General features: G+C 38.6%; 18 protein-coding genes, 4 long non-coding RNA genes and 1 other non-coding gene across 80 annotated transcripts; 8 read left to right on the forward strand and 15 right to left on the reverse strand.

The window, feature by feature from the left end:
- Positions 1-18,253: 18,253 nt before the first annotated feature.
- LOC143259034 (uncharacterized) lies at positions 18,254-466,738 on the reverse strand. Of its 40 annotated transcripts, XM_076519787.1 has the most exons (20): positions 466,615-466,675; positions 425,099-425,151; positions 360,632-360,734; positions 180,548-180,598; positions 63,936-64,004; positions 48,944-49,003; positions 47,134-47,202; positions 46,256-46,445; positions 42,395-42,741; positions 38,852-39,034; positions 35,093-35,533; positions 28,064-28,243; positions 27,453-27,760; positions 27,136-27,379; positions 26,941-27,062; positions 26,615-26,856; positions 26,417-26,540; positions 25,721-26,055; positions 21,453-21,709; positions 18,254-20,894 (listed from the first exon to the last, which is right to left on the reverse strand). In XM_076519787.1, exons 1-20 carry the CDS (start codon positions 466,658-466,660, stop codon positions 20,881-20,883), a joined length of 3,438 nt encoding a protein of 1,145 aa, XP_076375902.1. In that variant the 5' UTR covers positions 466,661-466,675; the 3' UTR covers positions 18,254-20,880. The 40 variants fall into 40 exon arrangements, with proteins under 40 accessions (XP_076375902.1, XP_076375906.1, XP_076375915.1 ...); XM_076519791.1 differs by lacking the exon at positions 180,548-180,598; XM_076519800.1 differs by lacking the exons at positions 360,632-360,734; positions 425,099-425,151; positions 466,615-466,675 and adding exons at positions 444,986-445,058; positions 446,090-446,244.
- Positions 299,758-300,714, forward strand: LOC143259038 (uncharacterized). Its single transcript, XR_013032901.1, has 2 exons — positions 299,758-299,931; positions 300,217-300,714. It is a non-coding gene; the product is annotated as an uncharacterized LOC143259038 (long non-coding RNA).
- On the reverse strand, positions 437,980-438,086 carry LOC143259272 (U6 spliceosomal RNA). Its single transcript, XR_013033084.1, has one exon. It is a non-coding gene; the product is annotated as a U6 spliceosomal RNA (small nuclear RNA).
- Positions 466,739-467,137: 399 nt separating the features above from the next.
- Positions 467,138-470,227, forward strand: Acat2 (Acetyl-CoA acetyltransferase 2). Its single transcript, XM_076519820.1, has 8 exons — positions 467,138-467,295; positions 467,751-467,872; positions 468,125-468,237; positions 468,389-468,588; positions 468,669-468,898; positions 468,971-469,159; positions 469,251-469,413; positions 469,746-470,227. The coding sequence occupies exons 1-8, from the start codon at positions 467,247-467,249 to the stop codon at positions 469,862-469,864; spliced, it is 1,185 nt and encodes a 394-aa protein (XP_076375935.1). The 5' UTR covers positions 467,138-467,246; the 3' UTR covers positions 469,865-470,227.
- Nt5a (5' nucleotidase A) lies at positions 469,877-472,215 on the reverse strand. The gene is made up of 2 exons (XM_076519819.1): positions 470,528-472,215; positions 469,877-470,443 (listed from the first exon to the last, which is right to left on the reverse strand). The coding sequence occupies exons 1-2, from the start codon at positions 471,894-471,896 to the stop codon at positions 470,373-470,375; spliced, it is 1,440 nt and encodes a 479-aa protein (XP_076375934.1). The 5' UTR covers positions 471,897-472,215; the 3' UTR covers positions 469,877-470,372.
- A 795-nt stretch (positions 472,216-473,010) lies between these two features.
- Positions 473,011-629,007, forward strand: Sap47 (Synapse-associated protein 47kD). Of its 3 annotated transcripts, none has more exons than XM_076519821.1 (9): positions 473,011-473,304; positions 478,367-478,579; positions 480,450-480,535; positions 507,196-507,317; positions 606,017-606,154; positions 608,317-608,456; positions 609,842-609,972; positions 615,692-615,862; positions 623,535-629,007. In XM_076519821.1, exons 1-9 carry the CDS (start codon positions 473,168-473,170, stop codon positions 623,711-623,713), a joined length of 1,317 nt encoding a protein of 438 aa, XP_076375936.1. In that variant the 5' UTR covers positions 473,011-473,167; the 3' UTR covers positions 623,714-629,007. The 3 variants fall into 3 exon arrangements, with proteins under 3 accessions (XP_076375936.1, XP_076375938.1, XP_076375937.1); XM_076519823.1 differs by lacking the exon at positions 623,535-629,007 and adding an exon at positions 618,942-620,808; XM_076519822.1 differs by lacking the exon at positions 615,692-615,862 and having other exon boundaries at positions 473,012-473,304.
- A 1,594-nt stretch (positions 629,008-630,601) lies between these two features.
- Positions 630,602-634,788, reverse strand: LOC143259041 (protein DENND6A). Its single transcript, XM_076519829.1, has 9 exons — positions 633,821-634,788; positions 633,447-633,739; positions 633,104-633,376; positions 632,846-633,031; positions 632,523-632,770; positions 632,261-632,451; positions 631,923-632,191; positions 631,612-631,824; positions 630,602-631,533 (listed from the first exon to the last, which is right to left on the reverse strand). The coding sequence occupies exons 2-9, from the start codon at positions 633,594-633,596 to the stop codon at positions 631,333-631,335; spliced, it is 1,731 nt and encodes a 576-aa protein (XP_076375944.1). The 5' UTR covers positions 633,597-633,739; positions 633,821-634,788; the 3' UTR covers positions 630,602-631,332.
- A 996-nt stretch (positions 634,789-635,784) lies between these two features.
- Positions 635,785-639,508, forward strand: Ric (Ras-related protein interacting with calmodulin). Of its 2 annotated transcripts, XM_076519837.1 has the most exons (6): positions 635,785-636,078; positions 636,153-636,209; positions 636,500-636,573; positions 636,649-636,840; positions 636,902-637,045; positions 638,286-639,508. In XM_076519837.1, exons 1-6 carry the CDS (start codon positions 635,937-635,939, stop codon positions 638,289-638,291), a joined length of 615 nt encoding a protein of 204 aa, XP_076375952.1. In that variant the 5' UTR covers positions 635,785-635,936; the 3' UTR covers positions 638,292-639,508. The 2 variants fall into 2 exon arrangements, with proteins under 2 accessions (XP_076375952.1, XP_076375951.1); XM_076519836.1 differs by having other exon boundaries at positions 636,902-639,508.
- A 245-nt stretch (positions 639,509-639,753) lies between these two features.
- On the reverse strand, positions 639,754-643,404 carry LOC143259043 (uncharacterized). 5 transcript variants are annotated; one of them, XM_076519834.1, is made up of 7 exons: positions 643,215-643,404; positions 642,468-642,651; positions 641,826-642,126; positions 641,669-641,741; positions 641,119-641,289; positions 640,156-640,230; positions 639,754-639,971 (listed from the first exon to the last, which is right to left on the reverse strand). In XM_076519834.1, exons 2-7 carry the CDS (start codon positions 642,632-642,634, stop codon positions 639,871-639,873), a joined length of 888 nt encoding a protein of 295 aa, XP_076375949.1. In that variant the 5' UTR covers positions 642,635-642,651; positions 643,215-643,404; the 3' UTR covers positions 639,754-639,870. The 5 variants fall into 5 exon arrangements, with proteins under 5 accessions (XP_076375949.1, XP_076375946.1, XP_076375947.1 ...); XM_076519831.1 differs by lacking the exon at positions 643,215-643,404 and adding an exon at positions 642,946-643,159; XM_076519832.1 differs by lacking the exon at positions 643,215-643,404 and adding an exon at positions 642,803-642,939.
- Positions 643,405-645,907: 2,503 nt separating this feature from the next.
- On the reverse strand, positions 645,908-659,490 carry Hcf (Host cell factor). 4 transcript variants are annotated; one of them, XM_076519827.1, is made up of 9 exons: positions 659,400-659,490; positions 656,932-657,060; positions 656,315-656,860; positions 654,684-655,388; positions 654,474-654,619; positions 651,526-654,396; positions 651,209-651,445; positions 650,756-651,140; positions 645,908-650,580 (listed from the first exon to the last, which is right to left on the reverse strand). In XM_076519827.1, the coding sequence occupies exons 3-9, from the start codon at positions 656,472-656,474 to the stop codon at positions 650,474-650,476; spliced, it is 4,611 nt and encodes a 1,536-aa protein (XP_076375942.1). In that variant the 5' UTR covers positions 656,475-656,860; positions 656,932-657,060; positions 659,400-659,490; the 3' UTR covers positions 645,908-650,473. The 4 variants fall into 4 exon arrangements, with proteins under 4 accessions (XP_076375942.1, XP_076375939.1, XP_076375941.1 ...); XM_076519824.1 differs by having other exon boundaries at positions 654,468-654,619; XM_076519826.1 differs by lacking the exon at positions 656,932-657,060 and having other exon boundaries at positions 654,468-654,619; positions 656,315-656,631; positions 659,400-659,482.
- A 375-nt stretch (positions 659,491-659,865) lies between these two features.
- Positions 659,866-664,619, reverse strand: alphaCOP (coatomer subunit alpha). Its single transcript, XM_076519828.1, has 5 exons — positions 664,258-664,619; positions 662,848-664,072; positions 661,836-662,783; positions 660,606-661,760; positions 659,866-660,527 (listed from the first exon to the last, which is right to left on the reverse strand). Exons 1-5 carry the CDS (start codon positions 664,335-664,337, stop codon positions 660,291-660,293), a joined length of 3,645 nt encoding a protein of 1,214 aa, XP_076375943.1. The 5' UTR covers positions 664,338-664,619; the 3' UTR covers positions 659,866-660,290.
- A 276-nt stretch (positions 664,620-664,895) lies between these two features.
- Positions 664,896-666,735, forward strand: Creld (Cysteine rich with EGF like domains). Its single transcript, XM_076519830.1, has 4 exons — positions 664,896-665,321; positions 665,522-666,179; positions 666,241-666,336; positions 666,427-666,735. The coding sequence occupies exons 1-4, from the start codon at positions 665,154-665,156 to the stop codon at positions 666,645-666,647; spliced, it is 1,143 nt and encodes a 380-aa protein (XP_076375945.1). The 5' UTR covers positions 664,896-665,153; the 3' UTR covers positions 666,648-666,735.
- A 17,744-nt stretch (positions 666,736-684,479) lies between these two features.
- LOC143259257 (uncharacterized) lies at positions 684,480-685,932 on the reverse strand. The gene is made up of 2 exons (XR_013033069.1): positions 685,724-685,932; positions 684,480-685,582 (listed from the first exon to the last, which is right to left on the reverse strand). It is a non-coding gene; the product is annotated as an uncharacterized LOC143259257 (long non-coding RNA).
- A 27,623-nt stretch (positions 685,933-713,555) lies between these two features.
- Positions 713,556-716,736, reverse strand: LOC143259258 (uncharacterized). Of its 2 annotated transcripts, XR_013033071.1 has the most exons (3): positions 716,562-716,736; positions 714,057-714,887; positions 713,556-713,802 (listed from the first exon to the last, which is right to left on the reverse strand). It is a non-coding gene; the product is annotated as an uncharacterized LOC143259258 (long non-coding RNA). The 2 variants fall into 2 exon arrangements; XR_013033070.1 differs by lacking the exon at positions 714,057-714,887.
- Positions 716,737-718,420: 1,684 nt separating this feature from the next.
- LOC143259047 (tRNA (guanine(6)-N(2))-methyltransferase THUMP3) lies at positions 718,421-818,919 on the forward strand. Of its 2 annotated transcripts, XR_013032902.1 has the most exons (11): positions 718,421-718,590; positions 718,666-718,778; positions 718,866-719,328; positions 719,391-719,569; positions 719,657-719,836; positions 719,907-720,044; positions 720,109-720,275; positions 723,317-723,538; positions 723,646-723,753; positions 813,013-813,168; positions 817,685-818,919. XR_013032902.1 is itself a non-coding variant. In XM_076519847.1 (8 exons), exons 1-7 carry the CDS (start codon positions 718,497-718,499, stop codon positions 720,271-720,273), a joined length of 1,332 nt encoding a protein of 443 aa, XP_076375962.1. In that variant the 5' UTR covers positions 718,421-718,496; the 3' UTR covers positions 720,274-720,275; positions 722,063-722,348. The 2 variants fall into 2 exon arrangements, 1 of the variants encoding a protein (XP_076375962.1); XM_076519847.1 differs by lacking the exons at positions 723,317-723,538; positions 723,646-723,753; positions 813,013-813,168; positions 817,685-818,919 and adding an exon at positions 722,063-722,348.
- LOC143259048 (putative ribosome production factor 1) lies at positions 720,376-721,803 on the reverse strand. The gene is made up of 3 exons (XM_076519848.1): positions 721,097-721,803; positions 720,732-720,996; positions 720,376-720,627 (listed from the first exon to the last, which is right to left on the reverse strand). The coding sequence occupies exons 1-3, from the start codon at positions 721,668-721,670 to the stop codon at positions 720,450-720,452; spliced, it is 1,017 nt and encodes a 338-aa protein (XP_076375963.1). The 5' UTR covers positions 721,671-721,803; the 3' UTR covers positions 720,376-720,449.
- Positions 722,115-723,463, reverse strand: Bet1 (blocked early in transport 1). The gene is made up of 4 exons (XM_076519850.1): positions 723,347-723,463; positions 722,931-722,984; positions 722,679-722,848; positions 722,115-722,606 (listed from the first exon to the last, which is right to left on the reverse strand). Exons 2-4 carry the CDS (start codon positions 722,947-722,949, stop codon positions 722,448-722,450), a joined length of 348 nt encoding a protein of 115 aa, XP_076375965.1. The 5' UTR covers positions 722,950-722,984; positions 723,347-723,463; the 3' UTR covers positions 722,115-722,447.
- Positions 723,840-809,292, reverse strand: Kank (KN motif and ankyrin repeat domain-containing protein 2 kank). 6 transcript variants are annotated; one of them, XM_076519838.1, is made up of 10 exons: positions 808,818-809,292; positions 762,568-762,663; positions 759,187-759,386; positions 757,709-757,934; positions 733,073-733,191; positions 732,883-732,963; positions 730,725-730,955; positions 727,617-728,872; positions 725,880-726,477; positions 723,840-725,804 (listed from the first exon to the last, which is right to left on the reverse strand). In XM_076519838.1, exons 2-10 carry the CDS (start codon positions 762,611-762,613, stop codon positions 725,358-725,360), a joined length of 3,204 nt encoding a protein of 1,067 aa, XP_076375953.1. In that variant the 5' UTR covers positions 762,614-762,663; positions 808,818-809,292; the 3' UTR covers positions 723,840-725,357. The 6 variants fall into 6 exon arrangements, with proteins under 6 accessions (XP_076375953.1, XP_076375954.1, XP_076375955.1 ...); XM_076519839.1 differs by having other exon boundaries at positions 808,814-809,292; XM_076519840.1 differs by lacking the exon at positions 808,818-809,292 and adding an exon at positions 795,401-795,517.
- Positions 810,291-813,018, reverse strand: LOC143259051 (uncharacterized). The gene is made up of 2 exons (XR_013032903.1): positions 812,125-813,018; positions 810,291-811,155 (listed from the first exon to the last, which is right to left on the reverse strand). It is a non-coding gene; the product is annotated as an uncharacterized LOC143259051 (long non-coding RNA).
- On the reverse strand, positions 818,386-841,616 carry LOC143259046 (uncharacterized). 2 transcript variants are annotated; one of them, XM_076519845.1, is made up of 6 exons: positions 840,457-841,616; positions 839,484-839,540; positions 839,270-839,374; positions 837,506-838,209; positions 834,744-834,794; positions 818,386-834,650 (listed from the first exon to the last, which is right to left on the reverse strand). In XM_076519845.1, exons 1-6 carry the CDS (start codon positions 840,539-840,541, stop codon positions 833,895-833,897), a joined length of 1,758 nt encoding a protein of 585 aa, XP_076375960.1. In that variant the 5' UTR covers positions 840,542-841,616; the 3' UTR covers positions 818,386-833,894. The 2 variants fall into 2 exon arrangements, with proteins under 2 accessions (XP_076375960.1, XP_076375961.1); XM_076519846.1 differs by lacking the exon at positions 834,744-834,794.
- Positions 841,617-842,069: 453 nt separating this feature from the next.
- Positions 842,070-844,325, reverse strand: LOC143259049 (uncharacterized). Its single transcript, XM_076519849.1, has 2 exons — positions 844,166-844,325; positions 842,070-843,228 (listed from the first exon to the last, which is right to left on the reverse strand). The coding sequence occupies exons 1-2, from the start codon at positions 844,166-844,168 to the stop codon at positions 842,842-842,844; spliced, it is 390 nt and encodes a 129-aa protein (XP_076375964.1). The 5' UTR covers positions 844,169-844,325; the 3' UTR covers positions 842,070-842,841.
- A 9,282-nt stretch (positions 844,326-853,607) lies between these two features.
- Positions 853,608-857,912, forward strand: LOC143259053 (uncharacterized). Its single transcript, XM_076519853.1, has 3 exons — positions 853,608-853,745; positions 856,310-856,962; positions 857,315-857,912. The coding sequence occupies exons 1-3, from the start codon at positions 853,715-853,717 to the stop codon at positions 857,504-857,506; spliced, it is 876 nt and encodes a 291-aa protein (XP_076375968.1). The 5' UTR covers positions 853,608-853,714; the 3' UTR covers positions 857,507-857,912.
- A 1,368-nt stretch (positions 857,913-859,280) lies between these two features.
- On the forward strand, positions 859,281-863,496 carry LOC143259052 (uncharacterized). Its single transcript, XM_076519852.1, has 4 exons — positions 859,281-859,427; positions 860,856-861,065; positions 861,546-862,204; positions 863,120-863,496. The coding sequence occupies exons 2-4, from the start codon at positions 861,029-861,031 to the stop codon at positions 863,342-863,344; spliced, it is 921 nt and encodes a 306-aa protein (XP_076375967.1). The 5' UTR covers positions 859,281-859,427; positions 860,856-861,028; the 3' UTR covers positions 863,345-863,496.
- Positions 863,497-864,753: the final 1,257 nt, after the last annotated feature.

Here is an 864,753-nt window from a genome sequence, read left to right on the forward strand (position 1 = left end):
TTAAGCACCGCAACATTGAATATTTAGGATCATTCCAGAATTACTGTGAACGAAACATCAATCCCGTAGGCGGTGTGCGTATCCGTCGACGTCGATCGGTGAGTGCCTTGAAATAATTTCATATTAATTATTCCGATTCGACCGCATTTTGCGCGCGACGGCAGTCATAACGGATCCAGATGTCGTTGTTATGAAATTACAATTGAAACGCGCGGCCCGGTGTAATACGGGTCCGTGGCAACGAACGGGCAAGCAAAATACGATAAAATCAGCGACTCTATGAAAACTGAGGAGCTTACGTGTGCAACGACCGACCGTGCCCCCGGATAATCGGAATCCCGTTAATGATTCTAATAGACAATGGGTTTAGGAGGCGAGGCACGAGCCGTATTTGTGTACTCGCCAGGAAGGGGGTGAACCGTGCAAAAGTGAATCCGCGGGCTCGTTGTCCGCGCGCTTTCTCTACGACAACCCCGCAAAAATCAATACCAGTTGTTACGCGATGCCTACAATTTACTGTTTATCTTATGATTTTTTCAATGTATGTATCAATTCCGCTACCGTTTTTGTTTGAAACGCGGCTCGGCCGCTGGCGGGGCTGTTGTCCGCGATAACTGGTATTGCCCGGCTCGCTAAGCAAACTCAATCACGAATGAACCGCCGCAAGGTTAAATAACGACACGTTCGAATTTCATCATAAAACCAGATAAACGAGCGATGTTTATCGAACACTCACTATTCACCGAGTCCTTTTTATAGCTTTCGCGAAACCGTTTGTGAAATGCCCGGCTTAGAAATAAACGAAGGCCGTGAATCTCTTCTGGGAAAACACGATCTCTCTGTTCATCGGAAACATTTGAATCGAAACGAAATTTCGTATACATTGGAATTTCGGTTTTAAAGAATTTTTAGGTAACTGGAAAATATTTGGACAACTTCGGTTACGCTTTAAACGTTAATCTTGCCTAGGTTGTCAAGACGGTATTACATTTTTCAGTTTAGTTTGTACACTTTTTCATAGGAAGAAAGGGAATACATTTTTTAATTTAAGCATATATTATAATAAAATAGGAGAGCTTTAAATAAATACAATCTTGTTATTTTTAAAATGTATATCTATTCGGGTTTCAGTCTGGATTAGAACAATGCTTTAGATTTTGTCTCCTTTAAAATACTAATTATGATTTCAAATAGCAACATGAATTGATTGAAGTAAAATAAAATCAACAAAATGAGTAGAAATACCAAAAACAAACAAAAATAACAAAGAAATAACAGATCAAAGAAATGTAATAGAAATAAATTCAACATAGTTGATTTTATTGATCCTTTACATTCAAAAGTACTTTCTTCCTTTTATCTCAGGAATTGCTATATCATTATATAATTAAAGTCTTCTCTCTTCCATACATATGTAGCATTGCAAACAGTGTCGAAACAATAAAAGTTTCAAGCAATTTAGTAGCGTTATATTACGATCAATTGAAGCAGACATTATATTTTAGCTAGAATAATTTTGTTGAATTCAATGCAATTTTGATAGAATGAACGGTAGATCCGCAGAAAAAGCATTCCATAAATTTATTCCACGTTATTACTGTTCGGAGGCGCGGAAGAGGCCAAAATGGACGTAGAAGAACAATTGGTACGCGTTTTTCCTTGCTTGCTGACGTTTCCGCTATTCCAAATTAAATACGACGACGTGCCGGTGGCGTTTACAAATACTTCGCGATCTCGGACTTGTTAATTATTCCGACCGGTAGGTCAGGCAGAAACGATTACCCGTCGGGTCGTAAAAAAAGTACAATTTCGCAAGTAATTTTGCGTATTGCGCCCTCAGGCCGCCGTTTATTTATTAAAACAGTCAGTGGCATGAACCTCTTTAAATCACGCGTATCCCTCGAGTGCCCCTGTCCCTCTAATATTTATTAATCTCATTCGAGCTGACCGCCCTCGCCGAGAGCACGCACTCGGTATTGAACGTTCGTCTGGAATCATTCGCTGTAATTTCAGACGGGTTCCTCTTGGCCGATGATTCCGCCGTATATCCATGACCTGAATGTGACACACATTTACACTTTGCACAAATTAGTCGACATTCCTGATCACGGACAATTAACACCTTGCCGAAATTTGTCGAAGTCGACTCGTGATTTCTAGTAATAACCTATTACGAAATAAATAATATAAATAAGGAAATAAAATTCTGTTTTCTTAGTATCAATATTTGATCATTCCAGTAAATATAGGCACGCAATTAATATACATCCTCTTTCTCTTCTAAGAAATTATTACAATTGAAGAAGTTCTAGTCATTGTAGCTGCGAAGGTAATGGTAAAGGGTTAACGGTATCACTTATACTGAAGTTTATTTACTTAATTCTTCACTCGCAATCGGGAAATGAGGGGTTACTGAGGTCATTTGAAGTAACTTTTTCCTCAGCGAAAATGCAATACGCGGCTTTGTTTACGAGTTATTAACGAAAAACACTGACCAATGAGGGGCGAGCTCGGCTGGCGCGCGCACGAAGCCCAGTTCCATTCATTGGCTCGGCCGGCTCACGCCAGCTGATCTCGCCTCTCACTGGTCACTGTTTTTCGTTAATAACTCAGAAACAAAGCCGCGGATTAAAATTGCGCTAAGGAAAAAATTACTTCAAATGACCTCAGGATCACCCCATTTCCGGATTGCAAAACATTTTTGGGACACCCTGTATAAAGTTGACACATACCAATTTTAATAAAAGTCACATGAAATATAGTTCTTCAAAAAATATTTAACGCATATTTTTTTGATTAGCCATCGTTAACGTCGAAGAAATGAAAACCGCCCTCAAATCATAGGGCCGAAAACACGTTTCTTGAGATATCTCAAAAAATATTTGTAAAAATGATTGAATTTTAACGTAAACTCGCGTGTGTGCGATCTGCGATCCAAAATAGGGGATGCTTGTCTTTGGATTTTTTTAACTTTTGCCATTATACAACATTAATGTATAATATTCTCGCCTCTCCTACAGAGAAGAGTATTCGATCTTGTTTTCTAAAAGATGACATAATTTTTACAATAGTTCGTGCAATAAGACTAGGATTTATGACGTTACTTGTATCATTAATAACCAAAGAAAATAACGCACATTGATTCCTTATGAAAAAAGAACAAAAAAAAACAAATAGAATGAATCTTTTTGTCCCTTGAAAATCCGTTTCTAATTATGTCGTCTACTTAACTATGTCTCACGTAAACTTCATTAAAATCGGCTCGTGTAACCCCGATACATTCCCCTGTTAATTAAAAATCCCATGGTCTCCGTTTACAATGCAATTACAATAAAAAAAGGTTCCGTAGGCATAAGGAGCGCACACCCCTAACGCGATCCTCGTTCAGCGTCACAATAGCCTTGTTTGTCGCGGCCAATTTGCGGAGCGTTAGCCCTGACGAGGCTATAAAATGGCTAAGAATTCCTCGCGCGTCGAAAACACGGCGTTATATAAACTCGACACGCGGGTACATTAAAGTTGCATAAAATTAATTAACGTGCCGCTGCGCTTGACAGGAAATTAACAACCATTGTGTCGTACGGTATATCAATTTATTAGGTTCAGCCGCGCACGGTTCACAGCCTGAAAGCGTGCACGGACATTAAACGATTATATTTTCGAGCCGGCCGGTCGACCGGCCCGTGCAAGCGAGCCGCGCGCTGATCGGGGTCGCCGAGGCCGGTTTACACGTCAAAGTTTACCAAAGGTTCTTCAGGGCCGGTGCACCGAACCTTCCCATCGTCCGGTGAACATTACCATCCTGGACACTGTGCTCATTATCGCTTGCACGGCTATAAAGCACGGCTACACCCGGAATACTAAACAACCGGCGATCCTTATCGATGTGTTCCGTAATATACACCCCCGACCATAACTATCCAGACACTTACAGCAGACCCACGATTATCCGAACCGCCGATGTCTGAAACATCCAGTAACTGAATTCGCGCTACGTGTACACAGTTCAATCCAGCGTGGTCTAAACGCAACAAGATTTATTAAACAAGTTAGTTACGATTTCGTCTAGTGTTACAACTGATTGTCTATTAAATACGATTATGTGATAAATAACAATCTGTATTTTTTCAAGATACAGAAGTAGCTTCGACGAATTATTTCAAACTTGATCTCAGCTCTTCCGCTTCTGCCGCTGGATTAGCAAAAATATAAAGTTAGGTGGATTTGTAAACAGAAACTACGAATATGTTGAAATCATAAAGATTCATTCATATTGTGTATCATTAGACTCGCGTATGGTTGAACTCCATCATAACTAAATGGCAGTTTCTATTATTCGAATAGACGTTGCATTATCTTTTATGGATTTATTACGTTGTCTTGCAGGTTTGACGTTATTCGTGGACTGCACAAGCAACACATAGGTACAGTGAATAAACAATCAACAACAATCCTTTTAAGGGTTGCAGTTTAATAACTGCAATTGGAGAAATATACACATCATTCATCGTTGTAGGAATTTTTTATACAGCTCTGTTTCTTTTCATTCTCACTACGACATTGTCATTTGTAACGTTGGTCTCTTAAATTGGCTTCTAATAAAACATCCCGTAAACAATTTGGAAATTCTAACTCGAACAGTCATATGTCAAACGTAACCACTAGGTTCCTTGGAATCACAATTATCACTCTTGATTTCCATCTCAGATTGACTCGTGGAACCGTCTCCTATGACATCTAACAAAGTAATCGAATTCATTGCAGCCGAGAAGAACATAATCACATATCTCTGCCAACACAAAGCCAACCGTCTTAAAAATACACTCCGCAAAGATCCAGCAATTTGCTAAAACCCCGGTCTCTCCATTATTTGCACGTGTCCTAAAACCTGTAGCCATTGGCGCAGCGTCGCGCATTAACATCTCCGCGATATATAATAATAACACATGTACTTATAGAAATAGTTGCAACGAAGCGGCATATAGGTGCGCGCGTGAATGCCGTCCCGTCCGGACAGAATGGGGCGAACCAAGGCGAGCGCATTAGGGGTGGGTGATTGTAATTTCACACATGACGTAACGCACCGCCCCACCCCAATTTTCTGCCGTCGCCGGCCCCCGCCTCGCCTCCACCCGCGCCGTTGTATTTTGGTTTCGTACGTAGAACATATGCGTATCCACACATACCGGCGAGAGGATAATCCTCTCTCCCTGCAGCTCCCTCACCCTCTCCTGCTTCTTCGTTTTGTCCCGGCGTATCTTCTCGTCGCTCCTCGTCTATCTCGACTCGACGGATCCCGTCTCGCGCGCTCTTTCCGCGTGCCGCTAGTACCACCGCGGAACCGCAACCGTGTCGGTAGCGACAGCCAAACTGATGGTTCCGTGCTGATTAGAATTTTCGGTCGAGAGCGCGACACCGATAGCTGCGAGAGGAAGCGGGCGGAATCGACTCGCGAGCCTCGTCTTTGCCGAACCGCCAACCGGGCCGACGTTACCAAATTCTGTGTACAGTTAGACACGCGACCTGCTGCCGCTGACTTGCTTTATCAGGACCAGTTCATTACGCGTAAGTGAATGGAGGATCGCATCGGGGGATAATTGGAGCGACGTCGCTCATTGTCGACGGCGCCGCGTTCAACTATGCAGCTGTGCTTTCGATTCAAACTCATTTTCCCATTGACAGCTTAAACTTTCTCTCTAATGAGAATTTTAGAGAACGGGGTCTCTAGAGCTGCGCGGCTCCTGGAAACGCCGTTCCTTGTTGAACCATGGGTGTGTGCAACGTAATAGGGTGCTTGGATTTGTCTTCGCACTGAAATATAGTGGATAAGGAATTGTGCTGGGTTACATTGTAGTTACTGACGATAACTGGGGATGTAGGTGGAGAAAACTGGGATTCAAGCAAATCTTAATGAAAATCTAGACGATGTCGTTTAGACAATGGAGAGATAACGTGTCAAATATTTTAAACGGTGGTTCCGTGAGCTGATGTAAATCAAAAGTCTGATTTCGTCGTAATGACTTTTCTTTCAACTCGTGTGGGATTTCAATTTTCGGCTCACGTCGAGAAATTAGAGAGACATTCCGTAATATGCTTTATTCTTCAACAATTGATAACGCTATCACGCAGATTCGATCGTAAGTCACCCCGAGGTCTCCTTATACTTTGACTTTCCTCCCCGGTAAACCCACAAACAACTCAGTCATACTTTTGTCTCCAAAAACGCATTTCGGCCGCCCTCCGCTTCTCCACACCTAACTTCAAACATGCTACATCTCAATCGTACCACATCTCTCTCTCTCTCTCTCTCTCTCTCTCTCTCTCTCTCTTTTGCATACGCACACGTACATACTATTCGCATGCTACATTTATTAGTAATTAAAAGCCACCCTCATTCAATAGCAGCAACCCGCGTTAGTCTAATAAGGAAGAGGGTAAACAATGACATGTCACAGAGGAAGAAAATTCAAAGAGCTCAGCAATCGTTGTTATCTCAAATTTACCTTTTATATTTTTATGGTTATCTCTTTTGAAGATTCGTGTGCAACTTCACGTTCTTTCCTATATACGCATATGCAATTTGATTGTCTTAACAATGAAATCTCGCCTAATAAATTATTAACCCTTTGCACTCGAGTGGTGACTCTGAGGCACCACTAAAATTTGTTATATCACCTTTTAAGATAATTTTGATATTAACAAAGTTTAGATTTTAAAAAATTATTAAGAGTGTAACTGTTGTGCCAGTCCCAAGAATCAATTTCATATGCATAAAATGCATTTTGTCATATAAAATAGAAATACTATAAGTTAGAAAAATGAGTTTATATTTACAGTTAAAATAGCTTCGAGTGCAAAGGGTTAAGATCGCAGCTTCAGATCGATGTTCAATGAAGTTGCTCCCAATGGTGTAAACACTCTACTACTTAGTTTACTCTCTCTCTCTCTCTCTCTCTCTCTCTCTCTCTCTCTCTCTCTCTCTCTCTCTCTCTGTGTGTGTGTGTGTGTGTGTGTGTGTGTGTGTGTGTGTGTGTGTGAGAGAGAGAGAGGTATATAAAAAAGTAGCGAGGATCAGTCGAACGATTATTTCGGACAGGCACAGGTACATAGTTCGTTACCCCGGAAAAATGCGATGCAAATCTTGATGGTTGTAGCAACTCGACGGTACACACCAAGAAGTTTGTTCATTAAAAGTACTAGTCGCCGTCGGGATTGTTGATCATGCCCTTAATTAAATGCACTTTATCTTCGCATAGCTTTGGCAATTAATTCCTGGAGAAACTTTGCATAGCTTTGCGCCACATTCGTGGCCCCGCGTTCCCATTTGTTCGCCATTCGGGCGAGACCCGGAGGGTGGGGTGAGGGCTGGCGAGGGTGGCAGGAGGTACGGGTTTCTTTCTGCATAACGGTGCGCGCGAGTCGATGCACCTTGGCCTACGGGCCGTCTTTAAGCATTCATGAGGGTTGTCTGTACATCTCTGGTCTGCCAAATATCTCTTTCCCCATCCCTTAGACGCTTCTTTCAGTGATATTTAATATCTTCAAACTGGCGTTAGCCGGGCGCGAGCGGACGAGCGAAAGAGAGAGAACGTTGTAGCGAGGAGAACGGTCTGCGAGGGGTGGAGGGAGCGAAGGGATGAGGTTCAGATGGGAGCGCCTTATCAAAAATTAAAATTTCATTCGGCCAAACCGAGCATCTCTATCTACATCCTCGAGGCGGTTTAGAGGCACCGGAAGCGAAAGTACCGGGGCACGGGCAACGCGGGCGAATCTCTAATCGTGAGAAACTAACTTTCGCCTCGGAAAAGTTTCGAGGAGCTATCGTTCGGTCCCTTCGTCCTTCCCCCGATCCCGCCGTTTTTGTTCGAATTTATTTCCCCGCCTCTAGCTCTGGATTTGAGCGTACATTTGAATTTATGACCGCCCCTCCAATCGATGCCTCGTTACTTTACCTGAGATTCGCGTAAGCCGGTTATCTTCGCCCCGACTCCAACAGTGCGCGCGCGCGCGCGAGCAAGCGAGTGAACGAGCGATCTCCTGCTTCGATTAATCGAGTAACAACAACGGTCCCGGCACGATTCCGCGGCGCTTTATAATCGCTTCCATTGTGTCTTCCAGCCGAGCCCGGATTTAATTGCTCATCCCCTTTATCAACGATGTAAATAAGCGCGCCAGCTGGAATATGAATTCAACCGTGTCCCGACCGACGGACTTCTGCTTCCTATGTCGGTCACGATAAAAATGCAAAAAAATGTAATTCCAAGACGAGCCCGGGCTCGCTTTTAATTCCGGCGGCGACCGCGCCGAGCAAGCTTTATCGCCGCGTTACAAAGGCTATTAACATCTGCCGGGGGTAGCAGGGAGGGCAGGGAAAAAAAGAAGGATTTAGACGCGCAATTACGCGGCCCGATCTCGAGCAAATATTCATTCTATTCGGCCGGAAGAGAAAGAACGGCCGCGAAGGTTCAGCGCTCCGCGAGCGGAGTTTCTTTTCTGGTCGGGAACGCTGCGCTGCCTGGTAATGCGGAATTAATTGGAACGCCTATCGCAAACAGGCAGTGTACATATTTCATCTGACGGCGGAGCACGGTTGCCCTGCGAGCAACGTTTGATTAATTCCGTCCGGACAGTTCACTCGGGGTCGATCTTCGGCGACGCTTTTGTCCCCGATACGAAGTGTCTGCGTGGTCATGACCTGGCGCGATGAACATGCAAACGGCGCAAATAGAACCAACAGAAATATCTTCAGTTCGCCGCGCGCGCGTCGGCCAGCGATTCGCGAGCGTGCCCGCGAGCGAACCCGCGAACATTACGGCCGAGCGGAGGAGGACAGAGAGGGCTGCGGGCCACGGGAAGTGAGACAAACGAGGGTTGAATGGCCGTTTGCAAAATTATTGGGTAGAAAGAGGGAAATCGGGTGCAATCCGTGCGCGGCTAACCGCAAATGCCGAACGAATATATTCGTCCCTTTCTCGTTCTCTGTCGTACGTTTATTCGCGCGTCCTCTTCTCTCCGACCTTCCCCCGCGACCTCCCTTGATACCGCCGCCGCCGCTGCTTCCACCCTCTCGAATTTCCTCGTCACCCCGGCTCTCCCTCTACTTCGCCTCTCTCTCTCTCTCTCTCTCTCCATCTCTCTCTTTCTCTCCCACTCTCTTCTCTCACTCTCTCTCCCTCTTTCTCTCGCAGGCTGCTCATCGGAAATCATTGCCACACCGCCAATTGTCAGCTGGTGGTACGGCGGATTGGCTCAGGCGCAAACGCGTTACCTCTGTTGTTCGAGGAGCAGATCGTTAGGGAAGCTTTAATACGTTCAGTATGAACAATTTAACGTTGATGCCGTTAGGCGATCGCATCTCGCGCGTACCATCTCACGGATGCCCTGCTTCGTCTGTTCGAGTTGCCACGTCGTACGCTGCTCGATATATTACAAAATGAAGCATACCTTATTTATCTTCCTAAATGCATCATTATGCTAAATGTATCGTTTCTGTCAATTTATGGCATAATTTCAATATCGGTTTCTAATTTCTCTGTCAATGAATTCGTGAGGCTTTTTAATACAATGTTTGTTGTTATGCAAAACGTAATATTGTTTATGATTTTCAGACAATGGAGCTAAGAAAGTCGCACTATTTTTAGATTTTAGTGTTGCAATAATAAGTTCCATGGTAATAAGCATATCACGAATTTCATCAGTTACGTAACTAATTGTTCTAATATTATAATACTTTGAAACCGCATCATCAGTTTTTAAACAATCGATAAATTATTTCAATTTCTTTTTGCTTGTTAGTAAAAATAAACGTATAAAACCTACCAGTTAGACAATCATAAAAATGTGACCGATAAATTATTTCCAAATTATTCTGCAGAATTGGACTACGCAGCTAACAGTAAGTTTTATTTCGTTGAAAACGGTCGTGTGACGCATCTCTATGTTTAATTTTGCGCCAGGTTCCATCCGTTCGTCGCGGGGCTAAGTACAACGGGGCCGTTTTACGCGAAAACTTTTTTCGGCTGTGTAACATATTGTAGGTAAAAAAGAAACAGGGTCTCTTGTTTGCGGAGGACAAACCCGGAACGCTATTCATATTTCCCCTTTAATATCTCGGCCGTTCCGCGTCATTGTTCTCTTCCGTCCTCGACCCGCCTTCGATCGGCCACCCTTCTCTCTTGTCTGCTCATCGGAAATCATTCCCACACCGCCAATTGTCAATCGCCGGTAGCCCGGATTGGCTTCGATCCAATACAACTAAGTTCTCCACCCCCCGTTCCCGGCGCCGTCGATCCACCCCCGCCGCCCTTCCGCCGATTCTGCGCGAGCACGATCGTGTTATCCGGATTGTCCGGAAATCCGTCAGATCGAGACAATCGATGGAACCTGTGGGCCTGACTGCCGGAGACGCGGGAACGCCGAAATGGGGCGTGATCCGTGAACCGGAGGCGGCCGAGATTAATTTACCCGGAAAATTCGGGGATTAAAACATATACTCGCGGCACGAATTGAATTTGTACGTTCGCCTGTTTTGGCACTGATTTAACGACGATCGATGGAACACGAACGCCGCGGCGGACGGGCCCGCGCGCGCGGGACACCCGACCCCGATCATTTTCGCATTACAAGTTACCAGACTCCAATTCAGGAAGCAATCACGTCACCGCAAAATCGTTCGTACGCTGACAGATAATGGAATTATTATTTGAGAACAGGAATGTTTAATAAATTGCTATCGATCATTAACTCGTCGAGCGCCAAGCAAAATCGTGTGTTTTATGCAAATTTATGTTTTCCGAGGCGGCCTCCCAAGAGCTAGAATTATAAAATTCCATTTTCCTGGTTAATAGTTTCAGCTGTGTGAATATAAAATTCAATTATGCGAGATCTGGTTACAATTTTTAATGTTTTTCACAGTTTTTATTTTGACATTCTCTTTTATTCAGGTATTATTCTCGTTTAATTAAGTTTCGCGTTTCATTCTTGCGTTAAAACAACGTTTGTGTTACGTTACTTTCCTGCGCGCGCGCGCGCGCGCGAATGAATGAAATGAAATGAAATCAGATTCAAACTTCAATTAATTTTATTTCATAATTTCTCATTAAAGTTCGTTCCGGTTTTGAACGGTTTTAAAATAACAGATTCGAAATGGGTCACCATGAAGCATCTGGAATTTATGTTGGCTACTGTTATGTGTCTACTGTAGCTATTATTATGCGGCCGGTGTTTTGTTTGTTCTATTTTTATGATGCGGCCAGCCTCGTGAATTTTGAAAAATGATGTCTTAAGAAATTCGAGTTTTCAAACTTGAACTCGGAACTTTACACAAACATGTTTGCTTTGAAAATACAGCCACTGGCGTTTCCTCTTGCCGTGTATCGACGTTTCACTCGCCCTCGAATACTCGGAACTCGTTGTTTCCGCTCACTCGAATTCTTGGAGCATTTACCCACCCAGATAAGCGCATTTTTATTTCGCACGTACGTTCATTCGCACATTCTACAGACCTGGAGAAAATGACAGTATATGCGTGCTACTTTTAATTTCCCAGGAAGCTTTTTTAGGATTTTTAACTCTAATGAATAGCACGTAAATATCGCGACACGCACAGAATAAATTTGGTATTTAGTCTGGTTAAATAGCACGTCGATTAATGGCTTTAGTAACGATTTAAGTAATTCTGCAATTGTGTTATGTTACAATACGTTTCATTCAGTTGCAATAAATTCTTTTCATTGTCAAATATGATTAAACCAGCTGCTATTTCCATACGTTGCACGGACAAATTCTCGATCGTAGTTTTTTCTTACATACTTAAATCTATTGTATGCGCTGCCCATGGCATAAAGGATAAGTTTTTTCTTCCAGTATATGTTTGAACAATTTCAATTTGCTAAATTGTACAATTAAAGCATCAAGGAATGAATTCGCCTCTGTTATTCGATTTGTGTTTTTATTAATTACGTTCTTTTAGCAAATTTAAACAGTCGTTGCTATATATTTTCTTCGAATGAACTGTATATACGTTTTGTCATTATAAACAACTTTAGTTCATATCATCAACTGGCCATTTACCTTTTCCTAAATCTAAATTAAATCTCTTTTTATCGACGAAGAAAACTCTATTACTGTTTTCAAAGTATTCGATGTTTGTCGAATTGCATGTCTTTTCTGTGCTACTTTGCTAGCTGAGATTTTTGCTCCATTTCTAAATTTTCACGTTTTTGAAGAACACGACATACATATCGAGCAACACTTTTAATAAAGTGTTATTTATTAAAAATAAAATAAATTATTAGTTCCGTGTGTATAATGTACCGTTTTTCGTTCCTGATAAATGACCCCTGTCAAACGAAGCTGGTGAGCTTCGCGACTTGCGACTGAATAAGTGAGGTTCTCTAAACTCGGTTACATCGGTGCATCGAATCACAAGGCGATATTGATGAAATTATTTATGAGTTGGACAATTACGCTCACGCGAGGATCAACCCTTAAGGGCCGTTGCGTGCTGGAAATTTGCATCGACGTTTCCAGCTATAGATCGTCGGGGCAGGACTAGTTGGCGAACGAAAGCTTTCAGGAAATATATAGGTTTCTCAGAGAATTCGGGGCAGGAAATGCCCGGCGAAAATTCTTGGTGGTCGATGAGGAGGATAACTCGTCCCTGAAGTGCAGTAACCTCGGCAGAAGAGTCTCTAGCCCGCTCTAGCATCGCAAGAAGATCTTATGACCCGTGCAAAATGAATGCATCCCCTCGCAGGCCTGCATCCTTTTCATTCCCGCCCGAGCTTTCCAGCATTGAGCCATCCGCTAAATCGAGCGTGTTCGTAAAACGAAATAAGGTATTTCATTTGAATCCTTCGCTCTCTAGCAACCAGCCGTCCAACGCCCACCATCTTTCTTAGTCGTCCTTTATCTTTGTCGAAGCACAGGGCAACAGCTCGATAAAAATATTTACATAGAGATTGCACTCGAAATCGGGGACAACAATTTCGTCGCGTGACACACCGTTCGCCTTCCTCGTGGAATTATCGAATGCAGAGAAATCTCTGCGAATAATACTGCTCCCCTAGTGACGCTACAGAAATGTTAAATTCAGCGGAAAGTTGTTGAATTTTTGTCCTGTTAAGTTAAACGCCGCTGTTTCCACCTTTCTCCATCCAATTTAGTAAAACCTGTGAACAAACGCGTAAGATAAAAGTATTTTAGTTTTTACTTCAGTCCTGCAAGCTGTAAAATATATATTCCGATTTAAAAAAAATATTTTTCCAAATTGTTGATGATCGTGTTCTATTTTTTACGCATTTGGTGGATCCCTTTCCGGACAAACGTTTCTATGCCTTTTACGATGTTTTAATATTTGTATTAATTAAATAGTGTTGAAAAGACAGGAACAAGTGATAATCCGATTGAACAGATCGTATTAATTTGTAGGTTATAGATCTCTGTGCAAATTAAAATTTTCCCGGCGTATTTTTCAATTGAGATTAGCGAATAAGTTATGATTGTTATTGACGATTTTATTGGGCATAAATATGGGAATAAAGTTAAACAGGCATAAAAGAATGCGTAACATTTACACGTAGACGATATAAATGCATAATATTTATTAGTAAGATCAGAATAACAGCCCAATACGTTTGAAATTATTAATTCGTATTATCCATTTAATACTGTTCGATAATATCGATTCTCAATCTTTTTTTAATTCTTTTTAAATATTTGTTTTGTAACAATCTGTTGTAAAAGCTTGGTAGAGAAATTCGAAGTATTTTAATTCTGTAACTTTTGAGGGAGAATATTGCAGCGCAGCAAATTCAGTACCGAAAACTTTGAACTGGTTTTTCTCAGAACGACTTTACTATCCGACCAAAGAAAAACGGATACAACTAGCCAACAAACTGGTTATATTTTTTGAAAACCGTTGGCTATCATAGATTGCGGAAACAACTTATGTAATAACTTTTGTTTATATAATGAATTCTGTAAATTTAATTTTCTCTCAAATTGGAAGTTTATATATATATATATTCGTAATTTTCATTTAAGGCTGTTACATGATACCCTTGCATTCGGAGAATTTGTAATGGCTTCACGAATAAAACATGTACCGACTGAATTTGCCATGAGATTTTATTGGTACAGATTTCAGAAAATAAAAATAGAGTGGCGCGTTTCAAATAAAATATAAACTGGCAGAATTTGGCATGTGATTTTATTGGTACAAATTTCAGAAAATAAAAATTTCCAAATAAATGTAATACGAACTGATGGAACAAGTAAATAATTATTATATGCAATTAGAATTTTGCGCAATATCGCGATCGTAAAGATTTTATAAAATAAATTTTTCTGATATTTTTAAAGTTGAATTTAAATAAAATTCATTGTACTGCTGTGACATTTTATAGGAATTAATATATGAATGTATAATCCGCCGCGTATCGACGACATCCAAGCACCAAAGAGTTTAAACAATTCTTCTTACACTAATAATAAAAATGCAAGCTATGGACAGAAGTTCATGGTCACCATCTCAGAAGGAAAAAAAGAAATCGTAACAAAAGAAAGTATTTTCATGAGAACGAGAAATGTAGCAGGTTCAGACATGGAAAACATCCCTCTCGATGAGACGATGCGGTTACCTCGGTTTCCTCCTTCCGCCAGCCTTTCTCCTACCCCTGTCAGAACCCCACACCTTGCCAGAACTCTACTTGCGTATCCCGAACAGGTTACAAACGACGGGCACGGTATTACAAGCCGCAAATTACACCCGCGCCGCCCTCGCCGCCACGTGAATGTGCGAGGCCAAGACTGCTGGATTACACCCCTGGCTGCGAGAGCTTCCGCTGGAATACCTCCACGGAAACGGAACGGTCCGGGTTTCCGAGATAAATTAGGGTGAAGAATATTAACTGTCGTTAGGCAGACAATTATTGGGACACGGTAATGCGCGAAAATGCCCGGCGCTCGGAACGAAAGCGATTCCGTGCATTCGCGCGTAAAGTTTCACGCCCCTTCCCCCTTCCCCCGTCGCACGTCTTTCCCATTTTCACGCGTGCGTGTCTTTTACAGCTTCATCGTATTCGCGTCAAGAAACGATCCGCGGCCGAATAGCGCGCAACAACGCGCGCCTCGTAAATAACGCCCGCCGAGCGTAATATCGACAGTGGTAAAAAGCATCGCGGAACTATCGACATCCGAACAGATATTTCACGAAGATAAACGCACTACATAATCCCCCCGTGTAAAGTGATGTTGCGGCAGCGCTTCTTCTGTTCATAAATTACAATATTCACGGGCCCTCTCTCGTTCACCTGATGCGCTCGTTCACCCTTTCGCCCCCCTCTGCCCCGAAAGTTGCAGGAAATTTGCTACAGAATTAACGCCGTGGATTTCCTAAACGATGAATTATTACGGGATCGAAGCTGCACTTTAATCGCTGGGATAACGACGCCGCGATATCTGCTATTTCTAAGTCTGCTCCGTTAACGAGGATAAATTGACCGCTGATCGATAACCGTTTAATCGGTTCGCCGGTGGTTAAACACTCGCCGGATCCGTGCGGCTCGGAGAGCTCTTGCGCGAAAAAGAATATCGCTGAGAAGAGTCTCGTGTTGCAAGTGTTTACGAGATCGTGTGCGCGTTCGCGTCGAAGTAACGGTGCCGAAGTCGACGGCCAAAAATTACGCTGCGAAGGAGCGCGAAATGTTTTCGACTTAATCTCGCGCTGCAGCTTAATTTCTCGGAATTCTGTAGCGACTGGAGAACGTGCCCGGATCTGAAGACCCTCGTTCACCAGCACCCGCGATCCTTTTCGCCTTTTCGACCGTAATAACGCGGCACAAAGAGCCTCGCGGCGGAGCGTCGTTCCGTTAATTAATTTACACGACGGCGAGCTCTGGATTAGGAAACCCGCGAACGATTGCGTTCTTCTCGAGGTGAGAGGTCTTTGCTAGGTGCGAAAAGGGGAGCCCGTGTCAACCTTCGCGTAACCGGTTGCTCGAGCTGAGAAAAATTCATTGGTTTTTTGGGAGCAGACGTTTATCGTGCGAACATATTCACTTACCTGGTTTGAAAATTAATTTCTTTTATAGTAAAGAAATACGTGTGTAATAAAGCAGTTTCACAATACTTCTTTATAATATGAGATAGCAGTTTATCAATATCGTTGTATATAAAGTGGCTGACATGATTGATTAAACATAGTTTAAAAGAGAATAACAGCTTAAAAATACATCCAAAGAATTGAGATGCAATTTAGTTGATGTTTCTTTTTAATAATGAGTTCAACATAATGAAACAGTGTTTTTTAATTTTAATTAAATTTAATTTAATTTTAATTAAATAATAATTTAATTTTTTAATTTTAAATAAACAGCATAAATGCTTTCTCAGATGAAGATTATTTCAAAAAATAGACAAAACTGGAACATTCCAAACCAGCAAACTAATATCTAATTTAAACAGCACAGACAGAAATCGTGCCCCTAAAACATCAGACAAACACTGCAGAATTTCATGCAAAATGTTAAAAAGTTAAATAAAAATGTAGTTTTAATAAATTGAATATAGTGCAAAAATATTCATTGCTCCATGATGACTCACTTATCCATTTCTGCCAAGAATGCATAAAATTCGCGAACCATTCGCGATGGAAAACCTTTCATCGGTTATCTCGTAACGACGTTGCAAATGTAACAGATCAATTTTAAACACTTCCGATAAGTACTCCTACGTATCCCGTTGAACTTTTAAACCGCGTTTTTCCGTGCGGCGCGGCGAGCCTGTGAAACTCGCTCGGCATGACGGCGAACATTTTTAATTGGAACATAAATTCTCGCGATTCAGGGCCGGAAGTTTTCGCGTCGTTCGCGCGAGGCGAGGCGAGGCCCGAAAGTGGGTTTCGAAACTAGAGCGAGAGCAGGGAAGCGGGGGCGTGCGGAGCCGTTCGTTTCAACTCGGGAACGTTTTTCGCGTTTTCCGAGGGCGAGCGGAAAATAAGGGGAAACGGTGTGTGGCGGTGTAAAACAGCGCGAGTTCACGGTGTTGCGAAAACGAACGTGAATAATAGACGGAGAAAGGAGTCAGTCTCGAAGGAAGACGAAAGCGTTTTCCCTACAGATGGAATTTTCAGCGCGCGCGTCTCGGCATTCGGCGGAAGTCTGGAGAGTCCCGGGTCCACGGAAAATTTTCACAGACGGTAGCATTACTTTTTACGAGTGTGGCACCCAAGAGACAGGCCGTATCCGCGGGCCGCGCTCTCTAACTGCTCCATATTTTATACCCTGTTGCTTTCGACGCGCGTTATACCGTGGAACAGCCAATTCTTAGGCTTTAAAATGAAAACAGATGCTACACGTGTTTCAACGGCGATGAATATCAGAATGTATAATGACTGACCGTGTGCATTCGGCCATTTTTAGCACTCGGACGGCGAGGCGTGGGTTCATTTGGACGCAAACTATAAAAATTGTTTAATTAGATATTAAGTTTCTGGCAACTAATTTAGATTTTCACGTGTTTTATTGAGACTTGTAGAAAAACTGACGAAATAAAAAACTAACTAACAAAATAACCTTAAATATGTTGTAAACTTGTAAATAAAATTCCACAGGATTTTTTTACATCATCAAATTTGTTCATATTTTTAAAAACTATGAAAAGTGTAATTTTCTGTTGTATGAATCACAATTTCATATCTATAAAATGCAATAAGTCATAAAATGGAAATACCGTGGGTGAACGAATATTTTGGATTTCGATTTAAAATGGCTTCGCGTATAAAGAATTAATTCAATAACGGGCTTTGTTTCCATCCTCCAATCTAATTTCATCTTTCGCATTTCAATATATTGCATTTTATTGATATTAAAAACACATGAAAAATTCAAAATATAAATTAGTTCTATGTCTATAAATTAAATCTATATCAAATAACTCTTCGTTGTCATCAAAAACTAACGATGAAGCAATGGAGTAATGGCCAGAAATCAATTTTAAATTTTTTAAAAATGCAAATGGATAGAGAAAAGTTTAGCCTAAAAACTTGTTACCATTGACATTATTTATATTCATCCCTCGTGGATTATGCAGGGATATCGTCGCGTCGGAGCGTTTAAATATTTGAACGCTCTCTATGAATGCATCCAAAATGACGTGACACTTGCGTCACGGAGAAGCTAAGGTATGGTGTTCCATATAAAATACGATCAGGTACAAAACACTGCTTAGTAGGTTTATTAAATAGAATCTCTTTTATTTTTAATATTAAGTATTTATTACATACAAGCATTTATACAATACGAAGTATTCTTTTTTTATTTAGACATGACTGATGATATTTAGCGTTCTCAGTATTTGTATGTTTAGAAACATTCTTTCGTATGTATTGAGATTATTATTATTGTTATTATTACTATAGTTATTATTAATTACGTGTCCTTATAGAATAGGTTTTAGTTAGACCGAATAGAGTAGTTTGAATAAATAAACTCGGCACGTATAGTCGTCGCGTTGCTTCCGCAGAAATAGCGACGCTGCACGTTTTTCGTTCGAACGGTGAAAAACAATGGAGTATGTCGTGATCGCGTAAAACTCAATCGAATCGCTTGTTCTTAGTACCGTAGCTACGCGTTGAAGAAGCTTCAGGCGATTAGTGTGTGTACGTGTGTTCGTAGGCACGTGTACGGATGTTCGTAGGTACGTGCACGTGTGTCCGTAGAATCTCGTATGCGCTTTCAGACCAAGAGTTGTGTGCTACAATTCCGTCGATGAAAAGATACGTCGGTTCTCGTTGAAACATTAGTTCTTAGGTATCGCGCGATTTCAACAATTCGCTACATCAAACACTTGTCGCATGCATGCGCGTTCGAACTATATTTACGGTTCAAACAGCTTCCGATTGTTCAGGGAACGAACTCACGATGATAAGCATACATCTTACGAAAGAGGAGTCTGATAATTTCTGGTTATCTCTCTCGGCTTTAGTCGACGATCGCTTCCTCGTCTTCGGGTTTTTGCTATTCGACAAATCAGAGCGATCAGATTACATTTGATTACCATCGATAATATAGTTGCCCCACAAAGTCGGCCAGTATTATGCACCACCCGCGGTCAGGCGAGGTGCGGAAACACAAAGCATGCTAAACGACATCCATTTTACAATAGTATGCCACAGTAGTTAACGAACAGCTTCTGTATTAAACACCGATTACAATCGTTTGCTGAATAACATCAGGCGTTTAGAAATTCTCGTTCTCTATCTGTATGTATTAGTATGATACCGCTTTAGTCAATAAATAGCCACCGCTGTGATGAACGCGGTGAAACCTTCCATACCGCGGGACAGACAGTCTGCGGCGGAGCATCTCGTCGCTAATTAACACATGATCGATTAGCTCGTGTAATCGTAGCCTGCTTGAAAATAGTAGGGAACCCCGTTTTCGCAGAAAAGAAAAAAAAAACCAGTGACCCGTTTCGGTTGCCGTCTCGTTTTGTTCCGCGAACGCACGCAGTGGCTATTTCACGAAGCAATAATCGCCATCCTCGTCATCATCACAGCTAGAAAATTTATATTAGATCCGCGAGAAACGTAACAGTAAAATGAGAATCTAGTTAGATACCTAGAGTACCAATATTGAGGTGAGTTTTTTCTTCTAAAGAGACAAACAAAAAAGACATAATAAACAGAGAGTGAAAGTGAGAGAGAAAGAGAGAGAGAGAGAGAGAGAGAGAGAGAGAGAAAGAGAAAAAGGAAAAAAAAATATATGATAAAAATAGTAAAATTGCTTGACTAGTGAGCGCACGCCCCAAAAAATGTAGTTATGGAAGAAATGTTTTTTTCCCTTTTTTTTTACATCATATCTCTGCAGAGGATCTTACTAGATATGACTTTACATAGATTCCTTTACTATATTCAAATTCTATAAGGTAATATTATTACTATTTCTTATGTAAGGACAATCATTGGAGCTTACCTCCTACGTCGTTTTGGCAGATACAGTTTCGCAAGTTTATCCGATCCATTTTTTTTTTATATATATATATACAAATATATGTATGAATATGTGTACACATATATTTGTATATATTTATAGGTACAATATTGTATGTATATATGTATATTTCTTTTAATCCAATTCACATTCTTGTGCTGTGTTTGTCAAGCCGCTTTACACATTCGTTCACGTATACAAACCACGAATGTATCGATTCGTTTCATTAGTCGGATTCGGAAAATATCGATTCTCGTAATAATTTCACCTAGCAATTTCCAGAACGAACAGAAAACAAAGCATTCCCAAAACAACAAAATAAATCACATAAACGTCGTTACAGAATACGGTCGACAAAAAAACGTGTGTTGATTAATTTAGCGTTACGCCCAATGAAAGCAAAATATGTTTGATACGCGTGATCGTTAAATGATAAATACACGATTTTACAAAACAGGCCATTTTTTGCATTTCACAAAAACTCCTTCAGAGACATTCGATTTATACTCTAACAGCATACTATAACGGACTGAGTGCCTATTTACTGGTTGCATAATATTATTAATTAACATTATATATTATTTTACATTTCTCGTGACAACGTTTAAAGGACATCGGTAGTCTTTCTCATTGTTTTGACGTAGTGCCCCGATTTCTCTACATAGATCTCCGTTTCTACACATCGATAGCGCTTATTTACATTATTTCATAAGTGACGTCGTTTCGAACATTATTAATTATTATTAATATTAATATTATTATTATTATTATTATTATTAATATTATTCTGTGTACCTGTATCGCTTGCTGGAAGCAACACGGTATTCTTTGTTTCGAATCCAAACTCTGTTCTTCCTCCGTTTCACCAGAATGTTTAATACGCGCATTATGATAAAAGATCTGTAGACCAAGAATATCGTGTTACATTTACACATACGACAGAGATTATGTAGTGTTCCACAGGATGTCTCCGAAGTATTGCTACAACCCGGAACAAGGTAAATCTCAATTCAATCCTTCTTTTATTTTAGTTGTGGAAAAGTCCCTCTGATATATCAAAATTATATCAACGCGAGATCAAGACGTGCAAACAAGTTACACAACGTAAAGAATGCAGCACAGTGAATAGAGTAGAAACTATATTCTCTTCGTACTCTGATTTATTACAATTAGAATAGAAGAGAATTTTACTTCCTTCATTAGGAGTTCCATCATACACCAAAGGAAGCTGAAAATCTCATTAGAATTTATTAATTACATCATTTTGAAATTATATGTATGTATACAATCTTTAACGCTGTAAATGCATCAAATGGACAGTCTAGTAACGACTTTTTGATATACCTTCAATAGTGTGGATTCAACCAATTTCGGGTTACATCACGAGTTCGAAGACACCCTGCCTGCATTAATATTACAATCAGATGCCATTGTCGCCATAGTAACGCATAAACGTACCTGGTACTTGACTATTATCTTGCGGTTTGTTGTTTATAAAAGAATCCTGGAACGGATTTACATTGGCATTAGCAGCAGTGGGCATGTATGTGTTGGCCATTGGAGTGAAGGGTATAGCTGCTGGGTTTAGGTTCGAGTTGAGGGTGTCTTCGTTGGCCAGATTGCTGGTCAGTTGAAGTATTGGGCCACTACTGCTATTACTCAGAGAGTCGAATTCCGTTAGGTCTAACAGGTTGTTGGTCACGTTGTTTTGTTTGCTATAAAATCAGCCAAAAAGGAAACATACAGATACTAAATAATAGACACGAGAAAACAAACTAGAGTACTACGTTGCTGTGAGCACATTGTAATTTTTTTCCCTGAATGAAGAAAAATTACAATCACTAGGATCGGCTAGGCCGGTCGTGGACCATTCATACCCTAGAACACTATCTTACTAAACTGAACACAGTATTTACACATAATAATACAATCTTTCAATCGTTCGAATATAGAAGTGTGATTGATATTATAAGAGTATCTAGAAATGTAGTCTAAAACGTTTTCACAAACGACCAAGGAAAGAAACAGATATACAACTATGTAATACAATCGTACTCCTTATTCGCCAGAATCGTTGTTACAACAAGACTTTGTTCTCGAAAGTAAATTATGATCGAACACGACTTATTCCCGTGGTAATTGGTCTTGCATCAGCAACTAGATCGTTGTCTAATATCTCGACGGAGGCAGCTACCTTAATGCTGTAAAGCAGCTACTAAAAGCGTTCGTATGTGTGCTTCGGAATTGATGCGGAATTCTATAGCGTAATAAGGAAACCGTACGTAGAACGCAATTCGACGTAGAAAAGAATACTGTTCGCTTGAAAAAATCAGAGATATTATACTATATAGGCAACGTATGTACAAAATACTACCATACAGCAGGTTCCGAGATCTGGTTACAGCAATTATTTCTATCCGCTTTTGAGTTTCAGTGTACCGGATTTCTCTGACTGGTATACAAAATTACGTTATTAGAAAATATAATTCATGCCCCGTATCGACGTGGACGCCTATAGGGGGATAGCGGAGAGTGGTGGACTGTGTGAAACACATGTTTGTACAACGAAAGAGTAATGTCAAAATGTGTGGAGGTCAAATAGTACATAGCAAAAGTAGACAGTAAGTTGACACGTACTGCTGGATGATGTACAACACAAACTCAAAGAACATGTATAGAAACAGATGCCGGGTATTACCCTCAGGTCCCCTTGAATTTCAATAAAACTAGTTATACACCATCAGAATTCGCGAAAATATTTGACACGGATTTCTTTTTCATGGACATCAGTAATATCGAGGAGATGAAAACAGCTTCGGAAGATAAACCTACAAATTTGGTTATTCATTCAATTACAAAAAAAAACAAATTTTTCTGCAATTTATAAAAATACATTGCACGTAGCATTTTGGAGAGTTGTTTTCACCTTTTAACTACGAATGACAAAAGAAGTTCATCTGTCGAATATTTTCTCGAGTTTGTTGACTGTTAGTTTCATCAAAATTAGAGAGGGCGCTTAGATAACACCCCTTGTTAGAGAGCAAAGAAAAATACAAGCCACACCATATATTGATACGATTAATTGACAACATGCATTGTGGTGGTAAGAAACAAGTTAGCAGTAAGAAAATTAGTTAGTATGAACACTGGTTATGAAAAAGGCATACATGACGAGCTTCAATAAGAACTAATTGGAGGAAAGATAAAAGTAATAGCTCACCAAAGACGTCTTCGAACCATCCGAATGAAATTATGTACAATGGTGAAGAAATGCTCACGGCGAAAGGAAATCAGATCTTTGATGAGCTCGAATGAGAAAATTACAAAAACAAAACTTTTTTTTCGATGAGTCATTAAATTTATGCTATTTATCTTTCTTTACATTATGTACACTGAATTTATTATTGATTAGTTGGTATTTTAACGCTCTAACTCTGTTAGTCGTTTAACATTTCCATGCTTCGTATAATATTACATGTTTCTCTTTATGCCATTAACGTATTACTAAAAAGAGTCGACGTACATATCGTTTTTTTCTGTATTTTTTTCATTAATCATTTAATAATTCCTTCAAACGGCTACCTAAAAATAGTATACTTTTTTTAACTAATACATGATTAAATATAAATTATAAAATATATGTAAGTATAATAGACAATACAATATACATTATTCTCCATACCTTTCCGTCTTACCGTCGGATTATCATTATCGTTTCCGTAGAATTTTATTTTGTTAGTTATTGGAGAATAGTCGTGCGATTAGGTGAACTCGTTTTCGTCTCAATAGCGATAAATAATATGCCAGTATAGTTATTTTTTTTTTTTTGTATTTGTCAACCATTGCTCTGACTACTTTTGCAATGTACAATATACGGAAAATTGTTTTGCGTTATAATGATAGTTTGTATAAAGCGATCTTTTTCTCTCTACCGGGCTAAATTATGGTTTTCATAGGCAGTTCCTTCCGATGTTATTCACGGGAAAGCGCAATAGACTTTGTTATTTAAACAACTATGTGTATAGTACATATATATTTATTTTCTTCCCTCAAACTTAATTTCTTTATGCTTGTTCGTGAATATCACAAAAAAACATCTCAAACAACAGAATTCATTTTATATACAAATCAAAACGATTAATTCTCAGCGTACGCTTATATTCTCATACTTTCAAATTGAAAAGAAACGGAAGGGGGTATGAGACAATTAATTATTATCCGTCGCATTTCATTCGTGACTCCATCTAAAATCGTTTGCTTTGAAAATGAAATATGTATACTTTACTATTCTCGAATATTCTTCGATTTTTTTCTTTTCTCTGATTCTGAGCATAAAAACATACATTACAATTAGTACAAGTATATAAATAATGTGGCACATGACCTAATACTAATTTTTCGTATCCGTTTGGAAAACAATGCTCGTACATCTAGCCATTTTCATTGGGTGATAACCGGTCTCGCTTTGGCAAGCGGCAACTTTTGTATAAAATAATAATTAAGATGAACCGCTTGTCGATGCTGTAGGATAAATATAGTGGACAAAGTGACACCATAGATAATGATTTGAAAATAGACTAGTAACTGTTACAAACTTCACGATCGGTCATTTATAGTTTACGCTCAGTGTGCGTGTGAATCAATCAATCGTGAATCTATAAATAACATTCATTAGATAAATGACTAGAGTATTACCCTGAATCATTCGAAATACAGCGCTTTTACTTTTTTTTTATGCATTCAACTATTGTTTCTCATTCACGAATACGTCAGTTTTGAATCATCAGGGAACATTCATAACATTCGGTATCAATTTTTAATTTTTATCCCAACAGTGTAATTTCACATGGAACGCGTCTCTCGATTCGTACTGAGTTTGTTACTTTACTTTTCTTATTCTTCGAAGAAAACATGTTTACCATTTTTCATTTTAAAAGACTGAGCATTACGTTTTCCTCTACATGAACGCCACTAAAAATCAGTCAACATTGTTACGTACGTAATGGCTAGTATTGTGCAATTGTTCATGTTAAGTTAATTACAACGGTTAACCATAATCCTTCCTCGAGAAAAAAAACGAGAATTACATCTCGATAGATACAAGACGTAGCGCATGTATATATTTATATTTATATATATATATATATATATATATATATATATATATATATATATATATATATATATATATGCGTCGTGTCCACTCTGGTTCTAGATAATAATATATGCATATCAGAAACAAAGTTCCGAATTTTGTTGATCACTAGAAAAACAATTTTCCAGTCGTCTAGAACGGCGTTCGTTCATGGAGAAATCAAACCGAATATGTTCAAACACGTTCTGTAGAGACTCCAATAAGTGTCTAGGTGTAAGTAGTGTACGCATGAGTTGTGTGTATATGTGTGAGGAATTAGCGGTGTCAATTAAACGCTAATCTGATCTAAGCCTCGTAAAGGACGTTTGATATAGTATTATTGTCGAACGATCTAAAAACAAATGAACTTACAATTCTTTGAGATGCTCTTCGATGTTATCTTTCAATCTAGCTCTGTTCGTGATCTACCCTCTGTTTTTCATTGATCGATGAGAAATCCAGTTATATCATGGGCTTGTGTAATTTTCGTATGATGTCTCGGTGGTTATCAGTAATGTAACTCTTACATGTTTAAAATGGTAAATGTCCTCGCGAATCTCTTAACTGCTTAGGGTTTTTTTATTATACTTACACGGTAGCATTGTCCAGTGTAATCGTTTGACTGTTGATACCGTTTCCGTGATTCGTATGATGACCGTTCAGTTCTTCTTCCACGTTACCCTGATTATTATCCAATACAATTTTACTTTCATTAATGCCGTTACTATGCGTGCCGTTATGAACGATGTCCGTTTTCGTGTTGCTTTCCGCGTGATGAGCCCGTTGCTCCCCGCTAATGAACTGCTGAGTCGCCTCGGATATCAGACTGGCCGTCATTACATCTTCAGCTTTGTTACCCGGTGCCGGTTTGTTCTCATCGTTCGGGCTGTTGTCTTCTTTCAACTTATCGCCGTCACCGCCTTCGCCCTATACCACAAACATAACAACAATAAGGCGATTAACAACAATGACACACAAGGTGAACGCTTCGAATACTTGAAAAGTAGCATTGGAGAATTAATGTGATATGTTAAAAGAATCATATTTTTTAATATACTTCATGTACCACGTCAGTCGCATATGACAAGCCAATTTTTTCCCGTAAATCAAACTTTATTTACTACAATTTTTCTACTCTAACATTAATTTATAAGCTGTTCTGACTTTGTGTTTTTTAGGGTTCCGGGTATGGCATCAAATGTCTTAAAAGTTAATATATTTTACGAGAAGAGATTGATCAACGATTTGACCTGGATAATATAACGAGACCTGGATAAACTTGGCATACCTTGGTTGGCGTGTTACTCTGGTTCTTTCCTCGAGTTCTAAGCATGATCGCCTCCACACGTTTACGTCTGGCAAGTCTTTCCTCTTCCTCCTTTTTGAGGCGCTCAGCCATTTCGATGCGTTGTCTGTAACAATATTACATATTCTGAGAAACTGAAAAGGCCAACCGTTGTGTCGCGCCTCGAAGAATCAATCTGACCTTTCAGCTTCCTCCCTCGCCTTTCGTTCGGCCTCTTCCTTCTCCTGTTTCTGACGAGCCTCTTCCTCCCTTCTTCTCCTGTCTTCCTCCTCGCGACGTTTCGCCTCCTCGATAGCCAATCTGAGCCTCTGTTCCTCAGCTTCGCGAGCTTCGTTGGCCAAGCGGAGCGACTCCTCCTCCAAACGTCGTTGCTCTTCTTCTTCGGCGCGCAATCTTTCAGCCTCCAAGCGCGCTTCTTCTTCCTATCGAAGGAGTTTTTTACATGAAACTTCGTGCCGCCCTATAATAGATTATTCTACACGAAATCTTCTTATGTGTGCACCCACCTGACGTTGACGTTCGAGCTCGGCTTCTCGCTCCGCCTGTTCCCTTGCTAATCTCCTGCGCTCCGCAATGGCTGCCTTGGCCTCCTCTTCCGTGGTAATCCTGATCTTCGCTATCATCGAGGCTGAAAGAGTATCGATTGTGAGACGATTCTCGGTCTCTAATACATCGACACCGTCCATTAGGTAGCTACTCACCCGACATATCGACCTGTTCCTCGATGTTGTTCTCCGATTTCGCTTCGACCTCCGCCGGTGGCTTCTTCTCCTGTTTTTCCTCTCTTTTCTTCGGCGTTTCTTGAGCCGGCACGGCTGCCTGATTCTCTTGGTTCAGATTGCTCTCGTCCTTCGCTTGCTTGGATACCGGCGCAGGGTTAGTTTGTTCGATGATGACCGACTTCTTCGCGTCCTCGGTGCTTTGCTCCGCTGCACTTATCTCCTGCTGCATCCCAGAACGCAATCGAATTAGCTCGAAGATGCGCACACAGCTCGTTCTGCGAACGGGAGACAATTACCTGTGACTTTTCCGTGCCCTGGTCCTTCTTCTCCTCTTGTTTATCCTCTGCTTTGATCTCTTCCTTGCCCTCGTTCTTGATGATCTCGCCGGAACCCTCGCGGATAAACGGCTCGTGTTCCACCCCCGGGCTTTGGAGCGGCGTTGCCTTCGGGGTTATCCGTGGGGATGCTTTCGCGCTCTTTGTCAGCTTCTCCGTCGGCTTCTTGATCTCGGTCAGTTTTGGCGTAGAAGATTTCTTCGGAGTGCTGTGGACCTTTGGCAGTGGTGGTTTCGAATCCTTTGACAGTTTCACGTCGCCGAACAGATCTGCGATTAGATTCGGAGGATTACGACCGGTAACGACTCTCTGGGTCCCATCGTACAGTAAATAGTATTTCAATGTGCAATTTCTAATTACAATTAAGAAAAAGAAAAAAAAAGGAAAATAATTGAACTGAAACCGTCGAAGATAAATAACAGAAATGAATAGTTCTCAGAGATTCGGAACAAATGGAAAAGAATAATATGGTTGGCTGGGGAAAACACAGAACATTTTCACCCATGCGAACAGAGGGGGACGGCGGACCGTGTTCACAATTAATAAGAGAATTGAAAAAAGGGCATGCTCACTGTGTCGTTCTGTGACCGAAACACCGGTACCGGCAATAGAAGCAGGTCGCGGCCGACGCGGGGCAGTCGTACGGGGACGCAGATTGACGTTACTGCTGCCCACGCTGCTGGCGCTTTGCTGGCTCATGGAGCTGTGCGGTCGTGATGGGCTGTTCGGTGTCACCTCCCCGCTGCGGATGCCTACGCGTACCCACCCAAGGTGAACATCTCTTCATTTACGTGCTGTTAGGCTTATATGTCCGCGCGTATGTGCAACAGAAACGAAACGCGGCATCTTCGCGTCGCGTCGATGCGACACTTCGCGGTTAATTAGCTGTCAGAGGCCTGCGGCTGCACGCGTATCCTTTTCGGGGAACTAGATCCCATGACATTGAGAACTTCGACCGGCGCCGCACAAATTCACCTTGGACGCTCCGAGAGGATCGATCATAATAACGTATCTCTATGAAAAATTTACTAATACATACGTCGCGTGCTTTTGAAATATCGCCATGAGTTTTCTTCCGCGAAACTTCTCTTCAATGGAGCCAATTCTTAAACTAATGCCTAGAGTAAATCGAATTTCGGGCATCTTTGTAATAAATTCTACTAATTTATAATTGTTCGAGGAGATCTGAGCATGTTTGAGAACGTTTTATCGTCGCGTGTGCGATTAAAGTTAAGGACCATCGCGGATAAGTGGATAATATGTAAGAAGTAGGCTGCGGATCGTTATGCAAAATAAAAATTGTCTGCATCAATCGAACGAAATAGGAATCGCTCGGGGAATCGTTCTTACTTCTGATGCTTTTAGTAAGTAAAGTAGTATCGATATCCCTCAATTCTTCTAACGATTCCATTGTTTTAAGTTGCAGCTATGAGCTTTTCTCGTAAATGCAGAAAACCCGTGGTCTAGTAATAAGACTTCGTTGTTTGGAAAATATTTAATATATTAATATATGGATATATATCAAATATATAATATTTATTATTAATATATATTCAATTAATATATATTAATATATATATGGATATATATTAACCCCTTAATGCACAATTTAAAAAAAAAAAACCGACCAAAAAAAATCAATTTTTTTTTATCTAAGAAAATACATATTTGGACCTTAATTTCAATAAATATGTAAAAAAAATGCAAAAATTACTAAAAATTCAATAAAAATAGTAGATAAATAATTATAGTGATAATTATAGCATTGCAGATCGAATTTTGTATCCATCGTACTGTTTTTCAATTAATATAGGTAACATAACATAAGTTGCGACGCCGACCGTATATATACGGGTCTGCACATTTTGGCCGGTTTTGCACGCCCGTGTTAATACGTTTCTGCGCGTTAAGGGGTTAATATATATTTAATATATGGAAAATATTTAATTATTCGGAGAAAAAGAACTGTATGGTATCGCACATAAAAAAAACTTGAAGAAAATAAAACGTATTTAAAAATAGCCGTAAGAAAAATTAAATGAAGGCTCTTCAAAATCGAAGATGATCTACCGCGTACATCTGCTTAGAAAGTTTCATTAAGATACGTTATTAGATTGATCAAAAGAGTGCATCCCCAAAACAATCCGAGACTACTCCCTTTAATTACCCGATACGTCCAATTTCTCTGTTTGTTCGTGACTTCCGAGCTTAACTCCGCGAGATGTTTAAGTGGATTAATTGAATCATAGTGGAGGGTGGGGACGTAGCCGATCCAAGGTTGCTGCTGTGTTCGTCGGACTGTATTATCAGAGGCCGTAATTTCACGCGTTTCGAGAATTCGCGAGCGGATTCTGAGGGAAATTACTTAACACAACAATAGTAAATGGAACAGCGGTGAAGTGGGAGGAGCGACCTCCATCGATCAATATTTCCTGGTCGCGGGGTGTATCAATTCGTCTTCGAGTCTCGGCGAAGTTTCTTTCAATGCCAGCAGGGTGATTTTATTCTGTGAAGAGGACGACGGCGTGCTCCCGGCAGCCTCTGACAGACTTGTTCGCAAATGACCGCGATGATTCCGCGCGTTTCAAGATATCTTTAAAAGTTAGTCTTCTTCTTTTCTTCTTTTTGCCGACATTTATGTACAAACGAACGTGTAGCGAAAATCAAAGAGAGAACAAGCACCACCACCGAAAACTGTTGTTTGTCCGTGCCGATTTTTGTGTATGTACATCGAGACTCAGAATGATAAAGAGGAACGAAAACAAGCTGGAATGAATATGCAGAAATAAATCATAAACGGTCGCGAAAGAAAAGAAGATTTTGAATAACGTAAAATAAGGTACAGCGAATCAATGTATTGCACACTAAATACGATATCATGGATGGTCGTCTGTACAGTTTGCAACGTTGTGAATGCGACGCATGGATAATTGTATACGAATGATCAAGATATGAATATAAATATCGTGTGTAGCTTACCAAAGAACGTTAGACCGCCACCTCTGGTAGCCGAAAAGCCGGGGAGTGAGTACTGTCGTTTTTTCTTAGCAGGAGCGTTTTGTTAATCAATCCGGAGCGCTTTAGCGTGCCGATTGACAACGCGAGAGAACTCCATGCAGACGCGCGTACCCGTGTACGTACAGTCGCATCGGTGTTCAGCACTAGGAACTACCAGACCCGTGAATGTGACGGATTTAAAATTGTTTATTTTGCAATTATTGCGATCGCTAAGATCTTTTCGTGCTGCCTTTTAAAAGGTACCACAAACTTGTCATTTTTAGTGCTCGGTAGTTCCAGTGTTAAGTTGACGCACTACTATTTCGTGTTCGAACAATGTTATCCCGCAGTTCTTGCGCTGTTACTCGAAATCATTGAGAGTGGATCCAGACATTTTCTACACTACGCGTGAACAGTGATTCAGAACACCATTGCGTATTAAAGCGAAAGCATTGCGTACCTTCAAGTAACAAAATCGTTCTCCGAACTTGGCTAGTCGGAAAGTAACGTGACGCGAACATGTTCTTATCTTATTAATGAAAATTTGAGATTAAACATTCGTTAATTTATATCGTAATTTGTTTAGTTGAAACTGAAATGTTTTCCAATTATTGTTAAACGTTTCTTACTTGTAGCATAACGAAAACGAGAATTCCACACAACAGGAACATTATTAGTGTACAAAGAAATATCAAAAGGAAAAACTTGATCAAACAGCTGTGAAATTTGGAATATCAAATGAAGGTATAGAACAGGTAGAAAAAGAGAAGCACTTATTAACAACTTATTAGCAACTAAGAAAGCCGTTTGTCAGTTCTAAATAGGTAAATGAGTAGTTAAAATTGTCAACAGAAATTCTAGAACGTTTAGATTTAGCAAGAAAAAGATTCGAATGAACTGATCGCATTCTAGAAGTGTATAACTCGCAGCGACGAGTCCAAGCTTGAATAACAATATTTATAAATACTTCGTTTACTGCTCATTTTGACCACGTCCTGTCGTCATTACTGTGCTAAAACAAGCGTCAACTTGAATACCGGCGCGATTGTATGTACAACGTTGTTAAGTATCGATTGTTAAAGAAAGATGGAAGCGTGAAACGCTTGGTAGGTCGTTTTGTTAGTCTCTGTTGAATACGCAAGCGTGTATTCGCCGTCTCGCGTTAATGTCGAGAACTTATCCGAAATGATCGTGCGACGATTTTCTGGCTTATTGATTCACAATGGCTCCTCACTACGTCTGTGCATGCATGTGTGCACCCAACTCGAGTTAGAACGAGTACTATATAAACCAGTGCTGTACACAATCCGTGATTCTGTAACTTCGAGACCTACCCCCATTACGGAATGATTCATACTTCACGTAATTCTGTGCGAAGCAACAAGTACGAGAAGATTGCAGCCCTTAAAAACGAGAAAATTTTCAAAAACTGAGAGAATTTTCTCCACGTGAAAATGCATTTATAGAGAACGATACCGCAATCCGTCCCCGGTAATCACTATGAAGGCTGCTCTCGGCAATCCTAACAACATAATAGGGCGCTTGTGACTGTGTGGAATTCAACATGGTGCGATTATGAGATGGAAATCCAGTAGTTTCTACGTAATGGATGCAGTCTGCCTCGCTTAATATTCGCGGAGTTATGCCCGCCATTTGTTGGAACCGTTTTTTCTCCTCCCTTTCATTCGCATCGATTATTTCTAGTCCATTGCGTTTAACAACTGAGTGAATTAAAGCGCCATAGTAATTTTAAAACGTTCATTTTATTCAATATGATTTCTGACTAAGAATCGATGTCTATTAAACTGAGATTACTGTACTTAATTTTGAACGGACTGCCGCAAGACATATATTTCATAGATCGTTCAATTGTGAAGTTGCAGTGGTGTGCGGAGGATTCCAGTAAAATAGTCATTTCACTTCGTATTACGAAAGCCATATTCGAAAGGAATGTTCAGTCAACTTTAAGTCCCCGATTGTAATCACGATTGGGATATTGAAAAATTCTACTTTCTCGCAGGGAACATTCTACTTTCATAACAAAAACTACATACAATACATATGATATTTGAACTGCAACATAAAAAAATTATCTAATCCAAACTCTGTATACAGAGCTATATTTTTATCTGCTGTTGTATGTTCATACTACTCTGATAGGGGCAAAATCTCGAATCAGCCAAATCTACGAACAGCACTGGCGCAAACCTTCCTCGTTTCTTCTCGAATTCGTTGAATAACCAGAAACTTCCACGATACCATCGTCCGTAGAAACACAAAATTAGTAAGAAGCAGATCTCGCGAGTACATCGTCGGCGAGCGATGCAAGAACACGAGTCGGTCAACGGCACTTGTTATGTACACTACTGTCATGAGTATTCGCACATTTACGCTTTCCATACTACGTGAGAACAGTCCTATAAGAACAACGCGTTTGATTTCCACAAGCTTCACTACGGAACTAATCAATAATGCTAACTATGCTTCGCAATGATTAAATAGTGGTAGTTTAAATTAAATATTTTACAGTACCTTCAGGACGTAAAGACTCGAGAAATCACTTTGCATAATGACAATGTAGTACATACTACTTCTAATCGAATACTGAATTGGCATCTTAAATGACGTATTATATTGTATACAGTCTTTTAAATATGAATTGTTATTATAATTATGTAATTATTATAATTATGTATTTATAATTATAATTATTATTACAATTATTACAATTAATTATAATTATTATTAATTACATAATTATAATTATTATTACAATTATTACAATTAATTATAATTATTATTAATTACATAATTATAATTATTATTACAATTATTACAATTAATTATAATTATTATTAATTACATAATTATAATTATTATAATTATGTAATTAAATTATAATTGTAACAGGAACTTTACCTTCACGTATGTTCGTTAAAGGCGAACTTATGTTAACTGTTCAACTGTGACGATACGATTTTCAAAGCGCTCTAACTGTTAACAACTGGTAAAATGATTTCCACTGCAATAAGAAGATCGACGCGTATTTCAGTGAACAAAATTGTGTATAGATGTCGTCAAGGATTTGAATGGATCTACCGAAGATTAAAGCATGAATCACACAAGGTCCGTAGCAAGTGCTATGTCGACAGAACACGCATAGGACAACAGACTAGACTCCGCTCGTTGACGACGATTCGTTGACATTGTCACTTCGAACAATATGAAAATTATGTAGCTAGCAACCAATCAGACCTACATTCCAGCGACGCACGACATATCGGCGCCGAGGGGTTAACAAACGAAGCCCTGATCCGTATCAAATACTTACTGACAGTAACGTACGAGAAGGATGCTAAGCGGCCGCGACTCGCCGACGATAGTACAGTATTCTCTCGATAACTGTCCCAACTTCGGGTCTGTCGATTGACAGGTACCGTAAATGTAATATTTTTTGTGGTGTTTCGAACGTAGGGAACGACTATTAAAATAGAAAGAGCTTGACGTTTTTCGTCAATTAAGCTCCTAACACCGTATTCGTTTCATTTTGCTGATTAAAATGACACCAAAACACGATACAATTACGATTAGAATTAATAAATTGTAATAAATTGAAGCTTGAATCGCTTTGTTACACACGAAATTATAATCGTAACTCTATCGTGTCTGGTGTCAATTTTGCCCCTTGTATTAGAACAATGAGTCAGACTCGTGATGAAGATATCATACATAATCCATAATACTAAATATGAAAGCTTCAGGATTTGTTCTAAATTGAAACAAAATTCGATTCTCCTGTTATCAAAGTTTCATTCCTAAATGAAAGTACATAAAGACGCGCGAGAAACAAAAATTGTCTCGTTCGTATGAAAGAAAGTGCATAACCAGAAAGTGATAATCAGAAAAACAAGGCGAATACGATGGTAAAAAATTCGTTTCATGAAAAACCGAAAATAGGAAAGGTTAATTTTGTATTTAAAGGTGTGAGCTTACGCGAGTCTTTCATGCTTTCCGAGCACTTCGTTCCTCCGTCTCTCTTTCATTTTCATTCGCCGTTCTCTTTCACGTCCGAAACACCAATCGTTTATTACTAGACTGCGGATTTTTATGCAAAATAAAAATTTTCTGCATCGATTGCAAGGAATAAGAATCAAGTAGCAACTTCATTCTCCCTTCAATCATTTTAACAGATTCGTAATAATACATTGACGTCTTAAAAGGCTTCCAATTATTACACTGTTCTAAAGCGCGACCATCCAATTTTTGCCATAAACGCATAAAATCCGCAGTTTACGTATTACACAAGCAATTATTTATAACCGTAATTACATCGTGGCTGGCATCATCTTAATCAGCTAAACGGGACGGGGAGTTTCACCGACACGCGACCCTCGGCTGACTCGGTCGTCGAGCTTGTTCAACGCTTCACTGGTTTCAAGGGAAATTCCCAATGGCAGAGATAGAATTTCGACAGTAATCGTGGAGGTAATTTGAACGGTTACCGAGAGAATACTGTATAATATATTTACATGTGTGCGGCCACGTTTACGACAGATAGCGATGGAGCTAAGATCTCTGAGTTGAGTGCACAGGTACGACCTTACCTTGTTGCTGATGGGTCTGGTGCTCGCGGGCCTTGCGGCGCAGCCTCTCGGCCCTCGTTGGTCTCGGCATCGGGACCGCGCCCGGCAGCGTGCCCATGCTACGTGAGTTATCTGAGCGTTTTAGGCTCTTGCCGCCGGACGCAGCTAAGTGTGACATGCTGCGACTCATGCTAGAAGCGCTCAGAGGCTGGCTTTGCTGTTCCGTCAGTGTGCTAAGTTCTGTCGGACGTTTCCTAGGCTGCGCGAGCTGGTCCAGCCTGGACATGGAGTAAGTCCTACCTGGCGAGCGTGTGAAGGCCTTCGCGCTGGAGCTGCGTCCCGACGACGGCGGGCCATCGCGCGGCGACGGTATCGTCGGCATCAGATCGGTGCGCCTCCTGTTCACCCGCAGGTACACCGAGCTTGGTGTTCCCGGCGTCCCGTCGCTCTCCTCACCTGCAACTAGTTCCCAGGTATCGTGAAGCCCGGCCGACTGGAAACGCGCGGCGCACACCGCGGCGAACAGGACAATGTGTACACATACAAGCCGCGCACGCACGATCCTTCGACATCGCAACACAAACTGATCGCGGATCGATCGACCACACACTGTTCAACACGCACTCGACGCTCCAATCTTCGATGGCCGGTTCTTATCGGAGGCAACTGTTACGGCCAACGCGAGAAGACTGCGAATTTTCGGCGTTTCCGATAAGAAAAAAAAGAAACAAATACGTGAAAGTGTAAAAGATTCTGTTCTGCGAATTAATTAAGGAAGAAGCGTCTGGCTGGCTGTTCGCAATCAATGCAAACATACTTCATGTTGCACTGTATGCTGAAGATCCGCAGTCTAATCGTAAGAATTATTTGTTTCGTTGGAACTAATTAGTAACCAATCACGTCGATGAGAAATATCCGGTTGTCGGACTGTTTTCGTAAAAATTTGCAGGCCGTTACCTTCGCACCCTGGTTTTCATAGATTCTTGTGCGATGGTTACAATTGCGTGTACCTTTTATTTACTCCTGTGTGAAAATCTTTTGTCCTTTAATAGTACTGGTTGTGCTATTGCTTTTTACTAAATAAATCCCTTTAACGAATAATTAAATTGAAAGCGGTACCAAAAATGCACCAATTTTTATAAATCCTTTTTTCAATATAAATCGCCAATTGGGTGACGTCTTCTATAACAGAAGAGTCCCACAATCAGTAGCATAATCGAATTTCACCTTACATCCCTACTTTGCGAAACAAACTTAAGAATACCTCCTTAAAATAATGCGTTTTCACTCTAATCGTTATACAAGAACATGCATATCTGCACAATTCCATGTTGCAAACATCTGCGCAAGCATTCGGAAACTTAATATTTTACGATTTTCTTTCGAAAGCTGTATCGCGCTGTAAGCGCTATCGTATGCATCGCACAAAATCCTGCGACAAACGGCCAGCGAAAATTCGGGATTACGGGACACTGTGCAATTCGTTGAACAGTGTGATAGTGTGTATACACATGGCATTCCCTGGTTTCGACTACTTCGACACAATTCGACGCTCTTCTCCATGCTGTTCTGTGTTCGTTTGTGTTCACGTATGTCTGTGGTTGTGTACCCGTGTTGAAGCGGAGGAAACGTGCACGACACTGGACGTCGTCCGACGAACACAAGCGGAATTCGTTGCGAAAGTGTCGTCGAGACGCATGCCGACGGATGTTGGGGATGCAGGGGAACAATGCGGAGCTGAGAGAGAGAGAGAGAGAGAGAGAGAGAGAGAGAGAGAGAGAGAGAGACGTTACGATAGCATTACGGATGAGGCGGCACATGCAAACCGGTTCAGGAGTCTCCTCGCTTTGACGACTACGAAAAATCGATGGACTTTTCCTGCGGACAACTATAACAGTTGATGGCTAGACAACTGTAACAGCTGAAACACCATAACCTAGGATAAAATCGTTGTTCGCTATTTATTAGTAGGATTTTATGCAATTGCCATAAAAATGGAATGGTTTTAACACGTTGAATGCCACGCCGGTTTTACAGAAACTGTCCGTGACGCCGTAATGAATTTTCTTTTATGTGATACATATAATGTTGAAGTATTATCTGCAATATATAAGTTACAGTGTATAACCATGTTTGACATGTTAATTGCGACAGGGGTCACTGTTTGAATTGATGATGGTAATAATACAAAATTTAGGTATTGACATTTGTTTTAAATTTTATATATATATTCCTATCAATTTTGGGCACGCCGGTCACCGGTGGCCCCCATGGCGTCACCGCCAAGTTAGGTGCCGGTCACCGGTGACCCCCGCGGCATTCAACGTGTTAATCTGCGATTAAAAACATTCAAATTATTAAAAGCATTTAATATTGTCGATGTATTACTCGCGATCTATTAAAATTACACAAAGAACGAATGAAACCTCTGTCTTTTGCAACAGATGCAGATAATTTTTATTTTCCATAAAAATTCGCAGGTTATTTAATAATTCTGTTCCGAAGATTGTCCGAAGTATCACTTCGTGACCGCCAAAGCAAGAAGGGTCCCTCCCATTGAAAATCTCATGCATGCAGTGTTCATGTGTATGTGTGTGTGTGTGTGTATGAGTGTAAAATTAATGGTTCGATGCGTGACAAAAGTAACCGGTTTTAACGCATCTGATTCCTTGGAATCGTTCGACGTGGAATAAAGTGCGGGCACGCACGTATTCGACGTCGCTAAAAATGTCTGTACGGTGTTCCATCGAACCAGAACTTGAGACATGAGAACAAAAAAGCATCGGTGTGAACAGTTTGCGAATGATGTTGGTGTATGGTTGTGCTTCGCAATGGTAATATGTAATACAAACACGTCACGGAAACAGAAAATTCTCCTATCGTGTGTCTATGGAAATCGAGGCACCTCAGCTTCTCTTCTATCTGATCTCGAGCGAGACTAACCGTACGATAGAACACTAAAAGACAACAACGCTACTATTACGAGGAGGAACAGTTAAACAGTTGTACGCGTTCTATTGGACTAACACTTATCTAAAGGATGGTTAGTAAACAATAGCCCATTACAGTGTATACGCAAAAGTGTTAATATTGTTAGTGTAAAAAAAATTTCGAATAGCGTTGGATGCAAATGATCAACTAATTACGCGAGCTTGCGGCGTCGATGTCGGCTCACGAAAGATCGTTAACACGTTCCGTGCCACGTGTACCATCGATGGTACACGCTTGCATGTTTACTTAGTGAACTGAACAAATTGTTTACAAGAAATTTAGAACCGAAGAATCAATTTCCACCGCAAGAATGGGCGTTGATAAGTTTTTGTTACGTTGTTATGTGTACGAGAATTAATAATTGCACGTAATACATCAAGTTTTAGTAAAATATCAAAGTGTGAAGATTCGAGTAAAAAAAGCTCGGCACGGAACGTGTTAAAAGAAAAATGAGAAAATTTGTGAAGGAAACGTAAAAGGAAACAAGAAAATTCGAGAAACGAGTGCCTAAGGCGTAATTAAGCTGCGACAGTATTTTTCGCATCGACGTCGCACAGCTTCGTGAAACGCCCGACGAACTATTTCGGTAAACATTCGAATGCGCTCCGAGAGCTCGTCGGTGCGTTGAACGAAAGTGACATGCTTGCAAGAGAGTAGTAATAATCCCGCGCGTGTGCTAACGGACGAGAAAGACACAAGGATGTATGTCGACAGCTCATTCTGGGACAACAGAACAAATCTCCCAGTTGCAGACTCCTCGTTTGTAGCATCGAGGAGCTCAGGACTCACCACTGGCAGCCCGCTGAATCATCGGACGCCTAGTGTCGCTATCGGACTTATCATCGATGGCAAAGATGTCAGTTGTAGGAGGCAGAGAGAGGCTGGCTCTCTTATGTTTGGCGGGGGTTAAGGGAGGATCGGGGCTAGAATTCCAATTGAACACCTCGTACATGGACGAGGACATTCTCATATCTGTAAACAAACCATTGAACGCTGCAACATTAGGCATTTTCCTTCTACCTTCTCCTTTCGTTTTTAATTGCGTTTGTTCCTTTTTTTTAGGCTCACCCTCGGGGCGCGTGATTCGACAAGAAAATAATGGAATTAGAGTAAAGTTGCCTAGTATGAGGACCTCTCCTAATATGAGACCCTAGCTTATTTACGTTACGGATGTTCTAAGTGTCGCATCGACGCTTCTTTGTTGCGTTGTTTCGTCTATTTGTCGGCGTCCAGATCAGTTTAGATTTGTAAAATACGTTGCGAAAATTTTTTGAAGCAGTTCGATTATATTACCAATATCTTAAAAATGGTAAGTGTATAATTATTTTCGTAAATAGTATTGTATAGAGCATTCAAGATTACTAGTCATATAGTAACATACTAGTTATATTATAAAGTTCCTTAATATTTGACATATTATTTCCAAATAGGAGTCCTATAAAAATCTTCATTATAATGCTAAGCCAAAAAAGACAATTCCCAAAAAAGGAACCACTAAAAGAAAACGTATGAAAAGTGATAGTTGAATAGATGATAAAGAAGTAATTATAATACTTCCTTTATTACGAAGAAACGAAATTTCTTTTTCTGTATTTTAGTAAATTGTAAAAGAACACATATTTTACTTTTTAAACGTGTATCTGTTTTTTTTTTATGAAAGCAGCACTTTTTATGAAAGTTTTATGAAAAAAATTATGACTTACTAAAAAAAATGAGTCTCATATTAAGCACCTTTACTCTAAGGGGGTGAGAGTATTAGCGTGAGTTAGATTAAGTGCGGTTCATAGATGCCGTAAAAGTACAATTCGCCCGATAGAGCCACCACCGGTAAGTACAGGTAACAGCGGATGCAAAGGGATCTTAATTACCAAAAGGATATCTATCTGCGGCCGTGGTAATATTCTGTAGTTTATTACGTTTGCTCGGGGTCACATCTCGCGCTACAAATTCTCTCTATGTACTCTGACGCTCGGAGTTCGTATAACGCGTTCGGATTACCGGGAAGTCGGAGAGCGAAGATGAGGTGCTTCTCATGTGTACATGAGGGTGGACTACTAACGCTAGCAAATGAACGGAGCACCGCAAACGAAAAGAAACTCTCAATATTCTCGGTATCGTGATAACTCGAAACGTCGCCTAGAAATGTGAAGATCGATGAGTAAACGTGGCTGTAACAAAATCAAATGGTCAACTGAACGTGAAACGTGGAAACTTAACCGGGGATGGTTGTGTATAGTACGAAATACGGTAACGCAACACGATAATAACTAGATTGCGGAGTTTTGCGCAAACCCGAATGTTTCGAACTAAATGCCGAACCAACGTGGCTCTCCGGGTTTCGGGGCCGGGATCGAAAAGTTACGACGTGTAGAAGGCGAAACTCCGCAGTCTAACGACAACGCTAGAGGATCGACTCATGCTTTATGAAGCTTCGGTCCATGAGCAATGGTGGAAGTCGTGTAAAGTATCATGGGTCGTGTGTTGGTGATCGATGTGTAGATATGTTACGAGAAAAGGGTGGAAGCGCCGCAACTTTTACCGAAGTCCGCGAAACTCCGGCAAGTGCGGGGTTGCCGGAGTTTCCGAGGCTCGTAACGACACTGGTCGGAAAATCGGCGAACAGATCTGAAATCGTGACGGAAAAGAAAAACGGTAACAGCGCAAGAATAAGCGAATGTTCATCTCTCGTTCGCTCATCTGCGTAGTTTTCATGAACGATGTGCATCCATGCGTTACGCACTGCGGCATCGATTTTGCGTAACTATATCGAACTATAAAAGCACTGTGTGATAGGAAAAGAACGCAGTGAGAAAAGAAGCGGCCTTCGTTTGCTGCGCTTTTCGATCCGGCGACGGTAGTTTCTCAGACTCTCCGGTGCCAACGTCGAGAACAAGGATTATCTCTCACACCAACGACACGATTCACTAACGATTCTTACACGAACTCGCAACCCTGACTCTATTCTTGCGCGGTGAACTGGCCACTGACGACAGACGTCAAACATCTGCGAAAGGAGACGATAGTAATAGACGATTCCGTTTACGGGATGCTCGGGAATCCTTGTGCTCCATTAATTTGTATTTTCTATAACGGGAAACGCACTCGACGTCTTCGGAATATTCGACATTCTGGTCTCTCTGTACTTAATATTTTCACAGACGTATGTGGACGCCTTCTAAAACGGAATAACTTCTCCAAAATTGGACTGTTGAATTGTCAGATACGTCATTCTTTTTAAAAAACCATAACGTATCTATCTAGCAGCTTTATAACTACTATCTCGACATGTTTACTTGAGTTCTTGAACAATAATACTCTGAATTTGTTATATTTTTATACCAGTTAATTCTGACAATGCGATGTATTTGTATGCGACAGTTGTGATCCAGTGTCTCATTTTCTAATAAATAATAAGAACAAAAGCAAATCACGTTCTTTAACTCTTTTTATCTGCGCGTGTAACAAAAATTTAAGCAATGCATTTTTAGGTCTCGATAACTTATACGTATGCAGAAAATTTTGTCAAAATCAGTTTTGTCACAAACAATTGAATATAGCGAGAAATAATAAATAAAATTCAACTCGTTCGGTCCATTCTAAAAAGAGTTATCTAATTTTAGAATATATCCACTTATACTTGTCCAGGACTGTACATGTCTGACTGTTCAAACCCTAAACATGGAAAAGACATTCGATTTTCTTTGCTTGAAAGATGAGATTTGGAAAAATAGAACAAATTTGAACGAGATTTTAATTAAGAGTATAAGTAAATGTACAAAAACGCGACTCGAACTGTAGGGAACGTAATAAAAACTTCCAAAAATTGTATACGATTCGTATTGTTTGTACAAATCCATAAAATAGAATGATAAAATCGAGATACCAATTGCTCTACAATAGTCGCCAAAAAAGAAGATCGATACGAATAGAACGGAGAAACTGCAAGTACATATTCGAAGAGGCCAAAATTGGAGCACAATGTTCCGGTAAATAGAATTTACACATTGCGAGAATATGTGTAACTGCTATTTCGTTCAGGAAACACCGCGAAATTTTATTAAAAGCCGCGGCGGGTGACAGGAAGCCCTTTGTCTGGTTGATTCCGGTTGCGGGGCGCTTTTACACCGTGAATCGTATTTCTGCCAGCATCGGGTTCCACCGAACGCCATTAACAAAACGTATTTACGCGCGATGTCGACGATACTCGCCCCGATTTTTGACGTCTGTCGCAATCTGCCTCGCGATTCGACACCGACTGAGCTACAATGAATTTCCACTATCTCCGCGGACCGTCGAGGTAGACCGTCAAAGATCTCGAGCACTGTCACTAACCTTCGCCGAGTTTCCGGTCCAGACCTCCGGCGGAAGTGGCTCGTTTCTTGCTGCCATCGAGCTCCCTTTCGGAGGACCTCCTCGTCAGTGGCTGAGCGGCCGAGAACATCATCACGTTGGTGGTAGAGGTTGCTCTACGGGTTCCCCAGAAAGTGGAGCCACCGGTGTCGGCAGGCTCCAGCATCCTCGGAGTAGAACTTCCGAAGGCGAACACGATGTGCGATCTCTCGTTCTTCTTCTTCGCTTCTATGCGCGCCTCTCGCTCCTGGTTCTTCCGGAGGATCGCCTCCCTTCTCTCTCTCTCCGCCTCGCATATCAACCGTTTTCTTTCCTCGACTTGGTTTCGTCTGAAATCATCACACACGGAAACGGATTAACGAGACTCTCGTGTCGGTCGAGTCATTTGTTGACCTTATACGTCCTTTAGACCCTTTATAGCACCAGAGTTGGGAAAGAAGTAATTTATTAAAACTAAAATGTAATCTTTTGTAATAACTAATTTTTTTACCAACTCTATAGCTCTAAATATATTGGTAACACTTTAACAATAATGCTAGTGATCTTTAACACGTTGAATGCCGCGGGGGTCACCGGTGACCGGCACTTAACTTGGCGGTGACGTCATGGGGGCCACCGGTGACCGGCGCGCCCAAATTGATAGGAATATATATAATTTCAAACAAATGTCAATATCTAAAATTTTGTATTATTACCATCGTCAATTCAAACAGTGACCCCTGTCGCAATTAACATGTCAAACATGGTCATATACTGTAATTTATCTATTGCGGATAATATTTCAACATTATATGTGTCACATAAAAGAAAATTCATCGTGGCGCCACGGACAATTTCTGTAAAACCGGCGTGGCATTCAACGTGTTAAACGCGACTGGTGTACATTAAAACCTCGATTATCCGATCCTCCAATATCAGAATTCTAGATTGATGTGAAAAACAACTTACTGTGTAAATCAATAAAAGAGAAATCTAGCAGTGCAAGTAAGTGTGTTTGACACCTTTTCAAACGCAATAACTTTTTAATACTTAAATAACATAACTTGAAATTTGTTAGATGTTAACCTGATTAGTTTATCAGACAATTAGTAGAACATATTTTACAGAAATTGTAATTGAAATGACAAGAACATAAAACAAGATTTGAAAAAGTTTCGATAAAATTTTGAGATAAAAAAATTGAGTAAACACCGCTTTTTAATTCTTTTATCATTTTAACCAACTGAAATTGTTTGAAAATGTATTACCCCGTTATCTAGCAAAATAATTAGTGTAACACCTCGGAAGAATTCAAGATGTCAATATATATAATTTTTCACGGCGATTTCAGTATTAATTTTGATAAGCGTCGGAGATGACATTAGAAACATTCAAAGGACAAAGAGTGCATTCGATCGTGGTATTCCGTTTGTGCAGGTGTCGCGGTAATTTCGTAGGCTTCACTGCGACATCGAAACAGTTTAGCCCCCGCATCATATTAACCAGGTCAACTTATAACCTCATAGAGCACGTAATCTCGTAAAGAGCGTTTAAAACACATCAATGTTGTTCCGAGTCGCGCCAAACTTGCGTGTCATAGGTCGGAGAAAGTTGTCCTCGAAGCATGTTATCGTTAGCTACTCGCGTCTTGGCGTGATTCGTTCCTGTTTCCTTGGTTTCGCGTAAACGTGATCACAAGAACGATGTTTTCATGCCATGAAAAAAACACTAGAGCCTTGAGAATTTTAATCCTCGACTTATACTACCCTATTGAAATTATGTTATGAAACTTCGTTACCAGCCTTTCTTTTGACAAGTCTTCATAGTTACGAAGTAAGAGTTTAATTCTTTATAAAATTATTTATCTCGACAGAGAACCATTTTACTTGTATTTTCTCGTTCTCTCGAAACTACCGGAAAGTGTTCACGAAAATAATTATACGTGTACCATTCCGGAGATATTTCTAATTTAATTCAGCTATTTCAAAAGCAGTTTGCAGCAATTTTCACAAAATGTGCTTACTCCAGAAACATAATTTAGTTTAACACGAATACACAGAAAGGCAACTAACACTTAATTACGAAACAAAACTTCGTCGCTGCAAGTCAGCATACCGACGAATATATGCTACTCTAAATTATAAAAATAAATAACGTCACAGAAAGCTTATAAGTCATTGTAATTTTAAACAATGACACGCACAAGACTAATCCGATTTTCTATTCATGAAATATGAAATTGCACGAACAACGCTGGTAACGAGCATACTAAATGGGCTGAAAGACCAATTAAACCTTTGATCCTTGATGTTGAATGTTATATATGGTAATCGCGTTCCACTTTATTTTCGAATATTCCACATGTCCTCTTATTAAATCTTCTCTTGCAGCCATATTACAACCCTCGTGATTATCGCGTGACACTTTATTTGTAAGCTACGTCAGCTGAGCACTGCTTTCAGTTCCCTCGAATGCTAACCCCTTGTTGTCATGTCATCGTAAAACACATTATTCCCTCGTGTATTGTCGAACCATGATAGTTGGACGAAAACAGGACTGGAAGTGTATGCACGCGTCGATGTTCGTGCAATTAATAAGACGACCAATTTGCTGTATGAAAGCTTCCACTTGTGTAACGTATCTACCGCAATTTCATATCTCCATTCGTGTCCTTTCTCTTCAAATCGTTATGAAGTTTATGCGTTTTGCATGACAGTTCTGATAATATTACAAGTTCATGTTTTCCCCTTTTCATTTTGTTTTTGATTTCTGAGTACTTTCATTCACATTAGTTTTCACATTAAATGACTATTTTTCTTTTCATATCTCATTAATAAAGAATAACTTTCATAAAGAATAACTTTTTTAGCGGCGTGAACATATTTCTTTCTCGTCAGCTGATTAATTTCTACCTTCAAAGATGATGAATATTATAATGATAATGAGTATTTGTAATGTCAAATATTTCACTTCCATTGATAGCAAGGACCGCAATTTTTATTTCACTCCGACAAGAAGAATACGAAGTTTTTCATACGAGAAATTATGTTCCTCAAAAACTGATAATTACGTAAATATTCACAATAAAATTACAACCTATCCAAATTACTGGTATGTGCGCCAGTAAACTACAGGTGATCAATACAATCCTCGCGACGAATTTAGCCCTCGGATGGCGTGACACGGGTCCATTTTGACCCAAGAACACAAATCCAATTTTCTAGCTGCCATTTTAACCGTTCATATTAACGCAATATTTAACTCTTTGCCGCATTTAACGCTCTAAAACGCTCTGGATTTAAATATCTGTCGCCAGTTTGAATGTTCCAAAATGTTCTTTGTCTTTATACAAAAATTTATTAAGAATCAGATAAAAATATAATTTCAACGATAACTCTCATAGTTCATTTTTTATGATTATTTTTCCTTGACTAGACGTAAAATTCCACTCGAACCCGGTAAATTTAAATGTCCATTTACAGTGCTCTTTAATCGAATGCGGGTTGATCTCGAGCAGGTGAGAATGTTCAAAAATATGCGAAATAAAACTGCTACACGAAAATTGCTCGTGAAATCGTCGAACGCATCCTTGCAAGCGTTACACAAAGGAACGAATTCGTCACCGATTTCCCCCGGCCAAGTAAAAATACCAGAAAATAAAAAACGTAGAGTTAAAGACAACTATCAATCACGGCGATCCCGGACGGTCTAACACGCGAGTAAGGAAATACCGTAATTCAGGGTTTGCGGGTTCTTCCCACGTGTCAAGAGGTCCCGGCTAAGGTCGCCCCGTAATTTCCACTCGTGAGCTGGAAATGAAGAAAGGGGGGAAAAAGGAGAAAACGAAAGAAAGACAACACAAACCTGTCGTTGTCACGCGATCTGAGCTCGTCGATGCGCCTTCGGCGTTCCTCCTCCCGCTGCTCCCGGAACCGTTGTGTGGCTAGGGCCTGCTGTTTCAGCTCCTCCAACTTCCGCTGTCGTTCTTCGTTCTGTCTGTCGCGGACGAGCTTCGCCCTGTCCACGTCTTTCGCACTTCCCGACGACTCCCGTCCTGGGAACAACCGTGGAAATCGATTAGTGTCTCCCGCCGCACTGTGTCCCTTCTGTTTCCTATTCTTTCGCGTCTTTTTTGTTTAGATTCGAACACTGCAAACCGTTAATTACTCCCACGGATGGCTCACTGGTTTCCGCGTTGCGTGCGGCCGTCCGCGATCATCGGTCCCATCATTGAACGCGGCAAATTGATCAGAAACCGCGCGGCGCTGCAACGGCTCGAGCAATCCGTAAAATCTGTTTGGCTCGCGCTTTCGAAGCGAGTTAGACCGAGATCCTGATTGGCACTGATTTTACACGATTTCACGAATTTCGCGGCTTTAACCGACTTCGAATGGTGTTGGATAAATCATTTCCGTGTTTCGGCACTTTGGAGCGGAAAATCGAGTCGAATCCTTCAATGAACTCGCTGATCGTATTTGCAGAGGGTTAATGTTGCGGTAAGTTGAAGTGGTTCGAAAGAATGTCGATTTCGTGTTTGTTGTTTGAAGATTCGAATAATCCAGAGTTCAATAAAGTGCGCAGTGAACCACCGTGCGAACTTCTACGCGGGGTTGTAGCGAACTCATCGGACCAATGCAGCCTTTCGCATTGTTTATCGTTCACACTCCTGAACCCTGTATTCTCGAGGGAAAACGGTGGGGGAGGGAAAGTTAGTGTCAGCATTGCCCTTGATAAAGTGATACCTTCGGTCTCGTTATGCGGCTCGCCGTCGAGGGAGTCCTCGTCGTAGAGACTTCGGCGTCGTTTCACATCTGTCGAGAAGAAAGCGAGAACATGTGCATACGCACGTGAGATTTCAGGTATTACCGGCGGAAACTCGCGTAATCATCGGCACACTGCAAGCATGCGGCCGCGAACACACACCGGTATCGTCGCGGATGCGAGATCGTCGATCAAACATGCGCCGTGCGATCGTCGGATATCGAATCGTGGAAGAATCGTGACAGATTTATTTTTCTTCAAAAACATTGGATTCACCCATAACTTCGTGCGAATGTTCAATAATTTATCGTTTGATATGGCGAACAATCTAGTTCGTCTTCACAAGATATCTTGCATCGTAGAGTACTTTGAATCAGAGTTGTATCCATTGCAACAGCTAAATAAACCTCGACATTTTTATTTGTATCAAATGAACGTTGGAAGCATGCTAACGTTTATAAATTTTAGTTGTTGCTATACACATGAATAAAAAGATTTAAACGTTCAACGCTAAAAGGTTCCAAATATTTTTCCCGAAATTGTAAAATACGGAGAAACAACAAATTTTGATATTGCACCGTGTTGTTTTGGCGTCCGCGAAAACAAGAATGCAACGTGAACTCAAATGAAAATATGTATGTATTGCGTATGGAAAAAGTATCGTGAAAAATGTGCTTCTAAACGGTTTCTACTATAATCTACTAGGCGTTGAAGCGAATAATTTCCGATTCAAACAACTAATCGAACGAAAATCATCCCCCTATTTAATTACCATTTTCGAAAGTAGTGTCACAATGTAATTTAGAAAAAACATATGCTTCGAATCAGTTGATAAAGTAAGAAATATTTCGATAATCAAGCTCGCATAATTATGTTCGAATAAAATATTTATTTCGCCCCAAAATTAGAAAGAATTTATTTCTGCGCTCCATCAGTGATAAATAATTGCATAAACGCAAACTAATAAATATCAATTGAAAATAACTTGCTTTCCGCATACAAGATCGCACAAAGGTACGGGTTTAACCGATAGAAAAAGGCACGACACAGTTCGTGGAATCGAATTAACGGAATTCGATTTGCACGTATCCGAGGGAAAAAGTTGGAAATCAGGTGCATTTCCGTACCATCGATTCGACATTTTACCAGAAATTCTCTCGCCTATTTCCCGTTTCAAGAGCTGTGTGAAAGACGTTCTGTAATATCTCACCGCTCCTTTCGCAGATGTCAGAATAATGCGATTGCGAAAAATAGGGCAGAGAAAAATGCGGTTGCATGCTGCTGAAAACAGCGACGGCACGCGACGGGCTAGCGCGAAGGCAGCAGCTGGTAAACGCGATCCAAGATTTCCACGATTCTTCCACGGATTCACCGCATCGAACCGTTTAATTGGAACGCGTATTCTTAATTAGCGAGATTCTCGCGAAGATCGAACTATGTTAGCGCTGTTCAATCGACAAAGCTTGAGGGGGGGAACACGCGAAACAAATTTGTACACAGCTGCGTGCAAACATTAGAATACACACCGAACAGAGAGGCACAAAAGCACATAAAACACACACTTGGCCCCGCGCAACACGCACACGCACACGCGCACGCACACGCATAAACGCACGCAAATAGACAGCGCGCGTGCGGACAGGCCACGCGACCAATCGGATGCGGTCATTTCCAATTTCGGCAAGGGATTACACTATTAATACGCATTCGTTACGCGTAGCATGAAACTCCGTGCAAATGTCGCGACCAGTACGGCGAAACACACTGCCTGTTTACCAGGCTGATTATTACCTGACGAGTCGGCGGCGGCCTCGTCACCTCCTATTTGGGCGAACCAGTGCATCGTTTGCTCTGCGGAAGATAAATTTGAAATTCGTTCCTGCAGGACTCTTTGTTCAAGCGACGGCCAGATACGCGCACCGACGTTCATTAAGCCCCGGAGAGAATTTTGGCAACGTTCCGGCCTCGATTATACGGGAGGCGATGTCGTTAACGCGCGATCAAAAACGCTTTAACGTTGCGGCGGCGTATCAATTTACGACATCGTCATTACTTTATCGCGCGGAATTTTCCGCTGCGACGTGTAAAAATCTGCGTAAACTGTTCTTTTTCAGAGCGATACCGTTCGACTACAATCTTTTGAGTGTACGTGCGGAGGTAGCCATGCTCATTTCTACACTTTCGAGACTGCTTACTAATTCCCGACAAATCTATTATGTACATCTAGGAACGCTAATAATCTCAGCGATGTCATTTTTATCCAGTTAACTGTCGCGACTTCTTTAAAAAGTGTGGATACACAGTTTTTTCACAATAATTGCAATTTTATAATTTGATTAACACGTTCCGTGCCGAGCTTTTTTTACTCGAATCTTCACACTTTGATATTTTACTAAAACTTGATGTATTACGTGCAATTATTAATTCTCGTACACATAACAACGTAACAAAAACTTATCAACGCCCATTCTTGCGGTGGAAATTGATTCTTCGGTTCTAAATTTCTTGTAAACAATTTGTTCAGTTCACTAGGTAAACATGCAAGCGTGTACCATCGATGGTACACGTGGCACGGAACGTGTTAACGAAACTAAAGTTCACGAATATGTCTCAGTTTTCACGAAAAAGCAATTTGAACAGCAAATTTTTACGCACGACGAGTGATAATCGTCACAACACAAAGTATTGCCATTTCTTCGTGACTCGTCGAAAACAGCTAACTGGTCGATTTTTGTGTTGCATGCAGTAGATCCGTCCCCTAAACACTGCACATCAAGTCACTAGTCGAATTACTACAAGCTTCGCAGAAATAAAAGAGATACACATCAATTTTCTAGCACAACAATTTGAACTCGAATCGCGGATTTCTCTGGATGCCGCTTCAACAATACGTTCCGACCGCAGATCTGCATCTGCGGCAACATTTCAAGCGTGCAATCGTAATCGGCATGAGTTACACGTAATACCAAGAGCATTCTAATCTCCTGGTTCAAAGCGGTGCCGTGGAATCGCGGAGAATTATTGCGGGTAACTGTGCGGAAAAATGGAGCGGAATTTAAGGAACCGGCCGTACGTATTTCCGGGAGGCTACTCGCGGAAGAATAATGGCGTCGACGGAGATAAGCAAGCAGGATTTTCACCGTGAAAAGCAACGGGAAAGCGCTGTCGATGACGAGAATCGCGGTTTCATTAATGATATCGCTGCGTGATTCGTAAATCGCAACATATAACGAGAGTAGAGCGGACAGCTGTTGTGACTGTCGATATATTTCACACTGTCATACGTTATTATTGGATATGATTCAACGAAACGGCATTCAAGAGCGTCGTCGGAAAAATATACGCGAATCGAGTAAATCGTTGCACGATTCAAATAATTCCATGATCGATGGAAGTACTTAACGAAACGAACGTCGCTTTCCTTACATAAAATAAATAATTATGTAATTTCTAGTGAATTCGTTATACTTTTTTCAACGTCGATTTGCTGGTTACGAAAATGCCTAAAGTAATTGCGAAAGGTAGAATTACTAATCCGTTTCTCCTATTTCTTCGTGATCTCTCTCGTCATTTTCTGTCACTTTAAGAGAATTTGAATCTTCCATTGTAAATTGCCCGATAAAGCGACTGTTCGCACGCTTGTTGAAATCCCAATGAATGAAATCTCCTCGCCATTTATCACCATATGAATACATTTAGAAAAGTATTGCAGATCATATATTACGGTTTCGAAAGTAACTTCGCAACTGCCGCTCGGCATCCAATGTTTTTATACGCTAATCGTATTAAATCTTTGTTACTGTTTCATTTCAGACGGTCTTTTTAGCTTTATTTTTTGCGGGTCAGTTTATTCACGTTTAATTTAAACTGTTGCGACAGACGTCGCGTACAGTTCCATAATGCTTCGAACATCAGCCACAAAAATTCCCGAAAAAGCAAAGTGATTTAATTAACGGTACCGAAACCGGAAAGTTGAAATTCGTTATAAAAAATGGTATTTTAACGCTGGGTTCACGGGCTACTAAAAGCAGCTGTTTTATATTGCTCTATAGAAATAACATACACGTTTATACAGCTATATTTATATATTCAGGGTGTCCCAGGTTTTAATATTCAAACTTTGTTAGCGTATTCTATGGCACAAAGTAAGAAAAAGATGTCATGTAAACATAGGTCATATAGAGCTTTATTGAGAAGTTATAACAAAAATTCAGAATAGGAATAGTAATCAACTTGCTGTTACTGCGAGCATTGGTTTGAATAGATCAGCACATGCCGTGTGTTTATGTAAGCTGTGTTTATTAATACATTTCGAAATGTGTGTATTAATAACCGTTGTTGACAATACATGATTGACATCGATCGAAGACTTTTTTTTATTTTTTATTTTTTTTTTTAGTTGATTACTATTACTATTATGGATTTTTGTTATAACTTCTTAACACGTTCCGTGCCACGTGTACCATCGATGGTACACGCTTGCATGTTTACTTAGTGAACTGAACAAATTGTTTACAAGAAATTTAGTTCCGAAGAATCAATTTCCACCGCAAGAATGAGCGTTGATAAGTTTTTGTTACGTTGTTATGCGTACGAGAATTAATAATTGCACGTAATACATCAAGTTTTAGTAAAATATCAAAGTGTGAAGATTCGAGTAAAAAAAGCTCGGCACGGAACGTGTTAATAAAGCTCTATATGACCTATGTTTACATAACATTTTTTTCTTACTTTGTGCCATAGAATATACTGACAAAGTTTGAACATTAAAACCTGGGACAGCCTGTATATATATAATTATTATATATAAAATTTCCATAAATTTCCACAATAAACGTATCTCTACAATTTCAATATGGTAAATTAAAAAATATAGAACCTGTAAAAACAACGCGTACCGTAAACCTAGTGTTAACTCATCCGCATTCTAAAAATCGAAATAAAACTCAGTTTGCTCGGATAGGTCGCAATAGAAATGAATTTTAAGTGGAAACATAGTGTCAGCCGTATGTGCACCACGCGGCACTCAACATGTTAAAGAGATCGTTGGAATTCCAATTTTTCCACATCTCCATACGAAACCAGGGAAAAGCACGGTCGTTGGCGAGGGTCGTGGTTTCGTTAACGATACAGTCGCGCGATTCGCAAACGACCGGCGGTAATTGCGAGCTGGCTCGCTTATTTTCGACATCGCCGCGTGTTTGTCCGCGCTCGCTCATACTCGCCCGTACCCGCTCGCACTCGCTCGTTTCCCGACGGGAGAGGAGGCGTGCTTTCCCCAGCGACGTCGCTTCCGGTAACTGATTGCGAATGTCGTCGCGTCGGAGAAAAACGCGCGCCTGGCTTGACGTCACGGATAATTGATAATTGGAGGACGAATGGCCACGAATGGGCGTTGAACGCTAGCGTCTGCGTGTATAATTACGGCGACCGAGGGGGGCAAGCGGCGGATCTGCTTCGCTAAGACCGCGATCACGCTGGATCACGCTTATTTGCTTGTTTCGGTGCGTTTTTAACACTTTGCAAGCGGCAGACTGTGATCACAGGACTGCGAATCTCTATGCAAAATAAACATTTTCCGCATTGGCTGCAAGATGCGAGAGCTTAATAGACATTTATTTCGTTTTTTAATAAGCTTAATGAGTTAAACGTGATACGACAGAATTTAACTATTTTCACTGATTTGAATTTCATCTATTAATTTTTTTAATACATGCATAAAATACCCGGTTTTAGTGGTCACAGTTCAGAAAAGAACAAATTTCGAAAATGTAATTTGAGTTGCGTGATTGAACACATTGCCTTTCACTAATTAAATACTGATTATTGTCCTGTTAAACGGATTTCTTTCTATGTTTTAAAAAATGACATTTAAGTTTCTTGAAATCGGTAACATTCGTAAATACATCAAATTGATTAACAATAACTGGATTTATCGGTTACACGTAAAAAAAAACGCCGGAAATCTGCAAAATTTGTGAATTATTATCCAAAATAAAATTTCAGTAAGTGAATAGAAACGCTTTGAATAGGCGAGTGTAGGAAATTGCAAGAGTTGCAATCAATCAAACCGTATTGAACGTTAATTTGGCCATTATCGGAAACTAATTTCGTCGAGATAGCTAATTGTCTTGTGCTTATCACACGTTCTTGTCTCGCACGTAGCTCGCTGTCAATAACCCACAATGGCGACAGGTGATACATTATTATACCTAGTTAATTGTCTCAGAAATGATTACATACATACACGAAAAGAAATATGGTACTATCCTATGGTACTAGGGAATACATTTATATATTTTAGGGAATATATTAGGGAGTATATTTATCGTAGAAAAATGTATACGTTTTACATTATCGATTTGAAGAATCGTAAATTGATTGACGCCACGTGATAGCCAATATCTCAGTAAGAATTAAATATTCGAAAAGAGTACATACTTATCGGAGACGGTGAACATTTTAAACATTATCAACTTAAGGAATTATCAATTAAAGCGGTTACATCATTCGTTATGACACGGCTGCACGTCCACGTCTTTCGCAAGCGAGGCGTTTCGTGTCTGAGCGAAAGGGTAGAGCATAATCGATCGGAGGAGGACGTCGGTATCAATTACATGACCAGGGTCCACGCGAAATTGGAATTTTCGTTCGATTACTAATTACCTGGTGCTTTTACGTGGCCGTTAATGGAGATTCGTGTGACTTACTTTCGCGACGCGGACGCTTTAAAGAAAGGTAAAAAAAAGAGGAAGGAGAGTAAAAGGATAGAAAACGAGAGGTGGGTGCTCGTGTCAGCCGAGCCGGTCGTTTCCAGGGAACGACGGGACGGGCAAAGGGAAGGTTGACGGTGGTACCTGCCGATGTTGTTTCCGGTTGCTGATTGCAAATGTCAGAAGAGAGGGAAAAAGTGTGAGAGCGAAAGAGGAGGAACCGTAGGTTCGCCTCGTAGCGGCCGTTGATGGTAATTGGACGTTTCATTAGCAATGCGGATGTGGAATCGGACGGGAACGGGAGGAGACGCCTAAGCAAGAAGAGTAGACGGAGAACCGGCCGACAATGACAGAGACGAAAATAAAGGGAGTGAAAGGGGAAGGGAGAGGGATAGAGATGGAAAAGGGCGATCGCGTTCACGAGACGTGAAAACAGGGTGAAAAGCGTTTCGACGTTACGGATATAAAGTTCTGTCGGACGCACTGGAAGGAGGAGGAGGAGGAGGAGGGTTGTCAACGAAACGAACGTGCCGAATGGCGGTGCTGCATCGGCAAATTCGACATAGCGCGAGGAGGGGCAGAAAAAAAATACTGAAAAGCGACAGCCGCGGTAAGCCGGAACGTATAATTAATACAGACGCCCCAGTTTCACGAGCAAAATGGAAACCCCGATTGCGTGTTACGCGAATCAATACGTTTCGCAACCTAATTTAAATCCTTGTCGCGCTAAAAAAATGGGGGGGGGCGGAGGAGCGAGGGAATAGAAATAAAAAAAATTTCGAAGGACTGGTACGCGAATAAATGAGAGCACCGGCTTCAAGATGATTACACGGGGCCGAGGGAGGCGGACAAAAAAAGAGAGAGAGAGTGTGTGTATGTGTGTGTGTGTGTGTGTGTGTGTGTGTGTGCGAGAGAGGGTAGTGAAAAAGAATTTTCAGTAGAGAAATCTTTGGACGATGATTTAAATTACAGCGGTCTCGAGCCACAATGGGTCCCGCTTCCCGCGAAAACGCTCGAAAAACGGCGAGAGGCCCTCGGCGGTGGGATATACACACGTTGGCTCTGTTAATCTTCCGTCGCCTGGAAGTGAGTCGGAAAACAATGGAAATTCAGCCTTTTCATCTGGCTCCGTAGGCCGCGTCGGAATTGAAATTTTACCGTGAAGAAACCCAATTGTCGGCCGAGAGCCCTGGATCGCGCGATGGTTTCAGCCATTTCACCAGCCACTCCCTTATCCGCCGAGTCGTGCCGAGCGTTTCGGCGCAGATTTAGAGTCTCATCGAGAACGTCCGCCACTGAATGCCCACGGCCGGCAATCTCCAATTGCAAACTTATTACCCGATCGAAGTGCCGCCGCCTCTTTATCGCGCGGACCGACCCACTGCTTCTTCCCTGGCGATAAGCCCAATCAAAAGTTTCCTTTAATCTAGGGATCTTTGAATCTCCTCGTCCTCGAACTACGAAATTGAAATCACTTATTAAGGCGCTTCGCGGGACCGATAAAGGGCAAATTGATATTTTCCAGAGCAATTACGCAATTCTGCGAACCGGAAACCGAAGTTCTAAATTCTGGATCGCGTTGCTTTAAACTAGCTTTCGGATTTTCTTACTGCGAAAATCCTTTTAGTAACCCATACTTGTGTACGCTTTTGGTAAAAGAAGCGTTGAACGCTGAGGATAACTAATTTGTGACGTCTTTTAGTAGAGTCGCGCGAATGAGTGAATTCATTTAATAGTTCCTCGGAACGCCATTATAACCGTTTGAACAGCTTTATTTATCTTTTAAGTCGATGATCTGCTATTTTCTAATCATCTCGTTACTTTCGTTTATCTGCTGTAAGTTACTTGGCTTAAAAATATAGCATTGCAATCAAAATGACATTATAACAAATTAACAGTCGTTACCAGACATTGGGACTAGGAAAGCGTTAACAGTAATTATAACATAACATTTGAACTGTCCAAGTGAACTTTGAAATATCATGATGGCCAATTGAAGAAACATAGTTCCATCTCGTAATAGGAAAATAGAGCAAAGGCGAGATAAAAAATGATGGACAATGAAATATCGAGAGCTTGTGTTCGGTCTCTACAAAACTGGTACGATCTTTCCAACTCCGTGAATTTAGGTGTATCATTCTTGGCGCGTGTCTTCGACCCGATTTTTTCAGGAGCCCCGCCGTTTTCCATCGCAACCGTCTAGACCGTAATACTGCTTTAACGAGCGACGCTGATACAGTACGCGCGATACTCAACCGAGCGGCAAAAAGACACTTCCTCTTGACGGCAAAGAAACGACAAAGACCGGGTTTCGCGCGACCGTGCGCGGGCCTATTGTTGTTGCCAATAGGAACGCGGCTGACTGCGTTGCACAGGCAGCCCAGCATTCCGTGACACGATGATGTTGCAGCCGGTGACTCGGATCTTCGTGAGACGGGAAATCCACGTGTGCACACAAAAGCCCTTTTCCAATCTTTCTGGCGGCATACCGGTTCTGGCTGCGGCTCCGGCTCCAGCGAGAATACTTTCGCCGAAATTGTTTCTTACAACAACAGACGCTCGAATTCAGCGACGGAGAAATGGGAACGGAGGGGGGGATGAAATAAGTCCCGGGCGCCAGGAGAATACGTATCCTTCCGGCAATAGGTCAGCGCGAAATCTTTCCGAGAGAATTCGAAATCACGATCCGGTCGCCGTCTTGGCTCGATAGTCGAGGCTAGTCGTACGATAAGATGGTGATATGTACCCCCATCAAATCGACTTTTGCGTACGTCAGTCGATAAGTCACTCAAGAAAAACGATCTCGGCGAAGTCTCAAGTCGATACCCCTACTACAAGATAAATAAGGGGTGAAACAGGATTAACAGATCAAGCTCTATTATTTCTGCCCCGTATAACGAAAAATGATAAAAAATGAATTTTTTTAATACTTCTCTGAACAGAACAGAAGATGCAGAACTTAATCTGTTAACACTTCGACTGCCGTGTCATCCATAGGGTAGCGGTGAACCGATTAGTGTGCGACGACCAAATGCTGTGCCTTCGGTTTGTTTTATTATATTATTATATTATTTTATATTATTATATTATATTATATTATATTATATATTATATTATTTTATATTATTTTATTATATTATTTTATATATATTTACATCTGTATTAATCTTTTTCATTAAAAACTAAACAAAATAAAAGAAGAACAAAATTTAATGTCATATTCGATAAGTATAAAATTAATTATCTACCTAACTACATATCTTCTTAATTTTATTAGGATTCGCAAAACGAAATGATATCAAACAACTTAACTGTACGATTTTAATTTTCTTAAATAAAATACTTTATTTTTGTACAATTTTTTAGCTGGTTGGCGGGCGGTCAAAGCGTTAAAATCCAATTTCATCAAACTACCCTTGTGGTATCGACTAGAAACTTGGTTGAGATAATTTTCTTTCAGTTACCTATCGATTGGCCAATTCAAAAATCTGTTTTGAGGGCACGTTTGACCATCTTGTTCGGCTGTATCTTTTTGTTAGAAAATTTTGCGAGTCGAAGTGGTGCGCGAAGAACCATTTGTAGACGACAAGGTCGCGGATTGCGCCATCCCGCGGGTCATACGTTGAAAAATCTGTCAGTAGATAGAGACGAGGGACGTTGTTAATCTTCCAGCGTTAGGAAGTGGGTCGGAAAACAATAGGAATCTGTTCTTTCCATCTACCTTGGTGTACCCGTTCTTACTATTTCACTGTCCTCGCGGCGCTTCTCGAGTCGACTGCTCTCCACTTTAGCCCTCCCTATCCTTGCTACTCGAGCACCGGGTCCGGCTCATTGGCACGATACTCCTGCGCTCCTCAAATAATGCATAATGTGGAGTGGCTGTCAGGCACCGGGCCTAAATCGATCATTTCTTATCGGCGCTGGAATCTGCCAGCTCAACTAGCCGTTTCGCTACAAACTATCTGCAGGTCAATTATACTTTAACCCTTTGCAGACTGGTGACAACTCTGAAGTAGATTGAGATTACTATACCATTCAACTTTTGTATCAAGTTGATCCATATATATCTGACTGGTGCAAAGATAATTACGGTTTCGAAGCATCAATTTATGCTTTAGTTGAACAAATATTTTATTTGTACGAAGAAGAACAAAGTCTATTCTGATGGCATGGAATTTTTGGAACATGAAATGACTCGTCAAGTAAAACCTTCAACAATATTTTTAGATGCTTGTTGATTAATATTTTCTATCGTAGGATCCTGTCAACGTGTAAACATAAAATGTTCGAGGGCATTTTGTCCACCATTTCGAACATTCGATAAAATCACGCGTGCGTATTTACATTGTTGCTTCAGCAGTGACAAATGGATATCGCGAAATAAAAACAAAGCAAAATCATTTGCACAAATCTGCAGAGCGAACTGTGCGATTTAGACTGTTATAGCACGCGACATATTCAAACAACGGTTTATCTTAAAAAAGACGCGAGAGGTTTCACTTTGCTTTAAACTCGCGATCACTTTTGCACCAAATTAACACTTTATCGACCGCTAGCCTATTTATCGGCTTTTCGATTGCCAATGCTTATCGACCGATAGCCTATTAATCGACTTTTAGCTATCGACGGTTTTCGCTTCTTTACTGTTTTGTTAGTAGCTGACCTCCTGTATGCTGACTTCCCCATATCCTTATGAATTATAATTATAATAATTATATTATTATTTATTATTATTTTTAAAGGAATAAGCACAACACAATGAATAGCGAAAATTTAGCCGGTACTGGGAGCAAATGCGCGCGCGACTAAGCCAGTCCTTACTGAGTGGCAGCCTCAACCACGACCGGACGATAAAGTGTTAATAGAAATTTTTGCGTATCTTTTTCTGTCTGTAATAAAACTGAACACGCGTAATATCGGTAAACAAATTTATAACTAAAGCGATACGAAGTTTTTAAACTGCCCACTGACGAATCTTCATCTTCCGTTTGTCGATTAGGGCGTCCGCCTCTAAACAAAAGTGTGCAAAAATGCTCCTAGACGACGACGACGTGCATTCGAAATCGATTGTGACAACACGATGAAAAGAATCCGACCAGGTGGAACGCGAAATTCTGGCGGTTGTTTAATGCCACCGAGTGGCCTTGAACTATTATGGAGCATCGTCTCTATTCCGAGCACTCGGAGCGTACGGCACCGACGACACGTTGAGTTCGGTTTCACCGTTCGCGACACGTTGCAACGATTCAACGAATCGCGTCGAGTGGCTCGTATTCCATTTTAATGGAGGCGCACCGTAGTCTGTGGCTGACGATCGAAATTGTCCTGGTTTCTCATCCCAGCGACGCCGGAGTGTTCTACTAATATTTAACGAGCGAACCAGGGTGGGGAGGGTGACGGGGGGCGGAGAGAGTTTCGTGTGCAACGATCCTGCGCGAATTTGTTTCTGTTTCTGGTCCCGCAGCTTAATTGTACTCACGCTTAACGCGCCTCGCTGATATCCACGATATACGCTTTCAATTGTATCATGATCCCGCCTAAATGTTTCTGTCGGTGATTTGACCGGAACTTATCTTGCTGCAAGCATTTTGTTTCGACCGCGAGATTAATCACGGAGTCGGAACGAAAGTGGAATGTTTTCGGTGAGCTATCTCTGTATTTTATGCACCGACAATTCTGTACGAGTGCTTTTTAATCGGACATTAAAAGTTGACAGTTTTTTAGCACTTTGTTCACCGCAGGTCTGTCAACAGAATTTTCAATTATTCTGTTATACTAAGAAGAAACTTAAAATTCTTCTTATTCTTTGATAATCCCAAACGAAATTATTAATTGTGTTATCAGGAATGGCTGGCTAGTATACGACTAAAATTGCTATTCTCATCGGCAATTAACCCTTAGCATTAGGAAGATTTTGTTTTATATATCTACTATTGTGATTTTGTTATGCAAAGTTTTGAATTGAAATAAAAATCATTACACTGCTATGAAATTGTATAGGAATTAATAAATAAAAGATTTTGTGTTTTTATTTATGTATTTTACGTGATTACCTTGAGAAATAATGATTTAGTGTCGCCGTATCGTCGACATTCGAATGCAAAGAGTTAATTATAAAGTCTTCTCAAAGTTAATTACAAAGTACTTTCAAAAGTCATATTATAAAGCGATAATAATTTTGTCGGATATTTGTCTTGTTTCGTTCAAATATTAATATTTCACAGCAAATTTATCGAGCTTTTATTATGCACAGCTCAGTGTCATTGAAAAGTATATTAATATGCTTCTGATAAACAAAAGTGATCGTCTTATATTTACATTTCTCTGGAACGTATTATCTCTAAATTGTTAAATTAACGTGGAAAATGTAATGTTCCCTCATTCACGTTTTCTAGCCATAAAGCATTTAATTCCCGATAAAAAATGCATTACAATTTATACAATATAATTAAATTCAGTCACTTTGACCGGTTTGACTTCCCAATGTTAATTAAAATTAATTGCATACCTGGCCCGCCTGTCCCGACGTGTTTTGCAATGTTGTGATGCTATAATAACCATTAACGCTGTTGCAGCGTCATGCGAATTTGAGTGGTTAACGACCGCTGCAGCGACACTGACTTCAATTACGGTGTCGCTGCCTTCGTACAGATTGTTTGAGAAGCGCCAGTGCCAACAAACGAGAAGTGATTATATAAAAAATAAATAAAGAATATTTCTGATGATTGAGGCTCTGTTTCTGACAAAATTGAGTTTGGGTCGAATACTCTGCATAAATTGTACGTATGCGCGTCATTTATTTATTATAATAAAATCTCGATATAGCAAACTAAAGCACGAACAAGAGACGTCTGCTGTAATAAAGTAGGTCTCCCGAATGCGCATGTTAAAAGAGTGACAAACTACTTTGCCTGCTTCTACTTACGCAGATGCGTGTTTTGAATTAAAATTAAGCTTGGAAAGTTTAGTTTCATAGAGAAGTTCTCATGTTATTATTATCCCTTAACGGTAGAAAGCCGGGATACTCCTGTCATAACAGTTTTCAGGTCGGAAATAAACCGCACCTTTGTGCAAAACAATCCAACGAAACAAGAGAAGTAATTATAAAGGCGTGTTTTATCTTACAATTAAGAGCTATATTAAGCTAGATATTATATATTATATATTATCTATATTAGCTATATTAAGAGCTATATTCAAATTAAGTATGTATTTAAATGAATCACGAATTTTTCTCCGATGTACTTCGAAGTTCACTATATCCAAACTTTATTGCACTTTTCATTGGTAACGATTCCATAGTTACTAAAATTACACTTGTAATTTGTATGATCAAATTTAATTACCTTTAGCAATCTTGATGCATCTACTTATTTATTATGTCTATTTTGTTACATCAATGTATAAACTTCACATTGAAATAAAATAGAAAGACTGTTTCGACAGTTGTTCCACAGTGCATTGTATTGCAACAGCTAACGGATTTTCAGTCGCAACAATATTTTACAATACGTGTTAAGTCGGAAATTGTTGGGACCAACCCTACACCGGACACGAAGAAAGGGATCAACTTATTTTCCGAGCAAGGAAAACATCGGTTTCCATTCCGTTTTGTGAGCCAACAATACAATAAAACGAGAGCGTTCAATTGAAAGCGTTTTCATCTTCACCTATCGTCGGATCAGCCTCGAAATGCGCGTGTTCAAACACGGGCTTGCCAGATCTCTCGAGCTTCTTCTGCCGAAGCGGATATTTTAGGGCTCACCGATCACGAATCTTTTGTTACTCTTCCGGACAAATGCACGCGTTATTATCAATTTCACGAACGTTTCCCACGGTTGGTTAAACCGACCGCTTTTGAAGCGAACGGGACCTGGTAAGCGAAGCGCGAGAGATGGAATTAAATCGTTATTAAATCCATTTCCCGTTCTACGACGCATGCAGAAATTGTACCTGCGATCGAGCATGGAGCTAGCGCTATGTTAGGCGAGTGCACACGGTGTCGATGTAAATTAATTTCAACTTGCAAACATATTACATTTATTGAACGTATCACCTACGTATCAACAATGTTGATATCAAATTCTCTTTCTGATTTTAGGATCGAGAGAGTCGAGATTCGCTACGGTCGCGAATCTATCTTTCGTGCTACGTACGGATATTTCCTGCAACGTTTTTTCTGTTCACCGCGAGTTCCAAAGACAGCCATTTCGACGCAGCCGCCGTTGAACAGACACACTCGACGAGGTATTGTTTTTTAACCAACAAAATAGCGGCGAGGGACTTTTTACTACGATTTCCCTTTGCGTTCGGGAACGAGTGGCGAACCATGTCCCCGAATTTATAGTCTCGTGAGCAACAAGAAAGAATCCCCTCAATTGTAGACAAAGAGATAGTCTGGTGTAATGGGTACAAACATCAATGTTTTTGGCATACACTGACTTTTCACGTGCACTGATACAGTTCTAAGAAGACTTGAAAAGTCTTTTATGAAAACAGAAAAATTAATCTTATAGCCACTATTGTTCAGATAATTCATTTTTTCAATTTTTATCGTGTTCATTGGTTTCGCGGAACAATTTTCATTGCAACAGAATAGCCATATTTAGCCAAGAAAAGTGTGTTCAATGATTTAAATAATTAAGTGGAATGTCCATAAAATTTCAAAAATATTAATTGAATTCAGTGTCTAATATCTTATAAGAATGCACTGATACAGTTCTAAGAAGACTTAAAAAATCTTTTATGAAAACAGAAAAATTGCTCTTATAGCCACTATTGTTCAGATAATTCATTTTTTCAATTTTTCAATTTTTATCTTGTTAATTGGTTTCGCGGAACAATTTTCATGACAACAGAATAGCCATATTTAGCCAAGTAAAGGGTGTTCAATGATTTAAATAATGAAGTGGAATGTCCATAAAATTTCAAAAATATTAACTGAATTCGGTGTTTAATATTTTATAAGAATGCACTGATACAGTTCTAAGGAGACTTAAAAAATCTTTTATGAAAACAGAAAAATTGCTCTTATAGCCACTATTGTTCAGATAATTCATTTTTTCAATTTTTCAATTTTTATCGTGTTCATTGATTTCGCGGAACAATTTTCATGGCAACAGGATAGCCATATTTAGCCAAGTAAAAGGGTGTTCAATGATTTAAATAATGAAGTGGAATGTCCATAAAATTTCAAAAATATTAACTGAATTCAGTGTCTAATGTTTTATAAGAATGCACTGATACAGTTCTAAGAAGACTTAAAAAATCTTTTATGAAAACAGAAAAATTGCTCTTATAGCCACTATTGTTCAGATAATTCATTTTTTCAATTTTTCAATTTTTATCTTGTTAATTGGTTTCGCGGAACAATTTTCATGACAATAGAATAGCCATATTTAGCCAAGAAAAGTGTGTTCAATGATTTAAATAATGAAGTAGAATGTCCATAAAATTTCAAAAATATTGATTGAATTCGGTATTTAATATTTTATAAGACTACACGTCACTTTTCAACGATTTACACCAAACTCTCTCCTTACTGAAAAAAAAAGAGTTCGCAAATGGCCGTCGCGGCGAAAGGGAAACGACAACTGTTCTCCCGGGACGACATGCTAAATCATTCGTTCAGCTACTAACACGTTCACGGACATGCACGGTGTTCGCAATTCGTACGACAGCCTGTAATACATGTAATCGGGACGATGAAAGAAAGCGTCGTGGCATTTGCAACGTTTACGTGTGTCTGAAAGGAACGCGTTTAACCCTCGTCAAACCGATTCCGGATACATTTCAAACCACCTAAGTTATTAATTCTGATTTTTCCAGAGCGATTTGAAACCTTTTCGTTGACGAAATTGTTGCAGTACATATTTATTTTGGAGACTCTGTCATATGAAATACAACATAATGCATCACGATGAAACGTGAAACAACGACATTGAAATTTGGATCTGAACAGATCCAGGATCTATTCTTCGGTATCCAAGGTGATCATTTGTCCGGGGGTTAAACGCGTCTGTGCTGCAGATTTCTACACTTATATGTCGACCGTTGATCGATGTACTTACCCTTCGTGAAAGAGTGGCGATTGTGTGCAGAACTGGACCTTTGGTTAGTTTCTTCAGAAGCGGCTCCAGCTGCAACAAACAAACATAACGATTCAGTAAGGCTACTGGCGAATTTGTAACTTTTTCCAGAATTTAATTCTTTGCACTCGGATAGCGTCTGAAAATAGGATAACTCGTTAAGAATTCTTGTATCATTCTTCGAAATTTTAGAGTTTTTCAGAATTTTACCAAATTCCGTTGCGCTAAAAAAAAATTAAAATGCAATTAATCAAATAGAATTAAAATACTCGCACTCTTATTCGGGCAGCATCAAATTTTCCTCGTCGAGTGGGACATTAAGGTTGAAACGCGGCACAGAATTACGAAGCGTGAAAGTGCATAGACGAGGACAAACTTTTCGACGTATTTCTTGCGAGATTGCCAGGCATTTCGCCTGAAAACGGATGCACAGGGTGTACTACAAATTCTCTGCAGATACTCGTGTGTCATTTTCACCGTGTCAGGTCGCGTGTCTTTAAATACTTTGGAGTGCATGTGCTTGCGTCGGCCACCCGCGTCTAACTATTCATCAAAGTTGCTCCCGAGAGAGCTCGCAGAATGGATCCCTTTATGCCGGCACCCATTGACTCGGCAGAAGGCTAACTATCGCGAGATATGGCTGCGACTGCCGGCCACGTCGCTAACAAGCTTATTAACGGCGTCTTCATTAGCGCCCCACCGCACCTAATAAACACCTTGGGACGCCGAGAAATACGTCTTACAGGCAGAATGCCGCATTCACCCCAATTATCTATCGCGAGGGGTATAATTGGCTGCGTAAATAGTCCAACTGCTCTTTCGGTTCGAGAACACGACCGGAACCAGACAAAACATCTAGTTGTTCTACACCAATTTAGTCCAAGATCACCACGAGGAACATAAGTCGAATTGAATTATTCAAATTACGAAGAACTTTGCGGTTCTCGAGTTTCTTTGAAAACGTCGAGCTCGCTAACAAGGTTGTTAGAATGCAGCTTGAGAATTTTGCGAATTAACTAGTATTTTTATCATTTCGCGTACACGTTCAAATGTATACGCATTTAATCCGTTAAGTGGAAATAACGGTTCCGCCCGTAAACATTTTCGGTGCCAAACTCGAATTTGGCGAGCAACGCCAGCAGCATATTTAACAGTTTAAAAACCACGTAAATTGTTTCTAACTGTGCAAAAAAAAATTTTTATGATACACATTCTCTTGCTCTTATTTTAAAATCTGAAATTACATTATAGCGTCATTATAGTTATACTGAATGATTAGAAAATAAACAATGTTAAGAAGGAATTCAAATAGTTTGTAAACTTTGTTCGCAATAATTTCAATTCTATTAAGAGTTCTTTTTTTTCTTAATTTCATTGGAACTTAAAAATACTATTTCCCAAGTTTTATTTCATATTAACACTAAACCTACCAAGCAGTAATACCAACTGGCATGTACTGCTTCACAAAAATGAGAAGACCGAATTTATTTAGAATTTGTAAAGTGTTTATTATAAAATTTATTCCAATGATATAACTTATTCAAGCGTTTTCCACGAAAGAGTCTCGGAGCTTTTCAGAATTGCAAAATAAGAAAGCGGTCACTTTGACCGCGGTAGGTTTAGTGTTAACATTACTTTATTAATTTGTTCTATTACAAGTGGCACAGTGTCCACATTTATTGTATTCACGCGCACGTTTCTTTGAAAAGAAATCGTAAGATTTATTGTGTAGAACAAAGCTGTTCAATAAGCCTCGTGGCGAGCAAGGGCATAGCTATGTGCAAGCGTATTAGCGGAGTGGGGACGTGAGAAAAGAAACAGCAAACTTTTTATGTTTTCGTGCCATCCTTCCTTTCTCACTCGCTAATTCTACCTCGCTAACTGTCACCGTCTTCAGCCAAATAACGTATCATTATTGGTGAGGAGACCCACGAGAAGCTAAGAAAGGGGCACCATTGCCCTAAGGAGTGGGACTTAGAGCTCGCCAATCGGTGTTTGCCCCGAGTTAAAAATCGCTGCCCACACGGGGAAGTTGTTGAACAGCTCTGGTCTAAAATGTCCAATCCAGTGATATTAATATTCTCGACTGAAAAATCACCGAACAGAAGAAGAATACAGAGAACCTTCTAATAAAATATTTTCTACGATAGAACCTCGGTTAACCGAACTAGATTTTCCACGATCTTTACTATTTAGATTTTTAATTATTCCAAGTAATAACGATGAAACTATAAAAGAACCTCGATTAAACCTCAACTAATTGTGTTGATAATTTATCGGGAATAAAAAGAAATTAACTACCAATTTCGAATTCAGATAGAACTACTGCATATCAAAGATAATGAAACTGTATACGTAATGTATTCGTGCCTCGATAAACCAGCTCACAAGATCGAAAGTTTGCACAGTAGCAGCATGACGACGTGAAAAATACAAACATCGCATTTGGGGATCCGCGAAATCACGATAAAATCTGCGAAAGCTTCGAGCATCTCAAAGCACATTATATCCGCAGGAACGCGACGCCGCGTCGTTTAAAACGGAAGAAAACCGGCCCATAAAAATGATCCGCGGCGGTCGTTTCCGTGCGAGACATTAAGGAAAATAAGAGGAAGAAGATCAGGCATGAAATGATAAACGCGACGGTTTCCTTTTCCGAGCCGGTATAATAACGAAATTTCGGCGGAAGCTTACGCTTGCCGGATCATTTCACCGACGATCGATTCGAGATTCTAGCCGAACGAACCGGTTTACATCGCGCCTAGAACGACCCGCCGACGCGTTCAATATTTTATACGCTGCACATGGTCCCCGTGCAGTGATATCGACCGCGTGGCATTCAATATATCAGGCGACAATGGGGTAGACGGCATAATTCAATGCATCACGATCGGGGCGCGAAGCAATCGTGTTAGCCCCGCCAAGGATTTCGTTGCCAGATATTCATTAACGCGCACAATCTGTTCGCGCGCGCGAAGTTATTATTAACCAGCCGCGTTGTCCAGCGCGCGTGCTAAATGTTAATTAATTCCCGTTCTGGCAGCATCTGCTACATTCCGAGTCAGACCGGCGTACGTTCGAGTATTTCAAAAACTGGCCAAAAGAGAATTGAAAATATTTTGCGTAAAATATGCAATTTTTGCCTTATTATTAAGATTCGTCATCCAAGAATTTAAGATTTGTCATCCAATTAAGATATGTCATCCAAGAATTTTCGTACTTAATTATTAGTTAAATAAGCACAATGCTATAGTTAGTTTGCTGCCTTTTAACACCCAAGAAATATAGTTCAAATGTTATTTCAGTTTTTTTTAAATGGCACCAAAGTGGTACACCAGTGTAGCACCAGCGTGGTGCTACAGGACGGCATAGTGTTAAGAAAGCAGAACGCTTCATAATAGAATCAAATAAAAGAAAATACAGGGTTCCCCGGAAAGAATCATCCGATTTCAAAAATTTATATTTTAAAAAATTACGCACAGAAAATTATAATTCAAACACGAACTAACTCATTTAAATCCATAATTACGAAAACAGATTAGTATCAACATAAACGAAGATGTAGTATTTACAAGCATTTAGAAATTTGTGAATTTTTTATTCCATGCATTTTTTGTATTAAATACATAAATAATTGCATCGTTTCATTCCTAAACACTTTCGCTCTCATAAAAACGAATAGAATAATTTTGGTCAGTTTTTGAGGTCAAATACTCCTTCGTGCGGCATGAAACAGCCGTTTCACACAGAATTCTGTGTCTAGCAAGCAGAATCGTTGATTCAGATCCCTTTTAGCCGCCGCTTCGATTATGGGATAGATTGTCAGGACGAAGATCGATGTCTCGCGAAGATCACCTGGGGACATTCGAATGCGTTTGAACTTTGAGTTATCGAGTCTTCGAAGTGAACTATCAACGATCCTCCCCTGTGCACAGTTATAAAGATTGCACGGGAACGGGAATCTTGCGATTCAAAAGTCGTATGATCGAAAGTTGAACTCCCGGAAGAATTGGAATTCTAACGCGAGATCAGAGACCTTTTGAGATTACGTATAGCAAGGGATAACACACTTTCGACAAGGAAGAATCGTGAACGATACGTCTGCGGTAAAAGCTTCTAGAATTTCTTCACTTTTGCACGGATTTCTTACAATAATTTTGAAGTGAATTTCGATTAACACGTTCCGTGCCACGTGTACCATAAATGGTACACGTTAAACTTGACCATCAGGCCACGTGTACCATAAATGGTACACGCGGACATATTTATTTAAAGCGCTGAAGACATACATTTTGTGACAAATTTGATTGTATAAAATATATTTCCACCAAAAGGATGAGAGGCATTGTAAAAAATGCTGTATAGAACAAAGCACATAAATTTGTTTAATCGTTATATACACAATAACTATTAATTACAATGTTTGACTTTTTTAAAGCAAGAGCTGCATAAAAACGGTTGATTCGGGCAATCACTACTTATCTACTGATGATATAATGAAATATTATGTGATAATGTATCAATCTTTAGTCAAAACATCAAATGGCCTGAACGATAAGTTAGGCAAAAATGGCTTGGCACGGAACGTGTTAAGCATGAATTGTAATCTTGTACTTGAACGCTGTTACAAGAGCCGTAGACAAAGTGTTTGTGGAATGCTATATCTTCGATTGAAGCGTGTCATCAATGATGCCATCTATCTATTATTAGGTAAAAATTCACGATGATGCAACCAACTGTTCGTATGCTGTTACGGTATTGACACAGTCTTGCTATTAGATAAATTGTTGAAATGAAAACTTCGTGCAATAAAGTCAGAAATATTTCTTTGTCGGAACATTTCAAACAACTGAACGCACTTTGGGACAATGTAGAACTGTCAGAACATTCTTTAAAAAATGAGTAACAGGAACTATTATTTACAACATATATAAATATTTATTATATATAAATATAAATATAATAAATATAATAAATAATAAATAAATATAAAAATATATAATAAATAATATAATGAATATACTATATAAATATTTATTTCTTTTCTTGATCAACGCAACGAGTTGGTAATAATGTAATAATACTTTCAAATTGTTTAAACTAATTGGAAGAAATTTGCGTTGATAATTTCTACGTAGATACCATAGAGGAGATCCGCAATTATTCTACTCGAATTAGGTCTCGGTGAAGTTTAAACGTTTCCGAACGGGTCTCCTTGGCTTTGTGGCGAGCGTCATGCGAACGTTCGCGTCGGCTTGGTCTCCGCATTTGCCAAAGCGGGTACGTCGATAACGGCCGTGTCGAGGCACGCTCATTTGCCGCGAACAAACTACATTACTCTCGAGCGGCGTCTTGGCCCAGATGTGCATGCAGTGGCAAACGTGAGCCGCCCGGGTAGCAACAATAGGTGGTTGAACTTCGACATTTGCGAAGGCCGCCTTCAGACCTCCACCGGCGGCGTCGCCTGGAGACGTTCGGCGAACCAATCGCGTAGAAGTCGTTCGTGTCCGCAGCCGTAAATTACGCTGATCACTGGCATTCGTCGTCAAGGCGTATTCAATGAAACTCGGAAGCAACCGGCGAGAACGGTCACGGAAATGCGAGACATCGCCGCGTAACGAAACTTGACTTTTTGCGCCTTGATTAACTGCGGTGATCTCGGAATTTCTGGGCCTAATTAGTCAAACGGGCGCGCTTGTTTCTGGGTTAGAGTACACGTTCCGAAACGTTTCGGAGCCTTTGCCAGGAATTCCTTTGAGGACGCCCAGTTTCTGCCTGCTCGCAACAGATGTGCAGAATGTCTTCGTTGATCGATGGTGTGTACGCTCGGCAAGTTCTTTTGTCGTTCGCTATAAACAAGGCATGCGGCCGGTATACTCTCGTAACGAGTAAAATGTAAATTTCCGCGAGACGCTACCTTTCTAGCAAAGTTTAAAAATTTCACGAAGTTTCTGCATTGTACTTTATCATCCTTCGTCGCTCTTTGCGTCCGGTGGACACAGAATCCACGGAGTCCGGAGGGAGAGCTATTCTTACCGCTGTTCGTACGAGCTACTTTCGGTGCACCAAGTGTCAAGAGTCTCACGCTAGTGAACCTACATCCGAAAATAGCCGGACTCTTGTCTCCGTTCGGGTAATCTATGAATGAAACTGCATCACCGCCACGCGATCCCCGCACGATCAATCCCATTCTACGAGCTTCGGTCACACAACGCCACTGTCAACACTTTTTTATGGCTTCGACTCTTCGCGTGTTTCCCGATCGTTAAAGACTCTTGCTCGTGAAAGTTGGTTTTAAACGACGGGACTGGTTTAGACTACTGCAAGACCTTTTATTTCAGGACCCCGAGTCTATGTTTAATTCTAACAATGCCATCGTTGAACTAGATAGTTAATGAAAGAGTGGAGTAGTAAATTACGGCGCGGTAACGACGAGAACGGTTACGAAAAAGCGAGTTATTAATGCAAGATGCAGCACTATCGGATCCTGGGTCTAGGTCTCATTAGTATAGCGCATCTAGCGAATGAGAACAGGAAAATCTTGATGACACAGAATCGGTCTAGGAAGTATCTACCTCGATAAAAAGCTAGTGTATCGCCGAAAAGCAGTGTCACAAAACATAACAATAATGCTTTCACTGCAATGTACTGCGAAAGATGATCGACAACGATTATCATCCAACTTCCTCCATCCAGCAAGCATGAATACGCAAGTTCCATTTCCTGTTACGGAGATAAAGATTGAACTTCGTAGCGCAATAACGGTAATAGGACATGAAAAATTCATAGCTGATATTCAAACGAAAATTCGCGAAGAAACGGAGTAAGAAGAGTCCGGAGGGAATTATCGCCCAGCACTTGCGACAGCATAAATAATCGCACGCGAAGTTACAATAACTACACAAGAGCGACCGCGTTAAATATTAACACGTTCCGTGCCGAGCTTTTTTTACTCGAATCTTCACACTTTGATATTTTACTAAAACTTGATGTATTACGTGCAATTATTAATTCTCGTACACATAACAACGTAACATAAACTTATCAACGCCCATTCTTGCGGTGGAAATTGATTCTTCGGTTCTAAATTTCTTGTAAACAATTTGTTCAGTTCACTAAGTAAACATGCAAGCGTGTACCATCGATGGTACACGTGGCACGGAACGTGTTAAAGAACCGCGTACAGCGTGAACTTCTTTGTCAAGACTCGCTGAAATCTGCGTCGCCCTCGGGACGAACTTTCAAACATCGTTTCCTATTCCTCGAGACGCCGATGTGTTCTCAACGACGAGGGTCCAAGACAGCTTCGGGCCGGAATCGTTTTATCGAAATTTCAACTCTTCGGATAAGTTACTGCGTCGGACAGCACGGGTCCCTTATCCTTCGTGACGCTATTTCCCGATCCACTGCCGTCTCATCCACTAATCCGTAATCCGTGCTATTAAAACGTCGCTATCATGGACCGTCGTGTCCCGATAATGAAAATCTGAGAGCCCGTAATTCTGACGGCGAGCCGTAATTTCGATGGAGTAACGACGGACGATCAGGGATTGTTACTCTCGGAATGAAACGCCATTACCTTCATCGCTCGGGATACAGTAAATTCTCTCTAATTGTCCATCAGCTTGTAAACAAAAATGGGCGATCCGGGACGAGGAGATACGATTATTCGAGCCTCTCGTTTTTATAGCCGTCGATTGTCAGCAACTATAAAAACGAGCTGCAAGGATCGAATAATCGTATCTCTTCTTCCTAAATCGTCCATTTTTGTTTACGAGCTGAGGATCAATTAGAGAGAATTTACTGTATATGGGAGCCTGCTTATTTCTGCCAAGCGAACACGCTAACGATTCCGGTGTTGATTTTTCATTCGCTATACCGGGTATGGCAGTATTATAATACAGGACTTGCGTATATTAATTTTATTGGAGATAAATACTGTAAAATTAATACTTCACAATCATGTAGAGAACATTAACACATTAACTTCCAAGCCTATTTTGAACAGATCTGAATAGATACGTCCTGGTGGGCGTCTACCACGAGATATCTCGTAGTTGGCAGCGAATGGGTTAATTCGAAGTAGTCGTATTTCAATTTTTCTAGCGCGAAATGCAATAAAAATGATACGATTTAATAATTATTATCAAATATCAACAGCAAACATTCTTAAAATTTCTTACACAGCAACTAGTTTTAACACTAGGTACATGGAACGCAGCATTTTGACAAGTTCCAAATTGTTTAATTTACGATCATTGATGTTATAACGACACATTTAAGGGGAATTTATTCAATAAATTTGTTTCTTTGGACATATAAAGTCTGAACAAATATACGCGTCTTATTTTTATGAAGGAACATAAAATAGTTGCTTCTATTGCCCCACAAACTTAGTGTTAAACATTATTTAAACATATACAATTGTTACTAAATATCTAAAACAGTCTATTATATATAGAATAATTCATATATCTTGTACGATTAGAATAGGTAAAATTTTTTAACACTTTATCGACCGCTAGCCTATTTATCGGCTTTTCGATTGCCAATGTTTATCGATCGCTAGCCTATTAATCGGCTTTTCGATTGCCAATGCTTATCGACCGATAGCCTATTAATCGACTTTTAGCTATCGACGGTTTTCGCTTCTTTACTGTTTTGTTAGTAGCTGACCTCCTGTATGCTGACCTCCCCATATCCTTATGAATTATAATTATAATAATTATATTATTATTTATTATTATTTTTAAAGGAATAAGCACAACACCATGAATAGCGAAAATTTAGCCGGTACTGGGAGCAAATGCGCGCGCGACTAAGCCAGTCCTTACTGAGTGGCAGCCTCAACCACGACCGGACGATAAAGTGTTAAGTTCGAAATTCGACACATTTTCAAAATCAAATTTCTCCAAATCTGAAAATAATAAAGAAGTATAACTTTTTGAAAAAAGTCATCGCATTCTCTAAAGTACAAAAATGCATTAAGTTTCGTTTGCGCGAAAGGATAATACGTTTCGTTACGGTTGTTTCGCGGTACTCTGTAAACGTGGCTTTGAAAAAGAGTTACCACTGTTCTTTCATTCTGGCTGCGGGAACGTATTAGTTACGGTCGCGCGTTAACGCTGCGATTCACCGTTAGAGTGAACAATAAAATCATGAATGGCGGGCAGTTACAGGATGATCATCGACAACGCGAAACGACCGTTTGCCGGCGAGGTTAGTGTGTTTTTAAACGGCCGCCGATGCCCGGTTCTCGCTCGAGCAATTTCGGTATTGATCAACGCGCGGGTCTCGTCGCGAGGACAACGGGAATGAATGCAACAAATCACGGAACAATATTGAACAAGTGGTCGCCACCGTTCGAACGCGGTTTTAGATTTCGACGTTGCCGGTGGAATGGCGAATAGTTGGATTCTTATCAGTTTTTTGGCGAATGTTGCTTTCAACTCATTTTTTAATATATCTGCTTTTATACACTGTAAAACGTACGCTAGAACGAGGTATCGTCAGTTAATCAAACGAACAATTCATCAAACGAACATGGATTGAAAGAACATTGAGTACATTTAATTTTAGAAAGTACAGTAAATTATATGTTACGACAAGAATTCTTATCATAGTGGCGTAATTCAGATTTTCGAAAATTTTGACTTATGATTTTAAAAGTGTACTCTATACATGCCATGGTGTTAGTAAGACAAGTGAAATAAATAATAAAGTTGCGTTAAATTAGCATAACTCTGAATTATCTCAACAACAAATTTGTTCAGTAAACAGTAACACTCCTCGTTTCTCACAATGAGGAAAGCGTAACTTGCGCCATTATAATTCTAACCCACTAAATTATTGTGCCACTTCAAATACATTGAATTTCTCGCAACGAAAATGATTTTCTGTTTAATGTCCATTGTACGAAATTCGTGAAAAGTGGCAAAGTTAAAGGGAAATGTTCGAAGAGTTAGTCCAGCGAGAATCTCTAACTAACAAGTTATTTAGTAATTTAAGAAAACACAGCTTCTGTCAACCGTCCAAATTTTCTTTCGAGTGGAAATGCATCGGATTCGGAGGTGTTGGGCAAAGTGAAATCGCTTTCACGTGTCAACGAATAAAGGGAACGATGCCACCGGCAGAAAGGGATGGCAGCGTTGGCGAAGTAGACGGAGACACCCCGAGGAATAAACATGAGTCGGGGGTGAACCACTCGTATAACGAGCGCGTTCGTTTCAACTTCCTGCCTCGTACGAACGCCTCTGCCAAGTACTACCTCGGCAAATAATCGCCTGATTCACTGTCTCCTCCCGTGCATTATGAATAATTATTCCCTGCAGTCAACACTTCCTCCTCGCGCTCTTCCCCTTCCGTGTTTAATTTTCACGGTGACAGCCCCATCATCGAAATAACTCTACGAAACAAGAATTATAAAATGTGACATTGCTCGCGTATCAGAAGCTCGCTCGGAAATTTTCCCTATCTACCGTAAACAGGTTCCTTAAGCTCGCACCGATAAAATCTGTCCTTGCAATCTTTCTTTTCTGCACATCCTTGGAAGCGCCATTCTTCCTTTAAAATTTCCAAGCAGAATCTCGTGTCAGATTTTAATTATCCGGGGTATACTAAGTAAAATCTAAACAATCATAGTGTTCCTTCAGTGTTTGTATCGATCAAATACAAACTAACTGTTAAAATGGAGCTTTTATAACAGAATTGACGTGTTAATGTGAAAGATAAAAGTTTGCTAAATAACTTACATTTATAAAAGTTTACAGTTAAATTACAGTTAACTTTAAGCGCTGCTCCAAACACTGTAATAATTAAAAGCGTCTTATTTAACCACTTAACTGCGTCGATCTATTTTTAAGATCAACTTTGTATGTGTTTCTATCGATTACACTGGGTGCAGTTTCTTTCCCGGCAAGAAAACCGAAATTGTAGGAGAAGTATTTCTGTTTTAAGATGTAAAATTGCCATTTCCTTGTGACGTGTTGTCACAAGCTAAGAGGTTAATAGGCCAATTTCCCATGTTCAGAAATTGTAAAATGATCATCGATATATTGGGTTGGCAACTAAGTAATTGCCGATTCCAGTTATAGATGCCTCTCACTCCCATTTTTATGATATCCGTAAATGTTATATTATAAAATTATTATTATTATTATTATGTTATTTTTTATTATCCTTGAATGTTAGCAACTGGACAAATTGAATGCAGTGGTCAAGGAAAAGCGACCAGAATTGGTCAATCGTAAAGGTGTCATTTTCCATCAGAACAATGCTAGGCCGCACACGTCTTTGTCCACTCGACAAAAATTGATGGATATTGGTTGGGAATTGATGTTACACCCACCGTATAGCCCTGATCTCGCGCCATCGGATTACCACTTATTTCGATCCCTGGACAACTCCCTTCGTGGTAAAACTTTTAATGACGATGACGCTGTAAAATCTCACTTAACTCAGTTTTTGGCCGAAAAGGATCAGGCTTTCTACGAGCGTGGAATTTTCAAGTTGTCAGAGAGATGGCAAAAGGTCATCGAACAAAATGGAAAATACATTACAGATTAAACTTCATTCCAAGTAAAAAAAATTTTTTATTTCATTGAACAAATCGGCAATTACTTAGTTGCCAACCCAACAGTATAATGTATTAAGAAGACGTTTTCAAGTAGTCATCGATTGTCGATTCCGATCATCACGATGCGATCATCACGAAAAAACAGTGCTATCTTCGGGAAGCTCGAATTCTAATCAATGCAAGAAGCGACAGGAGAAAGAGACTCGCAAAGATAATGAAGCTTCGGAGAATGGACCATTCGGGCACGGCGTGCAGTTTGCAGCGACGTCGCGAAAAAACGTTCGCACCGATTCGCCCCTCTCCAGTGGACATCCATCAAAGGCGATTCTGGTGATCCCGGTGAACCAGAAGGCCCGTAATTCTACCGCGACGTCTCGCGCTCCATAAATTTCTGTCCCGGACAAAAGGATCCGTTACCGGGCTCGTTCCTGGCGATCCTAGATCCTCGGGATCCATAATCGCCGAATTTAGCGAGCCGCGGGAACACGGCCGAAACTATCGAATGTCGCAACGTTCCGCAGTGGTGGGCAGTTAATACGAACGTCGCATGCACGCTATCACACCGCAAGAAATTTATTAGGGCAATGAATGCAGCGGGCCTCCGGGCTCGCTGGTGTCCAGTCGGAACGTTCACCCGCCGTTTACGGAACAATCGCCATTATTATTGTGGGGGGGACGCGTACCGGTGACATTTTCACTTAATTGTCCGTTTTCGCTTCGAATCGCGGTCCGGGAATGCCGTAGAACAACGGCGAAGTCACGCGAACGCGAGCGCGATTGTAATGTGGTTGAACAAATTCGATGGAGTTTAAGCAGACAACGATGCGTCAAAATAAAGGTAATACCCGGAAAAATCGAGACACAACAATAAATGCTATTAGCGATGCGTCTACTCGACTAGAACGGTTGTCGTTCGCTGTGCATTTGTGGAAATGTGCTGCAACGACGAAATTATGCTTGTCTATCAGGAAATGCGAATTTGGTAAATATATTCATACGTCAGCAATATATTCCAAACGCATGATCATTTCTGCAAATTTGTTTAAGGATTATTAGTGTTACAATTCTCAATAAATCTGCATACCCAGCGATTTTCAGGTGGTTAATGAGTCCGCGCGAAGCGCGATTACACAAATTCATCCTCTCCCCTCATTGCTTGTCGCTGCTTAATTATCGACGCAGGAAGTTTTACCACCCCTCGTTTTACATCCATATGACGAAAAATTGAGGATACTGTTTCATTATCTTGAATCTATTCGAATTATCAAATTGAAAAACACATTTTTACACCACTTCTGTATCTTTGCATCTGATGGCCATGATTATGATTGTCTTATGTTCAAATTTAAACTTTGTCCTCTGCAAACACGGTATATTATATTATACTGTATATACTACATATTAAATTATATTATACAAATGTTTTCTTACTATTTCATCATTTTATACTTTTTCGGGTACGGCTTTTTAAACTTTGTCCTCTGCAAATACGCTATATATATATTACATTATACTACATATACTATATATTAAATTATATTATACAAATGTTTTCTTACTATTTCATCACTTTATACTTTTTTGCGGGTACGATTTTAGTAAATTTAAAGCGTATTCGACAACTTTCCCAATTATCCGGACACTTATGGTAACGATTAGACCGCGGATCACTATGCAAAACAAAACTTGCATCTTCTCTTATATCAAACAGAAATCAGATAAAAATGTATTTCTTCTTTTAATGATATCAACCCTTTTGCGCTCCTATGTCGAGTCAGACTCGACGTTCACTTTTGCGTTATTAGTTTATTTTCATGATTCGCATTATATTCATGAATAAATCACGTGGCAAATTATGCAATTACGTGGTAGGTAGAACAATCGTGGTATTTTTAATTCTAGTTAGGTTGCAAATTAACGTACGGGAGTATGCTTGGATTGCGTTATAGCAAATTCTGAAATAAAAGGAAGAAAATACTTTTGAACGTAGAGAGTTAATACAGTGAAAGAAATGCTGCGATATTTAAAAATTCTTCTTGTATCTTCACTGTTCTGCGTTTCCTTCATCCATTTTTGTTACAAATACATAAAATCCGCGGTTTAGCAATGATTGTTTCGCCCAATGAATTTCACAGCCATGCAGCGGACACCGTTCAGCTGGGATTTGGCTGCGAAGACACACAATCGACGATAAAACCAATAACATGGATTCGCGGACACGTCCCCATCCCGGGACCAGTTAACTCTTCGTTGTTTCATTTCCGGAGCGAAAGTGGACGAGTTCATTTGCATGTCGTTACGGAGATTCGTGATTATCTCGCAGCGTCCACGATGGATGCGCGAATACGTTTCAAGGGCCGAAGAGCAAATATCAGCCGTTTAACTAGTTGGCAAACATCGGCTAACGCGTTTAGCAGGGTGTTAGACAAACTTGTGGCATCTGCGAACGTTCCGTTCCAGCTATCCGCCAAAACACACTCACGAGGCCCCGCAGGGCCACGCTGCAGCTCGTGATCGATGATTAATTCGGAGGCCAGTCGAGAGCCGAGGGTGCACCAGTTACCCTAGTCTCTAAGGGAAATCTGACTCTCTTCTGTCGCTAATTGCCCGTAAAAATCATTCTGTTTGTAATCACTGCTCCATTCTGTGACAGCCACCTCGTCCCTCGTCGTTGATATTATCCGGTTGCTCGGTAAGTAATTTCGTACTGCCAAGGGACAATGAAACATGATTTTTTAATGTTTAACCTTTTAGGTACGGCTGAATTCTGCGCGAGGCTATTTCTCTGGACGGCAGAGTCTGATGTGTACTGTACAGAGTCTGATACTGTATATATAGGGTGTCCCAAAAATGTCTCGCAATCCGAAAGTGGCGGGTTGCTCAGGCCATTTGAAGCAACTTTTTCCTTTACAAAAATTTTCTCCGAGGCACCGTTAACGAGTTATTAACGAAAAACAGTGACCAATGAGAGGCGAGCTCAGCTAGCGCGAGGCGATCGAGCCAATGAGCGGAACTGGGCTTCGTGCGCTGGTTGGCTGGGCCGCCTCGCGTTAGCCGTACTCGATTCTTATTGGTCACCGTTCTTCGTTAATAACTCGTTAACGGTGCCTCGGAGAAAATTTTTGTAAAGGAAAAAGTTGCTTCAAATGATCCGAGGAACCCGCCATTTCTGGATTGTGAGACATTTTTGGGACACCATTTTTGTAAATCGATATGAAGACAGAAGAAGTGTGAAACAATGCATATGAAGACGATTATTTGATTTAAACGATGAACGAGTGAGCTACTAGAGCAAGGCACTATAGTGGCGCGTCGTCCAGAGAGATGACATCCGCGAAAGCCACTATAGTGGCGCGTCGTGCCTAAAAGGTTAAAGTAAATACTATTGAACCATGTATTTACTTTTTGACATTTTTCTGGTTGCTTCGAAATCTTATGCTTGTAAGAGTTCTGTTTCTTATTGGTCTTACAAAACGAAATATTTTTGAAAAACGAAATTACTTACAAACTAATATTAATTATTCTATCGATTGACATACTGAATTACCAATTGAACGATAATCACATGTAGTTGTGTTTGCACATGGGATAAACTAGAGCTGTACAACAGCTTGCCCGTGCGAGCAGCGATTTTCAGCCTAAAGCAAACACCGATCGGCGAGCTCTAGTCGCCACTCCCGAAGATAACAATACGTTATTTGGTTAAAGGCGATGACAGAAACCGACTGTGGTTTACGTCGAGGTTGAGTGAAATAGAATGAGCATCGGTCGATCGGCGTATAACGGCAATGCGCGCGAGTGAGAAAGGAAGGCTGGCACGAAAATGTAGACAGTTCGCTGTTTCTTTTCTCACGTCCCCGCTCCGCTAAGACGCTTGCACGTAGGTTTGTTTTTTGTCCGTGGCTTTGCACTTGCTCGCAACGAGTCTGTTGAACAGCTCTGGGATAAACAAATGTTATACAGCTGTTGTTTAGGGCTCAGCTAATGTGTCCACTTCGTTTTCTAAAGTTCCGTGACTCATTCTAGTTCCGCATAAGCAGTAACTATTTCTTGTCACTAACAATAAGTTCATGTATGGCTACAGAATTTATAATTTTCAGAAAAAAATTGTCGATGTTAAATAAGATCTCGTTATGTTCACGAATAATGTTCATATATATGAAAAATTATACGGCAGTAAAATCGAAAAGAATTGAAAGTAAGAGATTACAAATTATGCGAATGTAATGTAGCAAATATAAAAAATATAGACATAGAATATAAAAATAAAAATAATAGAAAATATAGAAAATAATGCAGAATGATGAAAAGAAAGAGAGAAGACCACTGAAACGTAACAAATGTTCAGAAAATCGTAATTTAAGTATTCATCGTCACAATGCTATTAATTATTCATAGATTATATATAGTCTATGATTAGAAAACTTCCGATTTTTAAAAAGAATCAGGATTAAAAACAGCATCCCTCGTCAATTAAAAAATCACTCTACGCGGGAAAGAAAATAGCAATACAATTAGACCTTGTTAATTTATAAATTCTTTTGCATTTCAAAAATCTGCGCAAGTATCGTCTAGAAATATCTTCCAGGCGACGCGCTGTCGCCAAAAACATGGCGAACAGTTGTTCCGACGGACAGACAAAAAGCTGGCCACCCTTCGGATGGAAACGTTCGGCTTAGCAATAAAACCGGATTGATTTCAATTAAACGCGTCCCATATTTCGCGGAATGAAAAAGCACTGACAACCGGTTCGCGGAGGTAGGGCAGCCCCTAACAAGCCATAGTCAGCAAAAATTAATCGATCCGCTCTGCCCGGCCAAGTCAGAAACACATCTTTTTTTTTTCTCTGTTCGCCGGGTCGAAAATAGCGGTACAAAGCGCGGCCGTTACGCGGCAATTTTCTTGACACGTGAGCATTTGCAATTCATCACTGGGTGAGTAAGAGCGCGGAACGGGGGGGAGAGGGTGGTATCTATCGCGTTTCGCGCGGAATTTTAATCTCGGTAAGACTCCGGCTAGCTTTGAGCTGTCAGCCAGCAGATAACGAGCACCGTGAGCGCAGCGAACCAATTGGAAATTTCGATCGGGAATAATCGCTTTATTGCCGGGCGCATATAATAATCCTATTATTCTTGTCACCCGGCGCTGCCGGCGACTGCGTTAATCGCCGAAAATTATTTCGAACTTCGATAATGACGATGAAATTTAGACAAAGCTCGCGTTCAGTCGCAGTTATCACCGTCGTTGGTTTCACCAGGCGGAATCAATTGATCTCGCTCGCAACTGTGTCAAACAACTTCCCATCTCGTTTTCTCGAGAACCTTCTAAAACTCATTTCACACTTAACTACTTAATATCTTCTAAAAGTTTCAGAAGTGGGTACCGCGATGGTTAAGATCCCGGGGGATACGTCGTCTTCCCCAGGGGAAACCGAATCGAACGGTTCGCGAGCAACGCAGCGAGTTTCGTGAAAGACAGTTAACACGGAGTTCCCGGTGCAACATCCGACAGATTCAAACCAGCCGCAACTCGGACCTCGAAAGTCTCGGCCAACTCGCCCGAGGTGTATCTCTAAACTAGATCGGCCAATTATAATTACCGCCAATATCGTTCGTTGAAGGTCTACTTCAAATTCATGCGACCGTTGCACCATTGCTGCCGCCAACAGATACATGGAACAGTAAATGACGTATCGGCCATCAATTTTCATTGGACTCGAGCAACAGTTTAGCGACTGTCCATTTGCGTCGGATGTGGATGAACATCCGAACTGTCGGGTCATGGTTTCTGCCACTCAATTTTCATTGATTCGTGTAATCAAATTTTCAGAAACGTAAATTCCCTTCTGGGTGCGAGAGAATTTGGGACCGTAAAGGATAGCACAGATTTCTCATAGTTATGGTTGTAAATAGTCTGCGGATATTTACACGAAATGAAAAACTGACTAACTAAATTGTAGGAAACGGAAATAAAATAAAAAACGTATCTCTTCTTTAAATAATTTTAATAAATTGAAGAGTAGATAGCAATGTCCGGAAATTTTTCTAATGTGTTCACATTTCCGTACTTTTTCCTAGTCATTTTTATCATAATTGCATAAAATCTGCAGTTTAATTATAAATTAACGGGTTGTGCGTGCCCAGGAGATAAAACTGAAAAATTTATGTTGTACTTTTTCTAAAGCAGCGATGTACTACTGTGATCAAAAAGTAAGGTGAAATTGTCATTTAAAACTCCCGGACATTAGGAAGGCAGGCAATTGTTTTTTTCCTAGGTTGGTAGGACTGTCTATAACAATTGCCAAGCGTCTGTTTGTTAAAAGGTTTAATTATCTCCGAGTTACACGTGTTTTAGTAAACGACCAAAAGTGAATTTTTCGATTTTTACAATGGGTGATTTTGTTGAGCAAAGAACTTGCATCAAATTTTGTTTGCGGAACGAATATTCTTGTGCGGACACGTTGAAAATGTTGCGGAAGGCCTTTGGTGATCAAACTATGGCACAAAAAAACGTTTATAAGTGGTACAACGAGTTCAAAGCGGGCCGAGAACGCGTTGAAGACGAACCGCGCTCTGGACGACCATCAACGTCTATCGACGAGGACCACGTCCAAAAAATCGAAGATTTGGTGCTTGAAAATCGTCGATTGACAATAAGAGACCTCGCTGATAGTGTTGGAATATCATTTGGCTCAGTCCAAACCATTTTGAAGGATGTTTTGTGTCTCAAAAGCGTCAAGTCTCGATTGGTGCCATGTCATACTGCATTGGTTCTTCGCGACTTTTTTGCCAAAAACTCGACTCATATCGTTCCGCAACCACCGTATTCGCCTGATTTGGCTCCGTGCGACTTCTGGTTATTCAGCAAACTCAAAAAGCCAATGCGGGGACGCCGCATTGTACTTATTGAAGTAAGGTGCTCAAATCGAGCAACAGTATTCTGAAATTGACTTAAATAGTTGTAATATACAGGGTGTCCCAGGTTTTAATGTTCAAACTTTATCAGTATATTCTATGGCACAAAGTAAGAAAAAAATGTTATCTAAACATAGGTCATATAGAGCTTTATTAAGAAGTCATAACAAAAATTCAGAATAGGAATAGTAATGAACTAAAAAAAAAAAATAATAAATATAAAAAAGTCTTCGATCGATGTCAATCATGTATTGTCAACAACGGTTATTAATACATTTCGAAATGTATTAACCTCTTAACGTGCACGCTCGAGTTAACTCGAGCGCGCTAAACTGGCCAAACTGTGCACACTCGAGATAATTCGAGCGGCGTTGTACTTTATGTTGCTATAATTTTTCACACTCGAATGCAATCGAGAATTGAAAATAACGATGTGAAAGCAAAAAAAAACAATCGTTTTATTGATATTTTTCATTTACATGGGATTGTAAGCTATAACACTTACTTATTCAAGTATAAAATATATCCTTTTTCTATACTTATCACTTACGACTTATCTCTTTCTTGTGAGCCGCTTTCCGACAGCATATTCATATTCAGATTCTGATTCGCTCATTTTTCAATATATATTTTACTAAAACATAATGTAAACTAAAATATAAATAATAATATATATAAATATAATAATAAATATTATAAATACTAGTATTGTTATTATTTATGTTTTAAAAGTATAAATAAATATTTTTACTGATAATAATGTTTATTCTGGAAAATGGGAATTCGAAAAGAAAGATAAAAGAAAGTCGATGTGCGTGTAATATTACAATATTCGACTATTTTCTGAAATGTTATCAAAATCCAAAATTGCGATAAAAATTTTGATTATTTTTGTATTTTTGTAATTTTCTTGTCAAGGCAACGTTCTAAATTGTGCTTTTTTACATTTAAAAAAATTGATTTTTTTTGGCCGGCCTTTTTCAAAAAAACTGTGCATTAAGGGGTTAATAAACACAGCTTACATAAACACACGGCATGTGCTGATCTATTCAAGCCAATGCTCGCAGTAACAGCAAGTTGATTACTATTCCTATTCCGAATTTTTGTTATAACTTCTCAATAAAGCTCTATATGACCTATGTTTACATAACATTTTTTTCTTACTTTGTGCCATAGAATACACTGACAAAGTTTGAACATTAAAACCTGGGACACCCTGTATAACAGTCTTAGCGTACTAGTCTCCTTAAAATACTTCTATATACACAGATAACACCTAACACTTTATAACTTCGAGGTATTATGTCTTCATAATGCTTCACGAATGTAAAATCGGAATGAAAGATAATTCCAAGATCCCGCATCGAATTAACAATGCTTAATACGAATCCATTGGTGGAAAGATTAAAATGCATTCTGCGATCGAATCGTGCAGCGAAACATTTCGTAAGGTTAAGCGATGCTTTCTTCAGCGTACACAGAGTCTAAAGTCTGTGCGAATCCTGTTGAAGTGTTATTGTAAGAACCCGGACGTCCCACGTGCAACAACGTGATCCTTAATCCTATCTCCCCACGTAAAGATGTCGGCAACGAATCGAACGGCAGGTAAACTTAGATTGACATCGAACACTTACATTGGTTGGTTTATCAGGCGCGAGAACGGTTAATTCGATCCGAGCGGCGAGCCCGTTGAATTAATTGCAGGTGCCCGCGCCCTTTCAAGCTCCTGGCGTCACGGTTAATTACCGACAACGCGGCACTCTCCTTGCCGCCCGCTCTCTCTCTCTCTCTCTCTCTCTCTCTCTCTCTCTCTCTCTCTCTTGCTCTCCTTTTCTCTCTTGGTGCTTCGCGAAAAGGCGCTTAAGTCAGAACCCGTAATCCAAAGCGATGCACGCGATCCAGCGACTGGCGAATCGAAATCGTTTCAAATGAAATAATCGACGGACACGGGACTCCCATCGATCTCCATACAGCGAGAGGGATTTCGGATTATGGTAATCTTTGAAAGCGGCCGGCTATTAATCCATTAACGAGCCACGGGGCGCGTCGGCAATCTCGGAAATAAATCGGCCAGTTGGCCCGGAGGTTTACCGTAACGATTCAGTCATGAAATCGCAAGGTTCATTCTACTTCGGAAACTTCTAGCTGATACCCTGCTTCAGAGAGGCATTTCGTTAGGCATTCATTCGTCCACTTTGTATAATTTTTGCATTTTCTTCAATCATGAATTATGGATCGTTTGATGCATTGCGCTCACCTGAAAGCGACCTCTCTTTGGTCGGGATTATGGTCGGAACTCGGCTACAGGAGCTGCCGAGCATTCTGGGTTAAAAACCCTTTTGAGATCAATTTGAATGTGTCAGACATTCGTAAGTCTCCCCTCATTCTAAAAATGTTGATAATTTGATACAGTTACAGGAACGATCATTAATTTAACGCTAAACCTACGAGATACTAAAAGCGATTTAAATTGAATAATATGAATTTGTTTGGACATTTCGACATTTGTATTATAATGTATGCTGGAATTAACGAATTTATTCATTCATTTCCTGTGAACGAATTTTTATAATTCCAAAAATTCTAAAAGTGAGATTCAGCAATTCTAATGTGAAATCGATCATTTTGATCGGCACGGTGAGTTTAGTGCTAAAAGGAAGAATTTTAATTTGAGTTATACGCACATTGTATTACTGTTACTCGTTTATTAAGTTCGTATATCAGTTGGGCGCATTTATAACAAAAATGAGTAGATCAAATACAAAACGGTAAGAACATTTAACGAATTTACAAATATTGTTATGTTTCTATCAACTCATTGAAATTATTAACAAAAGAAGTGAATGTGTGTGGAGCTTCTCTATCTTGCAGTTAATGCAGTCAGTTTTTATTTTGCATAAAAATCTGCAGCCTAGTTATCATATTTTTAGATAGCCTAAAAAATTTCATAAAATTAAAAAACATTTCTTGAGTTAATTAAATTTGAAGGGTTAAGTTGTATCCTAATAATCCTAATCAAATTAACATTGGGTTATTGAAAAAGTAACTTCGGCTTTTTGTAAGCTATCTATCTGAAAAACCGAAGTTACTACTGCAACAAATCAATGGATTAACATAATAATTAATGTACAAATCTGTGCAAATAATTTTATCACCCACAGATGAGTGAAACGGCAGTCAAAGTGTCATACGAAACGCATGGAAACGCGGGCACACTTGCAGAGTGTACTTGTCAGGGCGGTGACCGAAGTGCATTTGCATGGCAGTGCAGCCCTTGCACTTTCGCTAGAATAATATATCGCAGAATATTTATAAACCGATCAACCCACGGCCACGCCCGACAAAAAGATCGCACAGTATTAGAGCACCGTTGCAATGATTTGGAATTCGCTAATGACAGAGGGACGCCCAGCGATGTCCTGTTTACCGGCGCATATGCACGCAGACAACGGACAGGGAGTGTACCGGGGTTGATCGATGATCCTGTTTGCCGTGTAATTAATCCTGGAACGTGCCGCGTGACCATGCTCCTGCAGGGTGTCGATCCTCGCAGCCGCAATCGAAAAACGTGCCTTCGCGGAACGAGCTTCGCGACACTCGAGCACCGAGATAAACTGGAACCGCGGACAGAGATGAGAAAATGGTCGCAGCGCCGGCTAACCGAAGTAACGCAACAAAAATGACGAGAACAGAGGACCACTCGTGTCCGGTTTCATCGACGCGACGGCCCGCAGACTGTCGATCCGAAAAAGTAGTAGGTTGTCCGCCTATTGCCTCCGGAGTGCCGCCGAAAGAAAAGTTAATCAACGGAGAAGACGAAAGCTACTTGGCAACCATGCACGTCGCACCGAAATGTCCTGTCTTGATTAAACCATTTGTTATTACAGCGATCGTGTTAAATGCACCGCGACGCAAAGACGTCTTGGATGTAATGGAAGAAACCTTTATAGACTTCAATTATTTTTTAGGCTTCCGGCGGTTCTTCAAGTTTATTACGTTTACTGTGCGCATGCGAAGGCATTTGTTCATTCGAGACTTCGAAACATCGTGTTTCGAACTTACGAGACGGTGATATTATCAAGAAAAATATAGTGTAAAGGAGAATTATATATTAGACATTATTTATATGTATCTAGGAAATAAAATTTGAAGTTTCTACTAAAATACTAGGATGTTTCAAATTTTCCAAAAGATTTTTCCATGTGAATAACTTAATTAATGATTAAGTTGGAAAATTTGAAACATCTTAGTATTAATAGAAACTTCAAATTTTATTTTCTAAATATATATATATATATAATAATTAATGATTAAGTTGGAAAATTTGAAACATCTTAGTATTAATAGAAATTTCAAATTTTATTTTCTAAATATATATATAATAATTAATGATAAATTTGGAAAATTTGAAACATCTTAGTATTAATAGAAATTTCAAATTTTATTTTCTAAATATATATATAATAATTAATGATTAAGTTGGAAAATTTGAAACATCTTAGTATTAATAGAAACTTCAAATTTTATTTTCTAAATATATAAGGTATAAAGGAGAATTATATGTATATTAGACATTATTTTTATATATATATATAACGTCGCAGTGACAATACTGTTTATGGTAGTTATATTAGACATTATTTATATATATATATATATAATGTCTAATATACATATAATTCTCCTTTATACCATATTTTCTTTGATAATACTAACTACCATAAACAGTATTGTCACTGCGACGTTTTATTCGACACAATCATCTACCAAGCACCAGATCTAACTTAGTACAGTTGCCAAAGGGCGAAATTCCCGGGATATCTCAAAGAGGACAACGTTTAATCAAATCCGATTACTTAAGAACAGTTACTATCGTCAATAATGGCACCGTCCACTCAAGGGTATTACTGTACCAGTTAAAGTACAAAGGGCATATGCGTGGCTACAGCGACGTTAACGAGGACAGGATTGACTATGTTTAAATTAATTAATTCTCAAACTAGCTTCCCCTTTGATCGTAGAATCTGGACGTCCCCTAAGAGGATATTAAAATCGTGTTTCACTTGCTATCGGATATTAATTTCAATTCCCCTGATTACAGGTCGGTTGTTGACGATCCTGAATAGCCAAATAGGAATAGATCAGAGCGTTTAACACATTCTGTAACGATGTTTTAATTAAATAGTAATACATCATCGTTGTATCAATAAATGATCAATATTTGATCATATTAACGTTTATCGTCATACGTATAAATCATATTTGATGAATGATGATGGTAACGGTGACAATATTCTATTATATCATTAATGGATGAGTAAATAACTCTTACATGTTATCAAAAATTTTGATGTTAGTGTTTAACATCAAATTGTAACATTAAATTTTATAATGATTTCTCTATCGATGTAATATTTTTACATAACATTTGCAACTATTATTGGAAAAATATTAATAATAATGCTGCTAATTACATTAATATCAAAGAATTAGGTTTTGAAGTTTACAAATTTTGACAAATTTTATTGATATAATTTTATAATACTGATAATTGGAATAGATGTCTAAAAGCATACCGAGATGACATAACCTTGTATTAGCAACTTGAACATTAATTATCTCAAAAACTATAATCCGTCTGCCCCTAAAACTGGGTATCATTTGATTCAGCTTTACAAGCTCTATCACTGTATTAAATCTCATCAAAAAGTGAGCGTCAACCCTGGGGACCCTTGCTTGTTAGGTAATGTTTCTTGTTACGTCGCGTAAAATTGGAATTTCAAACTTTGGCCGGGCGAACGAACACTTAGGAGACGATTAAAGTTTTAACTGGATGAAACCGTCGAGTTCCTAGATTTTCAGAAACAGTGCAATTCTTCCAGTTACAATTTTTGGGAAAAATTCACAATTTTTATGGCATTTTCAATAATCGAAGAAACAAAAATTTGAAGAAGCATTTAAGAAGCTTGTTTTTTCAATAAAAAGTCAAGGTTTTCGAATATATTGCATGTTATATTTTTCAGACGATGTGAAGACGAATGCAACGATCTTTCTTACGATCTCGAAATCAAAAGTTTTGGCTCGGCGAGAGAAAAATTTGCTAAAACAGATTTTTCAAACCCCAATTTTGAGAGCGGTTTTCAATCTTCCAACGTTTGCTTGAAGAAAAAAAGAGCATGTGTCAAATATTTTCGCGAGTTTTACAACATATCACGTCTTGATTAGTACGTAATATCCTATATGAGATTATTTAGCGTCCGTATTAACCGTCAGCGAAGCGGTTGAAATGCAATTACGATTTAATTGAATGCACGTCAGTTTCGCGCTCTGGTTCGGTTTAATCTTCTGACCACCTGTGTCACACAGCTAAACGCATTGTCCTTCGAGGACCAGTGAAGTAATTTCATTAAATGCCGGTTCTTCCCCAGACACGTGATCCTGGTCATGTCTGCGTTGAGACTCTTGCGCCCATTCGAGATCTCGTCCCTTTAATTTGCATCTCATTGTGTTGCACGGATCTTCCGTGGTCTAAAGTTAGGTATAAATGTTGCCATGACGCGAATATTTAGTAAAAGACCAGATTGAATACTGTCATATGCGAGAACTTATTGTGGACGTAATATTAATCGTTCTTTTCTTTGTCACTGTTACGCTCAAGTTACAAATAGAGGCTCGAAGAATAGGCTTTTCAAGGATCGTTCCATCCTAAAGTAATTACAAAGCCTTTGAATTTGAACTTTAAACCCCCGAGTTTTAACGCTTGAAAACGTTGAGCCTAAGTAGCCGTTTCATTCCGTCAGATCGTGCCGGAAGCAACCTAAAAGGAACTGAATTCTGTAGGGTTTTATGATCCATTATTTTCAAGAGAATAGCAATAGAATTTAAGGAAAAATAATGTAAGATTACAACATAAAATTCAGAGTTGATACATTTTCTTCTTGTACTTTTGAACGAGTTTTCGGAAGGTTCGCTGCACAGCAGTTTAACAATTTGGCCGCCATTTCACTGACATGCGAGTGACAGAATCATTTGCCTAGATTCAAAAATTAATTTTCTCGCCGATCTTTGAAAATTTGATTCAACAAAATATCTTCATTTTATGAAATTTTCGAAGTTGTTGACGTGGCGGTCAAACTATTAACCCTTAAATGCATGAATTAATGAATTTTATTTAAAAAATAGGGTTATAATTTTTCAAATGAGTGGAAATCGGGAAAAATATTAAAAAAAATTATAAGTCATATCTTATAGGGTTTTTATTGAAAAATATTAATGATTCATTTTTGGTACACTATGCAAAATAGACATAAAAATTCTTTAGTTAGTATGACATATCTATAACAAAATTATAAACCACATGCATACCACACCAAAACAAAACCAACAAACCAATAAAGGAAGCATAGTACTAAATACATGTCGTAATTATTACCATTAGTGCATGTTGTCCCATTTTTGCATCAACACGAAATAAGCCCTCCATACACATGATAGTTACGGAATATAGACAAAAGTACTAGCAAATTAATAAATAAGAGCCTTGCCTTTAGAAAATATTGTTTGTTTAACGAATACACCAAAATATTTCTAAATAATCCACTTCCAAAAGTACGTAAATGAACCCGCTATCAAAAATGCGCGCCAATTGGTATAACGTCAGAAAGATACAAATATTGAAGTCAAATGTCATTATTTTAGTTAATTTTTGATAAGTCAATGGACAAAGGAATCACTGCCATTCAGCCAAATGTATCGATATCAAAACTGTTGTCGGGTATCCGCGCAAAAAGTTATTGATTCATTTTTGGGACTCTATGCATTTAAGGGTTAATAGAATTAGCATGACATTTTCGTCGATGATAAAGACCGCCAGGCTTGCACATGTGCTGTAAAGTAAAATGGATCTCCGTCGGAAATCCCAAATACAAAATTTCAAGCTGTGCCGAACAAATCGAAAGAACCGGCTGGCAGATCAATCTGGGGCATCGATTTCTCAGAATCTGGCGACCGATGGTCACAGAATTCCCTAACAATCGCGAAATAACGGTCCGTCGGTAATTATTTACGAAACAATGCCGAGATTCGCGGAAGAAGTGCGGGCCGATAACACGAAACAGAAAAAGAGAGGGGACGAAAAAACAATCCCTGCGGATTTAATTGGCAGGGAACAAAAGTTAAGGCGAATGAGTTTTCGCCGGGCAGATAAAATGGGAATTCCGCGCGTGGCTCTCCTGGCGCAGATTTCATTCGCGCCGTCGGAAGAGTTATTCGTTACGAAATGAAGGCTACGCGAAAAAAGCAACCGGTGCGGAGGCGGAACGGTCTGTGTGTATCTCGAAACAAAGGCGTGCTCGATCCTCGCCGTGGCGGATTTCGAATCCGCGGCGGTATTAACACGAAGCTTGGATCCACCTATTTCACGGTGACGTCGAATCGCGACTGCAAACACTCAATGGAGCGACGAGAGGAGCGGAGAGGAGAGGAGAACCCGCGAGACAGAGACGCCATCGTGAAAAAGATAACCCGCGCCGCTCTCCGTTTGTCCACGGAACGCGTGCCAATATTCGCGGATTTGCTTTAAACCGGTTGAAAAGAGCACGGCTGGGTGTGAAAAAAACAGGAACAAAAGTGGGAGAAGCTTTTGATAAATGGGACGCGGAAATCTGCACGAAAAGAGGAGCGCGGAGAGCGAAAGCGAAAAGTCCTCGCCGATTCGCGAATTCATATCCTCGGTGTCAGGAGGCCGAACAGTAGCCATGGGATCAAGTTCAATATAGGCGCTTACCGACGAAAGTTAGGAGAGTTTATATTTTAACAAATACACGTCGTATCAAATACGACAAATAAAAAAAAATAAAACGAACCGAGTTTCGTTTCATAGATTCCGACTGCTGCTCATTGACAACAAAAATTGTATTTTTCACTATCAAATAAATTGATTTGTTTGATTTACCACGAAAATTATTTGTTAAATTTCTAAAAATATTAAAAGTAAATTTACGATACTGAAATAGGAAAAAATAGCTAACTTTTCCAAATATGTACCGTTTTGCAGTTACCAAATGCAGATTAGCATGATATTAAGTATTAAGCATTAATGCTAAGTATCAAGCATTAATGTTAAGTATTAATCATTTCATATAGATGTGTTTTCAAAGTCTAAAATACGTATTTGTAAGTAGTTCGATGAAGAGCGTTTTGTTATTTGGAAAGGTATGCTTCATAGAGTACCTAATAATTTTCTTTGTCTAAAAATATTTGTCGATTACGAAGTTGTGGCTAAATTTAACCGCAGAATGCAATAAAGGGTAGAGATTTATCTCTTCGTCGTGATTATGAAACCGAACGATCTGTAATCAGTAGGTTGTGGATCTCTATGAAAAATTAAGAAGTTTCGAAATCATCTATAACAATGATTTTATGCATTTATGACAAATATAGGTAGCTGTAATTTTAAACAAAAGTAAAAGTAAAAGAATTAAGGAGCATCGATACATTGCTTTCGACGCACTATAATTAATAGAGAAAGAAAGAAGTTCCCACGTAAATCCTGATTCTTGTAACAAATGTAGACAATTTTCGTATTGCATGAAAATCCGCAGTCTAGTTATAAATAACATAACATATGTTAATTTAAACACTGCAGATTCATATGACTATATAGTAGCTGTGTATTTGTTAAAAAGAAACTTTAAAATAATCTGTTTGATAGTGCAATGAAACTCTTTAGCCAGCAAAATATAAATTCCTGCCTCTTGCTTACAGACGTAAGTTTCATTTCACTATCATTTTCTTTTTAATAAACACGTTCATCTGAAGTTTCTTCGTAACATAATTATAAATATTTCACAGTCAAACATGAACTGATTTATAGAAGTAGGAATTGGCGTAAACATCTGCAATTTAATAATATCAAAGAAAGCTGTTGCTGAAATAAATGCTAACATAGAATTCGATCAGATATCGCTCCTGCGAGCGGATCATCTTTCGTTAACATCGCCGACGCCAAAGGGGCCACGCGGATTATTACTTTCGATTTTCATCGAGAGGTCAGCTCCGCGTTTCCTCTTCAAAGAAAGGCCGGAGAAAATGCGGCGATTCTCGATGAGACTGCCCATTACCTGTAGTCCTGTCGCACAAAGGTAACCCACCGTCCCCTCCGGTCTCATTCTGTCCCCTTTTGTTGGGAATTTCAATTGGTAAAGCGCTGCGCTAAGAGGCTCCTACAGTTTTCCTTACGGCCGCGTCGTCGGAGACAAAACGGACCCGGCTAACGGGAATTAGGTCAGTTGATTAAAAAAGAGGGAAGGAACCGAAGAGGAGAAGAAAGAAAAAAAGGAAGACGTACACACAGAGCGAATAAACGGGGAGCGTGACTATTCATACATGTGGCCGGGGTATATAAAGTTCGATCGTTCGGCTTACATATGCAGATCTGTTGAGTTTTGCTACGATTCTATGACCCAAATCCGACGAATGAATTTGTATTTCCACGCGACGATCAAACCTGCGTGTTTCGGTTGCTTTCCGCGGACCCGCGGTGAATCTAGTGGTCGACCAATTCAATAACCTACTCGTTAATTCCAATATGTATGTATAGGTCGGTGTTGATTTTTAAAGTTTGAATCGCGACTTTCGCACATATTGAGCTGTCAGAGTTTTCTCCAACATGTTACCAAGTGCCACGTTGTATGAAATGTACGTCGAAGTAACGTGCAATTCGAACTAATAAAGGCAATTTCGAATTTATTTCACGCAATAAGAATGAACAAAACTGTTTGGTCGATGTGGCAATTTTATACTGCCGATGATAAAAGAAAAACCTTTATTCGATATTGATATATTGCTACTTTATAAAACAAAGTGACGTTTACTTTATATTAGGGGGACCGGAAAGTTATGTCGTTTGTTTACATTAAATTCAAACAGATAAATATGCGCAGAAACGACATTACTTTCTGGTCCCCCTAATATAATGTGTAAAATTTGGAGGAGATTGATGAATTTATTATTAACATCGTATTATTAATTATTATAATATATATTAATATTATTGGATTATTTTCTCTCTTTTGAATACTCAGAAGTTTTTCCTTCTAGCATATAAGTTACAAAAACGAATCGACGCCGAGAGTCTCGCCAGAGTACCATTAGATAAACAATGATTTCATATGTATATAGAACAGAGTGCTCTTTGTCTTTAGGTGACGTTTTTGGTTTCGTCTTTGTGAATAGTCTTCAGTCTCCTGGAGCAATCAGGAGAGTAAAGACGGTCCTTCCTCGTACATCAAATTAATAAACTAAAAGGGATAAGTTTAATTCACTGCGTTTTACTTTTATTTATCTACCCATTTCCAATAATATATATATATATTAATTATTATAATATATATAATTAACGTATTATTAATGATGAATTTATTATTAATTTATTATTAAACGTAAGGAGGTCTAAAAAAGTGAGTGGTATATAATGCCTTATAAAATCACACGATTAAATCTATTTAAATTTTCCATAACTTCTATAACAGTGTGTGTGCTCGAATAAAGAAATATATTCCACAATTTCCAGTGAAAGCGGCTTTACGATTTCAATAATTATAATTGAAAAAACGTGAAACCGGTTATTTGACAGGCGTTAGTGTTAAGATATTGAAAGCAGCTAATTTGTGAAAAATGTAGTAAAAGTTTCGCGTGACAATTAAGTCCTCGTTGCCCCATAATCGTCATAATTTTGTACTTCAATGAAATCAAGCAGAATATTTCAGAAAGACATTATCAAGACATCGCGCTTCCAACCAGATGTAATAAAAAGATTCTCCGAATAAAAGCGCCACTCTGAAACGTAACTGTACGTATCAAAGAACATTCATTACCTTTTCTAATCGCGCGGCTACGTTTGCAACGGAGCCCCTTTATGCAGCATAATTGCTAGACCAATTGCGGGTGTCCCTGGTGCTGTTCCTCCGAAGAAGACACGCGTTTGACCTCGGTTGACGCGAATCCGGGCTTAGCGGACCGACAATGAGCACGGACGCGCGGAGGGACCTTAACTTCCATAATTTTGCGAGTCATACGAGAGGAATTTCTCGACCGAGTGTGATGACCTGCTCGTGACCACAGTGGTATAATAATTCCTCCTGTCTTAACCATGGGACATTCAGCATGTAGATATTCGTAAAAAGCCTTGGGGTAGAGATACAGAAATTTGTAATACAAATGGGAATACTGTGTCGTTCGTTTGCTGCTATGGGAGCGCGATGTCGAATTCGCGACCTTTGAGTTATCGTCGCAGATACGCTGGTCCTTGCGGATTCATAAATTTGTGATATTATTTGACATTTTATAAAAATACCGGATGGGCCGGAATTCATAATACAATCGAGCAGAGGGTGATTCTATATGAAAAAATAAGAAACAACTTTGGTATAAGATTTTTTTGTCCGGGTCTCTGTCCTCCGGTAAAAAAAGAATAGACAACTAAATCCTTTATAAAGATGAACATACTTTAAAGTCGATTTTTACCAAATTATATTTCTTATTTTTTTCACGCAGAATAATTCCGATTCTGTATAAGAACTTCAAACACTGAAATTCTAACAATATAATTTCATGTTTACCCAGTTGCCATACTTTGTCGAAGTCGAAGACACTGATGGAGTCATTTACTAATAACCTGTTAAGTATAACACTTTTTTTTCGTTTCTTTTTATATTTTTTATATTTTATATAATTCTGTTTTCTCGTCGTAGGTATTCAAGTGAATAAATCTAAGCACGCAATGGATACAAACTTCCCTTCTCTCCTAAGAAACGATCACAATTGAAAAAGTTCTAATCCTCGTGATTGCGAAAAAAGTGACACAGCAAGAAGCTAAGCGTTATCGATCGTCGACAATAAAAATGCTGATGCAGCAGACCGAGTGATGCAGCAGAATAAAATGATAAGAAATATTACATAGAAAATGCTGATGGGAAACAAAAGCTGTTTTATGCACACATCACAAAAATGAATAGATCAAAGACAAAACTGTAAAGGCATTAGAACAATTTAAAGATATTGTTATATTATTCTTTAAACGCCTTACAATTATTAAAAGAGGAAGAACATTCTATGAAGATCATTCGACTTATATTTCTTCCAATTAACCTAGACAATTGATATTTTGCACAGAGAAACGTAGTCTATTCACAAGTATCTATCCACAAAGATGACGAATTCTGACATTGCGAAGAACACTAACCGTAATCCAACAATCGAATAGATTACACGAAAAAGAAACGAACGTTCTTTCATCGACACGAATGAGCGCGGTGTGAGAAGGAGCGACACGATAAAGTGTTAACGAGAAGGAAAGACGTGCAGTAATTGCTGCACAATAAAATAACTCGTGGGGACCATAAAGTTGTCCCTGGATAAGTACTCTTTTGACCTATAAATCGGTGGTAGCCTCCGGAGTGTCGCGGTCTCCTGAAAAATCAAACGGCCAGATTGCAGCTACCCTACTGCAGGAGGTTCGATCCATTGTGATCGAGGTCGTTTATCAAGCGCCGCTTTGAACGAGATCTCCCCGACGATAGCGAACAATCGGAAAATTTGTCGGGTCATTAGCATTGGACGACGTGGCGTCTGACGGTCTGCTGCACAGGCCAAGTCTATCTGCCATTCCACCTGCTGTCCGCGTCTGCTGATTAATGGTATCAACGGGTTGCAGCTTGCGATCGTGTTCCCCAGCCCGAGAGACGACCGCCATACCCTTCCGACGGGGAGTGTCTTTGATAACGTAAAAAAATCAGCGGCTACCAATTGATCGTCTGGATTTAATGACGATCAGTAGACGCGATTCATCTCCGATGGAAATCAATTCGAAACAGTTGCAGGAAGAACGTGAGCCTTCATAAAATGTTAAACTTAGAAGAATCGAAGAGGAAGCTTCTGGACTCTTCACGAGTTATGAAACGTACGTTGTGCTTGTACCAACTTCGTTTAGCGGAAACTTTTAATGGAATGAAAATGTTACTTTTAATCAAAGTTGATTATCTGACATGGTTCCTGAACAACAGCTTGCGATTAAAAAGCAAGAGGTTTTCTAAGTTCTACCAACGCCATTCGTAGGTCGAAGATTCGGTTTAATTATGTTCCTCCTGCGGGTTCAATTTTTTGATTAAACTGTAAAATGTGGAAAAGAGTTGGCACAGTTTTTAAGCATTCTTTGCATAATTAACACTTAGTGAATCTGTTAACTGTTGCGTCCAGAGACAAGGGCCATAAAAAGGTCCCACCATTGGGGAAACCCTCTCAGGCCCCAACAAGGGTCAAGGCAGACACCCCCCTCCAAGGGGTGATTCGTGCCTTGACCAATAATAAACAATCTACCTTCATCCACGGGTGCTCTTCCACGACTTTCCAGCGTTGGAAGAGCATTCTTGCCACCAGCATTCACCAGCGCTCGCAGAGAGTACAACACAAAAAATAAAGTTCTCTAAGACTACTAGAGACCCTTCCACGTCATTAATTTGCCGTAGGAAGCGCGAATCGAGCGTACAATAGTTCGGTCGCGCATGTACGTTAAGCGACTAACCGAACGTACGGACAAAACATTAACAATGTTCTAATATCAAACTATATCTTCTTGTTCAGAAGAGCTCACAGAATATTGTCAGACTGCGGATTTTATGCATTTATGACAAAAAACGATGGACAAAAAAAATATATTTTTATTGAATCTGCATTTTTCTTAATTAATAAGAAAACAATTTCTAATTTGCAGAAAGTTCCATTATTATCGTCGAAGCAGGAGATATCTTCGTACTCGAGAACTTGCGTTTCTTTCAAAATTGATTTTCTCGAAAGCTACACTAAGCAACAGATTGTATCGATTCCTATTCAACTCCCAAAAATCTGTTAGAAGCGCCTAAGAAAGAACTCACTGAATATAATTTATTACAAAAGTAATTTGTATGTTCGTGCAAAAGAAGTATCCTCAGAAAAAAATCCGTAAAATTGTCTCGAGAAAAACGACTTCTTCAAATCCATAAAAAAAAACACACTCGGGCAGATTCAAGTAATAGCTCCACCAAGCGAAGGGGTTGCAATAGAGCGATTATCCATTTTTTCCATCCCCTAGGTCGATCGTAATCGGAACAGGGAGAATTTAGCCGGGACCCTCGCTTGTCCGTAAATTACCGTGACGAAAGTAGCGAATTTCGTGTCGAATGGGCGAAAAGGGAGCGCGGCAAAAAGAAGAAATGCCGACGGAAGCGGCTTGTAAATATGCAGGGCGCAGTGTCCACGAGAATTCGTCAGAGAGGGCGGCTGTACACACAATCTACATGTAAATTACGGCCAATCACCGAGGGCACCGCGCGCCCCGGTTGCCCCGATAAAAATCTCTGAGAAAGCGCCGCGAACTTTTACGAGATTCCCGCCACCGGTATCGAATATCGCTCGGGGGATATCGTCGATACGGTTCCCAGGCACAGCCGGGAAATGCTATAGAGATTGAAGAGTATCGGCAGAGTATCGCGGCTGATTTTACGTATGATTGGATCGCAATATCCCGCAGCACAATGCCTGCCGTCTCCCCCGCCCGATCCAGTCTACGAATCGTTTATAAGAAAGGAAGTTTCGATACTAATAACCGTGCTCCGCGATCGACGATCATTTCGATTGCATCCGTCAGCCGAATTGCCACCGAGACGGATCCTGTCTGTATTCCGCCGAGACGAAAGTGATTCCGCTGCGATACGACATGGTCGATTTACGAATGAAAATTGGATCCTTGGCACAATGCTGTAGCCTCTAGTGTGAACAAAAATTCAGGATATCGTTGCTCGATTTTTCATCCAATTGTCTGCTGATATTGTTAATCGATAAGTGAACTTTAGAAATGTCAATATTAATTGCCGAAGATCGAGAGGCCATTAGGTTCAATTAAATATATCTCAAAGCCCAGTCACATGAGAGTCAAATAGTGATTGCGATAACTTAAATATGGAAAATTTGAACAAAATCACGTACAGTCGGTCACGAAAATATTCGGACACTTTTTAACACGGAATAAATTTTAAAACATTGGTCCAAATGACTTGAATTTTTCTTGAATGTTAATTGTTTCTTGTCTGCTCTAGTTTACTAAACAATCGCCAAAAAAATTTTAGTAGATATTAAAATTGGTTGCACTAGCAAAGATTAAAAAGATTCGTATTTTTTAATTTCTTTGATTGTGTGAATGATTAAACTTTTTAGACTTCAGACAAAATTTAAAGCATTTTTGGACGATAGATCTTTCATACAGTTTACACTAGAAAAGTTTTAGATAAGACTTTATAGGTGTAATTAGCTTGTTTCGGATACCAAATTGTGAAGATTCTTCGAACGAAAAGTGCCTGAAGATACGACGACATATTTTCATTGTCGTGCACTGTGCGGACAACAGAACTTTGAATAATGAATATTTTGACAATGCAGACTCCACTGAGCTTCATTTATTATATCATGGAACCCGCAGTTATGGGCTGCATAATCGACTACACCTTTCATCGAAGCTGATGTACCACATTCTGAACAATAATTTCTTCAACGTTGCACACGAGCTAAAAATGTCTATCCTCAGAAAGCCTCAGGATCACCAAGAACCTGCATTAATAAATCTTGCAACACGGCCACATACGAAACCGCACGCGTCGTAAACGTCGTGCGTGCGTGTGTCCACGCACATCAAGCGGACCGAGCAAACAAAGGATAGCAAAGCTGCGGTCCGAGTTGCAATGCAATAGAATTTCATTACAAGTTTCATCCGAGCCGGCGCCGCCTGCGGGAGCAATATCAACTGGCACGAACTTCCAGATGGCAGAGGCTTTAAACAGGGCTAGACCACCCCTCTTTTTACTCTCGCTGACCCAAAAGGGCAGCGACATTGTCCTTGCTCGCACCAAAGGTTAGATATTCGTATAATTCTATTGTACACGACAAAGGGACGTTTATTTTATGTGTATATTAAATTTGAAGAAGATCGATCAATTTATTGCTAAGTTATCGTACCAGCTAATTTGTTAAAAATTGTTCAATGTTTCGTGTAACAATTAGTCCCTGATGGCCAAGAATCGTCATAATTTTGTATTTCAATGAATCCGGGCACAATATTTTAGGGGAAAAAATTACAAAATGTCACGCTTCCAAATAGATTCAATAAAAAATAGATTCTTTGTCCACCGAACGATGATGCAACTTTAACCCCTTAATGCACAATTTAAAAAAAAAATCCGACCAAAAAAAATCAATTTTTTTTATCTAAGAAAATACATATTTGGACCTTAATTTCAATAAATATTTAAAAAAAAAATGCAAAAATTACTAAAAATTCAATAAAAATAGTGGATAAATAATTATAGTGAATATTGAATCGCATTGCAGATCGAATTTTGTACCCATCGTACTGTTTTTCATATATTCGAATCTGAACATTTTAGCGACATAAGTTGCGACGCCGACCGTATATATACGGGTCTGCACATTTTGGCCGGTTTTGCACGCCCGTGTTAATAGGTTTCTGCGCGTTAAGGGGTTAAAACATAAGTGTACGGATCAGAGAAATTAACGAGAATTCCTTTTACTTCCGCAGACGTCGGTTCGAAGGAAAAAAAGTTCGCCAAGCAACTAATAATATTTTCCACGAGCGGATGAGAAAAACGTCCCAGATTTCTGCTAGTCGACCAGAGATCGATAAACAAGATTCAAGACCGGGACAGTAAGTACTTCAGGAAACGTATGAGATGTTTCCGATGAAGCAGTCTGAAGAAGCTATTCGATCGCGAGGCAGAGCTAATAAATCCGGCACACTGAAAATGAGTTTCCAAGTTTCTCGATGAATATTCTTTTTCTTCGAATGAGAAATCACGTTCGAAGTCACGGGACAATTAAATGGCCCAGGAAACTTGTCTGCCTCGAAGCTACAGTTTCAAATGGGTGTCAAGTTCTGATATTCAATATTTGTTCGTACAGTTTCATCTCGAAAACGAATATTGATATAACTAGACTTTTCATAGACTTTTTTCCAAACTCGAGCAATCAAGTAAAAAACCAATTATACCGCAACTATAACAGTTTTTATGTTTCTTTTTCCACCGTTCTTATTCGACTTAATTTGTACCTTCGTTAACACTAAGATTTATTACCCGTATACGATATGTGATTCGAAATGAATTATTTGAAATAGTTATTTTTTATTTTCATTTGAAACAAAACTCGCCCAGGTCTAAAATTATGCTTAAATCTTAAAAATACTGTGGTCGATTGCAAATTATCTTATAAATAAATACACGCAGTGTGTCATCGCAAATGATCTCGATGATCTTCACAGATAAAAAATCTATACTTTCATTTCAGCGAAAAATGTCTCGAACCAGACAAGATCGATGTTTACGATGTGATCTTCCTGAAGTGTAGTCAACTCAATTTGAAGTCTATCGTCGAGCAACGAATAGTTCGTAACAATATAAAATTTAACGAAGCAGTATTTTCCGTAATTTCTTCAAATTGTATCCTGGATCAGCGAGTACCATAACCCTCGGATAAAAATAATTCGATCACGTAGCGAACTGCGTCCCCATCGCCGAACTTTCCACGTTTTCGCCCAGGGAATCGACTAGTTCGTTCGTCGAGCGACTCGAACGAGACTTTCAGTTAGTCGGCATAATCGCGCCACATCCGCGAACGGCTGCGCAGAAAATTGTATTGTTCGACTACTGTTTCGGAAGAAACAGCGAGGAACGAAAGGCTGGAAGATGTATTCGCTCAGACAAGGACTGCCTCCCGAATAATTGCGGCTGGAGGCGGCTAATAAGGCCGCGGTGTACAGAATCTTTTGTGGCCGTGCTTTCTGGGTAAAAATAAGAGCCGGATGAGATGTAAAATGGGCGGATATTAAACGGACACAAAGTCGGGCTGCGGTCTGATTTGTCCAGGTTAATGACCGGCCAGTGGATAATATTGGGACGAGGAATTAAGGTCCAGGAAGCACGACGTCCGTGGATCGTCGAACTGCTTTGAGAAGTTAAATGAAAACCTTACAGGTGCAATAAAGGTTCGAAGCGACACTCGATAGACTTGCAAGTTGACGGAACGTTATTGCAGTTTGGAGAGCATGACAATTAGCAGTACGATGGCGACCCGACTTGCAGTTTGTTCCAGAAAAGATTAGTATTTCTTTTGCGAAAAAATGGAACTCTTAATCCTCATTCGTCGTTGGTGTCAATTTGTCACTATTTTCGAGTTTCAGAATATATTATTCTACGATTTTCAGGAAATTTGATCTCAGACTTCATGACTTTTATCTTTTTTATTCTTTTAATATGAAAAATATGTATCTACTATGTTCAGTATAACGTGAAGATGTGACAATATTTGTTACGAACAGGAGCTTTCTGTGTCAATTTGACATACATGAATTTCACGAGCAGGAGAAGACATATCACTTTTAAAAAAAATATGTAAAGAGAACACTATGTAAAAAAAAATTGTTTATCTCCTACTATGTTTGATTTTGTACAATAATGTCATAAGTTGGAAAAATGAGGGTCGGATAGGGGTTAGAAGTTCATCGACAAATGGCGATAGCGCTTTGACACATATTTTAATTGCAACTTAAGTACCAAAAAAGTACTGCAATTTTTCGCCATCCAGGAACGCTTTTGTAAACAATTTTATCTGGAAGCATCACTAAAAAGCCGTACCATTTGCGTGAACGTAATGGAGAGCGCACATCAGTGTGAAATTTTAGTGACGAATAAATTAGGCGATAAGAATGTTGAAGAATTTCTTTTCACTCATCGCTGCTCTTGCGGGTGGACGGGACCGTCGAAGCGGGTCGAAAATACCCAAGAAACTCGTTAGCGTGGGTAGAGGTAGATTTAACGAGCCGTTATTAACGAAAGGGCCGAACGGTAAGTGGGCAGAATCTCAGTTAGCCGAGGTTAAATTGCCGTAGGAGGAATTCGCAAGATTTCTTCGCACTGGCATCACCATATTGTCAATGGTTCCAGCGATTTCCCTCTGGAAGTCCGTCAATGAGTCGCATGACGCGTTGTCCATGATGATGCGACGCGTTCATTAGTTCATAGCGGTGGCGTGAATGACTGATAGCTCCGCGGGAGAAAACGGGGCTCGGTAATTGTTATATGGGACGATAAATTACGTCAGCTCGAGTGACAGATAGCCATCCACGGCAGGTCCGTGGGAATCCACGCGCACCATTTCGCCTTAATTCGCCGTCAGAATTATTTCGTTACACTGGGGAGCGGCCTATTTGTCAAGTTTACGGCTCGGGTGCCCACCACCCCCGCCGCGGCACCCCTATTTACGCTACCGTCGCAATTTCGCGCAAACGGGGCGTGGGTTCAACGTTAGGGGATTAATTAAATCTGCGGAAAGGTGCGCTAATCGTCAACTGGCCAACCCGCAGCGCCGCGGCGGCCTCTCCACGTTTTATGCATTTTAATTGTTGCTCAACGTCGCCGGATATTTATTAACGGCAATAGGAGACCTTCGCGCGTTCCTCCGCGTTTGAGCGGAGTTAAATACTCCTGCACGAAAATTCTACTGTTAACGAGGCTTTAAAGTGAGAGTTAAGTGAGATAAAGAGCTCTTTCATTAACTCGACCGAGAAGCTGAATGCTTTGCCCGAATTCTTTGGCATTCCACTTCGATGCAGCGTGGACCAAACTTCACATCATCGAATCAAAATATGATATCAATCTCTCATAATCTGCAGATAAGATTATTTTGTCGAACGATTTTTGTTTTTGACACGGTCCAAAAATGTGTATAGAAACAAAACAACACGAGTTGCCATGTTTTATCTGACACAATTTCACATAATATATCTATGAAAAGCAGTTGTTGATTCTGTTTCAGTTATTACTAGACTGCGAATTTTATGGGCATTTATTATCTGCAAATTAAAAAAATATTAAAACGAATAAGAGAATTAAAAAATGTGGCTGCATTATTTCGAATCGATTAAAGTTATTACTGAAAGAAAGCTATTTAGCTCAGTTTCCATTTCTTGCAATTGATGCAGACTCTTTTCATTTTGCAGTCTAGTTATTAAATTAATTACAAAATTACATTAATTTTGTTAATTACATTAATTTAATTAATTACAAGATCCGCAGCCTAGTTATTAACACGTTCCGTGCCGAGCTTTTTTTACTCGAATCTTCACACTTTGATATTTTACTAAAACTTGATGTATTACGTGCAATTATTAATTCTCATACACATAACAACGTAACAAAAACTTATCAACGCCCATTCTTGCGGTGGAAATTGATTCTTCGGTTCTAAATTTCTTGTAAACAATTTGTTCAGTTCACTAAGTAAACATGCAAGCGTGTACCATCGATGGTACACGTGGCACGGAACGTGTTAAATTAATCACAAAATTGTTTTGGAGCTCTATCTAACGGCTAAAATGCTAAATACTCGCTAAAATAGCAATACGGGTAACGATCATTTTAAGGACTATTGCCATTAGCAATTTTCAACAGCCATACCAGGAACGTGTTAACGACGAAGCTGTTAGACAACAATACCGGTGAACGCGGAACAAGTTCAGCCATTTCGCTCGGCACAACCGTATAACTTTATCATACTCCTGAATATCATAGTCCTTCTGCGAGCCACATAGTGCCAGCTGAGCTGCATTAAACGCGTCTGCACTCGTTCCGCAGTCTGTCGTTGGACCAACGACCGTGGACGACGAGTGTCTTCGCGGAAGATCTTTGAAGTCGGTGGCTCCGCAGGAGACTTCGCTTTTGGCGCGAAGCCGACGAGCACTCTCATCATCGTCAAGTCCGCTTCCCTCACGGGGGAGAGACGAGAGCATCGCGTCAGGAACGACAAGGAATGTTGGGCACGTCGCGAGTATCGGGAAACGGGGCGTACACAGCCTGCACCGCGAGCGACTCGGATTTAATTAAAACACTGGGGAGAAGCTCCGACGAGGGCGAAGCTTCCGGCTCTGTCCTGGTTGGAAAGTTCGCCGAATGCCCGTCGTCTAGGAAGTAACTAGTGCGAATAATCTTTTTAGGAAACTTGGCTCCCGAATAATGAAATGTTATCCTCTTACCGCGGTCTGCTTGTAATGGCTAACGCAATAATGTAGAATGTTTTATTAAATCATTCATTCACAGCCGCACTTCTCCGTTTACCAACAGGATTTTGTGCAACCGAATCGAGGATCGTTTATCAATTTTAATATTAACGCTTTATTTGAATTGACATATTGGAATTCGTATTGCGTTCTGCGGTTGAAACGCTGGATGAAACAATTATTTTACGCAAGAATTTATTAAAAATTAGATTGAAAAATAAATTTAACGATATCTCTTATAGCGTATTTTTCGTGATATTTTTCTTCGACTGGACATAAAGTTCCACTCGGATTCAATGAATGTAAATGTCCATTTACAAAAACCAGCAGTTTCAAGTGGGAGCGCAAAGGGTTAACGTACTGAGATTAGGAGTGTGCAAACCCGCCCGCCCAAGTCTCGGGAACCTGAAGTTCGGAATGGGTCGGAAAGAGTCGAGCAGTACTTTAAATAAGAGCGCGTTTATTACCGGGGAATGTTAAGCAATTGTTTTCTGCATAGAACAAATCTGCATTTAACAAAAATCAAATTGTTCCACGTTTTTTATATGTTGTTATTAAGATCATTGATTGAAGATGGTCTATCTAAAACCAGTCATTGCGAAATGTTTGAAAAAGAATCAGTTTTAAATATATTTTTAAGAAACATATTTTTAACACGTTGAATGCCACGCCGGTTTTACAGAAATTGTCCGTGGCGTCACGATGAATTTTCTTTTATGTGATACATATAATGCTGAAATATTATCTGCAATAGATAAGTTACAGTGTATAACCATGTTTGACATGTTAATTGCGATAGGGGTCACTGTTTGAATTGACGATGGTAATAATACAAAATTTTAGATATTGACATTTGTTTTAAATTATACATATTTCTATCAATTTAGGCGCGCCGGTCACCGGTGGCCCCCGTAGCATTCAACGTGTTAAATGTGTCATTTAAAAAGCTGCTGGATGTATTCAGCACTAGAAACTACGCAGCAAGCATCAGTTTTTGATTTTACAACGAACCTTAATTTTGAGGATGATTTTCAGATAAATCTTATATTGTGCAAAATATACGTGAAAGTCGTTGAAATGAGATAATTGTTTTAAACAAAGTTATTAATGTTTGCGCTATCGTACACAGAACAATGACGGTAGAAGCTCAATTTCGGTAAAGAGCCGAAAAGAAAAATGCAATTTTGATTCCACAGTTTGGACCACGCAGCCGAGAAAAAAAGATTGAAATAGCAGCATGAAAACATAACCATTAAGACAATTTCAGCGATGCATAAAAGGTCAAGACGCGTCTTACGGAGGTCTTACGGAGGGACTAACACGTGTACTCGCACGTATGGACTTGACTTAAGGTATACGTAAGTACGCGTAAGCTCCGAACGTGTGAAGTTAAGGCTTCTGTGTTGTGTAAGCCGCACGCGCACTAAATTATGTAGGCCTTAGCTTAAACCGCCGCGATCCAGGGTGGGAGACAAACAATATTAATCGCAAATGGAAATGGCTATCGCGGTACGAAGTGCGCTTTATCCGAGGCTGGTAACGCCTGCGGATAAGTTCAAAGGTGCGGAATCGCATCGAAGATACGATGTGATTCGAAGGTAAAATTGAGTTCTACTAAACTGTTATTGCCGCCGTAAAGGTCGGGACGTACACATTTCTAGGGTTAATATCGAAGCGAGAGGAGACCCAATTTGCGAAACCTTGCTTCCCGGCGCGACCACCAAGTTCTGAATATTCGATAAATCCGAGTCCCGGATAGACTAGTCCTTGGCACAAGTCCTGAACCTATTACCTATGGTCGTGTAACGGAGTTACAATGTGGAGGAAGTCGCGAGAACTTAAAACGACCGAGATTCTTCCAGCAAGTTGGACCTCATACAATCCTTTTTCTGACTCTATCCTTGACCTCTTCGGCGCGAACATGTATACCACCTTGGACTTATGGAAAAAGAACGTCCTAGACCCGACGACGTCGTACATCCACGTGTACCCGTGACGCGGACACGGAATTCTTCTTTATTTTATCCTTTCCGAGACAATACGCGCGCATTCCTGCGTTTCGCTTCCACAAATGTCAAGTTCACTGTGCCGCGTCTTAAAAATTCGTGCCTATCTCAGTCCCAGAGCGGAGCTATAGCGATTCGAGCACCGAGGATCCTTCGGAAGGTCGATCAGCTTGGAATCTCTGATTGCAAAACAGGACACCGGCCAAGGGAAAATTCTCTCCACACCGAGACGTTCGAAAAACTTAATTTTCACGTCAGCGAAACGTCATTAAACTTTCTTAAATTGGATCTTTTTTTCGCGACTGCATAAGATGACATTTCGGGAACCTACACTCGCGTCGGAGAAAGTATGTTAACGCCTTCTCAAACGAAATAACTGTTTCAAAATTGAATTTCCTTCACATGTAAGTCCGACCAGTTTTTTTAGAGAATGAGAGTTTTCTAGCATTTGTTTAGATTGAATTTGATTGGGATGAGAAAAAAATTGAAAAAATGACGTTTCTTCAACTTCATAACGACGAAGGGAAACACGAAGAAATAATATCCATGTCATAGCGAAAACTGTGTACAGCATTTATTCCCGTTGCACGCGTGTGTTAGCAGCAATCCTGGGAGAGTGCAATTGAAGTCACCATCAAAGGGTTAAATGCGACAAATAAGAGAATGCATAAAGGTACGAAGAAACTACAAGAGATTACAGCTTTGAGCGTGCACTTAATTGGACGTACGTACATCGAGTCTCCGTAACAAACATTGAAGGATTAAAAATTCATATACGCAACATGCATGCAATTATGCGTATTATACGGTGAAACGATGATAATGCAACTATACTTTCATTTTAATCCAACTTTCTCTCTTGTTTCATTCATTCTCATTTTCATGAAAAGTCTTCCTGATTCTGAAATCTGCTACAACGTCGAAACGAATATTTTTGCTTCAACTATTTATTATAGGAATAAAAACTATCAAATGGTACAAAAGCAAATTCACAGAGGAAGCATCCAATAAATAAATATTAGATCGAAGAATATGTGCAAAAGGCACTAAGAATTAACCAAAATCCCGAGAAAATCTGATATAATAATCGATGAGAGCTAATAATTTATAAATAATTTATACATCATTTTTGCAAACGAAATAAAATTGTTATAGATCCTTGACAGATTCATTTACGTTCAGCGAATATGATAGTTGATCTGCGACCCTACACGTTTTCTAAGAGCAACGGCGATATAAAGTTGAAAAACCGACAGCATCGACGAGGAGAACCTGCGAAAAGGAAACGCGCGCGTTAAAGATGATCGAGGTTCGAGAATGCGCAGGCTGTTCCCTGGAAATCGGAAGACCAGCGCTCCCGAGATTTCTGGGTCATTCCCGATACATAAATGCCACTAACCGGAGGGAAGGAAACTATTAACGAAATGCATCCTCCATCAACGATCGATTGGTAACTAGGCGGAGAAGAAGCTCTGCGATTCGCTGTATTACGTCCGTGCCTGTTCCGTGAAATCCGCTCATCCATCTGCAATTAGCAATTACCATAATTCAGCCAGGAAGCTTCCTTTTCGAACTGGGAAATGGCTACAATCTCCTGCCGCAATGCACGATTATATGGGAAATGAATCGTGAGAAAAGGATCCGCGTCGGTATTGTCGCTGCTTCAACTTGAGATTAAGAAAGAAATTTCTGATGAACTGGGCGAGCACCAAACGTAAAATTACAGAACTGTTTTAATAACCTAGATAATTGCCCGAAGATTATACTCCGGGGAGTATTCAAGTAGCCGAATGAAGATCGATAGGATTTTAATCCGATGATACCGATTATAGGTAATCCTATTAACACGATTGAACGGTGTGAAATGCTTCGATATTGTTGCGAAAGAAGAGCACGACTACTTCAATTGGTGTACATTTGTCAGACAGCAAAAATAACAGATGACATCGCTTCTTAGAAATCGTTACAACAAAAATATTTCAACATTATTTGTTAATATTAGATCGTTTTGTAAATAAATTGTCAAACAGTATGTCAAATCACACAAAAATAGACTGCAATTTCACCCCTACAAGGGAAACAACAGTTCTGTGCATGTTGTAGTTGTAAATAATATTTGAAAAATTAAATTATTTTATAATAACGTTGCATCAAACAATTTGTACTAATTCTCATCAATATTCTTCTGTAGATCGAACATTCAAACAATTTTTCGAAAGAAGTATAGAATAAAGCCACTGTGTTCATAATTCATATTAATTATAAATAAATATATCAGTATTTTGTATTGAGATTTATCAGCTCAAATTAATTTTGCTGAAATTTCATCCTCGATGCGAGTTGTTTCGATCACCGTGCGTTTCTGGCACGCGATAAGCTCGCGATGTGTCGCGCTAAGTAATTCGCAAGATCTATCAATCTCCTCGCGCTTCAAACAAGCGTGAAATGATAACAATTCCGTGGAATTTCATTCCGCGAAGGAACAGCTGAACGGTTCGTGATCGCTAACAAGAACTCCGCGCGGCGTCTTCGGATTCATCGTTAAAGTCGCATCTGTAACTTAGTTTACAGCACGGCCAGTTAATTACCATTTGCCAGATATAATTAGCACGTGGATCACGTTAAAAGGTTGTGTTATTCCGATGCTGGGGCAAGACGTTCGTGTTTAATGCCTCGCCGGGCGTTGATTACGAATGAATATATTTATGGCTGGCGGAGTCTTATGCGAACGTTACGCAGCGGGCACGCAGCTTGAATAATTTTTCCGAAGCGCGATCGAATCACTGTGTAATCGTTCGTCGTTATAATTTGAAGCCAGAGAAAGAGGGAAACTTGGAATTTACGCAGTGACGATCGGTTCGGTTTTAATCAAACTTTTAATCCGTTAACAAACTTTGTTATTCGTAGTTGCTGCGATTTTAATGAAATTTCTATTCTACTTCGCCGCATTGACGCGTTCGCTATCGAATGAATAAGATACTTTTCAGGAGTAGGTCAAAGTATCATTTGCATACTCAATTCTTTTATAATAACATTATGCGGAGCAATAGCATAGAAATGTATAGGTGCTGAATTTTTTGATATACGTTCTATAAATCTATTGTCTACAATAGATTAAAGAAAAAACTTGAATTATATATATATATGTATGTGGTGGACAAATATGTGAGTGGTTTAGAATGATAGTGGTGTATCATATTTTCCTCATTGTAAGAAACAAGGAGTGTTATTGCTTACTGACCAAATTTATTATTATGATAATTTAGAGTCAAGTTAATTTATTTCACTGGTCTTTTTAACATTTTGTCATATATAGATTACATTTTAAGACAAAAGTCAAAATTTTTGAAAATGTGACTTATGCTGCCTTTTAAAAGGGAATAACTATTTTAAAATTGGACCAAGCAAATTGATTTTTTCTTTTTAAGACGTCAGAAGGTTTAGTTCACTAGATAAAGTGTAAATAAATTTTTGCGGAAACAATAATAACGGAATTGTAAAGGTAAACGTTTTTCGTGTCAAACATCTTTTCAGTTTTTTTTTCTGAAAATTTCACGTATTGCTTTGGGTACAATTACTAAAAAAATACGTCTTGAATATCAATTATTTAAAAAGATTGTTAAAGTAACACTTGCGTCCAACCAGCTAAGTTAAATTATTCTCAAAATCAAATTTTTCAAAATAATACAAAGCAATTCATAAAATGTATGACAAATTGGAATTTTATAAAATCAATAAAAACATGTCAAAGCTCAAATTTACCCCGATAGATTGTTTATAAATAAAGTACATAATTACTTTATAGTAACAAATAAAATTAGCAATTTTCAAGATCTCAAATTGCATATAGATCCAGTCACGACCGTTGTTTTGCAATTTAGTTATTATCCAGCCTCATCTTCCAAAAAAATTGTATTGAAAAATTCTTCGGAGAAATCCTTTAGCAATCGGTTATGTGACAGAAGGAGCAATTCCGCGAAAGGAACTTCCTCCGAAGTTCTTCGGTGCGAAGCCAGAATTAACCGAGTATTTTGCTCTTCTGTAAGGGCGCGGTTAAGAAACTACCGTCTTCCGGCGGAAACTTCGGGAAACCGGGAACATATTTCGAGGTATCGTTATCGAATCGATGAATAGGAAACTCATTTAGCAAGGAATGCGGCCGGGCGACCGCGTTCACGGGGCAACGATAAAGACGTCGCGCGATATAAGTTTAATTGGCAGTAGACGCGGCGGCGACGGCGAGCTTGTTCCAATTAAACAGGGATCAGAGCCGCGTGTCCGATCGCAGACAATTCGCGGCCGACAACGGGCCGCGAACAATGGGCGACATTTTGTTGAAATACGTCGGGAGATGGCCGATGGCCCGGGCCGCTTTTCCGTTTTCGAAACAGTCTCAAGAACTTCCGGAGATTGCCTGGCCGCGAGTGCCACGAAGCCTTTTAATTTGGCACAATGGCGCGAAGAGACCGACGAAGACGTAAGAGACGCTGCCAGTGATTAGTTGGCCTCGCACAATCCCCTATATCCGACACACTTGCTGCTACGTCGCTTCCTTCCTACCTCCGCCGCGTTCATCCTCGCAGAGTTAAATGCTCGGCCCTCCGGATACTCACCTGCAACAGAAAATTAGGCAACTAAGATTAGGGTTCGTTCGATGGTCCGCGAATTCCTGGAAAACGATTTTTTATTAACTAGTGTTTGCGTAACATGGAGGTGTCAGGCGTTGACGCAACGTTAGAGGATTTATTTATGACGCGGCGAGAATCATTTTTCATGCACGAACCTCCACGAATGCGTATGTATATGCGATGCTGGTTCCGTGGTTGTGTAACAATTGCTCGTACCAGACACGTTTCTGCAAGGTTGGTTGTAAAGCTCTTTTTCATTCAATCTTGGTAGATATTCAAATTTAGTTCACGCGGGAATTCAAGATCATTTTATCCGAGTGAATGGCGAACAGGTGAAAAACAGAGTTTTCTAACCAACCTAAGAGTGTGAAGATGAACGCGGAAACATTAAGGTAGATGTACAGGTCTTAGAAGTACAGGTACATGTCTTAACATTTACGTAGAGTGAGAGAAGAAGCATTCGTACACCGCCAACTTTTCATTTCAACTGCTAATGCACTTTTCTCCATAATAGTCGGTGCAAATGTTATGACAAATTACATTACCAGAAAGCAACGATAATTATTTAATTTATCGTTGCATTAGAAGTTTCTTCTTTCGTCAAACTATTTCAGACGTATTGGTTCGAGTCAGCTTTATGATCTAGGACACGGGTGTCAAACTCGCGGCCCGAGATGAACATTTTTGATATCAAGTATCAGGACGTAAACAATAATTTAACTTTATATATGTTTATTACAATGTACTAGTCAAAATAAAAATATTTGTTTCTGTGAACGTTGATTTTTGTTCTCTTGCGGCCCACCTAAAGTTAAGCATCGTTTATTTGGCCCAAGTTAGCTTTTGAGTTTGACACCCCTGGTCTAGGAGATTGGTCGTCGAAATAAAATTTCCATCGGAATTTTCAATATCCTACCAAAGAAATAACCTTTACCAGGTGTTTGCTTATAGGCGTAATATGCTAGACTCGAAAGCGCAAATAAAAATACGATATCCGTGAAGGATATGCTTGAGAGCGGATCGAGGCGAGAAGAGAATCTCTCCCTGTCTCGGGAAATAGGCGGTTGATCCACTTCCCGATAAACGTATCGAGCAGAGTTCCATCTCGGAAGCGGAATAGCTCCTTTCGAGAATTACACGGCAGCCACCGATCATTTTTAACTGTCCCGGGAATTTATTGCGGGACACACGAGTGGAGGCTGCAGGGTTCTCCAGTACGGTCTTATAACGTGATATACCGCGACGATAATCACCGAATCTTACGTAGCCTTGCTAGAATGTGGCTCGCGTGAAAGTAATTCACACGAATTTTTTCGCCCGCCAGCATTTATGTTAGCTGCTATTAACTCGTGATCAAGGTTTCATGCTTGATTTACTACATATGAATGTTACTAGGTCGTTAAGTATGAATTGTCAGATTACTTAACCCTTTCGCTACTACGGACCACTATAGTGGCTTTCCATATGATGCCACTGAGGTACTACGGACCACTATAGTGACTTTCCATATGGTGCCACTGAGGTACTACGGACCACTACAGTGGCTTTCCATATGATGCCATTGAGGTACTACGGGCCACTATAATGGCCCTCCAAAAGATGCATTATATTGCATAATGTTATTTCCTCTCATACTGTAAATTAAAGAGTGCAAAATTTTTTCGTTCGAAAAATTCATTCAATTCAAGCAGCTTGGGTTCTTCGCCGACCGCCGCAGAGTACCGACTCCCGCTGACGATCGCCGTCGCGTAGCGTGCAGTGATGTCGCAGCGCTCCGTTCAGCGGAAGTACCGCGGCGGAGAACCCGCCCGTAGCGAAAGGGTTAAAGCAGGGGTGTCAAACTCAAAAGCTAACTTGGGCCATAATAATAAATAAACAATGCTTAACTTTAGGTGGGCCGCAAAAAGAAAATCAATGTTCATAGAAACAAATATTTTTATTTTCACTAGTACATTGTAATAAACATATATAAAGTTAAATTATTGTTTACGTCCTGATACTTGACATCAAAAATGTTCATCTCGGGCCGCGAGTTTGACACCCCTGACTTAAAGCATCAAGTTTGATATCCGATGTTTCCGATATTTCACTTCGACCGTCCTTTGTTTTCTTTCTTTTTTGCATTGAGAAGGGATTGATAGTTTAGGTGCATATTTTGATTAATTATATTACTTCTTGCCCGAGATATAATAAACCAAACTTTCAGTCTCAAATCGAGCATTTCATACTTAATGACCTAATATCAATAGACCGTGGGTTTTATGCATTTTTCACAAAAATGACTAGATCGAAAACAAAACTGTAAAGACGTTAGAAAAGTTCGAGAATATTTTTATATATTATATAGGGATTTATTAAAATTATTAAAAGAGGAAAAACCATTTTATCTGATTTACATTTCTTGCAATTATCTTAGACAATTTTTATTTTGCATGAAAATCCGTAGTCTACTTATTAATAATTTTGTTAGGAACGAAAGTACACGAGGACATACAAAAAATAAAAATTATCTCATTATATATATCAGGAAAATTATTAACTCCTTGACGTACATGAACGAACGTGACTCGTTGTGGAAATTTCTAATAATAACCTGTTATGTATAAACTTTTTTTTCTTGCCATCAATACTTAAACATTCGAGTGAATAAATAATAATAAATACGAAGTTCCTTTTTCTTCCAAGTAATTATTGAAGATTAAGGCCGAAGAAGTACTAACAAATGCAGTTGTGAAAGAAATCATATGGGTTGAATAATACCCAACTTTAGCCTGTCATTGTGTATCCAACTCCGACAGTTTCGAAGACACACGACGAATCCTTCTCACCACAATCTCAAAAGTTGTCTCCCTCCTCGAGGGTGACTGATGCCGGTGAAAAAAGTGTCAAACATTTTTGTGGCATCCAGCTTCGCCAAAGTCATCGACGAATATCGCTTGGCCGCGTCCCTTTGTCAACGTCCGGGACAGACGTAGCTTTTTCCTAAAATCGTTTAGAGCCGCTTCGGCTCGTGGGCGCGGAACACGGGCGAGAGACAAATCGTGTATGCGAAGCGAACACCGAGGAGGGGGTCTGGAGTGTTTCAAGTTGGCAAGCCGCGGGCAGGTTCGGCGCTTTCGCGGCTCGAGTGCCACGAAACCGGTGGAAAAGGCTTCAGCTGGGCGCGGGAGGGCCACCAGCTCGCAGAAGAAGAAGAAGAGGAAGAAGAAGAAGCCAGACCGAAGTCAGCGATTCCTATCCTCGCCGCAGAATAGCGACTTATTGCTCTCTATCGGCCGGAACCGCCCTCGGAATGACCTCTGTGCTCGTCGCCCATCTTTTTCCCTCTTCTACGAGGGCGAACACTGTTCCGACATCTGTTCCAATCGTCGCGATCTGCTCGATAGGCCGATAAAAACGATACCGAAAGCACCCTCAAGCATCATTTCCAGTCGTCACGTCTCGCGGGTCGTTAACACCGGTTCGTGTGTCGCGCACTGTCGTCGATAAATCGCTGCCACGACCTCTGCCGAGGCCACTTCCGTCGGCTATGCTAAGAGCGTTCAAACACGATAACACGTCGATGTACGCTTCAGGGAGAGAAGACAGCTCACGCGAGATGTCATTAGCTTTTCAGTAATAACTTACTTCCGTCGACTATACTGAAAGCAGTTAACCCGAGAAAGATAACCTACGTCGCAGAGGCGCCTGCGAAGACTGTTGATTTTTGTTAATTTTTCATAGAGGTCTAGTGATTTAAGTTTAAAATTACTTAAAATATAAAAAAATATAATATAAATGCATTTTATTTTTACAATAATGCCAAACCTTTAAAATGACTAGATTAACTTAAATAAATATCCATTGTTAGTATAAAATTGACGCCTTAGAAAAGCATGCGCCTCCGAAGCGTATAGTTATCTTTTACGTACGTTGTCATATGGTTATCTTTCTAGGGTTAAACACGTTAATATGACGATACACACACACTTCACGAAAAGAAGACAGCGCACGCGAAATGTGGTTGGAAATTTTCTATTGCGATGTTATCTTCTGCTAGCAATTACAGTAAATTCTCCCTAATTAACGCTCAGATTGTGCATCAAAATTTGGGAAGAGAAGATACGATTATTCGAGTCTTGCGGCTTGTTTTTATAATTATTGACAATCGGTAACAATGTTGGTGATACCGCTAAGAAAATATTGCAAAAGTCTCATTCATTTATCTTCGCAATTCTTATGTCCTGTCACTAGATTCATGCAAAATTGAAATTACATATGTTAACTGCAAGAAACATATATTAGATGAAAATGCCTTATTTCTTTGATTAATACGTTGAAGTTAATGTAACAGCATTCTTAAATTTTTCTAATCTCGCTACAGTTTTCTGTTTGACTTATTCAGTTTTGTAACAAATGCATGAAATCCGCAGTCTGTTCATTACGAACAAGTGCATATACTTGAACCTGCATTATAAATCATATTCCGCTTGGTCATGAATCTGATTAAGAAGGTAGTATTTGAACATGATGTTCAGGAAAGAAAGATTGCTGTTGCAAATTTATGTTTTATAAAATGTAATTGCTTCGTATTTAAGAAACACGTTTCATAGATTTACGTTAGCTGTATGCACCACTGAGAAGCGCATAAAAATTCATTGAACAGGTGATTCGACAGTTACCTTGCATAATCTGTTAGCAACTTCGATGCAGCTCTAAAACGTGCATTGTCATTCATGAATTTAAAGGACCTTTCGAACTTTCAAACAAGAAAACTTCCTGCTGAACGTGGACGAGTTAAGCTGGTTACGTCGATATGTAAAAATCGTGTTAATCTAAAACTAGGAAACAAGATGTTCAATATGAAATTATAATCGGTAGTTACTGTGTTCGGTTTTTTACATCTAGCAACATGCTTTATCATGAATTTTGAACCTATTTATGTATAAATCTGCGATAGAAAACTGACTGGTATTTTTAAATTATATTATAAAATATAAAAAATATATATTTTATTCACACTATATAATATCTCAATGTATAAAATTACTTGATTCTGTATTTTTATAGAATTTGAATTTTATTTAAATATTATTCTCATCGAGTATTTGGAATAAATGCTTGAAACACATTTAAAATGTACTATTTTGAATTCCTAAGAATTCTACTCAAACTGATAACAATCCTGGTTACCAACAAACTAAAATTTATCTAGTTATAAGTTTGTTAACACGTTCTCTACCAGCATCATACATTTGTGACGACCACGATTTTGTATTTTACGCAAAGAACATCAAATTAATTTTATGAATATAATTGTTTAAAATTGTAACGTATAGCATAATATTTAGAGAATTTATGGCTTCTCTTTGACGATATTTTAATCACATTTCATAAGAGTATAAAATCTACTTAATACGATAAATGCAATAATTTTTTATAGCGAGCGTCTTAATCTTAAGGGTTGGAAACGTTTAATAATTCGAACAATTTTGATATCGATTGGAACTGGAAAATTTCCAAGTCGACTTTTTACAGCGTTCACACCAAGTTTCACATAGCACCCAAGAAAATCACGAGGAACACAAAGGATACGCCGCGCAGAGAACCTCTGAAAGCGATTAGAACTTTCTTAGATCATCGAGAAGCTTTTTATTTTTTCGCGCGGCTTGTCGCGAAAGAACCTCGACAGAGGAAATACACCTTTCGTAAACACGGTCGAAAGGACACACAGTGCAAATACACTTCCAAGAGTTCCGTTCGAAGAAAATTTTCTCGAGGAAGCTCTCTACGCGTCGCGAGCAGGCAATCGATCATAATCCCACCCTCAACCAAGGACGACGAAACTTCGATAGAATTTCCAGGGAGTCTGTGAAAGCACGGACCTGATATCTGTACCCTCTGCTGTATCCAGAGATATCCTGGATTCCATTGGCTACGATGTTCGACTCCGATAAGCTGGGAATCGGAGATCGGCTAGTGGGAATTGTTTGCGGAGAGCGCTGTTTGTTATATGTGCTCAAACACGCCGTGTTCCAAAAATATGGGGCTGTTATGCCAACGCTTACGCTACCATTTAGTATAAATTCGCTAATTTTCAGGACTTTAGGATGCTATACTTTCTACTATGAATAACACGCCACCTCAAGGAATTCATTTTCGGGAAATACACTTTGCAAGTATAAGCGAAATTTACAGTAACATACGTCCGACTTAAGAAATTTGTTCAATTATTTTCTATGAAAGTACCTCTATAATTCCAACAATTTTAACCCTTAGCACTCGAGTGGCAACTCTGAGGCACCATTAAAAATTGCTACACCACATTTTAAAATAATTTTGATGCCATCAAATTCGTTTATATTCAGAAAATTGTAAAAAGTGCAAGTATAAGTTCCAAGAAAAATGTGAACTGGAAATAGTTTAGGCCAGAATGTACTTTGAATTTCGAATTAAATTAGCATCAAGTGTAAAGTGTTAAAATGGAAAATCCAGAACCAGTCATTTTGACCCTCATGATAGATTCAGTGTTAAAGGGCTTTAGGATGCTATATTTTCTACTATGAATAACACGCCACCTCAAGGAATTCATTTTCGGGAAATACACTTTGCAAGTATAAGTGAAATTTACAGTAACATACGTCCGACTTAAGAAATTTGTTCAATTATTTTCTATGAAAGTACCTCTATAATTCCAACAATTTTAACCCTTAGCACTCGAGCGGCAACTCTGAGGCACCATTAAAAATTGCTACACCACATTTTAAAATAATTTTGATGCCATCAAATTCGTTTATATTCAGAAAATTGTAAAAAGTGCAAGTATAAGTTCCAAGAAAAATGTGAACTGGAAATAGTTTAGGCCAGAATGTACTTTGAATTTCGAATTAAATTAGCATCGAGTGTAAAGTGTTAAAATGGAAAATCCAGAATCAGTCATTTTGACCCTCATGATAGATTCAGTGTTAAATGATAAATTGTCAATTACTTTTTCCTACATGTGATTCGATAAAAGTTGCGTTCTTCAATAAATCTGCACGTGGATGTTACACAATTGAAACCGATATTGCTAATATCATGCAATTTATCTATCAATGTACAATTCAAAAGAAGGACTACCAGAACGTGGTTGAAACTTTTACTGAAAATTCTACCATTTGTTAAATCCTCTTTTCTCCGATCTCCATCTACACCGTTCCTCGTAGCAACATGCTTCGAACAGAAACAAATATTCTAGATTCAGCATGTATCCATTTCCAAACATTTTCGAGGACTCGTTGAAGTCCTTAGAAGCGTACACAAATGTTCCGTACAAGTTTCGCCCGCCTTCGTGCTGGAACTACGATCTAAGATCAGCAAGAACGCGAGATACCGGACTGTCACGATAATTATTCCGATACACGCCCCAATTAGTAACTCTCAGAGAAGCAATGCGCCATGACCCCTTACAACGTCGTCTATCAACACTATAGGATCTCTAAGCAGACAATGGCCACCTAGGATCCCACAATACTGGCCCGTTCCGGTGGATGCGATCCGGCTAAATGTCACCGGGGCGTGGAGCGATCTTTTCGGAGGTGGCCGCGATATTAATTCGCGTCCGCGAAAATTCGGCGAAACGGGACGGCACAAAGGCGAGCCGCTGCATCCATATTTTGTTAGCGACGAGAGCTGGAGTGCAGCGCCGGAACCGCCCTCGCCCGAAAAAAAGCTGTCGAGGAGACAGAAAGGAGCCGCCCACGCGCGGCCCGTCGAAATATTCGATACATATTCAGCGGATACATTATGCGGATTTGCATCGCAAAAGACAAAGGGCCGAGGACTCCGCGAGAGTGCTTGTTCCGTCGCGAGCAAACAAGATCCGCGCCGACTTGGACGAGTTTTTGGTGGACGCTGCCAGCCGGCCGACATTAGCGTTCCGGCACACTTTGTCGGATTTATGATGGATCCGCGATCGATAGGGTTCCGCGGTAGGAAGCGGGTTCGTTAAACGACGCAAATCGCAGGCAGCGGCCGCTGTACCGCATTGCGAGACCGCATTACCGAGCCGAACAACCTGGCAACGCCCATAATTCACAGGCCTCTATAACCAGCGTTGCTGGCTCCGTTGCAAAATAGGGTAGATGTACCGGTTGCGGCCAGTGCACCGTTTCTAGCCATCTGTATTATTATTCAGATTTTCTTATTACAAATTGGCTACAGTTTCTAGCGATCGACAGAACATCGAACTAGTAAATTTTAGGTCTGCCGAAAAGTTCTGTCTGATAATGTCACTGCAAATTAATTTCGATAGGTATGCACATGTTCATTTGAGACATATATTTTTGAAAAATGTTGCTCACAAATTGCCATCACGCTGGCAAGAGGTCATAAGTAACGACGGAAATTATATTGTACAATAAATATTACCGAATTTATGAGAAATCTATTATTTCCTTTCATTTCTTAAACGGACAGAACTTTCCGGTAGACCTAATATATTGTTTCCAGTGGATACGTACAATTCGTGAGAAAAACCATGTTTTTTACAGTACAGAGAAACATAAAGGTGCCACGGTAAGTAGAATTTCTCATTTACTATGAAAATGTACGAAATATATAGTAATACGATCTGTGTAACTTGAGCATACCGTCAAAGAGAAAAAAAGATTAATATTATTGGAAAAAGAAAGTGCAATGCAAATCAAATGAGAGCAAAACAGATAAAGCAAGAGAAAGCAGAGGGAAATGAAGAAACGCAAATTGGAAGCAAAAAGAAGGAAATTGGAAAAAAGGGAAAATATCAAGAATGAAAGAAGCAGGAAAGGCATGAAAGGATAATGCAGAAGAAATAAAAAGATAAAAAAGATAGAAACTACCTTTATACTAAAACTACCTAATTATTATATCGTTATGTGTAATAACATCAAGCTTCTCAAATGCCACAAAGTAAAATATAGAGAAGCGAAATTTTTTAAAAACTCTGCTATATTTTAATCACTTATACGCTTTCTTATTACAAATTTGTGATGCGTGTAATATTAAACTTTTGAGGTGGCCAGAAAATGGTACTAAACATGACCATAGCGTACAAGGTTATTTATGTGAACTTGAATGATGTAACTGTGAATTTTACCATTTTCGTACTGTAAAAATTCTTGAATCATTTTATTACCCCATTGCAAATTAGATGTCAAAACTGAAGACATTAAATAATCTAAAAAAACTTGTACATTTCTTATATGACAAGAAATGTGATATTCATGTAAATCCTTAATGTGACCACAAGCGTTACATCAACCCTATCTCTAGTTGTAACGACGTGTTGGCGAGGCGTGCTGAATACCCTCTTCCACCCTTGTTCGCCGCGACCCTGTGCACACCGACGACGCCGTCGCCTCGGCGACTCTCTTTCGAAACAATTACGCTGATCAACTAGGAAGATCGCTGCTCCGCCTGAAACTGCTTCGTGTAGGTCGGTCCCGTTCCAACCCTGCTATCCGAGGGATCGTCTTATCCCACGCTGCTGTTTCCGCACGTAATCCACGCCGTGATTATGTATCACTCGGGCCACGGCCCGCGGGATTTGTTGGAAAAACAACCGAAGCTGCCTTCTAAGCGTGCTATCGCTGACGACGGAAATTCGGTTTCATTGGATTCGCAGAAAATTGGTTATCTCGATTTCGGTATGATGAGATATCATTTTCCGGAAGAAATTCAATACGCTTCTTATTTTTCTGTTACACGATTCAATTATAACAGAACCTCGATTATCCGGACTAAGCAAATTGGCAGGAATGTACAAACAATGGTACAGTTACATAATTACAACGCCAGATTTCATCTTTAATAATTTGTACGGTAAAACATTTTTTATACGTATTAATTTATATTGAGTAAGTTAAGTTAAGTTTAAGTAATTTATATTGAACTGAACACATGAAAAGTGTTTGTATAATAGATTATTTTGATGTTGGAGGTTCGGATAATCGAGGTTCTACTGTATAGTTGATGTACAACGTATCCTATGAATAATCGTTAGTGACATTTTCGTATATTCTTTGGAAAAACAATGATATTTCTGATAAATAGATTTTGTGGAATTTGTATATAATTGACATAAATCAATTAAAATATCATTTAATACAGATATTTTTATCGACATATGTCATTATATATGCGATCCTCAACAAATTATCGATTTCGAAAGATACGTTCATTAAATTCAATGCTATTACTTTCGTGGGGAAAATTCTTTTTCGTTAAAAAATGATCTGAAGGGTGATTAAAAAATGTAGTCTGTTCAAGATAAATTACGGTAACGTAGGAAAATGTACTTCAGTTTACTTACTACTTAATAAGTAAAACGTACTTAAGAACCGATAATCGATATAACAAAATAATGCGAAGAGCAAACTTTCTTCCATAAGAATAAGGTACGGTATAATTATTACCCATCAACTTGACAATCTAATGCGTTAAAGTTTAAACACAGCTGAGGATAGAAGGAATATTAATAAAATACTAGAAAACGTGTACATTAGTAAAAACAACTGAATTAAAATTATTTATTCTAGAAGAAGAATCCAGTGTCTTTTGTATAATGGCATTTTTTCTCATTATTCTAATAGGAACGCAGCAGACAAACTAACTTAATCAAATGTGGGACAAACGACTAAATCGAATAAGTTTATCCAGATCTATCAAGATTTCCACAGACTAAGTAAAAAATTGCTTGCTTTTTCATCATGTCATGAACTAAAGATCGAGAGATTCAAAGGAAAGCTCTGCAAGAAACAGTTTGAAAAGTAAACAAGAAGAATGTTTCTGAACAGGATTGATCGTTTCCAAACAAAAAACTTGCTACTTTCTGCGAGTACCGCGCTAAAAACGATTCATATTCGACAATCACAGAACCATGGTATTGCAATCTCGGTGCGACATCGTGCACAATACTATTGATCGTGCTTAGCACGCGCGTATCGCTTGCTTCCGCATAATCCTCGTCGAGATTACGAGCCAAAATCGATAAGGGATAACGAACGGCGATAAAAAAAGTTGTTTGTCGTCAAAGTATCCCGCTTCCTCGTAAATGTTTTCAGAAATTCCTTTCGGAAAAAAGCAATGATCCTGGTTTATATCAAAGTTCGGTCAATTAAAATATAGTAAGTAATAAAATTTGATTCAACGCTATCAGATAAATATGCAATCGAATAAAATATTCGACCGAAAAGTATTCATTCGAATATTTGCCTTACATAATTATTCTGTAATATTAATAAAATACGTATAAATATTAATAAATATTAATAGTAATATTAATATTCAATTAATAATTAAATACTCTAATATTAATAAATACTATATAAATTGATATAATCTATTCGAATGAATAGGTAGAATAATTTATGACGAATGATGAATAATTGTTATTCGACTAAAATATTCGACTAAAAAGTTATTCATTCAGATAGTTATCTTAGATCGATATTGATTCGAACCATTTCGGGAATAATGCCAAACTCTGATTCGCAGGCACGATCGCAGGGAAACTCGAGTTCCCCGAATCGAAATGGAATCGCAAGGGTAGAAAAGGTCTCGGAGGTAAAAGGTTGCAGCATCTACGAAGAAAAGAGAGGATCGTGAAGTTCGCGTTTCGTCGGTTGATTCGCGACTTTTCGTGTATATCTCCGCGAAATTGGGCCAAACAAGTATCGATGGTGCGGCAGAAAATTTCGCAGCGGTGCACGGGGCTCGAAAACGTTCGGAAGCCGAAAGCTAAAAGCCGCGGCCCAATTCCGGCTCTATCTGGCCTGATCGAGTTAAACGTCATGCCGAAAATGATTTGTTTCGTCGGGCTGCGCGCACTCTAGGCGGAAAAGCCGGGGTTAGCTGCGGGGCCGAAGGCGGTAGTGGGTCACTGGAAGCTAGCGAAGGAATTAACTGCTTCGCTTTTGATCTCTCAAGACAATAGATAGAACACGCCGCCACAAAGAGCCGAGTGCTTATCTGTAAAAGGGCTACCGTGAAGAGCCACCCCTCTGTTCTTAGATTTTAATATCTTTTTGAATCGATCGTAGAGGTCCTTGGTACCTCTATAAATAATTCGGTGAATGATCTTAAGACGTCGGAGCATATTGCGACGATGCAGCTGTGAACTTTGCACGGTCTTGGAAATGCCATGTAGTTTCTATGGTCAAACTGATGAGCTGTGGTAGTTCGCAGTCTGCACGACCAACTTCGTTGCACACGCCGTTAAAGTGCAGCCGCTTGTTTGCACAACTGGTAGGTCATCTGGATAAATATTTTTTGAGACTTCGGTAGGCTAGCGTTAAAAGAACGCGGAAGGTTCTGGCGAAGGTAACAGTTTCTACATTATTCGTTAATGGTTCTCCGTCTATTTCGAGCTACGAAGAGCTACCGAAGCATCAGATTTTCAACTCAAGACAGTTGCACGCGAGATTTAAAAATCGTGAACAATAGATGCGCAGTAAAAAGTTAACTCCTTGCTCTGAACGTGGCCTACTTTAAACTCCGCGCCTAAGAGTATCGAGCCAGACTCGCGGCGAAGTCTTCAAACTGAATTTAATGAATACGAACTTTAATTTTTCTTTCCAGTCGAAATGGAATTATATTGATTACCTGTAGTATGAATATTCCAAGTGTATTTCATTATTCGGACAGAAAGCGTACGACAGTCAGAATTTTGATTCAAACAATGCAGTATGGAATATGCAATTGTTCTCAATAAATTGCGGACTTTATAAATATTTCAATGAACTTGAATTTATTCTTGTATATTCAGATAAAAATTCTCAACTTTTCCTACTAGACCGAATGGGTGAGCGAGGCTATGCTATCGTCCCCTTATCAATATTTGCCGCTTACAGTAAATATAGACATAGCGGCGAACATAAAACTCCATTTTCCTACAGCAAATTGTTAGCGATAAAATATCTCTGATAAGCGCAACGTGAATCGTAAGGCAAGGGGTTAAAGAGATAATGTGTTTTTTAACCCTTCACTTTTTACTGCCATCTTTATTGCGGGGCACTTCGTATCTGCTCGAACAGCGCATACGTCGAGTGCGGACGTTTTTTATTACCAGCAAAGTGTAAATTCGTGTAATATAAAGTTGAATCTTGAATGAAATCTGACCTCGAAACTACACGTCATTTAATTCAAGTCTTTGACTTCACTTTTTGACCAAAATTTGACAGCATTTTTTGGTTGTACTCTAAAAAGTCTTTTCAATTTCAATTACAGCACACACTTAACATTTAGGTTCCAGAGAATCTGAATATAGAAGAGTAAATAAAATGCAATTAAACACGCCATAAAGCGAAGTAATACTCAGGTTTGCAGTGGCATTTCAGGGAAAGTGTTACTTTCAAATGCTTTTAGGACATAAAAGGCGAAGCGTTTTTGCGACAGCGGGGATTCTAGGTGTTATTTAGGCTACTAATTTGCCGCGAGTCGGTCACGTATAGAGGCGCGTAGGCGCAAACAGTGAATGCTGAAGGAGGCCGATAATGGATTCACTCACGGCTCCGAAGGCTTTGAGCCGACGACCGGTCTTCTACCCGGTCCTTTTGTCGAACGAAATTTTTCGCATTCGTTTCTAGGAACGGAGCGAATACCAGAGGGGACGAGGGAAAGACAGAAATACCCGCTCGAACGATTCCCCTGGAAAGCTCGATAAAGGGGACGAAAGTCGTTGGAAGTCTAACAAAGAAGGCGCCGCGATGGTAGAAGGAACTTCGGGGATCGTTCGCTGTAGCGGTAAATCGCGGTGTTCTTTCGCAAACGAATCCGCCGTGGAGACACCAAAGGGCACCACAAAGTTGATAAAAAGTTAACTGCCCGTGATCTAGCTCGTTCACTTAACGCTCTGCTCGCCTGCTTCTGAACGCAATTGTATCACCGGACAATTCGCCAAGTGGAATCCACTTATTCGAATGAATGCTAGAACTCCTTGTTCATTCTTTGAAAAATACCAGAATCTATTCCAACGGCAATCATGTCAACCGCAAACGCTACTTTTGTAATTCATACGAACACAAACTTATTCTCTAATTATAGTTACAAATCAATGCTTCTTCATACATTATTTTTATAAAAGATTGCAGTTGGTGAATTCTGTAGACTCTTTTCGAGATTGGGCCAAGCAACTTTATTATTATTATTATTGCTATTATTACTACTGATATTATTGCCGTTTAATTTATACTCATTATCATTATTATTTTTACTTTTCTCATTTCTTTTGTATTATACTTCTTTCAATTGTTTGTAAACGCTCATACGCTTCGTGTAATAAAGTAACATGTGCTTTTTGAGATGTTTAAAGAATTGGATGTGTAGAAAATTTGTTGAGAAAATTACAATTACGAATAACATAATAAATACTGAATCATAAGTGAATGGACTTAAATGCTTAACAGAAAATGTCAAATTATTGAAACAAGTCACATAAATAGTAAGAAGAATAACGATTTTGAATACACTACCATACTAACATACATAAAAAATCGTTTGATAGCAGATTCTTAAACAAAAGTCACCAATTAACTCGACCAGATTTTCCAGCTGGCTCCAATTGATTTTTCATCGCGGAACAGCTAGGTATTCGCTTCGCCGGAAGAACGGTGTTTTGAAGGAACGGACAGCGGTGCAAAAGCTAAATGTGCTGCGTTTTGTTCAAGGAAGTTTCCGGTACCCGAAAACAGTAAGACCGATGTCAGACCATGACAGCGGGACTTCCGTGTCCCGTCAGCAGTTGGTTGCACGGTGCGGTCCGTCGAAAACTGCGTTAATAGAGTAAAAGCCTGGCCTTGTTTGACCGCGTTACACTACTTGGGAGCCAAGGAAAACTCCGGAAACGTAGGCAAACTCCGGGACTACGTGTTCCCGTCGAGTTACCGTCCGGTTTTTCGAGCCCGAGTACTCGCGGCGTGCTCGAGAGTACGCGCGGAGAGCAAACAGTCTGGTCGCAGACGCTGCCAAGTTTTTGCCAGCGGGCCTCGCCTAACCGCTATCGCTGCCTAACTATTATTCGTCGGAAATGGAACGTTTCTCGCTGCCCCAGCGAGAATTAGCAAAAATCGCCGGCCGGCCCTGGCAACTTCTCCGAAAGCACGCCTCTCCTGCCTCTCTCGCTTACCATAATTTACCACCATCGAACTATTATCAACTGCCGCGGCCGGATAAATCCAATTTTCCTCGTTAATTACGAGACCGAGGGGAAACACGGAGATGCAGCGAATCGGTTCACATAAGTTCCCAGCATTTTCGCGATGCAGTTAGGGCTCGCAATTAGTTCCTTCGGTTGCTCGAAAAAAAAAATCAATTCTGTTTGCCGTGGGAGAAATTGCGTTACCAAAGCCATTTGGGTCACTTTGCAAGCAATCGCTCTAGCGAATTTTATTCCGAAGTCGATCGTATTTATTACTCCCGTAACGCGATTGACTACGCGAAAAGGGGCGCGTACATTTTACAGCGACATTGTCGGTTCCTGGTTTCGGTGCACCGTTTAAGTTTAATCAGCGCCCTGGCCTCGCCCGTGTACGCGTAAACCGTGATACAATCGCTTAATTATTGCTTGGATGCGCGCATTTGCAGCGTGCAAAATTATGAAAACAATTTAGTGTAATTTCTCGGGCTGAAATTCATTCCCTTAGTCGGCAAACGAAACCTATTAATTACCGGTGGATGTGAAAACAGAACAATGAATTATTCATCGGAACACCCAACAGGTTCTTCTCCAGTAACACACTGGATTGAATATCTGACGTACGGTAGATTTCTTTTAATTAAGAATCTCTTGTACATCGTTAAAGTTGAGAAAAGAAGACTGTTATTACCGATGTTGCTGATACGAAGGCGCACATTATGCGATACAGTCTTTTTGGGTAGCGCGTCAAATTGTAGGGGAGAGTTCGGGGTCAGTATACATAATTTCCTCGTGTGAAGCGCGAGATGCATTTTTGTACAGTCTCTGTACCGAATAATTTTGACACGAAGTGATCTGTAACATTGTAACAGTTTGAAGTATCTGATGACTATGCAACACATTGTAAGAGATATTAAATACGCGAATTTGATAGAATTTTGCAGGTGTATGCGATATTAGAAAATAATCTTTAAAATGTTCATTCGTGTTTGCTTTAATCAGTTATGAATAACTTCTTCATTAGATGATGCTCTTTTCATTTAGAATGACGTCACACTTTCTTAATCGTGGGGGTTACTATTTATAGATCTAGTAATATCTTGATTGCATGATCAATCATTGTAACATCAATTGTCTCAAGACTATAATATTAATAATTCTGCAATTTACTTCGTGATCGAGTCAACAACTATTCACGAAGTAAAATGTACTATTGAATATCAATTAAAAGTAAGGGTTTATAACACATTTTGGTTCGAAAATTACGAAAAAAAGGATACACTACAGAATTTCAGATATTTAAGCATTTAAACTTATTGTTCACTGTCGTCCTCAATTCTATTCTAATAAATACTGAAATCAAATGCATCATTGGAATCCCTAACCGCTCTGATGGATCTTCCGGTAACATAGCTCTAAATCCCTATATTATATAAATTATTCTTAAATTTCCAAAAATCTCTTTGTTACCTGTTCCATTAAAATAATAAATTTCCCTATATTAAATAAATTATTCTTAAATTTCCCAAAATCTCTTTGTTACCTGTTCCATTAAAATAATAAATTTCCCTATATTAAATAAATTATTCTTAAATTTCCCAAAATCTCTTTGTTACCTCTTCCATTAAAATAATAAATTTCCCTATATTAAATAAATTATTCTTAAATTTCCCAAAATCTCTTTGTTACCTGTTCCATTGAAATAATAAATTTCGAAGATCACGGTAAAATATTCTGACAATATTACAAATATAGAATTAAAACCAAGATATCACGAAATGTGCTAAATGTGTTTTAGACCCTCATCCGAAGTCGGACATTCAATTTGCAAAGACAGCAGTATAATAGTTCTTCGTCCCGCTATCTCAGGAGCTACTCACAAAGTGAGAACACGTTGCAGGGGAAAAAAAGGGTACCATCTAGCATGCATTAAGCTCGCACACGAATCGTGCAAAGGATCCGAGCGGAAGTACCTTCGTCGCCAGACGTTGAGGAGGTGTCTTCTGGTTCAGGCGACGATCCTGGGGACCCAGGAGACTGTCTGCCGTGCCTCGAGTCTGGCCGGCCGTACTCGATTCCTCCGGCTGTCCCGGATCCCCTGTTGTCTTCGTGGAGGCGTCCCTTTTCAGGGGACAAGGAGCGCCCATCCCTGGAGTCCCCCGAATGCGAGCCGCGTTTTGCGTCCCTCGCTTCTGGGCTACCCAATCTTTTGCTAAAGTCGGTGGGCATCGCTGAGCGTTTCCTGAGGATTCCGTGACGGGAATACGTTTACGATGGGGCTCGGCCTGCCTCGTTTTGGCGTTAAACAGGGGATCCGATCGTTGCCAGGCTCGATCAAACGGAAACTTAAATTAGCCGGGAGCGATCGCGCGCCGACCATCTCGCCAAGAACGATCGAATCTCTCTAAACGATGACTTCTTATCGCGCTGCCTCGCTTTGCATCCAATACGCCATTGTTAGCGCGCGTATTATCCAAAACGAGAATGTTCGAGTTGATACAACTTTTGGGGGGAAATAATCGTGATCGAACGATTCTGGCTGTTGACTTTGCCCAATTTCGGTTTCAACGAGTAAATGATCTCAGTATACAATGATGTGCGTAATTATTGACTCGAAGTTAACTATTGTTACTGAGATCCAAACGAAAACTTAACAAAACATCGTGTTTATATATTGATATTTTCTATTATTTCTAATATAGAATTGTACAAATAATATAATAATAATATACAAATATGATAGTTTGTTTTATAGAAATAATAGAAAATAGAAATATACAAATATAATTTCTTCTTTGGTTTTTGTTTAAATATTAGTAAAAATATAAAAGTTACTTGAAGTTTATAAATTATAGAATTATGATACAGAATTATAGGTGTCCTCCTTTATTTTAGTCACCCTATATACCTAAAAAGAACGTAATAAAATGTTATATTTACATATTTCTATTTTCTATTGTATCTAATATAGAAATATACAAATCTGACATTTTGTTAAGTTTTTTTTTAACTATAGGTGACTCAGCTGAAGATGGTCTTCTACAGTGGTGTGCGTAATTATAAACTCAAAGCAACTTTTACATTTTTAGTGATTTTTAAACAGAAACCAAAAAGGAAACTATATTTGTACATTTGTACATTTCTATTATTTCCTATTATTTCTAATATAGAAATATACGAGTACGGTATTTTGTTCAGTTTTTGATTAAATATCCTGTTGCCGTTATATTGAGATACAAGAAAATATTCTTAAATACACTAAGCTGCTAAAAAGTAGGTAGGCCGTTAATTAAAGATTGACAGCACACTCGATATTTATATTTTTACCTCTGACTGAGTTTGGATTTCCTGATTTATTAACGGTAATTTTTTAGCTACTTGTTCTCTCTTTATAGTCGAGAAAATATTCAACTATTAACAGAACTGTGTTTCATTACGTTTTCTTTAAAGCATGATATTCGAAAAAGATTGGAATTCTTCGAATCCCGCTGTCACTGCCAGCACTGTTGTTTTATAATTACTGAAGTTACAAGGCAGCTTCCATTGGAAATTGTTGAATATATTTCTTTACCCAGCCACTTACTATTGTGAAAAGTATGAAACATTGAAATCAATTCAATCATATAATTTAATCAATTTTATAATTTTGAACGGTACGTTCAGTGCTGAAACAAAAACGAACCGTGAATTTGAATAGCACGTTGACGCGTTGATTACGAAAAACAGGCGAGGGGGTAGAATACGCGAGGATACGCAACAGGAAGTCATCGTACGCCAACAGGGATCGTTTCGCACCGATCGTAAACGTACTCCCTGGAGTCGCTTGAAGCGGTGGGCGATCTCCTTCCGGTGTAGTCACGGTACTCCGTCGACGACCCTGTGGATGTTTGTTGGGGTGATCGTCTACCGCTGGTCCCTGAGTCTCTGGTATCATTGCAGGCGTCACGGACATTTGCCAAGTCAATGTTGGCAGTAGTCTTTGCTTCTTTGGCGGGAGATGGCGGCGGAGACGTTGGTGGCGATGGTGATGGACTTCCTGCACGACCAGAACTGTAGCACACAGCTGCCTTCCGCAGAGTCTCCCTGCACAGCTCGGAGAACATGCTGCCTCCCCCATGGCCGTGGCCCTCGCGGACCACCAGCCGTTCCCTGTTGTTTCTTCTTCGGCCTGTTTCTGTTGTTGCTCGCAGAGGTCTCGCACTTCCGAACTAATCACAGTTGCGTCCTGTTCCCGGTTCACCGATCACTCTCAGTGCCCGTCATCCCTGACTCGCGGCCCCACCGACACCGGAAGTCGCACCGCACTACATCGCTGCTGGCCTACACCTAAGGTATCCGACTATGATCTAGCATCCGTGAACGGACCCGACGTGGCCTCGTGATCCTCGAGCGACCGTTCGCGGTCCTCTCTGTTTAGCTGACTGACAGAGGAAGCGCGGCTGCCTGACCCCGATTCTAAAAGCGAACCGCTGGAAATCCGCCGATCGGTGGAACTCAAGAATACCTCTTCGAGAATAGGCGACGCAAGGGATCGAAGCATCACCGTTAAGGCGATGCTGGCAGAAGGGCGCGGGACGGACAATAGTCGGAGAGGAGCGTGCGAGTGCCAAGATAACGGCCGGCAAAAAGTTTCGCCGGGCGACGTGCCCTCTGATTTACTTCCTCGGGGCTTGGTTACAAATTTTCCCGAGCACGATCCAGGCCTCCGTATAAACACGTTTGCGCGAGCCTCGGATAAGCGAGCGCCGATCGGCGAGCCCGACTTCGGCCCGTTTCCATAAACCACGGCGAACGTGCCGGGGGAAGCTACTCGCGCAGCACAGCCACGATACCGAGACGGTGTTAGTTACTGGGGGAGACCAGGAAACGTTTCGTGGCCCGTAGTAAAAACGTCTGGCCGGCTGCCAGCCGTTTGAAAATTTACTGGCCGCCCTCGACCACGACAGCTCCGGCAACCTGGACTGTCGTGAGCCTCGGACACCGTGCACGGAAGTCCATCGCATGGCCTCCCGTTTGCATCATGCCGGAGTAATTTCGCCGATGGCTATTAATTCGACGCCGAAATAGAGCCGCGATGCGTCTTTGCCCTTTTGAACTCCCTAACTTCCCTGAATGAATCTTCCGGCGCTTACAGAGGCCTTGCGAAAGTCTACGCTATTCGAGCGGCAATGAAAATTGTAGAAAGCCTAGCTTCATTGTAGTAGCTTGTAAGGAGAATTTCTATTGTAACGAGAAACGCTAAACCTAGCATGACGTTCTTCTCTCGACCGATTTCATGTATTTTTGTTGAGTTTGTTGAGATCGTTGACTATTCTATAAGAAATTAATGAATAGATTTCCTGATTCGAATATACATTTATCGGAGACGATTGAATGAATTTCCTAATTCAAGCATAAATTATAATACAATTGATGAAACGTCTGCATAAATTTAGTCTCGTCATTCTTATGGAACAACACACGATAATCATTTTTAGTCCTCAATAAGTTTGGTGTTAATCCCCAATAATTACCAATAAAATCATAATAGCTATTTATGAGAACTTTTCCGGTGATAATTATTCCCTAATAATTATTAATACAAGCTCATTGTAATAGCTAGATATAAGAATTTGTAATGTAATAATTAATCCTAAATAATTGCTAATGAAACTTGTCATAGGATTTTGCTGAATGGACCCACTTTTCTCAAATATTCTCTGTATGGATTTTCTATGTGGCTGGAACAACACACGATAATCATTTTTAGTCCTCGATAAGTTTGGTGTTAATCCCCAATAATTACCAATAAAATCATAATAGCTATTTATGAGAACTTTTCCGGTGATAATTATTCCCTAATAATTATTGATACAAGGTCATTGTAATAGCTAGATATAAGAATCTTTAATGTAATAATTAATCCTAAATAATTGCTAATGAAACTTGTCATAGGATTTTGCTGAATGGACCCTCTTCTCAAATATTCTCTGTATGGATTTTCTATGTGGCTAGTGATTTTGACAAAAGCTAGTGATAAATATTAATTACACACGAAATCCAAAATATTTCAAAAACACGAACTCATTTTAACGCTACTTGTAATGTGTATTTCCGTAAGTCAGCCTTGTTAGAGAAACTCTAAAAAGTTTACTTTAGATTTTTTACTTTCGGGTTTGTTGAGAAAGCGAAAGGCTGCATCGATGATTTTATTGTGAACTTTAAAGAGCACCAGACTATCTTTAACGCGAAACCTACGAAGCATTAAAAAAGCGACCTACATTGCTTTATAAGAACAGCAAAACTGAATTTATTCAGCCCCCTCAATTAAGAGATTTATTCAATCGTTCGCTGCGAACGAGCCTGTAAAATTTCAACGATTTTAAAGTAAGAACCGTGAAAGTGGTCGTTTTTATTACAGATTCAGTTTCAAATTTCACAGATACTAATACGGTAAAAGATGGAAGCCCCCTACAAGCGTGTATTCCAACATCAATTATCTCATAATCGCAGCAATTACTCCCTCCCACGTAATAAATCTTGAAACAAAGTTTTCAGTAAAAGACGTTGAAGTAAGCTGAATTAGTGACAAGACCGAATTGGATTAAGACAAAGAAGCTTGTTAGGAACAATAAGGAATTCCCCGGAAAAAGAGTTTCTCGGAGACTAATGGATACGGTGTGTGCATGTTCACCGAACCCAGCCGTTGAAAAGAAACTTTAATGCGACCCTCGCAGGAGAACGGAAAAAGAGATTTTTTTGTAAGCCGACATCGCCGGTAAGATATTGCAAATTTAAACAACGGAATTACGTCGTCGAACGGTAATCCATACTTGCGCTCGAGAATTAGTAATGATAATGTGGCTCCGGAGCACAGGGTCCCGGATGAAATTGTTCCGCGGGGGAGTAAATACGTGTGCCGTATCCGGGCGGCTTCGCTGTGCTAGCAATCCTTTAAAGAAAACGTATTTGAATTTCATCTCCGGATAAAACTGAACACACAAAAACGGTCGGCCGTATTCACCGGGCTGGTTGAATAACGATGATAAGGTAAATATGTGGATACCGGGGAAAAACGAGGAGAACGCGCTCGGTGATGGATTGATGTTGTCGATTGTCTGGCGATGGAACAACTGACGAACAGCTTTAGAGTGCTCCGAGCTGGGAAACGGCTGGCCGAAACAGTTAACGGTGCTAATTAGTTACATTTAGTTTCATTCGCGCGGTCCGAATGCAACGGGAAATTCATCCAGACGCGACACAGGCGCGGCGGCGAACGCAATAACATCGCCAGATAAATTCGCGTGCCCTTCGCCCGTAAGAACAATGCAACTGCGGACACTTTATTTCTGACCCTGCACCGCTGTAATCGTAAATTCACTCTAAGACAGATGGCAGCCCGCGGTTAGTAATACAGCTCCTGGTTTCACAAGGAGCTACGTTAACTGTCTCCCGGTAGTTTCACGGTTATATCGTTTTGTTTTTCTAGTATTATGATAAAACGTGTGAAAGAGAGAAGGAAGCTTTATCACACTAAACGGTGAACGACCATTTCTCTTCGATTCAATGCGGTTGAAACGAGCCAAAAGGTTGGATATCCGTGCTTCAAGAGACGTTAAAACAAACAGCACTGAATCTTCCGATACCATTTCATCAAAACAACCCGAACGTAATACGTCTATAAATAAAATCGGCTATAAAATAGTTTACGAGTGCTTCGAAAACAAAGGTTTATGTACCGTGTCTACTAGGACCATCCATTTAAAATTAACGTTGACTTAAGGATTTGTCACTGACAGTACGAAGGGGCGGTGGTTGTACACGAGATAAATAAAACAGAAATGTAAGGTTCCGTGGAAATTTCAATACTAAACAAAGCTGTTGCGGACAACGGAATAATTGTTAGTAAAATTACGTAACTGAATTTCATAGTATAGCAAAAAATGGGGAAACGATCGTTTAACCCGATAGAAGAAATCATTTTGATGCACTACTTCGTTTTCGAGAGGAAGCACTTTGAAAGTTCATTGGGTGCGCGTGCACTTAATCGTGTCCCAAATCCGCGGATTTCACTGTAGACTGCATCTACCCTTGAATGTTTTCAAATGCGTTTTAACTGTAGTTTTTCCGCATTTCCTTTTCACTCGGAAAGTTGTTCGAACGCTGCGATCTTTGAATCTGTCATTGCTAGATTTTTATTTACAAAACCACATTCATGTATTTCGTATCAAATAGATGTATTCGTGGAATACTCGAATAACAGAGACCAAAGCAAAAGCTTAGTTTAGTATTGAAAAATGAAATCGATGGCATACCACACCAGAACACATCGTTAGCATCTCAAAAAGAAAAGCGTGATATACTACAGCAACATGGTCCTAATTTCAGTATTTGAAAAAGCAGAAGGACAAACATTTCGATTCAATTTACGTTTTCGTCGTTTCATATGTATAAAGAGAAAGAGAGACATTAGGAAGGGTTTACGAGCAAGAGAAAACATAGTCTACATTGAATCCCATTGGGGTGAGACTCGGCAAGTGCACGCGTACTCCATGAACTTCCGAAGTCGTTTTTCTCGGAAACGAAGCCTTGCTTCAAACGTTTCTATTTTATTGGATTAGGTAGAACGTTTTTCTACATACGTTTTCTACGAGGATTTACTATGCGGTTTACTCGCATTTGCTAGCATTTGCTAAATCCACTTCTCGTGAAATATTAGTGCGAGTTGGAATATCACGAGCTTCCTCGAAGCAACAGCTGATGACAAAAGTGTGTTAGGCCAATTATGTCAGTGCACGAATTCTTTCGTTTTATTCTGTTTTCAAGCATTCGCATCTCTCTGTCCGATTCAGACAAATTAAATCGAATTTTTTCGAAACATGGACACATGCGATTTGTTTGTATGTCAAGGAGATTTTACGTGACATACAGATTTCATATAGAATCGCCCACTTCTGGTATATGAAAAAAACGCGATTTTCCTATTGCTTCTATTTTCCAGTGTCAACCCTTTGCACTCGAGTGACGCCGATACAGTGTATCATGTCAAAGTAGCATCTCTCTTTTAATTATTATTTTTTTCATACCGTAAGATAATCACGCCGAATGCATAAATAAAAAACACAAAATCTTTCATTCCTTAATTCCTATAAAATTTCACAGCAGTATGATGATCTTAATCTGACTTCGTCTTTGTACGGCAAAATCACAATTTATTGCAAGATTTATCAGAAAAATCTTTCGAGAGCTAAGAGGATAAATTCTCAACGTCAACCTTTCGCAATAAAATGAACAGACTACGCGAAGAGATATAAGAGAAGTTTCGAAGAGATAATCTATGTTGTCTCGAAGTTCATTAAACCCCGCACAGAACGTTTACGAAAGATCTTCAACACACTATTAATCTTGTCTGCGTTTATCTAAGTAGCGATCTGTTTGGGGCTTGCACAGAAGCGGTTTCGAGTAACATTTCGCATGAAATTGTCTTCGAAGGGATCGTTACGGGCCATCGATAAATTTCCAGCGGAAGAGGTGGATTCCGGGACCGGTCGTTTTTACGAGCGAATCCGTGGGATACGACTCGAATCATTCTCTGGGAGAGCAGTTTCGCGAGCTAATCGAGAGGACAGTGTATCGGTGGGGAAGAGAGGACACTGATGGAGCAGCTGTGCCGCGTGATGGCAATCGAGACGTTATCAGCCGGCCGATAATCGTCCAGTGGGGTCCGGTGCGTCGGTTCGCCACTTGCCCGGAAATTCCTGAGACAATTGGCGGTCGGATCTCTTCCGATCCGCGGAATGCCATAAACCCGTTTCGACGCGAGCAGTTCGGGGACGGCCGGCGCACTCTTTCGCGCAGAAACGGTTCGCAGAAACGGTTCTCCGATGCACGCGAATTCCACGGCACAGGGAGGCCGAGTCGCCGCGCGACGAATCCGCGCCGGAATATACACGATTACACACGGGAATGTGATCGCGGGCTGCTCAAACGAATCGCTCGGCCCTGAAGCGTCGCGTTTCGCGTTCCCGTAAAAAAGTCGCGTCGACCCGGTTGGCTTTGCCTAGGGGATCACCGGCGCGTGAAACGAGCATCGGATTATCGCGTCCCGATGCGGGCTTGCACGAACGGGATAACAGATTCCCGACCGGTCGAGTTTGGCACGTTCCTGTCCAGCTACGGATCCGCTGGCCCATGCCCGGACCAGCAACCTTCGCGACCTAATGGAAATCCCCGATTCCGGCGGATTGCAGCGTGTAGCTGACGTCGATGACACTAGTACCGTTGCCAACCGGTCCGCCGATGCTGGAAAGGCTAGCCGAGACAATTCAACCGCAAATGTCAACGATTCGGACGAGCTGACGAGGAAATTGCCTTCGGCTAACTCTTCCTCCCTCGAGAGGGAGAGGATGGGCCCGGATGTGAACCGGCTGAAGTGTTCCGCAGGACGTGAAGTATTGGAAGAGGGCTCCCGGGTCAAGGATTCGACGATGTTGGCGCGAACCACGGTATTATTTCACCGCTAAAATGGGATCAATGTGGTGGCCACTGAGTAGAAAGGTCGTACAAGGATAGCGAAAGACTGCTGCTGGAGATTTATGAATGAAACCCAGAAATGGCTCGACAGTGACGAAGAAGGTTCCCAGAGTCTAAGGGCGATGGCAAGGTCTGGGTTAGCCGAGAAGAAGATTAATGTGCGAATCGCCGCGACGAACAATTCTCTTCGGGCCTCGGAAGGAGTAGCAGTATCAATCTGTGAAATGGTTCAGCCGAAGCGACGAAATTTGGTCTAAATCGGAGGAAGATTTTCAAGCCGAACGGCCGGCGTCTTGTAGATCAACGTTGAATCGAGGAAGCCGTCGCTTCATCGATGATTTGCAGAATCGATCAGTGAAATAGTCGGGTTGGGTTTAAGTGAACCAGGGAAATGAATGGTCAGGAACAGTTTACCCTGTGCGTGTCTGGAATCCATTATCATGCCACGTAGAGATCGCTGGCTAGATTAGAAAAAGCTTTGGAATCGAATGTCAGAGACCCGGGAAGATCGGGCTAGCAAAGTGGTCGCATCGCGAATCCAAGAAACCATTGCATGGAAGAGCCCAGCAGCTTTGCGAGCGGTTACCGATGCACGCGTTCGACTATGCGGAGAGCCGGCTATACCGAGAGCCGGCCATGCCAGCCAGCCAGCTTGCGAGCGAACCATGGAGCTTCCGCCAGCCTTAGAAATAGAGCACAATGCCGCGATTCTTCTGACGTCTGACGCGGATAGCCGCATTCCTGTTCACGGAGCACACGCGAGCCGTGTAATTCATCGATTATCGTGTAAGACGCTTTATTTTTTCCTAGCCAGCAAAAAGGCTTCCAGCGGCCAATCGGTCTGGTGAAACGGCATCGGAGCTGTTGTTCGCTCAATTGAGGCGATTCAGAATCGAGCATCGACGACGACGGGCTTTTAATCTGTTGGAATTGAACCGATGTCGCCCGGCCTGTTGTCGATGATAATAATTAACGCGTTCGCTGCTACGCGATGAGTATGCATGAGTTTCCGCGTATCGCGCATTCTATATTCATCGTGCATTAATGAAGCAGAACAATACTCGCCTTGCCGCGACCGATTGAAAATACCTCGAAATATGCGAAAATCGTGGAAAAACTTGCGGAATATTAAAATGCGTGCATGCGGTACAATCAAGACCTCCAAACAAGCTTGTTTTCAGCTTGACAGAGCGGAAAATCCAGTGTGGTATTCAGCATTTAGGTATCGACGACTTAGCCTACGACAAATCAAACAGCTACAAAACGGTCTTGACAAGTGTTGTTTTGCGGTAATTGCAGCCAAAAAGTACCAGAATTCGATAGGAAAGCTGCGAATCGTTCTCTAGATCTCTAAATTGCGGGGTGGACAGAGAGCGGTATAGCGATTGGCGAGCGTGTCGAGGCCTATTAACGTAACAGCGAAATCATTATCCAGCTGGAGAAGCGGCGGACCGATCGATCGAAGAAACGTTGTCCAGTGAGAATCGGCGGAAAGTACACGGGCACCGAGGTAATCGCGGTTAAACCAATTTAGGGGCACGTGGAGGGTCGGCGGGGCGTAGCACGTCGGCTGAAAAAGTGAAACGCTCCTAGACCGAGGATGCCGCCGCAGATCCCACAAGCCCCGGCTAATTTACTGCCCCCTGTTATTTGGCGAGCACCGTGAGAATCGTCGCTGCTCGCCCGGCTAATGCCGGTGCTCACGCGGCGCTACGTTATACGCGACGGCTAAATCATTCTGTCTTGAGACGGCCGAATGTGTAATTCGCTCGGCCATTAATTACGTTAATCGTCGGCCTCTCTTCCGACCTCGGGAACTCTTCCGATAATAAAGGGGACTAACAGCGGACGGCACGATACCGCGCGCGACGGACGTCGTCGGCCGGCAGCGGCGTGATGTCGACGACATCCAGCGGTCGCGCGACGAAGACGAAACACGTCATGGATCGCCGATGGGACCCTGAACGACGAAACAGCGACCACGTGATCGGGAAGCGTGTAATTCCTGGCGCGACCGAGCCCTCCCTGATCGAACAAACGGTCCGTTTATTCGGCGATATTTATATTTAGCCGAGAGAAGCCTCGTTGTGGGAGTAGCATAGCAAAGAGACATCGATTACCTTGGCGACTAGGTATATACCGTTGCTGGCCGTGGTAGATATCCTGGGTCACATGACAGGCAATAAACTTAGATATCCCAACCACGTGAAGGGAAAATCACGATTAATGGTCGCTGAGAATTCGCCTCGGGAAGCTCTCTCCGGTGGAAATCATCTTTGAGCGATAGCCTACATTTCTCGGGACAGCGAGGACCTCCTTGGCCAAGCGAATCGGAAACGATCCGTTCGACGCGAGCACCGTATCCCTAAAGCAGGCAAAATACTCTCACAGGGTTCGACATCGAGTTACACGAACACCATCCACGTGACCTGGAAAACGTCTTCGCGTCTTCGCGTGGGCCACACGCTGCTCCTTCGGAAACGCGAAGAGTTATCGGAACGGATTACTATCGCACCGAGAAACCCCGAAGCATCGTGGACACTTCACAAGACCTTCGCAGGATCTTCCGGGCAGAAATGGAAAAACAAAATATCGAAATGAATCGTTGACGCGACGCAACGCGGGGTGGTCCTGGACGCCGCAGAAAACGGTCGCAGAACTCGCGAGAGAAACGTACGTCGGGGAGGTCCCCCGAACAGAGGCGGTCGGAACGCGGTCGCTCGAGACCAGAAGCGGCGGACTGCGAGGCCACGCGTGTCCTCCGCTAGGATGCACGTCGGAGTACAGGGCGTGAAAGGGAACCAGGGGTAGCGCACCTGATTGACAACGCGGCAGGAGAGAGTGCGCGTCCTCGTGGCAACGCGGCACGTCATCCTGGCCAGCGGGCGGACAAACTCGAGCATAGAGAGGGTGGACACGCACAAGTCGGATCACCTGTACACCGCACGGTCTTCAGGCGAGAACTGAGCCCGCGAGGGAGGGAGCAGGAGAGGGTGACAGCGCGTGGGAGCGAGCGAGGCAGACGACCGTCGAGGAACAGGGGAAGGAGAGAGCGAGACAGAGGCCGACCGATGGGAGAGAAAGAGAGCGAGCGACGACGCGCATCGCGTCGCTGCAACCCCTATTCTGAAAATTTGCGGAGGTGGAAGAACAGAGAAGGAGATCGAGAGACAGAGACGGCGGCGGAGTGGGCAGGGGTGCCAGCGGGTGGAACTGCGAGGGCGAACGCGCGCCGCTCGGTTAGTACGCGCGTAGCGGCCCGAGGGAGGGAACCAGAGGGACCGGAGGGATGCGGCGAAGCCGGAGGAGTAGAAGGGGTGCAAAGCTCTGCCGGCGGCCGGCGCAGCGCGGCTCGGCGCGGCGGCGAGCGTTGCGCCTGCCCCTCAGCGTTTGCCTCCAGCGGAACCACACCGACGCGCGACGTCGTCTACCCTCCCCACGTAGTGGCGCTGCTGTTGCATCGATCAGCCGTGCGCCGCCACCTCCGACACTCCCGAAATGGTCAACCCTCCACCTCCGGCTACTCCTTCCTCTGCTGTTCTCCGGCGAGCGCGGCGCTCTGTCGGCCGCCACCTCCGCTCAGCCGCGCGCACACCGGTTAATTCCGTCGTTGATCTTCTTCCTCCGCCCACACAGCTGACCCCATCCAACCCCCCCGTACCCCTTCGATCTTCTTCTCGTCAACCCTCGGATGCTCCGTCATCATCGGCCCCCGTAACTCTGATTTATTACGTCCCGCCTTCTTTCATTGCTTGCCTCCGCTGCCTTTGCCTCCCCTCCCCCCCAACCACCCTTCCTCGTTGCCACTCCGCAAACCACCCCGCGTCTCTCGCAGCCGCATCGCGGTCACACGGCGGATGTTTTCGTAGCGGTCTCTCGGCGCTGACCTTGATCTCCATGGAGCACCAAAACCCGCCGCGTTTCGACTCGGTTCGACGAACTGTAACGAGAAGGAAGCAGGATACGTCGTCGATCGACAGGACGTTCTGTCCTCTTTCCCAATGGAATCTCGAATTTCCATCGATCCTCCTGCCGTCCTCGCTGCCCGCTGCTGATGCTGCAGCCTGAGAGACGGTACCGGCGTGACCTTGACTCAGCCGGAGGGACTCGGATCCGCGAGCGGCGCCCGGGGAAGGGTCGCGGGAACCTTTTCGCTCCGGTGAAAAGGAGAGTCGTGGAGGCGGCCCGGCCCGGCCCGACCGGTGTGTTTCACGCACCGGTCCTCTCTGTCTAGCGCATTCTCTCGCCCCGTGCTTCTCTTTCGCCTGCCACCGTCTGCCCCAAGTTCTATGGGATCGATAACCTTGAAGACGATATGGAATTCCGAGTGCTCCGTGCCCCCAAAGGATCACGAATATGTCGGAGATTTCGCGATACGGGTATCACGCCCTGGCGAGGATATCGTTGCGACAGTCAGGTATGCTGATAGTTAAGCGAGCCTATCCTCCCCGAAGTGGTTCGCAAAGTTAACGATATGTATACCACTGTCAGAATCAATATTTATTCGTATGTCGAGTTGCGAATTATCCTTCGGTCGGTGGAAGATGACTTCAGCGAAGTAAGGAAGTTCTTGCTTGTGTGCGAGGATACTCGTTGCAACGCTTCGGAGTGTGGTGGCGACATTAGTTAATTGTGTGGCGATATTAATACGTAGACTGGGGATCTTTTTGTGAAATATATACATTCTCCGAGACTGTTTTCTCAATCGTTTTAATAGGTGAAAATTTGTGTAACGATACCCTTATTAGAGTTTTGAATTTGCACTAATTTTTTGTCGAGTGAAAGAAGCACTCTGTTTAAAAGTTAATTCTGGTGACTAAAATTCTGCTCGAGTCGAGGGAATCCATAGCAATGCTTAGACCTGATAATAATAATATTAACCCTTTGCACTCGAAGCTATTTTAACCGTAAGCCTAAAATAATTTTTCTGACTTGTAGTATTTCCATTTGATATGACAAAGTGCATTTTATGCATATGAAATTGAGTCTTGCGGTGACTCGTACAACAGTTACACCTTTAACAATTTCTTAGATGTAAACTTTGTTAATATAAAAATTATCTTGGAATATGATATAACAATTTTAGTGGCGCCTCAGAGTCACCACTCGAGTGCAAAGGGTTAATGTCCACCAAATTTCGTTCATATATCGTGAATAGAATTCAATGGAAGATCGTGAAAGACACGATTGAAGACAACAATGTTCTCAAAAAGCTTCAAATTCAGTAATGCGAAATTTTTTAACAGGCGCTGCCGAACAGTTAACACGTTCCGTGCCGAGCTTTTTTTACTCGAATCTTCACACTTTGATATTTTACTAAAACTTGATGTATTACGTGCAATTATTAATTCTCGTACACATAACAACGTAACAAAAACTTATCAACGCCCATTCTTGCGGTGGAAATTGATTCTTCGGTTCTAAATTTCTTGTAAACAATTTGTTCAGTTCACTAAGTAAACATGCAAGCGTGTACCATCGATGGTACACGTGGCACGGAACGTGTTAATAGACAAAATTCGAAGAAACAGAAAAATGAAACTTTTCGTCGGAAAAGATTCGTGGAAATAGTCATTTGGGCCTGGATCCAGTATTAGAACTAGATGGCAATGCGTACAAATATTTCTGTCGAAAGGAGAGGATTTTCAATCTGCTTGCCTTCGATATTATTTGCACTTTCGATCGAGAAACGATCGAACTCTTGCACTCGACTGTTTGGTTGAATTTCGAGAGTTTTCATTACCTCTGTGCAATCGTTAGCCCTTTAATATTCCGAAATCGATATACCCAATATTTTTTATTACACTGCATTCGATGAACAACTGATATCGCTGGAGCTACAGAACCTTACAGATTGTACGGGCAGAGGAAAATAATATCGGAGCATTTAAGCGAATACTGCAGTTGAAACGGAACGTAGAATTCTATCAAAATGTCTGGTACACTGCAAAAACTGTAACCTCACGTTTCCGGGTGTATAAAGTGGAAATAAGGGTGAAAACAGTCAACGATTTTTCGGAAAGAAATAAGTTGGCTTCTCATCTGCTTCCATGCGCGTAATTGAACTGTAGATATTTATATGTTGAAGAAAGTTTATCTCACGAGATTCTTGATAAGAAAAATATAGTTCCCTCAATTCCCGTTAATTAATCATTCCGTGAAACAATGAATTAATGCTATTCATGTTGGCAGACAACAAACCGGGACTTTTAACCCCTTGCCGTACTTCAACGAGTCTAACTTATGATGGACATTTCTAGTTATGTTAATAATGAGTATTATTCCGTTCTTTTTACTCTAAATAAAATTCTGATTTCTTGTCAACGGTACTTAAACATTTAAATAAATGTAGACACGTAACAAATGTAAATTGCCTTTTTTCTTTTTAGAAATTATTACAATGGAGAAATTTCTAATCACTGTAACTATAAAGAAAATGGTACGGCAAGGGGTTAAATTATATTCTCAGCAGTAAAGTTAACCTTTAACATTGAAAAGGTACTTTGTAAGTTTGGCTGTTAAAGCCACCAGTTGACTGTTAAAATATTTTTGAAAAGACTAAGTTACTGTAATTATTTCGTTTAAATACCACACTTTTATAAACCGTAATATAATAAAGAATATCAAAGTATTTATCCTTCTTAACCAGCCAGTTGTTTTCGACGAGTATGCTCGTCATGGAGAAATCGCAACATTTTGTATTATGACGAATATCGTCAAAAACAGCTAACTGGTTAAAGATGTTAGTTGCATCAATATTTTATAAATCGTATTTGACCGAAAGTTTAGATCCGGTTATGAGAAAAGGCTGACATAACTTGATACTATTTCTACATCCCTCCGGCACCAAGGGGAACAAAATGTGATTCAAATTGATAATAAGACGAGGCGAATTTTCGCGTTTAACACTTTATCGTCCGGTCGTGGTTGAGACTGCCACTCAGTAAGGACTGGCTTAGTCGCGCGCGCATTTGCTCCCAGTACCGGCTAAATTTTCGCTATTCATTGTGTTGTGCTTATTCCTTTAAAAATAATAATAAATAATAATATAATTATTATAATTATAATTCATAAGGATATGGGGAGGTCAGCATACAGGAGGTCAGCTACTAACAAAACAGTAAAGAAGCGAAAACCGTCGATAGCTAAAAGTCGATTAATAGGCTATCGGTCGATAAGCATTGGCAATCGAAAAGCCGATTAATAGGCTAGCGATCGATAAACATTGGCAATCGAAAAGCCGATAAATAGGCTAGCGGTCGATAAAGTGTTAATGCGCGCCGGATCGTCGCGGAATCGCGTCAGACGCTCGTCTGTTCAACTCATCTGCATTACTATCGTGAGTGACATGACTGGAATCCGCATACGGGTCCGTGAAATTCCAGGCGTGTCTAGCAGGGGTGGCCCGACGACAGCGTCCACTGCGAGCAACCCGAGTTCAACACTGTCCAACGGTTACGTTCCCGTGCCAAGAAATACTCGTTGAAGCCATTTAACCAACTCCTTTTCTTGTTTCGCCTCGAAGGAATTTCCGGGGGTGAGTTATGCCCCAGGATTTAACAGCGCCCGCCCAGGGAGAACGGGGAAAGGTCGCGTCGGCAAGCATCCTTACCAGGAAATAATTAGACCCATCTACTTTCGACTAAATATTTACTCGCAAACGTTCGCCGGCGTTACTTTCCGAATTTCTGTTTCCGTTCGCTCGACCCGTCCTGAACCAACGGAAAAAGTAAACGAATCAACTGGAGATTCGACTTCGATCCGCAAACACATCTGCAAAATTATTCTTCGATTCTGTCCATTGACCGTCGTTTCATGGAATCAATATTTAACCAGTTAACTGATTTCGACGAGCAGACTCGTATTAACACAAAATAGTGTCATTTCTTCGTGACGAGTATAATCATCAAAAACAGCTAACTAATTAAGAAGGGTATATATATAGTACTTTGTTATTCTCAATTAAATTATATATTTTATAAAAGTGTCATATTTAAACAAAATATGAAGAAAATCAAAAGTATACAGTATAATTATAGTAACTTGCACACTTTTCAAAGAGATTGCAACAGCTAACTGGTTAAAGGGGAACTCTTGTACGGCTACAACGTTAAGTGATTTTTATGGATTCTTTGGCAGAAGTGTAGCGGCAATACGAATATAAACTTTGTTGTATAATACACGAAAGTATACCTTCGTGGTATTATTTGTTTATTGAACATAGTCACGAGGATGCAAACATAATTAATTTTCTCAAAGTTCACGATGGTCTATTTGGACCTAGAGTATAAATATTATTTGACCCATTTCTGACAATTAATTTAAATTTTTATGTGTTTCAATAAGATCTGAAGAAAAGCTATCGCGTTTAAGAGGAGTATCTTAAAAACTATGTTAATAAAAACTGCATCCTAAGTACATTGAAGTATATTTTTGGCAAAAAGGTCCGCTGTTCGAGTGTTAGAGCTGAGATTACAGAATCGAATTTTACGTTAATAAAGAAAATAGCACTGATGGACAAACTGATAACTAGAGTGCAGATTTTTATGCAAAATAAAAAACGTCCGCATTAGTTTTAAGATAGAAATGGTACATAGACATTTATTTCTTTCCTCAGCAAATTTTAACGAATTAAAAATGGAATGAGAGTATTTTTAAATCCTTTAAATGTTCCACTGTTGTGTGCTCTAATCGAATACGTTTCGTTCGAAATTAATCGATAGTAAAATTGAAATGTCCGTTACACCAGTTTAGAAAATGTGGTTTGGAGAAAAACGAGTCCGAAGTTTTTAATGAAGTTTCGAGATATTTACAACTGCAAAATCGATTTAAAGAGTTAGTCGGCAGACCACAAAATTACTCACCCTATTGAAAAGTTTCTGCCAGATGATTTTCCTCGATTTTACGGTCTGCGCGAGCTTTTTTTAATTCTCTGCAGGCTTTCACGCTCCGCTCTCAATAGCCTTTTCTCATTATGGGAATCGACGAATACTCCACGGTATTGTCCATTCGTTCCATTATTTATATCAGAGCATAAAAAGCTTTGTTAAATATTGGCGCAAATAGTGGCCAGATGAAACTGAATTTCAATCTTTTTGGAGGCGCGTTGGAAATGTTTTCCCATCGGATTGTCAAACAGAGGTATTAGAATTTTTATGAAAATTTTATGGATATTCGTACGAACGTTTTTTCATAATAGACTCAAAACGGAGACGATCAATATTGAATGTTCATGTCTTTCTGAATATCTCCTATCCAACGAATTTCGAGTGATCGAAATCGCATTAGAAACAGGTTTCGAACCGCGAGACAAGCACGGAGGTGTGACATTATAACAAGTCCATTGAAAGAGTTCGTAGGAGTTCTCGAGGAACAGCAATAGTGGGGTTGTTTCTTGCAAGTAATGTCGAATTGTTATCGCTTCTTACTGTTAGAGGAGTCTGTTACGTTCTGACCCGCACCGATGTCTCAAACCGAGATTGCATGTGCTATCAAATACACTGCTCGAACTAACTTCTTTTCTCGTAACAGCATAAGCGACTTTCATTCAACGAAACTCGGGAACAGTTACTATTGGAACAGTTATTCAGAAATCACCGACAGTGCCCGACTTTTCTATAAAGCCACCTGATATTTTATTATTATAATTAGAATTATATTCCATAGCAACGAAAAGATCGCGCATGAAAATAGTATTTTAGAATTAATATTCATGGACATAATATTTAATAATAAAAAGAACGTAAATTTATCTATTTTACCAAAAAGCAAGTGCGAAATTTTCATAAAGCCACACGCTACTTGATATTTTATTATTAGAATTAGAATAATATTCCATAGCAACGAAAAGCTAGCGCATGAAAATAATATTTTAGAATTAATATTCATGGACATAATATTTATTAATAAAAAGAACGTAAATTTATCTATTTTCCGAAAAAGCAAGTGCGAAATTTTCATAAAACCACACGCTACTTGATATTTTATTATTATAATTAGAATTATATTCCATAGCAACGAAAAGCTAGTGCATGAAAATAGTATTTTAGAATTAATATTCATGGACATAATATTTAATAATAAAAAGAACGTAAATTTATCTATTTTACCAAAAAGCAAGTGCGAAATTTTCTTAAAGCCACACGTTTCGTAAGTAAATAACATCAAGATTAACGAACATTTCTTCTCTATTTGAAAACGTCACAATTTATATAAGTCTTAACTTCCTTGATAATTCGTTGATGATTTGAGCTGCATTCAGAGCCAATTAAAAAGCTCCTATTACGAGGAAGGATTTAATTAAAACATTAGATGACTTTATGGAAATTTCGGGCATCGTACGTTTTCTATAAAGCTACTTGATATTTTATTATTAGAATTAGAATTATATCCCATAGAGCAACGAAAAGCTAGCTCATGAAAATAGTATTTTAGAATTAATATTCGTGGACATAATATTTATTAATTTTATATACAATAATATATAATTTAATTTATAATTTTATATATATATTTATCACAATAAGTTTACGATTCCTTCCTTCACAGCTATTGAAATTGTACGTTTTACAGCTGATTCTGTAATCGCAAAAGGACAATGCACTTTCGAGAATGCTAAAAAACGAATAGCTCGATCAATTTTGCATAACCGTTGAATATCAGCACATGAATTTTTTCCAAGCACGGTTTCCAATATTACGGTATCCCGAGCCCTCTATAATCACTGTTTGTCTACCCGCCGTAATTCCATCGGGCCCGCCTAGTCACAGGGTTAATTAACGCTCGTGTAATGATCCCCCGAGGCGATTCCCGCTTCCTCCACATTTTTCTCACTTACGTGCGAACCGTGTTTTACGATCACAGGGCGCGATAGCCAATATTTAAAAAAGGGAACACTGGAGCAAGAAAAACACGGATTCGACAAAAGCTGCGCCGAAGGATGCAGCGATACTTTTGCCTGCCAACGACGACAAAGGCCATCGACAATCGTAGTTCCGTTGCCGAGTGCTCAACAAAGCTGCTCCTCCGCTCGTCGCGCGGCGTTCACAATGCTGCTTTCTCATCGAAGAAAAGTCGCCATTAGGAAAAACTTCAATATCCGCGAAAGTAGTCCCATCGAGTGGAAGACACTCGAGCGAGCAAAAGCAACCGGCTCGAGTCCCGGGCAAAGCTCAGAGTTAATTATCCAGCATTAATTTCGGCTCGGTGGGGAAGAAACGACGTCCGTTGATCGAGATTCGGAGTTGCGGTGGTCGTGTGTACGAATCGGGAGCGGGTTTGGGGCGGTCGATGAAAAACCGACAGCGGCACAGACACTTAACGCTGTTTTCCTTTCCATCGTCCCCTGTGTTCTCGTTCCGATCGCTTCGAGGGCTCTTCCGGAGCGCGGATGCTCTCGCAAGAGGTATTCCACCTCCGAATACTCTCGCACACGGTGCATCATCGCCGAATAATCCGATTTACTCCGCTATTTAAGGAGGGTGCATCGTTTATCATCAGATTAACCGATTTTACAGGATGTAGAGGGTGTCATGTAACTGATAGTATAACCCGACAGGCTCTAATTACAGGCTTCGTTTTCGAGAAAATTGAAGTGGAAGATGCGCCAAGTTCGCGTGGCTTGTAAGTACAGTAAATTCGCTTCACACGTTTAGAAGTCGGTAGGTTTTAGAGTTAACACTGGATCTACCCCAAAAACGGGAACAGTTACTATTGGAACAGTTATTCAGAAATCACCAACAGTGCCCGAGTTTTCTATAAAGCTATTTGATATTTTATTATTAGAATTAGAATTATATCCCATAGCAACGAAAAGCTAGCTCATGAAAATAGTATTTTAGAATTAATATTCGTGGACATAATATTTATTAATTTTATATATAATAATATATAATTTTATTTATAATTTTATATATACATTTATCACAATAAGTTTACGATTCCTTCCTTCGCAGCTATTGAAATTGTAAAAGTGTTTCTGCGTGAAATTTTTTGATGAACGTAAGCATACATTGTAATAAATACACCGCGGATTTTTATGAAGAATAAAAATTGTCTGCAAGAGACAAGGGCTGTATAAACAAATATTTCATTTTCTAATCATTTTGATGGATTGAATGTAACACAGTAGCATTTTAAAATTTTTTAAATGCTTTTAATGTTTTGCATTTGATGTACATATTTTTGTCACAAATGCGTAAAATAAAAAATAAGTCATAAATGAATAAAAATCGTACGAAGCTTGAGCAATCCCATATAAAATAATTGCAAGTAAAGTGTAGAAAAGTTTCAGCATAAAAATTGCATTATACTCCCACCTAATTAATGGTTGATTCTCCGACTGCGGTTACCGGGTTATTTTGACCCAGTGTATTTAAATCGTTTCCTAATTAGATCATTGTTAATAACTGACTATTACATTGGGAACAACGGAGCACTAATTAGACTACACGAAGTCATTTCAAACGTATGTTCGAAATAATTGATGAATAAAGCTGGGGATCGTCACGAAAATCGTCAATTGTATAATTGTGAAAATGGTCCGCTATCCGAGGGTTAACCCCTTAATGCACAATTTAAAAAAAAAAACCGACCAAAAAAAATCAATTTTTTTTATCTAAGAAAATATACATATTTGGACCTTAATTTCAATAAATATGTAAAAAAAATGTAAAAATTACTAAAAATTCAATAAAAATAGTGGATAAATAATTATAGTGAATATTGAATCGCATTGCAGATCGAATTTTGTACCCATCGTACTGTTTTTCAATTACCAGTTACTATTTTGAAGGGGAAGGAAACGAAAAAAAAACTGAAAAATATTTAATTTTACCTAAATTTGTAATAATATAATAATAATATTTATTAGCTGAAAAATATATAATAAACTAAAACTATTCAAAATTTTCTTTTGTATGGTAAATTTCAAAACAAGGTGCAGCACATAGCCCAACATTCCTTATTTCAACATTAGAAAACATACCTTTTATACACTAAAAATCCAATTTACTCTCTATAAAAATACACCATAAAACAAAAACGTTTTTATATGTTGACACTAATAATATTTGTAAAAAATAAAAAACAATTGTCTTTGAAGAAATTCACTTTGATAACGTCTACTTTACTTCACGACTTGCTCACGAATAATACACTAAATGTTCATAAGTGCCATTCTAAAAGTGCATATTTTATTCCTGAATAAGCAAAAAATAGAAAGAGATCGGAGATAACTGGAGAGTAATAAATAAATTAGTCATAACAAAACTCACAAAAGTGCCAACGCTAATTAGATACGCAATAATGGATATAGATAGATAGAAACAATTACCAGGTCAGAGATGCTTATAAGTGTCACCCTACAAGACCATATTTTATAATCCCAAATAAACAAACTTTACAGCTTACAATACAGAATTACACGATGAATATCAATAAATTGAATGTTTTCCTTGGTTTTTATTAAGTTATTTTTACTGCCCGGATATATTCGAATCTGAACATTTTAGCGACATAAGTTGCGACGCCGACCGTATATATACGGGTCTGCACATTTTGGCCGGTTTTGCACGCCCGTGTTAATACGTTTCAGCGCGTTAAGGGGTTAAAGACTGAAATATTCACAGCACATCGCCTTTAACGTACCCCGTGTGCTGTTTCGCCCTTTGCTGCGAACGCTTTCACCTGTTTCAATAAATTCCCGCAAACCGATAAACCGAGGTGAAATTCGGGAACGATATTCCGTTTCCTAATGCAAGCATCCCGTCCATCGGTTTTCCATTTTCTCGCGGCAGCCATGCTCTCTCTAGCCCTCTAATTAAAGCACACGCGCCCGAACGAGCACCTTATCTTCCGCAACTTATCGATGTTCTCTCCGTACACGCGGCCGGAAATTTACGGCAGAATCGATTTCACGACGTGGAGCGGCGCGGCGCGGCGTGGCGGCTGCCCACGCGCGAGAAGAAACAAATAAATATAATAGCCTTGTCGCGTTCTTCCGATAGAAGGTGCGGAATCGATACCACCACGCGCTTCGTCTCGCCTCTTCGTTAATTCCGCGAATATCGAGCTCCATGCGAGCAGAGCCACCATATTTGTCACGCAACTCGCGCACGTCGGCCCTCGCCGGCGTGTTGGCGCGCCTTTTTCAGTCGTTCCCGGAGCTTTTCGCGTCGGCCGCGTTTCGTTTCAATGACACCTATTGATAATAGAGTGTCTTCCGATGGAACATCCTTCTCCGATATGAAAGCGACGATCCGCTTTTCAGGTCTCGTTCGTCAGCGCGGGACACGCTTCTGCCTCCAGAACCACTCTCTTTCCGTCGAACTCGTGCGTGTTACTGCGAGCCTGCATTAACCAGATTATTCTTCGCAAAGCCGTTTCACCTTTCGGCAGTGCGATGCTCTGCGCTCGCCGTTCTTCGATTTTCACGGTCCTTTCACGTTATTTTCGTTGCCGGGCATTAATACTTTCTCGTGACTGCAGTTCGATTATGCGGCCCTAATGCGGGAAAGTGGCCTAATTCCGAACAGACCAGGCGACACTGACATTGCAAATCTCGGTTTTTCAGCACATAAAGATGCAGACTTTTGCATTTCTTTCGCAGATGGTGACAACGTTCAATAGACTTTCTCTCCGTTTTCTCGCCTTTTTTTCGTCGAACTAAAATGGCTAGCGCCGCGACAAAAATCGTTGATTTGTGTGCTCTAAAACCGATTTTGGGAAACTTTTTAGTGGAAGTGTGTCAAATATGCCTCATTGAAAATGTTTTCGTAGAACCTACATCTCTTTCAAAGAGACATCGGTAACCTTTTTTGACTGCGGGTCAAAATCGATTTCATTTTAAAACGGTCTTTTTTCAGTTTAAAATAATCTTAATTGAATTTCCAGTTTTTTAAGGGCTCAGTAACTTGCTCAAAGACTCGTATTTACATAAAAGTCATCCATTAATCTATTGGGTTGGCAACTAAGTAATTGCTGATTTGTTCAATGAAATAGAAAATTTTGTTTTACTTGGAATGAAGTTTAATCTGTAATGTACTTTCCATTTTGTTCGATGACCTTTTGCCATCTCTCTGACAACTTGAAAATTCCACGCTCGTTGAAAGTCTGATCCTTTTCGGCCAAAAACTGAGTTAACCCTCTACGGGCCGAATTTTTTTCTTAAATACAAAAAGAAATTTATGCAACGGAAAATCTATTATTATAAACCTATATATGCTAATTATAAAAATATTTAACAGTTTAAACAACTTTACTATAATTAATTCAATTTGTAACTTTGAAGTAACAACAGCTCTTGTTTCCACTTTTGTGCATAAATGTTTAAACGTGAAATTCCATAAAACAGTTTCAATTTGGCGTTAAACATTGATGTACGTTGCATTTGAAACTGGTTGCCAAATAGTTTGTTGTGGTTCTGAATTTTCCTCATCCGATGATAATTCGGTACTAAATTCATCGTCGCTGTCGATAATATTTACGCGTCGTCTGGTAAATGCTACTGGATGATCTTCATCGGACTCAGAATCTAATAAAGAATCTTCCGATCTATTACCGCTAATGCGTCTAATTCTAATTCCTCTTTTATTTGTATATGATTTTGTATCCATATTTTGGGTATTCGATATATAAATTTGAAAATAGAAGAAAGCACAACTATTATCCTAGATACACTCGAATCTACCACAATATCCCAATGTAACCTGAAAGTTACAAAACTGTATCATATACAAATGGTAACAAAATGATTATTGAAATGCAAATAAATAAATTGTTATTAATATACGAACCCAGAGCTATTATATACGCTTTTTTTCTATTTAGTAAACACCGACAAAAGCACAAATAATCTCAATTGCACAAGATGGCCTCTTTGGCTTCTATCTGCAGACAAATTGCAAGATATTTATTTTGACATTTCAGGTTGATAGTGCTGCCAACCGTCATCAATATTGTTATTGGTTATTTCAGAGGCATTATATAATTAAGACGTATACATCATCTTGTGAAAAAAACTAAAACTATTTGGTAAAATGTGGATATATTAGCTTGTGACTTGAAAGTTACATGGGCCCATAGAGGGTTAAGTGAGATTTTACAGCGTCATCATCATTAAAAGTTTTACCACGAAGGGAGTTGTCCAGGGATCGAAATAAGTGGTAATCCGATGGCGCGAGATCAGGGCTATATGGTAGGTGTAACATCAATTCCCAACCAATATCCATCAATTTTTGCCGAATGGACAAATACGTGTGCGGCCTAGCATTGTCCTGGTGGAAACTGACACCTTTACGATTGACCAATTCTGGTCGCTTTTCCTTGACCGCTGCATTCAATTTGTCCAGTTGCTAGCAATCACGGATAATAAAAAATAACATAATAATAATAATAATTTTATAATATAACATTTACGGATATCATAAAAATGGGAGTGAGAGACACCTATAACTAAAATCGGCAATGACTTAGTTGCCAACCCAATACAATTGAAATGTTTTAAGAAGTACGATATAGGTAGAAAAAAAACTATTCAATGTTTCGAAAATTCAGGACCGTCATTTTTGATAGGCACAGTAATTGATACACTCTAGACACCCTATGACGTAAACAACGACACATATCGAAACCGATCGCGACTCCGGCGTCGGCCTGATCATGCGAGCAAGCAGCAAATTACTTGAACCGTGTACACGACACCCCCGTGGGAAACAAGATAAAATCAAACAAGCTATCGTCCTCATGCCTCAGCACTCTATTTCCTACGCACGGCTGATCCTCCGCACACTGCCGACGGACCTATTATCCTGTTTTGGGCCGATTCATCGTCCATCACGTTTTGATTGGATCGGAGAAATCCATCGCCAGTAGTAGACCGGCGCGGTCCCTGGACATCGGCCAGAATGATATTTCGAAGATGAGCTATGTTGTTCGAAGCACGTTGCTCCCGACGAGGCAGCGCGGAACGGTCCTCGAGAAAATTGAAACTGCCTCGCGTGTACGTGACTTCAGCAGCGGTGTCTTTGGCCGAGTACGTAAATAACAGGCGACTCGTGACCCTCGCCCGAGGGGTCTCGATACACCATTTTCTCCACGTGGATTCGGAATCTGGGGAAATGTCGTTCGAGGCTTTATTGGTCAATTTTGCGTGATTCGACCAACGAGCTGGAACGACGAACTTTGTAGTCGACTCGTGCGGATTAGATTTATCGGGCGAAATAGACGCGGTTGATATATTCGTTTATGTCTTGTTTGGAAATCGTTAGAATCGCGCTTCCAATTAACCCTCTGCAGCTGAACGTATCTCCGAAGTCACGTACATACCTATCAGGTTTTCAGCAACGATGTGGCAAAAGTATCTTGATTCGCTAGTTCTCGTTTGTAATCAAAGATGTTAGACATGTTTCTGATTCGCGTATCCAAGTAAACCTAATTTTTTATTTACATCGTGAATTCGTCACTAATACCACAGCTGCCGAGTATTGAACACTACTAACCCTAGAAAGATAACCATATGACAACGTACGTAAAAGATAACCATACGCTTCAGAGGCGCATGCTTTTCTAAGGCGTCAATTTTATACTAACAATGGATATTTATTTAAGTTAATCTAGTCATTTTAAAGGTTTGGCATTATTGTAAAAATAAAATGCATTTATATTATATTTTTTATATTTTAAGTAATTTTAAACTTAAATCACTAGACCTCTATGAAAAATTAACAAAAATCAACAGTCTTCGGTTTATGGGAACAAATCCCGTAAAATATCACAAAAAATAGTGTTTTATCCTTACAAACTAGTAGACTATAATATAATCAGTGTAAAAAAAACTATAATATTATAAAAAATTTCTTTAGAGACAGTCATGACAAACGTCTTTCTTGTGTTCACCACAAACTATCTTTTTGCATTTGGCACAGGTCATCTTTGACATTCTTTTCTTTTTAGACGTGCAAAGACTGCAATAACGCCTTTTTTTGGCTGAGGGTTCTTCTTCATCATCTGTGGAAGCCTGTACAGCAGATTTTGGAAGAATATTTTCAATGTTGCTTCGCACATGCCTTGGCAAAGTGGGTGCTTCCAGTCTTTGCGTCATCCACGGTGCAGTCAGTTGTTTATTTCGCAGGCGCCTCTGCGACGTAGGTTATCTTTCTCGGGTTAATGTATACTGTTTTATAATCATGACAAGGATGTATTTAAACTTCGTGTAATTTTCATTACAATATATGCTTGAATGAAGAAGATTATCTATCAAATTTGGCATAGAGCACTTTTAAAATGTCAGAGAATGTAAGAGAAAAAATCAGAAACCAGTCATTTTTTTCTCGTTTGGTAGTTCCAGTGTTAATTTATATTTCGAGATTATATTCTGGTTTCGAATTATATAAATTTTATATACACACAAAACATCGGATCATACAGTGTTAAATAAACGATTAAACATCGGATCTCCTCGCAGATGAGAGATTCAGGGTGCGAAAGAAGTGAATATTGTTACGGCGACTTGTCCAAATCAAGTCGCTGTAATGTGAAACTGCCCTGTTTTGAAAAACTCCTTAACCCTTTCGCGCCGAGCGCCGCATATATGCGGCATTCACTCGATGACCTGTGGGTACGGGCACCGCGTATATGCGGCATCGAAATGAAGCGTATACAGAAGACGCGGATGCGTAATTTGTAGCAAAAATGATAAAAGAACGGATTCGCGGTACGAGCGCAAAGATTGCGATGTTGGCCTTTGCATAGATCCTTGCTTTCAAATATATCGCACAGAATTATATTATTAGTTTTTACATATTATTATATTTTAATCATTCTCGTCTCGTTATTAATTATATTAAATGTTTAATCGTTAGGCTTTGTAATTATATAAATACCTATGTTACCTACAATTTTGTAAGCCTTTTTAAATTAAAAATGTAAATATACTTGTTACATTGGAGCAACGATTGTTTTATTCGGCACAGTTATTATTTAAGACTTGGAACAACATATATACAGAAACCACGCGCACTGTGCATATTTCTGGAGCGAGTTTCCGTTCGGTGACGGTACTTCGGCGGATGGAGCTGCCGTAGCGAAAGGGTTAAAGAATAATAGAAGATAGGGGTTGCCACGGAGGAGTGTTACCAACGAACAATCGAAGAGTCGAGATCGGACCGTCGAATGAGCAACATTTCAAATTGAAAGATCTAAGATATAATTGTATCAAGTTGTGTTACAGTTTATATATTGAAAATAAAACGCCGCGAGGCGAGAGAAATGGAGTCATTCGCAACAATATGTTATTTAACATTCACTGATGCAACCATTCTATTGTATTTTCTAAATTAAATCGTAAAAGTATAAAGCTTGTTTAGAGTCGTGTATTAAGTTAATATAAAAAATATAACTGGAACTGGATATACAGAAATTTCAGATTTATTCAATAAGGATGTTCGAAAATTAACTCTTAAACAAACTGGAGGAAGAATTTATTCACATAATCTGCGTATAGCCGTTCACTACAACATCCTTGAGGCACGTTTACGAGCGGCGATTAATAGCTTCCATCGGAAGAAGCATTTTTTATTCCACGTAAAAATCTACCGTAAAGACGAAGCATCGTAAAACTGCCGCCATCATGATCGCGTCTCATAATATGTCCTTACAAGGGGAATTGCGCGATGGGAAAAACCACGGAGGGTAGTTTCACCCTCGCACGAGCCTGTCTCGCGTCATTGTCTCCTGCGGACTCATTGTACCTGTCTGTGCATTGCGTCACGTGGCTGCGTGTCTGCAAATATTGACGTTCTACGAACGCAATTCGAATTCGTTCGTTAAAACTAGTGACCGTAGTTACGTATTTTTTCAAACGACCGGTTGCCTAAAGAATCTTTTTCGAAAGGCCAGAAATGAGTACAAAATAACCTCACTTCCTTCCATGTTTTCAAAAGTCTTGCCGTACCTTGACGAGTCCGACTCATAATGGAAATTTCTAGTAGTAAGTATGAATGTTATACCATAATTTCAGATTGGAATAAAATTATAATTAAAAACAAAATTATAATTATAGGGAAAATGGTGCGGCAAGGGGTTAACAATTTTCCTGATAGAACGCGACAATTTCTGTTTCTTGTATGACTGCGTGTATAAAATATTTTCATTTTTGGACTTTGATAACAGAAGAACCAACTTTTGCTTCGATTTAGAACACACAAGTATACATCCAATATCGTTTTGGCACGGTAGATACGTTCCAGAAAAAACCGTGTAAACATATACCGTGTAAAAGAAGTCATCGTGTACATAGATAGAAAAATAGTACTGCCCTAAATATATCTAGAAAATTACGGTGAATGAAAATAATCGTCCCAGAAATCTTTTTTCCAGCGTTCTAAATCGAAGGAAATTGTGTAAAAAGGAAATTGTATTTATGTTCCTAGACTGTTTCAAATCAAAACTGTATAAAAACAGAATTGGGTGTATCTTAACACTGTGCCGTCCGCAGATCTTAGATATAATTCTAGATTTAAAAATTTTAGATTTAAAAAAAAATTTCGAAGATGGCGGTAATATAAATTCCTAAAATTAAGATGTCATCCAAGAATTTTCGTACTTAATTCTTAGTTAAATAAGCACAATGCTATAATTAGTTTGCTGCCTTTTAACACCCAAGAAATATAGTTCAAATGTTATTTCAGTTTTTTAAAATACAGATAGTTTTTGTATGGCACCAGCGTGGTGCCACCGGACGACATAGTGTTAATAAACCTTGTGCATCGTTATACGTACATGTATAAGTACAGTAATTTCTCCCTAATTCGCGCTCAGATTGCGCAAAAAAATAGACAATTTGGGAAGAGGAGATACGATTATTCGATCCTTGCGATTCATTTTTATAGTTACGAATTGTCAACAACTATAAAAACGAGCTGCAAGGCTCGAATAATCGTATCTTCTCTGTCTAAATTGTCAATTTCTGTTTAAAAGCTTAGGAACAATTCGAGAGAATTTATTGTACAGTAATTTCTCCCTAATTCGCGCTCCGATTGCGCGCAAAAATAGACAATTTTGGAAGAGGAGACAAGATTATTCGAGCCTTGCGATTCATTTTTATAGTTGTTGACAATCGGTAACTATAAAAATATACCTAAAATATAACTACAAAAATAATCGTATCTCCTCTTCTCAAATTGTCCATTTACGTGCGCGATCTGAGCGCGAATTAGGGAGAAATTGCTGTATTGTTCGTCCGTCAACCACTATGGCAAAGTATTTTCTCTGTTCGTAACAAATAATTCCTTACCCGCCCATACACATAAATAAATGATCTAGCTATGGCTGGATAGTAACATGGAAATTTTCGTACAGAATAAGACTGCGTCGCAGGATTACAAACGGCGGATCTGGTAAAACGTTCCCGAGGACGTTGTAGGAATCGCAATAGTCGCGCTGATGAAATTGGCGGCGGGCGTATCTCGGCCGCTATAGAACGCACGGGTGCACCCTACGAACCCGATAAACGAATTTCAGGTAAAAGCACAGTTCAATCGGGTATCAGATCCGTCTAGAAGTCGAAGGTCTGCCAGGCTGCCGCCGCCATCGATCTCCGAGGCATATTCGACGATATTACTGGTCCAATCTTTCCAGCACCGGCTACCGGGCGAACGCTGCCGGGTAGGGATATCTCGTCGATTATCGATCGCGGATCCATGCCTCGGGATCCGTTTCATTCGCGCGACGATGAAAGCGGGACTACGGAGCCAACATTACCGACAAACCTTTCCCTGTAATCCATCTCGCTCTTCAGACTGTTACCTTTCGACTCGCGGGCCTGCGCGAGCTTCCGATGCAGACGAGTTTAACCGAAAAATTAGACGACACGGTTCGACTGGTTACCGAGATGTCTGAGAGCTGTTGTGCAAGTTTTCAACAGCTTCGCGATCTTGCCGGATCGACCCGGAAATGTTCCAGCGGAACTTCAGCTGAAATATTCAGGAGAGCGGCGTAGGGTGAGAGAGATTTTGAAGGGCATTTACAAAGGCTGCTTTGCGAATGGCGTTTCTTGAATCTCTTGGAATTTGCGTGTAATTCTGAACCCCCCGTGTTAACAATCTCGCTTTGTTGTATATACCTTACACTGGAAATTAGAATTGCGCGCAACGCCAATTTCTGAGATTAGCTTCACGTTAACTTAACTGTCCCGTGCCGTCGTTTGATCGTGATTACGAAATGGCACAATCTCGTCTCAATCCTATCTCTTGGGCATCGTAGACTTATGTATGAATTACTGTTTACGTTTATGTCGTTAAATAGTTGCTTTTCTAGTCCAGAAATCTTATCTTATACTTCCAGTATTGCCAAAAGACATCATTCTTTGTTAACACTAATTTTTATTAACAGCCTACGGATTTTTATGCGAAATAAAAATATTCTGTAACTGTTGCAGAACGCTTCCTTCCTTTAACAATTTTATTAGAACGAAAGTAATACATTAATGCTGTCTAATTATTGTAATCGTTTTATTTTTCCATATTGTGCGTTCATTTTTGTCAAAAACGCATAAAATCTGCAATCTATTTTTTGTTATACTTTTAGAATTCAAAATTAGAATTTAAATATAAGTTCTGTATAATTTTTGTATAATGTATAATTATTGTACAATTGTTGTATAATTTTTTATATTTTTGATACAAGAAAAGGTCTAGACTCTATAAATGCAAATAAATTAAATTTTTACTATGATTCCTAGATATTCACAACAGAAGAATCAAATTCTGTTTAAGTGTAGAATAAATAAATAACATTCATAGTTAGTAGATTATGTACGAAAAAAAAACCTTCACCACGAATCTGACTCGATGTTATAGCGCAAACAGTTCAAAGTAAAAAATAACAATGGTGCTTCGGTCAAACTGCAACAACTTGCGACTTGAGATAGAATTATTTTAAGAATTTGTTGAAAAATCTTCTCATACGCGACACAGAATTCATAGAAATATTTATTTCATGTCAGTTGTATTTCAGCTCGTACAGAAAAGGGGCGATGAAATAAAGTATGTATTACATAGAGAATGTCCCTTGTGAGTCGCTGAAGGGTCTAAAAGCCAAAGGTCCAGCCGTGTACGAGTCGGATTACAATGTCTCAATTCCAGCCGTTCCACCAGCAATGTAAAACAATGCACGTCCCTGACAGAAACCAAAACTGAGCATATATTTGTACGTGTTAGGAACATTTAGGTACATTTCCATGATTAAACATTGAAAATACTTTGACGATGAAATGAATCGACTATACAGTTACTTCGTTTAATGCACAGTTGTCAATAAAAGGAGAAAGCTGTTAGGAAATGACGAAAAGCCACAGATCTCTCGGCATTCAATTTTTTAGTTCGATTACAAGTGTTCACAGACTCGGAATCTTCATTCGGTGGTATCCTCGACTCGATTATTCCTCGTGCAATTTTCCTGGTGGATCAACGTCGTCGCTTCGTCTACTCAGATCCACGTCGAAATTCCACGAAACGAAAATAAACAAGTGGATCTTTTGGGAGGCGAAACTACGGTCGAGCCGTTCGTACGGAATCGGTCCATTGGAAACTGTTCCGCGAAATGGCCGGAGTTCGCCGTCGAACTCCGTAACCCGACATTAACGATCGGACGTATCGCTCGTTACCGCAGCCCCCGTTATCGGCCCCGAGATTTATGTCAAGTGTATCGAAGGACTTCGGCATTTTTATTCGATCGCGATAACGTCGACGCCGCAGCTCCTTTGTTCTCCGCATTGTAGCCGGTTCTGTGCACCAGCCCAAAGACCAGTCTCCTCGAGGGTTATCGAGCCAGGGGAGCCTTTCCTCATGGGGCTATCTAGCCAAGGAACCTCGTGCACCCCGATGTCACCGTCCGACAGATCCATATAGAGACGTTCGCACTGGCATCGGTGCACTTTTCACCTGTGCACCAAGCTCGTGGGATTATCGATCAGCGGAAATTTGACGAATCGCCTTCTGCATCCTGAGAGGCTACTTTTCAGCTAAAGCGTGATATTCAGATTTTGAGCGAGAATTCTGTAGAAGAAAAAGAGATATGGGTCTGGATTCGGTCTTTTTCAACTTCAGATGGAATTGTAGATTGAGAGGATGTAGACGTCTTGTAATTCAGATGGATGTGTTTGAAAATGATTTAAACACTGTATATTGGAAGAAAAATTGCCGATATTTTGCTTGCAAGTGAAGTAAACAGAGATCATATTTCATCTCCAGTAATTATTCAACTGTTTTTCTTGGATGCAATATTTAAGAAATCGCACATTATTTTATTTCGCAAATAATCGCATAATATATGGATTTTTAAATTGTGTTAATCGAATGATTACTTACGCAACTTGCGCGCGAAAACAAATATAATTGAACAATTCCTAGATAGTCTGAAACTACATTGTACAATAATCATTTTACTAACTATTGTAAGCGATAATATTTTCTTTCTTTCTTGCATGATTTTTGTTCTGTTTTTCCCTGCGTATTACCTTCTCTTCTACTAAAGTGTTTTCTCGCAAGAAAACGAACGAAATGAAGTAAAGTAATAAATTAGAATATTATAGGTATGCTTTGGAAAATTTCATCGTGTGTTAGTCGAAAGAAGAGAGTTGTAATTAAGAATTTGACGCAACAACGCCAATCTTCTACAAGTGAAAATTAAAAATTGCAGTGACTATAATTAATGTCACACGAATTTCTGCAGTGTAAAATCGTTCTAAATGCAAGAAATAAGTCAGAAGATACGAGAGGAATAATTAATAGACCATTAATATTCCATAACGTCGATGATTTTCATAGATGATTCCATAGATAGTTTTCTGCAATTCTATTGGAACAAAACCTCGAATATTAAGAAAAACTGTTTGCAAAAGCAATTTCAGAGGAAAAACCAAACATATCCTGTCGCTTCACTGGACACATATATCTAAACCATTCGTTTTCAAACATTTCCCGGCTGACCGTATCCGACAAAGAATAAAATTCACAGCTTACCGTTCGTCAACCAATATTGACAATTGAGTTTTACACGAAGTTGCAGTTTTCAATTTCGAGAGATATCTGCACTGTATTCGGTAATAAATTTCACCATTATCAATACCTCGAAATATTTGTAGAATTTGTTTCGGAATGTTTGAGAGCCTATCAGTTTCTGCTGACAACGGAAAACAAACAGGTTTCCTGAATCGTATCTATTGGGATTATGGAATGGAAATGAATATGATTCTAATTCTTTGCTTAAAAGGACTTTATTTTATTCCTTTATTGAGAGAAGGTATATGGGCGAAAACGATCGAGCGACCAAACTCTACTGAGAGTCCGGTAAGAAAAAACGCTTCTTTTATACCCTTTTTGGGTTCGTCTTATCCACCAATCAGAGACGTTTATTTGTCGCGTTTCACATTGTATACGTGACGCTGGGGTCCCCAAACAGTCAGGGCACGACGTGTATCTATTGGATTATTTTCTCTCTTTTGAATACTCAGAAGTTTTTCCTTCTAGCATATAAGTTACAAAAACGAATCGACGCCGAGAGTCTCGCCAGAGTACCATTAGATAAACAATGATTTCATATGTATATAGAACAGAGTGCTCTTTGTCTTTAGGTGACGTTTTTGGTTTCGTCTTTGTGAATAGTCTTCAGTCTCCTGGAGCAATCAGGAGAGTAAAGACGGTCCTTCCTCGTACATCAAATTAATAAACTAAAAGGGATAAGTTTAATTCACTGCGTTTTACTTTAATTTATCTACCCATTTCCAATAGTATCTAATGGTACCGGTGATGATGTATCGCGGTATCTATTATATACAGTTTACATCACCGTCGTTGCCCGCTGACGGAACCGACGAAAATGTAAACCGATATCTTAGTATCTTAGTACTAAGTAAACTATAGATTAATTTTTGTTCGAAGCTAAAATTTCAACAGTATCGAACCAGATCGGCTATATCGGCTAATTGCTATGCTGATCAGCAACTCGGGGGAGACCAGTGGACGCCGCGGCGTAGGAATTTATGCAGAACATCGAAACCAGTCGTTTCTAGTTCACGATCGTTGCGCCGGGACGGTGGAAAACCGGAGGTTTATCGCCGAGACGATTTCTCGGGAATTAGTTCCGGTTACAACGACTTAAATAAGACAACGACGAGCCGCGATACGTCTTGCTTACCGGGAAAACTCGCGAAAAAGTCGACCCTGGAAGACACCACTAAATCTAGCAGTCGTTCGACAAGTTTTTCACCAGCCACTTGGAACCGTACCAACGGAATCCCGCGGATACATCTGACGAATGGAAAAAGACTCGCGAAATTGTGTACCATGCCGAGAAAAGATTTTATTACCCACCCCGGGACTCACTCGATGTTTTTCAACGGTATTAGCGGAACACACGTACTATACAGATGCTACAAACAAAATTCGTTCCGCTCGCGTACGCCGCCGCTGGAAAATGCTTGATAGTCTCTTTGATGAGGAACTAACTTATTATGTGCGTTGTTCCAGTTCATTTTCCGTAGAACCTTGCCAGCATGTTCCATAAGAAATACAATGTACGTTATTCTGTTAATTATAATTGCGTAAGGCACACAGTGAAGTCATTCAGAAAATGATGTCAGTAAATTGAGGTTTGTATCCTAAAGGTTAAATAAATTATTTTGCAGTATAATCTATTTAAATAGGTAAGATCAGATTCGAAGAAACATATGAATGATGACAGCTAAAAAATATAGTGTTTTGAATAGTGCTTGAAGTCTTTAGTGGTTTCAGAGACTGTGGCGTCTTTATTTTCATGTTTTTAATTTCGAAGTCTTTTTTCTAATTAGAAAATAGTCTGAGAAACTCAAGTGAATTTTCAGCATTTGAAGTGTCGCAAATTTGAATCTACGAAATTTGCTCTACGAAATTTAAACAAATTTTTTTGGTTGTTTATGTCATTGCGACCTTATAGAGGGAACTCTCATCTGTACAATGACCTATCAAACATAAATCCATCACGTTTTGTCACGAACCTATTGGACTTCCAAAAAAAATATGCCATTAGGATTAAAGTAACCCAAAAGTACAAATGATGAAAATACAATAAAACCGTGACAAAAAATCGTAGATCAATTTCCAAGAAGTCATTTTGAAGAGGAAACTATCTTCTAGAACATGAACGCATAGAAAAAATTTTAAGTTTCTTTTATCCAAAGCTTCAGAAGTTCAAAGATCGTCAATTTTCCGATCCATGTTGCTTCAATTTTATGAAATAATATATATTCCGAATGTTTATTCGAGCTCTGCATTATACGATTAATTGGAGAGTTAATCCGGATAAAATCTCTCATTAGCTTCGCGTGAAAACAAATGGCTTTTTCCACGCCCTGTCGAGTCGAATCAGTGCTAGAATTTAAAATGCAGAGAGTTTCAAACGCAACGCGCGAAGACGCTGTTGTGGAGAAAAATCGTAGGTCTTGTGGAAACTTTGAGACTGGATTACCGACGCCTTAGGCCAACTGGAAACTTTCGAGCGGTTCTTTCTCTATAAACGGCGAGAAAGAAGAATAAGATCTCGGAATTACGGGCTCGAGATGCACGAGGCCGCGGCGTTAAATATCTTTGCCGATAGTTGTGCACTACGTATCTCCTAGTTATAATAACATAATATCCGGTTGAATAATCCTTGCCGAGCTATTAACACGCGAACGCACGTTCTCACTCATGTGTCTAACAAGTTCGAGTGGTAGGATGCGCATAAACCTTCGACGAATATGCTTCAATCATTAGCGTTGTATTACGCATCCTGCGTAAATGGAGCTTCCAGGAATTAACATTGGAAGCTTTAAGCATCCAATTTAGAGTGATAATACGTTTCAATTTCACCGGATTCGTCCTTGCTTGTAGAATGATTCTCACATGTTCAGATACTTCGATCTTCGGTTATTGCTTTATTCGATTTCTACTCCATTTACTGTCTTGTACGCTTAAATAGTGAAACAATTGTATCATTCGGTATAATCATATGATACAAGCGACAGAAAGAGCGGTCCTGTTCTACCATTGTAAAATGTTTCTAATTGGAAATTGGAAATGCACGTCATTCTTCGCAACAAGTGAGATTTGCTTGTTAACGCTTTATAGTCCAAATTTCTTATACATGTATTAGGTCTACCGGAAAGTTCTGTCCGTTTTTGAATTGAAATATAACACAATTTTCATACATTTAGTAATATTCATTGTAGAATATACTTTCCATCGTTACTTATGACTTCTTGCCAGCGTGATGGTAACTTGTAAATGCCATTTTTTAAAAATGATTTATTTTTAGAGGCGAAGAACTCAACTTGTGCTTAGTTGACATCGGCTTCAGTTTTGAATTTTTTTCCTGTAATAAGTTTTGCAAAGAGAGAAACAAGTGATAATCGGAGGGTGCTAGGTCCGGGGAGTATGGTGGATGCGACAGAATTTCCCAGCCTAGCTCTGCGATTTTCTGACAAGTCGCCAAAGCAGCATGTGGTCTGGCATTATCATCGGTAGCCATGTTTTCACGATCGCGTCTCACTTAATAATGACATGAGACATCTTTGTTTCAGTTTATTTAGGAGAGTACATGTGTGCAAATGCAATGATAAAGAGAGATAGTCATATATGTCTCAAATCAACATGTGCATATGGATTGAAACTTGAAGTGACACTATCGGACAGAACTTTCCGGTAGACCTAATATAATATTGGGTTGGCAACTAAGTAATTGCCGATTTGTTCAATGAAATAAAAAATTTTGTTTTTACTTGGAACGAAGTTTAATCTGTAATGTATTTTCCATTTTGTTCGATGACCTTTTGCCATCTCTCTGACAACTTGAAAATTCCACGCTCGTAGAAAGTCTGATCCTTTTCGGTCAAAAACTGAGTTAAGCGAGATTTTACAGCGTCATGATCATTAAAAGTTTTACCACGAAGGGAGTTGTCCAGGGATCGAAATAAGTGGTAATCCGATGGCGCGAGATCAGGGCTATATGGTGTGTGTAACATCAATTCCCAACCAATATCCATCAATTTTTGCCGAGTGGACAAAGACGTGTGCGGCCTAGCATTGTCCTGCTGGAAAATCACACCTTTACGATCGACCAATTCTGGTCGCTTTTCCTTGACCGCTGCATTCAATTTGTCCAGTTGCTAACATTCACGGATAATAAAAAATAACATAATAATAATAATAATAATAATAATAATTTTATGATACAACATTTACGGATATCAAAAAAATGGGAGTGAGATACATCTATAACTGAAATCGGCAATTACTTAGTTGCCAACCCAATAGTAATTTGAAACTTGAGATTACATTGAATTTTCTCTGATAGTACAAGTCTCAAATCATGGTGCATAATTTCCTCGACTATGAAAGAGAAACAACAAAACAAATTATCTTTACAATGTCGTAGCTAAAAATACAATAAATATGTATCCGACTTCAAAACTACATCGAAATACAGGATTAATTCTATTCCGATCATTAATAGTACAGATCCGATCACACCAATCCAATTATCATAATTTCCACTATCGTACACGAGCGAACACTGATTATTAAACTGCAGATTTTTATGCAAAATAAAAATTGTCTGTATAGGCTGCAGGATACGGTAGTTGCATGGGCATTCGTTTTTTGCTGCGAATAATTTCGCGAAGCTGAAAATAATGGAACGGTGTCTTTAAATTCTTTAAACATTTTTACAGTTTTCCACGTGACCCGGACAGTTTTGTTATAAATAAGTAAAATCTATCTACTGCAAAATTTCTTCGTTCCCGCAGAAATTCTCTGTCTAGTATCGATTCCTCCATTAGAGCGGGAAAAAGTTCCGCCGACTGGTTGCTTTCCTGATTACTTTTCTTATGCTCTCGCGAGATCCCTTTGTTCCGGAGGTGGCGAAGTTTGGCAAACACGCGATCTCGCGAAGATGAATCGGTAGCTACGCGAAGTTTTCTCAACCGATGAGTTTCTATTGGAATTCCGCAGGGTAGGCCAGAGCCTTGTCGGGGACTTTTGCGCGGCGAAAATCGGGACGGGCTGAAATTAAAAGTTCAGCCAGGTAAGGCCGCGAAAACATTTCGGGCGGCAGTCCGCATCATACGGATTGCATCTGCCGAACGAATGTTTATAGGAGGATAGGTATTTATCATTCTTGATATACATGTACCATTTTGATGCGCAGCGAGCGTATTCCAGAATTCAATTCATTTAGTGTAAGAAACACTAAACAATCGAGATTTAATAGTGATCGATGGCTCAGAGACCTGGTAAAATTTGATTTGAAATAATAGTATATGTATAATAATAGTATAATATTTGATATATAATATATAATCAACTATTATCAAATATATAATATTAATTATTATAAATATATAATATTTGATAATAGTATAATATTTGAAATAATTTATTTCGGACCGTTATTTTCAGTATCGTTATCAATAAATAAAGATAATATAGATTCACTTGAGATAAAGCAAAATCTCAACTAATAAATTATTTCGTTATTTCTTTATATCAGATTGGCCAAATAATAGTGAACAAAAAAATGTTATTTATAGGTTAATAGCATACTGTGTAAGTTACGTTTTGTATAATTTTCTAATCTGTTTCTTTGATCCTTCGATTCAATTTGGTGCAAAAGGGAAGGAGATTGCGACGCAGTGATACGCAGCGACGTAGCGACGTAGCAACGTGTATAACAAATTTCACGGGACAAACCTTCTAAACTATCACTCTATAAGTTTGAGATTGGGCGTCGTTCGAACAATGACGGAGCAAAACGAGACGCGTTTCCATGGTGCACGGTTACGAACAATTGAAGCGCGTTGAACTGCGACACCGACTAAAGCAATCGAAATTGCTTCGGAAATTATTACCATGAAGTAACACGACAACCTTTCATCATCGACTGATCAAGCGTTGCTATGCTACAATAATAGCAACAGGAAATCCGAAGTAATTTCAACGAGGAAGTTTCGCTTCATATTTTTTAATTACACAAATTATTCAAGTTTGTGTTTCATGCTCGGTACTAACGAAGCACTGAAATCGCAAAAGCATATTTCGAACTTTGGAAACCAAATTATACAGTCGTCGCATGAACTAATTGTTCGAGATAATATAAATAAATAAAATAGATAATTCAATTGTCAGATTTAGTCACATTCGACTGATTTAAATCATTAACGAAGAACCGAATACACCTCGTTTAAATTTTCGTCTAATTACAAGTTTCTCTCTTCTAGAGAATTATTTTCGCTATTTATTATATAAGGAGAACCATGCAACTCGGCGATTCAATGCTTCCGTCGTTAATAATTTCAAAGACGGCTTCAGGAGCGGTAATTTTCAGAGTACGGTTTTATTCGTCAAACTTGAACCGCCGCCGAGAAAAAACAAACGTTTCCTTGCTTCTGGCTTCTTTACAAACTGCAAAGTTTCCTGAAAACCTAAGAGGGGAACGGTTGCACAACATTTCTTGCCACAAGCGCTGCATTTTCCTTCAAAATAATCCTATATTTCTGCTACATTTTTCTATCCTTTGCCCTAGATACCGCGGAAGATGTCGTAAACACCGCTTCAAAAGTTGAATACACGTATTTAGAAACGCATCGATTTCTCATTTCTCTCCCCTCATCGTCTGGCTTTCACCGGCAAACTCGATTGTAAATTCCGTTTTCGTCGGCGATAAGCAGATTCGTCAGCTTAATTCGCGAATCAGTGCTTCCGTCGAAGTTCTGTGTGATTGGCACCAACGAAGTCGACGATCCGTTGACAGCCATTCGACGAAACCGACCGGCAAATTCTCTCGGCGACGATTACTTTGCCGGAATACGAGCGTTAGGGGAGATCCGAGGCTAATTGTCTAATCAGGTTACTTGATCAATTCCCTTTAATTATTATGCTATGAAGGTGCTAGACGGGTGTCACTAATTTTTCACTAGTTTTCGAAATTCATTTTCGAGGATTCTTGGAATACAAAAGAATTGCACTAATATTTTCTGCCAAATATTAACATTCTAAATTTGATTTTTTTGATTGACTAATATTTTCCGCCAAATATTAACATTCTAAATTTGATTTTTTTGATTGACTAATATTTTCCGCCAAATATAAACATTCTAAATTTGATTTTTTTGATTGACTAATATTTTCTACCAAATATAACATTCTAAATTTGATTTTTTTGATTGACTAATATTTTCTGCCAAATATTAACATTCTAAATTTGATTTTTTTGATTGACTAATATTTTCTGCCAAATATAACATTCCAATTTTGATTTTTTTGATTGACTAATATTTTCTGCCAAATATTAACATTCTAAATTTGATTCTTTTGATTGACTGATATTTTCTGCCAAATATTAACATTCTAAATTTGATTTTTTTGATTGACTAATATTTTCTGCCAAATATTAACATTCTAAATTTGATTCTTTTGATTGACTAATATTTTCCGCCAAATATTAACATTCTAATTTTGACTTTTTTGATTGACTAATATTTTCTGCCAAATATTAACATTCTAAATTTGATTTCAATAATCGAACGACATCGATATTGTAAGAATTTTTGGAGACGGCGTTCGGTGCTTAATGTGTTAAAAATTAGTTAATCATCTCTGGTTTACCCTAATCTTATCGGCTGCTACCGAAGCCATGAGGGAACATTTCGGATGCTCGCACAAACGTCGGGGGTTAGATGTAACTCGATGCAGGTGAATGGAACCCTAGAATATCCGGGACCGATGGTTCGTTTGTGCGTCTTAATCCGGGCATTGTTGGCGGCGCGGCCGGAATTCGTGAATCGCAAACGAGAACACAATATCTCGCGGGACCTTCCGCGATGGTTGAATCGAAATCCGCGGCATAAACGGATCAAGAAGATTATCCCTGAATCGTCGTCTGACCCGACTCGAGTCCCTTTCATCCCCCGTTCCACGTTCTCTTACCGCAGTTCCCGATACCGATAGCTATCCATACTTTCATCGAAAAACACTGACGGATATAATTAATTTTCGCTTCTCCTTGTGGATTATTATTAGCTCCTTAGGCTCTAGAGACATCCACAAACGTGCTCTGGGAATTATCGTATCGAGAGATTTCGCCTATCAGAACATTTCTAATAAATCCGATTTCTGGTTTTGACATTCTCGCGATCGTAACAATGTAAGTACAGTGGACTCCCATACAACACGAATCGTGTATATTATTATTCACATACGCTGAGTAATGGAATTAAAATATTGGGTTGTCCGGAAAGTTCGTGCCGATTTTCGGTAGGTAGCATGAGAGACCTGACTGAATATATCACAATTATTGAGAACAAATGACAAGTGTACATGTTACAGTGAAACACCGAAATCTGGAGAATGTCGTCTTTCACCGGCGAATGTCAACATTCACATAATCGCTTGGTGTATGTCCGAAATATTTGCTAAATACCCTTATTTCTGACTTACACCGGTAAATGTTGACATTCACCATGCACTAATGGCTATAAAACGCCACAAGGGTGACGTAACTTTTTCGCCTCTCTTTCTGAAAGGAATGACCAAGAATTTAAAATACACGGTACATTCTACATGAGAAAAGAAAATAATAGTAATAAAAAAATTACTTACTTATGTGATTCAAATCTTATTTATTGCAACAACTTAAACTATTATGACACTTTGAATTGCACAAGAGTCCCTTGCTTTTACAACTGCATTTATTTGTGGAACACTTCCTTTTGCAATGACAGGTTTTGGACCTCCACCAGAGCATATCTGTGATTGTCGACACACACCGGAGAGGGTCCGAATGTACAACAATGTAATGAAATATTCGATCTTTCACCGACGTATTTGGTATCTGTTGACATTCACCGGTGAAAGTCGACATTCTCCAATTTCGGTCATTCACGGTAACATACATATTCTAAAAGAGATAACTTCAGTCATATTTGGAAAAAAGTTTGGTTACGATTCGTTAATTTTTATCAGTTTTGTACGCCTTAGAATATGGTGGCAAATAAAGTGCATTATAGGCATTTAATGCTTTTCTTTTTCCGAAAGGGCAAAAATGCCACACAAGCGGCAAATAAGATATGCGCTGTTTATGGCGAGGATGCTGTAGCCGAAAGAACTGTGCGGAAGTAGTTTGCTCGGTTTAAAGCTGGAAATTTCGACCTTGAAGATCAAAAACGACAAATTTTTTGCCGAAAAACCTGAGAGGTTCTGGAAGGACGGAATTCTCTCTCTCTCTTAACCTGCATGAAAGATGGAGAAAGGTTGTGGAACAGAATGGTACCTATATAATTTAATAAATGTATACCAATATTTAAATGAGCTGCGTTTTAATTTTCCTAAAAAATCGGCACGAACTTTCCGACAACCCAATACTTAAAATCGATCAGTTAACACGTTCCGTGCCGAGCTTTTTTTACTCGAATCTTCACACTTTGATATTTTACTAAAACTTGATGTATTACGTGCAATTATTAATTCTCGTACACATAACAACGTAACAAAAACTTATCAACGCCCATTCTTGCGGTGGAAATTGATTCTTCGGTTCTAAATTTCTTGTAAACAATTTGTTCAGTTCACTAAGTAAACATGCAAGCGTGTACCATCGATGGTACACGTGGCACGGAACGTGTTAATTGCACTGAAACGAGGACGATAGAACGTAATTTCGGACGATTCGGACAGCGATTATTTCGTTTAACGAATTACAAGCTACATAACGAATCTGTTACATTGCTTCTTTAGTTGCGTTTATATCGTACACAACAGGAAATATCATTTGCGTTGACAATAGAACATTTTCTATAACGCGAATTCGTAGAACGCGTAACGCATTATCGCGTCGTAGAAGAGTCTATTGTAATTTCGAATAGCGTACAGTGAATGGCTTTAATTCACAACACGATGAACGCGAACTGAAGGTAAACAAGCTCACGAACACGAGTTCAGCGTTGAAGTTGTTTCAGCCGAGTTATGGACCATCTCGCACTCCGTGATCACAGCGTCTTTCAATATGATTGCGCAACCCAATTAAGAAGTGAAACTGTGGTGTTTAATTAAAGGCAACTGTCGTTTCATTTAAGCTTCTTATGATTTTGCATACTAATTAACTGGGTCTTGTTGCAATATTCGGATTGAGGATACTCGATGCTGGTTGGCGATTATGCCACCGATATACGCAATGACGGCGCGGAACGTGTTCGAGGACTCCGATGTCAGGATTAGTTGAAATGGACCTACTGAATTACGTATGGAATGGGATCTTCATTGACTAGCTGAAGTGTGCGAGCGTCAAGACGTAGCTACATGTAGTACTCATTCATGCATTGAACGGTGTTCCGTCCTATTGCCAAATCAAGGATCGTACGCGTTTTCCTGTTCGATTCAATGCCGCTTTCCCTAAATCGATTTTGCGAAACTCGCGCAGCTTGCTCATCACTTCTGCGACAAGGAACTGCGAAACTATCGACTTGAAAATGACGGGCGAAGCGATATTCTAGAAATGAGACACTGTAACAGGAATCTAGAAGTCGAAAATTGATCGTTCCAATAAATATGCAACAGCAGACTGCTAGTGCATACAGGTTCTTCGATGTAGAAGTCAAAAACTTTTTTAGACATTTTTCATCTTTCCTCGCTACATTGGGACACGTGCTGAATAAATGATTAACACCGATTTCATGTAAGTTTTAAACATAATCAAACTTGTTTTACTAAGTATAGTATTTGACGCAGATTCTATCGAATCTGGTCACGTCGATTTTGAACAAATTTCTGTGAGAAATTTCCGACAAAATATTTTACATATTCTTTTTCTTATCGGTCATCATTCTTATTAACACTAGATTTACGGAGCACAAAAAACAACTGTTTCATATTAGTTTATAAATGTAACAATAAGACATTTATCCTTATTTTTAATAGGTGTTATTGTAACATTTGCCGTAAGTAACATATAAATTAAATAAATGACTCATAAATGTATCTTTACGATATGAATAATCGTAAATTAAGAAATTAAAAAATCAAATTAAAATCTAGAATTAAAGCAGTCAAAACAGCCATTAAAATTAGAAATTAGAAATACGTTTAAGGGATGTTTCCACCATTTCAACATGGTGACACGGATTACTAGATTGCTCCCAAATTTTATACATATAATTTTATCACCAAGTATTCTCAAATTTTGATGGTCTGAAAATAAGGGCCGCTGTATGCTCTATTTCATTCTCTCGGTAAGATGATTAACTTCCGAAGCTTTCTCGCTCATTAGCGGCAAGAAAGCAGGGTTCAGAACGATTAACCGAATAATTTGCTAAGAGAGTAACGATGCTCGTGGTCCGGCAAGGACCGTGAGCGCAAGGAACGCCGGGTGGCTGGAAGTGGCACAGTTTATGACAACAGAGGCGGATATTACGCGAGCGAAACTGGCTCTAGACAGATCCGACGGCTCGATCGTGCCATGACACCGGTAAGAACGGGTCTCACGGGCGTCGGCGGACACGGCCGATGAATAATTCATCGGCGTTTTAGATTCGAGATAAATTTCCGGTCGGGGAAAATTACTTTCGCAGTCAAATCGACCGTAAAAGATCCCCGGGGCCGATGATCTCCTATTGGCCGTTGACAGAATAGGACTCTCGGCCGGGCGTTGCGCACGCGATCGGCCGCGTAATAAGATCGTGAAAGGACTCGATAACGAAGTTAGTAGCCGAGTTCGAAACGCGATAACGCGCGCCGCCATTTCCGCAGGGGGCGGCGGGGCACGCGGATCTTGGCTCATCTCGCGGATACGCGTCAATCATCGTGCCAATCGGCCAGCCCGCCGATGTCAATCGGTCGGACAATACCTTCCAGCGTATCGCCTGCGCGATCGAGTCCCGCCAATTTCCGCTCGAACGCCAAACCTTCGAAGAACGTCCATCCACTGTCCGACGCATATTTTGCGTCCCGATAACCAACAGCCGGTTCTTGCGCCGCTCCGCGCATTCAATATGAACATGAAACCGATTCTCTCCGACACCTTCGATATGCTCGTGAAACCAAGGGAAATTCCGAAAATTCGACTGGGTGCCAACCAGAAATCTCTATTTTACGAGCACGCGTGTAGTGAACGAATTTGGATCTCAAGCCGTGTATTTCTATTTTGTGCGTTCGCGTGTATAGTAATGTCTTCCTAACTGACGCTCGCATTGTGCACAAAAATGGACAATTTGAGAAGAGGGGATACGATTGTTCGAGCCTTGCAACTCGTTTTTATAGTTGTTGACAATTCGTAACTATAAGAACGAATCGCTCGAATCGAATAATCGTATCTCCTCTTCCTAAATTGTCCATTTTTGTGGACAATCTGAGCGTCAATTAGAGAGACATTACTGTATTTATGTATACATATGTACCTAATCAATTGCGTATGTATAACTAAATTACAGGATATCCCAAAAATGTCTCGCAATCCGGGAATAGTGGATTCCTTAGGTTATTTGAAGTAACTTTTTCCTTAGCGAAAATGCAAACCGCGGTTTCGTTTACGAGTTATTAATGAAGAACGCCAACCAATAAGAAGCGAGCTCTGCTGACGCGAGGCGACCGAGCCAACGAGCGCGCGAAGGCTCGGCCGTCTCGCGTCAGCAGATCTCGCCTCTCATTGGTCACTGTTTTTCGTTAATAACTCGTTAACGGTATCTCGGAGGAAATTTTTGTAAAGGAAAAAGTTGCTTCAAATGATCCGAGGAACCCGCCACTTTCGGATTGCGAGACATTTTTGGGACACCCTGTATATTTTATAATTTTATCAAATATTAACTTCTTTTATGTCGAGAGTAACAAACTTTATCTAACGTGTTTCTCGATATAATCAATAATTGAAAAGATATGTCAGTAAATCGATTTTATTAATCAGAAGCATTGCGAGGAATGCCGCAAAAGATGTTTCGAACAAAACTTTCATCAAGAGTAAATAAAAGATACCTCAATGTACACGGATTCTTAATTTTGTACTACACGTGTATTTTAGTATCCGTCCAAAATCAGGATCTCTAATTCCAAACCGTAGCGGCAGATCGATAAGGGTAAACAAAATGGCTGCGTAATATTTGCGTAATCGATGCTGACGACCCGATAAACCTGACGGCAGTCGAAATGACCGGTTCCACAATTTTTACTTAAACATTTTTGGTATTATAGAGCCACTTTTGTTGGAAATGATGGAATACATTATAACAAAAATGATAAGATGTCTAAATAAATTCAGCCTTGTAATTCTTATAAAACAACGCATGTCAGACGTCTGTTCGGTAAGTTTAGTGTTAAATTCATATTTACTGATTTGTCTTGACAGTGTCGCGCTGCATTCGACAGACAATTGCGAAAGTTTTCCATTAATTATCGAAAATAAATTTTCAAGCAGCAAGCTTGCAGTTAACCAGAGTTATTCCATGTGCTGGCCAGCGAACAATCGACGGGAAGTCAGCATAACCGCTGCGATACATGTTGAAAAGCGAAAAAGAATATCGCAAACGAGCTGAGTCAGCGATAAGGTATCTTAATCTGCCGCGATTATTTGCAGTGGTGGTCTCCTCATAAATTTTACTGGATAAAATATGAGGGGAACATTACGTGCCGCGCACCGTTGACTGATGAGCCGCTGAACTACCTTTATCGGTCCATTCTTATCAGAGGCTAAACATCGCGGAATTCGCGTTTCTCGATTGCGTGGTAAATTCGGCAGTCTCTACCGACGAGGGAAATTTACCGGAAGGCCAAAGTTCATCCATTCAATTGACTATCACTCTACGGGATGTCCTATAATTATGTTAACAAAGAAAGTACCATGGAAAGCGGCGATTCTTGAGGTCATTTCAAGTCACTTTTTCCTTAGCAAAACTGCAATCCGCGGCTTTGCAACGCCTCGCGACAGCAGATCTCGCCTCTCATTGGTCATTGTTTTTTCGTCAATGACTCGTAAACAAAGCCGCGGATTGCATTTTTTCTAAGGAAAAAGACACTTCAAACGACCTCAGGAATCACCTCTTTCCGCGTGTTAACATAATTATGGGACACACTGTATATTCCGCTGTATTACGATGAATAATGAGTTCTTATTTGGATTAAATGATAAGAACTTTTGGTAAATAGCTTCTATTCATAAGGATTTCATGAGTTGTCTGCTGTATTTTCGTCGTCGTTTTGTTCATTTTCATCCTTAAGTAAAAGAGACTTGTGAGTACATGCTGATTTTCAAGAAGATAGACGATCTTATCGTCGAGAAGCCATGTCGTATCTACAATCTCAAAAGAATGCGTCCTTTGGGAACGTCTCCGACAAGATTAATGGATTTCTTTTCTAACTAGTGTTTTATGTCAAGGTACGTAGCTATATTATACAATTACAATAACATTTATGCTGTCAAAACAGAAGAATTGTTCGAATAACAACCTCTCACGCAGACTTTATTCCCCAAAAAGTGGTGCACGATGTGCATGACTTATTGAAGTTAAATCACTGTAAATGAAAAATTCATGAAAATTCTATGCGATTCAATCTGGCAGATGAATAAAGGATTTTTAATCATGAATCTCCATGAATTTTTTATTTTGGACGCAGCATCTGACAGAGAAACTATTATTTCGGCATTTTTATGGATTTCGAAGCGATAATATCATTGCAAATTGTGCTTTCAAATACAAGCCATAATCATCACAAATTTCCAGGACTGTATAATTATTGCAAGTCCATTAACCTTAAAATTGATATAAACAAGTATTTCGCAAATTAGTTGTAGAGAAATAACAATGCCGCTAATAATGCAGAGCACTATTTTTATCACAAAATGACACAAAAACGAACTTGACCAAAAAAGAAATAAAAGAAAAATGTAAGTGTTTTTATAAAAAAAAAAAAACAATTCCCTCTGAAGAATTTTGTTGTCATGCTGTAATCAATATACATAAGTGCCGTTATCTATTGTTTATTTCTAAAGAAATCGTTACACATTTTCAAAGAAAACTGATTGGCTTCGAAACAATCCAAATAATCTTAATTAGTGGAACGGTTCGCTCACGATGATTCGTGGACGGTTATTTTAACAAATATGTAGTTAAGCGTCCATTTAATTAGTTCACTCAAGTTTCATTAGCTCGCATTACTGACCTACCGGCCACCGATAGGTCTTTCGGCTCACAGACAGTAAGTTGGTTGATTTACAGCGTCTCGGTGAAAATAGGAGACACGTTGATAATATCGCGAGCGCTTAATTACCAGGGCTACGAAAACGCCCATGGCGAAGCCAAAGATTTACCGTGCGCCCACCGCGTTCTTCGACCCTTTTCGCCCCCGCGAGAGAGCGCGTGTAATAACGTACTCGTGCGAAATTGCGCCGAGGATGCAGCAGCATCCCACATTCTCGTTATATTTCATATGCACTTTGTCAAGCGCGCGAGGCTCGAGATGAGACGAGAGGATCTCACGAGCGTGAAGAAGCCCTCCTCCTTGACACTTTATCCGGAGATCCACGCGGCGAAGGGGAACGGGCCGTGACGAGCAATTAATTTCGCGCTCGTCGAATATTTGACGGCGGTTCCGGCGAAACTTCGGTCCGTTGTGGTCGCGCGCCTCCGCGCACTCTCGCTGATCGATAATTCCTCGGAAGAAAGGCAGCGTTAATGAGCATGTTCCTCGCCTGCTAGGAACTGGAACAATCTTCGCGCGTTTCCTCGTCTTTCGAAATCTAGCACTTCCTCGCGGAAAACATCCCTGGGCAACTTCTACCAGGACTCAAACTTGGGATCAACGTCAAATAATGCATCGAGACTTAAAAATGCAGTGAAACATCTCGAGTATTCGGGTCCTGCAATATCAGAATTCTATATTCTCCAAATACGTTTCACGTGCAGTTAGCTGAATCTAAAGCAATCCATATGTAAAACGATTTACTGGACAAATCAATGAAAATTAAAATTGGGACTGTAAGCAACTGTTGTATTCTCCGATTTTTATGGCCATATGCAGCTTTCCTCATCAATTTTTCAAATATTTTTTCCAAAATACTTGGTGTAAACTTAATAGACTTTCTGTTGTCCCTTGTGTAACAACAATTTATTTAATTTGCCGATAAATGAGTAATTTGTTGACGATTTAAATACACTGGGTCAAAACGACCCGGTAACCGTGGTCCAGGGGTTAATGTCACTCTACTTATTCCAAATAATCGAAGTTCTATTGTTCTTCCCTCTCTGAGTCAAACGTTGGTTCAGGCATTGAAATTCACAATTTTTTCTTTGATTGTAAAGTTCGACAACCCAAAAATACCGATTTTTTTTAAACTGTACAAGTTTGTTGGGACCCTTATAAGAAGTATTGAACTATTTTTTTTATCGGCCACAATTCGTTTCTTCAGAGTGAAAACACCTGTTATGTACCTATTTAATAAGTGTTTCCCTATTTATCTATACAAATATTTTTAAAACTGCACTAGATATAAAAAAATGGATTAAAATAAAAATTGAACAGTTATTTATGCGTTTTAAGAAATTAAAATGATACAAAATTTTTGTTAAAATACAAAATTTCACCGCTACAATCATTTAAAGCAATTTGAATTTTTCCTATCGTTGACAAACTCTTTATAAATGAAGATGTGTATGTTAAACGTATCGAACAACGCAGTTTGTAAATAATTTGTGTACATGTGAATTACTGCTTTTTATCTCGTCCCCTTAATGTCATTCGAAGGTCAAACGCATTCTGTTTAGCAAATATTTATGATCCGGAAATCTTAACACGTTACCCTATATATGTATATAAGCTCTTTAAGTTCAATGTGATCTTTTCTCTTCTGATCATGATTAATGGAAATGTGCCTGCTTTTTTTTCTCTTAGGTAGTTCACTCTGTATACACACTGTGTCATTACCGTCGCGATGGCCTACTGTCAATTTATATGTAAAGCATGGCATACTAATTTAAGGGAGAGTCGTGCGGTACCGACCTTCTTCAGTTTTTGTCCTGCACCTTGGGCTGGCCTCGAAGAAAATCGAATTTAAAAATGTAAATTGAAAGCATAAATTGTTCTTGATGAATGTTGAAAACCGGTTTTCTTAAGCGAGATAGTAAAAATTGATAATCAGCAAAATTCAAAAGGATGTAACATATTGGAATAGAATTTAATTAAAAAGGGTAGATACGAGTTTCTGTTCTAATATTACCTATTTTGAATAGCAAATTTACATGTCGAATTGAAGTGTTGGTATAATAATATCAATTAGATCAACGAATGAGAAAAGAACGTTACGAGGATCTGAATGCTTCTTCTCTCAAGAGCATTAAATTTCTCGACCATCGTATACATTTTATTTCATAAGCGATGAAAATGATTATTCCTCTCAAGTTTACATTATCATAATATCTGATTCTTGAAACGGATCGAGTTACTGTTCCGTGGAAAGCGTCGTATTTCGAGACTTAACATCGCTATCGATTATTTCCGCTCGTAGAATCGACGGTATGCATGAGAAAATGAGAACGCATTCCTCGGCGATTCCGTGGCAACCTTTCGCGAATATCCGATTCCGCGGCAACCTTTCTCGAGTATCCGATTTCGTGGCAATGTTTTAATATTAGACGTTGCTTGAACTTAATGAGTACATTAGGTACGGATCGGTTAGCCAGTTTGATCGAGTTCGGACGGTGAGTTCGAACTGTCAATACTGATCGTGGCCTGGACACAGTCTTAATTAGACGCGAAAGTCTTAATTACGCTCGATAGCCATTTAAAACGGAGTAACTTTCTGCAAATTCGATCAGAAGATTCGAGCTCTTTTAACACTAAACCAACCGAGAAAATTGCATTGCTTTGTCAGAATGACAAGACTGAATTTATACAGACCCGCTTAATTTTATTATAATTAGTGCTTTGATTAAGGAGTCAATTATTTCTAATGAAAGAATCTTGAGAAATCGATCATTTTGATCACCACGACAGGTTTAGTGTTAAGAACTCCGAAGAATTAGTTTACCACAAGACCGTTAATTTTAATGAATATTCAAACATTTATTTCAAAATCGTTTTAAACGATAGAGTGAACCTTCGACTTAAGAATGGCATTTCTAGAAGCTTCACAGATCACTCTAAAACTCATCAGAAACTTTTACTTCGAGTTGAAAATAGGACGAGAATATGTTCCAATTCGATGAATAGTGTTATGAGTCTTTCATGCTCAGAGTATCAAGAAACAAGTATTCTCTCTAAACTACAAGAAACCATCTAATGAATTTAATGAAATCGAATCATTTGTACAAAACTGCATGATCTGATTGAACACATTGTCTGCCAATATCGCGTCTGATAAAACTGTTTCGAGTGTATGCATCAAATAGATTGTTTCGATCTCGTAAGATTGGCGCGGGTACTGAAGCAATCGACGCGTGAAACGATTCATTAGCGCTGGTTATCAGCGACCACCATGGCAGTGAATGTGTTGGAATGTGGCAAGCAATTTATCCGATGATCACAGTGATTTGCATTCTCTTGATTTCCAGAGTGATGGTAGAAAAGTCGTGGATCACTACACAGCCAAAAAGACATCGATTGACACATTCTTCGTGGTTTCACTCTACGTACCACGACTACCTGGCTGCTGCTCGTAGTCTCGGTCTACGGCGGAGTACTCACCTGAAACAGAGAAAAACCATCGGCGTTATTAACAACAGTTCCCAGAAATTCGTGTCGCGTGACGAGTCAGTTCGCGCAACCGAACGTGTGCCTAGTACGCGTCCATGAATTTTGTTTTAAAAACAGAAAACGCTGATCGAATAAATTTAATATAAACATTGTGCGGAATTTCACGTTGAATTTCAGCTTAGTCATCGTGCTGATTCATCGTGCAATTCGTATTTGACTAATGGTGCGTGTTGTCGCTCGCGGTATGCGAACTTCGACTTTCTCGGGCTATTTCGCACAATATCTGATCGGACATTTCTTTTTCGTATCGCAATAAAATGTATTCACGATTTTTATATAAGTGGTTTTAAAGTGAGATAGAATAATGATATTAAAATGAAATAAATAGAATGAGAATGTTAACATGAAAGTAATAGAAATAAGAATATTAAAATCGAATTAAGAATATTAAACTGAACGTAACAGAAATAAGTATAATAAAATGAAAGTAATAGAATAAAATAAAATGATTAAAAAGATGACACCTATATATATATAAATGACTGTATTCAATAATTATTATCCTTTATATCTGAGTTATTATATATATATATATAATTTCTATTTACTAGAGAAAGAACTTGGGAAAAAGAATTTGGCTCGTTTCCGAAGTACCATTTACACTATAAATTATTGTTTCATATATGATTTCCACCGTGTTATTGTGAAGAGACATAAAGTGACAAAATATATTCACGATTTTTATAAGTGGTTTTAAAGTGAGATAGAATAATGATATTAAAATGAAATAAATAGAATGAGAGTGTTAACATGAAAGTAATAGAAATAAGAATAATAAAATGAAAGTAATAGGAATAAGAATATTAAAATCGAATTCAGAATATCAAAATGAACGTAACAGAAATAAGTATAATAAAATGAAAGTAATAGAATAAAATAAAATGATTAAAGATGACACCTAAATGACTGTATTCAATAATTATTATCTTTTACATCTGAGTTATTAATTTCTATTCACTAGAGAAAGAACTTGGGAAAAAGAATTTGGCTCGTTTCCGAAGTACCATTTGCACTATAAATTATTGTTTCATATTTGATTTCCACCGTGTCATTGTAAAGAGACATAAAATGACCGGCTTTCCGTCACATCGATCCCTTACGCGCGATTATCGCTTCCTAATTGTTCATTACGAGATAAATTAATATACGCCTTCCATATTGGTTCGTTACACTGTTTCTAATTTACGCACTTCCGGCGGGGTAGCCGCCAAGGGGTTGATTGGCCGATATTCTCCACTACGCCATCCCAGATTGGCCTTCGATTGATTTTGCTCTCCATCCGGAGAACGCTACGGAACGCGGACCAACTGGAACTTTTCATTTCCGATTACCATTCAGTCTGGAACGCTGACCCGTAGGCGTGGGTCCGCTTGGTCATACGAAACAATGGTGGGAATAAGAATGGCGTTACGTAATAGAGCGGAACTGGAGTACGATCTTGAGGGTTCATTGACGATGTCTCGACGACGTCTTCGAGATGTGAATTCAGATTGCGATATTAATTGTTCAATTGAGCCCCACGCGGTTCGTTGAACGAGGTTTCGACAGTAATAACCTGACTGCGGCCATTTTGTCGCGTTTACGAGACGTCAATAAAAACTATTCCGTCAAAAATTCCAAAATTGCTCAAGAGTGCTCGACAGTAATGTTCATTATAAACGCGAATACTAAGCGAAACGAATTTTCCTTGTTCTCATTTAGTTTCAAATTTGTATACAAATTGTCGAGTGTTCGTTTCCGAAAATTATATTCTGGGACACATCTCGGGACAAAGAAATCCAGGCGTTCTTTCTTCTCTCAGGAACCTAGCGCTCAGGTCCTCGAAGTTACGAACGAAGTTTACACTTAAGCCACAACTGTTGGTGCCAAAGATTTGAGAAACTGAATTTTTATTCCAACTAGACCGTGTACGTACGACCTCTTTCAAAGCTTCGCATCGTATGCGGAGATTAGGAGTAATGTGAAAACACAATAGAAGTTGAAACTTGATAACTTTCCAATCCATTTTTACTATTTGCTGCATTAGTCTCGGCAAATGCCTATCTGTTTTCTATCTTCTCTTTCTCTTTGCAGCAGTTTTGAATGCATGCGTGTTAAATTAATCTCCTCGGAAACCCGGACGAAATTATGAAATTATATTATTGGAAATGGGTAGATAAATAAAAGTAAAACGCAGTGAATTAAACTTATCCCTTTTAGTTTATTAATTTGATGTACGAGGAAGGACCGTCTTTACTCTCCTGATTGCTCCAGGAGACTGAAGACTATTCACAAAGACGAAACCAAAAACGTCACCTAAAGACAAAGAGCACTCTGTTCTATATACATATGAAATCATTGTTTATCTAATGGTACTCTGGCGAGACTCTCGGCGTCGATTCGTTTTTGTAACTTATATGCTAGAAGGAAAAACTTCTGAGTATTCAAAAGAGAGAAAATAATCCAATATATATACTAGATACTTAAAGATCATACCAGATAGTTAAAGATAATATTAAGCATTTTAAACTTCCTGTACAACATGAAACAATAAATATAATTTTCAGTAAAATACCCTACATTGTTCCTCGCAGTTGACTTCTACACAGAGACTATAACGTCTGAATTTATAGAACGTTATACGTCCCGTAAAATAATACTATCATCATGCAATCATTCGCCGTATGCACAGATTGTCCGTATGCACGGGCCCGTTCCATGAATAAATAATATCTGTAATAGCAGAAAGTTTAACCCTCCGTTAATATAAAGTTACCGCCCCCATTATAATGTAACGACGATAGCGACGAAATTTATGAGCCAACAACCGTCGCATCTTTCTCCCTTTCCGATCACAAAAGAAATCGTCTATTGTGCGCCGTCAGTGATCCACGAAGGTCGATCTAGCACAGAAATCACCCGATCCTATCATCCTTGTCCGCCAACAAAGGCCCAAAAGCAACAGACACACGCCGCTCGAACGTGAAAGTCTCGCAAACGTTCCTCCAAACACGTGTACCAAATATTCCTCTCCGAGTTTGTCGAAAGAGAATCACGGGAGAATCAATGATTCCATTCCAGGCGCGCCTCGCGTCGCCAAACTCTGTGAAAACTCTTCCGGGCTCCGTGGATCCTCTCGCGTTAACTTTTACTCGCTTCTGCTCGAACGAGCAAATCTAATTATTTCCGTATTCAGCCGATCGAACAGTTGAGGATTCTGAGAAAACATGGTGTTTGCCGTCGATATCTCGCGGCGATACATGACTTTCGATGAGCTATCGCGATAACGATCATTAGGCGCGATAGTGAAGGCGATGCACGACGTCATGCATGACAATAACCTTCGGTGATTATCACCGTGATACGTAATCATGTGATTGATACTTGTTAGACAAGGCTATATGTGTAAATTTATAGATAGTTGCGCGTGATCTATGCCCAACGAAGGTTCCGGGGTAAGTGCTGAGTGGTCAAACACAGTCCTCTTACCAAAAGGCATCGCCTTTCCCATTCTGTGACCAGATCCTTCGGGAACAAAGTCCCAATTCTTTGGCAAGGCAGCGTCGGGCCGCTTGTCTTATTCAAACATACATTGTCTCAATCAGCAACCTGAGACGCCAGATAGCTGGAAGACCCAACGTGGTCTCCAACCGTCGTCCGTCGCCAGGTTTGATTGCATACACTCACTCTTGAGGCCACGTGCATCTCCAGACTCTATCGTAAATCTGTCAAAGATCCTAGTTCGATAATTCTTAGCTATCTCTCTCTCGCTCTCTAAAAATGCCGCTAACATATTATTTCCTAGGCATATTTGAAGTAATATTATTCGAAATATTATTTCAAATATAACATGTTATTTTATTTCATAATTATTTTCATGCCTGTAATCACTTTTGGAATAACGTTATTTGAAATATTGTTGTAAATAACATTTTATTTTGTTTTATAACTGTTAGAATCTAATTTAAATAATTATTTAAGATAAATTAGAAATAGTTCTTGGAAACTACTATATGATGATCTAATTATTAGCTGTGACTGTGAGTTGTATTTTGACACGATCGCTGATGTCTCTGCAAGATAAAATCACCGATCTGACTCTGTTAAATGATTATTCAGATTCTCTGTAGAACGATTATTTTCTTTGGGTTACAATATCTCTTAAAGATGAACTTCTTAAGAAAAAATTTCGCTCCAAGCAAGTTGCTGTAAAGATTTCAACAAATTTTAATCTTTTTAAAGTAAATCGACGTATAGGTTTCTTAAAGTAAAATCTTTTCGTTGTATATTATTTCGAGAATGATTTCTTTCGTCATGTTTAAAATAAAAAATAACGAAATAATTCATTATTTGAAGTTGCTATTATGTCAAATGGATCGATTGTATTTTTATTTTCAAATAACAGCGTTGAAAATAATGGTTCGAAATTAATTATTTCAAATAGCTATTGCTTATTTTCATTTCAAACAACATTTGCCCAGATGTGTGTACAATGACCTATCCATGATAACAGGTCACTACGTATAGAAAACAAATACAGCATACACTGTGTACATAATTAATGAGAGTCGTCGGGAAATAAAACGACAATCAGTATTTTAACCCTAGAAAGATAACCATATGACAACGTACGTAAAAGATAACCATACGCTTCAGAGGCGCATGCTTTTCTAAGGCGTCAATTTTATACTAACAATGGATATTTATTTAAGTTAATCTAGTCATTTTAAAGGTTTGGCATTATTTTAAAAATAAAATGCATTTATATTATATTTTTTTATATTTTAAGTAATTTTAAACTTAAATCACTAGACCTCTATCAAAAATTAACAAAAATCAACAGTCTTCGCAGGCGCCTCTGCGACGTAGGTTATCTTTCTCGGGTTAATAGCAGCTCTAAATCATTGGGATACATCACAATCTAATCGAAGATAACGTTGCACAGTGTTCATAAAATCTCAAGTATTTGCTACCGAGTGGTCGACAGACTGTTTCAGCAGACCGAGGCGTGAGAGGGACTTTTTGGTGCGTGACATCAACAGATCTATTAGTCACGGGACTGACGACGAAGTGTACTCGGAATTCTGAACCGTGTGCAGTAATTATGACAGATCTGCAGAAGGAAACGACGTCTCTGCGTAAAAGGTAAACAATACCGACCAGGATAACGTTACTTCTCGCGGAAATCTTTCATTACGTTTAACGAGAAAAATCCAGCGAGCCGAGCTTGACCCGTTACCGTAAGGATGCAACCACGTTAAAAACGAAACAAATAACGCGGCCAGTGGAAATAGACTGTACCCTCGGGATCGGGTCGCACACTGGATGAATGCAAACTCAATCTGCGAAACCTTTGATCACGCAAGAAAAACATTTTAATTCAGGATTTCTCGATTCCATGGCCTGACGTCGCATTGTTTTATTGTGCCGGTTTTAGGGTATGAATTGAACAAACGGTGTTTTGTTAACTTTACAGCCAGCTTCATTAGGAACAACACTACACTGCCATTGTTCGCTTTTCATGCTTTTCAGCCGAGATTAAATATAGAGAAGACTTAGAAGGAATCGAATCTTGTGCTGGTATGTGGAACATTTCAGTTTCTTTTTGTGTTATTCGACTAATAAACTTATTATTTTGTAGGTTGTTTTTGTTCAATCTTGTGTTCATATTACAGCTACACTCATATTTCGATTAGTAAGCTGTTTAGTTTCCTTCATTCGAGAGAATTGCGTAATTCTTTACTTTAATTAAGTAAAATTGTGTTCTCAAAAATCGTGTCATTATTCCATCAAAGTAACATAACTACTTAATACTAAACACACGTGAAATGCTTAATTTCATTTAACGGATAAATTCGCTGAATTATCGGCAATCACCTTGATTTCAACGTTCTTCAATCGCACATCTGCTGTCATTTGCCGGAAATGGAATTCTCTTTATCAAACGTACATTATCTGTTGCTGGAAGCCAGGGTTACGCTGTTATGCCATTCCATTATCGTGCACGTTATTACAACAGTATGGCGAGAATATAATCTTCGCTAATGCATGGAAATGGAATATTATCGTGGAGTTTGCATTTATATTTGTTATTCATTCGTGCAAATATCAATCGACGATCGCACTGGAAGTTCGTATGTAGATAGACAATAGATCGGATTGACCTACACGCGGGTCATATCAAACGTTCCCTTCGAATCATGTCTATGAAAGAAATCCTAAAGATATTTTAGATATTTTAGAAGATCACACGAAACAGTATGCTTTATTGTGAAGCATATCTTGGGAGATTTATCGCAAATTATTCAACAGTTAAGTTTCAAATAATTAAGAGAGCTTAAAATTTGATAAGATAAGATTTATAACCGAGACCCACTATGAAATTGACAAGACCATTTAAACCTTACCTAAAACATAATACTTCTCAAATTGCTCCACACACAAGACCCGAACTCTTGCAAACATCAAGATCAAACAAATCTGATATCTGATAATTCGACAGATATCACCGTCCCCAATATAGACATACAGTGAAGATACGCATCACATTCGATAACGTAATGTAAACCTACATGGTACGCTCTGCGTCCAAAATAAACTACATATTGTACAAACAAATGTTTCGAACGAACGTTGTTCGGTATAAAGAAGAGCATACACGGCAATAATTAATTTTTTATTTTTCTTTTTTCTCAAAGTACGAGGGTCACCTTGAATTTTTTAACCATAATATGCAACATTTAATCATGCTATACGAAAGTGTATCGAGTAAGGGAAATAAAAATATACTGAGATGCATGTTTATCGAGATATTCTTTAGTTGATTTTTAATGCAAGAAATATTCAAAATGTTGTCCATTACAATCAATGCAAGCATGTATGCAAGCATTTCTAATTTTGTCAAATTATCTGAATATTTTGATAAAAAAGGAAGAAATTAATTATTGTCGTATATGCCACACTTCATACCAAATAAATTAATTTCGTTCGAAACAATTTTGTTCTACAACATGTTATTTACAAGATAAAGTATACTCGGCGTACGTAAAAAGTAGTGATCATTGGCTATTTAAATTGTAATTTTAGCGAAAACAAAGAGATATTCTCAAATTTCAAGGTGTTTAGAATATTTTCAGACCAGGTCAGAATGAAACAAACAGATAAAAAATATGAACAATTTGAGATGAACTCATGCGTCTGGTTGAAACAGCTTATCAGTTCACATAACGAATTTGTTCCTTGCTTTCCTGAATACTATTCTGTAGCAGCAATTTGAATTTTTCACTTTTATAAGTATTTTATTTTTCCTGCGTTTTTTGTTTATTATGTATGTAGTATATGTCAATGTTAAGTGAATAAGTAAATATTAATAATAAAATTGTTAATTTTATAAAACAGAACCGTCTTTTTGAGCCAATATTTTAACAGCGACACTGACTCTCTGTTTGACGAGTATACTCGTCATCGCTTGATTCTCGCGACACACATAGGTGCGCGCTCTGAAAAGGAGGCGCCACAGCTAACTGGTTAAGGTGAAAGAGTGAAACTCTGAATATCCCCAACTATCCGGGATTCTAATGATGACGAGCATAAATTGGTGTAGCCTGATTCGAAATCTCTCCCGAAACCAAGTTCGTTTCTCAAGCGAGATCAAAGCTTCCATTCCGCGGGGACTATCAAGACGAACGGCGACCGTGTTCTAAGTTCAGCTTAGATCCAGACTGTTTCCCGTGGAACGAGTTAAACCCTGGCTTAACGACGTGTATCCATCCTCTTTCCGGAGGAACTTGCATGTCTTCAATTGGGAGCATCTGGCTACCCCCGTAGGATCACGTAAATAGTTTATCTTGTCGGGAGACAAATACAGTGGGGAACCTCGATTATCGGAACCTCTCTTAACGGAACCTCTCTTAACGGAACGTCTATTAACCGAAGATTCCGTTCTCAAAACTTTCATAAAAAACCAGACCGATTTCTGTGCCTTTTATTTGTTTTCGTATATAATTAACTTTGTATTTATCGGATAAGACATGTTAAATTCTTTTTATTCAATGATCAACAAAGTAAAAGAATAACGATAAATATAATTCTATAAATATAAAGTTAATTATGCTTAATAAAGCAAAGCCACGTCGATTGGTCATCCCTCAGTAATTAGCTCCACTAGTCTTTTGTCTAAGAAATAAACGTGAACGCTCTGTAATAGAAAAACAGAGTTATTCGATTGTCCAAACAATTCAATCATCTAAACAACAATGCCATGTTTTGGTTCCGATAATCGAGGCTTTACAGCTGGCGGCTTTATTCGGACATCGAACACATCCGACCGGTCGATCGTTATGGACGCATGGAAAGTTTGATCGTCATCCTCGGCTCATAAGCACAAACGACACTCGTGAGCGGAATAACGAGCGAATTTGATGGATAGACTGTTCCCCGTGTGTTCAGCACCCTAAGGAGGAATTTACACCGTGGTATTCAGACGGCGGAGATCGATTCGCCTCGTAATAAATTCGGTCTATTTGAACTAGGCTCTCTCCGGCACACGGAATTCCATACAGTAAACCTAAAAGGATGGGAATGCGTAAATTAAAATTCCAACGGACTGCATACTTCGTGAAAAAGAGCTCTCGAGATGCTCATTGTGTCAACGAATGATTTCACCGAGCAAAGAAAAGAACTGGGTTTCCGGGAAACTCCGATGGAGTTGTCCTCGCGCAGAGTTCATTCAGCTTTACCTGTTAGCTTGTCGGTTGAGTCCACGCATGGTGGGACTCGTCGTTGAGTACGCAAGTGTATGTATGTAGTTGTTATATGATTTCTTTCTAGACGGTATAACACACTGAATCTATCGAACCCTAAAAGTAACTAACACGTGTCGACTTATAACTATGACAAGACTGAATTTAAACATTCCACCATTCTTATTATAAGGTGGATTTATTATAGGTGGATCGAGAAATGTATTAAATTATTTTTTGCGAAAGAATCTTCCCAATTACAGCGACTTCAAACCAAAAAATGTGTAGTCGGTCACTTTGACACCGGTCGCGTGACAGTTGTTGAAAAGGAAGTACAATCTCACACTTTTGGTACGTTTATTAACTAACATTCGAAGTGTGTACCCAAATTATATCAAGCAATGCTAACAATATCCTTCAGAATTATAGTAGTTGCAACAAGGGCGTTCGAAAGCGAAGTCGCTCGTCGGTGAACATGATAATGACTGTGTAGTCACCCGATCGAAAAAGTACGAACTATTTAAGAATCTACGGGTGTGGAGATGTTATCAAACACCTCTGGAATGCCTCGCAAGGCGGTCTCCGCAGAAACGATCGACCATTAACCCTCTACTCCGCACTTATGCTGGAAACAGTCATCAGGCTAGAAAGTGCGCGATGAATAACGTTCAGAAAATAATCGGCGCGCGAGATTACGATCGAATGACTCACAGCAAACTGGAGAACGGTGATTCGGCAAAGGTCTCAATCATTCCTCTTTCAATTTCCTCGAGCAGGTGTTCCGAGCGTTCCCGGGAAACGCGTAAACCGCCTTAGCAAATTGAGCGAAATGGAATCGCGTAAAAAAGCCAGACCTAACCCAGACCGTGCATCCCGTTCGCTCACTGTTTTCAGTATCAAACGTCGGCGTCGTCGCCGTTGTTTCCGAACTTTCTCCCCGCGGAACGAATTCCCGATAGTTCCGATCATATATATATTTCGCGAAACTGCCGCGCCGCGAGCAACAATGTCGCGCGCGGCTCGGCAGCCGATGCCGGTGGGCGCGGCCTGTTTCCTCCGTTTATATTTAAATGATCGCATCGACGCCCGTCCAAACGAACATCCGAATGTACCTTCGTGAAAGTGCACCTTCCGCAGAGGTCGATGCCTTCCGTTCTCCTGAACGGGCAGGTCGTGCGGGCCCAGATTCTCCCTCGACAGCGAGCTCACCAGGATTCCCCGGAGAGTCGCGAGGGTGCTGCTCGGTATCTCCCTGTTCATGTCGCCGGCTCCCATGTCATCCCCAATCTCGCTAACATCCCGGTCACAGCAACCCCTATTCAACACCTCCCGGCATAATTCGCGCGGATTATCACGCTTCCCTATACACAGAAATGCACGGCCTGCTTCGACGACAGCGAAGCCACCTGATTTCCGACACACTGCACTATCTTCGATCTGGATCACCACTGTTCCACACGCGTGTTCTCGATCGATTCTTCGACCGAGTCGCGATAACCTTCTTTTGGAAGTAGCACTGATAATTTTGTACGCTTATTGTATTCTTACTATCAGCCGTTTCTGCGAAAATTCAATGCAAACAATGCTTTGGAACCGAGTCGTACTTTATCGTGGACTTTTCTTCGTGGACTTGTTCGATAAAGATTTTCTAGCATCGGAGACAAATGAGAATATTATGAAATAATCGATCTCGGTTAAATTTTATTCGTTCATCTCCGTTGAGGTTACTCCTTTGATACGCTGTGATTATTATGAAAGGAAAATTGTTACAACAGCTTGTTGGGGCTACGTCAAATTTCGAGAGGAGCAACTTTTGCAAAGAGATTGTCTAATAACCAAAAGCACTCGTTGAAAATGGCTTCAAACGCGGCCGGCATAAACCGAAATTCCCATCGCTCTGCTCTTTTGAAGCACAATCAATATTTTGAAGCTGGATCAGGCTACATCCCGGAGAGCCATTTGTTTGCACTGGTCCTTGCGCGGAGTGTTTGTTGAACAAGAATTCTACGCGTGTATTATGTAAACACCGGCCGGGGGATTAGAATGTGCTCGGACCACAGAATTTCTCTCTTTCGCTTGACGCTACTTGAGTAGCAATCAGCATGTAGAACCCGGATTAGACTTTATCCCGGAGATTTCCTTGTTTGCGTTGCTCCTACAGAGAATTGCTAAGTGTTCTCGTCGAAGGTTAAACAAGAATCCTACACTTGTTCGTAGACACTGTTGAGCGGCCAGACAATCCCTTCGCACCGAACGCTTGTTAAAACGTAAACAATACTTGAAATCGGAATCACATTGCATCCATGGGGAAAAGTTCCGAACTCGGTCGACCCGAGCACTCCGAAAGAATCAGCACGCAATCGCGAACACAATTTCTTTCCAGCGTTCGCTGCACTACGGCCGATAGGAGAACCACAATTTTCCTGCCACAATCAGTCCGGCGAGCGCGGATCGCCAATGACCCAGTTCTGCGAAGGAAAACCGCACGAAATCCATCCGGCTCGCGTCGACAACGAAACTAAACGCGTCCGAAGCGTTCGGGCTGGTTGCATATATTGTGCCCGACTATCCTCGAGGAGGTTTCACTTTTTCTCCGAGGGAAAACGGGCACCCGCTGGTTCGGGACCGAAGCAGTCCGGCGAATCGGCGCGACAGCGACGACGACGGAGCGTCGATTCGCCGCGGACGGGATCGAGAATCGGCGAGTCGTGATCGCTGGGATCGCGCCGGGGATCGCCGCGATCGCGGACGCCCCTTTCCTCCGTGACGTGCGCTCGCAACTGGCTTCTTCGCAGTCCGTCGTCGACGGTCACGAGCGCGAGTTGCGTCACCATGTAAATTTAATCGGTTGTTTAGCGGCTGCCGGCTCGGCGGTGGCCGCGTCGCAGCTAAAGGTCGCGTGCGGCCACGGGCGGGACCGCGGCCACGAGAGGGCCCAGCGTCGATCGATCGGCGTCGCGGCGCTAGTCCGCTCGGAAAATCGTCGCCATCGTCGACGGTGCTCGCGCTTAGAAAGTACCTTTCTCCTCGGACAGTTTAGAAATTCCGTCGGCGGCCGGCTACTCTCCCGGGGAAACATCGAACACGCGACGCACCGTGACCGAATCGCTTTTGTTACGCGCGGAACGTGCCCGGCCACCTGTGCCCGCCGATTTCGAATTTCACGGCTCCGCCAGGTGCGCCGCTACCGAAGAACCTCGCGACTCAGCCGCGATACGCGATCCCGAGCGATATCGATTTGAAAACGCGATCCGCGCCGACAACCGGACGACTCCGTGGAACACGACCGTGCGACTTGCTCGAGAAGCCACAGGTCCCTCCTCGCTCCCGGCACAAGTCTTTCTTGCTCCTTCCTTCGAGCCTCTCCTCCTACCACTCCGCTTTGGTCTGCTTCGACGGACACTCGCCGGATACGTGTACACCTTCGACAACGTGCCGTCTCGCACTCCCGTTTGTCGTCCGCAGGTGCACGGAGTGGGGACCCGAAGTGCTCGCCTTGTCTCGGACCGCGAGAACGTGTGCACCGGATCTGACAATAAAGTACGCGGTCTTGTTGCGGGTAACATAGCCGCGTACTTCGTCGCAGGGATGTCACTTCGCTCGACCTCAAGGCACTCCCCCCTGGGAAGCCTTGCACCGGTGGCACAGTCTAATCCACCCTTCCGACACAGTTTCGGAAATGGTTCTGCGGAATGACCTCCGGAGCTACGAGATATGGTAAACGATATTACGACGGCCGATGCGCACGGAGACTCAATTTCCCGTGAACAGTTTGCACGGTAAACAGTTCTCTGTCTATAGTCACGCGTCACCGTTTCGTTTCATAACGCGAATGAGCAAAGAATTGTAATTCATTCCACTCATATCACGTATGCAGATAATGTTTCCTGATAGGTAGTTTATTAGCTAAAGACTACGTCAAAAGCCAGTTCTGCGGGCAGCTGGCCCGATCAAATTGTATTCGAAATGGAAAGAGGAAATAAGTGTTTCAAATAATTCATTTCAAATAATGGCAATTTCGAACAATGAATTATTTCAGTATTTTATATTTTAAATGTAAGAAGAGAGATAAGCCTCAAAATAATGTGCAAGATAAATATTTAATTCTAAGAAATCTTTGCATACATCAATTTACTTTAAGCAAATAACACTAAGCAAATGACACTTTCGTCGAAGAGTCAGCGCCTGTCATTGCTGAAGAGTTATTACCTGACAGTTTCCTGAAAGGAATACTTTAAAAATACCTAAAGTAGCATTCAAGAGTGGAACAGACAGTAATTGTAACAATTTGTTAACTCTTTACACTCGAATGACAACTGTGTGTACCATGAATAAAATTTACAACAATGTTTAAAATACTAAACCTATTCGCTTTTCATATACATTGAAGAAATCAAGTGTGGCACGAGTAAATGTTCAATTTTACATGCAAAAGAAGAACAAGAGTCGAATAGGATAGAAATCTGCTAGGTCAAAAGTAACGTCTGCGTTACGGAGGTAAAATATCTTCGAGGTCAAAGGGCTAACATTGTAGGCAGAATTTGTTCGCGTTACGTGTCACTTGTGAACCAGCAAAATGCGATCAAATCGTGTATTTTATAGCAACGTGTCTCGCTGCGCTGTGTGCAAAGAACTTCCACGAATGTTGAGCGTAACTTGAACTTAGAGTACGCCCACGCGAGACCGGTTATTACGCAAACTGGTGTCTTCAATGGAAGCCTAAATTTGAATTGCGTCCGTAAGAATGCAAACCGAGCCGAGATCCAAGTTGTGCTTGGGATTGTGTTCGCACATAAGATACAGTAAGCTACCACTGTTACCCAGTAGAAATTGCCAGCTATGGTCAGACACGGGAAACTAATGCACGTGTGCCCCACAAATGCACCTACGTCGAGATTTCTAGAGAGCTGTTTTCTATGCGCGAACTATTGGAATAACAGGATCAACTGCGATAAATAACAAGGCTATTGTTGGGATTATGGAATGAAAATAAATATGATTCTAATTCTTTTCTTAAAAAAGACTTTATTTTATTCCTTTATCGAGAGAAGGTATATGGGCGAAAACGATCGAGCGGCCAAACTCTACTGAGAGTCCGGTAAGAAAAAAACGCTTCTTTTATACCTTTCTTGGGTTCGTCTTATCCACCAATCAGAGACGTTTATTTGTCGCGTTTCACATTGTATACGTGACGCTGGGGTCCCCAAACAGTCAGGGCACGATGTGTATCTATTGGATTATTTTCTCTCTTTTGAATACTCAGAAGTTTTTCCTTCTAGCATATAAGTTACAAAAACGAATCGACGCCGAGAGTCTCGCCAGAGTACCATTAGATAAACAATGATTTCATATGTATATAGAACAGAGTGCTCTTTGTCTTTAGGTGACGTTTTTGGTTTCGTCTTTGTGAATAGTCTTCAGTCTCCTGGAGCAATCAGGAGAGTAAAGACGGTCCTTCCTCGTACATCAAATTAATAAACTAAAAGGGATAAGTTTAATTCACTGCGTTTTACTTTAATTTATCTACCCATTTCCAATAGTATCTAATGGTACCGGTGATGATGTATCGCGGTATCTATTATATACAGTTTACATCACCGTCGTTGCCCGCTGACGGAACCGACGAAAATGTAAACCGATATCTTAGTATCTTAGTACTAAGTAAACTATAGATTAATTTTTGTTCGAGGCTAAAATTTCCTTTTTTTTCAACAGCTATGATTAAACTTGTAAGAATAATTTAAGCAAATATTACTAAATAATTTCATTTGTGTCTTAACGAATGCCTACTTGCAAAGCAACATTTTTTAATTTCACACAGTTTTTAAATGCTGGCAGTTGCGTACATACCTTTAAAAAAAAAAAAAAAGAAACTAAGTAAGAATAAATTTAATTCCTATTTAATTCCTACACAAGTTGCTGGACAATCAATATTCTTTAGTGTTGAAATAGAAAATACATCCACGCCAGTATCAAGATATTACGAAACACGAGTTTGCATCCGAATTTCAGTTGAAACTCAACGTAATCTAGCGGATACGTATGAAATTTTGCCGTTATGTAAGAACATTATGGAAGAAATTTCTTTTTCTACTTGCAAGTTCTATTAAAAACACTGATTTACATCAATTTCCTGCTACACGTGTATAATCGCCAGACTACGTAATTCATGCAAATTAAGAAAAACAACAAGCTAGCACTGCAGAGAATAGATTTTCTACGAAATTCTATTAAACCTTGCATTTTTAAAAATGTTTAATGAAACCTTCATGTATTATCTAATCCAATATCAATACGATAAAAATCCGTATCTTCTTTCCACAAACTATGAAAAAAAATCATGAATACGCATTAACACGTTCCGTGCCACGTGTACCATCGATGGTACACGCTTGCATGTTTACTTAGTGAACTGAACAAATTGTTTACAAGAAATTTAGAACCGAAGAATCAATTTCCACCGCAAGAATGGGCGTTGATAAGTTTTTGTTACGTTGTTATGTGTACGAGAATTAATAATTGCACGTAATACATCAAGTTTTAGTAAAATATCAAAGTGTGAAGATTCGAGTAAAAAAAGCTCGGCACGGAACGTGTTAAACATCAGCGGTCAACCGATGAATGATGCAGCATCCCAGTGGTATCAAGAATATTTGCTGCATATCTCCGAAATGCGCATTAACATTTGTGCGTCACTCAGCGGCGGTAACTAAGTGGGGAAAGCAATTCGGAGAGAGATGGTCTTCGTGTCTGAAATAGATCTAAACATCTCCCCGTCCCCAAAACAAAGGTGCGTATTTAGTAGGCGGGTTGGCGAATCCATTAACAGAGCCAACCAGTAGGCCGAGTAGGCCATAGTCTATTTCGGTGCCGGGATTGAGGTTCGAATGCCGTGAATCAATAGGTGAAGCAATCCGACAAACGGTGTTCCAGGTTCCGGTCCAATAAACCTCATTGCCGCGGCATCATTTTTCTACCTAGATCGATCCCTCGTCGTCTTATTTCCGCCACATTTGCCGCGTTACCGTAACGCCAAGAGGTTTCTCGTTGCGGACCGATGTTCGCGTCCGTCTACGCTGTTTTGCGGCCAGGCGATTATCCGTACGCACGGAACGGAGTAGCAATTAAATTCCGTAGATTATCTTATCTCGTGCATGTACGCTTATCCTGGAAATACCGCCAGCTGAGTCTTCTAATTACGACTTTAAGAACGCCGCGCAGCGCGGCTGGCAAATAGTTTTCTTGGTCGTGTGGAGAAAGTAGAATTTGCTCTGACAGGGTGGAATACGTGAATATCATAAATACTTATTTTTCTTATATAGTTCTTTCAATTTTTACGATTCTTGTATTTAGAAACAAACTTATAGAGTTCTGGTAATTTTCCAGTTACAGCTGATACGAAGCTGTGGTCGTGAATTACCCGTTCAGAGTGCAGACTCGATACGCATTGACAGCCAATCGATAGAGAGAAGAGCTAAATAAGTGTTTATCAGGTGTGCGCAATTCTTTGTAATATTTATTTTCCTTGAACGTGCGCAGAAGTTGTTTGAACGGCATAAAGATTCACAGGCACGCAGATATTTCCGGCATGACTACACGAGGAAACTGTTTAAAGCACGGTAAATTATTCTCCATGTGCCCATAAAGCAGCAGATATTCCCGCGATTCTGTTTGCTTGGCCCATATTCCGCACACACATTACGATGTACATTACTCCATACCTAACACAATAAACAACGCATTAAATGTGGATTTACCTCGTGTTAGATAACGCGAACTAATTAGTTCATGGCTTTAGAAGATCAACTTCTGTTTCAGACTATAAAAATTTACAAATTTTATGGACACTATGCATTCGTATCATTTATAATCGGCTCCGATTGAATGTTGAACACAATCACTACTTTTCTATAGAAATAATTTCTTTGTATTCTTTAATGATTCATGAATATACTGCGAATTTTTATGAAAAATAGAAATTAACTAATTGCAAGATACAGGAGCTACTTAGACATTTATCTCGTTCCTGAATAGTTTTATTGAGCTGGAAATGATGCAACAGTGTTTTTAAATTCCCCAAATGTGTTCACAGTTTTGTATTTGACGCAATCATTTTTGCCATAAATGTATGAAATCCCAGGTCTATTCATTAACCCTTTGCACTCGAGGGCTCCGGAGCGGAGCCATTTAAAATTTGTCTTCAAACTCGAGGGCTCCGCTACGGAGACAATGCAAATAATTTTCAGTTTTTAACATAAGAACAAAAACAAATCGTAAAAATTAGTTATAGGATGTTTCGCTGTTGGTGACAAATGACGTTTGTATCCATAAACAATTAAAAAAATAATAACACACAACGATGACTTTTCTTTTAATGCTTATATCATGAACTTACATGTGAATATGATCTTTTCACTAAAATGGCTTCGAGTTGCTGGTAATATGACTCAAAAAAAACTTCGAGTGCAAAGGGTTAATATATCCAACTTCGTGCCGAGTAATCTCGTTCCAAAAATTCCCACACGATGAAGAGCATCGTCGACACGGCGACAAACGAAAACTGATTCCAACGCGGCAATTACGTCACAAAACGTGCGCGACTATAATACACGATGGATCACACCGTGTCACGCGTGCAGGAACGGATCCCGACGATTCCACCGAAACCGTTCCGTCACTTTTCCAATGAGAAATATCGTGGTTCACCTGCGGCAAACGTGACTTCGCTCAATCGGACGGGATAAACAAGCGCCGCAGTTCCGGCAAGGATTAACAATCACGGCGCAAACGATATTGGAATGCGTCGGCGCGGCCGGTATTCCGATTGTAAAAATAGAAGAATCCCGCGATGAATATTCTCCGCGGAGATCCGGCGGATCCGCGCGCCTCATTATCCGCCGGTGTCTTCGTAAGTGGATAAAGAGAGGTGACGCGAACGTGCCTCGCCTCGATATTCAAATTACCTCGGCAAGTCGCGACGTTTCGAGCCGTTCCGCCGTTCCGCCGTTGCTCGTCGTCCGTCATCGTTCCCGAGATAACGATAACGGCGCTCGTTTGGCCGCCAGAAACGCCGTTCAGACGGTGTTCCTCAGATAGCGACGAGCCCGGAATTTCGCGCGGAGATCGGCTAATTCGCGCGTTGCAGTGTGAACCGCCGGCGGTGTTTCCTTTCTGCAAAGAGCAGGCGCACGGAACGACGAAATCGACCTTAAAAGGCTACGGTCGAGCGGCCCGCGTTAATTCGCGGCGAATTAGGCTCGTGGAAACATTATGTTAACAGATAATCGCGAAGGGAATGCGAACGCGTTAAGTGCCGAACATCAAACCCGAAAATTCCTCCACAGTAAATAAATTCCTCCACACTATGAATGAAAGCGAAACTAGAAGATTAAGATTTATTATGGTAAACGATATCGTGATTCTGTTGCGTTCTACAAATCCTAGTGAAAGTCCATTTGTTTGAATGTTACGCAATGAAAATGATTTTCAATACATTTTATTTAATAAATGATACATTTTCGCCTATTAATTGCGACTGACGTATTCGCCGATTCGCTCGCAATTTTTACAACCGAATTTAATACCGAAGCTACGACTGATCTCTTTTTTTTGTAGTTTCGTTCTCACCATCATTATCCTCATTATTTTTTTACGCGATATTTTATGTGCTTCGTTATTTCTTTTCGAGTTTTTCCATAATTACGTACGCAGTGAAAACGAAATGATGTTATTCACACGTTCAAATTATATGCTGTTCTAAATGATGTATACTTTTTAGCTCTACTTTTACGAAGACTTGATTTTGCGGAACGTCTGTTAAAGTAAACAAAATTTCGTGAAAACAATCTAAGAAAAGTTATTCAAACTGTAACTGATTAACAGAGTCATTAAATATCGGAAGAAGCAAATTTCTAAGCGACGCATCTTTTACGACTGGAAATACGATAAATGTTCTTCGTTCGACTTGAATCGATCCTGATAAGTTAAAAAATTCTAGGTCACCCGTTACAGAAGTTAAATTATAATCGTGGATTTGCAGACTGTCATTGTCGCTTGACAAGGAAAGCAAAAAAATATTCAAGAACCGCAGCTTCCTCGATGCGAAAGCAAACGGTTTCCTGACACTTTTCAGTATCATTCAGCACCAAAGTCTCGTGACTCACAACCAGGCTGCGGAAGTTCACTGCGAATTCCCACTTTTACAGATTGCCTAACGAGATAAAATGTTTGAACAATATATTTGCTCGGAGCTTTTGTTCCTCCGCGTTCTGTTCGTTCGAACGTACGCATGCATACAATCTAGAATCGTTCTATCTATAAGACGTCTGCAGACTCCAACCATGTAGAATATTACGTTCCATTTCCCTTACGCAATTCAGGATAATTCTGTACAAAGAGTAGTCTGTTTGCAAGCTTGGTAAGAAAAGTTTCAGTCAGCATTGTTGACTGTATATTATCCGAGCACTTTTGGTTCTTAGTGCTTCATTAACTCTTTTAGAATAAATCCAATTCTATGTACGTCACAAATTAATTACATTCAAAACTAATGTAATACTAATTGATCACGTTGACAAAAAGGCTCCACAAAAAAGCAAAATAATATACTATTCATAATAAAAACTGCAGTGTTGAAGTTTACTTGATTAAACAATTTGGATCGTGAACATTCTGCTGTACACTTTCCTTTAGACACTCATATTATTAACAAAAAATTTGTTTTAAATCTAGATGAAGAATTATGCTTGTATCCAGTGGCTACCGAGCACCGCAATGCTTTATCTCCACATAAAACAACTGAAGTATAACAGCGAGAGTCTCCAGAATAACTTAATAAAATCGGACGGCTTTTTATTCTCCACAAACTAAATATTACCATTTTATGAAGGATAGATTCGTGGAATAAAAATGTTGTTCGACGTCAGTGTACACGAGATATTGACCGAGCAACCAGAGGATGAACAATCCGGTTCGGTTTTTACGATTTCCGTGCACGGTTCGCCGAGCGGATAACTCGAAAGAAAATAACTAGGTTGTCGGTTTTATCCTTTGAACTCGTTGCGTCTGCCCGGTTGGTTAAACGTTATGGCGGATCGAAACCGTGAAGGAGCATGTCACACAGGCAAAGCGACGTGAAAAAGTGTTGGTCTAGATTTATAAAAACTGGCAAGCGATAGCGGGAGTTCCACCATCTTGGATGGAAGGCCCGGCAATTTGTCGCAACGTGAAATCGACGACGCCGGCGGCGCTCGTTAATTAACGAGGCTCGGTCACCAGCTTTCAGTAATTGCGGAATTTTCGACGAGGCTTTGGTATTTAAGCTGCCGCTGAAAAGGCGGCTTGTTCTTTGGGTAAGCGTCGTTTGAAAAACGGAGATCAGCTTCCATCCGATGAAATTCGTCTTGTCCTGTGTGCGTGTGGATCGAGTCGCAAACACGGCGAGAATCGACGATAACGACTACGAGCTGACTGGCATGTTGTAAACATGCTCGAGGATTTTTCTGTAGAGTGAGCTTTCGATCCAATTTTATGGTGTTAGAGCGCTACGAGGTACAGCCCGGTTGTAAACGAATAAACGTAGCTGTACGATTCTGTGCATTTATTTTTATGAGAAGAACAAGTTTTTCTATTATTCGTATCTTGGAAGACTGTAATTCAAATTCATAATTTCATCACATTTTATTTCAATTATGTAATAATTCAACTATGTTCTAATTTTACGTAATAAATAAAGTTAATTATTTTAATTACGAGTGTAATTCAAATACAATACACAATTAATATACAATGTAATTGAAACATAATGCAATGAAACATAATGTAATTGAAACATAATGTAATTGAAATACTATGTAATTGAAATGCAATTCTTCAAATTACAACCCAGAAATTTGAGAGAATGAGATATATTTTTATGTTTTCCTTTCTTACACTCATTTGTTGTTTCTTCAGTGTATTTTCTTCTCTTATTATCTATTAATTTATTACTGTTTAATTCGTAATTTTGATTCAATTACATCGTAATTCGTAGCTAATGTAATTTAATCACTTGGTATTTTGTAACTGTACTCCAATTGCAATGACGAATTACAATGTCATTGAATTATAATCTAACTAAATTACTTTGTAACTGCAACTCCTTGAGTGATTCAATTGTAATTCTGTACAACTTTGCGAGGATTCTATTGGAGATCAAAGCAACAGAATCCAATAACACAGAAATTTCCGAAATTGTTGTTTTCCGCTGAAACCAATGAAACGAACGCTATTAGAATTCTTCTTACTGTTTTTTTTTATCGATCCCTGCCGCACAGGATATTCTACGAATTCGAAAAGCAATCATGTGTATTGCTCCTCTTCTTAACTTTAATTACTATTCCGTTATTCAGAATGATCATTAAACCTAAATTGTTTCTCTGCTCAGAGTTAAGATTGAAAGACGCGATAAATATTCAGTAGCAAATGATGCAGTGATGATAGCAACTGATTGCTGTGCGAAAAAATAGAACTATCTATGTTACATATCTGTAAATACACGAACGAAAGATGTAATCAACTATATTTAACACGTTCCGTGCCACGTGTACCATCGATGGTACACGCTTGCATGTTTACTTAGTGAACTGAACAAATTGTTTACAAGAAATTTAGAACCGAAGAATCAATTTCCACCGCAAGAATGGGCGTTGATAAGTTTTTGTTACGTTGTTATGTGTACGAGAATTAATAATTGCACGTAATACATCAAGTTTTAGTAAAATATCAAAGTGTGAAGATTCGAGTAAAAAAAGCTCGGCACGGAACGCGCGTGTTAGTAGATAGTCGACGGAGCATAGGCTCTGTAACAATCCTTATCAATGATTTTGTATTCTCCCGGAAAATCGCTTGAAGAGTAATTGCACAATTACATTCTAAATGCACGTTCATCCATTTTCTCCGCGTTGAAGCATACCGTTAAGGTAATTTTACAGCGATGTTAATTAAAAGTTATGAAATGAAATATAATATCATAATATAATATCAGTGCGTTTCGCGAAAAAATTTTAATTTCAATCTCAGCCACGCGTGCTTTTAATGTAAACCTTGCCTTACCAACACATCTGTTCATGACCTACTGACTCTACTTATTGCAAATGCCAGCCAGTGCGGTTCACACACGCTTGCGGGTTCCATTTTCCATAAAAACGAAGCATCGTAAAAACAAATTTATTCCATATTTTCATATCGCAGTCAGGTATAAGAGTCTGTTACATAATAAATGTTAAAAACAGGCAACGGATTTCCACGTTTAATGGTTGTCGACAATCTGCCAAATAAGTTTTACTCTTACATTCGTTCAGAAATTAGGAGCAGCGTGCATTTGTTACGGCGATTATCGTAATAACAAATTTGATGCATGTTAGTAAATCCGTTGCCTATCAATTTTAATTTTTATGTTTCAGAATTATTTCGAATTTCTTGTCGAAAAATGTAGAAGGACCATCGCAACGTTTCCAGAATTTCTTCGACTACTGCGAGACCGACAATTTTTCACAGAGATAATCTTTCTTTGTATTGGCTTGGCAACTAAGTAATTGCCGATTTCAGTTATAGATGTCTCTCACTCCCATTTTTATGATATCCGTAAATGATATCCATCTTAAACAAAAAATATCGTGTATTCATTTCGCATCAAAAAAAGGGAAGAAACTTATGGGACACCCTAATAATTGCCGATTTCAGTTATAGATGTCTCTCACTCCCATTTTTATGATATCCGTAAATGATATTCATCTTAAACAAAAAATATCGTGTATTCATTTCGCATCAAAAAAAGGGAAGAAACTTATGGGACACCCTAATAATTGCCGATTTCAGTTATAGATGTCTCTCACTCCCATTTTTATGATATACGTAAATGTTATATTATAAAATTATTATTATTATGTTATTTTTTATTATCCGTGAATGTTAGCAACTGGACAAATTGCATGCAGCGGTCAAGGAAAAGCGACCAGAATTGGTAAATCGTAAAGGTGTCATTTTCCATCAGAACAATGCTAGGCCGCACACGTCTTTGTCCACTCGGCAAAAATTGATGGATATTGGTTGGAAATTGATGTTACACCCACCATATAGCCCTGATCTCGCGCCATCGGATTACCACTTATTTCGATCCCTGGACAACTCCCTTCGTGGTAAAACTTTTAATGACGATGACGCTGTAAAATCTCACTTAACTCAGTTTTTGGCCGAAAGGATCAGACTTTCTACGAGCGTGGAATTTTCAAGTTGTCAGAGAGATGGCAAAAGGTCGTCGAACAAAATGGAAACATACATTACAGATTAAACTTCATTCCAAGTAAAAAAAAATTTTCTATTTCATTGAACAAATCGGCAATTACTTAGTTACCAAGCCAATACAAATGGCTTAATGCCTGATCGTTTAAATCGGTCGAATATTTAAAAATCCTGCAATTGACTGCATTTTTCCAAGTAGACTCCTGGAAAATATGCGCTACTATTCACTCTGTACAGCCCGCATAAACCAACGAACGGAGCCAGGCTAATAATTTCTAATTCGAGCCGTTCGAAGGCTGCCGAAAAATGCCTCAACAATAGCCGAACGATATCGCGATGGGTAATTAAGCTGAATTGTGAGATCCGTATCCACCGTATCCGCATCTCGTGGATGATCTAGCGTCGTACACAAGCAGCAGCGCAATATCTCTTTGTAATCTCGGCCCACACAGAAGCGCAATCGTCCGTGAACACCGTAAATCATCCGTAAAGCGCGAATCGGCCGCAGCTAACCATCGGCTAGCCCCCAGCTGACCCTATAAACAAGAACGGAAATGCTCGGATTTTTCCCGTGTCGAATCTCCTCGACCATTTCCCGATCTGAGAATGCAATTTGTTAAGTTGATTGCAAGGGTCCTCGTAATCGCCGGAGATCGATTCTCCCGTATCTTCCAAGTTCCACACAATATTACCATGCGAAATTTGCAGGTAACTCGATCAATCAAAATTATGGTCATTTCAGATCAAATATGCGGAAACTTCTTTATATGAACTGAATGGATATCGGGTTTAGCGATCGATGATTTTTACGGAGATTCACTGCCGATTTTATGAATTTATGGAAAAATGAGTAAATTCAATTTAAAATAGTAAAGAAATTATAAGAATTTAAAAAAGTCATTTTCTTATCTTTAATGTGATAAAAATATTTAAAGTAGAATGAACTGTTTATTTAGTTCGTATTTGTTGCAGTTGATGTAGACAATTTTTATTTTCCATGAAAATTCGCAGTCTAGTCATTGCCAGAATACTTCAGACGTAAATAGAATTTTTGCATTTCTAGGTCAAACCTTCAGTTACTCCAAGTCGAAGATTCATTACGTAATACGTATTTCGTTTAATTTAAGTTTGTGTTACATATAGATAAGGAAAAATGTGAATATAAATGAAATGTAGATATGCTAAATAAAAAAGCAATGTATGACCTTCCAAAATGATGGCATGTTAATAATAATACGTATATTTATATTCTTTTTCAAAAATCGGTATTCGTTTCCTAAATTATTTAACAAAAATGTCAGATATATAAAGAAAATTATGACGAGAATATGGTAATCAATTTAGACTCTACAGCAACACCACGAAGTAAAAGTGCATCATTCTTTGCAAACCGCTGCAGCATTTAGTACAATAATAATAATATAAAAAATATGATTTTGATGTAGGAATATTTCTAAATAATTTCGTAGTGCGTCTTCTTGAATGATTTCGAACTGATTCGTTCATTAAAACGACGGAGTTGATTTTCTCACGTGAATATTTTTACGAGGACAGGGTGCACCGAAGCATGGCAAGCTGAAATCATCCATGAACGCGAATCAACTGGTAATAACGCTGGGAACGCAGCCCGAGGGTGGTTTCACGATATTTCCGCTGTTGAAAATCCGCTCGCGGGGACTGCGAGGGGTGCACAATAGGAGTGCAACAAACGACACTGAAGGATCAAGAATAATTAGGCGAACGGTGGATCGTCGACGGGGAAAGAAAGTAAAAGTCAGAGAGCTCGGTTCTCTTAAAAAAAAAAAAAAAAAAAACGGCGACACGCCGCTTGGATACGTCGCCGAACACGTCGTTGGAACGCGACGATAGATCGGCGTGTCGCATTACCGTTCAGATTTTACGAACTGTGCGGCAAAAGTCGGGTGATAATGACCATGAAACGAGGTGGTGTCGCGTGCAAAAACTCGTGTCGCAACAAATGGCAGAATCGGCGAGAAACGAAGTGCATAAAGGGTCGGAGCAACGCAAATATTTCGCGACGAAGGAACGCGATGCTATAATTTACTTGGGCAAACAAATGAAACCTTATTTCAAATTTTATGAGCGTGCTCAGAAATGTTCGAGTTTGCGCAAGTATTACTAGTGGACTGAAAATAATGCGAGGTATAATAAGGAAATTCTTAAAATGATTGTTGTAATATGAACTGGATATGATCAGTTCTCAACAAATTGAATCAGATCGAAGTTCTGTGCGTCAGGAATCGTGAAATAATAATAATAATGATGACGATGATGAATTCGTTGTTATTTTACACCGTTCGTTAAAGGGGAATAATTACAAGAATAATTGTGTAACGTAGACTCGCAATAATCGTAGCAATTATTATTAACAGTAATTGCCGTTTGTTATCTGTTTAATATGGAACCACCTTGATATTCTTCCGATACATATGCATATCATGCATGTACCAAAAAATTTCAGAAGTATTATAATATACGATATATTAAACATGTGTATGTATATATATATATATATATATATATATATATATATATATTAGATACATAAATTGCTTGAAAATAATTGGGAAAAATGTTTATGGTACAAATTCTCGTGCGATCGAAATTGCGTTATTAGAGGCAGCGGTATTATAATCAACTATTCTTGATAACAAATAGACGAAGTTATTGATTTATGAGATTCTTAAAGGAGAAGCTCGGAAAGCTCGAGACTCGAACCCTCGACTCGACACCAGAGACTCGAAGCCACTTTGCGGAGTTGACCCCCTTTTTCTTCATTCAGTGAACCTCCGGCGATTTTCCTGCGACGCGACGCAACGCGACGCGTCGTGACGTCGAGATCTCCGCGAATCGACTCTTGAGGATTAGCTGCGAGCAAAACATGGGAAAAAGAGACGAGAAAGATTTCTATGTAGGACGCGGCCGAGAGAGATTAGTAAATCAAAGACTGTAGCTAATGATGTTTTTCGAAGACCTAGCGGTGCTAATGGATTCCTGCTCGAGATGCGAGTCGTGCTAACACGCTAATATTCCGAAGGTTAACGAGTTACTGAGTCTAGGACGGCAGATCTACATTGTTGATAAAGTATGCAGTTGGGTCTGTTTCGCGTACATCCTATAATTCGACGTGATGATGGTTAATTAGTGCATTTGAAAATTGCGGAGTTGTATGCATTTGTCGTATGTGTGTAAAGTTCTATGGACGAGATACGGAAAGGTTTAATTTATATTTTATTTGGGACAAGTTTCCCGTCGATTGCAATATTTAGCACGAAAAATACATTGTTTTTTGATTCATTCCATTTCTAGCCACAATGTCGTATCTGGTTCTGTTGTTTCTTCTTCATAATCGAACTTACTCGTTGCAATATTCAAATCGTACTTCGCACAGCAGAGCAAATTCACATTTTTGAAAATCGTAAATTCGTTGTTAATTCGTGTCTAAGGGTTGTAATTGAATATTGATTCGCTAGGTTCGTGTTACGTCGATTATTTCGAAGCTATGTAAAAATGTCGGATTATTGCGAGTTAATTGAACGCTTTCCGAATTTGTCTGCGACAATGAGAATTTTTATAAATATCAGCGTTGTCTTCGCTAGTTTAACACGTTCCGTGCCGAGCTTTTTTTACTCGAATCTTCACACTTTGATATTTTACTAAAACTTGATGTATTACGTGCAATTATTAATTCTCGTACACATAACAACGTAACAAAAACTTATCAACGCCCATTCTTGCGGTGGAAATTGATTCTTCGGTTCTAAATTTCTTGTAAACAATTTGTTCAGTTCACTAAGTAAACATGCAAGCGTGTACCATCGATGGTATACGTGGCACGGAACGTGTTAACGGCCAAGTACTGAACTCGCTACGATATAGTACACTTTAATTTTTCACTGCATGCAGCAATTTTCAATCAGAATGTATTTTAACCCGTGGACAAGCAAATAGAACGCTCTCCAATCTTCCAGACTTTGTCATAGCTATTATACATTCAATTGTAGGCTGAAGGTAATTAGGTCACTATCGGTATCCAACGCATCGATTCATAGCAGCCAATAGGAGGCGATCAAAGAGACCGACGCGGAATAATCGCGCTTATATAATGCTTGCATAAAGCTACGTTCTAAGGAAGAAATACTTGCCGGAGAGAAAGTATGCATAAATTCTCGACGAATTCAGTCAGATCCAACGAAACAGTCGACAAATGTGGACATTCCTTACTTTTAATCGTCATACGAAAATTCCGAACCGATTAAATCTCGATGGGAAAACATAAATTATGCAGAAGTGGATCATTATGCAAAATAAACATTCTCCGCCACGATTGCAACAGAAGTTGAGTAAAAATTTATATTCATTCTTAACATTTTTAATCGGTCGACGAAAATAGAACAGCATTCTTTATGCGTTGCATTCGATCTACTCGCTTTTGTCCATAAATGCATAAACTCCGCGGTGTGGTTATTATCATCATTATCGTTCTCAAGAAAATCAACGTAAAACCGTGTTTAACATCGCGAAATTATGTACTCTACAATCTTCTTCAAGATTCTATTACGCTACAACTGCACAAACATCCGCCGTCTATTAATAATAATAATGACCTTTTGCGAGATTAGCTTCACACAACAAGCAGAAATAAAGTGACGAAAAAAACTGCAAAATGTAACCAACGTAAATAGAGCAATCAATAAAGGCGCAAGAAAATACAAGAAAAATGGAATAAAGACGAAACAATTGAAGTTTCTCCGAGCAAAACAACTTTTCTGGAATCGCGACTTGGCTTTTTTTTAGTGACAAATGTTTCGAAGATCATTGACGGCAGTGTTTACACCGCGGAAGCCAGTTGGCAGGTATCGCACGACTGCGGCGACGATTTCCATCGATGTAAGGCAGTTATGCAACAGATTTGTCTGGAGCCGACATCGTTTCGTGCCGCGATTTATACGGGCCGAGAAGTTGCGAGGCCGGTATTCCCGACGACGGTTTCTTGCGGCTAGCTGGCCTTGCAATGCCGTGCGCGATGCAAAGCGTCTCTGGCATTAGAACTGCATCCACCTGCGAATGGCCACCGCCGCGCCGATGGCATGCGGCTCTTGCGGCCGGCTATCGGCACCGCCGACAAAACATCTCGTGAGCGAACATTAATTTCACATCACCCCTTCTACCAAGCTCACCTTTACGCGATCTCGCACCTTCATGCCGGCTACAATAACTTAAGCTTCATAGAATTACGCGGAAATTACAACCGCGAAATTACAATCGACAACGAAACGTTCAACGCGTTCGTCGCACTTTAAATAATTAATTTCAGGCGTTACAATGAACGACCGAAAATAATACAATTTTGATGGAAACATTCGGTAACAGATACTTGGTTATTATTTCAGTTGGAGATCTTAAAGAGAGACGTGGCTTAAAGTTTTTACATTTTTAATACGTTCTCTGTCGAGCTGCATTTAACGAAATGTCATGTCATTACCGGACTGCGAACTTTATGCATTTATGAGAACAATGGTAACGTGAACACACAAAAAAGGAACAACATCAAAAGACTAAACAGAGATGTAGCCATGTTTTTTTTTACATAATTACAACTATTAAAAGAAGATATAACGTTATTCAACTTTCATTTCTTGTAATTGATGAAAACAACTTTTATTTTACACAAAGATTTTTAATCGCGTGTATTAAATATATGATATTTTTTTTGCGAAATCTTCTGTCTGCTTCAATATCGTAAATTTATTTTTCGTATTTTTAAATGTTCGAATTTAAATGTAAAATAACTTGCGTGGTATAAAAAAACGAATACATTTATTTGGAAATGGAAAAATACGGGAATAAAGTAACGAAATAAAATCCATTTGGCGTAGAAATGAGTTTCGGTTGTCGGAATGAGTTTTCCGAAAACGGTACAACCGAATGGAAACCTGTTAAACGTTTTGGTTACAATCCAAATAAATTGTATCCTTTTGTTGTATCAGTTCTTTTCTTTTCGATATACCACTTGCGCGACATATTGTCATATTATTGTGACACAAAGAATTTCTCCCGTTGATCAAATAAATATTATCATTATAAATATCTCTGATTGATAACGGTTATCGGCGATGAATCAGATTTAGTATTTCTAGTCGAAGTTCAGCCATAAAACTACGATGTCTGAATTATAACAGAATTAGCCACTTTCGTTATAGACCTTTTCAATATTTTAATTTTAGTAAAAAGTAAATGTATGGTCTACTTTATAGATAAATAAGTATCATAGTTTCCCAACCTGGCAAATAGTGAATCAAATTTCTGAATCAACTTCTATAATTCTTCAATCCTACAAAGTTAATGATACAGAAAATCAAAGAACTAAAACGAACTATAATTCCCTCAAGCTACCTCGGTGTTCATCGACAAGGCACCTACACGTTCAGAAACCATGGTATAGTCAAATCAATTATACCTACCTATAATTCACGTGAGAACCTGCGATACAATCTTTCATTCACGACTGTTTGCACCCGACAACACGGATAACAGCGTTCGAGCGTAACTCGCTCCCCTAAAAATCGTTCTTGCGGAAGATGCTAATGGGCCGGTAGAAGTGGTTGGAACTGTGACAAAACGCCATCGTTGTAATTACCGAAGAGCTGGCGAAAAATAGGAACGCCATGGATGCCCCCCTATTAAGCGTGAACTTCGCGAGATCTATCGGCAGTCTGGCAAGAGTTGGTAAAAGAGCCATTAGCAAGTTTCGTCTAGGATGTGCCAGAACTCCGCCGCGCTGCATCTTAAACCCTGTTTTCATGGATCGTCGATACCCAGGGCACCATTTAAAATTCTAATCCAGAACTGTTTTCAGTACAGACGGCGCTGAGGGACCGGCGAAATGGGCTTGCTCTTCGGCTACGAAGCTGCAGGCAAACATTCTCGCAGGGAAAGAATTACTACTTCTTCGAATCGCCTCTCTGGTCTGCATAAAAATTGAATACATTTATGCGCTACCAGGCACCGATACCGTATTCGACGAATCAATACGGTCCCTGCAGCGATTAGTTAATCACGCGTACAATATTCGTGGCGATGTAATTAGTGAATTTGAATCATGAGACCAATAGCAGGAAAAATAAAGGGAGACAACGTGTTCAATACTCAATTCGTGCAATAAATGTTTAAAAATACATCATTGGTATTGCAGATGTCATTCTTTGTTTGTTGGTCAGTGTTTCGGGCTGCATTTAAGTGTTTCACTTGCTGCATCATTTGTAACTATTGGATTATTTTCTCTCTTTTGAATACTCAGAAGTTTTTCCTTCTAGCATATAAGTTACAAAAACGAATCGACGCCGAGAGTCTCGCCAGAGTACCATTAGATAAACAATGATTTCATATGTATATAGAACAGAGTGCTCTTTGTCTTTGGGTGACGTTTTCGATTTCGTCTTTGTGAATAGTCTTCAGTCTCCTGGAGCAATCAGGAGAATAAAGACGGTCCTTCCTCGTACATCAAATTAATAAACTAAAAGGGATAAGTTTAATTCACTGCGTTTTACTTTTATTTATCTACCCATTTCCAATAGTAACTGTTAAATATGCTTGAATTCTAGCAAAGCATTTTTTGAAAAAATTGTCTAAGATCGTAAATTTCTTAATTTACTTTCTTCATACAGATACATTTTCGCTATTTGTAAAATATACAATCGTACGAAAATCATTTATTTATAAATCCCTGCAGTATGACATCTTCCACAACTATTTTGATTAGGATATTGATAACGGAAAGATCAAATTTTATTTCGATTTAGAGGAAGTCAATGTGCAATCAATCAAAAATTCATCGTGAATCTGACAGATTATTACATTGAACCCAGTTTATAGTAAAAATGCGAAGCAAATAGAAGTATTCTCTTTATATACATCTCCTGAATTCCGACTGAAATTTTTAAAAATTAGGTACATAAAGAATTCATAAAATGACAGAAGCATTAAGTAAAACGATCTCATCTCAATCTCGTGCAATTTATCTTCATCGATTGCAACAAAGATCAGTCCAATAGAAATTTCTTTCTTTCGTCGCCAATTTCAATGAATTAAAAATAAAATAGTAGATAGCACTACTTCAATTCTTTTAATATTTTCATTGTTTTAAATTCCACCAACCTATTCTTATTATAAACGCATAAGATCCGCAGTCTAGCAACAAGATTTTTAAAAATCATTTCGTACGAAAACGTATCTGCAATTCCGAGGGGCGCTCATCGTCACCGGAGGCACATAAAAAGATCTCCGGAAACGCAGCGCGGATCGATCATGGCAATTCGAAGACGTCGCGCGGAAAGTTACGCGCGAGGAGTCGCGCGATTAGGCGGTCACTCGTATGCGAGTCGCGGACCCTGCTCGCGCGTTTCGACAACCGCTTCAAGCTTTTGGCTCGCGCGCGGAATGCGAAATCGAGCGGACTTCGGCGGAGCGAAAAGCGCGGCAATTTTGAACGGCGCGCAGAATCGCGAACGCCGGCCTGCAGGAAGTTTCATAATTCCCGTGAAAGTCGAATCAGCCTCGATTTGTCCGTTTTAATCGGCGCCCCGTGCACGAAAGTCATTAATTATTCCGCGACGTAACCGAGTCGGAGCTGAGCTGAGCAGAACGGAGCGGAGTCGAGCCGAGCCGAGCAGAGTCGCGCGCGTGCCAACTACAAAGGCATAACCAGCAAGCGTTTCCAGGCGTCGGATTTCACCTTTCAAAGCAATGTTCGCTCGCATCGAAGGACGAAAATACCAGTGTCGTTTGCGTCATCCTCTTCTTTTTTCGCGAGTCAGGTTCTTGCGCAACACCCTATTAAAACCGAACTGCAAGCATCCGTGGCGCCGTCGCGATAGAACTGCACGAGAGCAAGGTATCATCCCGCGATAAATCAACCGCGAATCTGTTGAAACTTTTCGTGTTGAAACGTTCGGGACGATCTGAACCGGTGGACTTTAGCTGGCGCTGGAGGCACCTGCTCGTTACTAACTCCGAATTCGAAGACAAGAACCTGCGTTTCCGACACGTCAAATTTCTTGTAAATATATTTCGAAACCAAGTTAGACATTCAAATACGCACTCGATAGAATTCCAAACATTCGTTCTACTAAAAAGCAAAGGCATATGTTCGAGAAGTATTCACTTTATATGTTTGAAATAACGAAAGCTCATCGTGGAACTTTTATTCGTTATCGCTAGCATTATTATACTCTAAAGCTATTAATTAGTTGAAAGTATTTATAGGGAAATCTATTTTCTGATCCTGGGACAATTTTGTCCGCGATACTGTATTTTTATGTTCTGGAAACCGATAAAATAATAGATGATAAAAATGAAGATAAAATAATAGATTTCGATGGATAATATTAATTCGTTACGGCAAGCGAGAACTCTGGATCTCGAATAATCCAGATCCCCGTTAATTAACACTTTGACTGCCGCGTCACAGATATATGGGTGACAGTATTGTTTGCTCAAATATAAAAATTAATTTTTACGCTAATCTATCATATCTTCTTACTTTCATTACGATCCGTGAAACGTGAAAATATTCGGAAAGTAATTAATGTCTTTACTTCTCACTTTTAAAAAAAATTTGATTAAATGAAATACTTCACGGTGATTAAATTTTTGAGGTTGTTGGCGTGGCAGTCGAAGTGTTAATATGCGACTCGTTAGTTGGACAAAAGGTAATTAGATCGTCGCTGATAATGTTCTCTCGCAGCTGCTCAAAATGAAACTGAGGTGGATTAATTCAATTGAACATACAGACTTTGATCGCGATAGTGCGAAGTAATAGCGGGGAATTCCGAGTTTGAACGAGGATGGCGCGCCGAAAACGTTTCGTACCGGAACCAGCCTTATCGAAAACGAATACAGCGAACCCACTGCTTCGCCACGCCGGAAGCACTGTACGTGTCAACAGGTGAGAACAATCGAATACTGATTCCTGGCAATACGACTCCGACGAAAGTATTCTTTACAGCGACCGGGATATGTCATCAAATATACTATGAACACAATTGTAATTACGAAATCAAATAAGCGATTAACACTGTCTCAGTCGAAACGATGGATTTCATATTTTTCATTTTACATTTGTTGAAATTGGAAAAATTAGAGATAACTTAAGAGCTGAATAAAATAACGCGTTTAGGGCTCGGTAGATCATTTCTATAGTATAAGTTCTATCATTTATACAACTCGAAACCAGTAAATATCGATCTCGAGATGTGAATTAATAACGAAATCAAATAAGCGATTAACACCGTCTCAGTCGAAACGATGGATTTCATATCTTTCATTTTACAATTGTTGAAATTGGAAAAATTAGAGATAACTTAAGAGCTGAATAAAATAACGCGTTTAGGGCTCGGTAGATCATTTCTATAGTACAAGTTCTATCATTTATACAACTCGAAACCAGTAAATATCGATCTCGAGATGTGAATTAATAACGAAATCAAATAAGCGATTAACACCGTCTCAGTCGAAACGATGGATTTCATATTTTTCATTTTACATTTGTTGAAATTGGAAAAATTAGAGATAACTTAAGAGCTGAATAAAATAACGCGTTTAGGGCTCGGTAGATCATTTCTACAGTACAAGTTCTATCATTTATACAACTCGAAACCAGTAAATATCGATCTCGAGATGTGAATTAATAACGAAATCAAATAAGCGATTAACACCGTCTCAGTCGAAACGATGGATTCCATATTTTTCATTTTACATTTGTTGAAATTGGAAAAATTAGAGATAACTTAAGAGCTGAATAAAATAACGTGTTTAGGGCTCGGTAGATCATTTCTATAGTACAAGTTCTATCATTTATACAACTCGAAACCAGTAAATATCGATCTCGAGATGTGAATTAATAACGAAATCAAATAAGCGATTAACACCGTCTCAGTCGAAACGATGGATTTCATATTTTTCATTTTACATTTGTTGAAATTGGAAAAATTAGAGATAACTTAAGAGCTGAATAAAATAACGCGTTTAGGGCTCGGTAGATCATTTCTACAGTACAAGTTCTATCATTTATACAACTCGAAACCAGTAAATATCGATCTCGAGATGTGAATTAATAACGAAATCAAATAAGCGATTAACACCGTCTCAGTCGAAACGATGGATTCCATATTTTTCATTTTACATTTGTTGAAATTGGAAAAATTAGAGATAACTTAAGAGCTGAATAAAATAACGTGTTTAGGGCTCGGTAGATCATTTCTATAGTACAAGTTCTATCATTTATACAACTCGAAACCAGTAAATATCGATCTCGAGATGTGAATTAATAACGAAATCAAATAAGCGATTAACACCGTCTCAGTCGAAACGATGGATTTCATATTTTTCATTTTACAATTGTTAAAATTGGAAACATTAGAGATAACTTAAGAACTGAATAAAATAATCTTAATTCAAGCAAACATTGTAATAAAAATATAAAGAAAGATCCAAATAAATTCTGCCTTGTGATTTTTATAAAACCACACAAGTTCTTCAGTCGTAATGCTCGGTAAGTTTAGTGTCAATTTTTCATTGCCGAAACGAAAATAGATTTCAATAACTTATGGCACGAGACGGGCAATCACAAAAGTATGAAAAACGGAGCTCCCGATCAAAACTCAAAAAAATATTATGTGCATACAACTTTTACGATAACCCAATAATACACTTCGATCAATACTGTTGGCGTAATGGAACTGTTATTTATGCCTGTACGCCGAAAGTTTCTGCAGCACGAGAAGATGAAGCCACTCATGAAATTCGTTTGATGAAAAAGCTACGGGAGGCATACCATTCCATTCAAAAAAGAAATTGAAAGCCATCAGAAAGCATAACGTTCCAATCACTTCGACCTTTCGTAAATAAATCCCGATAGACGAGCTGTGAAATACACCAATTTAGATACACACACGAACCATAAATTCAAAGTGTACTTCGCGTAAGTCTGTTTAACCCGTTTCGCCGACTGAAACACGAATACAAACATGAATGCAATTGACGTAAATTTGCCAATTTCAAGTTGCTCCGATACCGGGATTCCATCAATAATATTTCAGATTTATGGAAATCGTCTCATTTCATATGTGTCTAAGAGCTTTTCCAATAAACTTGAAATCGTGTATGCGGAACCGAGGAGAGAAAGAGAGAGAGAGAGAGAGAGAGAGAGAGAGAGAGAGAGAGAGAGAGAGAGGAGAAAGTATGCACGTGCGCGGAAACAAGGAAGAACGAGAATATAAAATGGAGGAAGCGCGTCGAGGTTCGGTCTGCGATTATTAAATTTCAGATAATTCGAGAAGGTGGCAGCCGATGGATCCGCGCATGATGCGCGTCATGCACCAGCGATGCAACATGCACACGCAACAGCGAGCCCGGCTATTACCGTGTTTAGGCGTTGAAGCGGTGAAACGTTTTACATAACTGAAAGCCGAGGCGCCTTTTCGTCACTGTTGCCAGTCGCGCCTTAACTCTTTTACGATCATTCGTCAGCGACGAGACGTTTTCCGCAGGTTCCCCTCGATTCGTTCCTGCAACGATCCTCATCTCTGTAACCTGTTTACGCGGTTTCACTCTTTCGGATTCCGTTCATCCATTTGCATACCATTAAGTTGATTTTCCTGTACTTGAACGGCCAAGGAATCCGAACACATGCACAGCAAGCCTCACTTAAGAGCCATTTTAAATAACAAATAAACAAATTATTTCTCCTTTACATTTTCGCAATTTCTTGCGAAAATGTATCCTTGGAGCGATAGGTTTAACGAAATAGGCACACTTACCGACAAAAGTTAAGGAACATGTTACACAGAGCTTACTCTCAGCTGTAGTAAATCTTTTCAAGACAGGATAAAAATTTGTCTAGTGTCAACGAAAATATTGATGTAATATATTTTTTATGTAATAAAACTTTTTTGTATTATTATTTATATTTTGTCGTATGCACTGAATAAAACTGTATTACAATATGAACAATGTGTTACATGCGTCACTATAATATGTACTTTTAATTTCATAAAATTAAAGTGCTCAAATGTCAAGTATATGTAAAGTTTTTTAACTATTGTCTCCAAGTGTATATTACTGATCACAAGATTTTAGAGCTCTCGGTATAAAGACTGAAAGAAAATTGTCTCAAAAATTTGGTTGTTCTAGGACTAATGCCAATCGAAATATTCTAGAAACTGTAACGACGCTTATTTTTTTCTACCTAAACAATCGTTTAAATCCAAAGAGAATGCGAGCACTCTGTAAAATTTTATTGCAGCACGCGCAACAAACGTATAAACGCGCGTTGCACATCTCTGACGCATTACGTGGAAGATTGATGGTCCTATCAGTGCATTATTTGCGTAACGCTGCAATCTCACGTGAACTTCGCGTTCAAACGTTAGTACTTTCATTCGGAAAGCAGACAATGTAGTTAGTGCATTGATTGACAGGGGAGATTATAGGATAAAAGGCGGCGCGTATATCGTCGGTGAAACGCACCTCCATGCAGTCTAGCAGTCTAACGTCCAGATAAACGATATGGAAAGTAAATATCAATCAATTCCAACAAAGGTGGTCATTAATTAATCTCAGCTGTCTGCGCGAAATAATGCCGATAAACCCAGATATTTAATACAACCGCCGATACTTCCAAAACAAAATGTATACTGTTCTTCTTAGCTGTTCATTCTTACACGTCCAATCATAGTAATCATTTCATCAATCCCTTTTTAACACCAGATGTATCAAATCAGTCAAAATGATTGGCTTCTGGTTTTTTCCTTTCACGGTTCCTGATACCGTAACAGAAACTTTCAGATAAACTTCTTTATTCGTGCATGTATTATGATAGAAACCGTACGAAATAATTCCAGTTTTGTCATTGTTAAAATACATAGTACATTAGTCGCGTTTAGGGCTCGGTAGATCATTTCTATAGTATAAGTTCAATCGTTTATACAACTCCAAACCAGTAAATATCGATCTCGAGATGTGAATTAACCCTTTCGCTACGGGCGGGTTCTCCACCGCGGTACTTCCGCTGAACGGAGCGCCGCGACATCACTGCACGCTACGCGACGCCGATCGTCAGCGGGAGTACCGCGGCGGAGAACCCAAGCTGCTTGAATGTTTTCGTACGAAAAAATTTCTCTCCAAAGGGTATTTATAAATAAAGGGTATTCCAGAGTATTTATAACGTCTTAGCATGCGCTCTTTAATTTACAGTATGAGAGGAAATAAAACATTATGCAATATAATGCATCTTATGGAAGGCCACTATAGTGGCCCATAGTACCTCAGTGGCATCTTATGAAAGGCCACTATAGTGGCCCGTAGTACCTCAGTGGCATCATACGAAAGGCCACTATAGTGGCCCGTAGTACCTCAGTGACATCTTATGGAGGGCCACTATAGTGGCCCGTAGTAGCGAAAGGGTTAATAACGAATTTGCAACTTAAAATACTTTCTGCGAGATACATTTCTCCGCGTTGTCGCTCAAAATTAAATAAAGTCTGTGTTGCGACTGCGAAGATATATTCGGCTAAAATTTCAGTTGGAATCGAACGCGGAGACTTCCAAAGTCTAGGAAAATTTCATCATCCGTGAACCATAAAGAGCTGACGGAGCTCCTAGTATGCAACACAGTGTGCAGGAATGACGAACACTAAACTGTGAGGAATTCAGATCATAAAGTGACGTAAACGATTGCAGACTCGCTAGAAAACGCAAGGAGCTCTGTTACGTCACTCATTACGTATAACAGCGACATTAATGGATCGTAAGAATTACTGGACTGGGACGGGAGCTACGGAGCATTCCTTTGCCAAACGGCCGCTCTGCCAATCGAGCTGCAAGGACCGCGTGCGGATTTGCGTGTCTCGCTATCAACGCGAATCGCCACCCATCTTCGCGGTCAATTTCACCGTAAATGATGTACGAACGCATCGAATCGTCGCATTGGCCATGGATGAAACGGTATTAAAATCGCAAGTTTCAATGACGAAAGAACGGAGGCTCCGTAACCGGACTCGTCGGCGCAATTTCTTTCCGCGGCCGAGCATTTATTCCGCCGATGGCAGTAAAAGTCGGGGAACCAGTTCTTTGAATCACTGGAAAACATACTTACCGGAGCACGCTATACCAAATAAAGAATGCCGTCGCGATCTCGTACCGTAAGAAAGTGAAAATGCGCCGGCAACTAACCGCGCGCGCGGAGGAGCTGGAAAACGGAGCGCTCCAAAGAATTCTGGAAAGTTTTTAAGCAGCTTGGAGAAGTGCGAACATCGCCCGAGCATTCTAAACAGTTCTGAACGGTCCTCGGCGGATCTGAGGAATTCTGGGAGAGAATGGGGAATCTTGAAGAGGAGTGGAAGGGTTCTGTAAAATTCCAACCCTCGAAAAATCCTGAAATGTTTCTCAGGAATCCGAAGACGTGCGAAGAAGTCTGAAAAATTCGAAACATACCACAGGGTTTTCCAGTACATAGTTCCAAAGAATTCTTGAAAAGAATGGACACAATCTGCGAAGTTCTAGATGAGTGTAGCAAGTTCGAAAGAATTCTGAAAAGATTTTACACAGTCTGAAAAAGAAGAATTCGAAACAATCCTGAACAGCTGTCAGTAGGTTTCCAAAATCTTATAATATTATAAGTTGCGGATTTTATGAATTTAACCCTTTGCACTCGAGTAGTGACTCCGAGGCACCATTAAAATTGTTACATCACGTTCTCAGAAAATTTTTACATTGTAAAAGTCTAGATGTTAAAAATTGTCAAGAGTCTAACTATTGTACGAGTCGCAAGACTATAAATTTCATATGCATAAAATGCACTTTGTCGTATAAAATGGAAATACCATAAGTTAGAAAAATCAATTTAGATTTACAGTTAAAATGGCTTCGAGTGCAAACGGTTAAAAAACGTTGATATGTTTCGTTCAACTCATTAAAACGATTTAAGAGAGAAGTAAAATTGCACTTGGCTCCTACGTCTTGGAATTTATGCAGATAATTTTTACTTTGCATAAGTTCTCATAAGTTTTATCTCGCAAGTTCTCCAGAATTCTAAAAAGCTTTGTCGGAGAATTCTTAAAGAATTCCGTGGAGTTGTGGAAGATTTTGAAGTTCCCGGAGAAGCATGGAAGACTTTGAAGTCTTTAAGGAATTGCGAACGCATCGAAAACCGTTTGACGACTTGAAGAATGTTCGTCGCAAATTCCGTCCGCTTTACAGTGAAAATCTATGGCCGAACAGACTGCCGATGCTCGACTGCTTCTAATTCGTAGATAATAGCTGAATGGATCGGTTGCGTAGTCGCGGAATGATTGCATGAATGAAGCATGATTAAGACCGCGACACGTCAACGCAAGCGTGTCCGTGCAAAGCACATCGCGGATGGAAAGAAAGATTGCGAATTCGAGAGATATCGAGTTCCTAGCTGGAAAGTAAGAGGTGTCAACGATCTGTTGGTTTCTCACGACTATACCTGACGTCGTCCGAGCAGCTCGGGTTGAAGTTCTACACCGTTGAAAGGACAGGCGAGATTCGTTCGTGGGTTTGCATGCACTACTTGGCGCCGACGTATTTCTCTGTCGTTTGTTAGACACATAGATCTCGCTAGTAATAAACGCGGCATTGTATAAAATCGCATGGAATCGGATTATCAAGGATTAATACGAACCTCTCATTTTTCCGATGAAAAATCGTAGCATCGTGCCCGAATGAGCGAATATTTATTTCGTTTTCTCGCTGGATTTGGTAATGCGATAATGGAGAGAGCGAGTTTCGTCGATACTGCGATTGAAGCTTTCGGTGATTGCGATTAAAACGTGGCCCGTGTTACATAAATACTTTCTGCCTTAATTCTTACAGCTGTAAAGGAAAAATACTGTACAAAGATTACAAACAAAATCTATCAATTGCATTGTATGCAACACATTACATAGATGTAATATGTATTTCATAAATTCTTTTAAGAAGAAACATGAAAAAGTTTTTGCACATATAACAAAACTGCATTTATTAAAGAACAATTATATGTAGAACAATTATATTATATATAGAGCAATTATTATATCGAACAATTTTACTGAATATAGAACTTATATAGAACAATTTTACTGAATAATCTCTTAAGGGTAATTAAGGATAATTAATAATTACCCTTATATTAATTAATAATTAAGGATCTTGTTGTGTATATAATATTTATATACTTATAACAGGAAAAGTTTTTTCGACCAATTAAATAAATTAAATTAAAAATAATTTACGCAAAAATCAATTGTTAATTTTGAACCGACGTCGATAAAATTATTTTATTCGCATGAATATTTTTGCCTATTATGTACGTGTTGTTCGAGTTAAATGTACGTAGTGAAATATTCTGTTGCTGCTCGAAAATGCTCAATGTTCTCCAGAATAGCTCGAAACAGAAGCACCTCGAGAAACGGAACGCGATGAAAACCGATCAAGAGACAAACCACGAATACCTAAATGTCCTCCGTGAAAGTCCTTCGACCCGTCCCGAAGAGGACTGCACTTGCAGAAAACTTAAGCAGAAGATTGTCCTCTTAAACGATGAAACCAGAAACTTCTTTAGCCATCATCGATTAAAAGCCGTGCGTCCGGTTTCAATTGACGACAGATACTCGAAGTGGAGCTCGAGGTGCCGCGAAAAGCTCCGACCGCGTTAATTTACGAGCGACTCCTTTGTATCGAAAGAAGGTCTATTTAAAGCCGGAGATCTTTCGCGACAGATCTAATCCCGACAAGACTGAACAGTCGGAATCGGATTAAGTTAACGCGAAGTAATAATCTCGGGTAATGGCGGAGAGGAAATTGAATAGATATGGAAATTTCCTCCTCGATTCTGTCACACCTCGAGAGAAGACACGCGCCAGAAAACTGGAAACTGTACCGATCGATCTCCGTGAAGAAAATCTGTATCGCGATACTTTTTCCCATATATTGAGAAATTCAACCTTTTTCTGTAGTAAATATTCTTTGTTCGAAACGAAATATTTATTCACAAATTTTATTCGACACTTTAAAAGTGTTTGTTACTTCAACGAATTTACTGCAGTAGCTCGAATGTTTCGTCTATCTTCTGAAAAATAATAACAAAATTAAATTGAATTCGCCAATTTTATTAGACACTTTAAAGACGTTAGTTATTTCAATGAATTTACATTATTTTGAATATTTCCTTTATCTTCTGAAAATTGTCGACAGAATTCAATAGTATTCGTCAATTTTATTCGGCACTTTAAAAGTATTAATTTGCTTCAACGAATTCGCTACATTAAGCGAGTTTATCTTCTGAAAAATAATTAACAAAAAATTGAGTTGACTTCGCCAATTGTCTTAGACACTTTAAAGACGTTAGTTATTTCAATGAATTTACATTATTTTGAATATTTCCTTTATCTTCTGAAAATTGTCGACAGAATTCAATAGTATTCATCAATTTTATTCGGCACTTTAAAAGTATTAATTTGCTTCAACGAATTCGCTACATTAAGCGAGTTTATCTTCTGAAAAATAATTAAAACAAAATTGAGTTGACTTCGCCAATTTTCTTAGACACTTTAAAGACGTTAGTTATTTCAATGAATTTACATTATTTTGAATATTTCCTTTATCTTCTGAAAATTGTCGACAGAATTCAATAGTATTCGTCAATTTTATTAGGCACTTTAAAAGTATTAATTTGCTTCAACGAATTCGCTACATTAAGCGAGTTTATCTTCTGAAAAATAATTAAAACAAAATTGAGTTGACTTCGCCAATTTTCTTAGACACTTTAAAGACGTTAGTTATTTCAATGAATTTACATTATTTTGAATATTTCCTTTATCTTCTGAAAATTGTCGACAGAATTCAATAGTATTCGTCAATTTTATTAGGCACTTTAAAAGTATTAATTTGCTTCAACGAATTCGCTACATTAAGCGAGTTTATCTTCTGAAAAATAATTAAAACAAAATTGAGTTGACTTCGCCAATTTTCTTAGACACTTTAAAGACGTTAGTTATTTCAATGAATTTACATTATTTTGAATATTTCCTTTATCTTCTGAAAATTGTCGACAGAATTCAATAGTATTCGTCAATTTTATTCGGCACTTTAAAAGTATTAATTTGCTTCAACGAATTCGCTACATTAAGCGAGTTTATCTTCTGAAAAATAATTAACAAAAAATTGAGTTGACTTCGCCAATTTTATTAGACACGTTATAGTGGCTTTTTTCGATTGAACCGAGTCGGTCTGGTAACGGGCTGACTTTTAACATGCCCCGACACACAGAGACGCAATTTAAAAGCGCACAGTGAGCAAGCTTTCGAGATTTTAACGCGGCGAGCCTCGCTGCGCGGCTCCCGATTAATTTCGGATCGATGCTGTTGGGCGCCATTGCCACTCAACGATGTTACGTAATAATATTCTGCGCCAATCTCACGCTCGACATTTTTTTCTTTTTTTTGCGAACGCACCGCCGCCGACGGAAACGAGATTTTCGTAATAACTGGTTAATTAGCGAATTATTTAAGGCACGAAGAAATTACATGCTGAGCTCAACTGTTCGACGACTGACAGCGCTCGAGTACAATGTACTCGAAACACACAATTAACGACGAAATTGCGCATTAAATGCTGAACTATGTAAAGTACCCTTCGGGATCAGACAAACAGAATTAACCGAATTAAATTAGAAGCGAATCAGTGGGAAAGTGATACTGAAAAAGAACAAATGTGAATGTTTACGTAATTTACATTTCCCGGTAATTACAAAGTAATGAAACAAAAATTACAAATAACAGATGGCTTTAAAATAGAAGATAAAATTAATCGATTGCGTTTACTTTCTAAGCTAATGTTTAAAGTTCAACATTTGCGTAATCAGTCGTAGTTTATTATTCTCCTCGTTTGGCTATTCATGCTTCCTGAATAGGGCAAAAACTTCTCCTCCGATACTTACAGTGGCTCGTAAAAGTGCCCATACTCCGTTTAAAATGCAATAACTCTTTCAAAACTAAACTAAACTAAATCTACAAATGGCATTTTAAATAATAATATAAATTTGTATAAATAAATTTTCGTTATAGGCTCAGATGAAAAAGTTAAAAAACGACGGTTTTTAATTTTTTTCTTTTCATTCCAAGCAATAGCAAAGTAAAAAAAAGCCTTTTAGCCATCGTCCAGTGGACTGGTTTCTCTGTCATTTAAAAAATTCAAGTCTTTTAGTTCAGTTTTCAAAAAGTTATTGCGTTTGAAAAGGTGTGCGAACATTTTTGTGGGTCACTGTATATTGTTACTAAGGTCTTTTGACCGGTCAACGGAATCTGAGGATAATCCCTAGACTACGCTGTTTGCCAGCCTTCCAGTTCCACTCTTCTTAACCCGAGAAAGATAACCTACGTCGCAGAGGCGCCTGCGAAGACTGTTGATTTTTGTTAATTTTTCATAGAGGTCTAGTGATTTAAGTTTAAAATTACTTAAAATATAAGAAAATATAATATAAATGCATTTTATTTTTACAATAATGCCAAACCTTTAAAATGACTAGATTAACTTAAATAAATATCCATTGTTAGTATAAAATTGACGCCTTAGAAAAGCATGCGCCTCTGAAGCGTATGGTTATCTTTTACGTACGTTGTCATATGGTTATCTTTCTAGGGTTAAAGCCTTCCAAACACGCACGAAACAGGTGTACATGCAAAGTAATTCGGGTAAGCTGTACAAGTTCGGAGCGAATATTCGATACGCTGTCTCAGCAACGAGATCGAAGGATAATTATTCTGCTATTCTCTCAGTAGATTATCGACAAAGATGCTCTATCAGCATTGCTGCGGAATAAATCATAAGACGACCTGTTTAATCTTCAAGAGCTCATTGAAATACGAACGGTTTCATCGATCGAGCCTATTAGTTGACAAGTGCGAAATTATGAAAATGAGTTAATTGTAGAAATAGTGTTAAATATAGTTATTTTATTTAGCAATTAAATGTGCATACTTTTTTTTATCTCAACGTAAATTGAGAGTGAGTTTTACATGGTAAATATACAGTTACAGAACATTATCTGGATTTAAAATTCAAGTTCTGGATTTAAATCATTATTCCATGCAACAGATAGTTCCATATCACTGTTATATTCGACTAATTGTTAACAAATCCACGATCGATGCTTCGCAAATTGAGCCAGACGGCTAAAATTGTACAAAGTCGAGTTTCCGCAGACACGCGGAAAGGTTCTCTATAGGTTGCTGTTTAAAAAAAAAGAAAAATCCAAACTCGAAAAGAGGCAGTGAACTATTTCATGTTGATTAGGAAAAGTGGCCGCAGGAAATGATAAAAACATCGGGAGCAAATAACGAAGTTCATGCGCTCGGCATTCCGGCGTTATTAATGCGCATTTTTCCACGCAGCGGAATATTTTCAAACGGCGGGCGGTGCCCTTTTGAAAATGGCATTCCATTGTTTGCGAAATAACCGTGAGGGAACGGAAGAAGCGAGCCCGCGGACAGAGCCGAAAGCTAAATAAAAATGTTGAATATTAAAATGTGCCGGGCGACCGATCGATGCGCTGGTAATTGTATTCCCGTTCCCTTTTTCTGGCTGTTTAGCACCGTCGCCGGATACGTGGCGACGCGAGAATGCGTTTCCCCGGGCGAGCCCGCGGAAATAACGAAAATCCCGACCGATGCCCGACCGTTTTCAACAGGGGTCGCGGTCGGACGCGATATCAGGCCGAACTTTCTGCCCGAAAAACGTACCGGGCCGAGTTTTAATAGTCGGGGCGCATTTCTGGAGCTCCCATTGTTCGTGAACTCCGGCTTGGAACCGGTAATCTGTCAGACGGCGCTCGCCACGCGGAAACCAGAATTTTCGATGTATACCTTTTCCCCCCTTATTGTCAGCAACAACAATTCTCGTACTTCGACCCGAAGTTAAGCAGCCGGAAGGACAAAAGCGATACCTAGAAAATCCCATGGTAATTAACCTCCGTAATTGTTCAAACGCTGAGCACGCGAACCCATCTTCATTAACACTTTGACCGACGCGCTGCTAACAACCTCATCAATTTCGAAAACCTGAAGTATTTTACTCGGTCGAATTAAATTTGGAAAGTTACGCTGGACGACATCATTTTCAATATTCGTACTGTAATAGATTAATTCTGTTAACTATGTACATATGATGCGGCAGTCGAAGTGGTCGAAGTGTTAAAAATTTGCGGCTCTGAGTGTATTCTATCTGGTCTTTCAGAATTTGTTACAATATGCACCTTACGACTGATTTAGAACAGTTAAGAAATGATTAATTCTTACAGTGGAGAACATCTTATATTTGAACTTTCTTACTTAATTATTCTTAGAACCACGCAACTGCGACATTATTTCAGCAAAATAAGTGATTACTAATACAAAAGTTAATGTCGAGTCTGTTATTTTGTACATAAAATGAATAAGGCTTATGTTTCCGTTCACTGAAAACAAAATGCATATTGCTTTCTGTTTTATTTAAACAAAGAAATAAAAATATACAGAAGATGTATATTTCGTGAAAATACATGATTTCGAGAATTAATTTACGGAAGGACGAATTCAAAATAGTCCTGCACAATGACTGCCATCCAAATAATACTATTAAAACTCAATTTACTATTTCATTAAAAGAGAATGCAATTTCAATCGAGGAGATTCGAACGATAAATCGAAGAAATTTCGGTGATGTACGAGTCCATTAAACTTCGTTCATTATTCCAGAAAAATCGAACTATATTGCCGTTCGTTTAATTATATTCGAAATTCTTGAAACGTTTTATGATATTTTTGTTTAATTAAAATTCGTTTCAAATAAATTTCGCAATATCAGTGGAGCATGCTTATTAAATTCTGTTTGGAATTTGCAAAGAGCTGAATGACACTCGTGTTTATTAAATTCTGTATGAAGTTTTCAAAGAATTCAATTTCATTTGTGTTTATTATATGTTTCGTTTCAGTAGGGAAAGCAAAGGTGCTTCGGAACTAAATTAATCCGGGTGCGAAACCTTCGATTCGCCAATCGAAGAAGACTTTCTCTGCGCAATATCAAACCAGTAGCGTAGTCACAGAGCAGTGTTTAATAAACAAATCTGAAATAAAAAAATTGTGATCAAGTCATGCACGTCTTCAAAATTGTTTCATGCAAAATCAGTGTCCAGAAAATTCGAAAGATTTAAGAATACCTTTTCTTATATTAATTAACGTCTTAAAAGGTTACTGATGAGGAATGAAATTAATTCTTCGATACAAAGAGCCCACTGTAATTTTTAGAGACACTGTAACTTTTACGCAAGTAAAATAAATACCCGTACATAAAACGAAATACTAAGAGCAATGAACAATAAATAATTTACTTCATTGTATTTTCTATTCCACAGGAAGGGCATATTCAGGTGAAAATCAATTACCAGTAATTTTTCAGAACAAATTTTAAAAATATGCGATTCAATAGCATTTTTGACATTGTTTCGAATTATGTGCACATTATTTCACCAACGAATTTTTTTGGTAACGAAAGAATTTTCTTTCACGAAAAAATATCGGATTGGAAAATCCGTACCCAATTCTCTTCCATATCATTTTATTCGAATGACGGATGAGAGATAAAGTCTAACGAACGAAATTTGATTCCACGCCATCGACTAAATACACAATCGAATACAAATTTATCTGTATTAAAATTGATCAGAATAAAATTTCGCCCAAATCTGAAAAATACGTAGACAGCCGCATTATCGCTAAAATTGAAATAAATCGAATAAAATTTTCGAGCTGAAATGTTTACTGCAGTTTATATATATGACGCGAATTTGGTACGGATTTTTCAATGCGACTTTTTTCCCAACAAAAAATTTCTTTATTATCAAAAAAATTGGCAAAATCATTTGCAAATCATTCGAGTCGGTGTAAAGAAACGCTATCATGCTATATTTCCAGATTTTATCTGCAGAAATTCTTGTTGCAGTTGATTCTCGCCTGAATGCCCTCCCTTAATAAACCATCGAGCGGTCTTCGTTAAATTCATCTTCTCCTCCAGAGTCAGAATACTAAGAGCTTTCGGCTGTTCCATCGAATGTAACAAATGTATTGTTTCCAGAAGCAGTATCTACGATATGAAATGCGCGATTAGACTGAGCAGGGAAGATGTAGGAACAACAACCATCGCGAAGCGTTTCGAGACCCGCGGACGCGGAATAGATTTAACAAGCGCAATGAGGAGACGCGCGGAAGCTTGAAGAAGCGGAAAGCACGCGGCGAAATATCTGTTTCGTAGTAAACGCGAGGCGGTCTAACTTTCGCAATCTTCATTTTTCTCCGCGAGAACAGAAAGTTTCACTCGGATATCTTTTCGTTTAGCGAGAGAAACTAATCTCGACGCGTATCTTTCAATTTGGATATTAAGCCCTTAACTGCCATGCGCGCGCGCGTTATTACTCGGAAATTCATAACGTCTTCGGGCTGAGAACTCGTCCTTAGAACTTCTTTCACCAGCGTGGAACAGAATGTAAGATCGAATAATTTCAAGAAAAGTTTTTTTATCTTAGAATAACACTTCATTGAACGTCTCGAGATCAATATTACGATGTAACCTTTGCGAAGTGCACGAAAATGAAGCGTGAAAAGTTACACGTGGATGTCGTTGAAGACTGGAATGTCAATCGTACATTCGTTTACATGCTTCTAAAGTCTACTTTCTTTTAAACTCATAATTCAATGAAGAGTTCCTTAGCTAATTATCTTTCACAACGAGTGGACGAAATTAAATATTATATTGGGTTGGCAACTAAGCATTAGGGTGTCCCATAAGTTCCTTCCGCGCCGCGCTACGAATGACTTTAACCCGAGAAAGATAACCTACGTCGCAGAGGCGCCTGCGAAGACTGTTGATTTTTGTTAATTTTTCATAGAGGTCTAGTGATTTAAGTTTAAAATTACTTAAAATATAAAAAAATATAATATAAATGCATTTTATTTTTACAATAATGCCAAACCTTTAAAATGACTAGATTAACTTAAATAAATATCCATTGTTAGTATAAAATTGACGCCTTAGAAAAGCATGCGCCTCTGAAGCGTATGGTTATCTTTTACGTACGTTGTCATATGGTTATCTTTCTAGGGTTAACTGGCTGTGTTTATATAAACACGAAGGCTTATCTCTTGGCTGTTTAGGGTATCGGTTGCAGTCGTCCCAGAGCTCTTTTAGAGTATGTTTCGTTGGTGACAAAGTTCCTTATCAAATTTTTTCTGCGCCGTTCGATCTGGATAGCCAAAATAAGCACACACATTTGCGGCATGTTATGCTTTATCGCTTTAAAAAAAGTGATAGGGCAAAGGACACTGCAAACGAGATTTGTACCGTTTACAGTGATGGTTCTACGGCTATTAGGACAGTCCGCAATTGATTTGAGAGATTTAGAGCTGGCAATTTTGATTTGAAAGACGAAGACCGCAGCGGCCGACCAACAACGACGGATGCGGACCTTGTCAAAGATATGCTCGCTGAAAATTCGCGATATAGTGCGTGCGAGATAGCGAATGCCAGTAACATACCCAGGACAACGGTACATAAGCATTTAATCAAGATGAGATATGTGAATAGATTCGAAGTTCCACACCGTCGATAGGTGTTGACACCAGCCTTATGAACCGTGTCTCTACGTGCGATTTGCTTCTCCAACGACATGGAAGAAATCCTTTCCTAAAGAGACTTGTCACTGGAGACGAGACTTGGATTTTATACCAAAATGTGCATCGAAAACGAACTTGGTCAAAAGGAAATAGTCCCTCAATTGTTGCGAAGTCAGGACTTCATCCGAAGAAAGTTCTTTCGTGCGTTTGGTGGGACTGGAAAGGCGTAGTCTACCACGAGCTCCTTTCTCAAGGTGAAACGATCAATTCGGCTAAATATTGTAATCAACTCGATGAATTGAAAGCCACCATGGCAGAAAAACGGCCAGAATTGGCGAACCGACGCGGCGTCGTTTTTCATCGCGACAACGCAAAACCGCGTGTTGCGTTGTTCGTAAGACAAAAATTATTGCAGTTCGATTGGAACGTTCTACCTCATCCTCCGTACTCTCCAGACATTGCTCCATCCCGATTATTACTTGTTCTTCTCGTTAAAAAATTCTCTCCATGAAAAACGGTTTAAATTCGTAAGCGAAATAAAAACGCACGTTGAACAATATTTTGCAAATAAGCCTCAACAATTTTGGAAAGAGGGCATAATGAGGCTTCCTGAGAGATGGAAGAAGGTTATAGAACAGAACGGTTCATATATATCACAATAAATCCATCTTAAACAAAAAATATCGTGTATTCATTTCGCATCAAAAAAAGGGAAGAAAATTATGAGACACCCTAATAATTGCCGATTTCAGTTATAGATGCCTCTCACTCCCATTTTTGTGATATCCGTAAACGTTATATTACAAAATTATTATTATTATTATTATGTTATTTTTTATTATCCGCGAATGTTAGCAACTGGACAAATTGAATGCAGCGGTCAAGGAAAAGCGACGAGAATTGGTCAATCGTAAAGGTGTCATTTTCCACCAGGACAATGCTAGGCCGCACACGTCTTTGTCCACTCGACAAAAATTGATGGATATTGCTTGGGAATCGATGTTACACCCACCATATAGCCCTGATCTCGCGCCATCGGATTACCACTTATTTCGATCCCTGGACAACTCCCTTCGTGGTAAAACTTTTAACGACGATGACGCTGTAAAATCTCACTTAACTCAGTTTTTGGCCGAAAAGGATCAGATTTTCTACGAGCGTGGAATTTTCAAGTTGTCAGAGAGATGGCAAAAGGTCGTCGAACAAAATGGAAAATACATTACAGATTAAACTTCGTTCCAAGTAAAAAAAATTTTTTATTTCATTGAACAAATCGGCAATTACATAGTTGCCAACCCAATATAATAAATTAATACTATATCGAGATTGCATGGTACCGATAATGTCTTCCAATGAAAAGTACCGCATCCATTTTAGTAATTAATTATTTCATAATAAAACACGTGTCGAACTGATTTCTGAGATAAAAGACTGTGGAAGCTATGGTATACAGTAAATTCTCCCTAATTGACGCTCAGATTGTACACAAAAATGGAGAATTTGGGAAGAGGAGATACGATTATTCGAGCCTTGCGGCCCGTTTTTATGGTTGTTGACAATCGGTAACCATAAAAATCGTATCGGTAAATATAAAAAAATGTATCTCCTCTTCCCAAATTCTCCATTTTTGTGTACAATCTGAGCGTCAATTAGGGAGAATTTACTGTACTATCTCAATTGAAGAATCGCATTTTTAAAGTACATATTTTCCAGCCGCATTATTAGTAATTTTTTAATCGTTCGAAGGTGCGCAACCCTGAAGAAGAGACGGATTTTCGGGCCAGTTGGTCAGTGGAGATAGGATCGATCACGGTCTCGGCACATCTTGCGCCATAAGGAAGGTCGAGAAGAATTGGAAGCCGTTGCGGCGACTCGCGAGATCCGCCTAATTATGTTAGCGCCCGTAACCGGCGCCATTGCTAAGTAGCTGCAGACGTTTTAAGGTTTTCCCGACAACACTGCGTCTTCGACTCGTGCTCGTACGCCTTTCGACCTCCAACACTCTGTCGCCAACTTTCCATGTATGTCTTAAAAAACGATCACCGAGCAACCACCATATTTTTATGCACAATACAGACGAAGAGCTACCGACATCTTTAAGTACCCACATGGTCGCCGTTAAGTCGTATTTCAGGCAATCAAATTTCTATCGCTAATGTTCTTCCTATATAATTTACAACGTAATGCACGTTGTCAAAATCTTAATTAGGGTGATGCCATCCAATCAGTGGAGATTACATAGAAGGGCCTGTGTCTTAAACAACATGCTTTTACCAGTTTTTAATGGGCGGTCTCGAGTGCCTCGGACTTTTTTAAGATTAATGATTAAGACGCTCAAGACGGTCGCGGCAACTGTCTCAAGACCGCGCGGATTTATGATACGTCCAAATGGCTTTCAGCTTAATTATGCATTTATTATCTCGTACTCGAAGCTCGATAATTCTTCGTATTAATCATATACAAAGCGACGAAACAAAATATCAGAAGTTTACATCTACAAAAATCTGGCATGGTGCTTTATTACATCTTATTTGTTGTCCTTTCAATTTCGTAAATTAAGGAGGTTCTGCACACCAATTAAGAAACAATTATTATTCACTTAAATTACTTTTAATTATTACTTACAATTAGTATTCACTTAAATTAAATTCACTTTGGAATGGGTCAAATTGAACACAAGAACGGAATAACCAATAAATTTACACATTTATGCAGGAGCCACAGTGCATTGTAATCAGACCGATGAAGATCCGTTCAATTAAAGAACACTTGATTGTCCGTTTCTAGTTATCAAAATCGATCACACGATCACTATTAAGCCTGCACTTCTGAGTTAACATATATATATATATATATATTTCCTCTAAATTCTCTATTTCACATTGCTTTTGAAACACTCGACAACTCATCCACTCGACAAAACAGCCGAACAAGTATCTTGTTTTGCAATCAATTTCGCACGACTGAGCAATATTGTTCCAAGGTGTCCCATTGAAATCGCATTTCGTTACATCAATTAGAGAAACTCTAATTAATTTTCGTGAACTCGATTAGTTGTTCGCGACAAAGATGGTGCGTGGAGACAATATTAATATCGACGAAGAGAAAAAAATCGGGTGATACGATCCCGTAGACAGCTAATTATTTATTGGAGGAGTGCGAGGACCCAAAAATGTCGGGTCGAGAATTCATCACAATTCTCATGAATTTTGGTATTTTCGAGTATTGCGGAATTTCGATAACCTAAATAACATTTAGCACTTCTTATAACATCTAACACCAGTAATAATCTCGAAATTTCCAAATGTCTATAATCTTCGATTAAAAACTTTAAAAATTGTTTAGTAATACTAACTATTTCTCTCCTGTACCAACAAGTGAGTCACGGTAGCATTATCAAATGATTCCGTTTGAGTCTATCACATAGAAAAAGACTGTTTAAATATCTTTCAGTATATCACAGTAATTAATAAATTCGATTAATAAACTTCTCGTAGAAAATGTGTTAATAATTATCCTGATAGAACGAGACAATTTTTGTTCCTCTTTACTTCGATTCCTAACAAAAATATAGAAAAATATGAAATAGGAAACACGTTGAAAAATAACCTTGACAAGGATAAAATATAAGACCTACTCGAATTTATGAAAAAAAAAAAGAAACGAAATCTTCAAAGTGATAATACAATGATATGCGTTCTCGAGGCCAATAGTCATGCAGCTGATGCGACGTAGAACCTTCAACTAACAAAAACAATCATTCATATTTAACACTAAACCTACCGCGGTCAAAGTGACCGCTTTCTTATTTTGCAATTCTGCAAAGTTCCGAGACTCTTTCGTGAAAAACGCTTGAAATAATATATATTCTACATTATTATAATATATTATATTTTATTTATATGTCATTATATGAGCCGTTTATTTTGAAAGTGACATAAGTCACTTCGTTTTTAAGTCGATATATTTAAGGGTTTGCGTTTTAACACGTTTAAAAATATGCATGCTAACTTTCGAGATTTACTTGTATTTGTTATCCCAGGATACTGATATTTTTCTCAGTATAAATAACTTCGTATAAACATTAAAAAATCACCACCAAAGTGACTTATGCCACTTTCAAAATAAACGGCTCGATTATTGGAGCAAGTTTTATAATAAAAACTTGACAAATTCTAAATGAATTCGGTCTTCTCACTTTTCTGAAGCGGTACATGCCAGTTAGTATTACTGCTTGGTAGGTTTAGTGTTAACACTTTATCGACCGCTAGCCTATTTATCGGCTTTTCGATTGCCAATGCTTATCGACCGATAGCCTATTAATCGACTTTTAGCTATCGACGGTTTTCGCTTCTTTACTGTTTTGTTAGTAGCTGACCTCCTGTATGCTGACCTCCCCATATCCTTATGAATTATAATTATAATAATTATTATTATTTATTATTATTTTTAAAGGAATAAGCACAACACAATGAATAGCGAAAATTTAGCCGGTACTGGGAGCAAATGCGCGCGCGACTAAGCCAGTCCTTACTGAGTGGCAGCCTCAACCACGACCGGACGATAAAGTGTTAATAGATCACGTATGAAATCGTGACCCCGAGCCTGTTGGTCACAGTGCAAGCGGTCAAATGCTTCACCAACCCTCGCAGCTTCTTCACGGAGAAAAGTGTAAATGATCCGAAGGTGGCGTAGAGCCAGTGCGTGACATCGGCTCGATTCCGAGAGCAGACGGCAGAATCCGACGGGCACGTCCGACCCGTCGATAGACAAAAACATGTACCCGCGCCGAACAGGGTCGAATCAGGTTTACGGTGTACTGTTCCTTCGGATACCTTGGCCGTGCGACTCGAAGGCGCCTGCCGTGACGTTATTTACGACGACAGATCATCGATCTACGAGCCACATAAAACGCTGCCCTTCGCTCGATTTCGGAACCCGTAACGAGAGTTCCAAAACTGGGCCGAGCGCCAGCTTCATCGAGTTACCAATTTGCGGGAGAAAGTCCGCCGGGATTTTCGTTGCATCCGCGGTACCGCTGCCTACTTTCGCGTGCAACTAAAAAAATCCTGAATTTTCTAACATCCTGGCGTATTTTCGTCTCTCCTAGTTAACGCTGGCGATCTGCGATAACAACATAATCTCAATTTACTGTAACGGAACAAATCAGAAATGAGACATCTTGATCCATGCGCTAGGCCTACTACTGTGATCAAAAAGTAAGGTGAAATTGTCATTTAAAACTCCCGGACATTAGGAAGGCAGGCAATTGTTTTTTTCCTAGGTTGGTAGGACTGTCTATAACAATTGCCAAGCGTCTGTTTGTTAAAAGGTTTAATTATCTCCGAGTTACACGTGTTTTAGTAAACGACCAAAAGTGAATTTTTCGATGTTTACAATGGGTGATTTTGTTGAGCAAAGAACTTGCATCAAATTTTGTTTGCGGAACGAATATTCTTGTGCGGACACGTTGAAAATGTTGCGGAAGGCCTTTGGTGATCAAACTATGGCACAAAAAAACGTTTATAAGTGGTACAACGAGTTCAAAGCGGGCCGAGAACGCGTTGAAGACGAACCGCGCTCTGGACGACAATCAACGTCTACCGACGAGGGCCACGTCCAAAAAATCGAAGATTTGGTGCTTGAAAATCGTCGATTGACAATAAGAGACCTCGCTGATAGTGTTGGAATATCATTTGGCTCAGTCCAAACCATTTTGAAGGATGTTTTGTGTCTCAAACGCGTCAAGTCTCGATTGGTGCCATGTCATACTGCATTGGTTCTTCGCGATTTTTTTGCCAAAAACTCGACTCATATCGTTCCGCAACCACCGTATTCGCCTGATTTGGCTCCGTGCGACTTCTGGTTATTCAGCAAACTCAAAAAGCCAATGCGGGGACGCCGTTTTGACACGATTGAGGAGATAAAAACCGAATCGAAGAAGGTCTTGAAGGCTATACCGGAAAAAGACTATTCCGACTGTTTCGAGGACTGGAAAAAGCGTCGGAAACAGTGCGTTTTATCGGACGGGGATTACTTTGAAGGGGATGAAATTGATTTGGAAGAATAAATAAAGAATTTACATTTTATAAACAAATTCACCTTACTTTTTGATCACAGTAGTATATCTTGACTGATAGAATGCGAATTTTTAAGAAGTGATAGCCTGCATAGATTTGTTAACACCAATGCTATCGAGTCGATTAATATGATTGTTTTCATATTTGTTGTTTTAAAGTTGCTGGCGTTTCGTAGGAAACGGTTGAATGAACTTTTTAATTTAAGCACACATTGTAGTAAAAATTGTGAAAGATTCAAATAAATTCAGTCTTGTAATGACAAGACATATCAATGGATATAAAACAATACACGTTGATCAATTGTTGGCAGGTTTTACGTTAAATGCAAGGAAATTTACCTAAACCGTAACAAAAACTAATAATTTTATTATTTTATTTATAGTTTCGCATAAAGATCAACCTACAAAGAAGAACCCAGAATTTTGTCACATTTTAGTGAAAAATTATAGTCAAACTGGAGAAAAGATTAGAAGAACAAATTAGAGCGTGGAGTGTCGTAGAATAGGATATCTATAATATAACAACTGAATAGTATAATATAGTATATATTATATACTATATTATATGTATTAGTATATATATAATATATTATAGTATATTAGTATATATAATATCTAGTGTAATATCTAGTGTATATAATATCTATAATATAACAATTGAATAGTATATTATATATATAGTATATTAGTGTAATATATCTAGTGTATATAATATCTATAATATAACAATTGAATATAATATAATATAATATATATATATTATACTATTCAATTGTTATATTATAGATATTATATACACTAGATATATTACACTAATATACTATAATATACTATATATATAGTATATTATAGTATAATATAACAATGAAATAAAACTATTGTTACATATTTTGAAATTAATCCTAAAACAATCTCGCGATAGAAACAAAGTCTGATCACCAAGTTCAAGTTTATTTAAAAGGTAAGCTAGAATTAAATTCCGTGAAACATTCGAATCTAAATAAATGTTTAACTTCGTGATTTCAGTAAATGAGCCATTAAGCTCAAAAATTGTGCAAATCAAGTAAAAAGAAGTAAGTAAAAGAAGTTAATTTGTGGATAATGAAGGATGAATTGAAAGTTCTGTGAAATGCAATAACATAAAACACTGTTCCAACTCTTTTATGCAAGCCACTTTCACAAGCTGTAACTTGAAATATTAAAAAAGAATCGAATACAATATTAGATGAAATACGATTTAATAACATTTCCAGCTATTCTGACAGGAAATTCGTCAACTTCGGACGCGCATAACTTTTTAACAAATGAATTCAGGACTTATTTCAATTACATTCTTAAATTCAGGACTTAAATTGTTGGACTTTTCTCGACAAAATCCATCGGAATGTACACTGGAAAGTCCAAAAAAAAAGAAAAAGAAAATAGAAATCCCCGAGTAAAAGTTCAGCCGAACTGTGTCGCGCTAATATTTAAGATACGAGCCGCGCTGCTACTGGCAAATTGAACAATACGGCGATGGAGGGTTTGCTGCGCGACAGAAAGCACAGACATATCTCGTTTGATTTCCATCTTTTCATCTCGGCGCACAGAAACATCGGGTATCAGAGTTCCTTTGAAAGCCGCCCGGAAACTTTTCTGCCTTGTTAGACGTCGCCTAAGAAGGCTCCAGGTATCGAAAACGTTGCGGCCCGGAATCTAGGTCGGCGGAACGGAGCGATTAACCGCGCAATAGGCGGAAAAGAACGAGGCATCTCGCGACTGTAACAGAAGCCACCGCCCGGATCACCGATAACCGAACCCGGTATTTTCTGTGCAGGTGAAAAAATTAATTGAAAATCTGGTCGAAAGCGAATCACGCGATCGCGTGTTTCTAACGAGACTCGGGGATCGGAATCGTTTCCGGCGGGACACGCCGCCGTCGGAGGGCAAAGTATTGACACGCGTCGTTCCACGAAAATTAACTTTTTAATTGACTAACCAAACTGCCATCGAATTACGTTCTAGTAATTTATGTAGGACGCAAACGAGGCAGCTGAGTGACCGTCAAACATCCGAAAACGTGGATTCTTTCGCTTTGCGTCGTCAAACAGAAATTGCGATCACTTTGGAAATGAAACGTGAAGGTTCGACTTTGAAATAAATCGGCGAATCGTTGATCGAACCTGGTGTTACAGGTATTTCCATTTTTTGCAGAACGAGAAGCATTTGTTTAACGTTATGCTTAGCAGAAATGCTAACCCTTTGTATTCGAAGCTATTTAATATCCACGACGCAGACATTTCTTTTGACATGAAATTCTTTCCAATTGACGCGCAGATTGTACACAAAAATGGATAATTTGGGAACAGGAGATACAATTATTCGAGCATTGCGGTTTGTTTTTTACAGTTACCGATTGTCAACAACTGTAAAAGTGAGCAGCAAGGCTCGAGTTAATCGTATCTTCGCTTCCCAAATTGTACATTTTTTTGCGTAATATGACCGTCAATTAAGGAGAATTTACTGTATTTTCGTTCTGTGTCGTCGTTTTCATCTCGTTTATATGAAATAGCACATTTATTCAGATCATATTTAAGCTTTTAGAAATTTATTGTCTGAAGACTGAGTTGAAGATGTTAACATCGTTGCGAATGATGGTATGGAAATTTTTAATCGCGCCTCCGGATTGTCACTCGAGTGCAAAAGGATAAAAATCTATTCAAATACTATAATAATAATATAATACTAATTAAATACTATAATTAAATACTATAATAATTATAATACTATAATATAATATAATACTAATAATAAAATTGAAGACATTTATACTGAATGAAAACTTATAGTATCGAAAGTTCGTAAGAAAATTTGTTCAAGTCTGAAAAATAGTCTAATAAAATCTGCTTAACCCTCTATAGGCCCATGTAACTTTCAAGTCACAAGCTAATATATCCACATTTTACCAAATAGTTTTATTTTTTTTTCACAAGATGATGTATACGTCTTAATTATATAATGCCTCTGAAATAACCAATAACAATATTGATGACGGTTGGCAGCATCATCAACCTGAAATGTCAAAATAAATACCTTGCAAGTTGTCTGAAGATAGAAACCAAAGGGACCATCTTGTGCAATTGAGATTATTTGTGCTTTTATCGGTGTTTACTAAATAAAAAAAGCGTATATAATAGCTCTGGGTTCGTATATCAATAACAATTTATTTATTTGCATTTCAATAATCATTTTGTTACCATTTGTATATGATACAGTTTTGTAACTTTCAGGTTACATTGGGATATTGTGGTAGATTCGAGTGTATCTAGGATAATAGTTGTGCTTTCTTCTATTTTCAAATTTATATATCAAATACCCAAAATATGGATACAAAATCATATAAAAATAAAAGAGGAATTAGAATTAGACGCATTAGCGGTAATAGATCCGAAGATTCTTTATTAGATTCTGAGTCCGATGAAGATCATCCAGTAGCATTTACCAAACAACGCATAAATATTATGACAGTGACGATGAATTTTGTACCAAATTATCATCGGATGAGGAAAATTCAGGACCGCAAAAAACTATTTGACAACCAGTTTCAAATGCAACGTACATCAATGTTTAACGCCAAATTCAAGCTGTTTTATGGAATTTCACGCTTAAGCATTTACGCACAGAAGTGGAAACATTGCAAGCCATTGTTACTTCAAAATTACAAATTGAATCAATTATAATAAAGTTATTTAAACTGTTAAATATTTTTTTAACTAGCATATACAGGTTTATAACAATAGACTTCCCGTTGCATAAATTTTGTTATATTTCAGAAAAAAATTCGGCCCATAGAGGGTTAACCACTTGACATACAATGACGTCTGGGAGACGTCATTTACTTCATGTGCCATTGTAGACTTTGACGTCTCCAAGACGTCAAGAACTGTATTCGGCGAGCGCCGTGCATTTCATTATTAGATTCTTTAATTGTTTCGGTCGTGCATTGATGCTGTTTTGTTTAGACTGTTGGAGATGCTTTCCCCCTCCTAACAGTACCGATAAACAAAATTGCATCGACAAATAAAACCGACCTGTGTTCTGGAGTATAATCGTGGAATGGGAGGTGTAGACAAGCAGGACCAATCTCTTGCATGTTTCCCCCTCATGAGAAAATGTGCAAAAGGATATAAAAAAATATTTTTTTATATGTTTGATGTAGCTATTTATAATGCTTATGTTTTACATTCCAAATTGCCTACTTCACAAAAGCAATCGATTGTGAATTTTCGATTGAATATTGCAGAAGACATGCTTTGTAATTTGTCCCTGCCGGACTATCCGACACGCGGCAGACGGTCGCAAAGTGAATGCCCAACTCGGTTACAAACAAAATATTGGACACATTTTCCTGAACATATACCCGCGACAAATAAAAAGCGACATCCTGCAAAAAGATGCCATGTTTGCGTAAAACATAATATAAGAAGTGAAACAACTTGGCAGTGTAAAATATGCCTCGTTTCGCTACATATTACTAAATGCTTTGAGATGTATCACACATTACAAAATTATTAAATTATTATTTTATACTATTACTTAATTGTTGTACACTAACACTATACTTCAACCCTATTGAATGTTATATAGCAATGTAACTTTAAAAAGAAAAGGCCCTGTTTCTGAGCTTGTACATGAGTGTCCAGTTGAGCCAAATTAAATAGTATTCTTCGGACGCGTCGATGCACATTTTATCCGTATGTCAAGTGGTTAATATGAAATGGTTTGAAAAATGTGATACGACCGAATAGTAAAAAAGTGAAACAAAATGAAACAAAACACGAAAAATGCAAGTGACAATGATTTGGAAAAACATTAGAAGCCTTGCTCTATATTCGCAATATAATATAAACACAGAGTTTCATTATCACGCTGTTTTCTTTCAATCGCCACTTCCTCGGCTCGAACCTCGGTCAAACACGCTGACCAAACACGGCATTCGCAAAACGATCAAATTCACTGTCCCTATCGCAAGCCCCGCAGCCCAGAAAACGTCTGTACACGTGTCAAGAATAGCGCGGCGACAGCAACTCGCTTCGCAAACATGTTTTAATTCCATCGAGCTGTCGCGTTCACGCCCCGACCTCTCATGCTCCATCTCGATTACCGCGACAGAAAAATTCCAAAATAACGCGCGGGTACGAATGCTCGCGTCGCGCGTTCGCGACGGGGAGAATCAATTTCGCGGAAAATCGCCGATTCCGCGCGAGTTCCGGGCGAGCCCGTGAAAACGGAAGGAAGAAACAGGAGCCTGTGCTCGCGTAATATCTTCTTTTCCGCTTGTATGCATAATCGACCGACGTTTCTGTCCGGGCAGAAGCCCGCGCCGTGAGTGCACGAAAGCGGGATGGAATATATATTTCAAGAGGAGTCTCGTCCGCGGGCCTGACAGCAGTCCCACCTGATATGACTGGCGACAGGCGCCGCGCGCTCCTCGCTTCTCCCGCGAGAAGTTCTTCCGCGATTTTTCCGCCGGCGAACCAGAATTTAATCGCGCAAATGTGAATAATCTGTTTCCAATTTTCGCGACGGTGTCCCGAATAATCCTCCCCGCGCGACGCTCGATATTTTCGATAGCACGGCGGACAGCGCGATTCGAGCTATCCGAGATCCGGGATTGATATAATTCGCGATAATCGACGATCGAATTGCTCCGTATTACCGGAACGAATAACGCGGCGACGATAACATCGATGGAATGATATCGTTTAACGCGTCGGTAATTGATACGCGATTAGCGACCGAGACGGGTCGCGATCGAACGGCCAGGATTTATAATTGAAAAAGAAACGGCCGGGGGGAAAAAAGAAACGAAGATCGACTGGAGCGGAATCGTTGCGGTTTACGCGTCTTCCAGCCAGCATTGGATTACGAAGATCGTTCCTGCGACTTCGACGAGTCACTATCACGTTACTCGCTTCTGGGAACCATAACTCGAAGACCGGATCCCTTTTTATTGCCTTTTCTCTTTCAGCATTCCGCGGAAAGCACTCTCCTTCGGCGGAGATGCGATTGGAAATCAATGTCACGAAAATTCGCGATGGTTTCTGTCTCAACACTGTTTCCCAAATTGTGGCACGACTGGTCAGAAAGCGATTCTAAGTGAAAAAATAAAATTGGTTTACTTATTTATTTTTAATTATTTGTTTTATTTATATATTTCATATTTATTTGTTTTCTCCCACAGAGAAAACTCGCGACTGTAGCGTCGAAGGGGAAATACATGTGTAAAAGGTTAACCCTTTGCACTAGAAGAACGAGTCACTGATTCATACAAAATATGAATATTGTTCATTTGCCGAAACAATATTTAATTCTTGTGTTATTATGAAATGTAATATGTTATGATATTAAGCGATTACTTGGAAGAAGCAAAAATTGCCTCCTATTAATACTTTGACTGTCGCGTCACCCATATGTGGGTGACGGAAGTACATATTTGCTCAGATTTGAAGATTAATTTATACACTCATCTCTGTTATATTTCCGTAATTTTATTAAAACCTGCAATGCGCAAGAATGTTGGAAATGTAATCGACGTCCTACAATATTAAATTTTAATTTCGTCCAATGAAATACTTTAATTTTGTATAATTTTTAAAGCGGCTGACCTGTCAGTCGAAATGTTAAAAAAGAATCATTAGAGGCGGCGAATTGTTGATCAACACAGCTGAGGAACAAATCGTAGTGCAAGGATTTGAACAATGGTGTTAGTGAGAGTAAACGTGCTGCATAAATCACAAAGGGGTTAAACTAACAGAGCTATAAAAGTCAATACAGTAATATTACAGTTTACAATTTCGATCGTCATTAACACATTGACTGCCGTTCATTATTTAAAATTCAATTTGTCTATGCTAATCCATAAAAATGTCTTACTTTTATTAATATTCGCAAGAGGTAAGAATGTTGAAATAATAATCGACATCATATAACCTTGCTTTGCAAGTTCAATTAAATCGATTAAAATACCTTAATTCTATGAAATTTCGAGGTGTTTCCGACGCGGCCGTCAATGCGCTAATTTCAAGCTCACAGAAGTTTCCAAGAAATCTTCGAGAAGAAATAGACCTTTCATTTACTATCGCAGCAAGTAGAACAGTCGCTCCGAGAACTGCAGACCAAGGGGTGACGTTTACCCGCTCCTCTAGAGGTACAATCCTCTATTTTTCCCGACTCGTGTACATAAACATTCGTCGCTAGAGAGCAAAGAACGCGGCGGACTCCGGCAAGTTCCCTTTTTTTTCTCTCTCTCTCTCTTCGTTTGCAAGCTCTCGGTGCAAGCTCCGTGTGTACCGAGGGACAATTCCACTCGACGCAAGGTGCGTTACGTTTTTTCTTTAGGCACTCGCGCGATCGTGCGGCAGTCTGGTGCAGCACGTGACGTAGAACCAGGTGATGGTGCTGAAGTGAGGCTTTAGGCGAAATGTGGGTCACCCGAGGCGTAGTGCGTGCGCCTCTCCGCCGCGAATCAGAAAGCCACCCTCTGCCTCGCAGCCCCCCTTTTCCAGACTATATTTTTTTCCCTCGCCCAACCTCGGGAACACGGTTGAATACCAACCGGCGGAGCACTTACCGCTTTAGAAAATACCGTTGCCCCCTAAGTGCGGGATTTTCGACCGTGTAGGTGGTTCGTTATTCCGCACGCGCTAAAAGCTACCAAGTGTTCCTACTCTGATCGGCAATGCGGCGAAAGTCAACGCTTTTGCGAAGAACCGGTACAAACATTTCGAAAATTTACCTCGTTAGAAGTATCGCATGTGGGTGCAATCTTTGTGTACTGGACAATTGAGGGGCTGCCTCTGTGAAAGACAGGCATACGCACCGTGTGTATCAATTTTTTTTTCTTTTTGTTTCATTACTTTTTTTGTATACAGTGTTTAATTTATTACATAAGCTATTATTGTCAAATCATTCGCTTGTCGTTGGATAAAAACTCGACGCCATTGGAGACATTCAACAGTCGATAAAAATTGTGATGGTGAAAAGAATTTTAAAGCAAATATTTAATAGCAATCGTTATTGAAGTGCCTATTTTATATATTGTTTCAAAAAATTAATACCGTCTCGTATCGCATTTTCTATGAAAATCATAATCAATTTCAACCTAAAATTATGAAATTATGGCACGCGTCTATTTTCCATTGAACTCCTTAATTTTAGACGCAGCCATCTTGTTCCTCAGTATTGAACTTTTTCTCATAAAAATTTATAAAGTTTATTTATGAGTAGAACTATGATATCTCGATCTAAGATGAAAAAAAGGTGCAGAATGTGCCGAATATCATCAAACAGATGGTTATACCAATTAAAGATAGATATAATCTATCTGACACCATTTATAGTATGTAAACTTTCGGTCTGAGTTGCAAAAAAATATTTTAATCATTTAAATAAATTCATGTATAATCTAACTCTAAGAAAATCTGTAGAGACACTTTAAGAAATTGTTTTCATTCAGAATTGCGAAACGAATTCAAACCTCGCTCAAAATAAGAAAGTAGACGTTCATTAACTTTACTGCAAATTGAAGTTTAAAATCTAACAATATCCCATAAATATCGAAACTATAGTTTCTAAAATTTAAAGGCAAAAATCTGATACATAATGAAATTCAACCTAAAGTTATAAAATTATGGCACGTGTCTATTTTCCATTGAACTCCTCAATTTCAGTCGCAGCCATCTTGTTCCTCAGTATATTGAACTTTTTCTCATAAAAATTTATAAAGTTTATTTATGGTATCTCGAACTGAGATAAGAAAAGAGCGCAGAATGCGCCGAATATCATCAAATAGATGGTTATACCAATTAAAGATAGATATAATCTATCTGACACCATTTATAGTATGTAAACTTTCGGTCTCAGTTGCAAAAAAATATTTTAATCATTTAAATAAATTCGTGAATAATCTAACTCTAAGAAAATTTGTAGAAACACTTTAAGAAATTGTTTTGATTCAGAATTGCGAAACGAATTCAAACCTCGTTTAAAATGAGAAAGTAGACGTTCATTAACTTTACTGCAAATTGAAGTTTAAAATCTAACAATACCCCATAAATATCGAAAATTTCGATTTACAAATTTCTAAAATTTAAAGGCAAAAATCTGATACGCATCGCTCAACAATTATTCGTAAAAAATTCAGAGGTGCCAGAACGATGAATTTTAACAAAACGAGATCGATCTAATCGTTGAAATTGAGGTCGGGTCTAGCGGATAAAGTGGACGACAGGGAGACATGAAAACGAACTAGAATCCCTGAAACGTTCGCGAGCAACACGTGCGACCGTAAATCGGCGTCTCGAAGACGCTAAAGGAAGACAAACGCAACCCTTTTCGCCGAGAGTCTGCGATTAAAGCGCGGAGCTAGTAGCAATCTAAGCGGGAATCTACTCTCATCATTTTAAAAGACGGCTGCAGCCCCGGCCGTCGTTAAAATTCAAGTCTAGACGGTTCCGTGGATCCACAGGTATTTCATCCCTCTCTTACGGCGACCACCTAAGCCGTTGTATCGTCTGAGACCGGGCGCAAGGAAAATTACGTTTACCGCGGGATTTTAATTCGATCACGTCGAGCTTACCGGCGAACACGGCCAGCCGTACTATCTCGGAAATAAATCCCAGAACGCGATCGTGGCACGAATACCGCGTCGAAATTGATACATTTTCACGTGCCGGCGGATCGAAAAGTTTCTCCCTCTGGATGGGAGGGACGCCGCGCGCCTGTTTCTTCGACAATGGAGGAAACAGCGTAGGTGGGTTACGGGAAACGCGCGGCGTCCGCCTGGCAACGATAAGAGTAACGAACATCGGGTACTCGCAGAATTTTAATACCATTAACATCGCCGACGCTGCCGGAGCGTGTCGTTAACGAGATCGACGCGACTAGTACCAGGCCGGTCGCATTAATTTCTTTGAAATTCCGTGGAAACGCCGCTGGAGAGGTCGTCGCAGAGGAGGGAGACGCGAAGGTTCGGAAATAGGAGAGGAGCTAAGCGAGAAATTGCGGGGAGAAAAGAACCAGGCGTGGGCGGAATTTTACTTGGCGAACAACCGTAGGAAAAATGGTGGCCGCCGCCCTATCTGAAACTCGAGGCCGGGGGTCGCTACGCGGACAGGCCTGCTAATTGCAGTTAATTAGCCCGTCAACTCGGGCATCCCGGGTAACTGAGAAGGGACGCGGTTACGCGTCCCTGCGGGGGAAAAAATGGGAACGGTATCTGCGGCGCCTGTGTGCGCGGGGAACTGCGCGAATATTGGTGCACAATGAGCCAGGAATGAGAGTTCTGTGAGAATTTGTTCGGTTCATTTAGACGATGTAATTACTTTCCTCCGGTTGGAACGTTTCGAGTCTGCGGTTTCAAATGGCCTGCTGTAATTATTTAAATTGCGCGCACGCTGGATATACTAAAATACGAATCGCTTACGGTACTGCAGAAATAAATTTCTGCAACATCTGGTAATGAGGACTGGGCGTTCGAGTTGGGATTTCTGGAGTTTAGATCGTTGGTATTTCCGAACAGATCTCTGTTGCATCGACTGCCGGTATCGATTCCGGACAGCCTATATTACCGACTGCAGCTACAGCGACCGTACTAACCGACTGTAGGTTATTCGTACGTCGGTACATCGATTGATAATATCTCTACCGTGCTGCAGAGATCTATCTTATCAAGTTACCGACTCGTCAAGGTATTACCGACAGTATTCGAGGAACGATCTACTTTCTTTCGTACAGAGCGCATATCGCCACCAGTTTAATCAATACAATCAACTGAATATTCATTACGTTCCGTTACAAGAAGGGAAAACTGCGAAGCTGCTTTTAACGAGAGGATAAAGCTCGAGCATATTGCTCTCGGGAACCGTCCTTAAAAGGGCAAAGGCACAGCTATTTCCGTGCTCTGTACACGCTAATAAACAACGTTTGTTGCTCGGTCTACGTAATCTGTTCCTTGCTCACACAGATTTAATAAAAGAATTTCTGCTGAAATTACTCGTTGCACGTTAACGTGTTGATTCCTTGCTCGGAATTTTTCCTCGAAGAATTTCGCAATCAATTAAATTAGCGGATTCCAGCGAAGAGGGCGCGGTGTCTAGAACAGCGAGCGTGTTAGCGTGTTGAAGCCGGGTGACTGGGTCACATTTTTAATCAAACAATAGACGTTAGACTGACCTACTGGTGGGTCAACATCATCCTTTAAATACACTGTATCCATTATTCACCTCGTGCTAAATTTTAAGAAAATCGTGCGCCAGAATTTGAATAATACAACAGAATTCTATCAGCGTGTCCGTTCCACTACGATTTCAACAATCTTGGAAATTTCCTAGCGAAACAAAGCTTATCCTCGAGTTATCCATAAGCTCCTCTCTCTCTCTCTCTCTCTCTCTCTCTCTCTCTCTCTCTCTCTCTCTCTATCTGTCATTTTAAGATATATGATAGCATCGATTTCTGAAGCTTACCAAAAAGAGATCAATTTGCGTTCTTGTTCAATGATAAAAAAACAACTAAATTTTAAGAAAATCGTGCGCCAGAATTTGAATAATACAATATAATTCTATCAGCGTGTCCGTTCCACTACGATTTCAACAATCATCTTGGAAATTTCTTAGCGAAACAAAGCTTATCTTCGAGTACGCTCCTATACGCTCCTATTTGTCATTTTAAGATATATAGTAGCATCGATTTCTGAAGCTTATCAAAAAGAAATCAATTTGCGTTCTTGTTCAACGAAACCGACGAAGGAGCTAATAATTGTAATTGTACGTAATTGTAAATTTCTGGAAAATGTAGAATCAGTAGAATCGATATCTCATGGACAGACGCGTCAAAATTGTACGATATCTCCTACACGAGCTGTTCCATGTCACCTGCGTTCACTATACTTCTTCGAGAAACAGCTACTCGAATGATAGCTAGCGAATATCGTGACTTATCGTACTGGCATCGGTGTACTGCAAGACGTCATAGAAAATAAAAATTTTCAAAGCTAATTGCGAAGAACTAACTGTAACAAATTATCGAATAAACTACTCTTAATATCTGCAGAGTTCTCTGCTCCGCCCATGCAACTTCCACCGGGAGCCCATAAAATCCGCAGTTGGAATCGGCAGGATATTACACAGCGTGCAACATAAAGCAGCGACTCTGCTGCACAAGACTGCCTGTAACTAAAGTGTTAACTAGATATAAGGTGACGAGTCGGATCTCTCGAGAGACACGAGTTCGCGACGAACACAGACATCACACGCGGCGGCGTGTTCGCTAGAGCGTAAGTGCTCTCGCAGGATTGAATCTGTCGATTTACGCGAAGCTTTTAATCTGAGCCTCGGCTCGGAGACGGAGATAAGACCGGGACACAAGAGGATGGATCTACAGCCTAAGAAGACGAACGGCTCGTGTAACGATGTGGGCGGATTGTCTCGCCCCCGCAACTCAAACACAAGCGAACACGGTTCTCGGGGCCCTTTCGGTCCTTCGAGCAGAGGCCGCAGCACAGGCCGTCCTCCTCTCTCCCTTCCACCTACCTCGGGCAGGCAAAGGCGGTTCACCTGGCGCGGCGAGCGCGGTTCGGTCCGCGAGCCCTTATTTGCGAGCAGGAGTGGGCTATCCGACGGGTCTGGTGTCTCGCCTGGCCGCGATCAAGACGGAATAAATTGGGAAGAGAGCGCGGTTCCTCCAGACGAGCTCGCCTCGTCATCCGGCACGTGCTGGCCCATTCGCGAAACCGGTTCTCGCGGCGAGACCATCGCAACGTCTACGCCGTGCTGTAACGATCGATCCCCTGACGAATTATCGTCACTAAGGCGAACACTTCCCTGCCGGGCAAGCGAGAACGCTGCAACGGTATCGAGATTCGACTCCGGTCGGCCGACTATACGAAGCAACTTGTGCGCCCTTTTTGTGGAACCAGAAAGGACGCGCAGGTTAATAGCCAATATTGTACTTGTACGAACATAGTGTTTCTGGTAGAACGACAGCGTACGATTCTACATGAAAAAATAATCTAGAGACGCTCAGTTTTCGAGATAAAATGTGCGTGAGACAGAGTTGAGCAAATTTTATTTTAACACTAGATTTACGGAACCTGTTAAAATGACGGGTCACTTATTTTCTAATTTACGATTATTTATATCGTAAAGATGCATTTATTTGTTCAATTTATATGTTACTTACGGCAAATGTTACAATAACACTTGTTAAAAATCAGAATAAATGTCTTATTGTTACTTTTATACAATAATATAAATAACAGCTGCTTCTTGTGCTCCGTAAATCTAGTGTTAAATAATAAATGATAAATAATAAATTACACAAGTTAAATTGATATTTCATCTGCAAATAATAATTAAATGTTTCATGTAATTACAAAAGCATTTCAATAATTCCACATTTATTACTTACTGTTTGCCAATAAGACGTTATTTTTTTATTTGGATTTTAAGAACAAATTTTAATACAAATTTTAATACAAATTTTCGCTTCTCTTTCGTCCGTGGTTAATGTACAACGGAAATGTACATTAACCCCTTAATGCACAATTTAAAAAAAAAAACCGACCAAAAAAAATCAATTTTTTTTATCTAAGAAAATACATATTTGGACCTTAATTTCAATAAATATGTAAAAAAAATGCAAAAATTACTAAAAATTCAATAAAAATAGTGGATAAATAATTATAGTGAATATTGAATCGCATTGCAGATCGAATTTTGTACCCATCGTACTGTTTTTCAATTACCAGTTACTATTTTGAAGGGGAAGGAGGAGACGAAAAAAAAACTGAAAAATATTTAATTTTACCTAAATTTGTAATAATATAATAATAATATTTATTAGCTGAAAAATATATAATAAACTAAAACTATTCAAAATTTTCTTTTGTATGGTAAATTTCAAAACAAGGTGCAGCACATAGCCCAACATTCCTTATTTCAACATTAGAAAACATACCTTTTATACACTAAAAATCCAATTTACTCTCTATAAAAATACACCATAAAACAAAAACGTTTTTATATGTTGACACTAATAATATTTGTAAAAAATAAAAAACAATTGTCTTTGAAGAAATTCACTTTGATAACGTCTACTTTACTTCACGACTTGCTCACGAATAATACACTAAATGTTCATAAGTGCCATCCTAAAAGTGCATATTTTATTCCTGAATAAGCAAAAAATAGAAAGAGATCGGAGATAACTGGAGACTAATAAATAAATTAGTCATAACAAAACTCACAAAAGTGCCAACGCTAATTAGATACGCAATAATGGATATAGATAGATAGAAACAATTACCAGGTCAGAGATGCTTATAAGTGTCACCCTAAAAGGCCATATTTTATAATCCCAAATAAACAAACTTTACAGCTTACAATACAGAATTACACGATGAATATCAATAAATTGAATGTTTTCCTTGGTTTTTATGAAGTTATTTTTACTGCCCGGATATATTCGAATCTGAACATTTTAGCGACATAAGTTGCGACGCCGACCGTATATATACGGGTCTGCACATTTTGGCCGGTTTTGCACGCCCGTGATAATACGTTTCTGCGCGTTAAGGGGTTAAGAGAACATTTTACGAGCATAATATTTCCAAGCTATCGCAGAAGAACGTCGAAATGCGTTGTTTTACACCGATCATTGAGAATCGTCTTTCGAGAAACTTTCGGAACGAGCCATTAGTTTTGTAAATTAGTTAATTGGGACGATAACACAAGTAGAATGTAAATAATGAGTCGTACGCGGTAATCCCTGAAGAGAAAGCGTCGAAAAACGTACACCGGATTGGGAACCGCAGTTTTTACGAAATTACCGTGGCCTAGCGAGATAAGGAAACAGTTGTTTGGTCTAGTGATAAGCGGAACAAGAGCACGCGACCGAGCCAGTCAGAAAAGAAACAAAATTTAGGTCTCTGACCGAAAAACCGGGTTTTCGTGAACAGGCGATGCTTGAAGTGTGAACCTGCGATTGAGTCGTGGTCGTTGTTCAAATAGCTCGTTTTACACGCGAGGTTAATTATCGACGGTGTTGAAAGGGTTCCTTGTTACGGTCTAATTAGCGATCGAAGGTCGGTACTCGCGATTTGCCCATTTTCCGTGGATTTGGTAGTCGCGTTCCGCTCGTTCGACGGGAACGAAACGGTTCATTCGCAATCGGTCCGGCGCGAGTGTACTCGGGGATGCGTGGAAGACAATGTTTTAAGTGCTACGCGTGGTTGTTTCTCGAGCCAGCGAGCTCGGAAACATACAGCCCACCGGTTTCCAGTGAGCAGACACGCATAATTCAGCGTTTTCCGATGGTTGACTCGAGCATCGCGCACCGGTACCGAATCTTTGCACCGTGTAAACACACGTGTGCTTGTTACATAGGCTGGTTAACGAAGCTGCACGCGCGCGGGCGCACACACACACGCGCGCAGCGATCGGGGAAAAAGGGAATTTTGCAGGCGGTCGGCATCGGAAGAGAGAATTTTTTAGCAAGTCGGTGAATGGAAAACGGGAAACGCGGCTCTATGGTCGACATCGACCAGACGCATAAAAAGGTGCAGTAGTTTGAAAAACTATTATCCTGCGGAAAATTGTGGACGCGTGGAACGTCGTGAAATTATATAAGTTTATATAATTAAAATAAATTAATAAATAAATAAATTATATAAGAAGTATAGTGATGTCTCCTTAATTGATGCTCAGATTGTACACAAGGAAGATGAGATACGATTATATTTTTATATTTACCCTGTGGCTCATTTTTATAGTTACCGATTGTCAAGAACTACAAAAAAATCGTATCTGCTCTTCTCAAATTGTCCATTTGGTCCATTGTCTATTGTGGTTTTTAATTATCTACCTCCCGTGAGTAATTTCCAATGCAGTACGCTAATGCAGTAACTTTGGAACTCTGAAACGAGCTAGAACGAACAATTACGGAATTAAAACACAAATACGTTTCGTTATCTATTTAACTAGTTATCACGAGATAAAAGATTTTCATGCAAATATTAACATATAAATAAATAGCTTACAAAAATTGAGATTAAAGAAAACGTTGTATACTTCTTAAGCAGACAGAATTTTAGATAATTGTGTATGGTGCAGCCGCGTAAACTCCGCAATCTAATTATTATTCATTGAACGAAAATCATGGGGCCATGCAGCATAATTTGAATGTCCTAGTAAATATTTACGCAGCTCCACCTCTGGGAGGTAAATACATAATTGTTATGGTGCGGGCACCAGCCTGTTTTAGTTCTGGAACGATTCTTAATTGCAAATAATTCGAAAATTAAATTGCACGACATCGAAATGGTCTTTTTCATTCGGTTCAACGCGTTGCTGCGAACGCAGCCGAGGTGGACCTTTGAACGATATTGTGTATTCCATCATGCATTGCATTAAATATACTTGAAACTGATACACAGTGACTGCCATTAATTATTCGGACACCTTTTAAAACGCAATAACTCTTTCAAAACTGGGCTGAACGATTCGAATTTTTTTTTAAACGATAGAGGGACTGGTATACTAGACAATGACTGAACTATTTTGTTACAATTTTACTGTCATTTGGAATGGCAAAACAAAATTAAAAATTCTCGTTCTTTAACCTTTTTTGGCTGAACCTGCAATGAAAATTTAAAGAATGCGTTTTGTAGATCACAGTAAGTTTATTCTGAATATTTCATTGAAGTCGGTTAACGAGTCACAGTAATAAACGATAAAACATTTTTAAAAACTGCTGATTTCTGGTCGAAAGTATCAAAAATCGGGGCAATACTAGACAATGACTGAACTATTTTATTACAATTTTGCTGTCACTTGGAATGGCAAAACAAAATAAAAAACTCTCGTTCTTTAACCTTCTTTGGCTGAACCTGCAATGAAAATTTAAAGAATGCGTTTTGTAGATCACAGTAAGTTCATTCTGAACATTTCATTGAAGTCGGTTAACGAGTCACAGTAATAAACGATAAAACATTTTTAAAAACTGCTGATTTCTGGTCGAAAGTGTCAAAAATCGGGACAATTCTTTGATTTTTGCGATCTTCAATTATTTACAGCTCATATCAAGGTCAACCAATTCCGATCAAATTTTCAACACGCATATAAATGACCGAGATCTATAAAACGCATTTTTTACATTTTCGATATAGGCTCGGATAAAAAAAAGTTAAAAAATGATAGCTTTTTATTTTCTTTTGTCATTCTAAGCAACAGTAAAATTTAAATAAAACATTCAAGTTACGAACTAGTAGACTGGCCCCTTTATCATCTAAAAAAAGATTCAAGTCGTTTAGCCCTATTCTAAAAAAGTTACTGCGTTTTAAAAATCGTCCAAATATTAATCAAAATCACTATAAATACGTCATCGACGTTTCGCATACATTTTGTTCAACTGAACAAAATTTGTGTAGCTTTCCAAATGAAAAACCCTATACAACCGACGCAAACAATTTGCTTTCAGCATGGAAAATAGTCCATGTTACGGAGAAATTAGGATAGCGCACACGCTATACTTTTGGCCGCGAGCGGATAAGCCTAAGCTGACCTAGCTCCGTCAATAGTCAAACCATTAGACATTCCGCCATCCGAGGACGGTTAATCGTATGCTTAGTTATAGTGGTCTCCACTCCAGTAACCTGAAACGCCGGGCTTTATTCACAGAGTATTACACAAAGTGGTATCGATTCGAAACACACGCGCGCCGGCGAGGAGATACGCGTACGTGTGTGTGTGGCCGTGCGTGTGACGGGAGCGCGCGCGCGACCCGCACGACAGGACTTCGGCGAGCTTCGATGTATCCAATTAGAGCAATTTAGGTGAGTGGAAAAAGGACGGCGCGGCGGCGCGGGCCCTAGCAATGTAATTTCCGACCGCGAAACGTTGAGCCATGAGCCAAATTCGAGAACGAATCTCGCCGCGTAACCGGCCTTCTCCTCCTCGTCCTTCCCGGCTTTTGTGAAAAATTCCACCGACCGATCCCACTCTCGCCGGAAATACTCGAAAAAAAAACCCGGGACGATTCTACGTAACGCGCACTACTGGGTCAAACAGCGAGTCCAGATTGGGAAACTTCGAAATTTTGATTCGCCTCCTCTATCGTTCAATTTTCAGCGCGCCGTTTAACGGCGAATGTTTCTGCCCGCGGTAAATGATGCTTTTCGCTTCGCTCTATCGAGCAACGGTAAATGGATACTCGATGGTCCTCCGAAAATTTCGTTCCGTTTCGAAACCGACTCCGCTCGGTGTTTTCAGGAAAAATAGTGTTCGTAGCTTTCACAAATATTGAATCACTGAAATACGCGCAACCTATGGTAGAATTTTTCATACGCGGACACAGAGTAGCGTCAGTACGTTCTGTTGCTATCTGTAAATGTAAAGGGATAACTGAATTTGTAATAATTTTTAGATTTGAATACTCTAGATGGAATACTCCAATTAACCCTTTGCAGTCGAACGGCGACTCTAAGCGCCATTGAAAATTCCTACATCATTCTTCAGTATAATTCTTGCATTATTAAATTTATCTATATTTAATAAATCGTTTCAAGTGCAAAAAGCTGCATGAACAAATAAGCTTAACGTTATATGCACAAGAAGAAAATAATTATTAAAAGTAGAAATACTATAGGTCAGAAGTACTGTCTTGGTTTTGACGTTAAAATAACTTCGACTGCAAAGGGTTAAATCAAAATGTACGAAATAACACAGGCGTTGGAAAAAAGGGCTGTGAAATGTGAAACATGTATGAATCAAGGAGGATTTATTACATTGTTTAATGATATTATTCGACTGAATAGTCTGTAGCAAAACCAGGAATAAATGTTACTGGAAGTCGAAGAAATTAATAGCGACAAAGAACGATAACGATTTATCAGAAACTTGTGAGTTCGATAAAATTGAAGTTTCAGTCGATACAAATACAAGTTACGCAATGCGGAAGATACTTCAACGTTTTATTCTTGTTTGCAGTTGAATAATGCTGCTTGCATTTAAATGCTGTTTGCAATTTAAATACAATTCATTCCTGTACCGATAAAAATGCTAGGCAAGTAGAAATAAATTTTTCGTGTTAGGAACATGATTGGAACAACTGTGCGGTGGCAAAGTTAATTGGTCAGTGGTCAGTGGGAAAACTCTGCAAATGAACGTTTGAATTTTTGAAAAAAAGTTAAAACGAGCTTCGCTTGCTCTGTTCGAGCAGTCACCGACACATTTTTCAGTGTCGTTGTGTTAGCAGCGTATGCTTGGTTTTTCGATCACGTCGAGGTAGTTCTGCGAGAGATAAAAGAAGAATGCGGTGTATAAAATGATAATGTGACGAGCTATTGAGTTTGCGTTTCGATGACAGAACTTCGCGCAATTTTCAGCTCTTCTACGGCGTTCCGGGGAGAATTCATTTTCTATTCTCAAATATAACAAGCCGATCGATTTCTTTCTAGATATACATTTAAATCGTAATAGATCTATATTTAAATTGTAATTATAATCAGAAATTACAGTTACTCAATACATTTAGAACAAAATTATATAATTATAATTATTATATAATATAATATAATAAATAATATAATAATATATAATATAATATAATAAATAATATAATAAATGACAGTTATATAATATATAATAAAATATAGTTATATATATAATAATAATAATAATATATTATATAATATAGTTATATAATATAATATAATAAATGAGTTATACTCACAAAATTGAGCACACACCTACGTTGGCAACGAAAATGGCCGTTTTTAATGATTTTACCGACGATTTTCATTACCAACGTAGGTGTGTGCTCAATTTTGTGAGTAACTGTAATTATCTCTACATTTTAACGAACTTTCGTGTGTTCATATGTTCGTTCTAAATGTATTGAAATTTCATGCGTTGAGGTGTGAAATTATGAATGAAATATGTGGGATTAAGGTGTAAAACGAAACCGGGTAAGATATCATTCCAGGATCTTTGTGAAACTATTTCTGAGCGACGTATACCAGCTAAGTAGAGTAAGCCTTTCGTGACCAGACATGGCGTGCGAAAGGAATTCTGAAGATACTAAAAGTGTTCCTAAACAGCTGGTAAAGCTGCAAAAACCTGTCTACAGGTATATAAAACATAGAAAGTCTTAAATATAACTGGCAAAGTATTAATGGAATTAGTTAAAAATACTTAGATAACGAATTTATACAGAAGATATGAAATATTCATGGAAGATCGTGTTAAACGTCTCGCGAGTTCATTTTCTACGATATATGAGCCGTTTATTTTGAAAGTGGCATAAGTCACTTCGTTTTTAAGTCGGTCACTTTGTTTTTAAGTCGATATATTTAAGGGTTTGCGTTTTAACACGTTTAAAAATATGGATGCTAACTTTCCAGAAAATTTACTTGTATTTGTTGTCTCAGGATACTGATATTTTTCTCAGTATAAGCAATTTCGTATAAACATTAAAAAATCACCACTTTTCATTACGGTAAAGTGACTTATGCCACTTTCAAAATAAACGGCTCATATCCAACGCGTTCAGTATTATTACAAATAACACAACAGTTGAGTCAACGAAAGAATACTATAATATTTCATTCTCAAATCCCTAGCGTTTCCATCGCTAGGATGAAAGGTCATTGATACAGTCGTATATGTATAGCGAAACAATGCAAAAGAAAATTTTGGTATACGACACTTCGTTTTCTAGAAAAATGAGTTGGCAATTTGTCAACTTGGCGTGCACGAGGCATTTACAGGAAGAGGAAATGGTAAGTTATGAACAGACACGTTACACCGTTCCTGCTCGAACAGCGCGTGTGCTTGACGAGCACTCAACTTATCTTTCCTTCGGAAATGAAGTTTCATATCGCTCATTTGCGACAACCGTGGCAGAACTCAAGAATTACGGTTCTACGGTAAACGAGGAATTCTGAATTGTTTTAATTTTGTAACATTGTATCGATACGATAAAATATTGTTAGTATTAAAAACAATATTCAACGCAAGCCGCGTATGTTATTTCATCGATGAAGTATATATATAATGGATTATTAGATATTGATTACGGATAACTCTAATAGATATTGATAATAGATATTAATTATAAAGAAAAAGAAGCAATAATTGCGTTCATAATGATGTAACAGCATGGAAGGTAATATTTTCCCCGATATATTAACGCTTTTCTTCAATACATTAGGTCTACCGGAAAGTTCTGTCCGTTTTTGAATTGAAATATAACACGATTTTCATACATTTAATAATATTTATTGTAGAATATACTTTCCATCGTTACTCATGACTTCTTGCCAGCGCGATGGCAACTTGTAAATGCCATTTTTAAAAAATGATTTATTTTTAGAGGCGAAGAACTCAACTCGTGCTTGGTTGACATCGGCTTCAGTTTTGAATTTTTTTCCTGTAAAAAGTTTTTGCAAAGAGAGAAACAAGTGATAATCGGAGGGTGCTAGGTCTGGGGAGTACGGTGAATGCGACAGAATTTCCCAGCCTAGCTCTGCGATTTTCTGACGAGTCGCCAAAGCAGCATGTGATCTGGCATTATCATCGGTAGCCATGTTTTCACGATCGCGTCTCACTTAATAATGACACGAGACATCTTTGTTTCAGTTTATTTAGGAGAGTACATGTGTGCAAATGCAATGATAAAGAGAGATAGTCATATATGTCTCAAATCAACATGTGCGTATGGATTGAAACTTGAAGTGACACTATCGGACAGAACTTTCCGGTAGACTTAATAATTTATACTTAAAGTATAAATATGCAATTAAGTCATATGAATGTTGAAGTTACTCAATTGGGGCAAATATAATGCTATAATAATGACAAAAGTAATCGCATATGCTGAATTTTCTGCATGAATAATACTTCATTGAAATATGTCGAAGCAATATAAAACTATATATAAAATATAAATTTTCGTTTATACTTGATTCTCGAAGAGAATCATTTCCTTCCGATTCGTGCTACGACTGAGTAAATATATGGTTCATTTCAAGAGCCGAACGTGACCTCGGAATCACCTAAGCACGTCCTCCCAAGAAAAAGTTTTGTTCCTGAAGTAATGGCCTTCCTCCGGATAGAAACAACTTTTGTTTCAGGTAGTTCGGAGCAAATTCAGGTCGATATTCCGCCGATACATTCGATGCTCCTCGTTCTTATTGAATCGAGCTGCTCACTATGCGGCACGGTTGATCATTCGGTATCTACGAAAAAGAACGATGGCTCGATCGAGTCGAGCTATTCAAGGCGAGTCACATGAATAGAAGAGATGGGAAGAAATGTATGAAACGAAAATTGTTCACTTCCGGAGGGACTGTTACGCGGTGGAATAAACACTTTCGAACGTGCTTAAGAGATCTGAAGGCCATCTTCATTTTCTTTAATGGACCTCGCACTTTGTAACACCTACGACTACGCTACTCGGCACGATTGTTTCGATAACCATCGTGTTCTACTGTTACTCAAAAGTTTGTGCACGTACAAAATTCTAAAAAGTGTTGCGCACATCAATGTATAATAAGGAATATTACTTTTTAAATGAAATATTGTTGCGAATCACTCCGTTTCTCTCGCGTCGCGGCATTTTATTTACAATATTTGAACTATAACACAACTCGATTACAATTATATTTCAGATCTTCCAATTTGAAATGTTGATCGTTCGACGGTCCGATCTCGACTTTTCGATTGTCCGTTGGTAACACTCTTCCGTGGCAACCCTTATCTTCTATTATTTTTTTAAGGAGTTGTTCACAACAGGGCAGTTTCAAATTACAGCGACTTGATTTGGACGAGTCGCCGTAACAATATTTACTATTAAAAGGTGTTTATCCTCTCTAAGAAAGAATTTATTTTACTTTCACTGTTTAATCACCTGTAAACTAAATTGTACTACATCGAAATAAATAATCAACGAAACGATAGTTTATGAACACTATAAAAATGTGAGTCGATATAGAAATAACAGCTGTTGCAAATATTTTCCGAGCACTAGAACCGACAAACGTGTCATGCTTTATAAAAACGACAAGGTTGAATTTATTCACACCAATTATATACTATAAGCTGTGCTTGAATTAAGAAATTTACTCAATAATTTCCTATAAAAGAGGCTCCGCAATTTCAACAATTTTCAAATAAAAAATGTGAAGTTAGTCATTTTGACCAGCACGATAGGTTCAATGTTAAAATATTGGAACAAAATACTCGCTCAATCGTTTTACTCTCACACTTCGAACAGATTTGAAATTTAAAATTCGCAAGATATATGAATCTTGACAAAGTAATTGATGTCACAATTAATAACACAACTTAATCTTTCACTTATAATGCCATTAAGTAAATATAAGTGAAAGATTATATAAGTAAATTCCATGAAGCAAATTACTAGAATTTTATGAGATATTTCAGATCGTCGAGGTCAAATTTTTCCGTCAACGCGTTAAAAACGCACAGGAAAAATCAGTTGTGTCAACAATTCCCCCGTAAAAACTTAATCCTACGCCCTCGATTTCCCAAGAGCTCGTCTTTCTATCGTCTGACAACTGCGAAGCACGCTCGCACAACCTGTTCCACCGAGAAAACCCTTCGAAGGACGGTCAAACTGCGCTGTAATCGGAAGACGGTCCCGTTCGACGGGAAACCGTGTCTCAGCTGTCGTTCACGTCACTCAAACAAGCCTGAGTAAAAAACAAACTGAAACGTGCCTCGGCTTTTTCGCGCCGCGAAAAAGCCGATGCACGCGTCTCGTCCGAACGGAAAATTCATTAGTCTCGGCGGGACGTGTCCGGCGAGTGTTTCAAAGGGCGTAAAAACGGCTAGGCGATCGGCGGCTAATGACACTGGGGACGACGGGACAATAGGATCAGTTTTGCGCCTCGGAATCCGGCGTGGAGTTCGAGACGGGTTCTCCTCGGAACGCGGATCGCGAAACGGGTGGCGGATCGATCGGCGAATTTCCGAGGAGCGAGAACGATCCGAGGAAACGGCGGACCATTAACCGGGGAGCCGAGCCGAAGGGAGCAGGAATCCGGGGACGTTTCGTCGCGTCGCGACGCGTCGCCTCTCCGCTCCGCGCCGCTTCGCGAAACAAAAGGCTAACAAAAAGAGCGCGGCGAGAAGGAAATTCCCCTTGACGGATCTCGGCGCGGCTCGATCCCCGAGATCTAGCTCCTGCTCGCGTCGAGATCCCGCTGACCTGAACCACGAATTCCGTGTAAGTCGTTAGCAGGCAAGAAGAGGAATCCAGAGCCGTGCCAGAACGAAATAAATAGGCGCAACTCGGTGGAACTCGTTTCTCGTTCTCCGCCTAGGCAAACAGAAGCACCAAGGGAACGGGAACGGGAACTTACGGTGTTTCTTGGCTCCTACGGGTCTACCGAGCCTTGCGACACCGGGGTACAAGGGTCGGCTGCGACCTCGCACAGGTAAATCTGCTTTGAACCTAGGCACCTGCGGTCCGCTCGTGCGCGGGTCGTATAGGCGTGAACTCGTTTAGGGGTTTCAACGACCGACTGTGCGAGTTTCGGATCTAGAACCGTGGACAAATATACAGGGTGTTTCGTCATAAACCAGGAACCAGGTGATTCGTCATAAAAAAGGAAACATGACAATATATAGAATAATATATATATAGAATATAGAATATAGAAAATATATAGAATATATGTATATAGTATGTATATAGTATATATATAGAATATATATAGAATATATATAGAATATATATAGAATATATATAGAATATATATAGAATATATATAGAATATATATAGAATATATATAGAATATATATAGAATATATATATAGAATATATATAGAATATACAGAATATTTTTTGGGGACTTAGTCCTCGAGAAAATCGAGTTTGAAAATTCGCTTTGTACAAAGATGACAAAGTCTCTAATTTCTTACGGTTTATGGTCAAAAATTGTAAAAAAAGCTGCGATTTTCGTGATTTTTTAATTGTTAGAACGTTAAACGCGATTTCAAAAATGTTGCAGTCATTTCACCCATTTGCAATTGTATGCATTGACTAGCAAGTTAATCCTTCTATTTCGGTGCACCCTGTATTTGTCCACAACTGTGTTACAAATTTGATTAATGGTTTACCAACTTCGGATGACTAGGTACTTTGATCCAGATATTTCCAAACATAACACATCAATTCTAGTTTCGAATTAATTCAACAAGAAAATCGATATTGATTTTAGAGCTTCGAAACAGAGAATGGATATTGCATTGGCTTATTTTATAACATATTTTATGCACGCTTGTCGTATTCATCTATTTTGGAATCAACAAATCAAAAAAATGTCGAAATCTGTTTCCTCCATTAAAACTTTGATGACAGTATAAATGATGTACACACATTTCTGAGCATTTTACAAGCAAGCATCTTAAATACGTATCTGTGGTCTGTTATTCACTATTTAATCCCTTGCCCTACGATTTAAGTTTCAATCACGTATGCCGCAAACAAGGTCGGTCACGCGTCGAGCATTTTCACGGTTGCACGAAACGTCTGGGTTGTGTGTGTCAATCACACGCCTCTTACGGAATGTAAATACATGTCTAAGGTACAACTGATTTAATTTTGTAAGGTGTTTGATAAATAATTTCGAACGAATCGTTAGTGAACAGGAAAGGTTCACTATAAGTTTTAATAGTTTTATAATTATTTATTATAATTAATTATTTATTATAGTCTTAATTCCAATTTATAGTCATTTACAGTCTTCAACCGTATAGTAATTTTCGATAGACTTCACATCTTTTGCACTCCCTCATTATTTCGCTACGTTTTTCTATATCTCATACAAACTTTTTCATGGTGTTGAGTTCCATAGTTTAAAAAGGTTCCAGTTATATAGGGTGTTTAAGTTAACACAATTAAGTTAACACTCGGAAAGGGGTGTTATTATTTCCTGAGGTCATTTGAAGTAACTTTTTCCGTAGCGAAAATTCGGCTTTGTTTACGAGTTATTAATGAAAGACAGTGATTAATGAGAGGCGAGATCAGCTGACGCGAAACGGCCGAGCCAATAAGGAGAACTAGGTTTCGTCCCATTGGTTTTTTTCATTAGTCTCTGTTTTTCGTTAATAACTCGTAAACAAAGCCGCGGATTACATTTGCGCTAAGGAGAAAGTTACTTCAACCGAACTCAGGAATCACTCCGTTCCAGGTGTTAATATAATCATGAAACACCCTGTATTTGAAACGAAGGCCTACCGATCGCTAAGTTCGCAGGTATATTGGGCTATAAAAGTCGATAGCCTTAGACCGCGGCGAAGTTTAGTATCGCGTCACGCTAATACCTGCAACACCTGTTTTAGCTACTAATAAAACAATTAAGGACATATCATCCAGGTCATCGTTCAAAGTACCATAAACGTTTATACGTTTATAGTTCTACAAAACGAGCGAGTGTACCTACCTCCGCACGTGGCGCAAGGCTACCATTCGTTATACATAATAATCGTTAAATGAGGAAAAGCGAAAGAAAATCCCAAAGCACGTGTCCCCTGTTCTAATACGAGCCTAACTAATTATGTTTATATTTGGCTCGACTAACGCGCCACTGCTCTGATGCCTGGCCCGATTATCCGACCACGTATCTCGGACGTGTTCATAGGGCGAAAGGTTAATGTTCACCAGTTCCATAACAAAACCAATAAATTTTCTACTGGTCAATCGTCTACGTGCGTCATCCATTTTAAAGGAACTAGGAACCTGCCGTAAATGCACGAGCAGCTATCTCGGAAACGCTGGGATAAAAGATTCGATCTTAAGAAACCAGTTTCCGGAAAAATCGGACATTTCATGTTACAGAATCCGATATCTCGGGATAAGCTATAGAAAGTAAGCACTTTGGCGCCGAACTGTCTTCGCGTTGAAAGTGCGTCGTGACTGCGTGTGGGCGTGATAAAATCGACTGACATTCGCAGAGAAAAAGAGGAGACGCGGCGACGCCAAGATAAAAAGACGTATCAGGAAATATGGTAGCTCCGCCGTATTATTTTCCCTCCCTCTTCTTCCTTTTCCTTTTGCTTTCGGACCGCGTTACAGTACTTAATTGCCGGACTGCGGATTCTCCGTATTTATTGCATCCACCGTTTAAAGAAACAACCGCGATCCTAATTTTACTTCTACAGAAGATTTAACAAGGAATTCCTTTTTCTATTTCATTTCAATGTTCCCAATTTCAAATTGGACGTAAATTAATGTTCACATACATAACCGTTAGCTGTCTTTTATTTGGCTGAAATGTCTCAGTTATAACATTCCATTATAATACTTTGACTGCCACGTGATAGCCTCAAAAATTTCATAAAACTGAAGTGTTTTATTTAATCAAATTAATATTCGAAAATTAAGTTGTATGACATCTATTACATTTTCAACATATATTATTAGATATAATATTATAATAATTTATATTATATTATAATATTATAATAATTTATATTATATTATAATATTATAATAATTTATATTATATTATAATATTATAATAATTTATATTATATTATAATATTATAATAATTTATATTATATTATAATAATATAATAATAATATTAACATATTATTATTATTATAATTAAGGTGAATATTTAGAACGCAGAAGAGTTTGAGTACCATTCGCTACGCTAAAGTGTTGCAATAATTGTTGCAATAATTAAATACTTCGACATAGGAATTTTTCGGGTTGATTGTGATTTTTCGGGTTGAGAATTTTTAGAAACTTAACGTGTTAACTAAATGTGTATTACGAGGCATAACGTCGAATGACCTCCGACACGTTAAAATTCCCCTTTCTCTTTCAATAAAATGAGAACTGTTATCTATATAATATTTTGGTAGGACGACCTGTAAAGAAATAAGATGAACCGAGAAAGGGTAAAAGATCAACGATTTCCGTACACGACGGGATATCGATGCGAAGCATTAGAAGATCAAGGTTAGTCAAGATCTCCGGCAGCTTTGTGCTTACTGCGACCACTCTCTCCGCGATGGTGGAAGATGAGGCCACCTGGCATGGTGCCTACCGCTGTGCCAATCCGAATAGGCGAATTTACTGCGTGCTTTTTATGTTCGTTCGTGGGTGAAGGGTAACGTTCAGTAACGCGAATAGGTCAGCGAATTGTTTTTTGAGTAAATAGAACCTGCTCTTTTTGCCGTTTGGTCTACTTCGAATCCTCGTCGAGGCTTGCGAACGTTACTAGGTCAAAATGGAAACTGGCTTCTTGAGCATAAAACAACGTATTTTTGACGCTGATAAAATATGCAAATCGCTTCCAATTTAGAAACAGACTCGTGTTAGAGTGCGCTGTGTATTCAGTTCGGGGCTGCCGAACCAATTTCCAATCGATAAATTTCATTTCGTTAAAAATTATTAGACTCTGGTTTACCGCAGGATATAGATATACATAAATAACTTGCTTTTTTTATCAGACATTCATTTTGTTCTTCTTTATTTATCTTTTATTTGTTTCTATTTTTATTTATTTTGAACCCTTCGCTATTTGGCGAAGCCAAAAACTCGATTGTCCCGGTAACTCGTAGTGGACGGATACGAACAATAGATTCTACATAGCTGCATCGGAAGTTATTTATGACTCAACCAAATATACGCGAATAATACGCACATCGAAATTGTGATGATGCATTGTGTAGTATTGTTGAAGAATTAACGCTAATCTTCTTATTTTGTTCCCACTATTGGCGTCATTAAATACGACTGTTTTTTTTCTTGTTAAAAGATACAACGTATTAATAATAGTAATTTCTAAAGCTTTTTTATACTTCTCAAAGATTTCAATAATCTTTTCAGAAATATTTTACGAATAATCTTAACAATTTCGCGAACAGTTCCACGCGTTCACAGCTTACAAAGAAGCTCCCACTACGAAACACGCGCACTGCAAAAATCGTTAACGAACAACGCTATTTTATCAAAGTTTCTGCCAATTTGCCAAGTGAGATAAAAACGTCCGAGTTTCCCAGAGCAGATTACCAAATAGTTGCCATTCGCGCCGGCGGAACCTAACTTTCGCGAACTGGGAGCGGCCAACATTCGCGAGATAGTTAAATAAGAAAATTATTACGCCTCGGTTCCCGCCCGATTCCCCTCGACGACTTTATTGTTCTCCGATCCCGAAACTACTGGACGGACCTACTGCGAGCGTTCCAGATAAGCGGCGTAAAAGATTTATTCAAGATACTTCGAATCGTCCACTGTGTTCCCAATTTTACTGTCGGGCTTTATATCGCAGAGGGATGGCCGCCGGTTCGTAAAAACGATAGAAAATCGTGAAAGCCGCAGCGCCGGTCTGCCGAGCTTTCCGCCAAGACGTCGCGTCGTGCGGAAAACAGAGCAAAACTTTTCTCGAGTGACTCTCTTCGGAGTAATCGAAGAAGCCCCGGAGAGAAAATAGTGGCCGTAGGGAGAAGCTACGAATCACGGCGGCGTCCACTTCAGCCTTCTCAGTCCTCGTTGCCGGTCACATTGAAAATAAGAACAATGGAATCGTGATTGTTTCCACCGTTGACTTTTCCACGGCTCTGTCGGCGCAATTCCACGATCCGAGGAATCGGATTAGCCTTCGTTTACCATCGTGCTGTACAAAAACATTGCCCCGGAATCAGAGGATCATGGCTTTCACAAGAATCAGTAGTCCAGTTCGTCAGGATAACGTAGAAACCACGTCAAGAAGGTTGAATGAAAGGTAATATTTCGGTGGTTTAGAATCATCGTGGCGTAAGTGATATTTTCGAAAATGTTACTATCTCTCTTAAAATGTGATCTATACACGCCAAAATATTAAAAAGACAAGCAAAATAAATTATAAAGTTACTATGAATTACGTTAACTCTAAATTAACTAATTAGCTAATTAACTAAAAAATTAACAAATTAACTAATTTGACAAGTAAACAATATACATGTTGATGAGCAGGAACACATTGTGAGAAAATGAAGAAATGGCTTACGCCACTATGATTCGGAGAATGTCCGATAAATACATTTTCTTAAATTGTAATTGGTAAGAAATCAATGATATTATCAAAAACTAAACAGATTTAAATCAAGGTTTACTTTTTAAATTGAAAGTGAATAAATAAAGTCCACGAAGTTCATTTTTATGAAGCACAAACGTAGAATTTAAAATCTGAGAACACGATTTTAGTTTGGAGTAAACGCAATAAAAGTTAAAAGCACTTCGACCGATTTTTGCTTAAATTGGACGTTGCTATCAATTGTACAGAAAATGTCAAATTTTCATAAAAAGATTAAGAACACTCACGGATTGCTAACCGTTCCCAGATGGTGGGAATTCAATGAATAACGCAGGGACACATCGGCGTTATCTCTGCCGGAGACACTTGAAAAGCTGTCGAGGATATCGGACAGGTCGTCTATCTCGATTGTTTCCCGGATGAGGCGGTCAGAAAAAGGCAATTTCGAATTCGTTAGATGGGGTAGATAGAAGCGGAAGAAGCGGCCGAAGGGCAATGTGACTTTCTATTCTCGGCGAACGGAATGACGTTGCAGCGTGCGGCAAACTTTAGCTTATTTCGCTGCTTCCTTCCGTGGCTGATCGAACGCCGCGGAACACGAAAGATGTATTCTTACGGAAGGGTAGGGTTTATCGGGCTCTCCAACGTGTCAGATTTTCTCCAGACAACAACTGTGGGCGAAGATAGATGAATTTATCGGATTACTTCGCGAAAGGGCGAGGAGAAATCTCGAACTTTTCGAGCAAACAGCTAACAACCGACTGCGGAAATTTGCAACGCGCTGCAACGCATACTTCATTCCTATGCATTTCAACCATGTTTCTGTACAATTCGCTTCAATCGCTTCTATTATTTTGTCCTATTTTAATAGAAAGCAAACTAATGTTATTACTATGAATACAGCATACAATGGATACTATTAATACAATAGAGAATTATTTTTGTATAAACGTGAAAAAAAATCAACGCGTTTAAATGAACGTTCTGAATTTTACGGAAATTGTTCAAGGGAAGAAAGAATCGTTGGACGAAAACAACACGAAACTAGAGTCGCGTGTTCACAGCCGAAAATTCGGAAAATAAATTGTTGAAGCCGTGCCTCGATGAAAGCGCCGAACAATTAGATGATAAAAAACTGTTGAAGCAAAAATAGCAGGTCCCGGTCGGCTGCCCATACGCAGTTTGAAATGGAGGAAACGTTGGCTGAGAACATTCCAGCATCGAATTAAAATTGTTCTGAAAGGTCGGGAAACAAACGGGACCATAATTGCGTTTCTTTCGCTCGCGCCGCGCGTCGGCCCGAATTAAAGCAAACTCCTGACAGATGGAAACGAACGAAAAATCTTTGAAACGTTAAACGAATCGCTCCTCCGGAACTGTTACTTCGTGAAAGATAGCGGCCGGGTTGGCCCACTTCTTCTGTGAGAAATAATGAGAACGAAAAATGTCAGCGATAAACGGGCACCGTTTTATTGTGGAACGATAGCGATAGTCCCTTTGTCGTGTAATACGCGCGACAAGGCATCATCGGCACGGAGGCGCGAGCGGACGGGGTTTAACGAACGATTCGCGGAAGTCAACAAACCATTAAGATAAAAAACCGAGAGTCCATCAAGCTTCTGTCCGCATACAAGCAAAACGCGTTTGGTATTTAATCACGAGACCCGGCCCCGTGTGTCCAGCATACGGGACTCGTAATGGATTTTCGCTACAGCGAGTCGAAACCCGATAGCCAGTCAACAACGCTTTCATTAGAAAAAGGAAATAGAAAATTAGATTCAAGGAATAGTCGGGAGAAGAGAGATATCGCGATTGACGGACGATTACTTCGGAAGGCAATCGATACCGGTTCGTTCAGCGGAAACCGTAAAGTGCTGGACAGAAGGAAAAAGAAACGCGCGACGATTGGCATTTTCCCGGCGCCAAACGAAATAAGGGTTGACCTACGCTTGTCTTTTAACTGCATTGCTTTTTACTGTGCAATCCTCCTTTATCCTACTTCCTGACCCGGAAGTCAAGATCGATCGTTTCGAAACTGCCTCGGCTCTTTAATTCCCCCATGGCCGGGTTGGGTATAATTTGCACGTCATACGTTTCTGTAATTTTTACTTCGAGGAAGGTGACGCAACAGTGCACAAACGAACATTCGCTCCGAGTGTGCAAAGAAATATAGAAATAGTTACTCATACGGAGCTTAATTGCAATACTAATGCCAATTTATTACGGCACAAAGATCTCCAACCTACGTACGCGATGCAAACAATGATCTGAACGATTGCATACTTTCATGAAAAAGGGAATCGACTGTAGTTAATACTTCCTTTTGCGAGCATCGTTGTTAAATTGCTCGGAGAAATGTGAGAACTATTTTCATTGCAAATTTGCGTTCATTCCGAAGATCAAACTTTGATAACAAATGAAGAGTATAATTTAATTCTTGATTTCGACGTAAAAGGTATGAACAACATCTGTCATTCAATTTGAAATCTGCACAGCCAGTAAGATTACCATCGAAGATCCGCGTCGACCAGTACTGAATTTCATTATTTATTGCATCTTATTGTGCTCGTGACCTCCGTAGCTCGTAAATGCATAAAATCTGCAGCGCAATTGCAGCAAATTTTTGAACGTCCGAGTGCTGATTGTTGGACGATGACGTTTCGTCTAACTATAGCTGCTCGACCTTAATGCGTATTGTTCCTGGATTTTGACATTTGCAGTTTAGTAATACGCACTGCACACCTGTCCAAGAAACCAGTTTATGACTTTCAGGACCAGCAATAACGGACCCGATGTGCGATGGTCGAGACGATTATCGACTACCTGCGCCGGCTCGCAACAACGTCGTTGCAAATTGTATTCTCTACTGTTCCTAGGGGTCCTGTAAAGCGTACCGATACCGAACACCCTTCGAGAACAACGCCGGGCCGGTAATCAATGACACTGACAATGAATGGTGTACAACCTATCGACTTTAAATTCCCGACGAAACTTTTCAGGTGAACGAAAAATCGCTGGTCTCTCTGACAGAGAAACGTCCTGTTCACGTTCTAATTAAACACTTTTCCAATTAAACTAATCCTCTCCATTTCCATTTAAATTAAATACCATTCAAAGTCGAAGTGCTGTTTCAATTAAATTAATCCCACCTCCGTTCGGAATAATCTTCGCAATTTATTTAGAGAAAGCCCCAAACTTCTCATTCTTCTCGTGTTTAAGCATCGACAACTAATTGGGGCTATCAACTCTGATGAATGGTAGTCATTTTGCAAATTCTCCTTTTCGAGAATTTTCACTTTTCACATTTTCACAAACACGAGCGTTTGCACAGCTGGTTGATGCGATGCCAGTTTCCTACTTCAAGGTGTTGATTAATAAATCCATAGCCGAACGACAAGAAAATTACGTGGTAAGAAGAATAACAACTACTTAAATAAATATATATCTTGCCGTGAAAGTGAAATACGCGGTTGTTGGACATGAAATCACGGTTCTCCAAGTCAACGTTAATTTGAAAACCCGCCGTTTCGTGTGCAACAACCCACTAAATACGTGTCTTCTTGTATTTAAAAATTTGCAAAAACATCAGAATTATAGCATGATCTTATTTTTGATAGTACCGTTAACTATATGCTCTTCCATACATCGATAAATCTAATCCACAGCTTAGAAAGCGTTCGCGAAACGATAACGAAGAAGCTTTCTTGAAGATTAGAGAACCCCAAATGCGCGCTGTTGACCTTACCAGATAATCAATTCTCATAATGCTGTGTTCTCCCAAGCGAAGACGTTTCTTTCACGGGAAGCTGCGTACGAATAAGTAAACGAAATGTACAGGCCGAAATGGAGATCGCGAATCATGGCAGCAACTCGAGCTAAGCTCGCAATATTTCACGAGACCAGACACGGTTGTTTGCTCCAGCCACGAGCCCTTAGATCCCCCGATTTTTAGGGTGGCCAAGAAATCCCGTGATCTTCGAGGGAACCTTTGCGAAACGGGGACGCGGAGAATGGTAGTATTGATCTCGGCCGGCCGAGTCCCGCCTCACCCAATCTGATCTATAAATCAGATTACGTGTCGCGCACGCACACGGCAACGTAATTTGGCAAGCACTCGGAAGCGATTTGCCATTAACCGATCCCAAAATTAACCGCGCGCGATAATAATGTCCGTGGACAGGTATCAAGGACCTCTCGAAGACAGCCTTCGCGGAGAACTCGAAGACGCGTCTCTAAACCGGTGACGGGCTTTGGCGTCAGTCAACAGAGAGATATGAATATTTAATCCCTCCAGACGACGACGGCGTCGAAGACGACGTCTCTCGGTCGTCTACGATTTTCTCCCGGACGTCCCGAAGTTTAATCGCGTCGACGGCTCCGTCGCGAAAATCTCCTGCCGCTGCGTTCCCAGGCTATCGGAGAGTCTCTAACTGCTCTAAACACCGCAGACAGAGGAGCTTTCATTGTCAACCATTGCGAAATAAAGATCTTCGCCGCGACTCTTCAGCTCCCCTTGAATCGTATTTTCAGATTCCATTAAATCGAGCCGAACGACGTCGAGCAGCAGTTATTTACTATCTCTCTCTCTCTCTCTCTCTCTCTCTCTCTCTCTCTCTCTCTCTCTCTCTCTCTCTCTCTCTCTCTCTCTCTCTCTCTCTCTCTCTGTGTGTGTGTGTGTGTGTGTGTGTGTGTGTGTGTGTGTGTGTGTCTGTGTGTGCGCGCGCGCGCGTGTGTGTGTGCGTGCGAACGACTCCTTCGAAGATTATTCGAGGAGGTTTACGTTTAACAAGCTGCAAATAGTTTCAGAATAGCTCGAATCGCGTCATTGATACTTGCACGAATTACTGATGCAAGTATAGGTTCACAATGCTTGTAACACGTCAAAGGACGAAAATGAATCGCAAAAGTACCCAGAGAATCAAAGGATTTAATTAATGAAACTGGAAGTAGAAAGTTAAGATTGATCGTAGCGATTGGTACTTCAATTCTTTCGCATTCTAAACATTCTGGTAAATTTCAGTTTGTTCGAGTATATTGCAACAAGGATCGATTTTGAAAATTGTTAAAAAATTCATGTTACCTGTACATGTTAGCCATTATGGACCGATTTTTTTATATACATATACAAAATTTATATAATTCGTAACCAGCGAATATCAACCTCGAACTGTAAATTAATAATGAATTCGCAATTTAAAAGAAAATTGAATTTACCCTGATATGCGAAGTGAAAGTTGTAAATTTCTACGTATAAAAGTCCTTGATTACTCAGACGAAGTAATAAAGCAAAATACTCTTGTCACGTTGTTCGCAAAAATTGAACTATATTTAAAAAACGTACATAAATTCTGTACACAACTTCAAAGTTGCATTGAGCTATAGATGGTTAACAATTTAACGGATTATATATAGATGGAATATCTTTTGTTTCGATGCTGATTGTTAAATGAAATTCAAACGTTTTATTTGGACTCGTAAACGGTGAACCATACTCTCTCTCTTAATGAATATTAGATTACAGAAGGTTCACTTGATTGAGAGTCCGAACACAGTGAATATTCTATTAGCTTGGTCAAGCACGGAAAGTTTGAGATCTAGATAAGGTTGGAGCCCAGTAATTGGAGTAGTCTTTTCGTTGAATAAAGATAAGATTAAATGCAAATGAAGTTGTGAAGGAAAATTATTGAGCGAGTACAATGGCATTCGAACTTTTGAAATCTTAAGCTACTTGCAAATGGATCAAAGTCACAATCCAACTCAGGAGAAACAATTCATGTTAGTTATGCAATAGCATTGCAGACCTTTAAAATCACGGTGAAAGAAGTAAATTTAATGCGCTTGCAGCGTACAAAATTTATAAAATACCCGAGAAGACAATTTATCGGATCTGTTTTTAAATTCTGCCATAAAAATGTTGAAATAATTCATAAAAAATCTGTATAAGGAGTTCGCAAGATGGCGACTTCCGATTTCCGAACTTCGATTCTAAAAGAAATTTCGGCGAACGCGAAATGTCACCGAGTCCATTCAGAACCAGAACTCAACTGGGACTTAACTGTCTTCGCAATGCCATTCTCGATACGCGAAACTAGCGACTTGACTCCTGAAGAATCCACGCGCAAAAAGAAAAACTTCTGCATCCAATACCTTCTTTCCATACCGTGTCGAGGACAGCTGTATACATATATCAATCGTGCGCAATAAATATGGATTGATCGACGATTTGCTTCAGCAGAACCGTACCATAACATTTCCAAGTCTGAAACACTTCTGTTGGCAGCGCTCTCTCGCAAAGATTCCGAGACACAATGGTAAAACATCATTGTCATCTTTTTATAAAACTCTGTCGTTATAAAAAAGTTTCTACTTTTTTTCACGAACCCTATAATTCCTCCAGAAATCCTAAAACTACTTCGTAAGCGGATCTTTTAAGAACTTTTTTATAGACTCTATAATCTTTTCGCAGATCCTACAATTTTTTGCAGCGTCCACACTTCATAATTATAATTCTTCCATGAGTTCACTGATGTCAAAATGTTTTCTGAAGACCCTATCATTTTCGTACGACTTTCAGGAATTTTGTACGTTCGTATCACAATTGTTTTAAAACGTTTCATGATTTTTACAGACGTTTTACAATTAATTTACAAGCTTTACGATTTTTTTGCAGGCTTTGTGATTTTTTTTTAAGATCTCAGTCACCGTGTTAAAGCGTCTACTGCACGGGATCGCGTAGTGCCGCGATATATTCGAGAATTCCATTAAATCGACAGGCTAGTCGGAAAGGCCAGAATGGCCGTGAAAGGATTTACTAAACATAAATCTCTGATGCACACATCCGTTGCACGACAGTTTTAGAACTAAAATGCACGAACATTTCCCGCGCTTTGTTTTTGAAATTCAATGCGTTCAACGTACAACAGTCGGACCAACCACGCGCGATTGTATTGCGTGACGCGTATACGACAACCATGTATAATCGATTGCGTCGGATGTCGCAACGTAAGAGCAGAAAAAAGTGTTGGATTGATCGTGATGTTTCGATTGTAAAATCCGTTTTGCGACGTTCAACGAGTAGTTAGTTACACGTTGAGGTTCGAGTCATGCTGCTAATCGATCTAATTGGCAACACTATTAATCAACAAACGCCGTTACGTGATACAGCAACTTATAAAATACACGAGAAGACAACAATTTATCGGATCTGTTTTTAAATTCTGCCATAAAAACGTTGAAATAATTCATAAAAAATCTGTGTAAGCCCGTATCGTTGAAAAAGGAGTTCGCAAGATGGCGACTTCCGGTTTCCGAACTTCGGAAAGTTTGAGATCTAGATAAGGTTGGAGCCCAGTAATTGGAGTAGTCTTTTCGTTGAATAAAGATAAGATTAAATGCAAATGAAGTTGTGAAGGAAAATTATTGAGCGAGTACAATGGCATTCGAACATTTGAAATCTTAAGCTACTTGCAAATGGATCAAAGTCACAATCCAACTCAGGAGAAACAATTCATGTTAGTTATGCAATAGCATTGCAGACCTTTAAAATCACGGTGAAAGAAGTAAATTTAATGCGCTTGCAGCGTACAAAATTTATAAAATACCCGAGAAGACAATTTATCGGATCTGTTTTTAAATTCTGCCATAAAAATGTTGAAATAATTCATAAAAAATCTGTATAAGGAGTTCGCAAGATGGCGACTTCCGATTTCCGAACTTCGATTCTAAAAGAAATTTCGACGAACGCGAAATGTCACCGAGTCCATTCAGAACGAGAACTCAACTGGGACTAAACTGTCTTCGCAATGCCATTCTCGATACGCGAAACTAGCGACTTGACTCCTGTCCTCCATCGAAGTTGTAACTCAGGAATTACGATTATCCCCCCTCCCCCCTCCAAAAAAAAGAACAATTGCTCGATACAGCAGTTTTTGCTCCATCATACCATCCAGCATTTATCTAATTACAAACATTTGACATCCCACGTTAGACAGGCGGCTAGGCATTTGTCACTTCTTCGCATTCGTATCTACGAATGCTAATAATAGCCGAGTATTGTTTCTCTAAATACGTTCCCATTGTGTTTCCATCAGTATTCCTATTAACACTTTATCGTCCGGTCGTGGTTGAGGCTGCCACTCAGTAAGGACTGGCTTAGTCGCGCGCGCATTTGCTCCCAGTACCGGCTAAATTTTCGCTATTCATTGTGTTGTGCTTATTCCTTTAAAAATAATAATAAATAATAATAATTATTATAATTATAATTCATAAGGATATGGGGAGGTCAGCATACAGGAGGTCAGCTACTAACAAAACAGTAAAGAAGCGAAAACCGTCGATAGCTAAAAGTCGATTAATAGGCTATCGGTCGATAAGCATTGGCAATCGAAAAGCCGATTAATAGGCTAGCGATCGATAAACATTGGCAATCGAAAAGCCGATAAATAGGCTAGCGGTCGATAAAGTGTTAAGATTCTTTTAACTTCCGTACGCACGTTCATTACTTCTTCCTTGCGCACGCATTTATTTTCACCCAGCGCGCATCGAGCGAAATATTCGAGTTGCCGCGTTCGTCTCGTTATTCGCATTTCCAGATCATAAAAACGGCAATATTTCAGTTGCGTGACAGATGTCAACCGCACACTTAATTGCGACAGCGAGGATTAAATAATTCGATGATCTCGTTTGCCCGATTTAGAATTCACCGTTCGGCAGAGATTTCGAGGCTGGGCATTTCATCGGGTTCGATATTACTGGAAACAGACGTTTATTATCATTCGCCGATACGCGAACAACATTAGCCGGCTGCGTGATAGTCGGGTTAATTGAAATTCCATCGTGACGCGGGTCACGGTCCCAGAAAATCAGTGTCAGAATCGTTTCCGTTCCGAATCGTCGGCTTCGAAAAAGATTCCGCGTCTCTCGCTGCTGAGACGGAAGTCTCTAATTTAGTAATCCCGCGACGGCTCGATTGGAATTCCGACAATCGATCATTTCGTGCCTCGCTGCCGGGAACAAAGATTCGCACACGTAACAAGATTGGATTACGCGATCGCTTCTAGGCATTCGAGGAAATCGAACGCGCACGGTGGCCCGGTCGTTAGGGCACGCGCTTGTTTCCGGCATCGAAATCGACCGTCCCGGTTTCGATCCTATTCGATTCGATTCGAATCGAATCGGCCGTGGGCATCATTGATTCGCAGCCGAGGGCGTGGCCATCCTACCTTCATTAACTTCGTTAACCTCGGAATACGACTCCTGTCGTCAATCGCTCTCGCTGCTTTACGGATGTCGTTCGAACGAAAAACACACGCGCGTGTATTCCCACGGTAATGAGCGACATCGAATCCGTTCGAGTGCCGCTTCGTTATAGTTAATGAGAGAATCGGAAGTGTCACCTGGTCAAGCCCTCTCTTCTTCCTTTTGCTAATGATCTCTGTGTGTCGCGCGAGAATAAATCGAGCACTTGCTGGCCCATTCGAAGACCCTAGAGTGAACAACGAAAGCACGTGTCGATGGAAAAGGTACTCACCTGAAACAGAAACGAGAAATTTGGTCAAATCGAGTTTTTCTTTTAGTAATATATATGTGTTTCAATATTACATACGGTATATAGTTTAGAAGAAATAAAATTCCATTCGCAATAAAAAGTAGGCATCGTATGAAACCATGTTTACCACTTTTTATTTGTTATTACTAGACTGCGGACTTTTATGCAAAATAAGAATTATCTAAGTAACATTTCATGGAGCATAAATTAGAGAAAAATCTCTCACCTTTTTTAATAATTATAGTACATTCAAAATAATGTAACAATATCCTCAAATTCCTCCAATGCATTTACAGTTTTATATCCGATCTGTTAATTTTGTTCATACAGATTATTTTAATTGGCGTGAATATCTAGTTTCTATATATATATATATATATCATTTAATTATAATAAACTCAGAAATAAAATTCCATTCGCAATAAAAAGTAGGCATCGTATGAAACCATGTTTACCACTTTTTATTTGTTATTACTAGACTGCGGATCTTTATGCAAAATAAGAATTATCTAAGTAACATTTCATGGAGCATAAATTAGAGAAAAATCTCTCACCTTTTTTAATAATTATAGTACATTCAAAATAATGTAACAATATCCTCAAATTCCTCCAATGCATTTACAGTTTTATATCCGATCTGTTAATTTTGTTCATACAGATTATTTTAATTGGCGTGAATATCTAGTTTCTACATAATTTAATTATAATAAACTCAGAAATAAAATACCATTCGCAATAAAAAGTAGGCATCGTATGAAACCATGTTTACCACTTTTTATTTGTTATTACTAGACTGCGGACTTTTATGCAAAATAAGAATTATCTAAGTAACATTTCATGGAGCATAAATTACAGAAAAATCTCTCACCTTCTTTAATAATTATAGTACATTCAAAATAATGTAACAATATCCTCAAATTCCTCCAATGCATTTACAGTTTTATATCCGATCTGTTAATTTTGTTCATACAGATTATTTTAATTGGCGTGAATATCTAGTTTCTATATATAATTTAATTATAATAAACTCAGAAATAAAATTCCATTCGCAATAAAAAGTAGGCATCATATGAAACCATGTTTACCACTTTTTATTTGTTATTACTAGACTGCGGATCTTTATGCAAAATAAGAATTATCTAAGTAACATTTCATGGAGCATAAATTAGGGAAAAATCTTTCATCTTTTTTAATAATTATAGTACATTCAAAATAATGTAACAATATCCTCAAATTCCTCCAATGCATTTACAGTTTTATATCCGATCTATTAATTTCGTTCATGCAGATTCATGCAGATTATTTTAATTGGCGTGAATATCTTGTTTCTACATAATTTAATTATAATAAACTCATAGTAACGTAACAATATCCTCAAATTCCTCCGATGCGTTTACAGTTTCATATCCGATTTTTTCATTTTCTTCTCAAATGTGTAAAATGCGCATGCATCGTACAAATGATTTTAATTGGTGTAAATACCGAGTTTCGTAAATAGCCAAACTGTTTTACGAAACAACGGAGCCGAGAAGAATTGCGTGGTGGATCGAAAATGATTGGTAAAATGATACGTTACGGAAGCCTCGTGCGTTCTCCGAAGTAATAATCACGTTGCGACCGTGATAAATCCAAAAGTTTACACGAATAACAAGGATCGTGTGTCATATTAAAAACTTTCACGGAACTATACGATCTCCTTCCACGTGGGAAATTCGATCAACGTGGGTGGAAGTCATCCTTTATACGGGGCGCGAAAGTTCTCTAAACTCAATGTCGAACTACTGCTCGGAATTGTTAGCTATCGATTACTGTCGCACTTTCGATACCGTGCCACCAACGGACGCCTGTTGGCAACGATCAAAGCTTTCGCGAAAATTATGAGAACTATTGATCGACACTAGTGAGAAGCAATTAGTTAGCCGCAAACTGGTTAACAAGGTTAACTGCTAAGCAGCAATAAATCACTCCGCGTAATACTATGTCACTGAGAGAGAGACGCGTCAGTAAAAGGGATTGCATTATTCGGCATGTGATATAAAAAAAAATACGGCACGTAAATATGTTCCTGAACTCATCCTCGTTTTAAAAACTAAAAGAAAAACAGTACTTCGCAATATTCTTACATTGTTTATATTTTTTCATAATTTGTAGACTTCGTATATTTTCAAGGATATCTGGTTCGAAACAATTCGAACAATGTCGAACTCTCCATGGCGGATGTTCAAAACGCTTTTCAGGTTGCGGCCATCGGTCGATATTAAAGAGATCTTTGCGAGGGTCCAGCTTAATGTCATTTAGCTTTAATGCGAAGTTGATTATTGTTAACAACGTTATATTGAAAACATCGTCCGTCGTTTGAGGGAGCTTTCTCGATGGAAACTAGGTAAAATACGACAAAAGCGCAGTAACAACTCTTGCTGATAACTACCGCTAACGAACTTATTGAGAGTAAATATATTAACGAACTTAATAGACCTTAATTACATTTGTAAAGAATCAAACTTTTCTGTCGGCGCAATCCTGTTTCTCTGTGATCTCAATTTAAATGTTATCATGGCGCGTAAATTGTCGTGTTACTCATACCGTGATTACTAGACTGCGAATGTTTATGCAAAATAAAAAGTTTATACATCACTTGCAAGTAGTGCATAAACATTTATTCGCGTCACGAATAATTTTAATGAGATATAAATAATATAACCGTATCGTTAAATTTGTCTAATAATCTCATTGTTTCGTGTTTCGCCTATTCATTATCGCCATAAATGCGTAAACATCCGCAGTCCAGTGATTACACGATCCGAATAAATCCTTCATGAACTTTTCTCCTGGAAACCTATCTATTAGATCGTAAACAAGTTCGAAAAGTGAAACGGACATCGGAGAACATATGGACCGTTTATTTTGAAAGTGGTGCAAGTCCACTTTCTTTCGTTTCGAGAAAATTGAATGTTAGCAGATCTGACAATTAAGAAATATAGGTTAATTATGTAAAGTCTGGGAATGTTTGTACTAATTTATCAATATGTAATTTGATTATATAAATTTCTTTTAGGCGAATTTAACTAAAATAATATACAATTTCCAGGCTGCAAATGGACTTACACCATTTTCATAATTAGTCAATTGTAAATATCATTTAATTTCAATTTTGAAATAACAAATATCACTTTCTTATTTTGCTGGAATGAATTTTCCTTTTTTTGTAAAGTACTCTTGTCCGGCATTTCGCTTAATTTTGTTCATTCGTTGCGTATATTTTCCTTTATTTTCTTTTACAGAATCCAAGTTTTCTCAGTAACAATATCCTCATCTGATGAAAATTCTATCTCTATAATTCTTCTTCTCTTTTTACGCTTCATTAATTTATTTTTCATAGTAGAATTATCTTCATCCTCCGATTCTAAGATTATTCTTTTGTTTATATCCATGGGTCTTATTTCCGTGTAAATTTATTTAAAATAAAATAAAATAACTATTTTCAATTGTCATAAAATAATATTGTCATAAAATAACATTGATTTACTATTTCTTCTTACCTATATCACTATCTGATGTGAATATGAAATTATCCATTGTTGGAGGAAAATAAAATAAGTAACCTAAAATAGTAACTTTTGGTACGAAAATAAAACAATTGTAAAGCCACTGGTGGCCACTAACCCCGCCACCTGTCTATGGAAATTGGACTTTTTTTTACCGGTCGATTTTAAATTGAACAAAGCATTGGCATTTTTTAAGATATTAACTACTAACTAGTTATAAACAAAAAGTTTACACTAAATAAAGCATAAATTACGTCATATCTCATTTTTTTTTAAAAAAGGACTTACACCACTTTCAAAATAAACGGTCCATATATCACGCCGAACCCACCAAAATTATCGCTACGTGGTTCCCGGAACGAATGAAAGCAACCATTGTGTGTAAAAATTATACCCCCGAGATCCAGCTAGCTGTCGCATTGATTAACTATCGATCGCTGGGCAGTCGACAATAATGCCGACACGCTAGTGCCGATAGTAGTGCCGAAAGGGTTGATTGGCGCGCGCGGTCGATCGGATTAGCTGCTCGAATCCCATCAGTCGTTCGATCAGCCAGAATAAACGACAAAGGCGGTCCGGATACTTCCGGCTAAAGATACGACCAGTAATCCGCGCGATACACCTAGCTTCGTTACATCAAGGCGCGAGCTCTCCCAAGGTCCGAGTTAAGGTCGCGTCTTTAATTAACTCGGCTTGTCAGGCGCGGCTTAAAAATAATTAATGCGATTCTATGTAGGCTGTCTTTTTTCATTGGCCGCACGCGACCGGCCCGCACTGGGACGAATGACCATTCTGAATGCAAAATAATCGTGCATTGCTTCAGCCTGTTCACAAAGAATTATGTTATTGTTTTAGACCTTGAAATAATGATTTTTTACAAAGATGGGACCGTTTAATAAACCTACATATGTAAACTCTATAAAAGCCTACATATGTAAACTATGTTAACTATATGAATACAAACTATGTGTAATTAATATTATACTATATAAATTATATGAATACAGACCGTATGTAATTTATATTGTACTATATAAACTATAAGAATACAAACTATATGTAGTTTATATTGTACTATATGAACTATATAAACTATAAGAATACAAACTATATGTAGTTTATATTGTACTACATGAATTATATAAACTATAAGAATACAAACTATATGAAGTTTATATTGTACTATATGACCTATATAAACTATAAGAATACAAACTATATGTAGTTTATATTGTACTACATGAACTATATAAACTATAAGAGTACAAACTATATGTAGTTTATATTGTACTACATGAACTATATGTATAACGATATGTTGTCTGTAAATATTCAATTCTATATATATATATTTTATTTAATACTAAATTGGATTTATGACGTCGAAATCCAATAATGTCCTGTAACATGACCTGACAATTTTACAAAAAACCTTGAAACATACGTGACACGCAAGCAAACTGTTATTACTGGCTGGATTTTGTGAAAATCTCTTCTATATAATTTAAACTAATACATGATGCATGAATATTCAGGTATGCTAATATACTAGATGCAAAGAAGTTTAAAAATAGTTGTGGTCGCACAATTTTTTGCACAATGAATATAACGTACGATCTCGCCGTATGTGTCATTAGAAGACTGCGGATTTTAGGCATTTATGGCAAAATTGAGTGAGTGAAATGCAGAACAGTGGAGAACATTACAAGAGTGTAAGGATCTTGTCACATTAACTTTAATGCGTTGAAAATATTAAAAGGAGAAATACATCTTCGTTTAATTTTTGTTTTGTACGATTGATACAGGCAATTTTTATTTTACACGAAAATGCAGAGTATAGTCACATTAGTAAGCATTTCGAAAAAAGAATCTACGAAAGATATATCCTTTTTCTGATACGACTATTTTCCACGCAGAACGGTCATTTGTCTCACTGTAGGGCCCGAATGTCGGCGTAAGAGCCGACTAAAAGCCGAGCAGAACGATGTCGATTTCGAGGTGCGGCGAATGATAACGCTGATAAGCCCCGACGACACCGGGGAACGGATCCAAGAAAGTTCGCGATGATTTATCCGATGTCGGGGGACCGGCACTGCCGCTGGAATTAATGGATACAATAAGAACGAGTAAATGGACTGAAATATTCATATTTCAGGCGAAGATTAACCGCCGAGGAAGTTCGCCCGAGGGCGAAAGAGGTCGCGTAAGCGCGAGTAGTAAAACCCCGGCTTAGTCAGACCTTGCGTAACGCTAACCCCGGGTTGGCAGTTCGGCAGGCGACAGCGACGAAAATTCCCGAGGTCCTTCGCTTTAATTGCTGCCGAGAGGATTCGCCGGCGTTCGAGGGCCGCTGAAACGTTTTAATTACGAGATTCTGATTGCGATTCAAGCGGACCCCCGTGGAAACCTTTTCTGACTCGCGAGGCAGCCGGAAGTGGCTGTTAAAAATACCGGAGCACGGCTTGTTACACACCTCCGTCGTTATCGAGTCCGTTGAGAAAATAGTTATTTTGGTGGAATGCGCTGGACGGCGGAGTTTCTCCAAGGGAGCTAAGCCATTCGGCATTCCAAGATTCATTATGTCACTGTTTTCACCGAATTAGACAAGTCGGTTTTGTTACGACAAAATCTTACTTCGAAATGTTTCTCTATGGACATTCTTATATAGTTCTCACTTTTGAAACTAAAATACTGGGATACGTATCATGGACCTTGTGCAAATATATATATATCTGTGTGTTATCTTGCTGTCCCTTGTGGATTGTTAATTGTCATGCAAAGTGAACATCTTCTGCATAAATTGCAAGGAACAGGAGCCAAACAATAATTTAATTCTTCCTTAAATAACTTCAATAAGCTCAGAATAATTGTATTGACATTTTTAATCTCTTTTGAGTTTTTTATAGTTCACTTTTTCAACTAATACAAAGGAAACACCAAATAAATCAATATCATTGATTAGCGAACCACACAAATTTAGTATCTGTATGAGCAAGTATATAACAAATATTTCAACATAGAAACAAGCTTAGCTATCCTAATAAATTATTATTAACTCCTTCAATTAGTACTTTCGCTTTCATACAGTATTTTTCAAACCAAAATCGAGTAAAGAATTATTTTCTCATATCTCTAAATTCAAGTTCAAGCCAGCGATAGTCATCGATTTGCCGTATGTGTCATATTTCTGTATTTATCTTCCAAGATTGCGTTCTGACGATTAATTGTATATCCAAGATTAAAATGAGCACATTCGTTAGTTTCGAGAATTTTTTAAAGCCTGTTTTCCGATCGAAAATGCGCTTCAAGCTCCCGTTGCCATCTTACCAAAGAAATCATGAATCGCGCAGCCAATGTATTAAAGAGCTGTTAGATTTTATCTTCGCATTGATGGCGGCAAAGTAAATACGTTTAAAACAGGCGACGACGATAACAAAGACCGTTCGAAGAGCTCTCGGTGAAACCGATAATGTCAGCGAATCGTAATGTTTCCCCGTGTTGAGGAGAACGATAAAATTTTACGACCGACGCCGCCTAATTATTCCCCGCGGACAGAGTCTTCGTGCTCATTGTCAGTCTCTGTCGCGGACAAATTTGGCGAACGTCGCGAGGCTGGGAAAATCGTTTAAATTCACTGCTCGCTGAAGCGAATATCCGAAATCGTCGAAGTATCTTGTTTTGCGAAAGTATCTATAGATCAGTTAGAAGATTAATTTCTCTTACACGGCTGCACCGAAGATAACAGTTCAATTTTTACATTACTGAAATGTGCGCAAACTACGGTGTACTGCAATTAAGCCAGCTAATCAAAGAACCGATATTGAACGGTACATATCATAATATAAAATTAATGAGACACAGCAGCTTTGGTTCAATTATGATATATTTAACTACGCTCCACACTTTAAGATGATTTTAATGATTGGATGCAAAGGTTTAGCGCTGGGATACTCGTGATACCACCGTTTAAATGTTATGGTTCAATATTACAACTTAATAAAGATTTCCTTATATCTCAATCAGCCATATTAAGCTTGTTTTTAGACCACTGTTTGATGAACCAATTTGTATCAGGATTTTTATCGATACTCTCGTAAATGGAAAGTTTGCTATCGATTGGCTGAAAGCACGACGATACAGGGAAACGAAATAGCTCGTAGCGAGACAGATAGTTAAGGTTCTAATGCCTTAACTAATCGTTTCTAGTAACGAGTGTAAGCATGTGTGAGTGAGAACATCGTAAACCGAAATAGATTGTATAGCTGAGCTGCGCGATGCGCCACTATGCGGAATCGTATCAATTACTTTTACTGCAAAATAATTCGACGATCATTCTGCAATTATTTCGAGAAATAAATATATTCGAAGAACGGGACTTTTAATTAAACGCATGCGTGCGTTTGAAGAATGATCGTTATCTCGCTACGCCAAAAACGAATGTTCAGGAAATTTAAAAAATTCCACTGGCGAGAAAGAATTAAGCAATTGTAGAAATGCAGAGGAAATAACATAGGAGAATTCTGTTATGGTAAGCAGTTTAAAGACAGTTATCTGTTACGTCACTGTACATGCCGCAAACAAATTTCATACGGTATAAAATTGAAGACAAAATTAGAAAAATTACTTAAATATTCTTTAGATATTCTAAAATACCAACGTTTTCTTAAAATTATAATTATCACGTAGTATAAAAAAAGCCACGAAAAGAAGTGTCGTACGCTTCAAGTGTACAGAGTATCTCAAACTTGATAATTTATTTAATTAATTTGAAGGCACACTTTATAGAAAGTAATCCTTCAAATACTTTCTTAGTTGCATCGAACCCAATTTCGAACTATAATTTGCTAGAACTAACACTCAAAAACAGGTTTTTGATTTTTTCCTTCACGGTCACACTGAAATGATAGGAATGTTTGTACGAGACATTTTTTGATAAACTCCTGTATTGAAGCGTATGTTACAATAAAAATCGTACGTGCAATGTTGTTATTCTTATAAAACGTTAGTCTCGTTTAGTGTTCTTTCATTCCAGCGTTAACGCTGGCGTTACACATTTATGTTAAACAGTATCGTTGTAATACGTGTCTGCTTCGACAGACTAATCGAATTCTCATGCTCCACCAACAACGCAACTATTGACTCAAATCCGCATCAAATCGATGAAATTCGATATTCATACAGTCCGTTCGACCGAGCCAGCCCCATCAACGATTCGAAACGGCCTTTTATGAGGACGATCCGTGAATGAAATCTTTCAAGGCGCGATTACTGGCTTGTGACCCAAAAACGTAAAGAAATACTCGTTTAGTTATCGCGGAGATCAAATTGTCTGAATTAAGCTGACTATACTCAGTCTCTCTAAGTAACCATCTGTCTCATAAAGGAGTGCAATCTCTGTGAAATTGAAACGGCATGGTTGTCGCGTAGAATTTCGCTAAAACTTAATTAAACGGAGTACCGAGTCCGGCTCGAGACGGCGCGGCAGTCCTCTTTCAGCCATTTTTAAGGCAATCTCTGATTAGAAAACGCTTCCGTACTTTTTCCATCATGGTTTCTTCACGGGAGAGATGAACTAATCTCTCAATCGTATGCAATCCGTTTCGGACTGCACATCTTTATCTTTGTTCCTGAACGTTACTCCAGTGAATCATGGCTACGTTCACCTTGTTCACTGTTCAGTACTGTCTGGGTGCTTGAAATATTAAATCTATTGTTTTGCACAAATTGAAGCTTTGAAATGCACTCACTGTTTTTCACGATTTATCTTTTTCGTAATTTAGAAGATGACTACATGCTCGTGTAAATTCACGATGCTTCTACGTTTTCTACATTGGATTATGGCGAGCTTTCTATTTGTACCACTCCAATAATGAATAAAATCATTATCTCTGCACGTGAATAATTTTTGTATGCATGTAAAAGACTGTTGAAACTATTCGCATATTTTGAAATTGATATAATTTAATTTAATTTAATTTAATTTAATTTAATTTAATTTAATTTAATTTATTTAGGGACAGGTGCCTTTTTAATTCTTCCACGAAAATTTAGCATGATAACAATATGATTACAATACACGCAGCAAACGCAAACTGAACATCCTAGCTCCAAGAGATTCTTATTTCACGTACACTTAAATACACGTGTACACGTGAACTTTGTACACACGTACTTCGGTACGTGTCATATTAAGAACACATGTTCCCATGAATTATTTTACGTATATTTAAATGCACGTGTAGTATTTCACGTGCATTTAGTTACACGTATATAATGTATACCGTACATATTGGAAAACAAACTCGCGTCACGAGAAAATAAGTTACGCAAGGAATGGGATAAATGATGCATGCATGTACGTGTACCAAACACACGTGGATTAATGCACGTGGATTTAAATATGTGTGAAATAATTCACGGTTTCACGTGTCCTTTTTTATGATACGTACTTTGATACGTTAATACGAAGTGCACGTGTACACGTGTGCTTTTGATACACGTTCATATATAATATTTTAGTCATATTCTATATAAAAAAAAAATTCGCAAAAATTGTTTATTCATCGTTAAAGTGAGAAAGAACTCTAAGAAAACATCTTAAACTCTAGTCTCGTTGTCACACGTCTATAATGAGAAGCAGTTAGTTATCTCGTTTGAAGTGAAATATGGCAACGAGACAACGCCGCTAAGTCATTCTAAAACGCACATAGTTCTAGCAAAGATAATTCAACTACGGAAAACAAAGTCTCTCTCTGCTTCGCTTAAAGGTTGTTCCGCGGCCGAGTAACTTCGTTCCGCGTAACTGAAGTGGAGGGCTAATAACTACGTTGCAATCATTATCGTTGGTCTGCGTAACGACGAGCGATCGACGTCGCGACACCGTGCTTCATCGGCAATAATAACGACGCGATGAAACTATTTCTGTGCTGCAGAAATAACGTTTTCCGCTCAACTAGATCCAGCATTGAACGCGCGCGGCCTGCGTTCGCCCACGCGGGATTACAAACGAATTATTTCCACGGCGAGACAAACGAACCGTAATCTCGGCGGACAATTCCCGTCGATTATTCGACGTGTTTGGAATCGTGATGAGTCTTCGGGAAGCGTTCCTTCGAAACCCCGGGACCATCGGATCGTCCGGCGGACCATTAAGCCGGCCAATTAAAACTTTCAAGCACGATCAAATCGTTGATCTCGATCGAGACATTGCTTTTAACCCTAGAAAGATAACCATATGACAACGTACGTAAAAGATAACCATACGCTTCAGAGGCGCATGCTTTTCTAAGGCGTCAATTTTATACTAACAATGGATATTTATTTCAGTTAATCTAGTCATTTTAAAGGTTTGGCATTATTGTAAAAATAAAATGCATTCATATTATATTTTTTTATATTTTAAGTAATTTTAAACTTAAATCACTAGACCTCTATGAAAAATTAACAAAAATCAACAGTCTTCGCAGGCGCCTCTGCGACGTAAGGTATCTTTCTCGGGTTAAATATCGATGGGATTTCTATCTTGCTAACATTTCACACCTGAACGAGTCGGACTCGAAATCAAACGAGACAGAGAAAAATAGAAAAAGACACGTTTCTGTGCACCTTTCTCGCGTTACGTAAGCGCAAGAATGTTGCCCCGCGGCTGCATTATCTATAATCTTATTACCGGGCCGAGTATACCGACGATAAGAAGTTTGCAGTATGTTAGAATTTCGATGCAAAGAAAGTGTTCATCTGGTAAACGGTTGCTTTGCGATAGACGTTATTTCGCAGGGCAATGGAACGGAACTTCATTATAATCATTGGGTACGCTGGACAGGCCTATCACTTTCGGAGGCTTTTTTGCCTGCGTTATAGTGTGCAGAATCTCTGTTTCATTTCTAAATTGCATAATTTATCTTTCCTATAATTTGTTAGTGTTCTAGATCTGTTGACTGAAAAAGCGAACGTCCGATATTGCCGTCGCGTCAATTTCAGGTTCTTAGACAACGGTACGAAGTCAGGTTCGAAAGAACGATTTGAGATAATGTACAGAAAAACCTTGCACAATGAAGTAACGAAACGCTAGAACGAATCTAATGAAGATAAGAACAAGTAATCTGTAAATCATTGTGCATAAGCAACGCGTACAAATTCAACGCTCGTGAAAGAAAATGATCTATAAAAACGTGAGACAGTGTTGCCTTACTTTCGACTCGCTAAAAATACACGAAGAAAATAAAATTCTTCTCGGTTCTTGTTTCGGTAATTTCGCCCACAAAAAAAAGAGCTCGCATAAAATTCCGCAATCTAGGTTCCATTATGCTATCCGAATTTTATGACGCGAATAGTAATGCGACGCGATAAAAGACTCGAAGCGCGGAGTCGAGTAGTAGAAAAATTCGACTTGTCCATAAAATGTGCTACACTATTTTTATAATACCTTTTGACACATCGTAAAGCTGGTTGTTACTACAAAATTGTTGTATTCGGATCTTCCGACAGATTTTTGCGTAATCTGACGCAACATTAATACAGCAAGTAAATATACTATCAGATTTCACAATTTTCGGTAGAAAATCCTGGTTGTAAGGGACAGAACATGGTAAAAATTTCAAGACGTTAAGTTGGAGAACTACATTCGCATTTTTCTTTTTCAGTAACGACAAACGTTAAAACTTTCGCCTCGGACAAGTACTATTTCCTTCGACGCTAATCCTCGCGTTCTAACTTATGCAGATTGACATTTGCATAGAGATGAGTTCACTAATAAAACAGATGGCTGTTGCTTACACGGGACTTAAACTAAAACCATCGGTATCTCGCAAACGTTTCAATCTCTGCGCCCATTAATGCGTATTATCGCTCAAGTGTTAAAGCGATGAAAGCTGCATGCACGCCTCCCGAGCCCAAAAACAAAGCGAGGCAAACAAAAGCGAGCAAATATTTACAATCGTTGGCGTATACGTTGCGCCGTGCATTCTTTCTTCGGCTCGAGACTACGGACGTGCCGATACCGAAAGGTTTCTGGACTGTTTTTGTCCGCGGCTAAATCGCGGTATGACTAACGAAAAATCGCTGGAACGTTCGAAAGTAATTCGCGGCGCGTTTCATAACCGCGTTTTACGCGAATTCCGATTCGTCGATGGCTGGCCGGGGCACGGGCCGTTAGGTTGTTTCGACGGACAGCCGACGGGAGGTAGAAAAATGCACGGTCGACACCGTTCCTTCGTTTCACGCGGAAAAAGCAGCGCGGGATCCTGATTGAAAAGAGCCGTGTTCCCGAAGAGAACGCGCGGAGTGACGCGCGCGCGGCGCAGGTTTCACGCTTGCTTTCTTGTCGATCCCGGCTGTCGATACATCGGCGGGATCGGCGCGGAACAGCCGATGGGTTAATTAGCAAAAATATCAGGCGGCGCTCCGGGGTCGAGAGAGGCTTCCCTGGCCGTGGATTACGAAACAAAAATCGACGCTGCCTTTCGAAAGCCGGCGCTCGCGCGCCGCGCTGTATCGGGCTCGGGCCGACTGTTTGCCGGTGATTAAAAACGTGACCAGGTTTATCCTTTCGAAACAGGACGCAGAGGCGAGTAGAAATCGCCGCTGCATGTGGACTCGCCATTAAACAAGATTGCGCGTTGCTAAGCCCGGAATTATTAGCCCGAGAGCTACGCGCCGCGATGGGAGGCATTAAAAACTAGCAGATTGTCCTAGTACGATAACAGACATAACTGTACCCGGTGAAAAAGGCTCGACCTGCGATTCCATAAATCCCGAGGACTGACGCGATGTCAACGGCTCCACGGAGAAGGGGAAAAAAAACCACCGACCGGTATCGTGCTTATGGTTATGGCGTTTATAATCTGGGATGAAGAGGTTGACGACGCTGGGAACGAATGACAGAGGAATTTGTAATTGGTCGACGTCGGATTAACGATGAACGCGGTCGATAAAGTTCGGACGGGAGCAGGAGACAATTTGTCGTAAAATTATACATATAGACTGCAGATGGGGAGCGCGGGCGATGTGTGTGTGCACAAATTTCGGAATGTAAGAGGTAAGGTATTTCTTTGCTGGATTATCATTTCGCTGGAAATGCAGTTTAAGGAGTTACGTTGACTTTTAAGGCTTTTAAGAAATTGCGTTTTGATAGCCGCGTTCGAGAAACGCGAATATATATTCTCGTTTAAATTTTAATCTTGGAGTATTTTTATAATCTTCTTATCATTGTCGATTACTCTGTTACATTTACTGTTGTAAAATGCTGCTTCATCTAGCTATGTCTCTACGTTTCCGAAGATAATCTTATATTTGAGAAAAACGTGAGAAAATTCTTGTATTTTTAGGAAATGATATTTTCACATTTTCCTTAAAACGAGCAATCTAATACACACACTCGGCGAATGCAATGAAACAGGAATAGTGGGTTTAAAAATTGATAGAACTTCCACCGAATTCCAGCAGAATTCCATCTCACCAGTGAAAGAAGAGAAGTCGCAATTTTTACGAAATACTGTAAGATTGATTCTGCTTTCGTTTCTTATCTGTGCAACATTACGCGCAGTTTTCCGTAATGTTCCCTTCGGTTTTATATCATGTCGATATCCTGTCTGAATCTGTACATTTACCGCTTTAGTTTCGGTTTGATGACTGGTTCGCAAGCATTCCCGAGGCTAGGTAAAATAACGTCCTGCGGACCTCGTCGATTACGCGCGGCTTCTTTACTATTTATTCTTGCGATCTAACTAGAACAACCGTGTTCATCTGCGTAATAAAAATTGATAATGATTACGGTCTACTTTTCGGAAAAATCGACTTGAGATGCAGCCAATGACCATGATGGCTATCCGCCCAACTCCGGCATATAGGTTGAAGTTATTGGATTGGAGTGGACAGATATGACCATTGTTGTACCACGGGTCTCTATTTTCGAGGAAAGCACTGTGCATCGGGAAAGTTACGATTTTGCAGAAAATTGAAGATTTAGAACGCACTTAATTTTACAAAATTTAACAACGCTCTTATTTATGCTTACATGTTGATAATTTTTTAATTTTAGTTACTATGAAATTGGATCTTGTGTATACACTTAAAGAATGATAACAACAATAACGATATCATAGGTGACGAAGTTACTGAAGATGAGATACACAAGGTGCTTGGTAGTACGACTTATCTGACAATAAGTCAGATATTGAAATTATAATAATATTAGAAGCGCAGTCTTAATATTTATCTTCGTCATATTACTTACTATTACTATTCTTAAAAACAGAAGTCGCTTTTTTAGAGAAAACGCGTCAAAATTATTGCATAAAATTCTATTTCATTTTACTGGAATATTTTTATTATATTATGTATCTGTCTGCCCAAATACACCCACACAAATATTAATAATATCGTTTTAACACGCTCAATACGAACGTCACAGAAGCATATGCAAATACACGTTTTAATTAATTATGTGGGTGTAACTATTTAAAATCGTTACACAATACGATATTTCGAGAATTTTCTGATTTCCTCTTTGGCAATATTTTGATTACATTTAATAAAAGCACACGTCGTATTTAATACAACGAATAAAATAATGTATAACGCTGATAAGCCCTAATTGATTTGGGTTAGATAAATATACATTGTGTACAAGAGTATAATTGCTTTTTGTTGAAACAGCCTAAATACACCATGTTTCGTAATGACTGGACTGCGGATCTTTATGCAAAACAAACATTCAAATTAATCCAAATCCAAATTAATTGTAAGGAATATAACGCAGTTGAAAATGTCTTTCCTCCTTTAATGAAACAATATCCTTAAATTCGTCTAATATCTTTACAATTTAAATGTTGACATAAATCCGCACTTAAAATTCGTATTAACCCCTTGTCATACCATTTTCTTCGCAGTTACTGCGATTCGAAATTTTTCGATTCTAATAATTCCTTAGAAAGAAAAAGAAATGAATGCTTATTGTGCACCTGAATTTACTTGAATGCTTAAATATTGACGACAAAAGAATAGAATTTTATTGCAATTTTAATGGACAAAATAACATCTATACTCGATGAGTTAATAATAGAAATTTTCATGACGACTCGGACTCGTCAAAGTACGGCAAGGGGTTAATCACATAAAATCCGCACTTTACTAATGACGCATGATTTTTAACCATGCAAGTTTCTATCTACTCAACACATTTTCCACCGATCGTTCATCCAATAAGAAGACTTGATATGTTCAAAATATTTAAAAATAGAGAAGAAAAAAAAACCCCCGTCACATTCTCAACGGTCTTGCCCCTCGCCGCCGTTCCGTTATGAGACATAATTCTCGGTGAAATTCCCGGCGGAATTAAAAGGGAAACACCCTGAAATTCCAAACAACATGCTTCGGGCATCAAGTCCGTCAGAGAAATACGTTCCCCAGACGTACCATAAATTTTTCGCGGCAAGCCTGGACTCCGCGGGTAACGATCGAACGGCAGGTGTAGGGTATCGCGAAAACGAGAACGCGAAACGGTCCCGAGACGTGCGACTGCTTCCGTTTTCGCGGATCAAGAGAGCACCGCCCCTATTCCGCGAACGCGAGAGCAGTAGCTGCTGTTTTCATTTCCCGGTTTGGCTTCCCAAGTCGACGTGTTTCCCCCTTTGTTTGGCCAGCTCGCAGAAATGAAAAACCGTGTAACGATGCGCGAGACCGAATGCGCTTATCGCGACGTTTCGACGGCGTTATTTCACACTCGATTGCTGATAACAATAACGCGCGGCGCGAGCTTCCGTAATGAAATTGCAGCAGGCGCGCACGCCGACGATTCTTCGGCGACGATTAACGCGGGGATTTTCTGCAAGAGAAATTGCGCGTTAAGAATCACGCCGGAGTTCGTCGTAAATTGTCAGTCGAAAACTAAATCGTTTTGCGGAAATGAGACTGGAACTTTCGACGAAATAGTAGAACGCGTGAAATGTAAAAAAATGTGGATAATGATGTTTCTATCTCCAAATTGCTACTTCACTGACTTTTGTACAATATCGATGCTAATTGAGACAGGTATAAAGAATCGAAAAAAAATCTCGTAACTGTTAAAAATGGTCGGCGGATTTTATGCGTTTGTGAGAACAATGGGTGGGGTGAAATTTCAAACAACGAATATATTAGAAGAATTTAAGAATATCTATGTATTATTTTTAACTCGGCGCAGTTATTTGGAAAAGAAAGAAATTTCTATTTGACTCGTGTTTGTTGCAATCGATTACAATTTTTCTATCTCCAAATTGCTACTTCACTGGCTTTTGTACAATATCGATGCTAATTAAGACAGTTATAAAGAATCGAAAAAAATCTCATAACTGTTAAAAATGGTCTGCGGATTTTATGCGTTTGTGAGAACAATGGGTGAGTGCAATTTCAAACAACGAATATATTAGAAGAATTTAAGAACATCTATGTATTATTTTTAACTCGGCGCAGTTATTTGGATAAGAAAGAAATTTCTATTTGACTCGTGTTTGTTGCAATCGATTACGATTTTTCTATCTCCAAATTGCTACTTCACTGGCTTTTGTACAATATCGATGCTAATTAAGACAGTTATAAAGAATCGAAAAAAATCTCGTAACTGTTATAAATGGTCTGCGGATTTTATGCGTTTGTGAGAACAATGGGTGAGTGCAATTTCAAACAACGAATATATTAGAAGAATTTAAGAACATCTATGTATTATTTTTAACTCGGCGCAGTTATTTGGAAAGGAAAGAAATTTCTATTTGACTCGTGTTTGTTGCAATCGATTACGATTTTTCTATCTCTAAATGCTACTTCACTGGCTTTTGTACAATATCGATGCTAATTGAGACAGGTATAAAGAATCGAAAAAAAATCTCGTAACTGTTAAAAATGGTCTGCGGATTTTATGCGTTTGTGAGAACAATGGGTGAGTGCAATTTCAAACAACGAATATATTAGAAGAATTTAAGAACATCTATGTATTATTTTTAACTCGGCGCAGTTATTTGGAAAAGAAAGAAATTTCTATTTGACTCGTGTTTGTTGCAATCGATTACGATCATTTTTATCTTGCATAAAGATCCGCGGTCTACTTATTAAGTATAGCGGTTTCGATGCTTCGGAATCGTCATTATATCGGTCTTATAACTGTTATTATTGAAAATGGGTGTTTAATAGAATGCACACTTTAATACACTGGTAAGAAAAGACCTTATTTTACGGCGCGTCAGGAAGCTCTTTAGCAGCGACTATCGCCGGAACCACGAAAAAGAAGGTTCGGGTCTCCTCGTATCTGGAGACTGTTACACGCTTAGGCCCCACAAGCACGAGCATTGATACTTTCCTATCTTTCTTTCAAACGGTTCTAAGAACATTGATTTGTTTTTGCTCGTGGACAATAAGTCCACTGTAGGCGATACGCAATGATATTCCGATAACTATTTCTCGGTTCTTGGTTTCGTTTGTAGATCCATTTTACGTAACAAATATATTGTATTTCCTTCAGGAATTGAAAGTATAGATTCTATGATTAACCCTTTTAGCACCGAACGACGATATATTGTACACTCGCCAAAAATACAAACGACGATATATCGTTGCGCCTCTGTTAGAGCCTTATTATACTCATCACAAAAGATCTGTGTTTAAGTATAACTTCATAAAATGTTAAAATGGTTCATATTCGATGCAACACAAGTGAAAAAATGTTTATTAGATCAACTTTTTGTTATATCTTATGTTGTTTCGTGCCGAGGGTCTGTATATGCCAGAGTGAATCTTTCACGAATTTCAGGAAAGTAAATGTTGAAAACGATGGCCAATATAACCCGCGCCCGTTATTTTCGGAAATACCCGGCCCTAAACATTTGCCACCGAACATATCCAAACCAATAGAATATTTCGATTTATTTTTTACGTACCAATTTCTGAACATGTTGATTTTTTCTATGTGCAATTACGTTTTGAAAAAGAGAAATTACTTTGTACGACTTTTATTGTCTTATACTTATGTTATTCTTATGATTTTTAACAAATATCGAAACTTCATTGGTATTGATTTATTCTCCATTCCTTTCGCAATATGCTGCTTTTTGAATTTTGTAAATATCACGCCTACTTTGGTTTTTACGAGCATTTTCGCAAACCTCTACAAATTCGCCGATTCGGCCCAGTATTCTTCGCCTAGGTACGCTTCTTTCGCTCGGTGCTAAAAGGGTTAAGTCGAAAATCTGTGCAATATCGGTGCATTTTTATAATACGCTGTATTTGGTGACAGCCTACGGTTAAAATTTTGATGCACAATCTTGTTCTCTAACAAACATAATAAGGGTTTATATTTAACATTACTTAATCTTTGTATTGTCACAAGAACTTGGTTAACGAATTCCTCCATACTGTATCCACTTTTGCGTTTGTTTCATTACGTTTGGTCCAGTAATACATGCTTACGAATGCACAAGAATGTACATACTATGCGAGAGAAGTGGCCTGATTAAATGATACAAAAACTAACGTTATGTGGATTTTGTAATTAAAGCTTTTTTTATATTTTAGTCAAGAGCTCAAAATAACTATAACACTAAATTCAATGAATACATATTCGGTTTCGCTCGAACAATACGGAGCGTTTCGTTCTGCACGCAGTTCGTTGTTGCTTACGCCGGTCCTTTGAACGCACACATAAGAACACATGATCCCAAGTACCAAGTAACCCAACAGAAATTACACGTAAGCTTCCTTAGCCCAAGATTAATCCACTTTTTTCCGTAAGCACCATTTAGTGTTTTAATTGCTACAACGTAAAAATGTAATTATCCAGCTTCGTGGCTCGTAATTGGAAACCCTCGGTGAACTCATTAAATTTTCTGTATGTATATATAGTTTGTTTATGGATCAACGAACTAATTATATGTCATCGTTCTGCCAGAAGGAGGAGAAATGTATTTATCCAAATACGTGTTTTGCAACGTTGAATATCAAATGACTCTGCCGAATACGATCTAATTACTTGCTACGACACTTCGCACACCTGTGCCAGATGTGGGCAAAAAGTAATCTGATTAATGATTAACGATTATGACTAACTGAAGGTCATGATTAATGAATAACTTAAGCAACGAAAGCAAATGTAATCATTTAACAATTTTGAATAGTTTTTTTAGAAAATATTTCGTGGCCCAACAGAAGATATTTTTTATTTGGACCCCTCATCCGGACCCAATAACAAGTGAAGAGAAAAGATAAATTAATCACTCGTTTACAGATTAATGTAATCATGATCACTGATTTATACTAGTAACGATTCATCGATTAATGATTACGATTACCATGATTACTTTTCATAATAAATTACACAAATAATCACAAAACAGCCGATTACTGCCCAATTCTGTCCTGTGCCAATATTTTCTAATCCGACTGAGCCACCGTATTCGTCGCGCCGTCGTATTAACCGAGAGTGTTTTCCTAAGAAAAGAATCCTGGATTCATGCTTTTTCCATTTACAATTTCTTACAGAGTCACATGCACTCGAGTTTGCAGGCGCCAGAGGCATTTCCCGTATTGCGCCCGGTAAATTCGAATTCGCAGTAAATGCTAAAGAGTCCCCGATGCAATTACGAATATCCCTTTAAACATCCGATGCGGTTTTTATCATGATTCCCGCGCTAATGTAAACTGTATTTTATGCAAAATACGCCCGGAGAATTGTGCATTGGCATTCGTAGCACCGTGTCCATAATCCCGGGCCGTGTGTGCGACAAAGGGAGCCAAAACCGAATGTCGTATTCGTTTCGCATATAACCAGTAATTCCAATTAAAAGTTCCTGCCAGTCGCCGCGATGAAACTCCCAAGAGCTCGGTTTTGTCAGAGAATATAGACTAAGTTTCAAGTTAACCGGACCGACACATCCGCGAGCTCTTTACTTAGCTAGATTACTATCACGTCGACATCTGATAAAAACACACACACACATACACACACGCACAACGCGGATCCGCGCGTCATTACGGAATAAACATGTATCGTATAAAAAGGTGAAACGATAAAGTCGATTGAAGTCGCTCCAAAAAAAAAAGAAACGTCGCCGCTCGATGGCTTAATTGTTCAAGCCCGTGGAAATATTGAAATAGCCGTTCGAATGAAAACGAATCGCAGATGTGCCAGCTATGCAAATAACTCGGTATGCGATAAATGTTTTTGTAATGCGCAAATATTGCCAATCGACGTAATGCGCGAGCGGTTGTACTTCAAACTTTATGCAAAGCGTGTTCACGGAATAGCCTTCAAAAATATCTTGACCGTGCACGCGGAAAACAGATAACGAGGCCTTTGACGAAGGCGAATTTCAGTGGAACCGAAGTATCATCACTTTTCTCAATTTATGTTCAAGATCATGTTCTTATTTATAAAATGTTTTGCTTTGTGTGTTAAAAGTTTCAAATCCTGAATCGCTGAATACAGCGAAAGGATCTCGGCCAGTAATTACTAATCCTCTAATTACTTTAAGCAGCCTACTTAAACTCAGTAACACTCTTAATCGTGAATTATTATTCAAATTACTGTAGCATGTTCATGCAAGTTCGCCTTCTTAAGCGTCTTAACTCACGAACCGAGCTGGTAATAAAAAGATTCTCAATGACGCAAAAATCTTGTTTGTCATAGTTTTGCTAGTTTCAGTCGTTAAACTCTCTAACATTTTCGATTCTATATGAACTTCATAAGCTGGCTCACATCTTAATATCATACGAAAAATGTTCGAAGCGGTAGTTCCAAAGAATCAACGTTTTTAAGCACAACGTTCGTTAACATGAGGTTTACGGAACGTATGAAAATGAGGTATTCCATGTTTCATTGGGCATACATTATGATAAAAGTCGCAGATACTCTAAATAAATTAACGCTTGCCACTTTCACGAAGCAATATCTGCTCATCTATCACAAAATATCTGCTCTTAGAGCTCCGTAAACATAATATTAACACATTAACCCGAGAAAGATAACCTACGTCGCAGAGGCGCCTGCGAAGACTGTTGATTTTTGTTAATTTTTCATAGAGGTCTAGTGATTTAAGTTTAAAATTACTTAAAATATAAAAAAATATAATATAAATGCATTTTATTTTTACAATAATGCCAAACCTTTAAAATGACTAGATTAACTTAAATAAATATCCATTGTTAGTATAAAATTGAAGAGCATGCGCCTCTGAAGCGTATGGTTATCTTTTACGTACGTTGTCATATGGTTATCTTTCTAGGGTTAAAGGCGGGGGATCATGACGAAAGTATGCTAGGTAACGCAGCGACCGCCCCGCCTCGTTTTTCGTCCTAGAGCGGGCGATATTTTGTGTAATCATGAAAAAATTTAGACTTAAAAAAGTTTATTTAAACTCTTAAAACTAAAAGAAATATTAAAAAAGAACTAAACACTAATATTACAAAAAATGTTTTAAAGTACATATTTATGAGAAGTCGAGATCAATCGTAGTACTACGACTCCCGCCTTTAATGTGTTAAGAAACATTTCCGGAATGTTGCCATAATTATTAATATTTCGTTGCGTATGTCCTGATGAATTTCCCCTCGGCGTTCAACGAACAAGAGTAAATCATTTTACGTCGCATTTCGAAAACTCGAGGTTCATATTTCTACAAAAACGACATTTCGTTGTATAAATCCCGTCGATCCAAACAATTTCTGTCCGAATCATTTGTCCTAGACCGCTGCACGAATCACGAACGATAGTGCTAGGTGATTCACCTAACCTGACCTCGAAACGTAACACAAATCCACGTGAACAGCAAGGAAAACAGTGAGGACATCCCACCGCTTCCTTCCCGCAAAAACCGTCTACAGGAAAAGCTTTCGAACGACTGAGCGAGCAGCGAACGCGTTCGAAGTACATAGATGGCAACTATCGGGGGGCCAGTATCCTGGACGCGTTGCGAAGCCGTGGAAAAGGACTGGGGAGATAAGTGGTCGACAGTGACCTAGTGCAATCAATCGACTCACATAGCCAGACGTTGCCACGGGGCGCAGTGTGGAGCAGGTTCAGATGCAAGTTGAAGTCGAGGCTGGCTAGATCCTGTCTCAGGTGGGTGCTGTCCATGATCAATGCTCGTTCTGGCAGCAGGAAGAGATGGTCGCTCCCCTCCGCGGGCCCCAGGGTTCGCGGCACGCCGAGCCCAAGAGGCCCAGAACGGGCCGTCAACATCCTATCCTCGCAACTGTCAAAGACCGCGTTGTCGCCCGATGGCGCATCCTCGGACCCGATTCCCGACACGCTGGCCGTCGGACTTCACTCTTTTTATCGCCGATATCACACCTCACCCTCTCCGGCACCTCTCCACCACACTCCTCGATACTCCCTCGCTGTGGAAACGGTGGCTCTCTCCGGACACTGATCACTTGCGGTTGATTAAACGTCCCTCGAGCCGCGGGGGACCTGCCTCCAGCTCGTTGTCCTGCCTGTGACAACTCTTTCGATCTCTTCCGACCGTCCGATCTTTTCCACGGAACTGTCGATATCAGGTTGCAACAATTAAACGGCCTTCTAGGAAGACGAGCCGGGTAGTTCGAGGAACATCAGATTCCCTAACGGACTAAATGAATTCGTCAGCGTGGATCGATGGGACCGTTATTGGCATTGTTTCGCCATCTCGCGGATTTGGAGCAGTCCACACGTGCTCGTACGCAGCTTCTCCGAAATATCACCGTGATCAAGATAGGGTACGAAAGGATATTGCAGCTCCAGGAAAGTCGCCGTTTGGTCCCGCCGGTCTCTCGGAAACGGTTGTGATTAATTATTAAACAACTCGTATAAGCTTGCAGGAGGCGGCTTTCGTAAACAGAGGAAGAACCCAAGTCGTTCGAGAGAGCCTAAATATGTCGACTATATTTTTAGCTCGTAAACCGATGCATATTTTTAGTACGGTTCTCTCGGCGGGAATTTACAGTTGTTCAGACGTTTGCCAGACAAAGGTGGTGAATGAGCGCGATTCCTCCAAGCGAGGAAGGCACGCGGAGCACTTATTCGGCCGACCCTCCCACAGTGTTCTCCTCTCTCATCGCGGCTCGACGCGCAGCTACGCGTTCCAATTAATCCGCCGCCAATTAACGGCCGACAGAGTTTTGTCGATCATTAATTGCGGATCGTCTGGCGGCGCGCGGTTTCCCGGTGTTTGGACGGTCTGCTGGACTCGCGTGGAGTCCGCCTCGGAACTCTCTCCAGCCACCGGGAGGACAACGGCGATGTCGAGGACGAGGCCGTGGACGACGACGGCTAGGACTAGGACAAGGACGGGCGACGCTGTTTCTCTCCCTTCGGGGTCCCGCCTGTTATCTCTCGGCCGTTTTCACTGTCGTCGCCGCGATAGACACGGCCGCATTGTACGCGCGACGTATCTTCGATCGGCGAGACGGGAGGAACACGCTCGCGATCTTCTGAGTCACTCGGTCAGTCAACTCGCCGCGGAACGAGGGAGACAGTTGTGTACGAGCGTGACACGCGGACCGCCGCGCCGGAGGAATTGACCGCGCGGACGAGTGGCGTCGTTGAATTCGTTTAGAGGCGGGTGTTGCCTCGTTAAGAAGTCCCGGAGCGGCTGCGAGTCGAGCGCTGGATCCCCCGCGCACCGTTCGCCAGAGACCTTCGAACGAAAGGTCCCCGGGATTCTCTCTTTGTCAGCGGTGGAGCGGCGTGTTTACGTCCAGGCGAATCTCAGATGGTATCGATCGGCGAGTAATCGTCGGGCACACTGACACTGTGGCAGAGAAATCTCCGAAGCGGGAACACGTGTCGACGGAGAGAAAGGGCAACCTCCAACCGCACAACCGATCAAAGGGACGCGGATAAGAGCCGGTGGAAGGCCAGGCCGTTGTCTGTCGGCCGCGCGGCACAGTCAGTCGATGACAGCCGTGGGACTCGTGGCGACGCGCAGATATCGAAAGTAACGCGATCCTTCGCGCGTGGCGGTCAGCGTTCGACTGAATGACGCCGCGGTGCAGCGCGCGTCTCGAGCCGCGCCGAGGGGTGCCGGAAATCCCCGAACACGCTAAGACACGATCGGCCGCGCCGGACACGGCACTTTTCACTTGTTTCGACGAGATTTCGTCGGGGAGATGGAAGTGGCCGAGAACCCGAAAATGTCGGGTCGCGACGCACCGTGTCGGGCCGGGCCGGGCCGGGTTGCGGAGAGATCGGCTCCGACCGAGATTTCAGGGCGTCTGAACTACAATTTCGCGACTAATTTCGTTCGACACTTTGACTACCGCGTAATCCATTTGTGACGGTAATTATTTGCTCAAACTTCTAAGCTAATTTATACGCCGATGGATCGAGTTTAGCACATTTGGTTATCACTTTAGCATCTGCGACTGTAAAAATATTGAAAGCGTACTCGGTAGAATATCTTTACTTTTCTATCTTTATTTTACTTAGCAATTTAGTACTTCGATTTTGTGGAACTTTTTGGGTTGCCAGTTTGACAGTCAAACCGTAAATCTCTTGTAATGAAGAATAGGAAATACGATGTATATATATATATAATTTGTATTGATATTGTATTACTTTATAGGCGTGATGTATTATTTGAAAATAGTACGTGTAACCCGTTCCCTCCTCGATGACTGGACGAATCTACTCGCCCAAAGAGAATGGAGAACAGCGATTGGACGAATCTACTTGCCCAAAAGGATGAAAAACGACGGTCGCCCGAATCTACCGAGGGGATGAAATACGGGACCGTGCATTTGTCTCTGTCGTCACCGAGACTCGTGAATCCTGCTGTTCTCCAAGAACAATTCACTTTTGTCCGCAATGATATCTCCTTTAAGGATCCATGGTGGAACAAATTTTCGTGCGGGATATTATCTCTTCCATCGAAGAATTAATTGCTTCGAAGAATTAATTGCACTTTTGTTCGCGATTGCGAAATATTAGGAGTTTTTCGTAATTGTATAGCTAAATATAAACGCAATGTCTTGGAAAACGTATTAGTACTTTATATTAATAGAAATATCATCTATATTTTAACATACTAGTATATATATATTAAACGCAATGTCTTGGAAAACGTATTAGTACCTTATATTAATAGAAATATCATCTATATTTTAATATACTAGTATATTATAATACAAACAACTTATTTATTGAATTAGAAGTTGGAAAGGTAAGATGTCTAAGAGTAGTCTCTCTAACATTAATAATCTTTCTGCGTTTCTTCTAACATTATGCAAATCGTAACATTTGGTACACCGCATACATTGGTACTTTAATTAATTTTTAAATTTTATAATCTTCATCTGACAATATCTTTTTCATACTTCTTAGTCCATGATGTTAATTGTTATTGCTACCAAAAAATTAACATGTAGAAATTGTTAACTAATCAAATTCTTCTGGAATAAAAAAAATGGTTCTACAGAAATATTAGAATCCTGGCATCTCATAAAAAGCCTCTGTCAAACTAGCTTTCTCTATTAATTTTGTACACAATTACCTAGTATATTTTACACGTGATATACTTGCTCTAACTGCTAATGACTTAAATAATTAACCATCCAAACTGATGATTTCGTGTACATTCTCTTCCCATGGGTTCAAAGAATAATTAATTTGCGAAAATGTAATTATTTTTATTAAGATATATATATAATTATATATATATATATATATATATATATATATATATATATATATATATATATATATATATTATATATAAAGATATATATATATAATAAAAATAATTACATTTTCGCAAATTAATGCGAAAAATTATATATATATATATAATATTGTACAAAATAATACCGTTCCGATAATATCCAAAATGTAAAGGAATATTAATGAAACACGTGATATAAATTCAACCACGATTATTAAAGTAATTGCAACGTGTGCTACCCGATATGGCGTCGCTGACGTGGACGTGCGCGTCGATCCAGCTTGAAGGAATAATACGACTTCAAATTTCGAGGCAGAAAAGGATTTATTTTTAGTCCGCGAAAGACGTGTACGAAGTGAGGCCCTTGGAAAATAAATGAATGCGAGTAGAGTCGCGTATTTAGCAAATCTATAATAGATCTCTTAGGGGAGGCACGAGGTATGTGTATGAAGGATTCTATTTTGGACTGAAAGCTCGGGAGATTGCTGCTTCATCCTTTATAATTAAGATAGACGGTATCGTTGCTACGGATAACCATCGGAGTTAGCTACCGAAACAATTTACGCAACTCTAAATATTCTCTTTATTAGTTTCATAATTGAATTTTCTGCTGCACACTTGTTGTATTGTAGCTTATTCATAGGCGCCGGTTCTTTTCTTCGATTTCGATTAGTTAAGAGGCCATTACGCACTCCGACAAATGGCAATTACTTCTGGATAGATACAATTAAAAGATAATTACCGCGGTTTGCAGTAAACGAAAATATAAACGGAGGAAGTGGACTCGAAACTGATGACTGTTAGTGTATGATACGAAACGTACACACCGCATTAAATGAATACATATTTATGCGGTCGACGCAACAGCAACGGCCACAAGAATACTGATCTCGAAATGAGCTCATTAATTTGTTAGAAAAATCAAGATTGCGAAGAAAATTCTTTTTTTGATGTTGCATCTTATTCTCTAGCCTTTTAATAGCCTAAGCAATGCGCCGTAAGGAAATAAAAACGTGTTTAAAAAATATTCAAATTAGTGAAGGGAATCATTCCGGGAAATTTAATTAATCTGCGAACGCGTTTATATGTTTTCCAAACATTGACAGTTGCGTGAATACGTTCTCGAATCAAATATATTTTCAATAACTGGCAACATCATGATCAAAATACGGATATTCTTATTCCATGTATTTTATGCGCCGCAGTGGTTCGTTAATAAAACCGATATCTGTATTCGATAAAAGTGTGTTCTTCGTCTCTCTCCATTTTAATAAACCAACCTTTCAGTCTGTACAATTGTATATACAATTATAACAAAGTCGTCAATTTTATATAGAAGTCCCGGTGAATCAGTTCGCAAAATCAAACGTGAAATTTCCCTTATGGATTTCCCTTTTTCAAACTCCAGCATGATTTTCCTAAGCTTTAAAGTTACACGAATTTTAAACAACTGATATTAGACGAAGAAAAAATTGATAACTGAAACCCTTTGGGCTCGGATGTCGTCAATACGGCGATAGTCTTTTTAATTATTTTTTCTTCATACTGTAAGATAATCATGTAAAATAGATAAATAAAAACACCAAATCTTTTATCGATTAATTCCAATACGATCTTACAGCAGTATAATGATTTTTATTTCAATTCAACTCCGCGTGGCAAAATCACAATTTTCCAAACTTTATCAGAAAAATCTTCAGAGCTAAGGACTAAACAAATTATCTCGCATTACCGATGGCCTGACAACAAAATGTATCCAACAAAAGTTCATCAGTATTCACTTCTCTCTAAGAATTTCAATATATAAAAAATTAAGAAAAGAATTTTTATCACAAGTGGAGGTCAGCTCGATTTTTGAAATGTTAATGTTATATCTTTGTCTCCAACGTGGTACTGTATCGTACCCTCGAACCTTAAAATAACGCTAAAATCAATTTTGTCACAAGAACGGGATTCCAAGCCGGTGCAGCAAAGTAACCGAGCCGTGCAACAAAACGGAGCAATGCGTTTCCCCGGAGTTTTTCCGGGACCGTTCGTCGACTCGGGGAATAACCGGCGGTTTCTCGGTCCAAAATAAACCGAACTCCGAAGTTGCTCGGGGAGCAGGCGCGAAAGAAACGTGGGAGGTGTGATGCACTCGAGTGTGAAGCCTCGCGATGCGAGAGTATCCCGGTCGCGGGGAACGGCCAGCTGCGGTCAGCAATTTGCGCGAACCTCGATTTTATAGCCGGGGAATGTTTCATGAGGCTGTGCCGAAACTATCCTCCGCGAAGTAAGGATCGTTAAAACAGTTCCTAGAAGCATCCCGCAACCCGGGAACTATCCCGAACATGAAGACAAAGACCGCGGGAAGTCGGCGTGGGCTGGAACGTGATCGTTCGCGAGTCTATAAAGAATAATCGTAACGTCTAATGGCCGATCCGTTAGGCGAGCTTCCCGGTGATTTGTCGGCTGCTTCTTCACCCAGTAACCGAGTGCTTCGATGTAGAAGAACGGTTTAAATAAATGTGCGTTCTTAATGCTCGGACGCGTTATTCGCTGGCACTTTAAGCTAGTGCCACTTTTGATTATCGCTGTTATCGTACCGTCTTTTGATTGCCGACATTATCGTATCGCTGTTCTAACATCGATTATATTTAACCTGTAACCGTAATCTAGAGATTTATCTTTCGATGATTATCTTTCGATTCGCTCAGTTCTATCGATCGGTCTTGATGAAATTTTTAGCTGACACAAATTGATTTTAATTAGAAAGTGAACATAATTATGTGAACATAGTTTTAATTAGAAATTCCTCCGATGGCAGACAGTTTTGACCAATTATGTTTTTACGACTGTATTTAATAATAGGGTATAATAATGAAAGGCTGCTTTGAAACGTTTGAATTAAAATTATAAGCAAAATTAATATTGTGCTTAATTTATTATTGGATAAACTTGTGTAATATTTTACGATCGCATACAAATGCAAATTTGTGAAAACGTTATTTCACCTGAACCACGTTTCCGGTGCGATATTACTTGATTGTAATCAGTTTTAAAATATTTTAAAATAAGTGAAATAGTATATGCTGCATTTTTGCGAGAAATAAAGCATATAATTAACGGTACGAAAAATTCCAAGTTGGGTCCGAATACGTTTCCAGCTCACGTCCAAAAAGTTAGCAACAGTTCCGCACAACCTGACAGTTAAACTCTGCGCCGACTACGTTCTTGGAGATACGAGAGATAATTTAAAATGTACCGGAATAATTTCAGTTTCGAATATCAGGACGCGTAAGGGAATATTTTAAATTGATTCAATGTTAATTTCATCTGCATACTGTTTCAGAGATCGCAGGCATGTTTAAGATTATTTAAGATACTTGTGCAATAAAGAAAACACAAGAATTCGTAAAGTGAATAAACTTTCTCGAGCGTTAAATTAGCTTTCATTTTTGCTAATTGGTGTGCACTTAAATTTGAAATAGTGCAATTATGACGTCAGTTGTGTCTGCATTCACAACAATTTTCTTATAGTTTGTAATTTTCCGTAATTAGTACGTATCTTGGCTCAGAATGTATCTTAATAATTAACCAGTTAGCTGTTGCAATTTCTTTCAAAATTGTGCAAGTCACTGTAATTATACTGTATACACATGTTTGAGTTTCTTCGTATCTTGTTGAAATACAGCATTTTTATAAAATATATAATTTCATAAGAAATGTTAAGCTGTTTTCAACGAGTTTCCTCCATAGTTAAATTGTCCTGACTAACATTTTTTATCATCCAACGAAAGAAGCATTAAATTAATAAAATAATTTCTAAAAATAAGTGAAAACAAATAACTGCAAATACAATTGGAACTCTATGAAATGTATAGAATATTCTAGCTTCGCTTAAAAAGGTTCCAAATATTTCTAAATATCCTGAAAAGTGGCAAATTAGTAGATAAGAAATTTTAACTAAGAACTGCAGTATGTTAGTCATGAAGAAATGTCAACATTTTCTGTTACGGCGAGTCTACTCGTCAAAAACAGCTGATTAAGATGCATCACACTGTATCGTTAATCATGCTTTCAGTCAAGATTGATAGCTAAAACTTGGCGAATACTTCCTTCGTCCTGTTAGTAACCCGCCAACTGATATAATTCACCCATGGCTTATTTTGTTCCTTTATTTCGCAATAACGCTTTTAACAGTGAGCAATGAGCTTCCTCCGGGTCAAACAGATCTCAATCCAAAATCTGCCATGAACTTAGAGACTGCAGCCTTGCAATTCAGCGCGACACAGTGGTCCAATTCAGCAAGTTACTGCGCCCAGGAGTCCGGGCACGCAAACTAGCCGAGACCCTCCGGAGAGCCTAACGACCTCAAGCTCGTCCGACCGAGCCGTATCTCAGACAAACAACCTAACTCCCGTTTGGCGACTGTCCCCGAAATTTTGCAGAATCTCGGACGCAATCTCCCATCAATATTCCGCGCCGGCTAGGCTGCCTAGACCAGACCACCGTGGACTCTGCGAGAGATTCAAGCCCCGCCTGCGGATCCCACGGAAGCCGGAAGAAAAAAATGCTCGAGCGAGGAGGCAAGTCCAGCGTACTTCACGAGACAGAAGTTCCATCGTCGTATACTGTTACACGCGCGGCGCGGCGTCGGGACGTTCGGGCGCTTCTTGCGGCTTGATCTTCCGCGTGCGTGCCTCGTGTACGAAGTCGCTGAAATGGCGATCGATGCCCCTTTACGGGGACTAATATGCCAAGACCGGTCGAGCACCGGTCCGCTTCGATGTCGAAGGCTTCGCAGATGCCTGGCCGAGCGACTCCTCCTTTGCTAGGCGGCCGATCGCCGATCGAGATCCAAGGGCGAACCGCGATCGACAGAGATCTTTCCTAGTTTTTGCACGCGACACTTTGTCACGACGACGACTCGCCACCGCGGAAACGCTCATGCTCGCTAATCGACGCTCCGAGACGATATTCGAGTCACTTAGGATCGCATTCTTGCACTCATCAGCAAATGCTTCCGGGTGTAATCGAGGAGCTGGAGCAGGATCGTCCAAGAGACCCGTTTCTTTCGAAAAGATAGGACAGTTCGATAACAGCGATTTTATCGAAGCTCGTTGCACGTTTGGCACGCATCCTTTTGCAATCTAGTATAGCAAACGAGAACTAATTAGTGAAACTCGAGTGTCTGGATAATGGAACAGTTGGGTAGTCAAAGTGCTGGATTAATTCCTTAGAGATTTGTACGATAGAACCGAAATAATTTTGATAATGAATGAGACTCTGTTCGTCTATCCGCAGTCTAATAACGATACTTAAAAACTCTTAAAAGCGTTCATTTTAAAATCAAGTCATATTCAGTTCTGTCGAACTTTACATTCTTTCAAAAAATTGTAATTGCGTAAAGATCTGCAGTCCTATTATAACGCGAAGAAAAATATTTAATCGATCATCTTCTTTCCAATAAACTCGAACGAACAAAAGATTAGATTCTTCATAATTTATCTTGTCAGAAATATATTTTGCAATTTATTTGGTCTACCGGAAAGTTCTGTCCGATAATGTCATTGCAAATTTCGATAGGTTTTTTGAGACATATATTTTTGAAAAATGTTGCTCACAAATTGCCATCACGCTGACAAAAGGTCATATATAAGTAACGACGGAAATTAATATACATATAACATAATATAATATAATATATAATATAATATAATATAATATAATATAATATAATATAATATAATATAATATAATATAATATAATATAATATAATATAATATAATATAATATAATATAATATAATATAATATAATATAATATAATATAATATAATATAATATAATATAATATAATATAATATAATATAATATAATATAATATAATATAATATATATAATACAATATAATACAATAAATATTACTAAATTTATGAAAAATCTATTTCCTTTTACTTCTTAAACGGACAGAACTTTCCAGTAGACCTAATATTTTGTCTGTCTTCTTTCGCACATTGAGCAAAATTCATCTCAGATTGAGTATCCACTGTGAAATAAATGTTAGTATTCGAACGCAATCTGTGCTGGAATTAAGTACCAATATTTCGCATGACCGAGTCGAGCCCTTACCAACAACAATGAAAGATTAAAAATACTATAAAAACGAGCAGACCATCAACAAGCCTCAGGATCTATTCTGCCCCAAGAACTTTCAAAAGCCGCGAACGTATAATGCTCAAGCAGCAACGAATAACAAGAAAAGTAACGAGATATCAGGATCCCAAGAGAACGTATCATTCTGCTAGATCAATACCTCCAACGTTCGCATTGTCCAAATCAGGATCCTGAAGGAAGTAGAATTCTTTACGTTCGTTACGGAGGAATACGAAATATGACGGGTTGATTGATCGCCGGTACAAAGCCTTGTGGAACAGAAAGTCTGAACCGGTAGATAATTTCTGGAGCTGAACCATTAGAACACTGTGTCAGTGGAACGCATTGTGCTGAACCGGCTTCAAATATTTACGCAGGCTCTACCGAAACTCAATCTCTCGCAATTGCATGGTTTAGTACAATTCAGTAATTGCTCGCTGAAGTTTTTACCGGTCAGCGCAGAACGTTCTAGCTGCGAAAGCTGGAGGCACGATGTCCTCGTTCCCCAGGTTACGAACTAGACAAGAAGTCGGCGCGTGAAACGCAGCTTTTGCGAGAAGAAAGTGCCACAATAGCAGCAGCAGCGCTGCCGGCGAGTCGAATTGATAATTTTATTCAGCGCGCAAGCGAGCACCATTCTTGTCGGCGGAGGACGTCGTTAGGTACTCGTCAAACGCCAGAAAATTCGTCGCGTTCGCGGAACCACAGTTTAGCAGGGTAACTGTTCAGCGAATTAAAGGGCCATTATCTGGCGGCGGGATCCCGCACCGGCAGGAAGTGAAGAAAAGTCCGCCGGTGCGAGGATTGTATCATCGCTGAATCCGCGTTATAGCCCGTTATCCCGTCGTCGACGCATGATATTACGCCATTGTAATGCTCGATACGCGATCAGCCAGAAAAGGGGCGACGATACGTGACGGCAATCTCGGAGAGACGCCGACCCCGAAACCAGCTCCAGACAAGTACCGTTCGTATTAGTTACCATCTTTTTTGCCATGCTCGCACCGGCGAGCCGCAAAAATGTCTTTGCCACCGAGCTACGTAAAAACCGGCGGCTGCTTTCGCTCGGCCGTGCATTGTTTGGTCGGGCGTGGCCTCGTTAAAAAAACCAAACCCGAGAAAAACGGTCCCTTCCGCGTGACTATGGTCCTACGAAAAATTACGTCACGTGCTTTCTCCCGGCGGAGAGCCAATTGTTCGACCGGCCGATTCGCGAAGGCGAATGCTCCAATGGCGATGCGACGGGAGCGGCGGAGTCGTTTCCGGCGAGAGTGTGCCACAACCGGTGTCACAAGCAGGTGCCTTTTCTATGAACTTCGCCGGTCCCCGGGGAACTGGACGCGCCGAAACGCGGGACAAAGGGACGCGCGGAAGGTAAATATTTTAGAAAGAAATATCTTAAGAACCGGCGGGCAGAAAATTTTTGTTTGGAGAATGGACCCCCGCGACCCTGCCGGTTGTGCAATATAAATATGCAGCTGCGTGAACATGCTTGGAACATGTACACAGATATAAGAGACGAAAATAAACAGATAATGCTCGAAGTTGAATGAAACGCGAATATTGCGCGAAAATATATTTGTATTCGTTGCACTTGATTGGCACGATTCATATGGTCTAAATAGCAGAAATAATTTCTGGTAATTATACCAAGACGAAGAATTTCATCATGATCTATTAGAAAGTTTAGTTTTACTTTCCCAATTAAAACTATCTAAAAAATGAATAAAATTGTACATAATTTCAGCCTCTTCGGAATAATAAAAGTGCCAATAAAAAATTAATGACTAACCTAATCTAGACACTCTGTTTTCATTAAATAAATTGCCTTGATTGTGTGAAATTTGTACGGGTACCGGCTCGGCGGTCACGTTGACTAATTAATTCGCTTCAGGTATCGCGGATCAATCGCTGACATATTTCTAACATAAGAGCAAATGTGCAGAAGTATGCATTTCGTTATATCGCACGCAAATAGAAAAGATTAGAACATTTTTTTTCACTTGTTGTTCTACGCCATTAAGATTCCTGCCGAAACAATAGGATGCTGAATAGAAGCGTTTAAGGTATTTAACCTGCAACTCAAAAGACAGCTTCTGAAGCCACCGGGGAGGTCGTGACCTACACTTTGGCAACCGCTGCTTCAGAGACCGATGAATTGCAGCGATTTAGGAGCGGCACAAAGTTACTCCTTTATCGATGTGGCCCTTAGATGGAACCACCACAGACAGGCAAGGAATGGGCGTTGAAAGGCGAGCCCAACCCACTGGTAACAAAATATATACGTCGTGAAAGGGACAACAACTTTGCCGCAGCGGAAAGTAATTTTGACAATTCCGGTTTTCGGCTACAAAGGAGGTTTCGGTATTACCTGCTGAGACACTTGAAAGGATCTCGACAAAGTCAATATTACACTGTCTATCTTTATATATTCCCAAGAGAATGAAATATAGATCTTAGCTGAATTTAATTTCTCCCATAGAGTATTTTTAACATAATTAATGCAGCAGACTTTATTTTATCTCGATTTCTTTAAAATTGGAACTTTCATTCTTGAGATAATCATTAACACGTTCCGTACCACGTGTACCATCGATGGTACACGCTTGCATGTTTACTTAGTGAACTGAACAAATTGTTTACAAGAAATTTAGAACCGAAGAATCAATTTCCACCGCAAGAATGGGCGTTGATAAGTTTTTGTTACGTTGTTATGTGTACGAGAATTAATAATTGCACGTAATACATCAAGTTTTAGTAAAATATCAAAGTGTGAAGATTCGAGTAAAAAAAGCTCGGCACGGAACGTGTTAACCACTTATACTTTGATATTCTTCGTTAAATTACGTACTTTATGAAAGCGTTGTATTTTAACGAAACATAAAGAAAATCGAACATACACTGTATAATTGCAGTAACTTGCACATTTTTCGAATTGATTGCAACAACTCAAGCATAGCTTATTCATAACGCGTGACTAATTTTGTTGCAAAGATGTTCCAAAATTCAATTCGCGTACGCATACAGTTGGAGGCCAAGATGTAGCAAACTTGTTAAATCAATTATACGGAGACTGATATCACAGAGGAAACCGAATTAATCCCTGTGCTATGTTTGAGTAGATATCATATGCAGATTCCGAATATGCATATCCGAGATATTGATATCAAATTCTTTCGCTCCAGCTATCTAAGAAGAACTACATGATGCGGAGAAAATTCTAACCCTTTATTATATATAAAAAACGCAGTCTTTTTTCTCCAACTGTCAGTGTCCAAATCTATTTTGTTTCTCGAATTCTTTATGTTTTTTTACATCTATTAGTAATGTTCATGTACGTTTCTATCTTCTTTCAGCTTAAAAATGAAAACCGATAAAAAGCGGGTTACAATTATGGAATTGCACAAGGGACGAATGAAAAACGCCGATATTGTTATCACTACCGGATACGGAAAAAATAAGGTAGAAAGAGCGGTAAAGAGAAAGAATTAAAGTTATTATTATTAAAGATAGAGAATATCCCATCAATCATTCAAGCGACGAACGAGTTAAAAGCAGCTTTACGAAATGCGTGGAACGAAATTACAATAACCGAGTGTGCGACAATGATTAATAATTTTCGAAAATACGTTGAAGCAGAAGAAGCAATTTTGAACACTTAACGTAAACTTTATTGTTCAGTTTTCTGATTAATATGATCGTTAAACTGGTAAAATGTATAGAATATCAAATTGAAGTGTTCTTATTTCCAGTGCAGCGCTAAATATAAATATAGAGACATATGCAGGGGCAGAATTATTTCCGCAGTAGCCTACGCATCACAAAAGCGACAATAATCCTTGACAATGATCTGAAATTGCTGAAAATTGAATTTACGGACACTTATTTCTCCGAAGAGGGCCGCCAACGAGAGAGAAAAGAACGGCGCAGTGAGTAAAATCAATTTTACGAGTTTGTTACAGCTTGTCCACCGACTATAAAACGCTTTGCGACAGCAACGCCGCAACCATTGTGGGCAGAAACAACTGCAATCATCGACGCGTTTTCTCTGGTTCGCGCTGCATCGTATGCAGCTGACTCGTATTCGCGGCGCGGGTTGCCTGTTTGAAAATGCAGCGGAGGCCGACTCTCTAGCAAGAATAATGAAATTAAAAAGAAGCCAAACGATTCGCGATTGTTCGTGTTTCGTATTGCGGGCAGATGGTACGCGGTGAAAGCGGGCAACGAGTAGTTTTTCATAGGAAACCGAGCGGCGTTGATACACAATCTGCGCGCGGCACGTCTGCTAGATAAGTCGCAGGCAGTTTTTCTTTCCGCGCGCGTGGTCCGTGATACATGAGAGTCGATTTTGCACAAGTTCGCTCAAGAAAAGCGCCCAGATATCCGTGACGATCGGACGATTCCTCGCCGGCTCGCGAAGATCCGTTCCAGTAATTGTGATTTCCGTCGTAAATCGAGAGTAGTAACGCGTCAGGGTGCGGAAATCGCTTTTAGAGTGACTTCGAGTACAAATTGCAATACGATGGAGAGTCACGCTGTGCAACTACTTCGTTTAAAGATTTTCAGTTTTTCTTTCGGGGCACTTTAACGGAGTACAACTTTTATCGTGTAGCCGCGAGCGTCGCTCGGTGGAGTATTTAGCTTGAAAAACTGGACAAAGGCAAACTTAAAAATTCTTTTGTGTATTACAATGTTTGCTTTCTGAGATAGTTAAATGGAAGGAAAACAATATATTCCATACCTATTCTTTTATTTGACTCATTGATTTCTGGATTACTGTTCATTCGTTAATGATTCTTCTATGTGCAAATCGTTAGATAAGTGTGTACTTTACGTTAAATATTGTCATTTTTGTGATTAGTGATGTTAACAAACTACCGATGACACGGTGAAGTATATTATATTTCGAACAACTTGTACAGAATTTTATTGTACTTCCAAGCGAGTCCTAATGAATGTTTTAATGTTATTAATGTTATTTTTGTTTTTTAATGTTATTAATGTTATTGTTCGATGAAGAATGAGATCAACTCATTTAAATCCATAATTACGACAGAAACTTTGCATTAATGTAGAAGAATATAACCAGAGACATAATATTAATAAACATTTCTAAACCCATTTGTAAATTTTTTCTGCATTTTTTGTAAAATATTAGTGAGCAATGGCATTGTTATTTCATGTCCAAGCACTTTTATTCTCACAAAAGTAAATGACATAACTGCGGCCAGTTTTCCTTGATCCACGAAGTCAACGCGAGCATAATTTTTGCAGTCGACGCACAGCACCCAAACTTCGTTAAATGACTCTCTAATGACGTAAGCTTGGTATCTTGATCTGTCATATAAGACACTACACGACTTTCCAATACCTCGGGTAAAAGCCTTTTTGAATCTACCCAATTGCGATGTCGAATCTGCCGACCCGGCTGCCGTGCCGGAATCACTTGAAATTGATCCTCCAGCGTTCTTTTCGAAACGTGGAAAGTTTCAGCGAGCAGCGTTGTGACTCATTTTACTTTCGAATTGCATTTTCAAAGCAACATTCAGGTCGTTCTGCTTCCATAACCATTCTTTCTTGTTTATCTGTGCCCGGTTTTCTGCGGAACATCGGGGACGAGAAACCCCTCTAAAACTTTAATTAAGGAAGAAATTAAAAAAAGAAAAACTACGATCGTACCGCACAAGTTTTAGTAGCCTCGCCATAAAACGAATAATATCGAAAAGTAATTATAACAGCTGCGAGAATTAACATCCTATACTTGAATTCTGGAAGAAATTCCAATGTCAGTGTCGGACACGTTTTGCGGCTGCAAATCGCGATCAATCGACTATCAATTTAGGTGCGTACAACATCCGACCGGTATCGTTTAAAGAGTGATTTCCATATTTGACCGCTCGCCTAGATAATTTTCCGCATTAATCGGCGAGTGGGTATCGCGCAGGAGCGGAAAAGAGGAAAAGGAAAAACGGTTCGAAAACTAGAGGAACGCGAACAGGAAAATCGATGGTAGCTCGCGCTACGTCGACCCACTTTTATCAATATCGTACGCCCGGTTATCTTCAGATTATCGCGCGAACAGACCGAATTGGCACGATTCGATGACCCAGTAACGCTCGGGCGTGCTGCTGTCCATGCCGCTGCGAATCGGGATTAGAGGGAGTTAACTCAAACGCTTGTCGCGTTACTCGATCCCGTTACCGCTGATCCGTTTCAGTCAACTGAATCGCGCACGCGAGAATCCCTCTTCTAATCGGCCGGGATGGATACACGGGAGATCCTTGAACGAGACGGCGTTCATCGACACCGGTGATTCTTATTTCCCTCGGGGATACTCGCGCTGTCACTATACCCCTTTACCCTCGCGTCCAACGCCGCCTCCTTTTATGACTAGATCCGCTTATGCTCTTCGAGCGTTACGCCGATCGTTAAGTACGCGTCGAATGCAGGCTGCTAATCATTTGACAAATTTTATTGCGCCGCGGACATGCCACGGGATGAATCGTCCAGCGTTTTCGCAGATTTTTGTATTAGCCATCGCGCACTGTGTCTATTAATACTCTGCGCGATGCGTGTCGAATATTCCGATAATGGCATAACGGAATCAATTTTATGCTTTCACGTTCGGAAACACAATATTCTGTGTTGTAATTAATGAATTTCAGTTTAGAACATCGCAAACACGAATCAGCAATAAAAGCATGTAGATAGATGTTTAAACGTCGGCTAAAATAAATAAAGGAGTCTTGACACGACCATTTCGCAAGTACAGTGATGATGTCCAAATAATGAACAAGTACCTGCCGGTACTCAAACAGTTGTCGTGCCATTAAACCAAAGATGGCATATTCTTCTTCTACGACGTTAATTCTAGTTCTTGCTTTTACAATCAATAAACTGTTGACGTTACTACAGTCTTGATATTCAATGAAATCATTTAAAAATTTTTTCCACTTTTATATTATAATCTTCCTTGATCCCGTTGCATTGCGTGGTCGACGCTAACAAATTTACGACACTCTAATTCCAACAATTTTTACATTACAAAATTTCAACAAGCTTCAACAACAGTTTTACAAGTTTCTATTTAACCCTAGAAAGATAACCATATGACAACGTACGTAAAAGATAACCATACGCTTCAGAGGCGCATGCTTTTCTAAGGCGTCAATTTTATACTAACAATGGATATTTATTTAAGTTAATCTAGTCATTTTAAAGGTTTGGCATTATTGTAAAAATAAAATGCATTTATATTATATTTTCTTATATTTTAAGTAATTTTAAACTTAAATCACTAGACCTCTATGAAAAATTAACAAAAATCAACAGTCTTCGGTTTATGGGAACAAATCCCGTAAAATATCACAAAAAATAGTGTTTTATCCTTACAAACTAGTAGACTATAATATAATCAGTGTAAAAAAAACTATAATATTATAAAAAATTTCTTTAGAGACAGTCATGACAAACGTCTTTCTTGTGTTCACCACAAACTGTCTTTTTGCATTTGGCACAGGTCATCTTTGACATTCTTTTCTTTTTAGACGTGCAAAGACTGCAATAACGCCTTTTTTTGGCTGAGGGTTCTTCTTCATCATCTGTGGAAGCCTGTACAGCAGATTTTGGAAGAATATTTTCAATGTTGCTTCGCACATGCCTTGGCAAAGTGGGTGCTTCCAGTCTTTGCGTCATCCACGGTGCAGTCAGTTGTTTATTTCGCAGGCGCCTCTGCGACGTAGGTTATCTTTCTCGGGTTAATAGACCGCTAGGGATTGAAGCGTGTCCTGCGTTCAATTGTATGTGGAAAAAGGAGAATAAAAATCGAGCAAGACTATAAATCATCAAGGTCGGAAGAAATGTCTAGAGTTCAACAGTTAAATTATCATCGAGTGCAAAATGTGAATAAAAAGCGTCGGAGATTTAGCAGTTCTCGTACTTCAAAACGTCCCAGACAGCGATCAGCTGTCGGCAATCTCGTTTCCGTGCCGGTCGACCGACTCCGTGGGACTATCAAAGATCATCTAAACAGGGCCCGGTCCGTCGACATTTGCGACAATGCGAACGGCGTGGTTCAGAAGAAAAGGAGTCGAAGCCGATCAGGGGTAACGCGTCGGGCGAACTGGTCCGCGGATCGGCATCGACAGAAACCAGCGAGAACCGGCAAAGCGAGTCGCGTTTACGAGTTGGGAATTGGGTCGAGCGTAGGATTCCTGGAAGGTGCAAAAAGAACGCGAATAATTCCGTTTCGATGATCGTACCTGGCGCATGGGTTCAACCGGCAGTAATTTCGTTCCGCCGTAATAAATATCTCTCGCCTCGAGCGTCTCGCTGAAGACGCCGGCCCCATCTTTGTTAGTCTTTTTCCTTTCATCTTTTCCCGGGCCCGGGAAGCTTCCGCGAACCGATTTCTTACGTCTTTCTGCAAATTAAATGATCGACCGACGGTCGGAGGGGAAAGTGGAGCAGTCCAGGACTCGGGGAAAAATGGCGCTCGACGTTACCACGGCTTTAGATAGCTAGCAGGAAGGTCGCTGGGAGGAGCTAAGACGCGCGGATGTTGCCCGATACCTATATGCCACGTCTGCGAACAATCGAACGGGAAAATTCCCGGCCCGGAGGGTTAAACGGAATGCGGGGGCTCTTCTCCTTTGATTTCCACTCACGATTTCGCGAGCCTTTTCTTTTCTTACTCTCTCTCTCTCTCTCTCTCTCTTTCTCTCCCCCTCTCTCTCCCGCTCTCTTTCTCCCTCTTTCTCTCTCTCTCGCTCTCTTTCTCCCTCTTTCTCTCTCTCTCGCTCTCTTTCTCTCCCCCCCTCTCTCTCTCTCGCTCTCTTTCTCCCTCTTTCTCTCTCTCTCTCTCTCTCTTGCTCTCTCTCTCCCTCTCTGCCTATCTCTTTCTCTCTCTGCCTCTCTCTCTTTCTCTCTCTCTCTCTCTCTCCTTCTTGCTCTCTATCTCCATTCTCGACTCTTCCCACTGCAGTCGAAAGTTGCGAACGAGAAGCCTTTAGATATCTGAAACGAGGCGGAATCGGCGCTTCTGCTCATCCCCGCTCGGCAGCGAACGCCGCTACTGCGAATAAAAGCTCGGCGTAGTTCGAACCAGAAGCGTGTTCGCCCAAGGACAGAAGTAACAGCGACGCTCGCAGGATTGGAGATTTGCGAGCTGGATCCGTTCGACGATCCTTGCCAAGTTCCACTGACCTAGCGATCTGTTACGCCAGCTCATTAAAGGGCATTCTAGTCGAAGAGATGCTAATTTTAGAGCAGTCTTTGTCGTGGAACTGTACTGTCTCTCGTGATCAGACTATTTTTTGTTATCACGCTTCTTGAGATCGAATGTTAAGAACTTTTCATAAATCAGAATGCAACTAACTGATCCGATATTTGAGCCGCCAATGTATCACTTGCCAAATCGATTAATTCCATAAAACAGAAAGTGGAGAAATGTGATGAAATAATATATATTGTTTTTCAAAACTCCCTTTAAAATAAAAATTGAAGTGCGTATTGTGTAATGCATAAATACAGATGTAGCCTTGGTGTAATTGTTATCGACTGAAATAAATCATTTATTATTCGACGACCAAACAAATTTTGTTGTTTAATGGCGTTATTCTGTATTATTTGGGAAAGTTATGGTAAATAAAAAATGTTATGGCTGAACTGAGTGCTTTGATCCTTAAATCTAAAATATTTCAAAAAGTGGAGTTAATCGATTTGGCGTGTGAACGGCTCACATATATCGAATTTGTTCGAAGCAAAATTATGGAGAAAAATTTTTTCACGTTGTTCTGATTGTTATCACTAGACTTATACATTTCGGACACAAAGTAGACTATTAGTTTCAACTTATTATACTCGTTAAGGGGTGGAATAAGTTTTTATCTTGTTTCTGTTTCTTGCAATTGATCAACTTTTATTTTGCACAAAAGTATACAGTTTAGTTATCACTGATCTAGTTATTTTAAAATACGTTATACAGTAATGTCTCTCTAATTGGCGCCCAGATTGACCACAAAAATGGGCAATTTGGGAAGAGGAGATACGATTATTCGAGCCTCGCGGTTTATTTTTATAGTTATAAATTGTCCACAATTATAAAAACGAGCCGCAAGGCTCGAATAATCGTATCTCCTCTTCCCAAATTATCCATTTTAGTGGACAATCTGAGCGTCAGTAAGGGAGACATTACTGTATGTTTTAAGATACGTTATCTGTTCTATTTTATCATTAGCGATCATTACATTGTTATAAATTGAGGTTATAATCCATTGTTGCGTTTTAGAAGGATAGAACAACGTGAATCGTAGTGTTCAAACGGATACGTTGCAGATAACATGACTACATACTTGCATTTCACCACATTGCGAAATTAAGCAACTTACTTAACACGAAACATAAATCCATAATTAATTCATTGTTCTATTAGACATCAACAAATATGTATACAAATTCTCAAGTCTGTGCACATGTCTTTTTCAACATCATATATATTATATTAACACATTGCGGACGGGGCTCTGCGCGTTCAATACGCCCTCAAAGACTGCACATTTTCGAACGCTCCAAAAACATGCTTGGCAAGTAACAGGAAGCGGATACGCACATTTCTAATTTGTGCATTTAGTATTCTTAAATAATACTATATATACATAGTTTATATATCTGTTTGTTATATAAGATTTTTTACATTTTAACTATTATTTATTATACAAATTTGAATATTGATTTAGAGTGTGATATTTGGAATGATTCATTTGTTTCGCTAAAATTACTTAGGAATGCGAGAGGCTTCGTTACCATGGTTACGTAACAGAAATATTTGCGGCTGGTTGCTTAAGTTGCCGATTAAATAAAAAAAACATGAAAACGAGATATCTCGTGACCCGTCCGCAACGTTCAATTTGCTAAAAACGAGATATCTCGTGAGCCGTCCGCAATGTGTTAAGATTCCAAATGCCTAAAATCTGTATCCAAGAACCTCAAAAAATGGTTGGCCAAACGATGAAGCATCCTGAAGCGCTCCTAGAAAAGACACTTTCTGCGAGGTTCCCAGATGAAACCTAAGGCCGCCGTACAATTTTATCGGGAACGGTAATCGATACTTTCCATGCACGAGTGATTTTTAATTGCCATTTTAATCTCGATGGATTTACCGGTAAGCCGGTCGCCGTAGCCGGTTAAGGTTCCCGTTTCAATAAAAACGTTGTCGGACGCTGAAGCGTTTCCGTCTTAGGGATTCAAAGAGGGCGCGGCAAGGACAATCGGGTCCACTGTAAGCACCTAATATCACGGGAAATTAATCCAGCATGGCATGTCTCGCGTGCCCCGACAGATCTCTCCCGTCGAAAGCCGAATCTGTTGAAGCCGTATTATTGCCACGGCGGTGAATAGACAATTACTCGTGGACGGTAAAACAGTAACGAACGGTCCTGACTAGTGGTCTTTAACCTGGATCCTACGACGACGATGGAACTTTCTTTTCCGTGATTGCAATCAATCATTTAACTCAGATTTCCACGGTGTGTTCAAGAGTTCACTTCGACGTCCGTAGTCTCAAACAATCGCGTAAATAATCCTGGGATAATACTTCGTACAGTTTCATTTTTCACTTCAATTTACCAAGTAAATTGATTCTATAGTTCCAACTCTCCGCACTCGAGTGGCACAACTAAAAATTGCTGTACCACATTTCAAAATCATTTTTACAGTATCAAATTTGTTTACATCAAAAATAAACTGTTAAAAATGCAGTACTATAATATTGTACGCACTACAAGGCTCATGTAAATCATGTAAAATGGAAATACTGAAATACGAACTACTGAAAATACGTTTCGGATTTCGAATTAAAATAGCTTCGAGTAGTGCAAAGGGTTAATGCAATGAATCGATGAAAATATAAACGTTTGCAGTACGAATAAGAAGGGGACAGATGAATTCTCACTTTAAGACACGTTCTTAGAATTTACGATTTAATAATCGAGCTTTGCTTCAATATTTCCATTATGTAAAATTGAGAAAACTTTTCGAGCCAGCGCTGGTGATTCAAATCTTCCTACCGCTTCTCATCCCCACGAAATTTCTCTTTGTCATTTTCTTGGCCTTTTCTGTCGTAAAGTACCTCTCGACCATTTTTCTTGACGACCATTAGCACTATGTCGTTCCTCAAGGAGTCGTGCCGGCACGGTTAACATTTACCCTCGGATTTTCGACGTTTCATCCTTCTCTCGCCTCCTCTATTCCGTATCTTCCTCCGGAAAGAAACTACACAGAAATTTCTTTCGTTTCAGCCTAATGAAATTCCGTCTCTCGCCAGATTCGCCGTAATCTCTTGACAAATTTGTTTTTCTAATAATCCGAACGAAACTCGCCTGCCTAATAGAAAATTCACCCAGCGACATAATTCTAACAGGTAATACCATTTAATCTACAATCGCAGGGATGTCTATCGAATATTCTGCGAACCTAATGTCCCGTGAAACGGAAAATCTCTATTAACCCGGGATTATCCACGCGAATGCTAGAAGTACCCGCGCGAGGGTCTGATCACCGGGAATACTCACGTGGGAATCTAGTGCCAAGAGTACTCGCCTGGAGCCCGCTAGTGTCGGAACTACCCATGCAAAGGTCTAATAGTCTCCTCGGCAAATTTTTGTATATTTTAATTAGTAAATAGCACTTTTATCATCGGGGGCACACGAGCACCTCCGCTCGGGTAATACCGGGCCAACTGAAAGGGATTGTATCGTCGGGATCGAGGGAATCGTCGGCAAAGTGAAGATATTTAGTAATTGCATGGTAGCAAGGATCGGGTTGCCTGTGCCTCTTGTAATCCGCTTTAATCTCGACAACGGCCGGATAGTCGCGCGACACTGTTAACCGCGTCATTATGAAAGAAGATCCTTTTTAATGCCCGCGCTGGAGAACAGGCTCCGGCGTTCCCCTTTCTTCGAGCAAGGATTAAAGGATCGAGCCAAGGTGGCGGCCTCGTTAGTTCCATCTTCTTGATTAAATTGACCCGACTCCTGCGGTCGGGCAGCTCGCCTCCGCGCTCGACTTTTATCGCCGGGAAGTCGACCTCATGCCTCGAACCATTCTGACACGCTCCAAGAACCATCGATCGCGTGCACCGTCCAAACAGATTGTTATCAAGCTGTCCGCTAAACAGCCGACGGAGATCGGTGGGCTCGCGAACGATCCTAAATTCGCTTCGCCACACGATCGATCGAGTTCTGATTGATAAGGCGTAGCCGGTGATACGTCGGCTGCCAATCTGCGAGAAAACTTTCAGCTGTCGAGATCAATTCTTCGTTCTTGCTGATTTTCTTGCGATCATTTATCAAAATAAAGGCTTGCTTAAGGATTGGCGGCCGACGATAATTGGAAAGAGCAAGTTTCCCACCGTGCTCGTTCTTACGTGATCATTTATCAAGACAACAGCGTCTTCGTAGTGATCATTTTTCGTTGATTTCCGTATTTTAGATTTCGGTGTTTCCTACCGTTTGCACTTGGATTGGCGCAATATGGATAACTGTTACGATCATCCGTGATCATGGTTATCATAAAAAAGCGATTAAAGATGATATGGTTCTAATCCTCGATAAGACTAACAAAGTTGTTTCGTAGAATTTTCTTCTGCGCGTACACTTTCTATTGGATGCCACAGCGATATCAGAGTACTTGATAACACTTAAATAAACAAGCTGACATATAATGGAGTTAAAGGAAGTCCAACTTCCGTCACAAATAGTTTCGGTTGATTAAAAATAAAACCACCACGTAATTAATACGTTCGAACAAGTACTCGACGATACTCTCAATCGAATGAACAAGACTAAATACGACGATCCGATGCAAAAAATTCAAGGAAACGAGACCACTGCAAGCAAATGTAACGATCGCGGCATCGAACCATGGGAAACATATATGGAATTATATTACTACGGCGTAACACACTAAGATAATCCTCTACTTTTTCCATTCCGTGGAAACCGATGTTTACAACGTTTCAGTCGGACGGGAACGTATCTCCGGGAAATAAAAACGATTCGATTGATCGGATAATGTTTGCGATGATAACAAGTGTATGTTTTTGATAACGTTTAATAACAGGATACGCCGGGAAAGGTATTGTCGGCTGACGCATTCGCAGGGGAAGGATATAACGGAATTGTCTTTCGCAAATACCGGCGAGACTGTCATGACCCATATACCGATGTTTTTAATTCCGGCTGGTGAAACTCGTTTACTTTATTCAAAGTTTATCATCGGCCGGCGCGCGCGGCAGCTCGGATTACGTCCCGGAGGCTAGTCGTTCGATATGATTCGCAAAACATCGTAATCGCGAGCGACGCGGACAGGATGTAGGCGTGTCGCGTGCTATCCTTTTAGGCTTTCACTTAATTAGAAAATTTACCGACACTCGAGACTCTCGGCTCGCGCACCTTTCAGCGAGGCAATGACGTAATTGAACGTAATCTCGTTGGAAATTTATAATCTGATTTTTCGACGGGCCTTTAACGACGCGGATCGGGTTCGTGACGCGCGAGCAGCCGGTGGCGGGCGAGTTTCGCCAGCGAACGAAGCATGAGAAGCGGGGACACGTGGCGCTAATTAAGCGTGGCGAAGGCGCGACGCGACGGGACGCGCCGCACGAAACCGGAGGAAGAAGAAAGTGGCCACGGAATCGCGTGTCTTCCGCGCGTTGTCACGTGCTCGAATGCAAAGCCCCGAGAGTTTCTTTCCTCGAGACATCTCGACTCGAGATCGAGCCACCCGCGCGACCCTTTTCGAGGAACTGCGATCACGAGACCGCGTACACCTTGATTTTCTGCTGCAGCACGCTTCGCTTTCGCTGCGGCTTACTTCCGTGTGTCGAATAACTCGGCGCAGTTCTTGTTTGCACGACGCTTGATGCGACCGTGGCAACGAAATCAGGACTGCCGATGGCGAACCAGTTTTATTCGAGCAAATAGGTTAAACTCGTTCACAAACCTTTCACAGAGATAAGCGATAAGCTAAGTAGAAGCTTCGTTTTCGAAGCTACAGAGGTTCGCGGGTAATAGCTTTTGTCGATGCTGTATTGTTTGCCGTTTATTTTATATTCTTTGTCCGCGAAGTATCCACTGGTAATGCTGTGTTTCAAGGAACATTTTCATTGCTACGATTCACGTAAGTACACGGGGTATGTAACTCCAACGCTAAAGCACTAACGTACTTGCACAACAATTTTTAATTACAAGAGATATAAAATACGTAATACGTAGTTTACAAATGTATTGTGTAAATGCATTGTTCATGTGTATTGTATAAATGTACAGGGTGTCCCAAAAATGTCTCGCAATCCGGAAATGGCGGGTTCATCGGATCATTTGAAGCAACTTCTTCCTTTACAAAAATGTTCTCCGAGGCACCGTTAACGAGTTATTAACGAAAAACAGTGACCAATAAGAATCGAGTACGGCTGACGCGAGGCGGCTCAGCCAACCAGCGCGCGAAGCCCAGTTCCGCTCATTGGCTCGGTCGCCTCGCGCCAGCCGAGCTCGCCTCTCATTGGTCACTGTTTTTCGTTAATAACTCGTTAACGGTGCCTCGGAGAAAATTTTTGTAAAGGAGAAAGTTGCTTCGAATGACCCGAGGAACCCGCCACTTTCGGATTGCGAGACATTTTTGGGACACCCTGTAGATAATACAAATGCACATAATATAAATATAATGTATAGAAGACAAAAAAACAAGAAATAGACAATCGCGAAATGTAGTTAAAGTGGCGCCTAAAAACGATCGAAGTTGTTCAAATCCAAAAAAGAATGTATCCAATAACGGAACTTGAAATAGAACAAGCAAATTGTTGTAGAAAGTCAGTTCCTGTCAATCGGTTCTTAAAAATTCTTGCGGACCGTATAAAACTCCACGGTACCGGCAAATCGTGCAGCAGATCTTAAGATTCTAATTCACGTGTTCCATCGAATAAATCGTTACGAGCATTCTACGACGACTACGATAGTAGAATAGACAACAATCTCTTATATTGCCGAGCCACGCCCGCACCAGAAGCTAAATCAGATTTATCTGTAAAATTTCTGAAGTCTAAACGAGAACCCAGGAGCGAAGGGAACTAATAGCAGGAAAGCGCAACAGAAGAAAGGATAAATCGCATCCTCTAAGTCTGCAGTGCGCTGCGGCCTAAGTCAGTGCATCGTTTCAAATTTATGTCGAGTAATACGGCGAGGAGATAAGACCGTATCGATGATATTGGAGAACAAGCCGGGTCGAAGGACCTCACTTCCGCGTTTAGGAAGAGAAACACTGTTGTCCGCTCGGCGGAGCGCGTAACCTGCATCCTTCGGCAATAGTGACATCGATCTTTGAGGATGAGACGCAGGACAACTCGGGGGGCAAGACGACGAGTCGCGGCAGCGTCTTGGGCCGTTTTTCCTTATTTTCTAGATTCGCTCGGTCGCCTATAGGCGTTAAACACGAGCCGAAGGATGCCGTCCTCCTCCCATCGATTGGATCTCTCATCTGGGTCAGGCTTCCCTGTTCCTCCCCCCACCCTTCCATTCTACCTTCCCCCACTTTCGCGTGTACATCCCTTTTATTATCCTTCCGCTACAAGATCTCGCGCCTTCGCGTTTGAAGCAGCGCTAATGAACTCGCCGGAGATACGGGCCGCGGTTAATCAACGAACTCGTGGAATTCACTCGATCACCGCCATCCTTGTTCCCCGATTACCTCGTAATTAGCTGCGATTTACATGCCGTTCGAGGAAACGGGGTTTCCACTCGCGGATCCGATTATCTGACCAGAAAGGATCTAAATGTTACGGGTTCTCTCATCCGCTTCTATCATTGCTGAATCGGAGAATTGAAACTATGCGTGTAGATCTCACGCGTAAGATTCGAAAATTAGTCTAAATCTGAAAGTCTTTAATGGAAACCCGGGTGCTAAATAAGCAGACCGCGATTTCTATGCATTTATGACAGAAACGAGTGTTATTCTCTTTTTAATGCAAAATAACAAAAATATTTCAACAATTTGAGAATATTATTGTACTGTTGTCAACTTTTTAATATGGTTCAGAAATAAATGTCCATGTAGTTTCTGCATCTTGTAATTAATAGACAATTTCTATAAGTCAAGCTAATTATACGCATTTAGAATCTAGTGCATCATAAAAATTTTCGAGTAAATATGTTATAATCTTCTTACGGAGCTTGTGTTCTCATCAAGATGACATTCAATACTTATTCGTTCTAGAACAGCTATATTGCAATACTTAAATGGTACATGTAAGAATACTTCCTTGATAGATACAAAAAAATGGTTTCGTATTTTATGTTTAAAGTAGAAATGTTATGTTTCGAGTAGAAATGTTTTTCTACTCGATCGAGACATAGTTTGATTCCTCCGTTATCAAAATCTAGAAATGAAAGTGAATTCAGACGAACGATGAATAAAAATGGTTTCGTTCTATAAGGAAAATTATTAAGATATATTCCTCCTCAATAACTGCAAAACGAATATTTCTACAACCGAAGACCTCGAGTTTAGTCTTTTGGGAATTTAAATTTTCCACTTGCGAACTGCACATTTCGATATTAAAGCGTCAGTTTTAGTGGATGTAAACCTCTAAAACCAATATACGTATATGTTTTTTCTTCTATGTGTGGGTCGTCATAGTGTGCGTTTTTCGCCCACTTAAAACTGAAGAAGTGCTAATCAACATAGCTGTGAAAGAAATCATTATGCAAAAGATTAAACAAAAAACAGACCGAATATTTGGAGGTGGTTTTGTAACAGACTTTGAATAGAAATGGAGATTGTAATAGATTTTTAATAGAAATTTAAATTGTAACAGATTTTTAATAGAAGTTTAAATTGCAATTGATTTCTAATAGAAGTTTAAATTGTAACAGATTTTCATTTAAATTGTAATTATAATTGAATTTAAATAGAGGGGAAATTTTAATTATAATATATTTTTAATCGAAATTTGAGTTAAAGTAGATTTCTAGTAGAAATCTAGTTTGGACTAGTTTTTGGAGTTTTACAATTCATACCCTTTACTATGACATCGTTAAAAAGGTCCAGGAACGAAGGCATAGAGGTCACGAGTTTCGAAACAGCAGGTTACCAAATATGAAACGTTGAGAATTAATTATCGAATTTTCAACGCAAGTATCCTTGACTCTCCTTGGCCCTCGAACGAGTCCACCAAAGTTGAAAGTGTTCCCACTTGCGAACTTGTCTTCGCGACTGCCTGGAGTAACTATGTACTTTGATAAATCTGGAGACAAGTTTTCGATACTTCGCAAGCGCTGAGGTTTCCCAGCTTCTGTCTACGACTTAGCATTGACGCACGAAGGACTTTATACCCTAATTTTGCGAACTACACAATTTCCGGTCTGCGAAACCGATGTCCGTGTACGTTCCGTATATGAGAAAGCCGATTGGCGGCAAGCTTTAACCCTAGAAAGATAACCATATGACAACGTACGTAAAAGATAACCATACGCTTCAGAGGCGCATGCTTTTCTAAGGCGTCAATTTTATACTAACAATGGATATTTATTTAAGTTAATCTAGTCATTTTAAAGGTTTGGCATTATTGTAAAAATAAAATGCATTTATATTATATTTTTTTATATTTTAAGTAATTTTAAACTTAACACGTTCCCTGCCGCGTGGGGCGTATACGCCCCACGCTGAACTTTCCGTTCAAGCCATTTGGTATTATCATTGTAAAATGAAGAATTTTTTAAAAATTCATTATGCAGTCAATTATGGACATCTTAATACTATTGCTGATGCCCTCATTTAATCGTGGGGCGTATACGCCCCACGCGGCGTGATGGTCAATTTTTCTTTACTGTAACTTGTTTTAACTGCATTTCTCTTATCCCGATCAGTCATTTATTCGCGTGTCGTTGACACAATACTTACTGCTTCACTGAAGCTGGGATTGATTTATAGTTCTATAGTACTGTAAAAGTTGTAACATTCTGCGATAGTTGTGTGGATAAACCACACTTATGTTTGCCATATTTTAACAAAGTTCATCGTAACATCCCTTTGTAATCGCATACAAACTTGAATTTAACTAAAATGTTATATTCTAAACTAATATAGGCATGATAAAAAAAATTATATGTGAGGATGCAACTCGCTTGGCATAATAATGATCAGCCAGGTATTTGTTAAAGTAATTCCTAGAAAAATAAATTTATTGGTTTGCTGTGTTATGCATGTTAAACTATACAACCTTTCCTTGATAATTATGATTTTTGCACTATTTTAATTATTGTAAAGCATACGCCAGAAACAAAATAATACAAATGTAAAGCGTGGGGCGCATACGCCCCACGCGGCTTGAACGGAAAGTCTTCAAAAAACGGTCTGGCAGGGAACGTGTTAAATCACTAGACCTCTATGAAAAATTAACAAAAATCAACAGTCTTCGCAGGCGCCTCTGCGACGTAGGTTATCTTTCTCGGGTTAAAAAGCCCACGGAAAATCCCCAAGTAGAGAACACGAGATTCTACGATAGCAGGTTAAGAAGCTCCCATGAGTATTTGTAGTTCACAATACAGCATCCCTATAAACACGCAGGAAATTGTGCGCTGGTAAACGGATTAAGGTTGACAACCGACTACGTACGCAGCAACTTGAGCTGCATTCCAGTCCAAGACTTATACGCGGCGGGCTTCCCGGCAACCACTGCACCGGGTCAGAGTACACGGTGCGTCGTTGTTAAACAAAAGGATGCGATTTTAGCGTGCATCATTCAGAACATCGCTACTGCTGTGTACGTGTAGAGCGGTCTAAATAATATAGAGGAATACGTAAAAGCAACCACTCGCTGAGTTCGATGAATATTTCACGTACACGGCCCCGCAATCGCTTACGTTCGACGGATGCTATAAATATACCCGAATCAGCTTAAACTTGTATAACCGTCGGTCATTATTAAGCGTCGTAATTAAGGTACATCCAACAACTTTGCCGAATGAAGCAGAGACCAGACCGCTCGCTCGTTTCCGCCGATAAAAATGACTCGCGTAACAAGGAAATGAAAGTCTCGCTTAGTTTGAAGTTTGCAATCACAAATATCGTTGCATGTTTGCTTCGATTTACCGCTATACTGATTGTGCTAATCGATGTATTGACAATGTAATAGTTTCAGTATATTTCCTAAGTGTTCCACGCGAGCCGTTCGAGATAGACAAATAGAAACAGCGAACAGAGGTCAGCCGCAATCGTTAAAGGTATTTAGTTACGTTTCCTCGACTATGAAGGTGTTTCCTTCTCTGTTAAATCATCATTAATTTATAAAAAGAAGTTGGGTAAACTTTATTTTAAATAATAAGTGAGAAATGACGAATTAAATTAATATTTCACTTGCAAATAATAATTAAATTTTCTATTCGATTAAAAAATCAGTTAAGTAATTCCACAAATAGTTCATTTATTACGTCTTGTTTGCGAATACAATGTTATTTTTTATTTCGATTTTAAGGAAAAACAAATAACAAATAATTTTTGCATCTCTTTTGTAAATTAAAGGTTATTTTTTTATTCGAATTTAATTGAGAAGCAAATAATAAGTAATCCTTTTTTCTACATTTATCGTGTAGTAAATATTAATTTACATTTATTAACTAATTGAAGACTATTATTTCAGTAAATGATAATTAATAAGTAACAATTGAAATTGTACTTATAATTAAGAATTAAATTTTATTTCTCTAAAAAAGAAATTTTCTAAATTAGAAGAAAAGATGTTATTTCTTTATTTTATTTCTAAAAATAATTATTCAAAAGTTTTGTCTTTCATTAAACTATCAAATAACATATAATTTTCTATTTAAATAATCATTTAACTTAAGAGTTGCTTAAAAAAGATGAACAACTCTGCTCATAAAGGGCCCAAGAGCGAGAAGCTTCAGTTTCTCGATTCCTATCTAGTGTTTAAAAATGGGAGAATAAGTACTACAATATGGCGAGTATTCAGACAGAAACTAATTCACTGTGCTTCACTATGAAATGTCCGAAATCTGTGATTGACTGTTCCAGATAAAATCTATCTCCCCGACAACGCCGCAATTTCCCGTACACCTTGCATTCAGCAAGTTGACTCCACAAGTAGATTCAGCCTGTCGCAGTCACAGGTATATACTTTTCGATAGGGTATTAAAGGATAAAGGTGAGTGCACTCGGCTCCTGGAAACCAAGAACAAGCAGCGAGAGATGTGTATCGCTGTTTTATTATCGAGGAAAGGGAACTCCGTTCGACGAGAAGGTGCACATATACTCCCAAGAACGTGTGGGATGTTGGAAGACACGAGAGGGGAGCTGGATTAAAAATTCAACGCGGGATCCTGCACACGCACGAGGGTGGTAAAGCTGAACCATGGCAATAACTGCTGGGGAATTACCATAATTTTCCATGCGCGCCGCTGTCAATTTCCTGTTTCGTGCGAGCGCGCCGATACGCGTCCAACTCTATTAAAAGTAACGCGACGAGTCGTCCGCGTTATTCTCGCACGCTCGCTGATTCAACTCGCTCGCTTGTTCGACTCGCTCGCTCGCGGGGGCGGCACAGCGCATTGTCGTTGTATCCGTGGCGCCGATTAATCGCATCCTAGATGCACCAAATCACGCAGAAGTCCATTAGGGTTTACCTCCAGGACAACGAGCGAATGTACATCTAGCTGTGCCGCATCCGTCAATTTCACGGGTAATTGGAAATCGTTTTATTTGTTAGTACGGATGCAAATTTCCGCAATTTCCAGCCGCCATCGGCCTCGCGAAAATCTGAAACGCATTTGTATTCTTCAAATCCTCTATGGCCAATTGTTCTCTTGCTTCAACGGAGATGAATTTTTGATTCGGCTTTTTCGACATTAGTGGCCGACAGCAGGAAAAAAGTGGTTGGCAGTGTGTGTAAATGGGTATCGATTGTTAGTGTGACTTGCGTTTCTTGAACTATCGCGATCATTGGATATGCGAGATATACAAATTTATGTACAAACAGCGATGAGTCATTCGGTTGGGGAAGTTAATTGCGATCTTTTTCAAGCGAGAGGGTAAAGTACGAGATATGTTCCGGTCAATCGTGCGACATTTGAAACCGATCAAGATTTCCTTCACGATCGTGGAGAAATAAATAGACAGTGAATGTTTGTACGAAATTACGTATTTATAGTCGAGTGACAAGAACGTCTTCCACAAAATTTATAGTTCGCATGTTACAACATTGCGAACATTTGCGCAATCCTCTTTTTTTTTTAATTAACACCCACGCTACTAAATTTGCGTCAACTCCATTTTATTAGCGTCGAATTATAAATATTTCCGGCTACGTGTTGCCATGTCGCAATTAAGAAAGACAAATGGAAACACGAAATTTCGCATGACCGTGTGAAAAGCATATGTTTCACGAACGAACTGCCTCCAAAGAGACCTTGTGTCGCGCAGAGGTGTACACCTAAATTAATATGCAGATCTAATGTAGCATGCAAATGAACGGAGTCTCGTCATCGTTGAAATAAATAACTGGTCAGCGAATCATCATACTTTCAGATGAACCGACGACAGTCTGATGAGAATCTCGCGTGACACCCGTGTCCCGATCAATGCTAGTTAGCAATACACGATGCCCGTTAATCAATGAGGCGACAATTAATCGAGCCGATCTCCTAGGGAGCCGAGGATCTATGACGAGCAGAGAGGATTTAACGTGCGAGCGAACGATACGTACGGATACGGCCAGGTATAAGAATAGACGTAACACCTTGTAGGCTTTCGTGCAGTGATCTCTATTTCACGTATATCTCATTTTCTCGTATACACGTGCAATTAATTAATGTTCACGTGTTTTGATCCGTGTACACGAGTATTTCGATAAACGTGTGCTGCGAGTATTTCGGTACAAGTCCACCCGAGTATTTCAATGAATAATTAAACATGTATGTGCTACTGTATCCATATTTTATTTTATGTGCTTATTTTATATAGGATAAAGCATCCAAATTTTCAAGTATAATCGAAAGCAGAATATTCACGTGTACAAGTGTATTGAGATAGAAATGCACGGATTTTGATACACGTGTAATAATACACTGAAACACGTGTGTATACGTGTATTAATAATTACACGAATTTATACACGGATACATGCAGTACACGTGTATATAAAATACACGCTCAAAACCGTGATCTTCACTTTCGTGTCTTGAATCTGGCTGCCTTACCAATTCGATATTTTACGATTGATTGCTGAGTACTCTCCCCATGGACAACGATTAGTTGAGTCAAATCAAATTGTAATTAAAATCGAAGTCTAATTAAAACAAGAATTATCGACGAGTTTTATAGTATATTTGTTACTTTTATTTTGCAAATTTATGATGAAATAGAGAAGGGAGTGCTTAACAGCATCATTGACAAAAGGAATTAATATGCAAACAAATAAATGTTATGAAACAAACAATAAATTAAATGGTAGATAGTAATAAAAGAAATTCTTACAAAAATTTAATGTCTAAAATAATTTATCAATTTTTCTCGATCGTGACGATATGGATCGTCTGGAACCAGAGTGGGAGTTCCTCCCACTATCGATCATCGGTCTACTTAAGCTCAGCGATTTTACTGGGAGCGTTAGTCGACCTGGAGCCTCTGGATAAACTAAAAAGTGTCTTCAAATAAAAGTGATCTGACCATGGGTTTTTATTAAGGGCATCCACTATTGGCCTTTGGTCAATAGCGGTTACCTTGAAATCACTTCTGCAGGCCTTGTAATTGCCTGCTCTCTTTTTTTGCTTTCTAGACATTTGTTTCATTTCAATGTACATTTATTCTATTTTTATCCAATTTGAACTAATTTTATTTTTGTTCCAATTTCAATTTACAATTAATCAACTTTCATATCTAGTTTAAACTAATTTTATTTTTACTTCAATTTTAATTTAAATGGATTCTACTTTCTTCTGATTTAAAATCTCTTTTTAGAATTTGAATTCAATTTTATTCAACTTTCACCTAATTTGAACTAATTCTGTTTTATTCCGCTTTAATTGCAAGTTATTCTAATTTCTTTAAATTTAAACTAATTTTCTTTTTCTTTCTCAATTTTAATTTTGATTTATCCCACTTTGCTCCAATTTAAATCATTTTTATTGTTTTGTCTATTTCAATTACAAATTTGTTCATTTTCTTCTATTTTCAACATATTATCTTTTTAATTAAAATTAAATTGGCTTCATTGTTTGTGATTTAAACTCGTGATTGAATTGTTTTGTTTTTTTTATTATAATTAAAGATTATTTCGCTTTCTCTATGAATTGGAATTAATCTTAATTCTTTCTCAATTCAATCTAGAACTGTCGTTCGTGATATGAAAACCACATTATTTCCGCCAATATTTGTCTGCTTGATCGTACTTATTCCTGTTCATTCCTACTTAATTCTGCTTATTCTTGTTTATTCCTCATTATTCCTGCTGAATCCCGCTTAATTCTGTTTAATTCTGCTTAACCTTCCATAATTCAGCTTACGCTCGCTTTTTTCATCGCTTTTCCATGTTTTTTTATCGGTAGTCTTGTTAATTATGCGGATGACTTTCTGCGAGAATGTAATTCACTTAATTAAATTGCCATTACTCATTTTCAAATAATAAAATTAACAGCATTGTCATCTATATACAGTAGGCGACAAATACATGTAGACACCCTTTAAAACGGTGCAAATTTTTTCAAAATGGACTGAATGATTTAATTTTTTTTTTAAGCGACAGAAAGACTAACTTGTTTCACAGATCCCCGACTGTACGCATTTGCTCTTTAAGCTTCGATTGTCGCATATTTCATTGCAATTGAAGCATGTATCAACAATGAGTAATTGAATCACATAAGCGTATTAGAACAGCTTGCTCTATCTACGATGTGTTCAGTCTAATAATAACCGAAGCGTCACGACCAATCTAAACTAGTTCGTAGTAAATTAATCTCGTTCTTAGCAATTATGTCGGCTACTACCGCACCGGCTTAATATCCTCGATTTATAAAATATTTCAACTTGCAATATTTCATAAATCAAAGAGCTAATAGGCGGCGCAGTTATAATTTATAGCAACAATCTAAAAAAACCTAACGTTTCACGTTAGATCCGCTCCTATAGCTCGGCCGCGGTACAGGTGCGCGTCGTTTTATAGACTTCCTGCTGCACCTGTGTTCCTCCTTCCACCGTGACGTCGCGGTATGTTAATTCCCGTCTTTCTACTCGAGGCTGGGCATTTGCGCCTTCGAGACAGCCTAATCGGAAGCAATTAGGAGCATCGTACTAAATCACCTCAACGATCGTGTCGAAGCGTGAGTAGCGAAGGAAGAGGAAACGACGACCCAGTTTACCAGCATCCGTGGGGTTTGCCCGTACACGGTGAAAATTAACGTACGCGTCTATTGTATCGTTATCGATAACGAGCACCGCAATCGAGAGGCAAGCGCCGCGCTGCGCGTCTCAAATTAAGTGAAATTCATGCGTTCGTGGGTACGAAATTCACCGCAGGAATGCAGAAACAATACGTTGCTAGACGATACGATACTTCTGAGGTTTCCGCGGGCCAGATATCTCGTTGCTCGTGATTTGCCGCGATCGGTTGATCAGTAAATCAGTAGGATTTCATTAGGCGACGGTCGACACCGAGGGAAAGAATTCAACGATGCCGATGCGTGTGTTATTTTCAATTTGTTTGCGACGTCATGAGGAGAAGCAAAACGTGTTTCTGGCAAACTGATGCAGAATTTTTCGAGGTTCGCCCCATGTATTTCGCACGGATTCTCCGAAGGAAGTGAGCAACTCAAGTATTCTTTGATAAGAGGTCTTCCTCGAGGCGTGAGTCACTGCAGATCCCAGGGGTGTCCTAAACAGCGCAGTGCCACCAACCGTTTGAAAAGAAGATAAGACTACGCAGTAAATAGCATCGGAGTCGGAGCGTCCTTAAAAATACTGAAATGTATGTGAAACGAAGCGAAAGAGTATTCGAGACCCTCCGGGGAGCAATATAAGGAGGCTAAAGAAGCTTCTCGTGAATTTTAATAACTCTAGTTTTGCTCCGGGTGAGTACCTGGTTTTCAGTTTTATGTTCAAATGTTTTGAAAATTTAATTTGGTGGGATTTCACGTTGGTTTTACTGCCGCGCGTGTGACGGTAAATAAATTCACGTAACAATTTCGTGCAAACATTAATTAAAGAGTTACTATGGTAGCTATGGATATATTTTAGGGAATCTCAAAATTGAATCTAATGATCAAAGGAGGATTGCAGGAGGATCCTTTGACATGTCCTAAAGGTCTAAAGCTATTCAGAGGTTTCGAGGACCTCTACAGGAAGATCACTGAAAAAACGAGGGCCCTCGCGAAGTATAGTAGGCTTCTCAGAGGACACTGTAGCGAATACGAATGCACTTTATCAATTTCTACCGCCATCCGTAAAGGTTGTAACCACGAATCCTGATGCATTACATATACTTAACTTCCTTATTTTATTCGCTGGACATTAAGACAACATCGCTCGAAGCAATTTAATTGCGCTATAATTTCTTCCGCATTTGCGTCGATTAGCACTCCTTTATTGATAATAAATTTGAATTACTGTCATAGTTATCGTATATCTCCATTAACTGTAATTGCCAAATTGCAACAGAAATTTCATTTCGATTTGTAAGAAGGAAATAATGTCCATGTTTAGCGGTGATAATCTTCAAAATTTTCATAAAGAGTCTGACACGATATCATTAGACCGCAGATTTTATGCATTTATAATGAAAATGGTTAGATGAACTTTCGAATAATGAAAATATTAAACGAATTTAAGGAAATTTACGTATAATTTTCAATACACTGAAATTATTAAAGAAATTTTTATTCGACGAATCCTTGTTGCAATTGACGAAGACAAGGTTTCATTTTGCATAAAGATCCGCAGTCTCGATATTATACCGTATATTACCGCCCCCTGAAGAATGTTAATAATCCGAGAAAAAGGCAACAACAACCTCTCAAATTCCTCTTCTATTTTCTGTGCTAAATCCCGCGTGCTCGCGTTTATCGTAGAATCAGCACGAATCTCAGAAACCCAGTTATTAAATAAATTAGAAATGTGATCAAAAAACTGTTAGTCACTGGTACAGACCAGTGATTACGTGGCTCGGTAGCGCTGCAGAAAACGAAGAGCAAACTGGCGACCCAGTTGTCAATCGCGCTGGTCTGCCAAAAACGACTGCTCCGACGCTGCCTACGCACCTCGATGACGTTGAATGTTGTCGCGGACAAGGTAAGCAGCCGTGCCGCGTCAAAGAAATATCTACGAGCGCGTTTATAAACAAGCCCGTGAACGGGGGCGATAAACAAGGAACTTATACGCTGCTGTCAACTTTTACCGTCTGACATAAATCGCGGCACAATATCGTGAATAATGGATCGCGTCCGATACGAGTATCACAGGGCTACGCCTCGCCTGCGGCCGACACGACGATCGATGCTTTCTGCTGGCCTGCAGGTCGATGATAACCAACCAATAAAACGATACATCCGATTATTCAGGTCGTCTGAGAACTCGAATCTTAATTAGGGAAGCCATCCGAAGCCATCGGCGCGACGTCGGCCGTGGCAAATCGCGATTGTTTCCCAGAACATTTATTATCGTCCCACTGTAACGCGCGCGCGGCGATCTTGCGTGGAAGCAGCTCTACGAAAATATTGTCGACTGGTAACGGTTAACACCTCGCTGCAACGGAGTTTATAATCGTCCTTCGCGCGGCTGATAGCATCATTAGTCATTCGCAGGTTCGGATTACGCATTCTTTTCCTGTTATTTGCACGGCGATTGCTCAGCGTCAACGTATGCTGCGCGCGGACTTCTGTATCAGCTGTTTACCAGCACATTTCTCTGCAGAGGTTTCGGTAAACCGATACCCCGTTGGGTTCCACCAGGAAGGGATCGAACACCTTGTCAAAGATTCTCAGTATAGCTCCCGGCATTTCGATTTAAACAGGAAACAAGACAAAGAAAGAAGCATACTTTGCATCTAACCCGACGACAGGTCTGCTCGGATTATTGTAGTTTTGTGCCCGTGTCGTGATCAATGGTAACTCAGTGTGTAGTTTAACAGTGAAATTTAACGTTTGCTTGATTCTAGAACATCAAAGTAAGATATAGTCGATACAGCTAGTCGATAGAGTCAAGCAGATTTCAGCTAGCGACTTGCGTTCATCTGTCACATATGCGTTTCATTTGTGTCATTTTCACTGCATGGAATGATATCATTTTGTAAGTAATTGTATTTGCCTCTAAAAACGCTGTTATGTTATGGATTAAAAAATACAGGCTCCCATTTAAAAATATTAATTTGACTTCAATATCTCTCCCACCACTACACCTGTAGGAATATTGTTTGTATTATCTAACGCCTCCTTCTATACCGAACAATTTTGGTAGGAACGTATTTTTGATAACTTCAATCCCTCGCGAAATATTCCATCGTGTCCACATATATAAACGGATCACACTCTATATTATAACTATTAGTTTTAAAGCTTTATCGATTTCTGTAAAATGAAGCTACAAGTTCAATTACTGCATTAAATTGCCTGTATTTTCCATACAATTAATTCGATTTGAATAATTACATCATTCTTTCGTAAAAAATATCTATATCTCGTAATCTGTAATTTGAATATTTTGTACAATTTCAATATTTGCTGAAAATTAGTCATTTTACTTTCTCAATTATTAATCCAATAATATCGTTGAGAAACAACGAATTATAGATTAGTGGAAAGTGTTTTATACAGAACGATTTTAAATGTAAGCCAATCTCAGCCACTTCCGCTTTAGACCGACATGGCGTCGCATTGTCCGATCCCTTCCTAGAGGATCCATAATGCCCTGAAAGTAACGAGCCGTGAAATCAATTCTCTTCTTTCTCCTTACAGATTTCGAGTAACCTGATCTACCTATAACATCGTTAGCTAGGTGTTCCGGTGAAACTGTGGGTTCTACAGGAATTTCGATGTAGGTATGCTGTTGGACCGCCCGAAATCATGGACACGTGTAGTATCTGCATTGCACACCTGCACGTCCCATGTAACTAGGCTTCCCGGGTCGCATGCAAAATTCAGAAACCCGACCGAGAAGTCCCCGTTTACCTTACATGCCCGCCACGACCTCTAACCCCTGCTGCATTTTCGAGTCTAACCCTTCGCCTCCGATCCCGTCCAACAGATATTTGCCTTGCTCGAGAACGGAGAATCATCTCTCTGTGATTCTTAAGCTCCGTGGAATAATTTTCGAAATGTCTCCAATACTTAGAATATCTTCCTTTCGTTAGAACTGCCAACCTTAGGGTTGACAGTCGGTTAAATCTTCCGTTGATGGAGATTAGCCTACAATTAGTCGATGTTAAAGAGGATTCTCCGACGGTGACTGTCGCTACTTGGATGCTGTAACTTCGCGATATTTAGCAACTTTGACTAATTTTCCCTTTAAAATTCCTTTATTCATGAATTTGTATAAATCCCTGCATACTTCGTGAATTCATTCGTTATTAATAGACTGCGGATATTTGCGCAAGATAAAAATTGCCTAAGATGATTGCAAAGGAACATAACTTGCATGAAAATGTAATGCGTTGAAAATAATGCAATAATGAGCTTGAAATCTTCTAATGTCGTTTCGGTTTTGCTATTCGACATTCTCAGTTCAATTTCCAGAATGTCTACAATTTTGCCAGGATATCTTCAATTTCCAGAATGTCTACGATTTGCCAGAATTCGAATGAAAGATGGCGTAGAGTCAGAACCTTAATGTTTCACGCATCGCTGCAGTCAAATAGCAATTCTTGGAGAATTACAAAGCGATTTTCGTTTCGAGACAGAAAAATATCCATCGGAACTATGAAGACGAACGACTGGACTGTTATCACAGAAAATTTATGCGCTGTTGCTCGCATAAAAATGCGACTTAATGCGCGCCTCATTTTTTCACGATCCACGGCAAGCATTTCCATGGGTTCTTCAGGAAGCCGTCTTTAAGAAAAATTATTCGCTTAATACTCATTACGACGTTGCATTTATGGATACAATGACCTCGTATACACGCCCATGGCACTGAAACGTGTAATATACTGCAGTAAACTGCATATGACAGTATGAATACGACTCTACAGACGCGGCTTCTTGCAAGAGAAAAGGGAATGAGAAATTATTTTCGCATTTCTTAATGCACGAACCTTTCCAAATACGCTCTTACGAGAAAATTAACATTATTCGATTAATATAAACATAATAAAATAAAACAGTTATACTTCAACGAAGTTAGTAAATGTTTAAAAATGTTATTTGTCAACTTAGCGTGACCGTGTTTTGCTTGGATGTCCAGGGAGAGGTTAAAACACTCAAAGAAACACTTTTAAGCTTTTGAAGATGTCGTTATTCCAGACGTTGCCAGAACATAACTTGATTATGTGCGCAACAAAACACCAGGATAAGATAATTGATCAACGAACTTTCAATGGACGCTCTTACGAGTTCCAACAATTTTTATTTCCGGGAAGAAGAGATTCTCCAATTCCATAACGCTCCTTCGAGGTTGCTTTCTGTTTGCTCGAGCTTCCGCATTTTTAATTGAAATATAATCGTGGCTGTTTTTTACAGAGCTCAGCATATTATTCATATCGAAAATAATTATTCGAATGAATCCTTTTCTGTTGAAAAAAAAGGAAATTTTAGCCTCGAACAAAAATTAATCTATAGTTCACTTAGTACTAAGATACTAAGATATCGGTTTACATTTTCGTCGGTTCCGTCAGCGGGCAACGACGGTGATGTAAACTGTATATAATAGATACCGCGATACATCATCACCGGTACCATTAGATACACATCGTGCCCTGACTGTTTGGGGACCCCAGCGTCACGTATACAATGTGAAACGCGACAAATAAACGTCTCTGATTGGTGGATAAGACGAACCCAAGAAGGGTATAAAAGAAGCGTTTTTTCTTACCGGACTCTCAGTAGAGTTTGGTCGCTCGATCGTTTTCGCCCATATACCTTCTCTCAATAAAGGAATAAAATAAAGTCTTTTTAAGAAAAGAATTAGAATCATATTCATTTTCATTCCATAATCCCAATATTTTCAATGGGATATTTTATTTGAATGATAATAATTCATCATTCTTAATCATTCGAGTGAATTGTCCAAGTAGAAATCGTGAAATCGGCTTGCTTTGGCTTGGCTTGGCTTGGCCTTGGTTTGGCCTGGCCTTGGCTTGGCCTTGGCCTTGGCTTGGCCTTTCATTATAGTAATCTACTACCTAGTAATATCTACTTCTCTCAGAAAAATATTTTATTAGTACTTTGAGATTTTGACCCATTTTTTACATTTCATCCATATGCGAGGGACGGTATTATTTAATCAGATTTGAAAATAAATTTGTACGTTAATTTATCATATCTTCCTCATTTAAGTAGGATAAACTAGAGCATGTTGAAAAAGTAATTAACAGCTAGACTGAGGATTTTCATTTCAATAAACATTATTCAATTCATTTGGAACAAACATAAATCCGTTGGAAATATTTTTCCTCCTTTAATCATTTTACTAACATATACATAATAGAAAAATATTCTCAAATTCTTTTAATGTCATTATAGTTTTCTATTTGACCTGGTTATTTTTGTTAGAAATGCTCAAATCCGTTGTCTACTGATTGCGTACAATGTTTGCATAATTTGGTTAAAGAAAATGCTTCAATTTCATTCAACAAAATGTTTTAATTTGATTTTTAAAAAAAACTGCTTCAATTTGATTTAACAAATTTCTTTAATTCGATTTAACAAATTGCTTTAATTCGATCAAACATTGGTGTCGTTCGTGCGGCGCTCAGTGTTAAGTCTCGTCGAATTTAGTGTATCCGTTGCCCCGACACAATGCAAACGCAGGTCGCATTTAGGTCGAGCAGTTAGCCTAATCCCCCAACTTCCCCATCAGAATTTTCCGACCGGCCGGTGTCGCAGAGAGCAGCACACGATTGCCTGGCGTATCTCTTATCCCGATCGAAACAATCTCATTACGTTTCCCGTTAATACATGATCAGCCACGCGAGCTTTCTGGGCCACTCGGAGCGCCCCAAATGTGCCAGAAACGGTGGAGGATCTCGAGGGTTGCGAACCGGAGCGCGGCCACTCGAGATCAAACCTCGCCCCGGGGGACTAACAACGATCTTGGTCCGGTCGTCAAAGCGACTCGTCGCGAACTAACGACGATCTTTCCTCGTCAAAGCGGAAGCTCGTCGCGGGAAAAACGTCGCGGCGCGACGCGATGCGATGCGACGCGACGCGAAGAGTTCGCGAGCCCGAAGACTTCTGGTCGAGCCGACGCGCGCGTTGGAGTGCTCGGAGCGGCGGTCGTGGTCGTAGCCTCGCGATAAACCGGAAGTCGCGAACGCGTGCTCGACCGGCTGATGGTCTAGCGCTAATGAAGTGCAGCTATCTAGACAAAAAAGACAAGAAAGAGGGAGGGAGAGAAATGGAGGAAGAAGATTGTGGCGGTTGGTCGCGTGCGACGCCGTATCTTAGCCGGCGAGCTGGTTTTCCTATGCAAAAGGAAATGGGCGAGGGTTGCCAGGGTGACGGGAACCGGCGCCCGACCAGAAGGGTCGATACGACGACGCCGACGTCACCGATTCGTTCCTCGTACGCTCGACGAGACCGTCGCCTCCACGAGGCGGGACCTTTGTTTACTCGCGAGAGACCAGCGCGCGCAAACGGAGACGATTCGCGAATTTATCTTGGTCAAGCTTCCGAGACCCGACGCTTTTTCTCCGATGAACGCAGCGAACGCTATGGTTTGTATACCGGCGACGCTCATTTCCGCGAGCCCTTGAGCTTGACAAACAGGCTACCGAGGCCTCTAAATAGCATGAACAGTGGTTCGAGTTTCGAGCACTCCTGGCTGGCAATGGAGCGTTCCTTTTGAATCGCGTACCTGCGGCAAGAATCCTGGGATTTTAATTGAATGATGAAAGTATAAAAAGCAGAGAGAAGCTGAGTTGTTTGAAAGAAAGTTCCCTTTCGATTTTTCTCTTAAGTGATGCATAAATCACAATAGATTTAGCAAGACAAAGGTGCTGTAGTGGAGACGGTTATTGGAGGGTTACCTTTGGTGTTGTTTTTAGACACAATTAACTTTATATTTATCTAATAAGACATACTACATTTTTTTTATTAAAAAATAAACAAAATAAAACAATAAAAAAATATATCTCATATTCGATAAATGCAAAGTTAATTATAAATATAAGATAAAGTATAATTATAAAATAGATAAATAGTAAAATAAAACATAATTATAAGATAGATAAATAATAAAATAAAATATAATTATAAGATAGATGAATAATAAAATCAAATATAATTATAAGATAGGTGAATAATAAAATAAAATATAATTATAGGATACATAGATAATCAAATCAAATATAATTATAAGATAGATGAATAATAAAATAAAATATAATTATAAGATACATAGATAATAAAATAAAGCATAATTATAAGGTAGATAAATAATAAAATAAAATATAATTATAAGATAGATAAATAATCAAATGAAATATGATTACAAGATAGATAAATAATAAAATGAATTATAATTATAAGATGGATAAATAATAAAATAAAATATAATTATAAGATAGATGAATAATAAAAAATAGTTTCTTGCAATAAGAAGGAAATGAAATACGAATGATAAATGTCTTTGTTCCATCATTTAGTGCTTCCTGACAAAGAAGGTGGGTTCACTCCTTCGTTTATCAAGCCGCTAATACGACTGTCAGCTCTAATCATGGGCCAGTGACGATTCTCATTAAATCAACGTCACACACGAATAACAGTTAATTTGTAGTCTGTGATGGAAAGTAATATATCCGACACGTCGCGGAGCAAATGTACAGGTCCTCCCATCACGGCGATATCTGCATCGGTACGTGTCGCAAAAACGAATCTGTCGAAAAAGGAACACGAGTAATAATCTCGCTTCGTTCGCAGTCTACTTAATCTTTTAATTATTTTCACATTATTGCCGCGTCACGCGCTATTTTTACAACACGTCCAACTACTTTAGATTTCACTTTGTGCATTGACATTTCTTATCCTTCGCCTACGCTTCACCGCCACTCAACTGTGAACTTTTTATGCAAAATAAACAGACAACTTATGTTCGTGCGTATCATAAGAGAATTCGTCAGACACGTTTGTAATCGTCGACGATTCGTCGACGAACGAATCGAACGGTGCACCGACGACCGTGACGAACTTCAACTCTGCATCGGCTACTACGTACGCGTCCACGAGAAGCGCTTAGAAACTATAGAGGAAGAGATTCTCGTGGAAGGGAAGCACAAAAGGACGTGGCTCTGCGGGAACCCCCGGCGACAATTCTCCGGTTCGACTTCTCGAAGAATACGTTCGTGCGAATATACTCGATCTCTTCAACCGCGTCTGCGGTACCGCGACCGTTGGATTCGCCGGGACAAAAGAGACCGAGGAAGGTCCGGGTGAAACGAATTTGTTGCGCAAACGAGCCGCGAAGCAAGTAATTCGAACAATTGAAGATAAAACCGCGGCTAATCGCGACGGAAGTTCCGATCCCGAGCGGCTTTACGACCGTAATGCGTCCCACTAACCGACGAAATATGCTCGGCAACGAGCCGGCGGCATTGTTACGACTACGTGGAAGCATAAAGATAATAATATCCTATTCCATCGACCCCCGTCGATCCGTATCTCTCTCGGTTCGGTCGTCCGTTCTTCTGTTTAGAATATAAACAGAGAAAAAAAAGAGCCGCACTCCCCATTGTTCGGGTGACGGCGAGAAAAATGAAAAAAAAAACGGACCAATTTTAACATGCACGGAACACAAATAGAAGAAACCGGTGACTTTCACCTGCGAGCTATCGCGTACGATGTGGAACGTGGCCAGCTCGATCTGCCGCGCGATCAGATAAAAACTGGAAAAATGGAATCCCGGATTTAAGGTCAGATGAAATGCGACTTGCGATACCAGCCGTATTCAGCACCGGGCCGCATGGATGCTGGATGCACCTGTGACGATGCTTACGCAGAAAAAGAGGTTCGGGGGACAGAAGGTCGAGAACAATGCTCGCTCGTGCTGAACGATCGAACGATCGTTCGGGACCCTGATGAACGTGCACTTGTTCCTGCGGAACGGTACCGGGAGGGTCGAGACCCGATTCGTGAAATCATAATATCGCGACTTCTACATCCACCGAGCCTCCGTTCATCATCCACCGTGGAGCATAATGGATCCGTGCAATTAGAACTGCCTTTCGTTAGAACTGCCAACCTTAGGGTTGACAGTCGGTTAAATCTTCCGTTGATGAAGATTAGTCTACAATTAGTCGATGTTAAAGAGGATGCTCCGAAGGTGACTGTCGCTACTTGAGTGCTGTAACTTCGCGATATTTAGCAACTTTGACTAACTTTCCTTTTAAAATTCCTTTATTCATGAATTTGTATAAATCCCTGCATACTTCGTGTATTAATTCGTTATTAATGGACTGCGGATCTTTGGGCAAGATAAAAATTGCTTAGACAATTTAATTATTTTATAATATATATAATATTATAATAATATAATATATTATAATTATTATAATATATATAATATTATAATAATATAATATATTATAATAATTATAATATATATATAATATTATAATATAATATATTATAATTATTTTAATTGCAAAGGAATATAACTGTAGGAATATAACTTATGTAAATGTAATACGTTGAAAATAATGCAATAATGAGCTTGAAATCTTCTAATGTCGTTTCGGTTTTGTTATTCGACATTCTCAGTTTTGTCATAAATGCATAAAATCGGCATTCTGGTTATTACTTGCAGAATTACACATTCAGCCACAAAATTTAGCATCCAGAATCTGTGGTCTCTAAAATACAGCCGTTATTTCATAATAATGTGTTAAAAGTTATACTCATTAAAATTAAAGCATTTTCATGTAACTTCTGTGTTTGCAGCATTTTCTGCATATGAAACTGCGGCGTGTCACTCGCACAACAGTCATGCTTTTAACAGCTGTTTCTAAAATATGAACAAATTTTATAACGTTAAAGTGCAAAGGATTAAGTTGGGAAACTTTTGTTCTACATGAGAATCCGCGATCGGCGATGAGCAACTTGGATTCGAGAACTACTAGACTGGACAAACACGACGAGAAATTGCATATGTGTGTATAATGGCAACGAACTCCATAACGAAAGAGAGATGCACACGGCAAATTCAAATTTGCGCATAATGAGAGAAATAGCAAGCCTTCTCGAGCAGGTCACGACAATTGGTATACTCGAATATTCACAAAGCGTAGCATGCGGCAGCGCCGTAAACTCACGGAAGCAACTGTGAGCTGCCTGATTCTCTAAACAGACTTCGCCATGCGTGAGTCGGCTCAACCGTATGAAATTTGGATCGGCTGAAAATAAAGGCGATCTCGCTGCGATGTGTTCGTTATTGCAATTTCCAGCGCCGATGATTCGGGACAACATCGGTGGCTCGCGTATGGTATTGGTGCTCGATCGCCGTTGAACAGTAAATTGACTTGCAGATAAATAGATTGCGCAACCGTGCCGGAATCGACGAAATGTATCGGTAATGGAGAAGCTTAGACGCGTCAGCTGGGCGACATTGATGCAGAGGGCGATTTTAGAAACTGGGTCGGAGTTATGTGTCCCTGCGGCGAAGAAAAATCGATAGCCAAGATGCAGAATTATTTCGAAGAGATAAACATTTTATAACACGTTTCGAGCCATTCTTGCATCTTACAGCGCAAGAATAAAATAGATTCGCTGCGATGAACTCATTTTTCAACGTTATCTAATTTTTATGATGCGCGACGATATCAGAGAACGACTGACAGCATGACCCGTGTAAATAATTCACTATCTTGACTTTGACGAGTTTCTACCTTAAAAATGTAAAACTGTGTCACGCTCTCACGTGTATCGGTCGCCGATGAGGATCAGGACACACAGCATGAATGCGTAATACAGCGGCAACCATGCTAAAAGAAACTGCGACAAGTTACTAACAAGGAAGCATGTCGAAGTGATACCAAAGTGAAACCACTATGTAGTGCCAGAAAGATCGTTCAAATTGCAATGTTTGTGCTTTTTAACGAGCACTTCAGCAGCGAGCCCGATTTTCAACACCTTAATTTGTTCGAAAGATATTTTGAAAACTGATATCTTTTTGTTCATGTTCCCGTTGAAGTGTTGTAGGTTGATTCATTGAATGCATGCTTGTTGTGAGGAGTGATTAGTTCATCACTATTTTCTATGTACGTACAATATACAGGGTGTTCCATAATTATGTTAACATCCGACAAGGGGTGATTCCTGAGGTCATTTGAAATAACTCTTTCCTTAGCGAAAAAAACCGCCGCTTTGTTTATGAATTATTAACAAAGTACACTGACCAATGAGAGGCGAAATATGCGAGCTCGCTTTTTATTGGTTAGCGTTTTTCGTTAATAACGCGTAAACGAAGCCGAACCTCACTTGAATATTGGCACGTTCATCTTTGACATAACCTTGACATAACGCTCGTCGAATATTGTAAATATCTCAACCATAATAAAGAAATGGTCATTTCTACAACCGAAGCACTTCAGCTTAGACTTTTCGGAATCAAAATATCCAACTCCCGAACTGCTCACTTGAATATTGGCACACCCATCTTTGACATAAAAATCCTTGACATAACCTTGTCATGACCTTGAAATAACCTTCACATGACCTTGACATGACCTTGAAATAACCTTGACATGACCTTGACAAGACTTTGACATGACCTTGACAAGACCTTGACAAGACCTTGACATGACCTTGTCATAACCTTGACATAACCTTGGCATAACCTTGAAGAGAACTGTGGCGCTAGTAGTGAAGAATGTCGGAAGCTCGAGGTGGTGTTTCGGATACAATTCAGATCCACTAGCCAACTGAAAATACACTCCATTGCCTTTGTACATGCCTTATCTCGGCGACTTCGGTTGTGAATTTTCGATTCGAGCTCTAAATCTCTCGATATTTACGAAAAACTGTTAGCGGCGGCCACCTTGTGACGTCATGCTCGTGAGATTGACACCACTCTGACCGAATATTGCAAATATCTCCGCAATAACTGCAAAACGGATATTTCTACAACCGAAGCCCTCGAGTTTAGTCTTTTCGGAATCTAAATTTTCCACTTGTGAACTGCACACTTCGATATTAAAGCGTCAGTTTTAGTGAATGTAAACCTCTAAAACTAATATACGTATATGGCTTTTCTTCTATGTGTGTGGGTTATCATAGTTGCGGCGAGCCGGGCTCTTAAGTGACGCTCGTTGAATTTTCATCTCCGCGTTTGCCCTGGTAAAATTCCTGAACAACCCTAATTGGCTAATTCATGCTATGGGATTTTTTTACAATCAAAGCTGTTTGTTTTTCCGTATCATCGCCTTATTCTTCACACTCTCGGCGTGCTTGTTTTTGGAACGGCGAGGTGATCGGAGGGGTGCCGTGGGACTTCCCTTCGGGCCACCCGCGCCGGACCCGCTTGGCGGGAGACTTATCAGTCCGTCCCAAGTACCCTTCAGATAGCCCCCTTAATTTATAAACATGTGACGCTAAAGTCTGGAAAATATCAACTCAAAAATAGCTTCGTCGAACGAGAGTCGTAAATTACGTTGACCGTTTGCACGAAAGAAAACTTTCTCTTGTGCGTGCGCTACTAGTGTATAGCCAACTGAAAAATACGGATAAAATAGAACTTCAATTTTTACATCCGTATTTTGCAGTTGGGGATACATTCCTCACACACAAATATTCAAGGAAATTGATTTAACATATGAACTGGAGAAATTAACAGGAAAGTGGCATCTTTTAATAGATCTCTCAAACAAATTAAGACGTTGAAAACCGTGTTCAGCAGCTGGATTGCTTTTCTTTCATATATTTTTTAATAATTACATAGCCTTCGCACAATGCAAATAATAATATCCCTTTTCTAATGTTTAAAATTATTCCCAGTATGTTAAAATACCATAAGGGAGTAAACGACACGCTTTGAATCTATTAAATATAATAGATTATATATTATATATATACATTATATTATATTTATATGTATTATTATATATAAATATATAATATATATAATTAATATTATTAATTATATATAATTTATAATTATAATATATAATAATTAATATTATAATATTATAATATATAATAATTAATTATAATATAATTTATAATATTATATATAATTAATATTATTAATTATATATATATAATATTTATAATTATATACATATAATTATATATATATATTTTATTAATAATTTTTATCTGTTTGTAATCATTTTTCCTAAGTTAAAATACCATAAATAAGTTAATAAGTAAATTTTAGGCACGAGAAAAGTAATTTTAACCAGCGAATTTGGGCAAATACCCCACCGTGCGTCGCGTCGGGGGAAAACGGAGGGTCTCGTTAAAGTCATCCGCGTCGATCCAGCAGTTCCGCAGTCCAGATTCGCGAACGATTTTGCGCGGAACCCGAGACAGTGCCTATTTTTTCCTACGTGAGATGCAACCGGATCGGAACGGAATAAGATTTGTGTGGCACCGTGTGCCAAGTGCACATCCCCCTGGATATCTCGTGTGCCCCCTGTGCAGCTGGCCATGCTGCACCGCGGCCCAGTTACGGTGCTCGCTGAAAGTGTAACTAATTAGACGCTTTCGAAAGTTCGCTGCTATGTAACAATGTTTCATCGGTCCGAGGGATACGCGGACGCTCGCAGTCCATCTCTGTCCGGCTGTTAAACAATGAGCGAGAGGGGCGAACGGGAGCGGACCGTGAAATGTGGATCTCCTGGTGCGGTCCATCGATCGCGGGCGGATCGCGCGAGGATCTGCTAGCTAATACCAACTAATATCAGACTAAATAAACTAATCTGCTACGTGGCGTCGGCTAATATCAGATTAAGCACCCTGCTTAACCTCTCAGTCATTGCAAATATTTTTTATTTGGGCTGCTATACAAATGTCAGACTTCTTATCAGTCGGTAGTTAATCCAACATGCGATAAGATAAATGTTTAGCACTTTACTTACCGGAAGCCTATTCGATAGTGCAGTTAAGCAGTTGGCATTGTCGTTATGTGTCAACGTTTATAATATTGTCTAATTATGTATGCGTGTGTTAAACGTTTAGTAAGCAGTGTATATGTATATGTGTGCATTTGTATGAAATATGAAAGAGTTGTAAAATATTAGGGAATATGGACGAGTGACAAAGCAAATGTTCACAATTTATATTATTGATAAATATATATCTTCCTTTCGTTCCTTCTGAAAATACCATTCAAACCTTTATTCCTTATTTCAACAATGGGGTTTTCAGTTATTGTGCTGTATATAAAAGAAGCTCGATAATTTTCTCTCAAATAACAATTTCAGAAAAAGTTGTTAAATGATATCAAACCAAATAATTTGTTGAATTTGAAATGAAATTGCTGCGCCGCTTTTGTGGCATTTATTAGCCCTTTGCACTCGAGTGGCGAGTCTGAGGCGCCACTAAAAATTGTTATACCATTTTTCGAAATAATCGTAACAGTACTAGATTTGTTATATTTTTAAAAAAACTTAAAATTGCAAGTATTATACTTGCCAATAGACACAATTTCATGTGCATAAACAGCATTGAATCATATAAAATGGAAATACTGCAGATCAGAAAACATCTTTTGGATTTCGTATTAAAATAGCTTCGACTGCAAAGGGTTAAGAAACTCGCTCCCGTTGATCATTCGATCTTAAAAAGATTGTTATAGAAAAACTATTACAGTTTTACCTATAAATGTGTTAAACGTTATGATATATTTATATGTTGAAATCGCGATGGCAGAAGCGCAGGCAAGCAGATAGTACAGATCTTAATTAGAAAATGTTTCCTGCAATTAAGAAAGGCGAATTTATCTCGATGCTTACGATCCGGCCACATTAATATTATTTATTACACCGAAGAATTAACCTATTAATGCGGTTATAAAAGCTTGCAGTAGCACGAATTAAGTCATACTCGGATGCACCGTAGACAGAATAGTTCCAATGAATTTATTCATACTAGTTAACACGTTTGTTACCAGCGTTACATATTTATGACGACCACAATATCGTATTTTGCATAACGAAAGTTTAATTGAGTTTGCGCGTACCGTTGCTTAAATTCATAACGCATAACGTAATATTCAGAACATAAACAACTGTTCTCCTGCTGAATCATTTGATGTATTTTTGAAACAGGATATATCGTATATAACACAATACTCCAGTCACGAAGACCATCATTTTGCGCTTCATTATGCTACGACACGCACAGAGTTCAGTGTTTACAAGAAGTAGAGCAGCCAACTGATGAACGGACAAGTCAGTTGGTTCCTGTAGAATAGTAATCGCTATACCGCGGATCTTTGTGCAAAATACAAATTTTCCAAGACGATTGTAAGAAACAGAAATTAAATAAAAATAAATTGTTTCATTATTCAATTCTTCTTATATCTTCATAAATTTAGATTTCAGCTGCTCAATTTTTCCATAATGTATAAAATATATTAATGGCAAAAAATTCTGTAGAAAAGTAAATAAATCGATCAAAGTAAGCCGACTAGTAATCACGGCAATAATATTGATCTTCGACTGATGTAGATATTTTCTCGTGCTCGACAGATTTACAGGTGCCATAAAGCGTACATAGGATCGAAGTCGTGCCACAGTTCTGCACCGTGATTTTGGACGTGCTAAAAGTATCGCAGGGACAGCGTGCATTTGCAAGTTTATGACGAGAATAGTCGATAGTTAACTAGGTTCATACGCACGGTTGCGAGCAAGGTTAGTCAGCGCTACCTTTTCACGGTTCACGTGAACCTGTGTTCAGATCCGCGAGCCGTAACAATAGATATCAGAGGAGGTCGTGTAAATCCGCTCGAACAACGAAAACGGATTTACAAAGGGCAGCCGTTCGCAAGTCAGGCGAATGAAAATTTCATTGGAACCCAGCTGTAAAACGCGTATCGGGACCGGGGCGCGGAGAAAACGCGCGTGTTTACGCTTCCGGGACGTGTTTGATTTTTAACGAGGTTGTTGACATTTCATAGAACGGTGCCGATCAGTTCGTCGGTTTTCGAGTTCGTACACGAAATATCCCGTCCGCTATCGGGCTCTGTTCAGGCGCAGCTGCACGCCGAACTTTTGTACTCTTGTTTTTCCGTTGGACTGAATTATGTAAAAGTCACTTTGGATCGAGATAAAAATCCTGTGACCCAGAAATCAAAATCGATACGCGCGACGTTTCTTCTCGATGAATTCTATTGTTGTGACTGTGCTGCGGATTGTATGCATTTTACGAAGACTCTGTCGCAGATCTAATCCTCGTTTGACCCTGTTTGGAACCTTTTGAAGACACGAATGGAACCATTCTCTGCGTTTAATTGGGTTTCGAATCTGCCGCAGAAAGAACGTTCTCTTGAGCAATTGTTTCACGTTTCTCGTCGTATTGTATTCTTCGAGCGTAGAATCGACAAGGTTAACGAACGAATGGTAAACATCGACACTTTGTAAACTTTTATCAGGAATTTGATTAACAGACCGTGGATTTTATGAATTCATGCTGAAATGTGTAGATGAAATATAAAGTTGTAATGACGTAACAAGAATTTAACAACATTGTTACACTATTTTCAATTTATCAAATTTATTAAAAGAAACGATTTATTTCATATATATATATCTTTTTTTTTGTTTCTAACAATCATCTTGGAAAATTTTTATTTCTCATGAAAATCCTCGATCGATTAATGAACTCCACTCTGCATTAGCTAAAGCACATTTTTTAATTACATTTGCTTGTCGACAACATGAACGCCTTTGGCTTTGATCGATGATATTATATGTACATTCTACACAGAATTAGACATTATTCGAATATAAATATTTCTCTAAAATAATTATTCGAATGAACTCCCTTCGATCGGATATTTTATTCGAATAACAATAATTCATTATTCCTTACAAATATTATTCCACCCATTTATCTGAATAATTCTTTATTCGAGTAAATTATCCGAACAGAGATAGTAAAATTATTCGAATGATAATGCGTATAATTATTCATTATTTTAATTCAATTAGACGTTCTTCAAAACGTGTACTTGCCATCCTATCTTTTTTTTCGCAATACGGTAGCAAACGCCATTCGTTATCCAATCGCTCCGGCAACGTCAAAAGAAGATTCCTCGTCGAAGTATGCCTGTGAGAGGCGTACCGCGTGGGCGTTCTTCAACAACCAGTAAAACTGACCGTGATTTCGTCGGTGGAATCGCGATTCCGCGAAACAGACGGCGCGTATAGCAACCGTGACCTATCCCGAAGCGCATGTGCAATTAGCGGATCGGGCCACGAGAACGCGTAAGAATACCACGCACGTATCATCGATCAGGGAGCAACATCGACTTCGAGTTTGTACCTTCATCGATCGATCGTTTTATCGGGAATGCAAATAGAATGGAAACGTGTCGAGCACGGACGAGTCCACAAAAGAGTGGATCGCGCGTGGTCGAACGAGCTGGTATTTGCTTCTGTTCACTCCGTCCCCCTGCTATTCGATTCTACCGTGATTGAAATGGGAGAAGAGTGACCCGATTTCGCGTCACGAGACCCGCCACACGTGGCAGAGGGTTCATTACGACGGTTTACTTAGAAACTGTCGTCGCCGACGTCGTTGTAGGTCGTCGGGGGCGACTGCCTGTCAAACTTGACGTTTGAGTTGCTGACCGGAACCGTGAAGAGATTCCTCGCACGAGGAAACTCGGTTCGAAATCGTGGAAACTCGAAATATGATAAGAAAATACCAGGAGAAGCGAACACTCGAATTTTTGCGGTTCACGGTTATCTATATTGCCGGCACAATAGTTCGTTGCATAATGCACTGCCAAGAGGCATTTGTGAAAATGTCAGTCTTTACATTGTCACGCATAACGGGAGCAAGGGCGATTGATTGAAAATCTTGCAGACATTGGCCGAAGGAAGTATTTTCGTAATCAGAATACTCTTGAACTTGTATAAATTAGGCGTTATCATAAAAAATTGCATACGTATACAGTATTACAAATGTACAAATACAACAATATTATAAGTATAGTACAGAACAAGTATACAACAAGTGTACAACAAATGTATAAGTATAAGTATACATTTTTTTATGATAAGTATACAATTAAAAAAAGAAAGTATACAATAATATAAGTATACAATTTTTTATGATAACGCCTAATTTATACAAGCTTTTTAGTACAGGTAGTTTTTTTAGATTTTAACTCTTTCACATCATTAAAATGCTTTATATTTAAAAAGTTGTTCAAAACGTGAGTATTGTACAAATAAATTAGCTCAATTCCATACGTATACAATATAAAAAATTATATGAAACAACAATACTATACGTTTGAAGAAATACCCTAACTTGAAGTGGAAACAGCTACGAGTGCAAAGGGTAAAAAACTCAAGCTACTTAATCAGCGATGAAGGAACAACGTCTAAAATGATAATAAACATTGAGAAGTGCAAAAAAGATAGACAGAAATAACCAATGAACTTTTGATATCACGGTCTCGTATCTTTCGAAATGAAATGCCTCAGACGATGACTGTACCAAATCATTATTCGCAGAATACATAGTCCGCGATCGTTGGTTGACCTACACTACCAACGTGGGACTCTCAGCAGGCGTCTAATAACAAGCTGCATGTGTCACTGATAACAATAACTGTTATTCCGGTTCTTTGTTTCAAAACTGAAATCGATATGGCTGGAATGGGCACTTCGAGAGAAACCGAGCATGTATGATTTAATATGTTGAACATGCAGGACACTCGAACGAGGTGACACCAGCGAAAATTGATACGCTTACGGTCCAGCTAGAAATTGTGTGCCCATGCTCGTAAACATTTCGAGACGTCTTTAATTGCTCAATGTAAACTGAACAACGTGCATAATATTCGTGCCAGAGCACCGACCACGGATAATATCCACACGAATTCGGTATCAGCAGAATAAATATTAATACAAATTATGTTGACATCATACCGAGAATTATCTGCGCTATTACATGGACGAAATTGCTGAACAATCTCCAGTGCAATCGCATCGCGTGACGAATGTTGATTTTATTTTTAGAAATGACCACTTCGGCAATATACTCGAAACACCAGTGTTTTGGAGCGGTTTCAATGATCAACGAAGTCAAGTGAGTTTGCCGTCGAAGTTATCAATTACATTCAATTCTAATTAATTTCAGAATTATTTCGTACTGTAAAATATATATTTCAGATACTCGTCACGTATTTATAAAATCAATTAAGTCTTCCAACTAGTATTTCATTCAGCGCAGAAATAAATTGCCATTTCAAATGAAGCATACGTAACACAGTTAAGAAAAATAGTACTTGCAAATATTTGTAATCCTCAGTTAAAATATAACAATTAGATAATACGCGTATAATTGAAATAAAAATTCATCGTCTTAAATCGACGACATCTAACTGCAGTTCCTTTATAAACGAGAGCACGCTTATTTCCATAAATTCGCAGACTGATTGCAGCATGCCTTTGCGCAAAAAATAAGAAGCTCGGAGCTGCTTGATCAGATCACCGAAGATTACCGTAGGAAGGCTGGAACTACCGAAGGGATTTCATCGAGACTCGAAAGGAATCACGGAGGATCTTCGATCACGAGAATCGTCTTTCAGCGATCAGCAGATTCCAAAGCAATAGGCGCAACAGAAATGAATAATGTCTCAATAAAGCGGAGCTGTTCCCCGCGTGCCGAGTCGTAGAAACCCTCGATTTCCCTGTGATCGGTATCATTGAAACGGGGGAATCGTTATGTGGGTCAATTTGTTCCATCTAAAGCGTCCCGGCATCGATCGATTACGATCTCGAGCGTGATTTACGGGCGAGGATCCGCGAGGCGTGCAACCCCATAAGGAGAAACTTCGCGCGGCAGGATCGGCGGCTCGATCTTTTGTCACACTTCCTCGTGATCTCCCGCGCCGCTTGATATTTACAGCGAAACTTTGGAACGTCGTAACACCGACCAGGCCTTTGGTCTCGTTTAACCCTAGAAAGATAACCATATGACAACGTACGTAAAAGATAACCATACGCTTCAGAGGCGCATGCTTTTCTAAGGCGTCAATTTTATACTAACAATGGATATTTATTTAAGTTAATCTAGTCATTTTAAAGGTTTGGCATTATTGTAAAAATAAAATGCATTTATATTATATTTTTTTATATTTTAAGTAATTTTAAACTTAAATCACTAGACCTCTATGAAAAATTAACAAAAATCAACAGTCTTCGCAGGCGCCTCTGCGACGTAGGTTATCTTTCTCGGGTTAAATAGTTTGCGGTCGACGTTGACATCTTTCGCGTGCCCCGAACATAGTTCTCGTAACGGGACCGCAAAATAATCATTGCGTCCACCGGACAACTCGAGAGCAATGACCATTATTTATGGTAAAGAAACAGACGCTTACCTAATGTTTCGTTAACGCTAGATTTACGAAACCCGTCAAAATGACGGGTCGCTAATTTTTTAATTCACGAATATTCGTATCGTAAAGATACATTTGAGTCGTTCATTTTGAAAGTGGCATCAGTCACTTTACCGTAATGAAAAGTGGTGATTTTTTAATGTTTCTACGAAATTATTTATACTGATATAACAAATACAAGTAAATCTTCTCGAAAGTTAGCATCCATATTTTTAAACGTGTTAAAACGCAAACCCTTAAATATATCGACTTAAGAACGAAGTGACTTGTGCCACTTTCAAAATAAACGGCTCATTTATGAGTTATTTATTCAATTTATATGTTACTTACGGCAAATGTTGCAATAACGCTTGTTAAAAATTTAGAATAAATGTCTTATTGTTACTTTTATAACCTGATATAAAACAGCTGTTTTTTGTGCTCAGTAAATTAAACGTTAATATGGTACAGCAAAATTGTATCACCATTTAGGACAAAACAAAAGAAGACAACTTCTCACAATCCTTATCTCCGAATAGGCAGCAAAATTGTATATACGTTCATAACGTTAAGAAATGCTTAGGAAGTGTGTGTTCAACGTACCGTTTCATCTAGATTAAGTAGAAGCATAAAGCAAGGAAAAAAAATTAATCCTAATTGCAGTTTATTCTAATTCGTTGCAATATACGTCAAGATCTACCGTCTGACTATCTACCTAACCAGTTAGATGTTGCATTTGTTGTTCGAAAAGTATGTACGTAAAATGTGTCGTAAAAAGTCAGCGATGACAAGTATACAATCTAACCTAAACTCTTTTTATAATAATTATTTATATATTTTGTTTTTATTTATTCGTTCTATTCCGTCTTGGCCTCCATATAAAATTTACGAATATGTTCTAATCTTCTCAAAAATTGCAATTTAAACAGCAACTTTTCTTCGTACGTTATATTCGACAAAAACAGCTAATCGACTAATGTATTCTACTCTGAAACAAACACTTGCCTGAAGCAAATGTCTTGCAAATGATGACTGGGCGTACTACGTGTATCTCTCGAGTTCTATTATACTTCGTGAGCACATCGTAAAAAATAGTCCACAGCTGCGCGGATGTCATTTCATTACGCATTCACACGTCATACAGGGTGGGTCGGAATTCGTAGCACAACCGAGCAGTGAGTTAGTCTACGTGAAAAAATAAGAAAAAAAATTAGGGTTAAATTTTTGTATCCAGCGGCTCCGTTTCCAAGAAAATAGATGTTAAAGTTTGTTCATCTTTCTAAAGGATTTAGATGTCGTTGCCAAACGTAAATCGTTGCGAACAATGTACAGTCCTCACGCGACAGGAAGGCTGCTTTGTATTTACATTTCCCCCACTTACTGGCTGCTCCACTGCGCAACTAGTAAGAGGGGGAATGTAATCATAAAGGCGCCTTCTTGTCGCGTGAGGACTATACACAGTTCGCAACAATTGAGCCGTTTATTTTGAAAGTGGCATAAGTCACTTTGTTTTTAAGTCGATATATTTAAGGGTTTGCGTTTTAACACATTTAAAAATATGGATGCTAACTTTCGTTAGCATGTCGTTCGTTTTGTTATCTCAGGATACTGATATTTTTCTCAGTATAAATAATTTCGTATAAACATTAAAAAATCACCACTTTTCATTACGGTAAAGTGACTTATGCCACTTTCAAAATAAACGGCTCAATTAATGTTTAGCAACGACAACGAAATCCTTTACAAAGATGAACAAACTTTAAAGTCGATTTTCTCGAGAACGGAGCCCCGGATAAAAAAATGTTATAGCAAATTTTTGTCTTAGTTTTCCACGTAGAATAACTCGCTGCTCGGTTGTACCACGAATTCCGGTCCACCCTGTATACAAGGATGACTACATAACAGAATTCATCGTACGAGCTGGAACGTAGCTCGGAGAAGATTGAAAAGCATCTTGAAGCAGTTTTAATAGAAATACACTCAAATTACGATCAGTGTCGTAGATTGCAGTCCCCCCGAGAAGGTAAGCGCGGTTTTCATCACTTTTAACGAGCAGAAAACGCTTCAGACAGATTAATGACCGACGAAAAACGGGAAGAACTTGGCTGAAAGGAGACAAAATCCGTTTTAGCCGGCGAGCGGACAGCATCGGATTCGTTTAAGCCGAAACACAAACGGCGGTAACGGAAGAAAAGAACGATTAAGCTGACACCAGTGATGGCGGGTTTAGACAAATAATTCGGTTTCCAGTGAACCCGAAATGAATCGATGGATTCGGTAGAATGTGGGATTAGGTGAATTCGCATGAGTGGTCAAACCAACGAGAAATTACGCGAATAATCAATCGATTGGAAAAGAACTTCGTTGATCTCAACTTTTCCAATCAAATAAATTATGGCGATTTTATTGAACAGCGGATATAAAATCATCACGTGAAAAATAATTATAACTTGAAATAAGCTCAAATGGGATAAATGAACTCTTACGAATCATGTTCCACATGTTATGATACACACCGTATTTGTTTTCTTCTGCTGGACAAACTACCAATTGGCCTATACAATTATGTTGTATTTCTCGTGATATTTATATACGAATTTCTCATTAGGTTAATACTCGAAATAAGATAATTATGTGTAATTTCTCCGCATACTGAACATTCTAACGCGTATTAATAAAGAAACCTGTGAAGCTCGAAGGAGATCGAAAAAAAAACGACCATAAAGTTTAGTCAAGGCTCGAGAAGAATCGCGATGTGTATCGCGCGATAATTAACTTCGAAGTATGTTTGAATGTAATAGTACCGGGCCCGGTAACATAGTAATTAAGAGGCGTAATTAAAGCTAATTGATCATCACCAATCGTATTAACTATTTTTGCATACCCGCGGGTAACAATTAACCACGAGAGAACCGGCGTTCCGGATTTGCAGGCGTCGGGTGCAGTATACCGACGCGTTTGTTATTAATGACAGAAGAAAAAGAACGTGGAACTGTATTTTTATTCTTAATGATGGCGAGCTGCCGCCGCCGACAGGAGAAAGTCCGCTTTTTCCAGCACGCAGAAAATCCGTGAGATGTCGAAATATGTTTTGCGTTTTCTAAAACAGCCGGCTGTCGTGAGCCGCGCGAAAGAATCGAAAGAAAGCGTTCTGCACGCGTCTGCAAATTATTCGAAGCCTAGCCAACGGATAATGTAGATATCTTAAAACGGGAACACCATTTACCAGCTTAAAAATCGAATTAGTGTCGGGTAATTAATAGTTGTTGAGATATTGAGGCGTTGACCTTCGCTAATTCTTCAAGTCGAGTGTAACATTTGAATTGGCAATTCATTAAAAATACTATTTTTAGTTGATTATAAATCGACTGATCACTGCAAGTGATAAAACTTAATTGGAATTTTTGATGTCAGATCAATTATTTGCTCTAAAGTAATTAACGTGTGCTGCTTTATAAGAATGCTAAGAGCTATTTTCCTTATAATTTATGCTCGAACGAAGGAATTCGTTCAATGGTTTTTTAAGAAACGGTCTTCGTAATCTCAACAATCTGAGAATAAAAAATATTAGACCGATCATATTGATTGCCACGATAGATTCAGTGTTAATTAAGCATTTTTCGCGGAGTGGTTTACGCGCAGTTTACGGACGATAAAAATTACAGTTTTAAGTAAATAGAATACAAGAAAACTATGTTCCGTAATAACAGTCTACTAAAACCATCCATAAAATTTAAAATTAATAACTGCGCCAGCTCTTTTGTGTGAAACCGTTAAGAATAGCTTTCATTAAGAAGAGATGGAAGTTCTATTAACTACGGAACGCAAGACTATAATACGCCAACGTCGAGCCTCGACGCATTATTCTGATCGGACGTTATTTTACCTTAGCCGCAATATGTAGTTACATAAATGGTGGCATGAACTTTCTTACGGCCCAAAAAAAATATTCCACGTTCGACTCTACATCACACACAATTCAACAATCAGGAAATCTAATTTAGATTCTATTTATTCGAGGAACCTGGCACAGAACTTTCCAATTTCCCCGCTACTGGAAATATTTATTGCATCACTTGGAAACTTCACGCTTCGAATTTTAGACTCTCTTTTATATTAATGGCACGGCGTTGCGTTATTTATGAATACTATACACGGCGTAGCTTTGATTTACAGCAACGGTTCCACTTTGCTTGTATATTTTGAAATTACACGATCGGCAACCCGTGTTTAACGTTACAATTGTTGCGTGTAAAGTGGTGAAAATGCTTTCTTCCTGTGTTAGAGGATCTAACTGCATCGTTACGCATTTGGGACTCTGAATCCTCTAGCTCTCAAGATCCGCAAATCTCGTGACTCTAATTTCGACACCACCTCTGATTATCCCATCGAACCTACCGAATCCTCTAACTCGCTAACAAGCAGATAAGCATTTTCGACTGATTAACTTAAATAGGTCACAGTACTCGTCGAATTTATTGCGCCGCGCAAATATTCCGCTTCAGTTACTGGGTTAAAACAGAAGATCATTAGATACTGGAGATCGAACACGTCATTTTAAAACAGTTCACTGTATTTGATTTTTACAACAATGAAAGTGCGATGTTTTATTTGTTTGATTTTTGATTTTAATCTCATCGACGATAAAAGGACTGACAGACCTATCGAGATTGATAACGACTAAATCTCCGATCTAATTAGAAGCGAACATCATTAGAAGTGTTGCATCATACATGATATTGCTGAAATATTAACCACTTGACATACGGATAAAATGTGCATCGACGCGTCCGAAGAATACTATTTAATTTGGCTCAACTGGACACTCATGTACAAGCTCAGAAACAGGGCCTTTTCTTTTTAAAGTTACATTGCTATATAACATTCAATAGGGTTGAAGTATAGTGTTAGTGTACAACAATTAAGTAATAGTATAAAATAATAATTTAATAATTTTGTAATGTGTGACACATCTCAAAGCATTTAGTAATATGTAGCGGAACGAGGCATATTTTACACTGCCAAATTGTTTCATTTCTTATATTATGTTTTACGCAAACATGGCATCTTTTTGCAGGATGTTGCTTTTTATTTGTCGCGGGTATATGTTCAGGAAAATGTGTCCAATATTTTGCTTGTAACCGAGTTGGGCATTCACTTTGCGACCGTCTGCCGCGTGTCGGATAGTCCGGCAGGGACAAATTACAAAGCATGTCTTCTGCAATATTCAATCGAAAATTCACAATCGATTGCTTTTGTGAAGTAGGCAATTTGGAATATAAAACATAAGCATTATAAATAGCTACATCAAACATATAAAAAAATATTTTTTTATATCCTTTTGCACATTTTCTCATGAGGGGGAAACATGCAAAAGATTGGTCCTGCTTGTCTACACCTCCCATTCCACGATTATACTCCAGAACACAGGTCGGTTTTATTTGTCGATGCAATTTTGTTTATCGGTACTGTTAGGAGGGGGAAAGCATCTCCAACAGTCTAAACAAAACAGCATCAATGCACGACCGAAACAATTAAAGAATCTAATAATGAAATGCACGGCGTTCGCCGAATACAGTTCTTGACGTCTTGGAGACGTCAAAGTCTACAATGGCACATGAAGTAAATGACGTCTCCCAGACGTCATTGTATGTCAAGTGGTTAAGACTATCGAAATCTTTCGTCGAGAATCATTTGCATCGGTTTCTTACCGAAAATTGCGACATCGGTCTAACGTTGAAAAATAAAACAAGGCCCAACAATCGGCACCGAATGCTTCCCATTCGAACTAAGGCTAACAAGTATCCGCGTTGCCGCAGACAATGACTAACAATCGCAGAAACGAATGAATTCAAGTAATTCAACGTCGCAGAGCTAAGTTTGCGCAACCGCATGAAATGTTAGATGCATCTTTTCCACGTAGATTTAAACATCGATGAAACGATCCTAACACAATGAATCCCGCACAACGCTCGCGTAGAAGCCAAATCTATTTCGAATCGTTAATCACGCCGGCGATCGTTGCCAAACGCGGCAAAAAGGCCAGCGGAAGATAAAGGATCGCGCAGCAGCGTTCGTGTAAAGACAATGATTTCGCGATTGCGATGCGTTCTACGTATAATGACTTTCGCGCGGATGATACGACCGAGGCCGACGCACACTCGTGCGTTCCGCTAATTTATTTTCATCATGACGAATATTTATTGCGTTACGCTTATTAGGACGAAACGCATAAATGTCAGGCGCCTCCGTCGCTATTTTCTCCGTCCCGATCCTCGCGGTCTCTAAATATCAGTCCAGGTGAAAGCGCGATCGTAAATGCCAGTCCCTTTTACTTTTTCGCGCGGCAGTAACGTCCCCGACGAAATGTCTTCATCTTCCGACGAAGCTGGGCCCGTATCCCACGTGTCTAGAAATCGTGCACGATTACCTGATTTTCGGCTGAACATTTCCGCGTCGCGCTGAGCGCACGATCGATCCCGATCGTCGATCGTGCCGCGCATAAATATGTCAGTATCCGATCCGTGACTCACCTGTAACAGAGAAAACACACGATTTAATTCGCTTGTGCAACGTGTCCCATTGTTTTCTGTAAACTTCTGGCCGCTTTCCATTATTCGCTACATTGCTATGCATTCGACCGAATTTCAGCTTCAGAAAGCCGATCAAATTTTATTGTTACATGTACAAATAAGTATTTCGGCCCTTCTGTCCTAAAATTCAAACTTCTATTTCTAGAAATTGGGTGACTTTATATTGATCGAATAAGAAATATTAAATCTTTGTATTTTTTTATTTTGTTTATTTCTGAATAAAAAGATGCAATTATTATTGAATTCTTTTAAGTATTAGTAATCGACTCTACTACCCTATGTGAACTCAAAAAGTAAGAAAATTGATTCTTATATTTTAGTATAAATATTGACTTCTATTTTAATAAATTATGGTTGATGTTGCAATTACTATTGAACTTTTTTAAGTATTAGTAACCGACTCTACTACCCTATGTGAACTCAAAAAGTAAGAAAATTGATTCTTATATTTTAGTATAAATATTGACTTCTATTTTACTAAATTATGGTTGATGTTGCAATTACTATTGAACTTTTTTAAGTATTAGTAACCGACTCTACTACCCTATGTGAACTCAAAAAGTAAAAAAATTGACTTCTATATTTTAGTATAAATATTGACTTCTATTTTACTAAATTATGGTTGATGTTGCAATTACTATTGAACTTTTTTAAGTATTAGTAACCGACTCTACTACCCTATATGAACTCAAACAGTAAAAAAATTGACTTCTATATTTTAGTAAAAATATTGACATATATTTCACTAAATTATGGTTGATGTTTCATCTCGTGTATAAATCACCGTTAATTTCTCACGTCCGTTTACCTTACCACACTTTTGCCATCGTGTCGCTTCGACACGAGGAACAAATTAAGTTAGGTAAGATGAAACAAAGGTTCGGTCAGTTTTTTCGACGGAGAACGCTATTCGAAACGAATTCCGTTTTTCGTTTCGCCGACGACGACAGAGAAAAATAGTCGATTACATTTGTCGAAGTGGCAATGAGGTGATGGCGCAACCCATTCACGAGATCTCAATTACAGATGCGACAACTGTATCGGCTGTAAGTGGACAGATAAAGAAACGCGAGGATGACGTGTATCTGCCCACTCCACGGAGAACACATTTATCGCGAGCCCAGTCACAATGAGTGGTGCGATCGGCGGCACATTTTTTTGTTCAATTCCAAATCACTTGACGATTTTCACAAGCATGTACCCCTGAGCTCGATACGATTTATGAAATCGTTGCTTTTACTCACAAAGCACACACGTATGCTTTCTCCGGATTCCTTCGCACACTTTACCCACTTCTCCCACTTTGAAGTATTACTTGTGCATTACCGCCAGGAAAGCATGGTGATCAATATGAAATAAAACCGCGATAATATTCGAGCATAAGTGTCGGTTGCGATAAATTATTGCCGGAGAAGTTAACGTTGCAGGTGTTCAGTTTCTATAAATTATTTTATGAAAGTTCTAGTTCCTTTATTTATCCCTTGCCACAGAGTCCGACTCATAATGGAGATTTCTACGCGAGTTTCTACGAATGAATGTTAGTTCGCTCTCTTGAGTCGGAATAAAACTCTCTGCTCCGCTTGTCAATGTTTAAACATTCGAGTAAACACGTTCTTAACACGTTCCCTGCCAGACCGTTTTTTGAAGACTTTCAAAGTTTTTTACATTTGTATTATTTTGTTTCTGGCGTATGCTTTACAATAATTAAAATAGTGCAAAAATCATAATTATCAAGGAAAGGTTGTATAGTTTAACATGCATAACACAGCAAACCAATAAATTTATTTTTCTAGGAATTACTTTAACAAATACCTGGCTGATCATTATTATGCCAAGCGAGTTGCATCCTCACATATAATTTTTTTTATCATGCCTATATTAGTTTAGAATATAACATTTTAGTTAAATTCAAGTTTGTATGCGATTACAAAGGGATGTTACGATGAACTTTGTTAAAACATGGCAAACATAAGTGTGGTTTATCCACACAACTATCGCAGAATGTTACAACTTTTACAGTACTATAGAACTATAAATCAATCCCAGCTTCAATGAAGCAGTAAGTATTGTGTCAACGACACGCGAATAAATGACTGATCGGAATAAGAGAAATGCAGTTAAAACAAGTTACAGTAAAGAAAAATTGACCATCACGCCGCGTGGGGCGTATACGCCCCACGATTAAATGAGGGCATCAGCAATAGTATTAAGATGTCCATAATTGACTGCATAATGAATTTTTAAAAAATTCTTCATTTTACAATGATAATACCAAATGGCTTGAACGGAAAGTTCAGCGTGGGGCGTATACGCCCCACGCGGCAGGGAACGTGTTAAGAAATATAAGTTCTAGAAATATAAATATTTCTCGTCTATCAAGAACTCGTTACAATCGAGGAACATTCGATCGTTTCTAACTGTGAAGATAATGGCACCCAAGGGGTTAAGTGTTTGCTACGGTGTAACTGCAAACAGGTAGCTTGTCTATACTCAAGCATTCCTAACTCGTATCAATGTCGCGTTATTCCAATCGATAGACCTGCCGCGTTTGCTGTCGATACAACTTCAATTTGTCACGCAGCGTCTGCGATTTGCTCGTTAACCCTTTCGCTACGGCGGGCCTCGCCGCGGAGTCCCTCGTGTAGAACGGAGCACCCTGCCGAAAGCAGGAACGTTAACCCTTTGCACTCGAATGGCGACTCTGAGGCGCCACTAAAAATTGGCATGCTATTTTTCAAAATCATTCGAAGAGCATCGAACTCGTTTATACTTTAAAAAAGACTACTAAAATTGCATTGTACTTGCCAATAGGCCCAATTTCATACGCATGAGTCGCGATAAATTATATAAAATAGAAATACCGTAGATCAGAAATTATGTTTTGGATTTCGAATTCGAATAGCTTCGACTGCAAAGGGTTAAGCGCGCGCAGTCTTCAGCATTCGGGGCCAAGTCTTTTGCTTCAAAAACGTTGGATCGATACGACCAGATTTATTACAATTGATCGTAGTTTTTGGTAGATGATAGCGTCTGCGAACAGAGGAAAGCGAGGCGATAGCCCTTGTTTTAACTTCTGGTTCCATTGTTGTTACCGGTGACTATAGTCACCCGTCGTGTATAGGTGGCATCTTGTGGCAAGTGACTGTGGCGGACCAGACATAAAAAGACACGTCCTCCAAAAACGGGGTGTGCATATGCCTTTTTCGGGTTTTCCCGACGCAAGGCGTACACACCGCGATAAAACAATAAAAACGTTGGGACACAGCTTCGGACCATAGGTCCCGGATCACCCCGGTCGGAAAATCTTCGGGAAAGGCCTTCGCCCTTCCCAAGGACTTTCCCTTACCAATTTCGATACGTTCTCCCCAATAAATACGAAGACCTCTCGACCGGGAGACGTCAGTTTTTTTTTTTTTATTATTATTTTGATAAGTACATCTGCAATCTGTTACAAAATAACAATAAGCAAGATTTTATAGCTATTTACTCATAATCTGTAGATATTTCGCCCACTGGCTCATATCTTCATTGGTTTTCTTCTAGCTAATATAATTGCTATAAAGGTTTTATCACGTTTTGTTTTTGAGATTAACTTATTTCCTACTTGTCTAGTATTGCACCTCGAGTATCTTGAAATCTGTGTCTATTGTCTAGCGGTTTGAATCTTTTGAGTCTGCGCGTATCAGTCTGTTCATTTAGTAGTTCGTTTGCTAACATGTTTGGGTGAAGTTCGAGTTTGACAGTGTATTTGTCGGTAAAGTTTTTAATTTCATTTTTGACGGTAGGTATCTGTAGGTCATTGCGTATGTTATTATTCGTTATATACCATGGGGAGTTTGTTATCATGCGGAGAAGTTTCGCCTGAAATCTCTCGAGGATCTCGATGTTGGACACGGAGGATGAGCCCCATAATTGTATTCCATATATCCATATCGGTTTTACGACGCATTTATAGATTATTATTTTGCTTTGAATTGACAATTTTGATTTGGGTCCTAATAGCCAATACATTTTGCGCAATTGTGTGCCTAGTTGTTTCCTTTTTTGCCAGATGTGTTTCCTCCAATTTAGTCTTCGGTCCAGGTGTATGCCAAGGTATTTCACTGATTCTGCTTGTGGTATTTGTTTGTTGTTTATTTTTACCGGTGGGCATATCTCTTTCCTGAGTGTAAAGGTTACATGGGTGGATTTGGTGTCGTTCACATCTGTTGGGAGACGTCAGTTAGCAAGTTTTCCTCCGACTCTCAACGTGTTCATATTTCTGTCTCATCCGTCACTCGTTTACCTTTACCTTCTACACACTGTACCTCATCGCCTTTTGTTACAAGTTATATTAAAGTTCTCGTTATATAAAAACCAAAAAAAACTCTCTCGGATTATTTTATATAAACCGTCGCAGTAATCCCTGCGACAAATGACTATAGTCACCCATCGTATGCGGGTGTCGTTTTGTGGCGGGTGACTATAGTCACCCATCGTATGTGGGTGTCGTTTTGTGGCGGGTGACTATAGTCACCCATCGTATGCGGGTGTCGTTTTGTGGCGGGTGACTATAGTCACCCATCGTATGCGGGTGTCGTTTTGTGGCGGGTGACTATAGTCACCCATCGTATGCGGGTGTCGTTTTGTGGCGGGTGACTATAGTCACCCATCGTATGCGGGTGTCGTTTCGTGGCGGGTGACTATAGTCACCCGTAGTAGCGAAAGGGTTGAACGTTCGAGATTCCGAGTACCATTAGGCGGAGCACGGAGCCGTACGTCTGCAAGACTCGGCCGATGTTGTCACCATCGAGATCACCCGATAGTATGGCATCAAGAAAAAGCTTTCCGCTGTGCAAACATATCCCGTTGATGTTCGCCGATCATAACGGAGCCAGCGAAACGTGACGACAGAAGGAGGGAGAAGAGCGCGCGTCGCGTATACTGTTTGCTGATTACACGGTGGCAGACCGGCCGACTGCATCCTCCCACAGGGAAATTTAATTGAATCGTTTGTGGACACGTGTCAATCGTAAACCGGCCGGAAAAACCGCTACGTCGAAAAAAAAGTCGCGGCTGACCCTCCGCGCGCGGCAATTAGCTCGTTCGCGGCGGCGGACGCGTATCAGATCATTGCGTGCGTACTTCAGTCCCTCGGGCAATGTGTCACGGTCGCGTGATCAACACGCATAGCGCCGGTTTTCGCGAAATTAATAAAACATTCTATCGAGCGGTTGGACCGTGCAATTAATACAGGCGCTGCGCGAGAATCGAAATTATTCCGAATCGGAGCTGCGAGAATTACACAGTCTTGTGCTTCCCGAGAACCTCTCGGACGTGTTCTTCTTCTACGCGCAAGAAGCGTTGTTACCGCGCGCTGTCTTGGAAAAAGTTCTATTCATGTTCATAGGAAAAGAGATACCATTACCCTTCACTCTGGTCAGCAGTCTTCGCAGGATACTTTAATGCTTTCAGCACAATGCTCTTGGTACCGTACAATGAAATCAGCATCGAGTGCCACGTCATCCGCACGTAGGTGAGGCAACGTTTACTCACCGATTATCAACCTAATCTTCGAGACGAGATGTTTCCGTTTAGTTCGTTTCATCCGCGAGACTTCGAGCATTCGCGAAGACGATTTCAGAGGAGTTTTAATTTCTTCGCGGAAGTGAATTTTTCTTGAGTGTAGTAAATTCTCTGTAATTTTCCGTCGTTTTTATAATTGTCGAGAATCGGCAACTATTAAAATAAGTTGCGAGACTCGAATAATCGTATCTCCTCTTCACAAATTGTTTTACAAAACATTTTTGTTTAGAAAAGAATTGGGGAGAATTTATTGTACTGCGTCAATAATGTGATTTTGTAGAAAATAGTATAATTTAAACGATATTTCGAAGATATTGCAATTTCCGTCCCTTTAACGCTAAACTGTTGACTTTATAAAGACTCTCGCACGGAATTATTGAACAAATTTCTTACTTCTAGCCTATATTATGACGAGAATGATGAAAGGCATACGTAACTGTAATCTTTTTATTCTTGTGAAGCTACTCGCATCAATCATTTTTGTCCACGGTTGGTTTAGCATTAAATATTAGTCTAAACTTTTAACCCTACTTAATACAAATTTATCACGGTTTGAAGTCCTAAATCACCTGACTAAAATCCTGTAGTCACATCAGACATAAGTTTTACATAAATCTTTAATTTTGCAAATCGAGATCGCTCCATGGTCACGTTATCCGAATGTATTTTCTGATTAGCAACACGATGATAAAGAAACATAGGTGACATTGAAACAAAATCATTAACACTAAACCAACTGATTATTAAAAGAGATTGGTATGTGTCGCTTTATATAAATAACAAGACAGAATTTATTTAAACTCATTCCTATTTTTATTAGAATGTACGTTAGACTTAAAAAATTTGCAATTTGTGGTTATTCTCTATAGAAGCGTCTTTATAATTACAGCAACTTTAGGGGGAGGGGGTAGGTACATCAGCTGAATATCAAATACTAGTAATTTTTCGAATAAAATTTTGAAAAAATATATCTTTTACACAGAATCGAATTATGTACAAATTAATTTCCCAACTTTCATTTTTGAGTAACAAAAGAAAATTTTCTTATGAAAAATTATCGGATTGCAAAATACATATACAATTTGCTTCAATATCACGTAAACCGTATCATCGTATCATAGATCATAGTAAAAATTTAAACTTGATAACTCCATTTTTGTTCGAGTTATTTTGATTTTAACATTAATTAATTGGGCTCTAGCTGGGGTTTTGTATATCACCAGAATTTTGTGGAACGAAATTATTACTGCTTTCCGTTGCAGTATATTATTTCTCCCAATAATATTGCCATCGTTTCACCTTGTATACAGCTATAGTGTAGTTAATTACTGCTAAAATCATAATAACTCGGAAAAACTGAAATTCTCAAGCTGAAATTTTACTATGATTGGTGTGAAATTGTGTGTGGATTTTGCAGTCCGATCATTATTTCACAAGAAAGATTTCTTTTGTTACTCAAAAATACTGAAGAAATATATTTCCTCTTTGTTTTTTTGGGAAAATTACTATTATTTGATTTTCAGCCGACTGACCACCCTTAAACGAAAACATAGATTTACCGTTAGAAAATAAAATTTTCTAAAGAAAAATATTTCTATCCCCTATTTTGTCTTCCAAGCGGGCAGTTATCGAGACAGAAACCGGCCAGAACGTAGTCAGCAGAGCAGATAAGGTATACTGCCGCGAAAAGTTACCGACTGTTAATCGCTGAAAGAAATATAGTCGATACATCGGAGAGCCTACATGCCGACGGTCGAGGAAACATTTTCCTCGCCGCTTCTGGTTCTGGAGTTGCTGGTTCAGCGGCGTGTCCCGGCACCGAAATCGATCGCAGCGCTGCGGATGCCCATCGGTCGGAACGCCAACTGCCGGATAAATTTGAACACCGTGGCGCGCGTTCGCGTGTGCTCGCACGAGAGAGGAGGACGGTTTTAGAACGGCCGTGTTGTCGGGCAGATTCGATTGGCCAGAGGCGAGAGCCACCCGTACGTAAAATTAGAATCCGCACATGCCCGGCGAGATTCGCGTTCCCCCACGTTTATCCTATTTCTGCGGGTCCACGGGTCCGCGTCGGAGCAGCCTCGATTCACAGTGCTTTTGTTTACCTACCCGTGGCGCGTGCACGGTCGTTTATCACTTTAAACGGGGATCGTTTATCGAGACCGTCCGAGCCGTGAACTACGACCGATGCCCCGCGGAGATTAACAAGCCGCGATCTTCCAAATTGGAGACGCGCTTTGGGACGCGGACGTCCGAACGTTCGTTTCAACGTCGCGAATGCAATTTCGCCGGGCTTCTTTTCTCGCGTGTTTGCCTTCTCGTTTTAGCCCTAGGGAGATTTAACGTTCCCGTGGCCGTCTGGTTTTCTAAAGAATCTTTGTTTTCGCATGCACGGTGCAGGCATCTGCAATTAATGGTTTCCTCGGGGATTTATGAGAAAAATAAGGAGATACAATTTAGAGCAGTGGACGCGTTAAACGAATGAGAGCGTCGATATACTTGCTCCAAATTATTGAAGTTATTAACCCCTTAATGCATAGTTCTTTTGAAAAAAAAACGGCGAAAAAAATGAATTTTTTTCCTGATTCAACTTTTATTTTTTGGTGGAGAATTTTGATATACTGCGCTTTTTTGTTCCATGGAAAAAGGCTATATTTTATTCTTGAATAAATAAGTGTTATAACTTACACATGTGAATGATAAATATCAATAAAACGATTTTTTTCTTTGCTTTCACATTGTTATTTTCGATTCTCGATTATATTCGAGTGTGAAAAATTATAGCAGCATAAAATACAACGCCGCTCGAATTATCTCGAGCGTACAAGTTAAGGGGTTAAAGGAAAAAAAGAATTTCTTCTTTGTGGCTCCTGTTTCTCGTAATTAGTGCAAATTATTTTTACTTTGCATTCAGAACGTAATTCAGCAATTAGTTTCCAATCTAACTAGTCCAATTTAATTAGTCCTGCCACAAAATGTTGCCATTTCTTCACGGCGATATTTCATATTAAATTATATATTTTGTAAAAGCGAATATTTAAGCAAAATATGAAGAAAATCGAACACATATAAATTGCATTAACTCGCACATTTTTCGAAGGCGTTGCTAACTGATTAATTAAATAAATAATTCAATAATAAATAATTTTAGCAATTAGCTTCCAACTTAACGAATTAGTTCCACCACAAACTGTTGCAATTTCTTAACAGCGATATTATATTTTATAAAAGCGAACATTTAAGCCAAATATGAAGAAAATCGTACACATATAAATTGCATTAATTTGCACATTTTTCGAAGGCGTTGCTAACTGGTTAATTAAATAAATAATTCAATAATAAATAATTTCAGCAATTAGCTTCCAACTTAACAAATTAGTTCTACCACAAAATGTTGCCATTTCTTAACGGCGATATTATATTTTATAAAAGCGAACATTTAAGCCAAATATGAAGAAAATCGAACACATATAAACTGCATTAATTTGCACATTTTTCGAAGGCGTTGCTAACTGGTTAATTAAATAAATAATTTAATAATAAATAATTTCAGCAATTAGCTTCCAACTTAACAAATTAGTTCTACCACAAAATGTTGCCATTTCTTAACAGCAATATTATATTTTATAAAAGCGAACATTTAAGCCAAATATGAAGAAAATCGAACCCATATAAATTGCATTAATTCGCACATTTTTCGAAGGCGTTGCTAACTGGTTAATTAAATAAATAATTTAATAATAACTAATTTCAGCAATTAGCTTCCAACTTAACAAATTAGTTCTACCACAAAATGTTGCCATTTCTTAACAGCAATATTATATTTTATAAAAGCGAACATTTAAGCCAAATATGAAGAAAATCGAACCCATATAAATTGCATTAACTCGCACATTCTTCGATGACGTTGCTAACTCATTAAAGAAGATATAGCACTGAAAACACGAAACCAACGAAAATATGTAACAATGTCACAAAATTTTGGTAGACGATATTTGTCCATCCATTTTCCAAGTAATCGTTGAACTCAACCTCGACAACTAATTTTTGCTCATTTTGTTATCAAGAACAAAGCTTACGTACGTTGATAAAGACATTTAACTTGGAAATGTTCTTCAGTATAATTGCACGCTTGGTCGGGCGAGTTCGGTTCGAAAAGACGGACACGTTCCGCGAGCATCGGAAGACGCGAGGTTCCTTCTGAATTCGGAGCGAAGCTAAAGAGAGAGTGAGGAGAATGGAATTCCTAACACGGCGCGACGCTCCATTTACCGTTCTATGATTAAATCTGTTAACTCTGGTATTACGTCCGCAGAGTGACCCGGTTGTGGATTTAGTATCTAACGCTCCTCTAGGCAACCGACAGAGAGGCAAACGAACGCAGCGGCGCGGCGGTTCGACGAACGGCGCTAACATAATTCGGTTGCATCCGGGCACCGCGCTGTTATACACAACGTAGTTTTAAGCCGTTCCCGTCCCGGATAATCCGCGCAATTTTATAGAACACGCCGCGAATCGCGTCGTTGTGTTCGGAACCCTGACAGTCTAATCAAGAAAGCTCACGCCGGCTTGCCAACTGGAACAATTGCTTTGCGGCCCTGCGCGCTCGTTAAGAATTCCTATATCTCATGAATTTTATTGATCGGTCAAGCTTATTGGGGTATGCTTAGCGTTCTAATTCTCTAATTCTGTGAATTTGAATCGCATACGGTGTTGTGTGCGTATAGAATTTTGGTTGCTCGGTGTCACAATTCGAAGCGCTCGTTTACCATGTGCCGCTGCGAATAAAACAGACGATCGAATTCAAGTTCAGCACAGAATAAAAACACTCTCGCGTTTTTATTCTTTCCAAATATATATAATAATATAATAATATAATATAATATAATATAATATAATATCTTTCCAAATATATTTGGAAAACGTCTATAACGATCTCATTTCTCAATATTATTGAAAAATAATATTATATTATATTATAATATATTATAATATGTAATAAAATATATAATATAAATATATATATATATATATATATATTATATATAATATAATATAATATCTTTCCAAATATATTTGAAAAACGTCTAACGATCTCATTTCTCAATATTATTGAAAAATAATATTATATTATATTATAATATATTATAATATGTAATAAAATATATAATATAAATATATATATATATATTATATATAATATAATATAATATCTTTCCAAATATATTTGGAAAACGTCTATAACGATCTCATTTCTCAATATTATTGAAAAATAATATTATATTATATTATAATATATTATAATATATAATAAAATATATATATATTATAAATATAATATAAATATAAATATAAATATAAATATAAATATAAATATAAATATAAATATAAATATAAATATAAATATAAATATAAATATAAATATAAATATAAATATAAATATAAATATAAATATAAATATAAATATAAATATAAATATAAATATAAATATAAATATAAATATAAATATAAATATAAATATAAATATAAATATAAATATAAATATAAATATAAATATAAATATAAATATAAATATAAATATAAATATAAATATATAATATAATATAATATCTTTCCAAATATATTTGGAAAACGTCCATAACGATCTCTTTCCTCAATATTATTGAAAACGTACAAATCACCCCAAGATCGCGGCAAAAAGCCGTAAAAGAAGTAAGATTAATGTTCCGAACGATCGAAAACGACTGCAGAAACAAAAACGTGGTAACTGCGAGATAGCAGCGTATTTTCCGCAGGACAATCGCTCAATTTTCTTGCGCGGAAGATGAAAATGAGCGCGTTAACTGCAAGAGAGTTGAACCCCTGGAGCACTCTGTTCCGTCCTTCAACGAAATTTTCGTGCTGCATCCGTCTAACTTTCTCCGGGACGAATAACCGTCTCCTTTTATCCCTAAAAAGCATTTATTAACGGGAAATCTTCGGCTCGGCGAGACAAATTGACAGTCCTTCAACGAATGACGTGCAATCGACAGAGGGTCACGTTCTAAATTTACGATTTTCGAGCCATTTTCTTTCCAGTAATAAAGCCATTTCTGCGTTTTTGAACAATGCGCACCTTCATCGTCAATCAGTCTTTAGTCATTCGTCCGTCATCGATCAGTCAGTGTCAGTTCGACTCAATTCATTCTAAACCAAAGACAATTAGTCACCTAAGTGTTAAAACCATTCTATTGGGTTGGCAACTAAGTAATTGCCGATTTCAGTTATAGATGTCTCTCACTCCCATTTTTATGATATCCGTAAATGTTACATTATAAAATTATTATTATTATTATTATTATTATGTTATTTTTTATTATCCGTGAATGTTAGCAACTGGACAAATTGAATGCAGCGGTCAAGGAAAAGCGACCAGAATTGGTCAATCGTAAAGGTGTAATTTTCCACCAGGACAATGCTAGGCCGCACACGTCTTTGTCTACTCGGCAAAAATTGATGGATATTGGTTGGGAATCGATGTTACACCCACCATATAGCTCTGATCTCGCGCCATCGGATTACCACTTATTTCGATCCCTGGACAACTCCCTTCGTGGTCAAACTTTTAACGACGATGACGCTATAAAATCTCACTTAACTCAGTTTTTGGCCGAAAAGGATCAGACTTTCTACGAGCGTGGAATTTTCAAGTTGTCAGAGAGATGGCAAAAGGTCATCGAACAAAATGGCAAATACATTACAGATTAAACTTCGTTCCAAGTAAAAAATTTTTTATTTCATTGAACAAATCGGCGATTACTTAGTTGCCAACCCAATACATCAACCTATCATCCGAATCACTCGAAAGAGTCTGTTGCGACGGCAACACCGAAGATCGAACGTCCCTGGCCATCCCTTGAGCAATTAAGCAGTATACCTGCTACAGAAAAAATGCATCCGAACGAAAGTACTCTTCGACCCGACGAACGGACAACACGCGCGACAGACTCATAAATTCCATATTTGACAAACGAAGAAATTACAAACCCGAACTTTCGAACAGTTTCCCACTCCTCATTTCAAGTTCCTTCCGACACACCCATCTCCAATCAAAAACGCTTCATTTCCTCCACCAAAACCCACCATCCACCAATCAGCAGAAAACCGAGGTGACAAGAGGGAAGGCACCTAGAATGTAGCTAGAACTCGTAGAACTCCTAGAACGTGTAGAACTCTGAGAACGCAGATAGAACGCACATCGAAACCACAAATAACGCATCGCTAACACCATAGATGTACAGAATGTAATATTATTAAAGTGTACATAGAGAAGCAACCAGCGACTTCGTTTCAACTTAACACGTTCCCTGCCGCGTGGGGCGTATACGCCCCACGCTGAACTTTCCCTTCAAGCCATTTGGCATTATCATTGTAAAATGAAGAATTTTTTAAAAATTCATTATGCAGTCAATTATGGACATCTTAATACTATTGCTGATTCCCTCATTTAATCGTGGGGCGTATACGCCCCACGCGGCGTGATGGGCAATTTTTCTTTACTGTAACTTGTTTTAATTGCATTTCTCTTATTCCGATCAGTCATTTATTCGCGTGTCGTTGACACAATACTTACTGCTTCACTGAAGCTAGGATTGATTTATAGTTCTATAGTACTGTAAAAGTTGTAACATTCTGCGATAGTTGTGTGGATAAACCACACTTATGTTTGCCATGTTTTAACAAAGTTCATCGTAACATCCCTTTGTAATCGCATACAAACTTGAATTTAACTAAAATGTTATATTTTAAACTAATATAGGCATGGTAAAAAAAATTATATGTGAGGATGCAACTCGCTTGGCATAATAATGATCAGCCAGGTATTTGTTAAAGTAATTCCTAGAAAAATAAATTTATTGGTTTGCTGTGTTATGCATGTTAAACTATACAACCTTTCCTTGATAATTATGATTTTTGCACTATTTTAATTATTGTAAAGCATACGCCAGAAACAAAATAATACAAATGTAAAGCGTGGGGCGCATACGCCCCACGCGGCTTGAACGGAAAGTCTTCAAAAAACGGTCTGGCAGGGAACGTGTTAACTCCACTTGAAACATCGCGTATATACAGAGTCATACGGAATCACGCAGACTCGGTGTCATATAAATTTGAATCGGAGACTCGCGACCTCCGTAGATCTAACAGTTTCACTGTTCGATCTCGCCGAGAAAACGTGAAAAAACAAGCACCATAGGATCTGTTGCTGCACAGAAAAGGAACGAACACGAAGCCATCATCGTGCACGAGGATTCCAAAAACTGTTCCGCGAGAGCTAACGCAAGGATCGCAGGACGTAATTACCTAACATCGTTGACCCGGGAGGAAAGACGTCTAAAGTCGGCGCAGTTTAGAGGAGCAATTACAAGGCGCTGGTCTGGCAACGGTTCCGCAATGGATGCAAATGCGCGACACGCTGCGGACCGGAGAGACAGACGTCGCGAGGAGAAAGGGAGGCAAAGTAAATACGAGCGCGCAGAGCCGCGGTAATTAACGGTTATAAAAGGCCGGCTGTTCGATAAGCAGCAAGGAAAGGTCCGGCGATCGGCGACGCGATCTCGAGAAGCCAGCCACGAGCTGACCTTTTTCTTGATTCACTTTCGCGAATTATTAACCCTTTCGCTCCGAACGACGGATATATCCGTCATCCATATGAACACTCGCGGAGCCGAACGCCGGATATATCCGACATCCACATGATCGCCCTCTGGGGACGAACGCCGGATATATCCGACATGCTGGTAAAATTGCGACCTAATTTTTGGACTGCACCGCCTCTTGTTACTATTGCGTGAATCTTTTGACGAAACAAACAAACGACAGTCCGAAATAAACGACACACCATTCAAGTTATATTTGTTCTACCTGCATTTCCCATTATTATTGTGTTACATGTCATAAAGGGATAGAAAATCGAAAGTACTAACTTTAGGACTAATTATAATGTATTATGTTTTGTATTATGAATATTATGTTTTATTTTATTACTGTATATTATATATTATTTCTTCACTTTTCCCATTGTTAATGAAACTTTTTTTACCTATTAAATAACTTTATACCTTATGCAGAAATTATAACTATATTGTTTTAAAGAAAAATCCCTTTTCTTCCCAAATACACTATCCACGCGCAATGTGCACAATTTCGGCGGGTGGTTCCGTTCAGGAGGGGCGCTACGGCGGACTGAACCGCCGTAGCGAAAGGGTTAACGCGGGGAGCGAGCGCGCGTGCCCTGTCCGTCGAAGAGTTACGAGACGGACGAGCAAACAATCCCGACGTCGCTGGTATTCAAGAAAACCGGCGGCTTGGCAATTGGCTGTTTTAATTAGGGACGACGTTAACGAGCGGCGGCGCGGAGTTACGCGATCCCAGACCTTTCGGGAGCGGCAACAATTAAACGTGAACTTTATCACCTGTGGGACGCGGTGATGTCATACGCGCGCAATAGGCGAACGGATTATCCGGGGACGTCCGCAGGAAAAATCGAGAGGTCGGCGGGGCTCTGTTTTCGTTTTGATACGCCGCTAATAGTCGGCGCGGTCCGGACCGGCTGCACGACGAGAATTATTTGCAGAAACGTGACCGTTCGCAGCGGTAATAACCCACCGTTCCGGGGGTCAGTTAATTAACCATAATCTCGATGTAACTCGCCGCGGTGATTACGCGGATCGGACAACACGCTGAGACTTCGATCGAGTCGGTCGCTTCGCGGTCCCCGCATTTGCATAGTTTAATTGCGCCCTTTCGTCTAACGTAACTTCTTTCCTCGAACGATTTTACGACTTTTGCTCGTGATCAGCGGCGGTCCCACAGCGTTGCGATTCGAGGTACTAACTCGACCGGAGTCTCTTTTTGTGTCTATCGAGTATCACGTATCTCTGCAGCTTTGTTGTAACGAATGAATAATATATAATATAATTTAATTTTAATAATATAATTTTTATTTCATGCATACCATATTTATTAACAATTGCTTAACAAAAGCAATTTTTTACCAAAAGACATAATAATAACGATTGTAATATAATAAAGCAAGATTAAATAAATTGAAATTATGTTAAATTAAATTAAAAATGAATGTATAAGAAATCATCGTTTGTAGAACTAAATTCTTCTTCGCCAGATGAAATCGTGTTTTTATCAGACGAATTTTCAATATATGTAAAAAATAATAAAAAGTTTATATATTTCTGAATTTTATATACTTCCATGTAATATTGATATATTTCAGTAAGACGACTGTCTTTCTTAAAATTGTTCGAAACGTACAAATAGTAAATATAGAACTTATTTCAATAATATTACTTTATGTTAATGTTACGTAAAGACTTGTAAAAATTATTTCAAAAATTTCCATACAATGTCTATTTAAAATGCTGATTAATTTGTGTTGCTGAAACTGATTACAGGAGTAATACCACAGAGAAACATTAATATTCTTATTGTATACAGATTACTTTATGCGGCGAGCATCTATTTTCTACGAGATCAAGTTATGAGATTTGTCCACCTAATTAAATAGTATTAATCGCAACATCATAGATAAATACTGTAGGAGCCAGTAGCACTAATCGCGACATCTATTGTCATTTTAAGTCGATATTATGTGCATTGTAAACCTGACAGCTCCGAGGTCTTGCATTCTTCACTTGTGCTCTGACCTCGGAGCGATACTGTTACAAATTATAGTAAATTCTCCCTAATTGACGCTCAACTTGCAAACAGAAATGAACACTTTAGAAGCTAGAATTTTAGAAACTGTCAACAACTATAGAAACGAGCCGCAAAGCTCGAATAATTTAATATTATATAATAATAATAATATATATAATAATAATATATATAATAATAATATATATAATAATAATATATATAATAATAATATATATAATAATAATATATAATAATAATAATATATAATATATATATATATATATATATATATATATATATATATAATATAATAATATTTTGTTTCCAAACTGAGCGCCAATTACGGAGAATTTGCTATAATCATTACAAGCAGAGAGTGGCATTTTAAAGTACTTAATCAAGCATGTTAATATCCCGCACAAAAAGCCCAACAGAAACAGCTATTAGCGCCGAAGGAACGAAAGGATACTTTCCGCGGAATCAAACAGAGGAATTCAAAGTTCGTCGAAGGTATCTGGTGCGAGTGCTCGAACAGGATTGCGCGATATGGCAACACTTGGGTTAGTTCCAGGGACAGATTGCGGCATATTACGCGAGAAGGAAGGAAGCGATCAAAAAGCTTGGATGGTATCTTTATTCATTAGCTTTCTAATTGTGCGCCGCGCCGGTCGAAGCTCCTCCGTTAACCAGGCAATTACACGTACGATAGAAGCTTTCATCTGGCTTGGGTGATACTGTCTCGAGGACTTGTCCTGGGAACACGGGAAATTAGTTGCCTGCGGCTCAAACTGGTTCCCATGATCCCGCGAATCCCCGGCATTGTTCCGGATGTAGGAGCGACATTTAATGTATTTATTTATTCGTTCATTTGTACACGCGAAAAGTCTCTTTGTACACAGATTAATGATACACGTCGCGTGTAAGCCTGATAGAAGAAAGTTATGGGAATTATCTACGCTCATCTTTGATTTATCGTTGCACGTTTTGTACGTGCAAGCCGATTCGATGCGCCTTCCTCATTCACGAAACTGTGTACAGTAAATTCTCCCTAATTGACGCTCACAGATTGTACACAAAAATGGACAATTTCGGAAGAGGAGATACGATTATTTGAGCCTTGCAACCCATTTTTATGGTTGTTGGTAATCAGTAACTGTAAAAACGAGCCGCAAATTTTCCATTTTTGTATGCAATCTAGGCGTCAATTAGGGAGAGTTTACTGCACATAAAAGTCCTTGTGATATACTGTCGGTCACGTAATTACTGGGACACTTTTTGGCACGGAATAGATTATCTGCTATTTCCACAATCTTGAATTGTTTATTGCGCGTAACAACCTTAACTGATAAGCATATCAGCTATCAAGACCTACGAAATACGATGTTTACAGTCAAACCTGTTTTTATGTGGTCTTTTTCATGCGATTTGTTTTGTGCGATTTTTATGCGGTATATGAATAAAGTCAAACCTGTTTTTGTGCGGTAGATAGGGACCGCAGAAAAAGACCGCACAAAAACAGGTTCGACTGTATAGTTTAATTGTTCGCTCAAATGAAAGAGCTAGAAAATGCGAGCTTCTTTATTCTTTTTTTTTGCCATTTCATCGAATTGTAATTTTTATACAAATTCGTTTGTTGATTGTTTTGTAAACTAGACCCTCTAACATTTCAGAAAAATTCAGGTCATTCGGTCCGATGTTTTATAATTTATTCAGGAAGAAGATAAGAGACATATCAGATTTTCGGATGAAATAATAGCGAACGCCTAATTTATCGATTAACCCGAGAAAGATAACCTACGTCGCAGAGGCGCCTGCGAAGACTGTTGATTTTTGTTAATTTTTCATAGAGGTCTAGTGATTTAAGTTTAAAATTACTTAAAATATAAAAAAATATAATATAAATGCATTTTATTTTTACAATAATGCCAAACCTTTAAAATGACTAGATTAACTTAAATAAATATCCATTGTTAGTATAAAATTGACGCCTTAGAAAAGCATGCGCCTCTGAAGCGTATGGTTATCTTTTACGTACGTTGTCATATGGTTATCTTTCTAGGGTTAATATCGTTCGAAAGACTATTATATCCATGCTACGGAAGAATAAGAAGACGCTTTGCTCGCGTAGGCGTAGAAACGAATTCTCTCGCAATGAGGTTATCTCTCGGCTGCAATTAAATTAATTAAACTAGTTCTGGACAGGCACAAAAAGAGTATGTAAATCTTGAGACCTGTTTGATTGAAGAATGTAATTGGAGTTGCCTCGGCTCGACGGTATTCAGTCTCCTATCTGGGACTGCTTGAGTAATTGCTTCATAATTACAGACTGGGTGGTAGAAAATATATTTGAAGCCTTATGTTGGGATAAGTCATTAGAATTATACTCAACGCCACTCGTAAATATGTTTTCCACGCGTTCCTTATGCTATCATAAGCGGCAGTTTCAAACAGCGTAAGAAAAACAACGCAGAGACCGAATCGAAAGTCTCGGCACCAAATTTGGAAACGTATTCCACGACTCGATCCTACAACTGTTTGCTTATCCTACACGACCACTTTCATCTGAAAGCATAAACTGTACACGTGTTCGTGGCGAACCAACATTGATTCTATCTCGAGGTCTACCAACATTAGAACTCTTATCTCACGTAAGGATGAATGCGTAAATTTTCTGCAGTGCTATCATTTAAATCGTGGACGTGCTCTGTTCAGCCAATATCGTCGAAAGTTTTATGCATGTTTCGCCAAAGTTCATTTAAAAGCAAGATAAGAGATAATAAATCATTTTACGGAAATACAACGTAGAATTTCAGATTCAATCATTCCAATCAAGTAATACTCGATACAACTGCACTTGTGCCAGCGAATAACAGTTAGAAAAATGGCGTCCTATGTGAAAAAGTAAGACAAAAATTTGATATAACATTCTTTTATTCGGGACTCCGTTTTCGAGAAAATCGACTTTAAAGTGAATCCTTTACAAAGATGAACAAACTTTAAAGTCGATTTTCTCGAAAACTGAGTCCCGGATAAAAAAATGTTTTACCATATTTTTTCTTATCGTTTTCGTGTAGGGTCCACCCTGTATAATAAATCTTACATTTAATATTTTGTCACGAACTACTCGATAAATAATTCGTACGAATATTCAATTAACCGGTTAGCCGTTGCAACGTCTTTGAAAAGTGTCTAAATTACTGTAATTATGCTGCATATGTTCGATTTTCTTCATATTTTGTTTAAACGCAACACTTTTATAAAATATACACTTTAATGGAGAATATCAAAGTATATTTCCTTCTTAGAATACTCGTCAGAAACAGATAATTTGAACAAGTACAAAAGTAAAACGATAATTCGATAGTAAAATAGTAAAATAATTCGGTGGAACGTCATTTTTTTCCCTCAAATAAGCTAATACGATTTAAGTGTGCAGCAAAGCATAAAGTTTAACTCGAACACTTTCTTTCGAATATTTTATCAAATAATATCGAGTTTTACGTAAAAAATTAGATTATTCTAAATATACCTATAATCAAGATTCGCTAGTGATTAGCTAGACTGCAGATGCGATGCATCCGTGAGAAACATGTGTCCAAGAGACACGAGGGAATGGAAACTTCTAAAAAAATTTGAAGATGCTACATCTTCCTCGATTTATTGGGTTGGCAACTAAGTAATTGCCGATTTCAGTTATAGATGTCTCTCTCTTATTATTATTATTATGTTATTTTTTATTATCCGTGAACGTTAGCAACTGGACAAATTGAATGCAGCGGTCAAGGAAAACCGTAAAGGTGTCATTTTCCAGCAGGACAATGCTAGGCCGCACACGTCTTTGTCCACTCGGCAAAAATTGATGGATATTGGTTGGGAATTGATGTTACACCCACCATATAGCTCTGATCTCGCGCCATCGGATTATCACTTATTTCGATCCCTGGACAACTCCCTTCGTGGTCAAACTTTTAATGACGATGACGCTGTAAAACCTCACTTAACTCAGTTTTTGGCCGAAAAGGATCAGACTTTCTACGAGCGTGGAATTTTCAAGTTGTCAGAGAGGTGGCAAAAGGTCATCGAACAAAATGGAAAATACATTACAGATTAAACTTCGTTCCAAGTAAACAAAAATTTTTATTTCATTAAACAAATCAGCAATTACTTAGTTGCCAACCCAATATTAACACCGATGAAAAATAAATGATTCGATTGCTATTTTGCCGCAATCGCCTCTGAAAATTCTCAGATCTCGCATAAAGATCCGCAGTCTAGTGATCGGAATAAGAGATTCAGCCGGGAAGATCTCCGGGGAAAGCGATCGCTGGCGAACACGAGAGCTCGTAGGGTCTGCCTACCGGTGACCTCGATCTTTCTCGCGTTGTCACGATATAATTGTTATTACGTGTCCATGAACGAGCACCGGGTATCCCGACAGACACTGTGGCGCTCGCGTGCACGCCGATCGATTCGCCGGGCATTGCTTCGTGCTAGATAACGTCTCGTCAGCTTATGCACTGCGGCGTGCTCCATTTTCTGTGACTCACCCTTGGACCTTTTTTCAACTCTCTTTCTCTTCGATTTTTTCTACATGTATATACATACATATATATATATATATATATATATATATATATATATATATATATTTCTTTTCTCGCTCGTTTGGTTCCCAACGAAATGAACATTCCTGGCGGGACTTTTTATCCGGAAATCAATTACGAGGACCAGTTCGATTCGTTCCTCGGTGAACTTTTTCTCCTCTCCGCGACGGAGGCTGTTGTCCGTGAACTTGGGACCGGGAAACCGGAAGCTCGCGCGAGGCCTGCTCTCAAAATAATATTTATCGTGACGAGCGGAACAGAGGCGGCAACCAACCAGTTACGGAATGACAAAAATAACGGACCGTGGGAAAGCAAAATACTGCAGATCCGGGATACGGAGCGTACACTTATGTCTGACACACAAATAAGCACGTTTTACACGATGTTCTCGGTAGACGGAGCACGACGCGCGCTCCGGCCGAGATTAGAACGAAAGTCGGAACCGGGGAAGTCGTATATGAACGTGGAAATTTTCGGCGAAACGCGCGGCACGGTCGAAATGGAACACGTTATCTCCAAATGGAGCACTTTGCGTAAAAAGCGGGGACGAAATGCATATTCTAGGATCGAGGTCGTATATCCATCCGTGCCGCAGCGTTCCGGAGCTAAACGATTGCCGCATCGCGACGCTCGAGGACGTTATTTGGAAAACAGGAGCGGAAATGATCTAAGAGACCGCCGAACAAATAAGTACACCTAACGGAGGATCTGTATTTGTGCGGAGATAACAGACCGCTTGATTTCAGAGCACGTAGCAGCTACCAGTCGCCGAGGTGCATCGACGAAGTGCGCCGAAGTAATTGCAGAATGGCCGTGACGAGATAACCAATAATTTACCAATAATATCGTTGTGTAATCTCGGTGATCTCGAGAGACAAGCAATATTTCATGGCATGTTAGTGGAGCATTTTTCCGACACCGCGACCTTCAAACGACGTTGGATTCCGAAGGTTGGTGCGAAACTCATTCGGAACGAGATTTCAAGATTCAACGATTCATTCAGAAGTCATCTATTTAACCCTCTGCACGCGAAGCTATTTTAACCCTAGAAAGATAACCATATGACAACGTACGTAAAAGATAACCATACGCTTCAGAGGCGCATGCTTTTCTAAGGCGTCAATTTTATACTAACAATGGATATTTATTTCAGTTAATCTAGTCATTTTAAAGGTTTGGCATTATCGTAAAAATAAAATGCATTTATATTATATTTTTTTATATTTTAAGTAATTTTAAACTTAAATCACTAGACCTCTATGAAAAATTAACAAAAATCAACAGTCTTCGCAGGCGCCTCTGCGACGTAGGTTATCTTTCTCGGGTTAATTGTAAATATAAAATCATTCTTCTAACTTATAGTATTTCTATTTTATATGACAAAATGCATTTTATGCGTATGATATCGATTCTTGGGACTCGCACAACAGTTACACTCTTAATAAGTTTTTGAATTCGAACTTTGTTGATATAAAATTTATCTTGAAAACGAGATGTAACAAATTTTAGCGGTGCCTCTGAGTCACCACTCGAGTGCAAAGGGTAGATACTAAACCAACTGTGCCAGTCAGAATGGCCGGTTCTACATTTTTTGTTTTCAGTCTTTTGTAGGAAATCATTGAATAGATTTCTTAGTTGATGCATACATTGCATAAAAATAGCAACATGTATTCGTTCACTTTTGTAATTCTTACAAAGCAACGCGTAAAGTGCTCGGTAAGTTTAGTTTTATTGTCCGCTTCGAAACCATTGAAATTATAACAAGGAAACGTTTCTCGTGCATGAAAATGAAATGTTCAGTATGCACATAAGTGCATTCCTTAAATTTTTCGTTATACGCTCAGATAAAAAGGTTGAAGAAACGTAAAAATTATTTCATTATTTTGTCATTTTAAGTAATAGCGAAATTAAGAAATTATTCTAGTCATTGCGGAGTAAACTGCCCCCCCCCCCCTAACATCTCCAAACACATTCAACTCGTTCAGTCGAGTTTTAAGAAAGTTATACTGTTTCAAAAGGTGTCCGAGATGTTTTTACACCGACTGTACATATTCGCAACGAACGACCTAGTATCCTGCTGGCAAAGGACTGATCCGCAAAAATGACAGAAAACGCAATTTCTAAAGGCAACGGTGGTTCGGCGCACGTGCACCGCGACGATAAAAAGCTGCTTGATCGCAGAACAAACAACTATCCGCAGTCGTGGAGCATGAAACTGCATCGACACTGTACACCGTCCAAATAAGTAGAAATCAATGCGCGGGAACGACTAAAAATCCTTGGAACCGTGTTCCCGCGAGAACAAGCGACGCGATACACGTGCACCGTGCGGGAGTCGATCGCGGGCAATCCGATCCCGGAACAAACGGAAACCGGCAAGAATTTATTCGGCAGTGACCCCATTCAAGCGGGGAATCATAGAACGTAGGAAATCCGTCGAACACGCAACGCGTACAATGAATAGAACGGTGCATTGTGGGCGGACACACGCGTTGGAATATCTGCATAGAAGCCTTGTAAAGTCTCTGTTCTCAAAGAGCCGTGGCTGGAACACGTGGGCCAGGATATCTGGTACGTGATAAAGATTTCACCATAGATCAGAGCCGGCGCAACTGGGAACAGTAGCTTCGACTAGTCACGATTCCTGAATGAAATCCTCGAGGATCGCTTTTGTGCCGCGATCGGGCTCGCCGGCGACTGACTGACGCTCGCTTCAATCGACCGGATTATGAATACACGCGAATGTTTGCCGATGGACAAGCTATCGGGCAGCCGCTAAAATAAATTTAACTTTCAAATTGGTTTGCCTGACAGATTGGAAAGCTTCATTAAACGCGCCGCGATGCTGCAACAGTATCTCCGTACGGAGTCACTTTGTTTGTCGAGTGGACGTGGAAAGTGGAGAGCTTTGTTCGCACAGTGATGTCGGGAACGATGCGCCGAGAAAGAATTCTTTACACCTAATTTGATTTATTAACGTGACTTGTCCAATTTTCCTTTCTCCCGCGTTTGCGTCTAAACACTTTGTCGGCCATTTTCACCGGTTCTTTTAGTTATTTGAAGATTGTTTGCACTATAACGTCTTTTGTGGCACATGATTGATTAGATTTCTTGATTCAAGCATACGTTAAAATGAAAATGGTTAAATGTCTACATAAACTCGGTCTTGCTGTTCCTATAGAACAACAAACGTCTGTCATTTCTATGACTAGACTGCGGATTTTATGCATTTATGGGAAAAATGTATAGGTGAAACATAAAATAGTGAGAACGTTAAAAGAAACTGAAAATGTTCATACGTTAATTACAATTTATTAATATTCTTTCAGAGAGAAGTAAGAATGTACTTGGCTGCTAAGTCTCGCAATTGGTGCAGATGATTTTTATTTTGCAGAAAAATCAGCACTTTATTTATAACAGTCACAGTCATGAGACTTTTTTCGTCTTTGTGACTGTTATCAGAACTGTAATCGATGTAACAACTGTTTCCCACCCTTATTCTTATAAAACGAAGTAAAATTCCGATTTTACGAGGACCTCAAGACTCTCCTGCAATATTTCCACTGCTAAGAGAGAAATGATCAGAATCGAAAAAAACTCTAATCGTCGAACCACGAAGGAAATAATGCAATCAAGAACTGTGAATAGAAAGCTTTGGTTCGATGAAAAGATCAGGCTCGTCCAACGGAGCAATCGATTTCCCCGCGATTAATAACGATCTTCGACACCGCGTACACTTTCAAAACTCCGCATTCCCGGTGGTACTTTTGTCCGCAATTAGCCGGTACTTCAGCAACGAGCAATATGAAAGGCAAAATGATTGCCACGAGTTCCATAGCTCGCACACCTGCGTACAACGGGCCATAACGCGATTGTTAGTTGGAAATAGCCGTGCCGCCGCGTGAAAAACGGCGATTCGTTCTGGACGACGGACGTGACGTCACCGCCGTGCCAAATACTTGAGCTGGCTCGGTACCGGAAGTCGTTATTTTTACCGCAGCTCTTTTCTCCGTCGCGCGGACCGCAGCGCGAAGATTCACGCTGGCGCAACGTTTCCTCGAGCACGCCAGCGTGAATCAATGAAAGCCTTCACTCCTTTTCCGACCGCTTCCCGTCGTCCGTCGACGAGAACCGTATTGCTTTACGACCCACATACACACGTATCCCCGCCGTCCTCGTGGCACGTCGTTTCTCCAAGATCGGGCCAAAGAGAAGAAAAAGAACGGAGAAACGGGAAAGACAAACAGTTGCCAATCGACGCGCCGTCTTCGATCGCGAACACTGCATAATCATAGGTTCCGCGTCCTATTTCGATCAGCTGCCGGTCATTCAATTTCTGCGCCGACGGATAGCCTAACTGTTCCTCCAAGTACCCGTAGCGAGGTAATTTAATCGAAGCGAGCAAATTCTGTTTGGATAGGTGATAATCAAGGATTTCCTGCGCGCGGCCGAGCGGGATTTTCTCGAACTTGAATTTACATGATCTCCGAGTCATTTTATATCGCGTCGCTTCATGCTATCAATGTTCTTCGGCTGTCTCGATTTGGATTAATTAAATGTAATGTGCATTTGTACTTGAGACAGTAAATTCTCGCCAATTGTTCCACTGTCTGTAAACGAAAGTGGACCATTTGGAAAGAGGAGACACGATTATTCGAGCTTTGCGGCTCGTTTTTACAGTTGCTACTTTTATTTCATATTTTACTATTATTTAAAATAAAAAAGAAATGTAAAAATACTCTTGATTTTTAATTTCTTTTTATCTCAGCCTATAATGAAAATTTGGAAAATGCGCTTCTTCTCGATAACTTATATATATATATATATATATATATATATATATATATATATATATATATATATATATATGTTGAAAATTTCATTGAAATCGATTGTCAAGCTAGAGCCATTAAAACATGTAAAAATTACTTGTTTAGTTGTTTACATCTCATGTCAAGATCAACCGATTTCGATGAAAGAGATTTTTTTACATTTTTTTATTCCAAATTATAGCAAAATTAGAAAGAAAGTATCTTAGTCATTGTACAGTGAACTAGTTCCTCTAACATTGACAAAAAAAGTCAAGTCATTTGGACCAGTTTTAAAAAAAAGTTATACCGTTTTAAACGGCGTGTAGTCACTATTGCTCCTCACTGTATAGCTGTTGATAATCGACAAGTATAAAAACGATCCGCAAGGCTCGAATAATCGTATCCCCCCTTCCCAAGTTGTCCATTTTTGTTTTTTATAAGGTGAGGAGACAATTAGGGGAAATTTGCTGTACGCGTATATGGTATTGACTTGAGAGACAGTAGCAGAACGCACTAGATTTCTAATTAACTTTAATCGTCAGTACTTGATACTATATCAGGTATCACCATGATTATTTCCAATAAGACAGCAACATGGTGTATATGGATCACTTAATTCCTTGCACTACAATTTATTTCACAGCTACGTTGATTAGCACTTCTTATCTTTAATAATTTTCCTGATAGTATTTGACAACCTTTGTTTCTTGTAAATTAGTTCATTTACATTCATCCCTAGATTTTAATACTATTAGAATCAAATTTCGCCTCGATTTAGAAGAAACTAATAACATTAATTCCTAGTATATTATGTATGAAATTAATTAAAAAAATTATAGTGTTAAATAATTTTTAAATGTTCCGAAACTAATGATAGAATGCAATGATTTCTACATAAGAGAGAGAGAGAGAGAGAGAGAGAGAGAGAGAGAGGGAGGGAGAGAGAGAGAGAGAGAGAGGGAGAGGGAGAGAGAGAGAGGGAGAGGGAGAGAGGGAGAGAGAGAGAGGGAGAGAGGGAGAGAGAGAGAGGGAGAGAGAGAGAGGGAGAGGGAGAGAGGGAGAGAGAGAGAGAGAGAGAGAGAGAGAGAGAGAGTGTCACTTAATTAAAGATCAATCGTGCCAATGGGATTCTTTTTCATAAGCGAATAGAATTGTTCCACGGCACTGAAAAGTTTCCGAAAAAGTAGAGACACGAAAATCGCGGAAGGAGAGCGCGAAGAACTCGAGAACGCTTTTAACGCCAGCGTCTGGAGACTCGACAACTCCAGAGTACGTCTTCATCCAATTACGCTGCATGTAACCGGCCACGTCCAATGTAATTGACCACTGGCGGATACCCAGAAGTGTGTCAATTTAATGTCTCAGTGACACGCGTCACATTATTGTGCGAACGTGGAGCGGCGTGAGTCACTACGAATTTGCGCAGGTCAGATCGATAGGACGATTCTTTTGCATCCAACGCGCGGTCAATATTCCAGAATTGTTCAAACTTTCCAATGACTGGTTCGCAATATCCGATAGAAAGCACGCGGGTGACATTCAGAAATTTTAAATGGCTTTTTATGTTTAATCGTTTTACGTCAATCTTTTGAACTTTTCTTCCTGTATATTTTCAGTTCAATATGAATCTTACGCAGTGTGTGGAAATTTATTGCAATCGTTAGCTCTCAGTTCGCATCATCCATGATGGGAATAATATCAATAAAATATACATTCTCGTATAAATAAACTGCGGATTTTATGGATTTATGACAGAAATGAGCAAATGAGATGCAAAGCTGTAATAACTTTAGAAGAATTTAAAAATATACTTATATTATCTTTGTCATATTGAAATTATTAAACATTATATTAATATTATTAATATAACATATATTAATATTATTAATATAACATATATTAATATTATTAATTAATATTATTAATATTATTAATTAATAACATATTGCCTAACTTCGGTGTTTTTCACTCGACATAGAAACATTTTATTTTACATAAAAATCGGCAGTCTGTTTATGTCGCTTTAATAAGTTATACATTAAACGCTTGTTACGATTTATCTACTCGTGAACAAAACAGGGCCGGCTGCAACATTTGAATATTATTTTTTGGAACAAGATAACAGATATAGATTTCCTATTCCCTTAAAAAATTTATTAACACGAATCATAATCAGCTGATCATAAGCTTGCAGAGCAGGATTGCTCGAATTTTGTAACGAAATGACCGTACGCGTCTCAATGTTTGTCTTCCATAGAAAATTATTCATCGAAGAAACATCCTCCTCAGAATCACAGTCATACGATTACACGGAACGATTCGAGATAAATAGAAGGCAATAAAAAGGGTACACACTACACGTCAACTGCGTCGCATCCTGCGATAACTATCACCAAACGATCGAAAGAAATTGTGCACGAACCGAGAAGAATCATGACGATGGTCATTCACTCATCGACACTCGTCGCGGAAGAAGCATCGCGAGAGAGACAAGTCGGTCAGATTTTTTCCTGACGATCTCACACCACGATTGGAGTGCATCGGAACGATCGAGTCACACGACTCGCGACGTTTTGCCAAGGAGATCGACGATCCGAGAAGAATTATGACGATGGTCATTCACTCATCGACACTCGTCGCGGAAGAAGCATCGCGAGAGAGACAAGTCGGTCAGATTTTTTCCTGGCGATCTCACACCACGATTGAAGTGCATCGGAACGATCGAGTCACACGACTCGCGACGTTTTGCCAAGGAGATCGACGATCCGAGAAGAATTATGACGATGGTCATTCACTCATCGACACTCGTCGCGGAAGAAGCATCGCGAGAGAGACAAGTCGGTCAGATTTTTTCCTGACGATCTCACACCACGATTGGAGTGCATCGGAACGATCGAGTCACACGACTCGCGACATTTTGCCAAGGCGATCGACGATCCGAGAAGAATTATGACGATGGTCATTCACTCATCGACACTCGTCGCGGAAGAAGCATCGCGAGAGAGACAAGTCGGTCAGATCGTTTCCTGACGATCTCACACCACGATTGGAGTGCATCGGAACGATCGAGTCACACGACTCGCGACGTTTTGCCAAGGCGATCGACGATCCGAGGACGCGTTACAACAATGCTCGGTTGTTCTTGTGTCAGTCATTGAACGCTGACTCAGAAAGTGACTGTGCACAGCCATCGGCGGCGTCGGTGCGATTCACGCGTTGTTTTTCTTTGCCGCGTCAGCGCCACCGAAAGTATCCCAGATGTCCTATAGATTTAAATCCGGTGGCTTGTTTTACGACATCCGGTGTTCAATTCCATCCCAGCCGGTTTCGTTTAGAATTGCGGAGCGCCTCGAACGTTTCCACGGATAGAGTAACGAGAACGCGTCGATACCGCGTCGTCGCAGCCTGTGTCGCATGACTCTCGCGTGCAAATCGACAGCATTTTCACATGAAAGAGTTTCGCCCAACCGACTGCCAGAACCTGAACATGCCTAAAATTTCCATTGTTTTATAGGTAAATAGCTGATCGGATTTTTCTTTATAAAATCATTAATTAGCTGTTCTACTCTATCGTATGTAATATCTAGAGCACTGCGTAAATTATCCACTTTTAGAGCTATCCTTTTTAGAACAAACTTAACACAGTATGAATCTATTACTCGGATTCGCACTCTTGCGAATTCTGTAATACTCCGTTGATTTTTTTTCTAGCTCTAGAGTTGCTTTCAGATGCTCTGCTATTTTGACTATTAAAGGTAATTCAAAATCTTCTTTAAATACTTCTTCTTTAACTAAACAAGACAAAATGACTGGTTTCTTCTAATTTTTCCTTTTACGATTCCTGATATTGTAAAAAATGTTTCCATGAGAAATTTTTAGGTGAACTTCTTTACTCAAGCATTTATTATAATAAATGCTTAAATAAATATTAATATAATAATATATTCAAATAACGCTAGAACTACGTAGCCCTAGACCTGATTTAATGTTTATTGCTTTATAATTTCTATTATAATAATTTATTTAGTAATAAACATTAATCAGGTCTAGGGCTACGTAGTTCTAGCGTTATTTGGATATATTATTATATTAATATTTATTAATATTATCAATATTTAAAATATTATTTAATAAAAATTATAATAAATATAATAATATTAAATATTATAATAAAAATTATAAAGCAATATATTATAAAGCAATAAACATTAATCAGGTCTAGGGCTACGTAGTTCTAGCGTTATTTGAATATATTATTACATTAATATTTATTAATATTATCAATATTTAATATATCATTTAATAAATATATTCGAACTCGTTATTTTGCTTCCTCGTTCCTATTTTCGCGCAAAAATCTTTGTCTTTTCCTTTAATTTGTATTACATACTCTCGTTTACTTTATTTTGTCATCTTTTCATATCATCGATTTACCGCAACTCTTCTCCGACAATTAAAACAAACAAACAGAAAATCATTCGTTAACGAAAACAACTTTTCACTCCAAAAACCAGTGAAACGCGCCTAACGCGTGATGTATAGTCGCGCCGGTCTCCAAAATTGTATTCCGACAGATTAGCATTTCGATGCAGGAGCCACAACTTTGCATAATTTCGGGTTAGCCTCTCTCCGGAGAATTTTTCCTGCGACAGGAATTCATGAATGGGAAATTCGTGCCGCGATAATCGCCACTGTCGTCGACGACTATTTCGGCGGCGCACGTGGGCTGCGCTTGAACAGAAGAGCAAAGATCGAGGAGGGCACGAGCTCGGGCCGAGAGGAACGAGCAGAAAAACGTCGATGACGCGACTCGCTGTTAGATACATAGCCGACACGCCGTCGCCGTCGCCGCCGCGCCGGTTGCATCACAAGTGGGATTAAATCGAATAAGCAATTAGGACGTGCCGATGCGATTAACCGAACGTTTTCTGGCGTAATCTGTAGGGCTTCCGCGCTACCGCGATATTTGGAGTGGAGAAGTCCCCCGGAGCTTTTCTTTCGGAAACGACCCGTTCTTACATGCGTATTCTCCTACAGCGACAGCGCTTCCCATCCTCGGATCGATAAGACGTTGATTCTACCTTCGTTACGCACGCACGCTTCTCAAAGTCCCCTTGCGAGCCCCAGTCCCTCGAATATACCGGGTGGTCATTCTACATGCAAAAGTAAGTCGAGAAGGAAGAATATTTTTTTTTCATTTATAGCAGCGTCGAGCCCGCGCGACTTCGAGAAGTAGAATTGTTATGTCATGGCCAGACGCGCCCTATTCAATAGCGCATTATTTTTTCAACGTAATTTTCTTCGAAAATGGAGCCTTAACCGTAGAATGACTACAGGTTTAACCTTCAGCTGGTGGCGTACGTTAATTTGACGTTTTATCGTACTGCAAAACAAGCTATGAAAAAGGTCACCGGTAAAATGTTAATAGTCGGAGGAAAGCCGAAGCTGGGTCATATATCATCCAACATAAAATTTCTTTATTTATGTGAAGAGAAGATCGATTTTTCGCCAGATTTAAATTTAAATTCATTAGGCTACATTGCTGGGTCATATATCATCGAAAATAAAATTTCTTTATTTATGTGAAGAGAAGATCGATTTTTCACCAGATTTAAATTTAAATTCATTAGGCTATATTGCTGGGTCATATATCATCCAAAATAAAATTTCTTTATTTATGTAAAGAGAAGATCGATTTTTCGCCAGATTTAAATTTAAATTCATTAGGCTATATTGCTGGGTCATATATCATCCAAAATAAAATTTCTTTATTTATGTAAGGAGAAGATCGATTTTTCGCCAGATTTAAATTTAAATTTATTAGGCTATATTGCTGGGTCATATATCATCCAAAATAAAATTTCCTTATTTATGTAAAGAGAAGATCGATTTTTCGCCAGATTTAAATTTAAATTCATTAGGACACATGTTTTCAGCAACTTTTCTCTAAAGAAACAATATTATATTATAGTGAATGAGTGAAAAGATACGCTAATTTTATTATAGATTTTAAACAATTCAGGTCAAAATAAAGCTTAGTCAGACTACGCTTAAATGTAAAAATATTATTCTACATTTTCTTGTCTGTAAGATCATCTATTCCCTGTTATACCACCAGCTACTGGCCACCCTGTGTATGAACATCAAACGGAATAGGCTAAGGTAGTGGTACCTATTACGAAACATTGTTCAGATTTGACCCCTGCTTGGAACAGTAGCACAAATAATGCAATAAAAGATCGACAGAGCATATAAATGTGGATGTCAAAATTCTACCCAGAAGTGCTCGCGTAACAAATTTTATCTTGCGTCCAGATAGACACTATTCATAGCACTGATTTATTTTTCACAGAATATGGATAATTGACAAGTAATCTGACATTGCCAGCGTTTCTAGAACTGTGATGTGGGAACTTTATGAAATTGCTAATATCTGTTGGCGAGTCACATGTTGCCGATACAATCCATCCACTAAAGAACAAGTGAGGAAAAATGTGAGCGAAAAAGTCGCAGGTGGAAACAATGCTCATTGTTTCCGATGGTTGATAGAATTAGTACCTCGAAGACGCGGACAAAAGAGTCACAAGGAACTAATTGTTCGAAAGACACTAACCAGGACAATGTTTCTAAGCGAATATACCGACACACCGATCATACCGACGCACACAACACACAAAATCTTTGCGATCACTTTATCCACAAAACTGCAAAACTCTCTCAATTCAAGGATCGAGTTCCCAACGAAGAGAAACCGTCGTGCCGACGCAGTAAACTCAAACACGACCGGAATAATCTCTCGAAAAACAGAAAAATGATTTCCTCGAGCTGTTTTAAAGATCCCTACCCACTGCAAGCCACATAAAGCTTGTTGTGCTAAGCTCGAGATCCCGTTGGATTATTCCGGGCATTCCCCACACACTGTACACCGAGCAGCGAAGCGGTATAGCCTTCGATCTTATCGTAGATTTGCGACTTTGACCGAATAGAATAGTAAAAGCTAGTGTGTACCGGCGGTGGAAGCTAAAGCGTTCGTGGAAAGCTGATCGAACGGACCGAGAACTGCCTGGAGGAGCAGAAAGCGACGTGCAAAGTGGCGAGAGAGTGGGTGTCCTGGCCGGAGCGATCGTTTCGAGGGTGAGAACACGAAGAGAGAGAGAGGCTGGTCGTTAACAGGATCACCCAGATATCGAGATCGGACGGAATCACGACGATGCGAGAACAAAACGAAGAGAGCGTGGGGAAGCCGGAAAAGCGCTGGTGAAAAAGCGTAGTTCCCCGGCACGTCGGCCGAGAGCTGAACGAAGCGTCCGCGGCAGCGTGGACGTGCAAAAAGGAAGCGTGGTTACCTCGAACGATGGTGGTGACGGGCCAATCGGAGGCATCGAGCCTTTTGCAACACCACATATCGCCGCGACCACTACGATCGGCCGAGAAAACAATTGCCGAAGAATGCGATTCAGGAAGTGAAACCTGGACGACGACGACGACGACGACGACGACGAGGAGGACGAGGAGGACGACGACGATCCGTGCCGCGGCTTGTGCGTGGAAAACGCACACAGTCGGTTTCCACGTCCCGACAGAGGGGAGCGCAGTGAACTTGGCGTCGCGACGGAGCACGGCGCCGGCAAATGGCGTCTGTGGTCGATAGGCACGTCGCCCCGCTGGTTTTCCCTCTGTTACGACAACGCCGATCGAAGTTTGCATGGGGGACCAGAAGATGGTGTTGGCCGGGGGTTGCTCGCCCCTCGTTCTCTGCCGCCCCGAAGACCTTGACGAACACCTCTGGTTCTTTCGTTCTCGGTCGCGGACTCACGACGACGTCACGTCTTGCGCCATCTTTGTGACGTCAATCAGATCTTCGCGGAACCCTGCCGCGATCGATTCTTTTTTCCTCGGTCGAGGGCTGCTTCTCGATAGGGTTTTGGGGAAATTTCGCGCGGGCTTCGGTTCTTGGAATACCGACTGCGCTTTGATCTCAGGACTGGTGACCTTGAAAGGCTTGGTCGTTCTCGATCGGATAACTCTTCTTATCCTGATAATCGTTAAATTTTGTTGGTTTCACGTTTCTTTATATAATATTCGATTTAATTGGACATTTGTCCTTGGTTACCATTGTGCAGATACCAAAAACTTGTTGGACTTCGTAGTTCCAATGTATCTTTTACACTTCGAATGTAAGTTCATTTATAATTATTGATGAAGCTAGAGATCTATAACAATGTTGCTAGTCGGATTTTTGTTTGCTGTGCAAAAGGTTACAGCTGAGAAAAGACTATTCGTCAAGCGTTTGAAATTTATAATATTGCATACATGAAATTTTTGCTTTCTGAGGTAGTTATATAGAATGTGTATAGAAAACAGTGTTCCAATAATTTGTCTTCGATTTTATTCACTTGTGAAGCGTTATGATTTGTTAAAATTGAAGAGTATTTGTGATACTGTCTTTCCCGTAATTAGTTCTCAAATTATTGTCCACTCGATAGTGATTTTTCTCTGTCGCAAAGAAATCGTGTCAACTTTTACCTTCATGAAGGTTTTTTTGTTTGATAAATGTATACTTTACTCTCTATTAAATATATATATATATATATTATGTTCCACATCACTTTTATTTATGTGATTAGCGATGTTGAAAGATTGCCAATATTTCAGTGAACTACATTATATCTCATAACAATGCTTTTTTTAATGTCATTAAAATCAGAACGGTTAGGAATAATTGAAATCGAAGTAATTAGCTGTGAATTCGTGTCTATAAAATTTGTTGAACGTTTTTAATTAGATTAAACTTAGAGGAACATGTGTGTGTGTGTGAGAACTCAGAAGTAGATGAGATCGATGAAAAATGATACTAACTCATTGAAATCCATAATTACAAAAGAAAATTTCTATTAAAGTATAACGATATAAAGTATATAAATAATGATATAAATTTCTATTAAAGTATAATGACATAAACGAATATTTAGTACAGTAGATACTCATTTATCAAAACATATTTTTACAATATTCTGCTATCCAAATGTTTCATTATCTAATCATTGTATTACTTAGATACATTATCGTTTAATACAGGACTTGAATAAAATGTTTCGACAATACAATATCTCGGAATTGGAATATTACAAAAATAAATCTTCAGATAAGAGAGTCTCTACTGTATTTATAAATATATTTCTAAATATCGTATCCTGTTCATTTTTTATAAAATTGCAGTAAATAATGTCATCATTTCATTTCGAAGCGTTCTTGTTCTCACGAAAACGAGTAAAAATAATTTCGCATTTGAAGCGAAATATTCCATCCACGCAGCGTCCGAAGTTTCTTCTAAGCTGACAATGCATAAACGCCCGAGGATTTTACGAGATAACCGGGCCATTCGCAAGGAACTCTGTTATTTGTGCCCGGTCGTTAAGAATTCACTTGGGCTCGGGTCGATAGTTTCCAAAATCCGAATCTATAGAGCGAGATATTATGGGCGGCCGTTTAAATCACCGCGGAACGTTCAATCGAGCGTGCGAAGTCGATATTAACCTCGCCGCAGACCTTGCTTTCAGAGCTAATCTGTGCGAACGCGGGAGCCCTCGCAAGTACGCCCCTGAGGCCTCGAGAGACGGTGCTACCGCGGTCGATCGATCGATTTATGGGTTCGACCTCGCTGCTTCGGCATGGATCCACCTCCGCGAATCACCGGGAACGGTGGAACACGACGGCCGGCTTATGCGAGTTTCGCCAAGATTCTCATCCCACGCTGATAACGCAGATACGCCGCGCCGTGGTCCCTTGACCCCGAAAAATCCGCACCGTTTCTCCCATGTTAGGCGTCCTAACGCCTCCGACCGACTATCGAAATCTAATCGGCTGCTTCTAGCTTGGGGAAGCATCTCGATGGGACTATCGTTTAAAGAGACTCGCCGCGTTATTAGCTGGCGGAGTACGATAACCCGAAGACGTCGTAGATCAACGATCCAGTCGAGATGTCTACTGCAGTAGGAGAATATCAAATTCGAAATAAATTATCCTAGCTTTCATCCGACATTTCTCGAAGAAGAGAAATAATTAAGGCACCGGAAAAAAAGGGAAAAAGGTCACATACGCGTACGTGCCTTTGTCAGTAAAACATTTATTTTGATTATGCTGATATAGATGCGTGGAAGGAAATACATAATAGTTGAGACGTTTGATGAGAGTATGTGCTTTTTTTCGTAAATCTTCTATAGATATTGACTCTGTGCTGATTTAGATATACATTGTGTACACTCGCGTGGTGATGGAACTCGTAAAGAATGTAACGTACAGAATAATTATTTAAGAAAATTAAATATTTTCTTCATTTTCGTACTTATTTTCTTTTATTTTTGAAGTATAATATGTCGAATAATTTGTAATGAATTGGCGAACAAATTTAGTGGACAGAAAATACGATTTTTTGACGATTTATTATAGTGATGAAAGAAGACCACGTAAACCAATTTGTTAAACGTTGTATAAAAACTGCTTATCAACATCAGATCATTACCTCTTTTTTCAGAACATTTAAGGGCATATTATGACATTTAAAAAAAAATAGATCCTTAGTATCCTATTACTCCTCATTAAATAATGCCTTAACACGTTGGCTGCCGCGCGAATTTTACGTGACTTACCCAAGGCGCCAACATGAATTTTTCATTGTGCGATGCATATTATTTTGAAATATTATTTACAGCAGATAAGTTTAGTTGTATAAACTTGTTTTATGCATTTTTCGTGGCGGGGGTCACCGGTGACCCCCAAGGCGCCGCAGACCATTTTTGCGATTATTATTGGATTATTTTCTCTCTTTTGAATACTCAGAAGTTTTTCCTTCTAGCATATAAGTTACAAAAACGAATCGACGCCGAGAGTCTCGCCAGAGTACCATTAGATAAACAATGATTTCATATGTATATAGAACAGAGTGCTCTTTGTCTTTAGGTGACGTTTTTGGTTTCGTCTTTGTGAATAGTCTTCAGTCTCCTGGAGCAATCAGGAGAGTAAAGACGGTCCTTCCTCGTACATCAAATTAATAAACTAAAAGGGATAAGTTTAATTCACTGCGTTTTACTTTTATTTATCTACCCATTTCCAATAATTATATTTCAATCTCCGAGTTTAGGATGAAGTTAGCGATGTATTTAGTGAAATGTTCTAATGATGAAGATTGCACTTCACCAAGCGATTACGTACAGAAAAAACGTCGTCATGAACTTGAAAGGGAACCGGGAAGTATGCGAAATATAAGGCGATTTTGCGAATTGTGTTATGAAAAAAATGCAAAACAGCTAGGAAGAATGAGAGCAAAGAATTGCACTAAGAAAGTGGCGACATATTGTGCTGACTGTTCTGGTTCACCTTTTCTGTGCCTACCGTGTTTCAATGTGTTTCATCGTTATGCGCACAAATAACATGTATATTTTCCTTGTATTAATGAAATTATTTTTGCATGTTCTGTACGGCATTAATTTCTTCAAAGCATTACGGAAACAATGGTATTATTTAGAAATTTATAAGTATCGATGTTTACCCTAATTATGTATTTTAACTATTTGTCGCGTCGCCGGTCACCGGTGACCCCCACGGCAGCCAACGTGTTAATGAAAGCGTTGAAATCGATTTTCTCGAAATGGCACATTGGCGCATGTTCCGCGCAAGGCCCCGTTTCCATCCAATGCCCCAATTGTTAGATCCGCTCTTCTTCGAAGAGCGTTTCATCTTCGTTACAGCGTTTGTCCAATAACGTCGCGCACATCGATAGACACAGGCTACTTTGTGTTCACCGTCGTTGGTTGACGATATCTTGCTCGACAGCATACCAAGAATACTATACCCCGTTCGGAAATTCATGGAACAAGATCGAAAGTTGTGGTATTCCAAAAGGATTAGGTTCACAAATTGCTGCTTCATCTCCCTCTCGAAAGAATCCCGTGTCCATGTAAAACAGGATGGAAAGTGGAAGGATTCTAAAAGGATTAGTTCCGCAGATTGGTATCTCTCGCCGAACGAAGCCGATCGGAGTTGTTGCTAGCCGAACACGAGCCCGAACTCGCCTCCTCATCTACCGACCGATGTGTTGGAAAGGACTAGGTGTATTGTAGGCATTGTGTTGCAATCTGCTACCAGGTGTCAACGCTGCATTTCGATGTTATCGCGTGAGCGATGTCTAACTATGCCGTTCACGTTTGCGGGAAGAGTCGTTGGAACACCGAGAGCTTGTATTTTTCTCCTGCCTTCAAGGTTCCACGAGCAATCCTTGCGAAGCGCGACGAATCAGTCTCCGCGCGTCGCCTGCAGAATTTTCTCTTCCCGCGAGAAGAATTTTCGAAAACCATGGAGCGCGTTTTCTTGTCGCTATCAGCTTCGATATAACGGCAGCTATCGGGCTGAAACGCATGCTACGCAGGTACGAATACAGTAAAAATAATACGCGCCGCCTTCGTAACCCGAGTAATCGATAACCGAGGGAACGGAGAGTAATGGTACACGGTAGGACAGAGTGGATCGGATATAAAAGGACTCTGAAAGGACGCGAGTGCGTTCACCTCGTCTTATCCCTGTCTAAAGCAGTCAGTCTCGCGTCCACGTGCTTTTATGGTGTTTCGCATCTGGCTGCCCTTATGGCGCTCCGGGGCCGGTGTCTAGCTCTACTCGTCCCGAACTTTTTCTCCGATCGCTGTCTCTGATAGCGACCGATGTGCAACTATATCATCGCATCGAGTTGTCTCCCTTACGGTCGAGTTTACAAGCTGCTACACTCTGTATTTCCCGGCACGTCCCACGGTTTATTCATCGAATCCTATTAAGATTCATGGGGCCATGTATCGAGACCATGGGGTTCACAATTTGTGCGAAAGATTGTGCAGCAAATGTATTCGTTAAGAGATTAACGAGGTTTATACGTTTCTGTCCAACATTCAGGACAAACCAATCGACGGAAAAACAAGGACACCATTTTTACAGATTACAAATCAGCTCTCATTTAAGTAAGTTTACGTTACTCGAGATGATCTGCTGTCGTAAGATTGATCCTGTTAACCAGTTAGCTGTTGCGTTCTCTTTGAAAAGTGTACCTGAAATCTATCGCAATGGAAACAACAACCGTGTACAATATTTTCATAATAATTGTTTGTACCTTTAACTTGTTCATTTTATTTCGTCCAAATATCCAAAACATCTTAAAATTATATTTAAATAGCTTACTTTTCAATAAAATTGAAATTTGAACAGTAAATTGTAACTACTTTTTACGCACGACAAGTATACTCGTCGAAAACAGCTAACTGGTTAAACAATGCATTTAGCTGTTGATCACAGATTTTTTAGAAGCTACTTAAGATGTACCGGTGGATGAAATAAAAATATGAATATGCAAAGCTAACTTACAGTAATGCAATCAAACTTGATGCAGAAAGAGCTAAATTTAACGTTGAAATTTAATAAAATCCTCCTCCCCGCAATAATAGCATTATAAAAATCGATTTGAAACGAACGGAGAACAATGACGTCCGACTTGAATTTTAAACGCAACACACCGAAGGGAGTTAAATACCGTCGCGTTTCCACGGAGCGTTTAATACCAGAATATGAATTGTGCAACGCAATCATGCTTCGAAACTGTTCGAACTAAAGCTATTAAACTACCATCAGCCGGCTGAAGAGCAAATAAATTTTCGATGCGCCCGAACAATCCAGACGTCTCTCCGCCGAGACGGTACGAGCTTCCGCTCGACATCGGATTTAAATATTCCATCAACATTACAGGGCCCGGGCACGGCTCGAGTTTCGATGTTACAGAAGCATCCCGCTTGCGCGAGGAACGTGGATGCGCCGGCAAGGCGGGATTAAACGGGAAAATTACGGGTTTGCAGTGGACCGGGAGGCCAGGCTCGGCAAAAAATAAAGAAAGCGGAGGCACCCCGGCATCCCGGTGGATTCCACGGGTACGTAGCCCTGTGGTCAAGCTAATTTATTGCACCCGCTGGACCCGGCCGTAATGATCCTCGTGCCGAAATCCTCGAGCGCGCGCGTCCCCTTCCCCGTTTCGGCGTCGATGTCCTCGGGAGAAAATCGAAGAACAGGAGGATGCAAGAACATCCAGGACATCCTTCCGAAGAAGAACGTGTGCCCGAGACAAGCGCGAGCCGGGAATCGTGGGAGACGAGGCAGATAGCAGCGCGGAGATACGGCCGATAAGATGACTGAAGAACGGAACCGGACTCTCTTCCAGGGAACCGAGACGCAAGAATTCTGGGTAGACGGTGGAATCCGGGGAAGAAAAACTCGGGGAAGCGTACTAATTGAACGTGGAAGAGGCGGCATCAATTATGGCGGAGCCGGCTAACGTTTTCATTTCCATCTGGCGAGAAAAAGAGAGGAAGGACTGGGTCCACCGAGCGGGAAACCGCCGCCGCAGCCGTGAGAAGAAGCTCGCGCGAATAGTAGGCCAAGGGAAAACAAGTAAAGCGAGCCGGTGCTATCGATCGCGCCGCTAATTGCGAATTCCTTGTTGGCCAGCTGCGCGCTACCGGGAGAGAGAGAGAGGGGGGATCAATCGCCGATAAGAGGTGATAAGAGATCAGGAAACGGAGACCTGACGCAACCTTATCCGGCTTCGCTCTAAGTGGACCCGCCGCGGCCGCTTCGAATGCCAACTTTCTGACAAAATTCCGGAAGGATCGTTCACCGTGGCTAAATATAACGGCCGAATGTCGCATAGTTTCAAACTGGAATCCACCGTGCGCTGAAACACGCGGAACTCGCGGCTGAAAAGAGCACGCGAGAGTGCGGTTCAGCGCCGAGCTATACAGGGTTGCATGCTGCAGCACGTACGCCCCACTGGTTTTGCGACATGACTGTGGCAACAAATATTCTGGTCCGCGGAGTAGTGGGAATTTTTTCAGGCTAATGATTTAGAGAATCTTTATGGAGATGTTCCTCTTTATGATATTTTATATTCCGTCATGCGTGGTTGGAGGAGACATACACGGGAATATTTCCGAGTCTAACACGTCGAGTTTAATGAAATTTTATTTTTTAAAAAACGAAATTACACAGTTTGTTGAAAAATATTTGACACGTATTATTTTATGTGCAACGGTCTGTATATAGGCGGTGAAAACAGCTTTCAAAGACGAGAATAAAAAACATTAGATATCTTAGGAACTAAAGGATATGTGGAATAATGTACTTTTTTCTAAATGTGTATTCTTTTTTTCCCCCTAATGTCTAATCCAGCTAAAACATGTGAAAATTAGCTGTCCCAACTTACGATTATTCCATGTATGGCTGAAACAACCGCAGAAAGACATGAAACTTTCGAAACTCTTTGAGTATGTTTCGAGTAATTTTTCTATAAAAGATATTGTTTAAAAACAGCAGAATCAGGTATTATAGATCATGCAAGGTGACAGAAAGTAATCGCACGATAGGAAGATTTTTTCAGAAGAATTTTGTGTGGATTCGCTTATTTTCCAGAACTAAAAAATAAAACTATACGCCATCCACGATTAAAATATTACAGTAATAAAAATATTAAATATTATTTATTTGTTATGCCTATATGTTACTTCAATTCGACTTCTAAGTATACCGTGTCATGCAAGCACATACTATACGATAGCACATGATAACTACTGTACGTTATTATTCTATTACTTTTATAGCGTGTAATTTAATTTATATAAAAGCGTGCTATACCATTAAATACGTATTACGACGAAATTAAGAGAAGAAGAAATGAATGAAATAAAACATTGTCCACACAATAATTTCAATTGCTATAAAATCTTTATCTCTCAATTAATGATAGATAAAATACACTTTTGCAATGAAAGTACAATGATTAAACAATAAGAAGATACGAAATACCGTCCAGTCATTTTGCCCAGCTAGAATCGGAATTTCCACCATTGTGCAGTGGAGGGTTAAGGAGTGAAACTGTTTTATAGCCGATTACTGGGTATATGCACCAACACGATACGATCGTTTCTGTGATTTCTACGTCGTGGAACCACTTATCCGACACTTGTCACCACGTAATGTAGACCGCCTTGTACATTCGCGCGGTTAGCTTGACCAATAATATCTCGCCGGTTGCTGAGGGAGCTAGTTCTCGTTTCGGCTCGATCGTTCGATACTCCTCGAACAAATTGGCGTGAAATAAAAACACGCGTGTGCCCCTATTCACGGCTAACGGACAATGAGTGGCGGTGTGTCGATCGCAGGTCAGATCAGCTAGGAACGCGGGCTCCACTTGGTGGAAGTCGTTTGACGAGGTAGTTATCGTTCGTAAATCGTCATTACTGTTACAGTACGTTGTGCTGGCTGGCTACCGGCTCCGCGTTTTTCCGATCTTGCCAACTGGTGTCACGATAAAGTCTTGTCCGGATCGCAGACGTTTACCATAATTTATCCGGTGCCCGGGGATCTCGTCTTGTTTCGCGCCGATAGGGATCTAGTTTAAACCCCTGTCCGCGGGTAGAGGGCCGGGATGAATCGATCGACAAACAACGTCCTATGACAGCTGCTATCATTGCGAATAAATTGCGTATTCTCGGGTGTACAGGCCAAATGAGAATGACAGAAGTATCCTAGACGTTCTATAAATTATTGGGCGTATTTTAATGCGACGAGAAGCTGAAGGGTTTCGAAAACATAAACGTACCACCAGCGATACAGCTGGCATAATTTATAGTCTCCTCGTCTATGTACTGTAAATGACTAGTTTCATTTTTATTCAGCTTCGAATGTCGGCATCGCTACGAGATATCCATACACAAATCACTGGATAAATTATTAGTTGTCGTCGCAACTAAGTATCGTTCGTTCGTTTCCTTATGGGAATACCCATCAGATCAAGTCATCTAATGTGTCCAACTTAGCCGGCGGCATGAAATACTACAGCAATTTTTAAAATAGCAATCTGCTTTAAACAAAATGGTAATAATATTAATATTAACGGATATACTTACATTTTTTATAACGTTATCGACAAATGTATTATCCGAATGAAAAATTTCCTTATGACATTATTATTGTAGGAATTTTGTTAACAAAATTGATTGGAGTGTGTACTACAACCATACACTTATCGCGTTATGTTCTTATACTACACTGACGGTAGTTAGAGCTCTTTCAGGAAATCGGCAAACGTGGTTTACTTCAAGTTTTCCTTTATCCGTTCACTACTAAAATTCACTGTAATCTCTACGTACATATATACATAGGCATAAATACATACTCCTCGAATGTTGTCTGACTTTTAATGAATTCGTTGCACTCTGTTTCTGCAGTTTACCGTCAATAGTTTATGGTACAGAATTTTAAAAAATCGCGTATTCTTCGAAAAAACAGCATCGCTCTTTGAAAAAAATGTACGAACACGATTTTCCTTCTGTCCGACATTAATTGAATTAGCAAAAGCATCCGTCTAGATCGTGGTCATGTGACAAGATTAATTCCTAGTCCTTCTTGCCGATCGTCGCTCAGTTTAAAACCCAGCTCACGGACAATGGCTGAAAGGCAGAGATTACCATTGCCGACGGAATGCAGGCTTTTAATTGATCGAACAAAATGAGAACGACAGATAAAATACCAGCGATCCCGGATGCCAAAGAACGGGAATCGCGAGTTGGAAAAAGCGTAATTCAATCCAAACAACTGACGCTCGTTTGGTAATTCAAGGCACATGCCTGCTCTAAAACAGGATCATTATATTATTAGAGTTAGCGGACGATTGCCTGGAATTGTCGACTCGAAGAAACGGCCGGGTTTCTTGCCTGCGCACCTTGGGAAGAAGCGTCATGCCACATTTCAGGGTAACGCGCGTTCTGCTCCGCGTGGAATTACGCTCGAGACACCGCTAGCCAGCCGAAGAACGAATGTCGAGGGAGCACCGATGAAAAGCAACAAGACCGGCCCGGCTGTTTGCTATTTTCGCACTCGGGCTTTCCAGAACCTGACCCGACGGCTACATTCCTTTCAACGAGCTGTACGCCGCTTCCACCGAAAATCGTTCGCGAGCCGCTCCTTCTAGCCGCGACAACGACTTCGCGACAGGATCATCGCCGCGAAAAAAAATATCCCAGACTGGCGCCATTTCTTTTTGTCAGAACGAAATTAAATGTTCGAGGCAGAGCTGTCTTGGAGCCGACGCTTCTTGAAAACCCATGCGCCGAGATGCCGATTTAACACCAAGCCTACCGTTGCGGTCAAAATAACCGATCTTACATTTTTTATTTTCACCGTTGAAATTATGAAGACTCGTTCCTCTTCAATCAATTCCTTTGCAGAAGCATATATTATAATAAAAATATGCGAGAAGCCTAAATAAATTCAGTACTGTTATTTTTATAAAGCAACAACAATAGACGTTTTTAGAGGTCGGTATGTTTAGTGTTAAAAGAAATGGAAGATGTTGCATATCGTACAGTTGGGATATTTGAAATATTATTTAAAATATAATATGTTATATTATTTCATAATTATTTGCATGCCTGTGATCACTTTCGAAACAATATTATTTGAAATATTCTTTTAAACATGTTATTGGATTTTATAATTATCTGAGATAATTGTGAAATTCTGCTTGGTCATTATATCTCGAAATAAAAATATAACGAAATAATTCATTATTTGAAATTTCTACTATCTCAAATATTAGGTCATTCGGAGGAATTCGTAGATTTTATAGTAAAATTACGTACAGTAAATTATGCATTTCACGCTTAATGACCTTAATAGAACGATATTATTTTTATTTCAAAATAATATTATCCAAAATAACAGTTCGAAATGAATGATTTCAAATCGGTATTTCTCAGTTTCATCTCAACTAAAATTTGCCTAAATGTGAAAGAAACCTGCACAGCGCGAAGGGAAGCAGCTGCCTTGAAATGAAATAATATATGCTCTCGGAATAGACGATTAACTGGATGAGGCATGATTACAGTTCCAAGAATTACGGTTCCAATCGACGAACGGCAAAGTAACGTGTTCCATTTCAGTAGCATAAATGCATAAAGCCGTCGTCTATTCTGGGCACCGTTCGAGATCCGGTAAAAGGCTTCGCCCGACGAGGCACTGAACCACAAAAATAGCCCGTTTCGCGAAGAAAAGGAAGCAGAAATCTAATTCCATTGAACTAGGTTCCTCCGGTGGCCTTACGCGGTGGGTCAATAATTTCAACAGATCTATTTCGAACAGCTCTTGTAACAATGAGAGAGGAAGCTAGACACGTGGGGACGCTGATGAGCGATAGAACAGGGATGAGCGCTCAACCTCGCTGGCATTCTTTCGTTCGAGAGCCTTCTCGTGAATTCGTGTTCTGTCTGAGAGGCGTTATGGGAACCGGAGGCTTCAAGGTTCCATGGTAAGAAGGGCAAGTTCAAGGTGAGCTACCGAAACGGAAATGCGAGGTGTCCAGGGAGAAAGAGGGGGGAAACTCCTCTCGGCTACCGCCGCCTGGCCTCAGTCTCCTCGAAACCGCAGAGAACGATAGCCGTATTATTTAAGAATAATTGCGGGTTACGTAACGCTCGATAAGTCCGCATCGTTTCGCAGTTTCGCTGAACATAACGTGCACGCGTTGCATCCACCGCCGTCGAGGACGATGATCGAGAGAATCATCGGCGATTCCCCGCGACCGTAAATGCCTCGATTCGCGGAATCCCGTTGGTCCGAGCACAATTCCGACGCTCTCCGATCCGAGGATCGTTCGGGTATTGCCGCTCAAACCGTCTATTATGAATCTTGAGCTATATTTAATCGTTACGGATACGTGCGCCGTAATTGCTGATCGTCCGATGTGTTTGCGAAGTCATTAATCGATCTCTTTCGCTAGACGAAACACTTGGCGCGTCCTATCTTCGGGCGCTAACGGAAACGGACCGACTCTTGGCCGATCTTGCAAACTATAGTCTCAACTAGACTGCGACTCTTTATGGTAATACTTTATGCACCAGAAACTTATCAGTCTTAATGAATGAGTTATGCCTAAGAGAAGCTCAATAATGCTTTTTTTTTAAATATAATTATTTCAGAAGAACGCGCTGCATTATGTTAATTAATCTAATCTGTTGCATCGAACATAAAACCAATTTGTTAGATCATGACTGAAATTATTGGCGCGTTTAAACAATCTTTTCAGAAATTCTCAACTGTTGATTTTCAAATATGAATAAAATTGTTCTGCATCGAACGAGAATTCAACGGATATTTATTTCTGACGTTAATAATTTTAATCAATTCCCTCTTTCTATTAGCCTTTATTTATTTATATCCATTATTACGTAATATTAACAAATGGTATACAAATAATATCATGTGGCGTTCGCTGCTGTTAGCGGAATTTACACAAAATTTTCAGTAGGCAATTACAGAAATCTATAAAACGCAATTATTGAATTGTTGCAATTTCGATTGTTTTGCAAGCTATCTACAGTAAATTTTCCCGAATTTTCCCTCAGCTTGGAAACAAAAGTGAACGACTTGGGAAGAGGGAATACGATTACTCGAGCCTTTACTGCTCGTTTTTATAGTTGTCGATTATCAACAATTATAAAAACGGGGCCGCGAGGCTCGAAAAATCATATCTCCTCTTCTCAAGTTGTCCATTTCTTCATTTCCAAGCAAAAGGACAATTAGGGAGAATTTACTGTATTTTGAAAACCGAAATTACGTTTGCAACAGCCGAATTAATTTTCGTTATAGACTCAGATAAAAAAGTTGGAAAAGCGCGAGTTTCTATTTCTTTTCTTGTCATTTCAAGTAATAGCGAAATAAAAAGAAAGATATTTCGGTTTAGTTTAAAAAAATGTATTGCGCTTTAAAAGATGTGTTAATACTGTTTTCTCCCCAATGTACACTTGCAATGTTTAAAATATCAGAACGTCGTCGTATACTATATGTTACGTTGTCATATAAAATAGATTCTCTGCAGTACCCGTAACAGTTAACCGGGTGAAAGTACCTATAGCGACAAACAATGACGAATAAATTCCTGCGCAATCTCGCAAATAACCCTAACGTCTGGGTAACAGTAATGCAGTGGTTCACGTGCGCAACCGGTTCGGATGCGAAGACATTGTTGCGCTGAAAGAATGAACACTGGAGGTACATTCTGTGAATGGCTGCGCAACGTTCACGCAACTGTAACGTCATAGATTTGAAAGGTTGAAATATTCTATTGTATGCAGCTGGCGCCTATCGATGCTTGCACCTTTCACAGCAGGTTCAGACGTTTATGGAGACGTTAATGTAACATATTGTTTCCGATTATAAAAATTCTAAGCAACAGCAAATCTTCGGCGATTTGGTGTCATAAGTTTGACGTAGCTGATAAAGATACACAACAAGAATCTGCTGATAAAAATTACAAAATAAAATCTATATTATAAATGTACAGATTATCGAATTAACATCAAAGACGCAGTAGTTAAATGCATAATTAAAATCACTGTTAATTACAATTGTTATCATGTTTCCTACTATTCACATCTTCCAATTGAGTGGGTTAGAATCATAATGGAGTTAGTCATATTATCGAAAAATTTGATTTATGTCTTAAAATATAATCTATATGCCAAAATGTTAAAAAAAAAATAACAAAAGAAATAAAGTATAACCTTATCATAAATCAACTTATCTCTAAATAATCTTAACAATAAATTTAGCCAGCAAACATTACACATATTAGTAATTATAACATCTCCTTGTTTCTCACAATGAGAAAATTGTGGCTTACATCACTATGACTCTAATCCACTCAATTGTGCTAAAACAAAAGTGTGACAGTCAAAGACGCGATCAAATTGATAAGTCAGTGCAATTCCATTTTGTGACCGGATAACTGCAGCGTAAGTAATCAGCGAAATTGTAATGCCGAAACTTGTATCTGTTCTCGGACAGTCTGATTCGAAGCTATACGAGTTAGACAGTGGGATCCAGTACGCGATAAAGTGTGACATTTACGACACAAAACGATCGCATCGATATATGTACTCCGAAACAGAACGAAGAAATTGTTCGCTATTGAACTTTAATAGTGAACTAGCTGTCGTAAGTGATGACAGAACGCTTTCTGCACTTTTGATATATCAACGTACTAAATTCTAAATATCGCATTTCATAAGCCTTTAACACCGTCCCATAGCCATTTTTATTGCTCGAGGATATAAAACATGAATGTAGTGATAAAATCAATTTCATAACACGATACATTAAGCGCCAATAAGTGCGAATAAATCCGCTTGAAAATGATTCAAAGTTATCAAAATGAATAATACTTACACAGTCCAAGAAAGCTTTCTTGAATAAAATGAAATATAGAGTAACTCACGGAAATATTTGAACACTTATCATCATCAATATTTTATTAATTTTCAACATGCATGTAATTTATCGAGATCTACAAAACGCAGTTTTTAAATTTTCGTTATAGGCTCGGATAATAAAGTTAAAAGATGAGAGTTTACTATTTTCTTTTGTCATTCTGAGCAATAGCAAAATTTAAAAAAGACATTTTAGTTTGCCAGATTGATCCCTCTATCATATAAAAAAAATTCACGTCGTTTAGCCTAATTCTATAAATTACGTTTTAACATTAAACCTACCGCGGTCAAAATGACCGCTTTTTTATTTTGCAATTCTGCAAAGTTCCGAGACTCTTTCGTGGAAAACGCTTGAATAAGTTGTATTATTGGAGCAAGTTTTATAATAAAAACTTTACAAATTCTAAATAAATTCGATCTTCTCACTTTTGTGAAGCAGTACATGCCAGTTAGTATTACTGCTTGGTAGGTTTAGTGTTAAAAGGTGTTTGAATATTAATCAAAATCACCGTATTTGGTATAAAATGAGATGCTAGAGATCACTGTGAATGCTAGACTACGACTGACACGCTTGCGAAAACTAACAACACTGTTTGTTTAAATTGCGTGGCTGAAAAACTTCGTGGTTATTGATTCTTTGAGTCATTTCTATATGCTCAAACACTTTTGGTGGTTTCAACAAAGTTAACGTTTGTGAAAAACAATTCATAATTATTACGTTTACTTCTCGGTATGTGTTCGAAACATTACCGCTATTAACCGCTTCGCTCCCATGCACGTGTTATGTTGCGACACCTGTTGTATATTGAACGTATAATGTCATAGACGAGATATCTCGCGTCGTAATGCTGTTTGTGCGATGCCGCAGCACGTTATCTCGCGACGCCATGCCGTTCGTGCAGTGCCGCAGACGAGTATACACGCGCTTCTGTTTTTGCTCCATCTGCTCCTATGTCGTGTCAATGGAACCAAACTTTTTCGAATTAAAGTTCACGGATTAAAGCGTGTTTACTCATCTGTGGCACCGCACAAACGGTATTGCGTCGCGAGATAACATATATGTACAGGGTATCCCAAAAATGTCTTGCAATCCGAAAGTGGCGGGTTCCTCGGGTCATTTGAAGCAACTTTTTCCTTTACAAAAATTTTCTTCGAGGCACCATTAACGAGTTATTAACGAAAAACGGTGACCAATGAGAGGCGAGCTCAGCTGGCGCGAGGCGACCGATCCAATGAGCGGAACTGGGCTTCGCGCGCTGTTTGGCTGGGCCGCCTCGCGTCAGCCGTACTCGATTCTTATTGGCCACTGTTTTTCGTTAATAACTCGTTAACGATGCCTCGGAGAAAATTTTTGTAAAGGAAGAAGTTGCTTCAAATGATCTGAGGAACCCGCCATTTCCGGATTGCGAGACATTTTTGGGACATCCTGTATACGGCACCGCACAAGCGGCATTATGTCGTGAGATATCTCGTCTGTGACCTTATACGTGCAGTATCGGTGCCGCGACATAACTTATCGATGGGAGCGAAGCGGTTAATAATATTTTTAATATACTATATATTGTATTGTATAATATTATTGTGTAATATATATATATATTATATATAATGTAATATATATATATATATTGTATTGTATAATATACTTATTATAATTTTGGTATTTTATGGCAAGTATTCAGAACCATCCGAGAAATAATACATACGCAAACGTTAGCCAATAGGAACTCGACCCGAATGAGTTATTTGTTGCAACGAGTCTCGAATTGTTTGGAAACTCTCCGTGAAATAGATTAACAGAGAAGTGCCAATTAGAAGCGTGCATGTATCGATGGCATCAAACAAGTTTCGCCCGCATCTACCGGCTGAAAAGGTCGAGCGCAAAAACCGGCCGTTTGTAGCTGCTGAATCGTAAATTCCATCGTGTTCGATACCGATTACTCGACTCTCCCAAATGCCAAACGACGGTGATTATTGGATTTCTTTTCCCTCTAGAAGACCTTCGATCGTATTTATAACAGCGAGAACCTGAGAAAATGTCTGCGCACGAGGGGAGATCAGAAGAGGAACGACGAGGTGCGAAGAAGATGCCCCCAGAAATGGAACTCGGGATGGGAAATCGGAAAGAAGCAACCACGGGGTGTCCTTGTAAGACAATATTATGCGCATCACGCCGCGTACGTCGGAGAGGCAGGTTCAGCCAAGAAAGTTAGGTTTTCCCTTCACGAATACCATTAGCTCGGGCTTCGCATCGGAAAAGAGTTCTTCGAAGCTGAGAGTCTGCCATTAGAATATTCTCGACGCGAATTTTATTCCTTACGACAAACGATATAAAATAACTTGATACTTATTCCCGAACATCTCGCGTGATAGCTTCGGCTAAGACACAATTTTTGCCACGATTCATCGCTCGTTCAAGGTTCGTCGTAAAGGAAGGTTCGCAAGAAATAAATTAACTTCGCACACACGATATGATCATTGTACAAGCTCTAAATCATGTTTTGTCACTTCTATTTTCGAGTATTCTAATTCAGCGACTATCACAGAACAGATCATTTGCTGTTTATAATTCGAGCAAGAATTGTTTAGATTTGCGATTTTTTAAAGTATTCGATTACCACGCGCAAGATATTCATGTAAAATAAAATGGTTTCGACCCTATTTTCTATATCTGCGTTTTTAATACGTTTCTTACTGAATTTTGGATGTCACAATTTTATTAGAGGAAAAACAATATTGCATAATATTCGAAATATTACTTCAAATGACACGTCATTTTATCTTATAATTATTTCCATGCCTGTAATCAGTTTTGAAATAACATTATTGGAAATATTATTTTAAATGACATATTATATTATTTTGGAATTATTTGAAATGATTATTTGAGATCATTTTGAAATTCTTCTTGGATATTATACATTAGCAATGACTAAGAAACTTTATTCTCGAAAACGGAGCTCCGGATTTAATTATTTGATATTTACTTAATCATTTAATATTGCTGTTGCTTCAAGTGGATCGATATTATTTTCATTTTCAAATAACAGCATAAAAAATAACAGTTGGAAATTAGTTATTTCAAATAGTTATTTCTTATTCTATTTAAATTCTGCCCAACTCGACCTTCGTCCTACAAAAAGGCAATGCGAAATGTTCATAAAAATAGAGAACAGAAAGCCAGTCAACGTAATCGCCACAAACATGCTATGGAAATTACGTTTTGAAGTTGACAAGCCGAATAGACAACGGCAGGAAATCAATGTCACTCAATTTCTGTGTAATAGGATCGGCAACGAGCAGTTTGCCCCTTAAGCCGAGCGAACGTTTAATGCCGTAATTCCGCAGCCATTAGAGAAAACAATTTGCGTTGAACGTGATTGTCTGGATCGCGATCGGGTTCGAACAGTTACAGCTCGGTCGTGCCTCTGGAGTCTGTGTAACACGCTCAGCGTGGAAATCACGAGGATCTAGTTCGGTACCGACTCGCTGGAACTTTGTTCGATTACTTCAACGTCACTCTCTTTTATCTCGCACCGGAGAATACATTATCGATTACGGCCGGAAACTCGAGACCTTTGTCACGAGCACTCTCCTCAGGAGCCTCGTAAGAAGGAACACGACAACCGTGACGGATACGTCAGATGGTACACGAGGCACTCCCGATCCCGATCGAGTGGCACGAAGAATCGCAACAAAGAACTTTATCGGTCGATCGAGCCTGATGAATGGCGAGCGAAAGATGTGAAATCAATTCGGCCCGCTCGGGAATTTTAAACGCGTTGCAGAGTTATTAGCGGAATGTGAAAGTTTAGGCTAAGTTTTATTTCCTCTTCCCCCTATCAGATGAAATGGAATTTTCTTTCTCAATGGTTCGAATGTTCGAAAAATTATCGAAAAATTTCTAGAAGCGAACTTGCAATAAGTTCGTAATGTTACAAATTGTCTGAGATAATTTAGCATGTAAATATAATCCTTTAAATCCATACTTTTGAAATCCGCAAATAGTTAAGAAATGTTTAAGCACCATCCCAATAAAATTTTTATAAAATTTATGTAACAAAGGTTGAGAGAGAGAGAGAACTTGAAACATGAAGATCATATTATGGAGTTAATCGTAGAAGAATGACAGACACACTTTCAAAAGGTATAAAATTTATATAAATTAAATGAAATAAAAAGGGTGAATATTGCACGAAAATTAATATACAGGCATCGTTTTGTCCGTAATATTACAAATAATATTACAAATAATAACCGTGTAATAGACGTTCATCGTTTTGCCAGTAATATTACAAAAAACAAAGTAGTCCAGAAACTTGAACTGCACAAGTAAATAGTCATTTTCATACGTTTGTAATCTGCAAGGTTGAAAATGTGTTGTACTGTTTTGTACTCTGTGTTGTACTTCGCATTTAAAACTGTTAACAAGTTAACAAATTCAAATTTTCATTTTCATAATACTTTTACAATACGTCACATTTGCGATATACAAATTTTTGTAAAAAAACAAACGATAGAGTTAAATATAGTCTAAAAAAAAGTCTACATAAATTATTGGAAATGGAAAAAATTACTGGACAAACAACCGTATGATGCACATGACCACCTAATCGTATTTATCATAAATACATGTTTTGAATACTTGTTTCGCAAACGTTTAAAATTATCGACTATAATAGATAATTTAGATAATAGAGAGCCTACATAAGAGAGACAACGTAAAGCTCATCATTACTCCTTTGAGACATTGTCTTTTGACATTCCCTTCTGACATTTGACAATATCTCTTTTGACATTTGTGTTTAAACTTTTGATATGTATGATTTGAAATATATACATTGTTAAAAGCAGACAGATGTTAAATGTTCCAATTACATTCATCAATCAAGAGAAATATGAAAAGCATATTTTTCATAACAATTTGTATTTGTACTTTTTCTATGGTTTCACTTAATCTCAAAAATTAATCGCAAGAAATATGATTTCAAATAATTAATAAAAATATAAACTCATGAAATACTGTTTCATCAAATAATTATTTCCCCAGTACAGCTTAAGAAAATATTATTTAAATTAGTAGTTTTCCTTACTACAACATAAATATCTATTTTCAATACATGTACTTATCTCTATGACGTCAAATAAATTTTGAAATATTCTTTCGTACAAACAAGAGTATTTCATTAACTGTTTCCAATACCTTTTCAAATACTTTTACCCAGGTCCGGCCACAATTTAGACGAGTTAAGACTAGAAAAATAGAAAGTCGAAAAATAAGGACCGCCTTAGCCTAGATCCGAAAAACGCGAGAGAATCGACCGTAGATCGTTTCGCAGGTGGAAAGACGAAGGCGAAAAGGCGGTTCGTCCATCCGGTCCGACGACCTAGACCGAGTGGCGAGACGACGGGTTACGAGAGGCCTTCACCTTGACCTTGAAGAGCACCGACCGTCCTAGCAAAGGTGAACCGGACGGACAGACGGCGAGAGCCTTTACCTGCTGCGAGTCCGTTCGGCTCGCCACGTAAGTATAATGCACGATTTCCGCGGTTACGTAAGCCGGCAGCGCATTTTATCGCGTCGCGTCATCCTCCCGAACGGCGTCCCATCATTGTCTCCTCCGTCTTTTGTTCCGTGACGTTCTCTGCGGTGACGGTTGCCCTTTTTTGCGTAACACTCTACAATCTACTTACGCTTGTTTCCGTCGCCCGACACCCCCGGCTGCCGTGTATAATCGCCGTGTCGATAACCGCGGGACTAACTGTTCCGAGCCGACTTCGGCTGCCGTTGTTCAACGTTCGACAACTAGCACGCCGATTCCGCACATTCGCCGGTGATCCAGCGACGCAGGCCGGGCCGGAGTTTTAATTGGAATCGTCGTTTTTACGAGCCACCACTACCCATCTCGCCGACAGTCGATGAAAGATTCCAATTAACCGTAATACGCCGGCGCTTCCTTTAAAAGCGATCGCCACCAATTACACGGCAGCTTACAGCAATCGAACGATGTAAAGTTGCCTTTAATTGAATCGTTCAAACCGCTCGCTGCAGTTTTGTAAATTTCGTTTCTGTTGCAGTGTCGACGTCGATTTCCGTAATTATCAATTACCTCGGCGCGATGCTGCTGCGCCGCGTCGATATAAATCATCGCTCGCATCATTAACGTTTAATACAGTTATTGGCGCTCTTCTCGCGTCGTGGGAATTTCAGCAACTATTTAGCACTATAAACTGCTTCAACTTCGGCGCTGCGGTTCCCAGATATGCTTTCGCGTGCGCGGTGAAAACTACGTTCCGGGAATTCTTGAAAAAAATTCCTCAGCGGAAATTACTTTTGAACATAATTCGCCATTATTCGTACTAAAACGAAGACTAAATCCTTTAGATGGTGAACAAACTTTAAAAGTTGATTTTCTCGAAAACGGAGGCCCGGATAGAAAAATGTTATAGCAAATTTGCTTCTTATTTTTTCCCGTGGAATCACCAGCTGCTCGATTGTATTGGGTTGGCAACTAAGTAACTGCCGATTTCAGTTATATGTCTCTCACTCCCATTTTTATGATATACGTAAATGATATCCATCTTAAACAAAAAATATCGTGTATTCATTTCGCATCAAAAAAAGGGAAGAAACTTATGGGACACCCTAATAATTGCCGATTTCAGTTATAGATGTCTCTCACTCCCATTTTTATGATATCCGTAAATGTTATATTATAAAATTATTATTATTATTATTATGTTATTTTTTATTATCCGTGAATGTTATCAACTGGACAAATTGAATGCAGCGGTCAAGTAAAAGCGACCAGAATTGGTCAATCGTAAAGGTGTCATTTTCCACCAGGACAATGCTAGGCCGCTCACGTCTTTGTCCACTCGGCAAAAATTGATGGATATTGGTTGGGAATTGATGTTACACCCACCATATAGCCCTGATCTCGCGCCATCGGATTACCACTTATTTCGAACCCTGGACAACTCCCTTCATGGTAAAACTTTTAATGACGATGACGCTGTAAAATCTCACTTAACTCAGTTATTGGCCGAAAAGGATCGGACTTTCTACGAGCGTGGAATTTTCAAGTTGTCAGAGAGATGGCAAAAGGTCGTCGAACAAAATGGAAAATACATTACAGATTAAACTCCATTCCAAGTAAAAAGAAATTTTTTATTTCATTGAACAAATCGGCAATTACTTAGTTGCCAACCCAATACTATGAATTCCGGCCCAGCCTGTATATTATGTATGCTTACCTAAATTAAGAAAATCTGATTAGTTTCCATGAAAAAACGTTTAAAGTCTCAGTAACTTTAATAGAAAAGCATGAAAACAGTCACGTTGATCGGCTCGGTAAAAATGACCGCAAATGAAATCTGTGAATGAAATCTTCTCATCGCTATAAAGCTACACACGTTACTTACTTTTAGAACTCGGTAAATTTAGTGTTAATGCCCAAGTATCAAACGAATACTAACTTCGTTTGATCTAGTATGACTTGTGCCGATTTCATCGTTTGATAAACACATTGCTGTCAACTAAAATCTCGTTTATAACGAAAGTTCCGGACAACTCTTCATAGAAATAAAGTAGTAAATTTTCTGTAACGAAATCTGAAGATTGGAAAATTGATTTCTAGATATTGAAATGTAGCTTGGCCCACTGTGAGTCAGCCGAGCACCGGCTGTCGAGTCACACCTGCTCAGCCGGATTCCATGTTCAGGGTCGTTGGAACCTCTGCTGTTTCAATGACTGCCCGACCTTCAGATTTTCGACGTTACCACCGTTGTCCAGCTTTCTCGATCGTTCGATTTCGTTATCTTAGCTCAGCTCGGGACCGTATGCTCGGCCCCACGAGCTCCTGTCGCGGTCGATACAAACAGATCGAGAGCGAACAATCGCCGATATGTTATCGCGTCGCCATATGCCGGCAGAAACAAGCTCCCGATAGGCGACATTTTTAAATTTCCTGAACGTTGATAATGATGCACGAAATCAAAAGAATCGGAGACCATTCCCAGACAAGATTAACAACGGCCTGGTTACATAAGCTCGTGACGGTTATTGCAGCCTTCTGATAAGAGAAAAAAGAGTTTTCTGAGTAAACATCGCGACGATCGATCCTGCCAGTTCAGTAGTGCTTCTCATTGGTCCGCGATAATCGGATCCAGCTCTTTAAAAGTTGAGCTGAAGAGGCTGGAGCTGCTGTCACGATACGATGTTAGTACAACTCACGGAAGACCACCCATAAACTGGACGAGCAAGTCGAAAGGGAGTTTAATTTAGATGAGCGTGTAGTAGATACGCATAGGACACCATCGTGCTTATCACGGTTCTTCTTTTCTTTTTTTTTTCCTTGAAGCTTTCGCTGTGCAACACGCAAACTCGCGGGAAGCATAACTTATTAACAAGGAGAACGAGTAAATTGTAATAGGTTCATTTTATCATAGTGATTACTTGAGAGCGGAACCTGAAGAGACTTATAGCGATGACGGATGTCGGAAAAATCCAAGATATCTCACGACGTAACACTTTCTCACAGCTTAAGGCCTTGAATCTCAGCGAGCTGCGTGGCTGAATATGGAACCTTGAACGTGTTAGGACATTTTTGCACGAATTCTAATGAAATTTTATACAGCTATGAAAGAAATGACAAGAAATGAAATAAAGGTTTAATCTAGCACAACTTGGTTCTCAACCTATTAACCCTTTGCACTCGAAGCTATTTTAAATATAAATCCAAAATAATTTTTCTAACTTATATAGTATTTCCATTTTATATGACAAAATGCATTTTACGCGTATGAAATTGAGTCTTGTGACTTATACAACAGTTATACTTTTAACAATTTTTGAAATCTATACTTTGATAATATAAAAATGATTTTGAAACCGTGATATAATAATTTTAGTGGTGCCTCAAAGTCGCCACTCGGGTGCAAAGGGTTAAACCTATGATCCAAAACGGATAACTAGTGGTTTATACGATATTAAACGATAAAGATTATATTTTTAATGTAAATAATAATGCGTAGCTTATGGCTTTCTGATATCTTGATCTTTTATAAGATGTAATATCAGAGGCAAGCACTACAATTCCATCGATTGTACAGTATTTTCTTCGTAGCCCAAATGCAAAATAATTGACATAACTCGAAATTATTGAATGTCAATCTCTAGGTATAAATTAACAACGAATTCACAATTTTTAATAAAAATAAATTTATTCTGATGTGCGAAGTGTGATCTGGAAATAAAAATGCAAAAGCTTTTCGATGATATAAACAACATAGTAAAATAATTTTACCATATTATAGCTAAAAACGAAATTACACTAAAAGACAATGATAAATCAGTACATGTGACTTCAAAATTACTTATCGAAGGTTAGTGTTATTGGTCGCGGTAGCATGTGTACCAATGATCTAAAGATAGTAATGCGTCCGTTTGATCGCTACGAACGAATATATGTTGATTCGATCGCGCAAAGATAGATCGATCGATGATCGCCGAAACGAAAAGTGAAGCATCGACAGCCGACGATGGAAATTACCGTGAGGATGATTGACACCGAAATAGACAGACCGAAGGATCGTGGAAATGGCGGAGGCAGTCACACCCAGCTAACTAAAGTGACGTTAAGTAGGCCTTTGCATTTAACATCGTTGGCCTCCGCGTGGCCGCGTTGGCAGACTGAATAACTTATTCGTTCCAGCCATTCTACGGAGCTTTATGTCTGTCAGGTTTATGTAATTGGGTAGCGGAACGTAGGCGAGGTCACCCATCCTGCCTTTCCTTGCGTCTTTCAGCGGGTCCTCGAAGGATCTATGATCTATCTATAGGGTGGTAACCGCGCGGTTGATAGCCTCGTCGTGGACGGAACGGCGATGATCACGGATGATGGCGATGATAGACTAGACGTTTGATATTCGTTCCTTGCTTGCCCGCGTGTAATGTACAATGCGCCTTGTTCAAGTGCTCGAATGATAGGTAGACACGTCCTTATTATGAAGACAGACTTCGCGGGAAATGGAATTCTTTCAGTGTATTTGCATCGGTCTTATTGTGTTGTTTGCAATGTAGTTATGCTGTTTCTGCTGATGGCTTATTGTGAAATGATATTGTAAGAACAAAATCTTGTCGTAAAAGTAAAATGATTTCAGGAGGACGAAATCTTCTTACAAAATTAAAATAATATCGGAAGAACAATATCTTCTTGTAGAATCAAAAAATGACATCAGGAGAGCAACATCTTTCTGTAGAATTAAACTGATATAAAAAACACGTAACCTGCTTTCTTCTTTAAGCCACTAATAAGATGTACGTAATCGCCGATAATTATGCGCATTACAAATCTAATTAGATATAATTGCTCGACTTTAATGAATAATTAATAGACGTAGAATGCAAAGACGAATCTACATGTTAAACTACCTAGAAAAGTTCTCACTGCCAACTTATCTGATAATATTTCAATCAGAATCCTCGCATATTACGATATCAATACGTACATTAAAATAATGCGCGCGAGCTTCGTTCGAATTCCGTTTAATTTCCGCAGACCTTTTACACGCGGAAGTTGAAGAAGCGGAGAGCCCGCGAGTGGCGCGTGGGTGGTATCGAACTCAGAAACTGTGGCTTCCCCGTTGTCGGGAACGAGAGTTTAACCGCAAATCGGTTCCCGATTATCGGCCACGCCGATCGCGAGTTCGTCAGAACTTGTTTAGTCATTTGCATGGCCAGGCAACATCCAACAATATCGATCTTCAAACCGCGACGAGACCTCCGGTGTTACAAACTGCCGGTATTATCGTCGATCTGACACGCGGCATGGTGTCGAACGTTGGAAAACCTGCGCGTGAAATCGGGAAAATAACGCGACAGATAGTGCACGCCGCGATAGTGAATTTCCCGATGCGCAAAACACGCGATCGATATAATCGCCGCGAATGAACTCGGGAGCACGGTGATACCGGGAACCTGTCCGCCGATGATATTTGTTCCAACATGTCCGAGGCTAATTAGAATTACAAGCGAACCGAATTATCGGCGATACTTATCGGATACGATTCATTCGGAAGGCCATGCTTGGACATTTTGTCGGCTATCTGCGGTACATAATTTAGAGCAATTGATTCGTTCTTCAACGTAGTTCGTGCCATTTGGATTGATACAGATTATGATCACTTTCCGATATTTTCTATCTATCGTATACTTCAAAATAGAGTTCACGCAAATTGCTGAAATAAGGCTACGTTCGGTATGTAAATGCTATCTTCCATTATGCAGAAATTAATGTAAACTTGAACTGGAAATTGCATAAAATCCGCAGTGTACTTATTAAGAATAATACACGTAGAAATAAAATAATATAGACTCAAAGACGAGTACAAAGAACCTGGCAAATTAAACGCGTATTTTCTACTAGTGACAAAAAGATTACGCACTCAGACATTTCTTGTTGAATTCAATTACCGTAGGCCGTTAATTTCACGCTTCCGTTAGAACCACTTGGAAACTGACGTTTAAGGAAAACAGACGAGTAAACCGTCTCGGTGATAAGATTCGTGACTGATTAAGTGACCTCCAGGCGCGGCCAAAGTTCTGATTGGATTTGTCCTACGACCCACGCGGCGGCGACGGCGAAAAAGCACGAAAACGGTTCTCGCGGTTCCAACGCAATTAAAAGGAATTTAACGAGGCTGCTGCCTTATCGTTCGCGGCGCGATTCAGAAAATTAGTCGGACACGCTCAAGGGAGCTGATCGTTTCCGCGCGAGCTTAATACCAGTCTACCACGGAACCAAAGAATTCCATCGTCTTTCGAGACCACTATTTTCCAACTTTTTTCTTTCTCAGCGTTCCGTGCTCACGGCCGATCCCGAACGGGTTACACCGAGTTATGAATCGTCCCAGATGGAGATCATTAAAACCGTCTAATTCGCGGATATGCGAATGAACAAACGAAACGGCCTGCTGGTTCGTTCTAACGCGCCTACGTGCCGTGCACAGCTGAATATTCGCGGCAAGTTCGTTTTCCACGCGTTTCTTGTATTACACTCTTACTGGTCCCGTGCGAAAGTCGTGCGAAAAATTTACGACCCGTCGACTCCGCCGCGAAAATCCGAGAAATTACTGTCCGGCTACTCCTAATGGGAATATATTTTACTTGCAAGCTGCGTCTGAGTTATAGCGGATAAGATTTACTTTAACTACCCTTTTTTACATTTGCTTAAACATTTGCGGTCTACAACTTGTTTTTGTGGTTGACATGACCGTTTGATGTAATTTACTTTGATTATAGGCATGCATGTGTCTGACGTTATATATATATCAAATTCTCAAATATTATAGAAATACTCACATTCACAAACCGTGAATGTTTATGCAAATTTGTCTAGAAGATTTTATACGGACGACAACAAGCGAAGCATTTATTACTCTTATCATTGTAATCATTATTATTGCATTCCACTTCTCGCATTGATATTATTCTTGTTAACGTTACTCACGTAACTACTATCTTTATTATTTAATTATCATGAGTACTGATTATATCATTCTATCTTCGTTCATTATTATGTGGTTATTATTACTTTTATCTTCCTATCTTTGTCTCGCGCGTTCGCTATTGTAACATTCTCTGTAACAAAGGATCCACCCCGTTGACATAATAAAGATTATTATTATTATTATTATTATTATTATTATTATTATTATTATTATTATTTTATGGAATGGGAAATCCTTTACGATAAAAACTATAGTATAACTTTATCATTTATTGAAGAACCCTCGATACGAATACTACGAACGAATGAAAATTAACCGTCTGGCGATAAACGAAGAGCGAACGTCAACGTCGCATGATGCCGAAGGGTCCAATATGCGTTTAAATTATGAGCACGAATTGATTCGGAGGGCATTTTATCGGTGAGCACTGCAGTCGGGTGATCCGATGGTTCCATAATTCAGTGGCGATTGTGGTCGGTTCGATAGAGGATGAAACACAATTCCGATGTGTTTTTAGCCGGTCGAGGATCGATGCGAGGCATAAACACGTTACAATTAGTCGATCGGACGCGGCGATCGGCCGGTCGGAATATAATAGAGCGAAATTATTGGCAGAGATAACAGGTTTCGCAGTACCGTTTCCCCCCGGCACGGATTCTGCACAGATCGCCGATACGAACGCACCTTCGGCTGGCTGACCCACCTATCGTGAGAAACTATCCCGGGAATTGAGCCTTCTCTTTCAACCTGTGCACGCACTGTCGCGCGTAACTACGGTTCCCGTCGCCGACGCTGCCTTCGTGACTGTACCTCGACCTCGAGAAACCGCAACGCGATGATCGCGGGACGCGTTCGTTAACCCCACTGCTATCGCTTTTAATCTAACTATCTCGGAGAACTTGGGATATTAAGTTTCGCAAACTCTCTATCCATCTTCCTCTCTTCCCTTCTCTCTCTCTCTCTCTCTCTCTCTCTCTCTCTCTCTCTCTCTCTCTATCTCGCTCTCTCTCTTTATCTCGCACTCTCTCTCTCTCTCTTTATCTTTATCTCGCTCTCGTTCTCTCTCTCTTTATCTCTCTCTCTCTCTCTCTCTCTCTCTCTCTCTCTCTCTCTCTCTCTCTCCCTCGCTCCCTTCCTCATCAACAACGAGCTGACTCTTATCGATCGAAATTAAATTCCATTTTCTGTTCTCGAAGGAAAGCCGAAAGCTCCGAAGCTCGACCAGTTCATTTCATTCGTCTGCTCTAAAGTCGAAAATGCAATGTGAGACCTCTCCTTATTAGGAGTCATATATTTGACACCCTGCTTTCGTTATAGATATCCCGAGCGTCGCATCGTCGCTTTGTTGTTGCGTATTAACTCGCAGCTTTTTAAATTTCCATTTTGTGTTCTCGAAGGAAAGCCAAAAAAACTCCGAAGCTCGACCAGTTCATTTCATTCGTCTGCTCTAAAGTCAAAAATGCAATGTGAGACCTCGCCTTATTAGGAGAACATAGCTGTCATATTTGACACCCTAGCTTGCTTCCATTATAGATATCCCGAGTGTCGCATCGTCGCTTTGTTGTTGCGTATTAACTCGCAGCTTTTTAAATTTCCATTTTCTGTTCTCGAAGGAAAGCCAAAAAAACTCCGAAGCTCGACCGGTTCATTTCATTTGTCTGCTCTAAAGTCAAAAATGCAATGTGAGACCTCGCCTTATTAGGAGAACATAGCTGTCATATTTGACACCCTAGCTTGCTTCCATTATAGATATCCCGAGCGTCGCATCGTCGCTTTGTTGTTGCGTATTAACTTGCACCTTTTTAAATTTCCATTTTCTGTTCTCGAAGGAAAGCCAAAAAAACTCCGAAGCTCGACCAGTTCATTTCATTCGTCTGCTCTAAAGTCGAAAATGCAATGTGAGACCTCTCCTTCTTAGGAGTCATAGGTGTCATATTTGACACCCTGCTTCCGTTATAGATATCCCGAGTGTCGCATCGACGCTTTGTTGTTGCGTATCAACTCGCACCTTTCATCGTGTCGTCTGCTTGTTGACGTAGAGATCAGTCTAGCGTCGTGAGGAATGATGGAATCGATAGTGATATTATTTATGTTATTCAATCGATTCGATACCAAAGCACTTGATAGCAGGTATCGATATGTAACGGAATTTTAGGTACTCAGTATCACTCGCCGATGCCGAGACTTCTTAAAATGATAACAAACCAATACTGTATCGAAGCGAAGGTTCTTTGATACTCTTTGAAAGTATCGCGATACTCGTTCGCTACTTATTTCCGTTCTTGTGGAAGTATCAGCGAGGCATCGATATTTCCACAAAAGTATCAGTCAGGTATCGATATTTTAGAGTAAGTATTGAAGAGGTATCGATTCTGTTTGATACCTACATGTTTGACACAATTCAGTATTGGATCGAAATTTGTCAACCGATACCGATAGGTATCGATGCAATATCAGTCTGGATACTAATCGTGGGCAATCATGTACGTAAAATACGTCGCGGAAAGTTTTTCAAGTAGTTCGATTATATTGGAAATTTCTTAAAGGTGGTGTGTTAATATTTTCATAAATACTATTGTATAATGCATTCAATGAAGTTTAAGATTTACTGAAATTTAAAATAGTTATATTAGGTCTACCGAAAAGTTCTGTCCGTTTAAGAAATGAAAGGAAATAATAGATTTTTCATAAATTTAGTAATATTTATATTGTACAATATAATTTCCGTCGTTACTTATGACCTCTTGCCAGCGTGATGGCAATTTATGAGCAACATTTTTCAAAAATATATGTCATTTGCATACCTGTCGAAATTTGCAATGACATTATCGGACAGAACTTTCCGGTAGACCTAATATATTATTAAAGATTGAAGAGTTATTCTCGAAATTCCTTAATATTTAACATTGTTTCCAAATATGAGAAATTATTACTCTAATGCTAAACCAAAATACACAATCTCAAAAATATTACTAAGCGAAAACGTATAGGAAATGATAGTTCAATAGATGATGAAAAAGAAATTATTCTAAATGATGAAACGAGATTATGAAGAAAATTATGACACAGAATGTACGTTTTAGGCCTTTGCTATTCAAATGGTGACCAATAGATTTGATGTATAACGGGTTACCGATGGGTCCAAGAAGACTGCGCTGCTGAAGAAGCTAATTTTATATGCCCAATGTGTGAAAAGCGGCAAAGAAAATAAATTTCAATTAGTCGAGGTTATTTATACAGTCAGACCCAGTCAAACCGAGTCTCATATTAGGAATCCATTTTACAAATCTGTAAATTTGAATACTTCTAGCTTTTCTTCTATTACAAAGAAGCAAAATTTTGTTCCATGTTTTCCAATAGAATGTATATATAATTTTAGTTTTTAAAAGTGTTTCTACTTTTAATAAAATTGTTTTCAATCATAAATTATGATTTTAAAAGACAGTGCTGTTCTGGTGACAGAGGAGATTAAAAGGAGTTAAGCTCGAGTAAATCCTTCTTATCGTCGACTCGTCGACTGTCAGTAACAAGAATTCTGATCCGAGATCGTTTAGCATATCGTGCCGCGATAATTACAATAATTCTCTTCACGTGGCACGCCTCCGAGTACAAACAAACTGAAAAACCACCGACTGCCATGAAGAGTAATTAGCAAAGCTCGCCAACTGTATCCTCGCATTAAGGAATACAGTGTAGCCAGTAACCGATACGGATTACCGTAACTTCAAGGCTCAAGGATACGGACGCGAGAGTAATTTACAACTCACCACCCACGAGGTCATTGACTTATGGTAGCTCCATCGAAACTGTGTCTGCTTACCTGAAATTAATAAAAAAAAACAATATGTTATTATCGAGTTCAATAATTGGAAAATCGATTGTTATCGTTAGGTCTAATAGAATCGTCGAATGCGCGCGATTATGCTACCGTGGTCTATTATCACTAAGCTGCAATACTTTATGCAAAATAAAAATTATTTATGTTGATTGAAAGAAATATACATTAGGTGAAAATAGATTATCTCTTTTAAAAAAGTAATAAGTTGAAAACAATAATATCCTTAAATTCTTCTATTCTATTTTTAGCTTTATGTGTGTGTGTGTACTTGACCTATTAACTTTAGTCTGATTATCACTTACAGCTTTTATTTGTAAACTATTTCGAAACGTGAAATATGTTATCGCCACACACTAAAAATAATTCGCCATTAAAAATTGCTATTCGCGTTTCAAAATGATTTTAACAAGTTCATTTATATTTATACATTGTAACAAATATTGTACATTGCATATGTCATATGCACAAGATGTGATAAGTCATATAAAATGGAAATGCTATAGGAAGCGTGTTTTGGATTTTGAGTTAAAATAACTCCTTGTGAAAGATGTTAAAATTGGTGGAACTAATCGAATCAACAATAAATTCTGTCGCTCTGAACCGAACGAAAGACCGAGTAAGTATTAAGTAACACTGCCGTCGTGACGCGCTTTGCGAAACTATGATCTGCTTTTCGAAAGAAGATACCTGAAGTTCTAATAGCTGTCATCCCTATTACTTCAGGCTTGCAACATAGATGTGGAGCGGACAGCTATTCAGACGTCAAGTATCTTCTTTCGAAGGACAGACCTTGTTCGTTCTATTTGAAAATAAAACGCAGTTAATAGCTTCTCTCGATGCGAATGATTGCTCTGTATCGCGTAATTAGAACAGTGGTGAGATTTTTTTCAAAGAAGTCTTCAAGGTGAAAAATTTAGACTTCCTTTTACGCTTCAAGGTTTTAGTACTTTACCCTTTCTGAACGCTCTAAAAAAATACAAGTTACACAGGTTGATGTTTCTACGAAACGAATGAATCGGCGTTGAAAAGATTAAGAATTCAGTTTTCTTTATTAGACAGTATTTTTTTTGTAGGTGCTCAAAAACAGTAAGCAGTTAATAATAAATAATTCATTGTGAGACGTAAGTATGATAAATATTCATAACACAGATTAGCATAGTACGCGTACACTGACTTTACTTCTTAAAATGGGGCTGCATAACTTGAATAACTAAAATCAGCGTTTCATAACTTAATGTCTCCAATTTTTTAAGGTAACACCTGACTCGTTGGCGGTACGAACATGTGAATTTTCATGGTTGTAATATCCGTGATGTAATATACATGTGTTGTAATATACATGATTCACGAAAAAGTTGGAAAACATATTCAGGAATTATTTATAATAGACCTCAAACACGAACTACATATAGGTCGCCAGCTAAATTGGTTTACATTTCAGTCAGCCTATATATAACACTGCCGTTGTTGAAGGGTGCACGAAGAAATCAATACTCAACCCTTTCAAAGACACTGGTTCCATTTAAAAAACCATTTTCCATTTTTCCTTGGTTTATTGGCGAATTCCTATGAATCCTATATTATAATCCAGATTCTCAATAAAAATTTGCAGATATATTAAATATATCTGCAATAAAAAAAATTAATGTAAAAATCTGTTACAATTTAAATTTCTAGTAAAAATCTATTATAAATTACATCTTTAATATTAAAGAAATAAAACAAATTTCTATTGAAATTTATTATAATTAAGTTTCATCCGTATTTAAATTCATTTATTTTCTACACTGAGCTATTTCCATTTGACAGTAACCACGCCATTGCAATGTCTCCGAACGATTCAGCGACATTATCGGCGACTTTCGTGTCATACGATGACGCATCCCATTCTATTCCATACAGTTACTCATAAAATTGAGCATAGATGATAGCGGGACAAGTCTACTAAACGATAACCAAAATGCTTTTTTAAAATTTGCTATTACTTGGAATGACAAAAAAAAATAAAAAAGTCTCGTTTCAAAAAAGTTATTGCGTTTTAAAAGGTATACGCAGAATTTTGTGAGTAACTGTATATAGATTACGACAACGTTAAATTGCAGTGCCAATAACTTACGGCAATAAATGTTCGAAGAGAACTAACGCGATTGCCATTTCGAAGCCTGTAGTCTAATTAAGAAAAGACAATGAACTATGGCTGTCAGAGAAACCAATATCTCCGTCGGCATTAAAATTTCGATACAGAGACCACGATAATGTCAATGTGGTTCGTGTACGATCGACGATAGGCGCCGCAGCAAAACATACGCAGTCGTCCAAATCGTGGGAACACAAATTTTCCCAAGCTATTTACGTTCCCGACAATTAACTATTCGACGCTGCTCGATCCCGCCAAAGTGGCCCGACCCAAATTTTCGGTAATCAAGCAATTATCTAAGATCGCAGAATCCGATAAGGACCGATCAGCCTTGCCGTCACCTTAGAAAGCGGCGGCCCGCCCAAAGAGGACGTGAGAAAACCCAATCAGAAATTACTAGCGCTCGGACAGGAAGCTTTCTACGACGTTGTACATCACAGACTCGAAATCGGCCGGCAAACGCCAGTCCAAAGCGACCGGCAAGAACATTTCGAGCGACCGCGATTTCTACGCGAGGACTTTTTCCGATCCGGCTGACGCGGCGCAGATAGCTGACCAAGAGCCAGGGAAAATTTATGCGATCGACGGGCGCCGGTTGCAATGCGGATCTTCGTGATCCTCGCGCGTCCCGTATCACTCCTTAAACGGTGACCAGGGAATCGTGAAGACGTTCGGCGCAGCACTTCAGCACGAAACCCTAGCTTTCCGAGCTTCGCTGCTTAGACCGCTAACAGAGAAATAGATTCGAATTGCGGGACTCGTTCCGCAGTGCATTCGGCTTCCGTGTCTGATATCCATAACATGAATAGAAGATTTCCTTAATGGCAACATCGTTCGCTGTTTATGCTCGGAGAAAGAAATTGAAATTGCTCCTGGCTAGGCTCCTTCGATGATTTCCTGTGGTTAATGCTCGAGAAGCGTCGATGATGGCTGTATAAACCGTTCAGGTAATGGCTTGGGTCCATTTAAACCCCGGCTCGTCTTTGTCACACGTATATTTCTCTAAACAATGCTGGCGCGATAGCGTAGGAGCCACTCCTTTTAGAGCAAAACTGTTGGAAAGTGAATGCGTCATTTGTAAGAAAGAACAATTAAATAAAAATGTATTTCTTCGTTTTTTAAGAAATTGAGGAGAAGGTGGCACTGTTCTAAAATTTGTTTCAACTTTTCACGCTTTGGTATTTTGGTATCTCGTCATTTTTGTCTTAAATGGGAAATAATTCGGAAAACATTATTTTATATCAGTATATTATGTTCTAAAATTTGTTTAATCTTTTCACGCTTTGGTATTTTGGTATCTCGTCATTTTTGTCTTAAACGGGAAATAATTCGGAAAACACTATTTTATATCAGTATATTATATGTTCTAAAATTTGTTTGAACTTTTCACGCTTTGGTATTTTCGTATCTCGTCATTTTTGTCTTAAACGGGAAATAATTCGGAAAACATTATTTTATATCAGTATATTATATGTTCTAAAATTTGTTTAATCTTTTCACGCTTTGGTATTTTGGTATCTCGTCATTTTTGTCTTAAATGGGAAATAATTCGGAAAACACTATTTTATATCAGTATATTATATGTTCTAAAATTTGTTTGAACTTTTCACGCTTTGGTATTTTGGTATCTCGTCATTTTTGTCTTAAACGGGAAATAATTCGGAAAACATTATTTTATATCAGTATATTATATGTTCTAAAATTTGTTTAATCTTTTCACGCTTTGGTATTTTGGTATCTCGTCATTTTTGTCTTAAATGGGAAATAATTCGGAAAACATTATTTTATATCAGTATATTATATGTTCTAAAATTTGTTTAATCTTTTCACGCTTTGGTATTTTGGTATCTCGTCATTTTTGTCTTAAACGGGAAATAATTCGGAAAACATTATTTTATGTCAGTATATTATATGTTTATTATATATTATATAATTTGTTTTGAACTAGTACCCGTACTTGATCCTTGTTTTTATGGAACAAAAATTCTGAGTTCATTAATTATCTGCGAACTGCACACTTTTATACCATTATTAATCCCCGAAGCGATCCTTAAAATGTGATATTATTTTATATCAGTATATTATATGTCACATTTTAAGGATCGCTTCGGGGATTAATAACGGTATAAAAGTGTGCAGTTCGCAGATAATTATTTAACTCAGAATTTTTGTTCCATAAAAACAAGGATCGAGCACGGGTACTATGACAGTTCAAAACAAATTATATAATCGACATCGACCAGTTTTAGCTAGTCTAAAGTTACATCTGTAGCAATAATCAGCTTAACGTTAACAGCTGAATCCTTCATAAATTAGTAAGCAATAACGCAATTGTAGACAATCAGGTCATTCCGAGCGATTCGAAATACCATTGTAATTATTATTCTAACGAATATTGCTAAGCTCATTAACGATGTAGTACAGTCGTAAAGAAGCCTTTGAAAGTGCTCTCAGGAAGTGAAGTGTTCGGAGAGCTGGAGAAAATATAGGAAATATTATATTTTACAGACGTTGATAATAGAATGTAGCAGACCTCTGAAACGGATAATTTAGAATCAATAAATACTTCAACGATTTAAATTCACTGTTACTAACAAGACGAACAAAATATGCTCCAGTTTATATTCAACTAAGAATATTAATAACCTCCTCGGCAAAGTAAATAAGCTTGCATTTAATTAGAGTTTCGATTTTATACATGTTTGCGCGGATATCCGGCAGTTTAATGAACGAAGCGTTCATCCGAGAAACGATCGTAAAATCTCGACTTCGATTCTGCCCGCGATGGAAGATCAATCCATCCTCTTCCTTCTGCTGTGTGTACAGTCATTCAACTATACGCTGTAGACATCACAAAAATCCACTTCCCGGAAAGTCGCAATTCGAACTGCTTTGCTGTTATCAATCACTTTTAATATAACTGGAAGCATCCGAAACTGGATCGTCTCCGTGCAACAAAATTAATGTGTATCGTTTGGCATTCACGGGCAATTGCAAAAGCACTATAAAACCACGTTGAGAGTTTCCAGGTAATCGCGGGTATAAATAACGAACACGTCAGTCGACCTTTAACCCGATTTCGCGAAGATCCAGACAGCGCCGGTTAAAAAAACGCATTCCCGCGAACATTCGATTGTATTTCGTGCTCGTTAAGGCTGGTTACGAATTAAGAAGGCGTGCACCGAATGATGCAACACGAAAAACAAGCGGCGGCGAATTAGCGGGCTTCTAACGAGTGAGGCGCAGCAATTTGTTGCGCGTTCCACGCAAATAGCTGTGCGAATAGGTCAACCGTATAACGCGGTCCGTAGATAATGTTTCTGTCGGCCATAAATCAACATTTTCAATTCCTTTTTTATTTCAGTTGCTCTATGCAGGTGTCATTCGAAAAAAAGTCTCGTACTTTGTACTTAACCGTATCTCAGATATCCGCAGCTGCCTTGTTCCATGAAAATCGGAGCAGACGTCGTGAACGTTTTACTCCAGTTTCATTTGAATTCATTCTATTTCCTCACTTTATTTTAATTTCTAATTGTGAGCGGAATCTAGTTCATTCCACTCCGTTTTATTAAGCCTCTTGCATAGTGAACTACAATCTCGTGTTTCGATCTCTCGCGTATCTCTGTGCTGTTCTAACGTAAGAAAACTTCATACGTGGAGTTCGTATTTGAGAAAAATGAAGTTCAGTCTAATTTAAATCGGTTCTATAAGAGCAGAGTTGTTTCCAATTAATATTTATCTAAGATGATTATCTGCACGAATCCTTTTTAGTCGAATATCTTATTCGAATAAATTTGCAACTACATACATTTTTATTCGGTCGAATATTTATTCGATAGTGCCGAATCAAATTTTATTCGCTGGTCTTTATCTTTTATCCGTCATCCGAATAAAATCTTGCCCGGCTCTGTATAAAAGTACACAATCTTCGTAAGATTCAACGATCTAAATATATGTAGATTGATGCAATCGATGATGTAATCCATAACGCAACGTATTAATGTCACAAGTTTTATAGATTGTGCTTGCATCAATATTTTTTGTCCGTTTCCGCATGCCAGAAAAATTGCTCTGTTGCGTTGTAGATCACTTCTTGTGACACAAGACAAAGTCGATAATCGCGAGACGGCGAGACTGCTCGCAGCGTTGCAACTTCCGAGAGGCATTTATCCCAGCTGCGTAACAAGCAGCGAAGGTAGACCAGGTCAAAATGATTTATTATCGAAAAGTGGAAGGCCGCTCAAGGTTTTCCTTCTGTCCAATATTCTTTCCTACCCGTTCCCTGTGTGCCGCGGGTTCGCGCAGAACACAGGTTGTGCAATGCAATTAAAGCGTGAATCGAACGTGAGCGGAATTTCGTTGCGTCGACTGGCATTTCGATGATCGATGTTTTTGCGGAACTGCAGAAATGGCCGATGGGTTTCTCAAACAGATTCGTTTCGGTTATCGATTAATCATGGCGCGATATTTAGGCTACATTTGCGGCACGAAGGAATCGTGATCCTTAAGGATCCATCGGCAACATGAATTTTACAAATGTTATGAGTAACAGGTCAACGACCCGAGAAAAAATCATACACATAATCGGTAACGGAGGTTCTTAGCGACCCCAAAAATGCATTAACGAAGAAAATATTGTTGCGAATTACACCATTTCTTTCGCGTCGCGGCATTTTATTTACAATAAAGAATATTAACTATAACACAATTCGATACAATAACAATTCAGATTGTAAATAAAATGCCGTGATGAGAGAAAAGGTGTAATTCGCAACAATATATTTATAATAAGATGTACAAATGTATCTACAATTATAAGGATAGTTATTAGTTAGTTATTGAAAACTTCAGCATTTTAGCTTTTGAAATTATTACAGTATTACAAGTTTTACTTCTTTTAGGTGACCATAATAGATGGTCACCATAGATGACCATTCATACTGCGTATTCTTTTTGAAACAGTAGGACTATCAACTTTGCAATCTTCTTCAATTTCGAAGAAAACTACTTCCATTTCGGAATTCAAGGCAGACATAACTTCGACGTTGTCTTCTTCTTCAGGCGATCACTGATCCTCATAATTATTATTCTCATCATCACCGAGGAAGAACAAAGTCCGAAAAATTCATTTCAAATTAAAAAAACAAAGCTTTTCAAGAATCACAACGTTTGACGAACTATGCTATAAGGAAGATAGGTTTCAGACTGAAAACCTATTAACTTGTTGTGAACATAGTAAACACGTTGGATCGATGTTTTCCGTGATCTCTATTATGGATATCGACGTGTTGTTTCGAGGTCGTCAATGGCCTCTATTACCGATGATGTATTCGATCTTTGCTGCAGTTATTAAAGGCAGAGGGTTAATGCCAGTCGATGACCGCATCTTGCACGAAACCCAGAATTGAGACGAGTCCAGGGTCCCTTTTTACGTCGGACGCGTTCAATAACAAGTGGCCAACATGCCCCCGACGGGCTTCAGTACGCAAATGACCACGTGTTGCCAGGAACTGGCGGAGTTGTTCAAAAGAGACAATTAGGACTGTCCTGGCAGGTCTCCATAAAATGACGCTGAAACGGCTTTTAAGCTTCCAGAAGAGTTGCGTGCATGAGAGGATTAAGTAGAGCAGAGGGTCAGCACATTAACCACGCCATTACAAAGAGTCCCAATTACGTATGTGCAATGCATTAACAACGGGCACGTGACTCATACGGGTCCACACAACCTACATAAAACGTCACCTAATTGTGTCTTTTTACTGTCAGTGGGACATCGTCGGTGCCAGGTACAGCAAAAGTTTCCGAGTCGATCGACAATTTTAATATTATGTGGCACAACAAATTTATTCACCAATATTTTCGGACAACTACTAAAACAGCTAAGGAGTTGACGTTTGTCAAATTACCAACGATTACCAAAAATGACTCGTGATAAGTTCGTTACCAATTTCTATTTCCAACTTGGAACTTCCTTACAACGATGTATAAATATCTGATGACCAGAAGTTGAATGTCAACTGGACCCTAGATCTTTAATTCACTCGGTTAACCTTTAGCCTCCACCAAACGAACATTGTAGATGACTTCATGAATGCAGCTCTCCGAGATGCAGCGATGTCACTATTAAATTTACGAATTGATTCTTTAACGAAGAGGCTAAAATACACTGGTAGTCATAAGAACGGACCACCTAACTTTACTTATGGCATTTTTATTTTATTTCTACAATAAGAAGTTTTTTGCTCGATGAGCAAAAATAATCTACAAATGTAAGAATTCGCGTGACAATCCGTAGTTCAGTGACTTTCATGAAACAGTTGATGTAACAAATGAACGAATAGTTAGATTGAAAATTTATAACAATACTGAGCCATAATGCATTAAATTAACAAACTGGATGAAAAACTTTCAAACCAGATCAAATAGAATTTTTCAAAAAACAGTCCCATTGAATTTATTGTGAATAATATTCCAGTTACCTTAATCACCTTATCATCTATATTAAATAATTTTGTACGCTTCTATTAATTTCGACAGACTTCAATATTCTTCGAGGCAACTGTGCGTTAAAACAGTATTAAGCAGCACATTCCTTCAGCATGCCGAAGATAAAGAAAACAAAAATTTTGGTATATCAATTACCTAATCATATCGATGCCTAATCTTTATTACTAAGAATGATATCGAATAGCTTTCTCTGTAAGTCTCGGTCAACAATTAACGTCTAACGTACGCCGGGGAAAAAAAAAATTCCTGTTTCTTCGAACCGTCCTCCTCTGCAATGAAACATTCAAATTCACCGCGCGAGCATGGTATAACAACTGCATAATGCACTCGGCCGTATTTTTTTCCTGGCCAATCCGGCTCGTTCCGATCATAAAAACACGCGCAATGCACTCGCACGACCTGCGATATACGTTTCTAATATTCAATTATATGCCAGGCGGTTGATGATTACACCTCGGAATGGCATGTGCCCGTGCGATCCCGCTGGCTACAAGGTATCCAGAATAATAATATTCGGGCTGCGGCAGACCTTCGACGAGGTTCGCGTCGTCGCGCATTACGTCGACAATCGTTTCTGCGTTTCGATTAGTTATCAATGGCGCAAATCTAATTTGCGGGTGACGCGCGATCGAGTTACCAGCACGAAACAGCGTACACATATTTTGCTGCAAACAAAATTTGTTGATCGCCCAGCGATACGATAGATCATACATTGATATAGTGAAACGAACATTGAAAACGGATCATTACCAGATCGCGAATTTTTATGCGAAATAAAGATTGTCTGTATTTCTTTTAATAGTGTCAATAAATTGGGAAGAGTGTAACAAGATTCTTGAAATTATAAATTTATCCATAAATGCATAAAATCATTACATCATTTATCACTCGTTATCAAATTTTTGGATCAACAATAAATGCAGTATTTGTGTGTCCATTTAGAGCAACGTATTGGCTTCAGGCTTTTTATTAGGATGTAAACATTACGTTAAATTAAAATACCATTTATATGAAACATTATATTAATACTGTCGTTTGTAACATTTTTTCAAAAACTGAGTGTCCGATTTTACTCATGATTTACTTGTTTACGGCTTACAAAAATGTTAGAAATTATTAACAGTACTATGATGCAAGGTAAGCCATTTACATACAATATACTTTAATACACGGCGGTAAGTATAACACTTATAATTGGTTGAACATTCAATCACTGCACTCACAGACACGGGAAAGTATCAAAACTTCAGAAAACACAGATGTGTCATAATCATGTTCTGTTTATGCACTAATCCTGATAATAATAATATACCACTGTATTTGAAAACTCCAAAAACTTTTAATCAATTAATTCCATACATATTTTGATGCAAGAATCTCAATTAATTATCAAATTGCCGGCATTCCTTTTAACGTGAAAGAATCTCTATCAGTAAGCCGACAGGAAAACCAAATGACTCACGATCGAACATCGACCTGGACGTTCGACCGATCGCTGACCGAATGAGGAATATCGTGGCACGGTTATTGGGGAATTGTTAATTACCGAAGCCGAAGCTAGGCGAAGCAGAAAACGACAATGACGTAATCGCGGTTTCCAGCCGATATCGAAAGAAAGGCAACCGTTTAAATTGACCTTTCACCCCGGCAACCGCAGACTCGAGCCTCTACTAATACAAACGATAATAATACAACCAATTTTTTAACGAAGAATTCACGCTGGAAGGATTTAGCTTGAAACGATATCGTTTATCGCATGAAATAATGCAGAAAAATGCAAGCATCCTGTGGCGAACGTGCTGGAAAAATGTTAATAGGTTATCGCAGAGTTATAGGAAAGGTGTATCGACTTTTTAACACTTCGATTGCCACGTCAACAATCTCAAATATATCATAAAATTAAAGTAATATATTGAATCAAATTGAAATTAAAAAGTTAAGTTGCGTAACGTGAATTATTTGTTCGACATTCGTACGTTCTACGGATCTCAATAAAATTGGGGAAACAATAGATTGGTGTAAAAATTAATTTTCTGCTTGTTGGGATTATGGAATGAAAATGAATATGATTCTAATTCTTTTCTTAAAATATGGGCGAAAACGATCGAGCGACCAAACTCTACTGAGAGTCCGGTAAGAAAAAAACGCTTCTTTTATATCCTTCTTGGGTTCGTCTTATCCACCAATCAGAGACGTTTATTTGTCGCGTTTCACATTGTATACGTGACGCTGGGATCCCCAAACAGTCAGGGCACGATGTGTATCTAATGGTACCGGTGATGATGTATCGCGGTATCTATTATATACAGTTTACATCACCGTCGTTGCCCGCTGACGGAACCGACGAAAATGTAAACCGAAATCTTAGCATCTTAGTACTAAGTAAACTATAGACTAATTTTTGTTCGAGGCTAAAATTTCCTTTTTTTTCAACAAAATTAAAAAGTTAAGTTACGTAACGTGAATTATTTGTTCGACAATCGTACGTTCTACGGATCTCAATAAAATTGGGAAAACAATAGATTGGCGTAAAAATTAATTTTCTGCTGATAACTATTGGATTATTTTCTCTCTTTTGAATACTCAGAAGTTTTTCCTTCTAGCATATAAGTTACAAAAACGAATCGATGACGCCGAGAGTCTCGCCAGAGTACCATTAGATAAACAATGATTTCATATGTATATAGAACAGAGTGCTCTTTGTCTTTAGGTGACGTTTTTGGTTTCGTCTTTGTGAATAGTCTTCAGTCTCCTGGAGCAATCAGGAGAGTAAAGACGGTCCTTCCTCGTACATCAAATTAATAAACTAAAAGGGATAAGTTTAATTCACTGCGTTTTACTTTTATTTATCTACCCATTTCCAATATTCGACATTCGTACGTTCTACGGATCTCGATAAAATTGGGAAAACAATAGATTGGCGTAAAAATCAATTTTCTACTGATAACAAATAAATCCGTCACTCACGTATTGGTAATATCGAATTCATTAAAATCGTTGATTCTACAGAAGAGGATTCGAGCTAATACAGGGGCATTTAAAATTGTGTCAAAGCTGGTAAAATTTGCGAACCGCGAAATCTACGACCGGCAGGGCGTTACCGTACAAAAGGAAAAGGCAGCTGCACTTTTCTGGCCTGGCCTGAAAAGCGGCGAGAACAATGCCTTGTGAATTGCGCCGCGACAATGCGCGCGAAGAATGGAGCCACGTTCCCTCGTATCCTCGGCGCGTGTACTTTCGACCGTTTCCGCGGGACACTTATCAAATTTTACGAATCCTGAGATAGTGGTTACACGAACTGGTTGGTGACTGTCCCGGAGCAAATATTGCCACAGTCCCTGGAACAGTATGGGGCAGTATGGGGCAACTGCCAATGGGAACGTCCGAGGATTTGCGAAACGCAAACAGACCGTAGATATAAATTAGGAACTGTCATGTTTAATAACGGCGAGATACCTCTGCGGTCTTTGTCCACAAAAGAGACGAAGACGCCAGCTGCGTTGCCGTGAAAAGCAGCTGGAAACAATGCCTCGCGAATGAGAGGATATGTGCACGAATGAAAGAACTGACACTCCATTTTAAAATCTATTTTCAAGCACAGTGCTTTGTGAGAAATGTATGTTTGTCAAGCGATTTTATTGTGATTGAATGACAATATGTTGAAAAAGTAACTTCAGTCTCGGACACAAAAATTAATCTATAGTTTAGTTAGGACTGAGGTTCGAAAATATCAGATTACATTTCCGCCGGTGTCTTAAGCGCGCACCGGCGGTGATATAAACTGTATTTTATAAATACCGCGATATATTATCGCCGGTGTCGTTAGAGCACACTGGCGGTAGCATACAATGTAAACCGCGATGAATGACCCACCCTCTTTGATTGGTGGAGAAGACCACACCACGAAAATAAGCAGGCGATATTCAGTCGCCGTAGCTTAGTTGAATTTGGTCGCATAGTCATTCCATAGATATACCTTCTCCCAAATAAAAGTGAAAATAAAACTTTTAAGAAAAAGAATTAATATCATATTCACTTGAGAAATAGTCTAAACCATAATCCCAATAATTATATGCTTCAAGATATTTTTAAATTACATATTAAACTTATTACCGATTGTTTCCGAAAAATGTAATTTGTTCATTATCCGAAAGAAATATCACAAAAAAAATGTGGAACGCTTCACGATTTTGCGTGTCATCCTTGCGCAGGGGCCATGCTAATCTTCTCTGTATCGTTCCAATTTTAGTATACGTACTGCCGAAGCAAGTACATCTGATCATCTCCGCGAGGTGCTTATATACTTTGAAATCGTTGAGTGAGCACTAGCGAGAAAATGATTTTTTTCGCCATCTAGCGGCGTATAGAATATCATTAACAGTTCAACGTTCTAGCGGCATTCGTTTCAATTCCTTACGCTATTTATTTTTACAACTATTCGAAGTCAAGGCTACAAATATTGAGACATCTGAAATATTTCATGTTTTTCACATCTATACAGAGTCGTATACCAAAAAGGGTGTACTATAAGCGGGCGATATTCAGTCGCCGTAGCTTAGTTGAATTTGGTCGCATAGCCATTCCATACATATACCTTCTCTCAAATAAAAGTAAAAATAAAAGTTTAAAGAGGAAGAATTAATATCATATTCATTTGAGAAATAATCCATGCCATAATCCCAATACAATAAAATATTAATATAAACTTTAATGATAATTGAATTTAAATCGTAATGGCATGCTTATGATATTTTCTTCCATAATTATTTAACTCTTTGCAGTCAAAGCTATTTGAATTCGAAATCCAAAACATGATTTCTGATCTACAGTATTTCTATTTTATATAATTTATTGCGATTCATGCGTATGAAATTGAGCCTATTGGCAAATACAATGCAATTTTAATAGTTTTTTTTAAGTATAAAAGAGTCTGATGCTCTTAGAATGATTTTGAAAAATAGTATACCAATCTTTAGTGGCGCCTCAGAGTCGCCATTCGAGTGCAAAGGGTTAAATCATACAACAATGTTTCCGTGAGAAATATTCGAATGAGTTTATTTATTAGGGTTATTTAATGCAATCCTGTCATTACAACAAAGCAACGTACATCAACGTTTTAACATAAATTCGAGAAAATATTTTTCATTTTCGTTTAAATCCTCATCTGCAATGCACTTAGATTGTGAATGCAATGCTGTGAGAATTCAACAACTCGATTCAATGTTGCTTGACCAACATAAAAACTATCGTCGTGACGTTCAGAAGTTACTTTAGACAGAGGGATTAACGAAGATACAGGCGAATCATCGACACTGTAGCTCTGTTCACGGCTTAGAAAAAGAATCACGAACTCGGTTCGGAAAGCGAGCGTCTAAACTGGGATAGCCCTTTCAAGCGAACAATAGCGCGAGGAGGAAAAAGCGAGGAGGAAAAGCTGGCGCGCGTCTTTTGATACCGGCAACGCGATTTCCGTTGTTGACCTAGGCCACGATTCATGAGCACGTGCTACGGCAGCGCGCGTCGCTCCGTCACTCGTCGATCGTGGGACGCGTGAGACGCCTCCGAACAATCGGCCGACTGGATGAGAAGTCTAATTCGCGCGTCGCGTTGCAGGGAACAAGAATCGGGGCATCGAGCCAAACCACGGTGATTCACTTGTTTGCGGGGGAGAGGACCCTGTCCAAACGCAAGACCCGGAAAATTGGAAGTAGGTCCGAAGCGATTCGACGAGGAAATCTGGCCGCGGCTGCTGCGTCGACCGCAATGACGCACGCAGAGGATCGTGTTGACACTAGACCTACCGAGCTCTAAAAGCTGCTAATGTGTGTTACGTTGTAACGATGAGAAGACTCTAGTTATTTAACCGTTCGAGTCCCAGCGATTATTCAGAAAACACGGTCGAAAAATGCCGAACAGCGCGATAGCGCTTGACTTAATTGATCGCGAAGAAAACCAAGCGGCGCGATAGCGCTCGTCGAGATTGACAAACAAAACGAAAAGAAAAAAAAGCAGCTATAGGATGTACGTGCGTCACTAAAGTTTGATCGTGACACAAGATCTAAACAGCGCGATCGCGCTGCTTAGGACTCAAACGGGACTCAAACTTTCGCCATTTTTATTATAATGCATGCTTGAATACAGAAATTGATTAAATCGTTTCTTAACACATTAAAGGCGGGGGATCTTGACGAAAGTATGCTAGGTAACGCGGCGACCGCCCCGCCTCGTTTTTCGTCCTAGAGCGGACGATATTTTGTGTAATCATGAAAAAATTTAGACTTAAAAAAGTTTATTTAAACTCTTAAAACTAAAAGAAATATTAAAAAAGAACTAAACACTAATTACAAAAAATGTTTTGAAGTACATATTTATGAGAAGTCGAGATAAATCGTAGTACTACGACTCCCACCTTTAATGTGTTAAGAAAGAATGTTTATAATTTCAACAATTTGAACATAAAAATGCGAAACCGGTCATTTGACCAACGATTATAGTAGGTTCAGTGTTAGGGATATTCTACGTGCAGTTGCAGTGGCGCACTATAGGGCAATCGCACGCCGAACGCAGTAAAAAGTCATTTTATAAAAGTATGCTTATAAAATGGAAAAAAATAAATAAAAAATAAATTAAAAGGAAATTTTGATCAATGGTTAACTAGACATATGAACTTTGTATTACGTCTTTTTTTTACCATTTGTCGGTTTTGAACAGGATTAGATGACTTTCAAGTAGCCAATCTCAAAGTAATCTCAAATTAAAATCATCAATTCTAAGCGCATTGTTCTTCGAAATTAAATGGCAAGCGATAGAGATAAATATTTCTTTTAATTATATAATTAAAATGTACCAAATTACACTTTTACGTCTCTGGGTACTTTTTCTATACGGTAAATTTTAATTTTATTTTTTAATTATGAATGCAGTGGGATGCAGCGTTAATTTTTGATACATTTTGAAGAGCGAAATTTTACCTTCTTGTTAAAAAAAGAAAAATGTAACGCACAGTAAAATAAAGTGACGAAATCGAATCGAAATCAAAGATCTTTTGTTGGACAAAATTGTGATTTATCCAATACCAAGTACAGTTGGCTCTTTTATGATATGATTTTATAACACATCATTCTCCATAAATTTTGACTCGCTGATTTCAAATCCGATCGCAAAATTTATCCATCTCAGGATTTTGAAAAAAAAATCAGCGGATTATCAAATCATTTCGACAAAAAAATCACGGTTTCGTTAGTTTTTTTCACTAAAATCGATATTTTTTTCAAACTCAGATAAAACAAGATCGTTAATAGAGACTAATCGATTTCTATGTACATCTTATAGCGAAAATGTTTATGAAAGTGGCGATTTTCTACATAAACCACTGTTATCCCATTTCTCCGATCTCGAAAAAATATGAACTTTTTTAAATATCCAATCTATCGATAACGACTTGTCTTACTATCAAATCTCGAAAAATGAATGCGAAAGATAAAATCTATACCGATAAGACCAAAAATAGTAACGTGCCAAACATGATTCTGCATAATTACCAGAATCAATTTGAATAATTACAGAAAGCACGTTTAAATCGTCTACAAATAAATCGCATTCCAAATGCCGAACCGGTTTATATTTGGGTTCGAGGACCGAAATTGACTGAATTTGCTGGCGACAATTTTAGCCCGAATAATAATATTTATAAACGCGGATTCTGCACGGATGACAGATTCGTCACGTTCCGCGGCAGCTATTTTCGTCGGTGTGCCCACCCATAATTTCGCGTCAAATGCAGCGGCGCGAGTGCATTTGCAACCTGTCGTGAAAGCTGCGGAAGTGATAACACGTCCCCTCGTGCAGCATCGAACCGCTCGCGAAGGAAATCGCCTTCGGTTTGCTTTAAAAAGCACGGCGATATCAAGGGGACAACCGCGTACGGATGGCTAGTCGGCCTTTGTTCGTCGTGGAAACCAGTTCTTAACTCGAGATAGGGAATTTCGCGGCGAAATCGATTAGCCGGTGGAACGGGTACTTCTGTACCTGGAAATGTACCCGTGATAACGGCAGTATCGCGAGGAAGTCTCGGCATTCAGACACCATTGACGACTCCGACTGGAGGCGTCGCTATCGACAAAATATCGGCACGCTTCAATATCACTTGGAACACGTGAATTGTGTATTGCACCTAAACTTCGAACGCTTTACATCGATAACAGATTCTGACAGCAGACGATATTTTATTGGTTTGTCTTTTAATAAAATATCTGAAAATGCAACGCAAAGAAATATTTGAATCCTGCCTTATGAGATCGAAGAAAATATTTAATACGTCCTTAAAATAACATAAAAATCGTTGCCGACGTTAATATGTTGAACAATCTACAATCAAAATAATTCGTACAGCGTAAACGTGACACAAAAGTGAAAAGAAATTCTCGTTTCTGCAATTCCATTTATGGAAACGTAAATTTCCATGCAGTCTGATAGTAACCTTCTACAGAAGGTTACTTTAAAAATCTATAACCAATGCTTTCTCGCAAATGAGCAATAGTCAGAATTGCAAAAACAATTAAAACATGACACAGTAAAGTAAGTAGTAGTAAGTAGTAGTATAGTAAACATGACACAAAAGAGTGACAAGAAATTCTCGTTTTTGCAATTCCATTTATGGAAACGTAAATTTCCATGCAGTATCTGATAGTAACCTTCTACAAATAGAAGGCTACAAATAGAAGGTTACTTTAAAAATCTATAACCAATGCTTTCTCGCAAATGAACAATAGTCAGAATTGCAAAGTCGCATTATCACGCTTCCTGTGATAAGTTCAAGCAAACAGCGATGTATTTATATTGCTTTCTATTTCTGCCATTTTGCTGATCAATACTTTAACGATATTGTATACATATATCGGCAAGCATCAATAAATTATTCGAAACTATGCTGTGGATCTTTATGCATCTATGACATGCGCAGGTTTGCAGAATGCAAGAACACGTATACGCTAGCGACAGCCAAGAGCGTTCTTATTTTATTGGGTTGGCAAATAAGTAATTGCCGATTTCAGTTATAGATGTCTCTCACTCCCATTTTTATGATATCCGTAAATGTTATATTATAAAATTATTATTATTATTATTATTATGATATTTTCTATTATCCGTGAATGTTAGCAACTAGACAAATTGAATGCAGCGGTCAAGGAAAAGCGACCAGAATTGGTCAATCGTAAAGGTGTCATTTTCCACCAGGACAATGCTAGGCCGCACACGTCTTTGTCCACTCGGCAAAAATTGATGGATATTGGTTGGGAATCGATGTTACACCCACCATATAGCTCTGATCTCGCGCCATCGGATTACCACTTATTTCGATCCCTGGACAACTCCCTTCGTGGTAAAACTTTTAACGACGATGACGCTGTAAAATCTCACTTAACTCAGTTTTTGGCCGAAAAGGATCGGACTTTCTACGAGCGTGGAATTTTCAAGTTGTCGGAGAGATGGCAAAAGATCATCGTACAAAATGGAAAATACATTACAGATTAAACTCCATTCCAAGTAAAAAAAAATTTTTCATTTCATTGAACAAATCGGCGATTACTTAGTTGCCAACCCAATGTTTCCGCCATGAAAAATGGTCTAATTAGTACAAAGCATTCTCAACCTCTGTAACCCCTGAAAAATTCTACACAAATTCAGAGACCATTATAATCGTAACTTCTTTTTTAACTCCGGCCAATAAAAACGTCCGACACGTTGTTGCCGTGTGGACGAGCCGAGTGTTTTTCGTAGACTTCGCGCGAGAGAATCGTCGTCGGTTCCGGATCCCGTTGCTCGTTCCATGCAATTTAACGGCATAATCTTTAGGACCGGTTCAACGTTGCGGGATTGCAAATTCTCGACGAATTTCGGCGCGTCGTTTCTTCCAGCGGCACGCATCACAATCGCCGAAGCGATTTCCGCGTAGATAAGCCAATTCCTTTTTAGCGTTCGGTCAGAGCGTTGCACGGTTTCACCTAGCAGGCGCGTTCGACGGTGGACGCGACAAAATTTTCCTGAAGCAATCGATCGTATTGGCGTAGTCACGAGCCAGCCAGCTTTTGCGATGCTCGCGTTACACCCGGCAATTTTCTTGGTCGGAAAAGAAGAGTGCTCCCGCGCGGAGGATAGAGAAGTTCCATAGAGCCGCGGGCGATCGATATAACGCTATGTTCGCCCGCGATGACGTTACCTGATCACGAGACACGAAGCTTGTGTTTACTTTGCTCGTTACGTTAATCACACTATATTTTTGCTCTGTTAGTCAAACCCTGTTGCATCACGTTGCGCATTTCCGTCGTATTTACGTTTTCAGTACTGTGTGTCGAATGCAACCAGCTTAGAGCCGAAAAATCTAGAATGAAATTGTTTCGCTGGAAACCACGCTCCCGAGAAAATTAAGCTTGAATATTTATCAAGTGCACGTGCGACTGGTTGCAGATAAATTGCCAGGGATTACACGGAAGTAATTATAAGCTCCAGAATGCAAACATTCAAATCGGGTTTTTTTTCTTGAAGCGAAACGATTTATTCCAAGTTTTCTGATGATTATTACTAGACTTTGCGGATCTTTGTGCAAAATAAAAATTGTCTCGGTTAAATACAAGAAATATGAGTTAGATGAGAATGTCATTCCTCTTCTAATAATTGCAATAAGTTGAAAATAATGTAACAGTATCCTCCGATTCTTCTGATGTCTTTATAGTTTTTTGTATTTGATCTATCTATTTTTGCCATAAACGCATAAAATCCGCTGTCTGATTATCTTATACAGTCAGAAAGTGACTGACTGGCACAGAATGGACGCTTTCGGCAATTTCATAACAGTTGTAATTTTTGGCACATTTTTGAACTTGTTCGACAACAACGTCGATCGTATTAGACCTGATGCAGACGGCTATCAATTTGAAACGGCATCTAGAAAATTTGTATTCAGACGGAACAAAAGTTAAGTGCAGGTTTAAATGGAAAATTTGTTCTATGCCCGCGATTCGCTTTCCCATAGAAATACATTGTCCTCGACGGTTGATCTTCGATGCACGTTGAATGGAGCCTGGTAGATCCTAATTAAATGATAATCACACAATCGAGAGCAAACGGTAGCCTCCGTTCGCGGCGAGAATGCTAAACTGTGTCATCACATACCTAAATCGGGCTGACCGTAGTCGGCGAGCATCGCGACGACCATTCTGAGCACTCACGATCCAGCCGCAACAAACTGTTTCACACCAAACAACGTATGATATAAATTATGAAGTGGATCGGTCGGGCCGCGAGGGAAGAGGAGACGAAAAATCCGATGAGAAGCAGTCGATGACCGAAAATGGTGACCAACGCGGATCGAATATGAAAGTTAAGACGGTTCTAGTGTGTACGGTGAATCATCCATTTGGAATAACGTGTAGGCAACCACACATTGTCATGCAAACTACTAGAGATTTGCTTTCTTTTGTATTCGCGGTGTTACCGTAATTTGGAACAGACTATCCAGGACATTTTACGAAAAATGTGTTTCTGTGCTAACGAAATATTGCTGCGGTTTCGTTTTCCTTTGTTTCGTTTCTAAAAATGAATAATTCATTATCGTGCGACTTTCTAAACCACTGGTCGAGAAACTTTGAAAACACGGGGCTGTCGGGACCAATTCCAAAGTCTGGTAACCACAGTGGCGACAATATATTTTTAAATATTAATTTTCGAGTGGCTTGCGAAGTTTGCAAAAATATTTTCAACCATTGCAGATATCTCTAACTCTTTAGCTGAAGAAGTCATCGATGTGGTGTTGCTTTCTTTCTTCTACTCGTCATAACCGTTCACAGTACACTAATTCAACGATTAGACAGACACCGGCAACGATCCATCACATCGTACGTAATTATCCGCGATCAAAAGCTACGAACGAAATTCCTGGTAAACCGCCTAGAATTCTACGGAACGAGAAAAACCTTTCGACTTTGCAAGAAAAAGACCAAAGTCTCCGAAAATATTTTCAGACGTTTCTGCACACTTTGCGGAGCTACGTGCCACTCGAAAATAAATATTGGTTTCGTAAGTACATGGCCGCCACTGTATACGCCCGATGGAACGTCACACCGCAACCTTGGCCCGTGGGATCGACGACCTCGATGGTCGGAAAAATTCGCGGCAGAATTCGCCACCGAACCCCGGCAAGAAATGTCTCTCCTCTTCCCTGGTGCGGCCAGTGTCGAGCACTAAAAAAACCGTATCGAATGCGCGGTCTCGCCCTACCAGACGACTTTCTCGCGTTCGTTGTGTCTCGCGTGTGCCGGGAATGCGGCAGCCGGAATTCCGTCGTGCCGCGTCCTTGACTTTCGCGTGGAAGACGCGTAACTGGCTCGTCCCGCTCGTCCAGGATCGCGATCAACGAGATTCGTTCTACGACTGCGTGAAGCCGAGTGCGGCCTCCGCGATGAATCAACCCCCTTCCCCCAACGAGTCGATGCACCGCTCTGCCCCCTCCTTTTCCCTTTACCTTCACAATGCACTCGACGCCCTCGCGGACCAACGCGAGCGCCGCGACGCCGCCCGACCGGGATCAACGTAAGGGCTGCGCGACGCGCGAAGCAGACAAGAAAAGACAACCGACTCATCACGATTTCAAGGCTTTGTGATCCGTGCTGTTCTCTACCCTTCGATTCAGAATTTGGTTCATTTCGTTTGAAAATGATCGAACTTCAGATTTTAGCCGTGACTTCTTCTAATCGTTTTGTTTTGACCTACACTTGAGCTAAATCTAATTCAGATTCTATTCAGATCTAAGCCAAAAACTTAATTCAGATCTAAATCAGTTCTTGGGGGATAACTATTTGAAAGAACACGTCGATCGGGTTCTTTCCCATTAATTTTAACACGTTCCGTGCCACGTGTACCATCGATGGTACACGCTTGCATGTTTACTTAGTAAACTGAACAAATTGTTTACAAGAAATTTAGAACCGAAGAATCAATTTCCACCGCAAGAATGGGCGTTGATAAGTTTTTGTTACGTTGTTATGTGTACGAGAATTAATAATTGCACGTTTTAGTAAAATATCGAAGTGAAATGAACGTGTTAACGAGATATTTTTGAATCAATTTGTAAATTACAGGAGAAGTAAAAACAATTGTAAGTCGGATCGCGATGAACTTGAAAAAATCTAAAATACTGCAGGAACTTGTTAGAAGTGCCTTTTGACAGGCACTTATTTTATCGTATATTTATCATATACGATTTGTTTTGGAGATTATTTAAATGGTTCTGGAATCATGGACTCATGGATTATTTAAATGTGTCAATCACACCTTTTCTTAGGGTTTTTAGAAGAATTTATTGCTCAGAATCTGTAATTCTGTTTTAAACTGTTGTAAAACTGTTTTAATAACATTCACAGTTCTTTTATATGCAAAAAAATTAGAACTTACGAAGCTGCAGTTGAATATAATTGCTGTGATACCTCAAAATCTACTTAACCAATTTATTTACAATTTTATGTTTATCTCTAGTACGTGAATCAACATAAACCATAATAAAATAAGTTCAAAGTCTCTTTTTTTCTATTCCTTTAAGCTTTCTAAAAAGACATGAAGAAAATTAACAATCGAATCATTCTTCTAGCTTACGATTTTTCTATGTGAAAGTTCACTATTGCATGTTTTATGATAAAAATATAAAAAACAGCATCCAATATAAATTCATACAACAAATATTTGCTGTTTACCAATTATCGCTCCAGCATCAAAAAAGTATACATTGCCGTAGGAGTGTTTTCAACGCCGGGAAATATTAAAAGTTAACAACTTCCAGCTACGATACAAACGTGCTATTCGCACGGAACTTTCTGCTCCATTTGAAGTATAGATTTCCACCCTCAAAGCAACGAGGCGCTTCTTGCGTTACCTGGTACGAGTCCCCTTTTCCTCTTGCGAGCATGTGCTCGCTCGAAGGCGGGTGTAATTGAATTTTTACGGTGGCGAACCGTTCGATATTTTTGCTACTCGTAACGCAAGGTTTTTGCGGGGCCGAGCGCAGTGATGTCGAGCGAATCAATCAACCACGACGATTTTTAAGCGACCGTATATATTTTTTTTTATTAGCGAGCACGAGTCTGCGGAACCGGGACGACGGAGCGGATGACTGTCGATTTTTGGTGGGCGGTTACGTGTCCGCAGGCCTTCGAAAAACTTGATGGAGGCAATTCACGGAGGCAAGCGAATCTAGGCGTTTGTAACCGCGCGCGCGGTTACACCGCCTGACAGCGAGAGCTATGCTAAAAGGTACGAAGGTTGCGTTCCGTCGGATGCTCGAACAGCAATCTTTTTTTGCGTCCAGGCCTCGGACGAGCGACCGTCGCGTGACGGCATTGCCAGGCAAGGTGCCAACGACTGAATCAAGCGACGCGTCAAGAACGGCCGCAGGAAGTGCGTAAAAGTTGACGAGACCGGGCTCCTATTTCTGAAGCACAACACCCCGGACGGAATCCGCGCCGACCCGGCGAGGTAGTTGCTTTTCGGTATCGCGGTGCTAAACGCGCAATCGAAGCTGTGGTAGTTGAATTGATCGGCACAATTTGGTGGGGAAATCGTTATTTCGACAAAGGTCGGACGAAATTCCGGATAACTTCGAGCGCGATACTAATGACTCGTGCTACCCGCTGGGACGACTATAATTATCGCGTGCCACGAGTTCGTGGACTAGCTCCGTTCAATTCACGACTCTTATTCAGCTTTCCCTAAATACAACTTACGTAACGCGGCTTACTTCACCGGCGAACTATGTCCTAATTGTGGCAAATGCAACAACTTCTGGAAAAATAGCTTCACTGGGGTTGCCAGTTCGTTGGTGCACTTATTTGATAATTTTCTCGTTGGAAAAATTCGATTAATTTTAGATATCAGGGAAACGTATACTGTAACATTTTTTTCGTTATTGTGCAGCGTTGCATGGTTATGTAACAACAGATAACAGTGGAAAGAATGCTATAAAAGAACGTAAAGAAAGGCTTGTTAAATAGACTCGACAAGTAACGTAGCAATTGATCCGTATCTGATAACGTGTGAAATAATGCCAGTTTATTCTTCCTCGTTCTTTGTTCACTATCAAAACAGTCGTCGGCGCGAACACAATCGCGTAAAGGCCAATAAACTTTGACTGCGGCCGATGCCAATTAGAAATGTCGATGGCTTTCGTGTATTTCTGGCGAACGTGTCTGGTACTAATTTACTGTTCTAAAATAAAATCGAAGTTGTTTTAATTGACACATTCTGTGAAATTTTGATTATCTAGAATAATCAAAACTTATAATAATAATAATCTCTTTGAATAACTTAATCAATAAAGAAGAAAGAAACTTCGAGCAAATTCGATAAGTCGATACAGATCCTAGTATTCCATGCAGAACCTTATATCCTTCTCTAGCAAACCTTGAATCAAATAGAAGTATCACTGTAACACTAAGGTCAAATGATTCAACATCCCATTAAGTCGAACACATCAAGTTTTGTTAAGTACAGTTGTAATGTCTGTCGCAGCTACAAAAAAAAGGACAAATTCAATTTTTTTATTTTCCACGAAAAACAAAATTCGCAACACTATAAATGCAGTAAGTATAAAAGTATAAACTACGAATTAGTATTTAAGTTTGAATATTAATTTTAATTGAAACAATCGTACAGTTCCTCTGTATTTTTTACGAAGTATTCTAGAAAAAGCTCTGATTTATGTATCAGTGAATAAGAATCTTTAGAATTTAAAATTGTTTACTATCATACTGTCAAAATCATCTCTAAATATTTTGTTGCACCGTTGCCTTGCCTCCGATGACTATGGCCTGGAAGCTGCGCCATGCGAACCACGAGAACACAAAACTAGTCCACCGCTCTGAATGTAATAAAAAAATAATATTATGGTGCTAGCACGATGATGCTGCAGCACACTTTACCACCAAAACACGTAGAATTTTTCAGGATGTCCATTCGTACAAAAATTGTGCACTTTAAAATGGCAAGATGTAGTAAATAAAATTTGAAAAACAGCAGGAAGACTAGAAAAACTGAAAAATATCTATTTATTATTTTCAACGCTCAAAAATTATTAAAGAAATGCGTATCTGAGTCCTGTTTGATGCAATCGATGCAGTGAACATTTATTTGGGCGAAACGTCGTCAGTTATTATAACATACATATTATTTTTTGCCAAATTACTTTTTATTACTAACGAGCTATAATCCTTAACACGTTCCGTGCCACGTGTACCATCGATGGTACACGCTTGCATGTTTACTTAGTGAACTGAACAAATTGTTTACAAGAAATTTAGAACCGAAGAATCAATTTCCACCGCAAGAATGGGCGTTGATAAGTTTTTGTTACGTTGTTATGTGTACGAGAATTAATAATTGCACGTAATACATCAAGTTTTAGTAAAATATCAAAGTGTGAAGATTCGAGTAAAAAAAGCTCGGCACGGAGCGTGTTAATCATTTATCAGATTACTTCTCGCCCAACTCTAGTCCAGTGACATTAAAGTATATGATAGTATCACTGAAATAAACAAGTATTAAAAGTGATCCACATATATTGCCCTCTATAAAAAAAATACAACTACGTTTATCGACATATCGAACGATGTTTATTACAAAGTATACCAGAATGAATAAATATATCTAGCATTCACCCGTAAAAACAGCTTTACGATCTCAATAATTCTGAAAAAAGGAATACTAGTCGTCGTACGATGCAAGTAGGTCGATAGCTGTAGAACTTATCGGAAAATCCAGTTTCCTTATTTCTTCATGATCATGAAAATCCTCTGCGAATGAAGTTTTGTTCTTTTTAACCCAATGGAATCGAACGAAGCTGGTTCTAAAAGCACCGGTCGACATTCGACGCGTTTGGTTTATGGCGGACTTCTGACGAGAAGACAAATGGCCAGGATAATCGACTAACAGGAACGGAGTAAGACGCGTCGGAAGAGTTTCGAGTCCGGCCGACTTTCACAGTGGGGCCCGTTTTGTTCTCCGGAACAAAACGCCGGGCTCTCGGTATAGAAACCGGCGGAATCTCGCGACGCGTTTAATGCCTGCGACGTGTGAAAACGTGGCAATCAGTTTCTCGCGATGGACAGACTTTCCTCGGGATGATTTCTAGGCGAACGGGGACCAACGCGAGAGATCGGAACCGCTGCATACCGCGTGATCCACGTGCGTTACCGTGGAAGGAAAGTTCCGGTTAGTCACGTACAAACTGTGACGCACGCGCCAATTCAAGTCCCAATAAATCGCGCGTATAGACAACCCGGCCCCGGCTCCGTTCCCGTGCAGTCTAGCCATTCTTTTCAGCTTTCCATCGAAACCGAACGACCGTGCCACCTTCTTCGATTACAATCTTATCGGTCCGGGCAGCACTCGCGTAGACGAGTCGCGATTCCTTGAGAACGGAGACTGAATGCGCTGCTGCGGGGTTTCAGAAATTTTGCGAGAATTATGAAAGAGATTCCCGATAGACGCACAGCCGATTGCGTAAGCCGTGCTTTGTTGCTATTGAACTCAGAAATGAATAATTTAGTGGTTGACTAGTTTGATGAATGGCGCGGATGTTCGCGCGAAGTCTTAGTTTCATGAATTATTTCTGCCAGATGGGAACAATGGAGCAGTTTTTTTTTTAGAATTGAGCGGTACGTTGTGCTCTAAGTGGCTGGAATTTCTCTTTCGTTGTAGCTCGTAATACTCGTGGCACTAATTATTGATTTCATTACGTAGAAAAGCGAGGTGTGTAATGTCAATACACATTAATTCGGTACACATTGGTGATAGTAGTTATTTTACGGAACAATGAAATATCAAACGCTGAACGAATGCTACGACGAACAGTTTTCCTCATTGATACAACAATTGCTACAACGAACCAATATGCTACAGTAAATTCTCTCAAATTATTAATTTTTTATTTATTATATTATATATATATATATTAGTATATTATTATTATTTATAGCTCATTACTCGAACCTTGCGGCTCGTTTTTATAATCGTTGACTGTCAAAAACGAGCTGCGAGGCTTTAAAACCGAAACTTCAAACCGAAAAACGAAACTTTAAAATCGATTGTCTCAAAAACGGAATCCCGGTTTAAAAAAATGTTCTAGCAAATTTGTTTCTTATTTTAACGCTCTGCTCGGTTGTACTACGAATATCAATATCAATCAACGTATCCCATAACGAACGAGGTTCTAGAACGAATTACTTCGTTATAGGATACCCCGCTGTACATGTTATACAATCTTCGCAAGAATAGCATTAGTGAAATAAAATCATATGATTTTGTTAGTTCACTGAACAACAGATCGAACTTTAGATTAAAAGCCGCACAACATTTTCTCCGATATCCAACCTTTGTTCTACTACTAACTGCGGCGGAGGCAGAGTGTGGTCAATATTGCACTGACGTAATAAAGATTGCCAATAATGTACCAATGAGGTAGTTGCAACACAGTATTGTTATTTGAGTATCAAACTGCTTGAGTATACCAGGTGTCTCGAGATCACATGGTCTCGTTGCAAACTGGAAACACACACGAGAAATGCGAGAACGTTTATCCGTCCCCCTCCAATTAGGATTCTGTGACACTGGAAAAGACGTATTCACGATTCCCACGGAACATTACGAAGTCACTGAAAATCCACCGTATCTCGGAGAATGAGTGAAGCGAAAGGATGAACATCTTTCCGAACGAAGAAGAATCACTATAAGTTATAACGTAAACACATTCTTGACTCGCGATGACAGATCCTAACTCGAGCAATGCGCGGATTAATCGATGAAATGTTCCGAATAAACGGAATAAAATCGCAATCTTCGCTGCAGATACAAATTCAATGGAATCAGGTTTCCAGGCTCTTTTGAATATTCTGTCGATGCCGTTCAGTTAATACGGGACTGTTCCGCTTGTCAACAGCTGGCAACAGGTTGTCTGGGAAGTGGCAGACCGTTCGCAGTCGCGAAACGTAAACAGATCGAGTTTTTTTCGTCGCCGACATTGAAATCGAAATATTAAACGTCCCGGGTGCAGTCTGACGACATTCCAACCGGGATTCAATTGGAACCGTCGAGGCCCATTCGTTCGAGAAACATGCGACGAGAAGAATCTATCGAAGAAGCCGAACGGGGGATAGAAACTCGCGGGGAAGCCAAAAGAAAAAGGAGTCGAACAAGCCCGCTATGAGAGAGCGTTGCGTTCGGGATTATTAACTGGACATGTTGCAGACCCGTGAGAAATTAAATGATCGGTCAGCGGTCTCGGGTCCCATAATTTACATAGATCAATCACGGTAACGTCCATTGCGATTTCTACATTCCTCCCACTAAATTACAAGACCCTTGACTTATACGAGATTCCGAACAGAACAATTCTACGCTTCGATGTTCGATGCTAGAAGCATTAACTGCAACGTGACCGAATTGCAATATCGTTTTAAAACTGTACAAATTTGTTAACCCTCTTTAGCTCGAAAATAATCGATGTAACTAAAAACTATTTAACACGCGAATTTTACGTGACTTGCCCAAGGTGCCAACATGAATTTTTCATTATGCGACGCATATTAGGTTGAAATATTATTTACAGCAGATAAGTTTAGTTGTATAAACTCGTTTTATGCATTTTTCGTGGCGGGGGTCACCGGTGACCCCCAAGGCGCCGCAGACCATTTTTGCGATTATATTTCAATCACCGAGTTTAGGATGAAGTTAGCGATGTATTTAGTGAAATGTTCTAATGATGAAGATTGCACTTCACCAAGCGATTACGTACAGAAAAAACGTCGTCATGAACTTAAAAGGGAACCGGGAAGTATGCGAAATATAAGGCAATTTTGCGAATTGTGTTATGAAAAAAATGCAAAACAGCTAGGAAGAATGAGAGCAAAGAATTGCACTAAGAAAGTGGCGACATATTGTGCTGACTGTTCTGGTTCACCTTTTCTGTGCCTACCGTGTTCCAATGTGTTTCATCGTTATGCGCACAAATAACATGTATATTTTCCTTGTATTAATAAAATTATTTTTGCATGTTCTGTACGGCATTAATTTCTTCAAAGCATTACGGAAACAATGGTATTATTTAGAAATTTATAAGTATCGATGTTTACCCTAATTATGTATTTTAACTATTTGTCGCGTCGCCGGTCACCGGTGGCCCCCACGGCGCTGTAGCCAAGTCGAGTACGTGTTAATATCAACTTCTAGATATGAAACAAGAGATTTATAATTTTGTAATAAAATTGAATTTTCCCTGGTGTACGAAGCAAGATCTGAAAATCAAGATGTAAAATGATTTTGGTTATAAAAGAGAAACCACAGAACAAAATACTTTTAGCATGTTGCAGCTAAAAGTGAAGTTACATTAAAACGTAGTAATAAATCGGTGCATGCGACTTCAATGTTACACAGAGCAATAAGAGATTAAGATAAAAGCGTCTACCTAATAATCTGTGACAAAAACATCCACTTGTACGTAGTGAATCTTTATTGATTCGATTTTGTCTGCTAAGAAAATAGTTTAATCACTCGAACAAAGTAATGTCTCGATCATTATACGGAAGAATCGATGCCATTCGATTTACCAGTTTTCACCATTCCTACAAATGATATGGCAAAGTAACAGATACTTCAGTCGTCACGATTAAATTATCAATACACGAAACAACTGGAAAACAGTGGTTACTATAGTCGCGCAGTAAACACGGAGATATCCATAAATTGGTCGATTATTTTTAAAATGATCAGACATGATCTCTGACGGATAGTTTTACATATGCTAAAGTATATGCTTCATAATGACTTAATTGCGGCAATGCCCCGCACAGCCATTTTCAAGTAAAACTGAGCTCTCGGACACTAGAATTAAATTATTATCGTGTGCACTGAAATACTTCTCTGAAAATATAGTTCTCATGCAGTGATATTCATTTCCTGGCAGCTTGCTACGAAAGAAGAACAAGAACTGCGTCTGTAGGCAAAGGTCATCACGCCGTAGATGCAGGTGTGTGAGAAGACGGTCTTAATGATTTGCGAACGGACTCAGGCATTCACGTCGCTCCGTTCGGTAATATATAAGCGGGTTTTTAATCGGTATCTGTGTGAATCGAGATTCGCGATATTCTTTTTCTCCCGCCACGGTGAAGGATCCTTCCGCGATGGTACTTACGGCAAGGAAACGGCGATGATCGAAAACGTGGCCGGCCAATGATTACGTAACGGTGTTAAAATAATTAGTACGTATTACATGGTGCAGCGTTGCGGCCATAATTAGTGGTCACCTCGCAGAAAGAAGCTAGAACGAGGCTCTGATTCCGATCGAGGTTCCTGTTCAGGAGATCGGCTGCGAAGCTGAATTACATTGGGATTGCTCTTGTTAAATCATTATTCGAAGACAATTAATGCCGCCATGGTTCTTGACTCGAGACTTTTTCTTACTTGCAGATTTCACATTTGCTTGTTTTCTACAGAATGGAGAAGTTTCGTTACAACGATTGTAGTAAAATCTTCTATGTGCTATTATTAGACTGCGGATATTATGCATCTATAACAAAAATGAATGATTGAAACACGAGATCGTGACGCTATTAGTAGAATTCAACAATTTGATTGCATTATTTATAGCTCATTACAGCTATTCGATATAGGCATAAATGTCTAATGCATTTCCAGTTTATTGCAATCAATGCAAAACATTTTTATTTTGCATAAAGATACGCACACTCTAACTGTTATAATCATTAACGGTAAAAGCATCTGCTTTTGTCTATTTTCTATCAGAAAATTCTCCTGTGTACGAACTATTACAAAAATATTAAATAAAATTCTAACAGTTATCTGAATTAATCAGTCTTATCGCGCTTCGAGATGATAGCGGCACGCGACAAAAAAAAATTAACCTTGATCTTCGGTTGGTCATGACGACGATATTAGTGAACAATGATTCACCGGGGTAACTTTCCGCTGTCGAGACTAAAGTTCTACGACTTCATCAGCCTTCGGAACTGCTGTCAATGTTAAGCATAATCATTAGACCCCCGTCGGGTAGAATTAAGTCACCGACTAATAATAAATCTTTGTCTTTTATCGTCTGGGATAATCTCGTCTATAGATTGCGAAAAAATGAACTTCCGTCTTTGATGCAGCTAGACTATGAAGTCGCAAAGCGCACCTTACAATGTAGCTACCTATATGCTTGCATCGTATAATTCTTTCAGAAGAATTGGACGTGCAGTATCGATTCCACCTGCACTGAACAATGCATGCGAAACTACCGCTGCAACTCCGCGAACTGTTTATCAATAAAACGAAACCATTCGTTGAGCGACGAGTTAGGGTTAGAGCTAGTGCCGATTCGCATAAATGCCGGTCAATTTAAAGCATCCTACATCGTTTCCTGTTTACGACATCACCGACTCGATCGCAGTGAACGTGAAATCAACCGAAGTGATCTATCGAAGATACGTAGGTATTCTTAATATAATCGGAGTTCTCAACTCCTTCGAAATAGGAAAACTAAATTGGCAAACGGATACGTTGGTTTGTCCAGTAATTAATAAAATAGAACATTGAATATTGTTCCCCATATCAGGATTTTTAGTGTAGTGGTAAAGCTCTATTAAAATTTCGAATTCAATTTCAATGAGAAATGTAATAAAATTTCTATTTCTATTAAAAATCTATTACAATTCAAATTCATAATAAAAATGCACTATAATGAAATTCAAATCGATTAATCTTCTCTATTAAAAATCCGCTATATTTTAATTTTCTCATTTTTCTATAGCAATAATAACAGCCATAGAATGTTGATAATAAACTTTATTACGTTCTAAAAGTTAGTAGACGCCATAAACGTATAAACATTCGCAGTCCGATGATAAGTAACGATCCCATAAACTTCACTTCGAACGAAAATGTGATAAATGAATTATCGTTTGTTTTTCAATGTAGTCTCCGTGGCAATAAAATCTCCATGCAATAAACACATTTCATTCCTGGATACTTGTGCGTGCTAGAAAGATCTAACGAATTTTTTCCCATTGTTTCTGCGATTATCACAAGCCATTTGTTTCGCGCTACTTTCTATCCTCGTCACTAATTAGTTTTCTCGATCCACGCTCCCGGAACATTTCCATTTTTCTAAACGTTTCTTACGCCGACACGCCATAACCAACGATAAGACAACCATAAATTCCTCGTGCCTAGGAAGTTCCTGAACCTAAGAACTACGAGAGACTTTTAACTGCCGTTATTACACTGGCAATAAGTTAGTGCGTGCAACGCTCGGTCTAGACAAATTAGAGGTTCGTTAGCACCGAATGAGATTGCTACCAAGTTTTCTAGCCTCTTCCATCTAGTACCTACAATGATTACGATTTCTTTCACCGGGGTCGTAGAAACGAAATGTTCGCCTGTCCTTGTAGTATTCTTTATAATGCCATTAAGTCAAGATTAAATCGAAAGAGAATTCATCGCTGTTCCTAGACACTCCAAAACAATAACGGGTGTACCGTTATCGGGCCGGCGGTTCTGCACCATGGAGAATAAATAAATGCAACCTACTTAAAACCATACACGTCATCTGTTGCAACCATTCGATAGATCCAGCCTCGATCCGAAGAGAAAACGCGCGATTCTTGCCGCGTCACGGGCGTATCGATGTGGTTCCAAACGTTTTAACGGGATTTCGCTGTCAAATATTAATAGAAAATATTGGATGCATTCGACACGAATGTTCTTACCATTGCCAAGCACGCACGGAGTGCATAAATGGTAGGGCAAATAGAGCAGATCGGCAAGGAATATCTATTACGGGCGCGTTTATTGACGCCACCGTCGCTAGCAAAGTCACGTTTACATTGTAGTACACGAGCTGGGCGTGATGTGTGCTTGTAACGCACGCGCAATACTTCAAGAGTTTCAGAGACGTTTATGCGAGGCAATCATTTCGAAAGCTCGAGATTATTTTCTAGAGAAATTAACAGTCAGGATATGGAACGCCTGGATTTATGTTGCAGTCCTCCCAATTACCGAACGATCAATCGATTCGATCGATAGAGATATCTATTTTTGTTTCGACTGATAAGGATAGGTCCTTATCCTGTTAGTCCCTAACTTTTTGATCAGCCTTTTGATAATGGTAGAGCTTCGAATACTGGAGTCTTAATGTCAATTTCTTTTTTTCTATGCAAATATACGCGCAGATGATTATTTTAAAGTTATCTCCTAAATGAAATTTACAAAAGTAAAAAGTAAATTAATTATTATCGTAAATACTGTAATAGTTTTGTTTCAATTTTAAATAGTGTACGAGTCGATGCTTATCCCAAGAATATCCGAATATTAAAATGCTCAAAATCTGAATAAATAGGTTTAAGTCTTCTAGGTCTTTCGGGTCAACTAAACAAATATTTTTAATTAAATAATATTGTAAATAAAGAATTGTTAATCTTAATTTAAATAATTTTAAAATAATCAGCTACATGTATGTTCGCAAAGAAGAAAGACTTTGTTTTAAAAGTAATATTTGCACCATTAGTTTCAGTATTTGAAGATCTACCATTCTACAAAGGCTAACCAGGAAGTCAGAGTCACAGTTGGGAACCTCTCCTGGCGAGGCTGATCATCGAAATACCGCGTCCTTGAATTTGGTGCTTAAATATTTGGTCCTTAAATTTCCTGCACGGTCTATCAATTAAAGCGATTACTGCCCGTGATTCGAAGGTGAAAGTCGACAGGATGGTTTATGGTGCTTTATGATAGACCGGAAAAGGACAATCTGCACGGTGGTTAACAACAAGGCAGTTAATAAAATTGAGAGCACCATTGACTCACAAACCCAGCGACCTTAATTTCGGACTAGGTTAACACGAGCTGCCTATGCGCTAAACGAGATTTCTATAGATCGTTCGACAGACGGACACATTTTCGGAATGTAATTATGGCGAGTCGATCATCGATGTTTAAAAACCGATGGCACGTGGCCTCACCACCGGACATAAATGGCCGACTTCCTTCCGTTAAAATTCGTCGGAGCATGTCTAATGCCGGCGGGATCTGCGATCGTGAAACGCTTACTAAACGGGCACTGTCGATTGCTGGACGTATCCAGGAAAAGCGTTGATTAACCACATTCGAAAAGATGAAAATATTGGGTTGACAACCAAGTAATTGTCGATTTGTTCAATGAAACAAAAAATTTCTTTTTACTTGGAATGAAGTTTAATCTGTAATGTATTTTCCATTTTGTACGATGACCTTTTGCCATTTCTCTGACAACTTGAAAATTCCACGCTCGTAGAAAGTCTGATCCTTTTCGGCCAAAAACTGAGTTGAGTGAGATTTTACAGCGTCATCGTCGTTAAAAGTTTTACCACGAAGGGAGTTGTCCAGGGATCGAAATAAGTGGTAATCCGATGGTGTGAGATCAGAGCTATATGGTGGGTGTAACATCGATTCCCAACCAATATCCATCAATTTTTGCCGAGTGGACAAAGACGTGTGCGGCCTAGCATTGACCTGCTGGAAAATGACACCTTTACGATTGACCAATTCTGGTCGCTTTTCCTTGACCGCTGCATTCAATTTGCCCGGTTGCTAACATTCACGGATAATAAAAAATGACATAATAATAATAATAATAATAATTGTATAATAATAATAATAATAATAATAATTGTATAATAATAATAATAATAATAATAATAATAATAATAATAATAATAATAATAATAATAATAATAATAATAATAATTGTATAATAATAATAATAATAATAATAATAATAATAATAATAATAATAATAATAATAATAATAATAATAATAATAATAATTGTATAATATAACATTTACGGATATCATAAAAATAGTAGTGAGAAACATCTATAACTGAAATCGGCAATTACTTAGTTGCCAACCCAATAGATATCACAGATAAAGGTAGCTTTGAAAATGGTGTAGAAAGATACGAATCTCATTTGTTGCTTTTTAATTTAGTTTTAGTCTACCGAACTCGAGATAGATGGCTGAAACTTCGGTTAATGGGCGATTATACTTCACCAGTATTTTCTAAAAGGATTACTCCAGGTTTATTAAGAACTTTCTTGTGCCGTGGAAGAGTACGGAATTATCTCGTGGTACACCTAATTACAAAAGTAAATAATATTGTGGACTGCTGAACTTCTAGAAGACTTTTCCAATATATTATTGCAATAATATATTGCATATGCTTTTAAACATAAATATGCATACATATGCAAAATAAGAAATATATTTCTAGAATCGCCTGATCATGACATTAATTTCTATCCAGGTCACACTGCTGCACCCATCTTCTAAAAAAAAAATTGCATTTGTATAAACATCCGCAGTCTAACGATGACCAAAGGTGGCTTCTTCTGTATATGCTCTGCGAATAACCGTTTCATGTATACGTGACAATCTTAGGTCGACACTGATAATGTTGGTGACGCAAATGAAGTTATTTTGGAATTGTCACTACCCTTCCGGTGACTAATGTAGCAGATGCGGTGAGATAAACAGTTTGAGTCAAAGTAAACATTGTCAGATTACATGATTGCTGATGTGCTTCCAAATATACCTTCAATTTATCTATTCTAAAAGCATTGATTATCCACAACCTTGTAGGCAGACAAAAAAGTGCAGTTCGAGATTGTGAAAGTAGCAACGAACTTAGTCTGCGATTTAACATCTCAATCCTGGATACTCGTGGCGAATTTAAATGCACGCTCGATGCAGCCGTCACGAATCGTCAGACGTGCGAATAAATCGCGTATTAAGAACGAGCAGCAACCTCAATATAATCACAATCAATTCAGAGTCCCGGCACACTTCGGATGCCCCTAAGTATGTATATCGGGGAAATAAACAAAAGGCCGCGCGGTATAAAGATCTGCAATACGCAAGTTTGGGAATCGCGTATTCAAAGGCGTCGTTGTCGAAGAATAACAACAGTGCGAGCTTATTCAAACAGCGCACGGATAAAATGCGAAAGCGTAGTGTTATTGATCCGCGACAGACAGCCTAAGATCGCTATCGTCACGATGCTTCTAGAATATTGCTGAATCGAGGAAACTCCTTGGCGGTAGCCGAATGGATTAACCGCGTACATCAACGGAACAACGTCGAGAAGAATTGAAGTGGCAGACACGCGACGTCGGGGTGTGCCCTGACTTGCTATCCACGCCGAAACGGATATTATACCATCGCAGAAAGTGCTCGATCGAAACCGCTAACGTAATCGGTTTATGAATAATCTAAGAACGGAACAACCCTTGCAATGCCGATGGAAGATGATGCAATACGAAACGAAATTTCGGGTACCGGCGAATGTAGTGGACGATCTGTGTAAGCCGACTAATGCCAGCGATGCACAATGGTCTGGGAATACGGTTTCTTTGGCTTAAATTATTTCAGCGTTGTTTCAAGGTTCAAGCTTATAGTCTCGGCATCGGCAGCTAGAATATTATCAAGACAAAAATATATATTAACAAAAAATTACATCGCACAGTGGTCTGGAGTGAGGATATTTTTAACAAAAAGTCAATTTCTCAACTTTAATTTACGGAAGAAATGCTGAAACTTCGTTAACCGGAATATTACTTTTATCAGATGACTCTGTAAATAAATATAATACACAAATTTTAAAATTGAAGTTTAAAGTATTTGATTTAATTACACGGTTAGGAGCATTAAAATACTAGTTTGTCCTATGTTTTGACATTTAATGGTAGCTATATTTTAGTTATTTAATTACGATTTAGGCAGATTTTAATTTACATGTGAGTAATATAAAGATGAGCGAAGGATGTTATTGCCACTGTTTATAATTTCAATAAACACTTGCTTTTGACTTTGGGTCTTGGAATATCGGACCTGTTGGTTCGTTGGTTTGTTTAATCTTTTACATTAAAAATAAGTTATTTTAAGAAATATTTCATTGTAAAAAATCTCTAGTTAAATCATATAATATTTAATAAGTAAATTTGTTTAACATTTAATCGACAGATTTAAAAAATCGAGGTGACCTGCATTTTTGTAAAAAATAATTTGTTTGGAAGCTTTTATATTCTAATATGTGGAAAAGCGAATGTTGACCAACTTTTGTTGGAAACATTTCTTTGCAAGACCGTTAAAAATATCTGAATTATCGTGGTTTCTTTGGAAATCAACTGCGAATTAAATGCGAATTAAATATTGGGTTGTCCGGAAAGTTCGTGCCGATTTTCGGTAGGTAGCATGAGAGACCTGACTGAATATATCACAATTATTGAGAACAAATGACAAGTGTACATATTCTAAAAGAGGTAACTTCAGCCATATTTGGAAAAAAGTCTGGTTACGATTCGTTAATTTTTACCAGTTTTGTACGCCTTAGAATATGGTGGCGAATAAAGTGCATTATAGGCATTTAATGCTTTTCTTTTTCCGAAAGGGCAAAAATGCCACACAAGCGGCAAATAAGATATGCGCTGTTTATGGCGAGGATGTTGTAGCCGAAAGAACCGTGCGGAAGTGGTTTTCTCGGTTTAAAGCTGGAAATGTTGACCATGAAGATCAAGAACGCCCAGGTAGGCCGTCCACCACAGACGAAGATATGATTAGAACAGAAATCGAGAATAACCCACGCTCAACATCACGTCAATTAGCGGGAATGCTAAATAAATCAAAATCAACCATCCACGATCATACTGTGAAGCTTGGCTATGTAAAATCGGCACGAACTTTCCGGACATAACGTTCCTATAATCGAAATATATTAAAAACAATCAAACTCCTGTGGATGTTAGATGATTTATAATCTTTTACATTAAAAATAAGTTATTTTAAGAAATATTTCATTGTAAAAAATCTCTAGTTAAATCATATAATATTTAATAAGTAATATAAAGTACTACTATCTATTATAAATCTTCTGGATCAACGAACCAACAGGTCCGATATTCCAAGACCCAAAGTCAAAAGCAAGTGTTTATTGAAATTATAAACAGTAGCAATAACATCCTTTGCTCATCGTCTTTCGAAAAAGTCACCCACTTCTTAATGTCTAAATGGTAATTATCTTTATATTACTCACATGTAAATTAAAATCTGCCTAAATCGTAATTAAATAACTAAAATATAGCTACCATTAAATGTCAAAACATAGGACAAACTAGTATTTTAATGCTCCTAACCGTGTAATTAAATCAAATGCTTTAAATTTCAATTTTTAAATTTGTGTGTATTATATTTATTTACAGAGTCATCTGATAAAAGTAATATTCCGGTTATCGAAGTTTCAACATTTTTTCCGTAAATTAAAGTTGAGAAATTGACTTTTCGTTACAAAATATCCTCACTCCAAATCACTGTGCGATGTAACGAATTTGCAAATGGTAGTAGATTACGCAAAAGAAGAATTTAGCGTTTGGAAAACGTTTTAATCCCAATTATAAGAATGTGCAATAAAATGTGTAAGTACCCATTATCCAAAATTTTAATGTAACCTTTGTAGTATACGCCAAGATCATGCCAAAGTCAAACAAGAGAGAGTATAACATATCCACAAGTTTAAACGTATCACGCATATTTTTCGAAACATTCTTAGACTATTTCGAGTTGAATCAGACTGTCTCGGAGTTGCTCCATTTCAATACAAAAAGATTACATTTTCAAATAACTCCATTGAAGAAGATGAAATATGATGCCACACAAACAGGATTATTCGCATCGTTCTCGAATTACTTTGGCAGACTCGCAAGATCTACGTTTCATTTAGGAGCAACGAAAAATACGATTGACGCAGAACGATGGATAAGAACGTTCGGGTCATGCAACGGAATATGTACGTTCTGCCGAGAGCAGCAGATCTGGTTGTGCGTTGCGTGCTTATTAAAATCACCGGTAACCCCCCCTGTTCACGAAAAAATCTTCTAATAAAGACGTACAGGGGAACTGGTTCGACGTGTGGTATAGTTGCAGCGGGACACGCGTGTGCAGGACGCGCGGCGCATAATGCTCGAGACGCATGTAACCGAGTTAATCGCATTACGGTGGCAGGGACGATCAGAAATCCCCATTGATCGGAGCGGAACGCCGATTACGTCGTGGATTATCACGAGCAGCCTATAATAAATCGTCAATAAAATATGTTGCCGCCGCGGAAAAAATGGCATTACCATTGAACGAGAGAAAGATGCGCAACGCGGTTGTACGCTGCTGCCAGCCAGTAGATGGCTTTGGTTCAACGATAATAGGCCGGATCAAGTTAACGACTCGCCCGTTAATCTACATACGCTCTCGGCTCTGTTCCCAAGCGGCTTAAGGAGTTACATAGTCTAAATAGGTAAAAAGGTTGATTTTACAAAGGTAAAAGATACATTCGTAAAAACATCGTAAAAACACTGTCCCTGAAGCGCCTGCTCTAACATTTTCATGGATAGATTTGTAATGAAATGATTTGATTACATCCATGCGCATCTTGGGAATTAATTAATTAACACATTAAAGGCGGGAGTCGTAGTACTATAAATTATTTTATAGTACTATTTTATATATAAAGTATTTCTCATAAATATGTACTTTAAAACATTTTTTGTAATTAGTGTTTAGTTCTTTTTTAATATTTCCTTTAGTTTTAAGAGTTTAAATCAACTTTTTTAAGTCTAAATTTTTTATGATTACACAAAATATCGCCCGCTCTAGGACGAAAAACGGGGCGGAGCGGTCGCCGCGTTTTACCTAGCATACTTTCGTCAAGATCCCCCGCCTTTAATGTGTTAATTAATTGATTTGGCTGGACTCAAGTATAATTAAAAGATCGTTCTGCATACATATTGTAGATTTCTCGTGGGCAAAAGTGCACTTTCTGGCCTAACGTTTAACAGGTTTTTAAATTGTAAGAGAGTTTACAGTGTGAGTTCTAAATGGTACTTTTGTACTCACACATCACGTGAAAAATGATATTTCACGAGAATACAAAGAAATTGAGGAAATGTACTTCGATAAGCTCGATACTGTGGCTTTAAACACATCTGACAGATGTCACTACTCAAAGAAAAAATTCTTCAGGAAATATTATAAATAGCTAATAAAATATTTCAGTCTTCAGAGTTTGTAACCTTTTTGCAACCCTGAATGGTAACTCTGGATGATATCAAATCAGTACTGAAGATCCTAACGCGACACCGCATTGCAAATTATCTATAGCCGTGACCACGTGTTATCGAACACGTTCATTCTCGACCGAAACCGTAACAAAATTCGCGACATCGCACTTATGCACTGACAATGTCGCGTGTTCCTAATAAAGATTCGTTAAACATCATCTAAACAATGTATCTTTGACAACAATACACTTAACCCCGACGTCAATAATTACGAACCCTCTTTCTATTTACGAAATCTGCAACAATTATTTCTTGTCCCCGATATACATTTCGCAAATGGTGACCTATCGAATGAAATGGCTATCGATAAAATTTCAAAAGTTCATTAGAATCCTATCATTTTGAACCATTCAGGATATGCCACAACGAACAACCGATAACGATGACTCTTCTCGGTCCGGTTCTAATGTTTTACAACCCTCACTGAAGAAACATTGTTTACGTTTTCCTAATTTCCATACATGACATACGTAAAGCAACTAAATTTTATAGAATTTAGACCATGTTCATATCGAGTGGTAGCGTTTACTTTATGGTTCTAGAACGGATCGGCTCTAGTTCAATCTATGATGGAACGTACACACGCTATAACGAGCGAGGATTCTAGAACTGACTGGTCCATTCTAGCATATCCCACAGTAGCTCGAACGGTTCGAACGTTTGAATGTTTACCGCACTGCAATCGATCACTGAGCCGATATTGTGTTAAACCGGCGACGATCTGTCGCGATAGAACTTGTGTATTTATTGTCTGACGAGTGCGGCAGACACGTTGCACCTCCCCTGTGCAGGTTCGCCACGGGACCCGGTGGTGCTCGAACACAACGCTCGAATGCCGCCGATCGGGAATCCGTGGGTAACGCATACGCGAGCACATGCGCGCGCACGCGCTGTCTCTCTCTCTCTCTCTCTCTGTCTCAGTCTTTCGGCACTACACGAATGTATCTAGACGGCAGCCGGAGTGTAGGTGTTAGACGAATCAGCCGGCAGTAAATTCGCGGCAAGAGATAACGGTAATCTCGAGCAAGGGATTACTTGAGCGACGATGCGAATTGCAAGGCCGTCAGTGTATGACCTTAATGAGTAACGAGCATAGCGCTTAGGCGGACACAGAACGAAAAGAGAACAAGAACCGTGTGTGCGGTTGTCTGCTGTTCGACTTGCTCGCTCGCTCGCTCGCACGCTTGCACGTACTACACGCACGCTGCGCGAAGGGTGTCGTGCAGCGGAGCGTGTTCGCATAGCCCTGTCAAAAACTGGCATGTTTGGCACTGCTCGGATGTGACGTCGCGTTGACAGGCGTGTCCCTGTCAACGGGGACCAGGCTGACCAGCCGCGGTCACCGTGAACGTTGCGAGAGATACGGAAAACAGGCCCAATTCATTGGTAGATTCACGACGATTTTCGCGATCGTTCCTCCTTGAGGCACCGTGCGTGCAGATGGCGTGATTTTTATGGCAATTACGGATCAGACCGGCCGTTAATCTACACCGACGAGCTCGCTGTGCATCGTAGCTCGATCCCGTACCGTAATCACGGCAAGTAAATCGAAGAACCGCAATAAATACCTCTCTTTTCGACGAGCTCCGAAATCTCCTCCTTGTTGTCGGCCATCTTAGCACCAGTCACTGGTCACAATGCACGCTGGGTAAAAACAAACGAGCACTACCACGGCGCCACGATTGGTAAGTCAGCGCCACCTGTACGTTGAATTTCAAGTTAATCCGCCGGTGACGTTGGTCAGGGACGTATCGGCAACCAAATTAATAAAGGCGCTGATGTAATTAATTGCTATTATTTTCTTTATAGAAGCGGATAAGAATGAAATTTAATGTTGAATCGATTCGTGTTGTTCCAGACGAACACAAAATTTTGCATTCGTACAATCCTGATAACGATGAAGTTTTATCCAATAGTAGTTCATGATTTCGTATGTAAAATGATTAAAGGGCTATATAATATTTCTAAAGTAAATGCTATGGACTAAAAATAATGAACAAAACTGTATGGGGAACCATCCATGGGAAAGAATGCGGCTAGATATCGTTTGACACACTTTCATAAGCCGTTACTGGTACACGTCGTTAGCAGCATATCGGCTGCTACCTTATTTCCGTTATATAGGCTTGTGGCGGCAGTCTTCTGCAGTCTTCGCTCAGTTTTCCGTAAGTTTGGACGTAATTTCCAACAGAATTTCAACATGAGTGCAAGTGACGTTGTGATTGTATCTGCAGTACGAACACCCATAGGTATAAATTTGTATCTTACACCATCAAATGTTCTAATACATAAAAATAATCACGTTCGGTCTATGGTATGCTACTAACCCAGTTTAAATAACGTCGTGTAAACAATTAAGTTTTTAATTTAAAATATATCTTGTGTTAAACATAGTGGACCTGAAATATAATAAGAAACAGTCAAATCGGTATATTTTTTATTAACAAGTCAGAATGCGAGTGCTTTTACTTTAAACTAAGTATTTTTAAGAAGAGACTATAAGATCCTGATGGAACTGTCACTTACCTGAAAGTCGACTTAAAATTTGAAAAATTGATTAAACATTAAACAAAATACAGTGCTGTTACATCTGTCTCTATGTGTTTAGTATTATATATATGAAATAAAATTGGTATTTATTTCATTATCAAATTTAATAACATGCAATAAATTTATATTTCCAATATCACAATTATTTTTGTAGGATCATTCTGTGGAACTTTATTATCAGTAAAAGCATCAGATTTGGGAGCCGCTGTTATTAAAGAAAGTTTAGTGAGGGCAAATGTTGATCCAAGTGAAGTCTCTGAAGTCATTTTAGGACAGGTGATACAATTCTATAACTTAATTTGTAGCACAAATGCAACATATTGAAAACGTTACAAATCATAAATTCTCAGATGATATACAATTATTTTACGTACACGTACAACACAATTGAAGTTCATGACGCTGGTGCAACAAAAAAGTTGACATTATGCGAGCAAAAAATATGCAATATTTCAGCTATGTTTATTAATAAGTGTAAATGAAATTATGTACAATTTTATGAAGTGTATAAAATACATTGTATTCTAGGTATTAACTGCTGGACAAGGTCAGAATCCAGCAAGACAAGCAGCCGTAAAAGCTGGCATACCAGTATCTGTACCTGCTCATTTAGTTAATATGCTATGTGGATCGGGTTTAAAGTAAATATGAAATTATGATAATGTGTTAGGATTGAAAATGCTGTTCAATGTCAATGCTATTCTTATCGTAACTTAGCTTTTAAATTTAAATTTCTTTACACATTGGTATTCAAGACCCTTTTCTACAAATCAAATTTATTCTTTTTTTCAGAGCAGTTATGAGTGGTTTTACATCCATAAAAGCTGGTGAAAGCCAAATAGTTGTAGCTGGGGGTCAGGAGAACATGAGCCAAGCACAACATACATCACATCTTAGAAATTCTGTGAAGATGGGTGATTGTAATCTTACAGATTCTTTATTATTCGATGGTTTAACAGATGCATTCTATAATATTCATATGGGAATAACAGGTGAAAGATATCAACTTCATTATTGACATTAGGTGCACATATGTGGATGTTTATTTATCCATATATTATGCTATTTACAGCTGAAAATATTGCAAAAGAATTCCATATAAGTAGAGAAGAGCAAGACGAATTCGCAGCTAGATCTCAACAAAAAGTACAAGCTGCAATGTCTGCAGGCTATTTTAATAAAGAAATTATTCCTATAACAGTGCCTACTAGGAAAGAGCCTATTATTGTAGGCAAAGACGAATATCCTAAGTTTGAAACAACTGTTGAATCCCTTAAAAAATTGAGACCCGCGTTTGTAAAAGTATACACATTTTTTTTAAATAAATTGCACTAGTTAATAATATAATAATTATTTAAATCTTTATCAACTTAGACTGACGGTACTGTTACTGCTGGTAATGCTTCTGGTATAAATGATGGAGCAGCAGCTGTAGTACTAATGTCAGCACAAAGTGCTGCAAAACGAGGACTTTCCACATTAGGTACAATCGTCGCATTTGCTCAAGTCGGAGTTGATCCCAAAGTTATGGGTACAGGTCCCATTCCAGCCGTGGAACTAGTGGTTAGCAGAAATACTGACTTAATTAATAAGTGATAACAATTAATCACCTGAAAATCGTACTATATAACATAACTTTAAATAAATGTTTCAGCTAAAAAAAGCAAATTGGACGAAAGATGAGGTGGATTTATATGAATTGAATGAAGCTTTTGCAGCACAAGCGATAGCATGTGTCAAAAGTCTTTATTTAGATCCGTCTAAAGTTAATATTTCTGGTGGTGCTATTGCTTTAGGTCACCCTATTGGTGCATCAGGTAAATAAAATGAGCCAGTTCTACATTTAACCCTCATATGGTAGGATTGAATCCATTTTGACATTTTATTGACAAATTATGAACGTCCAATTTAGATTATTTTGAAGTACTAATTTAATTTGTTATAATATATATTATTTATATTAATTCTAATAAGATTAACATTGACCTCGAGGAAATGGATTCAAATATATGTAAAAAAATTTGATATGTAAGGATTTGAATGAATCTAGCAATGTTCTTTCTGTGAAATTGTCAAATACGTTTGTCATTCAAGAGTTAAGTAGATTATATTGACTTGTTGATTATGTCTAAAAACTTCGTTTTTTCAGGAGCTAGGGTTTTAGTTACTTTACTATATTCTTTGGAAAGGACTGGGGGTACCAAAGGTGTAGCAGCTTTATGTATTGGTGGTGGAATGGGCATTGCTATTGCCGTTCAACGAAAATAATGAACACTTAAGTCAATTAGATTCATTTATATTGTAAATCTGTTAATGCTTAATCATAGGTCCGTTATAACGCAATAGTGTGTGGTACATTTATCACAATCGGCAGTTATATTTCCTGATAAATATGGCAGAAAAATGTTTCTATTGAAACTTTGTTGAATCGTCGAACATTTTTATATTACTATAATAAGGACATCAATTAATAAATCTGATATAGACATACATACATGAGCGTGATTATGTATCATACAAATGTATTTATAGCTGTATTTACACCAAATTTTGTGCAACGTATGTATATATAGTAATTATTTTTGTACGACAAGAAATATAACTGTAAATAAATATATTACAAAAACATAAGTCTTTTCATTAATTAATTTTTGCTAAGTTGGCTCTTCACGGAATCTTCTTCCGTGTGTTCTTCCTTTGGTCTAAAATCTTCTTTACTGCAGCAAGTCCTTCTCTTTGTGTTTTTTCAGTGCGAATGCTTCTAAATGTAGACTTATTAGTCTTTTGTGTTTTTCTCTTCCCTACTAAATACTGTAACTGTTCCTTGATAGCTGGTACAATACGTATCTTAAATAAGAATACATACAAACTTTATTAGTGTAAATGCTTTATGCATTAATAACTACAATAATCTTGAATGAGTTGATATACTCAGTGGGATAGCTGGATAATATCCACCGTATTTCTTATTATTTTTACAAAAAAATATATAAGATTTTTCTAATGGTTCTTTAGCAATTATGTCTATTTCTGGTATACATAATACTGCATATTTTCTTATAACGTTGCCCCACAATGAATCCGTGTTGATGTTAGAATCTTTTAAACAGAAATAGGAACCCCAAAATGTTGAATTCAATACTTTTTCATCTGGATGTGATAGTGCTTGATGAAGCATTCCTTCTGACATTTGTTCTTCAATTACTGCTATTGTATCACATTGTGCATATACATTTGGTACATAAATATCTTGCATAAGATTATCACCAACATATACACAGCGAGGATTATCTTTTTTGGACACACGTCTAAAGAACTCAAAAAGTCCCTTCCAATTTCCTCGACTGTATATCCCACTCTGAATTAGATCTTTACTCTCTATTATATCACCTTCTGTACCATTTATCAATTGGAAAAATGGATTATTGTCAGTAAAAAAATCAGGTTTCTTTGCATAGCAAATAATAATATCAAATAGAGATCTCCAGTCTTCTCCAAGTGCATAAGTAGCTGTATATTCAACAATATCAATATGGGATCCAGTAATAAGGAATGTAGTACGATATATTTTTAACTCTTTAAGCCAAGATATAGTTTCTGCACTACATTTATATAGATATTTATCACAATCACTTTTTATATTAGTATAGAAAATTCCCTGACCTAGTTTAGATGTATCTCTGTTATATATTTTATTTAATCCATCTAACATATCAGGCCAAACATTGTATCTATTCAATGGTCCACCTTCATCTTCGTCAATAGTATCTATCAATCTTGCAAAAATTAAAGATGTTGAAATGTCAAAGTAATCAAGCAAACATCTCATTTTCATCGATGTAGGACCATACCATGTTGACAACATATCACGACAAAAAGCATCAGTAATTTCCCACTTCATGTTAGGATATCTTTTTTTAATTTCTGTATTAGTCAACAAATTTGATCCATGGCATGCTCTTAGAATTAAGCCATCAGGATTTATTCTAAGAATATCTCCTCTTTCAAAGTTTAATAATAACCCTTTCTGCATGAAATCAAAATCTTTGTCTGTTAATGGTTTTGACAAATGTTTTGAGTTATATTGTTTCTCCTTTATTAAATAATCAGCTAGACTTTCATATGTCATTCGTGCTAGGTTCGTCACATTGAAACGTAACAATGTGTTATCGAAGTCAAACCCAATGCAATCATAATTAAACATCCTTACATTACTTAGAAATACTGATCTTGTTGTACAAAAATGTTTAACACTTGCAACGGATGGTAAAGGGCACACAAATTTACTTAACATATACATGAAACTAATATTGTTTGTTTAATAATAAATGCAGTAAACAATATGTTGGGATCAATTGACAATTAGCAGTGCAATTGTTACCAAGCTGAAAAATTCCCAGAGAACAGAGCCATAATACTAAGAAATTCCTTATCTTGGAAAATGATTTAATCTAGTCATGATACAAAAGCAACCTAACATGACGTATCGATTTTAATCGATAACGTTCGCGGTAACTTTAAATAAATGTGCTGTGTTATAAACAACAAAAAATAATCTGTGTTTTGTATACCTGTAATTTCATCATATAGAAATGCACAGAAATATATTCTTTTTTTAAAGACTTACTTTCGGTGGGATATGAACGTAGCGAATATTTCTTGCTTGGACGAAGAACATGTCAAAATTGTAGGAACCTCCTCTAGGATCAGTGAAAACACAGTCTTTCATCACAATGTTCATGAAACTGTGAGAACAATAAAAATCTTAAGACTACCTATACCAAAAATAAAATCAACGAAAACATCTAGAAAAAGTTCACTTACGCGTCTGGGTGGTCTATCGTTCCATAAATTGACGCTTCGTTACGAAGATCCACGGTTGTTTTTTCATTTTTAAGTGCTTTCAATAAAATCGAAAGGGTATTAAACCAAATAAATTGCTCTTCCTTAGTTTCCGCTTTCATTGTCAAAATGTTTATCAATGTTTATCACATTTTAACCACATGTACTGAATTTCAGAGGTCGCCCTAATAACATGATATTTTACGAGTTGTTCTCATTGCCGCAATGACGCGACGATCGTTACTTTACAGTGCTTTACAAGTTACATATGCATACATATATGCACGCTATATGACGATAAAGTTTAATTCCTATCAACCCTAATACAAGATAAACTAATCCATTGATCTCGCATTATATACTCTCGAAATCGTTACGCAAAAGTTACAAAATTACGTCAAGCTTATTCTTCAATTCAACTAAAAGATTTGAATACTTTTGAAGTCGGCAGTAGATTTGATTAATTTGTACATTTTCATGGGTAATTTGATCAGCCGCTTGCCCTCTGGCGGCGAACGCAAAAATCGTTTTCAAAGCTTCGAACAGAGTGACGTTTATAGAACATACATAGTCTGCGGTTGCGCGCTTATCAAAACGAACAAGTTCTCCCGTCATTCCGAGCCCGCACGGGTTTCAGTAACGTTCCTGCTAGCGTAGGAGATAGGAAGAGTTGAAAGGGCAATACATCACGCACATTGTGTTGAGACAGTTGACGCAGTACAATTGAAAATGTTCACCGGATTAACGAATCAAGTATCGACGTGGATGGGCAAGAAGGCCGAGGATGTTGGCGCAGAAATGCCGACCGAGAAGAAGGTTACTTCTCCGGTTGCCGAAGGAGACGTACTAGAAGACAGAAAAGATAGGTGAGTACACCATGTTACGAGTATGTACAGTTATTTAAATATCGAACGTCGCAATACCATCGACGCGAGCCTCGCGTTCCTTGTTCCGTACACTGTTGCCCGGAGTTAATCTGATTTGTGACACGACACGACGGTGTTTGCGATATATGCACGTCGCGATGCAATGCAGTGTCATTTGACGTTGGGAATGTTTTTCGCCTGTCAAACGGAAACGGTCGCTTTTAACCGGAGACGCTCGGTTCACGGCCAATCGATTGCACGATCTCTTCACGCATCGGTGCAGCACCGCAACTACACTTCAGGAACAATGTTTGGTGCATTTTTGAAATTAGATCGATAACAACCGTTCCTCCGCTTACGTAAAGTTCTATTCATGCGACAAAGTTACGACGTTCCATGAACCAAAATGAGGTTAGCACAGTTTCGATATTCACGGATTTACACTTAACCTTTCCTCGCGAGCTTTCCGTGATCGTTTATGATTAGAACCGTCCAGAGATAAAGACGTATCTTGATGTGGCGAAATGATTGCAGCCAATGCACATGCATATATTACATGTATGCATGACCGACATACATTGAAACCTACAAAAATTGCAATTCTAGGCGAGATTGGTTTACTTCTCGCGTATCGGATTTCCTAGTTTGTTCTTATCGGACTGCGGATTTCATGAATCTATATCTCAGTCGCCCCAAATTTAATGTCATATAAACTACGATAGAAATCAATGTGGCATTTTCTTATATAGGATGTAACAGAGTCTTCTGCAAAGTACTTGTCTTTCTAGTCGCCATAGATCAGTTCAAGGGAACGTAAATTCGCCTAAATATCTGCAATCCAATTGTTGGTACAATAATTTTTCATTGCCAAGCAGACATTGAATAGCGTAGTGCACGAAAATTCCTGCCGTTCCTCAGAAATCTATTATATATATATATCGTGTAAAATACGGGTGCAATGTAATTTACCAACTGCATTCCCGTTTCACTCGCCGGAATATTAAACAGCAGAAACTGCTTAAATATTACATCATCCTCTCTCGCAGTCTCGTGGATTTGCAACCGCCCTACGAAATATTTCGTATTTTCCGCTTCGAAGATGCGGGACGTGAACCCGTGCATTATGACATTTACGAGGCCACACACTATGAAAGGTACATCAGGTTCAATGGATTTCGCAGACAGAATTCCGTGACCTGGAGAACACCATACATGCATAATGCATACATGTCATTGTCGTAGACACTTTTTGCTACATGATCAGCTATTTATCGACATTAAATTACTACGTCTATTAGACGGTTTCACTCTGTAAGAACGTAAAACTGTGGATTGCTACGTCGAATCCGAAAATATTTCTGTCATCGTAATATTGGAACAACCCAAAACATCCAAAGACGATAAAAGAAAATTACTTATATCGTGGTAAACAGTATTTTTTAATCCTCATTGTACATTTAATGCTTATTTGTCATTATCATCGCCGGGTCGTATTAGAGTAATTTTGAAAATTAAGAGCCGTGAGGCTTTTGAAAATTAGGTGCCATGGAAGAGTTCAAATTTAATTTCGAGCTTATATTGTAAATTAGTAGTTATTTTGAATGTAGAAGTATAAACATAAGAGGATCATTTTATAATTTTTATGTCATAATAACTATCACTGAAAACTTAAAATAAAGTTAGACAACCAAAAAAGCTAAGGAATATGAAATTATTTTTCCTACATTCGTATGTTTAAAGTGATAAACTGGATCAAAGTATAAGCAAGAAATGAAATTCTGACTGTTCTATAATTTCTAAATTTAAATCAACGTTCAATCGATTTATCTAATAGCATATACCCAAACTTTAGAGTAGTAATTTAGAGTAGTCGATATTCACGTTAGAGTGGGACCAAAGTAGTTTTACTAGTTTCCAAAATATATGTTTTAATATCAAATTCTGGCGATTGCTGTTGCAGTATTATCTTATACACTTGATGAAATATCCTCAAATATGTCTGACGATGCTGCCAATCTATACAGAAATACGTTGCACCAGAAATTAGGATATTGTGCAGAAAAATTTTGCACGACGTAACGAACTCTGGCGTGTCCGATCATTTCTTGTTAATTCAATTCATTCACGGGAATGTGCTCCACCTTTGTGCCTATTACATTTCTTTCCAAGTGGTTTTGATAATTGTCATCTTCAGCCACCTCTTCGCGTTGACACCTGTTTCGTGTCACAGGATCCTGGACGTTTTTAAAGAGTCGCCGGGTCTACCCGTTAATTTAATTCCTTTTATTCAGCCGCTTTCAAGAAATTTATTTTCCTTTTTTGGTCGATTACGGTGTGGGTGGAAACGTCGAGGCGTCGCACAGGCGAAACCGACTGGCGCCCACTTTTCGAGCCAGGCACGCTATCGAGCTAGGTTTTAATTCATGCGTTTCATTTACCGTGGAAATAAAGGAACGCTGCGAAAGGGGAGATAAACGTTTCGTGTTCTCCTTATTACCGGAATAGAGTATACACGAAAGCTCGTGCATAATCGAGTAATTTACCGGTCAGTCTTTCGGTTCGTTTCATCTGGAGGATTCGCGAGAACCGATTCTAGGTAAACACACCTTTGCGCATATCAAATGGATGTACAGTTTTGCCAGAGATTATCCGCTTGGAAAACACGCCGCGCCCCGGACTGTGTTTCCTTTTAAGAAGGTGAAGATTACGGGATCGAACGAACGTGCGTGATCGGTCTCGAACGTACCTGCCTTCAACCGGCTATGAAAGAAATGCCGAAAACAGCTGGGAACCTATATTCCCACAAAAGGGGGCAGAGGGGTCGGAGACGTAATCTTTTATATAGGTCGCAATCGATACCAACGCGGCCCACTCTCCCAGCGAAACTGTTAAATCTCGTATAATGGTAATGAGAAACCCTGCTTTCTAACACGTTTTGCGGCCACTTTGCTGCACTCACGATTCTTCAACTTCCTAAACATTCGAACATTGTTGACGGCGATTACAATACCTCGCATACTTATCACGGACATCTCAATTTTTTAACAATCCGAAGTCACACTGTCAGACCTTTTTGTAATGGTACCGTGAATTCGTGGCTATGAAATTATAAAATTGATCCTTTAATTATAATTTCTCCGCTCCCCCTTCGACCCCGTTGCTTCTCGCAGCTCAGCTTTAATGCACGTTCGAATTGCTATTCCGCTGAAATTTCGAGCATCCTTAAAGTTGGTACTGCGGAACCGAGATGTTCCGTTCTCCTCCCCCGATCTTTTCAACGTTGAATGAATGGCAGGATAACGATTCGTCAAGCGAGTCCAATTGCTAGGTCGTGAATTATCGAAAAGCGGTATCGAATGCGCGGGGATAATCGCGTGGTGCGGCGACTAATTCGAGATAATTGTCTTCAGTTTGTAACCGATACCGGTTATTATCGCTGTGCTAACTGGACATCTTTCTAGCTGTTTTCTGTGGGGATGAACAAAGGTGTTTCCAGACGTGGTATTTTTCACGAGCCGGGAGGGGCGGGGTCTGTTTAATGGGCCACGGTTATAGCGACAGTAAAGCATTTACAAAGTCGACCCACCTTCCAAGCGAGTTAAAGTGCCAACAATGTTCCGATGCTGTACTGTGTGGTTACACTGACCTGTTTTTGTTCGTAAAGTGTTTATGGGACATAAACGGAAATCGGATCATATCCATATGACCGGCTTCATTTTGTCGGTAGTCACTGGATAAGACAGCGAATACCATTGCGTTTTCGGTTCCTTGAGACACAGGAAATTTCTTTCAATATCTTCTCGATGAAATTTTATAGATTTTACATAAACGATCTGTTCTGAATAATTGATCACATTTTTTCGAATAGAATTAAACTTCTAGCAGATAGGGAGCAAAATGTTTATCTTCTAATGATGTATCGTTAACATATTTGAGTTTCAACACGTTGGTGGCCACACTGGAAGCTTATAAAAAATCAGAGCAGCTAATTTATTGCTATACACACAGACAAGACAAATTTGATTAGAATAGTTAATTTAGTAATCTTCTTACACTTCGTAGACGTTAATACTTTGCCGTATAATTTTCTTCACAGTTACAATAATTAGAATATTCACATGTACAATGATTAGATTAGACTGTAATCATTTCTAAGAAGAAAAAGAAAATTTGTGTTTATCGTATATTTACATTTACCCTTAAAAGAATGGGACAATATTTATACTCAACAAGTTATTATCAAAAATCTCCATCACCGGTCAGACTCGTTTCGACGAGCAATTAGACTCGTTTCATATTTCGGTATGGCAACGGGTTAACAAAGCTTGACTGACTTAACAGATCTTACAAAAAATTGATGTTCAAATTTGATACAAAAAAATTGTGTCACCCACATAGGTGCGACGTGCAAGTCGGAAGCATTAATGAGTTTGAATCCACTGGGCTCCCGTGATCGCAGCTCCCCAGAGTGTATTTGTTACATCTTCGTGGGAAGTTTCGGTGGATAGCGAATTCTTATTCCGCCCGTATAGTTCTCCATCGAATTAATAACTTTATCCAGCGAAGACGGTGTCTCAGCATTACCGGGGGTAGAGAGCGGAGCGAAACCTATTAAAAGTTTATTCGAGGATGGCCAATTGGGTCATACCGATTCCCATTACCGTGAGCCAGTAGCGTGTATCTTGCTTATCGAAAAATTCCAATAAGGGTTCAGTTTACCCCGCGTCGAATTTATTTCCCGACGCAAATGTGCGCGTTGGGAAACGCGTTATACACGTTGGTGCACGCCGTCGTGTCGCCGAGTTTCCCCCGAATAGTCGGCCGGCGAACGCTTGCTGACGCGAACACGCCAAAAAACAAAAACCACTTTCCCGACGAACGTTCGTTACCCCCCAGGCGATTTTTCCGTTCCCGTTGAATTTCCCCGTTGACGCGCGGAACATTCCGCTCCGAGACGCTCCGAAACGCTTAGAAAAACCCTTTCCCGACGCCGCTGAAACGATCGAGCCGGCACGCGTAAGAATCTCGGTGCAAATTGAAAACACGTTCTCCGTGGTTGCAGTCCGACCAAAGGCGGCACCAGTAAGTTGGAAATGCTGGCCGGAGTGAAAACACAGATGACGGGATGGTTAAGCGGCGGAATAGCCGGATTAGGCCGCGGTGGTGCGCAAGCAAGCGAAGGCGAAGCCCAATCATTGGCCGGGATGAACGAGGCTCAGCCAGCGCCGAATAATCAACCACCTGCCGAAGAAATTAAAGACGACGACGCGAGTAGGTAAGGATACTGCTCTCCTAGGAGCCACTGTGTGTGTTTCTCTTGGAGCCGTCCAATCCGGATAAACTGGATTAACCCTTTGTCTTGCTAGAGCGAGGAGGACTGTCGCAGACTTCCGAGAATCTTCGAAACGGTCGTGTCATCCATATATAGGACATGATGGAATTACAAAATTTCAAGAGATTTGCATTTAATGTAACTAAATGAAGTCGATATCTTCGTTGTATTGTAAGAAACCTGCTTCGTAACACTTTTTACGATTTTCAATATCTGTGTTACGTTTCAAGTAACTGTTTAAGGTGCTTGAAGAGGTTTTTAACAATTTAACCGTATATTTTTATATCATACGCGTAGAATATATGTATAGTTGTCTAAAGAATGTAGATCTAAATCAGTTTTGATCAAGGAGCATAGAAGATGGGTAAAGAAAATTCAGGAATGATGTAGATGATGTTAGGATGTTGCTCTTAATCTAGCGCAGAATACATTGGAAAATTTTTGACTGATAATCAACGATTTTTAGAACGTAAGGAAATTGTTATCAGAAGCTGAGAAGTTGTTGTACTTAATTAAAAATAATATACATGATAAGTATAAACAAGTGGAGGTAATGATTAATCCTTCATTCAGACTAAAAGTGGATCATGATGTTAGGGATCATAATGATTAGTCCTCTTATTATGGTTGAATTGGCCGTTTAGCTTTATCACCTGCAGTGACTGATCTACTGCGAATTGTATGCATGCAAACGAAACTATATGTATAGTACCGTGGTCGGTGCTTCGACGACTTCTGCTATGTAATTAGCTGTATTTACGTTAGTATAAAATTACAATGACGTAAGTTGTCCAAACACGTGAGTCAGTACAGCGGCTCCTGGTTGAAAAAAATATCTATAGAATAGCTGGTATAAAGACGCATAGTTACGAAAGGATTAATCCATTTTAAATTAAGATGAAATGAAAGTTTTATCATGCATAACCATTGAGAAAGATCAAAGTATGTTACTTACAGTAGTCAGATCTATGTTAACTTATCAAAGTATGATACTTACACAGTCATATATATATATATGTATGACGTATGACAAAATTATAAAATTAATTATAAACGAATTCGAGAGTACATCCAGCATAGAAAGCAGCAAAGTATATATATATATATATATATGTTATGTAAGTTGTACTTTGCTGCTTTCTATGCTGGATGTACTCTCGAATTCGTTTATAATTAATTTTATAATTTTGTCATACGAAAATATTTTTCACTTTGCTGAACTAATATGAATTGTTTAGTGAAACTAGAGGAAGGAAATCGTTGAATTTTTATAAAATTCGTTTTATAGCGACGGTAGACAATGCCGGTGTTTCAAACGCGATACATGTAGGTAGAAACCAAATGTTGGTTTTGAATCGAGGCGTTATTTGCGAGGTACTCTCGCGATTGCGCGGGGTAAAAATGGTTCTAGATTCACAGAGGAAAGGTTAATTGACTGCTATATTATATTTTTTTGATTGTTACGCGTAGATAAAATCGAACAAATGCACCATCTCTCTCCTTTGAACGTTTGAAGGGGTTATTGTTATAAATTAAACCGACAGTGTTTCTACTTTAGCTCATGCATGCTCGACCTTTTGGATATTAAAGTGTGCAAAACTCTAAAACGGTGACCATTTGTTTTAGTCAGCTAATTAACAATTTTGCGAATTCTGTACATTGGCACATACCATTAATGTATAACAAAAGGAATGCACTAAATTTTTTAGATAAGTTTACCGGAAGTTGACTAAGAACATTCTCAAATAAATAATTCTTTAAACGTGTGGAAAAGCATGAATGATTAATTGAAATTTTATTTTGTTGATAATAGTGCAACTGGTGGTGCCGACAGTGGTCCTGCCAGCTTAAAGGATACACCGATTGATGATAAGAATGGACAGCAACCATTTGGAGCCGGTGAGTTTTTAAAACACGTTTTAAATACATATTCTTCGAAACAATTGGGCACAACAATATTAAGTTTTATTTGCGTTGCTATCACTGGAACTGAAACATTCGAATTAGAAAATGTATATAATTAGATCGAAAATTGTTTGAACAAACGGTCTATCAAGATAGAGTAAACTCTCCATTGATATAAATGACTTCAACAGCCTTTACCCTTACGGCATTCAATTCTATTTAATCATTTTAACTCGGCAAATGCTCGAAAGAAACTTTTAATTAGATCCAACTCCGCTAAGATGAAAGACTTTGGGGTTCTCTTAAAGACTTCGCTCTTGTTATCGCGAGTATTCGTTACGAAAATCGAGGCGATTGTTTAGAACAAAAAACGAGGAACTTGGAGGAAGAATTGCACTCGTTCTATCCAAGAGGGACAGGTGTGGCGTTAAAGGGGAACGACGAACCGAATCACCTCCATTAAACTCGTTAAAAAACTTGCTGTGTCGTGCGTATTCCCATTTTAAATTAACACCTTATCTAGTTGTTTGATTATTCTGTCACGTGAAAATTAGGATTACGACCATACATGGTTATCTATTAAAAGTATTTTTAATTCCACCAATTTTCACCTATTCTTTTACAGTATGAAGGAATTGAAAAATAATGAAATAAGTTTGACAAGACTATTTATAAAAGTACAAGTTAACTTCAAAATAATGTTGCAATTTAAAGAACGTATAATATTATTGTTATAATAGCTTGATTGTTTCAAAACATGTTTCTTAATATGTTTTCTACTATTCGATTATGTTTGGTTTTATTTATTACCAATATAGCAAGCAAGAATAATTCAAATTAATCTCTATTTGCCTCTCGTAGTAGTTGTGCAACTTTCTTTGTTCACAAATAGTTGTGGGGTTAGTTCATCAATTAGTTAAAAAAGAAAAATAAATGAAAATTTGCTACGTAAATAACAACGTAGTTAATAAAAACAGACTGTGTTGGTCAGGCAGGGCATAGTTATTTTTTCAGAGGAAACCATGTAGTACGAACATGTTATTTTACATCTCCAATATTGTATCTATACAACACTACACCTCTGCAACACCGTTCGATAATTGGGACAATACACCATATAACACGGTTTCGTTCTAACGCCGAATAAACTAGAACACTTTACTAAAGCCAGGAAGGCCATGAAAACTCGTTACAATTTTGGACTCTTCTCGTATCTTCATGTATCAGTTAATGCTAGAAAATTTGGTGGAAATGGTATCTGAGATCGACCAAATTCTTTGAGCAAAGCTCAAAATTTTACCCTAAAAAATAATTGGAACTTTACTTTCTAAATGTGCACTCTTTCACTGAGGAAAAAATACTTCGCAAAAGGCTAGTTATGAAAATAATGATCTTGTTAACGTCTAAGACCTAACTCTATGTTCTGTTTCAGTCCTTTCCCAGAATCTAACCACTGTACTAAGCAGAGGATATTTATCTTTCTCTGTAAAGCATCCTTCACTTCATTACAATTGGATTCTAGTTTTATCAATGTCTATACGTTGCATATTGGACTGATTATTTTGATTACTCATTATATAACAAATCGATTGTTCATTATATAAATCAGGAAAATACGTATCGTCGATATCTCGTCGCTCTGATCTCCCTGTGGAATCAGTTCATTTTTTCATATGTTCCCCATATGTTTTGCAATCTTAACGAGAATCGGCTGTATGTGGAAAAGTTCTCATGCATTTCGATGCCCAGAGTGTGGTGCGGTATTGTGCATGTGGGTGTTACACAATACCCTCCCAATCTATAAACTGCTCCTCGTACAATAGGGATTTGATTTCCTCGAATAGTATGCATATTCACGTTGCGAAATGCAACCGTTCGGGCCCGCAAAGGGATAAAAGTCTCTGAGGTAACTGGTCGCCGCTTTGACATTTCTTCAATATTATTCACTTGTTGCAAGGACACTTTAAAAATAGATTTGACAATCTACAAAATCCAGATTATCGAAAATTGTTTGTACTAAATAAACAACGGTGTCTTTATCGTCGTTATTTTATGTTCATTGGAAACGGTCACGCTACGCCGATCAAAGTGTTAGCAAATAAATAAATCATCTTTATCGCTCATACAATTCTTCAATCTCGACGCTTTTGTTTATGAAACATATTGGAAATTGCTGTTGGTTTTCTTTCGTCACACAAATTTTCTTGTTACACGAATTTCCTTACCGTCGAAGTTCCTTTAAAAATAAGTCGATCTCTATTCGGTTCGCGACGAAGTGTAATTAATTTTCAAAGCAACTACAAGACGAGTGTGCTGAACTCGCCCACGATGAAATACCTGAAAAGATCACTCGACCTTTCATCCATGAAATTCCTCGATCCGATATCACGACTACGATCCAACAAGCTATTAAATTAAAACTTCCGCCGCAGATTTTTTCTCTCCGGCTTTCCTTGCTGCTTGAACTCGCCGGGACATCTAGAAATTCCTCTTTTTTTTTCCTCGGCGCAGCCCTCGCCATATTTTATTCCGTACGATGAAACTGTATCACCGGTCTCGTATATTCGGCGAAATTCATTTCACCACTCGTGGCCATGTTGCGGTGCAATTTTTTTCTCCTCCGGATAGAGTGATAATGCCACACTGGAACTTCCCCGCGCACGCCGAAACCTATCAATAATATTTTCGCGGGACTGTCTACCCCTTTTCTCCATTTTTCTCGCAAGCTCTCTTATTCTCTCGCGCTCTCTCTTCCTGCCGTTCTCCTCGAGAGTCCCTTCTGTCTCTGTTATATCTCGCTGTCGCGTATATACATAAAAAAAGAAATTTTTGGAAATTTAAGAATAATTTATGCTATATTAGGAATTGGTGTATATCATCGCGAAAAACGTTTGCACAAACTTGCTCGCACGAACACGTGCTCTGGAAGTAAGAACAATCATTTCGAAAGAACGGTTCGACGAGCCTATCACGCGGTGTCTTAATATTCTTTCCGAAACACGCATTTGTTAAATAAAACGATCGGCCTCTCATTATGTACATCGTATGCATCGTTGATTTGCGTAAATTTCCGCGGATTACATTCGCATGGGTTTTCGATAAGTAGATTTTACGAATTTATATCAGTCTACAACCTGTACAACCTGTACAATTCAGAGAAACGAAAGCTTTTACACGGTTTAATATCTTGTTTATGGAATCAGCAAACGTATAAATTGCGCGATATGAAATTAAACGACGGATAAATTTTTATCAGAGATTATTTAGTTATTATTTGTATTTTCTCGTGCATGCAATAATTATTGTGCACGATATTTCCACAGTAAAATTGTGAAGTTAATCCGAGAACTTCCGATTGACAATTCACGTTGATCACCAGGGAGAATAAGAGCAAAAATAGTCAATAAACGGCTTAATGGATTTTGATATTTATTATATATGTGTATTGTATGTGCGCATTGGAAATCTCTAAAAATCTGTACCATGACCTATGGATGGGGTTGTCCTATATAGAAGCTTCGTTTAATCTCAGTTATTGTTAATAAAATCCCTAGACTGTGGATTTTATGCATTTATGACAAAAATGTATGGATCAAATAAAAAATAGTAAAAACATGAAAAATAGCAACTCGTTAGAATGATTAAGAAAAGAAATAAACGTTTATGTAGTTTCTACGTCTTGTAATTATTGAGGACGATTTTTATTTTTATATAATAATCCCTATATCGTAGCAATATCGTTATACATACAGCGTTATTTTGATCATAGGAAATCCATCAGGACAGTAAATAAAATTTTGTTCGGACAGATTCATTTGAAAATTAATATCCACGTTAGCAGTTCTTTGTTTAACGCGCGATTAGCTTTATTGCGCTATTTTTCGACGACCGTTCGTTGCGATGAAAACGTAAAACAGAAAAATATCTCGCGTCCCGTCGAAATTAAAATGCCACGTGTCGATCATGCTACGCATCTAAATTTAATACTACGAGTTCAAGGTCTCTGCCAGCATCAGTTGCATTAAAATATTGAATTTCACCGATCGTAGTTTGGAAAATTAATGCAGCGACGCTGACGAGCCGCGGCTATTGTGTCTCGAATAACTTTCTCGAAATGAATTGTCGCCTAAAGCTGTATGTATACCAGCGAGCGGCTCGAAAACGATATTCGCAAGCTGTTTGCAAACTTTTTATAACCATACACGATCGCAACTATACGCCACGCAGTTTAAGAGCAGTATGTACGTATCATTTTTTGGAAATTAAATTCTCGTTCTTTGTCCTCTACTTTTTTAACTTTTTAAATGTCACACTGTGCATACATTGGTGATTCAATCTTTCTATCAAACTCGAAAACCTTTTTTTATCAGAGTCTATTAAGCAAACCAAAATTATCTAGAATCTACGAGGTTCATGATGGTGACAAAAGTAATTACTGTAATAAATCTGATCTCTATTTCTATATTGTAAAATAAGTTGTCTTGAGTTTGTGTGAATTTTGTTGCGAAGTTGAAATATGTAAGTCTCTAGATTTCTTAGCTTTTGGTCGAAAGTGTCAAGTAATCCACAAAACGGATTTTTAAAATTTTCATTGTAAGCTCAGATGAAATATTTAAGAAACCAAAGAAATTATGTATATTTTTGCCATTCCAAGTAATAGCGAAATTAAGAAAAAAAGTATTTTAATAATTAAACAGTAAACTAGTCCCTTTAACATGTTCATTTTTAAAAAGTTATTGCGTTTTTAAAAATGTAGGAATATCTCAATCCGTCGCTGCGTTAGAGTTTCAGAAAAAGTTATTTCCGCACGGAAATTGCTGCAAGAGCTTCGTACATGGGCAACATCGTTCGTTCATTAAATTATGAAACAAAGTGTCATGACGTATTCGAGTAAACTAAATTTTCCTAAGCTTCGTAGGTAAGGCAATTGTACTTTCATCAACTTTCCAGTTTCAGTTTCAGTTTCAGTTTCAGTTTGCGGGATTTCTTGAAGTTCTGATAGGTGAATCAACGTGTAAAGCGTGAAACGAAAACATTCGAGTCTCGATCCGCGTTGACCCGATTCGCACGCTCCAGCAATTAATGTAATTGTTTGTATGATTTATGATCGGTGGCGAAACATCGATAAGGACAGGTAGAGCACACGGAAGTCCACAAGGTGTAATGTCTATTCTTATTTCTCGTCGGTGGTTTTATCTCGTTCCGTAGTGTACCCACGCGCAATCCTGCACCGCATTTCCCACTGAACATGCGAAACTCGCTTTGTGCGACATCCTTCACCCGAGAGTATCGTTTACTCCTCTTTGAGCAGAGCTCCGATAAAATTCAAACGCGTTCTGCAGGAACGTTATTATTCGAGCCGGCGCGGCACAGCGACGAGACAAAAGCAGTTTTCCGCAGCAGGTGTTGTTTTCGAGAATTTCTTCGAGATCGACCTAATGGCGAAAACGGAGTCACAAGTTCAGGTTGCGCGTCTCTCCGTCTTATTATGGGACGCGTTCCGATAAGTGCTTCGGTTGCTTCGGTGATCTAGGCCGATTCGCAAGATGTAGACGCGGCTTTATTAATCTCGGAACTTAACTCGGATCAAACTTGGTACTTGACCCGGCACGTATAACCCTGATCTAGTTCCAAAGCGCGCGAGACATGATCAGTGATTGAAGCCAGTATAAGTACTGTGCATATGTTTAGTGCCCTCTTGCTTTTCAGTTCCATCCTTTGAGTCTCCCCGCGACTCTTCGGTTCTCCGGAATGCCACGTGTTCAACTATCAAGACCCCATCGAACGTTCATGAGTTAATTAATTTCGTTTCATACGTCGATCGCTGTTCGGTCTCCGCGAAAATCGATTACACGGTTCGCTTCGTCAATTTATGCTTTCTTCGAAAAAAAGAAACACGCGACAATTACGATACAATCGGTGCGAAGCGTTCCAATGTAATTAGAGCATTATATTTAGATCAGAGAGAAAGCTACTTCTCTAAAAACCGTTCGTACCAGAGCAGCTTCGAAACTTTTCGCGAAGTAGATAAAGTCTAAGTGGGACGACATTTTTGCTGAAACGAAACACATTTGTGTACGACATTCACGCTAAAGGTTTCACCCATTATGTCCCGGGATGGACTTAATCCCTCAGGATGGAAGTGGTACGTTCGAGTAGGGTGCGTCCGATAGAATTATTCCGCATTCTTCTATTCAATACTGTCCCCATTTACCCGTTAGGTGCGCACGTGGAATTTAATCCTGAAATGTGTTCGCAGTAGAATAAGTTAACTTTTAAGCAGAGTTTCCACAATGATGTTTTATCCTGCTGCGACCACACTTCTGGATTAAATTGCACATGCATGCAGTCCGTGAGAAGGATTTATTTACTTATTAATGGATGCACGGCAATCCTCGGCTGTGCAAATAAAGAGAAGCTGTCGATTCAATCTTTTAAGTCTCGAAACTCGATGTGCTTCAAAATTCGGACTCGTTTCACAACATTGCTATCAAAGCTCTGGCTCGCTTTGAAACGCTACGATGGTCTGGAAATGTTTAGATCCAAGATGGTACATGTATCTACTATATCTTTGAGGTATTTTCAGATACTATGAAATGATAATAACTAGACTGCGGAAGTTTATGCGTTCATGACGCGCGCAAATTTTTGAAAGTATCTCAAGTATTGAAAGGTACAAGAGAATAACGATCTTTGAAAAGAGATAAATAAAAAACTGACAAAAAGAATTTGGCATATAGCGTGAGTATGAAAACCCTTAAAGTTCATCGATGGAGCCGCAAGACTTCAACAGATTTAACATCTCTGTGCATTTGAAAATGTTGCAATCTGCACAGCAGCTGTTTCCAAAGTAGCATTTCTTCAAAATAACCCTCGGTTCCCACTTGCTACTAGCAAGGGCTGATGTTCGAAATGAAATTAATGCAGATCTAATTCCAATTCAGAAGGTAGACACTTCCAGCTTCTCGAAACTTCAGTTAAAATAGTGGCTCCACAGCACAGAAATGGTTTTACATTGTTCGGCCCTCAATCAGACCGTAGTCCAGTCGTCTAGAAAAGGCTGGTGTTCGCCCGCAGTGGAGGCAACCAGCCCCCTTAACGCCATTAGCCTTAAAAGGAAACTTGGTCGCGAAACAACCGTTGTATAATGCCACCCTATGCGATTCCTTCGCGGAGCGGAATTGAAGTTGCGAGGGGATCTGGCCGGGAAGAAAGTAAAGCAGGGATACAATTGCGAAGTTAGTGGCTGGCAGGCAGCGAGAAGTTTAGCGCGGCATGAAAGAAAACCGGAGGGTGTTGCGTGGCCGATAACGCGGCCGGGTTCGATCTTCTCTTCTACGTGCGCGGACGGAAGAGATCAAGGTGTCAAACTTGAATTAACCCCACAGTTGACTAGCCCGTTACTAAAGAATTTAATCGCGTCCAAATCAAATATTTCGTGCGCCATTTTATTTCACCTATTCCTTCGCGCCTCGTCAAATAAAAAGAAAAGCTACGTTACTTAACAAATCACTTAAGGCGGTATTGTAGTGAAAAGCGCGGTTTTCTTTTACCTTCTTTGAGATTTTGTTGTGCATGTTTTCTTTTTCGATACGTTTATAGATTTTTCATTTTAGTCCCGTTTTCTAAGAAAATCGATCACTGTGCCTTGCGTCCGAACACGCGCGTCGAGCATTCGGTAGGCGTATTGCCTTTTGAAAGTCGAGATACTCGTTGCAATACAACCCTTGTGTGGGAGTGCGCTATGCCCCAGTCAACTTGATGATTGAAACCAATTGAAGTACAAGTCGAATTGGATGGAACTTGTATCGAATGACATATGTATTTCCGGAGTCAGTTTGCTGGTTGAACATTTTTGCGATTTCCACAATTCGGTCGGTTTTTATATCGTTTTCGTGGAACAGCTGCGCAACCATCAGTGAGCTGGTCTCGAGTTACGAATTTCGGCGTTTTCCCTCATGACTCCGTGCGGGTGACAACGCAGCGGGGATTAATTAGCGCCACCAGAGTTCGGAGCGCGACCAAGTGCCTCGCGAATAATAAACGGTTTTTTTTTAGAATTTCATTGTTGTCACAAAAAACCCGGGAAACATGGTCTCTGTTCGTGGCGTTCCGCGACTGAACAACGTCCTGAGACATTTTTCAGCGTTCCGTCTCCTCCGCTCGTGGATTACGCGTTCCCGGATAATATCGTAGGACGCGGTGTGTTTGTGCTCGAATCGAGCGGGGATTAACGAGCTATGGAGTAAGCCCCTAAAAAAGAGGGCGACCAGGGAAAGGGGTGGTCGATCGAGACGGAGAAAGGGAGAAGGGAGAGGAAGCGGTTAACAGATTTGTCCTTGGCCTGGGGCCGCGGAGCACCCCAGATACCGGGCCGGTCATCGTCGATCCCTGATAAAGCGAAGAAGAACGAGCTTCGTCGTCCCGGCGAGGCTGAACGACCTGTGCGTTTCGGCTTTCCGTATCTTCGATGACCGCATACGTACGTCGAAATCGCCTATACCTGTCTTGCCGCGTGGGCGATGGATGGGTGGGTGGGCCCGGAACCGACGCTTACCGAAACGCTCGCTACTATTTCCCCGAGCATAACCGGATCCAGTCAGCAAGTAGCTGTCCTTCGCGTCGAGGGGTTGGACCCCCATCTTTGTCGATCAATACGACCAACCAAGCAACTCTTCTCTCCGAAATCAGCTAGCGCCGCGTGTTCCCGGAACCCTCTGCCGTCCACCGAGAACTCTCGTTTCTTATTTTCTCTCGGCCCCGGCGACGCTCCGTTTCCGGAGCATTGCGGTTGATTTTATAATTAATGCTAAAGCTACCGAGGTCCTGGCGCGACCTGTTTTTAACCCTGCCGCAGTTCTCATTCCGTTTAAACGATTGCGGAGATGAGATAACACGTGTCTTTAGAAAGAACTTCCTTTTGCGCCTTTTTCGAACGGAGAACGGTTTACGCAGTTACCCAGTTCTCGCAGAGATTACGAGAATACAGTTGCCGTTTCTCATGATTTTCATAAGCGAGGAGTACAAAATTTGATCCCTTTGATTGCTGCCGGATTAATGTGGTCGTGTAATGAAGAGGAATTAATTAATTGGAAAACGGATGAAGAAGGTTTTGGATTATAAATTAGTGTGACGCCATGGAGAATTCGTCGAAATTGAAAATGTCCTGTCCGTCGTCGCGTTCCGTTCACTTTCCATTGTTTAAAGACACTTTTATGCTGCGGCTGCAGCAATGTTTGTCGCGTTGTTGGCGAAACGTTAACGAGGGTGGCGGCGAGCGTGTTGAAAAAATGTTGTACGAGTACCGTGTATATTAGCTTTTATGACCTAGCAACGATCAACTAGTCCACGAAGCAGACAATTAAAGGTGCGCTAATGATTGTACATTTCCATACAAATGATAGTTCTGATGAGGTGGTACATTTTCTGTACATTTATCACGCCGGTTGACAACTAATTATAGAAACTGAAAAAAAAATTGTGCTTCCTATTTTCTGAAAGCTATTCGAAACCCTTCAACGCTTCCAGTATGACACAAATTTCACTCGCAAGGCGACACGTTGAACTGACATCGGCTGTTAATGGAAATTTTATAAGAGAAACTTCTTAAACAAATTATTCGACGTACATGTTTTTTATCGGTTATCGTTCATAGTGTAAAAATCTCCGAGAGTTTAGGGTGAGCACCATTTCTCGGGTAGTATTAGAGCTAGAGGGAGGCCCCAACGTCTTTTACATAGATTATAATATCGTATCAGGAGTCGCCATGCTTCCCATGCTTTCCTTATCAATTTTGGCCATTCCGCGAACCGATAGCAAGACCGTGGATTTTTGTGCAAAATAAAAATTGTGTGCACAATATTTTTTTTCCTTCTTTAATAAATTTAATAATTTGAAATTAGTTATGAAAATTAAGAAAAAATTAAGTTACTTTTAATCTGTTCACTATTTTGAATTACACTTACTTATTTCTGCCACAAATACATAAAATCTAATTATCCCACGATTCTTTAAAATATCATGAAATTTTCCTATTTATCTAATCATTTACATTTAAAGATCACAATTGTTTACGATAAAGACACGAACTGCGACAGGCGTCACAATTTAATAATTAACTCGTTAAACGTGCTTCGGTCATCGCGATCTTCTACTCGCTAAAATATTTACATTCTAAGCACCTGAGCAAGTAGAAACAGTCGATATTGGTCAGACAATTTTAGATCTCCTTCTACAGAGTTCCAACTTCAATTGTTCGAACAATGTTGCTCCACACTCGTCGAGAATTGTAATTTCGCATTCTCCATTCTACGATATTAATGTTTCTGCCTAAACAGTTTCATCAGTGGCGACCCGGTTCTTTCCTAACCGAACACGCTCACTTGGAACGCTATTTTATTAGGCATTAAGGGGCTAAACCCAGTTCTCCAATAACGTCGGAGCGATTTGCGATGATCCATGCTAGCTCTGGCCGCGAGCGCGTCTGTTTGATATTCATTTATTCACGCAGCGGGCGCGTGGTGTTTCTTCTAATTCGCAGATTCCCGGCAGATCTGCTCGCTGAAACGCATAAACGGTCAAGGCTAGCGTTGTGTTTTTTTCGCGTGTATCGCGGTCGCAGTGGTAGATAGATATTCACGGATTTGAAATCAGAGAAATTTTACCGATGAAATTCGAATCCCGCACGTCACTCAGATGCCAGGATGGCTAGAGGCATTCCGTTTCCAAAGCGCCGCCACGCACCTGCCGCGCAGAATTATTCGCCGTAACGCTCGGCGGTCTCTCCTGTTTCCAGAAAGCGGATGATAGAGAGAGAGAGCAGAAGAGAGAGAGAGAGCAAAAGAGAGAGAGAGAGAGCAAAAGAGAGAGAGAGAGCAAAAGAGAGAGAGAGAGAGCAAAAGAGAGAGAGAGAGAGAGCAAGCGAGAGAAAGATAGAGAGAGAGAGAGAGAGGGAGAGGTAGATAACGGCACAGAGGAGCATCCACAAGCGATGCTTCCACAAAATTTTTCTACGCCGTATCCGCGTTGCTAGGTCAAGGTCGCTCGCCTAGCGCATTTTAACGGGAATCTAGGTTGTCCGATGCCATTGAAATATAACGATCGCCATCGCACGCGTCGTGGCGAACTTTTTTCCGGCCGAGTTTTGTCCCTGTGACGGCCAGGCGAGACCGTAATCAGATTACTCATCGTTCCTCCTTTCTCGTTAGCGCGGAAAGCGCCTCGCGTGATTATTCCTTTAATCCCCGAACGGTCCGCTGCAGACTTAGAAACATGATGACGCTTAAACGGCCGCGCGCTCGCCTCGATCTTCCTTTATGCCGGAACACCAGACACCTGATCTCGCCGTTGGTTATTTAGATTGCTTTTCACGCTGGTCGGTTCGCGTCCATGGCTTTCACGCTGCAGGATATTGGCAGCTTTCTGGAACATTTGCATAACGTAAACATGGAAATATTATCATTTCCTTCCTTTTTTCTTCGTAATGTTACTGTGACATTACACGGTATGTACTTACTTTGTTTCTTAACCCCTTAGGTGACTAGCCCGTGGCAGTCACGGGCGCGCGTAACACAAGCACGTTGCTCGATAATATTTGTTAAGAATTGAATTGTGTCCGAATCGAATGTTTTTCGGATTTCGTTAAGTAAATCTTATTTAGCGAACTATTTAATAACAGAAAAACCATAGGGAATTTCTAGACCAGATTTCTGAATTTCGCAGATCGCTTAAGGAGTTAAACGTTCTGCACTGTGGTTGGACCGAATTTATAAATCGTTGTCGGCACCTTTGCACAGTTTATCGGATTTTTCATGAGTGTGTTATTTAAATCACTTTTTAGCGGAGGTTATTATATTAAAATATTTTATAACGTTTAACTCGAAGGTTTCCTGAAGCGTGGTCCATTAATACAGCTGCAGTGAAGCAAATTTGGCAAATCAGTTTTGTGAAAATTGAATTGAAAGTATGAAAAGCCACGTGGTATGAATTTCTATTGAAATACTGGGTAAAAGCAGCAGTAATCATGAGAATGCTAATTCAAGTCGTAAAAGGTTAAGTGGAAAAGACCGAATTATAGCTGCTCTATTAGTGGAGCTCGTATCTTTATGCAGAGTCACATCTCTTGTTGCGATACGGGGGCCGATTAAATACATGTTATTTTTGCTAAGAATGCATTTATCAGGATCAAGGTATTAAAATGACATTAGTCGATAGCATCTAAATTTATGTCGTATTTTAGAGAATCATGGTGGATGATGTTACACTTATTCAATGCAACCAATCGATGAATGGGACTACATGCACTTTTTAAACGAATGAAGAACGTAGGAGAAACTCGTTGACGCTAAAAAAGACTGATCTTTCGAATCTTTCAAACTAGAATTATACATAAGTCGATCAGCTTTGTTGTTATCTTATCCTAAATAAGAATGTCCCATTCATGGTAGTGCTCCCTATAATTCGAAAGAAAAGAAAAGCAATTATATATATATATATATATATATATATATATATATATATATATATAATATATATAATTATTATAACCTGTCAAACTAGAGAAAGCCCAAAACAATAGTCATAGATCTTTGCTCGGTGCATCGGTCGTTGGAACCATTGCTCCCGAAGAATTGCGAAGACTGTATAAATAACAGCGTTTTCAAGTCTACAGGAATCGGGGAAAGAAATGAGCAGAGAAGTGGATTCGACGAGAAAATTTCGAGTTGCGTCATTTTATCGACACCTGGAGTTCGTTGATGGTTAAAAGGTTTCCCCCGGAGAATCTTATGAGTTTTTAACCAGGCCAAGCTCCAGGACTCGGTCCGCATCGATCCTTTTTCATAACACTTTACCGAGGGGAGATTTAATCCTAATCGAAGAAAATTGTGTTGGCATGCGCCAAACATTCGTGAAATCGTGCCTTTTTAATAGACCCCGCGTCGGTTAATTGGCCGTGCTAATTATTGCTTGAAGCAGGAGCAATCGAGTCACCGTTCCAATAAAATTACCTTCGACCGTGGTCCTTGATCTTACGCCAATTTACATCGCTTTTTTTTCGGTCGACGTTTTTTAGTCGACGATAGATTGTTTTCTTTGTACACATTAGCTTTGATCGCCCGACGCTCGACGTCGAATTTCAACGAAATTCGTCCCGGCAAATTTAATCATCGCCTCATTATGTTCGAGCTAATGACAGATTTGAGAAACGGGTAAACGAGGTGAGCTCGTTTACGAAGCACGCGTACGTTCGGCGAGAAATTTGTATCTCGTGGCGCTAACTTATTAAATAGATATCAAAGCGAATGGAATTTTCATTGTGCGAAAATGTACTAGATGTTTTACCCGTTCTATCGGAGATACTGAAGCTGAATCGATAATGCTTGTTGGTTCAACATCACAGGAACAAGCTTATTAAATTAACCGATAACACCGATGTACGTAAATCAGTATTGATTAGTTGTTAGCAACTATCAGACTGCGAATCTTCACACCTTCGTCTGCAAGTTACCGGACATCGATTTCAGCCGAATGGAAAAGAATGATCGATTTTCATTTTGTGTTGCAAACAGTGTTGAACATTGTTTCGTTAACTTCGTTAGCTCTCAAAATATCGCTTCCAAGTTAATTCTGCAAATTGCTGCCGAACTTTTCCAATCTTTCTCGACTAATTCTTCTTCTTTAAACTTGTTGGATTTCTTAGCAATAATTTTCCCTCGATCTACAACGTACTTCTTCGATTAGCAAATCTTGGAATTAAAATCTGAAATTAAAGTAGTCGAATCAACTGTTTTATCTGCTTATTTTATATTTCATTCGGATAACGAATCAAATTATAAATATTATCCGAAACGTTATCCGAATAAAATTTTATTCGATTAATAAATTGTTAGTAAAAGTTACTAACAATTTTATTCGAATAATACTCTCCTAAATGAGTTGGACATCCTCGTTCTCAGTTGCTATTTAATAAACGAAGCAAAGTGACGCTGATATTAAAGGCTCTCGTTTTCTACGAAACAAGCAATGAACATTTACGTGTTGCCATACTCGCTTCCTCGGAGGAATCGCTTTGCCGGCAGAAGGACTTAACGAAGGGAAAAAACGAAACGCAGTGATTCAATTTACAACGTAATATCCGTATCCTCTTTGCATACTGTCTTAAGAGATTACTGCAAGTTTAGTGGCCAGATCGATGATGCTAACGAGCTACTCGACGTTCATGAACGAGGGCCATGCTTCGCGCTGGAATTAATTACACGATCTTAAATCCAGTCGCGCTCTCTCTCTCTCTCTCTCTCTCTCTCTCTCTCTCTCTCTCTCTCTCTATCGTCCCACACTTTTCTGCCACGACCATTTCGTCGCCGTTCGTTCGAACGGACAGCTTTGGGCCTCGATTTAAACCACTCCGCCGTAGACACGAAATATCTGGGAAATGGTAACCGCGGCTGCAATCACAAAGGGAGCGTCGAAATACCACGACGACGCGGCGTAGGTGGAGGCTCTCCGAACTCGTCGAGCTTGCCGGACGACCAAACGAAAGAACAGAATTCGGCGCTTGTTACTCGGCTCTTTGGAGATTTCCCCTTTCCACCCTGTTCCGCTTCTTGTTCCTCCATCTCTCAACACGGAATTGCATTCTTTGACCGGCGTCGTGGAAGACGCCACGGGTTCGACGACACCGGAGTTTTTGCGCCAGGTGTGCTCCTTGGCTCGATTCGACAAAAATCCGAAATTTCAAGAGTTCTCGGCCAACTTTCTTTGGGAACCATGAAAGTTCCTTGGTAATACTTTGATAGAGGATTAACAGAATAATCGGATTGCGCTCTTGTCAAAAGTTGACCCTCCCGTGGATTCCTGGTCTGTTGATCCTGCAGCCCAATCGTACTTTGAACTCGATCGTAATCCTCTAAGTAGCCCTAATTTACTCGGAATCCAGATCTACTTGCTTACGCTCTAGATCCAAGTTCCGGGAAAACGTTGCTATTTATTTGCATAGTGTAAGCCTTCTTAATTTATCTGTTATGGTTTTAATTATTATTATTACCCGAAATGTGTAATCGGAGCAGGTTGCAGGACTTGGATAGGAGTAGCGTTGAAGTAATAAACAAAGTGCACGTGGTGTAACAGAGAACTTAAATATTTTACTAGTACTCTCTAAACTAAAATATTTTATTAGTGCTCTATATCCACAAAAGAGTAGCTTAAAGTACCAGAATTTGTAAACGATACTTTGATACAGCTATTTCATACAGGCTATTGTAACATACTAAGACTTTATTTGCCGAAATTTTGTTTCAAATATTATTCTATAATAGATATTATTAAATATTGTTCTACACGTGCGAGGCACGTGTATCCAAAGCCAAAAAATTTAGCTAACTTTATTAGAGCGAATTTTATACATTTATAATAAATATAGGTAATTGAAATACAAACCTGAAAAGACTTTAAAGAATTTAAGAATAGCGCCATATTATTTTTGATATAGTCGCGTTATTAAACGAAGAAATACATTTTCATCTAACTTGTGTTCCTCACGGTGAACACAGAAACATTTTATTTTGTTGAGTAGACGTAGTCAAGTGTTCAAGTAGGTTTCGGGCACTCGATGTTACCTATTCCACCAATGTTAAAATTGACAGAGAAATCTAAAAATACACGACACAAGATGTATGCCATCGTATTGTAATATTAAAGCAGCAGGGGATATTCTTTTCCTCGATATCTCGTTCAATGGCTGACGACGTCCCTGAAGACGAGGACAAGTTCGACGACACCGCAGAGTTCATGAGCGATAGGTTCTTCGATCCTGCCCCGGCCGGAATGAAAACAGAAGAAAGTGCCGGAGTAATCGAAATTCGAGATTCGCTAACTCCCAGGCATTGTATTTCCAGTTTTTCGTTTGAAATGCCTTCGACTTAGCTCGAGAGCAGAATCTGATGGAAAGAGCGAGAGAAAGAGAGGGGCGGGGGGAGGAGGAGAAAAAGAGCGAGTCTTTTTCCCGCGACTGCAGGTTCGAGAACAACAAATACCCGCTCGTATTACGGATCTCCATTCTCCTGCGATGTTCTCGCTTTTCACAAGAATGCTTCGAAGATTTTCCGCTTCAACTATCATCGAAGTTCAATGCACCGGTAGTGCAGTGACTCCGCTGATAATAAATCGAATACGACAACGCAGGAAAATAGAGCCGGAGCGGATTTCTCCGAGCAAGTCGAACGTTAAATCTATTCCGGAACGACTCGGCTCGCAGGCAGGATTATTAAATCATTTAGAGTGGAAAAGGAGGAGCTGCTAACTTTATTTAGCCGCGTATCCGGATAAAATATCCTCACTTAGGATCTCTGCACACCTTGTAATAATTGCGAGTATGTTTACGATATATTTAAAAATGTTCGGTTTCTTCTGATTTGGAATCGATTTCTTAATTTAAAGATGCACATTTGTACATTTATTCATATTTTGTTTAAATGGAGACGCTTTTACGAAATATATAATTCAATAAAAAATATCAAAGTACAATTCTTAACCAGTTAGCTGTTTTTAACTCGTCAAAAACAGCTAAATGGTTAAACAAAAGTCGGGATTCTTTTATGGTTGAAGGATCCAATTATTACCAAACTAATGGAAAACAGTTCGAAAATAAACTGGTTCGTAAGAAAGCGCATCAAAGTTTACCAGTAACTACATATAGACATGACTTAGTAGGTGCATATGCACGCACGCACTGGATAATCAGATCATACTAACCGCTGATTTGCGTTGTAGATTTCCCCGTTTAGAGATACCGCGGTTTAAATTAAATTTAATCCGTTTAGCTCGACCATTCTCACGAATGCATACCGATGTCAATACGTATCAGCGACACGCAGATCCATGACAACGAGAAGAAACCTTGATGATAAGCTCAGAGTTATGCGAGCGAATTAGATGAACTGCTGGGGCTCTAGAGATTAAATATTTCTACATGAAATCATATGTTAGATCTTACAATCGATGGAATTAGTCGACACGTTATTATTCACCCTCTAGAGTGAACATTTTTTAATAGCCGAACCATCCGTTTTCAACTATTAACATTTTAACTTGCTAAATAATAGGAGACTTTTCGGTTCGCTATATGCATGTTTCAAGCAGAGTTAGGCATTATTCGAATTGTTTTGAATAAATATTTATCGAAGATAATTATCTGACGTAATTCTTCGTATTCGAATATTTTTTTCGAATAGTTCCTTATACATGTAATTCTTTATACGTATAATTCGAATAAGTTATTCGAATAGAGATTATAAAATTATTTCGAATAATTGTCACCGGTTTCTGTTTTCTACGTAATTTTATAAGAATATATTTATACGTATTTGGAAAATCGAATATGAAAAAAATAGGTCGATAAACTATGAAACAGACACTTACATATATTCTATCATTTTCATTCAGATCGATTATTTTCTGTATGAATTTCTGCAGGAATAAATCCTTGTTACGTTTAGGTTAAAACAAAAGTGATTAAAAAAGTCCCATTCAAATTTGAAAGGAGTTTCTGACAAGTTCGACGAATTTTCATTCGAATAAAATTTTATTTAAATGATTTCTTATTCAAATAAATTCTTATTTAAACGACTTCTTATTCGATTAAATTCTTATTTGAATAAAATCGTATTCGGATAAATTTTTATTCGATTGAATTTTATTTTTTTTATTTTATTTATTTTATTTTATTTTATTATTTTTTATTTTATTATTTTTTTAATTTTATTTAATTTATATTTTTATTCGATTGAATTTATTCGAATAAAACGTTGCACAAGCGTTCGATTTCAAGCAGTTCCATATGTTCTGGACACTGCAAAGGTGTCGAAGCTGCCCCCTAAGAGTCTTGACACACCGTCTCGATGTTCGAACGTAGGGCTCCCCATGGGATAGCGAGCGTTACTATTAAAAGGCGACTCGTATGGGCAGCAAAGGCGATTCCCAATAGAATGATACGATTGGATCGACGCGTTTCGTACCGAATTTGTGTTCGACGCGTACACAACCCTATTTCCTTTGCCCGTTTTCCTCCGGCCGCGGCGAAACTGGCACGAGGTTGCCGGAAGTGCAAGGTCGACGTTTGATAAATCGACCCCCGACACGTCATATAATTTGAAGATCTATTTTCCCCATGTTCTTCGCGCACCAGCCGCGTGGCGGTTCTGTTTCGAGAAGTTTTTACCGTGCATGGTCCTAAGAGTAAAAAGAAGAAGAAGAAGAATTGCGGTGTACGGTTAACGACTGTACCTACTGTACTTGCCAGCAAACGTTGCAATGACCAATGAGAGAGTACGTCTCGGTTAAATGTTAGTTCAAAACGAACCAGCGGAGATAAGAGTGCTTCTTCGGCAATAAGAGCTAACTATCCGCGGCAGGATCGCAAGACCAACTTACATATGCATACTTAATGTGCATGTAAACCCGAGGGAACGAATAATCTTGAAATTATGTCTTTTAAGTGGTCGCAGCGGAGAAAATATTTCTGCAAACTCGTATCGCCGAAGTAAAAGGGACAAAATATGGCCCCTTTTGTTCCACGATTGATAAAAGTTCAGGAATGTTGGATACTATTTAATGAATTCGTTTCGATCGCGGGTATATTGCAGGAGTATTTCAGTCACGTTTCAGTAAATGAACTCTTGTAATTTAAAAAAAAAATTTTTAAGCACGAGTTGCCTTCGCGAGCCCACGATTTATTAAATTTGCGTGCGCGATGTTACGAGATAGTCCGCGCTTTGTAGAGAACGTCCGTAGAGAACGGACGATGTTTAATTATGAACTTACACGGTAATTATACTTAATTCTTGACTTACGGAGTTTTTAATTTTACCTGTTTTTTTAATTAATCGTTCGACGCTGTAATTGATGTCAGTTCGGGGGAAAAATGATACTGCGAGCACAGAAAAGGCAATGAAAAATTAGCATTATCAATAGTTTATTTGTAGATACTGTGATCTAATTATAATTTGTTTGATAGATTTCAGTTCACCACGAGGATTAAAGTACTTTAATATTTCGATATAATAAATGCACTGTGGATCCTTATAGATTTGTATCAAATTAAAAACTTTAACTTTTTTTAATTTAAACAAATAAATAATTATTAAATAAAAAATTTGCAGATATCTAATCAAAAGGAGCCTAATTCTATGTCAGTAAGATTTATGGAGGAATGCTTTATTTATATTTGTCTTTCTATCTATCTTTCTATTTATACTTATATTCTTCTTTTATCTTATTCATTTATAGTTTTCAATAAAACGAATAATGCACTCTGGATTATTGCAAAGCAACGAATTTGCACATTTTTACGGAAATGTAAGGTTCACTTGTAAAATCATAAAAGAGTATTTACCACCTCGAAATGAATTCTATCTGCTAGCTCTCATGCAATTTTCGAAATCGAACCGTGAGATCTTCAAACGCTTACTTTCCCTCGAGTCCAATCGACTCTTTTAAAATTTCGAGCGATAAAAGTTGGCACTATCGAGCACTGCATAGAGCTGCTTACGAGACCAGCGACCGAGTTACCGTGACCGACTATGGTGTAGTATTTCCATCCTCCTCGATCATTTCCCACACGCTGGTACACGTCTCGAGAACAGACGAATTCCTAAGGATTACTCGTTACATTTGTCAAAGAGTTTTAACAATCGGATAAGCTTTACCTCTGGAATCGTCCACCCGCGTTGGAACGGCTTACGGAATTTTGTTTTCGACGGAGGAAGTGCAAGTGATTTATCTTTGAATATGCAACAACACGAACGTTTATTCATGCCTCGCTATTTAATTTATAAAGTCAATAATGGTCCACGATAAATCAAAGGGAATATGTAATGAAGTTTTCACTCGATTTAATGCAATCGTATGAATACTGAATACACCGATACGTCCTCTTCGTGATCTAATATTAAATATTCGTATGTACTATACATTTTTGCATCTTTTCCAACAATTAGCGTTCGTGAATTTTAACACAATTTTTCTTAGTTTGTTTTTAATTGAACATTGATTTAATCTGAACTGCATTTCTCACAAGTCTTTTCTTTAAGTACATTTTTACGTCTGAATTACGAAAAACATCGAACCGATTACATGCACAGTTCACAAGAGAGTAATGAAAACTATCACAATTCGAACCTTAAAAATAAATTTAATGGATTCGTTTATGTCACTCTTGCGCTTGTCTATTTTATTTCGGACAAAGATTTTTTTTTTATTTTTTTCTTATTTTTCTTATTTATCTTTTTTATTTTATTTGAGACAAAGTAGTTAAAGCATTTCACATATAATATATTGGACAGTTGAGTGAAATGAACAACCACACGAGTTCCTACATTCTTCCGAGCTTTAACATTTCAACGACTAAAACCACTCTCGATCACTGGAAACAATTGTTGCAATAAAATCACGGGGCGTCTAGCGTTTTGATGCCTTTTGCAAGTTTTTATCGGAAGCTGTTCGAATATCAACTTCATCACGGGAAAAAACGCAGAGTGACATGTGCGTCGTGTGCCGCCGCCGGGGCTCTTGTCATCGATTTATCGATGATAAAACATCGGCATTACACCCATCGCGCGTATAATATTTCTTATTGTTCGTTACAATCAAAAAATTTCTCTCGATTCAATATTTCGCGACGTAGTTTCGTTGCAACAACAAATTACAACGAAGACTTTTGCACGACGTAAAGCCTGAACGGTATTTGGCACCTGTTTGTCACGCTTTGGTCCCGTGCCAGCGGCTGGAAGGGCTTAACGATGACCTTTCCTGCGTTTTATCTTCTTTTCCCCTGCCGATCGTGGAGTCAATTGACCGAGTTATTCGAAAATTGTGTGACCGGCGCAGCCAAATCACTTTTTATGGTCGGTTTTTTTTAAAGAGAACAGGCCTAGCATGCATCGGAAGTTGCACTCGCCAACATCCATCTTCTGTAACCCATGTGTTGGTTCACAGTCTCTTTTTCGAAGTTTCTTTTGCGAAAAGAAACTGTTTTTATACATAACATTTTTAAATGTCGTTAAATATGTAATTTTTTGATGTTACAATGTTCCATTAACATTAAAAAAGATGAAAAACAAACTCTTCAGATATAGCATAGAATTCCATTTTTTTTATCCTAACAACATGCAAGTTGTTTTTAATATATATATAATATATATATATTTATTATATTATATTATTATATTATATATTATATTATATATATATTCATATAATTCTATACTATTAGTATTATTAATAATTATATTATTATGTTGTATTACTATAATATCGTATCATTAATAATATTATGTAATAATATAATAATAATAATATCATTATTAATAATATATTAAAGTTAATAATATTGTAGTATGACATTATTAATAATAAATAATAATTCAGTTTTGAACGATGAGGTTCAAAACATCTTCGTCACTGAACTATTGGACTCGATACAACTTATCAAAGGGTTTAACAACATGTTCGCCAGATCTTCCTCGTACCCCGTTATAGTAATACAAGTAAAGTGGGTAGCTATTATGACCATTAGTGTACTGTTTGCAAACTACGTTGCTTAGGGCACTGTCAACCTCGCCTTAGATATCAAAGCGTTGCCGATAATTTCCAGATAAACGTCATAAAGATGTGTTAACAGTACAGAAAACTAATTTCTAATTTAATTAATCTGCCTATAACACAGAACCAAAATAGAGTAGAAACAAAAATAGAGTTGCGATGTATCAGCGTAATTATAATTTCGAAAACTTTCGAAAAGTGATTCTCGAGCTTACACAGGTTATCGAATCAAAGAATCAGGTCTTACTTACTTAATGAATATTGAAATATGACTATCCTAGTTTTTGACAATTAATCCAAATTTTCATATATTTAATTAGAGCTCATAGAAAAACTAACTAAAAAAAAATGTGGAAAAATTTCTCAATTAAAATTACAAATAATTCGAAACATGCTAGATCATATTTTCGTTAAAAAGGTCCGTCGTTTGAGTGTCAAAAACCATTCCGAACTCGCATTGTACCCACTAGTAGAAGACGCAACGACTTTCGGGAGAACCCAATGCATCGGCACGATGGTAATGCGTCATAGAGCTTAGAAAATAAGATGGACGACGAGTATATATGAAGGAGACGAGGGACAACAGATGAAGAGGAGCTGTAACGAGACAAACAGGGAGAGATGAAGCCACGCGAATCGAAGTGGCTCAATTTGGTTGATTGAATTGGCCTCGGATTACGTATAGAGGAGTGAGTTATCGAGTCGCTTTCACAACCACACCCAGAGTACGCGCGTATTAACTCCTTCGCGAGCCCCAGTTTGTTTTAGCAACGGGAGCTTAAACAGTGTTTCGGCTGAAAAGTGTCTTCCCGGCAGCGAATCCTGTTCGCGTAGAAAATGTCCTGTGTAAAGAGCACAGATCGGTGATCCCGTCTTGCTGACGGTTTATTAAAAACTCCGGCCAGGCGGGGTCCGCGCTCGGAGATTCTTCGTGTCACGTGAGATTAGAGTAATATGATCCTGCGTACGGTCAGCTATTCCATCAGGTGGCAGCTGGGATGTCCTGCGCGCACCAGCGAGCAAGGATCGCGCGCCGCGGATGCTAGAAAAGGTGCCGTTTCTCAAGTTTCCTGCATTTTATAAATTCTCGATGAGGCCGCGTTCAAGTTTAACGCGTTCCGAGAGCTATGTGGGTCATCTCTGATCTATGGGTTTGAGGGCTTGAGGAAGATTGATATTAGGTATCGGCCCAAGGAAATTATGAAGTCGGGAATCGATGTAACAGGTACGCGAATCGAGCTGGATTTATCGGCCGCGTTATACGCGTGGGTCTTCGATGTTCGACGTTTTTATTGATCACTGTCCAATCGAGGCGAAGTGTTTGTTATCGGAATAGCCAGCTATTTTAATCGCGGCGAATTATCAACATGACACGAAAAAAAATGAAATCTCTAGCTGTCCTCAGCGAATTGAATATTGAATATCCTTAATTGATCGAGCCACGTAATCATTTTTTTTAGCGCGATGGTCGATCTAACCAGTTAGCTTTTTTTGAACTAATTCAGTAAGAAGGATATATACTTTGATATTCTTGATGAAATTATATATTTTATAGAAGCGTTCTTTTTTTAAACAATAGAAGAAACTCGAACATATACAGTAAAATTGCAGCAACTTACGTACTTTTCAAAGTGTGATTTCACAGCTGATTTTAGTAAATGAAAGAATTATTTTCAATCTTTGATTAATGCGTTGCAGTTTGATCCTTATGATAAAAATGTTTATTCAAACCGGTTGCGGCTCCAACGATCATGCAAGTGACTCACAACCATACGTCGTTGATCTCCGACAGTATCTTATCGCATGTAACCCGAAATAGATCTTCTTTTGTTTTCTAACTGTGACGCGTGAATTGAACAATAATTTGCGTTCTATTTTTATCGAACCAAGAACGCATCGATTCGACCAATTGAAGAAATGGAAGAAACGTAGAAAGTTCCATGTTCTTTTCGATTCTATTCGCCGCCAATATTTTTCCCTCGTTCCTGACAGAATAAGGTCGGAGTGGTAATGTTTTCAGCATATTGTACGTTCGCACGGAGAAAACAGAGAGCGCTGATAAAATAAGCATTTGCACGGTTAGAGTTGCACACACCGCTCGTATGCGATAAAAGAAACGCGTCAACACGGATCCGTAAATATTTCTGTTGCAATTTATATAAAATTGCGTTCGGTCAAAGTGGAACAATGTCATCCCTTCGCAACCTTACTTGACAGTATCGGGAATAAAATTAATATCACATGTTTGCTCCACTGTTTTCTGACTGCAAACGATACGGAATTTTAATTCACAGTTGTCTGAAAAGCGGTAATTTGTGGCTAAAAGTGAATTTTTCAATTTTTACATTAAATGAAAATTTGTTCTTCTTTCGAAGTGAGAACTTATCGAGGCTTCAAAATTCGAATTAGTTCCTTGACGTTATAGAGAGAAAATCTTCAAGTTGACACTAAAATTAATTATTTTTATTAACCCTCTAAAATACTCATACATTTTTATAATTGTCAACAACTACATTTTAGTTATTTTATGCATTTCATAAGAATTTTTTGACTCGTGAAGAGAAAATACTAACTTTTTATCAATTTGAACTTTGTGGGAAAAAAAATTGATTAAAAGTGGTACACGTTGAATTTCGTTTATACGAGAGTACACATTATTGTTTACGATGTACACGTAACTTTTAAATGCAATTCCCTGCAATTTCGAATTCTACGTAGATTTATATAAGACGCCGGGGTAATTTGGCGTACTAATTTTGCAGATTAAGAAAATATAATTAAAATTTATCATAAAATCTCGCTTCACGTTACAAATAACAATATAAATTACATTTGCAGTGGCCATATTAAAATCAAACTTTAATTTTTCAACTTGGTACCAGCAACCTAAAAACACCCTAACTACAAAGTCTCAGAAAAATCGGAGAAAATCTTGACTTTTATCCACAGATTACCGCTTCCCAGACGACTGTGCAGTGCCACATTCTATTCTCAAAAATAAGAAAAGACTTTTTGAAACCTGCGAGTCTCGTACCGTCGTCGTACCGTTCTAATAAATTCCCTACATCGTTCGCACATGTTTTCGTTCCATTCTCGGGGAGAAACGGCAGGACTCGGATATAAGAAACCCTAACGCCTTGTATATTTTCCCCCGAATTTCTAAAATTCCATTTTACCCGACAGAGGAGCATCCAGGGTTCAACCATCACCGGTTTCTTTACCACGGCCATTTTTTAGCTCTCACGACGGAATAACATTACACGATCGCCGTTCCCAAGGCAAGGAGGCAGCACAGCTCGCCTCGGATGTTCTTCGTCGAGGTGCTTAGTTTTCGCCGACCATCCTTGATAAATGGGGGAATCCCCCGGAAAAGATCCCCAGCGTGAGATATCCGAGCGACGGATCTGGGTTAGAGTGCCGGTTACCTTTCTCTGTCTCCCTTTTTCCTCCGTCTCTCTCTCTCTCTCTCTCTCTCTCTCCCTTTTTCCTCCGTCTCTCTCTCTCTCTCTCTCTCTCTCTCCCTCTCTCCCTCTCCCTCTCCCTCTCTCTCTCTCTCTCTCTCTCTCTCTCTCTCTCCCTCTCTCCCTCTCCCTCTCCCTCTCTCTCTCTCTCTCTCTCTCTCTCTCTCCTCGGCATCCCCCGGGAAGAATGACTTTTCGCGCCTTTCGCAGACGTTTCTTTTTTCTTCGAGTCGGGTTGCGCAAGGGAACACCATTAACACATTTCCTGCTGAACTTTCAGTTCGCACCGCCGACAATACCCACTGTATTAATTCTGCGCGGACCGCGCTTAACAGGATCTACGGGGAATGATGTATGACATGTCACAAAAAAAATCCAACATGTACATGGTACTGGATAAATCACAATTTTGTTGGAATATTTCAAGTTTGACATAAATGTTCAAAGTTAAAAAAAATGTTCATACCACATTCTAGTTATTCTAGTTGAACGTTACAATCGAATATTTGAATAAAATTATTTTTAAATAATTTACTCGAATGAAGCATAAAATACAATTTTTTTGTAAAATGTTTGAAATAATTCATTATTCGAAATGATCGTCTGTGTTATCGTAATTTCATGCGCACTTAAATCTTTATTTCAAGTATATATATCGTAATTGAAGTGTATTGATTGCACTGTATTCGCTTCGCGCAAAGGTTGCACCGACACGAAGCGTGTGCAGATGTCACAAATATTATTGCGCTCTATGACGACACAAAAGTGTCGATAGTAAACGACACCTGACACCGTATCCTGTACAAGAACATTCATTGTAAAGGTCTGCAGGGACAGGTATTGACGCTGCATACCAGCGCGCGTGTACCAGATTGATTTTTAATTGCATTTTTCACGAAAACTGAGCCACCAACGCAATTCCGCAATTCCTTTTTTTTATATTTTCGTCTTATTTTTGTGGCCGCACCATCTCCGTGACCTCAATTCTACCACGAACATCGGTCTACCCTGCGCATGCAGTGCACCATTAAATTTTTCGTAACACATTCACCGTGGATAACGCAATTTTGCTCTTCCAGCAACTTCGTTACACGCGCCGGATGTTAATAGGTGTTATCACATTTCTCGCATGCTGTGGGAAATATTTGCGAATATGCGGCTAAAATATATGCAGTCAATTTGATGTTACAATTAGATTCGGAGGAAACATGTGAAAAAGAATGCACTGGAGGAAAATCAGATCGTTTTACGAAAGTTTTTAAGGGTTGTGAAATGGCCAGAAGGAAGTTGCCTGATGTTGACGTTGTTAACAAACCAACATCGTTTAAAAACTAAATTTTCGAGTTATCAAAGTACCTTCGTTAAATTAAATTTGCGATGTTATTAAAATGCGTTTATTTGGGAGGGATGTAGCGCGTAATTATGAAAGTTCAAAGGATGTTTAACGACTATGAGTGATAGCACGCAGGTAGAAAATTGTATTAGTAGTAACATTGTTAACATAACAATATTATCAGAAGTAACAAGTTAAATTTCAACTGTCCCGGATAACGTGCACAGCATTCGTGTCTACAATCTCGTCTCGCATTTCTTTTTCAGTTTCCACGAAGGCGTTGGAAGGCGCGAAGAGCCTGGGTGGATTTTTGTATAGCGCCGTGAACAAGGCCGGAAAGACAGTCGTGGAAGCTGGTGTCAAGATCAAGAAGACCGTCGAGGAGAATGTGAGTGACATCTGTTTTTTATTTGCTTCTCCACTGCTTTTCAATCGTGTAATCCACTGAGACGCGCTGGCGCCGAATCAGAACTTGTTAAGGTGTTCCAGAAAATAACCTGTATCTTTAACCTTTTTGTATACATATATATATATTTATTATATTATATTATATTATATTATATTATATTATATTATATTATATATATATATATATATATATAATAGTATATATATAATAGTATATATATGTATAGTATATATTTTTTATTATCAGCAAAATCAGCGAAACAAATAACAAACTGCGATCCACAAAATGAGCGAAATATACGAATGTTAGAGGACGAAAAGTTTTAATAAATATCAACTGGTATAACGAGGTTCAACTTTCCAGTATTTGCTTCATTAAATGAAGTATCCCAACTTCGCAGTATTTGTACCGTTGTAATTAATTGTGTAATTACAGATATTATTCTGCTAACAGTGACAAGTATTTCGCTATAAATATAAGTTGAAGTTGTAATGTTTTAAATTTAGAACGACAATGTACGTCGTTTGTCACGTCGACGTAACATATTTAATTCGTCCTCCGTTGCGGAAGAAGGTATGAAGACATATGGGGCACAATTAAGAGCAATGTTTTCTGGGACACCATAATACAACTAGAGGAGTATTTTTCTTTTTCTCGTCTAATAAAAGTTACGTACGGTGGTGGTAGTAGTAGAAAGTTCTGCGAAGTTGTTACTCCGACGATTTTATTTAATTACCAGGTCCTTCGACGCAGTGTGACGTTCCTTTATAATTTCTTTCCGTCAACATCTTTTTCGTTCCTAGCGAAACGAACTTGAAAGTAGCTCCTCGACGTTTTCTTTTTAACGTCGCTGCATGCTATTCTTTTTTGTGTACAATTTTCATGCTAATATACCTTCACGTAGTCAAACAGTTTCCAAGTAATTAATATTCGTTGTAGACACAGAATTGTTATAAGCGGTACAAATACATGACAATGCGTAATTGATAGTTGTAGAGAAGCGTAGGTGTAAAAATTGCATGTTAAAAACTGCCAGGTGATACTCAACTGATAAGCAACAAATCGAAAACAAATGTAACGTCTCTTGGCAATAATTATCCGAAAATACGCGACCAAGCTGCCAGCAGTTTTCCTCGAAATATAAAACCTTTCCGCGATTGGGTGGGAATTGAAACGATTTCAAAAATCGAACACGATGCGGTTAATAAACCGCAGTTTATATAATAAATATATATAATAAATAATATATATATAATAATAATATATATATATATATATAATAATAATAATATATATAATAATAATAATATATATAATAATAATAATATATATAATAAATAAATGTGGTTTATATATAAACCACAATTAAAACGGTCATCGCAGAAAGAACGTTCGCTTTTTTTTTGTACCCGAGAAATGTTCGTTTCCGAGGCGAAACGTAATCCCATATTGTTGTGCGATACGCGGCGTGCGGCTTCCACGAATTCAGCAACGATTTAGTTTCGCGGGTTTTTCGAGCTAAGTTGAGATTCTCCGATAATTATACTGATGCTGCGGCATTATTACGGTTTCGAAGACAAAATGTAAATCGAGACTAACCGATTGGCTTCTTTCTCGCGGACGGACTTTCCGTGAACCATTCTTGGTCTCCTTGCGGAATGGCAAACGCGAACGGAAGCAAAAAGAAATTTTCGGTGGGATGGGAGATAATCTTGGCGAACCTGCCTCTCGAGAAATATCGAGATGATAAGGAGTCGTCGGAACGGTCTTCTCCATTTTTCTTTTTTGCTCCGATCATTGTCAACATCCTTTACTGAGTCCTAAAGGATCCATTAGCGCCGGTCTGTGTCGTAGCGCCAAGATATCTCCGGATGATTAATCCGAGGCTAACGAGCCAACTAAAGCACGATAGTATCACAATGTCAGGACTGTAGATGGAACCGGCCACGCATCGATTCGGTGTTACGCGCCGCGCGATGTAAATGAGATTAAGTTCATGTGCGAATCATATTTGTTTGTTAATTGCCGTGACATTTATTTAAATTAATATCGATTGTAATGGTAATTTCGATCGATCGCGACGAATTTAAATTTTGTTTGCATCGGACACGCATTCGCGGGCATAACGAAGAATTCAAGACAGCAGCATAATGTGGACGGAATTTGATATTCGGGGAAATTCTAAACCTCAATAATTCCTGATTGCCGAATCCGCGCGCCTCGGGCGTGTATACCTCCCATTTATGCCGGAATTTCGCTGGCGTGGAAGGTTTATTTGAACACTTCTTCGTCAGCTGAACAACTGAGGGAATTAATTATATTATTATTGTAATTAGAAATATAATTAATTCGTTAACCGTATAGAATAACGATTAGCTCTTTGAACTCGGAGATGTTCTAACTCTAGAACTTAGACTTTTCTTCTATCCAAGAACATCTTCTATCCTTTTCGATTTTTCTTCTCTTCTTGCATATGAAATTGGACACTCATTTGCAACACTTGAATTTTTAATAGTTTATTGACCCCTTTCTATTTGTCAACATAAGTAACATTGTCGCCCCGAGGTTGCGGGGGCGACTCAGAATAAAATCTTAATAATTAACATATTATTTATTATTTTCAAAATATAATAAAACGCGTATTATGTATTATATACACCATTTTTATTATATATTGTACATTATAGGTCGTATGACAAAACAGGGCGTCTGTTTCACTTTGTCTCGATTGTTCTACGCCTCCTGACTTCATGCAACATCTCACTCGCTTGTGGTCGCATAAATAATACACATACACCTACAGAAAGCATAGGCACACGCGTCTGATGTGCTTCTAACCGCAGGAGGCGTTGTTTGTTTTTATTCGACCGAATTCGTTTCGTGAAAATTCGGTATATCGGATAAATTGGGGCCAATAGGAAAGGATTATTTCTTCCAATAAGCGCCGGACAATAGTTCGCAACAATTAATGTTTGCAAACACTAACTTCGACGGAGGCAACTGCGGTAGTAGAATAGACGACGACTAAATCCTTTACGAAGATGAACAATTTTAAGCCGATTTCCTCGAAAACGGAGCCCCGGATAAAAAAGTATTACACCAAATTTTTGTCTCATTTTTCACGTAGAATCACCCCTTGCTCGGTTGTGCTAAAAATCCTGACCCACCCTGCACAACCTCAATGTTTTAATACATATTATTTACACGTTTGCAGCAAATTAAAAATTCTGTGGTTTCGCCGCGACACCAGGGAGTCGTTCTAGAGTTAAATACAAACAGATTTGTTATCGGGAAAATTGTTCCAAATTACAGTATGGTAAATTTTATTGGCGCCTCAGAGTTGACATTCGGCTGGAAACGGTTAAAGCAATAATTACAAACGAGGAGAGAGCATTTACACTGCTTAACACGAGCATAAGCGCGAAAAATGAATGAAATACGAAGGAAGTAAACGACCAAAATTCGGCCGCTAATTTCGTGAATCGTGATTTTCACGCGTTTAAACGCAGGATTATTGGTATTTAGTCGCGTTTGCCAGCGGAAGAGAGAGAGAGAGAGAGAGAGAGAGAGAGAGAGAGAGAGAGAAATGATCGAGGATTCCGGTAGCGAGTAGGAATACCATTTTCGACGAGCATAATGCGCTCGTCGCGCGATATTTTCTATGGGACTGAAATCATGGCGCCCCGCCTAAGCGACGCTTTTCATCGGCCGATATCCGAAAGATTTTTCGCGCGACACGCATTCTCGATCCCTGCCATTCGTCGATTATTGCATCCCGATCGTCGCGTGTCAATGTACCTTTCCATTCAACGCGGCGTTCCATAGAAAATCTCTGCTCCGTGCAAAAAAGAGCCTGGGGGTTGTTAAACTACCGTTCTTCCGGCTGTATTTCAGCAACGTGTTTGCGAGTCAATAACCAACGGAACAATGTAAATAATGAGATAGAAATACATCCATCTGTTATTGCCTTTATCCGGTCGGCAGAACATGGTGTTTTCAGATATTTTCGCGGAAATTGGAAACGGAACACCCATCGTACGAGTACGTCAGCCTCGAAACCGCAGTAAATCGATTCTATATTTAACAAAGGATCATTAGTTACTCGAAAACGGTGAATCGCGCGGAATTTATTTACGTTAATATCAAATTACAGCCCGGTACCACTTCTCCGGGCACAGTTTCGCGAATTTAAACGAAGGTTAATTTCGTGCCGTGTGTGGAGTGATCCGAAACGATACCGTTGTTTTAATTGATTTCACGAATGCCCGTTAACGACTATATTGAACTCGGCGGTTTACGGGTGTCGGCGAGCAGAGTGCCATTATTTTCTTTTTGTTTCGAAGATTCGTGATTCTGTATTCCACGTTTTCGATATCGGCGAAGGAATTAGGGGTGGGGAGCGGCGCCTTTGTCTATTGCGAATTGAAATGCCCCCGGAAATCTCCGATGCATCGAAGATTACGATCAGTAATATAGGCCAAAAATTCCCTCGCGCGGAGCGCGACGCGAAACGTCAAAAGCTTCTCAGCAATTTATTCATTTCGTTTTCCGATACGCCGCTCTCGCGACACTGAATCGTATCGGAACGATCGCCCGGCGCAATTTATATTTTTCTTTGGAAACCTGAACCCTTTGTTTTCGTACGTACGGTCCTATTGTACCCATCATGCGCAGGAGTCTTTTGTACGATGACGGATTTGTAAACGGAACAGTTTCACGGCGAAGTTGAAAAGTCTTATACAGAGTTCAATTTTTCCTGGCTTCGAAGAAAATGTGTAAACGTTGGTTTGTTTACTGTTACGTAAAAGCATTCGTTGCTAAAAAGTTCGATTTAATGAATGTTCGGACATTTGCTTAAATATTTTGCCTATTTATGTCTTGCTTATTTTCGTGTTTTCTTTTTTATAAATTAGAATGCATTGAGGACAGATCAACACTTTAACTTCTACGTCGTCCATGTGCTGGTGACCGGGATTATTTATTGAAAATTCAGTTTTTGGCTTATCTATTATATCTCCCTAATTTTATTATACAGGGTTCCCCGGAAAGAATCATCCGATTTCAAAAATTTATATTTTAAAAAATTACACGCAGAAAATTATAATTCAAACACGAATATAACGGGAAAATGTGCGAGTTTTACTTTTTACTCCATTGGCACTTGGAGGTTCGGAATTTTCTTAACACGGGACTATCAAACCGTTAGATTGGTCGCAGTTCATCCGATAATATGGTTCTACACAGTTGGCCTCCGAGATCACCCGACCTAATCCCATGCGACTTCTTCCTTTGGGGATTTGTGAAGGATCTTGTCTTTGTACCACCTTTACCTACAAGTGTAAATGAACTGAAAAAACGCATTTGTGATGCTGTACAAACAATTACCAGAGATACGTTACACCGTGTTTGGCAAGAACTTTCATATCGTAATGATATCATACGTGTAACGAAAGGAAGTCATATCGAACACTTGTAAACAAAAACTCACACATTTTCCCGTTATATTCGTGTTTGAATTATAATTTTCTGTGTGTAATTTTTTAAAATATAAATTTTTGAAATCGGATGATTCTTTCCGGGGAACCCTGTATAATTATAATTTGTTTAAATACATAGATTTTATTCAATTTTTGCGGATCTTTGCACGGCGGACAAAGCGTTAATATTATTCTACGTAAAACGGGATAGGCCGAGGAAAAAAATTCTGCTTCCGTTCGGAGGCAACGATTTGCATAAACACGTGCAGTCTGGCCGTAACACAGCTGCCAGAAACAAGGTCTGGGTACAAACAAGTTATTAATGAACCCGCTGGGAATCGATTTGCAGGTACCACCGTTGAATGCCCGAAATCCGTGGCAAATTTGGTCGTTTCCTGAAATCCCAGAGATTTTTAACGCGATGCTTTTCCTCTGGAGTCGAGCAATTCTTCCGCCGTGATCGCGAGCGACATGCGCCGCGTGTGCACACGACGTGCAATTTCTCAAGAGAATCCACTATTTCCGCGTTTAATGCGGCCGCGTTACAGCCGACAGTCGGGTTATACCCTCGGGAACTTTGATTGCGAGTCACTTGTCTTACCAGTATTTTGACGCTGTTACTTTATAAGCAAGCTACGAGCGGTCTCCTGCTGCTACAGCGTGGCGTGGCGCCAAGAAATCGAGTTTCTGAAAACAATGGCTTACCGCTTCTGATTCGGGACGCCTCGAGACGTGGCCAACTAGTTTCATGATTATCGTATTATAGCGTGTAATTTTATTTTCATATATTTATGTGCGATACTCGACGACGCGCAGCTTTACGAAGAACGCAGCTTTACATTCGGATTAGAATGATTAGACTGTAAAATAAATAAGAGTGAAATCTCTGAAATAACAGCTGAAATTTTTCTTATAAAGTGATCTAAAATTATGAATATTCAATTTACAATTTACAATTTAAATATTCATTTCTATAAATAAAAAAATCTAATAAATAAAATAATAAATATAAAAAATAAATCTAATAAATATTCATTTCTTATTCATATTCAAATATAGCAAGCATAGACGGATTTTGACGAAAACCATGTGAAAGATAAATCCATGACATTTTATATAGAATCTGATATCTCGATCAAAAAGCGATTTTTAATTCCTCGATATTTTTTAAACTTTTGGAGTTATACACGGCTGGAAATTTCGAAGCTGTCTATTTTTCCCGCAAAATTGAAATGCAGACAATGTAACAGCTATCAATCCCGAGCAGGCGGCATTTTGTACGTGGAACTTTGAAATCCGATTTAAAAAATCTCGTACATGTTAAATCGTTTTAAACAATGTCTTTCGCAGTCAAATTTAATACGACTTTCACGACATAAAATTCACAATTGCCAACATTTTCGCGCTGCTTCGTTTTGTCGATTTCGGAAAATCTATCCAATGAAGCAACTGTCTCTAACAAATACCTGCACGATCGCAAGAAAAGGTAATTTCTCGATCGCCAACCCCAGCAAATTAAGGAGCACAGTTTTGTCCGTGCATTTGCCGGAACTGCGATCGCCGAATCCGGACTAAAGCCGTTTCCAAATAGCCGGTGCACGAGCCCGTCAAATCAGCCGTTGACCTGCGGCCGCCGGGTGAAAAACCCGTGGCCTCCAGTTTCCCCCTCGTTAATTTTCCCGTCCACTCCAGATTAATTCCGCACGTGTGTAACGGATCCGACAGCAGCGGGCGAGCGAGGCGGCTCTTGAAAATTAACCGTCTCGACGCGAGACAAGTTGTTCAAGCGGGTCGCGTTAACCCGGCGTACGTTGTCGCCGATTCATTCTAGTCGCCGGGTCGAGCGCGTGGAAGGTGTCAACGCGACGTCGATCGGAATTAGATTTTCGTCGATCGCACAGCTGGCGAACTCGCGTCAGCCGCCTCGGCCGATTCGGAAATGTATTACGTTTCGACGTTAGGAGGCGGCGCGCTGGCGGTGGCGTCGCGACGACGAGCTTGCATAATGAACTTAGGGGCGTCGGGGGAGGAATCGAACGGGTGGCACGCGAAGAAAAATTTATCGGAAAATGGGAATTCCGGGAAACGCGGGGCACCCGGCTAAATTAGAGCAGCGCGCGGTCGGATGGCAGAAATTCCCCGCTTCGACACCCTTCCTCTAAACATCGGCGAGCCGTAGGCGGTACTTGAAAATATCAGGTTCGCGGGGTGTTGTGTGTCGCTCTGTCTGCTCGCGATAGACGCTTGACACGCAACGTGGATAGGTTAATGCACTGTTCGAGTGTCGGGAACCGGCTCCCGGAACTCGTGTTTCGGATACGCGAAGCACGCCGAGAATTGTTTAACTCGCTTCCGATCCGATAATCCGGAACACACCCGAACTCTCCGGCATCTCTCGTCGATCCTCGCCGTTACCCAGCCGGGGACAGCGACTGCCTCTCGTCACTCGGAAATCGATACTTTTACAGCACCGTCGAAAACTTTCGGCTGCCGAATCGACGGCGACGTAAGAGCGACGCGGGTTTATAGCGGACTCGGAAAGATGAAGCAGCGTTTTATGAGATGTTTACCGTTTTATGGGCGGATTCGATGATTGCGATCAGAGTGCGATTCTCGGTTCACATATTTTTCCCAATCGTACAGTATTATGTGGTTTCCTCGTATAAAAATAATATCAAGATTTTATTACTGTATATACCCACAGATTTGTAGCCAAAAGCTTTCGCTACGCCATGACCTCCTAAAACTGAACAGACGATATTGCTCCGTTCGTTTTGCTCAGCTTAAAATGATATGTATTCCTAAGTTTATAGTGTTGCATGTGTAATGAACAGACTGCTGATTTATAGTGTAATTGAGTAATTAAGATAACTGGACTGCCAGTTACTGCCAGTTATTGTTTTAGTAGATATTGCATATTTCCAAATTTATAAGAGCAAGTAAATTTACGTTGAGACATTGCAAACTTGATGAGTTAATTACATGAATTTTTAATATAACAATCTGGTTAGGTCAGCATTGAAATAATGAAAAGATTAAAGGAATTGAAAAATATCAATGAGTTATTTATTAATCTATTGAAATGATTGAAAAGAGAATGCTATGTAGTTTCTGCAATCGATGCAGAAAATAGAAACTACATAGCGAGTTCATTCTCTTGAAATAATAAATTATTATATAAATATATTTATATTACATATATAAATTATTATATAATAATTGAAATAATAAAAAGATTGAAGGAATTGTAAAATATCAATGCGTTATTATTAATCTATTGAAATGATTGAAAAGAGAATGCTATGTAGTTTCTGCAATCGATGCAGAAAATAGAAACTACATAGCGAGTTCATTCTCTTGAAATAATAAATTATTATATAAATATATTTATATTACATATATAAATTATTATATAATAATTGAAATAATAAAAAGATTGAAGGAATTGTAAAATATCAATGCGTTATTATTAATCTATTGAAATGATTGAAAAGAGAATGCTATGTAGTTTCTGCAATCGATGCAGAAAATGGAAACTACATAGCGAGTTCATTCTCTTGAAATAATAAATTATTATATAAATATATTTATATTATATATATAAATTATTATATAATAATTGAAATAATAAAAAGATTGAAGGAATTGAAAAATATCAATGCGTTATTATTAATCTATTGAAATGATTGAAAAGAGAATGCTATGTAGTTTCTGCAATCGATGCAGAAAATGGAAACTACATAGCGAGTTCATTCTCTTGAAATAATAAATTATTATATAAATATATTTATATTAGATATATAAATTATTATATAATAATTGAAATAATAAAAAGATTAAAGGAATTGAAAAATATCAATGCGTTATTATTAATCTATTGAAATGATTAAAAAGAGAATGAACTCGCTGTGTAGTTTCTATTTTCTGCAATCGATGCAGACAATTCTTATATAGCATAACGATCCGCAATCTAGTAATGAGTTAATGAAAAATTTACACTGAATTTGTCGATGGAACAACGGATGGGCTACACGACGAAACTGCCAGACCCGTCTTTTCGATACGATCAGAGCAAGCTAAAGGTACGAAAGACCTTCAGACCCTCCCTTTCATCGCGCTCTGACCGTTTTCCCTGGAGAGGGGGTGCTAGACAAAGCTCATTGATAATGAAAACTTTCTCATGGCCGACTCGGTTCTTCGCGCGAGACTACTTGACCCGAGTTATATTACCTGGCGCCCTAGTGTTTATTTCAGCCTACATAGGTTCGAACAGGCTAATTTGCAAAGTCCTATTTCCAACGCAGAAGCACGACTGAGATTGTGATTTAAATATTATAATCCATTGTAGCTTTCTACGGGACTTATGTTCCACGTCTTTGTTCGACGACGTATCTGCGCCCAATCTGGAAACAGGATTGCGATTTTTCTGGTTCCGACGGAGGTGCCTTTTATGTGAATATTTATCAATTGTTGGACAGTTTCTAAAATATATTGGAAGACAATTTTAATAATTGCAAGCAAAGAAATGTGTTAGTCACCGGATCTCGAAAAATCTCGCGATTTTTCTGGTTCTGGAACCCCAGTTCCCCGTCCCGGTCTCGTTCGAAATCGTCGCTTGCGAGATCGCGCCCAATTTCGAGGAACAGTCGAAGCACAGGGCTGGAAGCTAATGTAGTTAAATCGACCGTGAAATATTCTTACGCAAACACGACGGAATATAGGACAGATGTAAATTATGGGAAGGAAAATTACCAAAATGAAGGAGAGAGAGAACAGGTTCGTGTTTTCGAGTGACGACTCGTGGAAATTCTGGAGTACTAGTTGCCAAAAGAAGTTCAGGAATTGGATTCATGAACTTCAGCAGCACGCCATAGAACTATTCTTTTTAATCTCACCTTTAAGTGTGCTCAAGGTATACATTTCTTGTGTCATATCGAACCTCTGTCTCTGGGTTTGTCCTCCTTCTGGACAAGCTATGAAAATTTTTGAAGAATCTTGACATTTTATAACTGGACTGCGAATTTTATGCATTTATGACAAAATTGAATTTTGACAGTACCACGCGTTCATTTGAAAACTTTAAATCCCAATATCTCAAAAACCACACATTTTTGGGAAAAATATCACTCGACATTTTTGTTACATTGAGTAACGAAGTTTCCCGATTTTAAGGGGGAAATACAATTGTTTTATTTATTTTTTGTTGTTGATCACTTTGAAGGTTATTCGGAGAGTATATTTGTATTTACAGATTTTTATTATATGCGAGAAAAGAATGAACCTTTTTTATGAAACATTTTTTAATCCGATTTTATTTTACAAGGATATTTAAATTGAGTAATTTTTGTGTATAACATTTTCCCCCCAAAAGCATTGTTTTCGAAATATCTAAATTTAAAATTTTCAAGTAAACACCCTGTATAAAAGTGATTAAATGCAATGGATGAATATTACAATATAATATTTATGTTGTATGAAGATCTGCAGTCTATTATAGAAAATATTGGCTTCTGTAGTATGCATCAACGTCGCAGTCAAAATCATCTGAATATTTCAGTCTTTTGAAGCAGTGATTACCTGTTCTCGTTTTGTCCGTGTGAATATTTATGCTGTCTTATTTCGTGAAATTTTAAAGAAACTCTAAATTAAAAACTTTTATTAGTTGTCTGGTCTGCACTCGGGCAATTAAATCGCACCTCACAATTTCCATAAAGAAAAGCACATAAAGTTGATTTCTCAATGAATCTCGCATGTTTTGAAAGCAGAAATAACGAGTGATACGTAAATTGGTACAATTTAAAAAAAAATGGCAAATCTGAAAACTTTCCATCACTCTTTTAGTTAGATATAATATAATAAATAATTATAATATAATAAAATACACACACATACAATACACATACACAATACAATAAAATACATTTTCGAGATCCGGTGACTAACACATTTCTTTGCTTGCAATTATTAAAATTGTCTTCCAATATATTTTAGAAACTGTCCAACAATTGATAAATATTCACATAAAAGGCACCTCCGTCGATTTCGATAATTTTTTGATATCTTCCCAAAGTTGGCGTTCCCGATAGTGTAGTTAGAGATTTAGTTGGAGGTTGCTATATATTAAAAAATTAATATTAACAATAATTTATTCTAAAGTATATTTCTTATAATTTTGTAATGTAATACGCACTGTGTGTTCGTTACTACAAAATAACATTTCTCAAATTTCTTGTTTTAACGACGCAGTATAACGAGTTGAAATATCACGAAGGATATTCTCGGAAGTATTTTTACGCATGGTCAAAGAGAGAGAGAGGGAATATTATTTTAATTTTTTAACCAATATTTGGTGGAATTTATATCTGAAAAACATTTCAAAATAATGGCGGCTAGACATGTAATAACCGTAATGGCGAATGCGAATGGACGGAAACAAAAACCTTTATTCCGAATTGCCTATGTTTGGATGTGTTGTTACTAGACAAAAGGAACAATCATGACAAAAAACTGAGTACTATAATATCTGTATAATCCCGCAATGCTCTCTTGCAAATAGCCCTATAGGCGATTTTTATGTTTCGTACAGCATAAGCTGCGAGACTTTTTATTTCGAAACGCACCCCTCAGGAGATATAACGAGAGTGCTGATAATTATGGCACTTTTAAAATGAAAAAGCTTTGCTCCATATAATCTGTATTAATAAAATCCTAAGCTAGATTCTATTCGAACAGAGTAATTTTTTAAAACGTTAGACCATTTCTTATTTCATTTTAAATCTTTGCTTTTTAATTAATATCTACGGAAGTTCTACGATATTGGAAAGAGTTCAATTTTCGACTCTATTACTACAGTTTTGCAAAAGCGTTGCTTCTAAAGCAGAGACACAGCAGTTAGGCGAACACGATAATCAATAGACCAGTCTCGCCTTCCAGCGCATCGTAAGCATGAAAGAAGCTAACCCCCCGAGCCTGGTGACGCGTCTCACGTGACATTATTCTCTATTTGCGAGAAAAAAAAAGGAAGTCTCCGTCGTCGGCGAATTCCCGATGAAAGGCGCCGGCACGTTCGCGTTTCACGTCCGACCGGGTGACAAGTGTCGCCCCTAATAACGCGCGACGCTCTGTACGCGCATCATATTAACCCGCAACTTGTCCGTCGACGGTGCCATCGTCGTGACGTTCCTTCCATGACACACGAACAACGACCCGGCGAAATCTATCAGACCAGCAGCTAATGGCTGCCGGGTTCAGGAGGACGATGATCCGGCATCGTCGGCGGTCTCCTTCTTCCGGTCGATCTGCGATTCCTGCCGGGCTAGTATCGAATTCCGTGAATTATTACAGCGAACCTCGATAAATCCTGGCGTAATCCAAACGGTGCGGACCGACGACGAATGTAGTTGCAATCAGAGCGAACAGCCGACGTTAAGTAGCACGCATTACTGTCGTGCCAGGAGCATCCTAGTTTACCCCTTTTAGTGTCGATCAAAAGAGTCGCGAGTTCCTCACCGAACTATACTAAAATTCTGTTTGACGCAGTTTGGTAAAGTTGCGAAGAGAAATTACAAAAATTTTCTAAAACAACATCTAGAAAGGAAGAAGAAAGGAAGAAGGAATGCGAAATGAAACTGTTATTTATTTAAATGATTTGGTTCATAAAGTTCAACCAACAAAGATACATCGTTGTTCGACGATAAAAGGATCAAAGGGGCACGCGTGTACACCGCCGGCGAAAAACCCGCTGCCCGAGGCTTGTAGAGAGTCTCTCGTTAATTTAACGGACTTAAATTATTACGCGGATAATTGTGTTCGCAATCATTTGTTCAACGGCAGCTCTTTGACGCGAAACTTATGCAAAATAAATGAAAACGAACGCATCTGGGGAAACGCGGCGACTACTGTTAATTACACGTCTACCACCGTGTTTTGATAATCTACTGTGTCTTTCTGTGACACGCTGCCGGGATTTCATCGCAAATTCGATTATTCGCTTCTCATTTTTTCTTAATTATTTCGTCACTTGACGGCACCATGCTCGACACGTTCGCTACCAGCGAAGCACTAGCGTACCTAATTATATTTATTGTATTTATTATACTAAATACATCGTATCCATTTATAAGAAATGTTGTCGTACAGAAGATGTAGATTCTCTAAATATCATGCTACGTGTTACAATTTTAAATAATTACGTTCGCAAGATCGTTTTGATATTTTTTAAGTGAAATACAAACTCGTGGTCGTCGCACGTTAGTGACGCTGGTAGCGAACGCGTTAACTAGGCGTTGTGTAAAATTAGACTTTTTACTACCACAATAACGACACGATCATAAATTCTACTTTCTCGAATTAGAAACACTTTTTACGGTATCCAAGTCAACAATCAGGCGTTCTAATTACTCGCAAACGGTCCAAGTAGATCTGCGCGAATGAAAAATACGATTGTGGAAGAAATACAGTGCACTTGTGCAGATTTCACTTCGCGCGAACACCTAACGAACAAATAGGTCTGGTGTCATTATCTTGATCTGGAATAATAATTGTTATTATTTTATCGCTGTAACGAAACCCCAGATATCGTGTGCCACATTTAAGAGTCTCGGCTGCTTGGATTACGTACAATTTCTATGCATTTTAAACTCGTATTTGTAGTTACGCAAGTTTAATCTTAACCCCTTGCGTGGAAACGAGGAGTTCCCGCCCACAAACATTTGATGTACTAAAATACAGACGGATAGATCCACATTTATTTAAATATGTTAAATAAAAACAGAAATACTTTAGTTTTATTTTAGGATAACTCCTCGCGTAGAGCGACCTACATTAAATCGAAAACAAATCGTGAGACAAAGGGCTAACCGAAACAATGGCGCGTTCAGTTTAAAAATAGATTCGCCAAATTATTATTCACAGTTCAATTGTAACTCCTCGCGTAGAACTGTGCTAAATTAAATTGAAAACAAATCGCGAGACAAAGGGCCAACCGAAACAATGGCGCGTCCAGTTTAAAAATAGATTCGCCAAATTATTATTCACGGTTCAATTGTAATTATTATTATTCACAGTTACTTTATACCGAATTGAAAAATGCGAATCGCTGTTGTTTTAAGATCACGACAAAAACGCCCCGAGAATTGTCAACATTGCCAGCTGTTCACGCTCGACGCTGAAACTTTTCCCCAGTGCCAAACATTCTCACTCGGGTTTTCCGGCGATTACAGATCGGAAAAATCAAGGAATCGCGTGATCTCGTTAGCCGCGGTCGCTCGCGACGATAAGTCGGCCCGCGCACGGAACGCCGTTTTGTAATCGCGTGTAGAAATCGTGTCGAACCGCACGCGACCGATCGGTGTCGTCAAAATTGGACAGTTTCGACGTGCCCGCGGGACGTTAATTAAAATCCATTCAGCGGCCTAAAATGAACGGCCACGCCTGGTTGGCCGCCGGAGACGCGCTCCAGGTCTGTCAAATGTAAAACAATGATAACCCGGATAACTTGGACTGTCGCGACTTCGGCTGTCGGATCGTTAATTGGCGCTGTAATACGACGATAATGAACGGGAATATCGTCGAACAAGTGGATAGCTACTGATCAAATCTGTCCGCGCCTCGTGCAGTAGTTTAACCGGTGTATAGTCAGCCAGCTACTCGATGCACTCCGAGGCAAAACAAATACAGTATTGCCGCGTTGGCTGTGCGGGATTTTGCTTTGTCGGCTGACCACAGCTGACCCCACCGATTCTCGAAACTGGCTTCCGAGCAAGATAAATAAACGCAGGTAATCGAGCCCTTACGGAACCAACACAACGAAACTCGTTATTTCGCTTTTTTCCCAAAGGTCGCTCCTATAATTTGAACGCAATTTCGCAGGTGTTCCATTTAAACGCTTCGCTCCCATATAGATCGCAACATCGATACCGTATAATAACGAGGCTTATGCTATTTTGTCGCAGGGGTTACTGCGACGGTTTATATAAAATAATCCGAGAGAGTTTTTGGTTTTTATATAACGAGAACTTTAATATAACTTGTAACAAAAGGCGATGAGGTACAGTGTGTAGAAGGTAAAGGTAAACGAGTGACGGAAATATGGACACGTTGAGAGTCGGAGGAAAACTTGCTAACTGACTTCTCTCGGTCGAGAGGTCCTCGTATTTATTGGTAAGGGAAAGTCCTTGAAATTGGTAAGGGAAAGTCCTTGGGAAGGGCGAAGGCCTTTCCCGAAGATTTTCCGACCGGGGTGATCCGGGACCTATGGTCCGAAGCTGTGTCCCAACGTTTTTATTGTTTTATTGCGGGGTGTACGCCTTGCGTCGGGTTGAAAACCCGAAAAAGGCATATGCACACCCCGCTTTTGAAGGACGTGTCTTTTTATGTCTGGTCCGCCACACTATTAACTTTGTTTAGCACATTTTTGATTCCAGTTTTTATAGTACAGTCTCAAGAAAATTTCTGTACCGATCACTACAATTACTAAATATCTAATTTTTCAATAATCGTGTCGCTAATCAATATTCGCGACACATCACATAATCCGCTTCGCTCCCATGAACCTGTTATGTCGCGACACCGATATTGCACGTATAAGGTCACAAACGAGATATCTCGCGACGTAATGCCGCTTATGCGATACCACGGACGTGTTATCCTGCTTGCTTCTGTGATGTGTCAATGGAACCAAACATACATGTTTACTCGTCTGACATAACGTGAATTGATTACTGATAAATAAGATATTTCATTGTAGAAATCGGTACAGTAATTTGCTTGAGACTGTAGTATAAAAAATGGAATGTAAAATGTGCTAAACAAAGTGAATAGTATAAGCCTCGTTATTATATTCTTAACATTTCTTCTATTTGTACGTCGAGTAACTCGAAACAAAAATTTGTAATATAATTGTTTCTTATTCATTGTATAGCACTTGCGTGTAACAAAATAGTCGAGCTTTATTTTATAGCAGCGACAAATTATTCGCTATTTTAAGCTGCAAGATGCATTTTTTAATTGGATTACACACAAGGCCAGTTTCCAGGCCAAGAATACACGACCAGTTTCCAGTTTAGAATTACTATATTATACTAGAAGCGATAGAAAGTATGGTACAAAATCTATGGAGTAGAATTTTTCCGACATTGGTTTAGCTTTCGAGGGAATTAAATTTAGAAATTCGTTAGACTCGAGTTTCCGAAAAGCGTGAAAAAATTGTAAAAAAGTAATTGTAAAAAATTGTGACCGTTCTGTGCGCGTAATATTAAATAGGAGTCGGCTAACCCGTTTGTGCATATCTTTCTGTTTCCTCTTTTTGCAAATGCCAAAGCACGTACGAATTTTCAAGCACGATTATTTTTCATACCTTCGCAAAGCATACGAATTTCGGGCAAATTTCGCCGTGCACCATTGTATCAGTACCTATAGCCGATGAGCTGAAGTTTATAGGTGATTCAAGAAGACAGTTGGGATAGTACAATTTGTCGTGAAAGTGACATTTCGAAGTAGATCACGCCGCCTTTAGTGTTCACTTTATGACATCCGCAGAGCAAATACTATCTGCGAAGATAGGTGTCTGTTATCTCTACTCCATTTGCTCTTCTCTTGAGTGGCTTGAACGTGGGATTAAAAAATGTTGTGTGAAACACGGTGAAATAGCGAAAAAGGTGTCGCGAATGAGAACTAAAACTATACTAACAACAAACTTCGTATAGTAGTGCAAGTTAATTCCTTTTTATTACTGAAGCTAGCTATAGTATCTTAATGTCTAAAGTTTGCCGCATCCAAAATTAATTGTAGTTGATTGTCGAAATGTTGAATCTATTCTCGCTGGGCGTGCTATTAAAATTTGATTATTTGATTACATGTATGTTTATTAAGATAGATATAACATTAATATCACGTGAAATAGCATTGCATACGTTAACATGTGGCATCACAATTAGGATACACGTTACGTTAAAATATTAGCAACTATTTAATAATATAAACATCGTTCTGTTATTAATAATAGAGTGTCAAACCTATAAAGCAAAGGTTGAGTAAAAAACGTGCATCATCTTGAATGGCAAAATAACTGATTCATTAAATATCCGTCATAATATCCTAGTAGAGAGCTTTGTTTAACGATTTCAAAAACTAACAACTAAACATATTTTCATCCAACGCGAGAATCTGAATTTATTTAATTCAAGATAGTCCGCATAAAGATCCTCTAATTGACACAACAAGAAAACTCGCGACGAAGATTCCAAATATTCAAAACACATTGAAATTTACGAATATATTTTCACTAAAATTGCAATTTAAACAGCAAGTTTTTACGCACGCCCAGTACACTCGTAACAAAAAAATATTGCCGTTTCTTCGTGACGGGTATGCTCGACAAAAAACTGGTTAACTACAATGTTCAATTGCCACTATCCCCGTCGAAGTAAATTTTCTGCAGAAATCGGCCAAAAATCCGGGATCCGCGATGGTTGTCCGTGCACGGTAGAACTGGTCTGATACATTCAGCTGGCAACTTGCACGGTACTAGTGCACCTATGCACGTGCATGGCGACATCCTCGCGGTCTCACGAGCACATGCAGCAGGAACACCCAATGTAACCGTGGTGTGGGTGCACGGTGTACGTGTGCCTCGCGACGAAACTACGTTGCGTGCATACACAAGCAAAGAATAGAGGCAGTTGGTATTGATCCGAGCGGCAGCCTCTTCATTCGCGACCACCCGACTACACGAACGCGGGCCAACTCGCACATCGTCGAATATTCTCTGGTTTGTGCTTCGACTTCGCCAGGGAAAGAAGAGTGAGGAAAGAAGCGAGAGAGAGAAAGAGCCGAAAGAAATGGCAATAACACCCACACTACAATCCAGACCGACACACTGATGACACAGCTCTTTCTCTCTTTTCTATCCCGGCAGACCCAGTCTCCCGTCCCTCGTCCCTTTTCCATCTTCGTTTGACTATCTCCCTCCCATTTGTTTGCCAGCTACAATTTCCTTGCTCCCTTTCTGTCTTTCTCTCTTGGTCTCACGCTCTCACTTCGTTTTTATTTCTCGCTCTCGCTTGGTCTCTCGTTCTATCTTGGCCACCCCTTAGGTCTCTCGCTCTCTTGCTCCCTTTCTGTCTTTCTCTCTTGGTCTCACGCTCTCACTTCATTTTTTTATTTCTCACTCTCGCTTGGTCTCTCGCTCTCTTTTGGTCTCTCGCTCCCTTTGGTCTCTCGTTCTATCTTGGCCTCCCCTTAGGTCTCTCGCTCTCTTGCTCTCTTTCTGTCTTTCTCTCTTGGTCTCACGCTCTCACTTCGTTTTTTTATTTCTCGCTCTCGCTTGGTCTCTCGCTCTCGCTTGGTCTCTCGCTCTCTTTTGGTCTCTCGCTCCCTTTGGTCTCTCGATCTATCTTGGCCTCCCCTTAGGTCTCTCGCTCTCTTGCTCTCTTTCTGTCTTTCTCTCTTGGTCTCACGCTCTCACTTCGTTTTTTTATTTCTCGCTCTCGCTTGGTCTCTCGCTCTCTTTTGGTCTCTCGTTCTATCTTGGCCTCTCGCTCTCTTTCTGTCTTTCTCTCTTGGTTTCACGCTCTCACTTCGTTTTTTATTTCTCGCTCTCGCTTGGTCTCTCGCTCTCTTCTGGTATCTCGCTCCCTTTGGTCTCTCGTTCTATCTTGGCCTCTCTTTCCCCTTAGGTCTCTCGCTCTCGCCCGGTCTCTCGCTCTTTATTTCTCGCTTTCTCTCTCTTGGTCTCTTTATCTCTCGCTCTCTCAGCCCCGCTCCCGGCTGGTAGAATCGATGCCTTGAGCCTTGAACTTTCTCCGGCCCCCGGCTCTCCCGTCTACGCGTACGCTAGCTCCCGCGTCTAATTCCTCCCCTAATTCTGCCTAAATTTCCTCTAAATTATCCGTGTCTATTGTGACGCCGCCGCGTCTGTCTCCACCCGCGCTGCGTGTACACGGCCCACCCCGCTCCTCGCGGTTTACACAGATTTGATACTGCGTATATCGAATGTCGATACCATCCGGCTGTGAATTTCAGCGGGCTGACAGCTCAAGGTTCCCGAACAGCTGATGCCCCGGGAGGTACGTCCCGACGAATCGCGGCGCGGAATGGTCCTGGTCTATCATTATTGTCGAATTTACCAGGAAAACGTAAAAGCTTCCGCGCGCAGCGTATTATCGATTTCGGTTGGCCCGCCGCTGCCACCGGTGCCCCCCTTTCTCTGTGCCCCTCTACGAGCCGGGCTGGCGGCTTTTTGTCGAGCGTGCCAGCTGTGCTACGCTCGGGATGCTAGAAGGTCAGCCTGCACGTAAATTAATTGAGATAGGCTTGGCCGGCCGCGTTCGGCGCCGATCAATTATTCCGGCCGAATTACGGAAACATCACGCATCTAAAAGCTCCGCCGGATGATCGAGTGACAACCGAGCCCTGCGCGAATTATAATCATTTTGATCCCGATCCCGGGATACGAACAATCGGCCGCGCTTGCATGTCCGAGCAGGGCACGGTTCTCCTCTTTGAAAAGATATGAAACATCGAGGGAGAATTTTCGATTCTATTGTCACCGAACAGAGGTTCGATCCGATTCGATTTGGATACACGAGGATGAAAAACGCACGGGACGGTGAAGCATTCGCGGTGTATAAATGATACCTTGTTAACGAATGAATGGAGAATTATCGTTTCAACACAGTTTCCTAAATATCCGACGAATAACAAACCGGAATCGCGCTTCCCGATTTTCTGTTTTTATAAATGAAACTGTGATCAAATAAGGTTGAACGCTCGTTCCAGAAACGTGTGCGATTCGTTTTTCGAGAAATGTTTGGTTACGTGTCGTTATTTTTCGAATATTTTTCTGACGTATGATTAACTCGTAACAAACGTATAGACATGATCAATATTTATATTTCTCGTGGGGTATTTACTCTTTCGACAATATGAAACGTTCGAATGTGTTTCGTACACGCAAGTAATGTTTAACCCGTCCGATAGTCGAGATATAAATATATGTATAAAATAAATATATATACACATGGTGTTCAGAAAATCGTGGCACAACCGGCAAGAGGGTGATTCTACATGCAAAAATAAGTCGAGAAAAAGGAATAACATTTTTTCATTTAAGGCTCCATTTTTGAGAAAAATTAGGTTGAGAAAAAGTAATACTACTGAATAGGAATCAATTGACGCGTCTGGTCATGATATACCAATTCTACTTCTCGTCACGTTACAAGCCACGCGAATTTGACGCATTTTTCAACTCAGCTTTCTCGAAAACGGAGCCTTAAATAAAAAAATGTTATTCCTCTTTTTCGACTTATTTTTGCATGTAGAATCACGTCCTTGCCAGTTGTACCACGATTTTCCGAACACCTTGTATATATAATAAATTCGTCATTAAAACCTGGATTCATAATGAAATTGTAAAAATATGATAATAAAGAATTAAAACTATCCTCCGTCTGATCCCAGCCGGATACATAATTCAACTTGAGCTACTGCAGGTTATACATGCTTCGTATACATGCTCTGATAATGGCACAGTATCGCTAACTTTATTATAATAATTGCTTGCAAATAAATCGAAAGCTAACAGTAAGATTTAAAGATAGTACGTGAAACGTAGTCATTGTCTGTGCTCGTTTAAAATGGCCGTCGTATGTGTGATTAAATCGTATTCGATTCGGCACGTGCTTGAAACGTTCATTTTTCAACCAATATTTATTTTTGCACGATGAAACAGCTCCCGAACAAATTTGTATCATTTTTATCCTTCCAATTATCGCCTGTAAATATATGTTCCAATTCGCAAGTTCTTATTGCCGGCAATTTCGTCAATGGAACACGTTAACATTTCAAACGATTAAAATGCACACGTGCGATCGTTCCTTAATTGAATTTAGGAGTCCCCAATACACAGAATCCAACGAACAGGAAGATACGAGAACGTTGCTCGCCGCTCGTTCGAGAACGTATAACCGCAAACATGCGTGTATCCCGATCGTAAATAATGTTCAGCACTCGGAACACGAGATAGAAAAGCGACATGGAAATCAGTCATCGATTGTGCCTTCGCATAAACAGGCCCGTTGTCGTGGATGGATACACTTTGTTCGGATCGCTCGGCGTTTCGTCATTCCCGCGACACGTACGTTTCCCGATTATAATTAACAAAACGTGATATTAACAAAACGTCGAGACTACGCGTTTAGAAAGGCCGGCGTGTAAGCGAATGTCTCGCACGATAGATTTCGCGAAAAAGGCAATCGCGCGTCCAATTCAATTTGCCAAGCTGTCGATCGAACAGCCTGTCGAAACAATGGGTTCTTTTTTAACCCGGCACGGAGTATTATATTGCGACATACGTGTTACCGTCCATCTGACGGGGGTCAAAGTACCCGTCGACGTTGTTCAATTTCCAGCAGTTACGCGACCGTATCCCTTTGTTGTGGTAAACTGCGGTCATCGGCAGTGTGAAAATTCCACAATCTGGAGTGGAACGGCCGCGCGCGCGCGCCAATACCTAGTCGCACCGAAATAGAATTTTCACGCCAAGATCAAAGGGACGCTGATAGACTCCGGCTTCGTACGCTGTTTTCAAAAATGCCCCTGTCAGAGATCATTGTTATCGAGCGGAGATCGATTATCGGATTCTCCGATGATTCCTATGTGATTACCGGCTTTGTACGACTTCCGTGATCCCTCGCTGTTGGCAACAAGCGGTTCGAGTACCGAGCCGCGCCGCGTAGTCCTCGCAGTGTTTTGTTTATTAGCGTTTGTTGTTCGGAAATGCAGCGCCGATTATTCGGGAAAAACATTCGACGAGTACAATAGCAGCACTCGACGAAAAATATCAACCAGGTCAGCTGTTCTCGACGGGTATACACGTGATAACGTAAACAGTAGCAATTTGTTAGAACATTACAATGCAGCTAATTGATTAACCCTAGAAAGATAACCATATGACAACGTACGTAAAAGATAACCATACGCTTCAGAGGCGCATGCTTTTCTAAGGCGTCAATTTTATACTAACAATGGATATTTATTTAAGTTAATCTAGCCATTTTAAAGGTTTGGCATTATTGTAAAAATAAAATGCATTTATATTATATTTTTTTATATTTTAAGTAATTTTAAACTTAAATCACTAGACCTCTATGAAAAATTAACAAAAATCAACAGTCTTCGCAGGCGCCTCTGCGACGTAGGTTATCTTTCTCGGGTTAAGAAGGATATACAGAGTGTGTATGAGGAGGCATGTATGATAATCGTTGAAAAAGATCATATGATATAACATAAATATAAAAAATATGTGCATAGTACCAGCAGATTTGCTGCACAATGCAATGAAAAGTTCATCAAGAAGCTAATTAGTAACTAGTAATTACAAATAATCATGTGTTCATCGGAAAAATCCGAATGAATGATGTTTCGGTCAGAATGTTTTATGGATAAGTCATCGCTGTTGCATCTTGTAATTGTTGCGTCTGTTTTACTTTGTCTGCCTCCGCTCCAACCATGTCCGTGGTTGCGTAAATAAAATACACGTATTGTTTGCTTTTATTCGGTCGAACTCGTTTCGTGGAAATTCAGTAGGGCGGCTAACTTGGGGCTAATAGGAAGGAATCATTTCTGCTAATAAGGGATACGCGTTTGCCCTACTTCTGCGAGGGCGTTAACACAGGGTTACGTTATCATCATTGGCTAATGATGAGAATTGGTTCTACATTTTTCTCAGCTGGCTTCTTCTAAGCACTGAGTCAGTATTTCACAGTTCGCAACAATTAATGTTTGTAAATACTACACTTGAAGAATAGACGACAATTAAATCCTTTACAAAGATGAACGAACTTTAAAATGGATTTTCTCGACAACGGAGTACCGGATAAAAAAATGTACCAAATTTTCCGCCTGCTCTTATTTAACACACTCCCGAAGCATGAACGGAAAAAATGCGGGTCACCCTGTATAATACCATATTCCGTATTAAATTATGTATTTTATAGAAGTGTTGTATTTAAACAAAATATGAAGGTAACGAAACATGCAGTACAATTACAGTACTTTGCACACTTTCCAAACAGATTGGAACAGCTAACTGATTAAATAACGTCCGCAGGTTATTAATTTAGGTAAGGTAATGGCAACATTGAACATAAACAGAATTTGATTGTGATTTTAGCGGAACCGGCGTTCCAGAGGGCAATGTCTACCCATACTAATTTGTACCCCGTTTGCTTTCCCCATGGCAATTTTAATTTTCCATTAGCCGGCCCGCAAGTGTAACGAACGCTGGATTTCCTTTGCGAGTACGTCCTGGTCCGAATGCGCTAGTGCACAAAGTCCTGGGTGCAGTCAATTACCCTGGTATCGAATGACAGAGTTTATTTTAAACGCGTTTGATGTTTTGTAAATATCTAACTCGCGAGGAGCGGGACGAGAGGCGGACGTTTCTGTGAACCGTTTTGTTCAGCTTGTCACAGCGTCGCTTCGAGTTACCATATCTTCAGAAATTAATTTGGCTCGGGTACATTTTCCTGTAAAAGAGCTGCAATTTTTCCAGCTTTCGCGTTCTTTCGGTCTGGTTAAAAGAAGCCACGGGTTTCTTGTTTCTGACACGTTGAAAATGCAAGTTCATGAAGTTTACACAGGAAAATGTAACGCTGTTTAACTTCTCGTTCCCTTTTACATCAAAGCTTCGAAATTTTCAAGTTGGATTTTACCTCGACAATCTGGCTTATTCATCGCAAGACCCGCATACTTCGTGCACGAATAGAGTAATTCATTCTACTGCTTTCTGTTCATAATAAAGTCTTGATGGATAACTAATTATTAAAAGCCCGTATTCCAAATGTATATACATTTTTATACCTTTCTATTATATCTCAAACTTTTAACTAGGACGTCAGCACTTACCGATAACGCATATCTTGCAGCAAATAGCGCAGTTGAACCAATAATGCACGGAAAGTGCGAATCTCCCGAAAGTTCTTTTTACGTAACATAAAAACGAAGAAACGCTGTTCGCTCAGAATTTTTTGGTGGAAGCAAGTAAAAATACTTTTTTAATTTCCCTTGTCAAAGAATAGCGTCATGACCTAAAAGTTCATGCGGAAAACTAGAGGACAAAGGGGGGAATCGGTCAATTCACAGCAGAGAAACGCGGACGCAAAAGAATCTGTGCAATGGATGAACGTCAGACACGCGGACAATTTTAAGCGCATTCGCGTTCCGGGTGAAAAGTTCGTGTTATTGGAGTAAATATTTGCTATAGCGCGATCGACGAACCCCGCCACGCAAAGCAAAACAGCCTCTCTGCCTGTATAACATGCTGGGGCGTCCGACCGAGATCGTGTCGCGGTCGCAAAAATCTGCCTCCGTTATTTCCGCCGTTGATTTCCGGTCGACGTAATCCTTTGTGAAAGGGCCGACAACTAGGCTTGTATCGTGGGGCGTCAGCACATTTACTCGATGTCTCCATTAAAGCGGTATTGCCATTTACCCATCTGTGTTATGTGGGATATTTAGGTATGTATTAAGCACCCTGATACTGGTAATCCTTATTCACCTATCCAATCGTGCAGGGTGATAAATGGATCAGTTAAAATTTTCCAAATTGGTTAAGCAGTTCACCGCTTGCACTATAATGAGTGCACAGACTCGTTACATTCTAAACTGAAACGAAATTCGATTTTTCTGTTATCAATAGTCCGTGGATTTTATGCATTTGAGGCAAAATTGGTTAAGTGAAATACAGAGCTTGTATAGGGACATCAAAGAAATTTAAGAATCTTGTAGCACTGTTTTTAATTTATTTAAAATTTATTTCTTATTTATATTATTATTCATTATAATATTTAATTATTATTTAATTTATTTATAAGAAGCACATTTTTGTTTCACTCTTATTCTGTGCAATTGAAGTAGACAACTTTTATTTTACGTAAATATCCGCAGTCTAGGTATCAAAGTCTATGGATGGAAATAAATGAAGACACACGAGAAATGAAAATTGTCTCGTTCCATCAGGTAAATTATTAAAGACGAAGTGCTATTCAACGCAGTCGTGAAAGAAATCGTAGCGCGAGGGGTGAAGTTGTTTTACTAAATATGACCTAGCGTTGTGTCATAGTTTATTCTCGTCACCGAAAACATTGTCACTTTAAAGAAAGAGGTACGGAGTCTTGTTTGAAAAAAGAATTGCGACGCTTTAAAAGAACGCTTCAGTTCTAAGGTCTCAAAAATGTAAATGTTTGTACATGTATGCTGTGTAAATGAGGAAAGTCAAAGGATGAAAGTCTTTTAAAATTTCAGCGTGTACCACAATTTCACCGTGTATCAACTGTTGGTTAATAATCTTCAGCAACGAATTTCACGAATTTCATTTTATTCGCATATACGTTTTCTCGAAGCAACGGAAAGGGACAAAGAGAGAAATATCTCGTTGCCGGGTCAAATACCTCGCTTGAAAAGAAGCGCGCTATTCCGCTATTCCAAGCGAGACGTCTCGGTTTGGTCAAAGGCTCGGCCACGATAAGGCGCTCGTAGGATACCGTGGATCGTAGGTTGCACGATATTAAGTTTCGGCTGTGCCCGACACGCGACAGTCGTCCACGGGAAAGGCCAGTTATGGTTGGCAGTGCGGTTGCTAGCAATTGGCTCGTAAATCAATTTACAAGGTTTCCACGGTCGTTCGCGTAATATTGGTCGCGAGAATATTATGTCTCGACGATACCTGGTCAGGCCTTTGGAGCGCGAGCGTGCCAGCCCTGCGAGAGCAGACACTCGAGGGTGCAATCGATAACAAACCTTGACCTTCGTAGGGCCAGCCCCGGCGCATCGCTGAAGTCGGCCGTGTTCCGCAGAGATCCCGCGGATTAATATCCTGCACTTGTTCCGAACTGGTTACCTTGTTTAATATCGTTCCGTCGGATTAATCTTAATGCTATCCCCCTTCTATCACCTAACCCCTTCCCGCAGGAAGTTTCAATAGGATAGATTAATATCGGCGCTCGCGTGCTTTGTTCCCGAACGATTCGAGGATTTTACGCGAGCATGATGGACTAGCGTTGATAATTCTCTTCGAAGGTTCGCGAGATTAATTGCTACACTTGCCGATTACTCGCCGCCGTGGTAATTACTATAACGTGCTTATGCGAAATCCATGTTTGTAATTCGTGGACTAATTGGACGAGGAGATACCCAGCCCTTGAAAGCCAGGGTTCGCTTAGCGATGAGAGGAAATGATATTTACCAACGATGCGATACAATCTCTGAAGGCTGCAGTTTTCAGTATGAATTCCATTCCGACGTGCGAGTTTAATTATACTCTGCCTTCACGCAACGCTCTCTTTAATAGACGCTTTCTACTCATACTTTTTGATTTATCAACATGTTATCAACTTCTTCTTGAATATCCATTGATATGGATATTTGCGAGGAGATTTGCGTTCTCTGCTCGAAGAATCGATTTTCATGATTTTCTTCATCGAATTTATGTCTGCACGAATTACTTCAACTTTCTACGTGAATCTTCTACTCTCATGAATTTTAGAATCTTTATCAGCATTCATCATAATTCTCTGCTCTTTGGATGAAGCAATCCCTTCAATTTTCTTATCTGACGCTGGCTCAGTATCTTTACTGCCATCTTCTTGTTTCTGTAAATTGCTGTCAGTTCAACACAACTGACAGGTACGTCTTCAATCTTCTGTATTATTAAGTATAGTTACCTCGTTGCAGGCGACGTCTCTTCAGATTACAATCTTTTCGCCAGCAAGACCGTAAAGTTTTTTTTACTTATTTTCAGCCTGATTACTTTCCGTGAGGCATTCGATCAAGTTCCTATGCACGTCACCTCGAAATAGTCTAAGTTGTTCGACAGATAGCTTATCTCGGCGACACATTTCAGAATGCGATGCCCCTTACGCTGTCTTACCGGCTATTTTGTTTTCAGATATCCCGCTGCATCAACCTGCAGGTAGCAATGCAATTTCTGATTGTGATGTACTGTTTCAGATTCATTCGCTTCTATTTTGTCGCTCTATGTACCCGTTCTATTCGGAAGCTCGAAAAATGTTAGCTCGTGTTTGATTATTTTCTCCTCGAGAAGATGCTTCAATGTCGCATTTATAGAACTTCTTGCCTCCACCAGTTCCCAGCCGTTTGATTTCATGCCTTTCTGCTTGAACTTCTCCACAAAACTGCTTCAAATTTTATAAAACTCTTCTCTTTAGCTCTTCTCTCTTCGTATACGAATGAAACGATACGAAAAACAACGTTTTATAAAGAGAAAATCATTCGTTCCTCCAAGTGGATTCTACGCTCCTTCTTTTCCCACGCATATCTCCATAAGAGATCTGACCTGGCTTTGTGACTTTTTTCATTACTTTCTTCTGATAATCGCAGAAAGGACTTCCGTTGATAGTGTCGTTAAACTTCGGAACTTCAATTGTTTCTGTATCGTGTATAATTGTTTCGGAGTACGAAGACTCGCGTTTTAAACGTTCACGCTGTTTTTACAAATTCACTATAGCTAATCCGAGTGTTTTCACATTCAATTTATAAAAACCCATGCTATTTACAACATCCAGGAACAAGAGACATATCCAAGTTATGCAATGCGATTAGGATGAAATAGGATAGTGGCTGTGTCTTTGGTTTGTTTTCAGGCACAATTAACTTTATACTTATCAAATAAGACATCTCAAATTTTGTTACTCTTATATTTTGTTCATTCTCGAACAAAAAGATTTAATATGTTTTATTCGATAAATATAAAGTTAATTATATCCGAAAACAAATGAAAGGCACAACATCGGAGCTTCATCTGCAATCCTTTCAGCATAATGCACAAAATTTTTGAATTGTTTTTAGAACATGTCCTATAGGTCCAAAATTGTCGTACCAAACGTCTTCTGTGCTGATGTGGCTCTTGAAATCTCCAATAAGATGTTACACCGCGTTACTCGCGATATTCTTGGTGTAGGTTTTCGTGACTGCGATTCAGCCACCATTGATTGACTATTTCTTGACCGTCGTTCGTTCTGCTTTCTTCGACAATCGCGTGTCCAATGTCCAGGGATGTCACAGAAATTACACTTTCTCGACTGCAATTTCAAGCTGTCCTAGTTACAATTATAGTTACTATAATTAAATCCCCAATTGTTGAAGTTCTTCGTATCGCGAATGTCGTGAGTTTCTTCATCCGTGAAATGATCAAGCATATATATATATGATGTATGGCATGTATTGATCTCTGGGTGCCGCTTTCTGTTCGGTACTCACATCTACAGTAGGCAAAAAAGTATTCGCACACTTTTAAAACGGTATAACTTGCATCAGGTATGGTATAACAACGTTATTATAACGGTATAAAAACCTTACAACATTTCGTTATCTTTAATTGTCTGTAATTCATGACAACGTCAACCGATTTCGATAAAATGTTCTGTATGCATATGAGCTACTGTAATCTACAAAACGCATCTTTTAGATTTTTCGTTATAGACTTAGATAAAATAGTTAAAAAACACGATTTAAAACATTTTTTCTGTCATTCCAGATAATAGCAAAATTTAAGTATTTAAGTATTTTAAAAATATTACCGTCATTTTACAATGAACTAATCCCTCTAACATTTCCAAAAAATTGAAGAGATTTAATCCAATTTCAAGAAAGTTATACCGCTTCAAAAGTGTACGAATACTTTCTTTAGATCTCCTGGCTCTGAAATCCGCTTTTTCTCCATCTTTGCTCTATTTGGAACTTGTGACTTCGTCGGAAGAGGATCGTACGAAGCTTCGATTCTTAGGAAAATGGCTTCGAAATCTCCTAAGTCCTCGCGTGCTATGGAATATGTATCGATCAACGTGTCTGCTCATGATTTACCATCTCGATTTCCCGTGCGCCCTAACACGCGCCTATTCGATAAATTCACAATTTAGGAAATCTGATTCCCTGTCGCATTCTACATTCATCCGAAACAAAATTGATAAGAGAACGTCCGAATCTGTCTCCACAGTCACGGTTTAACCGACCAAATGGTCGTTCCTGTATCGCTGGAACACCAGCCAGATGGTGTTTCTGCTAAAAAATGGAAGTTATGGTCGCCGTTTGTCTCATATGTGACAGGAACCCAGAATCACTGGAACCAAGAGTTACGCGAATCGCGCCGCCAAAGTTTGCGCACGGAAGTTTTTCCTCGTCCTTTTCTCGTCCGCTCGTTTTTTATCTGCTCGAGCTTCCGCGAGCTACGGATTCTTTTTACGCGTTCCGCGTTCGTCGCCACTCAACCCTCTCGCTCATTTCTCCCTTCGAGCGGAGACGCGCCCGATACTGTCTCCGCGCAATAAATATTGTATTGCGAAACAAGCAAACAAAGTCGACCCAATTGCGCCGCGTCTTCACGGTCGAGTTTTTTGCTGCTCCCTCTTCTGGTTTCCGGCTTAATCGCGTTTGTTCGTTATCCTTTCCCCTTGTCGGCGTTCGCTCTACAGCATCGAATGCGTGAGCGCGGCGTTATTGCACGATGAATATGGATCAAATGGCAAGCTCGAGGAGATTCGCGTTTCCGTTCCATTTTCCTTTTTTCGTGGCCTTCGGAATCTCTCGACGGGTCTTGGGCCACGCTTTATGCGACACGCGTCCCCTCCGTTGCAAATTAAACAAATCGTTTCTCCCCGAGCCGCCGACTCCGCTCGCGTCTCGCCTCGCTTGAATTATTTCTCGCGTTCTTCTTTCGCGATAACGTTTAACGACGTCGCGCACATTCGACAAATAGAAATTATGGAATGATCGAAATAATATTCTCGTTACCGGCGAACGTCGCTGGAAATAAATCGAGCACGTAATTTGCTTTAATGACGAGTAAACGGGCATGTAAATACGGGCAGAGGTACTGCAGCGTGGAATTCTGTATATTCGAGAACAATAATCGTCTGTCGCCGTCCCGTCACACTGTGACGCGCTTGTCCGAACCGTTGGGTTTATTTTATCGACTCGGACGCGGAGGTGCGACTGTCAATAATCTCGGCAATACTAAAATGTTATCGATAATGTCGTTAAAGCATCGTTAAGACGAGTGAAAATCTCTAAGGTAGATTACAGATATGATTAATTGTAATGAACGCTAGCTTAACTCATTATTTTGTTTGAAAGAACTCATATTTTATATGTACAGGGTGTTCTAAAATTAGTATACAAGCGGCAAATGAGGAGTTCCTGAGGTCATTTGAAGTAACTTTTTCCTTAGCAAAAATGCAATCCGCGGCTTCGTTTACGAGTTATTAACGAAAAACAGTGACCAATGAGAAGCGAGATTAGCCGGCGCGAGGCAACCGAGCCAATGAGCGGAATTGGGATTCGATCGTTGGCTTGGCCGCTTCGCGTCAGCTGATCTCGCCTCTCATTGGTCACTGTTTTTCGTTAATAACTCGTAAACGAAGCCGCGGATTGCATTTTCACTAAGGAAAAAATTACTTCAAATGACCTCAGGAACCCTGCATTTCCCGTTTGTACAATAATTTTGGGATACCCTGTATATTGTAAATTATACTATCTAAATTGAGCCGTTAGAAGCAGAAGCAGTCTATGTAAAAAAAGTCAATTTATGGATAATGAAGATTGAACAGTTTATAAAATGCAATAGCATAATAGTTGCAACTCTTTTATGTAAGCCACATTCAAGCTGTAACTTGAAATAATAAAAAAAGATCAAATAAAATATTCAATTAAAAAAGATCTAATAATATTAAATTAATCTAGCAAAAAATTGACTTATGCCATTGTTGCTTCAAACGGCTCAAGTATTCTTCGAATTCTTATTTCATATTCTGTTCCAGCAGAATTGCAAACAGTTATTTGATTTTATACTTTTTTTATTGTTTTATTAAATTTTGTTCTTACGAACCCGTTTATATTGGAAATACTTTAACATCATACTTATGTATTCAATATACTTACCAAGTGTACGTAAAAGATTATTTTCCAAAACAGGAAAAAGAACCAGATCGCACTATTACGTCAATTGTGATAATTTCCAATAAAAATCAATGTATCGATACGTGGCCTATCGAATTTAGCCACTTTAATTCTTGTGTGAGTGGAACGTTATCTCAAGGATATCGTCGATACATCGTTCAGTATCAATAAGATGTCGACAATTTATGGACAATCGATGGTCACACCTCTATCCGGAGAACGTGGTATTTACGCCGAGGGAATTGCACTTCTTTATTTCGAGGATTTCCGACGCAACAGGCACCGGAATCCTCCTTCCTGTTTACTTCCACAATTTTGCGGCTTTGTTTCTTCGGCTCGGACAGATCGCGATTAATTCCACGGTTCTATTAATCGGTATCTCGCTTGCTGCCCTATCGGCGTATAGTAAACGTGTAACACATTGCTTAGAAATTATCGCTTCCGACCACGCTGACAGCATTGTTTGCTTGACAAGCGCGGTTATAATTAATTGTACGCCAGCCGTGCTTCGGATAATGGCTTTTGATTCCTATCGTATACAGAGGATCTGACCTAGCTCGAGAGGATATCGCCTATAAAATGCGTTTCATTATTTATAGAGCAATTTTGATATTGCGCTTGTGAGCGTTCTATCAATTAGAATCAATTACGTGTAACATGTCAATTTCAATGATATTAAAAAATGATATGGTTTATCGAAAAATATTTTACCTACATCTTTTTCATATATCTGGAAAGTGAAAATAGTCGTCAAAATGGAGGATTAACAATTTATTTCTTGAGATATCTCAGAAATGAAATATAAAAAGAGCTTTACAGTTTTACATCGTCTAGTACTCAAATTGTCACAGGGAATTTTTACCCGCAACTTTGGAAATTGTTTTTTCTCCCCAGATACGAATCGTCCGATAAACTATGTCACACAAAAAATTCAGCAAAATCGGTGCGTCACACTCGAACGATGTGTCCTATTGTCAGAAATTAAATATGCATCCTGCGAAGGCACGGAAATATCGAGAGAGATTTGCACGTGTACGTACATGTAGGTGTAACTGGTCTGAAATGTAGAATGAATCGATAAATAGCTGTTTGTAACACACACGTATGCATGTAGTGTATGATAGATGTTCTTATTTTTTGTGTCTGCGCGCATACGAACGTGACATAAAACTCGGGGAAATAATGAGCAAGCAATGTCGGAAATTTCGAAGTTTCTTATCTATTTCTCTGCTGCAGGCATAATTAAGCACGACTAAAACTTGACTCTTGATATATCGACTGAGATTTCCCGGTGTGTTTCACTTCTTACATCAACGGCGAAATTTCCATATACTTACTGACGAAACTTCGGGACCGAACTTTCAGTGAAAAATGATACGAAACTTTCCCACAAAGAAGTTGTAACGGATGATTGAGCTTCAGGAACTTTCGAAATTAACTTGTGATTAAACTAAATAATATTTTTATTTGCTCCCGTAAGAGAACTTTCCTAGACTATTTTATGGAATTCAATTGTATGAAAATTTCCTTTATCCATTGCAGGGTTTTTATTAAGTTCTATTATAAGAGCGAGCCTCTGAATTAATTCCATCTTAATTTTTTGTTTCATTTGCATATTGCATTATTACGCGAATTCCGCTGTTTTGCTCATCACTATTCCATACGCAGAACATCGTATTTCTTGAATTCTGATTATGTCTTCGAATTGGATGCCGGAAGAAAAGAAATTAAATTGACAAATTTATTCGATCGAGCTATTCTTCCCATTTGAACTGTTGACTAGGTTATTTTTCGTATCACGATGCTTGCATGACCGTAATTGGGGATGAATGGAAACGATTTAACTCACTTTGCCAAACAAGAGAGGCGCGATTAACATGTACGTCTGCTGACAAAAGTATCCCCAAACATCTGAATTAAGAGACTATGAAAATACTTCTTGCCTCTCTTATTCGCCATAATTAACAAATTTATAAAACTATGCTAAATATATAAATCGAATTGAAACGAATGTCGAAGAACAATTGATGGCGCACTATATACTGTAACAAACGTTGTATTATTCGAGTTGAGAAATTTACGAGCTGAATTAATAGGTTTATGATCATTTGGCACCGAATGGCCCCTGTAACCACGAGATTACACGTTTTGTTCGCTCACGCTGAAAAAAAACGACAGTTCGGAACTCCGACATCGCGTTGGACACGTGTATTCGAAATTTGTCGAAGAGTCGATCCTGCGATACCATAATCTTATTGATATGCATGAGATATGACCGAGAAGGGATCGCGCGTTGCGCTTTATGCGGACTTAAATGACGGCGAGCTGGTTGGATTTTTATATACATACAGTCACGCCGTAAATGTCCCCGGCGGCATGAGAGCCGGGTGTATGCCATACAACCGGATTTCGAAAGCAATAGGTGATTGCGTACATATCGATTATCTGTCATCCTCGAGTGTATTCGAAATACGCTGCTCCTATATTCGTCTCACGATTGTTGTTCCCGAACTTTGTTTCGATGATAATGCGCTGCTGACGGGACTCGAAATAATGCCAGCAATCCTCATAACAACAAATTACGAGATCCATCTGATTTACATCGTACCAAATCCGCCAGTGTACCGAGAAAATTTATAGCATATATAAATGTCAAAGAATTAACAATATAAACTTTCATTGCGATTTATCGAAATTGTAACGATTGTTCATGATTTAGAAATCTGCGCTTTTCAAGTTCCGTTCTTCCATTTCTTTGGCAAATCTATTCGCAAAGAATATCATAATTAATTATGAAAAATATGATCGTGCAGATAGCGAGGAATTTGATTTATTCAGATCGCTCTTTAATTGATTCATTGAAGCCACTAATCTTTGACGGTACTGTCTGTTCGCTCGTAAGCCATCTTTTTGCTTCATGGGTCGTTCGTAGCGTCCTGTCGAGCACTTTAAAATAAATTTTCATAAACGGCATCGCACTTCCTAATACTCCCACAAAAGGCTTACCTCTGCTATACATTATTTTATCACGCCATAGACTCGTCGTTCGTGCTACGTCCATTTTCACGACGTTCATTTTCCTCGGCTATTAATGAATATCGACAGCGAACTTTCATCTCAATCACGATGTACTTCACCGAGCTAATCGCTCCTTCATTTTTATTGTTCCTTGTTCGAAACGTTCTTCGTTTAATACGGAAGACCTTTTACCCAGCCATGCAAAAAATGTCGTTGATCGAAGCATTCGATGTGCGAATATTTTAACATGATCAATTAATGCTTAAAGACGTTCATATTGTAGTAATCCAAGCAATGCAATTGCTGCAAAGAGGCATATCTTTAAAATATTATAATTCTCTTAACCCTTTCGCTACTACGGGCCACTATAGTGGCCCTCCATAAGATGCCACTGAGGTACTACGGGCCACTATAGTGGCCTTTCATAAGATGCCACTGAGGTACTATGGGCCACTATAGTGGCCTTCCATAAGATGCATTATATTGCATAATGTTTTATTTCCTCTCATACTGTAAATTAAAGAGCGCATGCTAAGACGTTATAAATACCCTGGAATACCCTTTATTTATAAATACCCTTTGGAGAGAAATTTTTTCGTACGAAAACATTCAAGCAGCTTGGGTTCTCCGCCGCGGTACTCCCGCTGACGATCGGCGTCGCGTAGCGTGCAGTGATGTCGCGGCGCTCCGTTCAGCGGAAGTACCGCGGTGGAGAACCCGCCCGTAGCGAAAGGGTTAACAACCAGTACAAATATTTCCAAAACGAAAATTTAGAAAAATATCGCAATAGTGGTGTAACTTGAATGTAAGAATTGAATTTAGATATTTTTTATAGAGATATATTTATATATTGAGAGAGAGAGAGATATTTTTTAGTTTTCAATAGTCATTCTTACTGTACCAATTGCAGACATCTGTTAATTAAACAATCAAATAGCGAACGATGCAAAAACACAATAAAAATGTAATAAAAGTCATGATGCAGGAAACAAATAGTACCTTGTTCCAGTTAATGAGTGTAAAATTAACGTTCCCGCAAAGTGCGGTTCAGAAACGAGTAAAGCAGGCTTCGGTACACAATTATAATTTCAATGAGCCGATCAATCGAATTCTTTCGCGGCTGAGCGATGCGAACGTTGCGTTTTTCGCGATACCCGCGGTAGGAAACGTTTCGCGGTACGTCGGCTATCTGTTACCAGTAATTAAGCGTGACCGTTAGCGTAATGGATGAAAGACACGTGCTGGGGCAGCGACGGTTCGCGGTGAATACGAAATCGCCGCGGGCGAGGCGTTATCGAGATCGCGTCACGAATGAAAATCAGGCTAAACTGTTGCGCGTGTTGCGAGCTTGATCCCCTTTAGGCACCCATTTCAAAATTGACAAGCGTTTTTCAGCGCTCGGATGCTGTGTCTTCCAGAGTAGGAATTTACCGCGCCGACCTTGCCAGATTTCGCGTGGAAATCCCGAAATTAATATTCCCAATTTTAAAGCAAATCGATGGGATATGCTATTTAAACAAATCACAGAGTGATGTACGTTAAAGACTGAATTTTAGTTGACTAGATAGCACGCTACTAAAAATAAGTTCCATTGATTTCTTTAAGGATTACAAGTATTCGTTGTACCTTGAACTACCTGCATAATTTAACTATAACTTAATTCTATTACGACTACTTACGCTTATGCATCCTATTTGTCAAATACCACAAAATAAAATTGGCAACTTATCAACATAGAATAGAATATGTCAGATTGAAAAAATTAAGAAATTACATCACAATTAAAAAAATATATGTACGGCTATTAGATAGCTGATTGTTCGAAATCATAAACAAATTTTTATTTTAAGTTAGAAATTATAATACTCGTAACGCCATAGTTCTTAACTTCATCTTTAAATATGTTTTCGAAATCATTATTTTCGTTTTTTCTTCTTTCTATTTCTCTGTAATATTATTTTCTTTACTTTGTATTACGTATTTTTGTTTACTTTACTTTGTCATCTTAATAATTATGCTTGTAATGGAAACATTTCTTCCCGTTAATTAAATAAATTAAAAATTGAAAACACAATTGTATATTCCAAATATTTCGGACTGCAATGCATTTCGAACATTCTGCGCAATACGTATGACGAAACAGTTGGATCGTTTTTAATTTCGAAGATTTCCAAGGATTCCATATAGAGTTTCATTTCGAACAACGAACAGTTTGTCAGGATTCTTTATTAATTTTGCGTTCTGTTGTGCATTTCACCGTTGCGCGTCTGATGGACCTTGAAATGGAAATGCGTCGACAGGCTGATGGAGCGTCGATTCGCGTCCCGGACATCCACGAGCCGGCGTGTTAATTAACCTTTAATTAACCTGGTCGGATGGAAATCATCGCTGCGTATCATTTCGCGCTTTTCCGCGTCGAAGTTTCCTCGTTAGCGACAGATTCGTGGCATTTAAAAGCTGTCAAGGTCGTCGAAAGCGAGGGCAAACCGGGCTGGAGGTGGCGCTCGCGTAAGCTCACCTTGCCCGACGCGGCGCGTCGTTCCTCGAACGAGAACGAAACGGAGAGACAAATTAAAGTGACTTCAATTATGCGTTGGTGCGTAACAGTTACTTCAGCAGCTGTCTAGCCGAGCGTTAATCGAGATTGAAAGTTTTCTCGTTATCTCAAAGACAATTTTGAAAGCCGGCCTCGCGCCATCTCTTCGCCCTTTCCATCGGCTGATTTACCTTTTCTCTCTGGCGATGCGACGGCCTGCCCTTATTGCGATTCTATTCTATTTTACGCTCTCTTGCGTAAGCGGAAGATCAAGACGACGCGGCAGGCTTGGGAAAACGAATTAAAAATGTTTAAACGACCGGAATCCAATACGATCGAAATGAAATTCTTGATACTGAAGAGCGCCGCGAACAATTTCCACGGCGCGGACCGTGCGAAATTACCCTTTTTTCCACGTAAACTCAAGCTATTATGCCACGGCGATTCATTGTCGCCCCGTTAAACGAGGGATCCCGGACTATTCCCTGGTTCTTCATTATCCCCGTTCCCTCTCTTCGTCGACATTCTAATTTCTTTAGTCGGCTGGCCCCAGCCTCGTGGCCACCGCGAACTGTAACAGCTTTTGGTTTATCGGGGTCTCCTATTGAAAATCGCGTTTTCTTGGATTTTTGGTACTTTTTTAATGGAAAAACTATGCAACTTCTTGCATCCTTATTGTTCATTTACAGGGTGGTTCATCAGATATCACCGTCTCGATTTTCGTTATTATTATTATACGTAGAAAGAATAATACAAAGAATAATAGTTTTTTAGAATTTTAGTGTTACTTGGTTTTTTGTAGGTGGATAGAAGAGATATGGAGGTCAACAATATTTTGTTAACAGAATTGTATGTCTCCTACAACAATCGATGAATCTCAATATCCCCTACAAAAAAGTATTAAAGTTATATATTAACTTCGTCTTTCAATTCGCTCGCGAAAAAGGTTACAGTTCATAATTAAGCGATTTCAACAATTAAAACGACTGTAGAGAGTGCGATGGGATTCAAAAGGATTAATGAGGCTTTCCCCAAATTGGATCGATGTGACGATAATTTTGCAGTGGTTTAAAGTACATACATTAATCAATGAGTAGACCGCGGATTTTTATGCAATATAAAAATGGTCTGACTTTATTATAAGAAACACAAATAAGATGAAAATGTCTCTCCTTTTTTAATAATTTTAATAATATCTTCAAACTCTTCTCATGACTTTACAATTTTGTTATTGATGTAGTAATTTTTTTTTTTAAAACGCATAAAATCTGCAGTGTTTAATCATGATTAACAAATAGTCTACAATGTTATAAGTGTATCTTAGGGTTATTATATCATTTTTATATATTTTATATATATTATATATATACCATTATTGGTAATATTAATGGTATATATATTATATATATACCATTATTGGTAATATTAATGGTATATATATTATATATATACCATTATTGGTAATATTAATGGTATATATATTATATATATACTATTATTGGTAATATTAATGGTATATATATATTATATATATACCATTATATATATATATATATATTTTTTTTTTCTGTAAATTTGTGATGTGAAAAGTGAAAACAGTGCAACGCACGCAACAATAAACAGCTCCCGGTCACGAACATATTAAACCGCAAAAATGTTATAATACGAGTTTAAAAGCGAGTTTTAAAAGATACGTGGCGTAAAGTTCGTCGTTTAAAAAATTGCTAAGAATAGCTCCGTTCTTAGCGCGTTACGTGAGTTTCTCCACTTAAGACGAAACCGACTAACGCGAGCATGGACTACGGAGTGTGAACTCGATTAATTCTCGAATAGCAGGTAATCGCGTATCCGTGCCAGTCGATCGATACACCGCAAACTGGGATTGACGGGTCTGTGATAGAACCACCCCCGTCTGCGAAGGTCAATGTCGAAAATGAGAGCTGCGTGTGGTCACTTGGGGGGCACCCCGGTGCGAGGAAAATTGTGCGTTCAGAAATGGTAGATCTTTTGATTTGCTGACCTTTAAGACCGCGCGGTTTTCACGAGTCTGATCAATATTTCGAATTCGAAGGAGAAGTGAAGATATTGCGAACTGAAGGGCCACAATGTTAAAGTAATATGGATCGTGACTTGTAAGACCGAGCAGCATGGTCACAAGAAAGAATACGTTTCGATATTCGACCATCGAAATAGAGGCAATACCAACAATATTTGGCATATATATGAGAGACGACGCGCTTACATATGCACCGTATTGTCAGAAAAATTCAGCTATTTACTCTGACCGCGATATTATAGTGATTTCCATAGTATGTACTTGTATCAGTTTATACTTGTGTCTGTTTCAATATACCGATTTTAAATCTGCGTCTAAAGTTTTGAAAACCATAATGGAATAAGAATAAAATCTGAAAACGAGCGTAAATTTTTAGTATCAAATGGCACCACAGTATTTAAGTAGTATAGGTCGATATTGGTCGGACACCGATACAAAATCGCCAATTGAAGTCTTTTCCCAATACCGAGTTGCAAATGATAAATATCGCTGTATATGCAATTTGTTATTAACTTAATGTGTGACAGATTTATGATGGAGTCTTATTAATTACTTTTTAAAATTTTTAAGGAATTTTATGGTGTTGAACTGAGCCAGAATGGAACATTCGAAGATTTCAATTAATTGTTAGAAAGTAGAGCCAAATAACACTATTTACACTCGAGGTCCAAATGGACCGAAGCCCTGTTGTCCTAGTGTTAATTCGATTATTGCTTATAGTCTTATTAATTACTCTTTAAAATTTTTAAGGGATTTTAGAGATGTAAGAGATGGAATCACGCTATCAACGTGGATAGCCGGACAAAGAGACATGATCGCAAATAGAGTTTCCTTTTCTGTACTAGTGTACGGATCGTGGGTGTTTATGCAAATTTGGTTGGTCACGGAGTATGGTCATCGCAAATTAGTGTGGGATTTGAATCTCCGGAGTTGTAAGGGAAATTGGGGATCTACATAAGAAACAAATTCACGACGCCAAAGTAGTTTGATCGTGGACGAAATAGAACGACCATGCATTCGAATTCCAATGTGGTACTGGTGTTTTGAGTTCGAATAATTACGCGCGAGAAAATTGCTAGAAAGTTATTACCAAAAGTTATCAGATATAAGAAATTTGTTTCCTTCGAAGAACTCGATTACATTCGAATTGGTATGAAAACTTTATTATTACTAGCTCTATCAAATGCATTGAAATGACCCACTTCTCGATTCATATTTTGTACTCGCGATACTGAAATGATACCTGAGGATACTTTAGCAGGAACTTGCGAAACGAATTCCCATATTCATTCCATATACCACAGTTATAGCTGCAGAAAGTTTAATAAGGTTGCCGATTTCAGTAACAGTCTTGTATGAGATTTTGAGAAAAAAGAAGTTGTCTTTAGTTTTCCACAATTTTATACACAAGTCAATATTTTCCAGTTACAGTTAGAAATTCGCTAAAAATCGACTAGTGGTTCAGAGCTCCCGGCTATTACTGTCTGCTCTATTGTCGACTAATGTAACTTATCAGGCTGTAAAGAAGTATGCATTTCGATGTAAATAATCTAGATAAGTCCATCAATATTTATAGTCGCGTTTAGAGTCGCGTTGGTCATCAATAACCGATGCGAAATTTTCTATTCTGATCGCGTCTGTCATCGACCAACACAGCGCTTAAAGTATCAATTAAATCGATATATAGCCTTATCTAAATTAGTTGCATTTAAATCCACTAAACTCTACCGCTCTACTACTTGAAAAATGCTTGAATTTCCGCTGAATTTTAATCAACCGCATCCGATTAGTGTAATTCCCTCTTGCGTTCAGGAATTTTCTATTAGAAGTATTTACATTTGGGAGCAGCTTAAACTTACGAACAGCTGATAGCCGCCTCCATGGCTAGAGAGATGGAAAGTGAAGTGGCCTTTACCGCGTAGTTCCATTCAATCTCACGCAGTTGGAAATGTGTTCACTGTTTAACTGAGGAAGACCGGTACGCGTTGAGTGCAGCTTCCGCAACCGTTAATAACATTTGGAATTTTTAAGCCTCTCTAATCCGCTTTATCAAATCCCCATTATAATAGAGCCCCGTGTAATTTCGCCGGCAAAGTGACTCGATACACGCTCGCATTCCGTTTTTTGATCAGACCGCAATCCGCTTCTAATTTCTACTTTGACAGGTGGATAATCCTCCACGCAAGAATATTGCTGACACAAATAAATCAAATTCACCTTCGCCTCGACCGGGCGTATTAACTCTTTGCACTCGAGCGGCGAGTCTGAGGCGCCACGAAAAATTGCTATACCATTTTTCATTCTATAATTGTAACAGTATCGGATCTGTTGTATTTAAAAAACTGTTAAAATTATAATTATTGTACTTGCCAATAGGCACAATTTCGGATACAGAAACTGCACCGAATCGTGTAAAATAAAAATACTGCAGATCGGAAAGCATCTTTTGTATTTCGAATTAAAATAGAGCTCCGACTGCAAAGGGTTAATCTTTACTTGCTATGGACACCACCGGTAATGCGTCGTGCTGGAAATACGAACAGGCTGTCTTTGAGAAAATCATAAATTATGCAGTTCATTTCTTCAGCTGACAGTTAAGTAAGAACGATGTCTAGGAATCGCGCTGATCTAAATTTCGTAGAAGTTAAATGAAATTTTAATAGTTAGCATGTGAGTCGGTTGACTCTCGATGACAGTGTCGTCACAAAAGATGAGAAAGCGGATTTTCTTGATCGAGGGAAAATGCATTTGAAAGTCCGTAGAAAATTAAATTAGAATTGCTAATATCGATGAGCTGAGAATAATATTAAAGACAGATAGACCTGTCGCGTCATTGATTCTGGCGGCAGACCGATTGGAAGTTGAGAATTTTCTACTTCGCAATGCCCAGTTGCTTCTCTTCGGATGCCTAAAATTTCGCCAGCAAACGGATTAATTTATTCTCGGACTCCGCGAACTTTGCGGGAGTCAACACTTGCGCTTTGCTACGTAAGAAAAAGAAAAACGAGCAAACCGGAGACACGAATACGCCCAAGGTCGTTCCTTTCCCCCCTTTCCGCCTGACTCGCATCGGCACCAAGAGCAAACACAATCCTCTGTCCCAGTTTCCACCGACCGACAAAACTCGCGTTTACAAGTAGCAGAGCTTTTTGCGGTCCAACCGAGACCAGCATTCGTCCACGTTCCCCGTTTGGTGACAGGTGTTTCGCGGGATGACCAACTCACTTGGTGATCGTGACGTTTCTGATCGGCTAGTAACCATTCCCATATGTACTTTAGACTCTCATAATCGATTCGTTCAGCTAATAAGTGTGTCAGCGTGAAAAAAATCAATTCTAACAAATCGATTCATGTTACTAGTTAGAATTCGTAGCATAGGACAGTGGAGCCGGTTACTGTGAAGTGACCAAATGCTGTGTCTTTGATTTGATTTCAGCCTCGTTTCATAATTAATTTATCGAATAAAACGTATGAAATTTTTTTATTCTTTTATTTCGTTTATTTCAAACTTTCTCAGTCGAAAATATTCGCACGTGTCTTAAAACGAAATTCATATATTGCAAAATGTAAAAATTATAAAGTTACTATAAATTGACGTAACCCTAAATAAAGTAAACCATAAATTAACTTAACCCTAAATTAACTTAACCCTAATTTATCTTAACAATAAATTTGATCAGTAAACAATGCACACGTTACTAAACAATAACACTCCTCGTTCCTCACAACGAGAAAAATGTGACTTACGCCGCAATGTTTCTAACCCACTCACATAATTGGCAGCCGCTGGATAGAATCGCAAACGTTATATGCAAGTTTTATCGAAATTGACGGAAACCATATGGCTGGGAGTTCGTTACGTCTGCGCGAGTAATCTCGATATAGCAAATTCCCCGTACCGTCGCGGTTCTCCGTTAAGACATCGAATCCAGCCCGACTTTTGCGGCGCGTTGCATTTTTCTGGGAAGTTCTGCTGGCTAAACGGATTATCCCAGGCCATCGGCGGGATTGGTCCGGTGCACCTGGCAACAGTCAGATCTGATAAACCGGCGACAGCTTTAGAGGCATCGAGCGATTACCTTGAACTTGGTACCGGCTCGTCCGCGCGCTCTACGCCGGGTCGCCCGGTCTCGCTTAGTCTGGTTATTGTGCGCCGCGACGCTCGTTATCGTAGTTCGTTTGACGTTAATTAAATCTCTCGAAACGGTGCGCGAGGGTAGGGGCGGACGACGGGGGGTAACCGTGACACAGGATTGGAATTCGAATTTAGAGAGAAAATGTACGCAGACCGCACCGCTAAACTTCCGTACTGACGCGTTTCAAGGTAAAACACGCTAATAGGGTTTCGATGAAACGTTTCCGCGAGACCTGCGTTTATTGGGGATGAACATACGCGAAACTTTCAGTTAAAAGGGGGATTCAGATAGAGAGAGGGAGAGAGAGAGAGAGAGAAAGGGAGAGAGAAATAGATAGGAGGCGGTGAATCGCGAAACGGGCACAAGGACAACGCTTTTTCGCTAGTCTTGTTGAACGCTCTTCATTTGAAGAGAATTTAAGCGCTGTTAGAAATATCACAAACGCGTGCGGTTTTGTCGAGTTTTGTTTCATTTGTTCGTTTTGCACGCAAGAGCCGCTTCACCGGCGTCAGAGATCAAATCCTTGTCCTCTATCGAGGTTTCCTCTGCCATTGACAATCGATGTCCTACTGATCGCGAACTTTATTGAAATTGAAACTATTATTAGACCTGGGTATGCATTTCCCGTAATTCGGTAGACTTTTAGAAGAGGATTATTTTTATTGCACAGCATTTTCATTGTGAACTGTGTGACTGTGTACGTCAAGGTTATATTGTAAGGTTATTATATTAGGTCTACCGGAAAGTTCTGTCCGTTTTTGAATTGAAATATAACACAATTTTCATACATTTAATAATATTCATTGTAGAATATACTTTCCATCGTTACTTATGACTTCTTGCCAGCGCGATGGCAACTTGTAAATGCCATTTTTAAAAAATGATTTATTTTTAAAGGCGAAGAACTCGACTGGTGCTTGGTTGACATCGGCTTCAGTTTTGAATTTTTTTCCTGTAAAAAGTTTTTGCAAAGAGAGAAACAAGTGATAATCGGAGGGTGCTAGGTTTGGAGAGTATGGTGGATGCGACAGAATTTGCCAGCCTAGCTCTGCGATTTTCTGACGAGTCGCCAAAGCAGCATGTGGTCTGGCATTGTCATCGGTAGCCATGTTTTTACGATCGCGTCTCACTTAATAATGACATGAGACATCTTTGTTTCAGTTTATTTAGGAGAGTACATGTGTGTAAATGCAATGAAAAAAGAGAGATAGTCATATTATGTCTCAAATCAACATGTGCATATGGATTGAAACTTGAAGTGACGCTATCGGACAGAACTTTCCGGTATAGACCTAATATTATATATAATAAAAATTGTTAAAATTCGATCGCCTTTCTGAGAACATCGAAATTCTGTTCCTCTTCAACGTAATTAAATTTCATTACTGTCAATCGTTTAACGTTGTTATCATGCCTCTTTCATCGCATGTTTCCACTGTGGCAAACAGCACAGTTACATATTGTACTACTGCGGACCTTTCATTATTTCATCTGATCGATAATTCAAGAATTCAAACTGCAGACGGCCACTTGTACGTCCAACTATGACGTGCTCACTCAAAACTATGGAGTATATCGTGCATCGTCAATAATTCACTCGGTCATTCAGTTAATTTATTTAAAAATCGTCATTATATCGTCGTTATCCTAATGTATTCTACAAAAATTGTACTCTATCGTCGTTACTTCCGCGAATCGTTACATAGAAGCTTAGTTTTGCGATATCGGTTCGTGGAAGTGCTTTACAATCGCTGTTGAATCGTCTTGCGCGCAACAATAAAACAAGTCTCGTCCAATTAGATGAAAAATCAGAGGATATAGCGGCGAATGCTGAAGAGGAAAAAGTTATTAGGAATTTATACTGAGACGATGAAAAAGAACAATGTAAAATTAGACAGGAAAATAGTATTGTGCTGCATTGTGTTACATGAAGGGAATGGATTTGCAATAAAATTTGATCATGTGTCAGTAACAGTATCAGTGAGTCTAGTAATAGAAAATCTCTAAAAAGAGATAGAAAATACGAACAGCGGAGGATTTAAGAGGCACAATAGACAGCTTGTTTCAAAATTTCAAAAAATAAGAACGTTCTTTGTTCTGTTACTATAATTATCGACGCACACTCACCGGCACGCTCTAAAATTAGGGTCGTGGAACAAGCACTTTCCGAGAGCTTCCGGCGAATTCTACAGATTCTAATCGGAGAGACCGCAGATACGCGCATTCGAGTTTATAATATTGTAAGCATGCTGGCTCTCGGTGACAGCCGGAAGTTCTCACGGTGTCGTGCGCGCACGAATTTGCTATAAAATAATGCAGTTATGCTGAAAATTCGACGAGAGGAGGCGGGAACGGTGGCGAACAAACGGTCGTGTATCGATCGATCGAGGGGGACTGCCTCGTTCGATCTACGGAAATGAAATAAAGGTGAGCAGGTCTTGAATCGAGCCGGGCGATACCGTTTCCTGACATCGCTGAGCCAGCGAAGTTAACTCGCGTTGGCAAAGGACCGCTTTTAACCGCTATCACCAGCTGTGCACATTTCGCACTCGGTCGGATATCCGCGCGTCGCATCTCGTACGAGAATTTACTATTTTTGCGGTCGCACACCGATGCGCAACTGACGCGTTCGTTCTCTGCCGATGAGTCGCGGACAGCGGAACAAACGCCTGGAAATAATTGCGACCTGTCACTCCGAACATGCGTCGACGAAAGAATTTGTACAAGTTGTCGAGCCACAGCTGCGAATATTCAAATTAATTCAATTTAAAAACGGCTCTCCCGGACGTCTACGAACGATTTTATAAACGAAACTGAAGAATGGCGTCGAGTTAACCCGAGCAACATTTTCGTAGCCCGATACGCGCGTAGAACATGAGAAACAGAGAAAACATATGATACTTATGATCGTAAGATATGCGAGCATGCACGAAAGATATGCATTTATGCGCGGAAAATATACGTATTCGCGCGGAAATATTCAACATAAATTTATCGCGTGCAACATTGTCTGACCTGGTCTAATGGATATTTAACAATTTCATTTTAATTTATGATTTATTCACGATGGATCGCCGTAATTGACAAGATAATATATCACATGCAATTAATTCATCGCGTGTAATAATAATAAATGTATAAATTCATGTTTGTGATGTGTTTCAAATGTTCGGGTTTGTCAGTCGATATTAATTTATACGCCGAAAATGAACGTTCTGCATAATAGAGCGTGAGGCGTGCATATTTATACGTATCTGCATTAATATTTTTGTGGTATGTAACCTAATTCTTTTTCGATATTATCGTTCAATATATTTGCGATTTTACATGCATATTTCGGACAAATCCGGGTCACGTTTTATTACTACGTTTACTTGTTTCTAAATGTATGTCCCGCAAGTATTGGGAACATTTTTTAAATTAGTAACGAAGTTGAATATTTGCATAGAATCTGTTAAAGATAAACCGACGCTCTTTGTTATAGCTGATAATAGTTGCAAAATAGCTGTAATGTATATATATATATATATATATATATATATATATATATCAAATTTCGACCAACTTAGGTTTGTAAGATACATGCTTAACAGTATCAACTGCGACGGGTACAAATTCTATGTGATTCTATATAGTAGTGTAAAAATAGTTACAAAAGCAATATTTCACATGCATATATGCACGTATGCTTGCCGACCAAACTATGCAAAACGTATAGAATATGCAAAATAATAGTAGCATATCGAAATATGCATTTGCATAAAAATCTGCTAGTTATTGAATCACGAATGTTTACAGAGATTAACATACTTTTTAATGATTCGGTCGATGCAGCTGGCTACGCGTAGCAAAACACATTAATGCAGAAAATAGTTTAACGGATGAGTGGCAGTCTTCTTGACAACAATCTAACTGAGTATACTTAGGAGCGCGTTCATAATACGATTTATCAATTGTTTGCAATATCTTTTTTTAAGGTACTCCTTCTAAACACTTAATTTTTCCTAAAAATTGTTACATCGCGCTCCAATATAAGTAACATTATTTACATTATCAAATTTATTTACATTTAAATAAACTGTTGAGAAAATGGAACCGAGCCAGAACGGAACATTCGAATATTTCAATTAATTGTCAGAAAGTAGAGCCAAGTAACACTATTTACACTCGAGGTCCAAATGGACCGAAGCCCTGTTGTCCCAGTGTTAATTCGATTATTGCTTATCCCGTCGCAATTAAGCTAATTGAAACGGATCATCTTCAGGCAAGAGTGAGTGCTCTTTACAAAGCTTGCCCATCGCGCAAACCGTTTTCCTAATATAGTTTGACGAACCGCCTCTCAAGTTGTCGGTAAATTCTCGGAACAGCTTGTAATTGATCGAAAACTTGGATTTTGAAAGCCGAACGTCGAGACAGATTCAAGTTCTGTCATCAAGCAACTCGCGAGTCAATCGAATAACAACTATCCAACCGAAAAGTCAAAACTCCCACGAGCCTGCGATCCGCCGGTGATTCACGGTCCTGGAGCCGTCCCTGACGCAATTAATGGACGCGAATCGTAGAAGCGAGTCCCAATCGATCACTCGTGTGACTTCGCGGAATCGCTGGAACTGTCGCTGAATTTGTCGCCTACGGTCGTACGAATGTATCGAAGACAACGCCTTCCGCGCGGCATTAGCCGCGACACGTCAAGCGTAATTGGAACGGCTGTCTGCGAAATAGCTGAGGCAAATTGTCTCGGCATCGGTGGATCAATTTTCGGATAGTTAATTTAGTTTACATCAATTATCCATCGTCAACGCGCCGCGGAACGTTGCAGCCATCTATATTACGTGCACGGTATGGCGGCCGCGGATGCGTTTAAATGCATCGTACCTGGGTGGGCCCGTGTGATCTATGTTGTACGATGTTACGGCGGTTTCATGTACACCGTGCTTGCTCGGTGGAGTTTGCGGACTGCCTTACATGCCCAGTCAAAATTGCTGTGCCTTCCGCGGTCGTGTACTCGACGTTCAAAAACCACGTTCCAAAATGTGCTCGTTTCGTCTATCATCGAAATGTTACATCGCAAAATAGAATCGTTTCAGTTTTACATTTAGTTACCACGTTTAGACGCGTATTTACTTCGTGCACGTTGAAGCTTCTATCGACTTGGCAAAATTTCAAGATTATTTTTATTCGAAGATCGAACTGAAAAATGTATTGGCTTCGGAGGCTCGTTTAAAGATAACCACCGTTTTGTTAACGTGAAAATAAACATTTGAAAGTTTACCTTCTGTATACACGCATAGCGGGTATATTTAAGATCAGTATACATTTTACTCGTACCCAAAAAATACACATACGAAAACGTATTTATTTCAATCGTACTGAAAACTGCAATCATATTTCACCGAAATTAAAAAGCCATATTTAAAACTATATTTATCTCTTGCTTGTCTTTAGAAGGTGCATTAAAAAATGATCTAGCATCGCATCTTGAATTACATTTAAAAATTGATTTTTTATTTATTTATTTACGGGTAAGGAACACCCTTTGTTATAAACTAGAGAAAAAAATCTTAAATTACTTGACTCGCGTTATTTTTCATTCACATTCGAATATGACATTTAAAAACATCCTTACTTTCCCTTGGATCAAAAACAGCATTAATAAAGTTCTTATGGTTACGCGAAGGTGCTGTTAATATTTCTAACTACATACTCCTGGAAGAAAGCCTTAAGTGGCCACTTCTCGTATAAGTAAATTAGAAAGTGCTCTCAGAAGGCTCGCTTTTTTCAGAGATTCCTGAAAGGACATATTCTTCCATGTCTTTGCCATAGGTGGTCTTGGAGGCAGACTTAAGGATGAAGACGTTAAATGCGGTCACTATGGAAATTAGTTTCGTGCTTCCATTAAGCTGGAGTGTTCTTAGTCTCCATAGGGTTTGAGGGTAGGTTTTCTTGACTTTTACACACGTGTGCATTTCTGGGTAATCGCCGAGTTTCCCACCAGCCGTATAATAGGGCACTTAGAAACTTTGTTTTCCTCGCATCTGTTTGCAAAAACTGAGGACCTGCCACATGAAAGACGAGCTCGGAGGTAAAAATATATTTCATAAACAAGTCGCTCTTAAATACCTTCGGGACCGTGTTGCTCCTATTTGCTGGCTGTTCCTTTAACGATAACCTCATGCTCGAGATCAATAGCCCGTTTACTCGTTGCCCTGCTCTTCGTTTCTACACTTTTCTGCCCGCTGTGTACTTTCTCGATCTTATGCTGTTCACCGTTTAAAAACTCTGACATCCGTGTAATAAAGGATTTGGTACTCGGATAAACAATCTTGACGTCTCTGATTTCCTCTGCGATGTCTCAGAATCTTTTGACATGGTACTTAAGCTTTATCCGTTTCCTTATACATCTGAAACAGTTTTCTGCGTTAGCTTGATCCTTATTGTTCAATGTCTCTGTTCTTAATACTACAAAACTGCAATAATTATTTTTCTTATACAATATATATTATATATTAATATATATTATTATTATATATTAATATATATTATTATTATATATTAATATATATTATTATTATATATTATATATTAATATATATTATTATTATATATTATATACAATAATCGAAGTTACCACAAAATGTTTGAACATAGAAACAGGTGAAAATCTCACGAGGATGTCAAATACAAGAGTTAAGTATTTGATATGTACAACTTTGAACGACCTTTGAACATACCGATACTATGGACGTCCAACTGTGAAACCGCTTTCATACTGAAGTAGGCGATCTAATCTCCCACCCTCGATAATTATGCGTCACAGAATACCGTCGATCGGAAGTTTCCAGGGGCAGGATTCGTACGTCGTTAAAGCAAGCTACCACCGCTGTTGCTATAAGCAATAGCACATTTAATACATTGAATTTATATATTGATACACAAAAATAAATTAAATTAAATTAAAAGTATTGACGATACCATGGGAAATCAAATCACGCGTTCCGTATTTTACGAAATGCAAATGACCGGTATCGCTCCGTCGTCAATTCCGCATGCGTAAGGGTGGGGATGAATCCGGCCATGGCAGCCACAAAATCGTCAAAATCACCCGCGTTGGTAAGGTTAAGGGAGCTCGCTCGCCCGGGGATGCAGACAATGCTATTCCCTGTTCGCGCACCACAGACCGTGCACACACGTAGCTAGACTCGCGCGCGAACCATCATCCCCTATCCCCTAACTTGGTCCCGAGCGCGCCGCGCTGCCAGCTAACTTGGTTCTGCTGCAAAGTCAAGCAATCGGTCGATTCAAAGGTTCGAGGAGCGGCAGAGGGTCGGCCGCTGGGTAGAACCGCAAGATATTCCGCCGCCTTGACGAACCTACCGACTGGCAAGAGAGGAGAAGATTTAGAGAGTTGGGCCGGTGACGTCACACGACAGTCATCTGGGTCAGGGCAGACTGCGACCTAGTTTGGGGCAGAGTGAACCGACCGTACTCGAAAGCGTACGCAGCTTTTGCAGCCGACTTGCCCGATGTAACGGCCCGGCCCTGCCTGACCCGGCCCGACCCGGCCCGTCCGCGGATTGTCCGAATTCTGTTGTCATACGGTCGGCAAATTGAATTCCGCGGATACTCCTTTGAACCTGTTCGCTTTGCGCCGCGTGCGACCGATCTGCAGCCTGCCTGCGTGCCAGCCGCGCGATTTTAACCTACGCGTTTAATAGTCTTCGTCCCGTAACGAGGTAATTGCCGATGGCCTTTCTGCGGCCCGCTCGGTGGAAAACTGTGATCGGAATTCTGCAACCCTTGGCAATCAGTGTTTAACTGAAGGCAATATTAACGAATTAATTTAAAGAAACGAGATTATTTGTAGCTAATATGTTGTAACACATAACTAAGATTTTAATTTATTTTCTTGTAGCATTTTAGATACAAATAAGCTCGTTTCTTTGAATTGATTCGTTAGTATTGCTTCTGGCCAAACACTCTTATTTTGCCAGATATATATATATATATATATATATATATATATATATATATATATATATATATATATAATATAATACTTATTATAATATAATACTTATCATAATATAATACTTATTATAATATAATACTTATTATTAACCGGGCACGCACTCTTTCGAGTTCGACTCATCCTTCACCGTTGCTAGATTTTTGGAAAATTACACACATCGTCGTTACCTATAAAATATGAGAAAAAAATATTCATATATTGCACTATAAATATGTATACAAAGGCCCGACACAGTCCGGCAAAATCAATTTGTCAGCAGCAGTATCCCTAAGGATGTAAAAGGAGTGTAAAAGAGTGTAAAAGGAGTATGAAGTCTTCAGATAAGGTAACAGATTACTTTTTCAACTGTTTGCTGTCAGTGCAAATGGAAGCTGCTAGAAGAAGTTTCTTTTCCAACTGTTCGCTATTAGTGTGGATCGAAGCAAGCGTTTAATCCAACTCTGCCGAAGGAAGCAAGTATTCCTTCGCCGATAAACGCAACGGTTAAGGAATTGAATAAGTTACGAAGCGAGCGGAGCTATTAAAAACACTTTTCGTCTTATTAGCAAATTGCGGCGAAAGGTATATTTCATGCCTATAACTCTGATAGTAATTTAAACTTTCGGAGTACTTTAGCTTTTAAATATCTCCGCAAAATGCATCTTAAAGATAACGGAGGAGCAGGAGGATACGACCCCTTAAAAGAATACATCTGCTTTATGGCCGAGTCTCTTGCCAGGGCGGATCATCCAGTCATCCCGGCGCAGAGCGCGGCATTAAAAATCGGTGATGATCGGTCCTCGATTCGTGACATTTCCGCGTTAACAGGACAAGCTGGGCGGCGTTGGAAGAAGGTCGGCAGGCGTCTGCACATCGATTTCGTCGATCGGATGGGCGTAATCTGGTCTTGACGCGCCAGCCCGGCGGCGATCCGTGTTTTACAATGGTGCGGTCATCGATTGATCCACGAGGGGGTCGAGGGTGCCTTCGAACACCCTCTCCCCCAGTCTTCTCATTGATTGGATGCTCTTCTCTTTTTCCCTCGGCCCTCTCTTTCAAAACCGTCGCTCTGCTTCCCCTCGGTTCCCCAGTGGCCCGCTTTTCCTTCATTCGGAGTGCCGACGATTCGTCGGCAGCTTCGACCGGGAGTCGTTTCCCCCTTGGAAACGGGAGCAAGGGTTATCCGCGCTCAAATTCGAAACTTTTCTAAGTCGAGCCCAACCCCGGCCATTCTTATTCGCCGTCCGCCGACGGGAAGTTCGTCGCGTCCGAGAATGCTGGAACATTTTAACGCGTGCCTAACCCGCCAGACTTGGCCCGAAGTAAAACAGATAACCCCGAACTCTCCGGTCGAAAATGGCCGGGGGCTACCTACTGGCCGGAAGTTCGCCGGATCGCGGTGGTCGCGCGTTCATTAAAATGTAGCGTGCCCCGCCAATTAGCCCTCCGGGATAAAATTCTCTTAATTATGCGGCTGCTTTTCCGGAGTTCTTTTCACTCGCTCATTAAACGTTCCATTTAAAAAGGAAGCGCGACGCCCTGGCCGGGCCAGGCCCCTTGTTTGGGATCGAGGTCTTCGGACGCTGGCCGGCTCCTGCATATTCGGCGAAACGCGATTAGATCGGGGCAATTAAAAAGACATCGTTGATAGCACCACTGGCTATTAATAGAAACCGTGGAGCGCGATTGTTCCGGCATTCAAGAAGGTATAAAAATTACACTGCTGTCTGGTAACGTCAGCCGAAGCCCGATAACGTGGCGCAGCTTGAATTACTGCGGACCAAATGGCTGTGCAACAATGTCGACCAGAACAATAGACGATGATTCGAGTAATAACTTAATAGTCGAAGGAGACGTTCGAGAAATAAAAACTTCGTCTCACTTGGTAACCAAAGAACGACTGAAATCTAAAAGCGAATAATTTCCATTGCTTCGTAAAAATAACAGATCCGCGGTTTCTTGGACCTTGGACGAGTTTTATTATATATGTCTTGTAATTTAAAAAAAATTCTGAGGCGAAAGATCCGAAGCCAGTGCGAAGAAGAGCACCAATCCCAGCCGTTTCTTGTAATTAAATGCTGCTTTCTGCCATCTTCCTCTCGACAATTTAAAAAGTGTAAAGCCACCTGATCTCAAACCAGCGTTTTAATTATTGGACAGTACTGGTGGAAAAAGTGCTTCGGGTCTAATTGCTCGGCGAGCAAGAAGCAGCAGCTCCCAGAACGCATTTTCTCGCAATATTTCCAGCTTTGGAGGACAAAGACAACCGGGCGAGACAAGTTACGGGGGTAGAATCTTTATATCAAGCCCGGCGTCACGGTTGCTCCAAGAAAGACCGAGATACTGCCGTAACTCTTACTTGCGAGCAAAAGTTCCGTTGTGAGAGCCAAGAGTCGGGGTGCCCTGTTTCTCCGTAACCGTCGCTTGCGACCGCGTTTATAATTACAGGACCGAAACTACGTGTCCTTGCGGAAACCATCGACCAGAAGCAGAGTGCTGGCTGGTCTGCGAAATGCTTTAATGGCGGCTTCGATACGGTCTAGGACGACGAGGGTTGCTTTACGCGTAAATGTTTTCCAATTTGCCACTTTGCGCTGAAATTGCGTACGGAATAGTCGTATAGACCAGTTTTGGTATACTTGCTCAAAATACGTGACTGAATTATAAAATAAAACATAAAGACTGTTACGTTTTTATACTTTGTAAAATGATAGCAAATCTCTTACTTGGATCGCTGGGACTATAAATCGAGGTAACTTTTATCTTCTTCGCCATTGTATTCTTTATCCTTGTCCTCGCTTTTGTCATGTTTCCAATTTTCTTCTTTCAAATTTGGATTACGCGCCTTTCCATTCATCTCCATATTTCTATTTTCTCCCGTTTCCCTTGATATTCTGCTCCGATTTCTTCATCCTCGCGAGGATCATTGTAGATAGGCAATTTCCCTTCCTTCCTGCCTGTATTTAAATCTTCCCGAGATGGAACTTTACCGAATGTTTTTACTAATCCTGGTGTGAACTTTGCTGGATTCTTTTGTTCATCTCGTGAAGTATTATATATCGAGCTTCATTGTTAGGTACCCTCAAACCGACGAGAATACCGTTTTAATTTGGGTTAAATCGGAGCAGAAACACAGAACGAGCATACCTTATAATTTAACATATCAAAAGACAAAGGTAGTATATTGCTGCAAATACTATAGCAAGAACTATTAGGTTGTGATATAATTCTTTCCATTTCTTTAGCGATGTTGAAGCTGAAAGAAGGGGACGAATTTATGTTACAATCATATATGTAGATTTATTAGATTTATTTATTGTAATTCTCGCCCGCAAGGCTTAGGATGACTTCTGACTTATATTTTGCTGATATATTATGTACATTTATTAGATTTATTTATTATAATTCTCGCCCGCAAGGCTTAGGATGACTTCTGACTTATATTTTGCTGATATATTATGTACATTTATTAGATTTATTTATTATAATTCTCGCCCGCAAGGCTTAGGATGACTTCTGACTTATATTTTTCTGATATATTATGTACATTTATTAGATTTATTTATTATAATTCTCGCCCACAAGGCTTAGGATGACTTCTGACTTATATTTTTCTGATATATTATGTACATTTATTAGATTTATTTATTGTAATTCTCGCCCGCAAGGCTTAGGATGACTTCTGACTTATATTTTTCTGATATATTATGTACATTTATTAGATTTATTTATTATAATTTTCGCCCGCAAGGCTTAGGATAACTTTTGACTTATATTTTTCTGATATATTATGTACATTTATTAGATTTATTTATTATAATTCTCGCCCGCAAGACTTAGGATGACTTTTGACTTATATTTTTCTGATATATTATGTACATTTATTAGATTTATTTATTATAATTCTCGCCCGCAAGGCTTAGGATAACTTTTGACTTATATTTTTCTGATATATTATGTACATTTACATTTATAGGTATCTCCTCTATAGTTATTCTAACATTGACAATAAGACTAATGGATTCATTTCTCTTGCTCTTACTAGTCCAAAATCTACTGACCTGAACATTAACACACTATCGTCGGAGAGGGTATTGATACCTCTCTAAAAATTTACTTTTATAAATTTCGTTATATATTTGAAAGAAACCCCTTTGAAATCCTAAACATTCCCATTATATTCTTGTTATCAAAATCTTAAGGCTAGGTTTGGAAACATTAAATATTAAAAAAAAATGAATTTATTCAAACTTCACTGGTTTTCTCCTGCAAGGCGTGTACGTAAAGCTCGCAGATAGCCTGTTAACAAAAAACAAAAATCAGCAATGAAAAAATGAATTATCTTGACTTCGACTAAAATTTATGTACGCTCTAGATCCAACATATTTTCTAATGAGTGTAGGTAAACCTTAAGTCGATGAATGTCACTTTCATTTTTCGTTCTCTAATCCCAAACTTCCCTATAAATAATACCTCAAGACGATTGGAAAAAAAACGAAAACTGATACATGTGTGTCGAAACGAGCACCATGGAAAGAAGCATGAACGGTCCCGGCTCGGGCATGCAGTACGGTTCGACCTTGACACGGTCAAAGGAGGCGCGCGAGGAATCAGGAGGATGATTCGCTTAGAAGTGCTGAATAGGCGGTTCATGGACTTGCAAATAAACGTTCGATTGCGACCGGCGCGATGGTTTATGCAGCGTCGGATGGAAAACGAACGACATTGTGCGGACGCAAACGAACGTGCTTTCAGCCGCTTACGGTGCGTGCAACGCAAAGAGGCCATGGGGGATGGCAGCGTGGAGAGAACGGGTCCAATCCGAAGAAACTAGGTCGTCTTATTATGATCAGTCACGAAGTTTCAGAAATAGGTAAGGAGAATTTCGCCGGGAAACTCGCTTAAATGGGCCCCGACAAGCGACGCACTCAAAGGGATCGTAACGATCGCTGATTCCTTCTGCTAGCGCGAATTATGCGAGCGGAGGCCTTGGGTTCCGGATTAGTCGAGAAATACCATGGATTCCGCGACAACCTTTGTGGACTTTCGCCGTATGAAGAAATAAGTAGCTGCGCGAGGCTGAGAGAGAGTTACTCGAATCTCCTTGAACACTTTGACTGACATATCGCCTATAAATTGATGGCATAACTTTAGACGCGAAGGTTAAAAAGTTTCGCGCGTCAATTGACCGTGTCAGATCGAGCTTCTCGGAGCTTGACTGCATTGAAATCTGCTACCTCAGCAATTTATGATCTATCGGGAATCTTCTTTCACGCATCGCGCGTCGCGACAGCCGATTGATTCTTCGTTTGCATTGATCTACGATTTGAAACGTTTCTGCATGCCACTTTTCGTCTACTTGGTCATAGAATTGGAAAAGCATTTTGTGATCTTTGAAAATTATAGGGACACTAGTCTGACGGTTACGTGCTTTTGACAAAATTAAAATGTGTACAAACAAACAGCTAATTACGATGAAACGTTAGAACGTAATTTTAGACCATTCGAACAGTGATTAACGGTCAACACTTGCAAAAGCGTTTTCCCGGTTTCGTTTAACTAATTATAGCCACATTACGAATCTGATAAATTATTTCCCTCTGTTGAATTTATCTGGAACAAATTGTTTCGTACACAATAGCGATATTATTCGTGCTATAAAAGGAAAGTTTACGAGTGCCTCGATTTCCTGCAACACGAATTTGTAGAATATTCACATCCGTCTACTGTAATTGTAATGTAAATTTTAATGGCTCATTTTTATAAAATACAGAATATAACTACACAGCGGAAAAATAATATCGATCAGGGAACGAAACGAAAGGATAATAAATCGTAGCGACTGTACAGGATTATATTTCGAGAAAGTCGAGGACATATTTACGTATCCACACGATTAGTTCGGGATTAATTCCGCAGATAAATCATACGTATTGCTTACGAGACCGACGCGCCCGTTTAAATGGTTTTATTCGTCACACGTCAGCTTTGGTCGTGTACGAAACAAATAACACTAATAAATAGTGAAATGTACGACGTTCGTGTCGCACGATATCCATTAAGAGGAAGTTCTTCTGCGTTTCCCGTAATCGTCCGTCGCCACGCGAACATATTTTCCAGGGACCAGTAAAACCGGAACAACTTTTTCCCCCTTCACGATCAAATTCGAAATCGCGGAAATGCGGAAAACTGATTCTCGACACGCCGGAAACTGTCGCGAGATAGAAAATCAGCAACGGAAGGGCCGTGAGATAAGTTTCCGGGAAAGGTACATATTGCCCGCAGCTATTTGCTAGAAATTTGAAAAATTGAACTGCCTACTTATTGCTTATTATTATGCGTTGATATACGAGTTATCCAATTTCCTGGAAAAATCATTTCCCTGGAAACATTCGGTGTCTCTGCAAGTTTTTTACTGGCACATTTGCTGTTTGTGTAACGCTTTTACGACATTCGTAATCTTGAATTTCGTCGGTGAATGAAAGCATTTTTATGCGAGCTGTTTGGATGCAGTTACAGCGAATGCTATGATATTTAACAAACGAATCTTACCTTTTTCTTGCTACATTTTAAAACTACTTCAGAGAGAACACACTCTTCGCTTTAATATTATTTTATGACACTATTTTTAAAGTTATCAACTAAATTGACGTAGTCGCGTAAAAATGTTACGATTTCTGCCATAAAATATATGCTACTCACTCCGACGATTCTCTTGGTGGTAATAAAATAATATTATAACTACGAAGCCTGCTATGAGAACAAATAATAGCGGGTAATATTTTAATGGCGCAAAATATTGCAAACGAGTATTTTATCGTCTTTTGTGTGATCAATTTCGAATTATTTACTTCGCGAACATATGTCCTCGTAAAGATTTACCAAACAAATGTTTCCTGGATTGCCGTAACCATGTCGCCCAAAACACAGAACGCGTATATGGTCAAAGTTAACGCATCGTCACAGTGCACTGCCGAAAGTTCCGCTGCATTAGAAGTGTAATCGAGTTTCGATGCTTGGATAATGGTTCGTTGATAGACGGTCGGGGAATAACAACGAGCGACGCAGTTTCTCCGAAACGTTTAAAAGCATCGCATAGCATCGTGAGTCGCTTTATCCTATCCCGCACCGCTCACCTGTCAGCGTTTCGATGTACGTATTCGTACGTACGTTGGGATTCTCAGAATCCCTGAGGATTTCGCTTTGACTCTGTGAAAGATGATATCCTTTGGATTTCTATTGTCCGGTGAATAGTCAACGAGAAATGAAAATTCGAATTCTTATTTCGTCCTCTTCCGCACAACTATTGCGGATACACTCAAGATTCGGACACGGAATTATTTAAATTAAAATATCATTTACGAACTTTGTTAATCTTCACTGTACACCTTGCATAAAAATTTCATACGGTACACATGAGGTGTCATGCACACCAGGAAATTAAAACGGCTGTCACGGTTAAGCTACATATTATTTCGGGTCCGAAGAATTAGTAAATATTCTTCAGACGTTCTAAAGTAAAGGTGAACAGCGTTTTTCTTAAAAATATCACTTTTACGTAGTAAAAAGAAATCCGAAAAGTTCACGCTTCGTGACTTGTTCAATACTTCGAACGCGGCTCGAGTTCGTCCCGACCTTCTGTCAAAGCCTCGTGCTGCGAACTCTCTTGCACACACTCTCTCATTGGCCAGTGTTTTTCGTTAATAACTCGTAAACAAAGCTGCAGATTGCATTTTCGCAAAGGAAAAAGTTACTTCAGATGACCTCAGCTACCCCTCATTTTCGGCTGTTAAAATAATTGTGGAACACCCTGTATATACACTAATATATATGTATATTATGTCATATAGTATATACTAATAACTATTAGTGTCTACAATATCGCGCATTTTTGCCACATGCAAATGTAAGAGAGGCTTGTGAAGATTCGGTCCAGTCTGTTATCACTTATAAATTTATTCTGTTAATAACAGATCACAAATATTTTGAAGTACGAGATTCAAAAGTTCATTGAACCATTGAGATTTCTATGAGTAACAAGGAGGAATCTTTTTTAACACTTCACACACTGATTGTCTATAAGTGAGCTTCTCAATGACAGTGCTACATTAGGGCCAAGTTCAATCGTCTCTGTTTAAATAATAATTCCAAAAGAAACGATGAAGCTGACTGAATAGGAAAATTTGTCGAGCAATCCTTGGCACTTCGTCATTGATTTTGCAGCAGCTATTTCTAATAGATGTTCGCGTTCTAAAAACCGTATCGATTTAACGTGCAAATATATAAAAGTAGATTGGTGGCTATTCATGGACGTGTCCGCGGATGTGAGATCAATCAATCCACAACGTGTAATCAACTGCGACAAACTTATTCGCGGAACTTCTAAATAACAATTTCAACGACGAACAAAAAAAGAAACAAAGACAGGAAGTTCGAAATGTGTCATCCGAATGAGTACTGCGAACAGCAATATTTCAAAGTCTAGGTGAAAGATCGATCAATTTCCGCTTTCCGAAAACATTATTTACCTTCGTTCACGTAAAAATCTTCTATGCAATTCCCGGGACGTTGATCATGATTTATAGCCGTCACCATGCAGATAATGATCTCACAGCCCGGTGGCAGCGGCGTGACAGCAGGAAACCATTATTAAAAGGCCGACAAGCTGTACAAATTTCACCGACTCATGATCAATTTCTTCCGATCGAGCGATTAGACGATTTTCTTGACTCTCTCCCGATGACAAGGGTGTCTTCTTCTTCTTCTCTTGCCTTTCACGGCTAAATGGATTACAAGAACCCATCAGCGAGACATTACCTGCATCACGGTCTCGTGTTACGCGACGACGAGGGTTATCTATAAACGGTGCGCGGACGCGGAATGAAAAGCGCGACGCGGAAAGAAATAGACCCTCGTATATTTTTTCGAGCCGCGCGTCGCTCGCAGCAGCTTTTCCGTTTCCATTCTCGTTATTCGGCGTTCGGTCGACGTTCTGTGCGCCGTCAACGGCCAGGGCATTCCCACGGAGAGGAGTCGTTCGACTTTCGATCCAGGGTCACGGGAGGTGCGTCGCATGCTCTCGGCGTTTCCCGTTCATTGTCCGCGAGCGGTGCGCCTTTTTGCTCCACCCTTGGCCGACCCTCTTTCTTGTTTTTCCTCGGCGACGCCGTTCCCGTCGACGACATCGTCGATGTTCGAACCGGGTTAACCTCGACCGGGGTCGGGGCAAGAGGCACCACTGATCTCCGGTCGATCGATGAGCATGGATTTCATGGAACTCGAAATAATAACTAGACCGCGAATCTTTATGCGAAATAAAAATTTTCTTCGTCGATTGTATAGAAATTAGATTAGATTTATTTCTTCTTTGTTGTTACAGTGAGCGAATTTCTATCTTAATGGTGGAAAGAAGATAAACATTTTTTACAAATTAGAAACGTATTTTTATCTGACTTATGTATTTTAGATTAAAAATACTAATATGAACATGGATTTCATGGAACTCGAAATAATAACTAGACCGCGAATTTTTATGCGAAATACAAATTTTCTTCGTCGATTATATAGAAGTTAGATTAAATTTATTTCTTCTTTATTGATACAGTGAGCGAATTTCTATCTTAATGGTGGAAAGAAGATAAACATTTTTTACAAATTAGAAACGTATTTTTATCTGACTTATGTATTTTAGATTAAAAATACTAATATGAACATGGATTTCATGGAACTCGAACTAATAACTAGACCACGAATCTTTCTACGAAATACAAATTTTCCTCGCCGATTGTATAGAAATTAGATTAAATTTATTTCTTCTTTGTTGATACAGTGAGCGAATTTCTATCTTAATGGTGGAAAGAAGATAAAAATTTTCCTCGTCGATTATATAAAATCGAAATTAGAAACGTATTTTTATCTGACTTATGTATTTTAGATTAAAAATGTATTCTTCTTGTGTTTTTATAGTTCTGTGTTTTGTTCATCCATGTTTGCTATAAATGCATAAAATCCACAGTCCACTAATAACGAGTTAACTTGTAATTAGAGGCTTTGGATTACTAGACAATGGCTAAAAAGTTGTTTCAGTGATGCAGTGAATTGTTTTTTGAACATCTACTTTGGTAACGTGATGTTTAGTTATAAAAGTTAAAGTTTGTTTGTTCATTAACATGTTAGCATTGGATGATCCGTATTTGATTCTTCAGATTTGCTTGTCAGCACTCGGATGACACACGTGTGAGTTTTTAGATTAGACACACTCTGGTCCAAATTAATTGGAGGAAACGATGATAAGTGATAAATCATCTACGTTACGCACGGAATGAATGGATCACTGTGATATACAACGGAATGCAGTTTTTCATTGGTAGAACTGGGACAAAACCGTATTTCTTATGTGATGGTCCGATATTGCGATTTCTCTCCAAAAATATTACATCCGAAGTGTGACTCGTTATTAAAAGAAAAGAATGTTCAGTATATTTAAAACTTTTTTTTACTAAACTTTCTTTCGGCACCGACACATTCAGCTGTAAATGAAGGCTACTAATAAACGCTACTAAAAATATGTGCAATATAATTAATATAATACTATATAATATAGTATTATATATTAGTATAATATTATATAATATAGTATTATATATTAGTATAATATTATATAATATAGTATTATATATTAGTATAATATTATATATAATATAATTGCGAAATTATAACACGCTTTAATTACCATTTACATTTCTTAGTGTTGTATAGTCAAGTCATCCTTAGATGCATTGGTATGCAGAGAAAGATGAAACAAAGGGAAGATAAAAAGAAGAAAAGAAAATCCATCTACGTAAGTCTCGAAAGAGAAGCGGGAAAATTATTCCTAGCTTGTTGAAAGATATGAATAATTGCGGTACAAAAAAGAACAATGAACGTCCACCCACGGTCTCCGCTCCTGACAAACATGCTATTTTATATCCTGCATCAAACTCGTGCATTACACCGCGCGAAATAGCTAGCGAAGCTGAAGTTGAAATTAATTTTAGAAACATTTTGTCGTAAACTCGACACGTGCAAGAATATTACACTGTTAACACCCGTGAATTTACAACTAAGGCTTTTCATGCGAGCCATCGTGATCGCCAATGGTCTCGATAGTAAGTTTCGACCTTTCTCAATAAATAATAAGCAAGAGTATACATTGTACTGCCAAAGCTGAAACGAAAATGTGCATTTGAAATCAAACTTGAAGACACGTTCCTTCTGTTGATTGACCAGCCTCGTTTTGCCAACTCTATTTTAAATATTTCCTAGATTCCTGGATTGAAATTCCAACAGATTTGTAATTTAATACCGTTGAATAACCATCTTGCTCTATCTTCGAGAATTAAATGATAGTGTTCTGCAATCATGGCGCGGCTTCTGCTTTCCCAAATTCCACTTTAAACCGAACCCGCGTGCCAACTCTCCAAAACTTTTAAAGACCCGATATACAGTTTCCGTTGATCGCCGTTGGGGCTGAAATTCCCCAGCCGAATCGATTTCATTAACGTTTGGTGCTTCGTTAGAAAACTCGTTAGTAATCTTAGCTGTTCGGCTGTTGAAGTAGTTCGATTGTTGATATCCTGTGTGCGCTGATTATTTCGCGGAGTCTGTGCCTTGCTCTTCGAGTAGTAGAACCAGGATCAATGTTTTGGAATAATTTTATTTATTCATGCGTATATCGTCGTAACATTTAACGTGAATAAATGTATCCAGATGTTGAGGAGAAATTTTTATTGCATAGCCAACAGTAAGTGCAAACGATTCAAAGTGATATTACTTATTTACGAGTTTTTGATATTTTATTAGACGAAAAATATATGGTATTTTTCGTTATACATCGATTCTAATTATGTCAGTAGGGAGTCTACGAAACACAAAGGTATGCCAAGGTTATTTAAATATTGACCGGATGATTCTAAGACCGGGCCTATAATTATTCCGTGAAAACCGCGAGAACACATGATCTAAGGTGCTATTGTTCATCACGTGCTCGCAAGTAGTAGAGACCTTTACCAGCTCGGTCCTCATCGATTCCCCTTCTCTGTCACTGTTAAATGTCACATTATACCCGTACCTCACACACAATGGCACCATTATGAAGAGCGGAATAAACATTCAACAAACTTCTCTCAGAGACGTGCCAAACTCGATGAATACGAAGTTTCTTTCAACCATCAACCCTCGCGTCATATTTACCTTTCATACCTAGGTCTTATCCAGCTATTATAGATATTAGTAAGCCGAGTCATTCTAGACCTAAAAGATCATACTAGGCATTGATGTTCCACGTACCATCGTGAAGAGAATGTTGTTATACTGCGAAGATAATTGAAGAATATCCATGCAGATGCCTAAGACAATCCTTCTTTGTGCCTGTGAGAATCACATGGAGCTTTCTATTTGAGCCGTTTATTTCGAAAGTGGCATAAGTCACTTTACCGTAATGAAAAGTGGTGATTTTTTAATGTTTATACGAAATTATTTATACCGAGAAAAATATCAGTATCCTGAGATAACAAATACAAGTAAATCTTCTCGAAAGTTTGCATCCATATTTTTAAACGTGTTAAAAAACCCTTGACTATATCGACTTAAAAACAAAGTAACTTATGCCACTTTCAAAATAAACGGCTCATTTAGTCGAATTGCATCATAATTAGAGGCCGACGTCGAAGTTTGAACTCGCGGTTCTACAAAATCTCCTCTCAACTGGTCTACTAAAGTTTTTCCAAATTGTAAGTGTGTCAGTGGTTGCTCGTTCTTCTGCTTTTTTACTTGTCTGTGGAGAATGTAGGAATTAATTTAACAGATTTCCAATCTTCCAAAAAAATAACTTGCGCCACCACTTCAGTGACTTCCTTATGAAACAGTATGTCGAGGCATACTGATCGGTCCGATCAACGTTGCCCATGAATTTTGTATAATTTATGATCGCTTTAGCTTTCCTAATAACAGTTTGAACACCATGGCGAAGAGTTCTTTCTACAGTACTTATCTCTGCATTATGCCAATTTGTCAAAAGTGTGACAATACTCTTGTCCATCCACGTCAGAATCAAATTATTATTTCTGCGATACGATATCGTTGATTTGTCTTTTGGAAATTTCGGTTTTTTTATCGCATCTGACAACTCTTCTATTTGTCAATATTGTTCCAATCCTATGGCATTTTAACCCTTTGTGCTCGAGCAGCGATTCTCACTCGTCACTCGAGTTGTTACACGAAACATCGTGGCGACCGAGAGTCGCCGCTCTAAGCACAAAGGGTTAAGGTAGTTGAATCCTTTAAGGATCAACAGTCAGAGATAGAAGATCAGTTTACAGAGAGCCTCCTTTATTTGATGTCCTCAATCTACGAATAGTGTTGGCCGAAAACCTCTTTGTATCATGCACGCGCATTACGAGATAGAGGAACACCATGTCTTGGTTAAACGACCTATATCAGACAGAAACTATGCCGGACCACAGACGTTTCACCGCTATTGTCGACGCCACCGTGTGCCGCACAGGGCTCGAACTATAACCTGATCACGTCTGTCATAGTTAGCGACTAGACTATGCTTTGCTATACGATACCACATCGCTCGTAATCACTGTCTCATAATCTCGGTGTCCAAGCAATACACAATTCTGAAAAGTTCAATAATCGTAACTTCTAATTAACTGTCCTATAATGTTAGAATTATTGTCATGTACTGCAGTAACAGTTACTTCAACCTTCGCAGTATCGGCGGTTGGGCGTTCAAGCGGGTGAAGCCCCATGATTGGGTCCAAACGGACCCACAACCTTTCGTACACAAACACTTTGAATTAAAATTTTGTTGTTGTTATCATCATCATTATTATTACTATTATTTTACCGTATATATTTTTTTTTAATTTTTAAAGAGAGTTGTACTAATTATATATTTGAACAATACAAAAGTATAAAAAATTCAATATTGCTCTAACGTAAATGCAAGCCTCGAGTTCTGGGTGCGAAAAGACTCGGGCGTGATACAGCGATAATTAAAGCATGAAGCTACGAAGAAGCTTTAAATCCGTGTAAACGCTTTATTCCTTTCAAAGTACATATTTTACAAAAATGTTAAATTATCAATTACACCAATTATCCATAATTCAGAATCTTAAATCTTAATTTGCTCTCCTTAGGTCGAAATAAAATTCTGTTCTCTTGTCATCAATATTTAAACGTGCAAAGGCACACAGTAAATATAAATTGCTATTTTCTTGTGAGAAATTATTACAAATGGAAAAGTTCGAATTATTGTAACCGCGAGGAAAGTGATACAGAAAGAGGTTAATGTCCGTGGCTTTGACTCTAAAGAGTCTCTCGATAACAAGACCGGTTTCAAATGTATCAAATTATCAGCTTCTCTTGTTTCAAAAAATGCGAGATCCTCTTATAGAAACTTGTAGTACGCTGGAGGATTAACGCTTTGTTCAAAGATTACAGAAGACACTGTTAACACTTTGTCACAAACCTTTGTTCTTTAACAAGGAAAGTTCGCACAGAAACTTGCTCCTTAACTAGCCCGCTATAACTAAGCGAGCGTTTCGTACCTAAGGCGTGTTCTACAGTCAAAAGTGACATCAGAAAACGCTAACATATATTTTTATTTTATGTTACAAAACGTAGCCTAGTTATCTTTCAAACAGATATAGTTGACACTGCAACTTTCTGTCAAAATATGAGCCGTTTATTTCGAAAGTGGCATAAGTCACTTTACCGTAATGAAAAGTGGTGATTTTTTAATGTTTATACGAAATTATTTATACTGAGAAAAATATCAGTACCCTGAGATAACAAATACAAGTAAATCTTCTCGAAAGTTAACATCCATATTTTTAAACGTGTTAATATATATACGATATATATATGACTTATGCCACTTTCAAAATAAACGGCTCATATATTCGGATCTGTATATATTTTCAAACATAAATTTAAAAATGGTGTTGCAACAATTCTCGATGCAGTATCTACATCAAGTTGCCACGTTAACCCTTTGCACTCGAAGCTATTTTAATCCAAAACTGACCTCCAGCATTTTACATGATTTGATCGGCACGTATAATCCTTGCATTTATCACAATTTTTTAAACGTAAACTTTAATACCGTCAAAATGATCAGAGTCTCTACTCGAATGCAAAGGGTCGAAATATTCGCTGACTAATTCTACGATAATCTGTAACGTCTAAAAATCTGATTATGTCGTTTATTTATTCTGTGATCTTTTTCATTAAAGAAAGCCACGTCGTCCTTGCTAACATGAAACGTTGAATAGACGGCAGCGCGTGACACCCCCGTTGCTTCGATGACTCTTCATCCTTCGGGCGTCCAGTCATTGATTTTTCCGCTGAGACCGTCCGATCAAAAGCCGTCTATACTACTGACGCTGGCGCCACAGTCTATCGCCGCAGCAGCTTGCGCGCACGATTAATTTAATTTCACATAATCGCCAGGCATTGCCAGGTCCACTTTCAGGTTTCCGATCCACTCGGATTACAGAAGTTACTGCAGCCCGCCCCAATTCCAGCGTGGCTGAAACTCGTCTGGCCGGTGCGTGTTCAATTTTGGTTACTTCGTGTTGCGCGTTGCAACTTCGCCGTATGACCTCGGCCGAGCTTCCATTAATGACGAGTGATTCGCCTTGTTTCATTACGTATCTCGTTAGCCCCGGTTAATGACTAGGCACTCGTCGTCGTTCCGCCACGCCGGGCCTGCAGAAACAGAAAATTGAATCGCCGGGAATTTCTGGCCGACGGATCGTCTTGCGTCCAGGCGTGAACGTTCCGCGTCGGCTTCGACTCGGGCCCGGAAAATTTATGATTCGGTTTAATTAATTCGATCGCCCGAGGAACCGCCGCCGGGCTACGACAAAGCGTCTTTTTCAGTTATTCAGAAGCCCGCTGCCTCGGCGGCGATGCAGCTGCAAATCGGAGACAGCGAAACGCGGAAGCGTAATTTCCACGGTGCACACTGTCACGAACCGCCAATTTGGCTGGACAACATTAAACGTGGTTGGGTTTACTGCATTCTCTAATTGATATGCCGGGACAGCTTCGGATAAGAGCGATTAGTTTTGGAAAAAGACAAAGTTAATATTGGCTGGAAAAATGGAGAATTATTTTTAGCTTTTGGAGGTTTAACATCCGCCATCTCGATTGTCAGTTTGCTATTCTAGTCTTTTAGTATTACGAAAAGTCAGAATAATTATGTAAAAGTGTCTTCACTGCTGAAATATAGCACATTCCGAATTATCCAATAGAATAACAGGAGAAAAGGCATCAATGATATTTTGTAGGTCTACATAAAGTTTGAATGCGTCGATACAATGCATAAAACTTTCCTGTAAAATTCAGCCATTAAAAAAACGTACAATAAAATATCATATATAGTGCTTAATATAATAATATATAATATATATTATGCCTAATATTTTAAACGACGTGGTTTCAAAAATATATATCCGACTCGGAGCACAAAAATCCATCGCCAATACGGTTCAAAACACAAAGTTCTTTACGGTGCTCGAACAATTCTCTACATCAATTGATAGAAATTTCTATCCGCCTTTTAACCTTTCCGCTCTTTGAAATTCCGCTCACTTATTTTCATCGTAACTGCACAGAATCGACATTATCGAACAAATATCCAATCGAATAAAAACTTATCTAGATAACAACTGATCCGAATACGATTTTATTCGAATAAAGATCCATACGAATAAGAAATCATTCGCCGTTCGACTAAACAGATAGAATAATTTATTACAAACAATGAACAATTGCTATGCGAATAAAACGTTCTATTAAAAAGAATAATGATTTTAGATAAATATTTATTCGAAACGATTCGAACGGAATTCGAACAACTCTGCGCGGAATTTCATTCGCCCGAGACGCGCATCCTTGGGCTCGCGTTAATTAATAAGCGTGCTCGACGGGGATGCTGGTGGACAAGGCGAGGTAAGGAGATAATGCGAACGGGAAAAGCCGGACTGTGGCGGCACTCGAAACAAGAACATCGATCGGAGAACGTCGCGGATACGAAACGAAGGTCCGCCGGGGGTTTGTTGGAGTGATAAGAAAAGAGATCTCCTGGCGCGTTTGTCTCCCGCGGGACGAGCGGAAAGTCATAAATGCAGGGACGAGGCACGCCGCCATCTCTTCGGCACTCTTGGTTCACGGCAGCGGATCAATAGGCCTCTTCTTCGGGGGAACGTCTCTCGTGAGTGATCGCTCACTCCGCGAGAACACTCCTCCCATGCCGCTCTGTCGTTTAACTGTCCTCGACTGAAGACGTTCTTGACGATCGTGTCTCGCTGCTCGGTGGTCTTCGATCGCCGAGCATGCATGCTCCGGCACCCAGCACGTGCCGTGTGTTGCTCCCTATTGACCGACGTTCAAGGTTAAAAAAATAATTCGAAGCGTAGCTGTCGTGGCAACTCGCGCCACCTGAATTATTAACCGATCTTATGCTCCCTCTCAGGCTGCGCTGTCTTTCCTCGACCAATTATCCTCTGCGGACAATATCGGGGCAGATTAACACGTTTACTGCAACATGTATTTACAACAAAATCTCCTACAGGCCACCCGTGCCGCTATAGGAAGCGTGCGCTGTTAACCCTAGAAAGATAACCATATGACAACGTACGTAAAAGATAACCATACGCTTCAGAGGCGCATGCTTTTCTAAGGCGTCAATTTTATACTAACAATGGATATTTATTTAAGTTAATCTAGTCATTTTAAAGGTTTGGCATTATTGTAAAAATAAAATGCATTTATATTATATTTTTTTATATTTTAAGTAATTTTAAACTTAAATCACTAGACCTCTATGAAAAATTAACAAAAATCAACAGTCTTCGCAGGCGCCTCTGCGACGTAGGTTATCTTTCTCGGGTTAATTCGTGTCTGTCTCTGTTCCTGCATGAACATTTGGAATCTTTGCCGAGTACCGAATGGTATAACTTAAAATCTCTGCCCTTATTTTTTTCAATAATGAAAAGAGATCGGGGATTGCCCGGAAGGAGAAGCATAAATAGAATTACATCGTCAGATTCTGATTCGGATACTGATAAATACAATCTTAGTGATAATGAATGTTATGAAGATACTATTGACGAGATTTTACGAGAATTGGTCATGGAAGAAGAAAGAAATGTTGATGATACTGAGGAAGCTACAGTTCAAATAAAAGATATTTCTATCTTAATGGTGGAAAGAAGATAAAAATTTTCCTCGTCGATTATATAAAATAGAAATTAGAAACGTATTTTTATCTGACTTATGTATTTTAGATTAAAAATACTAATATGAACATGGATCTCATGGAACTCGAAATAATAACCAGACCGCGAATCTTTCTACGAAATACAATCTTAGTGATAATGAATGTTATGAAGATACTATTGACGAGATTTTACGAGAATTGGTCATGGAAGCAGAAAGAAATGTTGATGATACTGAGGAAGCTACAGTTCAAATAAAAGATACGAAATGGACCGATCAGAGGCACGAGCAAATCTGAAAAAACCAACAACTTTTTGTCCAAGCTGTCCTGATCAACCTCAACTTTGCAGAGAATGTTTTAATGTTATACACTGCGAATAATTTTTTTCATAAACCATTTTTATAAGAACTCAATCGTTTCATTACCTCCTGTAGAATATTTGTCGAAATATTTTCGGAAATCCTTTGTAAGTAGTCAAATCAGCGTCACCCGAATTACGGGTGACGTGGCCTGATGAGAACTTTTGCTGTCACCCGAATACGGGTGACGCGGCAGTCAACGTGTTAAATTTATAATTAGGCGGGGGGGCGGGGGGTTCTTTTGTTCCTCCGTTAACAAGTTTGACGAACAATTAGCATTGTAAAATTCACGTTTTCGGGAAATTTCATCCGAGCTCTGCATTTTTCTACGAGACTGCTGATTCGGTGGAAGCTTCGCAACCCATTACTCGTTTTATGGAAATTTGCTGCGGATAATTCATTTATGCATCATTAATCCTGCGCGCATTAAATTGAACGAGAACTGATACACAATTAACCCTTTGTCTTCCAATTTATTCCTCGCATTTACGCTCATTAGAGCTGCATTATTGGTAACAGTTTACTATTAGGGATTTATTCTGATGATTGTAGAACGATGTTCAACGCAGTAAATTGATCGTCTTAATTTCCAAGGGGGTGAACTGATCGTTATGACTGTGATATAATACAAATATAATAAAAATATAATAAAAATGTCTGAATAAACATCTGATCAGGAGCTACAAAGCTACATTGCCTTAAGAATTCGAGGAAGAAATACGAAGCTAATTGTTGTATTTATAAATCTCTTAGCAGAGATAAGAATTTGTTGGATAAATCCAACGTATATCTTATCGATTATTATACATAAATTAAAATTCGTTGAACGTCGTTCATAAATTGAGAGAACAAAGGTTGAGACGAGAAGCGAGCGAACTCGATCTGTTCGAATAATGTGCAGAACGGTTTAATTAACCTTCCACGTCAAATTTTAATCTTGGAAATGAATACATCTAAGTGTAATTGCCAGCACGGGGCAGCTGAGATATTAATTTTCACATGAGAAAAACTGATAACGGTTCAACGTTGCTCTCGCTTCTGTTTTAAATACGCGCCGCAATCTACCACGGTACTACAAATCGACAAGTTTTTTTCCATTAGACTGTATAAACTGACGGTATGAAATTCGCTCACATGTTTCCGCAACATAGGATACCCATTAATTACAAGGGTTTCTTGTCGAGGTCAAATCGAGCTGCACATGCCTCACCCTCCGCTGCGTACTTCCGAGGCTTTGTCGAGGCGAGTGCGAATGTTTCGGTCGGAACTCCTTTTTTCCCGGCGAATCAGCTCGGGCAAAAAATTTATCCGCCCTCCGAAGCGATCTGCCGAGACTTTCTCCACCATAAAGGATCCCCCAACGATCGCGAACTTTTATAGCGCGAATCTGCATATTGTAATTCAGCTCGGACAGCCCACGAACGGAGCCGTTCCGAAAGTTCGGCCGAGAACCAGAAGTCGGACGCCCCGTCACGATCAATAAGCTCCACAGCCCGCGAGAGCTCTTCGTTTTACCTCGGCGAAACGTTTTGCGGGCCGATTTGCTTCCCGGTCTTATCACGTGGCCCGATGACAGCGTGGCTGCTCGAACTTAACCCCTTGCAGTATAACAACCGGTCAGATATCGTACATAATTTACTAAATATAATTGTTATTCAATTTGAATCTTTTGTTATCGAAGTTCAGGAACGAAAGTAAATGAAGACATAGAAAGAACAAAAATTACAAGTTTTTAAGAGGAGAAATGAGTTACTGTTCAACTTTCGTTTACTGCAATTGGTAAAAAATATTTTCATTTTGATACATATATTTTACAATCTCTATAGTTTATTAACTTTACGATACAAACATTTTTTCGTAGCAATGTGTTCTTCCGTGCTTCCCTAAATTAATTTAAAAAATATAACATTGATGTAATTTTTCATAATAGCGTAGAAGTTATAATTGTTCTTATGGCTCAAGTCTAAGAAATGATAATAATTGCAGTAATCAATTTTCATGATTCGGCGTTCCCAGTGCATTTATGTTTTTAAATAAACAAACATGAGAAACATTATCGTGTAATTTGTGACGAAATTAATCAAAGTCCACAAATTACGAATAATCACAGTTTCGTTTTTAATTTATAGATTATTTTATTATAAGTTCAATATATAGACTTCTGTAACCAATTAAATCTGCGAATAGATAAGATAGCTTGTTTTAAACAGTGCACAGGTCAATATGCGATTTAAATGTTCTTTAAATAGCTTCAATCGTTCCCGAGATACTTGGCAAAACAATGGAAATTCTTGTATTCTTTTCAACCGATAACTTCACCCGCTGGAACTCTACCGTAGCGTGAACAAAAATAAGTTTGTGTTACGGATGAATTACCTTACTCGCGCGCGAAGTTCCATAATTTTCTGAATTTCCGGTTTCTTAAAACTTGCACGTGGTTAATGCGCAACGAGGTGACCAAGACAAATTGATAGAAAGAGAGTTCCAGAAGAGTTAAGACGTAAGATCGTGTGTGTGTGTGTGTGTGTGTGTGTGTGTGTGTGTGTGTGTGTGTGTGTGTGTGTGTGTGTGTGTGTGTGTGTGTGTGTGTGTGTGTGTGTGTGTGCATCCTATCACCCAATCACCTCCCGAGATTTATCACACGTGACGTAACTATTGGAAAAGTATTTGTGCGACGCGTTTTACGCTTTTCACCGTTGATCAAATTCTTTAGAACACGAAAACTGTTATACACGTTTCTATCGATTACTTGATTTTTACTTGATTTTACTACGCCGTCAAAAAATTGACACTAAGGTTGCAGTCAGTATTTTCGTTATGTAGTTAAATAAAAAAATTTTAAAAACGCGATCTTATTTATATTTTCTGTCATTCCTCGCAATTGCTGTTTTTACAAACATTTTGTGATACGTTATGTACGTTTTTATCGATTAATTGATTTTACTACGCCGTCAAAAAATTGACACTAAGGTTGCAGTCAGTATTTTCGTTATGTAGCCAAATAAAAAATTTAAAAAAACGCGATCTTATTTATATTTTCTGTCATTCCTCGCAATTGCTGTTTTTACAAACATTTTGTTATACGTTGTCTAGCAAATTAGTCCTTTAATTTTCAAATACAATTTTCTCAAAAAGTATTCCGTTTTAAAGGATGTTCACATAGATTCGTCCGCGTCTGTATCATACATTACCATTGTTGTTATAATAATTGTGCACAGAAGCACAATTACAATTTCTTTTTCTTTACAATTTTAATAATCGCGAAGTAAAGAATCTCAGATCTGCTAGTTTTCGCGTTAATTTTTTGGGAACTCCGAGCATCGCGCGTAAAGTGCCGACAGCATAAAGCTACCATCTCGATCGCATTACACCGATGTAAAAACCTCGGATGTAAAATGATTGGAGGTGGGCTTGATAATGCGTCGAGTCCATTACCGCGAACGTTCGCACGCTCGATACCAGTTCTTTTACTGAAAGTCTTTCGTTGTTAATCGTTTCGCTAGAATCCTGTTATTTTTTGCACCGTTTCGGTCGCGTGTGTGCTGGCTCAGCATACGCCGAGCAGAACAAAGTCTCGGCCGCCTTCGGATTGCCAAACGTTCGATATACTAGCATCCTTCAACATTCCGAGGAATTGTTTCCAGAAGCTCTCGAGGGAAGAGCCTCGCTAGGTAACTCTGTTCGTGTTGGTCTTTAATTTTTAGCGATCGCTTCTACGGCCAGCAAAGAATTTACGGTTCCTCTTCGTCTGAACTGCATTGCTCGTAAACCCTTTGAAAGTGGAACATTATTACCATGAAAAGGAACGCTAAATAAGACGCAGCAGGTTCTTAATAATTTGTAGCCTCGTGAAATTCGTGACTACTCTTTTGCGCATGCATTTTACTCTTGATAGAACAGAGGCAGTAATTTGTTTTAAATATTTCTTATGTAAAGCTATTTGAGAGGGGAAGAGATATTTATTACTCTTTACTGGAATTTAATGTTTCTTTCGTCAAAGAGTTACTTATTTAGGTAAGGGTTACTCTTGTATAAGAATTATTCTTTTTCTGAAACATGAATTTTTTTTTATTATCATGAATACAACGCTTTCTCCTGCTATGAAATCATGAACGACGATGTAAGACTCGCGAGCATGGTCCAGAAATATATCACAAGACAGGGCGTTAATTTAACCCACCAATCGCGGGCTACGTGGAATTCGCGTTCTAAATATTTTGTCTTTAGCGAGCAAAATATCTTTTTAATTTAAGCTTTCTTACTACTTCTAATTAAATACAATAGTCACATTTCCTGGAAATGTAACGCGATATTAATAAAACTTCTCATTCTGTTTTAATTTTTGTTTCCCTTTGAACACACACATACTTTTTAATCTAATTCTTAGGACGTACCTGCATAACTAATGAAACTCGCCCACATTTCCAGTCATTCTTCTGCTAATTTATTTTATTTTATTTTAACTTTGTCTTTGCAGAATTAAGATTCGTTATAAATTCTTTCAGTCTGTTATGCTACAGCAGCTACAGTGTATTTGTGAACGAATAGTATGCTTAAAACTGTAATGTACACCAGTAAGGAAGGAATAAAAATGCTATCTGGCCAAATTTGATTAAAGACGCCATTTCAAGTTCTGAATCGGGAAATGGTATTATATAATTCAGTTTATTCGTTAGCCTTATAAATATAAAATCTCTAAGACATTAAATTAACACGCAGACAACCGAACGTCCCGACGTTACATACAATTAGATTTGCCATTTAAATTATGTCTTCCCGATATCAACGTCGCAGACGACTATTTCCATTGAGAAACCACCGTCTATTTTAGAACAGAGCGAACACGATCGACTCGGTGAATCGTCGTTCCGCGAACCGACTTTAAAGTCGACTTTAAATCGGAACATTCGAGCGAGAGATGGAGGCAAATATTATTCGAGACATCCGATATCCTGCACGATAAATCGCCAACATCCTGTACTAACACCATTTCGGCACGAAAGAAGCGACACTATGATCTATTTCCATTCGTCATCGAAGGATGTCTTAATAATTCACAAGACACGCAATTATCGTACCAGCTTTATAATTTACACCAACAGATTTACTGCAACAGATAACTAAAATCGTTTCAATCCGTCTTACAGTCGCATTTAATTCGATAATCTGTCGAATAGCTACACAGCCACTTTGATCTAAATTTTTGAAAGCTCGGACTGACTTTATTTTCGTGAATTGATTTCGTCTTTCTGTAAATAACAGGATATTTATTTTCGAATGTCTCTCGTTTAAAACTTCCGTTCTGATCGTGTTCAAAAACCAAATTAAAAAGCTAGATTGCGTTACGTAATTACTTTTTAAGTAATTCACGTTGATCCACATTTTCAACATAAAAATATGAACGAAGTTCTAGGGATGAAGACTTCAAACTTTTAATACTTACACGCTCCGCAGTAAAAGATCCTCGAGTAATATTTCACACACTTTTTACTTCACTATTCACCTTTTGATTAAAAAAAGTTGTGCTCTGTGCGAAGTTCATTCGTAATTTCGCACTTCAAAGGATGAACGTTGAAAATATGGTGCAACTGATTTTTTAAATTGCAAGCGTCGATTGCTTGACAACGACGAAAAGATTGTATTTACTCAGACATTTCGCAATTTTTATTATAATCTATGTTTGGTTTAAAGAATTTTCTATGAATTTTCATTATCTATTAAAAAGAGTCTTTACATAATTTCAGTTTCTTTAAAATATAAAATCTGAATCCGGTCATTTTGACCGGCACGGTAAGTTTCATGTTAAAGAAACTAATAAATCATTTGCTCGCTAAGTTAAATGTAATCAAATCCAAAAGTTTCGGTATTATAGTAAAAACTCTAAAAAGAAAGTATAAAATGTCACAGTTCCAAAAAAGGGTGGTATCTAAAACGAAATCATTCAGAAATTTGTGACTTCGCGTAATCGTTATCCGTCTTTTCAAGTAAAACGAGCAGCATTTTCCCAATCCCGACGTTGATCAGAAAGAATCGATTTCCCCGGAACCCTTTGCTGACTCCACGTGGCACCGTCGACGCGTTCTGTGAGTGCGCGTGTCCATGTGTGCTCGAACGTTCGCATTGAAGTCGCGTCGACGCATTGTCCTTTGACTACGAACGCCTTTCTTGCTCTTGTTATCTTTCCTGATGTCATCTCTTTGTATTCACATCTCAACTTCAACTTCTAATGCCGCTGTCCCCAGAGCGACACCACCTTGAGCTGATTTACAGCGGACGCCGACCAGGGCTGCATCGAGAGCGTTTCTTTGCGAAAAAATTGTAGGTCTCCCACGAGAAGAATGGCTCGCGATACAAATACGGAGCTATAAGAATAAGTATAGTCTGTTATAGCGATCGGTATGGATAAATGCGGATTCGCGCGGCTACCAGTATTGTGATTCGGTAATGCTTCGATAATAGTCGCCCCGAGACCACTCGGCTAGGGGGAAGAATCAATATTAACATCGGGAACGCATTACATTCTACGAACGGAGACGCGGCCATTGGAAATCCAGGAAATTTCAAAAGAATACGTATTAACCCTTAAATGCATAGAGTCCCAAAAATGAATCAATAACTTTTTGCGCGGATACCCGACAACAGTTTTGATATCGATACATTTGGCTGAATGGCAGTGATTCCTTTGTCCATTGACTTATCAAAAATTAACTAAAATAATGACATTTGACTTCAATATTTGTATCTTTCTGACGTTATACCAATTGGCGCGCATTTTTGATAGCGGGTTCATTTACGTACTTTTGGAAGTGGATTATTTAGAAATATTTTGGTGTATTCGTTAAACAAACAATATTTTCTAAAGATAAGGCTCTTATTTATTAACCCTTAAATGCATATTGTTGTCAATTGTCTACATTCCAGTTCCACTTAATTTTATTCAAAAACCTGAGTAGGTGCGTTTACGAACGTTGATAACAATAGACAATAGACCATGTGTGAAATAAAAGACTTGACATTACTTTTGGCGAGTAAGTTATATGTTTTTTGACATTTGAATGTGGTGGGTGATAACCTACGATGTGTTACTTGGAGAGATATTTTCTTTTTTCGAGTTTCACGGACTGAGTGCATCAAATGCAGGGTTGCTTCGTGTCACAACAAAAATCGCAATTGCTTTGCTGCATTTCGTTTATAAATAACGTGAAAATTCCTATACTAATAGATAATATAAATACATGACCATTTGTTTACGTCTACAATAATTTTAGTAATAAACGCATATTGTTGCCAAAAGTCTACATACAACTTTTTTTCAAAATAAATACTCAATATTATTACCTAGATTTTTTTATTTATTTTTTACGTAACCTATGACTACATTCCTACAAAAAACGATTTTTTAAAATTTAAAACAAAAAATCATGCATTTAAGGGTTAAAAAGCTTGTTTATCCAAAATATTTGTTCGCGCAGCGCGTTGCAGTTTGCGTTCGAACGGTTGGAAAACTGTTATATCGAGGCCGTTTCTACTCGTTACGTTGATGGAAATAATTTAACGATTGTTCGTGAGCTAATGACGCAAAAACCTTAAAAGCATAATAAGCGGTGTATCAATTTAAGCGTAACCGTCGTTCGTAAATAAGTCTGAACGTACACCAGGAAAATAATATGTTCTTGCCTTCAAACTGAAATGAAATGAAAATTGATTAACTCGGTTCAACGGTTTGAGCACTTTGACATTTAACTAATTGGAAACGTTTACTAAATTATACGTAATATATCGCATTCTTGCGACGAAAGATAAAAGATGGACAAATACGTTTCCAAAGAGAAGCAAAGAGCTATTATTTATACGAGACTGCGAAATCTCATGTAAAATACAAATTTTCAGCTTTCAGTTGCAGAAGCGAGGGAAAATAAAAATTTGTTTCTTCTCTCTTTGTACGATTTTATAAAGTTGAAAGTATTATGCGAAATGTTTCACATTTAGACGATAATATTTTTCCGAAATTTTCGGATTGCGTCACATTCAGGCAATATGAACGAAACGTGCGATATGCACGTGATAATAAAACAGAATAATATGCCCGTGCTGCGATTGGGAAAGCCCGAATGAATTTTAAAATTGATCACCTCTCGTAGTGCTCTTTAATGTTTGATTCGCCTGCCCACCTTTGTGTCTAACGTGCCACATACATAAACGTCCAGTAATAACTCCCCGATTATTATGTCGCTCACACACACAGACACACACGCACACTCCACAGATGAAATAATTAGTCCGACGATATTGACGCATTAATTCCGAATCACCGATTCAACGGCGATGAGATTAAACCCGTGGCCTTTTACATACATTTACGCGATTGCAAATCGTGCTGCAAGAATATTGTTTTCGTTGATGTCGCCGAAGGATTATAAACATCACTGTTTCAGGATGTAGCAAGAGCGAATATTACGTAAAACGCTGGACCGACAGATTAGCCGCACGAGAATCGGAAATAGGTCGTTACGCATTTATAACAATGTTCAGTAGATGAAAGCTTCCCGGGTTAAGGTTGGCGAGATTGTTCGGCAAATCGTAATCCCATACTGCATACCGTAATATAATTTCGCATGTTTCTATCAGAAATGCCGATAATCGGCTCGTATCAATCGTCTTCCTCATTTGCTATGCCCCTGTCATCGCGATGCTTTGGTCGCGCAGCTCACAAAATTGATATTACCACGAAAACGCGGATATAACGCTACAGCGAATCTTCGTGTTTCAGTTATTAATAATATTCATTATTGTATTATTATTCACTTTATGCATTTATGGCAAAAATAAATATGTTAATAATAGAAATAAATATATTAATATACATCATATAAAAATAAATATGTTAATACAAAACTAAAATTACATTAGAAGGATTTAAGCATATCGTTACATTATTTTCAATTTATTTCGAATGTTAAAAGAGGAAAGATATTTTCATCTAACTTATATTTCTCAGAATTAATCGAGATAATTTTTATTTCGCATAAAGATTCGAAGTTTAAACAAGGGGAAATATTCAGCACAGCGTGGTCAATTCGACATTTCTCTCTAAGTAACTTTGAAACGGTTTAACATATTTTATTCCGCTGCATTCATTTCTCAGGGAAATACCTAATTTTGTATTGAGCTGAATATCTGCGAAATAACTCCAACGTTACGAAGTTATAATTAGATTGAACAGCTTCCATATCAGTTACAGTTTCGAAAGCATTGGTAACTGATACATTTCAATCAATAAGTCCGATACCTTTCACTCCATGATCAATCATTTCCAAATCAAGCTACGGCATCGCGTTGCTCGCTGAATAAGGACTTTGAAAATCGTGTTGAGTAAACATCGCTTTGAATCTTGTTAAACTTGTTTCAATTTTCGGGTAGGATCTGTTCGTAATTAATAGTACTCTCGCGTGCGGTGATAGAAAGTTCTTTTTATTTCGCGGACTATGTCTGCGGACGAGTCTCGATACAGTGATCGAGTTTGATTTTTCGTTTCGCCGTTTGCCCTGGTAAAATTCTTGAACAACCCTGATTGGTCAACCCCACGCGTTGGGCCTTTCCAATCAGCGTTGCTCATTTTGTCCTTTTTACCGCCCGCCCCTTACGCTCTTTGCGTATTTTCGGGACGGCTTGGTAATCGGAGGGGATGATGAGTTGTACGTGACAACGTGTGGAAATTTTCCTCCGGGTCACCCGCGTCGGACCACATGGCCTTTGGGTCGCTGGGCCCGCTTCGAGTACCCTTCGGAAACTCTCCTAATTTATGACGGTCTCTTTAGCTATTGGGGAATTTCTTAAAAGACTCTACTGCAAACATGTGCTATCAAGTGGTGAACTTGTCTTCTCAAAAATAGCTTCTTCGAAGGAGAGTCATAAATTACGTTGGCCGTTTGCACGAGGACTGAAGATCTTATTGTGCGCACGACTGGTCGCTACACAATCATATTTGGCTACCCCTTCTGAAATTATTCTGTTTTAATACAGAGTGAGTCGTAGCTTGGCGAGCATCGTTAGGAAACACGGCCATCCTAAAATATAAAGTTCCAGCTACAGAAACTCACGCGGCCGGATTAAACGAATCTTCGCGCGTAAAAAGGTTTTCAATGTCGCTGGGCTCTGCGTTAGATGAAGTTACATCTTACCCCGGAATTAACTACCGCTATAAATCCAATCTAGCCGGGTTTAATCAGCTTGCAAATAACTGAATACAGTTAACGCAGACGCCGACTACTACAAATCTAACTAACGCAAACTAAGCAGCTTGGACCTAACATCGCCTAACGGAAACTAAATAATCCAGCCTTCAAAGGGCACGAAGCATCTCGACGTTGCCAATTATGATGAAACTTTGCAGCCTGATTTCTGTGTCGTCCATTTTCACTTTGTTTTACGAAAAGGACAACGCAAAATTTAATGAAAAAATACAATCGTGCAAATTTTAATTGTAAATAACAGAATACTGAAATAATCGAGGGAATTATGAACACGCCTAAATGTTGGATTCTCGATGATGATGATACCGCAACGTGTGAATGCTGCTTTGAGCTGTTAGAGCCCTTTCACCAGAGGATGTTTACGTTTATGTTTATGTTTATGTTCATAACTCCTAGGACAGCAGACTGATGTCAGCTGCAATGCGGGCATAACTGATTAACGTCCACTTTAACACGCTCGCTGTCCTTTGCATCATATGAAATGCACATTTACGATCATAATCGAATAATGTTTAATTAAAATACATGCCCGAAGATTATAAATACGTATTATTTTTCTGCAGAAAAACGCATTTAAATTGCACGTTAAAGTCACGTGTTAGATTTCGAAGATAAAAGGTGATATATAAACTAGAGATTGTTTGCATGTGTGACAAAATTGAGTAGATCAAATATAAGACAGTAAGAACAGTCGGTGAATTAAAAAATTCATTGTTTCTAACTCGTTAAAATAATTAAGAAAAAAATGATCGTGTAGTTCTTAATCTTACCATTAATTTAAATAATTTTAATTTCGCATAGAAAGCCACGGTTTATATGATAACATCGTATTCAACTTAGAAACACTCCTCTTTTCTTTAAAACAATGATTTGTAACACTTTAATCAAATCCATCGATACAAATGCAGATAAGTAACAGCGCATTGCAGACGGGAATTGCCGTGTAAAAGGACTTTCACCGATTCGGCAGAAATACGGAACCGGTCAAAAAACCGCATCGTCTGAACCGGCTGTAAGTGATTGATCGATCTCACGGTACAAAGGAGTTCATTTTCAATAGGAGCACGCCCGAATTCGTGCGTGTTCGAATTCGCGTTACCTTGGTACGGTTCCTATTCGCGAGATCAATCGATCGTTCGGACGGGTATACACAGTGATCTGAATTGAGTAATTGACCGTCATTTGCTACAAAATCAGTTTCCCGGCGCTATTTATCGAACGTCTATTGCCATCTAAATGATTTTCAGTCGATCAGTTCTTTGATGAAATGAACATACTAAAAGTATCATTTTTCACCGATAAAAATTACTTCAAGCTCGCCGAGGAGCTAGACAAAAAATAATCTGAATAATGATTAACGACCATAACTCGTTAATTATTGTAACAAATTTATAATATTAATTATATTATAATAATTTTATTTTAATAATATTAATAATATTAATTATATTATAATAATTTTATTTTAATAATATTAATAATATTAATTTATTAATTATATTTATAACATAATAATCAATAATAAATATTAGTTATTATAATTAATTATTATAAATTAGTTACAATAACTAAAGAGTTACACTCTTTAATCATTAATCGGACTATCCTTTACCCAACTCTGAATTAGCACGAGTTTGATGGTCCCGCATTTAATTCTGGATTTTACTCTCAGAGCAGAAGACACTTGAATAGAATCACGTCTTTCCTGCGGAACTTATGTCACCATAGCGGTGCTGCAGAAAGAAACGCTGACGGCTGTCTTTGTTTTACGACTGCCGAGAGTTTCGGCGACGCAACGCTTCTTCCGGCTTCATTTTCCCGTGGAAATTGGGTCGATGCACCAGCGACAGATGTCGCATAGGAACATGGTCACGGTTCTAGCCTTTTTAACGAGTCCCCCGCGAATCTCTCGCTAACGACACGTGCCGGCTGACAGCTGTCTTAATAACAGGACGGTCGTGCTCCGAGGAAGCCATCGAATCCGGCTAAGATACTGCCGATGTTCCGGTATGCTCGCTGCCGGAAGTCTTATCGAAATAACAAGAACCGCGAAATTGTTCCGGCCATGCCGCGACTTAATCAGAATCTGATAACATCGCCGGCGAACTTAGATAGGAGCAAATCCGCTTCGATCGGCGGTCGATTCCGCGATCCTTTCCGGAAGGTCGCTGAAATTGATCAAATTGTTCCAGCGTGAGATCGATGCTCCGACGATCTATCGATAGAGCTTCGCGCTTATGGTTTCGCGAGATTTAAAGAGGATCATTGTAGAAGATTACTTCTAGAGAAGCATCCGAGCCAGCAAAGTTACGGTTCTGTCCGGCGTGTACTTAACACTTAGCCGACCGCACGTGCCACAGAGACCTGTACAGTTTCCACCGCGCATTTTTCTGAGGTAGCGCGGACTGAAATTCGCTATTTGAAATCAAAAACGTCCGAAAATGATTTATGTGATCAATTATATCTTACGGTAACAATTTCGTTCAACGATTTCACATATTGCTTATACAACATTCGAATTTAAAAGTTTATAATCATTATTTTTTAATGGTTATTCAAAATGTATAGGTAATAGAGTCAGAAAATTAAGGACAGTAAAGATGACGGATAAATAACGTAACTCAAATATGGAACAAAAAAGCAGTAATATATCGTGATGTTCAGGCATTGTGTTGATGCATGCAGTTCGACCATATGCTTCAGTTCAACTCTAATATCATCTTCTGTCCAATCATCGACGCCATTGACGATAACATTTGATTCCGAGTCATCGGCGGAATCATCTTCCGATTCACTCGAAAGGATTCGTCGATTAGTCTGATATATGGGAACGATGGTGCTATTATTGTCGTCAACTTCACAATCACTTATCAGTAGATCAATGTCTTCAGAACAGTCGGATAGTGTGTCCATAAACAACTCATCGCTTGAATTGTCACTCATGTTTCTGGACATTCTTAGGGATATTTTTTCTATACTTCGTTTCACACCACTTGTTGAGAGTCACAGCAAGGAGCTCGGCTTCTACATTAATATTTGCAAGTTGAGCGGAGTCTTATATATTCGAAAAAGTCGTGAGAGTGGGGTGTAGGTAGCATTTCGATTTCTAATGGGTGTGGTGTTGGTGTGCTGGTGTGCATTTTATTATATGTTGTACTCTACAGAAATAAGAAGCTCTATAGAGAAAGAAGCGTTCCTCAGGTCAAAGTGGTAGATCTACCCGATCGGTCGGCCACCGACTAGCTTGGAAATGGGTAGATCTACCCGATCGGTCGGCTAAATGTTAAGTTTTAACCCCTTGACTACGGCAGACTTTGAGACGCGTCGGCCGTACCATACGGCAGAAATTGAGTTACGATGTACGCCGAGCACGGCGAACTTTTGGATAGGGATGCATTTTTGTGAAAACATATTTCAATATTGAAAAAACTAAATTTCGCTACATTAAAACAATATTATTTATTTCTCCGAATCGAATTACTATAAATGTTACAAATTTAATATTAATGTAAAACTTGTTTCTCGTCTAACTGAGATAAGATCTATCGAAACAAATATCGATAAAATTTTCTGGGCGTCTATAGGCGCCCTCCGTGTCAGAAAACAAAACTGCATCGAGCGCCTATAGGCGCTCCGAGTGTCACAAACGCAAAATTCCTAAGCGCCTATGGGCGCCCGCAGTAGTCTAGGGGTTAAGGAGAGGCGCAGGAGAGGGTTATTGAAATTAGTCGGTCGGCGAGGTCTCTTTAATGGGCTGGCTAGCAGTTTCGAGATTTCGCTTCGGCATCGTAAAACACGAAATGGCTCGGTACAATGTGTATGAACTTGTGTATACGGAGGATTTTGCCGAGCGGATCCCAGATTTATGGGGAAACAACGAGGTAATTTATGAAATAACCCAAGCGATCACTTGCAGAGATTGGCCTTCGCGTTTGTTCTGCCGTCGCAGTTGCATGTACAAGATGACTCGTGAATGAATTTTCTACAGCAGAGCGCATTAACGATAATTCAATGCGATAGAAGTTGCATAATCGTTTAACAGAGCTGCGAAAGATGTACTGCAACTGATGGCGCAATTAAGAAGAAGATTTTACTTGAAAAAAACTATGTCGGAAACGTAGGATAAAATCTCTCCGAGATTTTGTTTATCTCTTTAATATTTCCCACGAACGTGATGCCGTAAATGTATCAATGAATAACCAATGATTATTACAGTGTGTGTGATAATAAGTCTTTATTAGACTTCTTTACATTTCTAAAGGACTAAACAGCTTTTACAAATATTACGAGATGCACATCCGCTAAATCTTTAAAGCCGATTATATCTATTTCTATTGAGGACTGTGCGTGAACAGTGTGTGCGTGAGAGCAACGCCTACGCGCCGATCCTGTAAAATTGGTTCCTTTATCCGTATAAATCGAAGCATTGTAATAAATCGATTTCCGATCAAAGCTATCCAAACAAAAATCTAATTCCGTACAAGCAAACATTCTTTTTTATTTAACATTTATCTTTGTACAAATGAAATTCAACCTCTACGATTATCCCAGCTAATCAGATAATCCAAGGAAACGAGGGTCCAAATGGATAATTCGAAAATTCAACTGGAACACAGCAACGAATTATTGAAAAGGTCCTTATTTGAGAATTCTCCTCGCGCGAAGAGAATTCAGCCGCGAAGCTATCGATTGGGTCGATCGAAAGACGGTGTAAAAAAATTCCAAGATCCGAAGACGGTCCTCGTCGAGTCCGGCGAATCCAATGGAAGTCCCCGGATCGTTGGGCAACGATGTCCTATTTCTCACCGCCCTTTTCCCTTGCACAGCTTGGATCCCCGAACGGTAATTCGAAACGACTTCGCGCGGGCACGGATCCCCCGGCATTCGGACCACGTTCCCGCCCCCACGTGACCGTAATACTAATTCCGCAGTGGGTGCGACAGTGCCCCCCTTTCTCACCAGGCTGCCGTTCTCGCGATTAAAATCATTTTTCGTTAAGAACGTCGGCTCACGCGGAAAATCTGTTAAGATGTAAAATGAAATTTCCAGAGATCCGCGCCCCTCCCAGAAACGTCCACCCTACCAGAAACGTTATCTCGGGCGCGCGCAGGGTCTCGAAAATGAGAGCGACTACCGTGATCCTTCGAGCAAGAAACCTTGCATAACTTTCCGTTGATAAGTAGCGTTATTTGAAACTAGGATTTGTAAAAGAGGCTAAACTGTATTGAACATTTTCTTAGGAATTAGTTCATTTCACCCCGATTTCACCCCCTTACACTCCTCAGATCATAGTCTACGTCGATAAATATACGAGATTATGAATAAAATATCAATAATCAAATTCGAGTTTAAAACGAAAATGGATGAAATGTGGAGAAGGATAATTGGTGCAATTATTTCTGAAGAGTGTGTAAGGGTTAAAATAGTATACAGGTATGCTATGGCATATACCGTCATGATTTTCTAAATAATAGAAGCTAGCAATAATAATCTTTTATTATTGAATTTTACTATTAAGATTTACTATTGATTTTGTTATTCTTACTGATATTCTATTATTGTTACTACTAATATTATTATTATTTTGAATGCTTGTAGAAAGTGGTTATGTTATGAAAAGGTAGCTAGCAATAACAATCTTTTATTATTGAATTTTACTATTAAGATTTACTATTGATTTTGATATTCTTACTGATACTCTATTATTGTTACTACTAATATTATTATTATGTTGAATGCTTGTAGAAAGTGGTTATGTTATGAAAAGGTAGCTAACAATAATAATCTTTTATTATTGAATTTTACTATTAAGATTTACTATTGATTTTGATATTCTTACTGATATTCTATTATTGTTACTACTAATATTATTATTATGTTGAATGCTTGTAGAAAGTGGTTATGTTATGAAAAGGTATCTGGCTCATTCATACTAACTAAATAAATAATCTTATACAGATTATACTTTAGGTGAATTCGTTTGGAGCATTTAATATGTAGATTATTTATTGTTTGAAACATTTAATTTACTGTATACAGAAAATAGAAAGCTGACAGAATAAAAGAAAAGGCATTAAAACTGACAACTACAAGTAGCAAGCCAGATGAAACAGAAACAACTACAGTAAATTCTCCCCAATTGTCTATTTTTGTTTACAAGCTGAAAGACAATTGGGGAGAATTTATAATACTGTATTAGGTTACAGGATTGGAGCTAGTAAAAGCTCCACACACGCCATTTTTAAAGCATGAAAGGAAACTGAAAGTCCTAGATGGAAAAGAGTTCATGATATTGCAATGTCATTTGCTTGAAATTGTGCAGAAGTTCTTTTATCGCGGAATACGGACAGTATGATAATGCAGTCGGGGATTAAAATGGTTGAGTAATGAATAGAAAGTGGAGGCTGGTTATGCATTCGAGAGCGTGCGGCGTTGATTGAGAGAATCCGGTATACCGTGACGCGCCGCGAAAAGAAACAGGCTAATTTTCTAAACAGTGAAGTATCGTTTCACGTTCATTCCAACCTTTATTCGTATTGACATATCCACCGTGTGATTGCAGTAATTTTATCTCGGGTTTTATGGTCGCTTGGTAATTCATTGCGTCGTTTATGGATCAGATAAAATAGCGTATGCTTCGATCGTAAAATCGTAGGAAATAAAAACACGTTGCTCTATAAGAGTAACTAGCATTATTCCGCAGGTACTGTTTCGATTTTTATAGCGCCGATCAATAATATATCGGTGTCGGCTACATTTGCTCGCCGAACTACACTCGACTCGATACGGTATTTTTCGAATGGATAAAACGGTTTTCGCGATCGACATTAAAAGGTATCAATAAGTCAATAGAATTCCGTTGACCCGGTTCGTTTATATATAAATATACTTTTTCAAATCTTTTTACTCGAATGGTGTCTTCCTCTAGACATTTAATTACATTCGCCTAATTTAGTATTCCGAATCCAAACGATTTCCTGTCAATCTGTAGTCCGCATTCGAAAGTTCAACCGCCCTGTCAAATGTAATTTTATTTGAAGAGCATGGCAATCGGTTAAATTTGGAACCGTTACGTTGAACCGAAAATAGTTTGTGTTCTCGTTCTCCACAATTCTGTCGGTGTGTGCATTACATTTCGTAATTAACATTCATCAAATTCTCATTCGCCATTGTGGCTAGACTTAATAATTGCCTTTTCATTTATCTGCTTTCATTACTATTCATGAATCGACTCAATATTTTCCAAGAAGTTATGCGGGCTTTGTTTTATTAATTTGGACGTTCTATTAATCTACAATTTAAAAACTCATTCAGAAAGTATATAATACATAATATATAATTATAAGTAATAATAATATAATAATAATAATAATATAATACATAAGTATATTATACATATAGTACAGTTTTGTAGCATTCATTAAATTCACTTATTAATATTCAGCCTATAAAGTTAATACGTCTGAAAATATGCGATAAAAAAATACAAAGCGAGTATCGTTACAACTATATACACACACTTCATCTAAAAAGTATTTTCGTTAACAATGCGATAGTTTAAGGCATATCAGTGTTTAAAAAAATCATTACTTAAGTGATACCACAGATATCAACACGAAACAATCTGCGTTGTACGCATCAAGATTGAGCGTTTAATAAAAAAGACACATCACGTTACATTGCACTTTCGAAATTGTTATGAACAATATTTCTAATTTTCAAACGTAAAAATAGCACCAAGGGGAAAGACGGATCGATTCGAAAATGCTTCTGCAACATCTACAATAAAGAGTCTTTTTAGTACAACGTGAATACAACTTGCAATACAATCTATTTTTCGTATTCCAAAATAATCCTGCCAACAATTCTATTCCCAACTTCGATCAAATATCATCTGTCACGTGTTACGAATAGATTCGCGAAAAGAAGGACAGAGCTCAGAGCCCACAATAGCAAGTAGAATTCCTGTCGGAACCCTCAGATCACGGCCGCACAATAGCATCGTCCGCGCCACGTATATTTCGATGTCCCGTCGCCGCGTGCCGCAATAAATAAACGGCGAACGCGAGCTGGCACATGGTACGCATCATCTTTTGTCATGCCGTGCGACACGGGCACGGAAGGAAAAGTTATACGCGTCAAATCCCGGTGAAAATCAGTCGGTCTCTCTCCGGACGACGGCATTGAATCCGCCCAGCTATTTCGTTTCGTGCGGCTGCAGCTCGACGTCGATTTATCGGATCGGATCCGTCGTCCCGGAAGATATTTTCCGAGGCTCCACGTGGCGACCGTCGCTTGCCAGGGGTCAGAATCCTCGATACAACCACGTGGACACGCCGGCAAATCAAATTGCCGGCGAACGCCCTTTGGGACGGGCGCCGCGAGACGTTCGCGATTCGGAGATGAAATGAAATCGTCGAGCGAGAGATTAGTCTACGGATTCCTTTTCCCCCGATCGAAAGTCCTGGGTCGCCGAGTGTCCTTTCATGTCCCCCGCTTATCTCCGACTCGGCACGGGTCTCACGAGTCTCCCGGATTTTTGTAAATGCCGGCGGATCCGTCCCGGGAATTTGTCTTCCCGGCGAAAATCATCCCTCTCGATGGTACGCGCGCCGCCGATACCGGATAATTGGAACGAGGTGCTCGACGCCGGAACGGTTCCTTCTCCCCCGCTTTGAGCCTTCGAATTCCTACGTTAGTCACAAATTCATTATAAATCGGTGTTAAGGGCTGTTCCGCTCTGCTTGCCGCGCCGAGGATTCCCTCTTCTTTGTCGCGAGACTATTTTTATTTCGTACGTCGCTCGAGGGCCTTTCATTGACGCCATCGATCACCGAAAAATTTGGTGCTGACCCAGTTGCCGGAAACTATTTTCGGTTTGTCGCGCAAGATAAAGCGTTGGTTTTTGTGGTCGATTGTTTCGAAAGCATTTGTCCATGTTGGCTAGGGAACGGACACGTTCTCTCTGTGTAAATGTATTGTTTGAAACAAATGGCACGATTATAGGCAGCAGAAGAAACGATTTTATTATTTTCTTTCCGATAACACAGAGTAATAGCGGTAGACGATTGCAAACGATACAAGAATTTTGTAATTTGAAACAGATAACACGATCGTACGTAGTGGACGAAACGATTTTACATTTCTTTGTTATAAGGGGGATTTCAATTTCAAAGAAATAGCGATTACCTTCTTTTATATCAACAGAAAGACTGGGAACTTCAAGCATTTATAATAAAAATAATAATAATGGTTTATTGGTGTCAACGAGAAAAACCTTTTGTTACATAGCGTGCAGTAAAAAATAAGATAGAAAGTTCTATAAAAAAATAAAAAAATAAATAAAAAAGAAAATAATATGAGAGAAATAAAAGAGAATAAATAAAAAAGAAGAAATAAGTAATATAATATGAAATGTGATACGCTATCACAATTTCCGCGTTGCAGTAAGCCCAAAGCGTTTAAATCAAGCAAAAGAATTATTGAAAAAATTAGGAGTGTCGCAAAGACCTTTAGAAGTGAGAAACAATTTAGGCAATTAAAACAGAAATTTCATAAAACATTTGAAAATGTGAGATTTAATCTAACACAATTTAGTTTCGCTCCGAATCTACCGAGAGATCATTGCCAAGGCAGTAGAATATCTTCCAACCCCAATCTCATTAAAATTCGTTCCTAAAGGGTACGTCTGCACAAACGTCTACAGATTAATGGTTACACTGGAAGTAGGTGTGAAAGAAACATCAGAAACGTTTTCGTGTGCGGGTTTCACAAGTTGGAACTTTACCAGGCTGCGATGACTCGCAGGTTTTAAAACCGCATGAATTGCTGTTGCAGTTTTTAGAAACCGCGCAGAAATTTCTGCAGCCTCTCTCTATTGCAAGCTCGACACGTGCGAGAAATCACACGTCTCGTTCCGTATCGTTGCAGCGCCGTCCCAAACAGATATATTAAAATTCCGGACATCTCTCGTGTTAACAATATTTAAATTTATTGCCGTGTTACTGCATCGCGCAATAATCCGGTCCGTCAGGTAAACGAGGGAAAACCGTGCAGCCGCGAACGGATCCATAATCGGCACCAGAACGGAATTTCGCCGAGGAAAAAGTTCAAGTTGCACGTCCGCGGAGGAAAAATCACCGATGGATACAGTACTTACCGTGGAATTTCCAACATCGATCAGAACACTGGCGTAATACGCGAGATCGCATTGTCACGTCGACTTGGGTTTTCTTGCGCGGGTGGGAAAAAAAAATGCTCGTTCGTGGAAATGGCTCAGCCCGCGACCCGGCATAATGACGACGGAGTCGTAAGTTCGCGTGACCAACGGTTGTAAAAATCCGCCGGGGACGACGTGAACACAATTGTAAACGGGTGACGTGCCCCCTCATCGACGTGGCGCTGGAATAAAAATAAACCGCGAGTTTCTGGGCCACCAGTGCACAAATTTAACGTTGGAAATAAAAAAAAAAACACACACACACACACACAACTAGCCCGAAACTATTCCATTTTTCGGCGAATTCTATTCGATTTGCGAGAGATACCGCGCCGGTATTGCTGGGAATTCAATTTTCAAAGCAAACACAGCTTTTACATAGCTATTTTTACGGAAAGTTTGTTCGGCAAAGTTTTCAAGATATTGCAGAAAGTATTGCGTAATTTTAATTCTCTTTATACGACGTGTGACGAAAACAGCGTGCAATTAAAACGAACGATAAAAGATGTGCTGCTCGAAAAACGATACAAAATCTTGATTCTCTGCGCTGGTAACTTAGCTGCGGATGTTCATGAATTGAGCCGTTTATTTTGAAAGTGGTATAAGTCACTTTACCGTAATGAAAAGTGGTGATTTTTTAATGTTTATACTGAGAAAAATAATGTTGAGAAAATTAATGTTTATACTATTATTTATACTGAGAAAAATATCAGTATCCTGAGGTAACAAATACAAGTAAATCTTCTCGAAAGTTAGCATCCATATTTTTAAACGTGTTAAAATGCAAACCTTTAAATATATCGACTTAAAAACAAAGTGACTTATGCCACTTATGCCACTTTCAAAATAAACGGCTCAATCGATCCTAGAATGAAACATCTAAAATTCAATGTGTAACAGTAATCTATTAAATTTGATAAGCTTTTTTTCGTGTCCATAGACTGATCAAATTCTCAAATTGGACAAAATTAATCGAATTTAACTCTTGTAATCTGTTTGAATCAATACTTTATGTCGCATGAACATCGCGTGAATTCTATGCAATATCGTTTGATGTATGTCGCTGTAATTGCAGATTGGTAAATTCTCAAATTATCCGGTTCTGCTGAATAGAGTTTCAATGCCCGCGAATACAGCACCGGAGTTAAACCACGCTTCGATTTTGAATCACAGCGTACGTTTCCCGTCGAAAGAACGAAAGGACAGTTCGGCGCGATTAATTCCACCACTCAAAGCGAACATTCCATCCGCATTCGTAAACCGATTCCAAACGTTTCATCGCGGTGTGTGATGAAATCCGCAGAAATTTATGTCTTGTTTTGTGTTTCTCCGCCTCCTCGGGCGCGGATATGCAACAGATCTCGCCCGCGATTTCATTAGATCCCGTTGGAAAATTATTTTAGCGATGGTTTACGCTGCCGAGTAGACAATAAACGAACCGCTGACGTCGTACACGCCGGATGAAAGTGAATGAGCGAAAATATCGGGGCGAAATGATGGTCCGATACGGGAAGCAATCTCGGCTCGCGCCTACACGCTTCTGACGCTAAACAAGAGAAATCGTGGTCGCGGGTTCAAACGAAGATACCTAGTTCGAGCTCTGTGCGAAATTTGAACTGGAACTTATTGTTTCGCACTTCAAATTGCAAACGACGACAATTTTTGGTTTAAGATTTTCTGTGAATTATTTTCTTAATTCCTGTTGATCTTATTCATTTCAAACATCTAGGAAAAGTAAAAAAGGAAGTAAAGTAAAAGTAGACATCACAGGAAAAGTAAGCTAAGAATTTTATTATTAATTATTTTCACAACCGTTTCCAATTTATAGCGAGCTTACAAAAATAGTAAATTTATTTTTGAATTTTTGAATTTCTTTCCATTGATATTAATAATATTGTTGTGAACAACTCCTTAAAGAATAATAGAAGATAGGGGTTGCCACGCAAGAGTGTTACCAACGGACAATCGAAGAGTCGAGATCGGATCGTCGAACGATCAACATCCCACTTCTGAAAAATCTGAATTATAATTGTATCGAATTGTGTATAATTAATATTGTTTATTGTAAATAAAATTCCGCGACGCGAGAAAAATAGGGTAATTCGCAACAATATTATTAAAAGTAGTATTTTTATCTTGATTCGAACGTCTGTTTAATCATGAATAAGTCAAAATTGAAGCTGTTTTAAAGTCTAAACATTTCCATCGGCCCCAACTTTTTCGATATGCATCAGGTTCAAACTAGGAACGTGATCAAATCAGTTAAAATAAATTTGGCCTATCCAAAAAAAAAACGCTTAGAAACAATCGCCGTGTTCAACAAAAATTGTTTGAACGTAATGTTCCTGTATTATATGCAGTTCACTACCTGTGCATATGTGTAGAAAGCGTATCAGAACTTGATTCACTGGAATAAATTATTGAACACGCCGGGTATTTCTGTTTCACTAGTTTGCATTTCGCGTATTCATGCGAATATATACGTTCGGCTCGTGGAACAGCGAAAATTTCAATGTTGCGTCTTGAATAAGGATTTCCTTGGTTCGATGCCCGTTGAATGCTGATCTGTTCTGCGCGAAGCATTTCTTCTCAAGAGCGCGCGTTTATTATGAAAGAAACGACCGAAATTTGAACTATAACTTTCGTACGTATTTTTGCTATAAGAATAGTTCTTTTCTTACCAAGCATTATCTTTCTAAACGACCGAAATTTGAACTGTAACTTTCATACGTATTTTTGCTATAAGAATAGTTCTTTTCTTACCAAGTATTATCTTTCTAAACGACCGAAATTTGAACTATAACTTTCATACGTATTTTTGCTATAAGAATAGTTTTTTTCTTACCAAGCATAATCTTTCTAAACGACCGAAATTTGAACTGTAACTTTCATACGTATTTTTGCTATAAGAATAGTTTCTTTCTTACCAAGCATTATCTTTCTAAGCGACCGAAATTTGAACTATAACTTTCGTACGTATTTTTGCTATAAGAATAGTTCTTTTCTTACCAAGCATTATCTTTCTAAACGACCGAAATTTGAACTATAACTTTCGTACGTATTTTTGCTATAAGAATAGTTCTTTTCTTACCAAGCATTATCTTTCTAAACGACCGAAATTTGAACTATAACTTTCGTACGTATTTTTGCTATAAGAATAGTTCTTTTCTTACCAAGCATTATCTTTCTAAACGACCGAAATTTGAACTATAACTTTCATACGTATTTTTGCTATAAGAACAGTTTCTTTCTTACCAAGCATTATCTTTCTAAACGACCGAAATTTGAACTATAACTTTCATACGTATTTTTGCTATAAGAATAGTTTCTTTCTTACCAAGCATTATCTTTCTAAACGATCGAAATTTGAACTATAACTTTCATACGTATTTTTGCTATAAGAATAGTTTTTTCTCACAAAGCATTATCTTTCTACTTCCAGAAACCGAAAAATCGATGCTCGGCATACATGTAAATTCCATTAACTGATTTTGCGAGCTCGCTAACTGCATATCCGTGTACTTAGCACGTTGAATGCAAGGTCGATGTGTCTCGAGGAAAGAGTGCTCTCGAGTGACGGAATCTATACGTGTATCGGAGCTTTAACCATTATGTTAATAAATTTAGAATTCAAGCATATAGCTTTATGATCGTTTTAAAATGCAAGAAGACAAACTAATTGAAGATTATATCAATTACAGATAATTAAGATGCACTCGTAAAAAATGATTCGATCTAAAAATCTAAATAAATTCAATTTTCTCATTTCAGTAATGTTTTTCTTATACACACCAGTTGTTTCCAATACTTAACGCTAAACCTACCAAACAGTAACAAGAATTGATGTGTATTGCCTTAACGAACAATGAAAAGATTAAATTCATTTAAGTTTTGCAAAGTTATCATAACAGAACTTGCTCCAATAACGTAATTTATTCCAGCATTTCCTGCGAAAGAGCCTCGAAAGTTCGTAGAATCGTAAAATAAGAAACCGATTATTTTGACCGTGGCAGGTTCAGTGTTAATACAGTTCGTGCTAATGCACGTTACAGATATCTCGCATGCACGCGCGTTTTCAGTACGTGTTCAAAGTCACGAGGCTCCGAGGCTAGTTGAACTCGAAACAATGATCTCGTGCCCGAAGTAATTGTCGGGAACAATAAGTTCGAGTTCGAGCCGTTCGAACGGCTGAATTCTTCGGCTGCAGTTCGTAAACGGCGCGGCGTCGTAACAGAGATATCGATTCCAGGACGAAAGTTGCACGATTAACGGGGAATGTTGTCGCGACGGCGATGCGCTGGCCGTGCAAAGTCGAGAACTTCGTTGACCCAAATAACACCGCGATAATAAGGGTGCTCACCTAGACGAACTTGAGCCTTGACTGCCACGTGACGCTTCTAATATTAGCCAGATGCATACGAGATTCGTCGATTTATCCCGCGGCTCGAAATTTTCCGTCCCGGTATTTATCCGCGGCTGGCTACTGTGCTCCTCCGCTGTCTGGCTGGATCCATTAAGGCGCGACCCATCCGATGATCATGCTTTTACTTCGCGGAAACAGGGGGCCGTTGTGGTAATGACTTTTAGATAGACGCAAACAAGTTTGAAAGTTCGTTAACGCGGCAGTCAGCGGGACTTAGCGTTACGCGGATATTATAAATTATGGTTTGCGGCGTAGGTATCGTGGAAAGTGAATGAACTGGGTGTACCAGTTGGTAATCCATTATGTTTGCGCGGAGCTAATTACTTGTTCGAGAAAGTCGAAGCTGTTTCTGCGTCTGGTTCCTCTGCCATATATATTTCGAGTGGAAAGCGCCGACAAAGAGTTCTGAATTTCAATTATATTACCTGCATTATGCACGATTTATGGCAATAGCCGTCTTCTTCCGACTACACTTTAGACGGCAGATTTATGGCGAAGAGAAGTTAGAGCTTCGTACTTATCGAATAAGACATGCTAAGCTTATTTATTAAAAAATGAACAGAATAACAAAATTTAATTTATCCGATAAATATCAAATTAATAATTCCCGAAAGCAAACCAGTAGCCGGCACCAATATCCTAGTAAAATTTGAAACACACACACACACACACACACACACACACACACACACACACACACACACACACAGAGAGAGAGAGAGAGAGAGAGAGAGAGAGTAGGCAGATTAAAATATTTAAGCACTTGAGAAGAAACTCTTTTAGAAGAAACATATTTATTATTTGGTTCCAGTCTCTCGTAATCGACACGAAAAGGTTTTTAATTCGCAGTCCGTGCATCACGGATGCTGTTAGCGTTATTTTGAAAGCTACTTGTGCAATCCAGGCTACCGATTAATGAAGCCAAAATTCGACAGTTTGGAATGTCTCTCGAGCAGATTGCATTTTCCCAAAATGCTCGCCTCTACCGAAATAAGCGCAGGATGATCTATATCGAATCTTTCACAGTCCCTGCGCATAGTCGGGAGGTTAGTTGACCCAAATACAAGGACGATAATAAGGGAGCTCGCCTATCCAAGCCTGAGCTCCGCCGCCGCAGGACTACGCTGTCTTTAATCCTTTTAGATGCTCGGTATCACCGTGATCCTCGCCGGGTCATTTTTCTTCGTTCCTGGCCCAATCCTTACCATTTGTCTCGTTGTAGATCGCGTCCTCGGTGCTCCGTGCTTATCCTTGGGTTATTCTCGTTAGCAGCTCCAATTTCGTATACTCGAACAATAAACGGTAACGGCACGGTAATTAGGAGCAACTAGAACTAATATTTACCCTCCGCGAAGAATTTATTTACGCGTTCGCCGACAAGATGTTACATTTGTCGTCTCAGTGGTATCGCGATATTAACGCGCCCCCATTGTTTCGTGAGTTATGCGCGATATACGGTTACAATCGGTGTTGGATAATGTTTATTTTAAACGCGAGTAAAACCGATGTGGTAAATGGGAACGTATCAGTTGATGACGGAAGCTTCAGTGGAGAAAGGGGATGCTTAAACTGGATATATATATATAGCAAAACGAACCGTTCTCCTTCTGTTTTTTGCCAAGAGACGCTGCAAAAATGTATTAACTTACAAAGCATGTTGCATGTACATTGAATTTTGTGGTAGTAGCTTTGTGTTCGTCTTGTAAGAAACGTACAATAGTCGTAATTGTAAGGATAGACCGGATGTTGGCAATGCGGGTCATAAAGTATGTAGAGAGACAGATTAGGTAGCTCTGGTCAGACCGTTGAGGATACAGAGATTCTATGCAGATAGTTTCCGAAATGATGAAATATCTGTTAGCAAACCATAAACCATAAACCGCGGAATTTACGGGACACAAATGAATAAACTTTATGATACAGTAGTGGAACTTGCTAAATATATTCTGCTGCACTGCTCTAAACAATTCTAAATTTGAGACAGTAATTTCTCCCTAATTCGCGGTCGTATTGTGCGCAAAAATGGGTAATTTGGGAAGAGAGGATACGATTATTCGAGCCTTGCGACTCGTTTTTATAGTTACCGGTTTTCAACAACTATAAAAACATGCAACTTGAGACATCAATTTCCAAACATCTTAAGGCGAGATAAATTACTATTCTTAACCCTTTGCACTCGAATGGTGACTCTGAGTTGTGACTAAAATGTGCTACATCGCGTTTTAAGATAATTTTTATATCAACAAAGATTTAAAAAATTGTTAATTCAAAGATAAAAAAAATTGTTATTCACAGTTAAAATAGCTTCGAATGCAAAGGGTTAATCATCCCTTCCATTTTATGCTACTGCAAACACGTTGCAAGTGTAAGCTATAATTTAATCGGCTACTTTGACCGAAATATAAAATATCTGTGTTACAGCCGTATTTTTCAGTAATTCTCTCGGTTTTTTTATTTCATTATAATTTTCAAAGTATTTTTAAGCATAGATTTGGAATCAGTATTATTTTATTATCGATATTATATTAGCAAGTACCGAAACTGATATACAGTAATACAATTGCTATGACCCAGAAATCAAAGTAATTACCAGTACGTTCATGACAATTATACTGCGGAATTTTATGCAAAATAAAAATTGTCGTTTAGTCGTTTCAAAACGTAGAAACCAGGCATTTATTTCTTTTTTAGTTATTCTAACGAGTTGACAATGATGCAAAAATATTTTCAAATTGAATAAACATTTTTGCTATTTTGCAGTTGATCTATTCATTTTTCTCATAAATGCATAAAATCCGTCGTTTAATGATAATATATATTCCACGTTTGCAAATGGAAAAGAATAGAATATTATAATTGAGAAAAATACAAAAAAATATTTAATATAAATATAATATATATTAATAATAATATATATTATATATATTTTGTAATAATACAAAAAATACAAAAAATAAAATATATTTATATGAAAATATATTGACATTTATATATTTAGGTATAATAATGTTAAATTGGTATTTCTATGGCTAAATAAATTAAATTCCACGTTTGCAAATGGAAGAGAATAGAATATTATAATTGACAAAAATACAAAAAAAATATTTAATATAAATATAATATATATTAATAATAATACATATTATACATATTTTGTAATAATACAAAAAATACAAAAAATAAAATATACGTATATGAAAATATATTGACATTTATATATTTGGGTATAATAATGTTAAATTGGTATTTCTATAGCTAAAATTTTTTTTTTTAATGAGGCTTACGAACGTATTATTTGAAATCTATCACCTTAATAATATCTATCACCATAAGAAAAACCAAAAAAATACCAGTCTTTATCTTTGTTTTAATCGAACATCGGTCTCGACATTCACACATTTCGGTACAGCCTTATCGATGCAATACTAGTATCAAAATCATATCTAAGTCTCCGAATTGAACAACCCCTTGCCTTCGAACGAAATCTCGGAGGTGTCATGCGATTTTTCATCTATTCAGCACGTTTTCCTCCGCGCGTTTTTCTTTCTGCTTGTATTCTTCCACGATATTCGCGCGACTTCACCGAGAAGAACGACAGACAGAGAGAGAATCGAATAAAAATCCTCGAAACGGAATCGCAAGGCGTGGGGTTTCATAGAAACGAAGGCTGCATCAGCGAAATCCAGTCGAATCGATCGAATCTTAACGATGCGCGACGCGCAGCCGGTGATATCGACAAAAATACGATGACGAACTAATTAACGTAGGGGGTGAACGGACTCGGGCGCGACGCTCCCGAACACTTCCCAGATTCCACGCAGCTATTTCCGTGGCCGCGGAGCCGGCGACGATGACACCGATAATTGCTCTGTGTCCTACATCGTAGGAAATACCTGTCCCGCTCATCGTGTACCCTTATTTAATATGGAGCTAACGGTATTTCAGAGATTGGTCGCCGAACTCAACAAAGAGCAGGAGGCCATGATGGCCAACAAGCTCTCCATGAAGGGTGAGGCCGTTGCACCGTGGGTCGGCGCACCGAACGAGGACGTGCTACGAGAAGAATGCCTATCTCTTTCGACGGTGAGTAATTCCATTCCGACCTTCCTCTTTTCTGCTATCTCTGTTCATCCACCGCTCTTTGTATCTCTTCACGGTACGAAAGTTAGACGCGCTTTGAATTATTGTCCCTTCACAGCGTTACTTAAATTCGGATTAAGTTTTTCACGATTCAGATTCAGGCTCCTTGAATGGCATTTGCAGGGCAAAGTAGATCGAATCGTGCCGTTTTCTTTTTCTGCATCTTCTCCTGAGGTAGAATTTGATTTTGAAATGACGATAAAATGATGTAAGTTCTTATTCGAAGAGGATAAAAATCTTTTAACTTGAAATACTGCAACACACTTGTGAAAATTGTATATTTTATTACGACAAACTTTAATTTGCCTTTGTATTTCTGATCGTAAATTCTTCTCGACACGTTTTGCTGAGAAATAAGAAAATTTTTAGTTTCTTAACATTTCACCCTTTGCACCACGATTTCTTTAGAAGCTACGTCGATTAACACTTGCTTGTCGCTAATAAATTCCTACGTGAGACGGATCATTAATATTTAATGTTTTCCAATCTTGATTTCAATGTTTCAATATTGACGATGGAAGGATAGAATTCTACTTTGATGTAACAGACGTGAATAATATCTATATTTAGTAGATCATATTACACATCTCCCAGTCTGACACGATATTATAGAGCACTGGATTAAGCAGATTCTTAAAACGTACCAGTGGAATTCGAAACGATTGCTACCCTATTAAATTGATGCAGAAATTAATCCCGAAGCAGTATCTATACTTGAAATAGAGTTTAAATAAATTCTGAATTCTATTTTGAATTACCAAAATGAATTCTTCGGATGTTCTTTATTTACTGAACATCCTCTTCAGCCAGAACTTATTACATTAAATGTCACGTTAAAATTCAAATTAGTATCACACTGCGAAAGGCGAATAAGAACCAACTAAAATTGCTCTATTCCGCTAATCTTCCAGCAAGATCAAAATAAACGAAAAACCGCTAGAACATAGTCAGCTCGTTGCGGTTCTAAATGATCTTGTTAAAACAATTACAGTTGAGCCACGTTTTGCCATTTCCCCGTTGGCTCTTCGTAATACAATATTTTCCACTTTCGTTAATTACAAGACCGGGTTCCATATTTCGAAGCACGAGCGTAAATGCACGGCTGAGCGACTTGTTTCACGAATCCACGGCAAAAAAGCGAAGCCGAGTCGCAATTGGATTTGCTCGCACAATAGAACAGTGTGTGGAGAACAACGCAACGTGCCCGCCGTATCTCAAAGGACCGGTAGCCGCGATACAATTTACGGGACGCGACGTTTACTCTCGTCATTAACGCAGGCACGATGAACCGTCTGAAGACGTTCCCGTCTTTTCCCACTCGCTGCGGAGAAACGTTCTCGCTGGATGGGTAGATCCCGTCGTTGCTTTTATTGCAACAGAGCCTGTTCATCTTTTATGCACCGTGTTTACCGAGCACGCGTAAACCGATTTTATTGTGCTGATAATCGTTCTTTTCTCGCATTGTTCGTTCGGAAACGTTCGGGCTAGAATTTATGGAGTAAATTCGATTGTCTTATTCATGAAAAATGTAAATAGAAAGAATCGTGTTTTGTAACTCGGTCTATAAACCGTGGATTATTCTCTTTTCGACCGAACGCGAATGAATAATTTCTGTCCGCGGTAAGCAGAAAGTATTGTCCGTTTGGCCGAGGGGTGAAATTGAATGAGGCCAACGGGGATAATAATTTGATTTTCTTTGGTATTCATTTTCTATCGGCGTAAACAAATATAATCGTGAAGCAAAGAATTAATTTCACTGAAAAATGTATCTGTAAAATGAATCTTTGGAAATATTTCTCGATAATAAACGTTCCGTGACTTTGTCGTAGATAACGATGGAAGTAAAGAATTGTTAAAACGAAGTTTCGAGAAACCGTTAAATAGTGGTTCGCCAGAAATAATCTTGGCAACAAGAGGGAAAAGTTTCGACAGTTCTCCCGTGTTAGATTGAGCGTGGACTTTTATCAGCCGGGGTAGTTTCCTGACAGCGGTCAGTTTCGTGACCGGCCAATGACTGCCGGTGAACCATGTGTCGGTGTTCGAAACTCTATGACGACGGAAGTTGACGGAGTTGAATGCATAATTCAACGGAACATTGTTTCCAGGACAAAAGTAACTTCTTGAGGCCCCCGCCCGAGGGTGTCGACTTCGCTTGGGATTTCGAAGGTGTACTCGCGATGGCACAGGCCACCCTCGCTCTTGATCCGAATTTGGAAAATATGAGGTACCAGCTGGTGCCAAAAGAGTAAGTACCTTTCTGTCGATCACGTTAACTAGCTCTAAATCAGCGCGAACTTCTTAATAACGTTATCGATTCGCACTAAATCCGTCCGACACGATCGCAACATCGATCAGAATCAAATTCTTATTAGGATGTCGATCGGAATGAAATTCTCATTAAGAAGTTCGTACCGCGAACAATAAATATTAGCCAAAATCGCAAAATTGTCACACTTGAAAAATACTAATTTATTAATTAGTATTAATATAGTATTAATTATATATAGTATTAATATAGTATTATATTATATATAATAATAATTATATATAATATTAATATATATTATATTATATATAATATTATATATTATTAATATAGTATTAATATAGTTTATTAACTATATTAGCATTCCAATTTTTTGTCACTGCTTTCTTTAAGATGGTGCAGCAAGTTTATTTTCAAAAAAAGATCTATTATCTAAAAATATATATAGTTATATCTAGACTGCAAGTTTTATGCATTTCTATGCAGAAATAAGTAGATATTGTTTAAAACTTATCAAAATTATTAAAGAATGATGTCTATCTTTTGCGATTGATACATGATATTTTTATTTTATTTGAAGATTCGCAGTTTTTGTTACAAAGAAAGCATTATCGTACAGAATCAAGTGTAAAACATATTGCTAACAAGTCCGCGCATATTTAAAATATAAATTTCAATTTTATGAGTACGTGCAGTTCTTTTTTAATATTTATAAATTATATCAATTTAATTATATTAATAGTTATAAATGTAATAAATTAATGTACAACGTATTCGAACGAATGAGTAAACAATCGCACAACAGGAGAAAACAAAAACTATCAAACGATACATGAGACATAACTGTTAAACAATTATTATGCCGAAAATTAAAATCGAAATTAAAACCGCGCCAACTTACGGACCAAATACTTTTCCAGTAAGCTCTTGCATAGCTATCTAATCAATTCGAAACAAAACGCCTGCATCGATTTCCGTCAAACGGAACTTTATCCGTAGTAATTAGTCGCGGTGAAAATTGAACGCCAGCCGCAAGGTAACTTGGATTGCGATAGTAGTCGCAGTGTATAAGGGGTAGGACGATTATCCTGATAACCAAATGATACGAAACCAACGAGAAGTCGATCTCTATCCAGTTCTAGATCAGAGCGAGAAAACTCGGCTCGCGCGACTTCGAATCAATTAATTACCGGTCTAAATTAAATCGGTCTGCTTTGGTGGCTGGCGTTAATTGGCAATTTCCAAACCGGTGTCTAATTACGGTAAATCGTAAACTCACGGGCGCGGGCGCGGGCGCGCGCGCGCGCGCTCCGGCATCGGGCTTCGCCGTGTTTCACGCCTCAATTAATTTACCTGTCGCGCAGAATATCAGAAGAGAACTTCTGGCGTAACTACTTCTACCGAGTATCCGTACTGCGCCAGAGCCACGAGCTGAACACGATGGCCCAAGCAGAAAACAGCGGGAACCTGGCTGGATCCGTGAATCAACCTGAAGGTAAAGTTTCCACTCGTACCGACCGCAATTTCCCACGCTTAGACGGTATTATCCGCACGATGCATTCATCCGGTGCATAATCGAGCCCCGTGGTCGACTCTTTCGCAAATCGCGCGGTCGATTCTATTTCTTTTTTTTTTCAACTCCCAAGACGTTCGACATCTTGGACGAGCTTAAAGGATTCTTCCGGCTTTTGCCCGTTGACGTGGAGAAGGAAATGTCTGAGAAACTGGAATTTTATTCTTAACAGGGAGGAGAATATCATAATATTTATTTATTATAATATCATGTTATAATTAATAAATATTATAATATATTATAATTATAATATAATAATAATATAATATTTATTATTATTATTATTATTATTATATTATAATATTTATTATAATATTTATATTTATAATGCTCTCTGTTGTTACTTCTATCTGATTATGACCTATTAACACTAAACCTGCCGAGCAGTAAAGATGTCTTATAATATATAAATATTATTATTACAATATATATAATTACGAGACTGAATTAATTTAGATATCTTGTATTTTCTATTATAATGTATACTTCAGTCAAGCAATTCATTCAATTATTTCCTACGAAAGACTTTATAATTTCAATAATTTTTATTTAGTGTCAACCCTAGACTTTTGCCTGTATCTTTCCTCCCGTTTTATGAATCAAAGAAGAACAGAATTTTCATTTGGAGATTTAAAATTCAAAGCCATTTCCATTTTGATCAATATGCAGATGCAATCCGCAGATAAATCTCATGCATTAATACATATTGTTAACAAGACCGGCACACGTGAAACATATGTATTCTTTAAACTCTTGACGAGCAAAAATTTACGGCGACGCCTTCCCTACGACGAAGCTAAACGCGCATTTTACGAACGTGTCACTGACAATAACGTTTAACTTGAAATTTGTTAGTCGTAGCATGAAATCGTAGCAGTTTACGGATCGTAAAAGTCCATGCTCATTTTCTATGCTCATCGTAAAATTCATCCAGCAAGTGTCGGCTTTAGCTTTCATTTCCTCGCGAAATAAACAAAGATTGGCCGTTCCCGAGAAACACGACTAGCATCATCTTGATATTCGCAAAATTTATTCTTTCGAACATTATTTCGTTTATTTACTTGGTAGTCGCCAGTTAAAGCAGTGGAGCCAGTTACTGTGGAATGACCAATTGCTTAGTCTTTGGTTTGTTTTCCGGCATAATTAACTTTATATTTATCAAATAAGACATATTCAATTTTGTTATTCTTTCATTTTGTATTAAACAAATTTTTAATTCTTTTATTATATTTATTTTTTAATAAAAAGATTTAATACGTCTTATTCGATAAATGAGCCGTTTATTTTGAAAGTGGCATAAGTCAGTTTTTCAAAAAAATTGAGTTAATGGTAACGCTAATTACAATTGAACGGTATCTTTTCATTAAAAAAAAAAAGAAAAAGAAGAAGTGACTTATGCCACTTTCAAAATAAACGGCTCAAATATAACGTTAATTATGCCCGAAAACAAATCAAAGGCACAGTAACCGATCACCCCGTAGTAACCGCCTCCACGCTCCTATTTATTTTCATTTCACCGTCCTCTCAAATTGAATCAAAACTCCAGCTCTGCGTCAACAAACTCGAGCCCGGTGTAATTTCAATGGCTGACAGTTATCGAGAATGTTTGAGTAGCCGCCGTCCTCGCGACACGGCGACGCCGAAGCTGCTTCCAAAAGAGTCGATCAGAGGGGCGCAACGTAAACACGCCCTTTTCGTTTGTTCCCCCAGTAACCGCTGCCTTCTAGTTTGCATCGCAGTTTCGAGCTGCTTGACTTGAAACCCGTTGTTTCCATCGAGAACGTCGCTGGAACACGAGGGATCAGGCGTTGTAAACGAAAGAGGCGGGATTGAAAGCAATGTTCACGCGCGTCGTTCGCCGTTTTAACGCCGCGGTTCCATGATCCGGCGACGTTACTTCCGACGGAACATCCTTGCATGGCACATTTTAGAATTTTATGCGACCCGTAGATTTACCTGTCTCTGGGCGAGCCACGAACAACGTACCGGCGCATTGATATTGCAAAACAGTCCCCCGTGATTTCACCGTTAACAGTGCTGCGGGAAATTCGACCGAACGCGCGTTAAACTTTGACCAACTGCGGGCCCTGGATGTTTACCTCAGTTTCTACGGATATTTATGCGAATTTTATTCTAACGGTTCTAAAATGTACACCAGAGTAGAATAACGATTTACGGTTGTGTTATCGAATTTCAAAAATAGTCGTCGTAAATCGTTTTATCGCTCTCAGAATAGATAAGAAATCGTGATATTTTTGTTTATGATTCGCCGCCGCGAATCTTCCGGCTTTTTGATCGTGACACATTCTACAGCTGTTCAGGAAACAGGAATATTGCGAATACAATACTCGTGATGATTGCTAAACGTTGCAAAAAGGTTCGGGAATGTACCCGCGCCGCGAATCGAGTAAAAAGAGTTTTGATAAAGTACAGCTTTATAAGCCATTTGTTCCAGGGGTTCTTGCAGCCGCTTCCAGCTCGAAACAGAACCTCGTAACAAATGTTCGAGCCCTCCATTGCCGGTTTCACTTGTTACGTTCCATTCACCGGGCTTTCATTACGTTTTTCTTAAACGGGGAAATTAATAAGGCGAGGAAAATATTACCCTGCCGTGACATTTTCGGACGAGAACCAGAAACTCTCTCACTGAAGCAAGCAAAATGATTTCCATCGTGACAGCAGCCTTCGTGCCGCGGCTACATTTTTCGATGGAACGAACATTTTTCAGCAAAGCGTAGAAAATAAATTTTATCGGACGCGAGCACTTTTCACATCGCAGTCGTTTTCTCCGAAAAAAAGATAATGAAGCGTCTACGTAATTGGGTCATAAAAGCAAACGTCAGAGCGGAAAGATTTAACATTTCGTTTCGCGGAAAATCAATTCGCTTCTCGAGAAGTTATGTGATTTCCGGGAAATGTACAAACCGCCTAGAAATTAACCCACCGATTAAACAATTCCGGCGCGATTGGATAGCCGAAATTCATTCGACGCGCGGCGTCGAGTATGCATAAACATCCATGGTCTAATCACGTAACAAAGTACACCGGTCCATCGAATTTGCCCCTCATGAAAGTGGTAACGACGCCGCAACACTGTATTCTAGAAAGGTTAACGGGTTATATACTATTCCGATGAAAATGAGCAATGTGTCGTGGTCAGAATTATCGAGCCACGGCTGATTAAAGTCCTATCGGTATTCCCACGGATGCGTCAAAATTATAGATGCAACGTCAATTCGTGGTAAAACGATAATTCCCGATGAAATATTGATAACCGGTCGGCCAGAAAATTAGCGCCAGTACGTTGGGGAAAGGACAGATCGACCTGGGTTTCCACGCGGAGAGCTATGATTATTTTCGAACAACGAAAGGAGACAAAAACGAAAGGACGCTAAAGGAACACCGAATGAACAATACAATTTCCCGGGAAGCTAATGAAATTCATCCAAAAGTTCTCTGCGCTCTGGTTGCAGGATTCATTTTAATTAATTTTCAGTAAAGACGAATATATTTATTCCTGTATAATAAATAATATTTTCGATATTAACCAGCTTTTCGATGCATACGAAATTGGGACAACTCGTTCAGTAATATAGCAGCAGAAAGGAAAAGATTTGTTATAACAATTGTTTATATCTTACATCTTTACACCTTACAAATCCTAACAAGATTTGTATCACTTAAACTGTGCTGTGCAACGAAATTTTGTCATAACACAAATCACTCTTTCTAGGCCTCTTTCAATATCTTTTACAATTTACAGAAGTTATAATTTGGAGAAAAACGCAAGTGATCTTTATTTTAGAATATCTCCAAAATATTCAGTAATTTTTTGAACAGACAATTATAAATAGTTTAAAACTAATAAGTATTTTTAAGTATTTTAGTACTTTTATGCGATGTGTACAGTAAAGGTTAACAGATTATAATAAAAATTAATTTTCAAGTTCTATAAGCAAATTGTGTCAGTCATATATGAAGTAACACTCAAACTATTAACAAATGGACGAAGTGTATTTAAAAGCTTGGTAATTATTACCGGAAAAATTATTATAAAATAAATTTTACGACCAGAGCATTGATCCTTTCGGGATCACCTCCGTACTCGTCAAGATCGATGAATTTCAAAAATAATTTCTCAGACGACCTCTCCGAGTGGCTTTTACCCTTCTCTCCACTCTTTCCGAGCCACCAAACCTCCTACCCCTTTTAACCGGGAAACCGAATACGACAGCCCGCTGCACTTCTGGGAATACTTGCTCTAAGTTGAATGAGTCCGGAGACTTTGACGGCTTTATAATGTTTCGCATTTGAAATTAAATAACTTGGTCGCCAAGAGCAATAATGAAATGAACGCGGAAGCTGCGATTTTGGGAGGACTTCTGCTGAACGGAGCACAGCATCTAAAGCTGGCCTGTATTATTTGATTTGAAAACTGTCAAACAAGTGCGAAATAACAGAAGATTTCGTGTACACTGAATTATCTTCCATTAAATTGGAGATTTTTCTGCGTTTATAGTTCATGAAATTTTGGAGATGTTGATTAAATGTTTGAAGATTTTGATTACGGGAAGTCGATTTTCCTTTATTCTTGTTCTGATAAAAGCATCTTTTACTGTAAAGATTACTATATTATACTACTTAAAGGTATACTTCCATTAAAAGCTATTTTCCAAACCCAAATCAGAGATCAACGCAACATTCTCTTCTTGCTAAATGCAATCGACAATTGTGATTCATTGATCGTGAAAAATAACAAAAAATAACAAAGGTATACTTCCATCAAAAGCTATTTTCCAAACCCAGATCAGAGATCAACGCAACATTCTCTTCTTGCTAAATGCAATCGACGATTGTGATTCATTGATCGTGAAAAATAACAAAAAATAACAAAGGTATACTTCCATTAAAAATTATTTTCCATACCCAAATCAGAGATCAATGCAACATTCTCTTCTTGCTAAATGCAATCGACGATTGTGATTCATTGATCGTGAAAAATAGCAAAAGTCGCGTAAACGTAATTTGATAAAAATTCTATACAAATAAAGAACTCTGTCCAATTCGACTTAAGCCGATTTCTACTGCGTCGTTTGAAAAACAGCTTGCAGAGATTTACATTAGTCCCCCGTAAAAAGGCTATAAAAAGCTTCGAATGAAAAACCTGGTAAAAAGTGCACCGTCACTTCGAGCCATTTTACGCGAGACGAAAAACATTGCAACATTTATCAAGAAAAGAATAACGCAAGGCAATCTGGATAAGTCGTGCCATAAATTAACAACAATAGAGTCGACCGTTCCATTAGATTACACTGGTTCCGGGCAGCAGGAGAGTAAATATTAAAAAAGCAAATATTGAGGAATAACGAAAGAGATAAAGTGCTGTTCTCCGTCCATTTTTACCTCTCGCAAAACGGAAGTGCGGCGGTTTCTTGTACATACACACATCGGACACCCAGCCGGCCGCGCGTTCTCACAGAAAAAAAAAAAGAAAAGAGAAACAGCTAAGCTAACCACGGCGTGCAAAAGAACGAAACTAACAAAAGAGCAACGCTAGAATGCCGTTTTAGCCGGCTTCGTGTATAGCGTTAGGAAGTTCCCAGCCCTTCTAGTTTAGCCGTGAGTGTTGTCTTGCGCACAGTTCAAGTGACCACTGGCCAGGAAACCAGCGGAACCGTGACGGGCAGCAGTAACAGCGCGCTGGCCGATTCGCCAGGCCACGAATTCGTGTCCGATAGCATGAGGGTCTCGGACACGGACCTCGAAGAGGTCCGGGAAGGCATGAAAAAGTTGGGGATGCAGCCGCCCAAAGGTTAGTGATCGTTGGTCGTCGTTAACCTTGCTTGCGATGGACGACTGCGCAGAACACGGGAACGCCGGCACAGTCGTGGCACCGTTCCTCGATTTTATCCGAGCGATCTTGGCGCTTTCGCGAACAACAGATGCGCCGAAACGCGGTGCATACCGTGACAAAGTGGGACCATTGTTAGACTAATCGGCTTGGACTGGCCATGCGCTGCTTATTCATTAGCATTTGCCAGAGTACTCGCTGTACTACGTCAATACTCCGCCCAATAGATTCGAAGATAACAGATACACGCAATGGCGGACGTTTCTTGGTCCGACATTCATTGGATAGGCTAGTGGAGCCGGTTACTGTGGGGTGATTAACCCTTTGCAGTCGAAGCTATTTGAATTGGAAATTCGAAACATGATTACTGATCTACGGTATTTCTATTTTATATAATTTATTGCGATTTATGTATGTGAAATTGAGCCTGTTGACAAGTACAATGCGATTTTAATAGTTTTCTTTTTTTAAATATAATCGAGTCTGACGCTCTTAGAATGATTTTGAAAAATAGTATACCAATTTTTAGTGGCGCCTCAGAGTCGCCACACGAGTGCAAAGGGTTAACCTTTTGCAGACGAGTGGCGACTCTAAGGCGCTACTAAAAATTGTTATGTCACGTTTGAAAATAATGTTAACGTTATCATATTTTCTTTATATTTATGAAACTCTTAATAGCGTAATTGTTGCACGAGCTACAAAATTCTATTTCGTATAAAACGGAAACACTATAGGTCAGAGAAACTATTTTAAATTTCGAGTTAAAATAGCTCCGACTGCAAAGGGTTAATCGTTGAGCCTTTGGTTCGTTTTCGGGCATAATTGACTTTATATTTATCGAATAAGACACATTACATTTTCTTATTCGAAAAGAAATGAAATGAAAGAATACAAAAATTTAATTTGTTTTATTCGATAAATATAAAATTGTTTATGCCCGAAAACGAGCCAAAGGTCACCCGAGAGTAACCGGTTCCACTACCCTTCTTGCCTCGAAGTGTTCTACTACTTCGCGATTTCCTGTAAAGACGCAATTTCATCTGTATTACTTGCACTAATTTTGCCACATTGATTATAGAGATTGTCTTACTTTGTCGCGCAGAATGGTCTTAGAATGACACGGGGAACGCGATGCTTAATTTTTAATGCTCTCAATCCCCGATAGGGTTTATTGGCCAGACGAGAACTACGATCTGTCAGAGGCTCATTAAAAAGTCAACCTAACGGTTCGGGAGCTTCTCTTGTGGGTCTATAATTAAACACGCTTGATGAACAGGCTGCTGCAAACTCGTAAGATTGATTCTCAGCCAGACGGTAGACCCGAACATAATTGCAGCCTTGAAACCAAGCTTATTTTCACTGGTGCGAAACTTATTTTCAACGCGTTCGTTTCGCTGTAAAATTTGAACGCGGTTGAAAAAGTTGATCAGTTCATTAAAAAGCACAGCAATTTGGATGGAAAAAATTGTAAAAAAAAAAATGAGAAAACACGGTGATGGGAATATTAACCTCGGTTATCTGGCCTGTGCGACTTGTTATGAATAATAATGAGAGCCGGTTGACGGTGACGAGAAACAGACGTGCAAATAAAACGAGAACGTGTGCCACGAAGTCTCGGCGATCCGTGATCCACGGATGCAAACTGTGCAGTATTCCCGATCGATTACCCCGAAGAATACGTGTGCACGTTATTCGAAGGTTTTCTTTATTTTTGTATACACACCTTGATAAACCACGGAAAGCTCGGAGAGATGTTCGCGCGTTGTACGGTTACGACCACCAACGAGATTTTTGTTAAGCAAGAGATACGTTCGGAGAGGAACGCGTCCTTTCTGTCTCTATTCGCCGCCAGGAGCGATGAATATTCAATTTTGATAACCGTACTATGAAATCTCTATTGAAATTGAAAAGGTGTATGTACGGTGTGTAGGTCGCCGCCGAGTACTGCGATTTTTTGTCAAAGTGCCTCCGTCGAAAATTTCGCTTTGGAAAATAACATTTACATTTTAATAAAACCGCGCTTTGACAATCTTTTTACATAGTCGGTAAAAATATCCATTTTCTACGTAACTAATAATCTAAGCAACAATTTAGTGAAATATATATTTCTGACGGGGGCTTAATTCGATGTAATTAATTTTTCTATAAACGAACACGTCTATCGGACATTTAAGTGTCTCTTTTTCTAATGAAAGCATACATTTCTATCTCATAATTCCAGCATGACGACGATGAAATCATTCGACACACGTATACAATTTTTTGCTAAAGTCATTACTCTGTGTACCAAATTTTTTATATTATATCTACTCTGTCGTAACATTTCTTACTTCCTTTATGCAATTTTGCTTTGTTCAAAAGTCTACGCGTTCTTGAACATGTACATACTGCATGCGCGTCTACGTCACTTGACTCTAAATGCATCAGGAATGTTAGTAAAAACGTCATGAAACGAAATTCGGCAAGTTCGAGCGACTAAATTGGCAGAGCAACGCAGCAGCCCAAACAATTTCAATTAAGAGAGTTCGTGCGTGGAAAAAGCTTAAATCCTCGCCGGCGCGAGCGAATAGAGAAAGAAATGGCAGTGCACCGGATCGAGCGATCCACGCGCAAGACACGGTGCCCAAGCAAACATCCCCCCGTGAGTATACACGTGAATTAACGTGACACTCGATCTCGATGTTCCACCTATTTTTTCACGCAACGTTTTAGTGTCTGTGTCACCGTAGTGTCTGTGTCAAACCCCGTTTTCTCGAGCAGCTTGTCCAATTTCCTGTCTCAGTGTGCTTCTCTGTAGGAGACCGCCGCCTCTCGTATTACCGACTTCCTCACCTTCGCTACCCCTCCGGGAGAACACCTTCTCTGTATAACAGTTAACTGTATAACAGTTGACAGCGTCGCTGACCCCCTCCCCCGCTCCGCTATCTAGTTTAAATGTTTCGAAACCCTGTTTGTTCTCCCGCCCGTTGTCTAACAAAAATCTTAATCGTCTGAACTGTGTGACTAAACGACCGCTTTTTCGTTCTATTTTTGTCAACAGCCTAAAGAAGAGGATAAACTTCCTGTTTAAAAAAAAGCATTATCCAAAGCACACCCCTCAGAAAAAAAAAAAAATAATACGACATGCTTCTTTCCCCGTCTCGAAAACCGACGTTGATTTCTCGGTTCTCGTCCACGATCTCCTCGAACCCTCTCCCTCGATTCTCTTTCGTTTCAGTTCTCTCTGTCTTTGTGTTCTTCTTTGTTTCTTTTCTCTGTGTGTGTTCTGTTCTCTCGCTTTCTCGTGCGTGATCGACTAACAACCCGCCCCCGTTGTTCGAACCGATGATACGAGGCGACACTCTGATACGAGACGAACGATGATAATACCGCTCCGTCGAGCTTACGGTTCGATCTTGCCCGGCCGTGTTTTCGTTTTTCCTCGGTTCCGTTTTCGGGGCCTTCGTTTTCTGCCCGTACGCGGAATTACTCGTCCCTGACGTCGACGCGATCCCGCGGTAACCGACATCGATCACATCTATCCAGGGGTGGGCGGCGATCGTTTCCATTCTTTGTTCGCTAAATATCGGTGTTATCGATGTGTTTGTTGTCCGTCGTTGTCAGTGTGTACCAATTTCGGTCGTGCGCGCGCGATCGACCTTTTTCCGTGATAAAAGCCAAGCGTAAAAACCAAAAAAAAAAAGAAAAAAAATGCAAAAAAACAACGTAAACCGATGTAAGAACAAAGAGAAAATAACTGTCGTATACTTTTTTCGGTGGTGTTTAAAATCGGTTCCAGGGAGGGAGAGAGAGAGGATTGAAGTTTCCCCGCGCGAACGGGAACGGCGTGCGTTAGGTGTACTTACGTCGGATTTGAAACGTGATAAACGCGGTAAGCAAAACGTAAACCGAATAGCGCTAGGCGCCACGCGAGTAGTGGAACGAGATGGTAGTGGGAAAGAAAGAGATAGAGAGAAGCGGAGCGTGCGAGAGTGTGCATGGGCGGGAGCGAGAGGGTGGGAGAGAAAGGGAGAGAGCGCGTGGGAATACAAATAATTTCGTCTGAATGCAAGTGCGATCGTGTGCGTGAGTGCATGAGAGAGAAGGCAATTTCCTTTAGTAACACTCAAGCAACAAGACGAGATCAAGATCGACTAAATGTCTGGATGTTTATCCGTTTGTCTGTCGTCTGTCTGTCTTCATTACTATTGTCTCTTGTCGATTCTCTCCGTGTTGTAAACAGTTAAGGAACACTAACAAATTAAAAGAGAACAAAAAAAACCCAGAATAAATAAGTAAATATTACTTCGAGCTAATATCGTGATATAAATAAAGGACGAACAAGAAGAAGTGAGAAAACGTGAGAGAGAGAGAGAGAGAGAGAGAGAGAGAAAGTGGGAAGACAACAAATAATTATCGGAGAAAGAACAATTCGGAAGTACCATCGATATAAAACGGCCCTAGGTACATTCTTTTCGAGGCAGAGGGATAACAATTGGTCAAGAGAAGGCAAAATATGAAAACCGGTGAACGGTGGTCGGCGAGGAAGGAAAAAACAGAGATCTACCTAGGCGTTGCGTAAACAGAAAAAAGAGAACATTAAGGGAAAAAGAGATGAAAAAAATACGATAAAATAATGCGAGTAAATCAACTAAATAAAATTCGTTGAATGACAATACGTGTTTTAAAAGAGAACAACAACAACAAGAACAACAACAACCAAGAACACATGAACAAGATCTAAACAGTAATTGGGATCGAGGTGTAATTTCGTCTCGTCTCTCGTGGGTGCAGTCCTCGTAGTGATTTCCTTCCGATTTCAAGTAAAACAGATACCGAGTTACTCCATGAATTAAAACGAGGCGTCGCCGTTTACATGCTCGTCCACCCGAACGAACGTCGAGAACGATCGAGGAGCAGCAGAGAAAGGGAGAAAAAAAAAGCCAGAGGAAAATATATCGGATGCAGACGGCACCAGCAGGGGGGAGGGGGGGTATTGTAGAACGCGACGGGGCTGTTTTAATAGCGAAAATGAGCTCGACATCTGGAATTAGTTGACGCGGAGCCGCGTTTTCCATTTGGACGGACGCTCGAGCGGCGTACGTACGAACATGCGCGTGCATGTGCACATGCATCGGTGCATTCGATGCGAGAGAGGAGCGAGAAATAAAAACGCATGAAAGATAAACGCGCCAACACGGCAGCAGAAAGCGTAATAAAACAATGGAGGAAAGTCGCTGGACCCGCGGGTCAGCGTAAGACACAATATTTCCGGTATAAATAATTATTATTTCTAAAGCAGTCGTCGAGTGCAACCTCCGTCTCTCCAGTTTGCAAATAACATTCCTTTTCGAGGAACTGAAATCGATCTAAAATTTCAGAAAGTTCTTTATGAAACGGAGACGCGTGTGATTGTCCGAATCGCCGTTTATAGCCACACCGGTGCAACTTTTTCTTTGGAAGCACATGACATTCTCGATAGAAGCGAGCAGCTATATACCGAGACTGACGCCCGAGAGAACGCGATTCGGTACGGGAGAACTGATTTCGCGAGAAAAAGCGATAATTAAATTCCGAAAGCAGCTCTTTCCGCGGAGTTTGCGAGCGGTTCAGAAATAGCCCGGTTCTTCGACCTGTGAATAATTTTCAAGTAACTCTATTGTTGCGATAAACGATGCCCGCGAGCTCTACGGTCCATCGGCGGCCGCTGTTGTTCGACACGCGAACGCAGCACGGCGACCGACCCCCGTTCCCCGTAACTTTCATTCATCGGATCGCAATCAAGGCCTGGGAATCACTGGAATACAACAAACTAATAATAACGGGGGCGAGCGAACGAGAGACGGAGACACAGGGATTGAAGAGAAGGAGCCACGAGGGGGCGAGGGAGCGAGAGGGGCGCAACATTGTGGTGCCTCGATAGGTGTTCGCGAGGCTATCGAACGTCGACTCGACATGGAGAGCGCATGAAAAGACGAATCGATATGTGGGGGGTGGCATTGGGCGAGCGAAAGAGAAAGAACGAGTGTCACGCTGCCAGCGGTAGGGAAGAAAAAAAGGAATAGCTTCTCGGAGCGTGGGTGGGGATGCAGTTGCGCGTCGTCGACACGCGAAAATAATTCGCTCGCACCACCGCGTCGACGGGGAAACGGGCGCGCTCGGGTTTCGGACGACCCCGGGTTCGAGAGGGTGGATTCTGATCCCGGTCGACGCTCGGACCCCGGCGTTTCACTTAATACCCCGCCGAGACGCAATTACTTAAATCGCGCTCCCAGGCAGTACGGTTTCATCCCCCTTCGACTTCGATCGATCGATCCGACTTATCTCGTCGCCGATTGTTACGCTTCGAGTAGAGATAGCGGGCCGAATCCGTCGGACAGAGGGTTGCTTTCGACGTTGGAGCCACGGTTCACACCCGAGCTATCTAGGACACTATCTAGGACGCTGTATCGACTTCGATTCGAAAGTTTGGGGATTCAATCCGATTACAAAATGTGTTTAGAAGCGTCATTGCTTTTGCTTAACCCTTCACCGGCGGCGATTTCTCAGCACCTCTCAGGCATAGATTACTTTTACTTACTATACAAATTATTATCGTCATTATTATTTCCCTTTTTACTCCCCATGAACAAAAGAACCAACCATATAAAAGAAAAACACAAAAAAAGAACACAAATGGACGCGCAAAATGGAGGAACGCAAAAAAAAAGTCATAAAAAGATAAAAAAAACAAAAAGAAACAATGGGGACGTAAAAAGGGCAATATAAAATGCACTTCGTGGCCGAAGTCGTGCTGAAAGCGAACATGAAAATAAATTCGAAAACGGGAATGCTTCCGAACAAGGCCGCTATGCCTGAAAGAAGAAATTATCGAGACTATCGTTCACTTTCTGTTGGTAGTGATAGGAGAACGTTCGATTTTCCATTCGTGTCCCGTCTGTGAGGGGTTAAAAATCCACGTTCGAAGGCACTCGAAAAATCAATTTCTTACCATTTCGAAAAGAATCCAGCTTATCGCGGAGCAATCAATTCCAAACTTTCGAAACGCGACGCGACGAGGGTCGCGAAAATATATTATAAGGGGAGAAAGGGCGTCGCTAGTTAACCCCGGTCGAGTCTGTTTTTCCCTTGCCCCCCCCCCCCCCCCCCCCGCGACCCGCGATTCCATTTCAACCCACTTTTCTCGGTTCTCCGTCCTTGTGTGGTTTGAGTTTTTGTCCCCTGCCCTTCCCGCTTCGTCCAAGCTGACACTAACACAGAGACACGATTAAATTCTCTCACACATGCACAAACGTACCACACATAGTACCGGAACACGGAGAAGACGCGTGCGTCGCGAGATCGATGCGAAGAAACAGGGACACCGAGGCTGAAACCTCGGCTGTGGTTCGGCGTGTGCACGATCCATGATTCTCGTTCGCGCGTTCGCACACTTTACACTGAAAACACTGCATACACACGCGCGCGCACCGAGAGAGAAACTCGCACACATACACAGACACATGCACACACGCGTACAGGACACGGAAACACGGCAGAGACAGACACACACACATAGGACACGCGTCGATACGCGCCCCCGCGAATACAAGAACCGACACCCCCGCGTGGCCCGCTTGAAAATAGCTACAACGCTGCTTGTGAATCTCCGCAGAAGAAGATTGGGAACGCGAATTGGAGGCCGAGCTGAAGGATTACGAGGTAGTAACTAGCAACGAGGATAAAACCATCGTCGCGGCGACCGGCAAGGATACGGCCGCGATGGATAAGGACGATTTGCAGAAGCATATCGACGAGCTCCTAGCCAACGAGGACGACGAGGACCTCAAGTGAGCCGGGGAGATCCTCTTTGTGACCGGTTAGAGACGATCTCGTCGCGTTTCAATTGAGATCCTGGAGGGGACGGTGCCGAGGGGTCGCCGACCGGCTTTCTATGTTTTCTTATTCATCGAGTTTATCGAGACCGCGCGAGCGACAGGATCGTTTCCTCGATCCTTTCTGTTCTTCTCTTCTTACCTCCTCTCCTCTTCGCGTCTTCATCGACGCGATCGGAACAAGGCCGCTTCTAGAAAAGGCTAGAAGAGAGAAGCCCTGCCGCTTGGAGGATCGATGCCGCGCGAGGTCGTTGCAAAACTTGAGAACAGTCCGAGAGAAAGAGCTTTGTTCGAGGTTGTTGCACGAGTTCCTTATCACATAGTTTACATATCTTATCCTAAGAGCTTCGAATTGTAATCCCCTGCGGCTGCGTTTTGAGGTTCAGGGCGGCCGTGCAAATACCACGATTATCTTGTTTGCGTAGCTCCGCGTGAAGAAGCGTCTTCAAGGGCGTTGAACGTCTGCCATCGCTGTGTCGTTTGAATTCTTTTTGTCGCAGATGCTTTTAGACGCAATAGACGACGTCCGACACGTTTGGAAGCTGCGGTCGAAGCGATATAATTTACAATGCTCAAGGTTGTCGCGTCTTTTTCTAACATGAAGATAATATTCTTGATATTTTCCATTCGTCTAGACTTCTCAACGCGTATTCTTCCACGGGATTTTTCCACGAATCCCGGTCCTACCTCAATGTAGGACACGGCGGGGAAAGCTTTAAAAGTTTTGGAGCTTATGTCAGACATCAGTGGAACACTCTGAACTTTCATCTTATCTCTCGACTCCCCCGCAGAAGTTCCAACGAAGAACGAACAATGGGTCAAGATTATTGATTTGCTTAATAATTTCGTTGCGTCTTGTAAAACGTAATTTTACAGTTATTACACGATTATCAAACTTTTCATCTTTTCTGATTAAATGTAGATACTTGTGCTCAGATATTTGCGATCGTTTACTTTTAGTATAATCAAGTTCCTAAACACGTTATAACCTTGGTATTAGATATTACCGAGACTCGGCTTCGAAACTATAAATTAACAGTGTACACTGCGTTGCTTGCGGTAATAACCGCAAGGTATGCAATAATCGTTGTTCCATACACGAGAGATTCCAGCAGGAACGCTTAATGATCCACAATATGTGCATGACAACATCGGAGACAAATAGTAATTCGATTCCGGGTGAGAGGGAGAGGTAACCTTGAACAGCAAAACGCTCCTGCAACATCCACAAAGACCCCGAGAACTCGGTCAATAGCCTATTAAACGATTAATCGGACGATCCAGGTACCATACGAGTCAAGAACGCGCGGCTGTTGGGTGTGCAACACGGGAATAAGAGTTCGCGAAGATGGGGAAAGAACGAGGGGGGAAGTGAAAAATCCCAACGATAGTCGAGACTTGTCTCGGACAGCCTCGAAGAGGGCGAAGATGAGAGGGAGGAGGAGAGGAGCTGGGTGAAAATAGAGTCTCCTCCTCGCTTCGTCTTCCTCGGTGTCTGAACATCACGCGCGTGCTTGCGATCCTTGAGCACGACGGGGACGCCGAAGAAGGGAGGAAATAATGGGAGAGAAAGACTGACAGGGGAGGAAGGGCCTTCGCGAGCCCCGTTGGCAGAACCATAAATTTTCGTCGCCGGTCGAATCTCTCGCTTCTCGAACCTCCGTCGATTCCATCCATCGATGATCTGTGGATCTATAGCGAACGGTGGACGGGTGTGCACACGAAATTAAAAAGAACAAAAACGAAAAAAAAGAAATATACCACAAAGAGGGGGAAACCGAACTCTAACGCCACACTTATGTCAATTGTTAGAACGACTCGTTTTCAGTTACGGAAAACGATCGAAGAATCACAAGAGGAGTAAAAAACAAAAGGAAAAAAATACGACGACGAATTCCAACGTTTCTCGTTTTTAACAATATCGATCGTTCATGATACTCTTGAAAACGACAACGCGAAAGAATAATAACCCATACTCGAAATGCACTGTGCTACGGAAACATTGTGAGACTAAAACAGACGTAGAATGGGAAACGAGTTGAGAAATTTTCAGCGGGTCTTCATCGGGTTTTGAAGGATCGAGGACTTCTCCGACATTGTTACACTGCCGTGTGCCGAAGGACACCGTTTCGAACGGATCGACGTGTATCGTCGGCTTTATTTTTACAAACGCACTCGATGGTCGGACGCTTCACCACCACCCCCGCGACGGTCCGGGGCGCTTTGTCTTCGTTACCGCGGACTTTGCCAAAGATTAAACACTCGACTCGAGCGATCGCGATCTGCCCCGCAACGTCCCGTGCATCCTCGTCGGTGCACGCGGAAAGAAAGAAGTTTGTAAAAATCGATGGAAAATATTTGTATAATTATATTGTTAACGTTGCGTCGAGGCTAAAGCTCCGCATCCACCAAAGAAACGCTAAAGAGTTTCCTCCACAAGTTTCGTGGAAGTTCTTCACAGCGAACTTCGTGCTAAAAGAAACAGTTTAGAACGTTTTAAAGTACACATTTTGTTCCTGCAAAGAAGCGTCCCGACTGTGTCGACGTAGTTATATCGATCGTGTACATACAAGACACCGAAATTGCGCGCTAAGACGACTAAAGAATCAACGAACAGTTCAGAAGCATTCTGAAGTAACACGTTTAGTTAAAGATGACGTTAGAACATGATCCGCGAGGCGACTCTTTCTCCGCTTTTGGTGGATGCGCGGCTTTACGTTGTTCTTTTGTTAAACTCGCCAATTTGTTGTGCCGCGCCTGACGTTGAGTATACGATTGAAGATTACCGGGTCCACGCGAAAAAGACCAACACGAGCAACCGTGGCGATCGAACGACGACGATACAGGAGGACGCGAAAGAAAAAGTCGGCGAATCGATAGCGTTAGTGCCGCGTTACAGTCGTTCCAGACAGCAACAACACTTCCTCGACATGATTTTCTCTGCGCGACATGCCGTCCAATAAGTTCCGTTGCTCACGACGGAACTGGGTCAAAACAACAATTTGTGGATCGAGAGGAAACCCCGGCCATGATGAAACGTCGCCGCCTACGTACAAATGATCGTTGTTCAAAATTATCTGAATCAATGCTCGAGCAAAGAGTGGACGCAACCAGCTTCACCGTCGTTAAAAGGCCGCCGGTCTTTTTTGCGTGCGCGCTGGAATCGAAAAAAAAAAATACGGTAACGAAATCCTTGATTGTTGATGTACAGAAGAAAGGGGTGAGAAATTGTTGCGCAAACGAAAGTCGAGAAATGCGGTTAATGGGGTAGCGACCCTTAACTCGAGGGTGGCTGAGGATGGGTTTACCGAAACCCCAAGCACGAAGCCAAGGGAATAATTCATGCTAGATTTTTATTGTTGAATAGGGTTGTTTTCGAATAAGACTTGCACGGGTATTCGTGAAAGAGACCGAAAGAATTGTATAAATTCAAACGTTATATTCTGATGTGTTTCGAACGAAGTATACTTTGTAATGGAATATTTAAAATTGAAATCACGGTCAGAAACAAGCTTATAAATTGGATTTCTGACGGATTCGATGAGTCGAAGGAGCGCGCTTTTGAGATTTGGAAACGTATATGAATAAAATTCATTCGGTCGACGAATGGAACGCGTTGAGAACTGTTGCACGTCACAGCTATTTTTCAGAGTTGTGAACCATCTTCAGCCAGCTGAAGGTTGAAAAAGAAAAGCCAAAAGTAACACCATTTGCAAGCGGAATCGTTGCACATCCCGTCGAGACGTTCGTTTTGCGTGCGCCGCTATGTTGAGTCCAGATCTTTCGTCAATTCTTCCCGAGTATCGACTGTGAACAGTACTTACTTAGAGACGCATAATTCTCGTCCAACGGAGAACGCTACGACAACAGAGAAACTAAACCGGAAGGAGGAGATCATTTCTCGAGAGAAACTTACTCTGAACTCAACGCGCTGGTTCACCGCGTGCGCGTCTTTTCACCCAAGCTCGCTGTGAAAGTGTTTTCATTCGCACTAGTCGTTAGGTGGATGTATACATGTTATATTAAATATAAATATATATATAAATATATATATTAATGTTAAGGTGTCGCAAATGATTCGGGCCTAAGTTCATCGGAGTCGATGGAAGACCGAGACACACGCGTATGCCTACAACCGGTGAAGACAGGTGGGCAAAATTTTATTACAATAAATAACGACGGATGCGACAAAATTACGACGCTCCAAGTTCATTCTAATCATTGTTCACGAATGAAATTGAAAGCAAAAAATATTGTTTCTCTTATTTCATTCTCGCAAACTATTTTCGTTATTTAAACTAAAATTAATGTAAAATTATAAACGATGTTCTACAATGTGAGAGAACTTTGAAAAACAATATTTGGAATGTTAAAAAAAAATGACAAAAAATGAAAATTTGTGTTATTCGAAAATATTGATCGGAATCAGAAATTTTGCCCACCTCTGAAGAAAGCGCAGACAAGTGATTAAGAGTAATTCCCGGAGACGATAATCGTACATTTCTCGAGGTCACTTGATGTCTGTGAGTTTAGTAGCGACCGTTGAGTCTTTCGTTGGCGACCTATTATCTGTTCTACAATTCTGTTCACCGGAAACCTCGTGTTGTATTTCTCCTCGTGGCGTAGCGACGCTCGCGAGTGAAACGGCGAGATAGATTTTTCTGTCCTCTTTGCCCCGACTGAGACGCGAGAAAGTACATTCTTCGACGAACAAAACGAGACCCCCTTCATCGTCGCCGACGATGGCCGGATGTACAGAAGAACCGATTCAGGATCTAGTAATGTCGACGAACGAACGTCTTTCTCTCTGACGAAATGAAAACTTAACATCAAAACGATTCGAGACGAAACGAATGATTCCGTGGCCAAACGTGATCATTCTATACATATATGTATACATACATATTAAATATATGGTGTACTTCGGCAATCCCCCTATCTCGGAATGACTCTGTGAATTGTGTAATAAAGCTATCCTATGGTACAGTGCATTCACTCGTAAGGATTGAACATACACCCGGTACGTATATATAAATGATATATATATACATATATACATATGAAAATAAATAAAAAAATATATATATGTTGTTGACTCCATTGAAAGTATGATAATATATTAATGAATAACTACCGAGAGTGTAAGGGCGGAAACATTAAAATTCCGGAACTATTAAGAAATTAATTAATATAATTGCGGAATGTAACAATAAAGGTCGTGTACCTCGTGAAAAATAAAATTGAAAGAAAATATTATGGTGAGGTTACTGTGTTCGTTACACCTGGCAATTTCCTTTCCTGTTACGTGATACCTCCTCAACGATCATCTTCAAGGTAAGTCGAAAGGACTTGTGTAATCGTTACAACTTATAAAGAATATTTCTTAAAAAGACAAGGTGCTTCGTTCAAAGACCTAATTTCCAGAGTAAGAGCTCTGAGTAAAAGAACTCTGAACTCCAGAGTAACACAGAGTGTCTCACAATGGTATGAGCAGATATATGTTGATTCAGTTTATAAAAATAAGTAAAATAAGTAAAATATAATAAAACAAAACGGAAACAATTTTTCTGATCGACGCTTCGTTTTTGAGAAAATCGAATCTGAAAATTTGTTAAGTTCGTGAGCAAAAGTAGATCCGGTAGATTATGGTCAGACTCGCTAGCTGATTCCTATTCAATGAAAAAGTAAATATCTCAGTAACCAATGACTTAAAATTAATGTTATTGGTTTCAAAATGTTCGTGGTAATGTTGCGCATCGAATTCATACCATAGATTGACATAATTCCGTCTATTTCTGATTTTTTTTAATTTTTTTTTTTTTTAATATTATTATTTTTTTTTTAATTTATGGACTACGAAGTACCATCTCCACGTAATGACAGACGTCCGTACTAAACCTGGCCGCTTAGAAGAATTTATGAATAGAATCTCAGACGACGTATCAAGGTAAACTAAGCAAGGGTTCCATTTTTATTAAAAACATTCATTAAAATTTTTGAAATATAAAATAATATTTTTGTGACTTCCAAATCATATAAAAAACGCACCGTTGCAAGTATAGAAAACTCATAATTGTCGCTATTTTTGACATAAGATTCAATATAAAATTCAGAACGAATATTATAATTAGTTATAATTATTATATATATATGATATATATAATAGTTACCATATATTAATTATAATTAGTTGCAAAACGCTCAAATTGCTAGTACAGATTTAGGATCCATACAGACACATTACACCTTATGCAATGTACGTGTTCCATAAATACTATTTTCACCATTTAAATGTTCGCGCCGAATAAACTTATTGCTTCCAAATAATATTCAGCACTTGTGGTAGAAATGAAATAAACAAAATACATATCCGCTTCTTGTTAACGTGTCCATTTTTCGTGAACTATCGGTAACGTTGAGCGCGACACGAAATGGTAAGAAGACTCTAGAGTCTAGAGCTCCCCAAAACTAAGGCAGAAAAACCCATAAGAGAGTCGGTAATTCAGAATCTGAGACAAAAAAAGCATTGCATACAATGTCTGCACGGATCCTAAAGTCTGTGTTTAGAATTTTAACCTAGCGTCTCTAAGCAAGATTTGTTTTATCGACAGTTGTTAAGTAAAATAAAGAAATAAAAAGATCCATAAACTGTAGATCTAATCTAATATATTTTTCTTTTTTTTTTCTCATAAATATTAGAAATATGGAACTAAGTAGGATTTATTCATATGGTTCTTAGAAAAATGTACTTAATTGTGAAAAGTATTGTAAAAGTGGTAAGTTATTAAAATAAATCTTGTGTAAATAATGTTACACACATAAAAGATCTCGATAAATATTACAATAGTATTATTAAAATAAATCTTTATTACATACATCATTCATATCAGTATTTACAGATCTCACATCAAACGCGTATGTACATACAGCAATTTATGCTCTTTCTTCTTCATTACATTTCATTACATTAAAAAATATCTTCTGGATGAGTAAGTCAGAAAGAAGTAATCCAAAATGTCTAATAAGTTATAAGAGCAAGTGATAGGAAGTATCTCTTTGTTACATAACATGAGGTTCAATTGTAAAGTATTACAAAGAGTGATACTTGTTCGAAAGAAAGTATCATAACAAATATGTAATATTTTATCAATTTATGGATACTAATATGAGCACGTAAGTCTTTATGTAATTGCACCTATGAAATATATCTCGCACCCGTATTGACTTTTATATCACTCTTTCTGTTACGCATTAAAGAAAATGCACGAGACCATCCTATCCATCTTGGAGTATTTAAGCAGAGAATTAAAAGAATTGGAACTTTACAAAAAAATAAGTTTTTATGAGAATACATCAACATAGTTATGTCCTTACAGCGTCACGACTTCTAGATATTTTTAATATTTCATCCATTATTTTTTCATTCGTATTATTTTGTTTACATTTATCGACAAAGAGAGCAATGCTTGGACATATTTTTTAGTCTATAGTTTCGCCATTTACATGCTTAAGATTTCAGTTTATATCTAAACGGAATTAGTATTAGCAAGTTTTAATATTTATATAGCAATAGTAATGTCAAGATTCATGATTCAAAATATCTTTCAGATCATCGGGTAATGTATGTGTAATGTCATTTATTCGTTCTTGAAGTTTCTCCCTTACAGACTTACCTATAGGTACTTCATCAATATTAGTCTTTTCTAATTTTTGTCGGATCCTGAGTATCATGTCAACTAGCTCTACCTCTTGCTTTCCTTGCACCCATGTCTTTAAATCCTATATCGATTACATTTTGTTATGATAAATTAAATTAAAGGCAAAAATGGAAATAAATTATAAGTGATCTAAGCGTACCGCTTGCGATAGTGCCTCTAGTTGTATAAGTTGTAATTTATGTGATAATTCGGTGTACCTGGTATGAAACCAACCAGAAAAATTTGGGGAACGAAAAAATCGCCTGTACAGTCCTACCCAATCTCCTTTAATGCCTGTAGTCAACTGTGGTCCAGCACTACTTAAAGTAGCCAGAAAGTCATCTGGATTAAACAATTCAGGTATGGGTGTAGCCTAAAACAAGCATAGTTGATATATTTTAAGTAAGTTGATATATTTTAACTTAGTTGATATATTGCTTTTTTCTGAATATTATAATGTAAGATAATTACTTTGAAAGGTGATATGTCCTTTTGCAACGGCATAAGACTCGCAATATATCTTTCAAGAGGTATCATAAAACTTTCTGTTAATTCTATCAAATGACGCTTCAAAAGAAGCGTTTGCACTTCGCCTGGCCTCTTAGTCTGGATACCTCTAAACAACTTCTTTAGTATAGTTTTATCCTTTTGAAGGAATGGTTTATACTGCGTATAGACTCCCGGTTTTGAATCCAGTACTTTAAGATTCTCCGACTTCTTTATTTTGTACTTTTGATTTTCTGAAATATAGGAAGGAATATATAGAATATAGGAAATATTCTATTTCCACAATGTTTCATTAAACTTACCATTACTAGTTCCATTACTTATTCGGATAATATGAGGCCAATGTTGTAGTGTTTTGGCAAAAAATGGATTAGTTACACCTAATATTACAGCTGGAGGTGATGGAGCATCTGTAGTGTACTCTTTAAATTCAGAATCATGAATTGTAAAGTAAGGTCGTTGATCGGCACAATACTTTAGTGGTGCTATCATCCTAAAGATAATTTCTTCATGTAAGTTTTATTACTTTATATCCATTTGTATAAATTATAACATAATACTCACGCAATGAGTGCTTGTACCATTTCGGAGCAACCAGTAGGTGAACCAGCCATAACAACAATTGGTTCGCTAAGTAATACTAACTCCCATAATAGATGTACATAACTTACAACACTAGCTAAACTTCTAAACATGTCTCCCTCATAGGCAGATGTTACAATTAGTCTTCGAGATGTGTGAAAATTTGATGCATGATCCACGGCAGCAATAGTGGTTACAGTTGATTTATAATTTTGATTTGGAATATATGTCTAAAATACAAATCACAGGATTAAATTCTGATACAATTAATTAAATTACCATTATCAAAATGTACTAATATTTACTTGAAATAAAACTCTTATAAGTGGTAAATGTACTATTTGACCAGGTACTGGAGGTGGCCATTGATCAATATCTCTCACAACAGCTTCCATAATGGCATTACCAATTTCAAAAAACTCAGGTGCAATTAAAGCACATAATTCTCCAAAGAGATTTACAAATGGCAGTTTTGTAATTATAACAATACTCTAAAACAAGAACAAAGTTACAGTTGAGGAGACTTTAGTGATTTCTATGCTACTTTGATATGTGAAATAAACCTTTTGGAAATATCCTCTTGGAAGAGACTTGTCTTTTACTTGACGAAAATACACGTAACCCCAGTAATAATCTTTATCGCATTGTAAAAATGGAGGTGATCTTCTATCATACTCTTTTAAAGCTTTAGTATCTTGAACTGTGGCTCCATTCTGTCTTATTCTGACATGATATTGAGTATCTCCCATGCAGCCAGAGTTAGAATCAGGAAAAGCAAGATAACAGACATTAGATCTCTCTTGTTCTGATAACATGATATGACCTGGATATATAGCCTGTCAAGTAAACGTATGTATTACAAATACATAATTATTATAATTACAGGATATAGAAAACAATACATACCTCTATAGCTTGGCCTAATTCAAGATCAAATGTAACAATACATATACAATGTACCCAATTATGAAAACATTCCCATTTCTCATATATCGTTTCTTCTTTCTTATTTACATTATCCATTCTTTTATTTTTCGAAGAAGAGGCAACCGACATGTTTATAAAAATTTTGCTTTAACACAATTGCATGTACATACAAAAAAACACATTACTTCTTATTATATTGAATGATTGCTTTAAACACTTCTATTCAGCTTACAAATGAATATATTACAACTCCTGCTAAGGAATTTGAATGTCTGAAACAAGAAATTTACATTAAATATTATCTCTGTATATTATACAAGTTTATTTATTCAGTAAGTAATATGAAAACCTACGGCTTTGTTTAAGGTATACATTTTTCTGTAGTCATCGATCATGAATTGTTCTTATTAATGTCAGTAATCTCATAATTGTTCTTAACGTCTGTCTTATGTATCTTTACCCTGTTCAACGATACTTAAAAACATGTATTTTACATTTGCACTCTACCTGAGTGTTGCGGAGCAAGGTATATCAGGGATAAATGTTAATTTAAGAACCAAAGAACTCAGGTGTCAAAAACATTAGGGACATTGCACGTATACTTATTTCATTATCATCTACTATGTGTACACGGCCGTTAAAATGCCCACGTGTTTTCGGTCTTTTGATAATAACAATCCGCCAAACATGTCAATTGAATTCTTGATACAATACTGCCGTAAAGGGCATGTTCGTTGATTACGTTTACACCAATATAATTTTTCACCGAGAGCAGCTGCATATGTTGACATTCAATCGAACACACACCGTTCAATCTTGCGTTGTTAGAGAAAGTCTTCATAATGCTCGATGCCTGAAATAATAGTAATAACCTCCGAAACAAAACATGTACGTGCCTTGAGAAACGCAATTTATCCAAACACGTCAATCTTGTGTCTAAGTATCAGAACACAAATACACTACTATTCCTGTCCCTATAGAAATCAACACACTTCTATTTTTGCAATTTATTTGCAAAACTTTTCTACCATTCTACCACTGAGCCATCTGAGACCACAGCGGTATGGTATGTATGTACATACATATATACAGTGCTAAGCTCTCGTCTGAATTCTATATTGTCTGCACGCAAATCACACCAGATGCTAATTATTTATGCATGTTTTTAAGATAATTTCTTTTAAGAATAAAGACTTCGATCCATCACGAAACATTACCATTTTCTAATATCTTTCATTAGTAGTATTTCTTTGGTAAAAGTATTAAATAGTTCTTTGAGAATTGTATAAAACGTATACAATATTTTGCAAAAGTAAATAATTCCCAAATAACTCCCATCTCTTACAATATTTTGAATTTCAATAAAATTCTTAAAAAATTGAAATAAAAGTCTTACAAGTTTACTATTTTAGAATATATAATATTCCTAAAATAATTAAAAACATAATTTATAAGAATTATAATTGTACGATAGAAATTATATGTACAATAAATTGTTTATCGATTGTATATGTATTTCATTTTGATCAAAATTTATGATCAGCAACATTACTACAAATGTGGGATAAATGCACAAATATGGGTCCCAATCTTTTCAAATGGACCATATAAATCAAAACTATGTATGTAACAAGTCTTAATTTAATAATATAAAGATAAATTATCATTATTTAAATGATAATGGAATATTTATTTATATTACATGATTTCCTGAATTTTTATTGCTGCTTAATGTCTTTGAAATCTGTAAGAACAATTGCCATAAAACACATTTCTAAAAAATGTGATCCATTGTTACAAAAACAATAAAAATTGCTAAGAAATGTTTCAAACTAAACAAAATGCATTGCTTCCGTAACCTGTGTACAACCAGTAAAAAATGTAAAACAATTTAAACTTTAACGAGGATTATAAAAATATGTTCTAAAGTGATAGTCGTCGCACTTGTTATAAATGAAAATTTACATATTTTTTGATAAAAATATATAAGTTTTAAGTGCAGTCTCTTGCAGTTTTCGATTTTATATAGACTTTTAGAAATGAAAATATTTTTAATTCTGAACCTAAATTATATGTATATCGTTTTCTGGATCACTGTGCAATATGTAAGACCTATGGATACGCTCCTGAGAACACGACTGCGCGCGTGCTTAATCTTCGCGGCTGTCACATTCTGTCTAGCCCGGTCGACAGCCTGTGCTCATCAGCCATGCTGTGTCCAACTTTAGAAAGTGTAAATCGTAGGCATTAAGTGTCACACAGCGCGGTTTCGAGCCACCAAGAAAAACGGCGGCTTGCAATCGCGATCAAACATGTACCGTATCTTTCCCGATCTAACAACCGATACGGGTGTGTCTACGCGCGTGTTCCGATACGTGACCAAGTATGTCAGTTAGTTCGTAAAAGTGCGACGTGTGCCATAACCGTGGCAGGCATTAGGTTACCGGTGAGCAGGAATATTCTCCGACAATGTCAGCTGATATCCTGCAGGATAAGAGCGTAGCTTTGAATGGCAAGAACGAAGTACCGGCAGGCCCGCGGCCCACTACCAGACGTGGACTCAGGGTTTACAAGATTGTCGTTCTGGGTGACGGTGGTGTTGGTAAATCAGGTATTTCAAAATTAATTATTCATTGCTCTAGGAATATGTTTGAACACACGTGTATTACAGAAATGATGTTTCAGCTGTCACCTTGCAATTTGTCAGTCACAGTTTTATCGACTATCATGATCCAACTATAGGTAAGATTTTGTTTTGTATAAGATAGCATAATTAGTCAAGAGTTCTTGAATATAAATTGTAACTCCTTCTTGTACTGATCTAACTTATAAGTTAAATATTATCAGCAGTTTGCTACATAATATGTGTATGAAAGTCATGATGATTGATTAAAATAATTCATGATTAGATTATATAGCTGAAGTGAAAGTAAGAATTATACTGCTAAGAAGAACTTTAACTCTTCGATCACTCTTTAAAATTCAATTGTGTTAGTTTACCAAAACATTAAATGTGATCTTATAATCAACAGAGGATTCATATCAACTGCAAAGGGTTATAGATGGAGAGGCTGCGCTCTTAGATATATTGGATACTGCAGGACAGGTCAGGTCCTATCATCATGTAATAATGTTAGTTTTTAAAGATTAGAAATATTACCAAGTATTTTATTATTTGTAGGTGGAATTTACAGCTATGCGAGATCAATATATGAGATGTGGAGAAGGTTTCATGATATGTTATTCTGTAACTGATAGACATAGCTTCCAAGAAGCTTTGGAATATCGAAAATTAATATCGCGTGTAAGGGCTAATGAAGATATACCATTGGTGTTAATTGGCAATAAGTATGATTTGCAGCACAAAAGAAAGGTAGAATGTTTGTATATAATTAAATTTTATTAATTTGATGTATATAACAATTACATTGTAGGTAACTACAGAAGAGGGGATGGCTCTTGCAGAACAGCTTGGTTGTCCATTTTATGAGACATCTGCTGCTCTTAGGCAATTCATTGATGATGCATTTCATTCATTAGTGAGGCAAATTCGAGCTAAGGAACGGTCACGAAATTCAGTGCGTAAACACAGTCGCTGGTGGCGATTACGATCAATTTTTGCCTTTATTTTCAGAAGAAAACAAAGACATAGCAACAGTCATCATTATTCGCCGCGAATGTGATCAGTCTAATAGAAGACCTTTTGATAGCATATATATTTTAAATGTGAATGAAACACAAGAACATAGTTTGAACTTCCATAGATTACAACGAAAACAAAATTTTCAATAATTTTGATTGTATTTGATAGTAGTCTCCCTATTTAGAGACTTATTAACATCTCACTGCCTTATCTTCAACCCCATTATATTTTGATAATAACAATGGAGATGCAAAACATAGACTGCAACTCATATTTTTTATTATAGATTCTACAAAATTATGTAAAATTAGAATTAGTTATCAATTCAAAAAAGGTAAACTATCGTGCATTATGAACGTATAATGATATGCTTGTTTATTAGAGTCCAACTACAGTGTGGCAGTAATACTATTTTCGTGACTCTTTGTCTTTTAACACAATGATTCTCTCGTTATTATTTATCGAAAAGGCTGTTAATGTTATTTATAGTATATTTTAATAAGAAAACAACAGAAATTAAATGCCTAATTATCATAAAATAATTTATTTATCTTGTCTAAATCAATATAGTCACTTCAAGTTGGTGCTTTTTCTAGACAGAATTTACAGATTAATTAATGCAATATAACTATTAGACCATATGACCAAAGAAGTTAGCATTCATTGCTGAGGTAATATAAGGCGTCAAGTAAAAAATTTGTAAATTTGAAATACTTGAAAAGCTTTATATCACTTTATATCACTATTGTTATCTCGTCCTAATTAATTATATAAAGTTAAATAATTGATTCTTATTTATATTAATTTAATTTTTACAAAAAGAGGATTTATACGAGATTTTCTATTACATTAAATGTATATCACTATAAAGTATATTCAAGATTTATCATTATTTTTAAAGTTTACAGATTTTATATATTTGAAAGTCGCACAAAATGTAATAATTTTTAAAAAGATATTTATCGATTAAAAAAATCTGACAAATATGTACTGTTTACTGCGTACAATATTAGCAGTGTGCAATATTACTATCAGTTATTAAAGTTTTATGTTCAAGAAAATTGCTTCTAATAAAACATTTTTATATTAGTACTAATACTACAGCATATAATAAATTCTATTTTCATGATTCATAATTCTTTATATTTGTTAATTATTGATATTATTTTGTGCAGCTTTGAAACGTGCAGTTCTGCTTCTAGAGTGTGAAGAAGTATATAGTTATAGCTAAATCGTGACAATGTAGAGATATAATAATACTGTAAAATGCTTTAAATAATTGCCACGCAATAGAACAAATTAATATTGTCAGATAGTCGTAATATAAAATGTTTAAATTTAAGTTTATATACTAAAAATCTAGTCGTTACTTAATGTTTCCTAGTCAAATTTTGCATTTTGTACACATAATAATTTACAGTTTAGAAATGCAATTTTAAATTTTGATTGAGCACAATTTACCATGTTTGTACATTTGTCATACTACATAAATATTTATACGTATTAGTATTATATTCTGGTGATTTACATGTAATCTACCTTATCATATCGTGACCATGATAACAGAAACTATTTTATTTTTTCGAACATATATGTATAGAATATGTATAATATATTATATATTAATATAAAGTAGTATTATCAAAATGTTGATAATAAATTACACAGTATACACAATAGCTTTGTACTGATAAAGTAAAAAGTATTACTAAATACGAATGACCTACATGTAGTGACTCAGTGTATAAGAAGTTTGTATAATATATGTAATATGTAAAATATGTTTGACCTTCAAACACTTGTCACCATGAAAGAGTATTACTTTGTTTCCGTTAATACAATTATTATGGCTTTCTATTTGTGAAGAAAAGAACAGAAATTGTTGTAAATAAGAGTTATAAGATAACTGCAGTTGGAATGATACGTAATTTATTAATGTGGAACAAAAATTTATATAATTGTTTTGTTAGAGTACTATGTAAAATGTATTAAAAATTGGACTAATTACACACATGTTAATTGTTAGAAATACCTTGTAAACAATGTAGCACATTCGAATCAATTTTGTATAAAACAAATATGGAAGGAACACATTTCACAATGACAATACGATAAAATATTACACAGATTATGACTTCATAATGCATTGTTAAACAGAATTTTCTAACCAAACAAGAGATTTAAAAAACGCACATGATATTCCTGCTCATTTTAATATTGAGCAATAAACTTCACGCAATTGAAATTTTATTCGAAATTAATATCGTATATAAATTGTAAATGTGACATAGCCATTGAAAATATCAAAATGTAAATTACGAAAGTATTCAAAATACATTGTCTTGATCTAAAATTGTAATGTTTTGGAATACAAGTTTGAGCACAAGCCATTTTTAAATTTTTGGAATCATTCATTTTTAAATATTCTTTTCTCTGTTTTTAACTATACTAAATTAAGAAGTAACTATAATTTTATTAAAAATATGTTCTGCTTCTTTTAATTATTGTAACGATGCAATTTTGTAATTCAGTCACACTAGTTGTTACATTAATTGTAATTCCATTATCCTGCATAGTATAAATAGAATACATATATTGGCACTTAATATAGTGTACAAGTTCAGTTAAAGTAATAAGAATATATCATATCTTAATGAAATTTTAATATTATCATTTATAAAATTTTGTGAACAATCATGAAAAGTTATAATTTATCACGTTTAAAAGATATCTGTTAGTAACCATACGTAGTCCTTTGCATTATTTATTAATGCTACTGGCTGGTGCTTTCATTTGTGCATCCCTTTCGCTTTCTACTATATTGCCATCTGTGGATCCCAGATTTCCTTGTTTACTATTGTCTATATGAGTAATAAAAAGATCAATATAATTTTAATTCAAATTTAAAATTTTTGTTTAAATCATTTCAAGTTATTATCAGAAAAATATAATACTTCTTATGTTATTAAACAGTGATAATCGATAAATTGCATACTTATAATATATTTTATAAAATAATATATTCAAATCGCGACATTCAATTACCTTGATATTCTAGTTCTGCATCTGGATTCTGATCCGCAGTACCTTTGTTTGCTTGTATTGGACTTGCCTTATTAGCTGAAAGGCATGTAAACTACATTACTACTATGAAATAAAACAGTAGTGGTGTTTCTGAAAGATTTTAATTACAGTTCATTGTGAGTACAAATAAACCATTATTAGTAACATTTTAATAGCCCTTGAAATTAGTTTATCCCTCGCCAATTAGTCAACATATATGACAACGATAGGACAGAATACTATGTTCCAATCCCGACATTCATGTCCGAAAACTCGCATGAAACAATTCTTAGTATATGCATGTCGTAATGTTCTTATATACATACACATGAAAATATATTCATTTTGTTATGATCACAGAAAATAAAAATTTGATACAATATATATGTATATATATATATATATATCTAGAATTTATAATATTCATATATCTTTTATTTCTTAGTATGCTGATACAAATACATAGAGTAAAATCTATGACTAATATCTTAAGTTTTATGCCAGTCTATCAAATTTATGTATTACGTGAATTTATAAAAATAAACTATAATTAGGTCAGACACAAAAGTGGTTTTCAATATGTTATCAATGTAAAATGATAAAAAATAGAAGATTAAGTAACACTAACAACAATAACAAATAATAAATAAGAGATCATTCGTTCCCAGTAGAAAAATTTAAAAGCGTTTGTGGTTCTATAGATAACATGTGTTATTTCACCCTTGTTATGCTAAATTATATAAAAGAAATGATATTCCTCTACACATTAAATAAGTAAGCAGTGCAGTGTGCTCATTACATGTGTTATCTGTTTTGTGTAAACAGAAATTTGATGAAAGAAGCCCAGAAAATACAACAACTTGGTACAGTGTTACTGTAGGAATATAATGGTTTACTGTTCGGATAATTTTCTTTTCCCTTGAGACAAGAGAAAAGTATCACTACCTTTCAGCATTGTAACTGAGAGGCGAGGACTTAGGCGCTCAGCGCCAGGTGGATCTCTTGGAAGAATTGGAATTCCATGGTACTTCAAACCACGCTGACCAGCTACAGATACTTTTACAGCCGACTCCGGAACAGAACCCAATTGAGTCTTGTTATTGGCTGTTCTTGTAGCTAAATTGACAAACCCCCAGAATATCTTGTAATGTTAAGTAGGTTGATAATATGCAGAAAATTAAAGAAAATGACATTAACGTTACTACTAATACCCCAAGTATGTTAGAATTTCTTAGGAAACTATTGTTATAAAAGCTGTTATAATTTGGCCGATTGAGATAAGTTCCTAACTTGAAAATTTTAAATGTCAAATTAGAAACTTGAGCTACAAGGAATACCATTCATTATGTGATCCAATTTCTGACTGTAAGCAACACATTTTAAATTGTTTTAATTTTGTCTTATATTTTGAATATGGTTTTGAATATATTTAAATATGGTTCCAAAGAACATAAAAATAAGAAGTAAAATAAAATTGAAAGGTAATGTAACTTACATTGTTGGGTAAATTCAGGAGTCTTCTCAAGTTTATTACATGTAAGTTTAATTTTGTCAAGTTCTTCTTTCAACTGCAAAAAATATTCATATGATGAGTACAATCACTTTATTGAAATATATAAAGCAAAATTGTCTGCCTCATATAAAAATTATACCTGATCTACTTCTTCCTGTAACTTTTTATTTTCTTCCCGTTTTTCTTCTAGTTGGATATTATAATTATCTTTCTCTACTTTTAACGTTTCTAACGTTTCAGATTTTGTGTCATCTACTTTACGCAAATTATCCAAATCAGTCTTGCAAGAATGGAGAGATTCTTCCAATTTATCATTTGTTTTCTTTAGATCTGTTTGTTGCTCAAGACGAACATGAAGTGATTCCATTTCTTTCTCTGCAGTTTTAAAGCTCTTTTCCAAGTTCCCACGTAATGTCACACACTGGTCTCTTTCTTCGGCGCTGAAACAATAAACACAAATAATCATGAATATTAATTTGTAATTTATGAATACTTAAGTGACTTATTATTAATAAAGTGATAAATAATCTTGTACCATGATACATAAAAACATCTTTCTGATATTTTCAAAAGAGGTGTTAACAAGATGAAAGTAATTTGTAATTGCAACATGTTTGATGAATAGTTCACTCAAGCATCAAGAAATTCAACTAAATATTTCACAATGGTATTAATAGTTTTATAAATTCGTAATAATACATTTCAAAATTCCTTGAAATTTATGTTGTGGTAAGTGACACATAACACAAAAATAACGTCATAATATATCGCGTGAACATACCTGATTTTAAGTTGTTCGTTCAATTCATCAATTTGTCTAACTAGTTCAATATTTTCAGAAGACAAAGTCCACCAGTTACAAATCAACATTAAACAAGCGACAAGAAGTCCTCCGACAAGGAGGGGAGGACATCGGCCTCCTCCGACTCTCATACTGTCAATTCCCATTCCTTATTTATTGTATCCTATATTTGTAAGAATACATGTGTTTTATTATTCTCCATATAAATGAAAAATCAATTCCTCTTACATGTCACTCGCGTTTTGTTCGAATGAAAAAAGATAAGAGACGTAAGTATACGGTTCTTATCAACTGCCACGATGCATTTTACTCACGATCAATGTATGTAAGAAAATAAAGTAAACAGCACTTTTTTAAAATCCTTTCCAAAGATGTGGACTTTGTTTAAACGATCTTCACGTGATTCGAACGAAATAAAACATCTAACGTGTCGTGGGCGTATACTGATATACACTACCGGTAATGACAACGATGTAAACGCATTTTATCACGGTAAATATTAGATCACGTTGCGTTTTGACGTGTCAGGATCCTTAATGCGTGTCAAACAATTATGTTTGTTTGAAGATAGCCACGACATTAGCGTAAAAACAGTTTAATCAATGCGGTGCATTCATCGTGCTGGGATAACTAACAGTGACGACTGGTGACGACGACTAACCACGGCAGTGATACACACAGCAACCGCGTAGTTCAACGCATACACGTATATGTACGCATACATACCTGATAGAACCGCATGCACATATGTATTTAAAACCGATATGTATTTATCAATGAGGAGTTGGCGCAAACTATCTAATATACTTGCATATACATATATTTATATACATATATGTATATATATGTACACAATGAATCACTATTTCTATAAATTACTTTTATGCTTTTTCCAATATATTCAAGGAATTCTCAATGCCACTCTGCATCCAGATGTTGAAAGGTCTGGGATGTATTATTATTGCTTGCTAAATTGTGTATATTAATGTGCAGTCTCTGAGCAATTTAACCGGTTGCCAACTGTGAAAAGTATGCGTCTTCGCGTTGTTTTAAATCAAATTTATCTCCAGTGATAATTTCTTTTTACTGCCTGCCTTTTGCAAAAAGATCGATTTTGAGCGGAAGATAAATGATCGAGAAATGAACTTTTAAATATTTGAACGAAGCATCCTATAGAATGTGTTGGAATACAAAATTGCAAAGGGTATATTCATGAAGTAATACAATACGCATAAAAGTCACATTTATTCTGCTCTATTTACGAGCAGATGATATACATTTATTTAACACTGTACCATCGAAGAAAATTAATAGCTGAATAAAGTGAAAAGTATCATGATCATATAGTGAACTAAAACGACAAGAGACATGTATGTATTTAGAAACTCGACGTTCAATCTATACCGTGATACGATTCACCGAAAGACAGTCGGATTTAAAAAGAACAACGAAAAATTCAACTAATTCATTATAACGAGTAACATAATATAGACCGGTAGTGGTATGCGGATCGTAAACTTGTAATTCTTACCAGTAGGCAAGGTAACTTCAAGGTATACACTACTCAAGTTTGTTCGCTTATGATTCACGAAAAAAAAGTACAAAAGAAAACAGGTCTCTACATATTGACTAACCACGTAGATTATTAACAAACGAAAGTACAAGTTAAACAACGAAATATGAACATTCGCCAATTGTGATGTCAGCGTTAAAGGTTATTTAATTCTAAACGATATTATCGTGTTCAAATACAATCGTATTCATCGTTGGTTCTCCCTCTCACCGATTACGTGATCTCATCATAATCGTATGCGCATTTTTTAATAACGGATCGTCTCCAATCATAAACGAACGCCCCATCCTGTATACGTAAATTATCATCTACATCGTTATGGTTTTATTTTTCGCGTGCAGCGACCTTGACTGCGTGCGAACTTAAATAAAATATATGAGAAATTTAATATATGTATATATATGTATATATAATATAAGCCAGCGCTGTCCAGCGGTGAGGCTCCTCACGCGCATGTTTCCCTTTCCATTTGTTCTCGTGCAGCATACCGCCGTTACCAGCATTTGTTGTCACTATATGTACATAGTCTGTTTTTCGAAAGAAGGGGTACCTTTCTCTCCCGCTCTCACGCTTTCTTTCTCTTCCTACTCACTCATCGTTTAGCTTTTGTCGAAAACAATTACTGCGACATGAATCAAACTGATTTATATGGATTCATTGTAAATTAGAAGTTAACAATGTTTAATTGACCATTTTCTATTTTCATCAAAATTTGTAATAACAGCTAAAAACTTATTGCCAGTGTGTTTATCTATAGTATTGTTTGAACAATTTTTCAAAATTTATGTACTCTAGGTTGCCAGACAATATGTCTAATGATTTTAGACTGACAATATGTAGAGATAGTAGTAGGGTAGATAACTATTATCGCCTTATTCGTGGGCATCAGATCTGATCTTTTGAAAAACAGACTATAATTACAGCCTGTAAGCTTCTTTGTCGTCGAAGATGCTATCCATGGCTGCCTCCTCAGCGTCGCGTGGTTTCTTTGACGATGCAGACAGGAGTGGGAAACCCCCAAAGGGCTCGCACCCTCGTTTGGATAGCGCTGATGTAAGCGGTAGAACACATCGGCAGCCATTTTGTATGTTTACGTTCATGTTATATGTATGTTATGAAATTGGAGAAGAAGGATCGCCGATGGTAGCTTCTTGTTTAATGATTGAGACAGACACCCTGACAAGGGAAAGATACTGGGATCGATACCCGATCGGTCAATTCTTTTTCTCTTACAATGAAGTGCTCCAGACATTCGTCGACATCCGGTCATTGTTATGCAAAACGTATGTCCAAACAGTCGCATTTATTTCCTAGATCCGGCTGCGCAGATGTTCACTACTGATACCAAACATTGGAGCTAGAGACATCAAAAAATAATCTATCGCTGCAAACGTCTGATAATGAGTGTAATGCGCATTCGTGTGTGATTTACACGCTTAACTTTATCTTCTAGAACGATCGGCGAATACGCTGTTTCGATAAGTAGACATTGTCGTTGCGAATTTTAGTTATTAGAGCTCGGGCCAATTATTCTGGGGAAGTATTTACGGAAACAAATGATAGCTAAATTGCTCAATCGTTCTTGGTAAACGTTATTGTTATTATGTAAATTGGCGTTAGCAATATACTGTTATTTTTAAATACCCGGTACTCGATATTTTAAAGTTGTATTTTAATTCAAGGACTAGTTAGGAAGATAAAGAAAAACGAATATATCAGTATTGCGAACGCAACATAGTGTACTAAAAATTGGTCTTCCTTTACTTCTTTACTCCCGGAGCACATTCAAATGTACATACATACATCTACATTACTACAGGGCCGAAATAATTTTCATACGATATAGTTAATTGCAACTTATCTCACTTTTATATGTCATAATACAGGGCACAAATATGTAACTTTATTCACTACTGTATACAAAGAAATATGTAATTTGATTATGTGACCGATGAGTCTTTCCGCGCAAGTTTTTCACAGTAATTTGTATCGTGCCATCCTCTCGAAACAGCGTAATCGACGGCTAATAAGTTCGTAACATGGTTCGAATGAGAAAATCAGGTGGAACGTTCTGTATTCTAATATCGAGATACACGTAGAAACGTTGCACTTTCCGTGAAAAATATACTCGGTCAGAGGTACACAGTTTTCTTTGCGACACTATATCTGCGAAAAAACGGTAACTTCTCGTCGTATCTTTCACATTCAAAGTATAATAATATGTTCACTCTTCTTCTTTTTTTTCTACAATATGTGGGTTCGTAGAGGGGAAAGAAAATCTCGAAGATACCATTTTTCTCTCTCTACAATATAGTTACATCCATACTGACTACTATGAAATAATGTTTACGTCGACTCTTGCGTACATGAATATTGTCTTCTCGAAACGTTCGGTACTTTCTCGGTCGGTATGATGTTTGCGTAGGATCACTTTTGTTTGCAGTTCGGTTTCAGAGTTTCTTTGTTCTTTCTTTCTTTCAGGTATTCAAATAATTCGCATTCTCGGTTCTTCGTTCTTGATTTCATTTACGAAGCTGAGCCTTCTTCGAAAGCATTAAAACCTGTTTCTTTGCACCAACGTTAACTAAATTGTAGCTTACGATCATAAAGAACGTTTGTTTAGAAAAGAAAAACAATTTTAACGCACGAACTAAAACGTCGAACGGTGTCTGAAACATAGTGAGATGATACTTCACTAACAAGTTTAGAAATAAACCTGCATCGATAAAGGGAACGGTCCGTTCTTCGTTGAACAGCGCGTCATTATGTTATACTGTTTCTCTTTTATTTCAATCGCAGACCTTACACAAAGTTCATTATCTTTAGAAATGATAATATTATTAGCTATACAAGGTGTGGTGTCGTTCTTAGAAAAGTACATTGATCTATATGTGTAGCGTTTTTGATTATTAACGAGAATCGTTTTACAAGATTACACGAACGTAAATTTATATCGAGGTATAAAATTCGAATTAGCGAATATTGGTTTCCTTAAACGATACCTGGGTCTGCGATCAGGCACACTAATTTTGTAGCTGTGGTGTTTTAAACATTCGAGTATATCCGACACGTTTTAAATGATTTATTTACAAACTTCGGTAAACTTTCAGAAGATATGTACGAGAAGACGATTCCTGTATTCTTTTTTTTCGTCTTTAAGTTATTTCTGCAAAAATCGAGGCTTCGTTTCACGAAACTTAGAGTTATCCTTCTCGTATGCACCGTCTCAATTTTACCCTATTTATATTTTAGTACCTTATCGGAAAGGATCAATTACCTACGAATCTTCACGTTTCTTTTTATTACTAAAAAACAGTTTTAAAATTGCTCGCAGCAACGCGTACGTTGAGACCGCGAAATTTCGTCGAAAAATACAAACTGTATATTATTCAGTACCATTGTAGGTTGAGTGCAGTGTAATTTGATCCGTCTTATGGCGCCAAACACGCTGCATTCGCCAAGAAACTTTGCCATTGATGCATTGGCAAATTTTTTGCGGCAGCGTCTTTTTACTCTCTTTTTTTTTTAATTTTTCTACTGCGTACAATTCACTTTGTATACGTTCAATATTTTACGTACGTTTCATGCAAATTGTAAGCATACTAAGGCTTTGTCTTTTTAAGTTATAGTTACGTAGGAAAAGAGTCTATAGTAAAATCGTGGTCCGATGTTACCGCGTTACTTTTTTCCCTAATGCTTCATCACAGAACGCGGTTTTCAAACTTGGGATGTACGAGTTCACGAAAAATCAATCTGATCGATCCGTTTGAACATTCGTATGTGCCAAGAGAACGAAAGTCTTAATTACAAGACTTCTTTGCATCGTCCACAACAGTCAAGCAAATTAAAAAAAAAAAAGATAACTGAGCGTGTTAGTGTGAACATTTGCTTTCGTTACTGCCAAGGGTTGTTTTGTAATAGAAATGCAAGGTATGAAATTCTCATATGTAGCGAAATGAACTATGCTACAAAATTGTTGTTACGATGAATACACTCATGTTCCACTCATTTCGTTTTAGATCGTTTAAACAATTTTTTTCAATTGTTAATGTAATATTATTCATACCGTTCTCTAAAGATGATCGCTCTCTTTGAGGCTAACATTAATAAATGATGAACAGAAACTTCCTATACTAAAATTAATAAAAACCTAAAATACATGAAAAGAAATTCTGTGATTGCTTTACATTGTATATAATTCTATTTTTCATTTGAAAATGTCTGGCATATGTGTAGTAGACAGATTATGACACCCTTACTTGAATGTTAAAACAAAATTTTTATCTTCCCTTTTTGTTTTCTTAATTTTAGTATAGTCGCAGTTTTTAGAGGTTCATTTATCTATTGCATGAGAGCATATTTTTATTTGTGAATTAATCTATGACGAAATAACGAATATTTCATGTAAAATGTATTTCTATATTTATTTATAGATCCTTTCAGTATATTCGGATATTGCATGGAAAGTATACATGCGTTAAGAATTACTTTACAAAGAACAGAATAGCGTATCCCATGTACGTACATTTCACAATGTTTTATCTGCACAGTATTATAATAATTATGAATGAATGTTCCAGTATGGTCTAGTGTCATCGCCTGTCAACACAATTTACAAAACAATAGAAAAGAACTAATAACTTTTATCAATTACTTGCACAAATATTTTTTATATCCAATGGACCATCTGTCTTATTATTACATTCTAATGTTAATTTCATATGGATATTATATATTGAGCACATTTTCAATATACAATAAAATCAAAATTGTACATTAAATAATTCAAAGTTATTAGTTCTTGAGATCGTTTAAACTTTTCAACACATTTCGAATATCTCAGTTCGTAAAGGGTATTGTTAATGTAAATTTTAACATAATATATTAAGCATTTAGAATGCTATGTTAATGCTTAAGCTACAAGCAAACAACAAAAAGAGTGTGTATTCATAACGTAAAAGTAAAATGTGCGCTTAAATTATTGCATTTCAATAAAATCTGAAGCGACCAAGACAATTTTTGCAATTTATTACCAGCTTCATTAATATGAGTTTTAAAAGCTCCTAAATGGTTTAATTAAAATATATTATGCTCAACACAAATAAAGATGTATGTACCTTAATGCATTAATGCATGATTGTTTTATTTCCTTCTATATAAATCCTTTCTATATGCTTTTTTTTTCTATATAAATTCTTAGCATCTTAAAAGATTAAACTTTATATTAGACATAATATATTATAATGATATACTATTCCAATAATTATTTCGTTGCCATCTAAAAATATTCTTAACTTTCTTCAAATTTTGTATTTTCTAAAATATCAACGCCATCGAAATCAAGTTATAATCTTTTACGAACAATATGTGCATTTCTACTAACTTATATTCCTTCCTTTTTCAGTTTTCTTTACAAAAGGTCTCTGTTTTGTTATTGAAAGCAATAACAAAATTACAAAGATAAATTTGTATCGCACCCATTTTTAAAGAGAACTTTACACTACGTGTTGCTTTCTCTTATTGATTCCGTGCTTTCTTTGCAATTGGCAGTAACAAAAGTAACCAGATTAAAGAGTAGCATCAATCGACTTCTAAACAGAAAGAAAATTGTATAATCAATTCTGCTTCATACACTTGCATCGAACTACAAATTTTTACGTAATTTGCTAGACAAAATTTTAAACAAATATGTACAATAAATATTCAAATGTAGCAAGAAGTTTTCCCGACTTCCAGAATCTATTCGAAAATCTATACGTATGTTAGCACAAGTAATAATAAAAACCTTTAAGTATGATCAATAAAAAAATGTAGAATACTTCCAACAGAAGCTTTACAAAAATTAAATAAAAATTCCGTTTCACCGTTTTTATCGATTTATATTCATATTTTAATTTGTCCTGTAGAAAATCAAAATGAAGGTGGTCGATATTTAGATAAAAACTATATTTAGGCTTGATAAATGATGCAAGTGTAACCATCGATATGTTACCACATTCATAGAAAGCAGTATAAACATGAAAAAACTTGGTTAACTACAAAATAACCACCTTGCCATTTATTAACAGTACTCGTGTTATCTTTACAGAAAAATGTCGCGATCCGCGAGGGAATAGGAGAATAACGGTGAGTCAGAAAACGCGGTACAGAAAGACCTTGTACTCGTATAGAACACTTAAAATACTTCTTTTTTTAACCCTTATGTTTATACCTCAATCTAGCTGTGGACACTTCTTTCATCGCTCTTTATCGTGTATTCACTTCTTTCATTTACTCGCATATATCACGTCGCTTACTCGAACGATGCACTGTTCCTCATTATCGTTGTTAGGCGTGTGTACCAGCGGGAATTAAATAATGAGTAAAACTTTTGTTTTCTTAGAGAGTAAGAAAACAGGCTCACGAGAAATTATCACTTGGCGTCTATTTTCATCTTTTTCGGTGTGGAGCTCGTCTGTGCGCGTGTGTCCGAAGCCGTTCTCTTCATCTGAGGATTGCTCTTTACAGCTGTGGTGGGATCTGTGGGTAAATTATTGATTGGTTACTCATTATTCGTATAAAAATTATTTTAAAATTATTCCTATGAAAATCTTGTGTGTGGTTTACTGATGGCATCAGAAAATGTTTGGAGTAACAAGGGTTAATTGAATTAGTTATTTAATAATATAATAAAATAAAAAGAGTATATATTAACCTTGCAACCACCTCACTTGCGTCGCTGGCCCATATCCTTTATCGTTTCGTGCTGCTATTCTAAATATTATGGCCGGTTTTGTGGTAGTGTCAACGTGAGCAGAACTAAGGGAACTATTTGTCACCGAACAGGAGTTATTCGAACCGCAATAAACTCTAATAAAGGCTAACTGATTTGGAGTCGACAGAATTGTTCTTGGTTCCCCGTCGTTATTCAACGCAGTACTAGCACTCCGCACAGCTAAGTAGACAGAATATTCCAAAATAGGTCCAACGTTGCTGGATGGTGGTTCCCAGGAAATTTGAGCACCCTCCGCGGACTTAGAGATTTTTATAGCACTAGGTGCTCCGGGGTAACCCGGAAGACACGTTTTGAATGCGGACACCTTTAAATAAAAAGAAAGTTTATATTTATTATTAAGTTTTTGAGATCATTTACAATTATTTTATTTACCTCGCTCCAAGCACTTCTTCCGCAGCTATTCACAGCAGCGACTCTGAACTTGTAAGCTGTTCCAGGTTCTAAAGCCACTTTGGTTCTTCCCTTGAAAATATCCATATTCAACGACTTCGCTGGAATATCCAAATCTATCGGCTCGTCAGAAGTTAGATAATAATGTTGTACAGTGAAACTTGTCCCCTTTATTATGCCCACATCGTACCACTCTGCTTCTTTCTTTTCCTCTTCACTCTACAAATATTTATTAAAGCATTTATTTCATGATAATTTATTTTTTCACTAATTGACTAGTACTAAAAATACTATTTTACCTGTTCAGTTTTTATTTTCACAGGTTGTTCGGCAGAACCTAAGGCAGCTGTAGCTAGTGTAGTCAGTGCTGTAGAATCATCCCCGTTTTCTGATCTACTGTCGCTTACTTTATCCTGCTTTGAAGTTTCTTTCTTGATAGGTTCATCTTTCGCTTCGATTTTAATCGGTACCATTGGTTTCTGAACATCCATTTCCTTTTCAGCAGATGAAACACTACTCGTAGATGATATTAGTGGTTCCGGCATTTTTGCTTGTTCCATTGGCTCATCGGGTTGTTCTAATTTAATATCTGGTGTTACAATGGGAGTTGTTACTGGTATATTTACATCGGCGGGTGTCATAGAAGATTCCGCGGCCATGGATTCATCATTATCTTCTAACTTTTCCATTGAAGAATTCTCCTCGGGGAGATCCATCGATGGTTCCGAATCTTCATCTTTAGCTTTCACTGCATCTTGACTATCATCTAATGAAAACTGTGATGCACTGTCTTCGGGTGATAAATGTTCAGAAGCTGGCGACTTTTCATAGTCTTTCACGTCATTATTTTCAATTTGTTCGGTTTCCTCGTTCTCCGATGGATCTACAGCATCTGGCATAGATGTGTCTTCTAATGGAGTTCCCATGGGCTCCGGCGTAGCAGAGATTTCAGTTTTATCCTGTGCTTCGTCTAACGATGAATTAGTTACAATCGGCATGTTACTTTCAGTTACCGGTTCTGCGTCATTGGTAGCTTCCCCAGGTATTTCACTTTCATCTGGTTGTGAATCAATTGAAGGCTCCGGCTCCATCTGCAGTTCTTCTGTGGTGCTGGTTGAAACAGGAACTTCAGGAGTAGCCTCTGAGGTCTCAGGATGTTTTGCATCACTTTCTTCTATATGAACATCGTCGGTGGTTGTAGCACCAATATCTTCTTCCAGTTCCGCAGATTCGACAGTGGGAGTTATCTCTTCCTGTTCTTCCGTTGCAGGATCTTCATCTACATCCATTTTATCGTTCTCCTCATCTTCAGATAAAAGAATATCTGCTTGCCCATCCATTTGAGGAATCACAAAATCACCATTACCAACGACTTGCATAGTTTCGCCAGCTCCCATTTGAGAAACTAAAGCTGCCGCAGTGGTGGCTTCGCTACCATTACAGCTATTATCTATTTTACCATCTCCTGCCCCAGTATCATCTGTAGCCACCATGAAAGATAAGCTACCTGAAGGTTCCTGAACCGGATCTATTAAACCTGCTTCCGCAGCTAATGCAGCTAACGCTGCATCAGTTGTAGCAGGACCATCGGTTGTAGATGCTAGAGAAGCTGATGGTTGCTTTTGCGACGGAACAAATAACATCTTACTAGTATCTATCGTGTCTGATGTACTTGAAGTAGTGACCACTGAACTACTTGTGGGCATCAAAGTAACCGTTTTCGCGCCTATTCCTCCAGACATTTGTAATGTTACAGGTTTACCAGACACTGTAACAGCTTCTGGTGTTTTCTGCATTTGTGGGACAGTAACGATTTGATTCTTTCCAGCGTTAAAAATAGCTTGTGGGTTTCCTTTTGTAGCAATCGTTACTGTCTTTGGTACACCACCCTGACCTGGAACCGTAATAGTAATAGGCTTCCCAGCAGTTCCACCTCCCATTGCCCCAGATGAAACTACGATCATCTTTACTCCTTGCTGATTTGTTACGTGATTAGTAGCTGACAAAGGTAAAACGTTTACGGGTGTAGTAATATTACTCGTTTGTCCGTTACCAGCTTGAGATGTAGTAACAGCCTGCACAGCTCTTAAACCAGAACCTGTTGTAACTACAATTATTTGATTACGACCAACCAGGCCGCCGTTATTTCCCGGTTTCGTAATCATTATTGTTTGCTTCCCGCTAATATTTTGTCCTTTGCTCATTGCGACGATGCTAGACGTTTTCATGGTAGTAAGAATCTTAGATCCTGTTACAGTATTTGGATTTACTAGTCTTAATATTGTCGGTCCTTGATTAAGAGGTTTCGCACCCGTTGCTTGAACGGCCTTACCAGGAATAAGACTAACCTTAGGCATACTGGTTACCATTCCTTGCCCAGTTTTAAGAAGATGTACGATTTGAGGTTGACCAGCGATATTTTGACCTGGTTTCTGGAGAATAATTTGTTTGCTTTGCTGCGGAGATGCAGTTCTCAGCACTGTAGCTCCAGGTGCAGCAAAACGTATTTGTTGACCGGGTTGAGCGTTTTTCATTCTAATCGTATTGGCTGTAGTTTGCGGAAGGATTGGTACATTATTCATACTTATTTTTGGAGTTGCAGCAGCTGCTGCGGCCAAGGCAGCAATACCTGACATTGCGGCTGGCGTTTGACCCGGTGCTGTTGTGTTGGTAGGTGGAGCCTGTTCCGTGGTCGTCGGTGTTGAAGTAACTATTGGTGAACGAATTCTAATAAGATTTCCGGCTACTCTCGGCGTCATTGGACTCGCTGGTTTTGTTGCAGCTTGTGCTGGTACTGGTTTTTGAACTGGGCTTTGTACAGATGATTGTATTCGTACGGGAGTTTGCGCTATGGATGGCCGTACAGATGTTGAAGTAGATGGAAGAGCGGCAACGGTAGCAATGGGCGGAGATGTAACAGGAACAGTTGCAGGTGTAACCACTGCTGGTGTAGTAGTTGTTGTGGTAGTAGTTTGTGTGGTGACTGTAGGAAATGTGCCGGTTGTAGCCGGTGGCATATCGTATTTCTGAATTTGCAGTATATAATACTGCGCCGATGGTGTTGCTGTCCAACTAACTTCCAATGTTTGAGTAGAAGCCCTCACTAATTGTACTCTGGATGGAGCAGGAGGTATACTAACTTCAAGATACCATAAATCTTTGCAACAAACCTGAAAAATTATGTTACATTATAAAATAGATAAAACTGATCTTATACTAACAAGTAATTGTACGAACTAACAATAACCTGATTGTTCCAAGCTTTGCGATATCCGTCCCTACCAGACCATATATAAAGTCTGCTATGCACTCCAACTGCACAGTGACCAGCACGAGCACGAGGAACATTATCTTCCATAGTATCAAGTGTTAATTCCTCCCATGTCAATGTTTCTAAAATAATATTGCACAATTACTTCCTTAATCAATATGTGATAATGCACGTATCTCAACTTACCTAAATTTAAACAAGCCAATGTACTTGTGCATTTCCACTCCTTTTCATGGGTTGCAACTTGAACATCCTCAACAAGTGGTACCCACCCACCGAAAACATACATTCTATGACCAATTAAAGTGGCAGTGTGAAGAGAACGTGGTAATGGAGTAGGTCCATGAACTACTGGTTTGTTCCAAGTCATAGTATCAATATCAAGAAACCATAAATCACCCAAGCGACAACCACTCATCCCACCATAAATTACCAAGCTTGTTTTTCCTGTTTTTCGATCTGTATAAGCTACTCCACTATGGGACTCTCTGGGTGGTGGTTCAGGCCCATAAGTGTTTGGTATATCCCAAGCTGTTCCACCATCGAGGAACAGCTCAAGGGTATACAGCTCATTTAAATATTTCGGTATATGATTTTTTGGATCATCACTTGCGTTAGATAAACCACCAAAAACAAAGACCTTATTGCCAATAAGGGTAAAACTATGCCCTAAACGGGGACGTGGAACAAGACCTTGCTTTGGTGGTTTCGGTCTTAATCTTTTCCATTCCCATCTGCTTGCTTGAAGTTCATAAAGTTCATTCGAATATTTCCCATATTCTATCATACCACCAAATACCAAAATCCTGGTTCCATCAACAACAAGTCCAAATGCTGCACATCCAGGTGGGATATCACCTTTTGTCAATGGTACAAACCACTGATTAGTTGCTGTAAAAAATACATGTAGCTATAAGAAGAGGTATGGTCAAAGGCACTTCTTTATTTATATAGACCTGCATAAAGTTTTTATATGAAGAATTTTTATTTAAACTGGATTAAAATTACTGATGAAATACAGAATAATTAATAAATATTGTTAGAACTACAGTATAAAATATTGCTCATTCTATTCATACTGGAATTAGTACTTAAACTTTGTTATTGGTATATTAAATTAACATGAACTGATCAGTTGCTCCAAGCAATAAAAAATAATATTAAACATTTTGCACAATATATTTCAAACTATACTTAGTAAACCCTTGAAATTTTAGTTAGACTAATTATATAAACTATATTAGTATATTATTCTTATGTCAAAAAACGCTTGTATACGGAGTACATGATATTTTAGAAAACTGTTTAAAATTAAATTCATACAGCGCGCCAAAATATGCACCCACATAAATATTAAAATATGACGAAAGAGAAGAATGCAGTGGGCTATTATGATACGAAGGGGATGTAAAAACGCAAACCGAAAGAGTGGGAGGAGAAATAGGAACGGAAGGAAAAAAGACAAGGAAAGGTGAAACGTGAACGTGGAACGACAGGAAACACGGCATATCAGTGGTGGGGCGTACAAGACAGCAATGGCCGCTCCCGTGGAGTATACACATGAAAAATGACAGATCGCGCCATTTCTATATATGAAACCCTCTCGAAGTCTGTCGCATGAAACTGAAAAATCTATAACTGGGATACAATCGAAATATATGAAACACACATTGATAAAACATTTGACACGAACAAAATTCGTGAATTCCTCGGTGATCCGGCCGGTGACCGTCTTGACAACGTATGTCGCCATCTTTGATCGCGGGAATCATCAAGAATGGCGCGCACAAAAGACGCACAGCAGCGATGCTACTTACCCGTGTTATAGACATGAAGCTCGTCAACAATGCCCTCGTTTCCACCGCCGAAAACAACCATGAGGTCTTTAATAGCGACCGCCCTGTGTCCATGTCTGGGTCTTGGCTGGGGCCCGGTCGTATTTGTGATCCGCTTCCACTTTAGTATGGGTGCCGCCATGATGACCGTTGATCACATCATTTGTTCATACCGCGCGACTATGAACCACCGAGTTACCCCTGGAGCAGTAGGGCGCCCGATGGTTTCGTAGATAGTGCGCCCTTCCTTATCTTGGAGCTTTGTCACCTTCACTGTTCACGATTCCTTTGCCCCCTGACTTGAAGGAATTCGAAAGTTCACACACTCGATGAAAACGTACTACTCTCGATATTCTCAACACCGTCGATATCCGAACTTTTCGATTATAACCTTCTTTTATCAGTAGTATTTCGCGAACTTTCTCTCCAGCACTGTCCAAACGAAGGATTCATAGGGACGTGACGCAGAGCGATAAACTTCCGATAAGAGTTTAAAATTACGAAAATTCCATACGAATCAGGAGACGTCTGTAACGCAACACGTATGTACACTGGCGATCAGAATACTTTTCCACCCCCACTCTGACTACCAAACTCACCAACGAAAATCCTTGCCCTTTCTTAAGTCGTGATACTCAATGGCCAATTCGCAGCGCCATGCTTGTGGGTGGCAAAGCCGACAATTTATTCTCATGCTGTATGTTCAATTCATTCGTTCTATGGATAAACTGTACACAGATACAACATTATTTACATAATTTAATGATTTTGTACCTTTTTGTAAAAAAAGAAACAATTAACTGTTTAAAGAGTATCATACCATTGTAAAAATATACCGTAATAACTTCTTTAATAAACTGCAGATAGATCTCAAAAATTTCTTTCCTTCTCGCATTGTATATTTGTTGTTAACTATCCATGTCATTTAATTTATACAAGTAATGTAAATGCAACTTCAAAATATATAAATTCAAATCAGTCAAATGATATACACATGCATACTACAAATATTAGTGAACGAAAACGTAATAGCAGACAAAATAAATAATACTATACCTAATTTTATTTAAATTTTCGTTACATCAGTATAAGCATGTACTTTTGTTAATTACATATGATTTAAATGTTTTATAAAATCTACATCATCGTTAAAATAAAAAGTAAAATTTGTCAAAAAACAAATGAGTCGAAAGCGCGCCAACAAGACTAATTAATTATCGTTCCTGTCGCACACTACGTTTGGCTCTGCAAGTAGGTCACTGAATATTAGGATATAAGAAAAAGGTTCTAGTATCTTTGTTGCCTGCTGGTAGTAGGAGTGGGGTGAAGAAGTACAACACTGTCACGGAAAGGATCTGCGTGGCGCTAGTGAAACGGAGCCACCTTATAAAGGTTGTGTAATGTCATATAGACGTTAATCCTATAAAGATAGACAAAACTGCCTCCATTTTTAAAGTGTAACTTGTTTTCAAAGCGCCACCTAGCGTTTTACGAATCACAAGATATGAACAAAAAATATGAATTACTTCCAATTACTTGTATTTATTGCATAAAAATGAAGTTTCTTAATATTTTTACTTCACAGAGTATTTGGAATGCATTGAAAAGATTTTTCTAGAGAAAAGGAACTCAAAAACCTATGAATTACAAATACTAATACAAATCTCGCAATAAAGACGCACCTTCTTGCATAAGATGGCGCTTCGAATGCAACCAGTTGTGTGGTGGAGTGTTACAATGACTTTAACTGAGATTACATGTTTGAGGTAGATAGTAAAATGTGTAGAGTAAATAATGTTGCTGCCACTACACAGGGGAAAAAGTAAAGATGCGATTTTTTCTCATTGCCAAAATGAACTTGTTTGGTAATGTTGCTGTGTACGTTTTAACAATTTGTAGTTTGCAGTACTAAAGGATATTCAAACATAGTTTAGTATGGATAAAACTGTAAACTTTATTCACCGTATGCACTCGCTGCATCAGCGCCACATAGACCTTGTCAGAAACAGTACTGTACTATTTACTGTCTACTTGACTTAAGATTGAAACAAAATACAACAAGAATGGCGACATGTGTAATCATATGACAAATTTTTTATTGCCTCATTTAATACCGGATAAAATTGTTTCTGCTTGCAGTAAGTTTAAATCAAAACACTTAATCGTTCAATAATTTTTGTACAAAACAATAGTTACAAATCTAGTTGAAAACAGAAACGAATACAAAGTTTAAAGACCTTTGATTGTTGGCACGTACTATAGCAAGATATGCGTAAGAAAGTTGTATGATGAAATTTCTCCTCAATCTTAAGATAAATAAACAATAGAAATGCATTTAAATAGAAAATTAGATTAGGAAAAAAATAGAATTTAGCTTTCACTCAGCTAATTGTATTAATATTTCGGTGATGTATTATCTGTCCTACTTGAGATTAGAGCAAAACACAACAAAACCACGTGACTTTTCCAGGAACGTCACATGAAACTAAAGTGTAAATGGAATAAAGTAATCCTATATACCAGTAATCATGATGTACTATATTTAAATAATAACTACTAGATTAAGAAAAAAACAAGAACATATGTGCTGTCAGGTATACGACGCATATATGTGTGAATTTCGTGCGTTATTTTTTTACAAGAATGAAAGTCGTTAAAAGATTTTAGTCAGACATACTATACGTTGATACGGCCCTGCTCAGCACAAAAGAGGCCAATGGGAGATTCGTCACGTGACCGCCAGTGCCGCCATTGTTGTTGTGTTTTGCTCTAATCTTAAGTTGAATAGACAATATATATTTTTCACGTTGCACAATCATCGTTAGAATCAAATAGGGCCCTGATTATATACTTGACTGGAGGTTAATCTACCAACATTCTTCGTGTCTGCTTCAAAACGAACATAGCTTTATGTCTCCTTTGGAACTTCCGTCAAACTGACGAAAATCGGCGCGATTGAAGATTTCATTATGTACTAATAATCACTTTACGAATTACAATGAATTCTCCTGTATAGGCGGCTTGGTCTAATGTGACGAACATTCAACAAGAGGTTTTTAGTACTTGCCGAAAAAGCTGTTGCAATCAGTAGTTTGACGGCACGCACAAGAGGCCTCCGCAATCTTCGTCCACCATTGAACACAACTTGCGTCGGTAACGACCGCATATCTTACCAACATACATTGTTCTAGGGTTTTTTGTAAGTTTATTCCATAAAAGAACGTTCTGTACGATCACTATTCAATTGCTTATGTTTTTTGACGTCTGAATTACGATCACAGAATTTTACCAAACTTACAACATTTCTTATCATTTTAATGATAAGAAAAAAAAAGAACGACTTTATTTTACTGTAAATTCATTGAATGTAGATATAAACGATCAGAAGTAATCAATATAAATGTATTTCGTTTTATCTTTCAATTATGTACATATGTATAACAATCATAAAAATCTTATAAGATTGTGTATTTAAGCGCGAACTTAACTACAAAACCATAATAATCAGAGACAGTTAATAAATAACATTCCAATTAATTGCGAAAAAACATTTATTAAATATGCACAAGATTAATTGTACAAATCAGAAATGTCTAAAATAAGCATACAAAATTGTAATCTTAATATCTACTGAAATTCATTAATTTCTACCCTTGTTTTCAAAATATACTTTATATTGTTCTTGTATGAAGTAATAACAATATAAACATAGTAAAATGCATCACTTCTTTTCCTTGGTACATTATTGAAGGAAACATTTTTTTAATATCTGGATTCACATGTTCATGTTTCATGATATTTACAATACTTTTTGGAATGACATAATACCTTTCACATCTAATACAGTTAACAAATAGAAAAATTGATACTATATTTATAGTGTATTTCTGTATTTAGTTTTTAGATGATGATAACATTTCGATTGCTAGATTAATTAATATAAAAACATGGCAAAAAATTATCGGAATTGTACAGGACTTATCCTTAAACCAATACATTCTTTACCAATTAATGCAACTTCGCAGACCTTACATACTGTGTCTTTAAACTGTGGCAAATAACTTGCTCCACATAGTGGGCACTTAACTTCTGGTTTTCCTTTGTAAATCGGAACAAATGTACTAGCACACAATGAGAAGGGATTATGTTCATCATACGCTAATTGGTGTTCATCCACTGGGTTCATGTCGCATGCCTGGAACAGAAATATAATTGAAAAAATATTCTAATATAATTGTACATTCATACAACATATTCATAAAGAAATACATACTTGTAAAATTTTTCTAACTTGTTGTGCTAAATCTGGTTTAGGTCCTAATTCAAGCAATCTCCTGCCAAAAGATGCAGCAGTTTTGTAATTCTTTAATTTGAAGAACATATTTATAGCTATCCGCAATGTAAGCATCTGATGAACGGGTTGTAAACTGCAATGCGTAAAGTAGGCTGCCATTTCACAAATGCGTTTTTGTTCTGCTAGAGTGGCCTTAGGTAGATTTTTCCTTTCAGTTTCCATCTTCAAACCTAAAATATATTCTCTACAAATCTGAATTAATTGTTGTGCTTCTGCAATGTCTTGTCTTGAGTCCACAACCAATAGCGGCACACTAAGTAGTATTGCTTTGAACTTTTCTATTGCTTCCGTGAATTTTCCACCGGTAGTCAAGTGATAACAAACTTGTAGTCTCTGGACTAAATCTGTAAGATGTAATCCCACTGCGGGTAGACCGCTTTTTGGAGTCGCTTCTTTCCAATTTCTTTGAGGATAAGCGTATAATGAAGGTATACTAGGTAATGTATCAAAAGCTGTTCTAGCTCGTGCAAAAGTAGTCATAAAGAGATTCTCATATGAAGCAAATTCAACAACGCCAACTTGATCATTTAGTAATCTAAATGCTGTTTCAAATGATCCAGCCAGTATATGGTCCACAACTAATTGGGAATTGTTCATCCAATGTTGTGTTGGTGGTACACCTTTTGTGGGAGCTGTGTAATAACCATCTTCTGTTGCGGTGGCGGCTGCTTCAAGTTCTGGAGGTAGATCCACTTCTTCAACATCCCATCCAGCACTTTCTTCTCCCTCAGGTGGTTGTTCCGTTTCACCACCTTCCTCATCATCTATTCCTAATTCTTCATCATTACCCCATCCTTCAACGGGTACGGTACTATCATCTTCCGGAGCTAAAGCAGCAGCCACTTGACTCTTTCCACGTGACAGCATTGCACCCTCGAAGAAACCTTTGGAGACTGTTAATAATGGCCAGTTATTTTCAGCTTGTTGGATAGGTACAGGTGGTCGTAGATACACTGCTCCTTTTTCTAGAGCTGAAAGTTCTTCACTCATGGAACTATATTGTTCATCATCTTCTGGAGATGAAATACCGTGAACCTTCTCTGTTACATAAGCTAAAGACGCTTGACCGGAATTCTAAAAATAAGGAAATAAAATGTAAATACTGCAATAATCAATTAAATTTTCTTTAATAATTGCAGAAATACATACTCTTAAAATCTTTGCACGTTCATAAATGTCACCGAGCAACAAGCTACCTTGATATTGACCTGATACATCCTTTCTTATTTCTGCGATTTTTATCATTTTACGCAATTTTTCCAAATTGCCAGTAATGAGATAAAGGAATGATAACTTTTCAAAATTCTTTGTTCTTTGGTAACACATCTCTACAACTTGATGATTACCCTGCAACAAGGCTGCTTGAGCCAAACTTTCCCAACAAGCTTTATTATCAAGGGATCTTGCTGCCTCTAAAGCAACTTCGATATTTCCGCATTCAAGGGCTAAACCGAATCTAGTTTTCTCATCTTTAACAAAGTGCAGTGCAACTTCAGGATATCCCTTTTGTTGCAGATATGCAATTATAGATTGACCAACAAGATTTGCATTTCGAACCATGTGCAGCACTTCTTCATACTTTCTATTGATTAAAGCCAGTTTGAATTTATATTCAGTTGGATCTATTCTAAGGATTCGTGTTCTGGATTCTCTGTCCAGACAATAAACTTGATTGCCTTTGACTCTGGTTACATATATTGGTAAATCTAATGTGCGGATGATGCCGTGATCACCATTGTTAATTGCATACTTAATGTGATTACTAGTGGTATATATAAATACTCCAGAATCATCCCATGCTCCAGATTTAACTCTAGTATTTTCATGAATGGAGCACAAGGACTCCAATCGTCTGTTACAGATATTAACTGTATGTTTTGCAAGTAGAGCAACGTGGGACATGTCACTGGACCATACAACGTATCGGCATTTAGAAATCTTTACTTCAGCTAATGTTCTCTTCTGTTGAACATCGAAGAGCGTTACTTGATCAGCATCGCGTAAAAGAAGCATTCCTGTACCAGCATAGAATATTTCATCACAGTTCTGAATTTGTACCTTCTTAGTAAACTCATTCTTCAAATTCTTGATGATCAACTGCAATAAAATAATATATTGATTACATTAAAATGTTTTTGATTATGTTTCACATAATACATACCGAGTAACCCCTGTCCAACACAGCAAAACGATTTCTTGCAACCCAAATAGCAGTGACACCAGAATCACGTTTTGTGTCTGCCTCAGTGATTGAATCACCCTCACGAGGTATCATACACAAATCATAAGTGCTATTTTCAATGTTGTTGGGTGACCTTGTACAGATTAAGACAGCATTCTCAGCTTGATTGTAAGACATACTGTATGGACGTGTCTTTCCACCTCCACGCAGTTGCATAACAGAAGTATCTTTTGAAGTAGTAAAGTCTAATTTTCTAAGAAAACGTTCTTTTACATAGTAAAGAACGTTCCCATGTACAGCATATGCTGGACGTTCTCTCTCAAGTTTGAAAATAATCATTCCAGAGTCGTGACCAGCAGCAAAGAGATTTAATGTAGGATGAGCTGCAAGAACCCAGAATCTTTCATGTTCTCTTCTAAATGTGTGTAAACAACTACGTTTCGTCATGTCCCAAACACGAATACTTTTATCCTCTGAATTTGAAAGAATTAAATCTTGTCTAGGATGGAATAAGACACAAGAAACATTGTTGTAATGACCACGACATGTGTCTACTTCCCATGCTTTGGCATCATTCATTCTCCACATTTTAATTTGTCTATCATCAGCTCCAGAGACAATCAAGGGCAATGTAGGATGGAAGGCTGCCCAATTGACGCCACGATCATGCCCTTCAAGGACATGCTTTACTACAGCATCAGCTTGACCAAACAGATCAGTTGCACCAGGATTTTTTAGATGATCCTCCAAGCCTCCTGGGCCAGGAGCTACATTCTTTTTTCTTAGGCCCGAAATATCCCATACTCTAACTGTTTGATCTAATGATGCTGATACTATTATGTCTTCTGTAGGATGGAATTGTGCACACATGACATAATGATTATGTCCAGTTAAGACACAAATGCAAGTACGACTTTGCCAGTTCCAAATACGAATTGTTTGATCATCTGATGCACTTAGAATCCATGGATATTCTTGATGAAATACAATTGTCCTGATATAATCTAAATGTCCTAATAACGTAAATATGCATCTGCGTTGCTTATAATTCCAAACTTTAATTTTATAATCATCACCACCAGATACAAACAGTGGTTGTTGATTGTGGAAACAGATTCCACGAACAGGTCCATCATGTTCATCGAATTTGTCTAATAAAGTGCACATGCGATAGTCCCATAATTGTATAACTCCATTGTGTAAACTGTAAAAAAATATTTGTTACAACTTTGTAATATTCTCTCACTTAAATCATAAGAAGGAATGGATTATTAGTATTATGTTTTAGTACATATTTTTATTCCGTTTATTAACTTTGCCTACAATTTGTGTAAGTAAGGATGGATATGCATTAAAATAAAAATGTTGGAAATGAAAGTTTGTACTTACCTTGCAAGAACCCAGGGTCGTTTCGGATGAAAAGAAAGTCCTTTTACACGAGCGGACTTTGTTTCAAATTTCGTCAACATCTTTTATTAAGTGTCAATAAAATAATATACTTAAACACACATACCCTTCCTAACCTTTGAAAATTTGACACGACTGAAGACACGTCACTACTGCCACGAAATATACTATCGTAATAGATACATATTCACTTGGTGTTTTGTTCAATACCCGATGCTACTATAGAAGGATAATTATAGATTTGATTTTGTGTAAGCAAAAATTGTATCTAATATATTGTCTCATACAATACGTATTTTAATGAAGGATATCATTTTAGTTTAGTTCGAAATTTGTCGTAGAATTTTATACACAGGAATCTTTATCTTATCTGTAATATAAACTTGATAGATAGATAATGACATCACATATAAAGATAAAATAATTGTTCTAACATTATTGAAAAAGCTACAAAAAGCTGTAGTTATTACAGTATCCAATAAAAATATTAGATTGTAATTGTATGTATTAAAACTAATTACAAACACATACAATGTAAATGCACATCTTTCAGAATCTGGAAGAACCATGTGCCACTTTTTGATTGGTTTAAAATGTAGACATATTGTTATACCGCGCATGCTCATTTAGAAAACACTGTTTTGTCGTCTGGTCTTTTACTGTCAGTCTAGAAAAATCTGTGATCTATTCACGTATTTTGAAAGTATTATCAAAATTTTGTATGAAATTATGATTGTATGTAAAATATTATGAAATAAATTATCTAAAGTTTTGATTTTTTATTATTTTCAAAACAGAGATAAGAGTCTTTTATATATAATATCTTTACGTATTTACATGTTGACGTGTAGTAGTGGCCGGCACATTCAAGTAGAATAATGCGAAAAACTATTGATATTGTTTCCCTTCATTTGTTGAGTTTGTTTATCATACTTTATATTACTCTCTCTGTTGAGTGTAACAAAAAACCATCGAGTGAAGAACTCAAAGCACAACAATTTCCGCCTTGTGCAGCTTGTAAGATTTTAGTAAATAGTTTTAAAAAGGTAAGTTTATTACATTTTATGTATTTGTATAAAAAGAAAATTGTAATTAAAAATATAAATCGTTGAAAATTTTGTATCAATGCTTTGTATATGTAAAAGTACTTTGGATAATTTTATTTTTATTCATAATTACATTCTTATTTAAATATTTTATTGGAATGTTGTTTTCAAATTCTACTAATATAATTTTTGTTTTATAGGGTATAGAAAGAACTAAACGTGAAAAATTTGATGGAGGTGACAGCGCATGGGAAGAAGATAAGTTAGGTTCATATTCGAAAAGCGAAACCAGATTAATAGAAATACAAGAACATTTATGTAAAGAAGTAGAACGGGGTGAGACTCAATGTCATGCATTAGCAGAAGAATTGGAGAGCAAAATAGAAGATTGGTGGTTTAATAATCAAAACAAACATCCAGATATTTTTGATTATATATGTATTCAAGAAACAGAGCGATGTTGCCCAAAAGATCATTTTGGACCACAGTGTATTCCATGTCCAGGATTTCCAGATAAAATTTGTAATAATAATGGTAAATGTAAAGGAGGAGGCACTAGGAAAGGAAGTGGTGGATGTTTCTGCGATAAAGGCTATCAAGGGGACAATTGTTCTGAATGTGATATTGGATTTTATGAATCTTACAAAGATGAGAACAAATTATTATGTTCTGAATGTCATGATGCTTGTGATGGTCCTTGCAAAGGAGCTGGACCAAAAAACTGTGACAAATGTACAAAAGGATGGCACATGATAGCAGAGCAAGGATGTGTTGATATTGATGAATGCATAAATAGTGATGAATATTGTCCTGGCAATCAATTTTGTATTAATAAGGAAGGAGGTTACATATGCTTAAGTAAGTTGTATGGAATATATTTCCTTAAAAATTGAAAAACTAATATTGTTGTTTAATGTAGGTTGTGACAAAGCTTGTAATGGTTGTACTGGTGATGGTCCAGATATGTGTATAAAATGTGCTGAAGAATATCATAAGAAGGATAATTTATGTATAAGTGAGTTTAATAATGGATATATGATTGTTACCAGTTAATGCAAAAATTGTAATATAAACTATTATTATAATGTACACTGTTTTATTGTAGATTCTGATCTTCTGGGTCGCAGAAAGCAAGAAAATATTGCCAGATATGCTACGTATTTTGGTCTTTGTGTAGCAACATGTATTATCTTTCAAAGAAACATTTATATAGCAAGTGTAATTGGATTATTAGTTGGACTCTACATATCAGTCTCTGAATATATGATAGCGCATAGTAATGTTCAAGATACTACTGCAAATTTAGATATTTTAGGTCCAGCCTAAATTGGTGTGTTTATACTTTACGAAATTTTCAATTTTAATTTGTAATTTAATTTAATCATAAAATAAACAATTTTTTCGTATTGAAGAATTAGCATTATGTTAATTATTCAAACTTTTGTGAATAAACAGAAATAAAAAGTAGAAGTTAATAAGTAGTTATCTTCCCTTCAACGAATATATTACTACAGTATTTTTATAAAAATTATTTGTTACATTAATTCCCAGAAATTCCAATCATTTCGAGAAAGATTTTTAGTTTCTAAAAAATAATTTATTGAGGTCAATAATGAAATAGACACATTTTTTTAGTCTTTATTGACTAAATATAATCAAAATATACTTGAATTTTCAAATTTAGAAATGAAATTAAAATCTTTCTGGTTGTGATTTACTTACCTATTAATTTTTCTTCTTGCCGTCAGAGGGCTACAAAGACAAGAGTTTTCTCGCTTGAAAAAATTGTTGTAGTATCTTCATAAGATAGAGCTCACCTAGTGAATTCGCAATATCTAATTACATATCCATATTCAATTTTTGGTTGAAGCTAAGCAGTGACATGGCTTTTTTTGGAAATTCAAAGATAAATTCAGTTTGAACGCATTTGTTCTCATACCAAAATTTTTCAAGTTTGTTTCATCTTAAACTTTTCTTCATTTACTTTATATGTTCTTCAAGATACATAGTAAATTAATGAAATTTCCTGACTAATTTCAAGTAACTCATTAGATGAAAAAACACCTATGGCCATTTCATTTTCAATAATGTCTACATGTAAAGAATCCATCTTGATATAACTTGTTTATTGTAATTTTTTAATAAGGCTTAATATATTTAAAATTTCTTGAATTATTAAGGTTCATTTGTTATTTGATAAATTTTTAAACTTTCAATTACACTTTTGAAATCAGTGAGAATAATAAATTTGGACTCTCCACGGAATTTTTAATCATACGAAGAGAGCGGCTCGAATTATGAACACCTCGCAGAAAAAAATGAAACCAGTATCATCCAATTCGTATTTGAAGACATCGTTTTAGTATAAAATTCCACATCTATTTCTTTTGTCGGAATGGGATCTATCGGAGTATATCTTGATATAGTCAGAGAAGTTTATCAATATTTTTTGAGAAAACAGATTCAGAATATAGTGGATTTGTAAATGATTTGTTGCAATTTTCAAAGAAGTCAATTATATTTGGAGAAGCCATCATCCATGGCGGTTCAATTGCAAGTTGAAAATTTATTACACTTGGATATCTAGATGTTAGGTCATTTACATGGTCATATATTTGAACATAAAAAGTTTCGCTGCACGAGGTTTTTCGGCAAATTGACTTTCGTATTTGGTTGATCAAATATTTTCAAAAACAGGATATTCCGGGAGTGTTTTAATTTTTAATGCGTAAGTGAAGCCAAATTTGATACGTCGAAAGTTTAGAGTCAGTTCCATAGCTTCATCCAAGATACTCAGTACGAAACTTGATTTGAAGGCTCCGAGTGCAAGTCTTAATCCCGTGTTATGTACAGAGTTTAGTATGTTTAGATTATTATGTGATGCAGAATCATAAACAATGCTTCCATAGTCCAATTTCGCCCTAATACATGCCTTATATGTCTTTAAAAGTACATATTTATTAGCACCCCAGTTACACGAGGCAATAGATTTTAAGATATTCATTCGTCTCAAACAAACACTTTTAAGATGTTTTAAGTGATGTGATCAAGTTAGTTTTTCGTCGAAGAAGAATCCTAACATTCTAACAATAATTGATTTCCTTAATTCTTCATTGCTTACCCGTAGTTTGGTCAAATTATTACAGAGACTATTCCCGGAGAAGATTATACATATATTCGGATTTGGATTTTGATATTTTGAACCCGAATTTCCTCGCCCAATTATTAATTCCGTTTAAGTTGTCTTGGATGATAGCTTGTATGGTGCTCATATTTTTCCTTTGCAGATTAACGTGGTATCGTCGGCAAATAATAAAATTTTATATAGCGATGATATCACTTTTGAAATTTCATTCATGTCCAATAGGAAAAGTGTAAGACTGAGGACTGACTCTTGAACGACCCCATTTTGAACTTTAGTTTGATCCAAGAGGATATCCCTGACCTTCACTTACACAAATCTGTGTTAGAGAAAATTTATTACAAAAATAAGCATGTTACCTTTGGTACCAATATCAAAGAGGATTTAAATTATTCTGTCCCGCCGGACCATGTCGCGCGCTTTTTCCAGATCAAGGCATGCGGCTATTACGCGTTCACTTTTAACGAATGCTTCGTGTACATTAGATTCTAGATTAATGAGGTGGTCAAGTATCGATCTCGACTTTCTGAATCTACTTTGATTAGATGAAATGATTTTCTTTATTTCGAGGAACCATTGGAGTCTTTTGTTAATTGACTTTTCCATTAGTTTACACATCGTGGAAGTAAGAGCAAATGGCCGGTAGTTGGTGGGAAGACTATGATCTTCATCAGGATTGGGGACTGGAATTACAACAGCCTTGTTCCAACCAGAAGGAATTACATCCAGATTTCCATACATCGTTAAACAATGCAGTTAAATAGATAATTCCGGCTCGTGGAAGTTTTTTAAGAAATATATTGAAGATACCGACGAGGCCTGGACTAGAATTTCTAGTGATTGAGAGGACGTTGTACATCTCTTCAGTTTAAAAAGATTTGTTGATAGAGGAATCGAAATCAGATTCATCAGCGTTAGATGTAGGTTCAGCGAAGGATATGTTTGAGTTATTTTTATGGATAAGGAAAGCTGGTTCGTAATTCTTATCACTGGAGTTATTAGCGAACGCGGATGCTAGTAAGTTTGCTATTTACTTTGGATCGGAAATTGTAGCTTCATTACGATTTATTAGAACCTCGATTTTCTTAAAATTTGTAGAACCTTTTATCTTTTTTATTCTGTTCAGATTATTTGACTAGGTGTAGAGTTACTCATCGAAGATACGAATGAAGTCCACGAAGCTCTTCTATTTTCCTTGAATATTCTTCTAGCATTTGCTCTAGATTTTTTATATAATATAAAATTGTTAAGCGTGGGTTGCTCTTTTATATCTGTTGAAGGCTTTATTTGCTTCTCTGCGATCGTCTTTGCATTCGCTGTTCCACCAAGGGACAGATTTTTTGTTATATTGGAATCGATTCCTTGGCGGCATTTAGGATTGAATTGATGAAACAACTAGTTTTATCATCAATAGTTTGGTGATCCGTAGAAGGCTCTGAGTTTAAAGTATGTAGATTACTTTTAAGGTAGTCTTGCTATTGACTCCAATCGGCTTTGTTGAAAATCCATCTTTTTCGCGTGGAAATGTATTACTGGTTTCTGGAAGTTGTATGAAGATTGGGAAGTGATCACTTCCGTAAAGATGGTGAGAAGTGGACCAGTCAAAAAGATGTGAAATATTAGCATTACGTAAAGAGAGATCGATTGCACTGGGTATATTGTATGAGTTATTTATACGCGTTATCTGCTTTTTATTCAGTAAAACTATATCTGGATCTTCGAGCAATAGTTCAATTATTTTTCGTTGTGAATCGAGTTTGTAGGATCTCTACGAGGAACTGTGGATATTAAAATCTTTAAGGATTAAGTATGGTTTTGGAAGTTGACGTAGAACATCTTTGATTTCATTTAATGAAAATTTATAAGAGTGTGACAGATAAATGTTACATATCATGATTTTTCCGATAGGAAGAAGGACTGATACAGTAAGGGCTTTCAGATCATAACGTGAGCAAAATCAGATTCAGAAATGCCAGCTTTCCTTTTCTTTTATTAGAAATATGAAATATATTGCACAGAGGGTTTTTTCTTGGTCAGCTATCGAACGGTGTAATAGTCACCGAATACCTTTAACCTGTTAAGCGGCGAATTTAGTTTTAAAAACCCCTCACAGTGTACGGAATTAAAATCAAGCGATGACGTGTGTACACGACGAACGCAGGGCACAAAATGGTTCTATTATATATTATTATTATTATATTATACCAGTTTAGTTATTTTTCATACCTTACACTTTATTTTGATAATAACCGTGGAAATACACATTTTTTAGACACTTCGAAACCGAGAAATAGAGATCTTTTGGATCGAATGCTTCGGATTGTTGTGTTCATACTGCTTCAAACGCTCTATCTTGTATTCAAAAGTGTCTAGGACTCTGACCTCGTAGAGCAAAGTGTATTGGTTCGGCTTACTGTTTAGGCAATTTTTTCGTAAATCAACACTTGCGTTGAAGTTGCGGCTTGTGTATGGAATTGGTTTCGGGTCACGAGCCAACCACTCCCATCCCACCACCCCTTTCGTATAAAATACTTAGCAGTTCTATTGGTAACATAAAGGAAACATCCCACCAAATAATATTCTTATTGTATTTTATTAAAATGTCGAGTTTTCATAGTCAATGGTAATTTTACGTTTTTAACGACGAGTAAACACGTTGATCGCACCGTAATAGAGATTTGGTTTAACGTGTATACACGACAAACGCGCTTAACTGGTTAAGGGCAATTTTGAACATCTTATTCGATACTAGGCTCTTTGACCGCTAGATGGCTATAATGACTTACATTTTCTCGCAATTGAAATGTACCTGTTCTGTATATATATATGATACGAATGTTTTCATTGCACTGCAATACCAAGTATATGAAACATATCCATATTAATGATTTTTTGGACGTCGTTTGTTATCACAACAGACCTATTATTAATTGGAAAATATAATCTATAGGCGGTTTTCTATAAGGGAATTTTATTCAAGAAAGATTTGAATTTTAATAATACCGACAGATTTTTTATTATTGTGACTTTTAATTTGTAGATACGTTATACTAAGTAAGAAAGAAGAATATTATAACTCTCTTTCATATTTTTATGAAACCGGATAGGCACATAAAAGTCGATAATTACCAATTGAAAATCAGTTCTTAATTCTCCGATAATATTTACTAAACTTCTGCAGTTTTAGGGTCAAAAGTTCAGAATCATCCTCTTTTAAACAAATTGTGACTTGAACAATATACATATTACAGGTATGACAAAAAATAATTCAAACGCAAAAATTGTGAAGTTTAATTGCAAAAATAGTACACATAACAACATCGCTTCTGAATTTGAATAAATAATATTTTTATCCTATGAATTCTATGCTCGAATAAACACAATTGCCCAGCATTACATCCGAATAACTTGCTCATAAATCGTTTATACAAATTGCTACAACACATGATTCACTGCTTTCGGTCTTACTATTTCGAAAAATCAATTCAAGTTAGCAATTATCTCAAACAAATATATTTTAAATTATAAACTACAAAATAATAAACACCATTTAGATATCGATATCGCGTAAACGGAGAAGCTCGCTAAATTCCTTAATGTTGCTCTGTGTACTTGTATGCATAGTTTTAGTGCTACCAGAGATATTATAATTATGTATCGGCGAAAATTTAAAATACTACGAAAATATTGTTGTAATGCATTTAGTTCGTTGCGACATCCTTCTGTGTATAAAAACATTCACTCCGTCATAATTGCATTTAGAAAAAAAATGTTCAAATATAACGTTAGGTGAAATTTTGTATTGTATGTGTAAAATGCATATAATTCGAACGTCAAAATTAAATTTCTCAGATCCTCCCAATGGTAACGTAGCAAAGCTGAGTTTACGAATGGGCAGAAGTAAAAGTTCCTAACCTATCAAGTTTTCATATTCTTCTAATAATTCACCAGTTATTTAAATCGGCAGCAGTTTCATTTTAAGCGATTTGAATTAGTTCAAGCTTTTTCGTAACCCAATAATCTCACTCGTTTATATTGATTCATTAAATAACTACTCGATAGAAGAAGGCAATAATGTGACCGTAATGTGATTGATAATGTGATGACTGTATGTGATCTACTTTACCAAATACACAAGTCTGCCTTTAATGTAATTGTATAGTTGCAGTCGGAAAAAATAAAGAGAAAAAATGGGGTTTATGACGTTATCCTTTGGGACTGAAATTAAAAAAATCATTTTCCTGTGACTAAACATATGTGAGCAGATATAATATTTATTTAAAATAATTGCTAACTCGAATTGAGCTTTTGTAGTAGAAAAACCGAAGAATTGCGATCTATGTAATGTGGTTGTGTAAATGATGCTTCACAAGCATTATTCTCAATACATTCTGTTCTAAACGATTATTTTCAAGTTTCCATTTATAAAAATTTACAAGCTACGTTGTCATGTTTTGTGTATTTTATTTATGAAGTGCCTATTTATGTATTAAATGATCCTCACATTCAATTTTTGAAAAATCTGTACATTAGTACATTGATTGATCCATAGATGGCGAATAGATCACTCAGTTTCTCGAAAGTAAAATTGTGCGTTGGTTACATTATATTCAAAAAGTATACATAGAATTGCTGCAATACATAGAATAATATATCCATATTAATAATTTTTGACGGTTGGGAGATTGTCCACGTCCATAATTTCATTTCAAAGCCAAAAGTATTATAGGTATCTACATTTGAACTTTTCTTTATAGAAAACACAGTCCGGTTATTCGAAAATTGCCTAATGCAGTTTACAACTATTGATTAATTTTCCTTAATAACTTCTCACTTTATACTTTCCAATATTCGATGTTACAGTTTTACAAATATTTTTAATCAAATTTGGAATAATTAAACAAGTGTATTTGTTCAAAGAAAATTAATAGTAATCGTGTATCCTTTATTATTAGAGAAAAATATTTAAATATGAAAGTGTATCATTTCGTGTTCTGACTGTCATTCTTACATACCCATTGTAACAACTAAAAGACTGTTATGGATATTATTCAATTATTTATTTTTACATTTATAATTATAATGTTATTCTTTTTATTAAATGTGATACTATGGTGATTAAGTCATGCTAGCAAAAGTAAATGAAAATGACAAGTGTGCTCTCACATGGTGATGCACGTGTACAATATGCATACTAAAAGTAATAAATATTTATTCGTCAGATTCTCAGAAATAGAAGTATAAATGTTTAGCTATTTTTATTTATTACTATTGTACATTACATTGTTTATGTGATTCTGTACGCTGCCAGTCGCGGTATCAATATTCTCATAAATGGGAATGATAACTGTCTCGCCTGAGAATATTGATATTTACGTGTTTTGGTAGATGCGGATGACCGCGGTATGGATATAATTAGATACGTAATACATATGTAGTTCCCTGCAAGTCTCCAGCTTCGATGGCATGGATGTTGGAGATGTTATTAATTCTCAGGTAGAAAAATCTTTACTGTATTTATACAATACGAATAAATGAATCTATGAAACGAGGTGGCTAGGATTTGTAGTTTATGTAATAGCCTCTAGTGTCATATTCTGTCAAAGGTTTTCTTGATTTCTATGAACAGGTAATATAAGTTAAATCACAAAAAATTTGCATCTTTTTGAAGTATGCAAACTTTTTAAGATATTTGAAAGATTTTATTTCGAAATATTCTTCATACAATTATTTAAAAACGATACAAATTTTTCTTTTATTATCACTTCAAATTTTTTAGATTGCTAAAAAACGAAACCAAAAGAGAGTTCGTTTCCGTACACTCCCTGCCTTCAACCCCCAGAGATTGCTGACACCTGGACCAAAAACCGTTCACCCTTCCAACTTTTTAGTTCCCCCTTTCTTCTGTTCAAAGGTCCTGGTTCGTAACTCTACCCTCCATATAGCTCGAAGGGTTGTTTTAAATAATAATAACACAACCCCGATCAGAAGCAGGAACGCTATGTGTGTCAGAGTTCAGTACGCTATGAGTATAAGAACTGTGATGTTCATCGAAACATTGATGTGACGTTACTTTGAAAATAGAGTTGAAAATAGATATATAAAAAGGTGTGGTGACTTTTTAAGATGTCGGAAACACTTAAACATATTTATAGTAGTTGTTTATTCCTGTGATTATATGAAATCATAGTGTTGGGTGATAAAAGTGGTTATATGAAAGTTATTAAGTGTTCATTCGAATTCATAATAATCTTATCTATAATATGCAATGAATATAAAATAAAGTAAATCAGCAGTGTCATTTTTGTTATATATTTTTCAAGGTCTTGCAGTATCAATGTGTGTAATATAAACCTATACTTACGATATAAAAATTATAAGATGTCAAGCCATAGAATGATTTAATTCAATTTAATCATTAGTTTGACATATGTATGATACAAAAATGCAACGCGTTATAAAAACGGATTAGTTAACATACAATAGTGAAAGTGAACATGCCAGATTAACTATGACTAATCATTGTAAGCATATAAAATGGATCAAGTTGGTCATGAAAATATCTTTATCTAATGGAAACATGGATTTAATTATCTAATTACCCTACTGTTTCCAATATAGATACAATATGGTGACTGTCCACTATTATATCGCGCCATTTTCCTATTTTCACACACACAGTCGTCAAAAAACTTGGCAGAAGGTCGGAAGTAGCTAGGGGTTGCTAGGACAATATACTGATCTCTGGAAACGGATTCGAGGGGGTGCGTGTAAGGATCGCCTTTTACCCTCCTAGTCCAACAGCCTATTGGTCAGATCAAACTCTGTATCTGGTCAAAACTATCGATTATTTGCTGGCGATTTCCAAAGGTTACCGGTAGGATAATTTCAACAATATAGCAGGAGGTGTGGTCTATCCTGCGATCAAGTTACATCTATCATATCTTCGCTCAAATACATGAAAATTGTCTGATCTATAAATTAATAGAGAGTTAATTTATTGTGCTATTGTAAAATTATTAAAAATGTGGAAAAATCAATAAAAATCAGTGTACTAGTAGCTAAAAATTCACTTACTTTTAGTATACATTCAATCTTAAAAAACTTGTGTTTTTAAGATTCTGTTAAATTATAATATTAATGAAAGCTAATTTGGATTGATAAAATACATTTTATTGCGATTTATGATTAGAAACTAAAAGTCTTTAAGAATAATAGACTGTATCGATGAACAAAGTCTTCATAGTAGGATAGACATGCGAAAAAGTGGTGTGCCTCGGTTTATATTCTTTTGCTCATCCACCGGACAATACTAATTCCTACAGCAAAATCATAAAATTTTCTAAAGTTTACTATTACACTCACTATAAAATCTGTTACTTGTGAATGTCAGTAAACATGTAACGAAGAAAAAGGTGCATTCATAAAAATAATGAAATAATCATCGAAAAAAATAGTGGTCATTGTGCGTGACCGCCATTTTGTTCGGGTAATTGCTTTGAGACGCCTGTGGAAATGTGGACCCGCGATACTCACGCGCGCGTGTGCTGCGTGTTCGAGGAGGGTGAAAACGTGTGTGGGGGCGTGTGGTCACGTGACATTGGTCAGACGATTCGGGATTGGTTAGTCGATGTCCGATGACGCAATAAACCTGACGACGCGCGGACTGCTAGCACGAGTGGAACTGATCGACGACAGCCTGACGAACGTATCCACCCACTTACACACACACACACGTACGCATCAGACGCGTGGGCATCCACCAGACACACCGGAAATGTTTTTTTTTAAACCCTGATCCTGCATCTTCGCTTTCCTCGCGATCGACAGTATCCTGCATGATCTTAACTAATGAATGTTACCTCGAAAAGTCTCGGTCTTTTATTTCATAAAAGAAGAATCATATTTTTTTTCTCTTTTCTATACTTTATTTATTAATAGAATCATTAATTGACATGTTGGATGAAGCTAATAATTCATTATGTTAGCCGACTTACAATTATATTGATTGGATTTTAGTTTAAACTGACGGTCACTGATAATCATGACTTGATGTTGATGGTAACCTGTTCGAATATATAGAAATATTTATTTTATTTGTTATAAAACAAAAATGCTGAGTTTTTAATTTAATTTCCGATTTACTCCGATAAATTGTCTTAAATGGTTTTCCTACTGCATACTTTTTCAACTATAGCATATACTCTTTTATTCTCACCATTTACACTTATTGTTAGTGATTTCAAAATTAAAACAGAAAGTATACCGAAACATTGCAGCATGAATACCTCAAGATATCATTCAATATACAAACCACAATAATGTCCAACACAGAAGAAGCATTTAAAGCACTCGCCCATTCGCGGTCCTCACAATCGATACATCAAAAAATCGCCAGACATCAAGGTCATGAGATAAAAACATTTTTCGTATTTATATTTACAATAGAAGATTAGGAAGATTGACTCGCAAGATTGACAAACATCTCCACCAGACAAGTGGTAGTGTATCAATATACACCGCGCCCGGTATCGAACACTATTCAGCGCGATAGAACCGAGTCGTTGCTTCGATTCGTCACGCCGGAATCAAACACAGTTATCTCGGTCACCTGTATCTGAAACCACGTACCCCGTGTTTCCCCGTGTGTAATCGTTGAACAAATTGACGATAGATTATCGTAAGGGTATCGTGGGATTTAAAGAAATAAAAAAAAGCGCGTAAGGGTCTTTGTAGTGGGGGTAACGAACCGCAGGAGAAAGATCGGGCACGAGTGTTCCAGCATTCCGTCACGGGCGCTCGTGATCGACGGAAGTATTGTGCCGGCGTGAAAGAGATTTCGTCGTGAAAGGATCGAAAAAAGGATCGATCGAGACGATCCCGACCGAGCCAGAACGATCGCAGTGTCCGGAGGTTGGCGATCCATGTCTTCATCGAAAATTCATCATCGAGGGTCAACGGGGTTCGCCGGACAGCATCCTAACCTCTCCTCGATGCATTTTGAACTTGACAGGACGCGCGCAGGAATATTTACTTAATCAGGTATTTTTAATTGAATAATAATATAGGTTAAATTGTTCAGAATATCCTTAATAAGTACGAATGAATTTTTATATATATTTCCTTTTGGCATTTCCGAATGATATTATTGTAAAAGATATTTTAAAATGTTAATGCATAGAAACTTTTCTCGTGTTATGATTAAAGTAGTATTGGTACCGTTTAAAATCCGCCCTCTATGATCTATAATCTGATTTGATTTAATCATAATTAGAACAAGAAAAGAAAAATTATTAAATACTAGATTTTATAGAGTAAATTTTAAATGTTTCCTTATTTGAAATGAATTCCTTTTTCATATAAAATCTGGTTCAATATGAGGGATGAGTGTTTAAAAATTATGAAGATTAAAATATGCCTAGGAGTTTTGTTTAATAAGTCTGAAACATATTTATCAATTAGGTATAATTGTTTAATTAAATAATACGTTAACAAAATGACAAGGTATTCTTTATTAATGAAAAAAGTATTTTTAAAATTACCATCAGAATGAAAATTAGGAAATGAAATTATTAAAGTATTCAATTCAGTTTATCTAGCTAACATTAAATTTTATTAACAATAATGATTGCATTTTGTGCATTTAACAATATCCTATTATACTTTTCAAGTACTGTACATTGTGTGTAAATGGTATTTTAACAAATAAAAGTGGTTACCTGAGGGACTTTTGCAGTATATAAAATAATTAAGACATTATACTCTAATAATGTCTTCAAATTATGCAATTAATTAAAAATATTATGTACATAATACATAAATTAGTTACAAATTTTCCTACTGAAAGGAAAAGAAAATAACGTACCTCACAGCATAAAATTAACATTTTATGTTACTAAATATACGCCACATTTCATTCCGGATATTTAGTATGTTCCCCAGGCACGAGAACCCCTAATTATTTTGAGCATGTTAGCCCACCCATAATTTGCTATTAAAAATGATTCTTTTTCTACCCTGTAATCGTCACAAATTTTCGATACACGTAAAAATAACGTTAATCCTTACGTTTCAGAAGTGTTGCGCCGACTAATTAAGACTTCGAGCGTTGTCGTCTCAAATTTCCTCTGCATACTAATTATGATGCGCAAATTGGTTGGAGCAGAGACGAATTTCTTCTTTCGTCGAGAAAACCAAAAAACCAAAAAGGAAAAAACGGCGAGAAACAGTACGAAAAAAAGATTGGCGGGAAGCTCGTTGCATAAATTGAATTTCGCACGATGCAAGACGCGTAATTATCTTCCGCGCCGTATGCGCTCTGTCAGCGTACTTCTTAATTGACGTTAACAGGTTTCCTTCCTGCATGAATATCTTTCCCTCTAGATCGGTATTATGCGATAAAGAATCTTCTTCTTTCTCTCTTTCCACCTATCTTTCTTTTTCTTCAACCGCGATGACGTCACTGGACGGGTATAACGACCCCTCCATGGCTCATATATTATCATGTTATTATAATTGAACCGTGCATTCGGCCCACTAATTGAGAGCATAATTAATTAGAGGATGGACTGGCCGGTGAGATTCGGAATACCGTTTCGAATTGTTTGCGGCCACCTATTTGCTGAATTCAGCGCAGCCTTAGCAGATTGGTTTGTTTAGAATTAATCGTTGATTATATACCGTATGTAATTGCATCTGAAATGGAGTCACTAGAATCAAGAGCCACTTAGTCTGTTTATTCTGTCAGTTCTATCGGCTTTTGCATCGTTCGTCCCTTACAAATTGCGTTTCATTAGCAAATCGTGGCGCAAGTGCGAAAATTATCTGTGAAATTGAAAATTAATCGGCTGATTCGTGTAATGTGCAAATCAGATTACGCTTATAGGTGTACAGATTAGATTAAGGACTTCGATACTATCGCAATGACTATACCGGGAATTTATCGCCGCTATACAAGCTAATTATGTGCTAGAAATTCGCACAGCAGATCTCGAAAAAGTGTATCAAATTTTTACTCGACCGTGTCTTCCGCAATTAAAAAAATTCGAAAGCTTGTCAAATAGAAAGCCACGATTTTATCTAACGCGATGCGGCCATCGCGAAAAGAATTTCAATGAGATCCCACGCGAGAAATATTTCAAGTAAAATCGAAATTTCGACACGATGTAACGCACCACCGGCATTAATAATCAGCGATTGCTCCCGTAAATTACATTTTATCGAACGAATCTGGAAATCGGGCGAAATACGTGGTCAAGATGGCGCGCGACCTTGCTGACCGGTCGACGTTCTCGCTTTCGAATCGAAGAAAAATCCACGATCGGCTGTACACCGTGGCGAGAGCTGCCTGTAAAAAGTAAAATCGGTTTTTACGGGACGAAACGGGTGAGGGCCGGATTTTTAGCGGATCCCCGGTGCCGGGATAATTCGCCACGCTGTTTTTTCCCTTTCTTCCCGCGATTTTTCACCGTTCCGCTTCATTGTCATCGGCTGCTGTTCGGATCGCTTTCACGAACACATTAAAACGATCATTCTCGCGAAACAGAAATAATTGAAACGCTGTAACGGTCGCGATCCTGACGAATGAAACAGCAGATAACGTAATTGAATTCTATTTATACACACTCGAGAGGAAGTTGTCTCGAACGCACGAACGGTTTGTTCAGAAAATCGCGATCTATGACCTGCCTCAACAATTTCAAACCTTTATTCTACAGTCGCTGTGACTCATAACTGTTCTGGTAAACTATACAATAAAAAATTCGTTTATAATTATACAGTTTTGTATGTGAAAACGGTCTTATTGAGACTGGCTAGATTTAAAAGACCCTTTGAATTTGAACATTATTTTAAAATATATATAAAATAAACATTATATTCTATGAAACTAACGTATTAAGTATGACAAAATAAAATTAAAGATTTATTTCCAAATGTATATGTTGTTTTAAGAATATTGATAAACTTTCGCACAAGACGCGACGGTAAAAGACTATTTTACTAAATAATTTGACTTTATTAGTCTTCTAAGTGATAAACAAATATTGTTTTGTAATATGTACTCCATCAACACCGCAAAACATTCTAATTACATTAGAGTAGCGGTAAACGTCCTCCAAGTCTACCGAAGAGATCATAAACTACAGGGGTAGTAGCTAATTAGATATTCTCAATATTATCTCGACTCCGCGATCTCCAGAGTTGTGTGCGGTACAAGTTAATCTAGAAACTGCTCGCTTAATGTGCAACAAGTTACCATTTTTCTCCGCCGGTATTAGTCACCGTGCAGCCGGAGAAATGTGCATGTGCAGCAGCAAAACCGCGCGAGCCGTTGCAGCGTCGGTGGGTACCTCTTGGATCTCGCGTTTCATCGATTCCAGGCATTAGTGTTCCGTCAAGTGTGTCGAGAAATTTCGTCGAACGCCCGAAAGAAAGTTTACCGCCGTAATTGCCTTTCGTTGCGTTATCCTTTCTCGGCGGCGCGCAAAAACGGACGCCAGAAAAATGGCGGGCTCGCGGGATCCGCTCCGTGTTCGACTATGACTCATTGGTAATAATCGTGTTTACGAGGGTATCTCGCGGGATCACTAATTTCACCTGACATTTTACGGCCTCCGTTCTGGCCCCGTTTTTCATATCTGAATTACACGCCGACGGAGCATCGGTACGACATTCTATGAATCTCGCGAATCGAACATCGTAACGGCGCGAAATCGGCCGGGCAACTGCATTCCTCGGCGGCGTTTTATTCCTGTAACGGTGAACAGGATTCGTTGGTCGGCTCGAATAAAAATCTTTAATGCGCGTTAAACTGGGCTGGATTCTGCGGCTTTGGAAATTCCTTTGGTTGCTCGCTTTCCGGAATTGCTGGAGCGGTTTTATTGTTGATAATCACTGGGGGTGGGTTACTTCATTTATAAGAATTTTAATGCCGACGAGGCTGTTAATATTTCGGGGCGATGAAAGCATGAGTACTTTTGAATCTTTTATACGGGTTTAACAACTGTGACAGCGATCGAGGAAGAATACATTTTTAATTGGAAAAATTCACGATACTATCAGTCGTTTGCGTTTTCATACTAATTAATATATTTGCGTTACTTTATGTTACGTAATTATTTTTGTGTTTACATTGTTAATTTGCATTAAATGTATTTCTATTCAATTCTGATCCCACACAACTCTCACAAGATTGGAGAATATTCGTCATAAATAAAACGATGAATATTTATATTAGTAAAAATAGCAGTAAAATAGATAGTCATTTTGGAAGTCTTACAATTTATTTATTTATTTCATTCTCTCAAATAATGAAGTAAATAAGTCAACGGCGAGTACTTCGTAGAAGTTGCATAAAAGTAGAAACCGTTTTGAAAACGTATAATTTATTTCGTGCAATGATCTTCATTTTATTTTGATCTCTATCTCTGTACAATTTCTTTTGCTCGTGTACTGTAAATTGAGTATTCGGTAAAAATTCTGCGGTATATTTCTGCTTCGTCAAATACTAATTATTCCTCGACTGGAATAAGAAGCGCAGCCATCACCGTTAACGGTTTACCCTGGTAATACACTTGGTTCGAAACTTTCTACCTAAAAAGATAAAATTCCGTCCTAGCTCCAGTCGTTCTCGATACCATTAAGGAGGTTAAAAAGACCTTGGCTTCTTTCCTTTTTTTATCGATCACGCCGAGGCTGCTGCCTTTGCTGACTTGTAACTTCTTTATTGATCTCGAAAGATTCAGGTACTTGTCGGGCCGAGCATTACAAACAAAATTACAAGCTAGTAAACAACTTCAATCTTATCAGTCCATATAATTACTCGAGACTCTAATTATTATGTTCAACTTAAAGTTATAATGTAGTCGCGTATAAGAAAATTGTCATTTTTACAGCAACGTTTCGATTTCCGACCATTCTTTATCGTAATTTTCGTAGCAAACCCGATGATTAATAGATCGTTGCGAGAGACATCATTTTTGTTGGCAGTTTCCCCAAAAGTGTGGGCGTCAGTATCGTAGCCGATTGGTAGCTATAGATTCGGGTGGGCGTGACGATTCTACTTCCCTCTTTAGGGAAAGATAGCCTCTATTGTTTGCTTTATACGTATTGTATTAAGTCCTGTCGAAATTAGCTGCATGAGGTATCAATTACACCAAATCTGATCATATGCTATTCAAATATTCTCTCCACATCGTTGTGAACACAGAGGTGTACAAAACATGTTAGCACATTAAGTGCTGAATATTAACTCGAAAAATTCATACAATATCAAAGTCATTTAATTAATAACATTGAAACTAGAAAGTAAAAATTTACCATAGGAAATATTGGTTCAGCTATTTTGTATTCTACAAATCCTAGTAACATTCAATTTGTTCAATAAATATATTGAATACGATAAAAATGAATTTCAAAAACCTAGTTAAAAATTAGTGTTACTCATGCAGGCGGCACTGGACGTATTAATCATCTAATTATTTTAAACTTAGTGTACAGATTGAGATATCTCTTAAAGATTAATAATAATTTAATAAAATTATATTAATATAATATTAATACTTTAATAAAATTATTATTAATCTTTAAGAGATATTAATAATAGTACTACTAATAATAGTAATAATAAGTAATAAATAGTAATAATAGTAATAGTACTAATAATAATAGCAAATACAATTTTAAGGCATCTCTTGAATCTTAAAACTCTTCATCCCTTCTATGCCCATGTCACAAGACAATATTTACAATTTTGCTAGATCAAGGTCTCTCTACTCTCAAAAACTGAATGCATCAAACTTGTATTATTGATATCAGCGTTTCCTGTAATCAATATTTCACAGTCTGCCCCAAACTGAAATTTTGATCACGTCCGAAACGAGTTGAATTTAGACTTTAAACATCGAACTCTTTGTCCCCCACAGGATCGATCGATCCAAACCCCGAACTTCTCAATCTATTCGAACAAAAAGGCTTCCTTCCTCCTTTTTCGATCGAAAAAAAGGGCGAAAAAAAAATAAAGGCGCTTAGCTCCTGCACAGACCGGTCGCTATCACCACCTGGATCGCATTGTTCTCTCGACTGCATTCATCACGTAAATTGCTTTCATCGGGCCAAGTGTCGGGTTAGCCTCCGCCGATTCGCGCGGTTGTTACTTCGTTATGCCCGCCGATGAAAAACCGGAGGAAAACGAGTTAGCGGGGGACGATTAGCTCGACAGAAATAAAATTTTCGGGCAACGGTTCGAATCCGGGAGAGACTGTGCCGCGTCCTTTTTTCCCTTTTTTTGAAGGGGGGTAAATTGTGTGCCGCAGGGGTGAAAAGCTTCGCGTCATCGGTGTTGCTCGCACTCGCAAGATGGTTTCTCGACGGAGAGGAGAAAAAAAAAAGGGAGCATTACCGTTGCTTATCCCTATCCTGACCTATGGTTACCATGGTGACGCGCGGCACAGCTCTAAACCCACCCTTTACGTTAGGGGAGTCCTCTAAGGATCACGGGAAATTTCATTTCTCTCTGATCAGGGGTAAAAAATATATCCAACTGCATTTTTTTTGTCACCCGAATCCGGCCAATTTTCGGCTCGTTCCGTCAGCCTCGGCGTTGCCACCCCTTTGAAACCCGTTGCACGTGCCTTTTGGATATTCGTGGCTACAATATTTATTTCAAAAATTTCAGAATTCTCTGTGCAAACATAGCAGATCGATGTTGCGTATTTTAAACTGAAATATATTTTACTGCGGGAAGGGTTGTTTAGCACCCTCGAATTTATTCGTCTCTGATATAAATTGTATCTTGAACAATGGTTGGAAACGTTTAAACTTGGAAGTATTTACACACGTGTAACTTGTTTAACCCTTGCATAAAAATTGGGTCAGTTTAACCAAAATTATGTCACAAATTCTGTTTTTTTCATTGCTAATGAACAATATGGATTGAAGTTTTTAACAGAAAATCTTTCACATATTTAAAACAATAAGTTCTCTTAAGGGTTAAGATAATCTCCTTTTAACCCGTTTTTAATTTAAATAGGTAGTACCTTTATTAAATAGACTTTCATAGAGTCCTATTAGTTGAACAATAACATAAAATCTTACAAAACTATTTGAGAAAATACAGTCTTGGAAAATTCTTATACTTTAAAATGGCTTCCTATTAATTTAAAATCATCAAGATTACACGACTTGTAAGTAATATTTCAGTTATACGTCGAGCTTAAAATTCTTGCTGCGTCGTATATTTGCAACCACAAAGTGGAAACTATTTATCGTTCTTAAAAATCTTGAAAGAGCCAGGGGCAGAAACGTTCCCAGAGTTTCACCGTTTGGTCCGCACTCGAAATCCCGCAATTGCAACTTCGGGAAAGTTTTTAATTAAACCAGCAAACATTAAGGCCAATCTCATAGAAGCTTATTAGCCATCTCGGCCCTTTCGAGCCTTCGTAAACTCGTCTTAGATCCACGGTCCCGTACTTTATGTCATTTAAGCTTGGTTGCAGACCGGTTCGAGTTCACACAAATGTACACTCGTGCGTGTACGCTCTTCTACAATGGCAACATTGGGTTATTGGAGTCCTGGTGAGTTTTCACTGGGAACTTGGCCTTCACACGTCGGTGAAGCGACGACGAGATTCCCTGATGAAATCGTCTTTCTTCGCGGTGCTGGACCGGTATCGGAAGCTTTCGTCCTTGAATTGCTTTTTAACTGACTTTTTTGAGCCAATAGAACCCCCACGTTTTCTTGTTCGTTGAACTAGTGATAAAATTTGTTGGATTTCACACCTCAAATTGACTACTTTCTGTTTTAGAACGAATAATGACAACTGAGTTTATTACTTGAATGTAATTATTAAAATATTTGTGTACCGAATTTTATGGATAATTTTGGGTAAATTGTTAACTATATTTTAGATTTTTTAATGTTGTATTAGTACTGGATTTTATTGATATTTTTGGGTTTTTTTTGTTAATTTCGATACATTGGTGTTCTGTCAGAACAACAATTTTAATTGCGTATTCTGTACTTAATCGTCAACATTTTTCTAACCATTTGTTAAAATTATTACTATTTCACTCTACGCTTCATGGTTTTCAGTAGTTTCTTCCTTAGACTCGAAATTCTCTGAAACAAATTGAATGCCTACATTGTTTATCAAAACAAATTAAAACTAGAATATTTCTCTTTTAAATTTCTCTGCTACAGTGCTTCTATCCCAACGGAATTTCGAAGTCTACAATGCGGATTATGTATTTTCTACCGTACCCCCGAGTCAGGATACAATTATTTCTATTTTAACTTCTCCCACCGTGCTTTCTTATGCTTATCCATCGTAACTGCGAAGTTGGTCTAACAAATTGTATAATATTTGCTTCGGATTTTTGTTTCTCGTCCCCGGAGAATTCCTTGCGAAGTTCTGTCCGCATTGTAAAATATATATTTGCTCTGCACTTAAATGAGTATTGAAACTGCGTGCTTCGAACTAAATTTTCATTTTCTCGGCAAAATCTTATCGCCATTATCTTTATCTCTAGATTTTTAAAGATATTGACCACTGTGTTATCGACTTATCGAACCGAGCATCCGATCCCCAAGCTTAATTGCTTGTATTTTTCAACCTGCTAACCAGGCGATTTTTCTATCCTAAATAAAGTTGAATCTCGGTTTTGCGAACTAATCCGATGGTTGTTTAGATGATTGAACAGTTATTTGATTGTATTGCTAAACTAAATCTTTATCGATCCATGCAGTAAATTGTGTTGTATATGAATCAGTATCGACATTAGAAATACAAGCATTTAAAGATGTAAAAAGCTCCAAATTTCTTATAATTATTTTTAATTGTATATAGCACATTGTTTAAACTTCCGTGCAAGGCTCAGATAAAAAAGTGAAAAACATGATTTCAAAATATTTTTTGTCATTCCAACTAATTACAATTTTTGCAAATATTCTTCTACTTATTGTTCACTAAATTAATCAGTTTCAAATTTCAAAAAATTAAGGTCATCTGGTTCAATTTTGAAAAAGTTATTTATTTTTAAAAGCTGTCTGGATATTAACGTTGCTCACTGTATAAATGTTATGACATTAAACAGTGAAAGAATTCTCGGTTGAAATAAGAAGAAAATTAAAAATTGTTAAGAAATGGTAGTAATCATAGATGTCAAGTGAACTCACCTTCCCTGCTTGACAGGTTGACAATAACTTCATGATAGAACTTTTTTCTTCCAGACGCAGTCCCTAAGTCATTGTTGTTGTACATTACACAGACGTTTGGGTTAATAATCACACTGCCAGTCCAGAATCAGATTAAACCAGGGAAGACGGTGTGTCGCGAGGGTTACCGGATTATTCCCAACCCATCGTGTGTAATTGAATTTTAAACTCCCCAGTACATATGCGCCCATTCATAGCAACCACGGACCCAGCCGCTCTGTAGAACTCGCGGATTTCATACGTGAGAGAATCAATTGAACGTTTCTGCGCCGGAAGTGCTGAATCTACCCTGTCTCTTCTAATATCCATCAACCACGGTCCACGTGCGTTCTATCCCCCTTTCCGAGTAGTCATTATGCAAAATTACAATCCATAACTTCGCAAAAATTTGCAAGAACCTGCACTGTCCAAAGATTTCTTATCGAAGAAAGACGTACCAATTAGTATGTCAGGAAGTGTGTTGTTTGAGAAAATGGAGATAAGCTATCAATCTAAGAAATAGCTCCGTGTACACACACATAAAATATACATACATCTATATAACTATGTTGAGGGTGCTTCAAAACAAGTCACATTATTGAAGTACCAAATAGATAATGTGAAACAGGTTACCACATTATTGGTTACTACAGTAACATGTTATTATATTATTCAATGATATTATTTTTATATTTTAAGAATGTGATAAATTTTCAAACTTCTTTTTAGATCCGCCGATTTATATAATACCAACGTTTTTTCGTTTGAAATATTTATTTGTTGAATCACCAGAATCAGCTCAAATATCGAGGCAACTGATTATGAGTCATGATCTATCACGTATATTCTGTAATAGACTGCAGATTTTTATTCAACGATAAATTCGATTTATCAGGAGAACACCTCTGGTAAAGACTATGCAATCAAGCAAATTAAATATCTATCGTCATAACAATAATAAAATTTGAACTCGCCATGTACAAACAAAATATTAATATAAAAATGAAAGGATTTCTTCTTTTAGATTTGAAAAAGTGGTCAATCATTCCCAAACGTTCACTAAATTTTACGTTTATACTACAAGATGTTCAAAAGCTCTGTCACGTTACCACACCTTGTTATCATTTTTCTGCATATTCTATCATTTTAAATCTATAAAACAACTATATGTTCTACGATTACACGAACAACTATATTAAATAGCTGAACTTCAGTTGAACGAATCTACTTTTACTAAAAATCTCGTCCGAAAGAACTAAGTCCCGCAAAGACGCATACTAAACGCCATGAAACAGAACTTCACAGTTAGGTTCTCGCAGAGAGGTAAGAAACACCATCGCAGACCAAACGATTCCCTTAAAAATCGGCATTAGCATAGCCGGCGAAAAATAGGGAGTCGACACTCGGTCAACATTGCAACAGCGGTTCGATTATGTAAATCTCACCCCTCCATCGCAATCTTTACCTGGAATGTTGGGAAACGTCGGTGCGGCGCGGACACACGACACCATTTTGTTTCTAGTCCGCGGAACAAAGGGCTCCCGCTTTGAAAATCTGTTCCGTGTCCCACGTACTACGGGATCTTAAAAGTTCCCTTCTCTGGATCGAGTGTCCGTACGTGAGCCGCGGCGGTTTCGCTCGTGTGCAAGCAAATAAAGCGCGATGGTGTATACGGCATACGGGGTGAACCGAGGGACATCGTCCTGGATTATTGTCCTGGAACATATCGTCCGTCCTCGGCGCTCCTTGATCACGAGTGGAAAGCACCAGATACCGGAGTGTCCTGTTCCAGGGAAAATTTTTAATTGGCGAGTGCACGGAGGGTAGGTTTCGCTTCGGCCGGACGATAGGATCGTGAAAAGGTAATTTAGCCGCTATGCACACGTTTATTCTAAATAGGCTAATGCACTGGGATCGCTGAGGTTCTCAGTGGTGCTCTCTTCGCGGGCTTCTCTGTGTTCTACTGTTTATCAAACTGGAAATGGGGATGCGTTTCCATTTAGTGGGATTTATTAATATTTTCGCCTGTTGTACACGTGTTGTTCGTGTTTCAGATTCGAAAGCGCGATAAACTGTGCACATTAATTGTTTCTGGTCTAGAGAAAATTTTTAATCGGCGAGTGCATAGTGGGTGCTTTCGTTGCAGCGGCCTGATAGCATCTTGAGCTATTAATCTTGCTTTGCCCCTGTGCACGCGTTTATTTTAAATAGGCGAATGCACTGGGGCAGTGGAGGTTCTCAGTGGTGCCGAATTTTTCTGGGGTTTATCCTTCGCTGGACGACTTCGTGGTAGCCTAAATCGATTGAAATTCTTACCCACCAATCTTCCTTTACATATTTTTAAACTTGCTTCTATGAGATGAACGTTTATCTTTTCTTGGATCTAATAATTATTCATTTAAGCCGGCTGGGGCCAACGTTCATTTTCAAAATGATAATAAAATATTAATTTCTCACTGAGATCAATAAAATTTCCGCTGCAATATGTCACAGTATAACGAAGCTCGTTACTGTTTCATAAAATGATTAAACTATATCATATTCTTCAGATTGAATAATTTGGATCCCAATTTAACGCTCGTAAATTTGACGTTCAAATTATAATCATAAATTACTCTAAACTGTGGCAGTCGGTGTATCAAACACCTGATGTTATTCAAAACAAATTTAATGATGTAGCTATCAAATAAATACGCCAATTACTGGAGTATAAAATACCAATAATCAAATATGAGGAATTGATTAACTTACGGACGATATATTATTCGATGATTGTTGGAACAGTCAAAATTTCAAATGCTTCGAATTGTGACCAAATTTTTAAGATAGTTTTAAGATCGAAAAGAAAACATTGAATGCAATATAAATACTATAAAATTGACATTCACTGACATGGATTATCCTTAGATTATCCTTCATGCGGACACAAATTGCTCAGAAACGCAAATACCGAGTTGTATCATTCGGCAAGAAATGAACGGAATATGATAAAATTAGCTACCTAGAAAGCTTGAATAATGGTAACTATAACAACCGGAGGACCCCGCGAAAAAATACGTTTACGAGGGGGCTGCAACTAACCCGCACAACATTATTTCCAAGCAGAGTTCGGAGAGCCTCTGCGGAGAATGCGCTCTGGGAGTATGACTCGTATTTACCAGACACGGTTTTCCTCCACCATCGGAGTACACTCCAGGCTAAAAAGATAGCACATTTGTGGCATCATTAGGTTCTCAGAGATTGAATCAAAATTGCTTTAATTCTATTTGATTGCTGCGTCCATTCTGTCGCTTATTTTCCAGGCACAACTTCATCTTCAAAACGAATTTTTGTTACGTATTATATCATTTTAAGGTCTCACTTTTCCTTTCTTAAACACAATTTGAATTTTTTAATTTGGTAGAAGTGTCTTCTTTTGGTTAACAATTATGCAGTGGTAAATTGAACAAGAATGAACGCTGTTAACACGTTTTTTAAAAAGACATTTGTGATGTAGATCAAAATGGTCTTTTTTTGACCATTTTCTTGACATTCAACTTCTGTTGAAAGAAATGAAGCGCGATAATTCTTGTTACATTATATTAGTCTAAATAATATGAGGGATTATGGATGAGATTATTGCAGTATTGGAACAATTTTTTAAGAAATTCTTAACTGTTAATCTTTGATGAAATAACGTACAGTTCTAATCAAATAAAAAAGTTTGGAAGAGCAATGTTCACTTTCAAGATAAAATTGCATTTGAAGCACTAGCAATCGAACTTACGGAAACTCAATAAATGAATATGGATTTGAAAATGAAATGAAAATGAATTTGGATGATTTGAAACGTAGAGTATTTTATAGCGTACAAACTGAAACTACTTTACCTTGCCAACCACCTTGCTCTAAAACAATCAACTTCAAACAGGTACCAAGGTTATTAGGCTTCATAAAATGAATTCCTGGATATCGTTCCAGTTGCAGATCTTGCCTAATAGCTTGGAATAAAAACTGGAAAATTTTATGAACTAGAATAATGGTCGCAATATCCTTTGTTCAGTTAGATCAGCGATCCTTAATACAGTACAGCGGAAAATGGATCGCTCGCGATTTATTTCGGATTTCTAGAAATGCGGCACCGTGTATTTATCGTATCCAGGCACCGAGTGATGGCTCCTGCCGCCTTATCGCCCGGGTGAGTCCAATTAATTGAGATGAAGCAAGAAGCAACGCGCACCTGAATAATTGACGTGCGGCTGCTCAACGGCCATCGCTCGGTTACCATACCGTAAGCCCGAACATATTTTCGAATTAACTGTACTCGTATCAGCGCGTAGGAAGTGGAATTAAATTTTAATGCGGATTTGCGAGAGACCCGACGATCTGATTATTCGGTTTCTCGGATTCCGATTCTTTTTTTTCAATCTCTTTTCGCTACTCATTCCGTGTACGCCTCCTTTCGATTTAAGATAAATTTTAATAGCTCGTTGGGAGATCGTTATGGAAGAAACGAAACAAAGAATCGCTGGACTCATTGGAATAGTTCATTATTACAAGAATTTTTCTTCCGGAAGTAGCAAAAAAAAGCATTTCTAGATTTATTCGAGTTCACATTCAACAATAAACCTGTCAGCATCAGTAAAATAGCCGGTTTAGCATTTTTTGTTTGGAAGTTATTGAAATTATGGAAATTATAGAAATTGCTTCACAGGAAATGATGATTCAGTGAAGTTTTTTTATTCAAGCACATACTGTAATAAAAATTATTATATTTAACCTCGTCGTTCATTCGTATAGCATCATCGAATACTGCAACAGCTTCAGAATATGTGAAATAAGATTTAATTAATTACATCCTCAGTTTGATAAAAATTGCCAACTGGCTCAGATTTCTCGTTTTACTAAGTATAAATTGTATCCGAAATAAATGTGAACTAAAATTTCAGAAACATACAATGCAATCACCGCATTCAGAATAATCACATTCCCGCAGCACAGCTGCAAAATTAATCGATTTAGTATTTCCAGAACTTGTGCGTTCGAATCGAATTTCCTGGGTACAGCCAGTGACTAATCTGATCCGGATATTTCCCAATAATGAATAAAATTAGAAACCTTTTAACTGTAAGCCAAATTAGAGTTTCCTGGAACGATTTAAAAAAAAAAAACTATTTAAATTAAAACGTACCTTAAAGCTTGCGGAGTTGAAATTTAAGCTTCTAATTCTATTCTGAAATCGTCAGGATCGATTGAGATTCGGTTTACACAACATTAGAAATCCTTACGACAATTAAGAAATTATCTACAGCAGATATACATCACGTTGGAAATCGTTGCAGCAATTAAAAAATCATTTACAGCAGATTTATGTAAGATTGGAAATTCTTGCTTCAATTAAAAAATCATCTACAGTAGATCCTCTAGAAAATTATATAAAATTAGAACCTTCTGATTCGAGAGTCGTCAGAATCGTTCGAAATTCGATTTACGTCGCATTAGAAATTCTTGCTTCAATTAAAAAATCATTTAGAACAGATCCTGTAGAAAATAGTAGAAAATTGAAATTCTTTGATTCGAGAGATATTATTAGCTTCAGTTGAGATGTTGTAGAAAATCATATGAAATAAAAATCTTCTAATTCGAGAGTCGTTGTTTGAGATTCGATTGGAAATTCTTGCTTCAATAAAAAAATCATTTGAAGCGCGCGAATCCTCTTAGAAAATTATACAAAATTGAAACCTTCTACAACGAGAATCGTTAGAATCAGTTGAGATACGATTCACATCTCATTGGAAATGCTTAATCGATTTAAAAAAAGTCATCTACATGAAATCCTCTAGAGCAGTGAAGCTTCTAATTCGATTTGAGAATCGTCAGGATCGCTAGTGGTTCGGTTTACCGTTCCCAAATAAAGATCGTTCGGACAACATTGCGGACAGGTACACGAGGGGTCGGAGTGAAGCTTCCTTGGAATGTTTAACCCAGAACCCGGTGCACATAACCCAGTCCGTTGATCCAGGAATTGGGTAACAGAGCGTCCTCGGTTGGAAACGCTCGGGACGCTCGCGGAATTCGCACCTTACTGCACTTCGGTCTTGAAACTTGTTCTCCTAGAGCGATGAACTTTGCGGTAACGCTGCAGACGAGTCAGCGGTACTCCGTACCTGACTCTATTACCTCACCGCCTCTAATTCGATACAATCCTCGTAATTGCGGTTCTGATACCGAGAGCCGATGCGCTTAACATCCTCGTTAGGCAACGGAACCGTCTCGGTCGGGTCCGCGTTTCGCGTCGAATTCAAATTTCGCGGGATTAAGAATGCCGATGCTTTCCTGCCGGCAGATCCCGGGCAACGATACCGAGCATCGGGGTTGAAGGAAATAGTTGGGCATAGTGGATTCTTGGCGCATGAGTAACCTACTCGATACCATCAGCCTTGAAAGTATTACATGCGTTATGGAGAAATAAGAGATTTTAGAATGCAGTCGCGTAACAGGTTTGCGGTAAAGATGGAAAGTTGAATGTAGAGGGAAGCCGAGTCGAAACGTTGATCCGGTTAAAATATCGGGCTAATTACTCCGGTAAAAACAACTGTTTCGTTCAGACACTTGCGCTATTCGTTTTAAAAAGCTTAGCAAGAATTGTAGAGGTGTTTTTTTAAAGTTGTCCGATAAGACTCTTCGGTGTTCCAAGGAAGGTATTATACGATCCAATATTTTCTTTTCCTGGAAGCGATCCATATTTCAGAGGTAAAGGTTCGCCAATCGGATCGGGTCAATTAAACTTCGAAAACGGTTAAGTATTCACCAAGGATCCCGGAATATTGAATATAGAATGTCTTCTCTTGATAATTGGAAGAGGACCGGGTTCCCCGAGTTATGAATAGTTTGATCGCTGCGCATTTAAATAATCCATGAACCAAAAGTATCTTTATCTTTCCAGTCCTTTAGTTTCTCGTCAAATAATCAATATCCGACGAGTAATATTTAATGCGAAACGTCGGTTAACTTTCCGAACATATTATTTCGAATTTAACGATTTTCCCATTTCTAGTTGTTTATTCGTATTTAGCAATTTTCAATGGCAATTACAATTATATAAATGCTAATATATAATAGCTAATTATATAATAACTACAATAGCTAATTATATAACAGCTAATATGCTATTGCAAATTAATTCTCAGTGTACAGATACTTCATTTGCGGAAACGGGGTTCCCTTTTTAGCTCATTAACTTCCAATCAAGAACAAATACTTTTATCCCAGTTTTCCAATATCAGCAGCAACTTTGATATTCGTGCGCAGCGTTTATCGACAGAATTTTCTGCAACAATCTCCGGCCCCGTAGACTTCGTTAACCGTTGTTCCGGGCGGAAAGTGATCATCTCCTCGCCGGGCATCGAATTCAAGGAATCATCGTAGCCAGAAACAAAGTAAAACGAGAGCAGTGTTTTACGACACCGGTAGAAGAACAGCGCTCGATTCCTTTGTTACTTTCAGCGAGGAATTCCCGTAAGAACGCCAGGAAGTGCCGGTTAAGCGTTCCCGCAGTATGGAGTCTTTGCCAAGCGATGCTTGCATTACGTTTATTGCCGCTCGGAGGTCGAGTTCCCGGTATTTCATCGTTTCTAAGCGCATTTGCAACCATCTCGGTACCTTTAGGCTGTGCCACGGGCTGCACAATCTGCCCTAATAATTCTTACCGCCTGCAATTCAGCACCTTGCGTCTCGAGCGGGAAGAATCACACTCGAACAGGCTGCGGGCTGTGCTGCGATGATTCTTGCCGATGCAACCGTAAGCAGTCTTGATGCGAACGGCACGAATTATACGAGCAGGACACATGCCGCTCGTGTATTTCTTGCAGCTTTTGATGCGGTACTTTATACGACCAATCGTCATTAGAACCGGGCATCGTAACTGCCTGCAGATCTTTGTGCAGAATAAAAATTTTCCACATTAATTCTGAGAGTAGATGTCAGATAGTAATGTATTTCTTTGTATCATAAATTCGAACATCGTGTATTAACGTTCTTGAATTCTTCTATACCTCTATAGGTTCGTGTTTTGCTTATTCCCGTTTCTTATAAATGTATGATATCTGCAGAAAACTCGTTGGGTAGGAATTAATAATTATAACTGAGAAGAAGAAGCGAGTGGAAGCAATTTATTTTTTTGAACAATATACAAAATATACAGTAAATTCTCCCGAATTTTCGTTCAGCTGGTAAACAAAAATGGACAATTTGGGAAGAGGAGATACGATTATTCGAGCCTTGCACCTCGTTTTTATAATTGTTGATAATTCACAACTACAAAAATAATGGAATTACTTTATTATTTTATTTATTTTATTTTTTCGCACAAGGTGCGAATAATCGGATCTCCTCTTCCTAAATTGTCCATTTTTGTTTACAAGCCGAAGGAAAATTCGGGAGAATTTACTATAATTTATTTAGTAATTTCCTAACGGAAATATGTTTCCAAATAATGTAAAATGACCACCAACTTGTCATTTATGCATAGTCGTATAGAATTGCATAATAGAATGCATTTGTGAATATGCACATCATACATTACCCTGATTTATGAAAGAAACGACTTCAACTTGAAATATTTTAAAAGAAATAATTAATTAATCTTTACACATTGGTTCGAATATCTAAAATCGGTTTCTAAATTCAATTTACGTTCAAACAAGATGTGTATCCTGTTCCAATGAACCTTGCCATTTGCAGCTACCTGTTATCCGACCCGCAAATACCATTCGAAACTTGTTTCCTCAATAAATAAATTTTTCTTGTTACTTCTTATTATCGCGCAACGTAACTGCGTGAGAAGTAGACACAGCGTAGAATTTTTCTGTTCCTACGGTGTTCATTCACTGGCAACAGTTGGTTTTCAATCGGCGAGCTTTCCTTTCGGCGCAGTAGTAGAATTATCTTTATAGTCGCTGATGACACGTGGCCGCGCGGCTGCAGCCTGTTTCCACGAAAAACCATTATTCACCGTTAGCAATCATCGCATTGTGCCTGGGCAAATGACAGAAAATTACCCTCGAAAGGAAGTTTTCTTCGTTCGAGAGTTGGAACGCGACGCAGCCGCAGTCAACGGCAACGGGATAACGTTGTTGGATCACTGACCATCTTGAGTTTTGTGTCACTGTTTACGTCTCACTGTGATTGAAGCACGTGGATTATGCGAGATTACGTTGTGCCAGTGAAATTGCAATTATTTTTCATTGGGACAGAAACCGGTGTCTCCACTCACGTTTCTCCAGCGTTTCGTTTTCGTTTTGGAGAGACGTTCAGTTTCTTCTTCTCGCGTGCTCGTCAAGTTAATGTCTCTGGAATCGTTAGTTCTGATCTAGATTTGATTGCTAGTTTATTAACATGGTGATTGCGAACTCATTCATTGACGTAAACATGAGATAACATGAAAGTAATTTATTTACTGAAGGAAAAATTGGGATGTCAATATTTACGACATTGATTGCTCTTTCACTCTGCTTGCAGTTTGTTGCAACGCAAAAATGAATTTTTACGACTCAACAAATTACTTCATCATTGACACATTGAGTGATTATACAATTAATATATTAAATGTATTTTATATAGGAATTCAAATAAAAAATTTAAGGAATATTTCTAGTTTACTTTTGCTTTTATAAAAGGCACTCAAGAAGTCTGAATTTTTATAAAAATCAGTTTCATTACGGTGTAATGTATTATGTGTTGCATTCTATTATTCACTATAGCGATTGTTTCTAAATGATTCCTTTACATGTTATTGTATAGGATAAAAATTTAATGTTGGTTGACAATTTCTAAAATTCCGAAAAAGGTAGTAGGATCTCGAGAATCCGATTCACCAACTTTTTTCTTTATTTCTGAAAGATGGGTCTTATGTAGGTGACCCAAAACAGGGCCACAGCTAATTTAAGATCTACGGGTCCGCATTCTTTCGTGATTCCTACACGTTCGTCCGAAGAAATATCTGGAGGGACTCGATCGGTTCTCCAGGTCCTTTTATAGTGATCATTATACCGCGTCCAGAGAAGTATAGGGTTTATCGGCTATCATGACTTGCCATATTATGCTGCTCGGCCCAAGACTCTCCACCTGCGAGACCACAACTCTCCCTGCACCAATCAATGTTCCGTTCTCCATGGATCTATAGGTCTCTACAACGGGTTTCAAAATGATCGTGCGTTTCCTCGACTTTGGATCTATTCAAGGTGGCCGTCCAATTTTTCATCGAATGGCCAATTAATGTGTTTACAAATTGACAGGAACGAGATCTTGTTTGAAACTCGCGTCGGATGTATGAAAACAGTAGAAACGTTAGGACGTGACACAAAGAGACAAATCTATAAAAGTACATGCGCTTGAAATAAATAAAATAAATATAATTTACTCTAAATTAAATAAAGAAAATTAATTATTTGTATTCTATTCTATAACATCCAATATTCTAACTATTTATATAGAATAGATTAATTATTTATGTATCATTCTAGGATTCTTAACTTTACTGTTTCTAACTATTTATACTGTTTTCAAATTTGTCTCGACAATCATTGAGCTCGACGAATTCTCACCAAGAAGTTAATATTATCCGCCACAGAAACGAAACAACGAATAAATAAATAATTAAAATTCCTGGACCGGAAAAGAAGTGCGAAACACTTCAACGAAGACACCTCGGGCCGCCTCAATTATTTTTCTGGTTTGTCGCGTTTATTGGCCGCAATCGGCGCAGCTAATGATTGTTTTATCACGGTTGGTTAAAAAACCGACGCAGCCAGCGATGCGGCAATTTCTCAAGGAAACGTCAGTGTCCGGAACGATCATGGGAAAAGAGCTATCGATTAATAAGCGATACATCTACGTTGCCGGAAAAATACTTAGACCACACCGATGCTGTAAGTCGTGGTTTCTTGCTAACAAGAAGTTCACGCTATAGTATTTAATCCCCGTTATTAGTATCAAGAGAAACTATCGATCCAATTGCATAATAGACACTTAATATCGAGTATATTTCTCGAATGCATCGATGAAAGCTTCATTCCCCATAATTTATATACTGCCACAGTGTATTATTATTAATACTAAGTGCAGTGTTATTAATGATGACGTTTAGACGATCGCTAAATCATAGATTAACCATTGAGAGCCTCGCGATCGTTTCTTCGATAGCAATAGCGATTTAACGTGAATATAAACAAGTTATTTTAACGCTTTATGCACAGACACTTTTCTACTAGTCCCTTTAAAGTCGAAGTTGAGTTTTTCTTGAGTATAGTGGAAACAGTGACCAAAAAAACAATTCGAAAATTATTTACAAAAAAAACAGTTTTAATTGACAATTTTTCCACTTATTGATTTAAGGACTCTTTATCTACACTCTTTTACGAGCTATAAAGTTTAGGCCAGCCAGTGCAAATTATATCATAAAGAAGCGGATGTCAAAAACTTTCTGAATATATCTTGACTAATGCTAGCGTGTTTTAAAGGCAAATAACAGTACTAACAGATGAATGGGGATCGATCATTCATGTTCTATCAGCCGAACAATGTTGTTAACGCGAAAATCCATCACGGCCCGCCGGCCGGATGTTTCGCCGCGCGTCCGCTTTATTTCTGCATTCTCATCCCGCTGGCAATTATTTTTGATTTGTTACGAAACAAAGGTAGGTTAAACAAGCCGGAGACCTAGCCGCGAAACGAATCCAGGTTACACCGTGAAATCGATACCGGATCGATGGTACGCTTCCATTCAACGACACACCGAGCGCCAGCATTTTTCACGGACTCGAATGATCCACGGATCATGGATCGTAATTCCGCGTTTCGTCGCGGCGTGCTCGTAACGCGGATCACCGTGACATCGCCAAAGATTTTTCCGCTTATACGAGGATGGATCGGTCGTTTCTATTCTCTCATGATCCGGTTCTGTTGGATTTCTTGTTGTCGATTCGGAATCGAACGTATTTTCCAAGTCTTCCGGAACAATGGCTCTGGGTTCTAGGATTCAGAAAAGATTGTTTTCTTTCAGGAAAGATTTTCGACATTTGAGTATTTTATATGACGTACGCGTTTTCATAGAATTTATAATCTCATTCGTAAAAGATTCTAAACATTTGAGTGAACGTTTCAGATATTTCGTTCTGAGAATGTTTAATTAGAACTAAGAATGCTATATCGTTTCTTTTGGATTAGTTAATTTAATTTACAACTATTTACTGCTTTACGTAACGTTTAAATACGAGCAGAACACAAGAATTTTCTTTGAAGAATTCTTTCTTCAAGCAGTTGTTATTTAATAAATTTTCACATGATTAACCACTTGCACTATGTATAACAACGAGTCTGATTCCTGATGAAAATTTCATAGATAGTCCATTAGCAACGGAAGTAGCTACAAAAATACATAAGAAACAACAAATGTCTTGTTCCATCAGAGAAATTATTATACACGAAGAAGTGCTAATTAACGTAGCTGTGAAAGAAATCGTGGTGCAAGGAGTTAACAAATGACTCCGTTAATGCACAACTATAACAGTATAAGTAAAGGCAAAATGTATTTTTAAAATTTGTTGTTTTGCGAGCTCGAAGATCCTCCTCTTGAAGATTTCTGAGGTTAATAGACGTCTTCGATCGTTTCTGCCGCATCACTATGCTATAGAATTATGTTTTTCAGCTCCTTTCGTAATAGCGTTCTAATGCTCCACGGTGCCAACCTGGGCCCGTCGGACCTCTGCTTTTTTCGCCTGCGGGTCAGCTTATTTCACCCCTCGTTTTCCGTACCTTTGTATAATGATGCGACTTTTCAGTCCGTGGAAATACGATCGGCGAGAATCGGGGGAGTTTAATTAAGTTTTAAAATTGGACCGGCTTCACCCCTGGTTTTGGGGTAGCTATTGCGTGTAGGCTTCGGGTATTGTGCTGAATATTGCTTCTATGTTGAATAGCAAATATTAAGATGTATAGTGTTCTTCTCGTTCAAATTTTGTCAGCAGGTGATAGACTGAGAGATAAAATTGATCAGCGACGGATTTGAGCCTGTTCGGTATGTTTCGAAATTATTTTTAGAACGCAGAGAAAGTTCTTTAATTTTTCTTAAATATTTCTGTTGTTGCACAAAGGATATTTAATGCAAGAAAGTATTTTTAATATTGCGTGAATACGAGTCGGTAGAACTTCTCGTTACGCTAACAAATAATCCGTCGCGGCGCGATGAAGTTCCAGTAGTTTGTTCAAAGGAACATCATCCAGTAAGTCTCACCAACTGTAAATCCCGAATGAATAAACGTTACAGCCCCACCGACGTTTATTAATAGTCAGGGAAATAGTTTGCAGAGTTTCAAGCGATGAAAGGTACTTCTAAAACGTTACAGCTGCGCAAACAGTGTCAGGTGAAACCGTTCAGAATCCTCGATGCTTCATTTTTTCCCTCCTTGAAATCGTGATTAAGAACTTACGTTCTAGCGGATGATCAAACACTCTTACTTAAACATTAATTGCGCACGCAATGTGCAATTTAGATCCTCTAATACAGTAAATAACAATTTGCTTCACTAAAAACTATCTACGTTACTTAGTTCGTTAAAGGATCATGAAAATAAAAGGCAGACCGCGGATCTTTATGTGAAGTCTTACTTTCAAAAATTCTAAGTTTACAAAAATTAGAATTAGAGAAAAGTGAACTAAAATGAACTAAAAAATTGCTCGTTGTAAAAATAAAATAAAAATGCTATTAGACCTTGTTAAGTCATACGTTCTCTTGCATTTAAAAATCTGCACATGTCATTAATGGATAAAGATAAGTAATAGGTTGTAATTTCGAATTTCCACTTCAAAAGCAGTAAAAAGACAAGACTGCATACATGTTGCATCCTAATATAATAAAAAATTCTTTGATGTATTAGGTTTTAACATAAATGGTGCTTCCAAACCGGATAATGAGACGAATTTATGTTATAACTCACTATGCTAAAAAATATAATATCAAGTAAAAGTATCGAAATGCTACAGCGAACTATCCCCTCGACGTGTTAGTACCGCAAACTGAATCTGACTCTATTATCAACGTCCAGTTGTAATTCACAACGACAGAAGGGAAATTGCACGCCAAAGGAAGTCACTCGCCATTTCCCATCTCAGGCAAAAAGACTCCGCATCCACCATTATCATAATTCCAGGTGGACACCGTGTCATCAAGCCATCGGTATTCGATTACACGTTTCATTCTCGCGAACAGTCGATCAAACATCAATTCCTGCGTATTTCCTAATTACTAGCGATCCCCGCACCGTGATTACCCCGCATTTGTTAACCGGTTTATCGCGTTAGTGGCCGCGGTATCGCGAACCGTTAATTAGATCCGATTAGCCCCCGCGCTCTGATTGACTATTAACGTTAGCGTAGCAGGCCGCGACACGCAGGCCCGCAAATTGGACCACCCTATAGAGACCGAGCGTACCTACGCGGTACACGTACGAAGATTCTTCAGCGAACATGATTTGCTTCTCAACTCGATTGCCAAGTTCAAAGCCAGTCCTCTCTCCCTCTTCTATCTTGCGCCCTACAACTTCCTTCTCGCTCCCTCTCGGCTCTCCCGCGCTCTCTCCTCACGCTCCGATCGAACACTTACCTCAGTTTTTCCTCTTCGAACCTGCCTCTCACTCTATCGTCTATCCGGAGGCTCGAGTGTCTCTCTCCTATCACCTGAAGACTCGTTTTTACACTCACCTTTATTTCTCTCGAATAAAACTATCTATCTCTTGCTGAGAACTTCTCTTTTTCCAGCACGAAACTCTTTCTCTCTCTCTCTCTCTCTCTCTCTCTCTCTCTCTCTCGTTTCCTCTTTCCTTTCTCAACTGCTTTATCACTGCCTCTTCTATCTTCCGAAGCCTCTCGTTCTATCTTCTTCAGCAATCTTCTAAGTGAAACTCTCTTTCTCTACCATCTCTCCACTCCCCTTTTCCCCCTTTCCCCCGCGTTTTCTTCAGGATTTCTCGGCTCGCGTTCTCCGGCAATCTCCCAGCTGAAACTTCTTTATTCCCTGTTCTATGGTCTCTTGGCGTATAGCTTCTTCTCTCTTTTTCTATCTTCCGTTTCTTGCGGCGAGTTTTCCTCTCGCATAATCTCTGGCCGTTTCCCGCCGGTACACGCACGTACAGAGGAACCAGCGACACTGTAACACGGCTGCCGGCAATTAAGGGCATTCGATAACGATGAGACTGTCGGGAACCAGGAACTCGTTCTCCGAGCAGTTTAGAGAGGAGAACAAATCTGTCACTGTCAGCCGGCTATTCAGAGTCGGCCGAGCGCTAACTCGATGAAGAAGAAGACGGACAGCGAAACCGCGGAGCGGTCAATGGCGCGTTTTTGAGACGTCGATGCGGTCACGGTTGTTCCAGCGAGCATGAGACCGTTTTGGTTTAAGCGACGGTGAAACGGAGAGAACGTGTTTTGACAGGGAATTTAGGAGCCGATCTTCCACATGCTCTTAACACGATTGCGTTTGTTTTATGGACGGGCCTGACGGGGTTTTTTGATTTGTGGTTGCGGTCTGCCTTTATGGTCAAGCTTTGTCTATAAACACGTTCTTGCGTGTAGCGTGAGAAACGATGGAGAAACGGGGGTCTTAGGATTCTCGGCTTGTGTGTGTGCTAATTCTTGTTGTACTCTTTGGAAAAATCGTTTCGAGGTTTTTTCGACGCTGCGTTGGATCTCCAAGCACCGGAGAAGAATCATTTCCGGTGGGTGAATCGTGCTCGAGCTTCTTGCGAGATGATCTTTGTCGGTGCTTCCGGTCTGATTCTTTCTCGTTCTGTTCGGAACGTTTTTAATCGAATTTTATGGGGATTCTTGAACGATCATTTTATTCAAGTTCTGAGAAGAATTTTTGCAAAATCTGTAATTTTAGATCGAATTTAATCAAGTATGGATTAACTTTATTAGGATAATATGGCATCTCTTAAGAACCTTACTTATTTTCTAGTATACATTTTTGTTATTTTTATTTGCGTGCGCATTTGGAAATTTTAAATGTAATCCTTTCTCGAATATAATCTTGAATTCATTGGTAAAAACAAGTTCACTGGTCGTGCAAATTGAATCAACCGTTCTCAGGAATCAATAACTGTTTTCTCATGATATGACCATTAATTATGATATTAAATTAACAGCGGATATGTTAATTAACGATATGAACCTCGAGAAAATTAGAATGATTTTTAACTGCATAATAACCAGAATGTAATTATCATAAACGAGATATTGAAGGTAATTTAAAAATAATATTTCAAGGTTCATATGATATTAAAAACAAATGGTTAAATTTTTCAAACAGATTTTGGTGAAACATTTAACAAAAAATAAAAACAAGTCTTTTACTTATCCACGAAATAAACTGTTCTTAATTTTCTAATTTGTATCTCATTACATAAGTTGCCTTGATATTATGATATTTTTGAGATGGCTGCGTTCACGGGCAAAATATTACAGGCAGCAATATACTATGCAAAAGAGAAGGTTCAAGTCAACAGTTCACATAATGAGAATATTCACGAACAATGAATATTTCACATCAATCACAGCTTCCACAAAGAATAACGTGCTTCGTTTTTCCCATAAAAAGTCTCATTTGTCTTGGCAAAATGAAACTGCCTGGGGCGGTATGACGTCAGGAGGTCGCAAGGGTGGAATTTTCGATTCTATTAGGTCCGGTTTGCCGGTGCGGGTTCATTCGAAACTTGAGGTATTTGTTCAACGATCCCAATTCTATCAGGCTTAGGAATCGTCGATGCCTTTCGATGGAGCGTAGATTTGCCTGGAGCACAGCTCGTGAATATTACCCGCCTCTTCTTTCCCTCTCGCTCTCCCGCTCTCTCCGACTCTCTCGTTCTCCGTTTTTTTTTCTCATTCACAACTCGAGGACTCTCCTTCTCGAGTAGGAGCAGCACGTGCTCGTTTCTCAGCGTACGATGCTGGGCGGGATTTTTCGAGGGTGAAAAAACTCGTGTGCCAGAGCGCGGGGACACGACTAAAAGCACGACACACATCGGGATTACGTGTCTCTAAAAAGAGGAGTCCACAGAGAAAAACTGTGCCCGCTTCATTTCTCTGTCTCCTCAGACCGCGGCCCGACCGATAGTCCGCTTCCTGCGGCAGCAGAATAAGACTATCGACTTGGGATCTCGATCGGCCGCGGGAAGTATCTTTTACATGGAATTTGGAAAACTCGTGTGGAGAAATCATAGACCCATGGGAATGGGTGTGTTATCCTGTTCTTGTGTTCGCGGAGTATCGGTGTGGGTTCGGGAAAGAGTGATTGGTACCTTTGTTGTGAAACAGAAGAAAGGATTCGGGACTGAATCTTAATAGAACCGGGTCTGCGTGACCCTTCATAAATTAAACAGAGGTTTGAGCATTTTATTATACCCTAAGTATGCGACCTAAGTATGTGTAGCTTGTTTTATTTTTGCACAGTTAATTTGAAGATGAGAGTAAAACTTGTGTGGGTTTATGGCAGAAAATATTCGATCAAATGTATGAATACGATTGTTCAAGGAATTGTTTCACAGAAAAGAAATATGTTATTGTTAGACTGCTGAGTTTTATGCACAAATTTTCTTTGTCAATTGCAAGATGCAGGATGCTTGTCTCTTTTCTTTTTTTTCTTCAGTGTTTAATGTTAGTATCGACTTCTTGGACATTAGCGACCCTTTAGATTGGTGATTACATTTCTATATGTAATTAATTATCCGTTGCATAAAATATATTCTTTCATTTTTCATTCTAAGCTCAAATAGAAAAAGTTGAAGATTTAATTTTTCTTGTCATTTCAACCAATTGCAACTTCTACATAAAATTTCTTACACATTCTCTAGTAAACTAATTATTCTAACATCTTAAGCAAAATTTAAGTCGTTTGATTTAATTTTAGAGATCGGTGCACAATAATTTGCAATAATAAAATGTCACACGTCAGACTTAACATAGAGAAATAATAGATGTCTCTGCAAAGTTACACAGCGATATATGAGCCGTTTATTTTGAAAGTGGCATAAGTCACTTTTTTTTTTAAATGAAAAGATACCGTTCAATTGTAATTAGTGTTACCATTAACTCGATCTTTTTGAAAAAGTGACTTATGCCACTTTCAAAATAAACGGCTCATATAGGTATAAACAATTTCTCTCATCATCAAACACGAGTCAGAGACATCTAAGGTGATCATGTTTGTTTACTCTGTACAAAATATTACAATAAAAATCATTCATTGGAGATCATCGGGCGTAGTCGAGAGTTCATAGAAAGGACACGAAGAGAAAGGAAGAGGGGACTCGCGGAGTATCAACACCCGAGGATTATTACAACCGTGTTGCATAACATGTCGTTGACTACGGCTGGATTACTCATGCTGCTCGTCGCGTGACCTTGTATCGGAATCGAGACTCGAACCACGCAGTCGATCCCCTCGGCACGATCCCAGCGGAGATCGGCGGCCGTGGACCGCGGGGCAATGCACTTTCTTGCAACGTATTCCTTCGCGCTCTTCCCGGAACAATACTGTAACGACACACGGTGTCACGCGTGCTCGGGACATTTACATGCTCGAACGGAGACACCGTGAGATGACCCCGCCGCCATTTTGTTCGCTAGGCGCGATAACGCCATTGTTTTCTATTTTTGTAACTAGACCATGGTTCTTTGTGTAAAACAAAAATCATTTGCATCGATTGCATGAGACTGAAGTGATAAATTTTTTCATTTCTTTCGGAAAACTTTGCCCTCCGGTGGCCATTTTTACTGCTAGACGAGATCGAGGTCGTTGCTTTCTATTTTTGTAACTGGACTGCGGTTCTTTATGTTAAGAAACATCATCTGCATCGAACAGGAGCCAAGTAGAAATTAGTTTTCTTCTCAAACATTTTGTCGCTGGTGGCCATTTTGATTCTCCGTATTAGATATTGGTCCCCAATGTATGAAAATTAATGCAATTTTCTTATGCAATTTTGAACGTGACTTTACATGCTTATCTTGTGATCATCGGTGGGTAAAACCGACAAACAGTAAAATGATTAGAAACACTATAAGATAATCAACTTTATAAATGAGCCGTTTATTTTGGAAGTGGCATAAGTCACTTTGTTTTTAAGTCGATATATTTAAGGGTTTGCGTTTTAACACGTTTAAAAATATGGATGCTAACTTTCGAGAAGATTTACTTGGATTTGTTATCTCAGGATACTGATATTTTCCTCAGTATAAATAATTTCGTATAAACATTAAAAAATCACCACTTTTCGTTACGGTAAAGTGACTTATGCCACTTTCAAAATAAACGGCTCAAATGGATAAATTTAAAGAAAAATGACGTTCAATGTGTCAATAACTTGGATCTATTAAAAGCAATATATTTTCATAGTTTTAAAGTTTTCTTACTGTTTGAAGTTTCGTCTAAACATTTTTGTCATAAAATGAATTTCTTATTTTCTGATAGTTTCTTCTAAGTTGTTAACTAATGATACCAACAATTTCTTGAAAAGTATGTGTGTGTGTGTGTATGTGTGTCTAAAAGCATTACTCACTTATCAGGAGGCTAACGATAGCAGCATTAAAATCGAATTAGAATAGCACATAAGTAATCTACACAATGTATAATACTAAAACCGAGCTTCTAAAAAACATTAGACGATACCGCAGTTCCGGAGTTTTAGAATTCCGTGATTCATTTAAGGAAGAAGCTACAGGTATCAGACTTCGAATGCGCCAGGATCAGCGTTCTCATTGGCTCCTTTGCCACAGGAAACGCGTAATCTTCTGCAATCTTCGGCGCTGCGCTTGGTTACAACCTTGGCGCGCCGGATATCATAGGCTGTTTTGCAGAAGGCAAAAGTGGATTTTACTTAGCCGACGATACTCTTACCATTAACAAAAATTCACATAGGAACTTCTTTGGTATACGATCGGAAGAAAACCCTTATCCTTTGATTACCACTGTTGGGAATAATCATGTAGAGACAAAATCAGCGTTTTCTTCTGACACCGAAGGTTCGTGCAAGATCGCACTGTCATTAGTTGCAAGATTGTCATGACAAGTATATAAGATTTTCTCTTCCATTTTCTCACATTTCGGAGGCAAGCATTTGCGCGTAATCCGACTGGGATGTCACTAAACGGTTTATCAAAACCGTAAGATTCTTGAACTATTTTTGGGTAATCGAATCAGCGAATCAGCTCGGTTCGATGGCTTAAAATTTTGATGCGGAGTTCGCGTAATAAGCTTAATCTCGTTGACGGCACCCGCTTTGAGAAATGAATAATGCAGGCATGTCTGCGTTTTCAGTTATTCCAATTACGGGAATCAGTTATACATCCGATTGCTTCATTCTCATTCTAGCAAGAATTACTTTCATTATTTTAATATCGACGTTTTCCATTTAATTTCTTTAGTTGCTGTACAATCGCGTTCAATTTAAACAATTGCAATCAAATTGTACAATTATAATTTTAATTTCTTTTTTACTATTAACGAAATCAAACAGATCGTTTTGCCTTACGCAATTGCAAACAATTTATTCACTTATTTTCGTAATACAGAACAAGTCGTTTTTTGGAAACGTACACCGATCTCTTTTTATCTAAAATTATAAAGTAGCATGCTCAATAGTTTGAGAGTCAGGATGGTAATTAATTATATTAGCACTTCCTTGGCGGGTCCACACTTAACTCAAAACAGAAGGCCACTTGAAAACGAGTAACTTTGATTGCCACAGGTTCTGTGGACGAATTTTAGAAATTGTTCTAAGATGTCAATTATTCAATGATATGCTAGTTTAAAAGAAAAAATAAATATCTTGTACTGGATTCTTCAGTTTATTTAAAAAAATCTTACACTACTCTTATCTTCGAAAATAAAATACTACCGTGTCTGTGCTTTGTCGAAAAACATAATTTCGTTTCAGTGGAAGTTAGTTTCGATTCACGAAGAGACGTTATTTTCGACATTCCGTCAGTCAAACCGAAAACTGAACTCGCGAAAAGGCGTATGTTTACATCAACGAAACTGCTACATCTTCAAAAAACAATATTTCAGTCGCCGTGAATGAATTAAGTTTGACAGGACGACCGCGCTGTCTGGAAGAAGCGCGCGCGCAGAAACCTACATAAATAAATATCCGAACGGAACAATCCGTCACAGTGTCCAGTCCCCGTAACCGTCAGAACGGTTCGCCTTCCAGAAGCTTAGCAGTTAAAACAGTTAAACTTACCGAGGCTTGGTAAACTTTTCCCGCCTAATAGTCCATAATTCGATCAACCGTCCATTCTTGATGGCGCGGCCAAATAAAAGCTTCCTAAATGAGAGAAAAAAGGCAGGAAGTGATACATTTGGCAGGGAATATGAAGGCTCGGGTTCGAGACGACGGTGTACGCAGGATAATGGAACCGACTAACGAATTCGCGGGCTGCGCGGCGCGACGCGGCGGGGGCAACAAGAATGCCGAAATTCAGTTTGGTGGCTGGCAGGTATTCGCGGTAGCGACGGTGTCGTCTAATTAATAAAATAAATGATCCCGCCGGTGCATCGACCCCCGGCGTGTCGTTGCATCAACCGTGTTCGACTGAGTGACGTAGCTCCGCCACTGCCGTCGGCTAATTGTCAAATTACGAAGATCGAGAATATCTAATGGACGTCGCGCGCGAGACGGCTCGTTGCGATTTTGAACCACCATCCCTCTCGAACGCGACTCCCTCCCCCGCGCCGACTCCCCGTCCCGATTCTCCCTACCATTTCCGGGATTCCGTATTGCGCAGGAGCTGCATAAACCCCCACCATCGGGACACCGATACAACCCCTACCCTTTTTGCACCTGCAACCCTTAAGTCGGCTTCGAAGTTACGTCATTCGAGTCCGGGCCACCGGCAGCCGTGGTCCATCGCTTCCGCTTCCGGTTCCCGCAGCCACGAGGCGACCGCCTATACCGCTCTTCGCAGCCTTGGACCTCTGGGTAACACCTCTTCTCTCGCTCAAGTTAGCTTCTTCGTGACTCGGCGCGGTCGCCGATGCTGTTTGCTTTATTTGCCGATGGTTCGCTCGCCTGTTCTCCATGCTCTTTTATGGTACGCTCGCTTTTGCTGCTCGTTTTCGCGCTGCTCCGAGATTGCATGCGGATCGCTTAGATCCTTCGATCGTTGCGGTTCCTTGGGAAATACGTTGCTGGGAAGCTTAGATTAAATTGCTTGTTCTCGGGCTGCTTTCTACGAAAGGTTGCTTCGATTTGAAATTAATGGGTTTCTTGCTTTTTGTGAATTAATGTAATACCAAAATTTTGACGTGCTTGGTAGTTTGCATTTGTTTGCTCGGAGTGATCTGCTTTGATTGTAGTTGTTGCATTATTCTCGTTGTCTGAAAATATTTTACACATTCTGCAATTTTCATTGTATTTAATCTTAACCGTGTCTTCTTCGTATTTGTAGCATTTTTTCTTATTTAACAAACTGTAGATGTGGTAGCGTAAATCATTTCGAAGGTATTGACAGTGATCTAGGTTTCTCGTGCATAATAGTTGAATCAATAACTGTATTACAGTAACTGTAATAGTTGAATGCTTCACAATCGCTTTAAAATCTTTTTATTAAGTCACAATTCCATTCAGTGTCGCTATAGTCTTCCATTTCGCGCCAAATTTGAACTCCCGCCATCTGATTCGAATCAGCAACACGGTCGGTAAAGAAGAAATTCTGATTTCACATTTAAACTCATTGCTGCTGAATTAAATAAAGACAGTGAAAGTGCTATCAAATTCATACACCGATTACATTGATCATTTAAACTTCGGTATAAACGTTTTATTGTATAAAACTAGATCAATTGTAAACTAACATTTAAACAAACAATACCTAAAACCTCTGATACACTTTTACATTTTTCAATAATAATCTTTGAAATAAAAGGATAATTATTAGCAGTCATCTTTTTTCAATGAAAGTCGAGGAAATCTTATTTATTATCATTATTCATATGTGTTTAACAGAATTACAATTTCACACCGAAAGGATTTCAAACCATTGTAATTAGTAACGTACATTTCTCTGTTGCAGGGCGAAAGGATATTCTGTATGGCAATTATTTTTAGAGACGCAGAAGTCGTACAGGATTTAACAGAAGCGCGAGACTCTTCAACTAAAAGACTTCGTGTTTTAACAGCGATTAAAAGCCTCTCGTCTTCCATAAAACTGACGGAAAACTTTCTGTCAGTTAATCCCGGTACAACGCAAGTCAGATATGCGTGTAATAAATTTATGATCAGATAGGTCGGCCGAGCCCATTCATCTCAATCATGTTTCCCAGAAAGATTGACGAGCGCAAGGTAGTCCTGACCTCCGCCAATGTTTCCGCCGCATGGAATTCCCATTACAACAAAATTGCTTCTGTTACATAGTTGATCCAGGATCTCAACGTAATGTTTTAATTTACTTGGGTAAGAAAGCCAGCTGCGATACTAATCAAACAATAATTCCTAATCCGTGTCTTTGTTTTCCAGAAGCTGAAGGAGGTAGCTGTGTCCCCGGGAGTTCATCGCGAACGCTCTTTATGCTTTTGATTGTTGCTCAGAAAGCCGTGATTACGATACTGGCTTTCGGGCAATAATCATAATCACGAAAGAGTAGAGCTTCATCTGATGTCGTGACTAGCAACACCTCTTACTCGGAGATCCGTTTAGGAAACTTAGTTATTCCTGTTCTGCGCCTATGATTGAATCGTGTACCATAAATCGTAGTTATAATAAGTATTTATTACATTAAAATGATAAGGATGGTATACACAGATGTGTGATAATGACTGAACGAAATTGTAAACGGTTGTAAAGAGATGTAAGGGTGAGGTGCAACGAAATCGCAGCTATTAAGCTTTAAACATAAGTTAGTTCTACATTGTAGTTACATTGTTTGTAATCGCAAGATAGTCGACAATGAAATGTAATTATTATTACTATTATCATAAGAAATTGTATTTTGATCTTGATTTTGTCTTAATGTTTATATGATTGTAAGTTAGTCAACGTGGAACACTGTGTTCTATTGTATATTTCTAAAGATATCTACTATTATTAATAACATTATTACTTAATATCTTGTAATATTATCATTACACTTTATTGTAATTGCAATTATAAGATAGATGCTATTAAAATATTATAATCATTATGTACAATTATCCGTTATCTATTTGAATACATAATCGTAAATCAGCAAACGCTATACTGATATTGTTATTTTTACTGATAACCGCGTCATTTGATTACTATTTTATTACCTGTAAAATGGCAAATCGCTATACCATCGCTATTATGGTAGCCTCAACGTATCACTGCAAGTAACAAGCGTTGTATTCTGGTCACTAAATTCCTATAATGATCTTAACGCATTAAATGTTTAACTGACACTACCATTTGTATTATCTCTGCGTCTAATCCTAAGGGCACGTTCCATTCCTTTCTCTCTTATTACTATCACGATCACAATTTTCGTCTTTCGATCTACGGTACGATGGTAGGTCTGTATTACGTCAAAAAATTGCCGCACACTTCCTATTAAGTGTGGGAGGCTGTAGGAAGAGGAATCGATCGACTTTTCCGGCATTCAAGACAAAAATAAATTGCTCGGGATTGGCGGTCCCGGTAGCGGAGCAGCGTTTAAATAAAATAAACCGAGAAGTAGGAGAGGGAGGGGGAGAGAAGGAGAGACCGAGAAGGGTTGTTCCATCTTTTACAATCCAGCGGATTTATTGAATTTTATCTCCGATACTCGACCACCTCCCTTCTGACGTCTTCAATCAGATGAAATGTATTCCTTTGAAATTATAAACGCGCGCTTGACTTCCCTTCGCGATGGCCAAGTACTAATTGTTGCTTGAATCCGTTGCTCGATCCTTCGATACTCGCGTTTTAATTGTACCATGGAGTACGGTTATCGTTTATCTCGTACACTTCTGTACTCTCAGTTTCCTGTCTTATTTATTTTAAGCTTGAAATTTATGTAGACTCGATAGAGAATTATCATTCAGATTATAAAACACAATAGAGAGTATTTTTCGTTGGGAAAACATGACTTTGTCAGAGTAGCGATCATTCTCTCATACTTAGTAAATTCATGAAATAAAATATGTAGCGAAGCAGCTCTTTTTATGAACATCAATGACAAACGATGCGTTCTTAGTATTCAATGATTTTTTTATTTTTTATCGTTTCTCATTCAAATAAATCAAATTCACTAGCTTAGGAATGCCACATTTCTATTTGTGTAATATAAAAGTTGCTAGTATTACCAATTTTTGCTTCCTTCTTTGGAAATTATTTTAAAATGGATTACAATAAAAGATATTTTGTGAGTGTTTCTTCTGTGTATTTTGTCTGTGTAACTTCCCTTTCCTTATAACATAAATACAAATTACCGGTTCTCATTATTTTTACCACAGATTTTACACAACTTACAAAACAAATTCCTCCACAAATTTAACGATATCAACGTAACTAAATTCTCGCAGTTCGAACGATCTCCGAAGGAAGTTGGAATTCAGCCCTTTCCTTCGCAAGAAAAATGGTAAATCGAATGGTCCTTGAACGGTTCCGGCGTTCCTACGATTCGTCGATAAGCATCATTCTCATCAAACGTCTTTCGATAAATCATTTATCAGATTTCACGGAACCGAAACGGCTGGCGATCGACGGGGCGAAGTGGCGGATTGCGATGGCTCATAAAAGATTCAACGTTAATTACCGGAAATGGCCCGGCTGGAAATCCGGTTTTTATATCTCGGCCGAGCGCGATATATTTCTGAGTGGCGTCTCGAGCGGGAAACGAGCGAGAGAAGAAGAAATCTCTTCTCCTGGTTGGTTCGTCGCCGGCGCGGACGTCGGGCCAGGACGCCGTGACGTCTCGGCGGGCGTCGATGGTTAACTGGTAACTGGTACCGACGGCCGGCGTTGCTCAAAAACTGCCAAAAAGTCGAGGCAACGAGGGTCGACAGGTGGAAACGCAGAACGCGGAGAGACGTGGGGAAATTCTGGTGGCGCGAGACGGGTCAGGCAACGATGCATTATTTAAATTTTAAAAGCATTTCGGAGTGCCGGCTTAATTTGCCGTCTAGTTAGCCGGTCACCCTCCGCCGTTACCCCTTTTATCGTGCATGGACGACAAACAACCGTCGAAGTCGGAAACAAAACATTCCGCTTACTACACTTCAACGCGACATTATGTGTGCCCTGTCCCTGGCGAATTGGCTTTTATCCGCTCTGTTGACCTGATCGTTGCCAGAATTATTCTTATTTCTCTAGGCTTTTGTTATCTTTTTTGACGTTTCTAGGAGAGACAAGGGTTGAAATCACTGTGTGATAAGATATGTAATGCCCTCATTATTAATCCTAGATTATTTTGCACTGTTTTAAAAAAGTAACAAGATTGTATGTTTTTATTTTTTTCCTGGGATCACATGTATGGATCAAGCTATATAAGACAATAATACTGTGACAATTTCATTCAACAATTTCTGTTCTTGATCTTGCTTTTACAATTTTTTTCCTTTCAACCCCAGAGGATACGTTTTTAATCCTTTTAAATAATAATGATATATTAAACGAGGAAAAGAGAATAATTCAAGATGTTTTAAACACATTAACACAATCATAAACATTTAGTAGATACTCCAGTGCAGCATCTCTGAAGAACTACATGGGCTTTCAGATTTCCCAATATTTTTCGTGAAATATAAAGATCTTGAATGATTAATTACATTAAATATATATAAACATTTTCGTATGACGAAGGAAAAAGTTATTCGATCAAACGTTCACGAGAACTTTCTGACGATGAATGTGTAAAATAAATATGTGATACCTCATTTCCTGTTGACGTTTATTGCACAGTGACATAGTGCAGCTTCGCCAATCCTAAATACATCTATACCGCGAGCTCCGTGCGATGCTAGAGTAAATCACTTAATTATTTCGATCGAAAAGCATTGAACGGTTTTCCTTCTTCACGCTGTCAAATCGTATCACCTAAAATTTCTTGACAAACTTGATAATCTACCCTTCCATGACATTCGTCGAAATATAATCCCTCGATAATACTCCCGCTGACGCATCCTGAAACACAAAGCATCGTATCATGATAGCCTCTATCCCAACTAAAACGCCTGGTGACACGTTTCACTGGATTTTCCGCGAAGTGTTATCGTATTTTCGCTCTGTTTCAAATAAAAACCGGCAAAAAGTAGCGTAATATTTTGAAATGACAATCTAAAAAGTGTATCGGCCTGTTACGATAGCAATATAGTTTCTAGGAAGCAGCTCCGTACATGAAAAGATACAAGATAAAAATAAAATGAAAAATCATTTACCCTTTGAAGCAGTTCACCGTGCAAAATATGAAATATTAATCACCTAGAAACGTGACTCACTGAAAGGTGATAGTATCTAATTACGATCAAGAAGCCCCAAAAATTCAGCCCCAAAACCGGCCCCGAAATCTAAACAGACCACTCAGAGAAATGAAGATTCTCGAGACCCTCGTTCCGAGATGGATTTTCCGGTATTTTCCGTGGGCTTTCAATAAATTGCGCTTCCGTCGGTCGGTGAGGGATGTTGAAAAAAATGTTTTTTTTTTGTTCTCCACCAGTAGTATAAAACTATATTCTACGCGCAGGAGCTCCGTCTCGCGCCGGCAGTCCATATTTATATAGTCAAAGCTGGTTGACAGATCGACGTTCGGTCGCGACTCGTTCGCCTTGTGCCGATGAATATTTCAGTCACTCCTGGCTTCAGCTGTCAGTCCGCGGGACAAGATGCGCGAGAAAGAGAGAAACGGCTGGATAAGGGGTGGCTGGAAGGGTGGATCGGATGGATCTATGTATAGAGACGTATGGCCTGGCGAACTTTCGACCTGCAATGACCCGGGCTGGATGCAGACGTGTTCCCGAGTTTTCCACCTTTCGCTATGAACCCACCCCGCTTGTCCCTCTCGCGCCTGCAACAATCTAATGATCGGTCTAATCCAGGATACCAGACGATTGTCTATGAATAACAGGATATTACATATTTATGAACGTGCGACCCGGATCGAATAACGCTTCCGCGCGGTCCACAGCAGCTTCATCCAGATAGATTTTTCGGCACAGTATAATTAAGTAAATACTATTGAACGCAACGTAGTAGATTGCAGGAACTACTCACTGAAAGAAGAAAGTGAAATCTGACATAGAGAGACAGTATTCTGGATTCTGAAGATAGAATTTCGAAACTTGATAAGTTCGGATCGATAGCAAGATTTTATCAAAAAGTATAAATGCATCAATAGTTTCATGTTTTTAATATGGCAGTGAGAAAAGTCAAGGATGTTGTTAAGAGCAACGAGGTAATTTCTCTTCTTTTGTCATCAAATTCTTATATTGGGGTACTTCGTTAAATAGAAAATTAAAAGAATCTGCTGAGATGACCAGCAATACTGTAATACAATAATTATAATCATTTAATGGTTGAAAAAATAACATCCTTTTTATTATGTCAAGATTCAAGGTGACTGTCGTAGCTTGAATTTGTAAATGTTGTTTGAAATATTTTGTCATGGAATCGATAATTTACCAGTGATTAGATGTCGTCACGTCAGGCGAATCGCCGTATGGAATGTGTAAATGTTTGAAAATGATCAATTCTGGCCAGTATAGTTTAATAATTTAATACTTATTAAATATTCACAATTACTATTTTGGTTATTGAATGGAACTGTGAATGACGTTCCCTGCTTTAAGCTTCCAGTTCGAATATACATATTGAATTAATTTATCAACGTTGCTATCATTAGCCAACTAAACGAATAAGTTTGAAAAAGGTAGAGAAATAGGTACGTATAGAGAAAGCAATAAATCGTTAGCATAGTATTTTACATTTACAGATTTAATAACAAATAGCTGAAAGTACGATCGACAAAAGAGCAAGTTGCTTTTTTTGATTATCGCGTAAGAATCATATCAAATCACATAATCGAGACTACAGTGTCGGCTGATACTACTTAATGAGGCGATGTGTGTGCAGTTTATCCGTCATGCATCTACGATGCCATCAACGGGATTATAAACATAATTAGGCGTCTGCTAGCCTTTAGATTGTATCAATGATAATTAGTAAAAAAACATGTGTCTATTAGTAACATTAAACGATGTAAAATAAATATTAACATGGAAGATAGGTGGGATAAAGGAAATTTAATAATTCTATGAATAATTGAATGCAGATGAGCGGAAGTGTACCAGGGTATATCGGTTGATCGGTAACGGAAGCAAATACTTTTTGCAATCTGCTTTCTCTATTTACTTCTGATTGCCATGAGAATTTTTTAACCTCCTTACCTCTTTAACTACGCTTTTATGAAATTATAATTATTGAATATAGTTGATGATGCTACAATGCATTTAATTTCGGAAACAGATTTGTCTCGATTAAGATAATTTTTAAGAATTTTTAATTCTTCACACTAGGATATCCAAAATATACCGATAAACTTTTCAATCGTGGTACTTCATCTAAAATGAGTTCGAGAATTTTCTTTTACGCAATAATCTCAGAAAGAATTCCTACATTAGATTTTTTAAGCTTACTCCGATGTTACGAATGAAATTACTGTTACCATCGAAAAATCTATTTAAAACTTATAACCAAATGCCGATATGTGAAATGCGATTGAACGTGTAAATTTCACGGATGAAACTCGAATATTCTCGATTGACTTTTTCCAAATGTCCACAGAGTGAATTGAATCAGGGATAACTGCGAACGTCAACCGACGTCCATCAGTGAATATTCATGGACCGCACGGGAATCGAATTTCCGTAAGTAGTTTTCCGTAATACCTGTTGTGGTTTCCAAAGGAAACGTTCGGTTTGCCAATCATCAGTTGTTCAATAATTCGATGTTTCCCTTCACTGTTCGACCGACCGTTTATAATTGTATTTAATCATCGTCGAAAGTAAACTAAATGATGTGGAGTAGTTTACATCTTCGCCATGTCGATAAGGAACTGCTTCGCTATCTTTTCTTCGAAGTCAAATACGTGATAAATACAGATAAAGGCAACAGCATTGATATCATGGAGTATGGAACATCTTATCTACGTTCCGAAATTAGCTTTCACTTTATTTATCTCTATTATACGAGCGAATTAAATAATAATTGTTCGCTATACCGATTTTTATACCGATCGTAAATGCTGAACGCAGTACTGTATTCAGCATTTACGATTAAACACCGATTTCACTCCATTTTCTAATGTGTTCATTCATAAGCTGATTTTAATTAAACAATAAACCTCCGTGAATTAATGCAGGAAACAAATACCATAAAACAAGGATAACAAGCTTAGCAGTTTATGGAAATTCTAATTTTTATGTGAAATCGTAAATTACTTCCACTTTAGACATTTTTATAAACCCCAGCTTCTTTGCTTATTTATATCTCATTAGTAATTAGCTACGGAGACTCCAAGATTGTTCTTTTAATTCACACGCATTTCCACAAATAATTGCCCAAGACGGTAAACTCTGCTTTTGTATATTCAATCTTCCAAGTGTATCGATTTAAAAATTGTCTGTTCACTACGAAACAGATTATCGTTAGCTGTAATAAATTTATGCAATTTAACTAGGGTTAATTTTTGTCCACAGTTCGAGCGAAATTAAATGAAGACAGCGACGTAAATTGAATCGCGAAAGAGCTCTTTTATCAGGGAGCGCTCTTCCAGTTGACGGTTCGATAAAATGCGAAACGACGACGTTATATACCGTTGCATCGCGTGTTCAAATTCGTTACATCGTTATAAACGCTGAAATATATACAACTACATAGTTGTTGCAGCAGCCGCGCCGCACCGCCCACCCCGGACCCACGCAACACGTTTGTTGTTACATTTCGCTAAAGTTAAAAACTTTGTAAACTGTTCAACAAAATTGACATTTTGTATCAGGAGGCCATGAGCTTGTAAGAGGTGTTCTTTATTTTGCGCAAAAACATAGTTCACGAACGCGCGATTTTTGTTGCCTTTCACTCGCGAATTCAAACGGCGACGATCTTTTTCCGCATTCTTGGATCGTCTAACCGTTGTAATCAATAGTTTCGCGAATTAAACATTCTTGGAACCATTTATTATACATCTGTCAGTGATTCAGTGGGAAATCTCGTCTTCTCGAGGTCAAAAATTAGTCATTTGAGGAAATACGCTTTTTCAAGTAATGAAATAACATTTTTACTTACATTTTACATTTTTACCTTATTTATACATATGTATATATTTAAGAATGTTTTGTGAATTTTTATATTAAAGAAAATGTATTATTATATACAGTTGTAAGTTGAAACTGTTGTGCATTGGTTTTCATACAACGCCATTTTGTTTTACCTACTTTTTGCGAATATTCGTGGCGCAAAATATAAAAATATGTTTATATGTTGATTAATTTTGAATTTCTCATCTAGGAGGAATATTATTATGACAAATAGAAAAACAAGAATGATGAAGTGTGTGAATCATTATATATATATAAATCTTGCATTAAATAAATAATACATGTGTGTACATATAAGTTTACATTTTTTAAAATATTTTAAATATAAATCAATAAAATATGAAATTGATAATTAACTTTCTAAATATAATTGTGATTACATTATTCTTATTAAATTTTAAGAATACATACCAAGATACGCGAGACGCTAGTTTGACATTACCCACGTGCATAATCACGTGGTTATTTAGTTGAAATAAGTATCATGTGAAAGTATCAACGTTTGAAATGGACGCAAATAGTGAGACTGATATACAAAAATTGTTCACTGAATCATTAGCACATGATAATGTTTTTACAATAGCAACAACCGTAGACACAGGTAAATGCACATTTTTGGTTTAATCGTTTAAACACGTGGTCCTTCAAAGTAACCTCTATTATGTTCTACTTTCAGGATTCGAGTGGCAGGCAGTGGATGAATGCAAAGAAAAATTGGATAAAGACATCAAGTTTGTTAAGGAGCGTGGGAAAATCTTCTTTAATATATATTGGAATCAATTTGCACAAGTATTTATTCTTTTTTTGTTATTCAGTAATATGTAATTTAAAAAAAAGAATACCACATAAAAATACCAAATTAATTGATAATTATAGGTCCAAAAGTTGAGATCAGTAGACAACATATTTATAGTTGCAGATGTAAGGAAGTTTAAGTTCAATGAATTTAGTAAAGAGACTGATCTTCAATTACTCAAAGATTCAGTGCATAATGATATGAAATTAGAAAAAGGTTTGAACGCATGGAAATGTGTAACTGGATTTCAAGGAAAAATATATCCAACTATTGAAGACTACAATACAGCAGAAAAATGTCGTAAACTCTCAAGTACGCTTACGACAGTCGCAACAAACAGAGGTAGAAAAAGAGGTCAAAATCCATCAGAAACTAAAGAAGATGAAATTTTAAGATATAGAGTAACATGTGAAAGAAGTGGTAAGCACACATTTGAATCAGGAGATGCTGCCAGAGCTATTGGAGGAGAATTACAGGATAAATACTGTTGGCTTGTAGATTTGTCAACATATTACTTGGAAATAGTTTGCAAATTGACTAATGGTAAGTCAATATAATCACAAAATCAGTTTCACTGCAAGATGTAACAAATATATTATTTATAGATGAACTTATAACACATTTACGTGTTACTCATGAATCAAAACATCGTAGAAATATAACATTTTTTGGACCGACAACTCTTAGAGCAACTGTATGTTATAATTTACTACAGTTAGCTCAACCTAAACTGGGAGAAATAATAATTGACCCAATGTGTGGTGGAGGTTCTATCCCAATAGAGGTTGACCAAAACATTTAAACAATTTATACTTGTTTCTATACATATATTTATTATAATATTCAAAGATGTTGATACTAAATATTCTAGGCAACTTTAGTCTACTCTCAATCTTATGTTATTGGTGGTGACAATCATATAAAAGCAGTAACTAGAACAAAATCTAATATCGATGCATCAGCCTCTGAATATAAAATAGATTTAATATCTTGGAATGCAGCTCACTTACCACTTAAAGACTCATCTGTTGATATTGTTGTTTCAGACATGGTAATTATATTATATATTTAAAAAATTTTATTCATACATTACTTGTTTAGTTCATTAGTATTTTTTACAGCCATTTGGAAAACGAAGTGGCCGAATGGTAGATAACAGAATACTTTATAAACAATATTTAGTAGAATTAGGACGAATCCTAAAAAGATCAACAGGTCGATCAGTTTTACTCACGTACGACAGACGCAGCTTTAATATGGTATGTTTTAGAAATAATGAAAACAAAATCTATGTAAAAAATCATGTTAACATTTCTTTCGCAGGCCTTACAAACTGCTGGAGATATGTTTTGGGTATCAAAAATGTTAGGCGTAAATATAGGTGGTCTACATGCTGCTGTTTATGTTATGAAAAGGACTAATGTACTTTCTGAGTTGCATAAACCCAAAACTAGTAAGCCTATAAAATTCATAAACAACGGAACATAGAGGTTTGTACATGCTATTAAATTATATATATAGATTATATATAAACATTTAATATTTTTGTTACAAAAGTTCACAAGAGTTTAATAAATCGAAATTTTGATATTCTTGTAAAAACTTTATTGACATAATTAAGACAATAAAGCATCTTTAGATACACTTATATTAAATAATGAAGCTTATAAGAAGAACTTTCTTCTACTTGTTTCCATATCGTGTCTTCGACCTTGCATAAGCCATTCATATTCTCCATACTTGGTATCAAAGGTTCCATGTTGCAAATATCGGAGTTTTAGGGTAAATCTTGGTCCCAACTCTCTCAATCTAGCTTTTTCTTTTTGTAAATCAAGTTGATACCTACAACATATGTATATATTAGATTCCTTGATCTTTATGGTAGTGGAAAATGATGAATAATTATGCTTATTGGTTTAAGTATTTTTATAAACAATAACTCTTACCTATGATGTCTGAAGAATATATAATCTCTCTGGTTATGAAATGTGACAACTCTTCTCCCTTTAAATTGAGGTTCAAAATGAAATAGTGCTCCTAACATTCTACCAATTGTGTAACCCAAGCGGGTAGTAAAATTACTTAAAATAACTTCTGGTCTATGCCCTGTAATTTCTTTGTGACTACGTTTCAATTCTGGAGTTATTTTGACATTGCTAAGTTTAAAGTATGCTGTTGGTCCATCTGGTAAATGAATGACTAACATACCATCTAAGAAACTGGATAAAGAAAATAACACACTTATGTGTAGGTAGCGTATTTAAATACAACAAAGAAAGTATAATAAGTCTTAAATGTACAAAAAGGATACTTGGTTTACACTGATCCTCATTGATAACAATAATATCAGTGAAATCCTTAGCAATAGCACTTTTTACCATCTTTTTTACTCCAGATCTATTTCTATATAAAGAAATAGAGTTTGGTACTATCCTTGTCATTTCTCTACCAAAAATTCTAGTCTTTCTTGTTGGGTTGTCACAATAAGTGATCAATACTTTAGGCTCGTATGAGTGCTTATAATAAGATGAAAATTCGTCATGCTCAAAATCGACTTTGAGTTCTTGGTTTTCTTCATCATCAAGGTCTCCAGTAATAATGGTTTCATCTTTCTCCCTCAAACTTTCAATAGTGTGCGGTACTTGTTTTGGCCCTCCTTCTTGAATTCGCTTTTTCTTAGCTTCTTTCTTAGCTTTTATTTTTTCTTTTAGTAATTTTTGACATTTTTTATATCGTACTGCTTTGCATTTTATGTGATTAAAGTTACTGTCAGATGGCAAACTAACTTTTGCTGTTTGAGTGGTACCCGATGTACTCGGAGTTGCTTCATTACTTTCTGCTTGTGAACGATTTAAAGGATTTACCCTTAAGTTTTTCAACTTCATTTTAACACACTTTAAAATTCAATACGTATTTAAAATTACACTTTTATGCCATGCGTAACTACTGTACAGTACACGTGAATTCAATGTTATCAGTTTATGTTAGGTTATACACGCCATTTACAAGATAGAGTGCGACACAAGAGAAGTCCAATGTGTTTTGTATAGTGGTACCATCTATATCAGTACAATAAACCTCATAATTATCACCTGTTGGTAATTTTGGCGAACAGTTTGAGCGTTTTCAACTACATCTAGTGACGTTATATAGACATATTTTAAAGTATGAGACCTAAGAATTGAACAATTTTTTACTCAATTTTGTACTTAAATTTCTGTGATACAAGATTCAAATGTAGCTTATTGATTCTTCTCTTTTTTTTTCTTTCTGGAAGGCCTGCACACGACTCAGCAGGGTGAAAGTACAGTAAATGACAACAAGGATGATTTGAAGTTTTATAAAAACTAATTTTAATTAAAATATATTTGTTTATATATATCTGTACACGTGTGCAACTTTACACACAATATTTCTAGTTCAGTAAGCTTAATAACTTTTTACAGTTCCATTACTTTATGTACATTTAGGTGTAGCCAATGAGATAATAATTTATACATAAAACCCAACAATACTTGTAACTGTACAGCTTATAAATAAATATAAAGTAGTCTTGATCCTTATCCAAGGATTAGATGTCATAGCTGAATATTATCATGTATATATGAATAATAATGTAGGAATGATGATGCCTTTCAAATGTTCTTCCATCCCTAATCTTTTCAGTTGATAAATTTTAATACTATCCACAACACAAAAAAGACAAGTATGGAGAATAGGAATAAATACATAATATAATAATGGTGACTTCCTTTGGATAAACGTAGTACACGTGCAACAGATCCTACTAAAGATCCACTTGTTCTTTCAAAATCGTCATCCTGTAATAATAACAAAATTAATGAAACATATGTGTACAGATATGATGACCATTCAGTTATGAAAAAACTTACCATTCCACGAAGCATTTTGTCTTGGTATTGAACTTCATTTCCGATGTCAATTGATAATGACTTTAGAGCATGAATCTTATCTTTTAAATGATCCGCCATCCTTTCATTTTCATCTTCCAAGCCATTGTGGCTCGATGTAGATGCTGTTGGTAATGGCTCGTAAGCATAACCTGGTGTAAAGTCCAGACTGTCATATTCAAGTAATTATAGTTGACTACAGTGATAGATACATTCTTATATTCTTTAACTTACTTGAATGAGCCCTACGCATTTTATTCTCAATTTTGATGGTTGTTTATATCAACCCTACAACCATAATGAATAAATATTTTACTGTGCATTATAAGTATGGAATCTTTAACAAAATTTAATATAAATTATTAATAAATACTGTATTGACTGTTTCCGTTCGTTTTGTTCTACTATTCATGGAATATTATTTCTTCATTACGAACTAACTTTATGGGATATTTAAATAATATTGTAAAATATGGATAAACTTTACCAAAACTGTTAGAAATAGACAAATTTATTCTGTACTCGAAAATGAAATATATAAAATATAATATTTCAGTTCATTGATTGCCATTTTTAAATGCTTTTTGAAATTTATTTTAACAATTACATCATTTTTTTAGCATAATTTTTATTGAAATAAAATTACAAACCGTGCAAAAAGAACTGTCAATGAGGTGATCGAATGATGCACCCACAAGCAACAATTGTACTACACGTCAACGTCACGGTGTGATGTGTGATGTGTAGCCATGGTTGCCAACATTGCCAATTGCCAATTTCTTCCAGTATTCGTGCAAATTTCAAATGCTTCGGCACGCGCTCCTTATTGCAAGGTATGAAAGGTATGTAAATTATTTAAACTATTTTTAACCAAAATCGATACAACCATGTTATATGTAATTATTTAAATATCACAGGTAACATTTATAATATTTATAACGTATTTCAGAAAAGCAAATGTGAGAGACTATTGATGAAAAAAAGACTTATCTTCAAAATATCTTATGCTTACGAGAATCTTGAACTACTGCATATACCAGTGAACATACACCGAAAGGTAAGAACAATAAATTTCACTCAACTATTTAATAACATTTATTATGGATTAGGGAATTTATAATAATATAAACCATGAATACGAAGTCTGATTGATTTGTTATATATTGTTTACATCGACTCTTCATAAATTACAATACAATTATTTCATATTGTTTTCCCTCGAGTTTATTATCAATTATAATATGTTAAATATAAAGGCACAAACAATGAAAAGTAGTTCTCTACTTTCTAGTTCCCTACGATTCTATTTTTACTTGATTCAGTGCTATCTTTGAGATATTTATACATATATATATATATACACACCTCTAATTTCATATTACATATATATATATATGCATATATAATCCGTCACTTAACATTAATATAGATTCTTAACGATAGGAATACTCATTACAACGTTAACCTAAATCTTTGATGTTGAACTTAAATACGTCCGTTACGTCTAGATATTCACAACCCTATTTAAGAAACGTTTAACTTTAAAAATTCTTTTTACATATACCAATTCCTCGGACGAAGGTTACACGCATAAACGGGGAATGAAAAAGAAGTTACATTTTCGTGATTTCATATAAAACTCGTACCCTGAACAAATTTCAACACGTGTTAAAACTTATTTAGCTCTATTTTTCCCTCGTATGCCCTCCGATATTTCACATCGTGATCCACGGATACTATATTTATTTATACTTTCATGTCTATAACATTTCTACTTTAACATCGAACGACAATCGATAAGTTCTAAGAATGTTTCTCGTATATAAATTCAACATGAGTCGCGTACGCCGCGCTTTGTGCACCATGTAGCCGTTTACATGTAATTATGTCTTTCTATGTATATCAGTACACAATTATTCTACCGACAGTTTGATCCCCAGGGCTTGACGGAAATTAGGCCTGAAATTCGGATGCGTAGCCGTGAAATGTAAGAGAACGTTTCTGCGATCAGAAATTCGGATTGTTGACGATTTGGAATGTTTAATGCCACAGAATGATGTTGGAAGACGTTACTTGATTCTCGTACTGTGACTCGTTCTATATACGAAATTATTTTTGTACTTTCACACACACAGTTTCTAGAGTTAAGAATCAAATTTTGAATGTGTCCGTTGCATTACACCGAAGCTCCACGTTACTGACACCACCGTAACAATCTATCAACAATACAGGTTCGTTACTCTGTTAGCACCTAGAAAGAAGTTTCATTTTGCGTGAGTCCCTTCTGTCGCGAAACAACGATTCTTGCGCGAGCCCATTCTCTGCAGACTTGCGTCACAAAAAACGACACGTTCAAACTTCCCTCGAATAATTGTATACAAAGTTGAGCAGTTAATTGGTCATCTTAAATTAAAAAACGCATGTGTCGGAGGCTGATGAACCGTTAGGCAAGAATATGAACGTTTATGCAGCGGTTAGAGCGTCTTAAAATATTGTAATCGACGATACAGACTAAAAAACATGATTAGCAATAAATATAGGAAACACGCGTGACGCCGATTGTATTATTGCTGGATCGCATGATACGTTTGTGAAATCATGTGTATATAAACTGTTCGCATGGGCAAATGTCAATGAAAGTCTTCCAACATAGTTCGCGAATTATTTAGCCGAATATTTGGAGGAGTTCAATGAAGCGGTCGATGAATGAAGTCTACGGGATGGAGCTGGACTAACCGGAGCCGAAGGAGAGGGTCCGGTCGGCGTTGTCGGTTTCGACCCTCTCCGACTCCGTCTCATTGACGAATATGGGCTCGTTCCTCTGTTCACACGTTCGTGGGCGTACAGTAACACGCCGATGTCGCGATTGCCCGCTTCTAACGCGATTTTCAGAGCGGAACTGTTGTCTACGTCGACGATCGATGGATCACAGTCTGGGTGTGTAAGTAACAATCGCACGATATCGGTATGTCCGTGTTCGGCTGCGCACATTAAAGCTGTACTGCCGTCTTCGTCTTGAATGTTAACTGCTGCGCCTGCATCCAGGAGCAGTTGAGTCATGTCTTTGCGACCATGGGACACTGCCAACATCAAGGCAGTTTGGCCATGCTGAAAAAGATTCAATCGTTTTATCGACCGTTTCGTTTCGCGGTGCACAATGCTCGTATAGTACACGATTCTTACCAATTTTGCTCGAATATTCACATCAGCCAGCTGGAACAATCTGTTTGCCACGGATTCGTGAGTAGAGTTCCTGACCTCCGCTAGCGCTGCCAACATCACAGCCGTGTAACCAGCTACGTTTGCTCTATTAATATCGCAGACTTTAGAATCTAGAAGGATGGACACAACATCAAAGTTTCCGTGAGAGACTGCATAATGCATTGCAGTATTTCCACTAGAGTCAGTCATGTTAACGATGTACTCCAACAAAGTGCTGGAGCATTCCTCAAAACAGTCTAGATAGTCTTCTACTTCCAAGGGATTCGCGTTTACTGTGCTGGAGATTTTGAACCATTCCTGTTGGATGATGTTGATGGCATTTTTCATCTGATGGGAGACGTTCTTGCTGGGCGACTTTTTAAGACTGTCGTTCAGAACCTTCATGGCAGCCTGCATCTCCTTAGAAGGTTCAACTTTCTTTCTAGGTTTTTCTTGAATTGGCTGGAACAATGCAGACTCCGGAAGTTCGTGTTTTTCGTCGATGTCCGCTTGCTTCTCCGCCATGTAGATCTCTTGTGATTTTTCATCTTTCCTCTTCTCCCCTTGCAATTGTTGGATACTAGAAATAAAAAAACAGAAGATCCATTTATCTGTATTCTAAACAATGTTGTTTATCTGAATTCAATGCTCGAATTTTGTACTGTTTTCGGACTTTATTTTGGAAAAAATTTACCCTTTTTCAACGAAACGAGCAGACGATACTTCGGTGAGCTCGGTATCGCGAACGAAACGGGTAGACTGTTGTTGTTGTTGCCACTGTTGCAGCATCGATCTGTCTAGATCGCACACGCGGTTACTCGCTCACCATATCGTGATTGTAACAGATTTAGGGTACACTTTCTCTGTCACTGACCTCTCGGCTGGTATTTACAACCTGACCTCTGCGCACCACTCCGAAAACACTTATGACGCATCCGACGCGCAACCATGGAGCCCGAAAAGCTAACAACCCCCCGACATGCGCTTGTCATTGAGCATGTGATACATTGATCGAGACTTTACTAAAACTACCCCTTGTGTTCCTCAGCTTGCCAGTGACAGATGGCGTACCCTATATTTTCCCCGCATTTATCGACTGACCGTACATAATTATTACATTAATTTTTAATAGCTGAATTTATATTTTTAATACTGCATATGTAGAAAACATTGGTATGAAAAAAATACAATGACATTTCGTGGATAATTCTATAGGAGCATTCATAATTACTCGAATAACGGAGACTGTTGTTAATATAGTGGAATAATTAACGTACTTTTCACTTTGTAAACTCATTTGTGAAGTTTTAATTATACCTTATGAGACGATTTAGACGGTAAGAGACAAAAAGATAGGCTTTCAAAGGAAAGGAGGTCACATCAAAGAATTTCCAAAACACATACTGTAAAGTACCAGCAGTGACGTTAATCATTTTTTAACTATTTAGTAATTACTGTTAAACTGTAATTTAGTTTCTAAACTCAACATATGAAATGATTTTTCTAAATCTAACGTTAACAATTGTAGTCGATTAATTACGAGCGGTTCCCTTGAATATAATTAAACTTTATCTTTCTGCTTGCTCCGACAAAATTGAATAATTAGAGAAATAAAAAATTGAAGGAATGAATTAGTACGAAGATGGGAACTGAAGAGTCCTTATTAATTTTTTTAACAACTACTACTTCTCCCAAGGGAAAACATAATGTTTTACTCACCGATTGCTATTGTCATACTGCTCCTTGTTATCGGAATCGTATCTGATCACACTAGCGGACGATATCTTCGTGTACGTGTCCTGTCGCTTGAATTGTTTCCTCTGGTCCATCGAGTTGTTCAAGGATATGTGAGACGGCCTGGGTATCCTCGAGACGAGATTCGTGTTCTGATGATTCATATTATTCTCCGCGTTGTTTATTATCTGCTTCGCCAAGCTCTTGATCGTCTCCTTACAGTTCTCGCAATAATTCGTCGCGCATGCGATGGAAATGTGCGGCGGTCTTACCGACTCACCGACGGAGACGTCCGTGAACTTCTTTTTGATCGGCGATGTGCCGAACTCCCTCTTCTTGGGCGCCAGACTGGAAGTGTCTGTGCTTCTCGCGGTCGTTCGAACGAGATCGTCGACCATCATGCCCACCGATCTGGTGGCTTTCCTCTTCACCTTGGTGTCGCCGAAATTGAACGAATAGCTCCTCGAGTTCATCGAGTGCAGGGATATAGGCTGCGTGGCCATCGGATCCGGACCAACAGCAATGGTCCTTGTCCCGGGACCGGTTCTGACCTCGATCCCGATGTCGGACATCCGCGGCTTCACCGTCACCCCCACGTTCGCCCTCATTTTGTACGGTTCCGTCACCTGGGCGAATTGGTCCCGCTTCTCGACGACTCTCGGCGGCTCCGGCGTGCACTGGCATCCCTTGGAAACGGTGTCCTTGATCAGCGTGCTCTTGTATATTCTGAGAGCATCGTCGACGATCACCGCGATGTCCTCCTTCGTCAGCACGTCCTTCATCGACAGATCGGTGGACGTCCCGTAGGATCGTTTCCTGGTTTCTTTCTTCGTTTCCGGCGCGATGTCCTCGATCACGAAATGACTGTATACGAGGTCTTTCAGTCTGTCTCTCGTGTTGATACCAATATCGCGGAACTTCTTCGCGTCTCTGGCGAGTTTCGGACTGGTCGGCGGTATCGATTCGATTTGAAGTGGGCTCCGTCTCAAACGATCCGTCATCATCTTCGCTTCCGGTATGATCTCGTCGTACATTAGTTGGCTGCGGGTCAACGTCGATTTCCAGCTGTCCTGGCTGGAGTCGCTCGAGTAAAACTTGTGCAGGCTGGACGACGACCTGTCGCTTGTCAACAAGCTATTGTCCATTGCTTCAGGTACAATTTCCTCGATTTGCAGTCGACTCATTTGCAGCGGTCGTTTTATCGGGGTGCTCGTTATCATGCCGACGTCTCGGGTTCGAACCTGATCATGTAACGATACCATGTTACTCGACTGTTATTGTGGTTGGTGGGAAATGAATAATTATCGCTCGCGGGTGCAGATGTAGTTCGCATACTCGGTTGTCGAATCTGATGAAAGTCTTTATCACTAGCGAAGCCAAATGCATAGTACACGCGAGGGGATTAATTAAAGCGCGATAAACATCTTAGGAAAGGTTTAACGAAGTTCTGCCCCATTCTAGTTAGAAATTTGTTCTCCGCTCTAAATTAGAAATTTCTACCTCACTCGAGTTGCAAGAATTTAAGAAAGAACTCGAATTTGCATGAACATGCGACGCTCGTTTATCACGCTACGAGAGCAACCGAGGAAATTCTCGCATGCTTTAAACGGTCTTTAACTTTGTGTCCCGAGAAGTTAATATTGTCGTCCACTACGATTTCGAATGCAGCTTCTCTCTCTCGTTAGAGATTCGACGCAACTTCCTTCGCCGCGACGAATTTCGCTTCAAAGTTTCCCTTGACTTATGTAAAATAAATTCACCGTGTTTGTGAGAAAGTCCTCTCGGTTTTTCACCGGTTACCGTTCCGACTTATTACGACGAGATCGTCATCGAGACCATGCGTCGGGAACCTTTTATTCAACAATGGTTAATGGAACAGTCAATGCAGCGGATTCACAGGTTCGTCTCGTTCTCAAGTCTCAATTAGTTAATTATGTGAACTCCGCATTAAAAAGTTGATTATTATTTCGATTTAAATCTTCCAACAAGGCATTGTATTTCTTGCATAATTTGTTACTTTCTGATGATTATTCGAAGTGGAATTGGAAAATGCATAAAGGTTTTTACCCTTTTGTCACGTTTTGAGTAACGTAAATAATTGAAAATCTATTACAGCTATTGTTGAAAATTTTCGATGTATTATACAAAACTACTGTTCCAACGTATACATGTACATACAACATGTACGTTGTTATTTTAATCATATAAATATGCAACTGCTACATATATTAACCAAAATGACTTTTCGATACTCTACAAAATTGCAATTACTTATTTCATGTGCAGATAATGCCTTTTATTCTGGTAATCGTTAACTTGATCGTTTTAAATGTAGAACTGATTGCCATTTAACACTTTTAAGCATTTAGTTAGCAAAAATTTGACATTCATTAAAACATAAGAATAACCTATCATTACGAAGATTTATGTATATTTTTATTGTATGAACGCAATTATTTCAGTATTTATCGCAATTCGGTTTAGTAAATACTTTTTAAAAAATATTGTGTTACTATCGCTTCGATGCCGTGTTCAACCATCCCGAGATGCGGGACAATTGTAACAATTTAATCGGTTTGCATTTTTCGTTAATATCTTAAACATTAATTGTTTTAAATTAAAAATACCGTGGTAACTTCTCGTAAATGTAATAGTTTTTGCATAATCGTAATTAAAAGTCAAAATATTATTTTTGTTCCCGATCTCTCTTATTCTCAACGATATTCATAAAACTTGAGATATACTCATGGAATCTAAATATTTGTGTTAACTGTTCACGTCGAACGGATTCCAAAGAACTTAATATCCATTCTTAGTAGCCAGTCTGAAATCTTAATCGCGAATTTAACTCGATATTATATCGAGGATCGACGAGCAGACTTTCTCAACAGGTCGATGCTAATTCGCCGATTTCTTCGGTAATTATAGCTCGATACTTCTCCTCCCCTACCCGTGAACTATGCAAATCTGTCTCGGTTCGGTGGAACCGGGATTCTCAGGCCGTTCCACACGTTTCACCCGCGGGAAGTTTAAAAGCAGATCGAAACCCGGCGATAAAACGACGGTACCGGAAACGATGCCGGCGGGTATTACCTGCTGGTGCGAGACGCCGACGTCCCGTGTCATGACGCCGCACATCGTTCCCATGTCTCTGGTCGGCGTCGGGACGGTGGCGTTCTTCAGATTTCGCTGGGACACCCGCTGTTCGGAGAACGACTGGCTCCGGTACCTGTGCAACGTGTCGTTGCGGGAATTCGTCTTGCTGAGCTCGTCCACTTGTCGCAGGAGACTTCGTTTCTCCTCTTTCAGCACCGACACTTGCACCTGCGGCGACCATGCGAAAGCAGAGGGGAAAAAAAGAGATGAGACACGAGATCGTTTTGAGCGATCGTTACGCGACGACTCAGATAAGACTCGATGGCGACGATGATTCTTAGGGTTGCATCCAGTAACCGTGCCAATTGGTTGCCTCTGTTCTTGTTTACGGAGCAGTTAAATACTTGTGCAAAGACGGCTCGCGGTTATTGTTTGCTTATCTACGGAGCTTTTATTAACACTGCGACTGCAGCCGCTGCTGCGCGTGAGGCTTCTGCGACACAGAAGTTGGCGCAATTGTTAGTGAAACACGTTTAAGTGAATTTGCATATTTGCTGCTCCGTTTCGAGGAACCGGGGCGAACCGGAGTTGAAGGGCTTGCAACGATAGGGACGAACTTTTTCTTTAGACGCGTTCTTTGCGATATGTGTACCTTGTTTAATTAAAAAAAGTGATCTTTCACTGGAATGCTTCGTTAGAACCTTTTCGGACGGTTAGAAACGAAACGGAAAAACTAGGAGAACTAAATCGAAACTTTAATTTGTTTTGTACGTCGATGCAACGAAGGTACTTACCAGAAAATCTATTAATGCGAAGATAAGATACCCCAATATCAACTTGTACATCATATAATTCCAGTTTTCAATAAAGTTCATTTCCTCTAACATTTTGCACAAATCCATTACGTTCGGGTTACAGTCGAATAGAGTTGTTCCGTAGTAACGTTTCCCGAACGATATGTCCGTTGCACGACAATCGCGATCCTCTTTGTGTTACGTACTCCGTTTGTACGTATGTATGTTGTGTGTACACGCGGTAGAATAACTGCTAGTGAAAATCGACGAAGCAAATAATTTGTCTCCCAATTATTGCAATAGTATGATTATTTCGTTTTGTATTCGAGCAAACACGTTTTCACGAATGATCTTTCGAACAGTTCTTGATGGTAACGAAGATAGTTATTGAAATAAACGGACGTATCAAACGTATTGAAGGAATCGCGTCTTGTTAACGATCCTCAAAATTTTGTAACAAGAAAATTGTAAAACTAAAAGAAATTTTGTAACACTGCACAAACAAACACTGCACAATATATGCACTTTTAACGAACACTTTTTAAACCGGTTTTTTGATAATCACTGCGAAATTGAAGCTGAACAGTTGAGAATTTCTGTTTATAAGCAACGAAACTACGAAATCGCTGCGCGAGGATAAATCGTAGGAGGTCCTCGAGATGTAGATGCCGATGACAACTGACCAACTGAATCCTGCGAAGCCTTCGGGGGGGCTATTTATTTCGTCCTAGACATAGAACAGAATGTCCTGTTCGACAAGGACGAACAAACCCCGGTGGATAAATTACGGGGTGTAAAACGCCTAACGGGAAATGATGGTCGTACCATGCCGACGATCAGGTATATGTACGTGTAATTAGGATAGCCGAATCCATTGCAAGCCAAATACAATCGCTGGAATAACGGTGTCGACAAGGGCGAATCCGGCTGTCGGATGCATTTAAGAAGAACCATCATAAATAGCCTCGCACATAGAGCCCAGGTAAAAATTATGACTTGAAAAGAAAGTCGAGTTTCCCGAGACCAGGTAGGGAAGTACGGTAAATCCTCCCTAATTGACGCTCAGCTTGGGAACAGCAATGGACGATTTGGAAAGTAGAGGTGCCGTTTCTTGAAAAATGTCCACGACCTTCCTCGGAAACATTTGCCAAAACTCATATCCTTTCGTTTAATAATAACGTAATAATTCCAGCGAGTCTTGAAAGAACACCGCGCGATTAATTACGTTAGAATTGTAATCATACCTTCCTGTCGGAAGTATCGCAACGGAATGAATATGCACGCGTGACTCATGCGATGGATCCGCGACAAGAAAACGTTAAACCGATTCGCCGCGCGAAATCGTCGGCGGTTACGTTTACCTGTAGCATGGGAATCGCCTTGACCTGTTCCTCTAGCTCTTTCATCCGTTCCAAGGAGGCCGCCATCTGTTCCCTGATGTTCTGGAAAACACACACATATCCCACATCGTCTTCTATTATTCTCCGCGTTTACGTTTCCCGGCATTATTGTCTTCGATTCTGTGTATCTGTACTTGTTGCTCGCGTTTACCTGTAGCGCGCCCGTACTGAGGTTCGAGTTCCCGCTGCCAACGCTCGCATTGTCGAAGTCACCTGGGTGTTCGACCTGCGTGTTATTGTTTTGTATCGGTGTGGCCGCGTTCGTTCCATCTGAGAATTTTTTCGAAACAGAATTCATTAGTTTACGAGACGTTGGGTTCGGTTGATTCGCGAAAGTTTTATGATTCGAATTCTTCAGAAATGGAGCCAACGTGATCGAATCGATTTGAATTTTATGGTCGTTATTTGAGCCGTTTATTTCGAAAGTGGCATAAGTCACTTTGTTTTTATGTCGATATATTTAAGGGTTTGCGTTTAAACACGTTTAAAAATATGGATGCTAACTTTCGAGAAGATTTACTTGGATTTGTTATCTCAGGATACTGATATTTTTCTCAGTATAAATAATTTCGTGTAAACATTGAAAAATCACCACTTTTCATTACGGTAAAGTGACTTATGCCACTTTCAAAATAAACGGCTTATTTTAAGAACAACAAAGACGCTCGTACAATTCATGTTTCGTTCAAACACATTATATTATTCAGAATGTATAGTAATTACATATTTCAATTGCTAGTTTCAACTTTCTACTTTTTACTATTTCATTCCATGAATATTAAATTATCACTACTACAACTAAGCAGTAGCAAATCATTTACGATGCCTGACTTCATTGGCACACAATGGAAGTCCAGGATAAATTTATATACCAACGTTAAATAATCTTTAATGAATTTAAGCCGAAGGTTTCGTCATCGAAGAGATTATCTTTCAGTTCGCGTACGATTTATATTAATTTCGACAATGTACATCCGATAAACGAGATTCTGTCTGCGCGAAGGAATGGCAAAAATGTTTCACGTACATCGAAGGAAATTACGCAAATATAATTTAATTGGTAATTTAAAGATACGGACGTTTCGATGAATCGGGATAATATATACGTAACGCATCAAACGATTGTCAGTGAACGAAAATTCCATGGGAATGAGATAAATATATCAATATTGTCCGGGTGAAAATCTGGATTTCCGATAAATAACTGATACTATTCATTATGCTTTCAATAAACTGACTGTTGGATCAACTTTATGTTTCCCTACTAAAGTGTATTTTAACGCGGTGATACGCTCGGCTCAAGGCATAAATACATGCAAATATTTGAACGCGACTTGGGTAGCTGTTGTTCGACGCATAAATGAATATTCATACGAAAAGAAATATCTTCGCGATCGATAGAAACGAAGACGGGCTTGTGCATGGTCTCGACGTTTTCCGTTTACTGTCTGTCAGTCATAGATTGCCGGAGGCGCTATCAACATTTGATTGTAATAATGAACGTTCGTAGTATCCAATTAATTTGGACCATTTTGGCGTATTGCAATTTATATCTCATTTTCTGCGGACATGCTTGCGCGTATACGTACTGTGCGAGTCATCTAACATTTTCACCGGAAATTTGCATCTCCGGTGGTTTTGATGACACGAGAAAAAAGTGTTCAGTCAGACAATCAACTCGATAAAGAAGATTTTTATCTGATTGACATATTTTCCGATATTTCGTTACCCTAACATACGAATACGACTTTCATGTCACACACGCTTATGAGAACCTGTCGATTTAATCATACATTGATTACATTGATATGATTATATATAATCATATATTATTATTTTATTTATTATTATACACAATATTATATATGATTGAATTTGTTCATTCATTATCCCACACTCTGTTTAAAAAGACAGCAATGACCGTGAAATGTAGGAAAACCATCGTAGCGACTGCGTAGATATCTCAAATGAAAATGTTACGTGACTCACTCTGTATGTACAATTATGATTAAGTAATGGCGTTCTCGCTGAATCAAAGTAATGCATGGAATACACGTAATGTTTTCACGTGAAAATTACTTGCATCTGAAACCTACAGTTATGGAATTTAATCGATGTTAATTAATGGTTGCAGGTATAATAATTGGTTCTAATGCACAACTGGGTGGTACTCTTTGCTGCATCATTACAATGATTAAAATTTTTATAAATATTGCCACTTAGTGCTTAAATCTTGTTGACAAAAAGATAGAATTTCATTCGGATTTAAGAAAGCGGAACAAAATTGATATTTACTGGATGGTCAAATTATTTCTAGAAGATGTTTTAACAAATCTGCTAGCAAATAATATGAAATTCGGTATTATAAAAACGAAATATTGAATATATTGCTTACACAATATCAGTGAGAAATGTGTCATATCGACACAAGAATGAACGAGAATCAATAGAAATGCGATAGAAAATAAAAATGTGGAATGATTTGGCGATTTTCTAGTTCGGAGAAGGTTCGGTTGAAAAATGCAAATTTAGTGCAAATTCAAAGTCTAGATCACCACCAAGTAACGCTTTCTGAGCAACCCTCGCGGACAATGTCTCCCAACGGCTCGTCGCGCGGTCTCGTTACGCAAGCTGCGTTCACCTGCGGCCATTCAATTTTTTAAATTGATTCTTGCGTAAGTGGCTTTTACTGTGTTACGGCATTGGACGGGCTGGTTGGATTACGAGACAATGAAAAAACGTGAAGACGTACCGCGCACCGTTTTGCGTCCATTCGATGATGTCGTGACACGAATTACCGGTCTCGGCGAATCGTCAAAGAATTCGCTAGCACGCGAAAACCGCGGTACGCGTGGTACTTGCGGTCAACTTTTAACATGTTAATTACCTTACTGTTCCCGTAACGAGCCTGCACACGTGTCTCCGTTCTGTGTACAAAAAGGGGCTGCCGGAACAAAAACTGAAATATCTCGGCTAGTTAAATTTTACTTGCACGCACATACAGTCGTTGCAGAAAGTTAGTTAATATCACTGGCCACACCTAATCAGCGACCATAAATTCCGGAAAAAAGGTGCTATCTTATCGACGAAACAATTATGCATTTATGAAAAAAATGGGTAGATTATGAAATCATAAAAAATGTTTTTAATTTTATAATAATTATATTATATACAATATATAATTTATAATTATTAATTATAATATATATATAATATATAATTTATATTAATATTGTTACATTAGAGTCTTAGTCTATTAAGGTTATTAAAGGAAGAAATGTGCTTTTAACTGACGCTTGGCTCTTGCAATTTTTATTTTGATTAAAAAGTTGCTGACTTCTCAAATTTAATCAAATTTGTTGCATCACATTAGCATAACAACTTAGAATTTGAATAAATTATTCAGTCATCTGCATACAGGTGTGACAACGATTAATATGCTAATTGAATGCTTCGTTATTCATCTTTTTCAATTTTTAATTTCTGCGATGTATAATTTATTTTAAAATATCTTCAAAATCTATTGATTCGTATTGACGCAGACACTATAACTATTTCTTTTGCATTAATCTCGAAGAAACAATTTAATGGAAATGTTAACGATGGCGGTTTTTTGAGTTAACTGTACACCTCTTCTCTCTCTTCACACACACACACGCACACAGATACAACTAAATCGCTCATGCAGCTTTTCACGTTCTCGGCCGGGGTTTTTAGGAACATTACCAAGCAGTTTAACTTCTTAAAATATCACAGTCTTTTTACAGTAATTTGCAGTTCAGAAATGACGAAAAATTCCATTCGAGTCCGAGATACACACAATTTGTTTCATTCAGATAATTCACTTTTTATTGAACGGACCGCGAGCCATTTCGTGCACGCAGACAATGTATAAACGAAATTATAGATGCACAAGCCTGATCTAAAAACACATAAAGGCGCGTAAGCCAGGAATAAACGCGAACATGATGTAATTCGCATGGACACATTGCGTTGGGTCACGAGACCTTTCATAAAGGAGATTAATGATTTTCTAAATTTAATGCAGCACTCTGTGTACGGTTCTCTCCGAGTGGCATAAACGAAGGTTGTTTATGCGAGTGCGCACATTCATTAACTAACTTCTAAAAATAGATATTAAACAGGGACTCGTTACATTAGTACACCTAGAATTTTACTAAATGCTCAAGAAAACAACTCTTATTGGTCGCAAGTATTTTACATTTTCTGTGTCAAGTAAAAACGTTTATGGACTTTACCGCTTGCCATTCAACGTGTTAATTATGCGACTTCTTTGCGTGTCAAAAGAATAACGACCGAAGGTTTCTACACAGTTTCTTAATCCTTTACGAATGAAAATTTTCGAAAGTATAAAGAATATTTTCCTGGACGAGATAGATTACACACACACGCACACACACACATATATCTACATGGCCTTTTGTTATGCGCGTAATCGAATAATAATTATATATAATAATAATCGAATTTATATATATATATTATTATTATTAGTTAATATATATAAATTCGATTATTATTATATATAATTATTATATATAATATATATATTGTAATAAATTAATTAATTAATAATTATTATTATATATAATTATTATATATAATATATATATTGTAATAAATTAATTAATTAATAATTATTATTATATATATTATATAATAATATTAATCGAATAAAATAATCATGTTTGCAAATTCGGAACTGGGTTTTATGGTCCTAATGACGACAATGTAATTTCTTTGGCTAATATTACAATGAAAATAGCGCGAAAACTGAACAAACGTAAACTTGTTCTTACGAAACACTATAAAATAACCACTTTTAGTGGTTCACGTTTCAAACGCGAAGGACACAGAAAAGTTAAGTGACACAGCTTTTGTAGTACAGTACAATAGCGAAATGAACATGGTAGACACAAACGTACGACCGTCCCCAAGACAATTAACAGGTTCATCCAACCATTCAGCATGTAAAAGTCTTTTCGTTTCGGATTGCGTGCATGTTAAACAGAAGCCGGTCGCGTCCCATCGCTCCCATGGTTCCACGAACCCGACTATCTGGGTCATAATTAAAAGATTACTCCCTCGAAACGAACATGAACATCTCGATGCGACACGTGTGATCCTTAAAAGGGTAGCACCGCGATCCTGCCGCTGGCCGTGGCAACGAGAACGTTCGCGGATAATGGCGCGTAATCGTTACGTTGCACTTTATATGGAAAAACACGAAGGATTTCTCTCCGGCACGCGGATCAAAAGCGTATTAGGACGAAAAAGCGAGCCGATGTCGGTCGTGAAAGTCCGGCGGGCAGATCCTGCAGCATCTCTTCCTCCTCTTCTATTTCCCTGTTCGTCTTTCGTTCCACGGTATTAATCGATCGTGATTTATATCGGGATACTTCTTGCTAGATGTTTCCCCGCGATTATAAACGATTCTTTATGTACTTGTTATCGTTCGCGCATACCGAGCCGATCTGATCCGAGCTAAATCCTTCGATTAACAGCTAGAAACGCTTGGGCTATATCTGCGATCTCTTCGCGGCAGTGTGCAAAAATGCTTTTTGAAAGGCAAATACGCATGAACTCGTTAATCCGCTCGTTCGGGAAGCAATCAAAATCTCGCGAAACTTTAGAAACTGCAAATCCCTTGCGTTACTTCGGTTCCTTCGAATGTTAATCATTCTAGATCCGAGGATTAGATGCGTTCGTTATAATTTACATTTTCAACAGCTCCGGATTTAAAAATCGTCGAAATTTACAATCTAATTAGATGAATATGCTCGGTGAAATGTCCGAGATACCATCTGAAATTAATAACGGTACTGTTTACGAAAGTTTTTTGAATACGAACTTATATTCATGCTTCAAAATAAAGAGATGACGAGGTGCAGTGGAAGGCGCAGTTTCAAGTCGATTACGTGTCCCTATCTCGAGTGGAGCTCATATCGATATCCCCAATTCTGTTGATTGCTGGATTTTCACAAAATATTTCACACATTCTAAGTATTTTTTGTAAACTCTTTAGCGACTATATTATGCGACTTCAACTTGATGAAATTGTTCGGATGACAAACAATGTTGTGCAAAATTTTATTCAGATGACGAATAAGAGATAAAGACCAACGAATAAGATTTTATTCGATACTATCGAATAAATATGCAACCGAATAAAAATTTATCTAGACAAACATTTACGCGAATAAGATTTTATTCGAATAAGAATTATTCATTATTTGTAATATAATTCTTTATTCAAATAATTCTTTATTCGAATAAATATTTAGATAGAATAATTTATGAGAAATAATGAATAATCGTCATTCGAATAAACTATTCGACTAAAAACTATTCATTCGGATTATCATCTTAGATAAATATTTATTCGAAACAATTTGAATAATGCGCAACTTTGATAACAAGTGAAGTACGCTTGTCTCGAGGAGTACATTGTACTCGTGGTTCGCGTGAACACCAAAATTTGAATATTAATACTTCGTTCTCGCGACAATGGCAGACGAAAAGGATTTCTTTGCGGCAAACTCGGTTTATCAGATTCGCAGCACACGTCAACCGTGCAGACTGGCATTCATCGCGAGTCCCCAGTATTTTCTACTTCCCAAGAAACAATCTCCGTCACGGATTAATCGCACGATCCAACTTCTTCCATATTACTCGTGAAAGTCGAGCGAGCATTGGTAACAGTCTCTTCCTTTTTTCCTCTCCGTCTAAAACAGTATTAATCGGCAATACCCGTGATCCTATCGGTGAAATTTTCGAGAGCGTGCAGTGTGTTTCCGACCGATTCTCCATAAACTCGTTAAACTCGGCGCGTCCCGATACGGTCTGAATTCGATTCGAATTTCTCGATTCTCAATTACCACGAGTTTAAGCGCTGCGAAGTCGAGAACGTCCTAGTTGAAATTTCTTCCTCGATACTTTCTATTGTTCGCCTGCTTGGGGAGACAGAAGACGGCTTGTAGCGGCGCTGGTACACGCGTTTCCGCCGTATCGTGTTCCGATAATGAATTCGGCATGTTTAGTCACCGATAAAGTATCTCTTAATTGCTGTACACTGGTCACTTCGCCCGAAAACGTGGAACAAAGCTGTATCCTTGTTGGCTGCACGTTATTCGTTGCTCGACTACGAATGTTGCGTATTCAGGATGAAATTTTGCGGATTAAAGGAATTTAGGAATGTCGGTATATCGTGTACAATTTGCTGAAATTATTTAAAAAAGAGAGAAATGTCTGTTTGGTTAGAAGTTTGTAATGCGATCCGATGAGAGGAAACTTTGAATTATGATCCCGAATAATACATACATACGCTTGGAACATGTACTTCAAGAGTTATTTTTAGCGAACGGTACAGATTTCTCGTGACTTTTATGTCAGGTTGTTATAAAGAAGTTTTCTTATTTTGAAAACTTTCTCAGGAAAAATTGGAGTAACTTTATACGACACTTTATGTGAGGCACAATGCTGTATATTTAAGAATATACGGCAAACATACATTGTCAAGGTAACTTATTCAATTCTGACGACTAGATTGTAAATCTGTGTGCAAAATCAAAATGTTCTGCGCTAATTTCAAGAAACAGAAGTCAAACTAAAAGTTGTTTCTTCTTTTAAAAATTTTCAGTTTTAATTCTAATGTTTTCAATTCTTTTAATTTTTGCAACGTTTTATATTTCATCCGATCATCGCCGTGAATGCATTTTGACACCGAAAATCTGCATTTCGATAATGTACATTTGCATTACGATAATGTAAATCTGTAATTTGTTAATGCAAATTTGTTGACGCTAATCTTAAAGTAAATCACATTTGAAACGCGAACGTCTAACAAGAAATTACATCCACCAGTAATGTAAATTAGATTCAATAAATTGTGTGGCTCCTTTGAATTTTGTGCACGGTTTTCGAGAAATTGAATGCTGTAGAACGGACCGCGGTGCGGGCGTTCACATCCGCGTTGATAATGAATTTTCGTCGAGCTTCTGTGTACGAGATCGCCGCCGCGATATGCAAACGGCGGGACAGCCGATAATTCACGGCAAAAACATGACCCCGAGGAAAATCGTGTGACGCAAGAATTTGTTATCGTCTCTTGTTGATACGCTACGGTGCTCAGAAAAATACTCGCGCTTCCGACCGTCTACCGTCGAATGTCGGACATTCCAGTGACAATACGGCTTTTCCGTCAAAGAAAAATCCGCCAATTAGCCAATTTCGTACGAGTCCACTGGCGCGTGACTTTCGTTTAACAATTTCGTGATTTCGTTTTGCATTTCTCGTGCTCCGTTCTCTCTCGTGCGAGTTAAAAATTCATTTTCAGTTATTTTATATCATTATGTTTCAGCTGCATTCCGCATATGTAATCTGCATATATTATGATATGCTGGTATAAAGTAATTTAACGTTAACCTTTATATAATTTAAGCCAAGCGTACAAGGCCAAACAATGGCGGATGAATATAAAAACGGATCATCGAATGAAAAAGTAGATATTTCTTGATGTATGTAAAATACACGTTGACGTATGTAAAGTGATTAATGAAAATGCATGATCGGCGACAGAAAACAAAAAGAAACTGACACGCGATGGCTGAGCAAACACTAATGTAATTGACATAAGAAATCACGCGGTGTTTGAAAATAATTACTTCACAAATTATTAATTCACGCTTCTCCGTTCGAAAGAACTTCTCACTGTGCTCTTTCTTTCGCACGGTTATATCGATAACCCCGCAACTCTTTATCAGAAGCACAGCCCGCGAGACCGTGCGAAATTTAATTACCAGTTTTGCTGAAATCGATTCGCGAAATAACGAATTTTCAATCCAATCACCGTCGCTATTCAGTTTGAACCGTTTCAATGTATCATTTTGATCAGTTCTATACCCGCGTCAAGCAGCGTTTCCGAATCAATGGCACGAACTCTTGCATTCAGCGTGAAACAGGTGATCCAGTTTAAGTAATCCTCATTCGCAGAGTGATACGCGCGCGATATACATCACTAAAATTGATTCGCATAGAGAACAGCGATTAAAAACTAAAGGATCCGTAGACTTACGGTATTTTCTCTTCGCTTTCATCTTGCAGAAAGGCATCCTTTTCATGATGAAATTTTTCACCCCCATCTTGCTTACTGTATCACCGAACACTTTGCCGACTGAATCACCAGAAAACACAAAACCTGTTCGAATCAACACAGCAGCGGCGCAGCTTCCTCTTCGTTCCCGATCGAACGACTCCTGAATCCCTCCGTGTCGGAGCCTTCTGACAGATCCTGTCTTTCGTTCGATTATCGATCAATTAAAGAACCACCACGGTTCCCCGTGAGCCGTTAGATCCCGTTAGACGAAGATCTCGTCTGTTTCGTTCGTTCGTTGTCGCATCGATGATCGATCGGTTGATCGAGGGTAGGGATCGAAGGAAAGCGAAAAAAGGGTTGTAGCAAGTTAATCGTCACATCGGCGTAGCGTATTCGCGGGTGTGCTCGTTCGTATTTCGCGGGTCCCGGGGCACCCAGTTCCCGGTCAGAGACGCGGATGATCGATCGCTAGATCAACGCGATCGCGTCGCCTGTCCATCGAGGACGTGCTCGTCGGTTTTTCGAGCATTCGTGGCACGGTCTGTTTTGCCGCGGCCACTGTTTGCGTTTGACTGTGACGCCGAACTCTGGGCTATAGCCAACCGGGACTCCGACTGCTCGCGAAGAGGTGAATGGAGAGGGGAATTGTGTGCCTCTTCTCCTGTTCTTTGCCCGGTGTTCGTCGATTTCTTAATCGGTCGACGGCAGAACCGAGGGAAAAAGGAACAGAGAGCCTCCACTCACCCCGCCGTCCCCCGCTGCTACACGATCGACGGTCTAGCGCCGTTTTGGCAACGATGTGTCGCGGGATTTGATAACGGGCAGCCTTGATTCGATACCAGCGATCATTTTTTATCGCGGATCGCTGCTGTCTGGATCGGTCGCAATTGTCTCGCGACGCTTATGGCTCGAGAGAGTTTGCTGGCATTTTTATTTTCTTTCGTTTCTTGATCGGGGTCGAGATCGGTAGAAGTGAGAAACGTGTAGTTTTGTGAATTGCTAATGGATCGTGAACTTTGTGTGTTTATCGGAAAACTGAATATCCGTCTTATGACATCATTTATGTGACTTCTGCTTCTTGTTATCGATGAAAGCAATTTTATTTGTGTACGTCGACACGATGGCGGAGTATTAATATAATGGAAAGATAAATTATGAATTAGTTGTTTGAAAATCAAGAAATATAAACTCAATACTAAATTAATGTAATATTTGATTAGAAACAGTGAAAAATGTGCGAAATTAAGTGACGGGTGAAAAAGTGACGAGTAAGGGTCGAACATTAGCATATCTTAGTCGCTAATAATTTCTCTAATAGAATATGGCAATTTTTGTTTCTTGTGTGTTTTTATTTACTTTCATTCCTAGATTTTGATAATAATTAAATTTTATATCGATTTGGAAGAAATAAATAACATCGAAAGAGACAATTTTTGTTTCTTCTGTATCTTCATTTACTTTCATTCCCAGATTTTGATAACAATCAAATTTTACTTCGATTTAGAAGAAATGAATAACATATTTAATAGATTATGCATGAAATCAAAAGCACGACTCGTTGTTCCAGTGCAACGGGTTAAAAGACACAATTAAATTGCTACTTGTTTGCAATTTTCCTATGAAACATATTCACATGATAAAAAATTCCCATGTTCGAATTATCTAGATTCTATTGCTTCGTGAGAAACCATTTAATGAAATATGAAAATCGCCATTATCATCGAAACAAACAGCGACGGAAACTTTTTAACCCAATACGTGTTACAATTTATCCTCCATTAAAGTCGATGTCGTTAAAAATAAAATTTCCCTGTATTACACGATTAACTGATCTCCTAAACATTATCGCGTCGCACGAAGTTCGAACAGCGGCATTATGCTCTCATTGAAATTCGGTCGTAAAACAAACCATCGTAGCCCACGCGGAAACTCATCAGGCCGGTGGAACCGCAGGTGTCGTTCAATCGATCAGAAAGCGTTTAAAGTTTCGGTTTTACAGCTTGTCGGGAGAGGACAGCGCGCACCAGTTGCGCGCCGCTTAGGCTAGCAGGTGTACACAACCATATGCGACCACCTTGCTCTGACAAGGTTGCACGAAAATGGTTTAGCGTTCCCGATGAAGTCACGCAGCTCGTCCAAATCGAGTTAAAATGGAGTGTTTCGCGTGCCGGTACGAAGAGCTACGTTCAAAGTCATCCAACGTTCGTCGATATCGAGGGACGGGTATTTTCGGCTGGAGCCGCGGCCTCCGCGAATTCGTGTCGCGAATGATCGTGTTATTTTCGTGCGTTCCTTTTGGCAGATCGCCTTTTTCACCGACCATAACAGCCCGCTTTTAACCCCGAATCCGAGGGCGCGCGTATTTTCATGCTCGTTTCGTTTGACAGCATGCGATTTAGCCACCCCCCTCCCCCCCCCCCCGTTTCACGTTGACTTTCGTCTGTCTCTTGTGTCAATTAGACACATTCTTAGTCGCTCTACGCGGTGCGAGTTACTGTTTGAACGGTTGCGAACCATTTTAATTTGCTGTTGTTCCTTTTGATTTGTTATTCTCTCACAATATATAGTAATGTCTCCCTAATTGACGCTCAGATTGTGCACAAGGATGGACAATTTGGGAAGAGGAGATACGATTATTGGAGTCTTGCAGGTCGTTTTTTGTAGTTATTAACAATTCGTTTCAATTGTCAATAACACAGACAATTGAAAACACAGACTTCTCAGAACCTCGCTTTCAAAATACAAGTACGACGGTCGAGTAACCCAAATCGTACACGTTTTGCATTTAATTTGCAGTTTGAGAGAGAGAGAGAGAGAGAGAGAGAGAGAGAGAGAGATATCAAACCGACACAGTTATACAAATTTGTCAGATAGAAAGACGAATAGTTGTATTCACAAATACAATAAATTCTCTCCAATTTGTGTCCTTCAGTTTGTAAAAAAGCTTGGGGAAAGGATATAGTATTATTCGATCCTTGCGGCTCTTTTTTATAGTTATTAACAATTCGTAACTATAAAAACAAACCCCAAGCCTCGAATAATCGTATCTTCTCTTCCCAAATTGTTCATCTTTATGGACAATCTGAGTGTTAATTAGAGAAACATTACTGAGTAAATTCTCTTCAATTATCTTTCGTTATGTAAACAAAAATGGACAATTTGGGAAGAGCAAATACGATTATTCGAGGCTCATAGCTCATTTTTATAGTTACCGATTGTCAACAACCATAAAAACGAGCCGCAGGGATCGAATAATCCTATACTCTTTTCTCAAGTTGCCCATTTTTGCTTACAAGGTGGAGGACAATGAATTTATTGTATTTGTGAATACAACTGTTCGTCTTTTTATCTGACAAAATTTTATGTGTCGGTTTGATATCTCAAACTGCAAATTAAATGCGAAACGTGTCCGATTTGGGTTAATCGACCGTCGTACTTGTATTTTGAAAGCGGGGTTCTGAGAAGTCTGTGTTTCTTGGAAGAGAACTTGCAGTATGGTTATTGTAGCCTGTTTTTCGAACGTAGCGGCTTCACGCATGTCATTGGTCGTAATAGTTGTCTACTCTACCACAAATACCCCAAATTAACTCTGTGCACTCAATCGGCGACTCTGAGGCGATATTAAAAATTGTTGTACCATTTTTTACAAGAATTTACACATTATTAAAGTTTGCACTCAATAAATTGTTAAAAAATAGAAATCTAAAGCAAACACGTTAAATTTCCAATAAATGCAACCATATCGAATGGAAATACTGTAGTTTGAAACAAATGCTTTTATTTTGGAGTTAAAATAGTTTCGAGGGCAAAGGGTTAATGATACTTGGATGTTCAAAGTTGGGTAGACAATTATTGTACGTATGTTATAATATTATATTTATGTTATAAAAGTCTATGAGTATTAAATTTTGTGTTTAGAAAAAATTCAGTCTGTGCCACTACATTTTCTGATTATGTATATTATATTTTCGATGCATGTGCACACATTTTTGAAATGAAATCAAGTAGCTGAATAAATATGATTTCCCTGCGCCAATTAGTCAAAAAACCGTCGACACGGCAATTACGATACGTCGTGCTTCTTGTAAAACATTTCCGTGCCACCGGCAAACGTTTTTACTGAAGTAAATAAAACGTTTTATACAGATTACGTACATCTGATCAGCTTTAATGATTGTATAAGCGCAGCGAACGCTATCGATAATACTTCAATGATGCTTCATATTCGCATCACGTTGAAACGATAATCTCACATTTCTGTTCGCACAGATCGAAACGTTTCCATACGCAAAATTTTCCTTCAGACGAAACCAATAATCGACCGAAAATTCAATGTTTGCCTGCCGCTCATAAAAGATCCGTTCAAATATCAATTTTATCGGAATCAATAATGGGTAATATGCGTGCAAGCTTCGACTGGTTATTCGGAAATATTTGCGCAGATAACAATTTTATGGGAATAAAATAAATAATTGGGGAGATCTTTTGAAAAATCCGCTATTGAATTGCATTAGCTATGAAAACTTTTATTCACTGTTCCCATGAAACGTTTTTTTCCGGTAAATATTCGTTCTTGGAAACGCAGTTTTCCAGTCGTATAATACAGGGTGCGAAGAAAGTTTTGTCCCCATATCTGTGTATTTGTATTTAACTGCTTTAGAAACGAGGATACTTCAATTTAATATTCCATATATTTTACCAGTTTAACAAACATATTAATCACAGAACTGAATACTAAAAGTTACATTAAACATCAAAACATTTTCGAAACCTTTTTCGAAAATTATTAATGATCGTCGCATCCTCAGTTGTTGGAATTTCGTTCTACGCATTTTGTAAAGCTTGTTTTAAATATAATAATAATTTTAATTCCTTTCTCATTTCTCCCTTGTGCAATTTAGTAATTGTAATCCGTTCTTTATCGTTTTCCATTTTTGAGCTGAAAGAAAATAGAAATGTACCTGCATGAACAATGTTAAAGATGTAAAAAATGATGTAAAAAGAAGCTAAAAAATTAGAAAAACAAGATAGGTTTGGACCCTGAATATTTGTAGTAAAAAATGGAGCGTGTTTCACGAAGGGACAAAAGTTTCTCCGTACCCTATACTTGCAGAATGAAATGAAGCGATAAGTTCACAAGGAAATCACGGCATTTTGTTCGTCTCGTTAGCGATACGATTCTCGTGACCGAAGGATGCTGTTTCACGAAAGATTCAATTACCACTCCGGCGAACAGGCGATATCCTCGTCACGCAAAAGGAAAATTACGAGAATCACGTTATACTCATCTTTCAATTTTTCTACTTTCTACGCGACCGTGGACACGTTGACTCGCCAACGAGTATTGTTAACACTCTGACGATCGGACGAGAACGTTAGACGCCGTAGCCTCTCCAATAAATGGACGTTCAATACCGAACGCGTTAAAGTTTCTAATAAAGCGTCGTTTACGATGGATTACATTATTCGCGTCCCGAGTGCAGCGTCCATGATTGCGACGAGCCGTGCACCTTCGATTTGATGCACTTTCGCGATTGGATAACGTCGAGCAACTTCGATCATTCCGTTGCACCAGAGAAAGTTATATAGATCGATACGAATTATTTCGATCGGTGGATTCGCTCTTCTTTATTATCACGAGTTTTATAACGAACTGTTCAATTTCAGTTTTATTCTAACTTGTGATGCGCGCTTCGTTAAAACTCGTGATAGAGTGGACACTGTTTGATTCTACTTTTTCTAAAATGGGTTTTAAAATGTCGAAACTAATTTCCTAAGAATTTAAACTGTTTTATAATATTTCTGTTTGGATCTGAAGGTATTAAAATTATAAGTTCTTTTGCAGATAGCGAATTTTATGCATTTAACAAAAATAAATAAATCGAATACGAAAAGAACATATATTGCAATAAACACAACATTATTTTATTTGCGTAAAATTTAAATACGCCTGTAAGTTACTTGATCCTTCATTCTTTTAATTAATCTTAAAATATGGTTTAAGTTCAAATCTCTTGTCTTTAAAGTTCTAACACAAAATGGCGTACAGCCAGGTAAAATAGAACTTTAGAAAACTTTGAGGATATTGTTATATTATTTTCAACTTATTATATTTATTAAAAGAGGGAAAACATTTTCACGTAACTTATGTTTCTTACAATTGACTTAGATAATGTTTATTTTGCATGAAGATCCGCAGTCTATTCATGATAATAACATATTAATTTCTAGTAATAACATATTAAATATGATTGTAATTCCGTTCATTGAAATCGAAATAAAATTCTATTCTGTTCTCATGAATATTTCAGCAGTCAAATAGATGCTTGTCAAATATAAATTGTTTTTCTCTGAAAGAATTTTTTGGTCCTCGCAACTGTGAAGATAACGCCAGGGTAAGTGATTAATGCACAAGCTTAAATTTCTTGAAATTGTGACTTTTTTCGTTACAGCGACGGACATTAATCTTGTTTCATAGTGACCGTACGAGCATGCGATCCATTGAAACATGCGATAGAAAAAGTTCTCGCAAAGGGTTAACAATTCAAATAGAATCGAAAAGAAGCATTCACCGCGATGTTGACTCTGCGTGCGAGTGACGGAAACGCGGGACAAAGAGTGGAAACGAAACGCGTCGCGATTGAATCGTCGTCGACGATCGTACTCTCGCATTCCGATCCGCTGGCGTGCAGATCCGACCGTTGCGTTGTCACGAAAACCAACGGGCACGGCGAACGACGAACGAAATTGGTGGGTGTACGAGGGGTTACAGAGTCGCGACACCGCTGCCGGGGTAACACAGGTGCCGTTTGAAGCGCCGCGCCGGTGCAACCGACAAGCACCGGAAGCAGGTGGTTCCAGCCACGCACCGACGACTTCGCGCGTTCCGGCGCGGAGTTCGAGCGGATTCGTCGAAGAAACCGCGTTTAACTCGCCGAACATGATACGGTGAACGAGTAGTCTTCTCAGTACACACGGAAGTTCGCACGATCCTCTTTAAATAAATTGCAAACCTGGGAACTTGTTCGAAAATTACGACTTCGAACAAATCCCAGATCTCCTAGATTTTCAATTTTTCCGCTGCACCAAGTAGTTTCTTTAATGCCAGTTTATTATTAACCTCTTACAGAAGTCGAGTGACGATTCTGAAGCGATATTAAACATTGCTACATCATTTTTTTAAATAATTTTGACGGTATCGTACGTGTCGATAGATTGAATTTAATTTGTATATATAAACACCTGTTTTATAGATTTTGTTTTTAGATTCCGAATTAAAATAGTTCCAAGTGAAAAGGCTTAAACTCTTAATAATTCATTAAATTAACAACATGTATCCTTAAACTGTACATTCTTTATTTAAATTCAAGATTATAGTCCATTTTCTATATATGCACGAGAGTTTCTGCAACGAAGGAATCGAATGACGTCAATTTTCTTTCGACTATTATGTGAAAACAAGTTTAGAAGTTGCGTTATAATTCTGGAATGATATGTAGATAACATATTTGTGGGTTAAGCGACTAATCGTGACCTAGATAGCTCTTGCATGTTTACATTAATTTCTATTTAAGTGCCACTTTAGTGTGACAAATGATTGCAATACTTCGCTCATTATTATTCTTTCCTTATTCCTAGTATAATACCTTCCGCTTGAATAATTGAATGTAATTATTATTTTATATTATATATTATATATATTATATAATACTATAATAATAATATATTATTAATATATAATTAATATAATTAATATATAATAATAATATATATTATATATATTATTTTATATATTTTATATATATATTATTATTTTCCATGAAATTGTCAAATTATCAACAATCGTGGTGTGAAAAAAAAACAGAATCCAGTTGTTTGTTTGGCGAACGTATGTTTGAAACGATAAAACATCGTATAGAATTACATATAATATACATATAATAAAAAAAGGAGCAAAAATGATTCTGTATAATTTTGGTAAGCGTGTAGTACGAATTTTTCATTTTTATTTACGAGAATGAGTCCATTTCATTTAATGAATTTTCCTACGTACGTTCACAACCCGTGGTTTCCAAGCTCGTTGCATACATTGTTTATCGACCGCAATTTTATAAGCTCACCACACCTTGTCCATCGTTCATGGATTTACCAAGCTATATTTTGTTGACCAAGTGTAATCAAACTGCGGTTCGACGCCGCCGAAACTCGTCCAACTAGGATCGACCGCAGGAATTTCGCAATTTACATGAATTGTATGTATATATCGGACAAAACTCTTTCGCGCTTTTATGTAACGGCGCGGTGCATCATTTTATGCAATATTAGCATTAACATCGGTTTATTAGGTTAATAATATCTCGCTTCAGAGAACATTAACGGCTGTGCACACACATTTGGCCGAGTGTTTGCTCGTGGCGTTCTAGCATGGTGCGCTGGTGTGTTTAATGTCGACGAGTATAATTTCAGATCTATTAATAAATTAATATCGTTCTATTTTCTGATTGCGGATCTCGTAAAAGGATAATGAGATAATGTCTTTCGCGATCTTCCCTCGCAATATCTCCTTGAAGTTTTCTTCATTAAGCTTTTATACGCGACAATTACGGACCTGTAGAATTTTAATTAAACTGGTACTGCATGTACTTCGTATTTTGATTGCACGGAAAAGGAGTATCTTGACCGTCTCGCGCAGAAGGTGTCATAAACACGAGTTTATAAGTATCTGTTAGGTTTAAACCAGTCTACGATAATCTAGAAGACTACAAATTTACATGAAATGATCGACTAATTTTCATCCATTTGAAAACTTGTTCTCGCGGAGACTGGTAGCTTGGATTTTTAAGCAAAAAAAAATATTCCCATTAACGCGCGGTTTAAAAGCAGAAGAGCTCGTGATGTTTCCGGCATATTAACGCATTCACTGTCGTAACGGTCACCGGTGAACGCCACTGAGGTCTCTATTTACGCACAGTTTTTCTTCTATTTACACAACATATTTTTGTACCATTGAAACACTATAAATTATTCAATATTCAATAAATATTTCATTCCCGCCATTAAATTCCAACTTCAATCGTTAATTATGCTTAGCAATGAAATAGTTTTTAGCCGCGTATCGTGATCAATAGCATTGATTGCGTTTGAATTTTAACTATTACACGGATAATTTCTGTCATTTATTTTTAATGTTCCTCATGGTCAGAAGTCGACGAAGCAAATTAAAGACAATTTTCTTTCATTGGCGATCGATGCTTAAATTGCTTCATTGGACGATTCAGTTCCTTCAATCGACGAATGATGATTTATATCATCAGTGGATCGAATTAATTTTCGAAAAATTGTCGACAAACGACTACTATAAAAAACGAGCCGCGATTTTTGTTTATAGGCTGAGAGACAATTGGGAAGAATTGACTGTAATTGGTTAAGAAGGATATTCCTTATTAAACTATATATTTGATAAAAATATTGTATTTAAATATCCCTTTTCAAAGAGATTGCGACAGATAATCGGTTAAAAGTCGACGTGGAACACGTTGAAAAGGAAGAGTAAAATTCCTCATTAGCGGATTTAATAAATAGGGAATACTTTCGAAGATTTATCGCTCGCGTGCAACAGTCTAATAACGGATCAATCTCCAATTAAAATGTATCCTTTCACCCCGATGAGATGCGAGCGATCTAATTAATTCGAGAGTAAAATCAAGGAAAGGACAATCTCCCTCTTGAACGCTGCGCGTTCTCACTTCCAGTGGCTCCCATTGTCTGTTCGCGATAAGACCGGAAACGGGAGCAAGAACAGTCTCGTTGCGAAACGTGAGAATCTTCCTGTAAACAGAGGGGCAACTTGTTCCAGGATAGAGTTCGCGGTCTCGTGAGAACACAGTTGCTTTTCGTCAGGCGTCGTCAACCGAACCATGCAAAATCCGCGGCTTTGTTCGTGACACGGAGAGGAAGAGTGAAAACCGTGTGAATGTCGGGATCGAACAACTTCGCCCGACGAACGGAACGTAAAGTCTATTTCGAGGTTCCCGATCATTTGCTGCAGATAAAACAGCAATTCTTCTAATGTACAATATGCAAAGCTGATTTATTCAACGAGACACTTAATAAAAAACACACGTTGCTCAGACAAACATATCGGCACAGTGCGATCTCGTGCAGGTTGTCACAAAAAAGAATTGAATAAAACATTCGTTTTTCAAAGCAAATGTATTTTGTACAATGTAGTAGCTTGTGGAATAAAAAGTGGTTACGCAAATCAAATATATTTGATTAAAATATTTGCACGGAGTATTATTGTGTTTCGAATATTTTCCAGATTCATTCGATATATCAATTCGATGCCAGAAAGTTTGACGATGATGTTATTGATGCCATTAGTCTGAAAATCTCTTAAGAAATATATTTGTGTCCTCACTTTTGATTTAACTTGATTTACGTTACTATTGTTTTGTTATGCAATATAGAAGCGTGCATAAAACGCATATATCTTGTCCCACAGTTATGAATATTCATATCGTTGGAAATATACTGTGCCAATATTTTTGTGCAGCACCGAAAGTTAATAATTCTATCTATACTGCAGAAATAAATCTGATTCGAGGCTCCAGGTGTTCCACAAAAAAAGAGTGTAAAAGAGAGAACCACTGAAGCATCAGGAACTACTAATTCGCGCACGGAATCCAATTATCGGCGATTCGTTCGATTTTTCGATCGCGACGATTCACCGTTAAGCTAATGTAATTGAGAGCCGGCGCCATTTTGAATGGCGGATGACAGTTAGAAAGGATAACGTCCGATTGCAGTTGAAAACGGTAACAAGCAAAGCTTCCGAATGCTCTTGGTGACACTTTGTTTCTTGTCGAACCAATTCATTTAACGTTTCAATAATTAGCAGCGATTTTTAAGTACCCAACGTTATGAATTTAGCAGAAGCTTGAAATACGAATGCATCGGAAAATTGAGACGATTTAATAGCCGCAATACAGGAAAGCCGCAGGAACGCGATTTTAATCAATTTAAATATTTATATCTATCGTTTACGTGCTCGCTTAGCACGCGAAACCCTGATCGTGTATATTTGCCGAGTACTAACAACTTTTTCCACATTTTAATTTCTGTAATTAATTAGTCAGCGTGATATAATTAATTGATTAGCAAAAATATTCAGCAGCGGGTCAATGTCCCCATGTTTAATAACTAATGAAATAGACCATCAAAGCTGGCTGCCCAAAGGCGTTTAAAAACCCGGAAGCGCTTGATCCGGCTCGAATGCGCAACGGTAGGAGAGAAATTTTCATATTCCGGGTATAATTACGCGATGTGTTGCATTATCGTTGCACTGGCGCGTGGTTGATTGCGAGTGGATGTTATAAACGAACGAACGTCGCGCTCATTGACTCTCGAGTTTTTAACGCGGTATTTGAAGATAACTGTCATTACGCAATGGGATACCTTCATATTCCCGTTATCAATTTCAGCAAATGGATCGTTTCATTTTTAATCGTGCGAATTGAATCACAACAGATTACACCTACTTTTATATAATGATTTATGGAATCGATACATTTGCTATTTACTTTTTAACATTACGATTCCAGTCTGGAACAAAAAGATGTTCCAGAATTTTTTTAATAGGATCCCTCTGTAAAAGTAGTGACGAAACTTTTTTTTTCAAAAAAGTTCTTGTCTTTGAGTTTCTATAAGAACTCAAGATTATTTCTCATATTTTTCGTTTCAGTAAAAATAACTAAGATATTAATAAAGATATAACCTTGTTTGTGTACGACCTATGCAGGTTTATTTTCTTCTGCACATTGAAATATTATCGTTATTTTTGCTGACATGAAAAAACGTGACAGGGCAACTTCGTTTAGTTCGAAGCTAAGAATATTATGATTAATGTTCTTTTTCTCTCGACACAATTTTTTTTTCAAGCATTGAAGATCATCGCTATTCTTCGCATATTTACCCCTATTTTTCAAAGTCATTTAAAGGTTATAGTGCCAAAGGTCGTTTAATTCGGCTTGATGTGTATCACTGTGCTGCGTTATAAAAAAAAATAAGGGTTAATGTGCAAAAAATAGCGACGACCTTCAGCACTTGAAAAAAAATGATCTTGAGAGAAGGAAACATGAACCATAATATTCTTCTAACACACTTTTTTATATCAGCAAAAATAACGAAGATATTTCAATGTGCAGGATAAATTAAACACCCTATACATTATATATATATATATATATATATATATATATATATATATATATATATATATAATGAAATATTTACATATTTCTGTGCAACTTGTGAAAAAAACATGTAAATAAAATTTATTAATTATTTATCGTATAATCACGATGTCCATGTTCCTTTTATTAGTTATTCTATTTATATTGCAAAACTGTTTCCAATAAGTGTTTTAAAATAACATGTTTTCATGAAACTTTTATTACATAAATTATTATTAAATATTCTACAGGAATATATTTTTCAGGAACGGAGGGTATCCGTATATTTCCTTCCCTGAATACAGAGACAAGTTAATTGTTTTAGAGAAATAAGTCTCTGTTCTGAGTTTTATGGGGCAACTCTAATTCTTGCTTAAGATAATCAAGCAGACCAATTAGTAGATCCTTTCGCATGACAAAGAGCATGCGACATCCGCCCGTTTCGGTGAAATGCTGTCTGAAAAGCGCTAGAAGCATTTCTCTTTACGGCATTATTGTGTAGCAGGTCATTGGGCCATAGAGAATTCAAAGATGGCCGAGCGGATTCAGCGCGAGGAAATCAAATGTGCGTGAAATTATTGGATCTCTATTTTTTGTTCGTTCTTTCACCGCAGCAATGAATCTTACGATCGAATGGCAGCACGATTCTCTTTCTCTCGTGGACAAGTTTCTGTAATTATCCGTTGACTCTCGAGGCGGGGAGAAAAAGAGAAATTTTATGGGAGGGTGAACTAGGAGAAAAATCGCATTGGTCACGGTGTTTGGTTTTCACTGAATTACGACCGTGTTGAGATTTCAGACTATCCGAGAAACAAAATAAACTTATGTACAATTGATTTGTTCTTCAGTATAATACATATTAACGGTTCTTATAATCTACTCTTGATGAACAACGGCTGACATTCCTTCTGAACCAATCATTTGCTGATAAATTGTTATCTGCATGTAGTATTAAACAGGTTATCGAATACAACATCTTCTCCTTAACGTAACACTTAATTTAGAATAAAAATTATCACATTTAAATCTAATTAATAAATCCACTCAGTAAACAAAGAAGAGACTGCGAATTACGAATTTATATCAATAGATGTTTCAGTAGTTGATCGTCTTTGGATATTCTTTTTATACGACCATTGCTGTAAAATAATGCAAGAAGTAAAAATAGCATTATCATTCATTTTACGGGATGCAACTACGTATTTGGTGAATGAAGTTTCGTCATAGCGCTGATCTCTGCTGGGAATACTGTTGATGCTCCAGTAATAAGCACCGTTTATGAGAGGCCATAATTGTCGTTGAATGCATGCAGCCTGGCCATCTTTTAGCCCCCGCTATCTCGTCCTGATCTTTACAGAGACATTAAGGTAGATTCCGGCTAGCCGTTAAGACGACCGGTTACTGGGTCGTTAAAATATCTTTCAATGGTGTTTTCAGGGTGACGTCCCCCACCGTCACCCTTTTCAACCTGTTCTTCTAGTGTACTACAAGCCAGTAACATGTGTACAGCCAAGTATAACAAGGCGTTTCAGGTAAAAATACTCCCTTGAAGCCACTTTACCATTTCCATATGTTTTACTGCACCGAGCCGTTCGTATCTTGACAATGGTCAGTACAAGACAATACTATAGTCAAGTCTCTTCGAGTTCCTCGATGTTAGCGAGGCACATATGTTGGACGGATTTCATCGAACACGTGGTGACCAGACGAAACCGTAAGTTTCGCAGTTTTACCTGTTAGGCGTTATTGCATTTGACTGAGAACATGGTGGCAGAGATATAGTACTGTCATAAAACCGTTTAGGGACGACGGTATTCACGTTTCGGACGTCCCGACAAAAAGAAAAAGACTAGCAAAAGTATGCGCTCCGCACAAAAAGGATCCGTTATGAGGGTGTAAATAGAAGCGATTAAAGTCTCCGACTCGTGAACAGCGTCGCTTTAACGGTTCTTTCGAGGCTGTCGGGTGCGATTTTATTCGAACAATAAATAATGCATACCGAAAATATTTAAGGTCTGCCCGACCGGATCGGACAGCTTAATTGAACATGTCACGTGGTTAACTTCTGTTTTGACTGCTTCAGGGATATAAATGTGACTTTGTTTCGGTGACTGACACGGTCTTGATCTCACTTTGTTATTTGATCCCATAAACCTTAATTTTTTAAATAAATTTTTTATTAATTTTTAAAAAATTTAATCCCATATATTGATCCCCCACGAAATTGATACGATTCTCTTGAGAAACATTCTTGAAAAATGTTAAATGCAACAATAATATTTCAGGTGATAAAATTGCACGTACGCTCTTTGCACGTTCACTTCGTACGCTATAAATTCCTTTAGTTCTTTTAAGTTATGTTTATAGAAATTTTTTGCGTAAGAAACATGCATTTATGCATGTAGCACATACCGCCTCGCATTTTAGTTGTTCAATGGACCGTCAAGTTATTTTGAAACTAGTGCAACGGCTATGGATATATTGGCGAATTTACAAACATAGTAGGTGGAACTCCATTTATGCGAACGCGTCGGTGGTCATGACAGTTCTAATTTCCAATGGCCGAATAATTAATATTATAGGAGCACACTAAATCCGCTTTCTACCTGTACGTGTCAGTTTCGACGAGTACGTACGTATATTTAGAACCGTGCACGACCTTCTTCAGATAAACGAAGCACACGTAAACGGAGCTCTATCGCGTTACCCCTTCAGTTCAGATTTGCTGCAAGTTGCAGCTTGTAATAATTATAATACTTGACTTTTAAAGAAAATACTTGCGGCGTTAATGTGATGAAGGGACAGCTTCACTACCTTATGCTGCATTGTATAATTAAAGTATTGTTATTTCCAAATACAACATCTTTTATAATCATGATTGCAATAAAATGCACTCCCTCATTAAATCTCTCCAAAGAGTGCATACTATTTTTTTTACTTTTGCACTAGAACTATTCGATACAATCATGATCGCATTAATATATATACACTATCCTTTTAAGTCTTTTTAAAGGGCAGTTCCTATTTTGGTTTTATTTTTGCATAAGAATTATATCTTTTACAATAACGAATTCAATAAAGTACGCTATCTTTTTAAATCTCTTCAAAGAGCATCTATTATCTTATCTTTACTTTGGCACATGAATTGCACGTCATAATCGTTACTGCACTAAAATGTTAATTTTTTCAAAGAGTAATTGCTTCTTTGTATTATACTTCGTTCCAAGAAAGAAGCGGCTTAAATATTTAAATTATATTTATTGGAACAATAAGATATCAATTGTATCAATTGGAACAATAGACTATTTTATAATTAGACTACCTTTCGTATTTTAGATTACTCTCTGTTGACTGATTCGAGTCGTCGGAATGTAGGGTTGTAAAAGTTCAAGTAAACGTTTTTTTCGTGGCACAAAGCAAAAACACACAATTGCCTCACCTTTCTCGGCGCGAGTCTGTCTGTCGGTGGTTCTCGACGACCTGGATCGTCTAAGGGTCGCTTCGAAGTCACCGACGACGTCGCTGAGGTCGAGGGCCGGTGAATTTTGCGCGCACCCTTGCCTCTCGTAGCTCGGCCTCGGCAAAGTCGTTACGCCGTTCGTCGTGGTAGGTTCCTGGGGTATTTTCGGCAGTTCGGCCTCTATTCCGACGAGGGCCGGGCTCACCTAGAATTAAAAATACGAGGGAATTTACGAGGCGACCTTCGCCGACAGCTGTCAATCTTCGACAAATGTTTATTGTGCTTTGTGCTTGCTTCCCTTTAACCTTTGCCCTACGGATTTCTTCGCTACCTAAATTCAACAATTGATGACGAAGGTCGTACCATAATGTATGAAGTCACATGCCGAACATGTGTGATTAATTACCCTTTTTCATTAATTTTATTAATGGGTTTAAAACGGCTGTAAACTTTTACGTACGATACAAATTTTCTGCATTGGTTGAAAGAAAAGAGTAGTAAATAGAATTTTTCCCTTTAATAATACCGATAGGCATTTTTTTATCATAAATGGATAAAATCCGTAATCTACGTACGATTAAAATTTTGTCGAAGCATTTATTATTATCAGATTATCGACACTTACGTAGGTACTTCGTTCACATTTTTATAGAAGAATTTAATGGAATCGAGGAAAAATTAATTTTCGCTGTGGGAGCATTTAAAATTGTATTAAATTGCAGTGAAATTTTTACCATAAAGATCTGCTTTGTAATTATCACTAATATTTCATCCCGTGAATATTAATCTTTCCATGTGATGCATGCATGCGTGTTTTTATAGAAAATGATGAAGTAATTGATAACCTATTCTTTTACATTCCTTACATCATTAATAAAAGCACACAGTCGTGAACCAAGAACTATTTAACATGTTTCGACATGTTTGATAATGTACAATTATAAAAAAATGATACCAATTGCTTCTAATTGTAAAACAAAAAATAAAACATGTTTCACCTTAGGATAAGTGATCTCAAGGATAATAATAAATGCCGATTATTACAAATATAAAAATTGAAGAGTGTCACTGAATATTTTAAAAATACAACAAATCATTTCCTTGAAACTAATTCCAATTGGAGCAATAAACAAATTAATTACAAATAATGAAATTGTTCGAGCCTGATTGACGCTTAAAAAATCTTTTATAAGTGATATTGTAAGTGTGTCGTAGGACTTCTATTCTCGAAAAATAAATATGCAAGGTGATTAAATGAAGATCATTAAAGGTTCGCCGGGGGCGTTTTCGCGAAGATAATATTTAATCTGGCGGGGAAGTAACGAACCAGTGATTTTATAATGAGATTGGAAACGGGACATAACTTCATTAATGCCTGGTACGAAAACGAACGCTCTCGAACCAGCTACAACCACTCGGCTAGAACGATTTAATTATGGAATCGTGCGATCAATTACCAGGCCCAAGAGAACTTCCATCGACTGGCATTGCCTTCGACGTTCCCTTTTCTTCCGTCTCTCGACGCTAGACCTGTCGTCGGCACTTCCTGCTGCAACCGCCTCGCAGTATCGCACGAAATCCAGGTCGATGTGGTACCCGTATGGACAACAAAGGCATTTGGATCCCGTGGAGCCGGAAACGTAGGCCTGCGTCCCCACTGTGCGTAACAAACGGCAGAATTAATAACGGCGGAATCGCGAGAGCCACGATTAATAACGAACTAATTACATGCAATACATCGCCACTAATTCATCGTTTTTACGTATTCACGGCAGATAAAAATATGCGAAACGCTAGATAAACTTGCTCTAATGACGACGTAATTAGGTCCCTATTTCAGTTGTAACTGTTACGAATATTAATTTATTAAATCTATTTAACTAATCTGAAAATTAATTAGTAATCGAGTTGAATAGAAATTGAGTTCAAAATTATTTTGTAATGTCTGGAAATTTTATGTCATTCTGTTACTGGTAGAAATAGAGGCATACTTGTTGTAACATAAAACTCGAGTAACTACAGTTATTGTATTAATTTGTAAAAGGTATGACTGTACTGAAAATGTTAGCATCCATTCAGAGAATTTGTTACGTTCCAGTAATTATTGAACTGTGGATCTTTATTCATATTCGCACGTTTAGAGACCAATTAACCCTCCAGCCGCGGACAACGTGGAATCAGCATTCTAAATGTCTTGTAAAATTTAGCGGACAAAATATTATTCTAATTTTTGTTACTATTTCTTTTTACTATTTTTTTACTATTTTTTACTATTTTTTACTATTTTTTACTATTTTTTTACTAATTCTTTTTTACTATTTCTTGTTCAATACTGGCGTCATATTTCCTGAAAATGTAACACGATATCGATAGAAATTCTTTTTTTTTTAATTTTTGTTTCTCTTTTTACATGCTTTTTAATCTAGTTCTTCGGGACGTACATGCATATCAAATAAAACTCGCTCGCGGTTAGAGGGTTAATGGAATTGCGTGGCAGCTTGCAACCGTAGATACGTTTGTAGAATATAAAATGATACACAGGATGAAACATTTGAATTTATCTGTAACGCTCGAAGGATCTTTTTTGAGATATTCAACTGTGAGAAATTTCAATGAACCGTCGAACAATTTTTAAAATTTTTAACGAAACATCGTATCTACAGAAGACACGTTTGCAATCGTATTATTTAGAATTCAAATCGGAGCAAACAATCGCAGAAGACCTGCAAAGGGGCTTGTCTTTCGTCGATCATCACGGATCGTCGAGAAGAAAGGATCTATCTTTGGAGGGTTGGATCGATTGTGGTTCATCTCGAGCGGTTGATTGTTCGAGGGTAACGACCGGCGTGCAGCGTAAACCGAAATATGTTGTAACCATTGGCGACCATCCAGAGGCTCGGTAATAATAATCTGGCAAAGTTCGTTAGCCGGGGCAGCGTGGGGATCCCGTTTACGTGTCATATGGTACAGTGTTGTTCAATTTTGCTGGGCCTCGCTTTAGATCCCCTCCAGCCCTCATAATTAACTAAATTTAAACGATGGTAAAACTGTCCGAGCATGTAACGTTTGCAAATTTTATCTTTTTGTTTATATTTGTTTAAATTGTACTACAGTGTACAATATCAAATCAAAGTAAACAATTATAAAAAGAATAATAATTCTAAATAATTTCGTGTTTTTTCTAAATACAAGGTAAAGATATAGTCATTAATATAAAAATGGAATATGTTATTTCGTTATAGGAGTGAATACACCAATTCACAGCTAAGAATATTTTTATGCATTTTTCAATAGTAATAACCTTTTTAATCGTATACCGACAATTTATCTTTCAGTCATTTAATAATATATTTCGGACTTGGGAATCCGCTTTGCAAATCGCACAACCTCTCTCCTCCAATGCAACATCTTTTGAGAGTAACATGTGCAAGAAGGTTATAAAGTTCCTTCCTGATATAGCTCAGGCATAGAAAAGACTTTCCCAGCGAATAGTATACGAACCGCAACGAAAAGAATATTTTATGGTTATCAAGCGAAACGTGCTTTCATTTTAAAAATAAATAACACGATAAGAAACATTTCAAAATCGATAAGCGTTCTTTGAATATTTAACATTGAAGTCAGAATCTATTGTTCCTCTGACAAGTCAGCATTGTATAGCGGGTGAGGAACTGCTCACAAGTGAAGCTTGAACAACACTGTCGTACATGACCTCCACGCTATCGCGATCTGTGTGGCAATGACTTAATGAACTCTCGTCGCAAGATCATGCAGCGAATCGCTCCGACAATGCTGTCTTATGATTAAAGATACTTTTGTTCTTGTGTTCAACTGGCAATTTCTTTGGGTAATTATGGATCGAAACGAATTATAGAGGGTCACAATGCACGCCGATGCGTCACCGAGATAGCCGCGAAAGCGGTTCCACGGTTTTCCATGAAATTTTAATTTAGAACGGACTGCACTCGGCGGTGTTTGCTTGGAATCCTTTTTTATCTGGTTCAAAGACTACCGGCCGCTTCAATATTTGTCCATTGGCTAATGGTACTTTTATTACTGAAATGGAGGCCACTCATTGGTTACCGATGACTAAAAGTGATTGATTTAGATACACCTCGGTAAATAATCAACGGAAGAAAATGGCGCAAAAAATTGTCGGTGTTGATTCATGATAGTTCGCTATTTTTAAACGCAGTACCATGCAATCAGGTTATTTAATTAAGTTCGAGGAGGTGAGTAATATAATCTTGGTTAGAATAGGTCAAAGGTGAGGTAATAATATAGTATTATCGTTCCATAGATTACGGAAAGAGTAAATGAGAACGATTGTGATACCAATTAGAGTTTAAACAAATTAACAGAGTTCAGATTATTCTAAAATCTACAGGAACCAGTGATTATTTACAGTAACAATATATTTTAGTCAAAATTAAGTAAAATAAAATAGTGAAGAATATTACGAGAATTAATAATGTGCCAAAGTATTTGTAAAACAATTCATAAAGCTAAGATTATTAAAAAATCTACGAAGCAGTATTTATAGTAACCATATGCTTTTGTCGGAATTGATAAAATGGTGATGCAAATGACGAAGACTAACAATGTTTAAAAGTACATGGTGCAATAATGTAAAGAAAGCGAAATAATGCATGAAAAGATGAACGAACGTATTCAATTAAATTTAACGAACGAGAGAGTTGGAAAGATTTAATTAAAGCTTGGAAAATTCCGTGGAAAAAACACGACGAAACAAGAACCATTTGGATTATTAAAATTATTGGATTATAGAGGCACAACATGCACGGTATTTCTGATTGGTACGACAGTTATTAACTTACCGTTTCCATTGAAAACGCGGGTCGAGGGGGCGACGGTCAAAGCCATTTTCCGTCAGTGTGACAGATTCAATCAGTCAAGATAGCATTTTCACAATTCTGAAACAAAAAGCGTTGCGACGTCAGTCGGCCATCGAAGCTCGTGTCATATTTGCGGTTGACGTACATTCATATTGAAAAGCTATTCGCTGAACAGTTCGGTAGTTAGATTATCTAATCGTTTTGTATTATCTGAAACAACACAAGTAAGAAATGACTCACTAAACAAATTACTAAACATACCAACCTTAAAATAATAGATCCTAACTTAGAAAGGAGCTAGACTATTATCTTTGAATTTAGCTGATGCACGCAGATAATTTGCATAGCTTCAGTATTCTCTGGTTATCGTAGATAAAAGTTTATTAATTATGAAACATTATCCGTAATGAACAGCGCAAACTTCGCTATTTTATCACACTTTAACACGAAACTCAAAGCATACACGAGGTACATAGTAATTTCCTTGCTATAGAGTTTATAATTATATGGTAACTGTTTAGTATTTTAATAAGTCTCTATGAGAACAGCATTATTTTCAAGCAGTATATTACATAAACGAAAAGAAACGTGACTATTACAATTCGTCCCTAGTTCAACATACAGTGACTCACGATATTGTGTGTGTGTGTGGCTATTATTTATGCAAAATAAAAATTGTTCTCATGAACTACAAAATGTAGAAACTACATAGACATTTATTTCTTTTCTCGATCATTCTAATGTGTTGACAGTGACACAATAATATTTTCAAATTGTAGAAATGTTGTTTGCATTTGTTCTATTCATATTTGTCATAAATGTATAAATGCATTTAGAGCAGAATATCTTTTAAAAAATTGAACCGAATGATTCGTAGTTTTTCGGACGTTAAAAGAATTAGTTCCCTAAACAACGGCTACAAAATTGTGGCTATAAATGCAATATTAAATTTTACAAGGTACTTTACTACAGAATAAAACCCGTTACGCTATCTTTCAAAATAATTAATCTTATAGCGATAATACAAGAAAACGCAACAGGGTAATACGATTTTTCACGGAACGTTGAACTTTACGTTTCCCTTAAACAACGAAGTTCACGCGGCACGTGTCCGTCAAAGTGAACTCGGGACACATTAAACTATAGTACAAGCTCTGTTAGGTAAAGTGTTACGATCAATTATTACAGAACCGCGAATCGTTGCCGGCATCGCGGAAATTCTCGGAACAGAGTAATTTCATTAGGCGTTCGTTAAACCCGCGACGATCCGCCTCGGATCCTGCGGATCTCGCCAGCGCAGCGGCTCGCGTGATTTCTCTGCTTCCCTCGTGTGTATCGCTATCGTCGTCAATTACTCCCCGACGAAATCTTCCGCGGTTCTCGCTTCTAATAAAGCGCTAAAGAACTGAAGGAAGCTGCGCGGGCCGAGTGCGGGCCGTATTGCGGGCCGGGTTGCGGGCCGGGTTGTGGGCCGGGTTGCGGGCCGGGTTGCGGGCCGGGTTGTGGGCCGGGTTGCGGGCCGGGTTGCGGGCCGGTTCACGAGCAGGCGGGCGCGCGGGAAACTAATTAGTTTCGAAGAATTCCAGCCCGGTCGCTTATAATTGACGAAAAGAAAGATCAGGAATGAGAGTGACGAGGCGAGGAGGAACGCGGACCGTGTCACGGGGCCTCTCGCGGCGCTTTTACGCCGAGATTTAAGCACAATTTCCACGGCGCGTCCCGAGCCGAGGCTAATTTCGTATGCCGGATTTCTGGTCTGACGGTAACACGTCCACCGAACCGCGTGTCGTCGCCGCGAACTTTAATTGTCTCGTGCTGACTCCTCGTCGACCGAGCTGCCCCCCGTAGTTGCGATCTCTATTAGATTACGCTCGGCCGCGCCAAATGGTTTCCGTTTATTCTAAATCGCATTTTTATTCGCAACAGTCGAGTGGATTAGAATCATAGTGGCGTAAATCGCATTTTACTCATTGCGAGAAACGAGGAGTGTTATTGTTTACTAACGTGCGTGTTGTTTGCTGACCAAATTTATTTTAAAATAATAAAATAAAATAATAAAATAAAATTAATAATAATAATAATAATAAAATAAAATTTTAAAATAATTTAAGAGTTATGTTAATTTTTAGTAACTTCATAACTTATTTCACTCGTCTTCTTAACAATTTTGCCATGTGTAGATTACATTTTGAGATATAAGAAAAAATTTCTAATTCATTCGATTGAAGACTCGAATTTTATTTTGATTTGAAAGAAGTGTGTAACATCCAGATTTAATAGATCATGTTCGAAATCGTCGTAACGATTCCATTTGCTTCCAATATAATTTTCAATACTTCAAACTTCAGTAGACGACGATAGAAACTGTTCAAAATATGTGAGTAACTGTTCAGTAGTCCTTTGCTAAATCCGTGTTTAAATTTCTGATTCTCTATCTTATCAAAAGAAAATATTTTCCACTTCAAGAATATAGATAGTTATTAGTGATAAAGGTTTGATTTTGAACCTCTCATTGAAACTTCGTAGACATATTTTCACAACATAGTATTTTTCATGTAAGACGAAAATTTGATTTTTCCAGCTGGTTAATTAAATTGTTCAAGGACTTACTATTATCATTTGTTACATTCAAAACAAGTTGAGAATATTTTCGTCAGAAAACTAGATTATGTACATGATGAAATTATGCGTTATACATTATAAATATTTCTAGAATAATTTTCTGATTAATCAACCTTCGAATAATCAAGATTCTACTGGTTCTCCAAATTACGTTTTTTTCTCCGAACTCGAGCCGCCATATTGTAATAACACCGCACAGTAAAGGTGTTCCATTAATGCCGCCTCTTTATTACGAAAATTATTTTGATTACGTAATTGCGTGATTACAGTCATTAAACCTGCCCGTACTTACTCCTGATTAAAGACCACTGCGTTGCTCGCAATCAACGAAAAAGAGCCACTTTCTCCGTCCCGGACGCTCGCGGCAGAGAGGCCGGGGAACCTTAACTCGTTATTTCACCATCTCCGAAACCCTTTCCGATCCTTGGCCCGAAAACTGCTGGTTGTACGTGATACATTTACGAAAAGTGGCTAACGGAGCCGATTAGAATTCATCGCGCAATCTCCGCGGAGGGACATTTCTTCGGCTGGAGGTCGTAGGGACACGTAACGAGACACCGTTTCCTCCTTTCTCCGTCGCGACGCGGTCTTCCCTTAGATTTTTAACGAGGCGCCGCGCCGCCGCTGTGCTGTATCGTATGATTTGTAATAAATAAGTCTGCGTACATTCGACAGCCGGTGTTTATCCTTGCAGCGACGTCGACAGATTTTAAAACGAGACGCCGCGCCAGTAATGATATGCTGCAACTGGGGAAACGGTGTGGTACCTTTGTCCCTTAGGGCACGTTTACGTTGCGATAAATTATGGGAGCGTCGATGACAGCGAGCTGTAGAAATACAATATATGGGAGAGTTTATATGCGTGCGTTTTTCAGTTTATTACATTCCCGAACCCGGACGTAATAATTATTATTATACCGCGGATTTTTGTGCTGAATAAAAACTTTTTAACTGAACCGTGAAAAACGGAAATGAAATAAAAATGTATTTCAATGTTATTAAATTTCGCTAATGAGTTCACGTTTTGCTATTTTTTCTAATGACTTTTGTTTAATGAATGCGTAAAATTCACGGTCTAGTTATTATTCATCTCTGAGAAACTCTCGGCGCAGGAACATTTTTTAAAATACTAAAAATATTTTCCTCAGAAAATTAGACCTTAATATTAATTTTTTTCTCTTAACAACGTCCCACGCGTTTTGAAATCTATAATTTGTATTTTAAGATGCGTGCAATAAAACTATGATTTTGTTTGTACAATATCATTCATTGGAATATTATTGTTTATCCACTAGAAATGTTTGTTCCTTCATTGGTTGTTTGACGTATCTTTCACGAAATCTTAAACTTTAAAAAAAAGCTATAACTATGAAAAGTTGCCAGAATAGTATTCAAGGATGTACGAACTAATAGTAAAATTGTTCACTTACGAAAACATCCATTAACGGGATTAGATAACAACTTGTAGATGATCGTTGTAACAAACATATAACTTAAATGTTCATTCGCTACACAATGAAATTCTACGTTTGCAATTTCTGGAATAAGAAACGCAGTCCCGATGTCGTCACTATGTCGACATTCGTCTGCGAAGGGTTAAATGACGGAAACTAGGCTATTAGCACAGCTGCATCATAAACGAGCCAAAGAAAGAAACTTTTCGCAGCTTTTATCGTCCGATCGATGCTCTTATAGCTACGACCGCAGCTCCGAGATAAACGTATCCTGACATCTCGGGATTCCGTTGCTCCGCGGGACCGGTATTCGTCTCACGAGCGAGGATTACTTCTTCGAATCGAAGTGTTCGCGAAATGGAAACTTGCGGCTCGTTGCGCACAAAGGTTGATGTAACCGGCCGCAACCTTGGATCTCTGATCAAGCAAAAGATGCTCGTGCGGAGATTAAGAACGGTTTAGCGAATTTATTCCCTTGCGGGAGCTGCCTTGCAAGCCGATGCTGTTGTTCTAACGTACAAACAACGCGTATCTCGGGACTTGGCGTTGCTGCTTTGACATTGGACCAGGTTCTTGTCACCCGATGGCATTATTTCGTACATTAGACACGTTATCTCGGGACCCGACTGCGTTATTCCGCCATTAGGTGACATAACTCGTGACGTAATGCGTGGTTATCAATTTGCCTGAGTGTGGCGATAAAATTGAGAAGGTTTTCCGTTTCTGAAATCTAATCGGTGTTATTGGTTTTTGGATTGTTGCGCGCGATTCCTTGATGATTTGAAAGTTTTTTAACTAACTCTGTTGTACATATATATATTTTTTAAAATTGATTATGAGTAGAGTGGAGATTTTTAATATAAAATAAAAATCTTCAATAGTAGCAATAATTGCATCGTTTGTTAAAATAATGTACAGATAATTTTAAGTTCTTTTAATATCGTTACTGTTTTAATTGTCATCTACTCATTTTTGTTAGCATTTCATGAAATCCGCAGTCTGATCGTCAGAATTTAATAAGCGACTGTGAAATATCTGATCGATTATTGTTGTATGAGCTATGTTACTTTTTAAAATAAAAACAATAAGAATTCACATACATATTTTTTACATATCTTAGTCAAAAAGTGAGGACAAAATCAGGTTCTTCGAATCAGGAAATCTCTAAGACACATCTGAGGAACGTCTGAAGAATATTTACTCATTTTTCGGACCCGAAATAGTAAGTCATTTAACCGTGACGGCTGTTTTAGTTTTCTAGTGTGCATGACACCTTGGGCATAACCTTGACATAACCTTGATATGTCAAAGTTGTATTCAAGGTTATGTCAAGGTCAAGATATGAAATTTTTAAGCAAGGTGTACAGTGAAGATTAACAAAGTACGTAAATGATATTTTAATTTAAATAATCCCGTGTCCGAACACAGCTCAACGAATGATTCGCAAAGCTAATTTAATAAATAATAATCGTGTTAAAGGACGTAAGGGATATGTTTGTTAGAAAAATATGAAAAATATTATCAATAACCTTGACATAACCTTGACATAACCTTGAATATAACCTTGACATAACCTTGACAAAACCTTGACATAACCTTGACAAAACCTTGACATAACCTTGAATACAACCTTGACATATCAAGGTTATGTCAAGGTTTTGTCGAGGTTATACCAAGGTTATGTCGAGGTCAACATATGAAATTTTTAAGCAAGGTGTACAGTGAAGATTAACAAAGTACGTAAATGATATTTTAATTTAAATAATCCCGTGTCCGAACACAGTTCAACGAATGATTCGCAAAGCTAATTTAATAAATAATAATCGTGTTAAAGGACGTAAGGGATATGTTTGTTAGAAAAATATGAAGAATATGATCAATAACCTTGACATAACCTTGAATATAACCTTGACATAACCTTGAATATAACCTTGACATAACCTTGAATATAACCTTGTTGTTACGTAGTAAAAAAAGATCCGGAAAGTTCTCGCTTCGTGATTTGTTCAATACTTCGAACGCGGCTCGAGTCCGTCCCTCTGTCAAAGCCTCGTGCTGCGGGCTCTCGAACTTCGCGCCGTCACCTCTCATTGGCCAGTGTTTTCCGTTAATAACTCTTAAACAAAGCCGCAGATTGCATTTTCGCAAAGGAAAAAGTTACTTCAAATGACCTCAGCTATACCTCATTTTCGGCTGTTAAAATAATTGTGGAACATCCTGTATAATCCACTATTCTCGTTTTAATCGAAACATCTTCCAACTGGATGTTGTACTATCATTCAACGAGATGTTTCGCAACCTACTGTTGTTTTAACTCGAGAAGAGAAACTCGCAACATGATGTTGTTGTTCTAATATAGGACAAGCTAGTTTGCAATCCGATGTTACTATCTTGTTCTAAGAACAAATCTGTTGCAAATGGAATGCCTTGCGACCTGACATTGTTGTGTGATGTGAAAGGACAATATTGAAACACGATGTTATTTTTGTTCTACCATTAGAGTGATATCTTGCAATTTGATGCTTTTGTTCTGATCTTGGGCAGAAAGCTGATGTCGTGCTGGCATCAGACTGTATAGTTCAGGGTTTAATATTATATTTCTATTTGGAATATAGTGTAATTTAAATTTTTATTAAAAATCTACTGTAATTTAAATTTCTATAAAAAATGTATCCCAGACTAAATTTCTACTAAACATCAATTAAAATTCAAATGCTTATTACATATAATCTATTACAGTTCTTTACATTAAAAATCTATTCTTCATCTGCGATATGTATGACTGAAAAATTGTTGATCTTTCGATTTCTACAACTTCGTGCAAAAATTTGATACAATGTTCTATCTGTTTTCGGTTTAAAGGGTGATGTTTTTACTCTTATGCCTTTGAGCTTAATTTCTTCGGATGTCTTTTTTTCTATGACGTATGCGCTTGTTGTAATATAAGATATCAAAATTATAAAATTCTAACGCCGAAAGTAAATTGCTAAATAAAAAAATCGATATATACTTTCTAAAATCTTTGTATATCAGTAAATATAGGATTGTTTTCTTTTTTTTTTTTGAAAAATTATTGAAGTTGCAAACAATTTCTCTATATTTTTCTGAAAAAGCTGTTATCTGATGACAGATAGTAACAACGCATTCAAATTAGACTATTATTTCTCAAGACTAATGAACGTTTATTCTACGTGATAACTCGCACGTATTATAATACGCCATAGTCGTTTTGTTATGACACAAGTGAATGTGCCGTTGATAATCGTTATCATGGACAATGCGTCATTTACTGGCGGTCACTGATAAAGTTCGTGGGTGGATAAATATTTGACGGATGATCCATGGATGTTTCCCACAGATCTCGGACGGAAGTTTTCGCTTTGAGCCCTTTGACCGCAAGCTCGGATTAAAATCATGTCGCGATCGGTGCGTGAACATGCAATTTTAATTTTCCGATGACCGATTATGTTCCCTCTGATGCGCTGCGTCGTTATCAATGGAACACGGCATCGATTTCGATGATAAGTCCTCCGAACGATACACTTTTCAAACAGAAATACCAAATGGAATTTAAAATTCCCATTAAAAGCATAAACATATGTCTACAATTATTCATAAATATTTATTTCCCGATGAATTGGTAAACCGAAGCTTGCTTGATTTAAATAAACATTTGATTCCTCATTCTATCGAGACACCTTGACAAAAATTTAACTTTTTGCAAACAAGCAATGAGGTATCGTCTGCGAACGATTGATTATTTGCACTTGTTATCGTGATGGATTTGGCGCTAAAAACAATAATAAAAAGTTTATATGAACGCGACAGGGGTGTAATCCCGTATTTGAGCGTAAACAAACATGACATTTCATGAAATACATAGATTCCTGTATCGCTTTATCTGAAGAGGAATTTAGTTCTGATAGTGCAGCGAATAACAAACAATAGTATCATATTGTCCTAAATTAAAGTTGCTCTTCTAGATAATCAAATTTTTAAAAATTCTGAAAGTGGACTGGCACGAGTTTGTGCAAGCTCTAACTCGATCTCCAAGTAGATCTGAATTGCATGTCATAAAAATAAATTTCTGCAAAATTATTCACTATTCCTCTGGCCTCGTTACTTTCGCAAAACAACGTAAAATAGTCACATCGTAGTCCCAGCCTGAACAAATATCACAATTCGAGCCACACTGAGTCATTCATAATACGTCGTTATGTACCTCCGGCAATTGTCTGCAAGCGTGAATCTCGTACCATATGTACTACACTTTCCACGATAAAACAAGTAATAAACCGGCATTATTACCGCTATCATAGTTCGCGGCGAACGAGTGTGAGACCGAACTGTAGGTGCTCGGTAAAAGATCTCGGCCCGTAAAGGGTTAAGGCTCTTTTATTCGAGCGATGATCGCGAGATTACGAAAGGATCTGCTGGCGACTCACGTGCGTTTGAGAGGTAGTAGACGACAGCCACCGTTGAATGGAAAGTGAAGTCAACAGCACGTCGTGCTCGGAAACCGTGGCCTAATTCCGGCAAAATGAATCTCTGGAGCGAGCAAAGAACCGGGGGCCTGGCCAAGCGCACGTCGCTTAAAACGCTGGGACCGAGTCGCGATGCGACGACGAACGAAATTTCGCGCGCACAGTTTTGGCCCGCGACAATGGGCGAGAGTGCGACGAGCGTGAAATCAGTACACGACTCTGGCAGCTTGAAGCGGATCGATAGCCGGCCACGCTAGCGCTGATAAGCCGAGGAGCTGATAGCCAGTCGCACGGCACGACAATGCGGTTGTACGAACCGGTTGATCGCCGCTGACAACGTATACGGGGATACTGTACGCGCGTTCCTCGATGGAAAATTTGATGATGCTGACCCACGCAGACCGTTTATCATCTAATCGAGCGCGAAACCCTTTGAGGACCTCAAGCGGACCGGTAAATTGCCTTCGAATACCTGTTGCGTTTCTCGCGTGAATCTTTTCGGTGGTCACGTTACGTACAATCTCGCATCTTTCGAATCAGAAATGATTTTTTTTGACATTTAGGATCGAGGAAATCGAGTTAGAGATGCGAAAGTATGGATCGTGGAATCTGAATCAGAGTTGGGCATAGTTTGTTCGAGTAATGAATCAAATTTTATTCGTAGAATTTATTCGAAATATTATTTGAAGAATATAGTTGATGTATTATTCGAATATAAAATTTTGTTCGAAGAATTTATTTGAAGTGCTATTCGGATAAAATTGTATTCGCAGAAATTAATTGAAATGATATTCGAATAAAATTGTTTTCGAAGAATTTATTCGAATCATTACGCGAATAAAACTTCATTTGAAGAATTTATACATATAAAACTTATTCATACAAAACTTAATTTATTTAAACTCCTCGACATTTTGACTATAATATATGCTCGACCTAAGACGTGATCTTCATAACTTCAATAATTTTGCACTAAAAAATGTGCCACTGGTCATTTTGACCGTCACAGTATTTTTAATGTTAAAAATGTAAGAATAGGAAAGGCAAGATTGTTTCTGTGAAATGAATTTCATATTTAGCTATAACTCTGGCAGTCGAGGATCACTGATGTGTAGAATTTTGAATACCTATGTTGTATTAAATAAAAACTTAGAACTTTTTTGAAATAGTTGTGCCAACAGGAATTATTATACCTTGAAGAGCATAATTAAATCCTAATACCCTAAAGAATAATTACACTCTAAACGGAAATACGTTTAGAAATACGTTCTTAATTCACACCTTTAATTATCGTTACTACTGACAGGTTCTGCCATTTCATCGGATCACTTTATACAGGTAATCGCTATTATCCATTAGCAGGTGCAAACGTGTTTCATTATTCATTAACAGCGATATTTAAGGTCCGCGTATCCTTACGCAGTGTAATGTAAATGTGATTGTGCAGGTATAGGTATAATGTTACAGAGTTAATATTGATCATAAACCATGGTGTAATCGTAAACCGTATGGTATCCTTATCATGTTATGGCGTTATTCGCAGCAAATTAGAAGCAGGATTAAGCTCGTATTAGGACAATGGAGGGCACACGTGCTGGAATAATTGATACACGTGTATCGGTACAATGGATGTTACAGTATATTGGAAATTAATGAAACTCACTATTCTCTTGCAAAACTGGATCTCTGCTTTTAACCCTTAAATGCATGATTTTTTGTTTTGAATTCTAAAACATCGTTTTTTATAGGAATGGAGTCGTAGGTTACGTAAAAAATAAATAAAAAAATCTAGGTAATAATATTGAGTATTCATTTTGAAAATAAATAAATATATAAAGTAAATATATAATATAAATATATTAATAAATATATAAAATAAATAAATAAAATAAAATTTTCAAATGCAACATCAAACATTCATAGCTTACGTGACAACAGATGAGAAGTAATTTTCTTTTTCAATTAGATAAATCACTCCTTTATAGGAAACTCGAAGAACGAAAATATCTCTCCAAGTAACACATTGAAGGTTATCACCCACCACATTCAAATGTCAAAAAACATAGAACTTACTCGCCAAAAGTAATGTCAAGTCTTTTCTTTCACACATGGTCTATTGTCTATTGTTATCAACGTGTGTTCGGAAACGCAGATACTCAGGTTTTTGAATAAAATTAAGTGGAACTGGAATGTAGACAATTGGCAACAATATGCATTTAAGGGTTAAAAGCAGGTTCTTATTAGTTTAGATTGCTAAAATAAATTTGAAGTATAAATTAAACGTAATAAATTTGTAAAATGAAATTGATATATTTTCTTCATTATACTTTTTAAGTTCTTTTCGTCACTTCGTGCTTATGATTGAGCTAATATATTGCCTTTTATCTTTGATAGGCCTGAGGTTGTTTCTCTACTCTAGGCTTAGTCAAGGCATTTAAAGTCAGCAAATGCTTCGCCTCGCTATTATTGAAGGATTTAATGTTATTGCACCAACAGGGAGTTCGCGGAATTATTTCATACGTCGGTTCACCGAACGTTCACGTACTTAACATTGATATTTGTGCTCTTTGATCCGCGATATTTCGAAACGGCTCGTAAACAATAGAGCAAATTCGTAACAATCAGTGCCGCGTTATAACGTTCCATTGCTGCCGTCGAGGCGTCGATGCGTTTGCACGCGATGGTCATGGTCTCTATTGTTCGTTCAATTTGTTCTGCGTGTTATTTATGGTATTATGGCGTTATTGAAATTCACTGTTCGACCGTGGAGCGGCCATTTTGTGTGTACAGGATCGATTCATTTAAAGACTTCATTAGCAACATTAGGGAAACTATCATTAACTTAAAAAGTTTTACAAGTTTCCAAAACAGATTAATTATAATTTACAAAACTCTACATCGAACATAATTTGGAAAATGAATTAGTTTCAAAGGTTTTAATGCGAAAATTCGATAAATTCTCATAGAGTTCTCCGTTTTCAAGGCTTAATGCGTTCGAATGGTTTTCGGTTACTATTCGGACGCGCTTAAACAAATGCTTCGTGCAACGAACAAACGCGGGAAAAATATCAATTTAACATGCGTTTTCATAGAAATAAAACCATCAAGCTGAACCACGCCACGGGTAGTTTAAGTAACTGAAATGCGCGCGAGTAATTACTAGCCGTACAATTAAACGGGGATCGCGCGCGAAAGCATCACACGAGAAAGAAAGAATGGGTGGTGCACGAATCGCAATTAATTTCCTGTTTTCCTGCCACTTAATTCCACCTTGTTCCAGCGTGCTGCCTGTTCCTTTTTTATGACGTTTAATGCCATAGAAAAGACTATGGTCCAGTACATCGCTATATCTAGAATATACATTCGTATGTGAGAGTTTTTAGCTAGGTAAATTATTCAACTTATTTTTTAAAAGTGATGAAAGGAGTTTAGTCAATATTGGTCATACGTGCATTCTAAATTAAGAAATACAGTATCATATTACTAAATTTTGATTGCAAAAGAAGTAAAGAATTCAAATTTTGTCAAATTCGTACTTTGCTTTTTGACAACTTTTTTTTTGATAGCAAAATGGCGAAGCATAGAATTGATTCGAATCGAAATGTAATCTGAAGAAATTTTAATGCACATTAGCAGAAACTAATCTACGGCGAATTCAATTATATACTAATCTGACTCGTGAATATTGAGTTTAGGTTTCGGTTAGCCCTTAATTTCCGGCAATGGGGTTGCTGGCGGTTACGCTGGTAGATACGAACTAATTTTCGGCGAATTAATTTATGCATTAAAGTCAACGAACTTGTTCAATTATTCTTCCTGTTACTCTTGCATCATAGTAGTATGTTTAACAAATATTATGTTTAAATCCATGAGTATTTTAATATTTTACAAATAATTAATTTCATATATGTTTGTAGTTAAATACTGCTTTATAAAGTTGATTTCAATAATTTCATTCAATGCTTTACCTAAGAAAGAGTTTTAATTAATTTATAAGTTTATTTATTTCGGCGTGTTCGCATTAACTGCGAAATCAATAGCGACCACACAGCTCAAAATTAATTATACCATAAATAACTTGTGACTAGAATATAATTAACATTCATATTGGCATGCGCAACTACAACTGTGTAAATAATTATAGACTCAAAGTGACTTCTACATTTTTAGTGATATTTGAATAAAATTTTTACGAAATGTCATATTTGTATATTTCTATATTAGAAATAATAAAAAATATACAAAATAGTTTTAAAAAATATACAAATATAGTTTTTCTCGATTTTTATTTGAATATCAGTAAAAATGTAAAACTTACTTTAAACCTATAATTATGCATAGCATATTAAAATAATATGCTAATATATAATTATAATATAATTATAATATATAATTATAAATATAATTATAATATATAATTATAAATATAATTATAATATCTAATTATAAATATAATTATAATATATAATTATAAATATAACTATGCATATGACAACTATAACGAGTCAACTCGACTTCAGAACAGAAAATGCATTTAGAAACGTACATTTCCTGACAATCGCGCATAATAAAAATTGAGGTAAAAATGATTGTAAATTGGCAGCGATCTCACAGATGGTATTTATTATTTACGGGTCAACTATGTTCTATTAGAGGGTAGGAAAGCGCAGCGAAAGGACTGGATGGAAAGTTTCGCCGCGGACAATTGCACGATGGGGAGAAATGACAGAGAAAAGTTTCGTAGATTTACAACATTAACACCCCGGTGGGGCGATAGCAAAGGAAGCGGTTCGTGACCCCGTGTAAATATAGAAAGCAACGTTCTCCAGAAAGGGGAAAGATAAAAAGTCGTGCGCGGTCAAAGTGCCGCGGGAGATGACGAGAAGGATCTGTCCTGAAGGAGATTAAACACCGGCAGGATCACCAGCCGAGATCTTGGAGGAAGTACTTAAAGCCACCGAGGGCGCGTGTAAATCATATACCTAACCGCATCGTACATTCGTCTTGCTCCACCTCCGCTAACCGTCTGGTTCACGATCACTCACTTCACGCAAAGTATAAACACACGATCGTTGTACTACCAGTTCGGGTAGAGAGAGGTCGCTACTGACAAATTGCTCACCGTTTCTCTACCCCAGAGCTTGAAATACAGAGATCCTTCTCGAAATTCGAATACCCTTCGAGGCGGAATGACTTCTTCGAAATCGAACCATGCTACTTGTGCTATTCTGAAAAGTTTATTGGACACTGCACAGATACTAATACGAGAATGAAAATGTATATTTGTTGTATGTTTTATGTATTATATATATTTATACTATATTTATTGTTTTACTTTAATGTTTATCTTTGGTCGTACGGAAAGTTGTTTCGTTCTTTCACCAGGAAAAAGAGTATGACTTTTTAATGTTTATAGTAACAAAAATCTTTCTGACATTTTTTTTGGTAGCTTCGAAATCTGATGCTCGTAGAAGTCCTGTTTTCTATTGGCAAAATATCGAATTGAGTACTTTTTTAAGATTCTTACGAAACGAAATGAAACGAAAACAATTTTCCGAACGATCCAGTAATATTGATAATTGAAGTGTCTAAGTTTATTTTGATTTAAGAGAAGTAACATCCAGATTTAGTAGATTGTACATCACATGATGTATCACATACATCATTTTCAATACTTCAAATTTCAAAAGATGACGATAATAATTGTTAAAAATATGTGAGTAACTGTCGAGGATAATAGAATCCCTCTTTAATTCAATGTTTAATTTTCCGATTCTATTTCTTATCAGAAGAAAGTATTTTCCACTTCAAGGGTATGAGTGGTTATAAAGATGACGATAATAATTGTTAAAAATATGTGAGTATCTGTTGAGGATAATAGAATCCCTCTTTAATTCAACGTTTAATTTTCCGATTCTATTTCTTATCAAAAGAAAGTATTTTCCACTTCAATAGTATGAGTAGTTATAAAGATAAATGTTTGATTTGGAATTTCTCATTAAAACTTCATAGACTATTTTCACATACTTTTCAAGTAAGAAGAAAATTTGATCTCTTTCAGCTGGTCAATTAAATTGTCCCAGGGCTCATTATGATCATTTAAGATACTAAAGGATCGAAAGGACTGTTAGGATCAACATGTAGGATATCTTCACTATACTGTCACTAAACCGTGCGACATCCTTGAACTTCCAAGCTCTGCCGATTGCACTGGCCGATTTTTAAGCACGTTCGTCGAACAGAAAAATATCAAAATTCCTGGAGACGCGCAGTGCGTTATTTGTCGAGCAAACTCGAAAATATAGGATGCGGTGATCACGGTCGTAAAGCCGGACAGCAAAGAGCGTCGAAATCTGCGAGCCGTAAATTTTATTTGCACGTGCAACAGCGGTCGTCGCGCGTCGCGTCGTGTCGGTTCGATCCGGTCCCAACTGAAAGAGGCCGCGGAAATCTCGGTGCAGCACAGATCGGGCGATCACTGTCGCTGCAGGACACGTTTGATGGGCTGCAGGCTGCACACTTAAACGATGCTGGATATTATACAGCGTCCCACGGTAAATATAATGCTCGGTGTGGCCAGAGGTCTCGCGTACTCGTCCATTAAAGCTTTTCTCAATGAACGTACGACGAAAATATACCGCGGCGGGACCGGATGACGACCGAAACCATAACGTATTTTTGTCGTCTACTTCGCGTGCTGTGGCTCGTCTCTCTGTCTACGCGTTTCTTGTACAAAAACAGGAAATACTTTTTGCCCGTTGACAGACAACCGCGATGAATAGACGGACTAGGATCAGGCTTTGGTAATTGTTAGGCTGATTCTTCCTGCTGACTGCTTGAAACTCAAATCTGAGTCGTGTAATACAGTCGTTTATAGGAATTATTGATAAAAAAAAAAAATTAATAATTGATAACTATAGTGCGGATCTATATGCAAAATAAAAACTGTCTACCTCGATTGCACCAAGCTAAAGTGAAAAAGAACCTTGTTTCTTTTCTTGACGTTGGGTCGCTTAAGGTATTAGAAGGTTTAAGGTCTGCTGAAGAAAGGGTCACTTTATTTCCATGTAAGAAAAGGTGCTATAAATATTATTCTCTCTGTTCGCGGTATATTTATTTATATAATACCGTTAAATAATACATTTGTAAAAAGATATTGTTAGAACAAAAATATTGTTGAAAATTCTGAGGACATTTTTTTATCCACCCTTAAGCTTGCTAGGGTGGATAAGCTTTCAACTTCTTTCAATGACTTTATCATTCCATGTATCTTTTATTCATTTTTGTCATAATTGCATAAAATCCGCGGTCTATTGATAACGTTATCATTTTCACGTAGACTGAGTCGGAATAAATGATAGGATGGTCGCCTAGACTGCAATCTGTATGTTTATTTAGAAAAAGCGTTGTGGGTAGCAATCGTACTTCCAATTTATATCATCGATTTCTACGGTTTCATGTTTGAACATCGGAGACTGCGATGAATGAATTTTTCAGTTTCATTCCCCCTTTGTTCGTAAATTGTATGCACGTGATATACATAGATATTTATTTTCAGTTCAATTGAAAAATCTGTTGTTTATTTTTGGATTTTTTGATACCGTAAAGTATTTGTGTTATTTTTCCGTGAATACAAACTCGTTAATAGTATTTCAAAGCCATATGCAATGCAAACAAAACGGTTCGCGAAAATATCGTGAACGAGGGGACAGCGTTGTGTTGGTTTGCGAAATTTCGTCCTGAAAACTTCACATGCTGCGGAATAATGACTGCATCCTCTAAAAACATTGCTGACGTTGACACGCATGAAAAATTGCAAATGTTGCATCCAGCAGTCGCTAAGAATTCAGCATAAATGGGAAGGATTAAATTATGAAGTTCTGCAACAAATTATTTATTTTCTAGACTTATGTTCGCTCTTCTAACGATTTGAAAAGATTTTATAAAAATAGCATTTATGCCACTTTGACTAGGTGGAGATATCATTTGAATTTCCTGTTATTCGCAAAGAAAATCCAACATTTCTTATGCAACAATTTAATATAAAAAGAAATACATATTTTCAATTTTGTACACAATAATTATCTGTCTTCCTTATCACCGTGATAACACAGTTTGCATTGAAAACGTAACATTCAATTTTCTGTCCCTTAAAACGGCGTACGATATAGCCATCACCGATAATGCAACATTTATTGATTTTCATTGACCGCTGTTAACGTTTATGCAATAATTCAGCTGTTCTGTAAAATTTACTCCGACGAATAGCATTTTGCTTTAACACCATAATAAAAATAGAGCTCTGAAATAAAAATACGAGATGTGGTCCCTTACAAAGTGAGGTAAAATAAGTTAACATCTATTATTACATGGAACAAGAAATAAAAGTCCAGTATCCTTAACAATAATAGACAGCAATATATTTTAAGTTTGCAGACTATAAAATCTTCATCTCGTCTAATACATGTTTTCATATTTTCATCAACGCTCGACGCGCTGAATAAAATTTCAACAAACTACAATAGCTCTAAATATAATGCAGGCTATAAATACAGCAAAAAATTCGCACAATCAAATCGAACACGTTGTAAAATATTCGCATAATGCGTAAGCTCGTTACACGCTCTCAAACAGGTCGAACAGCATTTCTCTGACGTTGAAAGAAAGTATTCTAACGATATTGTCTAAGAGATATATTTTATATGACAGTATCTTGTTAATCGACAAGGATTTAACACGCGTTAGTGCGTAATGCGTTTGCATCGACACTCCTTAATGGCAATGTTTATGTACTATACCGCTGTGATTCAGTTAGCGCGCTCACCGCGGAACCTTTCGTATGATTTGTGCTCGGAAAAGGAATTGGAGTAGAGCCGGCCGATAAATTAAGACTCGGTATTTAATGATCCTTTTGATCCTGAGAACCCGCATTCCCCGCGATCTTAATCAAGCTGGTACAGACGCGGCTCCCATTTATTCTGGCACAATGAACGGCACACGTTCAAGGATTCCTCGATATCCGATACACGCAGTGGCATGCGATTTAGTTGAGCGTGAAATTGATCTCTCTATTTCTTCCTTGGCTCGGCGATTGGATATAAATAGAAATTAGTCTCGGCTGCGGATATCGTTATTAACGGCGGATAAAATATAGACTGGTTTCCCGAAGCGATTCGAAAGGGAAACGTTGGGAGAATATTAAAACATGATCGTGCACCTCAACTTCGACCTTCCTGTTCACATTAACGCTGATTTAGAACCTTTAAGCACGTAAATAATTAAGATGCAGATGCCAGTTAATCTTTAAACTGTTCAAATTTTCATAGAGTTATTCGCCAGATGAAATCGTTGTTCTCATTAAGACATATCGTTCATTACTTTCGAGTGTAATCATTTTCGGATACATTATTTGTGTCGTAAATACATATATATATTTTATATTATACTTATATATATATTTTATTGAAATTCTATCAAGAGCACTGAGTACATTATAGTATATATATACTGTAATGTACTTAGTGCTCTTGATAGAATTTCAATAAAAGTATACTTCGTTTTAATACGCAGGGTTCCATCAACAGATTTCTGGAACCTTAAATCTCATCCAAAGTAAGTTTCTTACCAGTTAAAAAATTATCTGAAAATCAATGTTATTTGAACGAAGATCATCGTGATATGAATTAATATAAAATTTAATTACGATGAGTTTTTATTATAAATTTGATTTATAATAGATTTTTTAATGAAGGGGCTTTGTTTGAAAATATGACAGTAATCAGTATATTGAACCATTTCATCACTTTGTGTACGATTCTAACGCTCTATTTCCTTATCAAATTAAGACTCTGTTCGATGACGAGCACAGTAAATAAACGACCGTGTAAATCGAGCGCGCCGTTTTATTTTCGCATCGGATGAAATTGGAGTGTCTCTTTAGCGTATCGAGCGTGGCTAATTATAGCGAGCGGACCGGTCCGTATTTTTAAACCGAAAACATTCTCGCGGCAGAAGGAAGTTCGGCAATGTAAACTTTGATCGACGCGTAACAACGTCGCGAATCGTCCTTTTTTTGCGGACTATCTATAGACCGACCAGCATCCGAAGGACGAACGCTTTGATCCGTGCGTCTTCTCGTTCTCCAGGGAGCAAAAGGACGTTCGAAATTACCGCCACTTGTTTGCTCGAAATCGCTAACGAACCGTGGTTAGTCTGCACCAGCGAAAACTTCGTCGTGGAAATATGAGATCCAGAAATCCTTTTCCTCCTCTGTCTTTCGCTTTGCCCTTTTCGATATTTAATTTTATTTTCTGCACATGTTTTCGCCGACATCCCATTTTTCTGTTAAATCGTCTCTGTTGTATTCGCATTACTTAAAAAGAAAAACTAATTCGTCATTAAAGCGATGCATAATTAAATTTATATGTTTTTAATCGAATTTCCCATTTTCTCATTGCCGTACCTTGACGAATTTGACTCGAAATTTCTAGTAATAACCCGTTAAATGTGGTTTTTATTTGATTCTTTTAAGTCGGAATGAAACCCCATGTTCTCTTGTCACCAATGTTTAAGCATTCTACTAAATCTAGGCACACACACACACACACACACACACACACACACACACACACACACAATAAATATAAATTATCTGTTCCTTTTCAGGAATTGTTTTGATAAAAAAAGTTCTAATTATTGTAATTATGAAGAAAATTGTATGAAAGCACTCTTTAGGGTTTCACTGCTTAGATTCGTTTTCCTGAGATTTTTTCTAATCTTTCTTTCTAATCTTTTGCACAGATATTTTCCATTCCTAAAATTACACAACATTAAAAATTGTATGAGCTGTATAGAGCCTGGATGAGAGAAGAAATAAAAACGAAAACATTGTCTGGATCATCCAGATTCGTAATCGCAAAACTGTAGCACAGAAGTCACTAACACGATTTCAATGAACTAATCAAATTAGAGGTTACATTACCGAGGCATTAGCTCCTAATGAGAGAATTCACAAAGTACTAATCTATGTAATCCTCATCCGAACGTCGCACAAAGGTAAAGATCATTAAGTTTCATTACGCCATTTAGCCGCGATTCAAATCCTATCCTATTATCAACCTAATAATACTCGGCGAGGCAGAGGAAAAAAAGAAAGAAAATCACGGCGAACGCTCGTCTGTGCCGCCGGTATTGTGCATTGCCAAACAAGGCGGACGCGACGTCGACGTCATCGTCGTCGTGAGCGTGCATTTATGAAAAATTATGGGGTACAATTACGGCGCTGCGTCCGTGAATAAAACAACCGAGCGAGTACAATTGCGTCGATATTAAATGCTCCACGGTTACCGTGTTACAAAGGAACCGTAGCAGGCTGGTGTAAGTCAGCCCGGACGACTTGAGCGCATTTTGCATAGATATTGCCGGTCAAATGATCGACTTCCGGCCAGCTGTGGTCTTCGGACGCGCGATCTTCAATCGCTCGTGTCGAGCACCCGTGATCTTCCCAATAAAAAGCACCGTTACGAGACACAACCTATCCATCTGGATCATCGGATTCTGTTACGTCAGATAAGAAATCCCGATTTAATTGTTAACCTTGACCTAACCTCTGCATGTTCGAGTCACTGACCCCAAGTAGCTCCATAACTTCTCAACGAACTTGATTTTAAATATAACAAAATTAAATTCGATTGAATTAAATATATTTAAACGTAAGAAAATATACGTGTCGAATAGTTGTTGACAATTTTACACGTGCGACAAAATTCCGAGTCGACAACTTCGACTCATGACGTCCATCACAAGGAAACTCAGCTGCACTATTTTCGATCCTAATCCCCAGCCAAACGAGATCCATTCCGCCTCCGCGCGACGGACAATGACAGCGTGTCGATCCGTCGATCATTTCGAATCAAAAGCTGCGATCGATCTCCCCAAACATTCAATTAAAACCGAGGAACTTTCGACTCCGTTACACAACCGAATTTCTCTCGGGTCTCTCCCGGAGTTCTGTGGATTAATTATGCTCGTTGCTCGGGCCCCGAAATCCTCCTTTTATTTTCTCCTTCGACGCGGCTCGTTTCACCGTTTCGCTTGCGCGCGTGTGCGTGCTCCTTTATTGGGCCTGTAACACCGGGGCCCTGATGCAACGAGCCGCGAAGGCGTTAGCCGCGTGGGCGTGCGCCGTGTTCCCCGCAGTGTGGGTGAACAAATGTAAGGGGTGCTTGAAACATCCATACACCTGCGACGCGACAAGCGCACCGTCCGGCAAATTCATTATCAAGGTGAAAAACAAATTTCGTACAATCGACACGAAACAGTAATCCTGGGTTAATTGCGTTGGAATCAATCTCGTCGATTCCTCGATCAGATCCAGACACTTCGTCTCTGTTTCATTCGCGTACGATGTTTTCCATTCTCGACTTACAAAAAATCTCGCTAAACGCATGTGTGGATGACGGAATTATTTGCTCAGACTTGAAAATTAATTTGGACGTTGATCTGTTATATCTTCCTAATTTTGTTAGGATCTGTGAAACGTAAGAATGTTAAAATTGTAAGTGATCTCATATACCTTAACTTTTCAATTTTAATTTGATCGAATGAAGTACTTCAATTTTATTGAAATTATTGAGATGGTTAATCATCAAAGTGTTAAATGAGATTAATTTAACATAGTGCGTATGTAAACAAGGATAAGAAAATATAAAATTAGTAGAAAAGTTTTACTTAGGACGTTTAATAACATCATATATAATTGAACTTCATAGTCTCAATGCATATTTTCATCTCAAGTGTAAGTTATCTTATAATTACTCAAAAATTAGATACGTTTGCAATTTTATTTTTCAACAAGGAAATATCAAAAATCTTGTGATACATTGAAAGTAGGTATTTTAGCATTTATGTGAGCGTTAAATATCCATATTTCGTTACATCTATCCTTATTTCTACTATTACTATTATTTTTGTTTCGTATTTTATTTTATTGTATTCTATATTACTGTCTTCCTTACTATATATATAGTATAAATATAATATTATATTTATACTATATATATATATATATATATATATATATATATATAGTAAGTAATTATAAGTAAGTAGTTATAATATAAATTATTATATATATATATATAATAATTTAATAATTTATAATAATATAATATATTATATATATTATATTATTATAAATTATTGAATTTCATAGAATTCAAAATTATTACTTCTTAAAATCACACAGGACGTTCTCAGACTTTATTCTAACAAATAAATTGCTGTAACGTTATTTATTAATTGTTATAGTAATTGAGTTAGCAGACGAAACGCTAAAATATTCGTAATAATTCTATATAATGAGACAAGCGGTTGATAGCCATTTTAGAACCAGTATGAAGGAGTAGGGCTTTTGTTATGAATGCTTCAATGCCAGTAGCGATTACTGATGTGAAGCAATTAGTCATCTCGAGTAATATAATCTAACCGTTTCTGTTGGCATTATTAATTGCGAGGAAATTATTAAGCTTCGTTCCAATATAGCACAGACATTGAGACGCCCGTCGAGAGGCTTCCAGGTAAAAGAGAGCGAAAAGATGAGATAGGAATCCCTTTCCTTCGTTGAACGGACATGCAAATTTTAATTCCTACGTATAATAATGTCTGGTAAACGATACGTGATGTATCTTTTTCTAGTATATAGATTATATCTAGTATATAGATTTCTAGTATATAGATTATATCTAGTATATAGATTTCTAGTATATAGATTATATCTAGTATATAGATTTCTAGTATATAAAATTAGTAAGGCAAGAATTAATGATTATCTAAGTAACTGAAATTATACAAAATGTATAGGAAGTTATGCCGTCTTTGCTGAACCACTTTTTCCTGTGAAAGATGTAACAATATTTCAGAATATTTTCTATGTAATTTCGATAAAAAGTCTTCCTCTAAAACTAGTTTAATTCATAACGTGCGTGATTTTAAAATCTCTTCCGTATCATTAGCGTAATTGACGTGCTTGCTAATCTCTAGGATCTGTTTCCATTTATAAATTTTTGAAATTCCTTAAAATATTTATCAAAGCATAATTGTAACCTACATCTGAGGATTAACTGTTTCGACTGCATAATTAAACCTTTAGTGCAGGAATACGAATGATTGTTCATATGATATGATAATTGATTTGATACACAATGTTACGTATGTATAGCAATGTGCACACCATCGTTTTAAATCATTCTATTCCGGATACTGTGTTTGCCTCTTTGTTCGCTAAATATCATTTGCATACATTTCAGTCAAATATTGCTCTCCAGAGTCCACTAATTTCGACACGACTAAAAGCAGGTCGCTTAATCGTTTGCAATGGATAAGTAAAATTTAGCTCTGTCAATACCAGGAATGGTTTCCTGCTACCAAATCGATGGAATTAGGAGACATTCAATCGATATTTGGCGAATGCTTGATCTTTGCCACGCGTTCGAATAATCCGTACACTACATATACAGCTCTATTGAAGCTGTTTCCGATACTGCCGGACCATTCACGTTCCTATAATCGCCACAAATTCTTGAATTCGACGTGAATTTAATTTTAGTTTTTAATACACGATTGTTTACACTGTTTTATTCATCTCTAAAATGAGTAAAAAACATAAGATGTATTGCATTATTTATTATTTTTGGCATTTTCATTTTAGACACCTGCGTCGTAGACTTTTTACTTCTATCATGTTCCTGCAAATATTAATACATGCACGTACATTTTATTTTAACTTTATGTTCACCGTTTTAAATATATGTTTTAAATATATATTTATCTTGACCAGAAACACCAAAATCCCAGCTTATAAAATTTCGCAGAGTTAAATACATAGATTCAGCTTGAACAGTTAAAGATTTGTCTAAACTTTAAAAAGTTTATTATACGATTGTTCTATTATCCGAACACTTTCTCATCTCATTCGACCAATCGAAATTTCACTGTAATAAATCCATCAAAATATTGTCTTACAAAATTTCGCAGAATAAATCGGATTCAGTTGAACCAGTTAGAGATTGATTTAGATCTTTCACGTGATTTGGTCGCAGAAGAATAAAATTTTGTCCTCGAACTTAACGACCCACTGTGTATTGCAACGTAAAAGTACCGTGTCGTGCGAGGGTTCGGTTCGTCGGTCTCACCCGTTATATGAAAAGGAACATAAGAGCTCACGTGGGCTCACCTATCAGCCTTTCTCGTTCGCCCATGCACATTACGCACACGCGTGCGCGACACGAATAACGCACGACCCGGTTCTCGCGATCATACAGGCATATTCCTTTAAGAGGGCCTTAAAGACCGACAACCGGGAACATTTCGCGCTCTCCATATACGAGCCGGTGCTCGCGGCTCCATTAGACTGGCCGTGACAATTTCAAAACGCGGCGCCGCGCCGGTACTCTTGTCCGCGAATCCAGTCGCATGCTCGCCGTCGTCGTTCGCTTTGGAATTATTTTTCGCGATCATCGCGAATTTTTTCGGCGGACGTCTGCGGAGCGTCCGTTCCGGCGCGTCAAACTTCCGTGAAATATCCGGTGTGAAATATCCGATCTTCGCGAGAGTGATTTCAGTAATAATTTCAGTATTTTTTCTACCTCCTCGATCTTTTATCAAATTTTTTACCTTGGAAATTTTTTCTAACAGGCATTTTAAAATCGGAGATCGACGACTTAGAATTTGCCAAAAGGTTGTCCGAAATTTGGATTAATGTAATATGATAACTTGTTTTGGAGGTATTATTTGAAAAAAAATTATTGAGCTCTTCCTAGATAAACATTAAACTAAACCCAACTAACATGTGTTGCATTATAAAAATTGCAAGGCTGAATTCATTTAGAAATCATGATATTTTTAATATAACGTATGTTTGAATTAAGAAATTTATTCAATCGTTTTCTACGATTAATTCTTTATAATTTCGACAATTTTGAAAAAAAATGTGGAGTTGGTCAATTTTGATCGGCCTAATCAGTTTAGTGTTAAAGAGTTTATTAACCAGTTGTTCTATGATAACGAGACAGACTCGTGATGAAGATTTCAGACGTAATCGAATGAATGAATGTTATTCATTTCTTCTAAATCGAAACAAAATTTGATTCTCCTGTTATGAAAATCTATAAGTGCAAGTAAATGAGAATAAGAAGATATACAATAAACAAAAATATATTGTTTCGTTCTGTTAGGGAAATTAAGGACAAAGAAGTGCTATTCAATGTAGCAGTAAAATGAATCGTAAATGCAAAGGTTTTTAATATGAGTAAATGACAGTGTTAAGTTATGAAATCATATTCTACACTAGTGGACATAATTGTAGAACATTCTAGTGAACATTAATGTGGACTATAATTTTATATAATATAAATAGGTAACGATTTGAACTAGCTGTACTGGAAAATTATATTTTGCTTGGAAGCTTTGTATCTGTCAGCCAAAGTGGATCCCGTGATTCGAGAGTTAATTGTGTGCAATGTTTTCAGAAATTAAATGAATAATACAAGAGATAAATAAAACAAAATTATTAAATTGGTCCAAACGATATAATTAAATGGAACTGTTAGGAGTATTTCATACTATTAATGGATAACTATTGTTATGGATATACAGAGGTAGTATTTATGGATATATCGAGGTTATGGATATAGGTAGTATTTATTAAAGTTGAATATTCAGATTTGCATGTAGAGTCAAATATCTCTGAATGAAGTATCTCTCTAATTAGCGTGACCTTCACAGGCTTAAATAGTCTATTGTCTCTCCGTCCTCTTTTCTCCTTTCTACGTGATTTATCATTTTCACGTTGCACTGTCCCATTCTAGGTGATATAGTATTCTAGACTGAGAGCATGATTAAAGAGAACAGCGAACACGATTCTAATATCGTCTCTTTGTATCATATCGCGATTCTTTCGTTTATGAATTTTAATGACTGTTCGGAAATATTCCGTAACTTTTTCATAAGCTACATTGGAATTTCTCATACGTGGCACTCTTTTGAAAAGGTTCGCATATTACAAATTCTAACGAGGTCAGATACGAAAAATTTTTTGAAATTGAAAGTTTTGATTAAACAAGAACTAATATAGTATATATAGTATAAAAAATGTAAGGTTTTTCGGTAACTGAAACTGATGATTTGTTAGTTAATGTAAAAGATATCATGAAACGTTATAACAAATACCAAATATTATTTATTAGTGGATAATATTATAACAACATTAAATGATTAAATTTATACTGAGTGATTATAAAAAGTATTTAAATCTTACAAATGTAAAAAATGTTTTGTTTGTGCACTTGGATTGGATATTTTATTCAATATTTCTAATAAAACTATAACACTTATATTTTGGTTTCTCATATCATTTCTTTAATATATAAATATTATTACATAGCGTTGTTAAATAAATCTATCATAATAATTCGGTGTTTTATTCATTTTATAGGGATTTTTTCGATAAACGTTCTAAAAGAATTTCAAATTTAAATTCCATTGAACTTTTAATGTTATACAAATTCTAGAACATCTGAGAATATTTATTGAAAAAGTTCCTAACAGGTAAAAATTCTATTCGTAAAAAATCCACAGGTTCTTTTCTCACAGCGGAAGATATGTACAAGTTTACTTAGAACCCTGCTTTTAATTAACAGATTGCAAATATTTATCTATATTAATTCAATTTTCTCTAATAAAATTAATAAAAAACATTTATGGAGACACCTAGTATACTATATTAATTTCAACAAGAGAACCATTTTTTTCATAAATATGCATATTTTCAATTTCATCAAAGCATTTTTTGTTGAATGAAACGAAGCAATAAATAACGAGCCTGCATTCCATTTTCCTACATATTGAAAATAATAACCTGTTACAAAATATTTGAAATGGGCCTTCAGAAAACATGTCGTTATTTTTATGTTTGCCCGAGAATAAAATGCCAATAAATCGAGAACGGAAACATACCGAAACATCCATATTAATAAAATGTGCAACATTCTCGTTTTCATTTTAATATCTATTAATCGAAATATTTATGAACAGGCATTCCTTTATACGCGAACATCACTCGAGTTTAATAATATTGATTTTATTAAATGTAATCAACCGTCTCTTGTAAAGAAATTTTTAGTTGCTTATTAGAGTTATCGAATTTCTGAAATTCTGTGTTATCATAGCTATTATTATACCCTTCCAGATAATAAGCTTGAAAATATTGTACCATAGTCCAATTTCTAAATGCATGCATCTAGTTTTTCAGTCGAGTCTATGTGACCCGAACAAACTAATGCTTAACGCGTTGAGCGTCGCGTTTTTTAATTGCTGAGTATGTAATTACAAAATTTCTTTTTTTTGTAATATATTTGTACAAATTGAATTTTACCTGGAATAGACGTTAACTTTCCAGTTTCAGTTTCATTAATCGAATTACTTAGATTTTATGGGAATTTTTGAGATAGACTTTCGGCACTTACAATGTTTATGGTTTATTTGTGGTGTTCATAAACACTTACACTAATGGTGTTCGGGTCACATAGAGTCGACTGAAAAACCAGATGCATGTATTTGGAAATTGAACTATGATGCAATGTTTTCAAGCTTATTATCTCGAAAGGTATGATAATTCATATAACACAGAATTGCAGAAATTCGATGACTAATAAAAGTAATTAAAAATTTCTACGATATAGATATGAACATAGAAGGCTAAATCGCATTGGATTAGGAAGATCCACAAGCTAAATAAATAGCTTGCTAAATGATGGATTCTCATGGGTATGTGCAAGAGAGCAAATGCGACAATAAAATTGCGAAATGAAAACGACAGTGTCGGCGTTTATAAATAAAGTTGACACGAACCGATGAGGCCGATTTTCTTTCGAGCGAACAGGAATTCCGAACGACCGTATTTTTGCGAGCACTTCAAGGTAACTCGATAATATTCGCTCGCGCGAATCCGGCGGCGAACCCGAGGCGCTGGCATTTGGCGATTGAACACGCACCGCGTTTCGCATAACCGAAAAACGGAACCGAACAATAGACCCCGGCGCAACGCCAAATAAACAAAGGCGAACCCGCGTCTCTTTTTCTCCCTTTACCTTCCGTCGCGATCCTGTAGTTGTTTTTACCTGATTCATTTTTCCGCGGCTCTCCTGTGTCGATTATTGTTGTCCCGCTTCTCGCAGTCCTTTCTACGCAGCGCTCATGGAAATCGCTTTTCACCGCGAGTGCCTTTGTCGAGGAAAATCGAGACTCTTGCAGCATCGCAAGTGGATTGCGGGGTTTATAACACTGCCAGTTTGTTCTTTTTTTGTTTTACGAAACAACTTTCGGGAAGCAAAGACGAAACGCGGACTCATTCTATTTAATCCATAAAAACCAGACCTGGGTAAAAATATTTCAACCAAGAGATACGAGTTTTTGGAAATACTATTTCTCCCGACTGTGTGTAACATTTATTTCATTTGAGGTAGTAATTTATTTCTGTGTTCAATGAAATTTGAAATGCTTCACTGATTTCACGAATATATAATAAATATTTCAAATATATATTTTACAATATACGAATATGAAATATTTCATTCAAATGAATATTTGCTTTATTGTGCGCGAAATGAAACGCTTTAATATTATTTCCATGAAATTTTGCCGAGTACCTTTGGCTGTTCAATCAACTTCGATCTCTTGACATTCGTGCTTACATTTGAGATGTATATTATACATATGAGATATGCATAGTCCTCACGCGACAAGAAGGCACCTTTGTGTTTACGTTCCCCCTCTTACTATCTGTCGCTATTGGCCGAAAACGGTGACGGAGATCGACAGCAATCGCTAACGATCGATAGTTGCGGCAGTGGGACAGCTAGTAGAGGGGTAATGTAAACCAAATATGACTTCTTATCGCGCGAGGACTATGTTGGCATTGTTAAAAGCAAACAAACGCTAAATGTTTTAATCGCATTCATTGATTAACACGTTCCGTGCCACGTGTACCATCGATGGTACACGCTTGCATGTTTACTTAGTGAACTGAACAAATTGTTTACAAGAAATGTAGAACCGAAGAATCAATTTCCACCGCAAGAATGGGCGTTGATAAGTTTTTGTTACGTTGTTATGTGTACGAGAATTAATAATTGCACGTAATACATCAAGTTTTAGTAAAATATCAAAGTGTGAAGATTCGAGTAAAAAAAGCTCGGCACGGAACGTGTTAAGAGAGATACAAGGAGAAGCTTATTTTTCAAAACAATACGTGTTTGCATTTCTTTTCTATAGATTCACTTCCTTTCATACACATTAATCGCAGGAATAGAATTTCAAACAGTTCAAAATAGTGTAATATCGTGCACGAAACAGCTTGCTCTGTAAAACAGACAAAATAATTCGAGAAGAAAAGTTGCCGGGAGAAATATAGAAGATTAAATTACTTTTCGAATAAGTTCTGCGCCGTCAAAGGACGGCACGGCGGCTCATAATTTTGTAATTGTGAGTTTTTAAATTGAAACGACGTAGCTTTTGCAGCTGGAATTATATTAGAAGTTATGAAAAGAAGTAATTTGCTTCGCCGACAACCAGTTGCAGCTTCTAAAGAGACGCGATTTAACATCAACGTCGACAATAGTCCTGGCATAGTCACCACGTTTACATTTTAGAAGTCTGTGGTTTAATCGCGAGCACCGCGAAAATTTATTCGTGGCGCTACATCCGATTAATTAGTGTTCGAATGCTGCAATTGTGTTGCTCTTTGAGAGCTCCCTTTGCCAAGGGGTACATTTTCGATTAATTAACGTGCCGATTGCATTATTTGAACGAGTAAAAATAGGTGTAAAAACAGGAATCCTCTTTGAATTCGGTACAAATAATTTCAGAAAATATCCATTATTTACATAGTAATATTTCCACGTAGTATTCTACGACTGTTTTTTAAACATTATTCCCACGTACTCGCGATAAGAGAAACAGAACCGTGAGATTAATGGTCTCGACAAATCTCTTATGAATCCAGTCATGCAAAATGAAAACAGCAGTAAAAGAAATATCGACGTCATCGTTAAAGATAGAATTAGGATTAATACTTTCAGCAAACGTTCGTAAATTCCTTATTTTATATTGCCTTTTGAGGAAACAAATCAGTAAAATTCTCAGCAGAAATTCTTTTATCGTACGCTGGCTTGGGGGACCGGAACGCTCTCGGAATTAATGAATTTTAAAGTACTCGAACTTGAAATTGAGAAGTTTATAGATCGTATTTCAAGTTGTGTAATGAATTTCGTATTCATCGGGTTTATTTTGAAATCGAGATACCAAACATCCGAGGATACGATTGATTGCTATTATTAGTTGTGATTAGGTTCAATTACAGACCAGATTTCTTTCCTTCCTGTTTGGCTTCCTCAGCATGTTTCTATTTAATTTGTTTTCTCATACTTATTGCTAAGTGTATTCTTATTCTTTCTTCTCTCTTACGTTAGCTAGTTCAATATTCGTTTTATTGCTTCCATTCCACGTAGTCGTTAGCTTGATTTGTTGTGTGCAATAATGACCGCTTATTATTACCTCTGCTGTTACATTCTTGTTAGCTTTAATAATAGTTCGCAGTAACTATTCATTACACACATACTTCTTTTGCGCGCTGATTCAATTTGATCTTAGCTCTTCTTGCTTGTGTCGATCTTATCTTCTACAGTTCGATTCTTACTTTTTAATTATCATTAATGTTACGTTATTTCGTACGTTGCTTGTATTTTTATATTGCGGATTTAATACACTTGCAACAAAAATGAATGAGCCATAGACGAGACTATAGAAATATTAGAAGGATTTAAGGATATATTGTTACGTTATTTTCAATTTGTTACAATTATTAAAATAAGAAAAAGATTTTCATTTAATTTATGTTCTCATTTTCTCCAGTCCAATTATTTGACTGCGAAATAAAAATGCCAATAAAAATGTATCGCAATGCATTGCAGAGGTCAAATAAAAATGTATTCCTTCTTTCAATAGTTTTAAAATATATTAACAATAACTTAACAATATTTTTAAATTATTCTAATGTCTTCACGGTTTTGCATTTCATCTAACTTCTGTCATAAATGCATAAAATCCGCAGTCTATTAATTAGTATCATCTACATTATAGAAAAATAATTTTGAATTGTATAAACTTTATTAAATTTGAGACCATGTTTCATCCTTCATCCACACATAAGAGCTTCTAGCAGAAGGGAATCGAACGGCGTGAATTTTCTTTTGACAATCGAATAAACACGAGCTGAATAATTGAATTACTAGAAGAATTATTTCTTCGACAATTTCACGGTTCACCTCAGTGTACAAGCGGTACAATTCATTGTTACTATTTTCTACCGATCCGATCGGCAAGGGGAATGAACGCTCGCGCGAACTATGTGCACACGTTAATTCAATAGAAAGATTGCATACCGGGAGTGCATTAGCGTCCTCTCGCCGGTCCGGCGAGCATGATTATCGGTCGTGGAAATAATTATCGGGGTGCAAGTGCATCGCCGGACAAAAACTCGGCCAAGAAACGCAGCTAAGCGAACTGTAATTTATTTCGAGTCGACAGACCATGCCCGGCCGCCGCTTATTACCACGTAACGCAAACACCGGTTCAGGTTTAATTCTCGGTCAACCGATAATTTTCTCCTGCCCGCGCATTCTTTCGCCTCTGATGCTGGCTACCCGCTGCTGTGCCGAATGAATAAAGCGCGCGCGACGCACACACAAACACACACACACACACATATGAGACTGCACAAACAGGGTCCAACAATTACGGTTAGTTTTCTGGGAAGTTGAATGAAAAAAAAGTGTTCGTAAACTGTGGTCTACCTTTCCTCAATTACAACTACCATTTTTATTGGACCGCTGGGTAAAATCCTGTCGCGCTGTGTTTTTAGCGGATTTTTACCTTGGAGAAGAATTTTTCGGGTAGTAATTTAATCTTGAAAATAGATCTTCAATTTCGTAAAAAATATCTTTTGTTACTTTTTCCGTAGAAGCGTGTTCGGTGGATGGAAAACTACTTTTAATCTAAAATCAAATATGAAGTCGGAGCTAGTTTGAGTACGGCAACTGTTTTAGAGAGTACCGTTTGCACGGTTTAATTCGAATTGATGGAACTTTTCACAGAGATCTAACGAGTTCATTATAAACTGATCGGATCTATAATGTACTTTCTTCGTCGCTGAAATTGGCTTTTGCGAATTGCTATTTCGAGGAACACATCGCACTGCATACGCGCGCATATTTCTCGATTGCCCACGCCATTATTTTATCGGCTAATTTTCCAGGCGCACCCGTAACCTTGGCATTATTCTTTGACTTGGTTCCGTTAACTATAATAATCGCGAACTCTACCGGCGCACGGTGATCGTATAACGTGTAAATATAGCAAACGATCGCGTAGAGTTAACGCAAAAGTATCGCTGCTTTAAAATTTAAAGACCGAGTCGACTTTATTAACCCCTGGCACTATAATATCGTGTCGGACTCCTTATGAAAATTCCGCAGAGAATTTATGGAGTATGAACGTTATCATTTCCTTTCGAGCCGAAATAAAATACTATTTTTTGTTACCAATATTTGATCGTTAGATTAAACGTTGGCAGAAAATAAATATAAATCTTCTTTTGCTTGCAGCGAATTGTTAGTAACTAAATAATAATTAGTTTTCATAATTAATACGAAAGTAATAACCATTTTTTATTATAATTAATATATAAATAATGATTTCTTGTTATTAGTAGAAATGAATAATAACAAATATCTTTGATTACTAATATAAAATAATATAAATTAATTTTTATATAAAAAAATATATAAGATTTACAAACGATGCAGAAATACAAATCAACTTATATAGCTTCTTATAAAATTATTTCATCGAATAAGTATAGCACAATTTAATCGATAATTAGTACAAGAACATTTTCACTATTTAAAAATTTTGTATACGGCATCCATCGCTGCGTTAAAGAGAAATAGCGACAAGATTTCGTAACTAACCCTGACATTTTGAAGCCTAATTAAAGGGGAATTTTCCAGAACGAAGCAAAGTTACCACGATCGCGGCGTATTTGCAGTACTGTAGGAAGTTTTACGTAATAAATCTATAAAGCGTCTAAACGTGTAATGATGCGCTATCGGAGGCAGTTAAGCGTTTTTCAATTTAACAAACCTTGCTGGTGAAAGTCAACGTCGGGGATGAGAAGAAATCCCTCTCTAGAATTCTTTATGGATCGGATTCTTCATTTTTGTTCACCTAGGTCGACGATACCGACTACTGTGCGGCGTCACGCTTCCGATTGCTATGGAAATAAGGCGGTACATACAGTGCGTACACAACGTCGTCATCGGACGAACGTAATCTCCTTGAAATACGCTCCGCGAATACGTAATCCTCTTCGGCGCAGACTGCGCACGTGTTTACAGTATTATTATACGATAAAAACAGATTTGATGTTGCATTGTTTGGAAATTTCAGCTGCTGTTCCAACCGTTCGCCGATCGTCCAAACAATACCGCTTTAAAAGTTACGATTAAAAATGAGCAAGATTCTTCCATTAACTGTTTTCCAGCCAGTGTTCGCCGCTTACTAAATGTTACGAACATGTTGTCCAGCTTATCTAGAATATTATCATGAGAGCCGTTCTCAAAAAAAAATTCACTTTATAAGGGTGTTAACCCTTAAATGCATATTGTTGCCAATTGTCTACATTCCAGTTCCACTTAATTTTATTCAAAAACCTGAGTATGCGCGTTTCCGAACACACGTTGATAACAATAGACAATAGACCATGTGTGAAAGAAAAGACTTGACATTACTTTTGGCGAGTATGTTATATGTTTTTTGACATTTGAATGTGGTGGGTGATAACCTTCAATGTGTTACTTGGAGAGATATATTCTTTTTTCGAGTTTAAAAATTGCTTTGTGTCACAACAAAGATCGCAATTGCTTTGCTGCATTTCACTTATAAATAATGCGAAAATTCCTATACTAATAGATAATATAAATACATGACCATTTGTTTACGTCTACAATAATTTTAGTAATAAACGCATATTGTTGCCAAAAGTCCACATACAACTTTCTTTCAAAATAAATACTCAATATTATAACCTAGATTTTTTTATTTATTTTTTACGTAACCTATGACTACATTCCTATAAAAAACGATCTTTTAAAATTCAGAATAAAAAATCATGCATTTAAGGGTTAATAAAGCACTCGATTCACAGTATTTTGCCAATAAAAGATATTTTGCCATGCTCCTGCGAGCATGAGTTTTCTAAACTACTAGAAAAATGTGAAAAAGTTATAGAACAATACACCGTTGAATAATATTTACTGCAAACATTAAAAAATCGTATTTTCTCGTGAAAGAACAAAGTTTCTTAAGTGGTACGATATTGGCAACTTTCTCCCACGTGTTCTTTCAACCATGGTGAGACGAAAGAAGAACGTTAATTCTTCCAACGAAATGATCATTTACTGCACAAATGAAGCATGGAACTGCAGATCTCTTTTTTCGTTTGCTAAAAACATTACAAAAAATCTATATAAATAACCTAAATCTAAATCGATCTACATTCATATCTGTAGAAGAAGGAATCAAAGGAGTTGAATTTTGTTGATATCTTGGAAGCTCTAGTTTCTGCAGAAATTGCTATTGATTGGAACGAAAAAAAGTAATATTTCTTAAGTTTTTTATCTGAACTTCTAATGAAAATTTAAGGATCTGAACGTTCATGTTCTCATAATTATTTCGGATAGCAGAGGTGTTGCTGTGCTTTTAAGAAAATGATTAAGTCTAGGTTCACGAATCCCCCTCAAAATGACGGGACACTAATTTTTTAATTCACGATTATTCAGATTGTAAAGATACATTTATGAGTTATTTATTCCACATATGTGTTGCTTGTGGCAAATATTACGGTAAGACTCGTTCAAAATCAGAATAAATGACTTATTGTCACTTTTATAAACCAATATAAAGCAGCTGCTTTTAATGCACCGTAAATCTCGCGTTAAATTGATCTCGCCGTTCTCGATCTTCCTAGGGTCAAGAAGCGACCGCCTCTGCGGGATTCCAGTTTTGCCGAATCGCTCCGGTGAAAGTTCGTGGGGACGCGCGTCGATAGCGGTCAGGTAAATCGCAGGTGAGAGAGTGAATCGCGGTAATATTGTTTCCGCGAAGCGTGCTCGCGACGTGGCCAAGAACCCGAAGGCGGACGTAGTAGCCGTTTAATGGCCCGATGAGAAATCTGTTACTTGTGTTAAATGCCAGCCGGCTGCGTCCGCACGTGACATTCGTGGGAATGGCCAAGGAACAAGCACCGGGCTTCGTTTCCTGGAATTCCTAGGCACGCGGTTCCGTCGACACGACGTCGGAACCGTGGTGGTGCTATCGACGAACGTCACGGAAAAAATCGGGTTTTCCTCGATATCGATAACGCGGCGTGCAGAATCGCGCGTTGCTCGCCGGTCGAACTTTCCACGATTGGTTTAACGAGCTCCGAGCCCGAAGCCAAATAAGGACTCGCGCGGACGCGTTCCCAGTCGGTCAGGGAAAAAGTTAACGCGTCGAGGGTACAGGGAACTCGCATTGTTTCGTGGGTGATCGAGCATGTTCGCACGTTCGCGGCTGGTGACGTGCTACGGCGTTTTATACCCAGAACTAGAAACTAATGACATAGTACCGTGTCCTCGAGATTTTATAATAGCCATTTTGAAATTGAGTGCAGGATACTGTCATGGTAACTTCATGGTAGACAATGGAGTGGATTCTGGTTATTTGGGACACGTCAGGACTAGTGTCTTTTCGCTCGATTAAGTGGCTGTGTGTCGATTACGTATAACAGTTTGTGGCAGGTAAATACAGTAGTTCAGCTGGAACTATAGTTGAGGTCAGCGTTGGAATGTTTGTTTAAATATCTTGAATAAACCTGTGCCGAATATTAACGCGTGGGTAGAGTTTTCCTCGCGTAACACAAAATGTTGCCGTTTCTTCGCGACGAGTGTACTCATCAAACACAGCTAATTGGTTAAAAAGGATACATACTTTGATATTATATTATATACTATATTTTCTTATAAAAAAGTGTTGTATTTGAACGAAATATAAAGAAAATCAAACATCTACAGTATAATTACAGTAACTTTTCGAAGAGAACGCAACAGCTGACTGGTTAAAGTCTGTCTAATAAATCAAAATAAAGCAGGATGCACGTGGTGTTAAAGAAAATAAGAGAAAATTGAATAACATGTGATGGAAAATGTTCCCTCGTTTTGCTCTCATAAGGTTGCAGGCGTCACAATTTTACGACTTTGGCTCCTATCGTGAGCCGCACACCTCGAGGAGGGTTCTTGCCAGCAAACCCCCTCTTTCAATTAGGCAGGCCCAGTCTAAACTATGAAATCCAGGAACTCGGTAATAAAAAGAGGAAATATTTGAGCAAGCAGGCCAGTAAGTTTCACCGATCCTGGTAGCCTAGCACTGTAGGGACACTAAAGTCAACTTTCCAGTAATCTGAAAAAGTGGTCAAACTTTGCCGAAGACGTTTACTTATCGCGTTTTATATAAATGCAGAGGTGGGCCACTTACATCGTCGATGCAAGAAACAGCGAATACAATGATAAATTATAGTTTAAATAAATTCAAAGAAGTAATCGCGTTTCATATTATGAGATATGATGAATCTAAATTGTCACGATGTTCGATAATTTTGATTCGCGTATTGTACGCGATCTAGAAGAACGGTATTCCTCCATCGTAATATGTGAATATTTTCCATGGAACTATAAGAATGTTCTTACTTGCATTGGAGATTGATCAAACAGCTTATCGGAACATTTCGTTTTCCTCAATTACACAACTTCACAGAGTACAGCAATACAGAACAGAACGATACACAACGTTGCACAATTTCCCTCAATGCACCGCACACGCTGGTCTCTCGAATCAAACTGAATCAGTATCAGAACAAAAACGAAACCTTGAGGACCTAATCTATGTGTAAAGGATTAAGACCATTGCTCACACGGATTGAGTTTTCTCAAGTAAACAGACGGCTCGAGTGTGATAAAACGATGAGGATAACATTGATTTTCATTAATAAAATTTTATAATTTTAACAATGACCAGTGCGATAGCATGAAAATGGAATAAACCCTTCAAGTGTTTCACATTGTTTAATTTCTGATATTTATACAAAATTTGATCAATCATTATCTTAATACAATTTACAATGTGAATACAATGCAAGTGCAAGTAATACAATGTTAATGAAATGAATCTAATACGAATATAACATGAAGCCATAAATTAATGTAAACAATAGACATTTCTTCGACTACACTTTCTCACTTTAGTCAGCACTGAAAACGTCAAAAAAAGATCATTTATAGAAAATTAAAGTATTGTTTACAACAATCTGAAAAATGCAATGTAATTTTTGAATGTTTTAATAATACTTTAAACTATCCATCGATTACTGTTATTTCTCATGAGATAAATAAGTAACAGTGAGCTAAATTATCTGTATTTCAGAATTGCAGCAGATTCGAACCGTATGCGAATAGAACAGCAAAAGGAAATCTACGCATGCTCGAGATTATTTGCGTTGCGCTCATTTTATTCATAGAACGACACTGGTTTTACGATCCTTCAGCTATTCAGTTTTTCGCGATGGGTACATTAGCATTCTATTGACTCGAAAAACGTCGACGGCGTCGCATCTGTTGACGTATTCTCGGACGAGCTACCTAGGATAGTTAGCATAGAAGCGACTAAAGACCGCACGCGCTAAATACCCCGCTTTGTTGCAATTCAAACAAAATGGGTATTACAAACAGTTGCGTAACATGCTTGCACATGTGCTAGCTGGATACTTGCGGATGCAGATGCTCGAACGACGATGGAAAACTGGGATAAGAGTTTTTCTCCGCGATCATGAGATCCATGCTCCTAATCCGACGTAAAAGAAAAACAAAATTGAAACTCGTACCGGCTTACACCGTGCACTTCGTGCAAACCAATTTCACGCAAAAAAGCTGTACAGAGTACGTCAAACAGCAATTCAATACGTTGTCTCTGATATTTTGTTCTCTGATCATTAATATTATGAAAATGAGATATCCTTTCTCGCGAACTTATCGTTTCATGCACATCCAACCTTAACGAATTTATGACAAAAGTGAATAGGTGAAATACAAAACAATAAACACGAAGGAAAAATGTAACAATTCTGTAAAAATATTTTCAACTTATTAAAAATATTGGAAATGATAATAAATTTCTATTTAACTCTTGTTTGCCACAAATGAAGATAGATAGCTTTTATTTTGCATAAAGATCCCCATAAAGATGACCAATTACCTTATCTGTCACCAGAATGTGAAAAACGGACTGTGAACTGTGCGAATATGCGAAACAAACAACGGGAAAATTGAAGTAACCAAATTACATTTGTATTTCAAGACTGTCTATTTGCACCACACAGTGCACTATTAATCAAATTTAAAGTTTTAGTAACTTTGTCTTAAAGAACAAACGCCTTTTTCTGTTTTTTCCCTTAGTAATAAATGGAACTTGCTGAATTGCAATCTCGAATGTTTCATAATGCATGTATGCACAACGAACGTAAACCACATGCAGATTTTGGTTAATACATTTACGTGCTTGTATGCGCCGGGCACGTTGTGTCTGTTAGTTGGCGAAGAAGACAGTTATTAACCCGGCAAGAGCGTACATGCTCGTCCCGCCGATTACACTGCTTTTGACAGTCGACGATGCAGGTGAGAGCGAGCGGTTACGTGATGCGTTTCCAGGTGTTCTGATGTACCATCGATGTTCGCCTCGCGTTTTCCTCGAGATCGTTCGGCTGTAACGGGCCCCGTTTTCTTGCCGCCGCTCTCATAAATCGAAACTAGGCTTTCGCTTCTTATTTGCATGCGAGCCGAGATGAATAGCTCAGGAATACCTCCGAGGCGTAATTATTTCGAGTAATGTTACACCGAACGAAACAGTTCAATCTGCAGCGAAAGTTTTGTCTAGTGGTTCGCCTACCATAACTGATCGATACCTGAATGAAATATTAACTATTTGACTGGCGCGTTACTCGCCTACACAATGGGAACAAAAGCAACCGTGCGTTTGCTACAGTGGGCTCCAAAAAGTATTTCAACGCGAATGTCGTTTTGTTGAGCTTCGAATGAAAAGAGCTGTATTAATGAATACTGCTAATTTGAGACGACAGTAATTTCATATGTCGCAGCAGAAAATAGTGAACATTTGTAATAATAAAATAAATTAGTGTTACATAAAAATGTAGGAAAAGAAATATTTTCATGAATACGAATGTCAATTCTATTCATAACGTACTTTCTCGGGATGTTCTAAATACCTCGAATTTAATGTCATTTTTTAAGCTCAATTAGCATTAATTTGCAAGAGAAAATTTCCCCGATCCTCATTGCACTGTTAAGAGCACAAAACTTTTTAGCAAACTCGCAGTTGTGTAATTATCGCATACCCAGTGTTTCTGGTGCATAACTAAATTGTAAAAGTCCGCGAATTCTTGGCATATCTCCTGATTCTCATTATTCATTAATATAAGTTTGATAGAGATCAAACCAATAAAATCGTCAGCGCGGAAAATCATATTCTGTGGAACTTTCCTTTTAGTTAAAACAGGAGTCTTAGATTCGCGTAATGTCTTAATTAGGACGAAACCGATCTTATCTTATTAAAATCGATCTAAAAATAATCGATCGAAATAATATTTATATCCATATGCATACTGTACAATTTATTGCTTTATCGCGAAATCCGATATTGTAAATCGGAACTAAAACGCAATGCTTCAATTTTGATGACATTTTAAGTAACACAATATTGAACGTTTCACATTTACAACACTATCGAAATACCAATAGTATTTCATGATGATACACTGCATATAAACTTTTAAATTAGATTTCTTTCTTTCTTTATTTATTCATTTCGGACTTGAAAAAAAAACCGAAAAATTAACAATAATTGCGGTACACATTAATCGTCATTTATTAAATTAATTTAAAGTCAATAAATCTATTTTACAACAGTTAATGGTATCGTGGCGATTTTCAATAAGAGATCGATTCGTAACTCAAAAGATCGATTCGTAACTCAAAATATCGATTCGTTTCAAGACTGAATATCCAAGAATCGATTAAAACAAAATCGGAAAACGTTTCGAAAAAATCGATCCTTTAGAAAATTGATTCAGAGCCGCCAACCCTGGTTCTCACCCGTTCTCACGCGTGCGAAGCTTCCGACGTTCCAATAGCAGCCCGTGCTGCAGATAATCGTCCGACGATTATGTTCACGGTAACTCCAATCCGCGCAAACATTAATTACACGATCGTGTCATGGAAGGAATGTGTTTCGCTTCGGGGTATAAGCGATCGCGATGAAAAAAGCGGGAAAAAATAAACGGTTGGTGTCACAAAGCTAGCGAACATCCTTATATGTATCGACAGAAAAGCCGCGGATCTTGATAGATCACGCGATGGTATCGCGGTGACTTCAGGTATATTTAAATGCGGCCTCTGTCATCGTGCTTGGAGGAAGCTGAACGTGTCAATTCGCGGAAACGATCGGTGCACTTAAATAACAGCCGTACCGTGGCAAACTTTTCCCAAAGCCTTCGGCTTTTCCATTCTCCATCTTCCCTTGCGTCGCGTCGCACGCAAACGCCGCAAGTTATTCGAACGCAACGGCGCGTGAAATTCACTCTAATTGTATAGTTATTGTTGTTTTTACCATTCCGACCGTAAAGAGCTCCGCAGGCACAGTGATTTTTATCGTTAAAAACGAACCGAAAAGCACGATCGATGATTCTACGGATTTTGTAGTATTTGTACAATGGTCCCCTTTGTTGCGGAAACGCTATGTACTAATCTTGGCAATGGCACGCACGTCGCGTCCGTAAAGATCGCGTGCATTTCATCTTGTATGCAGAAGGGATCAGCGAAACTTAAACATCGACGTGCGTAATCTGTCGATTAGAGGCGCGAACACGTTCCTCTATTTGCCGTGACAAACTTTTATGACCACGTATATAGGCTCGTTTCAGCGTGAAGTCACAAATAATTGAGGAGCTCCCACTTGGAGGCCTAGTCGATCAGTTGTACTGGAAAATAGACTTTCTCTTCGTAATCAATTTTATACTTCTGTTCGAGTTTTAAGCAGATCCGAATAAAAATAGTCTCAACTAAGAAATACAAATAGTTGCAAATATTATTTCTCTCATGTTTCATATGCTTCATTTGAGATAGTAATTTATTTCTGTATTCGATGAAATACTCTACTTGAAATACTTAACTGATTTTTATAATATATAATAAGTATTTAAAATCTATATTTTACAATATGAATCCGACCGGTTCAAATTTTTGTTCAAAAGAGCTCAATCCTATGGGTCAATTTTAAAACAGTTTCTATGGGAAATTGTCGAATTAATTTCACCATATGTGTTTATATAAAACTCACTGCATCTTGTCTGTACATTATAAAAATCATATAAAATCTAAATCAATTTTTCTCACATTTATATTAATCAAAGTCACTGTAATTATTCAACGTATTCGTGCCACCAAAATCAAAATTAAAATGTTTAAAGTTTGTGAACATCGGTGAACTTGGAAGAAATGAACCAGTTAGCTGTACGAAGAAATGGTAATACTTTAACACAAAATGTTACCATTTCTATATGACGATTATACTCGTCATGAAGACATGACGCTATCATGACGAATATACTCGTCGAAAACAGCTAACTGGTCAAGTTAAATAAATAAACAAATATTAGTAAAATAAAATTAAAAATAAACCGTTATTTAATTACAACGGTTAAATATTCTGACCGGATCGTTTCAACCAGAATGTTCAAAACAGTGTGAATTCTAGCAGGGACTTGCAATGAATTTTTCACGGCCGCGGTTTCACAGAGTCGTTAAGTCTCTAAATGTTTTCCCAAGGTATAACTGCGCCCGAGACGGGAAAATTGCGAGCGCTCGGTGTCGGCAAAGCGACAAAGGCGGCGTGTCTTATCGCCGTATTTCCACGTAGACCGAGTTCACTTGTTTTCACGACTATGAGTACGAGAGTACGGGTACACGGAGTACGCGGGTACACGGTCGCGTGGAATGTAGCCGAGGATCGAATCACTCGTAAACACAGAGAAATAGCGGAACGCGATATGCAAATGGTAACGCGTCGGCGTAGCTTGAGCAACCGAGTGAGAACCGCTCATTCACGATCAAACATTTGCCTCCAAGGCATCGCAGCAGCGGCATCAACATAGAGAGCAATTTAGCCTTCTACGGAAGAATAAAGCATCTGCGTGGGATGGTCTGGAAGTACGCGCCACCCTTGGCTCCTCTAAGAAGTAAATAAAAGACTCTTCTTCAATGGTGATGCTTAAGCAGGTATTCCATTAGGCTCTGCAAAAATAATTACGGTTTTCATCGCTCTTACCGCGCCCATTTTACGATAAATTGTTGCTCGAGTGTGCTCGTCTATCATTTCATTTTTTTGCAAGCACAGAAACGTATAAATTTAATTAGAAAGTACTTCAACAGCATTTGAAGCTCTTCAATAGGTTTTTGGAAAGAAAATTTCAATTAACACTTTATCCATCGAAAGCTTATTTAATAGAATTTTCAATTGTCGTGCTATGCAAAAGGAATCTTAAAATTATTTTACTATATGATAATTGTAAACGTCGTTATTAGTTTATGCTACTGGAGATCACTTTTGAGCAATTGAACGATTAATTAAAAAGTTCTTAAATATGAATTATCGACTGTCCAACTTTATGATATCATCGTCGGTAGATAGTGTATTAGGGATCATCGAAAAATATTTTTAAAGATTTTATTTGATATATTTGTGGCCATTGAGCTCGGTATTATGCTTGTTTTAAAAAAACCATGGACAGAACCTGGATTGAAGCTTTCCGAAAAAAGTAAATGAGTAACAATGTACAATTTTTCTTATATTGTTTTTCAACTACGAATACGCGAGAGTATTTAATCACGATAGAAGCAATGAGGCTATTGATGCACCACTTATGTGCAGAGGTCTTGTAGTATCTGGGACAATTAAAAACGAGGTCGTATAGAGCATGTGTTTACGTTAACTTCTTTTTATCGTTCATATGGTCTATTCAAAAGTATTTCTCACATGTCCATTAGTACAGCACTAGAAAAATAGGACATTTCAGCTCGTTAAGCTGGAATCGTTACATTAAATGTTAATTGCTCGAATGATACTGCATTAACAACTTTCTGAAAGTTTCTGCGATCTGCGACATCGCGATTGTGTACCCAGCAATTTGGATCACTTGGAATCCTAAATGAGCATTGCTGCTTCGTTTGAAAAATGGCCGTTGAACGGGTGTCCAAATCGTTTTTAGCAGCTATTTGTACAATCGACGCTATCTTGTATAACAGATTTTTCAATTTTCAATATCGGCGCGTCAAAGTCCGTTATTGACGGGCTTTTATCGCGAATTCGCTCCCGCCCACAGTGCCGACGATCGTTCAGGTTATTGACTTCGCGCGCCACGTGAATCGAGCCGAGTACTCGACGTACATGCATGCAATAATTATTCTCAATAACCTATGTGTATTGTCGCAGTTTACACGTGAATGTCGCGCTAATGAACGGATCAACGAGGACCGTGTGCTGCGATTCTAATGATGCCGAACCGTCAAGGTTAGACAGCGGATCTTAATGAAACAGAAAAATTGTTCAAGGAAATTGTAACAAGCACCTATAAGTTAGATGAAAATGCCTTTTCATTTTTTATTACAATAACAAAAAAAGGTTGAAAATGATATAACAATATCTTCAAATTATTCTATATAATTTTATATTCGACCTATTCATCTTTGTTACAAATTCATAAAGTCTGCAAATTTAGTCGTGATTGTTATTACCAAATAGTAACAGGTTGCCCATACAAAATCTTTGAGCCTATGGAACAATTAGAATCGCAATTACTATTGACCTAATTCAGGGGCCAGAAAGCACGCCGTTGGGAATCAAATCGAAATGTGTTATTGTAACGCGCAGTCATTAATGTAATCGAAAATCGATGGCTAGTGACCGGTGGACACCGAATAAGTGACGAGGTGAATCTGATAACATCTGGCAATTAATCGATCATGCTTCCAATGTTCCTCCTATATAAAGTCCCGAGTTGTTAATGTCAGTGGTCGCTCATGAATATTCACCGTACATCCGTACATCATTCGATCGACTTTGTTCAAGACCCGGTAGCTTCGAAACTTAAGTTAGGCACCGTTTTTTACAATCGAACGTGTGTTACGAATAGCTGAGTGGCAGTTGCGTTACTTTTTTGATAAACAATTACAGTAAATTCTCCTTAATTTGTCTTCAGCTTGTAAACAAAACTGGACAATTTGGGGAGAGGAGATACGATTATTTTTTGCACTTCGTTTTTATAATTGTTGACTATCGGCAGCTATAAAAATGAGTCGCGAGGCTCGAATAATCGTATCTCCTCTTTCCAAATTGTCCATTTTTGTCTACAAGCTGAAGGAAAATTAGGGAGAATCTACTGTATTTTGAACGTTCAATTGAAGATTGGAATGAAAAATCGTATGAAAGAGTTACTCTACAGTTTCAATGTAATCAGGTGAATTCGTTTCTCTTAGCTTTCCGTTCACGAATCTCTCGCGTTAGGTAAAATTCCAACGACCAGATCATCGTGATTCTAAACTTCGGCTGACCCACGCTTTTTCATTCTTCCGTCCTTCGAAAATAACATTTGCATCGATCCAATGACGATTCGAAGTAGAAAGTCACCCACGCAGCCACGAACAAATTTCCAATTCCACGGCCGTGGCAGCTTCTCGGTCACAATTAACGCGACGACACTATGATTCTACACGGTGGGATGATCGACGTTGTCCCGACACGATTCGATCTTTCATCGATGATTTACTATGCAGAACCGGATGTTCGTGTGTCGGCGGGCAGACAGTTAGTGATAACTTCTCGTACAAATTTCGATTGCAACAAATTTCTAAAACATCAAACTTGCTACGTATTATATGTGAAATGTCTGATTTTATAATGCGATGTTGCAAAGAATTCTTATCAGCAAAAACTATTATATCTGCAAGTCTGTTGCATGTCATTCTATCACTATATCTACCGAGTCCTGAGAAAAACTACAATGTAACGATGAAAAAAAAGACTGTATGTAATTATTCAGACTTTTTCGATCAAGAAAATTCAATTATTTTCTACAAAAAAATTTTTCGACTTTCAGCAACATTTAAACAATAAATGTGTGACTGGTCATTTTGACCGGCTTTGTAGGTTTAATGATAAACCTCGGAATTTCAGTTCTGAAGTACAAACTTCATTTCTATATTTAAATACGTGATGCGACTTTTAAGTAGAGTTTGTACAATGCATGTAGTCCGCGACGAATATAATTTAATTGTTCTACAATAATGTGAAGTATTCGAAGTTTCTCTCAATGTTCTGTTGGGAATGGTGTTAACAAGTTTTAACAAGAGTCGAGTAAATTCAGATAGCGCTGCTTCGGTAATATTCGCGCCTGATCTGCAAGATCGTCCGCCATTTTGAAAAACGTGGAGGTCGAAAAGATACTTCCGCTATCAATTATGGTACCAGTTCATTAAACAAGATAGATTGCTTACGATTGCCAATGATTACTTATACCAGTGCAGAATCATGATACTCTATGCCACATATTAGCTAATTTAGGATATACTTAACCCTTAACTACTACACCTATTAAACTTACGTAATTCACTCACGTCCCACAGATCGCTAATACTTGTTATTGACGTCAAAGTGTTAAATGAAAAAAGCGAAATCAATTGTTCTTACTTTCCACATCAATCACGAAAGGATCCAAGTTCGACTGAGTAGAAGCAAGTGTGCTAAAAACGTTCCTTTTTTATCATTTTTCTTGCAATTGTATTATCACCACAGATGAATAAGTAATTGTAATGAACAGATCGGCAATATCTAAGAATGAACACGAAGGAAACATAAATCATAAAAAAGAAAAAGAAGACTTCGATAAGAATAATTGCACCATTTATTATACTCCACTGAATTTCAACGAAGCTAAAGCTAGATCCTGGCAAAAAGCGACGATTCCAAAAATCAGACTCTAAGAAGTACACAGTTCAATGTGCTTGTTTTCGCGAAATCATTCAGATCGAACTATTTCGCAGAGCTCGAACCACCTTCGACAACACCCTCGGTACGAACCCGCGACTCGTAGTTTCGCGATGTTCTTCTAAACCACGTGTCTGCGCAGACATCTGCCAGATCTAGCGAAGTCGCGCGATCGCTTATGCAATCCTGGAGACCCAGTTAATCAAGAATTTCCATTTCCGAGGCGTACCGGTTTTCGGAGGGGGACAATGTCACGATCCGTCCGGCGATCGTGCACCAGTGGACCGGTTTTCGCGAGCCCCGACCAGTTCGAACCCGCGCGAGAAGCTTGCTCGAAAGGAAAACTCGACTCACCGACCTGTCAGTGCTCGGCATCGTTGTGCCGCGTCCCTGTCGCCGTTCTGGATCATCGCCGGGGATCGAGGATCTACCGCTCGGGCGAACAGAGGAGGCGGCGGTGTCGATCTCGTCGATCGATAACAGAAACGGGCACGCGCGCGCGTGCGCGCCCTCGAGATCACCCTGCGACACACGCGATCGGGAGAAATCCACAAGCTGGTCCCCGCACAGACTCGAAGAGGTGACTGGGAGATTCTGAGGACCGACGGTTCTGGTTCACGACTGGTTCTTCTCCTTCTCCTTCGGCCTCCTGGCCCCTTCCATTCTGCTCCGCGGAACACCAAGGAAAAAGAGACGGATGTAGTTTACGAGCGGCCGGCACACGGTGCCGGACTCGAGAAATAGAAAAAGAGGAGAGACAGCAGGAGATGCTGGGTAGATGCAGCGACGCCGCGAGCAACCGAACGACAGGTTGCTTCTACGGAGACCAGTACCCGAGCTCGAACCCGATCCCGACCCGACCAGAGGGTGAGCAGACCGCGCGGGCCCCACCGACCGAAAAGAAGTCGATCAGGCAGGGGTCAGGGACGCGTTCGCGACTTTCGGGGCCGACAGATGGTCCGCCGGGGATTTGCTACGAGGGGAGCACCGGTTTCGCGGTGATCCTCCTGCTGAACAGATTTCAATGCTGCATTATCTATTCGGGCACGATCAGCTTGCTCTGCTACACTTTTTTTCTTCATTGCAGATGCGAACGGTGCCGGAGGCCTCTATGCAATTTCGAACTCGTTGGGGTCCAGGGGAAATTGTAGGACGCAAGATTTTGTGGCTGCATATCAATTTGTAGTACTTTTTAATTTATTGGCGTTATAAAGCACCTTGTCTGTGACACATTTGGGTTTTTTGAAACGAGATTCACTGTTGAAAAACTAAAAATGAGAAGTAAATTGTGAAGAGAAAGAAAAGAAAGAACAAGAAATGTTTGTTAGACTTAATCAACTGATTTAATTAATATTCAAACTTGGTGTGACTGAAGCTCGATGTGTGATTTTTTACTATTTTAAAAAATTTGTATTATGTTATTTTAATGTTGACAGTACACATTTCATTCGTCATCTTCGTTATGAACTACCTTGTCTGTTACATTTTTGGATTTCGGAAATGAGATTAACTGCTGAAGAGTCAAATTATAGAGATATATTTGATAGACCTAATCGAATAATTTAGTTAATATTCAAACTAGTCGTGTATAAAACTTTATGAGGCAGTAATAAAGAATGAGATGTCGCTCGTTTAAAAACTTTTATGATGTACCTTATGTTGTTCTATTGTTGGCAGTACACGTTTCATTCAGAGCTCAACAAGGCGACAAAAGAAATCGTGTATCGAATTTTAGAGGGTCGTTGAAACGAGGAAGCTTCAGTCTCTCTACGATTGGACTGTGGATTAATATACATTCATGACAAAAAATGTGAGTAAGTCAAATTGAAAATTGTGAAAAGGTTAAATGTATTTAAAAATATTAACATACTATTTTTTACTTGTTAAGATTATCACAGTTGGAATGACATTTCTAATCATGCTTCTTAATTCTAATTTCTAATTGCATCTTAAAATTGATACAAATAATTTTTATTATAAATAAATTTGAAAATCCGCAATCTTAATATTAACGAATATTAATGTGAATTGTGTTTCCTTCGTAATGCAAAAGGTCTCATAACAGATAACAAACATTTTGTGGTTGAATAAAATTCATAAGTGCCTGTATCTCCATAAAAGCTCAGTTCATCCACATACGCTGTCAAATATTTATTATAATGCTTTTTGCGAATGGAGAGAGTAAAGAAAAACTTCAGCAATTACTGGTTGTTTCAAAGTACTTGGCAAAATGTTCGACCATAATTCTACCGATGTTACATCAAGAGATAACGAAGGGAAATAAAATGGAATCAATTAATTACGAAATGAGTGCATCGAAAGAGAAATTTCTATGGTTAGAGATCCATCTTAAAATCTTGCCGAGGGTGAAAATAATCTTCGTCACCGGCTCGTAGTTAGTTAAGTCAATATTAACTGTGTTGCGATAACACACCTCGGAGGTGTGCTATTTGACGAGGAACTACTTTTTAAGAAGAGGAAGTCCGAAGGTTGCACAATCGGTATACGATTAGCACGATCAACGAGTTTTCATCTTGCGTTATGTAACTGCTTATAAACGAGATATGAGATCACACCCGGCTAATTAACCAGCATGCTTTCACGCCGATCGTTTTACGATGATTGCTCCACTCGTTTCGTCCGATTCGTAGATAAACAGGAAACTGGCCGCGCTGATTAATCGAACTCAACGAATCCTACAGAAAGGAACAGGAATGTTATTATCAAACGTTAATGTTGTATGATTTCGACGATCCTGTACAGAAAGGTTAATTGGAAACAGTGACAATGAGGCAATCAAAGGAATCTGAAATACAGAGACGAGCAATCACAACAGCCTCGTAGCGCTGAATTCGGAATTCATTATTAATACAAAAATGATACATTTAGCACAGCATACTGAAAATAATTATCATGTAAATTGCAAACAATTGATTACCGAACTATACATACAAAATGCCAGTATAGTGACAAATATTGACTATAAATTCATAAAATTCATCTATATACTATTATAAAAAATAAATTACTGTACTATTATAACTATTATACCACTACTACTACTACTATTATTATTATAATAAATAATATTCATCTATTGACAAAATCATTATTATTATTATTATGTTTGATATTTAGGAAAAATAATCTGGTTGGATCCATCGAAAAGCAATTGAACTCTATTATTAAAAATTTATTTCTTTATCCATCGATGTGCACGATGTAAATTTAGAATATTAATGAAGCAAATGACGCGTTTGAATAAAGCCTGAGAACGTAAAAAACGAATTAACAAAAAGATAATCACGCTATTTGTGACCTTCACGTCGTCTCATAGTATGAATAACTAAAAATAAGTTATAATGAACTTCTTTAACCAGTTAGCTGTTGCGATCTCTTTGAAAAGTGTGTGCTTAAAATGTATCGCAAGAAGTAAGCGATGCAAAACATGGAACGAATAACAAAACATGGTACAATTTTGTCATAATAATTATTCATATTTTTTTATTTTCTCGTTATTTACGAATATATTTTAATTTTCACTAAAATTGCAATTTTTTAAAGCGAATCGTAACCACTCACCATTTCTTCATGATGAGTATACTCGTGAAAAACAACTAACCGGTCAATTTTCTCTTCAGCGTACATTAAAATTGTTTGCTTACCCATTTATTTCACGACTGTATCTCTGCACGAAGATTGAGAGCCGTAGACAACAGTTACAACAAATTAACCACGAATTGCAGAGGGAACGTTTTCACTTTTGCACTTTCCTCCTACTGCGTGTCCAATCATTCGTACACCTCTGCACACGGAAGAGGCCGTCGGCTGGGTGGAAGTGGGGCACTGGAATTTTTTAAATACAGCTCCGCCGGCAGAGAGCAATATATTTACCTGTTTCCGTGACAAATTCGACCGACCTGATTATTCCTTTGAGCGGCCGCCGAGACAGGAAGAACGTGACGGCGAGAGAACGAATGACGTCACGGTTTCCACCATGAAGAAATCGTGCTATTCAGTCGGCGAACAGTGGGCCCGGAACGAGGCCCTCCCAGGACCCAGGATCCCATCGGTCGACCCTTTGAACACACGGATTAGCGCGCGCCGAGATTTGTTCCTTCGATCCAGGTAGAAGATCTCTTGGTTTCGGGCTCATGCTCCAGAATAGAAGTACAAGTACCCGGAACCACTCGGTCCGTGCTTGCCAGAAGCACACTTCAACGAAAAGCCGATCTTTTTTCATCCGCCGTCTTGTTGCTCGGACAGGAAGGTCCAGGCGCATTATGTGCGAGTAATTTAATCCTGGACCGGCCGAGTGAGGTCAAAATGACCCACGGTGATGCTTCAAAGCCGTCGTATCTGGTTATAGCAACCGTCTACCTGAAACCTTGCGCACTCTATCTTTAGGCCGATGTTACAGATTCGCCGGACAAGCAAAAAGAGGCTGTCTTGACCGAGCGACGAGTTCGCCACAGTTCAAATTCTGTCGTTCGGGAATTCGACGAATCGTTCGTTTTTCAATTCACGTCAATTTCTTTCCTGTTCATTTTTAGGTGGCCGAATGGCAGAAACAGTTGGCAAATTTTTAGAACGACGCTGTAAGTCGACTTTTGTCTTTTCGCTTTACGTGGTCCATCATTGACTGACGCCAACTGCCTGGAGTGATGCTGGTAAGGGGTGTTTCATCCAAAGTGCTCCAAACTATCATGGCAAGTATATTTTATTATTATTAAACCATGGATCTTCGTAAAAAATAAAGGTTTACTACATCAATTAATACAAGAAGCAATGATCAAATAGAAACTTTCTTTAATAATTTCAGAAAATTGAAGACGTTCGACATACTCTAATTCTTTTATTCTCTTCACTGTTTTATATATATATATATATATATATATATATATATATATAAATTACTAGCATCTGTTGCAAAGACAAAAAATCTGTAATCTAGACGTTAATGAACAGAAGACGTTCGTGCATGCGCAACAATTGTTGACATAGGTGATCTGCCCAATGGATAAACCATGGATCTTCGTAAAAAATAAAGGTTTACTGCATCAATTAATACAAGAAGCAATGATCAAATAGAAACTTTCTTTAATAATTTCAGAAAATTGAAGATGTTCGACATTCTCTAATTCTTTTGATCTTTTCACTGTTTTAAATTACTAGCGTCTGCTGCAAAGACAAAAAATCTGTAATCTAGACGTTAATGAACAGAAGACGTTCGTGCATGCGCAACAATTGTGAACGTATATCCTTTTCACACTAAAATTTACGCATTAGTTTTGTTGTACGCTTACAGACGTCTTGCAAGTGCCATTTTGTTTTTTCTTACAATTCGCTTCGCATTTCATTTCTTTAATTAACAGTTGTCTCAATGGCGTTCCATGACGTTCAGTAATTAATATTAAAATTATATTAATATAATTTGTTCTTTAGGGTGCGCTCAGTGAAACTATTAGTTTGTACGATATCATTCACTGTAATATTACTGTTTTTATTCTTTAAAAATTTTCGTTCACTCATTGGTGTCGTTTGACGTATTTTTCACAAAATCAATTCACTTTTCAGAGAAGTTATAACTAAAAAAATATAACTAAATATCAATCAAAATACTAGAATTGTATTCAGAGATGTACGAATTTAGTAGTGAAACGGACAAACGATTTGTAAATCAACATTTTGACAAACATACTGAAGTTTTCATTCACGGGACCGGTCATTCTACACCGAATTCAATAGTTGAATAGAGGATGGTACTTCAGCGAGAAGAATTTTCGAAGCTCGTCATACGTCCTGCCACGAACGGAGTCACCTTGAGAGACGAGGTTTCCACTCAATGGCAGAGCGTGTCCCTCAAATTCGAGTCACGTCGCGCACGATCGCCCTCGAAATCAGATGAGAGAATCCGATAATCACGGCGGCATCCTCGCGACGATTCGCTCGGCCGGTCCTGGCGCCAAAGTCAACAACAGTCGATAAAGCGATGGCAATGACCCGGACGGGGTTCCCTGCGAAAGCCTCGATTGCGTCCAGCTGGTGCACTCCCAGCAGTCAGCAAATAGATCTCGCGGAGGTTCCAACCTCCGGGCTCAACTTCTCGATCCGTTACGTCGGATGAGTCAAGCATCCACTTGAACTCGCAGATACGCACCGGTCACTCTATTTTAATAATCGCACGGAGTCGCGCACCTCTAATTTTACCTCGTCGCCATCGTCCGCTAATCTTACCCCGGCTACCAGTTAAATGCCCGCTTTGTTACGCTTACCGGGAACCAGGGGTGACTCCTCTAATGATGATGCCACGGAATGCGTAATCGTTCGCGTCCACGTTCTGCTGCACGATATCATAGGACATTTGCTGAAAATCATGACAGAATAATTTACCGGGCGATCGTAATAACCAGACTTGGGCACTATTGAAATCACATTATTTGGAATATTACTTTAAGTGTTATTCTATCTTCGAATTATTTGAAATCATTATTTGAGATAGTTGCGAAATTCTTCTTGGAAACATGAGTTTTCTGAGACTTCTGCGAAATAACAGAACAGATCTGACCGATGAATTATTTTTTTTCGCGACAATATTAGATGTCCTCAGACAAAAATCTCGTAAGAATGAACTTTTTGTCGAAAAAGTTTCACTCGAAGTAAATTGATCTAAAGATCTCTTAAAATGAAATCGTTTTGCTGCGTGTTATTTTGAGGATTTATTCTTTTGTCATGTCTGATATTTCATAACGAAATACATAATTCCATATAAGAAATTACTATTATTTCAAATGGATCAATATTATTTTTATTTACAAATATCGGTTCGAAACAAATTGATCTAAAGCAAATTGATCTAAAGATCTCTTAAAATGAAATCGTTTTGCTGCATGTTATTTTGAGGATTTATTCTTTTGTCTGGTCTGATATTTCATAAAGAAATACATAATTCCATATAAGAAATTACTATTATTTCAAATGGATCAATATTATTTTTATTTACAAATATCGGTTCGAAACAAATTGATCTAAAGTCTCTTAAAATGAAATCGTTTTACTGCTTGTTATTTTGAGGATTTATTCTTTTGTCATGTCTGATATTTCATAACGAAATACATAATTCCATATAAGAAATTACTATTACTTCAAATGGATCAATATTATTTTTATTTACAAATATCGGTTCGAAACAAATTGATCTAAAGCAAATTGATCTAAAGATCTCTTAAAATGAAATCGTTTTGCTGCATGTTATTTTGAGGATTTATTCTTCTGTCATGTCTGATATTTCATAACGAAATACATAATTCCATATAAGAAATTACTATTACTTCAAATGAATCAATATTATTTTTATTTACAAAAATATCGGTTCGAAACAAATTGATCTAAAGATCTCTTAAAATGAAATCGTTTTACTGCATGTTATTTTGAGGATTTATTCTTTTGTCATGTCTGATATTTCATAACGAAATACATGATTCCATATAAGAAATTACTATTATTTCAAATGGATCAATATTATTTTTATTTACAAATAACAGCATTGAAAATATCGGTTCGAAATTGTTTCAAATACTTACATATTTCTTATTTTCATTCAGCCCTCTATAGCTCGGTGTAACTTTCAAGTCACGTACTTATTTAGCATGTTTTTTTAGCCCAATTTCATTCTCAGCCATAACGTTGCAAAAATATGTTTTGTTGTTTCTTCTTCATAAATAAAATTCAAACTTTCACTTCACACATCAGAGAAAACTCGGTCCCTTTAGGATTGTCAATTCGTTGTTAATTTACATACAAAGACTGATATTTCCTGGTATCAAGTTACAGTTTATACTGGTGTAAAAAGATCGTACCGTAGAAAGTTGATACCAAAAAGGAACTTTGCGCAGATGTATGCGCAGTATTGCTACTGCAACACTCGGGTAACGTGTCTAATCGTTTCTGCTATCCAAAACCGTGTTGTACAAGAATTTCTGAGGTTGTTCTTGTAATTAGTAAAAAGAGCACGTTAAAACCGAGTTGAATTACCGTTATACGAATTATCGTGTAACCCAAGCACCGTGTTCTTCAAAGGTTGTCCGTAGTAATCACGATCTGTATTCTATTCAGCATTCGAACACTGCATAACAAGATTCGATTACATATGCTTACGAGAACAGCACCGCTCTTCCGGAATATTCGCTTAGGCAGAGAGGTTGGCTGTCAGGTTTCGATGCCGCTCGCAATGCGTCTTCGTTCCGTCACCTTTGAACAGGGCTGCATGAAAAGCGAGAATAGAAGCCAGATGAATGAACCAAGCGGCTCGATTTCATTTGTCTTCCGTCGTTACTTCGTTCGACCGGCCAAGTCACAGCGAATTAAACGGTCTGCTACGTTTTACCTAGCTCCACTGTCGCTGGACTCGGACGTAAACAAATGGAACACGGTCTCGCTGGATTCCGTTTCTCCAGCCGTTGGAACAAGACAGGAGCGCGCGAGTTCGCAATTTGTAAGTTTCAAGAATACTCCTCCAGGAACTCGGACTCGCAAATTGCAATTCGCAACCCATCCGAAAATCCGAGGGACCGCGTGTTCGTTTAGAAAGTGTTCGGAACAGCTGCAACTGCATCCATGAAACATGAAGCGAACGTTTTTCACGAAACTATTATTTATAACTAGACTGCGGATTTTATGCATTTATGCAAAAATTTAGTAACAAAAACGTATATTGTTTTCAATCTGCTAGAATTATTAAACAAAGGAAGAACTTCATCCCTCTTTTTATTTCCCACAAAGATCCGCTGTCAATATCCAAAATCTAAAATTTTCTGAAGAAGCGAATCAAAGTCTGCAAAAATCCCTTTCAAATATCTACCAAAAATGAGAATAAATATAGAAGTAGTGAAAATAACTAAACTGCAGATGCTATGCACTCATGGCAAAAATGGTTAAGTAAAATTCGAAACAGTGAAAAAAATCAAGGAAACTAGGAATGTAATATATTAATTTCAAGTTATTAAAATTATTTCAGAAAGAGACAGAATTGTACTTGATTCCTATATCTTGCTTAGGGTGCAAACAATTTGTATATTCTAATAATAAATAGGAGAATCTGCAAACAACCATAACGAAACTTCAGTGAAAAAATCCAATTACTATACCTTTGGTTATCCAAAACTTGTCTTCACTATTTTCATCGATGAATAAAATCGCGATGATTGTTTTAACTTTTTGTTTCAGAGTGCATTCGTGGATTGGTCCAGAGTGGCGAGATAAGGATCGTTCCCGATCGCAGAGATCAACGCGAATCGATCCACGCATGCTCGCTCCCTAGCAGATAGTCGATGGGAAAAAAATCTGGAATTCCCAGTGGGTGGACCAGTTCTGCGTCCCCGAAGATAGCAGCGTGGTGTCCTTTCACGTTACGCGCAAAACTCGCTCGTTCAATGCGAAGTCGCAATTCACGATCGCAGCTGCGGATCATCGAGCCGCCAGACGTTTCACGTTCCTTCCAAATGGACGCACGTCAATAGCGATGACGTTCGGATAATGCGAAACGCATTGTTCGCTAATTAATCAATCAATAGATCTAGTAGTTCGGAAAATTCTTCGCGTTTCGAACGGGTTTTAATACCCGAAATTTCTGTTTTGATTTAATTAATTTACCAATTAATACCGCCAAAAATCCAGAAGCATGCTGACCGTGTTTGAAAATCGAAAACGCTCTATCTTCGCGTAGAAATGAGAAAATTCGAAGAAATGTGAGATGAAATGGTCGAAGCGTGTATTCCAATTGAAAACGAATAAATTAGTGGTGAGCCAATCCGAAGATGGACACGAGGGAATCGTAAGTATGTGTCGCCTCCGCGCGATGAATTATAAATCGTGATGATTGATAATAATTAAATGCCGGGAGACGATGCGAAAGGAGAGACACATCGTTCCATAATTTAAATTTCTTTTTATTTCCGAAGCGTTTATGCACATATAACGATCAACGGTGTAACAATCCTGTTGCTGCTCTGTGTCGCAACATCACACACTCTCATCCTTTCTTTTTGTTTCTCTGTCTTTCTCACACACGTTCCATGTACTTTGTATTCCGCATCCATTCCCTTCCACTCTTTCTTAACAAGCAACATCCATTTCCGCAATTCCTTCGATACATTTCTCCGTCGCGATGCGAAGCAACCGATAGCCAGCTAACCATCTTCGTCGTTACGTAATACACCGATCGCTCGTTACACGTAATTTTGTAATCGAGCAACGAATCTCGCAATGAAATCGTCGCGGAGATCTGGCCGCCGGGTCAGGATGAACGTTCGTATATAATACTGTTCGATTCGGCTTCGAATGAAACGCGGTTTACACTGTTCGCAAATGTTTTCGTTGAACGTTCACACCGACGCCAAGGTACCGCGACGTTTCTTCAGAAAAGACGAATAAAAATCCTGTTTTACAATCTCGGAGATAAAGCTTTCTCTTTCTCTCTCTCTCTTTTTCTCTCACACACACTATGTCTCTCTCTTTCTTAAGACTCGAATACGAAACGTTAGGAGAGTACTGAAGAATTCGAAAGAGATAAAGGTTAAGAGTGAAAAATGTTTAATCTACGAATGTCTCTGGTCTCCTCGAAGCACCGAGGATCCGCGCAGACTGATGAACGATAATATTCTTATAAATTATACTATTGTACGCTCACAACCTGTTGAGTAAACTGAACCGCTTGAGAGGACTCGAAACTATTTAGTGTGTTCAAACACAGAACGAGGATTGTTTCATGTATAAAAATCTTTGTATTATTATTCTAGAAACGGATATTAATCGTCTTACGACGTTACGGAGGTATAAAAAGGATCGTTCGATACAAAAAGAAGCGCGGGAACTCGGTTGTCAGGCGCAATTTCCACTAGCTGCTAGCAGTGGACGTCGAAGTCCAGAAATCACGGCTGAAACACAACTCTCTGGCTAAACTAGCGATTCTGAAGTATCGATGTATAAAACTTTCTCATTTATCTCGCTAATATCTACGGTTTAAAAAAAGAACGAACCCGTTCCGGCTGCTATGAAATTTCAACGTGCGCCGCCATCTTGTATAAAAACCTGCGAGCGACGGAGTCGGTATTCTTGAAAGATATCGGTCCGCCGATGCTCGTGTAAGTATCGCTAAGCCTTCGCCGTGAGAAGTATTCGTGTCTCACGGTTCTATTACAGGAAATAAATAAATTCTAACACCACTATTCTGTATATTCGTAGAAAAGAAATGATTAAAATTGACAAGCCTCTGTTCACCAGTCTACCACGTGGCGGTCCTCGGCCTCCGAGGCGCTTCTACAAGTATCCTATTTAATTTGAACTCGAATGTCTCGGAATGAACGGTGAAAAATGATCAATGAGTTGCTCGGAACCCGTACGATCTATAAAAATCTAAAAGTTTCCACGGTATGCGGCGGAAAGCATCGATCCGCTCGAGCGCGTTTTACATGGTACAGGGGATCCGATGACAAGTACCAAGGAAGCTGCTAAGAGAAACATGGAAAACGACCATTACACCGTACAAACACGCCCGTACGGCGCTCTCTATCTGATTCACTTATTGCGGAGAGGTGTTTCTTTAGATATAAACATGCTAAATACCTGAGAGAAACGCGATCGCGAGCGTGTGTCAGCACGCGCCGACCGGTTGCGTTAAAGATTACTCCTTCTTCCCTTTTCTCCTTTACATAGATACAACATCAACGTTTCCGTTGATTATTACACGCAATCGTAACCCCGACACGATGGGAACACCGTGGACGGAGACGATAGTCTCGATTCACCGTCGATTTGCGTTTTCCAAACAGACGATCTCTTGTTATCATTGGTGAGACTGTACATCTTAATCGAACTTACGGTATTCGTGATCGGTAGACTGCGGATCTCGTGTCTGCGAACTATAGTCCAGTTTCATAATCGTCTTCGCGTTTTATGCTTCATTACTCGCAGATCTCGTTTGTTTCAATCGCCGTCGGTACGCACTTTGTCGTGGGTCGTTTGGAAAGTGCTTTTGTAATCTTTTATACGAATTTAATGGAAACGAACTCTACGAGGTCTGAAACGAGCTTTCCGAACAGCCTAATACAATTGAAACTGGACGCATCTTAAAACAATCGTGGCGCGATTTATGCCGTCATATAGAATAGGATAGCGCACTTTTAATAGAAGATTCGCATCGACACGAAGCCGCGCAGCCCAACGATCAGCAGACGGCCTCTAAACGCTATAACCCTCTTTCGATGTGAACTATGGTATCATTCGCCAGTCAACGTCATTCTACTCGATTAATAAAAAAATATGTATGAAATATTGCGAAATGTACAGATCGGGTGTGGGCCTTATCCCTCGCGGCCGCGTCCAGCGAACGCGGACCGCGTCGTGCACTGTATATAATACAAGGAGTTGGTCGCCACTGCGAGTCAAAAAGTGAGTGTCACGGTGATTTATGTCGCCGGTCGCACGGTTGCACACTTATGAGCTAGGCTAATCGTAATTCTTTCTTCTTCCTCCAGTTCTGGCGCGCCGACGGGGAAGGAAGCGCGCGCCGAGGATCGTGTACACGTCCGATTTCAAAAGCCGGCCGACACACTATTTTAAGTGTACTTTCTAATTTTACATTCCGGCAGATTCCCTCTTCTGTTCGGCTCTTCCTCGAAAGAAAAGTCGCTTACGGGGGATAATTGGTTTCAAAATAGCCCGTCGAGCTTGTCCTCTCGTGATTCGAGAAAAAAGCCTTACAGTGTATACGACCTTCGCGCGGAGTTTTCCTCGCGAACCCCGTTGTCTTTGTCGGGGCTATTGATTTATGAGATACCTGGGACACCTGGACTCGGCTTGAACCAGTTCGACAAGTAAAACTGTTTCAAACTAGTCTGCAAAGGTTCTGACTGAAACTGTTGCAAAGAACTTCGATAACCCTTGCAAAGAACCGAAAAGAGGTCGTCGACGAATCATTTCTGGACCTCTTTGCAAACGAGAAATCTTGTTGCCGGCATTTATCTCTAGGTTTCACTTTTCGCGATACAAATCGCAAAAACGTTAAAGCTGTTTCTATATAAGGACTTTGTAAAAACTATGCGTGTATACAGGAATCCACAGCTGCAATGATTAATGGTACTATGACTAGACTGCGGATCTTTATGCAAAATAAAGATTGTCATGTTAAATTATAGCAGAACAGAAGTTGAACAACAATATATTTCTTCTTTGAACACTTTGAATAAATTAAGTATACCGTAAGAACATTCTTAGATTCTTCTTATTCATCTCGCTGGTTAATATTTCACTTATTCGATAATGACATAAATGCATAAAATCCGCAGTCTGATTATGACGATAAATAATATAACTATAGTCAAAATAAATCGATAATTGTAACGTTTGTCTGACGCGTTGTCAAATAAACAAGAAATCAGCCTACTTTCTCTTTGCAATATTTGGGAAATGTGAGTGTGACTTTATGCTACTGAAATAGTTGCCGCGTGCGCGCGCGCGCGCGATTGTTTGCATTTATACTGACTCGACTCGTTTGAGCGTGTTACAGTCGTTACGTGTTGTGAACGTGGTGTACAGAGTGCTCCGAAAGCAAACGTAGACTTACAAATGCTAGGTGCGTGAGTTAGAGTCTTGTAGACTAATTTACGTGTTGAAGATTATTTTCTCGCAGTATGTAAAAACTATTCTGAATAAAATGTTGTATAAACGACAATAGTCTCGTTCCAAATACTGAAAAGTATTGCAAGATTTTCTGGATGTCTTTCTTCTACATATAAATTATAAAAAGTTTTTGAGACTTCGGTTTAACGAGGTTTACCCTCCAGTATAAACGAACTTACTATCTACTTTTGTGGCTACAGATGTAGAAACTCGAGCAACTGAACACTCTGTACACTTTGATGATTTGGAATCCTCAGGGTCGATGGCATACAATCTTTAGGAAATTATGCTCCTTGCTGAATCTTTCGAGTGTAAACTGTTCCCTTATCCTTACTGACTTTTCCCTAACACTTTCTCTCTATATATGAGTATCATAACAACAATGTGGATGGTGAGGTTTTCTATTAGGTTTTCTAGCAGTCTGTTTGACTGCTCTTCTTTATCCTACTCTAAATTGGTGTTCGAACAGATATCATAGATGACACATTCACAAAACGTATATGTAGACAAGTTTACGCATGCAAGTTGAACTTGGACAATCCTCCTTAAATCAGTTTAAGGCTTTTTAAAATTAAAAAATTACATTCTTTCGTAATGATTATCTGCACATATAATTACTATTATTTGGAGTAAACAATATATTTTCTACAATCCAAAAAAATTTGGATTTTCAAGAATTATAAAATACTGAGTAAAGTTAAAGAAAAAATGAAGTAATTTTATCATTTGTGCGAATGTCGAAAAAAAGTTCGCGCTGAAGAACTGATGAAATATTTTTGAAGACGTCAATTTCAGGAAAACACAATTCAAAAATCGCCTTCTTACAGTCCTCATTTATAGTGCTCATGATTCACTAGAATTTTTAGATTTTTAAAAGTCCAAAAAAGACATTTTGTGGTATAGTATTATTTAGTATTTGTTGTATAGTATTATGTCTGATCAGACCAGGAAAGGTATTCAAAAGGAAAAGTACCCAGGATCTATGAAAACCTTAGTACAGCCCTGGTACGGGCTCATCATCCCTAATTTATGATACAATAACGTCATTATACCTTCGAAGATAGTTCTTTCAGAGAATACAGCTTACACCTTCAAGCTCCAACAATAACTCCGTAACCAATTACGTTTTTCCTCGGGCTAGCTCGAAATCTCGTTTAAATAATAAACCCAAGCACAAAATGGGGATCTAACAGCCCGGGAACACGTGTTTCATCGACGACTTTGTGCCGGATAACGAATTACTCGCAATCAGCCAACGGGTCACGACATAGCGATCGTAATTACGGGATCCCGGCTTTATCGAGAGCACGAGTTTTTTTAATCAGCCGACTTGATTCTTCGGCCGGAATCGAATTTGATCGCGCCGTGCCTCGAGCAACCAGAAGGGAACGCTCGAACACGCGATTTTGCATAAGCTGCTGCACGGCTTGCGCTCACCAACGCAAAAGTGAAACTATGTACAATAATCGAGAAAGGAAGCGGTTAATTGATGCTTTCTTCTGCTTCTGTTCCTCACCGGTTAATGATATGTGACGACACAAGCAACCGTGTTCGAATTTGTACCAACGTTACAGCGCATTCAGACTTTCACGGCATTGATCCGCGAAATCCACACTATCCGAGGCAGCTGGGTGCCGTATTTCGTGACCTTTGTCGAGAAACAATCGAATAACCACTTGAGATCACTGTTTATCGTTTTCATAATTTAGTAGCTCCTTTTCACTTATTACGGTCAAACCCGTAAAATTTGTGTCGGGATAATATTCTTCTTTAATTATTTCCTAGCAATAACCGAAACTATTTGATTTCATCGCTTACATAATGCACGTTGCAATAGGAGGCTATGCATCTCGTTAAAAATACTATCTAAACGGAAACGAGTAAGTCATTTTTATCTAAAAAATAAATACGTTGTGCGAGTTGCAGTTTAAACCATAATCTTCCTATAGGAAAAAATCGTTTCGTTTCCTAATTACTTTTAGTACACCCATATTTCTTCATTATAGCCTCTTCAATATCGAAGGTCGTTCAAATAACGTAAATGAACGCTAGGGATGCTGAAAGTCTAAAGGAAAACAGTTTAAACATCGACAATTGTTTTGGCTCGACATCGTTGTTGTGTTGAAGCGAAAGTACAGTCGCTCCACGTTACGTTTCATTTCGTAATTGCTATTTCATTTCGTAATTGCAATTTCATGTGATCTCAAGTGGGGTGCAGCAATTATATTTCAACTACATTTAATATCCATCGCATCGGCTCTCAATCGACAAAATTCTCCTTTCGCAAGCGTGTTCCAGCCACGAAGGCTCGGGCAATATTAAATCACAATACTCCAACATCGTCCGGCAAACCACGACTTACTTCGCGCGGAAACAGACTGAAAATAAAGAACGGGTGGAAGGTGATAACGGACTGAATGAACAGAATCAACTTACAAATAAATATAAAACGTATATTTAAATTAAATGCCACAAAGTATCTTGTCTTGCGTCGCGAACAAAGACGGAGCTTTCTATTTGGCTCCTTTCCTCCGCGTGAAATTACAGTACTGAAGGAACGACGAACGAACGTGTTAACGACGCGCGTAACCGCGAGCGCTTCGCGAACCGGAAGCGATGCGGTTCCTCAAGTTTGGAGACGACGGATGCTCCGCTTTCGAATGCAACAGACCAACATCCTTCATTCCCCGGCAACAATTCACTCCGCAACTCGCTGTCGATCGTGTAAAGCAATGGAAATTGTATTATGCCTCGAGTACGAATATCTGTGGAAACTTGGATTTTCGTAGTCGCAACATCGTTCAAAAATATTTGGTCGATTGTTTAACACCGAAACTCGTATACGTATAAACAAATGCGTATCTCATTTTTGTGATTCAAATCAATTCACTCGTGTATGTACAAATTCGAAAATCACGTAGAAGTATAATTGTTTTTATAATTTAGGGTTTTTAATCATTTTTTTTTAGAACTTTTTCACAGTTTTTATAGTTTAGAAAATAAACGACTGAGGAACTATTAGGACAAAGTAGACATCTTCATGTTACTAGAAATTGTGCAAACTATTTTGTACCGTGAACTGTCACCGTCTATTTTCGAACGATAGTATCTACGTAAAAAATATTGGTCAAAGCGATTTGTCATGTATTATTAAAGAGAAATTCAATTCTGATTTTCGTTTAAGGATCTCTCTAAGCAATGAATATGTGAAAGTACTTAGTTCGGGGGATTGGTTTTTGCTTCGATGTGACCGAACTATTGCTAAACGAATTGTCACCAGCGTGTGAAAACTGAAAAGGTACGTAACTTGTATACCCTTGGTGGACAAGACGCAGCGAATTCGTAAATACAATAAGCTTGTTGAGGACTGACTCGTGCTAATGCGGCTAGACCTAAGTAGACCTCGCTAGTTTCAAAGTTCCTGGAAACTGGCAAGAATTTGGTAACCGTACAGAGTTTCGCCAGGCTGTTGCTCGCTCGAAGCAAGGAAACAATTTTTGTTCGCTCTGCCTGTTTGTTCACACCCGACAATGAAAAATCAATCTTCCCTCGAATATTCGGCTAAACCTTTTTTATGCAGATCCGGTCACTTTTGCATTTTATCAATGCTCAAAGTTCGGTCGCACACAGTTTATTGGCTGTACGAATAAGTGTAGTGAGACTTTAATAAAACTCGAGGCACGGTTCAAATTTTAAATAACTTCGAGAAAATTGATGTTGGATGTTAGGTACAAACATTGAGAATTGTTTCAACAAAATAAATCATCAACGGAAAGAAGTCCGATTGAAAGCAGAGCACGCTAAAACTGATTCGCTATCTTATGCAAGGCGTCGCGACGTAACAAGTTCTCCGAGGAAAATTACTTTTATTGGAAACTAATGAAAATCGATTTTCAATTGGCGTACACTCTACGAATACTTTATCACAGTAATATCCTAGCAATAACTTTATATTCCATTAACGTTGATGCTCTACTATTTCTCGGCACGTCAAAAAATATTCTCGCCTTCAACTAAACTCGAATTCTCCGCGTCCAGTTCACCAAGCATTATAGGACTCCGGTTGCAAATTCTCCGTCAAATGTACAATACACCGTCGTCTCCATTCTTTCGTAAGCGTACTCAGTCTTATGCTATCCAAACACCGTCCGGTGCACCGCAGCTTCACGCGGATTCATTAACGACAGGATGAGAACGAGAGGAAACGACTGCCGCCGATGGTGTGCCGAGTTCTCGGTCGGTTCAGTGAAATCGAACGGGAAAACGCGAACGTCGCGTCGATCTAACGTAAAAGTGAAACGAAAAATCGGGAAAGAAGAAACGGGGTTTCGCGTCGTGTTCGGTGGTTCGTGGAGACGATGCTCGTGTCGAACGAAGCGGTGGATATGCTTCGGACGTGAGTCCGACGAAATTATTGCTGCGCGATCGCTCAGTACACGACTCTTCTATTATTGCTCTGCGAATGAAAAACAATATTTCTCCGGATGGTCGTGACACGTTTCCGATCGAATCGATCTCGAGACCATCGACGAATCAATCGATCGATTTCTCGCCGAAAACCAGATCTCAACGCAACGAAATCATTAATTGACGAAACGAATCTTTCTCCCTCGACGATCACCGCGTTAACCATATTTGGACAAAAAAGTAACCCGACGACTAACGATTGTAAACTGTTGGTTATTGTGACTAATTTATAATAACTTTAGTCCAAGACTGCGGTTAACCGTCCGGTTTCCAGATCGAATGTCGGCGTTTCGAGGGTTGGTCTCCGGTTCGGGCGGAAATCCATTGACTAATTAATCGACTGGCTCGACGTTCGATACCATTATTGTTGTCGTCGCGAGATGCTACGTCACCCGACCGCAACGAAACTTGCTCGGTGCTCGCGCAAAAGAAATATCGACCGATGAACACTGGAACACCGTGCGGTACGTACAACCGTCTAGAAATGACCGTACACGTGTATCGTGCATGCGCGCAGCGTTTTCGCCTGTCGCAGCATGCACAGGGCACTTGTTATGTACAGAAGATGCTCGCTTGTGCTCGATGGAACTGATGTAGCGACTGCCAGGGACACTGTCAAATGCCGAACGGTAGGGCCATGCGGTGCAGGGGGCATCAATTAGTTAGGGATATACACCTGAATGCCTCCACAAAGTAAGAAACACTTTGACTGTTGCGGTAGAGCTACATAATATGGCGAGTGGGCTATCGATTCGGTGCTGAATCTGTGTCTCTGTGCCAAAATTGGTGGGACAAACACGGTTGTGAACCAAGTGTGCGAAATTTTCACGTACAACTTCGATCAATCCGCATTTGTCCATCTTGTGCTTCTTACACCGTTCCATTAGCCAATGATAACGCGAATCATTTTGCTGATATCCTATCTCGCATTTTTAACGGAGCAATGTGTTTTATCTTTCTTCTATCATTTTCTCAAGTTAACATGGATAATCAAATTAATTTGTTATGCGCTAATTCGACAGTCAACGTGTCACTAGCGCGTTCCCGCGGTTAGTGGGACCTCTTTGATTTGGCAACTCGTGTTCAATAAAAGTACCGTTCGTCGCATCGCCAGTGTCGCTAGAAACTCACTACACGCACTCCACCTCACGCACACCGTAATAAAGCCTGTGGTGGGTGTAGTCGAACGTAGGTTTTCGTTCTGATATAGAATGCGAATATTTGTTCTTACACAACGAATTTCTACGTCAACGCGAAATGTTTTACTATGTCTTGTCTAATAAGATGGCAACTGCTGCATTTTATCTCGAACCGAAATGGAAGAATTAATACTTGCACAGCTTTCGCGATTACGTTTCAGTTTTCGAAAATAGACTCCCGAGGTGCTACGACGATCGCAATGCTTGTCTGCCTAAAAGACGAACACGACCATCGAGATCACCGATGTACTTCGGGTTACCTTTTCCGAGGAACAGCCTCAAACTGGCGTACGAAATTAAAGTAAAATTTGTGAACGATCACTTTAAGAAGAAGACGGTTCGTGGTAACTTTTGGATCCGCATTCTGCATCAGTTCCCATTTTTGGTTGCGCCTGCACAATTTCCGGGTACAGCGCAAGTACATGGAGGCTCGTGCGATCGTATAGTGTTTTAGAGCTTTCGACGCAGGCGATTTCGCTTATGCTCACTATCCTCAACTTCAATAGTTTATATTTATATACGTATATATATAATATATACTTATATAGAATTTATCGTTATCATAGGTACGCGGGTAAATTGCTTACGCGATTTATGTACAAATTATCACGGTTTCAGGTAGCCGAGAGGGTTATCAGTGATGTCACCGAAAGCGATTCAGCGTATCGGTCCGGGATTTTGATTCCCACTCGTGGAATTAGCGGTTTTAATTAGCCGTATCAACCTAAATTATTGCTACCTCTTCTTCTATTTGCTTCGAACGCGGATCGATCGATCGACGGATCCGGTTGATTCACCCCGAGTGTGTCTAGACGGTTCCTACAGTCACTAGTTTATCATTAAGGCGAAATTTTATGGCTATTAAATCGTAAGGCGAAGTAGTCGTTTATATGGTCGATGAGAGTGAGGTGAGTCGTTCCACGGTTACCATCGATCGACGAATCCGTTATCTCGCTTGTGACACGATTACCGAACCGTATCATCGATTCTGGACCGATACGAACCGATCTTCTCGCCTCAGAACAGCGATTAATAACGTTCTTACAGCGTATCGTTTATACAGCGCGGCGAAAACGGAAACTCGGCTCAATGCGACACTTCTCCGCGTCTCTTCGTCCTTAACAATCCATTCTCCAACGCGTTTCAATACATTCGCACGCGGTTGAGTCACCCGAACTCGCAACGAATCGCTCGCGAACCGTTTCCTGCCTAAAAAAGAAATCCTCGCAAAAGTCACGTTATCTCTACAAAAACAACAAATAATATCAGCTGATCGATTGCTCATCTTCATTTCACACCGAAGCATGAAGCTTCATTTTAGGATACCCCTAACCATCTGCTTTATAATACCATCGCACCGACCTTCCGAGTAAGTGCGAACCTTACAACGAACCTTGATTTCCCATGAGAATCACGCAAGATATAAAACAACGGGTGGTATAATATCTACGCTGTTGATTGGTAAGAATGCTCGGCGAAACATCGGAATTGTACTGGTCTTTGTTGAGGTTTATTATGTTTTGCACGTTTACGCGAACGTTTAGAAGATCTATAATGTCGTGTAACTTATTGACTATTAATCCACGATTTTATATACAATTTACAGGAAACGTAAATGTGCAAAATTCAATAAACTGTAGTTTCTATCGCAAGTTGCATAGTATTATTAAGAAAGAACAGAAAGATCGTTTGCTCTTTTAAATTGGTCTGTACAAACATAAATTCATCAATTACGGTATACCAACTTAGAATCTGACTTTTGCTCGAATTATTTTCTTACACATCAAACGATTCACGAGGGTTCCGAGTTAGGCGATTCGCGAAACGATGCTCGCGAGATGTGAAACTCAACGACACACGATTGAAAACACGTTTGCACGGTGTATGTGTCACTCTATGCGCGGCCGAAATAAACGCGAGCGATTCCCTCTTCGCATATTTTTTTTGCATCTATTTTATGCTCACCTCGCTCGAAAATCGCGGAATCGAACGACCTCGAGTTTTTCGACCTTTTTCGTTTTTATAAGAGTTGGGTGGGCCGCCTAGTCTCCCACTGGCGCGTCCGCACGATTTAGAATTATCTTTGCTAATTATTAATTAGTTAAATATCACAATCTATGATAAGAAGTCCATGTGTATGTGTATGTTTGCGTGTGTATATATATTATATATACACGTGTGTATTATGTATACATGTGTATGTGTATAGATACATATGCCACCTGTCGCGGCACGCTGGAAAAAAAAACAGGCGGCTCGCGACGAAAATTAAGATGTTGACACTGTTACAAAAATAAATAATTGTCTCGGAATTGTGTGTATGCTTGTGACCGTGTACGTGCTGTGCAAATATGCAGAGTGTTTTTGAACAGCAAGCTAATAGAATAGGCTAATAAAATTTACTAACAACAACGAGGAAGCTCGGTAGGCAAGGACCGGCAAACAAATCGTTTCCGAAATACTACGTTTCCCTATTTACAAATTCATCATACGAGACTTGAAAGTAAACTGACTTTCTATATCGGCGCGATTGCAGTCTCCATTCTTTTACATAAATATGAAATTGAATCGTCACAAAAAGATTCGTCATCGCAATAATCAAAATTGTTCGGACGTGTACAATAATTTTATACTCTTCAACTTCTTTGATCATAATAAAACTTAGAAACTTTTATCAACTAAAAATGATCCCTTTCTAATATACAAACAAAAATATAAATTTCATTAAATGCAAATTGTTCTTTTTTGATATATGAACGAGAACATTGTCATAGAAAAGTTAAAAATTCATCGAATAACGAGCACGCGCACAGAGCTAATTTACTTTTCCTCACTGTGATACTGATAGAGAGGAAGTATTAATTTGTTTATTATATCATCATAAGTTTAACTCTATCGAAGACGCGCGATAATTGATCCATATATCGCTCATTGGAATAGCAGAGGCCCAACTGATTCGGACTCTTTACAATTACGAAACTCTACTTCACAATGAAACCAAAATTTCGCGAAACGATGAGTTTACGATCCGTGTTCTTCTCGAGGGTTTTCCACTCTTATCAACGAGTACCGGAAACAGTTTGCCGCTTGCAGTTCAAAGGCACCCCGCACGTCGAGGGACAGTTACCGTTAATTAATATCGCCTGCTCTATCCCGGCGAGACAATGCCCGTGCAATTTTGAGAGCTCGCCGAGAGACGCGAATGACGCCGGAACGGAACACGGTTATCCTAAGGGAACGAAAAACTAAATCGTCGTGGCACGGGAACTTAATTGATCGCTAAACACTTTGAACTCCTAGATACAATGTACACGTGGCGAACAGAAGCGGAGAGAACCGTGGAGAAAAAAAAAATTAACGACGGTGCGCACCGAGTGTATGCGGCTATTTATAATAGTATTTATATATGTATACGTAAAAATATTGAAGAGATCGTTGATCGATAAAAAAAATATATGTATATATGTATGTATACTATGATATACGTATGTACAGGCGAGACCCTCCGTTCGCGGACCGAATCATGAAGCATGAGTTCCAAAGGCTACATCTCGGCGAAGGAGAACCCGATGAAAACCGCGACCGTGCATTTTTATTCAAAGTGGCCAATTACCACTGAGACTTCGGAGTATGCATCTTTTAGGATATCCTCTTTAAGACAACCTTTCCTCGCAGCGATAAAGATACCTCGGGTTGCGGAGACGAAGAAAAGCAGCCGTATAACCGTAGAAAATTCTCGTCAGACGAATAGAGTATTATATGACAAAGAAAATCAGAAATTTGATTAAAAAATTACACCGAGCGACCTCTGCGAATTCTACGTTAATTTTCAGGATGCGATCGTGAAGACCGTTCTCGAAGCGGATACTTCTTGTTAACAGATTAAAATCTTCCTATTTGATTCTTTGTGGTGTGATCGTTTCGCGATTGTATAAAAATAGGCTGCACGCTCGCAGATTTTCATCCTGATCTCGCATACTCGACATACTCTTTTACGTCCGCGCGGGACTTCCTTCAGTCCGATCGGACCAACGCGACTCTGTTCGACTATTGGGCTATTTACACGACAATGATCCCTATGGTTCTCTGTTATCTCTATTTACAATAAAAGTAGCGTCTCCGAAATGCACTCGGCGGGCTCGTCGAGCGTACACTAGCAACGCTAATTTGCGAGTGATCGACGTACTATACACGAATCCGACGAACCTGTACACGGGATCCGATATCCTACCGATTCATCGTACCTTCCGAAAACGAAAATCACGGATAACTGTCGCAAACGCTAGCGGCCCTGTCCCGGATCAGACTGCGGGATCAAATGCAACAAGAACCGAACCTGTCCCGAGTGAGAAACCATATGGTCGACGGTGACGACGTAATAAGGTACAAGTCTACCTAGTAAACGCATGATTCGAACGGCTCACCTACTCTATTATGCCATTACCGACGACCTAATCATCGTTTCAACTTAGGATCAGAGCAAAATACCGAAGAGCTATCACACTTTTCTTAGGAACTCAACAAAATTTCTGATTGGCTTTGTTCTGTGGCTCTCAAACTTTGTTGCACGCAGTCCTTTCCTAGTTCTTTTCTTTTTTTTAGCTAATCAATCAAATTTTGCAGTATCGCGTTTGCCGAATTTTAGAATCGTAAACAATTGAGAAGCGCGAGAAGTAGAGTATAAACTGAAATTAACACGTTTGGAAACTGCATTTTGTAGCGTGATCGAATAACCGCCGCACGATATATAGTTGTTGCATTAGAAAAGGACAAGAACGAATTGCTTTCAGTTATCGCCGTTTGAGAAACTAAGTTGCTTATAAAAATGAGAATATCGTCGAGTTTATTATGAACGGATATGGTCCTGGTCGACGCGAAACGGATCGATAAGAGAGGATGTCCGTCGCGCGACCTCCACCGTCTTCGCCGTGTTTCGCTCTGACGTTAAGTTGAACGAATGACGGATGATGCTGCGATGATTTCGGTAAAAAGATCTGCGTCGCGAAAATGAATTTGTCAGTCGGTAGCCTGAGCTACTTGATGATGTAATACTCTGAGAGGATACGCTATTGTCGCGGCACTCGACTTCGCACGGTAAGAATACAGGGTGGCGCAAAACACGTGGTACGTACCGAAATTCCGACCAACCAATGAACCCGTTAAAAAAGGAAAAATAAATAATTAGGAGAATTCGATTAATTCTACTCGTCGTTTGTGGATCACAAACTTGTCGACCACGGGTCGCGAAATAATGTTACGTCCGACTTTCGTTGCTGGTACGCGTTGATGTCGGCCACCGCCGACACACATCAATTAAATAATACGATTCTAACTTTAAGGGAACGATAAATATTAAATTAATAAAAACGTCGGTCGACGACGATATATTCGTTCGTCTCGCGATTGGATCGCGCTCGTCCGGACAGACCACGAATTCTGGAACACCCTGTCGCAACGAGTAGCATCATTGATACAAGATGCCAGTCATTCAAGGATAACGACGTCGTTTCCGCACGACGTTCGCTACGAAATCGCGCGTCGATAGGAGAACCCGAGGAATGTTTTGCAATAAAACGCGAACTCGAAATGATTGGAGTCGCGAGCGCGGTGCTCGCTGCAAACAACAAAGATCGATCCGTAGTAAATTAGGAAAACCAACATTCCCATTCGCGAAGCCTGTTCTCGTCGGAACGAACCGAATCTACGCTTCTATTTTTCTCCCCACGGCGCGGTTCGAAATCGATCCTGTTCGTGAAAAGTTTCGCGGGAACGATCGCGGCGTAAGGTGCGCGTCGTATTCGCAGGCGACACGTGCGTAAGAAGAACATCTAGGCTCCGGTCTCGGGGCGTAATTTCATGCAGCGAACGATTTCATGATTCGAAAGACATTAGCCGCGCATTCCACCGTGCGCATGCTGACATCAATTTCACCCGTACATCAAGACTTGCCCCAATCTCGACGGGCCTCGGACCTAGCAGCTCGACGGCGGCGATGATGACGACCATGTAAAATAGGATGTCGAACGTAACAGGAGGTAGAGATAAACGCCCAGGGCGCACGGTCCTCAGCCCGGAGTGGGTGGGGTCTTATGTCAGTGAATATTAAAGTTGTACTGCTTACGGCTGGACGAGATACGGAGCCACCGGCTGACCGCCAGTGGCTCCGGGTGACAGTTCGACCAAGATATGTCCCCGAAATGGGGATAGGGCGAGGACGCTGTCGTGGCCTCGACCTGTATCGCCGTAGACAGCTCCTGCTGGTAATCGTGCTTGGTCCTCTTCGGTTGTCGTTGATTCACAGGGCTCAGGTGCGTCGAGTGGTTCAGTCTCTTGCCATTGATTTGAGGCGGGTGTTGTTGTTGTTCTAGCTGCTCCAGCTGCTCCAATTGCTCTAGCTGCTCCATCGGCTCGAATATCAGGCTCGGCATCGAGGCCTGTACCTGGTAGCTCCTGGACAACGGCGAGTGGACGATGTTGTTCGATCGTGGCAACTGCACGACCAACTGCGACTTCTCCTTGTAGACCGGCGAGTAGATGGTCGTGGCCGTCTCCGGATCGATCTCGACCGGCGTCTCTGCCTCCAGGACGGTCGTGACCAACGGTGGCTGTGTGCAGGTAGTTGGCAGTGTTGTTGGCACAACTGGTATCGCCGGGGACGTTGTGCTCGGTATCAGGGTGGCGACCGACGACGAGGACTCCTCGTTGGTGACCGGCAATGGAGAGAGCGACGGCAACACCACCGATATCGGACCCATCATCGAACTAGACTGCGAGGAACCGGTCGAGTTCACTATCGACGATTCCAGGCTCCTCAGCTCCTCGTTGGCGAAGTCCTCTTCGAGCTTAGTCTAAAAAAGAGAATCGTTGGCGACTCGCAATAAAAATCGTAGAGCCCTTACGAGGTGTTGGCGTTTAACTGCCCAAAAGAAACCATGCCTTACAGGTTTAGTGGAGCCATGCGGGGCCAGACACCGATAAAGCAAATCAACAGCCTGCAATAACAAAAACAGAAAACAGGTATCAACCGACACCCTTCTTGCTCGATCTGCTGTCGCAGCTGACTCGTCTGGGTCGATCGATCCATGTTTGTCAGCGACGCTCGTCTAACATACTTTTCATTCTTTTCGTTTAACTCTTCGACTAGATTCAGACATTTCAGTTTATCTTCCGTCTAGCGCGTCTTAAGAGATCTACGAAAACTGAGAAGGATATCGAAATTGGGTATTGACTGATACCTGATCACTAGACATCTTTATTTCGTCTAGGGCTCATTCGTGTTTCGAGCGAAGTCGTGGAACTGATTTCACGCATTCGGGATGGCTGTGATTACTCGTGTCGAGCCTCGAGATAAGTAGAGTCGTAAATTCTATTTGAAGAATCGTCGACGACGATTCAAATCGCGGCAATGTCAAATTCTCGAGCTCGATTTCAACTGCGTCTAAGCCTTTGCACTCGCCGAGTTTTCTCAGATCGTCGTTTATTCGGGAAGCAGTAACGATTCGAATTAACGCTAAACCTACCGCGGTCAAAGTGACCGCTTTCTTATTTTGCAATTCTGCAAAGTTCCGAAACTCTTTCGTGGAAAACGCTTGAATAAGTTATATTATTGGAGCAAGTTTTATAAGAAAAACTTTACAAATTCTAAATAAATTCGGTCTTCTCACTTTTCTGAAGCAGTACGTGCCAGTTAGTATTACTGCTTGGTAGAGGTTTAGTTTAGTGTTAGATGTAAAATGATATCGCGCGTCGAAAATAGTTGCTCCAACAGATATGATAATTACTGGCGATCTTTCCATGTAACCTGGAAGGGTCACACGAGTTGCTGACCAGGTTTGCGATGACCCTTCGGAGGGGACAGCAGAGTGCAAAGGTCCGATGATATTGCAAACGTGTTGCATCTAACTGGTGCCAAACGGCAACGGCCATCCCGAAAGTGTTACTATAATCCCAGGACTTTGATAATCAAAGTCTAACAGTTCTTCTTGTAACTTTTTTTATAGAATTGAAAATTTGCAGAAAAAATCGCAGTCTATTGATGGCGTTCTGGTCGACTGCGCGACGTCATGGCTCGACTAAATTTTGACTTGCACAATTTGCTGATTTACCGTGCCACCTGTTGTCCACCGAGATCTACTTTCTATGCTGGCGGTATCGAAGCGATCGATATCTCGATAGGTTCGTGGAGCCGGTGAGTATTACGGCCACGACGAGATTCGTACATTTCTTAAAGACGCCACGGAATCGGCGGAATCCGCCGTCGAATTGTGATGCGAATCTAACTTAGTTAAACGAGCAAACGAAGGAAAGCCTCTCCCGTTCGCTCATAAAATTTTCGCAACTCGTTAGGCTTCGCGAGATTCTCCGCGGTGACATAACATTAACAAGCTTTTTTCTACACTTTTAAGCTTTCCAAAGCCGTCGGACATTTCCATTCTGAAAATTCAGAATCCCGACAATTGCATGATCAAATTGTTTCCCACGGATCCGTGACGGCAATGGGTAGTACACACGGCATACCTATTGTTTCGAACATTTCTATGAAAACACACGAATCTGTTTCCGATTCCATTCCCGATTAATTAACAAATATCTGTTACCGAGTAGGTACGACGAATCGCGTGTTTGATGAAATACGATTGAAACATCGACGGGACAACGGCAAATTTAATTCAATTATAAGCTGGACATTCGACGATGTGCCTCGTCGTTAACAACGGAAAATGTACACACAACGCATAAGTATCCAACATTACCAGATCATGCAATCACTGTCACAAACGCACGATTACAGAAAGATGCTTAATTACCGAGAGAAAGAAATCAAAGAAAGGAACAGGATAATCCCGCAACGTAATCTGATCAAAAACTGTATTCGTCCTGTGCATTGATATTCTCACAAAAGCAGAAACGATCGCTAAAATTTCGTAACGCCGGAAACACGTCAGCATAAACGAGAGATGTTGCTGGATTGGAAAAAGATCATTTTTACTAAAGCGAATGGAAAACAGAGAAACTTTCGTTTCCTTTGCAGCATACCAATTACGGAAAATTTCAATGACGTAAGAGTTGGATTATCAAGATCTCAATCCTTTCGCTGCGCGCATCATTGTATTGAGACGCATTAATCATTCCCATAGATTCCTAACATTTTACATTTATTAATCTTGATGTATCTGCATCAAGAAATTCATTCGATCATTTTCAACTTCATGAAATGAAAACTGAATTAATTCAGCAACGAAGTAGACTAATAATTTTACCACTGAAACGGTTATGCAAATATTCGTAATTACAAAAAATCCAAGTCATTAGAATGCATTCATTGAAATTAGAATGATTAACTCAACATATCTATAATTTATGAAATACTCGGTTTCTGCAAATCCGGTGTTATTAATATTCAGTAGGAATCAATAATCAAACGAAAAGTCAAATAATCAACCTTTCAAAACTAGCAGATATTTTCCCACGAACATTTCCTCTATACAGCGAAAGGGTCGATAATTCAGTGAGCCGTAGTCCAATAAAACACAAGTTCAAAGTACTAGCGAACTGCAATTATCATGAGCGTGTACCCTATTGCGCAAGACAGCTAGAGAAGACGACTGTGCCTCGCGGAAAAAAACAACAGATCACACGGTGATCAGATCACGGATGCAACAGAGACAATCGTAAGCTATATAGGTTGATCGGTGGCTCTTACCTTTGGCAGTGGATACGTGTCTGGCAGCGAGAGAACAGGTGGTGAACTGGGTGCTTCCGTTTCGGCAGTTAAGCCAGGGGTGTTGGGTGTCAGAGGGTTTAGGCTAGAATTGGCCGCGGAGACAGTGACGGTGCCGGTGACAGTCACTTTCGCTGGCCTATTCGGCACCTCCTTCGAGGCCCGGTGCTCCGCGAGGAGCTTGTCGAAGGTTTTGCTCCGACCGACGACTGTCCGTCGCAGCGAGACCGTGTGCGCCTTGCAGGTGAGGGACCTGGTGCAGGGTTTACCGGTCTCCTCGTTCCAGACACCACAGTGCCGGTCCGGATCGTACTCGCGGTCCTTGAGCAACGACCGGTCTGTTTTGAGCCTCTTCCGGCGAGGTTGGCCCGCTGTTCCCGGGCTTTTCACAGGACTCGAGGACACCACCGATCCGATCGAGTTCGTCGTCTGCACCGGAAGCGACTCGAGCGGTGATCGAGGCGACGAAGCGACCGGCAACGACGCTGTCAGGCTCGTAGGCACTATCGGCTGCTCTCCAGCCCGTTTCACGCTCGTGTGGTTGATTTTGTTCCCGGTGGTGATCTGCGATGGCTGTTGCGTCTTCTTCAGCTTCGACACCTTGCAATACGGCGTTTTCACAGGAGGCTTTACGGCCGGGGTGGAAGGAGGCGGGAAAGTGACCGTGCCGGAAGGATGACGACTTTCTGTGGCAGAATATCGAGCTACGTTTAGAATATCGGAATCGGTGGGACCGAAACATTGAATGTTTTGACATCTCGGTCCGGCGAAAGCTGGGTCCTTCGTGACCCGGGAATTTATAATTAACACCGATGGAATTACTCCGGAATCTGGAATGCTCGTGTTGGAATTGCACAGTACTTTCCTTTGCTTCTTCAAGTTTTCCTCGTATTACTTCGGCATTTTTTAAAAAGTATTAATCAGGGGATCAATAATCCAAAATAATATCATATGAAACGAACAACATTCTCGTATAAAGTTTGTTTCGTAACGTAGAAGAGAGACAGTGTATTGTGGGTCAAATGTGACCCCGGTATCCTCCTTATTCAAAGATGTGTTCATGTATTAGTTTAATATAGTTACAAGAGAAGTCTGGTACATATCGATTTTTATGCATTTTTAGTATGATTCGTTGTTACAAAAATATCCGACGAGTTCTTGATATCTTTAGTGGTCCACTTGGAAATGGTGGAGCAAAATTTATATACATAAAGTTTGTGTACTTTTCAATAGAATTCACACATGGAAGCAAATGTAAAACATATTTTCGTAGTTTCTTATTAAATTTGAATTAAACTACAGCTTAAAACATCTTTTGCTACTATTAATATTTTCTCACGTTTTTTAATAAAAGATATTTTTCATGATAAAAATTCTTGTTGAATATTTCCTGAAGCATTTTACTATATCACAAGTGCATAGAAACGTGTGTTGCTTATCCGTATTCCTTTTTCAAGCTCATAACATTTTCTGCATGCCTAATATAGTTTTTATTAATCGATATCATGATGCGATGGGTCAATATATTTAGCACACTGCATAAAATAGCTTAATAATATTCTATTTAGGTGGTACTCCATTGGAATGCAAATTTTAATAGATGATGAGAGAATATATCCATTGAATCATGTTCCTATTCCAGTGGATTCGGAATCTATGTTTAAAATTATAATAATCTCTTGTGAAATGAAGCGTCCGGTTGGATATCAAAAGTAGCGTAAGAAATAATATAACTAAATAACATACCCATATGCTGAATAAGGGCTTGAGGTTTGACTATGGCATGACATGTTTCGCAAACAACAGTGTAAAAAGTGTCTCTTTCTGGGCAGAATCCATATAAATCAATGTCTGGAACAAAAAGTACTTATTATAGGAGAGTTGCAAGTTTTATGTGTGTATCTTGTATTTATGATACTGAACTAAAAACAGTACAAGCCAAATATTAAAAAATCTCTACCTTCTGCCGCAAGGCGTGTAACAGAGGTGGAGTGTTGACCTTCTCCTTCGTCATCACCTGAAACAAACCGAATCCTCTTATAGTACACTTAACACAACATTCAATGCACGATGAAAATATATTTTATATAAAAATCATTTAAAGTATATAATACATATCTCATTAACTCAATACGTACACCATAAGCATATAATTACAAGAAGAAAAAAAACGTGGAAAAAGAAATTACATCTACTTCTTTACTCAAATGAATGGGTCCAAATCTCTTTCACTGCATTCATAATTACAATATCAGAATGTATTGCAATTAACTCTATAACATTGCTAATATTAAATCTATAAAATTCTTCTCTGAAATTCTGCCATCATTCATCTTTATCATTCACAAAAGCAAAATGTGAAATAAAAAACACAAACTTCTGGGAAAACAGCATTTATTATGTTTACATTTCTTACATGCACAATCTTTCCACAAAATTTTTTCAGTCAAGGGACAAAAAGGACAGAAAAGCCGAATATAACAAATACAATAGTTATAGTGTACATATACGTAAATAATTCAAGGGCAATAGGATCAGCGATCGCGTCCGCTCGGGATCGTTAAACCGGGGGATCGAACGGGCGATCCATGTCAGACCGTTTGCGGGCCGTTTGTTTTTCATGGTCAGTATTCTGTTTCTGAATTACATAAGTGTCAAGAAAAAAAGGATGCGACGAGGCTCGCGTCGCTCGATCGCGGATCTAGATGCGATCAACATCGTCGGCCGATCATTGGCGACATTTTTTCCGGAGATAAAACGGTGCGAGGGGGGCAAACACGGTAACGTGACGGGCCGTGCGTCAAGTCCGCGAACAAAGGAGCATCGAAGTTGAGGTTAGGTAGACCGTAGCTGGACGCTCGCCGTTGTCGCGTTCCGGCCAGCGACAGCGAACGAACGAACGAGCTTCTCGATGATTATTGCAGCGCACTTACTCAACGGCTTGTCTCGTCCGATTCTTTCGATCCAGCTGGACCAGGGCTGGCCGTGAAAGAATGTTGGGCTGTCACTTCCCGACATTGCCAGTGGCGCTCGCGTTGTGAATGAAACACGATGCGATTTCTTATGTGTATATAGCGAGGCGAAAGTGTTTTGGGGGCCGGGCCGCGTGGACTGTCAGGTACGGCGGATCGCGTGCAGTCGTCTGCCTTTCCCTCGACACGCCGATTTCTCGGACACATTTAGCCCCTTTAATGAATTACGCGTCCCGTCTGATGAATGGAGAAAAAAGCTACCGTACGCGAATCCCGTCTGGCATAACCCTGTCGGGAAACATCTCCGGAACGGATCGAGATATATATGTATTTCGTTTCTTTTTTTTATGTCGCCTCTTGCTCGCCTGTACACCCAAGTACGAGTAACACGCTTCAGCGTACCGCACGCACGCACGGTTATTACTGAGATTCTCGCCGCTGCATTGGACAGACTGACCGTGACGTCACCGACGTGCATTACTCGTGCGCATCTGGCGCGGCGATCCAATCAAATGCCGCGACTCCCTGGACTGTATCGTGCCTCGTTGTCACATTCTATTGGCTATCGCGCGCCGCTCAGCAGGTGGATTGAAAATTTCAAAATTCTTTTCCGCTAATCGAAACTGTTTTCACCGCGAACCTTTCCGATTCTTATATTCGTTGTGACGAAATGACAACATTGCGTTCTACAAGGTATATCAGTATAAAACGCGCCCTCTTTAGCAGAGTTGAAGAGTAATTGAATATTTTGTCATAACAACTAATTACGTTTGCTTTGATCGCTTTAGATATTCATTCATTCCATTGTGATTGTAATCATTTATCAGAAACGTCATTTCATATTTACTGCGATCGTTAATTATTAACACAAGAACTACCGGTCACAATGGTTTCTAATTTTTTCTTTTATAGTTTATCAAATTACAAAAATGTTTCTGTGAACAATTTTTTGATAAACTTCTTTATTTAAGATACAATCTAAACGTTGTTATAAAATAATATACATCAATGGCGTTTAAGGTTGGGTAATTTTGGTGTTTATCAGATTACTTTTAGATCTTTCAAGGAGTTTTGTCACCAAAAAATTAGAATTCCTTTTGCTTCGAAATGTTTAGGATATATTTATAAGGGTTCTGAAAACTTCTACAAATTCTTCTGCTCAGGAAGAATAGTTGCAAGAGGTTGACACATTATCGACACGTTATCGAAGAAAATTAAGGAAAGTAATATTGCTGAACTAAGATTGATAACGACTTCAATTTGTAATAATTTTGATATAGTGATATTTAATGCTACAAGGAAAATGATTAAAACTAATAATCTGTATAAAATAAAAGTACATAGAAATTCGTCATCACCATATTAAGCATGTAGGAGAACTCATTAGGTGACACATGAACCTTGAACTTGTTTATTGGCGCTACACGTTTCCTGTTTGATTCTAGTTTATAATTAGAATATCCCATTGCAGTCTGTGTGTATGCATTTATGCACAACTCATGTGTAAAATATCATATCTATTGATCAATTATGCCATGTAGTATCATAGAGGGAATTCGAGTATCGTATTACGGTTTGTAAATTGTTTACTACATTTATTTTGATTTAACATAAGAATGATTAAATGTTTCTTAAATACATGGACATGGTTACTGATGATAATGTTCTTGAACGTTCTTTTTACAAAATCGCCTATACTTGACTCCAAAAATTGACAGATTCAATCAAATAGCAATTTAACAGGAACCGTAACGATTATAATCAACATAAACAAAACGTTGCACAACAATTTGATACCGTATTATAAAATACAATTTCTTTTATGAACAATTAAAAGAAATTCTTACAAGTGATCGAAATAGAATATTCTTTTACATTTCAACATTAATACCTTCAACTTGAACGATAGACATGTTTTCTGTTATCATTATTTTCTACCAAAATTTTAAAAATTACTTTCATCTTTGGTCCCCGATTTTTGCACATTTTAAACTTCTTTGTACGGGTAAACACAAACCGGTTTCACAAACTGATAGCCAGCAACAAAGATTATAAAACAAAGTATTGTGTAAATTTCGCGCGTTCGTTATTTCAAAATAATTTATAAAGATCGAGCAGCGTTCATTTTTTCTCCACGTGACTCTTTAAGTTAAGTATTTTTTTTCTCATTGAACGCAAATTCAGTACTCGTATTTTAAATTTACGTTTCGGGATGTTACTCCTTTGTTGATGTAGTAGATCTCGCCGTTACGCGAAAGAGTACAGCTTGACTAGCAGAATGATGATGGCAGTGCTCTCATCCCGTGTAAAATCTCAACAAATTAACAAATTCGTATTAATTTCTCGTTAATTGCTCGTCCTCATCCTTTGTTCTCTTTGATTTTGGAATCTTGTGTCACCACGATGTTCTTGGATTTGCATCCAGTTCAAGTACCAAAATGGCTGCTTCTCTCTTGGCCAGGTTTTGATCCGGTTAATGAGATCAATGTCACCAAGTGCATCGACTGGCAAGTCGAGCGGAACCGTCCTGGTTGTGGTGGTCGTCGTGATCGAACTATCACTGTTAACCGCGTTTATTCGATTTCCCAGCGACGACATCGCAACTGCCTGCTGTTCTTCGATGTACTGCGGGAGCACCTGGGGGTAGCGACTCCGATCAGCACTGCCGGCGTAAGGGGGCCTCTGAGAATATGCCATACAAAAGACGGCGAATAAAATTGCAACTTGCTTCATCTGTAATGATAAATGAATAAATTTGCTATTATTTTGTGAACAATTTTTAACTGATATTAAAAATCAGAAGCATTAACATTTTGTGATGTAATTCTTTTTAAATATCATATTATTACAAGGAAATCTTTTCTTTTTTTTTTCATAAAATCTCAGAGAAGATTCGTACGTTCATGAGTACGTGTGCTGTACCTCAATGAGCAGGTTACATTTTACAATTAAATAATTTAACGATGTGCCGGTCAATATAAAAACGTTTGTAGCCTTTGTTCTTTTCGAGAAACATATTAAAACTGTCGAACATTAATTTCACGTTTCAATAATCAAGGGACAATTCTCGTTAATTTTAACGCGTTGAACGAAATTCGAAAATTGTTTTCCTCCATCAACTTCAGCTTTGAGCATTTTGAGAAAAGATCTTTCTAATTTTATTTGCTACTTTTCCTCGTAATAAAGTGAAAGGCAGATTTTTATAAATATGTCAATAGAAAATTTGCTCGCATTCGATTTCTAAAATTTTTATCATAGATTTGTGCTTAACTCTATAACTAATAAATATCTACCATGCGTTGTCTAAAGTAATTAGTGAATATGATAATGAATATGAGATTTTGTCTTCAATTACCAAGATAAAATTCCAAAATCTCTACGAAATTTGGTAAACAGTGTATTTTATTCTAAATTGGTTTATTTGCCTGACCCTCGTGTCTAAATAATTTTCAAACTTCGCTAATCAACACATTCTGCGCAAATTTCTATTTTGAAATTATGAACCGATATCACAATAATTAACGGACTGACGAATTATATTTTAAGAAAATTCAAAAACTGTTGAAAGAGTATAGTTAATGGATACCGGCTGCCTACCCGAAGGCCAAGGAAAACACGCCAAGCTACAAGCTACCATTGAACAGGTTTCTCCAGATCTTAAAAAACTTACCATGGTGTTATTCCGATAATAATATTCCTGCTTCGCAAATGGCTGTATGGCGTGCTGCTCGTGGAGTCACAGCTTCTCAACCGTTCGGTTTCGCTGGTGGAAACTAATGTACCCCGAAGATGGCGAGCCGTTGTATATAAGTCCGATAATACCGGAATCCCCACCACGGTTGGGAACGAGTCACTCAAGTTGACGGGGAATCGAGATTTCCCGTACCCTATTCCCCAGAGGACGTCACCACACATGAACGCATATTCTGAGTCGTGAAATTCTCCGACGCATGGGTAGGGAGAAAGAAACGTTTTGCAAAAAACGTCATCCGCATCTCTTTCACATATACGTACTACGCATTCAGTTGCTTTAATATTGATAAACTTGATCTGCTCCAATGCCACCGACTGACGTGAAACATTGCTCGATCATGCAAATTCGTGACCTCGAAAACGACGAAAGCTGAACCTTTATTTTGACTGATACAGAACGTAGAAACGCAAGAAGCAATTACTTGCAGCGGTGCATTAGGATTCGTCATCTGAACTCGCAAAACATAATACTCTTAGACCAGGGATTTTTTAGAATAAAAAATGTTTGCCTTAGCTGCAGGATATTACGCGTTTATTTCTCTTTTTAGTAATTGACCACTTTGAATTTCCTTGAAATGTTCTTGCAGTTTTTCAAGTATATATGCATAAAATCCACAGTTTAGTAATATTCAACGTTGGATGTAACGTGGTAATAAGCGGCTGTAAAGAATTAAATGTAATTATAATAATGATATGTAAATAAATAGTTTAAATAAATTGTTTAAACTTTAAAATAAAGTGTGCAAAAGCGAAACCTGTTCGCTGTCTACTTACATTTAAGTGGATGACCAATTTTCTCTAGTGCCGTGTTGTGAATATATTTCTGAGAAATTATTCACCTAGTCGGCCAAATTCAATAGCGACGGTTCGCCTTCGCTGAGTCGCCATTGAAAATCAATAAGCATAATAAGCACAAGAAGGAAAAAATGATACTCGGTTGGAATGACCGCTACTCGGGTTCAATGTGAAACAAGACTTCCGGAGTACGAGCATTATTCATTTCCCCAGTATCCTTCGTTTCTTAAAAATAATTTATGGAACACCATTAGTCACAGATTGTGATTCACAACGATTCTCCGATTATCCAAATATTGTCAACAGACTCTGGATATGTGTGCAAATGCACGCATATTTTTACAAATTATTTAGACTATTACATTTGAGTTTTTATTTTAGATTATAAACTCCATATATATATAATTTTTATTTTAGATTATTACTTTGAGTATTTATTTTAGATTATTTTAGATTATAAATTTTAGATTATAAATATTTTAGATTATTTAGACTATTACATTTTAGTTTTTATTTTCATATATTATAATATCGTTAATATGAATTTTTTAACTATACTTTCCTGGCAAGCCAGATAAGCGTTGCAATTTCTTGCTATCAAAGTAACTGTACTCTGTCGTTTTGAACGAGAAGTTGCTGTACCATATACGCGGACATATTATTCGACAGATACGAAGCTTTTTTTTTATTATTATTATGACATACGTACCTACATTTATCCAGGAAAAGTTCTAATTAACTTAATCACGACACACGGGCGTGACTGTCACCGACCAAAGGTAAACTTTTCCGTTAGTAATTCCAGTCTTTCATTGCCATTAAAAATAATTGGATCCTTGCAGGAATGTGTTGAATATTCGTGCAGAAGTTCTCTTTTATTTTAAATTCACGATCAGTGGAACTGTTGGATGCAATAAATCAGAAAAATGTGGATTCTGTATGCAAGAAAATAACGCAATTGTCAGATGATTTTACTTTATTTCTTTAATGACTTCACACTTCTCTAACGTATGTTTAAACAAACAGCTGATGTCACAGATAAAGAATTCTGCGGTTTTGAGACAATATACGCACACCTACGTGAGTCTCGTTTAAGAATCGCGAAATTGCAACACAGCAATTTCGGTGGAATCACTGTTTTCCAGGTACGAGACAATTACCATATCGCATCTTTCACATCGTTAACAGTTATTATCGCAGTTACGGATTGACATTGTTCGTTCTGCGATTTCATGTTTCGCGATTGATTCGTAAGGATGACGTGTGGAAATCGAGATGGCATTCCATATTTGGACACTTCCTTCCAATAGATGCCAAGATATTGTGAAACAAAATATCGTCTACACGATATTATATTAATAACAGATATTCACAGACAGTAACGGTACAATAAATACTTTCCATTGCGTAGACATTGTAGACATATAATCCACGTTTCCGTTGCACTATCTTACAATTCCAGAATATCGGTGTCCCTTCCCAGAGTCACCGATCGTGTTTCACACATATTGTAAAGGGAATCGATAATCGTTCTAGGTAAACGCGATTAACCCCTTAATGCACAATTTAAAAAAAAAAACCGACCAACAAAAATCAATTTTTTTTATCTAAGAAAATACATATTTGGACCTTAATTTCAATAAATATGTAAAAAAAATGCAAAAATTACTAAAAATTCAATAAAAATAGTGGATAAATAATTATAGTGAATATTGAATCGCATTGCAGATCGAATTTTGTACCCATCGTACTGTTTTTCAATTACCAGTTACTATTTTGAAGGGGAAGGAGGAGACGAAAAAAAAACTGAAAAATATTTAATTTTACCTAAATTTGTAATAATATAATAATAATATTTATTAGCTGAAAAATATATAATAAACTAAAACTATTCAAAATTTTCTTTTGTATGATAAATTTCAAAACAAGGTGCAGCACATAGCCCAACATTCCTTATTTCAACATTAGAAAACATACCTTTTATACACTAAAAATCCAATTTACTCTCTATAAAAATACACCATAAAACAAAAACGTTTTTATATGTTGACACTAATAATATTTGTAAAAAATAAAAAACAATTGTCTTTGAAGAAATTCACTTTGATAACGTCTACTTTACTTCACTACTTGCTCACGAATAATACACTAAATGTTCATAAGTGCCATCCTAAAAGTGCATATTTTATTCCTGAATAAGCAGAAAATAGAAAGAGATCGGAGATAACTGGAGAGTAATAAATAAATTAGTCATAACAAAACTCACAAAAGTGCCAACGCTAATTAGATACGCAATAATGGATATAGATAGATAGAAACAATTACCAGGTCAGAGATGCTTATAAGTGTCACCCTAAAAGGCCATATTTTATAATCCCAAATAAACAAACTTTACAGCTTACAATACAAAATTACACGATGAATATCAATAAATTGAATGTTTTCCTTGGTTTTTATTAAGTTATTTTTACTGCCCGGATATATTCGAATCTGAACATTTTAGCGACATAAGTTGCGACGCCGACCGTATATATATGGGTCTGCACATTTTGGCCGGTTTTGCACGCCCGTGTTAATACGTTTCTGCGCGTTAAGGGGTTAAGGGGTTAAGGTGTTTGTTCTGAGGCAAGCAATAAGTTGATTTTGCGGGGAAAGTACCATCGTACAAAGTGCTGGAAATACCGGAAACACAAAATCTGACACACGTTTTCACATCCAGCCGGTCGTCTGTCGCGCGCGAACTTTTTATGAAACCTCTCGCACAGATTCCTACTTCTCTGATCGTGTGCTTTCGTCGCCTACGGCTAAGAAGAAAACGCAGGAGAGTTGATAACGAAGTTTACTGTCACGGCCAGATTCTCTATCCCATGGCTGGGAGATTGGCTGACAGATCCCTGGCGCTGGTCTTGGGTTTTTCCGGTTTTGCCTCGGACGTTCGTTCTTAAGGAATGAGTATTAAACTTGACCATCATACCCAGCAATTATGAACCGAGGAGCTCGATCGTATCCATTATATAATTCAAACACCGTAGTCGCAAATTGGAGTTATTCTTGACACGGGATGAATTCTTTTCAAGGTGGAGATTCTCACGTTCAGTCAGCTCTGTTGTTTCTCATCTGTTATTTAGTGTTCTAAGATCGAATACGGTTTGATATAGCTGGTCGAGCGCGATAATTTGATAAGCGAGCAGCTCAATGACAAATACGTCACACGGTATTGCAGTTACATGACCTAGTGTGCAGGAGTTCAATGATTTTTTTCGTGAACTTTGATATTGCTCTTCGGCGAATAATAATATTGATATCTCACGATTGATAGGATATAAAGAGATGCAGTGGACATTAAACGATCGCTGATTTCACGTTTATCATGGTTTTTTAATTTGATAAGTGTTATAGGAAACAATATTTTAAGAGCGTAGTTGAATATTTCCATACTTTCCGAGTTGGGAATTTTGTTGTAGACGAAATGAAATGATGTCAGAAACATTGTGAAACAAATCAAACCATCGGCATAACTTCCTTTACCGATGATTAATCGAACGTAATTTACATGAACGATCTGGTTTTAACTAGTGAAAGAAAACGGTGCGAAATAAAAAAGAAATGCTTGTGGCTAATAATAAAAAACTGACACAGACTTTTACAGGAGTCGCCATCACCTTGAGATGTCAAAATAAGGCGACATAGTTAAATTCATCATTTATCTGGCGTTCGAAACCTGTTTGGAATAAGGTATCCTGTTCTTGTAAGGAGGACGAGCATATATGGTGTCACTGAATGCTCCGTGTTGCTGGTATGATTGGAGATCATGTGAAAATTCGATTAATCCGTATAAAAAATATATCATGTATTGTAGTGTATATATATTTATAAACGAATTCAAAATTAAATGGTTTTGTATATATACTGTTTGTATATATGATCATAAAACGCGTCAATAGAACATAGATGATGAAACATTTAGCTTTCGCTAAATGATGTGCGAATACGCCAAGATCATTCTGATAAATTATAATGTGGAGTAGTGAATGTAAACGCTACTTTATTGTAAATAAATGAGGTGCACTGGGTCTAGAGAAATAAAGTAGAATACAAACAATCGTTTCTAATGCCAGCTGGTTTTGGTAAAGAACGTAATAAAGGTAGAAAAACGCAAGATATTTGTTGCGGATTCAAATATTAAATTGCTCAAACGATTGACATTAGAATCTTTTTGCTGGTATGATTGGAGATCTTGTGAAAATTCGATTAATCCGTATAAAAAATATATCATGTATTGAAGTATATATATATTTATAAATGAATTCAAAATAAAATGGTTTTGTATATATGATCATAAAACCATTTAATTTGGCATCACTAGAGTTTATATTTTACAAATCGTGTTTTTAATATTACTTTGCTTTATTTTACACACGATCGTTCCCCTTGCTTTATCGTGCTCCGGTTTCAATGAACTCGCAGATACAGTGAAGCGTAAATTAATTAATAACCGTTGTGCGTTTACTCGTATTTATTTGTTACAATTTTCTTTAAACGAGAGACGATTAAAAGTATCCCGCTATGGAAATCGCATAATAATTCACGATGTCGTCGAAAAGAAAGATTACAAGCATTACATGATTAATGCAGTGTTGTAAAATTTAAATTATCATTGTATTAACAGTATGCATTTGTTCACGATCATGTTTCCCAAGAATTCTCGGAAATTTCGAGAATTTATAGTATTTATAACGAAACAATGTTTACACGATCATGTCAACTTTGTGAAAACAAAAATGAAAAGTTCATATAAATTGAGTAATAGGAATGTTGAATATCCAAGTGAAAATAAAGTGGAAAGTACAGATGCAAGAAATTCAATTATCCCCTACAATAAAAGTTTACTTTAATTTAATACGTATTTAATACGAATATAATTATAGCAAAATTCCAATTACGTCTGTATGAATCCAATGATTCTTCCATTTACTATTTTACCGACTTTAATCTTTCCGTTACATGTAGTTCCACAATTCTTCGTTCTGAAACGTAGGTGGCGCAAGAAAACCACTGACGAGATACATGGGAACGGATGACATATCAAAGTATGTAGATCCTATTCCTAAGTGCGAGTGTAGATCGAACACCATATCACAGACGAGTTATAGGAGTAGACTTGACATCCAATAAATTATTTTGTCACTCAAAAATGGAGCTTCAGAAGCCACATTACCATTTCCGTGTTGTGTTCGACGTTACCGATATTTCACCAATTTAAACTTCTTAGCGAGAATCGAGTATTCTGTATACCTCGTTTGTGTTATGGCACGTTTGGAACGTTGAAAAGTTTCTGGAATTTCTGAAACTTCTGGAACTTCTGTACCTTCTGGACCTTTTGGACCTTCTGGAACTTCTGAAACTTCTGAAACTTCTGGAACTTTTGGACTTTCTGAACCTTCTGAACCTTCTCAACCTTCTCAACCTTCTGAACCTTCTGAACCTTCTGAACCTTCTCAACCTTCTCAACCTTCTGAACCTTCTGAACCTTCTGAACCTTCTCAACCTTCTCAACCTTCTGAACCTTCTGAACCTTCTGAACCTTCTCAACTTTCTCAACCTTCTGAACCTTCTGAACCTTCTGAACCTTCTCAACCTTCTGAACCTTCTCAACCTTCTCAACCTTCTGAACCTTCTCAACCTTCTGAACCTTCTGAACCTTCCGAATCTTCTGAACCTTCTGAACCTTCCGAATCTTCTGAACCTTCTGAACCTTCTGGAACATCTGGACCTTCTGGAACTTCTAGAACTTCTGGAACTTCTGTTGCCTGGCCTATGTGCGGCAGCTATCCCTTTATTTCACCCGTGCTCGCGATATTTGGGGATAGCCGGTATTACGTAATCGAGAGGTCCTACCCTGCGAGCAGCCGATAGGCGCTATTCGAAGTGCTGATCTGGTATATAGCACGCTCCTGAAAACTCTGTGCCCGATGTGTGCAATTCGCATAAGGGATTGATCTAGAATCGATGCTGAATTTCCTCGGGGAGTGCTCTCGATCCTTTTGAGTGTGCCTACGACCCCATAGAGGGCGGTCTGGCCCACTCTAGTTGCGGTTTCTTCCGCCGTTTAAGCCAGAGCTGAGCGAGGGCTATCGCGCTAGCGATGTAGACGTCACCTAATTGTGCAGTGTTGTCATCAAATGGTAAAGTGTTGCAAACGAGATCATTGCAGGTGATCAACGTAATAATGACAAAATTACGCTCCCCATTCTACGAGATAAATGCCACTCTCAAGGTCCTTGCGAATGACGATTCCAGATTATTCCACCTATCCTTCTTTTTCTACTCTTGTCTAACACATAATTTTACTTTTTATATTGACAATATTTATATACAATTGTCTATTATTTTTCTTATGAACATTTTTAACTTTTCCGAGAACGCGGAAGGAAACAGGCGAACATCTGCCGCTCTTGAACGGGTACAATTGGAGGACTCAGAAGTTAATCAGTGCAAGTCCAATTAGTTTCTCGGTTCAATAAATTCTTTATTGTCAAAAACTTCAACAGACAAAACAATACTTTATTGGCTTATTATCTGGTAATAAATAATTCGTTCTGTTCCTTTATGGGACATGGTACCCTTTATAATTAACTATTAAAGTGCTTAAGTATCTAAATTTTGTATGCTGAGGTGTTTATACTGGCTGATTTTTGACCCCTTCAATTTATCTAACAAATTCATCGTATAAAAGTTTGAAAATAGTACTATCATAAATGAAATGTGTTTTTATTTAGTTCAAATTATAGTTTGACAACGTTTTCGTTCTTTAACATGATAGATTTATTGTACATTTTTTGTTTAGTTGCAACAGCATCTGATCCCTTGGCACGTGCTGGCTGCCAATCATCCTTTATACTTTGTACACGTACGATTTGCTGAACAAACTGTAACATTCAATTGTCTATATATGTATGTACCTATCTTTTAGAATTATTAAATTTGCTGATTGACGTAATACTGATAGATTTCCATCCATTGCAGGTTTTGTTTAAAAGTGGAAGTCAGTTGTTAAAGGAGAAATTTAATATTTCTTTAACAATGTTAGAGACTAATAATGACTGCCACTTATGCTACAATTGTAATAAAGGTAAAATACATGATGAAATACTTATTGAAAATTACTGTTCGCAAACTTAAAGTACTGTAAGATATAACAATAATTTCTTATCGATCTATCCAATGAAATTAACAAATAAAAGATGATTTTAGTCAACGTTGTCCACACCTGTAAGTAATGGCGGCCATATTGCTGGCAATCGTAATCGAAGAACTGCAACAATTTCCTGAATCAGTCCATAAGCCATAAAAAGTGCATTTAAAACCATATTAAATAAACAATCTAATCAACTGCGTAAAATATTTGACGCTGCATAATAAATAACCATCGCCAATATTCGCGACAACTTTTAGTGAGTAGTTAATCGGTCGCATGCGGTTAACGGAAGCAGATTGCAGCACGCTTCTTATTGTTGGAATTTGCCACTACAAGCGGACAATGGCCGTGTTAGAGTCTTAAAGATGGGTCGACGGATGGTCTTCAATTGCACCGTAGAAATTCGTGGGAGTCCATTAAATAATTTAATGTACCGTTCACAAGGGGCCCACACGCGCCGGCTTCTCCTTCCAATTGCTTCCTCGCTCGACGTGTCTTCGCGGTGCACCGCGGAAAATTCGGAAAACGGATTTCGGAAGCAAGCTTTTCCGCAACCGTAGAGGCGAAATGTAGCGTATTTTGGCACGGCCAATAGAAAGCCAATGACTCTCATTCCCCATAAATATTGTCCCATATATCGGCTATTTATTAAGCATATTCTCCTCATAACTGTTAGTTCAAAATATGTTATTAAATTTATGTCCATGATATCCTCGTTGCTATCATCATCTTTATCGCATTCAAACCACTTTATGCTGTCATTGTCAGCACAGTCATCGTATCCTAGTGATAACTGCAGTCGAAATCTTTTCTTATTGCTTCTTCTATGCGCCTTGTTGCTTCTCTTTCATCTATGCATTCAATTTCATTGAATAAAAGTTTTCTCCATCCAAATTTCGATATTTAAAACATGATAGATTCGTTTTGTGCTAATGTTAGCTTCGTACTAAATTGTTAGGATATATTCGATGAAACATGTAGGAATAGCAATGAAAAAAATTAAAAAAATAAAATATTCAGATACTAGAGCATTCGAAAAATGGAGCTTCGGATACAGAAGGTTACACTACACGTCCATTTTCGCATCACGATAAAGTATACCCTACGAGTTAACCAAAAGAGCTGAAAAATATGCTGTACTTAAGCTTACGAGTGAAATAATTGAATAAGCATAAAAACGGAGACAAAGATTCGGTGAGAAAATGCTTGACAGAGCAAAAGACATTGTTGTGAAATGCTACGATTTAAATTGCACGTATGCTTCGACTATACTGGCTGCGCACTGCCACCTCCATACCGGTGGACGGTGGAAGGGGGCCAGGTTTGTCTCCCGGGGGACAACTTTGGACAGCGCTAATTGGTCCGATTAAATTGCACCCTACCTAGTCCACTCGGCCACACCACGACGATATAAAAGCCGGCCAGCATACGGTGATCGCACAACTTTGTTTCGGCTAAACTAACGGCATCAGGATGAATTTTATTGTAGTGCCATTCTTCCTAGGTCAGTTAACTATCCCTCCCACGATTAATATAATACCAGTGACCGGTTATAGTCGGTGTTCTCCAATGGTTTACGAAGGACGGGTCGGGCTGTAACGAGTTAAAACGTTGACACCGTATCGCTCATCCTCGGCCGGTCATTTGTCGAAAATTTCTTCGTGGAACTAGAACCCCAGTGTCTCAATTAAGCTATCCTTGCTCCCGGTGAAACAAACACAGTGAATCGGTAGATGTATCGAGTGTCGGGCATCGATTCAACACAGAAACGGCGTCTGTACTTTTGAGCCGTTGTGGATGCTGTTGGCTGATTCTGAACGACCTCCACTGCCGAACAGTGAAACTGACCGAGTTTCAATTGTTCCCCCCCAAAAAATTTTGCGAGTGCGCTGTTCGAACGGGTGGTTTCTATTTGTAAAAATACACGAATTAATCTATTATTTAACGGTTATCGGTTGAATCAGTAGTGTGGTTTCGACAACAGTGGAGCTAGAAACATGAAACCAGTCGTTTTGGCTAGTTTAGCAGTCTAGTGCTGATAGGTTGGGTGTATCGAGGAGTAAATCAACGGTTTCGCACAGTCTGTCACTGTTAAGGATTTAGGATTTATAGTCGAGGATAAAATCAAGTGGATAGATATAGTGGAAATCGGTGACGATAAAGTTATATGAAATTAACGAAATCCAAGGATCGCAGCGAGACGTGTTGCGGAAACATTCGGATGAAACGTTTTAACAAAGAGAATAAAATAAAAGTTGCACGAATCTGATTTGAATTGCTCCGAGGCTAGTAATACTACAGGCGTTAATAGAATATAGATGAGAAAACATTTAGCTTTCGCTAAATGATGTGCAAATATGCCAAGATCATTCTGATAAATTATAATGTGGAGTAATGAATGTAAACGTTACTTTATTGTAAATAGATGAGGTGTAGTAGATCTAGAGAAATAAAGTAGAACACAAAAAATCGTTTCTAATGCCAACTGTTTTTGGTAAAATACATAAAGGTAGAAGAACGCAGGACATTTTTTGTGGATTCAAATATTAAATTGCCTAAACGATTGGCATTAGAATCTTTTTGAGAATTGATGAGAAAATATTCCACTGCATTAGTGAAACGATTAAATATAATGGAATACGTGATAGGATATACAATAAAGAATATACAGGGTGTCATGTAACTGGTGATACGTCTGAATAGGGGCTGATTCCACGTTGGAAATATAGGGTACATTTTTTTCATTGGGGCTTCGTTTTCGTAAAAAATCGATTTTAAATATCTGCTCCGTAAACGTCCACTCAGCCAAGTGTCAAATCAACGGACGTCCCTGTAGATTGTCTTGAAAACCACTACCGTGTTTGTAAATATCCTCGGTGTTATCAATTTCTTTGTTACTCTTCACCACAATTTCCACACCTGTCACCACCGGATTTTTATTCGTGGAGTCGTTAGTTAAGTATATCCTATATACCAACATAAACCGAATACTGAGCAGTTAAAAGGAAGAATTATCATAGCGTTTGAAAAACTCAAATTGCCAAACAACACTTTAGAAAACGTACGTAGAAATGTAATTAGAAGAGCACAATTACGTAAGAGACATCATGAACGTCATTTTCAATAATATTTGTAGTTATAATATATTTATAGTTATAATATAGTTTTAATATCGTTAATATAATTTATCTAACATTAAATAAGATTTATTTCGATTTTTTCGAAAACGAAGTCTTCGATGAAAAAAATTTATTCGGTAGTTCCGACTTATTTTCTGACGTAGAATCAGCCCCTATCCAATTGTATCACCAATTACATGGCACCCTATATAATAAATAAGATTTAAATATATAACAGTAAAACAATAACCTTTTCAGTACTGTTTAAAATGAAAAACTATAGCAGAAGAAATATCTTGTTCATATTATTTTTATGACTTTATGTTATATTCATATTACGAATCATAGAAAGATCATAGTAGATTAAATTTTTCATAAATATCACAAATTAAACAATATAGCTTTCGCTCGGATATTAGAAGTTTAATTCGATAAAACTTGATTGATACTTACTTCTGCTATTCACTTAATTTCGTACCCGACTTACGTAGGTTTACAACCTGCAATCGTTTAGAAAACATTCTTATTTTCACACCGAATATAATCAGTCCCCATGCAAATTTCTATTTCGATGCATTATTTTACAATTGTGGGACGAGGAACGAAATTACGCTGTTAGTTAGAGAAATCCTTACGATAAAAATAAAGTGAAGGTCATTAAGGCATTTTGATGCAAATGTTTTCTCGTGTAATGTAAGTGTCATAAATGCATAAAGATTCGCAGTTCAAGTATGCAGAAATGATAAACATTTACTACATTAATTTTTAACATACAACTACCCTCAACAGGGTACGAATTCTAGCAGGGTAGTAGAGGATAGAAGGGTAGTAGTAGTAGGGAAGTTCTCGACGAACTACCATTCAAAGACCAACTAGCTTAAAAGCGTACATTAAAGGCGATCGTAAAAATATTAAACAAAAGCATTAAAATTCTGCAATCTCGTTTCAGCTGCTCAGGTACCGGACAACGAAATCACGTGGAAGAATGGGCCGGAGTACACATACAACGTGAATTACGACACGGTGTTCACCCCGATTTATACGTTATCTTCGATAACGATTCCTCCCAGCTGTGAATTACATTTCACTGCCCAAATGAAATGCAGGCCCAGGGAACCGGACAGATTGCATTGTCACTTCAACGGCACCAAGGTCGCGCATGCAATGTCGCCGATATACTGCTTAAACCACACTCTCGGAAACTCATCTTTCGAGATGAAGTACAACGAAGACGGGCTCGAATATTGCAAATCCGATGACGGGCAAGAAGGAAACGATGCTATGAGTTACAATTTATATCAATTTATAGCGGTCAATATGAACTTGTGGGCGGATATCGACGCAGAGAAGATCAGCGACGAAAAGTCCGAAAATGCAAGCTCGGACGGATGTCCAGTTACTTATCAGATTGAAGCAATGCCACCGAGCGAAGCGACACCGAAGCCGGATATTCCACAGCCTGCTGCTTCTTACGCTTTTCACTTCACGAAACCGCTTGAAATGAATTTGAAGGACGGAGTGAACGTTACGAAGGTGGTAAACCTGGATAAATGTAATTCTACAGAGAATTCGACCAACTCGGGCTCGTCCACCATGACATTGGTACGTAATTGTGTGATATATCGTGCTTTGTTTCGTAGAAAATATTGTACGAAATATTGTGCTCGAACTTCCAAGGTGCAAGTACAGTAAATTCTCCCAAATTGTCCCTCAGCTTGTACACAAAAATGGACAATTTAGGAAGAGGGGTTACGATCATTCGTGCCTTATTAGTTGTTGGCATTCGGCAACTATAAAAACGAATAATCGAATAATCGTATCACCTATTCCCAAATTGTTCATTATTTACAAGCTGGGGGACACTTGGAGAGAATTTACTGTACTTGCATGTGCCTTAACGACAAATATTGAAAGTATTCGAAATTATTCAGTGTTGTATTTTGCGTTATTCCAGATATCCAGCAGAGGCCAAATGAACATTACCAGCCACAACTTTACTTCGGAAACTACGAACACATTTAACCTGGTCGACTCGAACTCGATGGTTCTTGCAATACGCCGGGATGTTATTCGCTTGACGTTCGTCAGCATGGAACCCGTCAAAAGAATCCTGAGGACACTACCCAATGTTGGGACAGTCATATAACATCGCGAATAGGGTTGTTGATGTAGAGAAAACATGTCCCGAATAAAAGTGCAATATAATTCATAACAAAACTTTCCTCGACTGAATCGCTCGACGGATGCTCGCACGCAACGTTTCCGTGCATTGCGTTTAATCACTGATTTTTCCGAGTCTTTTCTCTACACGAGTATTAGGGGCTATCTCGCACGCATTTTATGCGCAGGGCCGTAGGCTCGACTCTCCACATTTGTCAATGAAATAAATATTAACTCAAAAGTCGCTTGAAGCTTGAAGTGATTCTTTTCGCATTGTTCTACTTGTATGAAGCTAGTGTGTATTTGCGATACGAGCACGAAAGCAGAGCCCACGTGCTCCATAATTGTACGAGAAAGAGGAATCTGTGTTAATAAAATTATTTGAACGTTTATCAAGTGCATTTGTAGTACCAAGGTGTTTGCTTTAACCCATTCTCGTTGCCATGAATTCAGAAATAAAAATTTTTGATTACGCGCAGCTGTTGTATCCCTAACTTTTAGTAAGCATTGACTCCTTCGGAAACGTAAGATATTTCCATCCCTGTAATGTAAAAATTTCTGTGCTCTTTTTCTCGAAGAGTGTGTGAGGAAATTGAAATATAAAACAGATATAAAACGAATTCTTGACCTTCGAGCATTCATTTATACTTCGTTTCGTCAAAGAAGCCTAGTGCACCGATTTACCGCGAGACATTTTCATTTTATTTGAACAGCAGGACATAAATCCAGGCACACGTTCTGAGTCCAGTCATGACTTAATATTATAAATATAACAAACGAGTATGACTCTAAAGTTCAGTGCAACAAATAAATATATTTTTGTGGTTTAATAAAACGACTGAACATCATATTACCATGTTTACCGAGTCACACGGTATTCATTCAGTTATAAAACAGAAATAAGAAAACCATTTTGCACAAATACGTGCTGACCTAATCGGAACTGAAGCGAGATACCATGATCCATTTTAATGCACGATTGACGGCACTGGTCAGGTAATCGTATTGCGCTTAAAAGACTGCTGCATAATGTAACGGGTTTCTGATCTATCTGTGCAATTAACAATCGAACATTATTACGTAAGAATTAAAATACGTTGACCTACAGAAATACTCGTTGTCTAAAATTTGGTATACTTCGTAGGCAATGAATAACTCGATACAGTGTAACAAAAAAAAATATGTATTATCGTGTAGGTTTATGTAAAATTGAAGTACATTGATAGATTTAATTTGATAGATTCAAAAGATAGATAGTATTTGATAGATACAAGAATATTTCTAAAGATATTAAAAAACGTATTTATATTATAAACTAATAAACAATTATTTACTATAGTACATACATTATGGTAAATACCTTGACATAAAACATGAAAATATATGGTCAAAAAGTTTTGGAACACAGAGTTCTTTATGATGCATAAATTGGAGCTAAGTTACCTCGTAGAACAGACGAATGAAACGAGTACAACAGCTATTAGTAAGTTGCAGATTTTATGCATTTATAATAAGTATGGCTGGTTGCCATGTTCGCTTATTGCGAAACAATAAAAACATCAGAAGAATTTGGCGATACCGTTTCATTACTGATTAATTTATTCCAGTTGCTCAAGATCTTTTCCAGCGACTTAACAATAAAAATTCAAAAATCGCACGGTGATCACTGAAATACCTCGACTAGTCAGCTCATCGACTCGATTACATAAACATACACGATAACGTATAATATTTGAAAGAAAGATCTAGTCCATGGTTGGGGTAGACAAAGACGACGCAGAGAAAAGAGTAATAAACGTGCAACGCGAACAGCCTGCATTGTAACGGCGAACAGCGAAGAGTTAACAACGCACGGCGACTAGCGAATCCACACGGCGTACAGCGTGGATCACCATAGCAAATACGAGGTATAGGAGTAGACCTAGCACCTAATGTATTTTTTTGTCACACAAAAACGGGTCTTCTTGAGCCCCATTATCATTTCCATCTCATCGTCATCGATATTGCAGAAGTCCTGTAAACTTGCCATTGTAGATCTGATACAACTTTGACACTCGGCGCGAAATGTTTTCTTTTCGCAAGGGAAATCCGGCTATAGACTTTTTTACTATTAACTTATTCTGCGTTGTTGTTCGATTCATGCCGTGGCTTGGCTTATTTTGATCGGAAGAGCAACTCCAGCTAATTGCCTGGATGTTCCCACAACGACATTATTAATAGTTTTTAAAAATTCCTGCAATTAGTAAATGACAGTGAGTTGTATAATGCAATGTTTCTAATATTAATCATGAGTATTGATATTCATGATCAGAACTAAACTCGTTGATCTACACACGTGACTATCGGAGACTATCGTGTACTCCTTAGACTAAAAATGAAATCTTTGTTATGTTATAGAATTATATATTGCAGAAACATTTCTAATCAATTGGAAATTCCCTACTTAAAAAAAGCCTAAATTTATTTTATTTCATTTAATAATAACTAGAATTATACATATTAATAATGAAAAACTCTATGCGAAATATTTTCGGCAATATCTGTTTACGGAAATAGACTAATTAAAAGAACTTATTCTCACACAAAAAACACGAATCAAATTATTCCAATCACAATCTACGGCGGTAGTAAAATAGCATCAATCTGTAGTAAGGAAAATCGACTTTTTCACAATTCATGATTAATTAACTATAAATTTTGTCAAATTTCGTAAGTAATGACAATTGATATTTTGTGAGATATTAAAATGTAAGATCACTTTAATTTATTGAAAAATTTAATTCTATACCGCGTTGAGTTAAAATACTATTAAGTATGGAAGTATTAAACAATATAATAGGAAATCTCTAAAAAAAGGCACGAGTTAATGGAATTAGAAAAACGTTGAAATGCGAATAACAATTGTTTACGTAGAATGATATTAGTGCAATAAATGTATGTGTTAACATTTTTACGATCAAGAGCCAATCAAAATTGTATATTTATAATTTTCAAATAAAGTATCCATATTCGTAAAATAATGTTTCAATGACAATAATTATAGATATAATATCAAATGGAAAAATAAGATTAATAATAAAAATAATTCAAAATAATTTTTAGAGCAGACAACGCTATAAAATAGGAACTAAATTTCTGTGCTGCAGTCTTCTGTACTTCGTTCGCTAACTAATTGCTCCATTTAGGGGGAGGGCGCGAGAAAACCATCGGGTATCAGCGATGTCGGTATTTCAGAACGTGTGGCACCAAACCCCGTACGACGCTTGGTCTACTCTGACACACAACTGATCGTAAATTCGATACACATAAATTAATCGATTCGAGGAATCTTTCAGAAGCAGCCTGCGGCCCGCGCCCTTTATTTTTCGGCTGGAAATAGAGTGCGGCTTCGGCAAATTGGCTGATCCGATCGATCCTAAGAAGAGGTCAGCAGCGTAGCTAAACTGCCACGGTATAAGAGCGGCCCGAACATCCGATTACTCCATTGAAGTGGTTGCACGGTGTCACCATGGAGCTAATCACGCAAGTGCTGCCATTTTTCTTAGGTAAGCCAGTCGAAAGCGGTGCGTAGGCACATGCGTCGAGGCGTCTGATGGTCCGGTGCCGGGTCGCGTCCGGTTCTTGGCAGTTGGCATAATATCAGACGCACGTGCGTGACACGAAACGATGCTGCCGGTAGTGAAATATCGTCTCTCGATGGTTTCCCACTCGAGAGTCGGCCCAGCCGAAGGGATTACGCGTGGCCCGTGTGCTCGTTCCCGCACACGCCGGCTGTCGAATCGGAAAAGATAGGGAGCACGGGAGGCTCTCGGGGGCACGAGGTGCGTCCGCGTGACACCTCGTTCAAGACACTACCGGCCGGCTCTAATCGGCCTATTCAATCCTGGCAATCATTCAATTCGATGGTTACCGGTCGCGTAGTGTCCTATATCCATACGTAGCAAATCGTCCGGACGAACGTTCACGTTCGCGCGACCTACATCTACGCCGGCGATCTCTTCTTCACGCGAGAACACGTTTTTCAGTGGCACGTGTCCCTATCGAACAACCATGGACCCATGGGCCCGTCTACACGTTTCGCGTCGAGGTGAACTCGACCGCGATCCAGCGGGACGCGATGTACAGCTTCCGGCTGAACATCGCGACCAAGCTCGTCTGCCAGCCGAAAAAGAACAGCGTGCTCAGCTGCAACTTCAAGAACTCGATGACCGACAGCTTCTTCACGACTAGCCTGGACCCGAACGTCCCCGGCAGTCCCGTGAACACCAGGTCGCAGCAGAAGGCCTACGAGATGTACGAGGACCAGTTCGAGGTCGGGTTCGGGGAGCAAGGACTCGACGGCTTCCTGGTCTACAAGAACATCCAGCCGCGCGAACTGGACATGATCCGTTTGATCATCGACCAGATGAACATTGGGAATATCGCCACCGATTACACTTACCACTACCAGAACATGGAGAACTTCACGCAGGGCATCTGCAACACCCTCGTCTTCGTCACAAACGACAAGCTCGTCGAACGGCCCTGGACCCATTCGGACTACGTGCTAGGCAATCCGGAGCACGAATACAACTACTTCACCCTGGTGCGGATAAAGAAAGTCAGGGACATGAACGCGTGTACGAAAAAGGTGCCGTACTTCTTCGGGTACGCTGGCAGTCGCGAGGATCTTGCTATTAGCCCGGTAAGGATTAAGCCGATAACTGGGAGTATCTTTGACGCTGAACGTACCGAGCCAGTCAAAATCATCGGATTCGCATTTTTTTGTTTTTAAGTCGCTGAAATAAAGCATGCATGAAATGAACATGCATTGCAATAAAAATGGCGAGAAGACTAAATTAATACAATCTTGTCATCTTTATAAAGCAACACGCGTTAGTTACTTTTAGGGCTCGGTAGGTTTAGTATTTTATTCGGTTATTTTCGAAGAAACTTTATGCGAATGTTCGCATGATTGCGGAAACAATAGGACTTGACTGCAGATTTGTGACGAAAATGGGTTGGCGAAGTTTATAACAGCGGCGAACTCAAAAGAATTTCACTTGGATTTAGCTTCCGCTTCTTTCGCCATTGATACCGAGAATTTTTGTAATACTTTCTGCTGAAACATTGTTTCGTATAATCCATATTTTACGAAATATGTCAGCGTTATGAATTAAACGAGACTATATCGGAATCTCAGAAAATATTCAGCTAGTATAAGAAGTTAGGTAGTTTAAATACACGACCCGTGCGCTTCTTAATGATGGGTTTGCTCAAGCATTCGAAGAAGTATGTTTTGAATTATTTATGGAATTTTGTAGTGTACGCGGGATCTATTGGAATTGATTGGAAACATCGAATGAGGTCTAGGTTATATTTAAAATAATGCAGCGGGGACCCTTAGTCACGATCTCCATTCAATTGTCAAGGGGTGATTGAGCTAACACCCTCATCAGATCCGAATTGTTTGTAGCGTGTCAACTAGTTTTCCGAATTGTCACACTTTTGTGGGCCGATAATGAAAGGATTGATGAATTTCATTATTTATACGTGTCGTATAATTATTGCATATTGTGATTGATTTGTGACCGATTGTTCGATTCCTCTTCTGTTGCAGACTTTATCGGAAAGTCGCGTTCTGATCACCTCTACCGAATTCTTATCAGGAACGAGGAACGTGATCAGATTGAACAGAGGACGGGAATCCGTGACTCTGGACGAGAACATAACATTATGGCTGGAGTCGATTACTCCAGCAAAGCATCATCCACCGGAAGTGAGGGCACCGGAAGAAGTCAGCATTTTTATAAGGGATTGGACAAAGATCTACACTATGCAATAATAGCGATGCGACGAACCAGAGATCCATACGACGTACACAGGAGCATCATGACACTGTACCGATATATTTCACTATTGTTGAAAATAGTGTAATTGTACGACCGCACGATTCTATGAATAAAAGGGAAACCTTCCGTTTGTTATACAGGGTTATTTTGCGGAGTAAATTCTGTCCCTATATGTGTATATTTATAGGTAACTGCTTTGGAAATTAGGACACCTCAGTTTAATATTCTATATATTTGATCGGTTTAACAAACATACCAATCACAGAACTGAACAATAAAGCTTACATTAAGTGTTCGAAATATTTTCGAAGTTTTTTTCGAAAATTATTAATGATTGTTAACCATTGGTTATTGTAACTTCGTTCCACGCGTTTTGTAAAGCAGCTTTTAACTCATTTTTTGGTGAGTCGTCGTAGCGTGCAGCGTATTTTTTTTTTAAAAAGAGTCATCCCTGAGCAATGACTTCTGACAACAAAGGTCATAAAACGTACGCACATGTTATAGCTAACAGTTTGCTACCAAAGAAGGATGAAGACGGTTTGAAAAAATTAATCAGAGTGTGCATATTTCTGCCTGGTTCTTCCTTAGTAGAAAAAGTATCCAATGAAGCAATTCGTTTACAGGATGTCCCAAAAATATCTCGCAATCCGAAAATGGGAGGGGGGTTCCTACGGTTATTTGCAGTAACGAAAAATAGTGACCAATGAAAAGCAAGATCAGCTTGCACGAGACAGACAAGTCAATAAGCAGAACTGAGCTCGCCTCTTATTGGTCAGTGTTTCTTGTTAATTACTCGTAAACAAAAAGCTACGGATTGCATTTTCGCTAAGGAAAAAGTTATTTCAAGTGACTTTAGGAATCCCCCATTTCCGGATTGCGAGACATTTTAGGGGAGACGAGGTCGTCATTCTGAACAAATTCTTCGTATAGAAGTCCACCGGTCAGCCATCGTTTCCAAGATATTTACAGAAATGGACCATGGAACGTAATCTGCTTAACGGCCTAACCGATTAAGATGGTCAAAATTGCCCTTAGAGGTTTTTTAATAAGTCTTATACCGTCCGATAACTAACCAAGAAAAACCCATCTGTGCAAAATTTCAACCCTGTAACTTGCCCGTGACCTACTGACCTACTGACCTCCTGACCTACAAGTCACCTAGTTATCCCCACACGCGCAAAATCCCCTATAATAAATACTTAATTATATAATTTCTTAAATAATTAAATTAACATATAAAATTTTACTTACAAATATAACCATAATTAATATTTTATATTAAAATTTTAAAATATTGCCTGTATATTACCCCTAATTAGAATTATTTATATATATATTAAATATTTATTTTTATATATTTTCTTATAATTAAATATATAATTTAAAACTTTTAATATATAAT

This window comes from Megalopta genalis, chromosome 3, assembly GCF_051020955.1.
Source record: "Megalopta genalis isolate 19385.01 chromosome 3, iyMegGena1_principal, whole genome shotgun sequence".
Classification (NCBI taxonomy): Eukaryota; Metazoa; Arthropoda; class Insecta; order Hymenoptera; family Halictidae; genus Megalopta; species Megalopta genalis.

Coding starts and splice junctions, on each gene's coding strand:
- LOC143259034 (XM_076519777.1), bottom strand. CDS start 130,462: ATGTTCTCCGAGCTGTGCAGGGAGACTCTGCGGAAGGCAGCTGTGTGC. Junction 28,244..35,092: donor CCAGACCCATCAGCAACAAG/GTAAGGTCGTAC, acceptor GGGTACGCGTAG/GCATCCGCAGCGGGGAGGTG. Junction 26,056..26,416: donor AGAGTAACACGCCAACCAAG/GTATGCCAAGTT, acceptor TTTGTGGTATAG/GGCGAAGGCGGTGACGGCGA.
- Acat2 (XM_076519820.1), top strand. CDS start 467,247: ATGAGTGCAAGTGACGTTGTGATTGTATCTGCAGTACGAACACCCATA. Junction 467,873..468,124: donor CTGAAGTCATTTTAGGACAG/GTGATACAATTC, acceptor ATTGTATTCTAG/GTATTAACTGCTGGACAAGG. Junction 468,589..468,668: donor TATTCATATGGGAATAACAG/GTGAAAGATATC, acceptor TGCTATTTACAG/CTGAAAATATTGCAAAAGAA.
- Nt5a (XM_076519819.1), bottom strand. CDS start 471,896: ATGTATATGTTAAGTAAATTTGTGTGCCCTTTACCATCCGTTGCAAGT. Junction 470,444..470,527: donor TTATCCAGCTATCCCACTGA/GTATATCAACTC, acceptor TTCTTATTTAAG/ATACGTATTGTACCAGCTAT.
- Sap47 (XM_076519821.1), top strand. CDS start 473,168: ATGTTCACCGGATTAACGAATCAAGTATCGACGTGGATGGGCAAGAAG. Junction 473,305..478,366: donor CTAGAAGACAGAAAAGATAG/GTGAGTACACCA, acceptor CCGTGGTTGCAG/TCCGACCAAAGGCGGCACCA. Junction 606,155..608,316: donor AATGCCTATCTCTTTCGACG/GTGAGTAATTCC, acceptor CATTGTTTCCAG/GACAAAAGTAACTTCTTGAG.
- LOC143259041 (XM_076519829.1), bottom strand. CDS start 633,596: ATGTCGGTTGCCTCTTCTTCGAAAAATAAAAGAATGGATAATGTAAAT. Junction 632,452..632,522: donor ATGGTACAAGCACTCATTGC/GTGAGTATTATG, acceptor AATTATCTTTAG/GATGATAGCACCACTAAAGT. Junction 631,534..631,611: donor TAGAGGCACTATCGCAAGCG/GTACGCTTAGAT, acceptor TAATCGATATAG/GATTTAAAGACATGGGTGCA.
- Ric (XM_076519836.1), top strand. CDS start 635,937: ATGTCAGCTGATATCCTGCAGGATAAGAGCGTAGCTTTGAATGGCAAG. Junction 636,210..636,499: donor CTATCATGATCCAACTATAG/GTAAGATTTTGT, acceptor TATAATCAACAG/AGGATTCATATCAACTGCAA. Junction 636,574..636,648: donor TATTGGATACTGCAGGACAG/GTCAGGTCCTAT, acceptor TATTATTTGTAG/GTGGAATTTACAGCTATGCG.
- LOC143259043 (XM_076519834.1), bottom strand. CDS start 642,634: ATGGGAATTGACAGTATGAGAGTCGGAGGAGGCCGATGTCCTCCCCTC. Junction 642,127..642,467: donor AACGAACAACTTAAAATCAG/GTATGTTCACGC, acceptor TTATTGTTTCAG/CGCCGAAGAAAGAGACCAGT. Junction 640,231..641,118: donor CTCAGTTACAATGCTGAAAG/GTAGTGATACTT, acceptor CATGCCTTTCAG/CTAATAAGGCAAGTCCAATA.
- Hcf (XM_076519824.1), bottom strand. CDS start 656,474: ATGGCGGCACCCATACTAAAGTGGAAGCGGATCACAAATACGACCGGG. Junction 651,141..651,208: donor GAAGAAGTGCTTGGAGCGAG/GTAAATAAAATA, acceptor TTTTATTTAAAG/GTGTCCGCATTCAAAACGTG. Junction 650,581..650,755: donor GCAAGTGAGGTGGTTGCAAG/GTTAATATATAC, acceptor ATTTACCCACAG/ATCCCACCACAGCTGTAAAG.
- alphaCOP (XM_076519828.1), bottom strand. CDS start 664,337: ATGTTGACGAAATTTGAAACAAAGTCCGCTCGTGTAAAAGGACTTTCT. Junction 664,073..664,257: donor CGACCCTGGGTTCTTGCAAG/GTAAGTACAAAC, acceptor ATTTTTTTACAG/TTTACACAATGGAGTTATAC. Junction 660,528..660,605: donor AAGTTAGAAAAATTTTACAA/GTATGTATTTCT, acceptor TTTCTGTTCCAG/GCATGCGACATGAACCCAGT.
- Creld (XM_076519830.1), top strand. CDS start 665,154: ATGCGAAAAACTATTGATATTGTTTCCCTTCATTTGTTGAGTTTGTTT. Junction 665,322..665,521: donor TAGTAAATAGTTTTAAAAAG/GTAAGTTTATTA, acceptor TTTGTTTTATAG/GGTATAGAAAGAACTAAACG. Junction 666,337..666,426: donor GAAGGATAATTTATGTATAA/GTGAGTTTAATA, acceptor GTTTTATTGTAG/ATTCTGATCTTCTGGGTCGC.
- LOC143259047 (XM_076519847.1), top strand. CDS start 718,497: ATGGACGCAAATAGTGAGACTGATATACAAAAATTGTTCACTGAATCA. Junction 719,329..719,390: donor AGTTTGCAAATTGACTAATG/GTAAGTCAATAT, acceptor TATTATTTATAG/ATGAACTTATAACACATTTA. Junction 719,570..719,656: donor GAGGTTCTATCCCAATAGAG/GTTGACCAAAAC, acceptor TAAATATTCTAG/GCAACTTTAGTCTACTCTCA.
- LOC143259048 (XM_076519848.1), bottom strand. CDS start 721,670: ATGAAGTTGAAAAACTTAAGGGTAAATCCTTTAAATCGTTCACAAGCA. Junction 720,997..721,096: donor TGAGGATCAGTGTAAACCAA/GTATCCTTTTTG, acceptor CCAGTTTCTTAG/ATGGTATGTTAGTCATTCAT. Junction 720,628..720,731: donor ATATTCTTCAGACATCATAG/GTAAGAGTTATT, acceptor CATATGTTGTAG/GTATCAACTTGATTTACAAA.
- Bet1 (XM_076519850.1), bottom strand. Junction 722,607..722,678: donor ACAAAATGCTTCGTGGAATG/GTAAGTTTTTTC, acceptor TTATTATTACAG/GATGACGATTTTGAAAGAAC.
- Kank (XM_076519838.1), bottom strand. CDS start 762,613: ATGGCTTTGACCGTCGCCCCCTCGACCCGCGTTTTCAATGGAAACG. Junction 726,478..727,616: donor CAGTATGACAATAGCAATCG/GTGAGTAAAACA, acceptor TTTTATTTCTAG/TATCCAACAATTGCAAGGGG. Junction 725,805..725,879: donor TGAATATTCGAGCAAAATTG/GTAAGAATCGTG, acceptor AATCTTTTTCAG/CATGGCCAAACTGCCTTGAT.
- LOC143259046 (XM_076519845.1), bottom strand. CDS start 840,541: ATGTCGGGAAGTGACAGCCCAACATTCTTTCACGGCCAGCCCTGGTCC. Junction 839,375..839,483: donor TACACGCCTTGCGGCAGAAG/GTAGAGATTTTT, acceptor TTTTTGTTCCAG/ACATTGATTTATATGGATTC. Junction 834,795..837,505: donor ACACGTATCCACTGCCAAAG/GTAAGAGCCACC, acceptor TTGTTATTGCAG/GCTGTTGATTTGCTTTATCG.
- LOC143259053 (XM_076519853.1), top strand. CDS start 853,715: ATGAATTTTATTGTAGTGCCATTCTTCCTAG. Junction 853,746..856,309: donor TGTAGTGCCATTCTTCCTAG/GTCAGTTAACTA, acceptor ATCTCGTTTCAG/CTGCTCAGGTACCGGACAAC. Junction 856,963..857,314: donor GCTCGTCCACCATGACATTG/GTACGTAATTGT, acceptor GCGTTATTCCAG/ATATCCAGCAGAGGCCAAAT.
- LOC143259052 (XM_076519852.1), top strand. CDS start 861,029: ATGGAGCTAATCACGCAAGTGCTGCCATTTTTCTTAG. Junction 861,066..861,545: donor AGTGCTGCCATTTTTCTTAG/GTAAGCCAGTCG, acceptor CACGTTTTTCAG/TGGCACGTGTCCCTATCGAA. Junction 862,205..863,119: donor AGGATCTTGCTATTAGCCCG/GTAAGGATTAAG, acceptor CTTCTGTTGCAG/ACTTTATCGGAAAGTCGCGT.